The following is a 1,120,148-nucleotide window of genomic DNA, read 5'->3' on the forward strand; positions in this document are numbered from 1 at the left end:
TTGAAAAACCAGTGAAGATCATTATTCTCCCCCTCCCTTTGTTCTATCTGCCACTATCAAAATATACAGTGCAATCTGGTGCATGTTTACTCAGCAGTCCCACCAAGTTCAGTGGAACTTACGCCTAAGTATACAGCCCATGTTTTCTGAGGCATAAAGTTCTAAGGAAACAGCCCATGCAATGCACAGTGAAGCATTTTAAGGAGGCCCCACTGAAGAGGGAGAGATGCACTCTGGCATAGTGACAGCACAGTAGTGGCTCCCAGTCTGGCTGGGGTTCAACTTCACAACACACTAAGCCCAAGTGCAGCCTTAGCTCCGTCCACCCAGCCAGACTATGCAGTGCGATTAATCGTTTTGATCTGCCTTCAACAGATCCACCAGAGGTAGAAGCTGCTGTTGAGAAGGTGGATTGGGGTTCAGTTATGACACGCAAGGAAGAAAATTAAGCACCAGCCCATTCATTGTTTCTCACAGGCTTTGGGCACTAGGCCACCCTTTAATTGATACATCCAGTTGCAGCAAACAAGCACTGCCCAGAGAACACACTGTGCTAACTGTTCTCCACACCAGGGAATGGATGAATGCATTGGGCACAATCTTCCCCTGCATACCCCCAGTGACAGTTCCACCACAACACACCACAAGGAAATGGCAAACGGCAGCTTGCTGTGATTATGTAATGCTAACGCACATCCATGCTCCACTGCCACATACCACCTGTGTGTGTGTGTGGCAAGAACGAAAGCTAGCCTGGCAGGATGCACAGCAGAAGGGGGTCTTTGCCAGGTCCAGAGTAAACTCGGGCTGGAGAGAGGCAATCATTTTCTCCAGAGAACTGGGTAATACGAGAGAGGCAGCACAGACTGGCATGCCTATGTTTTCCCCACCATTGCCTCTAGTAAACAGGTTTTCTAGAGGTTTTTGTAGTGTTGTGTTTTTTTTTTTAAATCTTGGTTTGATCAGAGGCAACAGTGTGGGAAGAACACACACACACAATGCATTAGACCAGGGTTTCTTAACCTTGGGCCCCCAGATGTTGTTGGACTACAACTCCTAGAATCCCCAGACATGGCCTTTGTGGCTGGGGATTCTGGGAGTTGTAGTCCAACAACATCTGGAGGCCCAAGGTTAAGAAACCCTGCATTAGACTACCTTCAGCACTCTGATGAGAACTACCAGCCATCACCATCTTTTCTAATGGAAAGAGTTTTAGACGTTAATCTTTCATCCTCTTCTTCCACTGTCTCCGAACATCTTCCCCCTAAGCCCCATTTCTGTAGCTCCTGCTGTAAGATTAAAAACAAACAAACAACCACAACACCTAGAGACACAGGATGTATTATCTCTTTTTATTCAAACCCTGTATCCCCAGTGAAAGGGAGAAGAGAAATAGGACTATTCTCCACCTCCCGCTTCCAGTCTGTACAAGCTCTTGCTCTAAGCTCCAGAGGCAATTTTTGCTGCATAGAGGGGAAAAAAGTGAATTAAAAATGAAAAAAGAAAGGCCAGATGATGTAGATTCCCAAGACAACAGCCTTTGGGATGCTTCACTTCAAAAGGGCCCCTTTGGTATCCAAGTCACCCTGCAAAGGGGTCAAGAGGCTAAGGCCTTGGTACCCACACCCCTCTGGAGCGGTTGCCCCAAGCCCACCTCCTAAGGCCTTTGGTCTCCATTTCTCTCCCCGAAGGCCAAGTCTGAAGCTTGACATCTTTGGTATCTGCCTCGCTTTACCAAGGGCACTCAGGAGTCAGGAGAGCAGAGTTTCTTGTACGTTAAATGCCCCACAAGCAGCAACAACATCTCTGAAGTGCTACTCAGAGCCATAATGAAAGGAGCCTGTGAGGCAAAGTCGGCCTGGGCCCGCTGGAAGGAGAGCTGCAGCACAGCCAAGGCCAGCAGGCTGTTTTGCACGCCGACCTCGATGCTCACCGTCCGACGCTGCGGTCCAGGCAGTCCCAAGCACCAAGCCAGCAAGTAGCCCAAAAGCAGGCCAAAGATGGGCACAGTAACCCCCGCCAGCACGGTAGGGAGCTGCACATTCGCCAGGATGAAGGCCCCCATCAGGTAAGCCATGAAGAGCCCCCCAACAATGAGGGTGAAGCTGAAGGGTTTGATCAGAAGCAGGAGTAGACGGGAAAGGCGGGGCAGTTTGCACTTAACCAACATGCCAGTCGAGATTGGCACGGCGATGAAGAGGAGGGTGACGAGGATCTTGAGGAAGGGCACGTGAAGCGTCTCATGGGCACCGAGAAGTCGGCCATAGAATGCCGAGGAGAGGGGCATCAGCCCCGTGGCAGCAACTGTGGACAGAAGGGTCATAGAGATGGCTAGCGTGACATCGCCACCCAGCAACAGGCTGTACAGGTAGCCACCACCTCCACCAGGGGAGGAGCAAGAAATGATCAATCCCAGGGCCAGCGGCTTAGGCAAAGAAAAGGCCACGGACATGAGGTAGCCATAGAGGGGCATGACCACGAACTGGCCCAGTATGCCTAGCAGGACAGGATGGGGCTGGTGCACCAGGCCTCGGAGAGCCTCTACCTCTACCTTGCAGCCAAATGCACACTTGTTGAGGAAGATGAGAGGCAGAAGAGCATAGAGGATTGGGTTCTCCGAGAAGTGGCCTAGGCCTGACCGGACTGCTGGCTCTGCGTCATTTGCACAAACATGGATCTGGAAGTCAGTCCGTTCCTCAATGAGGCGGCTGTGCTCCAACAGCCGTAGCTGCAGCGGGGCCACACCAGCCAGGCCAGACTGAATCCTGACCACAAAGCCCCCTCTCCAGGAGGCACTGACGTTCTCAATGGCTAGGACCACGGGTTCCAGAGAGTCCACACTCAGCCATGCATCTGGCCCTGGATAGCGGCTGGACACCAACAAGATGCCATGGCTGTGTTCAGGGAAGTCGAATTCCAAAGCAGCTCCATCCCCTACACTAAGATATGGAACATCAACCATTATTCCCCAAGTCCAGCCAGTTACCAGCAGGAGGAGAAGGAAGAGCAGGGCTGCCCTGGACATGGTGTGGATGGATGGCAAGGTCATGTTGAGAACTCATTCCACGCAGGGCTCTTTCCCCCTCTCTGGCACACATTGATCCACCAAGGAGGGCTCATGCTCCGTTAGGCATCAGATCCATGGGTATCCTCTGCTGATCCAACAGTGATGGTCAAGAAGTGTCCACCTAAACAGGACTGTGAGAGAGAAGAAGTGTTCAGAAAGAAAACAAGACAATCCTGTGCAAGGTTTTAACCCAAAAGTACTCTTGGGGAAAATCTCTCTCTCTCTCTCTCTCTCTCTCTCTCTCTCTCTCTCTCTCTCTCTCTCTCTCTCACACACACACACACACACACACACACACACACACACACACACACACCCAACCAAAGCAGGGCAATTCTATGCCTAAAGCATTCCAAACTCAAGTTGTCACAGCACAACCCGAAAGCCCTGCAGTCACAACATTTCTTGCTCCATTGGTCCCATCCCCTACTTTCCTCTCTTGCCCTCTGGAACAAACAGCTCTCTCATTTTGCTCTAAAGCAGGAAGGGGCAGAGAGCCGCTACAAGACCCAGCAGAGGAGAGGCGCAGGAGACGCTGTGGCTGAACCCTCCTTTGCAGCTGTGGGGCAGAGAGACCAGAGGAGTCCCCTGACTGTGTAGCCAGGCAACCCTAGTGGCGGGGGGGAATCTAAGCACAGAACATGCCTCTTTGGTTTTGAGGTGTTTGACTGAGCATTCAGAACTGCCAGTGAAGGACAAGGGTGTCTTCAGGTTGTGACACAGCAACTTTATCCCCATAGAACATCTATTCAGATCCAGTCCAAGTACCACAGAGGAAAGGTGGCTGGGCACTGGTGGAGGTGCCTGTCTCCGTTCTAGCCATTGCCTTGGAGAGAGCAAGCTGCTGCATGCACATCTGGAGGCGGCACATAGAAGCAGCTTAGTCGCTCGTGGGCAAGGCGATGTCCCTTCCAGAAAGAAAGGGATGGGGCTGTAGTTCAGTGGTCCAGCATCTGCTTTGCAGACAGAAGTTCCCAGGTTCAATCCCCAGCATCTCCATGTAGGGCTGGGAGAGACTTCTGCTTGAAAGAGAGTCTAGAGCAGGGATTCTCAGCGTTGGGTCCCCAGATGTTCTTGGACTTCAACTCCCATAATTCCCAACCAAAGGCCACTGGGACAGGGGATTATGGGAGTTGAAGTCCAATAACATCTGGAGACCCAGCGTTGAGAACCCCTGGTCTAGAGAGCCACCACCTGTCAGCCTAAACAATACTGAGCTAGCCAGACCAATGGTCTGATTAAATATAAGGCAGCTTCCTCTGTAAAGAAATGACAGACCTTAACAATAATGAGAAAAGGCAAATGGGAATCCAACCAGCTCTAGATCATTTAAAACATTACAGTTGCCCTTTTTGTATCCTGAGCAGTGTAACAAGAGACTGCAAGCTGGCCCTGCTTCTGTCTCTCTTAATGAAGACCTGAAGTAGATATCCCTGTAGTTTAAAGATATTGCTGCTTCTCCTATATGAAGAAAGATGCCTTTCTTCTCAATATTGTTTTAGATACTGGGGGTGGGGGAAAATCCTTGCTGCCACACAATTTTACTTTCTCAGGGCAGTTTCATTGGCCTGTCTCCATAGAATTAAGAACTGTTTGTTTGTTTTTAGTTGCTCCCCCAAAGTTGAATACCTTTTCCACTCATATACATTTTTGTGAAAAAAGTACTATCAGTATCATCACTGAAAGCCCGTGCAGGTAAAAGAGGCTGCATATGTACTCCTCTACTATGAATCATTCCCATAGCATGCCTAGGGAGGAAACATGATGTGGGAGCCTGGCCAAATCAGGAGTCATACTGGACAGTGCCTCCCCAAGCAGTCTGGGATGGAATCAATATGGAGGGTAGGGAGAAGTGAGAAAGGGGTGGCAGCTGAGTTGCAGAATTCAGCACTGGACAGTCCCCTGTACCCAGCCCTTCTCAGTTCAGCTGAGTCACTTCCCTCTTAAAGCCACAGACACCTGTTGGGAAAGAAGCTACGAGCCACAAAACTTCCTCTTCCCAGGCCAGCCCCTGACATCCAACAGCAGAACCACCACAGGCTCCTCCTCCTGCCCCATCTCCCAGCAGTCTCCCCTAAATTTGGATTCAGATTCTCCTTCCTCTAGTGGGTGCGTGGCGGCATCTCCCCAACTCCATTCACTGCATTTCCTCCAAAGCAACTCCACCCAGTTCTCGCAAAAGCGAGCACCCTTCTTTTAAGAAAGAGTTCCAACAGCCACTAAATAGTTCAATACCAAGAGTTTCCCCCGGCTACCCTACACATCTGACCCCATGATCCATCTTCCCGTTGATTACCTCCTCTAGAAAGGCAGATACGAGGAGGCCGCGATTCTCAAGCACAGTTTAACCTCACCTGACCCTTCGCTTTCACCCCACTCCCCAGATCTCACCTGCCACCGCCCCAGAGCAGAAACCAACCGATAGCTACGGCTGCGTTCATCGCCTTCCTCCTTTCTCCGTTCGACTCCGCCCACCAGGGTGGCGCATCACAATAATAACCGCGCCCCCCAACAGAATGCGAATTCATGGCATACCCCGCCCATGCGGTGAAGGCATGCTGGGAGTTGTAGTTTTTATTTGCAAGCGGAGTGCGGGTATGTGTTGTTTTAAGCGAAATGGAGAAAGGGGAAAACATGATGAATCTGGTTTTTGACAGAACACTTTTATTTCCGGCGTCGTAATGGGTGGATTTTTGCAAAACAAAAAAAGCAGCAGGCGGCATTAACCTCATACTGTTCCTTGATTAATAGGATTAGGGGTACACTGTGATTTGATTGGAAGGACTAGATAACCACGTCTGCCCTAAATGGGAGATTAGTGGTACATTCTGCTCTGTAAACGGGCATTTGGGGGCAAACTCGTTATCCGATTGGCTAAATCAGAAACACGCTGTACTCTGATTGGAAGAAACAGGTACACCCTTCTGCTATCCCAATGGGATTAGGCTGTGATGGAAAGGATTATGCTCATCCTTTTATTCGATTGGGCAATTTAGGGCATTCTGTCCTTGGATTGATGGGATTGGAAGGCATTTTGCTCTGTTGGGATTACAGATTCACTTTTATCAATTAAATGCATTTAGTTAGAGCTTGTCCTGTACTCAAGCAGAGGGAGAATTTAGATCCTAAAAAAGAGTGGCAGAGACAAATCTTTTCAGCATTTAGCGATGAGGAGTGGTCGGGGGACTCTCTCTCTATCGAGGGACGATCATCCTTGTGCGTATGCAATTTAAGAGAGAGGAAAATTGAATAAACGAAACTGCTTTGCGTGCAGCAGGTGGCTCCAAGTTCAGGCCCTGGCATCTCCAGGTAGGGCTGGGAAAGACTCCTGCCTAAAACCTTGGAGAACCTCTGCCAGTCAGTGTAGACAGTACTGAGCTAAATAGAGTTCTGTTTTAATCTTTTATCAACAACTTTTAAAATTTGTGATTTTAAGTGTGGTTTTAGCCTGGTTTCTTGTTTAAATTTTATTATCTTTTACTTTACGTTGTATCTATTAATGTTATGAGCCACCCCAAGTGGTAGTGTACTGGAAAGGCGGGGTATAAATATTTTGAATAATAATAAATAGCCTACACCTGCCTGCCAAACAACAAATTAATGTTGTCAAAAGGCAAATCGACAGTCTGAAAATAGAAAAGAATCAATACCTCCAGTTTGCAAAAACACGTCTGTCCACTTAGAATCAATTTTTATTTGCCATAGGCAAGTTGCTCATTGCTTACTGGAATATGTCATTGGCAACAAGGGTTTTGAGCGTGGGGCCTCGATTCTCTCCACCACAACTTAACAAAGAAACATTGCATGGGGGGGTATGAATGAGGGGCTCAGATCCCTCTCCCATAACAAATGAAACATCAGCATTACCTTCCAGAGAACAGCAACTTGGCATCTTTCAATTATTCATCGGAATAAGATTGCCCATAAAAATACGTATCTTCCTAGCTTTGATGCTCTTGCCAGTTATCGCTGCCATGAATTGTCACTGTGCTTATCGGAATCACATTTAAACTTTACATCAAACCATCACAGATTATACTTCTTGCATGGCTATTTGGCCTCATTGTGTGTGTGTCTGTCTGTTTGACAGACAGACACACACACACACTCTCAGACCCTGCCAATTGAGGATAGCCATGCGTTTGAAGCTAGATCCAATGATACAAGAAGTCCAATAGTCGTATCTCTGTTTTCGCCATAATGGACACAGCTGCCCCTCTAGAAGTCAGATCCAAGCACAACTGTAAGACAGGTGGAGGTGCTGCCCCCTGCTGGCTGCTATTCCTAATCCCAGAAGAGAATTGCTGTTAAAGCTAATGGGATCATGCCAAACTTCTGCATACAAATTTTATATTATATTGTGCTGGTAGTGGTGGAGGTGGTGAAGGAAGTCTCACCATATGTCAAGAAGGAGGGAGAAACAGGCAAGCAGTGGGGTGATGGGGAGACGGAGAGAGAAAGAGAGAGCCCCAAATCAGAGGGCAGTTGTAGGGCTGATTGACATCTCTGCTTTAAAGGACTCAAAATGAAGCAGCAGCTTCAGCTGGTTGATAGCAGCTGTCCTCCATCTTCTGTCTGATATCCTCCCCCTACCCCCTCCAAGGAAGTGCGATAGCCATTCCTGCCAAAAAAAAAAAATCACGTGATTTCTCTCCCTTTACAGAGTGGTGGTGGAAAACTGCACAGGCCAACCTCTTCACAATGATGCCCAATTGCAAAGCACCCAGCTCACATACCAGATACATGGTGGAGTGGTAAGGCTGTCATCAGTACATTAACTGGGCCACAGACAAATAAAGGGAGGGGAAAAGATGGGCAAGATGCATGGAAGAAGAGAGCCTCCACCCTGGTAGAGAGGGATGGAGAAGCAAGTTCTTCACACTGGAATCTACCACCCTTGCTGGCTACAGGTGTCTACAAAAGATCTTGCAAGGGCACAGTCACACTCGTAGTGACCGACTGTGGCTCCCAAGGGGCGAACAAGATCAGTGGTGTAGGGAGGGCATGGGCAGCCTGTGTTCTCATGGGCAGCCCTCTTGTGGCAGCAAGGGCAGGCTCTGGCGATGCTGCTCGCACCTGCGCTCCACCTGACTCTGTCCCCAAGTGGCTGGGAGGCAGCAGCGGGCTGCAGGCCATGCTGAGGATGGGCAGTGCGCTGCCACCATGGAAAACAGCACGGTGGCAGGCAGCTGGCGAGGTGGAGGGAAAGGGAGCGAGGTGGCCCCTTGGCAGGGTGGCGTGGGTTCGTCGGACCTGTCCACCCAATCGTAGCTCTGCCCCTGAACTATATGGATTAGCGGAGAGGCTATATGCACTCAGAGGATGTGGAAGGAAGCAGGGAAAGACACTAAACTCCAGCTGTTGCACACACTGTTTATTGGGAAAGGCCATTTAGCCACAAGGTTTTAAACATGGGAGTATCCAGCCTTCAGTACCTCCATTGTGGATAAAGAAATAAAGAAGTGTGCCTTAGGGATGGACTCGGATCCTTCTTCTCTTCCCATAGCAAAGAAAGCATCAACATTACCTTGCAGGGAACAGCAATTGAGTGACTTTCAAGGGTTTATCAAAGGATTGTCCTTAAACAATATATGTGTATATACACACACACACAGAGCACACGCACCTTTACTTGAGCCACAGCGACTATCAAAGAAAAAGATTGGTCTTCCTTCTGAGCACAGTTCCTGAGCTAAAACCTCAGCCAAGGGTACCAAATCGCTCCCAGAATTCACAGCCGTAGGAAAAGGGGCAAAGGAAGTACATCCTGGACCCAAGAGAGAAATAAGGCACTAGAGGAGGGTTGGGGGCTGGTCCAGAGGTATCATTTTTGAGCACCCTCACTTTCCCAGGGACTGGTCCAGGCACACTCTTTAGAGCGGGGGGGACGGGGGGACGACGACTGATTGCCTAGTTAAGGCAGTACCAGGAGAGGCTGCCACAGAGGGAGAGAACGGACAGCTGCCATCGTGTGGGAAGGCAACAGGCAGATGGACAGAGACCTTCCTCCCACCACACAGGCAGAGATGCTGCAGGCTTCACGGAGACCGATCCTCACTAGGCATCCGCTGTTCGCTGTGGGATGCAGCCTTCCATCTCAAGTGCTTCAGGCCAGCCCTCATACTTGTTGGAGCTCTTGCTGTTCTTGATGTGCTATGGAAAAACCCAAACGAGAGATTACACTTCTCCCTGCCTCTGAGGAACACAGGAAGCTGCTTTATACCGAGACAGACTATTGGTCAGTCTCGCTCAGTACTGTACACTGACCGACAACAGCTCTCCAAGGTTTCAGATAGGCGTCTCTCCCAGCCCTTCCTGGAGATGCTGCCAGGGATTGAAGCTGGGACCTTCTCCATGCAAAGCAGATGCTCTCCCATTGAGCTACAGCCTCCTCGCAGCAATCCTCCCAGTGAGTGCAGGGCTAATCTCCCAAACACTTCAAAACAGCCTCAGTGCCTGCGAAAGGAAGAGGTCCCAGTACCTGTTCAAAGGGACTCTTATCCTGCACCCCTTTGGCTCCCACAAAGACCCAGCTGTCACGAAAGGCCAGATCCTTAGCAATGCTGCTGCCCAGCTCCGTGAAGATTTTGCGGGTCTCCTCATTCATTCTGGATAAGAACGGAAGACAGGAGCAAATGAGTCACCGCAACTCATGCCCCTCTGCCCTCACCCTCGATTACCTCCCAGCCGATTTAGACCGCATAACACTCCCTCCTAAGCATCAACCTCCAACTTCTGCACCACCACACCCCTCCACGGCACTGGATTAAATCAGGGTGCACTTGTACCAGCTTGCTTCCCAGAATATAGCCTAGGAGCAGCTGGGCTTGCCCCACGAGACAAGCTCATCAGCACTCCTTTCTGGGTTGGCTGTGAGAAAGAGTAGGGGCCTCTTTAGAGAGGAACCAACTTTTCCCCTGATGTTCCACAGGGTGGCTGAACATCAGCTTTGCTGGCTCACCGGAAATGGATCCCTCTTTTGCTGGCAGATCCACTGCTTCCAGCCCTTGCGGATCTGCCAGCTGGGGCAGCCGACAGCCTCACACTAGAAAAGAACCACTCATGCCCTCCCTGCCTTGAGCACATCTGCCAGTTAGGAAGATCTGCATTTTCAGTGGGAGTCTGGAGCCAGCTGACCTCATGAGTAAGCATCCCAACACACCCTCAGAGAGCAGCAGCAAAAGAGTCCAAGATGAAGAGAGGTCAGAAGGGATAGTTTGCCCTTCCTCCTTCTGAAGATCAGTCTGGTGCTCACAAACTCTCTGGCGGGGTTCACACATAACATGCCACGGAATGAACTCGGGACCTTCTGCCTGCAAAGCAGTTACTCCTTCATGGCGCTACAGCCCCTCAAGTAAGCTTGTGGGGGGTACAATGGAGGGAAATTTTTACCAACCACCTCAGATCTCTTTTATACAAATTAGGTCGTTTTCCTGATGCTGAGCACAAGTCACTGCCTCGTGGAGGGTAAGGCATGCCTGCTGGCTCCTGGAACACTCACTTTGTGGCCGGGTCATCGTATGAAGCTACGAACACCAGCGTCCCTTCATGCAATGGCCGGATGAATTTTAACAGCTCATTCACATCTGGAAGAGGTGGAGAATGGGAAAGAGAAAAGTAGTAAGGAAGGATGTCTCAACGTAACTGCTCCTCCAAAGCTTCACGGACTCACAGCCAGGGCTGTGTGCATACCACAATTCTGCAGGAGTGCCAAAATAAAAATTAAGTCACCGAATAAAGCACTAGGGGCCAAATTCAGCTTCTGGAGAATTTTAGTTGTTTTCAGTTACAAAAGCAAATTTCTAGCCCATAGCCAATGTGGGGGCAAAGATAACTTGGAAGTGTGTGGGCAACAGCTGCCAATATCTCAAAAGCTAGAGGGGGGGTGGGTGGCTGAATACCTAATAAATACCCTGGCAGGACTTCAGTGCCCTGCACAGACCTTTGCCCTTCTCCAGGAGCAGTAAAACCAGACCCAGAATCAAGCATGCAAGTAGGGGAAGAAAAATCACACATGAAAATGATGCAAAATAAGAGAATATGCAAAGAGGCTCCGTTTGCATAATATGTACACTCTGCAGTATTCAGCTTAAACACTGCTAGCAAAGAAGCACCTTTTAAAGTGGAGATTCTTTTACATTTAGCAGGGAGAGAGCAATTGTCCCTATCCAGTTCCAGCACAGCATTCCTCCAGTGGTTATTGCTGGTATCTACCTTATGTTTCTTTTAAAGAATGTGAGCCAGGAACCTCTCGTATCTTATTTTTTCCTGTGTCAACTGCTTTGAGAATTTTGTTGAAAAGCAGTACATACATATTCAAAGTAGAAGCAGATTTTCTTGGCACCGAGTGTGAATTGCCTGGGTGCAGAATTCTGCTTTTTGGCACAGAGGGCACACAACCCTGGCCATGACTCCCACCTGAACCCCCCCCCACCGTCCCCAATCTCTTTCTCCACAAGAATGCTTCACCATAATGTCCCCTGTGAGGATCATCATAGGTCTTCTGTAATCCTAAGTACCCTTTAAGAAGTTAGGGTGCATTTGCACTGGGCTTTTGCTGGCCCCAGATCCTGCTGCTCCTCAAGCATCCAAGGCTGTGCAGCATCCATAGGGTGTGTTCAAGGGGCAATCCAGGACCTCCCTAGCTCTAGCGTGAGTCTTTGGGCACCAAAACCACCTTGCCTCACTACGAACTGCTTGCACTGCCTCAAACGCCGCTATTCAGAGACAGCCTGCAGATTATCTCTCCCCATCATACCCCAAACCCTGGACCAGGTGAGCCAGCTCACCCTCCTGATTCTGTTCCTATGGAGTCTCCAGGTTTCCTAGCCTACCACAAGCCGACCAACACACAACGCATTCACTTGCTTCCTCTACCTCCAGAGACCATCCCACAACTGTTCTGGAACACCATTTCCAAGATCTTGCAACTAGCCTCCAGTGGGGAATCCCTCTTCCTCCTCGTCCCTCTTGTCCTACCATGGATACCAAACTCCTGCCAGCTGCACGTGCTCACCTCCTGCCCACATGTCAAAGAACTTGGCATCAATCAGCTCTCCATTCACCCCTGCAAAGCAGAGCACAACAGCATGAGTGACGGGCTTGGTGTGATGTCAAACAGCAACACCCTTCGTGCCCCAGGAGCCCACCTCACCATTCACCAGTGCAATGTTCAGGCCCCGGCCTACGTTGTTCTTCACACTGCTCATGAGCCTGGAAGGAAGAACAGGGAAGGTCAGCAACAACCCCACCAAGAGGGACACACAATAAGGCTACAGCAGGGCCACATCTGCTTTGCCAAGGCTTTCCGCTGGAACAGGCAGCCCACCATCAAGGGTCTAGCTAAGCAGAGGCAGCCCATGAGTGAGATGTACTCCTGCTGCCCCAGATCAGAGGGATGTCCACAAGGCATTTCCCAAGTCCTCCCTCCCCAATGAGACCAACTCACATTTTATCCTCAAGGCAGATCTTGGGCCCAATGACATTAGCTGCACCACTAGTGATCCGGAAGGCCAAGGACTGGTCTGGGCAGGCCTGAGGAAGGCCACACTTGTACTTCTTGGGCCTGGGCTCTGAGAAGATAGCAAAGACCAAGAAAGCCTAAAATCTCATGGCTAGAAGTGCCCCTTTTTCTCCCATTGTGATATCTCCTGCACTACCACTTGGCCAATGACTCTGGGAGGAGGAACAGCACAGCGATTTATCCGCTGAACCAAAGATGCAGCACTGACCTTCATCCCAAGGTGTCCCCAAAGAACACAGTGTCAGCCTTCACCCACTCTAAAGACCCTGCCCACCTTATCCATTGTAACAATGCTGGCCTAGTGCTACTCCCTTAACCCTCAGAGGAACATGGCACTACCCTCACTCTTTCCACCCCAAGGGCCAAAAAGACCCAGTCCCCTATCAGCTGAAGATCTGGCACCAGGCAAGTTAAATGGAGCTGCCTTATACCAAGTCAGACCATGGGTCCATCTGGTTCATCACCATCTCTTCTGACTGGAAGCAGCTCTCCAAAGTGTCAGGGAGAGATCTTCCCCAGCCCTGCTACTCAGCATCCTTCTTAATCAAAAAAAATACCAAGAATGGAACCGGGGGGTGGGGGGTCTTCTACATCCAAGACACAGACTCTGCCATTGAGTCAAAGTCCAGCATTGAAGAAACAGGAAGGAAGTTCTTTCTGCTGCGAGTTGGGGCAGGCCAAAATCTTGCCCTCCGAATGGGGTGGTGTGGAAACCCGGAAGGTTTGGAAGAAGTCTCGCTTCTCTATAAATTCATCTCTCATGGTCTGCTGCACCACCACCCTTCAACCCCAGCCCTTTCAACTCATCTGAACTCACTGTGATGCCTATAGTTGCTGCTTCTATTTGGTGCCAGGACCACTCTGATCTGATCAAATGAATTGTCCCAACCTGAGAAGAACCAGGATGGGGTGAGGGAGAACCTGTAGATTATGGGGATAGCAAAACAGATACAAAGCCAGGGCAGGCACACAGAGGAAATGGGGGCAGGGGGAAGGCATGTGGATTCCTAGTCTCCCAAGCACCCTTCCAACACTCTTTGGCGAGCCCTTGGTGTGTGTCTCTTTCCCACTGGCCACCACAAGCTCACTCTGTTGGGGTGGGCGTGATGGTGATGGGGGAGCCAAACCCGTTGCATATGGGAGGTGAGAGTGTCATGGACCCTTTATCTACAAGAAAGCTAACTAAGCAGTGTTGGACAGAAGCTGGAGATGGTGACCTTGGTCTTCCCAAGGCAGCAGAGGCAATTGCCAACCCCAGATTCTCCCTGCCCCTCCTAAAACCCTTTATTTCTTGTGTGTGTGTGTGTGTTGACTGGAGCTTCTCCCTTGAGGTCAGTGCTATATGACAAACTTTGCAACCCTCCGCCATTGGTGCTGTGTGACTGGGCCACACACAGCCCGAGACAAACCTTCCCCTTCCTTGGTTTCCTGACAGAAGGCTTCCCCTGCAGAGAGTTCCTTAAGGACCCTACTTCACACCCATCCTTGCTCCCTCCTTTTGCCCTTTCTCTGCCTTCCTCTGGATCCAAAGTGAAAAGCACCAGGAGGCAAGCTGCCTGTCTCTGCTGCCTTAGGGGCAGACTACACAACATACCTGTCTTGTGGTTGCCTGCTTCATTTTTCTAATGCCAACAGAACACTGTGGGAGAGCGGGGAGAAGGCTGACCTGGATCAGGACTGCAACAGGAACTTTAACCCTTTGTCCCCACCGTGGTCCTGATCTGGATTGGACCTCTACCATTGCTGTTGTTTGCCCCAGCAAGGGGGGCATCAGTGCGAGCTTTTCTACTAGAGCAGAGGCTCCTAAACACGAATGGCTAGTGCATATCCCTCCGGGGACACCAGATAATTGCAAGTACCTCCAGCAGTACAAAATCCTTGATGCAACAACAATTGGTTTGCTTCTGTTTTCAGTATGAGGAACCAACTACCCCTCAAGGGCCAAAGTTTTCCACATTGATGCAGCAATACATGCTTAGGCAGGGCTGCAGAAGTCCACTCATATACTCATCTGAGATGAAAAATGTTGTCTGACAAGTAGGGAAATGGACATCATCAGCAATTAGTTTTAACAAAAGCTTCTGTCTAAAGCTTCCATTCTATTTCAGCAGCAGACACTTGTTTCCCTCAAAGTCACCACAACACCCATTGGCAGGGCTGCCGAAATCCACTCGTACACTCGTCTGAGACAAGTGAAAAATGTTGCCTGACAAGTGGGGAAATTGCCCTGTCCTTGTGTGTGCCTCCAGAGCCCCCCCCCTTCACTGCCTTTTTCCCGCCAGCAAGACCCCTACTTGGGGGTAGGCGAAAGGTGTGCATGCACCTTGATAATGGTGTCAGGGTGCATAAGAACATAAGAACAGCCCTGTTGGATCGGGCCCCAGGCCCATCTAGTCCAGCATCCTGTTTCGCACAGTGGCCCACCAGATGCCGCTGGAAGCCTACAGGCAGGAATTGAGGGCAGGCCCTCCCTCCTGCTGTTACTCCCCTGCAACTGGGACTCAGAGGCATCCTGCCTTTGAGGCTGGAGGTGGCCTATAGCCCTCTGACTAGTAGCCATTGATAGACCTCTCCTCCATGAAGTGATCCAAGCCCCTCTTAAAGCCATCCAGGTTGTTGGCTGTCACCACATCTTGTGGCAGAGAACTCCACAAGTGGATTATGGGCATACATGCCCATCACCATCTCCAACAGGGTCTTGCTGCAGTCAGAGCAGGAGAGCCGGCTTCCCCACTCTAACACAGTAGTGGCAGCGGGTGGAAAGGCAGCAGACCCAGCGGCTCGCCTGCTCTGTATGAAGCGGCGGGACTTCACTTGGCAGCATCTGCGCGAGTACAACGGCACGTGCACGCTGTGGATCCTCCTGGCCATCGAAGGCAACGTCTTCAATGTGACCCAAGGCAGCAAGTTGTACAGGCCCGGTGAGGAGCAGAGGGAACACCTTGTTGCCCAGGGGGTGCTTCCACTCCCCCACCAGCATCTGGATGGAGGGAGACACTGCAGCGGTGAGGTCTTTTCAGCAGAACTTTACTGCTGAAAGACCTAATATCAGGATCTACTGTAATTCGGTCAAACCCTAGAGTGCTTATTCAGGCAAGACTGCTGCTAAAAGCCACAGGAATTTATTGCAATAGACTCAATTAGATTTGGGAGAATATATGCATTAGGCTACCGTTTGATTAACTATGTCAAGCCAGTGTGAGAACACAGCATAAATATCTATATTTGCATTTCTCACTGCATGGAAAAGCAAATCAGTGGCCAAACACGTTCTTAGCAGTTCTTTCTTTTAAAATCTTTTCAGTTGTTAATGTTTAATTTGTAACCTAGTCAATGCCTCCGTTTGAAAGCAGGCCTTCTTAACAAGGCATTTTCTTTCTGTCGCTCTCTTATTTCCAGCTTAAGCATACTTAGAGCAGCTTCTTACACAATGGTTTGTGTGTGTATTTTATACTTATATAAAATGCCAGGAAAGGGATCTTGGGGTCATGGTGGACAGCTCATTGAAAGTGTCAACTCAATGTGCGGCAGCTGTGAAAAAGGCAAATTCCATGCTGGGGATCATTAGGAAGGGGACTGAAAATAAAACTGCTAATATCTATATCATGCCCTTATACAAAAATATGGTGCAGCCACACTTGGAGTACTGTGTACAATTCTGGCCACCACATGTAAAGAAGGACATTGTAGGAAGGTACAGAAGAGGGCAACCAAGATGATCAGGGGCCTAGAGCACCTTTCTTATGAGACAAGGCTACAACACCTGGGACTTCTTAGTTTAGAAAAAAAAAAAGATGACTGCGGGGAGACATGATAGAGGTCTATAAAATCATGCATAGTATGGAGAAAGTGGATACAGAGAAATTCTTCTTCCTTTCACATAACACTAGAACCAGGAGTCATCCCATGGAATTGATTACCAGGGAATTTAGGACCAACAAACAGGAGTACTTTTTCACACAACACATAAGCGACTTGTGGAGGAGAGGTCTATCAACAGCTACTAGTCAGAGGGCAATAGGCCACCTCCAGCCTCAAAGGCAGGATGCCTCCGAGTACCAGTTGCAGGGAAGTAACAGCAGGAGAGAGGGCATGCCCTCAATTCCTGCCTGTAGGCTCCCAGAGGCATCTGGTGGGCCACTGTGCGAAACAGGATGCTGGAGTAGATGAGCCTGATCTGGCAGGGCTGTTCTTATATGTGGCAGACTGGTGTAGCTTCTTCCTAATAGTAAGTGTACCACCATAACATGAGGAATCATCTGACTAGTAACATTTTTGTCTAGCTGGTGAACTGAGCCAACATCTCTGCATCCCTGTGCTTAGGGAGGGTTAGTGAAACAAACTGCTTTACCAAAACTCGTGGGAGGGATGGCACTGTTTTTGTTTTTATCAGGTGAAACATGAATCATAAAAGCAGTTGATGTTTTGCCTGGACAGTTAAGCACCAGACAGAAGAGAAGCTTGGAACACCCAGAGGCTGCCCTACAGGAAACTACAAAGGGGTAAAGAAACCACAGTTTGGGAATTGCTGTCTTAAAGCAACCAGTAGCCATGAGAGATGGTTGAAAGAACTTGGGACTGTGGCAGGGGCAGACAGTTTAAGCTCCCTCCCCCAGCTGTAATCCTGATCCGGGCCTCCTCACGCATGCAGTTAACAACAGAAAGTACACAGACACAATTTATGCAACAGGCGTATCATCTAGCCTGGCCCTTAGTTATGCTTTGACAAGCTGAAAAAAACCTTTCAGCTTAGTGGGAACTCAAAGCCAGTGTGGTGTAGTGGTTAGAGTGTCAGACTAGGACTGTGGAGACCCAGGTCTGAATTCCCACTTAGCTATGAAGCTCAGTGGGTGATCCTGGGTAGGAATGTGCATGGAACCAGTTCAGTGCTCCTTTTCTGGAGCACCGGACCGGTTCGAAATACCAGTGTTCGACTCGGTTTGGAGGCTGGGGCAGGGGTTTAGTTTAAGGGACAGGGAGGGTGCCTCCTACCTGCCCATCCCTGCTGCTTTCCCCCTGCCAGCACTCTCCCAAAAAGTGTGGGCATGGGGCTGCAGTGTTCCTCCTTGCAGCCTCATTCAGCATCACCACACAAATGGCCAACACACGCCCTCCCTGTCCCTTAAAGTAGCCCACCCTCCCAGGAGGGCACATCCCTAACCCAGGGCCACTCATGCTATCTCTCAGCCTAATCTACCACACTGGGTTGTTGCAAGGATAACATGGGGAGAGGGGGACCTTGTACACCACTCTGAACTCCTTGGAGTAAAGGTGGGATATAAACGTAACCAAAAAAAATTCAACGTTGGCAGGGGTAAGGGGTTAGATTCCATGAGGACCAAGCCAAAGTCACGTACCTGCTGTGGGAGGCCCATCAGGACCTGCAAGGAAGCCAAAGAATGACAGCATTAGTAAGATCCACACCAAAGTTCTTTCAGCCACCACACCGCATCAATCCCTAAACTCCTGAGAGATGTTAATAGCCAGGTATCAAGATCAAGTTACATTAACCTTTGTACACATTAACAAAGCAGGTGCATGGGATTCATTTTCCTTCCAGAGTTTCAACCTGAGGCTCTTCTTGAACTGGCAGGCTTGAAAATATATGGCTTGGTTCAGCCATGAAACTCACTAGGTGACTCTGGGCCAGTCGCATCTCTCTCAGCCTAACCTACCTCACAGCGTTGTTATGAGGACAAACATAACCATGTACACTGCTCTGGGCTCCTTGGAGGAAGGGTGGGATATACATGCAAATAAATAAATAAAATAAGCAGCAAGCTCTTCAGGTTACACGTTAAAGGCAGTACAGTGCAATACTCTGCAGTAACAAGAAAATACAGCTCTCACCCTCTGTCGTAATGACTACAGCGTCCCAGTCAAGCAACAAAGGGTTCCAAAAGCCTCATGAGAGCCCATATATTCCACTGTGTAATACCATATGTGCCCCAATAGAAGACAACCCTAAATTTAAAATGATCCTCTTAAAAAAGAGAGGTTAAATAATGGTTATATTTATCCAAAAGGAAGAGGATTCTGAACTTAAAATGAGCCCCCAATTTCTAACATCAAAAAACTTGGGGGGGAAACCTAGTATTGGATTCAGGTAAATAAAACTGTAATTTCTCCAAAAGGACTGCAAGCACTAGGAGTGAGGGGACTCATATGTAGGATTTAGACACTTAAGGAGCCTCAGATATGAGATTACAGTCTAGAAAATAAAAAGTGTCATTACACCAGGTAAAAATCAGAGCATGGAACAGCTCCACCATAAACCATATATGGTATATTATCAAGAGTGCACAACTCAAACGTCCCAGTGGGCCAGAAACAACCATGATGATGTATGGGGAGGGGGGTAAGTCAATTTTCAGTACATTGATTATTATGGTAAAAATTAATTATAAAGATAATATTAAAGCAATTACTAGTTAGTTGTGGGTCCTTCCCTCCCCGCAGGGGCCCATGATTTTAACAAAGAAAATAAAAGCCAGAAAATAAGCCCTGCCCTTGCTCAGTCAGTGGGCACCCGATTGTTCTAGCCCCACACAAATGCCAAATGTTGGGGCTCCTGCTGCTGCTGAATGCCTGGGCCAATAAAAATGTCCTCATGGGCTGGATCTGGCCCCTGGGCCTTATGCTGTGCAGCACTGGTATATATCACACATGTTTACCACTGGTGGTGCAGTGGTAAAACTGCCACCCTGTAACCAGAAGGTTACAAGTTCGATCCTGACCAGGGGCTCAAGGTTGACTCAGCCTTCCATCCTTCCGAGGTCGGTAAAATGAGTACCCAGAATGTTGGGGGCAATATGCTAAATCATTGTAAACCGCTTAGAGAGCTCCGGCTATAGAGCAGTATATAAATGTAAGTGCTATTGCTATTGCTATGGTATAGTGGAGAGCAGTATTCCTCCAGGGAGCACCCCAGCTGTGATGGCCTTTGGCTGGGAATTATGGGAGTTATAGTCAACAATATCTGGGATTCCCTGTTAGAGGGAACTCTGGTAGCAGGGGTGGAGCCACCATTGGGCAAGCGGGTTCAAAGAACCCAGGCCGTGCCCAATCAGGGGCCGTGCCCCACGGCCTCGACACACCCACACACCCACGTCTGATGCGGGGATGCTGGTTTAGCTCCCGAACGGGGGCCGCGCAGCCCCTTTGGGAGTTGAACTCCAACTCCCAAACAGAGTCTCAAGGATCCGTTTGGGAGCTAGACCACGTCCCTCGCATCTGATGTCAGACGCGGGGTCAGCAGGGCCGCTGCCGCACAAGAGCAACCGGAGGTCAGGCTCCGCACCTGACTGGTGGAGAGTGTTCCCTTTGGACTGCAGGGATCAAATCCCTATTCAGCTAGCAGACTTGCTTGACAACCTTGGGCCAGCTACCTTTTGTCCACCTAACCTAACAAGGCCACTGGAAGAATAAAACAGCTTAGCCATATATGCCAGTTAAGAGTTCCTCAGAGGCAGGGCAGGATACAACAAAAACAGAGCAGCGACAGATCAGGAAAAGGGGAGTAAATCTGCATTTGAGCAGTTAGTGCAGATTCTGTACTCGTGGGCTAATTTACCAGAGTAAGATCTGGTATTGGAAAATTTAAAATACTTTTAAGAGGCAGGTATGAATTAATGCTCATTACACACAGTAAGTGACAAAGGGACGGAGCATCTGAGCAACTTCTGGCCTCTCCTTGCTCCAATCCAAATTGTTCTTCCAATTTCAAAGGGAAGAGGCATATAGATCTTAGGCACATAGATTCAGATCTGGAAGAGGCAGATAGAATGAGCCCTTCAGTGGGCTCAATATGAATATCCAGTCTCTCTCCTTGTCTAGGTGACATAGCCACAGGCAGATCTAGCTCAGAGGACGAAAGCAGTGTGAGGATTTCCTCCACAGCTCACCGTGGGAACATAAGGATGGCCTTGCTGAGTCAGGCCAAGGCGTTTTGAATCTCAGCATTCTGATCCCAACAGCGCTGCCAGCCAGGTGCCTTCAGCAAGCAGCGTATGAAGATTATTATTATTATTACATTTATATCCCGCTCTTCCTCCAGGGAGCCCAGAGCGGTGTACTACATACTTGAGTTTCTCCTCACAACAACCCTGTGAAGTAGGTTAGGCTGAGAGAGAAGTGACTGGCCCAGAGTCACCCAGCTAGTTTCATGGCTGAATGGGGATTTGAACTCGGGTCTCCCCGGTCCTAGTCCAGCACTCTAGCTACTACACCACGGTGGCTCTCCTCTCCTTGTCCTGGCCTCCTCTCCTTGTCTCTCCCCAACACCTGGGAGATTTAGAAGCATGCTGCCTCAGTACGTTTCACTCTCAGCTCCACCTCCATACATTTAGCTATATCGCGATGTTGCTCAATACATCTGGCTGTATTTAGACTTATCCTTCATAAGCCTGTCTAATCTTTTTTTTAAAAGCCCTGTTCAGGCATTACCATATTGTGGAGGGACCAAAGTGTATCCAAGTACAGTGCCCCAGCATTCCACAGCACAGGGAAAATCTCTCCCCAAGCATAATGTCTGTCTCCATCTTTTTTTGAACCAAGCCAAAAATAAAACAATGAAAGCAGGAATATGGAGATTCATGGAGAGGGGAAGGCAACGGAAGCTTCAGGCCCAGCCACTTCCCCAACGTCCTGGTGCTCCTAATCCCTCTCCCTCTCCCATTCTGGTTCTTACTGCTGAGGAGCTGCTGCAGGCGAGAGAAGCCACTCTGGGTTCCCAACAAGATGCTGACGAGGATCCAGGTAAGTCCTGCCGTCAAGATGATCACAACAACACGAAGTGGACCTGAGACAATTGAGGGGGACAGAGTCAGATGGACAACAAGACCCAACCAGTGTTCCCTGGAACAGGGAGGATGTTGACCACAGCTCCCATAATCCCCAGCCAAAGGCCACTACAGCTAGGGATGCTGGGAGTTGTAGTCAACAACATCTGGGAATCTCTGTTACAGGGAACACTGGACCCAGCTGTGACAGTCATGCCAGTCTCACCACCCCATGCTCCCCTTAATTTTTTGCTTAAAGGCTCCAGGGGCCCTCTTGGATAGCAGGCTGACACTCGCATTGCAAGTCTCTGGCCTCAGCCATTCTTAATGCACCTTCTCTCTCCAGCTCCAACTCACCTGCTAGTCTCATGGCCCCTCAAGGGTGTCCAGAACCAGCGAGAATCCAATGTTGTTAGGCTCCTGAAGCGCCAGGGCTGGAGAGGGTTAGTCACATGCACCCTTCAAGCTACAGAGATCAGATACGGCACTCTGAACCAACCCAAGAAACTTAAAAAGAAGAAGAAAAAGAAAAAGAGTATAGCTTGCACTATTCCATTCAGGGAATAGTATTAAAACTTTTTTTAAAAAATCACACACATATTAAAGGTCAACCTTCATAGCACCAAATAAAGCAACTGAAATAAAAGTCCTGCATTGTTTCCACAAGGTGTTCAGATTATGGGCCATTTCTTACCTAATAAGTCTGGGTTTGTCTACTTAGTAGTGAGCCGCAGCCAATCCAGTCTTCCCAAAAAAAAAATTTTAAGCATATTCCACCAAGCCAACCAATACAGGCTTGTGTGGCAGTTCACAATATTAAAATATATACACACTCATCACAATTTTATTTATATTTATATACACACACACATATACATATCACAATACCATCGACATTACCTAACACATGACCACATCACACAGCATCTTAAAACGCTCCAACAATCCATTAAGCCAAAAGCCCTCCTGAAAAGGAAATGTTTTCGTCAGCCTTCTAGATCTGGGGGGAGAGCTAGCCAGGCAGCCCAACCCAAGGAGGGAATTCCACAACTGCAATATCACTACGAAGAAAACCTTCCATCTTACTGTGGCCAACCATGCAGTGACCATAATTATGCTTGCTAGCTACAAGAGCTTGGAGAACAGCAGGAGTAGATTCCCTCACCTCACACTGCCTCGAAAGCAGTGAAACATCTCACTGCTGTCCGACCATCTCCAAGGCTCAACACACAGGCAGGGAGAGATCTGCAGACTTTCCCAGGCCCCACAGAAGGGCAAGGGTTCTCACCAACGGTCATTCTGGGCCTGCAGAGTCTCATTCCTGCTTTCCTTCAAGCTGGGAGGGCTTGCCCTCACAAGTTTGGAGCACTTCCTAATCCAGTGTGACAGGTACAAGCCTCTACTTCTTCACTTGAACCAGCTTGGAATTCATTCCCCTTGCAGCTTAGGAGAGGGACAGGGTTTTCAAAGCCTATCGAAATCTGTGGACCCCTGCAACTGTCCCTCTGAAACGGAAGGTAGGTACACGAGGGCCTCCTCTATCGATCTTAAGGCACATTTTTGTATAAGCCCCAGGCATTTTGGAAGAGCTATAGAGGCCAATACCAGCACTTTGCATTGAGATGCACTAAAGCACCTCCTTCAAGACAAGCATGGTAGAGCTCAACAATTCCTTCGTGGGAAGAGCTTCACCACTACATTTTCAATGAGTTGTATCTTCTGACACATTTCCAAGGCAGACCCATAGAAGGACTCTTTGCAGCAGTAGTGGCTGGTGGGGCAGTGTGAAAGGCAGCTAGCTAATGGTACTATTTGGCTGGTTAAAATTTGGCAACATCCAAATCAGAGCTTTGGTTATCAACTGTGGTTTACCAATCATGTTATCATATTGCTGTGTGTCAGGTGGAGATAAAACGCAACTCAACTGATCTGCCCTTACACAAGGAAATTGACCACCAGTTGTTTTCTTAAGATTAAAAAATTGCAAGTACTAAACACAAGGCCACAGTCAAAGTTCTGCACTCACAAAGGGAGAAAAATGCTGACCTACTTCATAGAAATCCTATGGTAAAAGTGATAAGATGACACTACTTAAACAGGAAGAGATGGGATATGCATAAACACACAAGCTAAGTTTCTAGACCTCATGTATGCAGAGTACAGTTTGGAAAATGATCGCACTGGGAGACTACTCTAATGGTGGTGGTGGGGACAAAAAGTCAAGTTGCAGCCTGACCTTATGCATATTTACTCTAAAGCAAATCCTACTGAGTTCAGTGAGACTTACTCAAAAGTAAATGAATATAAAATTGCAGCCCTTGTATTTACATTAAGTCAAACTTTATGATTGCTGAGAACCCAAGACAGATTTCTTTCTTTTTTTAGGGTCTGGCTAAATCATTTTTTCACTTGAGTAATGGCCACCTACACCAGGGGCGTAGCAAGGTAGGAGTCGGCACAGAGACAAAATTTTAAAATGCCCCCCCACCAGCTCAGCTCATGAAGTAAAGAAATCTTAAATGAGGCTGAATAGTGGTAACAAGAACCATAGTAAAATTTATATATATATCTCCTATGTGCCACAACAGAACATCTAGAACATCATCCTGAATTATTTTTTAAAAAGTTTTGTAAATTGTGGACAATGCAAGTCATTTAATGGTACTAGAGAAAGACATGCTGTTCTGGTAGCTCCAGGTCTTAACACTCGCATCAGTTTTGGAGGATGAATATAACTGAAGGAAGCCCAGGCGGGTGCGCGGCTGGGGGAGTCAGTCATGTGGCTTGCCTCTTGGGGCCCCCCACAAGGCAGTGGGCCCTCAGACAACTGTCTCCCTTGCCCTATTATAGTTATGCCCCTGACCTACACCAATGACCATACATCACTGCAAGGAACGGTAGCAAAGGTTTCCCCTCTTGCTCTTCAGGATAAGGCAAAGAATGTGTGGCCTGGGGCTGGTCGTGACCCAGCGGCCTCTATATTTACGATGCAGAGCACATTACCAAGAGCAAACTGCTTGTAAAGCTGTATTTCCAGGACCCCATCCAAACAGATGAGAGACATGGACTGCCCTTGATCTTCAGCAATCACAAATCATCCTGGTTTAACCTTGTATTCATACTTGCCCCAATATGTGAATGCGCATATGCATTCCAAATACATGAGACAGCAAGAGCGCAGCTCTCTCAGAAAACTTCTGGAGTTGTTTTTTGTTTTTGTTTTAAAGGCAGCCATAGATATCACAATCTGTTTGCAAAACAGATTGGGTTGAAAGGAGGGAAAGCAAGTAAATGCAAAAGTTAAGTAACCTACAATTGGTGTGTGAAACCTGAAGGTACTAATCCAATTGCAGGAAGCAAACAGATGGCATCCAAGGGGCTGACTAGTTGTAGCTTTTGGGGTTGCATGGAAGCAAGTTGTGGGGATGGATCATGGAAAAGCACAGGGGGGGGAGTTGGAAAAGGCTTGTGCTTAACTGCAGAAGGGGGTGGTGAGAGACAAACAGGAGTTTCCTGGCTCTGCCCTCCTCCCAGGGTCCATGGACCAGGGGGCAATTGGGCATCAGTGTTTCGCCTGCATGACCTTCGCCTTGGGAAACAGGCATTCCCCAAGCCAGTTAACTCCTTGTATTTCATAGCTTCCTGCTGCATTTTTAACATCCTGGATCACTTCTCTCGCTCCCTCTGGAAACTCCCCCAGCAGCAAAACAAAGCACTGTTTGCTTGTCCATTTGTTTGGGGCCATTTTGTCTTTCCTTTGGACTCAGATTTAAAAATCAAGGTGAATCTTGCTGCTTCCTTCCCGAAAAGAAAGACAAACATGCGAGCGAACAAACTGTGACTGAAATTAATGGAACTTTAGGGATCACTCAGAGTAAAGGGAGACTCTTTGCAGAGGGAAAGAGGCAATCAAGGGAGGCAAAAACAGGAGCTGGGCAGTCCTCCCGCAAGAGTCTGCAGCACAAAGTGTTAACTGGCTAGGATGCAATAAAAGCCCCCTTGGAGCAACCACAAAGGGAGAAGAGACTCCACATAGTTAAAAATATGCCCACAGACCGCACAGAATTAAATGCGCGTGGCTCAGTTACAATTAGCACTCACTTGATCATTTGCCATCTAATTTTACTTCCTAGAATCTGGATTTTGGAATCTCTTGCTCCTCCCTCCACAGGCAACAGCAGAAAAGTCATTCCTTCTGGCAGTCCACCTCCTTCCCTACCTGTCCCTTTCTGGTTTTTCTGAGCATTGGGAAGCTGACGCTCAAACAGGAAGCTAAACCCATGCTAAACCTACATTCTTGATTGGGCCAGGGAGGCAATGATCATGTCACCTGGACAGCGGCTAATTATTCTACTTTTGGGGGGGGGGGGAGGCTTCCCAAATGTTTCAGAATATATATAATTGGAGGATTAAAACAGAGCTGAGCCTGCAGGAGGAAGTGAGACCCCCTGCAGGCAAGTCATGGAATTGTCCACTTATGAAAAAAGATGCAGGAAGCAGGCAGGCAGATAGACAGGAAAAACAGAGAGAGAGAAAGGGGGGTAATTATAAGTAGGGGTGTGCTCGGAGGGGGAGGAAGGGGTGCCCCACTTTCCCGTAGTAGGCATCCTCCCCTGCTTTGTGGTAATCCAGGCTCAAGGTTACCATAGCATAAATTACAGTAGCTAGCTCAATACATGCACATACATGTTTTTAACACCTGTTTGTCACATTGAGAGGAGGCGGGAAATGCATGAGGCAGCCGCAGACTCCCGCAAGTCTCCAGGGAAAGATCTTCTGCAGTTGAAGAGGAACAGCTGAGAAGCCTGTCTCTGTTCCAGATGCACTGCCAAGATGCAGACCATTCCAAGCCAAGATGGAAAGGTGTCCACATGCAGCAGGATGGAGACTTAGAATCTTGAGTTGGTATAGAGGACTGTACCACTTCAGTTCGCAGATGCCAATTTTTTGTATCCCCCATATATACGTAAACTTCCTGCATTAAAAAACTAGTTCGGCAAGGGGCGGCGGGAAAGTACCTCCTGCCCCACTATGCTAGGTTTTTTTTTTAACTGCAGGGAGCTTCGTGCTCCCCCACTTGCAGTCTAAAGTGGTACAGGCCATTATACCACCACCACCACCTGCTGCTGCTGTGTAGACTTGGAAAAAGCTGGTCTTGTGGTAGCAAGCATGACTGGTCCCCTTTGCTAAGCAGGGTCCACCCTGGTTGCATATGAATGGGAGACTACATGCGTGAGCACTGTAAGATATTCCCCTTAAGGGGTGGAGCTGCTTTGGGGAGAGCATCTGCATACAGAAGGTTCCAAGTTCCCTCCCTGGCATCTCCAAGAGGACTCCTGCCTGCATCCTTGGAGAAGCTGTTGCCAGTTTGTATAGACAATACAGAGCTAGAATCAAAGGTCTGACTTGGTATAGCTTCCTATGTCCCTATGACAACAGAACCAAACCCACTGTGGTATATTAGTAGCCTTAGACCAAGGTTCAAATCCCTACTCCACCATGGACAACCTAGGACACCCAGGGCAAAACTATCTCTCTCCATACTTATAATCAAAGAACTGTTGGCAGCATGAACAAATATAACAACCACAGAGTACTGAACTTTAAACTGACATATTGAAATTACAATCATTTCCTGAAATCCAAAACTGGAATCAGCTTATACCATTATTGACAGCCGGTGAAGGCTTCAGGATTTTCCTCACTGCCCTTATCAGGAAAAGGAGAAACATAAAAAACCACTCATTCTCTCAAGCCGCTTCTGACCTCTCTGGAAATTGGGAATGGCAGTACTCAAGGCAATGGGGTTTTGCCAGTTTTGGGGGACCTTAGCAAATGCCCATCAACCCCTCTAAACTTTGCAGAGTCCCTTGTGGATCTCTCTCTCTCTCTCTCTCTCTCTCTCTACTTATCCTGGTTTATCTGCCTGTCTGAGCAGCTACCTCACTCCTGCCTGCACTCTGAAGATCCCGACATCTATTATCCACCCACCCCACCCTGAAATGGGATCTGACCCTTAACATAAAAAAAAGAGTATCAAGACACCCTGAGGGCCCACTCTGCAATTCGTACATACCGACCTACCAGCCTGACCATTGTGTATTATTAACCCCAATGTGTCGTGTGGCTTATTTGACCTCTGCATTAATCTAGGACTAAAGCTCTTCCCTCCCCACCAGCCCTGGCTCCAGAGCCTGGAACGGCTTCACAACAGCCAGAAATGGAACAAGTGACGGTTTCCCCATCACACCACCTACCTGCTAGGGGAGCTGCACCAGTTACATTTCTACCCGTCACATGCCTAGAGAAGACAGCGGTTGCCAGAAGAGTGGCAGCTTTATGTTCTGTCCCAATTGCTCCTCACTCAGCCAGGATTACTCCCGAGCAACCCGACCACCCACAGCCCCAGGCACACCATACCCGCCGCCGCCGCCTCCTCTATGTGGACGGTGGAGCCCGCCCCCGAGGCCTTTCCGTGAAACCCCCAATGCACCCCACCTCACAGTTCCTGGGGGGCACCTTCAGTCCGTGTCTCCCGTTCCCACGCCCACCGTTCATGCGCATCTTCGATCCGCCCCTCCCTTTCCAGCCTCACCGTCCCTCCTATTGCAATTGCCCCCTATACATTCGTTTCCCACGTACCCCGATCTCTTCATGGCTCTCGGCGACTTCTTCGAGACGGCCCGACGTCTCAGCCTCGAAAAGTATGGCGAGGCCTCCGATCCACGACCTGCACCGTCTCTGAGGTCTCCGGACTCACTCCGGCCTAAAGCTAGATCTTCCTGCTGCTGCTGCGGCTGCTACTGGGGCTGCTAATCCGCGCGGCCGCCGACAGCTCCGCCCAGCCTCCAGGGCAACAGTGGTGGGAGGCTGAGCCAGCCCCCGCTTTCGACATGGTCCCGCCCATCGCGGGCTTCTGATAGGCTGTCGAATCTCTGACGGAGATGACTCTTTAACCCACAGATCACAGCTCCAGTCAGGGTGGTGGTGGACCCACCGTATCCACGCGCTGCGATTTTTCTCCCACGCCAACCCCACGTACGATCCACTTCTCAAGATTCATCTTTCACGGATCCCTACTATGGAGCTTCTCACAGTCTACTGACCTCATTCACGTACTATCACCCACAAATCAGGGCCTGGCCCTGGAATTATGCTCAGCAATTTATTCCTAAAAATTATCCATTGCTATATTCAGGGGTTGGAGTGGGACCAGATATATGGGACCCCTATATTCAGGGGTTGGAGTGGGCAAGGTTGGAGTGGGACCAGAGACAAAATTTTAAAATGCCACCCCCCCTGAAGCTCAGCTTATGAAGTAAAGAAATCTTAAATGAGGCTAAATAGTGGTGACAAAAAGCGTCTTACTATATATAAAACCTATGTGCCACAATAGAACATAATCCTAAATTATCTTTTTAAAGGTTTTGTAAATTGTGGACGATGCAAGTCATTTAATGGTACTAGAGAAAGACATGCTGTTCTGGTCAGGGGCGTAACGAGGCTGGAGTGGGCCCAGAGACAAAATTTTAAAATGGGCCCCTCGCTGATACACACACACTCACTTCACATTTGACTTGCCTTTGGGGGCCCCCCCAAGGCGTGGGTCCCCCAGACAGCCACCTCCCCTTGCCTAATAGTAGTAACGCCCCTGGTTCTGGTAGCTCCACGTCTTAACACCCACATCAGTTTCGGAGGATGGATAAAACTGAAGGAACCCTGGGAGGGTTCGCGGCTGGGGGCGTCAGTCATGTGACTTGCCTCTGGGGGCCCCCCAAGGCAGTGGGTCTCCAGATAACTGTCCCCCCTTGTCCTATTAGAGTTACGCCCTTGGATATATTTATATAGGACAGCAGCAATATAGGAAGATGGTGAAAGGCATCATCTCATCCTGCATGAGAGGAGGCAATGGTAAACCCCTCCTGTATTCTACCAAAGACAACCACAGGGCTCTGCGGCCACCAGACCTTGACAGCACACTTTACTTTATTTTACTTTATTTCAAATGGTAGATAGCCACCTAATGGCACAGTGGGGAAATGATTAGCAAGCCAGAGGTTGCCGGTTTGAATCGCTGCTCGGGCAGCAGCTATATAGGAAGATGCTGAAAGACATCACCATCTCAGACTGCGTGGGAGATGGCAATGGTAAACCCCTCCTGTATTCTACCAAAGACAGCCACAGCGCTCAAATTACCTTTATTTCAAATGGTCACCTTTACTTTATTTCAAATGGTTCAGGAATATGAGAGCCCAGATAATAGAGAAGGCATAACAAGGGAAATAACATAATTAACTGACGCCCTTCTTTTTTAAGAGATCTCAGCAAAGTGCAAAACCAATATAACAATATCATGATATCACAATAGTCAGACATGGTAAATCACTTATACGAGGCCAGTCAAAAGTAATTCTATAGACTATAGGGAGAAAGAAGTAAAAATATTATGAAATAAGACATTGAAACCTGTTGGGGGAAGATCTGATCTAGATCAATGCCATTTAATTAAAATGCCTCAGCAGCACTTCCTATCATAGCTGCTAGATGCAATAATATTGATTATGTGGAGGAAGAAGAAGTATCCCCATCAATAGACACAACATTGGAAAGCTGCTGGAAGGGACGGAATGCATAGTGCTTGGTGGAAACTCTTAGAAGTACATCACTGAGTATATTTCAGTCACATTTCTCAAGATCCAAACACTTTCCAAGTTATCTTATATAATGGTATCATATAAAAACAGCAAGAACTTTAAATGGCTGCTCCAGTGCTCCATAACAATTTGTTCTCTATTAAAATTATTCTTACTACTATTATTAATAACAACATAGAAAAAAAATACTTGCAACATGGAATACTAATATGAAACAGGACAACATGAGATTACATTCAGATCAAGAGAAGCACTCATCAGGAGGCTCTCTGAACCCAATATGGCTGTGTCTAATTCTTGTGCCACTCCTCACTCAGTTGGACAGATGTAGTGCTGGGTATTGACTCCAACAACGCAGAACAAATATGAGAATCATGCACCCATGCAAATACAGGTGACATAATGTTATTAACTGAAGCTCCAACTACACTCGACAGCTTTATAACAACCATAAACATGTGAAGATTTAGAAATATAATTTGACCTTGACAAATGTGCAGTTCACATAATTAAACGTCAAACAGGAACACCAAAACAAATAACTGCACTTTATAGTGATTCCATCCATCTACAATAAATGCAGTTAACACCTGGAGAGTGTCAGCTCTGAATTACTCCATGGGCAATAATACGAATATGACGGATGTTTATATACCGCTTTTCAACAAAAGTTCCCAAAGTGGTTTACATACAAATAAATAGATTAAAAAACAAATAAATAAAAATGGCTCCCTATCCCCCAAAGGGCTCACAATCTTAAAAAGAAACATGATAGACCCCAGCAACAGCCACTGATAAAGCAGCCTAATTCTGATTAGAAAGAGCTTGATGGATTAACCAGCACAGTGCATATGCATTACAAAGTTAAATATGCATCATTTAGATATCTAAATGGAAAGGCTATGTACCTTGGGATCTCAGGAAGGTCAAGATCAAGACCATGTATATGCACTTTGCAAACATTAGGTATCTGCACAGCTGGCTCACTCCCTTTATCTCCTGTGATGCTCACATTGTGACCCTTCAACAAACCATGCAACTTGAGACTCCATGAATGAAAGGTATGTTCTAGGACTAGGTTGTGACGCTGGATGGGACATTGTCAGCTGACCCCTTAGTCCAATGAGGATGCATCAGGCCCTATAAAATACTAGTATTTGATAAATCCTAGGTGCCAGGAGCTGTCGTGCTTAGGCTAAGTGTTATTTAATAAAATAAGTATTTGCCCCAGTCAAGCCTGTTTCTGTTCTAAGTATGTTACTTATAATGAGGATAAAGAGAAACCTATTTACCCTCCCTCTACAAAGTCTGTGACTAAGTCTAGTAATGTTGTCAAGTGTTCATTGTCTGGCTCCTAATTTTTTTTTATTGGTTCCTAGATCCAAATACAATGTGTCAAAGCCGGCCATAAAGTCACTGCCTCAAGCCTGTACAAATACAGTCCTAAACAAGTTATAATGTTTGATTAGGGATAAACCTATTGGGGTAAACCTATTTAAACAGACAGAACAGTATATTACAATAGACCTGGCATAATTTTGAAGAGCATCACATATAAAATGGCTACCATTATAAATATTGCAATGTAACTGGGGTGTGAGTAGTGGGAAAGAAAGAAAGAAAGAAAGAAAGAAAGAAAGAAAGAAAGAAAGAAAGAAAGAAAGAGCCTAGCCTTGGAAATAAAGTGTGTTGAGACAATTAATGTAGTACCCCTCTTACTATCATCTACACATATTTTTCCAAGTTCCAAAGACCCTGAAGCAAAACTATATGTGTGCCATTGTTTCAATTAAATACAAAGCAAAAAGCTGTCACTTTCCAGACTTGCCTTATTACCAGGAAATTCCTAAAGAGTTATTAACACTTCTTACAGAAAGAGGTTTGGGATATCAGATTCCTTCCAGGGGAAGTGCTGTCTGAGACCACCATAAGGAAGAACCATAGCCATTGTTCAGTTCTTAAATATAGCGACAGCCTTTATCAGGGCTAAGTTGAGCAGGATTGCTCTAGAGAATTGTGTGTGTGTGTGTGCACGCGCACATGTGCACACATTGAAAGGTTATGGTTATTACACAGATGTAAAACAGCCAGTGACTGGAATAGCCCATCTCATAACTGTAATATTTAAGTGTGTGTGTACACATAGATACATAAAAACACACGTCAATAGTACAGTTAGGAAGACAGGCTACTCCAGTAATGGGCTCACAGCAACACTAAGTTATTCATAAGCAATCTTACTGAAATGACTAGTTTCAGTTAGAGTACTCAGTACTATTTTTCTGAAGCCTGTCAGTCAGACAGTCCTCAGATGGGAAACATATAGTGCGGTGTTGTACTATATCTAGTTATCTTTTGTGTTTTGATGTTTGTCCCAGTGGGAATCCTGCAGAGTGTGTGTCGGTGGGGTGGGGGTGGGGGGTAGAGACAGAAAGGAAAAGGGAGAGAAAGGAGGAGGAGAAAATGGAGTTGTTGCTGAGTAAACAGTTAAATCTATATATCTTTTCTTGGTGTGTATGAGGGAATGCAGCTGTAGCATAAGGAGGAAGGAAGGCTCTGCGTATCCCCTTGGAGCCCTTCAAGTACCCTTAAGGGTACTAGGACCCCCTGTTGGGACCCCCTGGCCTATATCATTCAGGAAATTACTTACAGCTCTCTTTGACCTCTAGCTAATGATCGAATGTTAATATGGACGGTTACTTCATCCTAAACCCTTAAGATGTTTTGGTGACAAAGCAAGGAGGGGTTTTTGACAGAAATTGCTTATATTTGCTAGATCTAAGGGTTGATCTAAGGCTTAACCTGACCTGCTCAATTGTCTTAAGGCCCCACAAACCTAATCCTCCTTCCCATTATGAGCAGCCTATCTGCTGCGATAGTACATGTGTATGTTTGATGATTTCCTGCACAGCAACCCAGTTCCACACATTGGGCCAGGTGTGATTTCTTTGTCCACCACTCACAGCACGATCCTGTGTGTGTTTACTCAGCAGTAAGACCCACTTGTGTTCAGTGGGGCTGCTCACTCCTAGGTAAGCAAGCATAGGATTGCAGCCTTAGAAGAGTAGAAGTCATATGTCCTTGATTGGCATTCCTGTTGGAAACCCAATCCACCCAGGGGCATATCTAGGGGTAGGGCAGGCAGGGCACGTGCCCCGGGCGCCACTTGAAGGGGGGCTCCATTCTATGAAATTAAATTTTTTTAAATGGCTGCCAAAAACAAAATGGCCACTGTGCATGCTCAAATAGCCTCTGTGAGGCTCTAGGTCATGCCAGGCTTTGCAGAGGCCATTTGAGCATGCGCGGTGGCCATTTTGTTTTCAGTGGCCTTTAAAAAAAAAGAAGATTATTTTTAAAAACGGCCACTGCACATTCTCAAATGGTCCCTGCGAGGCCCTAGAGGCCAGCGGGGTGAGGGGAAATCCTTGCAACCCCCCCAGCCTTTAGGAAGCCCCCCAAAGGGGCTACGGGTAAAAATAATAATAATAAATATATAATATAAGACACTGTACTCATATTCAGATTGGCACTATGTACAGAGAATCAGGGCTTGTGAATATTGAGCTGACGCTTAAGAGCTAGGATTGTATTCATTTGCTCTTACTTTGCTTCTTGTGATAAGTGAGTTAAATGTGATGTCTTGCTAATATGGCTATTAATGGTGAGTTTGTCTTTGAATCAGTGTGAAACCCTTAATATTAAGGCCCACTGGGAGTTTCTTGCTCTCTTTCTCTCATTTTAACTGTCTTTCTGAAAGACTAGAATATATTCCAAGCAGTGACACAGTTTACTCTGCATATCCTTTAATTATTTACGGAGTATCTGGGAAAAGTCAAATTCTCCATTGATTTTTAAAACTTATGTAATGGTGATGCTACAATGCATAGTAGAGAATTAGACAGGCACTTCTGTTTAGTTTTCCAAGTACATCTCCACATAGTATTTGGGTATTTAATGAGCCCCCACATACTGAAATTTGTAGTTTTCCAGCATTTTTTGGTCTGGCTACGTCCACTGCTAAATAGTTTTTGAAATATTAAAAGATTAATGAGCTTGACTTGTATTTTTCAGCTGATATTATGGTAAAGTTATCTGAAAGATGGGTGTCAGATGCTTGGACAGGGGGCGCAATTTCAGTGTTTGCCCTAGGCGCTATTTTCCCTAGATACGCCTCTGAATCCACCTACTGGATTATGACAGGGTGGTGCTCAGTCCTCCCTCCCTGATCATTAGCTGAAGTGTCCACTCCACCAGTCCTAATGAAAGAAGCTCTTGAAAGCAGGAGAGAAACCTGCAAGATTCAAAAGGACACTCTTTGCAAGATCCAAAGAAGGTTATTTGAGTCTTTTCTTCTTGATGCCAAGAAGGTGCATCACATGATTGCCTGGGGCTACCAGAACCAAGGCAACATGCCGATGACCGCCTTGCTGAAATGGCTTAAAAGCAAACCACTCTTTGAATCACATACATTTTTGGGGAGTGCCAGGTATAACACTTTGTGCTAAAAGTATATTCTTTCAGAATCTTGTATAATTCCCCCTTCTCTCTCTCTCCCTCTATCTCTCCCCCTCTCTTGTGTATGTGACACACTGTGACAGGTACATAACCCTGGCTTTCATCTCCTACCTTTTTCTAGTATGCCACAAAGTACCAGAAAGAAAAAGGTTCAGAAATCCCCATTTACCTATGATGTTAACTGAGTAACTTTAAGCCAATTAATTTATCTCGGTCTTACCTACCTCACAGGGCTCTTGTGCAGATTAAAAAACAACAATCCTGTACACTTCCTTGAGCTCCTTGCAGAAAAATGGATTTTAACAAAATTAATAATATACATGAATGAAATAATGGTATTCTGAGGTACCTTCCTGAAGTACCTATTTCTGTTTGCCTTTGCTTATTCATGTAAATACATGTAATTAAAGGGATAACCTAACGAATGTGAAATTACCTTGAACATGTTTGCTGGAGCATTCAAACAAAGCCGGGCTTTCATTTATCTATTATAAAATGTCCACCCTCTCCCTAAGGAAAGTGGGGGGGATGCCTCACACTTTAGGGGAAGGAAGGGGGGGTACCCCAATCAAATTAACAAGCCCCACCCCCTGACTTCTTTCCTCGTTATTAGCCAGGCCTGCCTCATAGTCACTTTCTGAAACTATAGCTGGGGGAGGACTGCAGCTGCCCCCATATAATTTGAGCACTGCCCCCACAAGCTTAATTCTCCTAGGAATCCCACTGCCTGCCCCACTCTTGTCTGTACCTTAACCGGTTTATTCTACTTCTGGGTCCTGCATAGCCAGCTTCAGTTAGAATTGATTCTTCTTAAACCCTGATAAATGTGAGGTAATTCATAGTAAAGAAGAAAACCCCTCAGTTCCCTGGACTGGTCTATTTTTGCTATGTCGTTGCTCGGCTGCAACCAGCCCTCTGCAATGAGGGGACAGACTTCCATGTCAGCGTGCCACCCCCCTCACCACCAGCCCCGGTTTCCTGGAAAACAACACAGACTTTTCAGCGGAATGCTTGAGGTTGTGGCTGTTCTTGTATGTGAACATTTCTCTGTTGTTGTTGGAAATAAAAGGCATATTTTGTTCTGGTTAGGTGGCGGTTTGTTGTGGAATCTACAGTGTTATTTTGGCACGTCTGGCTGAAGTGATGCTGTGCTCAGATTGTCATGGATACCAAGGCCATGGACTGTAATTCTATGGTCCTGCCTTAGAGATTGCTGTGTGTCTATCATTCTACCTTGGCTGCAGGTTCATTGGCCCACAGAGGCTCCAATGCAGCATTGCTTATTTTGCATGGCTCCACCTCCAAGAAGTGATTGGTGTCTGCTGACCACAGTTAACTATAAATACTGCAAGGGCAGCAGCCCCCACCCCCCGCCTCCTTGTATTTAAGCATGCAACAGTTTGCCTGATCTGCTTTCTAGACCCTGCTATTTTGTTTACTCCTATCCCTGTCCACCTTGCTCATACTTGTACACTACACATAAGTAAATCTATCTCTTTGCGCTAACTTGGGGGAGTTTAGGTTAAAACTGAATTTACAGGCATGTGACTTAATAAGTGTGTGACTAACCGCCCAGAGATGTAAGTTTTGGGCGGTATAAAAATATGTTAAATAAACAAACAAACAAACAAACAAACAGCTTGCAGTCTGGACTCAGGTAAATGTGTTGCAGATCAGGCAAACTGTTGCATGCTGAAATACAAGGAGAGGGGTGGGTGGGCTGCCCTTGAAGTATTTATAGTAAACAGTGGTCAGCAGCCACCAATCATTGTCTTGTGGGGTGGAGCCATGCAAAATAAGCAATGCTGCATTGGAGCCTCTGTGGGCCAATGAACCTGCAGCCAAGGTAGAATGATTAGACACACAGTAATCTGTAAGGCAGAACCATAGAATTACAGTGTTAGGTAGCACAGAGCAGCAATGGACTTGGAGACAAGGCTTTTGGAATGAGGTTTATTGATAAAGCAGAGGCACAATGTATTTGGCAAGCTTGTTACAGTCACAGTTGCACAGGGAGTGACTGAGGGAGAGAAGACTTTAATAGCTTAGTAGTTGGCAACTGGAATATGGGCAGAGGAAGGGAGAGAGGAGGGGAACAGAAAAGGAACAGGGCAGAGGGAGAGAGAAAAGCAGTATAATATCTACTTTATCCGCTAATTCAAGAGGTTCTTCGCACAGTCTGTGAGAAGAGCTTCTAGGGGGTTTGCGGGGAGAGCAGGCTGCCCACACAACTGCAGGCTCCGTCATGGAGCTGGCCGGGGCTGGGGAGTTCGGGGGGGCCACGCAGCCCCTGGAAGCTCCAGCATGCCCTGCACAAGTGTGCAGGGCATGCGGGAGAGACCTCTGAACCGGGAGGCGGCTTTTGAGTCTCCTGGTCAGGGGTGTGTGTCTACTTGTGAGTTGTTGTGGCATGGGGCCATGCCACAGCAACACACAAGTAAAAAAACCAGGTTTGCGGAGCGCTCGCTCAGCAAACCTGGTTTAAGGGCAGGGGCACTGTAGCGGGTTACCCGCTTAGGAACCACCGGGCTCGCAGCCGAGCCCGGTGGTTCACAAATCGGGCTAGCAGAGGCTAGCCCGATTTTCTCCCAGCGTGTGAATAGCCTCCATGTGTGATGCCAGGAGAGAAGACTTCCACATGGGGAGATTTAGGGTCCCACTGCAAAGGTGTTGCCAACACAGGGGCAAGAAGAGACAGCAAGGTGTCAGCCAGGCACTGCTTTCCAATGTTTGCAGTTCACCACATGCTCACAGCTGCCAAAGGGGAGCACTGGGTTTCCCAGGCAGTCAGGTGTGTAGGTTAGTCCATGGTAAGCTCAAGTAGGATTGTGCACGAATCAAAGAGGGAGTCTGGGCACCGTTAAGAGTGAGGAGAGCAGGTTCATACCTGCTCCTCACCGCTTGCCGCTGCCTCCTGCAGCAGCAGCAGCAGCAACACACACACACACACACACACACACACACACACACACACACACACACAGCATCCCTCATACAGCAGCAGTATGCACATAGCCTCTGCACATGCACGGCAGCCATTTGCATGCCACTACCACACAAGGGGTGAGTGGGGGCAGCAAGAAGTGGTGGAGTAGCAACAAGTGGTGGAGTAGGACGTATGGACCTACTCTCCTCGCTCTTAAAAGGTATCCAGACTGCCTCTTCGAATCATGCATGAATCTTGATTTGTGCACAACCCTAAGTGCTAGTAGGGAATGGGCCAGCCTTGAAGGCTCTAGGATTTTGTTCATGAGTTTAGAGGCCCTCAGGCAAACAGGTGCAGGAATGGTCCCTTGGAAAGCCCACACAAAGAGTAACTCAAAGATTCTGGGTTCAAATAATGTCTTGGGCAATCCAGTCCAGGTCTCCCCACAACAGGCCCATGCAAGGAATGCTCAAGGCTAGTTATTTTCACTCATGCAGTTCTGGACCTGCAGGGCTGTTCTTATTTTCACTCATGCAGTTCTGGACCTTGCAGTCTGGTGTTTCAAACTGGGGCTTAGTAACCCAGTGATTCCGTGCTGGGGAAAGGGTTTGAGCACAAAAGCAGGTGCTCAGTCCAGGCAATCTCTTTAGGTACTAGCAGGCAGTATGTGCCACCATACTCCCATGACAATGCAAAATAACCAGCAAGGATGCCTTCCAAATAACAAGTAAGGGGAACTTCCAGGTGTGGGACCTGAGGAGGGGTGTGGATGAGAGCACTGCTATTCAGAGGAAGCACAGAATAAAAGGCTCTATTGTGCAAAATCTATATAACTGATTTTCAGCTCTAACCTTTATTGCATCCTGGGATGTATCTACAGTTTAAAGACTCCTTAACCTTAAAGAGTCTTTTGTTGCTTCAGTCACTTATGGCTTCATTAAGAATGCATGGGATTAAAAGAGGGGGTATATGACCTTTTGCTGCTAGCAGTTTTTCCACCGGTTCAGTATTGGCATGACAGTGCGGTTTGATTCATACAGAGCCCATGATTTCCCTCCTGACATCAAATGCCTGTCCATGCTCTGTTTCCCTTGCTTCCACAGGAAGCCCAAGTTTGTCTGTGGTTTCCAGCAGCATCTGGTGGGCCACTGTGTGAAACAGGATGCTGGACTAGATGGGCCGTGGGCCTGATCCAGCAGGGCTGTTCTTATGTTCTTATGTTCCTGAAAGGAGGGGAGGGGAAGCTGTCTGGTAATGGCCTGCACCTCTATCCTATTTCTTGCTCTTTCCTGCCCTTGTTTTCTGATGGGTTTACCGGCAAATTATCCCAGTTTGCTCTTCACATTGTTTGCTACCTGCTCCAAAAGGATCCCAGGAACTGACATTGTCCTAGTTCTCATTCAGGTGGTAATCCTGCATCTGAGCGGAACTGCTTCAGACAGCAGGTAAGGCCTCAGATGATTTAATGCTCTTCCACACAACTTTCCTCTGCATAGAACACTAGGTGTTAGGAAAAGAGTTGTAGCCTAACCTTCTCCCTGATATGCTGTCTTTCTACATGCAGGGATTTGTTGTTTTTGCTATGGAGGAGCATTGCCAAAACCTGTCTCTGAACTATGGTCTGTCTGGAGTCCGATCCCTGCAGGCCATGCCTATCTCTTGTGTGTTGCCTGAACTGAGCCCCTTTGTCTCTGCTCTGCTTCCTTCCCTTGCTTGAAGGCCTTAGTTGGTCTGCTTATTTTTATCCTCTTTATTTTTGATGGATTTCCCCTCTGTGTTGATCTAAAGAGTCTACAAATACCTCTGTGTGTTTTATTTTTGTAGTAATTTCTGGATGCCAGAGTGAGTCAAGCAGACAAATTTTGTGTGTGTTTATGTGTTTTGATGTATTTAATATATTTTGTTAATTAATGCCTAGAGCTTGAATCATAAATATAAAGAGCAACAAGAGAATAAACTCTAGCGAATGCTGCATCTCAAGGCAGGATCCACCACATATCAAACACTTCTTCCACTCTCCCCTATTAAAAAATAACCAGATGTAAAGAAGGACAAGGCTTCTGTACTGATACAGAACAAAGATGGGAAGAGTGCAAAACACTGGAATCCAACTGTTGTTGACAGCAGCATAGCTGCCATAGAATTCCTCAACAAAGATGGCAGTGAGGTGTCCATACAAAGATGGTGCCAATGCTGCATGCTAATCATGCTTGTACAAATATTCTATTTTACTTAAAATGTAGCCTGCCTTTCTACTAAATGTATACAAGGTAGCTAACAAAAAATGCCTTAAACCAATACAAATACGATTGAATGAGCATAATATTAGCTTAAAACAAATAGAATTAAAAAGTAGCAAGAGGTAACTTAAAAGACGTTGGACTCTTTCTTCTCAAATGTTAGACCAAATGCGGGAGTGGTTGTTTTGTTGTTGTTGTTTTTTGCTGTTCCTGCATTATGTTTTGTTTTCACCTTGTTACTGAGTTCAGATTGATTGATTGATTGATTAAGTGCTGTCAAGTCGGTGTTGACTCTTAGCGACCACATAGATATATTATCTCCAGAATGATCTGTCTTCAACTTGGCCTTTAAGGTCTCTCTGTGATGCATTCATTGTTGTTATGATCAAGTCCATCCACCTTGCTGCTGGTCATCCTCTTCTTCTCTTTCCTTCAACTTTCCCCAGCACTATGGACTTCTCAAGGGAGCTGGGATTTAACATAATGTGTCTGAAGCATGATAGTTTGAGCCTGGTCATTTGTACCTCGTGTAAATTCTGGATTGATTTGTTCTATGTTTGTTTTCCTGGCTGTCCAAGGTATCCTCAAAAGTCCTCTTCAGCACCAAAGTTCAAAAGCGTCAATGCTTTTCTGTCTTGCTTCTTCAAAGTCCAGCTTTCGCATCCAGAGTGTGTCATGGGGAAAACCATTGTCCGAACAATTATAATCTTTGTAGGTATGGACATGTCATGGCATCTAAATATCCTTTCCAAGGCCTTCATGGCAACCCTGCCTAGTACTAGTCTGTGGCATATTTCTTGACTGCTGGATCCTTTACTGTTGACAGTCGATCCTAAAAGGCAGAAGCTATCCACCATTTCAATGTCTTAATTATCAATTCTGAGGCTGGTTGCTGTACCCATTGTCATTAGTTTAGTCTTCTTTACATTTAGTCGTAGTCCCATTTTTCACTGTGCTCCTTGACTTTCATTACTAGGGCTTATAGATTATCCACATTATCAGCTATGAGAGTGGTGTCATCAGCGTAGCGCAGGTTATTGATGTTTCTTCTTCCAACTTTAAAACCACGCTCATCTTCTTCCAATCCAGCTTCTCTCAGTATATGTTCAGCATATACATTGAATAAAGAAGGAGAAAGTATACAGCTTTGTCTTACTCCTTTGCCAATCTGGAACCAGTCTGTTTCACCACGTTTCGTATGGACTGTAGCTTCCTGTCCTGAGTATAGAGTTCAGATGGGGCTGCCTTAATTCAAATGGGAAGTGTTGGCCTGTTGTGTAAGTAAAGTGCAATAAGCACCAATAGGGTGGGCTTCAGCAGTTCAGGAAGAAACTTCTGGGCTGCTCCCTGCTGGGTCACTTGGCTTGAAATAATCAAACTGGAATCCAGTTGTCACCCCACACTGTATTTGTTGCTGGATCCTTGGCCATCCTCCAATCTTTGCTAGACCCCAGAAATAATTTCTGCAGCAGTTATTAAGGAATAAGCATGATGGCTTTGCCAGCACATGGTGAGGAAGTGCTGTGCTAAACCTTGAGAACTGGATTACAGTAAGTATGGAGAAAACAGTTGGTGGGCCAAGATATAAAGAACAATAGACTGCAAAGTATCTTTTCTCAAAAGTGGGACTTGGCTGCACTCATGCATGGATAGCATATACACAAAGAAGAATCAGGATACAGTGATTCTTAATTAACAATGCTCTGGCAACACTATCCAACTAACGATGCAGCTGATAAAACTGAACTGAGACGAATCCAACTGACAGCTCTGGACTTGGGCTGGACTGACAACTGAGTGGGCAGGGTCACGACTAACCCCGCCCCCTCCATCATCTCCCCCTCTTCCTGTTTTCTGTCCTCTGGCGCAGGCGCGATGCGGCCCTTTAAACGTGCGCAAGAAGTTCCAGCAACCACATTCCCTTGCTGGTTGAATTCTTCCGCCTTGGCCCTCGGGAACTTTTTCTTATGCTTTCTTTTGCCTCTGGAGCCTGCGACGTAAACTAGCGCACTTAGATGAGACTTTTAGAGGGGGGTTCTTACATTAGAGAGATTTTTCTAGGGGGGTGCGGTGACGCTTCGAGGAGGAGCCTTTTGCACCTGAGGAGACTGGCGGAGGGAGACGCTTTGCTGTTGATGGGATAGACTCAGTGGAGGGTATTGAGAAAGTCCAAGATGGCGGTGGCTGCTAGGCCGAGGGGACCCGGCAGGCCCTGAGCTTAGGGAGGTGGGGAGGACGAAAGCCACATTGGGTCCGGAGAGGCGCCGGGGAGACCCCGAGGAGGCAGCAGTGCGGGAGAAGCCAGAGGAAGTGCGGTCCACGGGGAGGCATTGACGGCTGAGCGGCCTAGTTACCCCCGCCCGGCAGGCCTGCGGCTCGAGTGAGGGGGGAGGGGCCAGGCATGGCCCCCTGAGGGGCCCCCCAGGGAGAGGGGAAGGAAGGGGGTGGGGGGCATGGAGCCCAGGGAGGAGCAGGGGGAGCTGAGCGAAGGGGGAGAGCAAGGCGCCTGGGGGGAAAAGGGGGAGAGAGGAGCCCGGAGCTCAAGGGGTCCCTCGGGGGAAAGGGGGGAGCATGGGGACTGGGGGGACCGTGCTGGCCCCAGGGCAGCAGAGAAGGGAGAGTGGGGTGCTAAGGGTGAGCGGGCTCCTCGCATCGACAAGACCGAGCAGGGAGATGGGGGTCCTCGTGGGGAGCGGCCTCTGAGGGCTCCCAGAGTGGCAGAGCAGGCTGATAAGGGGCTGTGGGGAGCAGAGCAAGGTGAATGGGTGGAGCGGGGCCCACCTTGGGTTGCGGATCCTGACCCCCTGTTGCCCCCTGAGGATTTCTTGCCGCCACCTGAGTGCCCTGTCTTTGAGCCCAGTTGGGCCGAATTCAGTGATCCACTAGGTTACATCGCCAAGATCCGGCCCATCGCAGAAAAGAGTGGCATCTGCAAAATCCGCCCTCCCGCTGTAAGTTCGGGGGACTGTGGACAGGGTGATATGAGTGGGGTACTCTTTTGCGTGTCTTGGGGCAGGCTGTGCCTGTCTGTGGAGATGTGGAATTGGAGTAATGGGTCCTCTCTAAGTGACGTACAATGCTTAGAACAAATGATGTCATTTGGGACTAGTGTTCACCAATGAACATGTGGGGGTGGTTTGGATGGGCCTGTATTGGAGCCCTCACCTGTCTGTGAGTGTGGGGCACAGGATTCAACTGGTGTGTCTTTGAATGGTAAGTGCAGAAATGCTTGTCTGTGGAGACACTGGCCGTACACAGCGGAACAGGTCTTGAGTATGGATGTCTTTGAGGGTGTATAGGACTTTAGTAACACCTGAAGGAAACCTATTGAGGGCAGTTGTGACTCATGGGAAGAGTTGGGTGTGTGATGGAGAAGGAAAACGTGGGTCCCTCCCACTGTATTCCATCAGACTTCAGGGCCACTTGTCTTGGTGTGATGGTTGAATAGATATGTAAAGTCTATGAATTCTGTAGGCTGGGATGCCCAACATTGTGCTGGGAACCTGGTCAACTGATGGTAGTGCAAGAGCATAATTGTGGCGTAATCAGTGATAGGATGTGACATGGTTGAGTGGGATAGTGGAGTAGATAACCAGGATTTCCCACATCAAAGCTATCTTGTCTAAGCATCACAGGGGAATGTTACTGTGTCAGTAGGGTAGGAAGAAGCTTGTACTTCTGGTTTAATTGTCAAGACCAACTGAGTTTCAGATCATATTGTTTGCATGGGCATGTGAGTTGGTTATGCCCATGGTGGCAATGGCAGTTTGTGCTTGGATATAGCTGCTGCAGTCTTGGAGAACTTGCTTTTTGCCCAGCTGGGGAATGTAAATTGGACATCTTCTTTTATTGCCTTGTTATACTTCTGCCTACATCCTGATGTCTCAGGAAACTTGTAGGCCTCAACTATAAAGTACACTATGGCAGCATCTGCAACTGAATGTGTCATAACACAGAGTTGGGGTTAAATTATATCCTTGATTTCTGTTGGTTATATATTTTTCCTGTTGCGGTGTCTTGATGTCTGAGACCTAGTCATTCTCAAGTAATTTCAAAGCTGAAGTGATGTTTTTAGTGTATTCTTGTGCACTTGCAATAACAGTGATATGTCCAGAATGCTGCCACTGATGGAGTCTTTGTTTAGGAAGCAGCAGTGGGAAACGAGAAAGCTAGGAAGTATTAAAGCAGCCCTATTGTCCGCAGCATTGTTTGCCCCTTCCAGGTCATAATGTACAAGATTGTTGCTTCTATAGAATCAGAGTGCAGGATGTGTTGAATTGTTTCTAGAGGAAGGCCCATCATAAAGCCCTGGTTCTGCTTCAGCTTCTTTTGCTTCCTGGTCCCACAGAAGTGCTTGGGACAGAATTCAGCCTGTCCCTCCTCTTCCCAACCCTCACTGAGGAACCATTGTGATTTTTCTAAGAGCAGCAGAGTATCAGTGCCTGTCTGTCCAGTGAATGACTTTGTGGGAAAGAAAGGTTAGGTTTTGTCAAAATGTATCTCCCTTGTTTTGTTTCTGTAAGACTACAAACTTTAGACCAGTCTGTCATCATTCTGGATACTTGCTAAGTTTCAGGTTGATAGCATCTTCTGTAATTCAGCTTGATGGTGGATGATGTGATTCTGGACATTGGTACTGAAGAGTTGTCTTGTTAAACTACTTCATTTGCCCTCCTGTTTTTTTAGGTTGGGGAAGGTTATGACATATTATTTGATGTCTTTTTTTTCTCATTATGTTGTATCAGTTGAATTTATCAACGTGCATTCAGTAGAATGTTTGGCATTGTAAATCCATCCTGCCTTTACTTAGTTTTTGACATAGAAATTCATAATGTGATAAGATGCTGGGCAATTAAGAAGCCAGGAATTTTTGTACTTAATCTGTCTCCTCTCAAACTCATGCATAGTTTTGCCATACTTCTAGAAGCTGATGAAATATTCCCCTTGATATAATTGCTGTTACAAGAAATTGTGAGTTTATGTTGCTCATGGATGAGGGGAACAGATCCTGATGGTGATTTCAACCCTTAGAAATTAAAATGTGTAATCATCAGTTTGACCCAATTCCAAGAAGCTTTTGTTATGAGGCCTTGAATCTCCCGTCTCTCGCATATATACCCCCCTTGCGCTTTCACAGACCTTCTCTTGTTTTCTTGTCTCCAGCAGCTGATGACAATGTGGCTGCCCCACCCTAAAGCATCTGGGTCTCAGCATCAGGAGAATAGTTCCTCCAGACCAGTGCCTTGGGGAAGAATATTTGTAGGTTGGTTAAAGAGGCATTGATGATGTCCTGTGCTTCTCTCAGGCTCTCTGTGTCAAGGAGAAGAGACACATGCACATCACTTTACAGTGCCTAATGTGTTCATGCTTCACTAGTGGGCACCCATGTGTAACGCTAGGTCTGTTTCAAATGACAGCTTTATCCCTGCTTGAGTGCACTTTCTCTGTCTTCTCTGGTAGGGGAGGATCTCTAATTGTGAAATGAAGGGTTTTCCCTCCTACCAGGATTTTCTGTGTTTATCTAAGCCCTCTGGAAGTTGAATTGGGATCCTGTAAGGTTCTACTTTCAGAGCTGTAGTGACATAGATATTTGGGTTAATCCTGTGTGTGTTGAAGAACACAGGTGATATGACCAAGGATGTTGGAATCCCTTGTTCTGTAGGCTTTGTAAGATTTCACATGAGCATGCACTGAACATTGGGATCCTAACCATGCCACCTTTCCACAGGACTGGCAGCCTCCGTTTGCTGTGGAAGTAGATAACTTCCGGTTTACTCCACGAATACAGAGGCTCAATGAACTGGAGGTGAGTTGAACAGGTGGAAAGAGATAAAATTCTGCTGAGGTATCATCCATGTTTCCTGTAGAATTAATTAGTCAGCTAAGCCAAGTGTGGTGATTTTATGCTGTTGTCTCAAAAAAGACAATGTAAAGAACCCCCTTAATAAATTGCAGTACAATCAATATAATGCACACAAAAAAAGTAAGACGTCAGAAAAGGTCTAAAAATATATCTTCACAATTGGTTTGTCCTTGTAGGACTGTGTTGAGTAGCTGTTGTTAATAAGGTGGACTCAAAAAATATTGTTAGGCTGTTATTGGCAGGATCACCTCCAAAAAATGGCAGGCTCTTAACAGTCTGATACTGTCCAGCTTGCTTGATACATTTGAGAGTCCAGCTCATGGAGACAGTCTTATAGTCTTATGAGGGTAAACTCATGAGCCAGTGTGGTGTAGTGGTTAGAGTGTTGGACTAGGAACAGGGAGACCTGAGTTCAAATACCCATTCAGCCATGAAACTCGCTGGATGACTCTGGGCCAGTCACAACATACCTCACAGGATTGTTGTGAGGATAAACATAACCATGTACACAACTTTGGGCTCCTTTGAGGAAGAGCGGGATAGAAATGTTTTTTAAAATGTATAATAATTTTGGAGGATTACCATATATTTTGGGACTCCTTGTTTATAGTTATTGTTACTTATGTATGAAATACAGGAGGCCCTCAATTATCGCAGGGATTATGCTCCATGGTATCACTATGAGTGCTGAAACTGCAATAATTGAAACCTTGTTCCTATAGGAATGATGGGGTTAGGTTCATCTGTACATGCAAAAAGTACTAAAAATTACAAAGGAAGCAAATAAGAGAGAAGTACAGCAGTACCTTGGCCTCTCCAGCTTCCTGCAGTAATGGCCCCCCAAAACAAAAAATCCTCCAAATTGTTCCCCAAAGGTCCCAACCTAGCTCCTCACTGCCTGCAGAAGTGCCTCCCCCCCAGAAAGACCACTGGAAATGTCACCAGAAGTGTGAAACGTATGTAGAGGAACCACACATGGCTGAAACTCACTCCCACAATAATTGAAACCAAGTATATATAACTGAACAGCACATAGCTGAAACCATGAACTCAGAACCTGCGATAATAAAGGGCCTCTTACGAGGTGTGTGTGTATGTATATATGTATGTGTAGATACAGATTAAAAATTTATTGTGATTTGAGAGAATTCCTCTTTGGGGTCCTCAGTGTTTTCTATATACCAGTTATATATTTGTATTGAGGATTTATAGGACTCTGGCTTTAATTTTTGGTGAAATTAATGAACTTGTTTAAGGCTTGCTCTATGTGTTAAAGCTTTTTCTCTTTTTCTTTGAATGAAGTAGTTAAAAGACTGAACTTGGCTATGTGACTAAGGGGTAAAATATGATTGTGTGTAGATGTCACTGCCCAGAGCCTTTGGATGGGGCAGTATATAAATATAATAAATACGTCTGAAACATGTAGTTTTCATGTTTTCCCCCTCTGAATCTGAGGAATGATTGAATAACTCCAATAGTCATCCTGAAATATGTCATTGATAAAATCTTTCACTCATAATTCTGGTTCTCAAAAGAAGCCTCCTGTTGAGACACTGAGTCGGAGAGTGGGGGTAGACAAAGTCAATCCTTGTTAAGATAAGTCATCTTTGCCTTGCCTGCTCAGAAACGGTTGCCAGTACCAGCCCAGAGCAGTATGTATGCTTCCTTTGCCACTGTCAAAACTGACTGCATCTTGGGCATCATGCAGATAAACTGGAGGTCAGCAGTTAGGGAGACTGGACTTGTGGTAGCAAGCATGACTTGTCCCCTTAGCTAAGCAGGGTCCACCCTGGTTGCATATGAATGGGAGCCTACCAGTGTTCCCTCTAACAGGGATTCCCAGATGTTGCTGACTACAACTCTCAGACTCCCCAAGCAAAAGCCATTGCAACTGGGGATTCTGGGAGTTGTAGTCAATAAAAGCTGGAAATCTCTGTTAGAGGGTTCACTGGAGACCACATGTGAATACTGTAAGATAGTCCCCTTAGGGGATGGAGCCACTCTGGGAAGAGCATCTAGGTTCCAAGTTCCCTCCCTGGCATCTCCAAGATAGGGCTGAGAGAGATTCCTGCCTGCAAACTTGGAGAAGCCAGTGCCAGTCTGTGTAGACAATACTGAGCTAGATGGACCAATGGTCTGACTCGGTATATGTCATCTTCCTATGTTGCTAATTGACGGTTGAAAGGTGCCATTCTTACATGGAAAATTATATTGTAAGCCATTGGCTTGAGAGAAGCTGATTGCAGTTTATGTCTCCATGCCAGGCGCAGACAAGGGTGAAGCTGAACTATTTGGATCAGATTGCAAAGTTTTGGGAGATTCAAGGCACTTCACTGAAAATTCCCAACGTAGAGAGGAGGATCCTCGATTTGTACAGCCTAAGCAAAGTAAGTTGGAGTTGAATTCCCCCCAAGTAGACAGAAGCTCATGTGTGGGCACCATTTGTGTGGCTAGCATGGTGTTGCAGACCACACAAATGGTGCTCATGCATGCGCGGGCACTATGTGTGTGCTGGCACCATGGGAGGGTACTTGGGACATGCACCGCCCCAGCAGGAAGCTGCATAGGGAAATGGAGAGCAGGTAAGGATGTGCTCTCTTTCTTAAAGCTCCAGGTCCCCGCTCCCAAATGGTGCTCGAACTGCGATTCATGCACACCCCTAGTTTTAAGGTAATTTACCTCCAGAAATTGGTGTAGTTGGCGTATCAGCTGAAGCTAATAGAAAGCCCTCCTGGTCACTGCCTCAGCCTGAGGGACCAGGTAGAAGTTTGGGTCCAGAAGTACTCCCATACTATGTACCTGCTCTTTCTCGTGGAGTGTAACCCCATCCATGCAGATCTAAGTCACTTCCTAAGTTCTGACCTCCCACAATGAGTACCTCCATCTTGCTTGGATTCAGCCTCAGTTTGTTTTCCTTCATACAGCTCATTACCGCCTCCAGGCAGGCATTTAGAGAAATTAGGCTATTTCCTGATGAAGCTGACATGGAGAAATAGATTTGGGTTTCATCAGCATATTGATAACACCCTGTACAAAATCCCCTAATGATCTCTCCTAGTGGTTTCATGTAGATGTTAAAAAGCATTGGGGATAGAATGGAGCCCTGTGGGACCCCATACAATAGCTCTTGTTTTGAAGAACAACAATCTCCAAGTGATACCACCTGGAACCAAGAGGTAGGAGTGGAACCACTGAAAAGCAGTGCCTTCAACCCAACCCCTTTAGATGCTCCAGAAGGATACCATGGTTGATGGTATCGAAAGCCACCAAGACATCCAAAATTATCAGCAGAGTCACATTCCCCTGTCAATTCCTAATTGGAGATAAACCAACATGCCAACCAAGGCTCTGTTTTAACCCCACAGCCCACCCCAAATCCAGTTTGAAATGGGTCCAGATAATCTGCTTTTTTCCCAAGACTTCCTGGAGCTGAGATGCCACCACTCTCTGTCACCTTGCCCAACCATTGGAGGTTGGAGACAGGCCTATAATTGCCTAATTCTGTGGGATCCAATGCAGGTTTCTTCAACAATAGTCTAATAATTGCCTCCTTTAGACAAGGAGACATCCTGCCCTCCCTCAGAGAAGCATTAATGATCTTAACGAGACCCTCTCCAATAATCTCCCTTTTAGATTGTATATACCATATTGGGCAAGGATCAAGAGAACAAGTAGTAAAGTGAAGTGTCCTAAGCAGTTTGTCCACATCCTTGGGAGTCACAAACTGAAATGGATCCAATTTAACCATACAAGACGAGCTGCTAGACACCTCCACAGTAGGCTCTGCAGTAATTGTATAGTCTAATTCAGCTCAAATACGAGATATTTTATCTGCAAAAAACTCATTTGAAAATCACAACAGGTAACTGATGAATCCAAATTCTCATTCAAGGGAGGAGGAGCATGTACTAGCCCTCTCACAATCCTAGACAACTCCACTGGATGTGAGCTTTCAGAAGCAATGTGGGTAGAATAGAACTGCTTCTTTGCTGCGCGCATTGCCAGAGCATAGATCTTCAAATGCACTCTGTTTTGTAATCTGTTGGATTGAGCCGAGTCTTTCTCCACTTGTGCTCTAGCTGTCTATCTTACTGCTTCAGCTCCTGTAGTTCTGCCCTATACCAAAGGGCTAATTTAGAAGTGGGTTGGAGAGGGCACTTAGGTGTAATCTACCACCCTAGTAAGCATTATTCAAAATCTGAACAGCATCGACAGAATTGCTGGCAGAACCAACCTTAAAGCCTTTCAGGGCTTCTTGGAATCCTGTTGGATCCAATAGCCTTCTCGGGCGGACCATCCTAATAGATCCTTCACCCCTGCGGAGGAGGGTTGTGACTGTGAGTCCAATCTTAACCAGATGGTGGTCTGTCCATAACAATGGGAAAATCACAGGAGTCCTCACACACAGAACACCATCCAGCTCAAAGCAAGAAACCAAATCAAGAGTGTGACCAGCAATTTATGTTGGTCCCGAGACCATTTGGGACAGACCCATAGTTGTCATGGCTGCTATGAACTCCTGAGTTGATCCTGACAAGTTGATTCCAAACTGAACATTGAAGTTCCCCAGAACTATCAGTCCGGGAGACTCCAACACCAACTCCACAACCAAGTCAGTCAGCTCAGTTGGTGACTCTGTTGGGCAGCAGGGTGAACAGTACACACACAGAGGTCCCAGTCTATCCTTCGTCTCTAGATATGGGTACACACATTCAATATAGGCCAATTCCCTGACAGGAACCCTGGTAAGGGAGATGATATTCTTATACACCACAACCACTCCTCCTTCCCACCCACATCCTCTTACCTGCTCCACAACAGAGTATCCTGCCAGGAGAAACTGGGCCCAAACTGGACCACTAGCCTCTCCCACCCAGGTCTTTGTAGTACGTACCAGGTCAGCTCCATCATCCAGAATCAAATCATGGATGATTTCTGTTTTATTTTGATCTGACCTGCATTACAAAGAAGCAAGATGAAGTTCTGTGGGAGGTTGGTACTGCTCCCCAAGATCAGGCAGGGAAGCTGGAAGGGGTAAAGTAAAAGTAAAGTGTGCCATCAAGTCGATTTCAACTCCTGCCGCCCACAGAGCCCTGTAGTTTTCTTTGGTAGAATACAGGAGGGGTTTACCATTGCCTCCTCCCACGCAGTATGAGATGATGCCTTTCAGCATCTTCCTATATCGCTGCTGCCCAATATAGTACCAGCGGGGATTCAAACTGGCAACCTTCTGCTTGTTAGTCAAGCATTTCCTCGCTGCACCACTTAAGGTGGAGCAGCTATTAAATTTCTGATCTCCCGTCCCCAATAACGGCCTTCTATCCTGCCAATGCCACATCATCTCAATATTTTATGTTCTAGATTGTGATGGAAGAAGGTGGATATGAAGCTATCTGCAAGGATCGCCGGTGGGCACGAGTGGCTCAGCGCCTTTCCTATCCATCGGGGAAGAACATTGGTTCCCTCCTTCGCTCCCACTATGAGCGCATAATCTACCCTTATGAAATGTACCAGTCAGGTGCCAACTTGGTGGTAAGCAGCAGGCCTTTCTGTAGAGTGTACTCTTGTAGCCCCTTCTCACTTCCATTTCCTCCTTGTTTGTCCTGTCTGCTCACAAGAATGCTCAGAACCTCCTGAGCACAGTGATTCCTTGGGTTTTGTTTCCTATTCTCGAAAGGGAATGATTTCTAGGGAGGAAAGTGTAGCCCTTTAAGTTGCACAAAGATGCCATGTCTTCCCTTGAATTGATTTTGTTCTTTCAAGGAGATCTAGGTCCAGTCCCTTGCATTCTGATCCTTAGTTAACAGGGTGGGTGCAGTGAAGATGATTACTTGGTATTAATGCTACTCCTTTCCCCAGCAGTGCAATACCCACCCATTTGACGAGGAGAAGGACAAGGAGTACAAGCCACACAGCATCCCATTGCGCCAGTCAGTCCAACCCTCCAAGTTCAACAGCTATGGGCGCCGGGCCAAGCGTCTGCAGCAGGAGGTGAGTATAGGTCTAATTGTAGCTTCTGTGGGTTGGGCAAGCCCAGAACTCCCAGAGCTATTTCACACACCCTCTTCCTGACTCTGCAGAAAGCCTTGTCTTTCCCCAGCCTGCTGGAGAGCATCTCTCCCACACAGAGAAGCCTTACCCTCACAGGTCTTAAAGTTTGGAACCATTTGTCAGCTTCTTCCCCAACCCTGAGACAAAACTCACAATTACTTTGGAAGGACCAGGTTTAGTGAATTTTAATTACTATGGAAGGAACCGGATCCGTAACTAGATCAAGGTGGATGAGAGCCTGTGATCTTGGTTGTGCTCTCCTTTTTTGTAGGATAGGCGTTGCCTTGCTTTTCTTGTCCTTATTTTTTTATGAGCTAGCAACTTCAGTTTTAAAACCTTGTTGATCAGCCATGAGGTGGGTGGGTGGGTGAGTGAGTGAAAGAAAGAAGGATGTACAGATGGTTGTCTTGCATCTGTTTGGGAAGACATTGAATGTGGTGATCACTAGGTTTTTTCCAAGTTCTTTTTTTGTTAGAAATCAAGGGGTCATCTTAAATTCAGAGTCCTCTTCCTTTTGGATAATTGAGGATGTAATCTGTATTTAACCATTATTTTTTAAAGGGGCTCATCTTCAATTCAGAGTTGTCTTGAATTTGGGTAAATACAGTATATAGAGTCATTCTGCATACACACTAATTGACTACTGAAACCACCACTGTGCCCGATTTCTATGCTGACAGTGATAAAGATTGACATTGTAACATTTGAGTTACATTGAAAGGATAGCAAAAAAATTAGTTCACTCTCTTAAGAGTGAGCATGGTTTAAAGGTGCAAAGGGATAACTAATCTGCATTCCGTGGTCTTGAGTAAGTATCTATACAGGAGGAGTGGGTAGTTTTTCATGTTCCCAAAAAGTCTCCTTTTGTTTCTGTATATCCTCTGTAAGATAGAAGCTACCACTATTGCTGCAGTTCTCTTCCCCTGCCCCCCACCCCCAATGAATCCTTGGAAAATTCTAGGGAACATTAAAGCCTACTTCCTCTCAGTGGCACCCACTCCATTTGCTAGCTTTCATTTGTAAGGCACTTTTTTGTTTGTATTTGTTTCAGGGGGGGGGGGGAAGGTAGGCAAAGTATTTATCTCCTTAATTGTAATCCAGTACTCTCCTCCCACCCCAGTGATTCCCTCATTAAATTTCTAGAGCCCTGCTGTTGACCCCCCAATCCACACACATTTTGTCGCCCTCCTACAGGAATCCGAATTGTGCCCTGAGCCTGCCAGCGCCCCTGCTCTGTTACCCGAGCGAGCGCCTCAAGCATGGGTACTGTTCCTGTTGTCCACCTCTCCTGCTTTTCTTTCGCTCTGATTACTTGCCCCGCTTCACATGGCTAAAGATCTGTGGGCCACATGAAACAGGAGACGTGGCCTGAGGAGAATGAATGTCCCAACATATACTGCTTTACTTCAGTTTGCAGTGCATTCTGGGCATGTCTTGTATTGGGGGTGTATCTGTCCAAGAATACTGCTCCATGTCAGATGAGGCTTCTGTCCCAGAAGCTCACTCATAGCTCAGACCTGTACTAGTATTATCCACTTCTTTCTGTGTAACAGTTCCTCCTCTTGCCTTCCCCAGTTTCTCTGCTCCTGTTTCTTTCCTTTATTGCTTTTTGATGGTCTCTGGGACACAGTTTAGAGCTAATGGCCTCATACCATTATTCCCCTTCTAATTGCTCCCTCCTTGCAGCCAGAGCCAACAGAGGAAGACATTGAGAAGAACCCAGAGCTGAAGAAACTGCAGATTTATGGTGCTGGCCCTAAAATGCTGGGTCTGGGCCTTGTGGCCAAGGACAAGAACATGCGCAAGAAAGGTGGGAATGATGGGCTAGTTTGGCAATTGACGAACCAGAGGGGAAGTTCTTACATCCTCTGTGTTCTAAGTTCCCTTCTTCCCAATGCAGACAAAGAGATGCCTGAATGTCCTCCAACAGTGATAGTGAAAGAGGAGACCCCTGTTCCAGAGACGAAGCTGGAGCCCACCTCACCCCGAGGCTATGCAAATATAAAAGAAGAGTTGAGGCACAGTCCAGAACCTTGTACCAAGATGACGATGCGCCTTCGTCGCAACCACAACACTCAGTTTGTAAGTAGGATCATCAGTTAGGTCTTCTTCATGTGCCTGCCTGTGTCTTGCCTCTACCTAGTTTCCTGACCTCGTGCTGGATGGAAGTTGGACTGTCCATAGGATAAAGACTCGCAGTCCCTTCTCTTCCCCCACCCCCACCCACCTCCCCGGAAGCGTTTCAGTTTCTCTGCTAACTGGGCAAAGAGGCACCTTTTAAACTATTTACATTTTTTTAGTATTGTACTGATGGGGTGGGATATAAATATTGTACATAATTTTTTAAAGGTGTGGCTCTTTTCTATTTAGAAGTGTGCAGGAGAGCAGCTGCCCCTATTCAGTCTAGCATCGTGACTCCCCAGGGGCTGTTGCTGATGTCCCCTTTGTGACTGGTGTTGTATGCCTTGTTTTTTGTTTAGTATTGTGAGCTCTTGTGGAACAGGGAATCATATTCTCATTCCTTTGCTATGTAAACTGCTTTGAGAACTTTGTGAGATCTTGAAAAGCAGTATATAATATAAATATAAATAATTTCATTGATAGGTCCAGTTTGGCTAACAACATCTGGCTTCTGGGAGACATGACCTTAAAGCTCCATGACTGAGTACTTGAATATGTGAATGAGGAGGGCAATAGATTAATTGGTTTATAGTAGTTTTCTGATTTCTCCTTCCTTCTGAAGCATTGAGTGTTGTCTGCAGCCACAGAAATAGCACAGAGATCAGATTCCTAGATTGTTTTTGCATGACATTCTTATATTTGGTTTCACCGTTTTCCAGATTGAGTCTTATGTTTGCCGGATCTGTGCACGGGGAGATGAGGATGACAAGTTGTTGCTTTGTGATGGCTGTGATGACAACTACCACATCTTCTGCCTATTGCCACCCTTGCCTGAGATTCCCAAAGGTGTCTGGAGGTGTCCCAAATGTGTAATGGCGGTAAGGGGTCCCTTCCTGCGTCTGGCAAGGAATGGCAATATTCCTTGCTTGGCTATATCTTTGGGTTTGGCGTGCAGTTAAATGTGGAAATGCCTGATTTAGAAAGATTCTTTGATGGATAATTAGACTGCTGTTCAAGAGTATAATACAAACCTAATACTTTTTCGGGGTGGGTGGCAGAGAAATAGGAAGGGAACAGTGCAGTAGCAGTTTATTAAAGAATAGATCCTGATGCATTTCAAGTAGCACTCTTCTTCAGCTGAAGAGTTCTACTCAAAATATGTCGTAATCTACTCTTTAATAAATTGCTACTACAACGTTCCTTTTCCTTCCTTCCTACCTACCTGTTTATGTGGTGCTTTTCCCTCCTGTGTGCTTCTGGGTGGCAGAGAGCAATCCTGGGCCAGTGTTTTCCATCTGCCTATTTTCCCTTTCTTGGTTCCTTGGTAGGAATGCAAGCGCCCCCCAGAGGCTTTTGGCTTTGAGCAGGCCACTCGAGAGTACACGCTACAGAGCTTTGGCGAGATGGCAGATTCTTACAAGGCTGACTACTTCAACATGCCTGTACATGTGAGTCCTTGTACCCTTACTCTGGCACTCACAAATGCTGAGTCATGAGTTAGTAATACTCTGTTTAGGAACAGAGTTGAATTTGGTTGCTGAAAGCAAGTCCTGCATTCTGTTGTTTGGCAGACTTTCTGCCATGCAACTTTTAGCCTCTTAATGTGAGAATATAGGATCAGTACTCCTGCTTCCCCCCACCCCCACAGATGGTGCCAACAGAGCTGGTGGAGAAGGAGTTCTGGCGCTTGGTGAACAGCATTGAAGAAGATGTAACAGTGGAGTATGGGGCGGACATTCATTCCAAGGAGTTTGGAAGTGGCTTCCCCATCAATGATGGCAAAAGGCAGCTCTCTCCAGAGGAAGAGGTGTGTACCTCAAGGACTGCCTCCACCCATGTGTGTTCACACCCAACCCCAAGGTCATCTGGGGAGACCATTTTGCACATTCTGCCACTTTTGGAGGTGCACCTGTCATTGACCTATGAACGGGCCTTTTCTGTAGTCGCACTTGTCTTTATAAAACTCGTTGCCATGTGGGATTGGACAGGTCCCATTCTTCCTGAGTCTCTGTTGCCTGCTGAAAACATTTTCAGCAGGCCTTTAATCTCCCTAGGAGCTAAACCCTCTATTCTTCAAAGTTATGTTATGAATCTTGCTATTTTGTTTATTTTTATGATTTTTGTTTAGAACTTTTATGTGTGGTTAGCTGACTTGAACATCCCATCACTGGGATAGAAAGGTAGTATATACATTTGATAAAAAATAGTAATACTCTGCTGAAGGCAGGTACCCTCCTCTCCAAAGTATTTTGAACTTTTCATCCTACATCTCACAGTGTGAGGCTGCAACTTGGCCCCACCCTCTTAATTCTATGCCTTTTGATTGCAGGAATATGCAGCCAGCGGCTGGAATCTTAATGTGATGCCGGTGCTAAAGCAGTCAGTGCTCTGCCACATTAACGCTGATATTTCAGGCATGAAGGTGCCATGGCTTTATGTAGGCATGGTGTTCTCTGCCTTCTGCTGGCACATTGAGGATCATTGGAGTTACTCTATTAACTACCTCCATTGGTGAGTTACCTGGGGACAGGTGGGATGGAGTTGGGAGGGAGGGTGGATCTGTTCTGTCTACTGCAAGGGCTCTTAAACTTGGATAGTTAGGGCTCCCCATGTGCAAATAAGAAATTCTTATAAAAAGTTAAATTTAAATATTATATTTAGGGTTACAAGATAATCCTAAATCTTTTAAGTCCAAATAGAATCAGAATTGAAAGAGAACAGTAAATAAAAGTGTTTTTGAGCATTTGGCATGGGATCTGAGGAGACTGTAGCTAGAACTCTTAACATAAAGGAGCTCTAGTTGTAATTAAAAAAAAAATCATCAGGATATGAGCTCCGTTGCTTACCCCCCCCTTCCTTTTTTTCTCACTTTGTTCACCACCTTTGTTTTCTGTACTTCCCTGGGGGAGATCTGCCTCCTGCACACTGAGAACCATGCATCTTGGGGTAGAGAAGTGACCCAGAAACTGGTGTGCCCAGATTATTTTCTCTGATATTTTAAGGATAGGTTGAAGACTGCATCTCTTGACTCACATTCCCTCTTTCTAGGGGTGAGCCCAAGACCTGGTATGGGGTTCCATCCTTTGCAGCTGAACATCTGGAAGAGGTCATGAAGAAACTGACCCCAGAACTGTTTGAGAGCCAGCCAGACCTGCTGCACCAGTTGGTGACGCTCATGAACCCCAACACACTTATGGCACACGGGGTTCCAGTGAGTTTGTGTGTTTGGACCTCCTCCCTGCCTTTCCGCCATCTGTAGTATCTGTTCTTATCACTTCTGTCCTTCTGCCTCATGCAGGTTGTCCGGACCAATCAGTGTGCTGGAGAGTTTGTCATTACTTTTCCTAGAGCCTATCACAGTGGTTTCAACCAGGGCTATAACTTTGCTGAAGCAGTCAACTTCTGCACTGCTGACTGGGTGAGCATGGAACCAGCCAAGACATCTATATTGTAGATCTCTGGTTCTAGAAAATAATTTAGTGGGCTGTCAAAGAATAGATTGAGGATTGTGAAATGGGTTGTAGTTTATGGCTCAAGGTGTGTACTCATGTAAGTGCCTGGCACTCTGGGGAGTCAGAATTCCTCAGTTGTCTTGACTACTGGCCTCTTCTTCAGTTGCCAGCTGGTCGCCAGTGCATTGAACACTACCGCCGCCTCCGCCGCTACTGTGTCTTCTCCCATGAGGAGCTTATCTGCAAGATGGCTGCTTGCCCTGAGAAGCTGGATCTGAACTTGGCAGCTGCTGTGCACAAGGAGATGTTTATTTTGGTGCAAGAGGAGCGCAAACTGCGTAAGGCTCTCCTGGACAAGGTAGGGGGATAATGGTGAACACTGTGAGATGGCAGCGGGGAATAACTTTGGGCTAGCTGTGGACAGCTTAGTAGCTCATTACTGTTCCCTTCCATCCCAGGGCATCACGGAGGCAGAGCGAGAAGCCTTTGAGCTGCTCCCAGATGATGAGCGCCAGTGTGATAAATGCAAAACCACCTGCTTCCTATCAGCTCTGGCTTGCTATGATTGCCCAGATTGTCTCGTCTGTCTCTACCACATCAATGACCTTTGCAAGTGCCCCAGCAGCAAGCAGTATCTCAGGTGGGCAGAAGAAAGCACTATCTGCTTCTGTATCTGGAATCTTGCTTGTTACTTCCTTTTGTGATTACAAAACTTTGGCATCTGGCTGCCTTGACTGCTGGATGGAATGCCTTGCATGCTGGCTGTGGAACATTCCAGTAGCATAAATCTGCTTCCAATCCACCATTTTAAATCTACTTTCCAGTAAGCGTATGAGATCAATTGGCATTCCATGTGTGTTTCCTCCCCCCACCACCACTTTGCAATGCCTCGACCAATATGAACCAAATCGGGTACAGTTGTAGGGACACCTCAGCGGCGTAGTTTGTGATGATGTCGTCCTCCTCAATTCAAGATGGCAGTTGTGAAAATGTTTGAGGCACAAGTGGGCTAACCTGTCTACTGCCTAACCGGTTTGAACCAAAGTTGGTACAATTGTAGGGATTAGTGAAAGGAAAGTAGGCAGATTAGTTCTTATTAGAACAACTTGTTTTTATCAGTTAACCATGATCTTAAAAGTACTGTCTTATTGTCACCCTGAAATGGTTAAATCAGTGATTCTCAAACTGCAGGGTGGCTTTCCCTTGGGGAGCACAGAACTCCTGAATTGGTGGAGCACACAACGTTCTAGAGAAGGTTAGGATAAGATCCTGAGGCAGTTGGAACCTTCCTCCCCCACCCCCCCAGCAACCAAGACATAGATGGGTCAAAGGCTCCCTAGCAGAGGAGCCTCATTGACCCATGTTGGATTTGTGACTGTTTGTTCGCTTGTCCCAACCTGCTTTAGGAAGAGCTGCTGCTCTGTTTAAAAGGTTCTTGCCTCTGCAGGGTTTGAGGAGGGATGTTCAATTATATTCCTTTTCCGATGCCATCATTGGTGTCCTGACTACAGATCTGGACACACAACAGCAGGCGGTATGCAAATGACTGTGAACAGGTCTCACTCCATGGGAAAGGACTAAGCCCTTTCCCAGGAAATGGATGCTTTAGAACAGGCCTGAACAACATAAGGCCCGGGGGCCAGATCAGGCCCACGGGGCCTTTTGCTGGCCCACAGTTCGAATATCCTGTTGACCACCAGCAAGAGCTATGAAGAGTCCTTGGTCTATCCTGCTGACCACCAACAGCAGCTGAATCAAGTTGGCTGCTTAAGAGCAGATCTTCCCCAGGGCTGGAGCCCATTGACAACATTCCTCTTTGTCCTCATCTTTCCCCCGACTCCAACCCTCTGCCACCTCACATTCATTAATATTTTTATTTGATTTATTTTAGTGCAATAATTAATGTGCTGAAAATTGATCTCGGCCCTTGCACACCAAGACATGGTTGGTTCCGGCCCAGTGAGGCATTTGAGTTGTGCACTCCTGCTTTAGAACAATCTGTCCTATTCCTGAATAGGACAGATTGTTGGTGCTGGCTGTGTCAGTCTGTCCATTCTTTCTCCAAACAGAGTTAACTTAGAAGGGGACCTGAGCTCAGAGAAGCACCAGATTAGATGCAAGTTAATGATGGATGAATTTCAATCCCAATACTTAGCTTCCCTCTTGGTGAAACTCTCTCATGCCTATCACACTTTGTTCAAATATGATGCAAGATATTCATGTTGAACAGTTTGGAACATAAAATTGTCAAAAGCCACAACTAGTCTAAGTTAGGGATGTGCATGGAACCGGGCGGGGGTGGTTCGAAGGGGTGGGGGGGTAGGACTTTAAGGGCAGGCGAGCGTGCACTTGCCCCTCCCCCCCGCTTGCACTATTTATTTATTCATTCATTCATTCATTCATTCATTCATTCATTCGATTTCTATACCGCCCTTCCAAAAATGGCACTAGATTCTTGTAAAAGCTTTTGAGGCGGCAGCATTGCCTCCCTGCTGCCCCTTCCCCTCTTTGGTCGGAAGTACCAGGTGCATGAGCCCATCTGACATGCACATGCCCCCAATACTTCCGGCCGAAGAGAGGAAAGGGCGGTAGGGAAGTATACTGCCATCCTGAAACGTTTTACTGGAATCTAGTGCCAGTGGGAAAAGCGGGGGGAGGGGTAAGTGCACCCTCCTCTTTGCCCATAAAGTCCTACCCCGCCCCCACCGCTGTACATTCGAACCTGTTCGGAGCCCTGTAAAAGGGTCTCTGAACAGGTTCGTGCACATCCCTAGTCTAAGTGTGATCTGCTGTCACAGCAGTTCGCATAGCTGCATCTTAGTGCCTTGACTCAGACATTTCAATTGGGATACACCCTAGGAAGCTGGGAGTGGAGGATGGAACTAGAGAGTCTTGTACATTCTTTTCAAGATGCTGGCATCTCTTTGTCTGACCCACATACCAGCCTTGCACATGGAGGCAGGGAACTTGCTTGACCACTGCTCAGTAGCTGTGTCCAGAGCACTGGCCAAGGTGCAGACAGGTAAACACATGCCACATGCCTCTTGCTAGCATGAAAATTGCTAGCAACAGTGGCTGTGGCACAGGGAGATTTGTCCTTAAAGTGAATCACAAAGAGGATAGTGGGCTTTTGCATTCAGTTTTTTAAAAAAGATAGAATGCTCCTTTTATGAAAGGGAGACTGTAATTCCAGCATAGATTGGTAGAAGGGCTTAAGGGAGATCACACCAGTAACTGCTTTGCTCCTCCTTCCCTGTTTAGGTATCGTTACACTTTGGATGAACTCCCAGCCATGTTACACAAGTTGAAGGTTCGAGCGGAGTGTTTTGACACCTGGGCCAACAAGGTTCGGATTGCCTTAGAAGTGGAAGACGGACGCAAGAGAAGTAAGCAACATCATTCCTGGGCTCCTAAGTTCTAAAGCATCCATTTCCTGGGAAAGGGCTTAGTCTCTGGTGTAGTTTGACTGGGGAAGTACATGTTCCCTCAAGGCCCTGCATATGCCACATTGGATATATCTGAGTAGTGTGTGAATGGAAAATGTGCTGCCTTTATACCAAGTCAGACCACTACATCTAGCTCAGTATTGTCTACACAGACTGGCAGTGGCTTCTCCAAGGTTGCAGTCAAGAATCTCTCTCTGGCTCAGCCCTATGTTGGAGAGGCCAGGGAGGGAGCTTGGAACTTTCTGCATGCAGGTGCTCTTCCCAGAGTAGCCCCATCCCCTAAGGGGAATATCTTACAGTGCTCACACATGTCTCCCATTCAAAAGCAAACCAGGGCAGACCCTGCTTAGCAAAGGGGACAACTCATGTTTGCTACCACAAGACCAGCCATGTAGACCATGTTGGGGTCTCTTTTTTTGTAAAGCCAGAATGTGACACTTTGGAGAAAACTAGTTTGGGAAGTGAGGAGAGATGATACACACAGGTGCTGTTGGGGCACAGGCAAGGGTATTCGAGTCAGAGGGAATTGGAGCACAAAGTTGGAAACTGGAAAGGTGGAGCAGTTGGAGGATTGGTGACTGCCTTCTCTTCTCTTGATGAGATTCCCAGTATATTTGGAAGCACCTCCTGAGCATTCTCTCCCAGCCTTAATACCTGAACATTGTAGTAGCTGGTATATCTGGGGAGGTGGGATGAGTGTTGAAGCCCACTGGATGTTTGTGTTCTTACAGCCTTGGAGGAATTGCGTGCACTGGAGTCGGAAGCACGTGAGAGGAAGTTCCCAGAGAACGAACTGCTCCATCGACTCAAATCCTGTCTGAGTGAAGCAGAAAAGTGTGTCTCTGAGGCTCTGGGTCTGATAAGTGGCCAAGAAACAGGGTGAGTGGAGACTGTGGACAGCAAACTCTTCTCCAGACCAGCCAGGGTTCAACCAGCTTAATCCACCCAGTGGACAGTCCTTTTTCAAGTTCCTTTTAAACCTCACCCCCCCACCCTCTTATTTTTGTTAAGCAAAAAATCTGCTCCAGACACGTTGTGTGGATAAGCAGCCTGCTTATTTTCCTTTTGACCCATGTGATATTTTTCTGTGGGGTCAAGCTCTCTCAGTTTTTCTACCAGTGAAATCTTATCACCCTTTCTCCTGCTTCCTTTTCCAGGGAACCATCAGTCCATATGACCGTGGAGGAACTGCGTGTCTTCCTGGAGCAAATGAGCAATTTGCCCTGTGTCATGCACCAGATAAAGGAGGTCCAGGTGAGCAGTGGGTTGGGGTACTAAATGGGGCTAAACTCGTGCTGCTTCTGGGTGAAACACTGTTTCAGAAGGGGTCTCTTTGTGACTTGACATGTCATCTTCTAGGGTGTGTTGGAAACAGTGGAAGCCTTCCAAGCAGAGGTTCAGGAGGCTCTGCAGGATCTTCCAGCCAACTCCCCAGAGCTACATAAACTACTGGCCCAGGGGACACGGCTAGGGGTGGAGGTGCCAGAAATGGAACTGCTGGAAAGGCAGGTGCAACAGGCTGTCTGGCTGGAGGAAGTCAAGCAAACGCTGCGTTCGCCCCAGGATAAGGTCACGCTCTCTGTCATGAGGGCTCTCATCACCTCTGGCTGTGGGGTTGCTCCCAGTCCTGCTGTGGACAAGGCCATGGCTGAACTGCAGGAGTTACTCACCATCGCCCAGCGTTGGGAGGAAAAGGCTCAAATGTGCCTGGAGGCCAGGTGAGGTTTGGTCCCCACAGTAGGTGAGGGGCAGAAGTGATTGGGTGTTCACAACTCTTGATGGGAAGTTCACCTCAACGGAGTTGATGGTGCTTTGAGTGAGTGTTGGAACATGTCCATGAAAATCCCTGTCTGATATCTCTCCACCCCCACTGCCCCACTACTTGCAGGCAAAAGCACCCACCAGCTACATTGGAGGCCATCATCAAAGAGGCAGAAAACATCCCAGTACATCTGCCCAATATCCTGGCCCTCAAGGAAGCACTCTCTAAAGCCCAGGCTTGGATTGCTGACGTGGAGGAGATTCAGGTATGCTTGTAGCCCTGAGAACTTGTGTAATTTGCTGTGGGTCTGTTCCAAGGCTCCAGAATACTCCAGCCTGCATCCTTCTTTCTCTGTACAGAATGGTGACCATTATCCCTGTCTCGATGACCTGGAGGGGCTCGTGGCTGTGGGTCGGGACTTGCCAGTGCGCCTGGAGGAACTGCGTCACCTAGAGCTACAGGTGACTACTGCACACTCCTGGCGGGAAAAGGCCTCCAAGACCTTTCTCAAGAAGAACTCCTGCTACACTTTGCTTGAGGTTTGTGCTGGCTTGGGAATATGTGGGATGGGGAGGAGGAATGGTAGTCTAGGCCCTAGCCTCTGAACCAAAGGTGTAATTCCTTGGCCTCTTTCTCTCAGGTGCTGTGCCCGTGTGCCGATGCAGACTCTGACAGTGTCAAACGCACCAAGTGGCAGCGGGAGAAGGAGCCAGGCCTGTACAAATCCGACACGGAGAGTCTGGGCCTGTCGGCACAAGACCTCAGGGACCCTGGCTCTGTTGTGAGTGCCTGTTGCCCATTGTGGCTGGCTGGCTGGCTTGGGAGTGGGGTGTGCAATGGAATGGATCTGGGACCATGCTCCTGTGAGGGGGAACTAACTCTGCAGCTTCTCAAATTGATGGGACTGGATCTCTTGAGATGAAAGCAGTAGTTTGGGTAATGTTTTGCTGTGGACAGTATTCAGCTGGAATCTGGGAAAATCTTGGTTCTGATTTATATTGCTATCTGAAGACTGGTATTGTAGGAATGTCTGCAGCTGCAGAGAGACGGGAGAACTTGGAGGCGTGCGTGTCATTTCTAGCCTTTGCTGCCCACTTGCTTTATTGGTACTGTGTTTTTGTCGGGAGGGTAAAGAGGGATTAGAGTTAGGTTTTGAGTTGGTTAGAAAATCACAGCTGCCTGTGTTGTGCCAGCAGATCCTGGCCTTCAAAGAGGGCGAGCAGAAGGAGAAAGCAGGAATCCTACGCCTACGCCAGTCCAACGCCCAGAAGCCTGTGCCGTCGACACACAGCCCTCCTGGGGGCCAGTACTGTGTGTGTTCCCAGCCCCCAAGCCCTGCTATGCTGCAGTGTGAACTGTGTCAGGACTGGTTCCACACCACCTGTGTGGCTTGGCCCCGCCTGGGCAACCCCCGGCCCGCTCCCGCATGGTGGGAGTGGGAAGCAAAGTTCCTCTGCCCGCTGTGCCAGCGCTCTCGCCGGCCCCGCCTGGAGACTATTCTGGCTCTGCTTGTGGCCCTGCAGAAGCTGCCTGTGCGATTGCCCGAGGGTGAAGCCCTGCAGTGCTTGACCGAGCGAGCCATTACATGGCAGGACCGTGCCCGCCAGCTTCTAGCCTCCTCCGATGTAGCAGCTGCCCTAGAACGTTTGGCAGGGCTGCGGCAGCGGCTGCTTGGGGACTCCACGAAGGAAGCAGGTGCGCTTAAGGAGAGCAGCTGTAATGAACAGACCAAGGTAAGTGTGGCGGTGGGGGTGGCAGGGGAGTTGGGTTCCCTCTCCGTGCTGGAAGGGAGCACAGCGAAAGGGGGTTTTGAATGTGCAAGTTCACACAGAATTGTGTTGATATGTGTAGTGTAGTGTCCGCTTCTTGGTTGCAAAATACTGTGCTCAGAAGACCATGCTCTGCACATCTTGCATAACTTATCATGCTTGATTGGGGCCTCGGAAGAGGAGGAGTTCTTATTTAAAATTAAGAGGTACGAAGGGTTAAGGAGAAATAAGACTCCACTTCCCTGAACAGCAAAAGCTAGAACTGCAGTACGGCTGAGGTACTTGAGAAACCAAATTCTCCCACTGTCCTGATGGAGCAAGTTGTGATGCACAACCTGTTCCAGTAGGACAGGATTATGCAAAATAGTTGTCTTGCCATCACTCCATTACCAGAGACACCTCTTGTTTCTGGAAGTGAGAGGTACTAGAAGCTGCTTAGTTTAGATCAAAATGTGAAATTCAGTCCTTGTGCTACTACTTGACTCTTTGCTCTGGTCACAGTGCTATAATGATGGTAAAAGCCACAAGAAGCAGAGTTTCCCTGTTAGTGTCCTTCCCCTAGGTTTTAAGCTCTTTTTAAACAAATAAAAATTGTACACTTCTTTGTGTATTTATCGGACAAAAATATAATAAATAAAATGTACCTGTGTCTTCCTCCTTGGCATGCCCACTTCCTCCCTGCCAGTAGTACATAGTCCCTAACCTTGTGGTAGCAAGCATAAATTGTCCCCTTTGCTAATCGGTCTGCCCTAGTTTACATTTGAATGTGAGACTACATGTGAGCACTGTAAGATATTCCCCTCAGGGGATGAAGCCGCTCTGGGAAGAGCTTCTAGGCTCCAAGTTCCTTCCCTGGCTTCTCCAAGATAGGGCTGAGAGAGATTCCTGCTTGCAACCTTGGAGAAGCCGCTGCCAGTCTGTGTACTGTAGACAATACTGAGCAAGATGGACCTATGGTCTGACTCAGTATATGGCAGCTTCCTATGTTCCTAAGTTCCTTCCAGATGGGTTGAGAGAGACTCCTGCCTGCAACCTTGGAGAAGCTGCTACCAGTCTGGGTAGACAGTTCTGAGCTTGATGGGCCAGTGGTCTGACTTTGTATAAGGCATCTTCCTGTGATCCTGTGTTGCCTCTAGATCCTCCTCCAACTCCATGCCTCCATCCCTCCTTCCCCTCATTTCATTGCTTTTTAGTCCACTGCCACCTCTGTCCACTTCTTTGGATCAAGCTCTCTCCCACTCTTCTCTTCCTCTCCCACCTAGCATATATGCCCTCCTCCTTAAGTGCTGGAAAATTCCTTCAGAACTCTTTAACTATTACTTGCCTCACTTCCCCCTCTCTTGAGCCAAATCCACCAGCTAAGAACAGCTCTGCTGGATCAGGCCCAGGGCCCATCTAGTCCAGCATCCTGTTTCACACAGTGGCCTACCAGATGCTGCTGGGAGCCTACAGGCAGGAGTTGAGGGCATGCCCTCCCTCCTGCTATTACTCCCCTGCAACTGGTACTCAGAGGCATCCTGCCTTTGAGGCTGGAGGTGGCCTATAGTCCTCCGACTAGTAGCCGTTGATGGACCTCTCCTCCATGAAGTTATCTAAACCCCTCTTAAAGACTTCCAGCTTGTTGGCTGTCCCCACATCTTGTGACAGAGAATTCCACAAGTTGATTATGTGTTGTGTGAAAAAGTACTTCAATTTGGTCCTAGATTTCCCTGCAATCAATTTCATGGGATGACCCCTGTTTCTAGTGTTATGGGAGAGGGAGAAGAATTTCTCTCTCTGCACTTTCTCCACACCATGCATGATTTTATAGACCTCTTATCATGTCTCCATGCAGTCATCTTTTTTCTAAACTAAAAAGCCCCAGGTGTTGTAGCCTAGCCTCATAAGAAAGGTGCTCTAGGCCCCTGATCATCTTGGTTTCCCTCTTCTGCACCTTTTCCAGTTCTACAATGTCCTTTAGATGTGGTGACCAGAATTGTGCGCAGTATTCCGGGTGTGGCCACAGCATAGTTTCGTATAAGGGCTCTGGCTAAAGGTTTCTCAGCACTGAATCCTTCCTTCCTGTTTCTTAGCTTGTCAATGTCCTGGCTTCAGTGTTTCCCTCTGTGAGATTCTAAGCTCCATGAAGCTGACCACTTTCAATCCCTCTCACAGAAATTGGACTAGAAACTGCCAAGAGGCATCATGGGAAAAGTGCCTACTTTGTCTCATTTCCCCCTTTCCTCATTCAGGTTTCCTTGGAAAATGGAGACTCCACAGCTCCGGAGAAGAACAGCTCCTGTGCCTCAGGTATTGCTTTAAGACCAACTGAATTAATTTAGGCTTCCCTATAACATATAGGATTGAAGAGGCTACAATGGTTTTAGAGACATTGGGGTGAGTGTGGTTGAAACCAAGACAGTTTTTATTGTAGACACTCTCTATGCCTGCCTGGCTTAGGAGCTCTTGGAGAAGATTAGTCTCTGCTCCTAGAGTGTGTGTGGGGGGGGGCGGGGCGGGGGGAGGAACTGGATCCTGGCTGTTTCTTCCCTTCAGTCTTCTTTGCACACATTCTACAGACCTGGAGACCCTCTGCTCATACCTGCCACAGCTGCAGGGCCCTGTGTTGGAGTTGCCAGATGCCATCCGTCTGCCCTTGGAAGAGCTGCTAATGGAGGGAGACCTTCTGGAGGTGACGCTAGATGAGAGCCAGAGCATCTGGCGCCTCCTGCAGGCTGCCTGTGACCCCCAGCTTGACAAATTTCGCCAGCTGCTAGATGTGAGTGACCGTGTTCCTGGGGCCGTATCCAGACTGTGTGCAGGCACCCTGTTCTCCCTTTCATTTGCATGGCTCCCCTTCATCCCTCCTGCCCCCTCCATCGCATAAACGTTGGCACAGGACTTTCTGTCATGACATTTGCAACTGTGCAGCTTGGAGCTTTTTGGGGATTATTGTTTGTTGTTGAATGCAAATTAGAGCCAGCTCTTGGCAGGCCCTGTCAGAGCTGGTGTAACCCAGGAACTATCTGCTTTTAATTACTGATGTGGTTTCTGGTGCCCCTGTAATAGGGAGCAGACCCACAATTTGGAAAATCCAAAGGCAGATTGTTGAAAGAAGCGGCGCAGGGTTTTTTCTGATACTGCATGCATGGATATTACTGGAGAGTTGCATTTCCCTGGATAGAGGGCCTGTAGGGAATGCCATGCAGGTCAGAGGAGGTGATGCAGAAGCAACTGTTGAATAAGATGATCTTGGAAGTAGCCTTGACTCCCAGGTTTTTAGCATTCTGCAGGACCTGCAACTCTCATGGAGGTAAAATAGCATCTCCTGGCCATATGCTGAGGGCTCCAGTAATGGTATTCTGCATGCATCAAGAGGCGCCACTGTGATCTGCACCCAAACCTTTGCAATATCTGGGCTCTTGTATAGTTAGGAATATTTTGGTAAAGCCCTGAGTAAGTGTTTGCTAATACTCAAGGAAAATAGGAATGTGTGGGCTTGCATGGGGCTGTAAATGAGACCACAGAAACCGTACTAGATTTGGGTGAATCTTGTTAGAGCCTTGAGGAGATTTTCCACATATTCAAAATCTGTACCCTAGAAACTGTAGTTTTAAAAAGAAAAAGCCAAAATGTTGCAGAAGAGCCCTGCCACACTCTAGTGTATGAAGGCAGGCAGTCCATACAATCTCACATGCTCCCTAACTGTGTGCCAGAAGAAGAGGATTGACCCATTCCTGGTTCCTTTTCAGCTGGAGCAGGCAGAGCGACACGGCACCCGTGGACGAGGCCGGGACTCGGAGCGACGGCGGAAGCGCAAGACGGAGCGTGGCGACTACCCACCCCTGCCCAAGGAGGAATTAGAGCCAAAGAAGATCCGAGGGGCAGACCCAGCGCTGCCCCAGGGTGGGGCTCCCCCTGTGGCAGGCACAGATTGCAGTCACAATGGAGTTGGGGTAAGAGGGGTTCTTTGAAACGCTTCTCGGGTGCCAAGTCCTGGGGTTTTTGTCTCCCCCTCCCCATTGGGGTGAATTGCAAATAATGCCTAGTAACAGCCTGCTTTTTCCCTAGCAATTGTGACAGCTAGAAGATGCCTGGACTTCCCCTTCCTGGACTATACTGCACTGCAAGGGACTCTGGCAGCCCCATGTCACCCTGTCGGTTTGACTAGCACTCTGCATGGTGGTGGGGGGGTGCGGGCAGCCCCAGAAGCTGGGGGCTGCAACTCCTCTCCTCCCCGCTCCACCCAGGACTCAGCACTGGCCCTGCATCAGACTATTTTCAGATGATGTAATATTTCTTTTCCTTTTTCCTCCTTTTGTATTGTTGATACCTCGGCAGGGGGAGGCATTGCAGGGGTCACGATGAGCGCCAACACGCAGGGCCAACCTGTTCCCTTTGGCAGAAGCAGCAGAGAGAGCACCCCACTACGGCTGTAAGGCCTGTAGCCTGAGGCGGACCTGTTGTGGGTGGCAGCAGGGTGTGCTGGGAATCTCCCTCGCTCCTTATTTCAGGCAGCAAAAAGGAGCCAGGTGCCCTCATGAGGGCAGTACCCTGCTCCTTGTACCAGCATTCCCTGTATAGAACAGGGATAGCGCCTCCTGTTGGACAGAGAGGCAGATCTCCTCCAGACACCCCCCTCCTCGGACAGCTGTTGGGTTTTGTAGGAATGGGGGCAACCACTTTGTTCTTTGGGGTGGTGGAAAAGGCAAGGAATCTTCTAGGTCCACTCCAGCCTCTACTCTACCTTTCCCTTCCCACCCCCAAATCATGGACCCTATGCTGCCTCAGGCTCTGACACTAAAGTCTTTTGTCTTTTTCTCTTTTTAGTGTTTTTTCCTTTATTTTCTCCAGCAGGGTTAGGGTGGGCTGTTGGGGGTAAGGGAAGGGTGTGTTATTTTATTGTATTATGATTTTTTTATTATTATTAAACTTTGGAGGTTACTGGAGTTACTTGGATTTGGGGGCGGGGGCAGGGCTTACTGCTCGGCAACTGACATGTAAAAGTTGGGAGTGTACATCTCTCTTCACAACTGCCTGTCTTGTGATTTCCTGCTATGTAGGAGGATGGCTGTGGAGCAGTGAGAAGTCCGCATGAGCCTCCTTTACCTCCAAGTACCTGTAGTACAGTTCCCAAGGCTTTCTCCATAGCTCTGAGTTCTGGCACCCCGGTTTTTAATGGCCGTTAGGAGCCTGAAGAATAACGGACTAACAGTCAGTGCAGGGTGTCCTTGCCCTGTTCCTTCCCCCTGCCCTGGGCAATGAAGTGTGCATCACTAGGGCAAAACTTTGTCTCATTGCTCTGTCTCTAGCAATGTGATAAAGGAGGAATTTAAGAAGAAAATTTAAGGATGCAAAAACAAATGCTAAAAATGCTTTTAAATAATTCAGAAATAAAGACAAGGGGAATACTGAAAGAAGATGTGGAAATGGAGAAGCTAGTAAATCATTTGCATCTGTCTTCATTGTAGAAGATGTTGGAGTTTTTTTGTTTTTTTTTTCAGAGAGTACACCTGCAAAGTAGTGTTACAGATGGCAAAGAATGAGCTTCCAGAACTTATTGTGAAGTTACAAATCATCATTGTGGGTCTAGTTCTATTCCTCTATGGCTTCTACACTCTGCTGATCTGTTGGCTAAAATATGTATCTTCAGTAAAATTAGTTGTCTCTAAATTAGTTGGAAGATACTTAAAAAAAAAAAAAAAGCGGAGGGGAATCCACCCCTATCCCTGTAATTAGCAGAAAGCATTAAGACTAGACTAGGCAAACACAAAGCAAGCCTGACTGAAGATTCAGTATGGCTTCTGCACAGGGAAGCCTTGCCCTCTTTGAATTCTTTGTGCATCAACAAATGTTAATAGTAATGATCTAATAGACATTATATATGCTTGGATTTCAATACTTGACAGACCTGAGATTAAAATGACAGGTATTCCTATGGATCTGTATAAACAGGAAATAGTGAAGGACAGGAACAAATGAGAAGTTTTTATAGTTGGAAGTGGTAAGCAGCAGAGTTTCCTAAGCAACTGTATTGAGACTGGTGCTATTTGACATGTTCAAAAAAATAAATTACAATGAGGATTAATAAGTAACAAATTTTGCAAATGATGCCAAATTGTTTGAAATAGTGAAATCCAGAATAAGACTAGGAAGGGCTCTTCCAGACTCTGTAAATATTACTTTGCACAGTGTGTCAGTCACTCATAGGCTTTATTACTACAAGCTATGGTAAGAAACCTGAGCTGAGGGCATTTTAAAAAAGCATTACATAAACTCTTAGAGGCTAGACCTATCACGCTAAGTAGAACTTCAGTGTAGAAATGTGCTGGGGCACATTTCCACCACAAGAAAATACTTAGGTTCTTGCTCTCCATGTAATGTCTGCCAATGACTAGAGGAGAGCATAAGATCAAGGCTGCCAGGCAAGCAAGTGAGCATTTTGGCCAGTCACCAAAACGGCGGGGAGGCTGCTTAACAGTCCAAGGAGTGTATGAAAGAGCCAGGGAAGAGGTCTCCAATACCTATGAGGCAAGGCAGTTGTTTCAACTCTTGTGTAAGCTGCCTTTAGCTTTCCTTAGAATTGGAAAGGCAAGATAAAGGTTTTTTAAAACAAATTTCACACACAGGTTTGACAAAGGGGCTGAAGAGGATGTCATCCTTGCCACAGACGACAAGGGGCACATTCTAGAGAAGTTACTATAGTAGTCAGTGCTGGAATAACTTAGTAGTTTCTGGTGTCTGAACAACCTGCAGTCCTGAGCCAGTAGCTGAACTGGCATTGGCATGAAGGACAGGTGCTATAGCACCAGAGCTCTGGCTTCTGAAACTTTATGCAAATTACCCATACTTGCTTTAACTTAGCCACAGCCTAAACAAAAACCATGGAGGAAGGGTTTTTTTCCTCTGTTGAATCTGGAGATCAGTTTAATAAGCTTGTTAGCAAAGAGCTAAAATGCCATTTTTTCCTCTCCAACACTTCCCTTGACCCCTTAACAGAATGCAGTCTTGAACCTATTTTTCCTATAACATTGGGATTGCAATGCATGGGAATGTTCCTCCTTTCACAAAGTCACCAGGGCCCTTATGCATTTTATTTAGAAAATAAACTGGCACTTTTATTGTCTGCAATCTGCTTCTGCAGTACAGGGTTAATAAAATAATGGGGTTAATGTTAAAGTAAGTCCCACAATTTCCCTACCATGGTAGGAAAAACAACTCAGCCATGTTAGAGGGGGAAATGAGCAATGTAAAAAATAGACTCTAAACCAAAGCCCCTGGAATCACCACTTGTCATTATATACATCTGCGGAAAGAGCCAGTGGGCCCTGGTCCTGCAAAACCCTGGAATTAGCTTGAACACACAGCACAACACACCCTGTTAGCAACAGTGTTGTCCCTTCAGCATTGTGAGGAGGAGGAGTTGTCCCCATCGCTGTATCCACCCAGCTCTTCCATAGAGTCCATTGGAATGTCATTTCTCTCTTGCCCTATAGAATGTGGGTTAAAGTCTCCCCCTCTCCTTTCCTTCCCACTCTGCTCAGCTTCGAGGAGGGGACCGATGGCCTGTCCATGGCTTGGAGCGGTGGTGATGGCTGCTTTGGGAGTGAGGGGGGCTACTTCTGGTCCAGTTGAGAGAGTACTGATTGGTTTTATACCAGTTGGCTTGCTGTTCAGAGTCCCACAAGCTTGGTCCAGTCTGAGACTGGCGGCCACTCCGTCCACGCCGTGTGTCTCGGGCTCTGTTGAGCTGTCGCCAGTAGCTCTCACAAATGCCAAGAGCAGGTGCCTCCTGCTGGGTGATGGCCCCTTCAAGCAAGGCATGTGGCAGTATGTGCAAACGAAGACGGCGCAGTGTGTGGCGGAACCGATTTTCTGTGCCTATGCACTGGTAGAGCCCACCATCGGCAGGTGTCACTGGACCTAACAGCACACCTTGAGGTGTTCGTAGTAGCACACGGTCCCGGGGCAGCTGGGAAAGGACAAGAGCATGAGATGAAATTAGTTTGGTTCTCTTGTTCCAACCATGATATTCCCTCTAAGTGGTTTCTCGTACCAGTCTGTGTGGTTGCAGCTTCTGTAGGCCCACCAGAGCAGACCCTAAGCCCCATACCCAGCTTACACAAGAGACCCCCTCAAACTGATTTTTTTCCTTCATTAATTCATTTTTAAATTACATTAAAAATAAATAACTTTCTTGCCTAGTCTTTTTTATTTTCTGCTCTCAATAGCTCTTCTGCCTTTACAGCCCAAATGATGTGGTCTAAAGATTATTTTGAGTTATTGCTATGAAGGGGGAGACTTACCACCTTGCGCTTGTCGGAATTATCTGCTTGCATAAGCCATTTGATGGAAGCATGAGGAGAACGTGGCTCACACTCCAAAAATACACTTCCACCTTCCAGTCCATATTGAACATGCTCTGGTAATTGTTGTTCTATTATGATAAGAGAAAAAAGAAAGTTGGAGAATAAGCCCAGACTTCCTTGAGTTCTGTGCACCTGTTGTACTGCCATATTTGGCCCCAAAAATGCAGTAGCCACCCCCAGCTCTGCAAAAGGGAAGCAAGAGCTTGTAAACAAACACTCCTGAAGCATACCATGCTTATGTTTCCCAAACAGTGTAGAACGTGACTGGTGTGGAAAATCCCTCGTCTCAGAGACTGAACACCAAGGCTAAGTTCAGCACTGCACTGAAAGAGGCAATATAATCGAAGGATTGCTCCAGTCCAGACAAGCGTTTGATCAGGAAACAGCCAGAGGCCAGCATCCACAACAGTGAACTGAGGGAGGGAGTTACACTGCTATCAGAGGATGAGAGCAAATGTAAGGGAGGCCAAAGTAGGCCACCCTCTTCCTAGAGGTACTTGGCCTATTTGAACCAGAAGTGCTAGGAAATCCTCTCTTCTAAAACATTTTCTGGAACTAGCTCAGCCTTTCTACCAGACATTCACAAGGACAACACTATTCTTTCCACCCGTCACTCAAAATAAGTTGAAGGTGACATGGTCTGTCATCTAAACCTAAAACCACAGATTATCTTATCTTAAAAACAGGGCAGCCCTTCTCTGTTGCTGGGACTGAGGACACCTCTAGGTTATCCTTCCTGTAAGCTCCAAGACAGGACAGTTGATAGAATAGAAATAGAAAGCTACGCCTACTTGAAGCTGAGGGGGATAACCCTGCCCAGTTCTTTTCTGTCCTCAAAAGCTCCAGGCAGCGATTTTTTCCTTCTCTCACAGGAGGGTGCCCACAAGGGAGCAGGAACTACATTTTCCCTGTCAGGGAGGATGCCTTCTTTCATGCCCAGTGCCAGTCCTCGCGTGCTCATCAGTACTTCTAGTAAATGGGAATGAGCTGTCCAAGGACCCAGTCAAGCCAGCTGTGCCTTCTAATTTAGCTCTATCAGTATCCACCATCCCAGGGTGGCTCAGTTAGTTGCCAAACTCTTGGCAAACGGTAAATATGTCAAAAGATTGCTCTTGTCAACAGAACTGGTGGCAGATTCAATACAAGACAAAACAGCTGAGCAGCCACGATGGTCACTAGGAAAGTATCTGGTGCTGGCTAATGGACCCAAGTAGAATGGGATACTCATGAGAGCAGACTTGGATGCACAACTGCTAGGTGCCTTCAGGGGACCAGGATCCACTAGTGCATGATATTATTAAACCATGTTGCAGAATGGTAAAAACTATCTTTGAAAACAATCCTGGTTGCAATGCCAGTGTGTAGGAAGGTGAGAATACGAACAAGAAAATATTGAATATCAAGGGTCTCTCAGGTTTTTTGTGTGAAAAAGGACGACCCTTATGTACTTTTGCACAAGAATTTGCCTGGTTAGTTTGGATGTTTTTCTCCACAAAACCACATTATCTGTGAGGCAACTGAAATGAAAGGTACTTATTTCCATTAATCTACCCTCCTTGAAGTTGGAACACTTCATTTTGAGAAGCTGGAAGATACAAATCACATCAAATAGGTCCTTGTTTCCCCACCCAGCTTCTCTATTTCCCAAGGTGGGAGACAAGGAGGAAAAACAACCATAACCAATGAAACCACCTCTTACAAGGAAGGAGCACTAGTGCAGCACCACCTCAGCCAAATGGATAAAGAAAGGTCTAGGAATAGCCACATGGAGGTGTTGGTTCCTATCAGAGATAAAGGAATGCCTTCTCAGCAAGGGTGACCTAACATCTTATAGCCATACATAAAAGAAATCTGTTTAGTTCTCAGTACCTCAAAAGATTATGAAAAAGGAGGCTGATGACCTGTCCACACTAGAAGCAAGCTACCCTCAGCAATCCCTGGTCTGTAGATATCTTAAGGAAGTTTTTTTTCCGGATTGCCAGAGAATTGGCAGCATTGGGCCCAAACATTTTCTTGTGTGAACCAAAGGCCATGACAAAATGGAGAGAAGAAAAAGTATATATAAAGTGCCCAACAACCAAGCACACACAAAATTAAAGCTACCTATCTGTATTAAAGCCACCTAATGGTGCAGTGGGGAAGCAATTCTATACCGCCCTTCCAAAAATGGCTCAGGGTGGTTTACACTGAGGAAGGTGCTGAAAGGCATCATCTCATACTGCATAGAAGATGACACTGACTCAACGGCACAACCTTTCCTATCTGTATTAAACTCCCCCTCAAAGTTCCCACAAATTTAGCTCTAGCTTTTCCTGCAATTAGGGTAAACAGACACTTCATACCTCACTACCACATTGTGATCCCATAGCAAAATACAGCTTTGGCATCAGACCTGAAAATATGTATTCCAAGCCCTAACAGTAAACCTTCATCTCCAAACTCCGATGATCATGATCCACATCTGCTATCAAAACTGCTTATGACTGAGATGATATTCCAGTATAGTTGCTAATCTCATAACAGGATGTCAAAGCCCTACCTTCAGTGCTCCAGTCAGGGAGACACACAGCAAAACTGGAAATATTTTTTTTATCAAAATGTTGTGCAGGAGCTGGTCCTATCTTGAATGGTCCTGGCTTGATTTAATTGGGCAAGCAGCTTGCCAATTTTCCACCACTATTGGTATGAGCCCTGCCAAAGGGGAGTCTGCCAACAAGGACAGGATGGTAAGATGTTAATGGGTTCCCAATGAAAGGGCAAAGCTACATAAATGTGACTGAGCTAGGCACCATTTCCTACATCTTCTTAGTCAGCAATTAGCACATCTACATCAACACTGATGTTACCCCCAACGTCTCTGAATAGGCAAAGCGGTACCAAATATCACTCTATAAGGAGGCCCTGAAGGACACTGTGACATGAATGGCACACGGACAGGAAGCTCTGCAAATCAGGGACATCAAAGCAACCGCCAACAGACACGGAGGCTAGTCTTTGGATCCTCGGGGCTTCTATCAGCTCACCAACATGTTCTCTCAGAGATAGACCTCTTTAAAAGCAAATAATTGCAATATTCTTGCCCAGATACTTGGCACTAAGAACAAGAGAGTAAATAACTTGCTACTCAGTTGACAAGTCTGTTAATAAACTTCTCTATTATTGCCTTTATTTATATCCCTGCTCCATCCTGCTGGCTTGAAATGAGGCTGCCCTTCTTCCGCAGGGTCTGCCAGGCATTTCTGCAAGCAAATGAATCCAGAGAGTGACATCACTGAAATATTAATCTCTGTTTAATACTGACAGATGTTTCCAAATGTATTAACACTAGAGTTAAATTCATATAGATAGAATTAACAAGAGGAAAGTAATTTCCAAGTTCCTCTTGTGCAGGTTACAGAAGTATTAGTGATCTCTAATGACACTCTTACCTTCCCTCAACCAGGAATGACCAGCTTTTCAAGAATGCCATTCCTATACCTTTAATAATTGTGTTGGAATTTCAACAGATGCAGCTTTCCAGATCTATGCAGTTCTATGACATGACTGCCACTGGGGAAACTTCCTCTTCTATACTGCTATAAAAGGTACAGGAACTAGCATTAACTAGGCTGGCCCTAGACACTGTTGACAGGCCCAGCTCTGCTGCAGCAAAGTCCGATGATCCACTAGACCATTCAGATGTTTTGACTGAAATAATGGAGGCAGCACAATGAGGATGCAACTAGGTCATTAAGATAGAACTGAATACATCACTTCATCTCAAAAAGTTATTGTAGAGCTTGAAAAGTGCAGAAAAGGGTCACCAAAATGATTAGAGTTGGAGCACCTTTCCTGTAAGGAAAAGCTACAGCAATGAAGATGATTGGAAGCAAACTCATGACAGATGAAATAATTTGCACATAATTCATTGAATTCACCAGGCTGGTTCAGACATCCACACCACCTCAATTAGAGCAAGGCTCCACATAATGTCCCTAAGTCTCGGGAATGCAGATTTCCCCTACTCTTATCTCCGTGCCAGCATCTACTTCCTATCTAGGTCAAAATAAGCCAAGATTGGTGGGTTCAGGTGCCCCAAGCAATCTTACCTCGTTCTAATCTTGCTTCAAATAACCGGAGATCTGTAACTCACTTCAAACCTTGGTTACAGAGCTCGGGTTATTTGAAACAAGTAGGTTAGAATAAGCTGAAATTTGTTGTGTCATCCGAACCAGTCTCAGCTTATTTTAACTTAGCTAGGAGGTAGACACTTGTGTGGGGATAGGAGTGGGCAGCACGTTCCCAAGACCCAGGGATGTCGCACAGATCCTGGTTCTGACCGAGCTTCCATATAATGTCTGAACCAGCCCACTGATTCAGGATATAAGCTGGCTATCCATTTAGATGGCTTTAAAAGGGAGTTAAACAAATCCATGGAGATCAGTGGCTAAATTTTAATAATTTTAAAAACTTGTTTTAATATCTATTTTATTCTATTTTTATTGTCATGTCTTTTAATTTGTAACCTTTAAATATTTTAAATTTTGTACATGGCCTAGAGATGTACATATCAGGTGGTATAGAAATATGATAAATAAAATAAATACATGGAACCTCCACATTCAGTGGCAATATACCACTGAATTTTATTTTCAGAGTGGTGACAGCAGGAAGGCTTTTGCCTTCATGTCCTGCTTGTGGGCTTCCCAGAGGCATCTGTTTGGACATTTCCTTAGTTGCAAAGACTCCCCACATGTGGCAGGCCTTTGCTCAATTCATGCTGCATATTCAAACAGGAGAGCCTTCCAAGGCTCAGACCCTTAGCAATAATGTTAAGCAAGCAAAGAAGACTATGAACAGTTCTCCCAACAAAATGAAGAAACACAATGCAAGTTAGCAGCACCATTTACATGTTGCTGTAGAAAGCAGGACTACGGGTTCGACGCTTTTAGGCCCAGTATATACAACACATCACTGATGGTAATTCTTCTTCTTGATCGTGTAAATATCTAGAAGTGAAGCGTATTTTCTGCTTCCATGGGCAAGAACTACTCTTCAGTAACAGGGCTTAAAATAGCCAGTCGTAAAAATCCAGCGAATGACATGTCTGTAGTAAAACTACTACTACTACTTAGTATTTACATAGCACACTTTTGAGTGTTCAACGTATTCCGCATGTATTAGTGTTGCCATCCTTACAACACACTGTAAGATATTGCAGATGGGGAGCAGAGGCGGAGAGGAAGTGGCAACAGCTAGTGAGGTCATGGCAGACGTTCACATTTGGACTGGGGACTTCCCGATATGTCGCTCAGCCCTTATCACACCCTAACTCTCTTGTACGGCTAACGGTTTCTAATGATACTGCTGGAGTGTAGAAACGTTTACAAGAGAAAGCAACATCACTGGTGGTTTAAACCTGCAGAAAAGCTTTCTGTGGGGTCACATACAAGCCACTAGTCCTTCTGGAACCTCACGGTCCAGACTTGGGCACTATTCTCTCTCTCTCTCTCTCTCTCTCTCTCTCTCTCTCTCTCTCTCTCTCTCTCTCTCACACACACACACACACACACACACACACGGTGGTCCCTGCCCTTTCCTTCCAGGACACAGTCCTGCCTCTCATCACCCCTGCCCTGTTCTCCCAGACACATTCCCTTCCTTGCAGAAGGAGTGATTCTGTTTTTTCCTTCAGGAGTGCTGACCAGGCATGTCCTGATCTGGGGAGCGAGGATAACCCTTCCCCTTGTAGTGATGTGAATCAAGCTTGCCTTGGCCGTGCGATCCCCAGAGGCGGTGTACTTCCCATCCCAGGCTGTTCTCCTGAGGCTGTCAAATTATCCCAGTGTTCATGATCAGGAAATGCAACATTTGCAGGCCAGGAGGCACTGGGGGCTAATCCTGGGAAGGTGCTGGAGAGACTTACCCTTGGCATTAAAACCCCGGCACTGCCTCAGAGGGTCACCATGTTTGATGTCCTGGCGCCGGCTCCTCCTGAATGGGAACAAGTGGGGTGGCGGGGAGAGGATAAATGTATTCCCTTGCCTATCCTAGGTTCCCACCCCAGTCTTACTATGAGCAGTATAAATGTAGTCTTACTTATAAATGTAGTCTTACCAGTCTTACTATGAGAGGATAAATGTATCCCCTTGCCTATCATAGGTTCCCACCCCAGTCTTACTATGAGCAACTGATGGGGTATTTTAACACCCAATATTATTCATAATGGCAGCTATAATGAGAATGGCAATGACAGTAATGGCAACAAGGGCAGAAACGGACAGACGGCCATCCCTTCTTTCCACATGTAGGACTTCAAGGCTGCTGGCAAATCTGTTTCCATCTCAGGGAAGGCAGGCTTCTCCACGTAGGCCTCTCCCTCGGAACAAGCTCACCCACCCCCTCACCAGACACCTGGTGTCCAAGGAGGAAGCCCTCCCGCAGAGCTGCTGCCTCTCCGGTCCATCTGGAAGCGGAGCAGAGAGCAAGGGTGGGGAGGGGCAGGGTCGCCGCTGCTCCGGCTACACACTTCTTCCCACAAGCAGCTGCCTTGAGGGCAGTTAGAATCCTCCCCAGAGGAGGCGGCTGGATGGAGCTGCCCACCCCCCACAGAACTCCCCACGGTGGTTCTGGCCATCCCGAGAGAGTGAAGTGCAAGCCTTCCCTCAAAGCACCTGCCCGCCTGCCCCTTCACTTCTCTTCTACCCAGGAGCCTACCTCTTGCCTGTGTGGCTGTAGCGAGTGCAGCGTTGCCCGTCCCAAGCACAATAGGGGTCTCGGGCCAGGCAGCAGTCGGCACAGGCTTCCCCATATTCGCGGCATCGATGCAGGCTCAGCTGGGAAACGCCCACATCAGAGGAGACATACAGCTGTTGCTACAAAGGAGAGAGGGCAGCATGACTCATGGAGCCTAAAGCAAAGGCCCATCATCCCCAACCACAATTTATTGTGGCTGGGGATGATTTGTAGTTCACTCACAGCTGGAGAGTCAAGGTTGCCCGCCCCTGTGCTAGGAGGAGGTAAACCAAGAAGGTCCTAGGTCTCAGCCGCCCTCCTCAAATACTCTCAATCGTTCTATTCTCCCTTCATATATCTTGGGAGCCAACCAGGTCTACAAAACTTCCAGTTGGAGTCCTTCAGACAGGGGTGTGGCTATACTTGGACAAGGGGGTGGGGGGATACCGACGTCCCTGGGCCTCTGGTGGGCAGAAGGGTGGGGGGTCCTGTCAGCTGGATGACAATTCACCCGTCACATTTCACTGTTGAGGTTGTATGAATATATGAGGCAATTGTATTAGGTATATATGTGGATAATGTTTCTGAGCCAGAGGGGAGAGAGAGAGACAGAGACAGAGAGAAACAGAGAGTGTGTAAGTAAGTAAGTGACTGTGTGCATGGGGAGTATGTTTGAGTATTATTTGTATAGGAGCAAGAGCAAAGGCATGCTGAGAATGTTTTGTGGTTCACCAGAGTTCTTCTGCAGTAAAGACATGATGGGGAGAGAGAGGAGAGGAGGAGGAGGAGAGCAAGCAGCAGGGGGTTCCGGAGCCCATCTTCACTTCTGGTCCAGGTCCACTCCAACCTTGCTATGCCCCTGCCTTCAGACACTTCCCCCCCCCTGCTTGTAGTGTTCATAAAGTGCTGCTTCAGTCCTTAGTGACACATGACTATTACTACTTACCCTTTTGGAGGATATCCACAGTGTCTTCACTGGAGCTGGGGTCTGCAAAGCAAAAGGGGGAAGCAACATTTGAAGCAGAGATTGGGGCAGAGAGTGCAGCAATAGGCAGATGGGTCTGGGCTTCATCTCCACTCACCCTGAACACCTCCACTTCCTCCAGTGTCAGCTCTTCCAGGACACCCTGTTCCTTGGGCAGCACAATCACCTTCTGCACCGTGCCCTGGTCTGGAGGAAGACCACCCAGGCATCATTCATCAGGAAGGCCATTTTCCCTTGAAAACATTTCTCCCCTTCCCTCTATCACCGCACAACACATAAGTGTACTCATTTAGGAAACATCCCGTAGTGCTGACACTTGAAATATGCTTTGTCTACAGTGGTAGGGACTCCACCCACTTTTGTATCTCACTGATTTGGAAGGAGGCAGAGGGATTGGCAACCATGGCTGTGCCAATTCCACGCATCCGCAACTGCACAGAGCAATCTCAAAATATGGCATCCTCCATAGAATGAAGCCAGAGCCAGCCCTACACAGGAAGCAGAACAACTTTCCTCAGGCAGCAGATTTTAGTGGGAGGCAGATTTGATCTCTCAAAAAATGCACATTTAAGGGACACAGTTGCCATGACACCCAGGTCAAGCCCAGCTAGAGTCAGAGGACAGCATGGATGAGCCTCCCAACACTTTGCCTAGTGTTAAAAAGCTGGAAAATGATACTTCAGACATTAACAGTTGTGCATGCCAGCACTAGATCGCTCGGTAGCACCTGAGTTAAGCCCAGGGTATCTGGACATACCCGTGCCAAGAAAGAGCACCTCGTAGCGCCCGTCCACCGCATCCACCAGGTCAACAGCCAATGTAGTGAAGCTGTAGGGCACATTGGTTCTCACCAGCAGGGGGCGGCGTTGCAGCGGGTAAACAGCATTGTACATCAGAGGGTGGGCACGCACAAAGGTCACCAGCTCATCAGATAATTCTCGCGTGGTACGGAGCCCTGGGGTGAAGGTTCCTCCAGGACACTGGGAGCGGGGTGGGGAAGAGAACCAGGGAATAGGTCAGAGTCTGGAAAATACTAAGTGTTCCAACTCTACTGTTCCAACCAGAACACAAAAGAGATGCAAAAAAATAACCTCTATCAGGGAAGCGGTTAACAGAAGAAAGACTCAAGAAGTTTAGGGGAAATGGAATGTGTGGAGGCAGGGAATGAAAATATAGGCAGAAGGGGACTGAAAGTGGGAGACAGTGGTGACTCACCGCTCCAGGGCGTGGGTATGGCACACGGCCTGTGTAGGGGCCCCATTGGTAGTTGTGGCCCTCCTTATGGGCAAAGGGCCCATTGAAGACTGTGCGTATGTCAGCCATGGAGTAAACACAGACAGCAGAGCCCCGGAACACTGACCTTGGGGAAGAGAGATTGAGAGAGGGAGACACACACACACACACAGGCGAGGGGGTTGAGGTCTGTCGCAGGCCGGCTGTCCAGGCTACGCTTTGCCACTGAAATCCCACTGTCCCTGTTAAGCAGGACTCACCCCAGTGTGGAGAACACCCCATAGAGCAGTGGGTGCTTTTCATCCTGAGTGGGCAGCAGGAAAACATCGCCTTGAGGAGGAGAACAAAGAGACTGAGCAGCTTGGCATGGGTGTGCACATGCGTGTGGGTGATCCTGCCAACCAAGCCTATGCCAAAACCTTTGGCCCCGACTTCAGATTAGGGATGGGGTTGTTGTTGTTCCTGACTTCAATGCTCGGTGTTAAGTCACTCCGTTAAATCTTTATCCAGAGCTAGCTTCCCTGGCCCCCAACTCACTCACTCAAGCCCAGCATTCTCTCCAATGGCTGGAGACTGAACTCTAGTATTGGCTCTCAACTGCCCTGCTCTGCTCTTCCCAGCTCAAAGCCCCGCACTGTAAAAACAAAATCCAATCCTTTTCCAAAACAGGAGCTCACGCAGTTCGTCAAAGAAGGTCTCCACGCCATCCTGGCCAATCACGGAGCAGACAAGGCGGGCTTTCAGGAACGTCGTCCACTTGTTTACCAAGGAGCGCTGCCCCCCATCGTCATTCTGGAAAAGGTCAAGATGCTCGGCTAGTGCATGGCTCCTCCATCACTCCACACCAAGAGGAGCTGCAGCCACCTCTGGACTGCGGGTTACTCATCTGGGGGCAGTAGATGGTACTGGGATCTCTCACCTAAGCGCCAGTACATGAGTGGAGAGCAGCAGAGGAACATTTCATGAGAATATAGGAAAGGAATGGCAGGGAAAGTGTCATCTTCGAAACTGCAAGGTGGAGCTAAGGAAGTGGAGTGAAGCTGCAAGGCCTTAGATTTGCTCTACAACCCTAAAGAGCAAGAGGAGGCTTGGCGTTAATAACGAAGGGGAATGGAAGCCTCTACTTGCTCTGCAAAACACACAGAGATGCACCAGAGGCACTGATGCTCACTCCCAGCCAGGAGTCTCCTCTTCCCACTTCTCTCAGGACTAGCGAAAGGACATTGTCAAGAATGTGCCCCCATCTTGGTAGGCTTCCTTCATTCTGGGCAACCGGTCCTCTCCAGGACTGGATAAACCATATGCTGTAGCACAGCAGCAAATAGCATCCCTCACCTAATGCAATTGTCCAAGAGCATTACAGCTCTGTACAATACTCTATATTCCTTGAGAAATCTCCACAGCCCAGAGCACAGCAGCTGCTCCTTGCCACATGACAGGGTTGCAACAGCCATGCTTCCCATTGTTGGGCACTAACTTTAAACTATTCCTTGACAATCCACCAGGAAGGTCTCCTGCATAGGTCATGATGAAATGAGTGGGACTGGGCTCTCATTCAAGTCCCACACGTTTCTAATGGGTTTTTGCAGGAAAGCTTCCCAAAGGGGTTAAGAATATAAGAACAGCCCTGCTGGATCAGGCCCAAGGCCCATCTAGTCCAGCATCCTGTTTCGCACAGTGGCCCACCAGATGCCGCTGGAAGCACCAGGCAGGAGTTGAGGGCAGGCCCTCTCTCCTGCTGTTACTCCCCTGCAACTGGTACTCAGAGGCATCCTGCCTTTGAGGCTGGAGGTGGCCCACCTCCAGCCTCATAGAGATTGTGCTCAAAGCCTGTGCAGAATGAACACACACACACACTCTATGACAAGCCATGGATCTATGCACTCTGTTGCATATGGCTGTACATTGTAGTAGTTGGATGGCTTTCTCGTGTGTCTGTGTGCTTGCAGAAATGCAGGTAGAACAGAGAGGAAGGCATATGGCTCAGAGATTTCTGAACAGCCCTGCTGAATCCGTCCAAACTCACAAGTGAGGCAATAGCCCACTCCACTCTTTATCTCCTGTACCAGCATTTGGTGTACTGCTTCAGAACTTCTGTGGTTTGCTATATCCTTGAGCCCAGGGCATAAGATTCAGCCACTTTGCTGAAGCTAAGCAGGCCTAGGTCTGGTCAGTGCCAGGATGGGTGACCAATGGCATAGCCTGTGAGCTTTATGAATGCTGCCCCGAGTTCCATTGTCCTGGCCTTTAAATCCAGCTCAGACTAGTGCAAGTATTTTTAGGACCTCCACGCACAATGTTAGCTCTTCAGCAGGTGGCAGAAGGAGTAGCACCAGCAAAACACACACTCCTGAGGCAGGATCCTGATGGCCCAGGCCTCAGAAAGTGACCCCATGGTGTGTCCCCACTCCAAGAGGTACTCACCAGGCAAACCCGTCCCACCCGAGCAAGCACAGCAGGCCCCACGGCACCCTCAAGCGCTTTCTCGTGGAAAAAGAAATAGAGCTTGTCATCATTGTGGTCGGAGCTGTCAGGAATGACGTGGGCTTGAAGGAAAACAGGGTCTGGGGAGCGGGGAGAGGAAGGAGAGGCCGTTACTTTGGTTCACCACTAGGCGGCAACAGCAAAAACAAAAACAGTTGAGTTCAGCGGTGGTCAAACGTTTTGGGAAATATGCCACAAACCATGAGACAGCACCACTCTAGCCCGCAGTCTGCCTCTTGTCTTCCAAACTGGAGTCGTGGAGTGTCGGAGAGGCAGGCAGGCCTGGTCCATGTGCCCTAATCAGGCCCACAGGCCCGCCTCTTCCTGTGTGTCACCACAGACACGGCTGCATGGGCCACTTGAGGCGCTGGTGTCACAGACCCGGGTATTCATCTAATCATTACCCTTGGACCGATCAACCCACCCTCCTTTGGCCTCCCTTTGGCTCTGCTCAGCGGCCATTCCGCTTCATACCATAGAGCCAGCGGGAATCGTGTTGCTCCGTGCGGACAGCTGGGCGAGGCCCCATGGTACGGAACAAGGCGGCATCGGTGCCCATGAAATCCACATGCACTCCAGCATACAAGGTGTTGTCTGGGAAAGGAGAAAGAAGAGCCACACAAGTCCTATTCGCCCATTAGGCCCAACACTCACGCAATCCATGTACTTAGGTGCAGATCTGTATGTGGGCATAGTTACTCACATGTCATGTTGAAGGAGGGCAGGGGCGGAGCCACCATTGGGAGAATGGGTTCAAAGAACCCGGGCCGCTGCCAATCGGGGGCCGCAAGCACGGCAACCCAGACACACCACCCACGTTTGACGTCAGACATGGGGGGGTGGGTTGCTGGTTTAACTCCCACACAGGGCCATGCGGCTGGGCTGCTGGCAGACTGGCTCCACCACTGAATGAGGGCTCAGCAGTACACTTCCTATCTGTATCCTGCCTTTCAGGTGGCATGTAGCCAGGTTCACCTTTAAGATGAATGCAGGTACAGTCGTTCACACAAAAAGCCATGTACAAGTGTACAAGCACCTCAAAGCAGATACAACATAATGTCTGAACAGGGCTACACAAGATCTCAGTCACGTGGACATATATGCCCTATACAATCTTGAAAAGTGAGCTGGCGATAGAAGGGGACACCCAGCTTTTTGAGGGGCCACCATGTGAAATATAAGCAGCACAACTTATATGGGCCACCTAGCCCGGCATTTCCTACTTCAGGGTTTCTCAGTCTTTCTTTTCCAAGAAGGGGGAGACTGAGGCACACTGCCCAACACACACACACACACACACACACACACACAACCTTTCCCCCTTACAGCAGCAAACTCCCTGCACAATTTTGATTTATTTGTTGTTATGCACCAGGATGCTTTGCAGGGTGACTCACCTGCAAAAGCAGGGAATTTAAATTCTCCACTTTTGGAGCGCACACCAGCCAGTATGCCATGGCACATCGGTTGGGAAATGCTTTGCCGACTAGCAGCTGTCCCGGATGTCGAGCTGGGGTCTCTCCCAGTCTTGCTGCCTGAGATTCATGCAACTGAAGATGCCAGGGTCGGAACATGAGGCCAGATACCTCAGGGGCAAACTAGACATGACCTTCAGCATGTGTGTGAGGCTAGCAGGCTTGCTACTGAGGACAGGAAAGTCAAGCAGGCCCACCACAGCTGCTATTTGGCAAGGATGAAAAGGTTCCACTGGTGTTCATGGGAGCTTTCTTTCCAGAGCAAACAGCAACCATGTGGAGGCCTGATCCGGATCAGGACCATGGTAGGGGCAGAGGTTCGAAATCCTCTCCCTCCCATGCTATGGTCCTGAACCTGATTCAGCTGCTCTTTATTGAATAAAAGGAAGCCCATGAATCCCAATCGCTTCCTTAAAGTCATATCTGGTCTGACTCTAAATTCGAATGTAACACAGCTGCTTCTACTGCAAGGCCCTCACCAGCTCTTTGTCCCCCACTAATCAGCTTTGGGGCATTAATCAGCTCTTTGCCTACATGTGGCACACCCAGCCAATACGAGAAATAGAAGATCAGACAATAGAGGCCGTAGAAGCATGTTGAAAAGGGCTCCGACACAATGCAATGGCATCTGGCCAGATGCACACCGATAAGCAAGACAGCCACACCCACCTATAGGTCACAAACAGGAATTAAGACACAGAAACACATGAAAGCACACCAGTCAGGTCTATGCAAGACAAGGGCTCTGCATCCAGTAGCAGGCTGGCCCCTGGGTGACACGGGCACACTCACTCAGGGGCACTTACTGACAAGCACAGCCATGCTGTGCTGCCGTGGGTCGTAAGGGCACTTCCCCTTTCCTGGCTCCAGGGAACGAGGCACCATGCGGAAGAGGTACTCCTTGCAAGGGGGAGAGGAGAGAAGAAGAGAGTGGGAACATTAGCACAGAAACCAACTCAAACAACCTAGACCCCCAACTCACTCCCAGTGCTGGGGTCAGAGTCATAGGGACATAGGAAGCTGCCTTACACCGAGTCAGACCATTGGTCCATCTAGTTCAGTATGGTTGACACTGACTGGCAGCAGCTCTCCAAGGTTGCAGGCAGGAGTCTCTCCCAGCGCTGCTTGGAGATGCTAGGGAGGGAACCTGGGACCTTCTGCCCACAAGCATTCAGATGCTCTTCCACTGTGAACTATGAGGATATTTTACAGCAGACAGTGCTCACTCATCCAAATGCAAACCAGGGCAGACTATGCTTAGCAAAGGGGACAATCCATGCTCACTCCTGCAAGACCAGCTCTCCTTCCCACGCATATCTCCTTTTCAGGGTCTCTTTTTCAAACCCACTAACCCCAGCAGGGAGAGTGTCAAGTTTCCTGCTTACTTCTGAGCGCCAGCCACGGTTGATGAGGGCGCAGAGAGGGTGGTAGGCCCCTGTGCCACAGGCGTAGAGGTGGGTGCGGTTCAGGGGCTGCATAAGTCGTATGTAGTTGAAACACTCGCCCTAGAAAGGAGGGAGGAATCGGGTCAGGCGGTGGCACCGATCTGACTGCGGGCCAGCAGTCGGTGCACCCCCACCCCCATTGTCACCCTCATCGACACCCACCCAAGCATATGGAAGGGAGAGTCCAGCTTGGGCGGGTGGACCTCCGGGATGACTCCCTTGGGCACGACGGCCCGGCCAACAACACAGAGCCATGGGCTATGCAGGGTCCAAGGTTAGCAAAGAGGAGGGCATGGAGGCCACACCTTTCCCCTCAGAAACCCCAGATGCCCCAGAGGACAAGCGGCCCCTCCAGAAGCCCTGTGCCATCTCGCAAAGGTTCTTCCACAGAGACTGGGGGAGTGGAGACCCAGAAGGTCAAGGGGTTACGCTACAAGGTTCAAGGGCCAAAGCAAAGGTGATGGTGCAAGGGGCCGCCACTCACCCGCTGGCCCTTCCCTGCCAAGCGGCACTCGTTCTGGTGGCTCGGTAGTGCTGGCCAGTGGATCTGGGGAGAGAAGACAGGACGGGGTGTGGGGGGAGAGAAGCTGGAGCGGCTCCTGCCCAGAGGCAGCCCAAGACACTGCGCTGCCTAAGGCAAGATGCGCCCACCCACCCCATCTGCAGGTGGTGGTGGGGGGCCTCGGCATTATCCGGCCATGCTACGGAGGCAGTGGCGGCATCCAAGCAGTCTCAGAGACCTCCATGAAGCCAGGCGGTGGTGGCAGGGGCCTTCCTAGCTCAGGTTAGTTGTGGGGGGGGGGGGAGAAGAGGTGCACCCCAATGGAGGGGTGGCATGTTCCAGTAGGGCAAAGTAGGACCATGGCAGTGGAGGGCAGGGTGGTACCTGTGGTGGGGTCAGAGTCTAGCACCTGCTGCTCTGCACACACCTCTCCCTGAGCTGCCCCCGAGGCAACCGTCTCTCCCTGTCTCATGGAGGGGCTGCCCCTGCTCCCCCCTTCCACCCCCTTGGGCCTAATGCAGGTCCGCAGTCAATTGTCTAAGTTGGTCCCTATGAAGCTCGGCCTAGAACCCATACAGTTTGCATATCAATTCCCCCTTAGGGTTCCCAGATGTGGACTTTTATCCTGGATTTGCAACTATTTAACACACACACACACACCCCCGCAATTCTTTCTGTGCTGGAGGGGTTTCCCAGAGTTCCAGTGATCCTGCTGCAGGCACTGGAGTGGCTCAAATCAATCAGCAGCTGTTGCCCATGAGTAGACCCATTGAAAACAATGGGCTTACCCATATGTAACATTTGCTGACTGGTGGCAGGAGGAGCTCATTTGTATGTGGCTGCTGCGCTGGCAATTGCCATCCCATTCCCCCATCCATGTGGTTTTTTACAGCAGCCTGCCTCCTTGTTTTCTCAGTAACTCACTGGGCCTGGCCTAGTGGCCCCAAGGAGGGACAACTGTTTGGTCCTCTCTGCTGCTCTATAGCTGCGGTGAGCAACTAGCAAGCATCCTCCAGGTCAGGAAACTTATGCTTCCCCTATATGCATCACTGTGGAAACCAGGCTAGTGTTGGAGAAGGGGTGTGTCCCCCCCACCCAAAGACTCATGAGATTCTGCGATCCAGAAGTTACTGGTGTTTTGAATTGTGTGCAAAGGGTTCTGTGGTGGTCCCCACCACTGAAAATAAAAATAAAATGCACCATTTGTCCCATAGGATTTTGTGATCCAGTCAGAGGAAGGCTGGTATTTCAAACGTGTAGGAAAAGAGATGTGCAAGTTGTATGTATTCTCAAATGATCCTTTTTTTTTCTTAGCAAAGCATGTGTATATTATAGCAATTGGCATATGTAAATTTTATGCAAAATGAAGCCTTTTAATGTGAACCGCACCAACTACTTCCACTTTTTTGATGACAAATTTTTACTGTTTTCAGCACCTGGACCTGGCTACCCTAATTCCCCACCCTGCCACTGCTCAGAGCCATCCCAGCTCTTTTGCCCCCTGGGTTGCCTGCCCACCAACCTCACTCATGGCTTCCCAGAAGCGTCTGGGCTGGCCACAGTTGGGAGTGGAAATGCTGGACTGGATGGACCTTTGGTCCCATCCAGCTGGCCTGACAAGGGGCCAAAGGCTTACGATGAGGGGCTCCTTGTTAATGTTGTGCAGATCCAAGGCCACCAAGAAGTCCCGTGCCCCCAGGTAAAGCCGTTCCTGGTCTTGGTCCATCAACAGGATCCGATAGTCACTCGTGTTGAAGGTGAAGCTGAAAGGACGGGCTGTCCGAGTCTCCAGCAGCTCTGGGGAGAGAAAGCCACAGAGTCAAGGCCCAAATCCATATGCTCCCACTCCCAAGGCCAACCTGTCCCCCCTTTGACCCACGTGCCCTTCCCCGTATGGAGGGTAAGACCCAAGAATCCTGATCTTCCTCCTTGCTTACCTTCTCCCCCAGCCCCCGCCCACACCCACACACACAAAGGGCAGCAGCTGGAGGAGCATGTTAATCCCCGAAATGGTTGGGCTGGGCTGCACTGAGCTGAGCTCAGGGGGTATTTTGGTCCCATGAAGTGGCTAAGGCGGAGCCGACGTGGGCGTAGGGGGGGCACTCAGCGGCTGGTACAGCAAAGAGCCTAAATCCCCAGCAATCCCCCCAGCCACATTCCACAGGCGCAGATCAGAGAGCGGCCTGGTGAGCTTCCCACCTGCGGTGACCTTGGGGACAGGGCCAGAGGACATCCGTCCCTCCGCCCGTTACCCTCTGCAGCCAGGCCGAGGCAAGAATTCAGAGACCAGGGACAGAAATTGGCCTAATCCCTGCGGACAAGTGGGCTAAAGCCTGGAAGAACAGCAGATTTCCGGGGAGCTCAGTTAAGGACAGGTGGGGGAGGGAAGGAAATGAGTCTGAAGTGGCCGAGAATTCAGATCCAATTAAGAAAAGGAAAGTCCTGGAACAGTACCCCAGAATTCCTAGCTCTCAGGCCTCTCCTCTGATTCAGCGGACACCTCCTAAAACTGGGGACAGAACCCAGGAAACCTGGTGGAATCTCCCAAGCATGAGCACTTACGGCAGGTGGGAGACTCTCTTTCCCCCCACCCCTGGCAAAAGATGGCAGGCAGCCCTCATGGCAGAGTGCCCAGTGGTGGGGTGTGTCATGAATACCCAGAACTGATCAACAATGACCATTATATAACACTGGCCGTATATCCGCAGTGCTGTTCATCAAGCAACACTGGATTATCAGGAGCTATAAGCAATTGAGAGGGCATGACAGAGTTTTTTCCACTGCTCACCATAAAGGAAGAGAACTTCTATACAAATTTCACAGTTTTCAAATGCAAGCCTCCAGGTGTTGGATTACAACTCCCATTAGCCATTGTATCAAGGGATGATGGGAGTTGTAGTCCAATACCATCTAGGGACTCAAGTCTGAGAGCTCCTGCCTTAAGGAGAAGCATTGACAAACTGTGTACAAACCGAGTTTCACCTGTGGCATACCATCAGTGGTCAACTTATTATTGGGTGTCGCATAAAGGTATTATTCCTCTGATTTACTCCTCTGGGGAAAAGTAATACCGCCAGTATTTTTTCCACATCATTTAAGAGATTTTTGATCATCTAGATGAATCCCCAGAGACTGGTCAAGGAGGAACAATCTGTCCATGAGGTTTACATTGGATGAGTCCAGAATCTCCCTGGAGAAAACAGGACGATTCTGTTGCTGGATAAACAAGAGCGGAGTTGCTAAGGAATACAAATCTGCCAGCCGAATGGACCGCTCAGGGACCTGCAGACCTCTCACATGCATGCCCACCTGTCTGTGAGGAGGAGGGACAGTGCTTTGGAGGTGTCTACACCAAGGAAGACTGAAAACTGCCCCCAACTCCATGAGCACACGACCACTAACGGCAACAGTGTTCAATATGCCATGTATTCACGTGATGTGCACTTGACCACCAGCCCATGCGCAGGAGGACATTCTGGAGTATGCATCCATCCCTCAAGCAGACCACAGGGAGAAGATATTCAAGCAAGCCAAAAGAGAGGATCAATGTCAGCCGAGATGACCTCAAAAACTATCAAGAGCAGCTGCTGAAGAAAACGTTCTTCCGGCGTGTTTCAATATCTTCTTCAGCGAGGGGATGGGGATTGGAGCCCGGTTCTTTCCGGTCCTAGTCGGGCACTAACCACAACACTACACTGACCCACCTTTCTGAGTTGTTGTACGTATGGAGGGTACAATGCAAGTGCTTGGAGCACTCGACAGTGCTTTGCACAATCACAATCACCCTCACTAGCAGGAGCAGCATTCTTATTTCAGCATTGGCGTGACGCGCCCTGGAGCCTGGCAATCGGATAAGCGTCAATGTCAAAGAAAGAGCCATGCACACCCTCCTCCAAGAGCCCCCTTGGTACAGATGCACTGCCTCTGCATGTGGCAGATGTGTAAAAGCGCCACGCAGAACACGGTGCGCACAGCGCAGGCACAGGCGACAGCCCAGCCCAGCCCAGGAAGCAGTCAAGGCCTGCAGAGTGTAGTCGCCTTCAGGGGCTGGGCGTCTTCTCCCTGCACGGCTCTCAAGCTCTGTGCCCGACCACACTTAAGTTACACCAGGCCCCTTCCTGCCCGCATGAAACCTAAGCTGGCCAGACACCACATCAGACCCAAGGAACACCCCCTGCACCTCTGAGGCTCCACTCCAAGACGTCACAACCTCGCTGGCTACATCTCACATATAGAACAGTGGCTTTTGCTCAGACACAAGCCAACATACGTGTGTGTGTGTGTGTGTGTGTGTGTGTGTGTGTACATGCATGCACACGTACACAGAGGAGTCAGAGCAATGTTCAGAGCTTTGCCTTTTATAGCCAAGCCGCTGCTGCTGCTGCTGCTGCTAAAAGGAATGAATTGTCCTTTGGCCAAGGATCTCTCCCTCTCTCCCTCTCTCACACACACACAAACACACACACACTTCAAGGGCTGAGCCAGCCTCAACTGCCTTAGTTGAAGGAAAGGGGGCGGGAGGCAGTGGTTAGAGTATCCAGAATTTGAGTCCTGGGGTGTCCCCCCCCAGAAATTAAATGAGCCCTGCTTTGCCCCCCCAAGCTCTCTTGCTTCCCCTTCCCCACAATATGCTTTGAAAGGGGGAATCCGTTGAAGTGTGTGTTCCAGCCCTTTCTCTGTATGGCATGCTGGGTATTTTAAGCCCTTCTGGGAAATCCTTTCCCCCTGTGGCTGGCAAGTAACCAGATCCCGGAATCCCCGAGAACAGAGAGCGTAGGGGGAACCCAGCAAGGTCACAGGAGATATATTGGGGCAGGGGAAGCGAGAGAGGGAGAGAGGAGGCAGAGAAACCCACCGTTAGATGAGAGAAAACTGTGCTGAAAGCGGCAAACTATACACAAGAAGCTCGGCATGCAATCACTGAAATGCACACACATGCGCGCGCGCACCTGTACAAAGGCAGTGTTCGGAGCAAGGATATACTCCAGGCAGTCTCAGCATACAGGATACCAAATGTGTGAGTGTCCTTGGCATGTGAATTATGACCAGTTGCTGCCTAGGGCCCAGTTCAGGACACAAACTCACACAAGCTGGCTTGGTAGTGTGCACACTGGTGGTATGTGCAGTCAGAACTGCCCATTCATGCTGCACTGGGCATATGCATCTCCTAGCACCCACAGAAAGGCTACCATGAGGAAATCTTGTACCCATTTGCCCGAGCACTTGTGCCTGCATGAGTGGCCTCAGCTTGCTTGTGTCGTGGAACATCCCTCCTCTGGGCTCTGCTGAGGAGCATGTGTGCTTCCCATGGGCATACACCCAGTGGCGCTCTTCCCCTTGAACTTCGGGGCCAAAGTCCAGGGCCTCTACACCCCCTGGGGCCCCCCAAATCCTCTTTAGTCTGTCCTGGGTGGTGTGGTCACTACTGGCCTGCACTGTGCTGGCCGACCAAGTGTGATTATGACTTGTCTGGGTGCTTTAGAGGCAGAGCGGGGAATGGGGACACACATGTGTCACGGTGTGTGTGTGTGTGTGTGTGTGTGTGTGTGTGTGTGTGTGTGTGTAGAGGGATGATGCTTAATTTGCAGTGGTGGAGTTGGGGGCACCCAGCAGGCAGGGGATCCTCCAAAGGCCTTTAGGTCCAGGCTCCAAAATTACCTAGGTGCACCTCTCCATATACCCATTGACATGTGCTCAGAATCAATTGCTCCAGCTTTTGCTGGCATGCAAAAATGTGATCCTTCTCACGAGACCACACACACACACACACACACACACACACACACACACACACACACATATATCTATGAGCAGTTGCTGAAATAAAGTGGCACATTTTCCTTTTCTGTCCGAATTAGGCTACGGAACCCATTGCCACGGGATATTGTGGGCGCCCGTAGCATGAATGGTTTCAGGAGGAGAAAGCATTAGATGAACGTATGGAAGACAGGCCTGTTGTGGGATACTAGCCAGAAGTGCAATTTCCATATTTGGAGACAGTAGCCCTATTCAGACATTATATTCAAGACTTGTAGAAATAGTGTACAGATCTGCACACCGGTACAATTATTCCCACATTATGCTGAACACCGTTACAGCAGTATGCATCCTATCTATACCATGCATTTGGAGGTCCATACTGTACCCAAGTTCACTTTTAAAGCAAATACAGATGCAGTGATTCACACAAACACATGTACAAGTGTACAGACATCTTAATGCTGAGCAAAACCTGTCCACCCGTCTGATTCCAACACAGTAATTATTATGGTACAGAGATGGGGAGAGAGACATAATTTCTAGAATATTCCTTTCTCCACTTGCAGATAGAGAGTTATGCCATTTATACTCCGCTCTTCCTCCATGGATCTCAGGGTGACACACACAGGGACTATCCCATTTCATCTTTACAACAACCCTGTAAAGTAGGTCAGGCTGAGAAATCATGGCTGACCCAAGCTCACTTCATAAGCTTGAATGGTTGATCTGGGGATTCAATCCTGACCACTTCATTCCAAATCTGACGTTCTAACTACCAGAGCACTTTGGCATGGGATTATGGTACACTTCTGCAAATTATGGGTTGTGCTCCACACACACAGAGTCACTCAAAGCCTTGCCACAAGCACCAATAGGTTTGCCTCTGTTTCTTTGACACTGTTCGACCAGCACGTAATAATCTCCCTGTGTCTTGTTCGGTTTGGAGCGTCGGACTTCTTTCCCAATCTGCAGTTCATTACTGTTTGGGATGAACCATGGCATACACATGCCACAAAGGTCAAGGGTTCCTGAATGCCTAGGACTCTAAGCAATTCTGCTACGCCATCAGGGATTTGGAGGCCAAACCTAATATTTGAGAATTGCAGAGAAACAAATTGGGTTACTCTAGAGATCTTAAGTGCAAATGTGGTGCAGATAACAGCTGTAATCCTAGTCACATTTACCTGGGAGTAAGCCTCACTGAACAGAGTGGGGCTGGCTTCTGAGTAAACATGCATAGGATTAGGTTTGCACACCTTGCTCTCTATCTCAGACCTTCACACACCTCTAAAAGAATTTAGAATAAGGCTGCAAAAAATTGCATGCTTAATGGATCAATTAAGATATTTGAGTCTGTTAAAAAGATGCTCACAGTAACTGGGCAGCAGACCTTCTAAACAAGTCTTTAATTACTTTAAATGCAAGCACTCAATTACTTTAAATGCAAGGAAGAGAACTGGTTTTGTGGTAGCAAGCATGACTTGTTCCCTTAGCTAAGTAAGGTCCATCCTGGTTGCCTATGAATGGGAGACTAGAAGTGTAAGCACTGTAAGATATTCCCCTCAGGTGATGGAGCCGCTCTGGGAAGAGCATCTAGGCTCCAAGTTCCTTCCCTGGCATCTCCAAGACAGGGCTGAGAGAGACTCCTGCCTGCAACTTTGGAGAAGAAGCTGCCAGTCTGTGTAGACAATACTGAGTGAGATGGACCAATGGTCTGACTCAGTATAGGTCAGCTTCCGATTTACTTACTAATCTATGGATGGTAGGCAATGGCATTTTCTCAGAATGGGGGTTTCCCCTTCTCTTCTACACAGAAGGGGAAGCCTCTTCTGACTCCGGACCCAACTACATGCCTCATTGAAGCAAAGAATGCTTCCCCTCCCATTCACATGAATCATGCTATTCCTATGCATTTGTATGCACATTTAAATCGGCAAATTGATCAAAACTCATACAAGTAAAAAACTGAGCTGTCTTTAATTGAGTGACAGCCCTCATTATTAGATTTTATATGTTTTGGGTTTTTTTTAACGGTTAGTGTTGTCAGCTGCCACAAGTGTCAAAGTCGAGGCTGGCTGGGACAGAGGAGACACAAACCGGAACAGAAATAAAACCAGCAGAACATGCACCTCTGTGGTCCCAACGGTGATCCAGACAGAGCACCAGCCCCGTCGGGCACATTGCTTGGGTACCATCTTGCAGCTTTCCCCTCCCTCCCTCTCCAACCGCCCCCCCCGCCACCTGCGGTCCTTCCTTTCCCCGGATTCACTCACCCAAGCCGCCTCCCTTACCTTTGTAGGTTAGGTAGACACGGGGGGCGCCGGTGAGGCTGCTGTGGCCGAGGCAGCCCCGGAACAGCAGCCCCAGCAGGAACGAGGTGGCCCAGGGGGGCATCGTGGCTGAGGGAGTCTTGGAGACACCTGTGGGGAAGAGCAAGCGGTGATGGGCCACTGCTGGAGGGAGGGAGGGAGGGCACACAGCTCCCGGGGGCTCGGCTGCTGCGGTGGAGGGGAAGAGGACTAGAGGGCGCTGCGCGGGAGTTCCCGAGATCAAAGCCGCCTTCCTCGTCCCTCCGTCCCATCGGGCACCCTGCCAAGCAGCTGTAACCCGAGTGGCGGCAGCGGCTGATGGGCACTTCAAAGGCTCGGACTCCCTCTGCCAGCTTCTGCTACACTCCCCCCCTCCCCCAGGCTAGCGGCACTTTGAAGCTTTGGGTACAGAGACTGGGAGTCCCCCGAGGGGTGCTCCGCTCTTCTCCTCCCCTCCCCACCCAGGCGGCACCAGCTTCCTACAGGCGCAGAGCCAGCCCCTCCCTTGGCATAGCGCCCCCTGCTGGGGCCCCGCCCAGACCTAGGGGGCGGGGAGGGCCCTTTCTCTTGGGACAGCCCCCTTCATTCTGAAGAGGGCACCACTGAGGCTTGAGCTGCCATTCTGGACACAGGCTTGGGTCGGCGGTGGCCTCCTGACGCCATCACTCTCAGCACCGGGGGCAGGAGCGGCAGAAATCCCTCCCTGCGCCCCAGCCGGGCTATAATCTTCCCCATGCCACAGAACAGGTGCCAGGGGACAATGCCAGCAGCAGCAGCAGCAGCAGCCCCCCTGCACCACCAGCACAGCTCAGGCCTCGGTGCCAGCAGCAGGGCCTGGGGCTTTGATCTGCCTGCCAGCCAGCCTCCTTCCTGGCGTGCGCGCGCGCTCCGCTCTGTCCCATCTCCTGGTCAACAGGCTGCGACCTGCTGCTGCTGCTGCTGCTGCTTCCATACCTGCACCAGGTGCAGCTCCCAAAGCAGTGCATGCTGGGACATGGAGTCGCCAAGGGCCCCAGGTGCTGCTGCTGCTGCTGCTGCTGCCCACCACAGAGCCTGCTACCTTGAGACACACCCACGCATGCACAGCCTGGGACCCATGACGGGCTGGCACACTTTCAAGTCACATATCTAGCCTTGGGACGAGACACACCAGCAGCAGCAGCAGCAGCAGCAGGGGAAGTCAGTCTGATGGTCACTACAGCGGCTCTCCTTCGCGAGGAGGACGGGACGCAGCCCCGCCGCAGCCTGCCGGAACCCAAGACGGACTCGCTCGCCTTTCCCACCTTGCACACGGTTACCACGAGGCGCAGGGCAGAGAAGGCTCTGCTCCACGCCGCGCGCTAGGTGGGCAAACGACCCTCCGTCTGTGGCTGGGACCCATCGGCGGCGGCGGCGGCTGCATCTCCAGACAAAGGCAGCCAAATCCTGCGCACGCTTCACCTGGGAAGGAGTGGGTGCCACTGAAGTCCACGGGAGAGGGGGGCTGCCTTCCTTCCGAGTCAACGTGCATGGGATTGAGCTGAAAGCCCCAGAAAGAAGTGTCCGGGACGATAGCTAAGGAAGCACACACAGACAGGCCGGGGCTGGAGAGGGGAAAGCAGTTGCAGGCTGAGATTCAAGATCGCGGACCGAACACCGAGCAGGGACCCTTTTGCTGGGCTAGGCGGGGAGACAGGGCCAGGCTCAGAGGAGGGCTTCTGCTCTGGGACCGAGGTGGAGGTGCGGGGGTGGGGGGCTTCAGACAGACACGGGGCGGGGGTGGCTGGGGGAGAGAGAGAGACCAGGAGGAGGGCTCGTAAGGCGCAGCGGTGACTTACCCCACGGGGGGGGGGGCTCCCCGCTTGGAGATCAATCCCGGGGGTTAGAGCCAGCAGGCGGGTCTCCCACTTGGTGGTGCCCAGGAACGTTTCTCCGCGATGTTCTGCCGGAGGGACAAGCAGCCGCCAGGGAAGAGGGACATTTCTGTCCCCCTCCCCGGGGATCTCTTGGGTTTTAACTCCGGCGGGGAGAGGAGCAGGGAACTCGCCGTTTCCCACAGGACAGGCACAAAGTTAATCGGCTTGTGTGAGTTCCTCTGCCTCCTGCAGCAGATAACCAGACCCTGCCTCCCCCGAGACGTGCTGGGACGGCTTAACCCCTTCGCTACTCCCAGGGCCACGAAACCTCTCCAGGGCTTGGCTGTTAGTTGGTGCCCCCTCCCTTCCCTGTCAGGAGCGATCCTGTGGATTACAGGGCAGGACTCCGGGCAAACGCCAGAGTGATGATGGCGGGGAAGCCGCACGCAGCTCACATCTGATTCCCTCCTTTCTTGGGTGGGACGGAGGAAAGAGTCGAAGCCAGGTCAGGCGGTGCTCTGGGGGCCCACGGAGGAGAGATCTGCCTCGCTCAGGCGGTGGCCCATTCAGACCAGACAAAGAGGTCTTTTTTACCTGAGCCAGGGCTGGAGGAGGGAGGCAGAGATCCCAGCCCCTCTCCAGGCCAGGGAGCCATCAGGGCCCATTTCCTCAGCAGCCGTTTGCATCCTGCTGCTCACCGCACCTTTGGACTCTCCCCAGCAAGGAGGAGGAGGAGGAGGAGGAGGGCGGCGGCACCTGTGGGGGCCCGAGAAGGGGAAGGACTTGACAACGGATCTCAGGTGCTGGAGCCCCGGGCAGATCCGGCTGGAGCAGGAGAGGTGAGAAAGACGCCTTGACAGACAGCCGACTTCGTTTTAATTGGCCTCTCTGCTCAGTTCCAATCCAGTTCTTTCCAGAGCTGCTCTCGACTACCCGCCTACCTGGCCGAGCTGTAATTAAAACGCGGCGGGGGAGAGAGTCTGCCCCACTTTGGCACCCGTCAGAAATGCGGGGGTAACTAACTCCGAATGGGGCCATCATGTGTGTGGTGTTCAGGGGTGGAGTCTCCAGGAGCCCCAAAGGTTGCAGAATCTAGAGAAGTCTCTCCTCTCCAGGAGCAGAAGTAGGAGTGGAGACCTGGTCTTGTGGTAGCAAGCATGGCTTGTCCCCTTAGCTAAGCAAGGTCCGCCCTGGTTGCATCTGAATGGGAGACTACATGTGTGAGCACTGTAAGAGATTCCCCTCATCTCCAAGATAGGGCTGAGAGAGATTCCTGCAACCCTGGAGAAGCCACTGCTAGTCTGTGAAGACAATACTGAGCTAGATAGACCAGTGTCTCTCAACGTTTATGGAGTCATGGACCGGTACATTATTTGTGCGCATTTTCTCGGACCAGCCGTTAGTAAGGGGGTTGCTCCACTCACCCCCAACCCCACCCCCTGGCACCCCCCCAAAACAGTTTCGGGCAACTCTCTGGAGCTCATTTCCAGGCAGTCCTTGCTGTTGGATAATGAAGCGAAATGAACCTTATCCAGCAACGAGGGCTGCCTGCAAATGAGTGCCAGAGAGCCCCTGCCGGCCCAAAATTGTTTTTTGAAGGGTTATTTTTTATTAGTGATGCCTCACAGACCCAATGCCTTGTGGACTGGCACCGGTCCATAGTGATGTGCACGGACCACGGAGGCACGGTCCAATGCTGGGGGGGTTGTTTTAAGGGTGTGTGGGGTTGTACTTACCCCTCCCGCCGCTTTCCCCCCTCCGGCGCTCCAGTTTTTGGCAAAATCTTCGGGGCGGCAGCATTCCTCCCTGCTGCCCCTGCCCCCCTTGTTGTTTTCCAAACCCGGAAGTAACACAGGTGCATGCACCTGCTGCTATGCACATCACGCATGTCACCATGATGTGCATGACACGTGCATGCACATCAGTGGTGCGCGCGGTAGCGGCGGGTGCATGCACCCATGTTACTTCCGGGTTTGGAGAACAACAAGGCGACAGGGGCAGCAGGGAGGAACGTTGCTGCCCCGAAGATTTTGCCAAAAACTGGAGCACCAGAGGGGGAAAAGCGGTGGGAGGGATAAGTACAAGCCCCCCTCCCTTAAAGCAACACCCCTCCCCCCACCGGTGGTTTGTCGGACTGCCGGACAAGTGAACATGGCCTGCGAACCGGTTTGTGCACATCCCTACTGGTCCGCGGACTGGTGGTTGAGAAACACTGAGATAGACCAATGGTCTGACTTAGTATATGGCAGCTTCCTATTTTCCTATGAGTATCAAACGGCTCTTTCCTCTTAAAGGCCCGCTGTCCTTGAGGTTGCTTTCTTGAGCTGAGAAGTGGCCCTTTGAGCTTCACTTTGCACCGGTCACAGTGAGCCCAAGATTTGCAGAGAGCAGCTTTCTGCAATAATGCCCACTGCCCCTGATGCAAGGTTTATGCAGAGATTATTCTCTCATCCAGGGCCTCCCCTCCTCTACTGAGAAGATGACCACTTTTCCTTCGGAGTAATAGGGTCCAGGGCAGGGGAACCATGGTCAGCTAAAGGTTTTTCATTAACAGTCCTAGTGCTGCTCTATAGTTATAATATTGGGTTAGACTGTTGACTTGTTTGTTGTTTTTAAAAATTATTTATATTTTAATTGTATTGTTTTCCCCACCTTGTTGTGCTGGTCATAGACCATAATAAACTTTGATTGGTTGATTGACAAAGATGCACACAGATGTATTCAGTCACAGACATTACAAAAAAGGCAATAACAAATAAGTAATATGTTAACAGACCATGGCTTTTGGGTTTATGTTTATTGTTTACTAATGGGTCAACACACAACTTTATACAAAAGAATGAGATAATTGTAAGAAATACCATATCTGCATGCAGTCTTGTGTTATCCAGTCATGTTATATAGTCACACAATGTGTATGGTACATGGAATCTCAAAGGGAAACCAATCAATCCACCTAGGTCATATGCAAATCTATTCATGAGTTGGCATAGTGATCCTTTCAATTTATATCACATCCCTGTGGATAATATGTTCTTAATACATAAAGGGTGCTGATTTCTCTCATAATCTGTGCCCATAAACAAAGGACTTTTAGACTGATTCAATAGATGCCCATGTGCAATAGAATTATTCCACATAGGTAAAGACTTCAACCTGTTTGAATCAATGGAGTCCTGTCAGCTCAGTTTATGTGAGCAGGGTGAGGGTTACCTCTATCTTCGGCTAACACAGGGTCCCCAGATAAGCCTGGGTCCCCAGATGATGATGTTCTACAAATCCCATAACCCCATTGTGACTGGGGATGATGGGAAAGGCCATTGTGACTGAGGATGATGGGAGTTGTAGTACATCTGGGGACTCAAGGTTGGGAACCTCTGGGCTGTTGAAATACTGAGTTAGTGTATCTCACTGAGCTTTCCACAAATTTTACAGGTCTCTCTTTAAAGGGTGCAGAAGACACCAAAAGGCTACATGGATGTTCTCCCCAAAAAGGCTCACTACCACCTGACCTCTAGAAGGCCTCTGTTCCCAAGTACAGGAAGCCAACACCCTTTCTAGATTGGCTAAAGAAAACATCATACAAGAAAATATTGCCTGTGACATAATACTTTGTGTGTGTGTGTGTTTTTTAAATACCGGGGGTGATTTCTTAGTCCTGAGTCTTCTGGGTTCCTGAGCATTCATACCAGATGCAGAATGTTAGGAACTTCTACTGATAATGTTCCAGTTAAAAAGTAAATTCTAAAAAGAAAAAAATAGCAATGCAGAGTGGGGAAATCTTGTTTGCCTACACATGCTGAAGGGTTACCCTCCCCCATCTCATGTCCAAATTTCCCAGCCTAGTGCAAATGCCTCTTTTCATGCTACAGTCTTATTGTTAGGATTTGCTGCCCAAGCACGAGCTATTCCTGTCTCCCTCCCCATCTTGTGTGCTTGCTACACACAGCAGGAATGGTTCCCACGGCTCCAGGTCCCCCAACCTCATGGAAGGGGGCTGTAGGGGGCATCACTAATGGGGGAACAGGATATGTTGATAGAGACAAGAGAGAAATGAGCCTGATTAGGGGAGGGGGCTGTGATTATTCCCATTGCCAGCAGGTGCTTGTGGAAGGCGTTCCATGGGGACAGAGGCTCCTAGCAACACTCTCTGGAGCGCAAACAGGGTGAAGGCAGATGGGACCGGGGGGGGGAACAGCTCAGGAATGGGGGAACCCACATCCCCTAGAGGAGTATAGGTCCCAGATCACATTCCTTGGGCTGGGAAATCTCTCCCAAACGACAGCAGAGTCAAATCTCTGATAAGAAGAATATCAGAGGCCCCGGTCCTTGCTGCCTCCACAGACACAGGACATTCCCCAGTCTTCATTTTGGGCCCTTGCAGGTAGCTCTGTAAGATGGAGGAGCTTGCTGGCAAAACCAGAAGGAGACTTCCAAGCGGTGTGCCCAACCATTTGGGTCCAGGCTAACCATGATGTGCTCCACTGCACATCCACCTTGACTGTCTTCTGCTCAGGACCCCCACCCCCAAAGACCTGAAACCTGCAAGGGCCCTGGTGAGCTTCCCCTTCTCTTTTAGCTGTAATGTGTGGCCAGGTCATTTGGAGAATTATACTGTGGCTGCACCACTTGGAGGGGGCATTCAAGTTAGAGGAGGAACCAGGTTTTACAAAGAGAAGTGCTGGGTTCTATCGCTGATTACTCCAGATATGGGAGCTAATTCTGCTGTGTGCTAACACCATTTTCAGTTTCCTCCTACAATAAAAATTTGGTAATTTTGCCTCTCCCCTAATTAAAATGGAGAGGATTAGGAAATCTGTGAGACTAGAACAGTCTCAGCAGCTTGAAACACAGGACTAAAAGCTGGAAAGAGGCAAGGTGTGGAGGAGGGAACTTAACATTACACGGCAGATCAGAAGGAAGGTAAATCACAGATTCCAGCCCTGGGGGTCCTCACTGTGGAATGCCAGGTATTCCTCCCCCACCTTTCCCTCCATGTCTGTAAGATTTGTCTGCTTGTGTCTCCTCTGCCCCACACCTATATGAGGCAGGAAGATGAATACCTTCTATCCCCTCTTCTCCAACCCCCTGCTGTCAGTGATTCTGCCACACTTTCCATAGTGTCCTCAAAAGAGAGAGAGAGACTTGAATGGTCCCTGTGACTCTAAGGCAGCAGGCAGCAGCTGATAGTTCTTAGGTCAAATCTGGCCCACAGCAGGCCGTCAACTGATCCACACTGTGGAAGTATCCCTTTTGCTCCCATTCCATCTGCTCACCAGTCATTTCATTCAGGAGATGCCTTGCTTATAGCAATGTGTGTTTATGTGTATTATTCATAGCTTTAATGATGAGATTATATTCCACATATGTAAAATCAGGGGTATGGTTCCAATTGTTGCAAATCCCACACGGGAGAATAGTGCTGGGAGACAAGTGCCACTGAAAAAGGCAGTAGGTGCCTGCAAAGTCGTCAGCAAATTGGATGGAAATTCTCCAGAGTTGATGCCATGGTTTTCTTACATTTTTCCTTCGAATCCTAAGGATGATGCCTTATGAACTCCAAAATGTCTCTGTCCTTTTTAGCATAATTGCTATTTGTGCAGCTATAGAAGTAAGAGCTGATAGGGAAGTCCACAGTAGCCTACAAGACTTGGCTGCTCCTAAGACAGGCCTCCATGTGACGCCGTTGCCCCAAGGAGCTCATCCAGACCAGGAAGCCCATCCAGACGGAGCCCAGGCTGACCAGCGGCGGAGGCAGCATCAGCTATGCTTCATCCAGCACTCACGGGCAGAACCCCAAAGTCCTTACCGGCTGGGGGCCACCTGGAACATGGTGAGCGAGGCCACTGAAGCCAAACCTCCACTCAGCGCCCTTGGTACCCACCAGAGCACATTCTGTTTTGGTTTTGTTTTAAGTCTGGGAGAGCATTGTCTGGAGATGGTTCCAGTGTCTAGTTGCCATCGCATCCTCTCCTTCGTTCAACCCAACTCCGCCCCACCAAACAGTGACAGAATCAGGAGGAGGCCCCAGCTGCTGGGCCTACAGGCTGCTCTGCCAGTGGTCGGGGATAACAGCTGCTTGCTTTTTTGGGATGTTTCTTCTACCCAGTCCAAATAGGAGGTGATGCTGGAGGCCAGAACAACCGGATGGGATCCCGGGAAGGGCTCACTCGTCAAGCCAATCTGGCTCCAGGTCTCACTTTTGGCCTTCAAGTGGCACAAAAGGGCTGCACCCTCTGCTACCTGGAAAAGGAAGACGAGAATAAGGCTAGGCTACTGCTTTGGCCTACCCTGGGTATGTAGATGGGAAGATCACTGGGGGCTAGCTGGAGAGGTACTCACAGCAGGAAGAGGAGGTGATTGACTAGCTGTGTTCCTTAAAATGCAGTACATAGCAGGACTGGCCCCTGGAAGTTCCTTGGCACATTCCGAGGGTGATAGAACTTTGATGGGGTATGCCGTGGGATCAATCGGAACTTCACCTGTCAAGAGATGGGTAAACCAGCAAACTGCTCCCCACTGACATCCAAATGATTAGGCTTCAACTCACTGGGGCCATTCTCATGATGACTACTAGGGTTGGAGAAGCCTCCTACTCTAGTCTGGGAGCCTGATTGGCCATCGTAAGACTTCTACAAGCAAAATAGGAGGAAGGGGAAAGGATCACCTGCGACCTGGGTACGGAGGCAGGTGGCCGCGATGAGCCCAGAACTTGTACCCAGCTCCAGTGTGGCGCAGTGGTTAGCGTGTTGGACTAGGACCAGGGAGACCTGAGTTCAAATTCCCATTCAGCCATGAAACTCACTGGGTGACTCTGGGCCAGTCGCATATCTCTCAGCCTAACCTACCTCACAGGGTTGTTGTGAGGACAAACATAACCATGTACACTTCTCTGGGTTCCTTGGAGGAGAAGCAGGATATAAATGTTAAAAATAAAAATAAAAATAACAGGCTCTTGGAGAACACAGTCCAATTCAACAGTACGCTCCCTCTGCCCTCTGTGCCACCCCTTGCCCAGTCCTCTGGCATACCAGGTTCCAGCATTTGTAGCCCCATCACTTTGCAGCTATGCCAGGACTTCATCACGGTGAAGATCATAGGAGTGACATATGGGTCAAAGGTGATGGGTTGCTGGAGGAGCAATAGAGCCATGTTGTTATCACTAGTGAGATTGCTCTCATAAGGGTGAACTGCAGCCACACGGATCCCCTTGGCATAGCCGCTGGGGTGTGTCAGCCCCACAAAGACAGCTGTGTTTTCTTCGTCCCTGCAAAAATTGGAGAAGGGGCTGAAGTCATTGTGATCCTGGTCAGAGGTAAAGGCATAGGCACAGGGAATAGTAATTGGTCTGTTTCACACAATCATTTGAATCTAGGTATAATGTGGGTTGCCAACATTAGTGTGATTGTGTGAACCCATGCCAAGCTGGTTTATGACTTGAGATGAATCTGAGATTTCTGCCTCGACTAAGTTCACCCAATCACACTAATAGAGGTGACCCACATTAAATCTAGATTAGAACAATTGTGTGAACAAAGCCCATTGATTGTTCTGAATAGGGGCCACAATAGGGGGAACAGAGTCCATGACGTTTAGAGAACTTATCCAAGGTATATAGGAACATAGAAAACTGCCATATACTGAGTCAGACCATTGATCTATCTAGCTCAGTATTGTCTTAACAGACGGGCAGCGGCTTCTCCAAGGTTGCAGGCAGGAATCTTTCTCAGCCACCTTGTGGGTTTCCAAATCCTTGTGTGTAAATCTTTGTAGATATATGATGTACAAACAACCACTTTGTATATAATTGTGGTTTGGCAACGTACTGTATGCTTTGGTAGTTTGTTGGTTCAATTAAAAAAAATAAATCTTGTCCTATCTTGGAGAAGCCAGGGAGGGAACTTGAAACCTTCTGCTCTTCCCAGAGCAGCTCCATCCTCCGAGGGGAATATCTTACAGTGCTCACACATCAAGTCTCCCATTCATATGCAGCCAGGGCAGACCCTGCTTAGCTATGGGGACAAGTCATGCTTGCTACCACAAGACCAGCTCTCCTCTCCTTTGTTCAAAGGTAACAACTCCTTTGTTCTTTTTAACTGTGAATTTGTTCACAAAGCTGTGTATTAGATATGTAGCATACCTGAGACAGACAGGCATGCATAAAAAGCGGGGGAAAGGGGCGTGTGTGTGTGTGTGTGTGTGAGAGAGAGAGAGAGAGAGAGAGAGAGAGAGAGAGAGAGAGAGAAGGGACACCAGCTCTGATCTTTTAGCAGGATAAACAGCAGGATTCAGAAAACACTGGATAAGAAAATACAAGCATTACTACTGCAGTGCTGGCCCATACTATCTCTCAACCACTTATCTACAGGGTCTGAGAGATACTAGGTCCTTTTTCTTCCAGACGGCAATGTCTATGAACCAAGCCTGGAGCAGATGCATCACTTACGCCTCTTGAACACAATGTGCTGTGGTCAGCACCCAGTTCTGGTCCAGGATTGAGCCCCCACATTTCCGATTCCTACATGTGGCAACAAGTACTTGCCAAGGCTGGGAGAATTGCGCTGAGATCTGTTTCACCAAGACTAGAAAAAGGAAAGAGGCTAATAAGTATGTGGTGGGTGGGGATAGAATCAACAATCACTCTACATGGGGAGAAACATGAGTGGAATGCCACTCCTGTCAAGGTTGGTCTGGAAGGCATCACACCACATTTTCTGGCCTGAAGGAATTAGAGGTTCTAACAGGCTCATAGTCCTGTGCAAGAATACCAAGCGGTCACTCACTCTCTGGTTCCTGCTGCATTCTAAGGTTCCACTGAAATGCAAAGTTGTCAGGATGCCCTGGAATCTGTGTGACACTTTCCACCCAGGGCAGGTAATTGGACAGACTGCTGAAGACATAGGGGCGCAAACATGCTTCATCAAAACTGCTCAATACCCCTAGCTGAAGCCAGGCCCCACTCTTGAGGTCAGGGCAGATCAGTGGGGAGCCCACATCACCCTGCAGAGGAAAAAGAAAGAAAGGTTAACAAAAACATGGAGATTAGGAGATGGAGAAGCAGGTGTGGGGGAGAAGTCTTAACCATCATGCACTTTCTGGTTGCTTTCTGTAGGACAATGTAGAGCAGGGCTGCACAACTTTGGTTCTCTTGCAGATGTTGGATTACAACTCTCATCACCCCTGACTATTGGCCACTGTGGCTGAGGATGATGGGATTTGTCGTCCAATAATCATATACTGTTAACAGGCTAATGTGTAAAATATGTAATGTGGCACTGGCGGCTTTTAGAGTAAACGCTAGTGATGCACGTGCGCATGTGTGTGTGTGTGTGTGTGTGTGCGCGCACAGGTAATTGAGATCTGGAAGACAGAAACTTGTATACTTGGAATTCTGCAGCTTCACGGGCACAGAACAGACACTGTGTAAAGCTGCGTAAAGAAGCAAACCACTGCACTCCCAGCTATGCTTTTGTTGTCAAACATTTATCTGCACTCTGGTACATGATATATCTACAGGTATGGACCTTCACCACTTATGATATTTATGTTATTAATAAAAATATGACACAGGGTAGAAAACTACCCCAAAATGAATGGGCTTTCTATGGTGGGGTGGTTTATTTCCCATTTCCATTATAAGTCAATTGGGAGAAAAACTGCTGGGAATTCTCTCTGGTAAGAGAATCCCTTTTTCATTATAGCAGAGTGCACAGAGGCACAACACAGCGGAATTGAGTTAGGCATGCGTGTATGCTGAGAGTAAAGTAACCTGGAGCCAATTCATAGTTTCAAATCTATATAAGTAGTATTTATTAGAGAACTCCATTCTAGATAGGAAAGTGAGGTGATAGAATCTCTCATCTATCTATCTAGCTGGATGCAGATGGATTCTGCATCTCTGCACACATGGTGCAGGGGAGAAGAGTTTGCATGTTGCAAGGTAGAAGGAAGGAAGAAGAAAGGGAGAGGAAGTGGCTGGAAGGAAGGAAGGAAGTCCCTGAGATTAGCAATCTACATATCAAAGTGATAGTGTCAGAGCAGTAGAGAAGGGATGACCAATGTCTTGACCCTCTAGCCCTCTGACTCACTAGTCTGTCCTCTACTGTCTTTGAGACAAGAGACAGCACAAAGTCCTTCACTTCCAACAAAAACCATCCCAGAAATGAATGGAATCCCTATGGTGGGGTGGTTTCTGTCTCATGTACATTTTAAGCCATTTGGAATGGGAGAGAACACCCTGTTTTTCAATGGAGACTTCAGTTTTGCTTTCCTTGCAAGCTCAATTGACCTTGAACATAGGAACATAGGAAACTGTCATATACTGAGTTAGACCATTGGTCTATCTAGCTCAGTATTGTCTTCCCAGACTGGCAGCGGCTTCTCCAAGGTTGCAGGCAGGAATCTCTCTCAGCCCTATCTTGGAGATGCCAAGGAGGGAACTTGGAACCTTATGCTCTTCCCAGAGCGGCTTCATCCCCTGAGGGGAATATCTTGCAGTGCTCACACTTCTAGTCTCCCATTCATATGCAACCAGGGCAGACCCTGCTTAGCTATGGGGACAAGTCATGCTTGCTACCACAAGACCCGCTCTCCTCTCCAAAAGTAATAAGGTAAAAGTAATAAGACCACAAGACCAGCTCTCCTCTCTAAAAGTAATAAGACCTTGAAAGATGATAGTGTTTGTAAAATGGTCTGATGGACTGCATTAAGTCAAAAGGATCATCAACAGCAACAACTACAACATGTCAGCTTTGGTAAGCTTGGCATCACTGGATCAACCATCTGCAGCAGCAATACAGTACATCTCTGGTCTTCCCCCATTTATCCTAGTGGGATGCAGCCCTAAAGGGTGCAGGGTGGGTGCAGGGGCGGAGCCACCATTGGGAGAACGGGTTCAAAACGCCCGGGCTGTGCCTACTCAGGGGCCGCGAGTGTGGCCCCAGACACACCCCCTGCATCTGATGTCAGACGCGGGGGCATTATTTCAGTCCCAAACAAGGCCGCGTGGCCCCGTTTGGAGCCAAAATTGGCCTGCACTGCATTGGTAGTGCGGCCAGAGTAACTTTCCCTGCCTTAAAGGCAGGGAGAGCCGCTCCTGGTCCCACTGCCAACACAGTGGGGCCGATCGATCTCCCTCCCAAATGGGGCCGTGGCCCCATTTCGGAGAGAGATCGGCCCGCGCTGTTTTGGCAGCGTGGCCGGAACAGCTCTCCCTGCCTTTAAGGCAGGGAGAGTCGTTCCGGCCCACGCTGCTCAAAGCAGCACGGGCCGATCTCCTTTCCAAACAGGGCCACTCAGCCCCGTTTGGAAGGGAGACCACAGCCCTGCGTCTAACATCAGATGCGGGGGCATGGCTAGCTGGGTGCGTCTGACTTCAGAAGTTGGGGGTGGGGCCAGGGGGCTGCAGCGGCAGCCGCACACGGGCCGCCGCCAGCCTGGCTCTGCTCCTGGGTGTGTGAGTTGGAGCTTGGTGAGAGAGGCTGAGGGAGCAAGAAAATGTAGAGCTGGGATACGTGGCACTGAGCAGACTGCTGAACTTCATTCACCTGCCAGCGAATGTACCGAGACCATGGGTTACATGACAAACAGAAATGGCAAGAGGTGGTCTAACATTAGTCTATCACTGGCCCAGCACATACAGGGGTAGCGTGTGGAACAATCAGAGACATTGTCAGTCGCTCACCAGGGGAAAGCAGCACTGGGGGATGTTGGAGTGGGGTGCAGGTTCCTGACATGCCCAGAGGCCTGTCCAGAGTGAATGATGCTGGACAAGCAATGGAAGGGAGCTGGGCAAAAGCAGAGGTGAGAAAACCTTGGTGCAGCAGCTGGCATGCACAATGGTGATGAGGTGGGGCTTCTGATACCTGAGCCAGCTTGGGAAACAACAAAAGGAGGGTGGGCAAGGAGGTCCATTGGGGAAGGACAGGGATGGAGACAGGAAACAGAGGAGGAATGGGAGACCTTTGAAGGGATGTGTGGGTGAAATAAAGGTATTTAGAGATGCACAGAGCAGTGATGAACTGAAGAGTGCTGAGGTAGGCTCTCAGTCCTCCAGTGAGAGGCCAGGGAGTTTAGTCCAGCAGGAGGAGGCAGTGAGTGAAGCAAGTCCCTCCCTTGCAGTTTGAGACCTTGAGTGTGTAAAAGGGAGAGAGAGAGAGAGAGAGAGAGAGAGAGAGGTGGTGGTCGGGACCATCACGAATTCTGAGGGAGGAATCAAAATGCTGCCTGAACCTTTGGAGAGCCACTGCTAGCCATACTGCTGTAGATGGACCAACTGCCTAAGCAGCAGCTTCCTATGTTCCAATGGAAGCATCTGGACCTAACAGAACTGAAAACATGTCTTGGCCTGCTAGTCCTGGCTGGTGTGTTTAATGCCAATTATGAAGAGCTGCAGGAACTGTGGGCAGTACATTTGGGGCCTTCCTACTTCTGCATCATGATGCAGCTTAGATGGTTTGACTTGGGGACATCACAACTAATTTAAGGTTCGATGACAAAGCCACGTGACAGGAGAGAATTGCCTCGCTGACACCATTAGAGGTACCAGGAGGTTTTTCACATATGGCTCTATGTCTCGGGGTATCTGAAGAGCGAAAATCTTCTTTGCAGCAGATTCAAGGAATTTTAATTCAAGGGATTCGATGGACCATTTGCATAGCCATCAGCACCTCCATCAACACCTTCGGAGAAAGTAAAAGCCCCAGAGTTTTTTTCAAAAGCTGCTGGAAATAAGAGGATTTTTTAACCCTAGACATAACTCGGGCTAAGCCAGAATTCGCAGCCTCCATTTGGGGAGAATCAAAGTCCTGTCTTCCCTGGTCCCTAATAGCCCGCAGGGAGGTTGGATTAAAATCCAGCGAATATGTGGACTGGCACACTCCAATCAGGATTGGATTCAGGGGGAACGCTCTGTCTGTAAAACCTCCTGGACCTTGTTTGTGTAGCAGCTGCAGCAGTGCTGTATTCCTGAGTCTGACCTAATAGTTGATGAGCAGCTGTTAGGTTTCCATCCCTTCTGGCAACACATGCCAAGCAAGTCAAAGTAGTAGAGTTTGAAAATATGGTGGTGCTGTGATGCAGAAACATTCTACCCACTAACGCAATGTTGAACTTGGGAAGCAGGCTGGAGGAGGACAGCAACAAAGACAAGTTGGGCTGCAAGTTGTGCAGCAATGTGTACAACCATGGAACAACACTTAAGGCCACTTCAGGTGAATCACTCCTTCAGGTGAATTGCCCCCTATTTGCACTCCAAAACTCTGCTGGAGCACAGGTAGAGGGGTGATTCAGATTAGCATCCCTCTCACATGATTGAAAGTTGTGCCAAGAGCACATCAGCACATCCACCAGTGACTTCAGGACAGATGCCTTCTTGCTGCAGCTCCAACATTCTCATGTGTGCAAGGCTGTGTTCATCTGAACCTACCCTCAGAGAATTGTGGTTGGAGATAACCTTTCCCCCAGTGAACAGCTAGTGTAGGATCTCTTGAGCAAGGGGGTTTATCTATGTAGCCATTATGAGATACAACAAACCAGATAGAACCCCGGAGATGCAACCACATTCACAAAGGGAAGCATTGTTGTCTGTGTTTGGCTTGGATGGACAGCAGATCATAGTCTTGTGTGTTCGCAAGAAGTATGGGCCCAAGGACAAGAAACCAAGAAGAAGATGTGATGATGGTGGGAGATTGGCCTGCAGAAGACACTTGACCAGCTCCTAGACCTATGATGATTGCCTTTAGGTCAGTCACAGCCTGTCCTTGCAACTGAAATGCTGAGAACTGAGCTGTTGAAGTATGGATCCTTCGTACTTCAGTGTGGGGTTTGAAGTGTTCATTTTTCTTAGTGGAGATCTCATACTGAGTCATGCAGTCACATCGGGCACCATGCTTGGGATGTGAGGGTCACCACTGCACTGCCCTGGAGTGAAATGTTAAATTATTGTGGGCTTTGTGACCTGAAAAAGTTGGGGGGGCACCTAATGTATACAATGGGACTACTCTGGAGTAGAAAGCCCTACTTGTGTGTAAAAATCATGCCTCCGGGTAAAGTTTAAATCTATATCAAGCATGTACCAGCACTGAAAGAAACAGAGGTGGAACTGGCTTAAGATAATGCCCCGCCCCCAGATGCTCTCTCACCTTGCAGACTCCTCCTTGACCCCTATGGGCCTCCATACAGAAGATGGCACTGGAGAGCTGTGGTCCAAGCTCGTTGCAATTGCTGGTGATCAGGGTATCTAGGGGACGTCGCAGCAGGGTGGTGGGGCCTCCTAGGGTAGGGAGAGAACATGTATGGGGAGCACCCGCCTGCTTCCAATATTTTATTCATTTATTTTTATGCTTGTGTACCACCTTTCATTAAAAATAGCCTCAAGGCAGTTTACATCATTAAAAATGACAAAAAAGGGATATAAAATTGATTTTAAAATGTAAATAAATTTGAAAAATACTTTTAAAACTCCCTAAAACACCATAAAAGCAAACACAGACAGCCATACAGCAGGTTTTCCATCCTCCCAATGCATGCCTGAATAAAAGAGTATTTAGTTGACTACTGTGGAGGAACGAGGCCTAGACCTCTTGCGTTGCTGTTATGCTGGGGCCGAAATAAACAAATACATACATACTCTTGGGTTGCTGTAAATAAGCCCCTGTGTTGTTGTTAATATCCCCATACTTCTTTTTGTAAATAGCCCTTGTATTATGAATGAATTATAAATTGTATTATATTTCCAGAACTGTATTATTGTAAACTAGCTGATCTGGAGCAGAGCATTTGCGCCCCTAGTTCTCTCTGTCTCTCCTCCCCATCTTCATTCCCCCACCTTCAGCCCCAGTCCGTTCTTTCCCTCCCAGTCTGCTTTCCCTTGCTGGCTGGCCTGGCCGGCACTTTCCCTCCCCACCCACCAGCGGTGCTTTCCCTCGCTGGGTGGTGCTTTCCTTCCCTGGTGGGTGCTTTCCCTCCCTGGCAGTGCTTTCCCTCACTGGCTGGTGCTTTCCCTCCCAGCCCACTGGCCCACCAGCTGCCGCCGCCACCATTTTCTTGCCCTGTCCCCATCGCTATCCAGGCAGCTGCTCGCAAACTCTTGCAAGAGCTGCCACACATGGGATTAACGATGGGTACACCTTGGAGAAATATATATTCCTCTAACACATACTCGTCACTAATCCCATGCGTGGCAGCTCTTGAGAGAGTTTGCGAGCAGCTGCCTGGATAGCGAAGGGGACAGGGCAAGAAAATAGTGGCGGTGTGGGGGTAGAAAATGGCGGTGGCCAGGGGAAGAAAGTGGTGGTAGATGGGTGAAACTAGAGGCGCAGATGTTCTGCACCTGGCCCAGCTAATATATAAAAGACTCTGAGGTTGCAAATCCCTGTGCACGGCAGGGTCAAAAGTTCAAATTTGTTTCTCTGAAGTTTGACAGTTGATTTTTGTGGGTGTGGGGGGGAAGAGATTTTTTTTAAATGGAGGGAATTTTTGTTTGTTTTGATTGGCTGAGTTAAGGAACTGTTGGGCCAGTTAAACTGTATATATAGGGAAGGAGGACTGAGAAGTCAAGAGAGACTGCTGGAGCAAGAGAGTGTTCTGGAAGTGAGAATCAAGTCTGCTGGAGAGAGTCAGAGCTGGAGGTTGCAGAAGAAGGAAGAGAGTCTGGAAGTCTGCTAGAGTTAGTCCAGGAGTGCAGAAAGTGAGCAGCCAGCAAGAAGAGAAGCCTAGCTGTAATCCCTAGAAGAAAAGGAAGAGCCAGGCTGGATTGAGCCCCAGACCTGTGCTGTAATTAGAACAAGAGACTAACTACTCAGCAAGCCAGAAGCTGAAAAGAAAGCACCAGTATACAGGTAGAGTCAGTTAGAGATTGTGTTTTTCCAATACCCCCCACCCTGACCTGCTCTGTTAATAACTGTTTTCAATTTGTAATTTTTGCTGCAAAAATAATATTTTAATTGAACACATTTTTTTCTAAAAGTAAACTTTCTTGTTATTAAAAAAAATTAGAATGTTGTTGATTTGTTTCCACCCCATGCTGATAAGACTTTCCACACTACTAGGATTTTGGGTTTTGGTAAATTTTGAAGGGCTGTTGCAGTGGACTCAGCCATACAAAAAAGTCTACTTGGTGGCAGCAGAAAAGGGTTAGGTGGGATAAAGAGCTGTTCTTCCACATGTGGTGGCAGGCAGAGGTGGGATCTGTCACCCGTGGTAGAGCAGTGAGTTGATTCCTTCACACCTAACAGAATGCTTTGAGGAAGGTGAGGGAAAAGATCCTAGGGAGATCCCTAGGGAGTGAATTCTGTAAATTGGGAGCAACCACTGAAAAGGCCCAGTCCCACATGCATGATAATTGAGCCTCCAAAGGTGTTGCCACATGGAGCAGATCTCCTCCTCAGCAGTTCTTGTTGGTTGGGTAGGTAGAAACACTTGTGAGTAGGCAGTTAAGATATCTGGTGTCTCAAGCTGTTTAGGGCTTTAAAGGTAATGGCCAGCACCCTGAACTGAACCTGGAAACCAACTGGCAGCCAGTGCAGCTCTTCCAAAACTGCAGTATTACCATATTTACCTGAATAGAAGACAATTCTGAATTTAAGATGACCCCCTTAAAAATAGAGTTTAAATTTAGTTTATACCTGTATTTATCCAAAAGGAAGAGGATTTTGAATTTAAGACAACCTCTGGATTTCTAACATCAAACTTGGAGGGGGAAACAACTAGTCTTGGATTCAGGTAAATACAGTATGATCACTCTGGGCAGTCCTAGAAAGCAGCCTGGCTGCTGCATTCTGCACTAACAGTTTCTGAATACTCTTCAAGGGCAGCCCTATGTAGACTGTGTTGCAGCAGTCCAGTCTTGACATGACCAAGGCATGGGTGAAAGTAGCCACATCTGCCTTCTTAATGAAGGGTTGTACCTAGTGCACAAGCCAAAGCTGTGCACAGGCACTCCTGGCCACTGCTGCTATATGTGGCCATTCAAGAGAATTCTTAGGCTAGGACCCGCTTCTTCAGAGACAGTGCAAGTCCATCTAGAAACCTCCCCAAATGGCTCTCCGGCTGATCACTAACTCTTCTGTCTTATCTTTGCCCACATGCAGCCCATCACTGCCTCCAAGTCCTGGTTCAGTATGTCCACTGGCTCCCTGGGATGAGATGAGAGTAAAACAGAGCTGGGTGTCATCTGCACAATTGTGACACCTCAGCCCAAATTACTGGGTGACCTCTCCTAGTGGTTTAATGTAGGTGTTAAATAGCACGGGGGACAGAACTGAACTCTATGGGACCCCAAAGGCCAAGATGCCGAACAAAAGTCCTCCAGTAACACCTTCTGAACCCTCCCTTTGAGGCAGGACCAGAATTAGTCCAAAACTGAACTGCCCTGTCCCACCCTTTCAAAGGCCCAGAAGGATACCATAATCAGTGGTATAGAAAGCTGCTGAGAGTCCCAGGAGAACCAACAAGAACACACTTCCCCTATCAAGTTCCTGGTATAGGTTGTTCATTGGGGTAACCAAGACAAGACTATTTCAGTCCCAAACCCAGGGTGGAAGCCAGACTGACATAGGTCCAGATAACTTGTATCATCCATGCAAGATTCTCTGCAGTTGAGATGCCACCAAATACTCCACCAGCCTAAAAAGAGAGATTAAAAACTGGCCTAAAGTTGTCAAATTTGGCCAGATTGAGAAAGGGCTTCTTCAACAGGGGCCTCACCACAGGCTCCTTAAGAGCCGGAATCACTCTTTCCTCTTGCAGTGATGCATTTAAATATATTAATTTACTTAGATTGTACCAATGCATCCTCACTCCTCATCAGTGGGGTCCATCAAAAGGAGGTGAGGGCCCAGTAAGGCAGTAGGAAAGCCTAAAGCAAGATGATTGAAAGAAGGAATGGGTGCAGGAGAAATGAGAAGAAATAGTGGGAAAGAGACTGGCCAAAGAGAGGTGATCAAGATAAGGAGCTGTAGAGATGACCAAGTCTGAAGTTTACATGTGGATTTAAAATAACTAGTGAAATCTTTGACTGCAAGTATGATGTGATATGACAGGGCATTATATTATATATATCATAGCATTTAATTTCATGACTGGGTACAGCACAGAGCCAAAAAGAGGTAACTGCCCCTCTCCCAGCAGAGCAAAAGAAGGGGGACCTGAAGCTGCTCCTAGAGAAGGGCTGGGAACAAATCTTATCTTCTCCAAATCCCAGCCCAGAGGCTTTAATAACTGACTCATGCTTTCCTGCTCATAAAACACAATACCTGGAAGAAACAAAAAGGCCTTTTAGTCGAATCCCTGATCTAAAGACAGCCTCTGCCGATGCAGTTCAACTCCGCGTAACCACAAGCAGAGAGCAGCTGATCTACTCATCCTTCTCAGAAAGTTACATCACCTAGATTTCTGGCACACTCACCCTCCAGCACAGTCCAGCCCGGCAGCCAACAATTTCTGAAATCATCCATCGAATCTGCCTTGTCCGAGAGACACATGGGAGCTACAAGAGGCCCAAATTGTAGTGGTTTCTCCAGTTCCAAAAGCCCCAAGTTGTGAATATCCTGGTTGGCCAACGAATAAGGGTGTGTCACAGCCTGGCGGACTGGCACTAGCTGCACTGCCTCTGAGACGTCTACCAGCCCAGCTTGCACCTCTGCCAATTGCTCTGAATTCTTTCTGAAACAGGGATACAGCAACATGAAATGGATAAGCAGGATGCTAGTGTATGGCAGAGCTGCTGAAATCACATCAGATATTGCAGAGACTGGCTTTGTTATTGGACTTTTAACTTTCCCCCCTGCCTTTTTACCCCAAAAGGCCACATGCATAAAACAGAATCAAATAAAATGTGCTTCTGAATCCATACCTGTGAACATTATTGTGCAGACGCTCTATAAATTTTCAGTGTTCTCAAACACTGCACTGAAATCCCCAATGCTTGTGGAAGGGAGAGCGTGTAGCACTCTTTGTAAAGAGCAGAAATACAAGGGAGAATGGTGATGTTCCAAAAACACCCCTGACAGCTGAGACAAAAGTATTTTTCTGGATTGAATTAATATTTGATGGAGGGTATGTCCCCCCCGCCCCCTGGTAGAATAGCAGAATTCAAAATGTTTTTGCATGGGATGAGATGCTACCAGTAAAATGGCATATGGGGTTTGGGGAGCTAATACATTTGATGTAATGAATTGAATGAGGGTGAACAAGCTGAGACTTGAGACTGAGAACAAGCATTTGGGGGCTAATCCACGGCCCCCCCACCATCTGACATCAGACACGGGGGGCGTGTTGGGGTTGCGAGGCACGGCAGCCCGAGTTCCTTGAACCCAGGTGGTTGTACCTCATTTATGGAACAGCTTCCCCAGTGAGGTATGCCTGGCTTCATCACTTTATTCTTTTAAATGCCAGGTAAAGATCTTTTTGTTCACTCAGGCCTTTTAAATTTTGATTTTTAAATGTGATCTTTAACTGATTTAAAAGATGTTTTAAATTCCTTTGTATTGTATTTTGTATTTTCTCCCCCCACCCACTTTTGGTCTGTTATGATTTAATGTGTTATGTGTTTTTATTTAATGTTTTAATGCTGTGTTGTGTGCCACCCAGAGAACAATTTGTTATGGGGTGGCTAACAAACTTTATTATTATACATTTGAAGGGTTAGAGACGATGCTTTAGGAACAGACAAGCCCACTTAGCAAGTTCAAAGTGGTGATTCTCTTTATATGAAACAGAGGAAGAGTAACTGGACCTGTTCAACCCCAGCACAGCATCCTTCCAATGGTTGTTGCTGGTGTATACCTTGTTTTTCAGACTGTGAGCACTCTGGGGATAGGGAACTATCTTCTATGTAAACTGCTTTGAGAACCTTTTGTTGGGAAGCTGTATAAAAGTAGTGGTGGTGGTAGTAGTCGTAGTACTAGCATGTTTTTAAGCTTTGCCCCATAATCATGAGGGCTAGAAACATAATCCGGAACCCAAACACCTCTCTGGACATGTCCAATTGCTTCTGGAATGTTTGCAGTTTCCTTCTTCCTACTGCAGTTCCTCACATTTCATTTGATGTTGCTCTGGGAAGTCCCCCTGGCTTGTGCAAATTGATTTTCAGGAGTAGGGGGTTGCAATAGGAAGGATGGCATCAGAAGGCCCAGTATGCCTACAAAACCTCTCAGACAAACCTTTTAATTCTACCCATACTTCTTTTTAAAAATGAAAGCCAAAGTACACAGAATTCCGAAACCACCAACACCACTTGAAGCTAGAAAGCAGATTCCGAATAGATTCTAGACACCAGTGGACCCAGTGCTCTTGTGAGGCACTGAAGCAAAGCACCCACCCGGGACCTGTTAAAAGCTGAACAACAGAGGCACTCACATAAGGTTGGCACAATTGGCTGTGGTTAAAATCCACCAGGGATTGAGAATGGTGCCAGCACAGAAGTGTTGGATGGACAGCTTGAGAGAGACAATCCAGGGAAACTCACCCATCTCAGCCTCAGAGCAGCTTGGGCATTTGGGCACAAATCCAGGCCGCAGCCCACATTCTGAAAGGAAAAACCAAAACATTAGAAAGGTTTGCCTGCCTTCAGGTCTCAGGTTCTCTGACTGAAGTGAGACTAACCAGTAATCTCTTCCTCTCTAGAGTGGTAGCAAGGGAGAAGGGTGAGAAATCGGTGATGACATGCTAGTAGTCATTCCAGTGACTGTGTCTATCTTATGTTTCGTTTTAGAATGTGAGCCCTTTGGGGACAGGGAGCCATCTTATTTATTTGTTGTTTCTCTTTGTAAACCGCCCTGAGCTTTTTTGGAAGGGCGGAATAGTACAATTCCTCAGATCTCCTTAGACTGTAGGAAAGAAAATACTATACAGGTTATTAGAGACATAACTGCTTCTGTACTCACCAACTCTGTGCTCCGTCACTCTGCTTTCCATCAGAACTGACAGCTTGTTAAGCTGGTAGGTATTGGAGGCACCGTCCCAAGCCAGATCCAACTCACATTGCTTCATTGGCACTTGCGTGGAGGGTTCCAAGCTGGGAAGGAAAGGGATGGCCGTAGCAGGTGGGCTAACTAATGATACAGAAGTATCAGGAAATGTGGACTCATCGCGTTTGCTCTTGGGGAACTGTGGCCCAGCTGCAATGAAACGAAGAGGTCCGCCTTGCTTGATGTCACTTGGAGGTTTGGATGAAGGGGGCTGTGCAGTAGGAGGCACTATTATAGCGTCCGGAGAGGCCAAAGGAGACTCTAGAGATGCCAGCCGTTCTGATAGCTCTGTGGTAGCAGGTATGATGATTACATGAGGCAACGGTACGGCAGTTGGTGCAGCTGAGGATGTGGGTATTACAGATGATGGTTGGTTAGGTGTGGAGGTTGCAACAGATGGTGTTTGATTGACTGATGCAACTAGAAGTATTACATGCGGTTCTGGAGTGGTTTGGGGTGGGGAATCTGTTGTGGTTGTTTCAGGTGCTGGTTGCTTGACTCTTGGGGGTTCTACAACGATGATTTCAGTGACTACTGTGGGAGGTTGTCTTACTGTCGGAGGATTTACAAGTGTGAAGAACACTGCAGGGGTAGCTGTTGCAGCAGGGGTAGCTGTTGCAGCAGGGGTAGCTGTTGTAGCAGGGGTAGCTGTTGTAGCAGGGGTAGCTGTTGTAGTCATTGGTTCTGTAGCTTCTGCTGCTGTGCATTCTGCTATCACGGTTGTTTCCAGCTCTGGTTGTCTGGTTGTTTGAGATACTTCAGGTGGCTGTTTTGCATCGGGGAGCATTACAGGCACTTGTAGGGGTCCTGGGGAAGGCTGGCTAGTAGTTGTGTGTGGTTTTAAAGATGGCTTTTGGTGTGTTTTGGATGACTGTCCTTCAGGATGTTCCTTGCTAAAATGCTGGGAAAGATAGTCTATGACCTGCAGCCATGGTGCCCGTGTATGATCAACAGTCTTGGTACGGTGTGGATGAAGAGAATTCATCGTTGCTCCTTCTTGCAGCAACCACCGCATATGGGGTCCAAGCTGGGAAGCCAGGACAGGAGCTGTGCAGTCATGCAAGCTCTGGCTCACAATGCCCATCATCTCCCAGCCCTTATTTTTTGGCTCACGACAGATCACAGGGCTGCCTACAGGCACCTGCAGCAGGAGGAGAGAGGGCATGCATATCAGATATGGGATGAAGCAACAGAGGCAGGCCCTAAAGTTGTGTGTCTGCTACTTAAACAGTAAAGAAGGCTGCCTCTTGGAAAGGAAATGAGGAGCTCAACAGGGGATGGTGGTAATTTATTTTTATTTTGTTTATTAACATATTTCTAAACCGCCCAAAACTTACGTCTCTAGGCGGTTCACAACAAAATAAAAACAGAAAGTAAAACATTAGTTAAAAGAAAAACAAAAAGTTTAAAACATTACAACAATTTAAATGTTTTAAAAGAATATTTTAAAACAGCATTAAAACCATTAAAACAATATTAATTAAAAGCCAGGGTGAACAGATGCATCTTTAAAAACTTTTAAAAAGCTGTCAGAGATGGGGAGGCTCTTATTTCACTAGGGAGCGCATTCCAAAGCCTCGGGGCAGCAGCAGAGAAGGCCCATCCCTGAGTGACCAACAGACGAGCCGGTGGCAAATGCAGACAGACTTCTCCAGCTGATCTCAGTGGGTGGTGGGGTTTATGACAAAGGCGTTCTCTTAAATATCCAGGGCCCAAGCTGTTTAGGGCTTTATAGGTTATAACCAATACCTTGTATTTTGCCTGGAAACATATTGGCAGCCAGTGTAGCTCCTTCAATACAGGAGTTATAGGGTCTCTCCGAGATGACCCAGACACCAACCTGGCTGCTGCATTCTGGACCAACGGTAGTTTCCAGACAACATACAAGGGCAGCCCCACATAGAGATCATTGTAGTAATCCAGTCTGGAGGTTACCAGCAGATGTACCACTATTTTGAAGTTGTTCACCTCAAGAAACGGACACAGTTGGCGTATCAGCCAAAGCTGATAGAAGGCACTTCTGGCCACCGCTTCAACCTGGGAGACCACGGAGAGGCTTGGATCGAGAAGCACCCCTAGACTGCGTACCTGTTCCTTCTGGGGAAGTGTGACCCCATCCAGAACAGGCAGATCAAAATAGTCTCTTGAGTTCTGACCCTGCACAATGAATACCTCCATCTTATCTGGATCCAGTCTCAGTTTGTTATCCCTTATACAGCCCATCACCGACTCCAGGCAGGTATTTAGGGAGGTTATGCCCTCTCCCGATGATGCTGACATGGAGAAATAGATTTGGGTGTCATCAGCATACTGATAGCAAAATCTCCTGATGTTCTCTCCCAGCAGTTTCACGTAGATGTTAAACAACATCGGAGACAATATGGAGCCCTGAGGCACACTATACAAAAGTTCAGATTTTGAAGAACAGCAGTCTCCAAGGGACACCATCTTGATCCTGCCCGAGAGGTAGGAGCAGAACCACCGCAAAGCAGTGCCTCCAACTCCCAACTCCCTCAGACACTCCAGAAGGATACTATGGTCGATAGTATCGAAAGCCGCTGAGAGGTCCAAAAGGACCAACAGAGTCATACTTCCTCTGTCCATTCACAACTGGAGATCATCCATCAGGCTGACCAAGGCAGTCTCCACCCCATAGCCAGCCCGAAAGCCAGTTTGAAATGGGTCAAGATAATCAGTTTCCTCCAAGACTGTCTGGAGCTGGGAGGCCACCACCCTCTCAATCACCTTGCCCAGCCACGGAAGGTTGGAGACAGGCCTGTAGTTGTTCAAGTCCGAGGGATCCAGGGTAGGCTTCTTCAGAAGCGGTCTAATAATTGCCTCCTTAAGACAAGGAGGCATCCTACCTTCCCTCAGACGCATTTATAATCTCTACCAGGCCTTCAACAACAACCCCCTTCCAGATAATATAAGCCATGTCGGGCAAGGGTCAAGAGAACAGGGGGTAGGCCGCACCATTCCAATCAGCTTGTCCACATCCTCAGGAGTCACAAACTGGAACTGATCCAACCTAATCACACAAGAGAAGTCGCTGGACACCTCCACATCAGACACTGAAGTAATTGTGGAGACGGAGTCTAAGTTGGCCCAAATACGAGAGATTTCCCCCCACAAGGAATTCATTAAACACATCACAGCGGGTAATCGATGGTTCCAGATTCTGATTCAAGGGAGGAGGGGCACATACTAGCCCTCTCACAACCTTGAACAACCCTGCCGGATGTGAACTTGCAATACGGGCAGAAAAGAATCGCTTCTTTGCCGCACATATTGCCTGAGCATAGGTCTTCAAATGAGCTCTTTGTTGCAATCTGTCGGATTCGAGCTGAGTCTTTCTCCACTTGTGCTCCAGTCATCTACCTCGCCGCTTCAACCCCCGTAGTTCCATATACCAGAGGGCCAGCTTTGAAGCAGGTCGGAGAGGACACTTAGAAGCAATCATGTCTACTGCCCCGGTGAGTTTGCTGTTCCAATTCTCCACCAGGGCATCAACAGGATCACCGGCAGAGCCAACACTAAATCCCTCCAAGGCTTCTTGAAATCCTATTGGATCCAATAGCCTTCTCAGGCAGACCATCCTAATAGGTCCCTTGCCACTGCTAAGGTGGGAAGTGATTGTGACTCCAACCTTAACAAGATGGTGGTCCGTCCATGACAGTGGGGAAATCACAGGATTCCCCACCTACGGAACACCACCGTGATCAGAGTGAAAGACCAAATCAAGCATGTGACCAGCAATATGTGTAGGCCCTGAGACCACTTGGGATAGGCCGCCCCAGACAAATTGGTCCCAAAGTGAACATTAAAGTCCCCCAGCACCACAAGCCTGTGGGACTTGAACGCCAAGTCTGAGACCAAGTCCGTCAACTCAGTTAGGGACTCTGTTGAGCAGTGGGGCGATTGGTACACCAACAGAAGTCCCAGTCTATCCTTGGTCCCCAGACTTAAGTACATACATTTGATATGGTCCGACACTCTAACAGGGATCCTGGTAAGGGAAAGGTTATTCTTATAGACTACAGCCACTCCACCTCCCTGCCCACGGACCCTCACCCGCTCCTCAACAGAGTTCCCTGGAGGGGGACGTTGGGACCACACTGGGCCCCCAGCCTCCCCCAGCCAGGTCTCTGTAATACATAACAGGTCAGCCACTTCATCCAGAATCAAATCATAGATGGTTTCTGATTTGTTCTGGACTGACCTGGCATTACAGAGGAGCAAGGTGAAGTTCCAAGGGTGGTCGGCACTGCTCCCCAAGGTCGAAGTGCTGGCAGGGGAAATTAGATTTCTAAGTCCTCTTCCCCTGTAATGGCCCGCTGACCTGCCAACGTTACTCCTTCTGTTCCCCACCACCACCAAAATGGCTGCACCACAGTCAGTGGACACGCCCCCTGTCTCCCCATCTCCAGATAAGCCCAGACACATTCTAAGACTATCTCACCCAGGACTAATTAAAACAGAAGCCCCACTATTAAATGCCCCCCCCCCACATACAAATACCTGGGCCAGGAGACCTGGCCCTTGCCCTCGCTATCCCCCAAAGGGGTGACCCCCTTTGATGTTGCCCCTTCGGTGGCAGGCCCGCCGCCACTGGCAGAACCCTATATAGCCCTGAGCAGGCAGTTCTAGGCAGATGGAATCCAGGAAACTCCCAAGTCACCCTCCTCCCCGGGCCCCAATCCTGCAAGGCCTCACCTCAGCACAGCAGCCAGTCCGGGGTGTGTGTGTGTGCAGATAATAAACAGGGGAGCAGCAGGAGAAGCAAACAGGCAGGCACCCAGTCTCTCACCCTGGGGTCTACCTAGGAGTAGATGTTGTCCCTCCTCTGCTCTCTCCTGCAGGCTTCTCCTGCTCTCTCCTGCAGGTAATGGTATTATGCTATAGGTGGCATGAAGGATCAGACTAATCCATAGGTTCTGTGCTGGTGGATTTGTAACCCAGTGCTTTCTGAATTAAAAGTTTACACTTGTCTTTATTCATATGCTGCTACAGAAGGAGACAGGCCTATTTCTTTGGGAAATGCTATTTCCCCATCTTTTCAAACTGACAAAAGAGTAAAAAAAAAAACACCCCAGCAGAGAGCTGCTGATCTAAAAACCCCATGCTATGATTCCTTAGACTGGTAGATTACTTAATGGAATTTCTCTTGGAAAGAAGGGCCCCCATTGGTGTGTCTTGGATGTTGGCTCACTGGAAGAGCCTAACTATAGGGCTAGACAAATATATAACTTTATGTGTATAAAACCTAGATATCTGTAGGGCTAGGTAGTCCATGTGCCAGATGACATACTAAATTTTGGCATTTAAAATTTTTAATTTTGTGCAAGCCTTTCAGCTTTTCTCTTGCTTAATTCAAACCTAGAATAACTCATCCCATTTCCTCAAGAAATTGTTCTTATTTCTATCCCTCTGTATTGGGCAAAGTGTTTTAACCTAGCTCATTTTGGTGAACAAGTTGATTTCAGCACACAAAGCCTTGTAAGGAGTCAGCAAATCCAAACCATTTCTGCAAAGGTTTCCAGAGAGAAAAATTTAAAATGGCCCAGAGCTCTTCTGTGGCTAGGGAAACAGTGACATAGTTGGTCACACACCAAGAGGACTGCACTTGCTGCTTGAAACAGCAATGGTCAGAGACTTAATGCCATAGCAAGCCTAAGTAGGGTTCTCTTGTGAATTCTGAGGAGTCAATAACTCTGAGTGTCCGATGGAATATTACAGTGGAAATGCTGGAATGAACAGTGGTGTCTTGGAAAACAGAGACAGTTCTTGCACACAGTTCTGATTCTAAATCCATTCATACTGATTACCTTGCAGTCCATGTGGTTAGACGTCCTTCTTGCAAGACACAAGTTCCATCGTTTTGTTGTGTCAGGCCAGTGCACAGCACATTCTGATGTCACCAAAAGGTATACGAAGAGCTCTTTCAGCAATGATCTCCTGGATTCTGTGGAGGAGAGAGAGAGAATCCTCAGCTCCACACACTCTGTTAGCCTAATTCAAGTGATCCACACAGTGCTCTTCATTCGCAAAATTTTAGGGTAAAAAAACCCTGCCAGTTTAAGATCAGAATGAAGGCTATCTCATTTTGGCTCAAGCTCTACAAGGTTGGGAAACTGGAACCTAAGTTTGATGCTTTACAGATGTGCCACACAATCAATAATAATGTTGTGTAATGTCACAAATTGTGACCCACACTTTTCCTTGGGTCTTTGAGGTCTAAATCAAGAGGAGGAGGATGGAGTGCTTGGCACCACCAATAAAGATGGCCCACATTGTTCATGTGGGTGCATGGAGAGCAAGTTGTAAGTGAGTACAATTTGTGATATTGCACAATATGGACAAAGACAAATGCCAACATTAAGATATCCCCAGAGGAGCAATAGGCAAGGCTTTTGAAATAAAGGAAGTTTATTGATGCAAACAATGGTATTTGGCAACACAGAGAGTGAAGGCCATTCCCAGAGACTAGATAAGAAGAGAGGGGGAATAAGAACTCTAATGGAAGGGGAGAGGGAGAGTGAATTCAGAGTGGAAGGAAAAAGCAGTCTGTTACCTGTCCATATTTGTCATTATGTGTGCAATGCCAAAGGGAGACTTCAATCCACGGGGAAAGACTTGGGATCCTTTGCAAAGGTTTTTCTAAGGGAGGGCAAGGAGAGGCAGCTAGGTGCCCACAGCTTAGCAAGGGGAGCACTGGGGTTCTCAGGCAGTCCAGTGCAGGGATTAGCCTGCGACAAGCCCACAGAGAGATAACCCAGCCTCAAAGGCTTCTTTTTAGGAGTTCCACTCAGGGACCTCTCCAGAATTTCCATTTAGGAGTTGAAGAAGACAGGCATAGGAATAATCCTCCTGGGGCAAGCTCATTCAGAAAGTGACTCAAGAACTCTGGTTTCTAAGAGCATCCAAGGCAGTATAAAGCAGATCTTCTTGAAGCTGTACCATGCAAGAAGTATTCAAGGCTATTGACTTCAGCTCAGTATATTCTGGACTCCCCAGTCCAGTGTTCCAGCTGAGGGGCTCAGCAGCCCAGTGTGATCCAGCTTTAGCAGGGTAGAATGTTTGACTACAGAGCAGGCGAGAGCTGGGTGGGTCCTCTGGAGCAGTTGCTTGTGCGTGCAGTGCTCTTTTTTTTAGCGGAGACTGCAGCCTCTCACTGTTTGTGGAGGGAACCTTTCACAGCTGTTTCAGGTAGATGACCACACCAACAACAGCCTGAAGCAGTGACTTCTTGTCCATGAGACTTGTGCTGTTCCATTCCTCTCATTGCTGTTGTATATGGCAGTGTGAGGGGCAATGAGGGAAAGCAAATATGCCATGAGGTGCCCTTCACCTGTCTTTGGCTGGGTGGCTTGGACCCTTGCTTTGGGGGAGCCTGGGTGTTTGCTGCATGGCCTTCCTTTCTTCCAAGGGAGCTATCTTTCTTCTCTTTGTGTTGTGTGGTTATTAGAGGTGTCCATGTGTGGTGGATGGTATAAGAGGATTCAGTACTCCCTCACTCCCCACAGGTTCCCTGGCAACATTCTGTTTCTGGCCTTTTGCAGACTGTGTCATAGTAACTCATGCAGCAGAAGGCACTGTGGCATCCTCTTTCAGGTGGGTTGTGAGTTTTGTGTCTTTCTGTTGCTATACATGGATTGGCTCCTTCCACATCTAGCTCGCATGCAGGGGTGGTCCAAAGTATTGTGGTGCCTGAGACAAGGTGCAAAATGCTGCCTTGCCCCATGCTCCTGAGAAGGCCAGCCCTCTTTCATAACCAAACCTTGTAAGCTTTAAAAATGGCTCAGGGACAAGGAGGAAGGAAATTTGTTAGTAGCTTCTTCTTGTGCTCCTTGCAAGCTCTGCAAGGAATATGAAGAGAGCACTGTTCCATGTAGGAGGGAATCCCAGATGTTGTTGACTACAGTTCCCAGAATCCCTAGCTGCAGTGGGCTTTGGCTGAGGATGCTGGGAGTTGTAGTCAGCAACATCTGGGATTTTATGTGACAGGGAACACTGGAGGAGAGAGCAGCCTTCTCTCCTCTCTCTGCACACCTTGCAAAGCTGGCCAGGGTCAGATTGGTCCTGAAGAGCTGCTCCAACAATGGCAGCAGGAGGCATCTTGCTGGCTTGCTAGCACCCCAGTGATCTGCCATCTGAGGCAGCCGCCTCACCTAGCCTCATGAAATGACCAACCCTGATCATACAGCATGCCACCCCATGATTGGTGAATGTGCATGATACTGCCATGGATGCTGGGGGACTTTCTGGTAGGGTTGCACCGTTGTGGTTTCCCCCCCACCGCAAAAGCTCTTGTTTTCTTCTCCCCTCTTGTGATGAACTAGTATATGATCCTGTCTGTGTTATGACAACATAAGCAAGGCACTGATGTAAAGGGAGTACAGGATTGTCCAGCACATATATTAAACTGCATGCCAAATACTGCATGCCAAATACAGGAGAGGAGAGCTGGTCTTGTGGTAGCAAGCATGACTTGTCCCCTTAGCTAAGCAGGGTCCACCCTGGTTGCATATGAAAGGGAAACTAGAAGTGTGAGCACTGTAAGATATTCCCCTCAGGGGATGGGACCGGCTCAGGGAAGAGCATCTAGGTTTAAAGTTCCCTTCTTGGCTTCTCCAAGATAGGGCTGAGAGAGATTCCTGCCTGCAGCATTGGAGAAGCTGCTGCCAGTCTGTTAAGACAATACTGAGCTAGATAGACCAATGGTCTGACTCAGTATATGGCAGCTTCCTATGTTCTCATTTCTACAGATATGCCAGAAACCCTCAGTCAGCCAAGCCTACATTTGGCCATTTTTTCAATAACTGTCAGATGTATAAAAAATAATGGTCTTGACTCTAGCCTATAGACACTTTTACCAACAGCATAATTTCTGATAGAGCACCCTCCCCCAAGCTCACCAGATCGGTCTCGTTGAACTATTTTACATTTTGCCAGTGTGTCGGAAGGTCTTTGCTTGTGAGGAATACAGATCGGCCAGATGTCTTTCCTTCTTAAATCAACTGGATGGCCAAGCCGAATGAGTCCTACATCATTATTGGGTGATGTATCCCAGGTGAAGCCCCGATGTGTCCGGAACTGGTCGACTGCAATCGTGAAGAAACGCCCATAAGCCCCAGTCAGCTCCACATAGCTTGGCTTCCTGCAAGTGAAAGATGGCAGCTCCTTTTTAACCCAATCAAGACAATCAGCTTTGTCAACCTGAACAAAGAGAGAAGAGAGCTGGTCTTGTGGTAGCAAGCATGACTTGTCCCCTTAAGTTAAGCAGGATCCACCCTGGTTGCCTATGAATGGGAGACTAGAAGTGTGAGCGCTGTAAGATATTCCCCTTAGTGGATGGCACTGCTCTTGGAAGAGCATCTAGGTTCCAAGTTCCCTCCCTGGCAACATCTCCAAGATAGGGCTGAGAGAGATTCCTGCCTGCAACCTTGGTGAAGCCACTTCAGTCTGTGTAGAGACAATACTGAGCTAGATGGACCTATGGTCTGAGTCAGTATATGGCAGCTTCCTCTGTTCCTATGAACTAGGGGCTCAGTTCAGTTCAGTTTATTGCAATCTTTGATCAAATACCAATCAAATAAATCTACCCTGAGGGTAGATATCAATATAAACACAATAATGCATATTCATATAAAGAACTAGGGGCCCTTATCACTGTCGATAAAGAGCAGGAGCACAAATCTCATTGCAGAGCCTGCCTTTTCAGGACCAAAGATGAAACTCTATCAGGAGGAAACAGTTTAAATCTGTTGCATTACTCACATCAGGAGGAAGCAGTTGGCTGCTGTCAGGATCCACCAATTGCTCACCAGTACTCCTTGGCATTTCCTGCCATTGCCGATGATGTTCACTAACCATGGTGCTTTCAGGGCTTCTTTCCATCTTGGGCCCCATGTGTGGGCTTTAGTCCTGTTGAACCGGGGGTGCTGAATGCCACAGGCTGTGGAGGAAGAGTAGAATATTCAATCCCAAGCATCCCATCTGTGGTACAATGCAACATGTGCTCCAGTGATAGAGTCTGGAGGATGAAAACTGACAAGAATTGTGATTGGTGAAAGGCCCCTTAGTGTCAACAGTACTGGATGTACTCAAATACAAGACAACACTGAATTTAAGACAAGCCCCTTTAAAAATAGAGGTTAAATACAGGTTTCACCTGTATTTACCCAAAAGGAAGAGGTATCTGAATTTAAAATGACCTATTTTCTAACATCAAATAACTTGGGGGGGAAACTAGTCTTGGATTCAGGTAAATACAGTATTGCTTCAGGCCTGTTGTTGAGCAGGCAGAAACCTCTGCCCACCCTGCATAATATACAGGTGCATCTTAATATGCTGCTGCTATGCACTAGTCTTTCCTATCACTCTATTTCAAATAACAGGGAGCTGCACAGGCCTTGTCACTAGACCTCCCTTTGCCCCAGAACTGGGGGACAGATAATGTATCCTGCCTCCTGGCCCTTGTTGCTTACAGCTGGAGGAGGAGGAGGAGAAAAACAACTGGCAGAGGGCACAGAGCACAAGAAGAAGCTTCATTTTTCCTGTCTGTGGCAAAAAAAGGCAGAGAAGTCATAAAGGGGTACAGAGATCATTGAGTCATCCACAGGCCCAGCTGGGAAAGGGAGTCAAGAATCAACACCTGAGAAGTCAGCAATGGAACCTTTGAGCTCACAAAAGAGTCATCTGTGACCTCAGCTGCATAGAGCTCTGACAATTACCTTGAATCCCGAGATGCAAAATATTCTACACCACCCTCATCCTGTGCTCCTGCTAACTCTTCAGGGGATCCCCAGTTCCGTGAATGCGATTCTGTTTCAAAGATGTCTCTATTCACAGCACGCCACTCCAACACTATTTCCCAACCCAGTTATTAGATATATTGAAATGTTATGGTATGGAATAAAACAGAATTGTAGTGTAAGTTTGATTAACATTACGATGTTAAAGTTAGGGAGGCTAAAGATCTTTTATGGTGCAAATCAGTATCAAATCAGCATTCCCTAGCTGTACCTGCTCGCAAATTTTTTAGACCAGTGTTAACTGTTTAGGATTATTTGCATGCTGGGTGGGGTATGTTCTCTGTCATAAGACCATACCAATGGCATAAGCTCCCCAGAGATGTCAGCCTAACTACGTTGGAAATTTTAGAAAATCACTAAGAACTATAACCTTGTGCCCAGGCTTTTGAGAGTTATGATGTAAGCTGATTTGGGGGCCCCATAGGGCTCAAAAGTAGGATACAATTTTAAAATGAAATTATATATCTATATCTATATTATTATTTATTTACACAGTCAGACAGGTGTTATTGACTGGTTTGTTTTATCCAGACATCGAGTCCTTCCCAAGGACCTGGGATGGCTGAATTATATTGTCAATGTTGTTGCTGCTGTTATAGATATCGTCGCGGAATATAGGCTATTCCCAGTAAAGTTGCTTTTTGTAATTGGCCGATGGTGATTTCTGTGGCCCCTATGGTGTTGAGGTGCTCTTCAAGGTCTTTTGGAACTGCACCCAGGGCGCCAGTTACCACTGGGATTATTTGGGTCTTTTTCTGCCACAGCCTTTCAATTTCAATTTGTAGATCTTTGTATTTTGTGATTTTTTTTATTTCTTTTTCTTCTATTCTGCTATCCCCTGGTATTGCTATGTCGATTATTTTGACTTGTTTTTCTTTCTTCTCGACTACAGTTATATCTGGTGTATTGTGTGGCAGATGTTTGTCTGTTTGTAGTCGGAAGTCCCATAATATTTTTATATCTTCATTTTCTACCACTTTTTCAATTTTATGGTCCCACCAATTTTTGGCTACAGGTAGCTTGTATTTTTTGCAGATGTTCCAGTGTATCATCCCTGCTACTTTGTCATGCCTTTGTTTGTAGTCAGTCTGTGCAATCTTTTTACAACAGCTGATTAAGTGGTCCACGGTTTCATCTGCTTCTTTACAAAGGTGGCACTTCCTGTTTGTTGTTGACTTTTCTACTTTTGCTCTTATTGCATTTGTTCTTAGTGCCTGTTCTTGCGCAGCCAGTATTAAGCCCTCTGTTTCTTTCTTCAAGTTGCCATTCTTAAGCCATTGCCAGGTCTTGGTGATGTCTGATTTTCTACTTATATTGTGCAAATATTGACCATACAGTGGCTTATTTCTCCATTTTTCTGCTTGGTTCTTGACTTGTTCTTTCTTGTAGGCCTGCTTTCTTTCATTGGTGTTGAATAGTTTCACGTTATTGACCATTTTAAGTGCATCTTCTTCACTGTCCTTGATATATTCTTCAAGGCCTCTTTTCTCCTCCTCTACTGTTTGATGGACTTGCAGCATTCCTCTTCCACCTGAGCTGTGAGGGAGGCATAGCCTATCTACATCAATGTGGGGGTGCAGAACATGATTAATGGTCATTATTTTCCTGGTCTTACGATCTAGCATCTCTAGCTCTGCCTGGGTCCAGTCTATTATTACTGCAGTGTATCTGATAACAGGTATAGCCCAGGTGTTTATGGCTTGTATGGTGTTCCCGCCATTGAGTTTGGACTTGAGGATTTTTCTAACTCTCCTGATGTATTCACTTCCAATTTTTCTTTTAACTTCAGTGTGTGCAATGTTATCAGCCTGGAGAATGCCCAAGTATTTGTAATGTTCTTTCTCTTCCAGGTTCTTGATGTTGCTTCCATTGGGCAGTTCTATTCCTTCTATTTTTGTTGTTTTTCCTCTGTTCATTATTAATGCAGCACACTTGTCTAGTCCAAACTCCATTGCTATATCGCTACTGAATATACAGACAGTGTTTAGCAGTGATTCAGTTTCTGACTGGGACTTTCCATACAAATAATAATAATAATAATTATTATTATTTATTCAATTTCTATACCACCCTTCCAAAAATGGCTCAAGGCAGTTTCTATATACAGGTGAAACTCGGAAAATTAGAATATCGTGCAAAAGTCCATTAATTTCAGTAATGCAAATTAAAAGGTGAAACTGATATATGAGATAGACGCATTACATGCAAAGCAAGATAAGTCAAGCCTTAATTTGTTATAATTGTGATTATCATGGCGTACAGCTCATGAAAACCCCAAATCCACAATCCCAGAAAATTAGAATATTACATGGAACCAATAAGACAAGGATTGTAGAATAGAACAATATCGGACCTCTGAAAAGTATACAGTGTACTGTGCTTGATTGGCCAGCAAACTTGTCTGACCTGACCCCAAAGAGAATCTATGGGGCATTGCCGAGAGAAGGATGGGAGACATGAGACCAAACAATGCAGAATTGCTGAAGGCTGCTAATGAAGCATCCTGGTCTTCCATAATACCTCATCAGTGCCACAGGCTGATAGCATCCATGCCACGCCGCATTGAGGCAGTAATTGCTGCAAAAGGGGCCCAAACCAAGTACTGAATACATATGCATGCTTATACTTTTCAGAGGTCCGATATTGTTCTATTCTACAATCGTTGTCTTATTGGTTCCATGTAATATTCTAATTTTCTGGGATTGTGGATTTGGGGTTTTCATGAGCTGTACGCCATGATCATCACAATTATAACAAATTAAGGCTTGACTTATCTCACTTTGCATGTAATACGTCTGTCTCATATATCAGTTTCACCTTTTAATTTGCATTACTGAAATTAATGGACTTTTACACGATATTCTAATTTTCCGAGTTTCACCTGTAGATATCAGCACATAGATTCCAGCAGCTTAACCTTTTATTATACAGTAATGTTTTGCTTATTTTAATTTACTAACTTTTAAAAATTATAAACATAGGGAACATACCTGTCATCATATTCATATGATTATTTAACGAATATTATACAGGTAATCTTCTATCTTTGAAAACAGATTACAAGAATATACTTATACCCTTCCATTCCAATACTGAATGAATAAGTTCCATTTATGCACAAATGTATCTATAGTGTCAACGTTTGAACTTTTATACATCAAAGTAACCATAAAATCATACTCCAAATACAGTTTAATTAGTCTAATTCAGAAGACTATTCCATGCTGATGCAATAGACATCCTGGCTGCTGTTATGTAACTAATTCCAGATAGTCGTCTCTTATATATCCAAAAAGGAGTATCCTGGGATTGTATGTTAAAGTATATCCTGTAATTTATTCCATAGTGATTTGAACTTCTTTCCAATATGTGACACTCTTGGGACACAACCAAAAAATATGCAGTATATCAACAGTTGTCATCTTTTACATGATATATATGTTTTAGTTGATAAGGTGTCATATACCATCTCTGCTGGAGTTCATATAAACTTTCCCTTAGTGTAACATTTACAATTCATTTTATATTATTCTCCCAAATCAATTTCCATTCATTTTGCTCAATGGAGTGGACAGTTCTGTTCCCCATTTAATCAGGTAACCAGGATTACTTAAATTCATTATTGACAATAAAGAGTACCACTGAACCACTCTTTTCTTCTTCCTTTTCATTAACATACTAGTATTTTTAAGCCCGTTAAAATAACGGGCTCTAGAACCTTTTGTTGTTGTTGTTGTTGTTTCCTTTATTCCTTCTCCCTCTCTCTTTTACTCTCCTCTCCTTTTTTCTTTCTCTCTCTTTTTCACTCCTTCCTTTTCTCTCCCTCTCCCTCTGTTTCCTTTCCTTCCATTCTTCTCTCTCTCTCTCTCCTTTCCTTCCTTTCTTCCACCTCACTCCCATCGTTCTTTTTTATTTCTCTTTTCCTCTTTTCTTTCTTTTACGGGCTCACTCTTTGCGGTTGGCTGCTCTTCCCTTTTTTCTGTCTGTTTTTTGTCCTTTTCCCTTCATTCATTTCTTCTTTTTCTTTCTTTTTCCTTCCTTTCTTACTTCTTTGTTTCCTACTTTCCCTCCCTCCCTCCTTGTTTCTTTTGTCCTTTTCCTTCCTTTCTCTCTCTTTTGTCTCCTTCCTTCTTTCATTTTTTCTATCTTTCTATTGTCCTGTCTCCCTCCCTCACTCCTTTTTCTCTCTCTCTCTGATTAAGGGCCAAATCGGCCCATGTAAATTCCGCCGCAGCCACCCTCCCTCCCTCCCAGCTGCCAAGTTCTCCTCATCCCCGGCCCGCGTCCGTCAGGCGATGAAAGTCCTTAATTTGAGAGGGAGAGAGGAGCTCGCAAGTGGAGCTCCTCTCTCTGCAAAGCCTCTTCCTGAACTGGTGCTTTGGGCGCAAAGGACGCCTATTGCGTCCTTTGCGTCCATAGTGCCAGTTCGGGCAGAGCCTTTGCACAGAGAGGAGCTCTGTTTGCGAGCTCCTCTCTCCCTCTTAAATTAAGGACTTTCTTCGCCCGACTGACGTGGGCCGGGGTAAGGAGGTCTCGGCAGCTGGGAGGGAGGGCGGGCGGTGGTGGCGACCGCAATTCTTTTCATTTTTTAATATGGCCTCCACTCCACCCCCGGTCCCGGTCTCCGTCTCCTCTGGCCGAGGTGGCGGCTCTGCCGCCGCCTCGGCCAATTTCCCCCGCCGCCTCTTCCCCGGCTTTGCGGCGGCCACTTCTGGCCTTTCCGCGGCCGGGCGAAGTGACCAAGATGGAGGCCTGGTGCCTGTCTCCGTTTCTGCCTCGGCCGTTCTGGGCATGCGCTCCGCGCATGCCCAGAACAGCCCAGGGAGGCACGGACACACGCCTTGGTGTCCACGGAGAGACACCAAGGCTTTTATTAGAGAGGATATTCAGCTGCTGTTCATCTCTGATCTCACCATACTTTTGGATTAACATTAATATATCCCTAAATTGTAAAAATTTGTTAGAAATATTTTATTTTCGCTTTATTCTTATTACTTGATAATAAAACATTATATTATTGACCATAACTGTGATGGTCAAGAATAGTGCCCCACTTCAGGACTTTCTTTCAAAAAATTGATGTGGTGGAGAAAGTCCTGGACTTAATTTAACTTTCAGATGATACAATACTTCCAAGACGTCCAAAACTGTATGGTTAAAGTAGTGCCATTTCCCCCATTCCTTATTCTGATACCATAATAAAAAGGTTTATTTTTAAATTCTCACTCTCCAATTGAAATTTTTATCTTGAGAATTCCAAGTTGATAATATTGCCACTTTAGATACTTTATAATAAAGTTCAACATTGGGAAGAGCCAACCCATCATCCCATTTATGTCTTAAACAATACTATTTTAGAAACTGCAGGTAGTTTCTTTGTCTGAATAAAATGCAATATTATCCTCTTTTCTTTTTGTAAATCAGAAGTAATACAACATAATGGTATTTCCATTATAACAATATGTCCCCACCCCTTGTTTACAGTTGCCAGATCTTTGACTGGCCACTGACACATGCCTTTGACCTGCTTAACTCCAGGCTGTGAAAAGCTTCACCTGCTAATTTCTGTACATCAAACTGCTGCGAAAAACATAGGAGCTGACAAGTGACAGGTCTGTTGGGGGTGTTTTTTTGGCCAGTTGGCAATTGTATTTTATTTTATGGTTTGTACATTGTCTTAAGTATAAGTTTTACAGAGAGGCAATAAAGAAATGTTATAAATAGACAAATACATAAATAATCCATCCATTTCCAGTTCCCATGGACCTTCAACATCTGCTGGCTTTATCTTTTGTTCAACTTGGTTCCCTGACACTGCTTCCTTCTGAGGTGCTGCTAAATTATCTAGAACTAAATTATTTCAGACAAAATATTGCCAATGTTTGGCAATATTTTGGTTGCCAACATCAATCTTTTTTCCTGTGTTGCTGAGTTTTTGCCACACTGTAACTGCAATGTTTTCAATATGGAGATTATTTTGTTTGACACAAAATGTTACACTGCATGAAAGTGGAGTGGAAAAGTCAGTGAGTGACGACTTTACCACATCAAAAATTTCAAGCCAGGTGAGGTGTTCTTGTATGGCCAAAGTCATCATCAGAGAGTTACATATCCAGACACATGAACCCCGCTCACACACACGTGGTAAACTGCCCTGAGCCATTTTTGCAAGGGCGGTATATAAATCTAATAATAATAATAATAATAATAATAATAATAATAATAATAATAATATGAACTTCGCAATATTTTATGTTGCCCGTATTTATAATGTAGTTTACGCTTACTTCCGTTACTAACCCACCCGAGGCCTCGTTGTGAGTTAAAACATTTTAAAATAAAAGCCTGAAGGGAGATGGCTATTTAAGAATATACACAAATTAAAAATTTCCCGAAGTTGCAAAGTTTCACTTCTTCATTTTGCGATTCACATGTTTTGGAGATATGTCCAGAAAAACCACTAGGGCCTGTTTTATTTCATCCACGCTGAGGACAGCATGTATGTATATATGTATCTGTGTTTCTGTGCTACAATTAGTTTGCGAGTGTTCGAAACTGGCAAAACTAGCCTCCCTCCCCCGCCTCAACTTGATGCCAGAGACTCTATGCTTTCTACGTATCTAGGGGGCGGCAGCTAGTCTGAAAGCCCACTCAAAATGGCGCTGCCAGTCATGAAGTCCTTCTCAATAGGAAACCAACCACCCCACACGACACGTCCCTGAACTACTCTAACCTGCCGCTCCCAATATGGCGACTGCCGCACGCGGGACCTCTTCCGTGAGCCTGCGATTGGGCGCTAGCTTGCCCCTTCCAAGATGGCGTCAGATCAAGGGAGCGGGTGTTCTATGACGCCACCACCTCCATCCCGCCACATTCAACATGGCGAAGAAGAGACTGCTGCTCGTGCCGCAGGTCCCGCTTCTCACATTTCCCGCTCCCTGCATGAGTCAAGAATCGGCTGGATGTCTTTAAGCAGGACAGTCGGAGGAACTGGAAACAATCCTAGTAGATAGACCTTGCTTGCTCTGATATTTAGTAACAAGGCAGTACTTATTTTAATACACGGAGGGAGAGCCTGCTAAAAGCAACCAGGCAAGCTTCATGCTTTGCAAAATGCTATATCATGAGGAGCAGCAACCAGCAGTTTGGACGATGCATCTGCGAGTTTGTGTTCGAACAACAGAGATTAAGGGAGGGAGGAGGCAAGAGGAAAGGAGGGCTGTCATTCACATTCCAATATACTCAGAATCCCATCAACAAAAGAATTGCATTCCTAAACTGCTTAAGTCTCACGAGTTTCCCCTTTAACTGCACCGCGGCTCTTTGACGGGAAGGGGAATAAGGGAGGAGAGATGGTTAGAAATTATTTGGAGGGCAAAGTTCTTCCAAGACTTTCAGGGGGGATGGGAAGAGAACTCAAGAGAATTTATTTATTTGATTTATATCCCACCCTGTCCCATTGGGTCAGAGCCCTTCACAGCATTTTTTCCTAATGTTAATACTCCTGTCCCAAAGGGGTTCATAATTTATTTATTTTTAAGGTGGGTGGTGGTGGGACTTCTTTTGTTTCAGGAAATGTTGGTTCCAGGACAAAGGAGTCCTTCTGCTGGCCAATGGCTGTAATAAAGATGATGACAAAGGAGTCCAAGTCTGAATTTGCTGGCCTTTGGAGTCCAAGAAGGGAAGGGCCAAACGGAAATTTGGCCAAACAGGTGGAGTAGCGTCGCTTTCTCTCTCTTCTCTACTCTGCAGAACAGCAGAAGCAGCTGCTGTTTCCTGGCTCACATCCCCTGCAGTTCGTGTCCCTTGATTGCTAGAAGAACAACCAGACATCCAAGCATACCTGCAATACAGACTTTGCTGTATATTATGTAGTTTTTTGCCAAGGATTTTGCTAAAGAATACAGATCCTGGGAATTGTAATATAAATCTCATAAAGCAAGGCCACATCTCTTGACAGTATGGCAGAAGTAGTATTTGTGAGGCGGTCTCTCACAGGCAGCAAGTTTCCTTGTGGGACCACCTTGGTATCCACAGGGAGTATCCACAGGGTGAATCGAGTGTAGTTCAGACTGGCAGTACTTCAGACCTACCGATAGTGCTAGTTAGAGTTGCCATATTCTGGCTTTCCAAATCGGAGGTGCCTAATTTGCATATTCTGTAAATTGGCTTGAAAATAATTTTTGAGCAGAATAGTGACTGCACATTTTGATCCATAACTCCACTTCTACAAAGGCTAGAGCTTAACTCCCCCACCCCACCCCGCTGCTTCCTTAAAAAAAGAAAGAAAGCTGAAATTCGAGCGAATCTGGCTGGGGCATAGCAATCTGGGCGAGATGCTTAGTCTGGGTGAAACCCAGAATTTCAGGGGAGCATGGCAAGTCTAGTGCTAGTGCACACAGGTGCTGATGTTCCTGGCTCTCTGCCCCTACCCACATGCCACAGCTGTTTTGATGCTGCAGCCATAATTCCACTATTTCTTCTCCTATAACCCTTGCTTTTGACTTGTTTCCTGTGTTTCTTCTTGTCTCCCCATTGCCTTTTATAGTGTCATATTCAATTGTCCAGTTACAGGCCAGGCCTGTGTCACCTTCTGCCCTTTCCAGGCTGAAATCTGGAGTATAATCACCAGCTGGCATATATCAGAAGATACTGCCCCACATGTTTTTACATAAGGCTTCCTACTGCAGCCAAAACTGCTGGGCTAGGTTAAGGACTGTTGCCATCCTATCCCCCACCCTGGATTCTTGCTACCACTCTGAGCCAGTGGTGTAGTGCTGTGGGGACAGGCAGGGACATTGTCCCGCTACTTTCCCCCTTCCAGGGTCTCAGCAGGGACACAGCCCTTAGCTTTCTACACTGGAAATAGTGTGCTGCTCTTGTTATTCCAACTGTTTATTACCATTCTTCCTGTCTTAGGAACATAGAAAGCTGCCTTCTACCAAATCAGACCTATGGACGATCTAGCTCAGTACACTGACTAGCAGTGGCTTCTCCAAGGTTTCAGGCAACGGTTCTCTCCCAGTCTTACCTGATGATGCTCCCAGAGGTTGAACCTGGGCCTGTCAGCATGCAAACCCTATGGTGGACTAGTGTCAGTACATCCTAGAATGAATGACAGGGAATGTTGTGTCTCATCCTAATGCCCTGTATTCATTCTAGTATATTCCTTAGAGTCTATGATCCTCAACTTCTTGTAACAGAACCTGCCAAATTATTCCATCTAAGTGAGGTGCCTGGCTGTCAGGGTGGATGTTGCTATGGGGGCTGCTACAGAAAGCGGCAGCACTTCTGAATTTGTGACTATATCGCTGCTTTGAGCTGTTCCAGGGAAGAGACAGCAGATGGGCTGCTTTTCTAACTGTGGCCTAACGGAGAAGCGCCTGTCCTTGCTACTGTTATCTGCTGTCAGGTTCTTCCTGGTGGCAGTGTTCTTGGGGATTATTTAGATCAGATTTGCTGCAACTTTAGGTAACATCAGCAGCCAGAAGCCATTAAAAAAACACACACACGACAAAATGATGTAAACAGCAAATGAAGTGTTAGCTGGAACAGCAGTATCAAATATAAAATTAACAACCCCAAATTATTGTTGCACCTTTGTTTTTAAACTGCTTTGAGAGTCTCTTTCAGCTGAAAAGCAGAATACAAATGTAATAAACTACCTGAACATGTGCAGCTTCTGAGGAAGAGTGCACAAGCACCAAAACCATATACACAGCCCACTCAGGCCCACCCTCTATTAAACAAAGTGCTGTGCTAAACCAGCTGCAAATATGGGTTAGATTTTCACTTGTTACCTTAAAAAAGGGATAATGGTCTGAGGTAAGGGAAAGTGGCATCCATAGATCTGCCATAACACTGCAAAGGTTGCGATGTGGATGCTGCTATTCCGATTCACCAAAGTAGCAAACCAAAGGCCATAACATATTGCTTCACATAATTTTTAGCTAGAGAGAGATAATAGCTAGTGCAATCCCCACCTCATCCTGTGTCTAATTACCACTTGTTCCGATTTGGGTTTTAAGTGAATGAACTTCAGTTTCACAAGGTTCCTAATGTCTGCATTAGCAAAGTGAGCAGGATATGCCCCATCTCCAACATTCACATTTGTATCCCACCCTTCCTGGAAGGCACTCAGAGCCATGTATGATAATTTTTCAGCATGGCAGCAGCCCAAGGTGATAGGCTGGACTGAAAGTGGCATATGGGCCAATTCAAACCATATCACCCCCAGCACACGTGAAAGAGTGAATGTGTTGAGTGCACCTGTGACCCCTCCATGGATGTCCCAGTGCCTTCCTGGCACTTCCCTTACAGGTGGTACTGTTCATCCAAATGGCCCCTACACACATGCTTCAAATGTTTAAACAAGTGTTTGAAGCACATGTTTAGGGGCCATTGGATGAACAGCCCCGACACACTATCAAGGGATGCATGAAGAGGACATTTCAATGGGCAGGCTCTTGGCATACCCGCGTCTTCATGTGTGCTGGCCTGCCAGTGAGGATTCGAGCCTGGTTTTATACATCAAGAGTCACCCATGCAATAATCCAAACATCAGGGTTACCCCTGCAACCTTGAGAGGCATGAGATCTTTTCATTCTTAAGGCCCAAATACTTTACTAGCTCACAGGGGGCATCATGATACATAGCATTTATATAGCACTTTGTAGAGTCTTCAGAACACCTCACATGCATTACTACTAACAGCTCAGATGGAGCCAGGGGACTGAAGTGAAGAATGATTTACCCAAGGCCACCTAACGTGTTTGTGGCTGAAGTGGTACTTGGGATTCCCAGCTCCCATATTTAAGTTGTTACATCACTCTGGCTTCTCATGCTCCTCCATCTTCTGGAGTTCCCCCCCACAGGACAGGATACATAACTATACAAACAGCATTAATACGAAGACAACAATTGCAATAGCACAGTGGTTTAGATGTGCCCAGAGGAGCGATGGGATAACGGCATTTTCTTCCAAATGTTACTAATTGGTTAAAATGAAGTGGTCGGTGGGGAGGTAAAGCAGAATCTGGGAACACACACTGAAGCCTGTATAAGCACTTGTAGGGCAATAATGAGTCACAAAATATTGGTATTTTTTGCTCTCATGAGGGCACAATTAAGATATTTATGAATTCATTTAGTGGGGCATAAGAGCAAAAGTGTGGGATCCCAGATTCTGGGTTCTCCAGACCTTTAATTTAGCATACTATGAAACATTATGTTTAGGAAAGTTCTTCCCTGTACTGGAGGACGAGGCAGACTGCCCTATAGAGGCACAGAGGTTCCTGCAGAGGACTGAATTGTTCTTGAGAGAGTAGGTGTAATACAAGAGTTAAGAGTGAGGTAGGAAGGCTCCAGTTCAAAACCCACCTCTGGCACAAGCTCATGAGGTGACCTTAGGCAAGCCACACCACACTGAGTTCCTTATCTGTAGGGAATCAGCTATAAAGCTAGTGTAAAGATGACAGATATACACAAAGCACTTGGAATATGCTAGATAAGTGGTAGACATCTCCCACTGTGATGAGACAAAAAGCTGCAATAGTGTCTTTGCCTCACTGCTCCCAATAACGTTTGGTCCAGACCACAGATCTGGAGCACTCATTCCCCATTGCTCCCTGCCTCTGGATCAATGCTAGGCAGTGTCTTGTGCTCTCAGTCATTGCTGTCTTTAGGAAGGCTCACAGACACAGTCTGAAAACTCTAGTCTATGGCTTGGTACCTGAAGAACCATCTGCTCCCATATGGACGTGTCTCATTCAGAGGCCCTACTCGGAAAGCCACACTGGATTCTACATGTTTGAGGATCAAACCAGTTTCCCCTCTAACAAGGACTCCCAGATGCTGTTTACAGCTCCCAGTACCCCCAACTGCAATAGCCTTTGGTTGGGGATTATAGGAATTGTAGTCAACATCTGGGAATCCCTGTTAAGGGAACACTGGATCAAACCCTTTGACAGGGTCACTCTTACCACACCATTTCAAATTCCACAGATCATAACCCTCTGCCCACAGCAACCAGCAGTAGAGAGCGACAGGAGGTTGATGATATGTGCATTTGAGCCCATATACTTGACACACTGTTCCCATCTAGCAGCCACATTCTTACAAAAGGCAGCAGGAATCAACCTTCAGGTTCAAAGCCCTCTGCTGGATTCCAAGACAGGACTCCACTCTGAGGTGGTATACTGCTATCAAGCCTCCCAAATCACTGGGATTGGCTTTCTATTTTTCTTAGCCTTCTAAGGGGGCCAAGAGTTTGAAATAATGCTTGAAAGATGCCTTCTTTTTCATTTACTGTTCTATTGGGGTGGGTGGAGGACACGAGGGTGCTACAGATTTGTAGACAGGAAGCAAGTTGGCTAATATAATGGCCTAGTTGGGGGAAATCTATTTTACTCCACACACTTTTCTAGAACAGCCACTTTGAAGAAGAGATCTGTGAAGCAAGTTTTTATCCAGGTTTTTAAGAGTTCTGTTTATCAGGTCTGATATTGTGCATCTCAGGGTATGACTTCTGTGCACACAAAAAGCCCTCAAGTTCAAAAACTACAATAACTATTCAGAAGTTATTCCATTTCCGAGATTAAAGTTAGCAAAGAATGTGCCTTTTTGGCAAAGGCTGGTGTGGCAGATGGAATGGAAATAGGACAACAGGAAATTGTATCCAGGGTGGAGCGCGAAGAAGGGCATTGAGGCTCAGGCCCAACAGATGGGAAAATCTTGTCAGCCTCCTGTTTTTTGGCCTTTTGGACACAAACTAAGCTAGTTCTTGCAACCATGTGGACTACGAACTCGGTTAAAAAGTGAAATGGGATTGCTCAGGATGTCAAGTAGCATGCTAGCTCAGTGATCTTGCAAAATACATATAGCACTGGCACTAGATATGTTCATTACCCACCCACTCCAAATATTGAGCTGCAGCTTCCCCTCTCTGCCTTGAATATGTAATCTTCCCTTGCAAATAAGATTCTCAAAGTTAGGAAATACACTCAAACTCTTTTTGTTGATTCTGCCCCCTAAATTGTAATTTCCATTTCCCCCGATATATTCCCCAAACCAAATCACCTCTCTTCATCCCACTCCTCCTACCAAAATGAAGACACAGGCAAAGTACATTCTTATCAAGAGTGCGCTTTTATTTTTATTTTATTTTTTAATTTTTTTTTCCTTTTTTGGAATTTTTTTAAACCTTAGGTTCCCTTCCAGCAGCAAATGGGTGCCAAGGAAAGAGACCAACGAAAGAATCCAAACGCTCCCTCCCGCCGCCTCATCAACACATTCCAAGCACAAATTAAGAAATGCAAACTAAACCAAAAAATATATATATATTTATATATATAATTTGTCTTTTTCTCTCCGGGTTGCACCCCGGCCCCGCCTCTGAAGATGGCTGATTGGCTGGGGGTCTCTGGCTCTCTTCAGTAAGGGGGCAGCAGGGCACGCACACACACACACACAGGTGGTTGGAAAAGGGGGAGGAGCATCGCTCAGTTCCACTCCCTCCCGTTGCTCCCCAAGTCTGACAGTAGAAAAATATGGCAGCTGGAGCCACCCTTACGCCAGGCCAAAGCCCTCCGAGCACTCCTGAATAGCCAGTAGCAGCATGTGACGCAACTTCTCATAGCTCTCATAGGCAGGGAGGTCCAGCTGGTTGAAACTGGAGAAGAAAAGCAGTAAGTATGAGGGGGGTGAAGAGGACAACTGACTGGCCAGCTAGAGTTTAAGGGATTTGCATCCTAAAGACAAGCAGGCTGCAGCCAAAGAGAGACTGCGCTCTGCAACACACTCCTTTCTTCCTCCATATAATATTCCTCTCAAAAATTTCAAAAATCTGGTGCAAACTCTCCAGAAATCTGAAAACCAATTGAGATTTACTGGCAAAGTCCCAGGAATTCTGCTCTACAGCCCCTGTGGTTCTTAGCAAGGCTCACATCGAACCAGGGTCAGACTCAGAACATATTCCAAGTGTCAAGACTCAGGAGTGTGGAAAGTACACTTGGCACATATGCAGACTCCATTAGCTAAGCCAGTCATTCCACCCCACACTCTTCAGGATTGGCAGAAGACAGGGCGCCAATCCTCCCTCTATAGAAATTAAGCACTCCATTTAATTTTTAGAGAAATTAAGCACACCTCCTCCATTTCAGCAATACTCATTCTCCTCCTTTCCTCACATCATAAAAGCCCCAATTGTGTCTCCAGGTAAGGGAGCTGGAAGGTACTGAAAGAGTACAGGGGAAACTCTTGCAAAGCATTAAAGCCCTAGCAGGTATAGCAAGCACATAAATCCTCCAGCAGTTCAGCAATGGAGACAGCCAATGAATTCCAGATCTAAGGACCACAGAAGTTGGGATAGTCACAATCAACCAACTTGTTCTGATTTAATGGCACTGTAGTTCCATTGACATGAAGTACTTACGGCCATAAGACATGCGGCACAGAAACAACTGATCAACACTCTCGTCCCTTACCACGTGTGAGCAGAAGGCAGTCTGTCCGTAGAACGGTCATCTCTGTGGATCTGGAATTTCTGGATGCCATTCATGCCCTCAAGGGCAGCAAAGCCCTGCAAGGGCACCTTTGACGTCCCTGTGACAAACTGCAGGAATTTTGCTCTGTCTGCCTGATCAAAGGAGCGCAGTGCTCGCCAGAACCACTGGATCTGTAGGGGAAAGAATGAATGACAGGAGTGGGGAACAGCTTCAGAACTGCTGACTTACTTCAGTTAGTAGAAATCTGGATGTCACAGGAAGAAGTGCAGAATGCATACCCAGGAAGGAAAGCCTTGTTTGGGAAAGGAACCACCTAGGCATGTATTCTGTGGCAAACAATCAGTTTCAGGTTCAGAATTACATATCAAGTAATTCACATATGTTTACCTCTATGTTTGTTAGTAAATGAACTAAGCAAAGTTACTGCCAGTTCTGCAAGGCAGTTTAAAAGGGGAGGTGCCCACTGGGTTTTGACACTGCTACTTTGGGAAAGAGACTGCTGAAGGAGAACCTGTTCAAACCGAAAAGGCGAACCTGGATAGAGTTTGCCTGGTATTTGTGGTACTCCGTGTTGGATTTCAGATCATCTATGTCAATCGTAGGTAGCCCAGAGATTAGCAGCTCTAGCTCCTGCTCAGTGAAGATGGAGATGAGGCGCTTAGGGATGATCTCGTAGAAGCCCTCCAGGAAGGCAGCCAGCTGCTTACGGATTGCTCCTGTCAGAAAGGAACAGGGCTTGTATCAGGAGAGAGGCAATGAAAGCGCTAAACATCCCAAGAAAAAGGAGACTTCAGTTCCATTGTACACAAAAAATGTGTGCGTGCATGATGGTAATCACCCTCTGCTGAAAACCAACCCCCAACCGAAGAAGAGAATAAAATCTACATCTCATCTTTGTGGAATGTGAACATCTGTGTAAAATTTATACAAGGAACTTCAGGAGCTGACTGATGGATATGTTTTGCCGCAAGCATAGGATCCAACTTACATTTACCTCAGGCCAGATTAATGACTTCTGTACCCTTTTCCCTGTAGCTTGGCTTACTTGCTCAGACCATTTCAGTTCATTCGGGGAAACATATGGGCACCTCTGGCACAGCTAATATTATTCTCTGCTTGCAACACAGTATGGATAATGAGACTATGTAAAATGCATGGAAGTTGACATGACAGGTAAATGCAAGTTAACAAGCAGAAGGATCCTGTCTTCAAGAAGAGATGGCATTAGATCCTTGGGTCTCTTTCACAGGCATCCATGTATATCCACTTGCCACATTCTGCCCGTTCATACCTGTCATTCGCATTTGACACACCAGATGCACGTATTCCTTCTTGTTCTCTTCAGTCACCAAGATGTTGGCCCCATTGGGCTTAAGGTCACGCACCTCACACACACCAAACTCTTGAACCTGTTTGCAAAGAAGAGGAGGATACACAAGAGCACTAAGCAAGTGGAGACCCAACCAAGGCAAATTCAAGGTGGCCCAGTGTTGGCCCTGGATTCAGATCCTGTTAAACTCCACAAATTCTCTCAGCCTCAGCTTATAAAATGGTAGCTGCAAGAAACAAAAAAACCTCTTTTGCCTAGTTAAAAAAAAGACCGAAGCATCTACAGACTGGTAGTTCCATCCTGGATAAGATACAGCACCATTTTGGAATGTCATGCTGCAATGCATGCCTTGCCACAATGCCACTCATGCCTCATACACATCACCAACTTCCACAACTTCACTACTTTCCCCACGCTTGCACTATTTACATCCAGAATCCTAGCAAAAACAATAAAAAGAACTGAATTCAATATGAATATGCAATATTTGAATTATCTCCAACTACATATGGTTATCAAGTTGCCCCTTCTCCCTTTAGCTCAAGAAACCTCTGACTCCCAGAGATCTGCCTTGCAATCCTGCAAGTAGAAGGGAAGAGCGGGGTACCTCAGTGCTGAAGGTGAGGTCATAGCCCAGTGTGGAGACATCATTCTCTAGGAGATATACCAGTCCCTGGTAGAAGTGGTAATCCTCACTTTCCATGTCTGTATACCTAGAGTTGAAGGAAGCTGACTGGGTTAGGAGAACTTCCTGAAGTGAGGAAAGCAAAGAAGATTGCTATGGGGCTCTTGCCAAACTAAGACATTACTCACCTGACTGATTTGCCAAGAATGTGCTTGTAGAAGGAACGAGTGAAGTAGCACTCTAGCAATCGGTTGTCATACACTGCCTTGGCCACAATGCGCCCTACAAACTTGAAGTAGCTCAGGTGATTGGGATTACAGTGAGAGGAAGGATTGATGGTATAAGTGACCCGGTCACCCGGCGACGTGCGGAAGAGTGCATACATTGGATTAAACATTTCCCGTGAGATGATCATGTACCACTCACGCAGCAGACCTCCAGCATCCTGGCCCTCTTCCCCTTCGAACACTATGTACCTGGTAAAAATAAGGAGGGTGGAAACATTAGGTAACTGCAGAGGAGGAATCTGGTTTAGGACTGAAAGGCTGGTAGGGACCCAGTGGCTCGCTACATGCTCCATCTACAAAGTAAGGGAAAACCAAAACATGTGTGTAAGCGCGTGTGTGTACAAACACATGTCAAAAGGATTGAGGATTCCAAAGGGCCCGGAGTAAGGATGACTCATGCACAGACAGAGCAAGATGCTGTAATGGGGTTCTATAGCTGAGGAAACAGTTGCTTACAATCTGTTTTTCATTTCCTCGGGGGACTTGCGGTGCAATTCCCGGTAAGAGTCTTCAAAGACGTGATCCCGACGCACATGCACAGCCATGTCTTCTTTCCGCAGCCCCTCATCCAGTCGTTCCAGCTCTTGCCGGAAATACCTGGAGAAAAAGAGTAAGCGTGACATCAGGACTCTGGAAACGAAGCAGCTCTCTCAGCTACAGATACTGGACACTCTGAAGATGGCCCAAGATGAGCAGCCAAGGTGAGACTGTTCCTAGTTGTGCAGCCATTAGGCACTGCACATGCAAGAGCTGCTTGGCCAGGTGGTGGGCTGTTTCTAGAGAGCTAAAGCTCAGCTGACTTGACCCACCAGCCCCTAACCTGGCTTCAGAGTTGGGATTGAGAGGGAAAGGCCGTCTGTTATTCTTGGGCAAGGAGAGGAGTGGCTGCCTGCCTAAGACAGCAAACTGAACAGACCTATCTGTGCCACTAGGGGAACCGAACAATGTTGAGCGAGACACCAGACATTTCTAGGAAACTAGACTAGCCTACATGCTTCTCCCAGGCAGCAAAGCAGCAAGTGTGTTAGCCTAAGCTATCATTGAGGCAGAGTGCCCAAGTGTTCAAAGGTGGGGATGTACCCTCTTCTGTACAGAACACATATACAGCCTCTAGATGAGACAAGACCACTGGGTGTGTCTAACTCAGTATTGCCGGCAATGACTGGCAGCAGCTCTCCAGGGTTTCAGGCAGAGATTTGGAGATACGAGTTATTCAGCCTGGGACCTCCTAGATGCAAAGCACCTGCTCTACCACTGAGCTACAGCATCTTCCCTCACAACAAGCAAATGTCTTTAAAAAAAAAATGAAGCAAGAGAACTGAACAAATAGGAAACCAAGTGATCAGCATCCCACACAGAAACCTACTTTCGTTTGACATCAAAGTCAAGCACACGTATGTAATCAACAAGGACAGCAAAGGGGCCATCAGCCAGATGAGTGGTGGACTGGCGCAAGATCTGGTTCAGCACAGTGCGGTGTGTCTCTGTGGAACAGGAACACACAAGTTACGGTCATATTATAGGCTCCTTTCTATAATTTCCTAGTGTGCTGCAGAATGCTGACTGGCATTCCTCAGCTAATGGAATTCCTCACTGCTAATGCTAATGCTCCAAGTTAATCCTACACAGTGCTAGCTTTGATCCATACCCTACAGATTTTCTATTTGATGCCTTCCACCCTCTCGCCTCCGCAGCAACTCTCCACCTGCCTTCCCTAGACAGCACTTTGAAACGCTAACCAACTAGCCTCATTATTAAAGAACTCCTCTAAATTTCCTAGACAGTCTGATAATTTCCCAATTAATGAACTCACCTGCAAAACGGAGGAACTTCTGTGTGTCCGGGGGAAGGCTGGAGGAGATGTGCATGGATGAGGGCTCACGGGAGAAAAAGGGGTCAAGGGAGGAGGGTGTGGCAGGTGTCAGTGGGGCAGGTGAGAGAGGTGGAGGTTCATCCTTTATGTGAGCTAGTTGGCTCTCCCGGGTGTCACGCACAGGTGGCTTGCTTTCTCGCTCTGTAGCATGCACCAGGAAAAAGGCCTCCACTGCAGGCTGCAACACTGTAGGGGGAGAACACAAGGTGAAACTCAAAGGGGCAGAAGTGACTGGAGCTTCTGATTTGCCCACTAGCAGCCCAAAACCTTACCAAGTACAGCATGTTGATCATGGGACTCCTCCAGCTCCTTCAGACACTCGCCCAGCATGTCCCATAGTTCATCCAGACTAAGCTGCTCACTGAGCAGAGGCAGATCTGGGGGACGTTCCTCTTTTTCCTTCTCACCCTGCTGGGACCCTTCCGATGCTGTAGGAACAGAGATTTTCAGTCTTTGCTTCAACTTGTTTGAATGCCATTAGTTCAATAGACAGGACGAGGATCGACCCAGACAAAGCCACCTCTCCATCATTCCAAGAGGCAGCTACCCCTCTACCCCAAAAAGCAGAGACTAACCGACTGACTGAGTGTCTTGTGTGGTGGGTGATGGCTGATCCACATCCATTGGAGACTCATCTCTCCGTGCAGAGCCTTCTGCCTGGTTTGACTCCGACTGAACAGAGGAGAGAGTCATTAGTGAGGGCTGCAGACTCCTAAGACCACTAAGGGAGCAAATGCTGGGGAGATCAGCCCAATGGGGCTCCCTCAAGGAAGGGAAGAAAATGACCCATTTGACAGAATTATGCATGGCAGCCCTACCATTTCACCCACCCTCTACAAAGATCAAAAGGAGGTTTAAACATGCTGCTACACATGAGCTAAAAATCTGCAAAGAGAAATGAACCAAAACAGCACAGCTATAAAAGGAACAGGGCAGCAGGAAAAAAAGCTAGCAGGAAGCGTGACATGCGTGGACCTAGAAAGGCAGATAACTTACAGCCAGGAGCAAAACAGTGAGACACATGCACCAGAGTGGGAAGATTTCTTAGAAAGCAAAGAACAGGGGTGGGGAGGGAAGTTGTCATCAGGGACCTTCCTGCAGGGAATAACCTCTCATCCAACAAGGCCCACTCACTAGGAGTGAGGGCAGCCAGCATCTCTTGAGGAGTAGGAGTAGTATTTACTGTGCAGCCAGCCTGAAAGCCCATAGTGAAGCTGGGCAGGATTGGGGCCACTATCCGATGAGGACCTTTTCAAAGTAAAGTATCTGGAGAATGGTGTGCTAAGGAGTTGTACACACATTACCATCTGGTTACATGTATTCTGGGGTGGTTGTCATCCAATTAACAGTGCACCAGTGTTAAGTAGCAACTACTCATTTGTGTGTGCAAACTAACTAGATTCTTGCTTACCCCAAGTGAATTAATACCACCTGCTGCAACTCAGAAGTAAATGCAGCAGTTATCTCTTGGTAAAAAATGTAATGGGTGTACAAGTCAACAGAGTCTCTGTTTGATATGTCAGAGAATTGCAGGCTTCAAGCCATGCAGTGCGGTTGCTCTGTCTAAGGAAATAGATCCGGCTCCAAACTCACTTGGGTAGTGCAAGTAAAGGATCTATGCTGGCTCTAAATTGAGAGCGAGTCAGAGCTACTAGGGATGCCTGCTCACTCATAGACTAATCGGGCCTGCTTGCCCCGATTGTGGCTTTGGGTTGGGTAGAAGGAAAAGAACAAAGGCAAAGGGAGGCAGACTAAAGCCATGGTTACAGATACAGACAATATTCAGCTCATAACTTTCTTGTTGTAGAACTTGGTAGTTTCCCTGTTGATTTTCTAGTTCTCCTACTTTACAAAATTCCACCAGTAGCCACAAAATGTCAAAAGCCTCAAGACTTGGCAGGGTTTCAATCACTTAGAACACAGCAGAGGTGCCTCTCCCCCCCCGCCCACCACCATGTGTTTCCTCCCCATCCTTCCCAGTTGTGGCTTCTTACAATGCCCACCCTTTAATATTTATATATTTAACCCAACAAGTTTTATGACCAAGATGTATGAAAAGCTGATCTGGTTTGTAAACAATGCCAGAGGGTCCCCCTGCTCCACCCCCACATGGTGCATTGGCTCTATGTTGCAGAATTTATGGGGAAACACCCATTTAAGTAGCTGCTAATGCAGTGTTCTGTAGGTCCTGGAAACACACCTTGTACATTTTATTATTTTTTTCCATTTATACCCAGATTTTCAATCAATGGTCCTCAAGCCATTAATGGTGAATGAAAGACATACACATCATACACACAATAATATAACTCAGTGGTGAAGTCACGATGCCAAAATCTCCTTCTCTACAACTGACATTACTACTGGGTATATTTTTGTTAAGTGAGATCTGGAAGCTACAGATAGGAGCATAAAGTTCAGCCCTCAGATACTGGAACAAGCCAAACAGGAGGAACACAGCTGAAGCCACAGAATCAGTTCCTATCTTGCTTTTCAACTTGATTCTTGAGCATCAGAGCTCCCATCTGCCCCTTCTGCCACTGCTCAGACCTTGGCTGCCCACAGCAAAGATAGCAAGATGTGGGGGGCGCATTCAGTTCTGACTTCCCAGCTGGTCTGAAAACGTCCATAACAGAACTGGATTAACTCTAAGGACAAGACAGACAGCTTGAGGCTGCAGAGAATCTTGCTGCCAAAACATCTTTGCCATAGCAATGCTAAGATGCCATCTAGCTTCCCACCTCTGCAAATAGCCCAGAATTATAGGAAGAGGAAGACAGGTAGAAATGTTAGAGCTTTTTGGTGTAGAGATGTCCAGGTCATTCAGGGTTAAACACAGACAAATGGGGGGAAAAAGGAGGTAAGTGTTGGGCTGCTAAGTAAAACCACATCACAAAAAACAAACACAAAATGTGTGTAAGATTAAACAGAAGATCACAATTTGTTAAAAGCAAATTATTATGCAAATATTCAGCTAAGATCTCTCAAATCAGTCAGACCGCAAAAAAGGCAAAGACTATGCAAGTCCAACAGAAAGGGATGGTAGTTGGGAGAGAGAACAGCCACAGAGTACGTAAAAGCTGGGTACAAAAGGGTGGGAATGGGGGCGGGCAGGGAGATCTCTCTAATATGTCTTGCATCCCACAGTTTCAAATCTCTCCAACCATCCAGAACACACAGCATCTGGCTCACAAACGGTCCCCATAAGCTCTCCTTCTGAATAGCAGTTTCATGACTAGGAGCCAACAGCAGCAAGGAGCTAAGGCCAACTCCCTGAACAAAGAGGCTCCTCTGATGACAGACCAGATAGGCATAAAAAGATGGCGGGGCGGGAGAGAAAAGATGGAGAAAGAAATGTAAACAAAGAATGAAAAAAGGGTAATTCAAATAAACAAAATGAGTGGCCTGCAAGCGCCACAGGCACCATGCTAACCGTTGTTGCTTGCTGCTGCCTCCGGGCCCTCTGACCCTCACGTACCATTTGTATAATGGCGTCAGCCTCAGCCTCCAGCTGCCGAACAGCGGCCTGGATGCTGCTAACTGAGCCCAGACCGGAAGTACCTGCAAGAGGAGAAGGGTGGGAGAGACTGAAAGTTAAATTCCAGGGCTAGGCCTGTTAGGCTTAAGTCCCTTGTTTAAGCTCTAGATTCCAGAGGTTTGCGGCCATGATTCTCAAGGGTCTGCCATAGAAGAGGACTGCAGCTACCCAGCCCAACAACAGAGCCTCCCCCCACACCCCAGCCACGATCAAACACCTAAGCAAGGACCTTGCTCTCCTGCCCAAACATACCTAGCCTGCCTGTCTGTTTTGCCTTTTTGTTGGCACGACGCGTGTCATCCCGCAGCTGGATGATGACTTGCAGCACCCGTAGAAAGAATTTCTGCGTGGAGGTCTTGGAGGTCAGCATGGACATGGAGGGTAGCTGGAGCTCCCGACCACCCAGGGGGCGCTTCTGCGAGGCCACAATCACTACATTCTCAGCTATGTCAAACCTGTGATTGAAGGCAGGATGGTCAGTGAAGCCCACTCAAATAGGGAAGGAAAAGTCAGCTTGGAGAACACTCACCTGCTCTGCATCTTGCCTTTCAATTTTGTGGTCTGAGGCTGCTCTTCAGGAAGCCCATCTGGGGACAGGGACTCACACTGGGCTCGGCGCTGCTGCTCCAGGTTGTACTCTCGCAACTCTGCCAAAAGAGTACCTGGAAAGGGAGAGTTTAAGGCTGAGATGGATGGTGCCTTGCCAAGGAGGGAAAATTCCATTCCTTGTATCCTAGGGTGCAACTGTTCCAGAAAGGAAACCATCTCAATTGACTGTGGCTCACTTGGTTGAGGGAACCAAGCAACTGGAACAAAGAGAAGCTTCTGCAACTTCAACAGAGATTCCATTTGATCAATTTGTATTAGTCACTATCTTGTGGTGCCAAACCACCACTGCCTCATTAACAGCTAGCTGCTTCCTAGCAACTGACGTAATTGAAATCATGCAGAGGAGGTAGGAGGAATTCAGTTCATGGATCATGGAATGCAGTTGCAGCAGCAGGACCTTCAAAACTTTGACACAGCTTTCATGTTTAATCGCACACAATCCACGCCGCTTCTGCCTTAACCAGAAACAAGTTGTGAGGAAAAAAGTGAACCAACAGCACTGCACTGGATTCGAGCCACATACCGGTCAGACTAAAATTCCTTTCCTCATTCCATATATAGGATACTTTGATCCATTTATCCAGTCTCTGTAAACAAAAGTGATGCGGTATGTGCGTGTGCATGCCCACACATCCACTCTACCCAATTCCCTGTGGAATTGCTCCTTTGAATTTTACCCACAGCATGGGACCATCAGCAGCCATGCTTACCTAGGGAAGCCCCATGAACTACACTTCAATACCTCCTAAGCGCCCAAACACCCGGGTCCTCATGGATTCTACCCAAGCTTCTACTATGTTCACCCCAGCCAGCACCTCCCACTGGCACATCCCCAGACTCTTCTCTCCTTACCTATCTGTTTGCAGAGAGTGTAGCCCAGCTGCCGGGCCCCATTAAGCAGGAGTTTGAGCACAGTGTCACGTGTGGCTGGGTCGCCTCTTGATAGTTGCAGGAGAACATTGGCAGCATCTTCTAGGCCTTCCTCAGAGCATGAGTGAGACGTCAGCACCTGGCAGGGAAGAGGAGTTAGTCACTGTGTGCCAGGCTGCTGGAATCTTCAGCTACCCCCACATTCCTTAGGGTGGAGCAGTGGGCCACGAAATATAGGACTCACCTCCACGGAGAGCTGTAGCTGATTCTCCGTTAGGCCGGAGGCTGCCATTTTGCTGTCAGCCCCACCTCCGCCTCCCCCTTCGCCCACCTTGGCTGGCGATTTGCTGTTTTTTGCAATGGCTGCGAAGAGTAACAAGACAGAGGTTAGTTCTACCTTGGGGAAACTGCAACAACCCTTTGCCCACCATCCCAAGTCCAAGTCTCTACGAGGGTTAACCCACCGCAATATACGATCTTGATTATCATTCCTCTCTAGTAGCCTTGGTGGCTTCATGCCAGAAACTACTCAGAGATGCCTTCTGCCACCCAGCCACCCCTTGCATCTGGCTCCCACTGTCAAACACATTCCCCTTGGTCAAGATGATATGTGGTAATGCCATTGAAGGGCAGAAAGAATGTGAGGTATGGCACTGAGCACAGAGCTCAGCTTGAGAATCCTGCCCCCGCATTAAAGCCCCACCTTCCTAGCCCCTATGACCATATGTTTGAAAGTGTGTGGAAATGTCTCCCAAAATCTTAGAAGTCGGAAAGGTGACTGAGTAATATTTTTAGTGACTGCGGAAGAGGCTTCAGTGCCCTGCATAGCTCTGTTCCTCCAATTACTAGCAAAGTAAGAAAATATGCAAGTATACAATGAGTCTTAGAAACACCGGAAGCTCCCTTATACCAAATCAGACCTTAGGTTCATCTAGCTCAGTGTTGTCTACACTAACTGGTAGTGCCAAGGTTTCAGGTAGGCATCTTTTTCAGTCCTACCTTCAGATTTTCCACCACTGAGCTACATCCCTGTTTCTGAAGGTGGCTTAGATGGGTCTCCCATCCAGGCACCAACCACACCAAGACCTGCTTAGCTTCAGCAAAGTGGCTGTTTCATGTGCCATTAGACGATGCTCTGGGACCCAAAGTCACAGAATCTGAATTGCCTGCAGCTATGAATATAGACACATGCCCTGCCCCTGATCTCAGAACTCGGAAGGAAGAGAAAATGCAAGGCAACGGAAAAAGCAGCCCCCCACCCCCACTGCTCCCCTACTGATGTAGGACTTACTGGACACAGTAGTGGAGACAGTAGACGCGGCGGGTATCGTGGCAGCACTGGAGGTGGTGATAGAAGCAGCAGTTGCAGCTGCAGTCGCAGCAGCTACAGCAGCAGCAGCAGCCAGGGCAGGGGCGGGTGCAGGTGCTGGGGTGGTGGTTGCAGCAGTAGCAGCAGCAGCAGTGTGGTTGGCTGCCCCCTCAGCTGTGGTCTTGTTCTCAGGCAGAGCAATGGAGATGAGAGACAGCAGGCGCAGCAGCTTCTCAGTCAGCAGGGAGCTCCGTCTGATCACCGGATGGGACAGCATGTTCATCAACTGGCCAAGAGGAGAAGCTTCCAGGCTGTAGGGGGAGGTCTCCCCCTCGGAGCCGGAGCTTACAGGCACAGATTTGATGGAGTTCTTTCCCTTGCGGCTTACGTTCATGTTGTCCAGTTTGACCAGCAAGTCCCAGAAGTCAGTAGAGATGCCGCTAGTGCCTGTCTGACCTGGGCAAGGGCTGCCCGACTGCTTGGTGCCACGTTCCCGTTCACTTTCGCAGTTGGTCTCTTTGGTCCGCTGCTGTGTGAAGTGGCTAGGGAAGACCTGGGAGGAGAGGGAAAGGGAGGGCTTAGTCATTGCTCTGGGATCCCACCATCTGGAGTTCAGTGTTCTCCCCACACACTCCTGCTGCCCCATTTTCCCCACCACAGGACTGCAAGCTTTCTTGTCCAAAGAATTAACGTTCAAAACTAGTGGCCCACTGCCCCACCCCACAAGTACCATGATTAGATAGGGACTGGGATCTACCCAAAGCTGAAAAGAAAATGCCCCTGTTTAGACAGTGTGTTCTGTTCCAAGTAGATCTTGGGATTTGGCTGAGCTGAGACTTAAACCCAGGTCCAGACCAGATGCTCTGCCCTCTATGGTGGCTCCCAGTGGACCTGTAGCAAGCACCTCCTCGGAGAAAAGGAAAGCACAAGAGAGTGTTCAGCTTGTGTGGTGCTCCACAGATAGTGCTCAGGTTCTGCCAATTGCTTAGCTCAGAAGCAGATTGAGCTGCCCGAGGAGCAAGACTCTCACAAGCTGTTCTGCCCCATTCAGCCATGATACTAGCTGGGTGACTCTGGGCCAGTCACTTCTCTCTCAGCCTACCCTACTTCACAGGGTTGTTGTGAGGAGAACCCTAAATATGTAGTACACCGCTCTGGGCTCCTTGGAGGAAGAGCGGGATATAAATGTAATAAATAAATAAATAAATAATAAATAATTTACAGTGAGCAAGCTGCGAGCTTCATTTGGGGCCCTGACACAATTGCTATTGGCATGAGTATTTACAGGGAGTGGGGGAACCACTGAGTTATACTTCTTCTGGGAGATAACAGTATCTTCTTGATACAGATACTGAGCAATTTGGGTTTTTTTCATTGACAATAAGATGTGGTCCCCCCTTGACATTTTCTAGAGGGGATTCTTCCATTTGCAAGATCCAAATAATTGTCTGCTCCGCAGGCTGTTTCAGAGAATTTTAAAAACTGGCTATGAAGGACTAAATAAAAAGAGTAGCAGTATAAACACCTCATTCCCAACTCCCAAAGCTCCTACAAAAAAAGCTCTAGAACAGGCAATAGAAATTCTTGAATCACAATAAATGACGCAAATCCACACTGCTGATCCCAGAGAGGGAAAGCCATAAAAGGCTGTATTTTGTGTAAGCTAATCTTTTAAATTCATGACACTTTCAAGTTCACCAATTTGTTTTGGAAAAAATGCTTATTGCTAAGAGAAGCAAGCCTAGTAAATGTTTGAACATCCTGCAAGTCTAGTCACAGTGACTTTGAAGGAAGCAGATTTTGCAGTTTGGGCCACACAACACATGCTGAATGGCTGCGGACTGCTGATGCAACACAGGGCACAAAGGACAGCACTAGCAGATAACCACTGGGTCAGAGGACAGGAAAGGGGCCAACTAACCTAGCCTCTTTCTCCATGATAGGATATCCTGTCTCGGATGCAGTGCTGCTGACAGTTGGCAATGGCAAATCACCTTCTGTGGGGCAGCCAAGGGAGAGACCAAAGCCAATTCCTCCTTTATTCATGATGACCACAACAGTACTTGGGGTTTACTATTATTTTGTACTGATTTCTTGGAGCTGTTTTGTGCACAAGTGATTTTGTTAGCTGCTTTCAGGACATCAACGGAAAGACAGGGTTCAACTTTTATGAACAGCAAAGCACAATGACGCTCCGTTCTCAAGCAATATGCAATATGTTTCATTGCTCACCTGTTCTCAGTGAAGGAGATCTCCCTAGTATTTCATTTAACTCTACCTCGCTGTGGTTTAAAACCCATACCCCCATTGTCGTTGTCATCCTCAGTGGATGGGGTGAACCACTTCTCTTCCTTCCAACACCCTTTAATTAGCTGCTGAATTGCCTTAAACTAAGGCATTTCCAAGGCTAAGCTGACCTAGTGCTTTCAGGCTTTCCTCAGGAGGAACAGAATAGTCTCTTTCCCAGAATGCAAGCTCAGAAAGCCAGCATGCTCACCTTGGCAAGCTGGATGAGGGTGTCAAGGACATGCCGGCAGACCACAGGAGCAGCCTGCGGATGTATGTGAACGGTGGAACCAGCAGCAGCATGCTTCTCTGTGTGCTTACGTCCTCCTGCTCGCTGGATTTGGAAGATGTTGGTTCGACAACCCAGAGCAGCGTCCATGGAGACCGAGAGCCAAGAGAGCTGCCCTGAGCTCTTAGATTCCATCTTATGCAGGAGATCCAGGGGCCGGTTGTCAGGGGCACAAGCCTTGGCAGCTCTTTTGCCTTTATCGTCTGGTGCAGCAGTCCCCTTAGGAGTCTCTATGCACAGTTCGCTCTCACTGCTGCGCTGTAGGATGGACAGCAGGCTGCGAATCACCCAGCTACGGGTCTGCGCGTGGTAGCACAGGTTCCGCAGCACCCGATGCAGCCGGCTCGTGTTCAGCTTTGGCTCGTCCACAAAGAGCAGCACCAGCAGACAGGACAAGGCCTCGTGGTCCAGCAGAAGGCGCCCACGCAGACGCAGCAAGCTGTCCACATTGCTGCCTGATGGCCTAGGAAGCAACAAGACAAGTATCAGGGCAGAGTCTGGACTGGGCTCCAAAAGCACAAAATCAAAAGGAACACCTCTACTAACACAGTGACTCTTCTAACTGCAGGAACGCCCATTTGACAGTATCAGTACTCGGATGTTGAATGGAACTGGCTGTCACACCCTGTTGGGTCTTGTTTCCTTTCAGAACTGGCAGTTCTGTTGCTTTGTTTTCAGATTGGTCCCTGGACTGACTGAGTAATCAGTCAAGCAATGAAGGGGTCAGCCAGTATGCTTTTCAGCTTAAACGGTGGAGGGGAGTACATATTTAACAGCCAAAGAGTCTAGGATCATCTTGCAAAGGACAGGACTTCCTTTGCAAATAATTAACTGGAGAAAATAATTGGGTGTGTAGGGGGGAGATAATTAACGGGAGACTGCATGACAGTAGCCTTGAGTTCTAGACTTCACAGGGTTAGCCCATGTCAGTGTTTGTGGAGTAGCTAATGTTGGGCCAGTTGTTATGGTTCTGGCCCTAGTTTCCGAGCACCCAGTTTAACCCACAGTATGAAACTTCCCCTCCCTAGAATCCCAGTCCTTGTCTTACCCCTCCCTATAATGTGCAGCACCTTTCACAGCCCTCCCCTGCCAAACATCTGGTACCTGCTGTGGCTGCTGCTACCACCCATCTGGAAGGTGCCACCTCTTTGTACAGCCAACCGTGTATATTGGACCCCTCTGTTACCACTCAGTCGGCTTGTGAAGGCTGTAGAGCAGGAAAGCAAGTAGTTAAATCAGGAATGCAAAGTTACAGAATCAGGAAACTGTACAACAGCCAAGCATGAATGACAGCCTTTACCTGGGCTGCGCAAGATGGCAGATAAGGCAGAGGTGCTAGAGTGACCAAAGAGGCGCTCATGCATGAGTTGGCGCTGGCGAGCTTCCTGCTCACGCCGTAGAGCCTGTGCCTCGGCAGCAATGTCAGGAGGCATCACTGCCAGGACACTGTCCTCCATGTCTTCCAGCACACTGCGCCGCAAGTCTGACGGCAACGTCTGAATGAAAGTCACTGGGTCCATGGGGGTGTCTGAGCTTGTGCCCTGGGCCAGCTCCCGCCGCTGCTGCTCTGCCCGCTGCTGGGCCAGCACCTGGGAGGGGCAAAGGGATAAACACAGCAGTGATTGTTGGGCACAGCTGGGGCTAAAGAGGAATCGGGCCCAGTCTCTCCACAACTAGTAGTTTATGGATCCTCAAATCCCTACCTAGGCTTAGAGTAAGCAGCAAAAGCAGAACAGGCTCTAAACACAGACTAACCATTGCTCAGGAATGGCATCTTTTCCATTTGACCTCAGCAAGATGGGATTGCTTTTTGCCAAAAGGCCTTGTAACAAGCTTCTTATAAACACATGCAAGTCAGACAATGAAAGTGCTTTGGTTAAACATAGGACCTTTCAGAAATCATAGCTTGATAGATTGAGTTCAATTATGAAATCTAAAGCTTAGAATTAACTCTTTGTAAGCACACTGAAACCGACACACACACACACACACACACACACACACACACACACACACACACACACACGTAGAATTGCATCTAAAACTATGAATGAGCTATTTTCCAGCAGGTACAGAATTATTAAGTATTCTTCCCAGAAAGCAACATAATTTATTGTTGGTTACCCTATATCAGTAGTTAAGACGCTAATGGTCACTAAACTTTAGTAGAACTATTAAGTAATTGAGCAACAGGGATTTTGTGTCTGACTCAGTATATGGCAGTTTCCTATGTTCCTATGTTTCCTATGTAGGTAAGAAGCAGTCCCTGGTGAGGCAACAGCAGAAGCAAAAGGGATGGGGAGAAGATTTTAACACACCACTATTCCCCCACATCCTCCTCCACCAAGGGTTCTGAGAGCCAGGAGCAGTTGAGATCACCTGCCCAATGAGGCCTCCAAAACACGCTGGAGCTCTGCCGAAGCCCTGTTCCTTGAAGCAAGGCTACCTGAAACTGGCTACCTCCCATGGCATGAGAGGAAGACTAATTCTGAATGGCCCTCTCTATTGGAGGAGGTGGGAGGTACAACTTGTTTAGGGCTACACTCCTCTTCCGTAGGAGACTATGCTGTTCAAGGAAATGAAAACGTAGCAGAAGCTTTAGAACCAAGATGTTCTAGAACACACTGATTATTGCACAATTTTATTAAGTAAACTGCTTTGAGAATTTTGTTGAAAGGTAGCATATAAAGATTATAAATACAAAGTATGAAACAATGAATTTGAGTGGTATCTCATGAGGTGCTTTGGCTCACTTATGCACAATACTGCTCCAAAGTTTAAGTCTTGTACATTCTGCTTCTGCACAAGAAAAGCAACAAACTAGATGTGGCCAGGATAAAAATCATATCTACTTCCACTCCCAACAAGATGATTGCGGAATCCTTGGAGGATTTTAATTATACTTATGTCCTGTTCTTACATGGGATTCCGAGTGGTCTCCCATCAAAGGGACTGATCAGGTCCATAGCTGCTTACTTCTGCAATGCTGCAGCATCAGGTTTCCCCAGGCCATTCAATGACCTCTTCCTTGGAAGTCGGAGCATTGGTTTCACTTACCGTGAAGGCTTCTTCTGGTTGCTGTTGCCAGGGACATCTCATGGGTTATCCTCCTCCACTAGCTCCGAGGCAGGACAGATCCGATTTGATAGAAAAATAAGGACACGCCCCCTCAGGGCTGAGGGGATAACCCTGCCCCAGTTCTTTCGGGCTGAGTCACAGGAAAACAGCATGAGATGAACAGGGCGAGAAAAACATATGTAACAAACACCAAACACGCTGCACTCTATGTCATCTAGAGTAGCAGATAGAACAGTATAACAGTAGAAGGTATATATAAAACTAACAAAGACAAAAAACAGCCATGTCTCCTGAAGTCTGAATGTGTACTCCAGATGCTGAGAGTCAAGAGCCAGGTGACCCTGATCAGGAAGAGGCAAGAAGTGCCAAACTGGGTGGGCCAAGATGACCCTGGCAACAGCAACCAGAAGGCGGCTTCACGGTAAGTGAAAACAATGCTCCGTTCTCTGTTGCTGCTGCTAGGGACATACCACAGCTTGGCCAATCGGGCGGGAGTGCCCTTGCCTATTCCTGAGGAAGGACCCGCTGAAGAACCCTCCTGCCGAATGCGGCTTGGGGTTCTATCTTGTAGTGCCTGGTGAAAGTTGAGGGAGCAGACCAGGTTGCGGCCCTGCAAATGTCTTGTGCTAGCGCATTAGTGGAGAATGCCGCTGTGGTAGCTGGAGCTCTTGTGGAGTGTGCCATTATGTGGGATGGTGGTCTCATCCGCTGAGCCTCGTATGCCATAACAATACATGTCCTAATCCACTGGGCAATCGTTGAGGAAGCTATGGCTGAACCCATTGATCTGGGATGAAAAGAGACAAACATTTTGTCTGTGGAACGGAAGGATGCAGTTTGCTTTATATATTTCTTTAGACATCTGCAGATGTTCAACTTGTGCCATACCTTTTCCCTCTTGTGTACTGGGTGAGGGCAGAAAGATGGTAGAAAAACATCTTGTGACTGGTGGAAAACTGAGGCAACTTTTGGACGAATAAAAGGATCTGGTATCAGCCTGATGGCCTCCTTTTCAAAAACACAAAATGATTTATCCACAGATAAAGCCCTTAGTTCGGAGACTCACCTGGCTGAAGTGATCGCCACCAAGAAGGCCAATTTGAAGGATAAAACCTTGAGTGGAATGGTGGAGATGGGCTCAAACAGTTGCTGCTGGAGAGTACTCAGAACCACATGAAGGTCCCACGATGGGAATCTGTGGATGGTTGGGGGCGATAAGAGGGTAGCCCCTCTCAAAAAACGTTTGAGGTGTGGGTACGTTTGCCAGGTGTCCTTCGGTCTCCCGGAAATGAGACCTATAAGTGAAGCTGCCTGGCGCTTTAAAGTGTTTGGACTCATACCTTTCTCCAGTCCCTCCTGAAGAAATAGGAGATGTTTCATCTTGGTACCCCCCCCCCCGGGATGCAGTGGCGCACCAACCAATGCAGAAAAGCCCTCCAGGTACATTGATAAATGTGATTAATGGAAGACCTGCGAGATGCAAGCATGGTCTTAAGGATGCTTTCTGAATATGCAAACTGCTTTAGGGCTCGCTGCTCAGTCTCCAGGCGGCAAGCCTTAACCAGCCCAGATCGGGGTGATGCACAGGTCCTTGCGATATTAGGTTGTGGCTAACAGGAAGTTCCCATGGAGCTTTCATTGACAGGTGCAGGAGCTCTGGAAACCAAGGCTGTCGAGGCCAGGCTATGAGGATGACCTGTGCTCGAAGGAGGCGCACTCTCCTCGGTACTCTGGCCAGCAAGAGAGTTGGAGAATAGGCATACAGGAGACCTTTCGGCCACTGGGATGATAGTGTATCCATGACCATTGCTTCTTTGCAGGGAAACCGGGTCATGAAGAGAGTCAGTTGTGTGTTTCGCGGAGTAGTGAACAGATCGACCACTGGAGTGCCCAACCTCCTTGTGATTTTGAGGAATACTCTTGGGTTTAGTGTCCATTCCCCTGGATGGAGATCCTCCCTGCTGAGCCAGTCCACTACTATGTTTAGCTCTCCCTTTACATGATGAGCTGTCACTGAACTGACGTTTGCCTATGCCCAAGAAAGGAGACGACTCGCCTCCTGTTGCAAGGAGTTCCTCCTTGCCGATTTACGTGGGCTTTTGTGGTGTTGTTGTCCATCTTTATTAAGCTGTGACGGTCCTGGACTGTGGATTGAAAGGCTTCCAGTGCCAGGTGAATGGCGCGTAGCTCTCGCCAGTTTATGCTGCGCTGTCTCTCTTGTTCTCAGACCCTGGGCTGCTAGGTGTAGACAGTGAGCCCCCTAGCCCCTGTCACTGGCATCGGTGGTCACAATGAGCTTCGGGGGGGTCCAGAAACTCCTTCCCTTGAAACAGGTTTACTGGGGACAGCCACCAACAAAGCGACCTTTGAAGCAGGGGTGGAATGTGAAACCATACCCTTTTCTTCCGTGTGATGACTTCCTGATGAGGGAGCAAGAACCATTGTAGAGGTCGTAGGTGTAGACGAGCCCATGGAACCACTTCTATTGTCGACACCATCAGTCCTAGTAGTCTTGCCAGGGACGAAACGAGAGCTGTTGACGTCGCCAGGATACACTGTATCTCTTCTCTGATAGTTTTGTACTGGTCTTGCGGCAAGAAGAGATTATCTTCAGCTGTGTTTATAACGATGCCCAGGTGACGAAGTTGGTGGCTTGGTGCAAGCTGGCTCTTTTGATGATTTATCATGAACCCATGACGCTCTAACTCTGAGATGGTTAGTGTCAGATCATGTTGGGCCTCTAGAATGGAGCGCGACTGTACAAGCAAATCATCCAAATAGGCGAATACCTGGACCCCCCGGAGGCAGAAATGTGCCACCAAGGGCGCCAGAACCTTCGTGAATACCTGGAGGACAGCCCAAATGGAAGTGCAGCGTACTGATAATGGAGGCCTGTGTATCTGAAGCAAAGCAAACTTCTGCTGCCCGGGTGGATCAGGACATGCAAATATGCCTCCTTGAGGTCGATAGATGCTAAGAAGTCCAGATGCTGAAGGGCCTCTGCCACAGACCTTAAGGTCTCCATGCGGAAACGCTCCCACTTGACCCATTTGTTTAAAATTTTTTAATCCAGAACCGCTCGTCTGGACCCGTCCCTTTTGGGGACAGTGAACAGAATAGAATATACGCCCCTTCCCTCCTGTGGGGATGGAACTGATTCCACCGCCTCGATTTTCAGCAGATGATGAATGGCTTGTAACATTTCGGAATGCTTTGCCCATGAGCGGGACCTTGGGATGGGAAGAAACCTTGGGGGGGGGGAGGAGTGTCCAATTCTATTCTGTATCAATTCCTGATAATCTTTAGAACCCAATTGTCTTTTACCGAAGATTCCCAGGCGGAAAGGAAACCTGTCAGGCGGCCTCCTAGAAGGGTTGTCTGGGAGTCATTGATGTGGCTTTTGCTTTGATTGAGCAGGCTGCTGTCTGAAAAACCCACAACCCCTGTGGGAGGGACGCTGACAGCCCCAGTAGCCCCTCTGTTGCCTAATGTCTCTGTCCCGACCCCTAAAGGGCCGGAAGCTCCAAAAGGGCTGGGACTGTGGAAAGTTCTTCTTGAAGGGGGGTTGATCAGTTTTCTGCCCTGCTGAGGGCATGGTCCAGTGCTTGTCTGTTGATTCAACAAGGACGTCCTTTAGGGCGACCTCTCCAAAAAGCTTAGTTGAATAATATCACACTGCAGTGAGATTATTTTTAGAGGTATTGTCCACTGACCAGTTTTTCAGCCAAAGGTGACAGCATCCCAGGACTGATGCCACAGCCACCCGAGACATGAACCTAATAGAGTCCAGGGTGGCATCCGCTATAAAGGCTTGTGCCTTCTGTACTTTGACCAATTGCTGCCTCAGTTTCACGGGATCTGAGAGAGTATCATTTAAGAGATCATCTAACCACAACAGAGAGGCCCTCGCTGCCATAGAGGCTGTCGCTGCTGCTCGAGTGGAAAGAGATGAGTTATCGTGTGTTCGTTTAAATGCCAACTCAGCTTTTTTATCAGCTGGGTCTTTTAAGATGACTTTGCAATCCCTTGGGACAAGCAAATTTGAAACCAACTGGGCAATGGGAGCATCTGTTCAGGGGTTTTTCAATAAATCAGTAGCCTCCTGCTGAAAAGAGTAGAATCGGTTAGAAACAGACATCGGCTTCCTATTTGCTGCCGGAAGCAGCCATTCCTGTTTCACTACCTCAGCAAAAAGGTCAGGTAATGGAAGAAGTATGTCCCTAGGTTTAGCCATTGGGAATACTAGATCCCCTTATCTGCAGTAGAAGGATCAGTTCTTGTGTTATGCTGAAGCCCTATGGTCTTTATGACCCGTGACATCAGGGGGTTGAAATCCTCCTCTACAAATAGCCTTTGGGAAACCCAAGTGGTATCACTGTCCTCCCCTCCTGACCACTTCCCTTCCTCTCAATCAGGGAGCTCAGGGTCCTGGGCCAAGCCCCCAGGGTTGGCAGTACTATCCCCTACGACAGAGTCAATAGCATGAGATGGTATTGCACCCGCTTTCAAAATAGGTCTGGAATTAGAGGGAATTGGATCCCCAGAATCGTGTTCAGATGTGTCAGAAGAATGAGGGCACGTATGTGTATCCCTTTTCCCCCAGAGGTAATTTCTTATTCTTAAGGTAATTTTTCTTTGCTTTCACTTTTTTAGGAGAAGGACTAGTAGCGTCACTAGAGGAAGAGCTCTCAGAAGTGGATATAGCCCTTTTTCTCTTTCTACATTTTTTCTTGTCTTTAGCAGGTCTGACTTGGTAAATCGTGTCTATGATAGCGTTTTTGAACCATGCCTGCCATTCGAGTGGCACTGCTTTAGGGATGGTAAGGCAAGCCCCAGAACTAGGAGGGACGCGATCCCTGTCGCCACAGCATACACATTTGTTTTAGAGGGACCCCGAGTCTCCTCAGTTACCTTCCTCAATAGAGTCACTGTGAGCGAGGTCCCTGAAGAGTGTTGGTCCTCCTCCTCCAAAATGGAGACTTCACTCTCTTTTTGCGCCATTTTTTGGTGCTCGGCAGCCATTTCGCGCCTGCTGCGCTCCTGCACCAGAGAAATAGCCCGGATCTCCACTGAAGTCAGGGGTGGGTTGGCGATGGGAAGCCTCAAAAAACTGATCTGGCCGTGCTCTAAAGGGCCAGCGGGAGGCAATGCCGCACACTGGGCTGCCGATGCACGAGTCTTGCGGCCCGAGGGTGGGAGATTTGAGGCGGACCAGGAAGTGAACGGCGCAGGCAGCTCTGCGGCGGCCGTCGCTGAAGAGGGTGCAGGCGTTTCACCGACAGCCGTTGCCACTCAAAGGCAGGGCGATCTGCTGTTCGATTTGCGGGCTGCGACCTTGCCAAAAGGCTTAGAGGTGACCGGGCCAAAAACCTCTTGACGGGGTCCTCTCGGCACTAGCACTATTTTTACCCCGTGCTCACGCTCCATACAATAGAGGGGGAAGGAGCAGAGGGAAACAGGAGGGGAGAGAGTGGGGAGAACATGAGGAGGAATTTTTTTTTTTAGCAAGAATAGAAGAGGCAGGAGGTGCAAAACATCAAGAAAAAAAGGCAAGGACTCATGAAGAAAACACAGTGAAAGAAGGGAAAACGCTAAGAGGAAGAAATCTGTTGCCTGAAGCTGAGCGAGAACAGAAAGAACTGGGGCAGGGTTATCCCCTCAGCCCCGAGGGGGCGTGTCCTTATTTTTCTATCAAATCGGATCTGTGCTGCCTCGGAACTAGTGGAGGAGGAAGATAACCCACGAGATGTCCCTGTAATGTAAGTATCTGTCAGGAATGTTTGAGGTACAGAAGCAGAACTGTCTTAGTGCAGTATGATAGACTACTGGAGTCCTTGGTTTCGTATATCTATGACCCCGAGTTCAGCTGTGTGTGTCCCCTTTATTACTGAAGTGAAAGCCTACCTCCTCTTGGATAGCTGGAGGCAGTGCAGCCAGGAACTCCGGACTGACTTCTGTCACAGTAGGGTTACCCACCACAGGAGGTGCTGGTGTGGCAGCAGTAGTGATAGGGGCAGTCCGGGCAGGAGGCCGGATGCCCAGCTGGTTCTGCAGCACTTCACGTCGAATATCATCAGGCAGTGCTGCCAGAAAGGATGGGTCTACACCTTCTGGGAGATTTATGCCTTTGGGAAAATATATTATGTTAGGCACAGCTAAGCACAGAATTACAACTACTCCTTCTTAGATCCTCTTCCAGCATTTACCTGCCAAGGGGTCTTCCTCCTCACTGCTGGTCGAGGGCAGTGGCTCTTCTAAGATGCCTCTAGAATCAGCACCAGAGATGGCCACAGCCGAGTCCCTGGTGGAGGAGCTTTCAGAGGAGGAGGCAGGTGGGGAACTGGGAAGCAAGAAAAACAGGTTGCTTACCTGTAACAGATGATCTGGTAGTTGTTCCATACATTCAAAACTGATAGCTGATCTGCGCAGGCTCAGAACCCACCCATCAGTTATGAATGTCTGGAACCACTTTCCAGATCAGACAGGGTTAGCTAGTGCTGTACTAATTATGATGGACAGGTCCCCTCCTTGTATCTGCTCCTTACCTATCATCCACTTGCTGGTTGGGGTCAGGCTGGCCCTCCCTAATGGCCTGGGCATTGGATCCCTGCTGAGTGGCATCGGTTGCGCCTGTGATAGGACCTGTGCTTGCCTGCTCCACCGTGCTAGCTCCACCACCCTCTCCAACACCTTCTTCAAGGTTGCAGGAAGCCAGGCTGCTGGTGTCCATGGGCGAGCCTTCCAGCTGGCTGCTGACTGCTGTCAAGGCGTCAGAATCTTCAGCCCTCTCTGGAGAGAGTGAGGCTGGTGGGACAGGAAAGGAAAGACCGAGGAGCATTATTTGGGCAGGAGGGAACTTGAATTATTTTATACAATTAGCCCAGACTATGGCGAAAGTTAGAGAACCCCTCATGTTAACACCCTCTAGTTCAACTACCCCCCTCCAAGAAACAATTGCAGACACAATCTGGGAACTAAACTAAAGGATTGGATTCAAGATCTGCTGCCAGCTTGTGTTGACTTCTTTTGATTAAAAGTACCTTATCAGGCTTCAGAACTTGTCAAAAATTGCCAGTGAACACTGTCAAGACAAAATACTGGACAATTAGCCTGACCCTGAACAGTAATATGCTTATGGACTCAGAAGTTGAACTTAAGCCTCCACAAAGCAGCTGTCATTCCGGGGTTTTAAACTTGAGCTCAGTTTTGAAAGCAAAAGCTAAAGCCCATGGCAAGAGTTAACATGTGGTCCATCTTACGTTTTCTTTTATATGAAAATGTACACCTTGGACCTAGTATTGCCCTCTCCTAAACATTAGGAAAAGGCTATGAAATCAGAGTATGTATGTACATACAAGTGACATACAGCCAGATGTGGGAGAACACCTGCTACAGGGTGAAGCCTGAGGCCACTTACTGATGGTGGGAGCGGGTGAAAGCTCCATCTGTGTGGCCTCAACGTCTGCGCTCGGCCTCCCAGGGACCGAGTCCTCCTGCTCCACCGGCATTAGCAGCTGCCCAGAAGCCTGGGCACTGGATTGCCCCACCAGCTCCGAGGGAAGCTCTCCTGCCCCTGCTGCCTGTTGTTGTTGCTGCTGCTGCTCGGGACTCTCCAGTGTGACCAGAGTCTGCTTGGAGCCAGCTGAGGTGTCTTCGGTGGCAGTCGGGACCGCAGGATAGCCATCAGGGTTGGCAGCACCATCTGGGAGCCAAGAGAGGGAAGGAGGGAGGCTGACTTAAAACCCAGACTGCTGAGCAGCAGAAGGGCTTCAAGCAGGGCCTTGGCTTCACCCTTTCAGCAAAGAGGAGCTATACTTCAGCGGCTAGCTCAGAGCTAGGTTCACAGAAACCCACTACAATCTCGGGTACTTCACCCCACCCAGGGAAAGTAGTAAGTTGTATAGTTATCTCAGATTTGGGGCACAAATCCCTACCCCACAACAATACAACTTACTACCTCACCCCAGTAGGAGCAGCAGCACAAGACCTCAGTGACTGGCCGTTCCATATTCAGAACTGTAACTCGCATTTTACCAGAAGGTTTATAAGTAACTCTTTCCACGTTGCCTAGAGAAGCCACTCTCTTAGGCATTGTCCTTTCACACACACGTCTGAGAACACTCATGTTAGAAATGCTCACCCCAGGAATCTTGCCTGTCAAACTATTGCACAACATCCCACCGCCAGCACCCTCCCCCTGCTCCAGACTCCTTTCCCACATCTAAAGGACAGGCTCCAGCTCTTGCATCATATCCTGACTCAGGAGCTTTGATCGTCAATTCCCTTCTTAAATCCATATTCTTTCCTCTCGGAGCTCATCACAGTTACTCAGTAGCTTCTCTCTTCTTCTTCAAAGGCAGGCAAAGTTGGCAGGATGAGTTGGAATCCTCATAGGAAAGACAGTAGATTGTATAGTTATCTCCAAGACCGGGTATGACCCTAAAACTATACAATCTACTACCTCATCCCAGGGGGCTCAGGAACAGTATCTGCTTCAGCTAGGCTGGAGGAAGAAGACACCAGGCAGACAGACATCCCGCAAGCAATAAGTTACCTGGCAGATTCTGCTCAGTTGAACTGTTTGACTGGGCTACCGGTCCCTAGAGAGACAAGGAACAAAAATCAGTGACCTAGAATTTTCCTGATTAGGGACTGGTGGGGAGGAGAACAGAAGGCTTCTCCTCTGATCCCTTTATATCTCTGCTTGTGAAATGGGGACCTCTGGTGGTGGTGGTGTGGGGGGAGAGGGAGTGATAAAGAGAGGGTGTGTGTATCTTGGGGGAAACAAAATATAACCTGAGCACCCATCTGCTCCTCACCACTTCCTTTCTAAGATGGCCCACTGGCCAATCTGGTCCTTAAGCACTTCCCATCCCTGCTCCAAGGGAAAACTGGCTCAATATACTGTCAAGCTATCATCATCTAAACACTTCTGCTGGCATTTTCATTATGAATTGTGGGTTCTCTGTTTCTCATTTACAATCCAGCTGCATAGATTTAGAACTCCCCAAGGAATCACAATGCAACTTCCTTAAAGAAAAAGAATGCCAGCTCCAGTCAGCCCTGCTGTTCAAGCTTGCCCTTCTAAAAGCCTTTTCAACAACCAAAGGATGCTCAAGTCAGGCTTCCAACCTGGGCATTCTGTTCCTTATCTTCTGCCTCCTTGGATTTGTCTGCCACCTTGGCCTCCTCCTCAGCCAGTTGCTTGCGCCTCTTTTCTCGGCGTTCCTCCAGCTCCTCATCCCTCAGCGCCTCCAGGTGGTTGATAATGGGAACTTTCACCACTGGATGAAGAAGAGGGGCACTGGGTGAAAAGCAGCTACTCACAAAAGCGGCTAGGTTGGCAGCAGGAAGGGAAGTGACTCACTGGCTTACCTGAAACACAGTCATGCATACTTTCTGCATCTAACACTTTGCATTCTTCTGTCCAGCGTGTCAGGGCCGTGGGGATGCTTGACAAGGTCCCTAAGGAGAAGGATGGAGGAGTGATATTATTAGATGAGCCCATGCAAGTTGCTCAAAAGAACTCAACTAAGACATGGCACTATCCCTTGGTCTAGCTGTTTCACATGCAACATCACTTGATTATCCAAATGCATGATCTGACTCCACTGAAACATTTTGTTTGAGATTATGGACAATGTTCTGTCTGTGGTGGTATCTCCGATTAAAAATTGACACATACAAGTCATCAAATGGTAACATGCTTGTGTGAGCTCACATCCTTAATGTGAGTTAACAGGATGGAAACGAGGCACTCCAGTAATTTGCTATGTTCTTCAAAGCAATTAAGCAATCACATGGAACATAACGAAGTCATCTCCAATTGGGCTAGATTTGAATAAAAACGTTTGAAGTTCTCATTTGAAAAGTTGGCAAGGAACCAATACTACATTACCCACCTTGAGATTGTAATACAGACCAGAATTCCCAAGGGTTCCAATACAAAGCACTGCTATATTTAGAAATACAAAGGTTACTCCATGGCTGTAGTCAAATTGTTTACTGCAGGTAGCCGACTACAGTTGTGTAGTCTGCACAAAAGTATGTTCACACCATCTTTTCAAAGAACATGTTTTGTTAAATATTTGAACACTTTTTGATCTACCTAAAGCAGGTCCAAATTCTTATATTGCTCCTTAAAAGAAATAAGCCATAGTAACCTGACAAAGGCAAGACTGGACACGTTTTAGAAAGTGCTTCCAGTGATTAGAAGCAAAAAATTTTTTTTTAAAATTCCTTTTTGCAGTTAGAACTGCCATAGCAAAATTAAATACACAAAGCTGTGCCATTTATTTAGACCCCAGCTTGCCATGTCAGTTAAGGAGCAGGCTGAGGAACTGCTTGGCACGTAGATCCATTTGCTGGCAGCTACTCTACTGGAAAAGGCAGGCTGCAGCACTCCACTGCAAGCAGGCCTACTTGTAAGTTAAGTACCTGCCATATCCAAGGGGGAAATTTGCAAGAGGACAATATTACAATATTTCTTGCAGGGATGCTAATACGTCCTGACTTTTCCAGCTAGCAGTGAGTTTGCAGGATTTCTAGGCAGTGGGATTTTGATCCTGGACCTCAGTCCCTGACTATGCTGATCCTCTCAATTTTATCCAGGACTCTAGTTGAGATCCAGGTACTGGCATCAGTCCCTACTGCCCCACAGGAACTTGCCTGCTTGGCTGGTGGCTGTGCTCTGGTCATGGAAGAAGTCATCTAGCAACTCATCATCAGAGCGGGCAATTATGTGCACATCATCATTACCAACTAGGAGACGAGCTCGACCTCGGCTCTGCAGTGGGAGGCTGCTGCTTAGTTGAAGGATATCCGCAGCTGCTGAAGGACCTAGCAACCTAAGGTGGAGACACAATTGAACAGCAACAGATTATTTCCTCCATACAAACACTCAGCAGCTCCTGGAATTAAGTCAACACTGAGTAATTAGAACAGCAAAGTAACCAACTTCCCAGAATGCAACTAGGCTCTAATTTGGCCAGAATGCTTAAGTTCACTGCCTGGATCAGCAAGCCTGAGGTGAATGGTATGCCCTCCTGCCTCTCCTTAGTCTCACCTCTGCAAGATGAGAGGTGGGTTGGGTTGCCGGGTGCCTGGGTAATGCACATGGATGGTATGGCCCGTGTTAGCAGTCAGCTGCCGTAGCGTCCTCTGGCTGCGGCCAATGCCCTGTGCCAATCGGGTAGTGGAACCACCACTACCCAAGGTCAAGGAACTATGGTCCGCATGTCGTACCATGAGCGGGTGAGTGGCAGGGATGTTGCCAGGCGATGGGGGAATATCCGCTAGAAAAAAAGATAGGCAAAGTTAACAGGCCAAGATAGATCTGTGAAGACACACGATTAAATCACTTTCCTAGGAGACAAGACTAGGAAGTTACCTCAGGGGTTACCCTCAGGGGAGTGACTGCAACAAGGCAAGAATCCTATTCTATTCCAGAGAAAAGAAAGCCTCTGGATCCCAGATTTATAAATACATAGGTTTTGAGAAGAACCTAGCATCCTGGTTCCCAACCCCAGAGAATCAGCCATCAGGATTTCACCCATGTCCTACGGCTCCCAGATTTCAAAGTTCTTACTGGCGCTGGAGAACATGTTGTCAAACTCTATGATGAGGTCATCTTCACGGTCAAAGCGCTCAAAACGCACCAGTGGGGAGGCATTCATGTCAGGGTAGTCTTCATCCAACTCCATCTCAGAGCCATCATCATCGTCTTCCTCCTCTTCACCTTCCTCACCTTCTTCGTCATCCTGGGGGGGGAAAGAATTTGCATTCAAACCAGAGGCTCAGCAAATGTCAACTAGAATTCTGCACCATAAATTCCACTGCCCTAGACCAAGGACTGAACCAAGAGAATTCTGGATCTCAGACCCCAACTCTTACTTTGACCAAATATAAAAACAAGGCACAATGGCTCCCAGTCCCACATTGGTTTCTGGAGCTCAAAGAGACTAAAAAGGGAACTGGATCCCAAGAAAAAACATGAAGCGACGTGAAGTGAACCCTGCCTGGAGCGAGACAGGGCAAGAACTGGAGACTGAGGGGATTACCCCGCCCTCCTGTGGGAGGAGAAGTCTCTGATTGGCCCTGTCTCGGAGCAGGAGGTCGTAAGCAATCCCATGATCCATGGATACAACCCTCTTCTGAGGGAGAATTCTGGATCTCAGACCCCAACTCTTACTTTGACCAAATATAAAACCAAGGCACAATGGCTCCCAGTCCCACATTGGTTTTGCTCTCCACCAGCAACTGTTATTCTAAGTTCTAGCCACTCATTATCTTTATTTTCATTTTTTAAAAGTCGACTCTGTGAACACCTTCAGGTGATAAATTTAAAATTTTAATGTGTTATCTATTTTATATTTTTATGTATTTCAAATGTTTTATATTTTATACTGTGTTTTAATTCTGTAAACCACCTAGAGATTTTGATATTAGGTGGTAGATAAATTCATTCAATCAACCAATCAATCAATCAATCAAAAATCACTGCCAGCCAAGACTTCTCTGTAGTCTTCCCTCTAATGTCTTTACCTGATCATCTTCATCTTCCTCCTCCTCCTCTTCCTCCTCATCCTGACTATCATCTTCATCCTCATTGCTGCCACTGCTGTCTTCCTCCTGCGTGTGCTCCTCCTCATCCTCAGGATCCAGGATATTCATTGAATCTAAAGCACATTTGAGAGTGCAGGTGAGACAACTTGGCTTCTTCCAGTTAAGCCAAGTTATTTCCCAGGCATGCCATCTTCTTGACAAGATTCTTATATTGAATTCTTCTTGCCAGTTGAGAGAAGCCTTGCAGAACCTGGTCTCAGATCTCTCTACTTCCCCTCCTCCATTTTAGGAGAGCTTAAGCCTGTGTCGCCTCTGGCATCCTGCTAGATAACCCTTCTCCTGCACTAGCCCCCTCCCCATTAAGGATTACTACAGGCACTTTCCCTAATGACTCCATGTCACATCTTAGGCAATGCCTCACCTTCCCTGTTGGCCTGTAATGTGGAAGCCTGGCTCAGATTGGAAGGTGCCTCATCCATCAACACATCCTCCTGAGACTCATCCTCTCCACTCGGACCCACTGAAGGACACAAGGGCAGGGTGCAGGACTTAGTAAAGTTATGAGCAAACAACCCTCCCCCTTAGAGGAATGTATCAGCAAACACTTATTACATTCCTGATAGGAGTGCTGATGACAGTGTCCTTAGCAGTTGTGGATCTAGTTTGAGGAGCCACGTGCCCCACATCAGAGGATTCCACCTCCTGCTCCCTTCCCAGGAGTTACAGAAACAGACCCTTCCTAACAGAACCTCCAGGCAGCGTCAACATGGGCCAGCTAAAGCACAGCATCCATGTTCTGTGGGAAAGGGCAGCTGCACAGGTAAGAGCAGAAGGTGATCTTTCCATACAAGAAAGGATTATCTGTGCCATGAAAACAGATTCTTCAGGGGTCACTCACAGGACTAAACCAAATTCAGAAGGCTTGAAGGGCAACCCCTGAGGCCAGAGTTTGGGCCTGGCGCTCACCTATTATGGTACTGTTCCCTGAGCCACCATCCTGCTCCAACAACTCGTCTATTAGATCCTCCAGCTCATTTTCCACCTAGAAGGGTAGAGAGAAGCACACCAATGAGGTCTAGTTCTTCACACCCAAATAAAAGCGTTGTACTCCAAAACTGTGCAATCCTAAGTTCTGGCTACACGTCTCAAATTCCCGCTCCACCACAACTAGATACTATTCTCCAGCCACCCTGGCCTCAAATGTCACATCCTGCCAGAAGCAAATAAAACACTGTGCAAGTCCATACAATATATTAAGGAAAACTGGACGGATTTAAAATGGGACAGGGGGGGCCATAGCTCAATGGTAGAGCATTTGCTTTGCATGCAGAAGGTCCCAAGTTCAATAGCTGGCATCTCCACGTAGGGCTGGGAAAGACCACTGTGAAATCATGAAGAGCTGCTGCCAGTCAGTGTAGACAGTACTGAGCTAGATGGAACAATGGCCTGACTCAGTATATGGCAGCTTCATGTGTTCCTAGAGCAGACTCTTGGTCATCAGTTGCTTTCATCCACTCTCCCTACATGTGGCCTCATATAAACTTCAGCTTGAACACTTTGAGCAGGAAGAGAAGTGATCCTAGCTAGTGACTTACATTCCCTGTCTTGAAATTGCCAGCCACATCTTGCAAAGACAGACCTCTGCAAGCCACCACGTATACCTGCATCTCTTGGGTGCTCAGCACTTCAGGCTGCCCAGCAATCACCACAGCATCGCTCTCTGCTTCACCATCCATGATGTCGCCATCTGCTACCTCTGCTTGGGCAACGTCATGATCCTCCTCAGGAGCCTCCGCTTCCCCACTCTCTCCTGCAAGTCAGAGTGTGTCCGGGCCTTAGGATGACCCTCCCAAGTCATCCTTCAAACTGACTTAAGGACCATCAATGGAAGCACACACCGTGGGAGAAACCAGGAAGGATTCCAAGCAAGGGAAGCATGTGGGGTGGGGGAGGAGGAAGGGAAGCATACATGGAGAGACTAGTTATGGCAACAGGTTGGAAGGCGGTAGTGAAGAGATGCAGGGTGCACAGCTCAGAACTTCTGATGTTGAAATCCACATACCCGCATCTTGTTGGCCACTGTTGGCATCTCGTGCTGCTCCTTGAGCATCCTGCTCTGCCTTGCTCTTGCTTGAGGCACTCTTGCTGCCAAAGAGACTGCTGGGCTGGTTGACAATACGCGACAGAGTCTCCAAAGGTTTCAAGGCGGCATTCACTGTGTTGGCCATGTTGGGACTTTGGGAAACAGAAAAAGCCATACATACATACAGATGAGCTCCCAGACAGTGACCAACAGCCTTAAAGGGCTGAGGCCATTATAGGGCCAACCTCGGAGCTGCCTCTTAGTGGACAGATCAGAGAACTCTGAACCACTGGAAGGTGACAGGAAGAGCAAACTTTCCTCAAGGCCAATTCTCAATGAAGGCCAAGCTAGGGATAGAACTTGTGTCGTCTTTTACTCCAGTGATATCTGAGCAGCCTCTGCTTCTCTTCTGGGAAAAAAAAGGGCGGGGTGGGGAGGAGGAAAGACAGACAAGCACCTGGACAGATCGAGGCTGTGAGGCACTCTGGCCAAGTCATTGACTAGTCCCTTCTTGAGGAAGAGGCGGATGATGTTGTTCATGCCATTGTGCTGAGTCTTGGCTGTTGCACTGCTGTAGAAGCTGGAGGTGGATGGGCATGATTCCATAATGGTGCTGATGATGCACATGACAGCCTGCAGCCTGGAGTCAGATAGGCATTGTCAGCAAGGGCACATAATGTTTCTCCCCTGAGACAGTATCACAGACAGTTGGCTCTTCCCTGACCCAGCATCTCCCTGGCAGCAAATAACTTCACTGGTGGTGTGTGCATTTTCTTATAACCACTGGCTACACACCCAGTTTAGTAATGTCCTCCAATGGGAATTTACTGAAAGATCTGTCTGCATCACAAGGCTAGAAGAACCTACAGAGTCAGTGCACCGTAACCTTTATCCATCCCCAAGAGCAAATGCCACTTCAACCCCTCCCACGGTGGGAGTCCCACCTCACCTGGCATGCTTCTCGGTGCTCTCTGCCATGGCCAGTGCCCGGCCCAGGGCTGCCTTCACCTCATTCACCAAGGCCACCTGGGCATCTGTACCACTACCTGCTGCTGCCAAGCTGGCTAGGAAGAGGCGAGCCAGGGCTGGAGTATCTTTGTCTTCTGCATTCTGGGTGTGGGGGAGCAGATGGTCCAGGACAAAAGCCAACACACTACAGTCCTGAAAAAGACACAGGAAGAGATCAGTAACAAAAGCAAATCTGGAAGGCCCATTCTTCCTTCATTTGCAACACTGCCACCCAGCAATCTCTCTGAACATTCACTGGACTTAAACTAGGAGCTCCAGCTTTAAGAGCTTTTCCTTACATCTACCTCATTCACAGCCCACAGTTCCTTGCCACCACTCAGTCAGTTCCAGGGCTTCTCACCTCCTTTATGAGCTCGGACTGGCCCACAGTGTAGTTGTAGTTTGCAATTAAGGTAGCGATGCCTACATAGGAACGCACAAGCTCCGCCAGCAGCCGTAAGATGGTGGAAGTGGGCATGAGTGGCTTGCTTCCCTTAGCCTTCTGCTTATTTTCTTCTGCTGCCTTATCACCCTCCTTATCCTTTTTATTCTCCCTTGATTCTTCAGGAGTGGAGGCTACAAGAGAGAAGGGAAAAATATTAACCAGTCAAAGAGAGGCATGTGCCTGAACTGGCTCGGGCAGCTATGGGCGGGGATCTGTTCCTTTAAAAATCAGGTGAGCAGGTCATTACCTGCTCCTCCGCTGCCCCACCGCTTTTCCAGGTGCGGCACTCACTTTACAAACGGCTGTACGCAGCTGCAGCACTGCTCCCAGCAGCCACCACACACAGGCTACTGGGAGCAGCACTGCAGCTGCCCACGGCCATTTGTAAAGTGAGCACCACACCCGGAAAAGTGGGGTTCGTGTGTGTGTGTGTGTACGAAGATGAGGTTTTTAAAGGAGCCGCCCCCCGCCCCACCAAACCGGTTTGGAGGTGGGCGCCTGAGCCGGTTCGGCGCTTCCCTGTGGCGGCGCCAAACTGGTTCGGGCACATCCCAAGTCAAAGAGCTGCTGCCCCCAAAAACCAAGTGTCAGAACAGATTGGGATCAGTGTAGCAGATAAGACAGGGGCTGCAAAGGTTTGTTCTCTCTGGGACACTGGGCAAGGACCAAGGAACACCATCTTCACAACTAAAAGCAGACTGGCTACTTCTACAGGAACAGGGCCTACTTCACACGCCTGGGGTCCTTCACACTTCACACGCCCCCGGGGTGCAGGGGTGAGGTTTGAAAGCTGCTTTATCACAGGTTTTAATATTTACAGATGCACGACACCTCAGAGGAAATCCCCTGGAGAGGCATTAGGAACACCAAAGGTTGCCTTATACAAAGTCAAACCATTGCTTCACCTAATGCAGTACAGGCTAAACTGACTGGCAGTGGCTCTCCAAGGTTACAGGCAGATGTCTTTCCTTGTCCTACTTGGAGATGCTAAGGATTGAACCTGGGACCTTCTGCATGCAAAATGGATGTTCTACCACTGAGCTATAGATGCTAAGGATTGAACCTGGGACCTTCTGCATGCAAAATGGATGTTCTACCACTGAGCTATGGCCTCCATTCCCAAATTCTTTGCTTCTCTCTGATATAGTGCCCAATCAAATCAGAGAAGATAGCACTTACCGTCTCCTTGAGGGGTCCCAGACTGGGGAGTCTCAGCTGCTGCGCTATCAGCAGCAAAGACCTGAGCCTAGAGAGGAAGAGCGAGAACTCAATGAACAGGACAGAGTTACTTGACTTAAAATGCACCAATGCAGGGGGAGCAGATTGCTGTGGAGTCCTATACAAAGAAAAGCCACTACAGCTTTTACTGCCATTTACGGCTATGGAGCAAGGAGAAAAAGAATGAACACACAGTTCTAAAGCCATGAGAAAAATCAAAAGAGTCATCAACATCTGAACAGACGCACTCAAAGCTAGCAAACTATTTTAAAGGTGCCCTGCAAATGAGGTGTTATGAGATTTGGGAATCTCATAACACCTGCCAAGTAAATGCAAATTGATTCTTCAGAAAAGTTGTTCAATTAATGTTAAGGATTGAAGATCTTGGGGGCTTTTTGTTCTTAAAGAGTCAGTATATCCCAAGGTGCTCTCTACAGATACAAGGATAACTATTTAGGATATTGGTTGCAGAAGCAGTTCAGAGGACTTACATTGATGCCAAAGCCTGTCTGAGAGTCAAAGTCACTGCCCTGACGGGTCAGAGAGCGGTACTGTTGGTATACGTCGTCTCCCATATCTTGTAAGATCTGGCTCACCTCCTGGTTAGCAGCAGTGCTTGCCTTGGGCTCTGACTTGTCTGCTAGAAAGAGAAAGAGAACATGCTTGTCTGAAACCCTGGGGAGCTGTTGCTAGTCAATGGAGATGGACCAGCAGACTGACTCAATAAAAGGTTACTTCCTATGATAAGGTTTGTGCACATGAACATCTACAACTTTTTTTTGTACAAATCATTGGACAAGTAAATTCAGAAGTAGCTGTAGCAATACTTTCTAGTTAATTTCAAGAGGTTTTATAAAAGAAAGGCCAAGCTAATCAACAATCCATTATAGGGAGTAGAAGTTCTTGCTCAATCCTCCCGGTATTGCAAAGGTGGGAAGCAGGGAAGACCAAATAAAGCTTATAGGCAGAAGTCATGTTAAAAGGCACCCAGAAAATAGTAGTATTAGTTTTCTAAACCATAAGTGAAAACAAAAGATCAAAATTCATGGAACTATTACATAAACGTCTGAGCAGTGTAGATGGAGATAAACTTCGCTAGCCACCCCATAACAAATTGTTCTCTGGATTTCGGAAAAATCCATGAGATTATATTTTTCAGCCTAACTAATAATATGCATGTCCATGTTATCAAGAAAAATGGTGGATGAGACAGCTGGCCACATCAAGAACAGAAAACCCCAGACGAGAGTAAAATACCTGGGTCTAAGGGAGCATCAAACCCTCAGCATTAAGAGGTTTTTGACTCCCACATACATTTCGTTTCAGTCCACTCTACCCCAAGCTATCACATACCTTCATCAGGGGCATGGTAGGCAGCCAGAGCATTCAGCATGTCATAGATCACCTCCTTGATGGTATCAGGTATGACTGGCAGTGGTGAGGGCTTCACTGGAGTAGTTTTCACTAGCTGCACAGCGTTTGGGCCCTTGATCCGTAGGTTCTCGAACTCATCGTCAGAGGCTTGGGGAGCAAAAGGAGAAAGAATAAAAAAAAATAGAGCAGCCAACACTGGTAACCCATGTGGGGTGGAGCACTGGCGAGTGGAGCCAGGATGAGGGGGCAGCCTGACTCAGCACTTCTCCCAGTCCAGGGGCGCTGCTGGGTAACTCCCCGCTTACTGCACCCGCCCATGCCAGCCCACACTCTAACCCTAACCGGTGCGAGATTTAGTCAGGATGCCGCCCGCTGCGATGTGTACCTCCTCCTCCCCTCAGGCAGGCCAGCATTCCTTGCTGGCTGCTATGCCTCCAGGACTCAGATGGCCTCCGTGCATGTGCTGCCTCCACCTGGGGTGGAGCAGCCAGCAAGGAATGTTGGCTTGCCATGGCCCAAGCTGGGCTGAGGCACTGGGCAGGGGCAAGGAGGCACATGCCATGCCGGGCAGCAGTGGCAATCAGTGGGGAAGCCAGCTGTATCTTGACTAAGTCATGTACCAGTTGAGGCAGCACCAAAAATTAGAGTGCAGACCAATGGGAGGTGGCGCACATGTGCAAAGGCCACTTGAGCCTTGTGGGTGGAGCAGCCAGCAAAGACTGCCAGCTTGCTGGGGCTGGGCCGAGGCGCTGGGCCGAGGCGAGGAGGCACGCACCGCGCAGCAGTGGGAAAGCTGGCCGCATCTTGACTAAATTGTGTGCTGCTCCTGTGCCACTGTGGGTCAGCATGGGCAGCAGGCGGCAACCCAGCAGAAGAAGTGCCATGCAAAGACGGCAGGAGAGGAGGAAGCCAGAATGTCTGGCGGGCTTGGTGGCTTCTGCCCTCACAAGCTGCTGCCCTGTGCCCAGCAGAGCAGATGCATGAGCCTGGAGAGCCACCATGGCATCCAGGAGGCAGGCAGCTACCTGTCAGTGCCAGTGGTCAAGCATGCTGGTGCCACCCACAGTGCCAGCCATGCATACCTCCTCTCCTAGGGCTGGGCTGGCTGAACCCCCACTCCCAGATCTGCCCACAAGTGCTTGCTTGCTCTGTTTTCATTTGCTCTGTACAGTTCCTCCCCATGTGTCCATGGCCCTATTTAAAAAAGGACAACTGTGGTGCTGGCAGGTCTTTTTAAATTTGTTTGCCAGCTGCGACGGCAGGGCAGGGCAGACTGCTGCGGAAGTACCTACTTCTCCACTATCACCATTGTTTGGAGGACCGGGGGAAACAGCCATTCGGCCAGCTGCAGCCCCCAAGCTCAACATTACCTGCGCTGCTTGCTACTCTGACCACCAAGATAGGCAATATCATGGGAGGAGACAATGTCCCTTACTAACCTGTGTGGTGCTTAGGTTGCACTAAATTAATGGGGGTGGGGGTGGCAGTGGGGGGGGAGTTATATGGTATGGGATAATAATTTTTATGAAAGGCGGTATATAACCCTAACAATAAATAAAAATACATACAATAAATGTGGAACTATGTGGGCTGGTGGCTGGGGCACTGGGCAGTATAAGGCCTCAAAGCTGGACCAGGACTGTGAGGGTGTCCTCTTTGCTATACACCTTGCAATCAACTCTGGAGTGGCTGACTGGCAAGAAAGCTTAAATTTGCAGACGAGAAGTGGATTCTTTAGTGTAATGTTACAATATTTTTTACAATGAGTAAATAAATCCATTTTATCTTGATAGATGGGGTGGACCAATTGACTTGAAATTAAGTGCTGCCATTATGTGCTATATCATCCATATTTATTTTGATAACTTTCTGATAACCCAGCAACTCTGGATTTTTGTCAGCCAAAAGACACATACCACCCACTACTATTTTTATATGAAGAAAGGGGACAATTTTCTCCAAAGAAGAGCTAGTGTTATGATACTGAGCAGGAATTGTCCATATGCTGAAGCATATTCCACCTTGGCTTGCATTTGAATGGGAGATTACATGCATGAGCACATTCCCCTTAGGAGATGGGGATCATGCCATAGACAAGCTCAGTGGAAGAATATCTGCATGCTAACATCCTTGCAAACAGAGTTATTTAGAAATTAAGAGCATAGGATACACCCAGCAGTCACTACAGGGCTCTGTGTGTGCTATCATATGTTTGAGCCTGCACAGACTTGGCTATTTGGTATCCTGAGAAATTTCAGGTTATATTAATAAAAAGGAGCATTGGTTACTCACCGTGAAGGCTGCTTCTTGCTGCTTGATTTGAGGACATCTCACAAGGGTTATTCTTCCCAGAGGACAGGACTATTTTAATTAGCCAAAAAGCTTTATAAGCCCGAAAAAGGTAACCCCTCCCAGTTCTGATCAAGGTACAGAGAGCGGAAATCAGGAGGAAATGCAAACCAGTAGAAGTGGACACCCAACTGGGTGGGTTGAGATGTCCTCAAATCCAGCAACAAGAAGAAGGCTTCACAGTGAGTAACTAACGCTCCTTTCTCTGCTGCTGGATGAGAACTCTACTGTAAGACGTGTCACAGCTAGTATTCCTGGGAGGGGGCAGAAGAACATGCTGAAAGACCCATCTGCAGAAGGCTGCCTGAGAGGAGCAATGCAGATTGAGCTTGTAGTGCCAAGTGAAGGTGGATGGAGATGTCCATGTGGCTGCCTAGCAGATTTCGGCCAGTGCAAAAAGCAGCCAACGTAGTTGCCACAGATTCTGTGCTTCATAGGCCAGTGCTATGCATGCTTTAATCCATCTAGTGATAGCAAAGGTGACACCTTCTGTCCCACAGATGCTGGAAGGAAAGATACAAACAGAGCATCTGTGGATCTGAAGGATGCCATGCAAGATATGTATTCTTCCAGGCAGCGTCACACATCTAGCTTATGCCATTGCTTTTCCAAATGGGCAGAAGCAAGGAAGTAGGTGGAAAACTGACAAAACTTTAGGAAGAAAGGAAGGGTGAGGTATCAAATGAACGGAATCCGGTGATAAGATGTAGAAATTGGTATCCACTGACAAAGTACATAGTTCAGAAATGTGTCTAGCTGAAGTGATGGCCACAAGGAAGCCAGCTTGAAGGTGAAGAAAGGAATGGAACTGACAGGTTTAAATGGCAGCACATGTAACACACTAACACCTTATACAGGTAACACCTATAGACTGTAGGTGGTGAGCTGAGTGTAGCACCTCTTAGGAATCGCTTAAGATGTGGATGGGAATGCAGGCCACCACTTGCTGTTTCAGCATGTTAGCCCCGAGGCCTTTGTCCAAACTTTCCTGCAGGAAGAGGAACAGCTTAGGTAGTCCACAGTCTACAGCAGAGATGGAGTGATGATGACACCAGTGAACGAATACTCTCCACATGGACTGGTAGATATAGTTTGTGGGGTCTCTCCTGGATGCTAGGATGGTGTCCAGAAACTTTTTGTATATATCCATATTTTTTTAGGACATTGTGCTGTCATCATGAAGCAAGCTTGAACCATGCTGGGTTGTGGTGGTGAATGGGACCCTGATGAAGCAGTTTTGGTAACCATGGAAAAAACCAGGGGCCCGCCACCACCATATGTAGGTTGTCTGTGAACCATGGATGGGGCCAGTGTGGTTCCACGAGAATCACCTGCACCTTCAGGAGCCAAATCCTGCAAAGTATACTGCTGAGAATCAGATTGGGAGAAAGGTGTACAGACGCCCTGAAGGCCAAGGAAATGATACGGTGTCCACGGCTTCAGTGCTTTCACAGGGGAGAGAGAAGAACCAAGAAAGCTTCACATTTGCCCGAGTTGCAAACAGGTCTACCTGAGGATGCCCAGAACTTGTATTAAGAGCTGGAACACACTGTCATGGAGATTCCACTCTACTGGATGTACCTCTTAAAGGCTGAGCCAGTCTGCTTGCGTGTTCAGTGCCCCATTGATGTGGTGGGCAATCAGTAATGAAATGTGGGACTCTGATAAGTAGTTGAGTTGCTTCTTGGTGAAGAGATCTTGACCTGGTGCCCCTGATTGTTCACATGATCCTTGGCCGTGATGTTGTCTGTACGTATAAGGACATGGCAGTTCTGCAAGAGAGGCTTGAACTTGTGTAGGGCCAGTTATATAACTCTGAGCTCCAGCCAAGTGCTGCTGTGTTCGCTTTCTTGGGTTACCATTTGAGTGGAATGGTGTAGACAGTGTGCCCCTGTAGCAGTTTAAAGCCTTTGTCTCAGAGCAAGCTCATGTGAGGGAAAGAAATGCTGAATCATCCCTGCCGAGCTGCCTGGCTAGGCTTCTCCTAAAATTATTCTGTATTAGGTTCAAAATGCTGCCGCCACCACTCCTTTTATTTAAAGAGCTTGAACCTCCCTGGGCTTGGGGTGGAATCCCAGGGAAAACTCTCTTTATTTTGCTATCGGATAAGTACAAAAACCTTCCATGTGCTAGCCTACACATGGTGAGAAAACTGATAGCTGCTGACCATCTGAGGACATGTTTGCAGCAGAGAAACCCACTTTGCCCCCCTCTGCTTTTCCTGAGTTAAAAACCAACTGAGAGGCTTGTAAAAAGACAAGAACTAAAAAAAGACCAGTTTTATTCAAATACTATAGACTGCTTCCGTCTGAGGCTTTCTAGCTTTCTTAGATACAGTTAAGAATACTTAGTATTACAAAAAATAGGTTGCCTTAATGCACACTTATATGTTTATAGAGTCTTTTGCAACGCCCTAGGTAGGACGGGCGTAGGCTAGTGTTTCTTATTTTAATTACATTACAGGTAAACAACAGAACAGCATCAGGAATATGCAAAAGCACACACACCAAAGAAATATAACTTCCCTGGCACAAAGTCTGACTAAAACATTTCCCTAAATTAATCTTCCCAAAACCAAAGCCCAGGCTTCCTTTCCTTGAACTCTCCAAACTCGGGATGAGAATTCAAGCTTCCTGCCCTCCTGTCTTTCTAGGATCTGCAGAGTTATTCTCCTGCAGCCAAACTCCATGGCCACATGTCCTCTTGAGCACCTCCAGACTAGCTTCTCCTCTAATACTCTTCTTCCTGGCAACAGCTCTCTAGGTCCCACCCACCTGTTGTGCTGATTGGCTGAGCCCTGGAGCTCACCAGCCAGTCCATCAAGACAGGGTTCATTTCCAGTTAACTCTTTAGTGTGGAGGAGGTTGGTCACTACAGCCCCCGTCCCATCCATAATCAAATGATTCTTTGGAGCGTCTAAGAAATTCTTGCCTTAAGATGTGACAAGTCCACCACTGCAAGAAATGGAGAACTTGTGTTGGAATCTCAACCTTGGTTGTTTGATGCTTTGCTATCATGGCCTGATGGGGCAGCAGAAACCATTGAAGGATGCAAAGATAGAATCATGCCCAAAGCACCAAGTCCATGGCCACCATCAGACCTAGTAGTTTTGCCAGCCGAAGCAGTGCTACCTTCTCTGCAGTTTTGATTAGTTGGATTAGGGAGAGTATCTTTTGTATATGATGTGGTAGAAGAATAAGGCAGTCCTAACTGGTATCAATTATCGCCCCCAGGTGGTGAATTTGGTTGGATGGCATAAGGTGGCTCTTTTCCATGTTCACCAAGAAACTGTGGTCTGATAAGAGTTTGTAGGGCAATTCTTACATCTAATTCCATGTTCCTGAGGGATGAGGATGATCAGGAGGTTGTCCAAGAAAGCGAACACCCGAATCTTCCTTAGGTGAAGGTGCCAGGACCTCCGTGAATATTGGGGTGGGGGGCAAGGAGAAGCAGAATGGATGGACTTTGTATTAGTAGTGTCAACCTGCATATTGAAAGTGTATATGCGGGTTCCAATATCCACCCAGGGCGGGTCACTGGGTGGACCAGTACGTGCAAGTCCACAGATGCTAGGAAATCAGTGTTGGAGAGCTTCTGCAATGGAACAAAGAGTCTCCATGCAGAACGTCCTGCATTGGACGGATTTTTTTAGGAATTTTAAGTCCAAGACAGCTCTTACGGAGCCATCTTTTTCAAGCATGGTAAACAGAATAGAGCAGATGCCCTTGCCCTTTAGATGAGTGGGTACCGACTTCATGGTGGCAACAGACCAAGAGGTTAATTACAAGAAGGTTGGAGTGTTTGGTAGGAGAGCTTAACCGGATGTAAAATAAATCAAGTTAAGTGTAGCATCTGCTATAAAAGCTTGAACTTTTTGAATTTTCAATAGTGTCTGCCTTTGATGGTTAAGGTCGGACTGAGGAGACTGAAGTAACTACACATTGCTTACCTGTAACTTTGGTTCTTCTAGTGGTCCTGTCCTTTCACACAAATGGGCTATGCGCCTGTGCAGAGACCTCTTCGGAACTTAACAAGCTCAATTATCCTGCTTCGGGTGGGAACTCCGCCCCCAGCCGCTATATGCCGCTGCTCCACTCCTCATCCCCTCAGTCACGGAGTCCAGTTTCAGTAGACCCCGCGGGGAGGACAGGAAGACATGTAAAAGGACAGATGACTACTAGAAGAACCAAAGTTACAAGTAAGCAACCTGCAGTCGTTCTACATGGTCTCTGTCTTTTACACAAATGGGTGCATAAGCAAGCTAGCACCTAAGAAGCAGGGAAGAAACAGAAGCAATATGTAAACTGGCAGAAGTATTTATTTCAGAAACAAGTACATCAACTGAAAATTGATTGCAGGACACTCTGGCCAAATACAGCATCATTTCGTGCCCTGGCACCAATAGCATAATGATGGATAAATGAATGAGGCAAACCCCAGGTAGCTGCCTGGCAGATAGCATCCAATGGGACTGTGCGATCAAAGGCAACAGAGAACGCCACAGACCTGGGTGCACTTTAACAGTAGCAGGCAGCTGCTTATGAGCCAATTGATAGCAAAGTTCAATTGTGGAAACTACCCGTCTAGACAGGGATTGGGCCGAAACTTGAAGACTCTTATGAGGCCCATCATAAGAACGATCAGGGAAGAAGTTTTTCTCCATTCAGCAGACCTCTGGATATAGAAAGATAACACCCTTCTAACGTCCAAACGATGTAACCTTCGCTCTGCTTCCGAGAAAGCGTTTTGGAAAAACACAGGCAATGAGCGGTGATGAACGGTGAAACATAGATACCACCTTAGGAAGAAATTAGACATCTGGCCTGAGCACAACCTTGTCCTTATGGAACTGAAGGTATGGTTGATCAACCCTCAGGGCCCATAACTCACTCACCCACCTAGCGGAGGTAACAGCCACCAGAAAGGTGACCTTCCAGGTAAGGAAATGAGGTTCAATTGAAGCCAGAGGCCCAAAGGGAGGCCGGAGCAGACTGGCTAAAACCACAGACAGATCCCAGGCTGGTGACATGACAGGATTGTCCGGCAAAACATGGGACAAACCCTTTAGTAAACTATTCACCACCAGGTCCTTAAACCATGAGGTTTAAGGGGAATGTGCCACAATAGCAGCCAAATTACCTTAAGGGACAAAAGCGTCAAACCAGACTCCTTAAGGGACAACAGATATGTGCATATGTTTTGTACAGAAGGATTAAATTCATCAAACTCATGCAAAGAAGCAAACCAACAGAAACGAGTCCACTTGTGATCATAGGACTTCCGCGTGGACTGCTTTCTGGCTGCGACCAAAACTTCCTTGAGTCTCAGTGGGAAGTTGGCACGACCTTCCAGGCCATCAGATGAAGGGGCCGAATATCCGGGTGGAGCACCTGAACCCCCCCTCCCATGACAGCAGGTCCAGTAGGGTGGGAAAGCACCACCAGTTGCCTCAGGGCCAGAAACCAAGGCCTCCTAGCCACCACGGGGCTATCAGGACGGCCCTGGCCCGATCCACCCTCAGTTTGTTCAGCACCCTCGGAATGAGAGGAAATGGGGGAAACATGTACAGTAGAGGGCCCGCCCAAGATAGGACGAAGGCATTGCCTAGAGAGCCCTCGCCTTCCTCTCCCTTGAGGCAACAGGGGGCCCATTGAGCATTGTCCCGGGAGGCAAATAGATCCAGAGTTGGCACTCCCCATTTTAGAAGTGTGTCCCTGGGAACACCCCAGTCCAAGGCCCACTCATGGGAGACCACTGTCATCATGCTCAAGGTGCCCACCTGGACTTTCAGGGATCCTTGAATACAGACCACCTGAGGTGACACCACATGTGCCATGCACCAATGCCAAAGGTCCAGAGACAGGAACAGAAGGCTCCTTGAAGATGTGCCACCTTGTTGATTGACGTAGGCCTTTGCCATTGTGTTGTCCATTTGGACCGTCACTGAGCAACCCCCGATCACGGGCAAGAATCCCTTGAGAGCACTGAATATGGCCAGTAACTCCAAATAATTGATGTGCCGGGTCCTCTCCCTGGGGGACCAATGTCCGCTCAGGCAAAAGCCCTCCAGGTGCGCCCCACAACCGAGCTCTGACGTGTCGGTCGTAATCACCCATTGGGATCGGGAAGCCTGGAAGGGGGCACTGACGTTCAGGTGTCGAAACTTGGCTCACTATGCCACAGTCTCCCACACCCAGCAAGGGGGCGTATGTTCCAGATGGCCCGGATCTCGAAGGGGATTGAATGCATCCAAGAACCACCTCTGAATGATGCACATTTGAAGGCACACCTGAGGTAATACGTAAGTGGTAGCCGCCACATGTCCCAACAGGCGCTGTACCGAACGCATAGTCTGTGGCCTCCAACTAAGAAAGCGACCGCCAACCTCCGGAGAGTATCTGGAAGGAAGACCTTTTCCAAAGTTGTATCAAATATCAGCCCTATCAACTGTATCTTGCGGGTGGGTTCCAACTGAGATTTCTTAAAATAGATTTGGAAACCCAGAGCCTGCAGAGCATCCACGACGATCTCGAGGGCATCCAGGACCGCTTGTCTGGTGCTCGTCAGGAAGAGCCAATTGTCTAAATATGGCAGTACCTGCAACCCTCGCTCCTGCAGGAAAGCCATCACAGGGACTAGGCATTTTGTAAAAACCCTCAGCACCATCATGAGACCAAACGGCAAGGCTTTGAATTGATAGGGGATCCCCCTGATCTGGAAGCGCAGGAAGCATCAATGCTGAGGGCGTATCGAGACGTGGTACTATGCGTCTTTCAAATCTAGGGAGACCATCCACATGTCCTTTTCCAGGATGGTCATAATGGTCGGTATTGACAGCATCTGGAATAATTTGTTGTTCAAGTGTCTGTTCAGGGCCTTGAGGTCTAGTATAGGACGCTGACCTCTGTCTGGCTTCAGCACAATAAAGTACCGGGAATAGAAACCAAGACTCTCTGGATTGACAACTTTCTTGATCGCATCCTTTGAGAGGAGAGCAGTGACCTCCTGGTCCAACTCTGGAGTGCACGGAGTAATTACAACCCGGACACCGGCAGTGTCCTGCAGAACTCCAGAGTTTATCCCAAACATATGATCGTAAGGACCCACTGGTCCATGGTCACTCTGTTCCAACTCGCCAAGAATGGGGCCAGGCGAGTCTGGAAGTGCCCCGAGTCACTGCTTCTTTTGGAAGGTGTTCAGGCACTGTTTCTGAAAGGCCGGCTTACTAGGCTGGAAGCCCGACTTGTACCTCAACTGGAACTAGTTGCCACGAAACAAACATTTGGATGGTGACTGCTGTTGAGAAGGGGTCTTCTGTGGATTATAAGGCGACCACCTAGCAGTTTTCTGTGGTTTGGTGGTTGACGAAGAATACAACATGGATCACACTGTGCTCCTCAGCGTCCGAATCTTCTGGAGCGTGTCATCCATCTGCTCTGCAAAGAGGCTAGAGCCCTCAAAAGGGCAGGTTCTTGACCCTAGCACGGGCCTCATAGTTCAGACAAATGCAGCCAAGCATGTTGTCAGAGCGCCATGGATGTGGCCATCACCTTAGCTGCACACTCCACTGAATGCTGAGCCAAATAGAGCTCCTGTTTCATCACCTGACTAACCTCGTGGAGAAACGCTTTCACCGGATCCCACTTGTCCTGAGGAAGGAGATCCAAGAAAGGACCCACTTTTTCCTACAGAAAGTGGTTATAATGAGCGTTATAAGCTTGACAATTTGTCACCCTCAAGTGGGAGGCCGAGTAAATTCTCCTTCTGAAGGAGTCCAGTTTCCTGCCCTCTTTGTCACCAGGGCTATAACCCCTGGTGCTTTGCAGGGACACCTCCACGATGATCAAATTTGGGGTGGGCTGATAATTCAGAAAGGCTGTATCATCCTGCAGTTGCACACTATAAAAGTTCTCCAAGAAACTATTAGGCTGAGAAAGAGTTGTCAGCTTTTTCCAATGACCCCACATGAACCCCAACAGTGTCGAGTTCAGGGGCAAAGTGGCCGATATCTTGGCCTCCAAATCAATAAGGCTGAACAATGGGTCAAGTTCTCCCTTCTGCTATGTAGCTAGGCTCATGCCAAGGGCCAAAGCCATGCGGGCCACGTACATGGAGTACTGTTTAAGGTCCTCCAACTGGGAAACAGGCTTCAAATCCAACTGTATGCCGAGCGGGGAAGACCTTTGCTAAACACCTTCAGAGTCCTGGGAGCTAGTATCGCTCTCATATTCCGGCTCCAGAGGAGCCAAGGAGTCTTAGGCTAAGGGCGTAGAACACGTAGAGGAGCCCGGTTTGCTTCCCGTATTGTCCGGTACTGAAATGAAAGCTCTGCCAGCACAGTACCTGGACAGGCACAGCAGCCTGTTGTAGCACGGGAGCCAAAGAGGGTGGGTCATGTTGCTTATTGCAATCCTGAGAGAAGTGTTGCGGTGAGCAGGAGCACAGCCTCCCTTCTGGTGAGTGGGGCTCACGCCAGCCTTGCATGGTTCAGGGTTTCCCATACGTGGGGCCTTCCGAGTAATGAAGTCCATACCGGGGCCTAACATAGTCTGAATAATCCAACTGATAGTCCATTTGATATCAACCACACGATTGAGTCCCAGCGCCAAAAGAAGGCTCAACCTCACTCAAGGGAAAATGGCAGCCTGCCTGGTACTAATCCGGATATGATGGCTTACGACGGTCCCAGACCTGATCTTGCCTGTAAACCGAGAAGCATTCTTCCAAGTCCCAAAGGGCACTTTGGTCCATAAGAGAGATGCATTCCTGGTGCCTTTGAGGGGGCGAACGATGCCTAGGCAGCCACAATGCCACGATGCATCTTCTGTGGGCTTGTCCAGGGAATAGGCCTCCTCTTCCGATGAAGCGTACCCAGGCTCATCCGTAGCCACCGAGAGTTCTCTACTTGATCGAGTTCGATCAGGAGCCAAGTCCAACGAATCTGCGGCCAAAGGCGAGCTAGGCCATCACGAAACCGATGACTTCGGTATAGGATGATCTGAGTCCACTTTAGGCTTCTTGGCCACTGGGGCCTCTGACGCAGGAACCAACGTGGCCTTTTTCTTCAGTACAAGAGGGAGGTGTTGACCCGCCGGCAAATCACAAGGCAACTTTGATTTCTTCTTCTTCCTCTTTGGTATTGACACCGAGGGATTCGGGGAAGACTTCGGTACTACAGGCATACAATGTTTAGGGAGGTCTTCAGAGTGCACCAGCTCACTCGAAGTCAAGAGATGAGCACTAGGAGGTGCCAAAACCAGTATCGCGGCCGGGTTTTTGGCCTCCACAGGAGCAGATACAGAATGCTCCAACTACAACGATGAAGCCATTTTAACGGATCACTTCAACGATAAGGCTTCCAAGGAATGGAGAGCCAGGTCCTCTGTGCACAGGCAAGAAGCCCTATTTTTGTGAACCTGCTTCGTCAACTTCTAACAATGAAGACAGGTCTCAACAATGTGGAATTCCCCCATGCACAAGAGACACTCGGTATGAGTATCGGGGGAAGGGATCTTAGATCAGCAACAAACACATTTTTCAAAGTTCATTGTGCCCAGCACAACACTCCACCCCGGCCGGGATTGGAGTTCCGAAGAAGGAGAAAAGCCACAAAAAACCAAAACGCAAAGAAAAAACCACTACTACACAAAAGAAATAAAGAAAATTGAAGAAAATTGGAGCAGAGAAAAAAACAACACAAGGGAATAGATAGATCCTACTCATTGTCGAGCTGCAGACTCCATGATGCTTACTGAAGCACGGGCGAAAGACTGAGGGGATGAAGAGTGGAGCAGCCGCATATTGAGAATTGAGCTTGTTAGGTTCCGACGAGATCTCTGCGCAGGCTCATAGCCCATTTGTGTAAAAGACATAGACCACACTGAAGAACTCGTCCACCCAGAGCAGATTTGGCTTTGTCACAATAGAAGCCGCTGGGGCGGCACGTACAGACAATGAGGAGGCCTCTTGGCCCTTCCTTTAGGTTAGACTATTTTCTTCTCATTTGGATCCCTGAGGGAGACATCTCCATCATGAGGTATAATTGTGCCTGACAGCACACCCTCCACTGGGGCAACAGTGGGAGGGGGGGTTAACTTGAAACATGTCAGACACAGTCTGTGTAAGGCTGTAAAATTTATTAACCAGTGAAGCAGGCTTTTTATGTGCCACTGGTGCTTACCATTTCTGTTTGACTGTATCCACAAAAATGTCTGGAAAGGCAAATAATAGCTCTTGTGGTTTTGGCACTGGGAAGACCAGGTTTTCCCTAGATGGGGTAGATTGGTCCTGAGGGGATGCCTGTTGAAGGCCCAGCGTGTTGATAACCTAATGAAAAAGATGAGTAAAATCATTTGGAATGAATAGCCTGCGTAAATTGGAAAATGTCTCAAATGTTTGGTCATCTGACCATTCACCCTCTTCCTTTGAATCTATGTCCGAATCTGGAATTTCAGGGACTTCCACTGGGCTCTCAACATTACCAATGGGCCCCAGGTTAGAGGGACCCTTCTTGCCCCTTAGGGTGAGGGTTGGGCGAGACATATACAGAGATAACAGAAGAATACCTCTATTATTGTAAATAGGATATCTGTGCTTGCAAATCCCTATGCATGAAGATGGTGCAGGGTCAAAAGTTTATTCTTGTTTCACTTTTGGTTTAGCATTCTGACAGTTGATTTTTGGAGGGAAAAGAGACTTCAAGAAATGGAGGAAATTTTTGTTTGTTCTAATTGGATAGCTTAAAAAACTGCTGGGCCAGAAACTGTATATATTGGGAGTGATTTGAGAGGGATGCCAGGGAAGTCAACTCCTGAGAGAACGCAAGTCTGCTGGAGGGAGTCAGGGTTGAAGACAGACAGAGAGTCCTGGAAGTCAGTCTGCTGGAGGGAAAAACCCAACTGAAATTACTAAGAAGAAAAAAGAGCCAGCCTGGATTGAGCCCCAGACGTGTACTGTAATCAGAACCACCCAGTAAGCAAGAAGCTGAGAAGAAAGCACAGAGGACTCTGAGTAGGGACCAGTATAGAGTCCAATAAGTCAATGTGTTGCTCTGTTAATAACTGTTTTGAGTTTGTATTTTTTGCTGGAAAAGTAATGTTTTAATTGAATCAATTTTTCTAAAAGTAAAATTTCTTGTTATTAAAATTAAAAGATTAGAAGCTTGTTGATTGTCCTCACCCCACACCTACCGTATAAGCCTTTCCACACTACTGAGGGTTGTTGTTCTTTTTGAAGGGCTGTTGTAGTGGATCCAGCCATACCAGAAGTCCACTTGGTGGCAATGGAAAAAAAATGTTAGGAGGAATAGTGGGTTATTCTTCCACATGTGGTAGCAGAAGAGGAATCTGTCACCCGTGGTAGCACGGTGGGATATCTGTTCCTCCACACAGTGACTTGTCCAATAGCCCTTGGAACCATGCTTACCATGCTGCAGGCATCTCTATAGGAAGATTAGGTGTTGGGGCTGCAAGAGAAGGCTGGTTAGGGTAGGGGGAGGCCCCAGGCTCGCCAGTTCAGGCACAGTCAAACTGGCTGATGGATGCAGCATCCCCTCTGCTGTATCTGGGGGTGGCCTGGCAGGCTGTGTTGGCTGGGAAGGACTCCATTCCCCTCCTTGTCAGTACTGCTATCAGCCGTGTTGGTTTTTCCAGCCAGCGTTGCTGTGATGGCAGATAGAGATGAGAGGAACCCATGTGGATCATTCCCACCTGATGGGCCGTCCAGCTGATTAAGGAGCCACAGCAGAGGAGTCAAGAGTGCTGAGCCTGGCCAGGGGAGGAGACTTCACACCACGGGGGAGGAGTGGCTGTGTAGGTAGTGTGGCGGGATCCATCAACAAAATGGAAGAATCCGGTGAGCATCTAAAGGGCCTTTTAAAGCAGGTTTTCTTAACCTTGGGCCCCCAGATGTTGTTGGACTACAACTTTGAGAATCCCCAGATATGGCCTTTGTGGCTGGGGATTCCGGAAGTTGTAGTCCAACAATATCTGGGGGCCCTAGGTTAAGAAAACCTGTTCTAAAGGATAGAGGCCTATTCCCTTCCTCCTGTGGCACTGGTGAGGACCCAGTGGCATGAGAGCGGATCAGTGCTGCCCTCCTGGCAGGCAGAAAGAGTGGGTTCCTCTTCTAAGGTGAAGAGTGTCTCTGGAGTTGGATGCCGGACTGCAAGAACTGGGAGGAGGTTACCCTTCCAAGGCTTATAAAGCTTTCTGGCTAATTATCATAGTCCTGCCCTCTAGAGGACATGAGAAGGATGACCCACATGAGATGTCGTTATCCAGCAGCAGAGAAAGGCTTCTGTTCCTAGTCCTCATGGCTTCTGCAAATTGCTTTGGTAACAAAGAGTGACTGTAGCTTATAGCTGAGTACATGAGTTGCACATAGGAAGTCTAAGGTTTAATATGTTTTTATAAGGTTATTTGCAACAACATTTATACCCCATTTTTCAGCCAATAGGCTTCCAGAACAGATTGGTGAGAGTTTGAAGGGGGTCATTGCAAAATACTGGGCCAGCTTGGGCAATGGGCAGCTGACAGTACACTTAAGGCATAAGTAGAGAGAAATATCTTGCAAGTCCTGTTGTTGGTCTTATCTTTGTTGCTCTCTTCCAGGGCAGATGGAAGTGCAGTACCCCATTGCCTTAACTTTATTCTGAAAACCCAAGAACTGGTATTATGGTGGCAAGCATGGCTTGTCCCTTTGCTAAGTAGCAGCTGCCTTCATTTTCATTTGGATTTTTTGGTTTTCATTTGGATGGGGTCCTACATGTGAGCACTGTAAGCAGGAGCATAGCAAGGTGGGAGTGGGCCCAGAGGCTAGATTTTAAAATGGGGCCCCCCCTTCAAAGTCCAGGGCCTCCGCACACCCCAGGCCCCCAAGGATTTAAGTCTGATATTTCAAAATAAGTATGCTGCCTGGAAATACATTTCACTGAACACACACACACACACACACACACACACACACACACACACACACACACACTCTTTTCAGAATTCACATCTGAAGGTCTGATGCAGTTCAGCTGGAATCCTCACTAAGGAAATCCTTACCTTTCGAGGAGTGAGGCAAGGTTGTATACTTGCTCCAGCTCTTTTCAATTATTATATTAACCCCATTGTGGATATTATTACTAATCCATCTTTTCATCCACCTAAATTGGCCAATAGACAGGTTAATATTCTGCTTTATGCAGATGATGCACTGATTTTATCTCAGACTCCTGTTGGTCTTCGTAGAGCGCTTTGCTCTTTGGCTACTTTTTGCCATGAATATGCTCTGGAAATCAATTATAGCAAGACCAAAATTCTGGCCTTTGCTAAACACCCGAAGACCTTGAACTGGTCTTTGGCTGGACATAAATTAGAACAGGTTAAGACCTTTAAATATCTAGGGGTTGTTTTCCAGGCCTCTACGAAACGCCAAGCACATCTGCAATATGTTACCCAAAATGCACGTAAATCGGCATTGGCCATCCAATCATATTTCCCTCAAGATGCAGCTCAATTTGTACCAGCCGCCCTTAAGCTATTTATAGCTAAAGCCTGCTCTCAGTTGCTCTATGGGTCGCAGTTGGGCCCATATACTAACTGCATACCTCTAGAGGCAGTTCAGACAAAGTTTTTGATCCCTAGATGTGCTCCCAATGTAATATTGAGGGTTGAAACTGGTATGCCTAAGATGGAAGCCCGGATGTGGTTTTCCATTTTTAGCTTCTGGTTAAGATTGTCTTTCTTCTCTACAGGCCTTGCTCACCTAATTTTTATTGATAAATTTAACTCTAGTTGGAAGTGGTCAATATCTCGCCAAATAAGTTTATATGGCTTTAGTCCGGATGGTTTATTAGAAATGGGTTTTTCTCGTGCAAGACTGATACTAAAGCAGCGGATCTATGACATGGAAATGCAGACTGATCAATCTTTAATCTCTAAAGAAGTTTTCCTGGGTCTACAAATGTATAATACTAAACCTGCGAATTACTTGGACAAGATTACCATTACTAAGTACCACAGGATGTTCACACTGGCCAGATTTAATGTGCTACCTTCAGCTGAACTAGAAGGTAAATTTAGAGGGATACCAAAAGAGCAGAGATTATGCCCTTGCAGCTCTGGAGAACAGGAGTCTATCTTTCATATTTTACTCCGCTGTCTCTTCTATAGGGACTTTCGAACTCGTTATATTTCCTCATTACTTGCTGATTTCCCAGGACATACAGATGTATTTTACGTCAACTATCTGCTCTCAGATCATGAGGAAGTAACAATTAAAGTTGCTAAGTTCTGTGAGGCAGCTAAGAATGCTAGACAACAGATGGTAAACGAGATTATGCAAACTGGAAACTGCTGATTAGGATGAGTCTATGTCTCTGTTTATATCATGTATATATTATTATTATATCATGTGTATTATTATGCATGCTTTAAATTTTGGTCTATGACCGTAAATAAACATGACTGACTGACTCTTCAGAATATATAGTGATATACATTGAGTACTATATATTTGTGCTACTTTTAATGCCTAGAACACACTAGAAACACTAATTATTAAAATGGCCCCCTCGTTGCAGATTAGCAAAGGAGACTTTCAACCATGCAGTGTGAGCCTATGTATGTTTTCTCAGAATTCTGAACAAATTCAGTAAAGTTTGATTGCAGGAGGTTTTTCACAGGAGACTTTTAAAGCTCTTTAACACACATCTCCTCTGGAATGGAGGTGTTGCATTCACATGTTGGTCAGATTTACCCTGAAGTCCCTGAGAGTTATTGGGGAGCAGTTCACATATAAGAAAAATAAAATAAAAGCACAACACATGCTTTACAGTTCTCACTCAGACCTTCTGGGTTGCAAAACAACTTGAACATAAGTGCATTTATACATGAATGAATGAATGAATAAAATAAATATAATATTGTTTGTTCCAGAAGTTTTTATAATTTTTTGCCATGAAACAAGCCACTTATAGGACTTTGTAGATAGTTTTTTAATTTTCCAAGCTGTTTTAAATTAAATATTCAGAGACTTCTCAGTCTTGTCTCCCCCCACTCCCCGCCGCCCCATATCAAAGCCCTATGGCAAGCAGATCCCTATATACGGGGGGGGCACCACAAAAAGGAGTTCACATTCTACCTGGCAAATGCTGGGCTGGGCAGAGGGTCTGCTGCATAGAGCTGTGGGGGCCACTCTGTCTGCCTGCCTGCTTCCTTCCTTGCTTGCGGCCTCCCTGCAAGCCTACTCCAGTTCAGGCTTCACTGAGGCCTACACAGAGACCTCCCTGGAAGCCCCGCCCACCCGATCAGCTGAGAGGCAGGGAGAAAAGGAGCTTTTTGCAGCTTAGATTGCCGGCCAGGAGGATAAGCAGAAGAGAGGGCAATCAGGGCAAGTGGCTGAGGGGACTTGGGGCTGGGCAGGGGGCAATGGGGAGTCATGTGAGGTGTCTCTGGGGACCCCCCAAGGCAGTGGGGCCCCCAGACAACTGTCTCCCCTTGCCTAATGGTAGTTCCGCCCATGACTAAGATATCCCCCTTAGGACAGGGATATCTGTCCTAAGGACTGTGTTGGCTGGGAAGGTCTCCATTCCCCTCTTCATCAGTACTCCTGCTATCAGGCGCGTGGGCTTTTCCAGCAAACTTGGCTGATCAGCTGTTAAACTCCCATGTTCCCCAGCCACAATAAATTTGTGACTGGAGATTATGCAAGTTGTAGTTTAACAATAGCTGGAAGGCCAGGTTTGCCCATCCTTGCGTTTGGGGATGAGGTCATAGCTCAGTGACAGAGCATTTGCTTTGCATGCAGAAGGTCCTGTATTCAATCCCTGGAAGCATCTCCAGGTAGAATATTTATTGGTGATGCTAATACAGTCCAGTATGCTTTTGTCTGATCTGAACTATTTTTTTAAAAAACTTTTTTTCACAGCTTGCATGTTTGCAATGAAACAATGAAACTGCATTTGAAAATACAGTGGTCCCTCGACTTACAAACTACTCGACATAAGTATTTTTCGAGTTACAAACGGCAGTTTTAGATCTGGTTTTAGATGGGGTTTCCTCGACTTACAAATTTTTAGATGGGGTTTCCTCGACTTACAAATTTTTAGATGGGGTTTCCTCGACTTGCAAATTTTTAGATGGGGTTTCCTTGACTTGCCTGCCTGTTTACTGCCTGTTTATTCTTGAAAAGAAATGTTCCTGTGCAGTTTGCAAGCCTTACTGGGGGTCTGGGTCTTTTTTCTAGGCTCCGGAACGCATTAATCCGTTCCCAATGCATTCCTATGGGAAACCGCTTTTCGACTTACGAATTTTTCGACTTACAAATGTGCATTCGGAACGGATTAATTTCGTAAGTAGAGGGACCACTGTACAAGTAATATAAAGCGGTCATTTGCTTAGTGTTTTTTCATTGGAGGTGTGGCTATGGGGCAGAGCTGTTGGGGTGGGTGTGGCTATGTGGGCTAGCATGGTGAGAGCCTGCATTTCTGAATTTGTGACTACACCACTGGGGTGGAGTGCAAACAGGCTTCCTTTAGCGCCATTTTTATACCTGCTTTTTTGCACAAAACTGCTCCTATACAAGAGCCATTTCTCCCCTTAATGTCTGGTCCAGAGTTCCTTATCCCGACACATGTATCACATTAGCCTGGCCACTGCAGCAGAAGAACCAGCAAGGTTCTGAATTACTTACCAGTACCAGAGCCACGGGGAGCAGGCAAGGCAATGCGGATGCAGCCATTGGCCACTTCAGTGAAGATCTCAGGGTTGCGGCAAGCAGCTGGACCCAGCACACGCAGGATGTAGTTGATCTCCCGAGAGCCCAAGCTGCCTGACACCACACCTGAAGTGGTGCTGCCTGCTCCACTGGTGGCTGCTGAGCGCACAACCTTTAGGAGACAAAAACCAAGAAGCAGGTGTAACTGTACACTGAAGATACAAATGCCAATGGATAAGCCATTCAGCAGGGATCTCTGGTAGGATAATAGTTAGATACAGGAGAAGCAAAAGCTACATCCTCCCCATGATGCAGCTCAGCATAAGGCAAGCCATACCTTCTCCATGGTGTGATGCAGTGTGCAGGGGTCCTCAATGATGTGCCGGAAGAGCAGGGTGACAAGAGGTGTGAAGCCATTGAAGCCTGAGCTCTGTGTTAGACCCAGGATCATGCGTGTGCTCTTGAGCTCGGCGAACATCATGGCATATTTGTGGTGGCGGGTGAGGCGCAGGCAGAGGCGCAGGGTAGCATGCAGCGTGTCTGGATCCACAGGCACACCCAGCATGCTGACGCAGGCCCGAATCAACACTGTCACCATCTCTTCAGTCAGCCCCTGGATAAGGATCTCTGATGGTTTGGCTTCTTCTGAAGGTGCTTCCTTCTCTAGGGCTAGACTATCAGCAGGAACAGGGCTATCTGATTAAGGGAAAGGAGGAAAGATAAACATAGGTCCGAAGACACAAGCCACTTGCTACTCTCTAGGTAGTCCAGCTCTGTTATATGTAATGTACCATTTGCCTTCTCCTCCTTGGATGTGCTTTCCACCTCCTTCCCTTCCTCCAAGGTTCTCTCCAGCTCTTGCCCGTTGCCCTCCTTGGAACTCTTGTTCAGCCGAGGTACCCTGAGCAAGGTCAGCATCACAGGACGCCTGTTCCCAGTTTCTTCATTTACCTGAGCATTCGGGGAGAATGGGAGGAAAAGGGGCATTAAGAGCACCACACGCCAACCAAACCAACCATCCCTTAAGATCCAATGTTATATCTCCAACACAACTCAAAGCCCATATACCTGCACCATTGTGGTGAATTGCACAGTGTAGCGCCGACGGCCAGCAGTGAAGCGAACACTGGTCTCGCCTGCTTTCCAAGCTGTGTCAATAGTGCTGTTGTTGCTTGCACTGTAGCTACACCAACGACCTGAGCGATCATCAAACCAGCGCCAGTTGTTGCCATTGGCCTGGAGATACTGGCCCCAAAAAAAGAACACATCACTCTTTCAGTGTATATTTTGCCAAACAATTTAATTCTTATATTTCTTTAATTTTTAAATAAAGAAAAAAGAGCATTGGTTACTCACCATGAAGACTTCTTCTTGCTGCTGGATCTGAGGACATCTCATGTGGGTTATCCTTCCCTGGTGGCTCCAGTAGGCAGGACTATGTAAATTAGGAAACGCTTTAGAAGCCTGGGAAGGAGAACCACACCCAGTTTGTAATAGCCAAGTCCAAGGTACAGTTGTCCCCTGCCAACCGCTGGTTTCCCAATCGCAGATTTGAGTATCCGTGACTGGGAAACTGTGGCAGGTCTCACCAACGACGACCTGAGAATCTGTGGTTTGTTGAGATTTTTTGGATTTCCAGGGATCAGGGGGTGATTTTGTCTATTTTTAACTGGTTCCCACCCTTTGTCTTTTTGCGACCGATTCCCCTAACCATTGGTTTTAATGTCTTGACAACTGAGAATTTCCCAGAAACAGACCCCTGTGGTTGGCAAGGGATGACAGTACAGAGAATAGTGATAAGAAAAGAGGAAAACATGCCAGTAGACGTAGATACTGACACCCCAATGGGTGGGCCGAGATGTCCTCAAATCCAGCAGCAAGAAGCAGCCTTCATGGTGAGTAACCAATGCTCCTTTCTTCTGCTGCTGGATGAGGGCATCTCATGTGGGACATGCCACAGCTGAAAAGGAACCGGGTGGGGCATCAGCGTTTACTGGGGTGGAAGAACCCGTCTGCCAAAGGCTGCTTGTGAAGAGCAACGGAAGCAGAGTTTGTAGTGCTGTGTGCATGTTGAGAGTGACATCCGGATGGCTGCTTTGCAGATTTCTGAAAGTGGTGCATTAGCAGAAAAAGCAGATGATGTTGGTGCTGATCTCATAGAATGTGCTGTGGTGTTAGGAGGTTCTGTACTTCATAGGCTAGCATAATACATGCCTTAATCCATCTGGCGATGGTTGCAGAAGAAGTTTTCTGACCCATAGAAAAAGGGAGGGGGGAAACCCATCCATGGATAGGAAGGAAGATGTGTGGGAAAAGTACACCTACAGACAGTGGTGCACAGACTTTATGCCAGGTTTTTCCCAAGGAGTGAACGGGTTAGAAAAAAATGAAGGGACGACTATGTCTTGAGAGCAGTGAAATATGGAGGCCACTTTTGGGCAAGAAGGAAGGGTCTGGTATTGGATGAACTGAGTCAGGCAAAAAAATGCAGAAATTGGGATTAGAAGACAATGCTCACAATTCTGAAACACGTCTGGCCAATGCAATGGCCACTAAAAAGGCTAGATTAAAGTAAAGTTGATCTGAGGAGTTCGAATGGCGGTTTGTGCAGCATGCATAGAACTTTATGTAAATCTCAGGATGGAAACCTGTGTATAGTTGGTGGTGAAAGCAGTGAGGCACCTGAGGAAGTGTCTGAGGCAGGCCTGCTCAACTTCGTTTCCCCCCCCAGCTGTTTTTGGGCTACAACTACCATAATTCCTAGCCACAATGGCCAACAGCCAGGGATTATGAGAGTTGTAGGCCAACATCTGGAGGAGAGCCAATGTTGAGCAGGCCTGGTAAGGTGAGGATGAGAATGGATAAGAGATTTGCTAGCAAGGCTGCTTGACATTTGAATGTGTTGGCTTTGAGTCCCTTTATCAAGGCCATCTTGTTTAAAAAATGGTGTAGTTCAAGTAGACCACAGTCTTCTCCAAGAGTTCATTACGTCGGCACCAACAAAAGAAAACTCACCATGTGGACTGGTAAATGTGGTTTGCAGTCTCTCCTGAATGCCAGAACAGTGTCCAGCACTTTGAGAGTGTAGCCATGGTGTTTCAGGATGTTCCATTCAGTTGCCAGGTGGCAAGCTTGAACCATGCCAGGTCGTGGTGAAAGTTAGGCCCTTGGTGAAGAAGGTCCATAGTCACCAGGAGATACCAAGGGCCCTCGACGGCAAGATCAAGTATTTCAGTGAGCCATGGCCAATGTGGTGCCACCAGTAGAACCTGAGCCTTGAGGAAATGAATTCTGTGTAGGAGATGGTTGAAGACTGGTATGAGAGTGAAAGCATATACAAGAACCTGAGGCTGTGGGGATGAGAATGCTTCCACTGTCTCAGTCTTCGCAGGGGAACTGAGAAAACTTGGGTAGCTTCATGTTGGCTGGCATGGCCAAGAGGTCCACTTGAGGGTGGCACAAGAACTGGGTCATGAGAATAAATGTCTGCAGATTGGTGCTCCATTTGGCCAGCTAAATCTCTTTCCTGCTGAGCCCATCGGCCCACATGCTGAGAAATCTGCTGATGTGATGTGCTGTCAGGGAGCCTGGAGAGTAAGAGAGGCACTTCATAATGTAGGGATCTGGAGCCTCCCTGGCAATTCACGTGAGCTTTCGCTGTGACATTGTCTATTCAAATTAAGACATGTTGATTCTGTAGGAAATGTCAGAACGATTGTAGGGTAAATCAGCCAGTTGATACAGTGGGATTGCTCCTGTAGTGTCCATTTTCCCTGAGCCAAATGTTGTAGGCAATGAGCCCCTCAGCCGGAGAAACTAGCATCCATCATCAGTATGACCCTGGAGTGATCCAGGAAGGTCTTGCCATGAAAGACAAGATGCTTGGGTACACTAGAGAAAGGAGTGAACACCTGGGATGGAAGTTTTACTCTGGTAGATCGCTGACAAGCTATGTCATTTTGATATGGCTGGAGAAACACCAGATTGTGCGCAGGCTGCTTCCAGAGACACCATCAGACCCAGAAGTCTGGCCAACCTGAGGATCGGTATTGTAGAGGCTGTGGTTACATGGTGAATCAACTGGAGGACATCTTGAATGCAGTCTTGGGGGAGAATGAGGTCAAGTGGTGTCTATTATTACTACCAAGTGTGAATCTGACTGGAGGAAAGGTGGTGACTCTTGGCCTGGTTGATCAGAAATCCGTGTTCCGGGAGTGTCTGAAGGGTGTTCTCACATCTGTATGTGTAGTTGAGAGGGAGGGTGTCTGGATCAGGAGATTGTCTAAGTAGGGAAATACCCAAATTTCCTTCAGCTGGAGATGAGCTACGAGGGGGGCCAGAATCTTTATGAAGATGCTAGGCACTGAGGAGAGGCTGAATGGCAGAGCCCTGTACTGATAATGAAGACTTGTGTATCTGAAGCAAAGAAGGAAGCGTCTCACTGGGTGAATAAAAACATGTAGGTACACCTCTGTAAGATCTACCAAGGCCACCAAGTCAGAGTGGTGTAGGGATTTCGTGATGGATCATAGGATCTGCATTTGTAACTTTCTGCCTTTGACTTATTTGTTTAAAATTTTTAAGTCCAGTACAGCCCTGACAGAGTCATTCCTTTTGGGCTCGGTGAACAAAACAGAGTAAATTCACGTGTGCTTTTGATAAAGTGCTATGCATTCTACTGCACTAATGGCCACTAGGTGTTGAATTGCTTGCAGTAGACCGGCATGTTTGGTAGAAGAGGGTGTTGAGAGAGAGTGGTCTGGGGGAGGGACGTTAGCTCTGTTTTGTACCTGTGCAAGATGATGTTGAGGACCCATTGATTGGATATGTTGGCTTCCCATACATGGAAGAAGTCAGAGAGGTGACCTCACACACAATGAGGCGGTGAATCAGGATAGTTGTCTAGGCTTGCAATAGGTAGTGAAGGGTTGTTGCATTTAGAGTTGGTTAGGTGATCTGTTGGTTGGTGTTGCATTGTCTATTCCAGAAGGGACATTGGGTTCTAGAGTCCGTATCCTGCGTTCTGAAGGTGGAACGAAAGGGATAAAAAGACTGGAAGGGCCTTCGTAGCTGTCTACTATCCCTGCAAGCGACTGAAGCGAGTGCCTTCCTCTTGTCTTCAGTTTTGACATCCCTCCACCCAGAGCATCATCGCCAAAGAGCATGGCTGCAGAGAGGAGTCCACCTGTCAGTGTATGAGCCATAGGTTTCTCTGTGCCATTACCATAGAGGCTGTGGAGTGTGAGGAGAAATGGATGGAATCCAAAGGTAGCATATGCTATGAAGACTTGTGCCTTTTGTATCTTGAGAAGTGTTTTCTTTTGGCAATTAGGATGTGCGGGAGGAGTCTGGAGCAGCTCCTCCACCCAAAGAAGGGATGCCCATGCTATGATGGAAGCAGCAGTAGAGGCACACATGGATAGGAAGTCATCTCATGTCCTTTCTTTAGGGCCGACTCGATCAGTTTTTTCATTGGGCTCTTTGAGGGAGGTGTCCTCATCTTGAGGGAGAATGGCACCAGACAACAGGGCCACCACGTGAGCGTCGGTGGGGGGAACGGGACCTGAAAACATATCTGTTGCTTCTTGGTTAAGACTATAAAATTTATTAATAAAAAGAGTAGGCTTTCTATTTGCTGCTGGTGCCTTCCATTCCTGTTTAACAGTGTCTAAGAAGTAATCGGGGAAAGGGAAGAGAAGGTCATGTTTGGGCATTGGAAATACTAGGGTTTCCCTGGATGTGAAAGGTAATCCTGTAAGCTTGCTTGTTGGAGACCAAGATGGCCTTGTGAAATAAATGCGTAAAATTTTCTGGTGGGAAAACGCGGAAGGACTTGGGGTTCAGATGTTTGATCATCCAAACATTCTCCTACTTCCCCAAAGTCCACATCAACATCTGGATCCTCTGTTCCTGGATGGGATTGTTTAGGTGCTCTGGGACAATATCTGGACTTTCTACATCAAGGATGGGTCCTAGGTTTGGCGGATTTACAAGACGACCCCTGGAAAGGGGGTCTGGAGAATTATACCCCGAAATGGTGGACAAGTGGGATGGAGAGCCTTGAGTTCCTCCAACCTTCTTTTGATTTGACTCCGTCCCCCATGGGGTTTCCTCTGCTTAGATTTCTTTTTTTTAGGAGAGCAGAATGAGGAAGAAGAGGAAGAATCCCTGTCCTGTCCCTCTTCTTGGAGCTTGTCTGCGCTATGCAAGTGGCTTATCAAGCATGCCCTGAAACCAAGCCTGCTAAGCTGCCAGAACCTTAGCGGGGAGCAAAAGTATAGGGGTGACTGGCAGGGCAGGCTGTTTAGCGAGAGCAGGAAGGGAGATGCAAGAAGGCCCATGTCTCACTGGTTCTGGTGGCGTTTTGTTGTCCAATTCCCGCCTTGGGAGCACTGATAGAAATGGTTGGGATGGGTTCCCATTCCCAGCATCTTCCAGTTGTCCCTGATCTTTTTGTTGGGGTTTCCCCACAGCATTAGGTTCTTGCCACTGAGTAGGCAGCATCAGAGGAGTGCCCTTGCTGGATGGCCTCTGCTGTCTGTCCAGTCTGGGGTTGTGGCTGTCTGGAGGCTGGCCTGCAGGTGGTGAGGCCGGTGGTGGAGGCACTGTCGGAGGAGGCACATTTGCTCAGCGTGGCTGCTTGTGAGTCTGCATGGTGGGCAGGGCGAGGCCTCTACATCCGCTGGAGTGTTTAGCAGCTGCAGTGGAGGCGAAGAAAGGCTCAAAGTCATTCAAGCGACTGTAGGGACTGGCGGAAGAGGCAGGTTGTGCCTGGTACTGGTCCGGTGACCTAATGGGCCTTCCAGTGGATCTGCCTCCTGCGGTGAGCACTGGCGGTGACCTAATCGTCAGTGCGCTAGAAGTTGTAGAGCAGGCTGAGACCACTTGTTGAGAAGGTCTCTGTGCAGTAGGAAAGGAGGATGTCTTCTTCCTTTGGGGAGGCGAACGTTCCTAATTCTGCCTGGCATCTGGGCCACAGAGAGCCAAGGGAGAAAAGATGGGAAGAGTTGTGTTCTAGAGAGGGGAACAAACAATGAAGACAAAGAGCAGGCTGAGAAATAGAGAATTGGTAGAAAAAGCTAAGTGAGAAGAGCAGAAAGGCTGTCTCTGGAGCAGGATGCAGGAGTAGAAGAACTAGGTGGGGTTCTCCTTCCCAGGCTATTAAAGCATTTCCTAATTTACATAGTCCTGCCTACCTGATCACATGGGAAGGATAACTCACGTGAGATGTCCTCATCCGGCAGCAGAGAAAGGTTACACTGAAATTAGTTTCTATCACATAAGAGTCTGAAATGCTCATTGAAGACATTAAGCCTTATCTCTTTTGCTTTTTAAAAAAGTTATTATAGCACAAAATTGCCACTTTACCTTAAAACATGCTGCACAAGATTATCAGCCTTTAACCACCCAGCTTGAGAGCATAAAAGGTTTGTTAAAAGCCAAGGGTATTCAAAGAGCAAGCTTGTCCTGTTTCTGTGATCTTGTGGACATGTCCCTTTAACTCTCTTTCCCATCAAGTGTAACTTAAGACCATAAAAATAACTTTTTGTTTTGACAAAGACAACAAAAAGCTTCTGGTTGTGAAAAGGTGCTCTGCACATGGCCAGAACTGCCCTCATTTTTTAAGGTATTTGAGGACTGTTGCACTTATGGGCTGTATTTATGTACAGGATTGTTTACATCCTCTCTTTTTCATCTGTTCCTCCAGCTCATAGTTAACCACCTTCATATAAATTTCTTCACCAATCTTGATATCTGAGGAACATCTGAGATAACTTCTGTATCAGAAAATCATCTTAAATCAGGGTGGATTTGATTTAAATCAAACTGATTTAAATCACGATTTAAATCACTAGCAGGGTGGATAAAAAGCAATGATTTTTTTTAAATCAAAAAATCTGATTTAAATTTTAAAAAATCCGATTTAAATCAAAAAATCTGATTTAAATAAAAATCCAATTTAAATTTAAAAAATCCATTTTTTTAAAAAAAAATCATTGATTTTTATCCACCCTGCTAGTGATTTAAATCGTGATTTAAATCAGTTTGATTTAAATCAAATCCACCCTGTCTTAAATGCAAGTGTGAATTTTCAGGTAAGAAGTTTACAGGCAAGAAGGTCACCACATAAGCCAGTGTGGTGTAGTGGTTAGTGCGCTGGACTAGGACCGGGGAGACCAGAGTTCAAATCCCCATTCTCTCTCAGCCTAACCTACTTCACAGGGTTGTTGTGAAGGAGAAACTTAAGTATGTAGTACACCGAGCTCTAGGCTCCTTGGAGGAAGAGTGGGATATAAATGTAATAATAATAATAATAATGATAATAATAATAATAATAATATAAAGAAGAAGCAGATGAAACAGTGGACCACCTAATCAGCTGTTGTAAAAAGATCGCACAGACTGACTACAAACAAAGGCATGACAAAGTAGCAGGGATGATACACTGGAACATCTGCAAAAAATACAAGCTACCTGTAGCCAAACATTGGTGGGACCATAAAATTGAAAAAGTTGAAGAAAATGATGATGTAAAAATATTATGGGACTTCCAACTACAGACAGACAAACATCTGCCACACAATACACCAGATATAACTGTAGTTGAGAAGAAAGAAAAACAAGTCAAATTAATTGACATAGCAATACCAGGGGATAGCAGAATAGAAGAAAAAGAAATAGAAAGAAATCACCAAATACAAAGATCTACAAATTGAAATTGAAAGGCTGTGGCAGAAAAAGACCCAAATAATCCTAGTGGTAATTGGCGACCTGGGTGCAGTTCCAAAAGACCTTGAAGAGCACCTCAACACCATAGGGGCCACAGAAATCACCATCAGTCAGTTACAAAAAGCAGCTTTACTGGGAACAGCCTATATTCTGCACTCGGAAAATTAGAATATCGTGCAAAAGTCCATTAATTTCAGTAATGCAAATTAAAAGGTGAAACTGATATATGAGACAGACGCATTACATGCAAAGCAAGATAAGTCATGCCTTAATTTGTTATAATTGTGATGATCATGGCGTACAGCTCATGAAAACCCCAAATCCACAATCCCAGAAAATTAGAATATTACATGGAACCAAGAAGACAAGGATTGTAGAATAGAACAATATCGGACCTCCAAAAAGTATACAGTGTACTGTGCTTGATTGGCCAGCAAACTCGCCTGACCTGACCCCATAGAGAATCTATGGGGCACTGCCAAGAGAAGGATGAGAGACATGAGACCAAACAATGCAGAATTGCTGAAGGCAGCTAATGAAGCATCCTGGTCTTCCATAATACTTCATCAGTGCCACAGGCTGATAGCATCCATGCCACGCCGCATTGAGGCAGTAATTGCTGCAAAAGGGGCCCAAACCAAGTACTGAATACATATGCATGCTTATACTTTTCAGAGGTCCGATATTGTTCTATTCTTCAATCCTTGTCTTCTTGGTTCCATGTAATATTCTAATTTTCTGGGATTGTGGATTTGGGGTTTTCATGAGCTCTACGCCATGATCATCACAATTATAACAAATTAAGGCATGACTTATCTTGCTTTGCATGTAATGCGTCTGTCTCATATATCAGTTTCACCTTTTAATTTGCATTACTGAAATTAATGGACTTTTGCACGATATTCTAATTTTCCGAGTTTCACCTGTATAACAACAGCAACAACATTGACAATAAAATTCTGGCATCCCAGGTCCTTGGGAAGGACTCGATGTCTGGATAAAACAAACTAGTCAATAACACCTGTCTGATGGTGTAAAATAATAATAAATAATAATAAGTTTCTAGGCCAGAGTTTAATCAAATAGAAGGGATGATATTCTTAGTATTGACAGTATAAGCGCCAACTCCCTTGAAGTAAATTTCACAGCTGCATATCCTGGGAGCAGAGCAACACTGTTGTCCCTCTGCAGTGGGCAGAGATCTTTCTTCCAATCCTTTTGGCAAGTCCCTGACTTCCCACACACTGCTGCCACCTGAGCTCATACCTTATTCATCTGGGCCCTCCTCTTGGAGGAGATGGCTATCTTTTCATAGAAGTCAATCAGCAACAGCACTGGAGTAATCCATCTGCAGAAGGCAGGTTAAATTATGTTAGGGAAGATGACATGGCATTGGAAAGGTTTGGTCTAGGTCAGGAGGCTAGAGTTATATTTAGGATTGCAATGCTGCTCAACAGCAAGCAAGACCTTCTGGCCTCACTGCTCTCCAGCCAGGTTAACTTGAAGCATATGGAAGCACACTCAATCCAGCTTCAGGCAGTAGCTGCATCCACTCTTATTCAATCAGGATGAAGTTCATTAGATACAATGGCAGTACTGAGAACGCCACCCACCCCGGTAAACAATACAAAAGAGAGACTAGAAGCCATGCCTAGATGTAGCATAAATGTAGGTTACAATGTGGCTCTAGGCCTTACTCCCCAATCTAGTTTTTGGCTTACTTTGGTGTCTGCACTTCCTTCTGCTCCTTGGCAGCTTGCAGGCAGGGCTGCACCACTTCCAACAGCTTGATCAAGACATTAAGGATACCACTAGACTCCACCACGCGAGCACATGGCAATTTCAGCTCCTGTAAGCGGGCGAAAGCAAGGCGATTGAGTGCAGAAGGGCCAATTATTTCACTGAGCCCTTGACCAAAGTCAAAGTAGTATGATCACTACACAGCAGAGTGACCTGCAGTTCTCCATGCATTTTTAGTTTTCAGATGTTCACCTTGCTTTTGTGCAGGCCCAAAAGGCAGCTCACAATTCTATAAACATAGCTCAGTTTTTTGTATAATGTATTATTTTAAACACACTGCTATATAGGATTTCCTTCCCATCACACGACTCTCTTATCTAATATGATGCAGTCTGTTGCTGTGTTCTCTCACCAGTTATATGGAGTTTTGAATTTAGATTTTTATTTGAGTCTTTACACAGAAGCAGTCTTGCTGGATCAGGCCCAAGTCCTATCTAATCCAGCATCCTGTTTCCTACAGTGGCCTGCCAGATGGGAAGAGCTGACCTTGTGGTAAAGGTAAAGTGTGCCACTGAAGCATGAATTGTTCTCTCTGCTAAGCAGGGTCCACCCTGGTTTGCATTTGAAAGAGACTACATGTGAACACTAAGATATTCCCCTGAGGGGATGGAGCCACTCTGGAAAGAGCAACTACAGGCTTGCATGCAGAAGGTTCCAAGTTCCCTCCCTGGCATCTCCAAGATAGGGCTGAGACTCCTGCCTGCAATTCTGGAGAAACCACTGCTGGTCTGTGCAGACAATACTGAGCTAGATGGACCAATGGTCTAATTCCGTATAATACAGCTTCCCATGTTCCTATGCCTCTGGGAAGTCTACAAGCAGGAGATGAAGGCATGCCCCCTCTCTTGTTGTTGCTCCCTTGTAACTGATATACAGAGGCATCCTGCCTCTGAGCCTGGAGGCACCCTATAGCCATCAAGACTAGTAGCCACTGATAGACCTGTCCTCTACACATCTGTCTATGCTTTTAAAATGGCTAAAGTACAATTCATGCAATGCTTAAAAACTTTGAACTATGGATTACTGTCTGAGAATCGTTACACTTACAAATAGCTACTGCTAACTGACCATACTGTCAAAAGTGGCAAAAAGCGGCGAAGTGCTACATGTGTGCTACAATTACACTACAATTCCAAAGAAGCATAGGAAACTGACATAGCAGTACTGGGTACACTAGTCAGTTTCCTGAGAATCAGGGTCCAATCTTTTAAAAGTGTAATATGTTTCTAGCTCTTCTTGTTCTAAAGATATGGTTAAAAAACATGTGGGCAATGCCTCTTGAAATCTGAAAGGTACGGTAGACTGGCGACTGTATTCGATTTCCAGTGGTTGAAGCCAGTGCTACTCTATGACTCCCAGAAGCAAAATTATGAGGGGGGGGGGGGAATACTGCCTAGTTTGAGTAGTAGTTTATAGCGATTGCAGATTTGAACTTTCATTCGCACAGATTCCCTCCCACTCCTCCTCACAAAGTACATATAGCCCCGAGTGATGTTAACAGCTTTTTAAACCATGCATGTCTTCCAAGTCAGCCAATAATTCCACATGCAGAGCAGTCTGCCCTGAAGAACTTACACTGCATGTCTCTGCAATGTGACCTCTGGTGTTATGCAAGCCACACAGTGCTACTATTCAGAAGCAGCAGTGACAGAATAAGACATGCAATTGACTCAAAAAGTTCTAGGACCCAATTCTGATCTCCCCTTGCACTCGATATACTAATATTTGAGAGTAGTATACAATTAGAACAGTGGAACAGCAGGAGAACTAGAAGACAGCACAACTAATTTCTATGTTTACGCCCACAGCAGTGAGAATTCCACAGGCAAGCACATTACCCTGGAGTCCAAATGCTGCATCTTCAGCACAGCCATTCCCCATTCTCCCTGACCCCAGCTGACACTGCAATACCTAGCTAATGCAGGTGGCTAATGGGTTGGGGAAAGTAAGCCCTCCTCTTTGTCAGTCTCACCTCAAAGAGCAAAGTCAGCAGCAGGATACGTGTGGCCAGGTTGGAAGCCTGTGGCAGAGTAGCCATCTGGCTGATCCACTCCGAGACAGTCTTGGTGTCGCTGGTGGTCAGAGGCAGAGCTGCTTTGATAAGCACATCTGCAGCTTCCCACACCTGCCAAAGAAAGAGCATGTTGTCAGTGAAGCAAAACAGACCCTTTTGATAAACCTGCCTTGATCCAGGGAGCAAAGATATTCACTCCTACAGCTTCTGCTGAGAAGCCTAAAACGTTAAAGCCCCGCAAGTATCAGGTAGGGAAGAAGAAGCCAACTTTTCAGAGGTACTGAGCAAATTCAGTTTCTCTGAAAGCATTTTGAATTACTGCTACACCTTGGCTCTCTCAAGATTCTTCTATCACCAATCAGGGGCATTTCATACAGGAAAGAGTCCATGTCTGCATAACACTTCTCTGTAAACAAAGCACACGTATTGTGTGTACACCATCATGCCTAGCAGACATGTCTATTTCACACCTTTGAGTAGCCCACTGGGACTTCCCACTGTGAGCACACGTGATGTGCAACTACACATCTGCTTTTTCTTTCAAAGATGCGGTATTTATATTTCTATACCACCTAATATATGCATTTCTAGGCAGTGTACAAAGTTAAACACAATAAATGTAAAAACAGTTAAAATTCACAAAACAAATAAACACACATTAAATAGTTTTCAAATTTCACTTAAAAGCCTGAGAAAACAGGTATGTCTTGAGGGTCTTCCTAAAAGCAAACAGAGACGGAGATGCTCTTATTTCAAAAGGGAGCATATTCCAAAGCCCTAGGGCAGCCACAAAGGCGGCCCATATGTACCCATGTGCTCGTCAAATGGCCCTCAGAAGTGTTAGCACCCAGCCCTGCACTGTTTCAATTATCAGACTGCCTCCCAGGATCTCAAATCCAAGGTCTGGCTCATCCCAATATCTATATTTTATCCTCAGCAAGCAGACGACACCAGAACATCAGAAGAAAGAGCAACCCTTTCCCTGCTTCATAACACCTAGCATATCAACCTTTGCAAATGAAGCACTGGGATGTTGCCATACTAAAAAGCACAGGAACCGACGGCATGCTGTCCAGGACTCCTCCACAGTGAAGGAGATCAGGTGGTCTGGGGACCAAATCTCACCTGATTCACCACTTGCTTGAGGATCATATCTCTGTAGTCAGCCCCATTACGCTTGATGGCAGTCATGATGAGGTCACAGACACGGTAAACAGTGTCAGGTAGTTCATCCAGCAGGTGGAAACAACCAGGAAGCATGGTGTCTGTAAAGCTGTGCAGCTCCTCTTGCTCCAAGGGTTCTGCATCCTGGAACTTCTCCAGGCATTTAGCCTCTTCTTCCTCCTGCTTCTCTCGGGCCTTGCGTTCTTCCTCCTCCTTTCGGCAAGCAGCTTCCTAGACAGCAGACACCGCTGGTTATACATAACATGACTTTCATGCTATCGATGACTAATCTGTTCTCCTTGCTCTGTTGCTCTGTTATTGGTGAAATTTGGGCCTGTTATGTAATGACCATGGCTTCTTTCCATAGCTCTGTTACCTTTAGATCCTGTGACTTCTTTACATAAAGCTTCACCAGTATTCCTTCAATCCCATACTCTATGTTAGTCACTGTTTTGATACCTTACCTCTGGGGATTCAGCCCTTTGGTCCATGGGGATATCTTGCCCTAGAGACATTGCAATGGCCCTCATCATCTGGTCTTCTTCAGACATGCTCAGATCCTGCCGCACAACCCAGAAACAACTGAGATTAGTAACTGACCAATGGAATCCAACCCAGCCTCCAGCCCAAGCAAGCCACAGGAAACTGAATGCACCACAATCAAAATGAACTAATTGGCTGACATTTGCAGTGCACTATTCCCTCCAGGGGTGGGGGAGAAGAGCAGGCCCAAGAATATGCATGTGTGCGTAGAATGCAATCATCTGAGAAACAATTTGAAATCTTAGCTATCAAGGGGTCTTACCCTCACAACCCCACCCATAAGTGGTGGAGGATGGGTCAGTAAGTACTCTGTGGCTTGCTCCATGGTACTGGTGTTCAGCAGAGCTTCCATGGCATGCTCCCGAGTAAAGCCCATGTCCATCAGCTGAAAGAGGGATGGGCACAAACAAGATCAGATGCACAAACTGGGAAGCTGTTCCAAGAAATCCCAGCATAGAAGTCTGTCCTGTGTCTGAATGGGAGGTCTTGGCACCAGACTGCTGCTTGTATGGCACTGAAATAAGATCCCTACCTGCTGGAGCTGCTGCTGATTCACTTGGGGCTCCCTTCGGGCACCACCTTCTTCCTGCCCAGCCTCTTCCTCACTGCGCGCTCCCTCTTTCTCCTTGCCAAGACGCTCACGGATGACTGGCTCCCCACGCAGAATATGGCACAGAATGGCCAACATAGACTCAGCCATGCGTCCCCCATATACCTTTAGAGGCTTGCGGTTCCACAAGTTTTTGATGCAAGTGAAGGCTGCCTGCAACACAGAGAAGAGAGCTGGTCTTTCTATTTAGTTCCATTCCTTCGAAGTGCAGTAGGCAGGGTGGGTGGGCAATGCTCTAGAAGTTTGTGTGTTTTTTTAAAAAAGCAAAGATACGCAGAATGCTGAATTCTGCACATAGCAGAAAATTATGTGCTTGCATAGATCTACACAAAATTTTGTGCAAGACCCTGTCTATGGCTACAAACAGTAATTTAGAGTTTGAACATCCAGGACTACTGGATGTATTGCACATCCAAGACTACGGTTAGCAATTACTGAGACAGCACATTATTATTCCCATATAACTGAAATTCTTATTTCAACTAATCAAGAAGATTCTGCTTTTAGCTCTGGGGTCATGGTATCTGCAGACCTATGCATTTTTAGACCCTATAGTGCTTGGTATAGCTAAAGAGGGGGAAAGCCCCAGTTGCTCACCTTCTGTGTTACTACAAGGAAGCGCAGGGCACTGAACTGCAGGTAGTTCTGCCCACCTGGCAGCTTGGCAGGCAAGGAGTGAGGCGACTCCAACACTGTGGTAGGATTCACCATTTTCTCCACCAGCATAAGCCAAGCATCCAAAAACTCTCCTGTACCATCAGGTAGATCTGGATGCTCCAGCCCCTCAGCAACAGGAACCTTGCCACCCATGGAGAGAGCCCAGCTGAAAGTCCTAGAAGAAAGAGGATGAAACACTATACCAATGGAGCATGTGGTTATTAGAGCTGGCCCTCAATATTTTTCCTATAGCAACCCCCTACCCATAGCCCGCATGCATGCACATTTCAGTGATTTGAGAACTACTTTCCCTATCATTCCTTGTGCTGGCTCCATCAACCATTCAGGTAGTCACGAGCTACACTAAAAGGGGGACTGATATCACTAAGTAATACTGTCAAGAACGGAAGCCATAGCTCTCCATCTTCTTTTTAAAGCTATACCACAGTAGACTACTTTCTGTTCCCTGAAGCTTCATGCCCAACTGAAGTCTTTGAAGGTAGACTGTGTGTATATGTGCATGCACAAATGTGCGCACAGCAGATAAATGCTTACTCAAAAAGTGCATTGTGTCCTCCAGAGCACAAGAATTTTTGCAGCATAAGGTGGTAAGGATACTTTCTCTCATCAAACAGCATTGGCGATGTGAAGCCCACAGAGCAGATGAAAAACGTCAGCCTAGGGGGAAAACATGAATTTAGTCACCCAAGCTCTTCAGTCCAGCCCCCAAGATGAACCTACATGATCAAATACTGCACTGCCTACAGCTTGAGAAGAGCAAAACACACCTTTCCTTAAATAGCATGGAGATAATGCCAAGTTACAGGAAACGTGACTCACCGAAAGCGGGGTGTGGGGGTGTAGGGCGGGGGCTGCCAGGAAAGCCCCTTTGTGAGCAGTTTCGTCAGTGCTGAAGCTGTTGACCGAGCAGCAGGTGTGGGAGCAGTAGTGGTGCTGGCAGCATGGTGGCTCCGGCGTTGTCGTACAGGGGAACCCACACACAGTTTGACCAGCAACCCAAACAATTCAGCCAAGGCACGACCTAACCTAGAAGAGGCTGAGATGCAGAGATTGCAGAGTGAGTAACTGTCACTTCCTTACCTGCAGGAACACTTCCTGTTCAATTTGGAGCTCTTCCCACAACCTTACACAAGACACTCCAAGAACTGAAAGCATCATTGCTACACTAAAAGGAAGAGTCATATGCTGTATCTTCTCTCTAAACACCAGACTGAAAATGAAGGCAAGTAGTAAAGTGGTGCATGGAAGGTCAAGCTACCCATGCAACGGCAGAACTAGTGCCATAATTTTTAAAAGTTTACTGTTGAAAATAAAACTATACATATTTCACCCAAGAGTCTTATTTCTTAACAAAATGGAGCACTGGTTACTCACCGTGAAGGCTCCTTCTTGCTGTTGAGTCCAAGGGCGTCTCATGTGTGGGTTATGCGATCCCATGTGACTCTAAACAGCAGGACTATGCTAATTAGGATAAGCTTTTTAAGGCTGGGAGGAGCAAACCCTCTTCAGTTCTTTTAGGCCAAGAGGAGACAAGTACGACAAAGAAGCAAAGTTCTAAAAAACACGCCAAAAAACTGAAAGAACTGACTGTCCAAGGAAGAGGACGCAAAGCAAAAAACTACGGGGAAAGTTTTTCCTGTGGTATACTGCAGAAAAACAACTAAAAATATGCAGGTCATGTTGCCAAATCAGTAACCAGAAAAAAGAGTCTGCAACCCCAAGGTCCCTGGAAAGTAGGTGCTGGTGTCAAAGGGTGGGTCGAGACGCCCTCCGACTTAGCAGCAAGAAGGAGCCTTCACAGTGAGTAACCAATGCTCCATTCTCTGCTGCTGTAGTCCAAGGGGGTCTCACATGTGGGGACATACCACAGCCCTAAGTCTAACAAGGGAGGGTACACTGTGTGTACTCTGCAGGGCATGCCCACTGGAAGACTCACCTTCCAAAAGCTGCCTGAGCAGAGGCGAAGGCGTCTAATCTATAATGTTTAGTAAAATGTGGAAGGTAGCTGCCAGGTAGCTGCCCTACAAATATCCTGGACATGAGTGTTCGTAGAGAAAGCTGCAGACACTACTGGGGTGGGCGAACATCTTAGTGGGTGCCCTGAGATTCTGTGATTCGTAGGGCAATGCTATGCATGCCTTCAACCACTTGGCTATGATGGTAGATGTGACAGGCTGGCCCATAGAACATGACAAGAATGAAATAAAGAGGGACTCTGAAGTTCTAATATGCTTTGTCCGTTTAATGTATACCTTAAGGCATCTATGGACATCAAGCTTGTGCCAGGCCTTTGCTGGGTGAACTGGCTTAGGGGGGAAAGGGGGCAATATAACATCCTGAGAGACATGGAAGGGTGAAGCCACCTTAAGTAAAAAAAAAGGGGTCTGGAATGAGTTTTACAGAGTCTGCATAGAAAATACAAAGGTTTGTGTGTACAGATAAGGCACTGAGTGCAGACACCATGTGCCGAGGTAATGACTATGAGGAACGCCAATTTAAAGGAGTGTATGTGGAGTGGAATCGTGGACAGAGGCTTGAAGGGGTGACCCTGGAGCGCCTTTAGGACAGTATGTAGTTTCCAGGTGGGAAAATGATGGACCAGCAGAGATAACAGAAGAATAGCACCCTTCAGAAAATGTTTCAGTTGAGGATGGAGCTGCATGGATCATTGCAACGTTCCTGAGATGAGGCCCACCAGCAAGGCGGCCTGGTATTTCAAGGTGTTTGCAGATAGTCCCTGGTTCAGCCTGTCTTGTAAGAACTGCAGCAGGTGTTTCATGGTGGCTGTTCTCTTGGGCACTCCATGATGTGCTGACCATCTCAGGAAGGATCTCTTCACGTGTATTGGTAGATCCTATTAGTGGATGGCTACCTGGATGAGAACATCATGTTGAGTGTAGCCAGTAGCCGTGTTGTTTTAGGATGCACTGTTCAGTTTCCAGGTGGCTAGCCTTAACCAGCCTGGATCTGGGTGCCACACTGGTCCTTGCTGAAGAAGATCTGGCGTGGCTAGGAGTACCAGATGTGGTTCCGTGGACAGGTTGGTGTCCACAAACCACGGGCTCTTCAACCAGAACAGAGCCACCAGGATGAGTCATGCTTTCAGGATCTTGACTCTGCGAAGCCCCCGTGCTAGGAGTGGGAGGAAATGTGTAAAGGAGGCCTTCTGGCCATAGCAAGGAGAGCGCGCCCACGGCTTCCACTTGATGGCATGAACTCTCGTGAAGAAACAAGGAACTTGAGCATTGACTAGGGTTGCAAAGAGGTCCACTGCCAGAAGGCCAATGTGTTCCATGATTTGTTGGAACTGTCTCGGATTGAAATTATTATTATTATTATTATTATTATTATTATTATTATTATTATTATTATTATTATTATTATTATTATTATTAATTCAATTTCTATACCGCCCTCCCAAAAATGGCTCAGGGCAGTTTACAAAGAGAAGTTAGTTATAAGTTTATTCGGTCATTGACCAGCAAATACAAAGAGAAGTAAAACAAATAAGATGGCTCCCTGTGCCCAAAGGGCTCACATTCTAAAAAGAAACATAGGACACACACCAGCAACAGTCACTGGAAGTACTGTGCTGGGGGTGGATAGGGCCAGTTACTCTCCCCCTGCTAAATAAAGAGAATCACCATGGTAAAAGGTGCCTCTTTGCCCAGTTAGCAAATGCCATTCCTTTGCAAGCAGGTCTGAGTGACTCAGCCAGTCTGCTACTGTGTTCAGGTCGCCCTGTATGTGATGAGCTGCCAAGGATGCCACGTGGTGTTCTGTCCACTGAAAGAGTAGGACTGTTTCCACTTGCAGAGATCTGGACCTGGTTCTCCCTTGGTGATTTATGTGTGCTTTCACCGTGATGTTGTCCGTGTGGATGAGGACATGACGGTGGTGAATCATGGATTGGAGCTCACATAGGGCTAGTTGAAGGGCCTTGAGTTCCAGCCAGTTTATGCTGTGTTGGTTCTCCTGTGCCAACCACTTGCCTTGAGCAGATTGGTGTAGGCATTGGGCTCATCAGTTTCTCTTGCTGGCATCCGTCGTTACTATGACTCCTGGGGGGGCGGGGAGTTTCCAGGAATTCCTTGTCCGCAGACAAATGTAGTGGAGTGATCCACCAGTGTAGGGAGTGGAGAACCTGTGGCATCAGGACTACCCACCTGTTGGACTTCACCGTGATGTTCTAATGAAATGGCAATAGGAACTACTGCAGGGGTCTCAGGTGGAAGCGTGTCCACAGGAATGACACCAAACTCGCCACTATGAGGCCTAGAAGCCTGGAGAGGGACATAAGGGGAAGAAGTTTTAACCGGAGGACCTGGTAGACCTTAGATTCCAATGTGTGTCTGCGTTCTTGTGGCAGGAATAGTTTGTCGCACTGAGTGTCTATGAGAACTCTGAGATGAAGTATCTGATGAGCTAGGTGTAGTTGGCTTTTAATTCTGTTGATAAAAAAGCATGGCTGTCGAGGACCTGTAGCATGGACTGCAGGTTATCTTGGGCTATCTGAGGTGATGAAGACTCAATCAGAAGATTGTTCAAGAACCCAAAAATTCTCATGCCTCGGAGCCGAAGCTGTGCAAGTACAGGAGCCAGGACCTTTGTAAACATGAGCGCAGCTGACTAGAGGCCAAAGGGAAGTGCTTTCTATTGGTAATAGACCCCTGAGTAGAGGAAGCGAAGCAGGTGGTGACTGTCATGGTGGATCGGTATGTGTAAATAGGTCTCTTTGAGATCTATGGACAAGAGGAGGTCTAAGTGGTGAAGTGCCTCTGCGATGGAGCGAAAGGATTCCATGCGGAATGTGTCCTTGTGCATGAAGTGGTTCAGGTGTTTTAAGTCCAAAACCACTGGGAGGGAGCCATCCTTTCTGGCACAGTGAATATTATGGATAAAACTCCTGTGCCTTGCTGTTGTAGGGGAATGGTTTCCACGGCTCCTATTGCCAGAAGGTGCCGAATAGTGTCCTGCAAGTCTTGATGCTTGTGCTGCCAGCAGGAGGTTGGAGTGGGGAGGATCTGTGGGGAGGACGGCTGGTCAATTTTATGGAGTAACCCTCTTTTACGGTGGAAAGTACCCACAGGTCTGATGTGGTGGCCTCCCAAGCGCACCAGTGTGAAAAGAGGCGACACCTAGGGGCACCTCCCTCCCCTCCTCATGCCCGTTGTTTTGACTGCTTGGCCCGGGTATCGAAGGATGCCCTGTTCCCAAAGGCCAGTCTGGTTGTTCTAGATCTACCCCAATAAGGCCTTGAGATCGAAAGCCTCTGACTCCACATCCAAAGGGAGACCGAAAGGAACAAGAGGGTTGAAAGGATCGTCTCCCTTGAGGGCGGTCCTGTTTTTTGGAGAAGGAAGGCATGGATTTCTTTTTATCCTTAGATTCAACTAAGATGTCTTTTAGTGCAGTGCCCCCAAACAATTTTTTCCCATTGTAAGGGACAGCAGCCAGGTTGGTTTTGGAAGCAGCATCCACATGTCAGTACTTTAGTCACAAATTCTGGCAGCCCATCGAGGCTGTAGCTGCCCTAGATGCAAAATGCAGGGAGTCAAGAGTAGTATCTGAGATACAAGCCTGTGCCTTGTATAACTTGAAGAGTGTTTGGCACAATCTAACTGGATCTGAAGGAGGATCTTGAATTAAATCATCCAGCCAGATCAGGGATGCCCTCACAACCATAGAGGCAGCTGTAGAGGCCCTCACTGACAATGCGGTTGACTCGTGTGAGCGTTTCATGGCCCCTTCCATGTGCTTGTCTGTGGGGTCTTTAAGAGGTGATTCTCCGTCCCTGGTCAGAATGGAACCAGAGATCATTTGTGAGACAGGGGCACCTGTAGGAAGTGTGAAGAGCTCACCCCGCTCTTGTTGAAAGGTATAAAGTTTACTGGCCACCTCATTATCCCTTTTTGTTCTGCCGCTTCCATGAACTATTTTGGAAGTGCAAGATACACGTTATTAGGTTTTGAATCCAGGAATACCAGAGAACTTTAACTGGTTGGTTGGGCCTCCTGGGAGGAAGGAGGGGAAAGACCCAGAGCGTGTACCATTTTGGTCATGAGGGGTGCCAAAACAATGGCTTGGAAAAGAGTCTTAGAGGTTGACTGGAGATCCTTGTGGAGGCCTCCGCAGAAGTTCAGTGGGCAAGAACCTGGTTCCTCCAGGGGTTGGGGTCCTGGGGTTGTAGGAGCCTGGTTCAGAGAGTTCAGAGGCATGTGGACTCCGTCCTCTGTTTAGATCTAGATCTCCTTTTTTAGATTTTTGTTTCCTCTTTTTCTTTGCTTTTTGCGGGGCTGGCACCTCAGAAAGGGAAGAAGCCGGACTGGAAGAGGAGGAGTCTCGTTTGGTTCGCTTTTCCTTTTAAATTTTAGTTTTTCATATCTCTCTAAGGAACTTGCCAACAAGTCCTCAAACCATGAACCCCAGGCAGTTGGCATGTCCCCTGGTAACTGTGCTAACAGCTGGTCTGAGGGAACATTTTAGGTCAAACTAGATTACCTCGAGGGGCCCAGGGCAGGAGGGATAGAAGTTTCAGTAGGACCAACTTGGGCCAAGCTCACCGGGTCAGTAGGTGCTGCTGTAGCCAAGCTCCTAGTCACCACTGTGCGAGGAGGCTCTATTTGTCTTGAGGCTGCTGGACCTGCTCCTGTTCCCTTGGATGGTGCCCCCGTTCTTGCCAGCGTCATCCTCTCTGGGGACTTCTGGCCGGAGGAGAATGCCACTACCAGCGGGATCGTGCCTGCTCGGCCTTTCGCGTGCCCCGCGAGACCTCGAGGCATGCCAGCATGGTTGGAGGTCGGCAGGAGAAGCCGAGGGAGGGGGGGGGAGAGTGGTGAAGAAGTCGTTGCTTGGGCTGCTTCCCCGCCCTCCCTAATGGCAGCTGGAGGCTCTGTTTGCTCTGGAATGCTGACTGGTGGTGGCCGCACGTTCTGGAGAGCTGCGTGCAGAAGCTGGGCACACAGGCAAATAAGGCCACTGGAGTGGGTTCGTGGCTGCTCTGAAGGCCCTCAGCAGGCCATGCTGTGATCTCCCTCTTGGTACTCATATATGAAATACCCTGCCAGCCCTTTCCATGCAGCAAAGGAGGGGAAAGAGGCAAAGAGAGAGAGGAGGGAGAAAACAATCAGAGGGGGAAGTAACAGGGAGGAAAAGCCAGGAGAAAAATCAAAACTGAAACTGCAAACAGAAACGGAAAACTGAGTAAGAGCTGCCTTAGAGCCTTGCAGGACTAAAAGAACTGAGGAGGGTTTGCTCCTCCCAACCTTAAAAAGCTTATTCTAATTAGCATAGTGCTGCCTTTTAGAGTCACATGGGATTGCATAACCCACACATGAGACACCCTTGGACTACAGCAGCAGAGAAAAGCACATCAAATCCAAAGGATAAAAGGTAGCATGTACACAAATTATGAAAGTACATCACACCAGAAAGATCTATGAGCAAGGGGAGGTGGAGAGTGTGAACTATTGTTAACGTAGAATTAAAAAGGGAAAACAATTATTTAAAAAAATTAGCTTCCTTGACCAAGCCTATCGCTCTCCTCCTGGGATGGGTCAATTTCTCTGATAAAGCTATTTGTCAGATTCTAGAGAATTTTTGAGATCTTGGGATGATTTCCAATGTTTGGCTATTTCTAATTGTGCTGCCACTATTAGAAATTAAGTTTTGTGAATTATAGTTTTGTTTGAGTCTCCAAAGATCGATAAAATAGATAACATTGGATCCAACTAAATGTGAGAGCCTATTTGTAAGGAAACTTGAAAGATTTTACTCCAAAAATAGTGAATTGTAGGGCAAGCCCACCACTTATGAAAAAAGAACCAATTTCTCTGCAACCTTTCTAGAACTTAGGAGATAATGACTTATTGATGCGAAGTAAGTGTAGATGCCATTGGTGAAAAGACTTAAGGGAGACCTCCTTGATAGAAGTTGATACTGAATTAAAAGGGCATCTTTGCCATACTAAATTCCACAATGATTTATTCTTTCTTTCTCCGGTTTCCCCAAGTCTATTTCAAACCAGAAAAGGAGCCACTGGAACAATAAATCCAATAGCTGCTGCAGATTTTCTCTCTGGTGCGGAGTTATGTATAGACATGTTTTCAAAGAACGTCAAAGGACAATTAGATTATGGAATACTAGCAATTTTTCTCAGGAAGGAAGGAAACAAACAATTGAAGCCAGGAAAGAGGGCTGTCAGAAAATTTCTAATAATTACTCTTTGGTCAGAGGAGACCCTCTGAGGAAAAGATCTTAATTCTATAAAGATCCTTGGTTTCCCATGATTGGAATTAGGCATATTTATCAGAGTTCAAGAACTAGTGCCATGATTCTCAAGTCCTATATAGCTGCTATGTTATTACTATTGCTACAAATATTTATACACCACTTTTTAACAAGAAAAGATGCCTCTCTGTTCTGTTAGCAGGGTTGAGTATTCCATTTGAGCTCTAATTTCTTAATGCTCCCAATATTTTCCTACTCTCACCTGAAAGGAGAGGTTTGATCTGTTTGATCCTGGCTGCCATAGCTGGGGTGATCTTTGACTTCCCCTTGGGATCAGTGGAACTGGGCTCATCGGTTTCCATTGGTGCCAGAGTGTCACCATCTAGGCCAATTCCTTCTAGTAGGCCTTGAGCAGAGGCCTCCATGCTCCCACTTGCCACTGCTTCTGGTTCACCATCTGCAACAACAAACACATTTATAAAATTAGTACCCTTGAGTTCTGCCAGTTTAGGTCAAGCCTGCTTAGTTCCCACAATCCAGTTTAGGAGGAATCCAGAGTCCATCCATTCAAATAGAAATTCTGGATGAAGCTATCACTTTGAAATACAGAAGTTCACCTCACTACCACAAAATTTTCCAAATGGACTTTAGAGCCAAGAAAAACAGAAATTGAACTGGCAAGTGAAAGGTACATATATACCAGGGATGACTAACTCAAGTGGGCTGGAAGGCCAAACCCACCTACAGGCCATGTTGTTAATTTTTCTAAATACATAAATACCACCTGAATTTACCATAGCATCAATTCCAACTCAGACACTAACATATAAAAACATCAGAAATATGCTGATGCTGAGACTTACAATAGTAGTTTCTGTTCGTTCCCCTTGCCCTGCTAAGGGCATCAGTACCCCAAAGATAGTTCAGTATTTGGAAGAGTGCCATGGGCATAGTGAGGATGGTGAAAGCTTGTTAAGGCCCTTAGGCCTTATATTTGACACTCAGGGCAAGCTGGCTAGACACCAGCAGAGCCCTCGTGCCAACTGTAACCATGCTCATGTTGCACTGCACAGGGATTGCAGTATCTTGGATATGCATCATGATATGGATCCATCTGAAAGAAGCAACATCTGCTTTCAAAAGTCATACCTGCTTTCAAACAAGTCATACCTGCTTTTTTGGCTCCCTGAGTGGTGTTTGGAGCTGCTTTCTCTTCCTTTGGCACCAGTTTCTGCATATCAGCCTGGCCAAATTCACAGCCTGAAGGCAAACTGAAAGCACAGAAAGATGGTAAGATATTGCTAGAATAGCACGCAAAAGAGCAAGCAATCTGGAGCAAGAGAACAAGCTACCCTTCAAGCCTTCTGTAACATGAATTACCAAGGGCAATGGTCCTAGACATTCTTCCGTCAGCTGAAGAACCTATGGGACCGTGGACTAGATCAGGCCCCTCTTGCCATTCCCTCTCCTGTACCCAATTAGTTTGGCCCCATACAGCTTTTGGACCGACAGGAACAGCAGAGCTGGAACTGCTGGATTAACCCATTTGCTAGGTCAGAGCTCACTTCAACTACAATAAATTCTTCCCCAAGCGGTTGGCTCCAAGGAACAATGGATAGGGGAAAGAATGTTCCTCACTTCTTCCTTTGCCTGCCTGGGATGAGAAGTACAAAAGCTCCCATTTTGATACATTGTCTCACCAACTGATACTTACATGCACTCACCTGATTCCCAATCCTTTCTAAGCAAAAGGGATCCAGCAAGAAAATTCTATATATTTGATCAGGTCCACTGAACAGTAGTTTAAGATTGTTAGTCCTCCCTGTCCTAAGAGGTTCTTGTGATCCAAACAACTACTTGGAAAGTTATCAGCCCAGTTGCTGTTCATCTCCATCATGACAAGCAAAATAACCAGACTATCACCTTCAAGCAAGTCATGTGACATACCTGTTTGGTGTGCAGAGTGACAGCAGCACAGTGCTTTCCCATACTAAGGAACAGTAGAGCTGGCTCAGCTTACTCAGCACACTCAAACCCAACTGCGAGCCCCACTGATTTACCGAGATGGCTCTGATTTCACTCTGTAAAGGAAGGGAGATTGCATGCTACTGAGTGGTGTATCCGTCAGGTCAAGAACATCTCACCAACAGAGCAGAAGAGCAGCTCTTACCTGACCCACTCGGCAGGTATGCACAAACATCATGATGTAAGCATGGGCAGCAGTCAGGGCATGGAGTAATGGTGTAGCCTGGGCTGAGAGGGTGGCATCAGCCACGTTGCCAGCACATGCCAACTCCCGCAGCAGAACCGAGCCACCAGGCGCCTCAATGGGCCGGTGCAAAGGCTCCAGGGAGGAAAGGATTGAGTCCAACTGAAGTAGTCCTTCTTGCAGGACCTTAGGTTCGTGAGACAGTGTCTAGGAAAGAGAAGAGAGACAGTGCCATCCATTAAACTGAGCACAGTAGGTGGAGATCTCTGCCTCAAAGCCAGTCACTTCAACACACACTGGTTCAGGATATTCAGCTCACAGTAGCAGCATAACGGCACTGCAAGTGCATGTGAGACTTCTAGAAATGCCTCTAACTTTTCTCAGAGATATGTTAGGGCCACAAGATTAAATCTAGTGACTATGAAGTCTCAAATTAGCAGATACAAAAGCTAAATGTTGCCAACTAACCAGACTGGAACCTCTGCAAAGCTGCTCACCCACTGGCCCATGAGTGTTCTTGGGAACATACACACTCAAACTCAACCTCTAAGCCATAATAATTTCAACATTAGAGAGCTTCATTTGATTACAGTATATTTTAGGTGTACAGTAGTTTGCCCAAGTCAAGAGGTCACAGCATAGTTCCTCTTTCCACTGCCTACTCAACATTACGTTTAACTTCCTCTGCTTTATGACATTGTAGTCTGAGTTATGTGGTCTAGACCAGTGTTTCTCAAACTTTTTGGAGTCAAGGACCGCTAAATTCTTCGTGCAGAGTTTCAAGGACCGCTACATTCTTCATGCACAGTTTCCCGGACCAGCAGTTAGTAAAGGGGTTTCAAGTCTGTCTATCTATCTATCTATCAGACTTCTGTACTGCCCAAAACTTGCATCTCTGGGCAGTTTAGAATGAAAATAATATAAGCATTAAAATAATTAAATTTGGAATCTTTTGCAAACATGGAATATTAGGGGTTCTTAACCTTGGGTCCCTCAGTTAAACTCCCATAACCCCCAACAACAATGGCATTTGGCCATTATGGCTGGGGATTATGGGAGTAGAAGTCCACCAACGTCTGGGTACCCAAGGTTGAGAACCCCTGAATCTAAAAGCCTGGGTGAACAAATTTGTCTCCAGTATGTCTGGAGTGGAGGTGCTTGTGATTACTCAATGGAGAGGGGATGTTGGGCCATTAGAAAAATTCAAAAGCTGCATGGGGCCAATGAAAACAACATACAAGCAAGCCCCACTGATGCAAGAGGGAAACAGCGTTCCCTCTCAAGGTGCCTCAACCACAACAGGCAGCTCGGTTTCAACCAACCAACCTTTGGCTGCAAACAATGAGCATGCAAGAACCAGCAGCCCTTCAAGTGGCGCCCACTGCCATACTTTTTCCTCCATGCCCCCGCACCGCATACAGTTTGAAGCTGTAAAGATAGGGAATAAGATAGCTGTAGGAAGATCTCAGCAGCACGTGGAGGCAAGGCACAAGAAGGGTCCCATGCCTCCGTGATACTCTTCCTCTTCCGTGCCATGTGCAAAATTGAGGAAGTGAGTGCCTTGATTTCAGTTGGGGGAGGGTTGACTCCCAGTCAGGGACCGGCACTCAACCCTTCGGGGACCGGCAGCGGTCCAGGGACCGGTGGTTGAGAAACACTGGTCTAGACTGCCCAGACCTCTGTAATAACAGGAATCCCCGCTACATTACTCATAAGGACACCCTACAAAGGCTGATCTACATCAGAGGCTATATATGATATATGGGTATTTGATACAGTTATGGGTATCAAGCACCAAGTATACTGAACCAGAAAAACACTCCTCAAGTTCAAGCAACTCCTCAACTGCCAAAGTACATCTTCCTGAAGAGAACCAAGTTTTCCTCATGCGCATGTTGATTGGGCCAAGAGGAAGGCTACTGATCCATTGTTCACAAACACACACAGTCCTAGGAGCTTCTCCACTGGTCAGCAAGCCATGGATGCAAGGGGTGCAAAGCAACAACGCTTGCTAGAAATACAGCACTCCAATCATTACCACCTTACTGACAGGGGAGCACCCTCAAAAGGAAGTGTGTAAGGAGAGGGAACGTGAACAGGTAGAATGTCATGAGTAAAGGTGGATGCACAACACATGGACATGTGCAAACACCCCACTCAAAACAGAGTCATAAGAGCCATTTGACCTAAAAGCACATCCAATGCACCTCTTTTCTATCTACAGGCATCCATCCAATGTTCAAGAGCAGAGAAAAACCTTACTACCTGCAAGGTTCTGGGTATAAAAAAATGAATACAGCAGCTAACCAGTAGAAGGCTCCAAGATGCTGCCACAACTTACCCACCATTCAGCATTCAAAGTAATCAGATTCATTGTTGTGTTACTAGCCAAGCATGCAAAGCCCTTTCCTTCAGCACACACTTTTGCTATGTGCAACAGTGGGACACAAGTCGTACCACTGACCAAATGCCCCAGGTGCTGGAGATGACAAGAGTTAGTTGTGAATGCACCAACTGTCTGCCGCTACAGGTGGATGTTTCCAACATTAAACAGAAAGCCAGGTTCTAATGGAAGCAGAGGCCAAGGCAAGGAGGTAATTTCTGAGCAAGGCCTTTGGAGATGACATAAAGTTATTTGTCGGTAACACGTGTTGCATTACTGTGTCTACAAAGTCAAGGCTAAGAATTACAAGATGGTGACTGCAGTTCTCTATGTATTTACCATATTCTGATAAAGTTTACACAGCAAAAGGAATGAGAAAGTGGTTCCTTGTCCAAATAATCCCAAAGTCTAAAAACACACCACAGACACCAACAACAGCCACTGGAGGGATGCTATGCCAGGCCTAATTGTGACAATTGCTATCCCCCCACTAAATATAAGAGAGCCACCACTTCAAAAGCCACCCTCTACTCATTTAGCAAGGGTTCCTATCCCTTCAGCCCTTGTAGGACATACTTGGGAGGAATTTGTTGGTAGGAAACAGATCAAGTCTCATCAGCAGTATACAGTATTACTTATGGTTGATTTAGCACTGCTCTTGTGCAACAAATCAGAGTCCACATAGAAGAGATAGACTAGACCCACCTGGAAAGACACTATAATAGAACAAGCTTAGATCAGCAGCTACATTTGTGCTAATCAGCAACAGTAGAGAACATACCTCAATACTTTTTATTCTTCTGCACTATATGTAAATGCTAGAACAGAAGTTCTAATATTGCTGCCAAAAGTACAGTAGCCTGTTTGTAAGTTTTACTTCCTTGATTATGGTATCTTTTAAGGATGATGCAATGTATACTATTTACACAACTCAGTTGCTAAGGAGCTTGCCCAAGAAGCAATATTCATGACTGGCTATTGAGCTGTGGAGTTGCTACTGCCTAAGCAGTGGTGTCACTGCCCTTAATCTTATTATTTCTTAAAATACTGTCAGCTTCCATGTAAGTGCAGAAGTAGTATAAATACCAATGCTTAAATTTCCAGTAAAGAAAAAGAGAGACAACATGGCTCAAGTCTGTCTACGAACAGTACCCTTTGATTTGGTGAGTAAGGTAAAGGTCAAGTGCAGTTGAGTTGGTGTCAACACCTGGTGACCACAGAGCCCTGTGGTTGTCTTTGGTAGGATACAGGAGGGGTTTACTATTGCCTCCTCCCGCTCAGTGAGATGATGCCTTTCAGCATCTTCCTATATCACTGCTGCCCGATATAGGTGTTTCCCATCTGGGAAACACACCAGTGGGGATTTGAACCAGCAACCTCTGGCTTGATAATAAAGTCATTTCCCCACTGCGCCATTAGGTGATCTGGGGGTACTTGCCCCAAATGTGTATATCTCGACTTAAATGCTGAAGAAAATTAGCAGATCCTTAACAAATTCAGAGTACACCTAGGATTAATCCCAGGGTTAATCCCTGTTATTGACCACTTATGCAGGGGACAAAGCCTAGTGAGCCCTCGCACAAATTATGCCCTGGTGGACACACACTGAGGACACCCATGATGATCACCTTACAAATACTATGCACATACCCCAAAACATGGAGCTGCCCCCACAAGGAAGCATTTCCACTGGCCTCTCTTTGGCCACCTGTTTGATTCAGTCTTGCTAAAAACAACTTCTTCCAAAAACTGCTTTGTCCAACAACTGAAGTACAGTTTCATCACAAAAGCCTGTAATCAGGGTTGAGAGTACTAACCTACACCTAACTAGATGCTAAGATGGAAGAAAGAATTCTGCACCAAGGCAATCCAGGTTCCAGAAACCCAAAAGTGAAAGAAATTGGTACAACTGGTGTAAATCATGCAATTCAAGCAAATTTGTAAGATTTTTCTTATTGCTGCACATAACTTAAGTGGCTTTTGATGATCACATGGAGCAGTAAGAAAAACTAGCAGGGCATTGAAGCCCTGCCCCTTGATCACTGGAAGCCTTATTCTGCAACTCCTGACTGAGATTTCACCAAGCCCAGAGCTGCCTGCATACCTTCAAACAGGTCTCTGAAACCCGTAGAGTTAAGTAGCTGGGTCCTCTGCACAAGTAAAACAAAACAAAGATTTCTGCAAAGCTGAATAGTGCAGCTGGCATTTTGCAAATTGGCTATACTCCAGCAAAACTGCAACATATGCAGCCTACTATGGTGTAATCTTCCCAACATGAACTCTGTGAGCATGGCTGTTTAGATACAGTTTAGTCCCCCTTTTTCCTATTCAAATTTGAATCTCTCAAAAAGACAGATGATTCTATCCTGATGATGGAATCTTGATATACTGATGCTTTTATGGATATACATAGGAAAACACTGTACATGACCACAAGGCATGCTGGGAAGAGATGCAAAGGTCCTCTGTCAAACCACATTTCCCATAGAGTCCTATTGCTATGGAAGGGTTTCTGAGCCTCCTGCTGCGCCCCCCCCCCCTTTATCTTGTTTTTAAAGAAAAACCACTCTGTCTGCTCTAACAGTACAAGTACAGATAGCAGAAACTTCTGGTTGATGCATTTTGGGGAGTGAGAGTTAAGAGTAGGATTTCCAGAAGCTTGCATGTACTTCCAACTTAGTGGCAGCGATAATTACCTTCTGGAAAGGGAAATGTTGTATTCTCCTCCTTACCAATATGGATTTGCAGACTCCAGCCACAGCTTGGCAGGCTGCTGAGGTGGGGAAGTCGATAGGCAGGTTGGGCAGGCCCAAGATGGTGACTAGGGGCAGCAGGCCCTTCTGATTTACAAACTCCTGACAGTGGTCATCTGTTGTGTTGTTGCTGAGGATTGACTCCACAAATTTCATCTAGGAGAAAAAGAAGAATGAAAGGAGGGAATGAAATAGTTTACTCCAATACAAAAAAAACTGATAGGTTGCCCAAAGAGATAATATAAATGAACGTAGCAGAGCAAAGTATTAGAGAGCTCTAAACGTAGTAGTGGGAAGAATCTGTCAGGAGAATCCTGGACCACCCCTACACCACCTTTCAAGAGATACTACATTATGGTTAGGAGGAGAAGGGTTGGTTTCTTTCTTTCAAAGTCTCCAAATAACCTCCTGTGGATAGTTGGTATGTCAAAACCAAACAAGTAACATGTAAGGACAGGTCTGTTTTGACATTCCATGTTTAGTTTAAGGATACTCCTCCCCTTCTCCCCCTGCCCCGTTCCCTGTAGAATCAGCACAGACCATTCCGCAATATTCAATGTTTTTTTAAAAAAAAAAAACCTGACATGTTACGATATTACACTCTCACCCCTCCTGCCCTTCTATAGCTAGAATTTATACAGCATTTAGTTGCTAGTTTATACATCCCAGCCTTCGAAGGTGGCTGCTTGCAGCCAGAAGCACAAATACCAAGATGGCTCCTGGAAGCATCTTAAAGTGACTTTAAGAGTCATCCAACTCATCCCAGCAACATGGCTTGGGAGATGGGAGACAAAGAGGGTGCCAGCTTTGAGGTTTTCTCTAGATGCAGTGGAGCAAATCCTGCCACGTTTTGCCTCCCAAACCTTTTCCTGCCACAACCCATTGTTAGAAAACTCACCACATTGAGGATGTAGTCCATGAGTGGGATGGGTATCCGTTCTTCTGTCCCGACCACCCTATAAAGGAAAATGCCCATTATCTCAAACAATCTGAACATTCAGTTTGGGGCCTCTGGACACTCACAGATGGCAGAGAGACTAGCTAAGAGCCACTTACAGCTAATGGCCACTATTTCATAGCCAACTGAAAGAAATTACGGACATCTTCGCTCATCTTTCTCAAACCAGACCGAGACATGTAACATCCAGCTACTGAATCCTAGTCTTCATGCAAGCTGCCTCTCATTAAGGTTTTCCAAATGGTTAAACTGAAAAACTGGGAATGCCACCATCCATCCTGCCTCTTTCAACAAAAAATCCAGAGGGCAGCCCTGCGCCAGGACTGCGGCAAAACCACGTCTAAAGCAACTCAAAATGCATCGTAGGAACAGAGATGCCAGTATTGAGAAAATATCGGAATGAGGCTGTTCTGCCCATCTTGGCCGCTGGCCCTTGAATTGGATTAAGAATGGGAATGTGGCCGGGGCCATGAATGGTCGGCTGCCAGGCGTCATGGAGTTCTGCAGCAAAATGGAGCTGGGGAGGGGAAGAGTTGGGCAGTGACGTAAAGAGCATGCTCAGTGCAGGGTTTGGTAGGAGAAGAAAGAGAAGAGGGAAAGAAAATCTGACACAGCAAGGAGGGGCCAAGCAAAATGCTGGGGTGGGGAGGAGAATGAGAGATATTGGGAGCTCTCCAGTCCCACCAGGCACCTGCCACATGGCAGCAGGCAAGCCAAAAGGAAATCCGGCCCTGCAAGTTTGGCCAGAAGAAACATGGCCGCTTCCCTGGAGTTAGGAGGAAGTTTAACTATTTCTAATCCCCACATAGCGAGGTCCGACTTCCACTCTAATCAAGGCATTGTGAAGACAGTGAAAGACAACGACAACTTTCAAACAGTCTTCTTTGTAAACTGGGATCCTCGAGACAGCAAACAGCTGGGTCCAGCGCTCCTTAAAACCAGCAAACTACTTGTAAACTAAGATTGTCCATGCAATCTTTCCCACTTACTGAGCTCCCCACCCTTCTCAAAAGTGTCATGCTATCTCCGGGCCAGCTGGCTCCAAAATGCAGCACAGCAGCTTCCCCTTTGCTATTTCTCCCTCAGCTCCACCTAGCACACAGTAAGCACACAAAATACCATGTAGCCAGGAGTTGATGGGGTTAAGAAACCCCATAGACAGGAAACCTCAGAGTTCACAAGTTTACAAAGGAACAGCTGGCAGGCACTCAGAAGCTGCTGCAGAGCTTGCCAAGGGAAGACTGAGCCAAGAGAGCCTCTGAGCAAGGCCTTCAGCATAGCTGGGATCAGGGTGCCAAGGAGCACACAAAGCAATGCCAAAAGTGCTTAAAATGACCCTCCAACCAACACGCAATCTTGCCCTAAACCAGCCCAAGTAAGGGGTCTTCTTGACCTTAGAACCAACACATTCCCTGCTGAATGCATCAATAGAGAAAGCTGATTTTAGCTCACAAGAACCCAGAACTCTTTCCATTACCAGCTTTGCCAACGTCCCAGCATTCCACCCGTAAACTATAGAAAGCCCACATAAACATGCCATGGATCTGCCTCAATCTAGGTCATATCTACAAAAAGGCACATAAATTATGGACAGCAATCTGCAGGAAACACATTTTAGTAACCAAAATATTTTTCCCCCAGCACCCACAAGAGCCGTAAAAGAGCAAGAGAGGCTAGCAGCCTGATCTTAAATACATGTACCACCAAGTTAAATAGTACTTACTCCTGTGTACAGAGGATTGAGGCCAAAGTCTCTTACCCAGGACTCCAATATATAAAACTCAGTTAAAACGAGCAACACTGGGAAGTACCACCCTTTAGGAGGTCCTACCACTTGTATGAGAAGCCCAATTCAATAACTGCATCACAAGGCCACTGAAGAGGACAATGTGAAAGTCCGCTGTTGCAATTTGGCAGATTAACCAAGTTCAGAAACAAGGCTCAGCCAGATAGGAGCCTTTAATAGGTAATGCTTTATGAGTTCTTAGATTGTATCTATCCATCACCTTGAACTAGAATTCTTTACATACTTTACATATTAAGAGAGCCAGCGTGGTGTAGTGGTTAGAGTGCTGGACTAGGACCGGGGAGACCAGAGTTCAAATCCCCATTCAGCCATAAAACTAGCTGGGTGACTCTGGGCCAGTCACTCCTGTCTCAGCCTAACCTACTTCACAGGGTTGTTGTGAAAGAGAAACTTAAGTATGTAGTACACCGCTCTGGGCTCCTTGGAGGAAGAGCGGGATATAAATGTAATCATCATCATCATCATCATCATCTCCAGCTTATTTAATCAATGCACATCCTGTTCTTCAACACAAGTGATTTTAGGATGGCTCAAATTTTAAAGCAGAAACTAAAAATACAGCTTCTATTAGCGACTGTTTCCTTTTTACAAGAAGAGTAACAATAGCTATATTCCACCCCATCCTGCAGGGAAAACTGAGCCCAGACACAGCGAGTAGTGAAATACTGTTTCAACTCCACAAGGATGATGATGGCATGAAGTAGAAATAAATATCTCACACACATTAACTTGCAAGTGGGCTCCATTTAAATCTGCAGTGCTTATTTCTCAGGGCACATAAAAATCAGGATGCAATAGGCAGGAAATATGTGAGTGGAAAACAGGCTAGAGAAGAAACATAGGAAAAGCTAACAGCACCACTTTGATCAAGGACTATGACTTCCGGTGCTGCCTAGTGAATTTTTACAATTCCAGGGGTTGTAGGGGTGAGGGAGGGGAAGCATGTAGCTAGGCTGTCAGCATTTTCCTTATCCATTCTATAGTAAACTACTTCAACACATGCTAGGGAAAGACATCCAGAGAACTGTTCACAAAACTGAGGTAGCAAGTGCCATGAATCCAACTGTATAACCTGCTCTCTACCACAAAAAGCCTTGGGTAAAGGAGTATTAAGTTAGACAGTGTCCCAGTAAAACAATTTGGATGTTTAGCATGCTTTACTGTCTATACCACCATTATTTATTTTTGTCATAGAAAGCCAACCCAAATAGCAGATTTTCTGATTTTGTCATCTTCTGAAAGCTCAAGCATTGATTAATTTCCAGAAGAGGAACACTATAAAAGTAAACGTGAACAGCACTGGAACGAAGAATGGAGCACTGGTTCACTCAGTGAGAAGGCATCTTCTTGCTACTGCCTCCAAGTTATGTCTCAGTATGGGTTATGGCTATCCACGTGGCTCAGAGGCAGGACTATGCAAATTAAGTCGAAGTCTTTAAGAGCCAGGGGAGCATGGCCCCACCCAGTTCTTTTAGGCCAAGAGGTGAAGAGTACCTCAAAGATACACTGGTCAGTAAACAAGCAGAACCACAAACCATGACAAAAAACAAACCCCAAAGCGCAGAGCTCTGACACCCTGTGGGCCAGAGTGACCACTATGAGGAAGGCAAGCTTTAAAGATAGGAGGCGTAGTGGAATGGACCTCACTGGCTCGAAAGGGGAAGCCTGGAGAGCCTGAAGGACAGTATGCCACTGCCAGGTAGGGAGATGATGCCCACTGGGGAAGAGAGCAGAGTTGCCCCTCTGAGGAAACACTTCGTGAGGATACTGTTGCAGAGAGTGTTTGGAAACCCGTGAGATGAGTCCCACCAGGGATTCAGCCTTGCATTTTAACATGCTTGCAGAGGGTCCCCATGGAGGTATTGGAGGAGGTGCCTCATGGTAGCTGATCCGCTGGGGAATGCATGCTTGCTAGATCATCTTAGGAAAGCCCTCCAGGTATGTTGGTAGATACTACTTGTTGGAGGCTAGCATTGTGCCGAGCACTTTGGATGAATAGCTGTGCTGTTTTACGAAGCGCCGTTTGGTCTCCAGGAGGCTCACTTTGACTGGCCTGGATCTGGATGACACACAGCCCTGCTGAAGGAAGATCCTCCATGACCGCTAGCATCACGTGTTCTGCTGTGACCAGGTTGGTGAGTTCTGACAAACAGGGTCTTTCTGGCCAAAATGGAGCCACAAGGATGACTTGTTCCTTGGGTTTTACTCTCTGAAGGACGCGGTCAAGAAGCAGGGTCAAAAGAAAGGCGTACAGGGGACCCTCCAGCCAATGATCTGAGAGTGCACCCACCACCTCTTCCTGAGAGAAGGGAAACCGAGTGAAAAAACACTGTAGCTTCACATTGACTGGAGTCACAAAAAGGTACACAGATGGCTGGCCGAAGTGTGTCATGATAAGGTGGAAGGTATTGAGGCTCATCTCTCATTCCCCTGAGAGAAGTTCCTTTTAACTGAGCCAGTCTCCCACCACGCTCAAGTCTTCCCTGTATATGGTGGGCTGTCATGGATGTCACATGCTGCTAGGCCCCCTGGAACTGAACTGCAGGGATCACAACCTGGCCCCCACTGGCGATTCATGAGCGCCTTTGCCATGGTGTTGTCTATGCGTATCAACACGTATTGATGGACTGGAATGCCCAGAGTGCCATCAGGATCGCTTGGAGCTCCAGCCAGTTGGTATTGTGCTGCTTTTCTTCTTTTGACCACTTTCCTTAAGCCAACTCATGGAGGCAGTGGGTGCCCCACCCTTACTTGCTGGCACCTGTGGCAATGATGATCCAGGAACTCCTTTCCCACCAAGAGGTATGGAATAGTCATTCCCCAATGCAAGGACCAGAGTACCAGAGGTGTCAGGGTGACCCCATTTGCTAGATTTTACTGCAATCTCCAGATGGAATGATAGAAAAAGCCACCTCAGGGGCCTCAGATGAAAGTGTGCCCATGGCACCACCTCTGTTGCTGGCACCCTGTCAGTCCCTGTCTGAAGTGAAGGAGATTTTAGCAACAGTTCATGCAGGTAAGCAAATATCCCTACGCCCAGGAGATAGAGATACACTAGTACTGGTGACCAAATTATTGTACATATGTTAGGTACTAAGCTTCTTTAGGTCTACTGCAGTTAGACAGTTGAGATGTTGTAGGGCCCCCACAATTGACCTTAGGGACTTGAAGCGGAATTTCCACTTTTTGTATGTAGCGGTTGAGAATTTTAAATCCAACACCACCCATAGGGAGCCGTATTTTTCGGCAACTGTGAAAATGGAGTAGATGCCATTGAACTGTTGGGACATGCTCTATGGCCCCTGTTGACAAGAGATGCTGAATTGCCCCTATGAGACTCTTGTGTTTTAAGGGTAGGCGGGAGTTGGAGCTGGCAGGAAGTGTTGAGGGGGATTCGTGTCCAGCTCTTATGGAGTAGCCCATCTCAATGGAAGTGAGTACCCAGCAGACAGAGGTGGTGCAGTCCCAGGAATGCAAGTGTGCGGAGAGGCAACCACCCAAGAACACACAAACTCCGCATCAGAATTGCTGATTAGACTGCTTTGGGGAGGGGGGGTGTTGCAGGCTGCCCAGTTTCCAGAGCCCTGTATGGAAGGCCTGGATCTGTTCCAGGAGGAACACTGTGACCTGAAACCTCAATCCCTACCACCAAAGAGGGACAAGGAAGCAGGAGCAAAAAAAGGGGGTGGGTGGTGAGTGGGGCTGAAAAAACAACAACAAATCTTTATATACTGCTTTTCAACATCCAGTATATTGGGATATACTGCTTTCCAAAGCAGTTTACATAGAGAAAAAGCAGTCTGAAAACCGAAAACAGTCTTCTCCTCTGTGTGCACTCTGGCTTACATGTCGACGAGGTTTACATTTGTTTTTATTTTTTGACTAAGAGGATTTCTTTTAAGGCCTCATCACCAAACAATTTCCCCCCATTCAAGGGTATTGCTGTGAGGCTGCTTTTGGCAGTAGCATCAACCTGCCAATATTTCAACCATAAATTACAGCAGCCCATTACTGAAGTCATTGCTGCCCATGATGCAAGGCTAAGAGAGTCAGCTGAATCATGAGTGCACCTCATGGTCCCTTCCAGGTGTTTATCAGTGGGGGCTTTTAGGGCAGGCTCCCCGTCCCAGGGGAGGACCGATCTCAAATCATCCCCACCACCAGAGCATCTGTTTGGCTCAGAGGGTGTGTGTGTGTAGTAATAGATTTGTTAGCTATTGCTGAATCCTTTCTATTGGATGTGGGAAGTTTTCATTCCACCTTTGCTGCCTCTATGAAAACAAATGACAACTTTGGAATTGGAAGGGCCACATTATTCGCTCTTGGGCTAGGAAGCACCACCCATACTTTTACTTGGTGGCTGGGATTCTAAGGCCATGGTAGGATTGAGCCCCCAAATATGTATAGACTTTATTCATCAGTGGAACAAAGTCCAAATAGCAAAAGGTCTATGCAAAGCCTGTGAACCTTCTGGTTCATCAGACCACTCCCCTTCTTTGTCTTGGTGTTTAGTTCTGGCACACCAGAGGGGTCCCCTGGACCCTCTGGGGAATCCTCCACTGGAATGGGCTCCTCATCCAAGGGGACAATCGGTCCCCGGGTAGATGGAGGCTTAGCCAGAGGGTTCTGAGAGATCCCGCTGGTGGGGGGGACCCCTCTGGTACCCTGGGGGTGGGCCTTCTAGGGTCAGGCAAGTCAGGTCCCAAGAGTTCAGAAGAGCATACATTCTTTTCTCTTTTGCTTAGAGCTAGACTTCCCCTTTTAAGAATTTTCAAACATGTTTTGTGCCTTTTTCCTGTGCCTTTTTAGGGGCATGGCTCCCTGAAATGGAGGTGGGAGAAGATGGTCTCCTCCTAGCCTGCTTTTTAATTGGTCATAATGTTCAAATGAGTGTGCCAGCATATCTATAAACCATGAACACCAACTAGGTGGCATGCCTGTAGAGCCCCCTGGCCTTGCTGGGGTAGGGAGGGAAGCAGCAGCAGCAGAAGGCCCAGCCTGTGCTGAGCTCACTGGTTGGTTGCCTACTCTTAATGTGGCGTTCCTGTGACCACCGTCCTTGCTTCCAGGGAGGCCTTTGCAGCTGGCTCCTGGCTGGTTCCTGCACCCTCCGGTGTGGCAGTAGCCTCTTTCATTGGCAGCTCGGCGCTTGTCCTTTGCCATGCCCAACATGCCACTGGTGGAAGCAATGGTGGCCAGCAAGGAAGCTGGGTCATTCCGAGGAGCTGCATTCTCCACAAGGCTCTGGAGAGCAGTGGAGGTGCTGCTTCAGCTGCTGTGGCTCGAGCTGTCGAATGATGGGGGAGTGGAAGGGAGGTGGCTGCCTGGTCCACTCCCCGCCCCCCCAGCTCAGAATCCCCCTTTTTGCAGGCGTTTGAATTCACGGCTAGATAGCGGGAGATTGGGGCGCTCTAAGGCAGTTGCGGTAATGTGGTCTCCTAGGTGGCTTACTGGCTTCCTGAATGGCCTTTGGAAGGCCTTGCTGGTGCTTTTCCTTTGGGACCCTAATGTGAACTTTGCATTTAGCTTAGTCCATGCAGCAAAGGGAAATAAAGAAGACAAGAAAAAGCAGCAGAGAGAGGGTTTGTGGGGTAGGAGAGCAAAGCTCCAAGTAAAACTAAAGCGAACCTCTCCCTCTTTTCTTTTCTTTTTTATAAGGTAAGAGTTTTAGAAGATATTTGAACAAAGAAACAAAGCAGACTGTCAAGAAGAATAAATGGAAGTAGGTGAGGGCGAAACAAGGATGCAGTAAGAAAAAAACAGAAAACTGCCTGGAGCCGAATGCAGGACTAACAGAACTGGGTAGAGCTATGCTTCACTGACTCTTAAGGGTTTAACTTAATTTCCATAGTCCTGCCTCCGAGTCACGTGAAGAAGCATAACCCACACAGAGAGGTCCTTGGATTGCAGCAGCAGAGCAGATTTTAATTCTCAAAATCACAATGGATCCTAGGAGGATGCACATGTCAAGGCACACCAACTGAGGATGGAGTATATTGCGAACAGCTCTGCTAAGAAGTAGACTACTGGTTGAATGTAAGGCTAAGAAAAGAGTTGTTTGGTAACAGCAGGAAATGAGCATAGTCCCAGTTCTGCATTGTTTGCTGAATTCAGTCACTGTTAAAGAGCTCTACCAGTCTGTTCTGACAACTCCACTACTTAAGGGAAAAAAAGTGGGAATGTATCAATGCAGAAAGAAAGAAAGAAAGAAAGAAAGAAAGAAAGAAAGAAAGAAAGAAAGAAAGAAAGAAAGACAGACAAGAATGGAAGCAAGATTTATTTGAAGCCCAATCCATTTTAAGTCACCTCTTCATGGGCACCGAGAAAACAATTAAGTCTTCTGTACTCTGACAATACAATGGGCTCAAGATCTCTCTCTCTCAAGACATATCTTGATGAAAATCAATACATCTCTTCAGCACACTTAAATTCCCGCTCTCGCAATTCCACTATTGGGCACACACAAGAACAGGAGAAAACAACTGCCTCTGGCTCCACAAGCCAAGCAACAAGAAGTCACTCTACCATGGATCGGAGCACTCGCCTAGATTGATTTCCTATGAATACACCATTGCCTTTGTGAAAAATCAAAGATTTAAATTTCTTCCGTAAACAGAGACTAGCCCTCAGCACCCGCATCCCAATCAGAAATTTACAACACCCACAACCTTTAGCATAAGGGTCAGTACCATCAAAATTCTCAGTAGTGCAGTGGATACAGCTTTATTCTGCCTTCATCAAGGCATGGATAACAGCAAACCAACAGAATCCTTACCCTCATCCACCAATCCTCAGATTGCCTTTATTAAAACACGCCCCCCCTTTCATACCACCTGTAAAGGCCAAAGTGGCCATATAATTCTGTAGTGACTACTAGCCATTTATCATTTGCTATTACACACGTGGACAAATGTGTTGGTACCCCTCCACGAAAAAAGAAGAACCCACCATTGTCTCTGAAATAACGTGAAACTGACAAAAGTAATTGGCACCCATCATTGTTTATTCCGCATTTAACAAAAATCAGACTTTGCTTTAGAGTTTTGATGCAACAGAATATTTCAAACACAAATGAAAATGGCATGGACAAAAATGATGGGACCCTTAACCTAATATTTTCTTGCACAACCTTTAGAGGCAATCACTGCAAACAAGCGATTCCTGTAGCTCTCAATGAGACTTCTGCACCTGTCCACAGGTAGTTTGGCCCACTCTTCCTGAGCAAACTGCTCCAGCGGTGTCAAGTTTGAAGGGTGCCTTCTCCAGACTGCATGTTTCAGTTCTTTCCATAAATGTTCGATTGGATTCAAATCACGGCTCACAGAAGGCCACTTCAGAATAGTCCAATGTTTTGTTCTTAGCCATTGTTGGATGCTCTTAGCTGTATGTTTTGGGTCATTATCCTATTGGAGGATCTATGACCTGCTACTGAGACAGAGCTATCTGACACTGGGCAGTACATTTTGCTGCAGAATGTCTTGAGATCAAGGCACCCTGTGCCAGACGCAGCAAAGCAGCCCCAAAACATAACTGAGCCTCCTCCATGTTTCACAGTAGGTATGGTGTTATTTTCTTTGAAAGCTTCATTTTTTCATCTGTGGACATAAAGCTGATGTGACTTGCCCAAAAGCTCCAGTTTTTTCTCATCTGTCCAAAGGACATTCTCCCAGAAGCACTGTGGCTTGTCAATATGCATTTTTGCAAATTCTAATCTGGCTTTTTTATGTTTTTCTTTCAACAGTGGAGTCCTCCTGGGTCTTCTTCCATTGAGCCCACTGTCACTCAAAAAGCAACGGATGGTGCGATCAGACACTGATGGACCTTGACCTTGGAGTTCAGCTTGTATCTCTTTGGAAGTTGTCCTTGGCTTTTTGTCTACCATTCTCACTATCCTTCTGCCCATTCTGGGGTCGACTTTCCTCTTGTGGCTGCATCCAGGGAGGTTGGCTACAGTCCCATGAACCTTGAACTTCTAAATAATATTTGCAACTATTGTCACAGGAACATCAAACTGCTTGGAGATGGTCTTAAGCATGCTAAAGGCAAAGGCTATGTCTATAATTTTCTTTCTGATCTCCTCAGACAACTCTCTCCTTTGCTTTCTCTGCACCATGTTCATTGTGGGACACACGATTATACCAAACAGCGGAGTGACTACTTTTCTCCATTTCAATAGGCTGAATGACTGATTGCACGATTGGAGACATGTGTGATACTAATTAAAGAAAACAGCTAATTTGAAAAATCACTCTAATCCAATTATTTATGATATTTTCTAGGGGTACCAACTAATGTGTCCAGGCCACTTTAGAATATCTTTGTAGAATAAGCAATACTTTATCTCTTTTCACACTTCCTTTGCTTTACTCGATGACATATCAAAGGCATGCAGGTATACATGGGACAATTGCTTTTCATTTAATCGCTTTTCAAGAGGCATAAAACACTTTTTCAGTGAGCTGTAAGGGTACCAACAAATTTGTCCACGTGTGTATTTCAGGGCTTGATTACCAAAACCAGTCTTCCACAAAAGCATTCATGAACCCAACAGCAACAAGTATGCCTTTCAAGACAGTGAGTAACAACTCCCAAAGGCCATTGTGAAGCTTACAGCCCAAATCCCACTGAAGTGTCAGGGACTAGACAGATTTCAATGGGATTCGGCACATCCAGTTCTACAAGCACAGCAGAAGCAGCAGCAAAAAGTAGATGCTATTTGAAACCGATGCATGTGTGCAATGGCTCTGAAGAGAGGGAGACTGTGTCCTGCTGCTTAGGCCAGCAACAACCGGGTGTAGTGCTGAGGTAGGAAGGGGGACCCTAAACTGGGTGCTCTACAGACTTGGGGTGTCCCTTCTCTTCCAGGAGGAGGGGGGTTGCACTTCCTCAGTAGAAAGAGACACTCTGCAAGTGCTCAGAAGCACTTTTAATATATTCTCACTGGCTAGTATGAATAGTTGACTATCCAGTTGCATTTTGTGATATAACAGGCGATTTGTGGTGTGATAAACAATGACTCACACAATCATTTTGTATTAATAATCCAATGAATACAAAAAAGTAGCACTCAGGACTTCACACTTATTCAGTCTCTCTTCTCTGCTGCATTCACATGTACTGGCCTGCAATAAGCCTAACAGCTGTGCAGTCTAAATCCATTTTCTACCATAAAGTTATCACACACATTGACGAACATTAGAAGAGCTGCTAGGGCTTGTACTAGTCCAAAAGAATTTTTGACTTTCCCCTTGGAACAGCTAACCCCCGGCCCACTCCCACACTACACCATCAACTACTTTAAACTCTGTTCAGTATCCAAAGCAGTCACCATGTGGCATGGGGGGGATGTTTGAGGGAAACCAGTCCCTTGGGCTCAGGCTCTTCATGGCTCTTAGATCCTGGCCATGCTTCTCCTACACAGGAATGTCTGCCCAGTTTCACTATAGAGCAATACCTCCCCATGTGAAAAAAGCCACCAGGCCATTATCTTCCATCAGCTTTTAAACAGTCTCTAAAAATGCAAGAGCGGAATAAGCCTTGCCATTTAGGTAACACATGTGGCCACCCATCATTCTTGCAATTGTTGCATAATGTTACTTTCACCCTTGGTTACTCACTGCTGGCTGGATTCTGCCTCACTCTGCTGAGTTGCATTGAAGCTCTGCATGGCTTGGACCTCCTCCTCTTCCTCATCCTCACTAGAGGCTTCCTCGGCTGCGTGAGTGGAGCGAGGTGGAGGAGCAGTGGCTGTTCCATCAGCCTTCTGAATGGAGGGCTTCTGGCAGATGTACTTGGGATCTCGGCCCAGGTTGCAGATCTCCTCTAGTAGCTGCAGAAAAGTGAATAGGACATTGGCATGGAAAAAGCTTCTAGCCAGACTTGCAGTACACCAAGTTAAGTTTTCCTCCAACAAGAGAGCACTGGGGAATATAGCATAAGATGCTATAACAGCTGGGTGTGCAGCTTAGGAAGCTGGCATGACTGAGTAGCACAAGTCACAGAGCTGCACAGTAAGGGAGCCATTCCATTTCGCTTCCTACCTTAATTATGGCTGTAGTAGCATCTGTCTTGAGTGTGGGCTGGTGCCTCATGAGCTCGTCCACAGCACTTCCAAGATTGGAAGCCGTGTCCCCTAGAATGAACACACCATGGGGAAAACTGGTAAGCACTGCAAACATTCCAACAGAACTGCAAATGAATACATGAAACAATGCTGCATTTGGCATGAAGAAGTTAAATCAAGCTTGCAAACTTTTTTTGTCCTCTCAGTTTGCATAATCCAATATTCAAGTCTACATTAAAGAAAGTTTCAGTGCTGGAGAGGACCAGGAAAACGAAGAGCAAGAGAGGAAGCATGAGTAAATATAGTAAAAGAAGGAAGCAACAGCTGATCTCTAGGCATGAATCTTTTGCTGATATTACCTGTACATTTTTCAAATATTAATCTCCAAATCCATATGCCAGCACCTTGCTTTCGTAAGAAGCTAACCTGAGCTTTTCAAGAACATTAGCTTCTATATGAAACACTGTGCATGCGTGCAACCAGATTAATATCCTTAATTATATATGACAAAATGGAGCATTGGTTCACTCAGTGAGAAGGCTTCTTCTTGCTGCTGTATCCAAGGACATCTCAGTGTGGGTTATGGCTCTCCACGTGGCTCAGAGACAGAACTATGCAAATTAAGTTGAAGCCTTTAAGAGCCAGGGAAGCATGGCTCCACCCAGTTCTTTTAGGCCAAGAGGCGAAGAGTACCTCAAAGATAAATACTGATCAGTAAACATACAACAAGCGGAACTGCAAACCATGATAAAAAAACAAACCCCAGAGTGTCAGGAACAACTGGCAGACAGTCTGAAACAAGAACTCCCAAAGAGGCTCTAGATAAAAGGAGGCGCGGGTGCTGAAGGGAGGACTGAGACATCCATGGATGCAGCAGCAAGCAGCAGCCTTCATGGTGAGTGAACCAATGCTCCATTCTCTGCTGCTACAATCCAAGGACATCTCAGTGTGGGAACACAACACAGCCCTCAGCCCCAACAAGGGAGGAAACACTCACGCCTACTCTGGAGGAAGCACCAGCTGGAGAATCCGCCTCCCGAAAGCCGCTTGGGCAGAGGTGAAGGAGTCCAATTAATATTGTCTGGTGAACGTACGAGGAGTGCTTATGCACCAACAGGGCGCAGAGCTCTGACACCCTGTGGGCCAGAGTGACCACTATGAGGAAGGCAAGCTTTAAAGATAGGAGGCGTAGTGGAATGGACCTCACTGGCTCGAAAGGGGAAGCCTGGAGAGCCTGAAGGACAGTATGCCACTGCCAGGTAGGGAGATGATGCCCACTGGGGAAGACAGCAGAGTTGCCCCTCTGAGGAAACACTTCGTGAGGATACTGTTGCAGAGAGTGTTTGGAAACCCGTGAGATGAGTCCCACCAGGGATTCAGCCTTGCATTTTAACGTGCTTGCAGAGGGTCCCCATGGAGGTATTGGAGGAGGTGCCTCATGGTAGCTGATCCCCTGGGGAATGCATGCTTGGTAGATCATCTTAGGAAGGCCCTCCAGGTATGTTGGTAGATACTACTTGTTGGAGGCTAGCATTGTGCCGAGCACTTTGGATGAATAGCTGTGCTGTTTTACAAGGCGCCGTTTGGTCTCCAGGAGGCTAGCTTTGATTGGCCTGGATCTGGATGACACACAGCCCTGCTGAAGGAAGATCCTCCATGACCGCTAGCATCACGTGTTCTGCTGTGACCAGGTTGGCAGGTTCTGACAAACCAGGGTCTTTTTGGCCACATTCAAGTCTTCCCTGTCCATCGTGGGCTGTCATGGATCTCACATGCTGCTAGGCCCCCTGGAACACAAGGACTGTTTCCACCTGCAGGGATCACGAACTGTTCCTCACTGGCAATTCACGTGCCCCTTTGTAATGGTGCTGTGTGTGCATATAAACACATAATGCTGAACTGGAACGCCCAGAGTGCCATCAGGATCACTTGGAGCTCCAGCCAGGAGTCTCCTTGAGCCTACTTATGGAGGCAGTGGGTGCCTCACCTGTAATTGCTGGCATCTGTGGCGATGATGATCCAGGGTGGATCCACGAACTCCTTTCCCACCAAGAGGTATGGAATAGTCGTACCCCAGTGCAGGAACCCAAGTACCAGAGGCATCAGGGTGACCCATCTGCTGGATTTTACTGCGATCTCCAGGTGGAATGGTAGAAGAAACCACTGCAGGGACCTCAGATGAAAGCATACCCATGGCACCACTTCCATGGCTGCCAGCATCAGCCCCAGGATTCTGGAATGGGAGTGCAGCGGAAGGGATCTCCGTATTAGGGCTTGTCTCACTTTGTTCTCCAGAGTGATCCTGCACTCTGGGGTTAAGACTAGTTTGTCCCACTGCATGTCTACCAGAACGACCAGATGGAGCAGCTGGTGAGATGGGGTGAGCTGGCTTTTCTCTCTGTTGATCAAGAAGCTGTGGTCCTGCAGCACCTGAAGGGTGCTTTGTAAGTACCTGTGGGCTATCTGAAGTGAAGGAGATTTTAGCAACAGTTCAATGCACACACGCAAATATCTCTATGCCCAGGAAGCAGAGATGCGCTGGCACTGGTGACCAAATTACTGTAAATATGCGAGGGGCTGAAGAGAGACAGAAAGGGAGAGCCCTATATTGGGAATGTGCACCTGGGTAAAGGAAGCGCAGTAGGTGGCAACTGTCCTGATGTATTGGAATGACCAGTAAGCCTCTTTAGGTCTACTACAGTTAGAAAGTCAAGATGATGGAGGGCCTCCACGATTAACCTTAGGGACTACAAGCAGAATTTTCACTTTTGTACACACTGATTGATAATTTTAAATCCAACACCGCCCATAGGGAGCCGTCTTTTTCAGCGATTATGAAAGTTATGGAGTAGAGGCCAGTACGCCATTGAACTGCTAGGACATGCTCTATGGCCCCCTATTGACAAGTGATGTTGAACTGTCCCTGTGAGACCCTTGTGTTTTAAGGGTAGGTGGGAGATTGGAGTGGGCAGGAAGCATTTAGAGAGATTTGTGTCCTGCTCTTATGGAGTAGCCCATCTTGATGGGGTGAGTACCCAGTGGACAGATGTGGTGCACTCCCAGGCATGCAAGTGTGTGGAGAGGCAGCCACCCAAGAGCACCCCCACGTCAGAACTGCTGCTTACACTGCTAGGTGGGGGGGTGCATTGAAGGCTACCCGGTTGCCAAAGCCCTGTATGGAAGGCCTGGATCTGTTCCAGGAAGAGCACTGTGACCTGAAACCTCAATCCCTACCACCAAGGAGGGACAAGGGAGAGGGGTGGGCGGGGGAAGTGGGGTGGGGGGGCTGAAACAAATATTTATATACCACTTTTCAACAAACATTTCCAAAGTGGTTTACATAGATAAAAGACAGTGTGAAAAGAGTCTTCTCCCCTGTGTGTGCTCCGATTTACATGTCAAGGAGGTTTATATTTGTTTTTCTCTTTTGACTCTATGAGGATTTATTTTAAGGCCTCATCACCAAATAATTTCCCCCCATTTAAGGGTACTGCTGTGAGGCTGCTTTTGGAGGTAGTGTTAATCTGCCAATGTTTCAACCATAAATCACAGCAGCCCACTACTGAAGCCATTGCTGCTTGTGATGCAAGGCAAATAGAATCAAGAGTGGAAGCCAAGATAGAGGTTGCACCTCATGTAATTTTATGAGTATTTGTCTCATGGGAGTGGAACCAGAATTTGGTTCTTGTATTAAGCCATCTAAGCCAGATGAGGTGTGCCCTGGCTACCATAGAGGCAGCTGTGGAAGCTCTCATCGTTAAGGCAGCCGAATCATGAGAGAGCCTCACGGTCCCTTCCAGATGTTTTTGAGGCACAGCTCTTTTCTGTGCCTTTTGGGGGGCAGAGAACTCTGAGGTAGAGGATGAAGCACTTGAGGGAGAAGATGGTCCCCTTCTAGCCCGCTTTTTCTTTTTTATTTAATTGGTCATAATGTTCAAGTGAGTCCGCCAGCATATCTACAAACGAAGAACATCAATTAGGTGGCATTTCTGTGGACATCAGGTTCAAAGTCTGCTGAACTGGGATAGGTTGGGTAGTTTCAGAGCCCCCATGGCTTGCTAGGGCAGGGAGGGAAGCAGAGAAGGGTGGCAGCAACCCAGCATGGGCCGAGCTCAGCCGTTGGCTGCCTGCTCCTGCTGCGGTGCTTCTGGTGACCACCGTTCTTGCTCCCAACGAGACCTTTGCAGGATGGCCCGGGTTTTAGGCTGCACCCTCTGGTGCGGCTGCAGCCTGTTCATTGGCAGCCCAGCGCTTGTCCTTTGCTGAGCCCAACATGCCACTGGTGGAGGCAATGGTGGCCGGCAAGGAAACTGGGTCATTCCTGGCAGCTGCATGGTCCACAAGGCTCAGGAGAGGGGGTGGAGGTAGTGGTGGCGCTGCTGCAGCTTGGGCTGCCCCAATGGTGGGGAGTAGAAGAAAGGTGGCTGCCTGGTCCACTCCCCCAACTCAGAATCCTCCTTTTTGCAGGTGTTTGTCTGAACTCACGGCGGCATGGCGGGAGATTGGGGCTTCCACACTCTGAAGCTCTGGGGGCTCTCTAAGGCAGTTGCAGTAATGCAGCCTCCTGGGCAGCTTACTGGCTGCCTGAATGGCCTTTGGAAGGCCTTGCTGGTGCTTTTCCTTCGGGACCCTAACATAAACTTTGCATTTAGCTTGATCCATGAGCAAAGAGAAAGAAAAGATAAAAAGTAGTGTGGAGTGAGGTAGCGGAAAAGGGGAGCAAAACCAAAAAATACAACTAAAGCTACTCTTCCCTTTTTCTTTTTCTTTCTTTCGTTTCTTTTTTGATAAGGTAGAGTTTTAGAACATCTTTGAACAAAGAAACAAAGCAGACAGTCAAAAAGAATAAATGGAATTAGGTGAGGGAGAAACAAGGAAACAATCAGAGAAAAACAAAGAGAACTGCCTGGAGCCGAATGCAGGACTAACAGAACTGGGTAGAGCTATGCTCTACTGACTCTTAAGGCTTTAACTTAATTTGCGTAGTCCTGCCTCTGGGCCCCATGAAGAAGCATAACCCACACTGAGACATCTTTTGACGCAGCAGAAGACAATGTTCATCAACAGGATCGAGCAGGCCAATATGTTTTTCTCTTTCTCACCACTCTGAAGGTCACAAGAGGCATTAAAGCTATCTTTTTTTCTTGACATTTATGCTTTTTCAAGTGATACAATCAAGCTGACTGGCTATAGATTTATGCATTTGACAAATGAATAACTTACAAAATCATGGTAGTTTCAGTTCTCTGGCATTTTGGAAAACATTTCAACCACCCTGATAGAAGTCTCTGCCCCATCCCCTCACACATAAACCTAGCAGTTCACAGACCCCTTCAGGCAGAGCAAAGCAGGCCCTCCCCAATAAATGTTAATGCCACCAACGTGGCAGTTTCTTAGGTGCCATGAGATTCTTGTTTTCACCGTGGAAACGAATCCTTTCAGATTCACAGCTGTCTCATTTTGTTTGCTGCCAACAACATTTCTGGCTGTGGTTTTAGGGCTGAAATTACCCACAGGAAATTCTAGCTTGCCAGAAAACAAAAACCTGCACACCATTCACACTCAGCATTACAACAACTTAAGCTGCGCAACATTAGGAGTCGCATTAAGTCATTAGTGACACAGGACCCTAACTTTTTAGCAAGAAGCTTTTTCCAGTAAGTTTCCCATTAGCAATGGTAACTAGAGCACCATCTTCTCCAACAATGTGTGAATCGCATAAGTAGTCAAGGGCCTACATTCTAACCAAGAGTTGTGCATGGGGAATGCTTCCATATGCACACCGAGGAATGAAGGAATGGTTTCATCAGTTTGCCTTCCCTCTGCAGCCACTTGTGCCTCCTGAAAATCCCTTACAGACATTTTTGGAAGGCACAAGCAGTTGCAGAGGTGTGTGGGTGGGTGAGGGAAGGACACCAAAAACTGCCCCTCCCCTCCACGCATGCACAGAAGTGTTCCCTGAGCACAACTTTTAATTCAGATATATAAGCCAAGCACTTCTAAATTCTCACCCCAGACTGTTAATTCCACTTTTGTACAAATTTCACCTCTGGGAACAGAATCTGTACATGAAAACACACCAAGGTGACATTAATACTAAACAGAGATAATAACTGAATCCATATCAAACCCCCCCCTTTTTTTTAAAGGAAAAGAAAAAAGCTATTCTTCAGAAAGGCATCCTATAATCCAAACGCTCCTGACATGTTCTCTCCCCACCCGAGACTCACCAAGTGGATCTGAGCTCCGACGTCTCCTCATTGCAGGGAGGTAGTCTGGCGAGAGTAACACTTTAAAGAGGCGTTCAAAAGGCTGACACTGGACAAAGGATTGGAGACCCCGAGCATTCAGGCATAGGGCGCTGAAGACATTGGGGAGAGAGCCCAGAACTTCTCGTGTGGCAGGGACCTGCCAGGAAACACATATCAGAATGCCAAGCGAGTCACCGACTTAGCTGCTAGACAGCCATGTAACATTAGACAATGTATTCAAGCGCTGTAAATAATATACAAAACTAGACATGCTGGTGCCCAAATGGTTAGACTACAACTAATTCAAATAGTTGGTTGTCGCTGAATCTTACAAAATACAGCAAGAAAACACATTATAGGAGTGATGGGAAAGAGGAAACCATCCTTATTTTGAAACAGGGTGGGTGGAAGAAAAGCTTACTAGGATTGGGAGGAGAGAAAGAAACATGACGCAAAGGTGGACAGTGGAAAATAAGGGTGGTGCGAAGAGACTGAGCAAAACAAGAAGAGGAAGGGATCTACTTCTACTCTACTTCCTCCCCTCTTCTTCTCTTACCCTTTATAACCAAGGAAAGTATATTGAAGACATGACAAAGTAAGCTTGAAAGTGATATGAGTATCACAAGAGTCAATATACTGTGGGAGGCAGCACACCACTCAGAATACACAAGTCTATTAAAATACAAATCAGCTAGTTCTGCAGTGGTAGATATTGGCAATTGCTCAAGGGTAAGATGGCGAATGAGAAATTAATTTCAACTTCCCAATCCCCAATACAGAGAAAATCAGCACTTTACAGGAGCCAGATATAATCGACACTCACATCTTTAATAAGGAGCGCGTGCAACATGACATCCGTGAGGCCATTGTCTTGTAGGGATGACAGCAGCGAAGGCTCTTGGAACACGAAGACGGTTACCACCTCAGTGGCTGTGTGGAAAAAGCACAAGATGAGGCCAGTCAGGCCTACCTAGGCTGGGAGGTTTGGTACCAAGCTGAGATGTATGTCCAGTCTATAACATTATGCTAGGGTGCACAAGGATTGAGTAAACCTATCTAGGCGACCCAAGGGGCTGAGTCAAGAGCGATGTGGCCCACAGAAAATGTGTGTGAAATGCACTCCCTACTACACACAAACACAAACACACACACACCTACCAAGCAAGAAGAGTGATGGCCCATAATATTCTGCATTGCTGATGATGTGTTTCAGAGAGGTAGGCAAAGAGCCATCCATCACTGCGAGGTTGAGAAAGAAAAAAAGCGTTAGCAAAAACTTGTTAGTAAAAATTTAAACAACTTTATTTCTATACTGCCCAAAACTTGCATCTCTGGGTGATTTTCAATTAAAATCCTTTAAAACATTAAATCAATTAACAATTAAAATCATTTAAAAGATTAAACACATTTAAAACCCAGTATTAAAATTATTTAAAACTATAAATCTAATTAAAAGCCTGGGTGAATAAGTGTGTCTCCAGTGCCTTTTAAAAAGTTGCCAGAGATGGGGAGGCTCTTATTTCAACAGGGAGTGTATTCCAAAGTCCAGGGGCTGCAATGGAGAAGGCCCATTCCCGAGTAGCTGCTAGATGAGTTGGCGGACTCATGGCGAAGATGTTTCCTTAAATACTCAGGGCCTAAGCTGTTTAGGGCTTTATAAGTAATGATGACCAGCACCTTGTATTTTGCCCAGAAACATAGCAGCCAGTGCAATTCCTTCAACACAGGAGTGATATGGTCTCTCCTAGATGACTCAGAGACCAACCTGGCTGCCACGTTCTAAACCAACTGCAGTTTCCAGACTACATATAAAGGCAGCCCCAAATAGAGCACATTGCAGTAACCCAGCCTAGAGGTTACCAGCAGATGTACCACTGTTTTGAGGTTGTTCATCTCAAGAAACAGATGCAGCTGGAGTACCAGCCGAAGCTGATAAAAAGCACCTCTGGCCACAACCTCAACCTGGGACACCAGGGAGAGGTTCGGATCCAGAAGCACCCCCAGACTGTGTATCTGTTCCTTCTGGCGGAGCGGGACTGCATCCAGAACCAGCAGATAAAAATCATCTCCCGGGTTTCGACCCTGCACAATAAGTACCTCCATCTTATCTGGATTCAGCCTCAGTTTGTTATCCCTCATCCAGCCCATTACTGCCACCAGGCAGGTATTTAAGAAGGTTATGCCTTCTCCTGATTATGTTGACATGGAGAAATAGATTTGGGTGTCATCAGCATATTGATAACACCCTGTGCCAAATCCCCTGATTATCTCTCTCAGCGGTTTCATGTAGATGTTAAACAACATCGGAGACAATATGGAGCCCTGAGGGACACCATACCAAAGTTCAGATTTTGAAGAACAACAGTCTCCAAGGGACACCATCTGGAACCTGCCCGTGAGGTAGGAGCGGAACCACTGCAAAGTAGTGCTTCCCACCCCCAATCCCCTCAGACGTTCCAGAAGGATACTATGGTCAATAGTATCAAAAGCCGCCAAGAGATCCAAAAGGACCAACAGAGTCACACTCCCTCTGTCAATTCCCAATTGGAGATCATCCATCAGGCCAACCAAGGCAGTCTCCATCCCATAGCCCGCCCAAAAGCTAGTCTGAAATGGGTCTAGATAATCAGTTTCCTCTCAAACCACCTGGAGCTGGGAGACTACCACCTTCTCAATCACCTTGCCCAACCACAGAAGGTTCGAGACAGGCCTGTCTCCAGGGATCCAAGGGAACTCTGAGGGATCCGAGGCAGGCTTATTCAGAAGCAGTCTAATAATTGCCTCCTTAAGGAGGCATCCTGCCCTCCCCTCAGAGAAACATTTATGATCGCTACCAGGCCCTCTACCAGAGCCTCCGTGCCAGATAGTACAAGCCATGCCGGGCAAGGATCAAGAGGGCAGGTGATAGGCCACACCATTCCAAGCAACCTGTCCACATCCTCACGAGTCACGAACTGAAACTGATCCAGGGTCATCACATAAGAGGAACTGCTGGACACCTCGGTGTCAGACACTGTAACAATTGCACTCAAATCATGTACATTATAGAAAAAACTGAAATTCTGTACTAAGAAAAGCTCGATTCCACAACCTGAATATGTTATGCAAGTCTAATTTGTAGGATTAGGCATCTTTGCATAATCTTGCCATTTTGCTCTATTATGTATACATTCTGATTCTGCTGATCGCAGGGAAGTGTAAGCAGCTTTGCAGAGCATCAAAGCCCTAACCACATGAAACATTATAATAATATTTCATGTGGTTAGGGCTTTCATGCTCTGCTCTTATCGTTATAGGGTTATAATATACTAGTATGGAAATTTTATTCCACAAATCCTTTGGCTTCCAAGACTTCAGAAAGCATTACCCAAAGCCTCAAGAATATCTTTCCAACCGTAAGGAGCTAGAAAGCTTCCTGTCTGAAAAATGAAACCAAGGTTCTAAGCAAGCTGAGTTTTATGGTCAATGCCATATTCTGCAGGTTTTCTGTGCTCCTGTACAATCATGGCACACATATAGTCCTTATACTCCACTTTTCTAAAGCACATTTGCCTATACCACACCAACATATACAAGTGAATAAAATAAAGAAACAGAATAGCACACACGGTAACTGACATAAAAGTCTTCAGAACCAAATATTCCTTACAGGCCTCCACAAGCACCTGCAAGACCAAGCTACCAAACAACGTTGAGAAGTTCATCCCCCAGAACAGGGGCAATTCCCATAAACAATGCCTAGTGCAGCATTTTACAGTCTCTTTACATCTTCCAGTGATGTCAACAAATGTGGCCCACCAAAGTTAATGAAAAGCAGAACAGAATAATAAATATTCACATAGAATGATATGTTCTATACAATGTTGCCAAAGCAGAACCATACTATTGTAAAGGAGTATGGGGACATCCAAAAATAAAGAGGCGACTTGTCTTTAATTATACAGCCATCAGCATTGAAAACTACACTACTAAGACAAGCACATTGTACTTTTGTAGATGAAGCAACAAGATCAAAAGGAACACCAGTTAAAGAATCATTTGCTTAACAGACTGTTCTCCAGATGCCCCCAAGGCAGCCTCACCATGGCGTATGCCGTCTGAGAAAGCTGGGTCCTGGATGGCCTTTTTCAGGAAGTTCAACATTGACTTGAGAAGTGCTGCTCGCTGTGGAATACACTGGACTCCTGAAGTGGGCAAGGGATCAGACACCAAGTCAGTCAACAGCAAATCCTTTGGCCAGTATCACAACAAGAGCTCTTTCAAACAAGTCACCACATACCACTTCGCGGCGAGACTACTGTATTTGTGCTGCTGCTGCTACTGCTGGGAGTGATAGCACTTGGTGCTCTTGCTTCAACCACAGCTTCTTGCCGATGCTCTACAGAGGTGGAAGGCCCAGGGCTGCTCTCCATGGCTACATCAGAAACTAAAGGTATGGAAGAGGGATGTTCAGTTTAAGAAAAATAGTGCTCTTCTCAGTCAAGGCTAATTGGTAAGAGAGTACCAAGGAAGTTGTAAGGAGACAACCCAGGTTCCACCCCAGCTCAATCTGTTGAACTTGCATCTAGAAGTTGTGCCTCCCTACATGCAAACACGCAGCAGACATATAATCTCATTATTGCTCAGCAAACCACTCTGTCACTGAGTCGTAATACTACTAATACTACTACTACTACTACTACTACTACTACTACTACTAATACTACTACTACTACTACTTCAGTGGTGGATTGAAAGCCCAACAACCAGCTTCAACCAGCTTTCAACCAGTTGTTGAAAGCCCAACAACCAGCAAAGCAAACCAAACCTGCCAGCTGTTCCATCTGCGGAGCGGGCACAGTTAGTTACTTTTCACTTCACAATGCTACTTACTTTACTTTAAAAAGGAGCATTGGTTCACTTACCATGAAGGCTGCTTCTTGCTACTGGAGCCGAGGACATCTCTGAGTGGTTTATCCTTCCCACATGCTCCCAGGGCAGGACTAATTGAAAAGTGTTACAAGCCTTAAAAGTAGGGATGTGCACAGAACCGGGCGGGGGAAGTTCAAAGGTGGGGTGGTGGGTCTGACTTTAAGGGCAGGGGAGAGTGCACTTACCCCTCCCTCTGCCTGCGCTCTGTTAGCAAAGGCTCCGTTGGGGCGGCAGCATACCTCCCCTTCTGCCCCGTTTCCTCTTTAGCCGGAAGTACCTGGGGGTGGGGCATGCAAACGAGTGCGACGTGCCCAGCACGCATGCCGAGTACTTCCAGCCAAAGAGGAAACGGGGCAGCAGGGAGGCTTGCTGCCAGCCCGACAGAGCCTTTGCAAATGGAGCACCGGCAGGGGGGAAGTGGAGAAAGGGATAAGCGCACCCTCCTCTGACCTTAAAGTCAGGCCCCACCCCCGCCTTCAAATCGGCCAAACAGCCAGTTGTTCTAACTGGTTCGGAAGCCCTTAAAAGGGCCTCCAAACATGTTCATGCACATCCCTACTTAAGAGGCGGGAGTGGATAATTCCATCCAGTTCTTTTAGGCTGAATGTGCAATTAGCACTGAACGTACATAACAACTAGTAGTGAAATATATAATAGTCATAGAATAAGGTATGAAAAAACAGGATAATACAGAAAAACAGCCACCAACAAACACAGGCCTGGTGTAGAGATATGTAATTTCCAGTATGATTAGGTTTCCTACGGAGTAGGCCAGGAAGCCACCTGGGAGGACCGAGATAACCTTGGCTCCAGCAGCAAGACAACAACTTCACGGTAAGTGAACCAATGCTCCTTTCTCTGCTGCCTGGAGCCGAGGACATCTCTGAGTGGGACATATCACAGCTCTGGCCATAACACTCTCTAAGAGGGAGCGTCCTTGCCTACTCGGGGGGGGGGGGGGGGACCTGCTGCAGCACCCTGCAACCGAATGCTGCTTGGGGAAAAGCATACGAATCAATCTTATAATGCCTTGTGAAGGTCGAGGGCACCTTCCATGTGGCAACTCTACAGATCTCCTGTACAAGAAAAGAGCAGCAGATGTGGCTGCTGCCCTCATGGAATGCACCAGTATGTATTCAGGGGAGCGTAGATGCAAAGATTTGCACACTAACAAAGTACAAGCACGTATCCACCTGGCAACAGTTGGAACTGACACTTGGTTTCCCATGGATGCCAGTAGAAAACTAACAAGCAGAGCTTCTGTACGCCTGAACCCCTCCATGTGTTTTAAATACATCTTAAGACATCTCCAAACGTCCAATATGTGCCATGCCCTTTCCTTTGCGTGCACAGGACAAGGACAAAAAGAAGGTAAAATAATATCCTGTGAATGGTTATGTCACCCTGAGCCGAAAAAACAGGTCTGATATCAGTTGCACTGAGTCAGCTGAGACTATGCAGAGATTCTTGTGAGCCGACAAAGCGTGCAGCTCTGATATTTTGAGCACAGAAGTCACCGCTATCAGAAAAGCTGTTTTTAATGAAAGGACTCTCAGAGGGATGGAACGTATGGGCTCAAATGGAGAGGCCTGCAGTGCCCTGAGAACTGTATGTAAGTCCCAAGACAGAAAACGATGGACTACCATGGGTGACAAGACAATAGCTCCCCTAAGGAACCTTTTAAAGTGGGAATGGTTCTGTACCTTCCCTTTAGTGAATCCCGAAATAAGCACAGGAATCGGGTGAAAACCCTTGGGAGTTGAGTGCCGATGCAAATAAGTTGCTTTGTGGCATCCCAAATCCTTCTGTGATTCTCTGGAAGATTGCAGCACATGAGGAGGCACTGACACTATAATGTTGACCTTCCGTGCAATGGGACTCTGAAATGGGAGCAGAAACCATTAAAGAACCCTCAGATGATACCTGGCCCATGGTACCGAGTCCAAAGTTGCCAGCATTAGGCCTAGAAATTGTACTAATGGTAGTCGTCTGGCCTCTTCCGATGATAGCACTGCAAACCCTCCTGAGTTCTTTTAGTACAAGAGGCAAAAGGTACATTGATGAAGCAGGAAACCTGGTAGAGACTAGGCATAGTAACAAGTCAAAAACAAATGAAAAAACAACTAAGCGCTCTCTCGCTCGCTCTCTCTGTATGTATGTATGTATGTGTGTGTACGTACATATGTACGTACATACACAGAACATACCCCGGTCCCTGGACAGTAGGCGCTGGTAAGAGAAAGGGCGGGTAAGAGAAGAAGGAGCCTTCATGGTGAATAACCAATGCCCCGTTCTTTACTGCAGGGGTCCAAGGGCGTCTCACGTGTGGGGAATACCACAACCCAAAGTCCAAACAGGGAGGGTACCAGCGATTACTGTGCAGGGAGGACCTGCTGGAGGACCGTACGCCCAAATGCTGCCTGGACAAATGCAAAGATATTTAGTTTATAGTACTTAGTAAACATAGAAGGCACCCGCCAGGTGGCTGCTCTGCAAATGTCTTGGATGGGGGCATTTGCATGAAAGGCCACTGATGTGGCCGTCGCCCTCGTGGAGTGGGCAAACACTTTAGTGGGCACCCTGAGGTTTTGTGACTCGTAAGCTAGAGTTATACATGCCTTCCACCACCTAGCTATGGTGTATAGTAGATATAGATAGTAGATATATTCAAAAAGGGAGCTAACAAGAAAGCTAGTAATAGAAGTCTGCCTAGGAGCGCAGCAAGACTAAAAGAACCGGGCCAGGTTATCCGGCCTGGGCTCTTAAGACTTCTAACACTTTTCAAGTAGTCCTGCCTGGGAGCACATGGAAGGGATAACCCAATCAGAGATGTCCTCAGCTCCAGGCAGCAGAGAATGCATCTGCCTCCTTTATTCCAAAAACCACTACCTTCTATGTCTGTCTCCATCTCTTCACCCTCTTGGGTTGTGGCAGCAGCAGGTCTCTGGATCTTTGGCTTTATTACAAAGGGACATTCCCTTCGGCACAGGTCTGCCTCATGCTGAAAAGCAAGTTAAAGGGAAGCCAATATGTGAATGCAGAACTTTAAAACAGAGCAGAGATAGTTTACACTCTGTAGTAAAATATACAGTCAAAGCAATCAGGTATCGTCAATTCTGCATAAGCCACTCATAACAGCCAGTTGTCTACATAAGAATGCAATATGCAGAAAACACATTTGCTGGAGATAACTAAGCATTTCATTAGGTGGGTCAGGAAGAAGATTACTAGTTTTCTCCAAAGGAGAAGGTAACCAGCCTTCTCCACAGCTGACACATGATCAAGTACTTGCATCAAAGGGTCGAGAACACCAAACGGTAGGAATTTACCTCCAGTCTGTAGATGAAGATAGAGAGGCCGCTGTGAGACTGGAAAGCTGCCATGTCTAGGTTTGTGATTAAGTCCACTACGCGGACTGCTCTTGTCACAAAAGTGATCTGATCCTGCTCATCCCCCAAGAACTTGATGACCTAGGGGAAAGGTATAAACACATGGAAAATTTGTGAGTACAGAACCACTAAAGTGATCAGCCCATTAGTCAAGATACCCGGAATCCCCAACTGACACTGGTAAGCATCCAGTGTTTCCAAGGAAGACACAGCTCCCCTAAGAATTATCTAGCCCTAAAGAAATCTCATTTAAATAACTTAGTTGTCAGGCTAGTTATGAAACTAAACTAAGTGATTCAATTTGATAGTGTCAATGATTTTAAAGAACATTTCACTAGTCTAACCATACATATTTGCACCCTTCAAGGGCATGTCAGGCCAGTATAAACTCAGACTAAATTCAGGATCATAGTTTGTAGCTAAAAGACAAATTGCAACAGCACAAGTTAGGCGGGTTTTATACAAAGTAGCCTGCTTGATACTCAAATATTTTATTTAATGTCTCAAAGGTCAACTGCTGTCTTATCTGGAATGTTTTTCTAAACTCAAGAAATGAAAAAAGACTGAGTTAGATACTATTCAAGTTGTTCACATTTATTTCAGTCGAGCTTTGTTTGTCAAAACGCACTTTAGTTAAGGCAAGTCAGGTGCACAAATGTAGGCAAGGGTTGGGCTCCAAAACCTGTATGATACAATTTTTTCCCTGCTAACTGGGCAGAGGCACCTTTTTAACATGGTGATTCTCTATATTTAGCAGGGGGGGAGTAACTGGCCCTATCCAACCACAGCACAGTACCTACTGTGACTGTTGCTGGTGTCTATCTTATGTTTCTTTTTAGATTGTGAGCCCTTTGGGGACAGGGATCCATCTTATTTTTAGTATTTCTCTATGTAAACTACTTTGGAACCTTTTGTTGAAAAGTGGTATAAAGATTTGTTTTTGGCTTTAGTTAACTTCTTTGCCCCAGTGATAGAGAGTCGAGATGTCCTTGACTACAGCAACTGAGAATGGAGTTATATACTGCACAAAGTATTTCCTATGGCTAGTAATCCACTTTTATTGCCACTGAACCAAACTGGCAAACTTCTATTATAAAAGGGGTGGGGGGAGAAGACACACAGCACTCTTGTACACACAATGTTCCAGCTCATTACTTTCTGCAAGAGTTGTGAAAGCACTGTGCACCTTTATTTTAGACACCAGCCTGGCAAACAGTTATCCGGTTTTATTAGAACAGCCAATCTTACTCATGCTCCCTGAACACACAGCATTACCTTCAATAAGGCTTCCATCATGCCACAGGAGACTAGAGCTTCTCCTCCTGCATCATAGCTTGCCAGGTGATACAGGAAGGAGAAGAGTGCCGTGGCAAATTGGTGAGGATATGGCTCCATGGAAGGATCTGGAGGGAGAGCAGGAACAGGAAGTAGAATCAGATCTCACTGGCAACAACAAGGAACCAAAGTACAACTCAACCGTGTTAAATCACCCCTTCTGCACTCAAGATCCACAGATACTTACCAATCATGGCCTGTATACAGTTCCTGACCAGGACAGGCAAAAAGCCATGGTAGGAGGCAGTTCCAGTGCAGTCAATAATACTGCTGAGTTTTGGAGTCCGCTCCAAGTGCACAATGGACGTTAGCGTCCTCAGTGAGGCAGCTTTGATATCCTATCCAGAAGAAAGTGGAAGATTAGGCATACAGGCTACAATGAGGATCTTGTGCTGTATTTGACAGCCCTTATAGATGATCCAGCCCAACTTTGAGAGGAAACCAAGGTGAGCAGCATTCAGCTAGTTTTCTTTCCCAAATGTGACCTGGGAAAACAGGCCTTACAAGTGACCTACCATTAACTGTTTGTCCGTTATTTGCAGTACATCCACTAGCTCCTCTATCAACCCGTTGTATAGTATGCTGTTGGCGGATTCCTGCAAAGCATTTGAATACACTGTGGAAAAGGAAAGCTATGTTAAAATTGCAGCAGCTGAGGTGTAGGAGAAAAATACAAGCCTATAAAATTATTTCAAGTGATACTGGACCAGGTCATGCGGTGACTTGGGACAGAAGCACAAGTTTCTACTTTCTGAGCTATTTACCAGGTGCACCTGACCAGAGGAAGCAAGCAGCCTTGATGCTATCATTCAACTCTTTCTGGTACCTATATCTGTTATTGTGGGCTGTATTCTACTCCCCAGATTTTCATTCTCATAGACACACATCCATATCCCTCCAAATCAACATGAAGGAATATAGCAACTAAATCAAATAAGTGTCCTTCAACCCAGTGTCCTGCCCAACTTTCGCTAATAGTCCATATTTTAAACATTAAAAAGGACCATAAAATTTGCTGGCTGGTCTTCCAAAAAAACGCAAGGAGCAGGTGAGGTAGGCACAATCTCTGAAACACTAAAACCATGTTTAAATCCCCTTGTTCTCTCAAGCCGCTTAAAGCTGTATTGACCTAGTTTCCTATGGTTTCATCTAAACGAAACTAATGGGAGAGGTTATCAAGAGTTGTAAGATGTGGTGTTAACACCTTGAGCTAATTTTCCCCCTACAGATGAAACAGTGAGTCCCTGAACAGGTGTCTAGAGATGACAATACACTGAAATTAAGGCTAAACAACCTCAATCCAAGTAAGAAAGGTGATGGTGCATAAGACCTAAATAAGTTTTATTAAGTGGTCTACACATCAAATAGATAGTTCTATTGATTTTGGGACCAAGGGGTAGGACTGATCTAGCAGTCACCATCTCTGTTAAAAAATCAGATTAGCTACTTGCCCGGGGGGTGGGGGTGGTAACCCACTGCTCATTCAGGATAAAGGGCTGCTCTTGAAGATTGCTCAGAAACTTCAGCTAGACCAGATATTGTAGGAACTCAATTACTGTCAAGACTGACCACAGCAACTGCCTCCTCAGCATTATGGGATTTCAACTACTTACCAATTCATTTCTAAGCGCAATTCAAGCTGCTCAACTTGACCTTTCGAGTACTCACAAGACTGGACCATTTAAAGAGAATGGGTTTAGGGCTGCTAGTATGAAAACCCTTCTCAGTAAGGGCATCCATGCTCTGCTATTCCCTTGCTAGGGAAACACTTACTGCTCACTACAGAATTATTGCAAGCCACTTTGATGACCATTAATTAGTCAGAAAGCAGTCAAGAAATAACTGGCTTATTCAAGATGGGTTCTCAAAAATGCATGAATTAAGACAAGGACTGCTTTACTTGTATAAACTGCTTTCCTCCACTTAGTCCAAACCAAGCCAAAGGCAAGAACCCACTCACCACTGCCATCCTCACCTAATATAGAAATGGCATGCAGTCTGGCCTGAACAGCTTGTAATCGCTTTTTATGATTGGAAAAGCCATGGGCCAGGCGAATGTGTGTAAACAGCAGCATCTACAAGAGAAAAATAATTAAAAGCATTACAGTGAAGCTCCAGAGACTCAACTGTGATGAGATATCCCTCCTACTTTTGTCACTTTAACTGGATGTACAGTAAAATGAAGAGGTAGAGAGGCGTTGCATCACTTCAGCAGGGGCACTGAAGTGGCACTTTTCACTTGGGCACTTTTGAATGTTTCCCCAAGTTTAAAAAACCTGCAAACAGAACACACACGCAGCAGCAGGGTGAGCCTAGAATCTATCTGCTGTGCTAGTTTTCCTATTTGCAGGGTCCTTCAACATTTAAGTTGAAAGCCTCTCCCTGCATGCCCAAGTGATACAGTCTAGGTTACCACCTCTACTGCACATATAGATGTAGCTCTGAAGAGCTCAATTTGATGCATCTCAGGATAATATCTGCTGCCAGTTGATGTAATCCCATTGCTTCCAATGGGTACCAATTTCCCTATATTAAGGCCATGTAAGACACTTACCGCATTTGGGGCATGCACACAATATGGAAATCACCTCAAGAGAAGCAGCATGGAAGCATCACTGAATCCAGGAATTCCAATTCACAAAACCTCCCCACAAGCAGAAATATTATTTACATTGCTAAAAAGGAATCAGGATTCTTAGCTCAATCTCCCAAGCAACACAACTTGTTCTTTAAAAAAAGAAGAAGAAGAAGAATCGGCCTCCTATTCAGCAGGGCACCGAGAGTACAGCTTTTTCTTTCAACATACCTGTTTATCCTTTGGGATGCTGTACATTTTGGTGAGGGATTCCATAATTTCAGAGGGGCTTTCTGAAATCTGAATTAGAGGAACAGAAGTTGCTTAGAAACCAATAAGATGGTGAGGCTGTAAGAAAAAACTGTCAGTGAATTGAGAGTGGCCACAGTTTACCTTGTCAAGTTGTTCTATGTGGATATAATGTAGTGTGTTGCTGGTAGTCTGAAAGAAAAGCAAAGGCGTTTCAGAGATCATTTCCAATTTCTTGTTTAGAAATCAAGGCATAGAAGCAATTGTGGCATAGAACTGCTAACAGTCACAACTAGCCTTTGTGGGGTATTATTATAATATATAATCACAGCATGGATTACTATGCTGGCAACCCCTATTTGAGAAGGAACTACTGCCCCATAAAACCGCACCTAGAAGAAACAAACATTTTTAGAGAAGCAAAATGGAGGATGAGTCTCTTCACAGACAGAGAGAAGTTACCTTGGAAATGTTGAGAGAATTTGTACCCTGCACTCAAGTGTTCCTGTCTGATTGGGGATGCTATCAAAGTGTGCCAACTACTCAGCTTTCACCCAAGTCCTGAAAGAACTGGAGATACTAAGGAAGCGTGCTCATAGCACCCTAGTGTGCAGTATGGGAAGGGAGAGCAGAGATCAAAGGGTTCACACCTGAGAAGAGGCCTATCCCAGAGAGGTTCTTAAGACACAGGGTAGCAAACTCTCTCCAAGATAGAGGGCAAACAGTGGGGCTTCAACAGCACTGAATCCCTACCATCACCACCAACTTCAAAAAAGAAACATTCAATTGCAGGGCACAGCAGCTAGAGCAGAGGCAGTACACTGGGGGAACTGTGACAACCTCCAAAGTTCATCAAGTTCCTGAAAGCATCTGGGAATAGGAAGACTGGCTGCCAGCACCTCCTCATACCTAAAGTAACTTCCTCCATCTTAGTATTCACTGACTGGAAACAGCCAGAGAACTGAGGGACAAAACTCCCCACTGATCTTAGAGACGGAATAGAGAGCAACATGCCATCCCATTTTTCAATCCAATGTAGGTTTGGGGTTTTTATTTGGTGCCAAATCTTGCTCCCACCCACTTCCCACAGAACCCTACAAGAACAAGTCTGTAGGAGACTCACCCTTTTGTCCACTTTGACCTCGGCCCCTGGCTCTGCATAGAATTCAAAGTGTAGTGTAGTTGCACTGGGAGGGTATTTCTGTGTACAGATCACAGTACGGAATCAGAACAAACCAGATGGCATAAACACTCCCTCCAAATTCAAACCACTCTTTTCCTGGACAGGGCGGGAGGGTGCACTAGTTTAACAGAGGACAATGGGCCCCGTTACTGATATAACCCACTTGCAGCAGATTACGTACCACCAGCAACCCCATCTCTCCTTACATCTTTTTAAATTTAAATTTTATTTTTTGCGCATGTGGGAGGAGGAAGAGAGTTAAGATGTAAGAAGTTAGGATTAGGTATGAAGACATGGTGATGCAGAGGAATCACTGCCAGTACCCAGAACACAACAGCAGTATCCAAGAAGATGCAAGAAAACTGGAGCAATGGTTCATACCTGCGCCTCCAGCAGTCTCACAGAGTATGACTAGCATTGCATATAAGACCACTCAGCCTTGCATCTCGCATCTCTCAGGTCACATAAGCTTATTGTGAGGGCTGAGGTAGATAAGAGGGAGGATACTTGCTCCCCCAACACCAGGTCAGAGGTAGGATTTCAAAATACAATGCCATCAGACCTTGTGAGCCTCACAACCCACAGAAGTCTAGAGCTGGTGCAAAAACTAGTTGGGCACCTCCCAACAATGCTCTCAGTACTGATTATATAGTGTCAAAGCAGAGCCATCTCAAAAGAGGCACTTCCTGCTCCAAAGGTTTTGAACAACTGTCACCATTTTGGTGCGATGACAACTGCATCATCTGCGCTGAACCTGCCAGGGCAGCAACACTTGAGGGGTGGGGAGGCTACTGGCACTCTGATAAACCACAAAGCACTATCTAGAAGCACCCTATATATGATACTGCCCATTATGATGCATTCCAGAGAGTATGGTCAGTTCAACAGAGCACTGATCTCCCCATCAGCAAAGCAAGCACAGAAAAGTTTCAAAGCTACAGACTGTTCTGATGACAACATGGTACATGGTAACTCTTAGAGAATAACCACAAACTGGAATCCCTAACAGTCCAAGGGTGCACCATGGAAACAGGCAAAAATTATGCAGAACGACTACGAAAGAGGCACCCCAACCCTCCCCATGCACTAACATGAAATGTTTCCTCCCTAAATGTTCCCAAGTAGCTACTTAATAATAACTTATTGCTCACCTTTAAAAAGATAGATATATAAACTAGCAAAGAAGGTGGACAGTTTCAAGATCTGAACCTTGGTGTCACGGTTCCTTGCTCTAAAATGTTATTTAAGGGATAACCTTCACAAAGCTCATTCTAGATAGTATACAGTGGCTTTTGAATTTTAATATATTGTTCAACCCTGTGTTTTGATGAATCCTTGCCCATCAGAAGACAAGATTTTGCTTCCCACAAGAGCAGATCATCAACTGTTTGCCAACTCTACTCTCCAGTACCAACCACATGAGTGGCACTATACAAAACAATCTGAGTGTCCCTGAAAACTAGAAAGCAACCAGGAGCTAGTTCTAGGCAATGAGTCAAGCTACCAACTGCAGAATGGTAGAAAGAGAGAGGGAAAATTCAAAAACAGAACACTTACCAGCATGTGCAGATCTCTACAACATTCTGCCAGTCCAAAGCCATTCTCCTTGCCACCCCAACTCTGTAGAAGAAAGAGGAGAATAAATGAATCCCTCAAAAATGTTTTACTTTCCTGTTCTGGGAGCTTGCAAGGAACTAAACCTTGAAGCAGATTCTAACATTTGAAGCACTATAATGTTCCTAGATTCTGGCTCATGCGGGTCACTCCCCCACCCCGCAAGAGAATACACCAGAAAATGACCCTGCAGTGTGATGCAAGTTAATTTCTTGGCACATTCGAGGGTGGTGGTGGTGGGGATGGCAACCAGTACGAGCTGGCCTCTGGGAATATTATCAGCATTTCAAGCAGTACAGAAGTCACCGTTGTTCTCAGGAGTGCAAAGGAAAAAGTGTTAGAGAAACTCCGCTCCATTGCTATTTGCCCTGATACAGATCCGGTGAGTGGCTGAAGACAAAACATAATTCCAGAAGAGGAAAAACTAAGCTCTGCACCTTGAATAGACTGATCGTGAAGTTCTTGTAGCTTCCCTGTTAGATATGGCCAATCACAATAAAATCTTCTGTAAAGGCTACTGAAAGCAAAAGCTACCAGACTATACAGGAAAACCTGTTTTCACATGTGCTCAGAGAGGCCCGAAATAGAGTGCAGACCACCCCACACGGTCATTTGGGAGGAAGGGAGGGAGAAGGAGTCCCAACTGCTGCCACCTCTGCTGCCAACCCCACAGCTGCAGCCACCTAAGCCACCAACACCGCTGCACAGCATCAGTTTTAAAGATGTACCACTGCCACCACCTCCAACCCATGGATATGCAGGTTCCACAGGGTCCCCTCTCCCACGTATGCTGAGGCCAGAGGCCTATTCCTTGACTGTGGATACACGAAACCATGAGTGTTGAACCTATGGATAATGAGATTTGCCTGTACAGCAAAACTACATAAAGCCCTTCCCTACTCTTCAGAGGCCAATCCAAACACCACTTGGTTCTGGTTTCAGAGGCCAGCAGAACATCACTGATTCAGAGCTGGCCACAAGTTTTTATCCGGTGCTTGGGGTGAAGCAGAAGCCTGAGAGCTTGGTTAACACAGGCACAGACTGATAATTATTCTAGAGCACTAGTGCTCGCCCATCTTCAGGGCTACTTGAACTGGCCAGCTGAATCACTGGTTGCGCCCATGAGGAAAGCACACAGTCACTGTCACAGTCATACTAAGACCTAGACAACACTATATAAGCCATTAAGAACATAAGAACAGCCCTGTTGGATCAGGCCCATCCAGTCCAGCATCCTGTTTCACAGAGTGGCCCATCAGATGACCCTGAGAAGCCCACAGGCAAGAGGTGAGGGCATGCCTACAACTGGTATTTAGAGGCATCGTGCCTCCAAGGCTGGAGGTGGCCTCTAGCCACCAGACTAGTAGCCATTGATAGACCTGTCCTCCATGAATTTGTCTAAACCTCTTTTAAAGTCATCCAAAATAGTGGCTATAATCACATCCCATGGCAGGTATTTCCATAGATTAATTATGTGTTGTGTGAAAGAGTACTTCCTTTTTTGGTCCTAAGTTTCCCGGTGGGAAGGCTAAAGCCTATTAGATATATAATGAATTAAAGAAAATATTTAAAATGACATTTCCTAAGAAGCCAGAATCCTTCCTGCTGGGAATAACACAAGGTGCAATTTCTACAACCAATTTAACATTTTTATGTATGCCTCCACGGCGGCTAGAATTATATATGCACAGAAATGGCAGTCTAGTGAACTGCCTTCAAAAGAAGACTGGCTGATAAAAATTTTGGAATATGCGGAGATGGCAAAACTTACAGCACTATTGAGAGATCAAAACTTGGAATGTTTTAAAGAAGATTGGAAACCATTTTTGTTGTATCTAAAGAATTACTTTCCTACTATGGACTTGACAGCAGGGTTTGAAATTTACTATAAATCGCAGGTTGGTTAGATTAATTATGTTTGTAAGGGTTTGAACTTATGTTTTGATTTATTATCATAGCAAGGGTAAATTTTATAGTTGTTGATTCACGAAGAAATGTGAGTGGGAAGTCCTCCCTTTTTGTGTGGATTTTTATGAATGATAATATTGTTATTGTTAAAATCAATAAAAATTGAATTTGCAAAAAAAAAAAGTTTCCCGGCCTTCAGTTTCATGGGATGACCCCTGGTTCTATTGTTGGGAGAGGGATAAAAGTTTCTCTGTCTACTCTCTCTACTTCCATTACATTATCCTGGAGAATAAATATGATCTGCTAAAAAGAAAGGGCCACCTTACTAATTGCAATTTCTAAGCATATCACAAATTGTTTAAAAGTTCCTGTGGGAATCAAGAGGACAACACAGTACACTGTTCACAGGCAAACCAAGGTCTGACAAATCATGCATGGACCTGGTAAATCAAATCATGAATTCAGTTCTCTTTCCAGTCTCCCATCTTTCAAGCTTATTCTCTGCTACTGGAAGCTGAGGACATCTCTGCGTGGGTTATCCTTCCTACATGCTCACAGGGCCGTGCCTCCTCTTCCACTGGGCCTTCAAACTCAGGCAACAGCTTCCAATGAGGAACAACACAACCATCCAGCACCTCACTCCCTACAGCTCATCCTCCACTTCTATAGCACAAACGGTGAAATCCAAGCATGCCAGCAGTGTTCCCTCTAACAGGGATTCCCAGATGTTGTTGATTATTATTATTACTATTACATTTATATCCCGCTCTTCCTCCACGGAGCCCAGAGCGGTGTACTACATACTTAAGTTTATCTTTCACAACAACCCTGTGAAGTAGGTTAGGCTGAGAGAAAAGTGACTGCCCCAAAGTCACCCAGCTAGTATCATGGCTGAATGGAGAGTTGAACTCAGGTCTCCTCGGTCCAAGTCCAGCACTCTAACCACTACACCACACTGGCTCAACTGCCACAATCCCCAGCCAAAGGCCACTGCAACTGAGGATGCTGGGAGTTGTAGTGAACAACATCTGGGGAACCCAGTTAGAGGGAACAGTGCATGCCAGGCTGTTTAGCGTATCTTCCCCATCAGGGCCACATCCTCGCCAACTCCTGCCCGCAGAATTTCCAACTCAGATGCCCCCTGCATGGCAATCTTTGTTCCAGGATACACTTGCCCTGTTTTTACAGAAAATTGTCTGAACCAAAACCAAAAAGTAAGACACATTTAGGAGGAAACAGTCTTCTTCCTCTAATTCTTCCTTCTCTGAGTCCAGTAGTGCGCCTCCAAAAAAGGCTGAGAAAAAGCACAAGCATTCTAAGAAATCTCATCCTCCTAAGAAAAACAATTCTCCCTCAGAAGAGGGTTGTATCCGTGGATCATGGGATTGCTTATGACCTCCTGCTCTGAGACAGGGCCAATCAGAGACTTCTCCTCCCACAGGAGAGCAGGGCAATCCCCTCAGTCTCCAGTTCTTGCCCTGTCTCGCTCCGGGCAGGGTCCGCTCCACGTTGCTCCACTGTTCTTCCTTTGGAATTAACCCCTTCGATACTCAAGCACCGGGAAGGAAGGAAACCAAGCGGGCAGCCTTGTTACCTACCGCGACTCCCAGCGCGCCTGCACATGGTGGCGGAGTCACCGCGCAGGGAGAGGGAGATTTCTCCCTGCCTCTCCGAGGATTCTGTGGCACACGCTGTGTGCCATGCTGAGTGGGTCGCGGCAACCTCTCCCACACCCATGACTTGGGCTGGCAAGGCAGCAAAGCGTGGCAAAGAAAAGGGCTCCAAGAAAAAGGAGACCGGGTCGCAGGCAGGCTCCAAGACCTCCTCTCAAGGAGGCATGGAGCCAGAGAGTGAGGCCATGGCCGCAGCAGCAACGGCTCTTCAGGAAGGTGAGTCTGCTCAGGGGGGTTTGAACGCGGGCGCTTCTCCCTGCCGCCCCGACAAGCGTTTCTGCTCGTCAGCAATCCCTTCCTCCGCTGCCGCCAATCAGGGCATTGAGGCCACCTCTGCCGATGAGGAGATTCCTTCCGCCTTTGCAGCTCTCCTCTGCCAGGTGGTGGCGGAGGAGTTTAAGAAGCTCCCCTGGACGCCACTTCCCCTGGTTGCTCCTGGCCTTCCCGCCCCCTCTGAGGCAGCAGTCATTTTGGAGGAGGAAACAAGCACGTCCAACACAGCGGCAGTGGCCATTTTGGCTACAGCCTGCACCCCTCGCAGCGCCCCTGCTGCTTCTGCCCCCAACCTGGGCAAATGTCAGCAGCACAACAGGGCTCCTGCGGTTCTCTCCCCTTGCCGCCCCATCGCCTCCACACCGACCGCTGAGCTTCCCCGGCTCTCCCCCTGCCTCCCGCTTCACACAACAATGGGCTCTGAGCTTCTCCCCCGGCCCATCCAGCCTCAGTCCAACGTTTCTGAGGCATCTGACTCAGAGCGTGAAGAAGGGGAGCTTTCCGGGGACGATGAGGAGTCTCCTTTATCCCAGCAGCCCCAATACCGCCTCTTCCCTCAGACAGACTTCCCTGCGTTACTGCACAAGGTGCGGAAGATGCTGAGGCTGGAAGAGCAACCCCTACCTAGTGCTAACAAGCCTGAAGGGGACCCCGCAGTACTTCCCTCACTGCAAACGCAGGAGATGGCCATGCCATGCCCACAGCTCTTTCTGGATATATTTCAAAAGGAGTGGGACAAGCCCACTGAGAGCAAGGGCCCCCCCCTCAGCAGTATGGCACCTGTGCACATCCACTAAGGCCCTCATGGAAAAGCTGCAGGTGCCACTGGTAGATGCAGAAGTGGCTGCACTTGTAATGGGACCGGTACTCCCCAAGGATGGGGACGAGACACTGAAAAACAGACAATAAGAAGTGTGATGCTGCTTTACGCAGGTCACATGAGGCAACCACCTTATCCATTAGGGCTTCCACAGCCAACTCCATGTTCGCGATAGCAGCAGTCCTGTGGGTAAGGGAACTTCTCCCCTTGGTTCCTCCAGAATCGACCGCCCTTAGAAAGGGTCTCAACAAACTGGGCAAAGCGGCAGCGTCCATAGCTGATTCTTCTCTCAAGGTGGCATAACTGTCTACCAGGGCCCTGGTATCTGATATCACGGTCAGACGCCAGTTACAGCTTAAGAACTTTAAAGTGGACCAGAAGTCCCGGTCAAACCTAGCCAACTTGGCCTTCAAAGGGGACAAGTTGTTCGGGGAGGTCCTCAACCCCATTTTGGTCGAATCTAAAGACAAGAAGAAGGCTATGCCTCTGGGGACCCAGCAGCCAGAGCGCCTCACCTTTACCTCTTTCTTTTCTAATTCCAAAGACTACAGGTCATCCTTTCGCTCGCGCCAGAGCAGACAGGACAGGTTCTCTGGGCCCAGGGCCTAGAGCCCAGCTCTCCTTTCAGGACCACCAGCCTCGCCATAACCAGCAGCACACGCAGTCAGCCAAGCCCACCTTCAAGCACAACCCCACCCAATGACTACCATCCACAGCTCCAGGTATCCCAGGTGGGGGGCAGGTTGCAGAGTTTTGCTCAGGCCTGGGCACAAACCTGCTCAGACGCATGGGTCCTACAAACCGTGTCCCTGGGGAACTCCCTGGAGTTCACCAGCCAGCCCCCGGATTGCCACCTCCCTTCCCCCAAGTCCCAGAAAAGGTCAAAGCACCTCTTCATGCTGGAAGCCATAGAGTACCTGTCCAGCATCAGGGCAATCGAGCCAGTCCCGCCAGGGAAGCAAGACCAAGGGGTCTACTCAATCCTCTTCCTGGTCCCCAAAAAGAACGGCGAATGTAGGGCAATTCTAGACCTGAAGTATGTCAACAGTACCTGAGGAAGAGGAGCTTCCACATGGAAACCCTATGCTCCATCCTTATGGCCCTTCAGGAGGGAGACTTCCTGGCCTCAGTGGACCTCAAGGAGGCATACCTCCACGTCCCCATCCACCCTCAGGACAGATGATTCCTGCGGTTCTCCTATTGCCAACACTTCCAGTACCAGGCTCTCCCCTTAGGTCTCTCGACTGCCCCCCGGGTGTTCACCAAAATCATGGTGGCACTTGTGGTGCACTTTAGGACCAAGGGCGTCCATCTTTATCCATATTTAGATTATCTGATGGTCCAATTGTCTCTATCCCAAGGACAGAGGGACGTGTGCTCCACTCTGTAGGCTTTGGAGGCACACAGCTTCGTTGTGAACCTCCAAAAGAGCTCCCTCACTCCCCAGACCAAGATCCTCCCCTTGGGGGCCCTCATCAACACACACAGAGGAATGGTTTGCCTCCCCCCCGAGTGTCGGTCGAAGCTGATCCCCAGATGCCAGTCCTTAATTGCCCAGCCGAGGTCGGACGTGCTCTCCCTGAGCCAGTTGCAGGGTCTCATGATCTCCACCACAGGGATAGTGCCTTGGAGTCGGTTACACTCGCGCCCTCCAGTGGTTCCTGCTACCCTACCAGGACCTAATTGCGCAGAGGTCTCGGCTGAGGGTGACCGTGCCGGCCTCCGTCCGGCGGTCACTGTCCTGGTGGGCCTCCCCAACTACTAGAAGCAACTCCATAAACTGGCTGGAGCTTCGGGCAATCCTGAACTCCCTCAGGAAGTTCTCCCCACTAGTCTAGAACTGCCACGTGCTGGTACGAACAGACAGCGCCACTGCAAAGGCGCACATCAACCGCCAGGGAGGGACCAGGTCCCAAACCCTGAAGCAGGAGACCACCGAACTTATGAGATGGGCAGAGGCAAACATCCTGTCCCTCGAGGCGGACAACATCAGCGGGACCCAGCCGGTCCCAGATAGACCAGGCTGAGTGGTCCCTGGACCCTCACGCCTTCCAGAGAATTGTTCTAAGGTTTGGGACCCCAGAGATAGACCTATTCGCCTCTCCGGAAAATGCCAAGCTGCCCTGTTTCCTATCAAGATACAGGTCCCTGAGGGCAGAGGAGGTGGATGCTCTGACCCATCCTTGGCCCACGGGCCTCCTTTACGCCTTCCCCCCAGTAGCCACAATCTCACAAACAGTGCGAAGGATCCGCCTACTTCAGGCGGAGGTCATCCTGGTGGCCCCGCACTGGCCCCGCCGCCTTTGGTTTTCGGACCTAGTGGCATTATCCAGGGAACCGCCTCTGCCCCTCAGAATCCATCCCCATCTGCTCAGGCAGGGCCACGTTTGCAAACCGCAAACAGGCTGGCTCAGCCTCTCCACCTGGAGATTGAGTGGAGGACCCTAAGCGAATGCAGGTACTCTCAGGAAGTCCAGGACACCATACTCGCTTCTCGCCGCCCTTCCACTGTCAGGGTCTTCCAATTGACCTGGAAGACCTTCTCCAAGTGGTGCACCACACAAGGAGTTGCCCCACTGTCCACATCGGTACCCCAGGTCCTGGGGTTCCTGCAGAAGGGTCTGGAAGAAGGGCTTCGCCCTACATAGGCAGGTGTTTGCCATCTCTTCCGTCCTTCAGGTCCGGGAGGCCCCCTCCCTGTCTGCGTACCCATACGTACAGAGGTCAGGCCTCCCACGGTGCACAGGTTCCCAACATGGGACTTGAGCCTCGTCCTCAGGGCCCTCACAAAACCACCCTTCGAGCCCTTGAGGGCAGCTCCCCTGAGGATTTTGTCCCATAAGGTCTTGTTCCTCGTCACCATCACCTCGGCCAGGCGGGTCTCAGACTTGGGGGCGCTTTCCGCGCTTAAGGAACTGTGCCTTGTCTTCCCTGACTACGTCCTACTACGCACGGACCCATCCTATATGCCCAAGGTGAACTCCGTGTTCCACAGGGCTCAGGAACTAATGCTCCCTTCCTTTTGCCCACACACGTCCTCACCCAGAGAGAAGGAGTGGCACTCCTTGGATGTTCGCAGGGCAGTACGGGTATGCCTTCACCATACCAAGCCTCTCAGAAGATCAGACTCCCTTTTTGTTTCATTCAGGGACTGCTCCCTGGGCAAGAAGGTATCCACAGCCACACTTTCCCGCTGGATCTGCTCCTGCATTCAGATGGCATACGAGGCATCAGGCACACCAACACCAGCAGGAATCACAGCGCATTCCACTAGGAATGCCGCCGCTACCGCTGCCTTCTCCACCCTGGCTCCCCTGGTTGATATTTGCAGGGCTGCCACTTGGGCCTCCATATCCACTTTCGTGAGGCACTATAAGATCCATGACTGGACCTTGGCTGATGCTGCCTTCGGCAGGCAGGTCTTACACCAGGTGGTGCCATTGTGAGCCTAGACCAGAGGTCCCACCCAGTGAGGGAGGAGCTTTGGCAGGTCCCATGATCCACGGATACAACCCTCTTCTGAGGGAGAATGAAGCATTGGCGCTTACTTGAAAGGTCATTCTCCTCAGAAGTATGGGTTGTATCCGTCCCCAGCCTGTCCTCTGGTCTGCCTTCATGCTCACCCATAAGGTACGGGACGGCAATCTGTCGGGCCCAGGATGGGGATCACAGTGCAAGCTGGATGCCTATTGCATGAGTTGTCTGTAACCTGTTCATGTGTCTTTCTTTCGGAGTGAGTAGCAGCTGTCTATGAACTGGAGACTGAGGGGATTGCCCCGCCCTCCTGTGGGAGGAGAGATTTCTGATTGGCCCTGTCTCGGAGCAGGAGATCATAAGCAAACCCATGATCCACAGATACAACCCATACTTCTGAGGAGAAAGAAACATTGGACTTACCGTGAAGGGTTCTTTCTCCTCTGAAGTAGGAGGTCACGGCTTACATAGGGTTAACTTCCACTCCTTTGCTCCCAATAGACAGGAAGTCTCAGGTCTTTCAGGTGTCGTAGGTCCGTCCCCTTTCCCAGCATGCTCAGGTGTGCTCCCCATTTCCAACCGTTGCCTCTCATGATCAGCCTATTGTTGTTCAGGTTTGATAATGGTTTGTGAAGAGCAGATAGCATGCAAGGGGAGTCCGGAATTAGACACGATCTAGATTAGAAGACCTGAGGTATTAGTACGAAGTTATACAAAGTTAGTGCTGACGGAAGAAAGTCAGCAGGACATGTCTAGGAGAAGTAGTCAGAAAGAAGGCATGGTCTGACCCTAGGTAGTTCCTGATCCACGGGAGGGCCACGTGACCTCCTACTTCAGAGGAGAAAGAACCCTTCACGGTAAGTCCAATGTTTCTTTCTCCCTCGAAGTAGGTGGTCACGGCTTACATAGGGAACTTCCAGAGCAGTATTAGATCGGGGGGGGGGCGGAGTGGGTCAGTGCTGTACCACCTGTTGCAGTACCGTGCGCCCAAAGGCTGCCTGCCCGCAACAAGCGAATCAGTTTTGTAATGTTTGAGGAAGGGGGAAATGGAGGACCATGTGGCTGCGCGGCAAATTTCCCCCAATGGAGCCTGTGCTGAGAAGGCTGCTGATGTGGCTGCGCTTCGGGTGGAGTGCGCCATGATGCCTCGGGGCACTTGCAAGGACAGGGCCTGGTAGGCTGACGCAATATATGCCCGAAGCCAGCGTGCAAGAGAGACCTTGGAAGCCTTAGTGCGCAGGGAGGTAGCGTGGAAAGAAACGAAGAGGGCCTCGGACCGTCTCAGGTCTTTTGTCCTCCGAATGTATGTGCGCAGGGCCCTGCGCACATCTAAGGAATGCCAGCTGCATTCCTGTAGGTGTTTGGGCTTCGGGGAAAAGGAGGGTAAAACTATTGCCTGTGACCGGTGAAACATAGAGTTTACCTTTGGGACAAAGGTAGGATCGGTCTTTAAGATTACTGCGTCAGGCTGAAAAACGCAAAGCTCTTTTCTTATTGAAAGAGCGCCCAATTCTGACACTCTGTGGGCCGAGGTGATGGCCATTAGAAATAGGACCTTATAAGAAAGGTACTTCAGTGGGACTGAAGAGAGCGGCTCAAAGGGAGGCCGCATGAGGGCATTTAGGACTTTATTGAGGTTCCATGAAGGAAAGCAATGGACTGGTGGGGAGGGCTATGTTGTTCACTCCTCGCAAGAAACGAGAGAGGTGAGGGTGGAGCATGTTGTTCCCGGCCCTCCTTAACTTAAGGACTGACGCTAGAGCTGAAGCCTGTCACCTCAGTGTATTGGGCCTAAGGCCCTGGTCCAGCCCCGCCTGCAGGAAGGTGAGTACCTGGGGAACCTTGGCAGAACAAGGATCCACCTTCTTACGCCTTGCCCATCTGAGGAAGGCGGCCCAGGTAGTTTGGTAGATCCTGTTTGTGCTATGCCACCTTGCTGCCAGGATTGTGTCCTGCACTGTCCTGGAGTAGCCTCTTTTTGCTAATTGTGCGCGCTCAAACTCCAGGCGTGTAGCTGGAGCCACGCTGGGTCCGGATGGCGCAACGGCCCTTGAGTTAGAAGGTCTGGCTGTAGGGGGAGGGATATCGGGGGCACTATCGAGAGAAGTATCAGGTCGGCGAACCAAGGGCACCTGGGCCAGAACGGTGCCACTAGTATGACCTGTGCTCCTCTTTCCCAGATTCTTGCCAATACCCTTGGAATGAGGGCTGGGGGGGGGGGAGGATGCATACAGGAGACCCCGTAGGGGAGTTGAGGGCGTCCATTCCCTCCGCGAGGCGGTGGTAGAACCGAGTGAAGAAATGGGGAGGTTTGTTGTTTGTCGGGGATGCAAACAGATCCACCTGAGGGGCCCCCAGGTGGCGCTGTATCTGACTGAAGGCCTCGGGGTGGAGAACCCATTCCGACTGGTCCACTGTCTGGCAGCTCAGCCAATCTGCCTGGATGTTGGCTGCCCTGCTCAGGTGCTCTTCCCTGATTGAGGCCAAATGACTCTCTGCCCACTGGAAGAGTACATTGGACTCCTCCATCAGGGACCTCGACTTGGTCCCCCGCCCCCCGCCGATTTACGTGGGCCTTGGCTGTCATGTTGTCTGTTCTCACTAACACATGTTCTCCCTGTAAGTGGGAGGAAAAATGTATCAGGGCTAGTCTGATGGCCCTCAATTCCAGCCAATTGATGCTGTGTGAGGCCTCCTCTGGGGACCAGAGACCTTGTGGCATCTGCTCCCTGCAGTGAGCCCCCCAGCCGGTTAGGCTGGCGTCTGTAGTGACGGCCACCCTGTCGGGTTCCCTCAGGGGGTTTCCTCTTTTTACTGCTGGGGACAGCCACCACAGTAGGGACTGTCTCACCTGTGGTGGTAGGGGAACCTTCTTGTAGGAATGGGTGGTGATCTCGTCCTGATAGGGCAGCAGTGCCCATTGGAGCGGACGCACATGCCACCTTGCCCATGGCAGGCATTCTATGCAAGCAATCATGGACCCCAGAAGTTGGGCCAGTAGTGAGACCTCTACCTGGGACCTTCGCAAGAGTGGCTGAATCTGCTTACGGATCTTTTCCCCTCTCTCCGAGGGAAGGGATATGGTCGCTGCCCCGGTGTCGAACCAGGCCCCCAGGTGTAGTAACGTCCTGGACGGCCGGAACTGGCTCTTTGAGTCGTTCACCAAGAACCCATGTGCCCGGAGTAGTTGGCGAACCTTGGACACGTCCGCTTCTGCCTGCTGGAAGGAATGAGCTCTGATCAAAATATCATCCAAATACGCATGGACCCGCAGCCCTTCCAATCTCATGTGTCCCACCAGGGCAGCCAGCACTTTGGTGAAGACCCTCAGGGCTGAAGAGAGGCCAAATGGTAGGGCCCTGTACTGGAAATGTTCCTGGTTGTAGCAAAACCTGAGGAACCTTCTGTGAGCGGGGAAAATGGGTATGTGGAGATAGGCCTCTGTGAGGTCTATATATGCTAGGAAATCTCCAGAGGTGACCACCTCCCTGATGGAATGGAGGGATTCCATGCGGAAACGCCGCTTCCTAATGAAACGGTTCAACCGCCTGAGATTTAAGACCCGCCATGAGCCATCTCTCTTGGGCACCAAGAACAAAATGGAGTAGACGCCATGACATAAATCGGTCGATGGCACCAGCTCTATAGCCTGGATGTGGAGCAGATGGTGAATAGCCTGCTCCATCCGAAGGTGTTTGTTTTGGTCTTTGGAGAGATGACGACCTGGTCGCGTGGCAGTGTGGTAAACTCCAGGCAGTAGCCTGACCTGAGTTTGTTTAGAACCCATTTGTCCTGTGTTGCACTCGCCCACCTGGGGGCGAAGTGCTGCAGCCTGGCCCCTACCGGCAGACAGTCAATTTTGTTTTCGGTTCTGTCGTCCCCCGGGCTGGGGGGCCGTGTAATGGCGGAAACCTGGTTTGTTCCTCTGGTTCCCGCGGTTGGTGTTTCCCCACTGGGGTCTTCCCTGTAATCTGCTGGAACGTTGGTCTCGGAAACGAAAGGCCTGCTTAGAGGAACGAAAAGGCTGTCGGTTATTGCGGAAGCGGCTGCGGCCATCCCTGCAACCCGCCGGCATGGCCCTTTTCTTATCCTGTGTCTCCACTAACAACTCGTCCAGAGCTTCCCCAAATAGGCTACCGCCCTTGAAGGGGGTGGAAGCCAAATTGGCTTTGGACTTGTCGTCCACTCGCCAGTTCTTCAGCCAAAGCGACCTGCGCAGGACCACATTTGCTGCCATAGCCCTGGAGGACGACTGAATAGAATCTAGGCTCGCATCTGCAATGAAGGCGGCGGCCTTTGCCAGCTTGTTCAGACCTAGCCGAAGCGCCGTCTGACCAGGCTCGATCTTGGTGAGGAGGTCCTTAACCCACAACACTGAGGCCCGGGCCATAATGGATGTCGAGGCAGAGGCCCGAATGGCGGTGGCTGACGCCTCATGAGCCTTGCGCAGGAGAGCATCCGCTTTCCTGTCCTCTGGTCCTTTAAGTTGTTCATCCCCCTCCTTGTTCATAATGGCGCCAGAGCCCAGGGCCACGACCGGTGTATCCACTTTTGGCACCGAGATCTCCACCATCGTCTCCTCTGGCAGCATGTAGAACCTCCTAGGGAAGGAGCCTGAATGTTTAGTGGAGGCAGGGTTTTCCCATTCGGTCATCATAGTGTTGCGGAAAAGGGGCGGGAAGGGTACCACCGGTCGATGCTGACCAGTTGAGGTCGAAAAAGCCTCCTGTGAAAGCTGCCCAGAAGCCTCCTGTGTTTCAGGCGGGGAGGCCGCTGCATTAATGACCCTCATGGCCTTGGAAAGGAGAACCTCATAAGCCTCCAGGGCGAAAAGCCTCAGGATGGGGCTGGGCCTCTGGGGAACCTCCTCCTCGGAGAGCTCCCCTTCCTCCTTATCAGATAAGACATCCCCCGCATGCTCATCAGGGTTGGAACCCTGATCTGGAGTGACCCTTATAGGGCTGCTTCCAATTGGCCTGCCATGAGCCGATGTGGGAATCCCCACTCCTCTCCCACTACTGGTACTGGGGAGGCTGGCCCCTTGGGTGTCCGCACCTGCACCAACTGAAGACTGGCAGTGCCTCCTCCTGGACCAGGCCCTGGTAGGGGCTGCCCTTTCAGGGATGCTATCGGAGGATGAAGAGGAAGAATTGGTGCGTGAACGCCTAGTCGAGGGCTGATGCGACAAGTTAGGGACTGCCCCTGTGAACTTCCTCATTTCCAGGATCACCATCTCCTTGACAGAGCGTGAGAGGCCTCTTGCGCTCGCCCTCAGCTCTCTGGCCATCATGTCCCGCACCCATAGGGACAGATCCTGCTGTAAGTCGGGGTCCCCGCGCATGCCACTCACCTGGTGACGATCCGGGGTGCTATCCTGTACTTGCCCCTCTGAGACCTCTAACAGCTCCGTTTGCAGGCGCAGTCTAGCCGTCCTCTCCTTGGTCGCCGAACACGGCAGTGCGTCCAGGCGAGCATTGAGCAGGCGCCATGCCAACTCTTGCCTTGTTTCCTCGTGGGGTCTGCCTTGTGGCAGGCCTCCCAAGCTGAGGGTGAGCGGCCCACAGGCTTTGCCCAGTCTGCCAGGCGCTTGGACCATAGTGGCATGGGTGAGGGGCACCGCGGCTTCGCCCAGCCTGGTCTGTGCCAGTGAGGGGTTACTATGGGTGAGAGGCATCGTGGCTTCGCCCAGTCTGGGATGCGCCAGTGGGGGGTTACTGCGGGTGAGAGGCTCCAAGGCTTCACCCAGCCCCCTAATGGCACTTGGGCCCACCCCCAATGGTGCCAGTCCCATAGATTGCATCACAGCCAGTGCTAGCTGGATGGATGCCTGCCCCTCGCCCTGAATTGCCTGGGACGGAGGAGGGGGCGGCACAATCACGCTTGTTGGGCGAGGGGGGCAGGCTTGCTGGACCCGCAGCTGCCTGCCATGAGGCGCCAACTCCCCCTTCCTTGACTAGCCCGGCGACCGTTGTCGCAGGAGAAAGGGGCGGCGCGGTGCGCGCGGAGCACACTTCCGGGCCGTAGTCGTCCGCCGCCCAGCTGATCGGTGCTCCGGTCGCCAGAGCGGACGGAGCCGGCTGGGGAGGAGCATACTGCCGCGGCGCCTATTGGTGGACCGGGGCACCGAGCGCTGGTCACTGTTGTTGCCGCTGTCGGGGCTGGGACCATGGTGCCAGGGCTGCTCTCGCCGGCGCTCCCGGGGCAGCAAAGATAACCGCCTCCGCCTCCACGTGGTCTGTTGCGGCGCCGAGGGACGAGATCGGGGGAAGCTGAGTAGATAAGTCCCCGCTTCCCCCCTGCGACCCGCCGGCCACGTATACCCGAGGTTCCGGGGTGGATGGAATTGGGGGGACCAGGAGGAGCGGAGCTCCGCTTCCCGCTTGCCCACCGGCCACATGGGTCCCCATACTCCCAGGCTGCTGCAGCGAGTGGCTGCAGACAGCCTGGATAAGAATGTGTTCGCTTTGCCTAGGAGCAGGGATCGAGTCTTGTTTTCCCTTGTCTCCCTTAGGTTGAGGGTTTTTTTTTTTTCTTTCCCGAGCCATGTGGGTCAGAGGAAAGATGGCGGCGCCGTTTAGTGGCCTTTTTACTAGCCGCCTTACTTCTCTTCCCCCCCCACCCCGTGCTCTCTGATAAGGATCCAGCTAGGGTGTCCCCAGCCTGTGAAGGGTCCATCCCAAGAAGCAGAAAGGAGAAAAATAGCTCACCAAAGGACGGATGAATCTAGATAGAAAAGGGCAGGAGCCCAGGTGTGTCTGATCAGGAGCATAGACAGGAAGGAACTAGGGAGCACACCTGAGCATGCTGAAAAAGGAGACGGACCTACAACACCTGAAAGACCTGAGACTTCCTGTCTATTGAGAGCAAAGGAGTGGAAGTTAACCCTATGTAAGCCGTGACCTCCTACTTCGAGGGAGAATGACCTTTCAGGTAAGCGCCAATGCTTCAATCTAACACCTCTCACAGCACTAACGGAAGTGATCAGAGTGCACACTCATCTAAACTATAGAGGTGGGGAGGAATCCCAAGACCCACATCCAGTTCTACCAAATCTATCTGGTCCTGATAAGAGGCCAAACACTCCTGGGCCCATTATACCTACTGATTCAGATATGGAAATTATACCCAATGATGATACCCCATGTGATGTGGATCTAGATGATCCAGATATGGAAATTATACCCAATGATGATACTTCATGTGATGTGCATTTAGATCCACCAGATTAAGAGAGTGAAGTGTCTGATTGAGAGGATCCCAAAACCACAGTTACTTCTCAGCGCTTGTTTCTGCCTGAGGACTTTGTTTCTCTCACAAACAAAACTATGACTACTCTTGGACTGAAATCTCTGCCTCCCACTGATACTCAACCTGTGTCAAAAGGGGCATTAGTCTTTCCAAAACCTAAGAGTAAAGTTTTAGTGCTGCCTTTTCCAGAACGATTCATTGATACTATAAAGCAAGAATGGCAACTACCCACATCTCATAGAAAATCTGTAGCTGTTACTAATAAATTTTACTCATTTTAGCAAGAAGCTTCTGATTTCCTTGAAACAACCCCCACTGACCCACCAGTTGTGGCTCCGTTATCTGGCTCACTCCTATGAGATGGAGAATCTGTATTAAAGGACCCTACTGACAAGCGCACTGAATCCACTCTCAGGCATTCACACGAAGCTTCTTCCCTGGCAATCAGGTCCTCCGCAGCATCTTCCGTGTTCGCCAGCGCATCTTTAATATAGATAGATGACTTATTACAAGATAGAGGTATGCAAACAGGCTTGAAATCAATTCAAACTTGAACCAGTTCTGTTTGAAGGCTCGACTTCGGACTGAACTGGGGCCAGATTGGTCAGAGGTTTAGCCAAAACGCTTGGGCCGATTCAAGGACAGGCGGCTGAATTACCCACGGGGGGAGGGCTGTGGCGGCTCCCCCTACCCCCACTAGCCTCCCCCCACCCCCAGTGAATCTCCCAGGCTTCCATCTGCCCAGTTCAGGCTTGTCTTGGGCCTCTATTTGTGCATGGTGGTCATGTTTTTAGCTCCAGGCATGCACACAAGCCATTTGCAGCAGGCTCACGCAAATGGCCCACATGTGGAGATTGAACATACGGCCACCATGCATACACAGAAGCCCAAGACAGGCCAGAACCAGGCAGATGCTGATAGGCTTCTGGGCAAAATACAAAGTACTAACTAAACGGCTTAAGTCCTGGGTATTTAAGAGAGCATCTTCTTCGCCACGAACCCCACCGCCCATTGAGGTCATCTGAGGAGGTCCATCTCCAGCTACCGCCAACTCGTTTGGTGGTCACACTGAGACTGGCCTTCTCGGCTGCTGCCCCGAGATTGTGGAATGCGCTCCCTGCTGAGTTACGATCTTCCCCATCTCTGGCTATTTATAAAAAACATTTGAAAACGCTTTTTTTACCCAAGCTTTCTCAGGTTTTTAATAAAATATATTGTTTAATTTTATGGTTTTTAAATTATTGTATTTTATCTTTATATGTTCTATGTTGAATTGTTTGAACTTTTATGTGTGTTTTAATTGTTGGCCGCCCAGAGACGTAAATTTGGGCGGGGTATACAATTTGATAGATAGATAGATAGATAGATAGATAGATAGATAGATAGATAGATAGATAGATAGATGCCAGACTGGGAGACTTGGGGAGGCGCCACAGGGCCCTCCCACCAACAGTGTGAGTAATTCAAGTTAGGTCCAGAAGGTGTAGAGGCCTGAAGTGCCTGTCAACCTCTGAAGGGTTTTCTAAAAGGTGCAAAAGGAATGAAATGGCGTTCTGTCCTACATAGTAGGAGTGTGAACAAAACTGTTTTTCCGGTATTGTTGAAGAATAACACCCCTACGATGTACGACAGAACACATACCACCTAAGAAGCCATTTCATTCCTTTTACGCCTTTAGAAAAAACTTCAGAGGTCAAAACAAGGACTTCAGGCCTCAATACACCTTCTGGACCTGTTAACGTCCAGCCAAGCCATTCAACCAAAGCTGGCCAACCTTCTCAAAACAATCCAGATCTACAAAAATGGCAATCCTGACTCAGAGCCCCTCAGCCTAGGAAGTCGCCTTTCGGAACATTTTCATGACTGGGAACTAACCAACAAATGGGTCCTCGACTCTGTAGAGACAGGTTACAAGATTCAATTAGATACCACCCCTCCGAACTGCTTCCTTCCTACCCCAGTCTCTCACTCACCTTCCAAACATGAAGGCTCTCTCACATCTATACATCACCTCCTGAACATAGGAGCCATAGAGAGTTCCTACACCTCAACAGGGAAAAGTCATCTATTCTATCTTGTTCACAGTTCCCCAGAAAAGACAGCTCCCTAAGAGCAGTCCTGGATTTCAAGTTCCTAAACCGCTGGATCAAAATGAAAATATTCCAGATCGAGTATCTCCAGTTGATAGCAGAGGCCCTACACCACCACGACTTCCTCACTTCAATCAATCTAAAGGAAGCTTTCCTTCATGTACCAATACACCCCAGCAGCCGCCATCTACTGCACCAAGTACCCACCCTGGTGGGCCTATTTGTGATGCCTCAACTCCGAACTCCCACGGTTCTTCTCCAGGTTCCCATGCAACCAAGCAAAAGCAGTAGGTGCACTGTCAGCCCTGTAGCCTCCTGGTCTTCTTTATGCCCCCTCCCCACCCGCCAACACCCCTCCTCAGCCGAGTACTTATGAAGGTACATCTATACAAGGTACAAGTGTTACTCATAACCCCGTTCTGGTCCAGAAGGCCATGGTTCACAGAACTATACACCCTGGCAGTAGCAGAGCTATCAATTCTAATCTCAGAAGACCTGCTGCAACAAGGCCCAGTTCACCATCATGATCCTGCATGATTAAAGCTAGCCGCATGGAAACGAAACAGGGCATGTTGAAAACACACAGCTATTCCAACCAAGTATTTTATCACAAATAAATCGCGACCATGAAAAACCAGCATCAATTCCTTCAGAAGGTCTAGAAAAGGGTCTGAAGGCAAACACCCTGAAACGGCAAGCAGAATCACTCATGGGGATCATTTTGGGCATCTCTCCGAAATCTATGTATACACACCTGCACCTCCATCACTTTCGGGGGGGGAGAATTGTAGCCCATCACCAACGGAGTTCATCATTTTCTGTCACAGAACCCCCACAGTCCTACGTGCCCTCCAGGCACCCCCTGTTCAAACCAATCCACATTCTGTTCCACTCCAAATTCTATTGTTTAAGTTGGCATTTTTGGTGGCGGTTACTTCTGCCCGCAGGGTGTCTGAACTACAAGCATCTAATTTTCCCCCAGTGGATTTTCAGTCTGATCCCGGACCCATTTTTCTGTCTCAAGGTCTCAACATTCCACCATACGCAGGACATTGCCCTGCCTTTAATTTGTCCAAACCTAGTCCACCTAACTGAAAAGGCGTGGCACAAACTGGACATCCACGGTTGCCTCAAAGTATATATGCACCATACAGAGGACCTGCGAAACACATAATCTCCATTTAGTTTCTACCAGTATCCACAGGGAAACCACTATCTTTTGCCACCATCACTCAATAGATCAAAGCATGCATTGCCCTGGTGTAAGAATCTCAAAATCTTCACACATCTTCACTCACTCCACTAGGGTGGTGGCATCAGCGGCATTATCAATCACACTGTGTTGAACAGAAATTTCTGTCCAAAAATCTTTTAGGGCAGCCAGCTGGAAGGCTCCCTCCATCCTTACCAGGCACTAAAAGATTGACTCTTATGCCTCCTCTCAAGCAGCATTTGGCAGAAGGGTGTTTCAGCAGGTTCCTCCCCCAGAGTAGATGTGGGCACTCCCTCCCAGAGTGTGTTTTGCCAGGGCTGCAATATGTTCTGCTCAGAGATGTCCTCAGCTTCCAGCAGCAGAAAATGGAGCATTGGTCACTTACCGTGAAGGCTTCTTCTTGCTGCTGGATCAGAGGACATCTCAGCCCACCGAGTGGGCACCCTGGGATACTCCTTGGAATGACTCTTACTGGTGTCTCTCCCACTGTTTTTTCTGTTTCACTGTACATGTGCTTCCCTTTTTCTGGCTAGCCTCCGGTACATTGTATCTGTCTTCACCATCACTTCTTGGCCTAAAAGAACTGGGTGGGGTTAACCTCCCCAGGCTCTTAAAGGCTCTTCTAGCTAATTAATCTAGTCCTGCCTAAGAGGAACACATGGGAAGGATAAACCACTCAGAGATGTCCTCAGATCCAGTAGCAAGAAGCAGACTTCACAGTAAGTGACCAGTGCTCCATTTTCTTATTGAGAAACGCACACAATCGTCAAGAGAAGCAATATCAGTATTGCTGAAAGTGCAGATTCCTTACTTTTAAATAAGCAGGTCTCCACTGTATAAAAAAAGCTTTGGAATAACTTTATTCTGCTTTGCCTTAGATCATAAAACTCTTTCAAGTGATAGGAAATTTCAGCTGCTTCTCTTTTTACTCCTTTGCTTCATCTGCTCTCAAATCCTTTTCTTCCATCTGTTTCCATCTCCCACTGTGCACTGGCACTGTGCACTACTTGAGTGTCCAGTGCACAAACAGCTCCAAGACTACCACCGTCAGCAAGCCTAGAAGCCAGGCGTGCCAAGAATATAGTAGTCCTGAAACCCGTCAAGACTGGACTCCCTTCAAATGGCACAGTTGTGTGCTGATCTCACTAGATGGCAAAAGGAAAAAGTGATGTGTAGCAGAAGGGAATGGGCACTTGCCAAAGTGATTCTGACCTTGTTGATGCCACACCAAACAAGTTCTGTAAGCTACCTGCCCTTTGACAAAGACCACTAACGCAGGATTTGTGGCGGCTGTGTGAGCTTCTGGATGCTCAACTCTATCCTTGGTTTCTGAACTTGCCTGCTTGACAACTCCCAACATTTCCTGGGCAATGAGCAAACTGACCTGGCCAAGAGGATCCCCAAATCATGTAAAATCATGGCATTCAAGAACTTAACACAGGACTGTTCAAGTTGGCAGCAGGAATAATATACACAATATATGCCTGACTGGAATACTCAGCACACAAATAAAACACCAGCTGCTATGAGTAGACTTCTTGACACCAGAAGGAAAGACATCCAACTTCTGGATGACTATTGGAACATGTTCCAGGTAGGACAATTTGATCTAAATAATTCTAGATTTATTTATTTTTTTTAATGCTCCAGTCACTGATATGGCTTCAGAAGGGACATCGGTTAGAAAACTAAGAACATGAACTCTGTGTTACACCAGCACGCTGTTGCAACTCTTACCTCTGCCAGATGCTGCAGTCGAGACAGAAGAGGCATCCTCTTGTCAGAGCCCAGGCGTGTGATGTAATTTGAGCGCTTGCTAAACACATATAGGAGGTTCAGCACTGCAAGCACGACTTGCATATCCGAGGAGGCCAACAGCGTTGTCAAATGCTAGATGAATGCAAGATAAAGTATGTGAGAGACTCCTGGAGCCAACATGGTGTTCACTCCCACAGTGGAGGCTTCAGGATGCTTTACATGAAGAGATCCCCAAGCCCTCCTTGGTTTGTATTACAGCCATAATTAGATGACTAAGAGATCGCACTCTGGATCAGAAGTCCCCAAATCAAATCTCACTTCTGCTGTGAATGGCCTTAAGCAAGCTACTATCCCCCAACTTCCCATTTCTACCTTCACCTAAAAAACGGTGACAGTAATACTGACATATCTACTTCACCAAGGTGTTTTTAATTTCATGATTACTAATTACCACGTAATGTATTTTAAATACACTACTTTGTAAATGCTACATGGAAAACTCTCAAGCCCATACACTTTCTAACATTTAGTTGTAGCAACATTCTTGTCAAGAGGCCTATTGGCCATTAAGGCCACCATTTGCTTTAGCATATGAATTCTCAGAGGAAAGAGACTCCTGGAACCCCACTCTGCTTCTTTACCTCGATTGAGCTGTAGAGGTGACGAGAAAAACTGTATTCTATAAGCAGGGCTGTGAAGTTCAGCACTGAAAGCAGCAGGGATTTCAGCTGCTCCCTCTCTGGCCGATCGCACACCAGCATCCATGACATGTTCTCCACTGTCTGCCCAGCATCTGCCAGGATGCCATCAAATCTGTCTAGCAGGTCCACCCAATGGTAAAGTTCACACTGAAAGGAGAAAAAGCACATTCAAGAGAGAAGCTATATCAATGGTATGGAGAAGTACCACAGATTTCTTATGAACATCAGATCCAACAGAAAGGCTGTGATCCCTGGCATGCTTGCTTGAAAGCAAGTCTTACCACAATTCCCAGTAAACCTGCTTAGGATGCAGCTGTGACTAGCTCTATGAAGCTAGAGACTAATTAGCATTATGGACCAGGGGCTTTAACCTAAAGGGCCACATTCTCTTATCTGAAGCCTATGCCCTCCTCCATCTTCTGTCACAAAGCCTACAAAGAGAATTTCTATTCTTTTTCCAATGTAACAGAAAGGCTATAGTTGCCATTTCCTAACACAAATCATCATAAACATTATAATCTTCTGCCAGTTCTCTCCTACAGTCTGCTGGCTCCACATACCTTCCCAATATTCCATGTTTTGATCTGTTGAAGTTCCAGCAGCAGCTGTTCATCATTGCAAACCTTAAGTTTGTCAATCAAGGCTCTGCAATCTGCAGGCTGAAAAGCAGGAGGAATTGCGTAAGTAGCACACTCATTGCTACAGGGCGATGAATTATCCTTTATACACAGTAAGCAACTGCACAGCTCGTGCGTGTTCTCTCTTTCACACACGCTATACACCCCAGCATCTCTCCCAAGCCCAATGCACATATTCCATTATCCCAACTCCTTTGTTCCAAATGCAATGTTATAAGACCACTGAAGAATCAGATATATATTTTAGAAGAAGCACTTCTTTCAACATTCCCCATGAAAACCAGGCAACTATCCCTTAATTGTCAAACTCAATTAAGGAACATACTCATGTCATAATACAGCACAAGTCACTGATCAAAGCTTGGCAGCCTGGGCTTAATTTATCTTGAAGTCCTTTTTTGAAGTAGTAATTATCTATATTGGAAGCGAACTTCTGAACTTACAGATTCAGGCAACTTTAGCCTTCCCAGCAAAAGATCATTTGATTTCTAACACATAGTCATCTCTCTTTTCTACCATTCATTTCTTAAACTTTCTGCAAAGCAGATTGCCAGGACATTTAGGACTGACAAAAAGAAGTACTTATTCACACAATGCATAATTAACCTCAGTAATTCTCTGCAACAAGATGTGGTGACAGTCACTAACCTGGATTTTATTTTTTATTTATTTTTATTTTTACATTTATATCCCGCTCTTCCTCCAAGGAGCCCAGAGCGGTGTACTACGTGCTTAGGTTTCTCCTCAACACAACCCTGTGAAGTAGGTTAGGCTGAGAGAGAAGTGACTGGCCCAGAGTCACCCAGCTAGTATCATGGCTGAATGGGGATTTGAACTCAGGTCTCCCCAGTCCTAGTCCAGCACTCTAACCACTATACCACACTGGCTCTGGATGGCTTTAAGAGGGGTTTAGATAACTTCATGGAGGACATGTCCATCATTGGCTATTAGTCTGAGGGCTATAGGCCACCTCCAGCCTCAGAGGCAGGATATCTCTAATACCAGTTGCAGAGGAGGCCCTCAGTTCTTGCCTGTGGGCCTCCCAGGGGCATCTGATGGGCCACTGTGCAAGACAGGATGTTCGACTAGATGGGCCTTGGGCCTGATACAGCAGGGCTGTTCTTATAGGAACCCACAATCAATACATAAATACTGGACCAAGGCTGCAATCCTATGTGCACTTACATGGGAGTAAACGCTAGTGCTCAATGGGAAATGCTTCAGAATAGGATTGCACGTACTACACAATCCAAGAGGCACTGAGAAATGAATGGGAATGGTAAGGGTATACACTATCATATACTAGAACAGGACTGAGGTCAGAGGCATAGCTATAATAGAACTGGGCAGGGTGCAAGCATCCCTGGGCCCCGAGGAACGGGGGGTCCCACCCTCTGAGTGACAGTTGGTTCTTCACTCTCCCCCTCCCATCTCCCTAAAGGCAGGCAGGGCAGGGTCCCACCTTCACTTTTTGTCCCAGAGCCCACTCCAACCTTGCTATGCCCAAAATGAGGTCTTTATAGTTTTGGGTGCATCTTGTGCATATACCTCAAGTTTTACATTGTTTCTACAAAAAGCAACAAAAAGGAAATACTTACAGCCTCAGTGGGCGTTTTCTTCAGCTTAGTTCGATCCACTTTCATTTTTATTGATTTTCCACTTTCCAATCCTGCATGGTGAATCAAAGAGAGAAACTTGACTTTCAGTGAGGATATTTTAGTTAATTAACCAGCAACAGAATTACAGCAAGAGATGTAGTACTTTCACATTGAGGCTATGGATTTTTCTTAATTTCCCCCCCAGAAAAATGAAAACATATAAAATACTTATTTTCTGCATCATTCCAGGTTACTTTATTGTTTAAAGGACACAAAATTATATACAGCTTGGTTAGCACATAAAATTTTCCTTTAGGATATGACATATATATTGTTACATTTCATAAGTACAGCAAAGAATTGTAACTATATATAACTCAGCACTAGAGATCAACTTGGAAACAGCTGCAACCTGCATAGGTTTCTCCTGAGTCTGTGCTATCCCCAACAAGCCTCTTGCAGCATCTTTGACTTTCTTTCAGCTCTTTTAACTTCCTCCACACAAGCAGGCAAGGCAATAGGCTGCTTGTTTTCCTATAGGAGGGAGAACACGGTATCACAGTTCTCTGAGGAGAGAAATATCTCCACAATGAATAGTATATCCACTACCACGCTCCAGATCAAAGGCGGCAGCACATCAGAGGAAAGCAGGCAACCATTCATCCATAAGCATATATGGGCCCTAGGAAGGGCCAAGATCTGTATGCCCCTTTAATAAAGATGGTAGTGCATCCTGTAAGAGGCAAAGGTTGAAATTTTATTTATTTATTTATGCATCTGGGATCAACAACATTTTTAAAGGGCATGAAATAATATTTGAAAACCATGCTTTCTAAAGCAATGTATGCATTATTCTAAACTGTCTCAAGGCTGGGGCGGGATTAACAACTTTTCTTCCCCCCACCCATTTCTTCTGCCCCCGCCAAGACCTTCACAGCTCTAGTTACAGCAGAACAAAGAAACATTTCACTGAGGCTGATCTAACAGCTCATAAAGTAGTTAGACTGGAGCAAATATGGATAAACACAAGAAATAAAACCAAGCACCAAGGCTGCACGAACAGTTCAAGACTACTAGAAGAGCCCTGTGCTAAGTTCCCACTCACTAGCGATTTTTAATTGGCACATGAGGGCACCCAACACACTCAGAGCTGTATTCCCTTGTAGGCCCAGTCTTGACTGCATCCCTTTGGTGCTCACCATAATCGCAGACACATGCCAAGACTTTGCACGAAAACAGGGCTGTGGTCAAATTTTGGCTATTACCTATGAACAGCTTCTTGCTTTCAGAAAGAGAGGAAGACTGAGTGGATAAACAAGGCTTCTTTTCCCTTTATATGTTATGTGTTTAGACCAAGACCCCTCCAGTAGTCAACCAAAAAGCTGCATTTCAACTGAAGATGGGCAACAATAGGAGGTACAAGCAACACTGACAAAAAGCTGAAGAAATATAAGGTAATGTCCCATAGACAAATGTTACTGCCCTCCTCTACGGGACATCAAACATGGCCTGACATGCAGGAATCCTGATATGGCATGATCAAAAATGCACACAGTCAAACTGATTTGCGTCCAAATGTTCAGCATGCAACTTTAATCAAGTCCTTGGCCTTGGCCTGCTTGCTCTTTCTTATGTCAGTAGCAAGTGCTCGGGAGGGGTGTGTGAGGTATTTAGTTATTTAGTTATGCCCTCCCACCACAGTTTCAAGCAGTCACGTGTGTCACTAGCCCTGAGGGAAATGTCCCATTGACGAAACTACCCCCTATTCTTGCCACAGTCCCAACTGGGAACTCCTCCACCCCACTGCATGTGACTTACATAAAAAAGGAAGCATGCCAGGATCAATAAGGTGATGAAAGTCATATCTAGCCTGGCCCCCAAGTGCTAAAAAAAAATGCATGCGGAAAAACCTATAACCGCTAATTGTAGCACATGCTACAGAATACTTGCATCTCAAATCTGGACTTGCCCATTTCATTTGAAAATCAGATCAAAATTAAGCAGGGCCTTCCTGGAGACGTTGGAATTGGACAGAGTTGGACCACTTCAGCTAGCCTGCAGAACAGTTTGTTAAAACAGTCCTGCCAGAATGCAGAATTCGCCTATGCTTGACAGCATGCTTTTCATTCTTACCCCCACTAGACTGTCAACAGCCCAGATGACCCAATAAAATCCCAGCGTGTCAGTCATATCAGGCACAGAGTCCTTTGTTCTAAGAATATCAGCAAGTCAACAGGTGACATCATGAAGGAGCCTGCTACCTCATGTACCACTCAGACTTTTGCCTCCATTTAACATGCTGGGATGTGTCAAAACCCCAAAAGTGACTCTCAGATCACCCTAGGTAAAGGTGGGCCATGTTCCTTTATGCTCCCAAAGATAAGTACCCAGCTGGGCCAAAGCCTACTACTACCAGAGTTTACAGACTCCTCCTAAGCTTTCTTTGGAGCAGTAGGAAGCAAGTAGCGAAGCACTTCCTAGATCCATCCACCCTCTTCCCCACCCTACATTGGAGGACTCCTACACAGAAATCCCCTTTAAGATAGCCACACACACCCTGCAAGACATCAAAGGTATCCGTTCACCCAGTGATGTCAGTCATTCCTGGAGCAGTTTCTTCCCTCTGTCAACATCTCTAGTGACCCAGCCTCTCTTTGGGGGTGGGGCCTCTCATCTAGACTTCTAATACGGGGACCAATTGTCTTGGAGTAGCCAAACTCGCACCTTCTTACCTAACCACATATTGCTTCGAAGCTAGAGTTTCAGGCTGGAACACCTTGGGAATAGGAACTTGTCTCATTTTTGTCATGCCTAGCACATTTGTAAGGCACTATGTAAATAAAAATAACTTTTAAGTGCTGGCATCAAATTGCTTGATACAGACACACCCAAGCTTGTAGGATTTGTCTTGTTCTGATCAAAACTAAAGTATCAGGTCATGTTTGAAATTAGTTGGCTATGTTTGGAAACTTGCCAATCATGAGCCAGCATCTTAGGGGTTAACAAGTTTCTCCATTGCTGCCCCTTCACTTTGGAATTCTCTTTCCCCCACACACACCCCAAGTTGGAGCTAGGGGTGTGCATGGTTTTGGTCCGGCGCCATTGGAATGACCTCCGGACCGGTCCGGCGGTTCGGATGGGTGGAGGACTGTAACTTTAAGCAGGGGGGGGTGGTAGTAGTACTTACCACTCCCCGCCACTCTTCTCCTTCCAGCGCTGGTCCTTTGAAAAATCTTCTTGGGGCGGCAGAGTTCCTCCCTGCCGCCCCTGCCCCCGTCGTTGTTCCTTAAGGTGCAAAAGAGACGAGCGCTAGCGGTACGCATGTACCCTGCACGGCGCACGCTTGTCTCTGACGCTGCCGCGTACGCCGCATATGTCACGTGATGTATGCGGCGCGTGTGGCAGCATCAGAGACGAGCGCACCACGCAGGGCACATGCGCACTGCTAGCGCTCGTCTCTTTTGCACCTTAAGGAACAACGACGGGGGCAAGCCCCAAGAAGATTTTTCAAAGGACCAGCGCCGGAGGGGGAAGAGTGGTGGGGGGTGGTAAGTACTACCACCACCCCCGCTTAAAGTTAGCCGTCCCCCCCCCATGCCGGACCGGGGGGACTCCAGACCATGCACACCCCTAGTCGTAGCAATAGGATACCTCTGTAATTGTGGTTCTTCATTCTCTTGATCTCATCCTGCTAACCTTCTGGCTTGTCTACCTGATCTTCTGACTTGTCCCAGAGCACTGAGAACCTCTCCTCACCTGGGAAGAGCAACCTGCCCTCTCCCACAACTAACACTTGACTCAGCCAGCCAGTCCTTGGATGCATTCTTACAAGAACATTGCCTGGCACTAAAATAGTGAATAGCTAGGAGAACAGATGTCTTTTATCAAGCAGTGGAGTCACCACCCAGTTTCATACTAGTCACCTGCTGAAAGTGCAGCGATCCACTTCCCCTTCTTATGCTTCAGATAAATTAGCCATCTGCCTTGGAGAGAGATGGGCAAGTCCAGATCAGTGACATTCACTATGTGGTCCATGGTCCTCATCAAGCATTTATATGCTCTTTCCATACCCTGCATACCACTAATCTTATGTTCTGGCACCACCAAGTGGTAAAATTATGTACTGCAACTCTAACACTAGGTGGTGTCCTCTAGCTAGCCTATAAATGTGTTTGCCAGTTACTGACCAACACTGTACAGAACACTGATTTCTTTCTTCTGACCAAACTGTTAACACCAAATTGTAACACCAATTTTCAAAAAGGGATCAAGGGGCAATCTGGGAAATTACAGGCCAGTTAGCTTAATGTCCGTTCCAGGAAAAGTGATGGAAAGCATTCTTAAGGATAAAATTGTAAAGCACATAGAAGGAGCAGCATGGCTTCTGCAAAGGTAAATCTTGCCTTACCAACCTTTTGGACTTCTTTGAGAGTGTCAACAAGTGTGTGGATCAAGGTGATCCAGTTGACATAGTATACCTGGACTTCCAAAAAGCTTTTGACAAAGTTCCTCATCAAAGACTCCTGAGGAAACTTAGCAGCCATGGGATAAGGGGACAAGTACATGTGTGGATTGCTAACTGGTTGAAAGACAGGAAACAGAGGGTAGAAATAAATGAAGAGTTTTCACAATGCAGGGAAGTAAGAAGTGGGGTCCCCCAGGGATCTGTACTGGTACTTTTTAATTTATTTATAAATGATCTAGTGGTAGGGGTAAACAGTGAGGTGGCAAAATTTGCAGATGATACAAAATTCTTTTGGGTAGAGAAATCCAAAACGAATTGTGAGCAGCTCTAAAAGGATCTCTCCAAACTGGGTGAGTGGGCGACAAAGTGGCAAATGCAGTTCAGTGTAATGGCAAGTGTAAAGTGATGCACATTGGGACGAAAAACCCCAACTTCAAGTATATGCTCATCTATACAAAACTATGGTGCGGCCACACCTGGAACACTGTGTACAATTCTGGTTACCACATCTAAAGAAGGACATTGTAGAACGGGAAAAGGTGCAGAAGAGGGCAACCAAGATGATCAGGGGCCTAGAGCACCTTTCTTATGAGGCAAGACTACAACACCTGGGGCTTTTTAGTTTAGAAAAAAGACGACTAAGGGGAGACATGATAGAGGTCTATAAAATCATGCTTGGTGTGGATAAAACTGAGAGAGAGAAATTCTTCTCCCTCTCACATAACACTAGAACCAGGAATCATCCCATGAAATTGATTGCGACAAAAAGTACTTTTTCACACGATGCATAATCAACTTGTGGAATTTTCTGCCACAAGATGTGGTGACAGTCAACAATCTACATGGCTTTAAGAGGGGTTTGGATAACTTCATGGAGGAAAGGTCTATCAACAGCTACTAGTTGGAGGACTATAGGCCACCTCCAGCCTCAGAGGCAGGATGCCTCTGAGTACCAGTTGCAGGGGAGCAACAATAGGGCACACCCTCAGCTCTTCCCTGTGGGCTTCCCAGAGGAATTCGGTGGGCCAGTGTGAAACAGGATGCTGTACTAGATAGGCCTTGAGCCTGATCCAGCAGGGCTATTATGTTCTAACTGCAGAAACCCACCACAGGAAAATTCTGACAGAAGGATGGATGTTAGCCCAGGATTAGAGTATTTGGACTCCATTCCCAGTCCTTCTAAAAATGAAGGGTCCAGACCCAACTCATAGGTCCACAGTGTCAGATAAACTGCATAACTCATACACTAGAACTAGCTATTACCCTTCAATACATCCTTATGTCCAATATTTTTTTCCCTTGCCAAAGACTCAGCAAATCCCCACAATGCACTGCACATAGTCAGTTACAGCATTCAGTAAGCCAGATGGATGACAAGCATTTTTATCCACATGCCAAGTCTTGTGGAAAGATCAGCTATGAATTTAGTTGCCATAGCACTTAATCTGACTGTATTAGTGCATAAATCACACATATAATCTACTAACCTAGTAGCGCTTCATTCCAGTTTGTTTGCTGTTTTTAGCTTCACACACTAGGGTCAAAATTTAAGTCCAGTTTTCTCTGGATAAATGCCTGGCTTCAGACAGATGCCAGTACATTCCATCTGCTGTAGGCAGAGAGTTGACTACAAATCCCAGAATGCAATACAGTTAGTGTGACACACACACAGCTCTGCAGCCATCTGATCAGAATATCTGCTGCTGCCCTGCACGATGAATGTGCAAGAAAAAAAAGGGGGGGGGGAATCACACAGAAAGTGGGGAAAGGACAGGACCATTTGAAAGAGACTGAAAATGGTCTTGCTTCCTACAAATACACTGAAGTGTGTTTCTTCACATTAAAATGTTGGAAAACTTAAAACTCCTAGCTCAAAATAGTTGCATATTCTAATGCAATTGGGTGAGAAGCACAAGAGAAGGACAACTGTCCATTTCAACAGTAAGCAATGTTCTCTGAAGTTTGATTTATCCAAATGAATTAAGTGTATTAGTTTGTTATATTTACCAGATCAAAGAAGTTGATTGTGCTTCTGTAAGCCGACGTCCAAAATCCAACTGCCTTGCAAATCTCAATCAAGGGGAAAAGTTATTGTGCCAGCTGAGAATATCTGAATGCCAGAGGATAAGCCAAGATTCCCAGTTCTGCCCCATATCCCTCCTCTTTTGCTTCATTGTGACAGACTAGTAAAATAGGGCTAATCTATAAGGTGGCAGCAAGTCAAGGGGAAGCTTAGGAAAAAATACTTGGGTGGGGAAGGAATTTTTTTTTTAAAGGAATGGGAACGAAGGAGCTCTGCAGGGGTAAACAACTACATACTCCTTTGAAACAGCCAGCTGTCTTTGGCTGCAGGCTTCTAATATGCATAAAATGCTGAATACAACTTTTTCTTTAATTCACTTAAAAGTGACAATATAGCTCTACAAGAACAGCTAGATCCTGGGAGATTTTCATTATGGTAAAGTTAATACATTACACAGATTTTAGAAACACTATGCAAAGAAGCTTTCTGTTCAACACTGGTTAACTTTCACTAATATACAATCTTCAAAATTTGTTGCCACAGTTGATTTCATTCTACATAGATGTATTTATGTATCCAACCTGAGCCTGCTGATTGGTTATCTAGTGGCCATTTTTCAAACTACCCAAGCACAACATAGAGCTACACCCCTACCAATGTACTGGCACAGTACCTCACTTAATATCCATGTGACTTGGCACCAACCTGACATCTTACTTAAGTTTGTGTATTAATTTTCCCACACACAGAAGGTTTCCTAGGATTCTAGACCAAATCCTATAAAAACATTTGCTAACTGTACAAAAGGTCCCTGTACTACCAGTTACAGGACTGCCACTCTTTGCCAATAGCCTTGCACTCCAAGCATTCTTCCCAGGAAAGCTTGCCTGCCAAACTCACCATCTACCTGTAAACAGCACATAACCGGACTGAGCTGTTTTCCTTATGATACTTCCTGTTGCAGAATTTGGTTAGGAGTCGTCATGAGATGAACATGGAGAAGATGACAAGCCCTGCCCACAGGTTTCCTGTTTTGGCAAGTCAGTTGCAGGATCTTCCAGGACATAGATTAAGTATGACCTTCTGCAAACACCAGGAAGACTCTTTGTCTAGGATGCAGCAGGATGCTTTTGAAAGCCAAATTCTAGATTGCTAGCGGACTGCTAGGGGGCCACCAAACACACACATACCCAAAGTTCTTTGAGTAGGTGTGCACCTCAGCAGTATTTATGAGCTGGATACTTAAGAGCAGAGCTGCTGCTCAAAAAAAATGCATTCACACCATTACAACCTCCAGGAAACGGGAGGGGGGGGGGCGGGAAACATTCTGTTCCAATACCAGATACCTGCATTAATTAGTGATCAATCAACAGCTGCAAGACAAAGGCAAAGGTTCTTGTCTCAAGAAACCGTACGCACGTACGTATGCACGTTCCTAGCATCAGTCAGATTTAAATCGGTTTGCTTTTGTTCGTTGTTAGAGTGGGGCTCTACACCAAGGCTGCTCGTCTCCCCAAAGTCTCCCAAGGCACCCACAGAGCTCTTAGTGTTTCCCATCTTAGTAGGATATCTTAACAGAGATGTGCATGGAACCGGTGACTGTTGGTTCGAAGGTGCGGTGAGGGGGTAGCTTTAAGGACCTCCCACCATGGCATTTCCCATGTTGGCGCTGTGCTTTAAAGTGGCCCCACAGGGTGGCAGTGTACTTCCTTGCCACCCCAGTGCATGGTGGAAGTGCCCAGTGTGTGCGCATCACACTCACACGTTGCACACGCATGCACACCGGACACTTCCGGTCCGCCATACACTGAGGCTGCAAGGAGGCACGCTGCTGACCTACGCAGCACCGGCAGGGGAGAAGCGGCGGGCGGGGGGTTAAGAGCACGCTCCCTGGTCCTTAAAGCTATCCCCCCCCCTTCAAACTGGCCGAACCACCGGACTTTCAAACTGATTCAGAGGTCCATAAAAGGGCCTCCAAACCGGTTTGTGCACATCCCTACATCTTACACACATCTTATTGTTTCCCAAAACACATCCAAGGTCACTGGACCTTGAGATCCAGAAAGGTCAGAGAGAGTATTGCTGTTAGCAAAACCATAATTTTCCAGGCCCAACCCATGTTGGAGTTCTGGTTTCTGTCCTTAATTAGCATCTGGTCATGTTGGGAAGATGAACAAGCTGACTGAAATAAAACCCAGACAAGACCAAAGCAGGTTAGTCTGCAGGTCCTGTTGCACAGAGTAATTCCTCTACATGCTTCTCAGGCTTCCCTGGTCACTCGTGTATAGCAAAAGGGTACTCCAGCTGCAACGGTGGTAGCAAAGATTTATTTTCTGTGGCCAGAGAACATCCGCTTCTTTGTCAAAAGCTAATGCCAACCAACTTTCATTCTTGCCTTCACAGTGCAAGACTAGATTGCTGTAATATGCGTAACATTTGCGTTGTTATTCTGGAGCAGTTTACCATAACATTAGAAATTAGGGTTGCCAGATCACACAGAAGTTACAGACTGTATGATATGGCACTGTATGACTAGGGTTAAGGGGTACTTTACATCAGAGGTCCTGTATCTGCATCAATTTTTCCCATGGAGCACAATTTAAGCAGCTAGTTCTGACCTATAATGCTTTAAACAAACTAGGGGTCTACATACACTTGGTCTTCATTTCTATGTCTTGCTGCATGAATTAGCAAAACTCCTCGACCATCCATACCACCTGCACAACACATTTCTATAAAGCAAACGCAGGAATACCATCTCACAATTACAGGATACTCACTGCAAAGAGAATATCTGCTGGAAATAAAGCAGTGTGTGTATGAATTAGTTTTATCAAGTCAAGTTGAACTGACATCAAAATAAAAGGGCTGGAGGGTTTCATCGGCATTTGGAGAGTCTGATGCAGGTTTATATTATACAGTTTTGTGGTCCAAGATGGTGCAACCTATATTGAACCTTAGAAATGTGGGGTAACAAAAATTCTAACTAAATCTTCCCAATACTTTTGAATATACCACCATCCAGAAAACCCATTATGCTTTTTACCACTTTAGTTAACCAACAGTGAAGTTTGTGTCATAGAAACACATTACACAAAACTCAGGGAAGTAAGAAGTTGTGTCACCTAAGGATCTGTACTGGTGCTTTTTAATCCTATATAATAAAAGGCTAAGTGAGTGGCCGTGGCTTTGGAACGTTGGGGATCTGCGTCCCTGCCTCCCTGGGCTGTTCTGGGCCTGCGCGAAGCGCAGGCCCAGAAGAGCCCAAGGGACACAGGACCTCAGACACCAGTGTCCCACAGCCACGGGCGGCCATTAGCCGGTGTGTGGCGGCGGGGGAAAGTGGCCAAGGCGGCGGCGGAGCCTCCGCCTCAGCCATGAGCTGCGGCACGGCGAGAGGAGGCCGAGGCAACCAGAAGCGGCCACCCTGAAAAAGGCGAGGGCAATGGCGGCGGGGGAAGACCGAGACGGGGGACAGGGAAGCTGGGCGAGGTGGCGGCGAAGCCGCCAACGAGGCCCCCGCCCGCTCACAGCCGTCGCCGCCGCCTGCTCACCCGCCCTCCCAGCTGCCCAAAATGAAGCTGGGCGAGGTGGCGGCGAAGCCGCCAACGAGGCCCCCGCCCGCTCACAGCCGCCGCCGCCTGCTCACCCGCCATCCCAGCTGCCCAAAATCACCTTCCCCGCTCCCCCCCAAAAAAGATTAAGGGCCAAAATGGCCCATGAGAAGTTTGCCGCCCCCGCCTATCGCCCTCCCAGCTGTTGAAGACCACCTTACCCGCTCCAGCCCGAGGGAAAAGAGAGGAGCTCACGAGCAGAGCTCCTCTCTGTGCTAAGTCACTGCTCAAACTGCCGCTATGGACGCAAAGGACGCCTATTGCGTCCATTGTGACAGTATAGGCAGCAGCTTAACACAGAGAATAGCTCTGTTTCCGAGTTCCTCTCTTCTCCTTCGGGCTGGAGCGGGTAAGGTGGGCTCCGGCAGCTGGGTGCGCGGGAGGGCGATAGGCGGGGGCGGCCACCTTCTCATGGGCCATTTTGGCCATTATTCATCCACCCCCCCCCAAAAAAAAGTAAAAGCAAAATAAGGAAGAACAAAAACAGAGACAACAACAAAACAAAAAACAAAAAGAGAGAGGGGACAAGGGGGGGGAAGAGACAGAAAGAGAGAGAGAGAGACAGAAAAGACGGGATAGAAAGCTAGCGCCCGTTATCATAACGGGCTTAAAAATACTAGTTTATTCATAAATGATCTAGTAGTAGGGGTAAGCAGAGAGGTGGCAAAATTTGCAGATGATACTAAACTTTCGGGTAGTGAAACGGATTGTGAGGAGCTCCAAAAGGATCTCTCCAAACTGGGTGAGTGGGCAACAAAATGGCAAATGCAGTTCAATGCTGGCAAGTGTAAAGTGATGCACACTGGGACAAAAACCCCCAACTTCAAGCGTACGCTGATGGGATCTGAGCTGTCGGTGACTGACCAGGAGAGGGATCTTGGGGCTGTGGTGGACAGCTCGTTGAAAGTGTCAACTCAATGTGCAGCAGTTGTTAAAAAGGCCAATTCCATGCTAGGGATCATTAGGAAGAGGATTGAAAATAAAGCTGTGAATATTATAATGCCCTTATACAAAACTATGGTGCGGCCACACTTGGAGTATCACATACAATTCTGGTCACCACATCTAAAAAAGGACATTGTAGAACCGGAAAAGGTACAGAAGAGGGCAACCAAGATGATCGGGGCCTAGAGCACCTTTCTTATGAGGCAAGACTACAACACCTGGGGCTATTTACCGGTATTTTAGAAAAAAAAGACGACTGCTGGGAGACGCAATAGAGATCTATAAAATCATGCATGGTGTGGACAAAGTGGAGAGAGAGATATTTTTCTTCCTCTCACATAACACTAGAACCAGGGGTCATCCCATAAAATTGACTGCCAGGAAATCTAGGACCAGCAAACCAAGGTATTTTTTCACACGATGCATAATCAACTTGTGGAATTCTCTGCCACAAGATGTGGTGATAGCCAACAACCTGGATGGCTTTAAGAGGGGTTTGGATAACTTCATGGATCAAAGGTCTGTCAATGCCTACTAGTCGGAGGGCTATAGACCACCTCCAGCCTCAGAGGCAGGCTGCCTCTGAGTCCCAGTTGCAGGGGAGTAACAGCAGGAGAGAGGGCATGCCCTCAACTCCTGCCTGTGGCTTCCAGCAGCATCTGGTGGGCCACTGTGTGAAACAGGATGCTGGACTAGATGGACCTTGGGCTGATCCAGCAGGATTGGTCTTGTGTTCATCTTTAAAAAGTGTTGCACTGGTGTCCTGGTTCAGTTCTTCTACTGCTGCTTTAAAGAGCTAACACTTGTAATATGTTCGGATATATCAGAGTTGGTCAACTTTGGCCCTCCCATTGTTTTTGGACTACTGCTTCCATAATCTTCAACCACAATGACCAATACTAAGGGATTATGGGAACGATAGGCCAACATCTGCAGGAGAGCCGAAGTTGAGCAGCTCTAGGATAGATAAAAGCAAGCAACCCCACAGATAGGGGGGCACATAGGATTGATGTGTCCCAAAGATCTCTGCAATTTCCCCTCAGGCAACAATCGAGTGTGTTCTAATAACTCATTATCTGGAAAGATAACACAGCTTTCTTGTTAAAATAAGAGGGAAAGTGTGCATTGCTTATAGCTGGAGGAAGGAGGTTCCAACAGTTATAAATTTTAGTGGTTTGTTTTAATTGAAAACCGCCCTGAGCCATTTTGGAAGGGCTGTATATAAATCAAAGAAAGAAAGAAAGAAAGAAATGAAATGAAATGGCTAAGGAGGGCAGCCAAAGGATTTTTTTTTTTAAGCTTTCAGTATTAGGCCAGTGCTGACACAATGCTTAATGGTTAGGTGCCCTGGTTAAGATCTCAGGTCTACAGAGAAATCATGTTTTAGTATGCTATGCTAAGGCCTGACCTCTAGAGGGTACGTAGAGAAATACCAGCAAGACAGTGGGGAAACTTCATCAACCATGGTTTGCTAGGTGCAGGGTTAATGTTCAACCATCCTTCATATAAACTCACTTCCTACTTTGGGGCAAATGCCTAACCATTGTCTCTGAATATGTAAATCATGGATAAGTATTATGTTGCATAGGTCCAGTGTGCTAGCAACCCTGAGCATCTGACTAGCAATTTGCTACATAAAGCTGGAAGACCAGAGTTGAGCAAACACTGAGGTCTATAACAGACAAAATGAATGGATCTGATATAGTCATTTTCCTGGTTAAAGACCATGAAAATAATTCTGTTACTAAAAACATTCACCCTGGAATGGGAAGTTTATGCTGGCTCCAGCACAAATTCACAGGCAGACTGCACATCAGCCCTACGCAAGCGTACAGCTAACCCATTCAACTTGCACGGCAAGTCATTCCTGCATCAGCTGAATGCCGATTCATGACCAGAAGCATACTCTTGTTAAAGTTGATTGCAATGCACACCATGTGGAGCAGCCCTGAAAAAGTCTTATTTATTTAACATAAAAATATCTTCATTGATTAATTAAAAATACAATACAATACAATAAAACAAAACTGCAACTAACGAAACGCTGCTGCCAGATTGCTGATGGGGCCAACTTAGAGGGAGCAAGTTACCCCCTAGCTGAATGCTCTGCATTGGCTTCCCATCTATTTCTGGGTACAATTCAAGGTGCTGGTAATTACTTTTAAAGCCCTAAGCAGTTTGGGCTTTAGGTACTTGAAAGACACCACATGATCCCACTCACCAATTAAAGTCTTTGGAGGAGGCTCTGCTTTACATATAACCACCCACTAAGACTCAGCTAGTGAGCATGCAGGAAAGGCTTTTGCCCTGGCTGCATCCCTCCTTCAGGAGATCAGTACCCATCCCATCACTCTCTGATCTAGACCAAATCTCCTAACCCATTTATGAAAGAGTGTTCATGGAGAATGGCAAAGACCAACCACAACAGCAAAGCTATCATACAACTAGCGAGACTGAGAACTGTGCTACTGCATTCGAAGCAAACCAAGGGAGGCAGCATCACAAACCAAAGTTTTAGAATCTAATAAGTACAGGAGACAAATTAATGAAGTATCAGATAACCATCCATAATGCCCTTCAAATTTTTCATATACCATTTTTCAGGAGGTTGTAGTTAATTATTCTGTTAAGAAATAATTGTATATGGTAGAACTCCAGACCCTGATGAAGAAGACAATCCTGAAATGTGTTAGGACTGTTATCTGACTCTGCTTTGCCTCCTACATCTGTTGGATTCTGTGATTTTTATTTTTTATTTTGCTACTTCATTTGAGCAGCATCACTGTGACACAAGCTATTGCCCTTTTCCTCATTCCCCTTTCTATCTCATCTGCATTCCCAGCAAACAAATCTAGGTGAACAGACACATAAATCATGCCTGAAGCTTCCAAGCCAGACACAAAATACAGCCGTAAGCCCACCATATTTTGACACACACAGAACACATCAATAACACTTACTGAAGGCTTCGATTGGCTCCCAATCCCTCTTCATTATACCAATGAAAGTTCTGTCACAGATGAAGCACCTAGTAGCCACAGCACATTTTGTGGGACTTTTGATCTAGTACATTCCCCATGCTTGATAAATCATATGCAACATTTTCCCCCTTCCAAAAAAGGAACAATTTGGAAAAGTCTAACACAAGTTAGATATGATTACTAGCAGAAATGTAATACTGTACTACTACTTGCCAGGTTAAACAAAATGGTCTAAGTTCCTGTCTAATGATTCAGTTTGACAAGCCAATGTCCATTCCACCTAAATAACTGGTTTTTCGACAAGGAAAATCAATGCATAGCATTTGTGAGGGATTTGCCAAGCTGTCTCAAATAGTAAACAAATCCCACCTAGAAATGGGAGATAAACCAAGCCTCCAAGGCCCTATTTTAGACTAAGTCCTGTTTAGTCACCTTGTAGAGGAACACAGACTATGGACTGGGGGAGAAGAAAGAGTTCCAGCTTCACTCAGGAGGATCACATCCATTGAAAGTTACAATGAATTCCAGCCCAACACTCAACAATATCAGCTTAAGTTGGCCAAAGCTAGCTCTTTCCTTTCCAGGACAGCCTAGAAGCAAATACTGATCACAGTCGGAATACTTACCATTTGAAAGGACAACTGATTGCTTGCATACCACAACTTCAGTGTGTCCCCTTTTGCTTACATCCCAGACCACTATGCAGAAGACACTAGTAGATCTGTTTATACCTCATAAAGATAAAGTTATGCGGTAGGTGTCAGCTCCTGGACCACAGAGCCATGTGGTTTTCTTTGGTAGAATACAGGAGGGGTTCACTATTGCCATCTCCCACACAGTACAAGATGATGCCTTTCAGCATCTTCCTATATCACTGATGCCCGATATAGGTGTTTCCCATAGTCTGGGAAACAAACCAGCGGGGAATCAAACTGGCAACCTCTTCTTCCTTGCTAGGCAAGTTATTTCTCCACTGTGTCATACTACTACTTCAAGAAGCTCAGGAATGAACTGATTTTATGTTAGCAGTCAGTTTTGAGATTTTTTAAAAAAAATCTTCCCTCAAATTCTTGGCAAAATACATTGGAAGCCATCTTCTACTTCACCTGTCTACTGGCTCATTTAGACAGTACTCTGGCAGTGGTTCTTCAATATCAGGAAGGGGCTTTCTCAGCCCGACTACACAAGATGCTGGACACTGAACCTGGGACCTTCTGCATACAATGCATATGCTTTCCCACTAAGCTACAGCCCCTCCCACAAGCAGATAGCTTTGGTGTAGTGGTTAGAGTGCTGGACTAGGACCAGGGAGACCTGAGTTCAAATCCCCATTCAGCCATGATACTAGCTGGGTGACTCTGGGCCAGTCACTTCTCTCTCAGCCTAACCTACTTCACAGGGTTGTTGTGAGGAGAAACCCAAGTATGTAGTACACTGCTCTGGGCTCCTTGGAGAAAGAGCGGGATATAAAATGTTTTTTTTAAAAAGGCACTGAAACCAAATATATGGGCTGAATTTCCACACCATACTTGGGAGCCATGCTACTTTCATAGCACCCAAGCAAAAAGTGCAGGGGGAGCTCTGTGGTATCTGCTGGGCAAAATTCACATCCTACCCAAGAACTTGTAACTTCAGTTACATAGAGTGCATCCAAGAGCCAAGTCAAATGTGAAGAAAAAGCAGGCAGTCATTCCTCCCAGGACTGTATAATTTGACAAGGAGGAAAATCACATTTGAATGCTCTCCCGTATTAAAAAAACTCACTCGATGTAGAAAACTAGATTAAGACATTTTCTGCCCCTAATGTACTGGCTTTCCACATACAAGGAGATTGTGAGTAAGAATTCAGATATAGCTACCATCCCCCATTCCCAGCTTCAAGTGATAGCCCCAAGAATAATGTACCACACACCTTTTCTTCATGTCTCAATCTACCTTAGGCGGATCTTCAAGAACACTATCTAAATCAGGGCTGCACAACTTTGGGACTCTAGCTATTGTTGGACTACAGCCCCCATCATCCTTGATCACCGATCACTGTGGCTGATGAGGATTGTAGTTTAACACCATCTGGAGAGCCTAAGTTGTACAGTTCTGATTTAAAGGAAACCCAGAGGGAGATAGATGCCCTTGCCTTTGAAGGGTCAAAGCTATTCTGATCAAGATGATCAGAAACCCCAGAGGCTAACTACAACACACACACTGGAAATCCCAGAAGATCTCAATGTGTCTTGCCAGATTTCCTCTCAGATTCCCATGAGGCCTGTAACACACCTACTTTGTCATTGCAACGATTTACAGTTTAAACTTCATTTCTGGAACAGAACACATCAAATCCCCCTAGACATAACTGCCTGGTAGCCAACAAAGCCCAAACTGCAAAGCAGACTGTGTCCTGAAGTGATGGAATTTCCAAGACCCTCCTTTGCATCTTGTGAGTCATATTGTGCTCTCAGCTATAGAAGCAACATCTTAAAAGAAGCATCTATGGAGATCTGACAGTACTACACCATAAGGAGGAAGCTATGTCGATTCACCCTGTACTAGTTCTCCCTATAAGCAAAGGCCATGAACTCCCTTTAGGGATAATACGTAAAGGCTCAGCACCTTGACAAAGCATCAGCTGCCTGCTGGCTAAAGTAGCAGGTCATGAATAAAAGGTAGTGAGCAGCAACATTTAAAACAAGGTAGAAGAGAAGATGTTGGTTTTATCTCAAAGCAAACAGGAATCAACACAAATCCCTTGACTTGACAGCAATGTGAGAGTGAAAATCCAGGATGGCTTTGACAATAGAGAACTCATCTGAAATTTTCTGTTATGAAGTGTGCTGCTCTAAAACAACCTGGACATTTGTCCAAGTCAATGGACATTTCTGATTGAAGTTAAGAATATTTAAAGTATCACAAGTCTCTGATAGCCTACTTGGTCCTTGATAAAGAGACTACCTAATACAGCTCAATATCATAAAGACCCAGTTTCATAAGTTCAAAATATACCACCTGTTTCCATGCACTATCTACAGCAGAGTTTTTCAAAATGCCCCACCTTCAGGAAACCCACTCCATTTCTGTTCATCTCCCAATGAACCTCTGAATATTTGCCATAGAATCTCAGTGTGTGAGACAGAAAATTCTGGAGCACTTTCTAGGGCACACATCCTATCCATGCAAGGCATTGGTCAGACCAGATAGAAGTCACTGCTGCCCCACACACATGTGCAACTTAACACCCACCAAAAGCTACCCTGTGGTTCAGGCTGAAGAGCAAGATTAGCAACAGTGAGCTAGCCATCTTTTAGGGACATTTGAACTGGGGAATCCTAGACTTCCACGGAAGCTACCCTAAGGTTTAAAGAGAAGATCACAATGGTTAACAGTCTAAGTTAAGAACTGTTCCTTCACAAGCAGAATCATACAGGTGAAACTCGGAAAATTAGAATATCGTGCAAAAGTCCATTAATTTCAGTAATGCAAATTAAAAGGTGAAACTGATATATGAGACAGACGCATTACATGCAAAGCGAGAGAAGTCAAGCCTTAAGTTGTTATAATTGTGATGATCATGGCGTACAGCTCATGAAAACCCCAAATCCACAATCTCAGAAAATTAGAATATTACATGGAACCAATAAGACAAGGATTGAAAAATAGAACAATATCAGACCTCTGAAAAGTATACAGTGTACTGTGCTTGATTGGCCAGCAAACTCGCCTGACCTGACCCCATAGAGAATCTATGGGGCATTGCCAAGAGAAGGATGAGAGACATGAGACCAAACAATGCAGAATTGCTGAAGGCCGCTAATGAAGCATCCTGGTCTTCCATAATACCTCATCAGTGCCATAGGCTGATAGCATCCATGCCACGCTGCATTGAGGCAGTAATTGCTGCAAAAGGGGCCCAAACCAAGTACTGAATACATATGCATGCTTATACTTTTCAGAGGTCCGATATTGTTCTATTCTTCAATCCTTGTCTTATTGGTTCCATGTAATATTCTAATTTTCTGGGATTGTGGATTTGGGGTTTTCATGAGCTGTACGCCATGATCATCACAATTATAACAACTTAAGGCTTGACTTCTCTCGCTTTGCATGTAATGCGTCTGTCTCATATATCAGTTTCACCTTTTAATTTGCATTACTGAAATTAATGGACTTTTGCACGATATTCTAATTTTCCGAGTTTCACCTGTATTTTCTTATTCAGAGTTACTCTAGCATCTGGTATTGGCCTGCAAACCTGCCTCTTAACTTACCTGAAACAAGGTAAGCATTCTTTGAGGAAAGTATAATTCACTTATCTCTTCCAAATGCCCACATTGTGAGTGGATTTCTATGGTCTTTTTGTATAAAGCATTCCTTTCATAATCAAAACATATTATCAGCTTATGAATGCTAGGGCTAGTGAAGGTGCTCAGTATGAAGGAAAGAAGAAATAGGTGCCACATCTATACAACCTTCAGATTACCACCTCTAGCAATTCAGTGTTTTTCTCATGAGTACAGAATCAGATTCTAGATTTCATGTACTTTAGAAGTCAACCCAATGAGCTTCTGCATGAGGCTCTGTCCAGGCCATGCACCACACACTACCCTCTTCCAGTAATGATCTGTCACTTCTGATCAAGTCTTTGTCCATGTGTAAATTCTGCATCCCTAGTATATCCCTAGTATGTTTTAGAGAACAACATAGGAAGCTGTCTTGTACTGAGTCAGACCATGGGTCCATCTAGCTCAGTATTGTTCTCACAGACTGGCAGCAGTTTCTCCAAGGTTACAGGAGAAGTCTCTCTCAGTCCTATCTTGGAGATGCCAGGGAGGGAACTTGGAATCTTCTTCCCAAAGCAGCCCCATCCCCTAAGGCGAACATCTTACAGTGCTCACATGTAGCCACCCAGTCAAATGCAAACCAGGGCAGACTCTGCTTAGCAAAGGGGACAATTAAGGAGGTTAGCAACTCACAAAGACATTGCACAGAGGCATAGCAAAAGTAATTCATGCACTAAAGAACTCTGCAGTATAAACAAAACAGAAGATAGAACAGAGATGAATGGCAGAACCATTACCCAAGGCCAAAACAGCCAGTCAGTGGCACAGCAAAGAAGTTGAAGGGCTATGCTGAAGCATGAACTGAGCATAGCCCTTCATCTCCCATCCCAATACAGCCACAGCTCCCAAAGTTTTTTGTTTGTTTTTTTAAACCACTAGGTTAGTGGGGGGGGGGGGTTGTGTGTATTAACCAGACCATGTTGCTTCCAGACAGCAGTAAAATTACAATCTAGCAAAACAATCTATGGTGAAAATGAATAGATTTCTGCTTATTAGTTTGATACTTAGAACCATTGAACAAAGCATGTGGAAACAACCACATTTGTAACATGCAGTGCATTCAGTTTCACAGCTTTTTCTGTGCACTCCATTTACCAGTTTGTCTGGCTTTTTGGCACCACATTTGGGCCTAGAAAAGAAGAGAAAAACTGCAAAGTTGTAAAACATTTTATATTTAGCAAAAAAGCAAGTTATATTGCAGCTGGAGTTTAAATCTCCCTTGCAGCTTTCCTACTAAGAAAGCACTATACTAACCTATAGCCAATCTAGAATGCCTGATGAAACTGGAGCCTTCCAGTGCTTAAAAGACTTGGGGGAGTCTTAGAAAGGGATTAAAGTAGCATCATTAGCATTCAAAATGTCAGTAGGAATGTGCTTAGGAGCTAGGTATTTTGCATTACCAAATTCCATTTGCTACATAATTTTTCCAGATGGTTACCCACATCTATCTCTGAAGCATATCTGACAAAATCCTATGCTCTAGCAATTATTATGATTTAGGACAATTAGATCACACCCATCCTCCTCTAAGCAGTCCAGGGTAACATACACAAGGTTAACCCATTTAATCTTAGCCACCCTGAGAGAGTGTCTTCCCAAAGTAAGAAGCCCAGCTACATGCTTGAGCAGGGATTTGATTCCAGATCTCTCCATTCGAAGCCCAATATCAACCACAGCAGCTCAGATTATTTTACATTTATATCCCGCTCTTCCTCCAAGGAGCCCAGAGCGGTGTACTACATACTTCAGTTTCTCCTCACAACAACCCTGTGAAGTATGTTAGGCTGAGAGAGAAGTGACTGGCCCAGAGTCACCCAGCTAGTATCATGGCTGAATGGGGATTTGAACTCGGGTCTCCCCAGTCCTAGTCCAGCAATCTAACCACTACACCATGCTGGCTCATTAGTCAGGACCATGCTAGTTATTTAGTTCAGTGTGCCCCTACAGATAATTCTTATCATTTCCCTTATGCCTCTGACTGAAAATGAAGCGGACCATTCACTTAAATTGGAAGCCTTAATACCACTTACAGAGTACATATATCCACCCAAGGGAATTCCCGTGTTCACATGGTCCCCATATCATAGGGATTCACAAATCAGTCAATTATAAGCATTTTAAAACAAAGTTATTTCATACAGCTGTATGAATTTTAGCACACTGACATTACAAGAAGTGGTTAGACAACTGGCATGTGCCAACTGTTCTTTAAACGTGTTCAGTAAATCAGGAGACTATACTTGCTTTCCCTCACCCTCACCACGTGGTCTTTTCCCACACTCCCCAACATATACACAGCTCTTCAGTATTCTGGCAAATGGTCACCCTGAAATCTTGTAGTAAAGATAGAAACTGATGGACTTCTTAGGAGAACCAACTTCACTAAGGCAGACTGAGCTGATCATTTCAGTTTGAACATTTATTTGTTGGTTTGCAAGTCACTCCAACAACCAGATGTGCTAGGCTGGTCAACAAGTATATCAGGTTTTAGCAACTCTACTATTATGACACATCAAATTAAAAGTATCAGAGTCAGAGGGCAGAACTGGCTCTGACACAATGATACTGTATCTACTAGGTCAAGCAGCCATTTGTAAAAATTTAGGTTACAAGTAGCTACTTGATACACCCTTTGCAGAAAACAAAGTTTATTTCCTCAGTTGGGGTGACAAGCAAGGTGGACATTTATAGGCATCCATAGTTTCAGGCACGAAATGCGACATGCCTGCTTTCGTCTGTCTCTATTAGACAATGCGAGAACCCAGCATCAGGGTTGTTGTTTTCAGTCTGAGGTATTTTTCCGTGTCTAGAGATATCATCATATATTTCACACATGCATACACATCAGTGTGCTATGCTGGAATCACAGAATACCTCTACATTTGTGTAAGATACTGGTTATATGCCATCTCACTTGGACAGCCAGCTCCTAATCTAATTCTGCACCATGACTGCAGTGGTAGTTGCAAGGCAAATGACATGTCAGGCTTATAACAACTCATATGGTCACTTTTGGAAAGGATGCATCTCTTCCAGGTGAACAGGAAAGGAAGGTTACAAAAACTGGCTCTTCCCTTCTAGACCAGAAATTACTAAAAAGTTTACGAGGGCAAATGGGTTAGTCCAAGTTGTGGACTTGTTTGTAGGTGTGAGATATTCGTTCAATTGAGCAAGCCAAATGAGTAATTCTACAGTTTACATTGCGACTCTTCAGGGCAGAAATGTTATAGTTGCAACAATTACCACTCCAGAGGCCCACAAACAATACTAGTTACAGATCTAGAGAAATACAGGTTCTATACACATATTGTAGATGCCCCCAAACCATTCGGAATACATCCCACAATGCTTTATTTAAAACTCCCATAGATTAGTTACATACACCTTACCACCTAGCAGACATTGTAACACTTTGAACAAAGCCTGCAGGTCATATATCCTGTCTGTATATGGTGGGTAGAAACAAAACTCTGCAAAGAAACTGGTCTGCCTTCATGCTTATGATGAACAATATGCAAGCTCTGAGCATTCTTCAGAAGTGTTATACGCAACCAGAATTATCCCAGGTCAAACAGGACGAACTCAGCAGCAAGTTAAACAACTCAATGGATACCCATAGATGAATTACACTGGAGCTCAGGAATCCAGGCTTCAAGCCATAGTCACAGGGTTGGGGGGGGGGGGGGAGAGCAAGCACACTTTACCATTAACTCCAGTTCTAACATTCCAAGTTTTGAGTACACTCTGGTTATTATATTCTACCATCTAGATTTATATCTCGCTCTTCCTCCAAGGAACCCAGAGCAGTTTACATGGTTATGTTTATCCTCACAACAACCTGTGAGGTAAGACAATGCAAGTGAGATCAGTTTCTTGCCTACAAAAGCAACAAATATTAAACACTGAAGATACATGTGCAGTACAACAGTGCAATTATGGCTTAAATCCATTTCTGTTGCTCACTCTCAAATATGACAGCTAAGACTTTAGGATCTCCCTGCAAGAGATACATCCTCAATGGCCCTGTCAGGCACCAATTTAACCAAGTTTCCTTACATCCAGTTACGCCATAGAACACTATAAATAGCCTTCCTATGCAACACAAAGATCCTAGTTAGGACAAATAGTCCTTTAACTGCATATAGTCTTTACTGGTGTAACACAGTGACCTAGATCAGTCTAAGTCAAGTCCCTCGTTTAAATCTCACATCTGACAAACACAGCAGGAGGCCTTAGGCAAGCAATGCTGTCATCCTCTGTCACTCATCTGCAAGAGGAAGGTAAAGCAGAAGTACTGGCCTCCACAACAAGGTTGTCAGGTTTACAAGATAGTGTATGTGAAGCACTGAAAACTAAAAAGTGTTATGTAAAGTATTGTGTATTGCTGTAACACATATTGCTACTGTACAGCAACAGACATTTTAAGTTAATCATGCATGATCAAGATAAGATATATTTAATGTCAAGAAAGAACCTTTCACAGCAGATTGCCATAATGGCTAATAGCAGTTGATAGAGCTAAATGTCCATACAGACAGAGAGAGAATACACATCTGAGTACCAACTGCAGGGATAGACAGAGGATGGTCATGACCTTCATACAATGCTTTTGAGTTTCCAGTGGCATTTGGCTGGTGTCTGCTGGAAATAATGATGGACTAGATAGACTTTGATCCAGCAGAGCAAATTTGTTCTTAACCTATTAACAACTTCAGTCTGTTATCCAGATATCCATCCAGATATCATGATGACTTCTCATTGGAATAACATTTAAGATCCATGGGGATGTTAGTGAGTGGATGGGACCTGGAAAAGAAGCTGTCACCATCGCACTATAATGTCCCAAGATTTTCAAGGTACATATACAAGACCAATTGAACAAGCTCACGGGTCAGAACACAAAAACTGTGAGAAGCAGCTAAAAAGCTAATCTAGTGCTCAACCACTCATTTCAAAAGCTCAAAAAAAAAAAAAAACCACCCACAAAAAAAACAGGCAATCTCTTTGAACTCTAGCCTAATGTTATCATACCAGAAAAAATCAGCTACCCAAGGCCTTCACCCAAGAGTCTACAGGGGTCTGTGTTCAAACTGTTGTAATACAGTCATAAGACATAGGTTCCGTATCAAACTTTAATGCTTATCTGTTGGTGGATCCAGGCAATTTGTCTCTTCAGGCCATCCCTTTAGTGGCCAGGTGAAGCAGAACTGTACCTTAAATGTTCTTACTGTGGCTGAGGGTCATTCTCACTGTAGCATTAAGAAGGGCAAACTTGCACAGTAAGAGCTCTCTGATGTAGAATAGTGCAAGAGGCACTATTGCCTGCATTCAGAGATATAGTCAAGGCAAAAAAAAAACCTAACCACTCTTTTACGGAGGCGATTCGCCACCCATGAATTCACTATGCACACCAATGAGGTAGCGAGCATCGTTCGAAGAACATAAGACATCTTCCTAGGTAAGAATATTTCTGGAATCATTGCTGTTTGGAGAAAAATGGGATTTCACAAAAAGTTCAGTACTAACCTGGAATCACAGCCAATCCATACTTGGCCTGGTCTGCTATCCAAGTCACTGTTCTGGCAACTCTGCCTCACACTAGTCAGCCAATGGTAACACCTTCTAGTTTCTCAGTCACTCTAATCCACTTATGCCAGACTATTTTAGGGCCTGCAACAAAAACATACATGTTAGTATAAAGCTTCAAGCATGTAGTGCTCAAAGAACGATCAGGTATTTTCTAAAGAGACCTTTAGGCTAGAGGTTCTGGATTTTGCTAATCTGGCCCCTTCTTGGCTAGAATAGCTTTTTTAGAACCCAGGAGAATTTCAAATGGAATCAAGGAGATGCTCAGTTCACTAACAATTGACAAATTGGCCCATTCTGTCATTCTAGTCACCCAACGGCACAATGATTTTGTTTACACAAATACAGAAGCAAATTGGCCAAGATTCTTCTGGCCCGACATAAGCGGGGCAGAACTAAGAAATGCTGCAAACTCAGCACATTGCTTTGTCATTTCTTGCATCTAGCAAGCTCTTTCTATACAAAGATGACAACACTGCAGAAACAAACTCTCAGGATCTAGGTTTATTTCTAGTAATAGCATACAACATTTTACAGGCATTACTAGCTTTTGTCCAGCACTGTGTACTATTCCAAAAGCCTGATTATTATTATTATTAGAGAAAAGGTCAGCTCACACATCCTAAAGTAGTAAGCTCTCATAGACACGCTGCAATGTCTTGTGTCTAGGAAGATGGCACCTAACTAATTTGTCAAACCAATCATATTGTTCTATCTGGTGTTATTACCTTTCTAGAATCACACCATAAGGTGCCCAAATATACTGTCCCCAAAACAGTTTACTAGTAAAGAAAAAGCAAACTCCACCTATGAAACCATGATGAGGACAGATCTACCTGTCCCTTGAATACAGCAAAGGACACTTAGAACTATGTTAATCTCACATGTAGTCTAGGACCAAGTCCACCCTTCCACTGCTTGTATTGCTTCCTGCACTATTGCTTCCCTTCACTTACTTCAACACCTGACAAGAGCATACAGAACAATACTACCATTTTACTTCATTATTTTACTAGACCTTTGGTAAAGACTATTATGGACTATCAAAGATAAAGTACAAAGTCTGCTTTAACACAGAACAGATTTGCTGAATTATCTTTATTTGTACAAATGGCACCTGGGTCATAATGGAACATCTACCATGAACAGCAGTTTTCTTCCCCCTTTGCAGAATTCTTGCTCTTATCCTAGTAGCTCTTTCATTTCAGGGTAGCAACCAGACATTGAGAAAGCTCATTATACTGAGCTGGAAGAGCCATGCAGACTTAAAAATCCCAGATAATGATGTAAAAGAAGCCTTATCAGGCTTCTTGTGAAAAGCAGCAAGCACACTGTATGTGTCACCTTAGCCAAACGGAAGGTTTACTAGAACCCCCCTGTGGGCAATATAGAAGAAGTTTCTCACAGTACAAAAAAGCAAGTATTTCACAAAAAGGTTACAAGAACAAATGGGATAAGTTCTGGAAGCTCCCTTTATTTGAGTAAGAGGAGCTAAATACCGACATGGGCAAGGTGCAGGTGGGCTATTTGTCACTTTGAAAAGGAGACAAAATGGAAGAACAAATAGAAGCTTTTAAAGAAAAAGGTGAAGTCAAAACCAAGGGAAACTATTAAGTCTGCAATCAAGAGAGACCCTAGGCACCCTTGCTTAAAAATAAGTTCCACAGAACTGAATGTGACTCACTTCCGAGTGAGCGTGGATCGCACGGGGTTACTAGTCCCTCTGCAAGAGAGACGAAGCACCCCACCACCCCTCCGAGGAAGCAACACCACGCGACGGGACTAGGAGCTCGACGCCCGCTGGGAGGCAAAGAAAAGCGAAACCCTGCCTGAGAAGCGGCCCAGGAGCAGCAGAGCGTGTGGGAAGGATCACGCCACTCTCGGGAGCGAACATTCCTGCCGGCGTGGGGGGGTGTTGGGAGTGCGACTCCGGAGCTGCTTCCTAGCAGAGGAGCGAGAGAGGGAGACGCCTGCTGCGGGGACTTGCCCTCCCGAACGGGGAAGCAGGCCCGCTGCGAGCCAAGGGCCAACCGCGACCCCTTCCCCCAAGTACTTTCTCCCCCCCACACACACACACCTTTTGCCCACCGGGGGAAAGCCAGGCCCCATTGTCCCGCCTCAGCACCCACCCCTCTCCCCGTGGCGCCGAAGCCTCCCTCCCCCAACCCCTGCCCCAGCCGGTTTCCTTCTCCACCACTCCCGCTCTCCCCTGGCCCCGCGCAGCACAGATACCTGCTCCGGAAAGAGAATGGAGATGGTGTCAGCGCCGTACCCCGTTGCCTCCCGCCGCCGCCATCTTAACAGCAGCCCCCGAAGCCTCAGCCCTAGCCGAGTCGCGCGAGAACTCACAACCGGGTAGGGAAGAGAGAAGCGACGCGATAACTGGGACGAAACCAGACCCTACGAGAATTGCGGGAGGGCGAAGCAAGTGATGGCGGAAAATTAGATATCGCGAGATCATAGCTGAGACACGACCTCCCGCGAGATGTGGTACCAGTAAAAATAAGAGGAATTCACGCGAGATCGTAGTGACGTTCACCTCTTAAGGATACTTTTTCTCGAGATGATACGGCGGGAAAATAGGACAGGGTTTCTGCAATCTACCAGACGTTCCATGACCTCAATAAATAAGCTAATTCGTTAGAGCATATATCGCGATATTTGCCTCGAGATCTGAGGCTACATGATAACGCGAGAATAGCCAAAGGAAGAAACGCGAGAATTTAAGTCATGCATCCTCCTGATAGATTAAATCTCGTTCTTCTTTGGCAGGCCTTACGAAATTTGGAAGGTTAAACCACGTGACTATTTGCTGACTGTCTATAGCCCTTGATTCTTTAAACAGAAACAAGTGCCTCCGATTACTATTAAGAGCAGCAAGCAGAAAGGAACTTGACGATAGTTTAGGAAACTCTCGCGAGAGCCCGCAGCCATAGCCTCGAAACGGCGAGATTAGCGGCCTTAAGCTGAGGGTTGGTGTCAGACAGGAAGCGAACCTCGTGAGAGCATAGGATGATGTCATGCGGAAGTCTGCGGTGGTAAATCCAGCCTGTAGGGAAAGAAGGGCTGCATGTGTGGTCTGGTCGTGAAATCTCGCGCGAATATGATGTGTTGCGAGGGGGGCCTGAAGTGAGCGGGAAGGATTGTTCAGCAATTCTGTGGAGGTGGGGGCGGGGCAGATATGTCTCGCGCAGCCGCAGGAGCCCGGCTGCCCCTCATTTGCTCTCCATTCAGCTAAGGAGGTTTTCTGTACACCCGCAATCTCGCGGAAAATAGGCTGAAGTCGTGCGTCATCCTACCCAGTCTGTACGCAGTGGGGTTCCTCCCGTATGTTTTAAAACACGTGATTATTCCTCGTGTTGTATACGGACGAAACCACCCCACAATAGTTATTGTAATTAATTTTTATGTAGTGCCATCTGCGTCTGCCATCCGCTTGGAGTACCCGGCGAAAAGCGGGTACTTTTTAGTAGGAGTAGCAACACGGGGCTTCACCATGACTGAGAAGGCACTTTAAAACATCAAAATGCAGTTCGTTGGGGTCGTTGGGCTTGGTGTGGGCCACGGTGTGAAACACGATGCTGGACTAGATGGGCCTTGGGCCTGATCCAACAGGGCTGTTCTTATGTGTATGAGAGGGGGGGATTGTGTGCACAGTGTTTTCATAAATATATTTTAAAATAGGCTCTCTTAATCTTTCTGGGAGTCTACTCTTGCAGGGCCTTTGATAGGGGGGTGCAGGGAGTACATCGTACCCAGGGTCCAAAAGGGGGCCCGGGAGCCAAAGTATTAACTGTAACCTATATTACATGTTATTGCAACAGTTCATAGCTTATCTATAGAGCTTTTGTGGCCTTATGATGATAACTATGATCACCAGCTTGGCTAAGCCTATTCAAAAGATCAGGTATCACATATTGTACGTTCTGATAAGCCAATTATTTTATGCTACAAAGAAACTTAAGTACAGCCCTGTCTCCAACCTCCCATGGTTGGGCAAGGTGATTGAGAGGGTGGTGGCCTCCCAGCTCCAGGCAGTATTGGAGGAAACTGACTATCTAGACCAGGCCTGCTCAACTTCAGCCCTCCTGCAGATGTTGGCCTACAACTCCCATAATCCCTGGCTATTGGCTACAGTGGCTGGGGATTATGGGAGTTGTAATCCAAAAACAGCTGGGGGGGGCCTAAGTTGAGCAGGCCTGATCTAGACCCATTTCAAACTGGTTTTCGAATGGGCTATGGGATGGAGACTACCTTGGTTGGCCTGATGGATGATCTCCAATGGGACTTGACAAAGGAAGTGTGACTCTGTTGGTCCTTTTGGATCTCTCGGTGGTTTTCGATAATATCAACCATAGTATCCTTCTGGAACGTCTGAAGGAGTTGGGGGTGGGAGGCACTGCTTCGCAGTGGTTCTGCTCCTATCTCTTGGATAGATTCCAGATGGTGTCACTTGGAGACTGTTGCTCTTCAAAATCTGAGCTTTTATATGGGGTCCCTCAGGGCTCCAATGCTTTTTAATATCTACATGAAACTGTTGGGAGAGATCATCCGGAGATTTGGTGCTGGGTGTTATCAGTATGCTTGCTGATGACACCCAAATCTATTTCTCCATGTCAACATCATCAGGAGAAGGCATATCCTCCCTGAATGCCTGCTTGGAAGCAGTAATGGGCTGGATGAGAGATAACAAACTGAGACTGAATCCAGACAAGACGGAGGTACTTATTGTGCGGGGTCATCACTTGGGAAGCGATATTGATCTACCTGTTCTAGATGGGGTCACACTTTCTCAGAAGAAACAGGTACGCAGTTTGGGAGTGCTTCTGGATCCATACCTTTCCCTTGTTCCCCAGGTTGAGGCAGTGGCCAGAAGCGCTTTCTATCAGCTTCGGTTGATACGCCAGCTGTGTCCGTTTCTTGAGGTTCATGATCTCAAAACAGTAGTACACTTGTTGATAACCTCCAGACTTGTACTGCAATGCGCTCTATGTGGGGCTTCCTTTGTACGTAGTCCAGAAACTGCAATTAGTACAAAATGTGGCAGCCAGGTTGGTCTCCGGGTCATCTCGAAGATACCATATTACTCCTATATTACAGGAGTTGCATTGGCTGCCAATAAGTTTCCGGGCAAAATACAAAGTGCTAGTTATAACCTATAAAGCCCTAAACAGCTTACGCCCATGGTACTTAAGAGAGTGTCTTCTTCTGCATGATCCCCATCATCCACTGCGTACATCAGGGGAGGCTCGTCTGTGGCTACCTTCATGTCGTCTGGTGGCAACCCAGGGACAGGCCTTCTCTGTTGTCGCCCTGAGACTTTGGAACGCACTTCCTGTGGGAATAAGAGTCTCCCCATCTCTAGCAGCTTTTAAAAAGTGTCTTTGGACTTATCTTTTTACCCAGGCCTTTTAGCTTTTTAACTTTTTAAATTTTGGATTATTTATTGATTTGTTTTAAGCTGTTCTTAATATTTAATTAATTTTAATATTTTGTTTTTATTTGTTGTGAACCGCCCTGAGACCTTGGGTTAGGGCGGTATAAAAATGCACTAAATAAATAAATAAATAGGTATACTATGCTAAGTAGGTATGAAAATACAATGGCGCACAAGCGAAAATACAAGAACAGTGCTCAACAGCAATTTTTTCATTTTGTGGTTGTCACACACTCAACTTATGTGGAAATGATGATGCTGAATGCATATCTGAGGCAATAACCTTTTTCGGAACAATTCAAACTGTGTACCACCTGTTCCGTTCCAAACCTAAGTGGTGGGAATTACTACAAAACCGTAATGGTTGTTCACTTCATGGTATGTCTGAAACAAGATGGTCAGATCGTGTTGAATGTGTAAAGCCTTTTGCAGCTCACTTGCTTGGCATTAAATTGGCACTGGAAGACCTCCTAGAACTAAATTTGTCAGCCAAAACAAGAAATGAAGTCCATGGAGTTTTATTATATGTGATATCTTTTGCCTGTGTGTTAATGTCATTTGTGTGGTACAAAATATTAGCTGGCATTGGCATAGATATTTCCAACAAGGTCATCCAAGCTAGAGATGCCACACTGGATGTTGAAGTAGCAAACATAGAATCTCCCCTCACAAATCTGACAAAACTTCGAAACAACTGGAAATGCATGTGGAATGAAGCCCAATTGGTTGCATCAAACCTAAAAATAGAAATAAAACTCTCCCGTAGATGTGGTGGATTTAGGCACAAGAGGGCAAGGCCACATGATGACAGCACACCTGATGCTAACTTGGAGGAAATGAATGACGCAGATGATACACCAGAAGATGCCTACTTCAGAAAGTGTGTGTTTTACATTTTGGTAGACAGTGTTATAGCAGGATTAACTGTCAGTTTCAATGCTGTTAAGCAGTTGGCAGAAAGATTTGATTTCTTGTGGAAATATCTCACCATGTCTGAAAGTGATGTGGAGAGAAAAGCTGCAATATAAAAAGATGTTTCAATGTGAATTCTTTCTCCTTATCTATATTGCAGTATAAACAAAGATGTTCAGATCAAATGTGCTTTCTTCTCTCTAATCCTATTTTATTCTATTTATATTTATCATGGAGGGAGTATAGGAGCATAAGGCCTCAAATGCAGAAAATCAACAGAGCGCTCCATTCCACCCTTCTCTCATCTTCCATACGCTTTTTGGCCTTACAGGCTACAGCTCATATCATAAAACCGTAGTGGATAAAAACAGGATGGCTAAAGGAGAAGGGAAGAGGATCCGAAAGAAACTTTGTACCCCCTGATAAAATTCCTGTCACAGGCCCTGACCTCTTGTTCCATCCTCCAATCACCTTCAAAATCTTTCTTCTGACTACAGAAACCTGAGGTGGTTCTCTTGGGGGCCGCTGGAGCCATGGAAGAGGAGGGGTAGTATAGGACATTATCTTGCATGGTTCAATTGTATGACCCTGCTAACTGAGCAAAGAGGCACCTTTTTAAAGTGGCGATTCTCTTTATTTAGCAGGGTGAGAGCAACTGGCCACCCTATCCAGCCACAGCACAGCATCCCTCCAATCAATGACTGTGCTGGTGTCTATCTTATGTTTCTTTATAGATTGTGAGCCCTTTGGGGACAGGGAGCCATCTGTTCTTATTTCTCTGTGTAAACCGCTTTGGGAACTTGTGTTGAAAAGTGCTATATAAATATTGCAAGGAGCTCCAAAAGGATATCGCCAAACTGGGGGAGTAAGCAACAAAATGGCAAATGCGGTTCAGTGTTAGCAAATGTAAAGCGATGCGTATTGGGGCAAAAAAACCCACCTTCATATATACACTGATGGGGTCTGAGCTAGGAGAGAGATCTTGGGGTTGTGGTGGACAACTCATTGAAAGTGTTGACTCAGTGTGTTGCATCTGTGAAAAAGGCCAATTCCATGCTTGGAATCATTAGGAAGGGGTTTGAAAATAAAACTGATATTATAATTGATTGATTGATTAAGTGCCGTCAAGTCGGTGTCGACTCTTAGCGACCACATAAATAGATTCTCTCCAGGATGATCAGTCTTCAACTTGGCCTGTAAGGTCTCTCTGTGATGCATTCATTGCTGTCATAATCTAGTCCATCCACCTTGCTGCTGTTTATCCTCTTCTCTTTCCTTCAACTTTCCCCATCATTATAGACTTCTCAAGGGAACTGGGTCTTCTCATAATGTGTCTGAAGTACGGTAGTTTGAGCCTGGTCATTTGTGCCTCGAGTGAAAATTCTGGATTGATTTGTTCTATCATCCATTTGTTTATTTTCCTGGCTGTCCATGGTGTCCTTAAAAGTCTTCTCCAGCACCAAAGCTGAGAAGCGTCAGTACTTTTTCTATCTTGCTTCTTCAAAGTCCAGCTTTTGCATCCATAGTGTGTCATGGGGAAAACCATTGACTGAACAATTATAATCTTTGTAGGTGTAGACACATCATGGCATCTAAATATCCTTTCCAAGGCCTTCATTACAACCCTACCAAGTGCTAGTCTGTGGCATATTTTTGGACTGCTGGATCGTTTACTGTTGATCAGTCCTAAAAGGCAGAAGCTATTCACCACTTCAATGTCTTCATTGTCAATTCTGAGGCTGGTTGCTGTACCCGTTGTCATTAGTTTAGTCTTCTTTACATTTAATTGTAGTCCCATTTATTCACTATGCCCCTTGACTTTTATTACTGAAGCTTGCAGATCATCCTCATTCTCAGCTATCAGCATGGTGTCATCAGCGTATTGCAGATTATTGATGTTTCTTCCTCCAACTTTAAAACCACGCTCATCTTCTTCCAGTCCAGCTTCTCCCAGTATATGTTCAGCATATACATTGAATAAAGAAGGAGAAAGTATACAGCTTTGTCTTACTCCTTTGCCAATCTAGAACCAGTCTGTTTCACCACGTTCCGTCTGGACTGTGGCTTCCTGTCCTGTGTATAGATTTCTCATGAGAGCAATGAGATGTTCTGGGACACCAATTTTCCTAAGGATATTCCGCAACTTGATATGGTCAACGCAATCAAAGGCTTTTCTGTAGTCAATAAAGCACACACTGACTTATTTCTGGTATTCTTTGGCTTTCTCAGTTATCCAGCATCAGCAATGATGTCTCTTGTTCCTCAACCTTTTCTGAAACCAGCTTGAACATCCAGCATTTCCCTTTCCACGTAGGGCTCTAATCTGCCTTGGATGATCCTGAGCATTATTTTGCTAGCATGTGAAATTAAGGATAATGTGTGATGGTTTGCACAATCTGTTAAGTGTCCTTCCTTTGGTATGGGTATGTAGACTGACCTCTTCCAATCTATTGGCCATTGTTGTTCTCCAAATTTGCTGGCATAGTTTGGTTAGAACCTTGACTGATTCTGCTTCTGTTGCCTGCCATATTTCTGTACCTATTCCATCAATTCCTGTAGCCTTCCAACTTGGTAGTGACTGGAGTGCTGATCTAACTTCATCTTCCCACACTAGAAGTTCTTGCGAGTAGGGAATATCTTCTAGAGTATCTTGGATGTTGATGTCCCTGCTTTACAAATTTTCAGTATACTCCTTCCATCTCAGTTTATCTTATCTGAATCAGTTACTATCTGTCCTTTGGCATCCCTTAACATATCAATTCAAGGTTGGAACCTCTCTCTGAGTTCAGACAGCTTTTGGAAAACGTTCCTTGTTCTTCCATGTCTATTCCATGTCTATTTAGCCAGCGTGGTGTAGTGGTTAGAGTGCTGGACTAGGACCGGGGAGACCCGAGTTCAAATCCCCATTCAGCCATGAAACTAGCTGGGTGACTCTGGGCCAGTCACTTCTCTCTCAGCCTAACCTACTTCACAGGGTTGTTGTGAAAGAGAAACTCAAGTATGTAGTACACTGCTCTGGGCTCCTTGGAGGAAGAGCAGGATATAAATGTAATAATAATAATAATAATAATAGTAATTTCCATCCTCAAAGTCTTTACAGATGTCATTGTAGTATTGCTCCTTGTCTCTTCTAACAGCTTTCTGAAATTCCCTATTAAGTTCCTTCCTGCAGTCTTTATCTTTATTGACTTTGACTTCTCTCCTCTTCTTGGCAATTTCCACTGTCTGTTCTGACAATATAATGCCCTTATCCAAAACTATAGTGCGGCCACATTTGGAGTACTATGTACAGTTCTGGTCACCATATTTTAATGAGGACATTGTAGAACTAGACAAGGTGCAGAAGAGGGCAACCAAGATGATTAGGGGCCTGAAGCATCTACCTTATGAGGCAAAGCTACAACACTTGGGGCATTTTCGTTTAGAAAAAAGATCACTGAGGGGCGACATGATAGAGGTCTATAAAATCATGCATGGTGTGCAGAAAATTGATAAGAGATAAATTTTTCTCCCTCTTTCATAACACTAGAACCAGGGGTCATCCCATGAAATTGATTACCAAGAAATTTAGGACCGACAAAAGGAAGTACTTTTTCACACAACACATTATCAACCTATGGAATTCTCTGCCACAAGATGTGACAGCCAACAGCCTGGATGGCTTTAAGAAAGGTTTAGATAAATTTTGTGGAAGACAGGTCTATCAATGGCTACTAGTCTGAGGGCTATAGGCCACCTCCAGCCTCAGAAGCAAGCAGTGTTCCCTCTAAGACGTGTGTGCGCTCACAAGTTTTTGGATGTCTGCTCAGTTAATTTTAGATCCCGCTCAGATTGAATCAGGAAGGCTCTGCTCTGAATGCAGGTGCTCACACACTGCTTTGATATTGCCTTCCAGAACAAAACTCATTCTGCGCACAGATGAAAAAAATTAGAACCCTGGAGGCCAGATGTCTCTTGTAAATGCCAGTTGTAGGGGAGAAACATTAGAAGAGAGGGCATGCCCTCAGCTCCTGCCTGTGGGCTTCCCAGAGGCATCTAGTGTGCCACAGTGTGAAACAGGATGCTGGACTAGATGGGTCTTGGGCCTGATCCCGCAGGGCTTTTCTTATGTTCCAAAGCTAAAATCAACTTTTCACTGCTATTTTATATTTAATCATAGGTAGGAGAGATAACAATCAGATCTTTCCTATTGGGAGCTTTGACTAGGGATGTGCAAAATGTTTTAACATCGAAACAAGTTGTTTCGAGTGTTTTGAGCTCGAAACAAAACACCCTCTAAATAAAGGGCCTGTTTTGAGCTTGGAACAAAACAACCCTGTTTTGATCAAAATGTTTCAAGTGCCGTTTTGAAGGCCTGTTTTTCTCTTGCTGATTGGTTTTCTGGCACTGGCTTCCTGTTGGCTTAGAATCTCCTTGCTTCTTGGATGGGTTGTTAGCATACAAATGATAACAGTTTATTTTGTGGGTTGGGTGGTAGGTAATATTTATCATGCCCTACCAACCCGCCCACTTTAAATGTTTTTACTTTGTTTTGTTGAAACAAGCAGTTTGACCATTGTTTTGACGAACCATTTCGGCCATCTGCATTTTGTTTTGAGCTCAAAACAAAATGCAAAATCCATTTTGTGCACATCCCTAGCTTTGACCCTTTTGTGCTTTCAAGAGATACTCTTGAATGTCTTAAATGTTTGTTAGAGTGTTGTATTGTTGATTATTGCAGGTTTAACGTTTTGTGCCTGTGAAGGTGATGCTGTAAAAATGTACCCCATCTCCTGTTGCCCCATTTATAAGAAAATAATATAACAGCTTCTTGGTAACACTGTTTTGGTCAACCCAACAAAAGATTGAATCTCTTCTGGCCAACAGGAACAGGCTTGTAATTCTAAATGGTGGCTTTATTTGCCCTTGGAGCATAGTGTGTCCACCAAATCTTTTCTATGCATGTGATAAATCCCCTTAATGATTAACAGTGTATTTTGATCATTTTAATCTTGTTTGTGTAATCATGGTTTCTGTCAGTGCCTTGTGGTTTTATAAGTACTATTCTGGATTTCTCTATCTGTACTGTACTGGTATTTTAGCTTTGCTCAAAGTTTGCTTGCTTACTAAGTTCAACAGGGCTTTCTTCCAAGTGAGGGTACATAGGATTGGAGCCTTAAAAATATTTGTCAATTAAAATGTAACATGTTCTAAGCTAGTACATTCCTTACTCACATACTTTTAAAAAAAGTTTCTTATGAAAGTACAGATAAAATTGGGGGTAGTCTATATATGTTTTATTTACTTATTATTCCAGTCAATTATAAAGAGAGTTGTGATGTTTTGAGAAAGGCTTCCCCAACCATGATTCTTTTTATGCTGCTTTTGTCTTGCTATTGCCCCAATCAAACAGGTTTTACAGGTTTTTTTAAATAATGCAAAAGTCTGCCGAGTATGTCTGCTGGAGGCAAAAGTTGGCTGAGTGTACTCTTCAAGGATCACAGAACCTTTTAAGTCTTTTTATTTATTTTTTGTTTCTCTCTCTGACATTAACATAACTACTCTTCTGTAATTTGCAGTTGAATTCCTAATAAAAACCACTGAATACTTGTCACACTGTAATGTCTTCAAAGTATAGTAAGCTGCAGAATGTGATTTCAGAATTTGGAAACATCTCTCTGCATACCTTTGAGATATTCAGATCAATTATCTGTAGTAAAGTGCCTGTTTCATCTCATGCAGCCACTGCTTGCTATCCAGTTTGAAGCTGCAATCCGATGGGGAACTTAACTTGTATGTAAACAAGAATAAGATTAGTCTGTAAGGTTGTCATCCTGTGCAGACTTCCTAGGGAATAAGAACTAGTGAACTAACTAGAAGAGTGGTTTTGTTACTTCTTATTCATATCTCGTCACATTATGCCTGTTCAGGTTGGCCATCAGGGTTAATTCAGAAAAGAATGGATACGTTTAATTGAATTAGACTTTTGAAAAGCCTGTATATCGCTAGGGCAAAAGGGAAATCTGTATAACTGAACAAATTAATTCAGTTAAATAGGAAAACTGGCTTTACCACAAAAGCCCTCAGATTAGATTAAGTTGCATTCTGAATGTTTGCTTTTGTTACCTGCCCCAAACCCCTTTGTGGTGGGCACTATAAATCAAAAGCAACAAGCTTGGGAGCAGCTGCGATGACATCAGCAACTTTAGCCACACATCATCTAATAAAAGAGCCCCCTACATTTTTTTTTCTTAAAGGAACGGGATCTATGTCTGCCATGCATTCCTTGTATATAGGCCCCTGTGCAGCCTGATCCTATGTACATTTATTTAGGGTAGGGGACCTACTGTAGTCAGGGACAGATTAAGCTTTTTGCCACCCATAGGCGGCCAAGGATTTGCCCCCATCCCCCCTTTTTTCTTCTAAAAATTGCCGCTGTGTGGTGGGATGGGGGCAGTGAAGGCCGCACAGTGGTGGCTGTGGGTGAGGGGGCGAGGGGGAAGTTCCTCCTTTTACCTTGAAAGCAACGGCTGCTGTGCAGCGAGGGAGAGCTGCTTCTAGCTCCCTCCCTCCCTCCCTCCCACTGCATGCCGCCATCTGCAGTCCGTTATGGGCTTTTCTCTGTAAGAGGGGAGAAAGGTCTGAAACAGGCTTCAGATGGGGGCATGCAGTCATTTGGGAGGAAGGAAGGGAGCTGGAAGGGCAGCAAGCTCTCCCTTGCTGCCCTGCCCTGCAGCAATGTTGCTATAAAGGTAAAAAGGGGGAACCTTCCCCTCGCCCCACCACCATCCTCCCCATTGCAGCTGCTGCCACCCCATCCTGCCATGCAGTGGCATTTTTAATTAAAAGGGGGAACTTTCCCATGCCCCCCCTCCCCACAGCTGCCACTGTGAGGCCTTCACTGCCCCCATCCCGCCATGCAGCAGTGGTTTTTAGAATAAAAAAGGGGGGACTTTCCCCTCACCCCTAGAGAGGGATGGCAAAATTTGCCACTCCTCAAATTTTGCCACTGAAGGCAAGTGCCTACCTTGCCTCTCCTTAAATCTGCCACTGACTGTAGTCAGTGGAGCTTGCTCCAAACGTGTGCAGAAGGTTGCTGCTTTAACGGATAGTAACTGGCAGTTCCATCTTATTTTTATTATTATTTATTATTACATTTATATCCCGCTCTTCCTCCAAGGAGCCCAGAGCGGTGTATTACATGCTTGAGTTTCTCTTTCACAACAACCCCATGAAGTAGGCTAGGCTGAGAGAGAAGTGACTGGCCCAGAGTCACCCAGCTCGTATCCTGGCTGAATGGGGATTTGAACTCGGGTCTCCCCAGTCCTAGTCCAGCACTCTAACCACTACACCACCCTGGCTCCACCACAGATAGTAACTGGCAGTTCCATATGTAGAAACAACGAACTGGGCAGAGAGAAAGATGCTCTTGAAGAATAATCACATATGGCCTAGAACGCAGGGTGAGAAATCATTCGCTAAATGGCAACTCGGGTGCAGCAGGGAGGTGAGCCAGGGATTATTAATCTTTCTGCAGTGCATTCTGGAAGTGCTGAGGATGAAAGCAGCACACAACGCCCATGTTCTCCCACTTTCCTCAAGCAGTATATGCGTGTATAGGAGCTGGAGAGTTCATGAGTTCGTGTGAGGTCTCGCCACCCACCCGAATTAATACCAGACGGCGCCTGAGTCCTGACCCTACTTGGCTCTCAGGAGTTGCCTTTAGGAAGGGGAAAGCAACGCAGTTCCAGAATCTTGGCCAGTAGGGGGCACCAGATACCATCTGAATCAAGTCACTAATTACAAATTTCATTTAGGCAAGTCCACACCTTTGAGTGGCCCTTTCTTTGCTGTCATTTACCTGTGTATACAAACTGCGGGGGGGTGGGGGGGTGGGGATGGTGTTTTAATATGAAGGGAGGGGAAGTACACAAAAATAATTGCAACCATTTCCATGATGGTGGTGGTTGAAGAAAGTACATGTGCCAGCTCACAGATGTAAATCAGCCTTTTAAAGCTGGACTTCCTTGAGAAGGAATCAGCATGTTAATTGGGTCTCCATTCCTTATGAGCCTCCTGGCTTCTTATTCAATGAAGAGGCCTAGATTTAAAGTAGACCCTTCTAAGTAATTACTTAGAAATTACTAATTTACAAGCAAATATTCATCAATATATTTAGTTGAAATAATATTTGTGATTTTGTATGTAATTCAGCTAAATTGAAATAGAAATTTCAATTTCAGCTAAATAGAAATAGAAATGGTATAGAAATGTAATAAATATAAATAAATTAAATTTGCTAGTTAAGATATGCCTGTATATTGATTAACATTTATTGATTAGTAACAAAACACCACCATTCCACACACTGTTTTGTTACCAACACCCTTTGAGATGGGGTATGCTGTAAATCTAAATGAATCTCCTATGTATGCCAGTCATAGCTTGACGCCTTGGAATCTTCTTTGTTCTCCATCCAATTGTTTTGTCTTTTCTCTTATGTACTGCTGATTGTATAGACAGAGCACACTAGCACTGCTTCAGCACATTTAGGGGGTAGAAATGCCAGTTCCAAAATTGAACTATAAGAGGTCATCTGTACATGACACATATAATTTGTACAGGTTTTATGCCTGTAACTGTAATGGCTTCCTGCAAAGGATTCTGGGAATGTAGGGCACACAAATGCTCTATTGGATATCTCCCGCCTTCCTCACAGAGCTATGGTGCTCCTCTGGGTCTCTTGTGGAGAGTGAAGGACTATGAAACCAGTTTAAATTTGTGGAGTAAATATGCCCAGAGTCTCACCAATGAGGCCCAACCCTCTACTCCACCCAGGATAGATAAAGGAGCTTTCCCTTCTCTCCTACAAATGCTTAAGCAGGATCTCCTTGCTTTAAGGAAGCATTAGCTCTCTGCTGGCATCCCCTCCCACACAAAGTTAATATCTTTTATATTTACATTCTGAATTTGCACTGTATTGTTGGGCAAGACCTACATTTTAGAACAGTGTTAGTGCAATTTAGGATTTCCTCAGCAAGAGGAAGCACCTCAGAGTCCACAAGAATCAAATCCCAGCCGGTGTCCAAAACGTGATTAAAAATAGAACGTCCCAGTGCGTTTTGGCTCTAAGCTCTTCAGGAGAAAAGCCAGTAAGACTAATTGCTGCAAAAAAGGAAAAAAGCCACCATTTTCTAAATGCCTGTTGTGAAGATTTTCTATGTGATTATCCTCAACAGCTTTCCCCCTACCAAGCCAATAGCTTATGCATAAAAGGTAGGGGGAAGATCTGTATATTAAACTGCAAGCTCCCTTTAAGCATGTTTAATAAGGTGGGATAGACATGGAATAAGCAAAGAGTGGTGATCTTTGTCTGTTTGAAATGGCATGGAGTTATTTGAGCCCTTCACAAGAAAAGAGCATAATTCCTGTCCAATAGAAGTCCTATTGGCACGTAATTTTAAATGGAAGCTATTCTCCCCACCCTAATTATGCATGATAGCTATTAGCCTCTGTGAACAGAAGATGCTCAAAGGTCTTCCTTCAGCTAAAGTGATGGCTATCACTTGTTTTTAAAGGGCAACTACTCTTCACCCACTTGGTTAGGAGAAAGACCCCAGAGACAGGGCATCACAAAGTACTGGAGCCACTTGAAATAAAAAATAAGATCAGGGGAAAGAAATTATTCCTAGGCTGCCCCAAATGCCAACTGGGTTGGAATCTGAGTCAAGCCTTCACTCTGGCAGAGGCTTTCAACAGGAGTTCAGATTTGGAATATAATAAGTAATTGTAAAGAACAAGGTCCATTGAGAGGAGAGCTGGTCTTGTGGAAGCAAGCATGACTTGTCCCCTTAGCTAAGCAGGGTCTGCTCTGGTTGCCTATGAATGGGAGACTTGATGTGTGAGCACTGTAAGATATCCCCCTCAGGGGATGGAGCTTCTCTGGGAAGAGCAGAAGGCTTCAAGTTCCCTCACTGGCTTCTCCAAGATAAGACAAGATTTTTTTTTTTATAAATAGGACAAGATTTTTTTATTGAACCAACAAACTACCAAAGCATACAGTACGTTGCCAAAGCACAATTATATACAAAGTGGTTGTTTGTACATCATATATCTACAAAGATTTACACACCAGGATTTGGAAACCCACAAGGTTATGAAGTATATGCAGGTAGTACTGTAACTCGGGGGTGGGGAATTTCAAGGCACATCGGCTGAGATTCCTGCCTGCAACCTTGGAGAAGCTGCTGCCAGTCTGTGAAGACAATGCTGAGCTAGATGGACCAAGGGTCTGACTCAGTATATAGCAGCTGCCTATGTTCCTATGATACACAACATATATATTCCCATCACTGCTGAATTAACCACAGCAAAAACTGCAGTGATGAAGTCAGAACTGATAGCTCAGAGACTGACTTTCAGTGAGGCTTGAACCATGCCACTTTAGAAAGCAAACACTTCCAGCACCCACTTACCCATTCCTACGTTTGCCAACTCCCCACCACCACTTGTCCTGCTAATAACCTTTAACTGGTCACTTTATCTCCATACCATGAAAACCATCACTGGCATAATTTTGCAAGAACAGGGCCAGTAAAAAACCAAAAACAAAACTGGTAAGCTTACCCATGGAACAGAAACTCTATAACTCAGGCCTATAACTGCAGTGCCCTTGGTTTTAAGGTGACTGCAATTTCATTTTGCTGTAATCCTGTCCCTCCTTCAGGGAGTTCATGGCAGCATAATGCATGCCTTCTCTCCCTATTTTATACTCACAACAGCCCTGTGAGGTAGGTTAAGCTGAGAGAAGGTGACTAGCTCAATGTCCCCCAGAGAACTTCACAGCTTAGTGTGGAGATTTTAACACCACACTGGTGTTTGGAGGATCGAACAGCATGAACCAGTGGCAACTAACAATAAAGGTGAAAATAAGTTTTTGGGAAACTTAAAGACTAACAGCTGTACTGTGGTATAAGCTTTTGTGGACCAGTACTGAAGTGACAGAGTGGGCTCCAGTCCACCAAAGCGAAATGTCTGTCAAACTTAGGGTCTGTCAAACTCTAAGGTGCATCCTTATTTAACTTTGTGTTTTGAGACTGATTTAGCTGGCAATTCTACCTCCATCTATTCTTCAGAGGTGATTATCACAAGGGGTACATACCACGGCATGGTCCACTTTCTGTGGGGAAAAATAATGTGATCAGCAGTGCTCTTACCCCTGGACTTTGGGGCCGAAGTCCAGGGCCTCCACAGCCCCTCCCCCCAATCCTCTTTTGTTTGTCCTGGGTGGTGTGGTCACCTAGTGGGGTATGATGCTGCTTAATTGTGGGGGTGGGGGGTTGGTCCAAAGGCCTTTAGGTCCAGGCTACAAAATTACATAGGAGCACCTGTGAATGTGAACCCCGTGGTAAAAATGAGGCACTACTTCAGGGCATGGCCAATCAATGTATTGCAGCAGGGGATAATAGGAGTCGTAGTCCAGCCACAGCTGGAGAGACTCGGGTTGGCCCCCTACTGTATTACTTCACTTTAAACAAATGAAAAAAAAGCTCCTCCCTTTTGCAAAGGTCCTTTCATCCTCCCGATCCCCCACAATAGCTCCGCCCTGGGAAGCTAACCTATCACTCAACACTTTATCAGCTGGGCTCATCTCAGGTGCCTAATGCTACACCCCAACCATTATCCTGCCTAATATGGTTACAGTGTGTTTTCCAGCTGTCCTTTGGATGCTTTTGTTCTACCCCATGTTTTGGTCTCTGGTTTCTCCAGATCCTGGGCTTCTGTCCCAAGGAAGGGCCCGCCTGCAACAGGCCCAAGAGTTGGCTCGACACCCCCACTATGGTACTTGTTGGATGGGGGCCTTGGGGCAGCTGGATGTTGGGTGCAGGGAGCTTGACGAGGAGCAGCAGAGTCGTATTGCGCTTGCATTTGCCCATTGCCATCTACAGCGGTGAGTCGAGACTCCCTGTGTAATGGGAAGTACTACCAGATTGAAGCAGGGGAGAGGTCTGGATCTTGTCGCTGGAGATGGGACGGCCTCTTGGGATAGGAGTAGAGTTGCCCCTTTATTTTCTGACAGGGATCCTATGTCGTTCACAACTCTGTGACAGGTAGATATGCATCAGGTGAAGTGTATTGCTGCATTGCTATGATGCAGAAAGCTGTGCGGGCAGAATGTCTACTTTTCATGTCTCTGTTTAATGACTCTAGGTGCAGCCTCCTTAACTCCGTGTGCTTTCGGACCTTTACCAGCATATTGTCATAGCAAGTGAAGCTTCTCGTCCTCATCTGTTGATAAGTGGTGGAAGAATCATCACCTGCTAAATTTTGGTGTGTTGGGCTGTTATTAAAGGCACAAGAAGAGGCAACACTATGATCCATTTAATACTGGCAGAACTATAGGGGCCAGTTAGGAGCATAGGAAATTGTCTTCTCCAGAGTCGAATAATTAGTCCATCTAGCTCAGAATTGTCTACACTGATTGGCAGGGGCTTCTCCAAAGTTCCAGGCAGGAGTCTCTCTCCACTCTACCTGGAGATGTCAGGGAGCAAACCTGGGACCTTCTGCATGCAAGCAGGCAGATGCTCCTTCACAGAGCTATTGCCCCATCTCCTAAGACAGGGCTACTCAAGTGTGGTCCTCCATCTGTTTTGGGGACTTCAGCTCCCAGCAGCCCCATCCCCAGTGGCCAATAGTCAGAGATTATAGAAGTTGTACTTGTAGGCAATTCCCAAAGTTGAGTAGTCCTGCCTTAAAGGGGAAATCTTACAGCACTCGCATGTCGTCTCCCATCCAAATGCAAAGCAAGGTGGACAATTCATGCTCACTACCACAAGACCTAATGGTGCAGCGGGGAAATGCTTGACTAACAAGCAGGAGGTTGCTGGTTCGAATCCCCGCTGGTACTATATTGGGCAGCAGCGATATAGGAAGATGCTGAAAGGCATCATCTCATACTGCACAGGAGGAGGCAATGGTATTCTACCAAAGACAACCACAGGGCTCTGTGGGCACCAGGAGTCAAAATCAACTTGATGGCACACTTGACCTTTTACCACAAAACCAGCTCTCCTGCTGCAGTTGGGTATTCCTGCCTTCAGTGTTGACTTAACTAAAATGTAGAGCCCAACACTGAAAATCAAGGGTTAGGTGTGGGTACGTGAGCAGCAGCACCCCTTTAAGAATGTGGCTGAGGCTGACTGATTGGTGGGCAAGGGGCAGGTTGGGCATCCCAACAGGAAGCAGCTGATAAACTGAATCACACCAAACTCCTGCATTGCTTCTTAAAAGCAGCTAAGCTTCAAAAACAGGTTAGGGATTCTGATCATGTATCTAAAATACCTCTGTGAAACAGATCTTTATACAAACATTGTTTATATTATGAAGGGCTCTATTTCTATTTCTATTATGAAGGGCTCAAGAAGTTTACATTTTCATCTCTGCATACAAAATTACAACAGCTCTCCTGCTTCTGCTTTGTCTTTTTTTTAACGGTTGGTTTGTGTGTGTGTGATGGTTTTATACTGTTTAACTGAGGTTTTAAATATGATTTTTAATGGCATTTCACATTTGAACTTCCGTAAACTGCCATGGGATGCTTTATGAAAGGTGGTATAAAAATTAAACAACCAATAAATTAATTAAAGTATGTATTGCACATTTATACAGCCACATCAGTGAATGTAAAAATGATCAAAACATTGCAAGGAAAAAAAGAAAAAAGAAAGAAATTTCTGACCTGAGGAATGGATAATCTCGATCAGTGTTTCTCAGTGTTTTTGGAGTCATGGACTGGAACATTATTCATGTGCAGTTTCCTGGACCAGCAGTTAGTAAAGGAGTCACCCCCCGCTTGCCCCCAACTCCAGACACCCCCTAAAAAACCATTTTGGGAGCTGTCCGGAACTCATTTCCAGGCAGCCCTCTTTGCTCGATAATGTTCATTTCGAACAAGTGAAATGAACGTTATCCAGCAGCAAGGGCTGCCTGGAAAGGCGCTCCGGAGAGCCCCCACTGGCCCAAAGTTTTTATTGGAGGAGGGGTATTTTTATTAGTGATGCCTCACGGACCAGTACCTGTGGACCAGTGGTTGAAAAACACTGACTAGATGTTGGCTATGGAGGAAGGAAGAGATGGCCTAGTGATATTTTTTTATTTTACATTTTATATCCCGCTCTTCCTCCAAGGAGCCCAGAGCGGTGTACTACATACTTAAGTTTCTCCTCACAACAACCCTGTGAAGTAGGTTAGGCTGAGAGAGAAGTGACTGGCCCAGAGTCACCCAGCTAGTTTCATGGCTGAATGGGGATTTGAACTCTGGTCTCCCCGGTCCTAGTCCAGCACTCTAACCACGACACCACGCTGGCTCACTGTGGTGATGGTCTTTTTTCATTGTTCTCCCCCCCCCCTTTTTTTAAGGACATGCTAGATTGTTCAAAGTCTGGCCTGCTGCTGTGTCTCTTCCCACAGACTGAATTCTCTCCTGTCTGCTGAGGCTCATCCATGCCTTTCTCTTTTCCTCTACAGGTCTGGCAGGAGCTTTCCCCCCTGTGAGCCTACCAGCTGCATCCGCGACTGCACACAGCACATGGATGCGGTAGCGTTTGGGGTCTACACAGAGTTCTTCACGCACGCTCATAGTATCTGTTATTTTCTGCACAATGAGGCCTGGCAGCAGCGAGCCGAAAATACAATACACAGGTCAGTTCAAGGAAACTGTGGCCTTTCTTCATCTCAGAAGTAGCCAAAGACCATTGGGCACCCGAGATGGAACTCCCTGCCTACCATGGAGAACTTCCATCTCCAGTACATACACAGATAACAGATGACCAAAGTAGCAGTACTAGGTAGCATCCCGCTTAAGTTAGTCATGACTAGGCACCGCTGGTATCGATGACACAAGTCAGCCCCTGACTAACTTGTCCCATTAACTTCAGTGGGACTTAATCATAACTAAATTAGTTTGGATGATCCCCTGTAACTTTAAAAAATGTATTGGAGTTAATCTAGCAGCATTCAAGTGCATTGAACTGCACTGTGTGGTTACTTCTTGACCTGCCAGTGAATAGATTCTATTTGTGTTACTTCAGTAATGAAAGGCATGGCAAGCAAGACAGAGGAAGATGGGGTTGAGGTGCATGGGATGGCTTACATGGCCCTATTCCCATCTGGTTTATTCAAAGAGATGGTGAATTCTCAGTGGTGTTCTTTTCAGTGAGTCAATCATCTTTATTACAGTCCAAGACCAGCATAAGATAGTACAGAAAAGCATGATTAAAGGCAATTACAAGTGTAGTGGTTAGAGTGTTGGACTAGGACCGGGGAGACCAGAGTTCAAATCCCCATTCAGCCAGGATACGAGCTGGGTGACTCTGGGCCAGTCACTTCTCTCTCAGCCTAACCTACTTCACAGGGTTGTTGTGAAAAAGAAACTCAAATATGTAGTACACCGCTCTGGGCTCCTTGGAGGAAGAGCGAGATATAAATGTAATAATAATGATGATGATGATGATGATGATGATGATGTTGCATTAAAATTATTCTAAAAATACTAATTGTTATAAACCATATATACGAAAAAAGCTACTCCTAAAATTATAGATGAAACTACTGCTAAAACATATGATGAAATCAGTATAAATCACTACATATGGAACCATAAAACTATGATACTTTAAAATGATCGAATAATAAAAACCGATTACATTATATGATATTTAAAAACTGCTGCCCTTGAAAGTGGGGGGGGCGCGCTATGAAATTATTAAAATTCTAATGTACATACTGAAAAAAGCAGTGACTAAAACAGAGTCTATAGAATGGGAGTGCTAGAAGATAGTGGTATATAGACTGCAGTTCAAAGCTGTGCAGAGCTGATGCGAGGGGAAGGCCTGGTCGTCCTGGTCTGACGGATCTTACACACACGCAGAACGTGGCGGTGTTAAACGTGAAGGCCGGGACTTCATCTGAAAGCAGCAACCGGGTATAGACATGGTTTGGGCGGCCAGGCTACTTGCGAAGCAGCGGAGAAACAAACTTGGCCCGGACGTCTCTTTGAAAGGGGCAGAGGAGAAGTCCAACGTTCTGTGGCTTCGACCTCCCCAATCTTTCTGCCTTTGGGCTCTTTCAGGATTTACCTTCCAGGACAGCGGAGGGGGGCGGGGTGTTCTTGTCCGAAGACAGCTCTTTGGGTAGCAGGTCGGTTGAATAGGCTAGACTTTTGGTTTCCCATCTGAGCAGTTGAGACCGGCAGCACCCAAAAGTAGGGCACTGTGGGGAGAGGTGCCCAAGGGTGACACTCCAATTCCGATGTTTCCCGGAGTGGGTTAGCTTCAATGTGACAGGGCAGTCTAATTCGGGAAGCGTGGCCCATCAGATCCGCTTAACATCAACACTGGTCTCGCTGACACTTGGTGGGAATCGAGAACGAACCGCTCTCTACAGGGAGGGGAGGGGACGAGCCAAGCCCGCATGCTGCCGTTTGGCTTTTCAGCTGGGGAGTCCTTGGAGCTCACTACCCTGAGAAAGGCATGGGGGGGTTGAGGGTCTGACGGTTTCTGCCTCCTTGCCTTGCCCCAAATGGTAGTCTGCTATGAAGGTGGCATCTGAGTCTCCTGGGTTTGCCTGGAGAGACTCGAGGATGTTGTTTCCAAGCTTCTGTCACCAGGGCAGAGGGAGAGCCTCGAATCTGCAAGGCTCATTCACACTGCAGGATGCATAACGTGAGCTCTGATGTGGAAGCCAGGAGCTGGTGTAGGTTTCTGGGAGCCTTGACTTAGCAAAGTAACCATAATGTCCTTGGCCCTTATTGGTACAGGAAAGGGTTCTCAGATTAGAGTGTGTGACTTCCCAGGAGGGCTTGAATGCTTTCAGGATTCTCCTTTTGGAAATCAGCACCACAACCTTATGTGTGTTTGTTCAGTAAGTCCCACCCATTGTGTTCAGTGGGGCTTACTCCCTAGTAAATGTGCTGAGGATTGCAGCCTTTCAAGGGATGGAACTACTGCACCCCAAAAGCTGAGGTTTCATTGTTGATGTGCTTGGGGATTTTTTAATGGTTGCTCTTGGCAGATTCCTGCTGAAAAGCAGAGTGCCTGAGCCAGCTGTCTGGGGAAGAGGCAAGGATTATAGCTCATGTACCTCAATGAAGGATTGATTCTAGTCTGAGAGTCAGACACCCTAGATTAAAAAGGAACTCGGAAGCAGGTGGTCCTTAACCAGATAGGACATCCTAGTAACTGGCTGTCAAGATATCAGCTGTTCTTTCTGTTTGTAGCTACGGGAGTTCTCCTTTACCTGCATCAGACCACAGACTCGGTTCAAGAGCAGATCAAGTCTGAGGGAGGGGCTGTAGCTCAGTGACAGAACTCGTGCTTTGCATGCAAAAGGTGCCAGGTCAAACCCCTGCATTCTCCAGGCAGAGCTGAGAAAGATGACTGGCATTCTGGAGAGCTTCTGCCAGTCATCGTAGACAGTGCTGAGCTAGAGATAGACCAATGCTCTGACTCTGTATGGGGCAACTTCCTATGTTCAAAAGCACTAGGGAGGGTCCCTAGCAGTGTTCCCTCGAACAGAGATTCCCAGATGATGTTCACTACAACTCCCAGCATCCCCAGCTGTGATGGCCTTTGGCTGGGGATTATGGGAGTTAGAGCTGACAACATTTGGGAATTCCTGTTAGAGGGGACACTGGTCCCTAGCTCAGTGGTAGAGCCGCCGCTTTGCACCTCCAGGGAAGTGCATCATTTGGCATCTTAAGATAGAACTGGGAATGACCCCTGTCTGAAACCCTGGAGAGCGCTGCCAGTACTGAGTTGGATATCCCAAAGGACTGACTCAGTATAAGACAGCATCCTGTTGTTAGAGGCACACACTATGGCAGTAATATGCTTCTGTCCTTCTACTCATTCTTGGGAAGAATAAGTTCTCCTCTCCTTAGCACTGTAGGTCAGATGCCAAGTTCTAATGTGAGTAACGGTTTACGTGTTTTCTTCTCTTTAAGAAGTCTCTGGCAGATTTCAAAAAGAGTAACCTGAAAATGAGAGAAGGAAAATGGCACTGATGAAAGGAAGGTAGCATTAGGATGTTTGAGAGAAATAGGGACAGGGATCATAGGCAGAGCAGAAAGGAAGGAAGCTGGTGCACCATCCCTTTAATGAATGGAAGAGCCTTTAAGACCTTGATCAGATTGAAGATACTTTATTTACAGCCGATGGCCAAAACAAAGACCTTGATCATAAAGTCCTGCTAACTTGGCAAAGAAGCACCTTTTTAACGAGGTGATTCTCTTTATTTAGCAGGGGGAGAGTAACTGGCCCTGTCTACCCACCAGCACAGTACCTCCAGTGACTGTTGCTGGTGTCTATCTGATGTTTCTCTTCAGACTGTGAGCCCTTTGGGGACAGGGAGCCATCTTATTTATGTATTATTTATCTGTGTAAACCACCCTGAGTCATTTTTGGAAGGGCGGTATAGAAATCAATCAATCAAATAAATAAATAATAAAGTGCCTGTTCTCAGCTTATGCTCTGCAACCACGAGGATTACTAACCTGTTTCTCATTTTAAGTGAAAGCGAGAATGTTTGTAAAGTCAGCATCTCCTGATTTCATATTTACAGGATGGTGCCACAGGCACATACAATCAAAGAACCCTGGGTGGGTAATAGTACCACAAATATAGGCCATATATGGGGGGTCCTGATGCCAGCTAGTTCTATGCTCTGTGGTTAATATGGGCCTGGCTGTAATGGATTGGTTCCTGCCTCCTCTACCTGTAACAGGCTGACGTCCACTTCAGAGACGGTGGCCCACCAGCTGGAATTCACGAACCAGCTGGCTGTGGAGACTGCCCGGGCCCAGAATGCCACCTTGCGCTCTCAAGAGCAGATTCTGCGGGACGGAGAGCTGCTACGGCGGACGCTGCATGACTCCTCTCAAGGTAACATGGTATTCTGGGCAAGGATGACTATTTAAGACCAGGCAAAGCTGCAGCAGTTCTTTTAAAGGGTGTAGTTGTGTGCTGAGAGACTGGCCTTGCAGACACGTCCCAGATATAGACACCCCACCCCATGATGTGATTCTCCCATTCAAACTATTGAGCTACTTGAGGATTTCGCATTAGTTTGTTTTTAATACATACCATGTTTCTAAGTTACATTTCCTCAAGGAGCCCAAGACCATGTATGTAGGGTTATATCTCTTTAATATAGGTTAGGCTGAGTGATGTAGCCCAAGACAATCCAGTGAGTTTCATAGCTGAGCAGCAGTTGGAGCCCAGATGTCCGAGGGGTCAAGCCCACCACTCTACCTATCATACCACACCTGTATGAGCTGGGTGGGTGGGTGTGCCTGCCTGTAGAGTGGTGCTTTATTGCATTTATCTTCCAGTCAAGAGCAGCATGACAGCCATGGCAGCAGGTTTCTCCACAGAGACACAACACCTGTGTTGTGCTACCTTGTCTCCCTTCACCCCACACAACCTGTAATTTAAATGACACACACACACACACACACACACACACACACACACACACACACACAGTTCCACATTGTTATGGGAGGGTGTGGCTGGTGTGCTTCGCTTTTTGGAAACCTTCTCCCAAGATGTGTTGTCACCTTCACAAGCTGCTATGTCCTTCCCTATTCAGTGCTCCTTACTTCCAAACACTTCCAAACACCTCTGTACTTCCAAACACCTCTGACTCTCCAAGGAGTTATTCCCACATGCCTTCACGCCTCGGGGTATCTGAAGAGCGAATCTGCTTCATAAAAGATTCGCAAGATGTTTAATTTGGTGGGTTAAATGGACAGTTCACATAGGGTCAGCTCCTCTCCATAATCCCTGGCAGGTCTTTTTCCTACCAGCTTGCTCTGGGTTTTCCCTCCAACCAATCACAAATCACATCACAGAGCAGAGGCAGCAAAAGAGATTTTTTTTGTTGTTAGTTTGAGCTCAGGGGCGGAGCCTGACTGCCAGCGGCCCATGTCCATCGGCAGCGGCCCTGCTTACCCCGCCCCCTGCGTCTGATGTCAGATGCGGGAGGCGTGGTCTGGCTCCTGAACAGAGCCGCACAGTTCTGTTCAGGAGTTGGAATGGCCGGCGTTCACAGCGCCGGCCATTTAACTCCCGAAGGGGCTGTGAGGCCCTTTCAGGAGCTAGACTGTGGCTGGCGCTGTGTTCGCCGCGCGGCCAGGAGCCACGCCTGGCTGTGCTGCAAACGCAGCAGCCATTTAATTCCCAAATGGGGGCTGCGTGGCCCCCTCTCGAGAGCTAAACCAGCACACCCACGTCTGACGTCAGGCAAGTTTAAAGCAGAAATCAGAGCATTCTCTTCGTAATGCTTTGTAATGCTCTTTGTACTGCCCAGAGACAAGAGTTTGGGCGGTATAGAAGTTAAATAAACAAACAAAAAACCCCAAACAAATAAATAATGAAGAAAACTGAAGGCTAATGGAATCAGCTCAGACCAAAAGGCTCAGGTTACATCCATTCTGCATATATAAAGCCTGTGTCAACTCCCCTTCATTGAATTTTGAAAAGCCAAATTACTGGCATGGCCACTCCACACATCAAGGGAGAAGCAGTGGGGCATAACAGAAACCTCGGATTTTATCCCCAAAGCCACTGAAACGAGAGGATTTTTAAAAGCCAGACATACTTCAAGCTAAGCCAGAATGCATAGCCTCGATTCAGGGGAAAACAGAGTCCTGTCTGTACTGGTCCCTGATAGTCCGCAGCTATTTCGGGGTAAATGCAGCTAATATGTGAACGGGCACACTCCATTCCGGAGGAGATTCAAAATAAAAGCCCTGTACGTAAAGTCTCCTGGTGACTGTGCTAGTTCTTCAAGTGGCTGCAACATGGACAACATCACACCAAGAGAGGGGAAATGCTACTGTTGTGGCTGTCCGGATGTTGCTAGTTGGGAAGATCGTAGGTAGGGTTTCCAGCCAGCCCCTATACTGGTCCAACTAGTAAATCCACATTCTGGCAGGTAAACTTAAGAGTAATTGCATAACTTGAACAATTTTATCCATTTAGCTGTTAGGTCAACCTCTCTCTCCTGACTGGCAGCAGCAGTTGAGGCTTCAGGGCAGAGAGCTTTTCCAGCCTCACCACCTGAGGTCTTTTAAATCAAAATGCTCGGGACTGAACCAGCCTGGCAAAAGGTTTGTTAGGCTGGTGTTAAGAGTTACTGGGTTTTCAGACCGCCCCGACCTCGCTACAACAGAGGTTACTCCTTGGTGTGGAGATCATGCTTGTGTAAAGCGTGATCCCCACATCAAGGAGCGAGTAACTCTCCACACTAGTCTGACAAACTGTTTTGCTATAGGTCCTACTTCCCTGGATCAACCTTAGGCATGGTTTCTGACCTGCCCAAGCTCAACCCTCTAGCATTTCCCAGGTCAGACCCACCCTTGAAGCTAATGCTGAAAATTTTTCAGGCTTATTAGAGCAGGAATGGGAGAAAGGGAAGTTGGGATAGGGAACATAGGAAGCTGCCATATACTGAGTCAGACCATTGGTCTATCTAGCATAGTATTGTCTACCCAGACTGGCAGCGGCTTCTCCAAGGTTGCAGGCAGGAATATCTCTCAGCCCTATATTGGAGAAGCCAGGGAGGGAACTTGGAACCTTCTGCTCTTCCCAGAGCGGCTCCATCCCCTGAGGGGAATATCTTGCAGTGCTCACACTTCTAGTCTCCCATTCATATGCAACCAGGGCAGACCCTGCTTAGCTATGGGGACAAGTCATGCTTGCTACCACAAGACCGGCTCTCCTCCCTTAATGGGATGGCTAAGAACTTCCACAATGGACAGCATTACTTATACTACAGGAATCTGCATTATTAAAAAAAGAAAAAGATTGTTGATGATGTTTGTATCCAGTCCTTCATCCAACTAAGCTCAGATGCATTATCCCATTTATCTTCTTAGCAGACATAGAAGGCTGAGAGGTAGTAATTTGTCCACAGTCATCCAGTGACCTTAACAGCTGAGCAGATAACTGAACCCCAGTTATCTGGCGCAATTGCAGCACGCTATCTACTATACCACACCACTTCTTTGAATAGTATTGGCCAGTGTGGAAGTATGTTCTCAGAAGTGTTGGTTTGCATTTGGTGCATTGAGAATGGGGCACAACAAAGTAAGTCTCTTGCAACACTGCAGCAAAGGAGGACTGTTCCAGGTACCAGCAGCAGAGCATCACCTGCCTCCAGAACGACAACCCCACACATCTCTACATGGCTCTAAAGTATACAGACTGTGTGTGTGTGTGTTTATAGTGTGTGTGTGTATGTTGGGTGGAGGAGGTTAGTGGAAATGGAAATGGGATGCCTTGGTTCTGCATCTGGCAGAATTCCTGGGTTTGGCCTGGGAAAAGCAGCTGTTGGCCAGCTGGGATGCCTCTCTCCTCTGCAGGCGTCCGCCAGGCCTTCCAAGAGTTGCAGGATTCCGCAGTTGAGCAGCGAGTGGCCTTTGCCGAAATCTTCAACCGGGTGGCGTTCCTACACCGCTTCGTGGTGGGGGAGTCCAATGCTCTCTACTCTGTCTTCTTCCACCTCTTGGGTGGGGCTGCCAGCCTGGTACTGACTTCTAGCCAACGAACTGCAGGAGCACGGTAAGAATAAAAAGGGAGGAGGATATAGGAGTGATATATGGAGATATCCCTGCTCTAGGGTATGCCCAATCTGACCCAAAGGAACTGGTTGGCTTGGTGGTAGGCAGGCAGGGATACAATTCAGAACCCCTTTTTGAAGAACTTCAGGAGATAGCTTATTTGGGGGGCAAGGATTTGGGACAAGGATCCTCTTTCCTCTAAATTATGCAAATCAACCAAGATTATTTGGGGGCAATGTTGCTTGCAATTGCTTCTTCCTGGAGGAACTGACGGGGTGGTTGTGAAAGAAAGCAAGATCACTGCATGGCTTGCCCACAGTTGCTTGGCAGTCAAGTAATCAGTTGCTCCTCCTGAGATCCCATTATTCTAAATACTGTGCTTGCTAAGTATAGAATAAATTAATGCAAGACAGTGCTGCTGAGGTCAACCTAGTTGTTACTTGCAGTACGTGTTGTGCAGCTGCATACTTATTTTTAGTTTGTTAGCAGTAGGGAGGACAGATCCTGATTGGAACCACAGTGGGGAAGAAGGGGGATTTAACCCTTTGCCCCCACTGCAGACCAGATCAGGGGCAGAACCCCCCCCCCCATCAGCTTTTGACCAGGGAGAAAATCTCTCCTAGACACCAATGGGAGTTTTTCTCCCTGGTCAAATAGCAGTAATAGGGTGATTGCTATGGAGATAAAGAATTAAAGTCCTCTCCCCTGCAGTGTTATCTGGACCCAAGGATGACTCAAAGGAATAGTGGGAACCTCCCCCACCCAATATTCCCCACTCCCTTTTTTGCTCCTCCATCCACCAGACTGGAACTATATAGCAAAGTTTCAGACAATACAGTCATAGGATATTATGCTCTTTAGAGCTTGAATTAATTATTGTAAAAGGCCTCAGTTGTTTAAAGAAGTCTCATTCACTCACTCCTCTATCCCAAGACAAGCTGCAGAAGTCAGTGCAGCCAGGTAGGTAGGAGACCCATTAATTACCTTAACTGCCTTACTTCTACAAGTATTTAATGTATAGAGAAATCCTCACTCTCCTGATAACGTTGTTTGCTCCCCCAGACCAGTTCTAGATTCTCTCCTTTCTGGATCAGGCCTCCCCACACTCCTGTGTGTGCTCTTTCACAAACAAGTATGCAGCTGTATTGTATGTGCTTAAAATAATGTCTCATTCGACCTGCAGATCCTGGTTTTCACATAATTCAGACTTTTGGCAGGGTGGGTGCAAGGAGAGGGTTTATTGGCAGTTAGGAGGAAAGTAGGGGTGAGGATAAGACGTTGTGCAGGGCATTACATTATTATAGAGAGCTATTGATGTACATGTCACTTCTCAAACAACCTGACCCCTGTCCCAAGAAGCTTGCAATCTAAATTTCCAAGTGGGAGGAGAAGGTTATCCTCCCTTCAAAATTATTGTTGGAAGCCTATGGAGCCTCCCTCAAAATCTGGTGAAGGCTCAGAATTCAGATATTGCACTGTTCCATTTTCAAATTCATCAGGGCTGGAAAATGGACCCGTATTCCTTCGCTTTTAAAGCTCTGGTCTCAGAATGCCCACCAGTCCATGGGATGGAAATCAGGTTCCATTCTTCTGTGGTCATGAGCCGTGATGTGTAGAAATACACACTTCCTACTCGTAATGCCCTCTTTTCCACCCCCAGGTTCATTTTGCTGATCTTGGTGGGAGCTAGTGTTTACCTGGAACGTGTCATCTGCAGCCTTCTCATGGATAACTCGGAGGGTGGCTACGACCTAACGGTAGGGCCGCTGCTTGCAGAAACAGGGAGGAAGCAGGGCAAGGTGCATCTTCCAAAATATTGTGCCTGGAGTGAGGCTTTGATGCTGATCTCTACTGAGGCGCTGTCTTGTTGTTGAATCATAGGTGGCTTGATGTGAGCCAATGATGCCCCCTCTTTCCCAACAGTACTGTGATGTCACATTTACCCTTGCCAAGGGAAAGTGTCTATACACTGTGCAGCAGGCTTCTTTTGGAGGTGTGTGTTGGTGGGGGTGGGAGAGGGGAGGGACAGGGATAAGACCATGCCAGGAGGGAAGCAACTCAGCTGAACTGAGTAGTTCTGTGAGTAAAGAAACTCACAAGGTCCCACCAGCAAAGCACCGTTGAATCCTGATCAGCCCTGATTGACCAAGAAAGCTCAAAGTTCTGGAGAAAAACTATCTCTAGTTTGCTGCCAGCAAGCCACCCAACAAACCATGAACTGCAGGTCAGGAATAGAATCCAAGCCCCACCATACATTTGTGTTAACCAAACTGAAGCTTAACGCAAGGACCCTTCTCTCCTAGCCACTCTCTCTCTTAATGTATATGGCGATGTAATGTTGGTCGAGTTAATGCATATAGTGATGTAATGTTGGTCAAGTTATTGCCAGGGCAATCCAAAGTCCCCAAAAGGGACTAATGTCTGCAACTTGTCTAAAGTATGCAAACTGGGCAAGGGTGCCTAGTTTATCTTATTTTGCACAAAGTATTCTACAGTACTTTCTGGTTTGTATCCTTCTGTTTCTGCTATTCAGAGGGAGGGGCAGGAGGCTATGCAGGTCTCTGAAGCCCTGCCCTTCTTCCATTCAATAAACCTCCTTCAGCAACCCCTGTGGCTTCTGAGATTTTGCCAAGGTGCTTCCAAGCATATCTTTGAAGCCATTATGGCTAGAAACGTGTTTTCTTTTTAAAATGGAAGCTGAGATTATCTAGCCTGGAAGTGAAGCAGGGGGTATGGAAACATGAATGCAGTGGCATCATGTGTTACTTCCCCACCACCACCTTGCAACTGCATCTTATTAGAAGGATGCTGGTTGGTGGCACCCACACATCTCCCTGTAATGTATGGTTTGGGCCTCAAGGTGCTGAATTCTGCTGCAGAGCAGTAGAGGCCGAATCCACACATTTCTTGTGTGGAAATCCCCGCATATGCACGCAGCCCTAGTTCTTACCAATGAACTGACTTTTGCTGTTGAGTCATTTAAAAGGAAGGGAGAAAATAAGCACACCAGTTGTGCAGAAGCTCATCAGCAAGGTTGATTAACTGGATAAATATGAAAAGATTCTTTGAATCCAGTCTTGAATTATGGAGGGAAAGCTAAAGGAGCCCTTAACAAAATCCATACTCCATATTCAAATGCTGCCCCCCTCCAAAGCCTCCTAAAAACAATTGCTAAGAGAAGGACCAAGCCCCCTCTGCCCGCCCTGGGTCTTAAAGAGTGAACCGAGGCAATAACTCGCTCAGTTGAGCACCAGAATTATCTGAGGAGGGACTAAAGCTTCTTCCAGGCAGTCATTGTTTTGTGCAGTGACTATGCAGTTGTTCATTGTGGAGGAGGCTGATGTTTTCTCAAAAGCAGCCTATCAATTCCATGAATGTACCAACAGTATCTTGTGCTGGAAAAATGCAATTATTTCCTCCAACTTGTATTTGTCATTTCTGATTGCCATGAGGAAAGGTACCTGTTGGATCTGTTATGTGAACAATGATAAGGGACATCATTTCCCCACCACTCTACACACACACACACACACACACACACACACACACACACACACACACACACACATCCCTACCATTCTGAACTTTGAAAAGCACTGCTTTCTGTAGTATGTTGAAGGTGTGGGGAGGGCTGCGGCAGTGACTTCCCATCTCTTTTTAAGAAAATCTTGCTGGGTGGGTGAATGCTCCCACACTGTGTAAAGTGAGAGAGTGCTGACCCAGCAGATTCTCTTTAGTTGTGGAATTGCAAACCATCCATTCTTCAACTGACCCAATCAATACTGCTGCATTCTGGGTCTTGTAATAACCTGATTGGTTAAATAATAAATCTTTGACTGATGTACTTCACTCTGGAAGTTTACCACTCCTGGGATAGCGTTGATCTCTAGTTTAGAAGACTTTAGGAATTAAATAGACCAATTCATGGAGGAGAGATCTATCAAATGGCTATTAAACATATCAGCTACATGAAGCCTCCATATTCAGAGGCAGTATACCTCTGAATGCCAGGTGCTGCTGAGTATAAGCAGGGAAGGCTGAATGTCTTGCTTGTGAACTTCTCACTGGCATCTGGAGACAGAACACTACACTAGGCAGACCTTTTGGCCTGATTCAGAGTGTCAATTTTCATGGGGTCTAAAAAACAGCTACCTTCAGGAGCAGATTATCCTCCCGCAAATGTTCCCATCTCTGAATCTGCCCTGGCTCTACCCTTTGAAGCCTGTTCAGAGTGCCAGTATTTTTGAAGTTAAACCCTGAATACAGCAGGCGTTCCCAACCCTGGGTCCCCAGAAGTTTTTGGACTACAACTTCCATCATTCCCAGCCACAGTGGCCTTTGACTATCTGGGGACCCAAGGTTGGCAGCCCCTGCCCTAGTAGTTTGCACCCCCCCCCCCTTCTTCTTTTGGTTGCCTTTGTAGAATTTAAAATCCTGGAGTTAATGGAAACCAACTGAGGGGGTGCTGAGAAGAACAGATAGCAGCAAACTGTTCCCTCAATTGCAAGATTACATCCCAACAGCAGGATTCCCCCGACCCCCGGTCCACCTGCAGATTGAGAATTATCCTATTATATCTGGAGGTTAAAATGTATCAGGATCTCTCACTGATCCTGTGGGGGAAAGTCCTATGGTCCCAAACTTGCCGGTTATTCTGTCTACCTCATTCCGTTTATGTTTTTTCTAAATGCATTCCTGAAAGATGCCATGAATCATCACTTCTCTGAACAAAGCCTATATAAAGCTGTGATTCAATCAGCCCAGTTCTTATCTCTTGCCTTTGTTATCAGAGCAATCCAGTAATGTAATCAGCCTGCTTCTGGAAGAGCAGTTTAGTTTTCAGTGTTGCTAGAGAATTCCTTCGAGTGACGTATGTGTTTTGTTAAACAAATCCTTGTATCCATTGTATTTTTGACTTTGCTGGGAAAAGATGGTAACTTGCATGCTTCTGGGACAGCCAGATGTTCTGTGTCCTTCAAATCTCTAGGCCCTTGTTCTCCGTTTGCCACCTCTGTTAACAAATGTGTAATAATAGAGTGACAGAGGTATGGATTCATTTTGCAAATGGAATTAGGAAAAGGTGGAGAGGGTTTGGGGTTCTTGAAGTTGTACACTTGGCTGGGTGACAAAGAGGGAAGGTATGAGGAGGTGACTTGCAGAGCAGTCCCATGCATATCTACTCAAAAGTAAGTCTTATTGAATTCAATTGACACCGCCCCCACCCAGGTAGGCATGTGTATAGGATTGCAGGACTCTGGGTTGTATGCTTTCAGTGTTTAAAAATTGATGTGTACTCGCTCGCTCACTCACTCCTTCAGCTTATGTAAACTATACAAGCTGAGCAGCTGTATATATCACAACTTACTTTGTAAGACTTGCCATGCTGCATCAGATCAAAGTCTATCTACTTCACTTTATGTCTGATGCTTCCAGAGGCGTAACTAGGGAAAACGGCGCCCGGGGCAAGCACTGAAATGGCGCCCCCCACGTGCCCCCCCACCCCCAACATACTACATTATACTAAGGTTTTTCGTCACAAGCGCCCGCCGCCGCCAAGCCAGGCCACTGACTGGCCGCCAGGCACCAGCAAAGCAATGGGGGGGCCGCAGGCAGTGCGGAAGGGACCGCTCGTGGGGAAGGGGACACCAACGCGCTCCCTTGACTGCTGCAGCGCTGCTGCACTGAGCAGAAAACATTTTTATTAACAAAAAATAAAAATAAATAAATAAATTTGGTCATGGCGGCGCCCCCCACGTGACCAGAAAAGATGGCGCCCGGGGCACGTGCCCCCCCTGCCCCCCCTATAGTTACGCCTCTGGATGCTTCTGATGGCTCACAACACAAGCCAGGACATGAAGGTGAGGGTCTTTGTCTGATATTTGTCCTCAGCATCTGATTGTGATTGTGTGCCCCCTGCTAACTGGGCCAAGTGGCATCTTCCTGTAGAGAGCTGTGAGGAGAAACATTAAAGTTCTCACACATAAAGTATGCTTTGGTGGTAAAGAAGTTTAGTCCAAGAGATTATCTGAAGACAGTAGGCTGAGTTAAAAAAAAAATGGTTAAGAAACCAAACATCACATACTAAGAAAGAGCCACCGAACAACATATTCAAACAGCATGCACTAGCTTTCAACAACTGAACAAATCTAATTGTCTCTAACTGACTAAAAGAGACCTATTAATATAACTCATCATGCCTGTAGCAGCCCAAAGAGGTTACTGCAGTGCTGAGAGTCAATGCTGAAGAATTCTCACTCCTATGGGAAACACCTATATCAGGCAGCATCAATATAAGGAGGATGCTGAAAGGCATCATCTCATACTGCAGGAGATGGCAATGCTAAACCCCTCCTGGAGGCTTTACACACAGGGCTTCTACTCCGAATCTACTTCAGAAGAGAGTGCGTGTGTTCACACACCAGCCAAACTTACCCTGAAGTCCCTTCAAGATTCTTGGACCCACTCCACACACAAACCAGGCTTTGTGATGTGAATTCTAGCTTATCTCAACATAATCCTGGATCTTAAAAATGCTGTGTTTTAGCTATTTTTTTTCTGAAAATGCCAGAGCAAATAGAGAGAGGTGCTGACCTAGAATCATTAGCATGATAAGAGGGATGTTCTCTTTAGAAATGCAGATATCGCTCTTTAGGAAGCTCTTTCTATCTCCTCACCCCACCCCATTGGCTAGAAGGAAAACACGAAGCATGCCATGTGAACTTGTTTCAAAACAAAACCTGAGGGGAGGAGCTGCTTCCATCAATGCCGCGAGTGTAGTTCGAAGTGGTTTGGCTCAACACTTACCCCGAAGCATGAAGCCATGTGTGAATAACTCCCTGTATTCTACCAAAGACAAGCACAGGACTCTGTGGTTGCTGGCGTCGACACCGACTCAACGGCACACTTTACCTGTAACACTTTAAAAGTGGCAATTCTCTTATATTTAGGAAGGGGAGAGCAACTGGCCCTATTCAACCCCAGTACAGCATTTCAGTGGCTGTTGCTGATGTCTACCTTGCATTTTTGTAAAAAGTGTGAGCCCTGTGGCGACAGGGAACAATCTTATTGTTTTTAAAATAAAGCATTCAGAACTTTTGCTGAAAAGTGATATAGAAGTAGTAGTAGTAACTGCTGAAGATCTATTTGCTATGAACATACCTAATAATCCTTTTTTTTTTTTAATTAATTCTGGAAACTTGTGGCCATTGCCATATCTTGTGACAGTGAATTCTACATGCCGGTTAAAGTTCAATTGTATCTTAATCTTCAAATTAATTTCTGCAGCCATGAGAGCTAGAAGCATGGCTGTTCAAAAGCATAGGTATCCTTTGCCATTAGTAACTGTTGTGGTGGTGGTCAATTAGAATCTCACCCAGATGTGTAAAATAAGCTGGGGAAGTTTGGGGTCCTAGGTAGAAGCCTGTGGTAGAAGCCTGAGATCCCTGTGCTAGATACTGAGCTGTATCTCTTCAGTGCAATCTTTTTGCCTTAGGAGAGCATCTCCTTCTGGGTGGGCCTGTCACGTCAAAGTTTTGCTGGTCTGGGCTTGGCTACAGTGATATATTTTATCTGGACCTACAAGGACCCAGCCCAACAGAGCCAGAAGGTGCTACAAAGTCTACAGGAGACACAGGTGGAGATTCAGCAACTGTTGCAAAAAACAGGTAAAGGAGAGAGTTGTGTGGGTGAGAGCTTCAGGAAAGAGGGCCAGCCTGCTCTATTCAGTAGGCTACCTTCACTAGACCACCTCAAGGAAAACCTGAGGGAAAGGAATGTGATATTTTCTAAAACTTGTAGATAGGAGCACCCCACCCCCAAAGGCAAGGGGCCCCACTGTGACACATACAGGTTGGAGTTGATACAAGGACCACAAACAGGTCCAGCTTAGAAAGGAACATAAGAAGCTGCCTTATACTGGGTCAGACCATTTGTTCATCTAGCATAGTATTGCCTACTCTATACAGACTGGCAGGGACTTCTCCAAGGTTGCAGGCAGGAGCCTCTTGCAGCCCTATCTTGGAGAAGCCAGGGAAGGAACTGGGAACCTTCTGCTCTTCCCAGAGCAGCCCCATCCCCTGAGGGGAATATCTTACAGTGCTCACACTTCTAGTCTCCCACTCAAACGCAAACCAGGATGGACCCTGCTTAGCAAAGGGGACAATGAATGCTTGCTACCACAAGACCAGCTTTCTTCCCATAGAGTGTGTGATACCTTGTCACCTTCATGAATGTGGTAAGCCATTTATTCTGCTCCAATTCAAAGGATTTGCAGATTGATGTGATGGCTGAAATGTTATCTCCCTGTCTCTGTACCACCCAACCCTCTAGATGGTTTACATCAGTTTGCAAGGCAGCCCGAACTGTAGAAAACGGGAGGTTATACAAGCAGCGCTGCTGCAGTTTCTTCCATTGTTCTGAATGGGAGAAACTGTGTGAGCACTGCTTGCAGAATTGCCCTCGACAGTGTCTGGGTTGCCTTACATGTCCACAACAGACCTGCTGGGGTGCATAGCAGCTCAGTATCACTGCATATAATGTCAGATTATATTTTAAATTGCCTATTAAAATTGGGGAAAATACACGCACAACTGTCCTGGGGGCGGCTGAGGAACTGAGTGCTGTTGTTGCCTAGCAACAGCTATGCATCCTCTCCCCTTTCTTTTTGCCCAGCAAACTCTGGGGCTCCTGAGAATGGCAAGGATGCCTGTGATGAGGGGAAAGAGACTGCAGGAACCCTGTTCCAGAAGATCATGTGAGGAATTCCATACATAGCCCTGGTAGATGGGCTCCCCTTCCTTAAATTTCAAAAACATTCCGGATAATCCTAGCAGCGTCCCATTTTCCTCTCTGACCCAGGAAATACAACTGAGAAGCCTATTGGCTTGCAGATTCCTATATGGTGATCTGCTAAAAGGATGTTTGATCTCTTCCAGAGTATCTGCTGGCTAAACCAGATCTCCTGCTTCAAGACCCTGAGCTCAGCGTAGACAATGAGGTATTTTTTGACTCAGGGTTCCCAGAGTCGCTGTCCTACTTGAGAGAACGGGAAGCAAAGGAACACTGGGCTGGCAAGCAGAAAAGTGAGTGGTGTGTCTGTGCAGGGAACAAGAGGGTTAGTGGCATGTGTGGTGTACGGAACAGAGTGCTGGACTCTATTCAGATCTCTTTAGCTACATTGTTCACAGGGAGACACCCTGGGCAAGTCACAATCTATCTTCACGTAATCCATCTTGCAGGGTTGTCGTGAGCCTAAAACACCACTCTGAGCTTTTCGTAGGAAGGGTGGATCAGTAGTGCAACAAAACTGAGAGCGCCCATTTGTGGTGCTTAGAAGGACTGAGCAACTGGAACTCATCTCCAACTTTTAACCTGCCTTTCATGCTCCTTTTGGGGATCAGTAAGTCTCTTTGGGAAAGTTGGAGCTAGAACAAGTGTTATCTGGGAACAATGAGGGAGTGGGGAACATGGCTACTAATTTATCTTCAGTAACAATGAGAAGTCCTGGTGCTAAACTTTCAAAAGCCCTACAAGGGCTGGGTTCAGGATGGGATTTGAAGGAGTGCCATTAGCCATAGCATCCCATATATGTTAATATCTTAATATGAGGCCCTACTTCAGGTGCTACTGCCAATTGAGGCATGACAGGTAGCATCAAGGAGCAGGGCCTTTTCAGTTGTGGTGCCCACTCCATGGAACTCCCTGCCTAGGGAGGCTGGTTTGGCCAAATTATTGCTGGAGTCCTGGTAAAAATTCCTTATTGGGTAAGGTCTGTCCAGCAACTAAAGAGTGGGTTGATGGGCTGTTTTAATACCAATTAGTTTCTAGTAGGCTTTTCAGGTTGTAATGTTAGTTCCCAAGGCCGCCTTAGTTTAGGTCAACTGGTGATATATATATGTTCCTTTTAAAATGCGTTTTTCTGGAACAAATCTGGTTTCAAGGACTGGCAGGGAGAACAGTGCAGCTTAGGATGGTGTCTAGGCAAAAGCACCAACATCCTCCTCAAGGTCACCTCTCAAGCCACTAACAGTCAAACTATTTCCCCTAGCAGAAGAGGTAAGGACTAGCAGCCCCAAGCAGACAGGACGCGTCCCTTCCCGCGTGAGTTGCTCCCCATCCCGCCGACGCAGTCAAACCAGGCGTGCTGCTGCCCAGCAGTTGACAATCCCTGTACCTCTGGAGGGGGTGAGTCCATTGAATGTGCTACAGTATGTGTACTCTTCAAACCGTTTGCTGGAATCCAAACAGTTCCATGTTGTTGATGGAGAGTGGATGAGAGCAGGAAAAGAGGGGTCGGTGAGAGAGCATGTGATGAAATGACTACTGTTGTGCTTGGAAACAAAGGTTCTGATTCTAGCATTTTGCTGGGCAAGAGCATGAAAGCAGACACATGTGTTCATCTTGAAAGTTAACCTACGAACAGGCCCCTTCAAATGCAGGGAACAGATAGGAAGCATACTGTTATACAAATCAATGAACACAATGTGTGAATAACCATACATGTGTACAGATGTATATAAGTGCATGCATTGTACACAGATTGCACATGTGTTCAACAATGTATAAATAGGGCTTTAGTAAAGTGGACATGCCACATGCAAATGCAGCTTAAAGCCCAAAGTGGGAACTGGGGTGGGTGGGTGGGTGGGTGTGTGTGTGTGTGTGTGAAAAATATTGGGGGCTGAAGCAACCCTGTGCCTCCTCTCCAAAACCAGGAGGGGAAGAGGGCTGCACATGTAGCACACAGGTATGAAGCCTCATCCAATCAGGCCTGGGAGAAGCTGAAAGGAGGAGGAGAGGAACTGAGCTCAGGATGTGTGCCAGGGCAAAATGTAAGGAGTGATATGGCTGGTCTTGGGACACATTCCATGTGGTATATGTTGTACAAGTTTGCTCAGCTTCTCCCACTCAGCATAATGTGTTCATGCACAGCACTAACACCCCCTGCCCCCAAACATACCCTCCCCTTAAACCAACCAACCAACCAAATACCTACATTTCCAGCCACCGGAGCTAAAAACTTGGATGTGAAAACTAAGATGGTACCCTCCCTGTGCTCTTCCGGGATCACGGCATGCATACAGCCGTGGCTGGATTCATCTACTGCATTGTTCTTTGCTGCAAAATGCTGAATTCTGCAAACACTCAGCCTCTTGCTTCAGATGTTTGGGTTTAGAAGGAAGAATGTAAATTAGTAGTTACTGCACATGCAAAAAACATCTTTCTTTTTTTGAACTTCATTGATTTGTATACTAGGAGGAAAACTCTCTTCTGGAGACAAAATGGTATGGGTTTTTCTTTTTTAAACAGGGTATAAATAGCCCTGCCCATGGAATGCTAGCTTACTGCATTGCTGCAGTCCAATTGCAAACTGAAGAATTTGGCTTGTAGCATGAAATCTAGGCAGGACCACTAACCAAAGTTCAGATGCCAGATAGGGCTCAGTAATCCACCAGAACGGCCTTTGCTTTAAGTTTGATCTCCCTTGTCTGTTGCAGCCTCTGCAGTACAACCTTAGGAGTCGGCGGTCTCTGGGATCTCTTTGCCCTCCAATCAATCATTAAAGCTCTACTTGCTCAGCCTCAGATGCAAGTGAAGACGTCAGAGATGTCATCTCAACGTGCACCTGTGCAGCTAAAGGGGAAATCTGTTTTGGCAGCATTTCCAGCTCAGTAACTTGGGCGTCTGGCTCACAGGCAGAGCAGAAATAATTCTTAAGTTCCTATAAGGGAGCAAGTGGGGAATTAGGACTCAAGGGTTCAGAAAAGGATGTTCTTTTGGCTGGTGTGAGTGTTTCTCTGGAATGTTATCTGGAACTGTGACGAATGCATTAAGAGGTGAGGTGCATTTCCCTGGTCTTTATGCAATCCCAAGAGTGCTAATCTCCATAAGATACTAAGCTACCTGAAACAGGCAGTGGCTGACATGAGGAAATTACTCAAAAGTCTTTGCATTGGAATTAAAGGACAAATTAGGCTATGCCTAACTTCTTCCATTTAATCAATGGGACTGCTTTGAGTGATTTTCCGATTTTCCTCATGTCAGCCACAGTGTTCCCTCTAACAGGGATTCCCAGATGTTGCTGACTACAATTCCCAGAATCCCCAGCTGCAATGGCTTTTGCTTGGGGACTATGGGAGTTGTAGCCAACATCATCTGGGAATCCCTGTTAGAGGGAACACTGGTCAGCCTGACTTCTGACTTCAGAACACTGGTCAGTTTGACTTCAGCATTATGCTCTAGAGCAGTGGTGACTGGTAGAGGTAGATGTTGTGGGGGGGCAGTAAACGAGTCTCAGCTGAGGCTCATTCTCAGTCCTCTCACCCCATTTTGATTGCCTCATTCTCCCTGCTGTACCCAGGCGTGGCTGGTGGTTCACCAGGTTGGAAAACAGGGCAAATGACCAGCTGGTAAGCAAGGAGTTAATGCTATGGCTGATGGCTAGCAAGGCAGCTGGGGTGGGTCTGTCTGTACTGGCCACCGCCACTGCTCTGTGGTCTAGATGTATCCCTTTTCTCATATGTTTGTTTCCCCAGCTAAACCGGATTTCTCTCTCCCCCCTTTTTTTAAAATGGCTGGCTGCAAGGTTATTCAAGGGAAAGTAGTAGCAGCAAGTATTCTCCCCTACCATTTCCAATCTAATGTGGAAGCCATTTCCTCCAAATCCTCCACATCATACTTCCTGCTCTAGTGTGGAGCTTTAACTGGTAGCATTGGTGTATCCCCCTGAGCTGCTATTTCAGTTAGGGACCTCCAGACTTTTACCTGCGTTATCTACCCATTGGAGTCAGCACAGCTCTTCTATCTCAATTCAAGGAGACTGTTAAATGGAAAGGCGGCTTGTGTATGATTGCAATGAAGCTTTGTGTATCTTGAGTAAACCAGCTGCAGCATTTAGGATCCACATCCGAGACGAGAGTACCTCAATGACGCTTTTATTAACATGTTCTGTCTAGTTTTAATTTGCTAATAAAGTTTCTTATAGAAACAGCTCTGCATTTTGCATAGACATCTGATTGCCAGTTCCTGCAGTGAGGCACACACCATGGGATGCAGTCTCTCCTACAGATGGTAGTGTGGGAAGTACCCTTTCTGAGGTAGATAAATGAATTCCCAGTGCACAACATTTCTTCTGTGCAGTTCATTCCTCAGTCATCTAACAAGCTGAAATTCATGGCTGCTGTCAGTGATGCAGAGAGTTTGGTGGCGATTTTTTCTGCAGGAGCAAAGAGAAAGTGGGTTAGATGGCCAAGTGGGATTTTTAGAGGCCTCTCTCCCACATCCAAAACATGTTGCAAGGGGTAAAAAATGGAGCCACAGCTTATCTAAGGTGGAAATCTTGAGTAATTTTTAAAAATGTGTATCCTGCTTTTCAATCACAAACAAAGTTGAGCAAGCCTCCTTTGGAAGGGTCTTCCAAATATGGGACTCAACTGAGAAGGCCCATTTTGGTCACAAACTGCCTATCTTCAGAGGGTGGGGGGAATTGGAGGAAAGCCTAAAGTTCAGGCGGTCTTGCAGCTACCCAGGTTCCAAGCCATTCAGGGCTTTAAGAGGTAAGGCTCGGATGCATTCTTACCAAGGTGAGACCAGTGTTCCCTCTAAAAAGAGCCAGCGTGGTGTAGTGGTTAGGTTGCTGGACTAGGACCAGGGAGACCCGAGTTCAAATCCCCATTCAGTCATGATACTTGCTGGGTGACTCTGGGCCAATCACTTATCTCTCAGCCTAACCTACTTCACAGGGCTGTTGCGAGGAGAAACTGAAGTATGTAATACTCTGCTCTGGGCTCCTTGGAGGAAGAGCGGGATATAAATGTAATAAATAAATAACTGGGAGTCCCAGATGTTGCCGTCTACAACTTCCATAATCCCCAAGCAAAAGCCATTGCAGCTGGAGATTCTAGGAGCTGTAGTCAAAACTATCTGGGAATCCCTGGGTAAGACTGTTGTCAGTGGTGGGTAAACACTCAGATTGGGAATGGCCTTGTAGAACTGCACATAGCTCCTTGTCTTCTTATTTTAAATGAACTATGCACAAGTTGTATGATGGAATGAAGCCGCCTCTTCCCCTAACTATATGGGAGGTGGAGGGACGGTGCTCCCTCTAACAGGGATTCCCAGATGTTGACAACTCCCAGCATCCCCAGCTGCAATAGCCTTTGCTTGGGGATTATGGGAGCTGTAGTCAACATCTGGGAATTCCTGTTAGAGGGAATACTGATGGTGGGGACGGGGACTGAAGAATGAGGGTAGCAGCCAGGGATGGTGAAAAACCTACAGCCTGAAGGGTATTCAGGGAAGGGTCCCTGAGGGCTACTAGGGAAGAAAGGAGAAGCAGTGACATCATAGAGAAGGCTGGTACATATGGAAATATAATGTAGTCTCTGCTATATACATTTTTCCTGTTGTGGACCTCTTGAGGCCTGTCCCTGGAATTCTACCCAGACAGCTACGGTGCAGGCTTTGCATTCTGCTCCCTCAGAGGGAACAAAGTGAACTGTTGAGATTTAAGGTTGGAATCAGTATGGGATCTCTGAGGTTAATTGGTTTCCTTCACCCCATGGTGGCAGATGGGGTGTGTGTTGAGGTGAATGTGACTAAGGGCCTCTCCTCATCTCCCTGTAGGGGCAGGGAGATGAGCAGCCTTTAGTTGCCTATAAGATGTTGCCAAGGAAATAACTGAGAAACCAAGTTCAGCAAGCAAACAATCCCCAGTCTGGGCAACTCTTACCTGCTCGCTTCCGCTGTTTCTTGCGCCTCTTGCTTGCTGCCCGCAGGCCCTGCCCCTGGTGCAAAGGGTCTAAGGCAGAGATATCTCGTAGGTCAGGAGCCCTGGGCACAGCCTTCTCTGCTCCTGCTAGGGTCTTGCTCTTGGCTTTCAGCTCTATAGTCATTGTGCCAAACTAAGGATGCCAAGAGAAAGATCTTGCTGATTTAAATCGTTGAGATAAGCAGGGAGGAAAGGTAACCAAGTGGGAGGTTGTACCCTAAACCCAGAAAGCTTCCACCCTACCATTGTTGGTTCAGCCTAGAGCGCAGTGACAGAACTACACTACATAAGTTCTAGTTGGAGCTCAGTCACAGACATGTAGCTTCACTCCAGTTGCTACTGTGGCTGCAACAGCACTCAAATATATATCCCTCCCCTGACCCCTCCCCAAAATGGACACCCTTGGGTCATTAAGAGACCAGTGATATCCTGAATATTATGAACTGGGCTGTATGATGTGATTCCAAAGAAATCCTCAGTTTCATTTAAAAAGAAAGAAAAGGCAAGTTTCTAGCATATATGGCTGCCAAGGCACATTTGAAAATAGGAGGTGGTGCCTATTGGTCAGGACTTCCAGGTCCTGTACCTCACAAGTAATTTAATTGACAAAAATAACTACTAAGTTAAACATATTTACCGGGTCTAGTTTAGATCAGGCAAAGATGCTTAAGATGCATAATTCATAGAAGTTGGAGAACTCAGATGACCACCACAAAACTTTGATGTGTTAATTCAGTGCATTCAAACCTGTCTATGTGTATCAGTCACTGGATCTGCTGCGTATGATCAGATACCCGAGGCAGCAAGTATGAAAGGAAGAAACTCAGTCTAGCCGCTGCAGAGATTGGTAGTTGCAAGTTGTGGCAAAAGAGGAGGATATGTATTTTAAACCACAATTATGTCCTGCCCTTCTTCCAACAAGTTCAAGGCTTAATCATGCCTGTGATCACCAAGTGAGTTTCCTAGATTTTATTTTTCAGATTTGTAGACAGTTCCAAAACTTCTGTCTGAGCGGTTTACAGCAACATAAAACAAATTAAAAAACAAAAACCTGAACACAGTTTAAAACCATAGTCCAGTTAAAAAGCTTGGGTGAAAAAATAAGTCTTTAGAGACTTAAACAATTTTCAGAGAGGGGAAGACTCTAGTTTCAGCAAGAAGCACATTCCAGAGTCTCAAAGCAGCAACAGAGAAGACCCGTCCCTGAGGAGCCAGCAGAAGAGCAGGTGCCAACTGCAACCAAACTTCTCCGGATGATCTCAATTGATGGTGGGGCTCATGGTGAAGATGTTCTCTTAAATACCCACAGCCTAAGTTGTTTAGGGCTTTATAGGTTGTAGATCAAGTCTTTATTGTTATGGTCATTCAACCAGCAAGTTTATAGGTTATAAACCAGCACCATGTATTTTGCCTGGAAACTTATTGCGAGCCAGTGTAGCTCTTTGTATAGGAGTAATATGGTCTCCGCGAGATGACCCCGAGACCAACCTGGCTGCCGCATTCTATACCAACTGCAGTTTCTGGACTACATACAAAAGGCAGCCCCACATAGAGCGCACTGCAGTAGTTAGGTCTGGAGGTGACCAGCATATATACCACTGTTCTGAGGTCTCTCTCAAGAAATGGACACCACTGGTGTCTCAGCCAAAGCTGAGAGAAAGCACCTGGGAGGCCAAGGAGAGGTTTGGATCCAGAAGCCCCCCCAGACTGTGTACTTGTTCCTTCAGGGGGAAGTGTGACCTCATCCAGAACCGGCAGATCAAAATCATCTCCTGAGTTCCAACCCTGCACAATAAGTACATCCATTTGATCTGGATTCAGGCTCAGTTTGTTATCCCTTATCCAAATGAATCCAACTATCCCTGATCTAAGTCCAGCACTACAGACCCTGCCATGATAACTCTCCAGTTCAACCCATGACCTAAAAGGGGCTGTGGCTGCTGACCTTTACTCCTGTGCTTTGCTTGTTGAATATTATGCTAGAGAATCAGGGTTAAGTAAGGGATCCTGTCTTTTTTAGAGAGCAGAGCGTTCTCATCCTCTCTTCGGTGTAAGCTGCCAGGACTGCACCTAATTTGTATGAGGAGGGAATCTCCCTTTCCTTCCAGGCAGCTCAGTCTTCCAATTTGCTAGCCAAAACCAAACAGAGTGCGAGTGTCTCCCAGACTGTAACAGCTCAGTAAGGTAAAACCACAGGCCTGTAGATTTGACTCGCTTACAGTCAAAAGATCAGTTTCAAAACCTGGGGCAAATATCCTTCCGGAAGTTTCTGCAGCTGCTGTCAAGCCCCTCTCTGACTATTCCACACCCTGATAGACTCCACACCCTTGTTATACCTCTCCCTCCACCACAACATCTTTAATTCTTCTGGTACTACCACCACCACCACCACCACCGTACCAGATGTGTGATTCTGAATCTCTGTAGGCACTGCCCTCTCTGTACCCAATAAATGGGCTAATTCCAGGTGTAATTTGGATCACAAGTTTCTTAAAACATCTAGTTCTATTTGGGGCAAAACTTCCAGGAGCCTGGCCACACTGTGATTCTTCACCAAACCACCACTGTGTGAAAAGCCTGACTCTTGCCCACAGTCAGAACCCTGAGGTTGTAGCATGTGTATTACTGTTACTAACAAAACAATATCCATAATGATTGTTAATAGAACACCATCTGTGCGCATGGTACTTAACAAAGAGAACACAGTCCTGCTGAATCAGGCCCAACATCCAACATCCCGTTTCATACAGTGGCCCACCAGATGCCTCTGGGAAGCTCACAGGCAAGAGGTGAGAGCATGCCCCCTCTCTTGCTTTTGCTCCCCTGCAACTGGAGAGAAGAGTGAGAAGGCAGAATCAACAGAGGCGGAGAGGGATGGAAGACATGCAATTGTTTCATATACACATAATTTACGCTCAATATGGCTTAATTCCCATAGGGTATGGAGACTAGGGGGCAATGCCAAAGGCTTCATAGAAAGGTGTAGACATTCCTACCTCCTCATTCCCATCTTCTTCCATCTGAGCCTCTTCTTCTTTCTGACAGCACAGTTCCTCCTCCTCTTCCTCATCCATCTCCACCTCTGCCCCACTGGTGAGGCCAGAACCCTCCAAGATAATGCCAGCAGGGCCAGAGGGCATGTCTGCAATAGATAAGCACCATTCAGAGTCCCTGACATGACTATAAAAACCAGCATGCCTTGAAGTGTTTCACAAATGGGACAGTAAATACTTTTCACATCACAAGTCCAAGTTCAGGGCTAAAAGTAAAAGGGATTCAACAGTGCTAACCAAAATAACCACTGCTCAAGTTTTGCAAAACTGGGATTTATTTATTTTTTGGTAGAGTGGGATGGTAGAAAGATAATGTTTGTACTAGTGGTATGTCTGCGCAAACTTCATCAACATTTTCATACCACTTGAAAACACTGTCCATTTTATGGTGATTTTTTTTAGGGGACAGTCAACATGAACATGTTTGCAGAGTGAGTGAGAACCAGTTTATGGCAAAATCTAGATGCTTATGTACACCAGCACATAGCAACAGACTTTATATGTGCATTAGTGCACAGCACTGGGCTTTAAAAGTCTTAATTCCACAGTTGTTTTTAAAAAACAGGTGTTTAAGTGCATCAGCACACAACAATAGGGCTTAAATATCTTTTAATGCACATTTGAATGCACATAAGCTCACAGCAACAGAGCTGAGAAAAAAAAGGGAGAGTGAGCAATATTCTTTCAGGTATAAAACAGGGCTACCAAGACGGTAGCAACAAGTGGTGGTAGTGATACAGGAAAAGCAATGACTGTAAGCAACCATGAAAAAAATGGCAAAAAAGAGTGAAAGCAGGAGGGTGGCCCCACCCCCAGAACATTTTGTACACTTTGAAATGGGAATTTTCACATCAAAAACTGAAACATCATGAAAATTCGATTAAGCACTAATTGATACACATGAGAATGGGCATAGCTTGCAATAGTCCCCTGACAGTTTGCCCAGCAGGAAGTGAGGTGGTGACAGAGTGCAGTGGCTCTGGCACATTCACAGTCCTCATATGAGAGGGGAGACTCATGAGGAGGATGTGCAGAAAGGAACCTTCTCTCTGGACTGTAGGAGCAACATTGCGTCATACATCTACTGGGCCCCTTCTGAGCTCTTCAGTTCTTTATCTCATGGGGGAAACTGTGTTGCCAGCCAGTTGACTATTCCGAGAACCAAGTCACCCCATTCTTCTCCTTGTAAGGACCCAGATTTGAGAGTGAAATGTATTATAGCAATGGTTTATATTGCTATAGTTATCGTGAACCGTGCAGATAGGTAAGTGGGAAGTCAATATATACTTATGTGTAGAAATGAATGTAATTTGAATGTAAAGCTATTGTAAAAGCCAATAAAAATTTAAAAGGCAAAAAAAAAAAAAAAGGAAAGAAAAGAAAAGAAAAAGATTTGAGAATGAAATGCTGGGTCTGTGTAGGATGAGTAGAAGGCCCACTGCAAAGGAGAGACTTCAGAGTGCCAGGCAGGGAGGGTGACCCTCGTCACACATGCCTCAAAGAAAGGGAAGCGGTGGGAAGAGAGAAAGACGACAACAGGCCCAGGGCTCTTACAAGGGCCTCCCCCTTATGACTGAAGGTCCCAAGGGAGGACTAAATAGGCAGCATGATCTGAGAAGTGGCATTCCTTCTTCAGTACAGGAGATGCGGGAATGCTTCATCTAAAATGATGCATTCTTTGTCTTGGTAAGACAAAGATTGTACACTGAAGCCATGTTTCTACTGCATCACTCAAACAATAGGGGGTGGATACACACTATGGCAGTTCACACGATCAGAAGCTTACCCTAATTTAGCTGTTCGTGCTCCCATTTGCCGACATCGTCTATCCGTTAAAACCAAGCTTGAAGGTGCTATCTGTGCTCATCTGCTAATCAGCAGCCGTACCCAGCTTCTGAATAAGCTAGGTAGAAAAGTCCCCTAACCCAGCTGCTGCTAAGCACACGATCACAGATGGTGGCGCCAATCTTAGTTTTAACTGACAGATGATCGGCAAACGGGAGCATGCACAGCTCCCCAATTAGGGTAGGAAGCTTCTCTCACCCCAATTCTGATCGTGTGAACTGCCCTGATTGATTGATTAAGTGCCATCAAGTCGGTGTCACCTCTTAGCGACCACATAGATAGATTCTCTCCAGGATGATCGGTCTTCAACTTGGCCTTTAAAAGTATCTCAGTGGTGCCTTCATTGCTGTCGGAATCGAGTCATTCACTCGTAATTGTGTGCATTCACTGCTGTCATAATCGAACTGCCCTACTTTAGCAAAAAAGGAGAGATGTATGTGGAACTGCAGAACAGGAACAACCGTAGCTAGCAAGTTCTCTCCTTGCTCTCAGTTAATGCAAGGAGAGCTATCGTTTTCTCTCTCCCCATCAATTTCTTATTGAGCAGAAGGAAAAGCACATGAAACAAAAAGGGCAGCTGTGGGAGGGACAATGACATCCGTTTCTGTGCGTTACTAGAAAGCTAGGGAACACAGATTCTGAAAGCGTGCAGCTTGTAGCATGGAAACATTTCAGCACTACCCAAAGGAGCGACGTGATGTGTCTCTGCTTGCTAGCCAGCCACTTACTTGCCAATGCCTTCTCATTGTCTTGCTCCAGAGCTTCAAAGTCAAAGGCCTTGCCCATCTCTGCGACAATCTCGGCACTGATGTGAGTGGGGAGCGTGTGGGTCTCTGGCGGATGTGTAAAATAGCTGATCTTCCCACTAGAAGAGAGAGAAAGAAAATACTGAAAGAGAAAGCAGTCTTTACTGGAAGAGACACCTCTCCCACTGGGTGTCATATTATCCTAATCCAATCCTGTCCATTTAGGACTTTATTGGAACTGGAGAGCCTCAGAGAAAAAGCTTAGATTTCACTGCCCCCCTGCAAGAGTCAAGAAAGTTCTGGATTAGCCTCTCTTTTTTGAAAAGCCTGTCCTCTACTGACCTCATCCAGTCGCTTAGCACTGCTTTGGCTGCCTTTTCATGGTCAGGCGTCCCTCCTTTCTTCAGCTTGCCTTGCCGTCTGGCCAACTGAGCCAGGAACTCCATGGTGTCCCGGAAATCTGGCACACGATAGTGCTGCATAATCTTTTTTTTTTTTTAATTGGTGGGGAGAGAAGGAAATTGTAATGAGTTTGTCTCTCTCCATCTTTCCTTCAATGGGGGGGAAAAAACTGCTGGAGCCAAATAGCCCCAGATCCCTTCCTTGCATTTTCTGCTTTTATTTTTAAAAAGTCACCTATGAACATCTCCAACCCTTTTACTTATGAAGATTTAAGGGGAAAGAAAAGGCATTATTTTACTAATTGTAGACTTAGTTAATAAGTAAACCTGCACCTGCCTTCCAGTGATCTGACCAATGATCACAAAAGTACTGGGAGGACTGACAGGCACTTTGTTCTTTCTGACTTATGACTGCCACCACTGCAACCCACCAAATGTACCCACAGGCACTCACAACCAGTGTTCCCTGAAACAGGAGTTCCCTGACGTTTCTGACTGCAACTCCCAGCATCCCCAGCAGCAGTGGCCTTTGGTTAGGGATTATGGGAGCTGTAGTCAACAATATCTGGGAATCGCTGTTACAGGGAACACTGTAGTCCCACCCACAGTAACTCTGGCGACTACATTGCTGTGCCTGCTCCTTGGAAGATAAAGAAATGCAACACAGAGTTTGGGGGGAAAGGGTGGGAGAGAAATGTGTCCTAAACTGAGACTTCTGGAGATCTGGTCGCTCTTTCCAGTTCTTGTCTCAAGAGTGACTAACTGAACTTGGTTTTCCTAGAGTGGTTCAATTTCCCTTCCAATTCTATTTGCCTCAATAGCCATAGGCATTTATGAATTATCACTGAAGGCCAAGCAGTTTTCAAAGGAGGATGGCTTTAAATGGTGATCCATAGATGCCTGTAGAGTTGGCAAGCTGGCTTGATTTTTTTTAAGTAGGACAATTACCTTGTTGCTCGAGCTGCAATGTTTAGTCAGTTCGACAGACCAGATGAGAGATATTTTTAAATATAAAAGATGCCTCTAATCAATCCGCTCGCAGTGTTTTCTCTATTTTATTTTTAAATTTAAATTAAATGTATGCAGGTTTAGTTTATCATTAAAACTCATGATTAATCATATGATTAACGAGGTCTTCTTTAACTGGGTGATAACCCTGCTTGTCATATGATGAAGGCAGAGCCGACACTGATTAAAAAAAACTTGGGTTGATCATGCAGCTCATACAACAAAAATAATCAATGAAATCTGCATAAAATTGCACATGAAGAGAACAACAGTAGCCCTGCAAGCTAAGATGAACACCCACCCTTTTTATACAGATTTCATCCAGGAAAAGCCAATGTCTCCTGGGTTACCATCACTAATGTGGATGAGATTCACCACTCCACAATTCCCAGCACAAGCCTTCAGAAGAATCCCTGCTACTTCCAACTACATAAATATCTGAGCCACAATCCTAGCACAAAACCCTCCCACCTCCTCCTAGGACCTCAGCTACCTGTTGCTTGTTGCAGCGTTTCAGGATGGCCTCCACCGGGGTCACAGGGTCAACCAATTGCTCTATCTTGACACAATTTCGTAAGATCATGGCAGCATCTGAGGTGGAAGAAGCCATGACAATCCCCGGACAGTCCAGGAGCTTTATGTGCTTGTCCAGTTGTACCTCCTGCAGGCACCTGATAGACAAGGGTAGAGAATATGGGGCAGAAAGAGAGAAGCTTCTCCCAATATGAGCCCCTCCAGCTGTTAAGGGATCATCTAAAGCAGGGGTTCTCAACTTTGGGTCCACAGATGTTATTGGCCTTCAACTCCCATAATCCCCAGCCCCAGTGGCCTTTGGTTGGGGATTATGGGAATTGAAGTCCAATAACATCTGAGGACCCAACATTGAGAATCCCTGATCTAAAGCACAATGCTGCTACCTTTCATGTCATCCAGTTAGAACATCTGAAGCAAGTAATGGGGATTTCACACCTGTTCATCTTACCACATTTGTATCTTGCCCCTCCTCCAACGAGCTCAGGGTGGTATACATTGAGATCTGCTCCCATCATTTTATCATTATGGCAAGAGAGCACAAGGCCCATATAGTTAACCGATGTTTAGGGAGCAGATTGGTGTGTAGGTCTGACTTTTGAAGGAATTGCTAAACCAGTCCGACTGTCTAGTTTTTAGACTCTGTCTGCCACATTGTTGCTGATCCCAGAGAGCAATAAGTCAGTTCACTTAGGTCTCCTTGGGGCAGGATGATCTATCGCCTCCTGCATCTTGCAATACTCTCTATTCCAGAGCCATGGGGAGATCTGGGCCACTTTTACATGGCCTTCCTCCTCTGCTTCGGAAGAGACAACAATGAAGACAAATAATGACAAACGGAAAATTTCCAGGGTGAGAAGAAAACATTTTGGTCTAAAACATACATGATCTTGTATGTTACATGATGTTAAAGATCCATGACCAGGACACTTGATTTCTTTCTGTCTTTTATTTCATTTCACTTTAAAGCAGCTGCTTGGAACTTCAGTTTTTACTGGAGCCACACTACAGGTTTGGTGGGTTTCCCCCCGGGCTGTTTCATAGATCCCGCTGTCAGTCCTGGAGTTGTTAATTAGCTCTGCAGGGGTACCTGTATCCACCCACCCCTACTCCCCAGTAATGTCTAATAACAACTTCAGGAGAGCAGTTTGGGGAAATTGCATGGTGAGGAAGAGGGAATGTCAAACACCCCCCTCCATCAGCACCACTGCTTTGATCAAAATTCAGAGCTTCCTGGAGCTATTTTAAAGTAAAAATAAATACATAAATTGGGAGCTCCAATCATGGAGCTTTGCACTGTGCCTGTTTTAGTCCTTGGTTGCAGAAACAAACACAGGCCTTACTGTCCCCAAAAGCAACATCAGCCCATCCTGCCCTAGGAAGCAGGGGATGGGGGCCTCCAGCATCCCTAATACCATAAGACTGGCTGCCTGGAGAAAGAGGCAACTTTTCCAGGAGTGGTTCTCTTGTATTGAGCATGGAGGAGAGCAACTGTCCCTATTCAACCCAGTATAGCATCCCTTCCAGCGGTTGTTACCAAGGTCGTGTGTGTGTGTGTGCGTGTGCGTGTGTGTGCGTGTGTGCGTGTTTTAAGATTTTCAATCCTGTCCCAAAGTGGAACTATTTTCTCATTCATTTTGCTATGTAAAACTGCTTTGTGAACTTCTTTTCAATAAAGAGGCATATAAACATTCAGTAACAACAACAACAACAACAACAAGACTCACAGCAGACCTGCAGATCCATCTTCTGCCCAAGCTCTCTTGAGGGAAGAAGCCAGTTACAGCATGGGAGAAGTTGTCATGGGAGCCATGTCCAAGCTGCCTTCTGTCACCACCCAGATAACCCCCACCCCTCCTTTGTTGTCTAGGAAGCCTTTTCTTTCCATGTGGGGCACCCTGAAATCTAGCCCAGTTCAGAGCAGACAAGATCTAAATCCAACCTTGAATACAATCAAGCTGTTCTGCACCTGTGCCTCCGCCTCCCGCCGCCCCCACAACACACTATGGGTTTTACAGATAGCCCAGAAAAGGTTGCAGCGGTTTACACCTGAAGAGGCAGACACTGTAAGCAACGCTTCAGGAAGAAGACCCAGAGGCTCCTCAACAACATGCAGAAAAAGACCGCTACGTACTTGGTGACCCCAGGCGTAGCACCAACACTGCAGGCCCGGCTCCTCTTCAAGCTGTTGATCAAGCTGCTTTTGCCAACATTCGGGAAGCCTGCAATCAGAGGTGCCAAAGAAGGCACTCTGTCAGCCAAAGCACTGCCATCTGGAGAGTGCTCCCACTCAAGATCAGTTCTATTTATTTGCGCATCCCGCATAATGTGGTAGGTTCTCCCCTCCACCCTCTAAATGACAAAGAGTGTAGCACAAACAAATCAGATGGACAAAATCTGCCTTCCCTTAACCTCTATTGATAAACGGCCATGCACAGAATATGGTTGCATGGTCAGTTTGTGCAAGCTGAAGTGGAAGTGTGAAGAGTCCTTCCTTATTGTACTGCCCTGGTGATTAACTCTCTTCTATTCTTCAAATTAGGTGCAGTGGTCCCTAAGGACACCTTTCCTACAATCCTTGCAATTTTTCCTTTGATCTCAGCTAAGAAAGATGCAGCAGCCTATAAGCCTCAGCATCCTTTGGCCTGTGGATGAATAACTGGCAGGAGCCAGAACAAAGGCGTCTATGTTTCATAGTCCAGTAGTGCTGATAGATGGAATCACTGCTTAGCAGCTAGACACTCTGGCACTCACATGACCATGGGTAAGATAGAGATAGAGGTGCCAGATTCTGTACAGGATTGACACCGGTGTCTTCAATAGCTGCATGGGAGGAAGCATCTTAACCTCTTCTCCTATCATCATGGTGGGATGCACTTGCCCAATTTGACACTCCTACCATCTGTCTGATCTCCAGCAGTGGGGGCAGAACTCACATGCTCAGACTGTCCTAACTCTTCTCCCCCTTGCCATTTGATTGGCCCCAGCTGAGATTTCCTCGTTGCTTGCATCCGAGCTCTAGTTGTCTGCCTGGCTTACACACTCTATAAGCAGAGAGAGGGTCAGAGGATTTTGGCAGACAACCATAACTGGCAGAGGGGAAAGAAAGATTTTCCTCCATTGGAGCAGAGGTTGCTACAATTCTACCACACACAAAAACTGAAGAGGAAGAGGATACACACCTGCCTTAAATCCCCTGGACTCTCAATATTTACAACAAGGCTGGAAAAGACATCCACATGCCCTTGACTTCTGCCCCAGCTCCAGGGGTAAATGAAAGAAGGGCCAGGATTGCTTGGTGTGAACAACTTGGCTCCCTACCCTCATTTGCATGTCCCAGGGTTGTTGAACATCCTTCTGGGCAATGGGCGAGGTGGGGGGCGGGCGGCGACAAGAATGTTCACAGCCAATTCCCATCACCCCCAAGCAGGGCCACCCTACTCACCCACAACCCCAACACTGATGGCTGTCCTGACATCTTGGTTCCGGCAGTAGTTAGCCAGCACCTTCATGAGGCAATCAGCTCCAACACAGGCGCCACTGCTGAGCAGGTCACCTGAGGCCTGGGCTACTGGCACACGGCTCTGTTGCTGGAGGTGAAGAGAGAGCGGGAGAGAGAGAGAGAGACTGGTTGTCAAGAAGCCCCAGAAAACCTGCTCCAATCTTCCAGGCCCAGGTCCTTCCTACTGCATAAAACACTACCTGAGGATAGTGTTTTATCCCCAGACATAAAACACTCTCTGCATAAAACACTATCTCTACTTGCCAAAACGCTGCTTCCATTTTCTATCTCTCTGAGCCTACCATTCTCATTCCCAAAAGACTCTGGATTTCATCTCTTAGGATCAGCAATTGGTTCTTCTTCCTCAAGCCAAACCTGGTCACCTGAAAGGTGCCACGTGGTCCTTCCTGCAGTTGCCAATCTCAGGCCAAAAGTAGCATGAAGTGGGATTTGTGGCAACAGAACTTGCTGGCAGACCATGTTAAGGGGAGGGAGCTGAAGTTCTGAATCTCAGCCCCTGATTCTGTTCTCAGAACGGACCTGAAGGAAAACTAGTTGCCAACTAGAGTTGTAGCTTGTTTGTCCCCCTGAAATCCCAGCACCACATACCAGGTTTTTGCTTTGCTGCTGAGTGGAGGCTTTAAAGGCCACTGTGGGGAATTCATTCCTCAGGTACTTCAGCCACTTTGCTATGATCTCTTTAGACACCAGATCTAAGTCAGGAGCAGAATATCAGAGTTAACTGAAACATCCCCAGAAAATCTTGAATACTGAGTGCCCATACAGCCTCGTTAGGGTTGAATGTATACTTTGAGTTTCAACATCCACCAGGCAAGTAATGTTACAATTTATTTATTTTTTGGTGAATTTTTGGATTGTAACCTATATCCAGCCCTGCAGACCAGAAACCTAAACAATAATCTCTCCACCTCCAGAATAATTCCCACTGCAGAATGATTCCCAATCCTCCAGTTCTGTACTCACAATTGTGGCTTAGAGCTCCCACATCACCCACAACTAGGCATTTAAGGATAGAAAAGATCTCAGGTTTATATCTTTTTTTTTCTTTCTTTCAAAAAAGCAAGCTTCTAGACCTCTTGATTAAGGCAAATAGTTTGCAAATATATTGGCCTTTTCTACTGAAGACTGAAAAGCACACTGAGCTTTGTGGAAGACTCCAGGTGGTCAAAGGGTAGAGCTTCATTGCTATCTATACTGTACCTAGAATGGTTCACTGAGCCCCTCCAAAATGTTCAAAATTATTTGACTGCTAGAACTTTGACATCAGAATAAATTATGGGGAAATAACTCAATGTAATGAAATGGTGCAGAATTTGAATGGAAGAGAAGGATGGGAGGGAAGTACAGATCCTGTCTATAGAAGTGCAGTATACTGGTAACAGTTGCTGGTCATTTTATATTAAAGCATTTATCCTTGAGGCAGAAAGGACTAGAATCATGGAAGTACCAGCGCCAGAACCTAATTTCCTTCACAGAGAACCTAGGATTTCTGGCCTTCAGCCTTACCTATTTTGTTTAACACCAAGACCAGTCTCTTGTTAGCTCCAGCTTGAACCACAGCCTGTTCCACCTGGGGACAGCGGCAACCTTGGGGGTCCCGAGCATCAAGCACTTCCAAGATCACATCAGCTGCTTCAATTACCTGTGGAGAGAGAACACTAGGCAGATATTTCACTTTTAGGAAGCTGCCATATACTGAGTCAGACCATTGGTCCATCTAGCTCAGTATTGTCTTCACAGACTGGTAGCGCCATCTCCAAGGTTACAGGCAGGAGTCTCTCTCAGTCCTATCCTGGAGATGCCAGGGAGGGAACTTGGAACCTAGATGCTCTTCCCAGAGCGGCTCCATGCCTTAAAGGGAATATCTTACAGTGCTCACACATCAAGTCTCGCATCCCATCTAGAGCCCTACAGACCTGCTTAGCAGAGTACATATATCTTTCGCCATGCTAAGTGTGAGGTCACCCCATTCCCCACTGACCTTCCGGAACTCCTTATAGTAGGCCTTGCAGGAGCTCTCTTTCTCCAGAGGGGCATGTTTTGCCAGTTGCTTCAGATCCATCTCCTGTGGAGAGAGAGAAACAAACATATGTGTGTACATACTTAGCATTTGTACAGTGCGTTTTGAGTGTGCAAAGTGTTTGACATCCTTACACCAACCCAGTAAGGGAAGTCTTATTATCCCTATATTGCAGCTAGGAAGTTTAGACGGAGAGACAGTGGCTTGCCTAAAGTCCACCCAGAGAGAGTTCATGGCAGAGATGAGGGGCATGCTCATTCTTGAAGGTAGGTAGGGGAGAAAGCCAGCCATCACAATAGAGCAAGAGTTCTTGATCTAATGGTACAGTCATAGATCAACATGGGCTCACTGTGCTAACTCAGTTACTGGGTACTAACCCAGTTATTAGACACCTTCACCTTTTGATATCTAGGCCCCTTGAAGGGACATTTCCTCTGCTTGCTTCTTCAGGAAGAGTGTGTTCCCCCTTAAGGGAAAGATCTCCACTCAGGTAGTATCTAGGGAATTTATTTCATTACACTTTATCCCATGTTTTTTCCACCATAGAACTCAAGGTTATGTGTTCGGGGGTTCATAGGAACGAAGGAAGCTGCCTTATACAGAGTCAGACCATTAGTCTGTCTAGCTCAGTTATTAGACAGACTGGCACAGTCTTTTCTACACAGACTAGCAGCGGCTTCTCCAAGGTTATAGGCAGGAGTCTCTCTCAGCCCTATCTTGGAGATGCCAGGGAGGGAACTTGCATGCAAGCATCCAGATGCTCTTCCCAGAGCGGCTCCTTTCTCTAAAGGGAATATCTTATAGTGCTTGTAGTCTCCCTTTCATATGCAAATAGGGTGGACCCTGCTTAGCAAAGGGAACAATTGGTGCTTGCTGCCACAAAACCAGCTCTCCTCCCTAGGCACTGACTGGAACTAGACTTGCTTAGCTTCAGCATGGTGGCTGCATCATGTGCCCTTAAGAAATACTCTGGGAATTTCCCAGGGGAAGAAGATGGAAGCCAGAAGGCAATCGTTACATTATCTGATTAGAAATGGGGTGATCAGACTGTTGCCCAACCAGTGACTTTTCCTTCTTCATGTGCCTGGTGCATCTCCCCCTGCTGCCCTGCCACTTCCAGCTTCAAACCCCGCCCTGTGCAACCACAGCAATATCAGGACTCTCCCCATCTCCACTGTGAACTCCAGTACATAGTCCTGGAGCATCCCTGGACAACATAATTTGGCGGGGGGTGGGACTCAGACTGTAGCAGAAATGCACAAAAAAGAAGCAGACAATTAAACACTCATGCAACAGAAAGTCATGTAAGTGAGAGTCAGTGGAGGAAGATTTGCATTCAGATCTAAGGTCTCAATTCAGTGATTAAATCCTTTCTTAATTTATCATAGAACTAAGGCGGCACACATGGGATTCCGAACTATTCACCTGTTCATGTATTGACCAGACCCAGACCTGCTTAGCTTCAATAAGGATGCTGTCTACAAATACGATGAATATTTCTATATTGCTTTTCAACAAAGAGTTCCCAAAGCGGTTTACACAGATATAAATAAATAAATAAATAAATAAATTGGCTCCCTGTCCCCAAGGGCTCGGAATCTTAAAAAGAAGCATAAGCTAGACACCAGCAACAGGCATTGAAGGGATGCTGTGATGGGGATGGATAGGGCCAGTTGCTCTCCCCATGCTCCACAAAGATAATCATGTGCCCTCAGACCATGCCCTGGGAATCTTGCTTTCTTGGCTTCAGTTTCCTTTCCAGAAAACTGCTTTAATAATTACCTATGCTGGCTGTTGCAAGAATGAATGAGATATGGCCTGTAAGGCACTTTATTCACTAAGGTGTGTTATACATAATTATAACCAATGCAAATATGGAACCAAACCAGAGGTGTCTGCTGGTCATTTTACATACCTCTGCTCTAAAACTCTTTACAGTTTTTTAAACTAATCTTGCAAGCTGTTCTGAGTGCATGGTGTATGCCTGATTATATAAATCAATCACCTAATAAAGGTCCATCTCCACTCCAAGGTGTGAAGTCTCTGCTCCAAATTATGGGCTCATTCACCTGCCAGGGCATCCCAGAAAATGGGCACAGCAAAGTATGACCACATCAGGGATCTAGCAGTCAACCCTGGGAACCCAAATGAACAAGACCTCCCCCGACAGCTTCGTTACCTTCTGTTCAAAATTCCGCTGCCTGCGCAAGGCATCTCTCTGCAGCCCTTCCAGACTCCGGAACCGCCCCATTTCCTTCTGCCGGGCCATCCGCTGCCGTTCCTGCAGCTCTGCCACCTAGTTGAGATGTACAGAGGCTCAAGCAACAGAAGGCGTCACCAGCCCCATGGGAAACCCCCCTTTCTCAGTCAAACATGCCACCTAGAGTGGAGTTTTGGCGCTCGGTCCCCTTTCTCGGAACTGGGACATGAACCCAGGAGTACCAGAAGTCACATTTTCCTCTGCAGGTTTCCCCACTTCTTAGTCTCACCCTTTTCTCTTTTAGTGCTGCTTCCTTCTTGACACGCTCTTTGAAATGAGACAGCTGAGGCACTCCTGGGTCCTTTTTCCCATGAGGCTTTGCATCCTTTTTCTGAGACAGCCAAAGGAGACACATCAGTAAAGGCATTGCAGTGAACTAGGAACAGATCCCTAACCCTTCCCCTGCTTAGTCAACAGATCCCCTAATGCTCTCATACGTGCAAACTGTAAACTGGATTTTAGCTCCAGTACAGCTCACCCCCCACTGTCTCAACTTTCTTGCTTCCAGCTGTTCTCTGGATCAATATCTGGTCTGTGCCCTCCAATGAAACTGACTTCAGTGAAAATTACCAGCAATCTTCTCCCTGCCAAAACCAAAGATTTGGACTCTGACCTTGTCCTCCCTGCTGCCTCTGACACGGCTGATCATACTTTCCTGCTAGACTCCCTCCATGCCTCCGCCTGACTCAAGGCCAAATTACACATTAAGTTAAGGGTATTGTTAGGGCAGATGTGCTTTGTTTTTAAGTTTTTTCTAAATGGGAGCTGTGGGAGGGAGGTCAGTCCAGATTGGAATTGTGAAGCTGTAACCCAAATTAGGCCCCTCTGCCAATGGGAGCTTTCCTACCAAGGCAAATAGCAGCCATAGATTAGGACTGCGAAGGGAGCAAAGGTCTAAAGCCCTCTGTCCCTCACTTTGCAGGCCTAGTCTAGATCTGTATCAACTCTCCTTCCCTCAGCTCCTATGTGATGCAGTTTGGCCCAACAGTAAATGCCTCATTTAAAAAGAAATTATGAAGAGTGAAACATGGTATGATCAGCCTCTGCTCACCTTGCCATGCTTGGGTCTCTTCCCAGATTTTTTCTGCTCTGCAAAAGAAGGGGAAAAGGAAATCAGAGTGAAGGTGAATACATTTTACATCTGAAGTTCAGGTTCCAATTCCTGCTAGACTGGATCCAGCATTTGATACACAAACCAAGAGAAACTTACTGTGCCGGGTCATAGCGTCAAAAGCAGAAAGAGAGGGACAAGGATGTGCTTTTCTGTTCACGTCTATATTCAGTAGCCCCTGGAACTTCTAAATCACTGCGTTTTTTTCTGATTAGCAAGCCCTGGAAAAGAGAGGGGGGCAGGAAATGTCCTCATTTCAAAACCAGAGATCAGAGAATAAGGCTAGAGAAGAAGAACCCTGTGTTCTGTCTTTCCTGAAGGAATAACGTTGGGTTAACAAAGTAAGACAGATAGTCTATGCCAGAAAGCTTTTGGGGGGGGGGAGTCACCCAGGAAAAGAAAGAGGAGAGGGAGGAAAATGACACTACACCAAAAAAACAAAAGGGGGGATACCCAAAGATATGGAATGAATATTAATCAGTTCTTTATTCAATCATTGCCTGATGTGTTTCTAGCTTAAAAGTGCTCTTCCTGAAGCAACTGTTAAAATAATGCATAAAATATTATACAATATGTATGTCTATCTTAGATAGATAGATGTATGTATATAAAATCGGAAATCAGAAATTCCAAAGTATACAGGTATATTTTAAAACCTCCATGTTAAAACTGAGTTATAAATAATCTTACCACAATATTGTTTTGTTTCTTAAAACAATTAAACAAAATATTGAATAATCAATTCTCTTGTCTACAAAACTCATTCTAGTTATTATACCAACAACTGAAGTGAGTTTTGTAGACAAGAGAACTGATTACCTATTCAATATTTTGTTCAATTTTATACAATAGAAGTGATTAATACTCATTCAACATCAACCTCCCCCATTCCACCCCTGGTTTTATTGGAAAATATTACCCACAAAGATTCTTAACCTCACCGATAGGGTTGCCAGCCTTCCAGGATTGACCTGGAGTCTCCAGGAACTCCATCAGTCTCCAGGTGACTATGGAAAGCAACTCTGGAGATTTTAAGGGCTTGAAATGGGGGGGGGGCAGACGGGGTTGGAGAGAAAAACTCCAGAAATAGCTTCACATGACAACAGCCTTCAAAGGACAACACACCCTATTCACATGAAACAGGTGGGGTGCATGAAGAATTCCTTATCTCCCAGAAAGGAATCTCAGGGCCAAGTTGATAAGAGTTGCAGAATTAAAGAACAACAACATCATCATCATTTTCTGGACTGTACCACTTCAGCCTGCAGAATGGAGCAGCATATTTGAATTATCTCCTACATACAAAACAACCATGTCAAAGAGTGTCTGGATTTCTCCTTGAAATTATCAGCTAGAAGATTCCACCACCACACCACCCCCATGGAAGAGTATTCAGACATGAAACTCCACACCCATAGACTGAAATGGCATAGTCCCAATAGAGCTTTACCACTTAATTCCTGTGGAAGACATCCAGACTAAGTTATTTAATTGTCCCATTAATTTCAACTAATGGGACAAGTTAGATCAGGGGTCCATAACCTGGGGCCCATGGAAAATTAAACATAATTAAAGGTAGCTCCCCAAAAACATCATTTATAATCAAATGCAGTATGATCCTTACTTTTTGAACTGTAATTATATCTCCACTAATAACACTAGTAACAGGCTCTTCTGATCCTCGCCCTTTCCAGCAATGCCCATGAAAAGGGCCCAGAGCTATCTCTCAATAATTTCCATGGTCCCATTTCCATTTTGGGATTCCACTGAAGTCTCACGGGCTTTCTGCAGCTTCTTCTTATTAAAATAAATGATGGGGTGGGTATACACTTGAGGGTCTGCTAGGTGTGAAACAGGTGAAGAACCCCTAAGTTAGACTAACTTGTTCCATCAATCTCAATGGGATTTCTTATTAGTCTGGATGTCAGCCACTGATTACATAAAACTTGCCCCGGTATACCACACCGATCAAGCATATCATTCCCTGATAACATAAGCTGCCCCATGCCTCGTCCTGACAGTTTTATCGCCCCCACTTTCTTACCCTATTCAGACGTTCCACTTCAGCTTAGCAGCCGCTTTTGCTGCAAACCCATGTGGCTTCCTGATCATGACACTTGCTTTTCAGCGCGTCCCCCAAGGGGGCGGAGCTCCGTGCGTACGTGCGTGCGTCCACCCAGGACGTACAGACCGCCCGTCTTGGCACCGCCCCCAGTTGCTGAGTTTACTCGAATGTGGGTTTGGTCTTCTTAGGGCTGCCTAGAACAAAGCTTACAGGAAAAGGGGAGAAGGGAGGGGGGTGGAACAAGACATTTATGCCCGCAAAGGCAGCAAGTGATCATGGGCGACTCACTTTTATGTGTACGTGCGTATAATTGTCCAGGATTAGAAATGTCTAGGTTTCCATATTTGCATGCGAGGAAATGTGTGAGACGCCGAGGTTTTGCCAACTCTGCAGGCTATGGACAAGGGAAACGACTTTGTCTGCAAAACTGCAGGCATGGGGAAATTTTACCCAGAAGACATAGTGGAGCTTGGAATGCCAAACCGAACGTACTAAAATTCCTCAAAGGAGGTAAACAGCCTACATCGCAGATCCGCACTAATGAATGCAAATCTGCAATGCATGCTATGAAATCGCCCAGAGCAAATGATTTGTGACTGCACGCAGGAGTGGATTGCACAGAATTGCATTGGTCTACATTTTTCTAATTGGGGGAATTAGGTACGGGGCAGTCGCTGTACTTAAAGTACGTGATGGGGAAACTGCAGAAAATAGATGTAGAAAAGGATCAGAGAATACAAGGAAAAGACAAGAGGAGAATGGAAGACCCCGCTTTTTACGCCGTATGTAGAGAAAGAGAAGAAGACTGGAGGCAACGCTACGACCCCATACACCCCAATGCTGAATATAACATGGCCAGTGTCGTCTCTGACCTGGATGAAAACAATTCCTGTGTTGTTTAGGCCAATGATGTTCTGCACTCAACTGCATGAACAAAGTCAAGGCAGTGTTAGACGCTTCTGTCATGGGAATGGGAAGAGGAAATTGCTTCTGAACTGTAAACTTCTTTCTTTTCCTGGCAATCCTTCTATGCATTTAAACAGCTGCGGAAGAAGCAGATGTTCACCAGGTGAAGCTTTTTGAGCTATGCAGTCATGAGAAAAAGCTAAATGTTTGCTTGTCTTGCAGCTATTAAAGGCATTACAAAGTTTCCTGATGGAGGGGTGGGGGGAGTTGGCAACCTGCCATGTAACTATGTTCCCCACTTGGGGAAGGGACTGTAGCTCAGTGGGAGAACATTTGCCGAAGGTGGGTCCCAGCCAGGTTCAATCCCTGGTATCTCCAGATAATGCTATGGAAGATCCCTGTTTTAAACCCTGGAGAGTTGTTGCTGGCCAGATTTGAGACTTCTGGGCCAGGGCTTCTTAACCTTGGGGCCCCCAGATGTTGTTGTTGGACTACAACTCCCATCATTCTCAGCCACAGAGGCCATGTCTGGAGATGATGGGAGTTGTAGTCCAACAACATCTGGGGGCCCAAAGTTAAGAAACCCTGTTCTAGGCTAAATCATGGACCACTGGTCTGACTTAATAGAAGGCCGCTTCAGATGTCCCTGTTTGTTTGATAAAGTTTTGGTAGATCCAGTTCAGTAAAGGCATGTAGAGGTATCCCCAAGTTTTCTTCTGTTACGTTTCCCCTCCTCAGTCGCCCCTAGCACACAGATAGGAAGTGCTATCTGTACCTGACTACTAGAAACACTTCTTGAGGTAGAAGACTAGTCATATACAGTCCTACCCTCTTAACTGAAAGCTGCATTAAGAGCTATTGTACCCCCTTCCATATCAATACAGTGATTTGCCTCTTTTGCTTAGCTGGCATTGGTGTTCTCCACATGTGGCTGTGACCAGCCTAGATTACTGGCATCCCATTAACTTTTTGGTTTTTTTAATCTCTTGAAGCAATGTCCACATTCCTCGACAGGAAGTATACTCTTCTCTGTGGTGGCCAGAGCCTCCTAGAAGGAATGGATTGGGCTGGGAATCTCATATAAGCACTTGTGTTTCTGCAGTCCTATGCATGGTTCCTTGGAGGAAGAGTGGGATATCAAATGCAAAACAATATATGTATGTGTGTACGTTTATTCCGAAGTAAATCACACTATATTCAGTGGAGCTTACTCCCAAATAAATGTGCATCAGATTGCAGCCTGTGTGAATATGACCCTGGATATTGGGCAGTTCTGATCTGAGGATTGCAAGTGAAATTGCAGAGACATAAGTTTTGGGCGGTATAAAAATATGTAAAATAAATAAAAATAAATTCCCAGTCTTGAATCCTCAGCAATAATTCCAGCCAGGGCCAGAAGGCAGCCATGTTGGGCAAATGCCATGGCCCAGAAGCCCATGATGAAGCACCTCTATGTGCCTCCATCTTTACTTCACACACCAAGCTCTCTCATGTCCCACAGACATTCTAGGGAGCCTAGGCAGAATTAGAACACACTGCCTCCACTCCACAACAGGGGGTAAGGGTTAGGATCGCCTTATGTTGTGCTCCTGGAAAGGCTTGAAGAACAAGAGAGAGACTCGTGCTGCTTGAGAGATACCAACCCCTCTACCAAGTCATCTGCCCTGAACAAAGGAGTAGGAGAGGGCAGGGGGGTCCTGCATTTCACACTGGGCTCCTGAAACCAGGTTCATATATGAATGCCAGGGGTGGGGGAAGGGGGAGAAAGGGCTCAGTGAAAGCTGAGGCAGATGGGTAGAGAGGATTGGGTTAAAGCACTCCATTTGTCCATCTTCCTCGCTGCTTCCATTCCATCAATTAAGGAAGGCATTAATTGGCCTTACCTGGTGATGTCTAACATTTGGAGCTGGCCCCGAATTGCATGTAGAATGCAGTTCAGCAAACAGCTCTGCTTGTTCCACTAAATCTATAGGACTTATGTGTGTGAGGGATTCCTGAGCTTTCATCCATGTGTAAAAAGTGTTCCGAGAGCAGAACCTAGGCTCTAATAATGTGGTTTTGAAGTCCAGATATAATCGTCTTCGCTGCTTGGGCCTGAGTGTTGTGTGATTTGGAATCCAAACTGTCTATGTAAGGATATGACTCAGAATAATCTGAGGAAAAAATAGCACAAAAAGGAGTAATCAGGCTGCCAACTGAAAGGCTCAGATTAACTGCCAAAAGTGCATTTATGTGTAGGCTTATAGATGGGAATAACTCAGAGGAGAATAAAGGGGTCTTTGCAATACCACAAAATTGCTTCATAACTGAGCTTTCTTTGCTCTGGTTTACAGACAGAACTGCCCAATGTGGCTCGTCGTTTTAATGGGCTGCCGTCCCATGTTATTCCAGCACATCACAGCGCCATAGGTCAAAATGGGAACCCCTTGCACGGGGGTTGCAACATTGCAATTCCACTAATTCTGCAAGATCAGCTCCATAGCTTTGGTTACTTTCATCCCCCTTCATTTTAATCTGCTCTTGCGTATCAGATGAAAATTACAAATACAAACAAATAAAATAAGTGCCCTACACTGAAAACATGCATATGTGTCCACAGGATTACTCCCTGGTCAAACTTGGCACTGTGGAATGCCTGCATGTGGACACCCAAATGTCCTAAATTGGGCAACCAGATAGGACAGTGTAAGAGAAACCCTTGCAGAAGATAGTGGAATGTATCCACTCCTCCCCTGCACCCCCACCCCTGCAAACTGTCTGTGGGTTGCACATCTGAACCTTCCTCATGCCACCAACAAATATCCCTGGCAGCATGCAGGCACTAGCTGTATTTATTATCTACATTTTATATCCTGCTCTTCCTCCAAGGAGCCCAGAGCGGTGCACTACATACTTAAGTTTCTCCTCACAACAGCCCTGTGAAGTAGGCTAGGCTGAGAGAGAAGTGACTGGCCCAGAGTCACCCAGCAAGTTTCATGGCTGAATGGGGATTTGAACTTGGGTCTTCCCGGTCCTAGTCTAGCACTCTAACCACTACTCCACACTTGCTCTCCATTCTCTCTGTAGAATGTGGGAATTGGGTAGCAAAGGACACAAGAGGCTACTGGGCAGGATGTTTTATGTTTTATTACTTTTTATTCCACCTGAAGCTCAGGACTGCGTATGTAACCTTCTCCATTTTATTTTCACAACAATCCTGTGAAGTATTCTAGGCTGAGCAGGAGGTACTGGCCCAAAGTCACCAGTGAGCTTCACCATTCAGGAATTTGAACCTGGATCTTTCAAGTCCAGCCCAACACTGTAACCACATTCTATACCACAATCAGGAGGGGAAAGGAGAATTGTACCCTAAGGAATTATTTGCAAGTTCCCTCTCAAGGCCAGGGAACCCAGGAATTCTAATTCCTCCCCACTCCCACCATTGAGCAAGCTGCCTTTACAGACCATCTTGAATTCAGGCCATCTGCACAGATATCCATCTCAAATGTATACAACCACTGTCCCTGGCTTGGGGAAGAATACTGCTTGCGGAATGTGAGGGGCTAGTTACACAAGTGACTATTGAACTAGGGCAGGCCACAAGCCTAGCAGCTGGAGCCAAAGCTTTTTGCATCATCTCAGTCCCTTCTGCCAAGAACGGTGGGGGAGGGACAGACTGGGAACTAGCTTAACCTTTTGATTGCTGGGTTTGTGGGAGAATCTTCCCTCATTGCACAGGAATTGTCCTGATGTTAAAAAACCATCATCTCTGAGGAGCAGGGTACCCTTCATAACGGGAATCTTTCATCTTGTGCTGAGACGCAGCTGCTTCTGGGTTAAGTCTGCTTCTATAGGAGAGCGTGTGAAGGGAGACATCATTTTGTGTGTGGGGGTATCACAGAAATAAGCATTAACAGCACTAAAAACCACAGCACCTAAGAGCCTCAGGTTTACATATTGTAAGTATACATAAACATAAACTGCAGGTCATGTTCATTCTTGTGGCAGTTGTCATACTATAATTTGTAGGGTATGTTTCACCCGCTTTGCAATATTTGCAATCTAAAGTGGGTCCATCACATTTTCAGATTTATTTTTTAGCATACATTTGAAGATATATTTTGAGACTCTTTGTTTTGTATTGTTTTTAATGGAAGAACATAAGAACAGCCCTGGTGGATCAGGCCCAAGGTCCATCTAATCCAGCATCCTGTTTCACACAGTGGCCCACCAGATGCCTCTGGGGAGCCTACAGGCAAGAGGTATATGCATGGCCTCTCTCCTGCTGTTGCTCACCTGCAACTGGTATTGAGAGGCATTGTGCCTCTGAGGCTGGAGATGGCCCACAGCCTGTCCTCCATGACCTGTCCTCCATGAATCTGTCTAAACCCCTTTTAAAGCTATCCAAGCTGATGGCCATCACCACATCCCATGGCAAGGAATTCCATTTATTTATTTATTTGTTTGTTTGTTTGTTTATTATTATTATTACATTTATATCCCGCACTTTCTCCAGGGACCCCTGAGCAGTGTACTACATACTTAGGTTTCTCCTCACAACAATTCTGTAAAGTAGGTTAGGCTGAGAGAGAAGTGACAGAGTCACCCAGCAAGTATCATGGTTGAATAGGGATTTGAACTCAGGTCTCCCCGGTCCTAGTCCGGCACTCTAACCACTACACCACGCTGGCTCTGTGTAAAAATGTACTTCTGCTTGTCAGTCCTAAATTTCCCAACTTCCAGTTTCATGGGGTGACCCCTGGTTCTAGTGTTGTAAGAGAGGGAGAAAATTTTCTCTCTGTCTACCCTCACCACTCCATGCATAACTTTATACACTTCGATCATGTCTCTCCTTAGTCACCAAGATAAAGAGCCCCAGATGCTGTAGCCTAGCCTCATAAAGAAGATGCTCCAGGCCCCTGATCGTTTTGATTGCCCTCTTCTACACCTTTTCCATTTCTACAATATCCTTCTTAAGATACGGTGACCAAAGCTGTATGCAGTACTCCAGATGTGGCCGCACCATAGATTTGTATACGGGCATTATAGTATTAGCATTTTTATTTTCAATCCTCTTCCTAATGATTCCTAGCATGGAATTAGTTTTTTTCACAGCTGCTGTGCACTGAGATGACACTTTCAATGAGCTGTCCACCATGACCCCAAGATCTCTCTCTTGGTCAGTCACCGACAGCTCAGTTCCCAGCAGCGTATATGTGGTGTTTTTTGCCCCAATGTGCATCACTTTACAGGGTACATCATTTCAGGCCACACAGCTGTGCGCTGGGGCTAGGCTTAACTGGCCATAAGCATGGGGGGGGGCATTACCCAATTTAATGGGGTATTTCTTTATTAAGAGGGTGTAAGATTTGGGGGTCAAGATGTATGTTTAGGAACATAGGGAGCTGCCATATACCAATAGCTCAGTATTGTCTACAGACTATACACAGACTGGCAGCAGCTTCTCCAAGGTTGCAGGCAGGAGTCTCTCTCAGCCCTGTCTTGGAGATGCCAGGGAGGGAACTTGGGAACTTCTGCATGCAAGCAGGCAGGTGCTCTTCCCAGAGCGGCCCCATCCCCTTCAGGGAATATCTTACAGTGCTCAAAGCTTTAGCCTCCCATTCAGGTGTGAACTAGCATGGACCCTGCTTAGCAAAGGGGACAATTGATGCTTGCTACCACAAGACCAGCTGTGTGTCTTGAGTGGAAAGATGTGTGTATTGCAGGACATTTTTCTGCCCTTTGGAGGTCATGTAGAAACTGGCACTGACGGTGACCCTGCAAGGGCAGGAAGGAGAGCAACACTTGACCAAATAAAAATATATTCTGGTTTAGACTTTGTTGAAGCCAGCTCCAGTCCAGGGGCCCAGGGTGAGCATGGGAGTGTCTTTCACATTTAGTAGATACACCACTAATTTCTCCCCTCCTGTTGTTCAATACTTGGAAGCTTTTGTCAGGCCCTCAGGTACCATGTGGCCCTCTCTGGCCTATAAGAGACCATCTGCTGCTTCAGCGGGTTTCCCAGTTGTTTCAGTCAGCTAGGAGTGGAATGTATGTGGTCCCTCCAATCCCAGGCTCAGAATTCCTGCCACAGGCATGAGCCCTAACACCACCTGGAGGCTCTATAGACAGAGCTTCTACCCCAAATCTCCTTCAGAAGAGAGTGTGTGCATTCACAAACTAGCCAAACTTACCCCAAAGTCCTTTTGAGATCCTTGGACCCACTCCACACACAAATCGGGCTTTGTGTTGCGAATTCTAGCTTATCTCGATGTATTTCTGGATTTTGTAAAATGCTTTTTAAGGAGCAAATAGGGAGGGGCACTGATGTAGAATCACTAGCATGATAAGAGGGATACTCTCTTTAGAAATGCAGATATAGCACTTTAGTAATCTCTCCCCCACCCACCATTGGCTAGAAGGAAAACAGGGAGGCATGCCAAGTGAAAGTGCAAAAACAAAAACCCAAGAGCAGAGGGGAGGGGCTGCTTGGAGTGCCATTAAAGGTAGCAAGCTGGGAGAGGCAATGCCGACCCATGGGACACACTGTACTGGGAAGATCTCCTGCTTAACTTGCTTTGAAATGAACAGGAGCTGCACAATACTGTGATAGTCTGATGCGGTTTGTGCAGGAAAGCTTCCCAATGGATTTTGCCCCATGTTAATTAGCAGGTGAGGAAACCATTTTTAACTTCTGCCTCATTCACCAAGAAGTGAGTTGGCCCTGTGCACAGCAATTTGAGCAATTTTTGCCCCGCCATTCCATTCAGAAGGAAGCTGAAGGCAACTTACATAAAACCTATAAACAATTTACAAAAATTAATCCAGTACCAGCAGTACTATATCTCTATATGTGCCTGTATGGGGACTGGTGATGTCTCTGAAGTGAAATACAGGTGGGAGAGAATGGAGAAAGTTATGGATTTGTGTGGGTGCTGCTGGGTGTCATTTCAAAGGACATTCATTTGTATCATTTGTGTATAGTTTGAAGGGGAAATGGCATAGTATATATCTCTGGGATTATGTGTGGTCATGATGTGTGATTGTAGTGAATGAGGGATAAGCAGAGAAAGTGCTGCTGTCAGTATGGGTGGTCTGTTTTGGGTATGTTTATTGGGAGAGCATTTGTGTGTATGCAGCAAGTGGGTATGATAAAGCTGGCCAAACTCTTTTTCGACAACCAGAGTGTTTCTAAAAGATGACTAGAAATAGAATTTAACTTATAAGCTTGCATTGAAAGGGAGGGTTGGAAAATCCATCCTCCAGCTGCTCTTTTACTACTTGTAAGTATGGGTAGAATAGGGTAATTAAAGAGCAATTAAAGGTAACTAGCAGGTAAGGCCTGTCATTGACTGGGCAAAGTAATTTTGTGTAGATTACACTACACATAAGAAAGTTCAAGAAATCAAATATATGGAATAGTATTTTTTATTAATGTTTTTGCAAAAGGGAGGTATAATAAGAATTAAAGGCCAACACTTCAAACATTATTTGTTTTATTGAATAATTACTATCTAAGGTGTTTGAATCATAGTAAATTTTGAACTGAGAAAGGTCTTCTGCTTCTCTTGGGCATGATGTGGTTTTGGAATTATTGATCTGATTATTGAGTGTTAAAAATCTGTTGAGAACAATAACAGTTAAGTTTTGAATGTTAATTATATTAAGAACTTATTTAAAATACAAAATAGGTGTCCCCAACTATATTCTAGTGTAAAAGGTAGTACATTTAGCTAATTTAAGTGAAAGGATTGTGTGTGCAAAATTTTGTATCTGTAGGTAATTGGAAAGTATGATATTCAGAATTTCTTCTTTTAAAAAATCTTTAACCAAGCATAATCCAGTGTAAAAAGTAATGTATGCAACTAATTTCAGTGGCAGGATTGTATATGCAAAATTTGGTGTCTTTAGGTCATCAGGAAGTATGGCTTTATTGCACACAAACAAATTCTTCAAAATATATATTAGACCAGGAAGTGAGGCCTTTTGTTGACAGGGCAAAGTCATGATGTTTAGATTAAATTTCTAGGAAAGTTAAATAAATTAAATGTTTGTAATATAATTTGTTATTAATATGCTTGCAGAAGGGAAGTAAAAACAGTTTGAAATCTATTATATATTTTGAGGAGTTTGTTCATATTTTTGTTTGTGCAAAATAAAGTCATACTTCCTGATGACCTACAGATACCAAATTTTGCATTCACAATCCTGCCACTTAAATTAGCGGAATGCACTACTTTTTACACCAGAATACACTTAGGGACATGGTTATTGTTTTTAAAAAAGCAGAAATTGTGAATTAAGTTAAATCCAAACAAGACGGAGGTACTGTATGTAGGGGGTCAGGATCCGAGAGATGGCTTAGAACTGCCTGTTCTGGATGGCGTTACACTCCTCTTAAAAGACCAGGTTCATAGTCTGGGAGTGCTCCTGGTTCTCAAACTCTCCCTGGTCTATCAGGTTGAGGCTGTGGCCAGGAGTGCTTTTTATCAGCTTCGGCTGATATGCCAGATATGTCCATTCTTGGAGATTAGTGACCTTAAAACAGTAGTACATACGCTGGTAACCTCTAGGCTTGACTACTGTAATGCACTCTACGTGGGGCTGCATTTGTATGTAGTTTGGAAACTACAATTGGTGCAGAATGCGGCGGCCAGACTGGTCTCTGGGTTTACCCGAAGGGACCATATAACACCAATTCTAAAAGAACTGCACTGGCTGCTGATAGGTTTCAGAACGAAATACAAAGTGCTAGTTATTATCTATAAGGCCCTTAACGGCTTAGGTCCAGGGTATTCGAGAGAAGGCCTTCTCTGTCGTGAACCCTGTCGCCTATTAAGATCATCCAGAGAAGTCCGACTACGGGCGCCGCAAACCCGTTTGGTGGCAACTCAGGACCAGGCCTTTTCTGTGGCTGCCCCAGGGCTTTGGAACGTGCTCCCTGCTGAAATAAGAGCATCTCCTTCTCTGTTTGCTTTTAGGAGGACCCTGAAGATGCACCTGTTTTCCCAGGCCTTCGACTGAGATATTTTAAAATTTTAATGTGTTGTTAATGTGTTTTTATCTATAATTTTTATCTTTGTATTCATTTTTAATTTGTTATATTGTGTTTTAATTCTGTAAACCGCCTAGAGATTTTATACTAGGCGGTATATAAATTCAATAAATAAGTAAATAAATAAATAATCATATTTTGTTATTGTTCTCAACAGATTTTTAATCCTCAGTGATCAGATCAATAATTCAAAAATGATATAATGCCCAAGAAAAGCAGATCTTTCTCAAATTCAAATTTACTATGGTTTCAAATTTACCATATATGGTCATTATACAATAAAATTAAAAATGTTTGAAAATGAAATCCTAAGAATTCTCCATAGTTTAAGTTATTATTGGCCAAAAGCCAATAGTGGAGAGAATTTTGGGCCAGGGAAACCAGGTTGAATCTCTGATCAGGTAAGAAATGTCATGTGTGATCTTAAACCAACCACTATATTTCATTCTAACCTGATTGTTTTTAGCCTACTTTCCTTCAGGAAAGTAAGCTTATGAAATCATCTAAGTTTATGTGCATGTGTGTGTGTCCCTATCAACTTCACAATGGCTGGGCCGATTTGAACCCAATTTGGTACTGTTGTAGGGACACCTCAGTGGCATAGTTTGTGATGATGTCATCCACCCCAATTCAAGATGGAGGATGCATGAATGTTTGAGGAGCAAGTGGGCTAACTTGTGAACTGCCTGAATGAATTGAACCAAATTTGCTACAGCTGTAGGGACACAAGGACACCTAAATGGTGTAGTTTGTAATGATGTCATCCACCCTGATTCAAGATGGTGAACACATGAACATTTGAGGCACAAGTGGGCTAACTTGTGGATCACCTAACCAATTTGAATCAAATTTGGTACAGCTGTAGTGAGTGATACATAGGGACACCTCAATGGCATAGTTTGTGATGATGTCATTCACCCCAATTCAAGATGGTGGATGCATTAATGTTTGAGGTGCAAGTTGAAATGAAATGAAAACTTTCTAACTGATTTGAACCAAATTTGCTACATAGGGATACCTCAGTGGCGTAGTTTGTGATGATGTCATTCACTCCAATTCAATATGGAAGATGCGTGAAAGTTTGAGGTGCAAGTGGGAAATGATGTGGATCAAATTTAGTACAGTTGTAGGGACACATAGAGACAGCTCAATGGTATAGTTTGTGATTATATCATGCACCCCAATTCAAGATGGTGGATGCATGAATGTTTGAGGCAGAAGATGGTAATTATTATTTAAGCGTATAGTGAAAAGAAAGTAGTCAGATTCGTTCTTACCATAACTTCTTCCCCCCCCCCCCCCCAGGGTTTCACATTTGTGAGGGAAAGTATGTCACCCTGAATCCCTTGGGGGGTGGGAATGAGATACAAATGTCATAAATACATTTTTAAATTTTTTTGTGACAGTGCAAGGGGTTTCAGCTATTATATTACTGGCTGCTGGGGGAGTGAGAGAGATAGGCTTCGGCCAGGTTCAGAGGAAAGGAACAGACAGATGGAGCTCGGGGGCAAAGCAGAGGCAGGTAGGTAGTATGATTTCCAAAGGTAGCAGGCAGAGTCAGTCAGTGTGACTACTCACAGAAACAAGTTGCTCAAAGTGAGGAACCAACTCCAAAGCAACATTTATATAGGGCCAGTCAGACTTCCCCAGGTGACCTGGTCCAGTGGGGCTGATGAGCTACAGTATACCTCTCCGGCCATTACTGGGTGATGCTGCAGTGCAGCAACGATAACACAAATCACTACCTTTGCATGAGAGCTACCCTAGCGATTTGGGGAACAAGGGGCCTGAGGCTGGCTGTGGGAGGCCTCACTTGAGGCTGCCTCCCTGGCACCTTACAGAAGGAGGAAGGGATGGAGAAGCAACCCTGAAGAAGAGGAAATAGCAATGGTGGATTAAAATACTCTTAACATTTGACCGAAGACTAAGGGAAAACATGGGTGTAGCATCCATTGGACAAAGGGGGACAAAAGTCCCCAGGCCTGGAGGATCAGGGGGCCCACAAGGCTCTCCCTGGCTCAGGGACAGGGTGTGCCCTGCCACTGCCCTTTCAGCTGGGTGCTATGTGAGCCTGGGCCCCTCCTTTTTGATCTGTTCTCCCCAGTGACTCCCTCTCTCCCTCCTTCTCTTTCTCCTTCTCTGGGCACCCACTTCTACTAGCCCTTTCCTTTCGCCTTCAGGAGCTGCAGTTCTCCCTCTCTCTTCTCCCCACTTCTGGGTCCTCCTTCCCATTCTCCTCCAGCCAAGCTAAGGGCAGGGGTGGCGCCGCCAGAGCGGCTGTGGCCTCATGGGCAGGGCACTCCCATCCTTTCCAGGGAGAGAGTGGCTGTCTCGCTTCTTCCCTCCCTCCCTCCCCACAGCAGAAGGCGGCATGCATATGGCAGGCATGCCAGCCAAAGGGGAAGCTTGCGAGCTTGTGCCGGCTGCTCTGACAGGCGGGGGTCGAGGCAACGGCTGAGAGGGGAGGGAGGGAGGGACACACATGCTGCTGGGCTTGGCAGCAGCTGCTGACTGTGCAGGGGCCATCGCACTTTGCTAATTGCCCTGCCTCTTGTGTCTGATGGCAGACACAGGGGGCATGGCTTGTGGCACTGGGCCACATGCACGCCAGTGTTCCCTCTAACAGGGATTTTTAGATGTTGTTGACTACAACTCCCAGAATCCCCAAGCAAAAGCCATTGCAGCTGGGGATTCTGGGAGTTGTAGTCAGCAACATCTGGAAATCCATTAGAGGGAACAGTGGTGCAAGCTCCCTCCCTGCACTTTGTCCCCTGGCCCCTGGGAAGCTCACTACACTCCTGAAGGAAAACATGTTTTTATATTAACAAAAGAATCCTAGAATTAAGTGGGCAAGCCAAATGTGGAATGATCTGCATCTGTGAAATGTGCTTGCATGTCAAGCTACATTTGTGGGTTTAAAAAAAACATATTACATTAAAATACTTATTTCTATGAGCTCTGTTCCTCGCAAATAACATAACTGAGTACATTTCATATGTATTGTCCTGATATCTCTTACTCCCAAAATACAAACATGTTCAGAATTTCCAAAACTCTGCACATAATAGCAAGTGCAGTTTCCAAGTACATTAGTGTGCCAGCTAAAATATGTATTGATGGTTGGTGAGCCTCAGTTTTGGACACAATGCCCTGATCCAGCAAGGAAGAGCTGTCTGTGGAAAAAGGCTTCGGTGTTCATAGGATAAAGCTGTAGAGATCCAGATGTATATCACGATGTACATCCACACTGTGATACTCATCCAGATTGCACTGAATTGGCTGGATGTGTTCTTTGAGGCAGAGGGGATGCCATCAGGTCTCTCACAATCTGACCTGCATGAAGACCAGTCCAGAGGCTTCAGTCCTGCCCACAATTACACACAGATGAATCCTATTAAAATCAATGGCATATATACATATGTATTTGGGCAGGATTGCAACCAAATTTAGTATACACCAGCAGCCTGTATACATAATGCAAAAGCAGCTATTAAATATTTACAGCTGGAAGGTGTGCTGTTTGGGAGGCAGGAAGAAAATAGCAATATAGGCTGCAGGGTGATTCAAGGCCATGTGGAAATTATAGTCTATGGCTCTTAAATGGCTTCTCATGTGTCACACATCTAACTTGGCTCTTAGAACTATGCAGCTGTCATTACCAAACGGGTAGTTGTGTTTACTTGTTTCAAATATAGATATTTCATTTCACAAAGTATCCATAAAAAAGCAAATGTTTTTCTAAAGCTGTATGTATTTAACAACATATGGATGCTCTTGGATCCACTGAGGTATTCGGTTGACTGGAAGATGAGGGAAATTATCTCAAAATTATAAAATATATTGACAAATAAACTGGATATGTGGCAAAATGCATTATCGTTAGAGCTTTATTGCATCCTCATTTCTATGTATTTTAATTGATGCGTACAGTTGATAGTGGATTATAAGGTGAAATGCTTGAGAACAGCCCTGCTGGATCAGGCACAAGGCCTGTCTGGTCTAGACTTTTCACATTGGCCTCCCAGGTGCCTCTGAGAAGCCTACAGGCAAGAGGTGAGGGTGCACCCTTGATCCTGCTGTTGCTCCCCACAACTAGTATTTAGAGGCAGCTTGCCTCTGAGGCTGGAGGTGGCCTATAGCCACCAACTAGTAGCCATGTATAGACTTGTCCACCATTAATTTGTCCAAGCCCCTTTTAAAGCCAACCAAGCTAGTGGCCATAACCACATCCCATTGCAGATAATTCCATAGATTAATTATGCACTCTGTGAAAAAGTACTTTCCTTTTGTCATCCCTAAATTTCTTAGCCATCAGTTTAATGGGATGATCCCTGGTTCTAGTTTTGTGAGAGAGAGAGAAAGATTTATCTCTGTCCACTCTCTCTAAAGTGTGCTGTTGAGTCGGTGTCGACTCCTGGTGACCACAGAGCCCCGTGGTTGTCTTTGGTAGACTACAGGAGGGATTTACCATTGCCTCCTCCTGCTCAGTATGAGATGATGCCTTTCAGCATCTGTAACCTTGACTCATAAGGAAAGTGCTCCAGGCCCCTGATCATCTTGGTTGCCCTCTTCTGCACCTTTTCCAGTTCTACAATGTCCTTCTTAAGATATAGGAACATAGGAAGGTGCCACATACTGAGTCAGACCATGGGTCTATCTAGCTTAGTATTGTCTACACAGACTGGCAGCGGCTTCTCCAAGGTTGCAGGCAGGAGTCTCTCTCAGTCCTATCTGGAGATGCTGCCTTCTGCTCTTCCCAGAGCGGCTCCATCCCCTGAGGGGAATATCTTACAATGCTCACACTTCTAGTCTCCCATTAATATGCAACCAGGGCAGACCCTGCTTAGCTAAGGGGACAAGTCATACTTGCTACCACAAGACCAGCTCAGATATGGTGACCTTAAGGACACTGTAGAACTGGGAAATGTGCAGAAGAGTAAAATAAATTCATAATTTCACAAACATCTGATATATATTTAATTCTCTAAGCCATACCTGTGGCTAATCCCATGTGTGGCAGCTCTCGCGAGAGTTCATGAGCAAAAGAACCTGATTGGGCAGTGGGGATTCCATATGTAGATAGGGAGAAGGAGCCTGTGAGAGCAGAAGCACCATGGTGATTGGGCAGTGGGGATTCCCTATATGCATATAGGGAGGAGGAGCCTGTGATGGTTAAGGTCAGTTGGAATGCAACTGTTACTGGTTGGAAGATGTTCTTGATTGTAGAGGAGAGGATTGTGGGCAGGGTTCTGCAAAGAGAGGGGTTGTGAGGGAGGAATGAGCCCCTTCAGGAGAAGGAGGCTGCTGTTGTGTGAATTAGATGAGGTAACAAGATGAACAAGATCTGTTAACTCAGGAAGGGACAGAGAGAGAGAGGAAGAAGGAAGGAAGGAGGGGAAGAGAGACAGGGGGAAAGAGAATGGAGGAGAGAGAAAGAGAGATAGAGGGAGGGGAGCCGAGAAAGAAGGAAGGGCAAGGGATGGGCCCAAGCCTGTCAGTGTCCTAAGGGGAAGGAGTGGCCATGGCGGCAGCAGCAAGGAAAGACCCGGTCAACCACGGCTGCTGTTTGGGCCATTGGTGGAGGGAGGCAAGCAGGCAAGGGACGAGCCTGGGCCAGTCAGCGGCCTGAGGGCAATGAGCAGCCATGGTAGTGGCGGCAGTGAGGAAGGGCGGGGTCAACTGCTGCTGCTGCTCCTGTGGGGAGGAGCAGGAACAGGGTGAGAGTGACAGTGGAGAGGACTCGGGGGATAGGAGGCTGCAGCTTGGCCAATAGGTGCCAGCAATGCTGCAGCTGTGACCAAGACAGGTGAGGGGGATGGAAGCAACTGGATAGAGGAGGAGGAGGAGTAGGAGTGTGGCTCAGGTGAGGGTGGAGAGATCTCTGAGGTGAGGGGGGCTGTGGCAGGGGTGAGGGGAGCAATCAAGTACTAGCGCGCAGATGCTCTGCGTGGGTTAAGCTAGTATATCTTAATGTTACAGGGTTATTCAGTTTTATTCCCAACTTGGAAGAGTGAAAGCAAGTGATCTTGAAAAGATGGCAGAGGGAAACTAGTAGAAAGAAAATTTCTGGGTTCTTGGGGTCTGCCACCAGCTTTGGTCTTGTACTGTCAAAATACAGAGACTACAGACAGCACAGGACTTCGAAACACTTTAAGTACATATAGAGAACAGGAAATAGCCAGGATTCCACTCACCAGCTGGAATTTCATTCAGAAGCCCAAATCTAGAGAAGAGAAGCAGCAGAGAACAATCCAGTGTCCCGTGTAGAAAGGTTGCCTTTGAAGAGTCACTCAGACCTATATGTCACACGATCCCACTCTTTTTCTGGGAGTGATCTGATGAGATAGTGTAGAATTCGGGAGGGAAACAGTGGAAATCAGATCTCTGGAAAGGGTGTCAAATTGGTTTGGAGAAAGGGGGAGTCCATAGTCTATTTTAGGCTCTGATTCTGAGACAGGAAAAGCATGGCTGGTGACCAGTATTGGAATGATTTGTAACCATTAAGCATAAATAAGCATATGTGTTATTTTATTTATTTATTTATCTATTTATTTATTTATTTATCATCATCATCATCATCATCATCATCATACCATTTTCCAGCAAGAGGTTCTCAAAACTTTACATAGCAAAAACAGTGAGAAAGTCTACCTGAGAATCGCTGTGTACAAAGGGTTTTTTTTTGTAATTTGACCAGAGAGCAAAAACCAAGTTCCTAGCTGTGGAGAAATTTAAATTAATGGTAAGAAATTACATTACATATAAGGTGGCGAAGTTTTGCTCTAATGCTATGTGGTTGCGTCAGTTTTTTACTTCATGCATATGTTCTTCTACTAAATTTGTAGTTTATATTTATATTTATTGTTAGCAATTGCTAGTTAAGTCTTTGATTGGTACTGTATGTGACTGATATTTTATTATTTTCTAGCAACTGTTAACCTTTTGTAGGATTTCTTGAGTCTACCTTTTAAAAATTGTTTTCTAAGCTGACCATGGGTCGTAAATAAAATATCTATCTATCTCTCTATCTATCTTAAAGGTAAGAAAGGACATGGTGTTAAGTAGCAAGGCATACTTCAGATGTGTGATTACTGGATGGTGGGCTGCATTGTGCTTGTTGGATCACCATTTTTGTTGGCCTGGTTTAGCAGAAGAGAGCCCTCATCATTGCAAGTAGAGTTTTCGTAAATTCAGTGCTTGACATCTTTGGCAAGAGAGAGCTGCCAAGACAGACACAGTAGACTTCATATTAGAGAGGATGAACATTGCTAATATAAAGATGACCACGTTTGTTTTACTTCTGCTCTCTGCCTTGTCAGGAACCTGTGTATTCTCATTAATGCTGCAGACTTTGTCACTCCTCCCTTCTCTCTTCTTTTGCTTCACATCCAGCCTGCTGGAGACATCTGAAGCATCTGAAAGCTTGCAGACTATTTTGTGACGGTTTAGTTGGCCCAAATAAAGATATTGCCCTACTTTGGCATTTTGATGTTATTGTAAACATTGAAATGTTCGGGTCCATAGGCAATGCATTCAGAGGAATTAGGAGGAAAGTCAGTCAGCATGTATGGGGTTTGAGAGGTCCCTGTAAGGCCAGAGAAACACAAGCAGCCTCAGGCTAAGGGAATAATTGCAGGGTCAGCTCCAGGTTCCAGGGGTGGCCCAAAGACTTTGGGCATCTGAGGTGCCGGGCTTGGCTACTTCCCTCTCCTGCTGCTGGGGCATGCCTTCATTCGCCCCACATAGCACACCTGCTCTCCCCACCACCATAATGTGCTTTTCCCACTGCCACTGTCAGAGCACATCTTTTTTCTCTCCACCCCTGCCACCTTATCCTTCCAGAAGAGGAAGTGGAGGAGAAGAGAGGAGCGGTGAGGAGACGCAGTAGCCCAAGGATTCTCAATGTTGGGTCCCCAGATGTTATTGGACTTCAACTCCCATAATCCCCAACCAAAGGCCACTGGGGCTGGGGATTATGGGAGTTGAAGTCCAATAACATCTGGGGACCCAACGTTTTTCTCCACCATTTCACCTTCCTGGAGGAGGAGAGTGGGGAAGAAACTGCTATGGTAGTGTGGGCGGTGCCTGTGTGGAGCGCGTCCAAGTGTGGCAAGAGACAGAGAAGAGGTGGCAGCAGCAGCAGGCAAGCAGTTAGGTGGGGTAGTGCCCACAGCAGTGAGGATGCCCATTGCCCCCACCTGAAGCGGCCACCTCCCCTTGCCTCACAGAAGGGCTGGCCCTGCAGGGAAACCTCAGCACACTGTCCTCCATGGGCCTTCTCTTACCTGGGTGGACCCCCAGAGTTGCTCTGCCACCCCCCCACCCCCACCCCCCCAAAGGCGGTGGGTACAGAGGTGGACTCAAAGATCAGTGGGCTGTGAGGGTCATCAGCACTTACCAGCTATGACGACCCTGCCCGAATAGGTGAGCTGGAGGGTACCACCACACTCTAATGCCCAACCGGACAGAGGGGGGCTTTCAAGGCTAACTTCTGACAGGAAAACCAAGTTGCCACAAATAGCAGAAAAAGCAAGCTGGGTATTTCTGCCTTCACCACATAGTCACCAAAGGGAAACTGCTCTCTTGCCCTGCCAGTTCACCTCCTAGCTTGGCAAAAGCAGTGTTCTATGCCTTTAAATAACTTACATTGTCCACAGCTGTTGTGGTTTGCAAGCATGTTATCTCTGAGGGAGAGTTTTCCCCTCCACTGTGTGTAGGGCAGAGGGCTGGTGACTGTTTAGGGTTGTTTTGAAGGCTTCAGAGAAGGGTCTGCTCCCCCGCACCAACCTTCAAATAAAGTTGACCTCTAATCCCGCCCCCCCCCCAAGGAATCAGTTTAGTTTCAAGAGCAGTTAAAAAGAAGCAACTGACTTTAGCTGCCAGGGCACAAAAATCTAAATGACGCTATTTTTATTATTTCTTATTATTAGTTAAAAGTAGGATATAACCGCTTGAAGACAGCAGAATTTACAAGAATGGACTTGGAACTCGATTAAATTGTGAAATTTTCTTGGAAAACTTGAGAACCAGAACTTCCAAGACTCTTAACTCCCGTTGAAGAAGAGAGTAAAATATCTTGGAAAAGAAACAGAGATCGGATTTTTACTGTTTGTTTGAACCTTGCTAGAAAGAATCTCTGTACTATTAAACAAACATGTGACTGCTTTTCTGGAGAGGAAGGGGAGAAAAAGAGACACACACCCCTCCCCATGGTCACATAAAAGACTGCGGGGTATCTTGAGGAATGCAGAAATCAGAAACTACGAACTGAGTTTAAATGAATCCCAAAGTCATTGAGGTGGGCGGGTTTGAGGGATCCAGCGTGGTCGTGAAATAATCGAATACTCAGGATTTGGCAAGAAGGGATGATAAAAATCCAAGCATTTGGCCTGGCCACCCAAATTTGCAATCCCTAGAAGGGATCAAAGTCTGCTTCTAGTCTGAAACTTACCCAAAAGCAAGGAAATCTGTGGAGGGACGGGAAGAAGGAGAAACCTCAAAATAAACTGACTTCAAAACGATCTGATTTTTCAAACAACAGCTGTTAGTGGAACCCTCCCAAGTGCGAGGAAACAAATTGCCAACACCCCCTTTTCCAGCCTTTTTGTCAATATCCTAGGGCTGCAAAACGCTCCCCCCACCCCCAATTCCCTCCTCCCTAGGCAGCAAGGGCCAATCGACATTCATGGGTGTGTGTGGCTAATGAAATCCCATTTCTATCTTTTTTTTTTTTTTTTTTTAAACAAGAGACTGAAGAGGAGGGTTTGAAATATTCTTGCAAGCAATCTGCTCTCAGCGCTTGGCGCTGCAGTACGAAAGAACCAACCCACTCAGCAAGGAGTCTGTGTGGAAAGGGAGGAGAAAGGTGGGGGGTGGATTTAGCAGACACTCCAACGTGGATAAGCTTTCAAGCCTGCTCTCTGATACATTCCTGGCCAAGGCGATGCTTATTGCAAGAGCTGTGCTGACTTGTTGCAAGGATCTGTCTTAAAAGAGGGGGGGAAATCAATCCACAGACTGTTCATCTGTTCCCTCAGCGCCCCCCCCCCCGCTTTGCTCAAGCGTGGATCTATAGTCCATTTAGCTGCATTCAAATCCACTCTGATTTTGGAGGAGATCTGACAATTTGATGGGGACTAAAAGCAGCTTGGTGTTTGGGGGGCGATCTCGGGGGGATTTTGGAGGGGACTGAAGAGGGGTGGATTTGCAGTGCAATCATGCAGAGGGCCAGCGTGATGGGAATGCCTAGCCCGGAACCCAGTGGATCTTATTCCCAGCAGTTCAAAGCCATGAGGTTCTCCTATCACATCGAAGGGGGAGCAGCTACTTCACCCCAGATCCGAGCCGGTAAGAGCGAGGGGATTGTGGGGGGGGGGGACGGACTTCCTTGAGTGGGGGGTGTCATCTTTTGCCATTTTCGTAATATATGGTAAGGGTTTAGTTCCTGCCTTTAAGTCTGAGCGGAGGACTTGGGGGCGGGGGGGGGTGGATGGGGGAAGGATTTCTGGTTTCGGTTTGTACCTCCCCAGGGAAGGTGTCTTAATGGTTACAGCAAGGGAAGGAGCTTGCCTCAGCAGATTCAGCAGCTGTAGGTTCTGTTCTTCGAGCTCGAGGGAGTGAAGTTCAGTAGTTAGAGCAGAGTTCCTTGAAGGGAAACTAGTGTCCGTGGGGTTTGGGGAATGTGTGTGTGTGTATGCAGAGGCTTGAGAGAAAAGAGCTCATCCAAATGTGGGTTTTTCATTGCCATAGTTTGCAGCAGCTTCAGGTGCCTGTAGATGTTAAAACTCCAGGGTGGAGGGTGAATGGATTTTATTTGATTTGCTCCATCTTGCCAAATGCTCTGCCTAAACAAAAAAACCTAACCCCGAGCAGTAGAGACCCTGGATCACAGAGGACCTATGCAGCTGGTCCTCGTCTTCTGCCCCAAAGTGCTTACAGTGGTAATGCAGCTCTCCTTTTGCCAAAACTACCCTCCCTGGCATCGTGGCAGTTAGCCCTGGCCTATCATTATAGTAACCCTACAGTTTTAATGCTTTGTTTTTCAAATCTCCAAACCGGCAACAAGACTAAGGTATAGAAGGAAGCTTTGGAACAAAGAGGTATGCAGTTAAGTTGTAATAGAGGTTCAGAATGGGGTGGGCGTTGCAAGAGCCTTAAATGGAGCTTGGGATCCATTTCCATTCTGGCATCTTGTCTGACTCTTCTGGTGCTTCAGAGGAAAACCCAGAGACTCCTTGCTTTGCAGATGTAAGGCATTCCAATCCCTCTTTCATGATCTCCATATTTTTCTAGCCCTAGTGCAGGCAGTTTTCAATCTGTTTATTGGCCATGGTAGTTCAGCTTGCTGTTGTTGGCCTTCTTGGAGACAACTTGCCCCACTCTGAAATTAGCTGATAAGGTCTTGGCTTCCATAGCTTGTGCCAGTGGAACTCATTGCTACTTGCTCATACTGAAGGCTCAGAGTATTTAACAGAATGAATACATGATACATATCTCATGGCTGGGTCATATCAGCCAAATATGACTGCTTTCATATTTGATTTGGTAAGAAATTTCAAGACAAGATTTGGTGTGTTTTCTTTGGATTTAATCCCAAACTGCATCCTGTCAATATGCAAGTGTGAGATGTGAAGAGTGTCTGTGTCTCCCCCACCTCCTCTGCCCGCTGTGAAGAATCTCACACGAGACACTGACACATCTGAATCACTCTTGCAAGTTTGGTATTCTTAGAAACATTCCATCGGTTTTTTTAAAAACACCCAAAAAACTACGTAGGGGAGGGGAAAAAAAATCAAAACACACTTTCCTTGACAATGGCTGAAAATATGATCAAAGAAAGGGGCCTCTCTCCCCCCAGCCCCTCCCCCAGGATAGTTGGGATGGGCCATCTCAGATTCCGGGCACTGGGCCTGGTGCTTCAAAGTGTCAGTTACCATGCCTCTTTCCTTCATAGCTTCAGGCATCAGTCTTTAATGGGAAGGTGGTGTTTTCTAGAGGCTGGAATAGGATGCTTGGGGCCCCCAGTAATTAATTGGTTTGTGTGTTTAGCAGCATCTAAGTGGACCATTTTCTGTCCTCAGTTTTGTTCCCTGACACAGAGCAAGTCCTTCCCATCTCCACCCCTTTCCTTTGTTGATTCAGACTAGGGCCAGCTTTGTGTCTTTGCTGTGTGCCTGAGCCAGCACCTTGTGAGACTGGAATCTATAAGGTGGATGCAGCCACAAGGTGCAGAAATTGTACAGGCACAAGCATTTCGTTTATAAAATCCATTCAGTTTTGTTGAAGCAGTTCCTTTGTGTGTGTGTGTGTGTGTGTGTGTGTGTGTGTGTGTGTGTGTGTGCGCATATCCAGAGGTAAGAGTACACTCAACTGCATTATTGTTGCTTTGTAATAGCACTTGCATGTCCTCTCCCTTTGCTTTTTTCTTCCCTTGAAAGCATGATTTCTCCACTAGGATATACTCCCTTCCCTGTGCTGGGGACTGGGGAGAGAATCCAGGAATCTCAGTTTGCAGCCCTCCCTTCTTTCATATCATGAACATGAACCCATCCACTTCTCCCTTGAGCAAAAGGTGGGAAGGAAGCAAAAGGCAGAAGGAAAAGAGGGTTGTGTGTTGGCTGCCCCAGTGATCCAGGCCAGGATTGCTGGGTGGCAGTGACATGAGAATTATGTAGGGGTGTGAGTGGTAGGCAGTTACTGCTGGAAAGGAGTGGTGACTTCTGATTTGCTTTGTTTTTTTTCTCTTCATTTTCTTAAGTCTGCCTGTCTGGCTCTGTGTATTTTACACCCATCCAACACAAAAAGAAACCCAGACGGGTCTAAACACTTCAACTGAAAACTGGCTATTCTGAAAGATTGTGCCTGTGTGTGTGTGTGTGCAGTTGTGCTTCCATCTTGCAACCCAGCTTTTCAGCCACAAAGGAAGCCTTGGTTTGTTGCTTTAAAGAGGAGTTGGCTGACTTGCCTTGCTTGAAAACAAAATGCCCTGCTTGAAAGGAAGTCTGTTGGAAATCCTGGCTGCTTCAGGAGGTAGCAGCGCCTAGTAGTTAAATGTGACTGGGAGCCAAACAGGACTCTTGAGCTCTCTCCCTCATTCTCTGGGATCTGATAGGTTAAAGCAGAAGGATGCGGGAGCTGACTTTGTGGTTCAGAGAAGGGATGGAAATTTTGTGGTTTGAGGGGGAGGGTCAGGCAGCTGGACTCCGATTTACTGAGTTGAGCCTGGAAGGGAAGTGGTAGAATTCGGGATTAAGGGTTCACATGTGTCTCAAACTAATGTTCAAATGCTCATGACACTAGTGCCTTGTGATGACTGGAGGAACTTGAGCTGTGTGGGACCAGAGGCCACCCAGCTTTGTCCCTTGCCCACTTCATCCACCCTTAGTGCCGGATCTGACTCTGATCTCCCTCCCCCATCCTCCCTCATTACAAAGCCTTGAGGAACGCTGCTGGGCTGACATAAAAGCAAAGCCACATCCTGGCTCCAGAGAAAGCCGCAGGGGGACTATCTGGGGGCCAGAGCCCAGCTCAGGACAGGAGAGGAAGGCCTGGTTCTTCAAACCCCTGCTGCAGGAGATGCATGCGGTCTAAGTGGAATAGGGAGGCCAGGAACTAGGATTATTTGGCTGGTGGGGAGGAGCAGTGGGAGCAGAGGGGTTCTGAAAAACAATGCCATAGCAAGCTTCCCTTTGAACACTTTCCCGGGAGCAAATCCTGATGAACACAGTGGAACTTCTAAGTGAACATGCATAGGATTGGCCTGGAAGTCAAGGGAAGTATGCACATCTCAGGTGTACTTTAACTCAGCTGTTTGTCAGCACTCCCTTAACTATAGCCTAGGGCAAAGATATCCGAGGAAACGGGTCATGGGGAAAGGACCCAAATGATGGAAGCAAAAAGTAAAGAGCCTAAAAAATAGGACTGTCAACCAATTTAAGAAGTTTTTGTTGTCTTGTCTCCTTTTAAAAATCAATATATTAATTAAATTTAACTACATGTGCCTATTACAAAATCCCAATATAAGTACCTTTTTGGAGGTATTGAAGATAATGTGAAGCAACCTGGTTGTTGGATTGTCGGATCCTGGAGTGGGTAACCTGTTTTGGATAGGGTTGCACTCCCTCTGAATAAGCAGGCTGATAGCTTGGCATGTATTCCTTGATCTGGCACTGCTGGTGGCAGTGACCAAGAGTACATTTTACCAGCTTTGCTGGTATGCCAGCTACACCCTTTACTGGACAAGTTACACCTGGCTTGGATCATTCATGTCCTCCAGACTTACTTTAACATGCTCTACATGGGACTGCCCTCGAAAAGCCTCCAGAAGTTTCAGCGGGTGCAAAATGCCCCCACCAGGTTGCTGGAAGCAAGTCAGAGCACATGTTACTCTGGTAATGTTCAATCTGCACTGGTTGCCTGTTTGCTTCCGCTGGGCTGAAAGCAAGCTGTGGGCTGTTATCTATAAAGCCCTAAACAACTTTGAACCTGGTTATCATAAGGACCACTTTCCTCCATGTGTACCCCCTCATTTCTGTGGAAATGAGCATATTGTCTTTTTGTTCCTGCTGCTGTATACTTATATGTGTGTATACTTTGCCTGTGTGTGCATTTTGATGTTTTGTTGTTTTATTGATCATATGAGCTGCTTTGAGTTATTTGTGAGATAAAGCAGGATATAAATAGTAAAAAGTAGTATATTTGACAATTTAGTAAACCAAAGATGCCACATGTTATTAGAAGCAAAAGGCATCTATAATATTTCCCTTTTCATTCCTTATTACAGTAAGAATTCAAGATAGCATCAATACTGCTGCATCCAATCTTTAAGGAAGAGTACCCTTAGCTCTCAGACCCGGCAATTAATCATCTTAAAGCCTTAGTTGGTTAATCTGCTGATTAAAGCTGGCAGCCCTATGGGGTGGCGGGGTGGGGAAAGGAGGTTGTCTTAAGGATTCTGTCACCCGTCTCCAGCACTGATCATCAGCACAAGGGGTCCTGCATTGCTTTCAGGGCAGGGGATGGGATGGGTGGGCTCTGGTCCTCTGCCTCTTGACCTATTCAAGTCTCAAAACATGGTGGATTTGTGTTTCCTTTGGCAACTGCCTGTGCCTTCCTAGCATAACAGAAATAAAATTAGGGGTGTGAAAAAAGCAGTCGGATTTGAAACTGGGACACATCAGAAAGATGCGAGGTAAGCTTATGGCAGAACAGTTGTGAGTCAACACCGGGAGAGACTGAGGCAAAGCGCAGTGTCCATGATAAGACCACCTCTGAGGTAAAATGAGGAAGACGCCTCAGAGGGGAAGTTTTGAACATCATTAAAAGTGGCAGTGGGGGAGCCAGACAGATTTGACCCACGGAACACAGTCCCACTCAGGAGCTCCCATTCATTTCAGTGGGGCTTGTGCAAGAGAACTTTCTTGTGGATCATGCCCTATAATAACTAAAGTAAAGGTTTTCCCCCCCGCGCGGGCACCAAAGTATCTTGGGCTAGCCCTGCCATCTGGGCTGCAGGAAGCGCTCTGGCCCAAACTTGAGGACACCTCCGGGGAGATTCCCTGCTCTCTTTCTTTCCTTCCTTGCTTGCAGTCTGATCAGGCTGGCCCCACCATTTTTTCCATCCATCTGGGTGAGAAGAGCTATCTTTAGAAAGGGGCCGGGCTGGGGAGCTCTGGGGCTCTAGTTCACTGTGTCAGCAGCAGCTGCCAGGCGCTGAGTGGGGAGGGGAAAGCTAGGCCTGAGCTCTAGGTTGGGAGTGGAAGGCCGTTGAGGGTGTGCACTAGATGCTAACGGCCGGAACCTAAGGCTTGCTATGCCAGCAAGTAAAATAATCTAGGATGGGGCGTACTAGCTGCTGTGCCACTGCTGCGTCATTCTGACGTTGCTCTGGCACTGCAGCATTAAGACCATTGTTCTGTCTCTTAATGTAGTTTCAAGGGATTGGGAGAATGTAGCTTTTTGCCTCTTGGATTTGATTTTAAGAAAAAGGGATGAACTGCATTCACGAAAGAATGTCTATCAAGGGCTATTATTTGTGTAAATGAATTAGAACTCTGTGTTCAAAGGCAGTATACCTCTAAGTACTAGATCCTGAGGGCAACAGGGAAAATACTGTCACTTTTTATTTTTAAATTAGGCTGTCTAATTGAAATTAAATTTTTATTTTAAAATTGGGCCGTCTGTCACACGCTGCCTCAAGGCGGCGTACAGCACAACGTATTAAGCAATAAAAACAGCCTAAAAGCAAATATAACACAGATATTTCATCAGGCAAGCTACACCATTAAAACCAGCCGCATTTAAAAGCTGTAAACAAAACAAAAGGAATATTTAAAAAGGGACACTTCAGTTATAACAAGCCAGTGTAGCCCCCTGCTCTCCAAAGGCCTGAGTAAAAAGCACAGTCTTCAGCTATCAAGAGAAGGCAGGGAGTATAGGGAGTGAATGGACATCCCCAAGGAGAGCATTCCATAATCTGGGAGCAATCTTTGAGAAGGCTTTGTCCCATATGCACAACAAATAAACTTCGGCTGGAATCGAAAGTAGGGCCTCCTCCCCGGAAGATCTGGTAGGGTAGGTAGCTTCAGTTGGAAGCAGACAGTCCTTTGGGTATCTAGGGCCCAAGCCATTTAAGACTTTAAAGGTAATAACCAGCACTTTCAACTGGACCCAAAATGGAAGCTAGTGCACCGGCAAATAGGAAGCCAGTGCAGGTCTTTCAAATTAGAGGTGATATCCCGCCTCCTGCCGGCCCGGTGTTCCTGACCACTGCATTTTGTACAAGCTGCAGCCTGCAAGTACTCCCAGGGCAGGCCCACATTCTGTGCATTGCAGTGATCCAGAAATGATGAAATGAAGGCATGGGTGACAGTGGCTAGAACTAGCTGCTCAAGGAAGGGTTGCAGCTGGCGCACTAGCCAGAGCTGTGCAGAGGCACTGCTTGTGTACTTCCTGGGGCATCTGTCTGACATCTGTTGGAAACAGGATTCTGGACTGGATGGGCCCTTGGTCCGATGATCCACCAAGGCAATTTCTTCTATTCTTATAAAACACAATAACTTAGGAAAAGCCTCCATGTTCAGAGACAGTCCATTTTTGCTTATTTGATAGTAGGAGAAAGCAACACGAGACAAGCTGTCACCTCCGTGATCTGCTTGCCCATTTCTTAGAGGCATTTGGCTGACCAATGTTGTAAACATTAGGTTGGATTAGATCAGGGATTCTCAAACTTGGGTCCTCAGGTGTTATTGGACTTCAGCTCCCATAATCCCCAGCTTCAGTGGCCTTTGGTTGGGGATTATGGGAGTTGAAGTCCAATAACACCTGAGGACCCAAGTTTGAGAATCACTGGATTAGATGGATCCTGATGCAGCAGTTCTTATGAAGCGTTTCAGGATGGAGATCCTTCTTCAGGATGCTGCTTACAGGGGGCTTCTGCTTTTCTGTGGGCTTGGGGAGATGAGAAATAAGAATTGTGCAAAAACCATTACAGTTTAGGATTACCTTAATTGTGAGGTGGAGGCAGTGCCCCTGCAATCCAGACTCTTCTGTCGGTATCAGTAAATTTGTGCTCTCTACCCCTCCCATCCAGATCCTGCAACAGGAAAACTCAAATTGTTTAACCAGAATAAATCATACTAATTAAGAAGATCTTCATGTATAATATAAATTATGTATTAGGGGGCTATAAATAGCTAGGTACTGTACAAGAGTAAAATCCAAGAAAGAGTCTGCTCAATCTGCAAAGACAGGCAAAAGGAAGGAAAAACAGGAAGATGCTAATAGGGGAAAAATATAACTGTTGTTTTTACATAATTGTTTCCATGGTCTAGGTTTTCAAATAGTTTTGGTACTTTGGGAACGCTCTAGAAGAATGGAAGGAGTGGAGGGTATATAGAGCCTGGATGGTGAGAGTGGGGAGGACAAGGAGCTACAAATCAACACTTTAGTTCTCCCCACAAAGTACATGTAATTGTATTTGCTTTTATTCATCCCTTGTTACTCATGCTTCTCCCATTCTTTTGATCCCTCTGTTACTTCCCCCACCCTTGTATCCTTTATAAATTTGGATTGTAAGCTCCTCAAGGCAGGGACTTGTATTTTGCTTACTTATTCTGAAAAATGCACTGATGGGGAAGGGTAGAGGTTGCATGGGAGGGGACATCTGGCAACACTGATAGGACCAGAAATGTGGTCGTCAAAATGCCCAGCCAGCATTCTTATGGGTGAGGAAGCTGGGGTTCCTGCAGTTTCTAACTACTCCTGCCATTCCAGCACCTGGACTGAAATGATCCCCCCCCCGCGACACACACACACACACACACACACACACACACACACACACACACACACACACCCCTATTGCCTCTTCCTGTTCTGTGAGTTGCGAAGGGTTAACATAACCACCCACCCCCAACGCATACAGCAGAACAGGGTGAGGGCAGGATACATCCTGCTGCACCACCCACATTTGGCTTCTCTTCTCTCCCTCCAACCTTTTTCCTTTTTGCAGAACCCTTAATATGTTCCATATGGGCCTGTCATGTGCACAGAAGCTTCCGATAGCCGTGGGGTTGTAGTTGCTGGTGGAATGGACAGGCAAAAGATCCTGAATCAACCTTCCCTCTGGCTCTAATCCCTTACGCTGCTTCTAGAGGGTTCCTTGTTTTTACATTGCGTTGCAGCTGACCATGGGAATGAGGGGTGCAACGTGCAAGCGAATGCATGGATCTCCATTTGCCGCCACCAAGCAGTGCTTATCCTGGATGTATTCCAGGGTTGTTCTTATGTGCTCAGATTTTATTTCGTATATTTAATCTGGAGAAGGCATAATGGAGGTCAGCACAGACTTGGATTTTGTTTTTGGAGTGACGAGGGGGAAGGCTTGCGGAGGCCTCTTGTGTAGTCATTGCTCCTAACATATCATGCAGAGTTAAGGAACCTTAGCAGGTTTGCACTAACTTAAAAGGAACTGCTTTCCTCTTTCCAGATCTGAGCACCGGCATCCAGGGGCCTTGTACATTCTGGGTAGATGTCCTATGGCCAGACTGCCATCATGTCTCTTGTTCCTGCTTGGAATGGGTGCTCTGTAATTTTTACAAGCAGGCCTTTAATTTTCTGCAAGCTGGACACAGTCTGAGAGAGCGAGAAAGAGAGGCTTGTAGGGTGGAGCCTGGAGGTAAACTGCAATCAGCTCAGACTTTTAAGCAAAGGGAATTGCCAAGGCCCTGATGTGGAGTGCTGAAATGTCAGTCCTTTGGATTGGGTGGGGAAAGCCCCAGGATTTATTATTCTAGCCAGCTAGACTCCTTGCCCCGGGGTCTAAGTCCCCCTATTTCTGGCTATGTGGTAGGTCATAATAGCTGTAATATGTGCATTTTCTTTGCCAGATCTGCCTGTTATGCCAGTAGTGCTAGAAGGGCTTGGGAAGTCCGGCAATAACTTTACAGTGTCTTTCACAGTATTGTTTTGCAGAGGTTGCTTGTCTAATATGGATGGATGACCAGATTCTGTGTGTATGGGTTCATATTTTGATTCAGTCACATTGGACATATATATTCTAATTCAGTTATTAATATGGATTATTTATACCATGAAACCTTTTAACTCTCCTGATACTTGACTCCTGTAAAGTTCAAGGGTGGATTTTGCCTCACCCTTTCAACTTGCGTTTTTTAATAACTCAAAAACTAGTTTCTTTATGAGACTCATTAATCTTCTCCCACCCTTTCAGCTCTTGCTTTTTGGTGGTATGGAGTTTGTAATCATTATTGATGATTAAACAACAGGTTTGTTGGTGATCTTCCAGATTAACAGAGAATACAAGGGAGAGAATGCAGAGAATGCAGGTAGTGAATGGGAGAGAGACACTGAAGTATTGTCCAGTGTAAAGATTTCCAGTGGTCTCCAAAGCAGTGAAATGATCAGTGCTTAATTTCTGAAAAAGAGAGGAGTTGAGGCATAAGCCTGCTTCAAAGCCTTGTTCCTTAATCCTAAAGAGTTTTAGAACACGTTCTGCTTACTCTGTGAAGGAAAGGCAGCTCTGCACATGCTCAGAGGCACTTTTCTTTATTGCTCTTTCACATCTTCCTTTTTTTGCTTATATTACTATGTAAAGTGACATGTACACTTTGTGCAATATAACAGAGAACATCTAACCTCTGGTGATGAGGACAGATGGTCAAATGGCAGCTATCTTCTACTCTTCCCTCTCCACCAGAGAAATAAGAAACCTAGCTAGCGCTGTCCTTTTTTAACTTAAGGTTCTAAGGATCTTTCCAGATGGTGACATTCTAAAGGTCTTTCCAGAATCTTAGACAGATTCTAAGGGTCTTTCCATGTGGTGACATTCTAACACGACCTTTGAGTCTCATGGACTGTCAGACAGATAGCTCAACAAAGCTACAGGATGTGCAGAATTTGTAGAACTGGAAAAGGTGCAGAGGAGGGCAACCAAAATGAACAGGAGCCTGGAGCACCTTCCTTATGAATCAAAGTGATAGCATCTGGGGCTTTTTAGTTTGGAGAAGAGGCGACTATGGGGAGACATGAAAGAGGTGTATAAATTATGCATGATGTGGAGAGAGCGGATAGAGATAAATTTTTCTCCCTCTCTCCCTCTAGAGCTAGGGGTCATCCCATGAAACTGATTGCCAGGAAATTTAGGACCAAAAAAGGATGTACTTTTTCATACAGCACACAATTAATCTATGGCATTCTCTGCCACGAGATTTGGTGAGGTCCTCCAGCTTGGATGGCTTTAAAAGGGGCTTAGACAAATGTATGGAGGGCAGGGCTATCAGTTTCTAGTAGTCTTGATGGCTATAGGCTGCCTCCAGGCTCAGGGGCAAGATGCCTCTGAATACCATTTGCAAGGGAGCAACAGCAGGAGAGAGGGCGCGCCCTCAGCTCTTGCCTGTTTGGTTTTTGGAGGCAGCTGGTGGGCCACTGTGTGAAACAGGATGCTGGACTAAATAGGCCCTGGGCATGATCCAGCAGGGCTTTTCTTATGTTCTTAGATTTTGTCATCCTGCAGTTTTGTTGAGCTATCTGTTTGACAATCTGTGGACCCTGTGCCCTGGCACAAATTAAGCCCTGCCCGAATTCTAGACAGCCCCAAATTGGCCCCCAATCTATTCCCGCAACCTTGTTCCTGTGTAGCCTTCATGCCCCTTTCTTCCTCCTACCAACACTACAGGCCCCAAGTCCCACACAACTCACAGCCATAGCTGCCATGACTAGTGCTTTATTTGTCTTTAGTTAGAGCTGGCTAGGCAGCTGGAAGGCACACTTAGTAGTTAGTGGGTTTCGCTTGTGCTCAGTCTGGCTGGCAAGAGGACTGGCGACATGCACAGGGTGCCTATAGATAGAAGCAGTGCATTGAGCAGATTCTTCACCCTGAAGATGCCGGAAGCAAGTCCTGGAAGAAGGGGGTGAGGCAGGCCCTTTTGGAGGTGGATAAGGGAGCAGCTGTCCTGGACCTTCCAGATGCAGGTGCCCATAAGAACACTGACGATGAATTGGTACAGATAAGAGAAGTAAGGGGGTTCTCAGAAGAACATTCAGCCAGGGGCGTAGCTAGGGGAGAAGCGGTCCATGTTCACCCCTCTGTTCGGAGGAAATAAGGAGAGCTGGAGCTGAGGGGCCCTCAGGAGCTGGGGCTCCCGGGTTCTTTGAACCCATTCGCTCAGTTATAGCTACACCCCTGCATTCAGCCCTATCCTCCTCCCAGGGTCTTCACTAAGAGGTAACTGGGGTGTAAGTGCTTGCAAACAAGGTGGGAAAGAGGTCCTGGAGAGGAGATCTGGTCTTGTGGTAGCAAGCATGACTTGTCCCCATAGCTAAGCAGGATTTGCCCTGGTTGCATTTGAATGGGAGACTTGATGTGTGAGCACTGCAAGATATTCCCCTCAGGGGATGAAGCTGCTCTGGGAAGAGCAGAAGGTTTCAAGTTCCCTCCCTGGCTTCTCCAAGATAGGGCTGGGAGAGATACCTGCCTGCAACCTTGGAAAAGTCACTGCCAGTCTGTGAAGACAATACTGAGCTAGATAGACCAATGGTCTGACTCAGTATATGGCAGTTTCCTATGTTCCTATGTTTCCTATGTAGGCCTATCCAAACACACCCACAGTGTAGGGAAAACTGGTGCAGGGTACCCAAGTGAGGCAAGTAAGATGGGGGCTCTTTTGTTCCCCACTCTGAGTGCTGCAGTTTGTGGGAAGGAATTAATTGCGCCAACAGGAAATCTTGCTCTCTCTGGATCGGCTGGCAGTGGCAGAAATTAGCATTCCTGTTCTACCCAGAATCCTTTGTGTGACAGGGTGACTCCCCTCCCCTCCCCCATGTCTACCGGGTGACAGCTCTATGTAGGTGACTCCTGGACAGATTTGACACACATACTGCCGATTGCACAGCTTTGGATTGGCAGGGAGACTCGGAGCCTTATCAGTCTCTGGCAGGTGGGGAGTGGCAGTTGTGTATTCCTCCTCTCCCCCAGCCTCTCCCCCTCACCGCAAGCACAGAGCGAATGTATCCCTTGTTTTAAAGGTGCCATGGCCAGGATTGACATCTACTGCTCCCTACTTCTCCAAGGGGAATATATTAAAGATATTACAAAACAAAAAAACCCTTCCTGTTTTTTAAGCCCTTCCAGCTTTAGTTTTGGTTAATAGAGAATGGGGATCAATATTTTTCCAAGTGTCTTCCTGTGTAAGCCATGTGGGGATTTTCCTTGTGACCCCTGATGACCCATGCTGGCTCTGGGTTCCTTTTGACACCCCCCCCCCCAGTCCTTGCCTTCGCCTTATCCATATCAGTGTCTAATCCCTGCTATGAGACTCATTAATCTGTTTGACTCAGCATGGCTTGTGTTACTAGGGATAGGTGGATTATGAGGGGTTTTTGGGGGGTGGGGCTTAAAAGCCCTGCAAGAGCTGTGAGTAGAGCCCCAGGCTCCGATAGCAATGGGGGGCTCAGGGGGTCAAGACCCTGGAGCATAAGGACTCTGGTACCATCTGTTCCTTTCAGTTCACAATGCAGATGGGATCAGCACTTTAATGGAACAGGTAACCCTTTGGGGATAGCGCTGGCTCTTATTTCTGTGAGGTGTGGGAGGATAGGAAGGGGAGGTTCTATTTGCCACTTGATCAGCTGCCCCTATCACCAGAGGTCAGATGTTCATTATTACATTGCACCATCAGTCACTTTACATAGTAACATAAGCCCAGAAATTTACATCCTAAATTTCGAAAGTGGAGAGGCGAACAAAAGGAGAGGTCTGGGTAACGAGGGATTCAACTGAAGCAATTGCAGTTGTAACGTTTTCTGTTTCTGTTCCTTCTGAGGGCTAAAACAGGAGCCTCCCCCTAGCACCCCGCTAAAACTGTCTGGAAATCCCTCCCCCAACTTCTCCCAGCTGTATGGAACTGGTTATAGTTATTGAGCTATCAAGGGAAAGCCCTCCTTGCATGTTCCAGGGTTCAAGGAGTCCTGGTATTGATCGGGTCCTCCGAGGCTGAGCCTTAGTGAACCCTGGCTCAGAGTCAGATTAATCCCAGCCTCGCCTCCCCAACGTATGTGGAACAGCCTGGAGGCTCACTTCTGACACTGGGTGTGGCAGGCGCAGGAAGTGCAGCAGGCGTGCCAGAGCTGGCAGAGCTGTGCCCCATAGGTGAGGTCACCCGCAGTGCAGCAGGGGGTTAAGGTGGAACCGGGAATCTTGGGGCTTGAGAGGGAAGGTCCTTTCCATTTCTGATCGCTATACATTATATTATCTGTGTCTCTGAGTCCGTCTGACCCTTTCACATAGTACTGCAGATTTTTGTTTGAAGAGTAAGGAACAGAAGACAGTTGCACTTACAGTGAGCTGAGGTGCAGTGACATTGTGGAATTAATTGCAATTGGATGTTGTAAGTCCCATAATTGAGGGTAGGTAGATCATTAGCAATTCGTGGTTGCACACTTTGTTTTGAACTGCAAGACAGGGACTGGGAATCAGGTGGGCAGTGAGATAGGCGGGGTAGGGTAGGGATGGAGGATACTGTGAGGATTTGTACTTGTGAGCACTTGATTCCTTCTGAGTGAATTTGTCACTCTGAAGGAAAGCTGCAAGCAGAAGTTCTAGATTTGTGGATTTGACAGCTGCGGGGGTCCCAAGCAAACACTGTTTTGGTAAATCCCTTTATTCAGGGGTGTTTTTTTAAAAAAAGGAATTGTGATGTATTCATGTATTTGTCACTTTTAACGTGCTTTACAAACTTTTATTATGCCTTCACGCGGTAGTTCATGGTAACTCCGAGGCATGCCCCTATTATCCCTGTGTTATAGATGGTGAAATTAAGGGCTATCTCCGTGGTCAAGTCCTCCGATGTTGTTGGACTACAACTCCCATTATCCCTAGTCAAAACAGCTGCCATTGTGGCTGGGGATGATGGGAGTTATAGTCCAACAACATCTGGGGACTTGACTTAGAGAGCCCCTGGGTTAACTGCCTGTGATGGCAGCAGCACAGGTTGCTGTTGAATCCATGTAAACTTCAGTGGGGGAATTAAAGCAGATAATTTGTAGGAGTGGGAGTTGCTGACCCTTTTCCTCCAGACACTTTCCTCTTACAATGTCCACTGCACTGTTGCTTTTCTCCAGCAATAAGCCCTGCTGCAAGAGAAGCAGTTGGGGGCTTGGGTCGAAAGCAAAACATGGTGGACAAGAGGAGGCTTCTGCACCAACCGCTTCTCTAACTGAAGTTGTACCTACCCCACTTTATACAAATTCAGCGTGACTCATGCCATGTGCGAATATGTGGTTCATGTCACCATCGTTTGGTTAGCCCCTGAGCAAAAGCAAGTTGCACAAGTCCAGTGAAGTCCAACACTGGCTGTATTGGCTCTCACTGCTGTATGTAGTCATAGTCTTCTCTCCTACGTTGGAACGTATATTGTGTATTGTGCCTAGTACCGAGTAATTCATAGCGATGGATATCTCTTTGCCACAGAGCTCCAAATGGATACTAACCATATGTGATGAAAGACACAGAGGTGCTACTGCACCCTGTCTCTTCCTCCCTCTTCCTCATTGTATCTAGTTGAACACAATGTATGATGTGGTGGCCAAGCATTGTGCATTGTCCCACTTCTCCTTCCCATCATTGGCTCATAGGAACATAGGAAGCTGCCTTATACCAAGTCTGACCATTGGTCCATCTAGCTCAGTATTATCTACATAGACTGGCAGCGGCTTCTCCAAGGTTGCAGGCAGGAGTCTCTCTCAGCCCTATCTTGGAGATGCCAGAGAGGGAACTTGAAACCTTCTGCATACAAGCATGCAGGTGCTCTTCCTGGAGGGGCCCCATTCTCTAAGGGGAATATCTTACAGTGCTCATACATTTAGTCTCACGTTCAAATGCAAAGAGAGAGGCAAATGCACAGGCATATCCTCCTACTTAGTAAATGGAACAACTCATGTTTGCTACCACAAGACCAGTTCTCCTCCCATAAAAACGATTGGTCCATCTAGCTCAGTATTGTCTATGCAGACTGGCAGCGGCTTCTCCAGGGTTTCAGGGAGGAGTCTTTCCCCGCCCTATCTGGAGATGCCAAGGAGGACACTTAGGACCTTCTGCATGCAAGCATGCAGTTGCTCTTTCGAGAGTGACCCCATGCCCTAGGGGGAATATCTTACAGTGCTCACATTTAGTCCCCCATTCAAGTGCAAACTAGAGTAGACCCTGCTTAGCAAAGGGGACAATTCATGCTTGCTACTACAAGACCAGCTCTCCTCCCTATGCAGCAGACAAATGTGCAGCATGATTGCATCACATCACATGTTTCGTTGAACTAGACGTTGTGCAGAAGAGGGCGAAAGAGACACAGAGCAGTGGCAACTCCATCACTCAGGTAACATTTTTTTAGACCCTGAGGCACAGGGGAAGGAAGTAATAATTACCTGACTAAAGAGATAAGATCAGAGAGGTGATTTCTTGGAACAGGCCAATTATTTAAAGATGGCATGCAAATGTTTGGGTTTTGCAGAACGCTCTGACCTACACAATGAGGGTTAGACTTATAAAGGTCTAACTTGATGAATAGATCTGTGCAAGTCTTAAACTTGTGTACCATCTTTAACGATGGTTTGTTTCAATAAAAGATATTACCAGATCAGTTCTTATTCCTATGGGACCAATGTGCCTTTCAAAACTTGGGTGAACTGGAGGACTCTCCTGTATTGTTCTAGGTAATTGGAGTTCCCAGGTGCAACTCTGGCCTGTCCACTAGGTGAACTAGGCAGTTGCCTAGGACACCAAATGGGGAGGAGCACCAGTGGCTTGGGTCATGTGCTGCCCTGTAAGCCAAAGGTATTGTCCACTCGAGTGCAGGCACTTGCCTGACATCCTGCTGCTGATGGCTGCAGCAACAGGGAGGACAACGAGAGCATTCAGCAGGGGCAGAGGGTGCTGCCACCCACCCCCTTTGCCTGCACAGATGCCTCTGCTTCACAAGTGAGCGCCTCCCGTCGTCCCAAGAGGGCAAGTGTGTGAGTGAGTGAGTGAGTGGGCGCTCCCCAACCGTGTCGCCTGCCTGCCTGCCCACTTGCCCTTCTTGCTGACTGCCTCTGTGGCTGCGGAGCTGATCTGCTGCAGCTCATTATAATGGGCAGCCAACCTACTGCAGAGCATTATAATGATATAGCTGTGTCGCATGGGCAAAGGGGGCGGGGGGCGGGGCACCAAAACTAGGCTTCGCCTGAGGCACCAGAAATCCTTGGGCCGGTCCTGTCCAGGTGCAAGAAGCTACATTCCCCACCAAAGTAGATTTGATTCCATACTTGGAGCTGGTTCATGGCTGGTGCCAGCAAGATGAAAAAGATCCTTTTATACACCTATGTTCCTCCACCTTAAAAAGGCAGGTAGGTTCCTGTTTGGGCAGTACTGTTTGAAATATCTGGCCTAGCGGTTACTAGGAACAAAGCCAGTAGGAGGGATTTTGACTTCCTCCCCAGGTTCTTGGGAGCTACAACGGGGATTGGGGGTGCTGGAAATCAAGACAGTGTTTGTGCAGAAATCCACAGGGGTGAGTGAAATCTGGGTTTCTGGGGTTCAGCCCTTTGTTCTTGGAAGGAGATGAGATAACACTAGTGGGTGAGAACAGGGATTACAGCTTTAAGCAGCAGATCATTTTGGATGGCAGAGTGGGAGCCAGAAGGCTCTGGCTCTTGGGTACACATTCAACAGGGAGTTCTCCTGAGCAAGTGTTGTTGGAATAAAATTGAGCTGCTGAAGTACTTTGATCTATTTCAAAGGGGTTTGTGCAGGAGAATTTCCTGGTGGATTATGCCTCCTCTTCATGAATGCCACTTGTGATTCCTGTTTTCGGCACCAAGATGTTTTGGGCTGGCCTTTTTTGGAGATGTGGGATCCTAGTTCCCCATTTTCTGTGTGTGCTAGTGGGTAAGGGTCAGAATTCTGGAATGCAGCGGTGAAAGAGAGCTCAAGAAAAATCTTGTGCAATTCAGTCTCTGCTTCACTTCCTGCCCCGAAACTCTTCCCATCGCACTTAGAGGCTACTATTGACTTGATAGCTGAATAACTACAATTCTCAGCTGGTGACCTAGAATAAGTAAGCAACATCAGATAAGATTATATCTTTATTTTAAACTATCGTCTGTTGCCTGGGAATTAAAGTTCATAACCTCATTAAATACAAAGACTATGCATTTGAATAGAGTTCTTGGGATCCTGGAGCTCTGCAACAATGTGCAGACCCCCTGCTGGTCAATGTGTATTACTTTACACACAAAAGTTTAATGTGTTGGAGCCCAATTCAGTGCTAGTTATTCATGTTGTAAGTCCCATTGAAATGAAAGGAACAGGTTAGTAGTGACTGATTTATATCAGTGGGAATTAGACCCAACTAACCCCCGCCCCCTTCCTGGACTGATCTGATCAGATCTCACTAATGTTTATAATGTGTGCATTGATTGGCCATTTGTTTTCAGGTGGTTGCTGCCTTCAGCCTTTTCAGGCATGGGTCCTACCTTTTGCCCCAACATAAGATCACATTAGACATACAAACATTTAAAAACCCACAGCTATCCCCCCTTTCTCTTAACATACCCTAAAGAAAAATAAAATTATGGTAGTATCGGTGTTATGACCCACCTTAGTCGGACTTGTGGGTCGATCTCCATGAGTTGAAGATCAGTATGTTAGAGGAAGAAGGAACAGTCCTGTCCTCCCAGGTGCACCCCACGTTCTCCCAGATAGCCCATTAGCTCCTCCTGACTCTAGCCTGCTGTAAATGTATTTATTATTTATTTATTATATTTGTACACCACCCCAAACTTGCATCTCTGAGCAGTTTAAAGCAACATAAAACAAATTTAAACAGAAGTTAAAACCTTTAAGCAATTTAAAACCACAAGTCTAGTTAAAAAGCTTGGATGAATAAATGTGTATTTAGAGACTTTTTAAAAGTTGTCAGAGAAATGGTTCTGGGTCATACAGGTTTCTTTACCTGGGCAAAATCCAGACTCTTACCTTATCTGTACAAATTCCTAGTCACTACCTAGATATCTCTCCTTGTCTGTCCTCTAGTCTCATTGTTTGCCAAATGCATTCACAGTCTACCAGACTCCTTATTCATCTGTTTGCTCCTTTGCCTGATGTTTCCCCCTATGCCTTTCTCCCAGCCTTTGGTGAGACTCTTCAGCTTAGACCTTTGCCTGCAGTCAGATCTGCCTCTATATCGACTTCCTCTGCTACCTTTGTGAGGTCTTGCTTCCTAGGCTCTGGCTAGGCTGTCTGCTGCAACACTCTGGCCCTAGTCCCAATTCTGATACTTGCACCATCTGCTTCTTGGCTGTCAACAGCACCAATGTTGATTTTGAGTCTCTCCTGAGAGCATCCAGAGGAAGGAGAAGTTTCAGTTTTGCCTGCTATTCCATGGTCTGTAGCTGATCTAACAGTTAAAATTTTCTCAGTACAGTAGTTAACTTCACTCTTTCTTACAAACGGCCCCACTTCCTACCCTCCATATTTGGAGAAAAGGTTATCCTCTATCTTCTGTATGACAGAGGCCTTTAGCATATTTGAAGACTACTATTGCAGCCTATCTCTTGGCCTTCTTCATTCTGGTTTAACCTTTGGTCCCAGTTCCTGTCCTTATATGTCTTGCATCTGAATGATTTTATAATCTTTGTTGCAGTTTGCTTTGGCTTTTCAATATCTTCCTTAAAACTGACTCTGTGCTTCAGCTGAGATTGCACTCATGTGAAGTTTGTGTATGTTAGTTCCAACACCATTTTGCTTGATATAGGAGATGCCTTGTATAAACAGAAACTTTCGTTGGTAACCATACATGGCAATGACTAATCTGTACAGGATAAGAGCTATCTGTAGAATGTGTGTAAAGTATAAGGAGTTGACTCATATTATTTTCTTTGTCTTGGGATAAAGAAATGAAAGCACAAACACTCAACATGCCATCGCCAGACTTATAAATTGTCCTGATTGTATACAACATACTGGAGCCGAGATCTCAAAGCCAAGAGATCAGTTCTACCTCCCCATTATGTCATCGTGCTGTTACCAACACAGAATTAACAAGGAGGCCAATACCTTCCTAAACTGTGTGTGTAGTGGTTGTTTGTTTGTCAGTTATTATGCCCTTCTGGGGCTTAAGGCAGGATCTCTGAGTCCTTAAGGAGGTTTCTGAGTAGGATTTTGTTGCTAGCAGGGGCGTAGCTATAATTGAGCGAAAGGGTTCAAAGAACACAGGCCCCCAGCTCCTGAGGGCCCTCCAGCTCCACCCCTCCCTATTTTCTTCATTAGCCCCCTCACTCTGGGGGGCCACCAGAGAGAGGGATGAACACAGGCCCCCTCTCCCCTAGCTACGCCCCTGGTTGCTGGTTTCTCCAATCAGCAGACTAAAACGTTAAAGCTGTTCCTGGACTGTACAGAGTATAAGTGGGGAAGATAAAATTGTTTGTTTGAATGCTCCCCCATAAGAGAGAGAAAACGTGCTCTGCTCATAGAAAACTAACATATCTCACTGGCACGCTAGTATTCTATAGGGCTATTCTCATGATCACCCAAAATCGGGCTAGGAGAGGCTAGCCTGATTTTGGCTGATCGTGTAAACCACCGGGCTTGCAGGCTTGGAGCGCTCGCTCCACAAACCCGGGCTAAGGGGAGGGACGGGTTTGTGGAGTGAGCGCTCCGCAAACCCGGGCTTTCCGATCATGAGTAGCCATGGCACGGCTCCTCACGAGGAGACCCCTGGAGGGGAGGCGAAAAGCCGCCTCCCGGCTCCAGGGGTCTCCCCAGTATGCCCTGCGCACTCACCTGGAACTTCCGGGGGCCGTGTGGCCCCCGAGCTCCCCAGCCCCTCCCAGCTCTGTCACACAGCCAGCAATTGTGTGGGCGGCCGATCCGGCTGCCCAGGGCTCCCGCTGGGATCGTGTGCGGGGAGAGTGGGCTTCGCCCGCTCTCCCCGCAAAAGTGGCGAAAGCGGGTCTCACTGATTGTGAGACCCGCCTCAGTGTGTGTTTGGAGGTTTCTTTTTTTTTAATGCAGGGAATTCAGTCATGCAGTTCCCCCACTTGCAGAATTAAGTGCTACAGTCCAGGAAAAGTATGACTGCTCTTGCTGCTTGTATACATTGTATATAAAAATTATTTGTCTATGCTGCAGAAAGTCGAATTTCTGTTAAGTAAACTATGTATTTATTTATTTTTAAATTTATATCACCCTCTGGCTGCAAGAAACCCAGAGCAGGTTCTCTAAACATAACCTGGTTATGCTTATCCTCACAACAATCCTGTGAGGTAGGTTAGGCTGAGTGATGAGTGACTGGCCCAGAGTCACCCAATGAGTTCCATGGGGATTTGAAATGGGAATTTGAACTCCAATCTTCCTGGTCCTAGTTCAACACACTAACTGAGGAGGAGAGAAAGAGAAGAGACATGATTTATATACCTATCCAAACGATGCTTGGATTTGAGGGTCATGAGGATGCTGACTTCCTTCTTGGAAAGGAGGTGTAGTCCTTTTAGTTGCAGGACAGGGGACTGAGGCAGAGAGACTACAGGCCATGTGCGGAGGCAATGTGCCTATTGATGACCAGGCTCTGACACTCAGGGAGGTGTGCCAAAGGGATTTCCCAGGGTAGGGGAGAAAGCAGAATGCTATATTAATATGATGTAGGGACATAAAGCTGTAGACCCTTTGGAAGGTGCTTTGAGTTCTCATGGAATTGTGCTCCCATTGGAAGTGCATAGTGATATGCCCATGTTTGTTTGTTTTGGAACCTGATGAATTGTCAGTGAATATTACGTTTGTGAATCTCTGTACTTGCACAGTAACTTTTTGTAGTGTGTAGTGCTACTACTGCCGACTTGGTTCTACCTGTTGGGTTTCTCTCTTTTGGGAGAATGTTTTGTTCTGTCAACTGTCGGAGTAGCAAGTAGGAATCAAAATCAATTGTGAGCCAAAGGCTGGCTACTGTTCCAGGCGGTTGGTGCCCAAAATTTGGAACCGTCTTTGGTGTCAAGTGAAGACAGCAAAACAGAGCCAATGCTTAAGGAGGCAGGAGAGAGTTGGGGTAGGGTTGGGGTGGCGATAGACTGGCCAGAAGGGTCTGGTTGCCAGCTGCTGGTGGTGAATAGATAGCCGGAGAGATCTTTCTAGGAGTGAGTGAGAGAGAAAATGTCTTGCCTGGCTTTCTGTGTCAACTGAATGGTTGAGGTTCATTCCTCCAGACCTGAAAGAATGTGCTTCTTCTGGGCCCATGGAGACTAGCACCTTTTCTTTCTTTTAAATCATATATTCCACTTCTCTGTTTGGAAGGAAACAACCCAAGTGACTACTGTTTTTGTTTGTTGGTTTGTTTTTAATCTCTGCTTTGTGTGTGCATGTGTTTAGCTGACATGGTTTTAAAATAATTTTATTTTTGCAGGACTGCTTTGAATTCCAGTCCTATTTTCCATAGTTGTGTCATCTATGTGATAATAGCATGGATACCATCCATGCTATTAAAAACATGCTGAAAAACGCTGGAGCCAAGAGCTCCATTCATAATTGCTCTTTGGTTGCAGTTTTCCAGCCAATGGTGAACTCACCCTGTGTTAATTTCCCCTAGTTTATATATGAGGATATTACACAGGACCTGTCTTTCTGAATTTTAAGAAAGGAGAAAGAAACAAGAGTAACAAGAAATCTCTCCTTAGCCATCAAATAGAACATTTATCTTGCCTTAACCACTGTCAGTTACCCTACGAAAGGAGGACATTAGATTGTGTTTAGTAATTCAACACCAGTAACTAGCAGTCTTGAAGATTTCTTCTACGTACTTGCAAAATTTAATTTGTTTTAATCGAGTCATAATTTGCCATGACTTCATTTTCCCTGCTTTTAAAAGAAGGTTACATTCATTCCTGCTTTGTGCTGTAACTGACGCTGTGGGTGAGTGAGCGGTGGGGGGTGAGGGTGACTATGGGCCTTGGTCCGCTTAAGGATGTTCAAGACCTCTTCTCCTCATTTTTAGCTTTTGTTTTTTAATAAAGGTAAGACTGTGACCCTTCTATATATATGAGAACATAAGATGATACAAGTGGGCAGTAGCCTACTCAATTTCTTAATAAGGAATAAACCTGTTCTGATCTAGTTTTCTGGCCAGTGAGTGCAAAGGCACTGGGATGGCTGGCATTTGTATTTAAATGTTGTTAAAAGTTATTTAATAAATTATATTGCTTGAATGCAGCTACCGCATTTGTGTTCTGTGTTGACTTGTGCAGTGGCTCTCTGGTGTACACACCTGGTAATGGACCTGTTCTGTTGTGGTCTTCTGTGTGGTTGCCTGTCTGCCAATAATTCCTAGACAAAAAGTTATTGTTAGCATGAGGATGCCTTTCAGAATACCTTGCCAATTCAGAATAGCCATCTCACCCCCTTGCTTCCCCCCTGCTATGACCCCGTCTTCCTTCACCCTCCTGTTTTATCTTAATTTTGGTGACCACAAGATGACTTGTGATCTGTTTCTGCTCGGGTCTTACAGCTTATTTTGATGATGAACAATGTATTTGTAGTTTCTTCATACCTGTTTTGCTGAAGCCACATATTGTAAAACTTTGCCTGCTGTTTTTTGGTCTCTCTCTTACTTATGGTAACATATTTATATCATAAATGTCTTGCGGGACCAGACCAAAGGTCCATCTAGTCTAGCATCCTATTTCCGACAGTGGCTAGCCAGATCCCTCTGAGAAGTTCACAAGCAGGGCATGAAGGCAACAGTCTCTTCCCATTGTTTCCCCTCACATTTGGTATGTAGAGGTGTACTGCTGCTGAACATGGAGATGCCATTTAGTTACCATGACAAATAATACTTGTCCGTGAATTTGTCTAATGCTTTTTAAATCCACTTTTAAAGACATATATAATACATTTTGTCCCTTTCCCTCTGTGATTTGCCTGTACATTGTCTGCAATGGGCTTTTATACCATGAAGGTTTTAGTCTGGAGGCCACACTGCGCATTTAAAATTCAATTGGTATGTGTATGTATGACTATTTTGTTGTAGCCACCAGCATATGATTGTGTGTGTGCTCTCTCCCTCCTTCTCTCTCTCAAACACAAAGTGGATACAGATGATCTTTTACCAAGAGATGCTAACTTAACCATAGTGCAGCCAATGTAATCAGTAAGCATTTGGTAAGCCGGTTGTCTGTATCATCCTGCCAGCTAAGTGGTAACAAAACCTTTCCCACATATCAAGTGCAGATGTGTGGCAAATGGTCACCTGCATCCACCCAAAGACCCTGTCAAAAGGCACATGAAGGCAATTTTTTCCACAGTAGGAACTGTCACAGTTGCACATACTCCTGCATTTTCCTTGTCAGTTGCTTGGCCTTGTCAGTTGCTCCAGCCCTGCTTTATACATATCTGTAGTAACCTATCCCTCTGTTCATTTTCTGAATGTTTCTCTCATGATTATCAAATCTTTTAATGCTTGTTGTAGCCACATAGACTGACTTGGACTATTTCTATTGAGCTGATTCGGAAGATGGTAGGTGGGGCCTTCTTCTGGCTCCTCCTACCATGCGATGAAGTGCATGAGTGCACATGTCCAATTTCTCTTCCTGGTGCACTGTTATGCTTCTTTGCATAATAGCTTGGAGGGCCAGTTGCGATTTAAATACTACTTTATTGTCCAAACCGAACTTCATTTATTTTGTGTGAGGATACAGTACGGACCACATTTGTTTATTCATTCATTCATTCATTCATTCAGTTTTTATACCACCCTTCCAAAATGGCTCAGGGCAGTTTACAATTAAAACAAGACCATTAAAACCAATTAACAGTTAAAACAAAAACTATGAAACAGCATACAACAACAATTAATTAAAATATCGTAAAACAACAGTTAAACAATCAGAAAAATTTTAAAACCCTGAAAGACCAGGTTACAACATTAAAACCATTTACAACATTTTAAAAACCCTGGAAGGCCAGGCCAAACAGATAGGTTTTAAGGGCTCTCCTAAAGGCCAATAAAGAATTCAAATTACAAATTTCTGAAGGTTGTGCATTCCACAGTCCAGGAGCGGCTACAGAGAAGGCCTGCCTCTGAGTCGCCACCAGATGCACCGGTGGTAACTGGAGATGGACCTCTTCAGATGACCTTAATGTGTGGTGAGGATCATGCAAAAGAAGGCACTCTTAACCTGGACCTAAGCCGTTCAGGCCTTTAAAGGTAATAACCAGCACTTTGTATTTTGCCTAGAAACATAGCAGCAGCCAATGTAGCTGTTTCAAAACAGGCATAATATGGTCTCTCTGGGTTGCCTCAGAGACCAATCTGGCTGCCGCATTTTGAACTAACTGAAGTTTCTGAACTATGTACAAAGGCAGCCCCACATAGAGCATGTTGCAGTAGTCAAACCTGGAAGTTACCAGCTGATGCACCACTGTTTTGAGGTTTTCCTCTTCAAGGAATGGATGCAGCTGTCGAATCAGCCGAAGCTGACAGAAAGCACTCCTGGCCATAGCCTCCACCTGAGATACCAGGGTGAGGCCCAGGTCCAGGAGTACTCCCAAGCTGCATACCTGCTCCTTCCGGGGTAGTGTAACCGCATCCAGAACAGGGCTCATCCCTCAGATTCTGAGCCCCTACAATGAGCACTTCCATCTTACTTGGATTCAGTTTCAATTTGTTATCCCTCATCCAGCCCATTACTGCCTGTAAGCAGACCACATTGCAGTCGTTGTGGTCCATACTGCAATTTGTATGTTTAGGTCACTGTGGTGGAACATGTATAGGAGCTGGGGAGTGAGTAGGTGAGTGTGTGTGGGTTACCCTAGTAACCAGGCACAGAAGGTTCAGAGGGAGAGGGAGTTAAGAAAGGCAGTGGAGATAGAGAGTGGGGAGAGAGAGTTGGATTTAGTTGCATGGGAGTAGGAGGTGCATTTGAGCTGGGGGTTGAGAGTTTGGGTGTGTGTGTGTGTGTGTGTGTGTGTGTGTGTGTGTGTGTGTGTGTGTTCTGAACAGGAGAGATTGTTCAGCAGGATTGTGTGGAACCTGAATGGTGAATGTGTGGAGGCTGGAGAACCAGCAGTGTTCTGGGCAGCTCTTAGTAACAGACAAGAAGGTCTGCAGGTCAGGAATTCACTGTTTAAAAACCCAAGTTTAATTTCCTCTGTCCCAATTACCTCACTTCCCTATATGTTACATTTTATCCAGAACAGCTGATGCACCTAGTAACTTGGTAAAGAAGCTTGTGTGCCCTGCTTTGCAGAGACCTTTCTTTCTTTCATCTTTCATTCTTTCTTTCATTCTTTCTTTCTTTATTTATTTTTATATCCCGCTCTTCCTCCAAGGAGCCCAAAGTGGTGTACTACATACTTGAGTTTCTCTTTCACAACAACCCTGTGAAGTAGGTTAGGCTGAGAGAGAAGTGACTGGCCCAGAGTCACCCAGCTAGTATCATGGCTGAATGGGGCTTTGAACTCGATTCTCCCCTGTCCTAGTCCAGCACTCTAACCACTACACCACACTGGCTCTCATTTTAATCAGTAAACAATAAAGTTATTCTTGTTTTCATTTTATACCTCAAATTTTGTTTCATTTTATATCCTGAACGTATATGCCTATCCTGCGCTTGTGAGGCTATGCAGTCAAAGGTGTTGAGTACCGAGAGCAGGGTCACAAGAATTTATATGGTGGCAGTTAGGGAAAGTAAAAGCTGGATGAATTACCAGAACCTGGAGACTGAACTGTCATAGAACAATAAAAACAAATCACCTCCCTAGAATTGAGAGGGGCATCAGGATGGGACCCTGACAGTCACCCATCTGGTTTTGATTTATTTATTTTGCTTGCTTGCTTGCTTGCTTGCTTGTTGTGTGCATGTGTTTCACATGCACAAATGGCACCATATATGCTACCTCTCAGAGTCTATGTGGAGGGATAAGCAACCTTCAGATGTTCTTAAAAAAAATTTTTTTTTTTAGTAGCCCCATTGATTTTCAATGGGGTTACCAAATTTTCTTTGATTGAGAAGCATTCGTAGGCCTAGTGGTTGTGGAGGGAAGAAAAGGGGGAAATGTAACCTCTTTCCCTCCCTCTCTGCCTTCTTAGAGACTTATGTCGCCCAGAACCAATATGGAGACCATCTCCCTTTGTCCTAGGCCCAGCTCCATAATCTCTGGTACTTAGCTACTACTGTGGGCTGCTACCTCTGATTGTCTAAGCCAGGGGATTTCAAATATGGTCATACATATCAGCCTAAATGGATAAAACAGTTGCTTGAGCTTTTTGTGGTAGCTGGTATCTTTGAGTCATGGGGGTGTTGTCTGGAAATCCCTCCCCTAGAGGCAAGAAAAGTCATGAGGCCTTTCCCCCCCTTGTATTCTTCAGCTAGAGAAAGGTTTAGGTTAGATGAAAAAAGGGGCCTCAGAGTTGCAATATCACCCTTTAGAGAACGTCCCTTGCAGTGGCTTGCCTAAGACTCTATCTAAGGTGGACTGTACTGATAAAGGACAGTGCGGCAATCAATTTAATTTCAGATGTAATGCAAAACCATGGTTTGTGCTAAACAGGCAAACTATGAACATAAGAACAACCCTGCTGGATCAGGCCCAAGGACTATCTAGGCGGCCACCATTAGGGCTGTGCGCGTACCATGGTTCGAAGCATGGTGTGAGCACTTTGAGGGAAATTTAAAAGGGAACGAAGAAAATAGAGTGCAGGTGCTTACCTGCTTTCTGTTGCCTCTTCCAGCTTCCTGTTGGGGCAGCGTGTGTCCCCAAAAGCCCTGCACGCTGTCAGCATGCACATGGCGCCTGCACATGGCACAGTTCAGGCACATCCCTAGCCAGCATCCTGTTTCCCACAGCGGCCCACCAGATGCCTCTGAGAAGCCCGCAGGCAAGAGGTGAGGGCATGCCTTCTCTCCTGCTATTGCTCCCCTGCAACTGGTGTTGAGAGACCTCTTGCCTCTGAGGCTAGTCTATAGCCATCAGACTAGTAGCCATTTTATCAGCCATGATTCAGAACCGCTTGTCTGCGTTTGTTTCCCATCTGCTCAGGACTTTTCATCTGTTCACTCCTGCCTACATGGTGCAGTACCCATGCAGTACCCTCTTGAAGTGGAGCAGCTCCCATTTCCTAACCATGGTTTGCCAATGATCTGTGAATTCAGATAAAACAGAAAAAATACAGTCAGCACAAACAGTGGCTTACAAACCAACTTCAAACCATGATTTCAGATGTCGGTTTATTGGCCCCAAACAAACCATGGTTTACAGGGAGACTCTGATGTTAAAACAAACCATGTTTTAGCTAAATAAACCATGATTTCAAGCTACACCTGAACCCAGGCATTATCAGGACTTCTTCTGGGACAATCTCTAAGAAGACCACTAGGATGAATTTTTATCCCTCAGTCTCCAATTCAAGTGAATTTGGATCTGGAAGGACGAGTGACCTCCCAAACAGCTCAGTGGGTTTTTCTGTCGCTCTCAAAGGTAACCCAGAGTGAGCCGGGTCTCACGATCAGTGAGACCCAGTTTCAGGAGCTCAGCAAGGAGAGCAGGCTAAGCCCGCTCTCCTCACACACCAGCAGGGTGGGAACCCTAGGTGGCCGGATTGGCCGCCCACATGATTGCTGGCTCCGTGACGGAGCCGGCAGGGGCTGGGGGGAGCAGGGGCCGATTGGCCCTCAGAAGCTCCAGCATGCCCTGCGTGCATGCTGGTGAGACCCCCGGAGCTGGGAGGTGGCTTTTTGCCTCCCTTCTGGGGGGTTTCCTTGTGAGTAGCCGTGGCTCGGAGCCATGCCTCGGCTACTCATGATTAAAAAAAAACTGGGTTTGCGGAATGCTCGCTCCACAAACCTGGTTTTAGGGGAGGGGTACTTAGGTGGGTTAACCGCCTGGGAGCCACCGGGCTCGCCTGCAAGCCCGGTGGCTCCCACAATCAGGCAAAATCGGGCTAGGCTCCCCTAGCCCGATTTTGCCTGATCGTAGGAATAGCCCCAGTATCTTTTATCTGCTGCTTTTAACATCTATCCCTGACTGAGAGTTTCTCCCTTGTACTCCTGGTGGCCACTGAAATGCAATACCCATTATCAGTGATGTAGTAGTTCTATGTTTTAAGGAATCCTTTCTAGTCAACAGACCTGTATGAGTTTATAAAGGTCCTTCTGCTTTAACTGTACTTACTGTACAGACAGCTCCTGGGTGAATTCCTTCTCCATTATTTCAGTAAACAATGTTTCTGGAAGAGTACCTTCTGGGTACGATTGGGAGATGCATGTCAGTGAACAAGCTTGTTGTTATTCATATTCCTTAGTTGAGAGTTGTATTATTATTGAGTTTTGAAGCTTCTCCAAGTGTTCTTGTTTGCTCTCCTTTTGGGAGGAAACCAGAAGTGCCCCTGCTAACTGGGTGAAGAGGCATCTTTTAAAATGGTGGCTTTCTTATATTTAGTAAGGGAAGAACAAGTGTCCGAATCAGTCACGCCTCCTTCCTTGTGGCTGGTGACTCCCTTGTGGTCCTTCAAAGCCCTTTTGGGATAGGAAACTGTCTTCTCATTCTTTTTGCTGTGTAAACCACATTGAGAACTTTTTGTTGAAAAGCAATGCCAACCACCCACAGAGCCTCGTCTTGCTCCTTTGTAATGCCAGGTCAGTCCAGAATAAACTTGAGATCATCCATGATTTGATTCTGGATGAAGGGGCTGATCTGGTATGTATTACAGAGACTTGGTTGGGCGAGGCTGGTGGCCCAGTGTGGTCCCAGCGTCTCCCTCCAGGGTACTCTGTTGAGGAGCAGGGGAGATGAAGTGGCTGTGGTCTATAAGAACAATATCTCCCTTGCCAGGATCCCTGTCGAAGTGTCTGACCTTATTGAATGTGTGTAGCTAAATTTGGAGACCAAGGATAGACTGGGACTTCTGTTGGTGTACCAATTGCCTCGCTGCCTGACGGAGTCCCTAACTGAGCTGACGGACTTGGTCTTGGTCTTGGCATTGGAGTTGCCCAGGCTTGTGGTGCTGAGGGACTTCAGTGTTCACTTTGGGACCTCCTTGAATCAGTACTTGGAACCAATGATTACTCACTGAGGATGTGGACAAATTGTTTGGAATGATGCTGCGTAACTCTTGATCCTTGCCCGACATGGCTTATATTATCTGGCATGGAGGCTGTTGTAGAGGGCCTAGTAGAGATTATAAATGCTCCTCTGAGGAAGGGCAGGATGCCTCCTTGTCTCCTCATTGTCGTAAACCGCCCAGAGACGTAAGTTTTGGGCGGTATAAAAATATGTAAATAAATAGATAAATTATTAGGCAATCATTAGACCGCTTCTGAAGAAGCCTGCCTTGGATCTGTCAGAGGTAAATAATTACAGGCCTGTCTCCAACCTTCCATGTCTGGGCAAGGTGATTGAGAAAGTGCTGGCCTTCCAGCTCCAGGTGGTCTTGGAGGAAACTGATTATCTAGACCCATTTCAAACTGGCTTCTGGGAGGGCTATGGGGTGGAGACTGCCTTGGTCGGCCTGATGGATTATCTCCAATTGGGAATTGACAGAGGGAGTGTGTTGGTCCTTTTGGATCTCTCGGTGGCTTTCGATACCTTTGACCGTAGTATCCTTCTGGAACGTCTGAGGGGATTGGGGGTGGGAGGCACTGCTTTGCAGTGGTTCCACTCCTATCTCACAGGCAGATTCCAGATGGTGTCTCTTAGAGACTGTTGTACTTCAGAATCTGAACTTTCATATGGTGTCCCTCAGGGCTCCATATTGTGTCTGATATTGTTTAACATCTGGGAGTGCTTCTGGATCCGAACCTCTCCTTGGTGTCCCAGGCTGAGGCAGTGGCCAGAGGTACTTTTTATCAGTTTTGGCTGATAGGCCAGCTGAGTCCGTTTCTTGTAATGAATGACCTCAAAACGGTGGTACATCTGCTGGTAACCTCTAGGCTGGATTACTGTAATGCGGGGCTGCCTTTGTACGTAGTCCAGAAACCACTGTTGGTCCAGAATGCGGCAGCCAGGTTGGTCTCTGGGTCATCTAGGAGAGGCCATATTACTCCTATGTTGAAAGAACTACACTGGCTGCTGATACATTTCTGGGCAAAATACAAGGTGCTGATATCTATAAAACCCTAAACAGTTTAGGCCCTGGGTATTTAAGAGAACATCTTCCTCACTATGAGCTCTGCCAATTAAAATCATCTGGAGAGGTTAGTCTGTGGTTGCTGCCAACTTGTTTGGCAGCTACTCAGGAACGGGCCTTTTCCGTTGCTGCCCCTGGACTTTGGAATGTGCTCCCTGTTGAAATAAGAGCCTCCCCATCTCTGGCAACTTTTAAAAAGGCACTGAATTTATTCACCCAGACTTTTAATTAGATTTTTATGGTTTAAATTTTTAATGTTGGTTTTAAATGATTTTAATGTTTAAATGATTTTAATTGTTTTAATGTTTTAAATGATTTTAATTGTAAACCTCCCAGAGACGGTATAAAAATATGTTAAATAAATAAAATAAAATAAAATAAAATAAAATAAAAGCAGGAACATAAATAATCTTAATAGTGTAATCCAACACAGTAACAAATTAGCAAATATTTAGCTTGGCAATGTTTTGTCTGAGTTAACATTATTTTTTTGGTATGCGTGTGTAAGAGGGAACTCTCACCACAAGGTGATTTATTCTTCCAAGTAATTTTTCCTTACTTGTTCTTAAGCATGTGCTCCTTTGCAATGAAATCAAGAGACAACGACTGAATCCTTCTACTGAAGATTAATAACATATATTTCCATGGTTGTCTCTTTCACCACAGAGGATGTGCTCTTATAAGAAGATTTGAGCACAGGGAAAAGACAAGCATTTCCCACCTTGTGGTGTGAGTTCCCTTGCTATTAGTTTTGTCCTCGACCTGACAGAAAATGATGGGAATGGGTCTCTATAGGCACTTTGCATTGCATTGCCTTGGCTGCCTACAGGAAGAATGGCCTTGGGATTTAAAAGATTCGTGAACCCATTAGCTCCTGGAATCAACACCAGGGATGGAGTATGCAGCCCTCTCATAGGAACATAGGAAACTGCCATATACTGAGTCAGACCATTGGTCTATCTAGCTCAATATTGTCTTCACAGACTGGCAGCGGCTTCTCCAAGGTTGCAGGCAGGTATCTCTCCCAGCCCTATCTTGGAGAAGCCAGGGAGGGAACTTGGAACCTTCTGCTCTTCCCAGAGCAGCTCCATCCCCTGAGGGGAATATCTTGCAGTGCTCACACATCAAGTCTCCCACTGGCTGCACCAGGATATCTGAGGAAGAAAATACAAATAGTCTTTTTCATTCTCTCTCCACTAATTAACATGGGACACGATCTGAATGGCAGTACTTTTGTACCGCTCTCATTCATTTCAGTGCTCAGAAGAACCACTTGCTTGATCATGCCCCATTGGTAGGATCTCTTTCCCACTCCACTGGTAGAATCTGTCTCCTACCCTGCTATACGTAATGACACCCCAAATCTGTCATGTGGGATAGTCTCACCTTGCCTCATGGTAGGGCCAGCTCTGATCCTGGAATGCTCAGTGTACACATTGATGGGAACCCACTTTATCCTTCTAGAGCTTCTGATCGGGGATCCAGAACCTCAGCCTTCCCAGTCACTGTAAAGTCTGCTTGTTGCCATGCTGGGTAGTGTTATCTGAATTAGCTTGTGCTTCTGAATTGCGTGGGGTGGGACTCTTGTATTGAGTCCCACATCAAGCCAGAGCATGATGGCTCATTGCCTACGCTGGTTAGCTGCTCATTGAAATTGCTGATTATTACCTTTTAAAAGCTTAAATTGCCAGGGCCATGTATACCTTAGGGAATGCCTACACTCATACTTTCCTCCCCAGGCTCTGATATCTGGAGATGACACTCTCTACACCATGTTCCATCCAATGCTTTTCAGTAATGTGTGGGAAATGTCATTTTCATTGCTTATACAACTCTTTGTGGAACATCTCCTTAGGCTCACCAGCCCCTGTCACTCTTGGTGCTTTGCCAGAATGTAAAGACGTTATTGTCTGTACAAACCCTTCCCTGTTTCATTTAGTTTTTAACAGGCATCTCTTAACTTGTTTTGAATTTTAAGACTGGATTTTTTTACCAGCTTTATTTATTTCTTTGCTTTTAATATGATTTTTTTTAAAGCAGTGTTGTGTATTTTTGTTGTGTGGTTTTATAATTGCAATTTGGTTACAGGTTGCCTTGAGCTTTTTATAGAGTGGTACTTGATAAATGTGGTCAATAAACAAATGAACTAGTGGTCACCGGTTGGCTTATGTGGTGCAGTTGCACCAGAAAGGTCATCTTCATCTCAGGGGGAAGCATTATGGCGATCTTTATGATGGCTCGGGTAGTCTGTTCTGCATAGTTGCTTTGCTTTCAAATCTAAAGGGTTAAACAAAAACAAAACAAAACTCAACCTCAGAATGTATATGCCCATGATAAGAGAGGCTTGCTCCAGGCCTCATCCTCTTGCTGCTGAAGGCAACCCAGTCCTCTCCTGGGCTAACCCATTTCACGCCGAAGCTTTCTACAGTCTTGAGGCTACTAGGCTGGTGTAGGCTTAGCTTTGTTTAAGTAGCTCCTTTCCCATTTTGGTTTCCTTCCAGGTCCTGCTCAGCCCCATCGGCTCCTGGTCAAAAGCCTTTCGTTAGAGCCCAGTCCAGAACATTGTGCTCCAGAAGCACCTCAGCGACTCATCTCTGATCCAGGACCTGACAGCAGTGAAGCAGAAGCAGCCAAACACCGGCCACAGAAACGACCCCCAGGACCAAAACCACAAGGTATAAGCTAGATTTTGTAACCTGATTGTGCCGAAGATGGCAGAGGCTCTTTCTGGAGCCTCGTGGAAATTGTCTATGAACAGCGGATTGGCTTTGGTGGAGCCGCTGCCTTTTTCATTCTCAACTCTAGGAAATGGGGTGGGACACAGTTGTCATCAGAAGAGAGATAATTTTAATTTGTTTATTACTCTTATTTATGTTATATTCCATATCCTGCCTTTTGGTCTCAGGGGACCCCCAAGGCATCTCAGAATAAATTGTAAAAACAATAATATGCATGCATGCATCTATCTAGAGCTATCTAAAACAGCATCATATGTATTTATTTAAAACATTTCTAAGCCACCTTAAGAAAATCTCCCAGAGTAGCATGCGACTATAAAAAGGAATGTAATATAAAAATATGTATAGTAAAACAACTAGGGAAGCCTAAAACTATGTTAAAACTAGCAGCAACTTAGCAAAAGCCCAGGTAAACAAAAGATATAATAGTTGGTGAAGGTGAGGCAATTGCCTTCCTTGGGAAGGCAATTCCCTCTGGTTAGGGGCCCATGATAGAAAAGGCCCTCTCACCAAATTAGATGTTGCTTTTCAGCCCAGATTGGCTTCTAATACTTGAATATTACACAAAGGTGCAATATATTAGGGACACGAGATGGATCACAGTCTCTTCCGATCCCTAGCAATTGAAGTTGTAGTCCAAGTTACAGGCTCTTTTCTACAGAGGGAGGGAGTAGAAGTCTCTGTGTGAACTGGCTGATAGTAAAGATGCCAACCCAGTGATGACATCAGTCTTTGCTGGGCTGTGCATGTAAAAATAATAAATGGGGTGTGTGTTTGTGTTTTAATGTTTCCTCTTGCTTTTCCAGTCCCTCCCAAGCCAGCCCATCTGCAGGGTATCCAGCCACCACGATTCCCTGAATCCATCCCTCCGCCCCCATCACGGCCCCTTCCAGCTGACCCCCGCTTGAGTCGCAGCCCCCTGCAGAAGGATGGCGCAGGGCTGTTATCTGCCGTCTCGTCCCTCATTGAGAAGTTTGAAAGGTGAGGACTTTAGTTGCTTACAAGATCCTGCTTCCCTCCCCCAGCTGGGAACGTAGCTGCTCTTTCCTTATTTTGCCATGAGCTATGAAGACTTCTGAAGAATCAGAGAGCACAGGACGGAATGGGTGCACTGCACTCTCCACACTGGGAAGCTCCCATATAATCACTGAAGAGCTCCAGCCCTAGTTTAGGTGCACTCTGTGAAAGTTATTGGAGCCTTCCTCTGCATTCTAGACTGGAATCTCCTTCCCCCAGTTACTTGCTGCTGCACTGGAACAATCTATTGCTGACAGGACTCGATATGGCAGTGACCAGAACGTTTTATCCCACGTGATCTGCTTGGCCCATAAGAACTTGCAGAGAAGGTCTCCTGCATTTGCTGCCTCCATCTGAGATCCGTCTGGCAGCCATGCAGGTAGAAGCCTTTTCTTTGGTGGTGCCCTGTTCCTTGTGAAATTCTCTCTTTGGGAGATCTGGCTAGCTTCATCCCTTCTAATGTTTGGACACCTCCGAAAGACCTAGCTATTCCATCAGGCTTTTCCTCAGCATTTCTAGATAGGAACTTCTTAGAATTGCTTGTTAGGTTTTCTCTCTAATGCGCTTCGTGCTGTAATTTATGGTATTTTTTTTAATTGTTGCTGTACTTGCTTTTATGCTTGATGTATGCTTTTGGAAGCCACCTTGGAACTGTGAAGTGAAAAGTGGGGACATACGTTTAAAAAATAAAAGGCTGGAGCACTGATCCAGCCTTGCCATGAAGATGACTATCCATCTTTCTGTTTTTTCCAGGGTGGGTCTCCTTGGGCATTGCTGCATTCTTGCTTTGATGCTTTATTTCTTTATAAAAACATTTTTATTCTGCCTTTCCATTTTGACAAGAAATGCCCGAGGCTGTTCACATCAACATTTAAAAAACAATCAAAATCTTAGGACAGCTAGGCAGATATGTTAAATGGACAGACCAAATGCCATTCAAAATAAGATATTTAGAACTTCTCATAAAGATGAGTGAATCTTCCACAGGCTAGACACAGCAAAAGAGACCATCTTGCACATACCCACAACCCTACACTTCAGCTGAAGGTGGGACACACAAGAGTGCCTCCCCAGATGATGGCAGGCAGGCAGGCAGCCTCATGTGTAAGAAAATAACCCTTTAAGTATCCTGATCCCAACCATTTAGGGCTTTAAAAATAATAATCAGCTCTTTGAATTGAACAAACATAGGAAACATAGGAAACTGCCATATACTGAGTCAAACCATTGGTCTAGCTAGCTCAGTATTGTCTTGACAGACTGGCAGCGGCTTCTCCAAGGTTGCAGGAAGGAATCTCTCTCAGTCCTATCTTGGAGAAGCCAGGGAGGGAACTTGGAACCTTCTGCTCTTCCCAGAACGGCTTCATCCCCTGAGGGGAATATCTTGCAGTGCTCACACATCAAGTCTCCCATTCATATGCAACCAGGGCAGACCCTGCTTAGCTATGGAGACAAGTCATGCTTGCTACCACCAGATCAGCTCTCCTCTCCTCAAGTCTTGAGTCTGGCAATGGTCTGGTAGCCAATGAAGTTGCAACAACAGAGAAGTCACATGCTCCGGAAACACAGCTCTGGTCAGAACTTTCACAGCTAAATCCCAAACCAGCTGAAGTTTCCAAACACTTTAGCATTATACCAGATGTGCTAGTAAGGATGATGTGGCATATTACAACTCTGTAGTGATGTTACATCTCAGGTTAGATGGTATGATTTGCACTGGCTGTAATCCTTGTGTGTGTGGTGATGGGCGGGGGCTGAGTGGCGGTGGCTGGGGAGCATAAGCTGAGCTCTGTATGGGCTGGTGCTCACGATCATCCTGCCACTCAAAGTCGAGTGGCAGAGGGAGGAGGTGGCACATGTGCTTCCCATTCCTGGTGATCTGCACGGTGAAAATGACTGAGAAGTGATTGGCCATCCAACTTCCAACTTCCAACACTGGCCATCCAACTTCAATTCCAACTTTGAGATGTTAGTTACCTGTGTTGACCAATCACGATTGCCCTCTCACACACAATCACTTCTCAGTCATTTTCACTATGCAGACAACTGGGCATCAGGAGCACACATGCCTTCTCCTGCCTCCACTGCCTGACTTTTGGTGAAAGGATGATTGTGAGAACCAGCCCTATGACTTGCAGGAACTCTGAATGAGAGTATCCGGTGCCCTCCCCCAGACCTTATGCAGACCCATCCTTTGACCTTCCCCCACCACCTTCTCCTGAACTGCTTCATCACCCCTGAAAAAATGTATAGCAGAGCTAGAGAACATAAAGAAAAAGGCAGCTAAAATGATGGGGAAGCCCAATTACTTTGCTCTGGAATAGAAATGATAGAGGTTTCTCTATCATATCTACTTCAGAGCAAAGTAATTGGGCTTCCCCATCATTTTAGCCGCCTTTTTAAAATGTTCTCTAGCTCTGCTATACTATAAGGTCATGATGACGAAGTGGAGAAGGGGATTTGGAAAAAATGATGTGCACTCAAGATGAAAACTATCACAGGGTCAGTAACCTGAAATTGATAGGCAGTGGACACGACACAAAGCTGTACTTGTTCACATCAGTAATTCACCTCTGGAATCCATTGCCAGAGGATATTGCAATGATTGCTATCACAAATGACTTCTTAAAAAGGATTAAATAAACACATGATCTATGGGCGGGGGGCGTAACTGGGAATGTAAATATCCACATTTGGAGAGAACATACTCTAGTTGACATTCAGTTTTGACACGTAGGATTCACACAAAGTAGGGTGCAGGACTGGTGTCCCTTATCTACTGTCCATAGATTTGGGCTCATGTATATAAATACCTATGCAGCTAGGCCTTGTTCCTACTCAGTTGAGTTGCTGCATCTTTGAACTGGATCACTGTATTTTTGATTTCCAAATGAACATGCCTTACCTCCAAATGAATCATGCCTTACCTGTCAATTTCCTTGGACCTCTGGTTGGTCTCATGGGTGAAAAGACAGAGTGCCGAACTAGATGGAGCATTGATCTGATGGAGTGTGCCAGTCCTGTTTTTGGCCAAGGGCTGTTAGTTAGGAACATGGGAAGCTGCTGCCTTATATCAAATCGGACTATTGGCCCATCTAACTGAGTATTGTCTACACTGACTGCCCGTGGTGGCTCTCCAAAGGCTTCAGATGGGGGTCTTTCCCAGCCCTACCTGAAATGCCAGGGATTGAATCTGGGACCGTCTGCATGCAAAGCAGATGCTCGTCCACTGAGCTACAAGGGGAATATCTTACAGCAGAAAGTGCTCAAATGTAGTCACTTATCCAAATGCAAACCAGGGCAGACCTCACTTAACAAAGGGGACAGTTCAGGCTTGCTTCTGCAAGACCAGCGCAGCGATCCTCTCTTCTGTTGCTGATAGATTTTCCTTCCTTTAGGAAGTGATTAGGTGAGAGTAAGAACAGCCTTTGGTTCTTTGTTGCCTCCTGATCTGTGATTTACTCCCTACCTCTTTCTCAGAGATCTTGGAAATCTGATTGTGTTTGTGTTTCTTCTTCTTTATTGTAGGGAACCTGTAATCCTGACTGTGGAGCAGGCCCCCTCACCGTGTCCCAGCCCAGAACCCCCAGCCCCAGAGACAGGTTCCATGGAGCCCTTGCCGGATCGCCCAGCTTCATTGGAATCGGCAGATCTGGCTCACAAACTCCTGGACCTCCTGGCACTGGAGGGGGGACAGGAGGCTGTGGGGAGCGCTGCCTGCCTGCCGTCGCACGATGGTGGGAAGCTGGCTAACCGAGACAGTGGCATTGACAGCATCAGCTCACCATCCAACAGTGAGGAGATCTGCTTTGGGGGTGAAGAGGGGGCAGGTGAGGGAGCAGGGGCGGCCGGGCCTCTTGCTGTCCTCAAACGCCGCTCGACCCGTGATTCTGAGGGGGACAGTGACATGGACGATGGCAGTGGGGATGAGGCTGAGCTCCTGCCAGAACTCCCACCACCCCAGGCAGAGAGACAGGACTCCGATGAGGTGAGAAGCTGGGGTTGGGCACCCTGATGCTAATGTGACACCCCTCTCCCTATGGCCTGATTGACCTTGCTAAGCCTTCCTTTCCTTGTCCTTAATGTTATGATGTTTACTGAAGTATCTGCACCTGAAGCAGAACTAGGGAAAATAACAAGGGAGAGTGGGTATAGGGAGTGCGCCACCCATTGGAAAGCATGGACCAATCCCTTGTCTAGTTTTTCAACCGGGGTGCAAGGATGATTAGTGAGTGAGCTGGAGAATTTCTTGGGTAGTGCTACCAACTCGGTGCTGTGAATAGCGTTATTTCTGTTGGACTGCTCTGCTTAATGGGGACCACTTTATTCTTTTAGCATCCTCTAAGTGCCTGGTAATATGGGACATAAAGCCCCTTTAATACATGCTTATGGGCAGAGGCGTAGCTAGGGGAGAAGGGGCCTGTGTTCACTCTTCTCCCCAGTTGCCCCTCTGAGTGAGGAAGATAATGAAGAAAATAGGGAGGGGTGGAGCTGGGGGGACCTCAGGAGCTTGGGGGCCTGGGTCTTTTGAACCCATCCACTCAATTATAGCTACACCCCTGCTTATGGGAGAAGCAGGGGTTTGCATCCACCTTAAGAACTGAACCGCAGGGTGAGTTCAATATGCACACTGCAACCCTTCCTAGGCCTGACTCTACTAGTAGAAGCAGGTGTAGAGGATACAGACCTGCTGGACAGAGGGAGAGCATCCAGTTTGTATGGTGCATCCTACTCTGGCCTATGGGGCTAGCTAGTGAATAAGATCTGGTACATTTGCTTTCTAGGGTTTTTAATCTGTTCTCATTCTTCTCTCATTAGATGACTGTTCCACAGAAGGTTTTTCGAATTGCGAATGAGCTTCTCCAAACAGAAAAGGCCTATGTGTCCCGCTTGTATTTGCTGGACCAGGTAATGTGGATACTGTGGAGCATCCAAAATCTGCTATTATGCATACATAGGATAGCATCTAAGCTTTGGGGGCATACACATTTCTCCAGTGAGCCATGTTCCACTGCATCCATTGGAAACCCTTTGGCTGGGCTACTTGTCCTGGTAGGATTGTGGCTTGTCTGCAGCCCTGTCCCTTTAATTATGTCTTTGTGGCATGCTTTGTTCTCCCATGCCATTGATAATGCCTGTAAAATAAGGATTTAGGTCTAGAAGCAGAGATTGAAGAGAAAACGGAGGGTTGAGTACTGCCAGCCCTTAACTCTGGAAAGTATCTGAGGCAAGATTGCCTCCCTTGTTGCTGAAGTGTGTTCCTGCCTCCTAGGTCTTCTGTGCCCGTCTGCTGGAGGAAGCACGCAATCGAAACTCCTTCCCAGCTGATGTGGTGATGGGCATTTTTGCAAACATCTGCTCAATTTACTGCTTCCACCAGCAATTCCTGCTTCCAGAACTGGAGAAACGTATGGAAGAATGGTGAGCAAATAGATTGGTGTAGCATCTGTACGATGGCACCATTTTCGTTTGGTCTGTGAGGTTTTCTGGATTTTGTTTTAACCATGTACAAGCCATGTTGGCAATTTGTTCACCACGGAAGCCTGCTCTGGAGACATTTTTTTGAGTTTGGGGTGGGAGTGTTATAGTGTGTGGCATCTGCACATGTTTTAAACTTCATTTGCATGATATTTGAATGAATGTGGTGTGGGGAAATCCTGTCTTCCCATCTTAATCTTCCGGGCATTTAGGGTGGCCACCATGTCCTGGTGTTGTTAATCTTGAGTATCGCAAATGCATTTAGCATGGTGTTCTTTATTTGTGTACTTTGTAGCTAGGCTCCCACATATGTGTTTTTTCCTGACCACAGCCACCTGCCTGAGGTCTTAGTTGTGTCTCCATTGTCAGTGATGTTTCTGATCTGAACCCATTTTCTTCGTAATAAATAAAGTGTGTAGAAATTTCTGTCATATCTTACAGAGTTCACAAACCTACTTGTGAGGATTTCCCCACAGTTGTATTTAGTAGTTATTTTTGCCAACCATTGTGGTATCCCCTCAATTTTAACAGTTGTGAAGGGTCTTGGGGTCTTTCACACATTAGATTGTGCCAAATTTGGTTTTGCCATTGTATGTGTACTTCATAGACTCCTAATGAGAGGCAGTCTATGTGATATGTGTCTGCAAATTTGTCTCCTCTTGTAGTTCCTATATTTGCAAGCATACTCTTGAACATCTCTGGTGAATACCTGAAAGAAAGAAAAAACCCAACAACCACCCAAATCCACAGAACATGTGAATTAACAGTTAGATCACCTGTTTCCTATATCAGAACCAACCCAGGGGAAATGCAGAAGTAAAGTAATATGATAACCACTTTGAGAACTTATTTGCTGAAGAGTGGTATATACGTACTCTTGATGATGATTACTGTAGTAACCAGGTTCAGTCCTCCCCATTTCCCTATATACTCCATTTTCACAGAAAGCCATATTTCTTCATACATTCGTAAGTCAATTTAATTTTGTTTTGAAAGTTTGATATCCTTCATTTCCTTGTTTTATGTCTCTGACCGACCTTCATTTGAGAAGGCTATGTTTTCTCATTTTAGAATCAAGGGGGTTGGGAGGTATGAATCATGTTATATTTGAGATCGATTAAGCATTTATTTTGACTTTATTCCCGGTCAGGGTGATCAGCTAGTTTTGCACTCAGAATCTGGCTGCTTTCCTGCATAAATGACAGAGCTCAGTTTCCTCCTTGGATATATTTTCTCAACTCCTGTCTTCCTATCTCTTTTTGTTTCCATTGTCCATCCCAGGGACCAACACCCTCGCATTGGGGATATCCTCCAGAAACTGGCTCCTTTTCTCAAGATGTATGGCGAATATGTCAAAAACTTTGACCGTGCTATGGAGCTTGTCAACATCTGGATGGAGCGTTCAGCACAATTCAAGGGCATTATCCATGAAGTACAGGTGAGCTTGGTCACCTTAGTACTTGTTCAGTGGGGTCTTAAATTAGTTATTGATCTAATCTCCCAAGTGTATGTATGTGTTTATTTTAAAGCAACTAGATCAAACCATTGGCCATCCCCATATGTAAGGACAAAGTGGCTCCACTGGCTTTTCATTCTGGGCTTGAGGCCAGATAGATCAAGGGAAAAGGAAATATGGTAGTAGGTAGGTGAGGGGTGGGAAACAGGGCTCTATGAATATGGCATAGCTGTAGCAAGTATGTGTATATAGCCTTTCCCCTAAAGCGCTCAAAGCACTTAAAAATTATTATTAATTGAGCTTAATGGCAAACTGTATGCACCCTTAAAGAAAATAATCTAGGGGAGCAAAAACCCATTGCAAAACAGTAGTGAATTGCTCATTCCACTCTCCCCTTTTACTCAGCTCAGGTGGGGAGAGGGATCAGTTCTTTGTTTTGTGGCCTACTTAAGATCTAAATACGCTCTGAATGTTTAGAAGGGGGTTGTTGGGAAGGAACTCATGTCTTGGCAACTGCTCGTGCCTCTGTAGGGAGACTCACCCCATACTCTGAGAACTCTGCCTCTGGTTCCCTGGGTCTCAGTTCCCGCCAAGGGCAGGCGCTTTGCCATTGGAGAATAGCCAGGCGGACAGCTCTCTTGAGATCACTCTGTGTTGCAGCGGGAAGAGATATGTGGGAACCTGACCCTACAGCACCACATGCTGGAACCAGTCCAGAGAATCCCTCGCTACGAGCTCCTGCTGAAGGACTATCTCCTCAAACTGCCTCAGGATTCGCCTGATTGCAAGGATTCCCAGAGTGAGTGCAGCTGTAAGGAGAATAGAAAGCAGGGTGTGTGAAGTCCCATAGCAGTCACAGAAGGGCATTTCATAGAGGGTGCTGTGGTCTAAAGGTGCATGTTGAATTGGCAGGCAATGCTATCTTTTCTTCAGTGCTTTCTAAAGCATGTAAATATCTAGTCAGGGATTAGTAAATTCTAGTCATCTTCTCTTTGCAGACAGTCATCTGGATAATTGAGTGAGGGGTGGGAGGTCAGTGCCCCAAACGCCATCTGACCGGTAAAGACCTGCTGATTAGCCTGTGGCCACAGAGACCACTCCTTCATTTGCTTCTGGATTGACTCCTGAGAATCAGCTGGTACCACTCAGTGGGCTTGGCTTGGCTTAGGAGCCTCAGTTGATGATCTCTTATCTTAATGGCAAACTGGAGTCAACCCTCGTGGCCCCCCTCCCACCCCCTGCATGGTGGTTAGCTGATTTAGTGTCTGCATTTTGGGAACCTGCTGGGGTGACATTGTTTTGATGGTGGTTCAAATGCAGTGCAGTGTTCCTGCTTTTTGCTTAGTAGGAAGCACTATGGAGTAAGGCCAGCTTAATAATGTGGAGTCTCCTTTTCTCTTTTGCTTAGAATCGCTGGAACTTATTGCGACAGCAGCAGAACATTCAAATGCAGCCATCCGCAAAATGGTAAGAGTGGGAGGAACCAGAGGTACCAAGGGGTGGGATACTAGGAGGTGACTGCAGCTGAGTGTGTTAGAGCAAGACGCTTTAGGAGAGTTGGGCAATGTCTTTGTTCCACAAGTGATTGCATTTATGGCACAAGCCCACTCAGGTATGCCTGAACCATCAAGACCATATTGCAGCCCCTTATCCATTCTGTACCACTAGCCAAAAAACCTGGCCTCTGCTCTCACTTCCCATCCATGTGCACACATCAGAATCACACCAGGGACTCTAATCCCTGTCTGCCCTGTATCTAAGCCTTTATTATTATCATTTCTTGTTTACACAGTCAGACAGGTGTTATTGACTGGTTTGTTTTATCCAGACATCGAGTCCTTCCCAAGGACCTGGGATGCCAGAATTTTATTGTCAATTGTTATAGATATCGTCGCAGAATATAGTCTGTTCCCAATAAAGCTGCTTTTTGTAATTGGCTGATGGTGATTTTTGTGGCCCCTATGGTGTAGAGGTGCTCTTCAAGGTCTTTTGGAACTGCACCCAGGGCGCCAATTACCACTGGGATTATTTGGGTCTTTTTCTGCCACAGCCTTTCAATTTCAATTTGTAGATCTTTGTATTTGGTGATTTTTTCTATTTCTTTTTCTTCTATTCTGCTATCCCATGGTATTGCTATGTCGATTATTTTGACTTGTTTTTCTTTCTTCTCGACTACAGTTATATCTGGTGTATTGTGTGGCAGATGTTTGTCTGTTTGTAGTCGGAAGTCCCATAATATTTTTACATCTTCATTTTCTTCAACTTTTTCAATTTTATGGTCCCACCAATGTTTGGCTACAGGTAGCTTGTATTTTTTGCAGATTTTCCAGTGTATCATCCCTGCTACTTTGTCATGCCTTTGTTTGTAGTCAGTCTGTGCGATCTTTTTACAACAGCTGATTAGGTGGTCCACGGTTTCATCTGCTTCTTTAAAAAGGCGGCACTTGCTGTTTGTGGTGGATTTTTCGACTTTTGCTCTTATTGCATTTGTTCTTAGTGCCTGTTCTTGTGCAGCCAGTATTAAACCCTCTGTTTCTTTCTTCAAGTTACCATTCTTAAGCCATTGCCAGGTCTTGGTGATGTCTGATTTTCCAGTTATATTGTGCAAATATTGACCATGCAGTGGCTTATTTTTCCATTTTTCTGCTCGGTTCTTGACTTGTTCTTTCTTGTAGGCCTGCTTTCTTTCATTGGTGTTGAATAGTTTCGCATTATTGACCATTTGAAGTGCATTTTCTTCACTGTCCTTGATATATTCTTCAAGGCCTCTTTTCTCCTCCTCTACTGTTTGATGGACTTGCAGCATTCCTCTTCCACCTGAGCCTATCGACATCACTGCGGGGGTGCAGAGCATGATTGATGGTCATGATTTTCCTGGTCTTACGATCTAGCATCTCTAGCTCTGCCTGGGTCCAGTCTATTATTCCTGCAGTGTATCTGATAACAGGTATAGCCCAGGTGTTTATGGCTTGTATGGTGTTCCCGCCATTGAGTTTGGACTTGAGGATTTTTCTAACTCTCCTGATGTATTCACTTCCAATCTTTCTTTTAACTTCAGTGTGTGCGATGTTATCAGCCTGGAGAATGCCCAAGTATTTGTAAGGTTCTTTCTCTTCCAGGTTCTTGATCTTGCTTCCATTGGGCAGTTCTATTCCTTCTGTTTTTGTTATTTTCCCTCTGTTCATTATTAATGCAGCACACTTGTCTAGTCCAAACTCCATTGCTATATTGCTACTGAATATACGGACAGTGTTTAGCAGTGATTCGATTTCTGACTGGGACTTTCCATACAACTTCGGATCGTCCATGTACAGTAGATGGTTGATTTGACTTGATGTTTTAGATGTTTGGTATCCGAGGCCTGTTTTGTTTAGTATTTGTGAAAGTGGGGTCATGGCGATTACAAACAACAGAGGGGATAGTGAGTCCCCTTGGAAAATACCTCTTCTAATGCTAACCTGTCCAAGTGTCTCGCCATTGATTGTTAACTGTGTACTCCACATGCTCATTACTTTTTTAATCCAAAAATGGCCCAGGGCAGTTTACACAGAGAATAAATAAATAAGATGGCTCCCTGTCCCCAAAGGGCTTACATTCTAAAACGAAACATAAGATAGACACCAGCAACAGTCACTGGAAGTACTGTGCTGGGGGGTGGATAGGGCCAGTTAGTTACTCTCCCCCTGCTAAATAAAGAGAATCACCACAGTAAATGGTGCCTCTTTGCCCAGTTAGCAGGGGTTAGGGTTAGTATGTTGTTTATTTATTATGAGTATTTATATCCACATTTCTCTGCTGTGTAAACCACTTTGTGAACTTCCTATTGAAAAGCAGCATATAAATAATCTAAATACATTTCCCACCTTGTGCCAGTGCACTTCTATCCCCTAGCTTCATTCTATACAGTTAATGTGTGGATATTTGTTTCCGTCCCTGTTTTGCACCAAACCTTGTGTTCTGCTGGGTTGAACACAATTGGGATGGAAGGGTCTGCTTGAATTTGAATTCATATCTCCAAGTTTGCGAGATAAGATGTAAGTTGGTGCACCTTCTTTCTCTTAGCTAGAATTGTAGCTCTTCTAGGGGAGTGGGGAGCAAATGTTAATGCCATGACTCAAGCCAATGTTATGGGGGCCTGGTGGCTGGCATTTCACTTAGAGAATTTTGGAAATACTGACATCGGATCACATATATTTCAAGGTCCAATGAGATTCATGTTCTATAACGTAACTTTGTCATCATGTACCCCAACTTGCAACAAATATATGCAACTGCATTTGTTAGCATTCATCCCTTGTTATCTTTGCCTCTCCTATCTCTCACCTCTCTCCACTGACCAATTTTAGATTGTTAGTTTCCTTGGGGCAAGGACCTGTCTTCTTGCTTATGCTGTAAAGAGCCATGTCTATGTGATATGAATAACAACATTACTCACAACTGGACACTTCTTTGGTGTTTTGGGACTTGCTTGAGCTACCAGAATTTAGTTATTTCTTTTGATGGGTATTATGTTAATCAAAAATAGACACACTCCATGCTTCAGTGTGATGTACGGATGTGGCACGCTTTGGCAACAATGGTACATCTTGTAAGAAAATTGAATTGTATCCAGTTTTTCCTGTAACAGTGATTCCCAGATGTTACTGACTACAACTCCCATCATTCCTAGCTGCAATGGCCAGGGGTGTAGTTAGGGGAGCGGTAGCCCCTCGGAGTGAGGGAGATAATGAAGAAAATACGGAGGGAAGGAGCAGGTGGGCCATCAGGAGCTGGGGGGGTCCAGGTTCTTTGAACCCATCAGCTCAATTATAGCTACACCCCTGGCAGTGGCTTTTGGCTAGGAATTTTGGGAAATGTAATCCACAACATCTGGGAATCCGTTACAGGGATCACTGGTTGTATCTTTTTCTTTCTGTCACATTGGGATCCCAGCCTGCCTCCAAGAAGCTCAGTGGCTTACATGGGGCCTTCCTCATTCCATTTTATCTTTACAACAATCCTATGAGGTGGGTTAGAAAGAGAGGAAGACTGACATGTCCAGTTGTCACATTGTAAGCTTCTCAGCTAAGCAAGGACTTGAACCAGGGTTCTTGCTCCAAGTCCATCACTCTGTTCACTGCCCCATGGCGGCTGTGCATTTGAGCAGTAGACTCGGAGTGTCTGTGAGGCCACTTACCAAGGACTGCTACCCTTTCTAGGAGAGGATGCACTCACTGCTGAAGGTGTACGAGCTACTTGGAGGTGAAGAAGACATTGTCAGTCCCACGAATGAGCTCATCAAGGAAGGGCACATTCTGAAGCTTTCTGCCAAGAATGGTACCACACAGGACCGGTATCTGATTCTGGTGAGGAGGCGGTGGGTGCCTAACATTCTCCCTTTTTTCACCTGGCCCAAGTCAGGTGTGCCAGGAAGTCCTCTGCTTCTTCACACCACATCACTGTGAACTCTTTTGTCTTGTCCAGTTCAATGACCGGTTGCTGTACTGTGTGCCAAAGCTACGTCTCATTGGCCAGAAATTTGGAGTCCGTGCTCGGATAGACGTCGAGGGGATGGAGGTAAGTGAGGAGGGGATGGAGGGAAGTAACAGAGTCATGTCAGTTTGGCTTCTGGGAGACTAATAAACTCCATAGCAACCCCTCTGGGTTGAAACTGGGAATGTTTTGATGATGATGATGTTGATTTACACTTTATATCCCACTCTTCCTCCAAGGAGCCCAGAGCGGTGTACTACATAAGTTTCTCCTCACAACAACCCTGTGAAGTAGGTTAGGCTGAGAGAGAAGTGACTGGCCCAGAGTCACCCAGCAAGTCTCATGGCTGAATGGGGATTTGAACACGGGTCTCCCCAGTCCTAGTCCAGCACTCTAACCACTACACCACACTGGCTCCTCGATTGGGCTCCTTACCCACAAGATTAGAACTTGGGGGTAAGAAAAGACCTACCCCTGGTTTCTGATTCCTGCTCTGGGTGATAGCATGAAACCACCATGATGTTTTGGATCAGTCTGGGATTAAGTGTGACATCAGGCAAATGTATAGGCTGGTTCACACATGCATATCTATAATTTGATTACTCAGTGCTTGGTGATTTGGCAGTTGAATATGTGAAAGGACTCTATTTGCAGTGTTAGGGGTGATTCTGACTGCAGTGTTTGAAAGCATGCCTGTGTGAACCAGGCCCGTGTTTCCATCTTTCTTACTCTGCAGTTGAAAGAGACCAGCAGCCTCAACGTACCCCGGACCTTCCTTGTATCAGGGAAGCAGCGATCCCTAGAGCTTCAGGCCAGGTACAGCCAGCAAATGGAGTTTCTTATGCTTCCCTTTCTCAAAACAAAAAAGAATTGTTCCTCCATTGGAGAGCATGGCTCTGTTGTTCCAGTAACTGCCCTCAGCACCTTTTTTACGCCCCCCCCCATTGGGTCAGACCAATAGGAACCTGGTCCTCCTTGCCACTACCCAGATCAGACTAACTGATCCCTCCCTCCCAGAGTAAATGCCCCATTAGCATGTCCTCTAACAACTTCTGCCATTCTTCTTTAGGACTGAAGAGGAGAAACGAGATTGGATCCAGGTAATTGCCAGTCTTTTTCACTTGTAGCATAATGCAGTCCTTTCTCATCATGGAAGGAAGAATGTGCCCACTGTCTCTTGTAGTTATTGTTAGATCCCTCATCCCACAGAATCCTTTTAGTGAAGGATTTGGAGGATGGGGAGCAGAGAGGCTTCTGTTAATTAGCAGTGTACAGGGTGCTAGACCACTGCATAGATGGCTTTTGTAAGATCAGTCAGCAGAGAAGGAAGAGGTCATGGGGCAGTCTGGTCAGGAATGATGTAGTGTGGGATGGCTTCGTGCCAGCTTCTTACAAGTTCAGATATTGACACTGTGACCCATGTCACCTATTGACAGTGCAGATCTTGCAGTGGGTGCACATTTGATGGTGCAACAGACCTGTGGCATAGGGCATAGTGGTGCAACAGATTTGCAGGATTGCACTGAAGCAAGTGCCTCCGAAAGACAGGGAGAATAGGAGGTTGAAAATGAAGGAAAGATGAGTGAGACTTTGGGGTGGGGCGGGGGGAGAGACCCCTTGCTATCCCATAGTATGTGGTAGGAAGAAACTGGGATGGGAGGGAAGTGTGGATGCGGGGATTCCCTAAGCATCCTTGACTCTTCCTCTTTATCCTCTCCCCATCATAAAAGGATGGGATTTTGCTTCCCTTTCCATGTCAGAAATTTGTTTCTCTATTATCACAAATATTATATTGTTAAAACTATCAGGCAATACAGGCAACAATCCAGAAGCATGAACAGACTCTGGAGACATTCAAGCAGCTGGTCAGCGAGGAGGAGACGCCCCCCAATTCGCCTGTGAGTCGTAGCTTTGTGTGTGCATGGGTCTGTCTTTAGTGGGAGGAGTGAGATTTCCATTTGTTTTCCATTTGTGACTGAACTTGGCTCAATTGAGAGGTCTGAGGGCTATTCCTAGGAATTTTGTACTCTGTGCTTTAAAAAAACACACAACAGTCTGCAGCAAGCTAACCCAAATTCTGAGACAATAAAAATTTAATTCTGCAGCTTGCAAACATTAAGCAAATTAACATGACTCCTCTTACTCTGCATAATTTAATCTGCCTCATAAGGAAGGGCAACAAGGTCTTCAGAGCCTCTCCCTCTGAACACTGGAAATCTCATTCAGCCTCTTCTCTAGCTTCTGCGATCTTGCTAGATGTTGCACACATGCTTTCAAATATATATTTGCAACCGTAATGGCTAGAGTTAACTTTATTGTCCCACTGTGCTGTGTGCAGGGATGCGAGCTAGGCCGGCGGGCACCCACGCCGATCCGGGAGAAGGAGGTGACCTTGTGTATGCAGTGCAAAGAGCCCTTCAATGCCCTCACCAAGCGGAGGCACCATTGCCGGGCCTGTGGCCATGTGAGTGTTAGCTGAAGTGGGAAGGGTTCAGTCTGGGGCTCTATATTTGCCACTTCACAGTGCCACTCCTCCTCCTTTCCCCATTCCCTGTGGCAGCCTCCTTGGAGGAACAGAAAGACACACATCTGATGGAAAAATCAATTTGGTCTGTGTGTAATAATGTCTCATCCTGCAAGCCTTGTCCAATATTGTTGCCCTCTCCTCTTATGGCATTGGTTTTGCAAACTATCTGCTTTTAGAGAACCTTTCCTCACTGACTCATCTGCTAAGGAATCTCTGCATGTCTGCCATGAAATCCAAGTGCATTGCAGGGAATTCTGTGGGATGTTCTATGGTCCCAAGGCATGGTCTGAGGGCATATGGTGCAGTACCTTGCTGAAGCTCAGCAACTCTTGGTTTGGTCAGTGCCTAGATGATTGGCAGCCTGGGAATCTCCTTGAGTTTCACCAGGGGAGAAAGGTGGGGTATGAATTGAATAATAAATAAAATGTTATGTGGCCTTCACTGTTCACTAGGTTTCTTGTGCCCTCACTGTTGCTAAATGTGAACTGAGAGAGCCTAAAATATACCTAACATTGAGGTCATTCACACAATCGAAAACTGTATTCTACCCAGGTTTGGGAGCTGTGTGTACTCCCAATTTTTGATTGTGTGGAAGCAAGGTTAGAGGAAAACCTGGGTAGCTTTTTCTCCTACCTTGCTTCCACACAATCACTTCTACCCAGGTTTTCCTCTAACCTTGCTTCCACACAATCAAAAATTGGGAGTACACACAGCTCCCTGGGTAGAACACAGTTTTTGATTGTGTGAATGACCTCATTATCTTGCAACACATTGCAGGGAAAGATCAGTACTAATGGGGAAACTTCTTTGTTATGATTGATCTTCTCAGTGGGGAAATCTTGATCAATCAAAGGAACCCCTAGGATTTCCTGGAGCAGGAAACCACTTCCCTAGGGTACCACTATGATCGTTTTACACACAAAGTACAGGTGAAACTCGGAAAATTAGAATATCGTGCAAAAGTCCATTAATTTCAGTAATGCAAATTAAAAGGTGAAACTGATATATGAGACAGACGCATTACATGCAAAGCGAGATAAGTCAAGCCTTAATTTGTTATAATTGTGATGATCATGGCGTACAGCTCATGAAAACCCCAAATCCACAATCTCAGAAAATTAGAATATTACATGGAACCAAGAAGACAAGGATTGTAGAATAGAACAGTATCGGACCTCTGAAAAGTATAAGCATGCATATGTATTCAGTACTTGGTTTGGGCCCCTTTTGCAGCAATTACTGCCTCAATGCGGCGTGGCATGGATGCTATCAGCCTGTGGCACACTGATGAGGTGTTATGGAAGACAAGGATGCTTCATTAGCGGCCTTCAGCTCTTCTGCATTGTTTGGTCTCATGTCTCTCATCCTTCTCTCGGCAATGCCCCATAGATTCTCTATGGGGTCAGGTCAGGCGAGTTTGCTGGCCAATCAAGCACAGTACACTGTATACTTTTCAGAGGTCCAATATTGTTCTATTCTACAATCCTTGTCTTCTTGGTTCCATGTAATATTCTAATTTTCTGGGGTTGTGGATTTGGGGTTTTCATGAGCTGTACGCCATGATCATCACAATTATAACAAATTAAGGCTTGACTTATCTCGCTTTGCATGTAATGCGTCTGTCTCATATATCAGTTTCACCTTTTAATTTGCATTACTGAAATTAATGGACTTCTGCACGATATTCTAATTTCCGAGTTTCACCTGTAGAATCAAGTGGCAAAAGAGGGTGTGTTTAAAAATTATTGTCCTGCTTTTCACTGCTTCCCTATGAAAAGACTCTACACACAGAAAAGAAGAGAGAAGACTAGGCTGAATCATTCCTCTTGGCATTCTGGTTTTTGGTGGGCAGAGAGTGTTTTTAATTCAAATATACACCTTTCCACCCATCGCAGTCTGAAATGGCAAAGTCCAAGAAACACTTTTAACACTGGATTGCTCTTGCTACAGAGTGACTCTGTCAGTGTTTGTCCTAACACAACAAATGTCCTTTCACCCACTTGCTGCAGGTTGTCTGTGGAAAATGTTCAGAATTCCGAGCCCGCCTGGTATATGACAACAACCGGCCCAACCGTGTCTGTACCGACTGCTATACAACGCTACAGGGCTCCCCTGCCAGCCCCACCCCACACCCCAATACGCCTCAGCGCCGGAGATCCATTCTGGAGGTGAGACTGGCCGTCCCTGCCACAGGAAATCCTATCAGTGGTAGGGCATCTCCTTCTAAAACTAGATGGCTTCCTTCAGTGGGGTACTTAATGGAGAATACCCCTTGCTGTATCCTGCACCTTGTACTGCTGTTTTTCAAGCAAAATCATTGCAACCTCCTTGTGCTTCTTGCAACAGTTGTTTTTCCCCCTAGGGAACGCCTTTCAGCAATTGCACCCCAAAATGAGAGGCCAACATGCTTCCTTGCTAGCTGATTAAAGTGGGGGCCCACATTGCAATAGTTTATTGCTAGGGCCATTTTAAAAAAATAAATAAATCACAGAATGTTATATAGAATGCAGAATTCATCTTCTTGGCCATTTCTGTGGCCAAGAAAATGGATAGATCTCTATCTAGCTATCTAGCTATCTATCTAATATACCGCCCTTCCAAAAATGGCTCAGGGTGGTTTACATCAAAATGTAAAGATTTGTGAAAATCTTGCTATTCTTAGTTCTCCTGGTTATACATAAGAAGCTGCCTTTTATGAAATACAGTACATCTAGCCACATCTTTTCTACTCAGACTATTAGCAGGTCTCCAAAGTCTGAGGCAGAATTCAATCTGAAGATGCCAGAGAATGAATGTGACACCTTGTGCATGCAAAGCTAGAGTCGCAGATATCCGTTTTTAAAAAGGAGTTTCTTTAAAGTGTTTTCAAAAGGTATGGAAACATGGGGGAAATCGTAAGAGGGGCTCCCTATTGCAGGGATTCTCTTCACTGCTCCCTGCCTTTCCCCATGGATTCCTCTTGCCCCGTTTTCTGTCCTGCTAGTCCTTTACCTTATCTCACTTTGCATGACTGTCAGATAGGAGAAAGTTCTTAAGTGAACATGTATGGCATTGTTTTACATAAACTTTTGCTGCTGCTGCTACAACATGGGGTTTGTGGCAAAAGAACTAATGCTAAAGCATATTTAAGTCGCTTTGAATTAAGTCCACCTGGCCTGCATCCAGCTTTTTCTCTCTTCAGTAACAGAAATACTGCTGACCCTTCAATAATAATAATAATAATAATAATAATAATAGACCAAAATAATCCCAGTGGTAATTGGCGCCCTGGGTGCAGTTCCAAAAGACCTTGAAGAGCACCTCAACACCATAGGGGCCACAGAAATCACCATCAGCCAATTACAAAAAGCAGCTTTACTGGGAACAGCCTATATTCTGCGACGATATCTATAACCATTGACAATAAAATTCTGGCATCCCAGGTCCTTGGGAAGGACTCGATGTCTGGATAAAACAAACCAGTCAATAACACCTGTCTGACTGTGTAAACAAGAAATAATAATAATAGTAATTTCAAATTATTATTATTATTACATTGTATATCACACTCTTCCTCCAAGGAGCCCAGAGCTGTGTATTGCATTCTTAGGTTTCTCCTCACAACAACCCTGTGAAGTAGGTTAGGCTGAGAGAGAAGTGACTGGCCCAGAGTCACCCAGCTAGTCTCATGGCTGAATGGGGATTTGAACTCGGGTCTCCCCGGTCCTAGTCCAGCACTCTAACCACTACACCACGCTGGCTCATTATTCAGTGATCTGTAGACTACAGAGCAGTTCTGAGGCTGTGAGCATCCCAAGTGGCCATAGTTGGAGAGACACTGCAGGTCAAGATGGGACTTTTGGATGGATGCAGCAAGGAACAATTATGATCTGATTAGTTCACAGTATTTATCATGCTTAGAGTGTTCAAAGCAAGAGTGTTCTTACAACAAGCCTGTAAGGCAGGCCAGGGTGGTAATATCCATATGGCCAATGAGGGTCTGCGACTGCAGGAATAGTGGTTTGCCTATGGCCTCCTAGTGAGTTAATGGCAGAGGCAAGATTTGAACTAGAAACGTTCAGTTTTTAAGCCTCTTTGCTGCACGAACTCTTGACCTGAACAGAGGTTTATTGATATCTTAGAACCACTCTTGGGCTACCTACATACAGGGCTGCACGTACTCTGTGAATAATATACAGTTAAGCCTGAGAAAACAGGTATGTCTTAAGGGTCTTTTGAAAAGCAATCAGAGATGGAGATGTTCTTATTTTGACAAAGAGCATGTTCCAAAGCCCTGGGGCAGCCAGAAAGGCCCGGTCTCGAGTTGCCACCAGACGGGTTAGTGGCAATCATAACCGGACCTCCCCAGATTATCTTAATAGGTGGCATAAGGAGCGTAGGGAAGCTGGCGGCAGCCCATGTGTGGCTGACCAGCCCCGCCTCCCATGTCTGACATCAGACACAGGGGCCCAGCTAGCCACACCCCCACATCTGACATCAGACATGGGGCATAATCTCCCTCCCAGACGAGCTGTGCAGCCCCGTTTGGAAGGGAGATCGGCCCACGCTGTGTTGGGCAGCGCGGGCCGATCTCCCTTCCAAATGCCGCCAGCCTCCCTATGCTCCTGCTGCCACCTGTTAAGATAATCTGAGGAGGTCCAGTTATGGTTGCCACTAACTTGCCTGGTGGCAGCTTCTTTGAACCTGTTCGTCCAATGGTGGCTCCGCCCCTGGGTGGCAGGATTCATGACAAAGGAGATGCTCTGTTAAGTACCCTGGACCCAAGCCATTGAGAGCTTTAACCAGCACTTTGTATTTCGCTCGAAAACGTATCAGCAGCCCGTGCAATTCTTTTAAAATGAGTGTAATATGATCGCTTTGGGTTGTCCCAGACATTAATCTGGCTGCTACATTCTGTACCAATTGTAGTTTCCATACAAAGGCAACCCCACATAGAGAGTATTACAGTAGTCAAGCTTGGAGGCTACCAGCATATGCACCACTGAAGGTTCACTTACCTCCAGAGATGGGTGTAGCTAACGTATCAGCCGAAGCTGATAAAAAGTGCTTCTTGCCACTGCCTCAACCTGAGAAACCAGAGAGACTTTTGGATCCAGGAGAACTCACAAGCGATGTACCTGATCTTTCAGGAGGAATGTAACCCCATTGAGAACAGGATCTAAACCATCTCTTGGGTCCTGACCCCACCCCAGTTAGTGAAGGTAAAGTTGTGCTGCTGCCAACTCCTGGCGACCACAAAGCCCTGTGGTTGTCTTTGGTAGAATTCAGGAGAGGTTTACCATTGCCATCTTCTGCACAGTGTGAGATGATGCCTTTTCAGCATCTTCCTATATCACTGCATCCCAATATAGGTGGGTCCCATAGTCTGGGAAACATATCAGCAGGGATTTGAACCAGAAACCTTTTGCTCCTTAGGCTAGTTACTTCCACGCTGCGCCATTAGGTGGCTCCAGTCAGTACCTCCGTCTTATTTGGATTCAACTTCAGTTTGTTATTCCTCATCCAGCCCATTACTGCCTCCAGGCAGGCATTTAGAGAAGTTATGCCATTTCCTAATGAGGCCGATATGGAGAAATAGATTTGGGTGTCATCAACATATTGCTAACACCTTACACCTAGGTATGTGCACAAATGTTTCAGCGGGGAGAGGAGCGATACCTTAACTACGGTAAAGCAGGTCCTTACCTGCTCCTCTGCCATTTTGCTGCTTTTCCAGGTGCAGCACTGTGCCACTCAGAAGTCCGCGTGCAGGCACAGGGCCTCATCCAGCAACCTGCACGCGGTGGCAAGACACACATGGCAACCATGTGCATGGTAAACATGGTGTTGCTGACTATGTACATGGTTGCCATGCATGCGTTGTGGCCATGTGCATCCTGCCACTACGCTCAGGCTCCTGGGTGAAGCCCTGGGGCTGTGTGCAGACTAGCGGCACCATGTCTGTAAAAGCAGCGGGGTGGGGGCAGAGCAGGTATGGACTTGCTTTACTCATACTTAAAGGTACTGCTTCCCACCCCACCTAAGCGATTTGGCGGGCAACACCGAATCAATTTGTGCACATCCCTACATCCAGCAGTTTCATGTAGATTTTAAAGAGCATTGGAGACTATATGGAGCCTTGTGGAACTCCACACTTTAGTTCTTGCTTTGCAGAGCAGCAGTCTCCAAGCAACACCATCTAGAATCTACCAGAGAGGTAGGAATGGGACCACTGTAAAATAGTGCCACCCAATCCCACCTCCCTCAAGCCACTCAGAAGGATACCATGGCTGATGATATTGAAACCCTTTGAGAGATCCAGTTTGCCTGATTTGTTATTTAGTTTGCTTCTGCTGTTCATGGAAGGTGACAAGCAGCTATGCAGGGCACAGAAGCCCCATCTTCTGACCCTTGATAATCCACTTGGTAACTCCTCTGGCTTCCGCTTCTGAGATTCAAGAGGCGCTTTGCCCAGTGGTTTTCAAGTGTATAACATTAGGACTAGAAGCTTGCTTTTTCTTTTTTCTAGAGGAAGCTGAATCCTGCAGCTTTTCTATATAGATGCAGACTGCCCCTTCCCGCTCCTCTCTCTGTATAGCAGTCTCCAGAGTCATATGGGGAAGGCACCCCCCCCACACACACAAAAGGCTGAATAGAGTTGCTCATTGTTGAGAGTGCATAGTGGAACAAATATAAAGGATGTGCCTGTGTGGATGGGATGGCTGCTCTTGGTGGAGAGGGCAGTGGGTCTTTACAAGCATCTCTCTGTGCCTCCTGCAGAAACAGGCTTCTGTGGTGGCAGAGAACAGTGTGATCTGCAGCTTCTTGCACTACATGGAAAAAGGAGGGAAGGCCTGGCACAAGGGCTGGTTTGTCATCCCTGAAAACGAACCCCTGGTGTTGTACATCTATGGAGCCCCACAGGTATGATAGTGCCTCTTCAATCTCCTACACACAGCTTTTGTCTTGACTTAGAAGAAAATAACAAAAACATGGGAAATATTTGTTTAAAATTAGTGGAAAGGGAATTATGCCCTTAGTAGAGAAGGATTTGGAGTTGGCTACTGAAGTTTGTGATTTTGAACAAACCAAAGGAGGTGCTTCTATACCGAACTCAGTAACCCATGGAACTAATTGCCAACCGATGTCAATTCACAGGAACAACTTAAGACAGACTAGACGAATGCATTATCTTACTGGTGGTTACTAGCCATTGATAATACCTATTTGCTCTGGATTGAAGGAGCACAGCCAACATAACCCCAAGGAAGGTGAATCAGCCTTGCCTCCAAATTGCTTATTCCCCAGTGTCAAGTGGCTGTCCACTATTCCCAGCCACATGAGACAGGGTGAGACTAGGCTGAGCTTGGAGCAGGGAGTAGAAGCCATGCTCCTATTCAGTTGTAAGGATGTTTGGCTGCTGGGCATTCTTAACCCTCATGGCTCAATCAGAAAAGGAGGGAGGCCAAAAGGATATGGGGGTAGATACTGCTGGTTATCTGTTGCCTGCTTAGAGACGTCTCCAGTACACACAATACCTTGACAAGGCCCAGTTCCAGCAGTGCTACTGTCGGCAGTTGAACAGTACTGTTGCTAGAGGAATTAGCCTTCACAGCCCTCTTACAAGGCCCTCTTTCTGTCCTGAGAAACTGCCTCATAGGGCCTTGAGACCCTCCCTTTCCTCAACTTGCAGTCCCCTGGGCGGGAGTGGGGTTGCTGGCTCACACCTCCACATATGGACAACTATTGAATGTTGACCCACTTGGCTGTGAACCGTCTTAAGGTGTCTGCTTGGCCAGCAGTGGGAAGGTGGATTGCTGAGCTAGATGGGCAGTGGAAAAACTAGCATGGCCATTTTTATGCTGTGTTTTCTTAAAATTCTGTCCCGCCTTTCTTCCACGCTGGAACTCAAGGTGATGTAGGTGGGGTTCCCAGGCAGTCACCCATCCAGGCACTGATTAGACCAAGACCTGCTTAGCTTCAGCAGAGTGGCTGTGTCATGTGCCCTCACACCATGCCCTGGGTCCTGATCTGTTGTTTGTCCAACTTGCTGCAGGATGTGAAGGCCCAGCGCTCAATGCCTCTAATCGGTTTTGAGGTGAACCTCCCTGAGTCTGGTGAGCGGGTGGATCGGCGCCATGCCTTCCGGATCAGCCAGAGTCACCTGTGCTGGTACTTCAGCCCTGAAACGGAAGAGCTAAGACAGCGATGGATGGAAGTGCTGAGCCGGGCAGGCCGCGGAGAAGAAGGCAAGGGACCACCTTCCATCCTGGAAGCAGATGAGGATATGGATGCAGAGAGAACCTAGACACAGAGGCTGGGAAATTAGAAGCAACTGACTCTGCCCACCCTGGGAACTGCTCCCTGTTCTCTGACCAGTATACTTGAACGTCTTCTCTCTCTTCAGCACTTTCTCCCCTTCCTCCTTTCATTCCTTCCTTCGTCAGCATCAGCCACCTGCCATGGGTCATCTCCTGCCTCAGTTACCAAGGCCAGTCCCTAGCTGTGACCTTCCTTCTCATTGCCACCTGCAGAGATGCACTGAGATTGCTCCAGGCCCGTTCCTGTCCCCAGCGGTAGCCTTTGGTAGCCCAGACTGGCCTCTTCTTTCCTCCCATCCTCTACACAGGGAGAAACTGATCCAAGAGGATGGATTCCTTCTCCCACTTTCCAGTGCTTCTTCCTTGATTATAGACCAATATTTGTTCTTCCACTCCCCACTGCTAATTTAGCACTTACTGAACACGTATTAATTGCAGTGGTTTGGGGTGGGGTGGGAACAAGCTGAACAACAAGCATGGAACCAGTTCTTTCAGTGGAATGGATGGGTGTGTGGGTCTATTGAGAATTAGTCTGCTTCCTTTGTTATCCTGCCCCATGTTTGTGTAAGAGGTGGAATTTTCCTAGTGCGATGCCTCCTCATGCTCACAACCGCTTTGAGGCACAAAAGGCTGATCTCACCCTGCCTCAGATTTAACCAATGGGCTGCCTTGTGTTAAGACTTGAAGCCTCTCTTCTTAAGAACAGAACCATCTCTCCTGAAGCACATATAGGCTGGGAGACCAGAGCTAGTCTGAAGAAGGTCAACTACCTAGGCAATTTCCCTTGGTTTGCAACATGCCAGAATCCCCTTTCAGATGAGCCAGCCCTTCTTTCTTAAAGGCAAGCCACCTTACTGAGTTGCCACAACCCATCATTAATTTTTTCTCTCTCTACCATTTCTCTGGGATCCAACAGGGGACAACCTACCCAAGAGTACTCCTGTACAAGCCATGCTAAAGTGACTAGAGCTGCATAACATTGCAGGTAACATTTATGCAATGCCCATTCTGCCAGTTGATGGCTGTGACTCCATATAGAAAAGGGTAGATTGTGCTCCAAGGTGCTTCTGTAACATACAGTAAAAGCACATACAGCTCCAGTTAAATTAGGTGGTAATTTCAAAAGGGAATAAGACAGCCATCACTGTTATATCATCGGGGGGAAACCTGGGAAATGGAGCATTGGTTTCACTTACCTTGAAGGCTTCTTCTGGTTGCTGGGGCCAGGGACATCTCATGGGTTTTCCCTCTCAGGAGCTCCCAGGCAGGATAGAAAGTGATTTGTTAATACAAAAAGACGCCCACTTGAGCCTGAGAGGGAAAAGCACAGTTCTTTTGGGCCGAGACAGTAGAAAAAAAACAGGCAGGTAGAGTAATAAAAATATAACATTAACATCAGAAAGTCTGTAATAAACAGGTCTCTTAGAACTTGTCACCGGGAGCAAACCAGAGCGCCCTGAACAACCAGGTGGGTCGAGATGTCCCTGGCCCCAGTAACCAGAAGAAGCTTTCACAGTAAGTGAAATCAATGCTCCGTTCTCGTTTGCTGAGGCCAGGGGCATCTCATGGGACATACCACAGCTGGCCATTCAGGGCGGGAGCACTCTGGTCTACGACCGAGGGAGAACCTGCTGCAACACACGCCTGCCGAAGGCGGCCCTGGCAGAGGCATATTCGTTGAGCTTATAATGCCTGTTAAAAGTGGACAGAAGGGCTTTGCAAATTTCCTTGACCGGAGCCGCCTGTCGCTTCAGCGTGTTTGGACGAAGGCCCTTCTCCAGTCCTTCTTGTAGGAACCGTAAAAGATGTTGCTAGGTGGCTATTCCCCTCAGGATAGAGTGGCGAGCCGCCCACCACAGGAAGGTCCTCCACGTATACTGGTAAATCCTCTCTGCTGAGGCCTTGCATGAAGCCAGCATAGTGTTTAGGACCCCTTGGAATATCCGTGTTGGCTCAGAAGTTTCTGCTCAGTTTCCAAACGGCAGGTCGTGACCAACACAGATCCAGATGATGAACCGCAGTTCCCAAGGCGGTTCCATCGCTAGGTGGATCAGCTCCAGAAACCAAGGTCTCCTGGGCCAGAACAGCCCCACCAACAGGACCTTGGTGCGTAGAAGGTGCACTCTTCACAATACCCTGGCCAGAAAGAAGGGCGTCTGGCCACAGACTGAATAGGGCATCCACTGCTGTCGCCCCCCTGCAAGGGAACCGGGCCATGAATGCGGAGAGCTTTGCATTTTCTGGAGTTGCGAAAAGGTCCATTTCGGGCCTCTCCATCTGCTCCATTATCTGCGTGAACACTGCCGGATTGAGGGACCACTCTCCCAGCTTAGCCAGTCTGCCACCAGGTTTAGTTCCCCCTTGTCGTGGTGAGCTATCAGGGAAAGCAAGTTCTTCTCTGCCCACACCAGCAGGGTCACGGACTCCAGATGCAGAGACCTGGACCTGGTCCCCCACTGCTTGTTCACGTACGCCTTGGCTGTTGTGTTGTCGGTCTTGACTAACACATGGGTCCCCTTGAGAGTCTCTTGAAAGGCCAACAAAGCTAGCCGAATGGCGTGAAGCTCCTGCCACTTGATACTGTGGGCCTGCTCCTCGGCGTTCCATCGACCTTGCGTGGACAGGTTGAGGCAGTGGGCTCCCCAGCCCCTGTTGCTGACATCCGTCATAACAATGACCCTCCGGGGGTCCAGAAAAGTCTTGCCCTGATTCAAGTTGTTGAGTTCCAGCCACCAGCACTGAGAGCGGTGAAGAGAGTCTGGTAGTGTCAGGAGCATCTTCCTCTTCTTCGCAATCGCCAACTGGTGAGGCAGAAGAAACCATTGAAGGCCCCGCAGGTGCAGCTGGGCCCAAGGCATCGAATCCAGGCTGGCCACCATCAGGCCCAGTAGTCTTGTCAGGGAGGAAAGCGGTGTTCTGGGAGCCACAAGCACAAGCCAAAGTTCTGACTGGAGTGTCTGAAGACAGTCCGAAGGCAGGAAGATCCGATCTGCTTGAGTCTCTAAGATGACTCCCAGGTGGCGTAGTTTGTGACAGGCCGTCAACTTATGATGAATCCGTGACTTGCTACAGTCGTGATGGTGAGTGCCAAGTCCCATTCGGCCTCCGGTAGAGAGCAAGCCTGCAGCAACAGATCGTCTCTAAATAAGCAAACAGGCAAATTCCCTTCAGAAAGAGGTGTACCACTAGCGGAGCTAATAGCTCCGTAAAAACGCATACTGAAAATACTCGATACTGAAAATGTTGCCCCGCATACTTGAAGCGCAGAAATTGCCTGCTATCCGGGTGGATGGGGACATGCAGGTAGGCCTCTTCCAAGTCTATAGATGTGAACAGGTCCAGGTGGAACAGGGCCTCTGAGACCGACCTGAGCGTCTCCATGCAAAAATGGCTCCTCCGAACCCATTTGTTTAAAAACTTTAGGTCCAGAACAGCCCTCCTGGACCTGTCCCTCTTTGGTATGGTAAACAAAATAGAGTAGACTCCCTCTCCCTCCTGTGAGGCCGGCACCCTTTCTACCGCTCCGATGACCTGGAGGTGTTGAATAGCCTGGATCATTTTCGAATGTTTGGTGAATGCCTGTGACCTTGGAGTTGGAAGGAAGTGGCAGGCGGGAGGGGAGGGGAACTCTATTTTGTAGCTATGCTGAAGCAGTTGAAGGGCCCAATTGTCCGTGGCTGAACTTCCCCAGGCATGAGCGAAGTGCAACAAACGCCCTCCAAGCCTGATATGCCCCCGTCATTGTTGGTTTTTTTGCTGCTTAGACTGAGTGTTAGGCTGCCTGTAAGTTCCGGAACCTCTGAAGGAGGCCTTCTGGCAGTTCCAGGACCCTCTCTGGTATCTAGCATCCCTGTTCCGGCGCCGGAAGGGCCAGAAGCCACGAAAGGGCCGATTAAATTGGAAAGACCTTCGGAAGGGTTGCTTATCTGATTTTTTGCTAGCTGATAGCATTGTTTTGTGTTTGTAGGAGGATTCCACAAGGATATCCTGCAAGGCAGTATCCCCAAACAGCTTCTTGGAATCGTAAGGGACAGTGGACAAGTTAAGCTTTGACGTAGAGTTCTCTGTCCAGTTTTTTAACCAAAGGTGGTACCTGCAAACCACCAAGGAGGATGCCACATGTGCTGAGAACCTAATAGTGTCCAGAGTGGCATTAGCTATAAAGGCTTGTGCCTTTTGCACCTTCAGCAATTGCTGCCTCATTTTAATTGGATCTAATGGGGGATTGCTCAGCAGATCATCCACCCACAGCAAAGAGGCGCAAGCTGCCATGGATGCTGCCGCTGCTGCACATATCACCAGAGATGAAGTATCGTGAACGCACCTAGGAGACAATTCTGCTTTCTCGTCAGCCAGGTCCCATAAGAGACCTCGCCATCCCGAGGTACCAAGGACCCAGATACCAACTGTGATATCAGTGCATCCGTATTTGGGTTTTTTAACATGTCCGCCGTTGCCTGCTGAAAAGAATACAGTGTATTGGCAATGAACATGGCCTTGCGGTTGGATGCTGGTGCTAGCCATTCCTACCTAACCACATCCGTAAATAACTCCGGCATGAGTAACAACATGTCCTTGGGGCATGCTCTTGGAAAAACCAGATTCCCGTTCACTGATCCCTCCGATTTCTGCCCAGCATCCAATTTTAAACCAATAGTTTTTACAATTCTGGACATAAGTTGACTAAAGTCCTCTGCCACAAATAACCTTTGTGAAACAGAAGCAGCTTCCGCGTCATCCCACCCAGACCATTTCCCCTCCTCTCTAGAGGGGTTTCTGAAACTGGGTCAAGATCCCCAACCTTAGGAATCACCTCCTCTGAATCAGAGGGTTGAAGAGGCTGCTCAGTAACCTGTACCCCCGTCTTACGGGTAACAATAAGTCCCCTCAGGGCACAGAGTCCTGATCCATGGCATCAGAAGAATGGACCCTTGCAGTGTTGCCAGCCAATTTATGCGGTTTGATACGCTTACGTTTGGATTTGGATTTTTTAGGTGGTGGGCTCACAGAGTCACTAGAGGAGGAACTGTCACTGGGAGAGCTGTGCCTTCTCCTCTTTTTGGACTTTCCCCTCCCCCTGAATGGTCTGACTTGTTGGATTGTGCCAATAACGGCGTTACAAAACCATGCCTGCCACTCAGGGGGCACAGTCTTGGGTAGGTTAGTAGACTTAGAACTGAAGGCCACAGAACCCTCCCCCTGCTGGCTAATCCCCTTTGCCACAGCTTTTCCGCACCCTTTTACAATTTTCAGTACTTTACCCAACCCCTCAGGCAAAATGGCGGGCTTTTCCATTGCGGTCGCCATCTTGGAAGTCTGAGAGTAGGCTGCCGCCATGCCGACCACGCTGCAAGCCAGCTCACCAATCCTTTTAATTTCTTCCAAAGTTGGGGGGCAGTTGGCAAAAGGGAGCTTCCTAAAACACTCCTTGTCTGCCTCTCCCTGGAGCAGCATGGTACGCTGGGGCACAGTGGTGCGAGTCTCACAGCCTGAAGGCGGGAGATCCGACACGGCTCCGGCGGCAGTTGGGACGGGCAGCTGGGAAGCGGCCATCGCCGACATGGGGCAATCCAGCCCCTTCGGAGACTGATCCGTGGCCGACAGGGCTGCAGGTACCCGAGACCGAGCTCCAGTGCCCTCCTGCGAATGGATTGGGCTACGGCTTGGTACTCGGCGTGTGGAAAAACAGGGCGGCGAGTGTTGGCACAAGCTCGCCATGAGCGCCCTGATGTGGCCTCAACCATTCCAGAGGAGAAGTTCTCCTGCTCCCCCTCAGCTATAACGAAAACACTCTCTCGCCTCTTAAGGCTTCGCTCCAAGCAACAAAGGAGGAGGGGGGAGGGGAAGAAACAGAAGATACTAGGTTTTGTTTTGTTTTGTTTATATATTCGGAAGATTAGGAATGCAAGGAAAGAGCTGGGGAAAAAGGAGTAAAAATGGTTAGAAAATGGTCACAAATAGAGAGAATAGTCAGAAAAGACACTGCCTAGGAGCTTGCAGAGGACAGAAAGAACTGGGCAGGGTTTCCCCCCTCAGGCTCAATTGGGCGTGTCTTTTTGTATTAAAACAAATCACTTTCTGTCCTGCCTGGGAGCTCCTGAGAGGGAAAACCCATGAGGTGTCCCTGGCCTCAGCAACCGAGAATGTAGCTTTTAGGTGCTTTTTAGAAAGGGAGCCACAAGGGTAGAATGAGAAGGAGCAAATTTCTACATGAAGCTGGCTATCACAGGATTTAAGTCCTATTCACTTCTGTGTTAATATAAGAGCTGACTTGCTGCACTGGGTAAAGGTCCATCTGTTCCAGTATCCTTTTTCCAACTGCAGGCAGCCAGGAACTCACAAGCAGAGGATGAAGGCAATAGGTGTCTCCTGTTGATTGTCCCCAATGTCTAAAAGCTACTGTCCCTGATTATGGAGGTTTCATTTACGTGCCAGGGCTACTAATTGTTTATAAGGCCTAGCCAATAAAGGATGGAATCCCAGCTGGGTTTGAATAGGCAAGCCTCATGTCCGGGAACACAATAGGCATAATCTGTTAGGAGCATTTTGTGCACAAGACAGGACTGTTGTTTAAAAGGGATGAGAAAAATCAGGCACACACAGACCTTTTTCTTTAGTGCAGTTGCCTCTTCTACTTGATATGATGCACTTAAAACAGCTGACATTCTTCTCCATGACATTCTTGGACTGTCATGGAACTTCCTAAGACCCCTTCAAGTATTCCTGCCCACCCCCCTACCCGATCCCTGTCTTTGCCTGTATTGCTCCAGCTTCAACTTACAATTGAGGCAAGGGATTTTCTTCCTTCTTGAAATCACTTGGCCTGTTCTATGTAGGTTTCCTGGTGGTACTATTGGTACTTGGGGAACCATCCCCATTCTTGTCTCCGCCCCCCCCCCCCGCGGTGTAGAGTTAGTGCATGTAAACTTTTATATTAAAAAAAAAAAGCCTCAGTATTAAGGGATATACAAAATCTTACCAAAATAATATTTTATTGTTGCTCATGTACAGTGGCTGGCCACTACAGAGGTTAGGGAAGGGGTACTTCTTTTGACAGAAGCACCCTGTCCCACAACCCAAGATTTGTGTATTGTCCATTTTACTTTCTAGTTTCATTGTTGTATTTTGTTTTCCATTGTCCATAATTTTTTTAAATACAGGATTTTGTTTTTCTGTTATACTCATCTCTTTCTTTGAATAAGAGCACAATCTTTCCACTCTGGGTATGGGATGGTCTTGTCTTCCAGCACTCTTCCTGGTCGAAGGGGCTGAGAAGCAGCCACAGACATCTTGAAGCCAGGGCCTCCAAAAAAATAAAATAAAGTGTGGTGGGGAAAGAGTTTTTCCTTGAATAAGGAATCGACTTCATTGTTTATGGCCATCACAAGCCACAGGAAAGTGGCTGAGGCTAAAGATGAAACAGCTTCAAGGATCTTAAGGCCTTTACACCACTGAACCCAGCTCCTACTCGATTCAGGTAAGCCTCTGCAATATCAGGGACAAAAGTGTGTGTTTGCGCAGCATCCTTCAGGCTCAGCGCCTAGCACACCAAAACTGAAAACGCCTCCATAATCTTAAATTGCTCCTTTCCTAGCTTTGAAAATAAAGATCCAAGCCTTGGAAGCACAGAGTTCTGTTTCCTCACATAACCACAGCACTGCTGTATTAGCCCAACAAGGAGTCCTGCAGTCATTGTGTCTGTCTTGTGTTGTTCATTTCTTTTTCTTCCTCACCAAGGTCCAACCAGCTTCAGCATCAGGGTCTGAGCAAGAAGGCAAGCTGGACTGTGGGCCATTCATGATGGGAGCAGTACTGCATTCCATGGCCTGTGCCGGGGGGAAAAAACCCAGTAACATAAGCGATTGAACAAACTTCCGTGACTAGCTTCTGCACAGTCGCACAACTTGTGTTCTTAAAAGGTTCTTCAGGATTAAAAAATCAGTTTATAGACTACATCACTTGACAAATATTTTTTAAAAACTGGAACTGTTCACAAAATTTAAAAAGAACTCCAAAAGGACAGGCTTAACAGTCTCCTGACCAAGTTTAAGGAGTCACAATCTTCATGACTATCCCCATAACTGCAGTTTTTGAAAAGTGTTCTGGATTAAAAGCCACTTTCTAACCCTCATAACTTGACAAGTAGAGCTGGATGATGATGATGATGATGATGATGATTAGAGAAAGCTTCAATGCTCAAGGGCTTTGTTCTGTATCACCCAGTTCTTTCATCGCCTCTAGCTGTGTTCCCCTTTGTACCCCACCCCTACCACCCCACTGCATTTCAAATTTTAAAGAAACTGGGATCAGGCTGTGAATAAAGCCTCTAGATTAGGGAAGTTATGCAAAACAAGTCAGTTCACATGCAAACTAACAGTGCCAAATTTGCCTTTCCTTAGTGTGGAATGAAGCTTTCCCTTGTTCCTCATCCTCCCCATAGCAGAACACAAATATCTCTATTACTTGGACTGCTGGAGTTTCCTGTGTGAGACTCTTCCCAAGGAGAACTACCCCAGTGATACCTCTTCCTTGGGTTCCTGCTCCTCCTCACTGCTGCTTTCCTCAGCTGCCTGGGATCTTGCAGCTGCTGTCCTGGCCTCTTGCTTCTTCTGGGCCAGCTGGACAATGGCTTCACACACTGCTGCTCCTTCTCCCTGCTGGCACTGACTGAAGAACAGACAGAGTTGCTGGCTTACCTACAGTGTGGGAAGAGGGACAAATAGCTCTTTCAGAGACTAGCAGGAGACCTTCCTAGACCAATTACTGCAGCAATGCACACTTTAAGAGCTGGTGGTGGAATGAAGATGGACTTCTATTGCATTAGACCACCCACCAATCCTAGAGCAGAGAATCAAATGCCTTGCTCTTACTGCATCTCTGTATTACTGTAGATGCTAGTGGCCATATTAATAAAAGTATAATACAAATGGCAAGATGAAGAAACAAAATGCCATTTACATATGGGCTGGTCAGCTCTGACCCACCAGCCAGTTCCACCTCTGTCTCTGAACAGAGTGTGGGTCAGAAGTGGGGCTTTGTGGGCAGTGCTGCTTCATGAGCAAGCTGGAATGCACCCCTATTAAGGAAGACACCATAGAGGCCTTCCCCCTCTCTTTTTATACATGATTTTGAAAACACAGGAAGAAAAACACAACTACCAATTAAAAGTGAAGAAATTACAGTAACACAGGAAGAAAAACACAACTACCAATTAAAAGTGAAGAAATAACACTTCATTTCAGGTTCTAAATATATCATAGATAGGCACATAGAACATAAAAGACATAAAACAGCGGGAGGAAAGGATTGCTAACTTAAAGTTGCCATCTCCTGTGCACACTTACTTAGGAATAAAGGCCCATTAAACTTAATAGGACTTGGTTCCCAGCAGACATGGATAGGGTTGCATTGCACAAAAACAAAACATCCTTGGAGGTGAAGGTGAGTGTATTGGATCATAAATTACGAGGAATATTTACATCCATATTTTAATGGAGTATGCCAGAAGGGGTGCCTGGAACAGGGAAATTGCAATTGTTACTGGAGGGAGCAACCTTACGAGTACAGGAGGACCTCGCTATTCGCAGGTCCAGCACTCACGATTCCGTGTATCTGCGGTTGGGTAATTAGCACCTGACCTCAGTATACACAGAGAAAAAAGGGTTAAACTCATGTATCCGCAGGTCGGGAGTGGCTAGAAATGACCTCGGAGCTTATTTTTGGCTGCCATTTTGACTGCTGGAGAGATCGTGAGCCATTTAATGGCTCAAACTGGAGACAAAACCCATTATTTTTGGCCCCGTGGGTGAGGGTGCAGCACCGTGAGGGGCCAGTGGGGGATGAGTGCCCAGGCGGGGTGTGTGAACTGGACAAAACCACCATTTTCAGCCTCTGGGAACCTAACCCCCAGATTCCCATTGCCCTAATGCCTCATTATTTGCAGATTTGCTCTCCGCCTCTGCCCCCGTGGATAACGGAACCCCTGCAAATATCGGGGTTCTCCTGTAACTGTATCTCCTATCCAATAACAATTCTGTTTTCAAAGCAGCAAAGCCATAAGGGTGTTTGCTCAAATGGTTACTGTTTGATCTTCACCACCAGCTACTGTCTGACCTTCAGGCAGAAAGCACACTAAGTAGTGAGGAAGGTATTGCAGCATGCCTGCCTAACAAATATAGAATCTGGAATTCTGGGGTCTTCATATAAACATCCCTCCAGTGTCATGAATGGCCTAACAGGGAAGTGTGGTGAAGGCCTTTCTTAGTTTTCCAGAGGACAGATCTGTTAAATAGTTTTCAAGGCAATGATTATTTTTTACCACTGCAAGCAGAGGGAAAATCTGGAATTCAGATCCAACTGTAAACTAACTGTCCCTTTACTGCCTTTATTTATTTATTTAAATTTTCTTATATAGCGCCTCCTCCAAAGACTCTAGGTGGTGAACAACAATACCAATTTAAAATAAAATATAATAATAATAATAATAATTATTATTATTATTATTATTATTATAAATAATAAGGCAAACACATGGTGATACAGGTGGGTCTTAAGAAGGGCCTTAAAAGCAACTAGGGAGGGGCTGAACGAATCTGGGAGGGGGAGTGTTCCACAGAAAAGGCCATTGCAGTTAAGGGCTTATTTGCATACGTTATGTCACTGAATATCCATAATAATGAATACTTTTAAAAAATATTTGTTATGCTGCACTTTCTCCAAAGAGCTCAAAAGTTCCCTCTCCCACTGTATTTGCACACTACCCTGTGAGGAAGGTTAGAATAAGAGATTCAAGCAGACCCAAGCTCACCCAGTTCTGTGGCCAAGAGGGATGGGTCTTCCTCATCTATGGACAATACTTAAGCTATTACACCACACCTGCTTTTGCTTGGATCTGACTGCCATCAAAGACCAAGAGTACTTTGAAACTGTTCTAGCAAACAATTTAGGCAGCCTATTATCCTTTGAGATCTTTAATTTAAACCATTGGTTTCTACAGATGATGTCTTGCTCTGGAGACAGCTAGAAAAAACCCTGCCTCTCTTTGGTATACATCTTCTACATTTTAAAATTTGGGAAGCAGCCTTCAAGGGCATCTGGCTCTGTGGATCTGGAATACAACTTGATCAGGCATTTCCTTCTGCACAGCAGTCTATGTGCAATAGTTCAATGTAGAGAGCAAGAGTGCCCCACAGTGGTAAGCTGCAATCATATCACCCAGGGAGGCAAGATTCAATAAAATCCCCACAGTGTTTGTCACTTAAGTCTGATTGTTTTGTGAAGTGACCATTATCTGGCTCCTAATTTGGGGGGCTGGCTCAGAGATCTAAAGAAAATTTGTCAAGGCCTGGATTAGTCACTTGTGGACTCATTTGCAGGGCTGTCAAAGCCAGCCCCTACACCAGGCCACTCAAGAGTGACAGTGCCATCAAATGTTTCAGCACAGTGAGATGAATATGCGCAAGACTGGCTCTGGATAGGAACAGAATAGGGGGAAAGATCAGAAGGTGACCAAGAGGAAAGAACCTGTGAAAGGAGAGATGGATACTTTGGTAAGCTGCAGGAAGAATCATGCCATATACTTATGCTGTATAAGGGGAAAGAGAGCTGGTCTTGTGGTAGCAAGCATGACTTGTCCCCTTAAGCTAAGCAGGATCCACCCTGGTTGCATACAAAAGGGAGACTAGAAGTGTGAGCCTTGTAAGATATTCCCCTCAGGGGATAGAGCCGCTCTGGGAAGACCAGAAGGTTCCAAGTTCCGTCCCTGGCAGCATCTCCAAGATAGGGCTGAGAGAGATTCCTGCCTGCAACTTTGGAGAAGCTGCTGCCAGTCTGTGTAGTCAATACTGAGCGAGATGTATGGTCTGACTCAGTATATGGCAGCATCCTATGTTCCTATGTACTAAAGCCTGTTTCTCAAAAAGCAAATGAGACCAACCTGACTGAGCAAATGGACTAGAGACTGCAGGTGGCAACTCATATGACTGAGTATTCTTCCATTCAGTCTGTCTCTCCCTCACACACGTGTTTCTGTGTGTCTGTCTATCTCTATCCTTAGATGTGCAGAACTGGATACCAGAGAGAAGGATTCTGGCCTAGCCTTTCCCTGGCATGAGTGTTAGAGATGCAGAGCTATTTTTTCTACCTGGAATAGCATTCTCTTATAAGCTGCCAGCTGAAGCAGTGCAGACCAGAGATAGGTTTTCTTCCTTATCTACTGTTGTGAAACATAGTCCCTAACAGCAGCACTATATGATGCAGAACACAAGGAGAACTGAAAGCCTAAGACAGTACATGACGCCACCCTCAGTGGGAGCAACGGCCATGGGCAAGAGAAAGCTGGAGCCATCTTTTCTCTTCTGTATAGGCAATAACCTATACAGTCCCTATAAACACTATACTCCTCCAGACCAACAATATATTGTTCCTAAATGGAGCAGGAAATCAAGTGGTGGGAAGAGGTAAGGGGAAGGCTAGATTTAGGATTATTACCCGACTAAAGAAATATTTGGCAATTAAATTAATTTTAATCAAGTCTGTATATATTTGCATATGCCTAAAAATAATTTTTAAATAAAAAAGCATATTTTCTTTGTTTTTAAGATGGTGAATAATTATGTTGCAGTTGGTACCATCTTAAGCAACATTCTTTTTGCACTAGAGTGAAGAGTTTATCTCCTAAGAAGATGCCTGCACTCTATAGTTTTTAGAAGCACTTACATCAAAAATAATTAGCTTTCTAAAAATGAATTGCCTAATTAATTGAGGATGCATTTGTATTTGATTGTGAGGGGTTTTAATAGCTTCATCTAACCTATACATTGATTAAAGGCTGCAGGCCTAGCTAGACTGATCCTCTTTTCATAGTCTTGCACATGAGATACCTGGGCCAAGCTACCATCTTCTATCATGGTGTCAAATTCATTGTTCATCAGCTCAGCAAGGAAATCCTCCACTTCCTCTGGCTCCAGATCAGCTGCAGAGAAGGTGGGCAAGACATCAAATATGGTAGTTAAGGACAATTTCAAAGATTCCAACAGTCAGAAATTCCGTTACAGTGTCATAAAGGAGGGATGCACCCCGTGGCCTGCCGAACTGTAGTCTGCCACACTGAAACAGCTCACAATACAAGCCAAGAGTCTTGGCTCCCCGTCTCCCTGCTGTAAGCACGAAGCCTCTCACTCTTGCCAGAGCCGGAGGCATAAAATCTTGATCCCAAAACCTCTGCTTAAAGCTATGGAGGCCAACGCTCAGTGGACAAGCATCTGCTTTGCATGCAGAAGGTCCCAGGTTCAATTCCTGGCATCTCTGGTGAAGCCAGGAAAGCCTCCTGCCTCTAACCTTGGAGAGCCACTGCCAGTCTGTGTAGACAATACTGAACTAGATGGGCCAATGATCTGACTTGGTATAAGGCAGCTTTCTATATACAGGGGGAAAGACTACTATAATGCTAGGTTGTAATATCTCTCTCTGAAAACTATGGATATGAATAGGTATTTTAATAATAAAAATGAAAAGTTCTACATAGAACAGCTTAAAACACAATATCATTATTTTAAAAATAATGTATTAAACATCCTCATACATATACCAATAAAATACCGTAAACATGTCCCAAAGTATATGTAATAATACTGTGCTCACAAATGAGCTAAAATCCTCTTAAAATCTTGTCAGTTTTAGTGCTGCGTTGCCAAGTAAGTTGGAGTCTTCTTAAAGTCTTGTCAAGTAAGTCACATGCGTTTCAACTTTAATGTCTTCCTCAGTGACTGTATCGTATGTTATCATTGGGCATAACTCCTCCACTTGCTTCTCCTTCTCACTTAGCACATTATTTTTCTATATGTAAGGCCCTTGTTATAAAAGTTAGAAAGTCAAAATACATTAGCTTAAAATGCAACCATCTACTGCAAAGTTACCAGGGCCATGAAATGAACCACATTTGTCCTCTTTTAAATATATTTTTTTAATTGTCCTCTCTTAAATTTAAATATTTTTTAAACTATCAAATATTTAATATTTAAAATATTAACAGGATTTTAAGATTATTTTAGTTCATTTGTGAGAACAATATTATTACATATATTTTGGGACACTTTTATAATATTATATTGGTAAATATATGAGGATGTTTAATATTTTAAACTAATGATCTTAATTGTGTTTTAAGCTGTTCTATGTAGAACTTTCAATTGTTATTATTAAAATACCCTTTCATATCCATATTCATAATTCTTAGAGACATAGATTACAACCTAGGATTATATTAGTCTTTTTTCCTGGTCTTTTGTATTGTTCTGGATTGTCTTTTGGATCAGGGATACAACCTTTTTTGTGTTGTGATTACATAGCTTTCTATATGTCCCTCCTGGATTCGAATGCATTCAAAATTAGCTACTAAATACACTTTGAGTTTTCAAAACTGTAAGGAAGAGCAGAATTCCTGTGTCTATTTTATGGTTCAGAATGTTTAGACAGTTTTTCTTTGAGCCATCTAATGGCGCAGCGGGGAAGTAACTTGCCTAAGGAGCAAGAGGTTGCTGGTTCGAATCCCTGCTGATATGTTTCCCAGACTACAGGAGACACCTATATTGGGCAGTAATGATATAGGAAGATGCTGAAAGGCATTATCTCATACTGCGAGGGAGATGGCAATGGTAAACCCTTCCTGTATTCTACCAAAGAAAACCACTTGGCTCTTTGGTTGCCAGCAGTCAACACCAACTTGACGGCACAACTTTACTTTACTTAGTGAGGTTCACTATGGACCCTGAGGACCCTGATTTAGGATGACACAAAATGAAGAAGCCACTCCCCCTTGTTGGATCTAGCTCTTTCACTGCTGCTTATAGGACAGCGAGACCAGTCTGACTTGGGCCTCTGCCATGACATAACAGGAAATCAAAGGTCCTTTAAATTGTTGTGACCTACACAAGGCAGACCCCAGTCTCTGCTGCTGCTGAGTCATGAACAGAGTAGACCCTACTTGGTATTCTCCCCCCACACTATCAGTTGAACCTAGATCAGACCATCAGCATTGTTCTAGGTACAGAATAGCCAAAAAGGTAAGACACATTCCATACCCCACAGACTCTGCAGTCTCACTCAATTGGACATTATCTTGTTTAGGTTCCTCACCATTGTTTTGGAAGTATTGCTCCACAGCTCCCACCATCCATTCAGATTTCTCTTGACTGTATGCCCCTCCAAAGCCATTGTCCACTGCGATCTGTGTCAGAAGAAAACACAGGCCACAGTCATGAAAAGTAGCTAGACAGCTCTGCAGCAAGCAAGCTCTCTGCTAATCATGGGAAAGTTGCTTGAGGTGAAGACTGACACAAATATTTTAAGTGTGGTGGAGGCATAGTGACTGTCCTCTGAAAAACACACAATCTGTTCTTCAAAACTTTAGCATAGTTTCAGAAGTTAGATGGGTTGGGAACTCATTTATTTATGGTCTGATGGGTTGGGAAAAGTTGGCCCCTCCTCTAGCATGGATTGCAACAGCTTAGGAACATAGGCAGCTGCCATATTCCAAGTCAGGTCCATCTAGCCTAGCTTGCCATAACAATCCATGCTAGAGGAGGGGCCAACTTTTCCCAACCCATTATCTAAAATGACTGAAACCATTACTTTAGTAAATAACACTGTTCAGTAAACAACAATGTTCAAAATATATTTAGCTAATTACCTTTCCATTTTCCCTGACAAAGAGCTCCAAGTAACTCAAAGCTCATATGCTCTTTCTCCATCAAATCCATAATTCAAAAGCAAAAATGGATCCTCTACAAGTTGGAAGGAGGAAGATAGCTTTAATAGTTCAAACAGACAGATGCTCTCTTTTTACCTGTTTTTTCATTACATAGGAAGCTGCCTTATACCGAGTCAGACTATTGGTCCATCTAGTTCAGCAGTGTCTACACAGACTGGCAGCAGCTTCTCCACGGTTACAGGCAGGAGTCTTTCCCAGGCCTATCTTGGAGATGCCTAGGAAGGAACTGAGAACCTTCTGCATGCAAGCAGGCAGGCGCTCTTCCCAGAGCAGCCTCCTCCCCTAAGGGGAATATCTTACAGTGGTCCCACATGTAGTCTCCCATTCAAATGCAAAGCAGGGTGAGCCCTGCTTAGCAAAGGGGACAATTCATGCTTGCCAACTCAAGATCAGCTGTTCTCTCTAAAATGAACACAGGTACAGTCATTCACACAAACACATGTACAAGTGCACAGTCATCTATAATCTGGAGACTCTTTATAGAACAGAAGACTGTACAGGAGCCTTGTGAACATACAAAGCTGCCTTAGACTGATATGTTCTGGGCTTATCTAGCTCAGAACTGTCTGCTCTAACTGTTGGAGGCTCTTCAGGATCTCTTCAAGGACAGAGAACTGTTCCGTAACTGTTATCTGAGACTATTTTAACTGGAGAAGGGACTGAACCTGGGGCCTTCTGTTCTCAAAGCAAATGCTCTGCTGCAGTGCTATGATCCCCCACTAAATCTTTAATAACCTCTTTTCATGTCAAGTTGTTTAGAATGTACTGGGTCAGACCAAAGTCTCATCTGAAAACCATTCCTTCTCAGAGCTGCACTATGGTCAGTCTACATATGTACTCATCACACAAGGTTTTCCTCTAGCACTTTTAAGATGAGGGGGACACATGTGATTTGAAAATAAACAGCTATTTTACTGGAGTAGAGCAACAATCACATGCGATTCCATGGGATGAGGATGGAGAAAAATTTCTCTCTATCCACTTTCTCCACACCATGCATGATTTTATAGACTTCTATCATGTCTTCCAGAGTTGTCTTTTTTCTAAACTAAAAAGCCCCAGATGGTATAGCCTTGCCTCATAAGGAAGGTATTCTCGGCTAGGGATTCTCAACGTTGGGTCCTCAGATGTTTTTGGACTTCAGCTCCCATAATCCCCAACCAAAGGCCACTGGGACTGGGGATTATGGGAGCTGAAGTCCAAAAACACCTGGGGACCCAACGTTGAGAATCCTTGTTTTAGGCCCCTAATCATCCTGGTTACCCTCTTCTGCACCTTGTCCAGTTCTACAGTATCCTTCTTTAGGTATGGTGACCAGAATTATACGCAGTACACCAACTGTGGCCACACCACAGCTTTGTATAAGGGCATTATAATATTCACAGCTTTATTTTCAATCCCCTTCCTAATGAGCCCTAGCATGGAATTGGCCTTTTTCACAGGCCAATTGAGTCAACTGCCGCACATTGAGTCAACACTTTCAATGAGCAACTCCAAGATCTCTCTCTTGGTCAGTCACTGACAGCTCAGATCTCATCAGCATAGATGGGAAGTTGGGTTTTTTTGCCCCAGTGTGCATCACTTTACACTCACCAGCGTTGAACCGCATTTGCCATTTTGTTGCCCACTCGCCCAGTTTGGAGAGATCTTTTTGGAGCTCCTCACAATCTGTTTTGGATTTCTCTACCCTAAATAGTTTGGTGTCTTCTGCAAATCTGGCCACCTTGCTGCTTACCCCAACTTCTAGATCATTTATGTTAGTTGTCACACATCTCACTGGCAAGACACAGAGTTTAGAAGTGAAATTCTATGCAGACTTCAATTAAATGGGACTTACTCCCTGGCAAGTGGCAACTGCATATAGGATTACAGCTTCAATTTCAAACAACAGGGTCACAATTCTATGCACACTCATCTAGGAGAAAGTCCCGGTGACCTCACTGAAACTTATTGCCAAGTAAACAGGCATAGGGGCAGGCCATCAGAGTGTCATTTTCCTACTTAAACAAGTTTAGTCAATGTGTGTCTTACGTGAAAAGACACTTACTTCTACTTGCACTGACTGACTAAACTTATTTAGGTACAAACTGATTACATATCAGCGTACTTGGCGAAACAGCAGTGTCTGCATAGGACAGTAATTCTATGAAGCAGGTTAGTGCCTGCTAAAGGTTATGGCTCAATGTAGCGAACAGATGCCACGGCATTCTTTGCCTTTTTACTGTTGTCTCTCCGCACCCCAACCCGGCATTTTCCCTACCTAAAACCTTCACCGTGTCTACGGCGAATAAATCCTACCTGCAAAACAGGCCAGCTTCCCAGCACGGCTTCTATACCCCGGCTGAACAGGCCACGTGCCTCCTCCCTCGGAGTCGCCATGACAGGCAAAAAGGTAGGCAGCCAAAAAGCCGATTGCAGAGTGATCGATTAAGGATAACCTGCCCTGAGCTGATAGGAAAAAGACAGGCAAAGGGAAATGCGCGCAGAGTAAACGATTGCAGCTTTTAAAGAGCATGTAACAGAGGGCGCTCTGCCTCTGCTGTATGTCGGAATAAGAGCCTCTCTTCAGAATAATAGACAGCAAAACCTAAGGTCCGAGTGCCATTCTTTATTCTGCAAGGGAGGCTCTTATTCCGACACACAACAGATAATTTTTAGATTTAAACCAAGGGACTAAACTAATCTCAGCGCCAAGGACTGTTATTTCCTTACATGGCCTGGAATCAAAAGCCAAGCAGTTTGCGCCGGAGGGTTTAAAGGTTTGTTTGTAATCAGGTTTAATTTCTAAAAAGAGACCTGACTGTCAGAAATAAATGCTTTCTGCCCTTGAAACCTGCCTGTGGTTCTTCAATAATAATAATGCGGGAAACTTTAAGGCTCAGTGGCATACTTGTTATTATTTTGCTTTGCCAAAAGTAGATTGTTAGGCTACCATATTATCCATTTTGGAGAAGGTAACTGGTTTTCTGAACAAGAGAAATGCAATTTCTTAATATATGCATTTTAAAATATGCGTCTGATAAAAGCATTGCACAGTAAACAACTACTTAAATATCTATATTACTCAGTCAGATCTAGCCATGGTGACCCACACCCTCCTTACATCTTTATTGGATTAACCCACTCTATATTTTATTTATGTATTTAAAATATTTCCATACAGCCCAAAACTTGCGTCTCTGGGCAGTTTACAATTAAAATCCTTTAAAACATTAAATAAATTAAGAATTAAAGTCATTTAAAAGGTTACAAACATTTAAAACCCAGTATTAAAATTATTTAAAACTATAAATCTAATTAAAAGCCTGGGTGAATAAATGGGTCTTCAGTACTTTTTAAAAAGCTGCCAGAGATGGGGAGGCTCTTATTTCAACAGAGAGCGCATTCCAAAGTCCAGGGGCTGCAACAGAGGCTTGTTCCTGAGTAGCTGCTAGATGAGTTGGCGGCAGCCGCAGGCAAACCATCTCCAGATGATCTTAGCTGGCGGTGGGGCTCATGACAAAGAAGACGTTCTCTTAAATACCCAGGGCCTAAGCTGTTTAGGGCTTTATAGGTAATGACCAGCACCTTGTATTTTGCCCAGAAACATATCAGCAGCCAGTGCAATTCCTTCAACACAGGAGTAATATGGTCTCTCCTAGATGACCCTGAGACCAACCTGGCTGCCACATTCTGAACCAACTGCCCTCCCTCAGAGAAGCATTTATAGTCTCTACCAGGCTCTCTACCACAGCCTCCCTGCCAGACAGTATAAGCCATGTTGGGCAAGGATCAAGAGGGCAGGAGGTAGGCCGCACCATTCCAAGCAACATGTCCACATCCTCAGAAGTCACAAACTAAAACTGATCCGGGCAGGGTCATCACATAAGAGGAGCTGCTGATCACCTCGGCATCAGACATTGTAACAATTGTGGAGTTTGTATCCAAGTTGGCCCTAATACGAGAGATTTTGTCCACAAAGAACTCATTAAAAACATTACAGTGACTAATTATTGGTTCTAAGTACTGATGAACAGGCGCACATTAGCCCCTTCACGACCCTGAACAACTCCGCTGGACGTGAACTTGCGGACACGATACGGGAGGAAAAGAATCACTTCTTTGCCGCACGTATCACTTGAACATAGATCTTCAGATGCTCTCTATGTAATAATCTTCTCAGATTCGAGTCAAGTCTTCCTCCACTTGCACTCTAGTCGTCTACCTCGCCGCTTCAGCCCCCGTAGTTCTTCCGTACACTAAAGGGCCAGTTTCAAAGCAGGTCAGAGAGGATGCTTAGGAACGATCGTGTCCACTGCCCTGGTGAGTTGATTATTCCAATTCTCCACCAGAGTGTCAACAGGATCACCAGCAGAGCCAACAGGCGTCTTGGAATCCTATTGGATCCAGTAACCTTCTCAGGCGGACCATCCTAATGGGCCCTCTGCCCCTGCAGAGGTGGGATGCGGTTGTGAGTCCAACCTTAACCAGATGGTGGTCTGTCTATGACAATGGGGAAATCACAGGAGTCCCCATGCATGGAACACCACCCTGTTCAGAGTGAAAGACCAGATCAAGCGTATGACCAGCAATATGTGTAGGTCCCGAGACCACCTGGGATAGGCCCATAGTCATCATGGCTGCTATGAACTCTTGAGCTGCCCCGGACAAATTGGTCCAAAAGTAAACAATGAAGTCCCCCAGCACTACAAGCCTGGGAGACTCCAATGCCAAGTCTGAGACCAAGTCCGTCAGCTCAGTTAGGGACTCCCATCGGACAGCGGGGCAGTCGGTACACCAACAGACGTCCCAGTCTATCCTTAGCCCCCAAATTTAGGTACACACATTCAATATGGTCAGACACTTCGACAGGGATCTTGGTCTATTGTTCTTATAGACCACAGCCACTCCAGCTCCCCTCCCCTGCTCCTCAACAGAGTACCCTGGGGAAGAAGACTGGACCAGACTGGGCCACCAGCCTCCACCAACCAAGTCTTTGTAATACATACCAGATCAGCCCCTTCATCCAGAATCAGATCATGGATGATCTCAAGTTTATTCTGGACCAACCTGGCACTACAAAGGAGCAAGATGAGGCTCTGTGGGTGGTTAGCATTGCTTTCCAAGGTCAAAGAGCTGGCAGGGCAGCGCAGCCAGAATGGGAGACAGCAATTAGGTTTCTGATTTCCCTTCCCCTGCAACAACCTACTGACCTGTCAACATTGTTTCTTCTATTCCCCACCACTACAGGAATAGCTGCCCCATAATCAGTGGATATACCCCCTGTCTTCCCATCTCCAGACAGACCCAGACACATTAACTCAATTTACCCAGGATTTCAAAAAGAAGCTGAGTTAAAATACCCACCCACCCCGACACACCCACGAAGGATCTTGGGTCAAACAGTCTGGCCCTCGCCCTCATTGTCCCCTGATGTGGCTCCCCCAAAGGGGTGCCCCCTTTGGAGTCACCCCTTCAGTGGCGGGCCCACCACCTCAGGGAGCACTCCTATAGGGCTGCCCTTGAGGACTCCTTAAAGACTTGCACTAGTCCAGAATGCAGTGGCGAGGGTCTTGCTTTGTACAAGATCCTAGAACATGTTCCACTGGTTCTTTTTCAGCTGCACTGGTTACCAGTTTGTTTCCAGGCATTGTTCACAATGTAGGTTTTAACCTTTAAATCCCTTAGCAGCTTGCAACCAAGGTACTTAAGGAGCCACCTAAAGGAACTGGCCCACCCCATAAGAACAGCACTCTCCTGTGTGCCTCAGAGCTGTGTTGGTTGGTAGCATGAGAGGGCTTTTCCAGTGGCTGCTCTATTCTCTGGAATTCCCTGCCTAGAGGCCTGACCAGCCCTCTCTTTGGGGATATTCCAATGGTTGCCCAAGGACTAGTGTAGGGAGGAGAGCTGGTCTCATGGTAGCAAGCATGAATTGTCCCTTATGCTAAGCAGAGTCTGTTCTGGTTTGTGTTCTGGGATGTGTGATGTGAGCAATGTAAGACATTCCCCTTATTTAATTATTTTATTTTATTATATATGTACACCGCCCCAAACTTCTGTCTCTGTGCAGTTGACAGCAACATACAAATTAAAACAGAAATTAGAACCTTAAAACAATTTAAAACCACAAGTCTAGTTTCAAAGCTTGGGTGAATAAATGTGTCTTTAGAGACTTCCTAAACGTTGTCAGAGATGGGGAGGCTCTCATGTCAGCAGGGAGCACATTCCAAAATCTGGGGGCAGCAACAGAGAAGGTCCATCCCTGTGAAGCCATCAGACTACTGGTGGCAACTACAGACAACCCTCTCCAGATGATCTAAATGGGTGATAGGGTTCATAGTGAAGAAGACATTCTCTTAAATACCCTGGGCCTCAGCTGGTTAGGGCTTTATAGGTTATAACCAGCAGCTTGTATTTTGCCTGGAAACGTATTGATAGCCAGGGTATTTATTTTAATATAGGAGTAATATGGTATCTTCAAGATGACTCGGAGACCAACCTGACTGCCTCATTCGGTACCAACTGCAGTTTCCAGACTACTTATAAAGGCAGCCCCACATAAAGTGCATTGCAGTAGTCAAGTCTGGAGGTTACCATCATATAATAATAATAATGTACCACTGTCCTGAGGTTGTTTATCTCAATAAACTGACACAACTGGTGTATCAGCCGAAGCTGATAGAAAGCAACTCTAGCCACTGCCTCAACCTGAGACATCAGGGAGAGGTGTCCAGAAAGCACTCCCAGACTGTGTGCCTTTTCCTTCTGGGGAAGTGTGACCCCCATCCAGAACTAGCAGATCAAAATAGTCTCCTGAGTTCCGACCCTGCACAATAAGTAACTCTGTCTTATTTGGAGTCAGTCTCACTTTATCATCTCTCATCCAGCCTATCACTGCCTCAGGCAGGCATTTAGGGAGGTTATGCCTTCTCCTGATGATGTTGACATGGAGAAGTAGATTTGAGTGTCATCAGCATACTGATAACATCCAGTGTTCCCTCTAACAGGGATTTCCAGATTTTGTTGACTACAACTCCCAGCACCCCCAGCTACCATGGCCTTTGGCTGGGGATTATGGGAGTTGTAGTCAACAACATCTGATAATCCCTGTTAGAGGGAACACTGTTAACACCCTGCACCAAATTTCCAGATGATCTCTCCCAGTGGTTTAATGTAGATGTTAAAGAACATTGGAGACAGTGTGGAGCCCTGGGGGACACCTTATAAAAGTTCATGGGGCCACTCTCAGAAGAGTATTTGCATGCTTGCATGCAGAAGGTTCCAGGTTGCCTCCCTGGCATCTCCCAAGTTATGGCTCAGATAGACTCCTGCCAGCAACCTTTGGGAAGCCACGACCAGTCTGTGTAGACCAGGGATTCTCAATGTTGACTCCCCAGATGTTATTGGACTTCAACTCCCATAATCCCCAGCCCCAATGGTCTTTGGTTGGGGATTATGGGAGTTGAGGTCCAAAAACATCTGGGGACCCAACTTTGAGAATCCCTAGTGTAGACAATACTGAGCTAGATGGACCAATGGTTTGACTCAGGAGAAGGCAGCTTCCTATGTCCCTACCCACTTGTTTTGGTATTTTTTGTTTGGTATCTTCTCTTGTTCTCTCTTTTTAATTTTGTAAGTTGAGTTCCATTGCTATGTTTAAATGGTTTCAACTCTGTTGATCTACAGTGCCTTGGGGTTATTTTGGAAGAAAGTCAGGCTATAAAATTTTACAATAAAGTAATAAATTAGAAAAGGTAGCTATCAATACAAGTACTGCAGAACAGTGCCAAGGAACCAGTGAAGGGAAAAAAGACAAATGGCTGTGTGAAATCGATTAAGCTCAGGGGCATAGCAAAATTGGAGTGGGCCCTGGGATAAAAAGTGAAGATAGGCCCCTGCCCCCTACTTCAGATGGGTATGAGGAAGAGAGCAAAGAGCAAACTGTCACCCAGCTGGTGGGTCTCCTCTTGCTATGGCTATGCCCCTGATAAAGCTGGAGAGAAATAATGGTTGCAACTCCTCAAGGATGGGGCCTAAAGAGAGCTTTTGAAGAAGGAAGTTGAAATGGGTTCAGTAAATTTAGTGATGATAACATCTACCTAACAACGATTGTTAATACAGTTAGGAATCCAGAGGTTGTCAGGAGAAACTGGATGTTCTCATGAAGCAGAAGAATGGAAACTGAACTGCTTTTGCTTCCAGTCTGTGTCTCTAAAATATACCACACAGACATCTTATTGACACAGCCCTTTCAGGTCAGGCCTGAGGACCCAATAAAGCTGGGAGGAAGCAAGAGGAAGAATGTGAAACTCACTTTACTTTTCTAAACACACCGATTAAAAACTGATAAAATCATGACTGATAACAAAGCCATAGGCATTTTGGCATGCATGCACGCACACGCTCTTTCCTTACCTCCAAACCAGCCTCCAGATCCTGGAGTTTCTAGTTTGGCAACATCTTTTGATGCACCCTGCCTAGTTGTCATCTCATTTGTCACTTTCAACTACAGGCCGCTCCCTCTACAAGTCCACCCTGAAAACAAATCTCATGTACTGAATTATAAAAACAATGGATCCAGCAACTGAATTCTGCTACTGAGTTAGCACAAACACAGGGCAAGGATCTGTCATTATTCTGAAAAGGAGATCCTTGGGCAAGTTGTTCTGGTGAGAACTATTCTGCCTACTATTGGCTTACCCACAACACTACTTATCTTTCACTATAATCTTAATTGATAATTACCATCCTTACAAGTTAGCCCACTTCAGCCTTTAATGTTCGTGTCCACCATTTTGAATTGGGGTGGATGACATCATCACAAACTATGCCGCTGAGGTGTCCCTTTGTGTCACTCACTACAACTGCACCAAATTTGGTTTAAATTGGTTAGACAGTCCACAAGTTAGCCCATGCCTCAAATGTTTACACATCCACCATCTCAAATCGGAGTGGATAACATCATCACAAACTACACCACTGACTGAATAATCCCTATATGTCACCACAGCTGTAGCAGATTTGTTATACACACACACAGTTAGGTGATCTTAAGGAAAGTAGGCTAAAAATGGTCCCTAGATACATTTCAATTTTTGCTGGCTTCAAAAGCCACCTTGCATCTAATGGTGCAAAAATCCATATGTAGGGCGCAGAGCTGCATGATCCTCCAGTTATTATTCACCTCTCAGTTTCGTACCAACAGTTTATAAAGGGAAGCTACAGCTGCCAGTAGTGCAGCCTGCCTTAAGACAGCCTACACGTTAACATGACTCGATTCCTTCTCTTTATTTTTGATACTCTCTGTGTTACAAAAATACTACTTTGCTCGAAAAGTGGCTGCACAAGGCAGCAGAAGATACACGTAAAGTACGTGTGTGTATAGATACATTTTTTAACCAAAACTGTATGAGAGTTACATCCAATAAATAATGCATTGCATTATGTATAAACGGCTTTGCATTATATATAAACTTACTGACATTCGTTAAGATATTACGAAGCGTGTCTGAAGGGGGGTCGGGGCGGCAGGCAGAAGAACAATATTGATTCATCAAAGGGGGCTAGAGAAAAAGCTAGAGGGGAAGCCCTAAGTTACAATATATCGAACCAAGGATCCCTTTCAATTAAGCAAGGCAAGCAAAATGGCTGATAATGGAAATACCATCGCTTCCCCCGGCGAACTGTTACCCCGCCAGCCTCTCCCCTCCTTTCTGACAAAAAGAATGGCAGTATTCATAAATATACTACAATTCCCAAGAAAACTTGCGCGGAAACAGTCCAATGAGGCGGGGTTACGGCCGCCAGCAGGCTCCGCGGAATCAAGTGGTGGGAGCATAATCACAGTGACAGGCGCGCATGCTTGCACGCGCGCTGCTTGGCGCCTTCCTTCTTCCCTTCCTCCCCTCTCTCCCTCCCCCGCCCTCCGCGCGTGGTGTCTTGCGCGGTATTTCCGTCCTCCTTCGCCCCCCTCACCCCTTTTAGCGAATGACTGTGAGGAAAACGAAGGTTTTTGTGTAAGTTAGGTAGGTGGGACTGGGGGATAGTATACTTGGTTCTGGAAAATAGATGCCAAACAGTGAGGGGAATGGTTTACCCAGAAGGAAAGGTTCGTAAAATAAAATGGAGGTTCTATGCGGAAAGGTTTTGGAAATGGTAAAGGAAGGGGAATAGTCCAGGGCTACCAGATGTCAGATGCTTGTATAGCAGGGGAAACACCTTTCATACACCTCAATGCAGACATCCTGTTAGCTGTCCATCTACACACCAACCCGTGTCTCTGAGTCATCACTTCATTCACTTGTCACTTTCACATCCCAACCTCAAAACACACTTCATGCTCTCGCTGGGGAAAAGAAATCTGTTAATAAGAGGTATCTGGCATGAAGCAGGAATTGGCTAAAGAAAGGGCATGGCAAGATTATGAAGCATTCGCTGTGGGAGTTTGCAGGTGAATTAACTGCTGAAAAGATTCACATCTCCACTGATTTTCAGAGAGTAACAAAAATGATAACAGCTCTCAACTTTACAGTAACTAATTGCTAGAGGTGCATTCCCCAGTTTATACATTGTGGACATAATGTCCAGATACTTAACTACAGCTACACATTTATTTGTCATCTACAGTTGCTGTCTCCTGATAAAGAGATTTCCTGTACTTTCCTGAGGTGGTGAGAAGGCAGGTAGCTTTTTGGATATGGACCCCCTCTTTCTTTTGGGCTTGCTATTAAACAAATAAAAAGTGTATTTGAATGGAAAATGGCAAATACCTTGCCTTGGTAACAAGTGGCATAGTCTTTGTAGAACTAATTTTAATTATGTATGAATTTGTTTATTTAATATTGCATCATAACTGGCCTTACAAATCTTGCAGCATCTCCCTTTCAGAGTGTCATGGACAAAAATAGGTCCCTGTCCCAAAGGAGCTTACAATAAGAAACAAACAATAGCTGAGGGAGGGGAGGGAGAGACTAGGCTACAAAGAGATGCCTTCCCATGTGGCCAAAATGTAAGATGAATATCAAGCTTAGTTGCTGCTTGGAATGTGGATTAAGGGGGCATAACAAAGCATATGCAAGAAAAGTGGATTTTGTGGTGGGACTTGAAGGAAGGGAAAGAGGTTGCACCATGCAACTATTCATGGTGGTAATTCCATATATAAGTTACTTTATAGAAAGGGATGCTTGATATCCTTCTGCCTTTACAGAAATATGTTTTTGGTGGGCAGAAAAAACAAGGTGTCATACTGCCCAGCTGGTTTAAAAGTGTGCCGTTGAGTCGGTGTTGACTCCTGGTGACCACAGAGCCCTGTGGTTTTATTTGGTAGAATACAGGAGGGGTTTACCAATGCCTCCTCCCACTCAGTATGAGATGATGCCTTTCAGCATCTTCCCTATATCGCTGCTGCCTAATATAGTTCTTTCCCAAAGTCTGGGAAACATGCTAGCAGGGATTCAAACTGGCAACCTTCTGCTTGTTAGTCAAGCATTTCCCTGCTGTGCCACTTAAGGTGGTTCCAGCTGGTTTACCCAATCACTATTTCTAGCCACAGGATGTTGGGCTGTAACTTGTCCACCAGCATTGTTCATAGACCAGCCACTGAAGGCTGACACTGTGGTTGTGTTATCTGTAATGAAGGTTATAAATTAAATGCAGGGCAGGGATAATATGCAGCAATATATAGCTTTCCCCATCATATATCTGCAGGGATGGGAGAAACTTCAGTGAATGAAATTCTCCTTTCTCCAAAATACCTGTTTTGTAATGCAGCAGGTGATCCTGAGAGAGGTGCTCTTTTTTTAAATGCATTTTGACTGGGTTCATAATTTTCTTGGCAAAATAAAGGAAAGGGATGCTGAATCTAATTTCTGTGTGTTTGTTGTTTGTGCTATTACATTTCAAAAAAAAAAGACAGATTAACAGCTTTTGCTGATGATTTCTAAGTAAGCAAATTGTTGTACTAGATCAAAACTCTGTTTTTGGGTAGCCCTTTCCAATTGACATTTCTACTTAGGAATTTTTGAATGTTGCAGTGGATTGTAGAGAGTGTTCTAGCAGTTCCCAAGGGACACTGACTATCCTTTTGCAGCACTCACTATGACCCTTTGCAAACTTAAGCCTGGTCTACATATACTGTACATGCAGCAGAACGAGATGGCAGAATTCTGAGGTGGTAGGATGGACTTCAGAATTCTGCCATCTCATTCTGCTGCATATACAGTATATGTAGACCAGGCTTAAGTTTGCAAAGGGTCATGGGTGAGCTGCAGAAGGACAATAAAATCCCAGTAGGGTCAACCAAGGCATGAAGGTCATTCCAGCTGCCCAGCTAAAGCAAGCAGTCACTTATACTGGGCAGCAGCGATATAGGAAGGTCTCTTTTGTGACAATGACAAAGGCATCATTTCATACTGCGTGGGAGAAGGGAATGATAAACTACTCCTGTATTTTACCAAGAAAACCACATGGATAGACATGGATTTATTGTAAATGTAGTGCCGGATGATGGGCCCCTCAGGTCAGATGGTATTCAACATGCTACTGAGGAAGAGCAGAGGATCTCTCTAAGTACCGATGGTGTTTATGATGCAGTTAGGCTAAAGCCTTTTGGACGTCCAGCAGCTGATGTTGCCATGCGGGAAAAGAAAATCCGAAGCTGCAAAGACAGAATTACAATGGGAACATGAAACGTAAGAAGCATGAATATGGGAAAGTTCGACACAGTGAAAGATGAAATAACTCGACTACAGATTGACATCTTGGGCATCGGCGAATTAAAATGGACTGGAATGGGACACTTTCAGTCAGGAAATCATACCGTTTACTACTCAGGACATGAAAATGAAAGAAGGAACGGTGTTACTTTCATAGGAAGGATATAGCAATGACAATACTTGGGTACAATGTGGTCAGAGACTGACTAATATCAATTAGATTTTGTGGACAACCCTTTAACATGACAGTTCTTCAAGTCTATGCCCCAACAACTGATGCAGAAGGAGAGGAAGTTGATGAGTTTTATGCTCAAGCTCTGTCTGAAATTGACAGAACATGCAAGCAAGATGTGCTGGTAGTGGTTGGAGACTGGAATGCCAAAGTTGGAAATGGTAAGGTAAACCCTGGCCTTCCAGGGTTTTAAATGACTAACTGTTTTAAATTGTTTTAAATCGTTGCCCTGATTTTCAGGGCTTTTAGCTGTTTTATTGGTTTTATTGTGTTTTAATAGTTTTTAATTGCTAATTTGTTTTAATTGTTTTTATCATGCTGTGAGCCATTATCATGCCCTGAGACATTTTATCATGCCCTGAGCCATTTTGGAAGGGCAATATATAACTTTAATAAATAAATACATAAATAAATAAGGAGGAAAACACGGTTGGACTGTATGACCTAGGAAACAGAAATGAAGCAGGAGAACAACTTATTAGTTTCTGCCAAGCCAATGATCTCATCTTCATTGCTAACACATTCTTCAAACAACCAAAGCGGCGCCTATACACATGGACATCAACGGATGGAGTATACAGAAATCAAATTGATTATATAATTGGTGCAAGGAGGTGGAAGAGCTCAGTTATAACAGCAAAAATGTGGCCAGGTGCTGACTGTGGAACAGAGGCGTAACTAGGGAAAACGGCGCCCGGGGCAAGCACTGAAATGGTGCCCCCCCACCGTGCCCCCCGCCGCCCCCCCTCCAACATACTACATTATACTTAGGTTTTTCCTCAAAAGCGCCCGCTGCTGCCACCAAGCCAGGCCAATGACTGGCTGCCAGGCGCCAGCAAAGCAATTGGGGGGGGGGCGCAGGAGGCGTGGAAGGGACAGCTCATGGGGAAGGGGGCACTGACGCGCTCCCTTGACTGCTGCAGCGCTGCTGCACTGAGCAGGAAACATTTGTATTAACAAAAAATTAAAAAAAAAATTAAAAATTTGGTCATGGCGGCGCCCCCCACGTGACCAGAAAAGATGGCGCCCGGAGCACATGCCCCCCCTGCCCCCCTATAGTTACGCCTCTGCTGTGGAACAGATAATAAACTGCTCATGTGCAAGTTCCAAGTCAAATTAAAGTCAAACTAAAGAGGAAAAACAAAGCTATCCAGTTTCCACAATATGGTCTTGTGAATGTACCCACCATTTTCAAGGAGAACATCGGTGGAAATTGCTAAGAAGAGGTGAGAAGCCAAAGTCAAGAAAGATAAAGACCTCAGGAAGGAACTTAATAGGGAATTTCAGAAAGCTTTTAGAAGAGACAAGGAGCAGTACTACAGTGACATCTGTAAAGACCTTGAGGATGGAAATAGACACGGAAAAACAAGGAAAGTTTTCCAAAAGCTATCTGAACTCAGAAGGAGAGTCCAACCTCAAATTGGTATGTTAAGGGATTCCAAAGGACAGATAGTAACTGATTCAGAGAAGATCAAACAGAAATGGAAGGATTATACTGAAAATCTGTTCAGCAGGGACGTCAACATCCCTACTTGCAAGAACCTCTAGTACGGGAGGATGAAGTTAGCTCAGCACTCCAGTCATTACCAAGTCGGAAGGCTACAGGAATGGATGGAATAGCTACAGAAATATGGCAAGCAACAGAAGAAGAATAGTCAAGGCTCTAACCAAACTCTGCCAGCAAATTTGAAGAACGACACAGTAGCCAACAGATTGGAAGAGGTCGGTCTACATACCCATACCAAAGAAAGGAGACTTAACAGATTGCGCAAATCATTGCACAGTATCCTTAATGTCACATGCTAGCAAAATAATGCTCAGGACCATCCAACGTGGATTTAAAGCCCTACGTGGAAAGGGAAATGCTGGATGTTCAAGCTGGTTTCAGAAAAGGCCGAGGAACAAAAGACATTATTGCTGATGCACACTGGATAATTGAGAAAGCCAAAGAATACCAACAAGAAGTCAATATGTTATTGATTACAGAAAAGCCTTCACTTTCATTGACCATGTCACATTGTGGAATATCCTTAGGAAAATGGGCGTCCCAGAACATCTCATCAGAAATCTATACACAGGACAGGAAGCCACAGTCCAGACAGAACATGGTGAAACAGACTGGTTTCCGAGTGGCAAAGGAGTAAGACAAAGCTGTATACTTTCTCCTTCTTTATTCAACTTATATGCTGAACATATACTGGGAGAAGCTGGATTGGAAGAAGATGAGCGTGGTTTTAAAGTTGGAGGAAGGAACATCAATAACCTGTGCTATGCTGATGACACCAGTCTGATAGCTGAGAATGCAGATTATCTGCATTGAAGTGGTGGGTAGCTTCCGCCTTTTAGGATCAACCATCAACAGTAAAGGATCCAGCAGTCAAGAAATACACTGCAGACTAGCACTTGGTAGGGTTGCAATGAAGGCCTTAGAAACGATATTTAGATGCTGTGACGTGTCTATACCTACCAAGTTTATAATCGTTTGGACAATAGTTTCCCCTGTGACACTCTATGGATGTGAAAGCTGGATTTTGAAGAAGCAAGACAGAAAAAGTATTGACGCTTTTGAACTTTGGTGCTGGAGAAGACTTCTGAGGATGCCATGGACAGCAAGCAAAATAAACAACAAATGGATCATAAAACAAATCAATCCAGAATTTTAACTTGAGGCAGAAATGACCAGGCTCAAACTATCATACTTTGGACACATTAAGTGAAGACCCAATTCCCTTAAGAAGTCCATAATGCTGGAGAAATTGAAGGAAAGAGAAGAAGAGGACAAATAGCAGCAAGATGGATGGATTCGATTATGACAGCAATGAATGCACCACTGAGAGACTTTAAAGGCCAAGATGAAGACAGATGATCCTGGAGAGAATCTATCTATGTGGTCACTAAGAACTGAGTTGACACTGACTTAACGGCACTTAATCAAGTCAGGCAATCAGGATGGATTTCACCAGACTGCAGGTTGGGAATGCCATTTCTAAAGCTTTCATATGTGGTTTTTTTTTTTAAATTCTTGCAAATAGAAAGCTAGCATATTAGGGATAAAGGTTTAACTGTATCAGGCATTATGTTTTAATCGAAAGACAGAATATAACTGTCTTTAAAAAAAATCCCAAAACATAGTGCAGCTCCTTTGTCTGCTGTGTGGGTTTTCTATTTGCAGTAAGGTTGCAATGTTTAATCAGTTAATTAGATTAATTAATTCAGAATGTTTAATCAGCTAAAACAGTGCCACTGATTAATGGGGCAAGAGAAAAAATATTCTCTACACTAGTGTGGTGTAGTGGTTAGAATGCTGGACTATGACTGGGGAGACTCGAGTTCAAATCCCCATTCGGCCATGATTCTTGCTGGGTGACTCTGGGCCAGTCATTTCTCTCTCAGCCTAACTTACTTCACAGGGTTGTTGTGAGGAGAAACTTAACTATGTACACCTCTCTGGGCTCCTTGGAGGAAGAGTGGAATATAAATGTAAATAAAAATAAAAATAAAATAAATTTTATATATGAGCACATTAAACATTGCAGATAAGCATCCCTCCCTTCTCTCTCTCAAGTTGTGGCACCAGAAAAAAATGAGGGCACAGAAGAGGTGAAGTGCATTTCTGGGTGGCCGAACTGTGTCCCCCATTCAATTTCTGAAACCTAAATGGGGAGCAGGTACGGCAGGTTTCTGAGGGGGCACTTGCCTAGCCTTGCCCTCTCTCTGGAGTTGCTCTTGTCTCTATGGCAGGGTGAAATGCTTCTTCTAAGTTGATGCCTATTATGTCATATGTGTGACATGTAAAAACAAAGAAAGTATGCTTTTTGCTTCAGAACGTTTGATTTTGCTTTATTTAATATCTTTTTAATAAATGTTTATCCCTCCTTTCATTAAAAACTCATATCACCTTACAAATATAGGAACATAGGAAGCTGTTTTCTATTGAGCCAGACCATGGATCTATCTAGTTCAGTATTGTCTACACTGACTGGCAGTGGCTCTCCAGGATTTCAGGCAGGAGTCTTTCCCAGCCCTCCATGGAGATGCTGGAGGTTGGACCTGGGATCTTCTGCATGCTCCACCACTGAGCTACAGCCTCATCCCAATCAAATTGTTAAAACAATATAACAGAAAACAATTTCAAAAACAAAGCAATGATCATAATGAGGATATATGCAAATATGATCAACATACATTAATCAGTTAAAACTCTTAAAAAACAGTCAGCTCTAATTTGCAGGGAGTTTCTAACTGGGGAGCATTAAAAAGGTGTCTGTCCCCGCTTGCAGTCTGAAGTGGTGCAGTGTGCTCTGCCTTCTCATTCTGCTGCTTCCGTAGTCCAGGCTTGAAGGCATCTAAATCGCGCCCCCAGAATAATAGTTCTGAAGCAAAAAGCATCTTTCCGAAATTCCTTTGGTTTTTAGATGATCCGTGTGTGTGTGTGTGTGTGGTAGCAGTCATCATCTTAGAAGAGGCATTCCCTCCAGTGTATATGTGCGAGAGGAGGGGGAATACCTTGTTTAAGACAGTGCTTGCCTTCTTCATTTTTTTTAAATAAGGACTTGTATTTAAAGAAAAGAAAACCCTATTTGCTGCTTCAATTATTGGGCTCTTTTTTAATTGATCAAGAATTTGAACTGACTAAATCCGCTGGAAAGTTAACGGGTTTTGTGGTATAGTTCTGTGCCGTATTGAGAAAGTGTGTGTGTGGGTGATCTGCTGGAAGATTACCTTCTGATTAGGATTTGTATACAGTATTTGGGACAGGTTGCTGTGCTGCTTGTATTGAGACGCTTAGAATGAGGCGTTGTGTGTGCGTGCGTGTGTGTGCGTGGCGTGCGCGTGCATGCATTTGGTTCAGCTTGTAGGCAGGCTGTGCATGCTAGTAAATTTTTAAGTAGACTGAATTGAATGGCATGTGTCTGCACAAGTGAGATATTACTGTTACCGTGTATTTTTTCCGCCTACTTATGCTCATAATATAGAGTGGAAATCTCCACTAGTGAGGATGGAAAGAGGATGCCTTTGACATCCGGGTGATCTGCCTTTATACCCCATCTATCTGTATGTGTCTCTCCCTGCGCCCCCCCTTTTACATAGGATAGTTGGTTTACCCCAATGTAGTTCGCTTCATTGAGACTTTGTTGGCTGGTCGAGCTATACAAGGGCTGCCGCTTCATCTCCTCCTCCTGCTCTCTCGCTCTCTCTCTGTTTCTCAGTGTTTGTAAGGAGGGGGGTTTCCTCAGAATAGTTCAGCCCAGACAGAAGGTGGAAGGGAGAGGATCGCTCTTCACCTGCTTAGCAGACAAGGTTCACCATTACCCGGAAGTTCTTCCTTGTAAGGAGGTGGGGGGTCTTTTCTCCCTTGATGCAGTGAGCATCCCCCACCTCCTCTTTGCCGCTTCCATGGGGGCTGCTTGAAAGGCGTACGCAGGGATGGAGAGATGCGTCCCCCACGGCACTAACACAAAACCTCTAATCCTGGGTAAGAAGGGTGGTATATGGATGAGTTTTTTTTTTTTTTTTAAAGGATGGGTGACTAGTAATGAGAGAGGGAACAAGAGGAGTTGCGGAGGGGGGGGGCGCGCTTTTGTGCATGTGACTACAGTATGTCTGGATGGATCTCCGTGCTGAATGAACACTGTTAAAGAGTGGTGGCTGTTGGAGCAGAAAATGGATTCAGCCACGGATTTATGTTATGATGCAAACTACCAATACTTGGAAATGTATTTCTTTGAAATCAACAGGACTTCGTGCTTAGAAAATATGTGTAGCTTTGAGATATCAACGAGTTCTTTTATTGTTTTTAGGAAGGAGCAAAGAAAACCCCTAGGATTTCAGTGAGCAGTGTTTGGTGTTAGAAAGACAGGTGTGTGTGAGTCAGGGTGGATGGAATTTCTTTGTAGGGTGAGTCGTGTGCTAAAAAATGATGAGATAGGAGAGAGCTAGTATTTTATACTGATATGTTATTTACCATGTGTGGAGGTAACAGGCTGAGGATACATGGGTAGAGCCATGTATAGAATTCCAATGGACCAGACAGGGCAAAGCTTCCTTCAATTACTTGTGCCTTTGCTCTAAACGTTCCATAATGCCCCATCAGCCACTCCCCACCCCAACCCCGCCGAAATGTGGTTTCTGTTATTGTTTGCTTGCATTTACCCTGCTGTGGTGTGGTATCAACCTCATTCTGCAGGGTTTTTTAAAAAAACCTTTTGTATGTGACTGTGTAGTTCCTCCACCCCTAGGAATTTTGCAGACTGGATTCATCTTTCTTTGTTTTAATTTCAGAGAGAAGAGAGTGTATGTATAGAGAGAATTTATTCTAAAATAACTTTAAATAGCTTTGCTGGTGAAATATTTTAATGTGGGGGGGTATATGAATACCACTTCCATGTGGGGGTATATCTCTCATGCTGATCTCCAAAATGAAATGTTCCTCTGATTTCCTTAGAGGACTTTTTCTTAATTGCAGGTTAGAACCATTCTTTGTTGCAGCGTATCTATTCTGTAATTTATATCATGCAATTTTGTTATATTTTGATATCAGGTGCCTTTGGGCTGCATTTGAAATGAAAGTCACGTAATACTGTGGACAAATACACTGGTGGGTGGTTTCTATATGCTGTATATTCATTTTGCATAAATAACCTTTTAAAAGGCTTCCAGTCAGACAAACCAGGACTTCTTAATTTTGTTATAATATTTGTCTTGTGGTTTGAGACTATAGAGAAGGCATTAAAATCCATTCATCTGCTACTGAAGTTCCCATTTTAGTTCCTGTTGCCATGAGTGAAGTCAGGACTTGGAAGCAGATGTTGGTATTTGGGTCATTCAAGTAGAAGCAAAGTTCCCTGTAGCTTGGAATTTTGGCTGCTTGGTATCCAGTGCCCTCAGAAAGGTGCAACACAAGTCTACAGTCCAGTGAGCTATTGTGGCAGCAGTGTGGCAGATTTTGTCTTCACCAGTAGGGGTGGCATTTGTGTCCATTAAAAAAAGGATAGGATTTTGTTTCCTCATAGCAGAATTCAAATATAACAGGAAAAATGTGGTGTTTTATCATAGTTAATGTTGTTTATGTCTGAATGTGAGGTTCTGGTTTTGTTTGAGGTTTTTTTAACCCCCCCCCCCAATGCTGTGATTAATTTATAACAGTCATGGAAAAGGAGCCCTCTTCCTTCCAGCCTTCAATAACTTCAAGAAAATTATCCAGATTAGTCTAATTTAAATTAAGACAAGATAGGCATTGGGACTACTTTGAGTAATTTTCCTCATGTCAGCCACTGTCTGCAAATATAAGAAAATAATAATCTGAAAGCAGAACCAGTTCAGATTATTTTTAGGCTGCTGTTGAAATTTTCAGTTTAAATAAAAGTCACACATATTATTAATTACCTAAATTTATATCCTGCTTTTTAACAAAAGTTTCCAAAGAGTTCTGTCATCTCTTTTTCAAAATGTTAGCCTGTGTATGTGTAATTGTGTGTGCGTATGTCTGCCAAGAGTGTAGCAGGCAGTCTTGACTTGTAGCTGAACCTAAATGCTGTTGTTGGCCAAAAGCCAAGATTCCTTAGGGTGCTTACTGAGTGGCTTTAAGTGTTGAAAACGATGTATTATTTGGTAGAATTAACAATAATTCTATATTGAATGGAACCTAATATCTTATGCATCTTTTAAATTGGTTTGTGGATGGTTTTCTAAGCACTGATATACCCACAGAAAACTAAAGCAGTTATGTAGTTAAAGCAGGTGAATCAAAGTTCTGTTATCAGCCTTTTTAGTCTGAATTTGGCTTCTGTCCACATTTTTAAGACCGTAGTTCCATTGCTTGAACCCAGTGATAATCTCTAGCAGATTCTATCTCTATCTCAAAGTGAGAGGTGGACATCCCTCTGGAGGGGCGCAGTCAGTTGTGGACCTCTTCTTGAGTGCAAGACAGGAGATGTGCTTTACTCCTTGTGTTGATCTGCAGATAAATGGAATTACCTTTATCATGTTGCTTGCAGATTTTGTACCCCTAGAGGCCTTCCCTTTGAGGCCAACATGGTCAGCAGCAGTGTTCTCTCTAATTTTTTTCATCTGTGTGCAGAATGAGTTTCATTCTGGGCGGCAGTATCAAGGCAGTGTGTGCACACATGCATTCAAAGTGGGACCTTCTTGATTAAACCTGAGCAGGGTCTAAAATTAACTGAATGGACATCAAAAAATGTGTGAGCATGCGTACATGCAAATGCCTTAGAAGGGACACTAGTCAACAGACACATTTTGCTTTTGATATGCATGCCTTCTGGATCTTAGGAAGTGTGAGCAATGCTAGTTGCTTTTGTTTTGCCTTACATGTCTTTTCTAAATTGGATGAGATTTCCAGATCTGTCTATCCGTCTATCTATTTATACATTTATATCCTGCTCTTTCTCCAAGGAGCTCAGAGTTGTGTACATGTTTATTTTTATCCTCACAACAAACCTGTGAGGTAGGTTAGGCTGAGAGATACGTAACTGGCCCAGAGGCACCCAGTGAGTTTCATGCTTGAATGGGGATTCGAACTTGGGTCTTCCCGGTCCTAGGCCAACAATCTAACCACTACTTTATGCTGACTGTATTTTTTCTGTTGTGGAAAAAAACCTACTGATGCCACATCCTTTATCTTACAACATGAATTATTCAAATAAAGAGTTGTTTTTAAATCCTGCTCAGTTTACTTTAGCCATGACAATATTACTACTTGACATTTATATAGCATTTTGGCAGTGTTTGAAGTGCTTAGCATATACTCACAGTAATTCATATCCGACTAAAGGCATTATTAATTATCCCTATTTCGAAGATGGAGGGCTGCTGTGAGAAATTAGCTTTCCAGTAGTTACCCAATTTGTTCATGACTGAGGTGTGATTTGAACCTGGGACTTCTTGGCTCATGAATGATTTTTCTTATTTTCCTTTGCTTCAGCCACTCTCACTCATGGTATATTTATTTTAAAAGCAGGAAGGTAATTTAAGCTCCAGTTAGTCTTTCACTTAACCAAAAATTAGATGCACGGTACCTGTTATCCAAAAACCCATCAAGCATTTGTGTTAATGGCCTGTGATTATTCAGTTGTGGAAAGTATCCAGAGCTTCTGAATCAGCCTTTCAGCCTTCATAGATGGGATCCTAATTGTTAATCAAACGTTGTATTTACTGTGCTAGTAAAGTTATTGCCTCTTCTATAATTAATGCTGAACTTTGTTTTCAGATGGTGTTCATAGATGAAATATTTAATATTTAGAAGCCATCAAGGGCCTGGAGTTTCCTCCTCACAGGTGTAGCAGGAGGTCCTGTCCCACCTGGACTGACTTTTTTCATCCTTGTGGAGATAGTACATTGCTCTAGAAAATGATCAACAGTCCTGAGGCTGACCTATGGTTGTAGCCTTATCTTGTAGTAGCTGGGTTTGTAATCCAGAATGTTTAGGAAACAGGGAGAGGCTGCATGTTGCATAGTGTCCTTTAGTGTCTTCTCTAAAGACACTCAAGTGGACCAGTTTATAGAATCCAGAATTTTTCTGTGTGAATTTTGACATAATCATAGAATTGTAGGCCTGTGCTTTATCAGAGTTAAAAATCAAGTCCCATGCTCTTCCATAAGGCAATGAACTCATACCATGCAATAACAATACAGATAAATCCCCTTGATTTGGATTATAGCATGCTGTGGAGGATGAGCAAGCAAGAAGCTCCACTCCAGATCTGCATGCACACCTTAACAAATAGTTTAGTTAAACAATGATAGGTAAAGTGTGCTGTTGTCGGTGTCAATTCCTGGTGCTCACAGAGCCCTGTGGTTGTCTTTGGTAGAATGCAGGAGGGGTTTACCATTGCCATCTCCCATGGAGTATGAGATGATGCCTTTCAGCTTCTTTCCTATATTGCTGCTGCCTGAAACATACCAGTGGGGATTTGGACCGGCAACCTCTGGCTTGCTAATCAAGTCATTTCCCTGCTGCGCCATTAGGTGGCCTAAACAATGATAGGTCAACCAAAATAATGTTGAGTCAAAGACAATCTCAGTTACTATGGTTGTTAGCTAAACTGACTGGAGATGGGTTGTGGGGATTCCCCTGTGACTCCCAATGTAGTAATCAGTTGTATTACAATTGTTTAGCTAAGCCCATCCTCCAAACCTTCTCAACAGAAAAATGTCTTTGCTGTCTAGCAGAAGCCTATCCCATCCTCAGTCATGGCAGCCTCTGGGGCTCAGATCTGTTCACAATTAACCCTTTGCCTCCACCCCGCCAAGGATAGTCTGATGCTGCGCTCATGTATACTATTTAATTTATTCTGATTTAATTTGTAGATGTACCTAATTTTATCATTGATTCAACTTCATCTGAAGTTTTGAAGAATGTGATGGTAAGACTGATCAGGAAGGAGAGGAGGGATGTTGGAGAGGGAAGGGAACCTGCACTTTGGTCACTGGAATCCCTGTCCAAGGAAAAAGAGTGCTGTTTGAATCCAGAAGTGATTTCCGTAGCAGGCTTTAAAAAGAAGACATTCTGGATTAGACAGCCTTGTGTTGAATCAGCAGGACTTTGAATACATCTGTGTCTCTCAGACATATTCAGTCTCCTGTCACTGTAGAATCAGATACAGTAGAGTTGAAAGGCATCTTGAGAGTCACCTATCTGAACTCTTTGCAACAGCAGGATTCTATAGAATTAAAACAGTCTCCACAGGTGCTTACCTGTTGTTTTTCTCTTTAAATGCTCAGGAAAGATGATTGCACAACTCCTCTGAGTGACTGATCCCACCGCCCAATCGTTCTTACAGTTGGGAAGCGTTTTCTGACATCCATTCTCATTTAGTTTTGCTGCAACCTAAGATCACTGCTGCTTGTTTTGTCTCCATTAGTAGTGATAAACAGTCATACGTCTTTCTTTTTTGTAGCAGCCATATTTGATAATTATCTCCATCACAATTAGCTTTGTTCAAACAAAGCATATCCTTTTCTTTTAGTTTTTCCTCAGATGTCATGCATTCCAGTGACATTTGTTTCTCTAGTATGAATCTTCTCCAGTTTCCCTTCCAGTTGATTGGTATCTTTCATAAAAAAGTGATGTCCTGTACTAGATAATGTTACTCTAGCTAACATTGAAACAGTGCCGGGAAAGGTTAGTGCTACTACTTCCTAGACCCTGCATACAATCTCTTGTAAGTGCAAGGGAAACCCAAATGGCATTGTAGATGCTTTTTGGTTTTGTAACTATTTTATACTGTTAACTTGCATTTCAGTTGTGATCTATTATTATTATTATTATTATTTATTGATTATTATTATTTACATTTTATATCCCACTCTTCCTCCAAGGAGCCCAGAGCGGTGTACTACATACTTAAGTTTCTCCTCACAACAACCCTGTGAAGTAGGTTAGGCTGAGAGAGAAGTGACTGGCCCAGAGTCACCCAGCAAGTACCATGGCTGAATGGGGATTTGAACTCGGGTCTCCCTGGTCCTAGTCCAGCACTCTAACCACTACACCATGCTGGCTTCATATAACCATAATTATAATTATAACCCTGGGTTGCTCTTAGCAGTACCTAGTTGTTTCTCCCATTTTATTTACATATTTCGTTTTTCCTCCCTGAATATAACTGTTGAATTGCATTTTATTTCTTAAAGACCTGATAAAGTCAGTGCTTTTTTAATCTACCAATTTTAAACTGGCTGTTTTGTGTGGGTTCAATGCATTGTAACCCAGCCTCAGCCTCTGGAACTGGGCTTGCTAAAAATGATACCAACAGCCCAGAAATAAGTAAAACATAACTTATCCTCAGTGTCTGCTTGATAACCCTTTGTCTTTGGAAACAACTTTATGAGGCATTGAAGCAGTGGAATTATTTTAAGTTACTAACCATTTATAACTAGGGGTTGTGTGTATGAGCTAGGGATTCTTTTCATTTCAGAGTCGCCATGGGAATGTTACAGGTTCAGCTGGCTTTTGGCCTCAAGGGTGAACTGTTGATCATATGTCATATGTCTGCACCTGTTAGCATATGCTTTTAGTACCATTTTTGCAAATGACCTTGGCAAGAGAGTTGCACCTGTGTGTGCACACCCCCCCCCTTTAAATGGTGCTGGAGCATCTATTAATAACATTTATTTTATAGAGTGGGTGAGTTGTTGAGATGAATTTTCTTCACATTTCAATTGAGACCTTATCTTAGCCTTTTGATTGCATAGTGGGAATCGAGTAGATATTGATAAAATCTTGCAGGTTCCCTTGGTATAATATTCCACTGTCTTATGACTAGAAAACACTTATTGATATTTAGGCTAACACCTTGGGGCCAAACGTTTTTTGGCAAAAGTTGCCACAAATCTTAAGTCTTTGATGAGGGACTTTGTCAAAGGCTTTTTGAAAGGCCAAGTAGATAGGCTATTAGATTAGCTTCATCTACTTGTTTAGCAACTCATTCAAAGAATACTAAAAGTTTGGTGATTCAAAAGTTATTTATCCTATGCAAGGTTTGTTAATCTGCATATTCCTTTAATAATAATAATTTACTTGGGACAGAAGTTAAACAGATGATTCTAGTGTTCCCTCTAAGGCGTGCGCACGTGTGTGTGCTCATAAGTTTTTGGATGTCCGCTCAGTTCATTTTAGATCCCACTCGGGTTGAATCAGGAAGGCCCCATTCTGAATACAGGTGCGCACACACTGCCTTGATATTGCCGCCCAGAACAAAACTCATTCCACACAGAGATGAAAAAAATTAGAGGGACCACTGTATGGTCTGCAATTTCTTAGATTCATTGTTACAATTGGTGTTATACTGGCTGCCTTCAAAATCCAAATATATAATTTAGTGATAAGTTACATATATTTATAAAAAGATCAACAATTTAAAACATTATTGATTGATTGATTTTGATTTGATTTCTAGATCGCCCTTCCAAAAATGGCTCAGGGCGGTTTACACAGAGAAATAAACAAATAAGATGGAACCCTGTCCCCAAAGGGCTCACAATCTAAAAAGAAACATAAGATAGACACCAGCAACAGTCACTGGAGGTACTATGCTAGGGGTGGACAGGGCCAGTTACTCTCCCCCTGCTAAATAAAGAGAATCACCACATTAAAAGGTGCCTCTTTGTCAAGTTAGCAGGGAGTTGCCAAGTTAGCAGGGGTTAAAACATGCAATCTTTATGAACTCTCAGATGAATGCTGTCCACTTTTGGTGAGTTGTTGGTTTTGAATCTGTTAGTTCTCAGGCTTCATCCATTTTCACCTCTGTTTGACATAGTTCTTCCAGTCCCTTCCAGAAACAATGTTCAGGTATCTCTCTAATACCTTTTTGCAGTAAAAACAGAAGACCAGTTTAGATGATCTAACAAATAATTTGTTGGATTGTGATCAAGTGAAAAGGGGAGAATGAGTCCATTTCCTTCCTTCCACTTTCTCTTCATACCCTCTTAAATCGGAAGCTTCCTGGTTTGTTAAACCACATTGTTTTGATATCCAAACTGGGAAACAGTAACTTAAGCTCTGCCTATAAAGCTGGATGTAACACACCAGGGTCAAATCCTGATATCACTTTCATGATGTCACTGGAAACTATGGTTTAACAAACCAGGAAGCTTTCAATTTGTCTAGGCCTGCAAAGAGAGGAGAAAAGGAACAGGGAATAGTTCTATCTATCTGTCTATCTGGCCGTAATAAAACTGATGATTATCTATCTATCTATCTATCTAGCATATTTCTAATAGGGATGTGCACGGAACTGGCAGGGACCAGAAATGGAGCATCAAAAAATGCCCACTCCCCTCTTCTTTCTCTTTTCCCCCTATTAAAATTATAACCCTCCATTCTTTCAGATCTCTCCCTCTTCTTCCTTTTCTTTTGGAAAAGGAAAGCAGCATGGGGGCCAGTTCACCTTCCTTCCTCTTCAGGCACCCGTGGTGGGGGATGCTGAGTGGATCGACATGTTTCACGTTAGGGCCTGCCCTGAAGGAGAAGAGCTTTCATTCTGCTCCTTTCTCGCTAATTCATGATCCAATAAACTATGGCTTGTTGAATTGTCTGAACCAAATTAGAGCCAAAGAATTCATTTAGCTTATCTGTAATTCCGCTGTCTGCCTTCATACTCCTGTGGTTTTGTTGCCTGATGATTCTACAGCATCCATCACGTTTTCTGCTCCCGATGCATAAGGTTTTCTGCTCCCGATTGCAATATGTTTATAATATTTATTTTCCTATCTCTTGTCCTCCTGACATTATTTCTTTACTTGCCTTATTGTCAGCTTATGTTTCTTTTGCCACAGTTCGTGCTCTTAATTTTTTTAATTTACTTTTTATTTATTCAATTTATATACTGCCCTTCCTAAAGTGGATCAGGATGGTTTACATTAAAGTGGATCAGGATGGTTTACATTAAAATCAAAAACACATAATAAAATAGTTAAAATCAGAAAACATTTAAAACCAAATTAAAATTAAAACTAAGGTAAAGGTAAAGTGTGCCTCACATTGCTGTTGACTCCTGGCGACCACAGAGCTAGATATCATTAAAACCCAGGCTAAAAATATGGGTCTTTAAGGCTCTCCTGATAGCCTCCAAGGAATCCATTTAGACAACAGTTCTACCTTAGAGGAAGCTTTCTTTCCCTGTATGTCTTTTTCAGTGTACTTTTAAACCATGTTAGCATCCTTCTGTTGTTGCTGGTGGTCTTTTGAATCTGCCGCATACATTTTATCTGTGCATCTTTTATACCAGTTTTAAATAGCCTCCAAGGTTCCTTCCTGGAGGGATTTGACTCTCTTGACTCTAAGGGAGAGCTTCTTTTTAGATATCTTGCATGTTTGGGGAAAAAATAAAAGATAAAAATGTTAACATTGGCTGACATCCAGACTAGCAATGCACTGGTGCAGCAGTGCCTGAAATCCAGATTAACACTGTGCCATCACATGAGGAGCAACTTTCAACCAGTTTCCCTTCCTTCTGAAATCCACTGCACTTCCTGAAAATATTTATTTAGTTATATTTATAAACCATCTGATATACAGTACATATATCCAGGCGGTTTCCATACAATATGTCAGGGACATATTTTCAGGAGGCATAGTGAGCTTCACAGGGGTGGGGAAATAGTTGAAATTGCCTCTCCCACCTCATGCAAGAGCACAGCATTAGTCTGGAGGTCAGCCAGTGTTTCCAAGCAGTTTTAACAGGATTTTCATCTTACACCAGATCCTAGGCACCATGTTGGATTAAACCAAGGGTAAGGTGAACTCTTTTTTTGGTCCATGATTATATGGTTATTCACACAGGCATGCAAAACCGGGCTAAGGTAGCCCAGCCCAGTTTTGCACGCTTGTGTGAACCACTGGGATCGATCCTGGTGGTCACACGGTGGCAAACCCGCCTATAAAGTCTCCTTGCTAAATGAGGGGCAAGTGCTCCCTTAACCACATTTTTTGATCGTGTGTCTGCTGTGGCAGGCACACTCGGGTGGGGGGAGGTCCCAGTAATGCACCGCGCACTCGCACGGGGCATTATTGGGGCTCTGGGGGCTGGGGTGTGGAGCTGCCGGGCAGGCTGTAGGCAAGCCACAGGTGAGCTGCTGCTTGTTTGGGCGGGTGATCTGCCTGCCCAGCGAAGTGTAAGGGATCATTTGCTGGGAGGGTGAGTGAAACTCGCTCTCCCCGCAAACCTCAAAGGAGCTCTTCTCCATGATTGTGAGAAGAGCTCCTATGTATGCTAAGGCCCAAATCATTTATTGTGTCTAGAAACCTTTTCTATTGGTACCTGAATTTCCATTTACTGAGTCAAATTTGACAATGATTCACCCATTATTTTTGTTTTTGTTCTGCATTTCAATATCACCATTAGAGTTTTCATCAAAATGATGAAAGTATGTCACCATCATAATATTAGTTTTAAGCCTTTTCCCCCCTACCCATAATAATTCTGTGAATACATTTGTTTCTCAAGATTGTTAATGTATTGTATTGGACTCCATGCCTTTTTTGACACAGACTGGAGTTGGGATGATAAGCTAAACCATGGCTTAGACTCTAAAAATTAGAGGATTGTGAATGTTCCTGTCCTCCTTGTGATCTCCCCCTTCCCCTTTCCTCCTCCTCCTTTCTTGTGCCAGAGGAGGAGGTTGAAAGCTTTCACTTTTATTTCTGAACTAACTACAATCTCCCATTACGTCCAAAGGTGAGGAACTGTGGTTTGTTAAAACAAATCAGAATATCAAACCACATAACTATGAGTAGTTCAAAAGTGAAAGCAGAAGCTTCCAATCTTCTTCTCTGGTGTACAAAAGAGAAGGGAATGGGGAGTTTGGAAGTTTGAGAGGAGGGCAAGTTCATTTGCAACTGTCTACAGTAAATCATTGTATAGATCGTTGATAATCTTGACTGGGCCTTAAAGTAACACTACTTCTAGTACAACCGATTCTGTCCTGTGTATAGATTTTATATCCAGGGATAACTATGGTTTATGGATTATTGTTTATCCTGCAGTTTTTTGATAGACACACTATATATATTGCTTCTTTTTAAATACTTGGTACAGTAATTTACTCATCTTGTCTCTCAGACTTCTAGAATTAGCATATTAACACTGATATATTATACCCTTTAATGTCTTTTTTGTATATATTTTTTCAGTCACTCTTTAGTATTTTTGATTGGCTCTTAGTTTCTGTAAATTAATAGTTAACCTCTATAGCCTTTTCTCATCCTGAGGCTGCAGTTAACATAACCATTATGCAGTTGAATATTAGAACCTTCCTTGGACTTTTCTTTCTGGTTCTTTTGAAATAATGTATGTTCTGCCCAGTGATAAAGAATATTTGTTTGACTGAAAAGTGAATAAGAGTTTTTATTCCGAAACTCAGATCCCTATACAAAAGAGGACATAAAAGGCTAGAACAACATCATCCCTAAGAGATGGGTCTTCTTGAGCTGATGTTTCACAGCACCTGTTGGCTTTCTCCAAGAAGCCAGTTTAAAAACTGTTGTCAAAATACCAAATATTGTTGCTCCAAAATAGTTCAAAATAATTTTAGCTCCCCTTTCTGAGATGAACAGAAATGAGACTACTCAATCAAGAAGCTTTAAAAATTTTTGTCAATGTGTGAAATTTATTTGTTGAATGAGGATTATTCATGAATCCTAAACATGCTATGTAAAAATTTGCTGAAAAATTGTGAATTTGCTGAAAAATTGGGAAAGAATTTGATCATCCCAAATTGCCTCGTGAGACTACTCAAATGCTTTTCTTTTCTCTTGTGTTGTGTTTTTCGCTATTTAAAAACTTGCCTGTTCAAAATCTGCCTTTACTCAAAGAAACATTATCTAGCTGGGACCAGGCTTTTAATATTGTCTTGAAAGGTGCTCAGAAATACTGCAGGCTTAGCTTCCCATGGTTATGTGTGGTGACAGTAGCCTTTCTAGGATCTTCTGTATTGTGCATTCTGCTCAGTTGTGGAACAAAATGTTTCCTCATGGTCATCTCAAGTTGCTGGTATGTTGTCTGTTCCAGCTCCTCTCTTCTTTTTTAGACAAATGGCTTCAAGTTTTGCTATAAGTTAAATGCTTGATAAATCAGCATGGAGCAGGCTGGATTTATTTCAGAAACAAATTACATATGCAAAAAACTTTGGTTATATAGCTATGAAGAGAAGTGAAGGGTTTTGGCTTGTGCATCGATGTTTAGAAGATATGCCCTTATTGTAGCACAGTGCCCTCCACATTTGTACATAAACTTGGCATATGACTGAAAGTATCTGGGGGGAATTGAATAGAATCCATTAACTCATCCATTTGCTTGAAGTTTGTTGTTGCAGTGTGCTGACTGATTAAATGCGTTTTCATTGAGCAATGGACTTTTCTTTTTTGTTTGAAAGCTCTTTATTAAAAAAAGAAGAAGCCTCAAAACCGCATGCAAAATCCCAAGCAGTGTTACCTTAATAATGCAACTTGCCAGCAGGAAATACCAGTTTATCCGGACTTAATTATTAAGCATTCACAATGCACATTCAGAATAAAAGTGCTTCTTTCATTGAATGTATAAGGAGCAATTGTGGTCAGGGCAGGACACAAGGGGAATGATGCCTAAGAAAAGCTGTTAACTGGCTTCTGTTTTTCTGAAGCAGTGTATGTAGAAACAATAAGAGTTTTGACCAAGGGGTGCTGTTCCTTGTCCCCTTATTGTTGTGTGACCTTGGGCAAGCAACGTGACCTCTATTAATGTATATCTTCCCTTTATTTCTTGTTAGAAATGTTTTTGAAATTAAATGTTTTTATACCGTGGCAAAGGTGATGAGGTTAGAGTCTTAACTGGGTTTAGAAGGCCTGCTTTTGCTTAAGTGTTAGCAATACTATAAAGAAATAATAAATTGGAAGATGACAAAGAGGAAGGGGTGTGTGAGAACTTTAGCGTTCATCAGCTTTGGCAGTTGAATGAATTAATTTACAATTGTTGTTGAGTTTAAGGGGTTGGAAGGGGAGGAGAGATATCTGGGTCAGCATTGCATTCATTTGTTAAAAGGTCAAGGGTTTTCTATACAGTTCTGCAACATGATGTAATCTCAAGGTATTGAAGCTAATATTTTATACTGTGTATTCTAAGTTGCATGTGACTAATAAAGTTCAATAATTTTTTTAAAGGTGTAAACATACAAATTAGGTCTGTATTGCTGGGAATATGGAAGGCTGGATTAATGAATGGAAGACTGCATTTTGGTGACTGCTTCGTATTTCACCTTCTAAAATGATCTTGTTTCACCTCCCCTCCCTCTTGTTACAGGTTGCTATGGGAATCTTATGATAATCTGAGAGGAAGTAAGTCTTGGTAACATTGCAGCTACTCATGATGTGCCTGAAGTGAAGAGGAAGGGAAACACTTAACATATCCGAGTGCCAAGGCTCTGCTGTGTTATGGCTACGGACTCTGGTGAATCAGCCAGCACAGAGGAATCAGAGAAACCTGATGGAGTTTCTTTGGAATGTGGGGACTCTTCTGTTGATGCTGCTTTGACCATGGAAGCCAGGACCAAAGAGGGTGTCAACACACCTGCCCCTGGGGCAACTACAGAGAGGAAACGGTTTTTCCGAAAAAGCGTGGAGATCATGGAGGATGACAAGGTCTTGGAACCCACTCCAAGGGATGAACAGGAGCAGTTTGTAGTGAGTGGTCAGAGGATGGGCCATCTTTCTACTAGCACTCTGGTGGTAGGGCAGGAGCCCCGAAATGAGCATGGCTCAAAGGTGAATTCGGAAGCTTCAAAGGAAAGGACCAAGAAAGAGATAGAGGAGGAGGCAGAGATGAAGGCTGTGGCTACATCGCCAGGTGGAAGGTTTTTGAAGTTTGACATTGAGCTGGGGAGAGGGGCCTTCAAAACTGTCTTCAAAGGTCTGGACACTGAAACCTGGGTAGAAGTCGCTTGGTGTGAACTGCAGGTTAGTATAAATGGTTTAATCAGTCACTTGAGTACATATCTGTATAGTGCTTAGAAGGAGTGATTTGGTCCATTATTTGGGAGGTTTACTTTTGTGGATGTCCAGTCTCCTACATGATTAGTATGATTATACAATGGAATGTAGACTGTGGTTCCTATGCAGAATTTAGCATCTTGTATAGAAACTTGAGAAACTTTCTAAAAAGTCCTCATGGCTGCCAACATGTAGCAATTCCTCTTAAATGTGGGGTACAGGTCCACATTAGAACTAGTACTAGTACTCTCCGCTAGTTCTTGCCACTGCACCTAGTTGCCATTTCTGAAATTTCAGCAGTTTTGACACTTTTTATCCAGTTTATTACAAAAACTGGGAGGCCATCCAAATAATGTAAACCTAAAGAACAAAAAACAAAATCTCAAATAAATAAATTGTGCAATCAAAATTAAAAGTGCATGTTAACCACCCTCATTGAAATAGTCAACTATTTATTCCAATTGTACAACTGGATTTTTAAAGGTTTTGGGACATATTTTTAAGCACATAATTCCAAACCCCTTGACTACATTCCTTGCTTATGAAAGGTTCTCACATGAAGTATTAGAGTTCTTCCATAGCAACATGTAAGATATAACCCTATATTGAGAAGTGTCTGTCTACCTTAAGTAAGTAATATTTTACCAACTTGCCAACCAGCTGAATTAATCAAGGATATATTTTTTGAAAGAAGTACAGGGAATGATTGTTCAATATATATATAGTGTGCATACAGATCCCACTAATCAGACACTGTACAGGGTCAGCTCATGTGTCTATCTTGTACTGTCAGACCATTTGACTTATGGGATTCCCATCCAATGGTGTGTGAGAGAGAGAGAGTGTGTATGTGTGTGTGTAAGTGTGACTGTAAAGCTGAACTGCAGCTGAGTGCGTGTGTTGGTGACTGTGTATAGCCCCATTTTCCTTTCCTAGCTGTGTTTAGTCCCACTCTTCTTTCCTTTGTTGTGTTGTTTTCTATGTCTCCCTCTCCTTTGGGACTCTTGACTTTGTCCTTTTATCTGTGCACTTACGTTAGACCCCAGCCTCCTCTTTCCTTCAGTCTTTTTCAGTTGTAATCTATTCCTGTGGCGACCCTAGCAAGATGCCCACCAAATGTTGGGAATCATGTGGAAATTGGGTCTAGAGATGAAGGAGACCTTGTGCAATGAATAGAGATTGTTCTTTGAGGATGTTTCCCCAGGTCCTGCACTATCACTTAGTTGTCTTTAGGGATAGTAGATGTGCTTTTTTGTTGCTCACCTCTATGTGCCCACATTTATTCTCAAGCCTTTGCTTCCAGAACTGTTAAGCAGTATTTGCTCCTTAGTTGCTCAGCATGGGATAGCTTAGATCTGCAAGTAGGGATTGGTGTAATGGCTGCTGTGCGTGTTGGAAAGGCACAGACTTTTTCTTAACTGAGGGGGGAACAATCCTATTTCTGTGTGCTATTCATGGGGGGGGGAGTAACACTTGTGATGCTTTTTCTTAGGTGAAAGATTGCCTTCAGTTACCTTTTCCTCCTTTTAAGGTTTCAGATGGAACTATTTTCTTCCACAGGGCAATCACATGCAAAGGAGGAAGATGGAGCTCTTCTGCCTTTCGTAGTTGTGTGTAGAAGAGGGAATTTTGTAAGGGGCAGGGATGACAAAAGTTCACAACAATTAATGGTACAGGAATTCTGTTCCTCTGCATTTTGTCTCCCTACCCAGCCTCTCTAGCAGAAAATGTAGGGGGAGAAGTCACAGAGACTGAATAGACTTTCGAGTTTGGGGTATTAAAAGGGCATTAGAAAAGTGCATGGTAGATAAAGGTCTATCAACAGCTGATAGCTATGATATGTCAAAGAAACCTCTAGGTTCAGAGGTGGCATGTGTGATTACTAGTTGCTGGGGGGCAGGCACCAGGAAGGGAGAGCTGTTTCTTTTTATGCCCTGCTTGTGTGTTTCTTGGAATTATCTGGCTGGCCACTGTGGAAAACAGTGGACTCGATGCTGTGCTTGATGGGTCCTTTGTGTGAGCTAGCAGGACTCTCCTTATGTTCTGACGGAACAAGGCTGCACAACTTTGGCCCTTCTGCAGCTGTTGGGACTACAACTCCCATCGTCCCTGACTATTGGCTGATGTGACTAGGGATGATGGGAACTGTAGTTCAAAAACAGCTAGAGGTCCGAAGTTGTGCAGCCCTGTTTTAGAAATTAGGTTATTGGGATGTCCATTGTCTAAAAGTAGCAACTTACTGGCCCGTTAATACTAAGACATGTACCAGTCCTCTTAACAAGTCATGTTTTATCCCCTCTTTAATGTCTCTCCTCTTTAATGTCTTTCTCTAGGCAGATATGCCTATTGTCCCCTTGGTAATCTTGCTTTGGGAAAAGATAAACTAATAGTGAATAGCAGGTAAATGCATGAGAAAGACCTTTCAGAGGGGAAAGTGCTGTTTTAAAGCAAGCTAGGTCATTACTTGTGTTTTCTTTGTCATGGAAAATTGAGTCGAGCAGCTATGATTCAAAAAACAGTGTGTGGTTGTTTTTTCCTCCACATACCCATCAGTGGGTGGCGGAATAACTACTGTATGCTTAATAATTGGTTTAATCTCCTCCACAGCTCATTCAAGCTAAGCTTGTCAGAAATTTCCATGCCATGCATCTAAACAACATCTCTGCAGTGGTGACTGAGTTTAAAGCAAAGCCTATCCTGTGCTGTACTATTGCCTTATCCGTTACATTGGTCACACAGATCCAGCACCACAATCTTTTCTCCTCTGACATTATACTAAGAACTTTGAAGGAGTTATTTAGCAGGGTTGTTTGTTTGGAGGATCTTAAATATGCTGATGTTGGGTGAGAATTTAAGTTGTTATGCTGGTGACTGAGACCTAATTTTGAATCTATCTATTTGGAAGAAAGCCCTCTTGGAAGTAATGGAATTAAGTTTGTATGAGAAAACTGTAGGAACATATGAAGCTGCCTTCTACCGAGTCAGACCATGGGTTCATCTAGCTCAGTATTGTCTCTACACAGACTGAGTGGCTTCTCCAAGGTTGCTGGCAGGAGTCTCTCTCAGCCCTATCTTGGGAGAAGCCAGGGAGGGAACTGGGAACCTTCTGCTCTTCCCAGAGTGGCCCCATCACCTGATTGCAGTTTGCAATTAACTGCAAGTGCTATCGGTCTGCAACCAGGGTTCCTTGTAACAGGAATGCCCAGACGTTGTTGACTACAGCTCCCATCATCCCCAGCTGGAATGGCCTTTGGCTGGGGATTATTGGACTTGTAGTCAATGACATCTGGGAATCCCTGTTAACAGGGAACTGTCTGCAGTGTCACTAGACTCCTTTCTTAAAACATAAATAAAAGCATTTAAACTCTGGACTCTTTCTGTGGAAGCAGATTCCACAGCTGGTCACCTTTCTATGAAGAATGTTTTGCTGTCCTTGCACCCCTTTCCCAAACTATTTCAGAGGGTAGGGTGTAATCAGGAGACCTGGTTTCTGTTCCTGGTTTTGGCATCGCTTTGCAGTGTGACTTTGGAAGAGATTCTCACTCTGTGTCCCATCAATAAATAGTGGATGGCACAGCAGAGCTAATTCATCTTTGTGAAAGGATATACAGCTCCTTGAAAAGTACAGTGTGAGAACTGCCACATAACCTTCAGTCAAATCTTCAGTCAAATGTGGTCATTCTAGGGGCTTGGAGATTAGTAATGCTATATAGGCTGCGTCTGCTCGGTATCTGTAATGATTGGTTTAACATTATCAGCCTGAACTCATTGCTCACTTTACTGTCAGTCTATTTTAAATCCTTATAAAAGTTTGCCCCAGAAACTCTCCATGCTAGTTCTTCTTTCCTTGTGTGTATTACAAGTAAGAAAGTGATTAAGTCAAATATATAACAGAGCACTGACAGGATTAAAAGGTATCTTGTACACGGTTGCCATACCTTGTACAGATATCTTGTACACGGTTGCCATACCGCCCAGAGACATAAGTTTTGGACAGTATAAAATATGTAAATAAATAAATAAAAAATACCTGTATTACCTGCCTCCTGTCAGTTTGGGAGATGGTGGTGGCAGAGTCCTGGTAGCAAGGCAAGGGTTGATGAGGCAGAGGCAATCGAATATCTTTCAGACACGACATGGTTTGAAGGCACATAATACAGCCAGTTTGCTATACTAAAGCAAATCTGGGGCTGGTTGGTGCCTTGATGGGAGAGTGTTTGTTAATTCTATGGCTGGGTTCAGCTGACCCACCAAAAGTCTGGTTCCTGGGGACTGCATGCTCTTGGCTGGTGTGAGAGCCAGGCAAAACTTCTGGCTTTTGGTTTAACTCCATGCAGCTCAGTCAGGAGGTCATACAGGCCCTTATCAAATATATCATATGAATATATGACAAAGGGATACAAATATAGATCTATAATCCAGGAACATTCCCCCTGTACACTCTCACTTGAGGTGTTGTCATTGACAGGAATTTATTTTGCTAAAATTAGCAAAAATTAACGGTTGCTTTCCTCTTGGGTTTGAATTTGGTAGTTGGATCAAAACCCAACTAATTTTGACAAGTTTATCTTAACTTGCATAGGAGGGTTAACTCTTTTTCTGTTTATTCTTTCATTGTTACTTATTTGTCTATTTCTCTGTTTCCTTTCATTGTTTCCCTTATTTGTCTATTTCATAAGACAACAGAAATTCATAAGATTCTTTTCTGTTATAAATCATGTTTTATGTACTTCATCCTTGCAATTCCAAATTTGTTTGAGAGTACTCTCAGTTCTACCATTTGTGGACATGTAGAGAGAGATTCTCCATGATTGGTTGCAAATCTTTGAGATCCACCAGAGTTTGGATGTAAGCAAGAAATGGTGTAAAATAATTGAGTTTTTAGCTTGCCCATATTATTTTCGTTTGTTGTTTTGTCAGTTTCTTGTAAATCATTTTAGATTGTTTAAAGGGATATAAGAGTATACAGGTGAAACTCGGAAAATTAGAATATCGTGCAAAAGTCCATTAATTTCAGTAATGCAAATTAAAAGGTGAAACTGATATATGAGACAGACGCATTACATGCAAAGCGAGAGAAGTCAAGCCTTAATTTGTTATAATTGTGATGATCATGGCGTACAGCTCATGAAAACCCCAAATCCACAATCCCAGAAAATTAGAATATTACATGGAACCAAGAAGACAAGGATTGAAGAATAGAACAATATCGGACCTCTGAAAAGTATAAGCATGCATATGTATTCAGTACTTGGTTTGGGCCCCTTTTGCAGCAATTACTGCTTCAATGCGGTGTGGCATGGATGCTATCAGCCTGTGGCACTGATGAGGTGTTATGGAAGACCAGGATGCTTCATTAGCGGCCTTCAGCTCTTCTGCATTGTTTGGTTTCATGTCTCTCATCCTTCTCTTGGCAATGCCCCATAGATTCTCTATGGGGTCAGGTCAGGCGAGTTTGCTGGCCAATCAAGCACAGTACACTGTATACTTTTCAGAGGTCCGATATTGTTCTATTCTACAATCCTTGTCTTCTTGGTTCCATGTAATATTCTAATTTTCTGGGATTGTGGATTTGGGGTTTTCATGAGCTGTACGCCATGATCATCACAATTATAACAACTTAAGGCTTGACTTCTCTCGCTTTGCATGTAATGCGTCTGTCTCATATATCAGTTTCACCTTTTAATTTGCATTACTGAAATTAATGGACTTTTGCACGATATTCTAATTTTCCGAGTTTCACCTGTAGGTAAGATGTTCACTTTAATTACTTGTATTCTAACTAATAAATAAATTAGGAATGACAACAATCTCCCCAAGCTCTTATTCCATTTGCTAGTTATTCTATATTTAGTATGTAAAAACTTGGAGGTCTCCTGATACAGTGTTTCTCAGATATCTAATTCCTTTTTCAGCTATTTCAACAGGCACCTGTCATCATTCATACATTTAAAAATTCTCTTTGAAGTACATTATTTGCTTTGGTTTTTTACTAGTGCTCAGAGTACTAGCAGATTAATCATGAGTAGGATAAGGGTGTTCCTGTATGATGCTTTGTACCTCATATGCATACAAGTTGAACTTGCCTCTGAGATAAGTTCCCTAACCTATTTCCTTGACATGTGGAAGGGTTATATGACTGAGATCTTCATGGATGACATTCAAAGAAAATTCATAACAAGGTAGATCTGCTCCAGGTAATACAAGAAAATTCATTGATACAAGGGGCCATCATACTTTTTATGGGTGTTAAGAAAGCCTTAGAATTGATAATCTATCCCTTGCTTTTCAGCACACCTTAATGTTGAAAAGGAAGGGTTATCTTATTAAACCAAAGACTTTCTTAGCTTCTATAAGAAGTATGGTAGCCCGCTGTGTTGACTAGCATATCTGAATTTCCTTGTATTACCTGGAGCAGATCAGTCTTGTTATGAATCTTCTTTGGACGTCATCCTCTAAGAGCTCAGTCATATGACCCTTCCACATGTGACTGCTGCCAAAAACAGGATTATAGCCAGGAGCTGGGGTGGGGTGAGAAGACAGAAATTACTCAGCCAACACAGAGTTTTAGCCCTGGCAGCTTGTGCTGGGAAAGTCTTGTGACCATTGCCAGCATGTTCTGAGCCATGACGGGCTGACTTCTAGCATGCCATCACAACCAGAAGTAATCAGTTGTCTGCAGTGATGTGCTAAAAGCCAATTTGTGCAGCAATCAGTGCACTGGTGGCAGCTACACCACATTTCTCAATGTATGCTTGCAGGCCTGGAACTGTGAAGAAAAATAAAGGGCTAGATGTAGGCTACAGTTGCAATGAAAGCAAATCCTGCCCTCTGCCTCTGACATTGGGAAGTTGAGTTCCCATTGATAGGCACCCCTCCCCCCAGGGAACTGTAATGTGTATCTCACCACCCATCCTAGGGCTGAGCCATAGGCAGCTGTTGAGTGGGAGCCAGTAGTTACTCCAGGGGTCAGAGCTGAAAGGATCAAGCCAGGGAACAAGCCAACAGTCAGAACAAGCCAGAATCAGGAAAGCCTGTCATTGCCTAGGCAAAATCTTAGCCTGAACAGGAAGACTTTATAGGGCAGTTCAAATGATCAAGGGTAGGAGAAGCCTCTTACCTTAGGTCAGCAGCAATGTTCTCTCTAATTTTTTTCCCATCTGTGCGCGGAATGAGTTTTGTTCTGGGTGGCAGTATCAAGGCAGTGTGCGCGCATGTGCATTCAAAGTGGGACCTTCTTGATTCAATCTGAGTGTGATCTAAAATCAATTGAGCCGACATGAAAAAATGTGTGAGCACATCACAGAAAAAAATGTGTGAGCAAAAATGTGCATGCCTTAGAGGTCAGGAGCTGTGCATGATGCTGATATTTGATCACCTGTCAGTTGAAAACAAAGACAGAGGCACTGTCCATGCTCATGTGCTGGGTCGGAGGGCTTTTTCTCCTCTCTCATTCAGCAGCAGGGTACAGCTGCTGCTTAGCACACGAGCAGAGACGGTGCCTCCACCCTTGCTTTTAACTGACAGAGACGATCAAATATCGGGAGTGTGCACAGCTCTTGAACTAGAGTAAGCCTTCTCCTATCCTATTCTTGATTGTGTGGATTGCCCTTATATTTTTCCCCGGTGGTAGGAGAGCCTCAGACAGGGTTATGTAGTGTGCATGCCCGAGACAGAACTGGACCATGTGACTCTTTGTGGGCATGGATGTCCCCAGTTCCAGTTCTGTCTCGCTCGAGACTAGATGGCTTTTGAGAGAGCGCTTCTTTTCTATGATTCTAATTCATCTTATAACAGTCGTTTCTGACCCTTCCGAGCCCGATTTTTGGCTGTTTATACCATCTGTCCTCCTTCCGCTTCTTTTCAAGTGTGCGAGGGGGGGAAGAGAGCTTGCTCTGCATTCGGCTATTTAAAGTGAGTTCATTCAATAATTACTTTTTACGTTTGATTCGGCATCAATTTGACCCTAAATTTAAACGTTTTTTGCTTAATTTGCTCCTTTTGTTAAAGTCCTCATGGACATCTCGCACGCTGAAGAGTTGCTTCAGGGGTCCCTATCGGAGGCTTCGGTATTGCCGCAGTCCATGGGCACTACGCGGCCAGATCACTCCGCTGCTCCGATTCCCGCTCAAGTGACGATTGAACAATCTGTTCCCCCTATTGCTGCACCGGTGGTGCTGGCTGGGGTAGAATCCACCTCGGGACCAGCCCCTTCTAAGGCTTCAAAGAAGTCAAAACATTTGGGGGAAAAGGGCGCGAAAAAGAGAAAAGAGTCCCTAGCAAAGGCAGAGGGACATAAGAGACTTAGCGAGAGATTGTTGATACAAGCGGTTTGCCCCCGCTCTAAGTCAAAAGTGGTGGGAAATGGCGTTAGAAATAAGGAATCTCGCAAAAAGCTTTAAAAAAAGCGATTTGAAATGTCGGAGCCCGGTGGGCGATATACTGACAAATACTTCTGGCAATCTCGCCTTACTAGCAACGGAGAGTGCAAAACGGCTGCAAGAGGAACTAGTAGCTCAGTCTCCTGCCTCTCTAATTCCTATTCATTCCTGCGCGCCTTCACCACAGGCACAAGGAGTTGCTGTTAATAAGGACCCTTTCCCACCTGAAGCCACTCAATGGTTGAAGGAATTTTTCTTAAAGGAAATTGTAGCTATGCGCCCAGATACAGGGGTGGCAGATAATCCTTCGCTTCCTCCAGAACCTATTAATCAGACTGGCCCTGGCATTCCTTCTGGTCCTGTTCCGCCCTTGCCTGGACCTAGGTTAGGTCACAGATGGTGTCCCAACAGGCGTGGGTCTGAGAGGCTGTCCTCTTCCTCTCCAGATTCCAGCCCCAGGCGAAGGGCCATACCCCAATCAGAATTTGGGGTTTTTCTTCCCAGACCCTTACCACAGAGACATAAAAGGAGGCACAGACATCCCTCCACGTCCTCTTCGGATTCCAGTGGGGTGAGGAATGATAAGAGACCCAAACAACCAGACCCTATGGTACCAGCCTTACCGCCTGGACCAACATTGCCTTCTCCTTCGTAGCCCATGATCCCTGCGACTGTTGCTCCAATTATGCCACCTAGGCAACCTACTTCCCCATTGCCCAGGTGACCCACATCACCTTTAGGGTCACACTCATCATCGGGGGAACCCTCACCACAGTTACCCGATTCGGAAAAGGAAGAGGGTGAACTTTCAGAAGAGGAGATAACCCCCCCGATTCCTAACAATGCCAGATTGTTCTGCACAGCAGATTTTGACGTATTGCTATCTAAGGCGAAGCGTGCCATCAATGACGTTACTCCCCCAGAACAGGAGGGCACTACTTCCACATTGGACCAGCAGGTTTTTCCACCATCAGAGGCGGTGAGTCCAGCGGTCCCCTTTCCTCCTCTATTTAAAAGGGTATTATGCGCAGAATGGCAACGCCCTACAGCCGCCAAACCCATAGGTAACATTCCTAAAAAGCACTACTCAGTGTCTACTGATATTGCCAAGTTATTGAACATTCCCAGGGTCGATCCACCGGTGGCACAGCTGGTGTCAGGGGCAATTGTACAGGCTGAAGGGCAAGAACAGTTAAAGACGCAGGAGGACAGGCGTTGTGAGTCCTTACTCAAAAAGGTTTACGAAGCAACTGCCTCTGCTATTAGGATCGCTACCACTAACTCCATTTTTGCCAGGGCCTCCTTGCTCTGGACAAAACACCTTGTTAAAATGGTACCCGCGGATCAGCCCAAACTTCGCCAGGGCATTAATAAGCTAGTCAAAGTGGCGGCCCTTATGGCCGATTCGAGTTTAGATAATATCCAGCAGTCATCCAGGGCAATGGTAGCTGGAGTAGCGCTTCGCAGAACCTTATGGCTTAAATCATGGAATGTGGACTATAAGTCAAAACTGGCATTAATTTCGGCACCATTCATGGGTGAAAATCTGTTTGGCCCAGCCCTGGACCCCGTGCTGGTCGATACTTGGGATAAGAAAAAGGTGATGCCAGCTCTCCGCAAATACTCTAGTGGGGTTTTCGTGGCGCCTCATGCTCCTTTCGCCCCTACAGGCAACAGCAGTTTAACCAACAATTCACTCCATACAACCAGGGTTATTCCTCCAGTCAAGCTCGCTCAAATTCATTCAGAGGCTCTAACCGATACTCCTGGAGACAACGGTTCAGGGGAAACTCGAGATCCTTCGCCCACAGAACCTCCAATCAGAGTACCAATTACAAGAAACAATGACGCCGTTCCCGTAGGAGGAAGGCTGTTGGACTTCGTTACCACATGGATGTCCACAGCCACCGACGAATGGGTGCTCGAAGTGGTTTCCAACGGCTATGACATCGAACTATCTGCAAGTCCACAACGAAGATTTATCCCAACTCCGAGGTCAGCCGACCCGGACAGACATCTATGGATGCTGCAGGCAATACATCATCGGCTTCTGATGAAAGCAATAGAACTGGTCCCTCCTTCTCAATATTTTCAAGGCACTTACTCCATTCTTTTTCTTGTGCCAAAGAAAGACGGCTCATGGCGAGCCGTTTTGGATTTGAAATCGTTCAACCACTTTGTGCGAAAGCGAAGTTTCGAATGGAGTCATTGCATACCATAAAGGAGGCAGTACAACCCGGGGACTACCTTGCAGCAATAGATCTGTCAGAGGCATATCTGCACATCCCTATAAGAATCCACTCCCGCAGATATCTTCGGTTCGCATACAATGGAAACCACTTCCAGTACCGAGCACTTCCCTTCGGCCTGTCATCAGCACCGAGGGTGTTTTCCAAGGTCATGCTTTCTCTGGTGTCCCACCTACGTCTCAGGGGTGTACATATGCACCCTTACTTAGACGATTTGCTTTTGAGAGCAAGGACCAGGGACCAGGCCTCCCGGGACGTGAACATTTCACTGAGAGCACTAGAGGACCACGGATTCATGGTCAATGTCCAGAAGAGTCACCTCGAACCGTGCCAGCAATTAGTTCACTTGGGAGCACTCTTCGATACGGCTGCGGGGACAATCTCATTACCCCAGGAACGGAGGGAACGAATAGAACGACAACTCTTCCCTCTTCTCTACAAGAAGACAGAGGACGTCATGATGCTATCCCAGGTCCTAGGCTCCATGATAGCCTGTCTCGGGTGCACTCCATGGGCCAGGTGGCACTCCAGGCCCTTACAGTGGCTCCTTCTCCCTTGGCAGGACCACATCATGGCGGGCAACAGGACGACCATCTCAGTTCCCCAACCTGTCCGAGAGTCGTTTCTGTGGTGGCTGTCACCAGCTATGAACCAGGGACATCCATTGGAAGAGCTCCCTCGAGTAATACTGACCACAGACGCAAGTCTCTCCAGCTGGGAAGCTCACTGCCGCAACCAAGCCACCCAGGGTTTGTGGTCACGAGAGGAGGCGCGACATCCCATCAATTGGCTGGAGCTGAAGGCGGTTCGCCTAACATTACTCAGTTTTCAGACCATTCTCTTCTGCCAACATGTACTGATAAGAACGGACAATGTGACAGTGAAAGCACACATCAACCGTCAAGGGGGCACTCGGTCTCGGATGCTGATGGAGGAAGCCAACCGGTTGTTCCAGTGGGCGGAGCTCAACCTGCGGTCAATCTCGGTGGAGCATCTAAAGGGAGAGACAAATTGCATAGCGGACTGGCTGAGTCGCAAGACCTTGGACCCAGGGGAATGGTCCATTCACCCAGAGGTTTTCACCCAGATAACCATGCGATTCGGTCGACCACGGGTGGACCTGTTCGCCTCGGATCAGAACCACCAGGTACCGCGCTTCTTCACCAGGTATCTATCTCACTGGGCGGAGGACACAGATGCCCTCCATTCTGCCTGGCCGCCGGGACGTCTGTATGCTTTCCGGCCCATACCTATTATCATGAAGACAATCCGAAAAGCGATTCAGGAGAGGGCAGAGGTTGTCCTCGTGGTGCCGTATTGGCCTCGCAGACCCTGGTTCTCCACCGTAGTAGAACTGGCCATCGACGGGCCGTGGTTTCTTCCACATCGCCAAGATCTCCTCCATCAGGGACCTCTCCTACACCACGATCCTCAGTGGTTCAACCTCTCCGCTTGGAGGTTGAACGCTCGAAACTGGAAGCAATAGGGTACTCGAGGGCAGTTCAACAAACAATTTTGGCCTCCAGGCGGCCTTCCACACATCGTATATATCAGGCTACGTGGTCTGCTTTTCTCAGGTGGGCCAGTCAACACAGCGTGGAGCCCATCAGGTCTGGGGTGAACGAGGTCCTAAGTTTCCTTCAGGAGGGCCTAAAGATGCACCTACGTCCATCCACGCTACGCCGCCAGGTGTCAGCCTTAGCAACAGTTCTGGACCTTTCGCACGGCGAACGGCCCTCTATACATCCACACATTACAAGGTTCCTTCGGGGAGCTAATAATCTAGCTCCTCCGCCTGTCAAACGGTTTCCTTCGTGGAACCTTAATAAGGTTCTGAATGCGTTGACAAGGACTCTGTTCGAACCAATCTCCTCTATCTCATTAAAGATTTATCCTACAAGGTCCTGTTCTTGGTGGCGATCACTTCGGCCTGACGGGTCTCTGAGCTGGCAGCGCTTTCCTCCAGAAAAGAATTCTGCACGTTTCAGGATGATGCGGTCATTCTCAGGCTAGATGAGACTTTTCTTCCAAAAGTGAATTCCCTTTTTCACAGATCTCAAACGCTGGTTCTACCCTCCTTCTGTCCCTCTCCTGTACATAGAAGGGAAAAGCTCTGGCACAAATTGGACGTGCTCAGAGCGATCTGCATGTACATAAAGAGGACCAAAGAGATCAGGAAGATGGATGCCTTGTTTGTGTCCTTTTACCCACGAACTCTGGGAAACAGGGTGTCAGGGAATACTTTAGGTAGCTGGATTCGTGCCTGCATACTGATGGCATATGAGTCCCTACACTTACCTCCTCCGGGAGGGATCACTGCCCACTCGACCAGGAGTGCCGCTGCATCAGCTGCGTTCACAGCGCACGTTCCGTTATCTGAAATCTGTAGAGCGGCCACATGGTCCTTGGCATCACCATTCATTAAACATTACAAAATTTCAGGTTTTAACGAGCATCAGGCGGCCTTCGGCCGGACAGTGTTACAGCAGGTTTTGTAATATTATCATACCTGACCCAGGGACGGTTGTCTGTAGCTTGGGCACGTCCCTGTCTGAGGCTCTCCTACCACCGGGGAAAAAGGAACATTGGTCTTACCGTGAAGGGTTCTTTTCCCTGGTGGTAGGAGAGCCTCAGCCCCACCCGGATGGGGATTGCGGTTCTCCTTTCATGACAAGTTCTGCACTGGGAAGGGAGCCCCTTGGGATATATCAGACGGCTCTCAGGGTGCTTAGATGTTACCTCTTACCTTCCTCTACTGTCACTCCTTCATCAGCCTGTGTTACCTAGTTGTATGCTTTCGCCTTTTCCTATAAAGCTTTTTCACTATTCTGATGTTCGTCACCATGGTTTTTCATGTCACAGTTTACCATTTCCGTAGCTCTCTCTAAGACTCTCAGGTTCCTCGCTCAACAATCCTGGAACTGGGGACATCCACGCCCACAAAGAGTCACATGGTCTAGTTCTGTCTCGGGCATGCGCACTACATAACCCTGTCTGAGGCTCTCCTACCACCAGGAAAAAGAACCCTTCACAGTAAGACCAATGTTCCTTTCCCTTCCTGTTAAAGAAAGCTAGTGCCCAGCCTGGACTGGTGCAGTTACTGCCCAGAGAGGTTCTCCAGTCCGTAGTTCTGCTGGCTGATCACACAGAAGAGCTGTGAACAGAGTTGTAAATTCCCAGTTCTAGCCCTGCAGCTCCTGATGTGTCCTTAAACTTTACCTTTACAAACATGTCAACGGTGTTAATGATAGGCATGTTGCTCATGTTGTGAAGATTTGTTCTTTAACGTGATCATGAGCTTTTATTTAGCATAAATTTTCCTTCAGTTTTGTATTTTATTGTTTTATTATTTTTAATTATTAAAAACAACATAAAACAATTTTAAAACGTCTCCAGACATTACACAATATTTGAGAAACACTTATAAGGAATTCTTGCTAGGCCTGGGCTATCGGATCTATTGGAACCTCCGATAAGTGTGATACACTCTCCCACCACATGGAGGCAGCCTTTTCCGGGGCACTCATTGCCAGGTAGTAGCACTGGTTGCAGACTGGGGTGGGGGGGCCCTTTAATTTCAGATCCGGCATTGGCACAGGGGAGGCCTGGTGGATGGAGAGAATGGAGAGGGGATGGTGTCCGTGAGAAGGGTGGGGAGGCATGCAGGGGAGGCTGGGGAGGAGTGTGGGGAGCAGGGTTGATTTGATTTAAATCACTTCACAAGGAAGACGCAATTTAATGATTTAAATTACAATTTAAATTACTAGTCAGGAAGATTCTATTCAATCATCATTTTCTATATTGTACATTCTTGTTGTCTAATATAACCTTAATACATAATTTAGTGATGTAGGTTTCATTTTTAGAAGGTAGGTACACACTTCTCATAATGCTGTTTCATTTGGGCAATCAGGCCTTGCATTTCATTGTTGCACTGTTTGTATTTTGCATGCATGCCTTTTTAACCCACAGGTACAAGAACTTCATTAAAATATTCCCCAGTGGGGTCTGTCTTATGGTCTGCTGACATGATAGGTGTTTCCCTTCTACAATGGAGGATACGCTCGGAAAATGTTTCCTCAGGACCTCATGAATATGTCCTGTTCACTTTTGGTTTCACTCTCTGTTCCCTTCCCCTCCCCTCCCCACCCTGTGCGTTTATATCCTAACTCCTCCTCTTTGCTCGGATTTACTCCATCTGCCCAAATACTCTATTCATTTGTTGACCTTTGTCTTTGCACTTTTGGGGTGGGTGGGGGTGGGGGAGCAAGGGCTTGACTGTGTGTGTGCTCTGCATGTATACCACCTGCAGAATAGGACTGATCAGGTCTGTTATCTCTCATCCCCATATACTGCTGTTAACATGTTCATGGGATATAATTAGAAGTTATGATTAATATTCATGATGATATCTTTGACCTAGGTTCATTATGAACTGTTTTTAAAAATAAATAAATTTAAAAAACACATTTATTTTTAACAACCCTGTTGTAGAGGCTGAGAAAGAGCTTGTAGTTCCTCTCATGCTGTGAACTCTCAGAAAGAGCTGTAGTTCCTCTCCGAGGTTTCTCCATGGCATCCACACATTCTTTCGCAGCCTCCCCTGCGTGCCTCCCCACAGACCATGACATTCTCTTCACCCACCCAGTACCCATTCAGTGCTGGGCAAGAAATTAAAGCTCCCCCTGCTCTGTAACCAGCACTGCTACCTGGCATTGATTGCTCCGGAAAAGGCTTCCTCTGCATGGTGGGGGAAGGTATTGTGCCTTTCGGAGGTTGATAGGTTTGATAGCCCAAACCTAATTCCAGCACTATCTCCAAAAATTCCCAGTAAAGCCAACACTGGTTCAAAGGATTATAACAATCCTTATAATCTCAGCAAAGATCTCCACCCAGCATTTCTGCAAGTCTACTACCTGTGAAATAAAGTTCCTTCCCTCCCCTATCCCTTCCTGCAGTTAGGAAAGAGGTTGTCATATTTTCTGCAGAATCCCAATGGAGTTAAATGTCAGTGGTGAACAACATTCAGTGTGGCACAAATTTTCATACTGTTTCACAACAGTAATATATTCATTTTGCATGCATTTATCTGCTTATCGTATGTTGTCATCAAGCAGGGCTTCCTGCTTCCTTGAAAAGAAGAAGAAAGAACCTTGCTGAATGTCTTGCAACAACAGCAAATTAAACTGACTGGGTAGGAAACACCAACACTTTTGTCAAGGATAGAAAGCTTCTCTCATTTTAAATTGGGGTTCTCTTCAAACCACTGCCTTTACCAAAGAAAACGGTCAAGCAAAGTCAGCTGCCACTGTGGGTAAAATATTGTCTGGAGAAATCTGGATTGTGTTCCTAGCTCTTTTGATTGTTTTTTGTGTGATCCTCACATTATATAATTTTAAGGCTGCAAGAAATTTTAATAGGTTTCCTGCCTTTGAAGGACTAGTTATATTTCATTTGTTCCTATTTTCAAAATAGCATTGAAGGAATCTCAATTATGAGGCCTCCACAAGCACCCCTGGTAACTTGAACCACTGATAAATTGTTCCTATGGTCAGAAAAATTGGCCTTGTATTTAACCCAAATCTTGTTTCCTTAATCCATGTCTATCAATATTGTCCTTTTTTACTTCCCTGTTAACAATGTACACAGACAACAGTTTCTAAATATATAAAAAGTAACTTGTCACCTCCCCACCCACTACCAAAATTTTCTTCTTTGGCTTTTATGTTTTCAAAGGGAGTACAGCCATGATTTTTCTTTGCTCTTGGTGCAATTTGAAATTTCTTCTGCACCCAGCATGATGTAACTTAATTAAGTCTGCATAACATGTCCTGCATTACGTCTTAAGACTGTTACAAACTGTAAACTTTGGGATTTTTCTGTTCATACCCAGTTTTTTCTCCCCCTCTCCTTTGATGGTTTAACAACCTGAAGAAGAGTTCGGGGAAGATTGGACATTTGCTTGGTGACGTTCTAAGTAGTCCTTCTAATGTTACCCTGTTGTTGCTTTTGGGATTTTCTGTTATTTAAGGGCATGACCGCTTGTCAGCTCAACTTTCTGGTTTTCTTCAGTCATTCAGTTCATATTACAGCGAACTTTTTTCATGAATGGTTTTATAATGCAAATACTTCTATATTTGTATAAGATGGTGATTGTGGTATTTCCTTGCATTGGGAATTGGATACCAGAGATGTAAAATTGTAGTCTACATAGATCAATATTTAATGTACATTCATATATTGTTTTTGCAGTCCATATAACAGCAAACCTGTTTTAAATTTTTGAGAATTTTAGTTGTACTTAATGGCTGATATAAATAGACATGGTTTTTATAAACAAAGACATCTGATACCTATTAACATGTCTGGTAATTCCTGTTCCTGAGTGAAAACTAATTGCAATAGATGTATAATTTTTTGTCTAGAAATTAAATCCCTGAACTATTTCTGCTGCTTTCTCTCTTAGAGTTCTTAGAGAAAATACAAATAGGTGAAATTATTCCTTTAAATTAGATTCACTTCTGCAGTTAGAAAAGCATGCATATGTTCAGGTTACACAGAACTCTTCATCAATAGGAAATCTATTCAATTTATTCAGCTCATCTTTTCTATTATGCAGTTTCTTCCTTTAGTTTTTCCTGTAATCTAAGACATTGATTCAAAGCTTAAATGGCCTCAAGGCATGATTTCATTGAGGACAGATGACTTAGTTGGTAGCAGTACCAACAGAACCATGAAAGGCTGATTATGTCATTTGTAGCACAATCCTAAGCATGTTTACACAGAAGTAAGCCCCTCTCAGTTCAATGGGACTTTGGAAAGGAAAGGTTGTGCTGTCAAGTTGGTGTCGACTCCTGGCGACCACAGAGCCATGTGGTTTTCTTGGGTGGTTTTTTTGGACTTACTCTCTAGGAAATGTGTTAGGATTACAGCTTTAAAATTATATTAGCCATAGGGAATGAGAAAAACACACTCTAACTTCTAGAAAAGGAAGATGTCTATATGGTTTATTCCATTCATAAGCACCTTTTCCTTTTCAGCAGCCGCATTTATTATCCCTTCTGCATTGTTTCTGTTGCTTTATTTCATAAGCTGGGCAAAGAGTTTGCCCTTCTGCCCTCTAGTAATAATGCAGCTATCAGCTCATCTAAGTGCTACTTAGATGATTGTTTATTTTGGCTTATTAAAGGGCAAGAGCCTGTATTGTGAGATCAGTCCTCTTAAAAGGTGATCTGCAGAAAGGAAACAGAGAAACTGAGCAATGACGGAAATTGGCTTCCTAGGTAGGCGATCAGCACTTAAGTAAACAACTATTCTTTGTTGATGTTCCAAAGCTGTTGGGGAAGTTTTGGATTTGCTGATGTAGTTGCAAAGAGTAACTGACTTTGGGATGTCCTGTAAAGTACCAGAAATCTCTGTAGCTGGAAAGGTGACAGAGGTCTGCTCTTCAACCTTACAGCAGCTAGCTGATTAAAGTATGCAAATGCTGTATTTGCTCATCTGCTCTTTCCTCTGGTTAGCTGTACCCTAATGACTGCTTCATGAGTTGTGTATGATGGGCACAGAGGTGCAGTGGCTTATCAGAAGATGGCCAATCAGAGACTGAGTATAGTCAGGTTTTATACGGCTATGTTGACAAAAAGTGTGAAATCACTCAAGTTGCTGTTTTTAGTTTGCAATTTCTTCTAGTGGAAAGGCTAGGCTTGTTGGCATAAGCCAAAGTGGCTGGGCATGTTTGTAGTTACTATTTCCTAGTTTCCTAGGGCCATCTGCTAAGACCAGACCATGTCTGAAAGAGATGGCAAGATTCTGGACTGAGTTCCAGTTTCCATAGACAATCGTCATGCTGACACAGATAGACTTATTTAACTGTTTGCATACTGCAGTTTCTCTCATCTGGTAAAAACTAGATAAAAATATTCTGTAACACTTTTGAAGCTTTCACTGTGTGTGTAGTGGAAATCTAATAGCAAATTATGAAAGATCCTGCTGCTGTTTGTTTTGCAGTGGTGACTGGGGGCAGTCTCCATGTTGGCACCCTATTGTTGCAGATGCTGTGCAAATGCTAACATTAGTCTGTGTTCCAAAGAGCTTGTGCTCAGTGGACTTATATAAGTGAAAGACAGCCTGCTTTTCTTATTTTAAGTAAGACTGTGTTTCTGTTTTAGTCATAGAGAATACAAAGATCATCATGGGCAACTAAATTTTAGAAGGAAGCATAGGGTTAAAGCCTAATGACAGTTGCCTGTGTGAAAGAGGGGGGAAATGAAGTATAACACCAATACATAATTAACAGATTTTGCATGAAACTGGCTCTATATTGTGAAAACAGGGAATTTGTCATTGTAATTGTAACTTGCCACCTGTTTTATTTTTAAGCAACATAACGCACGCATGTTTTAAAATCTATGCTGCTGTTGGGGAGGAAAATAAATTAGCATATTATGTAGTTCGGTGAAGCAGAAGAGTTTCCTGTTTTAGTGCCTGTTTGCTAATGGTTTGGTTTCTTGGCAAATCAGCTAACCAAATTGGTTTTTTGTGGGGTAGGTAGACCTAATTAACTGGTTGCCCTTAATGCATTAGTGGAAATGTTTGGCTAATGGTGTGGTGCGTCATCCACAATAAACTAGGGTAGTTTGTCATATGACATCCGCCAATATATGCCCACTTTCTACAACTGATGTAGGGATTGTAATGTGAACATTATCTGTATAAAGTAGTTGCTCTGAACAGCTCCTCTGTGAAATTATCTCTACTATGAAAGAACTTAAATCTTGGATATACATTGCTTTCTGCATAGTGGATGAATCTTGGAATAATAGAACTGGGAGGCACACAGTAGATAACTGGGTCCAAAAACCCTGTGCATAGAACATAGCAGATTCTTGCTCAACCTTTCCTGAAAAATTACAAAAGAAGGGGGCTATATATCCTCTATAGGCAGCTCATTCAATGGGTAATCTGCTCTTGCAATTTGAAATTTCTTCCTTATGCTTCACCTCAAACTCCAAGGAGTTTGAATTCATAATTCTTCTTTGTAGTCTCTGTGCATCACATGAGGGATTTGCCCCTGCGCAACGCGCAGAGCCACCAACTGGAAACTTCAAAGCTTTACCTTATAAGGAAAAAAGAGTAGGAAACAGCATCCCCCCTTGACAGGCATCGTACCTCATTTCCTCAGTCTTTCTTCGACCACCGCAGCTGTTGCATCTCCGGTTAGCTTCTCTGCTTTTACCTGTGGAAAACATACAAACCTTATTTTGGGCCTGTTTTTGTCCTATTCTTACCTTTATTTTATTCAATTATTTTCTTTCTTACTGTCCTCTCATTATTCACTCTTTCTGGTTTGCGTTTTGATTTTTGTCGGGAAACCCCCACCCTTCCTTCCCTCCTTGGGCCTCTTATGGCCATGAGAATTGTTTTCAAAAACTGTCTTCCTTGCTCCTCCAAGCTTCCTTCTTCGGATGGACACTCAATTTGCCTGGAGGAATCTCATCGGACGGATCGTTGCCTGGTCTGTGCCAGCTTTACAAAGCAAGCCCACCGTAACAGGGCCGCTAGACTCCACGCTTTCCTTTGAGAGGCGGCTCTCCTGATGAGCTCCTCAGCAGCGGGAGATACAAGGCACGACTTGCTGGCACAATCTCTTCCCCTTACGGGACCTGTGCTGCCAGAATGCACCATGCAGGCTGCTCCTGACATGGCCACAGTGTCATTCTTCCTCCTACAGGACCGTTGACTCTGCCGCCGCCTGGCCCTCTGCCGTCGGGCCTGACTGTGCCCTTACCCTCCGACTTGGGTCCCTCCTACCTGGGTCCGAGCGGCACCCAGCCGCCTCTTCCAAAACCGCCCACAAAACTAAAGAAGGCCCCAGGATTGAAAGGGGCAGAGTCCAGCCCGAACCTGACGGGAGCACGATTGAGCTTGACAGAGCAGAAGCCAGCACCTGCTGCTCCTGCTGCCTCGCAGTGGTCCAGCCTCTTGCCGTCGGGAGCCTCGAACCTTCAGAAAAAGGTGAAGAAGAGAGCATTGCCCCTTCCTAGTCCCTCGGGGTCGACCACAGCCACAGACACACCTCAGCTGACAGGGAAAAAGAAGAAGTCTAAGCACCTGTTGCCTTCACAACCCTCTGCCCCCTCCCCCATCGCCTAGACCACCCAGGGGGGAACCGCTTAGTGAGGCTTCTCCTACTCATAGCAGCAGCCCGAGTGTTTTCTCCAGGCAGTCTCGCCGTCCAAGGTGTAGGATCAGGTCTCCTTCTAGGGACGATTCTGACTCCCCGACCAGGCGGCATGCTAATAGAAGATGCAGATACTATTCTTCCCCCGATTACTCTTCGCAAGGGGATGATGACTTGGACTGTTATGACACTGCTCCTGATCGTCATGGTGGCCCTGGTAGGCGCCCTTTGCCATATCACAGCTAATATGCACCTGACTATCGCCCACACCCTCATTATATGTATGTGGATGCCACTCCATATGACGACCCATACTGGTATTTGAGACACTATAGACCACGTAGAAGTCACCATCGTTCACGCTCACGCTCTTCGTCATGTTCTCTGCCTCGATCGAGATCCCGTACTAGATCTCCATGTGGGCTTCCGGATTCAACACCTCATCCTGCTCCACGACTGCAAGTCCAACAACCTATGGTCCCGAAGCAACCTTTGCCATCAGAGGAACCGCTTCCTCCCACCGCTCCAATACACTCCTCTCCTCCACCTCAGTTACTGCTGCCACCACAGGATCCTGCCCTCAGCCTCCCGTCCCAGAGGACATGGAATCTGACACATCTGCTATTGCAGACTCCAAGGACGGGGCTCCTTTACCTGCCAGTGAAGGTGGTGCACAGGACGTAGCTGAAGGCGGCTCTATAAATGACTCCAAACGCTGTGCCGAACATTTTCTCCAAATGGCGACTTCCTTGGGCGTGGACATCCAGCAGCAACCTTCTCAGCTGGAGGATCCAATTTTCCAGGTCATTCAAATGGACTCCAGTGTCCCTGTAGCACTACCATTAGTCCCCACGCTGGTTCAGGTTGTGAAGGCCTCCTGGGAACAACCAGCATCTATCTCCGCGACATCTAAAAGACTAGACAGCATGTATAGAGTTCAAGCAAAAGACACTGCTTTTCTGGCAAACCTATCTGTTTAGCCCGGCCTTCCAGGGTTTTTAAATGACTGGAAAACTGTTTTAAATTGCTGTCCTGGTTCTCCAGGGTTTTTTAAAGCTGTTTGAATGGAATAGAATAAACTTTATTATGATCATATATCAGACAATACAACAAAAAAATCACATGAGACTAGAGCGTGTAATACAAACAATGTAGCAAAACCTAGCGACAACTGACAATACCCTTGAAAGAGTTCAAAAGCTGTGTTCAACTGCACGATCCATGTGTTTCACTCAACCCCATGGGTCTTCTTCTGGGTAACCTAAGCGCAAACACTGGACACACTCAGTCACTTTATTTCAGTCATTGACCAGAAACAGAATCGTAAACAAGAGCGCGGCACTTACACACAATATAACAGTATTTAGCCACTGAACTAGTAAACTTAGAATTAAAATTAGACAATAAGACTGGACACACTATAACCCTGTTAAGCAACCCTCTTATTATTCAGGGGATTCTTTTCATCACCGACAGTGCTTCCACCAGCGGGGAACCCCGACCCCAGCACTAGAATGCAGGTGGATCACAAACCGAAGCCCTCCTACAAGAAGCGCCAGTGATGCCAGGCTGCAGACGGAACTCTGTTCTCACTACCCAGCTTGGAGCTTGATCACTTCCGATGCCTGGGTATTGGCCATCATAAGAAATGGCTACAAGATCGAATTCGATGCATTGCCCCCCTTTTCGGGGATCCGCACGACACCTCTGTCCCCGCATCTCCTGGCGGAAGTAGACTTGCTCCTTCAGAAGGGTGTCATCCAACGTGTTCAGGGGTACAAGCACATGGGCTTCTACTCAAAGTATTTTACTGTTCCCAAATGGGCAGAGGTATGAGGCCGATACTGGACTTGAGGGGCCTCAATTTCTTCGTAACCTACAAGAGGTTCCGTATGGTGACCGTCTTGACCATTTTACGTTTGCTGTTCCCAGGCGCATGGTTCTGTTGACCTGCAGGACGCTTATTTTCATATTTCCATTGTGCCGCACCACCGCAAGTACCTAAGGTTCTGAATAGGGTCTCAGTCTTACCGATACGCTGCCCTCCCCTTTGGGTTGGCTTCCACTTCACGCGTTTTTACAAAATGTAAAAAAATGTCCACGCGTTTGCAAGGAGTCACTGTTTTTCCTTTCATAGACGACTGGCTTTTCGTGTCGTCCACAGAATGGGGTCTCAAAAGGGACGTGCAGTTCGCCCTTCGTCTCTTGCATCGGCTAGGACTCCAAGTAAATCTAAAAAAGTCAAATTTGATGCCAACTCAGAACATTCAGTTTCTCGGTGTAATACTGGACTCAACTTCTTCCCTTGCTACCCTACCCTGAGAGAGAGAATTCAATCTATACGGCTCACCACTCAGTCCTTCTGCAATCGACGGAGTCATAGGGCGAGATATGTGCAGCGACTGTTATGACTGATGGCGTTGACTAATGCAGTTTTATCCCGGGCTCGTCTTCCCCTGCGAAAATTGCAAGCCTGGTTCCTGCAAGAATTCTGCCCCCAGGTACACTCCCAACACAAGATGCTCACGGCCCCACAGAGAGTTCATAGGTCGGTCTCGTGGTGGACTGTCCTGTCCAACCTCCATCAAGGGACCCCTTTTCACCAGGATCCTCCCACCCTCTCTATCACCACAGATGTTCTGACTACAGGTTGGGGAGCACACTTCCAGGACTTGGTGGTTGCGGGGTGTTGGACTTGGGAAGAACGGTCCCGCCACATCAACTACCTCAAACTTCTGGCCATGTTCCGGGCCCTCCAGGTCTTCCATTTGCACATAGCGGGCTCTGCTGTCCTCCTTACAGACAACATGACAGCCAGGTCCTGTGTGAACAGGCAGGGGGGTACTGCATCCAGCTCCCTCAGCTGGGCGATGCACCTCTGGTTTTGGTGCCTGGATTGGAGGGTCTGGCCAGTAGCACTTCATATTCAGGGCAGACACTCTGAGCCTCCAGGCAACTATGTCTCATGAGTGGCATTTGAATTGCAAGATCCTGCTCCGAATCTTCCACATGTGGGGAATACCCCATGTGGACATGTTTGCATCCATCCACAATGCTCCATGCCTGAGGTTCTGCAGCAGGGGGGCGACGGATCCGGAGTCAGAAGGGGATGCCTTCCTCCAGTTTTGGGGCGACAGGCTTTTGTACATGTTTCCCCCTTTTCTGCTCATCCTGAAAGTGCTCCTAAAGATTGCTGTCAACAGGGCCTGGTGCATATAGATAGCCCGTGGTGGCCCCGGCAGCCCTAGTTCACCACGCTTCTCTAGCTCTCCAGGGGTGTATACCAACATCTCCCCCCAGTTCTGCACTTGCGGACGGAGGCTGACGTCTTCACCCAGATGTGGATTCTTTTCACCTTATGGCGTGGTGGATTGACCTATGTCTGCTTTGTCTGAGTCATTACAGGTATTCCTGTCAGCGGCAAGGAAGCCTTCCACTTTGAAATTGTATAAAGCAATGTGGACCCACTTTTCTGAATTGGTGTGGAAGAGGGAATCGGTGCCTTCACAGGCTTCATTACAATTGATCTTTGACTATCTGTTGCATTTGAAGGACAATGGTCTCGCAGTTTCTTCTTTAAAGGTTCATTTGGCTGCCATTGCAGATAAGCATGTAATACCTGGTTTGTTCTCACACAAATTAGTTTAAAAGTTCTTTAAGGGAATCCTACATTTGTTTCCCCCCCTGCACCCAAATGTTCCCCTCCTTGGGATCTATTGCTTGTATTACAGTAGCTAATGAGGCTCCCCTTTGAGCCCCTGGCTACCTGTAACTTAAAGTTATCTACTAAAGTAGTGTTTTTGGTTGCGATCACCTTGGCTTGATGGGTAAGCGAGCTGTGAGCATTACGATCGGACGAACCATACCTTTGTTTTCATAAAGATAGAGTTGTATTGAGGCTGGATGTCTCCTTTTTGCCTAAAATTGTATCTGAGTTCTATGTGTCACAGGAAATATCCCTACTTACCCTTTTTCCTGCTCCTGTTACTAGAGAAGAGTGTGCCTACCACTCCCTGGACGTACGTCAGGCCCTTGCCTTCTATCTGGACCGCACACGATCATTTCACAGATCTACATCCTACTTGTGTCATACTCGGAGCCTTCCAGGGGCCTTCCTATATCATCTCAACACATCGCCGCGTGGGTTAAGGAGGCAATCTCTGTGGCGTACCACCTGGCCTTGGAGTCCTTGCCTACTCCGATTATGGCACATTCCATGCATGCAATGGCCACTTCGGTAGCATTCCATAGGGTTATTTGTATGACTGAAATTTGTGGAGCCACAACCTGGTCTTGGCTGACGATTTTTGTCAGGCACGATGCTCTGGATGTTCACTCTTGTTCCCAGTCATCATTTGGCTCATCTGTATTGTATTCTGTGGTCCGCAATAAATAAAGTTTGGTTTTTTCCTGAGAACCTCTCTTGTATGCCTATTGTTTATCCTGTAGCTGCACCCTCCTTCCGTTTTTAAGATAGCTTGTTATTATCCCTTGTATGATGCACAGAGACCATGAAGAAGAAAGGCAGGTTATTCACCTGTTGTTATAGTTCTTTGAGTGGTCTTCTGTGCATTCACATGACCCACCTGTCCTCCCTGCTGCAGCTAGCATATCACTATGATTCGTTGCACAGCTGCGGTGATCTCTAGCCTGAGGGAATGAGGTACGCTGCCTGTCACTGGGGGCTGCTGTTTCCCGTTGTTTTTTCCTTATAATAGCAATAGCAATAGCAATAGCACTTACATTTATATACCGCTCTATAGCCGGAGCTCTCTAAGCGGTTTACAATGATTTAGCATATTGCCCCCCAACATTCTGGGTACTCAGAATGGTAAAGCATTGAAGTTTCCGGTAAAGGTAAAGCATTGAAGTTTCCGGTTGGTGGCTCTGCGCAGGCGCAAATCCCTCGTGTGAATGCACAGAAGACTACTCAAAGAATTATAGTTACAGGGGAGTAACCTGCCTTTACATAATTACAGCCCTGCTGGGTCAGACCCAAGGTCCATCTAGTCTAGCATCCTGTTCTGCACAGTGGCCCACCAGATGCCTCTGAGGCTGGGGGGTGGCCTCTAGCCACCAGACTAGTAGGCATTGATAGACCTGTTCTCCATAAATTTGTCTGATAGACCTGTCCTCCATGAATTTTGTATTTTAAAGCCATCCAAGCTAGTGGCCATCAGCACATCCTGTGGCAGAGAATTCCATGCTGTATGAAAAAGTACTTCCTTTCCATCCTAAATTTCCTGATCATCAGTTTCATAAGGACCCTTGGTTATAGTGTTATGTGAAAGGGAGAAAATTTTCTCCACACCATGCATGATTTTATAGACCTCTATCATGTCTCCCTTCAGTCATCTTTTTTCTAAACTAAAAAGCCTCAGGTGGTGTAGCTTTGCCTCGTAAGGAAGGTGCTCTAGGGCCCTGATCATCTTGGTTGCCCTCTTCTGCACCAGTTCTACAATGTCCTCCTTAAGATATGCTGACCAGAACTGTACAAAGTACTCTAAATGTGGCCACACCATAGTTTTGAATAAGGGCATTATAATATTAGCAGTTTTATTTTCAGTCTCCTTCTTAATGATTCCAAGCATGGAATTGGCCTTTTTCACAGCTAATTTCCCAGTCCTTGTTTCTTGTCCTTTCGTCTGCATAGGATGAACAATTTTCCCCTTCTGCTTTTTAGATGCATTTGGAAACTGTCAAATTATCCTATTCCTTCCCTCTCCCTCCCCCAACTTTCATTTCTTTAGGCCATATATAACTAGCTGCTTCCGTCCCTCATCATTTGTGCCTCCAAAACCTATTGTTTTCTTAATTCTGTTCAGCTTAACCTTTTCTTGAACAGTGGTGTGCAGAACTGGGCAAAGAGGTGCCTTTTTAAAAGTGGTGATTCTCTTTATTTAGTAGGGGTTGAGTAACTGGCCCTATGCACCCCTCCAATGACTGTTGCTGGTGTTTTGTTTCTTTTTAGATTGTGAGCCCTTTGGGGACAGGGAGCCATCTTTATTTATTTATTTATTATTTCTCTATGTAAACTGCTTTGGAAACTTTTGTTGAAAGTCAGTATATAAATATTTGTTGTAGTACTAGTGTTGTAGTAACTGGTGCTCAAAACGGAACACAGTATTGTACATGAGGTCTTCTTAGTGCTGAGATGAATGACAATATTCCTGAGTCTTTGGAATCTGTGGATTGTTTCATAGCATTAGGTTGTTGACTTATACTCATTTTATTGTCCATTATAGCCTCTAGTTGCTTAGTCAATTATTCCCCATGTCTAGAACTGTGACAATCAGTTAATTGCATATTAACAGTGCTGTAGCTTGCATCAGAAACAAAGCTTGATTATGGTAAACTGACTTGCTTAAATTAGAGATTAGTATAGCTTGAATTTGGAGCACAGAACTAGATGGAGTTCTGCATTTTGAAGTGTGATACCCATTCAGTTTGCATAAGCCAGTTGTTTGTATGAAAAAGGACTGTGTTTCATTCCTGAATACTCTCCAAAACTCATTAACCTCAATAGGAAATAAATGGGCCTCAGAGTTGGCCTTCATTTCATAAGCTAGGGCAAGTACAAATGCCTTTTTTTTGCCTGAGCTAAAGCTCTGTGAAAGCTCCATGAAAGTAACTAGTAGTTCATATTTTTTGGCATTGCATTTTTCTTGGGTTCAAGCTTTTGTGTCAGCTGTATTTAGATGCTTTAAGGCAACATAATCAAAAGCAATTACTCCATCATCAATTGCATCTCAGCCAGTCAGAAACAAACAATAAATTGGATGCAGCTTTGCTAAACCACCCATCATCATTAATTTTGCAAATTGCCCCTTACTGATCTCGTGAATGCAGGCACATAAAAAATTGAGTTGTTTAGAAGTCCTTGATTTGTCTTTCTTGTAAAACTATGTTGAGTGAAGTGGCTGTTTAGAGTGTCCTCAATAGTAACAAGGCAGCAGGGCCCACTTCTCCTTGGGCTATCAGGGATGGAGGGAGAGCAGTCTCCTTTGGCATCTGTCCTTTTAATTATTGCTTCTTCCTTTGCCCCCCTTGATCTGTTTCCTGGCTTTGCTGCATGTCTGTGCTGCCAAATTTGTGCTGCCAAATGTATGCTAACTGAGCATCAATGCAAAGGAATTAAGGGGATTGTTCACTTAAACTTGCTCAACTCTCAGAATACAGAGTAGGGCTATGCAGTAAAGAAAAGTGCATTTTGTGGTGCATTGGTTTTTAAAATGAGCTTGTTCTTGGGAGAAAAAAGGTGTATCTTGCACATACCAATCCTTTTGGTATGAATGTTTGTCTTGGGTTTAAGGCAGGTTGGATGTTTTGATGATAGAAAAAAGGAAATAACTTATCCACATGTAACTGTTATTTCAGCATTTATAACTGTTTTGTTTTGATTCAGTACTTAGAGTAGACCAGAAAGGTAGAACTAGGTCAAGATCTAGCCCTAGGCACATCTTACACTTTTACCGTCCTCCTCTTAAACACAGAATCCTCTGTTGGGTTAGTATTTCAGTTGATAACTGCAGTATTTGTCCTTGAAGAAGGTTATAGATCACTGGAAGAACTGGTTTCAGGGGTGCAGGGAGGGAAGGGGCAAAGAGATGAACTGTCCCATAGCCTCACAAAGCTTAGAGCTCTCAACATTTTGGTTCCTATAGATGGCATTTAGGGAGAAGGAGGGTGCCAAGACTACGTTTTGCTCCAGACGATCTCTCTGTGGCCTTGGCTGGTTTATATTGTTATAAAGACTCTTGAACTCTGTAAGTATTCAAAGTACAGTTTATCTGATCCCCAAACTAAAGTTGCACCCTTGACAAGTTAAACTGCTTGGCAGATACCATCACCCACTGCGCCTATTAAATGCAAAATTATTGTTGGGCCTTAGAGCTGCTACATCTTGGAAGAATTACCATATTTGTTCACAGTTCTTGGTCAGCCCCACATATGAGTCTGTGCCTGTGCAGAGCTAAATTTGAAACATTTTAGAACTTTAATTCTGCAGCTGACAGTCTTACCTTTCCCCTTTGAGAAGAGGTCCCATGTTTTGCACATGATTGGATGGGGAGGGTGCCTTCCCGCTCAATTTTCTTCTGACTGCTTCAGAGTTTGCTTTGACCTTCTTTCCCTTTCCTGCACTATTCTTATTTAGAAAATGTAGAAACATCTAATTGTGTGTTGGTTATTGTAGTGGATGTTATTCATCATTTTTGTCTCCTCCCTTTTGGCCATGTGCCTATGATATAGCAAGTCTCTTCTGAAAGATGCTGTGCTTGCAGGGGAAAGCCCCTGACCACTGCAGCCACTGTGCGGCATCACAGAGAATAAAGAGCTGAAGGTGCTAAAGCAAAATGTACTCGTGTTACTAGTCAAACAGATTATGCAAGTTGTTGAAGCACTGTAAAAATCTGTTTGACCAATCAATGGGTCTACATACTATGAGCATGAATGCCACTCTCAGCCATCTTCAGCTCTCTGAAAAACTGTCTCGACTGTTAAGTGGCTTATGCATGAGCATCCTGTTCACAATGATATTTGAGAAGTTGTTAGGTATGTATTATAATTATGAACATCTATCAGCTGTCCTTCCAATTAAAATTGTTGGGGGGGGTAGCATTAAAAATGTATACAGGTGGCCCTCTTTATTTGCAGGGGATCTATTCTTGCCTATAAGAATGGAAACGTCAAATAAAGAAACCTTACTGCTAAATCTAGGGGTTAAGTTCTTAACAACAACAAAAAAAGAGCCAAAAAAGTGGGCAGGGGGGAGAAATAAGAGTAGAAATGCACATTTGCTCTCCAGGGCTCCAGAAATGCACCTGAAAACCCGCAAATCGGCCAAATCTTTGATGAATATTTACCAAAAAAAGTTTTGTTTTTTAAAAAAAAGAGATTCTCAGAATGGTTCCCTGTTGTAAAATGGCGGGCGGAAGTGACAACAGAAGTCATTTCTGGCCACTCAGCAACCATTAATAGGAAAATTCTAGCGAGTTTTTGTACTGTGGATAAAGAAACCAGGTCTCTAAGACCCGTCCGCAAATATGCAGAACTGTGGATGCCGGGACCATGGATAACGAGGGCCACCTGTCCGATACATGTTGCAGTCTAGAGGAGAATCAAGCAAGGTAGCAGCATTAAAACTAAGGATAGTGGCTTGCATACTGAGCAAGCGAACAGGCGGCTGGAACTCTGCCCGCACCCCTGTGTGTGTATAAGCGCTGCTGATGGAGCTGCGCTGCAGAGCAGCACAGCTTGTTGTAAGCGCTCTGTGAATGTAGTTGTATGACACAACACCCATTATTTCCAATGTGCATTACGTCACGCAACTGTATTAATGGAGCGCTAATGATGAGTGTTGCTGTGCTGCAGTGTAGCCCCACCAGTAGTGTTTACACACACAAACAGTGCTTGCACACCCACCAGCAGATGATCCAGCTGCCTGCATTCCCTTGAGCAGTATGTAAGCCTGTGTGTGTACATACAAAAAGTCATGTACTAAGTAGCTCAAGTAATAACCATGAATGCAATAAACAACTTAAATGTTGCAGGAGACAATGCATGGTATGAATGACCTACTGCAGCACTAAACGCGAGTTAAACTAAATTGGAGACAATGAGGGATTGTCCCATCATCTTCTTTATATATATGTTTCTCTAAGGCATACCTGTCACTAATCCCATGCGTGGCAGCTCCCATGAGAGTTCGCGAGCAGCTGCCCGGATAGTGACAGGGACGGGGGGGAAATGGTGGTGGTAACTGGCTGGCCGGCTGGCAAAGTTAACAAGTGGTGAATGGTGGTGGGTGGCTGGCCGGTCGGCCAAAGAAAACTGTGGGGTTGGGAGGGAGGGAAGAGCAAGTCGGGGGGGGGGGAGGGAAGAAGATGGCTGGTGGGCAGGAGAAGAAGGCGGCTGGAGGGGGGGGGAAAGGTGGCGGTAGCAAACTAGAGGCGCAGATGCTCTGCGCCTGGCACAACGAGTTATTAATAAATCCTTTAAAAACTACTGTGTGATTCAGGGGCAGAGCTACCATTGTATGAATGGGTTCAAAGAACCCGGGCAGCTAGTGGGAAGGACTGCCAAAGCCCGCAGGGGGGCACAGCTCAGGTTTTGTAAGAGCCCCGAGCGTACCACCCACTGCCCACGCTCCAGCGAGCCCCAAGCCAGCTCTGCCCTGTCATTTCAGGCAGCATTTCAGACCAATGGTCTGAACCCCACCAGAAGTCAAGCCAAGAAGATAATTCAAGGAAGTAACAAATGTACCAAAACAAGGAGAGCAAGGCTGCTTCTAAGGTAGGAGGTTCTGATACTATTCCTGCTTGGGAAGAAAATCAATGATTGGTCTTGCTGCAGTGGGTGGTGCCATGCTAGGACTCAGGGGCTGCTGCAGTACAGCAATTTGCCACAAAGAGTAGCAGCATATGGAGTCCCAGCCTAGGCAGAACCAGGCAGTTTGCTTCCATTGTAGGCTCACCACAAAAATTATGCAGGGCTGTACACACTGTAAATAGTATTGAAACTTCCCCCTAATATCTGGAAGTTCATGTTTGTGTCCATTATCTTACACAGGATTAATATTTTTAGGCTTCCTCAGCTGAAATCAGGAAAAAATAAAGATAGTGTAGTTTGCAGTGTTGGATGTTTTTCCTGGTTGGGACAGAGAAGTAGAAGGAAGATGGAATAGACTGAGCTGTAAAAGCTAATGAGGGCTTTTGAAATCCAGGGGTAGGAACAAAAAAGCCTGCAAAACTAGGGTTCCCACGTTAGCCCATAGTCTCACCAATGGTAGGAAGCCTTCAGAGCCACTTGCAGCAAACTTTGCAAGGGGGACAAATCAGTGTTTGATCTCCTATTCCAATCAAGTCATGAATGCAAACTGGACAAAGTTGTTTAAAAAAAGCTTAATGCCTATAGCAAATGTCTGTAGTTCCATAGAGAGATTTAATATTGCAGGAATTTATGGATAGTGATCAATCATGATGAAAACAGCCACTGGCTGACATCCAGACTAAGTTACTATTGAGTAGTCCCATTGAAATTAATGGGGAAAGTTACCCATGGCTAACATGTCCCATTGACTTCAGTAGGACTAGCTGATCTGGCACAGAGCATCTGTGCCCCTAGTTCGCTGCCGCCACTTTCTCCCCACACCCCACCCACCCACGCTTTTTTGCCTGCCTGTCGTCTTGTCCCACATGCCAGCACGCACATGTTGTACACCATGCCAGCACCATTTGCATGGTCAGCATGGTGTTTCTAACTGCTTTTGGAACTAAGAGAATTATCACTTTAATATTAAAATATGATAATTCTCTTAGTTCCAACAGCAGTTAGAAACACCTTGTTGACCACGCCATGTGCATGGGGGTACTTGGGACAAGTGCCGCCACAGCAGGAAGCTGCATGTGATGGTGGAGAGCAGGTAAGGACCTGCTCTCCTTTTTCTTAAAGATCCTGCTCGCATTCCCCCTCCCCATGGAGCCGAACCAATGCAGGAACCTCGGTTCATGCACATTCCTGACAGCAGTCAGTGGTGTTATCTGGTCTGTGATAGGTCTCCTTTGTTGCTGTTGGGCATTTAGCTTTTGCCTTCTGTCCTTTTCTGAATCTTAATCTTCTGTGATGTTTTGGCATTGTAAAGTGTAGTTTCACATGGACATTTGGCAGTTCATTGATCATCTTTTTCTATGCAAATTGCTTTGAGAACGTTTTTGTTGAAAGGCAGCATATAAATATTCTTAATAAAAAGAACATGCTGATCATGAGATATGTCTTACCTCTTTTAATAATAATACTTAGCATTTCTACTGTGCTTTTTGATTGTGCAAAGTGCTTCACATATTATTGTGAGATAATCCTTACAACAACCTTACTTAGTTACCTTCCTTACAGATTGTTTTAGCTGCAGAGCTAAGGCTGTAAAAAGTGGCTTGCCTAAGGCCACCTAATGAGTTTGTTGCAGAGGCGTTTTTCAAACTGGGCAAGTCCTGATTTGCAGCTCAGTCTCTTAGCACTGTGCTGCACCAGCTCTGTGGAAGCAATGGATGATAGGCCTGTCCTCCCAGCAGTGGATGATAGGCCTATCGCAAGGCCAGGCATGCTCCTGAGAAGCGTGACCTGAGAACCTGAGCTGCACTGACAATTGTAGCTCTGCTGCTGCCGTTAACAAAGATTAAACTATGGTCGGCAACTACAGTTTGATCATAGCTGCTGATCATAGTTTAATGTTAGTTAATCATGGCGGTAGAAGTGTCATCGTATGATCCAAAACAGTGCCGGGTTTCGTGTCATGCTCCTTGGGAGCATGCCTGGCTTAATGGTACTAGTTAACCTTTTAACGATGAACACCAAGGTTGTAAGAATAGGCCCTCTTAACAAAATGGACATGGAGATCACCACTAGCCCATTCCTTCTCAAAAATGTATTACCCCAATACAATGACCATCCTTGGTCATTGATGCCGCTGCCAGAGCCTATATGGAAGTAGGGATTCCTAGGAACCTGCTTTTTCAAGGGATTTAATCACATGACTGGAGGAGGCTTTCTTTTCCTCCCTGTGCCATTCAACTTTTAGTAGACAAGGAGGGCCCTGTCTTCTGGGAAATTTGGAGGGTGCCTTTGTGTATGTGTTGAATGGTGGGGTGGAGATTTAAGAGGTCGTGACTGAGAGTTGTCTTCTCAAGGGGTCTGCTTGAGGGATTAGTTTCCTTGCTGCATCTGGCAATATTTATACAACTTGTCATACAAATAAAGCCTGACTGACTTAAATCTGATCTCTCTGACTTCTTACGTATGCGGTTGTAGTCCCTTCTTCCATATAGCACTGGCAGCTGTTCCCTCGGTACCTAACCATTTGAGTCCTTCTTGTCATTGTTATTTTCCTCATCTCTGACAAAATGTTGTTTTATAGAATGGCAGGCACTGGATTGAAAGTCGGGACACCTGCAGTCTATTACTGGCTTCACTGAAAAAAGTCATCCAGTTTTCTGCATTCATCCTGGCAATTAGGTTTTCTAAAAATGTATTTATTAGGTTTTTGTGTAGCCACTAATAGCCACTGCCTTTCTGCTAGTTTTTCATCCAGTCTTTACATTTCAGGTGGTATCTCTAATAACTTTTCTCCCCCCTTTGCCCCTGCTAACTGGGCAAAGAGGCACCTTTTACCATGGTGATTCTCTTTATTTAGCAGGGGGAGAGTAACTGGCCCTATCCACCCCCAGCACAGTACCTCCAGTGACTGTTGCTGGTGTCTATCTTGTGTTTTTTTTAAGAATGTGAGCCCTTTGGGGACAGGGAGCCATCTTATTTATTTATTATTTCTCTGTGTAAACCGCCCTGAGCCGTTTTTGGAAGGGCAGTATAGAAATCGAATTAATAATAATAATAATAATACATTGACAATAAAATTCACAGTTAACAGATACACAGTTAACAATCAATGGCGAAACACTTGGACAGGTTAGCATTAGAAGAGGCATTTTCCAAGGGGACTCACTATCCCCTCTGTTGTTTGCAATCGCCATGACCCCACTTTCACAAATACTAAACAAAACAGGCCTCGGATACCAAACATCTAAAACATCAAGTAAAATCAACCATCTGCTGTACATGGACGATCTGAAGTTGTATGGATAGTCCCAGTCAGAAATCAAATCACTGCTAAACACTGTCCGTATATTCAGTAGCAATATAGCAATGGAGTTTGGACTAGACAAGTGTGCTGCATTAATAACGAACAGAGGGAAAATAACGAAAACAGAAGGAATAGAACTGCCCAATGGAAGCAAGATCAAGAACCTGGAAGAGAAAGAACCTTACAAATACTTGGGCATTCTCCAGGCTGATAACATCACACACACTGAAGTTAAAAGAAAAATTGGAAGTGAATATCAGGAGAGTTCGAAAAATCCTCAAGTCCAAACTCAATGGCGGGAACACCATACAAGCCATAAACACCTGGGCTATACCTGTTATCAGATACACTGCAGGAATAATAGACTGGACCCAGGCAGAGCTAGAGATGCTAGATCGTAAGACCAGGAAAATCATGACCATCAATCATGCTCTGCACCCCTGCAGTGATGTCGATAGGCTATACCTCCCTTGCAGCTCAGGTGGAAGAGGAATGCTGCAAGTCCATCAAACAGTAGAGGAGGAGAAAAGAGGCCTTGAAGAATATATCAAGGACAGTGAAGAAGATGCACTTCAAATGGTCAATAATGTGAAACTATTCAACACCAATGAAACAAAGCAGGCCTACAAGAAAGAACAAGCCAAGAACCGAGCAGAAAAATTGAGAAATAAGCCCCTGCATGGTCAATATTTGCACAATATAAGTGGAAAATCAGACATCATCAAGACCTGGCAATGGCTTAAGAATGGTAACTTGAAGAAAGAAACAGAGGGTTTAATACTGGCTGCACAAGAACAGGCACTAAGAACAAATACAATAAGAGCAAAAGTCAAAAAATCAACCACAAACAGCAAGTGCCGCCTTTGTAAAGAAGCAGATGAAACCGTGGACCACCTAATCAGCTGTTGTAAAAAGATCGCACAGACTGACTACAAACAAAGGCATGACAAAGTAGCAGGGATGATACACTGGAACATCTGCAAAAAATACAAGCTACCTGTAGCCAGACTTTGGTGGGACCATAAAATTGAAAAAGTTGAAGAAAATGAAGATGTAAAAATATTATGGGACTTCGGACTACAAACAGACAAACATCTGCCACACAATACACCAGATATAACTGTAGTCGAGAAGAAAGAAAAACAAGTCAAAATAATCAACATAGCAATACCAGGGGATAGCAGAATAGAAGAAAAAGAAATAGAAGAAATCACAAAATACAAAGATCTGCAAATTGAAAGGCTGTGACAGAAAAAGACCAAAATAATCCCAGTGGTAATTGGCGCCCTGGGTGCAGTTCCAAAAGACCTTGAGGAGCACCTCAACACCATAGGGGTCACAGAGATCACCATCAGCCAATTACAAAAAGCAGCTTTACTGGGAACAGCCTATATTTTGCGACGATATCTATAACAATTGACAATAAAATTCTGGCATCCCAGGTCCTTGGGAAGGACTCGATGTCTGGATAAAACCAGTCAATAACACCTGTCTGACTGTGTAAATAAATAAATAGTAATAATATAGGCAACTACCTCCTCTGGCTGCTGTCCTAAACTTTCTGCATTTTTCTGATAGCTACTTTGCTTCTGCTGTCCCAGTTTTGCTGTAACTGCTATTGCTTCCTCTCCGTACTAGTGCATGAGTGGAATTCCATGGTCTTGGGTGGCCCATAGGACATTGTTGTTTGAACATCTCATGCTCTAAGATCAGATAATGTTGTTTTCACCATGTCCCTTAATCTTGATATATTTGTCTGGCAGACTGTCTTTTGCTCCAGCATTCCCCCATAAAATACCTTGCAAGGGTGTCAAGAACTGGAGGCATCTGTGGAGCCTACTATTGCTCTTTTGGATTCCTGATTCTGCCTTCGACAGAAGCAAAGTTATAGAAGAGTATCATTGGGAGTGTGCAGCAGCACTCTTCACCTTTTTGCTGCCTATATCTGTGTCCATTATTTATAGAGCTGTTGATGCTGTATGTTTACAAATAGAGCAATGTGGCCTTTTCTTGACCTGCCTTCTAGGCACTGCCATAATGGCCACACAGTTACCTTTTGTAGAAAATGTAGTGATTGTATATATTCTTCATTTCAGGACAGGAAGCTGACCAAAGCAGAACAGCAGAGGTTTAAAGAAGAAGCAGAGATGCTCAAGGGGCTTCAGCATCCCAACATTGTTCGATTTTATGATTCTTGGGAATCAACGGTTAAAGGGAAAAAGTGCATTGTATTGGTAACTGAGTTGATGACATCTGGCACTCTGAAGACGTATGTATCTTCTCACTTTCCCTGTGCAGGGTTTGGTTGTGTGTTCAAGTTGCTTTCATAGCTTGGGTATTTCCAGTGTAACTTAACATCTGCTTGTCATGTTTCTACCACGCTCCATGCTGTGGTTGTATTATGGTTTAGCTTTGTGCTCAGGCATATAGACAATTGGTATCGCAATCACAATGTGGCACATTTGGGATATATGCAGCTAATTTCTTACCCCTGTGAGTGGCATGGTGGCTTTCTAATTACCTGGTTGCTAGTGTGAATGAAATTTGTTTAATGGCAATGTGGTACAATAGATAGTGCTAAATTTAGTTAAGAGGTGCTCAAGGTTTACATATTTGCAAAGGTTATGAGAGACATTGGGTGGTCTTAAGTAAATAACTGTTTTGAGATTGTCTTACATTATTTTTGGGCTAATCAGAATTGTATACAAATGAGACATGTAAATTGCTTTAGAAATTATAACCTTTGTAGTGGTGTGTAGTTTTATGGAGGAAAGGAAAGTACACTGTACTGAGAAGCCCCTTGAATCAATGTTCCCTGGCAGTAAAGAAAATCAACTAGGTTACAAAAATTCAGCAGCTTCAAGGATTATTGATTTCAAGAAGAAAAATCCATACATTACATGGATTTGTTACAGCCAAGGAAGGAAGGAAATTTGATGGGATTTTTGTATTGCAGTTGTGAGGACATGGCTAAGTAAGTAGAACTTCTGTATCAAGATGTATTATAGAATATATAGTTGACAGGGAATATGGGGTATACTGTTGGGAGATGGGAAGCCTACCATGTAATGTTTGTTTGGTCTCCATCTCTGCGGTTTTGACCTAATGCTTTTTTGATGTAGAATACCACTTAGCAAGTAGAGGAAATTTTAAAATTCAGTTAATTTTTATTTACTCAAGAAAGGTACTACTGAATTTTCAGAATGTCTTAGATACTTTGTGAGATTCTGTTGAAAAACAATCATTATTAAGTTTCACCATATTGCATGTGATTATAGCAAACTTTGAAAGCTATGTTGGGTTTTCCCTTTTCTCTCTCTCTCACACAGACACAGACACACTCAATCTATAGCTCTTGAATAAGTTCTTGTCTGAAATGGATAAATGGACTGACCTCCTGCTGAGTTCCCCAAAAGCTGGACAAATCATTATCAGGGTTGTTTTCATTTAAATCAAATAGTTTTAAATCATGATTTAAATAGATTCACAGAAGGATTCAATTTTTATGATTTAAATAACAGTTTAAATTACTAGTCGTTACTAGTCATGTTCATTCTTCTTATCTAATATAACCTTAATACATATTTAGAGATAGCTAGTATAGGTAGTAGTAGGTTTCATTTTTAGAAGGCAGGTACACACTTCTCATAATGCTGTTTCATTCAGGCAGTGAGGCCCCGCATTTTGTTGTTGCATTGTTTGCATTTGCACACATGCCTTTCTATTACAGCCTGCTGCCATGATAGGTGTTTTCCTTCTACAATGGAGGATACACTCAGAAAGAGTTTCCTCAGGACTGCATGAATATGTTCTGTTCACGTTTGGTTTCACTTTCAGTTCTGCTCCCCTCCCTATCACATGCATTTATATCCAGGCTCCTCCTCCCTGCTCAGATCTACTCCATCCCCCCAGTCTTCTATTCATTAATTGACCTTCTTCAATGTGGTCTCTGTGCTTTACATGAATGGGCTTTGTGCCTGTGCAGAGACCACATCGGAGCTTCCAAGCTAGAGATCTAACTTTTTGGCGGTAACCCCGCCCCCTCGGTATATAGGTGGCTGCACAGGCTTCCCTCTCCAGTCTTTCTTTGTCCGTGATAGAAGACACATCGTTGAGCTCTCCTTGCTAGACTACGCTGTTGAGTATTTACCCTTGCTGGTTTTTACCCTATCTTTTGTTCAGTACTCCCCCTCGTTAGCGTCTTTATTTCATCCTCGGTACCCCCCCTTTCCCCCTCGAAGTTCTTCAAGTTCACCGTTATGTCGTGGCCTTCGGGCCCGGCGTGTTACGGTCTCTCCGCTTGTTCTTTGGCCTATGGCCAAAACTACTAACTTTAAGCAGTGTGGTCACTGCAGATCTAAAATCCCCTCGACCGACAGCCACAAACTTCGCCTTTTCTGCTTGGGCGAGGCCCATAAAGTTGGCTCTTGCTCTCACTGCGCAGCCTTTACCAAACAGGCACGCAAGAATCGGGCGTCTCGACTTCGCTGTTGGCTCTGGGAACAGGCCTTTAAGTGTTCGGGATCGGACAAACCGCCTACTATGCAGGCCTCTTCAAGCGCTTCTCCTTTGGTCTGGGGCTTACAGCCCGTTTCCTCCCCACCGGGGATCTCAGTTATCACTCCAGAGGCCAGTGTACCAGTCGATCCCGTGGCTTGGGCCTCGAACTCGGTACTGAAGAGTTCCGTAGCAGTGTCGATCTCGACGGCGGCACTTATTGAACTGCGCTTGGTCCAATCTGCCAAAAAGAAAAAGAGAAAAAAGGCCCGTCATGCTCCTACGGAGCCTCCTAAGAAAAAGCATAGATACCGAACACCGATCCCATACTCTCCAAACTGAGACTATCCTGGATGATGAGGTGGTCTATGCATCTAGTCCCCATGATCCTGTATACGAATCTGAGCACGATTCTGAACCTGAAGAGATTCCCCCTGAACAGCCCTGTCGTTGGCCCAATCAGGAACTTGAGGCTGCTCTTGACGAGCGCTATGCCTGTCAAGTTGAGGAAGAGGCGGACTACTTTTACGCCCACCAAGAGGTTCGCCAACACCGCCGAACCGCGGCCGCCACGGAACTGCCCCTTCAGTGTCCTCTCTCACCTCAGCCGTCGACCTCGGTAACAGCTTCGATACCGAACCCATGCTCTGACACTACAGCTCTTCCCCCTCTGCCTCCACCCCAAACCACATCTCTGCTACTGCTACGGGTTCCACCACGAAGCTCTCCCATGCAGTCGGCCACGGCTACGATCACCCCGGATTCCCGACCACCTTCTACTCAGCTTCGAATCTGACCCCTTCCTCCTCCGGTTTCGAGTGACTCCTCGGATTCGTCTTCGGATGAAGGGGGACCAGATTCTTCGATCTCAGACAGGATATTGTTGGGCTCTTCGCCCCCTACCCTTATTATGGAACCTAGGCCCAGCTCTCCATCAGAAGATTTCCAAATATATACTGACTGTCTCCCGTATGGCGACCTCCCTGGGCATGCAACTTTCCCAAGGAGATAAATCTGAGCTGGACCCCCGTTTTCAATTAATTGAGGATGATGCCCACCCATCGGTATCGCTCCCTTTGAATCCATCCATCCTCAAGGTCACCAACCCTCTTGGTCAAAACCCTCTTCCTTGCCCCAGACATAGAAGAAACTTGATTCCTTCTATAAGGTGCACACCTCTGCTGATCAGGATGACTCCTTTCTGAAGCAACACCCTTCCACAGACTCCATTGTAGTAGAGTCCTCACTCTCTAAGTTCCGTGGATACACCTCATCCACACCACCCGACAAAGAAGGAAGGAAACTGGACACATTTGGCAGGTGTTTGTATTCCATTTCGTCTTTATTTACCAGAATTACAAATTATCAGACCTACTATGCCAGACACCAGTCTTTCCTGTGGGGCCACGTGGCCCCCTTCTTAGATCATTTGCCTGAAGAGCAGCAGGGCCCTGCGAAAGTTTTTCTGCATGAATCCACGCAGGTCTCTAAACAGGAACTCCACGCAATCCATCACCTAACTGAAGGCACTGCTAAAGTGATGGCAACCTCCGTCACTCTTAATTGACACGCCTGGCTCCAATCTTCCGGCCTTAAGCCCAATGTTAGGTCCAGGGTGGAGGATCTTCCCTTTGACGGTTCATCCCTGTTTGGAGAAAAGACGGATGATACACTTCAGAAAGTGCAGAAACTTCGTAACACGGCCCGCTCTATGGGATTTCAACAATCCTCATCCAGGCCTCACAAGGCTCAGAAATGGCAGCAACAGCTGTACTCTTCCAAACACCATTACTACCAACTGCAGGACAGATCCTTTCGTTCTGCCAGGTACCAGCCATACAGAAAGTGCTCCAACTTCTCCGGCTCCAAGCAGCAGTTACGCTCTAAGGGGTCTCAGCCCCAAACCAAGAGACAATGACTTGAAGCCCTCTCTTCGTTGAGGCACCAGACTGTACCCCCTCGTCTCCACTTGGGAAAATATCACCACCAATTCTTGGGCCCTTACCATTGTGTGGGTCGGTTATGCTATATAACTTGCATCCACCCCTCCGTACAACCCCCCGCTCCACACGCCAGCTACCCCAGCTCTCCTAGCAGAAGTCGACTCTCTACTCACAAAATCTGCAATAGAACTGGTTCACAACCCACAGTCCCCAGGTTTCCATTCCCGGTACTTCACCGTACCCAAGCCGGACGGCTCCCTCTGTCCTATCCTGGATCTCCAGGAACTGAACTCTTATGTCACATACCGGAGGTTTCGTATGGTCACCTTTCCCACGATCCTCTCCCTCCTGCACAAGAACCAATGGTTCATTTCAATAGACCTCAGGGATGCCTATCATGTCATCATCAGACCCCAGCACCGTCGTTTCCTCCGCTTCCAGATAGCGGATGCCACTTACCAGTTTTGCGCCCTTCCCTTTGTGCTGGCATCGGCTCTGCGGGTGTTCACCAAATGCATGGCTCCAGTGGTGGTGGCCCTGCAACAACAAAACATCCAAATTTTTCCACTGGCTCGTGGTAGCCGACAACCCACAATCCCTTCTAAAGGATCTCCACACAGTTATCGACCTCCTTTCCAACCTGGGGCTCCAGGTGAATTACGAAAAGTCGAAGCTGAACCCTTCCAGAACCATAGAATTTTTGGGGATCATCTTCGACTCCATCCAGTTGAAGATCTTCCTACCTCAGTGCAGGATCCAGGCCATCTTCGACTTGTCATCCCACCTTCTCTACCACTCGTGTCAGCCAGCTCGAACGATCCAGTGCCTCTTGGGCCACATGGCTTCCACCACCTACATCCTACCTCACGCTCATCTGCGTGCCAGGACTCTGCAACATTGGTTCCTCTCCGTGTTCTCCCTACATGAAGACTCCCTCACCCACACCCTTATGCTCCCGCCTCGAATCCTGTGTTCCCTGCTGTGGTGGATGGACCCTGCAAACCTCAGTGTCAGCTCCCCCTTCCACGCCCCGCGTCATGTCCTTCTACTCACTACAGACGCATCCATGGACGGCTGGGATGCCCACGCCAACACCCACAAAACCCACGGTACCTGGTCTTTGTCCGAGGCCGCTCACCATATCAACTACCTCGAACTGCTGGCCATTTTCAAGGCTCTAAGGGCTTTCCTTCCTCTGATATGGGAATCTCACATTCTCGTCGAAACAGACAATACTACCACCAATGCCTACCTGAACAGGCAGGGCGGCACCTCTTCCAGATCCCTCCTATTCCTAGCCATGGAAATGTGGTTCTGGTGCATTCGCCACGGCGTCACCCCCTGGTGGTCCATATTAAAGACAGAACAACACCACAGCAGACAGATTGAGCAGGACCCAATCATTGCCACACGAATGGCAACTACATCCCCCCACTCTCCACTCCCTCTTCCGCCGCTGGTTTCTCCCAGAAATAGACCTCTTTGCATCGGAGACAAATGTGCAGTGCCACCTGTATTGCTCCAGGTCAAGGATCGGACCCAACTCCCTTGGGGACACGTTTGCCTTGAACTGGATGGGACGTCTAGTCTACTCTTTTCCTCCAATTCTTCTACTTTCTCGAGTCCTTCAGAAAATCTTCCAGGACTGGCTGCACTGCATACTCATTGCCCCGTGGTGGCTCAGGAGGCCCTGGTTTCTCCGCCTCTCCAACCATCAGTACCACCATCTACCACACATCCCTCACCTTCTATCCCTACAGGGCGGTCGCCTCCTACATCCATACCTACAGCGTCTCCATCTCACAGGTTGGCACATAGTCCCAACCTGCCTGTAGATCTACAGAGGATAGTCAATGCTTCACATAAACCTGCTACCGTTGCCTCCTACTCCCATAAATGGACACGTTTTCAAAACTTTCTAAAGGACAGAGATGTCCCCTTACATTCCCTCTGTGTGGAACATGTTTGCTCCTATTTACTCTCCCTCAAGGATGCTGGTCTCAATATGCCTTCCTTGCGAGTTCATCTCACTGCCATAGTGGCTGACTCCCTGCCATCTACGTCATCGTGGTTCCAACACCCTATGGTCAAATGTTTCCTCAAAGGACTCACTCACCCCTACCTGGATCCTCTGATCATGGCACCTGCATGGGACCTGACTTTAGCCCTCTCCTCTCTCATGCACCCTCCCTTCGAACCCATGGCTACAATTTCTTTGGACCTACTTTCCTGCAAAGTAGCCTTCCTCATGGCCATCACTTCTGCCAGTGAACTCAGAGCACTTAGAGTTGATCCTCCTTACCTGGTTTTCCACAAGGAAAAAGTCTTCCTTAGACCGGACATTGTCTTCCTACCAAAGGTGGTCACTTCGTTTCATCGCTCCCAGCCAATTTCCTTACCTGGTTCTTCTCTGAGTCGTCGACTGAGGCTGAATGACATCTCCACACTCTCGACGTTCGCAGGTCGCTTGCCTTCTACGTAGACCGGACTGCCACTCTCCACCCTTCTAACACTCTCTTCGTACTTCACTCTGGACCCAATAGAGGCAAGCAGGCTTCTACACAAACTATAACCAGATGGGTGGTTCGCACCATCTCTCTAGCTTACCAACTCTCCAGGAAGACTCTCCCACCCTCCATCAAAGCGCACTCAACGAGGGCGGTCGCAGCTTCCACTGCCTTTGACAGGTCCATTCCTTTGGACGTCATCTGCCAGGCGGCTACGTGGGTGTCAAAACACTCATTCGTACAACACTACACCCTAGATATCCAAGCCAGAAAAGACACAGCATTTGGCAGGGCGGTGTTACAGTCCATCTTCGCCTGATCCCTCCTCCAGGTGAGCATGGCACGGGTGCAGCTTGCTATGCGCCCATTCGTGTAAAGCACAGAGACCATGTCAAAGAACGACAGGTTGCTTACCTGTAACTTGGGTTCTTCTAGTGGTCATCTGTGCTCTTACACGCCCACCCTTCCTCCCCTCTTCTAATGTCTTTTCTGCTAGTCTTTCAGATTTGCAGACTCAAAAGACTGGAGAGGGAAGCCCGCGCAGCCACCTATATACCGAGGGGGCGGGGTTACTGCCAAAAAGTTAGATCTCTAGCTTGGAAGCTCTGATGTGGTCTCTGCGCAGGTGCAAAGCCCATTTGTGTAAGAGCACAGATGACCACTAGAAGAACCCAAGTTACAGGTAAGCAACCTGTCGTTCTTTGTCTTTGAAGGTTGAGGGAGCAAGGGCTTGACTCTATATGTGTGTTTGTGTGCGCGCGCGCACTACATGTATACCACCTGCAGAATAGGACTGATCAGGTCTGTTCTCTCTCATCCTCATATACTGCTATTGTCATGTTCATAGAATATAATTATGATTAATATTCATGATATCTTTGACTAGGTTTTTAATTATTTTAAATTTTTTAAAAAGAAAATGATTTTTTAATTTTAAATATTTTTCAGTGTTTTATCAATCCTGATCAATATGCATTTTGAGACTAATCCTTACACAGACCAACATCATTTGTTTTTCTACAATGTATGGATTCTTGTAGAATGTTTTATACTCCTATGAAAACATGGTTCATTATTCTTATATATTAGTTTACTGTACTACTATAGATATGATTGTTACAAACAATTGATAAGTATTCACTTATGAATCCTTTTGTCTTTTGATACACTAATCTAATATGCCTGAATTAACTTAGTCTTTTAACCATCTGAAAGCATGTTGTTCTCTCTGTAGATACCTAAAGCGTTTCAAAGTCATGAAGCCAAAGGTCTTAAGGAGTTGGTGCCGGCAGATCTTAAAAGGGCTGCAGTTCTTGCATACAAGAACCCCTCCTATCATCCACCGGGATCTGAAATGCGACAACATCTTCATCACAGGACCCACTGGTTCAGTCAAGATCGGAGACCTAGGACTGGCCACATTAATGCGCACGTCGTTCGCTAAGAGTGTCATTGGTGAATATAGCGTGTTCGTGTGTTCTTCTGGAGAGCCCCTTATGGTCTTGTGGTGTGTCTCTCTTTCTGCTCCCTACAGACTGGAATCTGCCATTGCATCCAGGCAGAGCCTCTCTGCTTTAGTGAAAACAGTCCACACAGTTCAGGTTCAGTCCTCAGGACCAGCTCCAATGTAACATTTTTAATTTGCTCAATGACAAAGGTCCAGCACACAGATGTTGGTCCTGATCAAGATGCATCACTGATGCACTCTACTGTAATGTTGGTTTCATGTGTATGCACCCACAGGAATAATTCAAAAAGTTACCTTCTGGAAACAAAATGCTATGTTAAAATTGGCCTTCAATAATGACAATAATAACTTTTTCTTAGTTTTAAGCATATGTATGGAATAATGTGGGCAAATTGACAAAGACATGGCAGTTTACTATTTAATATATACTATTTAATATATACTATTTAATATACAGACCTGCCCCATAGAAAATCTAGAGAAAGTTCCCAAAGCTTGCAAAGTTTCATGCTGACTGCATGGTACTTTAATGTGAGCATATATGAACATGTATAGAGTACTGAGGAATTGTGTATCAGGCATGTAGTCTCCATTCCTGGCTTGGTTGCAAGGATTTCTGTGTTGGGAACTCTGCTGTATAGTCCTGAAGTTTGTATAGTCCTCCAAGTTTGGGATTTTGGCAGAAATATCTCTGAATCTGCCTGTAGATATTAGTGGCCTCCTTCCACGCACAGATTTGCCAATGTGGAACCAACCCTAAGTTTAGTTGATAGATGAATTCTAACAACTGAGCTGTCACGATGTGGCTGCTGATCTGCATGAATTCACTCATGTGAATTCACTCCAGTTGAAACCCTGTGTTCACAGAAATTGCCCCAGACTTAACAGAGGATACGTCCAGTTTGTTTAATCTGATGCAAACCTAGTGTAAAGATACTATAATTTCAAGGGGTTCTTATTCTTCCAACAGTTTAGTTATAGCTAATATTTTTTACATATAAATGATTGATCTTATTTATTTTTTTCTTATTTCACTATGTAAACCGCTTTGGAAACTTTTGTTGAAAAGCGGTATATAAATTGTTGTTGTTTTTAGTACTGGCTCTTTTGCCATCAAAACCAAAACTTTCAAGTACTGTGATAGTAAGCACTAGAAATGTGTTATTTCTCCAATGTCATTTTTCTGTTTCTGTCACCAGGAAGCTTTAAAAATATTGGGCAGCATCCATACTAACACTGCCTTCACATTAGAATGTTGTGCACATGTCAGCCCCCCCACCCCCAGTTCTCTCCTTCCCAGTAGTCCCTGATGCCCCTGAAAATATGTTCTGGTCATGTACCAAAACAAAGTTGTTGTTGTTGTTGTTGCTGCTACTCCTGGAGGCCTGGGGAGCCCTCAGGAGCATACATCAGAAACAGCAACAGGAAGGGTGGATCAGAAAAAACCATTGCAGACACAAAATGTTTTAATGTGAGAGCTGAGCGAGTCTGGATGCTGCCCATCAAGGCTTTCTTGAATGGTTTTTGTTTCAGAGCTTTGAACTGCTTGACTAAGTGGAGCATAGTTAGTACTAAATGCTTTGTTGAAAGGTGTTGTCAGGACCCTGGTCTCTCCACGGCCATTCACTTGTTTTACTTCTCCCTCTCACTTCTCCCGGGCAGCGCCTCAGAGTTTTTGAGGGGAGGGGGGTTGGTTCACCCGAGTCCTCCTCCAGGTTCCTTGGGGTCACTGTGGCAGTCTCTTCCCGGATGCCTCTGCCACTCGCCCTCCAACTTCCCCCACATCACTGGCCGAGCCTGCCTTAAATCCCTCCTGACAACCGATGCATCCCATGCCCCGACTGATTGGACCTCCGCCCTGCCGTATCAGGTTGCTCTCACCTTTATCCTCAGCTGTGCCTCTGTCTGCTGCTGCTGCCTCCTCCCTCACTCGCCCCCGCCCTTCCCTTTGCCCCTCTAGCCCAGCTCCTTGGCCTTGCAGCAGCAAAGCTGGCAGCTTGTCAGGCCTCTCTGGCCTTGTCTGCCGAGGGAACATTGGAGCCGCCGGTAAGGCTGTCAGGAGCCCCCACCAGGCTTTTCTTTCACAAAGTGACTCAATTATGGCAAACAGGAAGTTAAAATAAATGTAAAACTATGAAATAAAATAAATAATAGAACTAAGAACCCCAATAGTAAAGCATATCAATGACAAAGTCCCTAACTAGTAATCAAACTGTAAGTCCTCAAAAACCTTCTGAAAGAGTCATGTCTTCATCTTTATGGCATAAGATAAACAGCGATAGAGCTAGATGGGCCTCCCAAGAGAGGGCGTTCCCAAGTAAGGGAACGCCCAAGTAAGGGAACGCCCTTACTGAAGAGGCTTTTTCTCTCATTTCCCCCCAAACTTCTGTCAGTGGAGGATATGGATCAAGACCTAGGATGTTAAACTGAACATGTGGAAACCGATGATGATTATCTGAATACCTTATGATTTATGGGAGGAGGTGGTCCCTGAGGATGTGTTCTGCTATCTTACTTCAGATATTCATGATCCAATAGGAAGTAAGATTTCTTTTTCTTTGTTTCCTCCTTGAGGGAGTGAGATTTCAGGAAGCCAGAACATGCCAGATTAGAGTGGATGATGCAGCATGGAAAGAAGCAATTATTGGGAAATAGTGGTTAAATAACTGACATGACTGCAGCAATCTAACATGCATGCAAGAAAGCAGTTGCCTTTTTTTGTTTTGTTTTCAGGAACTCCTGAATTCATGGCTCCTGAGATGTATGAAGAACATTATGATGAGTCTGTAGATGTCTATGCTTTTGGAATGTGCATGCTGGAAATGGCAACCTCTGAATATCCTTACTCTGAATGCCAGAATGCGGCTCAAATCTACCGAAAAGTAACCAGTGTAGGTGTAAATTTAACCCCTTCATTAGGGTAAACTTGTACATTGGCAGCTTAAGGCAGCTAAGCCTATTAGTCAGAACTATTGCTGGTCCTGTTGCCCTGCAGAGCAGCTGCTAAACTTAGACGGGGCACAATTCCCCAGACATTGTTGAGTTCTTTCAGAATAGCTGATCTTTTCAAATGTCACATTGACGGGGGGAAAACATTAAATTGCTGTTTGGTGTTCAGATGACCCAATTGGTAGTACTGTACAAGCTAATCTTATGATTTCTGAACTCTAACATAGAACAAAAATGGAAGGGAACAGACTCTTAGAGCAAACCACGTTTTTTGTCCAGCTCTCAGTTTACTACTTGCTTAGATCTCACATCGCAGAAACCTTCCCGTAGTTTACTCTTCCCCCACCAATTGGCATAGATGCTTTCATAATGAGACTGACAGCTCAAATGAAAGTGAACTGTGTTCATTCAGATATTAGAATGAACGGAAACTGTGAATTTGGTTTCTCCTTTAGCAGATGTGTGTTCCATATTCTGGAGCTGTCCTGAGCTGAAGTTACAAATAGTGTCATGAGAAAACAAAGGTGAAGGAGTTTTTTGGGGGGAAGTGAGTATTATATCAGTAAACAGATCAGTAAGCTGATGCTGAAAGCATTCCTTCAAGCTTGCTGCAGTTTTCAGACTTTAATGCATTGTATTAATATATTCTTCCACTTGGCTGTAAATTGCTGCTAGGCCAGCTGAAAACACTTGGGTTCCTGAGGAGGAAAACCCAAACGAACACTTCTTCTACTAATTAATATGGGGCACAATCTATTGGGAAGTTTTTTTCTGTTCAAATAAGCAGGAACTACTGTGCTGATGTGCAGCTCTTACCAGGGGTGTCATTAGCAGGGTGGCCCATGGAGCACAGGCCCCCAGTGAATTGCTCAGAACCCTGAGTCTCATCAGCCACTTCCCTTTTCCATGACCTCTTCCAGAAAGAAAGTTCAGCAGTGGAAGCACCTGCAAAGAGTATTGCTTCTAGCCTCACCTAGCTTTCTGCTGCCTTCACCTTCACACGTGATGTATTATAATATTAGAGACTTTAAAAACCATACATAATTATTTGGGGGGCATGAGGCAGTATGAATGAGTTTAATGATCAAAGGGGGAATTGTGGGCCCCCAGGTCTTGGATCTTTTCAGTACCTAGCTACACCCCTGGCTCTTACAGTGCTTATGAAAAAGAACATTCCAGCGAATGGTGCTCTGTAGGTTAGAAAGCGCTCACATGCCACTCTGCTGCCATTCTTAATGGCACCCAAAATCCATTGGTTGAAGCAGCTGCCTCACTTTGTTTTGTGATGGTGGTGGGGGCACCTCTGAGTATTGGCAAATCAAATTGTATATGCAAATTGTTCAGAATACTAGATTATTCTAGGGTCTCAGTCAGGTCACTCAGGCAATCTTCAGTGATATTCATGCTCATCTGTGATATATATATTGTGTGCATGGGCATGTGATTTATTTATTTATTTATAATTGTTAAATTTATACTCCGCCTTTCATTAAGAAAATCCCAAGGTGGCTCACAATAAAATTTAAAAACAAGAGCATAAAAAAGACACATTAAAACATTGAGCTAAAAAAATATAAAAACAAATCTGATTTTAAAAAAAATTAAAACACAAGCATAAAAACAGTACAAAATACAAGAAGCCACAGCATAGACAATCATATAAAAGCCTGGGTAAAAGGCCATGATTTGACATGCTTGATTATAACTGATGATAACTGCATCCTAGCTATAAGTGTTGATCTTAAAAGAGACAACTGTAAGTTTGAAAAATGCTTGTCTTACATGTTTTTAGAGTGTGTGTGTGTGTGTGTGTGTGTGTGTGTGTGTGTGTGTGTATCTCAGTTGAACATAATATAAAAATATTTAGGACACTGAAGTAAAAGCTCTAAATATATGAGGTATAACATATAGGAGACTGATTTTGAATGGTTAGTTAAAACCAGTGCCTTTTAAAAATTTCACTTTCAGTACAAATATCCTTTTTAGTTTTCTCATATTGAATATTCTCAAAATCTAAGCCATTAAAATTTATTTTTGAAATTATTGAAACAAGGCTGTGTGTATATATCTGTCCATGTTATTGTATCTCTGCATCAGTAGTGAGATTGAGTGAGAGTTTGAATCATTTAAAAAATGTATTTGCTAGCATCCAATAGTGTGGGAAAGCTTTTCCTGAAAAGCTGTTTAAGATATCTTCATAATAAACGATAGAAACAATACTTAGGATGATTTGCCTTAAGTTACTCCACTGAACATTATACTATTCAGGTGTTGAGGATAGATTCTGATATTTTCCTGAAGCTGAAGACTGAGGTTCTCACCTTTTATATGGCAAAAGGTTTTTCTGCATATTATGTATCTCATGTTCATTTATATAAAGAGGACAACATACAGAGAGCTTTATTAGGCTGATTTTCATGCACGATCATGAAATGTTCTTATATCTGGGTGTGAATGGCCAGCTAAAAGAAGAGATTAGTCAAATGGATTAGAATGGATTTTGTCCCTCATCACAATATTGCATAAAGCCTGGACACTCAGCTGATCTTATTTAGAAGCAATAGCTGGGATTTTTGAAATGGAGATTATGACTGCAGTTTGCAAGCTCGTTGGGCTGAGGTAAGACTTGTCTCCAATTAAATGTCTTGAGGATCAGAGCTATGTGGCTGAAATCTAACTTAGGTTGCTTGGAAGAGCCTTGTTTCTGTAAATTGGGGATTTTCTATCATTCTCTCTAGCGGCAGTAGAGAAAGCTCCTGCTGGCTATTTCTGTTAACTTGCACCTCTTCTCTCCTAGGGCATTAAACCTGCCAGTTTTAATAAGGTGACTGACCCAGAGGTGAAAGAGATCATTGAAGGCTGCATTCGGCAAAACAAGTCTGAAAGGTGAGCAAACCGATTTTGTGCTTCTAGTTGCTTTTTCACCATAAAATGAGATGTAGTCTTTGTGAGCATTAATAGGGTTTTGTTGGTACTGGCAACAAAGGACCTGATTAAGCAAAGCGTTCCTGCTTGGTGTAGCACTTTTAAGCACCTGCATAAGTTCCTTTGAAGTCAAAGCAAATTAAGAGCAAACAATGTAACTCACATGGCTAAATTGGGAATTGTCTGGCTTGTATCCAAAATGAGAAATATGAGGAACTGGATATGGAGGAAAGAGGAAGGCCCAATATTTTGCAGGCAGACAAGAGGATTTAAAATTCTGTTGTGCATTTGAACAGGTAGGTTTGGGTCCTAGAACTCCTCTCTTTGGTATATGGAGAAGCATGCAATCTAGTAGTATAAAGCAGAGAGGCAGGACTAACTTTACTAATGTGATAGAAGAAGGGATTCTGTACCTCTTAATTTTAAGTTCTAGCCTATGCAAAGAGAGTGGTGTTGTTACTACAGAGAGCTGGGGCTTTCGGGTTCTTTTCTTAGGTATCTTTCATCTGTACCTTGGTCTTGGGAAAATGATACTGTTTTGCGGGGGCTGATTTGGGGGGGGTGGTGATGCAAGGGCCTGCTTGTCTATGTTGCCTTAGCTGTACAACAGTAACAAAGTGGTGTATGTAGCATATTGTGGAAGGCCCCTAAGGAAGTCTAATATTTATGAGAAAAGCAACCCACCAAATATTGGTATGCTTTTGGTGCAGGGTTCAGAAGGCACACTTACATCTTTCATGTCTTTCTTACTGTCAGGCTCTCAATCAAAGACCTCTTGAACCATGCCTTCTTTGCTGAGGATACTGGACTCCGAGTGGAACTGGCTGAGGATGATGATGGGCTGAATTCTTCTTTGGCTTTGAGACTTTGGGTAGAAGATCCCAAGAAACTGAAAGGCAAGCACAAAGACAATGAAGCCATCGAATTCAGTTTCAACCTTGAAACAGATGTCCCAGAGGAAGTGGCCTGTGAAATGGTGGGTATCGCCATTGTTTTTCTGTACCCAGAATGTTGGGGGCAATATGCTAAATCACTGTAAACCGCTTAGAGAGCTTCGGCTATAAAGCGGTATATAAATGTAAGTGCTATTGCTATTGCTATTGCTATTCTGTGGCGTAGCAGCATTTCCAACTGCTTCTGTTGTTTCATTCCAAACATGGGGCTTTGCTTGTACCATTTTATATCCTCTCTTTTACAATATCCTTTCTTGTCCCTTTTGTCATTCTACTTCCCTGCTGCTGGTCACCATATGATCTAAATTTCTTCCATTGAGTGCAATTTACCTTCTGGGTTGTCTGAGGTTCAACATTTGGTTTAGGAATAGAAATATTTTTGTAGCCCAGTCCTAAACAGGATTACATAGAGGTAAACTCAGCTGAGTTTGTTAGTACTTTCTTTCTGTCATGCTAGTTTTCTATGTGCATGCAGACTTTTGTGTGGGAGAATATTCAGACATTTAACCCCTCTCCAGCAAGCTGAAATTGTACTGTCCCGCAAACAGACACTACATATGAGACTGTTGGTAGTGTTTTCCCTCTTAATCATACTAGATCTAAAAGATGAAGAACTCTATTCAGCCTATTGAATTGCTAAGGTAATGTGATTTTAATTTAGTCATAAGGTAATGAGATTTTAATTAGTTTCTTGATATTCTACAGGATGAAGAGGACCATGAGATCAGAGAGGGACTGGTCAGCTTCTTGCCAGTGGGCAGGCATTTTCCCCAGCATGACCTCTGAAGTTGCATGAAGCTGGGATTTCATAAGAGCTGGCTGTTTTGTACCCAGTAAGTGGCCATCCAGTCTAGCACTGCACTGGTGCAAGAGTGATTGACGTCCAGGCTAATGTTGCACATTGTATGAGGGGGAGGGTTGATTTTTGAGAGTCCCCCCCCCTTCCTCTGAAGCCCACTGTGCCTCCTGAAAATGTGTTCTTGAGGGCTGTGCAGGTAAGCATAGCATTAGTCTGGATGTCACTGTTGCACCAGTGCAGTGCTAGTCTGGATGTCGGCCAACAGGATGATGGTGAACTAGGCAAGAGCTGGTAGAGATATTGTAGGACTAGACAAATCCTTTCCTTTCTTCTTTTTTAGCTGTGTTTCCATCCTTTGCCCAAGTTATCTGTTTAGGCTGTGGATTCTTCATTCTACTTCTCTGTTGCCTTGGTTTTGTTTTCATAAAACATTTGGCTTCACAGCAACCTGACAAATAACAGCTGATGGCTGATGATATTGAAAGGAGTCATAGCAGTGCATCTGTTCTCTTTGGATAGCAAGGGCTTTTATCCTTAGAACATCACCCACTGCCAGCCAGCGATGATATTTCATTTGTTTTATATTTTGTGGAATGTATTCCTAGTGTTGTGCTCGCCTCTGGATTTTTCTGTTTGGCTAGATTTGGAGGGTGACTTCCCTGAGTAGTTGGGCAATTTGGAACCACTTTTTTGACAGCTCCACTTAACACAATTGCTATGCTGGAATGATTTGTCATTTAATCAGATTTTCCACTTTAAGGCATAAGTCTGTGTCCCATAGGGGAATGTTTCATTGGTACTTCAAGCATGCAGCACAACCATTTGATACTTGACAGCTGTTTACTTGACAACAAACCTCTTTTCTGGAGTTTTTAATAATAATAATATGCTTAGCACTTGTGAAGCACTTTTTGTGTGTGCAAAGGGCTTCACATTATCTTGATGTAATTTTTACATCACCCTGTAAGGTAAGTATTATCCATTTATTGCAAGCTGGGAAGCTGAAGTTGAAAGGGAGTGGCTTTCCTCAGGCCACATCATGAATTCATGGCAGAGATGAGATTTGAACTGGGAAAATCCTGATTCTCTGCTGCTGCAGTCCAAGGGCATCTCACATGTGGGTTATGCTTCTCCATGTGACACTAGAAGGCAGGACTATGCAAATTAAGTTAGGCTTTTTAAGGCTGGCAGGAGCTTGACCCCCCCCCCCAGTTCTTTTAGTCCTGCTTGACTCTAAGTCAGCTTCTCCTCAGCTCCTATCAGTTTTCTTGATCTTTTATTAGGCTCTTTGGTTTTTTCCTCCTTTCTCTCTCTCTCTCTCTCTCTCTCTCTCTCTCTATCTATCTATCTATCTAAGTTCCAGTTTGCTCCTTTCACTTTCATTTCCCCCCTCTGTGCTGCTACTTTTTTCTCTCTGCTCCTTTGCTGCATGGAAAGAGCAACCAGGGTACGCCACGTGAGGGTACCAAAAGGCAAACTGCAACAGGGCCTCCCAAAGGCCATTATAGTATCCGGGAACCCACCCTTGAGGTCCTGTTCACTGGCTTGCTTAGCGGCACAGTGCAGCTCCATGGAACACTTGGCCCCTGCCAAACAGCTGATGGGTGGCATTCCGGAGCGAGAAGGAGTAAGAACCACCATTTTGGAGGGCAGGAAAGTGGCCTAGGCATTGACCTTGCTGTCGCTTCCCGCCAGCCCTGTGGGTAGCCCGCCATTCGTGGCTGCAGCCCTGCTACCCCCACACATTCAGAGAAGCCTTGCGGGGCATGTAGAAGAACGTTGAAGCCCAGAAGCTCCAACTATGGCCTCCACCAGCAGCTTAAGGGTACAGAGGAAAATGGGGGCGCAAAAGGCAGTGGAGGCACCTGAAGGCACGGGAGTGGGCCCAGCTGTGTCCAAGGCTGCAACAACGCACACGGTTGTTACCAGTAGTGCAGCAACGGCAGCGACTTCGCATCCGGTGAGCCCAGCCCAAGTTGGGTCTTTTGGTCATTTTACCTCCCCACCCCAGGACCCTCGGGGACATTCACACTCCCTCAGCCTATCCCTGTCCGTGAAGCCCTCTCCCAGATGCTAGGGGACATTCCACCCACCTGGGATTTATTCGTGAAATCATTTGAGCAGACCAAGCACGTTGCCTTTTCATCCTCTACTGCTTCTTCAGTCTTGGAAGAGACAGCCCCTAAAAAAGCAAAAAAGTGAAATGTTGCAAAAGCCTGAAAAGGGAGATTTAATTCAAAACACAGAGATAAGAGTGTGCCCTCATCTGAGCTCTCTGACCCAGGTTCCCTCAATCCCAGGGGCCCGCTACTTAGGGAGACGGGTGACCTACCCACTGAAACCCCTCAAAGGCCTCCAGGAAGACCCCTGGGTGAACCAGTACCTGTTATTCTGCTTGATGAGGAACCTACTTCACCAGAAAACCCAGGACTCCCTACAGACCCCTTGCGGGAAGAGGATCGTGATCAACCAAGAGAGGAGGGGGAATGGTCAGAGGGTGATGAACCTGAGAGCTCAGAGGCACCACAGAGGCTTTTTCAGCCCATAGACTTGGCCCTGTTCATGTCCAAGACTGTGCATGCCCTGGGGTGAAATCCTCCTGCCTCAGGAATCCTAGCCTCTGAGTAAAAGTGCGCTGGTGATCCCAGGTTGAAAGTCACATAATTCGCCCCTGCCAATTCCTAAACAATTTGTGGAAGTGGCAAAAAGTGAATGGACAGTTTCTACCTCCTCAAAAAGGGCTAACACTATAGCAAATAAGCTGTATGCATTCCAGCAAGGTGGGGTGGGGGGAAGATTTTCAACATGCCCCCTTCGGATGCCCCCATTGTAGCTATGATTTCTGGTTTGGTTCTGATACGGGTCGGGGAATCAGCTCTAAAATACCCTGCTGACAAACACATGGAGGCGGCCATGAAACGTGTGCATGACTCCACAGTACTGTCAATGAGAGCCGCTACAGTTGCCTCCATGGTGGCTAGAACATCATTAATCTGGCTAGATGACTTGATTCAGGAACCTCCCTCTGACCCAATCAGGCTGAGGAAACCACTTTTAAAGCTGCATAAGGCACAAGCCTTTATGGCGGATGCTACTCTTGACTCCCTCTGATTTGCATCCCGGGTGGCTACTGCCTCTGTGGTGGGCCGTCGCAATTTGTGGTTAAAATACTGGCAGGTGGACGTGGCCTCCAAAACTAACCTTACTGCTGTTCCCTTCAATGGGGAAAAATTGTTTGGGGATGAGGCCCTAAAAGAGATCCTAGTGGAGTCAAAGGACAAGAAGAAAGCCATGCCATCTTCATTATGGAAGCAGGACTGCCCCCAAGGACGGCGGTGCTTTCAGTTCTTTCATCCCTTTAGATTGCCCTCTGGTGGCAGGAACAGGGGATTCTGTTCACAATGTCCCTACTGGGGCAGATCTAGATCCACCAGACAGGGCTTTGGTAGTATGGCAGCCTTCAACGCCCTAACCAAGCAATCTAAGCAATAGGCATGACTCGTGTGTGTGTGTGTGTGCGCCCCTAGGTGGTCGCCTCTCCTCACATTGGCACGTCTCGGAGGTTACCACTTCAGACCTTTGGGTTCTTACCACCATAAAAGAGGGCTACTCCATAGAGTTGACCAAGCCACCCCCTCACCACTTCCTTCCCACTCTAACCTCCCACCTTCAGCAGAAACACCAAGGCCTGCAGGGGGCGATTCAACACCTGTTAGCAATCGGAGCCATAGAGCCTGTCTCACTAGATCAGCAGGGCACGGGCAGTGTTCCCTCTAACAGGGAATCCCAGATCTTTTTGACTACAACTCACATAATTCCCAGCCAAAGGCCATTGCTGCTGGGGATGCTGGGAGTTGTAGTCAACAACATCTGGAATTTCCTGTTAGAGGGAAGGCTGGGCACAGGCATTTCCTCGATAATCTTTACAGTACCCAAGAAGGACCGCTCCTTGAGGGAGGTGCTGGACTTAAAACACCTAAACTGCTTCATGCACAGAAGGAAGTTCCTCATGGAATCCCTAAGATCAATTGAGGAAGCACTACAACAACTAGACCTGCTTTCCTCCATAGACCTCAAGGAGGCATACCTACACGCACCTATACACCAAAACAGCCACTACTTGCTGTGTTTTCTCTACGCAGGAGTCCATTATCAGTTCAGGGCTCTCCCATTCAGCCTCTCATCTGCCCCATGCATATTTAGAAAGATCCTGTCTCTGGTGACTCTGCATTTCTTCCGCTAAGGCGTGAAGATTTATGCTTTTCTGGATGATCTCATAAAGTCTCAGTCAACACAGGCAACCCAAAGGGACCTACAGTCTACTCTACAGGTGCTCGAAAATCAGGTCTTCCTGATCAACAGGGAAAATAGTCAATTGAACCCAGCACACCACCTTCTTCACCTGGGGGTCCTCATAGACCCACAGCAAGATGAATATCATCCAGCAAGAGAGGTTGGGGAGCCCATTGCCTCCAGCAGTCGGCCCGAGGCAGGTGGTCAGCAGAGGAGCGTCAACACAGCATCAACTGGCTGGAGCTCAGGGCAATCTGCATGGCTTCTCAGGAGTTCTACATCACCACATCCTTATACACACAGACAACACCATGGTCAAGGCACACATAAATCGTCATGGGGGAACCCGGTCAAGGTCTCTGCAGGCAGAAGCAGTCCTTCTGTTTCTGTGGGCAGAACAACATGTAAGTGTCTCTGGCAGCCCATCATGTGCAGGGGGCCTCAACATTGTGGCAGACTGGCTCGGTCGGATCTTCTTCCAAGAGAGTAACAATTAAACCCAGTAATTTTCCAGCTGATAGTAGTTCACTTCAGCCAGCTGGTGGTGGGTCTCTTCGCAGTGCCAGCCAATGCACAAGTTCCCCACTTCTTCACCAGGTTCCCCTGCCGACAAGCGGAAGAGGTGGATGCAATATCATTGCCTTGGCTGGCAGGCCTCTTATATGCCTTTCCACTTACACCGCTCCTGGCCCAGGTGCTCCGACTAATCAAGATCCTCAAAGCACAGGTTATCCTTGTAGCCCCATTCTGGCCAAGAAGACTGTGGTTCACAGAACTTGCCAATTTAGCCACAGAAGTGTGTCACCCAGATCTCGGTGTGGCTAAGACTCGCCGCATGGAAACTGAGCGGTGCATCTTGAAACAGCATGGCTACTTGGCCAAGGTGCTTAACACAATGCTCACTTTCAGGTGCCCCTCCACTAACAGAATTTATCAATATACATGGAGGGCCTTCCTGCTATGGTCTGCACGACATGGAGTACCTCGGGGGTCAGCCACCATGACACATCTCCTACAGTTTCTTCAAGATGGTCTGGACCAAGGCCTATCAGTGAATATGCTCAAGCACCAGGTTGCTTCCTTGGTGGGGCTTACTCAGGGACTTCTAAACGATCCATACAACGTTACTCCGACTTAAGACATTTCCAGAGAGGTGCCTCTCTCCTCCAGTTGTTAATAGTTTTCCTACGTGGCACCTGCATACAGTCCTGAAAGCACTCCAGGGTCCTCTCTTTAAATCTGTATCCACTATACCGTTATGCCTACTCTCTTTTAGACTGGTTTTTCTTATTGCTATTACCTCGGCCTGTAGCGTCTCTGAGCTCAGGGCCTCATCTATCCATAAAAAACTGTGTATTTTTTCTGCAGACTCTGTAAAGCTTATTCCAGACCCCTTTTTCCATCCTAAGGTGGCATCTCTTTTTCATATGTTACAGGACATTATTCTCCCTACCTTTTGCCCTAAGCCAGTTCACCTGGCAGAGAAGGCCTGGCACAAGCTGGACATCCAGAGGTGCCTTAAAACATATGCAAAACGCATTAGGACAACTGAGTCACTTTTTGTTTCCTTTTTACCTCGCACCATGGGCCAGGCTGTCACCCCTGCCACATTGGCTAGTTGGTTAAAGACATGCATAGCTCTAGCCTATGAGTCCCCAAACCTCAGGCCACCCACTAAGGTTTTTGCCCACTCTACTAGGGCTGCAGCTATATCTGCGGCTTTCTCTACGAATGCCCTGGTACAGGATATTTGCTGAGCAGCCACCTGGAGGGCATCATCTACCTTTACTACACACTACGTTGGATGCCTTCACCTCTGCCCAAGCATCTTTTGGGAGGCGAGTTCTCCACCGGGTTCTCCCTTCAGAGTAGGCGCGGGGCTCCCTCCCTGGTTGGACTTATGGCTGTGGTATGTCCCAACACACGAGATGCCCTTGGACTGCAGCAGCAGAGAATGGAGCATTGGTTCCTCATTGTGAAAGCTTCTTCTTGCTCCTTGCATCCAAGGGCGTCTCGACCCGCCCTGCAGCACCAGCGCCTACTTTACAGGGACACTCTGAAGGGGTAATCTCTTTTTGCTTTGACCTGCTCCTGAATATTTTATAACTTCTTTGTCCTACTGGAGTCTAGCCTAGACAGGCGCCACAAGACTTTTCTTGTTTACCATAAGTAGTTCCAGTTTGGATTTGTTGGCTTGAGTTAATGCTAGTTAAAGTGTTTTTTTCTTCATAGAGGTGTTCTTCACCTCTGGTCCTAAAATAACTGGGGGCTCATGCTCCTCCCAGCCTTCAAAAGCCTAACTTAATTTGCATAGTCCTAGCTTCTAGGGTCACATGCAGCAAGAAGAAGCCTTCACAGTGAGTAACCGATACTCAATTTTTAAACTCAGCTAGTGCACTACACCAGCTCTCATTTAAATCCATGCTAGTTATAGAGTCTGTCTGATTGATGGGTATTTTGGTTAAGATACTAATATTGGAGCAGCCATATGACTACTGCCTAGTATTGATCATTCAGTGTATTTGCACTTAACCAGATAAACCACAACCAAAGTCTAGCAGCATTTACATTTGAGGGACGGTCACTTGCTATTTGTCTACCTGGAGCTCTGGATAATGGGTCTGAGATTGATTTAATGTGTGCATAGCACAGAGTTTATTGCAGTGGGACCCTGCTTGAAGTCTTGAGCAAATGCATCCCTAAACACTCAGTGAAAGAGAGTTTTTAGGGTTTTCAACAGACCCCGCCTTTTTCTTTTGATGTCCAGGTGAAGTCGGGATTCTTTCACGAAAGTGATTCTAAAGCTGTGGCTAAATCCATCCGGGATCGTGTTACCCTGATCAAGAAGACACGGGACCGGAGGCAAGTGGGCTACCTGGAGGAAAGGAGGGACTCTCAAAATAAGTTACCAAGTGGGCTTCCACTACTCCAGCCACAAGGTTCATCGCTCACCACTCCTTCCCAGCCGAGTAGGACTGAGTGTGAGGAAACTGAGGTTGATCAGCATGTCCGGCAGCAAATCTTTCAACAAATGCAACACAGCTCCTCACTCACTGGTAAGGAGAAGCAAAAGACCCTGGATTTTTCTGAGTCCTGTACTGCACTAAGATTCATAAAAGATAAATCGGAGTGTCAGCCAAATAAATGACCCTGAGGCGGTCAAGGCTCAGTTACTTGCTGCTTTATTGGAGGCCAGTTAGCCAGTGGTGTTGACCAATGCCATACTTGTTATAAGGTACTAGGGCCCATGTTAATCCACCACCCTAAAATGAATTGTTCTGTAGTAAAATTCTCTGATCTCACATGTGTAAACAGTAGTGCTAGCTTAGCAGATGTCTCAGAGTGATTTTCCAGTTGCTTCTTCAGAAGCCCTTCATTTCATTCGCATGTGGGATGAAAGCAATCTGAACCTGGAAGCACCGTTCATGATGCTGGGCCCCACACTGTGATCTTGGGGAGTTGGGAGCATATTGCTTTTGCTGCTTAAAGGATATCGGCAATCTTGAAGAATATGATGGTGAAACCTATTTTCACAGTCTTAGAGTGGAACTACCTGTTAGGTGTAGTTCCATGTTCCTTTCTCCCCCAGGGCTTTCTTATACCAGGTAAAAATGCTGTACGTGGCTTCAGGTTCAGTGAATGATTGGGGACCTTTATATCTCCCAGGGAGAAAATTCTGTGGGAGAAGGTGTTATGTAATGAGTTTGAGCAGAGAATGATTGGGAAAGAAAAGGTTAAGCAGCCCTTCCAGCCTTTTGCTCAAACTGAGATCACAGGAGGTATATGCAGCTACTTTAGGTGGTAAAAGAGAGAGGGCTAGGTTCTCACAACCTGTTCACTGTCAAAAAACCTGGGAGGAGGAGGAGGCATGCATGCTCCCAAGCAGTGTTCCCTCTAACAGCGATTCCCAGATGTTGTTGACTACAACTCCCAGAATCCTCAAGCAAAAGCCATTGCAGCTGGGAATTCTGGGAGTTCTAGTCATCAACATTTGGGAATCCCTGTTAGAGGGAACACTGCTCCCAAGACTGGATTGCATTTGTGGCTGAAATGCCAGTTGGAGGACCAGGAAGTGATTGTGTGTGAGGCGCAATTGTAGTTTGTTGGTGTGGGCACCATTGCACATGATCACTTCCTGGTCCTCTGACTGGCTTTGCAGCCCTGCACACAATTGAGTCTCAGGAGCATGTGGATCTCCTCCTTACGACTTTTGGTGGCAAACAGATCCTTTCACTCCCAGTGAGAAGAGATGGCACATCTGGAGTAGTGGAGCTGGAAGTATTTTTGTTGTACCCCTATAGTACCACTGGCCAGATAAAGCCACATGGGGCTTCTTTGAATCTAGGTGTAGCACTCCAGCTTTCAAAAGGTCGAAACCAGAGAATCCAGGTTTAGGTACCAATACAATGATTATAGTACAGATTAATAGTAGTAAATTTATTATGGTCCTTAGACCAGCTTAACATTTAAAATAATACATTTATAACTTACAAAACATTTAAATTGCTAATACAAGCTCTATGAAGTTTGGATGCAACAAAACAAAACTTGGCCACATTAATAGATGTAACAAATTTAAAATTTGACAGATAGTACAGATTAATGTGCTATAGCAAATGAGACCTTATTTGGCATTTATTCTCCTGACAATTTGGTTGGCATAAAGATATGTAAGAGTGGAAGCTTCCGATAGGTTTGGGTGCTTAAAGGTCAGGATTTAGCCCAAAGAACACATCCTTCTCAAAACAAGATATGGATATGGTAATATGTTGGTACCAGGGAATTGACAGAGGGAGTGTGACTCTGCTGGTTCTTTTGTATTTCCTGGCAGCGTTCGATACCATCAATCATGATATCCTTCTGGATCGCTTAAGGGAGTTGAGGATAGGAGGCATTACTTTGCAGTGGTTCCACTTCTATCTCTCAGGCAGATTCCAGATGGTGGAGCTTGCTGACAGTTGCTCTTCGAAACGGGAGCTATTATATAGAGTCTTTCAGGGCTCCATTCTGTCACCAATGCTTTTTAACATTTACATGAAACCGCCGGGTGAGGTCATCAGGAGTTTTGGTGCAGGGTGTTATCACTATGCTGATGACACCTAGATCTATTTCTCCTTATCATCTTCATCATAAAATGGCATTCACTCCCTAAATACCTGCCTACGGGCAGTAATGGGCTGGATGAGGGACAACAAATTGAAGCTGAATTCAAGCAAGATGGAGGTGCACATTGTGGGGGATCGGAATTTGAGGGATGAGTTAGATCTTTCTATGCTTGAAGGCGTAACTCTCCCCCAGAAGGTTTGCAACTTGGGAGTGCTCTTGGATCCAGGCCTCACCCTGGTATCTCAGGTGGAGGCTATGGCCAGGAGCACTTTTCTCCAGCTTCGGCTGATTTGACAGCTGCGTCCATTCCTTGGAGAACAATCTCAAAACAGTGGTGCATAAGCTGGTAACTTCCCAGGCTTGACTATTGCAATGCGCTCTATGTGGGGCTGCCTTCGTATTTAGTTCGGAAACTTCAGTTAGTTCAAAATGCGACAGCCAGATTGGTCTCTGGGGTAACCTGGAGAGACCATATTATGCCTGTCTTAAAACAGTTGCACTGGCTGCCAGTATGTTTCTGGGCAAAATACAAAGTGCTGATTCTCACCTTTAAAGCCCTGAATGGCTTAAGTCCAGGTTACCTTAGAGGGTACCTTCTTCTGTATGATCCCTCGCACTCTGAGGTCATCTGGAGAGGTCTGTCTCCTGTTACCACTGTTATGTCTGGTGGCGACTCGGAACCGCTCCTTCTCTGTAGCTGCTCCTGGCCTGTGGAATGCACTCTCGGCAGATATCTGTAGTCTGGGTTTGTTGTTTGGCTTGGCCTTCCAAGGTTTTGAAATCGATGAAATAAATAAATGACAGAGCAGAACTGAATTCAGTGAAAAATTCCTTGTTGCTTGATCAAAAGCCCTTGTCATACCCAGGCCCTCATAGGATGTTTCTCTTATGTGGGGTTATTCTATTAATCTTCCCAACAGTTCTGTGAGATAGGTTAGACTAGGAAAGCCTAACCTTGTGAACTTCATGCTATGCAGGTATCTGAACCCTGGTCCACATGGGCTCCTAATTGAAGCTGGGGATAAAATTCCAAAAAGTGAATTGTGAAGGTTTGAAGCTCCTGGGTCTGTGGCATATAAAATTCTCAGTGACTTCAGCTAGAAGAAAAATAATGCTTATTAAAAAGACTGGACTGTTCCTCTTTGTCTTCTCCAAAAAGCAAGCTTGCATTTTATGTCCTTTCTGTAGTAATTGTTTGGTTGTACTGTGGATGTAGAAGGTGAATTTGCTTGATGGCCTGTGTGACATTCCATGCATCCAGATGTTTGTATACATGAAACAATGATAGGGAGAAGGAGGGGAAATGCTTCTTATGATAGAGCTAACACTCTCTCTCCTTTCCCTACACGGACAGCTGATAGTTTGTCTGAGAGAGGAACAGGATCAGTTATATTGTCAGATGCCTCCAGCCAGCATAGCCTGGCTTTCTCGGAACAGATGATGGGCACCCAGCAAGTCTCCAACCTCTCACAAGCTGAAAACAGTGTTCAAGGGCAAATCTACACTTCAAAGCAGCTGGTGGGGCATTACCAGTCAGTAGCAGGGGTAAGAGATCCATTCTTTTTCTTAAATGTGAATCCTGGCAAAACAGCCACACCATACTAGTGTATTTATGCCTCAGGTTGGAGCATTAGTAGCTACTTGAGTCAGACCCTTGGTCCATCTAGCTCACCTAGCTTTTGTCTGCACTGGCAGTGACACTCCAAGTCTTTCCCAGCCCTACCTGGGTATGTTAAGAATGGAGTTTGTGGCCACCTGCATTCAGAGCAGATGCTTTACCACTGAGCTATGGCTCCATACTTTGATATTTCATTATAAATGATTGTGACTGTGCTGGTCTCAGAGAAGGAATGAAATAAGATAGGTGAGGCATTATTTGTTGTTCAGCTAGCCTCTGTTGATGTGTGAGCATGTACACAGAATTCTTCAATGGTTGTAAGATATTTTGATCTTAAAGACAGGATATACATAAAAATATAAGGAGAATGGACATTTTATGTTCTGTATTAAAAAGTGTGTGTTCCCACATATGCAAAAATTGATCCTTGAAAAGATATTGCATTACCTCTTTTGTATTTTTATGGTGTATTATAATACCAATTAAGACTGAGACATGTTGAGTCATCAATATGTCTAGCTGAACAATAGCATGAACATGTTTGCTTTGGCCAGTATATACACATTCACACTAGTTGGATTGGGGGGAAAGTACATTTAGAATAGCTTTTTATATTTATTTTATTTAATTTAATTTTAATTATTTATTCAGTTTATATACCACACTTCTTAAAGTGGCTCAGGGTGGTTTACATTAAAATAAAAAACATGTAATAAAACAATTAAAAGGGGGGGGGACCACATTTAAACCAGATTAAAATTAAGACTAGATATCAATAAAAGCCAGGCTAAAATGATGGGTCTTTAAGGCTCTCCTGCAGGTTTAAAATTATTATACGAAAATAAGACATCTGTTTCATAATGACTGTAAAATTCGGAACAAGTTCTACTTTATACTAACATACTGGAAGACCCAATTCAAAGGTTTTAATGGAGAGTTAAGGCTTTATGTTTCAACTAGATGCTGGTGAAAATACAGCCTGGAACTGAAGGGAAGCAGATGAATTGTAGGTTAGAGATGTAATTTTTCCAGTGTAGAGGTTAAGCCACCTAACGGCAAAGTGGGGAAATGACTTGATTGCAAGCCAGAGGTTGCTGATTCGAATCTTCACTGGTATGTTTTGCAGACTATGGGAAACACCTATATCAGGCAGCAGCGATATAGGAAGATGCTAAAAGGCATCATCTCATACTGCGCAGGAGATGGCAATGGTAAACCTCTCCTGTATTCTACTAAAGACAACCACAGGGCTCTGTGGTCACCAGGAGTTGACACCGACTCAACAGCACACTTTACTTTAGTGTAGTGGTTAGAGTGCTGGACTAGGACTGGGAGACCTGAGTTCAAATCCCTGTTCAGCAGTGGAACTCGCTGGGTGGCTCTAGGCCAGTCACTTAACTCTCAGCCTAACCTACTTCTCAGGGTTGTTGTGAGGATAAAAATAACCATGTACTCTGGGCTCCTTGGAGAAAGAGCAGAATATAAATGTAAAAATAAATAAAATCTAAAAAATAAATTTGACCTTTCAGGGTATTTTAAGTAAGTAGCAATATTGCCAGCTTTTTCCAGGGTCAGAGAGCAAACATGTGGGAGTCTCAGTTCAATGATTAGAGGGATGGGGTCAGAACCAGCCTGTGGTTTGCAAGATCTTTATGGATGGGCAGATATTATTTGTAGGTTCTCCTGCTAACAAATTTGGGAAGGGCTGATTATTACTCTTTCTCAGGTTTATTTTTGTGTATACTGGCATATTATTAATGAGGAATGGGAAATGGAAGAGAGCTGTTTTTAATCATAATGCACTTTCTAGCCAGTACAAGTATTACTGTACCTTTGAATTACAGATGCAAGACGTTAAAAAAAAATAAAAAAAAATCACTTGTGGAAACAGGTTAACTTCAAACCATGTAGAACTAAGAATAAGATTTGTGCCCAAGAGCATCTGAAGAGCTTGTGAATGAAAAAGGGGACTGAGTCCAGATCTCACCAGTTGTGATCCAGTGTTATTTGCTGGGCCATCTGTTAATTTGGATAGATGCTTAATAACATAAATGGAAGTCTAAAAGACTTCTTAATAACTATTTGTTTGACTTTTTTTATAGATAAGTTCATGCAAAGTGCTATAGATGGACTGAAACTCCTTCATAGATTCTGTTAAAAACAGTTGGATTTTACCATAAATAATGCTAAAACACTGTTTTGTTTATGGACATATCTTTTGGTTAGCTGATCTGTGCTGTGGAGAATGTATCTCAGGAAGATGCTTCATTCTCCCCAGGGAATGTGTCACAGGAGGGTACAAATAGGGCAGATGAGACCAGGAGAACTGGAGCACAGACAATTGTCTTGTTTTTTCTAATATAAGTCAATTAATTTTTCTTTATGCAGGTGCAACAGCAGCCAACTAATGTATCCCACCCCAATGTCTTACCATTGGCCCAGAGTCAGCCTTCAGCTCTGCCTACCCACAATTTGGCACCCCCTCCAGCTCCCCAAACCCAGGTTTCCCCTGTTGCAGTTCAGCAGTTCACGCCAAGGATGGTAAGAACCTTCACTGAAAAACTGCCTTGTTTATGGGTCTTTTTCTCAGCGTCACTGAAAGCACCATCCATGTTAGCCCTTAAGCAATACTCCCATGTAGGCAGCCATGTCCATTGTTAATAGATGGGGTGGGGGCAACCTTCCTATGGGACAACTCGACTGATATTCTTATTCTTAAAAAAACAAACATCTGCCTAGATGTGTGCTGCCAAACAGGAGTTGTAGATGAACTGCAACTCATCCAAATGATTTTTTAAAAGGGAGAAAATTTTACAAATTTTGCTTCTTACTAAAAAAAGTACACATTACAATGGACACATGTGTAGCATTACCTAATGGCTGCTTCTGCACTGCAAAAGATCCTCAGGAAGGAAGGATTTACATTGGCAAAAAGGAGGAGTGCTTAACCTTTCCGCACATGCACCTTCATTGGAGGTGCTTTTCCCCACATGGGGTTCCAGACCTGTGTTTGCAAGGTAAAGATGGGTCTGAAACACTGGCAGGGGTAAAACTTCCAGGAGAGGGGGAGTTTCAGGAGAAAAGTAGTGAGCAGGGTAAGATTTTCTCTGTTGCAAAACTCCCTGTCCTGAGGATACTTTGTAGTGGAGAAGTAGACATTGGACCAGTGTTATATATGGCTGTACTGTAACATGACATTTATTTAAATGACGCTTGCAGGGATTACAGTTGATAGTGGAGAAGCTGTAGTGGGGTGGAGGGAATTTTAACCCTTTCCTCACTTGCCACTTCCCTGCTTCCCCCTCCTATCAGCTTTTCCTCTTGTGGAGTTAAGTCCCAAGAGCTGTGAAATGGACTGGGCTTCTAAAATGTAGCAGAGGCTCCCTGAAAATTGTACTCCCAGAAAAAACTGACCTTCACAAAAATAGTTCTGCCTCAGGCACACATATAGGTAAAACTCGGAAAATTAGAATATCGTGCAAAAGTCCATTAATTTCAGTCATGCAAATTAAAAGGTGAAACTGATATATGAGACAGATGCATTACATGCAAAGCGAGATAAGTCAAGCCTTAATTTGTTATAATTGTGATGATCATGGCGTAGAGCTCATGAAAACCCCAAATCCACAATCTCAGAAAATTAGAATATTACATGGAACCAAGAAGACAAGGATTGTAGAATAGAACAATATCGGACCTCTGAAAAGTATAAGCATGCATATGTATTCAGTACTTGGTTTGGGCCCCTTCTGCAGCAATTACTGCCTCAGTGCGGCGTGGCATGGATGCTATCAGCCTGTGGCACACTGATGAGGTGTTATGGAAGACCAGGATGCTTCATTAGCGGCCTTCAGCTCTTCTGCATTGTTTGGTCTCATGTCTCTCATCCTTCTCTTGGCAATGCCCCATAGATTCTCTATGGGGTCAGGTCAGACGAGTTTGCTGGCCAATCAAGCACAGTACACTGTATACTTTTCAGAGGTCCGATATTGTTCTACAGTGGTCCCTCGACTTACGAAGATAATCCGATCCGAACGCACGTTCGTAGGTCGGAATTTTCGTAAGTCGAAAAGCGCATCCACGAAGGTCCGGAACACTCGTAAGTCGAGGAAACCGCATCTAAAAATTCGTAGGTCGAGGAAGCCGCATCTAAACCGGCAACGACTTCCGGTATTTTTTGTTGTTCGTATGTCGAAACATTCGGATGTTGAGTGCTTCGTAAGTCGAGGGACCACTGTATTTTACAATCCTTGTCTTCTTGGTTCCATGTAATATTCTAATTTTCTGGGATTGTGGATTTGGGGTTTTCATGAGCTGTACGCCATGATCATCGCAGTTATAACAAATTAAGGCTTGACTTCTCTCGCTTTGCATGTAATGCGTCTGTCTCATATATCAGTTTCACCTTTTAATTTGCATTAATGAAATTAATGGACTTTTGCATGATATTCTAATTTTCCGAGTTTCACCTGTAAATTCAACCATCAACCCAGCCTTTCCTTTGTTCTGCTTAGAGCATAGCTGGGACACATACCAATTGTCCTGTTACTGAAGGCCTGCTGAAATTGCATTGAGATACTACTCACTCTTTGCTACCCTACATATAACTCATAGACATGGTCATTATTTTGGAGCATTGGATGCATGTTGCCAAGGTGATGGAATTTCATAACTTGCTGTATATACACTTATGTAACATTCCCTGAATGTTTTGCTGATTTCTCTATATATCATTTAAAAATCTGTAAAATTCGTAGGGCAGTTGTGTTGGTGGGGGGCAGGGAGAGATTTCTTAAAATAAGATCTTGGTGCAAAGATCTTTAATGGCTTCAAAAATATTTTTCCCACCAGCTTCCAGATCCACAGTTATCCTATGTTGCAGAAGGGCAGGCTTTGGATGGATCCATCATGGGAGTCCCTCAGCAGATCTTGACAGCCACTTCCCCTCAGACTATTCCTACTCCACAGATGGTGAACCAGAATTTACAAGCTAGCATACTGTTGGACTCTGCTGCTAGAGTTGGTAATCAAACCTCAACTGCTGCAGGATCAATGGAAATGGAGCACACTTCTGCAAGTTTTGTGCCTGTTAGTCACTCACCAGTGCAGGGGCAGCCTTCAGTTCAGTTTGTCAACAACATAGCACAGGGCCTTCCTAGCTCATCAGCTTTGCAGTCAGTTGCACAAGGAGTTGCGTCCATGCAACAGCCCCAGCAAGTTCCCCAGCAGGTTCCATCTACACAGCAGCCCCAGCAAATGCCGCAGCAGCTGGTGCCCATGCAGCAGCCCCAGCAAATGCCCCAGCAAATGTCCCAGCAGGCGGTGCCCATGCAGCAGCCCCAGCAAATTCCATCTACACAGCACCCCCAGCAAGTGTCACCCATGCCGCAGCTGCAGCAAGTTCCCCAGCAGGCAGTGCCCACACAGCAAGCCCAGCAAACTTCCCAACAGGCAGCATCCACACAGCAGTCTCAGCAGGTTCTGCAGCAGGTGACATCCACGCCGCAGCAGCAGCAGCAGCAAATGGCATCCACACAGCAGCCCCAGCAAATTTTACATCAGGTGGCATCTATGCAGCAGCCTCAGCAGGTGGCATCCTTGCAGCAGCCCCAGCGAGTTCCCCAGCAGATGGTTTCCCTGCAGCAACCCCAGCAAGTGGCGTCCCCTCAGCCGTTGACAACTACACAGCAGCCCCAGCAAATTGCTCAACAGGCTCCCCAGCAATTTCCCCAGCAGGTGGCATCTACACAGCAATTCCCCCAGCAAGTGGTGTCTACGCATCAGATGGGCTCCCCACAGCAGGTTCCCCAGCAACTGGTGTCTGTGAAGCAGCCCCAGCAGATTCCGCTGCAGGTGACAGGCATGCAACAACTCCAGCATATTCCCCAGCAAGTGGCATCCGTTCCACAGCTTCAGCAGGTACCAGTCATGCAGCAGTCTCAGCAAGCTCCCCAGCAAGTGGACTCCATCCAGCAGTCTCCACAAGTTGCCCAGCAAGTTAGTTCCTTTCAACAGCCTCAGCAGGTGGGTTCGGTCCAGCAGCCTCAGCAGGTTGTGTCTGTGCATCAGATCTCTGCCATGCCGCAACAGATTGCAGCCATGCAGCAAAGCCAGCAGTATCCAGGAATGCCCCTAGATACTTTGGTGCAGCCTTCCCTGTCCCACCAAGAGCAGCAGGCTGTTCAGATGCACCAGTCCTCAGATCCTTGTCTAATGCAACAGATGTTATACCATCTGCCTCTGCAGCAACAGAAGCAGGAGCAATTTGTTCTGCATGCCAGCTCCACAGAGCAGGTGCCTGCTGCCACTCAGCAGGATGTGGAAAAGCAGCAGCAGGCTGAGCTCTCAGGTTCAACACCAGAACAAGTGACTTATCCCATGCAGACCCAGTACCAAGTGCAGGCCCAAGAACAATTCGTGTATCCAACACAGCTCCCACACCAGCTACAAGCTTCAGAGCAGACAGCAAACCAAGCACAGCCAACAAACCAGCTGCAGGCCTCAGAGCAAGCAGCACATCCGCTGCATGTTCCTTACAAAGTGCAGGGCCCAGATCAGTTTCCCTGTCCAGAGCTGGTTTATGCGGTTCCTGGGGTCTACCCAGGACAGCCCTTAGACCAATCAACATATCCAGTGCAGCCTTTTTACCAAGGGCAGGCAACATACCTAACCCAACCGCCACCATATCTTGCTCAGCCTCCAGAGGTCCAGCAGGCTCATTTAGCGGTACAGGTCACAGATCAACCAAGTTTTACCATGCACTCTCCTGAGCAATCACCATATACGATGCAGGATGTTGGCACTGGTTGCATGGAACAGCAGATCTGTGTAGCCCAACCCATGGAAGTCCATGCTTATTCCTCTGAGCAGCACCAGCCTGAGCCACCAACATATCTGATCCAGCAAGATTCTGCCATAGGGCACCAGCAGCTGCAGCCGCCTCATGTGGTGCACAGGATTGCAGAAGGACAACAGCCAGGATTGCAGGTCCCTTTTCTCCCATCACAGCCATCTCTCATACCCCAGATGCAGCCACAGCCTCCCTACCAGGAGTTCAGCCAGCATCCTGTTCCTCCATTGCAGGCTTCTGGCTCAGCTCAGCCCCTCAAAGCAACAATTCCTCAGTCTGTCCCAACCACGTTACAGACTGTGTCTCCTGTGCCAGAACAACTAGAACAAACATATACCACACAACCACCATCTGAAATGTCAGGGCTCCTGCACGGTGCAAGTCTCCTCCAGCAGTCTCAAGCATTTCAGCCAGCTGACAATAACCAACCATTTATGCCTCCACCAGTGCAGCCAGCATATGTTCAACAGCAGCCGATGTGTCCCGCATCAGTGATAGTAGCAGAGTCACTTGCCCAGGAGACACCTGTGGCAACAGCCCTGAACCAGCAAGCATCACTTAATGCAGTGACACAGCCACACCAACACCATGTTCAAGGACAAGACACCCCACAGGTATGCCTGTTCCTATCTTTTTTTTTTAAAGTATGTTTTTGAGCACATTTTCTCCCTAGCCCTGAAAATGAGAGAGTGAGAGTGAGAGCGAGCGATTTACAACATAATGTCTAGATATGTGAAATTTAGTTAATGTTAAGAACAGAGCCTGATTCAGACATTATGCTGCAAGAGTGTACAGATGTGTGTACACTTATACATGTATTTGTGTGAATGACTGTACCTATGTTCATCTGAAAAGTAAACCTGGATACAGGCCCTTCAAATGCATGGTACAGATAGGAAGTGTACTTCTGTACTTGCATTCAACATAACATGTGAATGACTGTTTCTCGGTTCTTGTTGTTAGGGACATCTCATGGGTTATCCCTCCCCACTAGCTCCGACACAGGACAGAAATCTGATTGGAAAAACAGATAACAACACGCCCACTTGGTGCTGAGGGGGATAACCCCGCCCCAGTTATTTCTGTCCTCACCTTAGCTCCAGCAGCAGATTCTTACTTCTCCGTGTATTTTCTCAATTCTTGCCTTTTCTGTCGTGTCCACTCTCCATTTTTCTTCAGTCTTTTATCTATATACAAGTGATTTCAAGCCCGTTTAAATAACGGGCGCTAGTAGGGGAGAGTTCCGCCGCTCGCCTTCCTTTCCCGCCCACCCGGCGGGCTCCCTCCTCCATCTTTCCCTCCCTCCCTGCCCTTTCTCCAGAGACCCAGTCGCCGGGCGGTCTCCGGACGGGCCACTGCCGGCCTCCGCGGCCGGGCCGGGCCCTTCATGGTCGCCTCTGTGCCGGCCTCCGCTCCGGCCTCCGCTCTGTCCCCGGTCTCCGTCTCTCCCTTCTGGCCTCTCTCCTCTGGCTGAGGCGGCGGCTCTGCCGCCGCCTCTTCCCCGGCTTCGCGGCGGCCGCTTCTGGCCTTTCCGCAGCCGGGCAAAGCAACCAAGATGGCTGCCTGGTCCCTGTGTCCATTTCTGCCTCGGCCGTACTGGGCATGCGCTCTGCGCATGCCCAGAACGGCCGAGGGAGGCACGGACACATGCCTTGGTGTCCACGGACGGACACCAAGGCTTTTATTAGAGAGGATTAAAAAAATAAAATAAATCCGCAGCTTTTATCTGTCTTCTTCCTCCCCCGCCCCCGTATCTCCACCTTCTCCATGTTGCATGGAGTAGGGGCATAGAGGGAGAACAGTTTTAGTGCCCAGGGGAACAAAGCAAGCCCACTTCGGACCGGGGTGCTCCAAAGCCCTCGGAGCTTCAACCCCTCCACGAGCCGCTTCTCCAGAAGCAGGCCCGGACGCCAGCGCGATGATCTCCGATGCCCCGTTCCCAATAGCGGCCCCCAAACAGCCGCCCGTTGCCGCGACGGTGACGGCTGCCTTTGAGCTGCTCGCTCCCGGGTCCGCGCCGAGCCTCCTGCCTTCAGGCCGCAAGACTCATTCGTCAGCAGCCCGGCATGCAGCTGATAGGAGTGCGGGTGCGCCCCACTCCCAGGACATCGTTTTTTTCGCGGCTGCCCTTTTCCAATCCTCCTCCCTGCTCGGCTGAGATTTGGGCGATAGCGGAGACCCAAGACCGCATCAGACGCAAAATGGTGGCAGAGGCGGGTAAAACGACGCGAAAAGAGGCAGAAGCGGCCATTTTGGTGAAGCAAGAACAGCTTCTAACGGCTTCTCCCTCTAGAGGGACTTCTTCCAGGGAGGTAACGGGGGAGCCTTTAAGTGTTTGTGGGGACCGGGGTCCTTCCGTACCCAGAGTTCTGTGACTATTCCAAAAACGGTACCGCCTGACTGGCAGGCATGGTTTAAAAATGCCATCATCGATACCATCTATCAAGTCAGGCCGATTAAGAGGGACAAAAAGCCTCATAAAAGGAGGAAGAGGGAGCCATCCCCCTCTGATAGTGTGTCCTCTAGTGATTCCACTTCTCCCCCCCTAAAAAGGCCAAGGCCAAAACAAAGCATCTCAAAGTCAAAAAGGCTGACCACCATAGGGGTGGGCCACATTCCTCTGATATATCCGATCACGATTCTGGGGACCCTAAGCCACTCAATCCCAGACCTATAGGGAAACCTGGCAGGAACCCTTTGCAACCCCTGATATCTGATGGGGAGGATGCTGGGGCTGGAGCAGGTTCTTTACCACAAGACCCAGAGCTCCCGGACAGGGAAGATGGAGACTGGTCGGGGGGGAGGATAATGACAATGCTTCTGTATCCCAAATACTTTTTGTGGCTGAGGATTTCAATCCTCTCATGTCCAGAATTATAAAGACCATAGGGCTACAACAAAACACAAACCCTGAACCCACAACCGAAAAAGGGGACTGGGTTTTTCCAAGAGCAAAGCCAAAAGACATTCTTTTGCCGTTACCAGAATTATTCGCAGAGGTAGTGAAACAGGAGTGGCAGCTTCCCGCGGCAAATAGGAAGCCCCTGGCAATATCTAACCGTTTTTATTCCTTTCAGGAAGAAGCCGCGGAATTATTTAAGACACCCTGTACAGATAAATTCCCTTGTGCCACGGGATGGCGAGGTAACCCTTAAAGACCCGGCTGACAAAAAAGTGGAGTCGGTGTTTAAGCACACGCACGATAATTCTGTTCAGGTGACCTGAGCGGCGGCAGCAGTCTCTATGGCCGCAAGGGCCTCCTTACTCTGGCTAGACGGTCTATTAAATGAACCACCGTCTGACAGTATTAGGTTGAGGCAGCAGCTGGTCAAGCTGCAAAAAGCACAGGCTTTTATAGCCGATGCCACTCTGGACTCCATCAGGTACTCTGCACGGGTGGCTGCAGCTTCCGTCTTAGGGAGGCGTCATTTGTGGCTGAAAAATTGGGCGTTGGACAACACCTCCGAGGGTAACCTTACAGCTGTTCCTTATGACGCCACTAAGCTCTTCGGTGAAGAAGCTCTAAAAGACGTACTGGGTGAGTCGAGTGATAAGCGAAAGACCATGCCCTCAGCAGTGCGCAAGCAGGAAAGGCCCCCTTTTAAGAAAAATTTTCAGCAATTCCAGCCCTTTCGGGGTTTCCGGCCCTTTAGGGGCCGGTACAGAGATGCTAGACAACAAAGAGGATCTTGGGGTTGCCAGCACTTCCCTTACAGGGGTGCAGGAAATTTCAGGCAGCAATTTGCCCAAGCTAAGCAAAAGCCCCAGCAATGACTGCCAAGCAGTACAGCTGGGAGGACGTCTAACAAGTTTTCTTCCCGCCTGGGAATCTTCTATAACAGATTCTTGGGTTCTGACAGTGTTACAAGCCGGCTACAGAATAGAATTGGATGCCCCTTCCCCCCGCAGGTTTGTCCCCACCCCGCAATCTCGCTCATGGCAGAAACATGCCGAGATGCTGCAAGCCATCCATCACCTTATGGAGATCGGGGCGGTGGAGCCAGTTCCCTCCCCTCAGGAGGGAGGGGGCGTCTATTCTATTCTATTCACCATTCCCAAAAAGGATGGATCAAAAAGGGCTGCCCTGGACTTAAAATTCCTGAACAAGTCGGTCAAAAGAGAACGTTTCCGTATGGAGACCTTAAGGTCAATTTCAGAAGCCCTACACCACCTGGACTTTCTATCATCCATCAACCTGAAGGAGGCATACTTGCATGTGCCCTTACACCCCGAAAGCAGGAAGCTACTACGCTTCAAGTACGCAGGGCGCCATTTTCAGTACGCAGCGCTGCCCTTAGGTTTGTCCACTGCGCCCAGGGTGTTCACCAAGGTCTTGGCACCTCTGGTGGCACATCTTCGACTACGCGGAGTTCGTCTTCGCGTATTTGGACAATTTGCTTGTGCAATCATGCACTCTACCGGAAGCGCAACAAGACCTAGCGTTAACAGTGGCAGTTTCATCATCGTTGCGGTTTCATCATAAACCACCAAAAAAGTCAACTGAAACCGAGCCACCATATTCGTCATCTGGGTGTTGTGATAAATATAGTCGAGGATCGTCTCTTCCTTCCATGGGATCGCTTCACAACTATCACGCAGGAAATAAGGACCGTCTTGACACTACCATCAGCCCTCCTCACGTCCCTAGCAAGGCTGTTGGGCCTTATGGTGGCAGCGATAGAAGTTAGGGGTGTGCAATTCGGGATTTCGGGTGATTCGGCTCGCACCCGAACCGAATCACCCCTGTTCTGTTTTGTGCCCGAATCTGGGTCACCCAAATCACCCTTGATTCGGTTCGGATTTGGATTTAATCCGAATCCGAATCAATTCGGGGGGGTAAAAAGGGGCCCAGGGGCAAAATTTTGGGGTGGGGTGGTAGTGCCCAATGGGTAGAGTCTACCACCCCAATTTCAGGGGGTTTGGGCAAAATCCTGATTTTTGGTGAATTTTTAAAGTTTTAGTGACTTTGGGGCAGTTTGGGGGCATAGCATGGGATCTGGGCAAAAGGAGTGGGGTGGGGTGGTAGTGCCTAATGGGTGGAGGCTACCACCCCAATTTCAGGGGGTTTGGACAAAGGGCTGATTTTTTGAGAATTTTTGAATTTTTAGTGACTTTGGGGCAGTTTGGGGGCAGAAAGTGGATCTGCCCCAAAATAGTGGGGTGGGGTGGTAGTGCCTAATGGGTGGAGGCTACCACCCCAATTTCAGGGGGATTGGGCAGAGGGCTGATTTTTTTAGAATTTTTGAAGTTTGGGTGTCTTTGGGGCAGATTGGGGGCAGAAAGTGGATCTGCCCCAAAGGACTGGGGTGGGCTGGTAGATAGTGCCTAATGGGTGGAGGCTACCACCCATCCCCAATTTAAGAGTGATTGGGCAGAGGGGTGAATTATGGTGAATTTATTTGTATGAGGTTTGTCTTCATAAGGTGAAGTGTGCTAAATTGATTACTTCCTCATATTATTCATAGTAAAGGAAAGTGTGAAAAAGTGAAAGTGGGGTCATGAGAGTTGTTTAATTGAAAAAAATTAGCAAATGAGATTTTTTTCAATTAAACAACTCTCATGACCCCACTTTCACTTTTTCACACTTTCCTTTACTATGAATAATATGAGGAAGTAATCAATTTAGCACACTTCACCTTATGAAGACAAACCTCATACAAATAAATTCACCATAATTCACCCCTCTGCCCAATCACTCTTAAATTGGGGATGGGTGGTAGCCTCCACCCATTAGGCACTATCTACCAGCCCACCCCAGTCCTTTGGGGCAGATCCACTTTCTTCCCCCAATCTGCCCCAAAGACACCCAAACTTCAAAAATTCTAAAAAAATCAGCCCTCTGCCCAATCCCCCTGAAATTGGGGTGGTAGCCTCCACCCATTAGGCACTACCATCCCACCCCACTATTCTGCCCCAGGCCCCACTTTCTGCCCCAATCTGCCCCAAAGACATGAAATTTTCAGAAATTCACCAAAAATCAGCCCTTTGCCCAATCCCCCTGAAATTGGGGTGGTAGCCTGCACCCATTAGGCACTACCACCCCACCCCACTCCTTTTGCCCAGATCCCATGCTATGCCCCCGAACTGCCCCAAAGTCACTAAAACTTTAAAAAATCGCCAAAAATCAACCGTGAACCCAATCACCCGAATTTTTCGTGCCCGAAATTTGGGTGATTCGGCTCGTGCCCGAAAAATATCGGGGGACATCGGGGGTGATTCGGTTCGGCCCCGAATCACCCAAAATTGTTCGTTTCAGGCACAGATCGTTCTGTGCCCGAAATTTTTTGCACATCCCTAATAGAAGTAGTCCCTTGGGCGCGATTACACCTGCGCCCACTTTAGTGGTTCCTGCTTCCACATCAGCAGGCCATAGCGAAGAAGAAAAAATTGTGGCTGTGCCTTCCTCCTCAGCTTCGGAAATCACTTTGTTGGTGGTTGAACCCGGTCAACCAATTTCAAGGGAGGGAGTTCCTGGACCCACCAAGGCTGTTAGTAACCACGGATGCGAGCGACAGGGGCTGGGGGGCGCACTGCTTTCAGCTCTCCGCTCAAGGTCGCTGGGACAAAAACGAAAGGCCCCACAGTATAAATTGGAGAGAGCTCAGGGCCATTCGCTTGGCACTGGAGGCTTTTCATCCCACAGTGCAGAACCATCATGTCCTCGTAAGAACGGACAACATCACGGCAAAGGCCCATGTGAACCGTCAAGGGGGGACTCGATCCCAGTCCCTACATAAGGAGGCGATTCTACTTCTCTCTTGGGCAGAGACGAACATCAAGTCTCTATCAGCGCATCATCTCAAAGGGGAACTAAATCAGGTGGCAGACTGGCTCAGCAGAGAAGACCTCCATCCGGGAGAATGGGGTCTCAATCCGATGATATTCCAACAAATCACAAGACATATGGGCGTCCCGATAATGGACTTATTGGCGACACCGAAGAACGCACAACTAAATCATTTCATGACCAGATCCCCTGCAAGGGGGCAGCGGCAGTAGACGCCCTCTCAAGTCCTTGGCCAAAAGGACCAAGGACTATTTGTGTACCCACCAACGCCCCTGCTAGCCAGGGTAATGAGGAGAATACGCCTGTTGCGGGCCCGAGTGATTCTTATAGCGCCGTTCTGGCCCAGGCGACCATGGTTTGCGGAACTGTTACACCTGGCTGCAGAACCTCCGTGGGAACTTCCAGTCAGCAACGATCTCCTGTCTCAAGGGCCTGTTTTTCTCCGCAACCCGAGTTGGTTAAGGCTGACCGCATGGAGACTGAGAGGGGACTGCTGAGCCAGTTCGGGTACTCCTCAGGAGTTCTACGGACGATGTTAGCATCACGTAGATCATCAACCAACCGGATCTATCAGAGTACCTGGCGGGCGTTCCTGCGTTGGTCTTCTCGTCACTCAGTTCCTAGGGGTACTGCTACCCTAAAACACTTGCTACAGTTTCTGCAGGAAGGATTGGAGAAGGGCCTGAAACCGAATACTTTGAAGCGCCAAGCGGCCTCTCTGATAGGTCTTGTATCCGGTGTCTCACGCTCTTCCCTCCAGTCTGACCCTCACCTAAAAAGATTTCTCAGAGGGGCCACCTTGATGTCTCCTCCAGTCGTACATAGGTTTCCGCCATGGAATTTGCATGTGGTTTTGAGAGCCCTCCAACACCCTCCCTTTGAGCCAATTTTGACTATTCCACTTAAAAGTTTGTCTTATAAACTGGCTTTCTTGGTCGCAATAACCTCGGCTAGACGAATTTCAAAGATGAGAGCTTTATCAATTGGCAAGTCCTTCTGCATTTTTCAGAAAGAGGCGGTGCGGCTTATTCCTGACCCCTTCGTACGACCGAAGGTATTGTCGGTCTTCCATCAGTCTCAAGAAGTCGATTTACCCTCTTCTTGCCCGCATCCAATGCATGAGCGGGAAAAGCTCTGGCACAAACTGGACGTGCGTAGGTGCTTAAAGACATACATTATCAGAACTGCACCTTTAAGGAGTACGGACGCGATGTTTGTGTCGTTCAATCTACAGTCTGTGGGATGCACCGTGACTTCTTCTATGATCGCTCGATGGATACGGTCATGCATTATGATGGCTTACGAGGCTCAACACATGACACCTCCGTCTCATGTCACGGCACATTCCACCAGGGCAACAGCTGCTACAGCGGCCTTTTCATCTAATGCCCCAGTACAGGACATTTGCAGGGCTGCCACCTGGTCAGCGCCATCGACATTCACCAGGCACTATAAGATTGATCCACATGCCATCATCCAGGCGGCCTTTGGCAGGAGGGTCCTTCAATGGGTCCTTCCGCAGGAATAGGCAGGGGCGCCCCCGCCCAAGTTGGCATAGCTGTGGTATGTCCCATGAGATGTCCCTGGCAACAAGAACCGAGAAAGGAGCATTGGTTTCACTTACCGTGAAGGCTTCTTCTGGTTCTTGTTGCCAGGGACATCTCGACCCACCCAGTTGGCGCCTCCTGCCTGTTCCTGTCAAGAATTGGTCCTGTGTTTTTGGCTAGGGCGGGTGGTGTTCACAAGTACTATTAGGAGGAGATGTTCGCATTCACTGTTAGGAACATTTCAACCTCCCCTGAGTTACCGTTTTTATGGTTCCTTCTTTTTTTTCTGTTTTCCCAAGTTTACATAGAGGATTACTGTTATTATATATGTGTATTTGTCTCACTCACGAGTCGATTCGGCCGAAAGAATTGGGGCGGGGTTATCCCCCTCAGCACCGAGTGGGCGTGTTGTTATCTGTTTTTCCAATCAGATTTCTGTCCTGTGTCGGAGCTAGTGGGGAGGGATAACCCATGAGATGTCCCTGGCAACAAGAACCAGAAGAAGCCTTCACGGTAAGTGAAACCAATGCTCCTATCTGTGTACACTGTACGCTCATTGTATTAGTGTTGAACATAATGTGTGAATGGATCTTGGGTCTCTCCTAGTTCTAGGGAATTCACCCCAGTATCTGCTAGTAAGTGCACATATCTGATTTGTACTCTCTAATCTGCCAGCAATAGAATTATAATCTGCCAGGTGGAATTCTTGCGCGTAAAATACTATGTGCATGTTGTTTAGCTTGTTACTATCGCATCTCTTCTCTACATTCCAAGTAGTGGTAATCAATTCTTAATGGTTGGAATCGTAGGGCTTTCAAGATAGGAACTACCAAACAGAGCATGACTTCTGACACAAAGCAAACTGAAAGGGAGGCTAAACTGCAAATTTAAATTGGGATTGGGGGAAAATGTGGTGGTGATGACAAGGAGTCAGGGCCAGCCCACTTGCTCCCGAGTCACCCCAACTGGGATCACCTACAGTGCAGGCACAGTCTAGCATACCACTTATGTACCTTGCCCATGCCAGTGCTAGTCTTCCAGCCTGTTGGCTTGCCAGTCCTGTGTTTAATTGCTGTGTTTTCACCATCCAAAGAGAAAGAAACTAGATAGTGAAAGCTTTGTCATATAAGAAAAACTAAGAACAGACAGATGACTTTGGAGTACAAAGGAGGCAAGCAGTTTGGGTGTGTAATACCCCAGAGTGTTCATTGTTGCAGAAGCTAGAGACAATACACATCTGCATTTATTTTTGTTTATCCAAATGTACTGTATTCTATTTTTTAAATTGTCCCCTGGTACTTCACAAATCCCATTCCAAGGTTAAAACTGCATTGCCTAATTACAGTAGTATTCTGTGTCCAACTCCAGTATACTGTTTTTACCTGAATACAAGATGACCCTAATTTTGACAACTCCCATAAAAATAGAGGTTAAATAGAGGTTAAAAACCTGAAAGGAAGAGGACTCTGAAATTAAGATGACCCCCCCCCCCCCGATTTCTAACAGCAAAGAACTTCGGGAAAAATCTAGTCTTGAATTCAGGTAAATACAGTAATATTATTTGGGGGGCTAGCTGTAATTTTAGTTTTAATAAGCTGTGAGTGATACCTTCTGCTTCCTCCAGCTAATTTTTCCTTTCAGTTGAGCAGGACTTCTCTGTTATAGGTTGTCTCCCTGCAACCCTAACCTTAACTTGGTCTGAAAATATTTTGAGATTATATTTTCTTTAATACATATAAATCTAAAGCAGAAACTATAGTTCTTTTAAGGAGAGTGAAGAATTTTGTGTGTGTTAAACCTTCCTGGTTCCCATTTTGTGATTAATTCTTGCTAATCAGATTTGAGTGTCTCTAATCTGTTTCACAAGTGGAATTTGTGACAAAGATTTAGATAAATGGACAGGCATAGCCTTCCAGAAGAGCTAAATGCAAGACTGAATTCGAACAATTGAGAAATTGTTGTAATCCAACAGCCTGCCAGAAAAATCTTGGTGCTCCTAGCCCCTCCTTTCTTCAACACCATGCCTCTGCAAACCCGTTTCTCCTTTTACTGCTTCCTAGTTGGCTCTGCTTCACTCAGCCACCTTGGCTCTCAACCAGTATCCTTCATTGCCCAGATTTCTTGTTTTCCCACAACCAGCTCAGCTCTTTCTTATCCACAGTGTCAGCTTTGGACCTAAGGGCAGGTGTGTTCAAGGCCTCATTTCTTCGTCTCTCCTTTTCCTAGTTCCCTTCTCTTTTCTTCAGGCCAGTGTCTCCTCCACCTACTCTTCCTCAGACTTCTACAGCAACTACCAATCAAGCCTGCTCCAAGTAAATAGCAAACCACTCCTATGAGCCCCCTAGATCCAGGTTCAGGCTCTGACAGTGCCACTGTCTCCTCCTCTAACAGGAACCCTGATGCACCTCCAGGGTCCCCATTACCTGATGATGTCCTGGGTGGGGATAAGACCCACTTTCTGGAAGAGTATAAATCTTATTCGGAGCAGCTGCTATGTATGGCCTCCACCTTGGGGCTTGTGACCCAGCAATTGAAACATGAGACTGCTGACCTAGTTTTTGGGTCAGCCTTCTGCCCTTGCTCTTGTTTCCTTACCTCTTCTCCCAACCATTACTGAAGTGATCAAGGCTACCTGGTCCAAACCAGCATCTATTCAGCCTACATCAGACCACAACACAGGAAATACCTCTGTTTCTGCATTGGCAAGAGGGTCTACCAGTACAAGGTACTCTCCTTTGGTCTGTCCGCAGTGCCAAGAATTTTCACCAAGTGCACGTCTGCAGTTGTGGCACATCTCTGCTAACAGGCCATTCGTTTATTCCTAAACTTTGATGACTGGCTGTTGGTGGCGCAAACCAAAGGGGCCATTGTCACATTCAGACTACACTGGATCTCTTGGACTGCCTGGGCCTATGTGTGAACTGGGAAAAGTCAAAGTTAATTCCCACAAGATCAATAGAATTTCTCGGAACTCTATTCCCAGGACATGCTCTCTGCCCTTCCCTTTCGGAGAGAGGCAGACTTCAGAGCCATGGCACACTAGATCCTTGCTTCCAAATACCACCCAGCAAAATCCATACAGAAGACACTGGAATTCATGGCCTCTACCATCAGCATCTTGCGGCTGGCCTGATTCCATATGTGCTGCTGCAACAGTGGTTCCTGTCAGTCTTGAGCACCCAAGAGGAGTGCCTCAACATTGCTGATTCTGGATACTGTACAGAACTCTCTACGATGGTGGTCCAGGGTCCGGTATCTATTAGAGGTCAGGCTCTGTGTGTTCCCACCCACTACAATGGACACCTCCAATTTGGCATGGGGCGCAGATCGTAGTGTATCAGGTCGTTGGGACAAATACGAAAGCGACCTACATATCAACCACCTAGAATTGCTGGCCATCTGGAAGACGATGAGGGCATTCCTTCCAATGTTAGGAGGCACCTCAGTGCTAATTACGACAGACAATTCTACAGCTATGTCATTCTTGAACTGTCAAGGGGGGAACACATTCACCTGTGTTGTGACACCTGGCTATGGATATTTGGCATTGGACTCAGGCACCACATTTGGCCCTCTGCCATGCACATTGCTGGGAAGGAGAATGTCCTAGCAGACTCTCTGAGTCGAGCCAATCATGTGCGATCTCACGAATGGTCCCTGTACAGGACAGTGGCCCTATCTCTGTTCGAGCATTGGGTCCAGCCCTGTATAGACCTGTTCGCCATGGCAGAGAACAGACAATGCAAACACTTCAAGAGCAGAGCAGGTCATGACCGTGACCCTCTAGGAGACGCTTTCCTACTTCTGTGGAATGCAGGCCTTCCCTACCTGTTTCCCCTTCTTCTGCTTATACCAGCAGTGTTACAGAAGATCAGGGAACACTCAGCCAATTGCATCCTAATAGTTCCTGGTGGCCCCATCAAGCCTGGTTCACCACGTTGCTGAACCTCTCCGGAAGTCAGTACACGAAGCTAACAAACTGTCAGGATCTTGTTACCTTGGAACATGGGTTGGTGTTTCACCTGGACATCCGGTCCCTTCACCTCATGGTGTGGAGGATCACATGCCAGTAATTTAGGATCCAGCAGTGTTAGAAGTCATATCAGCTGCCAGGAAGCCCTCAACACTACATTCTTACACTGCAAAATGGAAACGTTTCACTGTTTTTGCAACTGCCAAGCTTGTTGACCCCAAGGAAGCCCCCTTGGAGTTCATTCTCTCTTATCTGTTACATTTAAAGAGTTCAAACCTTTCTGTTCCCTCATTAAAAGTCCATCTTGCGGCTATTGCAGCTAACACATCTTGCGTCCACATTTTTTTGATGGACCCAGTTAAGAAGTTTTTTAGGGGTTTACTCCACCTTTATTCATCAACCCCTAGGCCAGCCCCCCGGGACCTGAAGTTGGTTCTGTCAGCCCTTATGTTCAAGCCCTTCGAACCTTTGACCACGTGCTCCTTCAAGCTCTTGACTATCAAGACAGCCTTCCTCTTGGCAGTCACATCCGCCAGACGTGTTTCAGAACTGTGAGCTCTACAGTCTGATCTGCTGTTCCTTCCTTCCAACAGGACAAGGTTTTGCTGAGGCTTGACACCCAGTACTTACCCAAGGTTGTATCACAATACCACATATCCCAGGACATCTGTCTCCTAGTGATCTTCCCTTCACCCTCCTCGGACGAGGAGCACTCTTAGCACGTTAGATATTAAACATGCTCTTTCCTTCTACCTGCATCGCATGGATCTATTCCAGTAACTGTACTCCCTATTTGTGTGTTATGCTGGTCCTAACAAAGGGAAACAAGTTTCTTAGCAAAGGCTATCTGCGTGGATTACTGCGGCAGTTAAGCAAGCATACATCTTGGTGAAGAAATCGCTGCCGCCACCCTCCATTAAAGCACATTCTACAAGGGCTGTGGCTACCTCTACAGCATACCTTCATGGGATTCCCTTAGATGCCATTTGCAGAGCTGCGATTTGGAAAGGTTCGTTGTCCTTCATCCGCCATTATGCCTTGAATACTAGATCAAGGGCACATTCGTAGTTTGGGACAGCAACCCTAGAGTATGTTCTTCCATAGATGCCTGCTTCTCACACTATCTTAGTGAGTAGCTTGCTAATCTCCTTAGTGTGCTGGACAATAGGACCACTACCAAGAAAGCCAGGTTGCTTACCTGTAACATTAGTTTTTGTAGTGGTCTATTGTCCTTTGCACAACCCTCCCTCCTCCCCGCTGTAGCAGTCAATTACCTGTTCTTTTGGTTGTTGCTCGTGGTGGTGAGGGACTGAGGGATGTATGTGTAAGGGGAAGGATATATCATAGGGGGCAGGGCTATGACCAAAAGGCTCTAATAGCTCTAGAAGGTTCCCTGGGGTCTTGTCTATGCAGGCTCAGACATCCTTAGTGTGAAGAACAATGGATCACTACAAGAACTGCTGTTACAGGTAAGCAACCTGCCTTCCATTCTCCTACATATCTGATGTCACAAATGAGATTAGTAACCATTCCGGGAACTCCAAGCTAGCCACTAAATTGTGGGTTGTAATTTGATGTTTTAGTCACAAAGCTGCTGTTTTTCCTAAAAGATCACTATATGGATAGTGATCTTTCCTAAAAGATTACTATCCTAAACACAGGATAAGTTTAAAACAAATGTTGTGGGTGAACTGGGTTTGGCCACTGTGTTGTCCTTTGAGCTGTGCATAAGAGGTGGCAATACAAATGATCTTCCAATATTCTTACTTTGCCCTATATTTTGCCCCAGCTTTTCTCTGTACTGTAATCACTTTTAATTTCATATTCTTCCTAAAATTACAAATATGCTTTTGATAACTTACTCTTGCGTCTTATTAACTCACAGATAGGAAATAGTTTCAGAAGCAAATGCAAAACATTGTTTTAGTCTTCAGAATAAGTCTCTGTGCAAGTTCAGTTCTAGAACACAAGTTGAATGGTATGAGAAAGCTCTGATCCATGTCCTCCTGACGTCCCAGCCTGACCTGACAAAGCATGATTGCATTCCATTTCAAGCACACAAATCATTTTGTGGGGTTACTTATTTTGCTCAGTATCACTGCATCCAGGTGAGAACAGCAAATGCTAACTCAACATATGTCCTCTTCTCCACCTCCTTCTAGGTTTCCCTCTCTGCACCAGAGCAACAGCCAGCAGTTCAGAAGCAAGATTCAGTTCAAGGGTGAGTCTGCTCCCTGATTCATTCATTTGGTTGGCAGAAGGAAGAACTGCTTAGGGCATGACATTCAAAGCAGATGAACATTTCTACTCTCTGTGCAGAGAAGACTGGCTCAAGGCCTGCAAGGAAAAAGAAGCTGTGTGTGTTCAGTAAGGAAGGATAGTGGAAGTAACTGTTGTATAAAGGTGGATGGAAACCCATATTATTCTCTTAACTTCTAAGAGCATCCATGGGGAAGGAAGGAAGGTTAAATGTTTGGAATTTTCTGTTCAAAGTAGTAGCACATTAAAAAGAGAGTATATGGGTTCTCTTCATTGGAAGGCTTTAGAATAGGATTTCCCAATCATTGTCAGTGTGCCTTGCTACCTTAAAGGCAGGTTTTCATCTCCCCTCCCCGGGCTCCAGGGGTGGCCCTTCCATGAGACAGGGTGAAATGGTGCCACCCCACCACTGCCACAGCTCTTCCTCATACAACTAGTCTGTGCTATTTATGTTCCCCTCCTTGCACTGCAAGGAGGTGCACCTCTTCTTTCCCCTCTTCTGCCCTGATGCACACTAGGAATGCCCCTGCTGCCACTGCCTGGCTGGATGGCATAGTCTGAGGGTGCTTGACTGGCAGCACCACTGCCTGAGCAGTATGGCCTGAGAATGCCGACCATCCACCCACCAGCAGATGGGTGGGCATAATGCTGTTCTTCAACTTGGGCAGCAAAATGTCTTGGACTGCCCATCTCCAGCTCTGCACATCAACCCACTGGAGTTTCACGATGCCCCTGGTTTAGCCATCTGCTATTGCAAAGCTTGGAGGGTGTGGGAAACTACTTTTGTGGTTGCTGGCAGAACTGCAAGTTGTATTCTGCAGTCATCTGCTATTAATGGGCCAGGCTGTGACTAACAAGCTTTATGAGGTGGCAACAGAAGTAAGGACACTCAGCTGTTGCCTCTTGAGTTTCTCCTCTAGGATTGGCACTTGAGGAGCACTTGGGATCCAACCAGTGGATGGCTCTGCATGTCTCTCTAAGCATCACTGAGACAAAAGAAAAACCAACAATAATATTTATCATTTATGAAGGGTTTCTCTTGAGTGCTCTAAGCATTTCACATATATTATCACAAGGCCTCTTCAAGTTATTGTGATAACTCTCTTCAAATTATCGCTGAAGTCTCCTGAATCCTTTCCATTCTGTTGTGGTAATATTTGGAAGCTGGGGCCACTTGAGCAGGGAGGATTGCATGCATCTTTCCTGCCTGATCATTACTGGAATGACAATTGGAAAGGAAGGGTTGCAAAATTGACCCCATCTGGGTAGTTCTAGGCTTCCAAACATTACCACATTGGCATAGGAAGAAGGAAGAAGCCTGGGGAATCAGCTGATGATGTAATATGTGAAGGGGCCCTCAGTAACCCTTACAACAACCCTATGATAGGCCAATTTTCTCAACATTACAGAGGTGAGAGTGGGATTGAGGCTGGCAGAGTAGTGGCTTGCCTAAGACCACTTTTGTGAATTCGTGGCTGCAGTGACATCTGAAGCAGGGACTTCCTGGCTCATTCTTAGCCTTTATGCTATACAAACTTGCACTGCATGCTCTTGTCTCAGGGCTGGAGGTGAGTGACAGTTTGAAGGCGATCTTCTGTATTCTCTTAAGTCCACAAGAGAGAGAGAACAGGAAAGCAAAAAGCCCAGAAAACTCTGTGTGTGTGTGTGTGTGTGTGTGTGTGTGTGTGTGTGTGTGTGTGTGTGTGTGAGAGAGAGAGAGAGAGAGAGAGAGAGAGAGACAGACAGACAGAGAAAAATAAGGCCAAATAAATGTTAACAGGAAAGCAGAGTTCTCAGTGAAGATCCTGTTTGAAGACCTTACTTTCAGATTAGTTTGACAAGCTTTGGGTCAGGCCCATAAGCTACCTTGCTTGAAATGTTTACAATTTTTCAAGCTAGTGGTTTTAATAATGTGTTTCCTTGGAGCTGTGAGCTTCTCATCTTTATGAAGTAGCAAAAATTGTCAACTGACTTGAGATGAGTATCTGGGCTAGTTCAATTATACATCTAATCAGGCTTGACTATCCCTTGTTAGAATCTGTTATATCATTCAGCTTGTCTAAACAGTGGAAGGAAAAGAGGAGCCTGATTTAAACAGTTTAAGCCACCATTAGTGCAATGGGGGAATGATTTAGGTTTTGGGGTGATGCAACTTGCATCCTCTCTAATAAAACGCTTGGTGTCCGTCCGTGGACGGACACCAAGCGTGCGTTCGTGCCTGGCCTGTTCTGGGCATGCCCAGAACAGGGCAAGGGAGGCACGAACGGCAGGACCCGGCGGCCATGTTGGGGCCGGGAGAAGGAGAAGTGGCCGCCGCCTACGCCAGGAGGAGAGTGCAGGAGAGGCGGCGACGCAGCCGTGGCCACGGCCAGAGGTGGCGGTGGCCGCGACGGGGCAACTGGCGGCGGGAGTGCGGGTGAGGCGGCGGCGGGGCCAGAAGCGGCCGCCACAAATAAAGGAGAGAGGCGCCGGGGGAAGAGGCGGCGGGGAAGCTGGCCGAGGTGGCGGCGGAGCCGCCGCCGAGGCCTGGCGCCGCCAGTAAAGCCGGGCGGGGGGGGAAACCTTGGGGCCCGATCCCACCATTCCTGTCCCCCCACCAATTACTAAGGGCCAAATTGGCCCTGAAAAATGCCGCCGCCGAACCGCCCTCCCAGCTGCCCGATCCCACCATTTGTACAGGAAAGAGGAGCTCGCTAGCAGAGCTCCTCTTTCTGCAAAGGCTCTTCTCAAACTGGCGCTTTGAGCGGAAAGGGCGTCCTTTCCGCTCAAAGCGTCAGTTTGAGAAGAGCCTTTGCAGAAAGAGGAGCTCTGCTAGCGAGCTCCTCTTTCCTGTACAAATGGTGGGATCGGGCAGCTGGGAGGGCAGTTCGGCGGCGGGGCCGAAAGCATTACTAGCGCCCGTTTTTCAACGGGCTAAAATTCACTTGTTACTGAATAAGTTGCCATGGATACTTTTTTCCTAGACTGGAAACGGATGGCAACTCTTTTAGCATAGTGAAGGTAGTGTTGAGAGAGGCATCATACATTGCATGTGGTGTGTTCAGGGGCGTAACTACTATTAGGCAAGGGGAGGCGGCTGCCTGGAGGCCCCCACGCCTCGAGGGGCCCCCCAGAGGCAAGTCACATGACTATGTATTGTGGTGTGTGTGTGTGTATCAGCGAGGGGCCCATTTAAAAATTTTGTCTCTTGGCCCACTCCAGCCTTGTTACACCCCTGTGAACGTTCATACTTGCAGATCATTGTGGTGGTCCGGTATCATTCCCAACATGGGCTCTGCACCTGTGCAGTTGCTCCTGCAGAAGGATTCACCAGCTCCTTGAAGCGCTCTGAGGCCATGGCCTTCAGGTGTGGAGTGTGCTCAATATCTTTGGTGTCAGAGCGCTGTTTCCCTCAGATCTGGATTGTGATCCGTTACATTCATAAGAGTGGGTTCTGCGCCTGCACAGGACCATTTGAGCAGAATTGACTGGCTCCTCAAAGCGCTTAGCCCTGCCCCCTGCATGTGATGCACTTCCTCAGTTCAGTTGGGCTAGCGTTTTCTCCTCAATTCCTTTTTGACCGCCATTGTGTCAGCACCTCAGACAGTAAGCTCCTCAGATTGGAACAGTTTCTGTGGAAACAAGATAAAAATTATCTCCATTATTGCTTTATCCTCAGACCGGACTAGACTACTCTTTCTCCCGCCGTTTACATTTTATTTAAATCGAACGGACTGCTGAACAGCTTTACTCAGCTTAGACTCGGAACGGACTCGCTACTATTGAGTATTATTTTCTTTTTAAAAAAAATAATTTTTGCTTTTATTAGTAATAGAAATAGAACAGGTTACATCTCTGGGATCAACATAAGAACAATGACTTATCCACAGCAAAGAAAACAAGAAAAAAACCCCACAGTAATAGTATTTAAGTATATTTAAATGAGTAAAGATAATCTATATGAAAAAGAGAGTACATCTAAAAAACTAAATCTAATCATCAGAGAAAAATGAACCCTAAACCTCCCACAGAACACTTCCCCTGGACTCAATCGAACAATTCAGAACAAGAATGTTCAATGGAGAAGAAAATGAAAATGAAAAACCTGTAGTTCTGCCATAAAGAAAAGGAGTATGTATTGTAAACACAAAACCACATATCCACCACTATTCTATAATCAAAATTCCCCTCTCATCTCATACAGCTATTCGTCATAATAAAGTAAATGACAGAAATTAGTCAGACCTTCAGTAGTCGTCCTCTTCATTTAACAAAAACAAAAACCGGAGAGATAAATGGAGAGATATTCTTTCATGAAGAGGTAGACTAACTTCAGCCAGAACTGGTATCTGTAGCCCACCACTGGGAGAATAGGCTATCAAGCTATGACACGAAGATCTCTCCCCATACATACATGTAATCCTTCTCAATTTCCTTCTAATTGTTTGCTCACAACAAGTAGTTCATTCAACAGTTATTATTATAAAGTTTTCATAACAACCAATAAAAGCTCACAGGGGGAACTGAAAATAAAAATACTGAAAAAAGAAATGGGAATGATAAAAATGTATATTTCTGAAAAATTGAGACTAGATTTAAATTAGAAGCTAAAGCTAACTTCAATTAATTGTCCAAAAATGCTCAAACCAAAACTTAAGAATACAAAAAAATCAAACACTGAACTTTCGAAGTAGAATATCTCAATATGTAATCTTTTTAAAACTATGATGTCATATAGTAGAATATAGCCAATAATCCTATTCCTTAAATTTAAAAATATTATCAATATTGCAGCCACTTATTTCTAAAGTTTATTTCTAGAGATCCACTCTTCCCTAATTCCCCCATTCTTAATATATCTCATTTCTTCCATAAGAAGGAAAGAAAGAAACAAAAAGAAACAAAAGGCAAAAAATATGTGGCAATTCCTTAAGTCATTAAAACTATCGGGTTTATCATACAACATCCCAATTCCTGATTAGGTGATTGTCAATATTAAACCTTATATAGAACTCCCTAATTAAAAGGCCAATTAATGAGGTATAATATTTAATTATGCTCAAAGTTTAAAACCTATAAATGAAACCCTAAATTAATCACATAAATTATCGTTTCTTCCATGAAGATATGTGACAATTCCTTAAGTCATTAGAACATTCGGGTATATCATAAAAAAATCTTAGTTTCTAAATAGGTTATTTTCAGTGCTAAACCCTATATAGAGTTCCCTAAATCTCAGTGGTTAAGATAGATAGAGAGAGAGAGAGAAGAGGAACAGTTAACACAGGGAATACATTGAAAGGCCAATTAATAAGGTTTATTATTTAATTATACTCAAAGTTAAAACCTGTATATGAGACCGTAAGTAAATCACATATCTTAAAAACACACACAAGAAAAGGAAGGAAACCTCAAAAGGAGAGGAAAGGAGAAAAACAAATAAGCTCAGAGGGAAAGAGAAGTAGGAGAGAAAAGATAATTCCATTATATTAAATATATATCAGCAAAGAGAAATAAAATGCTGATAGATACACTACTAAAAATAGCTGGCTTTTCATTCATCCCAGCACAAAAACAAAAGAAGTGGTAGCTGCAACTCACATAACTGTCATAAATCTGTTGGCATGGCTGACCCAACAGGATTTACAATTCTTCCAGCTCCACTTCTGTGATTCAAGATCGAAATTCTGTAGAGAAGAGTAGCAGCTTAGCTGCATGGACAAAAGCGAAGAATGACTGTCAAAGATAAAGTAGTATAAGCAAAATAAAGTCCCTTGAAACTAAACTAGGACCCCTCTCTACGATATCTGAGCAATAACTGAAACAAAGGAGCAAGGATGGAACAGAACAAGGACAGGCTGAAACAAGAAAGGGTGAACAACTCTAAGTACGAGGAACACTGTCTGTGGAAGGCAATGTTGCTGACAGTACCGTCTCAGGAACAGTGTCCGCTTGATATAGGGCTCGAGATAACTGGCAGCCAGTCAGGCTTTCCTGACTCAGCATTTCCTTTTCCTCTCTTATGAGATCTTGCGCCTGCATGTCTCCCACTGAGCCTTTCTCTTGAGACTCTTCTTAACACAGGTGAAATTCCAGCTTCCTCCTGATCAGTCTCCTCAGCCCTCATCTCTGCCAGCTGTTCAGATTCCCCTGTCTGCTGCCGCTTCACCTCAGCTCTAGATTCTGTTCTCACAGCCAAGTCCTTCTGCTGTGCTTCTGAGCCTGCTCTCCCAACCAAGTCCTCCTGTTCCTCCTCTGACTCTTCTGACTCAGAGGTCTGGGCCATGACAATAACATAGGGTTAATATGAAATCTTGAAAGCAGTGTCCAAGGACATTCTCTTGTTAAGGGGGAGACTAAACAATGCTGGAACTTTAACTTCTATGCCTGGGGAAAACATTTATCAAGTTTCTATAAAGTAAAAGTCCTTCAGTTAGAATGCTTCCGCGTAAATCTTGCCTTAGGTATCTATCCAAAAGCCGAATAGTTCTAATAAAACACACCCAAAAGACATACAATTAAGGCAAGTAAAGTTTTAAATAAGAAAAAAATACTTAAAATACTCAGACCCATTTTAGTGAAATCTTCTTAAATTATATTGAAGTGAACCACCATTTGAGAGTCCCCCATACCAATTTCCCCTCCCTGTATTTAACAAAAAGTACCACGATTGCAACATCAACACAAGAATAATAAATCATCATCACTCCAACTCAGCTGAGTAACAAGTTTAGAAATTCTTCAAAGTAAAGTCAAAGTCTTGATACAAAATGCTAATTGACATTAACTGTTATTAAATGGAAATTCCGTCAGTGGCATTAAACTACAAAAGACAGGAAAGTCCTGATTCCAATAAAGAAAGAAAGAACATGGAAAGACAATCTTCCTCTGCCGAAACAGCAAGTTTTCTCCAGTCACTTTTATTTCCCCAATCAGAGCTTCGAATAGTTGGTAGTGGGAAGATAATTGTCCAGCCATAGAACACTTTATCAACCATGCAAACAGAAGGAACTATAAATTCAAGGAAGATCTTTCAGAATCCCAGCAAGCGGATCCTCCCAAGACGTAGATAAACTAGATCTTTCCAATTATGACTTTATAAGTAAAACATAAGCTGGTTAAATGTGTAAATATGTGGCACTGCGGAACAATAAAAAGCAGATCCATAAAAAAGCTGTTTTTCCCTCCAAGCCAATCTTCTTCTCCATTCCTCTTCTTCATTGCAGATGCCGTACATTTTTGCTGAAAAGTTCAAGGGGGGTTCTCAGAAAATACAGAATCCATAATCCTCTCTGACAAATTACGAGTAGGTTAAAGATCAAAATAAAATAAGTAATTGCTGTAGCCTCAAACATTTTTAAAAAATTCTTTAAAGCAAAACTAAAAGCTAATAGCCTTGGAATGCTGAGCTCTCTAGCGAAATCCATAGAAAGATTCAAAAATAGAAGATAGCAGAAAATAAGCGAGAGTTAACAATGAAAAAGTCATAGATCTGACAAACTCACGGCTGTAGCCATCTCAGAGATTTATTAGAAAAGATAAAAGAGTAGATTTATTGCAGGTCATCCGTGACTGGGCAGTGTAAATGCCTCTCTCCATTCAGTCCGATGATTGCAGATAGGTCTCTCCAGATGTTCATCCAGGGTTTTTCAGACTTTTTAGGGTCTGAGGACCCCCTGGACCCACACCTCTAGGAGGAGGATTGAGCCCTGCACACATTCCGATCTCCATCTGGCCGATGGAAGATGATAGGACCAAACAGTAGCTGAAAGCCCTGACAGCTGTTTGATCAGGTGCTTTCATTCCAGACGCCATCTTGCTTCTCTCACTATTGAGTATTCTTGTTATTTCCTTTAACTGTGGATAAGAAAAAGACTTTTAAACATTGTCTCCTCTGCAATGCCAAGTTCCCCTTAACGGACGACCCCAAACTTTGCCTACGTTGTTTGGGAGAAGTCAAGTGGAGGTGTTATGTTCTTCATGCTGCCATCAACATTGGCTTTCCAACCAACCCCAACAACGACACTGACATTATTTGCTCCTCCGACCTCATCATTGGTTTCTGTGGTTCATTCATCTCTGCATTCAACTCTGCTGCCGCCATTGTCCGTTGTCAACGGGTCTCTTCAACTTTTTTCATCTTGACGTTGCTGGCCTTCGGTACTGGCTTTCTATCAATGGTACCAAAGGACTTTCCTCCAGTGCCGGACTTCGACTCCTTCCTGGATTCTCCTTTGACTGCATCTGGATCCATCTTCAAAGGTTTTTCACTATACAGACTCGATATTGAGGACAAGGATGACACTGGAATACCTAGAGTACCTAAGATCTGCTTCTCCTGCCAAGACTACCCCTGCTTGCTTTCTCCTTCTCATCTTTCATCTTAATTGTAGGAATCTCACAGTTTTTCGTTGCTGGCCGTATGTATGTATGTATGTATGTATTTTTAATACCACCTTTCTGCCTTGACAAAGGCACCCAAAGCGGTTTACAATATTAAGGTAAGGTAAAGTGTGCCATTGAGTCGGTGCTGACTCCTGGTGACCACAGAGCCCTGTGGTTGTCTTTGGTAGAATACAGGAGGGGTTTACCGTTGCCTCCTCCCACGCAGTATGAGATGATGCCTTTCAGCATCTTCCTATATCACTGCTGCCTGATATAGGTACTAGTGGGAATTTGAACTGGCAACCTCATGCTTGCTAGGCAAGCCATTTCCCACTGTGCCATTAAGTGGCTTTTACAATATTGCAACAAGCAAATTACATAAGATTAATAAAATGTTTCAGGCTGCTGGTCTTTTCAGGAGCTGAGGACAAGAGTTCACTTGCCTGGGCACCTCCTTTCTTGCCTTCCTCTCAGTGCACACAGGTCTTTCAGTACTCCTGGGAAGGTGGGGGAAGGACTGCCCCCAGCAGTCTTCACAGGCCAGAGCTGGTCTCTATGCGAGCTGATGTTATACTCTCCCCTGCCCTGGGCACCTCCTTTCTTCCCTTCCTCTCAGGCCACACAGGTCTTCCCAGGACTCCTGGGAAGGTGGGGGAGAGGCTCTCCCAACAGTCCTCACAGGCCAGAGCTTATTCTCCTTACCGTAGAAAATTGCATTACTGGAGCTCTTCTGGTGCCCTCGACCCAGGCTGTTTTCAGGATGATTTTGGGATCTGATGTATGCTCCCTCACCCTCTCTTCTCTATGACTGCAAGGGGTTTCGGCTCTGGAAGTTGAAAAAATCAAAGTCCTCTACTGCATCTCAGGATCAACCCACCTCTGGCTCATCTCCTTTCAAATGCCCCATGGACTGATGAGTCTTGTTCCTCAACTTCCCTTGTTTCAACCTGCAGCTCCGCTTCCTCCACCTGCACTTCCAGACTCCCCTTCCACCTGAGCACCCTGCTGTACCATCATCACCTCAGGATACCCTCTCTATCCCTGACAGGTACCTCTCAGATGAGGATTATGTTTCAGCCTCAGAGTCTGATGACAACTCTACAGTCGCGGAAACTTCTTCAGGCACTTCACCTGATGATAATGTTCTGAACAACCCTTCAGACTCTCCTGCTTAAGAGACCAAATCCTAAAGGGTGCAGGTCTTTAAGATGGCTAAAATTCTTGGGCTGGAGCTGAAGTAGCCTACTAAGACTGTCAGTGATTCAGTGTACAACTTAATGTCTTCTACCTCTTCCACGCCTGCAGCTTTACCTATGCCACCAGTCCTGGTCAATTCAGCGAAGTCTGCTTGGGAGGCTCCTTCTTCTGCATCTAGTTCTCGTAGATTGGGAAAATTGTATAGGGTGCAAGAAGAGGATTGTAAATTTTTATTCAAACACCCCTCACCTAACTCTTTGGTGGATTATGCACTCTCCTTTAAATCTGGAAAGAAACATTTGGCTTCTGTTAATAAGGAGGGTAGGAAGTTGGATTCTATGGGACTCAAGATCTATTCTTATTCCTCCCTCTGCATGAAGATCTCCATGTAGATCTCTATTTATATGGCCTGTATGGCCAAATTCCATTATTCCATCTGGGAGAGCTTCAAAACTGATATGCAGAATGCTCCTGCACCCTAGCAATCTCAGTTTAAGGAGCTTCTCTCCAAGTCTACTGATATAACCCACCAGTCAGTATGGCTAAACATCTCACCGAGACTGAGTCCCATATGCTGGCCAGTGCTGTTTCACTATGCAGACACACCTGGCTCTTTTCATCCTCCTTCCAGCAGGATACATGGGACAAAGTGGAGGACTTGCCCTTTGATGGCGAAGGTCTTTTCAGCGCAGAAACCGACAACATCATGGAACCCATGAAAACATCCAGGTTTAGTGCCAGGACTTTCACTTCTGCTAATACACCTCGCACCTACTCATAATGCTTCCATAGACCTGAGAGGCCTAGAGTTCCCTACTATAGGTCAAAATGCAGAAACTATTGCCATTCTTTCCCTCAAAACCAGGAACGCCCAGTCTCTCAACATGCACAACAAAATCCCAAGCCCAGAGGCCTTGATGCCTCAAAACAGGATCTTTGACTCCACTATAGCCTTGCCCATTGCTCTTGCTCCTTCCTCTATCCGTCTCGCCCCCTACTTAGCATCTTGATGTCTTATCACCTCCGACGCCTGGGTGCTAAGTGTTGTCTCCATAGAGGTTCTCATACTACCTTCCTTTCCTGGGAATAAAATATACCCCTGTGACTCCTATGCTTTTAGCAGAGGTACAAGAACTCTTATCCGAAGAAGCGACAGAACTGGTCTCACCAGAATCTCAATGGGCAGGGTTCTACACCCAATACTCTCAAGTTCCAAAAAGAGAAAGCAGCCTACATCCTATTCTGGACCTATGCTTCCTGAACAAATTCATACACACCAGGAAGTTTCAGATGCTGATAATGCAGCAACTCCTTCCCCTACTATCTGGGGAGGAGTGGTCCACCACTCTAGATCTGAAGGACACCTATTTTCACATGGCCATCCAACCACGTCACAGGAAATATCTATGGTTTACTTTAGGGGACCAGATATTTCAGTACACTGTTCTTCCTTTCAGCTTGTCCACAGCTCCTTGTGTGTTCACAAAACGTGCAAGTGTGATCATTGCACATCTGTGAACTTGGAATAGCCATCTTCTCTTACTTAGACAATTGGTTATTCACCTCATATGACAAGGATGTCCTTTTGGACCATATTGCTAAGGTTCTCTTCCTACTGGAAACATTGGACATCCAGGTCAACTGGAAAAAGTCTCCTCAACCCACGCTTCCTTACATAGGAGCCATGCTTGATACAAATCTCAAATGTGTGTTCATCCCTCAGGACCATCAGCTAGCTATTCGAAACGTTAGTTACTCTTTCCTCTCCAACCCAAACCAGACCGCACAATCTGTGCAGCACCTCTTGGGCCTAATGACTTCTTGCACATTGATGATGATCTACGCCAGACTGTGTATGCGTCACCTACAGCTATGGCTGCTATCTGTGTTCAAACCAAAGTTTGACTACCAGGGTCTACAACTTCTGATCCCCAGACCTGTCTTGGATTCTCTTCACTAGTGGACTCTGCCAGAGGACTTCAACATGGGTCTACCCTTCTAACTGTCTGAGTCCTAAATTTCTGTCACAACAGATGTGTCTTTGGCAGGCTGGGGCATTCACTGTGCAGACCTTCACGCTCAGGGCCTTTGGAACCTCCAATGGGCATCTCTGCATATGAACTTCATAGAACTTCTGACAGTCTTCCTGGCTCTAAAGTAGTTCGTTCCTCTTGTCTGGCAAAATAGTCCAGGTGATGCTGGACAGTACCATGGCCATAGCATACATAAACCATCAAGGGGGTACAAGAACCTATGCAATCTTGCCATGCAAATTTGGGATTGGTACATTCACCACCATATCTACCTCCTGGCTCTCCATATAAAGGGTATCAACAACATCTTAGCAGACAGCCTCAGCAGAGAAACCAGCACTGCTTGCCAGCACGAATGGGAATGTCACAAAGACATCCTCACTTTTCTCTTCTGGCAGTGGGTGACTCGCCAAGTGGACCTCTTTGCTGCCCAAGAGAGCAAGAAATGCTGCTTTATTGTTCAAGAGCTGCAGTGGGGGTGAGATCTCTGGGAGTTACTTTCTAGATTCCGTGGACAGGCAGACTTTCTACCTCTTCCCACTCCCTATCTAGGGTTGTAGGCAAAATAACTCTCCAGAGGACAAAATGCATTTTGCTCACCCCATGATGGTTGAGGCAGCCCTGGTTTCCTCTCCTCTTCTGTCTGTCTCAAGGCTCCCATCGTCGTCTTCAGCACCATCCGGCCTCCTCCATCAGAATGAAGGTTCACCACAGAAGGTTCCTCCAGACCTTGAATATAGCCTCCAGACCTTGAATATTGACTACATGGAGGCTGAACATTTAAATAACATTCTTCCTTCATGATAGGAAGGCCTCCACCAGGCGCAATTACAGCTGCAAATGGAAGGTATTTTCTATTTATGCAAGGTCCAAAGGTTTCAGCCCCTCTGCAGCCTCTGTCCACCAAGTACTGCTGTACCTCATCTCTATCAAACAAGCAGGTCTAATTCTTACATTAAAGTTCATATGTCCAACCTGTCTGCTATGCACCCTGCCTGGGATTCTGCGTCTCTTTTCTCTTACCCAGACTGCAAGCGTTTCCTGAAGGGCCTGAATAACCTTTTCCCTCCAGTTAGGCAACCTGTTGAACCCTGGTATCTCTTTTTGGTTCTCTCTTCACTCACAGAAGACCCTTTTGAACTCTTGTCTTCAGCTTCACTCAAGTTGTTCACCCTGAAAATGGCATTTCTCATTGCCATCACTATTGCAAGGAGGATTGGCAAACTCTCCGCTTTGAGGGTTGATGTCCTCTTTACCACCACCTATCTTAATGGTGATGTGCACTGACCCTGCCTTCTTACCTAATATAGTGTCGGACTTTCATATTAATAAAGACATTGTCTTGCCTACCTTTTTCTCTAACCTGGTGTCACCCCTTGAACGTTCCTTGCATTCCTTAGACATCGAGAGCTCTTCGGTTTTGATGGCCTGCACTAAAGACTTTAGGCATTCTAACAGACTGTGACTTTTGAAAGTCCCACTAAAGGCCAACCTGTCTCCAGACCAAGATTGCCCAAATGGTTGGTTCAAACTATTCTGCTCTGAGAAACAAAGTATCACTCCGCCCTCTGCTATCGAGGCTCATTTCACAAGGGCAATGGCCTCTTTTGGGAGCTAGCTAATCGCCCATGTTGGGAATGTTACTGGACCACCACAAAGATACAGGTTGCTCACCTGTAATTTTTTTGATCTTTTTGAGTCCAGTATCATTCACAACCCAGCCTCCCCACTCATCGGATGCTCTTACCTTCTTTCCTTACTTGTCTCTTCTGATGATGCTTCCACTCAACGATATACAACCAGGAACTGAGGGAAACAGCACTCCGCATGTGAAGGGCATGGCCTCAGAGTGCTCCAAGGAGCTGGTGAATCCTTCTGCAGGAGCAACTGCACAGGCACAGAGCCCATGTTGTGAATGATACCAGACCACCAGAAGATCAAAAGTTACAGGTGAGCAACCTGGTTTTTTCGACCTGGTAAACAAATAGTGTGGGTTTTTGTAGTGTTCTTTAACCAGATATTATAGTGTGGCAGAAGAAAAGGGTTTGTACACTGTTGAACAGTGTTGCCACCTTCAATTCACTTAGTGTCTTGTGTCCAGCCCAATTAAGTTAGTCCCTTCTTTGTCCTTTCAAGTACTGAATGCTTTGGCTGACATAACCTAGCACAGGCCTTGATTACATTAAGTGATTTAATGTAGAATAAAGTAAATTTTAAGAGAATAATGCTTTCTTTAAATAAATATTCAGAGGCTGCGGGGGGCAAGACTGGTCTCTCCGTTCCCAGAGGAAAGCCTCTTGAGAATGCTCATGTTCTTTTCCTGTCCTTTTAGCCTAATTCCAGACCTAGCCACTCTGAAGGAAGGCACCAATGGGGGTGACTTTCCAAGTGGAAATGGCAAACAGGACAAGAGCAAGCAGAGGAGGGCTTCCTGTGCCCGATCAGAGAAGGGAACCAAATTTCAGCTCACTGTATTGCAGGTTTGTATGTTTCAAACTCTAGTTCAGGGGAGGAGTATGTGTGGCTCCAAAATGGAATTCAGAGGCAGAACTTCTGTCTGCAAAAATACTTTATCTGGCATGTCTTGGACCTTAACAGAATCCATCTTTGGGGCTGCTTGCCTGGGCTTTGGTACTGTTGTTCTTGCTGCCCTGTTTGCTATTTGTCTGTGAATATTTGCACCGAGAAATACTGAATGTTAACATTAATTCTATATCTTGGGCTTTGGACATTAATTTGCTTGGCTAGTTAGTGTGTGCTTAGAAGCGACTCTTTTGGTACAAACATTTCTTATGTTAACAGGCAATATTTCAGATTGTGTTTGTAATACAGTATATGCCTTCCAGAATGGAAGTCATTAGATTTTGGGAGCATCGCTCCAGGGGGGACATGTGTGAAAAGCTGTACTTGATTCTTTGTGATTCTTATGACACATGGAAGCAGTATTTATGGACAGTACATTGTGAGATCGATTTGGAGGCTTGCAAAATGTACTAGTTAAAATACTAAATGATTTGCAACATGAAATAAGTTAAGTTCCCATACTTTGCCCTGGCTTGAGTGTCACCATCATGGATGGCAATTTTTTGCATGTCTGTTTAGTTCTTGCCGTTTTCCATGATAAAAAATGCATGGGTTAAGGTAGATTGCTCTTAAAATAATGCAAGGTGTAAATGGTACATATAATCCAATACAGATCTTATTGAAACCTCACATTGGAATTAGGTCACCATTAAAGGGAAATACTTGAATATAGTGTTGGAGGAAGGGACAAAAGTTATATTTACAAATCTCCAGCCAATTCTTACAAGGCCTTCTACTGGAGTATCTCAACACTTGGCAATTGTATCCCAAGAACCATTAATGTTGGCTTTTTCTACTGATGTCAGATGCCACAGAAATGAATTTTATTTATAACCGTGATCATTATAACCATGACCCAACATAGAATGTGTGTATATAGTTAAGCTTTTAAAAATGTTCCTTGGCAGTGAATTAAATTAATTTTAAGTTAATTACTGGTGTTTTGCTCCCTTAGTTGTTAGACTAGTGGTGCCATCTTAAGGGGTTGGTTGCGCACTGATTAAGAAGAGATTATCCTTCTCTGCTAGGTGTTTTGGAAGAAGAGGCATGCTGTAGCTCCATTTAATGGCATAGTGACAGTTTTTTCTCTTCAACCAGGTGTCCACATCAGGGGACAACACTGTGGAGTGTCAGCTTGAGACTCACAACAACAAGATGGTCACATTTAAATTTGATGTTGATGGAGATGCTCCAGAAGACATTGCTGACTACATGGCAAGTTTCCTAGGCCCTGCTTACTACTAGATACTGTACTATCTAGTGACATTCCAGCTGGTTCCTCTTTTTTCTTGTTCAAGTGTTTGGATTGTTTGTTTGTTTGTTTATTACAGTTGTACACCACCCCAAACTTTCGTCTCTGGGCAGTTTACAATAGTATAAAACAAGTTAAAATATATACAAAAACTTAAAACAATTTAACAATTTAAAAATCAGCCACAAATTAAAACTTTAACATTTTAAAGAACAGAAAAAGCTTGGGTGAAGAGGTAGACTTTCAAATGCTTTCTAAAAATTGTCAGAGATGAGGAGGATCGTATCTCAGTAGGAGCGCATTCCACAGTCTTGGGGCAGTAACCAAGAAAGCCTGTCCCCGTGTGGCCACCAGCCGAGCTGGCGGCAACTGGAGACGGACCTCTCTGGACGACCTCAATCGGCAGTGGGGATCATAATGAAGAAGACGTTCTCTTAGATACCCAGGGCCTAAGCCATTTAGGGCTTTATAAGTTATGACAAGCACTTTGTATTTTGCCTAGAAACCTGTTGGCAGCCAGTGTAACTCTATCAACAAAGGAGTGATGTGGTCTCTCCGAGATGACCCAGAGTCCAACCTGGCCGCCGGGTTCTGTACTAACTGAAGCTTCCGGACTACGTACAAAGGCAGCCCCACATAGAGAGCATTGCAGAAGTCAAGTCTGGAGGTTACCAACATATGTACCACTGTTTTGAGGTCGTTCATCTCAAGAAACGGACACAGCTGGTGTATCAGCTGAAGCTGATAGAAAGCACCCCTGGCCACCGCCTCAACCTGAGAAACCAGGGAGAGGTGTGGATCCAGAAGTACTCCCAGACTGCGAACCTGTTCCTTTTGGGGAAGTGTGACCCTATTTAGAACAGGCAGATCAAAATAGTCTCTAGAGTTCTGACCCCACACAATAAGTACCTCCGTCTTATCTGGATTCAGTTTCAGTTTATTCTCCCTCATCCAGCCCATTACTGCTTCCAGGCAAGCATTTAGGGAAGTTATGCCATCTCCTGAAGAAGTTGACATGGAGAAGTAGATTTGAGTGTCATCAGCATACTGATAACACTCTGCTCCAAATCCCCTGATGATCTCTCCCAGCGGTTTCAAGTAGATGTTAAAGAGCATTGGATAAAGTATGGAGCCTTGAGGGACACCATACTTAAGCTCAGATTTCGAAGAGCAACAGTCTCCAATTGACACCATCTGGAATCTGTCCGAGAGGTAGGAGCGGAACCACTGTAAAACAGTGCCCCCCACCCCCAACACTCTCAGACTTTCCAGAAGGATACTATGGTCAATAGTATTGAAAGGATTGTTAAATCAAATCAAATCTTTATTGTTACAGTCATTCAGGATTGTTAAGGACAACATGCAGTTCTGTGTGGCTTGTTCTAGCATTTTTCCAGAAGCATAAACGGGAAATCCTGACTCTTTTTCTTGTACTTGACATGCCCTAGTCTTGCATAAGTTATTTAGAAGAACTAGTTCTGAGAGGTTTTGGGGCGGTATCCTAAAGACTGAGAGGAACTGGGGACTACTAATATAATATCTGAAAGCTAGATATAGGGATTGTTGTCCTAGATGGTGTCCTATTTGGAAATGTAAAACACCCAAGATATTTTTAAAAAATAAAGCAGTTGAGTTAGTCTGCTAACCAGGTAATTCAAAACTCCAGTTAGGCCAACATCTTGGCTGTGCCAGCTTAATGTTGGTCTAACATAGGATCCTGTGCCAGTCCAGTTAGCACAAGGCTTAAGAACAGCCTTTCTGGATCAGGCCCAAGGCCTATCTAGGGAGGGAAAGAGAGAGGTGCAACCCCTCTCAGGTGTGGGGCACCTTTGTGACAGCTTTACTGAGGCTAAGCAGGTATGGATTTGATCAACTCTTAGGATGTTAGAGTGGAATTTTAGTGTAATAATATATTTTATAAAGGGATGTAAAACTATAGTAACATAATTTTAGAATCATTATGTTCTTTCTCATTTAGTCATGTAAACTTGGAGTTTTATCTTGTTTTTCACTACATGGGGACTAACAGAATTTCAGCAATTTTGACTATATATTTCTTGCAGCCAAACAATTACTTTTTGGAATGCTAGGACTCCTAAATGAATAAAGATTTCCTAAAAGAACGATGTTTACTGGCATCTAACAAACAAATTAGCATTATTTGAAAACAAATGTGGTCCCTTATGTTTTTCATAGGAAATTCCAAGTTTTCTTCTTTTTTAGGCTAATTTTCTCTCCATTACATGTTATAAAAATGGCAAATTGTTTAAGCAATATGTTATGAGGTATATTGTAGAGAGAGATAGAAGTCTTGCTCAGGTGCAGTGGGAAATCATTATTTTCCACTACAAGAATGAGCCTTGGAGAGCTGTGGGCTCTCATGCTCCCCACCTCCTTCTCCGCCTTGTTCACATTTATGAGGAAAATGAACACATCTGCTTTTGGTTTTACATAAACCATAGCCCTGGGCTACATACAAACTCAAGGAATCCTGGCTTACTCAAATCAAACAACAACAACTATTTATATAATCCTTTTTAATAAAGTGTCCAAAGCGGTTTACATAGAGAAATAAATAAGATGGATCCCTGCCCCCAAAGGGCTCACAATAGAAAAAGAAACATAAGATAGACACCAGCAACAGCCACGGGAGGGGAACTGTGCTGGGGGTGGATAGGGCCAGTTGCTCTTCCCCTGCTAAATAAAAAAGAATCACCATATTAAAAAGGTTCCTCTTTGCCTAGTTAGCCATAGTTAGGTAAAGCAAAAAAGGGTCAAACCATGGTTTCAGATTTTTATTTGTTACTAACACAGGTGACAAACCAGGATCTGAAACCATAGTTTTATTCTGGTTTGCTTTACCTAACTTGGTCTGAAGTAGTATATTTGAATTGTTCCCCTGGTTTATGGTTTATGTCAAACCACAAGCTTTCGCTTGCCTTTATGTGAAAAGAGAGGAGAGGGGGTAGAGAGTGTGCAAATGTATCATTATGCCAGGATTATTCTCATAGTGGGAAAGCACAGTTTTATCGTATGTCTAAACTGCATATGCGACAGTGAGGTCTGCCCTTACATCTTCTACCTTGTTTTCCTCCCACTTGCTAGGTTGAAGATAACTTTGTATTGGAAAGTGAGAAGGAAAAATTTGTTGATGAACTGAAAGCTATTGTTTGCCAGGCCCAGGACATTATCCGCAGCCTTCCTGTTGAAGAGCGAATCTCTGGCACAGACTGTACATCTGACCCAGCCAACATCCAAGTAAGTTCTGTTTATTTAGTGATGACAGTCTTCTGGGAAGGTGTATTCTTGTATTGGGAAATTCCCTTTTTATATTTATCTATTCATTTTTAATTCAGACAGGATCTTCTGAACAAGTTCAGATAAACCCAGCATCTACTCAAACTGGCAGTAAGTAACGATTTTAAAACATTTAACATTTGAAGGACCAAAAACAAACAACAAAAGACACACAAAACCCCACCCCTTAAAGGTGAAAGTGACAGAAATTGTGGACATTTTGGCAAGGACTAAAGCAAGTTTCTTTTGATTGTATGGGCTCTTGTCTTTTAAATCCCTTCATGGTAGTTGACTCTTTGAATTGTATTCTTTGTATGAGCTTCTGCTACATATTTTTAACTGTATGTTACGGTCCTGATAAAGCGTATTCTAGCCTACACCTGGCCATAATAGCAGATTGTGAGGTCTTAAAGGGTATGAGTAGTGGAAGAATTCTGAATTTTACTAGACCAAACTAGAATCCAAAGTTCTCCATTATGATTGGTAGTGATTCCAGATTTATCCTGAAGGTGGTGAAATCACAAGCACCGATATGGTCATATTGACTGTGGTTTTAAATTGTTTTAAGATTTTCAGTTTCTGTGTGTTAACTATTTTATATTGTTGTAAACTGCCCAGAGATGAAAGTTTGGAGTGGTATACAAATTTGATTGATAAATAAATAAAATATTCAGTGGTATGGTTTCAAATAATTGGGAATCTAGCCAGTTCACACTTTTTACTTTTTGAAGATGGCTACAGAAAGTGTTACGAAATTAAATAGCAGAATTAATGTGTGGTGCATGCATGTTTAAGTGGCTGTGTTTTAATGCATGTACCACTCATTCATTTGCTGTTTAACAAGAAACTCAGATGCAATGGGTTAAAAAGGCTGGGTGCTCCTCTTGAGTGTGGATTTTCCCTTAATGGAAAATGAAATAGGAATGTGAACTATCAATTGTGTTCCTTTTTGTGTGGTACAAAGCCAGCCAGTTGCCATGATGGACTCATTTTCAAAGGATTTAGTTTGAGTTCATCATTCTACTTTCAGTCATTGATTTGTTAGCAGTCTTTATTTCTGATATGAGCTTGCATCAACAAAATGCCAGTTGAATGATTTTTCTCAAGTTGGGTGTTGGTCTGCTTTTGATTGTCATTTCTTCTGGCTCCAGTATACACCTCTTTGTATCCCCAAAGGACTGAAGTGCTTGAAGAATTAGGCCAGGATCCAAAGAACCACATGCCTAATTCTGTATACTTAAGGGATTTATTGATGTGTTTCTAAAACAGCAGCCTCCCTTACCACATGAACAAACCGATTGGGAAACTGAGGGAGCTTTCCAAGTCAGATTGCCATATGGCATGGCAGTGTGGTGGGGTGTCTGCCATTTAAATAAAAGAAGCCCAAGCTGCCACTGGGCATGCTCAAGCCTTGGGTAGGCCTGAAGGAGCTCTTTCGATTCCAGCCCTACACTCCACTGATGGCTATTCCATGGCCAAGTATACTGCATTCCTGTTATGTTTGGTACACTGATAAATGTTCATTTTGTCTACTCTTTAGAGATGGACATTACAAGCAATACATGTAGTTGATGGCCCATATGTTCTGCCATTTGACACAGGCGGTTCCCAGCCACCCAGGCTACTGCAGGCTCCGAATGAAGCGTCAGTCTTGGGCAAGAGTGCAAACACTTCAACTAATGCATTCACACCTCAGGAGCAGTACTTGCATTGGAAATAATGTAAATACCACACCCAGTGTGTGAGCATGCTAGTTCAAGTATCTCAAGACTGGGACACTTAATTAGAAGCCTGCAATAGTGCCAGTGGCTGGGAACTGTCTGCGTTCAACTGTGGAACATGTGGGCCACCGTCTGCCTGTGGCAGAGTTACCAGTTTTTTTGCCTAGTATAAGCAACTGAATATGGTGTAAGTAATGTAAACTGCATGCAGTGTATTAAATAGGAGAGCCTTCCCTTCTTGAGCTAAAAGGAAATATGTGGAAAACTGATCAAGTCCTTGTTATTTTGTGGATGATTTTCAAATCCTCCTTGCTTTCTGGATGGTCTGAGTTTCTTCTATTTCAGGCTAGAGTCACGACCACTCTTTGCGACTTTGGCAGTGTTATGTCTCTGCTTTAGTTGAAATGAGAGAACTAGTGTGTAACAAAATGTTCCTGTTGAAGCAGGAACAATATAGCATTGCATCATCTGCATTTGGTGTGCCAACACATGTCTGACGCTGAAAAAACAGTATGGGGCAGGCATCTAGCACAGTAGAGACTCCACAGGAGGGGTGCACATCCAACCTGTGGTAAACAGATGGTGGAAATGCAGATTGGGAAGCCTTGAATTTCAGTTGGTGCTACTAGTGAGTTTCTCTAAACCACAGCAGAATTAAGGCAAAGCAAAGACAAGATGGCTTCACTGCATTCATTCTAAGAAAACTGTTTTCTGCACAAGTACACAGAGCCAATCAAAATTGAGAAAGATGGCCAGCATAGGCCCATGGCTCATTTGAGAGAGAGATGCACACACAGATGGTAGTGGAGTATCCTTTGGAAACAAAAGGCCTAAAAAATAAAATACATCTTCCTTGTGCAGCTCTGTCAATCAACAAAATGTGTATTTGTAGGGGACCACACATAACTACCCATGTTGCACAGTTTAGGGAGGCAGAAGAGGGAGCCAGTTAATACTGAGCAACCAAGATAGGGCCACCTCACCATTTTAAAACTGCATCTAAAGCAAGGGGGGGAAAGGCATGTAGAGGGAGAATCTCTGAATGGGTGTCCCAAGGTAGGATCCTGGCTACCAGATGCTTCTAAGATGCTGCTTATAGCAACTGCTGTTTCTGTAGTCATGTTCATGTAGATCTTGAATTTTTCCTGTGTGCTTCAAAGATAGTAGAGGAATTGTTGTCCCTTATGACTTCTCTCTCTTTTTCTCTTTTCCTCCAGGTGAATCCGCTCCACAGTCATCCCCTGTTGGCCGCTGGAGATTTTGCATCAATCAAACAATAAGGAACCGAGACTCCCAAGCACCTTACACTCTTCTACAGTCAACTACAGCTGTCCAAGAGTGTCAGTTAACAGCAGGTGAACATGTGACGGGTTAGAAAGCATGGCTCATTTCTTATTTGTCTCTGGTGCAGTTTATTAACTGGACAGTTTTAGTACTGTAGTCAGCACTCTGGTTTTTTTCTCAAGTGAGAGTAGCTCATGATTTTGGTTTGGAAGGTTCCACTTTCAATTATTTTATTGTTTGTGAAGACCAGAACCTTATTTTGAGGAAAGAACTCCCTCTTAGTCAAGTGCTACTTCTCTCATGAAGGCAGAAAGCCATGCTCTGTTCTTCAGGATAGCTATACCCACCCAATTCAGGAGGCAAGATTTGCTGACTCCTGTTTTATAACCCATTGGATTACTCTGTGCCAAAATGCTGTGTACCAGCTTTGCTCGAGTTTTCTTCGTTCTTCATTGTACTGGTAGTAGTTTTGCTTCTTTATCAGCCTCCTAAAACAGCAATTCAAGAATGAGTGTGTGTGTTTTCCAGTTGGAAATGTACATTTCTACCATATCAAAAGCAGCCTAATTGCATACACTTTCTAGATATGTGCTGTTGTGTTATGAGCTAGCAAAAACCAAAAGAAAATGGGCTGTCCTGTTATGCTAGCAGCCGGGGGAAGGCAACCATGGCAGAACAGCTTAGCTTGTGCAGTGATTGTGGTGACAGATTTTGTATGGGCTTTCTATTTAGATGTGTTTTTTCTTGGTTTATATTTTAGTGTGAATAGTGGGGGGTTTTCAGAGCAATTCAACATGAACCATGCAAACACAATGTTAGCACCTGCAGCAAATCCAGATGGTTTTAGTTTAGCCTCATGCTCAGTCACATTCAGCTTTGCACTAATCAGGATAAAAATGAGTGTTAGCCAGTCTCTTCAAGCATGTCTAAGAGTTTAGAATTGCTGAAAATGTTCTGTTCTGATCTTCTGATGTTGCCTTTTCTATTATTTTTCAACCTGAAAAATTCACCCTGATCAGTTTTATTAAGAGATAAGAAATAATATGTGGAATGAAGTGCTGATCAGACTTGTGAAGAGTGTCATGGCCCAGACTGCAAGTACCTGCCAGGAAGGAGAAGAGCCAGGCAAGGGGAAATGGAAGAGCCAGGAAAACTGGAAGGAGATCTGGAAGGGGAAGAGCCAAGCAAACCCCCCAGCACCAGCTCCAGCTGCTGAGGTTCATCCTTGTTGCCTGGCCTTGGCAACAGGGATGACTTGAGCAATAAGGAGCCTTGGATATCCAAACCCAGGTTCCCATAGATTGTGTCCCTTGAGCTGGACTCACCCAGGGGGTTGAATTTGACGTATTGGGAACCTCTCAACCTTCAGTGCCTGCTTGCTGATGCAAGAAATGAGAGATAGCAGTGCTCCACTTCAGGCCCAGGGGCTGGTCCATTAAAGATCCACACTCTGCAGCAGAGGATGGAACCTGAGCAAAGGGCCAAAAGACATAAAAGGACTCATTCAGCTTGCTGCCTTGGTGCTCTCCAAGGTCCTGCAGCCTTGCCTGACTTCGTGGGCAACCAGGATAGGGCAGGACAAAGACAGTTGACAGGGATGCAATGGTCTAAAAATCATAATAATTTCAAAGTCATATGTGGGGGCAGAGAGTGAGCATTACAACCCTTCCCGGTTTAGAAGACTAGAACATGTCTCTGGTCTCTTTTCTCTGTGACATTTAGTGTATTTTGTTTCACATATGTTGAGTTTTTTGTTTTCTGAGCTTATTCTAAATCCAATAACATGAGTGGAGTTAGGTTATTTTTAAGTCTGTCTCCTCCCCAGCCATGTGATCATTTTGAGAACGGACTGGTCTCCGGAACTGCATGCTTAAAAATGGGCGATGATAGCAATTAATACTTGCTTGAATCTTTGTTTTGGTTATCGACCAGAACAGAAATGCAACATACAAATTTCCAAACACATGTGCATACCATATAAATCTAATATATAATACATGATATCTGAACATAGCTACTCAACCTATAACCATAAACAAAATACATAACCCTACCATACAATTTACTGTCTTCTTATGCCCTTCACATGCCATCAAACAAAACTTGGCAGCACAGTGATTAATAAAGATTCTGACGTTTGAAATGCTATGTTGCAAATATGGGTTTCTCTTGAGTCTTACTTGCCAGCCTCACCAATTCATCTTGTGTTTACAGATTCATTAAAGGAGAACACCAAAGATGACAGCCCCCAGGACTGTCCACAAGCTGTGGAAAATCTTAGCAGCCAGCACAAGCCTATCCCTTCTTCCAGCTCAAATGAACTGATAAATGACAGTGTGGTCTCTGAACCCCAGACACTGGAAACTGAGCAGTCAGCTCTTCCTCACCAAGTGGAAGTCAGTTTGGAGAAAGTGCTACCTGTCTCTGATGGTGACAATACTGATGTCACTGCCTGTGATTCTGCCACGTGTCAGGAGTCCTTGGGGGCAGAGGAGACCCAGGCTGATGGGACTCGTCTGTCTTCATGTACACCATGTCCAACAATAGGCGTTGCTGAGCTGAATGTGGCTACTGAGACCTTCAGATCAACCCCCTGTCACATACTGGCCACTGAAGAAGCCGATAACTCCATGAATGCTGAGCAGGCCAGTATTTTGGCTCAGACCCCAGGCCAGGAAGGCATGCCCCTCCTATCCACTTTGGAATCAGACAGTGAGGGCCCCCCAAAAATGGACTTTGTTGACAGCAATATCAAAACTCTGGATGAGAAGCTGCGGACTCTTCTGTACCAGGAACACAGCTTGTCAGGCACCTCCCCTGAGAGCCAGAAAGACCTACAAAGTGCAGTGGAGTCTCCATTCTCCTCCTCTGCTGAAGACACTCTCCCGGGCCCAATACCTGAGGCACCAGACACTAACTCCCCCAGGGAGGCCCAGGAAAGCCCCACCAGCCCCACTGAGCCTTCAGATCCCCAGACGATGCTTATGCCACCTGCAAGTCATCCTGAGACTTTGCCAATACTGAGGAGAGAACCCAGTCTTATCACCTCTGCCCCCAGTGATCTCTGCATGCATGTGAGTACTAATGGGGAGATTAGCTGGGACCTGAGTGAGGGGCAAACCAGTGTTTTGAATAATAGGTTGTCAGAATTGAGAAAACCCCCAATTTGACTAAGGTCTACTTGTGCTAGGATTTGGAAATGTCCCATATGAGAGCAAAGTTTCTTTCTGTTGCATGGAGATAACCCCCAAGGAACAGTTTCAGCTCTAAACTAGGATAGAAATCCTGATATGGCAGCCTCAGTGTAAAAGCTGCGGCCCTAAAGTAAGTTTTACTTACATTCTCTGTTCCCAGTTTGCCCTTTGCAACGTAGATATTCATTTGGAGAACTCAAATTTGTTTTCAGTTAAGAAAATGACTTTTACACTATGAGCCCCATTGCCCGTTGAGGTCATCTGGAGAGGTCCGTCTGCAGTTGCCACCAGCTCCTTTGGTGGCTACTCGGGAACAGGCTTTCTCTGTTGTTGTCCCAAGACTCTAGAATGTGCTGCCTGCTGAAATACCATCTCTGATAACTTTTAAAGGGTAGAAACTTTAAACACATTTATTCACCCAAGCTTTTAAACCAAATTTGTGGTTTTAAATTGTTTTTAAGGTTTTAATTTCTGTTTTAATTTGTTTCATGTTTTTGTAAATTGCCCAGAGACAGAAGTTTGGGGCAGTGTACAAATGTAATAAATAAATTAAATTATTAGCTGCTAATGTAGTGTCCGTCCTCTGCTGCTAGCCATTCCTGAGAGCCAGGGAACAATCTGGCTCAGCTTCTTCAATCCCTTGTTCAGCTAGTGAGATATTTATTTATTTATTTATTTATTTAATAAAACATTTTTATACAGCCCAAAACTTACGTCTCTGGGTGGTTTACAACAGAAAAGTGAGGTGTTACGGATAAGAGCTGGTGTTAAATACTTGTGTATTGCTTAATGTGGCCCAAACCGTAAATAGTTCAAAAGATGAGACTAAAAAGAGAGGTCTAATTGTGATATGGTGGCCAGTTTTTAGTAGGTCTTTCATTAATGCTGTATTTTCAAAACTAAGAAATAATATGCTTTGCTTGTTGCATTATCTTAAGAAGGTGTAGGCGAATGGCTTTCCATTTCCAGAACTTTGGGGGAAAGACATTTGGGTCTGTCTATAAATCAATTAAATGTTTTGTAGCCTAATCTGAATGCTGCCATTCTTGAAAAGCACAGAATGTAATTTTAGACATAGAATTCAGCTTCTTCAGAATCTCAGCCTTCATTTAAAAATAATAAGAATAAGAATATTCAATAACAACCTTCACTTAAAAAAAAAATAAAGAAGCAAGCTTCTCTCTCTTACTGTTATGAAGATATGTCTGAAAGTGTGCAGGCTTTAAAACCCCAGAAGCCAGAGGAGTTGCTGAATAAGATTTATAGTGATTAGGGAGTGGGACTTCACTGGCCTATGTAGGTTCTTGCCTTATGCAAAAAAGAAAAGAAAAACAAAGAAATAGAGGATTGTACAAGATCTCCAAAGTCACTTCCTGCTGTAAAATTCTATGAGAAAATATGCAGATTTGCTTGATTTGTATAATGTATGAGAGTCATGGAATTTATAGTAGAAAGAGTTAACTCCAGACCAAGTATATAGAGAGAATGATATCAACAATAGGATACAGACGGGCTTTTTGTGTGAGAAAGAGTTAAAATAAAGCATTGAGAAAATATAGACTTGCTCCGCAGAATCCAACCTTCCTTGCTAGAGAACTTATGCCTCCTTCTCCCAGAATGTACTTACTTATTTATTTTAATGTAAGGTAGACACAGGCCCTCCAGCAGGGGAAAATTGCCATGTGTTATTCTAGCATTGCACTGTATCTTGCCAAATACTGGCAAAAATTAAGAAGATACAATGCTACTTCCTTTTCACCTTGTTTCCCACCCTCTGTTTACAGTTTCAAGGTCTCAAGGAAACAGCTGAAGTATAAAATCCAACCAAATAACTGATTCCTGCTTAACCTAAAATACCAAATAAAGAAACAAAGAAGGCCTTTGCATGGTTTGATTCTTAGCTTTATTAGATATAAAACCCAACTGGAATAACCGGTTCCTGCTTAAGCTCATATACCAGATGTCATCCTAAACAAAGAAGGCTTTTGCATGGCTTGTAGGAGATTGCTTCTTTGATTTACTAGATATCTCAGAGGGGCATTCCATAATTATAGAGCAATTAGTAATAATCTCACTATGTGTTATTGATTATTTTGACTTTACAAATGGATGATATTGTTAAAGGAGCTTAGAGATTAGTATGTGCAACATTAAAGGAGGCAGTCTCAAGGCTATCTTTAGGACCAAGTTGCCTCTATAGCACTCCCCCTAAACTTATCCACGCATCACTTCTGTTCTTTTCTCCCTTTCCCACCTTTTTGTTTTATTCAGGAGATGTCCCCAGAGACTTCATTTCCTGAGAACCCTGTGGCCTGTCCCGCTTCAGCATCAACTGGTGGAGCTGTGCACCTGCATGCAGGAGGTGGATATTTTGGCCTAAGCTTTACTTGCCCTAGTCTCAAAAACCCTATTAGCAAGAAATCCTGGACTCGCAAATTAAAAAGCTGGGCATACAGGCTACGGCAGACCAGCTTTTTCAAGAGATCAAAAGTCCGGCAAGGTAGTGTGCTTACAGTCAGGGATCTAGACTAGGTAACATCTGTTTTGATTTCCTTATGTACTTCCTCCCCCCCCCTTTTGGCATTTCCTGCACTACCCTATATACACTTCCCCCCACCTTGCTCATCTGTGTAACATTTCATCCACTGCCACTTTGTTTTCCAGTTCAATTAACCAGTTTTTCCATTCCACATAGAAGTGTAGGTCTTGGGATACAAAAAAAAAAAAGCCTACATGTGTACTAGAATCTTTTTTTAAATGCAGTGTTGCTTGTAAGTATGCATGTACTCTTAGCTTTACCTGACCATCTTCTATTTATCTGTGTTCATTTATTTTATTTCTAAAAAAAATCATAACAGAAGAGATGATGGGTGAAGTGGCTCCTGATTGGATTTCTCTCTCTGAGCAAGCAACAGTGGAGAATAAAGTACCAGGTCAATCTAAACCTGTGGCCGGATCATTCCAGCGAGGCCGATTTCAGGTGGGTATAATTTTATTTACTTATTTTTATCTTGCTTTGTGTAAAAAGGTTTATTCTTGTCCCCCATTCAACATGGTCCCCTAATCAAGTTGCCATGGAATTGTAATATAAAGTATCTAATACTAGCAACTCAAGCCAACACTGATACTTGCCCAAGCCTGAAATGTTTGCATTGTTTCAGGAAGATGCTTGAATTTTGACTTCTCGGGAGAGCGAATTGCATAGCCATGAAGTATCTACTGAGATTCAGTCTCTACTAGAGATTTGTAGCCAAACATTTGATTACTTCAGTATGTGATGTTTTTAGCCTGTCTTACCTCTTTAGCTCCTGCCCATGTTCATATTTCTTCTTTCTCCCTTCCCCTCTGCCTCCTCCAACTGGCTTTATTCTCTTCCCCTATTCCAGGGAAGAGCTTTATGCCTCCTGCAGCTCCCATGCCCATTCCTTTATCATGTCCAAAGATTGTCTCCAGACATCAGAAACATCAGCTCTTTTGAAGTATTGAATAGCAAAGAAGCCTCTGAGTTCTTTGATAACTTGTTTGTGTATGTGTAGTTGTGGAGATTCTCTTCAGGTTTGACTTCAACTAGTGTATCTAAGATACACCAAATATGATGACTCATTTATCTAAAATAAATCATCCTCTTTTGGGCAGATCAGGGGTAAGATAATGTTTACAATTTTAACTACAGCTTTGTTGCAGACTTGTACGCAGTCAGTGGCTTGCTTGTGCATAAAGCTGTCTCTGGTAGGGTTTTGATCATTAGTGTGTAACACTGATGTGTCAGTTATGAGACACAGATGTGAGTAATGTAATGTCTGTTCAATCACTAGTTCTGTGTTACTTTAGCATTTTGAGCTGCTGCTTTGAAAATCATGATTTCAGTTCTTGATAGATTTGCATGTAGTGCTCAAGAACAAAGCAAATCTTTGCCGCAGCTTCTCATCATGGCTCATGCACATGTGAATTTAAACTTTCAGGAAATGGGAAATCCCTGAATTGCAGCCATCTAGTGGTAGGAAAGGAGAAGGAATTATTTCACCATTCTATGCAGGGCTATGGTTGGTTGCTGCTTAGAGCTAAGCCTTTCTGTAATCTGTGGATGTCAGAACTGATAAAGGACAGTGGGCTTACTCTTATGAAGTGAAAAAGAAACTTCTACTGCCGTCTTTGGTCACTTGCCTCGGCTGAGCTGACTCATGGAGACAGACAGTCAAGAAACTGCCGCCGCCATCTTAATTGTATAGCTGGGCTACTCATCTGAAATTGCTACTTTGGTGCAGGGCTGCAGCATCCTTGTTGAGATTGCTTACTAGAGGGGCAAGGGGAGAACAGTTGGTACCCAGATAAATCAGGAAGAAATGCTAGGGAGAAAGCCCCATGTACCAGACGAACTGCTTACTTTGAATATGGAGGTCAACCCAGAAGGAGGATACATAGAATTTTGGAAACAACTATGTCCAAGAAGAACTGTGAATAGAAAATATATAGGTCAGGGCTGTACAACTTCATCCCTCCTGCAGATGTTGACCTACAAATCCCATAATCACTGACTATTGGCTATTGCGGCTGGAGATTGTGGGAGTTGTGGTCCAAAAACAGCTGGAAGGTAAAAGTTGTAATATTTATCTATACTGCTTTGCTACAAAAGGTTTCCAAAGTGAATTACACAGAAAGATCAATAATAAATGATTCCCTGTCCCCAAAAGGCTCACAATCTTAAAAGAAACATAAGGTTACCACAACAGCCACTAGAGTGGACCAGTTGCTCTCCCCCTGCTAAATATAAGAGAATTGCCATTTTGAAAGGTGCCTCCTTGCTCAGTTCACCTGGGCACCTAGATGTTAGATGTTTACCTAAGCACCCAGACTTTGGGCCATGGGTTCCTTAGGCATGTGGAATGCCATTGCTTTACAAAGCAACCAGCTCTTCATGTTCTTGTTCCTTTGTATTTGAAGAAATTTATTTATTTTTGTTTCATCTCTGGTGTGCAAAGGTGGGGTAGCATGTCTCTAGATATAGAGATTGGGGCCCCAGGTTTCCTGAGTTGGGGGCTTGAACCAGGCTTAGTAGCAGCAGCAGCAGCAGAAAACTCTGAAGTCTAGACCTTTGAACCCAGTCTTTGGTTGTAATAAAAGAGTTACGGGGGGTGGGTGGGTGGAAGAGGAGGAGCTTACCTGGCAGTATTGAGGCGGGTCTGACTTGCACTTCTCTCATGGTCTGAACTGACTGTGGGTTGTGAGAACAGATTGAGGGGATTCTCACGACTGCCAAAAAGCGGGCTAAGGGAGCCTAGCCTGCTTTTTGGCGGTCATGTGCTGCAACGGGAGCTGTGCAGCTCCTGGCAGCTAGCCCTCTTAATTACCCCTCCCCTTAGCCCAGGTTAGTAGAGCAAGCACACCGCTAACCCAGCTTTCCGGATTGTGTTTCGCCATGGTGTGGCTCCACGCTGCGGTGACACACGTGTAGACCCGGGCTCGGAGGTCTCTCCAGAATGCCCAGCACACTTGCGCGGGACATCCTGGAACTTCTGGGGGCCACGTGGCCCCTGATCCCTGCAGCCCCTGCCAGCTCCGTGCCAGAGTCAGCAGTTGTGTGGGTGGCCGATCCAGCCGCCCAGGGCTCCGCGGGCGATCGTCTGCGGGGAGAACGGGCTAAGCTAAGCCCGCTCTCCCCGCAGACCTCATTTCGGCGAATCTCACTGATCGTGAGACTCACCTCATTGTGTGATATATTGTGTAAATTATATCCTGTAATATAGCATTACTTGTGTTGGACGATGGTATAAGGGCACGAATGTTGTCCCCCAAAAATGTTGGTCATCCAAAAATCAGAGTTATGCAGTGCTGATGTAGGGGGCGTGGAAAACACACCATTAGAGTTTTACGACATTGCAAGGTGCATGGGTTGTTCTTTAGGTGGGAAAATGATGTATACACAGTCCTAATGAACTGCAAAGCTCTGTAGGGCAGTTGCAGAGAACCTATAACATTTCAGCTGAGTATGAACACACAAGTCATAGACTGTGGTGCAGGATGCGCATTACAGTCCCTTCGATAGTTTCTCCCTATCGAAAGTGGAAGCCTTTATTCTGGAAATGTTTTCCCACAGTGGGGACAAAGATCAAGCATGTTAAAGCACTGATGCAGAATGGACAAGTGCCAGGGATTGAAAGGAGGTATTTAACTGAGAGTCTGAGGTGGCCTGCAATAGATATTAAACTCAAGTATACTGACAGACAACTGCCCATGTTAGCGTACAGGAATTTTTAGAACCTGTGGAACATTGTATTTGGAAGTATGGAAATTGTAGAGACTTTGTCAGGGCTGGACCATGGTCAAAAACGGTAGGACAGTCAAAACTAGGAGGCAACCCAGGAGCCAGGACTGAAGCCAGAGGTCACAAATAGGCAGGGGAGAAGAAATGTTGGCTCAGTTTATCAGGCAGACAAAATATTTTACTCACTATGCTGGTACATTGCTCATCAGGACTTTTTTTATTCATCACAGACTAGTAGACTAGTGGATTTCTGCAGCCCTGCAAATAGGAACACATTGGAGCCATGGAGACCTTGTTGCTCAGACAAAGCCCTAGTCCAAACAGGAAGCCTTTATAGTCCTTCCTGTTCGGAAGGATCCAGTTGCCAGCCTGGATGGGCGGGGCCACTCCAGAGCCCAAGAGCCTTTTGCACCTGTGAGGTGCTAGGCTGCACTTCTGGCAGCTTGCCACAGGGGGCAACCACTTGCAGACCAGGTAGATCTGGTTCGAGATCCGTCGATGCCCATAAGAATGGGTTCTGCGCCTGCGCAGGAGCCACACGGTAGCCATGCCTGAGCTTGTCGAAGCGTCTAAGCCACACCCCACGCTGCTGCGTGCTATTTAAGGCGCGGCTAAGGCGCGTAGTCCCTCAGTTCTTTTCCGACCACCTTGTGTCTTGGACCTGCAGTCTGTGCCTCTTCGTCGTACATAGTACCTCTTTCGTTCATCCTATCTATCCTCTTGACCACGGACTGGAATTTCGGACTTTGTTGACTCTGACTACGGAACGGCATACGGTGATTCTCTGGCTTTGACTCGGACTGTTTCTTGGTGACTTCTGGTGAGTGAACGCGGAACGGCTTTGACCCTGACTATGGCTGACGGAAAGAAATCGTTTAAATGGTGTGAGGGTTGCAGGGCTAAGTTGCCTTCCAAAGACCTCCACAACCTCTGCCTTTTGTGCCTTGGTGAGGAGCATAACGTCTCCTCCTGTAGAATCTGTCTGTCCTTTTCAAAACAGACACGAAAGAATAGGGCTCTTCGCCTTCGTGCGGCAATTTATGATGATGTTCTGAGCCCTTCTACGCCTGGCACATCTCGACCTTCGACGTCTACCGTGCGCGCCACTCCAGCACCGAAAACGCCGAAACTCTCTTCGACGTCGACTGCGCGTAAACCTTCTGATGCGGTTCCCGCCAAAACCGTGTCGATGTCAAAAAGCCCCTCGACATCAGAGAAAGGTTCAGTGTCGGAAAAGTCTTCATCGAAGAATTCCTCTTCCACCTCGAAGTCCTCCCGTCACTCTAAAGAATGTGACAAGGCTTCCAAACATCGACATGAAGACGTCTCCACTCCGAGTGACACTAAACGTCGGAGAACCCGGGAGAGCCCACGGGGCCATACGCCGTCTCCTTCCTCGGCTCAACCATTGATTAGCACGCCGAAACCTTCGACATCGACCGACTCCACGATGCATACGTTGGTCCCACAAGTATTGCCGACTCCCTCGACATCGATGATCATCGATATTGATGCCCCGACTCTCCAGCTTCCCGTTTCGGACACGTCGACATCGATAGTAATCGACGCCGAGCGATCCGCCGGGACTGTCTTTGCACATGCATCAACTTCGTGCGACACCGAGCAAGATTTGATTCTTCCTCACTCTTCACAGCCTTCGATGCCGACAGCAAGGAGTCTTTCTCCAGCTCCTACGCCCTTAGCATCTTCTGCTTCACCTGCGACACCACAAGCTTCGATACTTGTACCCTCAGCATTACACACTCCAGTCCTCTCGACTTCAACTCAAGTCACTCCTCGGTATCGAGTGCCAATACCACCGTTCCAGGTGGTCGATGCTCAAGCTGAGGAAACTCTACCAGCTGCAACTCGATCGCTTCTATCGCTTTTGGACTCGACATCGAACGGCCGCTCGACATTCACTGGCTTCCCGTCAATTGGCTTAGATGCTCAAGAAGTGACAGCTCCTTCATCACGACCTCCTGCTCCTTCATCCCCCAGCCGCTTACCTCAAACACCTTGGCATTCTTGTGGGTACCGCCACCCTTCATTAGGAGTCTCTTCTCCAGCTGGTCCTTATGGAGATGAGGGCAACCTGCCCTGGAGACTGGTTACAGCTCACCCCTTTACCACCTTTGGGACAGTGTCCACTCAAACGCACCATTCCACAGTGATCCACCGTGCCACACAGACGTCGTTAATCTGGTTTGCGTCTGCATCCACACAAGCGAATCTACTGCCACTTCTGACTACTGCTGCTACTCAAACCACCCGTCATCGTGTTGAGGGTGACCAACCGCCACCTGCCTCTCCCTCAGAACATCATGGATCTTCTGATTTCGAATCTGATCCAGAAGACGCTAGTTCTATTGTGGAGCCTCTGACTGACGTGGCTCCGGTGACCTACGTTTCACCAAACGATGAAATGAAAGCATACCACAAGCAAATTTGGGCCATGGCCGATGCGCTGGGCTTGGATATCCGTTCGCAGCTGGCCACTATTGATGACCCTGTGTATAATTTTATGTTGAAAATACAATTGACTGCTCCAGTAGCCCTACCAATGTTACCGGTGATTACAAGGGCGGCTAAATGTGCTTGGGATGTACTGCATACCTCTACCCCAACCTCAAAAAAACTAGAAAACCTCTACAGAATTCAGGACAAAGATAACGGCTATCTCCTTAAACACCCGGCACCTAATTCTTTGGTGATCGATTGTGCAGCGGCATCTAAATCTGGCAAGAGATTCACAGTGCCTCCAGACAGGGAGGGCAGGAAGCTTGACTTGTTAGGAAGAAAGATATATTCGACTTCATGCCTTTCCATCAAGGTGGCAAATTATGCGGCATGCACTGCTAAATATTCACACGGCCTGTGGGAAGATTTAGAAAATGATATAGACTGCCTCTCCTTTGAAGACTTTAAGAAGAAGTTCCGCCAAACCCTGGAGAACTCCGGAGACTTAACACGCAGACAGCTCACTATTGCCAAACATTTGGCTGAGAGTGAATCGCGGGCAATGACTGCAGCAATAACATTAAGAAGACATGCTTGGCTGAGATCTACCAGCCTCCAGATGGACATGAGAGAAAAGATAGAAGGCTTGCCCTTCGACGGCACTGGTCTCTTCAGTGAAACAACTGATTCTACGATGGAGCAGCTTAAAAAATCTAAATTCACTGCAAAAACTTTTGCCTCTCATCCTTCTACCTCTACCTCTACGTCGTCCTCTTCATACCGAAACAACTACGGCAGATTCCGATCTTCTTACAAGCCTCAAGATAGACGTGACTTTAGGAAGCCCTACTCCTCTTACCAACGTCGCCAGTTCTATCAGAGAAAGAAGGCTCCTCAATCCCAGCGACCAAAGGCGCAAGATGCCCAAAAGCGTCTTTGACATTTTGGTTCGCCCATTGACACCTGCCCGCCTCCTATCTCCGCACATCCCCCCTTTCCCGCCAGCGGGGGCTCCTCCATCTGCCTTGACAGATCTCTCCATCCTTCCGTTCCAGCCCTTAATCAGGCTGACAAGCCATGCCCCCGCGTGGCACCATATAACATCGGACCGATGGGTCCTGAAAATCGTATCCTCTGGCTATGCGATCGAATTCAGGACTCTTCCACGTTTTACGGGGATGAGACTCACTCCGGCCTCGGAGCCACTGCTTCAGGAAGTGAGGGAGCTTCTGGAGAAAGGGGGTATCGCCCCGGTGTCATGGGCAGACAAGCAAGCGGGGTTCTATTCAACATACTTTCAGATCCCGAAACGGGATGGGGGTCTCCGCCCCATCATGGACCTCTGACGCCTGAACAAATTTATCCACATCAAAAAGTTCCGTATGATGGCATTGCAACAGAGGGGAAACGTGGCTTGCGACGTTGGATCTCAAGGACGCCTATTTTCATATCAATATACGTCCATGTCATCGCAAATACCTGCGATTCGCTGTCGGCGACAGAGTGTTTCAATACAATGTATTGCCCTTCGGGTTGTCCACCGCCCCAAGGGTCTTTACGAAATGTATGGCGGTGGTGATTGCACATCTAAGGACCAGGTGTGTGTCAATCTATCCATACCTGGACGATTGGCTCCTGACTGCAAGAGACAAAAACGAGTTAGTTTCGCACGTCCATTATGTAGTGAACCTGCTCCACGACTTAGGTATCCAAATAAATGGGAAGAAATCGCACCTGATCCCGACACCCGTACTCTCCTATATAGGAGCACTCCTAGACACGGTGCAACAAAGGGTGTTCCTCCCGACAGACAGATTCACCTGCATCCAGAATCTTATCTCCCAAATTCAAGAACGACCTCTACAACCGGCCAGGGTGATTCAACGCCTATTGGGTCTAATGGCATCTTGCAATACGGTGATCTTCTTCACCAGACTCAAAATGAGGAAACTTCAGCTCTGGTTTCTTTCAGTTTTTCACCCCATCAGAGACAATCAATCGAAACGCCTTCTGCTTCCGTCAGAAGTCTTTCGATCACTCACCTGGTGGACAAACCGCAGGAACTTACTCGAGGGGGTGCCCTTCCAGTCTCCCACCCCTTCAGTGTGGATGGCCACAGATGCCTCACTCCGAGGGTGGGGAGCCCATTGCGGCAACCACAAGATTCAAGGGAAATGGTCCCTCCAACGGACCAAGCTACACATCAATTTCCTCGAGCTTCTGGCTGTTTTCCAGGCCTTGCAGTCCTTCCTGCCAATACTTCAAGGGAAAGTTGTCCAAATCCACCTGGACAACACAACTGCTCAAGCCTATATAAATCGACAAGGAGGGACTGTCTCCCGCAGCCTGTGTGCTCTCAGTGTACAAATGTGGCACTGGTGTATTCTACACCGCATTTATCCCTTAGCTGTACACATCAAGGGTCTGGACAACACTCTGGCAGACGACCTCAGCAGGGTCTTCTTGCAGGACCGCCAGCACGAATGGGAAATCAGGACAGACGTGATAACTCCTTTCTTCAGCCAGTGGATGAGGCCCTCTGTGGACCTGTTTGCTTGTTTGGAAAATGCGAAATGCGACCGCTTCTGTTCGAGAGCGGGCCACGACAATCTTTCACTGGGGGATGCTTTTCAGTTGGATTGGTCCCTGGAAACACTGTACATATTTCCCCCCCTTGCCGTTAATACCCAGGGTAGTAGCCTGCCTTCTTTCCAACCCGACCAACTGCATCCTAGTAACTCCTTGGTGGCCAAGACAATCTTGGTTTCCTCAAGTACGCAGACTGGCAAGGAACTGCTACAAGCACCTGCCTTGTTATCAGGATCTCCTCACTCAGGACGGAGGTCTCGTTCTGCATCCAGACATTCAAACCCTTCATCTGACTGTCTGGAGGATAATCTGTTAACTCATATTCTGCTCAATCAGCGTAAGAAATCTACGCGCCAAAACTACAAACACAAATGGGACCGTTTTAGGTCTTATGCACGCACCAAAGGATTCCTCCCTCGGCGAGCTTCAATCCGTGAAGTTCTGCGATACCTTACATCTTTGAAAACAAAGGGTCTTGCTAATGTGTCCCTGAAGGTCCACTTGGCTGCCTTGTCCGCATACCATCCTGGACACGATGGAAGTACATTGTACTCACATCCACTAAGTAAAGCCTTCCTGAAAGGCCTGTCTCGAGTATATCCTGCAGTCAAGACGCCAGTAGAACCATGGAGTCTATCATTGGTCCTGTCTTCACTGACTCAGGCTCCTTTTGAACCCATGGCCACGTCCTCCCTCAAACTACTTTCCTGGAAGACAGCCTTCCTGATTGCAATCACGTCAGCAAGACGCGTTAGTGAACTGACAGCTCTTAGGGTTGACTCGCCTTACACAATTTTTCACCCAGACAAAGTCCGCATGCGCCTCGATCCTGCGTTTTTGCCAAAAGTTGTATCTAACTTCCACTTAAACCAGGATATCATCTTACCTACCTTCTTCAGGAACCCTACCTCTGCCTTGGAGAAATCATTACATGCTATGGATGTGCATCGTGCCCTCCTATACTACATGGATCGCACAAAACCCTTTAGACTGTCCACTCGTCTATTCATATCCTATACGGGACCGAACAAAGGTTCTCCTATCTCCAGACAAAGATTGTCCAGATGGTTGGTGGAATTCATTCTGCTAACTTACCGTCTACAGGATAAATCACCTCCTGAGGCCATTAAAGCCCACTCCATCAGGGCTCAGGCTTCCTCTGCTGCACACCTTTCTGGGGTCTCATTTGGGGACATCTGCAAAGCTGCTACCTGGTCTTCAAAATCCCCGTTTATAAAACACTACGCCATAGACGTACGCTCTGCTGCGGAGGCTACCTTCTGGAGAAGTGTATTAAAACAGGTGTTACATTAGCCACTACTGCTCCCTCCTCCTATTGGAGCTTGCTAAACACCCATTCTTATGGGCATCGACGGATCTCGAACCAGATAAACAGGTTGCTTACCTGTAACTGATGATCTGGTAGAGATCCGTCGATATCCATAAGACCCTCCCGACCTTCCCCTCTGCAGTAGTGCTGTGTCTCTGTGCGTACTGGTGTGTGGCTTCTCCTCTTCGGATCTTCTTTCCTTTGTCATGGATGAACTCACCTGATAGATGATCATCCTCCGCGGCGGTCGTCCAAGAACTGAGGGACTACGCGCCTTAGCCGTGCCTTAAATAGCACGCAGCAGCGTGGGGCGTGGCTTAGACACTTCAACGAGCTCAGGCATGGCTACCGTGTGGCTCCTGCGCAGGCGCAGAACCCATTCTTATGGATATCGACGGATCTCTACCAGATCATCAGTTACAGGTAAGCAACCTGTTTTTCCTAACAGTCTTTGTCTGTAGATCTCTTAGGATAGGTTCACAATCAATGCGAGAAGTAAGGTTGCCGCAAACCACCCCGGCACCCCATGAGTGAGCACCTTCCTTGCCATGTTATGTGTGAACCCACCCGTATAGCATGAGGTTTCTCTCATGATCTTTCAGATGGATTTTTATTAAGAGAAATCTGTTTAGTACTTGAGCACCCATCTCTCTCGATCCATCTAGTCAGGCAGCATGCCACCTTTTCAAACCACTTGCTGCAGGGTTTTCTCTGCTTGTTGCAGATGGGCAGTTTCTCAGATTTTGAAAGAAAGCTCGGGGGTGGAGGAGGTGGCAGCTGAGAACACTTGATGGAAACAGACTGAAGAGCCCAGCGAAGCAGTCTCATTGCATCCAACTACTTAACTTGTAATAAATGCCAGTGAACTATACAATGAAGTGTGTCCCAAGGTGGAATAGCCAGTAGAGTAAAGGTTCAGAAGAAAGTGTGGGTGAAATCTTCAGCATCAGTTTATGCTGTATTTAGAGATCATAGTAGATATGACACTAATCATTCTGTTTGCCCTTCTTTCCTCCCCCTCAGAACAGCAGCTGAGGCAGTCATCCAAAGAGCAAGTCAAGGGTTTTCATACCGTGTACTGTGATGGTGTTGCAGCACAATATGCTACTGTTGCTATCAACAGATATAGCTTCGTTTTGACAACACAGGGTAGTTAGTCCATATGAACTAATGGAAAACGGCTTGGAGAGTTTAAACTCATATTTTACATAAATACTTCTAGGATAACCTCAGTTCTGATATTTCATATGCTAAAATATCTAGTTTTCCTGGGTTTTTAATCCTGTAAAGATTTCTGAACTGTGGTTGCTAAAGGAGTTTGAATGTTTTTGGTCACCAGTGCATCAGTATGAAGTATGTTCTATGGAAATCGGGCATTTCCCAGTAAATCTATTTATCATGTAAAAATGGTAAGAATAGTATTTTAGTAGTTGACAGTTTCTCTTAATAATACCTTGCTTTTGGATTGGAATATTAGACTGGATCTTCTTATAAGAACTGTTTGAAGAGTTCAAATCTGGGTTTTTTACTTTTCCAATTGCTGGTTTGCAATAGTGGTGGTTTACATTTATTCCAGGTTTCCCAGAAATAATGGCAGGTCTATTGCTCCTTCTTTCTGCAATAATTCTCCATACACTCTGCTTTCACTTTGTTGCAGCAGTATTTTACATTCACACAGTGCATTTTTCATGGTGAGCGGTATTCAGGTCTGTATCATGTAGCTGCCAGGGCTTTAAATTACTGAAAGTGTCTCTCCCTCTCTCTCCATCTCTCCTTCTCCCTTCATTGTGTCTCAGTCTTTATGAAACCACTTTGTGCCCCCCACCCACCCCGTCTGCTTACTGCACAGCTGTAGACAGTTTGCTGCCACTGAGAGGATTTCCTGGCAGGCCTTTATTGAGGCATACTGAGCCTGTTAATTCAAAGGAGTTTTTAAAGGAACCCATAAACCTGATTACTGAATGGAGATTCTCTTTCTCACTTCGGAGTCCTCATAAATATTTTCTAGAATCTTTCTTATAGACCTTGTTGGGCTTTTTCCTTGTTTTGTGTGGTGTTTTTAACCATAGGCCAGTTGGCTGTAAACTGAAAGTCAGTTCTGTGATTTGACTAGAAGTAGTGTGTTTATATTACTACAGTCCAGGTTAGTGGTGGCATGGCCTCTTACATTGTTTTCCTTTTTTTTTAATGGAAGGTAAGCATTTGCTTTCTTGTTTAGGCTGTATAAACTAAAGCTTCTGCATGCATTTAATAGCTTTTCAAGTTGACATACAGAAAACCTTCTTACTTGTGCAAGCTGTATGGTTGAAAAGTATGTTTTAGTGGACATGTTTTAATCTTTTCCATATTTCTAATGATATCGACTTAAATGTATCCTGTGGGAATAGAGATTTAACTAAATGAAACCCCAGGAATCCTGGCTCTTTGCAGTCCTTCCTTGTCTTATGCGCAATTGCAGAGGTTTGCAATGTTGAAGACACTGGCTGACACCCACACTGTCATGGCAGTAGTGTTTGTGCAGTGTTTAGTAATCCAGAGTCCTGCTAGGTGTGGAGGGAATGGGGACAATTTTTGGTGATCTGTCCTACACGATTGGTGAAAATAAGCTTCCCCCACATACCTAGTGGAGCTCTGGATTACTCAATGCTAGAGAGGCACTTTTCACACTCTACACCATTAGCAGGCTGTTTAACACTGAGACTAAAGCAGACCTGACAGAATGCAGGGTGGCAGGCTGGATTTGCAGTGGCACTTGAATCTTTTGTAGATTGATTCCTTCCTGCTTGTCTCCACCACTCCACCACTTTCCTGGAAAACGGAATCTAGGGATGTGCACAGAACCAGTTTGGAGGCCCTTTATGGGCCTCTGAACCAGTTCAGTCGACTGGCGGTTCCACTGGTTTGAAGGTGGGGAGGAGCATACCTTTAAAGGTGAGTGAGGGTGTGTTACCCCTTCCGCTGCATTTCCCCTGCTGGTGCTCCATTGAATAAGTCCCTGTTGGGGCAGCAGCATACGTCCCTGCTGCCCCAGTGTCCTTGACCAGAAGTTAAAGGAAGTACCCAGCGCATGCACTGGGCAAGCAAGACATGTGCGCACATGCACGCTGGGTACTTCCTTTAACTTACAGCCGCAGAGGACACCAGGGCGGCAAGGAGGTACACTGCCACCTCGATGGGGACATATTCAATGGAGCACCAGCGGGGGAAATGCGGCAGGAGAGGTAAGGGCACCCTCCCCCACCCTTAAAGGTATGCTCCTCCCACCTTCGAACCACCCTCCACCGGTTCCGTGCACATCCCTAATGGTATCTACCAAGCTAATGCTCTCTGTCTCTTTCTTTCTCTGTCCATGCCTCAGGTCATCACGGTGCCACAGCAACTGACTTTGTGTGGCTCAGAAAGTGAACTCTGTGAGAAGCCTCCTTCCTCTGAGCTGGGGCCAGAAGAAGTGGCTCCCACACCAGGAGAAATTGTTGTGTTGGCCAGTGCCATGGGTGAAACAGATGCATCCTCCACCCCCCCTGAGCAGCGGGAGCTAGAGGAAACCTCTGCTACTGCTAGTAGCATGCAGTCTGGCTCAGAGCCCTGGGCCAAAAGCAGTGTGGTGCGGAAGCAACCTAGTTCTGACAGCGAACTTTCTGCCCCTATGGGTGGTAGCCTGGAGGGCTGGGAACGAAGCCAGCAGCCACAGGAAGAGCAGGGTGGCACCCACACAAAGAGGCGCAGCTCGCTCTTTTACTCTCCGTCTTCTCCGATGAGCAGCGATGATGAATCAGAGATTGAAGATGAGGACCTGAAGGTGGAGCTGCAGCGTTTGCGGGAGAAGTAAGGGATTCCTCCCCCCATTTCCCCAGTCACTAAAACTTGAGCCTTTTGACACTTTCTCATAGTTCTAACTCCAAACCTAATGAGTGACCAAAATATGGAAAGAGTGGAGTACAGCAGGATCTTCTCTAGGCTCCATTGTACTGGTGATCAAAGTTTCTGATTTTGAGTGGGATTATATCTGATAAAGCCTGGCTTGGTTAGCCTGCTACTTTCATATGGTTCCTTGTCTGCTCATGTCATATATGATTACTATTAGTCCTATATTATCCGTTAAGTATAGGACTGTCACTGATCAAAGAATTCTCAGTCAATGAATCATACAAGCTTTAATTGATTAACTAAGCAATTCAGTCTGTATAAATTTGGATATGAATACAATAATTCTGAAGGAAAATTCATCCTTTCTTTGCTTTTAGATTATTTGCAACAGGGATCTTCTCAGATGAGGCATTTTCTCTTCTATAAGAGAACAGGAGCAGTGCTTTTTCTAGGAAGGTGCCTGATGGTGACTAACCTAAAGCCACCCAGTGAGTCCTAGACTGAACTGGCACTTGAATTAAGGACTTCTGGATCCTGTTCTAACCACTGAACAAACACTGACTCTTACATGCGATGAGCCCTTTGCTTAGCCTGGGCTGAGTTTGTTAGCTTTATCTTTTGGTTGAGCTGACATGCACTGAAGATCAGCTTTCCATTGAATGACTGTCAATGTCAATAAAGCCCTGAACGGCTTAGGTTCGAGTTATCTTAGAGAGCGCCTTCTTCTGCACGATCCCCACTGCACGTTAAGGTCATCTGAGGAGGTCCATCTTCAGTTACCACCAGCATGTCTGGTGGTGATTCAGAGGCGGGCCTTCTCTATAGCCACTCCTGGGCTGTGGAATGCACTCCCAGCAGAATTCTGTAATCTGAGTTCATTATTGGCCTTCAGGAGAGCCATTAAAACTTATCCGTTTGGCCTGCCCTTCCAGGGTTTTTAAACTGTTTTTAAACTATAAAGGTTTGGCCTGGTTTCCAAAGGTTTTTTAAAAACTGCAGAAATTATAAAGTCACTAGCTTCTTCCTGCTAAGGCTGTGTTTCCTCCTTCATTTAGGCACATTCAGGAAGTAGTGAGCCTTCAGGCTCAACAGAACAGAGAGTTGCAGGAATTGTATGAACGGCTCCGCTCAATCAAAGACAGCAGGTCGGAATCCTCTGAAGTATCTCTGCAACTGTCCTCTCCACGCCGCCCCAAGTCTTTCAAAAGCAAGCTGCGCAGCAGGCCACAGTCTCTCTCGCATGCTGACAATGGCATTGTTGCTGCTGGTAAGGAAAATGAAGTGGGAGGCAAATCACCAATTTAGTGCCAGTAAGTAGATTCATCAGGGTTAGGGTTTCTTCATCTGATTGTGAGCCCTTTGGAGGACAGGCAACCATTTTATTTTATTTTATTTTTTCTGTGTCAACCACTTTGGGAGCTTTTGTTGAAAAGCGGTATATAAATATTCATCATATTCATCTGGAACAAAAGAACAAAGTTCACCAGTGTGCTGTTGAGTCAGTTAATAGGCAGAAGTTTCCCCCCAAAAAATGTTTCTCATTCCTCTTTGCTTTCTTTGCTATGGTCATTATGTCAAGGGTAGAAGTGTTGCTCCTTTTCTTCACCACACCAGACGTAGCAAAGTGGTGACCAGCTCACCACACCAGACGTAGCAAAAGTTTAGAGTGTGTGTTTTCCCCAGCAAGCCAAGCTTTTCAAAACTCTTAAAAATGGCTGCCACTTGGGTACCCAGATGTCTGAGAAAACCTTGCAGATATTAGCCTTGGATAAAACTCATTTCTTTGACCACCTCAGTAAACTAGTTTTATTGCTTCTAATCATATGCCTCCCCGCATCCTGCCCCCTCTTATTTACTCCACAGAATGCTGTTGCGCTACAACTGCTGCCTCTGTAATAGATTATCAGCTGAGCATTCAGGCCCATTTACTGCACCAAAGCTGTTCACAAGCAGAGTCTAACCAAGGTATTTGCAAACTCCATACTGTGCTGAAGTAACAATGTATATGTCTCCATCAACACATTATGTGTGGATACTAGGGATGTGCACAAATCGATTTGTGTTGCATCAAATAATCCCTGATTTGTGTCCCAATCTGTCCCTCTGAATTACCCCAGAATCAATTTGGATTTGATTTGATTCAGTTCAGACCACTTATAAAGGTTCTAGGGGCACCAAATTTGGGTGGTCAGTAGGTTCCCATGGGTGCCACCTACCACCCATATTTCAAGGCAGTGGGGCACTTGGTTGATTTTTAATGATTTTATTTAATTTTTACTGATTTTGTGTATTTCCACCATAGGAAATAACAGGGATTCGAAGTTGCCCTATCCTAACCCTAACATGGATCCTCAGCTAAAAGCTAAGCTCTAGCCCTTGTAGAAGACGGAGCAAAATGTGCGTTCACTATTTTTCAAGTGTTTGAATTCTTTGGTGGTCTTAATAACTTTTCCTCATAATGACTCCCTATGAGGATTCATTATACACCTTCATTTCTTCTCTTCATTTTGACTGTCATTGGACAGTGCCAACTGTTGACTACACCCCCCACACTGAGGTACTCAGTTTATTTTTTAGGTATTTTTGAAGTGTTTAGATTCTTTGGTGTCTTCATTACACACCTTCAATTCTTCTGTTCATTTTGACCCAACTGCTTTGTGGGTAGGAACGGGGAATTAGTGGCATACCATGTGCCAACTACCCCCTCAACCCGCAAGCCACTGGGTAAAGGTAAAGTTGTGCCGTCAAGTCTGTGTCAACTCTCGGTGACCACAAAGCCATGTGGTTTTCTTTGGTAGAATACAGGAGGGGTTTACCATTGCCATAACCTGCAAAGTATGAGATGATGCCTTTCAGCATCTTCTTATATCGCTGCTGTCCGATATAGGTGTTTCCCATAGTCTGGGAAACATACCAGTGGGGATTTGAACCAGAAACCTCTTGCTCCCTAGGCAGGTTATTTCCCCACTGCACCATTAGGTGGCCACTCGGTGCTAAGTTTATATTTTAGGAATTTTTGAGGTGTTTAGACTCTTTGTTATGTAATGAATCTTCATAGGGATTCATTATGAGAAAAGGTTATTAGATACCAAAGAGTCTAAACACTTGAAAAATTCTTAGAACATGAACTGAGTATTACCCCACTGCCTTGCGGTTGGGAGGAAGCTGTTGTTGGCACATGGTCGTTGACACTGTTCAGACAGTCAAAATGAATAGAAGAAATGAAGGTGTGTAATGAATCCTCATAGGGATTCATTGAGGAAAAGTTATTATACACCAAAGAATCTAAACACTTGAAAATAGTGACCACACATTTTGCTCCATAACTCCACTCTAGGGAAATTAATAAGAGAAATCCAAATCTCAAATTGATTTGAATAGAATCTGAGAATTTGGGCTTGATTCTAGCCAATGGACACGGGGTGATTTGTTCTGTCTCCAAGTCACCCAAATCAGCTTGATTTGGGTACAAATCGATTTGTACCCAAATAGATTTGCATATCCCTAGTGGATACATCCCCTTGCCCTGGAAATTTACTGTTTCATGGTCTCATATCTTACAAACCTGGCATTGTCTCAGTTGATACAGGAGATCATCTAGGATGAATTAGCTCCTCCCACTTGCTCCAGGGGCAGGACTATGATAATTAGAAAGCTTTTAGATATAGTTGGAGGAGAGAGACCCCTTCAGTTTTTTCTGTCCTGCTGCTATAGAGCCACACACTTAAGGTTGCGAGTCAGTGGGATGTAGATATACTTACTATAGGGCTATAAAAGCTCCCACACCTGCAACTTCACTGTGCAAGCACAGAATCTGATATCTGGCATTCTGGGCCTTTTCAAGGTCTGTTTTTTCTTTAAAAAACAACACATATTCTAGCAGTCGTGACTGAGAATGCCTTTTTGGAGCACTCTGCCGGCACTGGTGTTTGCTGCAGTAAAACATTCAAAGTGTGGAAAGGGAAATGCAATGATTGACTGACTGACTGATTGCATTTTGGGGCTGCTTTTCATGTTCTGATCGTGTCAGACAACATGATATTCTTATGTATGTTTATTTTTTCAGGGAGCCATAGCCAATTGTGGCTCTCTAGAAATATCAAGTACTTAGGGATGCACATCTCCCCTTTACAGCTTCTGTTCATCCTGACAGACACCCATGCACCTTTAAGGCTGTGCAGAGTGTGAAGCTGCTGTGTGAGAAAATGGAGCCAGTGACTTTCAAAGGTTCTGAACCTGGAAGGCTGTGGGCAAACTTTTCCATGGTTGGAGTGGGGCTGGCCTGCTTAGCTCTTTATCTTCCTCACACAGCTAAGATTCCCTGGTCACCTGCTTAACCTGTTTGGCCATCTCTTCCGCGTCTCCTTGCTTTTTCCTTCCTCTATTTCTCTCTCTACCCCATCATTTATTTAAAAGCAAATTCAGATTCTACCACAACCTATATTTGGAGATGGCATAAATTAGGCTTACGTATGCAAATCTGCTGATACTGCAAGGCTTATTCAAAATACAAATTTGACTTTCCTGAGTACAGAAACTTAGACTTCTTGATACGCAGCATCACAGTCCTGTTTCTTGTTGCTGTTATAATCCGCCCCAAGCGAAAAGAAACCTAAGCAACATCCATCGTGTCACTGTTTTAACACCGCTTTCTGTAATATCCCTTTTAAAATATCCCTCCACCCTAGACCAGCTCTGCATTGTCAGCACTACATCTTGCCAGCAGTCTCCAGCCAGTAAGAAAGGGATGTTCACAGATGACTTGCACAAACTGGTGGATGACTGGACAAAAGAAAAGGTGGGGAACTCTCTTATCAAGCCGAGCCTCAACCAGATCAAACAGAACAAGCACCGGCTGGACACTGACAGCTGGAGCAAAGTATATGAGGTGAGGGTTAGTGGTGGATGTATACAGAGGGTTGGATTGTGTGGTGTAGTCAGTGAAGCGATCTGTAAGCTGAAGGGACCTTGTTGCTGGCTTGCTGGGTGGTGACCTTGGACAAAACCTTTCCTCTATCTGCAACTTTAATCTCATGAAATCCCGTGGGTTGAAACAGAACCCTACCCAAGGCATGATGAGTAGCTGCCTGTTTTTAACCAGAGATTACACTGAGGTGGTTCAACTGTATTTGAGAAGTACAAACCCCTAATTCACTCAGGATTTTTATTCTGACACAGAGAATTTGGTGCCTCTAGGGCCTTCTAATCTCCAAGACATTAGTCAGGTGGTTGCCAACCCCAAAATTGCATTGTCTGAAGGTTTAAATCCTGGTCACCAGGAGTGGACCCCGACTTGACGGCACAACTTTACTTACCTACTTCAATCCTGCTGCATTAAGGGAGCTGAGCAGCAGCAGCAGGGAGTGCACGTCTTTTTTTCTGGAGAGTGGTGGCTGAATGGTAGAGCACCTGCTTTGCAGGCAGAAGATCCTAGGTTCAGTCCCTGGCATTTGGGAAAAGGATGGGCTAGAAAAGTCCTGCTGGAAGTGTTAGAGACACTGCCAATTCATGTAGACAATACTGAGGGTGATAGGTGAATGGTCTGACTCGGCAAAAGACTCGGGGATGGGGCTGTAGCTCAGTACTAGAGGTAGGTTGTATGCAGAAGGTCTCAGGTTCAATCTCTCGCACCTCCTGCCTGTAACCTTAGAGAGCTGCTGCTAGTCAGTGTAGACAGCATTGAGCTAGAATAGATGGACCAATGGACTTCCTAGGTATAAACCAGATACCTGTGCTCCTGTGCAAGATTTCTAGGAGCATGAAGCTACAGAGCAGGTGCCTAAAAGCAGCTTTTCCCCTTGGGAATTTTAGGGTCAGAGAATGGGATAAAGATGAACTTACCCAGCCTAAATTACACAAACAAGTGAGTGTTTGTGCTCAAGGGTGTCTTGCCCAGCTCCTACGGTGCCTGTTAGCTGAAGTGTTTGAAATTGCCATTGTTCTGCAAACTATTCTTAAGTTTAGTTGACCTGGACAGAAAAACCTCTGGGTCTTTAGTTTTCACAGCAGCTGTGAGGATGGCAGGGAGATTGTTTTGCTTCCTACAATTTAATCTTCTTTTGTATGCTTATTGTTAGCACAATGTAGCAAATGGTTAAAAAAAAGTATCTGTTGAAATGTGCGAAGGACAACTGCTGTGTGGATTTCTCATTTTAAACACCACCTTGTTTCTCTTGTTGTTTGAAAGACAACGACGACATCTACAGTGGGTTACACATCTACGTGGATTTCCTCGCTTTCCCAGATCCATGGGACTGTACCAGCTGCTTTGCCCCAAGGACTTCCCCTCTCGCCCTTTTCTGGAACACTGACGCCCTACGGAGTGCCCCATGTCTGCCAGTACAACACCATGGCGGGGACAGCTTACCCAGTGCAATGGGTGGGCGTTTCTGGGACAGCCCAGCAGTCTGTTGTTGTCCCTACTCAGCCTGTGGGACCTTTTCAGCCAGGGATAAGCATGCCAGCCTTTCCAGCATCACCTGTGCAAAACCCATCTCCCATCCCCCCTGGTCCCAAATGAAGGCGGATGGCTAAAGGAGGATAGATATGGGGACTGTGCCTATAACTCATGATTCCATTCCTCTGCCTTGCATTCTGCGGCCTGGATTTTGGGGTGAATTCCCCAGTGCAGTGACGTGATGGGAGTAGTGGGAGACTGCCTTTGCACTCTCCTCTTTGAATACTTGATTTAATTTTCTTTGGGGGGGATTTTTTTAAGTACTTGAGAGAGCCTTGGCCTGTGCATCTCATCGTTCTGGAGATGGAAAACATGCCCATGTGCTGCTTAGTAATGAGCCTTTCCTGTCATTCTTGCCCTGGCCCCTTCCTTCCCTCTGTTTCTATGGTTTTTGAGGTTGAATCAAAATCTTAAATCATACACATACTGGTGTCTGAGTTGATGTATTGAAGAGGAGGGAGCAGCAGTGAAGTGTAATGCCTCAGATTCTCCTTAAATGTATGTTTCTGTCTGGTTTTGTTGGCAGCTCAGGATAGCTGGGGTAAAAACTGGCTTGATTTTTAAGTTGAGCAGTTGTCACGGAACCCTGACTTGAACCCTGACTTAAACCCTGCCCAAGTGATAGACCTCTTAGAGAGTGGGGAACTAATATAAGGGTGAGACATATGATTGCCACCAGTTTGTTCATTTTGTAAGGCCTGTAGTTGTTCCTGAGCAATTCAGTACAGCTGTTTATATAATGGCAGCTAAATCCTTATACGCACACTGCATTCTATAGATGCATTTGTGTTGTTGGCCTGATTTTTGTATTTGAGTTTTGGGGTTGTGGCTTTTTAAAAACTTTATTTTGCAGCTGACACAAACCTTTTATTGTGAAGAGGGTGGGGACAGAGTGGGAAATGTCTAGGGAGCTTTTTAAAAACCGGTCCTTTCTCCCATTCGCACCTCATTTGTAATCCATACTTGACATTTTTTTTAATGGGCTGAAAATTATGCATGGAAACAGGGTCATGTGCACGTAGCTTTGCATTTAGTGGACTGCCTTACTATGACAGGGGCTCCTAGTTTAATTAACAGTGTTATCTCTTGCAGCATAAAATGTGTACGTGGTTGCTGAGCTTGATCACTTACTACCAAGATTAAGCAGTCAATCTTTTCAGTGAGCTTTTGCCAATTTAAATAAGCTCTGCAAGCATGTATGGTGGCAAAAAAAGTAGTGCTGGGTTCCTTGTGGCAGACATTCTGGTTGTTGTTTTTAGCCATATCTAACCTAAAGAGGAAAACATATTAGTTCAAAAACCCTAGAGATTGGCATCTGCTGTGTACAACTTACATGCAAGGCCACTGCTTCCTGGAGTGTTAGACCCTATGCAGCTCTTTAATTTTATAAACTGCATATTGACTGTCCCACAAGGACTATGCTTGTGAGTTCCTTTTGACAGATTAGTTTAATTTGATGGTACCACATTGGCTTAGTTGGGGCATAGACTAGGAAGGTGGTGTTAATTTGCTGGAGGTGGTCTATGGAGACTGTGGCGGTGGTCTTAATTAATATTCTGCTGTTCTTCGCTTCCTTATGTAGAGTTTAGCTCCCCCCACCTCCCGGTGGAGCCTTTTGTGTATCCAGAGGTTTGCTTCCCTTGGACCCTAGAGTCTTTGAAACATATGCTGACACATACCTGGACTTGCTTCTTCTCTTCACATAACTGGATAGAGAATTGCAAAGCTCAGTAGTATTTTACAAACTGACAGAGTTATATCTTTTTGTCTCTGGTATGGTGTGAGAGATTTGCAATGTTGCTGAACACTGAAGCTGACTTGCTTTGCTGAGGAATTTTGAAGTAGAGGAAGGTTGCATCTCTCCGGTGCAGCTGAGACAAAGTATATGGATTTCAACTGACCATGTCTCATTTAAAACAATGGGATTTAATAATTTTAAATCAAAGTACTTTGATTTAATGCTAGAGTGGACAATCTGTAATATTTTTCATTTTTGATGTAGTTGGGGGAGACAAGCCACTTGAGAACCTAGCCTCTTAAAGTTGCATTTGGAATTTAAGTGAATCCAAGAGTACCTATGTGTTTTGCAATTATCTTTCGTCTCCTTCCCACCTCTGGACAAAAGACCCTGTTTCCTGTGCATAATACAGCCTCCTTGTTCTGCCTGCAAAGATTTGCAGTGCCTTGTGATAGATAATCTTTAGCATCTTTTCAGATTTTTACTGAAAAGGTGGGAAAAGTAGTTGTAGTCTTCTGAAGTTTGATGATGTTTGAACAGTGCATTGCTGCACTTCCTATAAGCAGCAGTGAAGTTATATATACCTGGGGTGGGGGAATTTCAGTTTAAAGAAATGAGGGGAGAGCACTGTTCTCTCTTCTCTCTCTCCCTCTCCAAAACAGTAACACTTCTTTAATTTTTTTATTTGGTCTTGTTTCCATCTCTTTTAAAACAGGCACTTTCACTGCAAATAAATGTTTTCTGCTTGAGAAAGGACTAGCAGAACTCACAGAAAAGCATGGGATTTTGTGCTGTATTTGAAATATGTTGCCAAGTTAGAAGATTTGAAATTCCTGAACACAAACCATTAGAAAATGTCACTGAGGGCCATTTCACATTTTCTGTGGCAAGCCTGTGTGCCATGATGTGGCACATCGGTGTTTCGGTAGCAGGTACATAAAGTGTGAATGACAGGCACCTCTCCTTCAGCCACAGTGTGCTGTAAACATGTTGAAGAGCTATGGCCCAATCGAGGCTCCCAGGAACATGGACATAGTTCAGGATCTGTGTCTGTCATTCACACTTCATATATTTGCTGTGGGAAATGCTGGTGTATCTATGGCAAATAGATGCACCAGATTTGCTCCACAAAGTGTCAAGTGTCCCTTAATGTCAAAGGCAAACTAGATGTGACAGGACAGACTCGTGTGAGAACTGGGTTGCTGCTAATTTCCTTTGAGGGGATCATTTAAAGTCCAGCACAGGCAGGCCAGGAGGGGGGATACTGAACCTATACTTCATCCTCCCCACAAAAGCTTCTTTTCAGCTTTTTTTCTCCTGATTAAATTTTTGATGGAAGTAATCCCACTGAGGAGAAATAGGTGGAGTGGGATGAGGGAAGGAGGAATACAGATGAGTGGGGGAGGCTTCAGATTCAACCCCTCTCCTCTCACCTTATTGGATATTGGCATGACCCATATTCTAACATTCTAGTTTTGCCCCTCAGTTGAGAATAGCAGAGCAGAACAGAGCAGATCTCTGTGTTAACTTTTTTTCCTTTTGGATATTATCAGAATTGCAGAAAGATGAGACTTGATTTTGAGGGGAGGGGGAGGAGACACAGGGATTCTGTTGTTGGCAGCAACAATTGTGCATCCTCATAACTTCTAGCTCCTGCCTTATATGGCCAAAGACCATAGGGTAGTTTGTAAGAGAGTTGAAGATAGTGTGGTAGAGCCATCATAGCCTTTGCTGTGCATGCTCATTTTAATGCAGGACAGAACAAATGAGCAATGGGTTGTTGGCTTCACAGGTTTCTGGAAGGTTACCAAAGTCTATTTGGCCATGGATGATATGAAGGAACAGGAAAAAATCATGCACATTATGGGCTATGAGGCTTTTATCATACCACCTTCAAATTTCTGGGGTAATAATAATTTAAAAAACCCTATGATCTTTCTTCAGCCTGTGTCACAATATACTCCCAACTCTGAAGCTGTAAAGGCCTGAGTTGACACAGTCTAGAAAATTAAGAGAGGCACTGACTTGTACATTTGACAAAGGAGGAAAAATATTTGGTATGACTGTATTGGTTTTGAATCTCTGTATTTAATGTCAAACATCTCGATCTTTCCCTTCCTTCTCCTTGAAGTTTTGTTTTTCTTTTAGACATGAATCCTGACAAGGAATCAAATGTGAATTTAGTTTGGGGGTGTTTTTAAAGGCACTTTTCTGCTGTGATGCTTGAGAATAAGCCTGTATGAAATGAATGGAATGTATCATTTTAATAATGGGGGTGTATTTTTCCATTGTATTCCAGTTGAGTTTTTCCATGTTACCTTTAAAGTTTTATTTTCTTATCTACCTCATTTGTTAGTGCTGTTTAAATCTAGGCTGTGACCTAAAGAACCTGTTCTACTGTTTTTATTTCCTGTATTATTCTTACAGTCTATTTTAAAATCTGAGCTGGTATCTTAATACATACATACCTTTCCCCCACTTGCAGTTTGACATGAGCAGTTCAGATTCTATTTATTGTTTTAAAGAGGATGTTTAACTTTCACAAGGAAGACTTGTCACCTTGCATTTAACCTATAGCAACAGATGAATGAAAAGAACAAATGCACATTTGTTTCTAGTGTATGTTGCAACTGGTTGAGGAAGCTTAGTGAAGTGACCCATTGCCTCATTAGTCTTCCATTTGGCAATGAACCTGACATACATGGGAAAAACAAGTCTGAAAACCTTGCTTTGTTTAGGAAGGAATTCTTCTTGTGTATTTGCATTGAGTTATTGCTGACAATTAATCTACTGAGAGTGGTGCCAACATAACACTCCCAGCCTCTTGTGGCGGAGGGCTCAGCGGCAGGACACAGGGTTGCACTCTTCCTACCTCCAGCCCACGACATCACTTGCACACATTGCCCCCCTTCTGCCCTCTCCCTTGGCTGACCTTATCCACTGTTACAACTTATTTCAGCGCCAATCTCAACCAGGCTTAATGCTAAAATGACATTTGCTTTTTCCTGTGCCAACCTTAGCTTTAACCATGGTTAAAATTGATGTGGGGAATGCATGTAAGACAGGGAAGGGAGCACACAGTCCCATAGTCTGACACCATCACCAGATTTTAAAAATCAAGAGCATTACACTGACACAGGCATGAGGCCTTCTGTTGCATTTACCTCAACACAATGATACATTCCTGGTTGTGCTCAATTCAGAACTCCAGCAACACATTTGTAAGAGTTCTGTCACTTCTCTTTCTTTTTAAAAGACTCTGTTCTTCATAAATCTTTCTGGCATTTATATTCCAGCCCACACCCAAATAGAAAAGCACTAATTATGAGCTTTATAGTAATATAGGTTCCCAGAACTAAATCAAACTTCAAATGTAAAGAGCTTTTTACAAGGGCCTGATGCAATTCATACACTGTGATTTTGCAGCCAGCTCCCTATGAGCCTTAGAATCAAACTGCAGCTAAGCCCCTAGCACATCATGCTTTTTTGGCTCTCATCTTGTGTAAAGATGATCTTGACATGGCCTTTTTGAAGTTAGTGCAGCTGAGCCAGCTTAAACCAGTAATGTTAGGGGAAATGCAGTTCTATCATCCATTTATTCATCCTGTGCTCTTTTTTTGAGGTGGAGGCGAAGAGTTCGATACAGCAAAACCTGTAAAAGGCCTAAGTCTGTGTTTTAACTAGCCACTGAACTGACACCATACTACTTGTATCTTTCCACATAAAATGGCTGCTTCATACAATATGTTTCTGGTGCAGAAACTGGCTCCCTGTAGAAAAACCCTGCATGTCACTTTGTGAAATACAGCACAAACATTTGCTTTTCAATAAAGTCCAAAAAAGAATGACTTGGGAAGCTGATATCATCTGTGAAGGAGCCCTCACACGGAAGTGCAGAAAATGCAGTGGAAAGCCCTATACGTTCTTCCCTTTTTTACTCCAACTGATCTCCTGCAGAGTTTGAGGCCACCTAGCTGATATTTTAGAGACGCTGTTATCCAAAGTTGTCTTTTCTCATTTTCATGACATGACAAAGAACATATGAGATGCCGAAGAGGGGTGGTATTACTTAGCATTTTGGTTGAAATGTGTTCTCACAGGTTATATGTTCCCGCAGAAATTGGTGCTACACGAAGAGCTGGATGGTAGATTGAAAGAATGAGGTTTTTATATTCCCCTCAAGGACCACATATTTAATCTGCAGGACTAGAAGCCAATTTCTGACCTCTGCTTTAAAGCACCCAAGAAAAGCATCACGTGTGGCTTGATGAGAATCTCTAACAACATGTTCTGGTAGCCATTTGAAAGTGCAATTGTCTTTAAAGTTCATAATGCTTCAAACAATCAAGCAAACAAAAGACCTCTCTCAGTTAAAACTATTTTATTCTATTCAGAGAGAGTTATTTCTCTCTCTCCCTCTGCTAGAAATTACTGAAGAGCATGCAGGCCTAATACAACAGCATGGTAAGTTCAGGTATATGCTGTGAATAAATGTCTCCTTGGAGTTACACATGTGGGCAACTTCTCGGTTTCAGTAACAGCTTTTATGTGTGTTAATTCTACTTTAACATAGCATCTTAGGACTTATTTTTAACCCCCCACCCTTTTGGACATTGAGGCTAAGATTTTTACAGCTGCATAGAGGATGCAGGTAATCAGTTCATTGCAACAGGAATGAGGCATCTCATTCAGTTTTGAAGAAATCATAGCCCTGAATTTTATGGTAGAAAACGAATGTCTGTTATCAGCAGTTGTTTCATGTGTGTTTTTTTTAATTATTTTTGCAAGCTGTGAGTTGACTTCATTTGTACACAACCATTAACAAATATTTTTTTAAACTGTTACAAAAGAAAATAAAGGCTGTGTTGAAAGAAAAAAAATCTTGCCTGGTTTTTCCTGAAGGAAACCTTGTGGGAAATTATTTTAATAGCTTGTGTTGCTGCAAATCTATAAAACCGTGTTGCTGGCAGCCATAGTACCCATTCCTAACACATGTACTAATCCACTTCTCGTTTTAAGACACATTGCCTAGGAGATAAGTGAAGAGGCTCAAGTCTATTCATTTAACGGAAAAAGCCTTGGAAATGAAACCACCAGCAGTAATTAGCGGGGTGGGTGGGTTGCTGTCTGACAGCCCAGATGCCTGCATTTTTATGGAGATGATTTTGTGCTCAATCTTGTATTTTAAACATCAGTGCTTAAAATTGTCCAAAGCAGTTAAAACTTTGAAATGCAACACGTAAAGACCACTATTTTGGTCATTAACTGACAAACTTAAAGATCAAAATAGCAGTCTTTAGGTGTTGTATTTAAACATCAGTGATCTCTTTTATGACTTTTCCTGCATATAGATTTGGTAGTCCCAAAAGATGAAAATTTTAAAATTAGTACAGTACTACAGCAACCAGTAGAAGAGCGTGCACACAGATTTTATGTATAAACAAAACCCAATTTGCTTAAAGCCAAAATGGCTTTATCAGAGGAACTGTGTATCGGTGAGGGGCCACAGAGAAAAATACACAGGAATAAATTTCACAATGTATTTGAAAAATTAGGATACACATTTTTACAAGGCAACCCCCCCCCCAAGGTACTGTTAAATATTTATGCCAGCTATCAGAGAACATTTTGTATTATTTTTTAGTTCAAAGTCTGCATGGATTGGTGAGATCACGAATCTGTCAGTATTGTATTAGTACAACCAGAATGTTATCCTGGCTCACTGCCACCTAAGGGGGTAGTGGGGAAATGACTTGATTAGCAAGCTGGAGGTTGCCAGTTTGAATCCCCACCGGTATGTGTATCGAGCAGCAGCGATATAAGAAAAATGCTGAAAGGCATCTCACACTGTACGGGAGATGACAATGGTAAACCCCTCCTGTATTATACCAAAGAAAACGACATGGCTCTGTGGTCGTCAGGAGTTGACAATTACTTAATGGTACACTTTAACTGCCAGACAAGAATGTAAAAGCAAAAAACAAAAACTTTTTAAAAACTACACAAGATAGATCTCAGGGTGGGAGTAATGGTGTAAGGGATACTTAGCATATGTTCTAAAATGATCTGACTTTACTTTTTTTAAAAAAGTGATTTCTTAAATGCGAAGGCGAAAGCAATTAACTCGTCAGTAAAGGCACTTTTTTCCTTCACAGAACATTGTTTTAGGCTGAGAACAATACATATTTAACTTTATAGCAACTCTCAACCTCCAAGATTTTGCAAAAAGCAAAAGGTCGCAATCTGAATTATCCTATGGCACTGTTTGAAGGTATATGATGCAGTAACATTGTTGAAGCTAAGCAGGTCTACATCTGGCCAGTGTTCAGATGGCAGAACTCCTGGGAACTCGTGTACTGTACACCGCCAATATGGAAGAAAGGCGGAATCTAATTAATAAACCAGAGGCTCTGTTTCGCTGCGTTTTGATTCCTACGGAGGAGGATACAGCCCCAGCTGGCTGACAAGACCTGTGGGGGATTGCACACACTACCTAGATGGTTGCACTTTAAGGTGACGAATGTGCCTTGGGAGAAAAGGTGCCTCATTTTTGAAGGACACTAGGTGTTCTTGGTAGCACAAGCTGCAGCGACGCCCCTGGCACAATGCTGCTGATCTCGTTAACTTGGCTCATTGAATTTCCTCCGACGTAGAATTTACCAGCTTTGTCTCGTATATCTGTTGGAATGGGCTAATGATGCCACAACGATTAAAGCTGGGACTGAACTCTACCGATTTGCTTCCGAGTAATAGACATGATCAGGCTATAGGGCTGGAAGTCCTGGGCACAATTATCTGGGAATAAATCCCATTGAATTCCACTCCAACTTTCCGCGATCTGTCTCGTGCGTGCGACAGTCAATTAATCTAGACACAGAGAAGAGGATTCTGGGTATTCTTCTGTCGGTCTCTCTCTCTCTCTCGATGGCGTCCTAATCGCAGCTCTCCATAGAAGCGAGCGGTAGTTCCGTCATGAAGGCTGGTGGGAAGGTGTCAGACTACATCTCCCAGCATGCTGGGCGGGCCACAGAAGAGAGACAAGATGGCGTCGTGCGTCTTTTCACTCTACCTCCCTTTAATGGTTTACCAGCCTTAGCGCTTCTTCCCCCGAGAGAGTTTGTCTCGCGTTTTTGTAGCTCTAGGCTTGGACCATAGTATCTTCCTTGGGAAAAGATTACATTCTAGTGAGCCTGTACACCAGAGAGGCCTATGGGTTAAATAAAAAAAAAATGTCGTTTGCTTACGACAAGGCGCGAGTGCTGCTGGAAGTTGTAGTGTCGTGTTACATTTCCAAACCACAAGCTTCCTTGTTCCGTTCCTTACACGTCCCCGACTTCCGCACTTCCCGGGAGGTCAAACAACATCGCGCGCGTGAGAAGTCCGTGCAAAAAAAAAAAGAAAAATGGCTGGGCTCGCGGGTGGTCGGGAATTATAGTCCTAATGTTCTCTCCTTTTAGTTATGATTTAGGGGGAACTGTTCTAACAGGACTACAATTCCCATTTGGCTATGCGGCGCCAGGGACGAGCGAAGAAATCATGACAACATGGCGGCCCGCTCTGGCCTGGTGGGAATCGTAGTTTTACTATCGTGAACGACCTTCAGAATAAACAGACATCCGGCAGAATTAAAACTACATTTCCCGATAGGGTGCAGTTTTAACGGAGGAAAAGGAGGAGGAGAGGAGGAGGGAAGAGAAGAAGAGAGTTACAACATGGCGGCTGCATCCATCCCCCAAAACTGGGAGCTGTGAGAGACGGAGCCCCAGGAGCTGGAGCAGCCTTGACTGTGCCAGGTCCTGTTTGGGGGCGCCAACCCCTTCCCCGTTTGCCCTTGCGGAAGTGAGGCCTGCACCCCTCAACTGTGTGTCGCCATGGGGGTGCAAGGCTTCCAAGAGTTTGTGGAGAAGCGCTGCCCAGGGGCCGTGGTGCCTGTGGACCTGTTGAAGCTAGCACGGGCCGTAGGGGGACGTGGAGGTGGGGGTCCTGCCTACAGTGCCACCTTCCACCCTTCAGCCAGTTATCCCCACCCAGCTGGGGCTGCACCAGGACTGGCACCTATGGTTGGTGCTAGTCCATACCCACACTCTCCGCACGCACCAGGGTTGGCACCCACAGCACCATGCCCAGCTCGGCTCCTGGTGGATGCAGATTCTGCCTTGCAGCGCCTGTACGGTGGCTACCAGACAGACTGGGTGTGTGGGGGGCAGTGGAATGCTATGGTGGGTTACCTGGCTGCCCTTTCACAGGCCTGCCTCTACCAAGGTGGACTGGAGCTAGCTGTCATTTTCAATGGAGGACTTGGAAAGGAGAGGCTGCCCGAGTGGGGCAGGAAGGCCCAGGCTGAGAGACAGACAGCTCAGCTAATTGCTGGACATGTGGGCAACAAAGGCACTCCACCACCCCGGGCATGGTTCCTTCCTCCTGCCTGCTTGGGGCACTGTGTTCGCCTGGCCATGATTCGGTTCCGTGTCAAGGTAAGAGCTGTATGACTGTCCTGATTAAATCCCATTGTGCCTTTTGACTGTTGGCTCCTGCAGTTCTGCTGCCTTTTTGTCTGTGGTCCTGATTACATTGTAGCAGGCCTTCTAATCCTATTTCTGGAGACCTTTAATTTGTTTCCTTCCAACCATGGTCTTTCAAAACTTGTCTGTCTTCCAGAATTCCTTGTCACTTGGCACCCATTGCACTCTGTGATTAGCAGCCCTTGCATCCTGCTTTACGGTTTAGACCATTGCTACTAATTTCTCAATTGCTACCAATTTCTTCCTTGTCTTAGAATGATAGGCAACCCTTGATATTGGTATCTGCTGTTTCACCTTTTATGATTTAATGCTGTCTTCAGACCTCTCATGTTATTAATTAATTGCTGATAAAGCCAATGTGTGAATTGAGAGGTGTGTGTGTGTGTGAGAGAGAGAGAGAGAGAGATGGATTAACATTGGTTCTCTTTCAGTATGACATGGAGCCCCCTTCCTGTTGTCATAGTCCAGCCTTGCAAAGAAGTACACTGAATTTATTAGCCTGCCAGCATCCACCCAAATGTACCTTTTTAAATCCTTTATGGCACACTGACAGCCTGAAACAAAAATAATCACATCTCTACCAGGTGATAAAACCTTTCCCACTTTAGTTAACTGAAAGCATTCTTCCTTACTATAGGCTTTCAGGTGAGTAGTTATTTGAGCCAACATCTTTTTTTTCTTGTCATGTAAAATTTACCTCTTTCCAACATATGGGTTTGTTCATGCTACTGAAATGTGTCTGTTTCTGGCAACAACAGCATCTAACAGCAGGGAATGGAATTTATCCTGTGTTAGACTGGGGGCCACCTCAAATATATGTGTGTTAATTCTGAGCTGCCCCAGGTGTAAGCCTCTCTGCAATTAAAAAAAAACTTCTGGGCCCAAATCACAGGCAAAGCCCTGGACAATTAGGTGGCAAAAAGTCCCCTTATGAGTTAGGCTATATTATGTATTTTTATGCTAATGTTTATTGATTCTCATATAGCGCCTAAACAGAGACAAGCTACTCTCTTATTTTTGAAGAATTCACATTGCTGAAATCACAATAAATCTTGTGCTTGAAAATTAAAAACAAAACCTTGTCTGTTTGGCATTCAGAATGTACTCAGATATGTAGCTGCTTCAGTAATATTTTGGCATAAGGAAGGAGGTGCTACAAAAGTGATTTAAAATGCTTACAATTGAAATAGCAATGGTCAAAATTGGAACCTATAACCCCTGGCCTGCAAGCAGTACTTTAAACTAATATGCTGTGAATCCAGTTCAAAATATATCAGACTCTGCCCTCCCCGTAATGAGTGACTGTTGGCCATCTGTATTTGACTATTGGCAGATGGCAACAATGCAACAAGCAGAAGTACATTGAGTAAAGTAATGTGAATGTAATTCCTCCCATTAAATGTGATGTTTAATAGAGAACAGTAAGGAAAAACAAAAACTAATGAATCATTGTGGGGGCCGTTAGGGAGAAGTATTTAGAGTGCTGCTTTAGGATTTGGGGGTTGAAATTAAAATCTCTACTCAACCAAGAAAAGTCACACGTGCCTTGGACATGCCACAGCATTTTGAATGATCCTCATGGGGTTAGGAGGCTGGTTAAAATAAGAATTGTAAGGCTCTCTATAGGCTGAAATTTGCTGTAGAAGCAAAGTCATGGGAATAGAAGGGGATGATGACAGCAGTATGTGTAAGCTTGGCCTATGTGAGCTGGTGTACTGCAGTGGCTGTTAATGTGTGTGCCAGGCAATCTCTGGTCCAGATTCTACCTCTGCCACAAACTCTCTAGGTGGCCTTAGTTAAGGAGTGATACTATTTACCTACCTTACAGGATGGTTGTTAGGGTTATTGAGAATATACATGAAGTGCATTGAACTCTTGACCTTTGCAATTAGAAACGCTAAATCTTATGTTATCTCTGAAACTCTTCTCCTTCTTGCCCAGTAGTCCCTCTACTGTGTGCCAGCAGCCCTGGCTCCTTGTGGAATCCCACTGCAGTCTTGTGATAAAAGGTGGCCAAAAAATAGTCACTCTATTTGTGTGCTGCCTTTCCACAAGCTTTGCACTCAAGGTGGTTCACAACAACTAAAAAACACAAAACACACTCACAGCTGGTATAGAGTTGTACGTGTGTGTATATCCATTGATCCAGAGTTGGCACAAAAAGTAGAACACAGATTTTTGTTAGGAAACTGAGAATTCCAGCTTGACACATACACAAAAGTAAGGAAGCTAGTGAAGGCATGCCTTAAAGTCAATGTATGTTCAGCCTCCAAGATTTCTAAATTCCTCTTACCAAGCTTTTTCAAGAATAGAGCAACAAGTTTTTCAGTTTTGAAGGTAACAATTTTAGAATAACAGTGCCTCAGATTAAATGCAGCATGTTTGTGGTAAATTGGAGTTTGCAATGCAAAGAGATGCAAATAAACCATTGGCCTTGGTGCCAAGCAAGTTACCCATTTCTGTGTAGATCGTGTTGTGGGCTGCTGGCTCTTGTATTTATTGCAGCTTGCCCTTACGTGCTTGGTTGCAGACAGAGAACACAAGACTTCAGTTAATTCCCCCCCAGATAGCTGCTTGGAACCTCTTGAGGCCAAAGGTAAATTGGCAAGCAAAGGCTTGGAGATCAGCTGAGGCTGAGTAAGTGGTGAAGGCAGCTGATCTGAAACAGAAGAGCCTCATTACTTAGCAAATGAACAGCCCATTTCTCTTTCTTTCCCCCACCCCAGTGTGTTCACAGCACCACTTTGGGTATATGGCATTTGGTAAAGCAGTTAAACATACTGGCCATGATCTAGCCAAGTGAAGCGCTTTTTAAGTCCTGGTTTTTTCAGTGGGCTGATTTAGCTTGTGCTTGGGAATCTCTCGATTTGAAATCAGTGGGATATAAAAGCATCTACTTTGGCTTGAGCCCATTGGAGAAGAGGGAAAGCACTTGAACTCAACCAAGCTCTGGTTCTGACAGTAGCCTGTTGGGCCCCTATCCATGTATGGGCTTGCTTGCTTGTCCAGGATCCAAAGAGCTGCTGAATATGCCTGGGTTTGGGGTGGGCTTAAAGTAGCTCTCTGGTTCCTTGCCTTTTATAAAAACTTTTTTTTTTAAAAAAAGGAGGTTAATAACTGTGGGCTTAATTAAAAGGCCACATTCTTCAGGATTTCATATTATTCCCCCATGGCCTATAACATCTGCACAAAACAGCTGGGAGAAGTCATCCAGAGGTTTGGGCTGTGTCAGTCTGTCAGTGATATTCGACTGCTTCTCTTATTTTTATCCTCTGATCACGCAGAGGCAATGGAGGCCTGGGTTTGGAGTCAGGCAGTGAGGTTCCGATAAGGGCAAATAACCAAAAAGTAATCCAGACAAAAGCAAGATGCTGTTGGTTTTTGCTTATCTGGGTAGAGATCAGTGATCCCTCTAACACGGATTCCCAGATGTTGTTGACTACAACTGCCATAATCCCCAGCCAAAGGCCATTGCAGCTGGAGATAATGGGAGTTGTAGTGAACTCCTTCTGAGAATCCCTGTTAGAGGATACACTGGTAGAGATGTGCAGCCTGTTTTATTTGGGGCTTCAGATCCAGGTGGGTATCAGAGACAGGGTCTTTTCAGTGGTGGCACCACAGCTTTGGAATTCCCTCCCCAAGAAGTCTTGTCAAGCTGCTGCCCTTTCTGCGTTTATTTTGCAGGCTTTAAACATGTTTTTATGTGTTTACACAAAACTCTTAACTTCACAATGGATTATTCTGCTCTCCTATCCTATCATTTTAATGTTTTGCTATATCTTGTGTACTATATTTTTTATTTTAACTAATTATCTGCCTTGTGAGAATAATATCCATAAGGGGGTACATTTATGGAATAGCTTCCCCAGTGAGGTTCGCCTGGCTTCATCACTTTATTCTTTTAGATGCAGGGTAAAGACTTTCCCCACCTGTACTGGAGCTCAGCAGTGTGGGATCAGTCACTGAGCATGCTCGAGACAGGCTGGGAATAATTAAATGGCAGTTCCTCTCACTAGAGGGCGCCATCCCCAGTTCTGGTCCTGTCTGCTTGAGGCTCGTACGCTGAGAGTTTTTGCTATGCTGGAATTTGGATTTTGTCTTCAAAACTCTTTCCTGACCTGCTCTTTCTACTTTAAAGCGTGCAAAGGCGGGAAGGAACTTGCCTTAGGCCATTGCTTTTATTTTTTTAAACGACCAAAACAGTTTTTTCTTTATACAATTCGGCTGATTGGAGTTTTTACTTTCATTTTTATTGTTTTCTTTCTTTTCGGTCCAAGCACTTCTAGGCATGTTGCCTCTGTTATGGAGCTTGACCATGCCAAAGAGCTGCTAGGAGGCTCTCTTTCTGAGGGAGTCTGTTGCCCCCAATCTAGCTCAAGAGGCTGTGCAGCCTCCCGTCCACGTCAGCAACTCTCGATTCAGCTGCAGCCTTTCCCGCCCTGGCAGAGGCACCCGTCCTGATCCTCCTCCCTTCGCCCCGCAAGGCAGCCGCAAGAAGTAGACATAGTAAGGAGGGGAACAGAAATAAACTTTTAAAAGCTAAAAAGCTGTCGGGGTCTGTCCGCCTCAGTGAGCGTTTGCTCATTCAAGCTGTGTGCAAGCAGTCCAAGCTGCACACCAAGGAGCAGAGAGCTAAGAAGGGGAAGGATGACCAGCGCCTGGTGGGTGACTCTATGGTGTCCATCCACACTTCCCCTGTGGATGTGTTCAAGCGGGGACCAGTTGGCCCGTGCAGTCCCCCCGCACACCACTGCAGCCGACAAACAAAGTGGAGCGCCTAAGGAGCCTGCGGGCTTGGAGGAACAAAGAGAAGCCACTCGGGATGGCACTGCACAGACCACACAGGCTGGGGGGCCTTCAGGTAATGTGTCTCCCCCTTCAATGGGGCTGACTCCCCCGCCCACCCAATGTGGCTAAAAGATTTCTTTGCCAGGGAGTGCCTGCCTCTCATTGCTCAACTGCAATTGCAGGCTCCTCCAGATCCATTGCAGCCTTCCCGCCCTCTCCCTGAGGCTTCTGGCTGCCCCAATAGGCCTTTACGGCCTAATAGGCACCTCTCCTCATGCTCCCCAGATTCTAGTCCAAGGAGGGAGGCGATTCCCCTATTGGAGCGTGGGCAGTTTGCCCCCAAGCCACCTAGGCTTAGGCACAAGAGGCAGCTTCCAATGTCCTGATCTGGCTCAGATTCTGGGCAGAGGCCCCCCAAATACCCTCAGGAACCTAGGGGACCACCCCTGTCAGCTGCCCCAGCAGGCCCAGTGTTGCCACCTAGTCGGCCTGCTCCTAGCCTTCCTTCCTAACCCTTACCTAATCCCTTGCTCCCTTCCCTTTCCATTCCCCTCACTCAGCCTGCTTCTGAATCAGACCCTGAGTCACACATGCCATTGCATAAAGGACTCAGATAGAGAAAAGGGATCGCTCTCAGAGGAGGAAACCACTCCCGTGGCACCCATTTCTGAGCATCTTTTTACATCTTCTGATTTTGATGTCCTCTTATCCAAAGCTAAGTGGGCTATCAATGATGTATCTCCAGCGGATGTGGCACTACCCTCAGAATTAGATTAGAATGTTTTTCCTTCCTCTTCGGGCCCCTTGACATCTGTACATTTTCCATCTTTGTTTAAACAGGTGTTGCTGGCAGAATGGCAAAACCCAGCATCCTGTAGACCCATTGGCTCCTACCCTAGGAAACGATACCTTATCGCCTGAGGTAACCTCTTTGCTGGCCACGCCCAGGGTGGACCCACCCATTGTTCAGATGGTATCTGGGACTCTCCTGAATATTGAGAGTCAGGAGCAGCTAAGGTCTACAGAAGACAAAAAGTGCAATCTGTTGCTAAAAAAGGCCCATGACGCCTCTTCCACAGTTATTGGGGCATCCACAGCTAACTCAGTTTTTGCCAGGGCTTCCATTTTAAAAGCTAAGCAGTTGGCACCTTTAGTGCCCCCAGGAAATTCCAAATTAAGACAGGAAATTCCAAATTAATTTATTAAAATGGCTAAGGCTGCTGCCTTCATGGCAGACTCCAGTCTTGACTATCCAAGAGGCTTCGAGAGCCCTGGCCTCTGGGGTAGTTTTGCGCAGATCGCTGTGGCTCAAGGGAGGGCAGGTTGATTCCAAATCTAAGATATCCTTAACGACCTCTCCCTACTCGGGTACCACTCTTTTTGGCCGTTCCCTAGATCCGGTTCTGATGGAGACTAAGGATAAAAAGAAGGCTATGCCCACCACCAGAAGGGATTGCCACAGAGGTTTTTGCAACCCAGGTAGCTCCTTTCGTAACCAAAGACAATTTCACAACCCTCCTTCCTTTCGTGCAGGAGACATCAGGCAAACCAACTTTAGAGGTGTGGGAAGGTACCAGTGGAGGCCATGAGGCAGAGGCTCTTCCAGTCCACAAGGCAATAGAGCCCCTAACACAGTTGCCCACTGTAATAAATGACAATGACTACCTGCCCATAGGGGGCAGGCTTCATCAGTTCGCACTCACGTGGCTGTCCACAACCCAGGATCAATGGGTATTGGACACAGTATTCAAAGGTTATTCACTGGATCTGACTCTCATACCTTATGATTTCTTCTATACTACTCTGCTCTCTCGGATAGGAAAACATCTTCTGATGACCGAGGCGATCCAACATCTTCTACAGACTCGGGCGATCGAACACGTTCCTTGGATGCTAAGATGCTCCGATGTTTACTCGCTACTTTTCCTGGTGCCCAAGAAGGACAGATCCCGGAAGGCGGTTCTAAACCTCAAGCATCTCAACAGGTTCATCAAGAAGAGGAAATTCAGGATGGAGTCCCTTTGGTCCATCAAGCAGGCAGTTCTTCCATACAACTTCCTTGCATCAGTGGACCTTTCAGAGGCGTACCTGCATATCCCTATCCTCCCGAAGCACAGGAAATTCCTCTGCTTCTTCTACAACCACCACCTTTTTCAATATCGGGCTCTCCCGTTTGGCCTAGCTTCGGCCCCACAGGTGTTCACGAAGGTTATGGCGACCCTCACAGCTCACCTCCGCCTATAGGGGGTGTGCATCTATCCGTAACTGGGCAACCTACTTATCAGGGCTTCGTCCTTCCCAGTAGTCCAGGAGCATGTGCAGCTCATGCTTCAGTGTCTCAGGGATCATGGCTTCATTGTGAATCTGGACAAGAGTTGCCTACTCCCTCGCAATCACTTCAGCACTTACGAGCAGTCTTTCATACCATTCCAGCGATGATGACACTTCCTACAGAGAGGAAAACCAAGATAACATCTGCCATCGCCCCCCTGCTTCATGCCACATCAGTGGACCTGATACTGTTAGCCCAGATTCTGGGGCTGATTATTGCCGCCATGGAATGTACCCCCTGGGCCAGGTGGCATTCACGGCTTCTTCAATGGCTTCTTCTCCAATACTAGGAAGCCATTATGGCTGTGTCTCACATTCCAGTACCCCTCTTGAGCCGGGTCAAGAATTCCTTCCTTTGGTGGTTCTCACCAGCGCTGAAGGAGGGTCTGCCGTTTTTGGAACCACAGAAGATCCTGACCACAATGGATGCCAGCCTCATGGCCTGGGGGGCAGTCTGCGAGGACCACCCAGCACAGGGTCTCTGGTCTGCATCAGAAAAGAAATGGAACACCAACTGCCTGGAGCTCAGGGCAGCCAGATTAGCCCTTCTACATTTTTAGGCTTTGATTCAGGACAAGCTAGTCCTCGTCCGGACAGACAATACTACCACCAAAGCCCACAACAGTCGCCAGGGGGGTACTCGTTCCAAGGGCCTGATGAAGGAGTCTGACCTCCTCTTCGCCTTGGCTGAAAGGCACCTCCTATCCATAACTGCAGAACACCTAAGTGGAGTGGACAACCTGCAGGTGAATTGTCTAAGCCGTCAGTTGGTCAATCTCTCGGAATGGAAATTACATCCTCAAATTTTTCGTCAGATCTCCAAGCATCTGGGCACTCCTCTAGTAGACCTCTTCACGTCTCCCCTCAATGCCCAAGTGCCAAGGTTCATCTCAAGGTTTCTATCCCAGCAAGCGGAAGCCATGGACGCTCTCACATCGCCATGGCCTCAAATGTTGCTTTATGCATTCCCCCCCACGACACCGATTCTTTCAAAGGTAGTCAGGAAACTGCGTCTAGAGAGAGCGGAGATCATACTCATTGCCCCCCACTGACCGAGGTGGGCATGGTTTGCGGACCTGGTCAACATGTCAGTCTCTCCACCATGGCGACTCCCGCTTCACCCAGATCTTCTGTCGCAAGGGCCCATATTTCATCCGGACCCCAGCTGGCTCAACTTTGCACCTGGAAATTAAGCGCCGCAAGCAAGGCAACGAAGGATATTCACAACAGGTTCTAGATACCATCCTAGCCTCTTGCCGCCCAGCTACTCAACACATCTACCAAGCCACCTGGGCGGCATTCTCCAGATGGGCCCGTAGGAAGAGCATCAACCCCATTTCTGCAGGGAGTCCCAAAGTCCTCATTTTCTTCCAATCCGGTCTGGAGTTACATTAAAAACCATCCACTTTGAAAGGACCGGTCTCTGCCTTGGCTTCGGTTCTGGATATTTTGGATCCTGGGACACAGTCCTTGCACCCGCATATCTCTCATTTCCTCAGGGGAGCTTCCAGGTTGGCTCCACTGCCAGTGCCTCGCTTCCCCTCATGGAACCTCAACAAGGTGCTGAACGCCCTCACCTTGCCACCCTTTGAGCCCCTGAGTTCCATCCCTCTGAGGATTCTGTCTAATAAGACTCTTTTCCTGGTGTCCATCACGTCAGCCCGCAGGGTTTCGGAACTAAGAGCTCTCTTGGTCCCTAAGGAACTGTGCATCTTCCAGCCTGATAAGGCCATTCTGTGATTGGACCCGACCTTTTAACCAAAGGTTAATATGATTTTCCATCGCTCCCAGGATGTCATCTTACCCTCCTTCTGCCACAACCCCTCTCATCACAAAGAAAAGCTCTGGCACAAACTAGATGTCCGTTGCGCCTTGCGTTTCTATATCTGACGCACCGAGGATACTAGGCGGTCAGATGCCTTTTTTGTCTCTTTTCAGTCTCATAATCTAGGCCAGAAGGCTTTGAAATCCTCTTTGGCAGTCTGGATTAGGGCATGCATTAGGATCACATATGAGTCTCAGAACATGCTCCCCCCGGCGGGTATTCCACTCCACCCGTATCTCTGCAGCGTCTGCAGCCTTCTCTACCCAAGCACCGCTGGCGGATATTTGCAGGGCAGCAACGTGGAGCTCTGTCACTCCCTTTATCCATCACTATAAGATTCCTTCTTTTGCTTCTTCTCAGGTGGCCTTTGGCCATAGGGTTCTACAACAGGTGGACTAAAGCAGTTTCTCACCTGCCGGTCCATGGACCTGTGCTGGTCTGCAAGGCATTGGGTACTGGTCCGTGAGGCATCACTAATAAAAATAACGCCCCCTCCCAAAAAAAACCCAAATTCTGGGCTGGTGGGGGCCACCACCGGGAGCTCTCCAGAGTTCATTTCGAGGCAGTCCTTGCTGCTGGATAACGTTCATTTTAATGAAGTGAAATGAACAGTATCCAGCAGCGAGGGCTGTCTGCCTAAAAATGAGCTCTGGAGAGCTCACCCGGGCTCCGTGGATCCCGGGCCCCACCCCCTGCATGTGATGTGATATGTGCAGTGGGGCGGGGCCCAGGATCCACTGAGCCTGTGCAAGTTATTTGGAGCTCATTTCTAGGCAAGCAGCCCTCATTCCTGGATAATGTTCCTTTTGAGGAAGCAAAATGAACATTATCTAGCAGTGAGGGCTGCCTGGAAATGAGCTCCGCAAGAGCTCCAGCCAGCTCGAAATTGTTTTTTGAGGGGTGCATGGGGATGAGGGTGGGGGTGAGGGGGCGACCGCTTTACTAACTGCTGGTCCAGGAAAGTGCACACGAAGAATGTACTGGTCCATGAATCAAAAAACATTGAGAAACATTGGTTTAAAACATCCTCTCCCTTCACCCCCAGGTCTTCGGGGATACTGCTTGGGCATGTCCCACACTGATGAGCTCCTGTACACGGGGACAAAGGAACATTGGTCTTACCTGTGAAGGGTTCTTTTCCCCTGTAACTGGAGCTCATCAGGTCCTCCCAGATGTTTTTTCTCAGGGTACCTGGGCTTTTTGCCCCTTTGTATATAGTTGGAAGGGCTAGGTCATTTTTGGGAGGAGGCAGCTTCCAGGGTTATAATGCTATTCCTTACTGCCCTTTCTGTCTCTTTCTCTACCTTTTTCTGTTTTTTCCTCATTTCGTTGGGGAGTTGTTCTTGATATTTTCGTTTTTTGAGTTTGGTATTTTTTTAGCAAAGCCTCAGCCTTCTTCACCACTCTTCGCTTCAGTCCCGGAACTGGAGATGGCGCCCTCTAGCAAGAGGAACTGCTGTTTAATTATTTCCGGCCTGTCTCAAGAATGGTGACTGATTCCACTCTGATGAGCTCCAGCACAGGGAAAAAGAACCCTCCACAGGTTCCTTTCTTCACCATAATCAGAGCCCATCCTAGTATTATGGGCCCATCTTGGTATTCTTCCCAGCATGCCTCGGGACAGACAGGATGTTCACACAGCAGACTTGCCAGCTAAGAGTAGGAGGAGCCCCAAACACCAGTTCCTTCCTGTCTCATCCAGGCCTTTTAATTTTTTAATTCTGATTTTCAGATTTGATCTGGTTTTTAAACTAATTTTAAAATGAGATTTTAAGCTGCTTTGAATTGTGTTTGTATTTTTATTTTACCTTTTTTTTCTTTTTTATTGGATGTTTTAATGTTGTGCTGTGAGTCTCTCAGAGAACAATTTGTGATGGACTGGCTAACAAATAAAGAGGTTTTTATTATTTCTGTATTTGCTTGTTTATTTCTAGAATAATCAAATATTTGAGCCAGTTTCACCATATATGATCACCAAGGAACTGATAATGCAGCTCATTTATAACAAGACAACACTTTTCTTTTCTCAGCTTAAAGATGTCATGATTTTCTTTCAAGGCAAAAAGCCCTCAAGATTACAGTGACAGGACCCAGTCCCTTTAAATCATGCAGACTTAAAAGAACAAGGTTGTGTTGAAACCTATAGCTTGTCAGATAAACCAAATGGGTCCTTTTTATAGTGTTCAAATTATCTTGTGAAAGATCATCATACTCTTATACATTATTTATTTATATCTTGGGAAATTTTGTTGAAAAGAGGGGTGTGTCTGTCATATTCATATTCCTGGTTTACAGTTGATCACACTTGCTTTAGTCATTTCTGTCTTGCTTTGGGGGGGGTGACTTTTAAAGACTTTTTGTCACTAAAAGAGCTTTCTGGTCCCCTGCCTCCCCCACCCCAAAAGCCATGTACTGTATAATTTACTGTATGCAGTCTCCTCTGAAGAATGACTGGCTGTTTTTGTCCTACTTGGTCTTGACTGTTCAAATACATTAGTAAATTAAAATTCATGTTGGATGTTTTAATTCTTAAACACCTAGGCCTAGTGCATATATAATGTTTCCCAATCTCTTAAACATGGTTAAGAGATCAAAAATCAGGCACTTCCCCTCTCTTTCCCTTTGACTTGGACACTCCTTCCTTTCACTCTAATTCCCCCTTTCCCTTTTGAATACTAAACATGGTTGGCATTGTATCTAACACAGCACAACCATGGTTAACAGCAACCATGTTCTGCAAAGCAGCATGTTCTAAAAGTAGGCATGCTTTCTAGATACTTTGTTTAAAGGTAATTTAGATACTCCTGCATAATGCCTTTCTTCTTCCGAGGGGCAACAAGCAGCCTTCTGCATATAGAAGTAGCAGGAGGGTAATGTTTGTGAAGATATTGCCCTGAAGGAAGTTCTTTGTTGGGACTTCTTAGCAGAAGGCATGTGTTAAGGAAAAGAGTCTTGCTGTTGTGTGTCTCTACTCAGCCTTGTACCATATTTTCTTCTTTCTTCTTTTTGTAGGTTTTCCAGAGCCTGGAGGATCATCATCAGGAAGTGGTATCCTTCTTCCGGGAAAATGGCTTCCATGGCCTGATAGCCCATGATTCGGAGTATGCCCTGTGCAATATACCTTCCTATTACAGCTCTCATGCCCTCAAGCTGAGCTGGAATGGCAAAAACCTCACCACCAACCAGTTCCTCATGCAGGAAGTAGCCAAGCAGCTGGGCCTCAAGCTGAGCAGCTTTCCCATCTTTGCTGCCCTACTAGGTAAGTGGGAACTCTGTATGAGTGTGTGTGCATATGTATACAAGCATCTGTATACATGAGAAAGTGGGTAAAGTGGTTGGAGGCCTAGGGCCTAATAGAAATAAAACTCACTGGGAAGGATGTTCCAGAGGTAGCGTGCCACAGTGAAGGAGGCCCTCTCCCCAGGACTTTGCGGTGGAGAGGGCTAGATCCAGAGTGTGATCTATGATATGCTGTGATAGCCTTCCAGTTGGCACAGTGACCAAGACTTCAGCTGCCCCTGACAAGATAGGCCTGGCATAGATATTCCCTAGTCAGATTAGAATCCCTAATCTGGCCCTAAGCCATAACACCAAAATCTAGCAGGTTCATTTCAGTGAGAGAGTGAAGCTCTTCTCACGTTCCATGAGAAGAACTTCTGTCAGGTCTGTGGGGAGAGCAAGCTTAGCCTGCTCTCCCCACAGACGATCAAAGTGCAGCCCTGGGTGGTCGAATCGGTTGCCCACACAACTGCTGGCTGCGTCACGGAGCCGGTGGGGGCTGTGGGGATTGGGGGCTGTGCGGCCCCTGGAAGTCCCAGGATGCCCCACGCGAGTGCTTGGGGCATCCTGGAGAGACCCCCAAACCTGAGAGGCTGCCTGTAGTCAAGGGTCTGCTCGTTTGTTGCCACGCACTGCTGCGACACACAAGCAAAAAAAAAATGAGGTTAACAGAGCGCTCACTCCATTAACCTCATTTGAGGGGAGAGGAGATTAGGCGGGCTAGCTGCCTTGGGAGCACTGAGCTTGCCTGCGAGCCTGGTTGTTCCCACGAACACTTGAAAGCAGGCTAAGCTCCCTTAGCCCACTTTCCAATGATCGTGGGAATAGCCTCAATGTATTTGTATCTATCCCTTGCCCATTGGAATAGTAGAGAAAGGAATCAGGGGTGTGGAGAAAGATGGCTTGAATCTCATTGCTGTTCATTGGCAAGCGTTATATTACTCTGCCGTTCTCACCTAGGTGGCCAGATTTGGCTTTTAAAAAGCCAATTTCTAGCTTACGGCCCATTTGACCCACGAGTATACCCCTTAGGTTCTGGCAACTCTGCTTCTCACTCTCAGGGAACCACATCCTTCCAGATGAGGATCTAGCTGCCTTCCATTGGAGCCTGCTTGGACCAGATCACCCACTGGCTTCACTCAAGGTAAAGTCCACATCCTTTTGTCCTGTCCATTGAGTAGCAAGGCAGGAAATGCTGGCTTGAAAGGGCTGTCAAGGCTTCATTTTGGGGGAGAAGAACTGGTGAAGTGCTCTTTTGAGGAGAAGACACCACAGATTGGATGAGAACCAGTACTCAAAAACAACTCATTGGAAGGGGTTTCTAGAAAGTGAGGAAGGACTGCATTTCTGAATTGTGTGACCAGCTCTGGGAAAGGCATGGGTTCTTATGGTTGAAGAGGTGGTTGTGGGGGCACCAGTCCTGAGACTTGAGGCTTCAGTCTGGGTTCTGAAAAGAAGTGTGGGGAGGAGGAATGCAGTTTGGTCAGGGTCTAGAAACTTGGAACTTCTGGGTTCTTCCTTCATTTTGGAAAGGGTTTTGAGATATGATATTGATGATAGAAACTAGACAATGCTATGTCAGAGACTAGAAACTGGAACTATGGTGGCCTTCTGGTGGAAGGACACAGTGTATAATCACAAGCTCAAAAGAAGAGCCATTGTGGCTGCCTTCTCTGGCTCGAGTTACTGGATTCACTCCTGCCTTCTGCTTGTGATACTCTATGCTGGCTGCTCAATTCACACTTTCAGCCACAGTCAGGGGTTGTGTTGGCCACAGGTACAGGTGAAACTCGGAAAATTAGAATATCGTGCAAAAGTCCATTAATTTCAGTAATGCAAATTAAAAGGTGAAACTGATATATGAGACAGATGCATTACATGCAAAGCGAGATAAGTCAAGCCTTAATTTGTTATAATTGTGATGATCATGGCGTACAGCTCATGAGAACCCCAAATCCACAATCTCAGAAAATTAGAATATTACATGGAACCAAGAAGACAAGGATTGAAGAATAGAACAGTATCGGACCTCTGAAAAGTATAAGCATGCATATGTATTCAGTACTTGGTTTGGTCCCCTTTTGCAGCAATTACTGCCTCAGTGCGGCGTGGCATGGATGCTATCAGCCTGTGGCACTGATGAGGTATTATGGAAGACCAGGATGCTTCATTAGCGGCCTTCAGCAATTCTGCATTGTTTGGTCTCATGTCTCTCCTCCTTCTCTTGGCAATGCCCCATAGATTCTCTATGGGTTCAGGTCAGGCGAGTTTGCTGGCCAATCAAGCACAGTACACTGTATACTTTTCAGAGGTCCGATATTGTTCTATTCTTCAATCCTTGTCTTCTTGGTTCCATGTAATATTCTAATTTTCTGAGATTGTGGATTTGGGGTTTTCATGAGCTGTACGCCATGATCATCACAATTATAACAAATTAAGGCTTGACTTATCTCGCTTTGCATGTAATGTGTCTGTCTCATATATCAGTTTCACCTTTTAATTTGCATTACTGAAATTAATGGACTTTTGCACGATATTCTAATTTTCTGAGTTTCACCTGTACACTGGTATATGATCAGTGTTAACTGCAATATAAAAAGTGTCTATCCCATCTATTAGTTCTACAAGGGCTCTTGAGGTGGCTTACAATAGAAGGACCTTGGAGTACCATGCTTTTAGAGTAGAGCTCATCAGCTGGATCAACAGTAGAGCAATACCCCAGAGCTAAATCCTGCTCCTGAGAAGTACAAGCTGTGTGTTCCTTCCCTCACACATACAAAAATGCTAATCCAGAGGGAAAAGATGTATAGAAGTAGTAGGTATCTTTGGCAACAGGGTTTCTAGTTAATGCCCTGGGTACATGGGGTGACTGTCCCCTTTCCTTCTCAGAGTGGCACTCTGGTAAAACTTGTTTTGCTGGCCAGGGCCACAGAGGATGGAGATGTTGCCTCGCTGCACTTTGCTTCTTCCTAGGACTTTGCTTGAGTGCTTTGTGTGCTGGTTCCAGGTGCGCGCCCACCAGCTGGTCCTGCCACCCTGCGATGTAGTCATCAAAGCTGTGTCTGAATACGTCGGGTCCATCAAAAACCCTTCCAACCTGGATGTGATAGGGAGAGATGTCTTCAAACACTCCCAGGTGAGATGGAAGCTGTGGCATGGGGTTAGATCCTTCTCTGTCCTGAGAGCTTAGCCTGGAATGGTAGCAGGCCCTATATATCAGAGCTAACATAAGTCACAGATGGTGTTGTGGGGTGGAGTAGTGGGGTGGATGGCAGTGTGCTCTTAAGGTGTGCATGCTCACAAGTTTTTTTTATGTCCTCTCAGTTAATTTTAGATCCTTAAGTTGAATCGGGAAGGCCCCATTCTGAATGCACGTGTACCCACATGGCCTTGATACTGCCTCCCAGAACAAAACTCATTCCACACAAAGATGGGGAAAATTAGAGAGAACACTGGTGGGAGGGGATTAAAGGATCCACAGAGGAGAAGAGGTTTAGTCATGGTGGCTGACAAAGTGAGGAATAGAGCCCAGGCTGTCTCATTTTACAACATCTGCTGTCTACAAAAGCTAACTCGCTCCTGGTTTCTTGCAAACCCTTCCTCCTACCCTATAATAACTGCAAATCCTATACGTACACTAGTAGGGCAGTTCACATGATCAACATAAGGATAGGAGAAACCCCCTATCCTAATTCAGGCACTGGGTGCACAATTTTTGATAGATATAAACAAGGCAGAGGTGGGGAGCTTGATCGTTGGTCAGGCCCCAGCTGGGTAGAATGACTTTTCCACCTGCCTCATTTGGAAGCTGGGGACAGAATCTGGGTAGGTTGCGCCAGTCCTGCCCAACTGGGGCTTGACTGACGATCGAACTCCCTGCCTCCGACGTTGTTTTTATCCAACACACAGTTGAAAATAGGGAGATCGTCCAGATCCTGAATTAGGGTAGGGAACCTGCCCTCTGTACTTGTGGCTCACTATGCCTGCCTATGAGGTGGCTGGCTCAGGAGTAGAGTTGGCAATTCACCCAGCCACCAGTAGTGGTAGCAGTTGGCTGAACTCCTTTCTCTGCCCCTATCACTGCCTTCCTTTTCCTCTGGTTCCACCCCCCAGTCCAGGACCGAAGATAAAATTGAACGTTTCAAGAAGGCCGTAGAATATTATTCAGTGGCCACGAAGGCACCCCCTACGCCAGTGGGCCAATCCCCGTATGTTCGTGAGTATCCAGGCGACGCTGGTGAACTTCACCTCTCTCTCAACCGTGTCTTTTCCCACTGTCCACAAAAGTGAGGCCCTGCCTGATACCCGTTGGTGTCCTCTGCTGGGAGAGGTCAAATCTGGACTTACCTCTAGAGTTGCCACCTCCTGGCCTAAAGAGGGCTTTGGTGCCTTTAAACTACACAGTTGGATGAAGTTTGGAGTGGTTTCTCCTGTCATAATAGTTGAGGGAATCAAACGCTACCTGTGGACTTCTCCCCATCGTGGCCTTTTAAAGGCACAGGAACACCTTTCCAGGCCAGGTGCTGGTAATCTTATTGACCCATTACCTATCCATCATTCTTCCCTGCTCATGAAAGTATTCTTAAATACATCAGGGTCAGTGTTCCCTCTAAAGTGTGCGCGCACTCATGTTTTTGGATGTCCACTCCGTTGATTTTAGATCCCGCTCAAGTTGAATCAAGCAGGCCCCATTCTGAATGCATGTGCACACACATTGCCTTGATACTGCAGCCCAGAACAAAACACATTGCTCACACAGATGAACAAAATGAGAGAGAACACTGATCAGGTTCCCTGCATGTGAAAGATCTCTTAACAATTAAGATTTTATTAAGTGGTTCTGAGTGTGCAGTCTTGCTTGATAGGATTGGTGCCTGGTCGGATCAGATCAATGTCCCCAGTCCAGCAGTTGTTGTGGGGTTTTGGGGCAAGAATTCCAGCAACCAGATGTGCCACATAGCCCACTAGAAATTGTCCAGTGTCTGTCAGTCGGCTGCCGTCTACCTTTTGCCCACCCCTGGCCAAGGCAACTTCTTTTTCTGCAGTCAGCATATTGGTCAACACCCCTTCGCTGTTTCCTAGAGCGTATCATACTGGGACTGGAGTGGCTACCTTTTTCATCCAATAGTGTAGAACCAATTCATCCAGCATTCCCGAAGTAAAGTATACATAAATGATCTTACCCTGTGGTGTTCCACGGATGCTTTTCAGGAGTTACTCAATGAGATAAAAGGAGCAGTGGATTAGCCACTCTCTATTATCTGTCTCCACTTCATGTGGATCACCCAGCAGGGTTTTTGGGCCTAACGTTTGCCTCTCTGTGAATATAAGAGTGCACCCCAGGACCACCTCCAAAATCTTCTGCAAGGCATTAGGGTTCCATGGCAGAGGGCTTGCTATATCCAGAGTTGCCTAAGAGTAAGACATCTGAAAGTCATAGGCCAGCATGAAAAGGTAGCTTTTACTTGTTTTTGTCAAACACTTCCCAGCTTAACCAACTTGTGCATTGACAGGTAGCCCCTCTCAGCCCTTTAATGGTCCCAGCAGAGCCATTCTGGAATGGGGGAGTTTCCATGTATAACAAGAGGCCAATTCTGTGTTTCCAGTCCCAGGTTTTGGACCCAACCACTTTGCAGGGATGGCACCTATGAATCGCAATCCAATGGTACCAGTCCCTTCTGGAAAGGCCATGGTAAGTGCCAAAGTGTAGTGGCTCAAAACCTTTAAAAACCAACCAGCCAATAATTCTCCAAGGGGAGGGACCAGATGGTAGTTGGTCTTGCTCAGGCTGATGGAGGGGCCTCGCTGCTGGGCCTCACCCTCTGCTGCAGCCTTATGGAAATGGTGGTGGTGGACACAGATATTGCTGATGCCATTGCTGTGCTTGTGATGGATATGCTAATGGCAGTGCCTTATTGCTCGTTGGCTTAGAGCTGGAGAACTGTTGCTTAATGCAAACCCAACCTAAAAAGATGATGTATTACACATTGGGTATTTATTTATTTTATTTATTTAACGTATTTTTATACCGCCCAAAACTTACGTCTCTGTGGGTAGAATGAAGTGGTAGAATACTGGACTATGCCACATCAGATTGCAGGGGTGGATGTATTTTTTGAATGCGCCATCAAGTAAAATGTTTCCTGCATGCAACAAACTACAGCATATCAGGAAGATGGTCACACTATACATCTTGCTCTGATGTGCTGGATTGCAGTGTGCATGTTGGAAGGCATTAATATATACCTCATGCACAGCCTGAAATGGTATAGTCCCATCATGGTCTCCCTCATCCTGCATAATGTGTCACTTAGCCAAAAGAAAGCTAGATTCTATGTGGGCAGGATAAATTGTGCAAATGATGCCAAGGATGGCTCATCTGCAGAACTCCCAGTGCTTAGTCCTGTTTGGGAGGTGGGGGAACAGTGGTATCGGAATGGTCTCTCCCTTCCCCCTTTCCAAACCTGTTGCCTTGCATGACTCCAGCCAAACCAGCACTGTGTCTATTCTGTGGATTTGTGATGGCCTCATGAATGAATAACGTTATTACGATCTTTGATCAGACATACAAACAAGCCAATAATACTGCATTCAGATAAGAGTTCTATCCTACAATACACACCAACAAAATAGCCATTTTGTAGCAGCATCTAAGAGAGAGAACCAGAAGTTAACTGTTGGCAGATGTTAACAGCAGCCGCACAAAATTTGGCAACATTATGAGTGATAGGTTTCTTATCTACAAGAAGAAGTGTGGCATAAAATTCATCAGTTTGGCCAGGGCAATGTAATAACAGGGGATTAATAAGATTGCACCAACTATCATTATAAAAGGAACAGTACATTCAACCTTGCCTGAACCACAAGGGCAGATCCAACTGGCCAAGGGGATTTAAAAGATTTTCCCAAATAAAACTGCTGCTGGTAAAGCATCATGTCTTGCTCTGAGAAACACTCTGTGATGATGATGTCCTCATGGAATTTGGCTATTTGGGGTTTTTTTTCCCCTTTTAAAAAAATTTCTTTAAGCTACTTTCTAGTTCTTATAGCTGTTTGAGGTGAATTTGGAAAGTTCTGGTCAGTGCTTGATCTTGGGAGCTAAAGAGGAATTAGCAGAGGTTTTAATGCTCTGCATTATTCCTTGTCCCCTCTCATGCGGGCAAACAAAAATATATAAATATGTATACTCATAACGTTCACCCTTGGGGTACATTCTTTTTTTAAAAAAACTATCTCCATTTCCTTATAGTGGCTTACGTGTGGTCTCCAAGCACTATTTGGTTGCACACCCACTTTGCTTCCACAGTGTTACAGTGCCAGCCAGTTCACTGAGGGTGCTTCCAGCTGGTTCACTCAGCCTAATAAGGACCTCCCAGTAAGGACCTTTCTGCAGAATTGGTATACCGTATGAACATATGAAACTGCCTTATACTGAGTCTAGCCCCAGAACTGTTGACTGTGACTGCCTTTGGTAAAGGTCTTTCCCAGTCTCTCTCCTGGAGATGTCAGGAAGTGAACCTGGGACCTTCTGCATGCAAAGTGTATGCTTCAGTCACTGAGCTATGGTTTCCCTTCAGGCTTGGAACTAGTATCCCTGACTATTGCCCGTCAACTCCTTCCCACTTCTCTTTGCTTCCGTCTCCAGTTCACACCCCAGATGGGGCCAAAGATGCAGTACCAGCCACCTGCTCCACATGGTGGCGTTGCCGCCTCCTCGTCGTTTCTTCCTGGCCCTGCTTCCAGTTTTCTCTTCTCTCCACACGGCCTGACGGATACAGCCCCCTTCCATGAGGACCCTGGCTTGAAGAGTGGACACTTCAACAACTGGCCAGTGTCTTATGACAGCTGTCCCCCCAAGTTCCCCAACCACCACCTGAGCACCAAACCTTCCCCTTCATCTGGGCCTGGTTCTTCACCTTCCTCCTCCTCTGATGGAGAAGAACACAATGGAGCCAGCTCCAAGTGAGTGGGGAGCCCAGTATGGTTCTGAGATTGGCAAGACCAACTCTGGGCTGGCTCTGTGTGTGTGTGGGGGGGGAAGGTAGAAAACAGGTCCCAGAGCTGCTATCCCCAGCTCTGGGAAAGGGGGTAGACTTAGTAGGTAGTAGCATCGATGGGATGGAAGAGCCAGGATTCCTAGGCTCTCATCCCACTGTTTGGCCAGGGTCGGGGGAAAGAAGGGGAAGAGTCTTGGCTTTACCACTTGCCCTGGGATGTGGAGCTACTAGTATATCCTTTTCCTCTTGTTCCTTCAGCCACGTGTCCGAAACGGTGTCTCGCAAGTCTGGCTGGGAGGATCCTGGGGGTGAAAAGATGATGAGCCAGGGCTGGGGGCAGCCTCATGGGGGTGCTGGCAACTCAGAGAGGAACCTCGGTGGTGGACCTGAGGCCCATATCCCCTCGCTGCTCTCCATGGCGACCCGCAACCACATGGACATCACCACCCCACCCCTGCCCCCTATTGCCCCTGAGGTTCTTCGTGTGGCTGAACACCGGCACCGCCGAGGGCTGATGTACCCCTTCATTTACCATGTTCTTACCAAGGTGAGAGGGGCCAATGGGCCTTTTGGGTTCTGCCAGCTGGTGCTCTGCAGGGAATCTACGGGGGCTTTGAGAGCATCAGAGGATGCTGAGGACTAGCCCTTCTGGATTCCCATTTTCCAATGCTCCACTCCAGGGTGAAATCAAGATCCCAGTGTGCATTGAAGATGAGTGCAACGCTGAGCTGCCACCAGCAGCTGTCCTCTTCCGGGCTGCCCGGCAGTATGTCTATGGCGTTCTCTTCAGCGTGGCTGAGACCCAGCGGCGGATGGAACGCCTGGCTGTGCGCAAGCGCATCCCTGTGGAAAGTAGGTGGCTTCTACAACCATGAGCATGCTTGCTTAATGCTCCCGAGCTGCTGCCCTCCTCTAAAACGGGGGGCAAGTCTTTCATGAGCAGTGGCTGGGATATGCTGTGCTCACTGGCAGACAAGGGTCTTGTTCTTGTTTGTCTCGGTTAGGTGAGGTGTTGACTGCCTGCCTCTACAGTGCATTTAGTGTGAGTGGTCTGTGCTTGGTGTAATGTTCTCCCCCCACTTGCCCACCCATGTTTGTTTACATTGGCCTAATGGGGAAATGCTTGTAGGCCTTTTACTGCTTTTGCTGTCGTCTTAGGTCTTAAAAGTGTGCCTGAGCTTGTACTACTAGCATCCAAAGCTTTTTCCTAGACAGAAGCTAGAGTCTAGCAGCTAGCTCCTTTTTGGTCCTGTGAGGTTGGTTTGTCCTTGACTTGCCCACAACATTGTTAGAGGGCTCTGGGGTGTACTGCAAGTCTCTGGCCATACCAGTGTGGAATTTGGTATCCTACAAGTCTCATGATTGTTTTTGTTTTTAAAAGCACTAATTGCATTTGCAAATAAATGCTTGCAAAGGAGTGGCTGTTCCTGGAGAGACTTTACAATCCTCAGAGGGGGACTTGAGTGGTCTGGAGGCAGGGGGCCCTTGAGTTGTACAGCTTTGTTCCCATGATAAGTAGAAGCAGAATTTCTTTAATGCAAAATAAACAAATTTGCTTGCTTTACATACTTTTGGACACCACATTTGGGTTGTGTTAAATATAAGAATTGCTTTGCTGTATCAGACCAAAGATCCACCTAGTGCAGCATTCTGCTCCCCACAGTGGCCAGCCAAATGCCTTTGGGAAGCCCACAAGCAGGACATGAGGGCCATCGCCCTCTCCCACTGCTGCTCCCCAGCGCCTGGTGTTCAGGGGCATACTGCTTCTCAACATGGGAATTCCATATAGTCGTCCTGACTGTGGCCAGTGATAGACCTCTCCTCCATGGATCTGGCCAATCTCGATTTAAAACTATCTATTAACCAGTGTCCATCGCCACATTTGTGACAGCAAAGTCCATATTTTAATTGTGCCAATTTTTTGTCTGTCTTTCTTGAATCTCCTGCCAGTCAGTTTCATTGCATGGATGGCTCCAAGTTCTAATATTATGGAAGAGGGGAAAGAAATTCTTTCCGTCCTTTCTCTTCATTCCATGCATCATCTCTCATGTCCTATTTCCCCCACCCCCGCATTGTCTTTTTTCTAAACTAAAAGTCTGCAAAGGCTTTACCCTTTCTTTCAGGCACGCGCTTCAACCCCTTGATCATTTTGGTTGCCCTTTTCTCCTCCTCTTTGAAATGGAGAAACTAGAATTGTATATAATATTCCAGATGTGGCTGCACTGTAGATTAATATAAAGGCATTAGAATACTGGCTGACTTTATTTTCAGCCCAGTCTCTGATAAGACTATGTTTGCAATTTTCCTTTCCACTTACTTGACATTTTCATTTATCTATTCACCAAAATCCCAAGATAGTTTTCTTAGTTGGTTACAGCCAAATCAGATCCTATCAGCGTACATGTGAATTTGGGGTCAGTACATACATCATGGGTGGCTAGCCTGTGTCCTGGATATTACATGTGGCACTGTCACCAGTTAGTGGCACACCCAGGCAGGGCTCTTACAACAAGGACAGGCCTGCATGCTTGCACACAGTGCTCCAGCTTACTCTCTGGCTCATTGGACCAGAGACAAAATCATTCCAAAGCACCAGGAAGAGTTGGGAGACTCTTAAGTTTGGACTGGACTGGCACTGTCTGAGACTTGTGTTTTGGTACACACTTGCTGAAGAGATTTTCAATCTCATTGTTCTGTACGGGACAATGACAATAAAGACTTATCGTATTATTGGCCACCACTGATATGCACCACCCTGCTTTTGCAGACCCTTACTTCAAATGGGTTTGGACCATAACACTGTGCAAGTGATTTGGTCTTCTGATCAGGTGGACACTGCCCTTTCCTCCACAGCTCCTCCTGTCATCATCAAGGAATGGTCAGCATACAAGGGGAAATCCCCCCAGACTCCAGAACTGGTCTCAGCTCTTGCTTTTTGGGAGTGGACTTGCCCCAACCTCAAGAAGCTGTGGCTGGGCAAAGCGGTGGAGGATAAGAACCGACGCATGAGAGCATTCCTGGCCTGTATGAAATCGGACACACCTGGTATGCTCAACCCTGCCAACGTCCCCACACATCTGCTGCTCATGTGCTGTGTGCTACGGTGAGTGGGTTGGGAGTAGGGGACATCAATAGATACACAATGACAGAAAGGTGGGGAAGTCCAATATGGTGCAAACCAGTGGTCTGGATTGGACATTACATTGAGCCAGAATGGAATCCTGGTTTTGAACAGCATCCTGTCCCCCACCTCATCATGCATGAGGGGAGAGAGGCTTTTAATCTTGATCCTGGATTAGAATAAGCCTAGATCTGTTGTGATATCCATTGGTTGATTCTGGCTTATAAACCAGGCTCTGTAGTTGGGATACAATCTTGGCTCCATGTGACACCTGAACTAGGCTGGCATTTATGATAGAATCCAAATTTTGAGCTTCAGCTCTTCCTTGGGGAAATAATTGTATGAAGACAGACCCACTCATGGGTACGTAAACTCCAGCTCTCTTTGTTTACATATGCCAGGAAAGGGTCTATTTTTGTACAAAAATAAATTCCATGAGACTCAAAGTTTCTGGATCCTTTTATAAACATTGGTTTGTGTCATTTTGGATTTTTCTCTTTCTGATATGTTTATCTATTGTTGTAGAATAAACAACGGAGTAACACTTGAAAGCAAATTATCCAGGCTTGCTGGCCAGTCTGACTTTGGGATGGACCTAAACATGGTGGTATATGATATCTTGACTGAGATGTGAGCATATGGAAGCTGTTGTTTAAATAATTGGCTATTGTTGGGGTGGTGCCACCTGTATAGAGGTGTGTGCATGTGTATGCTGTAGTATCCCTTGATTTAAGGCTCAAAAATTTCCTGTTAATTGAATGTCTGCCTGTTTTGAGTTTATTGAAAAGCAGAAGCATTTTCAATTAAAAAAAGCAAAACTTCATCAAAACGTTTGAAACTCTCTTCCTATTCCAAGGTGCATTAAAGTTAAAAAAAAATTAAGTGTCCCTTGACTTTCTTTTCCTCTTAATGTGTGGTGGAGCAACTCGGTTGTCTTACATATTCTGTCTATTTTTGTTGATTCTGGGTTTTGTTTGTTTTGTTAAGGTACATGATACAGTGGCCTGGGGGACGGATCCTGCACAGACATGAGTTGGATGCCTTTCTGGCCCAGGCTGTGTCTGCTCAGCTGTATGAACCAGATCAGCTTCAAGAACTGAAAGTAGGGGTCAGATCCAACAATATTTGTACCTAAAGGAATAAGGAGGGGGAGTAAAGTTTACTAGGCTAGAGTTAGTGGGCTGAGGAAGGGAAGTTTCTAATACTGTTGACATTTTAATCTGTGAGAGAGGAATTCCTCCTGCACGTTCACATGCATGAAATCAGGTTTTTGGTGTGGATGTGCTTCTCTGTCCACACATCGATGCTGCCATTCACTCATCCACCTTGTCTCCTCTTGCTATCACACTGCTCTTGTCTGTCTGTCTACACACACACACACACACACACACACACACACACACACACACACACACTCTCCCTCCCTCCCTCAGATTTGGGTCTCTGTTCTCAAAAACAACAAATGAGGAGATTAACCTGTGTCTGGGCCACTCCAGATTATAGGTGGGGGCTCTTATGATTGAATGCTCCTGCTTCCCCATCTAATACATTTCTTTGCACATAGAGAAATATGTTGGAGAGAAGAGTTCTAGCTTAATATTCTGGCTTTCTCTTTGGTATCCTAATTCTCTGCTGCTGCAGTCCAAGGGTGTCTCACATGTGGGTTATGCTCCTCCATGTGACTCCAGAGGCAGGACTATGTAAATTAAGGCTGGGAGAAGCATGATTCCTCCAGTTATTTTAGTCTTGTGTGGTTCTAAGGCAGCTTCTTCTCAGCTTATCCCAGCTTCTAGGTTTTTTTCCTTTTCTTTTAGGCTCTCTTGCTTTTTCTCCCTTCTTTTTCTGTTTCCCCATTTTCCTCTAATTTTTCCCTATACGTGTAACAAAACAAAACTCCTGCTTGCCTTTATACTTCCATTTCTCCCTCTGTGCCTCCGCTTGTTTCCTGTTTATCCGCTGCATGGAAAGAACCGCCAGGGTGCTCCACGCGAGGGTACCGAAGGGCAAACAACAAGGCCTTCCAGAGGCCATTAGAGCAGCCAGGAACCTGCCCCTGAGGTCCCATTCCCTGGCCTGCTCAGCGCAGCTCCTTGGAATGCTCAGCCCCTGCCAAACAGCTGGCGCATGGCATTTGGGAGCAAGAGAGGGCGCTAGCTGCCATTTTTGAGGGCAGGGAATGGCCCAGACATCGACCTTGCTGCTGCTTCCTGCCAGCCCTCTGGACAACCTGCCTTCCATAGCTGCAGCCCCGCTACCCCCACACGCTCCAAGAAATCTGGCGGAGCAGGGCACGCAGAGGAACGCTGACACCCAGAAGTCCCAGCTGTGGTCTCCACCAGCAGCCAGAAGCCCCAGAGGAAAACGGGGGCTCAAAAGACAGTGGTGGTGCCCAAAGGCACAGGAGCGGGCCCAGTGCCGTCCAGAGCTGCAACAACACGCACAGTACTGACTAGGAGTGTAGCGACAGCAGCAACTTCCCATCTGGTGAGCCTGGCCCAAGTTGGGCTTTCTGTTTCTTCTACTTCCCCCGCCCCAGGTCCCTTGAGGGCATCCATACTCGCCCAACCTACCCTACTGAGTGAAGCCTTCTCCCAGATGCCAGGAGATATGCCATCTGCCTGGGGCATGTGGTTTGGGGACTTGCTGGCAAGCTCATTTGAAAGATATGACCAACTAAGGTCGAAAAAGAGAAAGTGGTCCAAGCGGGCTTCCTCCTCCTCTACTGCTTCTTCAGTCTCAGAGGCACCAGCCCCTAAAAAAGCAAAGAAAAAGCGAAAACATGTTAAGAAAGCCAAAAAGGAGAGGTCTAAGTCATAACAGAGGGATAAGAGTGTGTATTTCTCTGAACACTCTGACCCAGGCTCCCACAACCCCAGAGGCCCACTTCCTAGGGAGATGGGAGAATTCCCAGCCTCACCCCCTCAAAGACCTCCAGAAAAAAACCCAGGCAACCCAGTCCCCGTTATTCCACTTGATGAAGAACCCACCTCACCAGAAAATCCAGATCTCCCGACAGACCGTTTGTGGGGAGGTGATCCTGATCAACCAAGAGAGGAGGGAGAATGGTCGGTTGGTGAAGAACCTGAGAGCTCAGAAGCACCACACAAACCTTTTCAGTCCATAGACTTGGCTTCGCTCATGGCAAAGATGGTGCACCCCCTGGGGCTAAATTCCCCTGCATCTCAGGAATCCCAGCCACTGAGTAAAGGTGCACTGGTATTCCTAGGTTCAAAGCCAAGTAATATGCCCCTGCCAATTCCTAAAAAATTTGTGGAAGCGGCAAAAAGTGCATGGACAGTTTCCACCTCCTCAGAAAGGGCTAATACTATAGCAAACAAGCTGTATGCATTCCAACAAGGTGGCGGGCGGGGAGGGTGGGTATGATTTTCCAACACATACCCCACAGATGCCCCCGTTGTGGCTATGATCTCTGGTTCAGTCCTGACTCGGGATAGGGAGTCTGCCCTAAAAGATCCTGCAGACAAACGTGTGGAGGGGGCCATGAAACGGGCACAGCATTATCAGTGAGAGCCACTACAGCTGCCTCTATCATAGCTAGAGTGTCGTCAGTCTGGCTAGATGACTTGATTCAGGAACCTCCCTCTGACCCAATTAGGTTGAGGGAAACACTTTTAAAGTTGCAAAAGGCACAAGCCTTTATGGTGGATGCTACACTTGACTCCGATTTGCATCCCGGGTGGGCACTGCCTCTGGTGGGCTGATGCAATTTATGGCTGAAATACTGGCAGGTGGATGCGGCCTCCAAAACTAACCTTACTGCTGTTCCCTTTGATTGGGAAAAATTGTTTGGGGATGAAGCCCTAAAAGACATCTTAGTGCATAATGGCTTATACCAACCAATAATTAGGGATTCATATACAGGTGAAACTCGAAAAATTAGAATATCGTGCAAAAGTTCATTCATTTCAGTAATGCAAATTAAAAGGTGAAACTGATATATATGAGATAGACGCATTACATGCAAAGCGAGAGAAGTCAAGCCTTAATTTGTTATAATTGTGATGATCATGGCATACAGCTCATGAGAACCCCAAATCCACAATCCCAGAAAATTAGAATATTACATGAAACCAATAAAACAAGCATTGTAAATAGAACAATATCGGACCTCTGGAAAGTATAAGCATGCATATGTATTCAGTATTGGTTTGGACCCCTTTTGCAGCAATTACTGCCTCAATGCGGCGTGGCATGGATGCTGTCAGCCTGTGGCACTGCTGAGGTGTTATGGAAGACCAGGATGCTTCAATAGCGGCCTTCAGCTCTTCTGCATTGTTTGGTCTCATGTCTCTCATCCTTCTCTTGGCAATGCCCCATAGATTCTCTATGGGGTTCAGGTCAGGTGAGTTTGCTGGCCAATCAAGCACAGTAATCCCATGGTCATTGAACCAGGTTTTGGTACTTTTGGCAGTGTGGGCAGGTGCCAAGTCCTGCTGGAAAATGAAGTCAGCATCCCCATACAGCTCGTCTGCGGAAGGAAGCATGAAGTGCTCCAAAATCTCCTGATAGACGGCTGCGTTGACCCTGGACTTAATGAAGCACATTGGACCAACACCAGCAGATGACATGGCTCCCCAAATCAACACAGACTGTGGAAACGTCACACTGGACTTCAAGCATCTTGCATTGTGTGCCTCTCCATTCTTCCTCCAGACTCTGGGTCCTTGGTTTCCAAATGAGATGCAAAAGTTGCTCTCATCAGAAAAGAGGACTTTGGACCACTGAGCAACAGACCAGTCCTTTTTTTCTTGAGCCCAGGTAAGACGCTTCTGATGTCGTTTGTTGTTCAGGAGCGGCTTGACAAGAGGAATACGACATTTGAAGCCCATGTCCAGGATCCGTCTGTGTGTGGTGGCTCTTGATGCACTAACTCCAGCCTCAGTCCACTCCTTGTGAAAGTCCCCAACATTTTGAATGGCCTTTTCCTGACAATCCTCTCCAGACTGCGGTCATCCCTGCTGCTTGTGCACCTTTTTCTTCCACACTTTTCCCTTCTACATAACTTTCTATTAATGTGCTTTGATACAGCACTTTGGGAACATCCAACTTCTTTTGCAATTACCTTTTGAGGCTTTCCCTCCTTATGGAGGGTGTCAATGATGGTTTTCTGCACAACTGTCAAGTCAGCAGTCTTTCCCATGATTGTGATTCCTAATGAACCAGACTGAGAGACCATTTAAAGGCTCAGGAACCCTTTGCAGGTGTTATGGATTGATTAGCTGATTGGAGTGGGACACCTGGAGCCTAGACTGTTGAACCTTTTCACAATATTCTAATTTTCTGGGATTGTGGATTTGGGGTTCTCATGAGCTGTACGCCATGATCATCACAATTATAACAAATTAAGGCTTGACTTCTCTCGCTTTGCATGTAATGCGTCTATCTCATATATCAGTTTCACCTTTTAATTTGCATTACTGAAATTAATGAACTTTTGCACGATATTCTAATTTTTTGAGTTTCACCTGTACCAGCTCAAGGTACATTCAAGGTGTATAGAGTCTAGGATTGGCTTTAATTCCTGAGAGTTTACTATACATGTGCATAGTTTACTATACATGTGCATGGGATTTATTTAGGTCTTTTGTGTGTTCATCTTTTCTTACCTCACAATTCAAACTGGTAGGTAGCAACCAATGTGATGGAAGGGCACTCTTAGGTTGAAATTTCATCTTTTTCTGGTCTTCAACAACTAATTGTTACAGAGTTACACAATTTTGCTTCCAGATTTGAGAAACAAATGAACCATTTATGCTCTCTTTTTTTCTGAACATTGATCAGTCACAACAAGAACCTGGGTATGACCTACATGATCTGTCTGAAGAAGACTTTCGATCTAATCTGTCTGGAGAAAAATCAGCCAATTTGGAAAAGTCTCTGCCCTTGTTTACTACTGGATCAGAAGAAATGCTTTCTTTACATAACAAGGAGTTGAAGTCTTTCCTTTTTCAGGCCATGGCTTTTCTTACTCACAGGTTTCTTAGCTCTAGCTCCAGACAAGACGGCGAAAGGATTATTTTTCTGGATACCAAGATAATACTAAGAGATCTGAATTCCCTACTCTAAGTGATTTTTTGCAAAATGATATGATTCTTCTCTTAAGACCAAGATTTAAGTTCACATGGTCAGTGGCGTTTTGGCTTGAGGTTATTCTGGAAGTTTTAGATGCTAACTTTTTCTGAGGGAAAATGGTTGGCATTATTCCTGGTTGGGAAAAGAATAAATTCAGTTGGCTTTCTGCATATATGTTTTAGGCCCAAAAGATACCTAAATTTATCTTAATTCTGAGATAGCCAAGTATCTAGATAATTGACTTTTAATTTGAAACTTTACTTTTAGAGTTTAATGGTCTTTTCACTTATTTTACTTACCAATATTATAGCATGTTTTTACTTATTTTTAGTAATGAGTTTGACTATCGGATAATGTAATCAATATCTCTGTTTCCTTTCCATTTTGCTTTCTTGAATACTTTACTGTTTATTCCTCATTGTATAATTATTTTGGATGTTTTTGTCTGTTTTCTCTATACTTCCCTATTTTACTGATTCTTGTATGAGGGTTTTTCTTTAGTAGGAGGGTTTTTCTCTTATACTTAATAGACGTATTTTCATTACTTTATTATTTGGGAGTTTGGCGACATGATGGCTTTGTAATTCTTGATGTCATTCTGTAATACCATATGCAATCAAGGTAACTTGGGAATTCTGGATTTAATCATGTTTTTATTTTAACTTCTTATTAAAATAAATAAATTCTTCAAAAAAGAAAGAGACATCTTGGTCAAAAAAGGGTCAAAAAAGGTCATGCCATCCTCATCATGGAAGCAGGACCTGCCACCACAGGTGGTGGCATTTTCAGTCCTTTCATCCCTTTAGAATCACCCCTTGGAGCAGGGGATTCTGGTCACAGCGCTCCTACTGGGGCAGATCTAGATCGGCCAGACAGAATTTTGCTAGTGGGGCATTGAATCCGCATGGAATCCTGAGGTCGATTGCAGAAGCACTGCAACACTTAGACCTGCTCTCCTCTCTAGACCTCAAGGAGGCGTACCTGCACATACCTATACACCAAAGCAACCGCCACTTGCTCCATTTCCTCTATGCAGGAGTCTGTTACCAGTACAGAGCTTTCCCATTCGGCCTCTCTTCAGCCTCACGCATATTTACAAAGATCCTATCTCCGGTGATTGTGCATCTCCGCCTCCAAGTTGTGATGATTTATGCTTTTTTGGATGATCTTCTCAAAAATGTCTCCGTCAACACAGACGGCCCAATGGGACCTACAGTCTACTCTACAAGTGCTCGAGAATCACGGCTTCCTGATCAATAGGGAAAAGAGTCCGTTGAACCCAGCACAACAACTTCTAAACCTGGGGGTCCTCAGACACACAACAAGACAAATTGTTCCTGCCAGCAGAACGCCGGCGCACATTGGAGGCCAAGGTATGCCAAGCTCTGGTAAAGAGGTCGCTTCCCCTTCTCTCCGTCTCCAGGCTGCTGGGTCTGATGGTGGCAAGTTTGGAGTCAGTTCCATGGGCACGCTTCCACCTGAGGCCCCTTCAATGGTTCCTGCTGCCCTCCACCCAGAGATAGCAGTAAAGTCCAGCAGACAGGTGACCCTGACTCAGCCAGTTCTACAGTCCCGGCATTGGTGGGTCACTGTCGCACATCTCCCATTGGAAAAGAATCCCTAGACCCACCAAGGGTCATTGTGACTGTGGATGCCAGCAAGAGAGGCTGGGGAGCCCATTGTCTCCAGCAGTCGGCCCAAGGCAGGTGGTCAGAGGAGCATCAGCACAGCATCAACTGACTGGAGCTCAGGGCAATCTGCATGACTTCGGGAGTTCCAGTCCGTCTGTCTCCACCGCCACGTTCTCATACACACAGACAACCTCACAGCCAAGGCACACACAAATTGTCATGGTGGAACCCAGTCAAGATCTCTGCAGGCAGAGGCAGTCCTGCTGTTTCTGTGGGCAGAACAACATGTAGTATCTCTGGCAGCCCATCACGTGCAGGGGGGCCTAAACATGGTGGCAGACTGGCTCAGAGATAGATATAGATATAAAAAAAACATACTAAGCGCATTAGGTCTACTGAATTCCTTTTTGTTTTTATGATAAAAATGCACCATGAGCCAGGCTGTCACTCCTGCCACCTTGGCTAGATGGCTAAAGGCATGCATAGCTTTAGCTTATGAGTCCCAGAACCTCAGGGCACCCACTAAAGTGTTTGCCCACTCTCCTAGGGCTGCAGCTACATGGAGGGCATTTTCTACGAATGCCCCTGTACAGGACATTTGCAGGGCAGTAATCTGGCGAGTATCGTCTACCTTTACTAAATACTATAAGTTGGATACCTTTGCCTCTGCCTAAGCAGCTTTTCAGAGGTGAGTCCTCCACCGGGTTCTCCCTTCAGAGTAGGCACAGGGCTCCCTCCCTGGTTGGACTAGGGCTGTGGTATGTCCCCACACGTGAGACACCCTTGGACTGCAGCAGCAGAGAATGGAGCATTGGTTACTCACCATGAATGCTTCTTCTTGCTGCTGCATCCAAGGGCGTCCCGACACACCCTGCAGCGCCGGTACTACTTTATAGGGATCCACTGAAGGTACTACTTTTTTCTTTGATCTGCTCCTGCACATTAAAAAGACTTTCCCTCTTTTCCATAGATAGTTCCAGTTAGCTTGAACTCGTTTGTCCTTGAAGTAAAGTTGTGCCACTGAATAAGTGTCAACTCCTGGCGACAACAGAGCCTTGTGGATTTCTTTGGTAGATTACAGGAGGGGTTTACCATTGCAATCTCCTGTGCAGTATGAGATGATGCCTTTCAGCATCTTCCTATATCGCTACTGCCCAATATAGGTGTTTCCCATAGTCTGGGAAACATACCAGCAGGGATTTGAACCAGCAACCTCTTGCTCCCTAGGCAAGTTACTTCCCCTCTGCACCATTAGGTGGCTTATCATTTGTTACCAGTAGTTTAAGTAATCTTTCTTCGTAGAAGTATTCCTCACCTCTAGGCCTAAAAGAACTGGAGGGGTCATGCTCCTCCCAGCCTTAAAAAAGCCTAACCTAATTTACATAGTCCTGGCTATAGAGTCACATGGAGGAGCATAACCCACACGTGAGACGCTCTTGGATGCAGTAGCAAAAAGCCTTCATGGTGAGTAACCAATGCTCCATTCTTTTTTGTTCAAGGCATTTTTTTTTTTTAAATCAAGGGACATTCGATCATATGAAACATCTGTCATTTTGAAGTGGTACAGTCCAGGCACAGGTTTACCTCCTCATCTACCATGTTATGAGCACAGGATCCAAATTTGGTAACTATGTGCATACAAGGTTCATCTACATTCATTATATTGGTTTGCTTTAGCTTTTGAGCACAAGAGTTTGATTTAGAGTGAGTGGTAGTGAATGTGAACAGATAAAGTTGGGCAGAGAATATTGGCACAGTTCAGGAGCCATAACTAAGGCCTGAATTGCAAAGCTGTGGTTAGTTACTAATATATGAATTTCTTGAAGGCCAAAGTATGTTGCCTATGTTGCAGATTGAGAAACTGGATCCCCGGGGAGTTCAGCTGGCTGCTCTGTTTATGAGCGGGGTGGACACAGCCCTCTTTGCCAACGATGCTTGTGGGCAACCTGTGCCCTGGGAACACTGTTGCCCGTGGATCTACTTTGATGGGAAGCTCTTCCAGAGCAAGCTAATCAAAGCCACTCGGGAGAAGGCACCTCTCATAGACCTCTGTGATGGACAGGTGAGCACTGGCATCCCTGGAAGAGAACTGATACATAGTCGTTGATCCTTTCTCAGTTGCAGCTTTGGCAGCAGTCTTCGACTCAATGCCATGCTTAGTTGTTCTTATGCCTGGAGCAACTTCCCAGTTCTATATGCACCTGCTCCCGTCCTACAGCCAACCACAGGGTTAGTTTGAGGGGTTGTGGACCTCGTGAGGCTATTGCTGCTGAAATTCCAAAATCTTTGGTGGCGGTGGCTGCTGCTGCTGCTCAGAAGCTTTTGTGCAATCAGCAGACCTGATGGTTTGACACAGGTACAAGGATATGTGGGCAAGTGATGAGCTCATGGACTGACACTTCCATAACCACTTTGGTTCTCTCTCCCTCCCCACTTCCTCTCCCCTCCACCCGCTCTGCAGACTGAGCAGGTGTCCAAAGTAGAGAAGATGAGGCAGAGTATCCTGGAAGGCATCAACCTCAACCGTCAGGCTCCACCTCCTCTGCTCCCACCTCCACCCTTTATGTCATCTATGGCCCCACCCTTTTACCCAATGCCTTTCTACCATCGCACAATTGGCTCTGTTCAGCCACCAGCTCCTGGGAGGACCAGAGGCTTCACAGGTGAGTGACTATGTTCTTAGTTGCTTTTACTATAACTTGTTGCCAGTGAGCTCCTGCAAATGTAGATTGAGAGTTATACCCTAACCCTAGTCACCTTCATGTTTTTCTTTTTTTTAATGCTTAGAGAATACTCTTTTTCACGTTCAGCTGAGCAGTTTCCTACTGACAACTGCCAGTGGTATGGTCCAAGAACAATTTTGCTGCCTTATCTGCTTTTTGTATGCATTACTACTTAGGTAGTGATTTCTGTGTAGTTCAAGCTAGGACTATTCTTCTCATCCATTATGCAGATTCTTCATGCTTGTTTTTCCATAGTGTGTGTGCGTGCATGTGTACACGCAATGTCTCTTTCCCCCCCAACCTGTGACTTTTGGATCTAAAACTCTGGGATAGATGACCAGATCAGTTACCAATCTTTCTCCAGCCCATTCTGCATTGTGTTTTACTGAATTTTCCCTTTTTCTAGGACTCCATCCTATCCCACCACAAGGAGGCAAACTGGAGATTGCTGGCATGGTGGTGGGCCAGTGGGCTGGGAGCAAACCTTCCCGTGGACAGGGCTCCTTTGGTATGCAAGTGGTGTCAGTTGGAGGCCCAGGGAAAGGGTAAGTACCACTGGAAGTGTAGCTGTTATCATAAGGGTTCCCACCCCATCCCATCTCCTGTTGCCTCATGTTCAGGAGGGTTTCCTCATTTGAGAAAGTTGGCAAGCCCTCTGGTTGCAGCAAGGAATGGCATGACCAGTAAGGTGGGTACAACTGAAGGCAAGTGCTTAAGTTCCCTTTTAAAAATGATTTCAGCAAGGTTATTACAAATTTAAAAATTAAGTATGTCATTTGCTTCCTCTGCTGCTGGATGAGGACATCTCACGTGGGTTATCCTTCCCATATGCTCCAGCGAGGACAAATCAATTAAGGAAAGCCTTTAAGAGGCTGGGAAGGATAGCCTCTCCCAGTTCAGTTTGTCTTGCATCAGCTCAAGAGGAGGTTTCCTTTGCCTATAGCTAAGTTTCCCCCTCTAATTGTTTGTTAGTTTTTCCCCCTCTTACCAGCCTGTCCTTGCTCATACCTTCTTGAACTTCCCTTCTTGCTCTCCACTCCCTCTCCAGTGTATTCCTCCTTTGCTGACCTTTAAATTTTTTTTTAAAGCCTTTCTCCCCTCTTCTCCTCCCTACCTCCAATAGAGCATTTGGGGGAGCAATGTGCAGCACGTATTTATGCCGAAGGGGAAGAAGACCGGCTGGTGTGCAGCTGGCTGGTGGGCCTCAGCACCAGTAGGTGCTGGTGCATACTACTAGTTCTGGCCCACTGCAGACCTCTGGGTCCTCACTGGAGCTGAGGAATGTATGGTGGAGTACTGACGCCAGGGAAGGGCCCTTAGGTCACCTCCTGGGAGATGACAGGCGAGGTAAGCGCAAGAAGCCCCAGACACCAACGCTGAGGAAGGCTAGCCCTGGCTCTGAGAGTGTCCCTGTGTCCCTCGGACTGACGCCAGAGGCTCTCGCAAGGACCAAAAGTGCTTCATACGACACCTCCCAAAAGCTGGATGGAGCGCTTTCACCAACACTACGAGGGCCAGGAAACAGGCAGGAAACAAGGAGCGTACAGGAGCGATCTTCCATTGCAGCTCCCAGCTCCTTCAGTTCCACCGGCACTGCCCTCCCCTTCTGAGATTCCAGGCCAACTGCCCGGCAGTAATACTGGGAATCCGCCAGCGCCAGAATGTTCCAGACAACCCTGATCTGGAAGCAGATTCAAGGGGAAAAGGGGAATGGTCTGATGACCAAGCAACTGAACCTCCTTCACAATCATGCAGACTATTCCTATCTGATGACTTGTCCCATCTGTTTCATAAGGCCATACTTACACTGGGGCTACAGCAAGTGCAATCACAAGAACAACCAGTTCCCTCAAGGGAGGCCCTAGTGTTTCCTACTAGTGCAGCGCATGAGCTATTATTTTCCCCTGAGGCCTTTTCTGAGACAGTGAAACACGAATGGCAGTCCCCATCTGCTTCTAAAAAGACTGCCCCACTGGTGAATACATTTTACAGATTTATTCCTCACAGCCTCAGCCATGTTTCAGATTCCTCCGGTCAATGCTCCCATAGCGGCTTTGACCTCAGGCAATATTTTACCTCATGATGAGGACTCCACACTGAAGGACCCTACAGAGAAAAACCTGGAATCCCAGCTGAAAAGGCATGATTCTGTCTTTCTCTCCATGCCTCCACAGCAGCATCCATTATCGCATGTGCATCACTCCTCTGGGCAGATCAGCTTCTGCAAACACCACCAACAGACGCACTCAGCCAGAGACAGACCCTACTTAAAATCCAGAAGGCCCAAGCCTTCATAGCATATGCCACACTGGACGCGGTAAGATTTGCTTCACAATCCACTGCATCCATGGTGGCAAAATGTGCGTTATAGTTGAAGCACTGGCACCTTGATGTAGCATCCAGAAGCTCTTTGGAAATGAGGTGCTACAAGAAGTCCTTGTAGAAACCAAGGACAACAAAAAGACATTCCCATCAGCTCCACACAGGGAGGACAGGTGCCCACAACGGAAATTGTATCAACCCTTTCATCCCTTTTATTCCAATTTTTAGCACAGCGAAAGAGATACAAGACAGCAATGCCTTAACTAGAACAGAAAATGCACCTTTACCAGAACCAGCAACCAACCCAGGCAGCAGTTTGTTCAACAGCCCAAACCCAGACAAGTCTCTGACTCGTCACCTCAGGGCGTGGGAGGTTGATGGTCCTGCTTATTCCATGCCTCGGAGGCCTCCATCTCAAACAAGTGGGATCTGGACATCATTCTCCACCAGTGTGTTCTAATTTTTTTCATCTGTGTGTGGAATGAGTTTCGTTCTGGGTGGCAGTATCAAAGCAGTGTGTGCGCACATGCATTCAGAGTGGGGCCTTCCTGATTCAACCTAAGCAGGATCCAAAATTAACTGATTGGACATTTAAAAAAGTGTGAGTGCATGCACACACGCACAGCTTAGAGGGAACACTGTTATCCACAGATGCAAAATAGAGTTGACTGCCCACCCTAACGACTTCTTCCTCCCCATGCCTCATTTCCAGTCCCACAAGAAACACAAAGACCTTCTCCTTGCCATATACCACCTAGAGCCAGTACCAGTTGACCAGCAGGGCAAGAGCATTTACTCTATTTTGTTTACTGTGCCCTAAGGGCCGTCTTCAACCTAAAATTCCTCAACAAATGGGTGAAATGGCAGAAATTGAGCATAGAGCATAGATTCCTCTTCATTGTGGAAGCACTATATTTGGACCACTTGGCCTTGGTGGACTTAGCAGAAGCATACTTGCACATACTTAACCACCCAACCAGCTGGCACCTACTCCAATTCAAATATGCCAGACAACACTATCAATACAACACCTTACCATTCAGGCTCTCCGTGGCCCTGAGGATATTCACCAAAGTCCTGGCACCCTTGATGATGCACCCCCGGCTTCAAAAGATAAGAATATTTGCATTCTTGGACGACCTCTTGATCCAGTCCCTATCCAAAGCAACAGCAAAATCAGACCTACAAGTCACTTTTCACACACTCACAGAACATGGTTTCCTTGTCAAGATGAAGAGTCACTTGCAATCCTCAACTCAGATACCTAGGGGTGCTGATAGACACTCAGCACCTAGACAACTCAGCACCTAGGGTTGCTGATAGACACTATTCAGGATTCCCTGTTCCTGTCATAGGACCACATCATAAAGTTACAGGACCAAATACAACAGATCTCAACAAAGCACAAGGTTCCACTCCTCATGTTGGCACAACATGGTGGTGTCGTTGGAAGCACTACCATGGGTGTTTTCATCTCTGACCACTGCAGTGGCTCTTCTTGTCACACCAGAAGGTGATTGCACAGTGCAAACAAAAGTTCAACTATCAACAACAGTCCCAGAGTCTCTGCAATGGCGGGTCCACCCACTTCACCTTTCATAAGGCAAGCCGTTGCTGGATCCTCCCAGGATAATAGTTACACCAGTCTGTCAGGTTGGGGAGCACACTGCCTGCAACACTCTATGCAAGGAAAATGGTCACCACAGGAGCTCCGCCACAACATAAATTGGCTAGAATTGAGAGCCATCCATCTAGCACTCCAGGCATTCCACTCACTTCTCCTATGCTACCATGTGCTGATCAGGACCAACAACACCATTTCACTGTGGGTTAAATCCTGTATTACCTTGCCATATGAAAGCCAGCACCTGCCTACACCTTTCAGGTTGACTTCATTCCATGAAAGCTACTTCCACTGCATTCTCTGCGAACGCACCTTTTGGAGGAGATCTGCAGAGTGGCCACATGGTCATCTCAGTTCACGTTACTAGACACTACAAACTGGACGTCCATAGGTCCTTTCAAGCCACTTTCAGCAGACATGTCCTACAACATGTCCTTCTGCCCCAGTAGCCGATGGTGCCCCCACCTGGGTCTTTTTCAATTCTGGCATGTTCCACATGAGATGTCTTTACATGGGACAGCAGCATTGGTTACTTACCATGAAGGATTATTCTTGTTGCTGAATTTGAGGACATCTCGACCCACCCATCCAGGTGTCCATGGCTCCTGGTGTCATGTATTCCTATTGTGTCTTATCTGTCCGTGTACCTTCTTTGCTGACCTTGACTTGGCTAAATTGAACTTGGAGAGGCTATCCTTCCCAGCCTCTTAAAGGCTTTCCTTAATTGATTTGTTCTGCCCTCTGGAGCATGGGAAGGATAACCCGCGTGAGATGTCCTCAAATCCAGCAGCAAGAAGAAGCCTTCATGGTAAATGACCTATGCTCCTTTTTAACAGATTGATTAATAAACCTTTAGCTTTTGAGAGGGGAAAGAGAGTCTGGGATAGCTTAATCATTTAATATTTTAAAAAGTTACAAATCATAGTTGGAAGAAAGGGCCATATTGGATGTTATTCATTCCTTGTTATAGTAAGATACCAGCACCATAATAATTTCAATCTCACTGATTAAAATTGCCCTCCCCTGATTAACAGGCCAAGGCTTTAGTTGGCTGAGCTACTGATAAAACTGCTTAAAGTCATAGAAGTGCATCACATTGTTTCCAGTGTGCTTGTTCCCTGGCTGTTTCAGGAGGGGAATTGGATTCAGGGTTTTAGAAGTGAACTTCTTTGAATATTTCAGCATAATCTTAAGAATAACCAACATTTGTCTTGATGTATTGATGATCTGTGCAGTCTGGCTGTGGAGGAACAGCTCTCTGTCCCTCCTAATTTTTCCCCACTGCCACCAAGTAGGCTTTTTTGTATGGCTGAGTCCACTGCAACAGCCCTTCAAAAATTACCAAAACTCTAGTACTGTGGGAAGGCTTTATAGGTGTGGGGTGGAGACAAGCCTCCCATTTTTATATAACCAGAAACTTTACTGGTGGGGTGGGGGGAGATTGGTTCAATTAAAACATTTCTTTTACAGCAACAAAACTCAAAACACTTACTTACAGAGCAGCTCAGGGGAAAATAAAAAGCTGGACAAATGCAATCACTACCTGGCTCTATACTAGTGCCTACTCCTCTGTCCTCTGTACTTGCTTCCTTCAGCTTTTGTCTTGCTGGGCAGTCTCTTGATCTGGTTACAGCACAGGTCTGGGGCTCAATTCAGCCTGGCTCTTCCTTTTTTTCCAGTGATTTCAGCTAGGCTGCTTCTCTTCTTGCTGACTGCTCACACTTGACTCCTCTAGACTCTGACTTTCTTCTGTAACCTCTAGCCAGTGTTCTCTCTATTTTTTTTTTCATCTGTGTGCAGAATGAGTTTTGTTCTGGGCGGCAGTATCAAGACAGTGTGTGCACACATGCATTCAGAGTGGGATCTAAAATTAACTGAGCACACATCAAGAAATGTGTGAGCATGCGCACTCATTGGAGGGAACACTGCCTTCAGCTCTGCCTCTCTCCAGCAGACTCTCCTCACTCTCTGACTCTCCCTATATATGCCCCAACAGTTTCTCAACCAAGCCAATCGGAACAACAAAAATTCCCTCTCTTTTTAGCCTACTTTCCAGTAGACTTATGAGATATCCCGGCTCTGTGTGTGTGCATCCGTGTGTCCCCCTCCCCGCCCCCACCCATCAACTTCACAACGCCGAGACCAATATGAACCAAATCGGGTACAGTTGTAGGAACACGTCAACGGCATAGTTTGTGATGATGTCATCCATCCCAATAAAAGATGGCGGGCACCTGAATTTTTGAGGCGCAAGTGGGCTAACTTGTGAACTGCCTAACCAATCTGAACCAAATCTGCTACAGCTGTAGGGACACATAGGGATGCCCTAATGGCATGGTATGTGATTATGTCATCCACTCCAATTCAAAATGGTGGCTGCGCGAACATCTGAGGCGTGGGTGGGCTAATTTGTGAACTGCCTAACCCATTTGAAATAAATTGGGTACAGTTGCAGTGAGTGACACACAGGAACACCTCAATGGCATAGTTTGATGTTGTCATCCACACCGATTCAAGATTGCAAACACATAAACTTTTGAGGTAACTTGTAAACCGCTTATTTGATTTGAGCCAAACTTGCTACAGCTGTATGGACACATAGGAATGCCCTAATGGTGTGTTTTGTGATGTCATCCACCCCGATCCAAGATGGCGGACACATGAACATTTGAGGAACCAAATTTAGTCCAGTTGTAGAGACAGTGAAAGGAAAGTAGGCTGATTAGTTCTTACTAGAATAACTTGCTTAAAATCTCTTTTCCTTTCAAAAATCAACTGTCAAGCTACAGGAAAACCCAGAATCAACTTTTGATCCTGCACCTTCTTCATGCATAGGGATTTGCAAGCACAGAAATCCTATTTACAATAATGCAGAGGTTTTAGGAATATAATATAATACAAGCTGACCTGGCGCAGACCATCTGCGCCCCTAGTTCTCCCTGTCTCCTTCCCCACTCTCAGCCCCAGTTTGTTGTCCCCCCACTCCCCCGCTTCAACCCCAGCCACCACTTCCTCTTGGCGGCTGGCGCTTTCTCTAGCCGTCGCTTACTCGGCGGCCGGCACCACCTCTTCCTCTCGCTGGCCACTCGCCTTCCTCTCCCCCCCCACTCATGAAATCTTGCGAGAGCTGCCACGCATGAGATTAGCCATGGGTATGTCTTAGAAAATTATATATCTATTTATTTTATATATCTATTTATATTTACAAAAAGAAGAGATTTGGGGATATTAAAACACTTTACAATACAGGGGATATTTACAGACGCCCTAGAGGTCTAGGCCTCACTTCTCCACACTGGCCAATACATCCACAGAAGTTCCAAATGTTCAGTATTTTTACTAGCCTGCTTGTCCCTGTTTACTTGTACCAGTTTGTAAAGCTTCTCTGCTACTCATGTGGACATGATTCTGACCTGTCCCCCGGTGACAGAAGCTATTTACAAAGTCTAGATCAATATGTTAGTTGATCTTCACTATTTTTCAAGCAGGGGCCACTTTGGTAAGAAACTTTAAATGCAAGAGCCATAGTGTGGGATACCTTTGCACGGTGTTGCGCTTTGCCTAGGTTGGTCTGTCCCTAAGAGAAATGGAGCCACCTTTAGCCCCAGTGCCATTTTGGAAAGTGTGCACGGAGCACTGGGAAATGTGGTCCTTCCCAGGGTTTCTTTCTAGAGCTCTATAGAGAAAGTGCTGGGAAGGACCTCACTTTCCATTGCAGCATACTTCCCTTCCTAAATGGTGCTGGGACTCGAGAGGGCTCCATTTCTCTTAAAGGCCCGCACCAGGGCTGGCCAAAGCTCAGCACTACACCATGGCAGCAGTAGCCTTTGAGTAGTGCTGGGGCTGTGCTGTGCTGTGCAGAATATTCCACAGATTGAAGATTCACACAGGCCTAATAAACAATTCAGTGCTAGGATCAATTGAAGCTGCCACTGGCTCTCAGGCCTTGCAAGAACACTGTTCGTCTTAGCTGTTGTAATAATAATTACTCTTGTTATGATGACTCTCTCCCCTTACACTAGTAAACTTGCACTTTTGTTCTTTCTTTTTGCAGTCGTGGCCGTGATGGCTCTGGGAAAATCCCCAAAGGAAACAAGAAAGTGAACAAGCAAGTATGTGTGCCTGTCCTTTCTTTTCTCCTGTAGTTGCCTGTGTATTGTCCAAGTCTGTCTTCCTACACTGGGTGGCCCCCTTCTTATTTCTGCAGCCCTGTGTTTTCTCCTTACTTGTTGTCTGGCAGTGACCCAGGCTCTGAGTGCTCTCTGTTTTGGCTTCTATGGAACAGACTCAAAGGAACCATTGAAATGTCCAATGAATAGAATATTGCACTGCAAAATGGGGCTCCTGGAGATCTATCATTTCTGGGAAGGGAGTTTAGAGTTCACTTCTGGAGTTCTCTTCTTGGCCTGCTCATAAGTTACATTTTCCCAATCCAGGGCTGAGTTTTCTGTTAATAAAATTGGAGTGATATTTCAGGCCATATCAGTGGTAAAGCCTTTGGATATAGAGAACAGAAGGTTGCAGATAAGGGCATCTGTTTGTTTAGATATGGATCCCTGGCAATTAGTTTCTATTTGGGTCTGATTTTACACTGTGGATGGTAACAATAGGATTGGGCATTTGACCAGTCAATTTTACTAATGACAAAAACCAAAGTACATGTCTGCTTTCTAAAACTTTGATGAGGGATTTTTTAGAAACTTATTTAAAGTTAGTTTTGTGATTCCACATTAACAGTTAACCATTACATTAACTTTTTAAACATTTCTAGACCTGAATCTAATCCCTCACAGGTGCTTTACAGAGTAGACTGATACGCTGTTGACTCTTACCTGAAAGGTCATTTTCCTCAGTGATGGGGAATAAATCCTGAATACTGGGTAGATCCTCCCACCTGCTCAGACAAGGCCAATAGAAAACTTTACTTGCATCATATCCTGGGAGGAGCTATCAAGTGGATAGCTTCCAGTCTGATGCTCACAGCAGGACAAGCTCCAGTACATAAAAAGAGAATGAATGGATAAAAGAACAGAGAACAGTACAACAGTGAACAAGACCAACAATCCGAGATAAGGAAAAACGCTCAAGGAATGTGACTTGGAACTAGCACAACACCTAGAGGAGAACAGTCTCTCCCCCCACGCCCCGCGCCAGGGTGGATACACTCCCAACCACTGAGGAGAATGACCTTTCAGTAAATGTCAACTATCATTCTCCCTCAGTGGGGGAATATATCCTGGATACCGGGACCTGCCCACCCCCATCCCTATAGGGTGAGACACAAGGCTGATTTTTAGGTAGAGACATGAGCATTTGAAGGAGGTGTCCACCGAAGTCAATTGTATTTTGTAATGCCTAATGAATGCAGACAGCAAGGACCACATAGCCCTACAAATATCCACCAGGGGCACTAATATAGAAAGAGCGGCGGAGGTTGCAGCACGTCTAGTGGAATGAGCCATAATCCCCTTAGGAGGAGAAAGACCCTGGTTATAGCAGGCAAGAATGATACATTGACACATTCAGCATATTAAGGTGAAGTTGGAAATCTTTTGACCTAAGGAACAGTCTCTAAACAAAATGACAAAGGATTCAGAACACCTGAAGTATTTAGTGCATATCAAATAGACCCGAATTGCCCTATGTACATCCAGAGAGTGCCAAGTCTTCTCCATAGGAGAAGAGGGTCTGGGACAAAACGAAAGAAGCGTGTGCTCTTGCACTCTGTGAAATGGGAAACTCACCTTGGGAGTGAAAGTAGGATCCAGTCTAAGAAGAATATAGTCAGGATAGACCAGGCACAGCTCCTTGTGCATAGACAGTGCCCCCAGCTCTGACACCTTTCGTGCCAATGTGATAGAAATTAAGAAGGCAACCTTGTAAGTTAGTAATATAAGGGAAATTGAATGAATGGGTTCAAAGTGGCCCTTGGCAAGGGCCTGTAGAACCAGATTGAGGTCCCATGTGGAGAAGCTATGCACTGTGAGATTAGAAGCTTCCCTCAGGAAACTTTTGACAAGGTGAGAAGCAAGGCTGGAGGGTGCCATGGCAGGTCAGTACTGAGGAAATGGTGGCCACCTGGCATTTTAAAGTATTTGGGCGAAGACCCTTACTCAAGCCCTTTTGCAGAAAACATAACACATTGGAAATAGATGCCTCCATGGGAGAGATTGCCCAAGCCCTACAGTTAGTAAAGGCCTTCCAGGTGGTCGGATAGCCAGAACGTCTGAGGCACAACCACACATCTTCAGAAAATCCCGTTCAACCTCCAGCCAGAGAGTCTCATCCGTTCTGGTTCCAGATGGAAAACCGGCCCCTGGCTGAGCTAATGGGAATCCAAACCTAGGGCCAGCGGAGCCTCCCATGATAGCGCCATCAAATCCGTGAGATCCATGACTGGCTGCCCAAGCCATATGGCTAAGAGATTGCATGCCGGAGGGCTGAGCAACCACTCGGCCTGGCTGACCTGAGTCCTGCTCAGCCAGTCTGCTATGGTGTTTAATTCTCAATTTATGTGGTCTGTTGAACGGGAGATGACGTTTGTCTCTGCCCACATCAGAAGAGCTGCCTTGTACATGAGCGCCTTAGACCTTGTGCCGTCCTTGCAGTTGACATGTGCTTTGGCTGTTGTATTGTCTGTCTTGATTAGGATGTGACTGTGCTTTACTATGAGAATGAACTCCTGGAGTACCAGGTGGATTGTCCGCAACTCCAGCCAATTGATGCTTTATCGCTTTTCTTTCTCTGACCATTTCCCCTTGGCAATGAGATGTAGACAGTAGGATCCCCATCCCATGAGGCTGGCATCTGTGGTTGCTTGGATCTAAGATGTTGGAAGGAAATAGAGCCTTTGAGTTGTCTATTTCCTTCTGACATCTCAGGTCCAAGTAACCACAGATGCCAGCCAGCCTGACAGGGTAGGGAGCCTACTTGAGTTGTGGCAGGGGACGTCTTGAGCTATGGCAGGGGACATCCACCACGCAAGTGAGGCAATCACCACGGTGCAGTTTGCAACTGGATCTCTCCATTCCCTTGTCCTGCCATGGAAGGAGTGCCCATTGCAATTGGTGGGAGTAAAATCGAGCCCAGGGAACTAATCTGAAGGTGGATATTATGGAGCCTTGCAACTGTCTCAACTTCAGGAAGCTTGCCCTCAGGCAGTGCTGGAAAGCCCAGCAAGCCTGGACTATTTTCTGCCTTGGAGGGGAGGGTAGCAATGCCATCCCTGGTAGAGTGTTTATTGTGGCCCCAAGGTGTAAGATGCTGGTCTGGGGCACCAATGAGCTCTTCTGTGTATTGACTATGAAGCCATGATTCCGGAGGCCGAGAAGGGTGTCCCGAGAAGGGTGTCCTGAGGCTCTTTGATATAAAGGATGACCTGATCAAGATCTTGTCTAGATACGGATGGAGGTGAATCCCCCTGGTCCTTAAGTGTGCTACTAGTGCCACCAGAAGCTTGGTGAACACTCACAGGGCAGTCAAGAGACCAAAGGGAAGTGCCTGGTATTGAAAGTGAACCCTGTCATACACGAAGCACAAGTACTTTCTCTCCTGCAGATGAATCAGGACATCTAAATAGGCCTCCTTGAGATCTATTGATCTGAGAAGGTTCCCCTCCTGAATAGGCATTAGAATGGACTGGAGAGTCTCCATCCGGAAGCTGTTTCTCTTCGGAAAGTGGTTCACATAATTGAAGTCCAGAATGGCCTTCTGTTCTGCATTCTTTTTGGGAACGATGAACAGGATGGAGTACACTCCCTGTCCCTGTGATGGGACTGGTTTGACTGCCTGTATCTGTAAGAGATGCTGTATGGCCATGGACATCAATTTGTCTTTTGCTTTCAGTGAGGACTTGGGTCCAAGGAATGAACCTGCTTTGGGGGAGGGGACCTGAGATCCAGAAAGTACCCCTGTGCAATGGTCTGGATGACCCAAGCATCCGCGGAGGTCTGGCACCACTCGTGAGCAAATTCCTGCAGCGCCCCTGCCCCCAATAGGAACTGAGAGTCCTTGAGATTTGTTGTGCCTGAACCCTTGTTTGTTAGGGATAGTGTTTTGGGAGCTCTTGTTACTGTTGTTGTCCCAAAAGGAAAGTTGGGGGAGGGTGTGTGCACTTGAAGGGTGGAGGGAAAGGCCTGTCCTTTGGTCCTCCTTTGAAAAGGCCGAAGGCATCGCCTTTTTCTTGTCCTTTGTTTCCACAAGGACTGGTTCAAGAACTCCACCAAAGAGCTTTAAAGGCTGAATTGGCTAGATTGAGGTGTGACTTTTGTTCAGTTCTCTAGTTTTTTTACCAGAGGATTCGGTGCACGGAGACATCAGATGTCAGAGCCCTGGCTGAGAGCTGTGTGGCATTAAGGGAGGAGTTTGCCATAAAGGCTGCTGCCTTCCCCAGTTTGTTTAAACCCTTCTTGAGTTTGAGGGAGTTGTGTGGAACCAGGGGCAGAAGCTCCTTAATCCATAAGAAAGAAGACCTGGCAAAAATAGAACTTGCTATGGAGGCGCGCATGGGGATAGCTGTGGCCTCGTGGGACCTGCAGAGAGCCGCATCACATTTTTTATCTTCCAGGTTTTAAAAATGGTTCTCTCCATCTCTAGGTAAAATGGCCCCAGAGACCAGAGCAGTCAATAGGTGGCACCTTTAGTTCATAATAGCCCTAGAGGCCACATACTTCTTGAACAGTGGAGGAGGGCCTCCTGCTTCTGCCAGTTTGTCTTACTCAGCCTGGATTGCATTGGCGAAAAGTTGAGGGCAAGGAACCACTACTTCCTGAGCGTGAGCCATTGAGAGTACCTCCAGGTTCTGTGGAACTAGTATTGGTTGGAACTAGAGTAGTTCTCCAAATCTAAAATGTTACATGCCTTGTGTAGGAGAAGAGGAAAGTCACAAAAGGAGAAAAGGCGCTGAGAGGAAGATTGAGACGTATCCGCCTCATCTTCAGAGAGTTCCCCTTCCTCCCTGTCTGAAACTGAGTCCTCAGACTCCTGGTCTGGATCAGAATCCAGATGTGGATTAAGGGGAAGTGGGGACCTGGGATTAGGAGACTCATGGGGAGACAACACTGGAGGGAGCTGATTGCCTTGTGTGAGGCTTGAGCTCCCATCTTGGGGAGGAGCAACGGAATGAGAACCACGGGCCTTCCTGTCACATTTTTCAGAAGAGCTCCCCCTATCTATCAGGGGATTGGCAGGCACCGGCAGTGTTTCTCGCCCAGATGAATTGGCGGGAAGGGCTGGGGTTCACACCTTGCTGATCTCCTGTGCCACTAGTCTTCTGAGGAGGACCTGGATATGGTTAGGGATATGTTCTTCCACTTCCTCCTCCCCTTCTCCTTCTCCCCAATCAAGTTCACCCTCACTGGGTCCAGAAAGCAGACTCACTGCACTTTCACTCCCATGATGCATCTCCTGCAGTTTTGTTTGGGTCCTTGGATTGCATGTTGGGGGCGGCCCCTTTGGTAGGAGGGCCACGCAATCCTTGTTTGCTCAGCAGTGCCACCACGGAAAAGCTCTGGCTGGATGGGGAATGCGGCCTCTTCTGCTGAGGTGAGCTTTTTTCCTGAGCCTTATGGAGGGATCGGGTCCCTGCAGACTCGGAGGGAGTTGTGGTGGCAGTGGCTATGGCCTCTCTTCGTAAGCAGAGGCAGCCTATGAGTCCTCGGAGGGAGAAACCTCCCTCTTGCAGCTGCCCATGTGGGCAGCCATGCTCTTGTGGCCCTGTGTTGGAATGATCTGCTGCTCTGTGCAGCAGACAGAAAGTCAACCATGCCCGTCTCCTCTGATGCACAGCTAATCAACACTGGGGATGGCCGGGAAAACAAAAGCAAAAGCGAGCAAAAACCAAGCATCAAGCTTCTGCTGTGAGTGAGCAGGGTGAAGACTGGAAGCCAAGGGAGTAGCCCCTCGCAGGATATGATGCAAATAAAGTTTTCTGTTGGCCCTGTTTTTGAGTAAGTGGGAGGATCTACCCAGTATCCAGGATACACTCCCCCATTGAGGGAGAAAGCTAGATCACATGGAGGAGGGACACCGTTGTTCCTGCACCAAGCAAGGTGGACTCTTGGACAATCTTAGGCAGTGAACTGCCTAAGTGAACTGACAACTGTTCCTGTTTGGAGATGCCTTCAGTTTTAGGAGGTAGCCAGTAGAAGGAGCTTTTGCTCTGCTGTTAGTTTTGCCCTTTACAGTTGGGGACAAGAAGGCCTTGCTCTGGCTTTGCTAACAAATATCATCAGATTTAATTAAAGTCTAAAAAGTAAGCTGCCGCCTACACAATGGTATTCTTGACTCCAGGGAATATTTGGCAATTTTTTTGCTGTTGACCCATACAGGTGAAACTCAGAAAATTAGAATATCGTGCAAAAGTCCATTAATTTCAGTAATGCAAATTAAAAGGTGAAACTGATATATGAGACAGATGCATTACATGCAAAGCGAGATAAGTCAAGCCTTAATTTGTTATAATTGTGATGATCATGGCGTACAGCTCATGAGAACCCCAAATCCACAATCTCAGAAAATTAGAATATTACATGGAACCAAGAAGACAAGGATTGAAGAATAGAACAATATCGGACCTCTGAAAAGTATACAGTGTACTGTGCTTGATTGGCCAGCAAACTCGCCTGACCTGACCCCATAGAGAATCTATGGGGCATTGCCAAGAGAAGGATGAGAGACATGAGACCAAACAATGCAGAATTGCTGAAGGCCGCTAATGAAGCATCCTGGTCTTCCATAATACTTCATCAGTGCCACAGGCTGAGAGCATCCATGCCACGCCGCAATGAGGCAGTAATTGCTGCAAAAGGGGCCCAAACCAAGTACTGAATACATATGCATGCTTATACTTTTCAGAGGTCCGATATTGTTCTATTCTTCAATCCTTGTCTTATTGGTTCCATGTAATATTCTAATTTTCTGAGATTGTGGATTTGGGGTTTTCATGAGCTGTACGCCATGATCATCACAATTATAACAAATTAAGGCTTGACTTATCTCGCTTTGCATGTAATGCATCTGTCTCATGTATCAGTTTCACCTTTTAATTTGCATTACTGAAATTAATGGACTTTTGCACGATATTCTAATTTTCCGAGTTTCACCTGTATGTGACTGGTGAGTGTGCTAGCCCTATACTCAACTGCAGGGACAAGCTAAGCCAGCTGGCAGAAAATCCCTTAGGTGATTTCCTGGAGCACCACATTGGTGGCATTTTGGTGGCTAAAAATATGAGCTGGGAAACCCCCAGTTGAAATATCATCTTTGCAGTGAATTTTCCAGGTGGGCTTTAGGCAAACTGCTGTACCTGAGCTTGAGCCCTGCTGATTGCCTTATGGGGATAATAATATTGGCCTATCTTGTAAAGTGGTTAAAGGGATTTCTGAGATAATACACACAAATGCACTATGTCACACATGCAGAAAGTCAATGAAGAGAACAATAACAGTATTAGAATAAAGAGCAACAGATCAGGAGTCTATTCTGATCCATTGCTCAGAATGGGGGCAGGGGGAGAGAACACAATTCTGAAAAATTCCAGAAATTTGGAGAAGTTATGAAAAACATTAACTATTTGAGGCCAGGATGCAAGTCCCTCTGAGGTACAAAGAGTACAGGAGGTGTAGGGAGCAGAATACGAGAGGCAGCCTAGGCCCTTCCACAATAATCTTACCTCACATCTCACTGCCTTCTGCACCTGATTTTTGCATGTGCTAAAAATCTCCATACACTCAACAAGATGATGCAGATGACCCATTTTCTCTGGAGAGCTCACCCCACAGTATAGTTTGGCAGTCTGAATGGGCTCTGTGTTAATGCTACGTAAAGCATGCTTATTGAAGCAGCTCCGTACCCCAGAAGAATCTGCATCTCTGTGATGGCCCCCCTTTTATAGTTAATGTCTTGGGACCCAAGTGCTTCGCTTACCATTTTTCTTTCTTTCTCAAGTTTGTAGACTGCCCCAAACTTCCGTCCTAGGGTGATTTGCAACAACATAAAACAAATTAAGACACAAATGAAAACCTTAAAATAATTTAAAACCACAAACAAGTTTTAAAAGCTTGTGTGAAAAAATAAGTCTTTAAGGACTTTTTAAAAGTTGTCAGAGATGGGGAGACTCTTATTTCGACAGGGAGTGCATTCCAGAGTCTGTCTTGAGCTATTGTATTGTACTTGACAGGGCTCTACTGATGGAGCTGCAAAGATGCCAGAGTGCAGCAGCAGCAGCAGCAGCAGCCGTCCTCAATCCCAGGTGAATGGGAATGGGTGCACCCCCATCACTGCCGCCGCCCCCGCTGCCACCACCACTGTGGGCGAGGACCCAGGGATTGGAGCGTGCCCTTCAACCACATCACCGTGTGCCTTAGCCAGAGATGCTGACTCATGCAATAACAATAGCTCATTCTTCGGGACACTGAGTGGGGACCCTGAACGGTGCCCGGAGAACAAGCTTCCCTTCCCAGCTCTGCAGAAAGAGGAGTGAATAGAAGCTGCCACAGGTCCGATTGGTTGGCAATGAAAAGGGGGTGGGGGTGGGGAGGGATGAGGGCGTCACACTGCCACCTAGGGAGAAGATGCAACAGTTCAGCAAATCCCTAGAATGCAGATATTTATCAGATACTGGGGGGAATTCATTAATGGGGGTGGGTGGGAGGGAGTGCTTCCTTAATATCGCACTCTGCAACATTTGAGGGTTTGTATGATGATGACTAATCTCTTGCAAACAGGAAATGTTATCATGGTATTGGGCAAGGTGGAATAGCTTAAGATTCTTGTCCCAGTCTGGGTGACGTCAGCTTTTTCACCTCTTGCTCCCTGAATTTGCCATTGTGCCAATCGGATCCAAAAGAGTGGCATTTTTCTTTTTCTTTTTTAATTTAATTTGATTTTTTTTAATTTTATAGGGGGGGAGTCTTTTTAGGGAGCAAGAATTATGAATTCTGGATTTGGGGAAGGGGATATTTTTTAAAGGAAAAAAAGCCGGCAAGGTTTTATTTTAAAATGGGGCAGATTTTTCCTGCCTGCCTTGTTAATTTATTGCCAACTTCCCCACCATCAGGCCAAAAATTAGCATTGCTTTGGGGGATGGTGGTGATGGCATGGAGTAAAGGGGATGGGTGGGGTGGGAAAAGATGCATTTTTAAAAGAGAGAGAGAGAGAGAGCAGCAAAGCTATTGCAAATTATACACAAGGTGTGTATAATGGTCAGCTTGTGCTTTTTATTATATATAAAGAGAGAGAAAGAGAGAGAGATTATATTTATATATAACATGAATAGAGCTATATATAAACAAGAACGCAGCAAACCCGGAAGGGGTGAAAATGTTCCCGGGAGACAACTTGCGTTCCGAAACGCTATGCGTTTTGTGAGTTAAAGGCCTGCTATACCAGTTGCCAATGACCGGCCTTGTTAGAGGGCTGCTGGGGTGGACAAAGCAGGCCTCCTGATATCAGACAGAAAACTTTTTATCCTTAAAACAGACAAGCACTTACTGTTACAATTCCAGGGCTGTGAACAAATGAATGTGGTTGGGGTCTGTAAAAGGGGTGTGGGTGGATTGTCATCCTGTTGGGGAAACCAAGGGATCGATCCTACCCAGAACTTGGGGGTGGTGATTGGGATTCTAGCTGTTGCCCTTGAAGTGGGTGACCCAAGGGATCCTGAAACCATGCAAGTGGCTGCTGTGTGTACTCTGCAGAACCGGCATACAATCTGGGGCAGAATTTAGCATTCTAGGTGTTGTAACTTTCTGTTAAACAAAAATCCCCATTGCCCATTTCTAGCACTCATGATTACAGAAAAATGTTTTAAAGGGGCCACTAACATTTGGAAGGAACTGACTGAGGCATGTTGTGAGCAGTATTCCCTGTAGTCAACAGCATCTGGGAATCCCCGATACAATTCCCATCATCCCCAGCTGCAGTGGCCTTTGGCTGGGGGTGGGTGGGAGTTGTAGTCAGCAGCCTCTGGGAATCCCTGATACAGGGAACACAAGTTATGAGATGGCAGGTGGAGGTGCAGGGGGGTACTTCAGTGCTCTGCACAACTATCTCTCCTCTCTTGTGGCTGCTGTTCTTGGTCCCCCTGCCCTTTTAGAAAGCCAGATCTCAATTTCTCAGTTTCTACCCTTTGCTTCCATGCTTGTCCTCCACCACCTTGCACTCCTTGGTTTAAAATAAATAAACTGGCAACCTTAAATTTTGGAAGCTGCGTAAACTATGCAAAATAAGCCAGTACGATATATAAAAATGCACAATATATTCTGAGTACTGAAACTGGGTTTAAAAAAATAAATGCCGAGTATGCACAGCATTGTTTGTACAGAGTGGGTAAAATGGGTGGTTTCCAGATGGAGAATCAAGGTCTAGAGGGGTGAGCCGGATTAAAATCCTGTGAAAACAGAACTTTAAAGCAATTTGTCAACTGTGAAAATGCATACAGACCTGCAATGCACACATTAATCTGATTCCTTACAACTTCCAGTGCAACTGCCTCAGACTGCTAGTTTTTTGAAAATGTTGGAATAATCACTCCAATTTAGAATGCACTTTAACCTTAATTTCTGCCTTCTGCTACTGTCACTTCTCTAGCAGGATGATTCCCCACTCCTCTGGCTTCCACCACAAGAGCAACAGCGCAAACTGTTGCCTGGAAAGGTGACTACCTTGATCTGGTCAGACCAAAGAAAGTACTTCTTCACATCATGTAAAATTAACGTTTTTAATTTGCTGCCACAGTTAGTGGTGATGGCTACTAATTTTGGATATCTTTAAAAGGGGAGTAGCCAAATTCATGAAGGATGGGTCTATCAATTCCTTTTAGCCATGACAGCTAAGTGAAACCTCCATGTTCAGAATCAGTTTGCCTCTGCTTGCCTCTCCAGCAATTGGTATCCTGTGGGGGAAGGATGTGACCTTCGTGAACTGCTTGTGGGCTTCTCAAAGACTTCTGGTTGACTGCTGGGAGAAACCAGATGCTAGAATAGGTGGGACTTTCATCACAACTAGCAAGACCCTTCTCCGAAGCTCTATATACAAGAACATACCCTTTTTGTTTGAACTCAAACAAGTACCCACTCCCTGTGAGTTCAGTACTCAGTCACTGATGCAAATTAGAGTCACTACAACAAATGTAAATATGTATTAAAATGACTGAGGAAGAGAAACCACTCTTTAATTACTTTGAGAATATAAAAGGACAGTTAAAATGTGCTTTAATGCAAGTGTTCAAACTGGGGGTTAGGATTCTCTCAAGAGCTGAAACATACTTTTAAGTGCTGGGCCTCTAGGAGCAATCTACTGCTGCTAGAAAATTAGTAGTGGCTGGAAGTCTTCTCTTGAAGACCTTGAATGAGAACAGCTGGAGGAAGGAGCTACTTGCCTTCAAGGCTTAGGCCAAGTGTGCTGAGGAAAATAGATACCATTCCTGTTTAAAATCTTTGTAATATCTACTTGCCCTGGGTAACATCCAGTCTAAATTATTCATTATTAAATCCCAGTTAAATTAATGGGACTGAAGTTAGTAATGACTAACTAGTCCCATTGATTTCAGGGATACTTGGTCACAACTAACTAGTCTGGATGCTGCCCCATGATTCATATGGATGTGATGGGGAGGATCTTAGAAATCAGAGTATGCTGAGGAGGGATAAGAAGTTTGAGACACTGCCCATAATATGGAATGTGAGCACTAATGTAAATTTAGTGTATAAACTGCCCAGAGATGTACATATTGGGCAGTATAAAAATATGCATGGCTGTTATTAATCTCTTTCCAACAGGACCTTTTGTATCTTTTAAAATATATATATATATTTACTCAAAGGAGCTGAAAACAAAACTTGATCTTAGGAAGCCCCAGAAATTCCTACTTGTTCATAGTCCAAAGTTGATTAAAAAGCGAAACTTTATTTTATTTGGATGAGGATCGATGGGAAATAGCAAGCTTGTAAAATGTTCTGAAAGAGGAGGGAGAGAGAAATCTAGAAAGACAAACAAGGTATCACATTTATAGCTGGCCAGTAAGAGTAAATTGTGAATTATCAACATAATCCTCTCTGTCCAAAAAGAACTGCGTTGTTGGTGCCATATTGCCAAGTAACTCCAAAGCTGGTAAAACCAAGAAATGGTGCTTTACAAGTCTTAATAGCTGGAGTCACTTGCAAATTCCTGGGTAGCTCAATTTTAAGTTTCTAGCCCTTATGGTTGAAGTACAGCATGACATGTTGCCTTTCTAGGGCAAACTGAAGGCCAGCTGGTTTGGCACAGTGTCTTCAGTGCTGATTAACCAGATATCTCTGGGACGCTCACAACCATATCCCAGTGGAAACAGCGATTCCTTCTTTGTTCACAGCAACTGATAATCATATGGTCTATCTTCCATGGGTTTTGTGGAACAATTAAAAAACAGAGTGGCGGGGTCTCTTAATTGTTTGAAATGGGAGATGGTGGGATTTCGTTCATCCTTCTTCGCATAACTGTTTCCCCCCTCCTCTCCTTCGTTCTAGTCATTCCTTTTCCATTCCTCTTGCAGCTCCTCAGCAAGTCTGAACATACAATTTCAGATTCCTGCAAGGAAGCCCCAAATATACCTAACTGCCAAGTAAGCTCAAGTATCCAGATTATATGTATGAATGCAAATTTGTCAGTTCAAAATTCACTCATATGCAGCAGAATGAGGTGGAAGAGTTCTGAGGTGGTATAATGGACAGTGCCACTTCAGATTGTTTTTATAAATGTTTCCCTTTTTTAAAAAACCAAAAATTATCATAAGTTGAAAATAACCACAGCAGGGAGAAAGCTGCTGACCTAGCACCCTTCTTTCTAATGTACTAGTTTTGTGTAGAAGAGGTGGGGTGTGGGTCCTACCTGCCATCTAACATGGTGAATCAGTTTCTTCCACCTCATTCTGCTGTATGTATAGACCAGGCCTCAATGTGACTCTTCAAGCACTGGACTCTAGGCAGACTCCTGGATTCAGAATTCTAGTATAGAAAGACCAACCAGTGTTTGATTTGAGCATTGTAGATTCCAGTTCCAGTCTGAAGTGGTTGTAAGAGGAGCCAGCTTACACAAATAAAAGCACTTACAACCTTGGATTTCAGGGAAAGATCTTTCCCAGCTCGTGGCAGTCCTTAACAGGGAAAGTACCTTGGAGTACTGAAACCTGAAACCCTGAAGGAGCAAAGCATGCACTTTGTCTGAACTATTGATTCCTTCATAAAAACTACTAAGTTACTGTGGAGGCAAGGTAAGAAATCCAGTCCAGATCTTGAGACACCAAGGCTGTGGGATGCGGTGGAATCCAGACCTGTGTTTCTTTCGAGGTGCTCTCACCTGCTGTGATGGTAGAACAAGGCAGAATTTAAAATCTCACATCAAGGATGTTTCATGTAGGCATTTCAAGGAACATCCTAGCTTCAGCTTCAAATGGATTAAACCAGTTGTTTAACTGGAGGTAGTGGGGAAGAGTGAACAATGTTAAGTTTTCATTGTTGTGCCCTTCATCATTGAATGTGCTCTGGTCTAGGTCTGACTTGATGCAGAGGAGTACCCATTGTTTTCCCAGGGTTAGGGGTGGGAGGGGTAAGTATGATGTTCTGACATGATGCTTCCTGTTACAGAAGCAGAAAATCATTTAACATCCTCCCTCATCCCCCTTGGAGTGGAATTCCCAAGTGGGGTTTGGGGAGTGTGTTGGAATCTTGAAAAGGTGTACCGGGGAGTAGGGATTGAACGCCCATTTTTGTTGGGATGTTTCAGCCACTTTAACTTGACAGTATTTACTGGGGAAGAAAGAATATTTCCTCTCCTGACCAACAGCATAGATTTCCAAGCAACTTAACCATTGCCAGTTCTGAGGTCTAACCCCAGAACTAGAAAGACGCCTACCTGCTTGGTCAGATAATCACACAGGTCTCTCAGCAGACAGGTATATCAATAATAATATCAAGCAGCCCAGGGGGCAGTTGGAGCTGTGTATGTATTCTATTTTATTTGTCGTCTTGTACCATATTTCCTATGTTTGAAAAGTGGATTCCTTTGCAGTTGGATCAGATTTCTTTTCTTTTCAGCAATATAACCAGGCAAACTATTGATTGTAAAAGGTAGAGGGATTAATTGGGCTTTATTGTCTGTGGAAGTAAAAGGTACTAGCTGTTCTCAGTGCCATTCTCAGGTGCAAATTAATCCCTCCTAGACTCTTATCAAGAAAATACTATTGTGAAGCCCTTGTCAGTCTGCTGTGATTCTGCAGGTGTGCAAAAAATGCAGAATGCGATATTTGGAGCAGAATTCAGCTTCTTGAAAACCTTGGCTTTTTTGAAAGTGTGTGGGCAATGCCTGGTAAAGTCTTAGCTGCCAGAGGGTGGCTAAATAAGATTTACAGTGGTTGGGGTACAACCTTTAACTCCTCTCCCCTTCAATAACTTTTAGAGCCAGGCTTAATTAGGCAAAATAGTTAACACTGAAAAATCAGTGATGCAAAATAAGACTGCAGATTTGCATAACTTATACAGGCAGCAGAATTCAGTGTTTGAAGAATTTCTTAATCTGTTTTGTCTCGGGAGTACACACAACCCTAATCTTTTACCTTCCCAGCTTGGGGTGGGGGTAGGGGGAAATTATTTGAAGTATTTTTCATCCCAAAGCTCTTTGACAAACATCCTAGATAGCTTTTCTCTCAATTTGTAGTATCAGTTTTTAAACATAGAGGAAATTTTGTTCAGAATTGCTCATTATGCAGCCAAAAAGGCAGCAGGTACCATGCATCTTTAAAATACCTTTTGGGAATGTAAGGAGCTTCCAGGATTGAAGGGAGGGGAATAATTTAACCTGAGCTATTCTTAGGAGTCGAAATTGACTTGACGGCACACTTTAACTTTTTTTATCCTTAATTCAGTCTTGCATTAAAGCCAAAGAGGTAGATGAAAATTGCTAGCTTACTTTCTCTTGCTTGGTTCCAGACAAGATGCCCTCCCTCAAAACGTTTCTTTGGGCTTGGGGTGTATTTTGTCTTAGTTCATCTCAATAGTAAAAGGCTCCGCCTTCTTGAAAAGACTTAAGAAATACAATAATGTTAATGCTTCCACTGACTCAACTGTATGTAAAAGGACGTCTCTGCACATCTCTCCATTGTGCAAGAGTCAAGCTGACATTTTGTCCATAACGAGAAATAATTGGATTAACGTCCTCAAAAGTCCTGTTGGCTGTCACCTAGATTGCATTACAGTTTAGAGTCTTGCTTCTTTAGAAGGTGAAGCCTGCTTCCCTCTGGGTTGAGTCTTGGGACCCATTGATCAGAACTGCAGCCACTGTATGTCTGTTGGACTGGAGTACTGTGCTTAAACTAGGATGACTTAGAGAAGAGAAACATGTTCCTCTATTGAAATATGGCCTTTTCTAATGTTAAAACAGCTTTTTAGCAGCATCTTGGGGGAAACTATGCTAACTCCCAAGCCAAATGGTTCCATTAATGCTATCTGATGCTAATAGCTGAGATATTAGCTTCTGAGACCAGAAATTGGAAGCATGTGTAGATATACCATGTAATAAATTGCTGGCATGATAGCCACGAGTTACAACTCATTTTGAATGACAAAAGGTTACTTTTTCAAATTGAAACTCTGAAATACCAAACTGCATTTAAATGCAAATTCCAAAATCCACAGCTACCAAATGCAGGATTTTGGCTGTAAAAGTTCACATTTTAGACAACTCAGAAAAACGGTCCCAGGTCTGTACTCCGACACAAGCTTTCTTTCAACATTTCAGATTCTAGAAATTGGTTGCACTTCAGATGTGTTGGTGAAAGTGATTTTAGCTGTTTCTCCCACAATCGTTGAAGGAGATATGACAGCAGTACATAGTGTTTGTGATCCAGAGAAGCATGAAGGGAGGCCTCTTTCGCAAACTTTCCAGAAAGCTGTCCCCTCAGCATTGCAATCTGCCTGTGGAATTCAGGCACTGTAAAGCAATTTGTGGTGCAGCACAAGCAGCCTGCTTTATGGGGGGAAAGATGAAAACAAGGCCCCCCCCCCCGTAAAAATGCAGCTATTTGCACAATGTGAAGGGGCATGGATGGATTTCAGTTATCATGAAATGATGGCAGCACTGTGCCAGCATCAGCTTCACTTAGTGAGGGTGGGGTCTGAAGGCCCCAAAGGTTCTATTTAACTAAGTCCTTGCGTCTTTCTGAGAATGGAGTCCTGAAGTGGAGTATTCTTGCTTTTTATTACGTACATACGTGCAACACTAAATTTTCCCTGGGGCTCACTCCTCAGGTGATAAGATCTGGCAGAGTTCTTTTAAAATCACTGGCTCTGCACCCCACATTCTGAGCCATAGATCCTAATGGAGAAAGGTCTGATTCACACCCAACTAAGGGGATACAGTTTGTTGAGAATAATTGCTATATTCTCGATGCTAGGAATTCATTGAAGGTAGTCTCTGAACCTTTTCCCCCCACCATGCACTGGACCTCAAATGCCAACAAGAAAGGCCTCCTCCTTTCAAGACAAAATGTTTCTCAGTCCAGATCTGCTTCCTTGAAGACAAAGGAACTTTTTGACATGAGTTCAAGTAGGCGCAAACCTCATCCTCTTGACTTCCTGTACTAGGCTCCAATTCCAGACACACTTAAGCATGTTTCTTGGTCTGGCAAGCTTCATTAGGATTGAATGCATACAATCCTGGGCATGGATTTTTTGCATGCTTCCTTCATCGTTTTTCAGACTGGGGTGGGGGGCTTTAAAACCAACCAACCAATATTAGCTGCATTTCTCTTAGAAGTCTCTTCATCCCATCCTGAGGCAGTAAATGTGGAGTGGGACTGTGCCTAGCTGTTCACTAGCTATGGCTGTGTGTTAATTTAGCCAGTCAATCAAATGTTTTCAGAAACACAAAGTCCAAATATTCTTGCAATATATATATATATATAAAACATGTGAAAAGACTGTGGAATCTTTCCGGCGGAAGGTTTTAATCTCTTTTCTTGTGTGGTTTAAGATTCCACCTTTTTCTTGGATTCAAAAGCAAATAGTGAACCCCTTAGATCCCTGGAGGGGGGTGGGGTAAGTCAAAGACAAACAATATGACAGGGACTTGAATTCTTGTGGAGGGGGATGGAGGTGTCCCTGTCCACAGACTATATATGTATACACTAGATCCTGTGAAGAGGACACAGTGCCACCAAGTAGCCAATTGGGGCAAAGAACCACCATTTCCCCCTTTCCATTATTCAACTTGAAAAGGTAACCTAGGCTGCAGATCCTAACCATGCATATATGGATGTAAGCCCCACTGAAATTAGTGGTGCTTACTGCCAAGTAAACATGGTAAGGCTCAGGCTGCAGAATCCTAAGTAAACTACAATGTTCTTTTTTTTTTTTTTTTAACATAGTTAGCAGAATCTTACTACCAATGTTGAACCATTATAGTAGCTAACTTACCTGACATGTATTTTTGCTAAATATGCATGTTCTATTTTTAATTTTCATTCTTCCCATCTCCCCACCCCATCACCCAGCAATCTTGGTTTTATTTGTGCTGATTTTTTAAAAGTCAATTTTAAATGTTTTTTAAAAACCTAATGAAAACATACCTGTTAGAAACCCTTCCATCTTTAATTGCTATTTACTGTTCATTGCTTAAAGTCAGACATTGCTCATTTTCTAGTTATTTTTTTCAGATTAGATTTTTTCTCTCTCTACAATTTTGAAAGACCAACTCCCTATCCCACATGCACCTTACCTGTCTATAATAATACCCTTGCAGATGGGATGTACACTCTTTCTGACTATAACCATTGCTCTTGTATTTTGGTAGATGCTTTGTTGATAGTAACTAAATGCCTAGTAAGATTTTAAAAGTAAAAACTCCAATCTGAGTTGTTATTTTAAGCCAATCTTTCCCCTCACACACCCTCCTTGAGTAACCTTGAAGTTGCATTTTTATCATATATAAATAAATATATATATATATATATCCCCACCACCATCCTTAAAATGTTTAGCCTAAGATTTTTAGCTTTAAAGAAAAAACCAAGAAACCAATCTTGTTGCCGAACAGAGTAAATCTGACTTTTTTTCTTGTTAGTGATCCCCTGTCAATTGCAAGTTCATGCTTTTATTTATGAGGGAAGTTGATGATACATTCATTATTTCCTCCTTCCTTTATTTTTAATTTAAAAAGTTTACTTCTTATGCTATTAACACCTGTTCTTAGTGGATGGATAAATGTTATCTTTACTACCCCTCACCCCAACCTTGATATCGGATCCCCAACTCCCCTACCCCTGCACCCCACAAGCTCCATAGGTTGTTGGGTTTTTTAATCAGTGTAAGTTTTGGACAGGTTGCTCTGAATCAGGGGAAACTCGCAGTAGGTTTGCAAACAGAAAGCTTGGGTGTCTTTTGGGAATGTTTTTGCTGGTGGAATCTTGGTGCGTTGTTCATCTATTGATGATGGAGAGAGACTTACAATGCTTAATAAAGTCTATTCTTTTAGTAAAAAAAAGTGGTGTTCCTCATTCTTAGGTCGAGTTCTCAAGTGGTTCAGAAATCTTAGATAGCCCTGACATTCAGGATTCTGTTTGCTACATCTACACAGAAAAAGCACAGAATGTGGTATTGGATGAATGATGAAATCAGCTTCATTAAACTTTCAAGTTTTGAAAACAAGTATCTTATGTTTCATTTTATTTAGTAAAACACATGCCTAACAGTAATTAAAATAACAAAAACCAAAATGTGGACATAATTTATTTAAAAATAAACCAGAGATTAAAACCTAAAAAAATTAGGAAGCTGAGAAAGCTTGGGTGAAAAGATGGGTTTTCAGGTGTTTTTTTAAAATTGCCAGAGATGGGGAAGATCGTATCTCAGCAGGGAGCACATTCCACAGTCTTGGGGGAGCCACCGTCTCTGTGTAGCCACCAAATAAGTTGGCAGTAACTGGACCTCCTCAGATGACCTCAATGGGTGGTGGGGCTCGTAGTGAAGAAGATGCTGTCTTAAGTAAACAGGGCCTAAGCCGTTTAGGGCTTTGTAAGTTATAACTAGCACTTTGTATTTTGCCCAGAAACCTATTGGCAGCCAGTGTAACTCCATCAGTAAAGGAGTAACGTGGTCTCTCCGAGATGACCCAGAGACCAACCTGGCTGCCGCATTCTGAACCAACTGAAGTTTCCGGACTATGTATAAAGGCAGCCCCACGTAGAGCACATTACAGAAGTCCAGTCTGGAGGTTACCAACATATGTACCACTGTTTTGAGGTCATTGATCTCAAGAAACAGGCGCAGCTGATGTATCAGCTGGAGCTGATCAAAAGCACCCCTGGCCACTGCCTCAACCTGAGAAACCAGGGAGAGGTGCGAATCCAGAAATACTCCCAGACTGTGAACCTGTTCCTTTTGGGAAAGTGTGACCCTATCTAGAACAGGTTGATCAAAATCGTCTCTAGAGTTCTGACCCTGCACAATAAGGTATAGAAATTGAATGAACGAATAAATTTTTAAAAACCGATGGGGATACTCCTTGCTCCTTCTTACAAGCAAATAAACTGGGCAAAGCAAATTGCAAATCAAGTGAATTTGCATATAATGTCTATACAGCACAGTTCTCATGTGGGTCAGAAGCTTCTGCCATTTCTCTAGGCAAAGTGGAGGGACCAATAGGCAAAATAAATTAAATCTCTAATAGCTCACTGTCAGGGATGCCCCCCCACCTGTAACTGTTTCTCTAATGGTAAAGGCAATGTGTAGATTAGAGCTAGAATAATCAAGAATAGTTCTCAGCTGAAATACTGGTCTGCATGGGGGAAGTGGGTACATATCCCCTTAACTAGTAATTATCAGAGACACACACTGACCACCTTAAATATCCTTTTGGTATCAGCCCTCTTATTAGGGGTAGTGATGTCTAGTATTAACAATGAAGTGCTCAGAGATCTTGAGTGACAAGAATGTACGATTTAGAACTCAGAAGTGCTAAATGATCATACACTCCTGGTTATGCTTAATGGAGCTGGGGAGCCCTGGAACAGGCAACACCATTCCAGATCAGAGTGGGTTAGGAACAGGCTTCCAACCTCTTAACTTGAACAACCGAGGACACTGAAGTGAATATTCCTGTCCTAATTTCAGCCTGGTTAATCTGCCTGCACAAGACACCTAATGGCACAGCAGGGAAATGACTTGCCTAGCAAGCATGAGGTTGTCAGTTTGAATCCCCACTGGTATGTTTCCCAGACTATGGGAAACCCCTATATCAGGCAGCAACGATACAGGAAGGTGCTGAAAGGCATCATCTCGTACTGCGTGGGAGATGGCAATGGTAACCCCCTTCTGTATTCTACCAAAGTCAACCACAGAACTCTGTGGTTGCCAGGAGTCGACATTGATGGCACACGTTACCTTTTTACCTTAATCTGCCTGTAAGCCTCTCCTACCTTCCCACTACTCTAGAATTTGAACTTCCAGCTTGCTTTTTGCTTTTGATTAGCTTCATTGAAAGCACTAGAATTTGTTTTATTTCTTCATTGGTATTCTACCAGCAATTAGAATAAAGAAGCAACTTGGTAAGAGCTGAAGCCTCAGAAAATGGCACAGGATATGGTTCAGCTGCTTCAAGTGAAGGTGATCTGGCCCTGAGCAGGGTCTGAACTGAAAACTGCCCGGGAACCATATGGATGTTGCTCTGAGGTCTTTGGAGGAAGACTGAGCTACAGATATAACTTTTCAAAATTGTAAAAAGTAGAATCAGCAAAGATACACTTCAACAAAGTTCAAGAGAATTTATTTATTTGTATTAGTTGTACAATAAAAATTACATTTATAAACCGCCCCATGCAGAGGCTCTGGGTGGTGTACAACTAGTTTAAAAAAACAACAACCCACATAAAACAAACATCATTTAAAACACACTACTTAAAACAATATAAAAACAGTTTTAACCATTTAAAACACTTGAAATCAATTTAAAAACCTTGGAAGGCCAGGCCAAACAACTAAGTCTTTAGAGCTCTCTTAAACGCCAACAGCAAGCTTAAACTGGATATCTGTTGGGAGTGCATTCCATAGGCCAGGAGCAGCTACAGAGAAGGCCCGGTTCCCAATTGCCACCAGACATACTGGTAATAACTGTAGATGGACCTCTCCAGATGACCTCAACGTGTGATAGGGATCATACAGAAAAAGGCACTCTCTAAGGTAGCCAAGCCGCTTAAACAAGTAGCATAGCATAGAAATCATAGCATTTGATTATCATGTACACTGCCTAGAGATTTCTACATTAGGTGGTATAGGAATTCAATAAATCAAATAAAAGTATTTGGTCATTATTCTAAGGGTTTAAAATGAAATTCATTCAATAGTTTTTGATTACTTGGAAATCAGACTTTTTTCCACTATTCCTTTAATACAACTTTAATGTGCATGATGACCACCTTCAAAATGGCAGGCTGTAATGGAAACAGCCCCCCTCAAGAAACCTTAAAGTCCCCTTCCTATGTTCTGTGTGAACTTTGGTTTGTATTCCACTGTCAACACATGATTTCTACATGGATGTTCATAATATTTTGATGGGCTGCCACCTAGAAACTAGATGATGGATAGTGACAAAATACCTGCTGTTATACAGCTCTACCCGCTGCTGCGCGCAATGAATTTGGGTTGTATCAAACTTTTAAGCACATTATGATATGAAGAAGTTTAAAGGATTCTCTGGACATATCCTATGTGAGATGGTGACATTTTTGGTTTCCAGAAACTTGCATAGCCAGAACAAATGCACATTGACTCTGTTCAGACGTAATGGTGCATTGCTGGCCAGGCATGTGAAGTTCTGCCAACCTTAACCCTCCTGGGGGAAAGCATTCCTTGTAGCCAAAGCCATTTAGGCTTATCAAACTGGCATTACCAGCTTATGGTAAAGAAGTGGTGGGCAAGTCTGCAATAAGTCCCAAAGTATTTTACTTTATTTAGTTATTCGATTTCTATAGCCAATGTGGTATAGTGGTTAGAGTGCTGGACTAGGACCAGGGAGACCTGAGTTCAAATCCCCATTCAGCCATGATGCTTGCTGGGTGACTCTGGGCCAGTCACTTCTCTCTCAGCCTAACCTATTTAACAGGGTTGTTGTGAGGAGAAACTCAAGTATGTAGTACACCGCTCTGGGCTCCCTGGAGGAACAGCGGGACATAAATGTAATAAAATAAAATAATAATAATAATAAAATACTGCCCTTCCAAAAATGGCTCAGGGCAGTTTACACAGAAAAATAATGAATAAATAAGATGGATCCCTGTCGTCAAAGGGCTCACAATCTAAAAAGAAACATAAGATAGACACTAGCAACAGTCACTGGAGGTACTGTGCTGGGGGTGGATAGGGCCAGTTACTCTCCCCCTGCTAAATAGAGAATCACCACATTAAAAGGTGCCTCTTTGCCAAGTTAGCAGGGGTTAGATAGTGCCACTCTTGTACCACTAGTGCCACTATTAGATAGTGCCACTCTTGTTTTACCTTGAATGTGCTTGGCCAGGGTATTTTTCACACAGCAGGCTTTTGTATGACTTTACTGCAAGTTAGACGTTGCCCCCCAAAAGCTGACACACAAGATGTTTTTACTCTGGCTATAAATTGGGCTACACTCTTAATGCACAATGAAAAACCCAAATTGTGTGTCAAGTGCTCCCTAATAGCTTGCAGGGAACGCACACCCTCCATTCCGGAGATGTGTTAAAAACCCTGTGTGAAGAATGTCCAGGCAACAGATAATAACGCAGCACAGGAGAGGCAGGCAAAGGTGCAGGCCTGACAAGGAGAGTAATGCACATGGATGAAAAGTTGTAGTTGGACCTGGGACGGAGGGATGTGCATAATAAAATCCCAACTTGGCTACAACTTAAGCAGGATCCAGGAAAGTCACACTTCGTTCCTCATCTCAAGGAAAAACCCACTTCTCCTCACAGTGAAACTCATGCACAGTGAAGGAACATCAGGTACAGATAAGAATGCAGCAATTAGAAAACCTCCAGTGACCAGGTATTAGCAGAATCTAAGCCAGGGTGTGTTACTTTCAGGCAGTGGCACATTCAACTGGCCAGAATATCATTTTCCTAGCAACAGAAGGATGGAAAGTCAACCCAAAGTAGTGTGTTTGGTTTTTAATTTTGTTTTTCTATACTGCTTCCTATAGCACTATAACGATGTGTGTGTGTCTTCTGTGGCGATATGAAAAGGCAATCTGCCCTTACCTATGTAACCCGCTTTGAGAACTTTTGTTGAAAAGCAATAGATAAATATTTGTCACATTCGTCGATAAGTGTCTTTTAAAAGATGTTTTGTGAGCGCGCACGGACACTCTGCATGTGCTCAGAGGCAATCTACGTTTAGGCCTCGTTTAAAACAGAAGTCGAGTTCCTTCCCAAAGTTGTTGCTCCGAGCATTTTCTCAAACGAAACCCACCTGCCTAGAACTCTGCATACGCTCAGAGGCACTTCACCCGAAGGTTTGAAAGCAAGAGATGGTAGGTGGTGGTAGTAGCAGCCCCTAGGCCTAGGCAACCCCTACCCGGCACCGCTCCTTTGAGAAAAGACCGTGTTGCACAGGCTTCCCTGCCTCCTCCCGGAACGTAGCCCTGCCCCTGCTCCAGCACCTGCACCCCATAACAGACCCTCGTAACAGACCCCATAACAAACTCTCTCCTCCCCAAACTCAGCTCTCAAAATGGCCACAAATTTGGAACCCTTCCCGCAGCAGGAAGAATCCCAGGATATAGACTATTTCCTGGTCAAAATGGAAGCGCGCCTCTTCTTCCACCCCTGGCCTCAGTCAGGGCGGAAGTGGCAGCTGCTCGAAGAGCTCGGCGGGGAGAGATCCAGGGTTCTTCTGACGCAGCCGGGACTGGGTTGCACCGCAGCGCCCCCTCCCTCGTCCGAGCAAAAAGGGACCGGGAAAGAGAGAGTTTTCTTGCTCGATCGAACAAAGGTCTTCTATTTCGCGATGATGGTGTGGCGTATTTAAAAAGCTGAGTTCTAAAATGTGTGCAACTAGCCTTGCTAATGGGTGAAGGCTGAGAAAGTGGCTTACGCGACAGGCCTGCAGTGTACTACTAGCCCACTCTGGGCGCCGATTGGAGGTTGAGCTGATGATGCCCAGAGAATAATCTCGGCCCCGCCCCGGGTCACATCTCCGTTTTAAGTTCGGCAGCTTTCACTTCCGCCTCGGGAGACCAAAGGGGGGAAAAACTAAAAGATGTTCAACCGTGACCCGCAAGTGCCCCTCTGTAGAGTAGCTGCGTCACTCTATCACATAGTCCAGACTCCAGCGGCGTCGCTTGGCTTTCGCTACTCTCGCCACTCTCAAGATGGCTTCTTGACGCGCCATGACTGTGCCTCCCCTAAGATGGCCGCTAGCCCCGCCTCTATTCCCTTCCTCTCCCTTCCCTTGTTTTGAATAAACTTTATGGAGAAGCAGGAGTAGAAGTGGGAGCCTGGGCCTTGCTGAGGCCTTTTCAGCCGCTGTAGAGCCTCGTGGAGCCGCTTTACCCCGCGAAGGCCTCGATCCCCGCCCTGGAGTAGGCGCTTCCGCCGGGGAGAAGGTGGCGAGGCCCGCAGTGCGTCCCGTCAGCCTCCGGGGCCTGGCCAGGAGAGAAGGGGAAGTCCCACGACCAGACGCCTGGGAGTTTGGAGAGAGCCTGGCTGGGAGTTGGGGGAGGAAAGAGAGACCTCCCCCCACCCGTTCTTCTGGGAGAAGCGAAGTCGGAGGTTGTCCTTGGAGCGTGTGGCCGCCTCGGTTATTGCCAGGGGAAAGCGGGACCTGCTGCAGATCTTGGCCCGGCGGAGAAGCAGCCTGGGCGAGAAGAGTGGGACGTTTGGGAGCCCACCAACTGCGAGGGTGACTCCCCCGCATCTGGGGGGGAGCTTAAAGGGTCGCCTCTCCTCAATTCTGGCTAGAAAGGGGACGGAGAACTCCTGAGGCATGTGCATGTGGGGCACAGAGGGTCCAGGGAAAGGCTTTGAGGGTTTCAGGCTCTCGAGGGGAGCCCATAAAACTCTGGGTTGAAATTGGGAGGCCTGAGAGACGATTCGGAGGCGACACCTGGTGTTTCTGAGACAAAACGGACGGAACAGGGATCCGAATTTTGCAGGAAAGTTGGTGAGAAGTAGGAGGTGGAGGAAGTTCTTGGCCCCCTCCGCTGGGCAAGACTGACTTGCCCTCAGACCTCAGCATGATCAATTTCTTCAACTTGCCATAGTGGACAACTTGATGTTGTTTGAGTCCTAATTGGGCTTGTGAAGGGTCTTCCTCTGCTTGAACTTGGAGCAGCCACATCCTCTAGCATGGCCTCTGTCCCTGTGTATTGCCTCTGTCGCCTGCCCTACGATGTCACCCGCTTCATGATCGAGTGTGATGTTTGCCAGGACTGGTTCCATGGCAGGTGAGAAACCAGTAGCAGAGTGGGGGGGGGGGCAGTGACAGAGCAGGGCTTTGTGTGCAGAAGGTCTTGGTTTCAATCCCTGACATCTCCGGGTCAGACTGGGAAAGATCCCTGCCTGAAACTTTGGAGAGCTGGTGGCAGTCAGTGTAGACGATGCTGAGCTAGATGGATCAAGGGTCTGATTCCATATAAGGAAGCTTCATATGTTGTATATCTGTATACCATGCTGGATCAGACCAGTACTGTTTCCACCAGTTGCTAGCTAGATGCCTTTGGAAGCTCACAAGCAGGCATGGAAATAATGGTCTTTTCCAATGTATTGTCTTCTGGGTTTCAGAGTTAGACTGCCGCTTCGTATCTATGCTTGTGTGTTTTCCAAACCCACCTCTTATAGTGCTCCCTAAAAGGGGTGCTGAACGTAAAAACGCTTCACACTATGTCAGACCTATGCGAGTTCATCTAGCTTAGTTCATCTGCTCCAGCTGACAGTGATTGCATTCAAGGCATGTGCTCTACCACTGGGTGATCGACCTTCCCCAGTAGGACATTGATCTTATAGTGAAGCTTTCACATCACCTATTTTAGAGGATGAAGTTTACAGATGATTCCTGAAAAAAGGCATCATGATCTTGGTGAATCTGTGTGGGGGTGGGGGGAGTTTGACAATTAGGGCCTTTATCTTTTAGGTGTTGATTCAGTCAAGGCATTGGGACATGTTGGTTTAGAATATAAGAGAGTTTGTTTTATTTAAATCCCACTCTTCCTCCAAGGAGTTCACTCAGAGCAGTGTACACTGTTATCCCCTCTCCCCATTTTATCTTCCCAACAACTCTGTAAGGTAGGTTAAGCTGAGAGAGAGTGACTGGATCAAGGTCTCCCAGTGAGCTTTGTAGCTGAGCAGGGATTTGAACCCAGTTCTCCACAGTCCTAGTCCAACGCTCTGCCACACTGGCTCCTTTATAATGAACCAGAGAGCAGGCCTAATCCTCACAGTGATGTGTGGTGGTGACATCTTTCCTAGCCCTTGTGATTATGCTTGAACTGGAGATGCAAGTGACTGAACAGAAGACATTGTGCATGTAAAGTATGTGCTCCAACTTTGGTTCCAATCAGAGATCCAAGGAGTGGTGTTCTGGGGCTTGGTTGCTCTGGAAAGATGTCTGGGTCTTGCTCTTTTAAAAGATTGTTGTCTCTGTTTTGGAGAGATGCGTGACTATCTTTCTCTCTTCAAGCTGTGTTGGAGTAGAAGAGGATGCAGCAGCTGACATTGACTTGTATCACTGCCCTAACTGCCAGCTTCTTCATGGACCATCTGTCAGTAAGTGATGGCCCTGCTGTAATTCTTCCCCCCACCCCCCGCCCCGTGGGATGCAGTCATAATTGGATATAAGCAAGTACGCTAGTTACAGCATGGTTACTATGTCATCACAAATTGCGAAATCCAATATATCTTCAGACTCTGCCAAACAAGAACTTTGTCTAAAAAAAAATAAAAAAAATTCTAGCCCTCATGGTTGGAGAGAGAGAAGCTATGCAATGATAAAGCACAATCTACTTGCTAAAGGATATATGATTGGAGAGGTTTGACAGAGGCCTTGCTGCTTTGCACAGTTTCCAGTGGATTCTTGTTCCAACCTCCCTGCCCTGTGTATTACCCTCTTTTACCCATACACTTTTGCATTATTTTTCACTTACTCAATACTTAACTAACTCAGTGTTTCATGCCAAATAGTCACGGCTGAATGTTTAAAAAAGAAAAGAAAAATGCTATGTCAAGGCGAGCCAGTTCTCCAATTTATATGAATCATCATGCAAGTTGAGAGGTGTATCTCAATTGGCATAAATTATTCTGCCTTTGTATTATTTTGCATAATTTTATTCTGATTTTGCTCATCATGAGGAGGACCACGGAGCTATGCAAGGCAACAAAACCTCCGCCCCAGTCACTGGAAGTCCTATTCAGCCATCCCTCTGGCTCCAAAGGTAAAGGCTGCACATTGGGCACTCTGATCCCAATCAATGTGCAGCACTCCCCCAGTTCCATACTCAGGTGGCTGCTCCCTGTGCCACCTTGTCTGGCACTGAGTGGGGACCTCTGCTACTAGAACTGGAGTCCATGAGGCCAGCTGGGAAGGTATGGGGGACATCGTGGAAGGGTAGTTTCTCCAGGGAGGCACTCCCCTTCCCAGGTGTCTCCATGCACCTCTGCAGCTGGCTTTGTGTTCCCAGTAGAAGACGTTCCTCTGGCACCAAAATGCAAGGAACTGCACAGAGGTGACCGTGCTGGAAGCAGCAGACTCTGCATGATACTGTGTGTGTGTGTGTTGCAGATTCATTGGGATTGGAGCATCCAGTGTGTGACCCCATTGCCTGCATACTTTGAAGCATGTCTTTGCAGGCATGAGATCTAGAAACATGTCTTTTTTTAAAATGACAACTGAAATACTCAGGAAGCTGAATTCTGCGTCCAGTACTACGTTCTGCACTTTCCCTGCATTCTCCTTCGATGGTGGCATATACATCGTCTTGGAGGTTGTCCTAATGGCCTGCAAATGGCCATGCATTCAGGATCCTTACACTGTTTTCTTTAATAGCTGTTAGGATGTCAATAACACATTGCTCCTGCTGAAGTTCTCTCGACACTGCTAGTAAATAAGAGTTGACGGCTGGCTATTCCTGATGATTGCCTAATATTCTGGATGCGGCTGTCCAAGGCCCGGAAAAATTTCTTTCCCTGAGGTCCTTTAGTTGGATATGGGACAGGGGAATTGCTTACACATTAGAAAGCACGCCACTTTGATGTGGTATGCTTTCTAATGTGTAAGCGTGGCCCATGTCCTTGGCAGGAGTCTACTCATGCATTTGCGCCCCCACCCTCGCCCAAAGGGGTGTGTGTGTGTGACCCTTTCACCAACCTATCCTCTCTCGTCTTGTCATTTGGGCCTCCTGTTCTTGCTCTGCTTGTGCAACTTCTGATCATTTTACTTTCTTGCTCAGTGAAGCGACGCCGAGGAATCCAGAAGCAGCCCGATTCATCTGCGAGCAAAGAGGTTGGCAAGATGGTGAAGACAGGTAGTGCTCAGTTCATCAAGGAGCTTCGTGGCAGAACGTTTACTAGGTGAGACCAGGTTTGATGTTTCCTGGGTCAGTCAAGGGCAAAAAAGAAAGGCTTTGCGAAATCCGTGTTGCAAGGTGGCCGTTTTCCATGTATAGCAAAGCCTTTCCTGGAGGAGTCCAGAAAGGCACCCCTGGACAAGACTCTTCTAACCACAGCTTCCTGCTTGGGCATAAGTACTCTCTCCAAGACCTTCTTTCACTCAGAAGAGTGGAATCGAAGAGATGTTGCATCATAACATTGAGACTCTGTTGATCGTGGTGGAAAAGGTCCCTGTGCTGCGCAAGTGAAGAAAGCACCCAAATCTCTGACAGGCAAAGACCCGACTCTGCTTGGGTGCTTTTTCCCCTTGAGTAGCATAGACATCTTGCAAGTGGGATGTTTTCCCAGGGCTCTCACTTATAACAATTTTAGATCAGCTATAAATCTCGCTGCCCTTATCCCTTACCCCCTACTTGGAATAAATTCTCCTTCCCGCCATAACTGCTTTTGAAAGTCCACCAGCCTGGATGGCAGCTTGGCTCCTGGAGAAGCCAAGGACAGGGTTTAAGCAGCCACAGGAGCAGCCGGCCGCTTGTACTTCTGAGTTGGGTCTTGGCTGCTTTGGGACCGGCATGTCTGTTGATGCCATCCCTTGGTTGTCCAGTGGCCTTGATGCAGCAGGGCACTTCAGCATACTTCTCTGCATGGGGTGAGGCCGGCTGCCTCTAGGGATGTGCACGAACCGGTTCGGAGGCCCTTTTACAGATCTCCGAACCAGTTCGAAAGTCTGGTGGTTTGAAGGGGGGTAGCTTTAAGGAGCGGGGAGGGTGTATTAAAAAATGATCCCGCGGGGTGGCAGCGTACCTCCTTGCTGCTCTGGTGCATGTTGGACCAGAAGTACCTCCGGAAGTAACCAGTGCACGTGCACCCTCCCCCAGGAGAGCGCCCTCCCTGATCCTTAAAGCTATCCCCCTCCCACCCACCTTTGCAGTCACTAGTTCTGTGCGCATCCCTAGATGCTTCAAGGTTTAATGCTGTTGCCCCTGGGATCCATCATCCTGTAGTGTGGTGCTGAGGAGCAGGGGAAAGAGTGCTGCAAAAAGTGAGATGGCTTGGGCATAAGGAGGCTGCCTACTCTTCAGAGTGATCAGAAGAGGGCCTTTTTAAGGATAAGGCAGAAAACCACTGTGCTAGGACATCTTCATTTTGAATATTAGTCTTGGGAGCTTGCATTCTGCTTCCTTGTATCTTTATGGCCCTACAGTACTGTGTTCTTGGTACCTGTTGCTTGCCTTTAGAAGAAAATATGGAGAGGAAAAACCATTTTAGGCTGCCCTAAGATATGCCAGAAGCGGGGAAATGGTGGACCAGTCCAAATAACAAAGGAATTTGTTAATTATGTTCAAATAGTTTGGTGTCGGATGCGATCCAAAAGAAAAACTGTATGGTATTTATCCATAGTGATCATCTTTGCAAAAGCATATCTGCTTGTCCTCTGGATGGATGCTTGATTGGCATGATTTTCCACTGTGTTTGGGATATTGGTTTTACTTGGTAGGTGGTTGAGTCTCCAAGACAGAGCGGAGTGTTCCAAGAAGACTGACTTAGCATAATAGTGGATAGTGTGTGAATGATTTGTTCCTCAAAATCAGTCATCAAATGATACTTTGGGCTTTTTGGGCTCATTGCTTGGGCTCATTGCATTTGCGAAATGCTTCATAAATGAGGCATATGTCAAAATGGGTAAAAGACTGGCATCCTGTTGGAACTGTGAAGAAACTCAATTGTACTCAGCAGATCCAGCGTCTCACTCAGTTGCAGTCTGACATGGTCCGGACAACTGGCTGTCTCTGTGTACTCTTTTTTCCTTTGAGATATGAATGGGTCTGCCGTTCGTTGTCTTCTGCCTTTCTTCTAGCACCAGACTATCTGTCTCTTTGGGGAATCTCTGTGCAGCTGCTCACCCATCTGCCACACCCCACAGGCAGCTGCACAGAGATTCTCCGAAGAGATGGCCATGCTGCTGATAAAGGAAGGTCAGAAAACTACCAACAGCAGACCCATTCATTCACAAAGGAGTATGTATTCTGCATAGCCAATAGCAAAGCAGTCAGCTGAGGCCCTGGCGAGAACTCCCTGGGCTGTGACAGATGTGGCCGAGAGGGGTTTGGACCTTCCTGCCACCTTGATAGGCTTGTGACCTTGGCCTGCCTCTCCCCTGCTTCCCCAGTGCGGACGAGGTTATCCTAAAGCCCAGTGGGGCCCAGCTAACAGTGGAGTTCCTGGAGGAGAACAGCTTCAGCGTGCCCATCATGGTCCTGAAGAAGGATGGGCTGGGCATGACTCTTCCGTCACCCTCTTTCACCGTCCGGGATGTGGAGCATTATGTGGGTGAGTGAGTGCCTGCAAGCTAGCCTGACAGACTGGTGGGAGTGACCAAAGGGGATCTCTGCTTTGGTTGGTTTAGCTGAAGATCTGTGGTCCGTCTTGGCTGCAAGTCGCATGGGGGTACATCATGCTGCTTCTGGGCTGCAGCAGTGGCATTGTTACTTGGAAGTGTTTTGCACCATTTTTTGGAGAGAAAACTAAGCACTGGGATGAACGTTTTTCTTTCCGTGTTCACATTTATGGAGATGCGGGACTCTCTGTGCATACCACTGGGTTGCAATTGTATAGAGTTAGCAAAGTGAAAACCATCTTTCCTTCATCTTGGACCAGTCAATCCCCCAGAGATTTATGGAGAAATTTATTGAGTTTCAGAACTCTGGTGTTCCCTCTAACAGGGCTTCCTAGAGGTTGTTGACTACAACTCCCATAATCCTCAAGCAAAAGCTATTGCAGTTGGGGATGCTAAGAGTTATAGTCGGCAACCTCTGAGAATCCCTCTTAGAAGGAACACTGCTGGTGAGGGATGCACTCGTTGGCCATGGCAGCTTCTTCTAATAACCTGTTTGACTTGCGGAATGGCAGGTTCATCTGGCGACGGAGGCGGCTGCTCCCAATCATCCTCTCCCACGGCTTGGTCTGATTTATGGTGGACAGGAGCCACGTGAAGTGGGAAGGGAGGCAGCCAGAGTGGAAGTGGCTCTCATTTGTGCCAAAGTCAATTGGCTGCTTCACAGATATTTCGTAAAGAGAGTGCTGTGATGTTGCCATTGCGTCAGCAAGGGTGTTATCCATTGGAGGCATCCCAGAGCTATATCCGCAGGACATGTGGGATACTCTGAGCTCCTCCCTCATGGCTAGCTTTGGGCGGGGGCATGGGGGACCATGCTTCTCTTTTATTTACACATATACAAGGAAAAGCATGGATTCTACCCTATTTCTCATTGAGAAGTAATCCTGCTCCCACCTACCAGGCCAATGAGGAGGAAAATGTGTATGAATAAGCTGTAAGTTCACAAACTGTATTAGAGTTGGAGGAAAACAATACTGAAGTAAGCTTATCCAAATTTGAAAACCTTTTACTGAGTGCTGGCAAAGTAGAAAACATTCTTCTCCAGAAGTACTCGTATATTGGACTTGTTTGGGTTGGGGTTTTTTTTTTTAAAGTCAATTGCATATATAATTGAAATCAATTTATCTGTATCTTTGCATAATCTTTTAAAACATTCTAATAAACTATTTATAAAAAACAAAAAAAGACATACAAATATCCCCACTAGCTGCTTGAAGTAGTACAGTCCAGGAAAAGTTTCATGTGATTCTGCTGTATTTGTAGTTTGGCTCTTACTAGGAATGGCCACTAGGAGGAGAAAGTCACTATGCAATCTGACTGCAGGACATTTGTAACTCTTCCTAGGCCAAATCCAGGTCCTTGAAGGGTACTGTTCTGTCTCTTTCTTTGTTCCACAGCAGTTGCTAACCCAGAGCCGAAAGGAGTGTGTAGTGGAAGCAGCAGGTGCAGCTAGAAATGGTAGTCACTTATCCGGCCCTGTTCCATGAATAACATTAGTTGCCGGCCAAAGTGCTGGAGGGAACGGCCACTAGAGGGAGACTGTCACACTTCTTGGCTTGTGGGAGTAGTAGTCTTTTTTGAGTGTGGCACGATGGTGGGGATATGCAGGAGAGCACTTATTAGTGATGTGCCTCCCAAGGGCTAGAAAATAGGAGCTGTGCTGCAGTCTAAAGCCAACTGTGGGTGCATCCCGTCATCTGCCTTATCCAGCACGTGCTGTCTCTGTTCTCTTTCAACAGGTGCTGACAAGGAGATTGATGTAATTGATGTGACACGCCAGGCCGACCTCAAGATGCGCCTGGGTGACTTCGTCAGCTATTACTGCAGCAGCCGCAGGGAGAAAGTGCTTAATGTGATCAGCCTGGAATTCTCTGAGACCAGGCAAGCAAAGGGATAGGAAAGCAGCGGGTTGCCCTCGCTCTCTCCACTAGGAAGAATCCCGTGGTGGGAGAATCCCCATTCTGCACACACACAGCTGTAGCATCCTTCTGATTGCTAGGTTTCATTGCCTCCAGGGGGTTTGCATGTCGATGTCTTTCCCAGAGGATGCTGTTTCCAGGTGGATGTTTTTCTTCCTACCATACTCTCCTAAACAAGGGCTCTATGTTTGCCTGCGTGCATGACTCTATTGGCCAGTTGAGCTTTTCAGCAAGTAATTGGGAGTAATCCTGATTATGAGCAAGGTGTGGTATCTTTGTCATTACTGATTCTTGGCCATGATTCTTGGCATGAGACCCATTAACTTGCTGCACTTGTGGATCAACATTGTTTTGCAAAGTCAAGGTTTTCCCTGCAAAATAGAACTGAATCAGTTCCAGGGGTGCACTGAACTGTCATTGGCTTGAACTGAAGCTAGATTGGGACAACGTGAGTCACAGCTGGAGCTGAACCAAAGTATTCAATGTGGGGGTCCTCAACCTGGGGTCCCCAGATGTTGTTGGACTACAATTCCCATCACCACCTGCCACAATGGCCATTGTGGCAGGGGGTGGTGGGAGTTGTAGTCCCTTGTGAGATGTCTTTGAAAGGTGAACCAGATGACTGATCTTCCTTCCCAAATTTTCCAGGCTCTCCAATTTGGTTGAGACTCCAAAGATCGTGCGCAAGTTGTCCTGGGTGGAGAACCTGTGGCCTGGCGAGTCGGTCTTTGAGCGGCCCAATGTGCAAAAATATTGCCTGATGGGGGTGCGGGACAGCTACACAGACTTCCACATTGACTTTGGCGGTACCTCTGTTTGGTACCATGTGCTGAGGGTAAGAATGTGATGGGAGAGAGGCCATAGAGGAAAGGGAATGGGGTGGCCATAGGGCTGTGGAGCTGAAAGACAGTCTGCGGTTTGGAGTAAGCCGCCATCCCAGTGTTCAGCCGTAACACAGAACCGTGACATAATTCATAGCGGAAATTCTTCTCCTTTGTGTATGAAAGGAGGAGGAGTGGGGAGTGTGCGCAGCTGCAGCTCTCCGGAGGTCATGCACATGGGGGGAAACCATGACTTCCCATACATCTGGGCTGAGCCATTCTCTGCGGCCAGCCTTGGCTAACCATTTGGCTGCTACATGGTGAGGCATCTCTTGGAGGTTCTTTAAGTACAAGGCAATCTCTGGAGCAAGGAGTTGGACAGTGTCCCTCTGGATGATTTGGCAATCCACCCATCACTTGAGTTTGAAGCAGGCAGTGCTTCTTCTGGCTTGATGGCGGCCATGCTGTCTGTCTGCTGGCATTAAGTGGCCCTGTATGAAGTCAAGGGCTTCCCCCCCCCAGCCCCTGTGCACTTCATGACCTCCTCTCTACTCTGCTCCAGTCACTTTGGAAGCCACAGGCTAAAAGAGTGGATCAGAAATGAGCAGTGGGTGGGGTGCGTCTAGGGCATTCTTTCACTCTCTTCTCACTGCCATCCTTTCCCCACAGGGAGAAAAAATCTTCTATCTGGTGCGCCCCACTGCTGCCAACTTAACACTCTTTGAGGCATGGAGCAGCTCCTCCAATCAGAACGAAATGTTCTTCGGGGACCAGGTGGACAGGTGCTATCGCTGCCCTGTCCGTCAGGGCCAAACGCTCTTCATCCCCACAGGTATTGGCCCCTGGGGTTTGAACGCCACCTCGGAAACTGGCCATTCCGTCACCACCATTGTGTCCGTTCTCCCCCTGCCCAGATGCAGCAGCTCCTCCCCTTCTTGCAGCTTTGATTTTGAATGTCTTGCCCTGCAGTGTTGTAGTCGAGTGCTGGAAATGTGGAAGGTCCATTTACGTCTAGTCCTTGGTGGCAGCAAATGTCTGAATACAGGAGAACCGCAGTATTTGCCGGGTTCTCTTCTCTGCAGTTACCGCGGATATGGAAACTGCGGATACTGGGTTATTGGGGCAATGGGATTGTGGGGGTTAGGTTCCTGGAGGCCCAAAAAGCTTTTTTTGGGGGGGGGGTTGTTAAAATAAAGTGCCCTAGTAAAATAAAAGGGTAAAACAAAATGCCCTACCATGCTCTACAGGCCTCCAGTGATCCAACAATGCCCCCAAGAAGTGAGTACTATTTTGTAGCCTTTACCCACGGAGTTTTTATCGAAAACAAGCCACTAAATGGCTTCGTTTCATAAAATGGCTGGAAGTGACCTCCGCGGTCATTTCAGGCTGTCTCCAGCTCGTGGATATGCAGAGTTAACCCCTGTTCTGCCAGTTTTAATTTGTGTATGCTGAGGTCAGGTGTTAATTATGCGAATCCACAGATGTAGAGTTGGCAGATGTTGAGGTTCTCCTGTGTGTCCCTTTCCTGCAGCTGTCAGGCCAGGGACAGTCACTTCCCCCTCATTGTAAATGATTATGGAAGACAAGCCCCAAATCCCTGCAACATCCTCCTTCCTTTTTCTCTCTCAGGTTGGATCCATGCTGTGCTCACCCCGGTCGACTGCTTGGCCTTTGGGGGCAACTTCCTGCACAGCCTCAACATTGAGATGCAGCTCAAGTGAGTTGGGCCAGGAGTCTAGTACAGGCCACTGCAGGCAGAGAAAGAAGCATGCACCACCAAGCAGAGCAGGGGACTTGGGTAGTGTTGCAAGCTGTCATTGGCAGGAAAGCTTCAGTATCAATGATACATTCTCAGGCAGAATCTGTCTGTTGGCTCTAATGAAGCCAGATCCAGGGCTCTCTGTGTGTGTGCTGATTTTGCAAGAGTACAGAATGCACTATCGGTTGCAGAATTAAGCTTCCTAACAACGTCAGTTGTTTTCAAAAGTGCAACTCGCTAGCCTTTGTGGCTGCAAAGATGTGTGGCCAATGCCTGTTGGCATCTCAGAAGCCAGAGAGGTGACTGAATAGGTTCTCTAGGTGTAAGGGACAGGGCTTTGGGGACCTGCAGAGATCCCTTGCTCTTTCCCATATTTATTAAAAGCAAAGCAAATGATCTGAAATAAATCATGCAAAGTTACTTAGTTTGCAAATTTGAAGGTGGGGGCAGGGTGGCATCATAAAATTGGGGTTACCTTGGCACAGCCCAAAGAAGTAGGGGCGGGGGGGGGGTTTTCCCAAAGGTGCTGATGATTTCCCATTCAATAATTTATTCAATATTGCCTGACACTTTTTTACTGTGAGATGCTCTTCTTCAGAGCAACTTAAGTAATGCTTAATTACTTAAGTAACACTTTAATTAATGTTGCCTCTGAAGAAGAGCATCTCATGTTTGAAATGCGTCGGGCAATATTGAATAAACTGTGTAATGGAAAATCAGCATATCTGGAAATTCTGCTCTGCCCGCCCCCTCTTCAGCCTTGACCTGGTGCTGTGTCACCCCCCACCCTTCCTTTCCTCTTTCTTGTTACCTTGGCACGGCATTCTGTTTAGCACACACCCAGCCCTGCTTGGGTCTCTCCAGCCTTTCCTTTTGTTCCAGGGCCTATGAGATCGAAAAGCGCCTCAGCACAGCAGATCTCTTCAAATTCCCCAACTTTGAAACCATCTGCTGGTATGTCGGAAAGCACCTTCTGGACATTTTCCGAGGTGAGTTTCAGGCCTGCCCGATCCTGGTGCCCCCGTTGCTGAACGCAAGAGCTGCCATTCTTGGTGCTTGTTGTCTCTCTCCACAGGCCTTCGAGAGAACCGCAGGCACCCAGCCGCTTACTTAGTTCATGGGGCGAAAGCCCTGAACACAGCCTTCCGCTCCTGGACAAAGAAGGAGGTAAATGATTGGGAGAAGAACTTATTTGAACTGAGCTCTTGTGGGCCACTGGCCAGATTCAGGGCTGTAATGGATCCCTGGACACCACTTGTACATTCTCCTGCCAGTGGTCAAAAGAGACGGAAATCCTAGACATGAAAAACGAGCATTTCAGGGAGAAGGCAGGGTTAGATATTTTCTTGCTGACATCTAGTGTTCTGGATGGAGAGAACTGCTTCTCTCTGGAGGGCCACTCCATCCTGTGAGCCCCCAGCTGCAGTCTGAAATGGTACGGCCCAGATGGAGATTTACCACCTCAGAACTAGCCCCGAACCCCAGCGATTTGCGGGAGAAGGGGTGCTGTAGAGAGAGCTCCTGTGTGCCCTGGCCCTTTGGATAGTGGCATTTCAGTCCAGCCCAGAAAGCAGGACCTTGCAGCAATGCAATCTTGTTCCTCCTAGGCCCTCTCTGAGCATGAGGAAGAAATTCCTGGCACTATGCGTCCAGCGCAGCTCATCAAAGATCTGGCCAAGGAGATCAGACTTGTGGAAGTGAGTGCAAGGGGGTGGGGGCAGTCTTCATACTGTTGGGAGTGGGTGGGGGCAGTATGCTCTGGGGTGGCAGAAGTTGGGTGCAATGTGGAGGCCGCACCAGCCCTTTCCACCATAGAGAGTGCGTCTGCCTCTATCGCAACATGATTCCAAGGGGCATTGCGTGAAAGAGACAACTCTTTGGGATTGGAGTAGATTAGTAAACCAGGAGCACCCGAAAGGTTACCACAGTGGGCCTTCCCAAGTTGAGAAAGTAACAGTCCAACCCTTCTCAACTGCAAATGAGGCATGTGGGATATACGGGGAACATCTGGTACCATCTGCAGCTCGTCCCAAGTGGATCCACGGATGTGGTGTTTCTTGCTATATCTTAGTGCCCCTTTAATCAGGCACTAATTTCCTTGTGATGCCTAGATGAACATTGGAGGAATATTGCCCCCTGCAAGCTTGCCTCTTAAAACCGGAGTGTCTTATTGCTGCTGCTTGCAGGGGCCTCCCACGGGCAGGTGGAGTGTCCCAGCCTGCCTCTTGAAACTATCAGCTGGCATGCCGACCCATGAGTGGAGGTAGCCCCAAGTCACTCATATCCTATAGCAGGCTGGAGCATTTCCTTGCAAGGAATGATTGAGCTGCATTTGGACTATGTGGGGGCCATAAGTGCGGCCCAGTAGCCAAGAGTGTGAACTGTGCAGTTCCCACTTCAAATGTTACCTGAGCCCTATGGGGGCGGCAGCGGGGGGTGGGGGTGGGGAGTAATGGTGGCACATTGCATTGGTTCCAGGGGTTGCTGGTTCAAGTCCCCGGTGTGCTCAGAGCAGCCATGGTAGAGACCGTAGCCTGGTTGTTTATACCACACCGCAGAATAAACATCCTGGGGGCCCCCAGATTGCATGGAGAGGGCTTGCAGGTCCACCTCTCTGCCCTGGGGGACACCAGACAGTTTTGGGCTAAAGTATATCGTCTGGGGCACACTTCTCCTCGTGTTCAAGTTGGATCTCTCAAAGGAAGAGGAGATGCTTTGGGCCACCTGGTCATAGATTCAGTCCCTAGCACCTCCTTTTCCAAGCTAGGAGGACTGGGAAAGCCCTTTGCCTTTGACCCTGGAGAGCCTCTGGCAGTGCTAGCCTTGCTCGGTCCATAGCTGGGCTTTCTATCAAGTAGCATCACACACTTACAAGGCACGTTCCGGGGAGGGGCTGGGCCGAAGCTGCCGCCTCCCCTAGAAGCAGTCTAGCGGGGGGGGGGGGCGTCTGCCTGCCTTCCACTTGGGGAAGCCCAGCAGGAGGGGCAGGGCCATGTGCCCTGCAGGGGTGGAGCTGCCCTCCCACCATGCCCAGCAGCGGCAGGCCCAAGCTAGGAGCAGTGTGGCCCCCTGGCGGGTGCTGGGGCTCACACTCTTCCAGGATATATTCCAGCAGAACATTGGGAAGACGGGCAGCCCGTTTGGCCGGCAGAGGGGCAGCCAGCCAGGTGCAGCAGCGGCCGCCAAAAGGGGAGACCAGAGTCCCAAGGAGCTGGGCAGGAAAGGCAGCCGGAAGGACGTGGCCTCGGTCAAAGCCTTGGAGCTGGAGCTTCTGGACAAGTACAAGCGGCAGGCGCTGAAAGGCATGGAGAGTCCCTGCCTGGAGGAGGTGAGTCGCCCTGGTGGCGATGCAGGGGGAAGGGGAGGGGGGTGGGGTTCGGGGCTGCAGAGCTGGGTTCTTGGCAAAGCTTCCGGGGAGGTGGGGGGGGGATCGTCTCTGGCCGCTTAGCCCTTGCGTGCTGTCTTGGGTCTGTTCCTGGCCCTTCCTGGCCTCCTGTGAGAATGTGCACGCACACACACACACAAACCTCCCTTTCCTCTCCAGTTTGATTTGCCAAGTTCCAGCCTGGAAGATACAGACGGAGAACCGGACCTGACAGAGGAGGAGCTGTCCTTGGTGGTGGCCAATGGCCGGGGCACCAGGTACATTTCTGTGCAGCGGGGAGGAAAAGGGGGAGTCGGGGGGGGGGCTGAGCTGTGACGCTCCAGGTCTGGCGGAGCTGATTAGCCCACTTCTCCAGGGATGGACACCTGGAAGCCAGGGGGGCCGGATCCAGAGCCCGGCTAAGGCCAAGGGCTCCCTCGCCCTGTCTTCCCCCAGCGTGACCAGCAGCTGCAGTTCTCTCCTGGGGCACTGCAGGTGTTCCGGCCCATGTTTAAGCCAAGACCCTGGCAGGCGATGGCAAACAGGTGGAGTGTGTAAAGGAGGAGGCTCTTCCCTGTGCCTCGGCTCATGTGGGGATGAGGCAGTGGCTGGAGGCCGCGGGGCCACTCGGCCGAGGAGGATGTGGCCCCTTCTTGAAACTGGCTGTTGAGCGGAGCAGTCAAGAGTGGCCAAGCCAGGGGGCTCCAGTCATGCATGGCCACTCCTCTGGAGTCGGGATCTGGACCACGCAGATGAGGTCTGCATCGCAGAGTGATAGGGATCGGGTGAATGCTCGGGTGGCTTCCCATGCCGGCTTGGCCCAGTGCCACTGGGAAAGAACAAAGCCCTTGGTTGTGCCTGTATGGCTCCTCCACTGGGGGCGGGGGGGGGGACCTTTTGTGATCACTTGTGGCACTGTTGGGACACGTGAACCTTGGACCGGGGTCACAACAGAGGTGGGCCTTTGGACAGTTGTCGTGTCTTCCCCCGGCAGGAAAATAAAAGCCTCTGACCGTGCCCGGAGTCGTAAAGGAGCTCAAGCACATGCCCCAGCTAGCCCCTCGGATGCGGAGGCCCTCGACATTGACTCCGAAGAAGATCTGCAGATCGACGAGATGCCGCGCAGGGAAAGGAGGAACCTGGTGCTATGCAAGAGGCTGCCCAGTAGGTGGCACCACTTCTCCTTGGACCAGACCTGTCCAGACCCAGCCAGCCTGCCCACCTGCCCCGCCACCTCTCTCTGGGGCTAAGCAAACATGCTGTGTCTCCACTCCCCTCTCTGTTCCTGGGGCCGGGAATAGTCTCCCTCCCTAAATCTGTCAAATTAACCCCTTCCCTTCTCCAAATTCTTTTTTTGACAAAGCCTTTCCCAGAGCATGATAACCTGGCCTGTGTGTACACCATGGTTAGAAAGGAATAGGTAAAAAAGCACAATGTAAGCTAAACTGAGCAACTCACGTGAATTGTGCAAATCTAAATCTATTAGCATGATTTTCCTTTGCACAATTTTCTGCTCATCATAAGGTACTGAAACCCTGTCCTCTGACCACCACTGCCCATCTGGCTTCTGAGATCTAACCAACCATGTCCACATGTTTCCAAAGCATATCATTGTAGTCATGAGGGCTAGAAACTTGATTTTAAAAAAACTGGAAGTGTGTATATATTTAGGATAGCACGTTCTCCACCATTCTGTGCTTTTTCCAGTGCTTCTGCGGCATCGTAGCATACCCACAGCTCAGAATGTGAGCTTGCCTTTTTTGGTGCTACCTGCTGTCAGTAAACCTTGTTTGCTGCCATCATGTGTAGTTGTTGACTGGCCTCTGTTCTCTTCCACTTGGATCATGTTCCGTTCCCTGAGAGTGGATAGCAGGGCTCCCCCTGGCCCTCACTTCACCCTGCCTCGGTCCCATTTTGGATGGGATTGCAGCCTGACCCTCTGCGTGTGTGTTTGGAAACAAGACCTACTGAGTTCAGTGGGACTTGCTTCTCAGTAACTGTGCACAGGAATGCGGTCGGAGTCTCTCTGGTGCACTGTGATAACAGCCCCTTTCCACCAGGGTAGTGCTTTTTGGGGATGGGCCCCAGCTCAGCGGCAGAGCATCTGCTTTGCGTGCAAAAAGTCCCAGATTCAATCCCTGGCATTTCTAGGTAGGGCTGGGAGAGACCCCCTGCCTGACAATTTGGAGAGCCCTTGCCAGTCAGTGTAGACAATACTAAGCTAGATGGACCAATGTTCTGCCTCGATGTAAGTTGACTTCTTGTCTTTCTATATTGATCATGGCCCAGGTAAGTAATATTTTGTTTGTTTTTGATGTTAACGAGATAAGGAAGGTCCAGCAGCCACTCCCCACAATGAGAGGACTAAAGACCCCTTGGAGCTGAATTCCTAACCAGAATAGGGAGGCTTTATTGAATTATTCACTTGCTTCACCCACAAGCCCTGCTACCTCCCAGCCATTCCTGTCTGGCCAGTTCCTAACCCTTCTTCTCTTCTGATTCCAGAGTTTCCTCGGAAGCTGCCACGGGCGAAACCCTGCTCTGACCCAAATCGAGTGCGAGAGCCAGGGGAAGTGGAGTTTGACATTGAGGTGAGTCAAGCACAGGACTCGAGAGATGGCGAGTTGTATTCAGGGAGCTTGATTGAGCTGCTAGAGAGAAGGAGCAGAACTTAACTGGAGTGAGGGTCCAGGAGGGCTGAGCCCGAGACCTGTTTGTAATGCCGAAGCTGGGGCTGGAGAGCATATGAAGAAAGGATAAAGATGGCCTCTGAGCACGTTCAGATTTTAATCTTCTTCCACTTGGCCCACTGACATACAGAGGTCAGGTCAGTTTTAAGGAGCTAATAATTGCTTTGCAGGAGCGGACATGGATTCTGTCTTGTCCAGTATTTTCTTTCCAACAACAATCAGCCAAAGGTGCCTTTGGGCGTGCTCTTTGGAGGGCATGGGCAACGATGGCCCTTCTTGGTATATTCAGAAGAGCACTCCAGTTCTCATCCTATCCAGAGATGGGCCTCTTTCTTCAAGCTCCTAAGCCAGTAACCATCACCAGACCGTGTGGCTGTGAATTCTGTTGGTTCATTGTGTTGTGTAGAGAAGGTTTGTTGGCTTTTTCTCTCCTGAATCCGCTGCCAGTTGTCTGTTGTGTCCCTGCCGCCACACTTGGTTGTCTGTCTTTCACACTTTAGCCTTTCCTTTATAGGGAAAGTGTCTTCACCCTCTCTGTCATTTCAGTGGCCCCTTTCTGCATGATCTTATGCTCTCCATTCTCGGTTGCTGCTATCAAGGCATCTCATTGGGTTATCCTCGTCACGTGCTCCTGGGCAGGACTATGTAAATTCTAACAGAAAACAGCCTATAGAGCCTGACGGGGATAACCCCACCCCAGTTCTTATAGTCCTGCGTTGCTCCTGGCAGGTTGTTGTCTTGTCTCTTCTTAGTAAGATTGTTAAATTTCTCGTGTTTTTTCTGTGTTCTACTGTCTCTTTTCTCTTGTCCTGAACGTTCTTGTGTTAAATTTTTTTAAAAAATTAATTTAGTTTTTCTACATCTGTTAACCACTGTTAGTCGTCCCCCCCACACCCCCTCTTCCTACCTTAGCCCTTCAGTGTATGGAGCAAGCAGGGAGAGTTGTACATATTCTGGTGCCAGCGGGATGCGCTAAATCGCGGTTCCCGAAAAGCACAAGAGCGCCCGGCGCTCCTCGCCCGCTTTCTTGTCAAAAGGCAATAAACAGCTCCGCGACCCTCCCTGTTCCTTTCTCGGCGGCTCATAGTCCGTCCGAGCGGGCAGAGCGAGAGGGCCCCAGTTCGTTCTCGCCTGTGAGCGGCGAGAACGCGGCCATTACGGAGGGGAAGCATACCGCTAGCCTGCCGAAGCGCCTTACGTGCAGTTCAGCGGCAGCATTTTTAAAGGCTGAGCAAAGGGAGAAAGAAGCCTTCAACCTGCTATCGGCAGGCATCAAGGCGGGAGTGATTCGCCCGATTCCACTCCCACCCCCCGCAAGCCGAGATACGAGCAATCGCGGAGGGCCACATAATGGCGGAACAAACGGGCGCAGACGATCTCCCACAAAATGGCGGCTGCATAGAGAAGACGGGGGGAAGCCCGCCAAGAGCCAGAATGCTCCACCGCAGCTACAGCTAGCCTTGGTGAGCTCTGACCAGGGGGAGGGGGGCGCAGGGCCATCTAAGAGGGCTGTAACGCAGTCTATGCCCAGAACAGTTCCACCTGAGTGGCAGGCTTGGCTAAAGAATGCTATTGTGGACACTGTTTTTCAGCTAAAACCTTCTAAGAAATCTAAGAAACGTAGATGTCCTCCTCCTCTGAGGTTTCTTCAGACTCCAGTGCTCCTGAACGTGTATTTAAAAAGGCAAAATCTAAGAAAAAACACGTTAAAAAGGTTTAAAAAGCAGATAAGAAAGCTATATCAATTCACTCTTCAGAACTCTCAGGGGAAGAGTCAGGGGATCCTACTCTTAAGGAGTTGAGACCCAAAAAGAGGAGTAAAGTCTTCCACCCAGTACCTCTCGGGGAGGAGGACATCACTGAGAACCCAGTGGGTCTAGAGGGGGGAGGACAGGATCCAGACCAGGTTCCGTGTCCAGACAAGGAGGAGGGAGAGTGGTGTGGGGCGGAGGAGTTTGAATGGTGTCTCAATGTCTGTTTTCCCCAGAGGATTTTAACCCACTCATGTCAAAGGTCCTCACTACTATTGGACTTCAATCCAAGGTACCTACAGAGCCTAGTTAGAACCCTAGGCGTGACTTAGTGTTTCCTAAGGCTAAACCACGGGATATATTGCTACCCATGCCAGATTGTTTTACAAAAGCTATAAAAGCGGAATGGGCAACACCAGCCGTTAACAAGAAACCTGTGCCTTCAACTACTCGTTTCTACGCTTTTCAACAAGAGACTTCTGATTTGCTGAAGACCCCCAGCACCGATGCTCCAATTACGCAACTGGTCAGCGGATCCTTGATCCCACGAGAAGGAGAAGCGACTTTAAGAGACCTGTTGGAAAAGAAAGCAGAGTTTGCCTTTAGGCGCGTACATGACAACTCTTCATTGGCCACACGGTCCTCTGCTGCAGCTTCTATGACCGCAAGAGCCAGCTTACTGTGGCTTAATGACTTGATTGACGAAACACCAACTGACCCTGCTCGACTCAGACAACAGTTAGTAAAATTACAGAGGGCACAAGCTTTCGTAGCCGACACTACATTGGACTCCATTTGCTTTTCGTCCAGAGCTTCAGCGGCGGTAGTAGTGGGCAGACGTCACTTGTGGCTGAAAGGGTGGCAAGCAGACGTCACTTCCAAGTCAAATTTATCAGCTGTTCCATATGGCAGTTCAAAATTGTTTGGGGACTCCGCACTTAAGGATGTTCTGGTGGAGTCAAAGGATAAGAAAAAGGCAATGCCAATGGCCCCTAAAAAGGGGGACAAACCTACTTTTAAAAGACCTTTTCAGCCCTTTCGTTCCTTCCACCCCTCCTTTAGGGGGCGGGATAGAGATTTCAGAGGCCAAAGAGGCGCATGGTCCCGCCAACGTTTTGCCTCCAGAAACCCCAACAACCGGCAAGCCTTCAATCAGGGCAAGCAGCAGGGAAAACAACAATACTGACATGGGGGACCCCAACCTGGGAGGATGCCTGTCTCGATTCTTCCACATTTGGAAACGGACAGTAACAGACACTTGGGTTCTGAGGCTGATCAAATCAGGCTACAGAATAGAAATAAACTCCCTGCCTTGCTCCCGGTTCCTTACTACATCCCGGTCTCACTATTCTTTCAAACATGCAGACGTAAAATCATCCATCCAGCATCTTCTGGACATAGGGGCAATAGAGAGGGTGCCGGCGGGTCAAGAGGGGAAGGGAGTTTATTCTATTCTGTTTACCGTCCCCAAGAAAGACGGGTCAAAGAGAGCAGTGCTAGATTTAAAACACCTAAACAAGCACGTGAAGACTCAGAAGTTCCAGATGGAATCTCTCCGTTCAATCACGGAGTCTCTTCAGCGAGGAGACCTGCTCTCTTCTATCGACTTAAAAGAGGCGTACCTCCACATTCCTATCCACCTAGAAAGCAGGCATTTCCTACGCTTCAAGTATGCGGGGGTCGATTTTCAATACAAAGCCCTACCATTCGGCCTGTCCTCAGCTCCCAGGGTATTCACCAAGGCTCTGGCACCTATATTGGCTCATCTAAGACTACGAGGGGTCCACGTTTTTGCTTACTTGGATGATTTTCTCGTGAAATTGAGCTCTCCAGAAGCAGCCTCAGTCGACCTAGCGATGACCCTGTCCACCCTAGAACAGCACAGGTTTCTAATAAACAAAAACAAAAGCCATCTGATGCCCACCCACAGAATTCAACATCTAGGGGTGATTATAGATACCTTGCGGGGTCGAATTTATCTCCCAATGGACAGGATTCGAACTCTGATCTCAGAAGCACAATGGGCCTTCCATTCATGGAAGTTCCCAGTACTATCCCTAGCAAGACTCTTGGGGCTAATGGTCTCCACTCTGGAGGCAGTACCATGGGCAAGGTTCCACCTCAGAGAACTGCAGTGGATCCTCCTATCATTCCAGCCATTCATATCGAGGAAACGGAACATAATGGTCCATATCCCATCCAAGGTCAGGATCTCGCTTCGGTGGTGGAGTTCTGTCCAGAACCTGTCCCGAGGGAAAAGATTTCTCGAATTTCCAAGAACAATCGTGACGACGGACGCCAGCAACAGAGGTTGGGGTGCTCACTGTCTACAATACTCGGTTCAAGGAAAATGGAGCCAGGAAGAGCAGGCGTATTCAATAAACTGGCTGGAACTGAGAGCCATCAGGCTAGCCTTGTTACATCTTCGCACCCTAGTGACAGGCCGGGATGTCTTAATAAAAACAGACAATACAACGGCAAAGGCACACGTCAACAGGCAAGGGGGGACGAGATCCAGGTCTCTGTATCAAGAGTCGGTGCTTCTGATGTCTTGGGCAGAGGACCAGCTACAATCTATCGCGGTGCACCATGTGAAAGGGGACCTAAACTCAGTTGCAGACTGGCTCAGCAGAGAGGATCTGCTCCCGGAAGAATGGGCATTGAACATCCAGGTGTTCGATCAATTGGCACACAGGTGGGAACGCCCTGTTGTGGACCTGTTTGCAACACCTCTCAATGCAAAGCTAGACAAGTACATCACCAGGTTCCACGGCCGGACGGCGGTGGGGACAGGTGCACTGTCCTGCCAGTGGCCAAAAGGCGTTCTGTATGCGTTCCCTCCAATACCTCTACTAACGCGCGTATTAAGACAAATAAAAGAGCAAAGGGCAGAGGTCATTCTAGTGGCCCCTTACTGGCCGAGAAGACCATGGTTTGCCTACCTGATCTCCCTGAACATGGACAGGCCGTGGCATCTACCAGTTACCCCAGACCTTTTACTCCAAGGTCCAGTGCAACACCCGAACCCAGCCTGGTTTCAACTAGCCGCATGGAGACTGAGCGGCGGTTACTGAACATACAGGGGGTGACGCAGAAAGTAGCCGCTACCATTCTGGCCTCCCGGCACTCATCTACAAATAGGGTGTACCAGTATACATGGAGGGTTTTTCTATGATGGTCGTGCTGACATCATGTTCCCAAGGGTCAGGCAACACTAAATCATCTCCTACAATTTCTACAAGACGGACTTGACAAAGGCCTAAGACCAAATACACTAAGGCGACAGGCGGCCTCCCTGGTACCGCTCTTGACAGGAGAAAGATCAAAGATCTATATATCTCACCCCTTGCTAAAAAGATTCTTACGGGGAGCGACTTTACTGTTCCCTCCAGTTGTCCACCAATTCCCTACCTGGAATTTGAACCTTGTACTAAAAGCACTGCAGCGCACACCGTTTGAACCTATCAGATCAATCCCTCTGAGGTTACTGTCCATGAAGTTGGCTTTCCTGGTGGCAGTGACATCGGCAAGGCGGGTTTCCGAATTAAGGGCGCTGTCAGTTCATAAATCCTACTGTATAATTTCACAGGATGCTGCGTGTCTGATTCCGGACCTGTTCAGCCGCCCAATGGTGTTCTCCGATTTTCATATGGCACAGGATGTATACCTACCATCATTCTGCCCACACCCAACACACCCTCAAGAAAAGTTTTGGCATAAACTGGATGTACAGCGTTGTTTAAAACAATATATTGCTCGATCTGCTGAATTTCGTAAGACGGACTCCCTCTTCGAATCATATTTACCGGCATCTATGGGAGAGGCAGTATCTTCCAGGACAATTGCAAGATGGATCAGAGCTTGCATATCTCTGGCATATGAGACTCAAAAAGTACGACCACCTGAGCACATATGGGCTCATTCCACCCAGTCAACGGCTATGTCAGCAGCCTTCGCAACCAATGCCCCTGTTCAAGAAATATGTAAGGCGGCAGTGTGGAAGAACCCCTCCACCTTTATCAAACACTATAAGCTTGACTTATATGCCTCCGCTCAGGCAGCCTTTGGGAGGTGGGTTCTACAAGGAGTTCTTCCCCAGGAGTAGAGCAACTGGTGGGAACCCTCCCGGAGACATACTGCTTGGGTATGTCCCAATGAGATGCCTTGATAGCAGCAACCGAGAACGGAGCATTGGTCACTTACCGTGAAGGCTTCTTCTGGTTGCTGCTGTCAAGGCATCTCAGCTCACCCAATTCTTTTTACCGATATATAGTTTGTTGCTTGCTCTACTCCAAGGGTTATTATTGGGCAAAGTAGCTAAAGGAAGACTTCTTATACCTGCACTGTTTTAAGGCAAGGGGAACCTGTCTGTTTCCTGTATCGTATTCGGTTATTCTGTTATGTATGGTTATATGTACCTTCTCTTATTAACTTGGCCTATAAGAACTGGGGTGGGGTTATCCCCGTCAGGCTCTATAGGCTGTTTTCTGTTAGAATTTACATAGTCCTGCCCAGGAGCATGTGATGAGGATAACCCAATGAGATGCCTTGACAGCAGCAACCAGAAGAAGCCTTCACGGTAAGTGACCAATGCTCCGATCTCCTCTCCGGGATGGGGCAACCATAAACAGTGTCCTGAATGTGGCTGCACCATAGATCTGTAGACTGGCTCTATGATCCCTGCTGTTTCATGTTCAGTCCCTTCCAAACCAAAGGGTGCAGTTTAGGAGAGAAAGGCGTGTCTTCCTCAGTTTCTTTGGACCGCCAGTACAATTGTTCACACTGACGATCCCTTTCAATTCCTCAACTTTCTATCTTGATGACGTGGGGAGGCTGGGTGGGTATTATGAATACAACGGATCACCTCCAGATCATCTGTTACAGGTGAGCAACCTGTTTATCTGGATAGTGATCCGTTGCATTCATAAAGAATGGGTGACTAGCCAGCTTCCCACTTATGGCGGTGGGTCATCAAGGTAGCACTCTTTTCAGGACACTCCGACCAAACTCCGCGTCCTTTGTCTGCCTAATGTCCAATGCGTAATGCTTGACAAACGGGTGTCCTGACAACCATGTGGCTGCCTTACAAATCTCCTGCATTGGCACTCCTGCCAAATTTGCAGCCGACACTGCATAAGCTCTTGTTGAATGCGCCCTAATAGAACCAGGCGGCGTGATCCCTTGAGAACTATATGCCAGCCTTATTGCCTTTACAATCCATTGCAAAAGACGTTGGCGTGTGACCGACGAGCCCTTCGCTTTCCCACGAAACAGCACAAACAACTTATTAGTCTTCCGAATTGGTCCCGTAGCTTTCATATAATGTAACAGGGCCCTTCTGACATCTAGTGCATGCATTCTCTTTTCTAACTGCGTTTGTGGGTCTCTGAAGAATGCTGGTAACACAATATCTTCGTTTATATGAAAATCTGTGACTACCTTGGGTCTGAATTTCGGATCCAGGCGTAGTACCACCTTTTGTGGATAAAATTGGGTAAACGGCCGATCAGCCCGCATCGCAGCCAGCTCACTTACTCTACGTGCAGACGTCACAGCCACCAGAAACACTGTCTTCAACGTCAGTGTTTTCAGCGCAGCAGTCCCCAAGGGCTCAAATGGCGCTTCAGTCAATGCATTCAGAACTAGTGTCAAGTCCCACTGTCGTACAGGACGTCGAACCGGAGGGTACAGGTTATTCACTCCTTTCAGAAATTTCTTACTATCTGGATGCGAAAACACCGTGGTACTCCCCCAACCTTTATGTTCCGCTGATATTGCTGCTAGGTGTACACGGAGAGACGAGTTCGCCAAGCCCGTCATTTTCAAGGTGGTCATATACAGTAGTACTTGTTTGACCGATGCACTCCTAGGGAAGAATCCCTTCTCTTTCGCATAGATCCGGAACCTCATCCATTTACTCTTGTAATTTCGTCTGGTGGAAAGTTTCCTACAATTAAGTAGGATTTTATTCATCAGTCTATGTGCCACGCCGTCAGCCGCAGCGTGTGGCGTTGTGGGTGCAATATCATCCCCTCTTCCCGACTTAGCAAGTCCGGGTAATCTGGAAACCGATGATACTGTCCTCGCGAAAGTTTCAGTAGTAGTGCGAACCACGGCTGTCTGGGCCACCAAGGTGCTATCAGAATCCCCCTTGCCCTGTCTCGGATGATCTGTGCTAAAACCCTCGAAATAAGTGGTTGTGGGGGAAATAGATAATACGGACCCCTTGTCCAGAGAAGCTGGAACGCGTCGCCCAGCGAGTTCTCTCCATGCCCTGCACGAGAGCAATAGCTCTGACATTTTTTGTTCACAGCAGTGGCAAACAAATCTATTCTCGGCAGGCCCCATTTCTTGAATAACGGCTGAATGTAACACTCCCCCAGCTCCCACTCGTGCTGCTGGTTCAGCTGAGGTGACCTGCTCAGTTTGTCCGCCTGGACATTGTCCACCCCCTTGATATGCAATGCCACGGGGAATATGGAATGTGCAATACACCACGTCCATAGACGCTGGCTCAGATGACACAGGGACCGGGACACCGTCCCCCTCTGCTTGTTCAGATAAGCTACGGCGGTTGTATTGTCCAGGTTCACTTGCACAGTTTTTCCCTGCAAGCGTGGTCTGAAAGCCTTCAATGCCAAAAACACCGCCAGAAGCTCCAGATAATTTATATGCTTCTCTCTTTGTCCCGGAGTCCACCGGCCCTGAACCTGACAATGGCAACAGTGTGCCCCCCAACCCCATAGGGAAGCATCTGTTGTCACCCAACAGGATGGCATCCGGGGCTGGAACAGCACCCCTGACATTAGATTGCTGCGTTGGACCCACCATTGCAGAGATTTCCGTACATGGACCGGGATGAGCAACGTCTTTCTCTGGTCGTCCACATTCGGTCGAAAATTGTGCAGGTACCACAACTGAAGCACGCGCATGTTCAGGCGGGTACAAGCTACAGTAGAGTTGCAGGATGCCATCAGCCCTAGAAGCCTCTGAATGGTTTCTGCTGGCTGCTGCGTCGACTTCTCGAACAGATGAACCAGACCCTTGATCTGTTGGTATCTTGACTCCGGCAGATAAGCTCTCTTGTCCACAAAATTCAGTATGGAGCCTATGAAGTCTACTTGTTTCTGTGGTTCCAATTTGGATTTTTTCCAATTTACATTGATCCCCAGCGTGTGAAGTAGGCGTAAGACGAAGCGAGTCTGAGAAAGTAACTCTTCTTTGTCTCTGTTCACCATAAGCCAGTCGTCTAGGTAAGGATACAGCCTCACCCCTCTTGTTCTTAAGAATGCCACCACCGCAGCCATCACCTTTGTAAACACACGCGGGGCAGTAGAGAGTCCGAAAGGCAAAACTGTGTATTGGTACGCTATATCGCCTACTGTGAATCGACTGGAATCTCCGGTGTCTCTCGCGGATCCCCACGTGAAAATAGGCGTCTTTCAGATCCAGGGTGATCGCCCACTCTTCCTCCATCAAGAGAGGCAGAATACCCTGTAAAGTGATCATTCTGAATTTTCTCGTATCGACATAGCAGTTTAGATCCCTCAAATCCATTATCGCTCTTACTCCCCCATCTTTTTTGGGGATTTGAAAATATCTGGAATAGAACCCCCTCAGTCTGTCCATCCACGGCACTTGCACTATCGCCTGTTTTTCCAGCAACACCTTCACTTCGTCCCGAAGCGCTTGCGATGACTTGGTGTACTTCACACCCTGAAAAGGTGGCAAAGTTTTGAACTCTATCGCGTAGCCATAAGATATAATCTTTAGTACCCACTGATCTGATGTTATGTTGTGCCACGCGTTGGCATGGCGTGCCAATTTGATGGATACATTGGCTAACACGAGACCGGTGTTGGGAGTCCCGGGTACAGTTCTTGGTGTTGCCATGTGCAGTTGCGGTGGATGGACCCGCACTTCAAAGAGACTGCTTTGTCTGGTCCTTCGCAGTCCTCTGACCCTTGGGCTTTTGATAATAGGGTCTACTCTTCTGATAAGGCCTGTTTTGCCTCCTGAAATCCCTTCTATCTTGTCTTCCTGAGTACCGATTTTGCTGCCTCCCGTAGGAACGACTTCGAGACTGTTGACTAGCAGAGGACGTGGATGCCATGAATGTTTTAGCTGTGAACTTCATCTTCTTCCACGATTCCATCGTGTCATCTGTCGAGTCTGCAAACAGCCCTTTCCCGTCAAAGGGTAAATATTCTCTCTTATCCTTCATTTCCGGCTGCAAGTTCGTAGACTGAAGCCAAGCATGGCGCCGCAATGTAATAGCAGTAGCCATTGCCCTCGACTCCGTCTCCGCCAGATGCTTGTATGTGCTCAACAGCTGCCTGGTGACCACAGTAGACTTCTCATAGGTCTGCGCTAATGCCCTCTGCAGGTCCCCAGTGGACATAGAGGACGAGTCCTGGAAAAAAGTGTCCCATAAATGGTGGGCATAGCGCGTCATACACGCAGCATAATTTGCAATCTTCACTGCTAAACTTGAAGTGGAGTACACCCTACGCCCAAGGACATCAAGTTTTCTCCCCTCCTTATCAGCAGGAGTAGTGTGGCGCTGAGCGCCCCTTGATGACGCACACTCTACTACTAAGGAATTAGGGTCTGGATGCTTCACCAGGTATGTGTTATCGTCCTCTTGGACTCTATATAAACTTTCCAGTTTTCTCGAAGTGGCCGTCGAAGTCCTCAAAACTCCCCACGCTGATTGTGCGGCCTTTGAAATCGCCGGAATCATAGGCAAAGATACAGGGTGAGTAATTTTAGCCTTTGCCATCATATTATATACAGGATCTTTTAGATCCAATATCGGCAACTTAACTTCTAGGCCCAAAGCCTCTGCCATCTCGCGTAGCTGCGCATGGTAAGCCTTGAGTTCTTCCGAGGGAGAGATCGAAGTCCCCGGAGCCACCTCCTCAGGTGGGTCTGGCTCCCTGGGCTCATGCAAACTACCCCCATCAGTGTCAGATAAGTACGAAGTGTCTGTGTCACTGTTTCTGCTGCTTACAGCCTCATGGGCCGAAACACAACTAGCATTAGGAACAACGCCAGAATGCGCTGCTGACATCGCCTCCTGAGGATGTATAGTCTCTGGACGATTTGTCAATGCCGGTTCCCTTGGGGGTAACCTGGAAACCAATGTACGTTGCTGTGCAAGGGACTGTTGAGCCTTCCAAATCTTATACTCAGCATAATCTGGTGGGTAAATCACTTCAGGGTTGTGCCGGAAACCACAAGTATGGGTAATGCGGTTTACATCCAATGACGTTGCTGTAGATGCATCAGTTGAACGTGCCAGAACCGGCACCGGTCGAGGTAAATTCTGCTGCTCCATCACAGGAGTCATCAGTTGCCTAATTGGGCTTGTGGCCGCTGATATAAGTTGTGCAGTCTCTTGAGGGCGAACAGGCGCTCTTAACGGAGAAGCGGACGGAGTCCTAGGAACCTCAGTTGCCGTCAGCTGATCCACAGCAAAACCATGAAAAGTGGAGGCCGACGGTGTGCCCTCACTAGAGTCCAATAAAGCCAGCAATGAAGTCCTCGCCCTTGGTAGTGCAGGCTGCTCTTCCATCCCGGTTTCACCAAAGTCCAAATAGTCCTCCGGTCGATAACCGCCTCTTGGCGTTGCCGGGGAATGAATCGGGGTCGGTGCCGGTGCTAAGTCAGTCGCAACTCGACGTCGAACCGCAGTCTGGAATGCACTCGGTGTCGAAGTACACTGTCCAGTTGCCGCAATCATCGCTTCTTGTGCCGCTGAGGTCGGCAAGTCCGGTACAGCTGGCATCGAGTCGAACACCGTTGTCGATACCGACGGTCCCGTCGACATCGACTGGGTCATTCTCGACACCATCAATGTCTTCTCCTTCTGCGGTACCGAAGCATGTGTCCTCCTCGACGCCGATCTCGACGTCGAAGGAGAGCCCTCTGATGATGAGGAACTCTGCAGCACCCAGGGCGACGGAGTGACCTTCAGAGTAGTATCCCACTCCTCCAAATCGCCTTGCAAATTTGTAGGCGAAGGAGTCTTACTATGGATCCGTGTTTTCTTGGATCTCTTTCTCGGCGGCGAGGATGTGCAATCCTCGTCAGTGGAGGAATAACGTGCTTTCTTATGTTTGCGACGCTTCTTCTTCTCCACACTACCAGGTGTCTTAAACTCCTGATCCACTGTGGCTTTAGACTGCGAAGAGGCAGAGTCCACAACAGGAGGAACTGCATCCGATGCCACAGCGCTCGACACCGACTTCGACGTCGAAGGCCCCGACACCGGCCTCGGTGTCGGGGGTCGAAGAGCGTCTTCATAAAGTGCCGCTCTCAATCGCAGCGCTCGATTTTTCAAAGTTTGTTTCGAAAAAGAGCAACAGATTTTGCAATTTCCCGGGTTGTGCTGCTCACCCAGACAAAGTAGACAGGCATCATGCGTATCAGTAGTCGGCAACTTCGCTTTACAGTTAGTACAGCGTTTGAAAGTTGTTTTAACTGCCGCTTTAGACGCCATAGCGCCTAAGCGCTACACGGCCAAGAGTAATGTCCAAATCAATTAACTTGCGGGAAAATCCAAACTCGTAGTCGAAAAACAGTCCAAATCCAAAACCAAGCAATGATCCAATTCCGTTCCAGTCGTACCGTGAAAATCAATCAAGTATCCGAGGAGCAATCGTTCCGAGGTTTAGACGCAATGGCGGTCTAAAAGAAACTGAGGAAGACACGCCCCAACTGCCTGTTTTGACGAAGGCACGATCACGTGCAGGGCGGTTGGTGGCGTCGCGAGGAGCTAGTCAATCGGTCCGCGAGGTCCCTGCGCAGGCGCAGAACCCATTCTTTATGAATGCAACGGATCACTATCCAGATCCAGCACTTCTGTCTCTAGAAACCTACCTTGAGATGGAAGGGAGAAATGGTGTCAGATGGAGAATGGGGTGGAGTGTCTCCTTGGCAGGGGATAAATTTAGGTAGGGGTTCCATTTCAGGTTGGGGAAGGATGATTCACAGCAAGATTGAAAAGCCTGCTCTTGGATAGATTCGAGATTCAATTATAGGGAGAGCTGTCAGCCTATCGTTTTAAGAGCCTTTGCTGTTACTTTATAGCCTACTTTCCAGTAGGCTTATGAGATCACCCGGCATTGTGATGTGTGTGTGTGTGTGTGTGTCCCCTGCTGCCATCAACTTCACAACGCCTGTACCAATATGAACCAAATTGGGTACAGTTGTAGGGACACATAGAGACACCTCAACAGCATAGTTTGTGACAATGTCATCCTCCCAGTTCAAGATGGCGGACGCATAAACTTTTGAGGCACAAGTGGGCTAACTTGTGAACCGCTTAACCGATTTGAACCATATTTGCTACAGCTGTAGGGACACATAGGGATGCTGAAATGGCGTGGTGTGTGATGTAATTCACCCAATTCAAGATGGTGGGCATGTGAATGTTTGAGGTGCTAGTGGGCTAACTTGTGTATTGTCTAACCGATTTGAACCAAATTAGGTACAGTTGTAGTGAGTGACACTCAGGGACACCTCAATGTTGTAGTTTGTGATGATGTTATCCACTCCGATTCAAGATGGCAGACGTAAAAATCTGAGGTTCAAGTGGGTTAACATGTGAACCACCTAACTGATTTGAACTAAATTTGCTACAGCTGTAGGGGCACATGGGAAAACCTCAGTGGCGTAGTTTGTGGTGATGTCATCTACCCCAATCCAAGATGGCGGATGCATAAACCTTTGAGGCACAAGTGAGCTAAGTTGTGGACTGTCTAACCCAGTGATTCTCAAACTTGGGTCCTCAGGTGTTATTGGACTTCAACTCCCATAATCCCCAACCAAAGGCCACTGAGGCTGGGGATTATGGGAGTTGAAGTCCAATAACACCTGAGGACCCAAGTTTGAGAATCCCTGGTCTAACCTATTTGAACCAAACTAGGTACAATTGTGCTGAGTGACACAGAGGAACACCACAATGGCATAGTTTGTGATGATGTCCTCCACTCCAGTTCAAAATGGCAGACATGTAAACCTTTGAGGTGCAAGTGGGCTAACTTGTGAACCACTTAACCGATCTGAACCAAGTTTACTACAGCTGGAGGGACACATAGGGATGACCCAATGGTAGTGTTTGCAATGATGTCACCCACCTGATCCAAGATGGCAGACGCAAGAGCCTTTGAAGCACATGTGCACTGTCTTGAGGACTGTCTAACTGATATGAACCAAATTTGGTACAGTTGTAGTGAGTGATACACAGGGACACCTCAGTGGCGTAGTTTGTGATGATGTCATCCACCCCGATTCAAGTTGATTCAACTTTTGAGGCACAAGAGATATAACTTGTGTACCTCGATTTGAACCAAATTTAGTCCAGTTGTAGAGATAGTGAAAGGAAAGTAGGCAGATTAGTTCTTACTAGAACAACTTGTTATATGTCAAAATAACCAGTGCTGTGGATGCATCTGAGGAATAATCATGTGTGGTCTGCATCGTGGCTGCTCCCTCCCTTAATGGTAGCCCTCGTGGCACTGACCTAGCGGAGATGCTCTTCAGCCCCCGTGTCGTGGGTCGTTTGGCCTCTGCAGTTGAGATAGGCACCTAGCAGCCTAGGGAAAGACTCTGGACCTCCAGAGGCTGCCTTTCACCCCCCACCAAACATAGTGCTCAATCCTCAGGAATCCTCCCCTCCCCAGTTAGACACTTCAGTGGCTTACTTCTGTACAGACGGAGAGACGGCGACTCGTTTCACATGCCTGTGTCAAAAGCAAAGTTCTCCACTCTGACCCCGAGGTGCTGACCTCCAAGCTCCACTCTGACTTCCATTCGCCTGCGTCTTGGTGGAGCTGCCCAAGCAAAGGTTGGGGAGTTTTGCAAATGCACCTGTGGCTGATGACACTGAGGGGGAGGCAGGGGGAGGCAGCTAAGTGCCACCTCTTGACTCCTGCAAGAGTGAGTCAGCAGGCAGAGCCAGGGTTGCAGGCCCTTCAGTCCTTCTTCCACTCAAGGTACAGCTCCTGTTAAAAATCAGTTGCCCATCAGGAGCCTCTGAACTAGTTTTCTTCTCAGGAGGACTACACCACAGAGGAGGAGGAAGAGGAGGATGCCTCTGGGGACGACCAGTTGGAGGGCAGCAGCAGCGCCGGGGGCATCCTTGACCTGCTTAAGGCCAGTCGGCAGGTGGGCGGCGCAGACTATGATGAACTCAGGTGAGGACCAGCTGCCTCCGTGAACTCCTGGCGATCCTTTCAGGACCTCTGCTTGCAAGCGCTGTGCAGTTTTCATATATGGGACTGGTGGTGCACGGACCAGACGGGAAACCTCTTGGAGCTTTATGAACTACACAAAGCACTGCTCTCCCCACTCACCACCACCACCACTAATGGTTTCTCCCACCTTGACTGAGGGGCAGAGGAGAGCATTTGAGCCCAGGCTCTCCAGGGTCACAAACTGTAAAGCCATAGTTTCCCATTATCACCTGAACCAGGCCTTGACCGTATGCATGTACACAAGCAGCCACTTAGAGTTTGTTTCTTCACCTTTCCACCAAATGTTTCCCAAAAAAGGGAAAAATTCAGAAGGGAAGTAAAAATGTGTCTTCTCTTACATGCTAATTCAGGGTGAAACCTAAATGGGTGGGAAAGAGCAAAACCAATTGACAAATGCAGAAAAGGAAAAAACAGAAGTGAATTATTTCTCCATACTATGGGATTACGTTTTAGTTGCCACTAGAACCCTCTCAGGATGAAAGGGAAACCTCTGAAGCCAGAGGAATGCCTGAATATGACTTCTAGTGGTGGTGATTGGTGATTGGGTGGGGGTGTAGTAGTATTCTGCATAGCTTCTTGCTTATCCCCATAACTAAGGAACCCAGAATAAATTATGAAAATTAGTCACTGTTCTCTAAAATGCGAAATCTTCACAAGATTCAGATTTTCTTAATTTAGGCAAATTGCAGAGTGTCTTGGTGCACCACTTCTACCCTTTTTGGTTATCCGTGGTTAGCAGCTTTGTCTGGGGTTAGCAGCTGTAACTCCACCCCAGGCTGCCTGTTTGAGTGACTCCCTCTCTTGTGCTGTGTCCCCAGTGATGCACCTGCCTCCCCCAGTACTCAGGAAGCCATCCAGGGCATGCTGTGCATGGCCAACCTCCAGTCATCGTCCTCACCAGGTGCCTCCAGCTTGCAGGCCTGGTTGGCAGCTGGGCACGATCGCAGCTCTGCGGGAGCCTCCGGCACTCAGCGCTTAGGGAAGCGGCCCGTCAAACGTCCAGCCCATCACAGCACTGACAGTGAGGAAGAGGCCAGCATGGATGAGCAGGAAAGCCTGGGGGCCTGCTTCAAGGACGCCGAGTACAGTAAGGATGATGGAGCCCCACCCTTCCCCTCTGGCAGGAATGGATTGTCATCTGTAGGAAGAACATAGCCTCCTTGTTCTCCTTGCTCCCCCCCCCGCCCCGGGTGGGATGAAGCATGTGTGCCCTTCCTGGATGCAGGCGCTTTAAAGCAAACCGCAAATGTATACCCATACACTTGTCATTTGCTTTAAAGCACCTACAGCCAGGAAGGGCACCCATAACCTATGGAATCTGGACCCCGAACCCTTTATTGATAAAAGACAGTTCTTCTCCAGAACATCTTCTGTTTCATTTCCCAGGCTGCCTCCCACTTGGGCAGCTTCTGAGGTCAGACCTGCTTCGCTTCAGCAGTAGGACTGCATCCTGCATCTGTGAACCACTCCTAATATAGCATTGGGATTTGCCGTTGCCTCCAGGCAAGCAGGCAGCAGAGTGGCAAATCCCCCTGCCTGGCTTTGCTCCCCCCACCCTTTGCCTGGCCATTTGTGCCACCCCCTCCCCCAAGATCGACAGCTGCCATTGTGCTCTGCTGTGTTGGCCCAGCTGAGGGATCGCAGTGTCTCTCCGTGGTGACTGTGTGCAGGCACTGGATACCCTCCCCCTTGCCACCCCATCCGGAGTAGTAGCATACAAATGAGAGATGGGATGCATAGCCTCTCGCAGCAGTGGTGTTTACAGGTGGGGGGTGAGAGACAGTGTAGGGAAAGGGAGAGGTAGGCAGGGACCCCGGGCGGGAAGTGATCGACTGTCCCTCAAACACCATTTTTGCAAAGCTAAGTTGGTATGAAGTCCAGGGTCTCCTGTGGAATAATTTTGAAAATCCCTGCTTTTGTTTTCGTAGCTTTTGTGCTTGCAGAGAGAGAGATTTTTATAGATCTGTGCAAGAGGGAGCTGCTGTGCTGAGCAAAGCCCCAATTTCATTGCCCTCAACCAAATGAATTTCTTTGCAAGCTTCTCTGGAGTTCTTAAAAAAAAAAAACACACAAACCTGAGCAATTGTGCAGCATGTCAATGTACTATATGCAAATTTGCCCAATTTGTATAATTTCTTCCAGCTATAGAATTGAGGGGCGGGGGTAACTGAAGCAGTGAAACATTGCCTGATAGATTTTAGTCTGTTGGATTCAGTGTTCCCTCTAAGGCGTGCCCATGTGCACACGCTCACACAGTTTTTAATGTCCGCTCAGCTAATTTTAGATCCCACTCAGGTTGAATCCAGAAGGCCCCACTCTGAATGCATGTGCGCACACACTGCCTTGATAGTGCCACCCAGAACAAAACTCATTCCGCACACAGATGAGAAAAGAGAGAGGACACTGGTTGGGTTCTGTCGCCCTTCACCAGGGATCTGGATGCTCCCTTCCCCCTCCTCCTCTTCTGAAGCATAAGAGACTGCTGCAGTTAGAGACAGGATGTGGGTGGTATGGAAATGAAGACTTCCTGTGAGATTAACTTGGTGGGTGCATTTGGCTGGCAGGCTAGGCAGCTGACTGCTCGCCATGTTTAAAGTCGAGTAGAATTTGGTTAGTGACCCAAGGTGTGTGTTGCTTTTCTCTGTGCTCCATGGCCTGGCTCATTTGCTTGAATCATCAGAAGCTCTTCACTCTTGCATCTCTTTTGTGGCTTGGAATGAAGAGTGGCTTGCACTTTGGCAGCATGGGGGCTGGTGGACAGTTGAATGGTTCTGTCTACCTTCTTGCCACAGGGGGATTGTAGAAGAGGATCCCTTGCTGTTGTGTGTTTCTTTCTGTCCCAGACAGTTGCTGTAGAAGATATGGGTGCTGACACTGCCACATGACAACCCACTAACAATTCCTGGGGTGGGTGGGTTGTATTTGGGGTGGGGGGTTGGTGAGGTCCAGCTTTGCAAGTGTAGGGCAGACTCTGCTCTCGGTATCTGAAATGGAAGTGTCTGCCTAGAATTCGGTTTCAGCTCTGTTCTCTTCTCTCCCACCCCCCCACTCTAGTTTACCCTTCCTTGGAATCTGATGAGGATGACCCAGCCTTGAAGTCGCTACCAAAGAAGAAGAAATGCACAGATGATGCTCCCTGGAGTCCTAAGGGTAACAATCCACTTGTCTCCTCTAATCAAGACTCTGCACATTAAGTGATTCTGCAGGAAAAGCTTGGAGAGAGAGAGAGAGAGAGAGTGTGTGTGTGTGTGTGTGTGTGTGTGTGTGTGTGTGTGTGTGAGAGAGAGAGAGAGAGAGAGAGAGAGAGAGAGAGAGAGAGAGCAGATTTGTAGCCCTTGTGGCTGTGAAGATTTGTTTGGAAATGTGTGCATGAAGTGCCCACTGAAATCTCAGAAGTCAGATGTGCTCCTGAATAAAATTTCTAATTGTTATGGGAAGGGCTTCAGCGCCCCCACATAGGTCTTTGACCTTCTCTGTGATAAGCAGTAGCAGAACAAATTGAGCAAAACAGGAAAGAACATGCAAATCGTGGAGTTGTCTCATTTCTTCCCCTTCTTGCAGCCCGGGTGACCCCGACACTGCCCAAGCAAGCCCGCCCTGTGCGTGAGGGGACCAGGGTGGCATCTGTCGAGACTGGCCTGGCAGCTGCAGCAGCCAAACTGGCTCAGCAGGTAATGGCAGGATGGGCTTTGGAGGAGAAGTTGCTGGGCACAGACCCGGGATCCGCTTGAGGGCAGTCTTCTCCCTCAGAGGGGCTTTTGTTCCACAGGCAGGGAAGCTTCAAGGTGCAGCAGTGACCTGTATTGTTGAGGTCAGAGCGAGCTTCCCCTGACCCACACCCCCAATGTATTTATGAATTGCTTTTTTTTGTCGGAGGCACTCAAATAGAGAACCAACTTAATCCATTTCATAGAACCAACTTAATCAATTTTAAAATAATGTATAGTAATGTTGTTATGACTTCCAGCCAAACAAATAAATGCAGCCAACACTTTAAAATAACAATGAGAATACATAAAAGTTGTTGAACAAATATCAAACTGCAGCTAGTTGATTACTTCAGTGAACCAAAGTAGGCATGGGCTGTGACAGATCTGGGTACTGAGCTCCTGCCCATTCAGTATTGCCTACAGTCTTCTTTCAGCGCCGGTTCATAGCAAACATGGAGATGCATGCAAATCCAGTTGTGTGAATTAAGTACTGTTTCAGGATTCAGTTCATTTCCTGGTTGCTGCACTGCAGGCACATTTCAATGTTTGGCAAAAGGTGGTCTGTAGGAGTATATGCCTCTGCTTCCTGGGCAGAGGTACCTTTTTGTAAGGTGGTGACTGTCTTTTACTTCGTAGTAGCAGAACAACAGCTGTTCCTGTTCATCTCAGCAGAGTGTCCCAACCAGTGGCTATTAAAGAAGTTTAGAGTTGGAAGAGGCTTTGGAGGTCTTGTGCTCCAACCCCTGCTTGGTGCAGAACTGTGCTAGAGCATCCCTGACAGACGGCCATCCACCCTCTGTTTGGAAACCTCTAGTGAAGAGGAGTACCACTAGGCAAAGCAGACAAATTGCATTTAGACCTTTCCTTCTCACTCTGGCCCACTGGCTCTAGTCCTCCTCTTGGGATCAACAGTGTCTCCTCACAGCCCTTCAGAAATGGGAAGGCGCTGCTTGTATCTCCCTTGAGTCGCCTCTTCTCCAGCCTAAACATGCCCAGCTCCTTCCACCATTTCTCATACGACCTCAGCATCCTTGTTGCCTTCCTGTGAACCTCTTGCAGTTTATCAGTGCCCCTCTTGAAATGAGATGGCGTAGAACTGGTTCCAGTTCAGGTCTGACCAGTGCAGAATTTATTTTTATTTATTATTTATTTATTTATTTATTTATTTATTTATTTTTGCATTTATATACCGCCTTTCGTTAAAAAGATAACCCCAAGGCGGTTTACAAAAGTTAAAAACATACAATAAAAAGACAATAAAAACATGTTAAAAATATAAAAACATAAAACAGGCATAAAAACAATACAACAAATACAACAAATAAAAACACAAAGAAGCTGCAGTAGAAAACGATTATGTAAAAGCCTGGGTAAAAAGCCAAGTCTTTAAAAGCTTTCTAAAAGCCGTGATGGAGTCCGAGGAACGAATGGCCACTGGGAGAGCATTCCAGAGTCTGGGGGCAGCAACAGAGAAGGCCCTGTCCCGAGTGCACGACAGCCGGGCCTCCCTCATTGTCGGCACCCGGAGCAGGGCCCCCTCAGATGTCCTTGTCAAGCGGGCAGCAACCCGTGGGAGCAGGCGGTCCCTCAGATACCCCGGGCCCAAACCGTTTAGGGCTTTAAAGGTCAAAACCAGCACCTTGAATTGGACCCGGAAACGAACCGGCAGCCAGTGCAGCTCTTTCAAAATGGGGGTGATATGTTCCCAACGGGCAGCTCCGGATAAAACCCTCGCTGCCGCGTTTTGCACTAGCTGCAGTTTCCGGATATTCTTCAAGGGCAGCCCCACGTAGAGCGCGTTACAGTAATCCAGCCGCGACGTGACTAAGGTGTGGGTAACCGTGGCCAGATCTGCCTTCTCGAGAAAGGGACGCAGCTGGCACACCAGCCGAAGCCGTGCAAAGGCACCCCTGGCCACCGCCTCCACCTGAGCTTCCAAAAGCAGAGCCGGGTCCAGTAGTACCCCCAAGCTGCGTACTTGCTCCTTCAAGGGGAGTGCAACCCCATCCAGAACCGGTAAAATCTCCTCATCCCGATTGGCTCTCCTACTGACCAACAGTACCTCCGTCTTATCCGGATTCAATTTCAGTTTGTTAGCCCACATCCAACCCATCACGGCCTCCAGCCCCCGATTCAGGACATCCACCGCCTCCCTAGGATCAGATGACAAGGAGAGATAGAGCTGAGTGTCATCCGCATATTGCTGACAACTCAGTCCAAATCTCAGGATGACCTCTCCCAGCGGCTTCATGTAGATGTTAAACAGCATGGGGGACAAGACCGATCCCTGCGGGACCCCACAGGCCAACGGCCACGGGGCCGAGCAGTAGTCCCCCAGCACCACCTTCTGAACCCTCCCCTCAAGAAAGGACCGAAACCACTGCAACGCAGTGCCTCCAATTCCCATACTCGAGAGGCAGCCCAGAAGGATACCATGGTCGATGGTATCGAACGCCGCCGAGAGGTCCAGCAGAACCAACAGGGACGCGACGCGCTCCCCCTATCTAGTTCCCGGCGTAGGTCATCCACTAGGGCGACCAAGGCAGTCTCAGTCCCATACCCGGGGCAGAAGCCAGATTGAAAAGGGTCCAGATAATCCGTATCATCCAAGACCCTCTGCAGCTGGGACGCCACCACACGCTCCATCACCTTGCCCAAAAAGGGGAGGTTAGACACAGGTCTATAGTTGTCCAGGTTGGAGGGATCAAGGGAGGGCTTTTTTAATAGAGGTCTTACCACCGCCTCCTTAAGGCACGATGGCATCCTGCCCTCCCTTAATGAAGCATTAACGATCACCTCCAGCCATCTACCTGTCCCCTCCCCGGCAGCTTTTATTAGCCATGAAGGGCAAGGGTCAAGAGCGCACGAAGTTGCCCGCACACTGCCCAGGATCTTGTCCACATCCTCAGGCCGCAGCAACTGAAAAGAATCCAACACAACGGGACCAGATGGTACCAAAGGCACGTCTGCCGGAACTGCCAAAACTCTGGAGTCCAGGTCAGCACGGATGCAAGCGACTTTATCTGCAAAGCGACAGGCAAACCGATCACAAAGAGCTGTAGATGGCTCCTCCCCCATTGTCTGGGGGGATGTGTGGAGCAAGGTTTTCACCACACGAAACAGCTCTGTTTGTCTGCACTGAGCAGACGCAATGGAGGCGGAGAAAAAGCATTTCTTCGCCGCCCCCACCGCCACGGCATAGTCCCTAAAATGGGCTCTAGCCCGTGTTCGGTCGGATTCGTGACGACTCTTCCTCCAGCGTCGCTCCAGCCGTCGCCCAAGTTGCTTCGTCGCCCTAAGCTCCGAGGAAAACCAAGGAGCCGAACGGGCTCCACCAAGCCGGAGAGGGCGCTTGGGGGCAACCGTGTCAACAGCCCGGGCCATCTCTCCATTCCAGAGATCAACCAAGGCCTCGACAGGGTCACCAGCTCTGGACACTGGAAACTCCCCGAGGGCCATCTGAAATCCAGGCGGATCCATAAGCCTCCGGGGGCGGACCATCTTAATCGGCCCACCACCCCTGCAGAGGGTAGACGGAGCAGTCAAACTAAACCCCACCAGGTGATGATCTGTCCATGACAAGGGAGTGGTCTCAAATTCCCCCACCTCCAGATCATTTATTTCCCGGTCGGCAAAAACCAGATCCAGAGTGTGTCCCGCCACATGGGTAGGGCCCGATACCAATTGAGACAGGCCCATGGTTGCCATGGAGGCCATGAAATCCTGAGCCGCACCCACTAGGGGGGCCTCAGCGTGGACATTGAAATCCCCCAAAACAATAAGCCTGGGGGAACCCAAGGCCACCTCCGAGACCACCCCCGCCAGCTCAGGTAGGGAGACTGAAGTGCAGCGGGGTGGTCGGTACACCAGCAGAATCCCCAGCCTATCTCGGAGGCCCACCCTCAAGGACAAACACTCAAAATTCTGAGATTGCCTGACCGGGCACCTGGAAACGGGAAGAGTCTCATGAAAGATGACTGCAACGCCTCCTCCCCGACCCTCGAGGCGGGGCTGCTGCACGATCTGGAAACCTGGAGGACAAAGCTGAGAGAGACCAACCCCGCCCAGCGCATCCAACCAGGTCTCCGTCACGCATACCAGGTCAGCACGCTCATCCACAATCAGATAGTAGATGAGAGATGTTTTTGTGTTAACTGACCTGGCATTCAGCAGCAGCACCCTAATCCTCGAAGGAGTGTTCCCAGAGCTCCCTAGGGTCAGAGGGTTGGGAGAAGGGCCGGAAAAAGGAACAGGCCTCAATTGCCTGGACCGATTTCCCCTGTAACGGCCTGCCGAACTCCCACCGCCATACCTCCCTCTGCCCGCTACCCGTGATATTGCCGCCCCCACTCCAGACCCACTTTTTCGCTCCCCCAGGCACATCTCCCCAGAATAAACCACCACGGCTTCTTGGCTTAATAAAAAACCAAGACCAGACTTGCGTGATCTCCTGCTAGCTTCTTGATTGTGGGAAGACAGATCTTCAGGGCAGAAGAAAAAGATCTTCAGGGCCCCAGGCAGCTCACCCCAAGGCTGAGAGCCACAAGGACAAGAGCCCTTGTGCTCTCGCCCTTCAGCTCACGCCAAGAGGCTCACACCCCTGGCCCAGCCTGAGCTTTAAAGCAGCAGAGTCAGCCCCACAGATTGAACACACCTGAAGAAAGGTAGGGCAGAAGCAGAAACACAGTCACTGCCAGCCCAAGATCTTCCCTCTTCCCTAAATAAAGTGGAACGACGGATGGTGAGTGAGTGTGAAGTCGATGGATCCCTGTCCCAAAAGGGCTCGCAGTCTCTCTTCTTTTGCGGCATAAGTCATTCTGAGAAGGTCCTTGTTGGGAAGCAAAGTGCTCTTTATGTAGTGCCTCTCCCCAGCCCTGCAGAAGGGCAGTGGTGGTCATATCTCACATGTAGACAAGGGACTCCATCTCTGCTCGCTCTCTCCCTTTTTCAGGAGCACCAGAAGTTGCAGCGGCGGAAGCTCGTTGTAAAAAGGAAGCTGCCGTCTCCAAAGGCACCCAGCCCGGAGCCGGAGCCAGAGCCAGTGGAAGCAGAGCCAGAGCCAGAGCCAGAACCAGACCTGCCTCCTCAACAGGACCCAGATCCTGTGGCGGCCCCAGTGCCCACCCCTCCCACGCCTGAACCCAAACAGGAGCAGTTTGCCGGCAGCCTGGTGGATCACGAGTACACTGCCCGGCCCAACGTCTTTGGCATGGCCCAGGTGAACCGCGGCTCCACCCCCATGGCTCCCGGTGTCTTCCTGTCCCAGCGGCGCCCTTCGGCTGGCTCACCAGGTCCCCAAGCAGCACAGGGTAAGTCAGCTAGCATGCGTGGCCTTCTGGAGGGCCGTGCTTCCAAAGCAGCTGGAAGACAGACCTCAGAGTGTTCTCAGAATGTGCTTACCAGGGACAGTGGGGTTCTGTCCAAAGGAGGTGACAGGTTGGGTGATATGAGCAAGGGTATCTTTGGACCTGTCCATGTCATGCAAATGTTTCACTGACCTCTGTGAACTTGAATAGAGTAGCATAGGGGCCAGGAGACTGATCCGTACGCCAAGAAGTCACAGGTTCAAAGCATGTCTTTGCCAAAGCTTGCTAGGGTGGCCTCAAAACAAGCTCCTTCTCTCTTTCAATGCACAATACTGTCATATCTTACAGGAGTTGTTCTAAAAATTACTAAGAGAACATATGCGAACCATTCTGAACACTCTGAAGTGCCCTATAAATGTTAAACACTATTATTTGGTAGATTGGAGGTTGAAGCCTGTTGAGTCACTAGTCCCTGGCCAGATCGAGCACCATTGACTCACTGCTTTTTCATCCAGGAATACATGATCACATAAACACTCACCTGGCTGCTCCCTCAGTTGGATGGAGTTCATGGCTCCAACAGACGGAATAGTGTTCCTTGAATAGTCAGTCAAGCGGCCTTCCCATGAGGGATGGCCGAGGCCCCAGCCCTTGAGTAGAGGGCTTTGGGACTGCAAAGAGGGAGCTGGATGGATCTCCTGCACATGCCCCATTGAAATGATTTGTGGACTGTCCCAGGAGTGCTGCTGTTCATTTTAGTGATGCTTACATGGGGAATCTCTTCCTGGGGATTGTGCCCCCCATTAATAATATGTGAGCAGGAGGCGGCATTTAGATTTTTCAGCTCAGACATGAAAATCGGGTTGGCCTTGTGGCTGGCCTTGTGGCTGTACCATCCTGGTTCATGTAGAGAGAAGCTGTTACTTCAGGAGGACAAGTTTGTTTGTTTATATTAAATCTTTCAATAAAATAAATTAACGCCCAGTCCACAGACTTGGGGCAGTGTACAAAGCAAGAACAGCATCTGAGGTTGGTTCTTAAAAAAGATTTTAAAGGGCAAATGCCTGGCAGAAAAGAAATGTCTTCAATAAGGTCTTATAGGCTGAAAGGGAGGAGGCAGACCGAATCGGGGCGGGGGGATACCAAAGTTGCCAGTGACTCACAGTTCCTCCTCCTGCCCTTCTGCTTTCCCCAGGGAAACGTCCCAAGAAGGGGTTAGCGACTGCCAAGCAGCGCCTCGGCCGCATCCTGAAGATCCATCGCAATGGCAAGCTGCTGCTCTGAGTGCTGCCCTGAAGTCCGCTCCAGGCCTGACGCCCCTCGGGCAATGGAGGCCAGGCAGTTCACAGAGACATGTCTGGAGGCATGCTGCTTTGGTCTCCTTGGAGCCGCCAGGACCATGGGGGGTGTGGGTGGGGCGTGTGCTACCTCTCCCTTCCTCCTGTGGGTCGGAGACAGGACTGAGCTGCCCCTGCCGCAGGAAGCGTCCAACTGGACTGGCAGTTGCTCTGATGTTGAGCGGACCCACACCGGCTTCCCCTGGAGGGGCAGACCATGCAGGAGGCGGAGGGCTTCATGGTGCCCACTGACTCTCCATCCCTACCTCGACCTGCTGCACTTCTTTTGGTTCTGGGGCTGATACCTCTGAAGAATTCTCCTTTCCCTCTGCCAAATCACATGTGGGGTGGTGGTCAGGGGTTCCCCCCTTCCTCTTCTCTAGCACTTCAACCACCCTTCTTATTTTGGCTGCTGCACACAGGTTCTGGCACGCCAAGGATTTTGATTTTGATTTTTTTTGGCATTGACAGGTTTTCCCAGCAGGAAGCAACTGCTTGTGGCCTTCATTGAAGCAGATGCCCCACTTGTAATTCGAGAGGGATCCCTTGCCCTCCGAGGCTCTGCAGCTCCTTTCCAATAAGCCTTGGGGGAGGTGTGGGCGTGAAACCATTGCCCAGTGCCCTATAGCCTAGAGTCACCAACTGCTCCGCAGACTCCAAGAAGGCAGGACAGAGACACACACCCCACAACTGTGTTCTTTCTCAAGAACTTGCAGTAGTGGGGGAAGAATCCCAGACCAGGGATGCCCCTACACTCAGTGGCTTCAGCCAAGTGGGTGGGGGAGGTTTATGCGCAAACAGCATGGCTTATAAACAAAGCACACCCTCCTGGTAGCTTCCCATGATTCATGTGCTGCTGGACTGTACCACCTCAGACTGCAGGTGGGAGAATCAAAAGTCTGGTAGGCTCTCCTAGATGATAAACTGCACCTTCGAGGGAGGTCTGCCTGACTGGCCGCTTGTGGCTGTGTACAAGTATTTAGGCGGCATCCTAACAGTTCCCTTTGCCCCACTTGCAGTCAGAAGGGGTACAGGCCAACACCAGATCCCTCATCTGGGGCTGCTGCCGCCTGCAGCATTGCTCAGAAGGGACAGGAGTATCCCACCTGCAGGCTTCCTGTTATGCCAGGAGGGTTTTCAGTGCAGCTTCGGCAGCTGTTCCTCTTGCAGCTCTCTCTGGTGGTTTCGTTTCCCTCGCTGAGCCTGCTTTGAGACTTTTGACATAAAGCAGTCTCCCTCCACCTCCCCTCCCCACTTCTTACCTACAGCGGCTGGGAAATTCATGCGGCAGGGAGGGCACCAGGCCCCCTAAGCAAGGACTTAAAACGCGTTTCTACCCAGCCGCACGGCTCAGTTTCTATGGCTGTGTACCATATTTTTACGCCAGGCTCCAGCAGGCTTTGTGTAAATGTTTGAATTCTATTTTTTAGGCATCTCTCTAGAAATGTGTGTTTAAAAAAAAAATCAAACGAGGATGATACTTTTTTTTTTATATATATTCTGGGTTAGAATAAAAGCCTTTGTCAGTTTAGTGTGGCTTGTGCATGGGGTCTACTTCTCGGATATTGTTTCCCTGAGAATGAAAGCCTTCGTTGGCGCTGGGAGAACTCGGTGACAAAGGCCCAGTTCAGTCATCAGATTAAACTGTGATTTAGCACTATGTGAATGAGCCCTCACCTCCCTTCCTCTCTGGCAGGAGAGGGAATGCTTTTGCTTTCCCTTTAGAAAAACTGCCATTTTGCATTATGTATAAACCCTCTGTCTGACTTTATCCTTCCCTTATTCCAAGGAGTTCAGGGCAGCATACACTGCTCTCCCCTCCTTCTTTTCACAGTAACCCTGTGAGGTTGGTTAGGCTGAAAGAGAGCCGCTTACCCAAGGCAATTGAGTAAGCCACTTCATAAGTTTTATGGCTGAGTGAGCACTTTGGAACCCAGGTCTCCTTGGTCTAAGTCCAAATTCTCATCATTAAACATCCTTTGATTCTCAAAGTCAGGAACTATGGTTCAGCTAACTGCAGTTAGAGGAGTTCAAGCCAACTGGTTTGATAGGGCAGTTGTTTCCCGCTATAGCTGGTGGCTCCTGTTTAAACAAACCACAGTTCTCTGTGGCTGCATGGAACAATTCCCCAGAGCACAGACTTTGGCCAACTTAAGGGAGGCACAGAGTCACACACTCCCCTGCTCTATCCTCTTGTGCAGGAGAGATGAGTAAGAGAACTTCTACTTTTACTTTTAAGAACAAAGTGAAAGTAGAAGTTCTCTTACTCATCTCTCGTGCACAAGAGGATAGAGCAGGGGAGTGTGTGACTCTGTGCCTCCCTTAAGTTGGCCAAAGTCTGTGCTCTGGGGAATTTGGTGTTTTGGTGCAACCATAGGGAGGCTTCTCACATGATGATTGGTACTCAGGTCAAAATACCAGTACATAGATTTCACATCCATTCTTTGTAGCTTGATGATTTTGAAATTGTGGCTGAGAGAATTCAACCCTTTTTGTGAATCCTCCCCTTTTTAGCAACACTCTTTGATGAAAAACATTCATTTAAATTTTAGGAAGGAGGAAGATCAGGGGAAACAATGGCATGAGATAGTGTTGTTGTTTCTTCCCTAAGTGAATACTCTCCATCAAAATGCCTAATATCAATCAAAACTGCTGAATTCTCAGTGTAGCTGTGTTTTGGATACTTAAGTTTATTTTATAAGGGGTGGGTGCTAACACCCTTATTAAATATGATAGGCACCTCCCTGCGTTATCCATTGTTTCTCCTTGAACAAAGCAGCAGCAGCAGCCGCCTGATCTTTTCCCATTCTGTGTAAAGTATATTTTAAAGGGACAAGCAATGAACAACACACATACCCCTCACAACGGACACATCTCTTGTGTGTGCTTTGTGCTTGTTGCTGGCTCGTAGTCCTGGTTCTGGGTGCTCTTCATTCCTGGCCACCAGGAGGCAGACTAGGCTGAGCCTGGGGCTGGGCTACTGGGTACTGCCCTCTTTCTCTTTGGGACCAGTTCTCTTCTGCCGCCTTCCTCAAGTGGGCTTTGTGTGGGGTCTGCGGTCATGCAAATGCAGGACCTTTTATGCAGGTCTCAGTCATGTGATTTAGAACACAGCCTTTTTCACTCAGAACCACAGGGTTTCTTTAAATGATGGGAAGAGTCCTTTAAAGTCTTCACCTGCAATGTGTGGTGTATTCTCGGCTAGGTGTTCACTCAGGGCAGCTGTAAGGCCCAACGTGACTGGTCATGTTGTAAAATGTGTGCATGCCCTGGAATCCCTCTGAGTAGCACAAGGGTGTCACAAACACGGGTACTTCAACAAGCAGTACTTCAGTACACGTGTACTTCAACAGTCAAGTGTATGAGAAAAGGAGCCCCTCAAGGTAGACCACTTTTGAAAACCACTGGAGTGGCCAACGTCACACTCTCTACCCAAGCGCATGTGGTTCTATGAGAAGCCATTGCTGCTGTCAAGAAGTGGGAGGCTGTGCATCCCCTTTACTTAATGTAGTCCTCTGAACTCTGGCATCTCTTCCTCCCCCATGGGGCTGATTGTGTCCCCATTCACCAACTTGGCCAGGTCCAAACCTCTAGACCACAGCTCTTTTGCTATCTCCGAATTATCCCACCTTGATTCTCCTCATGTTATGGGCTCAGTTCTTGCCACAAGTTCCTTTTGCACACTCACCTCTTGGGGTAGTCCAAGTTGGCCCTCAAAGGGCAAGCAGATGTTATGGGTTCAAACTCAGCCACCACCTCTGCTGATTTTAGATGCAGAGAATTAACCGTGAGAAAGCTAATTGCACAAGGAACCATAGAAAAGGCTGGCCACATCCTGTAGCAAACACAGTTACCTGCTTGGTTTCAGCTGCAGCTCTTGAGCTATGCTTTTCACAGCAATTTACATTTTATTGTATGCATTGCAAAATACAAACAAAGAGAAAAAGAACCTTGCCTTGTCACTGCTGTAGGACAACAGATCTTGAGCACAACTGGGACTCAGGTTTTTCCTGTGGAAGAAGCCCTCTGTTGCAGTATTTGGAGATAGCCTTACCGCAGAGCACCACAATATATTGAAAGGGGATGCATGACACAATTGCATTGTTGGGAGACAGCAGGCCTTCCACTGTAGGCAAGAGGCCCATGTGACACCAGCACGACTAGATAGGGTAGACTTGCCTGTCTCCTCTCAGCTGGGCTTTTAGAGCTTTGTGGTGAACTATCATGCTGATTAGATTTCTGGTGGTCCACTCAAAAATACATCCCTTTGTAGGGACCAGAGTTAATTCTACTTAAATCATGGCATAATTTTCCAAGTTCTGCTGCCATACAAGCAATGGCCACCTTGAAACATCTGCTTCTGTATGGGTCTGTTCGTGCAAAATATAGATGAAGTGGTGCGTTTTTCCTTTTTAAGGAAGTCTCCTCCCTATTAGGTAAGGCGTTGCACTACCTATGGCTCTCTGGCCAGGGCAGCCTCTGACAATGAGCCCTCCATGTATCTGATATGCCATACAGACTGTTGGGGGCTCAGCAGTGAGGCGTGCCATTATTAAGGCACTCCTTAATTATTATTTAGATGCACTAAATCAAGGCATACAAGTGTGCTTTTTACCCCATGCTTTTTAGTCTCCAAGGTGTGGATCATGATTTTACTACACTAGCAGAGCCTGACAACATTCCAAAAAAAATCAATGGGCAACCGGATTGTACGGATAGAAGGGCTCCATCCTGCACTGAGTGTGTCTGCATAGGGCATGATTAAGTCATCTCTTCACACCTGATGAGGAAGACTGCAGAATTACCTGCTCTCAGAAGAGACTGCCTGTTGTGTAGCTGTAGGAGTTGTTGCTCTGGCCAGGTTTGTGTCCTTCTGCTTAGAACAGTGACTCAAATTAAGACACATGGGGTAGGATCTTTGGCAGAGGAGTAACTCTGAGGCACCGTGACATCCAACCTTCCCCGAGAGTGAGATGTTTTAATTCAGGGGGGGGGGGGAGGCATGACTCGGCTACCAGAAGTTTGGGAAACACTGGTTTTGAATCTTAGGGCAATGTTCTGCAGTTGCAAGCGTCTTCATTCATTAAGTCACAGATGTCGTTATGGAGGAAGGCCCCGCCTTAAATCAACCCCCATTTCCACTCTGCATTTAAAAGCAATATAAGACATCTCTGCCTATCTTCAGCCTAGTTGGGTTTTTGTTTTGTTGCTGAAGCTCACATGGAAAGGGCAGAAACCGCATAGCCTTAATGCTGCCAGGGAGGGCAAAGTCTGAACAAACAAGGACAAGGCCTACTTCATCTTAGAGCAGCCACCCCGCCCCATTCTCCCCTGTGAAATTTAACAGCTTGGCACCCATTATGTGTTAAATCAACAAAAATGGTAGGGGATAATTCATGTTAAATGTGATGGAAGAGGTTAAAAATGTCTGTCCACCCCTCGAGTACATGGCAAAGGTCTTGGAGATCATGGACTCCTTCCTGTTGTTCCTCATCCCCAGAACATAAGGCAGAGCTGGGGGCAATGGGCCAGTGCTGGAGCTCAGGTGCCTCCTGGGCCAACAGTTTGGGGTCATCATCCTGAGCAAGGGAAGGGGCAGCCAGCTCACATTTCCAGCAGGTGGGAAGCCAGATAGGCACTGTAGGGAGCCCCCAGCAGTGCCTCCACATCCTTGTGCTTCACCAGCCAACATGCTGCCTTGTGTGCCCTCTGGGGTGAAGCCTTCAGTACCTTGGTGACCTCCGTGACCAGCACCTTCTGCATGCCCCTCCACAGCCAGGTGATTTGCTGCCCCTCAGCCAGCTCTGTGGAAAGCCTGATGTCACCACCCGGGAACTGACCTGTGGAAGAACACATTGGCTTTAAGGTGGGGGCTGGTATATGTGTGAACTGGAAAAGGGGAACTGGGCGGATGAAACACCAAGGCAAACACACTTTTGATCCTGCACATGGACAGCTACCATTGTGTCCATGTTCTGCAGTGAGAAGTATCTCACACCTTCTTCCCCTTTCTCAGATGAATCTAGGGTTTCCTTGCTAAGGGAGTGCAAGGTGGAGCCCTGTCTGGAAGCAGCAGACATCTGGATGGCAAAGCCAAAAGAAAGAACAGCTGTCTCCCAGGCTTATCAAGCCACCCACCCCCCACCCCCGGCCAAAGTGGGGCAAGAAGCCAGCCTGCAAACTCGGGATGGGTGGGGCAGTTGAGAGGGAGATGAAGAGAGCCAGATCTAGAGCACCAGAGGCTGGCTGGTGCAGCCTAAAGCAGCTAGAAGAGCACAGGCTGAGGAGCCTTCCTAAGAGAAGTGGAAGCCCTTAGAGGAGGATGCCCTGGGGAGGAACTGATGGTGTGGTCATGGAACAGGGACCCTGCAAGATGCCTGAATCAAGAAGAAGGGGCTAAGCACTGTTGGAGTTCCAGTGCATCCACTATCCTGATGACTACTAAGGGTACTGGGAGTAGAGATAGTGAGTAAGGGTCCCCCGAGCTGTTCTACCTGTCTCTACTCTATGACCCCTAATATGACTCTACAGGTATTTCCTGTGCAGAGTCAGAATCCCTTCCTTTCCTCTTAGAGAGCAAATCTCTCTAACATCTCTCTCTCTCCCTACCTATTCATTATGTAGTTTAGGATTAGGTCTTTCCTATCCAAAGTGTACTTTACCAATAAGTCTACTTAGTATTTTACAAGACTCTCCATGTGTCTTCTCTAAATAGCTGCAACTAAACTCTGCTTTCTACCCTGTAACTGGAGTGGGTAGATTCTTTAGTGCTCTGCTAATTAACTGGGGGACAAGAATTACAGCTCCCAACAAGCACTGCATTCCTGGTGAAGAAACTACAGGGTGCAGAACCCCTCCAAAGGACTGCATCAGAAAAGGGACAAGGGAGAGGAAAGAACTAGTCGTTCCCCAATACATGAGTCGTCATTGGTGAAGCACTTCTGTTATCTGAATCTCGCTCTTGCTGGGTCCCCATGGAAGCTCAACCACCTGTCAGTCCTTATGATTTGGAACGTCCCCCTTGTGAGGGCTGGTATTACACTTAGCAAAGAGGCACCTTTTAAAGTGGTGGTTCACTTATTTAGCAGGGTGAGAGCAACTGTCCCTATCCAACCTGAGCACTGCATCCCTCTAGTGGCTGTTGCTGATGTCTCTCTTGTGTTTCTTTTCAGATTGTGAGCCTTTTGGAGACAGGGAACCATCTTATTTTTCTATGTATATTGCTGTGATAACATTTCTTGAAAAGAGGTATAGAGGGACTGATACTGAAATAAAAGTTTCTGCTGGTCTAAGCAGAGGGGGAGGAGGCAAACATAACATTAGGTCGGATTGGGTGCTGCTGCTGCTGTGATTCTGTGTGGATTAATTTTGGAGAACAGTGGAGAGAGATTTCAAAAGGACAAGGTAAGATTCTCAGCAAGATTTAAGGGCTTGCTTTCGGGTATGTTCAAGATCAAATTGCTAAAAAAACAAAGAGTGGCATTTTTTAAAACAAACTGTGGGTATTTCTTTACACCTCCTTACACCATGCGCACACACCCACCCACCCACTTCCTTTGTTTTAATTATTTATAAAAACAGTAGTCTAATGTGAGGCCCCAGAGAGAGATCCTCCAACAAGAGACAGAAGATGGCCATTGGAATGTATTGGTTCCTTCCGACTGGCCATTGGAATGCACTGAACTTCTGGACGCATTTGGCCGGTGGTGGTTGACTGCTTACTCCGTGGTTCTTGGGGACCCTCTCTTGCATTTTAATGTCCACTCAGAAAGGCCATTCCTCTGGCCCTTCTGTTATTTGTTTTATTATGTTCCAGAGAAGGAGTAATTGCATGTGGTCTGAAATATAGCAATGCTGCCCCCGCACTCATGGCTCCCGCCTTAGAACAAGAATGGGATCTGCTGCGGTGGCAGGCATGGCGCTAGGGAGACTTGGGGAGCTCTGTTTGTAGGCAGAGTGGCTCACCTAACAAGCCATGTGCTGAAGCAGACAGCCCCTTGCTGTTCACCACGTAAAAGCCGAGATGATTCCGCTGCAGGGCGGTGGGGTGGCTGTAGCGATGCAACAGAACCAGGAACTCCACTTCGGGACCAATCCACACGGTTACATTGGCCTCGGGCCACAGAGAAATGGCCAGCTGGGGCTTGTGGATCACAGCCCGCTGGGTGAAAGGGAGCACCAGCACATCCTCCCCACGCAACGCCACCCTCTCGCGCGTCACGTCGACCACGTAGCGGGCCTGTGGACGTTCCACTACCAGGGTGATGGCATCAAAGTAGGTGCGGGGACGCTCCTCGTGGCCTGGCCTTGAAGGGGCACCCATGAGGTGCCCATTGACTGACAACCCTGGAGGAAAAGAGAAGCTCAGCCATTAGTGGAAGCCCAGGCTCTCCTCTACTTTCCATCCAGAGAAGGAGGCAGAACCCAGGGGTCCTAGTTCCAAGTAGTGAGGTGAAGGCCTGAGGCGGGAACCTGGGGGGAGAAAAAGGACTTTTTCCCTGGGAGATGTAGGTGTTTTTCTGGGGGGGGAGCCTCTTTTTTCCAGGCCTTTACAATTCTAGTTCCAAGTGATTCTACTGTAACCCATTAGATCAAACTCCCCCCCGTCCCCACACACGCACACCCCTACCCCTTTCCTTACTCTCAGCATTGCCAACTGGCCAAAATGTTCCTGGCCTGGTCAGGATTTCCTCTTCCAATCTATCCAATTCCTAGAACAGGAGGGTCTAAAACAGGCCTGCTCAACTTCGGCCCTCCTGCAGATGTTGGCCTACAACTCCCATAATCCTTGGCTATTGGCTACTGTGGCTGGGGATTATGGGAGTTGTAGTCCAAAAACAGCTGGGGGGGGCCTAAATTGAGCAGGCCTGGTCTAAAACCAGGATGGGGGGAGGGGAGGGAGAAGTTCAATAGTTTTGTGGTATTTCCTTGCTTTTTAAAAATGCAGCTTTTAAAAAACAAAGGACTCCCTTCAGCGGGGTGTCACTCTGTCCATAAGTCTGATTATTTTTAAAGCTGCTTCTGTCAGAGAGGAAAGGCATTCTACATTGCTCAAAGACACTGTGGCCTTAGATCATTTCAAACAGAAGCTGATACCCTTCACAAAATAAAGGCACTCAACACATGCTTGGGAGCATCTGTGTCAACCTTTTAAAAAGTTGTCTCACTTGGGGGACAAGGCATTTTGCACATGCTCACAGGCATCTGGCCAGTAATGTCAGTATTCTTGGAAACAAAATTTGGCAATCCTGGCTACTCTGCTGTCTTTGGATTCTCTGGGATGGCTCAGAAGAGGCCCAGACAAGTCAGTACTAGGGCACTACAGCTCTTACCTGTGGTTGGGTCGCTCACCAAGCGCAGGATATCTCCTGAGCGTCCATCCAGGGTGAAGCAGAGGTTCCCCAGTGATTGTGGCAAACTTACTACAAAGTGAGGGTCTCCATCCACTGCAAGGGGAAAACAGCAGCAAAGATGCATGCAAAATAAAATCTCAAAAGAGTGGTCATTCTTCCTAGTTGAGAATGCGTTGTTCTTACCCCAGGAGGAAAACGTGAAGAGGCCTGTGTTGGAGGAACCTACCAGTTGGTCTGGAAAGAGGTAAAGAAAAGGTAATGTTAGATCCACTGGGACCACCTTGTCAATCCTTGGCTTAACTGTGCACCAAGTATCACCAGCACCCTAATTCATATCCCAGGTGTGCCTAATATTGTCACCAGAGTAGACCCTGCTACTTTGCCCAGGTATCTTGATCAGCTCTCTTGATACACACGCAGGATACAGTGTGGAAACTGAACAGTCAGCCAATCTAAAGAAACAAACAGTGGGCAGGGGCGGGGGTTGACTTGAGGAACTGGGGCAGGTGAACATTCCTATCTCTCTCCTTTAGCAACGAAGGGTGGAGAGCTGGTCTTGTGGTAACAAGCATGAATTGTGCCCTTTGCTAAGCAAAGTTCACTTTGGGTTGCATTTGGATGGGTGACTAATATGAACAATGTGCTGTCAGATATTCCCCTTGAGGGATGGAGTTGTAGCTCAGTGGAAGAGCATCTGCTTGCATGCAGAAGGTTCCAGCTTCACTCCTTGGGAGTCTCCAGTCGGGCTGGGAAAGACTCCTGCCTGAAAACGTGGAGAGCTGCTGCCAGTCAGTGTAGACAACATGGCGCTAGATGGACCAATGGTTTGACTGGATACAAGGCAGCTTCTTGTTGTGAAGCTTTTGAAGACACTGGCACACCCATGGACACGCCTGGGTGAGTTCAGGCAGCTGGAGCCATGGGTAGAGCAAGCTAGAATGAAATCTGGTAGCTCAGGGCAAAGCCTGGCTCCACCTAGAGTTTACTGCCTTGTCAGACCCCAATTCTGCCTGACCATACATGGTTTTATTGGCTGGACCAGTAAAATACTGGCTGGCTGTCAACCATATCCCCTTCACACACCCAAGATGAAAGAACGTACCTGAGTCACTGCCCAGTTCTTCTAGGAAGTCTGGGAAGAAAAGCACCTTTTCAGAGGAGAGGGCTGACAGATTCAGAATAAAAGAAAGCCCCATCGGCATTCAAATCGCCTTCCCAGGGGGTCCAGAGGCTCTTCAGCTTTAATTGCTAAAGGAGCTATCTTTTCCTTCAAAACACCATCCCCAATGCTTTAAGATGAGGAACAGTGAAAGGGAGATCTGGCAGCCCTTATATTAAAAAACCAACCAACCAGGAAAATGAGGACTTCCCAAGGCACAAAAGGTTCAGTGTGAGTAGCAGCCAGTGGTGGCTGGTCGGTAAGGGCAGGAGGGGCTGTGTCCCCCGCCCCAAACAACAGTTCAAACATGCTAGTAAAAGTTATCAGCAGCCAGGGAACGCCCCAGAGCAGGGAGCTTCCTCCAGCCCATCCTCCCCTGCTTGTAACTCTTGTTTTGGTCTTACTAGCTGGAATAGCTGCTACTCAAGCTACTCTAGCCAATCTGATTCTAAGGGGGCTCCTCCTGGCACTGCCCCCAGGAAGAACTAAAATACTGGATAAAAATTGTACTTCTGGGAGTATATTTTAATATGTATTTTCCCTTCTTCCTGGGGGTAGTGCCAGGAGGAGCCCCCTAGGAATTCTGCTTCTGCCTCCCCGCTCCCCTCGCTCCACAAAGCTTTCCTGTTTTCTACTTTTGCCCCTGTTTTTCTGCTCCCCCCCCCTTTCTGTTTTCCTCCAAGCTGGCAGGCTTGGGCAAATACCCAAGCCTGCTGGCATGGAGGAAAGGGGGGGTAGGTTTCTGCTGTGGTGATCAGGTACTCCCCACCCCCACCCCACCACTCCAGTGCCCACCAGCCGCTACTGGTAGCAGCAATGGCAGGATTACCTGGATGGTCTTCATAATCCAGACTATCTGAGGAAGAGACGACAAAAAAAAAAAAAAAAAGGAGAGACTAGCTTGAACAATTCGATTCGGGAGTGGAATGAAAAGAGGATGGCACGGAGAATGAAATGGAGGAGGAGAGAATTGGGGGAATGCAGGTGGGGGGCAGGCAGGAAGCACAGGCTGGGGGAAGGAAGGAGGACATAGATCTTGGGATTGAGGAAGTGAGGCTGGAGCATGGGTAGGGACAGGAGAGGACTGAGGAGCAGGAAAGGGAAAGAGCAGCAGGGACGTCCAGGGCTGTCCTTAGAGAGCCCTGGTGGGGTGTGGGGCCTGGGGCAGATCCCAGGCCCCACACCTGGCAGATCCCAGGCCCCTTCCAGTTAATTCTAATGGGGGTTAAAAGAGCAGGGCCCAGGGCGGTCGCCCTGCTTGCCCTGCCCTAAGGACAGCCCTGGGTATGTCCCTTGCATGGCTCGTGTGCCAGCAGCTGACAGGGCTGGGCAGTTGCCGGGGCCTGTGGCTAACTGTGGCCAAGTGGAGTTAGTCATCTAATAAGACCCCACCCTCCCTGCTGCCCTCTCAGTGCTTAGAAGAGCAGCCACAGGGAGGTTGGTAATTTAAGGGTCAGGGGAGTGCCACTCCTCTCGCCTGTGGGCAGACAGGCACATGGCCTGAAATGAGCTGCAGATCTTTGGGGGCCCAAAACAACAACACCACACAGCCAGCCTTGGCTCCTTCCACCTACCTTGGTGCCTCCCGGCTGTAACAAAACTATACACTGCAGGTGGATTCAATGACTCGACATATTCCATGTCCAGGTCAGCAGCAGAGCGTAATTCGGATTCTCCAGGCAAAAGGAGGAGGCTGATGTCCGAGGCAGCTTTGGTGCTTGGCATGCTGCTGCTGGTGCCCCCTAGCTCTGCCCCCAGAGGTGTAGTGCCAGGTGCTGTGCCCCAAGGGACCGTGCTATTCTGCAAGGGGGGCTTGGCACTGGGCACCTCCAGGAGTGCCCCACCCTTGGGAGCCATCTTACTCCAGGGGATGTGCCCCGTCTCCAGCCTGGTGGGACCTGCAAGCCAGTTGGTGTGTGGTGAGTGCTCGGTAGCTGGCTGTGGGGTTGTCCCAAGTTGCTCCCAGGTGCTGGAGTTACCTCCAAGGACTTTGGCAGTGCCAGATGGGTGCCCTGTTGTAAGTGCAGGGAGCACCGTGCTGATGATCCCTCCAAGGACCTTGGTCATGGCCGTTCCCCTCGTCTCCAGAGCAGAGGGAGGCTGGACAGTGACCTTGAGATTCCCAGCTCTGATGGGGCTGGGTTTGGAAGGTTTGATGGGTGGCCTGGTTACCCGGGGGGGTGTTGTGGCTTTGGGTGTCTTAGTAGAACCGCGGGTTACAACAGGAGTCAGAGACATGCCGATAGATCCTGGGATTGGTGTTACTTTGACTGCTTTGGTGCGGTTGGGGCCAGGAAGGACTGGGGAAGTGTGGATAGTGCTCATGACAGTTGTCATGGTAACAGCCAGAGGAGATGTGATTCTGACTGCTTTGGTGCTTCCAGATGCTGTTCTGGGGAGCAGGGAAGTGGTCACAGCTCCTGGCCTCACCATGCCCTTGGACATTTTTGTGACCACGGAGGCACTGGTAGCTCCCATCGGGGGAGTCGTTTTAGCCACTTTAGAGAGCCATGGCAAAGCAGATGTTGCCGCTGGTGGTGTGGTCTTAAGAGCTCTGGTTACCCCAGGAGGGATGGTAGCCCTCACAGGCTTCCTCTCCTTTTCTTGGTCCTCTTCAGGTCTCACCACTATCAGGGAAGTGACAGGGGTGACAAAGTTGTACTTGAGTGAAAGGTTGGTGGCCTTTTCAGTCAGCAGGCGCCGAGCTGCTGTGTCATTGGCTCGGAAACGAGCCTGCAGCAGGTCCTGAATAGTGAAGTAGGCCCAGAGCCTCTGCACAAAACGGCTGATCTGGGCAACATCCCCAGAGCAGCCAAAGGGAGTTGCTTCAGTGGTGTTGGCTGAGATGTCATTTTCCAGGCTAAGTGGTCCCTCTTGGCCATGGCCTGTGGGGTGTACCCGCAGCTCTGATACCCCTGGCTTCACACGCCCAGCCACAACAAGCTCAGATCCCTGGAAGTAGTTGGGGAAGAAGTTCTGGGTAAGGTCTTGAGCAACCCCATCCAGGTAGGCCAACTCCACATCATACAGCAGAGGGCTGGCAATCTCATCATAGAAACCCTTGAGCTGCAAAGTGGCGTCGGCATCCTCATAAATACGCCGGGCCACACCTCGATTCTCTAGAGAGAGACGCCTCAACAGCCCATAGTCTGCATCATCACCAAAGGCCAGGCCAAAGAGAGAGATGGTACCCTTCAGAGCCTGTTGAGCATTGGTCAGGATGCGGCTGCCAGCTGTCACACCTGAGGTGGGCTCCCCGTCCGTCAGGAAGATGATAAGTGGGATTCTCTGTTCCATAATGGCTTTTCCTGCCATGGGGGAGCTCTGGTTGAAGACCGAAGCGGCTGCGAGCAGAGCTGCATTGATGTCAGTCCCTGGGGAGCAGAAGGTCAGGGGGAATAAGAAGCGAGGACTCCTGGGCTGCATGGAAAGAGTGGGGTCTAAAGAGTGGGGTCAATGAATAGACCCAGGTGGCTATGAAACAGGATTCCTAGGTCTCATCTGGAAAGCGAGAGCTGGGAGTGGGCATTGGCAGCTTCCCAGCTACTCCAGTATCAGCTCCTCTGAGCAAGAATGGGGACCCCAAAGAGCAAATCTGGAGCATTCTTTCATATGGATCAGGGGCTGTTCATGTTATTGGCTTTGGGACCCACCATCCACCTACCCCCCGGGCACAGCAGCCCTCCCAGCACTCACATCCATCGACTTCCATCTTGCTGACGTACTCCTTCGCCTTCCGGATATTCTGAGGGGTGGCTTGGATGGATTGGCTGGGTTTCCAGATGTTCACTGTGTCAGAGAAAGTGACAATGTTGAAGTAGTCATCTTGGTGGAGGTCGCTTAGTATGACGTGCATGGCTTTCTTGGTCTGGAGGACAGAAGACAAGAGGGCCTTATAAAACCTCTCAACGAGGTCTTCAACCCAAATCTGCCTAAAGCAGCAAGTGGCATCTATCCTTTTAACCGTTCCAGATGCCGTTCCACTCAACCTATCCCAGCGCTGTAATACTCCATGGCCACTACAGACTAGAAACTGCCTCTTGCTACTTGCTTTTTCAAATTTTCAGAACATGCTCTATGCAGGAAACTCCAGGAAAGCATAACCTCATTAACTAGCTTTGCTAAATCATCCCAAATGGTGCAAAGTACACTTGACCCAAGAACCATGGCATATGGATTGTACCATGGAAGGGTCTGAAATGGCACAGCCCAGTTCCCCCCTTGGTGTACTGTGTGGACATAGTGTAGTCAGTATGATGTGCAGTGAGTTATGGTGGGAGGGTGGCAGCTGTAGTTTCTCTGTCCACAGCTATGTAAGGCCTTAATGAACCCTGCCCCAATAGAGCAAAGCTGTTTCATGAACGACCTTAGCCCTGTTCATATGCTGTGTTCAACACCTATACAATCTGCGTGCAGTGAATGCACACACATCTGTATTCACATAAAATTATTCACACATTAGGCTCGGCTCATGTTCAGTAGCACACTTCCTATCTGTTCCCTGCATTGGAGGGGGCCTGTGCCCAGGCTCAGTTCTAAAATGAAGGCATGCCCAGTCACTCAGGCAAAACCATGTAGATGTGAATAAACCTGTTATGTCTAGGGATGTGCATGGAACCGGCAGTGGCCAGTTCAATGGCTGGAAGGGATTACCTTTAAGGAGTAGAGAGGCTGCTCTTACACACACACCTCGCCACGATTCCCCCACCGGCACTGTTTTAAAAAACAGCCCTGCAGGTTGGCAGCGTACCTCCTTGCCACCCCAGTGCATGTCGGTCCAGAAGTGCCCGGTGTGCGTGTGTATGAAGTGCATGCACACATAGCGTGCACACACTCACCGGGCACTTCCGGCCCAACGTGCACCAGGGCGGCAAGGAGGTACGCTGCTGCTCCGTGGAACTGTTTTTTTTAAGACCGCCTGCAGGGGAAATGCAGCGGGGTGGTGGTGGTAAGAGCACCCTCCCTGCTCCTTAAAGGTAACCCCTCCTCACCATCGAACCAGCCGAACCCCTGGCCCTTCAAACCAGTTCGGAGGTCCGTAACAGGGCCTCCGCACCGGCTCGTGCACATCCCTATTTATGTCCGAATAGGGCTGCTATTTCTGTTGAATGCTGACTGGAGAGCAGAATCTTTGGGGACATGGAGACCTGAGTGAATATTCCATCCCTGAAACCCACATAGAAAGAAGGAATATTACAGGAATAACCCATGTGCTAGCCTTGGCATTTAGCCTCAAGAATTGCAGACCACCCCCCTAATGTGGGCTAACACAGGGTTCTTCAGCTTCCCATTAGCAATCTCCACACCTTCTCCATGTTCATGAGCCACGCTCACCTGTTTCATCTTGATGCCATACATGGAGCCACTGACATCAATAACAAAAACCACATCCTTCTGAATAGGGGGCAGTCCCCTTGGGGCAAAGTAGTGGACAAAATAGCCATTGTAGATCTGAAAAGGGAAAAAGTGCCCAACTGTGAGGAGGAAAGTCACAGGGGGTGGGGTGTGAGGAAAGAGGCTGTTAGAGCTTACCTGGTCACTGCAAACTGGCTAGTTCATGGGTGGAATGAATCGTATCACAGGGTTCCACCCATCCATCCCTTGACTGCAGTTTTATCCATCTCATAATAATAATAATAATAATAATAATAATTATTATTATTATTATTATTATTATTCTATTCTATTCTATTCTAGTTAATCACTCCTATTTGTCCATTTACAGGTGAAACTCGAAAAATTAGACTATTGTGCAAAAGTTCATTAATTTCAGTAATGCAAATTAAAAGGTGAAACTGATATATGAGATAGATGCATTACATGCAAAGCGAGATGTCAAGCCTTAATTTGTTATAATTGTGATGATCATGGCGTACAGCTCATGAGAACCCCAAATCCACAATCCCAGAAAATTAGAATATTACATGAAACCAATAAAACAAGGATTGTAAATAGAACAATATCGGACCTCTGAAAAATATAAGCATGCATATGTATTCAGTACTTGGTTTGGGCCCCTTTTGCAGCAATTACTTTAAGGGCTAAAACCATCATTGACACCCTCCATAAGGAGGGAAAGCCTCAAAAGGTAATTGCAAAAGAAGTTGGATGTTCCCAAAGTGCTGTATCAAAGCACATTAATAGAAAGTTATGTGGAAGGGGAAAGTGTGGAAGAAAAAGGTGCACAAGCAGCAGGGATGACTGCAGCCTGGAGAGGATTGTCAGGAAAAGGCCATTCAAAAGTGTTGGGGACTTTCACAAGGAGTGGACTGAGGCTGGAGTTAGTGCATCAAGAGCCACCACACACAGATAGATCCTGGACATGGGCTTCAAATGTCGTATTCCTCTTGTCAAGCCACTCCTGAACAACAAACAACGTCAGAAGCGTCTTACCTGGGCTCAAGAAAAAAAGAACTGGTCTGTTGCTCAGTGGTCCAAAGTCCTCTTTTCTGATGAGAGCAACTTTTGCATCTCATTTGGAAACCAAGGACCCAGAGTCTGGAGGAAGAATGGAGAGGCACACAATGCAAGATGCTTGAGGTCTAGTGTGAAGTTTCCACAGTCTGTGTTGATTTGGGGAGCCATGTCATCTGCTGGTGTTGGTCCAATGTGCTTCATTAAGTCCAGGGTCAACGCAGCCGTCTATCAGGAGATTTTGGAGCACTTCATGCTTCCTTCCGCAGACGAGCTGTATGGGGATGCTGACTTCATTTTCCAGCAGGACTTGGCACCTGCCCACACTGCCAAAAGTACCAAAACCTGGTTCAATGACCATGGGATTACTGTGCTTGATTGGCCAGCAAACTCACCTGACCTGAACCCCATAGAAAATCTATGGGGCATTGCCAAGAGAAGGATGAGAGACATGAGACCAAACAATGCAGAAGAGCTGAAGGCCGCTATTGAAGCATCCTGATCTTTCATAACACCTCAGCAGTGCCACAGGCTGATAGTATCCATGCCACGCCGCATTGAGGCAGTAATTGCTGCAAAAGGGGCCCAAACCAAGTACTGAATACATATGCATGCTTATACTTTTCAGAGGTCCGATATTGTTCTATTTACAATCCTTGTTTTATTGGTTTCATGTAATATTCTAATTTTCTGGGATCGTGGATTTGGGGTTCTCATAAGCTGTACGCCATGATCATCACAATTATAACAAATTAAGGCTTGACTTATCTCGCTTTGCATGTAATGCGTCTATCTCATATATCAGTTTCACCTTTTAATTTGCATTGCTGAAATTAATGAACTTTTGCACGATATTCTAATTTTTCGAGTTTCACTTGTACTCCCTACATCTGTCTTTCTCTCTGGAGTATTTTTTATAGAAAGGTGGAATATAGAAAGAGCGGGATATAAAATGTAGACAACAACAACAACATTTTAAATGAATAATCTACAGATCAATTAATTGCCTCTTCTACAGAATTTTACACATAGCTACCTCATTCAGTCTACCTTTCCAGCCATCTGTACCCTTGACCTCTTTCTAGGCACTCATAGGAATGGTTTACCTTCTCTGCTTCTCCTTCTCCTTGCCCTCTGCAGTTTGACTGGTTTTCCTCGGTTTTCATTCTTTATTTGGAATGTGCTTTGTGCAACTACGGAGCTATTCTCACAATTAACAAAAATCAGGCTAGGAGAGCCTAGCCCGATTTTTGTTAATCATCAGAACCACCCACCGGCTTGGCTGTGAGCCCGGTGGTTCTAGAGCGGGTAACCCACTCTGGAACCCCTGGTAAAAAGCAGGTTTGTGGAGCGAGCGCTCTGCAAACCTGCTTTTTACAATCATGAGTAGCTGTGGCGTGCCTTTGCGCCATGCTTACTCACAAGTAGACCCCCAGCTGGGAGGCGAAAAGCCGCCTCCCAGCTCGGGGGTCTCCCCAGTATGCCCTACGCGCTCACGCAGGGCATACTGGGGCTTGCAGGGCTGCGCGGCCCCCAAGCTCCCCAGCCCCTGCCAGCTCCATCTCAGAGCCGGCAATCGTGTGGGTGGCCGATCTGGCCGCCCAGGGCTCCCTCTCCGCTCGTGAGCAGGGAGAGCGGGCTTAGCCCGCTCTCCCCGTTCACCCGAAGAAACCGGGTCTCACGATCGTGAGACCCAGCTCTACATCTTTTTAAAATTTAATTATGCCATTAATTTCATTATTAAACACTTCACTTTTTTATTAACTGATTAAAATCACATTAGTTGGGGCATTATTGTGGTGGTTTCATGTCTCTCATTCGTTTTCAAAGAGCTGGGAGCTCACTTGAAGCATTGCAGAGCTCCTTTTGGCAGCTGCCATTTTCTTAACCCAGAATTCAGTCACATTTGGGCATTCTGGGGGCATTCTGGGGATGGCAATTATCAAGAGGAAGCCGCCAAAAGAAACTCTGCCACTCTTTTTAGAGCGTTAATGGTCAAAAGAAGGTGGTGGTTGGGGGGGACCCAAACCACTGCTCTGCCACACTGTGTATATACACTATTTGTTTCATATGAGACCTCTCTGCATTGGCTTCACAACAAATAAAAAATGAACTGAATTGATCCTGCTCTTCATTACACAATGACTGCACACTCCTGTCCTCTACAAAGTACTAGGAGAAAACAGGAGATGGATATAACTTTCATGCAGGGGTGTACTGTACACAGCAATTGCGCAAGAGTGCAGAAAAAGTACAAGATGTGGTATCTGAAGCAGAATTCAGCAGCCTGACAATCTCCGCTTTCTTTCTTAAAAAGCAAGTTCCCGTCCCTCATGATTATGAAGATACACTTGAAAATGTATGGGCAATGTCTACTAATATCTCAGAAGCTAGAGGGTTGTCTGTATAAGATTACCCTGCTCAGCACTTCAGCCTCCCTTATTAAAGTATGTAAAATAATGCAAATTTGCATACTATCCAAAATAGAGCTAGATTGTGCAAATCTGCATTATTTATACAGACTGCAGAATGCAGCTTCTCCAGCAGTGGAGGAATATATTTGTAAATATGTTGTTCCTCTCACTTGCTCCAAAGACAGGGCCAATCAGTTTTCAATGTCCTTATAAAGAGGGTGTAGCTCACCCATGCCCCGTTCTGGTCCTGTCTCACTCTGAAAAGCAGGCTTGTAACTGAGCTCTTCTGGGCAGTTTCCAGACTAGCTGCTCAACAGCAGCAAAATGCCTCCGTTCAGGCAAGTCGCATTCAAAACATAAACAGCAGGGGGAGCAGTCTCAGGGAAACGAACAACCCCTCCTAAAAAAGCAGCTTTCTTACGCCGGATACATGACATCCTAGCTCTATATCACAGCGAAAAATTCAAAACAAGACATTGGAAATGTGAACGGCACCCTGCTGTCTACGTAGTGACTGTGGTGTCACAACGCAGGAAGTGTGGAAGCACACTTCCGAGATGCAACATGACCCTGTTGCAGGGTCTAATCTAGAAAACGCCCTGGAGCTTTACTTTCACTTTCTTTTCCTGTGTCTGAATCTCCCTCCACTAGTCTGGGCAGGAAGGGAAATGGAGTAAAATCATCCTGCCTTTCTTGGCACCTGCAACCTCAGCAACAATGTTGGCAGCCAGGGAGGAGAGCCCAGAAATGAGTAGAGTCAAAGCATACCTGCCAACATGTCCCAATTTCCCCTTTCAAGGTGAATGGGAAAATAGGGACATGTTGGCAGGTATAGTTAAAGTCTCTTTTTCCAGTGAGCCAGGCTCATTCGCCAGGAAGGTAAACTGCTAGGTGGGAAATGGCCAGAGCCAGCGCCAAAGAAAGAGCACACTCACTCTTTCTCAGGCAGTCTGCAAGCTTAAAATGTTCCCTCTATTCTTGGTTCTGGTTGAATAGCCTCTTCCCTAACCTGTACGTCGCCTGCAACATCTGGCATGGCCACATCATACTGCACCACGAAATCACCCATGATTCCTGAGCTGGAGAACTCTGCCTGTTCTTTGAGTGTTGGGGTGAAGATAATCCATGCACAGTGGGTCCCTTTCTCCACCCGAGTGGATGGTGGAACATCAGCATCACCTGAGATGAAAAGGCATATTTAGAAACGGGTTCTGGGGCTGGGTCACATGTATATATTCATTACTTGATAACTGCAACATCATGTGATGACTCTCGTGTGTCCAGAATATCTTATAAACATTTGTGGGATTTTCTGGAAACAATCCGAACCAGAACAGAACAAGTGACACTCCAAACATGGAACAACCCTCCCAGACAATGTTCCCTCTAACAGGGATTCCCAGATGTTGTTGACTACAACTCCCAGAATCCCCAGCTGCAATGACTTTTGCTTGGGGATTATGAGAGTTGTAGTCAACACAACATCTGGGAATCCCTGTTAAAGGGAACACTGCTCTCAGACCCTCCTCTAAGGCAGAGAGAGAGGTTGCTTGTACAGGAAATTCTAGGACTTGTCATTTGAGAGCCAAAGAGAGATACATGCCTTCCATTGGGCCATGCCCTCTCAAGAAGTACATGTCCCAACGTATCCAAGTTCCTGCTGGTATTTCCTATGCACAGAGGCAAGAGAAGCCAACAGAGTATGGTCTTAGATATAGAAATACACTAGGGAGAAGGAGTGTGTGTGTGTGTGTGTTGTGTGTCCCTCCGCAGATAAAAGTAGCAGCAAAGAGAGGAATTCCTGCTCAAATTCAGCTCTTATTCCATGTGAATTTTAAAATGTTTAATTATATTCATGGCACCAGTAGACAGTCATGGCCAGTGGTGGCTTTCCATTTTTATCAGAAGTTCCAACTAAGCATTATTCTGGTCCAGTTCAAGGCAGCCATTGGGCCACAGGCAACAGAGACAAGCACCAAATATACGGGGCCATTGAGATCCCAGGGACAGCAAGAGGGAGCTTGTGCTGCTGATCAGATTTACATGCCCCCAAAGATATGTGAGTAAATGAGTTTGACTCCTGGCCTCCAGAGTGCATAGAGGAACTGACACTAGACCTCTGTATGGGAAACAGAAACAGTGCCTAAAGGGCCTTTAAAAAAAAAAAACACTTATGTGTAATCAATACAATTCTTATATACATACATGCAGGCCAACCTTCCACGTCTGGCTATAAATGCCAATCAGGTAGCCAGAACGGTCAAGAGCTAAAGCAAAGGGAGCTAAAAGAAGCTGAAGGATTCCAGTATTTCAAAACAGACACAGTTTTCAGGGAAAGAAGCTGGGCACAGAATCTGGGTTACACATTGATACAGGACCCAGAGAAGTTACACTCAGGAAGTAAAAGTGTAAGCAAGATAACTGATTCCCAAATCTGCAGTGAAACACTTGTATCAATGTAACTCTGAAGGGGGAGGATGTCAAAACCCTATATGCAGCCAAATATTCTGCTACCTGCCTGAACCTGGGCACCCATCTGTGAGAGAAGAAGCTTCACTGAGTCAAAACCAAAGTCTCGCTGGCCCTCAAAGCAGCAACATAAAATATATTGTTCTGCAAAATGGTCTCGTGATGCTAAATAGCAGCTCTGCTTATGTGGAGGTCCTACCGATTCGCCCCACTCCAACCGGAAGACCCCAACACTCAGTAGGTGGAGGAGTCCGTACCTCGGAGGGCGTTGGTCAGCAGCCGGCTCGTGCGGAGAGGCAACACGTGGATGTAGTCAATGCCTGTGCGCTCGGAGATGCTCACCTCCACGCTGAGGTTCCTGACCACCTGCTGGGGCCGGATGCTGATGGCATGCTGGTATTTGCCCAAGTGCCGCTGCAGCAGCTCTTCATAGGTCAACTCAAATGCCACCTTGCCTCCTGCCTCCACGCTGGTGGACACCCTGAACTTCTCCGTTTCTCGGTCCCTGGGAAATGCCACTCAATAGCAGGTTACTAGGTAGGACGTTTGAAAGAAGTCATCCCTTTCCCTCCCCCAGATGGGAAAACGTGGGGGGAAATGGTTTGCAAAACTATGCATTCATACGTTTCCTCTCTGACAACCCATTCACATGACCCCTAGATTCATGGCAAGGCTGTTCATTTTCAATCTGGGCTCACAATATGCTATGGTTTCTTTTTAGATTGTGAGCCCTTTGGGGACAGGGAGCCATCTTATTTATTTGTTATTTCTCTGTGTAAACCGCCCTGAGCCATTTTTGGAAAGGCAGCATAGAAATCGAATAAAAAAGAAATAATAATAATATGGTGGAGAACTGGTTGTGTGAACCATTCAGCATGAGCATGGCTGCCTGCAATTTGGCAGGCTATTGAAAATCTTCCTAGAGTGAGCAGTAGACATGGCAACCTCTTCTCCTGGCTGCTTCAAAGAAGAGGTTGAGCCTGGACTGAAAAGAAGCAGATCTCCAGAGAAGGTTGTGTGACTCAGACCGGCTTTCAGAACTGAAGGAAGAATGTTTTACCACATACCAGAATAAAAGGTTTTTCAGGTGTAGTAGCTCAAACTGTAGCAAACGCAAGCATCTTTTGTTTTCTAAATGCATAAGCCTGCTAATTCCTGAGCTCAATTGTGGTCATATTCTAGCATAAGCAACAGTAGGACGATACAGGCAGAGGTGGGCCCAGTGCTTATGGCACCTACTGAGTTCCATGGGACACACTAAGCAGTTTTAGTTACAGTTCAGAGGGGAAGACCCAGTTACCCCCTGCCCCTTAACACAAGGTCAGCAGGAACTCAGGACAGGGTGTTCCTGAGTGCATTCCTTTCATAGAGGTGAAAGGCTTGCCATTCACGCCTGCAAATGAAAGTAAAGTGCTGCATTCAGATTTTGTGGCAGCAGGGGCGTAACTACCATTAGGCAAGGGGAGGCAGTCGTCTTGGGGCCCCACTGCCTCGAGGGCCCCCCCAGAGACACATCACATGACTCCCCGCCCACCGTGTTGCACCCCCTATGAATTATGTTGAGTCTCTTGGAGATCGGCAGGATCAGAGAGTTAAAAAAACTAGATTATGAAGTGTGTTTGTGTGTGTATATCAGCAAGGGGCCCATTTTAAAATCTTGTCTCTGGGCCCCCTCCAACCTTGCTACGCCCCTGTGTGGCAGATACACTCCACTGATATTGTACTCCCATTAGGGAGTACAATATGTATCTGTGCATAGAGCACATACAGATACACTGTGGTGAACCTCCTGGGCGCACTGTAATACACAGAAATTTACCACCCAGAATATGATTAGAAGGTACATGATGCTATTACCATGCTGAAGCTAAGCAAGTCTCAGTCTGGGCAGGGTCATGTGACTGCCTGGAAACCCCATATATGCCACCCTGAGCCCACGGTGGAAGAAAGGCAAGATGCAAGTTAAATAAACACACACACACACAGAGTCATAATGACAGACATTTTGTCAGTAATAATAATCACCACCTCTAGAATCTTCTGTCATATGCTAGCCAAAGGGTGCATAACCCTACTGTTTTTCCTGTTTTGTACTGTCACCAGACTGAGAAGCAAACAGGGAAGTTCACTTATTGAGCTGTTGGCAATACTGGCAAGAGAGAGTTCTGATTTGTGCCCCATTTTTTCTGTGGGTCTCCTCTTTTTTCCTAGAATGGGTTTGTTAAGCCTCTTGAGGAATCTGAAAATGTGTGTCCATGAAAGCTCCTTAGGCTAAGCTAGCTCCCTCTGGAGAAGAGCAACTGTGGTCCCAGGGTGGCTCTTACTTGGTGCCAACGTGAGCGGCTGTCTTGCCTTGCCTGCGGGCTTCATCATACATCTTCTTGGCCTGGTGCTTCTCCTTTACTTCAGCCACGTAGACCTTCTCATTCACAGTTCTGGGATGCAGGAAGAGAACAGGAAATACAGCTCATCACCAAAGCTGCCTGGAGACTCTGCTAAAGTCGTGAGTAGAGATGAGATGACTAGGAAACTATAAAAAGTTGCTGCTGATTTAAAACTACGCTTGCAAAAAGGTAAAAAGAACTGAAAATAGGAAGTGACAGTATTAGCCTGTACTGCACTTTCCTCACAAAACAGCACTCATTGCTTTCAACCTTCTTTGTTTTAGTCTGCTAAAAAATTTCCTGAACTGGGGAGTGAGAGAGAGAGCGCGCTTAATTTGTGGCGGGGGGTACGAGGGCACTGCCTTGGCATCCATTTTAAATGCTAAAAATCAACCCTGGAATGTAAGAGGAGAAGACGGTGGTGCAATTCTAGACTTCAGTGTGGAGGAAATGGTAAAGAGGTTACATTGGTAGGTGAGATTCACAGGAAAAGACCCACTCTTGGAGAGGTTCAAACTACAATTGCAAACATTTAGTCATTTGTTGTAGTTACATGTTTATGCCTCACAATAACTGTGTTTCTGAGAAATAATCACATGCGGATGGAAACACTAGAGTAGTGGCGATGTGACTGCCCCGTTTGCTATCCCCAAATGGCACCCCATCTGGGGGATAATAAGAAAATATAATTAAGAAATTATTATAAGAATTAATTACTATAAGAAATTATTATGAAGAATTAAATAGTAAGAAAATATTATTGTGCTCCTAAAAAGTACAGAGCATATGTCCTTCAACCGAGTAATTACAGAGAGTCCTCACAGGGATGAGGGACAAAAGCTTCCAGGCCAAGACGGGGAAGCTTTCCAGACTGACTGAAGTCCCAGCATCTAGAAATGAGGGTCTGGACACACACCAGAACTCTCTGATCTCACATTCAAATGCCCGAGTCCTTCAGTCTAATGTCCAGACCCTCACTCCACCCCACAGACTGGAAAAGAAGTCCAGGCCGCCTCTTCTTGGATGGCTAGGATTCACTCCTTTCTCAGAGCTGGAGCACTTCAGCCAGTTCTTACCATTCAGGGAGTAGCATGGTTGCTGCTCCCCTCTGGTTCCCTCCCTGGGGAAATGGGTGCTGTTATTATGGAAAGAAATCACATTGTCAGCCCCTCCTCCTCCTCCTCTTCCTCCTGCGTGATCATCAGAGTTTAAACATTTCTGGGATAATATGGGAAATGACCACTGTGTGGGAAGCATATGGACATAGGACACTGCCTGCCTTCTACCAAGTCAGACCGTTGGTAATCTTGCTCAGTATTGTTTACACTGACTGGCAGTGGCTTCTCCAAGGTTTCAGGCAGGAGTCTTTTCCAGCCCTACCTGGACATGCTAGGGATTGAACCTGGGACCTGCTGCATGCAAAGCAAATGCTCTACCACTGAGAAAGCTGGCCCTTGGCTTACCAGTAGATACAGTGCAAATGTAGGCCCCACAGATAAGCATTCAGCACACGATTGGTTCAGCAGGTTCTGAACTCAGAATGCAACGACCCAGATTCACTGTGCACTGCAAAAATGGCTAAAAGTCTACCAAGTCAACATGATTATGGTGTCCTCCCAGGAATCTTCTGATAGCAACTCCTCTGACAACCACCAGGAACCACAATCATCTTCAACAGAATTTGTTCGACGCAGAAACCCCAAGCGGGACAGCAGCGACTGACCCCTGCACCTGGACACAGCGTGTACCCATCAAGTCTAGTAGCCATTGATAGACTTGCCCCGATGAATTTGTCTAAGCTCTGCTTAAAGCCATCTAAAGTTAATGGCCATCACCACAAGTTGTGGCAACAAATTCCATAAATTAATTATGCGCTTTTGAAAAAGTGCTTCTTTATAGCTGTCCGAAATCTCCTGCCATTCAGTTTCATGGAATGACCCTTGACCTTGCTTCATGCCCCATGGGCTTGCAACCTGGCTGCAACAGGCTGTCCCTCCCAGCAAAGGAAAGGGGCATCTCTGCCTTGCAGAGGGTCACTGAAATATCCCCAGAGCAAACCCATTAACAATCTGCTCCATTGGCCAGGGCAGTGAAGGAAAATCAACTTCCCACAGCAGCTTAAACAAGCCTCGCCTGTGTTCCCGGCCCACTGAGAGGTGAGGCCAGAGAAGCCAAGCCAGAGTCAAGCAGCCTCTGCCGCCAAGTTTTCCTTGGCTGCAGGGACAATCCCTGGCCTTGTCCCTCAGGGATCCAGCCCACTCAGGGGAACCTCCTCCTCTATACTTTACAGTAAGCGATTAAGTTGCATGGGGAGGCGGAGGCCCATCTCTGAGGCGGGTGTGCGTGTGCGCGCGCGCATGGGTGGGACTAATGGGGATTAGCCATAATAAACCTTGCCAAGAGGATGCTGGAACGCACGCCAGCCTTCCCTGGCGTTTCTCACAGTTCTGCAAACAGCTCCCTTGTCTCAGGCCAACTCATGCAGCCACTAAATATGTGGCCAGTAGAAGCCACCTAATGGTGCTGCGGGGAAATGACTTGATTAGCAAGCCAGAGGTTGCCAGTTCGAATCCCTACTAGTATGTTCCCAGACTATAGGAAGATGCTGAAAGGCATCATCTCATACTGCGTGGGAGGAGGCAATGGTAAACCCCTCCTGTATTCTACCAAAGACCACCACAGGGCTCTGTGGTCACCAGGAATCGACACTGACTCGACAACACACTTTAGAGTTGCCACATTTGGTTTGGGACCAACTATTGCTCCATTTGCTGTTAACATTTGAAGTGCAGACATTAGCAAGTGAAAATGCTGACTCTATGCTGTGAAAAGCTTCGTTTGCCGATTCCTGCAGATCAGCTGTTAATCAGACTATACTTTCATTTGGGCTATCTAAATTGTTCTTTCTTAATCTCCTTCTCTGTTTTCTCCTCAGTCTTTCATCTTCCCAGCCTTTATCTTTTTCTACTCACTCCCATTCTGTACATTACTTTCTGCATCGCTCAATATAATCGCTATTACATCTCAACAGGCGATTCTCCAGTAGGGTCTTGCTGTGATGGTAATAAATGTTATTTTATACATAGACCCTCTCTACATTTCAATCCAATGTTGGTTTTATTATACCAGTTCTATGGCTTCTCCCAAAGAACTCTGAGAAACGTAGTTTTGTGCCATGTTGAGGATTGCTTGTCTGACATCCCAAATTATTGTTCACTGAACAACAATTCACAGGATCCCCCGGGAAGAAGGAATGGTCATTAAGCCAGTTTATGTCTGCATTGTGGGTAGCTAGATGCACAGAGGAGTAGCATTCTATCTACAGATTGTGATCAGAGAATGGGAAGATCAATACCCAGTGCAGCCATGTTAAGCTGTGTTGTGGTGTCTCGGTTCAAAGAGTGCGTAGACTCTCTTTCCCTAGTCCAGACTCACATGGTAAAGTTTGAGACAAAAGCTGAACTGGGCAGGTCCAGATCAAAGACAGCTTCCTTTGCCTCCGTGTGTGGGTTGCTCAGGAACATCCATACCCGGGTGGAGGCATAGCGGGACACAATCATTGAGTGCACCAAGAAGCTAGAAATAGTGAGCTAGAGAGAGAAAACACAAGATCTATCAAAACAGGGTGTAGCCGTCCACCCTAAACAATCAGCAACAAACAATACAACACAAAAGCTGTACCTGACTCATTTAGAAGGTAGGTGCATAGGAGAGTTTTGCGAAAGTATCTGAATAGAGCATTTTGAGCATGCAAAGTGTTTCACACCTATTATCATGATGTAATCCTTACAGCAACTCTGCAAAGTAAGTAGTAGTATTCTCAAGTTGCAGCTGAGAGGGAGTGGCATTCCGAGTTTGTGGCAGAGGCGAGAATCAAACAAACAGGGCAGTCCTGATTCGCAGTGGAGTCTTTTAGCCACTATGCCATAACAGCTATCAAGAACTTCTCTCCCACTCTGGTTTGTGTGGGATCCCAGGATAAAGAACAGGGCAGCTGGCTGGCATTCCTATGGTGTATGGGTGGTATAGGGACAAAGGCAGTCCTTATTATGGCCTATCAAGCCATGACTATAGTGAATCTGATTTAATTCATGCAGCTATTAATTTATGTATTGCTTGTTAATAACCCTTTTGCTTGTACTCCTCAGTTAAGCTCATATTTAAAGATCCATTTTCACAGGGAGAAGAGAGAAGCCCTCCATTCCCCATAAGTTCTAATGGGCCATTGTTTGGGGGCTGACTCCAGACAGAACTCAGTGGGAAAGCTGGGAGGCAGTCCCCCTCTTTCTTTTCCCCTCTTTAATCCCAGTTACTTGGTTGGAACTTAGGCATAGGAAATTATTTTGATTGTCTACATCTGTCCCATATCTCCTCTTTCGGAGGAGAGTGCCCAAGACTGACTATAAAGTACAGGGTTATGTGATGTCAAGGAACACACCCAAAATGTGTGTTGCTCTTCTTTAAAAGCAGCCTTTTTAGGCTGGATCCTGCTAATTAGCCAATCTGCAACCACACAAGCACTGCTAGCCTGTGGTGGGTGAAAAGACAAGTATGCATTTGGCTAGCACAGATGGACTAAGCTTCTAAAATAACTACTGCAGGTAGCTGCAACCAAGAACTGATACTCTGCCTCCTACACTGGGTAACAGCTTAGGGCAACATGTGGCCATATTTGAAATCTCTGTTCTGTATTTTCTTTCATTTGCATATCCTTATTTTGCCATGAATTTACTATGCACTGTTGTTCCTGCAGAATGTATGTGGGAGAGAGGGGCTGAGATAAGTCTAAATGGCCTGGCTTTGTGACATACCTACTAATTGCATTTTGCCCAAAACCTAGATCCTAACTTCCAGGAAGCTTTTCACACAGGGCTTTTATTGCGAATCCACTCCTGATTGGAGTGTAACAGTCCACGTATTTGTTGGCTTTACCAAGATCTCCCTGCAGGCTTTCAGGGACCAGGACAGACAGGACTTTGATTTTCCCTGAATGGAGGCTGTGAATTCTGGCTTAGCCCAAAATATGTCTGGTTTTTTAAAATCCTCTTGTTTCAAAGGCTTTTGAAAAATAACCCGGGGCTTTTGTTATGCCCTGCAGTTTTCTCTGTTATGTTTGAGGTGGTCAAACCAGTAAATCAGGGTTTTTACAAAACTCAATGAAGGGGAGTCTGACAGCTGTTTTGGGTATGGTCTGCTCTAAGTGATTTGCAGTTCCGGGGGTGGGGTGGGGGTTGTTGTAGATTGTTGATACTATGTTGAGGGAGGGGGAGGGAGAAATTCTTGCGTTAAACTCAAGCACAGACTGCAAAATGTGTGTCTTGCTATGTTTTACATAGTCTTTAGCTATGCAGAATGGATGTGACCTGAACCCTTCATTGTCTAGGCTGATTCCATTAGGGGTGTGTGTGGGGGTGTGTGTGCAAACATTATGTGATGAAAGCAGTCACAAAGGCAACGGTTAAGCATCCTGCTGTTGGATCCAGATGTTTGACTACTCGTTCTTGCTCTTAACTATTTAAAAAAGAAGCTCTCTCTCGCCTCTTCCTCTGTGTTGAAGGGAAAACCTGGACCAGGTAGATGCGAATGCACAGGAAAAAGATCTGCCAGGGAGTGTGTGGAGGGGCTGGCAGCTATGTGAACTATCAAACTAGTCCCCTGAAGTAAACATCTTGTGAATCTGCTGTGAAGCGGATTAGCCCTTCAGATACCCCGAGGCATAAAGCCATGTATGAAAAACTTCCAGAGGAAACTTCACAGTCTGCTGGCCATCATAGGTAATTACAGCCCATTCTGTAATTGACAGGAACACCAACAGCTGTTTCACATATTATACAGCAGGAAATCCAGATTTGCCATAAAGTGTTCACTTAACAGGATGCAGCATCTAATCCCAATTCTTTAACAGGTTCACCTGTATGACATTCATGTTTGCAAACACTTGTGGATTTTTTAAAAATTTGCACTGTATACGTTTAAGTCCAACCTAAAAGTCCTTGGGCATGACACTAAAAACATAATGTGTGAAGAGGCACATAGACAGTTAATCAAGGCCTGGTCTACTCATGCAGCAAAATGAGATATCTGAGACGTTATAATGGACTATATGTTATAATGGACCACATCAGACTACAGTGGGGAGTAGGGTGCAATTTTTGAATACCCCCTTGTGTAAAAAAAACCAACCACCTCCCAGACAATGGAAAATGAGTACAGCAAAGAGGCAGGCTAGGACAGAACCCTTGCTCTTTTTTGACTTTCGGGCAGGTAGTGTTGTTGTTTTGGGGGGAGTGTTGTTTTCTTTTGTGGAAGGCCATTCAAAATGGCACCTCTCAGCCTACAGCTTAAAATATACAGTCTATTCTTTCATGTCACAACTCTTCTACCATTTCATGACCAGGCCTTGCACTGATGTGGTTATGTAGGAAAGGATGATTGATAAACCAATCAACTGATAATTAACATATCACCTACCTCTGTCTTTGGGGCTTTTCCCTGGCGTTTATACCTCTGTAGAAGAAAACAAGAGAGTTATATCCTTCAACATGAAAGGGGGAAGTGCTAAGACAAGCTTAATGGCAATAAACTATAGTGACTCTGGCCAGGAGTTGAGTGGGCATGGTTTGTGTATTTTACTGTCTTCAAAAAGCCTTCACTTCAAAGGCAGCTCCACCTAGGAGCAAGTGAATATCTTCCAAAGGCATGAATAAACAAGTGTGGAAGAAAATATCCCAGCATTCAACCTTGCCACCAAATGGATGTGGTTAAAAGTGCCTTTGGCCACAACCAGTGTTCCCTGTAAGATGGATTCCCAGATGTTGTTGACTACAATTCCCATAACCCCTAGCCAAGGCCATTGCAGCTAGGGATTGTGGGAACTGTAGTCAACAACATCTGGGAATTCCTCTTACAGGGAACACCAGCCACAACCTGATGCTGCAAACTGATGTTGAAAGCGCAGAGAACATTCAATGACTGTGAGCCTCAGTGGTGGGAGAAGGACAGGTCCAGACAGTGAAAAAGTATTCTTACTTCTCTCAGTTTACAGGCTGCCAAACAGGGCCTGGTTTACAGGAATGGGTAATTTCTTGTGGGGGCGGGGCTTGGCTGTACTCACCTCATTTATAAGAGTTACAATGCAATTGTTTTTGATCTGCTTTGGGTCATTCTGAACCAATTCAACTGCCTGGGGATACAAAGACCTCTTTTGGATTGGGCTCTGTTCTATGACTTTGGTCAAGGGCTAGACAAAGGCAAGTATTATAGCGTTTTAGGGTCTAGGCAGCAATTTGAACAAGAAATAATTATCTACCCAGGCTTAAGAGGCCTAGGATGAGGGGTGGTCCAAGTATTTGGGTGCCTAAGATGAGATGCCAAATGCTGCCAACCCTGTCACCTGAACCTTTTAAAGAGGTTGAAAGGAGCCTCCCAGTACAACTCCTGCAAGCCCCTGGAGTGCAAAGAAAGCCGCCTTTACCCTATTTCATGGCCACTGCTGCTGCTCCTCCTCCCTGCATCCAACACTCTGCCTGTTGGCGGAGAGTGGGGACATTGGAGCAACAGGAAGTAAAGAAAGAGACTTCCTGATAGTGATACTCCAACTCCCCCACTCTCTAACCGGTAGAGGGCTAGACACAGAGGAAGGGAGGAGGACAATGGTGGTAGCTAGTAAGTCACAATGAAAAATGTTTTAGGGGTCGTGGCAGCCAGAAGCAGGCCCACGAGGGGAGATAATCCATCTAAATCTGCTGCCTGAGGTAACCACCTCACTGTGCCTCATTAGTGGGCCCACGGTGCACATGGGTCCATTGCCTACCTTGGCCTTTAGGAGAATTGAGTAGCAAACTAAGACTGAATGCTCCTTGACAGAAAAAGGATCCTGCACACAGAATGTTTGGAAGAACGTTTCCAGCCTACTTGCCATGCCAGTTTATTTGGAATTTTCTTGGGCTTCATTTTTGGTATGAAGGTGCTCTCAGTCATGTGAACCCTCACCTGCAGTCTGAAGTGGTACAGCTCAACCATGGGTGATAACAAGGCTTTAGTGCAATCTCTCTAGATTTGGGAATGGAGCAAGGATGCTCAGGTCATGGACAGGCATAAGATAAGAGTCAGGGAAGAGGATTGGCAAGGTCAGGCTCAGGGCAGAATCCAATCTAGGCAGGAGACAAACAGGATTAAGTCTAGCAACACAAAGGCAGAAAGGCCGGAGACTCGTCAACAAGACTGGAAACAGGAATTCTGGGCTGGAAGAACACTCTTGAGAAAGTTCAGACACAGAACAATGACAGACAGAGGACCAAGACCAAGTAGGCCTATACAGAGAAAAAAATATCATCCTTGTAAGGCACATTTAGGTGCTGCTGTTAGCCAATCTACCAGCTGTCTCTTTCTATTTATTTCCCAGGGCCTGCTTGGAGGCTGGGACCAACCTCAAATCCCAATGTGCCTCATTCTGCATAAAGGAGGTAGTTCTGGGAGTCCTGACAACACTCCTGTTTCTAGTTTCAGGAAAAGCATAGAGACAAGAATAAGAGTTAAGAATGCCCAAGTCAGAAGAATTTTGTGTATGCACATGTCTGTAGCATGCTATATTGAAATGGGAGACATTTGTTTCTCTTTTAACAAAGTACAATTTCCAACAAGCAAGGAAGTATATATTGGGCCTATATGTTTTCTAACATGTCATCATACAGGTCAGATGTAAATTATGGATACATGATTTAAATGCCACCTTTTGCACAAGATATTAAAGATATAGGAACCATTCTCCCTCCATGGCATCTACAAAACTTTTATGTTCTTTTCTGCAAATGATGTGCCATCTGGCCAATGTCTGTGTGTTTTGACTCATCAACTAATTGGGAATTTCCTTCATCTTGCCTTCAGTATATTCCCAACTTGCCAGGTGTGTTTTCAAAGAATCCATAAAAGTTATTTTCCTAAGCTTCTGAAAGTCAAGCAAGTTTTACCTCAGGGAAACCAGTGGACTGCCTGCTTCCTTTCAGTTCATGCCATCCCCACCACAGGTGACATTTCAAATTCTACCAACTTCATTTTTAATCACTCACTCAGCCACTTCTTTCTAAATATGCAGACCCTTTCCCCTTTGAAGCCTGCAAGCACAGGAAGGAGGGTTATGTTCAGTGCCTGCTTTAAACAAATTGCCATATTCATTGGGTGGAGATATGGCCAGCCTAGGTCTAGGAACAAGGTACTTGGGATTCAGCAAAGCTATTGTTTTTCTGCCCAGTTGCACTACTAACTTCTTCTCTAGCTTTTGGATTCCATATTTCAGTATCGTGAACATTTCCTCATGTAAAGAAAACATTTTTGTAACTCCAATATATAAATATTGATTTATTATACTTAATGTGGCTCTCAGTGGTCTCCCATTCCACTGAGGTGGCTTCCACACTAATTAATCCTTTTATAGTATTGGCATCCTTTGTTCACTCACTTTTTATGTTGCAGTCAGTGTTTCCTGTGTTGTTCTCCCAATGATTTGTGGGCCATACAACAGCAGCACCAGCCTGTCCACTGTGGACAGGCAATGTGCTATGAAGGGTCCTTAGGACTCTCTTGTGTCTCAAAATTTAAGATGACCTTTTTGCAGAGTCAACAAATATTATTTATTTTTGATGATCCTGCTTAGAGCATTCATGAGTAGTTGAACCTTGAGTAGCTTCTTTTAATTGTTCCAGTGTCAGTTTCTGTTCCCATAATGGATGAAATTTTAGTTATTTCTTCTCAATTTGTTAAATTTCCTTTTATATAGCAAAATAGTGCTGCTATTCTGTTAAGACAAAATAATGGCCTACATCCAGTCTAGGAGTTGCACATGGGAAATGCTTCTGTACACACATGGAAGGAAAGGGTGGTTTTTAGTAGTCACCCCTTTCCTCTGCAGCTGTGCCTTGCAAACCCCTGAGGGTCCTGCAGCTCTCAGGGACATGTTTTTGAGAAGCATCTGCATCTGCAGAGGGAAGCAGGAATTAACAAAAAACCACCCTTCCCTTCTGGGTATTCATAGAAACACTCGCCTAGCACATCTCTTAGTTTGCATGTAGACATGGATGTCCGCCCCCGCCCCCCAGATTGTGCCAGTTCTCACTGAATTAAATGGGGAATACTCCCAAGGTTTGTTGGGAGTTTGTAAGAGGATTGGATTGCTGGCTTTGCCCCCACTCCCCAAAAAAGTCCTACAGATGCCCCTGCATGTAAGCTCCATGGGAGAACACAAGACAAGGGTAAAAACAAAAACGCCGGACAGAGGGTGGAGGTGGGGAAGCGGCTGACCATTTTGTTGGCAGGGCCTGTGATTATACAGGGCATCTCCCATTAAGGAAGAAATCTAATAGTGGGCCTGGTAAACTTGTGCCTGATAATTGGAAAACAGCTGCCAGTTGGAGTAGACAGAACTGGGCTGGATGGACTAATAGTCTGGCTCAGTATGACAGCTTCATCTCCCACCCTCCCTCTCTCCCTCCCTTTCACACACCCATAGCAAGGAAAACATTTTATGAATTGCTAATACACAGAGACAGCCCCTAACTATGAGGTAGGGGAGGCAGTCACCACAGGCAGTGCCTTTTGAGTGCAATAAGGAGTGACAGAATGGGAGACCTGACACAATCCTCTGGGGTATTCTCCTGCACAAGACCCAATGAAATTCGCAAAAGCTGCACAAGAGCACAGTAGGCCTCAGATTTACATTGATCAGCCTTAAGAGCAGTTTCCCTTCCTGGAAGTTTTTCACACGGGGCTTTTGAATTGAAAGGATGCATTCACATATTGGCTAGATTTCCCCCAAAGTCCCTGCAAGTTATCAGAGAGCAGGTCATACACAATTCAGGTTTCTCAATGTGCGTTAGAGTGTGATTGATTAAGTGCCGTCAAGTCAGTGTCGACTCTTAGCAACCACATAGATAGATTCTCTCCAGGATGATCTGTCTTCAACTTGGCCTTTAAGGTCTCAGTGGTGTATTCATTGCAGTCGTAATCGAGTCCATCCACCTTGCTGCTGGTTGTCCTTCTCCTTCCTTCAAATTTCCTCAGCATTATGGACTTCTCAAGGGAGCTCGCAAGGGCATATCTAGGGTGGGGCTGGCAGGGCACGTGCCCCGGGTGCCACTTGAAGGAAGGCACCATTTTTAAAAATTAATTTTTTTAAATGGCCACCGAAAACAAAATGGCCACTGCACATGCTCAAATGGCCTCTATGAGGCCCTAGGCCATGCCAGGCCTCGCAGAGGCCATTTGAGCATGTGCGGTGGCCATTTTGTTTTCAGTGGCCATATATATATTTAAAAATGGCCACCACACATGCTCAAATGGTCCCTGCGAGGCCCTAGAGGCCAGCAGGGGGGAGGGGGAACCTTTGCAGACCCCCCCATGGCATTTAGGAAGCCTCCCGAAGGGGCTACAGGTTAAAAAATTTTTTAATTTAATATAATATGTCACTGTACACATATTCAGATTGGCACTATGTACAGAGAATCAGGGCTTGTGGATACTGAGCTGAAGCGTATGAGCTAGGATTGTATTCATTTGCTCTTACTTTGCTTCTTGTGATAAGTGAGTTAAATGTGATGTCTTAAAAAGATTAATGGTGAGTTTGTCTTTGAATCAGTGTGAAATCCTTAGTATTAAGGCCAACTGGGAGTTTCTTTTTCTCTCTCTCTCTCATTTTAACTGTCTTTCTGAAATATTAGAATATATTCCAAGCAGTGACACTGCATATCCTAGTTATCTGAAAGATGGGTGTCAGATGTTTGGACAGGGGGTGCAATTTCAGTGCTTGCCCTAGGCACTATTTTCCCTAGATACGCCTCTGGGAGCTGGATCTTTGCATAATGTGTCCAAAGTATGATAGTTGCATTAGAGTGTAGCCTGATTTATATCTGGCATAAGAAAACCCATTATTTGCAGTGGTTTTTGGGGACAACTTCAAGTTTGCAGTAAAGCCTCCCAGTAAACTCATGGTAAAGCGTGCTGTGTGTAAAAGTCCCCGGGACTTTCATGCACATCAGGTTTTACCTCAAGTTTATGGGGAGACTTTACTGCAAACTCAAAGTTGTCCCAAAAAACTACCGCAGATAGTGGATTTTTTTTTTACCCTGGATATAAATTGGGCTACACTCTAACACACAGTGAGAAACCCGAATTGTGTGTGAACTGCTCCCTGATAACATGCAGGGACTTTGGGGTAAATCTAGCCGATATGTGAACACACACCCTCCATTCCGGAGGAGATGCGAGTTAAAGGGCTTCAAAAGCCCCCTGTGAAAAAGCTTATGGGGAGTTATCCAATCCAGCATCCATAGCTGAAGCCTAAACTAGAGCTTCCCCAGAGAGTCCCTTGACCCACATACCTGCCTGTTCCACAAGCCAACAGTCCTTTGCTGCTTTTCAACCTCTGTGAGTTGTCATCAGTCTTCCCTTTGCACTTCTTTGTTATTTTACCACTTCTGAGAACCTCTCTCGCTGTCCTGCTCCAACACTTCCAAATATTCGTTATGATCAGTTTAATTCCAGCCCCAGTTTTTGCCTCATCTCCAGTATAGTGTTCGCTTTTAAACTTTGGCTCCACCTTTCTATCCATCCTGATCCTTGTTTATTCATTCCTATCCCTTCCCTTCCAAGAGGCTCAGGGAGATAACAAAAACAAAATGAAATACATGCAATAAGCATGAAATGCCCAATTAAAATAATTAAATAACTCACATTGCTTAATCTAGGTCATTTAATAGTAGCCCAAAGAGAAATGTTTCCCAATTCTTTTGGAAGCTACACAGATGTAGACATTTGGCCTAGTTCTCATTGAAGTTGGAATTCTGTGTCTGGGCTGAACCACTTCAGACTGCAGGTAGGAGCTCACATGATGGAATGCATTTTCATACAAAATCCTGTACATATAAAACTTGAATGTAAGGAAGAAGGCTAGCCCCCTGGTTGCCCCATGGCAACCTTTTCCCCTGGCATGATAATTCTCTATGTCCAGAGCTCCCACCGACTGCTTGAAAAAGTACTCAGTCATGTGAATTTTCCTTTCCCATCAGAAGTGGTACAGCTGACACAGGTTAACCACCTCTGTGGGAACTTGGCTTTTGGCAGACCTCTAGGGGAAAGGAATCCCACAGTTGTGGGGCAGCCACTAAGAAAGCCTCTCTATGCACCTTCACTGTTTAGGCTTGATGTATGGATAGTACAATCAAGAAGGCTCTCTCTGTCTCCACTGATTTTCAGTTGTGCTGATACAATGGAAAGAAGGCTGTCTCTGAAGCATTTTGAGCCCAAGTCTCTGAGGGCTTTATAGTTGTAACTGTAGGTCAAAATAAATACTTTGATTCATACTGGCAATAGAGAGAGCAAGTGATGAAACTGAAACACTGTTGCAATGTGCTCTCTGTGATCCACCCCAACCAGGAGACAAGTTGAATTCTGACTAACCGAAATTATTGGACAGTATCAAGGGCAGTACTTTGGCCTCGAGATTACAAAGGCATTCATAAGAGTAGTCAAGCCCAGGTGCTCTCATTTTGACCCTCTTGCATGGCTTACACAGCCACGCATAGTTTAATGGATCTAGACTTATCACTTCCGTCTGTTCACATTTCAGGCTACACTGACCTATTGAATATCACTCATGTATCTTATATGCCCTCTGAGCATCTGTTTTGCCTTGTGCAATGTTGCTCCCCTGGCACAATAGTATGCACAATCCAGATTGAAACCCCTTGCATATATGCTGTTTGTCATTGTATTATTCAACCTAATAGGTAGATGGTGAACAGGTAGAAAGAAGGAGAGGGCTCTTGGTCCCTTGCATAGTTGGGTAGGGAGGTGGGATTTTAGCTGATGCTCCCTTCCACATCTCTGCATTGCAAGCCCTGTTCTGGATTCTCTTGTTTAGAGAAGCCAGACTGGTGTCCACTAGGAGCAGGGCTTTTTCAGTGGTGGCATGCAGCTCCTATGGGTATGCTAAATCAAAGTCCTTCTCTGAGAAGCCACATGACCCCACCTGACAAATTAAATGGGGTCTCTGTTTGGAAGATGGTGAGTTGTTTCTGCTCTCCCAGCACAACCACTTTCCCTTGCCTCACACATGTAACTGACCACTAGCCAAATTACCGCATTTTAGAATGTGCTGGGTTGAAAGAGTCTGACATCCTAGAGGCCAAGTCAGTAAGTGATGTGTCCTAATGAAGGTTGCCACCTTCTGACACAGAGGGGGGTCCTGCTTCTTGAAGAGCCAGCCGTGTAGAGCCACTCACTGCACTTCCCCCTGACAAATGCTGAGCAGTGAGCAAGGTGCATATGTGAGAGAGGCAGGGAGGGTGGGGTGCTTACCAAGGAGAACAGGGCAGGTACTTTGCTCTGTTCAAGGGCTGCACCTGTGGAGAGGTCTCCAGAAGCCTGTGTAGGGGCAGATGCCTCCTCAGACATCCTTCCTTCTATTGCAAATTAGAGGATGAAAAGGGAGAGGGGTGTGGTGTGGTGAGGTGTCCCACTACAGTGGCTGAGGATTTAAGGGCTAAATGAGACATGACTGTAATGATGTCATTGGCCTGGGAGTGCTTGCTTTCCCTCACTACAAATAGCATATGCAGGAGGCGTCCCGTCTCAATCTGGATTGCGCATACTATTGTGCCAGGGGAGCAAGCATGGCAGGGCCAGTGATGTGATTTCAGCCATGCCTAGTCACTCAGAGTCAAAAGGTGGTAACCCATGTCCTTATTCTCACATTAGATTCAAGACTGTATTTCTGTGTTGTGTTTGTCATGACAGACACAAATATTTTAGATTTGTCCATTTTCTTAAAACATATCCCACTTGTTTTCAATTTTTTTAAGCTATAAAAGTCATAACCTTTGAAACATTTTATCCTGATTAATTTTCATTCAAATATACAAATTATATTTTAAAAATATGGGGTTCCCCCCCCAAATTAAAACTTCTGTGTCCATTAAAAATTGTATCAATCAAATTTGTTTGATGTTTTCAACAACTGTTATCTGTGTAGACATCCTGCTACCACTGTTATCTATGTTGACATTTTTAAATTATTATTCAGCCTTGAAGAGGATTTGCTGTACCAGAAATACCTTCCACTGATGTGTTTAGTGTATAAAAGTCTCCCCATATTTCTTTTACAGGGTGCTCTGCCTTCTAAGACAGCACCAACAAACCCACAAAGATCCAAAAATAGACATGAGAAGCGGGGTTGGGGTGGGGACTAGTAATGGATTCCATTTTCAAGCGTTTCCTTACAGCCAGGAAGATCAGAGGCTGAAAATTGAAAATTAACATTGGGATGTTTGTTTCATAGATTGCTTCGTGTGGTAAAAGTTGTTCTAAGGACACTGACTTTTCCCCCTTTCTCTTGCCTGGTCTCAAATCTTGCCTTTCATGGACTGCACCTGCTCTGGGTTTTGGTTAGCTGAAGTTTGGATGGGAATGAGTTGCAGCTGCTGTGGCCTGGATGTGAACCAAGATATCACAGCGGTGACTGCCTGGAAGAGTGCAAAGAATGAGGACTCTGATTCCTCTTAGCAACAACAAAGGCCCAGTACCCTAGAGTAAGACAGATGATCCAGACAGCATAGACAGCATCCAGACAGCCACATGGCTACACCAGGTGTCATTCTGCCAGAGGTAACGGGCCAGATCCTTAGCCATTAATTGTTACTCCACTTCAGGAAGTGGGCCAGATTCCTAGCTAGTGCCAACTGAAAACAGAAAGAAGTCCTGAGTGAGCTAGGATAACAGAAGATATAGTCAAATTATGGGAAATCAAGGCAACTCTGATATTGATTCACTGCTTGGCATAAAGATTTTGCTGTTTTGAACCCATTACATAATAGATGAAAATTAGGTAAGGGGATATCAACTTCTGTGGGGAAAGAGGTATGCAATTTTTTTGTCACTCAGAACTTTTCATCCAGCAAAATGGAAATGCTGCTCCTCCTCATATATATGAATTATATAATAGACTTATTAGTTGTGAATAAAGTATATCTTACAAGAGAGCTGCCTCTTCATTTTGCCTGATGAAGAGTTCTATGTAACTTCAAAGCTTGCACTTTACTTTACTCACTAATTCTACTGTGATATTTACTTATCTATAATGTGTCGTTGCTTCACTGTATAATCTTAGGCAACCTGACTTCACTGTATAATCTTAGGCAGACAACTGATTTCTATTTTCTCCAACTACTTGATTCCATTTTCTTTTCAAATTCAGGAGTAGAACTCGGAGGTCTTGGGATTCCAGCTTTCCCCTGCTCTTGAACAATTTTGTCACTGCTTCCTCTAACTGACCTATCCCCTAATATACCAATTTATCTCAAAAGAATGCTACAAAAGACCAAGCAAACGGTAGAGCAAAACCTAAGTTTAATATTTGACTGGTCCCTAGGTTGGACTTACCTCATGGGAAGGTGTGTGGATTTGAACAGACTGCCCCATGGTGCTTAAAGGCATCAGGATCAGTAGGAGACAGAATGAATATCCCAGGAGCTGGTCCATGGCTGGCATGAAAGGTTTGCCTCGTCCTTGCAGAAGGCTCCGTGGATGAGAACGCCTCCCTGGCATCTCTTGCGTTCTTACTTTTAAACCGTAGGTTTCTTTCTTTCTTTTTTTTAAAAGGACCTATAAATGTAGCATTCATCCTGATACAAGACTTGATTGTCCATGCGTCCAAGACTGGAGAGTGGCCAGTTTTACTCACTACTCCATAAGATGAAATGAAAACAAAATATTCTGAAGAGCCCTATTCCTGTTTTCAGCACTTGATGAGGGCTCTAGAAAAAAAATAAACAGTCCCACAAATATGCTGCATAAATAGACGATGGGTCCAAATAGCCAAGGGGACAGAAGGAGGTCATTGCAAAATTACCAGCATTGCTTCCTTCTTGTGCCTGCAATGTCCTTTGGCAGAAGAAACCAAAAATATTGCAAAGACTACTTCCTGATCAGAGGAACAGATGTGTGGAAGAAATGAAGAGATGTGCAGGAATCTTAATGAATCTACAAAACAGCTTTTAGTTCTGATTTGATCTTCCCATTTTGTAAGAAACAAACTTCCTTATTAGTGGTGAAACTAAATTTTATATTTCTACTGCCACTCGTCATGGGATAAACAAGTACCTTGACCTACTATGTTCAGTTTATAGAGAGTGTGAAACCCATCTCTCTCTCACTCTTTTTCTTCAAAAGCAGTTTTTAAGCTTACTTTCCAGTAGGCTTGTGAGATCACTTAACATTCCATGTGTGTGTCCGTCCGTGTGTGTCCCTATGTGTGTTCCCCCAACAACTTCGCAATGCCTGGACCAATATGAACAAAATCTGGTATAGTTGTAGGGACACCTCAAGGGTGTAGTTTGTGATGATGTCATCCATCCCAGTTTAAGATAGTGGATGCATAAATGTTTGAGGCGCAAGTGGGCTAACTTGTCTAACTTATTTGAACCAAATTTGCTACAGGTGTAGGGACAGATGGGACAGCTCAAGGGCATAGTTTGTAATGATGTCATCCACCCTGATTCAAGATGGTGAACATGTGAACATTTGAGGTGCAAGTGGGCTAACCTGTGAACTGCCTAACCAATTTGGACCAAATTTAGTCTATTTGTAGGGATAGTGAAAAGAAAGTAGGCAAATTAGTTCTTACTAGAACTTGTTATTTCATACAAATTGCTCCTTCACTTTTATTCTGATGCCTCACCATCTCTCATCTGCTAACACTTGCAAATTTCACGTAATGCACACACAAATGGAGGCAGAGTTATGCAAAAACACATACAAATGGCTTTGCTAGATCAGAAGATGGCCTTCCCCTCTTTTTTCTACCTTCAGTATCTTGTATTCATATTTTACCCATACTCTATAATGGAGGTTCTATTTATTTGCTATGAATAACTGCATCCAGAAGTATTTGAAATTAATTTTTAAAAAGACATTTAAACTAGAAGCTGGTAGCAAGTATACCACAATGGAAACCTTCCTAAGTATATAAAACATGGCTGTTCTTGGGGGGTTCTAGAAATGTCTCTTTATAAGAGAACATGATCCCTGCTCCTCTGTTGTTGGATGAGGAAACCATCCTCAGAAGTACCCTACCATGAAGCAAGTTGTGACCATCTCAGGTGATGGATTTGGGGCACCATCAGGAAAGGTAGAGTGAGAAGTAGACCCATGGAGAAAATCAGAAAGCTCTTCTGTGCAAGCCCCACCTGAAATGAATGGCAGCTGTGCAAAAACATGATAGTACTCTTGTGTGTACAACTCTTGTTCATTTCAACAAGGCTTGTACCAAAGAACATTATGATGGATTGTGCTCTGTATAAATTTGTGTATGTAATTGAGGGGGCGCTATTTGGATTTTTCACCTCAGAAACCAAAATTGGCACAGCCTGGCTACATTCTGTACAGAAGTATTAAAAGGAGTTTGGCACAAGCATCACCAGTGATGAGCATATTAAAGTTTATTCAGTGTGATGATTAATCAAACACAAGTGGCACTACAAAGTCTGCTATGCTTTCTCTCTCAGCTGGCTGCATGCAGTACACACTAGAAACCTCCTCTTTGGAAGTTCCATTGGAATGAATGGGGAATATGTAGATGTAGGAGGTGGTCTAGGTCAGGGATTCTCAACGTTGGGTCCCCAGATGTTATTGAACCAACTCCCATAATTCCCAACCAAAGGCCACTGGGGCTGGGGATTATGGGATTTGAAGTCCAATAACATCTGGGGACCCAGTGTTGAGAATCCCTGGTCTAGGTAGACAAAAACAGATTGTGTTTGTATGTCTGTGTGGAGAGAGAGAGAAAGAGAGAAACAACCACCTCTTTGATCTAGAAAGCTAGGGGGAAATTTATTATTAACATCATCATCACCAGAGTAATTTTTGAATTTCATTTCCAAAAACAGCAGCCTGGATGAACTACTGGAAAGAAAAGTCCAAGTGATGTTTTTTGTTTTAATTAGAATATGCTGGCGAAGTGTTGGTGTTTGCTACTTGGACCAAGGGGAAGAAACCTATACTGTGTCCACCAGGAACTCTGGCTAGATTCCATGGAGCCAGCCTATTTCCATTCAGATCCTAGAAGTGCTAACTACTGCACTAGAACAGCACAACAAACATATTACGTTTTATAGATCTAGTATAGCACAGTGACTAAGAATGGAGTTTGACATTAGAAGAAACATGGAGTTGTTGCCACTGGTGCCCTATTTTTATACAATTAAATGGAAGAAGAATTTTAAAAATATTTCTGCACCAGTGTTCCCTCTAAGGTGTGCGCGTGTGCACACATTCACACGTTTTGATGTCCACTCAATTAATTTTAGATCTCATTCAGGTTTAATCAGGAAGGCCCCACTCTGAATGCATGGGTGCACACATTGCCTTGATTCTGCTGCACAGAACAAAACTCATTCTGCACACAGAAGAAAAAAAAATTAGAGAGAACATTGTTCTACACGGCACTTAAAATAGAACTATATGATCAGTAATGTCTTTCCCCACCTGTACTCAGGTAAGACCTGTACTCAGAAGTAAGTTTCGTTCTGCAAAGACCCTCTGCAACTTTAATTAAAAACTTCCTCCTCTCAGTGTTTGCCCCTTCTGCTTCCCATTAAAGGAATGGTCCCTTAACTGGCTCTTAATTATTCAGTGTCTGCTCCTCACTTTTCCACAATTAAAAACATTAATGGAAAGAAGCCAATTGAAAGCCCTCAGGGAACATGAACTGATTTATAAAGTGCCAATTAAAAGCCAGTTCCCATTGTACAAGCAAGTACAAAGGCAAAAGCTTGTAGTTAAAGGGACAGTAGCCCTAAAATGCCTCACTCAACATTATCCAGTCCAGAACATGATTGTCAATTAGCCTGCCTCCCAACTGGGATGGGGTCTTACCCACAAGTAAATTGGCAGATGGGGAGGGCCAAAGAAGTGGGGCTGAGAGAAGGATATAGTGCCTTGGACTTAGCAGATAAACCAGTTTGCCACATTAATGGACTGAAGCCCAGGACAAGCCCTTGCAATTGCCTCAGGCTAAAAAGGAGGAGAGCAATCACACCCCCATTGTCCTTCAGCCTCAAAATCCATTACAGTAATGATCTTCACTATTTTTCAAGCAGGTGCCACATCGGCAAAAAAATCCACCCTTGAACATGATTGCCATTTCCCACAGTGCTTCTTTCCACACAAAACCACACTTTTCTCAGTGCTGGGAGAGCACTTTAAGAGAGCAGGAGCCTCTCTTAAGAGCTCTGTGGGGAAAGCACTGGGAAGGGCTGTAACTTCCCAGCATTCCGTCATAGCTTTCAAGATGGGACAGGAGTTCAAGGGGGCTCTATTTCCCTTAAAGGAGCCTCACCAGCACAGCACTGCATGGTGGGAAAGGTTGCCTCTGCATGATGCCAAGGGACTGTGTAGAGTATTCAGCTTTGGTCAAAGCTTCACACAGGCCCAATAAATAATTAGTCAGAGGGACACTCTTAGGGTTGATGGCAGTCGCCACTGGTTCCTGGGGCTTACAGTGAAGAAAACTGCGTTACAGGGACTGGGCAAGGAAACTCTGAGGAGTCCCAGTGCCATGTCCAGAGAGTTCTTGGGACACTATGCCAGTCTCATTGGAGTCTCCTTACCTGTTGAATTATAATTCTTCAGGCCTTTAATTATCTGTTAACAAGTTGTCAGTTGACATTTATTTACTGGCTTTATATTTATTTATTTATTTACAGTTACTGATCCACACATGAACCTGTTCCCTTGTTCCATGACTGCTAAGTTTACTCAACAGCCTTTGTGGGGAAATTTATCAAAAGCTTGTTGGAATTCCAATTATACTATGTCAACTGGATCACCTTTATCATCATGCCTGTTGATACTCTCAAAGAACTCCAAAAAGTTAGTGAGGCAAGACTTTCCCTTGCAGAAGCCATGCTGGTTCTCCTTCAGCAAGGCCTTTGCTTCTATATGCTTAACAATTTTATCCTTAAGTATGCTTTCCATCAATTTACCCAGCACCAAAGTTAAGCTGACTGGCCTGTAATTTCCCAGATCCCCACTGGATTCCTTTTTTGAAAACTGGAGTTACATTGGCTACTTTCCAGTCTTCTGATACAGAGCCTGATTGTAGGGACAAGTTATATATTTTTGCTAGGCAATCGGCAATTTAACATTTGAGTTCCTTCAGAACTCTTGGGTGGATGCCATCTGGCCCAGGCAATTTATTAATTTTTAGTTTTTCAAGACAGTTTAGAACATCTTCCTTTGTCACCTCATATTGGCCCAGTTCCTCAGCTGCTAAACCCAAAAAGCTGGATTCTGGAAAGGGTATATGGTCAGTATCCTCCACTGTAAAGACAGATGCAAAGGACTCATTTAGCTTCTCTGCAATATCCTTATCCGCCTTAATAATCCCTTTTACACCCTCATCATCTAAGGGTCCAACTGTCTCTCTGGCAGGTTTTCTACTTCTGATATATCTAAATAAGTTTTTGTTATTCCCCTTGATACTTCTAGCTATATACTCCTCAAACTCTCTCTGCATCCCTTATTGTCTCCTTGCATTTCTTTTGCAGAATTTATGTTCCTTCTGGTTCTCTTCATTTGGGCACGACTTCCATTTTCTGAAGGAAGTCTTCTTCCCTTTTATAGCTTCCCTGACTACTTGTTAGGTACACCAGCATCCTCCTGAACTTGTGGTACCTATCCTCCTTCTTGGTTTACATTCCAACTGTGCTTCTAGTACTGTGGTTTTAAATAAGTTCCATGCTTTCTGGAGTGATTTGACCCGCCTGACTTTTCCTTTCAACTTCCTTCTTACCAGTCCCCTCATTTTTGAGAAGTTTCCTCTTCTGAAGTCCAATGCTTCTGTGCTGGACATCCTTGACAATTCTCCACTCGCATATATGCTGAATTTGATCACACTATGGTCACTGCTACCCAATGGTTCTGCAACTCTGACTTCTCACACTAGGTAAGTGCGAGATGTCAGAGTTTAATCCACCACTCAGGATTAAATCCAAAGTTGCCATTTCTCTGGTTGGTTCTGCGTCTAACTGTTCTAAGGCAAAGTCATTTAGCATGTCTAGAAATTTCTCTGTCATTACCTGAATGTGAATTTACCCAGTCTATGTGTGGGTAGTTGCAGGGGCGTAACTACCATTAGGCAAGGGGAGGCAGTCGTCTTGGGGCCCCACTGCCTCGAGGGGCCCCTCAGAGGCACATCACATGACTCCCCACCCGCCCATGTTGCACCCCCTATTAATTATGTTGAGTCTCTTGGAGATCAGCAGGAGCAGAGAGTAAAAAAACTAGATTCAATGTGAACTAGATATTCACCGTATTCATAATGGGGATGCAAGTGTGAGTGCATGATATATTGTGAAATGTGTTTGTGTGTATATATCAGTGAGGGGCCCATTTTAAAATCTTGTCTCTGGGCCCCCTCCAACCTTGCTACGCTCCTGGGTAGTTGAAGTCACCCATTATTACTGCCCTGTCTCTCTTTGACGCCTCTCTTATTTGTTTCTCCAACTCCAGGTCACTCTCAGCTCAACATTTACCTTGAAGCATGAAGCCATGTGTGAATAAATCCCTGGCGTTGGCGTGTGCTATACCCCTTACCATCATTTGACCTATTTGGCAAGCTGTCCTGTGTTTCCTTCTCCTCAGCTCCTGGCTCTACTCTGTCCCCTTCTGGTTTATCCAAAACATGTTCACCCTCACACCTTAAAGGATTTTGCTGGCCAATGCAGATACCACCCAGTTCCTGCTGGCAATCCCCCACACGTCATTTTAAAAGCTGCTATGTGACTTTCTTGATTTTAAGCGCCAGCAGTCTGATTCCATCTTGGTTCAAGTGGAGCCCATTCCTTTTGTACAGGCTTTGCTTCCCCCAAAATGTATCCCAGTGTCTAACGAATCTAAACCCCTCCTCACGGCACCACCATCTCATCTGCGCATTGAGACCCCTCAGCTCCGCCTGTCTCACTGTCCCTGCACGTGGAACAGGTAGCACTTCAGAGAATGCTGCCCTGGGGGTCCTGGACTTCAGTATGCTACCTAGCAGCCTTAATTTGGCTTCCAGGACCTCCCAACTGTGTTTCCCCATACCACTGGTGCAGGCATGCACCACGACAGCTGTCTCCTTCCCAGCACTGCCTAACAGCCTAACTAGACGCAGCACGACATCTGTAACCTTCGCACCAGGCAGGCAAGTAACCACGTGGTCTACACGTGGGTCACAGATCCATCCCTCTATGCCCCTAATAATCGAATCACTCACTATTAAGAGGCCCCCCACCCCCTGGAGGATTATCCTCTGTGTGAGAGGATATCGGTGAATCACCCAAGGAAGGGGACCCTGCTGTTTCCCTCTTCCTCTGACTGATGTCCTCCTTCCCTGAGACCTTCATTCTTCATGATAGTAGAAGCACCATCAGCCTGGGAGTGGGATGCCTCTACCACATCCCTGAGGGTCTCATCCACACACGTCTCTGCTTCCCTGAGCTTCTCCAGGTCAGCCACCTTGGCTTCAAGGGAACCAACTTGTTCCCTGAGAGCCAAGAGCTCTTTGCACCAAGCACATACCCAAGACTTCTCTCCCTCAGGCAGATAGTCACACATGAGACACTCTGGGCAATACACTGGGAAGCAGCCCCTCCCCTGCTGGCATTCTACCTTCATAATCCATTTTATTAGCGATTTAGAGTATATCTTTGTTTGATTAAGTTATTATGTAAGTCACCATCACATTCCTTTTAGACTACAAAGGCAAGACAAACATTCCTTTAATAAACAAATACATTGAACTGCTAATGGTAAATTGATAATCTGGATTTTATATAAGGAATTAGGGACTTTCAAATGCCCAGGAGGCAGAAGAGAAAAGGTTAGTTGTTCAGGATGCAATTCTATGTTTTTGTTTTTAAAGGTTAGCAGCATGGAATTTAGCAGAAGCCCCTTTATGCCAACGTAAGTGGAAAATATGGTTCTGCTGTCACTGCTGTGCAGGTACAACTGTGTGGAAACACTGGCTGAACAAGTACACCAATGTAGCTGTGCTGGACCGTAGATGTGTGCACAAACTGAGGTAATTTGCATGGTCAGCATGTGCAGAGGCCAGGTGTGTGCCAGAGCCGCACTGCTGCCATGCACAGGCTGCTGAGGAAAGAGCCGCCGCCGCAGTTAGCTGCCTGGAGTGGTGGTCATGTGGGTCAGGGCCGGCTTGCTTCCTTTTAAAGGTGCCATTTGCCACCCCCTCCCTGGCCCTCGAACCACCGAACTGGTTTGTGGTTGGGCCAAACCAGAATCAACATGTTTGGGGATCCGCGAACCAGTCCAAATTTGGACTGCCACACGAACCTTGGTTCATGCACACATCTACTGCACTGCTGTAGAGCCCAAAACTGCAATGCGATGTACCTGCATCATAGCACTGCCTGACTTACTGGGTGGTAGCTGATGATGATAATCTTTTGGTGAGTTCTTGAATCTTAATAATTAACCATCTGCAGGTACAAGATTTGGGCTGGTTCCAGTGGTGAGCTAGGTAATTTTGAAGCCTGGACCTAGTGGGTTTATGCCACCCCCCTGCAAAATAAGCATCCTCTACACATACACACCATGGTTTCACACAACTTTCTTGAGCTACTGGAATATATTTGTGCATCTGTGTGCTTGGGAGAGAGAGAGCTTCCATTGGCATCGGCAGGCAGGAACAAGAAGGCAGGCATAGTCTTAAGCAGCAGTGCACAGAGCGCTCTGCTTCAGCCAGTCCTTCCCACCTGCTGAACAGCTGAAGGATCCACACACCTTCTTGATCATTCACCACAAACCCACAGGTCTGGGCCAGAGTGCATTTGGGCTTTAAGAATAAAATTAGAAAGACTACGCAACCCCAAAGAATTCACACACCTTAGTGATCATTCACTAAAAACCCACAGGCCTGGGCCAGAGTGCATTTGGGCTTTAAGAATAAAATTAGAAAGACTATGCAACCCCAAAGAATTCACACACCTTAGTGATCATTCACTAAAAACCCACAGGTCTGGGACAGAGTGCATTTTCCAAAAAAGACAACACAACTTCCAACAGATTCATACACCTTTTTCACCATTCACAAACCAACTGGGACTCAACATGTGTCCCTTGCTCCACAATTAAAACACACACTTGGATCACAAAACAGCTTGGACATATAGTGCATTTGTAAGGAAATTATTATAATAATTATTTTTGTTACTGCATTACAGTTATTCTAGTGATTCTGGCTTACATGCTGTGCAGTGTAATGCAGGTAGTTCAGAACCACTTGTACTACTGCAGGTGTCAAACATGCCTCTGGTGCAGGACAACAAGGCTCTTTCATTACTACTTACTCCTGCACAATCACATGTCACAACACTACTTGCATTATTCCCAGTGCACATAGCATCACAACATGAGACTGCACAAATGTAAGTAGTAGTTTGAAAAAAATGTTATTAAACAAAAAAATCAATGCATTGACCAATCTACTTCAAATTAAATACACAGAATTCCCCCACCCTGCCCGATATTAAAGCCCTATGCCAAGCCACTGCTGAAGATCTAAAGGGTGGGATAAAAGGGGAGGTACTTTACCCTTCTTTATGAAGGCAAAGGGCAGGTTCCTCCACAAGGGAGTGGAATGAGGGTCCTGGGGTGGAGGGTGGGGGCTTCAGTTCCAGAAGTTTTTGTAATTTTATGCCATGAAACAAGCCACTTATAGGACATTTTTTATTTTAAAAATTTCAAAAATGTATTGAAAATCTACAAATTGGCCATTCCACTTCAAATTAAATATGCAAAGCCCTCCCACCCTACCCCATATGCGTGCCTGATATCAAAGCCATAGGCCAAGCCATGCTGGGAATATACAAAGTAGAGGGGATAACTCTGCATATCAAGCCCCATAGTTTCTCACACACGTCTTCTGGATGGCTCTGAGGATGAGGCAGGTACAGGACACAAGGAGGCAGTGGCAGGGCAGAGGGCTTGAACAAGTCTGGGGCAGCTAATTCTGACCCCTCTGCCTCCTTTATAAGGCCAGCCTCTGCTGCTGGACAGGCTGCCAGCCCTCCCTGCTGGAAAGCCAGGGAAGCAGGCAGAGGCCTCAGCGGAAGCCCCATCCAACAGCTGATTGATGGGTAGAGGGAGGAGCGGTGTGTCTGCCAGCAAGCGGGGGGGGGGAAGCCTCCTGATAGCCACTCAGGCTGCTGGGAGGAGGCACTGAGGAGCTTATACTGGCTGCCACACAGCACTGGCCACTGGCAGGCACACAGCTGGGGCCCTCCAGGAGGGCAGAGCCTCAGGCCTAACAGTGCCCCCTGACTGGTTATAATAAAAAAGAATTAAACAACAACAACTTTGTCAACAACAACAATGATAACAAATTGTTCTCTTGGCGGCTCACAACACAGCATTAAAACATCAAGTAAAAACACATAACATAAAATCACAACACCCCCCACCAAAACCCCCAAAGAATACAGAACAATTTTTAAAAGTCAGTTTTAAAAATCAAATTTACAAATCAAACATTTAAAAGACCTGAGTGAACAAAAAGTTCTTTACTATGTGTCTAAAAGAACAAAGTGATGAAGTCAGGTGAGCCTCACTGTGGAGGCTATTTCATAAACAGGAAAAAGACCAAGACTTTTTGCAACCAGCAAAAAGACCCTCTCCCTCAGGAGACTCAAACTCAAACTCAACAAAAAGACTCAACTCACCTCATTTGGCAGGGGCACTTGGACAAGGCCTCCAAAGAAGATCTGAAGGTCTGAGTCAGAACATATGGGGGGCGGGGGGCGGGGGGCAGGGCGCTCTCTCAGGTCACCCAGTCCCAAGCCATTTAGGGCTTAAAGATTAAAACCAGCACTTTGAATTGGGCCCAGAAATGGACTGGAAGCCAGTGCAGCTGACAAAATACTCGCATTATATGATCAAAATGTCCAGTCCCAGTTAATCTATTTCCGCCCCCCCAGCTGCAGTTTCTGGACCATTTTCAAAGGCAGCCCCACACAGAATGCATCTAAGCGAAAGAGGTTACCAGAGCATGAATAACTGTGTCCAAGCTCTCTCTATCCAGGTAAGGTTGCAGTTAGCTTACCAGCCAAAGCTGATAAAAGGCACTCCAAGCCACAGAGGCCACTTGAGCCCCTAGCAACATTGCTGGATTGATGAGACCCCCAAACTGTGAACCTGGTCCTTCAGAGGGATTGCAACCCTATCTAGAACAGGCTGAACATCATTCACCTGGGCAGAAGAACCACCGACCAGCAGCACTTCTGTCTTGTCTGGACTGAGTCTCAGCTTGTTCACCTTCATCCAGTCCATTACTGCATCCAGGCACTGATTCAGGACAGTCACCACCTCACCTGCATTGGATGAAAAAGAGAGATACAACTGAGTGTCATCCACTGATACTGATGACATCTCAGGCCAAATTTCCGGATGACCTCTCGCAGCAGTTTCATGAAGATGTTAAACAGCATAGGGAAAATAATGGAACCCCAAAGCATAACTGCCAAAGGGCTGAGCAGTAATCCCCCAGCATCACCTTTTGGAAACAGTCCTTGTTGAGACAGGAGCAGAACCACTTCCAAGCAGTGCCTCGCATACTTAACTCAGCCAGCCTATCCAAAAGGGTACCACAGTCAGTGGTATTGAAAGCCTCTGAGAGATCCAAGAGAATTGCACTCTCTCTCTCTCTCTCTCTCTCTCTCTCTCTCTCTCTCTCTCTCTCTCTGCACAGGTCATCCCACAGGGTGACCAAAGCAGTTTCTGTTCCAAAGCCAGGCCTGAAGCCTGACTGAAATGGATCTAGGTAATCTGTTTCCTCCAAGAGTGTCTGGAGCTGGTCTGCCACTATACACTCAAGCACCTTGACCAGGAAGGGAATATTGACCACAAGCCTATAGCTGTTTACATCCTTTGGGTCCAGATTGGATTTCTTTAGGAGTGGTCAAATAATAGCTTCCTTCAATGGAGCTGGGACCACACTCCCGCTCTCAATGAAGCATTTAGAACCTGCTGGACCCAGCTAAAAATTCCCTCCCTGCTAGATTTAATAAGCCATGAGGGGCAAGGGGCAAGCAAGCACAAGGTCAGCTGAACTTGACTAAACACATTGTCCACATCCTCATGCACCAATAATTGAAACTCCTCCAACAACATTGGACCAGGTGTTATTCTGGACACTTTCCCCAATGAACCTGCATCAACTGTAGAGTCCAACTCATGGAGAATGCGAGCAACCTTACCTGCAAAGTGCTGTGCAAATGTGTCACAGACAGTGTGCTACTGAAGGTTCTAATGCATCTTGCCTGGGGCCAGATTTCAAGAGCTTTCCACCCGGAAAAGCCCTGCTGGATGACACTGAGGGGATGTCAAAAAAGTTTCTTCTGTTCCATCACTGCCTCAGAATAGGATAGGAAGTTCTAACCTGTGCTCACTCAGACATACCCTGAGTTTTCCTCCATTTACATTCAAGCTATCACCCAGCTTGCTTCATTGCCCTCAGCTCAGACGTATACCAAGGCGCTGCACGGGAGAGGGCACTTGGGAGCTATTGTGTCAATTGTCCAAGCCATCTCTCCATTCCAGAGAGCAACTAGTGCTTTCACAGGAGTGCCTGCCATACCAGCTGGAAAATCCCCCAGAGCCCTCAGGAATCCATTGGAGTCCATCAGTCTTCGGGAGTTGACCATTTTAATAGGTGTCCCCATCCTTGCGCAGTGGTGTAGCTGCTGAGACTCTAAACCTCAGAAGGAAGTGATCTGACCATGACAAGGGCATAGATGATATATCCCCCACTTTCAAATCACCATCCTCCTGTTCAGTTGGGGGGGGGGAGAACCCAGATCCAGAGTGTGCCCCAATTCATGTGATGGGCCAACAACATATTCAGACAGCCCCATGGTTGTCACGGCGGCCATTAAGTCCCGAGCCACTCCAGACAAGGCAGCCTCAGCATGGATATTGACGTCACCCAGAACAATCATTCTGAGAGTCCTCAACGCCAAATCCAAGACAACTTCCATGAGCTCAGGCAGGTAGGAGAGCTGGTCTTGTGCTAGCAAGCATGACTTGTCCCCATAGCTAAGCAGGGTCTGCCCTGGTTGCATCTGAATGGGAGACTTGATGTGTGAGCACTGTCAGATATTCCCCTCAGGGGATGAAGCCGCTCTGGGAAGAGCAGAAGGTTTCAAGTTCCCTCCCTGGCAGCATCTCCAAAATAGGGCTGAGAGAGATTCCTGCCTGCAACCATGGAGAAGCCGCTGCCAGTCTGTGAAGACAATACTGAGCTAGATAGACCAAGGGTCTGACTCAGTATATGGCAGCTTCCTATGTTCCTATGAGACAGCTGGGCAGCAGGGTGGGCGGTACACCAACAGAATCCCCACTCTGTTCTAAGAGCCCAACACCACGTACAAACACTCTAAACTGGCACTCACTTGGACAGGGGGCCTAGAGAGGAAAATGGAACTTTTATAAATTACAGCAACCCCCACTCTCTGGCCCTCCAGCCTATGCTGATATTGCATTAAATACCCAGGTGGACACAGCTGGAAAAGACTAATATCTCCAAGCTCCCCCACCCAGGTTTCTGTAATACAAACCAGGTCAGCCCCTTCCTCCACAATTAAATTGTGGATGATAGAGATTTTATTCTGGACTGACTTGGCATTAAAAAGCAGACCAGCAGGCCAAAGGACAAGCTGGGAAAGCAGCCAGGAACCCTCCTATTATGGGAACAGCCAGAAGAAGGGATAGGAATAAGGTGTTGAACCACTCTTCTGTTGTAAACAGGATCCCACATTATACATCCCCTGACCCATAACCACTCTAACTGAAGCACCCCCAGCTCTCCACAAGTTCATATCCTCACTCAGGCACATAATTGAAACAGCTAAAACTACTCCCAGCAAGCTGAGGCGCTCTTCCCCTTGGACTTCAGGGTTGAAGTCCAGGGCCTCCATAGCCCCTGGGAGCCCCCAAATCCTCTTTAGTCTGTACTGGGTGGTGTGGTCACCCAGCAGATCATGATAATGCTTAATTTGCATGGGAGGAGGGCCTCCAAAGGCCTTTAGGTCCAGGCTCCAAAATCACCTAGGTGCACTTCTGCCAGCAAGCAGAGTAGAGCCCTCGCCCCCCATGGTTTTGAGTCACCCCTTGGGTTGCGACACTGCCACCCAGGGCAGTGTGCTCTTATACTGCCAGCCCAGTATGATGCCGAACCCAGCAGAGACTGGGTCCTCTCTTCCCTTTTGACCCTTTGGGGAAGCAAAACAACTCAATATCTTGCCATGTCCCATGAAACTGTAGCAACACAAGTTTCCTTGACAGCACTGAGTTCTGAAACTGCTGGGGTAGAACTAAGTTTTTTTTTTTAATTTGCCAAAGGACAAAAGGTCAATATGTGGTGAGAAAAGTCTTTATGCTTTGAAGAGAAGCTCCCAAATTAAGTAATAAGCCACAGGAAAGAACAGTTTGAATGAAACTTATTAAAGCAGAAAGAGAGGTTTACAAAATGAATTAGTCAGAAGGAGGGAAAACATTACAGCAGTGTGGTATCCTGCCCTGGCTATTTATACAGGCATCCATTTCGGGTACACAACTGAACATCGCCCGGGGCTGAAAATAACTATTTCTTAGCCCCATAGATCTCTTGCCTAATGACGATTTGAAGTTGTACAATACATTCATCATTTCAAGGGCTTGAATACAGCACGGCAAATATCATGTTAAAATAAAAACAGTGGTTGCTACAAACCAAGTACTAATTCAAATATATATAATGAGGTTATACAGCCCTCATTTCGGAGATTGTATTATTTCAAGTTTAAAGTGAATAAAAAAGCCTCCACATCAACAATTTTATGTCAGAGAGAACTGTTTTTAAAATATGCAGAAAATGTCCACTTTTCTTAATTATGAGAAGAAAGTGCTAATTTGTGTAAAAGTAAAGAGATTTGGTGTGGAAGAAGATAATCAAGCAGTTGATTTTGCCCTCTATATATTGGGACTGAGATGCATCTTTCAAGGTTGATATATTAAACTACATTCTGCTGCCCCTAAACTATTTTGGTTTCCACACCTCAAACAGTGACTTATTTCAGAGTCATTAGCGTCTGATCTTTCTGCCAGAGACCAAGTTCTTCTCTGCTCTGAACCTATCCAGACACTCAGACTGGAAAGAGTGGGTTAGTGCTAAAGTTCTAAAACAGCCTGAGCAATGTCACTGAAAATCTGAGTACAACCATATAGATAGATAGATCCTGCCATAGAGACGGGGAGACAAATCACCCACTGGAAAATGTTTTCATGTAGGAGTGGAGGGGGGGGGGAGTTGCATGGCAGTCCTTATTAGTAACCTTTTTGGTGCCAGAGAGGTTTTTCTTCCCATTAACATACAGAGCACTGAACTTGACTTTTTTCAAGTGGGGACCACTTTGGCAAAAATGTGTGAGTCTAAGAGTCATTTCCCACCACACTCACCTCCACATAGTGCTCCACTTTTCTCTGTTCCAAGCAGACCCGTTAAGAGAACATGTATGAGATACATACCCAGCCTAGCAAAGGGAGACCTGGCTGAAACAGGGGTGTCGTTATAATTGAGTAGATGGGTTCAAAAAACCTGGGCCCCTCAGCTTCACCCCTCCCTATTTTCTTCATTATCTCCCTCACTCCAAGTACCTGATTATTTAAGGAAGAAATTAAAAACTTAACAGACCAAGGTGGGAAAATCTTACATGGAGTTTGGTTCACAATTCTGTCAGTTGTTAAGAAAATTGGTTGAGGGAGTCAAGGTGAACTAATTGGATAAGATGATTGAATTGGTGAGAATGGGCCAATTCTATACACAGTTAGTTAACCAACCGAGAGTAAAAGTTAAAGACAAGTAATCAAAGACTGTCTTACAAGGTGCTGAGATTGCAGACCAGCTAGTACTAAACAGGGAGGAATCTCCCTACAGAATCAGAAAACCTGAGGTAAATAAATCAGGAAACCACCTAAGTTATTAACAGGTTGTTCTAGTAACAACTAATCAGCCTACTTTCCTTTCACTGTCTCTACATCTGGACTAAATTTGGTGCAAATCGAGGTCCACAACTTAGATCTCTTGCACATCAAATGTTCATGTGTCCACCATCTTGGATCGGGGTGGATGTCATCATTACAAACTGCACAATTGAGATGTCCCTGTGTGTCACTCACTACAGCTGTTCCAAATTTGGTTCAGATCGGTTAGACAGTTCTCAAGTTTGTGCACTTGCACCTCAAAAGTTTATGCATCCACCATCTTGGATTGGGATGGGTGACATCACCGCAAACTATACCATTGGGGCATCCCTATGTGTCCATTCAGCTGTAGCAAATTTGGTTCAAATCAGTTAAGACTGTCCACAAGTTAGTGTATTTGCACCTCAAAAGTTTATGTGTCCACCATCTTGAATGGAGGTGGATGACATCATCACAATCTTTGCTGTTGAGGTGTCCCTACAAATTTGGTTCAAATTGGTTAAGTGATTCACAAATTAGCTCACTTGTGCCTGAAAGGCTTATGCTTCCACCATCTTGAATCAGGGTGGATCACATTATTACAAACTACACTATTGAGGTGTCCCTGCGTGTCACTCACTACAACTGTACGTAATTTGGTTCAAGTCAGTTAGACAGTCTACAAGTTAGCCCACTTGCTCCTCAAATATTCACACGTCCACCATCTTGGATTGGGGTAGATGACATCATCACAAACAATGCCATTGAAGTGTGCCTATGTGTCCCTACAGCTGTAGCAAATTTGGTTCAAATTGGTTAGACAGTTCACAAGTTAGCCCACTTGTGCCTCAAAAGTTTACACCTCCACCATCTTGGTTTGGGGTGGATGACATAATCACAACTACACGAGGTGTCCCTATGTGTCACTCACTGCAACTGTACCTAATTTGGATTAAATTGGTTAGACAGTCCACAAATTAGCTTGCCTGAGCCTCAGATGTTCACGCAGCCGCCATCTTGAATTAGAGAGAATGACATCAGCACACATCACACCATTTGGGCATCTCTATGTGTCCCTACAGCTGTAGCAAATTTGGTTCAAATCAGTTAGGCTGTTTACAAGTTAGTCCATTTGCGCCTCAAAAGTTTACGTGTCCGCCATCTTGGGTCAGGGTGGATGATATCATAACAAACTGCGCCATTGAGGTGTCCCTATGTGTTCCTACAACTGTACCCGATTTGGTTCATATTTGTCTAGGCGTTGCGAAGTTGATGTGAGGGGACACCCGGACACCCACACGGACACACACCGACAGAATGCCGGGTGATCTCATAAACCTTCTGGGAAGTAGGCTAAAAAAAACCTGTTTAACAAGGACATAGAGATTCAGAGAAGGAAACAGGGGAAGGGGAAAAGGTAAATTGCACAAGACTCCTTTCAAACAACTTGAGGAGGAAATCACTTGCTTCCTGTGTGGTAAAAAAGGACATGTGAAATCAAAATGTGCATTCAGAAAGTCTGGTGCTGAAAAGAGAGTTAGCAATAGATATACTGCTGGATCAGGCCTAAGGCCTATCTAGTCCAGCATACAGTTTCACACAGTGGCCCACCAGATGCCTCTGGGAAACCCACAAGCAAGAAGTGAGTGCATGCCCTCTTTCCTGCTGTTACTTCCCTGAAACTGGTATTTAGAGGCATCTTGATTGATTGATGTGCAAACAGGTTCGATGTTGAACATGTTCAGCGTCAAACAGGTTTGGTTCAACTGTTCCGGGTTGAACCGAACCACCCCCTGTTCTGTCTGACCTTGCACCAAATCCTACTGGGAGTTTGTGATTTTTTTAAAAAACATTAATTTGTTTAAAAAAAAAAACCCTTACCCTCTCTGGTGGAGTTGTCTGAGGTGGAAGGAGGGGGGTCCGTGGAGGTTCCCCCTGCCCCCCTTATTCCATTAATCAGCCATTCAGCCACTCTTCAGCCAGTTTTCAACCTTCCCCCCTCGGTGTGTCAGTCATTTTGGAGGCCACCGCACCTGCGCAATAGGCCTCTGTGTGGCCTGGCATGACCCAGCATAGTTACATCTTCACGCATGGAGGTTGAGGTCAAGGTGCTAGCGGGCAAGTGTTACTCGAGACAAGTACAAGACACGATTCTTGCTCAAAGATGGTCATCTGCTTCGCACATTTATCAACTTACCTGGTCGGCTTTTTGTCCCTGGGGATGTAAATACTGTGTACAACAATCTTCAGCCGGAGTTTCTGAAGAGCTGTGATTTCTTCAGTCAGGATTTGAGATGGGCTTGCATCCAGCATGAGAGCCAGCGTGGTGTAGTGGTTAGAGTGCTAGACTAGGACCGGGGAGACCCGAGTTCAAATCCCCATTCAGCCAAATACTTGCTGGGTGACTCTGGGCCAGTCACGTCTCTCTCAGCCTAACCTACTTCACAGGGTTGTTGTGAGGAGAAACCTAAGTATGCAATACACCGCTCTGGGCTCCTTGGAGGAAGAGCGGGATATAAAATGTTAAATAAAATAAAATAAAATAAAATAAATAAATAAATAAATAAATCCAAACACACTGAGGCGACAGACTCAGCTTTGTCTTCAGTTCTAAACAAAAACACTAGAGTTTGCTAGCCCTGGCAAATATCTCTCTCTCTCTCTCTCTCTCTCTCTCTCTCTCTCTCTCTCTCTCTCACACACACACACACACACACACACACACAGACAGACAGACAGACAGACAGACTTATTCCAAATCTCCCTCCTCCTGTTAGTTAGTTTGAAGGGGGGGAAAGGCTAGATGCTGTTCTGTTTAGAAAAGCTTGCTTACCTCCTGAAGCTACTTCTGCTCTTCAAATTGACTATCCAGCATCCTGTTTCATACAGTGGCCCACCAGATGCCACTGGGAGTCTACAGGCAGGAGTTGAGGGCATGGTCTCACTCCTGCTGTTACTCCGCTGCAACTGGTATTCAGAGGCATCCTGCCTGAGGCTGGAAGTGGCCTACAGCCCTCCGAATAGTAGCCCTTGATGGACCTCTCCTCCATGAAGTTATCCAAACCCCTCTTACAGCCATCCAGGTTGTTGGCTGTCACCACATCTTGTGGCAGAGAACTCCACAAGTTGATTATGCATCGTGTGAAAAAGTACTTCCGTTTGTTGGTCCTAAATTTCATGGCAATCAATTTCATGGGATGACCCCTGGTTGTAGTGTTGTGTGAGAGGGAGAAAAAAATTATCTCTATCCACTTTCTCCACACCATGCATGATTTTATAGACCTCTATCATATCTCCCCGCAGTCGCCTTTTTTCTAAACTAAAAATCCCCAGGTGCTGTAGCCAGGGGTGTAACTATAATAGAGCAAGGAGATACAGTTGTCTGGGGGCACACTGCCTTGGGCCTCCCCCAGAGGCAAGTCACATGACTGACTCCCCCAGACTTCCTTCAGTTGTATTCATCCTCCAAAATTGATGTGAGTGTTAAGACCTGGAGCTACCAGAACAGCATGTCTTTCTCTAGTACCATTAAATGACTTACATCATCAAAAATTTACAAAACCTTAAAAAAAATAATTTAGGATGATGTTCTGTTGTGGTTCTTAGGATATATATAGATTTCTTTACTTCATGAGCTGAGCTTCAGTGAGGGGGGCACATTTTAAAATCTTGTCTCTGAACCCACTCCAACCTTGCTACACCCCTGGTTGTAGCCTTGCCTAATAAGAAGGTGCTCTAGGCCCCTGATCATCTTGGTTGCCCTCTTCTGCACCTTTTCCAGTTCTACAATGTCCTTGTGACCAGAATTGTACGCAGTACTCAGGGTGTGGCCGCACCATCATTTTGTATAAGGGCATTATAATATTAGCAGTTTTATTTTCAATCCCCTTCCTAATGCTCCCTAGCATGGAATTGGCCTTTTTCACAGATGCCACACATCGAGTTGACACTTTCAACGAGCTGTCCACCACGACCCCAAGATTCCTCTCCTGGTCAGTCACTGACAGCTCAGATCCCATCAAGGTGTACTTTAAGTTGGGGTTTTTCATCCCAATGTGCATCACTTTACACTTGCCAACACTGAACCACATTTGCCATTTTGTCACCCACTCACCCAGTTTGGAGAGAGCCTTTTGGAACTTCTCACAATCTGTTTTGGATTTCACTAACCGAAAGAGTTTGGTATCATCTGCAAATGTTGCCACCTCACTGCTTACTACTTCTAGATCATTTATGAATAAATTAAAAAGCACCAGTCTGAATACAGATCCCTGGGGGACCCCACTTCTTACTTCCCTCCATTGTGAAAACTCTGCATTTATACCTACCCTCTGTTTCCTGTTCTTCAACCAGTTAGCAATCCACACATGTATTTGTCCCATGACTGATAAGTTTCCTCAAGAGTCTTTGATGAGGAAGTTTATCAAAAGCTTTTTGGAAGTCCAGGTATGTCAATTGGATCACCTTTATCCACACACTTGCTGACACTCTCAAAGAACTCCAAAAGGTTTGTGAGGCAAGATTTACCTTTGCAGAAGCCATGCTGGTTCTTTCCGAGCAGGGCCTATTCTTCTCTGTGCTTTACAATTTTATCCTTGAGGATGCTTTCCATCAATTTGCCTGGAACGGACATAAAGCTAACCTGCCTGTAATTTCCCAGATCACCTCTGGATCCCTTTTTGAAAATTGATGTTACATTTGCTACTTTCCAGTCCTCCGGTACAGAACCTGATCGTAGGGATAAGTTATATATTTTTGCAAGGTGGAAGGCAATTTCACATTTGAGCTCTTTAAGGACTCTTGGATGGATGCCATCTGGCCCTGGCGATTTGTTAGTCTTCAATTTTTCCAGACAGTTTAGAACACCAACCCATCACTTTTATCTGACTTAGTTCTTTAGCCTCAGTTCTTTACTGCCCTGCCTCTCCTTGATGCCACCCTGATTTCCTTCTGCAACTCCCAGTCACTGTCAGCATTTTGAGCTGGAGGGCGATAGCACGTCCCCAGCAGCACATTTCCTTTCAGGCCTTGGATTGTCACTCACAGGGTTTCTGTGGAGGACTCCTGTCCTCCTAGGTTTTCTAGCTTGTTGGATTCGATCCCTTCTTTAACATACAGTGCTACTCCAACTTCAAGGAACCTCTCTCTGTTCTTTCTATAGAGTTTATATCCAGGGATCAGGGGCGTAGCCAGCCTGCCGGCAGCCTGTTTGCAGCTGTGGTGGGCGCCCTGATAGCCCCGCCCCCGCGTCTGACGTCAGATGCAGGGGGCGTGGTCTGGCTCCTGAATGGAGCTTTGAGGCTCTGTCCGAGAGTTGAATCTTAACTGCTGAAGGGGCCGCGTGGCCCCTTCGGCAGTTAGACAAAGGCTTGGTCGCAGCGCAGCCCAGGAGCGGCTCTTCCCTGCAGGGAAGAGTCTTAGGACTGCAGCGCCAGTCTTAGCTTCTGAAGAGGCCGCGCGGCCCCTTCAGGAGCTAGTTAGGCTGGCGCTGCATTTGCAGTGCACAGCCAGGAGCGACTCTTCCCTGCCTTTGCAGGGAAGAGCTGCACCTGGCTAGTGCTGCAAACGCAGCGCCAGCCTTAGTTTACCGGTAGCTCCCGAAGGGGCCAGGCATCATTTTTAAAGCTGCTCTGCTACCTTTTTACTTTAAGTGCCAGCAGTCTGGTTCCCTCATGGTTCAAATGCAGCCTGTCCCTTTTGTACAATCTTTGCTTGCCCCAAATTTAGGCTGATAGGTAGCATATTGAAATTCAGGACCCCCAAGGTAGCATTCTCAGAAATGCTACCTGTTCCATGTACAGGTTCAGTGAGACAGGCAGAGCTGAGGGGTCTCAATGCATGGATGAGACAGTGTCGGGAGGAGGGGTTTAGATTTGTTAGACACCGTCTAACACATTTTCCCCTTCCTCAGACTGATGTCCTCTTTCTCCGAGACCTTCATTCTCCCTGACAGCAGAGGAGATATCAGCCTTGGAGTGGGATGCCTCTACCACATCCCTTAAGGTCTTGTCCGCATTCCTCTCTGTCTGTCTGAGCTTTTCCAAATCCATCACATTGGTCTCGAGGGAATGAACTTGTTCCCTGAGAGCCAGGAGCTCCTTGCACCAAGCACACACCTATGACTTCTGCCCATAGAACATATACATGCGACACTCTGTGCAATACACTGGGAAGTGCCCCCTCTCTTGCTGGCTTTCTATCTTCATAACTGGTTTTGTTGGATGTTCACAGTATTTGGAGATAGATAGTTTATTAGCAAGTTAGCTCTTAGCTGTATTGGTGCTATTTAGATGTACCAACTTCCTTTCTCAAGAATATGAAGGAGAGAGTAGTACTTACCTTCTCTTCCCACTGGGCTCCTTGTGATCAAGTGGCCTTGTTCCAGGCTCCCCTGCATATTTCCCACTAAACTCCCAAAAAACTCCAATGCCCTGCTTGATGTGCTCTCGGGCCTTCACCCTTGTATTCAAGAACAGCAGACAAACTGACTGTGCTCAGGAATGTGACCCCCCCCCCCCCCACAAGCTGAGGCAGGCACTCACCTGGAGTGAATCCCCCGCTCAGGCTACTCTTCAGTCAAAGACACAAACACTTCTACCCAGACAGAAAACAAACCCTAGAAAGCCTCCAGCCCTAACAGTCTTAGTTTCTCCTTCCCCTCTTGTTTTCCTGGTGATTTGTTTATTTGTTTATTTATTATTTCTTTGCTGTGTTCCCTTGCTTGATTTCTTCCTTAGGAGAGAAATATAAGCTTGTTGCTTCCTCTTGCTCCCAGACCAGCAGGCAACTCATGAATGTTGGGATGGTACCTCTTTCATGATCAGATCTTTACCTCTCCAAAGGCAGGGAAGCAAGTCAACTGGAATGGCTTGATGCTAGATCAGGTGGATACTCTGGCAGGGGTCTTTCTCAGCCCTGATATGCTTGGCATAATCATCATCTCTGGTAGGGGTCATCCCCAGTCCTGCTGTGCTTGGATGGGGCTCGTTCCTGGGTCCGCTTAGCCAATCAGTCAGACACAAGGATTGGGAATTATTAATTGAGGTTTATTGCTCTGCAGTCAGCAATAGGTAATCAATAGGCTCACGCTCTCAAACTGATTACAGTTTGGTTACAGGTCCATCTTACATTTATACAGACAATCTAAATGGTGCTGACACCCTAGACATAGTATACATGGCCCAAGTATCTAATACGCATGCAAATGATTAATTGTTCATTGGGTGATTACTCCTTATTTGGTTAGATCCTGTTTTATTGACTGTCAGCAAAAAACAGTGAGAACCTTGACTATGTTAAAAAGGTTCATAGATACAATTTTGCTACAGAGAGATAATGGCGTTAATCATGAGAGGCAGTGATGTCCCAGAGCTGGGCTGGGGTTAGAAATGGGGTTTCTAAGTGTTACCCGTGAATCTAAGCATTTCGTATTGATCTATATGTATTGATCCTAGGGTATATAGTTAATGGAGAACTGAGCTCTTGCTACACCATTTGGATGGTAGCTAAAGAGAGCAAGAGTCCCCTCCATCTTGTATTCCTGAACGTATGTCAGTGGGAAAGAATCTGCTTAGTATGCTTTGGTTCTCATACTAAGCAGACCTTGTAACCTGCAACATAATATATATTCTCTATGCCTTGCTTTGTTCTGGCCTGCTGGTCAGGAGAGGTGATGATGCTGGTATCTGAACTGCCTCCTCGAAAGCTGCATAAGCACTCCTTTAACAATGGTAGTATTGTACGCCTGTTGGCCTAATATGGAGTTGTACGGCCAGACTACCTGGCTGGCTTGTTGTGAATGATGATGTATTCAGATGTATCAATTGTTGTATAAAAGCTTTGGACTAACACCATCTTAGGTCCGTCTTGTCTTTGGGAGCTATCCTCTAGATGGCCACTTTGTTAACTCTGCAGAATTCAATAAAGCTTCTTTGAACTATAAAGTTTTCTCCTCCTTGGTATGTACAAAATTGGCTATCGTCTACCAAGTAGATCGTAACCCTTTGGTTAACGTAAGTAAAATGAAGTTGCTTTGGTTTTCTGAACACATCACTTGATGTAAGTATTTTGGGGGGAAATTCAGACCAAACAGTAACAAATTCAATTTAAAAAGTCAGAGAATTAACACACAATAAAAACAGAATTAAAACTAACTTACACTGTACAGGATCCTGTTGTTGCTGCTGTCAAAAGGTTATTTATTGTACAGATCCCAGGAGCAACATGACTAGAAAAAAATGGTTTCCAAATTAGTCCTCGTGGTAGTGCAGCTGGAATCTATGAAGCCCATTTACAAAATCTGCACACACACATGACGCAGCCCAATCCTATTCATGTTTACTCAAATGTTAAGTCCCCTCCCACTTACCTTCGCTTATCCCCATGTAAGTGTGAATAGGATTCTAGCCTTAGTTTGCACACACGGAAAGTGCAGGAACCAGTGGCGGCACCAGAAAAAAACATTTGCAGGGGGCACAGAAGGGGCAAAGAGCATTATTTGTGGATGGGCAAGGTGTCCCACACATTAGATCTCTGATAAAATGGCGGGGGGGGGAGTGGCGGCGGGAGTCGCTTTTCGGGGAGGGGGTGCTTGCCCCCTGTGCTTTCTCTCTGGAGCTGTTGTCCTTGGCCGGAGGAGCGCTGCCTTCTTCCTAGAGTCACCCTAACCCGGGTGTGGCGATGTTACTTGATGATGGGTGTGTGAAAAGAAGTGTCAGTGATCTATGAACAGCCAGGGTAAGCCAGGCTCAAAGGAGATAACGTATCTGGGGCAGATACTCCCCCCTCACACAACCCTTTCTCCTTGGGCCAGGATATCTTCTTTTACACCACCACAGCCCCGGCGGGAGCAGAGGCCATTAGGCACGCTCGAGAAGCAGCAGCTCGAGTCGGGCGTTGCCAAGCAACGACGCACAGCGTTTCCCACCCGCCCGAGAAGATGGCGCGTCGATGAAGAGGCGCATGCGCGTTCTGGGATCCGGGCGGAAGCACGAACGAGTGCGCAAAGGTGCTGGAGGCAATTGGACCCGAGAGGGCGGTTTGCCCTTGACCGTAGGTGAGGGGGGCTTGCTGAGGGCGGTGGGAAACGCAGCAGAGATACAGAGAGTTGGTTTTCGCATCCACCACCAGCATTACTGTGGGAGGAGTTTTCTCATGGGAGAGGGCTCGTGGGCAGGACTCCAACAGGTGCAGATTTTCTCATCCGTTCTGCTGGTATCAGTTGTAACTCTTGATTTTCTTCTGCCTGTTGTGTAGCTGTTAAAGGCCCAGGCCCCTTGCCGGGCGTGGGCATGAGGACTCAACTGCCTGTGCCTGGTCACAACCTGAGATATGGGGTGCAGAAGAAATTGCAGAAGCAAGTTGGGTTGCTGTCTTGTTTTCATGCAGACCTCCAGACAAATTTGACAAGTGAATGTTTTTCCCATCACTCTGCTAGAGTAATAATGCCTGCTCAATTCCTGCCTGTCACCTGGCTGTTAAAGGCTTGAAGAACCCTAACTGGGGGTGGATGGTAGTGAGCATGGTCTTTTGAGTGGCAACTTGAGGTGGGATGCAAGTTGGGAACCTGGTGGATGTAGCCTTTTGGGCCAGATTCTCCACTGAAGAAGACAAATCTGTTTGGATCCAAAAGAAGCTGCATGCTGTCTGGAAGGATATGTAAGGGGGAAAGGATGCAAATCCTTACACCAGTAGCAGGATCCCTGCTATAACTTTCTCTTCCTGCTTCTTTTAGGACTCTTCTCAGAGAGATGACCCAGAACAGGCGTAGCAAAGGACCTGGCACTTCCCAGGTATGTAAATTTCTTGTTTATTATATGTTGATATAGCCTATCCTGTCCCAAGGGATTAGGGTGGATTGCATAAAATGCATACAGCTTTACATTGTGGGGAAAGGGGAAAGGAGAAAAAATGTATTAATTCACAGCCCAACTGCTGCTTCAGCTTAGACTTTTAAACATACTTCAGTATGATACATTAGTTAGTGATACATGTATCATGTGGCATGATGAACCTTAGTGCCTTGTTTTGTACACACTTTTAAAAACATACTAGTTTGTTATACATACACATATTACAGTTATCCTATATAATAAAACCCTAGCGTGTGCGCCCGTGTCTTCCCTGGCGTGTCCGCCCGTGTCTCCCTCGGCTGTTCTGGGTGTGCGTGGTGCGCGTGCGCAGAAGAGCTGAGGGAGACACGAGCGCCGGCTGCCATGTTGGCCGGTTGATCGGCCCGGCCTCAGGAAGGCCGGAGGGACCGGGCGGGCCGCGGGGAGGGCAGAGGCGGCGGCGGCGGGACCGGCCCTGCCGCAGGGAAAGCTGAGGCAGTGGCGGCGGGTCCGGCCCGGCTGCGGGAAGGGAAGCGGCGGCCTCGGCCAGAGGTCGAGGCCAGAGGAGGCAGAGGGCCCAGGCCATGAGGGAGGGGGGAAAGAGCGGCAGACACGCTGCGGCCGAGCCAGCGGCAGAGCCGCGGCCTCGGCCAGAGGAGGCGGAGGGCCCCCGCCAGGAGGCGGCAGCGGGGGAGGCCAGGGAAGATGGCAGACCTGGGGGAAGCCGGAGCCCTGGGTAAGCGGGCCCTGCTGAGGGCCCCGGCTGGAGGAGGCGGAGGGCCCGGGCGGGAGGAGGCGGCTGGGGAGGGTGGAAAAGGCTACTAGTGCCCGTTAATTTAATGGGCTGAAAGACACTAGTCTTGATATATTTGCGTTGGCTTCCAGTGTGTGTTTGGTCTCAATTCAAGATGGTCTTATAACCCCCTAAACAATTTGGGGCCTGATTATCTCAGAGAATGTCTCACTCCATACGCACCCTCCTGTGATTTAAAACCTACCGATGAGGCCTTATTAAACATCCCATCATTATGAGACATTGGGTCTCTTGGGTGGTAGTCCTGGTACTTTGGAATGGTCTACTGAAGCTTCCTCTCTGCTAATCTTCCAGAGAGGGGTAGATATTTCTTTTCTGTCATTCTTTCAGAAATCAAGTTTCCTACGCAGTTATATTTTGTTGTTTGGTTATTTTATTTATATGTGTGTGTTTCTTGTGTATATCCGTGGTCTTCTGATTCTTATTATATTATTTGTTCTTCTTCTGTATTGTATTACACTGCCTGGGAAATACACAATCAAAGACAGTATAGATAGAAATCCCATGAATAAATAAATAGTGGAGGCCTAATTGTGTGCCAGTGAGCATTTGCTTGCATTTTAAAGAGATAAATATTTTTGTCAGGGTGGTTATTGTAGGTCTCATAGAGTTCTGCTTCTGTTTGAAGCAGAACTTAAATATTCAGCTATATAAGAGCAGTTCTTCTGGATCAAGTCCAAGGCCCATCTAGTCCAGCATCCTATTTCACACAGTGGCCCACCAGATGCCACTGCAGCCTACAGGCAGGAGTTGAGGGCATGCCCTCTCTCCTGCTGTTACTTCCCTGCAACTGGTACTCAGAGGCATCCTGCCTTTGAGGCTGGAGGTGGCCTATAGTCCTCCGACTAGTAGCCCTTGATGGACCTCTCCTCCATGAAGTTATCAAAACCCCTCTTCAAGCTATCCAGGCTGTTGGCTGTCGGCTGTCACCACATCTTGTGGCAGAGAATTCCACATCTTGTGGCAGAGATTATGTGTTATGTGAGAAAGTACCTCCGTTTGCTGGTCCTAAATTTCCTGGCAATCAATTTCATGGGATGACCCCTGGTTCTAGTGTTATGTGAGAAGGAGAAGAATTTCTCTCTATCCACTTTCTCCACACCATGCATGATTTTATAGACCTCTATCATGTCACCCTCTAGTCGTCTTTTTTCTAAACTAAACATCCGCAGGTGTTGTAGCCTTGCCTCATAAGAAAGGTGCTCTAGGCCCCTGATCATATTGGTTGCTCTCTTCTGCACCTTTTCCAGTTCTACAATGTCCTTTTTTAGATGTGACCAGAATTGTACGCAGTACTCCAGGTGTGGCCGCACCATAGTTTTGTATAAGGGCATTATAATATTAGCAGTTTCATTTTCAGTCCCCTTCCTAATGCTCCCTAGCATGGAATTAGCCTTTTTCACAGGTGCCACACATTGAGTTGACACTTTCAATGAGCTGTCCACCACAACCCCAAGATCCCTCTCCTGGTCAGTCACCGACAGCTCGGATCCCATCAGTGTACTTGAAGTTGGGGTTTTTGTCCCAATGTGCATCACTTTACACTTGCCAACACTTGCCAACATTGAACCATATTTGCCTTTTTGTTGCCCACTCACCCAGTGCTCCTTGTGGAGCTCCTCACAATCTGTTTTGGATTTCACTACTCGACAGAGTTTGGTGACATCTGCAAATTTGGCCACTTCGCTGCTTACACCAATTTCTAGATCATTTATGAATAAATTAAAAAGCACTGGTCCCAGTACAGATCCCTGGGGGACCCCACTTCTTACTTCCCTGCATTGTGAAAACTCTTCATTTATCTCTACCCTCTGTTTCCTGTCTTTCAACCAGTTAGCAATCCACACATGTACTTGTCCCCTTATCCCATAACTGCTAAGATTTCTCAGGAGTCTTTGATGAGGAACTTTGTCGAAAGCTTTTTGGAAGTCCAGATATACTTTGTCAACTGGATCACCTTGATCCACATACTTGTTTACACTCTCAAAGAATTCCAAAAGGTTTGTGAAGCAAAATATATGAAGGAAGGTGTTTTGAATAGTAAAAACTTTAACATTTTTTAAGTTTTTCACTATGAAACTTTTCTTCTAAATATCTTTTAAATTATGTCGTGGCTCCTCTGAAAAACCTCATCTTCCAGAATAATAGAAATACCTAGAATTTGTATAGGTGTTTTTGAGTGCTCAAAGTGTTTCACATACATTGATCTCTGCAATGCTTACAACATTAATAATGTAGGTCAGTTTTGTCCCCATATTACAAATGGGATGGACTTGCCTAAGGCCCAGCTTAGTCTTAGCCATTACTGTACAGAAGTGTAATTTATTTTATTGCGAATTCTTGGTTCTCAGCTCTGCCCCCACTGAATTAACTGCCATATGCTCATATTCTAGTTGTTTGCATAGGGTTAAAATAAAAGGACGCAACCCCTGAAACATTTATGGGAGAGAACCTATAAATCATAAAATGAGAGAACCTATAAATCATAAAACATTCTTGAGAGGTTCCTAGCCAACGCTTTCTTGAGCTGATCACTTTAATTGATTGTCTTTTACTTTATAGCCTGGCTTCAATATAAGGAGCTCCTAAAGCAGCTAACAATATATAAAATCATGATTTTTATGTTAAAAACATTAACATACATTCAAATTCCCACGATTCTAAAAGTAGCAGTAAGACTAACCAAACATTTTCCCTTCCTCCCTCGGTTCTCTAATGCTAGGTGGAATAAGAAGACCTTAGTTTCCTTTGCCTAGGAAACAAGAATTATAGTTATTTATATCAAAGTAATATTGCTATTTTGTTGATATTGCTTTTAAAATTGGGGAGCTTCCTTAACTGAAGAACTCAAATCTTCCTTTTTGTTGTTTAGTAATTTTACTACTTGTTCGGTTCTGAGATGATATGGTGAATAATTTTGCCTACCTGTTCAAGCCTGCGAAGATCTCTTGTATGTTCCTGCCCTGATAGCCCCCACCTAAGGACTATAACTAAATGCCAGTCCCGGAATAAGAGGTAGATTCCAAATTATGATGCAAAATTTGGGAAACTCCATCCTTATCTGGTCACTTTGACAAACAAAAGCTTGCTTGTTTTGGTTTTTTTGCAGTGGACGGCACTCTGATCTAGCCTGTCTTTTTTCTAATCTTAAGGCTAGGCCTGTCTTTTTTTCTAATCTTAAGGCTAGGCCTGTCTTTTTTCTAATCTTAAGGCTAGGCCTGTCTTCTTGTAATGCAGTTGAAAAAACCATTGTCTTTATCTCAGACAACTTGTACACAGCCCTACACGTAACTAGTGTGGGGTCAGAAGTGGCCCCCTCTTAAGAGGAAAGTATGTGCGAACCCCATTTCAGATTCCCAAAGCCAATGCTCTAGTAGCAGAATCCTCCTTTCTGCTTTTCTCCAGGCACAGTACATGGATGTAGATGAAGACTACCCATTGACACAAACTCAGACACCTAGCCAGGTGCAACGCAACTTGGAACGCCACCCACAGAGTCAAGTGCAACATAAAGTAAGAGGAGACCCTGCTGCTATTGTGTGCCTCCTTGAGTTCTTCTCATGATTGACTCTGACTAGGCTGCACATATACCACTTTAAAATTCTCCATATAACGGATTTGCATGGTTGAACAGATTTGCATGGTTTCTTCTGCATTTATGTTTGTTTTAAGCACACTATTCTAGTTTTAATGCTTGTGGGAAGAGTCAGTACACTGAAGCCTACCCCCTACCACTGAAAATCTTATTCAGCCATCCCTCTGGCTTCTGAAATTCCAGTAGGCATTGCCCTATGCTTTCAAGTATATCTTTGCACCCATAATGATAGAAATATGACTCTGTTTAGAAGAAGAAGAAAAATGAAAACTGAGATTCTGTTTAGAAGAAGAAGAAAAATGAAAACTGAGATTCTCAGATATTGACTTGTCTGCCCAGTATCACATTTTGCACTTCCACCAAAACTCAGCATGTATACTGCTCTGACTACAGCCTATGCTGCATTCTCTCTACAGGTGAATGAGCTGGTGCAGTTTTTGCTGGTCAAAGACCAGAAGAAGATCCCTATTAAACGGGCTGGTAAGAACTGATTTGTTGAAGGCACCAAAGAGACCCAGATTATTTTGTTAATTAGATTAAACAAACTGTTAGATTAAGTAAATTTGTGTACTTTTTCATAATTACACTTCAAAGATTTATTTCCCCCAAAGATCTTTTGACAAAGGCTTGCACTATCATTGAGGAATAGAGGGAGAAAAAGATATAGAGCTTTGGTAGCTAGAGCAGAGAAGTGTGCACAGATAGGATATAGTAGTGGCTGGAAAGGGGTGAGGAGTGTGCAAGGTATCCCCACTGTCCCTCACACCCACAACTGCTGGAGGCCTTGCACAGCTCTCCCTTTTTTTGCTGAACCCTTACCAGACACTCCTCCCATACTTCCAAATGCTACAACCAGGAGGGGCTGGAAATTTGTCTTTGGGCAAATTTTTGTAGATTTCATTGCTCTACATATCTGTTTTCAGTACAGAACTTTTTTCACAAAACTTTGCTCTGTAAGCAGCCCTGTTCTGCAGACCTCTCTCTCATTGCAGATATTCTGAAACATGTGGTCAAGGACTACAAAGATGTCTATCCTGAGATCCTCAGACGTGCCAACCAGACCCTTCAGCAGGTAAGGAAGGAGTCCCCTAATGGTTTAGATAAATCCATGGGGTTTCATCCATTTTGATTTGCTTATGGATTCTGATGAGGCCTGTAGCAGAGCGAAGATGCCTAGCCTAGCCCGGCTAGCCACGCCCCCTGCGTCTGCCGTCAGAGTACGTCTGATATCAAATGCAGGGTGTGTGGCCACCTAGTAGATGAGGCTGTGTGCCCCACTTGTGAGTAAACTTTGGCCAGCACCGCCTCTCCTCCCTGCTTGCAAGGGCAGAGAGATGTGAGAACCCAGGCTGAGAACCCAGCGCTGGCTGAAGCTTTTCAAAAACAGAGTTATGAATGCGACACTGGCCAAAGTTTACTCACAAATGGGGTGTGTGGCCCTGTCTGCTAATGTGGCCATGCCCTCTGCATCTGATGTCATGTGCAGGGGGCGTGGTGTGGCCCCTCAACACAGCTGCCTGGGTAATTTGGACCACCCCCAACCCTGTGCAGTGGTGGCTGCACCTGTGGATGAAGCCCCCTGCTCAAAGCATGACCATGCAGGGAAGGATGCTGCTTCAGAGTTGGAATTGGTTGACTGTAAAGGTAAAGTAAAGTGTGCTGTCGAGCTGATGTTGACTCCTGGAGACCACAGAGCCCTGTGGTTTTTCTTTGGTAGAATACAGGAGGGGTTTACCGTTGCCATCTCCCATGCAGTATGAGATGATGCCTTTCAGCATCTTCCTGTATTGCTGCTGCCCAATATGGGTGTTTTCCATAGTCTGGGGAACATACCAGCGGGGATTTGAACCAGCAACCTCTGGCTTGGTAATCAAGCCATTTCCACACTGGGCCATTAGGCAGGCTGGGTAAAAGTTAGGAGAATGGCAGAGAGTGTTTTATTCTTGCAGTCAGATCAGCTGTTATACTCTGACCTGACATGAAGGTGGGGACGGGAGGGGTAGCTGCTTTACATAAATCGCTACAAAGATCTCTTGAATCTGCTTCTTGGCCCTTTCTGTATAATTGTGAATAGTCAAGACCCATGATCAGGTATGCTGGTTCACTGTAAGTCAAAATGCCAAATTCAGGAATCTAAATTCTGTACATTCTCTATGAACAAAATGACTTGTGCTAATAACAGAAATTGTGATGTCCGTTCCTCTGACTGATTTGTTAATCTTCCAGCATTTTTCTTGGAGGAAGATACAAAACTGTATACGAATCTGTCTTTCCTATTGAATATTAAAACCAACTTGGGTCAAATTGATCAATGCTTTAAATGGAAACAAATTGTACAAATTAAGACAGTTCACATTATTTTGCTTAATTGCTGTATTTTGATTGTGATTTATCTCTCCTCTCAATAGCTGAAGGAATTAGAATAGTAAAGGAGAGAAAGTGCCTTTGAGACTTTTGCCTGATCCGTTTTTCTGCTTTGCAGGTATTTGGGATGGAGTTGGTGGAAATTGATCCAAAACTTCACACCTACATCATAATCAGCAATTTGCCACCACTGGAAGGGGACTGCATCAAAGAGTAAGAAGAGTGACAGCATACATTGCTGATCTGCATTGCCAGACCTAACTGAAAGCAGAACAAAATCTTGCATAGTTGAAGGATTTCCAATAGCTTTCCCCACCCTTCTCTGAAAAATAGGCTTTAGTGCTGGAACATACATTTTCTCATCCTAGTAGCTGCATGAGTCATCTTAAGTGGGGCATGGTAAAATGCTTGACTAACAAGCAGAAGGTTGCCGGTTCGAATCCCTGCTGGTACTATATTGGGCAGCAGCAATATAGGAAGATGCTGAAAGGCATCATTTCATACTGCTCAGGAGGAGGCAATGGTAAAACCCTCCTATATTCTACCAAAGAAAACCACAGGACTCTGTGGGTGCCAGGAGTCAAAATCGGCCTGATGGCACACTTTACCTTTAGTTGCTGTGGGAGGTAGTTTCTGTTATACTGCACCTCTGTGAGAGCATCTCAGCATTGCACAAAAGGTGGGGGAATCCCCTTTCCACCAAGCTGGGAAGGAAGGCTGGAGGTTTTCCATGTTGCTTTGAAGGCACTCTTAGGGCCTTGACAGTGCACTGTAAAAGAGGCAAGCTCTATCCCTGAAAACTCTTTGTGCTTTGGACATATAGCATGACTGATAACATTTGTGGCAACCAAGATCCTACATTGGATTGTTGTCACCTCCCCTTCATTGAATGCATAAATCATTGCTGGTTACCAAAGCTGTGTATCAGCAGAGAGGAGCACCAGGCCAACCCTCACCATATGATCCCTGGTGTACAATGATAGTTGCCTCCTGGGGAGTGAGGGGACGGGGGTGCTTCCACTAGTGCAAAAACCAAGTGTTTATACAACTTCTTGAGTCCTGTCCTTGCATGGTGCATTTTAACCAAAATATCTATGCTGTAAGTTCTTGGGAGTTGTTTGATTTAAAATGTGCTTGTTCCTTGAGAATCCAAGCGTGGGCTATGTCATTGAGTCCATGGTGTTCGCTTCCAAATGAGGAAAGTGAACCCCCTTTTTCCTTTTGCAGGGATGAGAACCACAAGATGGGTCTCCTCATCATAATTCTCAGTCTGATTTTCATGAAGGGCAATGTGGTCAAAGATTGTAAGTGTCAGTCTCACCCAGCTCACTTCATTTCTTTATTGGCTTCACCTGCCAGCCTTCATCTCTTGCTTTCTCTCCATCCAGCTGCTGTTTGGGAGATGCTGAGGAGGCTGCGAATCGATTGCTCTGGGTATGATTGGCTGCTCTGAGGTAGCTGGGGGTAATAATCTGAGCTGTACATCTCACCCCTTCGGTGGACAGGTGGGTTAGGGAAGCAGATAACATCTAGCTCATTTGATGCTGTGTACCCTGACAAGACCATGTTCTCTTCTCTTTCCAGGGAAAAGCACAAGATTTTTGGTGATGTGAAGAAGCTAGTAACAGAGGAATTTGTCAGGCAAAAGTGAGTATGTGGTTGCCAGGCCCCATTCAGTTTTGGGTCTAAAAAAATAGTGGTGGTTCTGGCTTAAGAATAGTTAGAGATTGGAATCCAGAACCAGTGGAACTCTTCTGCTTGCACAATGGGAGGGAATGATTTTTCACCCATTCCCCTCCCACCCACTGCAACCCCCCTGTGCCTTCCAAAAATACGTACTTGAGAACTGAGGAACTATCGGACAGATTTTTGGGAGGGGCACAGGAAGCTGCAGAGGGAACAATCTGTAAAAGTCACCCCTTCCTCTTCATTCAAAAGCGAGTTGAAACTCTCTGCCCATTGCTTGTTTTGTCTAATGGCCAGAATGGAATGGGGAACCAAGAGTTGAAATGTCCCCTAGAGAATGCATTGTAATAAGCATATGGGTTATGGAGATCTGTTCCCTCCCTTTCTTTTCACCCATCCCCAGTAACCACAAGCATCTAAGTTCTACCAGTTCCTTTTCAGAGGCAGAAATTAAATATGGGCTCTCTACTCCAAGTAGCAATATACAGCTAAACGCTTTGGAGCTGTGTCAGTTTATAACAATGGTTCATTGCATGTTCCTTGTACTTTGATGTTTGGGTTTGCTGGTTGAAATCCCTGGTCTGCACAGAGCAGCTATGGCAGAAACCATGCATTCTGAGTGCTTGTAGGATTCTTCTCTCTTACCCAGGGGTCACCAGACTGGATTACAGATGCTCTACATTTATTCTTTCTGCTTCTGACAAGAGAGCACAAGAGCAATCACACGGTTTCAATTTTCTAGGTATCTGGAATATACTCGTCTTCCACACACAGACCCACCAGAGTTTGAGTTCAGATGGGGACCACGAGCTGCTAAAGAGACTTCAAAGAAGCAGATCCTACAGTTTATTGCCAAGGTACTGACCAGTGGCTACAAGACATTGGCAGTCCAGGGAAATGGAAGAAAGGATTTACCCTTGGGGTTAGAAACCTCACATATGAATGTTTTGGCAGAGTGGAGAAATAAGAATCTTATTTTCATGAAAGTTGAGAATATGTGGATAGTAAAGGGCAAAGGCCATCACTAACTCTGTAGGGCCCTGGCCAGTAGTAGTACTGCCAAGTTCCTGTTTGAGATTCTGTTCTTCTCCTAGATAATCGAATGAATACATACATACATACATACATACATACATACATACATACCTTCCCAGTGTATTTAGGGTTTTCTCTGCAGCCCTGTGGGTTAGTAACTTGCTTTGAAAATGTGAGATGTTTAGAGTGTTAAAGTGTGTAACACACATACACACTCACAATCTTGTGTATACATTCTCCCCCAGTGGAGGGAGGTTGTTCCTCCCATCATTGAATACACTCCTATCCATTGGGGAGAATGACCTATCAGGTAAGTCCCAACTTCTCCCCTCTGTTAAGTTGGTGGCTTCAGAGCATATGGGGTTGTTTTTTGTTTTTTATTTTAAATAGCTTTTCCATGTTGTGTGTTTGCTAATGAAATCATCTGTTTTTTGGTTTATCAGATACAGAACAAGAACCCCAAGACTTGGATAAGCCAGTACAATGAAGCTGAAGCTGAGACTAATGCTGCAGCACGACAGTAGCCTGCAGGGAGCCATCAAACCCCTTGCATGGGATTGTGTCTACAGTTACCCACTGTCTGATGCTGGGAGAGGTGCCTTCAGTTTCACTCTATAGGAGCTGGGTTTCCTATAAAGTGATCTATGCACCTTAACAGGCTTCCCCATAATAGACTGGCAATGAAAGGGTAAAAGAGATTTTTTGTTAAGCCTGTGTGACTAAGCAGTGCTCAAGTTATGGTGCTTTCTGGATGGCTTGTTATTGGTGAGAATATGGAACAAAGGAAAAATATACTATTCAGATATAGAACTGCTTTGTATTAAAATATTGCAATAATATGGAGGGCACACATTATAGAGGATGTGTACCTCTATTAAAATCAAATAAAAATAAGGGGCATGGTCCAGCCCGAGTTAATCATATTGTCATCTTGATTGATCTTAATGAGAGAGATAACCACATGCTTTAAATCTCTCTTATAGAAATCAATGGGCCTTAAAAGTGCTTAACTTTTTCAGGATCTCTTCCCCCCCCCCCCTTTTGATTTACTAGTCTTTTCTTTGACAGTCTGAGAAATGGACCAAAGCTGGGGAAGTGTAGATAGTGGGGAGAAAAATACATTCTATGAACCTGTCCAGGCATTGAGGCTAACTTCAGATGTCCTGCTTTGTCTCTGACATCAGAAATGCAGCAGATGGGCATGAGGGACAAGGCATTCTCTATGCCAAGGTTATAGTATGCCTTCTCAAAAGAGGTCCACCTCTGCTTACCTTTCACCAAGCTTTTTTGGGTGCTGCATTTTGGCAGTATCCTGCTGTCTGTTTTTAAAGGTTTTTTGTATCACTGGCATTCTAATGTTGCTTGTGGTATAAATAAATAAATATAGTCTAAATGTACTGTTGTGATGTTTTATACTTAGCTGGCTGTTATGGTTATTTCTCTGAACTTTGCAGAATGAAAATACCTTTGAAATAAATAAAATAAATCCAGAGCGCCACACACCAAACTGAAGCAGGCAAGCCTATCCTATGCTACAGTTTGTGTCTAGAATGGTCCACTCAAATGTATAAAGGCAGGCATCATTGGATGATGTAAGCAAGGTGGTTTAGAGCCCCCACACCCACCCTTATTTCTCTAGGTGGCACTGTGTGCTCGCATGAAGAGGAGTAACACCACAGAAGAATGGAAGATAGGATTCTTTTAATAAGTAGTGTGGTTAATAATGGTCTGGCACTGTGTCTAAGGCTTCTTCTGGATCTCGTGACACATCAACATTCTGCAGTGAGAGAAAGGAAACAAGGTCCAAGATGACTTGGAGAAACTTGGTTGCCATGAGACCCCAGCTCAATCTCTGCCCATTTAAACCAGTGTAGAATGAGAGCTAAACTATCTGAGCTCAGCTTTGTCACAGGGCAAAGAATGCCTAGGTTTTAATATGGACCCACTGTAAGATTACTGGCAGGGTCATTGCCCTCTGTCTCCCCCTGCATCCTCCCCCGCCATTAATACGATTGGTGGTTACGTATTGGGATTGCCTGGCACAACAGGGTCCTCTTACTGCCATAATTGCCTACTCTCATTCCCAATTGGAAGGAAAATTACTGGCCAGTGAGGACTTGAAAATTTCCCAAGGCTATTAACCAGGTTAGCAGTGGGGCTTAGAGACACAGCAAGCCAAGATGATTAAGGCACATGGGAAAGTGTTAGATTAATGAGCCAGGTGAGGGTATGGAAGTCTTTACCTGAGGGCCAAACAGGCAGTGGGGAGGGGACTGGCCCAGATCTTCCCAGCAAGGTTGTTTGGTTGGCACAGGGCTGGCCATTGGCACGCTGCGGTAGTGCCGGTACAAAGGGACCTGGCTAGCTTTGTAGGTAAGATGCTGAGGGGTGCGGGGGGGGATGGGGGGAGATAAGAGGACAATATTACAGAGGGAGAGATTAAGGTGAGTCTGAACAGGGTGAACTTTTCTGTTGGAGGATCTTCCACAGAGTGAGGCCAGCAAGCAGGATTAGGCAGTGGAGCTGATGGGTTTTGCTGAATTGGCTGAGGAGGCTGCTTTCTTCATAGCAAAGAGGTGCTACTCAGAACTCCTCCGATCATAGCTCGAATGTTCTTCAACAGTCCTTTTCCAGAGGAGCCCATTGGATCCACTCTAAGGGGTATTCATTGTGGGAAGAGCCTGGCTTACCTGTGGGCGTTCCCGATGCGTATTCACAGCCTCAATGTTGAGGAAAATAGATTCCACTTCACAGCCTGCCCCCAAAAGAATAAGCCCAGTATTATTGAACCTAGTTGGAAGATGTCCCAAACACTTGCAAATCCACACATGGCTTTATCAGTTTATGTATGTCCCAGAGTTAAATGCTGGGATCAAACAAGTGACTTCGCTGAAAATAATTAGTATTTGCTCTGGTTAGGAAGTGAGTGGCTGACTGTAAGGCTTGGCTAAAGGGGAATAATAGCTAGCTCAAAAGCTCATTCTGAGCTGAGCGGCAGCATGGCCAGAACCTAAGGGGTATACTTGTGAGTCAAATGGGCCGTAACCCAAAATTTGGCTTTAAAAAAGCCAATCTCTGCATTGCAGAGAGAGATTGAGAACTTGAACTCTGCATGGCAATTGTTGCTGGTGGAGTTCATGGTTGACATCCAGTGTAACACAGTGCTGGTGCAATGACATTTCCTGTACACTTCAGGAAAGGGGTGACTTTTGTGGATCTCTCCCTACCCCGAAGTAAACTGTGACTTGACAATATGTTCCTGAGTACTGTGTAACCTTTGGGGACATATTCCCAAAGCCAGCATGGTGTAGTGGTTAGAGTGCCGGACTAGGACTGGGGAGACCCGAGTTCAAATCCCCATTCAGCCATGATACTAGCTGGGTGACTCTGGGCCAGTCACTTCTCTCTCAGCCTAACCTACTTCATTCACAGGGTTGTTGTGAGGAGAAACTCAAGTATGTAGTACACCGCTCTGGGCTCCTTGGAGGAAGAGCGGGATATAAATGTAATAGTAATAATTATTATTATTATTTCAGGAGTTACAATCCTTCAGGGGGAAGAGGAGATCAACAAATATCACTCATTCCTTGTAGTACCAGTGCTTTCTTAATCTGGATGTCAGCCTATATTGCTTCTTTGCTCCTGCCCATTTACCTTGCCTATGCTTCTATCTTTAAAGTGTAGTCAGATGAGTCTCATTATTTTATTTGTACTGAATTTTATTATTAATATTGCCTGAAAAGCTAGGAAGACAAGCTTTTCCCAAAGCTTATAATTTCATGCAACCAGAGCCGGCTTGGAAAAGAAGAACAAGAGGGTGAAATTCAGAAAGGGGTCTTTAAGAGCTTTATAGACAGGCTTCTACTAAATCCTTCTGTTGCATGAGGGTCTGCAAGCAGGAGGCATTATTGAGAGATGACATCAGGGCTTGGTATTCTACAGCCACAATGCAGGAATGGGGGAGAATATGGGAAGTGGTGGAGAGCAAATCCCTAGCTGCTTTGTGGCATTGAGGGAAGCAAGTAAAGGAGAGCCACACATTGTTAACCACATACCAGGCAGCCACAACTAATTACAACTTCCCACTGCATGTCCTTGACTGTTGGGGGCTGAGGTAGTTTTCCCTTTAACAATTTATGCATTTAGCATGTCAAACACCAGTGTACCTTTTGGTGTTGCATAAAGTATGAATTGGTTTCTCATTTGGACATGAGTGGAGGAAAGCAGATGACTGGCTTTTCTAGAACTCACAAGTGGTTTTGGAAGGAGGGGGCAGTTGCCCTCTTCCCCCCACTTGTGGGCTTCCCAGATGCACCTGGTACTGTGTGAGGCAGGATGCTGGAGTGGCTGGGCCTTTGGTCTGATCCAGCAGGGCTTTTCTTATGTTCACAAGCAAGCTTCTCCTTTGCTGAAGGGGATGCAGTTATTTGCCCAGATAGAGATACTCACCATAGGCCACAGGCGTGAGCTTGAGAACGGTGTGCAATGGGCACTTCAAGTAAGGCAACTCTTCTGGATGGGGAGAGAACAACAAATGAGACAAAGCAAGGGCCAAGCCCCCAGGCCCTTATCAGAAGCCTCCTTGTACTGGGAGCCTGCAGATGGTAGGGAGGGGCAGGGAGAACTGTCACTCCCACTGGTGGCTGTGCTAAGGAGCAGACTGGAAGAGAAAATGCCATCCTCTTCCAATGGTGGATGCTATGGGGAGGAAACGCCATGGGAGAATACTTCACCCTCTGGCAGTGGAGCAGTAATGTTCCTCCTCTCAGACTGACATGCATATCTTTGGATGAGAAGGTTATGCTGAAGCGTGTGCAAGTCTGAAAACATAGAGCTGGTACCTCCACTCTTGTCCAGGAAATAGGCAAGGAGGCAACGCATGACTGCTTGGTGGCAGATCACCAGCACGTTCTCCTGTCGCTCCAGCTCCATTATGACAGGTTCCAAGCGCTGCACCAAATCCTCATATGACTGCAGGGATGAAGAGATTCAGAGAGGTGCTTACTGCTGCCTTCAGTCCTAGCCTTGTCTCTTGGAGAGCTGCTTATATTCTCCCACTAATATATTGCATACTAACTCTTCCTAACCAACGCAGTGGTTATATTTCCCACTGGGAGCACCCAATGCCACTTTGAAGAAGCAAGATAGAAAAAGTATTGACGCTTCTCAACTTTGGTGCTGGAGAAGACTTTTGAGGATACCATGGACAGCCAGGAAAACAAACAAATGGATCATAGAACAAATCCATCCAGAATTTTCACTTGAGGCACAAATGACCAGGGTCAAACTATCATGCTTCGGACACATTATACGAAAACCCAGCTCCCTTGAGAAGTTTATAATGATGGAAAAAGTTGAAAGAACAAGAAGAAAAGGATGACCAGCAGCAAAGTGGATGGATTCAATTACGACAGCAATGAATGCACCACTGAGAGATCTTGGAGGCCAAGTTGAAGACAGATCATCCTGGAGAGAATCTATCTATGTGGTCGCTAAGAGTCAACATGGACTTGACGGCACTTAATCAGTCAGTCAGTCAGTCAATCAATCAATGGCATAAGATTCCACAATTCAATACCATTGCATGTGATGTGCCAACTACATCTGCCCCCAGATCACATAGCACAGCATTTCTTACCTCCCCCTTAGGATAGCGGTACCGATACTTGTCCTGATCTCGCAGAGCAAACTCTTGTGGGAAATGGTCCTGAATTTCTTCATATGTCATCTCCTCGCAAACACCCTAAAGAAATTAGATGTTGAGTTCAGCCTTATTTCTGGACATGAAACAGAAAATAGAGCCCTGTGTGTCTGAAAAGAGGAGTCAGGATGCCTGGATTCTATCTCCACCTCATGGGGGCAAAAGGTGTGCCTCCTAACACACTTCATCCAAAGGTTAGGCTGTTGGAACTCGAAACCACACCTCTTAGAGAAGAAGAGTTGGGCTAGGAATGGAAAAGGATAAGCTCTGTCTTGCATTGGGAGCAAGGGTGGATTTTTTGGGATAGGCTAGTTGTTGATTCTCACCGCATCAATCTCATTCAGTGCTTTCCACTGCTCATAGGGCACATGCAGTGCTTCTGCAGTCTGGATAGTGCGCTTCATGTGGCTTGTCCATACTTTGAGGTCATTGATGTACTGGGAACGGATGAAGCTGGCCAAGGCACAAGCATACTGGTAGGCAGAGAGACAGAGGAGAAAGCAGAGAAGAACAGAGGTCTGCCATGAATTGGAGATTCTCAGACCTTGCCATAGTAAACCCAAGTGACTGTGGGAATTAGCCTGAAGGAAAAACTACTCAGCCTTCAGAAGGATAAATGCACTCCCCTCCCCCTTGCTGTAGTGGCTATAAAGTAGCTTGTATTCTTGAATTTATGCTTTGGGTTCTAAGCGGTGAAAACCACTTCAGTCCCTTACTCAAAAGGCCATTCTGACAAACTCTGAGCAAAAGGACATGCTTTTTACAGTAGTCATTTGGTGTGGAAAATGTGTGGATATTGGTCATCAGATCGTAACTTTTCAAGGCTGCATCTGTGAACAGAATCTGACAAATCTAGGATCCCCTTCATGGATTCATCTGGAGAATGTTGCAGTTACGTAGTCCCACAGTCACACTCACAATGGCTTTTAAAAAGCTGCCCATAATTTCCAAAAGTTACAGAGGACGCAATCCAAATATATAGGCGGGTTTATAGCTCAGTGGCAGAGTACTTTTGAGATCAAAGGTCACAGGGAACTCCATTTAAACAATCTCTAGTAGCTGGAATGGAAGTCCTCTGCCTGAGGCCCTGGAGAACTACAGCTGGTCAGAGGAAACAACACTTGACTAGATGGACCAATGGTCTGACTCAGGATAAGGCAGCTACTTTAATATTCTTTCAGATCAGATTGGTTACTTGCTCTGGGCGTGTTGCTCGCCTTCTCTTCTAATTAGTATATAGATCATACTAATTTGATTCACCTCACTTGCTTAAGTCTCCAAGCATTATTTGCTCCATAGTGGCACGTTTCTTGAGGTGCACCTGCACTCTGCTTATGGTACCCTGTGGCCTAGATGACTGAGGTTGATTTGTGGGAAGCAGACTGATGAGATGGGTGATTCTGCCTTTGAACAGAATTCAAATGAGTAGAATTACATGGCTGTTTAGTATGTGGTGGTCTCTGCCCTTTTGGTCTTTCCTCTCTGCCCTACCTGTTTGCCACGCTCAGACAGTCCGGAGTCTCCCCCAATGCGCCCCTGTAGATTGAGCTCGCTTTCCCCATGCCGACTGAGGTAGATGGAACGAGGTGTCACGTGGATGTTCATCAGGTAGTAGACTGTACGACTCTGCACGTGGTCCTGAACCCGGTTCACCAGATACCGACTGCCGACATTGAAGATCTTGATGTAGGAGAGGGAGCTGTAAAGGAAAGACGGAAGGGCATGCCTGAGGGTTCCTGGTAAGTCTGTGCTTCGGGGTGTTCTAGAATTCTGCATCACAACCCAAACTGTGTCTTGGGGATAATATATGGAATAGGGTCCATCTGCATTATGATCATATCACTGAGATAATGTACATGGAACATTTTGAAACTAAGCAATTCTTATATTTTAATGCTTTCACTTAACTGGAGGCAGAATATTCATTCAGGCTTTTTTACACAACCATGAGCAATGCAAACCATTTTTAAAAAAAGTTAAAATCCTCCTTATGCCAGATCTTCAATGAGTTGCACATAGCCCTACCAATCTGTTTTGTAAGACACCTGTTGACAGCAGTGGGTGTGTGAACTGGCCCCTCACCTGTCCAGCTCATCATCCAGTGGCTGGTAGGTTTTCTGGTAGCACTCAATCCGTTTGAGAAAATCCCCCACCACTTCATCCCGGTTGCAGTCCTTATAGTCAGGGCTGGTCAGCTTCACTTGCTATGAATGGTACACAAGCAAGATAGATAACTAGCTCAGTAGTAGACACTTGCTTTGCATGCAGAAGGTCCCAGTTTCAATCCCTGACACCGCCACGTAACACTGGAAGGCAACTGCCAGTCAAGGTTGGCAGTTTTGAGCTAGATGGACCAATGGTCTGCTGTAGTATAAGGCAGTGTAATATTGTGGGCGGGGCTAAGGCTGCCATCCTGGGGATAGTGGTGTAGCTCAGTGGTATCTGCTTTGCATGCAGAAGGCCCCAAGTTCAACCCCTGGCACCTCCAGGAAAAGCTGGGAGAGACTCCTGCCTGGAACTTTGGAGATCCACTGACAATCAGAGTAAGCAATACTGAACTAGACGGACCAAGGATCTCACGCATTAGAAGTCAGCTTCCTATGTGAGCGGGAGTGGATAAAACGACACAACCAGTCTGGCTGGATCTTTTGGTATCCTTTGGTATGCGGTGGGCAAAGATCATGCTGGAGTCACTGGAGAGGATGTCTGGTCGGCCATGCTTAATCTGAAACAGGGCTCACAAGCTTAGCATGGTTTCTGTTCCAGAGCTCAATGCGGACACTTCCTAGAGTGAGAGAATGCCACTGAGCCTATACAGGGTGGATTCCCCTCACCACTGAGTAAACTACCAGCAGCCCGTTTCCACTCACCCTGATCTAAGATTAGAGGGAAGGATTTTCAAGTGAAGAGCTGTGGCTACTATACAAGCCTGTTTTTTGGGGCCTTCTTTAGAGATCAGGCACTGCTAAGGAGGCTGATGTGGGGGAAAGGAGGTCATGTCTTACTGTGATATTCTCCTGGATGATGTCGGGGTCATCGCAGATCGATTCAATGAAGAAGACCTGTCACAACAAAGCAGTGTGATGGCAGGAGAAAGTGGGTCAGGCAATTCCCATGCAAGCAGTTTGTTTCTGAGGCTGGAGACAAGCTATCGTTTTTCCAGGATAGTTGAAGGTAGTAAGAATCATATTAGCATGGCTGCTTGTAATAAACAGTATTGCCTCTGGTGAGCATGTTTTGCACACACACACACACCCTTTTTTTTTTTGCAATGTTTAACAACACCTTCAAACTATGTTATCACAGACAACCATAAAGCAAATGAATGAGCCCTAGGAAATAATGTTTCTATCATCTTCAGCTCTCTAAGAAATGATTGTTTCCCATCTGTGATATAGCATGATGGGATTCCCAGTGCAGAAGCTGGTTCTTGGTGCAGAGCTGGATCTCTTAGGAGTTCAATTTTTGTCTTTTCAGGCTTCCAAATTGTGGTTGGTAGCAATATATTCCACGAGTAGTGTCTGTGAAAACTCCAGTATTGGAGGTGGGGGAGGAAGGTAACATGTTGCCCCTTTCTTTCCCCATGTTTCTACCTAACTAAAAGCTTTTGAAGTGTGTATGAACTATAGTATAAAAGCATGAACATAGCCTGCAGCAAAGGTATGCAAAACAAGCACCCATCAGTTGCCTTACTTTGCATAACTTATTCTGAGTTTAGAATCTGAGTTTCCTTCACACAGACCTTTGAGGATGCAGAACCAACAGCCCTGGCTTTGGGCTGGATGCTTCATTGCTTACTTTGTAGCCGTTCCTCTTGGCGAACTGCAGAATGAGGTCCCGCCGTTCCCGTGTGGTGTTCGTGGCATCGAAAACCTAGGTAAGGAGAAGAGGGCTGAAAATGAGGTGGCTAAACAAAGCTGTCACCCAAGACAGGGCAATAGTATACTAGATCCGTATGGGCTTTTGTCCTCTTACCCCGACTTGCCCCTCTTCCAAGCTCAGATATGTCTGGACATCCCGAAGAGCTGCAAGCGCACATTGTCTGTTGAAGGATATGGGGAGACATTATAATCCATCACTAGTTTTATACAGTAATACTCATACTTATCTTTAATAACACTTTGGAGAGTTCAAGGCCCTTCATGTACTTTGTCTCAGCAATCCTCATTGCAGCCCTGTAAGGTATGTAGGCTCATGGTGGCTTGCCTAAGGTCATCTAGTGAATTCACAACAGAACCCCTGCTAACTGAGCAAAAAGACACCTTTTAAAATGGTGATTCTCTTCTCTTTAATAGGGGGAGAGTAACTGGCCCTATCCAACCCCAGCACAGCATCCCTCCAGTGGCTGTTGCTGTTACCTTATGGGTTGTTGTTTTTTTTAGAATGTGAGCCTTTTGGAGACAGGAGACCATATTATTTATTTTTCTATGTAAACTGCTTTGAGAATTTTGTTGAAGAGCGGTATATAAATGTTTGTAGTAGTAGTAGAAGCAGGGTTGAAACTGCAGATTCTTCAACGTGGTCTCTTTCTTTTACACAAATGGGCTATGTGCCTGCACAGAGATCTCATTGGAACCTAACAAGCTCAATTCTCCTGCTTTGGGCAGGGACCCCGCCCCCAGCCGCTATATGCGGCTGTACCACTCCTCATCCCCTCAGTCTCTCATCGTCCGCGCTTCAGTGAACATTGTGGAGTCTGCAGCTCGACAACGAGTAGGATCTTTCTGTCCCCTTGTTGTTTTTCTCCCTACTTTCGTTTCCTTTCTTGTTCTTTATTATTTCCTTGCATAGTAGTGTTTTTTTCTTGGAGTTTTGGTTTTTCTTTGGGTCTTTCCCTTTTTTGGAGTTCCAATCTCATCTGGGACGGAGTGTGGTGGCCGGCCTTCGGCGTTTATGCCGGGCATGACAAACTTCAAGAAATGTGTTTGTTGTGGATCTAAGATCCCTTCCCCCGATATTCATACCGAGTGTCTCTTGTGCTTGCGGGAATCCTACGTTGTCGAGACCTGTTTTCACTGTCAGAAGTTTATGAAGCAGGCTTGCAAGAATAGGGCTTCCCGCCTGCGCGCAGCCCTGTGGGATCTGGCTCTCCGTTTGTCTGAAGCCTTATCATTGAAGCAATCTGCTAAAATGGTCTCATTGGTGACATCGGAGCGTTTGGTGTCTGCTCCTGTGGAGGCCGAAAATCCGGACTTGATACCGGTATTGACATTTCCTACCGCTTTGATGGCTTCAAGTGAGCCTGTGTGCTTGGAGGATCTTCGTAAGCATTCTGTGCGTATGATACTGAAGTCTCCATTGATTGCTGCGGTGCCAGTACCGAAGAGGAAGAAGAAATTGAAGTCGCCTCGTGATTTGCCAGTGGGTCAACATCTTCCTCCTATACCAAAAAAGGAGAAGGCCGTGTCAGTTCCTACGTCGGCAACCCCTGTGGCCAAGAAACCTAAAGGGAGTTCGGATCTTCCTACTTCAAAGTCCTCTGTTTTAGTTTTGCCTGGTTCCTCTGGAGGAGGATTCTTTGAACTTGGTTCCTGCTCAGGTTCGTTCGAGCAGAGAATGCTCAGTAGCGTCCGATAAACTGAGCTATGCTTTGTAGGAAAGGGAGGCATATTCCCCTGGATGGTGGTTGCCTCCTCAAAGATACCAGGAGCGCATTCCTCTCAGGGACTGCAGCAAACTTTGGGAGAGTGCTCATCTGATTGCAGACAAGACCGGGCCTGGGACCGCCGTGATCCCTCGTATTCAGATCGGTACTGGATGACGGAACACTGTTCTCCCTTGATTGCGGTCGAGTCTTCTAATGGTGTTTGCTGCCAGGACTCTGATTCAGGTGGTCAATATCATATGGACTACCAATCAGACTATTTAGACTATGGTAGGCCTCAGTATGGCCCTCGTTACATGGAAGATTCTGTGTATGAGGCATCCGGAACTATGAGGGATCTTCATAGAGAGCCACCATCACATTCGGAAGGGAGGCCACATTCCTGCTCACCTCAACGCTCCCCTCGGGATTGGATTGAGCATCGTGAACCTCCCCCTTCGGCCCCTTTGCTACTACAGACTGCTATGCCTATCCAGGTGCAGCAGCAGGCAGAGGCCCTGCTTCAGTACTGGACGATCCAGTTGGCAAACTGGGCTCCCCGATGGATTCGACGCCATTGACCCAGGACTCTCTGGCTCCTCCTGAGTTGGAATATGAGAGTGATACCAGCTCTCAGGAATCCGACGGTGTGTCCCGCAGCTCGTCCCTGCTCAATATACAATCAGATTCGAAGCCGGTTTCTCCGTTGGAAGACCTCAAACAGTAGTCAGCGTATGTGGCCCATATGGCTTCTGCCCTGGTGTGAGCCTCGGTACTCAGCAGAAAGAGGAACTGGACCCATTGTTCAGCCTGATCAATTTGGAGGCCAAGGTACCGGCCACATTACCCCTTAACTCGGCCCTGCTGGGGGTCATGTGGGGTCACTGGAAGAAGCCGGCAACTCTCTCCCAGCCTAATAGGCTCTTAGAGAACCTTTATAGAGTGCAGCTACAGGATGATACAGCCTTTTAAAAGAATAATCCTACCCCTAATTCGATCATTGTTGAGGTGTCTCTACAAAGGACCAGGGGTCACGGCCAGTCGGCGCTGAGTGACAAGGAGGGTAGAAAATTGGACTCCTTTGGTAAAAGGCTTTACTTGGCCTCGGCCCTCCATTTAAGGGTGGCCAACTATCAAGCCTGTAACTCACAATATAACCACTTTTTGTGGGGAAATTGCTTCACACTTAGATCTCCTGCCACAGGACAAGAGGGATCCAGCAAAAGTGTTCCTCCGTGAGGCTATTCAAGTGGCCAAACAAAAGTCTGTTCAGTAGGCACTTGGTTGAGTGCGTGGCCAAGGTGATGGCCATGTCCGCGGTGTTTAGATGACATGCTTGGTTGCAGTTGTCTGGGCTGAACTATGAGGCCCATGCTAGGGTTGAGGACCTGCCCTTTGAGGGCTCTAGTCTATTTGAGGAGCAGACAGATGATACGCTCCAGAAGGTCCAAAAGCTGCGGAGCACTGCGTATTCAATGTCTTATTCATCCTTGACCTCCAAACCTCGGAGGACTGTCAGGTGTTCTCCCTATCAACCACAGAAGACCCCTTCTCAACAACAGTCTCTCTTGGAATGCTCCTTTTGTGGTAACAAGTTCCAGTCGAGATACAAGTCAGGCCTGCAGCCTAGTAAGCTTGACCTTTCAGAAACAGCGCCCAAAAGAAACAATGACTTGGGGCGCTTCTGGACTCGCCTGGCCCTGTTTTTGGTGAGCTGGGACAGAGTGACTACGGACCAGAGGGTCCTTACGAGTTCTGCGGTTTGCCGCCCATGTCCAGGATTGTGACTACGCCGTGCACTCCGGAGTTGGACCAGGAGGTAGCCACGCTCCTGTTAAAGGATGTGATCGAGAAAGAGTCATGGGTTTTATTCCCGGTACTTTATAGTGCTGAAACTGGATGGGGGTCGGTGCCCCATTTTGGACCTCAGGGTCTAACATTATTTCAAACTATTTCAGATGCTATCAGTACCAACCATTATGACCATATTAGAAAAAGACATGTGGATGGTCTCTCTGGACCTAACCCCCCCCCCGCATATTACCATGTCTTGATGCACCCTCAACATCGATGCTTCCTGAGTTTTCAGATCAGGGGGAATCCCCTATCAATTCAAAGCCTTGCCATTTGGTCTCACGACAGCACCGCAGGCTTTTACAAAATGTCTGGCACCGGTGGTGGCTTTCCTACAGGAGAAAGGGTTGCAGGTGCTGCCATATTTGGACGATTGGCTAATCCTAGCAAGCGCCAGGCGAGCGATCTTGGATGCCCTTGAGATGGTGGTGGATAGTCTGCAGGGTTTGGGTTTCCAAGTCAACTTCAAGAAATCTCAGTTGGAACTGACCCGCAGTATACAGTTTATAGGACTGATATTCGATACAACTTTGGAAAAGGGCTTTCTCCCAGATGCTTGCATCTGTGCTCTCAGGACGCTGGCTGTTGCCTTCTTGGCAGGAGGCCCATAGATGATGCACTCTGTGCAGCATCTCTTGGGGCATATGGTGGCCACCACTTATGTGCTGCCTCAAGCGCGCCTTCAGATGCGCATTATTCAGAGGTGGTTCCTGGACGTGTTTAATCCTCTTCGGGATCTGGGCCACTTAGAGTGCACACCCCCTCTCTGGGTTCGAGGGACTGTGGCGTGGTGGACCGAGTTTTGGCATCTAGAAGTTGGCGCCCTGTTCCAGGCTCCCCAATCTCAGTGGGTGATTATGACCGATGCATCGGAGCTCGGTTGGGGAGCACACCTGGAAGGGTTTCATCTGAGTGGACATTGGTCCCCCAGGGAGAGGACCCACCACATCAATTATTTGGAGCTATTGGCCATATTCAATGCCCTCAAGGGGTTCTTGCCTGAAATTGGGGGTTACTCAGTGACGACTCAAACGGACAATCCAACGGCAAAGGCCTACATCAATCAACAGGGCACCACGTCATTGAGGAGCTTTCTGTTCCTGCCTCTGGACCTTTGGAATTGGTGCGTGACACATGCTGTGTTGCCTCAGGCAGTCTATATACAAGGTTCCCTGAATGTCCAGGTGGACACCTCGAGCAGCTTGACGGTGGTCTCCCACGAGTGGGCATTGGACCGTTGTGTTCTCGCTGACATATTTGTGAATTAGGGAGTCCCAACTCTAGACCTGTTTACTTCCAGGGACAATGTGCAATATGCCCTCTATTGTTCCAGGGGAGGGGAAGGCAAGGGCTCTCTAGGCGATGCCTTTGTCCTGTCTTGGACAGGCCCTCTACTATACTTGTTTCCCCCGTTTCCTCTCATTCTGAGGGTGCTGCACCGAGGGTCGATAGGGCCAGGGCCATCCTGATAGCCCCGTGGTGTCCCAGGAGGCCTTGGTTTCCAGCCCTGAAGCAGTTGGCAGTGGATTAGGTATGCCTGCCCACCCTACCGGACCTGCTGTTGCAGGAGTGGGGACAGGTGCTACACCCAAGGTCCTGCCGACTTCCCACTGAGACTCAAGGAAGTTTTGGTTGCAGCCAGGAAGCGGAAGGCCTATGATAATAAGTGGACTCGTGTCTGTTCATTTGCTTCTTTACATGAGTTTGATACATTTAATCCTTCTTTACAAAATATATGTACGTATTTGTTGGCTCTCAAGGAGTCTGGTTTGAAGCTTTTGTCCCTTAAAGTACATTTGGCAGCCATTGTGGCACATTCTCGGATGTCCCGGCCCTCTTGGTTTAAGGACCCGGTAGTCAAGAGTTTCCTGAAGGGTTTGTCCCATGTTCTTCCAGTACTTCCAGCTGGTCATGACACCAGCTTGGGATCTGTCAGTGGTTTTGGCAGGACTGCTTAGACCTCCCTTTGAGCCTTTGGCGTCAATTGAACCTCATCTCCTGACCTGGAAGGTCGCCTTTCTGGTGGCCGTTACTTCTGCTAGGAGGGTGAGTGAGTTGAGGGCCCTGAGGGTTGATCAACCATACCTCCAGTTCCACAAGGACAAGTTTGTACTCAGGCCAAATGTCCAATTCCTGCCCAAAGTGGTTTCTGTGTTTCACTGGTCATCTCCACTCACTTTACCTGTGTTTTTCCAGAACCCATCTTCAGATGTGGAACGCAGGCTGCATCGTTTGGATGTTAGGAGGACTTTATCCTTCTATGTCCAGAGGTCTGCTGAATGGAGGAAAACTCCTTCTCTGTTCGTTCTTTATGATGGGCCACGTAAAGGTCTCCAAGTTTCTGCCAGATGGGTGGTTTCAACTATTGAACTTTGTTATCAATTGGCTCATAAGCAGTTGCCTGCTTCTGTTAAGGCCCACTCGGTCAGGTCTGTAGTGGCCTCTGTTGCCTTTGATCGTGCAGTTCCTTTGGACACTACCTGTCAGGTGGTTACTTGGGCATTGCCCCATTCGTTTATCTGCTGTTATGCTATTGATGCCAGGGCACGGATTACGCTGTATTTGGCCGGAGTGTCCTGCAGTCCATTTTCAGTTGATGTATTTGTTTCTGAAATAAATAATTCTGGCAGATTACATGTTGCTTTCGTTTCTTCTCTCCTCCTTGGGTGCTAGCTTGTTATGCGCCCATTTGTGTAAAAAACAGACACCACATTGAAGAACTACAGGTTACTCACCTGTAAACATTGGTTCTTCTAGTGGTCATCTGTACTTTTACACACCCTCCCATCCTCCCCGTGGGGTTCACTGAAGCTAGACTCCGTGACTGAGGGGATGAGGATTGGTGCAGCCGCATATTGCGGCTAGGGGTGGGGTTCCTGTCCAAAGCAGGAGAATTGAGCTTGTTAGGTTCTGACAAGGTCTCTGCGCAGGCGCATAGCCCATTGGTGTAAAAGCACAGTACAGATGATCACTAGAAGAACCAACTTTACAGGTAAGTAACCTGTAGTTTCCTGTTTAATGGATCAGTCTGCTGGCCATGACATATATGCTAGCTCTCTCACGTATTTCCTTTCCTTATGAGTATAGGGACAATTTGCTTAAAATCCCCCAAATAGAAATAAGCTAATAAATATGCATCACTTTATTGCAGTAATTTGCATTGGTTACACTCTCCCCGCCCTCATAGCTGCAGGAAGGCTGTGACTTATTTAAAATATTGGGGAAAGGCGTGTATATTCCACCTTTTGGTCCCAAAAGAAACCCCAATTATTAGTTTACAGGCCTACATATTATCTGTGGGGTAGGTGGGTGGGTGGCGGACCCAAAAAATCAAACTTATTGTGTGCTTTGAAAAACCCTAAAATCCATAACCTGTATAAAGTATCTAAATTAAGCAAACAATCATGTTTGCTTAATTCTAAGATTCGATTAAATAATGAGAGAGTCACAGAGCCAGCCTAGGCAGGGCATCAAAACTCTGCACCAGGGTCACTAGAAAACCTGATAAGCATCCCTTCTGGTTTCTGTGATCCCAGGCATGGCCCATATACTTTCAAACTTGTCACAATTGCAAGCTAAGGACAAGAAATTAAAAGTGTGAGACACGTTGGTTGACATTAAAGGTGGTTCTGAAAAAATGGAAGAGTATGGGGACAAGGATGTGGCAAGGCATGGTCAACGTCTGCCCCAAAACTGTGAAATTATATCACAGTCTGAGAATGAGCAATTAACAAAATAACCATTCAAAAAAAAAAAAAAGAAAACTTTAAATGCTTTTTTTGACTTTTTTAAAAATGAGAGTTTGACTGCTGTGCAGTCGTTATAAACTGACATGGGTTTTCTATTTGGTGGATGTTTTGATTTTGTTTTGTTTTTGTAAGCATCAAGGGTTTGTCCTGTGCTTTTGAAATAGATGGTGTTTTGAAAATAACTTGTGTGTAACAGACCAGACTGCATAGGTTGTGGTTTGTGGCTATGCAGATTCTTAAATCACCCTGTTCCAAGAGCTCCTTCATGTGGCAAGACATGAAATTTGCATGCAAATTGAAACGTGTGATGACCTACCCTGGTGTGTGTTCTGCTTGTATATGTAGCAAAATGCACATGTGAGCAATTGTCACCGACAATCATTTACAGGCAAATTTTCCACTTTGTCCTGTTTGGAAGTGTTTGTTGTGTACCCTGAGCCTCATGGTACCAAGCTTCCCCAACCTGAATGCTTTGAAACGGAAGACTACAGAATTGTGAAATCCAAACATTTGCCACTGGATGCAATGCAGTGTTGGAGCTACAGGCTCCCCACATTTTAGAACTTGGAAATTGAGAGCAAAATGTTTTTCATCTATCTGTTACATTTGTATCCTGCCCTTTCTCTAGGACAGTGTTTCTCAACCACCGGTCCGTGAGGCATCACTAATAAAAAATACCCCCCACCCCAAAAAATCCAATTTTGGGCCGGAGGGGGCCACTGGGGGCTCTCCAGAGCTCATTTCCAGGCAGCCCTTGCTGCTGGATAACATTCATTTCACTTCCTCAAAATGAACATTATCCAGCAGCAACATTATCCTGCCTGGAAATGAGCTCCGGAGAGTTGCCCACAATTGTTTTTTGGGGGGTGCCTGGGGGTGGAGGCGAGGGGGGCAACCCCCTTACTAATGGCTGGTCCAGGAAACTGTGCATGAATAATATACCGGTCCATGACTCCAAAAACGTTGAGAAGCACTGCTCTAGGGAGTTCAAGGTAGCATACATGGTGTTTCCCCCAATAATCCTCACCAGGGGGCATAGCTGTCATTGAACAAGGAGGGGAGAAATGTCCCTGAGTGAAAGCCAGCTGACTACAGCTTGGTCTTTGCTCTCCCCTCCTGCCTCTCCAAAAAAGAAGACTGGGGGTGGGGCGGGGCAGGGGTCCATTTTCACGTTTGGTCCCAGGGGGCCCACTCCAACCTTGCTATGCCCCAATCCTCATAACAGCTCTGTGAGATAGGTCGGCGGGGTGGGGGAGTAAGCATCCCAGAGTCACCCAGTGAGTGCCATAGTAGAGCAGGGATTTCAACCCAGGTTTCCTTAGTTCAAATCCAGCTACACCAGGGGTTGCCAGATGTTGTTGATCTACTGCAACAATGACACCTGCAGATGATGGGAGTTGTAATCCAACAACATCTGGGGACTCAATGTTGAGAACCCATACACTTCATGATTCCGGCTTCTTTAGCCCTGGCAGTTTCCCCCGTATGGCCTTGGAGGCAGTATCTCCCATCACAGGGCTGTGGTCTCAGATTCCCCATGTACCAGCATCTGCTTAGTTTCCTTACCTTCGGATCTGCATGGCTTCCTCGTTGTCTGGTCTGAAAAACTCGTAACTCTTGTAGGTCTGGACGGCTTCGCGGCGATACTGCCCAACATTGAACACTAGGGAGATGAAGACAAGTATGGCCTGGGATCTCCAGGGAGTCTGTCAAGTGGTTGCTCCATATGCTCTACCCTCCAATCTAGGCTCCCCACTGACTCCAATTAAACTCTCCCCCCTTACCTTTAGTGGGGATCCCAATCCAGTTGAGGTAGCGGGTGAGCTTCTTAGAGATGTAGGTTTTCCCACGAGCTGGCAACCCAACCATGATCACCATGGTTGGTGAATTGGTAAACTGAGGCACAGAAGCTGTAGAGAAGTAGACAGATGCTGTTACTAATGCTGGAGTGTGTGGCTGGAGCCAACAGAGTGCCTTGAAAGCCTTAAGAGCTGGCCTGCTTCAGGCACATCCATCTCTCTCCAGTTCTGTGGCAGAATCCAGGAGTCCTGGAACTGAGGAGTCCTTTGGGCAGAGCACAAGGAGTCATACCACAGGCAGCTGTTATCCATCTGGCATGCACCTTGAATGAACTGGGATGACTGATTGGGAAAGAGACCCTTCCCCACTGGAAGCTGGACTGAGGCCCAGCATGCTCTTTGCACAGGAAGACAATTGTGTAAAAATTTTCCTTGGTGTAAAAGATTATTCCGTGAAAAAGCCAGTCCCTCTAGCTTTATGCTGAATAGAATAAAGCTCAGGCTTCCTAGGGGGAAAGAACCCCACATCTTAGCAGAAGAGATCCCAACTCACATCCCCTTCGTTGCTGCAAACGCTTGCTGGTGCGGGGAATCCATACTTTCTGCAGGGGAGTCTGAGTGAGCTCCCCAAACTCTCCAGACATCCTGCTACCTTGATCTGCAGAACTGGACTGTATGGCTTTTCCTGGAGGCTCAGATCAGTGTGTGTGTGTATATGCACACAAATAACATAGGTTCAGTGTGGGACAGTGTGGCCATTGAACTTCCACCTCTGTGTACACAGACTACAGATAACACGCAGATAACTTCTGGCCAAACTTACTTTGCTGTTAGGGAGAAAGTTCCCTGCTCCCCCTTATGCTTGTTAGTCTAGGGAGCTGGTGTCCCTTAGGAATAGAAAGGCCCCATCTTTTCCCCAGCTCCTTGACCCATCCAGTCCTTACTTAGCATAGCTTATTCTGAGTTTAGAATCTGAGTTTCCTTCACACAGACTTTTGAGGACACAGAACCAACAGCCCTGCCTGTTGGGAACTAAGGACATTTCTGATTCCATTTCCAGTTCTGCAAAGTGATCAGCTACAGAATTCTGCACTAATGCTTCCAAATTCTGCAACTAGAGTACATTATGAAAATATGCCAATTTGTATAATCTAGTATTTGCAGATTTTTGATTGCAATTTTTTTTTAAATTCAGAATTAGGAAAAAAGGACAGAGAGATGGACCATGGATGAGGATCAATAAGTGCAATAAGTGAATAAATCCCCTCTTCTCTACGGTGAAATCCCTTCCTCCACTATATTTTAAGCAACATTTGCCAACCTGCTTTCCTTTGAAACCATGTGGGCCTCAAACCTACTCTCCTGCAAACAAAAGTAAAGCACCAGAGGGTTCTACAATAAACTGATTGCAATTTGCATCCATATTAACTGCCTTATTCTGTCTCCCATGTGGTGTGATCACAACCAAGAAACTGACTAGAGCCAGATCTTCCTAGAGGAGAAATTTGACCACCTTTGACTATAAATCACGTCATGGTTTAGAATGCCAGCTTCCCTTCCTGGCTGTGTAAGAATGGGAGGAGGGCCTTGCCAAGTCTCAACTGTGGCGAAAGTGGAAATGACCTTGAGGACCACCGTCAGAGATACTACCCTGCTCACCCTGCCCAGGACCTTGTGTGCCATGGATACCTGCCAGAGTGCCAGGTCATGCGGCAAAGGGAAATGTTTTCAGTTCCTAGAGAGGTCTACTGGGAACACTTGACCACCTTACTGAACTGAAAGATGATGGGAGAGGATGAGTTCAACTAGGGGTGCACAACTCAGTTGTTCCAGTGGGCTGGAATCAACCATGACTTGGTGTGCGGGGGCTGAGATCAATTTGTAGCATGTTAATTATTACATTAAGAGTATTAATGAAAGTGAGGGGACAGAGGGTTGGAGTCGGGGAAAGAAGGGTGGCATCAGTAGGCCCCCGCCCGGGGGCAAGGGACATCTGGTCTCAAGTGACCAACTGCATTGAGCTACTGCTTGTCATGGCTCCTGCTGTTGCTGCAGGATATTCTCACCTGCAGGCCAGCAAAAAAATCCCTGCAGACCAGCTCTGACCCCAGGCCTTATGTCATGAAGGCCTGAGCTAAAGTGAGGCTGGTCCTGGGGCTGACACCAGGAGTCAGTGCAGAGAATTTTGAACCTTCTTCATTGATAACCATACATTTTCAGGTTACCTTCAATGGAGCTTGAGCACCTGGACACATCTGCCAACGAAGACTGGCATTAAGGTATCGGCATAGTTGGGTCGCTGCTAGAGGTGCAGGGATCTTTAGAAGGGCGCACTGCTAATCCCTGAGACCACCTCTGTGCCCATAATGTTTGGGGGTAAGGGTGGTGGAGGAGTGAGTCAGCCAAGATATGTGCTTGTTGTTGCCTCTTCTGTCCTATCTGCCAAGTTAAGTACCACTGTAGGGTTTAAGTGGGGCTAAGTAAAAGGAGGCCCAGAGAGGGCAGTTTGCTAAAGCACCCCCTTACCTCTGGAGCCAGCCTTGCTGCCAACTAAACGACCACAGCAAAAGTTGATCTTATCAACCAGCATTTATTGTTTGCTCCACTGCCTTCTTCAAGTGTTTGTTGCTAAATGCTGACATTTCTTGAACTTTTCCCTGATCTGAGCAGAGGTCCAAGTGATCGGTTTTTTAAAATCAGATTTTAGCCCAGTCCCTTTAATCAAGCTTTACTGAAGACAATTTTCTCACGTGAGTTTGAAATAAATTAAAGGATTTGTTAACTACTGAATAGAGTTTAGAGATGAGACCGTTAGAGAATACTGAAGCCTCTGAAATTAAAAAGCTGACATTTCCAAAGCAGTGATGGATAAACAAGATAAGCTTGACAAGAAGTTAAATCAGAGTAAAGCATCTTGCAAAGGCTAAGCTTTTCTCCATGTTAATTCATGAACCCAACTTAATAGACAGACATTTTACAAAGGCAGAGTGAAGGTAAAGTGTGCCGTTGAGTCAGTGCCAACTCCTGGTGCCTACGGAGCCCTGTGATTGTCTTTGGTAGAATACAGGAGGGGTTGACCATTGCCATCTCCCGCGCAGTATGAGATGATCCCTTTCAGCATCTTCCTATATCGCTGCTGCCTATACCAGTGGGGACTTGAACTGGCAACCTCTGGCTTGCTAATCAAGTCATTTCCCTGCTGTGCCATTAGGTGGCTTAAGGTCCCCTTCAAAAAAATTCCACATAGAAAACTTTAAAAAACTTCAATCAATATTTTAAGCTTAACCAAAGCGTTATGTCACCATCTTTTGCTTTTGAAGTGCTTAAGAATGTGTGCTGAAAGTATCCAGATATTAAAATATCTAGATTTAAAACTATCCACCACACACCCTTCTCATGAGCAGAGAAGGGCAAAACTTGGACAAAAAGCTGCAGAAAGATGCATCAGGAATGAAGAGCATGATTTACCAAGCAGTTATTCCATGCAAGCCTGACAGATGAATGGGCTTTGTTCAGGAGAATTTTCAGTTGGTTGTGCCTCAGAGCAACAATACACAGCCTACTCAGAAGCAAAAATAGCAGTAAGGTCTGCTGCTGCAAATCCTTGTGCAGAATTGTTTCACTAGACAATTACTCAACAGCAACCAGATGGGCAAAGTTCAGGCAGACTCTCACCAAAATAACTACAACAGAACAAGCTGGAGGATGAGATTGGAAGTGAAACAATGAATGGGCTTTTATGACGTAGAATCAACCGGTAGAGAGCTAAATTGTATTTTTAAAAATTGTGTTTTTAGCTGTTTGGGTTTGCATTACATGCAGTGTTTATTTTATATGAATACTAAAATTGATCATTACCCACTCCTGTTACTTGGGATAGGGTGGGCTATACATTCATATAAATACCCTGGAAACATTTTTATGCCTTCTCATACCAGCAAACTAGTTCTGGAGCATGCTATGTAGAGCAATGTTTTTGCCTTCAGCAGTCAGGACCGTGACAGTCATTTCAAGCTAGGGCATTTCGATACAGGTGCATCACATAGCACAGCTTAGCGGATCCTCTGAACATCTCATAGGCTGTGTTTACACCATTCTAGCAAGTTCAGCTCTCTCCAGCCTGCTATATCCTGCAAGTGTGCTAGGCCATGAAATACAATACACCTTACGTAGCTCAAGGGCAAACACTGGAGGCTCTGATCTGGGTTAACAGCAAGGACAGAAGACAAGGGAAGGAAGCCAGGCTGTATAGCAGGGGGCACATGAGATTTCCCACCAGGGGTGAAAGCTCCACTCCTCCTCTTCCCACAGCAGAGATACAGAAGGCAGGACCTCCATCATCACTCAAGATTTTCCACACTCTATCTGTTAAGGAACAAACGTTACGAGAATATCCTGTCTGTTCTCTAACCAATTAGACCCCTGCATGTCTCGGAGCTCTTCCTAGAGATCTGTCAGCACTGTTGCCCAGTAGGACATGCCCTACCTGGAATTCTGGCAGGTTTGTCCTCCATTGCTGATCAGTCTTCCCTATCTTCTAGGAGCCATGAGATTGGGGGATCTGCCGTGTCACTGTGGAAGGGAGGATTTCCCTTGGGGTCAAGTTTCATGCTGGGGTGTCATTCACAGCAGCTGCTGAGCCAGAGGCAAAACAATCCGGGGAGTTTTTCCAAAAAGAGCCATGTGGCCTTGACAGAAAGGTCAGCACTAATATTATCGCTGCAGCTGGAGGAGGAAGCCGGAAGAGACGCTACTGGGGCTGGAGAGTGCAAGAAGGACCCTTGCCAGGCTCAGAGGTGCAGTGGGGTGTGATTGTGTGTGCGCTGACAGTCTGTACTTCTAGGACACAGATTCTATAAGAATGATTGCAGCTATTTTAGGAGGCTTAAGCAATCGGGGGTCCTTCACTCTGGACAATTGTGCAACCATCTCTGGGGGAATGTCTGCTTTCTGTTCAGTCAGTGCTGCAGTTATGGTTATTACCAGATGTGGCTGTGTTAGGGCCGAATTAAATATGACGTGGGAGATCTGTAATTGGATCTTCAACTTAAAAAAAGAAAGAAAGTGGAAAAGCAACTGCATGTCTGGATTGGCGCAGCAGCACTATGGGGGTTAATCCATAATCCCCATGCACTATTGTCTCAGTTTAAATTGCCACCTGAAGCTATTAGTCCCACTAATAGTATTAAACTTATCTTTTATTTCCTCAGTAGGGTTAACAGCAGCTTGGAGAGGCATCCCTCCCAGCGCTGCTTTCGTGATCTAATTAGCAGAGGGTCCCCATAGCTGCTTTCATAAAAATGCCAGGAAACCCTCTCATGCATCTTCTGTGTCACCTTGACCTTTAGGATGATAGAGTTGCCAGTTCTTTTGAGGCTCAGAGATCCTTGGGTGCATATGCTGGAGCCAGTGGGGCAGAGGATATGGCACCTGGTGGACCAGGGGAAGAGCCTGTGCCTGGAGCTTGAGGGACACACAGGGCTGGAACAAATAGCAGAAATGCTCAAGTCAAGCACAAACTAGTCCCCTTTATTTTGTTCCCTCACCCTGAGGACTCCCTCCCTCCCTCCCAGATCTTGAGAAGTAGAACAATACTGAAACCACAGGTTAAATCCTGACAAGCTGCAACTCTATTGTAAACCAATAAAGCGGAGTCTTTACAAGCATGTACAGAGTGCATTCCCTTCATCATGTAAGCAGGTGCTGCCCTGATGCAGAAATTTGAAATCAGAACATACCCCCAATACTAATTTCCCCTCAGCATATTATATATGTTGTTAGGAGCTCAAGCAGGTCAATTTCCTCCCATCACCCCTGTTACATCTACTTTTTTCAACAGACACCCTCAACAAAGCGTTCTTTGGCTCTACTGCCCTCTGTAGAAGCCATCAAGCATAGTTCCCTGGGTCATGTTTAAAACAAATATTTTAATGTGAATATACTAATATACTTTTGCGTACATGGGGAATCCCCTGAGTATGCAGAAACCACTATTTTATGTAGCTCTACAGGACCAGAGTTTGAGAGAGAGAACAAGTGGGAACTTGCAACAAAAAGTTGTGTTCTGAGTCTAAATGAAAGCTTCCCTTCTAACAGGGCGCGAGTCTCAGCCCAAAGAGGGAGCCGGCTCTTGCAGTAAGCAAAAGCTGAGCTGGAGGGAGGATTAGTGAAAGTGCGTGATTATTTCTAAGTTCGGAACATAGGAAGCTGCCACATACTGAGTCAGACCCTTGGTCCATCTAGCTCAGTATTGTCTACTACACAGACTGGCAGCGGCTTCTCCAAGACTGCAGGCAGGAATCTCTCTCAGCCCTATCTTGAAGATGCCAGGGAGAGGAACTTGGAACCTTCTGCATGCAAGCAGGCAGGGGCTCTTCCCAGAGCGGTCCCATTTTAAAGTGCTCACAAATGTAGTCTCCCATTCAAATGCAAACCAGGGTGGATCATCCTGATTAGCAGGGGACAGTTCGTGTTTGTAACCACAAGATTAACGGATGGGAGCTCCTTATGTTATCCGGCCCGCTGTTATTTAATGTTTTATTTTGTCCCCTACATACCGCTCCACCCACCCAACTCTAGACCCGCAGCTGGAGGATTCAAATCAGAACCGGAAGTGCTGGCTGAAAGGAAGGAACTTCGAAGGGTTTATTTTCAATAACGCTTCGTTGTTGCTCATTGGGCGGCCGGAAGTGACGTCTGACTTTGAAGTTCGCTCCCGCCCCTCTCCTGGAGTCCGGCGGCTGGCGCGGGGTGGGGGATGAGGCTGGTGAGCTGGAACGTGAACGGGCTCCGAGCTGGGGCGGGTCCTGCAGGGCTGCGGCGCCTCCTGGACTCGCTAGGCGCCGATGTCGTCTGCCTCCAAGAGACCAAGATCACCCGTGAGTCAGAGGCATCCTCCGGTGCAGCAGCCGGAGCTGAAAGCGAGGCGGGAGCGGGACGCAGCGAGTCTCAAGGGTGCCAAACTGGTTTAGCAGCTGTGATGCTTCCCCTCGCCACGGAACTCTGGGAGTTGTACTCTTCCTGGAGAGGGGCAGCTGTGATTGCTCTCTTCTTGGCTAAAAAATAGGCAGCAGAACAAAAACCATAGTATCCGTGGTTTAGCACCAGTCGTATTTCAAAATGCGGTATGTAAGAAGCGAAGAAAGAATTGCCTTGCTGGGCGAAGATCTAGGGTCCTTCAGAGCCCCAAAGTCCTTCAAGTGCAGTATCCTGTTTCCTACAGTGGCCAACCAGCAGATCCTCCGCTGGGAAACCGACAGCAAGCAGGACATGAAGGCAAATAACCCTCTCCCACTGCTTTTCCCCAGCAACTGCTATTCAAAGGCATATTGAATCTAACATGCTATTTCCAGAAGCTGTTCACTAGTTGCTTCTAGGAAGCCCACAAGCAGAGCAAAATGGACATAGACACACACACACACACACACACACACACACACACACACACACACCGTTTTTGTCACCAATGTATGCTGCCTTGGAACATGGAGGTTTCATTAGTTATTTGGCTAAACATATGAGAACATCTGAGGCTGCCTCAGAGGCCATTGGTCCATCTTGCTAGGTATTGAACACTCTGAATGATAGCGGTTCTGCAGGGCCTTGGTTAGAGAGGGGTCTGTCTTTAAGGATTTACTGGGAGCTATCAAATTATGGAGAAAAAATAACTTGTGTATTCTTAAAAAGCTAGGTCTGGGAAGGGAAATGAAATATATTCAACTTAAGCAGTTGATGTGGAAATACTCTTGGTTTCAATATCTACAAATTAAGCATATGATACAGCAACATATTCAGCTATATAGTGTTCCTTGGCAGCTTACAGATTTGTATCTATAGTTTTAAGCTTACAGAAAAAAAGTTGTTTCAAGTTGCATACATAGCACAACACTAGTTTCAAATCATATGGGACACTGATATAGGTTATATTATACCAGAAGCGACATGGGCTTGGTTATAGAAAGTCCCAAATGTTCTAAGTGTAATTTTAAAAGATTATTATAAGTGACGATAAAATGGTACTTGGCTCCCAGAAGATTAGGTCATATTTATCCAGCATGTGTTGATCAGTTCTTTGGAGCTGCTCAGTGTCTGGATTTTGGTGACAGTTTGTTAGCAGTTTTAGTGATGTGATATGGGTTATCCGTTATCTTTTGACCTGTTTACTATTTTATGTTGTAATGCAAATTCATCAATATATTCTGAAGGTATGGAAATGGTCATATAAATTTTAACTGCAGCTAGACTGATAGTAAAAACTGGAAACCTCGACTTCACCTAATTGACAAGATTGGGTTATTAAAGTGTGGGACACTTGTTTGAAGCTAGGTGGACCAATGATCCAACTTGGTATAAGACAGCTTCCTATGTTCTTTTTCAGATCTTAAAGGTTAGATTAGGGAAGCTTAATTGAATATCGGATTGTGGTTCTCCTTGCCTTTCTTCCATCTCTTATTGTAATATTTTATTATTTATTTTAAATATGTATACCCGCCCCTCAAGTTATTTAAAAAACAAAAAATTAAGAATTCTAAGAACTAATGAACCTACCAGATATAATCAAAGATGAAACATTAAAAAGCCTCTTTAAAAAGATGTGTTTTTAGTTGTTTTTTAAAAATACTGAGGGAGGGAGCATGGCGAAGCTCTTCTAGGAGGACGTGCCAAAGCTGAGGGGCCACATCCGAAAAGGCCATTTTTACTTTTCATATTATTGTTCCTAACATTTTTTTGGTTAATTATTGTTGTTAATATATCCTTGACTAATTTTGTTGCTTCAAATTTTGTGAAATTCAACAAAGCTTATTTAAAAAAGGGGCCGGGGGAGAGAATTATCTCTTACAGCGCTGCTACCCAGTATTCTTTTTTCTAAAGAAACTGGAGAGACCAGTGTTTGAACCTAGGATGTTTTGCATGTTAGATGGGGAATGTAAAAAAGAAGTGGGTTTTATGTAGTCATACCTCCCTTCTTCCCAAATTGTGCTTTGTTCTCAGGGGACCTTCTGGAGGAGCCATTGGCTATAGTAGAGGGGTATAACTCCTACTTCAGCTTCAGTCGCACCCGCAGTGGCTACTCAGGTAACTGTGCAGAGCAAAGGGTCTGGCCGGCCTCATCCCTGCTCCATATCCTGGGTTGCCAGCTTCTCAACTGCCCTGTAGCTGTTTCAAAAGTGACTTCATCTGTAGCAATGAGCAGGTGGTGATGTGATATCTCCACACCTGCAAAACTCCTCCTGCTCCTGGCTGTATATCTCTGTAACTTTCTGTTACAGGCAACCGTGGCCATTTGAAAAGCTGGCGGCTCTGTGCTCTGGCCTCCTGTTTGTCTTGACTGCAAACCTAAACTTTCCCCTTTCAGAGCCAAGAACCAATTCTTAACCTCTTGTCTCCTAGGTGTTGCCACATTCTGTAAGGTCTGTGCCACACCGGAGGCCGCGGAGGAGGGCCTGTCTGGGCTGCTCACCAAGCAAGAAGGAGCAGTTGGTTGCTATGGAGACACACAGGACTTCACACCTGAGGAGCTGCAGGCACTGGACAGTGAGGGCCGGACTGTGCTCACCCGCCATCGTATTCGGTAAGGACGAGAATGGCGGGGGCTCTGTAGAAAGAGCCCATTGCTGGTACTAGCTGGTTTGTGTGCTGAAGATCCTGCTTCTGGTGTAAAGATTAAGAGGGTGAGCGAGGAAGTCCTTGGTTTAAATCTAAACTCAGCTATGGAAGTATTAGGTGGCCTTAGGCAAGCTGCTCTCTCTCAGTCCTCCATTTGCCACCTTCTTTATAGGTCTGTTGTAAGGATAGGCAAGAGAAAGTTGTTCTTCACAAAGCATATAACTAACTTACGGTATTTGCTATGACAGGTTGTTTGGATGGCCACTGGCTTTGAGAGGAGAGCTGGTCTTGTGGTAGCAAGCCCGACTTGTCCCTTTAGCTAAGCAGGGTCCACCCTGGTTGCCTATGAATGGGAAACTAGAAGTGTGAGCACTGTAAGCTATTCCCCTCGGGGTAGAACCGCTCCGGGAAGAGCAGAAGGTTCCCAGTTTCCTCCCTGGCAGCATCTCCAAGATAGGGCTGAGAGAAATTCCTTCCTGCAATCTTGGAGAAGCCGCTGCCAGTCTGTGAAGACAATACTGAGCTAGATAGACCAATGGTCTGACTCAGTATACAGCAGTTTCCTATGTTCCTATGGCTTTAAAAGGGACACATAGGCACTTGGGAGACTCCCCTTCTAGTGAATGGATCAGACCCTTGGTCCATTTAGCTGTTGTCTCTACCATGGCCATTGTGACTGGGGATGATGGGAGTTGCCCACCAACATCTGGGGATGCAAGGTTTGAAACCCATGGTCTCTCTCACTGGCAGCAGCTCTTGTTGCTTATTATTGTTATTAATTATTTTTACATTTATATCCCGCTCTTCCTCCAAGGAGCCCAGAGCAGTGTACTACATACTTGAGTTTCTCTTTCACAACAACCCTGTGAAGTAGGTTAGGCTGAGAGAGAAATGACTGGCCCAGAGTCACCCAGCTAGTTTCATGGCTGAATGGGGATTTGAACTTGGGTCTCCCTGGTCCTAGTCCAGCACTCTAAGCACTACACCACACATGCTTGTCCTTTCCCTGCAGCACCTCGGAACAGCAGGAGACCATGCTGACAATCATCAATGTATACTGCCCCCGTGCTGACCCGGAAAAGCCAGAGCGTGGAGATTTCAAGCAGCGCTTCTATCGCCTCCTACAGGCCCGGGCAGAGGCTCTTCTCAGAGCTGGAGGGTAAGCGTCACTCCTCCACTAACATAGGCACTAAGAGACTGATCTGTGAAGTCCCTAGTTCAAATCTTGTCTCTGATACCAACTCAATAGGTGAACGTAGTTAAACTGCTGTTCTTTCAGCCTCTGCCTTCTGCCTGCCCTGATTTCCAGTATGGGGAGAAGAATACTAACCTATCTTAGAAGGCTGTAAGAACTGAGAATCTACGTGAAGAACTTTGGATACTCCAAGAGGGCTATGCTAAATGTATCTCTTCCCCATCCAAACCACCATCTTTCGCTCAGGTTGTATTTACTGAGCAAATAATTTGCATGTTAAGTACAGAACGAAGCCTTGTTAGCCTAGGTCTGTGCTGGGACAGGTGCCACCCGCTCGGTGCCAGGGGAAGGGGTTATGGGGTACACCTTGCATTGCAGATTGCTTGAAAACTCCTGACTCTTCATTGCTCTCTGTCTCGAGAGAACAGGATTTTTGTGGGACATCTTGGTGGTGTGAGCAAATTCTCTATCTTGCCTTTTAGGGGAACACAAGAATAGGAATTAGCTGTTCCGAAAAGCTTGGGCAAAGTTTCTGCTCTGGGTGGTAGAGCTTTCCATGGCAAGGTAGACTGCTATGAAGATCAGGGCTTTCCCTCTGTACAATTTCTTCCCAGCCAAGGCCATTTGGACAGGGATAGGTGAGAACTGGCGCTGCTATTTGTTTGGACCTTGGGCTCATACACAATTCCTCTTGCATTCTAGGCATGTGGTCATCATGGGAGACATCAACACTGCACACAAGCCCATCGACCACTGTGACCCAGGAGATCTGGTGAGCAACATGCCCTCTTCTGTGCAGCCATCTAGATTGTGTACAGGACATGGAAGTGCTGCCAATTTGGTCTGTGGTGGATGTGTGTCTGTCTTGAGAAAGGATTGCAAATATTAGTTTTGGGGGTTCATGACTGTGTAGACGTGTTTTGGGGAGCACACAGTTAACAAGGTGGTAGGTGATCATGTGCAATTTCAAATTCTGCTCTTCCTCCCACTGACACACAAGGGGACAAAATAATAGGAACTGTACTAGAACCAAAAGGAGCAGCATGAGACTTTCCTAGGGTGGCCCACCTCATGCTTTGAGAGTCATAGGCTGTGCTGAAAACCTGCAACGTGTGCAAAAATAAACCAGATCCTCTAACCGGGATAAAACATAAGCTTTTGCATATACTTATTTGGTCTAATTTATTTTGATGAGTACTGAAGCTCTACTCTCCTGATCACTGCAAGGTTCTGCTCAGCTTGTCTTTAGCTTCTGAGACTATTGTGCTCTGCTCCAGGCACTTCTGCTTTATCTTTGCAGTAATAAAGGTTAGCGTCTTGATCTTGAAAAAGTTTGGTTCTTAGAATGCTGAATTCTGTGTCGGATACCAAGTCCTATAATAGTAGATAACCAGTTACACATTGTAGGTGCCTAATTGTGTAACTGTAGAAATGTGGAACATACAGAACTCTGATCTGGAATTGGGGACGGGGATGACTCCTTCTTCCATGCTTTCCTTTCTCCTGCAGGAGTCCTTCTGGGACCACCCTGGGCGCCGCTGGCTGGATAGCTTCCTGTGGGAACCAGGCAAGGATTCCCAGGATGGGAAATGCTTTGTGGACACATTCCGCTTTCTCCACCCTACTCAGGATGATGCCTACACCTGCTGGTGCAACGTGACAGGGTCTCGGCACCTCAACTATGGCACCCGCATTGACTACATCCTGGCTGATCATGTCCTGGTCACATCAGAGCTGAAAGACGCCCAGCTCATGCCTCAAGTGTTGGGCTCTGACCACTGCCCTGTACAGGCCGTGCTGAAAGGTGTCTTCCTGGCTGCTCCCCGCTGCCCACCCCTCTGCACCCGCTTCCTGCCTGAGTTTGCTGGCACCCAGCAGAAGCTCAGCCGCTTCCTGGTGAAAGTGGAGCGGACTGGCTTGCCAGAGAAGGGGCAAAAACGGGGTGGGGCCGAGCCAAGCATAGTGGGGGATTCCAAGAAGAGACGGGCAGGCCGAATGCAGAAGGGGCAAGGGGATTTACGTAGTTTCTTCAAAGCGCCTAACAGCCAAGCTGGGGTCACTGGTGGTGCTAGTTGCCCAACGACAGAGAACATGATACAGAGGACAACAGAGGATTCTGGGAACGGATCTGTTGCCATGGCTGATGGAGATGGGGTAGAGGAAGTTGTTGGTTCCTCTAACACAGCTATTGAGAGTTTGAGAAAGAAGCCAAAGGTGGGTGGAGATGGAGAAGCTAAGAATTGTGGGAATGCTGCTGCTGCTTTATGGAAGTCGTTGCTGTCAGGCCCTGCTCCCCCACCCCAGTGCAAAAGCCACGGGGAGCCCTGTGTTTTGAGGACTGTGAAGAAGCAAGGGCCAAACTGTGGACGGCGCTTCTATGTCTGTGCCCGGCCTCAAGGGAAGCCTTCTGATCCCCGTGCACGCTGCGACTTCTTCATGTGGGCCGATCGAGGAAATCCTTGAATTAGAAGGTGAATTTAAATGAGAAGATGCTTTTGGCTGCTAATGGGAAAAGAATAGCATGACTTCTGCTTGGGGATCAAGATTGGTCCACCTCCCAGGAAGGAGCCACTTTCTGGGGCCCAGGCTACATGCCAAGTAGTCCAAGTGTTTTGTCCAGAAATTTCTGTGGGATCCATCTGAAAATTTGCACTGATGCTGGAACACGCTTGGGGGCAGGGGCGGCTCTACATTGAATTCCTTGCAAGTTCTGAAGGCCTTGCTGGCAGACCATGGGGAAAGATTACTATTTGAACAAATCCACAGTATTGTGAAGATTTTGGTGCTACGGCTACCAAAGAGCTGGAATTGTATGTGCAGACCAGCTTGGCCTATTCTGAACATGCAATTCTGAATTGTACAAATTCAGGGATGTAGATTTTCCTGTACTGTTGAAACTGTGACCAGTGCAAGTCGATTGGGCCTCATCAGCATTAAATGCTGCACTCAGTACGACTGTAGACAGTTTGTCTTCTCCCCCACCCCATTGTTTCCACTCCCAGATCTTTCCATCCCTTTTTAAACCAAGTGTCATAGCTGTGAGAGGCCTGTCAGTGCATAGAATTTGTGGATAACCTCCTTTACCTTTACCTTGTTGGGGGGTGGGGGTGAGAATTCCCACTTTTGATAGAATAAAAACATTGGAGAAAAAATGGTCCTGTGGCATGTTTGCTCGGTAGGAAGGGGAGAGTAGGATCCTCTGAAAAGGGAATGGGGTGGGCTGGAGTGGGAGCCATGTCCACATAGCACTGGTCCTGGTACTGGCAAGAGACCCCCTGTAGAAACTGGGCCGGGTGCTTCAGCAAGTGTGGCTGATGGGGAGCCGCTCAGGTCACAAGCGATGTCGACACAAAAATATTAGGCAAGGGCACAAAAGGAGCAGAATGCTTCTCTGGAGGCTGTGAATTTTGGGTGTTGCATTTCTGAAAGAGAAATAACAGCCCACCCTATCAATGGATGTGAGCCCATGGGGAGCTGCTCTTTATATGGCCATGGCTGGCCGTGCCTTAGTTCAATTGAGATTGGATTGTTGCAACACTCGCTACTTGGGGCTGGCCTTAAAAAGTGTTTGGAAGTGTCAGCCAGTTGAACATTCTGCTTCTAGGTTATTATTCAGGGCCTGTCTTCGGGAACCTGTTATTTCACTTTTATACCAATGTCACTAGCTGGCTATTTCTGGGTGCAATTTAAGATGCTGTTACCTTTTAAAGGCCATTAAGGTTTGGGGGCCAGGAGGACTGCCTCCTCCCCTATAGCTTTGCTTGCCTTCTACAGTCAGCTGAAAAGGCCCCTCTGGGAGTCTCACCACTGCCTTAGTTGCAGTTGGCAGTGAGGGAAAGGGCCTTCTCAGTGCCCAGGATGTGGAACTCCCTGGCCTTACAAGTTCCTGTTGCCTTCTGGTGCAGTTTTGCAAATAGCTCAGGCTTTGCAATTTAGCACAAGCTAGGAAACAGGAAGCTGCCATATACTAAGTCAGACCATTGGTCTATCTAGCTCAGTATTGTCTTCACAGACTGGCAGCGGCTTCTCCAAGGTTGCAGGCAGGAATCTCTCTCAGCCCTATCTTGGAGATGCTGCCAGGGAGGGAACTTGGAACTTTCTGTTAGCTAGTTGCCCAAGAGTGTCCTAAGGCAAGAAGGTGCGCCTCTCATTTCTGTAAGGGGAGTAATACTCGGAGTCTGCTGATCCCTGCTGGTTATTGCTTGGATTGTAAGGAAGGGGATCTACCCCTTCAGAGGTATTCCCTGGGAGGGCTGTGAAGAATGAAGCCTCTACAGCCTCTTTCAGGAACTATGGGCTTTGTGTGTGTTTGATACCTTAGGCACAACTTTAGCCCTCCTGTGGTGGCCACTAGTCAGGGATGAGGCAGTCTCCTCATCCCTGCCTACTGGCCACTTGGCTGGAGATGAAGGGAGCTGTAGTCCAAAAACAGCTGGGGAGGGGGTGGCAAAGTTGCCATTTCCTGACACCTGATCCTGGTGCTTGGGTCTCACCTGGCCCAGTGGGGGCCCTCTGCGTGCCCTCTCCCTATTCTGGTTGTGTGCTAGCGTTTAACATGGGTATGCAAAAAGGTCCTATCAGGAGGAGGCCTGCCCATCTGTGGAGATTCAATGAAGACAGAGGCACTGGGAGACACAGATATCGTTGCAGAGCTTTATTGTGTTCAGTCTTCCACAGTGTTCATATTTTGCATGCTTCTCTCTTCTGCTCCGGTTGCGGATGTCTTATCCTGGGCACGAAGCCCTCCTCAGGCAGAAAGCGTGATGTAGCGGGGGCCCATGTTGCCAAAGTAATCTCGCTCCCACTCACTCATGAGGGCAAAATGCAGCGGGCGGTGACAGAAGTTGCACTCGGGGGATGCTGCCGTCTGCAGAGGCAGGCCCACCTCGTGCCAGGCTGCCAGGAGCTTCTCTGCAGAGAGGAATGAAAAAGAGGAAGGTGTTAAGGGGGGATTTTCAGGGCCTGGCTATGCCTTTAGCTTGCCTTGGGCCTCTCCTGAGTTGAATCATTGGAACCAATACTTATCACCGGGAAATTGATGGAGATGCCCTTAAAGCCAGCACATTGTATCATTTGGAAGAGGAGTGAGTGATCATGTTTCAGTCTAAAACACAGCGGCTGACATCCTGCCTAAATTGACTCAAGGAAGTCTTATTGCAATTATAAGGAAACATTAGGCATGCTTAAGTGGTCCAAACACTGGAGTCTGGCTTTCATCTCTCACCCAATCGGCTGCTTTATCCTGTTCATGGCATCATAATCACTACCCCAGTCCAAAAGTGGCTATTTGCTGGGCAAACGAAGATAACTTCCCATAGGTAAATTACCCCGTCATATTAAGATTGCCTTGTTGTCCACAGGCTGATTTTAAAAGTAGTAATTAAATCTGGTGGTTTTCTCTGACTACCCTTTCAATGCAGGGCTGGCCTGGTTGCCTTGGGTAGTGGGTTATCAGAGAGCGAGAACTAATACTTGCTGCCAGCCCCCACTCCCTCCTCCCACTGGATTTGAAAAGGAAGGAAATGGAGAAGAAGAGATCAGTGGGTTAGAGTGTCTCTCCTCCACTTCCTCTTCCAATCTAGAGTAGGAGGAAGAGCAGCTTATTGTGCCCATTGGCTTGCTGCCAGCTAAGGGAGTGGTGGAGAGGCATTGGGCACCCTACCTTGGGCACGCAAAGATCCTGGGCTGCCCCTGTTTCAGTGCCTGCTTACGGTGAACAGGGGGCTTCTAATCCTGCCCTCATTAGCTTGTGTGAGTATTAACCAGGTGTGTTCGTGTGTGAGGTGGCTTTTAATTTCAGGACATTTAACCTGGGCTAAAGTGTGTCATCTTGTATTTACGGTGCTGCTGACTAACCCACAAAGTAGTCCATCATGTCTGGGGTGTGGTGGGGCGAGGGGGCCAATCGCAGCAGCTCCTCTCCCCGAGGCACGGTGGGGTAATTGATGGCTTGGACATAGATATTGTATTCAGACAGAAGCAGGTCACAGAGGCGGGTGTTCAGGGCTGCATCTCCAACCTGAGGAAGAAAGAACCATACAGTGCTGAGAGAATGAACCTGGAGGCTTCATCTCTCTAACCTCCCATCCCCTCTTTCATTGCTGAAAAGCAATGGGCACAATCCAGCCAAACAGAAGTACCAATGATTTAAATGGAAGAGAAGCAAGGTGGTCAACTTCCTGGGTGAAATGAATGGGGTTGAAGTGCTTCGCTTTGGTTAGATTGGACCCCTTGCGTGCCAGGATCTCACTCTGGGGACCTCCTGGGGGCTTCATACCCGTATGGGAATGATGTGGCTTGGACAGCTGATCACTGGCAGCCCTGCATCCATGAGGAGCTGGCGCATGTGCTTGACATTACGCTGGTGTGCACGGCGCAGCACCTGCCCCTCAGGGCTCTTTAGGATCCGGACGGATTCGAGGGCTCCAGCCAGCATCATGGGGGGCAGGGAGGTGGTGAAGATGAATCCAGCTGCGTAGGAGCGCACTGTGTCAATAAGGGAGGCGGTGCTGGCCACATAGCCACCCACACAGCCAAATGCCTTCCCTGCAGGGGGAGGGGGGAAAGAAAAAGAAAGGCAACATTATTCAGTGATCTCTAGAGACGTGCCCTTGCCACTCTGCTCCTGAGAGCCAGAACTCTGTGTGCTCTGCAGTAAAACATCACAACTTAAAATTCTGCATCCAGGCCATCCAAATCTTGTGCCAAGAAAAATTGGACCATATATAAATTATACAAATAGAGAATGTTTAGAAGATGAGTTTGTTTGTTTGTTTAAAATTGAAAATGTTATCCTCTTCGTGATGTAGTGAGGCAAGCTGGTTTGCAGGGTTCTGAAGTGGTGTTCCTCCTAGCCACAGGAAATCTTATTCAGCCACCCCTCTGGTTTTTTGGATTTGTTATTTTTAACATGAAAGCTGGAATTCTGCACATCAAGGCCACATGTTGGTGGGGCTGGTTCTTTGCTCTCATACAGTTGTGCTATAGACACAGCCCTGCTTATAGTAGCAATCCATACACTTTGGTACCATGAGCTTTCCCATGGTAGACGTGGGACTGTCTTGAATCTTGGAAGGCTGAGCTGTGCCCCGCTCATGTCCTCTGGCTGAGGGGCAAGAAGATCAAAGGGAAATTGAGGGACTGGGTTTTGCTTTGAAATCCCCATGACAATCAGCCCCATGTGTCTTGCCTGAGAGATACCCTGGACAGCGATGACAATCAATACAAGGCCAATCTACTCTGAAGAGGGCCAGTTTATGTATTCTCAAGTACTACTTCATTCTCCAAACATCAGGCCACAGACTGGAACAATCCAGCTCCCTGGAAAGGGCTGTAACTCAGTGAAAGGGCAGCTGTTCTGCATGAAGAAGGTTTCAAGTTCGTTCCATGGCATCTCCAGGTAGGCCTGGGAAAGATCTCTGCCTGAAACCTTGGAGAGCTGCTGCCAGTCAGTGTAGACAATATTGGACTAGATGGACCAGTGGTTTGACTCCGTCTAAGGCAGTTTCATTTATCCCCCTCACCGCTTCCCTGTCCTTAGAAGAGACCTTTCCCAAACTTACCCAGGGTGCCAGAGACAATGTCTATCTTGCCCATCACTCCGTCACGTTCCCCAACACCAGCACCGTGGGCCCCATAGAGTCCCACAGCATGGACCTCATCCACAAAGGTGATGGCTCCGTAGCGGTGTGCAACATCACACATTTCCTCCAGTGGGCAGATGGCACCTGTGAACAGATAAGGCTTGATGCATAAACAGTGTTGACTCCTGCTGGGTATTATTAGCTGTGTTTAGCGAGGGGTCTACTAGGTTATGCCTGAAGGAAGGGCACCCTCTGCTGGTGATCAAGGGTAAATTGGGCCACACACATTTTGATGCTCAAAGTGGGAATATAGAAATGGTGCTCTCGTTGCCCGTTACCTTCCCATCAGAGGTGCCCGTGGCATTCCAAGTCCTAGTGAGACATCCTTGGCCCCTCATTCTCACCTAGGCTGTTGACTCTCTCTAACCTCCAGGATCCTAGCTCATGCTCTTTGCTGTGGGCCTTTTGGTGAGCCTCCCTTCACATACGAAACACAATAGCTCGCTACTGTTGTTCACCTAATCCACCCTTCACTCCCATCCTGAGACTTCCTCGGGAGGGTCAATAACTCAACTGCCAGAGCACCAGCATTGCGTGTAGCAGGTCCCAGGTCCAATTCCCAACTTCTCCACCCAAGGAAATCTCAGATAGTAGGGTTGTAAACACTGTCAGGACAATGCTGATCAATGGTCTGACTTCCTATAGGGCAGTGTCATGTGATTCACTGCACTTGCCACCCACCTGCTCCTGTTCCTCCCTCGCAATTTAATTGGCTTTCTTGCCTGGTATAGCAACAAGCTCTCTAGCATTCCTTTTCCTGCTGCTGCCCCCGAGAGACAGTAGAACAACCATCTTAAGTATTTTTCAAGTGTGTGGGGGCGGCAATTTTCTTTGGCAAAGGAACTCTGATGTGAGAGGCGTTCTGCACAAAACCGATCTCCTTGCAGTGCTGTGCTTTCCCCAGTGAGCTCTTTGCGTGTCTTCCAAGGTGGTGCTGCGACTCAAGGGCTCAGTTGCCCTGAAAAGAGCCCGACTCTTACCGGGCAGGGCACAGCACTGCATGGTGGGAACAGTAGTCTCTGTGCAGTGCCAGGCGGGATCTGCAGAGTATTTAGCTTTGGCCAAAGCTTCTCATGGGCCCTGTGTCGGGTTGATGGGAGCCCCTACTGGCTCCCAGGCCTTGCAGTGGAGGGGCTAACACTGCCTTGGGGCTGCTGCTCTGGCCAAAGTGCTCACAGGATGGCTGGGCCATCACCAGCTCTGACACATGGGACTGTAGAAGAGATCAGGACAGCGCTGCAAGCAGTGGAGTGGGGGTGTGGTCTGCAGTTGGGGAGGAAGCCAGGACAGTATTGCATGCAGCTACTCAGACAAGGGTACAAGCAGAACTTGTATATTATGAAGTGTTGGGATATAAAGTAACCCCTGCTAACTGGGCAAAGAGGCACCTTTTCCCGTGGTGATTCTCTTTATTTAGCAGGGGGAGAGTAACTGGCCCTATCCACCCCCAGCACAGTACTGTGACTGTTGCTGGTCTCTCTCTTATGTTTCTTTTTAGAATGTGAGCCCTTTGGGGACAGGGAGCCATCTTATTTGTTTTATTTCTCTTTGTAAACCGCCCTGAGCCATTTTTGGAAGGGCGGTATAGAAATCGAATTAATAATAATAATAATTAATAAAGTCTGGGTGTTGAATGTTCAGGTCAATGGTCAGGTAAAAGAGATCCTCCCCAACTATTGTTGGTAGATATCCAGAGCAAATTCAAGTCAACTGAACAGTGCCAGTTTTGCAAATGTGTGCCATACTTTGCATCTCTCTCTCTCTCTCTCTCTCTCTCTCTCTTCTTTGCAGTCTCTGACCTTTATTTGGCAGGATAGGAAGGGGCTGCTTGAGTGACCAGACACTCTCCAAAGGGGCCCCCAGCCACTCAGGCAGCTTCCTTCCATATGGACCTGCCGTGCCTTCCGCCCCACCAGCCCGAATGGGCACCAGCCGCCACTCCCAACAACAAGTGGCAATTACCATCCATGGAATGCACAGTCTCAAAGGCGACAATCTTTGGGGTGCTGAGTTCAGCCTTGCTCAGCAGCTCCTCCAGGTGTTGGGGGTCATTGTGCCGGAAGACATGCTTAGGAACTCCACTGTTTCGGATACCCTGTATCATGGAGGCATGATTCCCAGCATCTGAAAAGATCTCACAGCCTGTAGAAGAGAAAGAAGTCAAGCTTAGCCCCAGCTCTTACCCTAGCTAGGATGGAAATCTTGGCTCCCAGCCTGGTCCTGTGGTCTAAGCCACTTGGCCTTTTCCTGGGTTGGTTACCTGGCAGCATACGGGCCAGAGTGAAGAGGGTGGAATCATTGGCCACATAACAAGAGGAGAAAAGCAGAGCAGCATCTTTGTTGTGCAGGCTGGCCAGTTCCTGCTCCAGATCCACGTGGAACTTGCTAGTGCCAGAAATGTTCCTGGTGCCTCCAGCTCCTGCTCCATAAGCCTCCAGAGTATTCCTAGAGTGGAAAAGGAGAACATGGTTTTGTCCCATAAGAGATTTTTGTTTAATTTTGAAAATATTATTGTGCTTTTTATGTTTTTTTTTTTAATGATCAGAGTATTTTTTTTAATGTATGAAAACATAATGCACAAAAAGCAAGGGGGACAGGACAAATGGATTGGGATTGGGAACTGCACATCTCTTCCAGGAGAATTAAGAGGGGAAGGATGAGCAAATTAGGTGGGTGACTGGATCTGTCTTCGAGGTTTTGTGGAAAGCAGGTATGTGTATGTGTTTGGACTGGGACCATAATGCTGGGAATGAGGTCGGTTGAACCCTTTTTGTTCTGCATCATTTTCCTGATGAACCACCCCACCTCCGCCATTAGGGTAAGTGCTCAAAAGGCTTTACATACATGACTGTGATATTCCTGTTCAGCTGGCCCTATTGTCCCCATATTGCAGATGGGGAGAGGACTGGAGAGAATTGTGGCTTGCCTAAGGCCACCCAGGGATTTGTGACGGACTTACACTTGAACTAGGGACTTCTAATTTCATTCTGCTAACTGCTAAGCTAACACCTTCAAGGGCCAAGAGACAGACTATCGTTTTTCAGAGAGTTAAAATGACTCGGAAGGGCTTAACTTCTCATGGTGTAGATGCACACATTTCTTTTGGTATGGATTCTGGGCGGGGGAAAATAACAATCCATGCCGGATTATACACTAGAGCCAAAAGTATGCTCCATGAATAGTGACCCCTTTTCCAAAATAACAACCCTATTCTCAGTCTCCAGTCTAGGACAGATTTATGAGGCCTGAAGGTTTTTCCCTATTTGTCTGATGGTCTCTCCTGGACATGAGACTGAGCTTCAAGCAAATGTAAAAAGGAAATGAGGGACTTGACAAGAGGTGAGGTGAGGAATGACGAGGCATGTCTGAGAGAAGGGTTGCTTTGGGAATTACAGGGCACTGCCACTCACTGGATGGCCTCCAGCACTCGCGGGTGGCGGCTCATCCCCAAGTAGTCGTTGCTGCACCAGACAGACACCTTCCGCGATTCAGACTGAGAGCAAGAATAGTCCTCGGCAAAGGGGTACGCATCAGCCCGACGGTTCACTGTCTTGAAGACCCGGTAAGTGTGATCCTGCTTCTTCTCCTGGATCTTTGCTGCAAAGAACTCGTCGTAACCAAATGCAGAGCTCCCTGTCAGGTAGTAAGAGAAAAGCTGCTTGACACAGGGGATGTACATTGCTTGGTTTCCCTACAATTGGTGCCTGAGAGCTGAAAGAGAGAGGACCACGTCCCTGCTGGGGAACTGTGTCAGCATTCTATCCGAGTACAGGGCTGTCCTTAGAGAGCCCTGGCGGGGTGTGGGGCCTGGGGCCAACCAGCCAGTGGGGGGGGGGAGGGGGGCGGCTTCCAGTTAATTCTAATGGGGGGGTTAAAAGAGCGGGGCCTGGGGTGGTCGCCCTGCTTGCCCTGCCCTAAGGACAGCCCTGTCTGAGCATCAGAGGGCAGAGTCGGGGATGAGCTTTGATGGGTCAAGGTGTGGAGCCTGTGAATTTGCATTTGCAGGTCAGGAGCAGAAAATGATGGTTTGGGGACAGGGCTGGCAGGATTTGGCAGGTCTGAGGCACAGCCTGGTGAGTCAGGAGGATCAGGATTGGGAGTCAGTGGGATTTTTTTTTTAGATGCCTCCTTAGGCAAGCTGCACATTTACACAGAAAGCCTGTTCGTGTGAGCAGTCTAACCCAGCCAAGGGCAGCCCAGCCTGGGCAGCACTGCTCTCCCACCCAACCTGACATTTTACCCCAGCTTTTAGCCAGGGTTAAGGACGCGGACACACCCTTTACCCTGGCGCTGGGGTTGTGTGTACGCAGTATGTGTACACAGCCCGAGCCTATTCAGAGCTGGGCAGCAAGAGCACCCGGTTGAAGGAGGATCCCTCAGTGCAGTGCACTGAGGGATGCCGCCGGAGCACTTCCTCCTCTGCCACTCACTGTGGTGCCGCTTGAGTGGCAGAGTGAACTGGGGAGGGTGATTGTGTGTGGGGAGGCAGGCAGGAAGCCTGCCTTCTGGGCCCGCCTTCCCCACCCACCAGAGACCTTAGAGATTGAAGCAGAAGAGATTCAGGTCAGGTCTCTAGTTGCCGCATTGCAGCTAGAGGGACAGAGTAACTTGGCGGAGAGGGACTGCAGCTTGGTGGTGGTGGGGGAGAGAAACCTATGGGGGAGGGGAAACGAAACCCCCAGACACAGGCCCAGGAAACCCCCAAACTGAATGGGCTAATAAAATACAATATTTATTTTACAGGTTGGCAAACCTGTATTAGATCTGTGATGGCCCATCTGTACATTCAACCCCCTGCAGTCATCAAGCAAATTACCACGAATGTGTGAACCAGCTCTTTGGTTAGATCAGGGGTCCCCAACCTGTGGCACTCCAGATGTTGCTGAACATCCAGTTTATTGTGGCGGGATGATGGGAGTTGTAGTTCAGCAACATCTGGAGTGCCACAGGTTGGGGACCCTTGGGTTAGATTACCCATAAGATCCAGCTAGCTCCTTTCCTCCTGCTAATGTCAGCCTCTGAAATGAGGGGCGAATTTCCCTCTAAAAGAAAGCGAGTGAGACAAAACTCCTTGAAACAAGGGGTGAGAGGGGTTACTTTATGAAGACCTTTGGGTCTTTGTGGAAGGTCGGTGAGTAAGCGGTGAGGGGGCTTTGGTAGGACTGGTGGTTTCTGGGACCTATCAGCTGCAAAGAACTCTTCACATGATGTGGGTTGCTGTGTTCCACAATTACTTCTAATGGCAGCCATTAGGCCACTAGTTCCCAACTCACGTGCTAAGTGGGCAAAGAGATGCCTTTTAATGTGGTGACTTCTGTTTAGCAGCGGGAGACCAGTTCTTCTTCAGCCCAACATCACATCCCTTCACTGGCTATTCCAGTGGATGTTTCCCTTGTGTGTCTTCATCATTTGTAAACCCTTTGGGGGACAGGGAACCATCTTCTCATTATTTTGCTAATGTTCTCATTCCTTTCTTCCCATTCTGGCTAGACCTTTTTTCAGAAATCAATAACACATGTGTCATATCTTACGGTATATTTGGAAGCAAAATATTATATGCCCAATTTTCAAAAAAGGTAATAGACAGGAACCTTCTAATTATTGTCCAATCAGTCTCCTAGACATTTCCTCCAAGCTGTATGCTCAACATCTTTTGAACAAGATGGAGGACTGGGAGGAATCGATAATAGGTTTTTATCCATTGCAGGCAGGATTTTTTAAAGGTTGTAGTACTACAGACCATTGTTTTACCCTGAAGGTCTTAATTCAGAAACGTATGTCATCAGAAAGTACAACTTTATGTCGCATTTACTGACCTTACATCAGCCTTTGATTCTATTGATAGGACCCGAATTTGGGATAAACTTGTTGGATATTGATAGGCGACTCCTTAGGTTACTAATTGAACTACACTCTGATATCAAGACTAGGGTGAGAGTAGGATGGCAACAGTCTCTATCTGACCTTATTTTACTAAAAATAAGGTATAAAACAAGGCTCCCTTTTTAGTTTGTTTTATATTAAATAAAATTATGTTTTATTTAAAAAGGGTGCTCCCTTTTAATTTTTATATTAATGATATCGTACTAGCTTCTTTCCCTCTTCTTTCCCCCTTTACCTACTGGGCGCAAAGTCTCAATGTTAATGTATGCCGACGATGGGGCGCTTATCTCCTGTGCTGAGACTGGCCTCAGAAGAATGTTGGCTAGACTGGCCAATTATTGTGAAAAGGAGAAACTGAGGATAAATCGTGGCAAAACAAATGTAGTAGTCTATAGTAGTAGGTGATCAATTAACGCCCAACAAATAAAGCCATGCTCCTATTTCCTTCCGTAAGTCTCTTGCATGGAAATCTCTTGCATCTTACCACTGTTTTAGTAACTGCTCATTGTTCAGTGGGGGCCATTTTGGAGTTCTTCTACTCTAAAGGAGAGCAGTTAATAGCCCCCCCCCATAATTGAGAGTAAAGGTGATATCTCAGATGTTGTATGGGGTTGAGATCTATGGGTAGGATGTGAAGGTTATTGCCCAGCTGGAAATAGTCCAGAAGAACTTCCTAAGGAAGACGTTGGGCCTTCCCCAGGGTATTCCTGCTGCCTCTCTATGAATGGAGGCAGGATTACTTTCAATCTCTGTTAGTGTCCATCTAGCATTGCTAAGATATTTCAAGAAGCTAGACTGCCTCCTGGAATATCACCTTGTCAAATTCTGTTAACATTTTGTGGGTGGAAATCAATGCACCAAACTTCTTTCTTTTATGCTACAGTTGTACTCCCTGCCTTTGGTGGGAACTTAGATCTTGGAGCAGATAACATATTAGAGATCAGCTCCTTGAATGGGATGCCAGTAGAGACGCATGCTGCCATGGTGCAGTTCTCACTTTGATACCGCTATTATAAGAGATATAGACGCTTCTCACAGTATCTGGCTAATGTTGCCCGTGCTCCACTGAGAAAAGCTTTCACAATGTTATGCTTCCAAACTTTCCCCACAACATACCTTGAAGGGAGATTCTGCAAACTTCCACTGGAGCATCACTTTTGCCCCTGTGGCTCTGGCCAAGTGGAGGACATTATCCACTATGCTTTACACTGTCCCATAGATAAATTCAAGGGTTAGGAATGTCATCATTCCAGAATGTCCTCGTTCCATATGTCAGTTGTCAAGTTGCCACTTTTGCTTTACTTTCTTTTAAAATCAGAAAGGAATTTAGAGCTGCCATGCTCTGTCCTAAAGGCAAATGTATTGGTTTTAGCTTAAGTAGACTGTTGAGGTACTTCTATGGTATGCTCCGTTCTTTCTTGTTTCTCTTTTATGTTATGATAAGTGGTCACAACAATAAACTTATTATTTACTCGCATTCCTTTTGCTGTGTAAGCAGCTTTGAGAACTTTTGCTGTGGTTGAAAAGCAATGAACACACACCACTCACTCACTTGCTCACTCACTGCCTTAGCTCTTTAGGGGAAGGGTGGGAAATAGATGATGTGAGTAACAAACACTGTGGGCCAGAGCAAATTAGTGTTTGCCTCTTCTGGGGCAGATCATAGGGACATAGGAAGCTGCCATATCCTGAGTCAGACCATTGGTCCATCTAGCTCAGTATTGCCTACACAGACTGGCAGCAGCTTCTCCAAGGTGGCAGGCAGGAATCTCTCTCAGTCCTACCTTGGAGATGCTGCCAGGGAGGGAACTTAGAACTTAGATTCTCTTCCCTGAGCCAGTCCCATCCCTTAAGGGGAATATCTTACACAGTGCTCACACTTCTAGTTTCCCATTCATATGCAACCAGGGCAGACCCTGCTTAGCTAATAGGACAAGTCATGCTTGCTACCACAAGACCAGCGCTGCACTGGGTGTGACTGGGCCACACAACAGAACTACCTGCTTGCAGAGGGGGCTGCTTGCTGTGTCTCTCCCTTCCATGAGCTTGCTTCCTTTCAGTCAAAAGGTAGGCCTAGAACAGTGGAAGCTCAGGCAGAAACACAGTGGAGGGCTCCCCTGAGGGATGACAGGTAATTCTTACTCTTACAGCTGCTAAGAGTCAACCTTTTGGGATGTAAACATGAAATGTCACTCCAAATTCAGGAAAAGCGTGCCTCGACTCCAAAAGCTTGGGACATTCTGTATCAAGCACGGGTTGAGAGAAATCCAGAAGGGGACACACTCACACGTTGAGGAGGAGAGGTTTTGTGAGGAGAGGTTTTATGAGGAGAGGACTTGAAAATGTATGAATGAGACCTGACATGAATGCTCAGGAGGTGTTGGCCAATGCCATTAAGTTTATGAGCCTCTGAGAAGAATCAGGTGATTCCCATCCCCCTGATCATTATCTCTCCGCCAGTCACAGAACAGTGTTATCATGTCTAAGGAATATAACAGCTGGGGGTTTTAATCTGTGCTCATTTGTTTATTTAATTGAGGGTGGTGTGTTACACCGAAGCTTCTTATGTATTTATATTTACCAGCTTCTTTTTTTGTGCAATAAAAGGTCTTCTTGTTGAAAGTTGGAGTTAATATGTGCATTGCATCGCCAACATATCGACTTATATGTATGGATTCATGTCTTCTACATGTATATCCTGCCCTCTCTCCAAGGGTTATGTACATGGTTCCCCTCCTCCCTTTTTGTCCTCATAATGATCCTATGAGATAGGTTAGGCTGAGGGATAGTGAGGGGATTTGAACCCAGATCTCCTTTGTCCAACACTCTAACCAGGGTCAATGGAGAGGTGTCTGTGCGTTGTGCAGCTTCTTCACCAGCTTGCAGGATCCTACTCACTTGGCATGTTGTTCAGGATTAGGTGTGTCATGTGAGGGCCACGCAGCTTCCTCTTGAGACTGGATTCCACCTCTCTGAAAAAGGAGCTCAGCACGCCTGGAATGGGGAGAGGCAAGTCGTTCAGTGATGTGGGAGGGCTGGGGAGCGCCTTCCTTCCCCTTGAAGCCCCAGTGATGACAAGTGTCTACCTGACTTGAAAGGTGGGACATCCTCCTGGACCTCCGGTTTTGCCTTTTGCACAAAAGAACCCTGGCCACTCTGAAGCTCCGACTTTATAAAGGGACACTGGGTTGTGGGGAGAGATGCTGGTGCAATCCCAGCTTGGGGCCCTGTGGGGAGATAGAAGCAATAGGGGTTTCGTCATGCAGGCTCCGCCCCAGGCCAGTGTACCTCATTAGGCCTCACACTTTCCCCCAGCTGGACATAAAATCTAGACACATTGAGGCTATTCACATGAGCGAGCAAAACCAGGCTAAGGGAGCCCAGTCTGGTTTTGCTCGCTCGTGTGAACCACCAGGATTGTGCCTGATCCTGGTGGCTACATGGCAGCAAACCCACCAATGTAGCCTCCTGCTTAAATTAGGTTAAGGGAGTGAGCAAAAGGTTAATGATCGTCTGTGGGGTGGGTCAGGCAAACCCACTGTCCTCACAGACCTCGGAGGAGCTCTTCTCGCTCATCGTGAGGAGAGCTCCTTTGTCTTCCAGACCCTCTAGTGGGGATGTGCACGGAACTGTGTATGTGTGGTTCAGTGCCGGTGGGGGTCCCCCACCAGCGCTCGTTGCTGGTAAAAACCTTTGAGGCAGCAGCATACCTCCCTGCTGCCCCTTCTCTGTCCTCGGCTGGAAGTACTGGGTGTTCGTGCAAAGATTTTTACCAGTAACGAGCACCGGTGGTGGGAAAGTGGTGGGAGGGGTGAGTGTACCCTCCCGCACACTTAAAATGGCATCCCCGCTGGCATTGAACTTCGAACCAGCCCCGGAGGCCTGTAAAAGGGCCTCTGAACAGGTTCGTGCACATCCCTACCCTCTAGACCAGGCCTGCTCAGTTTTGGCCCCCCAGCTGTTTTTGGACTACAACTCCCATAATCCCAGCCACAGTGGCCAATAGCCAAGGATTATGGGAGTTGTAGGCCAACATCTGCAGGAGGGCTGAAGTTGCTCAGCCCTGCTCTAGACCCACCACTTCCAACATGACTAGTCAGGATTTATTTGTTTGTTTTTACCTGTATATCCTGCTCTTCCTTCAAAGTGTCCAGAGCTGTGTATGTGGTTATGTTTCTCCTCACAACAACCCTGTGAGGTGGGTTAGGCTGAGAGAGAAGTGACTGGCCCAGAGTCATTCAGTAAGTTTCATGGCTGAATGGGGATTTTAGCTCAGGTCTCCCTGGTCTAGTCCAACACTCCAACCACAACGGCACACTGGCTTTGGCATGAATCCAGGACTCAGCCCTGATGCTTAGTTTTAAATACCAGGACCCGCCACTGAACTCAGGCCCAGTTCTCACCAAAGGGGTAAACCTCTGTCTGGGCCGTATTACTTCAGGCAGGGGTCCACATGCAATTCATATCCTATTCATATTTGTTCATAAATATACCCCAATCCGAATTATTTCTTTATTTAAACACTTTTATCCCACCTTTTAGCTCCATACATCAAAAATATACCTCCACTCAGAAAACTAGATATCAGGGAGAAGGGTTCTAGTTTTGTCTTCTCCCCGAAAGGCTACTTTTCTATGAAAAGGGAATTCTATTTTGTATGGCGGAAAATTCAGTCATATAAGGCCTCCCCGGCAGTTTAAAGTGGTACAGTCTAGCCAGGTTTTCTACCTCAGAGACACATGGGTGGTATACACTGAGATAAAATCCATGGTATGGAGTTATTTGGGTTGTAGATTTCAGACTCTGACAGGGGAATCATATGTCTGAAAGTTACCCTATATAAAAATATTTCTGCTCTTAGAAAATGAACACAATAGCAGGTTGTAAGCCTAGTTTTCTCCCTAACATGCTAGTTTTCTGTACACAGAGAGGGTTTTGTTTACATGAAGGAGGCATTCAACCATGCAATTCCCTTACCACCACTTACAATATGAAATAAGTCTCAAGAACACATTCTTTTACTGAATATGTAAATAAATTATCAGTCACAGAACATGAGAGATAATAGTATGGTGTGCTTCTGAGCATGTGCAGACTGCCTTTCCATCACTAGTGAGTAACTGCAGCCAGCTTACATGTAGACATCTGGCAGAAGGACCTCTAGGTCCAATGGTATGTCTTGAACACCATTGCTCTCTTTCTAGAAAGAAGTGTCTGTGCAAATACGTTGAAGTGCTTCAACTCCCACTCTTTCCTTCTCAAACATAATATTAAAGAGTAAGTACACCGTTTAATATAGTGCTGTATTTCTCTTGATTGTAATTATTGTAACGATTGTACAAGAGCGCCCCCCGTGGGCTGAATGGCTGGTTTCCAGCCATAGAGAGGAATGGCTGGTTTCCAGCCATAGGAAACTATTCAGCGTCTGCAATCAGTGATTTCACCTCTAGTGGGTGGTATGAGTTGAACATCAGCACACCTTTCCTCTCCCCTCCTGAGCTGGGCATGATGAGGAAAGTCACTTAGAGTAGTCCCATTGAAATTAAAAGGATAAGTTAGGCAGTGCCCAACTTATTCTTTTAATTTCAATGGGATTACTTTCAGTAATTTTCCTCATGCCAGTCAATATCCCGAGCATTTGTCTCTCAGCTTCATCCACCATCTCACCAGTATCTCCACAGGTCTCCTTTCCACGCTGCAGGACAGGAACAGAGCGTGAGAGGGTGCGGGCCACCATCACAGGGCAACGCTGGGCACTGCTGAGCAGCAGGGGACGGAGTTTGTGCAGGAAGGTGGTTGGGTCCCGGGTCAGGAAAGGGCAGCACTGGAGGATGGAGGCCATTATGCCACGACTTGGTGCTGTTCAGAGAAAGAGAGCACAGGATCAGGGAAAGCCCCTCTGAGAGGAAAGAGCATCTTTGGCCTATGGTTCCTTAGCAGCAAGAGGGATCCAGTATTTTAAGGGCAGAACTGGTCTTGTGGTAGCAAGCATGACTTGTCCCCTTTGCTAAGCAGGGTCCACCCTGGTTGCATCTGAATGGGAGACTAGAAATGTGAGCTCTGTAAGATATTATTCCCCACAGGGGATGGAGCCGCTCTGAGAAGAGCAGAAAGTTTCAAGTTCCCTCCCTGACTTCTCCAAGGTAGCGCTAAGAGAGATTCCTGCCTGCCACCTTGGAGAAGCTGCTGCCAGTCTGTGTAATACTGAGCTAGATAGACCAAGGGTCTGACTCAGTATATGGCAGCTTCCTATGTTCCTATGCCAGGGCCGCAATGGCGGATTACTGCATCTTGGAGGGAAACTTAATTCTCTCCCCTCCCACAGCTTTCAAAATGCTGCTGTGTGGCAGCAGAGGCTCCGCCCACCTCCTAAACCATCACAGGAGGTGAGGTCAGGCACCGGAGGATGGCAGTGAAAGTTGTCCTCACTCAAGCCCAACTTAGTCGCAAATGACACAGAGCGAGTGATTTTGGGCCTCTGTGCCCAAAAAGGACCCCTTTCACTGCCATCCTCCAGTGCCTGACCTCACTTCCTGTGATGGTTTAGGAGATAGGCGGAGCCTCCGCCGCTACACAGTGACATTTTAAAAGGTAAAAAACAGAATTATTTCCTTCCCTGCCAAGCCCCCTTACTCTTGTCCCTGGGCCGGCAAATATTTGGCTGCCTATGGGCAGCAAAAAGATTAATCTGCCCCTACAGGGTCTTAACCATCTTGCTAGTCAAGGCTGACCTAATGTATCACTCAGTATTTTCTACTCTGACTGGCAGCGGTTCTCTCCAAAGTCTGGAAAAGGCCTTTCCCAGTTCTGTTCCTGGAGATGCCAGAGGTACACTCCGGTACTCCACAAAGCATCTGGTGCTTGGGCCAGTGACCTTCTGGTGGGGCTTTGCCTCCCCTACGCCAAGTTCACAGACCCATTGGTTAGACTGGGATCTTGAAGTTGATGTTGGGGAAGCTATTGCAGCCCTTTTAAACAGACAATTGATGTACCAGGCACCCACCTAAGGGGATATGATTAACTGAAGTTGCCTTTGCAGGTATATGTGGAATTTGGAATTACAAAGAGAACATCAAGCACATTGAAAAGATCATTGTTGCGAACCTGAAGAGAACACATCTGCTGCTTGCTAGCTTGCCTTTCCCTCCCCTCCTCTCTGTTGCTGATATTCAGGTTGGAAGTTCCTTGGGTGGAGGGACCTGAATTTTTTTTTTTTTAACTTTCCATGTTGCTCTGTAAAGTGCCATGAATACTGATGGCAATGTAATATTAATTCTTCTACTGCTAAACGGGGAATCAACCCTGAATTTAAAGCTCCAAAATGATTGAGAAGTTTGTCCAAGACGCTGGAGTTGAACCCACATTACCTTAAACCCAGGGGTGTAGCTATAATTGAGCAAAAGGGTTCAAAGAACACGGGCCCCCAGCTCCTGAGGGCCCTCCAGCTCCACCCCTCCCTATTATCTTCATTATGTCCCTCACTCTGGGGGGGCCGCCAGAGAGAGGGATGAACACGGGCCCCCTTTCCCCTAGCTACGCCCCTGCTTAAACTTGAATTGAACCCCTAGACATAAATGTGGTAACCGGTTGAAAATAACTGGTTCAGTCATTAGGCACTCAACTTGCAACTGAAAATTGTTTCCGACTCCTGTTTTTCATCCTGTTGTAATTTTTTTTTTTGGCAAATATTTTAAATCAAATAATAAAAATACATCTTTCCTCAGGTTAATTATTTATAATATTATTCATGATGTAGAAGTGCATTGCAAGTGAAAGTGTTTGAGATTGTTCGGCATTAAATTTATCTAAATGGGTTCCAAGTATCCACAATGGTTACTGAACCATTTTTCTAAGTTAGTGTCTCAACCTGGAACTGTACCAGCAAGTTAAAACAAACAAACAAACAAACTGATGAACCTGAATCGGAACGGAAACCAAAATTTTAATGGTTCAGCTCCCTGCTACTAAATCATCTGTTGTATCACAACAAGGCTTTCTCATTTGCTCAAGAAAATTGCATTTGTTTATTGTATGCATTTAAAAACCAGCCTGTTGCTTCTTTTAAAAACACTTGGGACCCAGAGGGAAGTGCAGAGCGGTCTTTAATTAACCCCGAGCTAGCTCCCTCCCTCCCTAGTACCCCCAAGGCTGGCAAGCTGAACATTAACACATGCCATTTTAAGAACAGTCTTTCCAAGCCAGCAAAAAACAAACAAACAAACAAACAAAAACATCAGCTGCTTGGCTGGTATTTGTGGGTACACACCCAGGAGAGGCTACAAGTTAAGGTCACTTTTGCAAATGCTGCTTAGAAACTTTTCTTTCTTTCTTTCTTTCTTTCTTTCTTTCTTTCTTTCTTTCTTTCTTTCTTTCTTTCTTTCTTTCTTTCTAATGCATTTAAAAAACAACTTTGGATGGATGCTTAACGTAACACATATTCTATTCAGAAAAAACATTCGCTTTTTAAATGTGAATGATGAGACCCTAGAAATGCAGTAGGGATGTTCTCATGACCATGATTAGGGTTGTCAGAAGCTTCCCATCCGAGTTTGGGAGTTCTGCACCCTCGCAATACATGATTGTGTGTTAGATAAAAGCAAGATCAGAGGCAGGGATCTTTCTTGTCAAATAAAAAATTTATAACTGACAAAAGGAGGTACTTTTTCACACAATACATAATCGACCTATGGAATTCTCTGCCACAAACAGGGGCGGAGCCACCATTGGGGAAATGGTTTCAAAGAACCCAGGCCACCGCCAATCAGAGGCCGTGCCTTGTGGCCCCAACACCCCCCTCCATATCTGACGTCAGATGCGGGGGCATTATTTCGCTTCCAAATGGGGCCGCACGGCCCTATTTGGAAATGAAATCAGCCTGTGCTGCATTGGCAACACAGGCTGGAGCGACTCTCCCTGCCTTTTAAAGGCAGGGAGAGCCGCTCCTGGCCTTGCTGCCCATGCAGCGGGGCCGATCTCTCTCTCAAACGGAGCCGTGTGGCCCCGTTTGGGAGGGAGATCGGCCTGCACTGCATTGGCAGCGTGGTCGGAACGGCTCTTCCTGCCCTTAAAGGCAGAGAGAGTCGCTCTGGCCCGCGCTGCCCAATGCAAAGTGGGCCGACCTCCCTTCAAAATGGGGCCGCATGGCTCCCTTTGGGAGGGAGACCACGCCCTGCCTCTGACGTTAGATGGGGGCGGGGCCAGGGGGCTGCAGCAGCGGTGGCTGGACATGGGCTGCTGCCCGCCTCACTCCGTGCCTGGCCACAAGCTGTGGTGACAGCCAATAGCCTGGATGGCTTGAAGAGGGGTTTAGATAAATTCATGGAGGGCAGGTCTTCCAATGGCTTCTAGTGAGCCTAAGGGCTATACTAGGCCACCTCCAGCCTCAGAGGCAAGATGCCTTTAAATCCCAGTTGCCGGGGAGTAACAGCAGGAAGGAGAGAGCATGCCCTCGGCTCTTGCCTGTGGGCTTCTCAGAGGCATACGAATGTGACAAATGTTTATCTACCACTTTTCAACAACAGTTCCCAAAGCGGTTTACATAGATATAAATAAATAAGATGTCTCCCTGTCCCCAAAGGGCTAACAGTCTAAAAAAGAAACATAAGAAAGACACCAGCAACAGCCACTGGAGGGATGCTCTGCTGGGGACGGATCGGGCCAGTTGCTCTCCCCCTGCTAAATAAAGAGAACCACCACTTTAAAAAGGTGCCTCTTTGCTCAGTTAGCAGGGGACCTGGTGGCATCTAGTGGGCCACTGTGGCATCTGGTGGGCCACAGTGGGAAACAGGATGCTGGACTAGATGGGCCTTGGGCCTGATCCAGCAGGTCTGTTCTTATGCTCTAAAATAAGAGGCAGGATCTTGCTTGTCTGTCGAGCCTTATTTGGATAGGAGGGCTTTTCTTCCTACCTCGTTCCAAAGCTGGAGACTGAATCTGAGTAAGGCATGCTTGTCCTATCCAGCAGGGGCTTGACAGACAAGCAAACTCCCTGCCTTGCCTTTATCTATCACTCGATCAAATATTGGGAGTGTGCAGCACAGCTCTGAATTAGGGGAGGGAAATCCTCCTATCCTAATAATGATCATGAGGACACAGCCCTGGTGACAGGGGTGTAGCTAGGGGAGAGGGGGCCCATGTTCATCCCTCTCTCTGGCGGCCCCCCCAGAGTGAGGGAGATAATGAAGAAAATAGGGAGGGGTGGAGATGGAGGGCCTTCAGGAGCTGGGGACCCAGATTCTTTGAACCCTTTCACTCAATTTTAGCTACGCCCCTGCCTGGTGAGCTAGCATTAATCATCTTCTGTTTGATCTTTTTGTCTGTTCTTGTGATCAGGTGGAGTCTTCAGCTCTGCCTTATGGATCAAACACAACTGCTGCTGTGTGCGTACACTAGTGACTCCATGTGAAGCGTGGATGCCACACATCCATGTGACACATAACATTAGGCTGAAACAAGTTGCAGGAGGGGGGTCACCATGATGGGGGAGCCAGTGTTAAAACTTGCCGCTTCCCACACTGCAATCCCAGGCCTGATCTCTCAAGGAGTTGCTGTTTCAGTTAGCAAGGCATGCAGGATCAAACTAGGCATTTAATACAACATGTAGGTCAGTAAACTCTGACTCTGCCAAGGCTCCCAGATATTATCATTAAGAATATTATTTATTTTTAAGGATATAACTTTCAACATTAAAAAAAATATGTTAGGTGGCTTACACAGCAAAAAGAATGAGAAGACGGTTCCCTGCCCTAGAGGGCTCGCAAACTAAAATGGAAGCAGAAAGGAGACACCAGCAACAACCACTGGGAGAGATGCTGTAATGGATATAGCATCAGGATAGCTGCTACCCAACCCCATCCGAAAGGGAAGAAACCCACCACCTCCAAAAGCAGCCTTTTTGCCCTACAGCATGTTTATGTGGGTACATGTCGCCTTCACTTTACAGCATAACCACAGGAGACATGTTAGCTGCTAAAGCCTCTAAATAAATAATAAAATAAATAAAGTGCAGTGCAGAGCTGCCCTTGAAGGGGGTGAGGGCAGGGGGATGATTGGTTACAGTTTTTACCCCATGGTCTCTCGACTGGAATTCTCTCCTTCCCTAGAATGTTTACACAGCTACAGTTTTTTAGGTTTGTAAAATCTGTATTAGTATTTTTACCATAGAGAAATGCCAGGTGCTCTCTTTCTCTCTTTTGCTGCTGCTGCTGTGTATATCCTCCTACATTAGAAAGAGCAGTATTACTGTTCGTTAATGTTTTTGAATACGAGTTATGCCGGCCACTGTGCTGTGTCACTGAATAGATGCATAATATAAAGGTGGCGGGGGGGGATCAGGCCTGATTACTGTGGCGGTGGTGGGGATCAGGCCTGTAGCCAGCTGGTGGCATGGTGTGTATCTGCCACACCAAAAAATTCTCTTTCCTCCCCAGCCTCACTGACTGTTTTCAATGAACATTTTATAACCTGCCTCCCCTGACTTCTGATAGAAGAATACAACAGAGCTGTGCATGCACTTAGTAGGTGGCAAGTCCTATTGAAATCAGGAGAGGTTACTTTAAAAACATCCAAGCCCTGCTGGATTAGACCAAAGGTCCATCAAGGACAGTGTCCTGTTGCCCATCAGACAGCTCTGGGAAGTTCACGGGCAAAACCATGTAATGATGCACAGAGGAACTGACTGAGAAACTCTGTACTCGCAGTTTCAATCCGCTGCCACATACCGTTGCACTTTAACCGACACTTTAACCGACGCAAATCTCGCTGAAAATGCTCAGGAGAGAATATCGATCAATCAACCAACCTTTATTATGGTCATAGGCCAGCATAAAATTACAAGTTAAAAGAAAGTGATACTAAGAGGGCTAATAAAAGGTACAAATTATAAGTTACGTGTTAAAAAATAAAGGTGATTGCAAGTACAATGCAAAATATTGTGAATAGGCTAAAATTAAAAATAATTGCAATTTAAAAGAGACAAGCTAAAATAGATAAAAATAACATATATTAACACTAAAAACATCAAAACCTGCTAAAAATAAAAGAATACTATATCTATTATAGAAAATGCACAGAGAAGATAGAATATGAAAAGCAGAGAATAAAGGCAACAGTTCTCGCCTGCCGTTGCTCCCTGGAAACGGCATTCAGAGGTACACTGCCTTTCAACATGGAGATTCCATATCACCATCATGGCTAATACTACTTTTTCTTTTTCAGTACAAACCTCCTTGATAATTTGTTGTTGTTGTTGAAAAGTGCTACATAAATAAATTAAAAATAAGGAGAAAATGGATCCCTGTCAAGCAGCCACAGCCACTGGAGGGATGCTGTGCTGGGGCTGAGTAAGGCCGGTTGCTCCTCCCTGTGAAATACAAAGAGAATCCCCACTTTGTAAGGTAGACCGTGCATTTTTAAAATCTTCTTTTAAAGCCATCTAAGCCAGTAGCCAATGGCCACATTGTGTTGCGCTTCTGAGAAGGCATGTTTAAGATTAGGGCTAGGAAGGCCTGCGGCTAAAATTGCTTGGAATGTTGCTGACAACAGCACCATCAAGATAAACAAAAGCATGATTATACCATAAGCTTTCATGGGCTATAGTCCACTTATCAGAGGCATGGCAGACAAGTCTATCAATGGTTCCTAAGCACGGCTATATGCCACCTTCAAGTTCAGAAGCAGCGCGTCTCCCCAGCAGCAGGAGAGAGCTAGTTGCCTTCAGGTTCTACTTGTGGCTTCTCAGAGGCATCTGCTTGGCCACTGTGAGACACTAGTCCATCTGGACTAGATGGACCCTTGGTTTAACCCAGCAAGGCTCCTCTTATCAGGGTATTTAGCCAGATTAACTCATCCTCCTCAAAGAGTCCGGACCGGTGAATTGCAGACTTAAGAAGCAGGGAGACCAGCTGCAATACAGGACAGGTTTGATAACTTTGCCAAAGAGGCAGTTTTCAGCAGGTGCAATGTTTTTACCCTTGCAGCACTGTGACATGGGAAGCAGAACAGAGAGGTGGGGTACCCTGAAGGGCAGGTGTGGTCGTGTCAGAGGCATTTTTCTGCTTCAAAGAGGACCGTCTCCCACATTCCCAGGGGGTTAAAAGAAGCGGGGAAAGCCCTCCAGGGAAACAGAAATGAGATGGCATCACAGAACTAGGGCTGAGGAAATTAGTGATGAGCCCTGAAGAAACGGTGTGGCTACATCTTGGGCAGGACAGGGCTGAGAGAAACTCCTGCCTGTAACCTTGGAGAAGCCGCTGCCAGTCTGTGTAGACCAGGGCTGCTCAACTTTGGCAGATGTTGGCCTACAATTCCCATAATCCCTGGCTATTTGCCACTGTGACTGGGGATCATGGGAGTTGTAGCCCAAAAACAGCTGGGGGACCTAAGCTTAGCAGACCTGGACAATACTGAGCTAGATTGACCAATGGTCTGACTTGGTATAAGGCAGCTTCCTATATTTGTATGATTTTTGCAACACCCCCTGCCAGCCAGCTCTTGCTTTCTGAGAAGATCCAATTACTAATTTTCTGACAAATGGCAAAAAGGGCTCTTTCTTCTCTGAAAGCAAGTACTGGCCAGCAGGTGGCACTGCAACAATCTCAATTGTGGGAGGAGAGCTGGTCTTGTGGTAGCAAGCATGACTTGTCCCCTTAGCTAAGCAGGGTCTGCCCTGGATGCATATGAATGGGAGGCTTGCTGTGTGAGCACTGCGAGATATTTCCCTCAGGGGATGAAGCCGCTCTGGGAAGAGCAGAAGGTTCCAAATTCCCTCCCTGTCTTCTCCAAGATAGGGCTGAGAGAGATTCCTGCCTGCAACCTTGGAGAAGCTGCTGCCAGTCTGTGAAGACAATACTGAGCTAGATAGACCAATGGTCTGACTCAGTATATGGCAGCTTCCTATGTTCCTATGTTCACACAAAGACCCTGCTCTGCATCTGATCTGAACAGAGCGGGAATCGAAAGACAGAAGCCAGGGGGGTCGTGTGCAGGTGGAGTAAACTCGGATTTGAAATTTGTGCAAAAGCTTCTCACACAGCACAACTTAATGACATCTCGAAGGGCCTTTAGTCGTGTCTGTGGAACTAAAACTGTTGGAGAAACTGTTGGAGACTGTATTTTAATGGCTAGCATCTTTCAACCTAACCTGTATATGTCAAAAAGATCACCTTGTTTTTCTTCTCTGGCTTGATTTTTTTCCTGAGATGCACATAACACATAACATGATACAGTTTCGTTAAAGAGCCTTTAAAGTGTGTAAGCATCCCCCCCCAAAAAAAAACACCCAACCAAGGTGCTGTGAGTTTGCAGTGAATGGGTCTATCAATGGTTTTGCTGGGATTTTACATAAAATAAGATTTTTAATGGTTGTGAGTAGAACTCTGAATGGGCTGTAGCTCAGTGGCAGAGCATTTGCTTTGTATTCAGCAGCTCCCAGCTTCAATCCCTGGCATGGAGAGGAGAGCTGGTCTTGTGGTAGCAAGCATGACTTGTCCCCTTAGCTAAGCAGGGTCCACCCTGGTTGCATCTGAATGGGAGACTAGAAGTGTGAGCTCTGTAAGATATTCCCCTCAAGGGATGGAGCCACTCTGGGAAGAGCATCTAAGTTCCAAGTTCCCTCCCTGGCTTCTTCAAGATTGGGCTGAGAGAGACTCCTGCCTGCAATCTTGGAGAAGCTGCTGCCAGTCTGTGTAGTACTGAGCTGGATGGACCCATGGTCTGACTCAGTATATGGCAGCTTCCTATGTTCCTATCTCTAGGTAGTTCTGGAAAAGACTCCTTGGAAAAGAATCTTGGAGAAGCCACTGCCAGTCAGTGTAGACAATCCCGAGCCAGATGGATCAGTGGTCTGGCTTGGTATAAGGCAGCTACGTATGTTTCTGTGCAATTCACCTGTAGGAGCACCTTCTGAGAGAAGTGCTTGATAGATATTGTTACACATATTTATATACCACGTTTAAACACACACAAAAAGGTCCCACCCAAAGTGGTTTACGTAGACAAAGATGACACCCCTGTCCCGTGATGTGTGCTGTGACACCACTTTGCCATTGGAATGGGCAGAGAGAGCTGAGAGTTTCTATCTTGCTGGGGTGACTTGAAATCAGGGGCTCCTCAAGCTGCTTCCTGGGGATTTCCTGCTTGCAGTAGAAATGCCTGTTTGCTTATATTTGTAAATAAAACAGATACTACAGAGGCCCCACAACTCTCCGGTGCTCTCCTATCCAAAGTGAAAGAAATGAATACAGTACTGCAGCACTGCCTCCTAAACTTCTCACTGGAGAATTGAGGAGCGTGCAGCAATACTTGGGATGGTACTGATCAGCTGTGTAAAGCGGCTGTAAGTACAAAAGCCAGAGGGGTGGCAGTTATTCTGGATGAGTTCATTTGGCATAGAAAGGGGTGATCCTTCATGTGCGTCACAGAGAAATGAAGCACTGGAATGATGCACAAGTATGTTGGGAGCAGATAACTGCCTGGAAGTGTATCTGATTTGCAAATGGCACACCCTCGTCTAGCTGGGATGATTAAAAGCAACGAGCTCGATATGAAGGCCTGGATCTTGGCCCTTAAGGGGTGCACACAAAAGATTAGGCGGATTTCCTGGAAAACAGAGATGGCAGCCCATTATCTGCTCCAGTCTTCCATGAAGTGCAGCCAGATTGCACTCTAGGGGGAAGATTACCCCAGTTCTGGTGCCACCTCATATAAAAAGACTCAGATATTCATTCACCTACACAAACACCCATTTTAGCTGGAACACAATATTGTCTTTTATATTCTATAGTATTTGTCTGGGTTACAACAACTCAGCTCAGAATCCTCCAGCCTTTCTGTCCTCAGCAGAATACACATTGCTAGGGAGAACAAGAAAAAAATATGACGGGACATCATTAGAGATCTTCACTCAGACTGAACACCCGATCAAGCAAGTCATATGGTGCAGTTTTTGCTGGGCTGTATTATTACAGGTTGTAATGGATGGGAATTATGTTTTTAGGTGTGTCCCCAGAGGTCTCTGCATGCAGGAAAAAAATAGCATGTCGGCGTGTGTTTAATATATGTTGGAGAACTAGGGTCGCCAGTTTATCAGCTCTCATGGCAACTTGCATTACAGATGTTAGCCACTGATAATGCTTATCTCCATCCTGTGAAGAAACTTCACCTACACAGTTCTGCACAAACGTCTGCTTGAACAAAACGCATGCCCCAAAAGGATACCATTATGCCTTTTCTGTTCAGTTGGCAACTTTAGAGAGAATTCAAGCATGAGAATCCCAAACTTGCATTCAGAATGGGTACAGTGCAGCCAGTTGTAGTGTGTAATTATCTTGATCTTGACTTGCACCAGCAGACTACTACTCCATCAATATAAACTGTACAAAACTAAGGCAGGTTCCCACCAAGAGTCAAATCCTTGGCCTCAAACTGGAAGTGGAACCTGGCTGACACAATGTAGTCCCTAGAAGATATCTAAATATCTATATTTAAATATAATATAGATTAAATCTATATGACAGTTTTAGTTCTACAAAACTCATAAGAACCATGTAGAATAGTCTGCAATTGAACAAAGTACCTTAAAAACAAATATAAAGACAGAAGGAAAACAATATATATATTTACCCAAACATCATTTGAGCCAAAGGTAAAAAGTTACTGGGAGTAAAAGCAAGAAATAGCTCAAGGACGGACCAGCTTAGGGAAGGGGGTGGAAAAGGAATAACAATATAAGAATCCAACAAATCAAAACTAACTTAAAACCCGTGTTTATAATACAGTCCACCATCACCAGCTCTTTCCTTGCCATCTTTTTTGGGCCACAACCAAGAAGGCCCTGTCCTACATGCCCACCCAATCAACCTCATCTGTTGGGGGGACACAGGGCAGATACTCAGATGCTGATATGAGTGTTTGGATAGGTACATATGGGAAGAGGCAGTCCTTAGAAGAACATCGGGGACACAGCCTGTTTAGGGTTTTGAATATCAAAACCAGTGTCTGAGTCTGTGAAGCTGAAACAGGATTGGGATGTTATGAAATATGCTAAAAGTGCACATAGAATCATACGTGGGAAAGCAGTAACAGAAAAAGATGGGTATGCTTCATAATAGGAACAGGTTGGTGAAGAATGCATTTCTATATCACACCTCAAAAAACAGAGAGAGAGAGAAGGTAGCCATATAAGGTAAACCAGCAAAACAACAAAGTGTCTTTATACTCATAAGCTGCTTTGAGACTTAGTGCTAAACTAAGCATTACACAACAGATGTGTAAGAGTCTCCTGACATTTTTGTTGAAATGAAAAGCAACCACAGGAGGCTGGGACCCAGAGCAGAAAAATTAGGGTGAGAGGCTGGCTGCATAATCCCCCCCACCCAATTCCTTTGCTTTGGATTGCAGCCTCTTGTGGCTGCTTTTCATTAAAAATCAGGAGACTGCTTAAAGGGAGAAGATGAACTGTACTTGTTTAAATAAACAGAATAGAACAGATCAATTATACTCCATTGGCAGCTAGTTTTTCAGAAGAGCCCTTTTCAGAGGGGTCTGGCTGGCTGACTCAGTAGAGTTGCCAGTTTTTGAAAACTACCCCTAGTCCCTTTATCAGCATTTTGGTCTGCAACAGTTAGCAGAGAAAGTGTTTAGTTCCATGCATTGCAAAAGCTTAACTTGTTGATTCTTATGTATGGATGAATGTATTTCTCATATTTATAGACCGCCTGAAATTTGCATCCCTCAGCAGTGTACAAAAGTTAAAACGCAACACGCATAAAACAGAATAAAAATATTAAAACAATTTTATGACATAAAGCAGACCATTTAAAATCAATCAATCAATTAGTTCAAAGCCTGAGCAAACAGGTGTGTCTTAAGGGTCTTGGAAATCAGGTGCCTGTTAAAGGGACAGGTTGGTCTTTTACCAGCCAGTTGGTGGCCTTAAGGTAAGCAGCATATGCTATTGTACAGGGCTCCCCAACTGTAGATCCCCAGATGTTGTTGGACTACAACTCCCATCATCCCAGTCACAAGGGCCAAAGCCACTGTGGCTGGGAATGATCAGAGTTGTAGTCCAACAACATCTAGGGACACAAGTTTGGTGGGGATCCTTCTGCCATAGACACCCCTCTTTCATCTCCAGAATGTCAACCGGGGATGAGGAGAGAGGAGTCTTCTGAGGGTTTGATTTGGGCCAAGGAAGCTCCATCTGCTGACCCTTAATTTAGGTGACTAGCTGGAGAACACAGTATATGAGGGAAGAAAAATAAATTAACTCTGCCATGGTGCAAAAGACAGAGGATGAAGGACACAGCGAATTACAAACAGATGGTTAGCACCCAACCCAACAATTTATCTGTTTGGATATGAATCAAGAGGCAGAAAGAAGAGAAAATACAAACCCAACAGCAGCCCAAAGCCTCCCCTTCCCGGCTCAGCCTTCCTTCTTACCTGTTGACCTGCACTGAAGTCGAACAACTTCTGAGCAACAGAGTCTGCTTGGACTTCTGAGCTTCAACTGGAGTCCACTTAGACCTGACTTTCTCCACCCACCCGCTGAACACAGAGATAAGACAAGCTGGTGGCAGGGAGTGAGCAGAGAGGCACAAGTCAGAGCTCTGTCACAGGTTCATCAGAACTGAAGTTGGTACTAAGGAAACCTCTCAGAGGTAGCCAGCAGGTGCCAGAACAAAACAAAAAAGTGGCATGGCATGGCCTGCTCCTGCCCCTTATCAGGAGTTGATTGGCAGTGGAGTATTCCATGGCACATGGAATGAAACGTTATCATGCACTAGGAGAATAAAAGTGCTGGGGTGGATACAGAGGAAGGATCCAGCTCCTCCTCTCTCCTGCCTTCTGGCTAGAATTCCCCTCACCCTGCTGCTTTGCTGCTGTCTGGCACTGACCCACATGCAAAGACCTGGGTCTGCTGCCACCACACGACATTCAACCTGAAGAGGCCACCTCATGAACTCATCATGGCCGATGACAGATGGGAACTGGAGACTTTCTAGCTCAGACCTTTCACAGCTACTGGATCTCATTCAAATTCCTCATTTCCGATACTGTATTTACCTGAATCCAAAACTAATTTTTTTCCAAGTTCTTTGCTGTTAGAAAAGGGGGGGGGGGGCTTTTAAATTGAGAAGCCTCTTTCTTTTGGGTAGACACTGTCACCTATTTTTAACCTATATTTTGTAAGGGGTCATCTTAAATTCAGGGTCAGCTTCAATTAGCATGAATACGGTATATTGTGACAACCATGGAATAGCAGTGAATTGAACTGAAAATGAAAAGAGGCTGTTCCAAACATTTCTGTGACACACCCAGTCAAATGTGTTGGCTGAGATAGCTGATGATGGCAATGGCGCCATCTTGCAGACTAGCTGGAAATGAAACCCAACAGGCTGACCTTTTCCACACAAACCCTATCAATATTTCCCCAACAGTGGTGCCAGATGTTGCTTGTTTCCATTTCCCTGTGGCTCAGACTTTTTTCTTTCTCCTGCCGGAGTAATAGAACGGACTTACCACTTCAGACTACAAGTGAGGGATACTAATTCTGAATGCTCCACAATGCTTAAAAAAGAAAAGAAAAGTGGGGGCCTCCCTGCAAATAGAAAACTAGCTCATCAGGGGAAAAGGTTCTAGCTTAGCCCTTTGCTTGCTATGGCTATGCTAGTTTTCTACATGCAGGGGAACAACCAGAAGTGTTATTTCCTGACCTATAGTCTGAAATGGCATAGCCATATTATACAACCTGGCACAAATGTGTGGACATCAGAAAATAGAAACGTTCTGCCTGTGGTGATTAATCTGTGGTGGTTGGTTTACACATGCAAGTCATCAATGGGCTGGTACAAATGATATTTTCCACTGGCCCTACTCCCACATGATTCAGGCATGAGTGCACCATGAGCATGCATGTCTCCGCCCCCTTCCCCAGCCAAGCACTGTTTCTGAATGCAAATACTACTTTAAAGTAAAATTTGCAGGGTGTGTAGAGTGGTGGTTCAGTTGAACAGCATACTGAGGGGGAAGATATGTGCACTCGTGCCTTAATCCTGTGAGAATCTTATGCATGTGGGGTCATTCAGAAAGTGCTGCCCAGAGCAGTCCCATGAGTAAGGAACATCCATATTTATATAAAACAGCCCCGAAAACCATTACAACATAGCTGTCATACTACTGTGCCTGCAGTTCCACTGTCCAACACATGGTGGAGACAGGTAACAAGAGAAGCTCCACCCCCCACCCAAAGGCTTTTTGCAAACTATTCTTTTGCTGTGCAGTAAATGCCTAGTTTAACTTGTCACTTATTTGTTTCCCCCGGAAATGGATTTGGGGGGAAATCACCAAACTTTTAGCAGAGAGATTTACAATCAATAAGGTAGCACAGTGCAGAAATGGAAGTCCTGCTCTTAACGGGTAATTTGAGACTTTTCATATTCTCCTGCTGGCAACAATGGCGTAGCTACCAGACATGGAGAGTGTATTTGAGTTCACACCAAATAAGACCAAGTCCCATCTGTGGTGATTAATCGGTGATGACTCATTTGCACATGCAAGTTGCCACTTGATGCTGCCATTTCCAAATTTGCTTTATTGAAGTCTTACCTGCTCAGCAGCTGGGAAGCCCCACTGGGCCCCCTCTCCTCTCCAGCATGATATCAGTTGAATTGGAGATGCTTCTCCACAAGCCTGCACTGGTTCCCAGGTATTTGGGAACTCTTAGGATGTGGGGGCATTCCACCCGTGATGCTGAGAGGCTCAGGCCTTGCCTACACCCAGCAGAAAGAGGTGGTCTTTTCAGGACTACACAATGCTGGTTCTCTGGCTGTTGTCAGACTACAATTCCATCACCCCCAGCCACAATGGCCAATAGTCAGGGATGATGGGAGTTGTAGTCTGACAATAGCTGGAGGGCCAGTGTTGTGCCACCCTGTGGTAAAGTGAATGTTCTACTTCAGACTGGGTGGGGAAATCTTATTTTTAATGCTTTCTCCCACCATTAAAAAAATCTCTGCAAGTACAAAACTAGCACAGAGGGACTAGGAGAGACTAGAACCACTAGTATCAGGCAGCTGAAAGAAGCACAGGAGAAATTACTGCAGGCCAGTGATGTATGTGGGAAACTGTCTCTTTTGCAGGTTCTGATGGTCTGGGTCTTGTAGCTCCACATCTCCCTGCCTAATTGCACTTATTCAAATCAAATCTTTATTGTTACAGTCATTTGACCAGCAAAACACAAAGTACAAAAACTTTACATAAAAGCAAACATAGTCAAATAAGTAATAAACTGTTAAAATGTAAAACAGAGCCATAACGCCTGAGTTCATCCATTACATAAAACAGAGGGCTCCATACATCATCATAATCTACAATTTAATTCAATCCAACCCCATATCTCGCTTCTCAAGATTTCTGATCCTAGTCTTGTCAGCCATAAAACAAAACTTCACCACATTATAAGATACTACATCCCAATGATCTGTTAAAAGTAATTCCAAATAGAACTGCTCAGAACAACTAGGGGGTATGCTGTTAAAAAAGGACTTCTATCTCTCTCCCGCAAAGTTCGATAAAACTGACAATTCAAGGTAACATAGGCCGTTGACTCAACTTCCCCCAAACCACAAGGTCAGACACGCTTCTTGTAGGGAATCTTACAGTATCTCTCCTCCTGGACGTTTCTAAGGCATTACACCGGAAATGCACTTATTTAGCACCAGTCCTCCCAACTTTGGCTATGTGCCCCCATCTTTACATAAAGAAATAGCTGCTGAGTAATATGATACAGTGAATAGTCTGAGCATGTAGAGTGCTTTTCACTTTCAATGCAGCCTGTCTTTATACATGTAGAATGATGGATCAGGGCTTCCTTTTGGGTCTGAGCCCGGGTGCCTGTCTCTCCCCGCTACGTCCCTTGGCTATATTCTGAGGACACAGTCTAGGATCTTTAAAAAACCCAGCAATGACTCCCATACCACCACGAAATGTCATGCCAATACTCTGTATACTCTGTATATACCTTCTGCTGCCATGTTTGCGCCAGCAGTTCATTTCAAGAAAACGTTAACCCCTGAACTGTTACTGCTCTCTCTCCCTGAGAGATGCTTCACATAGCACAACAGCTGAAAAGTGTGAGTGACTCACTCTTGGGTAAGAAACTTGGACAGTTAAACCGGTTTCAGCTTCTCGTGTCAGCATGTCTTTATGTGTATACCTGAACCTGATCCCCCTTTTCTTCGTTGTCTGCCTGGTTCCTCTGGGCCAGGCCTGCTCAACTTTGGCCCCCCAACTCTTTTTGGACTACAGTTCTCATAATCCCCAGCCACAGTGGCCAATAGCCAAGGATTATGGGAGTTGTAGGCCAACATCTGCCGGAGGGCTGAAGTTGAGCAGCCCTGCTCAAGGCCTTCAGTGCTTCACCTCTGATTATATACTCTTCAGTGAATTTCACTGAATTTATGTTATGGATTTCACTGAAATTCAGTGAATTTCACTGAAGAGCTGATAATCAGAGGGCAGTCCCAGAGTGACCAGCTGTTTTTCATGCCTTTGCACTATTGCAGGGCTGGGCAGCCTGAGCCTCTCTCCAGTGGTTGTGGGACTACAACTCTCATCATCCCCAGCTGGGGATGATGGGAGTTGTAGTCCAACAACAGCTGGAGAGTCTCAGATTGGCTAGCCTCTCTGCACTATTGCCCTCTCCCTTCCTTTAGGATGATCTGCCCACCATAGCCTGACTACCTGCCAGGCACCTGATGATCGCAGAGTCCCTCAAGAACCCTGCCACACAGGTCACATAGGCTGTTAGTTTCTCAGTGCTGGTCAGTGCAAGACCCCAAGCAGACCTGCAAGTCAATCTTTCTTGTATGATGTAAAGATGAATACTCCTCCTGAGCATGGACAGAGTGCCTTTCCTTCACCATTTGAGTGACTATAGTTCTGCCCTACTCCATATATTTAGGACCAGTATTTCCAGGCTTGTGCGTGTCCCATATGGATGTGTCCCATATGGATGGGAATCCAGTAAAGTTGCCTCGTAACATTAATGCAGAGATCTAGCAGGCCAGAGAGGAGTGCTTAAGCCATCTCCCATTCACCAGCTTGAAAATGGTCCCTCTCTCTGTCTCTGTGGTCATTTCTTAAACAGCTCCCACCCCATGCCCCCCATCAGGTTTTTGCCCAACCCAGTTGTGGAGAAGATTCTGGTGGAAGAACTTTTGCCAGAGACCGGCAGGCCTCAGCATGGTGCTCAATGCCTCCTCCACCTGCCAATTATTCCCTAAATAAAACGCCATTGTTTTATTTAAAACAAAATAAATAAAATGCCATTGTTTAATAAAACACCATTGGTGGCTGTTGTTATTGTTGTTATTATTTCTTGTTTACACAGTCAGACAGGTGTTATTGACTGGTTTGTTTGATACAGACATTGAGTCCTTCCCAAGGACCTGGGATGCCAGGATTTTATTATCAATGTTGTTGCTGTTATTATAGATAGCGTCGCAGAATATAGTCTGTTCCCAATAAAGTTGCTTTTTGTAATTGGCTGATGGTGATTTCTGTGGCCCCTATGGTGTTGAGGTGCTCTTCAAGGTCTTTTGGAACTGCACCCAGGGTGCCAATTACCACTGGAATTATTTGGGTCTTTTTCTGCCACAGCCTTTCAATTTCAATTTGTAGATCTTTGTATTTTGTGATTTTTTTCTATTTATTTTTCTTCTATTCTGCTATCCCCTGGTATTGCTATGTCAATTATTTTAACTTGTTTTTCTTTCTTCTCGACTACAGTTATATCTGGTGTATTGTGTGGCAGATGTTTGTCTGTTTGTAGTTGGAAGTCCCATAATATTTTTGCATCTTCATTTTCTACAACTTTTTCAATGTTATGGTTCCACCAATGTTTGGCTACAGGTAGCTTGTATTTTTTGCAGATGTTCCAGTGTATCATCCCTGCTACCTTGTCATGCCTTTGTTTGTAGTCAGTCTGTGCAATCTTTTTACAACAGCTGATTAGGTGGTCCACTGTTTCATCTGCTTCTTTACAAAGGCGGCACTTGCTGTTTGTTGTGGATTTTTCGACTTTTGCTCTTATTGCACTTGTTCTTAGTGCCTGTTCTTGTGCAGCCAGTATTAAACCCTCTGTTTCTTTCTTCAAGTTGCCATTCTTAAGCCATTGCCAGGTCTTGGTGATGTCTGATTTTCCACTTATATTGTGCAAATATTGACCATGCAGGGGCTTATTTTTCCATTTTTCTGCTCGGTTCTTGACTTGTTCTTTCTTGTAGGCCTGCTTTGTTTCATTGGTGTTGAATATTTTCTTGTTATTGACCATTTGAAGTGCATCTTCTTCACTGTCCTTGATATATTCTTCAAGGCCTCTTTTCTCCTCCTCTACTGTTTGATGGACTTGCAGCATTCCTCTTCTACCTGAGCTGTGAGGGAGGTATAGCCTATCTACATCACTGCAGGGGTGCAGAGCATGATTGATGGTCATTATTTTCCTGGTCTTACGATCTAGTGTCTCTAGCTCTGCCTGGGTCCAGTCTATTATTCCTGCAATCTATCTGATAACAGGTATAGGCCAGGTGTTTATAGCTTGTATGGTGTCCGTGCCATTGAGTTTGGACTTTAGGATTTTTCTAACTCTCCTGATGTATTCACTTCCAATTTTTCTTTTAACTTCATTGTGTGCGATATCATCAGCCTGGAGAATGCCCAAGTATTTGTAATGTTCTTTCTCTTCCAGTTCTTGATGTTGCTTCCATTAGGCAGTTCTATTCCTTGTTTTTGTTATTTTTCCTCTGTTCATTATTAATGCAGCACACCTGTCTAGTCCAAACTCCATTGCTATATCGCTACTGAATATATGGACAGTGTTTAGCAGTTATTTTATTTCTGACTGGGACTTTCCATACAACTTCAGATCATCCATGTAGAGCAGATGGTTTATTTTACCTGATGTTTTAGATGTTTGGTATCCGAGGCCTGTTCTGTTTAGAATCTCTGAAAGTGGAGTAAAGGCGATTACAAACAGTTATTGTTGTTGTTTTTGTTATTATTATTTTATTTTAAGGGGTGCTGTTCCAGGCTCCCAAACTGGAAGAAGCCTGACTCTCTTTAAAAAAACTACCTGGGGGAGTGGGACTTTCAGGGAATAATTGGCAGGAGGGTAGGGTGAAATCCCTCCTTTCCCACCCGCTGATTGTCCTTATCAAATATTCCCATTTCTACACTCACATTAACTAGCAGAACAGCGTTTTAATCCCTGTTAACTGGGCAAAGAGGCATCTTTTAAAGTGGTGACACACTTATATTTAAACTATGTCCCCATTCAACTCAGCAGAGCATCACTTCAGTGGCTGCTGCTGGGGTGTCTCATGTTCCTTTTTAGACTGTGATCCTCTTTTGGACAATTAACTATTTTCTCTTTATTATCCTTTTGCTATATATACCACTTAATAAATGTTTTTGTTGCTAAAGTGGTATATTAACTAACTAACTAACTAACTAACTAACTAACTAACTAATGTTTGCCAATATAATGTGTGGTTTCATCCTAAGAGATTGAGATACAGAGCTGGGTAAATCTATGGTCCAAATCTTATGTTTATTTATTTATTTATAATATTTATACCCTGCCCCTCCACTACACTACTGCTCAGGGCAGCTTACAACATAAATAAAATAAATATTTCATAGAACAATAAACAATAAAAAATTTTAAAAGTTAAAAGATCAAGCTAAAACCACATTTAAAAGTTTCAAATTAAGTTATAAATAAAAAGCTGAAAATTAATAAACCCATCAGATATAAGCAGTGGATAAAATATTAAAAAGCCTCTCTAAAAAGATGTGTCTTCAATTGTTTCTTAAGAACACTGAGGAGGGCATTCCAAAGTTGAGAGGCAACTGGGCAACAACTGAAAAGCCTGCCTCTAGTCCCCAGCCGGGATCTCCATTAGATCCATGAGTAGTAGTCCAATCTGCATGTCCTTAAGTCTTGCCATGAATTTCCTAGATGGCCTTAGGCAAGTCAACATCTTTTAATAAGAAGATTCCAATTCTGATCTGTTGCAGGATTGTTGTCAGGATTACTGAGATAATGCACGTGAAGCCCTTCCAAAGCTCTAAAATGCTATATAAATGTGCAGTATTCTTAGCAATCACAGTAGCCATCACTTACTCTCCTGTCCAGTCTGCATCCCAAACTTTCCAGCTTCCTAATGAGTTAGAAAATAAGCGGCAGGGAGCCAAAACATTTCTATAGTCAGCTCTGAAAAGGGATAATTTTCTCTTAAGTTAAAGGGATAGTCAGGAGTCAAATCAATTCATTAAACCTTTATTGATCTGACAAGCCACATGCTTCAATTTAAGCCGCAATTCTGATTGATTGATTAATTGATTGATTAAGTGCTGTCAAGTCCGTGTCGACTCTTAGTGACCACATAGATACTCTCCAGGATGATCTGTCTTCAACTTGGCCATTGGTGTTCATTGCTGTTGTGATCTGCTGGTCCTCTTCTTCTCTTTCCTTCAACTTTCCCCAGCATTATGGACTTCTCAAGGGAGCTGGGTCTTCGCATAATGTGTCCGAAGTATGATAGTTTGAGCCTGGTCATTTGTGCCTCGAGTGAAAATTCTGGATTGATTTGTTCTATGATCCATTTGTTTGTTTTCCTGGCTGTGGGTATCCTCAAAAGTCTTCTCCTCTTATTTTGGAGCAAAGTCCAAATAATCAGGTTGACAACATTAAGTGGGTTCTGTGCCCATGGATTGTGCCCATGGCTGCTTATCCAATTCATTTATTATTAAAAACATTTCCCTACACTTCCTCCAGCCACCTAAAGGTGCAGCGGGGAAGTGGCTTGCCTGGGGAGCAAGAGGTTGCTGGTTTGAATCCCTGTTGGTATGTTTCCTAGACTGTATCGAGCAGCAACGATATAGGAAGACACTGAAAGGCATCATCTCATACTTCGTGGGAGGAGGCAATGGTAAACCCCTCCTGTATTCTACCAAAGAAAACCACAGGGCTCTGTGGTCACCAGGAGTCTACAAATCAGGGGCGTAACTACCATTAGGCAAGGGGAGGCAGTCATCTTGGGGACCCACTGCCTTGAGGGGCCCCCCAGAGGCACATCACATGACTCCCCACCCACCCGTGTTGCACCCCCTATGAATTATGTTGCGTCTCTTGGAGATCGGCAGGAGCAGAGAGTAAAAGAAACTCAATTCAATGTGAACTAAGTATTCACCATATTCATAATGGGGATGTGAGTGTGAGTGCACTATATATTGTGAAGTGTGTTTGTGTGTGTATATCAGCGGGGGGGGGCATTTTAAAATCTTGTCTCTGGGCCCCCTCCAACCTTGCTACGCCCCTGCTACAAATTTACCTTTACTTTACACTTCCTCCAAGAGCTCAGTGTGAGACAGCAAGTTCCCTCCTGTTATCTTCACAACAACCCTGAGGCAGGACTGTCCTTAGAGAGCCCTGGCAGGGTGTGGGGCCCGGGGCAAATCAGCCAGTGCAGGGTCCCCTTTCATTTAATTCTAATGAGGGTTAAAAGAACGGGGCCCGGGGTGGTCGCCCTGCTTGCCCTGCCCCAAGGACAGCCCTGTCCTGAGGCAGCTTAGGCTTTGAAATCGTGACTGGCCCCCAATCTCATGCTGTGAGGATTTGAAACCAGGTCTCCTCAATCCAAGGCTGAGATTTCACCTATTACACTGCACTGATTTATCAGGATAATGCTAGTGATGGCAGGAGCAGGAATACATAACAGAATTTGATTTATTTGCAGCAGAGACTTGCCTTTTCTTAGCTGTTTCTTTCAATGTAACCAGGAGACTATGGAAGAATTAAACTCCAAGGTTTTTTTATATGGCATCCCTTAGCAAATCTAGAATTGTTTCCTGCTTTAATATAAATGCAAATATGGGACAGAAGAATTTCTACTTAGGGAAGCAATCCTGTCTAAACGTACCTTACAGTAAGCCCCCACTGACCTAAAATTAAGAGACTTAAATCTGAGTAAAGGTGAACAATGCTCCTTCTAAGGCATACATGTATGTGCACGCTCATCCATTTTTTGATGTCCGCTCAGTTAATTTTAGATCCTGCTTAGGTTGAATCAGGAACACCCCACTCTGAATGCATGTGCCTTGATACTGCTGACCAGAACAAAATTCATTCCACACACAGATGAAAAAAGATCAGAGAGAAGGTGGATAGGATTGGACCTGCTAGTTGAGTTATTTTCAAGGTCAGAGTTTACACTAGCCTGGTTCCAAATGATGCCATCTTCAGAAATAGAAGATAAATTTAGTAGAGTGCCATTAAAAATGAGCTTAACAATCAAGATTTTTTTTAAAAAATATCATTATTCTTACTATTAGTTTAGTTACCTGCTGTCACAGAGTGTGATGGAAAAATATCTCCCATATACCCTGCAAACCTTAGTCTACCTTTCAAAAATAGCTTAAAAAAAAAAGCCACAGTGACTCTTAAAGGGATTTTATTCCAGCAGTAGCAAAATTTTGTGCTGAATTTGTTTACAGTGTTCTAAATTGTATTGTAGATATTTAACATGATTGGCTGGTGTGTAGCCCACACTTTGTGTTGGTATTGAATGTTGTTGTGGTCAATGCCTAAAACTATTTTGCTTATTTTTAAATTCACCTATACCCCATTTTTAGGTTTAGAATATTAAAAAAGCTTATAACACATATTTAAGAATAGGAAAACAACACATTTTTATACTGCAAAAGGCAGAGGCTTTTTGCAGGGGAGGTTTAAAAGAAAAATGGATGAATGGACAAGAGCGTGTCGTCCTAGGGAGGCAAAGGGGCAGGCGGATAGGAAGCATGTAACCGAGATGCGAGAGAAAAGAGAAAACGGGGCTGGTTACAGATCGCGTTGATAGGAAGTGACAGCGGGGTGTAGAATAGGATGTGGGAAAGGGGCTTAATCGAGTGATGGATGGGAGGTGACAGCGGGAAGGATGGGGAGAAGAAGTTTGGCGGGGGGCCGGAGGGAGTGGAGGAAAGCAGCCAGCGCGGGTGGCGAGAGAGAGGCCAGCTTCGTGGTGCAATGCAAAGCCACCTGCTCCCGTCGTTACCAGCGAGCGGGTGGTCCAATACTGCACTCTGGAGGTCAGACCCCTTTGCGGGTGGCTTGCAACCACCACCGCGCCGCATTACAGGAGGATCTGTCTTCGTGGGCCGCAGCTACCGCGCCCGGATCCAGCAAAGAACTGGGGGAAGCCGGTGGGAGGAGTGATGGGCGCAAAGGGAGGGAGCGAATAGGATCGTGGCGGGGAGGAGGAGGAGGAGGGAAAGGACGGCTGGATGCAGGGAAGGCGAAAGGGGCGGGACTGGGGGTGGTGGTGGAGGCTGGCTGCGGCGCCGAGGGATACGGAGGCAGCTCCTCCCCTCTTGGGAAAGCGAGCAAAGCGCAGCAACAGCCTCCGCCGCCGCAGCGCCCGGGCGCAAGGGGGGACCTGGAGGTGGGTGAGCCGCCCGGGCGCTGAAGACGGCGGGTGCGGGGCCATGTTCAGCCGCGGGTCGCGGCGCCGTCGATCGACCCGAACCGTGAGTTACCGGGAGGAGGGAAAGGAGAGACCGGGCGGGAGCCGGGTCTGAGGCAAACCTGCCAGTCTGCTTGGAGACAGACGGGGCCCTCTCCCTGGCGCGACTAGGCGTCCAGGGGGAAAGGAGAGGAGTTCAGCATTGCACTGCTGGAAGCGGGCGCTAGGGGGTGCTGTGGCGCCGAGAGGGGCGGGGGGAGGAGACCCTGTTACCCCCTCCCTGTTCCCAAGGGCAAAGTGATTTTGTGGGAGAGTTTCCAGGTGAGACTTTACAGGAGACACTAGGGGGTGCAAAGGACTCCCTTTCCCCATACTCAGATATATGGTTGGAAGGCTATAGGCCACCTCCAGCCTCAAAGGCAGGATGCCTCCGAGTCCCAGTTGCAGGGGAGAACAGCAGGAGGCAGGGCCTGCCCTCAACTCCTGCCTGTGGCTTCCAGCGGCATCTGGTGGGCCACTGTGCGGAACAGGATGCTGGACTAGATGGGCTTCCTTGGGCCTGATCCAGCAGGGCTCTTCTTATGGGCATATAGATTTATTAAGGCAAACTGGTTTACAGGGGATGTGTCCCTGGCAGTGCTAAGATTAAAAAAAAAGTTATGATTTATTCAGTGATGGGGAGATTGTGTGGCAAAAGCTCATGAAAGAACGGCTGCAGAGGGTGTTGATGGTCTTTGTGTTCCTCGCCCTGTAGGGCTAGAGGGTACTGTGGGTGTTAAGAGGTCACTAGCCCGTGACCCCTAATATTTTTATGTCTCTGTGCTTCAATATTGAGGCACCCCAAGTTTTTTCAGGGGCTCATTGGGTGCCAGGACACCCCCTTATGGGGAAAAGAGAAGGGGAAGTTGGGGTCTAAAAACGTTGTGAGGCTGCTACAAACTGCTAGGAAGTTGGAACCCTCATGGGGTGTTGTGCTGTAATACTCACAAAAGAATTGCTGCTTCAGAAGATGCTGTGGAGTGGGGAACATAGGAAGCTGCCATATACTGAGTCAGACCATAGGTCCTTCTAGCTCAGTATTGTCTACACAGTCTGGCAGCGGTTTCTCCAAGGCTGCAGGTAGGAATCTCTCTCAGCCCTATATCGGAAAGGCCAGGGAGGGAATTTGGAACGTATATGATTTTCCCAGAGTGGCTTCATCCCCTAAGGGGAATAACTTACAGTGCTCCCATGTAGTCTCCCATTCAAATGCAACTGGGGAGGACCCTGCTTAGCTAAGGGGTCAAGTCATGCTTGCTACCACAAGACCAGCTCGCCTCTTGTGGTAGCAAGCAGCTATTCAAGATATAATCTATATGTCCATGAGGTTGGTCTGAAGTACCAGGACAAAATATTATGGGAGACTTCCTTTCAGACAAAGTCAGAAATGGACAGATTATGGACCACTGACTGGTTTCTGGTGGACCACCTAGTGTCTGCTGGTTGCTGGGATGCTTGCAAAGAATACTGGACCAGGAAGACCTGGGTCTGATCCATCATCCTGGCTCTTATTACATTGTCAAGCAAATGGGCAAACTCAGGACTACTTAACACATGTTATGCCTTAACTGTTAAGAGATCCTCAGGATGCAGTCTTGCTTCATAAATATAAAAGAAATCAATGGACAGTGAGGATTTTACTAAAGAAAACTACATTAGACTGAAGAGTGCTATTATTTCATATAGTGTAATATTCAAAATGGCTTGACTCCTGCAAACCTAAAGGAGCACCTTCACACCTGTGCTCATGACCAACAATCAAGAATGTCCACTTGAGCATCCCATGTATGTGTTAAGTTTAAACAGGGATGTAGACAGACTCTTCCATAGGATTGCTTTCTTCTTGAAGCTACAAGCTACAAACCAGAGTATCTTCTGGAGATGGCATCGGATTTTTAGTGGCAGAGGTGGAAGCAATTTGTGGCTGAGGGTTTAAAAAAACCCAACCATTTAAATATGCTACATATTTCTATGACACCTTTACGTGCTATCTTGATAATTTTATACTCAGTGTTCCTATATATCCATATTCTTGATTTATCAATGTTATAGACTCAGAACTTGTAGGGAGGGCAGAATATGAACCTAAACAGAGACATTTAATTTCGTGTGTTTGTGTATGTATGCATGTTGTGGGGCATGATGTAGCAGCATCAGCTTACCATGGGATCCAGATTTTTCAGCTATAGATGCTGTGGGTCTGTTTCAGGACTTGTGAAGCACTCTATGGGTCCCTGACCTACAGGAGGTTCAAAGAAAATTTGTTGAGTGGAGAATAGGGTTTCGTCCTTACAATTCCTCTTTTGCTGGTGATCTCCAGCTGTTCCTTATATCTCAATTTTACAGTAATTGAAGATTGCTGGGAGCAAGTTTGGGTTGTATTGTGCCACAGCATTCAATATTTACTGAAGTGCCAACTCTGTACATGATGATTTTTCTGAGCAACATAAACAAAAACATGCAGGTCCCTGCCCAAAGGAGCTTACAGTGTAGATTTCAGCAGCAGGGGGCTAACGTGTAGATTTCAACAATGGGGGGGGCTACAAAGGGAGGGTGGGAAGAGGCAAACTATGGGGTATAAATATGCACAAATGCAATTATGTGGGCACGCCCTTAGCAGGAGTAATAGTCCTGCATCTGAGGTGTGCTCTCGTATGGGGGTGTCCACAGGGTGGAGGCTTATTGGGTTTGCTTGCTTTGTCTCTGCTCTGAGGTGGATGGGGACAAAGTTGTTCACTCTCTGACTGTCCTGGTTGACCTGGTTTCGCTGCTTCAGGGCCGTTCCACTTAGGTCTACACCTCTTATTTTGCTCTGGGTACTTGGAACAGAGTGTCTGCCAGATGCAGGTGGTGGACTGTAGCAGTGCACGTCTCTGTGAGTTCATCAAACTTATCTAGTTTTCTTGCCACTAAACCAGGCTATCTGTCTGCTAGCTTATCTTACCTATTTCTCTCTCCTTTTCTTGGAACATAGATTGGGTTTTGGAGCTAGATCGTGCTAGTTGATGAAGATCCAAATCTCAAGGTTAAATAGATCCGGGGCTTCAAAAATTGTGTGTGTGCATGAAGGACTGAGCAGGAGGGTCCTGTCTCTCTCATGCCAGATTCACTGAGCTACTGTAATTGGGAAATCCATATACGCAAATCCTATAGTAATGGATCAGCAGTTGAGTTTTCCTTTCAGTTGTGGGATTATTTAAGGCATTTCTGGGTCATCCTGGGCCATAGGCGGGGAGAAGTGTTTCTTGAACGGGGAGGAACTGTTGTGTGTGAGAAAGTGTAAGGGTTGCATATGGTGGATCTCAAATCCGGGGTTGGGGGGAAGGTTGTTTATTACGTCAGTTTGGCAGATTTGATTTCTCAAAGCTGCATCTGGTGAAACATATCTCCCCACCACCACTTAAAATCCCTTCTAAGCTGCCGGGGGAGGGTGTATGGGTAGGTATTGGATCTAGCTACAGCAGCAGTTGGCAGATGTGAGCGGACAAGGAATTGTTTAGCTTGGAGAAATCACACTCTCTCTCTAATAGCACTTCATAATTTTTGTACTCAGGTTTTTGCTTCTTCAAACTGGGATGAGTTTGATAGGAGGTGGTAGTTGTGGTGGTTGCTCCCTGTTCTTAAAAAAATAATTCTAGCACCTCTGAGGTTATGCAGAGTGCCTTTCCTTGAGGGGAATTTTTAAAAGGCTCTAAAGACAAAGTATTTCTGAGCCTGACTGAATGCTTTTCCCTTCTGTTAACAAGCAGTTTTTGTTTTTTGAAGTTAATGTGAGGATGTGCAGAGTGTTTCCCACTGTGAAGGGCGCAATCTTCTCTAGAGGGATGGAAAATAAAAACGCGAGCATTTAACATACAAATGTTTTCTCACTTTACATCTTTCTGTTCTGGCAGTTGGTCTGGAGGACGAAAAATTCTGATCAGATGGAAATTCTGACCTGCTAGTTGTTTGTTTCTTTAGAAATTAAAAAAGCTGCCTTTCCACAACTCAGTGACTTGCATGAAAAGCATAAATACAATTATATAAAAACAATGCTGGGTAAAGTTGATATTTCAGGTTTTGCTTAGGAAACTTACGTGTGAATTCATGTTCCAGCGCTAGCCTTTTCTGCCTTTCTATCTTGGCTCTTTCATCTTTTCCACTGTCGCTCTGTTCACCCATTTCATTTCATTTTCACTTTTTCCTGTGGTTCCAGGCATTGCTTCAGTGATTCTTGCCTGGAGGAAGGTAGGTGCGGCTCTTGGCACCTTCTCTCCCCACACCCCCCCACCCCGCCATTCTCTTAGCTGTTCTCTGAGCATGATGAAATGCACACAAAAGAGGCAAGATGGACGGAAAGCCACAGAGGTTTTCCTGTTCCACATGATGTCACGGCTGACAAGGCTCTTCAACTCCATGCACACTTCTTTTGCCCACTTTCCTCAGACACCTGTGGTGGCAGGAAGCCAACATCCGGCCTGCTGATGCCTTGCTGAACTAAGCTGAGGCAGGTCCTGGCCTGTGGGTGGCTTCCGGCACCCAAACGAAGTTGCGTTTCTCCCACAATTCCCTGCTGGACCCAGACTGGAATCTGTTTCTTTACAATTCCATCTTTAGGTCTCATTGGGAGCGAGATTTCATCCACAAAGCCCTGGCACTAGAGGTTAGCAAGTTTGGCTCCTGGCAACAATTCAGGTGCCTGTTGTTGTGGTGGAATCTTTTGCTACCCACAAACACGCACACAAATCTCAACTGCGAAGACACCTGCCCGTGTTGGTACAGGCCTGTGTCGCTATGGCAACAGCCAAGGAGCCTCGTTAAAATGTCTCCAAGCTTAAGAACATGTTGCCTAAGGTTTGGGGAATTTAGAAGCAGTTCCTCCTCATCAAGCTAACAGCTGAACTTTAAAGCCCTGCTTCCTCAAACGAGCCCCTTGTTTGTTTTATTTTATTTAATTTATCATACTTTTATACTGCCTGATATGTATATCTCTAGGTGGTTGTGCTTGCAGACTTTTTATTCTGTTGTAAGAGTGATAAAGGAAATGGCAGTTGTGTCAGATGGAAACTTGCTAGTGGTACCGATGGGTGGTTGCAGGCTGATGAGTGATGCTGGTGATATGGGATTTCTGGCAGATGGCTTGCAAGTGATGCCATTGCTACAGCTTTCCTGGATACGGATGGTGATGGTTTATTATTTATTTATCATATTTTTATACGGCCTGATATAGGCAGCTATGATGGTTGTATGTTGATGGTAATCAGTCAGTGGTCACAAACAGGCTGGGAAAGTACTGAGGATGGTGTACAGACAATACTGGCAGAATTGATAATACATTCTGGTGAATGGATGCTGGCCACACTGGTGGGTGGATGCTGGCTTTCCTAGGAAATATGGGCTGTAGATTGAGGGCACCCTGGTGAAATTGCTGAGTTTGAATGCTGGTGCTACTGATGTCTTGGTGGCTGATTTCTTGCTTCTCTATCCCACACCAGCTGCCTGAGGTGGAGGACCCTGACCGGGGCCAACCGTGTCAGGTGTGCGGGGAGCAGTGCCCGGGCTTCCTAGTGCATGGATGGAGGTAGGAGAATGTACTGCCCCTCCCTCATTCCACCAGACACCCCCCCCCGCCCGCCATTGTGTGACTTTCTGCTTCTTGCCGCCTTCCCCTTGCCCCTGCCAGCAAGTTTATTGGACTTATAAGTGTTCCTTGCAACTTGGTAACTTGCTTCCCCTCTTCTCTTTCTCATGTCTTCATCTTTTTTCTCTCTTGTCTTTCATGGTGTAATCTTATGCATCTCTGCTTAGAAGTAAGTCCCATTGAGTTCAGTGAGTCTTACTCCTAGATAATAGTGTTTAGGATTACAGCCTCACTTTCTTTTGCCTCTTTCCATTCATCATTTTACTGACTCCTGGTCGATTTGGATTCATTCAGTCTTTCACTTCTACAATTGTTTCTGTTGGTTTTGGAGTCAGACATTTTGTGCTTAATACCCTGCTCGCTGCTTTTCAAATATTCTGGGTAGAGACTAGGTAAGTTAACATGCTGCCCTATTCCAACTCCTTGCATCTTTTCTTCGTGTTTCCCTTTCTCTTAACATTGTCTTTTACGGTTTTTCACTTTTCTCTCCCTTCTTCCCTTTTCAAACACATCCCTTCCAGTCTCTCTCTCTCTCATTTGCACTGTGGCAGAAAAGCAGTGGAGCGGAAGAATCTTTCGTTTCTGTCTCTTTCCATCACTCACTCCATTTCCCCTCTGGAATAGCCCCCATCCTGTGTGCTTAGCTATACCCCCTGCATTCCCACACTTGCCACTTTTCCATGCTGTGCTATTGCTCTACCAGCATCGCCTTTCTCTATGTGCTACTTGCTGAGGTTGTAAAATGCACCATAGGGAGGGGACCTTGGGAGTGGGAATGTCTCCCTCCTTTCTCTCTCTAATGAGCTTCTGACCCCATTGTGCAGGAGCAGAAGCTGCTGGGCCCCTCACCCTGCACCTACCAGCTGGCACTCCCTGTAGCTAGTTTTGTGGTGTGGATCATTGGGAATGATCCTTGCAATGAGCTCAGGAAATGTGGGGGGTAGGGAGTAAGCATGGCCTGTCTCAAAACGCCTCTTTCCTTGCAGAGTTCAAAGTGTGCTTGCAAGCTCACACCAAGTTCTCTTGTGGGAACCTGGTACTCATTTTGAATGGGACAGCATCTGTTGTTTTGAACTGTCTTCCAGATACCATGTTTGAACCCATGCCCACCAGCTTGCTATTGGGTTATTCATGACATCCTGTGTTCCAGGGCCAGCCTGTCCACTAGGCACACTTAGGTGGGCACCAATTCTTGGGGGGAGCTATATGCCATCCTTTCCCTCTCCAAGCAACCACTGACTGGCATGTCTGACTTGCTCGGAGTGCCCATTTGCTCTCCTCTCTGGAGGGCAATGGGGAGGAAGAGCGAGTGAGCAAGGCCAATCTTGCCTTGCTTTGTTCCCTCTGCCATCCTGAACTCTCTCTTGTCCTGTCGAATGAGTAGCCTGAACTGCTCAAGCAAAAGCTGGGACTCCACACTTCTGGGGGTGGAGGGTACCAAAGTCACCTAAGGCACCAAAAACTCTAGGGACCTGTTATGTTCTACTTGGAAGCTGTTTTGGAAAGATGTCTTGGGGTTTCTTATTTATTGCATTTGAACAGTCTTTGAGGATCTCTGCCTAGGGGTGAATATATATATATATATATATATATATATATATATATATATATATATATATATAGCCAAGGTTGATGTGGTGGTGAGCATCTAGGATTTCTCAGGGCCTGGAAAAATCATTGTGGTGTTTGAGTCTCTTAGGATTTGATAGGTGAATGTGTTATAAAATCTTAAAGAACTGTGCTTGCTGATTTGCTGTGGTATAGGATGTCTTGGCAATCCTGGAGCTGTGCTGGGTGGCCCTTTTATTGCAGGGGCTCTTGTGGGTTCCAAGGCTGTATTAACAGTAGGGAAATTGATCTTCCTCTGCAGAAAGATCTGCCAACACTGCAAGTGCCCACGGGAGGAGCATGCGGTGCGCATGGTGCCTGTCGACTTGGAGAGGATGATGTGCCGCCTCATTTCTGACTTCCAGCGCCACTCCATCTCTGACGATGATTCAGGCTGTGCCTCGGAGGAATATGCTTGGGTGCCCCCAGGACTCAAGCCTGAGCAGGTGATGCTAAAAGCCAGACTGGAAGGAATGTTAGAGGTCCATGATTGGCTCTCTTATCCCTTTTCATTTTTTTTTAAAGTAGTGGCAGCACTCCTTCCCAAATTGAATCGGGACCATGATGCTGATGGGTTAACTCTTTCACCTCCATGTTGTTTTCGTGATGGATCATCATATTCCTCCAGCACCAGTTGCTACTGCCCCAGTATGGAAAATATACACATCTTTCCATCATTTTGTTGACTTTGACCCTGCAAAATCAAAGCTATACAAATGCTTTGGATCTCTGTAGGGTTAAACGTTTTATAATTACAATACAGATCCTATAATTAAGTGCTGTGTTTTCACAAGAGATGTAAGAAGATATAAACATGTCGAATGCATGGATTCATCCTCTTATAGGGATTCTGGGAGTTGTAGTCAACATCATCTGGAAATCCCTCTTAGAGGGAACACTGCTAGGGAGCAGGAAGTGCCTGTCCTAGGGTGGGAGAGGTGGGGAGAGAGCAAGGTAGTGGGGAATTTCAGGAAATGGTAGTTTGAGGATGCAAACACAAGCTGTGTATTGTTGGGGCCTGTTGCCCCAAGAGAAGACTATCCTGATAAATAAACCCTTCTGGCCCTTACTGACCTAGAAGCCTTGGTACACCATGCTCACATCACAATGATCTAATAGTAAGGCTCTAATAATAGTTTTTAAGCTCCAGTGTCACAAGGTGTTCCCTCTTTTGAGGTAAACATAAAGGACGGGGAAAGAAAAGCACAGGCCTTTGAAAAGCAAGGGAAGACATGCGATTATAAGAAATAACCTAACCCAGTCTTGAACCCCAGCTCTTCAGAGAGCTCTGGGTTTTCCTCAATAACTACAATAACTACATTAAATCCACCACCAAAGAAGGAGCTACATAGCAGTGCTAGCCTAACCCAATAGGTAGTACAAGTGGCTGCCTTGACTGAGTGACAAAATTCAAAATGTTTTGGGCTAATTGAGGACATTTAAGAGGAGCAAAGTCTCCCCTGCCCCAGACCCTTGGGACAGCATGGTATAGGGAAAATGATGCCCCCTAGTTGTTATTTTCCCCCTTCATTCCATTGAACAGAATTGAGTGAAGGTCCCTCCCCTTTGTGGCAGGTAAAAATGGCAGCAGTCAAGAAAATATTTGAAGAGGAAGACACAGTTCCCTCCTCCACAGTTGCATACAATTAGGGATGTGCAAACTGGCTTGAGGTCAAGCTGGTTCGAGTCGGTTCAAGGGCTTGCCCTTGAGCTGGACTGGGCCCGGTTTGGCTTGAGGTCGAACCGAACCCCCCCCCCCCGGCCAATTCGGGGCTAATCTGGGGGTGCCAGACACAGGGTTTTTTAAATGCTGGTTTTAAGCTACTTTTTCTGAAAACGCCAGCGCAAATAGGGAGAGGCACTGATGTAGAATCATTAGCACGATAAGAGGGATACTCTCTTTAGAAATGCAGATATAGCTCTTTGGAAAGTCCCCTCCCCACACACACCATTGGCTAGAAGGAAAACATGGAGGCATGCCATGTGAACTTGCATCAAAACAAAACCTGAGAGCAGAGGGGAGGGGCTGCTTCCCTCAATGCTGCGAGTGTGATTCGAAGTGGCTTCGCTCAACATTTACCCCGCAGCATGAAGCCATGTGCAAATAACTCCCTGGAGAGGCTTTTAGATTTGCTGGTCAATTGACCGAATAAAGATGACTGACTGACTGACTGACTGAGAGGCTTTTAGCTTTGTGACTAAGTAGGTACAGTTTGGATTACACCTTATGGTTTGCAGGCACCAAGGCTTCCTGTTTGCTTCTAAAAAGGGAAACACCCTGGGCATACAGGAATTCCCCTGCTCCTAGAACAAGGTGAAGAAGTCCCTTCCCTGAATGGAGTGCCACATGTGCCTTTGTGTCGCTGAGTCATTTGGCTGGGTGCCAAAGATTCTCCAGGGCTCTTACAAGATAGCAAGATTGCTCTCTAATAATAATTGGTAAAATGTCCTTGGTCATGATGCTGTGTGTGGAGGGAGGGACTGCATCTTGCAAAAGGTGCAAAAGTGTCTCTCACTGCAAAAGGGTCTTTAAGTCAAGCTTTTTACAGTGAGGGAAATAAGTATTTGATCCCCTGCTGATTTTGTCCGTTTGCCCTCTGACACAGAAATGACCAGGCTATAATTGGAATGGTAGGTTTATTGTAGCTGTGAGAGACAGAATAACAACAAACAAACCCTCAAAAGCCCAGTGCCCAAAAGTCAGCGATGGATTTGCATTGTAGTGAGGGAAATAAGTATTCGATCCCCTATCAACCAGCAAGATTTCAGGCTCCCAGGTGTCTTTTCACTATATGCAGGTAACGAGCTGAGATGAGGAACACCCTCTGTAAGGGAGTGCTCCTAATCCCAGCTTGTTACAGTACCTGTATAAAAGACACCTGTCCATAGAAGCAAGCAATCACTCAGCTTCCAAACTCACCACCATGCCCAAGACCAAAGAGCTGTCGAAGGATGTCAGGGACAAGGTTGTAGACCTGCACAAGGCTGGACTGGGCTACAAGACTATCGCCAAGCAGCTTGGTGAGAAGGTGACTACAGTTGGCACGATAACTCGCAAATGGAAGAAACACAAAATAACTGTCAATCTCCCTCGGTCTGGGGCTCCATGCAAGATCTCACCTTGTGGAGTTGCAATGATCATGAGAACGGTGACAAAGCAGCCCAGAACTACACGGGGGGAACTTGTCAATGATCTCAGGGCAGCTGGAACCATAGTCACCAAGAAAACAATTGGTAACACACTACGCCGTGAAGGACTGAAATCTTGCAGTGCCCGCAAGGTCCCCCTGCTCAAGGCAGCACATGTACAGGCCCATCTGCAGTTTGCCAATGCACATCTGAATGATCCAGAGGAGAACTGGGCGAAAGTGTTGTAGTCAGATGAGACCAAAATCGAGCTCTTTAGCATCAACTCAACTCGCCGTGTGTGGAGGAGGAGGAATGCTGCCTAAGAGCCCAAGAACACCATCCCCACTGTCAAACATGGAGGTGGACACATTATGCTTTGGGGGTGTTTTTCTGCTAAGGGGACAGGACACCTTCACCGCATCGAAGGGACGATGTACGGGACCATGTACCATCAGATCTTGGGTGAGCACCTCCTTCCCTCAGCCAGGGCATTGAGAATGGGTCGTGGATGGGTATTCCTGCATGACAATGACCCAAAACACACAGCCAAGGCAACAAAGGAGTGGCTCAAGAAGAAGCACATGAAGGTCCTGGAGTGGCCCAGCCAGTCTCCAGACCTTAATCCCATAGAAAATCTGTGGAGGGAGCTGAAGGTTCGGGTTGCCAAACATCAGCCTCGAAACCTTTCTGACTTGGAGAGGATCTGCAAAGAGGAGTGGGACAACATCCCTCCTGGGTTGTGTGCAAACCTGGTGGCCAACTACAAGAAACGTCTGACCTCTGTGATTGCCAACAAGGGTTTTGCCACCAAGTACTAAGACATCTTTTGTGAAGGGATTGAATACTTATTTCCCTCACTACAATGCAAATCCATCGCTGACTTTTGGGCACTGGGCTTTTGAGGGTTTGTTTGTTGTTATTCTGTCTCTCACAGCTACAATAAACCTACCATTCCAATTATAGCCTGGTCATTTCTGTGTCAGAGGGCAAACGGACAAAATCAGCAGGGGATCAAATACTTATTTCCCTCACTGTACTTCCTCTGCCCGCCAGGGATGAATGACAACTTGCATATATTGGTTTTGATGGGATTAAGGAAAACACAGGGACACATTTATGGTAAGAGGAAAAAGTGACTCTTACAAGAGATAATTCATTTGCCTCTGTGTGTGTGCACCTGTGCATGTGTGCACACCCACATGTGCGTGCACACAAACAGCATAAATCAGATGATACTTTTACTGGATCCTCTGCTTTTCTAAATTCTGGAGGCAGATTTTCAAGTTACACAGAACTCTTCTTCAGGCAGAGGTAGAGTATTTCTTTTTTTTTTTTTAAACGTTGTTTGTTAAGGCAGATGTTAACTTGCTGAGTATTCTTCTGAACAAGGGGGTAGGAATGTATAAACAGAGGACCTTGTTAATTTAATTATAAACCAGTGGTTGCCTTGTTGTGCATGTTGTGTAACCTGATCACTTCAGCAAGGCCAGACTGCTTGCAATCTGATTAGCACAGCCCTTGTTTTAAGCTGATTACTGTGAATCATTTCTTTAGTACTTTTCACTGCTTTATATTGGACGTTTCATTGTAGAAAGTGCTTGGCCAGTCCTTATCTTGTGGATTATCTGGAGAGTGCCGGGAGGCATGGTGTGGAGAGTGCCTTTTCTGAGGCCACTCAGTGAGCAGAGAGGTCTCTGTCTCGTTGTGCAGGGATGGCCATCTTGAGATTCTACAGCCATGGGTGCCCGCAGGATATTTTCTGGGGGAGGGGGCCCCCCAGCTTCCTTGGGCAGGGAATAGGCGATTGAAACAAGTAGCTTGGCAGTATTGGCTCTGTGGAGGGGAGTCAACTGTCCGCCTTGCCCCTGCTTTCCAGATGGCCATGTCTCCAGCTGTTGTTGGACTACAACTCCCATTATCCCCAGCTGCAGTAAATTGCAGCTGGGAATGATGGGAATTTTAGTCCCACAACGGCCAGAGAGTCTTAGGTTGACTACCCCAATCTAGTGCACCTGAATAGCTCTCACTGTCTGTTATGGAATGGGAGAAAAATGTTTGTCCAGCAAGACTGAGAATGGACTCTAAACTCTACTTCTACCCAGAGAACATATGCCATGTGTAGAAAGTTATACCTGAGTTGAGAGGTGCCTGGTCTAGCTCTGCTAATCGTGCCTGTTGGAGCTGATGAAGAATCATAACAGTGGAGGTACTGCATTCAGAGAGGCATGACATCTCTAGATCTGAGTATTCTGCATGCAGCAAGGCAAATGGGGAGAAGGCACATGATACCAAGGCCCACTCTAGATCTCACAGGAAGCAGCCTTATGCTTCCTTATGTTGGGGTCAGGCCATTGGTGGATGTAGTCCAGTGTTCTTCAGAGTGTGGGTTTCAGCCGGATCTTTTGCCCATACTGGGGCAGGGATTGAACCTGTCAACTACTGCATGCAGAAAAAGTGCTTTGCCCCTGAGTGAAACCTAGAGGTTGTGATGCAGGGGCAGTAGCATCTTAGTAGCAGCCCTTAGTTTTGAAGGATGTTCAGTTTTACTCGGTTGTTGTCGTCTGCTTGGGCACTGAATGCCATTTTTAAAAGTTACTTGCTGTTAAACATCTCTGCCTGAAGAGAAGTGCTGTGTAGCTCTGAAGTTCACTCCCAGGATTTTGAACGCTAACTGCTCCAGTAAATTCCTTGCCTCATTTGCTCAATTGTCTTTGTACAGTGTGAGACTCCTGGAGAACTTTCAAGGGAGAGGGAGTGGGAGGAGAAGCCTTTTGCTTCTCAGTGTGCCCTGAGAGGCAGGTATGAATGGAGGCGCCCAGGCCAGGGGAGATCATAACATCGGCCCCCATAGAGACCAGCTCTGGCCTGTGAGGACTGTTGGGGCAGGCCCCGCTCCCACCTTCCCAGGAGTACGGAAAGACCAGTGTGCCCTGAGAGGGAGGCAAGAAAGGAGGCACCCAGGCCAGGGAGCTCTTGTCCTCAGCTCCTGAAAAGACCTACAGCTTGAGACAATGTTTTATTAATCTTCTGTAATTTGCTTCTTTTAATATTTTAAACCGCTCGGGGTGCCTTTGTCAAGGCAGAAAGGCAGTATAAAAATGTAGTAAATAAAATAAATAATAGATAAATTTGCTGTGCATTGGGATTTGGGCCCAGCCATTCTCAGCTCGGCTCTCCTCCAGTGACCCACTAACAACTCTCTTTTCCCCTCAGGTGTATCAGTTCTTCAGCTGCCTTCCAGAGGACAAAGTTCCCTATGTCAACAGCCCTGGGGAACGGTACCGCATCCGCCAGCTACTACACCAGCTTCCCCCCCATGACAGTGAGGTGAGAGGGGTGTTTTGTTCTGATATACGGAGTAGGAATGTGGAGTGGGGGACTCCTTAAAGGGTTCTTTTCTGCTGTCAGTTGTCTTTTTTTAATAAGCTGGATACTTGATGTGGAAGGGTATGTATTTGTGAGTGGTGAGGGATGGGAGTGTGGAAATTTTGTTTCACAGAGAAATGCAAGGACTATAATCTGAGGTCGGGGGCAGGCAGGAGATAGATTGGGATTTCTTGGTAGATCTCTAGGTGGTTCGCAGTAAACTGGCAAGTCTTTTGTGACACTCAATAGTTTCACAATAGCAGATAAAATTGAAAGTTTTTTTTTAAAAAATTATCTGCCATGAATGGTCTTGTGCTAATTTCTTATTTCTCAGCCTCCGTATCACTTACCTGTCAAATAGGAACATTATTGGTTGTCTTTGACCAAGTCTTTGTGTAAATCTGCTTTCCAGTTTTAAAGTTTTGTGTTAGAATCCCCAATGTCTAGTAATTCTGATTGGTATGTGCTTATGCAGGTCTTATGGTGTGTAGTAAGTATTGCAGATGGCCCAGCCTCACATCTGCTATTTTGTGCTTGGCTCTGGTTGGTAGATGTTGTGGTTCTAAGTAAAAAATAAAGGAGATTCTGTAAGCCTGGAATCTGCCCATCTCCACTGTAATCTATGCAGTTCCTCTGCAGGGCCAATGAAAATTCCATGCCAAAACCTTGCAACTGAAATAAATGAAGCAAAGCAACAAAACATCCATTTTTTTCTTGCGATAAACTGGCTCCATTTGTATGGTTTGTTCAGAGCCTGGGGAACCTGTAACTTCTTGGGTAGTGTAGTGTGGGGGAAATGGAGGTGAGGAAAACAATTGTAGGAATGTATAAAAGAAGTGGGGGCATAATTAGAGGCTAGGAAGGAATGCCAGGTAGTCATTTGATCAGTGGCCAGATCATGTGCCCTTCTTGCTCAAGCTCCCATCTTGTGCCAGGTCTGCAATCCTTTCTGCCCAATCAGGACCTGGGTGCTTTCCAGACTAGACCCTACAGTGGGCTCAGGATGTATCAGGGGAGTGTGCTTCCACACTTCCTGTGTCGTGACACCGCAGTCCCTATGCGGACAGCAGGGTGCCATTCACATTTCCAGTGCTTTGTTGCAAATTTACTCGCTGCGATATAGAGCAAGGACGTGGTATATCCGGCGTGAAAAAGTTGCTGTCTTTTCGGACTGTTAGTTGCTGCGAGACTGCTCCCCCTGCTGTTTACGTTCTGAATGCGACTTGCCCAAATGGAGGCATTTTGCTGCTGCTGAGCAGCTAGTCTGGAAAGCGCCCGGGTGGCGGTCATTCATGCCTTGTCATTGCAAAGCTGTAATGACCTCTTATGTGGAGCTGCTGCCCTTGATGAACTGTCTGGAAGCTTCAGTCCCAGTGCCCTGCCTTTTGGCAGAGGTGGGTTGCTGAGAACTCATTAACTAGTACTCTGTGTCTGCATTGGCTTCCCGTTTTTTGGGACACACTTTTCATGCTGCCTTTGCTTTATAAAGCTCTTGATGGCTTGGGCTCTGTGTACCATAGAAGCCATCTTCTCTCCTCTGTTTCATTGCAAGCTTCCAAATCTACCAAGAGTACCTTGACTGTCCTCTTCCAGGGACCATATTCAAACCCACAAGGATAGAAACTCCCCTGGGGTTGGTCCAAACCCATGCTTGAATACCTCCTAGAAGAACTTTTTGAGGCTGGCTTTGAATAGCGTTGACTAGGAAAAATAGATACTAAACTGGTACCATATAGAATTTGCTGTATTCATGGTTGCCAACTTCTTGAATCATCCCCCATTTCCTTCTAAATTTGATTTTCCAGGATGCCCCCACTGCCTCAGCCACCACTGTGGCAGGTGCACATATGGAGATTATTTCATGTAGCAAAAGGATGCACACTGCTATATGCAGGCATCTATGGTTTAGAGCAAATTTGAATTAATCTGGAAGGTGGGAATTGGGCAGCTCCTTTCTCTAGCTGTTGATTAGAGATCCTGCTCGGGTTCTTGTGGGGTGGGGGTGGACAGAGAGAGGATGTCCAGCTGCTGCTTATCTTTTAGCTGGCCAGCATCTCAGCTCTCTCCCTCCAAGCATCTTGCAACCTACCAGGGAATTCTGACACCCTCTGAAAAACCAGCGTTAGTTACAGTTGCCGCTATCGCAACCGGAAAGGAATGTTCCCAAGCTTGGCGGCGTTTGTTTTGTTTGATAGGGCTTTTTGCCTTCTCACCTGCTGCGTGAGTTGGCCTCTTGTCTTAAGTCATCAGTGGCTAATCTGCTCCGCAGGCACACTATTCACTCTTGTTCTCTGTTTTCTGGTCTAGATCATTAGGGTTAATCTGTGTACGTGTGTGGCAGAGCTGATAATCACTGAAAGGACATGTGTAATTCCTAATATGTTATTCACATTATGCTAATTATGCACACTCTTGTGTGTGCTCTGCACTTTAAAAAATACTGCACCAAAATCACGCTGATTTTTTTTACCACAGAAGCTGAGATCTGCAGTTCATAAACATTATAGAAGTTTTTGTATTTGTTTTGCATAATTTGTTCTGTTTTAACTAGACATGAGTAGAGGCAAAGAGGTCTGCAGGGCACTAAAGGTGCCCAGGTGTGGTAGCTTTTGTTAGGCATTGCCCCCATACTTTCAAACCTATTGCTGCCGTAAGGACTAGAAACTTGCTGGGTTTGTTTTTTTTTTTAAAAAAAAGACATTTAAGATCTTAATTCTCCTTTAGATGTCAGTTTCTGCTGCTTGCAAAGGATTGCAGAGTACATGCTGCCCCTTCCTCAAGAAAGGCAAATTCATGGTCATCAGGAGATGTGGCCAGCAAGTGCTTGGGGGGTGGGGAGGGGCATGGCTAACAGATGCAGTCATGCTCCACCCCCACCCCACATTTATTGAATGCAAGTAGGATTTTATTGGAAGAGGGCTTTCTCGTAGGCTGCTTGGTGGTGGTCATGCTTGGTCTAGTGAGTGGATGGTTGGTTCTCAGTTTCAGCAGGGGGTTCTTCTACATGGCTTCCTGTAAGGCTCATAGAAATAGAAAAATGTTAGAGTCTCTCACAGCCTGGATTTCTGGTAAAAACAGAAAACTGCCACTAGCCATTACATTTTTTCCTCTATGAGTATAGGGTGGCTTCTCTCTAGGCCTTGGCATCTCTATGGTGAAAGCCCTCTGTGTTTTGCATTGGAAATTGGAGTGGAAAAGCAATTTAATTTCTGACTGAAAGTGACCATTAGGACTGTGTTGGAATTACAATCTTTAGGCAAGACCTAAATTCTCTTAAATGTGAGGTAAGCCCTGCTGTGCAAGGGGCACAAGATGACAGTCAGGGGGCCCTGAGAGGAAACTCTGAAGCAAAGACCGGATGGAGGAGGAGCAACCTGGTGTCTACAACTTGGGTCCCAGAGGCTTTTTTGAGGGATGTGAGGCCCCAGAGCAGTACTCAACCAGGCTTGCTCCCTTAATGTAAATATGTGATGGGTCTTATCTTGGAGAGGAAATGTAATGGAACCAGAACATGCACAGAGGTGAGGGGTCTGAAAGGGCTTCTGTATGAGGAGAGATTGAAAAAGATTAGGGCTCTTGACCTCCCAAAGGAGACTGTGGGGGAAGGATAGGATAAAGATCCTGATTAGTGTCGAAAAGCCAGCTGTAGGACTGTAATTTATCCTTCATGTAATAAAAGGACTAGAAGGCGCCGGGCAGTGTTCTCTCTAATTTTTTCCATCTGTGTGTGGAATGAGTTTTGCTCTGGGTGGCAGTATCAAGGCAGTGCGCGCGCACATGCATTCAGAGTGGGGCCTTCCTGATTCAACCTGAGCGGGATCTAATATTAACTGAGCGGACAGCAAAAAACTTGTGAGCGTGCACACGCCTTAGAGGGAACACTGGTGCCAGGTGAAATTTACAGGCGGTGGGCATTGAGTACAGTTCATTTCTTGTACAAGGCACAATAAAACTGTGGTGCCTGTTGCCAGGGGATGTTCCAAAAAGCTGTGTCAGATTCTCTGCTCCAGGAGAGCAAGATTTGCAGTCTTGATCAGGCAGGTGCAGAGGAAATAAAGCCAGGTTGCCATTCCAAGGGTGCTCCTCCTTCTGAGGCAGTTATTACTTGTAGTTGGCTGGAGCCCAAGGTGGAGAATCTGGTGGGTTCCTCCAAGCAGAGATGAGGTGTGGCAAGGACGAGAGAGGTTGGATGAGGTTGCAAGGCAGGAATGGGACGTGAGCAAGAAGTTTTTATGGAGTTGAACGACTGTCACATGACCTTCCTAGCCAATCCAGAATGGAGGAAGGAAGTCTAAAGTACTCTAGCTCTCTGTATTCCTTCCTTCCAGGACCCAGCCTGGAGGAAATTTTGCTACAGGTCCATTGTTAATCAGTTAGTGGAACTGGGCTTCCAAAAAAGGGAGCTTCCCATCAGTTTCTGTTAGTGAATGCAAGCCTGAGCTCGAAATCCTTAAAAAATGTTTCTTTGCCAAAAGCTGGAAATTGATGCCTTCATTGTTCACTCCATAGTTGCACCTATCTTCTTGTATTACCTGTGCTTGGAGATGTGATCTGGACCAGAGTTTCTCAACCACCGGTCCCTGGACCGCTGCCGGTCCCCGAAGGGTTGAGTGCCGGTCCCTGACTGGGAGTCAACCCCCCCGCCCCCCCCCCCAACTGCAATCAAGGCACTCACTTCCTCAATTTTGCACATGGCACGGAAGAGGAAGAGTATCACCTTCTTGTGCCTTGCCTCCATGGGCTGCTGAGATCTTCCTACAGCTATCTTATTCCCTATCTTTACAGCTTCAAACTGTATGCGGTGCAGGGGCATGGAGGAAAAGGTATGGCAGTGGGTGCCACTTGAAGGGCTGCTGGTTCTTGCATGCTCATTGTTTGCAGCCAAAGGTTGATTGATTGAAACCCAGCTGCCTGTTGTGGTCGAGGCGCCTTGAGAGGGACGCAAGAGGCGCCTTGTTTCCCTCTTGCATCGGTGGGGTGTTGTGGTCCCTCTGCCCCCTGTAACCCCCTGGTCTGCACCGCTGGTGGAAGTCGGCGGTTCCCTTTGTGACCTCGCCGGGGGTGGAACCTCTGGCCGGGATCATGCCGTGTTGAGGGCTAAGTGGTGGAGGGAGGGAGGAGGGCCGCCTTGGCTCGGGCTTTGCAGAAAGGGAGTCCAGGTGGACCTTCCTCAGGGGAGGGGAAGCAAGCATGCATACCAAGGAGGGCTAAGCGGCGGAGGGAGGTGGCATGGTGTGGGGAACAGGCAAATTAACCATTTTGTGAGTTCATGCAAAAGGGTCATTGGTTGAATGGCACTGGAATGAAGTGATCCTGGATATTTGATGCCCAGCACGATTCGTGTCTGATCCAAACCGATTTAAAACCAGCTGCCTGTTGCGGCCAAGGCACCTTGAGAGGAAACGCTGTTTCCCTCTTGCATTGGTGGGGTGTTGTGGTCCCTCGGCCCCCTATAACCCCCTGGTCTGCACCGCCGGTGGAAGACGGCGGTCCCCTTTATGACCTCGCCGGGTGCAGGGGACAACCTCTGGCCGGGATCATGCCGTGGTGAGGGCTAAGCAGAGGAGGGAGGGAGGAGGGCTGCCTTGGCTCACCTCGCAGGTATGCGCAGGCAGCATGTGGTACCACATGAGCTGCGTGGCCCCAAAGGCAGGCTGGTGTGATTGGCACACGAAGGGGAGTTGGGAGGGGGACACAGAAGCGCGCGTTGTGAGAGAGGATGGGGGAACACCTGCTACACTCTGGTGCGCAAGCACAGTGGTGGCAGCTCTTGGACCCAGGCGACCTTCCGAGTGCAGTCTGGTGCACCATTGCCTCACCCACCCTGAACAGTGCCTCGTCTCCCCAGCAAGGAAAATGAGGCATCCACCACTACAACGCCCCACGCCCTCCGCCATCTCGGAATCACCCCCTTCCCTTTAATGCCAGGTCCCCACCGCTCTTCTTCACATTTTCTTTCACCGTTAAAAAAAACCCAATTCCCAGCACCTGTCATGTAACCATTTTTAAGGAGTTTTGGAGGAGCTGCGCAGGTTTCATTAGGTCCGCCTCACAAAGTGCACATCTAAGAGCAGGATCCAGATCAAGTAAGGTGATCATGACCAAGCAGCATTGACACAAATGAGAGATGACTAAATTAATTTCAGTGGGTGGTCGTGACTAACGTCGTCTGGATCCGGCCCTGCGAGTACACAACTCCTGCTAAAACTCCACCTCCATCATGAGAGGGTTAAACTGTAGATTTCCGGCTCTACTGAACCTGCCCAGCTCTCCTCTCCTCACCTCCTTTTTGCTTTGCTTGACATCCAGCCTGATGAAGCATTTGGAGGAATTCAAAAGCTTGCTTGTGTGTTGTTTTCATTGGCCACATGTAGCTTTTGAATTTTTCTAATGGCCCAACATCCCCTCTCCATTGAGTAATCACAAGCACCTCCACCCCCACCCCGTACATACTGAAGACATACTGCAGACAAATTTGTTCACCCAGGCTTTTAGATTCAGGGGTTCTCAACCTTGGGTACCCAGACGTTGGTAGACTTCTACTCCCATAATCCCCAACCATAATGGCCAAATGCCATTGTGGTTGGGGGTTATGGGAGTTTAACTGAGGGACCCAAGGTTGAGAATCCCTAATATTCCATGTTTGCAAAAGATTCCAAATTTAATTATTTTAATGCTTATATTATTTTAATTGTAAACTGTCCAGAGATGCAAGTTTTGGGCAGTATAGAAGTCTGATAGATAGATAGATAGATAGATTTGAAACCCCTTTACTAACGGCTGGTCCAGGAAACTGCACATGAAGAATGTAGCGGTCCTTGAAACTCTGCACGAAGAATTTAGCGGTCCTTGACTCCAAAAAGGTTGAGAAACACTGATCTGGACTGTATGTAGTTGGTAATTTGTGCTGCAATGTTTATTATTTTGCATAATATATTCTGCTCCCACTATACATGGGAGGGGCAAAGAATTATACAGGATGCTGAATCTCTGCCCTCTGGCCACTGGAAATCGCATTCAGGCACCCCTCTGGCTTCTGAGATTTGATCAATCATTGCTTACACATCTTGAAATTACGGCCTGTAGGCAGGCATTGAAGGGGCTAATGCCATTTCCTGATACTGATGACAAGGAGAAATAGACACCCACCACCAAATCCCCTGATGACCTCATCCAGTGGTTTCATGTAGATGTTAAAAAGCATTGGTGACAGAATGGAGCCCTGAGGCTTATCGCATATAAGCATAGCAACACCTGTTTTGAAGAGCAGCTATCACCAAGCACCACCATCTGATATCTACCCGAGACATAGGAGCAGAATCACTGGAAAACAGTGCCTCCTATCATCAAATCCCTCAGGCGATCCAGGAGGATACCATGGTTGATGGTATTGAAAACCCACTAAGAGATCCAAAAGAACCAGCAGAATTGCACTCTCTCTGTTAATTCCCTAGCGAAGGTCATCCATCAGCCAGCCAAGGCCATCTCCGCTCCATAGCCTGCTCTAAAGGCAGTTTGAAATGGGTCTAGAATAGATAATTGGTTTCCTCCATGACCGCTTGGAGCTGGGCAGCCACCACTCAAACGTCTTGCCCAACCATGGGAGGTTGGAGACTGGCCTATAATTATCCCTCACCAGGGGATCCAGAGTGGGCTTCTTAAGAAGGGGTCTAACCACTGCCTCCTTCAGACAAGGTGACATCCTGCCCTCCCTCAGTGGGGTATTAATGCTATCAACTAGGCCAGTTCCAAACACCTCCTTGTGAGATGAAATTGGCCATGTTTCAATTCAGTCCAAAGAACAGGTGCTAGGCTGTACTGCTCCAAGCAGCTTGTCCACATCCTCAGGATTCACAAGTTGAAACTGATCCAATCTAATTTCGCAAGAGGAACTGCTGGACACCTCCCTAACTGGCCTGCAGAAATACTGGAGTCCAGATCAGCCCAAATGTGAGAAATTTTATCTGCAAAGAACTAATTGAATGCATCACAGTGAGACATTGTTTCCAGAAATAGATTTGAAACAGAAGGGGCTTGAGTTAAACCCCGAACAATCTGGAACAATTGCTAGACAAGAACTTGCAGAGGCAATATGTGCAGAATAAAATCATTTCCTTGCTGCATGTTTTGCCACAGCACAGGCCTTCAAATGGGCTCTATGCTGTGTCTTATCAAATTCAAGATTCCTCCTCTTCCATTTGTGCTCCAGTCGTCTACTTTGTTGCTTCAGCTCCCATAGCTCTTCTGTATACCATAGAATGAATTCTGAAGCAGGTTGGAGAGGATGCTTAGGAGCGATCGTCATGTCTACTGCCCTGGTACGTTCCCTGTTCCAGGTATCTACCAGGGCATCGACAAAATTACTGGCAGAACCAACTCCCAAATCCTCTAATCCTCTAATAGGTCCACCACACCCCTGCAAGGATCAGACGTGACTATGAGACCAACCTTAATGTCATGCTGGCCTGCCAGCGCCCAATCCTCTATTCCCCACCACTACTGAAATAGCCGCCCCAACCTCATCAAATGTGCCCTCTGCGCCATCCGTAACAAGAGAGCCCAGATACATCCCTATGAACAGCCTGGCACAAACCATTAACACAAAAGAAAAACAACAAAACGAAACTATTTTAAAAATCGATACAATTCATCCCTTGCTACCAGGAAATTGAATTGCACCAAACCTGAAATCCTGTTCAGAGAGTTTTGTTCCAGTGAACCAGAACCGAACCGAATGTGTTTAGATTTCCTTGAGCCAGACTGCTTCGACCCCAAAAGTAGCAGCTGAATGGCAGCCCAGTGTCCCAACACAGGCTTTCATTGCGCATTAGCCTACAGTCCTTGTTAAGCTGAGCCACTGATACCCAGAGATGCTATAGCAAATTCCTGTACTGGACAGAGGGTTAGAGTGGAAGATCTCAGTCAGGCATCCAGCTTGCAGTTATATGATTAATGGTTTGACCCCTCATATTAAATATTCTGCTATGTATGGTCTGCTTGCAGTTAAGTAATATTTTCTCAAGGCTTGAAGGTCTATCAAAACACAAATGGCAGAAGGGTGGCAGAAAGGGAGCATCACAGGCCTCTCTGAGAAGGCTCCTCTTACATCCCAGCCAAAGACACCTGAGATATTGGTGGGATGCAGAGAAGGGCCTCTTCAGCCAGGTGGTGCTTCAGACATCTTGATCCCCCCAAGTCATTGAGGGCTGTAAAGGTCAAGGCCACCAGCACTGTGGATTGGATGAGGAAATAGACCAGCAACCAACGTAAGGTTGCTGATGCTTGGTAAATAACAATAGTTGCACATTGCAAAGAGGAAAATGGCATTTTTTCATCGATTTTTCATCTGTTCATTCCTGCAACATTGCATGACTTCAGTGCAGAAGGAATGTAATCTGGATCCCCTGCAACAAGTATGCTCCAGTTGTTAAACTGCACATTTCTTTATGTTAGAATGTTTGGAGAGGCCTTTCGATTTGCCCTGGATTGAGGAATCTCTTGCCTTCAAAATGCTGTGTGTGTGCTACCTGAGCAAGGCAAGCCTTTTATTTCTTATAAGGTTTCAGCTTCCCTGGGGTTATTGGCTGGCTGTTGGGCCATGTGGCTCCACTCCTTTTCCTTTAACCTGTCTGCCCCAGGCCTGGAACCAGAACGAGAGGTAACCAGCTGCTAAGTCCTCTCTCTGGGTTTGCCTTAATTACATTGCAGGAGCCTTTGGACCACTCTTTTCCTCCTCCTCCTCCAAAGGCCTCTGGCGACATGCACAAAATGCCCCTGTTACAGGAACAGCTGCCCTGCCCTAGAGGCATTTGTAAGAGCAGCTTTGATGTACTCTTCTTGACTTAACACTTCTCTCTTCTCCACCCTCTCCCCCTGCCCCATACCTTTGTCCAGGCCCAGTACTGTAGCTCTCTGGAAGAGGAAGAAGCGAAAGAGCTGAAACTGTTTTCTCAGCAGCGGAAGCGCGAGAACCTGGGCCGCGGGACTGTCCGACTCTTCCCTGTCACCATAACTGGAGCCATTTGTGAGCAGGTAGTGGCCGATGCTCTTGGAATACTAGTCTCAAAACTGTTTGAGAAAGGTGGTTTTTAGAATTGTTGGTGGGGAGGGGGCTAGGGAGCAAAAAGGCGTTGGGGCAAAACTATTTGCTCAGAGAGTCGAGGAACCAATTCTCCACAAAGCCTCTAAAAAGCAGTGGTGGGGAGGGTACAGTCTGGAGGGGATCAGCTGCAGACGGGAGAAGGGTGGTTAATCCTCCCCCTCCCTTTTACTTTCCCCCTGAACCCTGCTCCCTGGAGGGCCGAAATGGTGCATTCCTGGGATAGGAGAATGTAGAGGTGGAGAGGTGGGCACGCCTCTTCTGTCTTGAAATCTTAGCTTTCCCCTTCTCCTTTTTAAAAATATTTTTGCAAAGACTCAGATTCCCAAATGCAGGTCTTCTTCCAAAAACCTAGTGTGGTCTTCACACAAGAGAGGATTTTGGGGGTTTAGGCGTGTAGAAATCACTACAGATTGATGGCAGCCTCTTAGATCCACAGTCCAGGACCTGCACTGCTCTAGATGTTAGACTGGATCCAGACATTCAGGCCCAATTCATAGAACCACTGTTGGGTGGCTGCTGCTGAAAAGCATCTCCTACATGATTGGGAGCCATTTTGCAGCAGTGGTCAACCCCTCCTGTATTCTACCAAAGAAAACCACATGGCTCCGTAGTCGCCAGGAGTCGAAACCGACTCGACGGCACAACAACAACAACATAGGCAGGTGCTATTCAGGCAGGATTCACTCTTCATGTCATTACTTCTCATGCCAGCAGAGAGGCAGCCATAGGGTGACCTATTTATTTTTACATTTCTAGCCCGCTCTTCCTCCCAGGAGCCCAGAGCAGTGTGCATGGTTATGTTTGTCCTCACAATAACCTCGTGAGGTGGGTTAGGCTGAGAGTTAAGTGACTGGCTCAGAGTCACCCGGTCAGTTTCATGGCTGAATGTGGATGTGAACTCAGGTCTCCCTAGTCCTAGTCCAACACTTTAATCACCACACCATGCTGACCTGTGTGAATGGGGTATACATTGTTCCTTGCGTCCTCCATGCAGCCCCTCCTGGGACTCTCTGTGCATGCCCTGCAGAATAACCTCTATAGAATTACCACCTATGATCGTAGGTTTACAGCCTTATGCAATATCGATAAGTATATTGCATGTGTTGTTAAAGTCGGTGGCTGACATCCTGACTGATGCTGTGCTTGCACAAGGATGTTGCGCTAGCTACCTGTGCTAAGCCTGGAGCTTCTGTTCCAGACTAGTGTTGTACTAGAGCAAACAGGCCTGTACTTGTGCAACCTGTCTCATGCCTCATGTGTTGGGGACTTTTGTGCAATAGTGCAATTCCGAAAGCCTTGGATCTTTTTAGCGCAGTTGCATGATCTTCTTGTGCTAGCGCTAGGGGTATTCACAAAACCAGTTTGCCCCGTTCGGTTTGAGTCTGAACTGGGTTCAAACTGAACCGGGCATGTTCAGTTTTGTGCCCCGCCCCCCCGACCAGACCCCTGACTCAGCTTGCATTTGAGCCGGTTCAGGGGTTCTAAAGACAAAATAAAATTTTTTTGAACACTCACTGTCAGGTCTGGTGGTCTTGTGGGGTGCTGCTGCAAGTATGTGTGTGTCTCTGCTGTATCCCCTCCCCATGCTGGCCTCCCCCTGCTTTTCCAAGGGAGCAGCCCTTTCTCTGGTGGTGGTGTCCATTTTGGAGGCCACCACGCATGAGCCCTGGCTGTTGCGTGTCCCGGTCATGACCCGGGCCATGCAAATGGCCAGGGTGCATGCACGGCGGCCTCCAAAATGGCTGCTGTCACCAGAGAAAGGGCTGGAATGGCCCTTAGAAGAGCAGGGGGAGGCCGGTAGGGGGAGGAGATGCGGAGGGAGATTGCAGAGAGAGACAGACAGACAGACAGACAGACACACACACGGCTGTGGCAGCATCCTCCAAGACTGCCAGACCTGGCGGTCTAAATTATTTTAACTTTAGAACCCCCAAACCAGCTCTGAGCTGGCCCAAGTGGTTCGGCTCAATGTTGAGACGAACTGGGCCTGGTCCAACTTCAATCAATCAATCAACTTGAGGGTGAGCCCAGTTTGTGCATCCCTAGCTAGTGGCAGCATTGTTTGTTGCGCAGCATTTATCAGGCCACTGGGATTTGTTTCTGAGTAAATGTGTTTACAGCCAGGCTCCCAGAATTATTTATTACATTTTTGTCCTGCTCTGATGCTTGCATGTGGAAGCTCCCAAGTTCTCTCCCTGGCATCTCCAAGAGAGAACTGAGTCTCCTGCCTGTAACCTTGGAGAAGCTGCTGCCAGTTTGTGTAGACAATACTGTGCTGGATGGACCAATGGTCTGGCTTGGTATAAGGCAGCTTCCTGTGTTCCTCTCCACATCTTCATAACAACCCACCCAGTGAGCTTTTGGGGTGTTTTTTTTTTTTTTAGCCAAGTGGGGATTTAAACCCTGGTTTCTCCAGCCCTAGTCCAACACACTTAACCATTGCACCAAGCTGGCTCAAAAGAATAACAAGTTCTGGTAAGAACTAATCTGCCTACTTTCCTTTCACTATCCCGACAACTGGGCTAAATTTGGTCCAGATCGGTTAGGCAGTTCAAAAGTTAGCCCACTTGTGCCTCAAAAGTTTACGCGTCTGCCATCTTGGATTGGGGTGGATAGCAATAGCAATAGCACTTACATTTATATACCGCTCTATAGCTGGAGCTCTCTAAGCTGTTTACAATGATTTTTTAGCATATTGCCCCCAACATTCTGGGTACTCATTTTACCAACCTCGGAAGGATGGAAGGCTGAGTCAACCTTGAGCCCCTGATCAGGATCGAACTTGTAACCTTCTGGTTACAGGGCAGCAGTTTTACCACTGCGCCACCAGGGGCTCACCCTGGTGGCACAGGATGACATCATCACAAACGATGCCGCTGAGGTGTCTCTGTGTATCCCTACAGCTGTACCCAATTTGGTTCATATTGGTCCAAGCATTGCAAAGTTGATAGAGGTCGGGGGGACACACACGGACACACACAGAGAATGTCGGGTGATTGCATAAGCTTACTTCCCTTAAGGAAAGTAGGCTAAAAATATTGATCAGCACCTTTTGCTTTTGGTTAACATTTTGTGCTTAGGAGCTCTCCGATGTCCTCAAGCATCAGATTGGGAATTGCTGGTCTCAAAGCTGTGGCTGGACTGGTTTTCCCAAGTTCAAGTGACTTCACTGGTTGTTGAGTCAGGGTTTTGATCTGTTGGCTATGGCTAGGACTTTCAGGGTGATTCCAAGACACACCCTTCCTTACTGTTTCCGGTCATTCACATGTCATTGTTGGTTCGTAAGGAACGCCGTTCCCTACACTCCTCTGCAAATTGGCGATAACATCTTTGCTCTTGTTGACATGGCCCTGATGCACACCAGAGCCTAGGAACAAAGCTTCACATAGAGAGGATCTTCCAGGTGACTGTAGCATCCATCGTGTCTGAGAGCTACTACAGTCAGGGGCATAGCAAGCTGCGCGGTAACCTGAGGACCAGCAGCCACCATGTTTGCATCTTCCTGCCCCCAGCTGCCTTGCTTTGCTTCTGCCACTGTGCCTCCTTCATCCCACCGTGGAGGCTGGGTGTGCTAGCCCCGCTCCTCTCCCCTGCGTCTTCGGGACTTCGGGGAAAAGCATGAGGTGGATCCCTTGCCTTCTCCAGCCCGCGAAGTGCTTGCTTCACGCTGGCTGGAGGCTTCCTTTTTCTCTGAGCATCCAGCCAGCGCAAAGCCAGCGCTTTGTGGGCTGGAGCGGGTGAGGGGGCTGCTGCGTGTTTTTTCTCAGTTGGCCCAGAGGACGCGGGGAGAGGAGCATGGCCAGGGCGACCAGCCTCCACGGTGGGGTGGGGGAAGTGCAGCAGGGGAGGAATGCAGCAGAGGGGAGGCAACGTGCGGGAGAAAGAAACGCCACTGGAGCACAATGGAGCAGGGTGGCGACGGGCGCCCTGGACTCCCCTGGCCCCTACGACCCAGGTACGCTTGTCCCCCCACGCTTGCTCCATTGTCCCTACACATCTGACTACAGTCTCCTACTTCCAGCTCTCTTGTTGCCACTGGCCTGCTTACTCACCCTCCTTCAGGCAGCAGTTGGCTGCTTCTTGGTCTCGGAGCTGCAGAGGGAGTCATAGCGGCATCCTTGTTCCTCTCTATTACTCCAAGTTTGGTTTTTTTTTTAAAGCCAGGCCGTGCCAGGGAGGGTGCATCGTTTGGTAGGTGGCAGCATAAAGGGGCTGGGAGGAGGAGGGTTCTCTGCAGGGGTGTGTAACAGAACCACCAGCTGCTACAGTCAGCTAGAACCTCTTTGCTTTGTAGAGCTTTATTCACTGGCTCCTGTGCGAACTGGGGCTATATCGCTTACCCCAAGTTACGAGGGAGGGAGGAAACAGCTTTGGACTTGTTCCTTGGATATCACAGACACCCTAAGCCTGTCTGGAAACCTTATTGTTTGACCCAGAAGCAGGGGAGGCTCCAGAAATAGGGAGCCATGGGTGGACATTCAATGCCCCCCCAGACAAATAATCTCCCCTCCCGCAACTCCACACACAACTTGCCCCTCCATTTATGAACCCAACAGGATTTATTTCAGTGAAAATTTGTTCAGGATGAGGGTGTTAATGTGAAACATACTATTATTTCTGTTTCAAAACTCCAGTGTGTGGGACACAGCTTGTCCCCCCAGAAATGCACTTTGCCCCTTCTGTGCCCTCATTCAATATTTTTTCTGGTGCCACCATGGCCCAGAAGTCTTGTTCTGTAAATCCGGCTTTATCTAGCTATTTCAGGTTACTTGTTGGTGAGGGGAAGGCATCCTATACATGATTAGAGCCACTCTTAGTTTCCAAGATAATTTGGAAAATAATGGAAATAATTTTCCATTATTTTCACATTTTCCAAGATTGACCCTTGGTGTTGAAAATGCCTTCTGAAGCTAAAGCTTAGGTTATCTCTATGTTCATCCCTGAAATGAAGTGTGTTGATAACTGATCATACACACCAGCCCTTTAAAGATCAGATTCAGTGCAGGTCCTTATTCATCACATGCTAAAAATAAGTGTTTTGGATTCGCTCTAGGTACGTATCTGGGTTAATACTTGGCATTAGGTGTGGTTTATACATTCAGCAGAATCAAGTGGTGAAGCTTTTTCTGGACTTAAGATTACAGATGCGGAAGAGGTGATCATAACTCATTGTTAGAGCATATACTTTGCATTCAGAAGGTCCCAAGTTCAGTCTCTGTATCTATAGTTAAAAGGTTCTTTGGTAGCGAGGCTGGGAAAGATCCTGACGAGATCTGGGAGAGCCGCGGCCAGTCAGAGTAGACAAGACTGAGCTAGATGGGCCAAGAATCTGACGTGGTTTAAGTTAACTTCCTTGAAAACTCCCTCGCAAAAACCCCTCCCTGCACAGAGAAAATAGATAGTATGTCAGGGAAAAGGCTATAGTGAACTCTATTCTCCTACAGGTAAGGAGAGTAGTTTTTTAAAATTCTGTTGGGTAGTATTATAATCCAAGAAGAGAACTTGCTGTTACATAGCACATTTCAGCAGGGCTGTCCGCCCTGGGCCCTGCTCTTTTAACCCCTATTAAAATTAACTGGAAGGGGGCCCCACACTGGCTGATTTGCCCTGGGACCTGCACTATGCCAGAGCTCTCTAAGGACGGCCCTGCATTTTATCTAGCTAAAGTGGTTCATGTGCATTTGCTCAGCAGGCTTTACAACAGCCTTATAAGGTAGGCCATTATTGTATTGCAGTTGGGGACTGAAGCAGAGAGAATAGCGGCTTGCCAAACACACATGGGCTCTTGTCTTTGAGATACAAAATATAGGGCTGTGACCTACACGCCGTGTAGAATTTTGGATTCCAGATGGAGAGCAGAGCTTGGGAAACGTTAAAAGCGTGGAATTGAAGCCAAGACTCCTGGGCGCTCTCTCAGCTCTGCCAGGCCTCAGTCTGTGTGTCCTACTCAGGGCATCCTAGTCCTCAGCAATGTTGGACAGTTCTGGGCAAGGTAGCGCCAACCCATCTGGCAGAGTCAGGGTTGCTGCAAAAACTGTGTTTGGTCTAGAGCCAGTGCTTCTGCATGGACTTTTGAAAGCCAGAGCAGGCTACCTTTAGAGAAATATTGCTGGAACAACAGTGACATCTAGAGGCCAAACAAGGCCTCTCCAACAATTTCCATTCCTCATGCTTTCCCAGTCAATTAAAAACAAAACCCTAACTCTGTGCTCTCTCTCCTCTTATTCATTTAATTTAAATAAAAGATATCACATGACTTTCAGTGAAAATTCTCAAATGAAACATATTAACAAATAAAAATCAAGAACATAATCTGAGTACCAAAGGTTCACAGGAGCAAGAAGGTGGATTCAGAGTGCCCTTACAGTTCCTGTGAGCAGCCTAATTCTGAGTAGTGAGGTGCCTGCCTATCAGGGCTGTTTCCGGGTGGGCATTCCACAGGACGTGGCACCATTTTGAGAAGACACTGCCCCAAGAGCTACATAGTCTAATTTCCCCCAAAGAAGGGACCTGAAGCAAGGGGTCCTCTATAGATCTTGGGTTCTAGTGAGTATCGTATGGGGAGAAGATGCTGCTGCAGATGAGTCCCAGATCAGTTTAAGGCTTGTTAGGTACCAGCACCTTGAACTGAGCCTGGGAACAGACGTGTGTCCCGTGCAGATGAGGAAATTGGTTGGCCATGCTTTCTGTAGCTTGTCCTAGAAGAGAAGCAGGCAGCAGAATCAGACTTCTTAAGCACCATGTTGGTTCCAGTCACCAGCATCTGGAAGCCAAGTCGTATGAGGAATGGTTGGAAGACTAAGGGGAGAGAACGATAGCTGTGTTCAAATATCTGAAGAGCTATCGCATAGAAAGATTGGGCTTGTTCTCCATTGCTCCTCAGGGCAATACTAGAACCAATGATTGAAATTTCAAGGAAAGATACTCCAACAAATTTCTCTGACATTTGGAGAAATCTCCTAAGTGCAAGAACTGTTCAACAGTGGCACAGTCTGCCTCCCACAGTGGTGGGCTCTCTGTCCCTGGAGCAGGGCTGCACAACTTGGACCCTCCAGCAGAAGCTGGGCTCCAGCTTCTCCCATCACCCTTGGCTATTGGCCGCTGTGGCTGGGGATGATGGGAGTTGTAGTCCCACAGCCCTTGGATATTGGCCACTGTGGCTGGGATTGGGAATGATGGGAGTTGTAGTCCCACAGCAGCTGGAGGGCCAAAGTTGCACAGCCCTGCGCTAGAGATTTTCAAATGCAGCTTGGGATGTAGCAGATTCCTCCACTGAGCAGGGGACTGGACTAAAAGATCTCGGAAGGTACCTTCCAGTTTTAAAATTCTATGATTCTCATATCCTGTTCCCATTTAGAAGGGACAGGTATAGCCTGTATAGCCTGCTTGGGTGCCTGTCTGCTGCTTTAAAAAAAACCTGAGAAAGAGTAACGGGAGCTGTGTTCAGAAACAATATGTGCAGAAGCCGTTTTTAAGAATGAAACGTTCCTGAGCTGTGATTTCGTTGGCAGTGCGGGAAGCAGATATGCGGTGGGGACATTGCAGTCTTTGCCAGCCGGGCGGGTCACGGCGCCTGCTGGCACCCACAGTGCTTCGTTTGCACCACGTGCCGGGAGCTCCTCGTTGATCTCATCTACTTCTACCAGGATGGCAAGATCTACTGTGGGCGGCATCATGCAGAGCGCCTCAAGCCCCGCTGTGAGGCCTGCGATGAGGTGAGGGTTTGTGCAGGACACTGCGTGCAGCAGGGAGGGAGGGAAATGGCCCTTTCAAAAGGGCGAGAGGGGGTGGGATATTTATTTTGCATACTCCAAGGTCTCTCTAACATGGACACGGACACACTGCCCAGAGCCTTTTGGATGGGGTGGTATAACAATGTAATAAATAAATTGGGATCAGCCATGCAGAGTGAACAGGAAGGAGGTTGCACAAAAGTTTGTTGTAATGAGCCTTACTGAACTGAGAAGCCCCCGCTCCCCATAAACACACACTTGGCACCAGATGACATGCGTCAGGGCAGCCACATTTAGGTTATTCACATGTCTGCCCTCACAGGGCCCGATTTTCATGCCTAAAAGGACATGCAAGTGAGGGAAGCCGAACCTTCCCCTGCCTTGCCTCTCTGTTGCCAGCTGGGCACTTTTCTCTCAGGATTGAGCCAGGCTGGGAGGAAAGTGCTGGAGCATGAGGCGGGGTGTGTGTATGTGTGGTGAAGTGGGGAGGGGATTCAGTTCCCCTCATCCATGTGATGCACCCTTTTGATGGTAAAATACGAACTTGCATGCTCTATGTGAATGGGGCAGATATCTGAATAAACCTCCCTCACATGTAGTTTTGCCCTTTAAGCTGCTAGTATAAAGCCTAGGTTCTCCAATGGCAGGAGGACCTGCAGTTCTCAGACTGCATGAAACTGAGTCTCAACCACACATAGGAACTTCCTCGGATTAAACCCATCCAGCATCTAGTGCTGTGCCACTTCCCACCCCCTTCTGCCCAGCTCCTACTCGTCCTCTTCGCATGCCTTTTTCATCTCCACTTTGAGATAACTGGGCCTATAGAAGCCACAGTCCCAGTCCTCCTCAGCTGCCACCTCCTCCTCCTCCTCCTCAGCAGATCCCACTGGAGTCTCAAACAGTGCTTTTGAGAATTCTCAAACCTTCACAGTTTTTAAAAAACCGAGTTGCTTAATGAAACATGCAAAATGGTTTGTACCTCTCGGCTGGTGCCTTCTCTCTCCCTCTCCCTCAAGAAACAGTTATCTAAGGATTAGGAGAGCCTGCTTAAAAGAGGGGCAGGTAGTTGTTGAGGGAGGTATGAGGGGGAAGTGGGCAACCCTCTACTCCCCGGTCTGTGTATGGGATCAGAAGAGAAGAGTAGCAGCCCTCCTACTCCTCCCTCCATTCAAAGGCTGTGTGGCCCACCTGCGTGTTGAGTTGTCTGTGCTGATGGCCAATGAGATGACCCTACATTTTTCATGGGTGTCTAGTTTGCCAATATTCTTGATTTTGGGAATTCCTATAACATTAGCCTACACTATCCTGAATAGCCTTTTTATTCCACTTTCTACCCACCCCTCTCTCTCTCTCTCTCTCTCTCTCTCTCTCACACACACACACACACACACACACACACACACACACACACACACCCCGCAGCACATAGGATGGGAGTTAATGATTGCATTGGAACTTTTAAAAAAAATTATTTGTAGGAGTTATTCATGGAGAGTTCCAAGTGTGTTCCCCCACCATAAGAGCAGTTCAAACAATCAGAATTTGGGCAGAAGCCTTCTGTCCTAATTGCAGAGCTGTGAGTACTCCCGCTTGCCAATCATCTGTCGCTAAAGCCAAGGTTGGAAGTTGTAGAAGATTAAAGCCTTTGTCTCAGAGCAAGCTTAAGTGAGGGAAAGAAAGGCTGAATCATCCCTGCTGAGCTGCCTGGCTAGGCTTCTCCTAAAACTATTCTGTATTATTGGTAGGTTCAAAATGCTGCCACCACCACCCCTCTTATCGACAGAGCTTGATCCTCCCTGGGCTTGGGGTGGAATCCCAGGGAAAACACTCTTTATTTTGCTATTGGTGAAGTACAAAAATCTTCCACGTGCAAGCCTACACATGATGAGAAAACTGATCGCTGCTGAATGTTTGAGGATGTATTTGCACCAGAGAAATCCCCCTTTGCCCCACTGCTCCTGAGTTAAAAACCAACTCTGAGAAGCTTGTAAAAAGAAAAGACTTTTTTAAAAAACCATTTTATTCCATTACTGCAGACTGCTTCCATCTGAGGCTTTCTAGCTTTCTTACAGTTAAGAATACTTAGCAGATTACAAAAATAGGTTGTCTTAGGCACATTTAAATGTTTATAGTCTTTTGCAATGCCCTAGGTAGGATGGGCATAGGCTTGTGTTTCTTATTTTGATTATGTTACAGGTAAACAATAATAGAACAGTATCAGGAATATGCAAAAGCACACACACCAAAGAAACAGAAATTCTAATACAAAGTCTGACTAAACAAACTTTCCCCTAAATTAGTTTTCCCAAAGCCAAAGCCCAGGCTTCCTTTCCTTGAACTCACCAAACTGGTGAGTAATTCTCCTGCAGCCAGCTTCCATGGCCACATGTCCTGCTGAGCACCTCCAGCCTAGCTTCTTCTCCTACAAAGAACTCCTTTCCTCCTGGCAACAGCTCTCTAGGTCCCACCCACCTGGTGTGCTGATTGGCTGAGCCCTGGAGTTCACCAGCCTGTCAGTTGAGACAGGGTTCACTTCCATTTAACTCTTTAGTGGGAGGAGAGGCTGATCACTACAGAGATGCCATCAGATCATGTGCTAAGCAGCAGCTGGGTCAAAGGACTTTTCCTCCTACCTCATTCAGCAGTTGTGTAGCAGGGAGCCCTCAACCCAGCTGCTGATTAGCACACAATCACAGGTGGCACCTCCAACTTTGGCTTTAACAGACAGATGAGTGGCAAGCAGGAGCGCTCACAGCTCCCCAATTAGGGTAGGAGGCTTCTACTCTAATTATGATTGTGTGGATTGCCCCATTGTTTTCTTCACAGCATCATTCTCTCTTCAAGTAGTTTTATCATTAGGACCAAAGGCAAGGAACGTGAGCTTAAGGGACTACCTAGTTAGCAAAAACATCCATATCTGTTGCAGAATCTACACATTATACACACACGAACACACAACAGCCCTTTTGGGACAGTATTAAGTGAGATTATGTGAGCCGCTTGTAACTATTCTCTACATTTTAAGGTTGGGAGGGAATTTCCAAGTCAGGCTTTCTTGGCTTCCACCCTTCGTTTTTGTCTCTCCCCCACCCCCTGCCCCTCTGCGGTTTGAGATGACTCGCTTGCTTGAGTGGCTCGGAACTCCTTGGTGAGTGGCTCCTGTCTCCTAGCCGGTTGAGGTGGACTGAGCTGTGGTTAGGGGACCCTCTGGGGGGGGGGAGACAAGGGCTTGCCGCTCTTTCCTCCCTGTTGCCTTCCACCCCCGCCTTGACCCTTTGTCCCCTCCTTTCCCTTGCCAGATCATCTTTGCGGACGAGTGTACGGAGGCTGAGGGCCGCCACTGGCACATGCGCCACTTCTGCTGCTTCGAGTGTGAGGAGGCCCTGGGTGGGCAGCGGTACATCATGCGCCAGAGCCGCCCTTACTGCTGCCGCTGCTACGAGAGCCTTTATGCCGAGTACTGTGACGCCTGTGGGGAGCATATCGGTAGGGAGAGCTGCTGTCTGCGTGAGGCAGTTGGGGATGGGATGGCTGGCGCTTCCCTGAGCTTTGCCGGGCCTACAGCAGGGAAAGGCCTTTAGAGTCTTCCAAGGACCCCAAGTGTCTTCCAAGACCATTTCAACAGAAGAACATAACTTAACAAGAGCCCTGCTGGATCAAGGCCTATCTATTCCAACATCCTGTTTCCTACAGTGGCCCACCAGATGCCTCTGGGAATTTATTTTTACATTTATATCCCACTCTTCCTCCAAAGAGTCCAGAGCAGTGTGTATGTGCACACAACAACCCTGTGAGGTAGGTTAGGCTGAGAGATAAGTAACTGGCTCGGAGTCACACAGTGAGTTTCATGGATGAACGGGGATTCAAACTCGGGTCTCTTCAGTCTAGGGATGTGTGAGCCGGTTCCCTTCGAACTGGGCTTGACATCGAGCCGGCCTGGTTTGGGCAGTCTTGAGTTTGAACTGGATCAACCCCCAAAGTGGGGTGCTGGTCTGAGTTCAAACTGGACGGATCACTGGCTCGCGGGCCAGCTCGGCGGGTATACTTGTAAAGGGGAATCTGGCAAGGATTCCCCTTTACAAGGAAAGGGCATTCCCTACAGTAAATGGCACTGGGGGGAAGAAAAGGTCGTCTGCTTTTAAAAGTAAGGTGGCAGGGACAGCGGTGGCAGCAGAGACATCCGAGGCGGCAGCCGGGCCTCCTCTAACCCCCACGCCAGCCTCTCAAATGTCAGCCCGGCCCGGCTGTGGCCCGATTCGAGCCTCTGCATGTGAGCGGAGACCATTAGAATGACCTCTGTTCATGCTCAGAGGCCATTTGCACTACCACGTGATTTCCCTACTTCAGTCCTAATTCAGTGCTCTAGCCACTATGCCATGCTGGCTCTTGCCTGCTGTTGCTCTCCTGCCACTGGTATTCCGAGACCTATTGCCTCTGGGCCTGGAGATAGGATATAGCCATCCAGACTAACAAGCCTCTGAATTTGTTTAGATGGCTTTAAAAGTAGATATAAGTGAGTGGCCATCTCCACATCTTTTGGCAGCAAATCCCCTAGAGAAATTGTGCACTCAGGGATAAGGGGCTGTAGTTTGGAAGCGGAGCACCTGCTTTGCAAGCAGAAAGTCTCAAGTTCCATCCCTAGCAGCATCTCCAAGGAGGGCTGGAAAAGACTCCTACCTGAAACCACGGAGAGCAGCCAGCCTGCACACCTCTGGGAATAAGAAAGAACAACTTTCAGGCCCATGCAGTCATGATTCCCCAGGACCTTTCAGCCCCAGAACCTTTTTATTTGGGACTGATTACAGTGCTGAATTTCCAATGCCTTGCCTTGTCCCTTCCCTGCAGGCATCGACCAGGGCCAGATGACCTATGAGGGCCAACACTGGCATGCCAACGATGCCTGCTTCAGCTGCTCCCGCTGCCACAAGCCCCTGCTGGGGAAGCCTTTCCTGCCCAAGCAGGGGCAGATCTTCTGTTCTCGGGCCTGCAGCCTGGGTGAAGACCCCAATGGCTCAGACTCCTGTGACTCAGCCTTCCAGAGTGCCCGTTCCCAGGACTCTCGGCGGGCCAGCTGGCAACAACGGCGAGTCCAAGCTCAGCGGCCATCGTCTTCCCACGTCGCCCGCTCTGTTTCCTTTGGAGGGCAGCCAGCGCCGCCCGACTCCGCCCCGAGAATTCGAAGGAGCTGGAGTGGACTGCCGGGCACTGGAGAGGATGTGCCCACAGAGACCGAGGAGCTCTCTGACCCAGATAGCAATGGCTCAGGCTGTAGCCAGAGTTGTGAGGAACCCGTGAAATGCACCTCCCGGGGAACTTCCACCTGCCCGCCACCAGTCACTGAACAAGCGCCAGGATCAGGTAAGGTGGAGCCAAGTCCGGTGATGAAGTGGAGAGAAAAACACCTCTGCAAACGACGCTCACTAATTTGTAGGGCAACTGAGTAAGGTGCCTGGGTTTGGGGTTTGGGTCTCTCTCTCTAACGGTCTTGTTTCTCTCCTAGGGGCTGAGGTCCGGCCACGTTTCCAGCGCACCTCTCCTTTGCGCCATTCCATGCCAGAACTGGGTATGCCCCCCTCCAAAAACTGCGACTGGAGCAGTAGTTCAGCTTCCAAACTCCAAGCATCTGGCCGGCCACGACTCAGTGAAGGAACTGAGCTGGGGATGGGGAGTTTCGCCCGAGGAGGGGCACCCCGAGTTAGCTTCCGGGAACCTCTTGTCTCGGGAGAGCCAAGCCCTCCCTGTCCTGAGCAAGCCTCCATGAACACGCAGCTGCTTCAGAATGGTGGGCCCAGCCGGGGGCACCCTCGCTCCACATCCGACAACTCGCTCAACCTGGGGAGTCAAGGATGGAGGCCAAGAAAAGGTTTAGGAGAGGGGAGAGGGGCAAACCTCTCTTATTCAGCTTCCGAGGGAACTTTTCCTGCCTGGCACCGACGCTACCCACCTCGGGGATGGGACTTCAGCTCCTCCGACTCCTCCGATTCCTCCTCTGAGGAAGAAGGTTACTTTTTGGGGGAGCCTATTCCCCTTCCTCCCCACCTAAGAGGTGGGGCTAGCTCCACAGAGACCACACCATCCACAGAAAAGGCACGTAAACAGCAGCGCCGAAGACTGAGGGTTGTCCGGGACAAGAATTGTGTTGTGGCATGAACCTGACCTTTGCCTTTTGACCATAATGATCCCATACAAACTCAGGATTTGGGGCCTCTGATAACCATTAAGTGTTGACCGTTCATTCTGTGGGGCTCTCTGAAATCTGGCCCCGAAACCGTGATGGCTGCTTCTTCCAGCGTGACCACTTTGACTTGTGACCCTTTGTCAGGGGCCTTCAGAAAGTTACCTCTTCTTCATGACCATTGCAATTTTCTAACCATCTCCTCAGGGACACTTGAGCACTGTCTTTTCCATGGTGACCTTTCATCTCTTAGGTGTGATCTTCCCGTGAAGAATCTTGAACTCCTGTCTGTGGTGATCTTTGAACTTTGGTTGTGCTTGTCTTCCATTGTGGCCTTTTGACCTCTCTACTGTGACCTTCTGGCCACTGATTAACCCTTTCATCTCAAATCTCAGAGTGATGATCCTTTAACCTCTACACTGTGCCCTATGAGCTTCCAGCTGCAGCTTCTTACCTGGGAACCCTTGAACTTTGGTTGTGACCTTTCCACTGTGATCTCTGAACTTTTGCCACCTCCCTTAGGTGACCCTTTCTCTTTCAAGTTGCCATTATTGATGTTAGCCTGTCACAAGGTTGCACGGTTTTGAGCTTTGGGGTGTGTTTTTCTATATAGGCAAGGTGTTTGGTTGTGTGTAGTAGATATGTATGTTGAGGGGGGAGGGTTTGAAATCCTTTCCCTAGCTGGTACAGCTTCCTACTCAACTGAATATGGGCACAAGGTGCCCTTTATAGGGCAAAGCCCACAACAGATTATCCTCCTAATCCAACTGGAATTACTCTCTTCCCTCTGTCTTTCTTGAGACAGACTTCTCAAGTTCACAATTTTATTTTATTTTCTAATTAAGGGTTTAATTTAAGTTAAATTTAAATAAAACTTTATGAAAACACTTTGCGATTCAGTGGATCATTAAGGGTGCTGGGTCTTACGGGTTGCTGGGTCTTGTGTTTGGAGTGGCAATGAGGGAAGCCAGCAACTTTGGTATTGGGAATTTAGAACAGGCAATTCACAAGGGTGCATTGCCACAGGAATTCGGGGTAGGGGAAAACTCAGTAGGGAATGACTCCTGCCTTTTATTAATGGCCCTAGCATTCCAGCAAGGCTATTCTTGTTTTAGTTCAAGTCGGAAATGGTAAAATATTTCAGTGACCTTTAAAACAACTTGTTGCTGGCTTCATTACCAAGCCACTGAAAACCAGCCCAACTGATATTTTTACACAGGTCTGTTTGTATCCAACCCTTCTATCAAAGAGCAAGGCTGATCCACTTACCAGCATATACTCTTCTGGGGAAACATGTCACCTGCTGAAGCAACTGATTTTACAGGATTCTGAGATTTTACCTGGCATTGCCCCTACATTTTTTAGCCTATCTCTGCTAGCTATCAGAGCAGGTACTTTTTTGTTTGTAAAGAAAAGCTGTAACGCTCAGAATGTTGCCCATTTGGCACAATTACAGAAATACAAAATGTACTCCCCAATCAATTGCCCTGCAGGAGAGCACACTGAAACTTCTGGATGGCTAGATTCTACTGTATATGACTGAATGAAGGCTTGTACCTAGTTTAAAAACACACACACACACACACACACACACACACACCCCTTAGAGGAGACTTTATGTAGTGCTTACAAAATACCACTGGTTTGTGTGAGTGGGCAGTCAAACAACCCCATTCATATGAGAGAAAAATACAGAGCAACTGATTTATACTGGCTTCATTCATGTGGCAGGATTATGCCTGATAGAGCCCAGGTCTGCTAAAAGTAGGGCAGAACTCCAGAGAGAACTGGCCTCCGTATGTCACCTCCCACTTCAGGAGCCAGCCTTGTTTTTTTAATTATTATTATTATCCATGCCCTTCAGACTGGCTTCAGGCCTGGCTTTGATGTGGAAACACTGTTGGTCATCCTGATTAATGACTCTGTTGGGAACTGCAGAGAGAGAGCATCCCTATGGTTCCTGCTGGAACTCTCTACAGCATCCAGTGCTATCTATCATGGTATCTTTCTGAGGCCTTTGCCAGGATGGGGATCAGAGGCACCATTCAGTGGTAGTTCAGGTCCTCCTTGGAGGGCAGGCCCCAGTATGTGTTGCAGGGGGGTTTCTGTTCAACACTGTGGCCTTTTGCTTATGGTATCCCACCAGGTTTGATCTATTGAATGTTATTCAACAGCTATAGGAAGTAACTGAGATAGATGTGCTGGAGTTTTGAAGCTTGATGCTAGCAGGGCACTTTCCAGATTAGCCGCTCAACAGCAGCAAAATGCTTCCATTCAGGCAAATCACATTCAAAACGTAAATAGCAAAGCACCCAGCAGGGGGAGCAGTCTCGCAGAAACTAACAACCCGAAAAAACTGCAACTTTTTTACACTGGACATACAACGCTTTATCAATAAATCGCAGCGATTAAATCCGAAACAAGGAGCTGGAAATGTGAATGGCACCCCGCTTCCACAGGAAGTGTGGAAGCACACTTCAGAGATTCGCCATGTCCATGTTGCAGGTTCTAATCTGGAAAGCGCCCAGTATGCAGATGGTGCTCGGCTCTGTCTCTTCTTTCCACCTGGTTCCAGAAATACTATAGAAGTGCTGGGCCAGTGTCTGGAGGGTGTGATAGTCTGGATTATGGGGGCCAATAAACAGAAACTTCATCCTGGCAAGACAAAGGTGTTCCTGGTCAAAAGGGGCTAATCGGGGAATGGGGTTTCAATCAGTATTGGATGGGTGACACATCCTCTGAGAACTCAGGTTCACAGTCGGGGGTTGTTCCTTGATCCGGGTCTGTCCCTGGAGATGTAGAGGGCAGCTGGGGCAAGGGCGGCCCTTACTCAGCTTCAGTTGATGCACCCCCAGTGCTTGTTCCTTGACACGGGGGATCTGGCCATGGTGATACATACTTTGGTCACTTCAAGACAAGACTACTGCAACATACTCTATGTGAGGTTCCACTTGAATGGAACTTCAGCTGTTCCAGAAGACAGCGGCTAAGCTGCTGAGTGTAGCCAATCCACTGAACCATGTAATGCAGATCCTGGGTAAATTGCACTGACTTCTGGTTTGTTTCTGGGCTTAATTCACAATGTTGGCTAGCTTTCAAACCCTAAATGACTGTGCAAAGTACCCGAAGGGCCACCTCTTCCCCTATGCGCCTGCTTGCTTCTTGAGGTCATCTGGGCTTTGCCTTTGTCTGAAGGATATTGGGCAGACACAGAAGAGATGGCCTTTCTTTGGCAGTGTAGAACCCCCTGTCCTCATCTCACCCTCCTGTTTCCTGCTTTTGCTTCTGGCTGAAAACTCTGCTCTTTGGCGTATGCCTGAACTAATTGTAGTTCATTTGAGATGTGTTTATAAATTCTATGGCACTCTCATTTTTCATTTTGTTTTGTTGTATTTTAAGAATTTTTGTTAGCTGTTGTGGGCCACTTTATATATTAGAAAGGCAGGGTATGAATGATTTAAATAATTAACTCTAGCTCATCCAATGAACTTCATGGCGGAGCAGAGATTAGACCCCCATTTAGGCTCTCCCCATGAAGACTGTTGTGCCCCAGTGATGGTTGTCTTGCTTTATTGTTCTCTACAAGCACAGTCTTACTGAGAAACATGGCAGTGGACAGGTGATAGGCCAACCAGTGCAACAGGCTGATTCGGCCAGCTCCACCCTACAGCGTGTGGGTCTTATTGCAGGTATATCCTAAGCTTCTTCTGGGGAGTTAAAGGTAGCAAACATTGCGTTCTTAAGTAATTTCCCATCCAGGCATTGACCCGACCTCCACACCTTAAGTGCATTAGAGGTGGCTATTAATGTAGAGGAGGCATGGCTGGACCAGTCTAGCTCCTCCTGCATGATCAGTTCTTAGAAAGTGGACATCGTATACTAGTAAGGGCATAGGAGGTATAGAGCTTATGTAGTATGAGCTAGACAGTGGGAATGGGCAAATAACTTAAATGTGCTTCCTGAAAGAGCCCTTTGAGAGGCAAACTGGCTTTTGCCGGTGGTGCCCGAGACAGGAATGTGTGTCCTGCAGGAGGGTTGGGCAGGTCATGTTGCTTCCAAGGGTGGATTAACACATAGGCAAGATAGTCACTAGGCATGTGCATGAACTGGTAGATGGCCGGTTTGGCAACGGAGGGGGGATTACCTTTAAGGAGCAGGGAGGGTGCTCTTACCACAGGTGTGGGGCAGCACATCGTGCATGCGGTCACAAGCCACTTCTGGACTGATGCTGACCGGGGCGGCAAGAGGGTATACTGCTGCCTTGCACCAGCAATTTTGGGCACAGTGCCGGCAGAAGAAATGTAGAATGGGGGGGGGGAGAGCACCCTCCCTGCTCCTTAAAGGTAACCCGCCCCCCGTCACCAAACCAGCCAAACCACCAGACCTCCGAACCGATCCAGTGGTGTGGAAAAGGACCGCTGAACTGGTTTGTGCACATCCCAAATAGTCACTTGCCTATGGTGGCAAATTCGGGTGCCGGGGGCCAGTTAAATCATTTTTTTAAAAAACAAACTTTATTCAACCGCTGCTATGTGGCAGGGATGGTACCAAGGACGAGGGGGCGGCTGGTAGGGGGCCGGCACTCAAGGGGAAGGGAGTCCAAGGGAGAGGAGGCAGTGCGCATACACACAGAGGCCCGAAACGGGCTGAAAATGGCCCAACCTGTCATTTGGGCAGCAGGTGGACTCAGGGAAGGAGCTCTTGCCACCGCTTCTGTCTCCCCCACCTTGGTCTCCCCTCGAGTGCCTGCTCCCTGCCGGCTGCCCCCTGTCGGCTGCCCCCCGTCTCCAGTACCATCCCCACTGCACAGTGGCAGTTGGAAAAAAGGTTAAAAAACCATTTAACTTGCCCCCAACCACCACCCCCCTCAGCCCTCAAGCCAGGGGCGGCAAATAATTTTTGCCAATGGGCAGCAAAATGATTAATCCATCCCTGGTTGCTCCAGGGCTCACATGAAGCAAAGGGGCTACCACGTGGATACCCTGGTTGTAGATCAGGGCTGCACAACTTTGGCTTGCCAGCTGTTGGACTACAGTTCCCATCATTCCCAGCCACAGTGGCCAATAGAGATGATGGGAGTTGTTGTCCAATAGCTGGAGGGCATTCTGTCTCCTGCTGCCAATTGACTGGTTCCTAAAACCCCTAGAAGTCATCTCATGGAACATTGCTGAGTGGCTGAACAAAGTTGTGAATACCCGTTTCAAACAGTATTTGAAAAGGTTTTTTGGGTTTTTTTGCAGGAGACATGGTGCCAGGCTATTTCTTCCCTCTGTTTGTCAGAGTTTTGCTCATATGCCCTTCCAGCTGTTAAACTGGGCTCGTATGGAAGAGCAAGTGGTGGGCTTGGCAAAGATATTAACAGTTCCGTCAGGAAGATGCAGGCTAGCCTAGGGGACGAGTGGTATTTGCCCTGGTTCTCTGTGGACAAAAGTCTTAAACAAACAAGGGGTCTCTCTTCTGAATTTGGCCATTTAGATTTGGGTTGTATAGTCTTCATGGCACCAACTTTGATGGCTCAAGTGGGCATTATATTTTTTTAAGCTCAAATGGGGCTAATGTTATTGAATGCTTTCTGGTTTGACCCACATTTCTTTCCTGGGTTGGTTCCTTTGATATCCAGAATAGATATCAAAGACCACCTGCCCTTGGTTTTGACCTTTCTGGCACCCAAGGAACTCCCCGCCACCGGTGATGTGTTATTATTTAGAAGGCATTATTCAGGTCAAACACTGCTTTAGATGGAGCCTCAATCTCTGTGAGGAAATTACGGCCTTATTAAATTCCTAGCAGATGTTGAATCAAAGGTATCTTGCAATGCAACCCAGTTCGGACATTTTTGTTAAAATTACTTGTGTACTAAACTACTGTAGGCCAAACTAGGAGGAGCAATATAAAGAAGGGGTGGTTTGATCAGGACTGTGGAATTAAGAGACAAGCTTTGAGAAAGCTTCAGAGAAGAGTTAAGTCTGATTCCTCGATTCAGCTACTGATGATCCATTTTCACTCCTAATATAAGCAAATGTTAAAATCTAAGAAGCTTACTTACGATAATGATCAATGCAGAGAGCTTGGTCACAGTATAATATTTAAAAACAAACCAAAAAAAAAAAAATGAGAGGAAATTCTGGGAACTGGTGGCTAATGACACTCACAAGTATAATATCATACCGGATGCACATACTTTGGCAGAGGGCTGGTCTCAACATTTTTCTTCTATATATAGCTGCCTTCATAGTGAGTCAACAGTAGTTCATACAGAAAATACATTACCAGTGAGGCCAGTTGTCACAGCATCAGAGTGTAAGCAGCTGATTTCTGCCTTGACCCTTGGAGAAGTTCCTGGAGAGGATATGGAATCCCCTGAGGTATGTAAACTGAATGTTTATTGGTGGGCCCCTATTCTGGCTAGACTTTTCTCAGAAATTGACAATACATGTGTTATACCCTACAACTGGAAACAAAGTATGATATACCCAAACTTCAAACAAGGCAATAGACAGGAACCTTCCAACTACCACGCAATTAATCTGGTAGACATCTCCTCCAAACTTTATGCTCACCGTCTTTTGAATAAATTGGAGGATTGAGAGGAATCAATAAAACTTTCCCATCCAGAACAGGCAGGATTCTGTAAAGGATGCAGTAAAATAGATCACTACATCACCCTGAAGGCCCTAATTCAAAAATTTGCCAATGGCCATAAAAATTTATTGATCTTACCTCTGCCTTTGATTCAATTGACAGGTCCTGATTATGGGAGAAACTTGAGAGGACGGAGATCAATAGGCATCTTATTAGGCTAATAATTGAATTACACTCTGATATCAAGGCTAGAGTGAGAGTGGGCTGACCAGGGTCTTAATCAGATCCTATTTCATTGAAGAGAGGGGTTAAACAGGGCTATTTACTCGCTCCCTTTTTATTTAAATTTTATATTAATTATATTGTATTGGCCATGGAATCACGAAGTCTTTTCTCCCCAGCACTCAGTGGATGTAAAATATCTGTTTTAATGTATGCTGATGACATGGCATTCATCTCCGGCGCCAAGAGTGGTCTTAGAAGAATGCTGGCCAGACTGGCAGATTATTATGAAAGGGAAAAACCGAGGATAAATCACGACGACACAAAAGTAGTAGTCTTTGGCAGTAGCAACACCAGACACAGGTGGTCAATTAATGCCCAGCAAATAGAGCAATGCTTCTCCTTCAAATATCTGGGCATTTCCTTCCATAAGTCCCTTGAATGGAAGACACACCTAACCACCCTTTTAGCAACTGCCTGATGTACAGTGGGGGCTATTCTGAAGTTTTTCTACTCCAAAGGAGGACAGTTAATAGCCCCTGCACTTAAAATATTTCAGGGCAAGATAATAGTTCAGATGTTGCATGGGGTTAAGATCTGGGTGGGGGGAAGATATGAAGGCAATGCCCAGTTGGAAGGAGTCCAGAACAATTTCCTAAGGAAGATTTGGGGCCTTCCCCAGGGCACCCTGCTGTCTATTTAAAAATAGAGGTAGGTCTACCCTCAGTCTCCATTAGAATCCATCTGGCATGGTTAAGGTAATTTAAGAAATTAGTAAATCTCTAATAACACCATCTAGTTATAGGCGGTATAGAAATATTGTAAATAAAATAAATAGTTAAATCTTGTTTACACTATATGGTTGGGACTAAACATGTGTCTCACATCCTACAGTTGTACTCCCTGCCTCTGGTGGGACAATTTAGTTCTTGGAGCAGATAAAATATTAAAGATTGGCTCCTTAAACAGGATGCCAGTAGAGACACCATTATGGTACAGTCATCAAAGTTCTCATTCTGGTACCACCATTACAAGAAATATAGAAATCTCTCTCAGTATCTGGTTAATATTACCAGTGCTCCACTGAGAAAGACTTTTACACCTTTTCGTTTTCAGACTATGCGTATCTTGAAGGGAGATTTTGCAAACTCCCAGTGAACAGTGCCTTTGTCCTTGTGGTGCTGGTCAAGTGTAGGACATCATCCACTATATCCTCTATTGCCCGAATTATGATGAGATCAGGGGAAAACACTGAAGATAGATAAACTTAAGAGGTCGGATGTAGAACGTCTGACTTATCTTCTTGCAGACGCGATTCCACATGTCAGCTGTCAAGTTGGTATTTTTCACTAGGTTTTCTTTTAAACTCAGAAAGAAATTTATGTGTTCTAAGATGTAGCATTGATTTTAGCTCAACTTAACTGATGTACCTTCTTGGTATGTTGTGTTTCTTCTTTTATGTTATGACCTGTGGTCACAATAATCAGCTTATTACTTACACTGGAGTTGTGCACATATGATTTCCAGCAGCTCTCTACAACAAATGACAACCAGATGCATGTTTCCGCATCAAATTCCTTTAAAGAAATAAGCGAAGTGTCACAGGTAGCCAAGTTGTGTGGAAGATGAAGAGACGCTCTTAACTTGGTCTGGGGCCTCCAAATGTCCAGGGGGGCCTCCTGAAGCCACCCCACGCCCACCCTTCTGCTCTAAACCATTTTACTGATTCAAAATTTCAGCCGCCATGTGCAGTGCGCAGCTAAAGGGTGGTGGTGGGGGGGTGAGCTGAGCAGACCTCCCCGCCCCATGGCCATAGTAAATGCTGGGCCTGTCCATTTGGCCCAGCAGCTCTTGATAACTGCAAGGTGCTCCAGAGTGCCTGCACAGTTGAAACAAATTGCCACAAGCTGATGATGCCGCTGGGCCGAGCGGACAGGCCTAGTAGCCACTCCAGCTGCTGTTGTCGGGGTGTGTGTGTGTGCTGCTTGGCTCATGCTCAGCCACGAGCCGCACGACAGCTGAATTTTTAAAAAATATATATATATATGGAGGTTCGGCATGGGGAGCGTGAGGTGGCTGCAGATGCTCCCCTCCAAGTAGGTTTCGTGGGGGCCTCGTGGCAGGAGTGGTCCGGGCGTGAAAATTACCTGGGTGTGCCCCTGGGAAGACGGTACACAAAGCTCTGTATGCACCAAGCTGCAGAAAATTATTGCTGGAGGTCTTCAGTTATTGCTGGATGTAGAAGTGAATTTAGGCGCGGATTAAGCTTTTTGCTGCCCATAGGCGGCCAAAGATTTGCCACCCCAGCAGCAAGGGAGGAAGTGGGGGGAGTTTAATTCTATTTGTAAATGTTTAGACTGCCACCATGCAGTAGCGTGGTGGCATGAGCTCCTCCTGTACCCGCCTGCCTCCCAAATTATGACAGCAGCGGTGGGGTTCGTGCAGGATGCAAAGGGACTGGTGGCAGAGAGAGCTCATATCCCAAGCCTGCCTACCTCCCAAATGCAAGCGATAGGGCAATTGCTTGCATTTGGGAGGTAGGCCGGTTTGGGATAGGAGCTCTCACCGTTCTCTCCGCCACCAATCCCTTTGCATCTCGCACGAACCCCACCACCGCCGTCATAATTTGGGAGGCGGGTGGGTGCATGAGGGCTTGGGTTGGGACTCGGGAGCGATGCTATCGCTGCCTGCTTGCTTGCTCTCTCCGCCACTGCAATGTGTCTCCATTGCCTGGGCCCTTTGCGTCTCACACACACCTGACCTGCTGCCGCCATCGTAAGTGAGAGACTCGATATAATAAAAACACAAATGTAAATATATATTTGCCGTTGTAGGCAGCTGCCTCCACTGCCTCTCCCGTAATCCGCCTAGGAGTGAATGTGGTAGTATTGTTACCAATTCAACTGTGTTTTGTTTTACAGTTGAAACCATTTATTTCCTTTACTCCAACACACACAACATAGATTCATCTGCCCGAGGGATCAACAGGAGCAGGTGAAAGAGCAAAAGAAACTTGGGTGGCTTGGCATTTTGGGACACAAAATGTAGCTCTACTTCCAACCCTGTCCCTTAGAGCCACTCCATCAAGGTGGGAGAAACATTTTAGGCCCAATGTGTTGCAACCACCCTGTACCTCTAGACTCTCATTCCTCTTTAAGTCTCCTTATGCTGGCGGCTGCTTCCACATATATCACAGAGCCCATAATCAAAGATGCATGCACTACACTAAGATACAAATAAGAAATCTGCATCAAAAGGTAACCCAAACTCTCCACCCAGGAAAGCTGAATTCCATTAGTAGTATAAGTTATATGCATCTTTGTTTCCCCCTGTATCACCCCAAAATGTTTGTTTTTGTTCTGCATTGAGGGAGGGGCAACGAACTATTTCAGGTCATGAGCATCTCCTCCTCCGATTCCAGGAAATCTAATTCAGACCTTCCCTGCACACCCTATGAGATTTTGCCAGGCCCTGCCCACCCAAATGCAGATATCCTTTTGCCACTCTGTTTCTGCCTGCACAGAAATCACAGCATACCCAACCCTGCCCATAATGAAGACTGTATGGACACTAGATCTACATGAAAAGGTTTCATAATCAACGTGTGGAAAGGAGCTATGAAGTCCCACTAGGGCAGGGCCTAAACTCCCTCCTGCTTTGTTTTTTAAGTGGCATGCCACCTTTCTGTCAGAGTTGGTGATGAAGAATGCTTAAAAAAAAACTCACACTTGGCAACATTTAGAAGCAAACAGACCTGGTTCCAAATCTTTTTTTTTTTAAACTTCACTCATATATATATATATATATATGCGCATATAAAAAATTATTACATTTGTTAAAACAGTTATTTCTTATCTGTAGACTGCAGTGTGAGCTAGGAGTACATACAAACTGAATGGAAGCACCCAGCATCTAGCATCTCCCCACCCACCAATCCTAAATAAGACAACTCTCCCTCTTTCAAATGAAGGGAAAATCAGGGGCATAAGAGGGAAGGTGCTTAATCGGCCAGGAGGCGAAAACGGAATCCAGGTGTCCTCTTTGCTCTACTCACTAACCCAACTTTCTGGATTTGATTGCCCACTCCTGGAGGTCCTATCCCCTACCCCCATCTCAAAGTTTAAACTGGTTTATTCTCTAAACTGGGCTTTGGCAAAACAAAAAACCCCATAACCAACAAGAATTGCCATAATAAACCAGACAATTTATTACGGCAGCCATTCATTCCCTAGGGTTCTAAAGAACTGCCTTCCTTCTTCCCTGTTAGGCCAGAGGCCAAAATGGAGAGGGTGTCCCGTGAGATAGGAGTAAGGCAGAGGGATTAAGCTTTCTGTTTGCAGGCATTCAGGGGAGAGAGATGGTGATGCTGCTGAATATCGACTGGCGAAGCCTCTCGCTGGGAGACCCAGCAGGAGGTTCTAAGAGACGGATCCAGTGTGGTGCTTCATCATGACGGGGAAGAGAAACATCCTCAGATCCCTTCAGTAGGCACTGTAAGGAGCAGACATAACAAGCAGATGTGAGTGAGGTTATTCTTGCAGCCTATTCCTCCCAGAGGATGGAGAACACATTAAGGAACTACTGGAATTACTGCAGGACCTGCAAGTCAAAAGATTGGACAGGTTAGCTTCCATTAGTGTGTTGAATCTATCCTTTCCCTCTGTCCATCAGTGCTTCTGAGTTTGCTCCTCTCTAGCTTGTTGTCAACTCCCTTCCTGTCAATAACATTCAGCTTCTTCTGCTCACGGCTGTTGCAGGTTTTCCACTACACATCCCCTCTCTAGTAGCTCCCTCTTTTCCTCATCTCGACTCTTCCACCACCTATTTTTTCAGCTCTTACTTTGCGTCCCCACTCCTCACAGCCCCATTTCTGTGCCTGCACAAAACCCAGGCCTTTGTCGCATTTGTCTTCCAGCAGCAGATGGCTTTTCCTGACTCTAGGTCCTGAATGAGTTGACCTTAAGTTCTACTCACAGGAGCTATACCGTTGCCAACTTTCCATTGGCGATCAATACTCTGAACTGTTAGAACATTATTGGTGTCACAGCAGTTTAACCTAAAGCTTGAGAAAGGAGGGACGGGACTTGCAGGTGAAAAGGAACAGCTAGTTTTTATATATCCAGAGAACAGGTTAAAAATAAAACCAGTCCCTCAACAAAGAAACAAAAATCCAGTGTCTGGACAAAGATTCGGTGTCCATGAAGGTTGGCACAGCAAGGAAAAGCCACCAAAGAGAAACGCAAAAAAGATTATGTGCCCTATCTCCTTCAGCAGGAGGGACTTACCAGTGTGAGGAGATGGATTTGCTTTCTTGAGAAGTGGTATGCTGGTGTAGGCATCGTAACCAAAGAAGACTCCGGTCAGCAACCCAAACACCTGTTAAATGTGAATGCAAGTTTAGTTTGCACTTCCTTACCTCCACATGGAAACCCCAAGTTGTGGCTTTTGTCTTGCATCCATCCAAGGAGTGTGAAATGGCATCTCAACTCTATCTGTAGAGTGCTCTGTTGTAGGTCACCTGGTTCCTTTCTAAACAAGGCCTCTCACATTGGAACCAGAGCAGACTCCTATAGAGTCCTTCAGCCAGCATAATCCAAATGCGAAGCATACCTTGCCCTGCTGACTGGGGATTTCCCCAGAAACTCAAGCTCACTGCCAAATCAGCATTCCAACTTCCCTTTCCCCCTCCAGGACTGTTGGCATTTACCCCAGCAGCGATCCCAGCTCCATCGTGGTGGCCTATGAGGACGATAATGGAGGTGATGAGGAAAGCCAGGAATGCAATCGCAGCCCTTAAGAAATCCTAAAGGAAGTCAGAGGAAGGAAGAGTGTTACTGCTGTGCAAAACTACTACTACTACAACTGTCAACTAGTTGAAACTTTTTCACAGTTAATCTGCTTTTGCACTGATTTAATTTGAATTAGGCAAGATGTGATTGGCTGCATCAATCTAGTTTTGAATTCCAATTTTAAATATTGAGACAGAACAATCCTTCTTGGTCCTATCATGTCTGGAACCTCTCCTGGGGTAGCAGATCATGGCTCTCCTGTGCACTACTTGTCACCAAGCACTTTTGAACTTACCATCGTATGCTGAAAGAGGACACTCATATCAGGATTTAGGAGGACTATTTAGAGGGGTGGGTTTTTTTTTGCATAATTTCTTCTGTGTTTTCAAATCAAAAACTGTGTTAACCCCTTCATCCCTTCTGTTTGTTTTTTCTCATGTCCCCAACTTTGTTGTAATTACTTTAATACTGAATAAAATTAGATTTTTAAAATTAAAATTAATTATAAAAAAGACTATATTGAATAGTTTTCTTTTTCATTCCCTATGAAACACACAACACACCCCTAACTCTTAGCCTCACTGATTATTAATTTGTAAGCAATAGATTAATCACTTTAATGCTTTGACTAACTTTAGTCACAGCCTTAGCCCACGTCTACATTGCAATTCCCTGAGGTCTGTGTACTTTATCAAAGCAGACATTAGGGCTTAAGAGTTGCCTGAAGTTTCCTCTGCTCTCACCGAGATTTTTACTGTGCCCCACAGAAGCACAAACAGAGGAGGCAAGGGGCCTTCCATGAGAAGTACCCGCATCCAAAGTAATGTAGGGACCAGTTGTGAATATGGCACTACCTAAATGCAACATCACTAGAAATGCCCCTCCTTGTAACAATGTTCCACATGGCTGGAGCAACATTTGAAGTTCTTATCCTGTGCCAGCTTGCAAGGTACATGCTAGTAACCTATGACCCATGCGGAAGCTGTTTTGGCATGCAGACACTACGCATATATGGGCCAGCGAAAAAGGTCAGAATCTTCTAAATATGACAATAGCCACATGGTGCATGCTTACCGCCAGGCAAGACCAGGCATTAGTATTGCAATAAAGGTAAAGTTGCGCTGTCGACTCAGTGTCGACTCCTGGCAACCACAGAGCCCTGTGGTTTTCTTTGGTAGGATGCAGGAGGGGTTTACCATTGCCATCTCCCACGTGCAGTATGAGATGATGATGCCTTTCAGCATCTACCTATATCGCTGCTACGCAATATAGGTGTTTCCCATAGTCTGGGAAACATACCAGCGGGGATTCAAACCGGCAGCCTCTTGCTCGCTAGGCAAGTCATTTCCCCACTGCATACGCTTTCTAGTGGTGAAGGAGGTGGGCTTCTAAGAAGTCAAGGGTGGGCCCTAAAGCCACTCAGGAGCTACTGGGAGCTCTAGGATTTATCTGAAGAAGCTCTCTAGGCATTTGGCCTGGTTTGTCCTTTTTGCCAGTTCCTTCCAATACTGCAGACCTGACTGGCTGAATAGGGGCATGGCCGACCATTTTAGTATAGCAATTTATTTTCGGTCACTGACCAGCAACCTATCATTTTTAATCTTGCACTATAGATACTCTGGGTTGCTTCTACTTTCCCTCCATTTCCTTTCCTCATAAATACGACTCACTTGCTCCTCTCCTCTCCTATCCAGCAGCAAAATTCTCCCAGTATTTGGGGGTTTGATGTTAAAAACCCTTATTTTGGTAGATGTCAGTTTTTGTACAAGCTGCCATTAGCTCCCAGCTGCCCAAGCTACTATTTTGTGCGGAGAGCTCCCAAGGCTCTAAGCACGCACTCACCCCTGTGATGAAACTAGGCAAAATAGGGTGTGCGTGTGGGAGAAGAGATCAGAATGGTACAAAAGTGATGAATTTGGACAAGAATGCAGAATTTGAGCTACCTCAATGCAGTGGGGTTTTTTGGGGGGGGGCACACACTACAGAAAACCCTCCTCCCTCTTTGCCCGCACCACCCATGCTTGGTACAGAACGTAAGCCTTACACTCCATCCCCAGTGGATAAAATTCAGCTGGGTGTGGAAGTCACACATGTAGATGATGAAGAAGACGATGCACAAAACCAACTCAGTGACGGCCAAAGTTACGTAGCCGGGCGTCCATGAGGCCCCATAGCAGATCAAGATGATGATGCACAGAACCTGGGAGGAAGGAAGAAAATCAGCATCAAAATGTGAGACTGAGAAAGAGAGACCCATAAACCCAGAAAGAGCAGACATACACCACAAACATTAAAACAAATAACCCCACCCATCCCCCTGAACATGCTGAAGGCTGGAGTTAGAAAATGGTTTTCTCTCCATCTGAGGAGATGGTCCCTTCCTGCTCCCTGAGCCCAGCTGACTTATGATGTACAACTGTGTATAGGAGAGGTCTTCCGTTTTATTTTTGTACAATACCTAGTATATTTGATGAAATATTGCTTTTATTTCCAAGAAATTCCATAGTCTGCTCTGGAATACAGTACAGCACACTTACTGCTGCTCTGGAAGGAATATTTATGCATGCAGTTTGCCCCCTACCCCTACTCTTAGTGCATTGCTTGTAGATCACAGTGCCCACTACTTATTTATTACATTTCTATACTGCCCCATCCAACTGCTCAGGGTGGTTTACAAAACCAAAACAAAATTTAATCATTTAAAAATCAAACTTAAAGCCACAAAATCTAAACAATTCAAACACAGTTTTTAAAAACAGTTAAAACAAAACAATTTTAAAACTCTGGAAGGCCAGATCCCACAAAAAATAAGTTTTAAGGGCTCTCTTAAATCTTTGATCTGCACCCTAAAGAATAAAGACAGTTGGGAGTGGGGACTGTGGTTGTGTTGGGAGATATCTTAGAAGCAACAAAGACTGCACCTACATGTTTAGGAAATGCACAAACGACAGTAGCTTTCCTTGGGGCTGTATCACTCCACAATGCAAGGGGAAGATGGAAGCATGTGTTTCACAAGTCTGAATGCTCCCTCATACTTTAAAAAAAAACAAAAACGCACGCCCTGCATATGTCAAGATGACAGCTAAGACAGAATGCAGATAAGAATCATGGCTGTATCTTCCCTTCTTTCAGAAGTGTCAAGCCTGTGAAAAGCTAGCATGCCAAAGAGAACTTACTTGTAAGTTCTCTTTGGCATGCTAGCTTTTCACAGGCTAGACACTTCTGAAAGAAGGGAAGATACAGCCATGATTCTTATCTGCATTCTGGCGTGGCAAAATCAATCCTAGGGGGGCTGAGAATTAGAATGGTGTACAAATGATAGACTAGAACTAGGGAGATCTGTGTTCAAATCCCGGCCCTGCCATGCAACTCACTGGGTCACCTTGGATCAGTATCTCTCAGCCTAACCTACCTCACAGGGTTGTTGTGAGGTTAAAAAGTGTGGGGAATTGTATGTATTGTTCAAACAATCAGAATTTGGGCAGAAGCCTCCTGTCCTAATTGTGGAGCTGTGAGTACTCCCGCTTGCCAATCGTCTATCACTAAAGCCAAGGTCGGAAGTTGTAGAAGATTAAAGCCTTTGTCTCAGAGCAAGCTTAAGTGAGGGAAAGAAAGGCTGAATCATCCCTGCTGAGCTGCCTGGCTAGGCTTCTCCTAAAACTATTCTGTATTATTGGTAGGTTCAAAATGCTGCCACCACCACCACCACTACCACTACTTATCGACAGAGCTTGAACCTCCCTGGACTTGGGGTGGAATCCCAGGGAAAACTATTTTGCTATCAGATGAGTACAAAAATCTTCCACGAGCAATCCTGCATATGGTGAGAAAACAGATAGCTGCTGAACGTTTGAGGACATGTTTGCATCAGAGAAATCCCCCTTTAGCCCCCACTTTTCCTGAGGTAAAAACCAACTCGGAGAGGCTTGTAAAAAGAAAAGACTAAAAAACAACAGTTTTATTCAATTTCTACCGACTGCTTCCATCTGAGGCTCTCTCAGCTTTTAGGTACAGTTAAGAATACTTTGTAGGGTTACAAAAATAGGTTGCCTTAATATATGCTTAAATGTTTATAGAGTCTTTTGCAATGCCCTAGGTAGGATGGGTGTAGGCTAGTGATTCTTATTTTAATTATGTTACAGGTAAACAATAATAGAACAGTATCAGGAATATGAAAAAGCACACACACACACACACACACACACACACACACACACACCAAAAATATATAATGTCCCTAACACAAAGTCTAGTTTAGTCAAACTTTCCCCTAGACTAAACTTCCCACCCTGGCTCCTTGCCTTGAACTCACCAAATGCCTAATGAGAATTCAAGCTTCCTACATTCCTGTCTTTCAAGGATCTGCAGAGTTATTCTCCTGCAGCCAACTTCCATGGCCGCATGTCTCTCTGAGCACTTCCATTCTATCTTCTTCTAACAAAGAACTCCCTTCTTCCATCCTGGCAACCGCTCTCTAGGTCCCACCCACCTGGTGTGCTGATTGGCTGAGCCCTGGAATTCACCAGCCTGTCAGTCAAGACAGGGTTCACTTCCCGTTAACTCTTTAGAGGGAGGAGAGGCTGGTCGCTACAGGGGCATCCAATAAATAAAGTTGGGACAGATGCCCTCTCAAAGTATCCATTAGATTGTTCACAGTGGGTTTGCCCCACATTGGGCCATGCCCAGTCTTGCTTCTCTGACCCAAATTCAGCATGAGGATAGGGGTCTGGAATAAATTAATGCAAGGAATAAGATGTGTGGAGTAGGATAAACTAACCATTCTGGTGATTCTGAGCTCTAAAGTAGAGTGCTTCTCAGTGCATATACACATAATACAGTTTGCTTGTACTTTAAACAATTTACAGCGCAGTTCTATGCATACTTATTTGTAACTATATATGGTGAGGAAGAGGGGGTACATCATATACACCCCACAAAATGCCACTAGATATTACCAGCCTGGTAATCTAGCAGTCACAGTCACCTTATGTACCAATATGTAAACAGGGACACTGCAAGGGCAGTCTGAGGTGGGGCAACCCTGTTTTATAGTGTGTCTTGACAGCATGAATCTAACCCTTTGGAGTGCTCTTGTGCTCACTGTGAACACAGTGGTGTGCCCGGATCGATTTTTAAAATTTGATTTGACCTTGAATCGAATCACAAAAATTCAAATTGATTCATCAGATGAGCCAGCCATTGAATACATTTTAAAATTCCCTCCTTTTTTGTTCCCCCCTTTTTCAATCTGAGATCCAGCAAAACAATTATAGCAGCAATAATATACTCAGCACTGAGAAAAGAAAAACACAAAATCAAACCTCCCTCCCTCCTGTCCTCTTCTTGCATAAGGGCTCTCTCTCTGCCTCCCGGTCAGTGTATTTGAATAGATTTTGAAATTCTCCCCAAAAGTGTCCCCCCACTCTTTCCTTCCTCCCCCGTTCCAATGGGGGCACAGTTGCTCATGCCAACACTTGATTTTAATAACAAGCCAAACAAGAAGCAAGGAAATTTCAAGCCAGTTGGAAGCCAGTGCCAGAAAATCAATCAGCAAGGGGGGAAAGCCTGCCAAAATGGCTGCACAAATCACATGAATCAATTTGCATCAAACTGGGGCTGATTCAATTTAACCTTAAATCAATCCCTTCATTTAAGGGGCAATTCGATTCGTGGTCAAATCCGCTAATCAGCCCCATTCGGTGTGAACCAACTTGCACATCTCTAGAACACATTTTAAATTTATTATTATTATTAACATTTTATATCCCACTCTTCCTCCAAGGAGCCCAGAGCAGTGTACAACATACTTAAGTTTCTCCTCACAACAACCCTGTGAAGTAGGTCACGCTGAGAGAGAAGTGACTGGCCCAGAGTCACCCAGCAAGTATCGTGGCTGAGTAGGGATTTGAACTCGGGTCTCCCCGGTCCTAATCCAGCACTCTAGCCACTACACCACACTGGCTCTTAATGTCAAGTAAGCGACAGTTACTATTCTAAGGCCATTGTGGTGGGGATGATGGGAGTTGCAGTTCAACATCTGGGGGCTCAAGTTTGAGAACCCCTGCTCTAAAGACTAAGATTCTATTTACATGCAGATTTTGGAGAGAAAATTAAGCATGTATTAAAATCAAGTCAGGCACTGACCCATCTAGTTCTGTATGCATGGTTTGCTCTGCAGAGTCCCAAGTTGGGATCTTTCCCAGTCCTTATATCCTTTTAACTGGAGATGCCAGGGGTCAAACCTGGGATTTTCTGCTTGCAAAGCACAATCACTTATAATTGCTTCCCAGTCCCCATCCCGGTAAAGTAACTGGGACAAAGTGGAGGCAAGCCCTGAACTGGGCCTCGCCCAAACGATCTCCCAGCAAGTGAATGGGCAGCTGTGGGAATATTCCAGCTGAAGCAGCTAGTAGCTGCATCTGGCAGCTTAACATACCAGGTGTGGGTCATGGAGACAAAGGCCCAATCTGTTCCCCAGCACACTGGACAGAGAAGATGCAGAAGCGCCTGGGGGTGGGGCTATCACCAAGACAACCACTAAATAAACTAGAAGCCTACTGCCAAATGCACTAGGGCTCAGCCAGGACTGAGAAGATTTAAAGGAACAGGCCTCCTTTAGCAGGCCAAAGGAAAGGTACAGTGTGCATGGTACAGAGAGCAGGGCATACAGCTAGCAACAGGAAGGCTGAAAGGAGTAAAAAGCGCCAGCACAGAAAGATCTCAAAGCAGGTGGCAGAATCCAATAAGATGCAGGGGCTGTTATGGGGCTAAAGGCAGGTTCATGCATACATGTTTGCCACTTGATAACAGCAACATGTAGTTACAGAGTTACATGTAGGACCAGGCTGTTGTGGATACACCACCACAGACAAAACTTGCATTTCACCCGAAACACAATGACTGCTTAGATCAGGCCTGCTCAACTTAGGGCCCCCAGCTGTTTTTGGACTACAACTCCCATAATTCTTAGCCACAGCAGCCAATAGCCAGAGATTATGGGAATTGTAGGCCAACATCTGCAGGACGGCCGAAGTTGAGCAGGCCTGGCTTAGATGAAGGACTGCCAAGAATGAGAGTCAGGAAGTCACCAGTTAAAAGATTACCTGGACTATTAGGGACTAGCATGGTGGCCATGTAGACAAGTCACTTAAGGAAGAGGGCCATAGCTCAGGGGCAGAGAGCACAAACATTGCCTGCAGAAGGACCCAGGTTCAGTCCCTGGAATCTCAGGGTAGGCTTGGCTGAGAAACCCCTCTCTGAAACCCTAGAGAGCCACTGTCAGTCAGGGTTAGACAATACTCCACAGGATGAACCAATGGCCCGACTCAGTATAAGGCAACTTCCTATATTCACTCTCCGAGTTTCAGCCTTCCTCAGCAATGTCAGAGTAATAATGCAGTCCTGCCTGACATTGACAGGGCTACATGCAAGGGACTTTAAATGTTACACCACCAAGGGAAGGAGATTCTGAAGCAAACCTTTGTTTCACCACTCAGCAGATACTTTTGCAACCCTGTTGCTCTCTGTCTAAGCCATCTTAGACAGAGACATTTCTTAGACATTTCTCTGTGCAAACCGCCCTGAGCCATTTTTGGAAGGGTGGCATAGAAATAGAATAAATAAATAAATAAAAATAATAAATAAATAACCCAGCAATTCCCAGCTTTTTCATTTAGGCAGACCTCTACATAAGTCATCAAAAGCTTTTTTTTTTTAATGCTTTCAGTGACAATGTTTTGACCACATAAGCAAGCCATTTAAAACGTGTTTAACATAGGCTATATATTAAGGGGTATTAAAAACGCAGCTATTTCTCATTTATTATGCTCACTCTCCAACACAGCAAATTCCATTGTGAATAATAATGTAACACTGGATACAGAAGAGGTACACGAGATTGCATTTGCATTTCCCTCCACCCTGTGGACCACCTGCAGTACCCCCACAGACGACAGGCTGGGAACTGCTGGTCTAGGCCAACTCTAGGAGCCAGTGTGTTGTACTGATTAGAGTGTTGGACTAGGACTGGGGAGATCCGAGTTCAAATCCCCAAACAGCCGTGAAACTCACTGGGTGATTCTGGGCCAGTAACAAATCTCTCAGACTAACCTGCCTAACCAACCTCACAGGGTTGTTGTACATGGTTATGTTTATCCTCACACTACTCTGGGCTCCTTGGAAGAAGAGTGGGATATAAATGTAAACTAATAACTACTAACTGGGCTGGGCGCAGAGTATCTGCACCTCTAGTTCTCCCCGCCCACGCCATCGTTCCCCGCCAAACCGCCTAGCCCCTGCCATTTTCTTTGCCTGTCTGCTACCACCATTTTCTCCCTCCCCCGCCACTTTCACCTGCCCACTCCCTCCATCTTCTCTGCCTGCCCGGCACTGCCACTGTCCTCTTTCCCTGCGGGCAGCTTGCTTGCAAACTCTCGCGAGAGCTGCCACACATGGGATTAGTGACGGGTACACCTAAGAGAAATAAATAAATACACACACAGAGAGATAATAATAAGAGGACAGTTCTGGGGGGGGGGGTTTCCCTCCCTTTCCCCAGAGTTCCAGTAGGCTTTCCTTTTTAAAGTGACAGTTCTGTATTAACAACCAATACCAACAAAGTCTTAACCAAAGTGGATTGCATTTCAGTTCCTCTCACATGAACACTAAAGATGAGTTACATAGATGCTAAGTATCACAACTACTGCAAAAAGGGGGGGGGGAGGAAGAGATAATGCAGCACTTATCTATAACAGCTACAAGAGATGTGCGTATTCCTCCATAAATGGAATACAGAACTGCTAGGCAGTATCTTTCGTTTAAAGACAGAACACAGTAACTCTAAAATGAGTAGATACTGCAAGGTATTACTAACGTTATTATAGTTTGTTAGTTATTTTGGCCTGACTTGAAGGGTAGGGCTCCCAACTGACTAGAAAAAAGTTAGACCATAAATCAGTAAGTGGGAGTTTTTCATAGTTAACAAATAAGCATTGCCAGCTGTGAATATTTGCACTGCAAACTGCTCTTAAAAGGGACACTGGAAGCTGGTCCATCCAGCTCAGTATTGTCTACCCAGACTGGCAGCGGCTTCTCCAAGGTTGCAGACAGGAGTCTCTCTCAGTCCTATCCTGGAGATGTCAGGGAGGGAACTTGGAACCTTCTGTGGGCAAGCATGAAGATACTCTTCCCAGAGCACCTCATCCCCTAAGGGGAACATCTTACTGTGCTCACACATGTAGTTTCCCATTCAAATGCAAATCAGGGTAGACCTTGCTTAGCAAAGGGGGCAATTCATGCTTGCTACCACAAGACCAGATCTCCACAGGAGCATGGATGAGTAAGAAAGCTGGCAACTCTGACGACCAAGAGCAAGTTATACCACTTTAAAATCAATACCAATGTGACCATTAAAAATGCTAACACAACACGTGTTCTGAACACCACTTCCTTGCTGTTACTAACATGGAATCATATTTTAGGGATTATTAATGTGGTATATGGTAGGGATGTGCAAACTGATTCGGGTACAAATTGATTTGTACCTGAATCTAGCTGATTCGGGTGATTTGGAGACAAAACAAATCACCCTCGTGGTCCATTGGCTAGATTTGGGTCCAAATCGAATTGTGCCTGATTCGAATCAATTCGAGATTCGGATACCTCTTATTAATTCCCCCAGATTCACAGCTTTCATTTTTAAAAGAAGCAAAAGAGCTAAGCTCTAGCCCTTGTAGAAGTGGAGTTTTGGAGCAAAATGTGTGGTCACTATTTTTCAAGTGTTTGGATTCTTTGGTGTATAATAACTTTCCCTCAATAAATCCCTGTGAGGATTCATTACACACCTTCATTTCTTCTATTCATTTTGACTGTCTTTTTGACAGTGCCCACTGTCAACTGCCATGTGTCAGCTACACCCCACTCCCACCCACAAGGCAGTGGTGTACTACTCAGTTTATGTTCTAGGATTTCCCCCCCCCAAGTGTTTAGGCTCTTTGGTGTCTAATAACCTTTCCTCATAATGAATCCCTATGAGGATTCATTACATACCAAAGAGTCTAAACACTCAAACATTCCTAAAATATAAACTGAGTACTCAGTGGTTTGTGGGTTGCGGGGTAGTTGGAACATGAGATGCCACTAATTCCCCACCCCCACCTGCAAAGCAGTGGGGTCAAAATGAACAGAAGAAATGAAGGTGTGTAATGAATCCTCATAGGGATTCATTATGAGGAAAAGTTATTAGACACCAAAGAATCTAAACATTTCAATATTCCTAAAAATTAAAATGAGTACCCCCACTGCCTTGCAGGTGGCAGGGGTATAGTTGGCACATGGCAGCTGACAGTTGTCACTGTCCAGTGACAGCCAAAACTGCTATGAGCCTTTCTGGAAGGGCGGTATAAAAATTGAATAAATAATAATAATAAAATGAACAGAAGAAATGAAGGTGTGCAATGAATCCTCATAGGGATTCATTATGAGGAAAAGTTATTATACACCAAAGAATCCAAACATGTGAAAAATAATGATTGCACATTTTGCTTCATAACTCCACTTCTACAAGGGCTACAGCTTAGCTTTCTTTTTTTTAAAAAAATGAAAGCTAGGGATCTGTTTTAGGGTTAGGATATGGCAACTTCAAATCCCCATTGTTTCCTATGGGGGAAATGTTCAAAATAAGTAAGAACTAAAAAAGTTCATTAAAATCAACCAAGTGTCTCACTGCCTTGAAATTTGGGTGGTAGGTGGCACCCATGAGGAGCTACACACCACCCATATTTGGTGCTCCTAGGACATTGCTAAGTGGTCTGAATTGAATCAAAGCAAATACAAGTCGAATCTGGGGTGATTTGGAGAGGGTAGATTTGGATACAAAACAAATCAGAGGTGATTTGTTTTGGGCATAAATCAAATTAAAAAATCAATTTGTGCACATCCCTAGTATTTGGGGCTGTATCCAGCTTGTCAGGTTGCATCCCTGAGGTCCGTCTCTGCCTGATCATTAAAAGTTGCTGCCAGATCAGGACACAGAGAAGCTATAACATCTATCACCCATTTCCTTTGCCCTCCGTCTATCTATCTGAATACTGCAAACTACAGCAGGTGAGGGGAATTGCCATTGACTCCTACCTAGATTTCTGAGTAACTGGTGAAATCTCTAGGTGGCAACTCGAGGATTCTCTCTCTCTCCTGCACACTCATGAGTTGCTGAGAACTGACATATCACACAGAATACATCACGTAGCAGTTCCCATGGATATCAACCTCACAATCCAAGCCTCAGTGCACTTAAAGCAGGGCACATACACCAGAAGTGTCTGCAATGCAGCAAGTAAGCCAAACCACAATTATTCCCATGCAAACAGATGTATTGACAAGCGTACTGCCAAACAGACAGATCAATGGGGGAAGACTCCCTAGGTTAGGCAAAGAAAGAGAGAGAAAGAAAGAAAGGTCTTAAAGGAATGGAGTTTGAAGCAAGCAGTTTGATGGGATATAATACATACACACACACACACACTCATCAGGAAAAGGCCAGTATTAACAGGAAATGTAGAATCTTTTAACTGTAAAAGAGCACAGTGGCTAACGGGTCAACAAATAAACTGGTAACTGTCCCTATCTGACCCATCTCAATGTCTGGCTGTTGCTTTCCTTGTGTCTTTTTTAGATTATGAGCTCTTTCTGGACAGAAAGCCATCTTATTCCTTTTTCTACATATGCCACTGTGAGAACATTTTAAAAAATTGGGGGGAGAAATGGTCTACAACCAACATTTTACAGTATTCGTCCTGTTTGAAGTTTTTACTAATGAACCATCACAGCTGCCTGAACATTTGTCTAATTCAGTTGACTTTGACTTTAAGCTGGATGATATGTAAATGCACACTTTCCCCTCTGTGGTTAATCAAAGTAAAATCATCATCTGGGAACGCTTCAGGAGAAGAATCTGAACTTTATTTAGGTGGGGAATGCCCTCCAGCTACTAGGAAATACTACCCAATTTGGACTCTTCTTTGCATGTCATTTAATATTAATCTCCAGCTTTGCTAATATGAAGACCATCCAGATTTTCTTTATTTCTGCTCACTGATTTTTAAGAAATTCATTAGTCCCAATTACTGCTAAATGACTGAATAACTGCTAGCATCTATCTTTTCATAGAGCAAGTGTCCTTTTCCATTTTGTCCTATCATGCTTTGCTGCAATCCAACATCTTTTGCACAAGATGTTGTGAGGCACAAACCACAGTCCAATCAGTTTACAAAGCAGCTTCCTGAATCTAAAGGTGTAAATGCATTGCAGGCGGAGCTTCTGGCACTTCCTCCTTCAGTCATGTCCTTTTCTTTTCAGTGTCTAGAGTCGACAGAGGAATACCTTGAGACTTGAAACCTCACCCACTGTAGTGATCAATGCAATTTTGAGCTGGTCCTTACCAGACTAGTCCTGTTTGAATTTCTCCATCCAACTGTGACTCTCAGTTTTCTTAGAGGGCTAACGGAATGGGGTGAGGGGCATCATGGCAGCAGGTTCTTTTCTCAACCTACACACACTTCTTAGGACATGTGCTAGGAATCCCCCATGCTACAATACTACTTCTCCCACATGTCTAGATTCATTTACCTCATGTTGCAAGTTACTGTTTGCAGACACATTCTCTGTTGGAAGGATGCATACTTGTCAAATGAAAGGTATATTCAATCATGCATGGGGAGTTTGAGCCTGAAGGACTGCAGTATATTGTGATGCTGCCGATAAAGACCAGAAATTTATTCTTCAGACGTTTATAGCAGGAAGTATTTTGTCTCTGTTCCAAATAAAGGCCTAATGCACGACACACCACTTCATGGGCATCCTTGAATGCATGCCACCCACCTAATACGACAAGGGGTACACCCAGACGAGACCCTCTACAAATGGGTGTATAACTTTAAGTGTGAATTTCCTCTGCCAGTCTCTCATTATATCATCATATGGATGAAATCAGATTCTTTCTAACCTGAAATAGCAACTCTATGGAACAATGCTAGTTATTCCAGATCAGTTTAGAGAGGGAAAAAGTTCATTTCTGTATTTTGTGCATAAGAAATATCCTAGAAGGGACATTTCGGTCTAGACTAGAGGATTGTTGCTTTGGTCATCCTATAAGATAGGAAGCTGCCTTGGATCAATATCTGCTTCAGTATGGTCTACACTAACTGGCAGTCGCTCTCCAGGGTATCTTTCCCAGACCTACCTGGAGATGTCAGGGATTGGACCTGGCATTTTCTCCAAAGATGATATTTGACTACTGAGCTATGGCCCCATTCCCAAAGATGGTGTCTTCCATTAGAGCAGCAGAAGTTGGCTGGATAAATCTTGTGGATTTTGTGCAATCTTTTAAAGGAGACAATGATGCATCCTCAACTGTACAGCACTAGAGTCCTCAGTGATAGGGTGTGGCATTGCATAGGCAAGCCAGTTCTTCCCCTTGCTCCTTTCTGTTTCCTGCACCTTCCTCATGAGTCTTGTTAGGGCCTGCAGTTCTCAGCCTTATAAAATCCACCTAGCATTCCCATGCTGCTATCCCAACCCAACCCTCTGGCCTTAAAGGAACAGGCTCGCCTCTTAAGATTAAAGTTCAGGTTATGGTCTGGTGGCATTTAAGCAACTATTGGCTATTTCGGTCCTATTGCAGAAACTTGAACCTGCTCTGAACCCTCATAAGGAGGAAGCTTTAAAAAGCTGCAGCAACACCCACTTTCTCCATCGGTTATGAATCCCTAAACTGGTGAAGAGGAGATATTGGATTGGGAGTCCGAGGTTCTCTTTTCAAAGCTGAAGAACTGGATTAGAAGAGGTTCCTGTTAATTATTAATTAAGGCAGGAGGGACTTATGGAAGAGAGAGTGACAACCCTATCCAACTGCTCTGGCAAAGAGAATGAAGCAGGAGCTGCACCCATTTCTGAAGCAGGGATGCACTGCCCCACCCGACTCTTGCAAGGCCAAGGGAGAATTCTGCCCCACCCCTCAGTGCCTCTCTCTAGGGGTGGGGACGAGAACAGACAAAACACGTACATGCATGTCCACAAGGATGTACATAGTTAAGTTCAGACACATAAAAACTCTGCTCACACATTATGCCCAACACTTGTATCACGAAGGTACGCGGGCACAGATCTCTGTACAGTTATTCACACATTATGCTGAACACAGGTTCAGCAGTAAGTTTCCCATCTGTACCAAGCATTTGAGGGGCCTGTATTCAAGTTCACTTTTTAAATGAATGCAAGTGCAGTAATTCACACAAACACATGTACATGTGTACAGAATATGTACACTTCTACAACACAATTTCTGAATAGGGCTAAAACTTGAGCCCTATTCAGATATCATGTTGTATGAGTGTACAGATGTCTATACATGTGTACATGTTTTTGGGTGAATGATTGCACCTGCATTCATAGGAACATAGGAAGCTGCCATATACTGAGTCAGACCATTCGTCTATCTAGCTCAGTACTGTCTTCACAAACTGGCAGCGGCATCTCCAAGGCTGCAGGAAAGAATCTCTCTCAGCCCTATCTTGGAGAAGCCAGGGAGGGAACTTGAAACCTTTTGCTCTTCCCAGAGAGGGTCCATCCCATGAGGGGAATAATATCTTACAGTGCTCAAACTTCTAGTCTCCCATTCATATGCAACCAAGGCAGACCCTGCTTAGTTAAGGGGACAAGTCATGCTTGCTACCACAAGACCAGCTCATTTAAGAGTGAACCTGGGTACACACCCCTCAAACATATGGCACAGATGGCAAAGCCTTATTTAGACACTTCTCTCCCCCCACCCCACAAACTGCTCACATTTACAGCACTGAAAGGGGATAGGAAGTCCCGCCCCAGCACTGTCACACACTTCCTCTCTCCAGCCACTCATGGTTACAACAATGGTTTGTCTGCAGAGGGACCTGCTGTAATGGTGAGGGAAGGCACTTCCATGATCAGCAGCCCAAGCAGCTGGAGAGGTGGGGAAAGTAACAGCACCAGGGCAGGACTGTAACTCTGAGCAGTTGAGGGGGGACATCTGGATAACTATGCGGCAGCCAACATAACATGTTAATAACTGTACCTGTGTACACTTTACGCTCAGACAAATACTGAACATAATGTACGAATAGGCCTTTGGTCATACTGTGAAACAAACTCAGTGTAAAGTGCTCACCACTTGTTTCATATATCATCCATGACTTTATCTTGGATGAAGATGCTGACCTGGTGTGCATTACAGAGACCTGGTCGGGAGAGGCTAGTGGCCCAGTTTGGTCCCAGCTCCTCCCAGTGGGTTACTCTGTGGTGGAGCAAGTGAAAGGATGTGGGCGAGGAGGTGGGGTGACTATGGTCTATAAGAATACTATTTCCCTTACCAGGATCCCTGTCAGGGAGTTGGCCTATATTGAATGTGTGTTCCTAAGTCTAGGGACCAAGGATAGACTGGGACTTCTGTTGGTATACCGATCACCCTGTAGTCCAACAGAGTCCCTAACTGAGCTGATGGTTCCGGAGTTGGCACTGGAGTGGACCAGGCTGTTGGTGGTGGGGGACTTCAATGTCCATTTCAGGACTGGATTGTCAGGGGCAGCTCAGGAGTTCATAGTGGCCATGACAACTATGGGCCTATCCCAAGTGGTCTCTGGACTGACACATGGTGCAGGTCACACGCTCAACTTGGTCTTCTGCTCTGATCAAGGTGGTGTTCCGTGGGTGGGGACCCCTGTTATCTCCCCACTGTCGTGGACGGATCACCATCTGGTTAAGGTAGGACTTGCAGCTACAACCCACCTCTGCAGGGGTGAAGGACCCATTAGGTTGGTCCGCCTGAGAATGTTATTGGATCCAAGAGGATTCCAAGAGGAAGTGTTTCAAGCTGGCTCTGCCAGTGATTCTGTCGATGCTCTGGTGCAAATATGGAATAATTAACTTACTAGAGCGGTAGACACAATAGCTCCTAAGGATCCTCTCCGACCTGCTTTAAAGTCAGCCCTGTGGTATTTGAATGAACTGTGGGAGTTGAAGCGGCGAGGTAGACAACTAGAGCGCAAGTGGAGGAAGACTCAGCACAAATCTGACAGATTGCAACACAGAGCTTATTTGAGGATCTATGCTCTGGCAGTGCGGATGGCAAAGACACGGTTGCTTCTCAGTTGCAGGCAATTTTGGATGACAGTTTATTTAGATCCTTTCCAAACTGGCTTTCAGGTGGGCTATGGGGTTGAGACTGCCTTGGTCAGCCCCATGGATGATCTTGAACTGGCAACTGACAGAGGGAGTGTGATTCTGCTGATCCTTTTGGATCTCTCAGAGGCTTTTGATACCATTGACCATGGTATCTTGCTGGGTTGGTTGAAGGAGGCGGGATTGGGTGTCACTGTCTTTCAGTGGTTCCGCTCCTACCTCTCTGGCAGATTCCAGATGGTGTCACTTGGAGACTGTTGTTCTGAAAAGCAAGAGCTGAAGTGTGGGGGTTCCACAAGGCTCCATACTGTCTCCAATGCTCTTTAACTTCTAAATGAAACCGCTGGGAGAGATAGTCAGGAAATTTGGTCTGGGATGCTATCAATATGCTGATGACACCCAAATCTATTTCTCCATATCAACTTCATCAGGAAATGGCACGACCCCACTAAATGCCTGCCTGGAGGCGATACTGGGCCAGATGAGGGATAACAGGCTGAAGTTTAATCCAAACAAGATGGAGGTACTGTTCGTAGGGGGTCGGGATCTGAGAGATGGTTTCTATCTGCCTGTTCTGGATGGGGTTACACTTCCCCTAAGAGATCAGGTTCATAGTCTGGGAGTGCTACTGGATCCCAAACTCTCCCTGGTTTCTCAGGATGAGGCTGTGGCCAGGAGTGCTTTCTATCAGCTTCGGCTGATACACCACATACATCCATTTCTGGAGACAAATGACCTTAAAACAGTGGTACGTATGCTGGAAACCTCTAGGCTTGACTACTGTAATGCACTCTATGTGGGGCTGCCTTTGTACATAGTTCAAAAACTACAATTGGTACAGAATGCGGCAGCCAGACTGGTCTCTGGGTTACCCGAAGGGACCATAACACTTATTCTAAAAGAACTGCACTGGCTGCTGATATGTTTCTGGGTGAAACACAAAGTGCTGGTTCTTACCTATAAAGCCCTTACTGAGCCCCTGGTGACGCAGTGGTAAAACTGTCGCCCTGTAACCAGAAGGTTACAAGTTCGATCCTGACCAAGGGGCTCAAGGTTGACTCAGCCTTCCATCCTTCCGAGGTCGGTAACATGAGTACCCAGAATGTTGGGGGCAATATGCTAAATCATTGTAAACTGCTTAGAGAGCTTCCAGCTATAGAGCGGTATATAAATGTAAGTGATATTGCTACTGCTATTAATGGCTTAGGTCCATGGTACTTAAGAGAGCGCCTTCTCTGTTGTGAAACCTGTCGCTTGTTAAGATCATCTAGAGAGGTTCAGTTACGGCTTGTTTGGTGGCAACTCGGGACCAGGCCTTCTCTGTGGCTGCCCCAAGGGTTTGGAACGTACTCCCTGCTGAAATAAGAACATCTCCTTCTCCTTTGCTTTTAGGAGGACCCTGAAGATGTACCTGTTTCCCCAGGCTTTTAACTGAAGTTTAAATTTTAATGTGTTTTTATCTATTGTGATTTATCTGTTTTTATGAATTTTAAATGTTTTATATTTCATATATTTTTAATCTGTATACCACCTAGATATTTCTATATTAGGTGGTATAGAAATTCAATAATTCAATAAATAATTTATTTAAAAAATGTATATTTGCCTTTCACTATGCAGTTACAAGAAGAATTACAAAAAATATAAAGCAAATGTAACCACAAATAGCAGCACCCAACATACTACTATTTGTACAACCAAAAATACAGCATAAAAGCACCAGACTGGCAGAACAGCTTAGAACAATCTGAGAGAGAAAGGTTGATGGAGAAAAGCCTGCCCCAAACAAGAAGGTTTCAAAAAGGCAGGGCACCAACTGGATTTTTCTTTTTTTAGGGAGAAAGTTCTACAAGGAGGAGGCGGCAGCCACCACAGAGAAGGCCCTTTCCTACCTGCCTGCCAGATGGAGGGCAGCACACACAGGAGTCACTTCCTTCATATGGGTCAGGCAGATTGATGGGGGAGAAGATGGGCCTTCAGTACTGTTTGTGAAATACAGTTACAAATAGCTATCTTAGTATTTATCTATATTACTACATTTCTATCCCACCCTTCCTCAAAGGGCAGTGTACAAGTTTCCCTCCATTTATTCCTGACTTTATACCTTTACTATACTGGCTCTCTAGATATTTTTTTAGAATATTCAATATATTGCTTTTCAATCCACCCACTCCCCAATGTTATCCAAAATGTTTTACATAATGAAAGAATGAGAAAATGATTCCCTGACCTAACATGAAATGCACTGGAGAAACAGCGGATGAAGAGTCTCTGTGCTGGATTGAACAGAGCTCTGCTAATTACAAGGGAGGCACTACTTTAAAAGATGCCTCTTTACCCAGTTAGCAGGGCCATAAACTTTTATACTATACTAATATACCACATATTGTATTCCATAAGCCAAAACAAACAAATTGCTTTTGTAATATTTCAAAACAGAGGGACTAACTAACAAGCCTGCCTGAAATCGGCCAGGCCGCCCTTCCCCTGGAACCCAGATGTTAGGTTGAACTCTGCATATGCTTAGACACACCCTTATTTCACATGTCTCAGGGCTCAACCCTGGTTTTGAAAATGGGTTTTGTCGTCCCGGTGTAAATGAGTGACAAAGCAAGAGGATCGTTTTCTTCTTCCCTCCCCTGCAACCCCCCTACACCTTTAACAGCAATAATAGAAACAGCGATGTGGGAAAGTGTCACCTGGCAGATTTGGGCTTGTCACTCAGACAGTAGTTTCAAAATTAAAAACCAGAAAACAAAAGGTTTGCAACTCTACAACCGTGCGTGCCAGTCAGAGAGCAGACTCAGGACTACGCAAAAAAAGCGACCCATTCGCGACACCACGTCACAGGTATAGGACAGCACAACGCAGAGTTGCAACATCTGTCTCCATCTTGCGTCTCCTTCAGTGAACCGTTTGACACAGCACCGCGCCAAAAAAACCCGAGCGACGCCTTCCAACTAGCTTGCGACGAGACACACACAGAGACTGGTCCGCCCGCGCCAGCCTGAGTGACTCACTCCGTTACGCTCGCCTCGCACACACGGCGGCACACAAGCAACAGTAGCCAAACAGCGTGGCCGCGGTAGCCGCACCCAAAAGCATGCCCCTGGGCGAGGACGAGGCAGACGGAGCTTGCTCGTGCGAAGACAGCCAGCCGCGGCGGGGAGGAAATGGCACAGGAACTGCACGCGCCTCTCCTTCGCTCTCCCGCTCCTTCAACTCTTAGGCACTGCTGCTTTTCCTGAAACCGGCATGATCGGAATCCCCCAGTGCGGGCCGTTAGCCCTGTCCCGTCCTGCTTCTTCTTCTTAATATAGCGCCTTTGGCGCGCGCGGTAGAGAGAGAGAGAGAGCAACAGGGGTGTAGCTGTAATTGAGTGGATGGGTTCCAAGAGCCTGGAGGGCCCCGCCGGCTCCTCCACCCTTTCCCCCTTTGCTTCGTTATCCGGGGCAGGGGCCACCGGGAGAGCGGCGAACCCGGCTCCTCTGTCCTGGCGAGCAAGAAGCTCCAAGTCCTGCCCCAAAGGCCTCCCAGCCCGGCCACCAGAACCCTGCTCCGAGGGCCCTTGGAATAGAACAGAACTTCATGCCGAGGAGACACGCATAGGAGGACTGGGCTGCAAACAGGGGGAGGAGGGAGAGAAGCGAAAGAGACAACCGAGAGAAGGAAAGACGAGGGCGAGCAAAAAGCGGGCAAAGGTGCGGTTCGCTAGCAGCGTCGGGTGGCTTCTTTCCAGCTAGGCGCGTGGGAGGGAGCGCTCAGGAGTCTTCCCCGCAATCCAGTCCCTCCTTTTTTCCTCAAAGCTGGGACACCCCCCCGCACCACCCCTCCAGTGACTGCAACGCGAGCGAGACTTCTCGCCCCTTCCTCCGGCCCTCTTTCCCTTAATGTCTTCTTCACACAAATAGGGCGTTTCCCCGGCCAGCAGTTCCCAGAGGCACCGCAAAATCCGCGGTCGCCCAGGACGCCTGGGTCCCATCCCCGCTTGGGAAGGGAGCAGTAGATCCTGGGGCTATTGGGGAAGGGAGCGATGCGTGGTGGAGGGAAAGAAGGAGCCACTTGCCCCCTCTCGCCGCCACATGCTCACTTGCAGCGGATGCCGCCGACAGGCTCTCCAGGAATCACGTTGTTTTCCGAGAGCACCTACTTCGGGGTGGAAGAGGAGCGAAGGAATATAGGGACCAGATTTTCCCCGTCCCAAACTCTGTAAGATTAAGCCATTTTCTGCCTGTAGACAGGTTTGCTTACTTTGGTCTAACTCAGTATCCCTGCACTTTTCCAGCAATGATTTTCTCAAGATGGGGGTTGGGATTTGTGTGTGGGTGCCAAGAAAAAGTGCCTTGGGAGAGAGCGGAAAAGTGATTCCGTTCTTACATATTTGGTAAGTTTATTCCCCACACACACACCCAGCTCCTGGGCACACTATCTCTTCCCCCGCCCAGCCCTCCTATAACTTTAACACCACCACTACCCGTCCGTCCCCTTTGCTCTTACTATCTCCACGGTGAGGATCTTTCCCTTGAGGGTGCACACGTAGGTGAGAAACTGATCCATGCACCCTTTGGAGTTGCCGGACGAGTCCATGGCACCAGGAAACCCCTTGGCGGGGGAGACGTCCAATTGTTTCCCCCGATTCTTCTCCTCGCTCCTTGTCAAGCACGGGCTCTGCAAGTCAAGGCGGGCAAGGGCGTGGGAGCTTGCTGATGAGGTGTGGTTGGCAGCCTGCTGGGCAGGGCTTATTCGGTAGCTGTCCCTTTAAGGGTAGTCTGAAGCGGAAGGGGTGGCCTGGCACTTTGGAATAAGGAATCCAGGCAGGAAGGAGTCTGGCGACCGCTTAAGGTGGCACAGGAATATTATTAGGGAGAACCAATGCAGCATTGCTATTATTCTTTGAGGCTATGCTGTCCAAGGCACACTTACTTAAGTTGAGATCCTCTGAGAGGTCACCCTGCTTCAGGGTATCTTTGCTGCCACCACTCAGATCTGTTTTGGCAGGATCTGAGATCAATCAATCAATCCTCTTCTCGTCCCTCTAGTTGGTTGTGTGATAGGGTGGGGCTTCTCTGGTGATGTGGGAGAGGAATACGGGTTCTAGGTCCACTCCCATGATGAGTAAGGATCTAGAACCTTAAGGAGGCTTGAAGGTTTTCCAAATCCCTGCTGACTTGCCATATCTATCTTATTTGTTTGTTATTTCTCTGTGTAAACTGCCCTGAGCCATTTTTGGAAGGGCGGTATAGAAAGCAAATAAATAAATAATAAATAAATAGTTAGATATATGCAGACAACCAGTTTATTATTGGTTTTGCTTATGATCTTAGTATTGTGGAAACTTCTATGAGGCATGTGAAATTTATTTGAACCTTTTAGTGCAGGGATTCCCACCCTGGGTGTACTCCAGATGTTGCTGAACTACAGCTCCCATCATCCCCTGCCACAATAGTAGTTGGGGATGATGGGAGTTGTAGTTCAGCAACATCTGGAGTACCCCAGGTTGGGAATCCCTTTTTTATTGGATTAAGAGATTTTTCATGAAGGCGGATTCAATATTTATGGTCTATGATGTTCTTACAACATTAAGAAGATCATTACATCATTCCTCTTCATCTGCTGAGTTTTGCAAATCAAGCCTGCTAACTGAGCAAAGAGGTGCCTTATTAAAGTGGTGATTCTTTTAAATTTAACAAGGGGAGAACAACTGGCCCTATCCAACCCCAGCACAGCATCCTCCCAGTGGCTGTTGCTGTTGTCTATTTTGTGTTTCTTTGTAGATTGTGAGTCCTTTGGGAACAGGGAGCCATCTTACTTATTTGCTTTTTTGTGCAAACCAGTTTGATAACTGTTGATGAGCGGTATATAAATGTTTGTAGTAGTATTAATGGCACAGTAGCAGGCCAAATTCTTTTTCCTGGTCAGTTGGCAACTTGAAAGGAGGGTGAGCAGTAGCCCTGTTAGCAGGATGAGGAAGAGGTGGGCAGGCCTGTAGCCAGCCTCAAAATCTTTTTGGGAGGAATTGCAGAAGTCAGGGGAGGCAGGTTATAAAATGTTTAGTGAAAACAGTCAGTGAGGCTGGGGAGGAAAAATATTTTTTTGATGTGGCAAACAAACTATGCATTTTAGGTGTCCTTACATCATCACAAACTATGCATTTTAGGTGTCCCCAAATCAGTTCCCACCTGCACCTCAAATGTTCTCGTGTCTGCCATTTTGAATTGGAGTGGATGACATCATTACAAACTACGCCCTTGAGCCGTCCCTATGTGTCCCTACAGCTGTAGCAAATTTGGTTCAAATCTGTTAGGTGGTTCATAAGTTAGCCCAGTTATGCCTCAAACGTTCATGCATCCTTCATCTTGAATGGGGTGGGTGAAATCATCACAAAATACGCTACTGAGGTATCCCTATGTGTCACTCACTACAACTGTACCAAATTTGGTTCAAATCGGTTAGACAGTCCACAAGTTAGCCCACTTGTGCCCCAAAGGTTTACACATCCACTGTCTTTATTGGGGTGGATGACATAATCACAAACTATGCCATTGAGGCATCCCTATGTGTCCCTACTATGCTGTACCCGATTTGGTTCATATTGGTCCAGGCATTGCGAAGTTGATGGGGGAGGGGGAAATGAACACATGGGTGGACACACACACACACAGAATAATGCCAGTGATCTCATAAGCCTACTGGAAAGTAGGTTAAGGAAGACAACCCTGCTACAGTCCTTACTCGAGAATGGTAAGCATTTTCCATTTGTGTCCTCTGGAGCAGGGATTCTCAACATTGGGTCCCCAGATGTTAGTGGACTTCAGCTCCCATAATTCCCAGCCCCAGTGGCCTTTAGTTAGGGATTATGGGAGTTGAAGTCCAATAACATCTGGAGGCCCAACGTTGAAAATCCCTGCTCTGGAGCACCATGCCAATTATGTCAGGTAGGCTGGGCTGAGAGGTGTTGATTTCCCTCATAGGGTGATTTCCCACATAGGGAAGCTTCATAGGGAAGGAAAGAGTTGAACCCATGGGTCTTCACAGCCCAAACTGATATTTGTATCCACTTCTGCACCAGGCTGGCTCTTGTTTGCCCTGGCTGAGGAAAACAAAGACTTCAGGGTGAGTTGCTGGTGGATGTGGTCACTGTCAGCTTTGCTGTGAGCATGGGGTAAGCCAGGCATCCCCAAACTGCGGCCCTCCAGATGTTGCTGAACTACAACTCCCAGCATCCCTAGACACAATTTTTTGTGGCTGGGTATGCTGGAAGTTGTAGTTCAGCAACATCTGGAGGGCCGCAGTTTGGGGATGCCTGGGGTAAGCCCTCAAACTGGAAGCAGCAGTTGCCTGCACTGGCCAAAAGAGGTACCTCAGCAAAAGCTTAATTTGTGGAGTGAGGTGTTTGCATGGCAAGTGAAAGCCACACATTTTCGTGGACAATCTGAGATGGAGTTTGAGGATCCAGACGAACACTCTGGTAGAACAACAGGTGTTTAAATTCTGATATTTTACAGTTAGCAACTTTCCTCTCTGCCCCAGTTTATAATGATGATGATGATGATGATGATTTTTACATTTATATCTCGCTCTTCCTCCAAGGAGTCCAGAGCGGTGTACTACATCCTTGAGTTTCTCTTTCACAACAACCCTGTGAAGTAGGTTAGACTGAGAGAGAAGTGACACACCCAGCAAGTCTCATGGGTGAATGGGGATTTGAACTCAGGTCTCCCCGGTCCTATTCCAGCACTCTAACCACTACACCACGCTGGCCCCTTTGTCCCTTGTCAGTCCTCAGTCTCTACACTTGTGTTTGTCTGTGTGTTGATGGCATCCCACATGGCATTGGATGACTGTCTGATGCTTTCTGCAGCTTCTAGACTCTTCTGCATGGCAGCCTGTCTGCTCCTAGCAGCTGCTCTGCCCAACTCCCTGTCTGGCCTATCAGTTGCATGATGATTGAACAGTTTGACCCTGGGAGAGAGGACCTCCTTTATGTACTGAAGTCTCTACAAAACTTTAATTTATCCTTCCTGAAATCGGTTCTTTTTCTTTCCTTTTTTCTAACTCCTTCCCCCTTCCTCCAAACTGTCTTCAGCTGCTCCCTCTCTATCTTCCACCAGCCTTAGCAACAATCACCTAACACCCGTTGCCTTCACTTTTTCTCCACCAACATCCAATTTTCCCAAGCAACTGTTGCCTAGCACCCATTATCCATATTGTCCCTACTGGCATCAGCCACATTTGATTATTCTATATTTTTAGACCCCTGCTTGGTTCTTCTGGATTGTCTTGGTGGATATGTTGGGAGAGTACATAAGCCATTTGTTTGTAATTTGTTTACTATGGCTAGAATTTTAATTGCTAAAGTGTGGAAACATCCTGGAATGCTATCGAGGCTTGCCTAGTTGCATCAGGTTTGGAATATCATTTTGGGGGGTAATATTTTAATTTATACTAGCTGTTTATACTAGAGCATCTGCGCCTCTAGTTCTCCCCCCACCACTGCCGTCTTCTCCCTGCCAGCTGCCACCGTTTTCTTTGCCAGCCTGCCGCTGCCATTTTCTCCCCCCACCCCCGCCCCGCCTTTTTCTCCCTGACCGCCTATCCAGCACTGCTGCTTTCCTCTTCCCCTGCCGGCAGCTCGCTCATGAACTCCTGCGAGAGCTGCCACACACGGGATTAGTGACAGTTACTCCTAAAAGAAAAATATAGAGAGATAGATACTGCTTTTCAGTTGCAAAGTTATCAAAATAGTTTACATAGAACAAGGAATGAGAAGATGGTTCCCTATCCCAAAGGGCCTGATAGTCTTATAAAACATATATACACACATTAAGTTAGGCTGAATAGAGGCAATTACTCTCCCCTTGCTAAATACGAGAGCCACCACGTTAAAAAAGTGCCTCTTCCAGTTTGCAGGGAATAACTTCATATAATCATTAAACATATAAGCAGAAGATGGAGTCTGTGGATTCCTTCTTAAATTGGAATCCTTTTCTAAGAGCTGGTGTTGGAATATAGTAATACTTGCTCTTAATGTTAATCAAGATAAATCTTATCTTTTTGCATATGGTGTATTCATTGTGGCAGGTTCTTGTATTGTAGTTTCTTTCTTTTTAAATTATTATTATTACTATTATTGATACACTATCATTGATAGTGCTTTTGTAGGTTTTCTTTTCTATATTTGTTTAATAAAATACGTTTTAAAGACTCATGTGAACCAGCCATTAAGACTGCATTGAGAAGGTTCTGACCATTTTCACGATTCACTTCTATACCTCATTCTCATTTAATATTTACTGTATCAGTTTATCTTACACAAGGTCTTGTAATGAAGATATTTCATTTCGTAATTATTACATCGAGTTTTCCAGCGCCCTCTTTCTAGGATTGCCAGCTTTTCAAATGGTTTCTGTAGCAGTGCCTTTTACAGCAGCTTGAACCTATGGTAAAGTTGTGCCCTCAAGTCGGTTAGCAAGTGATAATGTTCTTTATCTCTGAAGCTCTTCACAGGTAAAGAACAGCTTCTGCACATCAAGTTTTTCTTTAAAAGCTGGTTGAGGCTTTTTTCCTGGTCAGTTGACAATGTTGCTCCAGCTCCTCTTTTTTACCGGAAAACTATGGCAAACTATAAAAATGCATGTTGGAGTTGGACGGTCAACATCATTCTTCCTCCAAATTGCGGACATCTTTTAAAAATCAACTAAGCTTTAAATCATTATGTACAAACTCAAGCCAATTTAGCTAATGTATGTAGGAGCACTTTATCAAGGTTTCCCACAAGACAGAATGGCTCCCAACAGAAATCGGTATCTAATCAACCAGGGTGGAAATGTTTGCATTTGACAAGCACCTGACTCAACGTCCTCTCCACAGACAGGAAGCAGAGAGCATGTGTTTGCAAAGCTGATGTCTGCTCTCAGAGGAAAGTGTCTAAGTCCCCAATCTGGAAGGGACCAATGCCTTCTAATCCAGCACACAGAAGAGGACCATCCATTCATTGCTAAGCAGTGTTCTCTCTCTCCACTGCTAGCAGTGTTCTCTCCACTGCACAAGTTACAGCCAGTAAAAATGACCACCCCATAAAAAGTTCAGTATGTGTAAAACCCTTGATTGCAATGTCAGGTTGTAACCAACATGTCCCACAGCATTTGAACAGGCTGTCCTTCCCAGAAATGAGAGCACAACCCTTTGTAAGAGATAATGTTAAACATTTAAATTTCCTTTTGCAAGGAAATGCAAACATGGATTCAGAATCTAGTGGCTAGACTGCTTTTGGAGCCTATGGAATGGGTGATCGTGCAGCTCCATTATTACTCCATCTGCACTGGCTCCTGCTTAATTCCCCAGCCCCTTTCAAAGTGCTGGTCATCATCTTTAAAGCCTTTATAGTTTGGGACCAAGGTATTTACAGAAGTGGGAGCTGCCTCATACTGAGTCAGCCCATTGGGTCCATCTAGCTCAGCACTGTCTACTCTACACAGACTGGCAGTGGCTTCTCCAAGGTTACAGGCAGGAGTCTCTCTCAGCCTTATCTTGGAGATGTCAGGGAGGGAACTTGGAACCTTCTGCATGCAAGCCTGCCTGCAGATGCCCTTCTCAGAGCAGCCCCATCCCTTGAGGGGAATATCTTGCGGTGCTCACACATGTAGTCTCCCATTCAAATGCAAACCAGAGTGGACCCTGCGTAGTAAAGGGGACTGTGTCCTCCTGTCACTCTCAGAGGTGTGGCTGGTGAGGACTTAAAACAGGGCCTTTCCAGCAGTAGTGTCCAGACTGTGGCATTCTCTTCTCCATGCCATCCATCTGCCCAACTTTGGTTTAGAATCATTGTCTCCTGCTTGGCTTCTTGTTCCGCTGCTGTTTGGTTCTTGCTGCTCTGCTCTTGTTGCCTGTGCTTTGCTTTAATTTGTATAGATTGTTTGATACTGCATCCATTGTCATGTTTTTGTTTTTTGCTTTATGTGCTGCTTTGGAGGAGGTCTCTGTGGTGGAAATGGGGCCCACAAGCCTCCAGACGGAGCCACTTTGTGCACAGAGAAGTAAAATGCAAATGTTAGAAATAAGGATCTCTCTGGCACTGGGGTATCTTTTTTTGTGAAGATGTAGTCCTTGTCTATGGAGCCGGTTGTGTCTCTTTCTGTTTTTGTGGAGTTGGATGTTTGTGTGCTGCCAGGACAGGGGCCACATAGGTTATCACTTTCTCCCCTTTTTACTGGCCCTGCTCCTGCACTTTAACAATAACCTGACCCAATTATATTCAGCAGCAGGGAAAGCTTGGCCTGTCTAATTTCTCTGTACTAGGCTGCTCTTAAAGGCCCAGGTGCAAGGCCAGAAAAATGGGTGGCAACTCTATCCAGCAGTAAAGTGCATTTCTTGAAATACATTGTGGAACTTCTTGAGGAAGGTTGGTCTGTCTGTCTGTCTTTATTTATTTAACACATTTGTATACCACCCAAAATGCAAGTCTCTGGGTGGTTCACAACAAAACAATAAAAACAAATAAAAAGGTTAAAATAGTACAACTATTTAATATTTAAGACATTAAAACTATTAAAAACACAATTAAAACAATATCTAATTAAAATCCTGGGTGAAAGATGGTGTTTCCGGACCTGGGAAAATACTTTCCCAGCCAGTTCCTCTCCTACAGGTATCTGCTAGCTCTCCCCCCATTAATGGGGAGAGAGAATAGGCCAGCAGTAATCTGTGTCTTCTGCAGTGAATCCCAGGCAGCATGTGACTGTCCTCAATGCAGGACTATAGAACTAGAATAGGCTTGGCTAAATCTAATGCCATCAGCTCTCTTAGATAAAAACCAGTCTTTTCTAGAGCGTATCTGTGGTGTGGTGATTTATCATGCGCAGTGGCCGGTACCAGGCCACACTGCTACCAGGCCACACTGCTGGGAGTTCTGGACCCAGTCTGGAATTTAGAGCTGCTACCACCAGTGGTAAGGTGCCCTCTTGCTCCCAACGCCTGCCACTATTAGAAGTATTTTAAAGGCAGAGTTGCCCCATTTGCTTGTAAAGGAGAATTCTCACTGGATTCCCCTTTACAACTGTACCCCTCAAACTGAATTGAACTGGTCCCAAACTGGCCTGACCCGGCTTGACTGTCGAACTAAGCCATTTCTCCTTGCTCCTTTGTAATGCCAGGTTAATTAAAAACAAACTGGAAATTATCCATGATTTTAACTGTGGAAGAGCAAGCTGACCTGGTATGTTCAACAAGAGAACTTACTGGAGGAGGCTCATGTGGCCCAGTAGTTTGATTCCAGTTTCTCCCAGCTGAGCACTCTGTTATTGAGCAGGTGAGGGGACATGGGTGGGGAGATGGTGTGGCTGTGATTTATAGGAATAGTATCTCCCTTACCAGTACACCAGTCAAGCTGCCCATATTGAGCGTGTGTACTTAAGTCTAGGAAACAGGGATAGATTGGGATTTCTCTTGGTGTACAACTCACCCTGCTGCCCAACAGACTCCTTAACTGGACTGACTGACCTGGTAATGGAGTTGATGTTGGAGTCTCCCAGATTTATGATGGTGGGTGACTTCAATGTTCACTTCAGGACCAGTTTATCAGGTGTAGCCAGGGGTGCACCTAGGCAGTTTTGGTGCCTAGACCTGAAGGGCTTCAGGGTAAAAATTAAAAAGTTAAGAGAGGCCTCCTGCCAACACCCCTTCTGCCACAATTCAGTGCCTTGGGGCAGCAGTGGAGTAGGGTGGCGGCAGGAGGTCCCCCTGGGCCTTTGGAGGCCCTCCTGGTCCCCAAGATCTGACTGTAAGATTGCCTCTGGATGCAGCTCAGGAGTTCATAGTAGCCATGACAACTATAGGCCTATCGCAAATGGTATTGGGACCTACATACACTGCCAATCACACATTTGATTTGGTCTTTTGCTCTGATCAGTGTCCAGTGTCCAGTAAATGGGGATTCCCCCATTGTCATGGATAGACCACCATCTAGTTAGGGTTCAGCTTGCTGCCGCAACCCACCTCTGTAGGGGAGAAGTTGGTTGGTATTAAGATGGTCCACCCAGGAGGGTTATTAGATCCAATAGGATTCCAAGAAGACTTGGTAAAAATTTATAGCTGACTCATCCAGATATTGTGCTGATGCTCTGGAGTAGAGACACATTCGCACCTAATCGCACAACTAAACACAATCGCACCTAAGCATCCTTTCCAACCCACTTCAAAACTAGCTCCATGGTATACAGAAAAATGTTAGGTGCTGAAGAGTCAGGGTATAAGACAAGAATACAAGTGGAGAAAGACTCAACTTGAATGCAACAGGTTACAACAATGTTCTGGCAATATGGACTGCAAAGAAACAGTTATTTGCTGCTTGTATTGCATCTGCAAGTTCGTGTCTGGTGGAATTGTCTAAGGTTGTGAAGGAACTAATTCAAGTCCCTTCTTCCATGAATTTCAGCTTGGATCCTTCAGTGAACTGCTTTGACGCTTTTAATGATTTTTTTGCAGATAAAATCTCTCACATTCAGGTCAACCTGGATACCTGTATGATGGTAAAGTCTGGTGGGGGAAAACTCCACTTGCATGGTTAGATTGGATCAGTTTCCATTTATTGCCCCAGAGCATGTGGACATGTTGCTTGGAGCGGTGTAGCCTACTATCTGTTCTTTCTACTCTTGCCTGACATGCAGAGGCGTATCTAGGGAAAATAGCGCCTAGGGCAAACACTGAAATTGCGCCCCCTGTCCAAACATCTGACACCCATCTTTCAGATAACTTTACCATAATATCAGCTCAAAAATACAAGTCAAGCGCGTTAATCTTTTAAAATTTCAAAAACTATTTAGCAGAGGACGTAGCCAGACCAAAAAATGCTGGAAAACTACAAATTTCAGTATGCTCGGGCTCATGAAATACCCAAATACTATGTGGAGGTGTACTTGGAAAATTAAACAGAAGTGCCTGTCTAATTCTCTGCTATGCATTGTAGCATCACTATTACATAAGTTTTAAAAATCAATGGAGAATTTGACTTTTCCCAGATACTCTGAAAATAATTAAAGGATATGCAGAGTAAACTGTGTCACTGCTTAGAATATATTCTAGTATTTCAGAAAGACAGTTAAAATGAGAGCAAGAGAGCAAGAAACCCCCAGTTGGCCTTAATACTAAGGATTTCACACTGATTCAAAGACAAACTCACCATTAATAGCCATATTATTAAGACATCACATTTAACTCACTTATCACAAGTTGTTGTTGTTTCCCTTCTTTTTCTTGTATTTATGCTGGCCTTGGGCCGAAATAAACCAATACATACATAAACACTTATCACAAGAAGCAAAGTAAGAACAAATGAATACAATCCTAGATCATAAGCTTCAGCTCAGTATTCACAAGCCCTGATTCTCTGTACATAGTGCCAAACTGAATATGTGTACAGTGACTTATATTAAATTTTAAAAATATTTTTTACCTGTTGCCCCTTTGGGGAGCTTCCTATAGGCCATGGGTGGGGGGGGAGTCTGCAAAGGTTACCCCTTCCTCCGCAGGCCTCTAGGGCCTCACAGGGACCATTTGAGCATGTGCAGTGGCCATTTTAAAAAATAATTGTGTGTTTTTTAAATGGCCACTGAAAACAAAATGGCCACCGCACATGCTCAAATGGCCTCTGCAAGGCCTGAAATCGCCTAGAGCTTCACAGAGGCCATTTGAGCATGCACGGTGGCCATTTTGTTTTTGGCAGCCATTTATTATTTTTAAAAAATTTTAAGAAATTGCACCCCCCCTTCAAGTGGCGCCTGGGGCACGTGCCCTTCCTGCCCTACCCTAGATATGCCCCTGCCGACATGGCTTATATCATCTGGTGGGGAGGCTATTAGAGATGGCTTTGTTAACATCATAAATGCATCTCTGAGAGAGGGCAGGATGCCCTCTTGTCTTGTCTTATAAGGCAATTATAAGACCACTTTTGAAACCTCCATTAGACCCCCTCAGAGTTGCATCCAGAGATTCTGTTGATGCTCTGGAATAGAGAACTCACTAGACACTATCGCACCTAAGCATCCTTTCCAACCCGCTCCAAAACTAGCTCCAGGATATACAGAAAAACGGTGGGAGCCGTTAAATTGTATAACCATGGAAGGTTATACAATCTAACCTTCCATGGTTGGGCAAGGTGATTGAGAGGGTGGTTGCCTCCCAGCGCCAGGCAATCTAGAAGGAAATGGATTATCTGGACCCCTTTCAAACTAGCTTTTGGGCAGGCTTTGGGGTTAAGACTGCCTTGCTCAGCCTGATGGATGATCCATAATTGGGAATCGACAGGAGGATTATAATTCTTCTGATCCTCTTGGATCTCTCAGAGGCTTTCAGTTCCACCGACCATGGTATCCTTCTGAATCATCTGTGGGGGTTGGGAATGGGAGGCACTGCTTTGCAGTGATTCTGTTCCTATATCTCGGGGAGATTCCAGATGGAGTTGCTTGGAAACTATTCCTCCTCTAAACAGGAGGTTTTGTATGATGTACCACAGGGCTCTATACCGTCTCCTGTGCTTTTTAGCTTTTACAGGAAACCACTGGGGGAGATCATCAGGAGATTTGGTGCTGGGTTTTACCAGTATGTTGATGACACCCAAATCTATTTCTCCATGTCATCTTCATCAGGGAATGGCATATCTTCCCTAAATGCCTGCCTGAATGTGGTAATGGTAATGAGTGAGAAAAAACTGAAGCTGAATCCAAGCAAGAGGGAAGCACTTATTGTGAGGGGAGATGGGTTAGAGCTGCTTGTTCTGGAAAGGGTCACACTCCCTCAGAAGGAACAGGTACATTGTCTGGGAGCAGTTCTTGACCCAGGCCTCTCTCTAGTTTCTCAGGTTGAGGGAGTAGCCAGGGTGCTTTTTATCAGCTTAGGCTGATATGCCAGCTACAGCCATTTCTGGTGGCGAATGACCTAAAAACAGTGATACACTTGCTGATAACCTCCAGACTTGACTACTGCAATGTGCTCTATCTGAGGCTGCCTTTATACATAGTCCAGAAACAGAATTGGTACAAAATGCAGCAGCCAAGTTGGTCTCTGGGACAACCCGAAGAGACCACATTACTCCAATTTTAAAGGTATTACAATGGCTGCCCATTTGTTTCTGGGCAGAATCAAAAATGCTGGTGATTACCTATAAAGCCCTCAATGGCTTGGGCCCAGGGTATTTAAGAGAGCGTCTTCTCCTCCTTCAGGACCCCTGCCACTTATTCAGACCTTGGGGAGAGATCCACCTGCAGCTGCCCCCAGCTCCTCTGGAGCTTTCCCAGAGAGCAGGCTTTACCGCGGGTTTACTGAGAGGCTTTACTGCGAGTTCAAAGTTGCCCCCCCAAAAACGATGCGCAAAATGGATTATTTTATCCCAGATATAAATCAGACTACAATCCAATGCGAAATTAAAAAAACCCCCAAATGTTGTGTGAAGTGCTCCCCAATAGATCGCAGAGACTTCAGGGTACATTTGGCTTATATGTGAACACCCTGGGGATTCCAGAGGAGATGCAAAAATGAAAAGCCGGGTGTGAAAAACTTCCTGGTGGCAACTCAGGGTGCAGCCTTTTCTATAGCCACCCTGAGGCTCTGGAACGAGTAACTCCCTCTTGTTGTAAGTGCTTCTCCATCTCTAGCAGGCCTTAAAAGAGCTCTCAAGACACATTTATTTCACCAAGCCTTTGATCAGCTGTAAGTTAGTTTTTATTGTTGTTCTGCTGCTGTTTTAAATGGTGTTAATTTTTTAATAACTGTTTTGATTTGGTTTTAATTCTGGTTTTATCATCTGTGTTGTAAAGCACCATGAGACATTGGTATGAGGCAGTATAGAAATGTAATAAATATGGAAATGGACATAATCAAGTGCTTGCAGCTGCACACTAAGCGGCTGAAGTCAGGTATCATCAGGGCGGGGCCAAGGATAAATAGCACTCTGAGTGAGGAGTGGTTTTGGCACGCACACCCCTCCCCACCCCCACCCTGATTAATTTCTCAGTGTTGCCAAGTGGTGTGGCTTGTGAAAGGGTGGCCAGCATTCCACTGCCTGAATCAGGGACGTGAGGCGGAGGGAGTATGCAGGAGTAATGATTGAGAGGGTGACTGAGAGGGTGGTGGCTGACCAGCTCCAGGCAGTCTTGGAGGAAACTGATTATCTAGACCCATTTCAAACTGGCTTTAGAACGGGCTATGGAGTTGAGACAGCCTTGGTCAGCCTGATGGATGACCTTTACCGGGGAATCGACAGAGGGAATGTGACTCTGCTGGTTCTTCTGGATCTCTCGGCGGCGTTCGATACCATCGACCATGGTATCCTTCTGGATCGCCTGGGGGAGTTGGGGATAGGGGGCACTGATTTGCAGTGGTTCCATTCCTATCTCTTGGGCAGATTCCAGATGGTGGAGCTTGGTGACAGTTGCTCCTCAAAACGGGAGCTGTTATATGGAGTCCCTCAGGGCTCCATTCTGTCACCAATGCTTTTTAACATCTACGTGAGACCGCTGGGTGAGGTCATCAGGAGGTTTGGTGCTGGGTGTTATCAGTATGCTGATGACACCCAAATCTACTTCTCCTTTTCATCCCCAGGAAATGGCACTCATTCTCTAAATGCCTGCCTACAGGCAGTAATGGGCTGGATGAGGGAGAACAAATTGAAGCTGAATCCAAGCAAGATGGAAGTGCTCATTGTGGGGGCTCAGAATCTGAGGGGTGAGTTAGATCTTCCTGTGCTGGATGGGGTTACACTCCCCCAGAAGGAGCAGGTGCGTAGCTTGGGAGTACTCCTGGACTCAGGCCTCACCCTGGTATCTCAGGTGGAGGCCATGGCCAGGAGTGCTTTCTATCAGCTCTGGCTGATTCGACAGCTGCGCCCATTCCTTGAAGAGGATGACCTCAAAACAGTGGTGCATAAGCTGGTAATCTCCCGGCTTGACTATTGCAATGCGCTCTATGTGGGGCTGCCTTTGTACGTAGTCTGGAAACTCCAGTTAGTTCAGAATGCGGCAGCCAGATTGGTCTCTGGGGCAACCCGGAGAGACTATATGATGCCTGTTTTAAAACAGTTACACTGGCGGCCAATATGTTTCCGGGCAAAATACAAAGTGCTGGTTATTACCTTTAAAGCCCTGAACGGCTTGGGTCCAAGATATCTTAGAGAGCGCCTTCTTTTACATGATCCCCACCGCACGTTAAGGTCATCTGGGGAGGTCCGTCTCCAGTTGTCACCGGTTCGTTTGGTGACGGCTCAGAGGCGGGCCTTCTCTGTAGCTGCTCCTGGACTGTGGAATGCACTCCCAGTGGAAATTTGTAATCTTGATTCTTTGCTGTCCTTCAAGAGAGCCCTTAAAAACTATCTGTTTGGCCTAGCCTTTCAGGGTTTTTTAAATCTGTTTTAATTGTTTTAATACCTGGTTTTCAGGGTTTTAATTGTTTTGATAGTTTAATTCTTTTTAAAGTTGTTTTAAATTGGTATTTATATTTGTATCGCTGTTTTAATTGTTTTTAATGTTTTCTGTTTTAATTGTAAACCGCCCTGAGCCATTTCGGAAGGGCGGTATATAAATCAAATAAATAAATAATAAATAATGGGGAGCCTGAGTGCTGTATGTGTTGTTATCACTCTCAACTGTCAACTATGTTATAAGTTACTGCTTAGATTGCTTCCCACTCCTCTGCTTATTGGTGTAACCATGGTCAGCCCAACGGAGTGTGCTGCAATTTTGTTTTCTAGAAAGAGAAGCATTCTTAGCCAGTAAAAATAGGTTTCACTCATGAGCACTGTGTAGTAGTCATCGCTTGCATGATTTTCATGCTCCTGACTCCTGGATAGTGCTGCGTTAGCCAATCACTGATGGCTGTTAATGTTAATGTTTTTGTTAATGTCCCCAATACAGGACTGTTGGCAACCCAGAACCACAGAGTACTCTGGCAGGGAGGGAGACGGTAAAGGAGTTGGAGCTCATTAATTATTCCATTATTAGTGAAAATAACTGGTTTGATTTGAGCCATACATTCTTCCCGTCAGCTGAAAATAAGGGACAAATGGCATCCTGTAAAAGACAAACAATTTTGGTCTGATTGAAATAAGGGACACCCCTGCTAATAAGGGACTGTTGGTGACTCTAACTAGGAGTCTCCTCTGTTTCCTTTGGTTTTTCAGAGGCTCTTCAGTATCAGACCCAACAAGGAGTATTAGCATAATGGAGAGGAAAAAAGAAAAGTATCCATCCCTCTACACACAACAGCTCTTCTTAAGAGATTTCATCCTCTTGTTCATTCAGCAACTAGATACCATGAAGTAGCCGGTATTCAGAAATGCATTTCCTCTGTCCATAGTTCTGTATGTAGCTGTTCTAACAACTGGCAATAGATGAGACCTTCCTTCCATGGATTTTTCTAATCCTTTAAAAAAATCCAGCCAAGTGAGTGGCCATCACTCCATCTTGAGTCACCAGATTCCATATGTTAACTTAGGCATGGTGTGAAGAAGTACTTCATTTTGTTGGCCCTGAACCTACTGCCAAGGTTGGCCCAACCGCCACAACTACAAATATTTATATATTGCTTCCCAGGAAAGTTCTCCAAGTAATTTAAATAAATAATGGCTCCCTGTCCCCAAAGGGCTCATATCACAGTCTAAAAGGGAATGTAAGGCACATCCCTAGCAGGAACTACTAGAGCAGGCCTGCTCAACTTCGGCCCTCCTGCAGATGTTGGCCCACAACTCCCATAATCCCTGGCTATTGGCCAGTGTGGCTGGGGATTCTGGGAATTGTAGTCCAAAAACAGCTGGAGGGCCTAAGTTGAGCAGGCCTGTACTAGAGGGATGCTGTGCTGGGGTTGGACAGGGCCAGTTGCTCCCCACCCCCGCTAAATATAAGAGAATCACAAGTTTGAAAGGTGCCTATTTGCTCAGGTAGCCGGGGATGAAGGTATTGGGGCACCTGAGGCAAGGCAGCAATATGCCCACCAGGACTAGTCCCACCCCCTGCAGGGTTTAAAGGGGTACAGATTGAGGAGAGGAGGCTGCTTGCTGGCAGCTTCTTCTCATTGCCCCAGCTGCCTCTTAAAGGCTTGCAGGGTTGCATTGCTTCTGAACTGTCCCTTCTAAGCCTTTACAAGGAATGCAGGGCCAGGATGGGAAGCTGCTGTTCAGGCTACTATCCCCCCCCACACACACATACACCTTGCAAAGCCCCACCTGTTTCCCGCTACCTGCTCCTGGTGTGCTCCTGCTCTCTCCCCCGACCCTTCTATGGTGTTCACCCCTCCTCCAAGAATCCATTTCAATCTCCAGGTAACTCTTGAAAGCGATCCTGGTGACTTTGAATGGCTTGATACTGTGAAATAAATATCCAGGAAGAGCTTCCGTCAGAGTTGGCAGTGCTACCCGCTTTGTCATGATATCCCACCCAGCATTTGTTTTGAAGAGGCAGAGAGCAGGAAAGCTGGAACCGCCGGAAGCAAGTCGAAACACCTTCTGCTGCTCCAGCTTCATCCTACACCACCTTTTCAAAAGGCAGGGCGAGATGGATGAAACAATGAGGAGGGAAGAGCAGCAGCAAGAGAAGGGCAGTAGCCGCGGCAGAAGAGTTTTTGTGGGGACAGCAGCCCAGGGCTTGCTGAGGTGGCCAACTGGCGGAGGTGGCCATTGCCTCCCCTATCTGCCACTTGAGGCTGTGGCTTCACCCTGCCTCATTAGCAGGCTGCCTGTGCCAACCACCAATCAGCTTCACTGGGTGACCCCAAGTTCTAGGGTTACAAAGGAGGATTACACCATTCACAGTTTCATAAATTTCTGCAACATTCCTCCTAATTCTCCCCTCCCCTGTAAACACGCCGTCCTTTTTTCCCTACACAAATAACCTGATCCTGTGCAGAGTTAGGTACTCCTAAGCCTACTGACTTCACAAAGGCGGCTTGAGGGGGCAAAGGGGGCAGGCAGGCAATAGGTTTGCTCCCTGCCCCCCATTCCTGGTTCAGAATTCTAATTCTGAACAGCTCATTCTGAACAGCTCATCAATTCTGGACACAGCTCACCCATCTATAAATACATACTGTGCCCCCCTCAGTTTTTAAAAAAGATGTTAATTAAGGACTTTCACCAGAGGCCTTATAAAACAGCAGTTTCCAGTCACTGCCTGATGGCAGACAGAGAGGGGGCCTGCACAGATATCCTTATGGAGGGAGCTCCCCAACTAGGAAGAAGTAACAGCAGGAGGGAGGGCCTGCCCTCAGCTCCTGCCTGTAGGGTTCTAGCAGCATCTGGTGGGCCACTGTGCGGAACAGGATGCTGGACTAGATGGGCTTCCTTGGGCCTGATCCAGCAGGGCTGTTCTTATGTTCTAACCATGGTGCCACCACTGTGGAGACCCTGCTTATACGTGGCTCTAGTAAGTCAGCAGCAGCATCTAGAGGCAAAAACTCAAGGAGAAAGCTGATGAACCAGCAAAGGTTGGCTGTAGGGGCGTAGCAAGGTTGGAGTGGACCCAGAGACAAGATTTTAAAATGCCAACCCCTCAATGAAGCTCAGCTCATGAAGTAAATAAATCTTAAATGAGGCTGAATAGTGGTAACAAAAGGCATAGTAAAATTTAGCACCCGGGCGGCTGCTCAGCTGGGGGAGTCAGTCATGTGACTTGCCTCTGGGGGGGCCCCCAAGGCAGTGGGCCCCCAGACAACTGTCTCCCCTTGCCCTATTATAGTTACGCCCATGGTTGGCTGTAAATGGTGGGGCTATGTAGGAGCCAGAAACCCCATTCCTACTTGGAGTTCAGGTTGGCCCTTATACAAAGCAGGTGCCTGTGCTGACCTCTCCCTCCTCCCAACTATGCTCATTTGGAGGGAGGCTTCGAGCAGCCTGGCAAGCACTTTGCTCCCAGTGTTGGAGCCTGGCCCTGATAGGGTATCACCTCTGTTCCTGGGGCCTGGGGCAATTGGAGTTTTTTTCTTTCTTCAAGGACAGGGTAGGAGCTGGTGTTCACTGTGGAACACCAGCTCCCCAGAGCTCTAGGGTTCCTCCGAGGGGGCAACTGAGGGGCAACAAGCTCTGGCTGCTCATGTCTGTCAGATCTAGGGGACTTTTTTCAGGACTGTAGGTCTCAGGTGGTGGTGGGGACATGCCACAGGGTTGGAGCTGGGTGGAGATACCTATCTGAGCTAACAGTAGGCCAGAGAAAAGGGCCTGTTAGAACAGTGCCTGTGAGGCTGATCTTAAGTCCTTTCTGAGTTGGGTGGTCAGTTTCAAACCAGCGCCTTTTAACTCTGCCTGAAAGTAAACTGGCCCTCAGTACCAAGACTAGCGTAGCATAGTGTTCTTCGCATGGTGCATCCCAGTCCTGTAAAGCAATAGGTCGGCATGTTTCCAGAGAGCCACTGAAGGCCCAGTTACTTGGTCATGTATACTTACTTAAGTAATTTCCAGTTGGCCTGAAAGTTAGACCCTTCCCTGTTTTCTTCTTAAACTGTGCTTCCCTTTGATGACTCAGCCCTGCTATGCCCATCTCTCTGACACTCCCTCCAGTTCTCACCCTCCCAGGGCTAAAAGGATTCCCTGTTCTGTGGCCCCAAGTTGGCAGAACATACCCAGTTTCTTGGAGATGAGTTCCAACGTGCCTACTGGGGTTTTGATGGAAGCCTGGAAGATGGCAAGGCCTTAGAAGGCATCATGCCAGTCCCAGCATGTTCCAGCTTGTTCATTGTAAAGGAAAATGGAAGTGAAGAAGTAGAGATCAGGGGTTCCTAACCTTGAGTCCCCAGATGATGATAGACTACAAACTTCCATCATCCCTAGCCACAATGGCTGAAGGATTATGGGAATTGTAGTCCAACAACATCTAGGGAGTAAGGACCTAAGGTTGGGAACCCCTGTATAAATGAAAGACACGTGGCGGTGGGGGTGGCTGGGTTAGACCATCCCGTGGTTACTTATATGCCCTTTTAACATGGTTTCAAAATGGCTATGTATAATAATTAAAAACACATGTCACAAAAATCATAAATAGCAACATCTTAAACAGCAGACATTATCCATACCATACCACAAGCAGCAGACAAACACATCCATGCCATTACAAAAAGGCCTTCGGAAGTAAAAGGGGTTTCAGAGGGAGCCACTGTAAGAGATTCCTCTCAGGAGATAATGGGGCCTCTCTGGGAAGAGCAGAAGGTTCCAAGTTCCCTCCCTGGTTTCTCCAAGATAGGGCTGAGAGAGACTCCTGCCTGCAACCTTGGAGAAGCTGCTGCCAGTGAAGACAATACTGAGCTAGATGGACCAATGGTCTGACTCAGTATATGGCAGCTTCCATTCAGAGATCTCTGGGAACGGAGTCCCATACCTGTGGTTAGCCTAGATGTGTGTGTTGGAAGACCTGTGTTCTCAACCCAGCTCAGTAATGGCTAATTCACAGAACCAAATTTGCCTAGTGATGTTGAATTCTACTGTATAAAAAGGCTGGTTGGTGTCTTATTCTGACTTGCATCCAAATGCCAAACTCTGCATTGTGCTAACATAGTCATCATCCACGTGGTCCCAGAAGCATTCTTGCTATTCTTAGCTGCTGTCAGTACAGCTGTGGCATTTGCACTGGGAATGGTTCTAATTATGCCAAAGTGTATTTTGCAAGTATAGCTGTCAACTGTTGAACAAGTTTGAGTTGATGAACCCCCTGCCTTTTAATCAATGCACTGATTAGTACATTCATCAAACTGAAATATATTTGCATATTCCAAAGGTGGAGGGAGGGGGACCCATGGCTGGGTGACAGCCTGCTCTTCCATCTCCCCTTTGCACCTCTCTGAAGAAGAAGTTGGGGGCAGGGGCCAACCTTGCTATGCCCCTGGCCCTACCTGTGACTATAGGGAAAATCTTTTTCACAAGTCCTCTTGTGACATACCAGATGTTCTACGTATCTCTGTCTCTGCAGGGACCTGGGGAAACCATTTATACACCAATTATTGTTCCCTCTAAGGTGTGCACATGTCCATGCACTCACAAGTTTTTTGATGTGCACTCAGTTAATTTTAGATCCCACTCAGGTTGAATCAGGAAGGCCCCATTCCGAATGCATGTGTGCACACACTGCCTTGATGCGGCTGCTCAGAACAAAACTCATCCCATACTCAGATGAAAAAAACACTGACACCAACCAAATATCAAGTAATCTGTAAACAAACGTACCCTGGTGGAACAAACGTCTGGTTGAATGTTTTTTTTACCTACCCTACAAGAGTATCCATAATTTGCCCAATTATGAAATTGGGGAATGCTGAAATGAATGGGTCAGGAGGCTAGCCAGAAAAAAACGGTCTGCCTATGCCTGAGCTGCAGAACTCAGCAGGTGAGGCTTTCTCAGCATAGTGGTCAAATGTTATCACCTGGGGCTTTCTCACACAGGGGCTTAACCCCAAATCTCCTCCAGAAGGGAGAATGTATGTTCTCACTGCAGCCAGATTCCCACCGAGGTCTGTCCGATGTCTTTGGAAGCACCCCACACACATATTGGGCTTTTCCTTCTGGATTTCACTTCATCCTGATTTATCCCGACTTATGTCCGAGTTTTTAAAATCCTGTTTTACCCCAGAGTTTTTGGAGATAAACTGCAGCAGGTCTTCAAATTAACAGGATAAGAGCAAGTCACGGCTATGAAATGCAAATACTACAGAAAACTGCCCACAGGCAAAGAGTGGATTTCTCTCCTTTCTGCTCTTCAAAAATTTTTGGAAGGGGGCGAAATCAAAATCGGGGGAGGGCAGAGAATTTGCAGTCTGCAGAGGGCTTTCCTTGCCGAAAATGAGCATTTCCTTGCTATCCAAGGATCATGCAATGAAATCCAAGCAAGAAGGAGACTGCAAAAGCAGAGGTGATGCTGCAGGAAGGCTGACACATGCTGGGGACGTGGGGGGGGGTCGTGGAGGGGAGAGAATAGAAAGCTAAGGCTGATGGCTAATTAAGCAGAAGTGTGTGTGTTGACTTCAACAGAGCCAGATCACAGAGCGTGTTTTAATTACAGTACTAAACTCTTGGGGGAAAGGGAGGTGTGGCGTGGCGTCCCCTGGCTGGATAGTACTGCGGGATGAAGAGGGGTGAATTATTATGAGTTACGGATATGCCGGGTTTGCCTAAAAACAGGCACAAAAAGTGGGTTGGTTTTTTTGACACTGAACATAAATTGGCCTGAGATCTAATGAGCCATGAAAAATCCGAATTGTGTATAGAGTGCTCCCCGATAGGTTGCAGGGACTTCAACTTAAAGCTGGATGATATGTGAACGCACACTTGCCCTTTGGTAGATAAAGTAAAATTGCTGTCTAGGAATACTGCTGCAGATTTCTTCATGTCAAGTTGCTGTTAAAGGCATAGCTACAAAAACCTATCTTACTGAAAATGTGACCAGTGACAATTCCTTCTCTCACATAATGTGTGGGAAGGAATTGTCACTGCACTGGTGAAAGTAAGAGTGTGTGTGTGTGTGTGTGTGTGTGTGTGTGTGTGTGTGTGTGTGTGTGTGTGTGTATGTGTGGTTTGCAGCTTCAGAGTGAGACAGTCTGAAGCTGAGAGTAGAATCGCCACCTTGGGACACAGTACAGAGCCCATCTCTGGGGACCTGATGTGATCTATAGAGCCTTATAGCAACAGGCATGCTGGTGGCCTCCATCTGATGCTCAGCTTGTATATTTCTAAATAAAATAAGTATTACAAAGCAGGTCAGGTGCCAGGTTGCTTTGAACCCTGGGGCAAGGCTGGGTGCGGGATTCCCAGACCCCAGTGTGTGTGTGCTGGGTGCCCCTCTTGACTCATTGGACAGATGGTGGCACCAGTGCCGCCTCCCCCCACCCCACGCTTTTATCCCTGGCCAATGGGTTTCTTCCAAAGGCCCCCCCACCCTGTTATTGGAGGGGCCTGAGAGAAAGGCCATTGGCTGGAGGGGAGAGTGGGACAAGGCGGAACTGCTGCATGAGTCACATACACAAATAAGAAAATACAGGATCTTTGCATGACTCTGTGTTTTCTTATCCCTGTATGCAAGCTGCATATAAGAGTGGGGGGAAATGCAGTGTTGTTGCTGCATGGTCCAATGGTGGTGGTTGTTTTTAACTTTCTGTGACTCACACAGCAGCTCCTTCATCGTGAAGGCATCCGTCAGGGCATGAGCCTCACATGAATTTGGGCTCTCAACTTGTGCCCAGGACAGCCCACCTTAGTGTTGACCCGCTTATAAAGACCCTCCGAGTCACCAGTGGTCTGTCCTTGAAGCCAAGCCTGGGTAGTGTTCTCCCTGGAACCTTCTCACTGCTTGGTAAAGTGGAAAGTACACAGGCAGGTATTGTTACAGGCTCTGCACTTTCTCAAGCAGTGGGGAGTTTCAGGGTGATGGTGCAGAATTTCATTTTTTTGGGATGTGAGAGTGCTGGAGACTTGCTTGTGTCTTTTGTTATGCTTGTGCTATGTACAAATATACAAGCAGAGACTAAGGAGAGGCAAGCAGGCACTCCTACAGAGCGACAGATTTGTTCAGCCTGCACCAGATTCCCAGAGGGAGCTCCTTGCAGGTGCTTAACTTTCAGCCAACTCACACGTCCCAGCTCTCCCTCTGCCTCTCTGATCCTCTCTCCATTCAAACTGCAGAACTAGCTCCAACCAACTTTCTCCACTGATCCCTGTTAGTTGCCACCTTCGGAAAGCAGGAAAGAGACTTTCCGGCCTATTCACAGATTATCTTCAATGTTTATACAATCTGTATACTGAATACGTACATACAAATCTGAATGCATATACAGTGTTCACACATGATGTTGAGCGCATGTACAGCAATGCACTTCCTAACTGAATCCTGCATTTTACTACTTACTTTTAGATTATACTGTACTTATGCACCACTTTTCAACAACAATAACAAAAAGGCTCTCAATGCAGTTTGCATTTAAAAAATAATATGATGATGGTTCCCTGTCCCTAAAGACTCGCAGTCTAAAAAGAAGCACAAGGTAGACACTAGCAACAGTCATTTCAGGGGGCTGGTACCCAGTTTCACTTTTATAGCAATAGCACTAGCACTTACATTTATATACCGCTCTATAGCCGGAGCTCTCTAAGCGGTTTACAATGATTTAGCATATTGCCCCCAACATTCTGGGTACTCATTTTACCGACCTCGGAAGGATGGAAGGCTGAGTCAACCTTGAGCCCCTTGGTCAGGATCGAACTTGTAACCTTCTGGTTACAGGGCGGCAGTTTTACCACTGCGCCACCAGGGGCTCTGACACTCTGACACAGGGGCTCATTATAATGCATTCATTATAATGAATGCATATTCAGTCATTCACACAAAAAACATGTACAGTATGTATACCGGCATCTGAATGCATGCACCACATCTTGTCTGAACTTTCCTAAATAAACTGGAGGGATTCTCGGCTACTAATTTCTGACCATTACCAAGTCATCAGTTTAAGAAGGGCAGTCTCCCAGCCTCCTTCTCCATTTTGGCAATGGAGAATGCCAAAAGAGCTGAAGTGATTCAGAGCCCTGCAAGTTTCCTGAGAAGAAGGAAGGCGTTTAGATAGACAGGTGAGCAAGGATGGCCCAGTCAATGCTGGCACAAGCCAAGTAAGCGACAGCGGACGGCCCACATTATGAGGAGGGCCTCTGAATACTCCAATGTGAGCAATTTTCAAGTTCCACACAACTGGTTGAAAAATAAAGGAGAAAGGGAAAAAAGACTCTGAAACAAATTATTGTTCCAATAAGACAAAAATATACTTATATGGCCACACTAAGCCGCCTAATGGCGCAGCAGGGAAATGACTTGACTCGCAAGCCAGAGGTTACTGGTTTGAATCTCCGCTGGTATATCGGGCAGGAGCGAGAGAGGAAGATGCTGAAAGGCATCATCTCATACTGCACAGGAGGAGGCAATGGTCAACCCGTCCTGTATTCTACCAAAAACAACCACAGGGCTCTTTGGGCACTAGGAGTCGACACCGATGGCACACTTTACCTTTCTGGCCGCACCATTATTTATTATATTGAGTTTATACATCTGTGCAGAAATAACTGTAAATTATATCAAAATTTTATTAGACCAGAGCCTGGTTTAGACCAATAGCTGTCACCACGATTACTGGCAGCACGCACCTCTTCAGACGAAGGCTGCTGTAACTGAGCAGTGGTGCGGGGTGGGTGGGGGGGAATGAGTGTCAGGACTTTCGACTTGTTTTGTAACATTATGGAGCCTTTACAACTTGACATCGTTTAAGGCCTCAGCATGTCATAATCTGGCCCTGGGCCCATGAGCTTATGCAGAAGTGAAGTAAATGTGAGGAGCCACTGAGAGCACCCCACAGAAGAGCAGGATGCAAGTGTGATCTCTCTCTCTCTCTCTCTCTCTCTCTCTCTCTCTCTCTCAAGGCAGGATAACAAGAATTATGAGCAAACAAAATGATTTACTAAAGGCCTTTCTCCTCTTCCTCCAGCAACGCAACTCCAGCCACCACACAATAATTTCTCATTGACCAGAACAAAACAAAATGATGTGTATCCTTTACACAAAACTATTGTCTCTGTTTCAGGTACATACTAGTATGAAGTCAGAGATACCTTTTGGCAGCCAGCTTCTTTTTCATTGCTCACAAATTAAGTTGACGTTTCCTTAACTATGGCCTCGCCCTACTCTTCCCTTTAGTTAGGCGGTTTTTTAAAACAAGGAATGGAGTTTCACAGATAAGAGGATAAGAGAAATTCATATTCCTGGTTCTCACCTTTAAAGATGTTAACAGTTTGGAGCCTGGATATTTGAAGGCTTGTTGCTCCTGAATGTTTCTGCTTAGCTGACAAGGTTTGGGGAGAGCTCTCTTCTCCAAATGCCAACACTGAGAGAGGCGGGATTGTCGTGCAGACAGAAACACCAGGAACATAGGAACATAAGAAGCTGCCATATACGGAGTCAGACCATTGGTCTATCTAGCTCAGTATTGTCTACACAGACTGGCAGCAACTTCTCCAAGGCATCCTGCAGAAGAGGTTGCTTCTCAGCACGCTGAGTGAGGTTGCTTCTCAGTTATTGCCCCCAGAATGGGCATAGGAAGGCTGGTGGCAGCTGTGGGGCAGGAGGAGAGGGTGCCACGCCTGCCCCTCTCTGTCGCTGGGCACACTACCCTGGGCCAGCCATTCCCTCTCTGCTTGCAACAGCATACCAGGGCAGGAGGCACCGCCAGCACTGGGCATTGGTGCACAGCCCATCCAGCCGGCAAGTGCTTTCTTTGCTGGCCTAGATGGGTGCTTCTTTCTGCTCCCGTGGTTACAAGGGAGCGGAAAAAAGCACCCAGCCAGGCCAGCAAAGAATATGCTCATCAGCTGGACAGGCTGAGTGCAGCAATGAAGGGGGCAGGCATAGAGCCCGGCGGTAGCTGGGAGGAGGCAGGCATGGTGTAGTGGCTAGAGTGCTGGACTAGGACCGGAGAGACCCGAGTTCAAATCCCCATTCAGCCATGAAACTAGCTGGGTGACTCTGGGCCAGTCACTTCTCTCTCAGCCTAACCTACTTCACAGGGTTGTTGTGAAAGACAAACTCAAGTATGTAGTACACTGCTCTGGGCTCCTTGGAGGAAGAGCGGGATATAAATGTAGTAGTAATAATAATGGTACCTACTAGCAACAACAGGGGGTCGGATTCAGGTTGCCATAGATGGCGGCTGCTGCAGCAGTAGCAGCACTGCGGGGGGGGGGCGGTTTGAAGGGTGCACTGGCGGCCTGCGCACACCACTTCACCCAACCCTGTGACCCAGGGACATTTGTCTCCTTTTGCTCAGTGGTGGGTGTGCATTGGCCCGCAGGCTTTGGAATGGTCTCTGTGTTATTGTCCCTTCCTTGGCTTCTCTTGCTGCCTTTTAAGAAGCATATCAAGACCTGGCTGTTTGCTCCGGCCTTTGCCCCTTAGGGTGCTGGCTCCTACTGCTGCTCTGCCTTTGTATTTTAGGGTTTTAATTGTATTGTTGGCAGTTTTACATAAGAACAGCCCAGTTGGATCAGGCCCAAGGCCTATCTAGTCCAGCATCCTGTTTCACACAGTGGCCCACCAGGCAAGAGGTAAGAGCATGCTTTCTCTCTTGCTGTTGCTCTCCTGCAACTGGTACTGAGAGGCATCATGCCTCTGAGGCTGGAGGTGGCCCATAGACACCAGACATGTAGCCATTAATAGATTTGTTCTCCATGAATTTGTCTAAGCCCCTTTTAAAGCCATCCAGGCTGGTGGCTGTCATCACATCTTGTGGCAGATAATTCCATAGATTAACTATGCACTGTGTGAAAAAGTACTTCCTCTTGTTGGCCCTCAATTTCCCAGCCTTAGGTTTCATGGGATGACCTCTGGTTCTAATGTTCTGAGAGTTGGAGGAAAATTTTTCTCTGTCCACTCTCTCCAGTCCATGCATAATTTTATACACCTCAATCATGTCTTGCCTTAGTCGCCTCTTTTCCAAAATAAAGAGCCCAAGATGCTGTAGCCTTGCCTCATAAGGAAAGTGCTCCAGGCCCCTGCTCATCTGGGTTGCCCTCTTCTGCACCTTTTCCAGTTCTACAATGTCCTTTTAAGATAGGTGACCAGAACTGCGCACAGTACTCCAAATGTGGCCTCATCACAGATTTGTATAAGGGTGTAATAATGTTAGCATTCTTATTTTCAATCCCCTTCCTAATGATCCCTAGCATGAAATTTACCTTTTTCACAGCTGCTGTGCACTGAGTCAACACTTTCAATGAGCTAGATTTAGCTGGATTTAGCTCACAAATGGGCGATCTCGTTTGCTAGCAAGATCGGTCAGTGCCGTGTTGGTAGCGTGGCCAGGAGCGGCTCTCCCTGTCTTTTAAAGCAGCCCCCGCATCTGGCATCAAAGAGGCCATGTGGCCCCTTAGGGGTGGCGGCCCGGGTTCTTTGAACCTGTTCGTGCGGTGGTCGCTCTGCCCCTGGATCCCAGTACAGATCCCTGGGGAACCTCACTTCTTACTTCCCTCCATTGTGAAAACTGTCCATTTATTCCTACCTCTGTTTCCTTTCCGTCAACCAGTTACCTATCCACAATTGAACCTGTCCCCTTATTCCTCAAGAGCCTTTGGTGGGAACTTTGTCAAAAGCTTTTTGAAAGTCCAAATATACTATATCAACTGGATCTCCTTTATCCACCTGCCTTTTGAAACTCTCGAAGAACTTCAAAAGGTTAGTGAGGCAAGACATGCCCTGTTGTAATGTGATTTTAGGGATTTAGGGATTTTACTTTTGTATTTTAACCTTGTAAACTGGCTTGGGATAAAATTATGAAAGGCAGTATAAAAATCTATCTATAAATATGAATGAATGAATGAATGAATGAATGAATGAATGAATGAATGAATATGTCATCGGTTTTCCATTCCAAGGGCTGAACTGGATAAGATGTCAGGGAGATACCAGCTGAGTATTAGTAAGCCATCCTCTCAACAAAGAATGGCTTCCCAGCATCCCTCAATCACATCTATATATCTAAGTATCCACTTCTTCAAATAGTATAGTACATCTAAAATATTTTATGCATTTGTAGGCTGCTTGGAGTTAGTGCTATGATTTACTTGCACAATAGAGGAATACCAGACTATAAAAAGCATCCTCTTTTATCACTTCCCCTATGCCAGGCAAGGCTTTCAAGCAATGCAATATGCCATCCCCATGTCACCCACAGGTCTTCTGTGGAGCATCTCACTGAAGGCAGGGGTATAGGGGGCTTGGCGGGGGCCAGGGGACAAAGTTTGACAGGTGGTCCCCCACCCCGGGGTGTTCCTTTGCATGCACAAAGCAAGCACTCACCCCAAGCCACGCCCCCTGAGTCTGATGGCAGACACAAGGGGGTGGGGTCAGGGGAAAGAGCTCCCTTTCAGCAATTCCACCAGATGCGGACAGGGGAAATGAAACTCCATCGGGGCTCTCACAGCCCCTTTTTCAGCACTGACCCCACCCTCCTTGTGTCTGATGTCAGGCGCAGGGGAGGGCCCGATGCCCCAGGGAGGGAGCAGGGAGTGCATCCCTCCCCAGCCAGCGTGAAATGCTGGTTGGAGAGGAGAGGGACGTGCCTTGCACTCCCAGCCAGTGAGCACTTTGCTTGCAGGCTGGTTGTGGGAGGGGGTGGGGGGGTACCGAGGGTGAGCCTTGGGGGGCCCCCCAGACCCTTGGATCCTGGGGACAATTGCCCCCCTTGCTCAGTGGTTGCTGTGCCCCTGGTTGAAGGCTTCACGGACAGCAGCTTCCACTGTAGCTGCCACTGATGTGGAAGTGACTAGTTCTTGATGCAGGAGTCCTTTGGTCTCTTCTTCCAAGATGCTCAAGAGAGAGTATTCTGGATTAATTACCACATTCTCTCCAGTTACCCTTGTCATTTTAACCCTTGCTAACTTGGCAAAGAGGCACTTTTTAACGTGGTGATTCTCTTCATTTAGCGGGGGTAGAGTAACTGGCCCTATCCACCCCCAGCACAGGACCTCCAGTGACTGTTGCTGGTGTCTGTCTTATGTTTCTTTTGGATTGTGAGCCCTTTGGGGACAGGGATCCATCTTATTTATTTATTTCTCTGTGTAAACCACCCGGAGCCATTTTTGGAAGGGTGCTATAGAAATCAAATTGAATCAAATCAAATAAATGAATAAATAATTAATTTTGTCAGCAACCTGGCTTCAATAGTCTTGTACAAATCCACACCACAAAGGCAAACCAGGCATTCCACACCTTGTCCAACACAATGGTGAGGTTGTTGTGCATAGGCAAATAAGCCTGGCCTCCACCATCAGCAAGAGACGGAGCAGCTTTATTTCCTCCCTCCCTCCCTCCCTCTGATTCTGAGGCGGCCCATTTGGCAGATCTGAAGAGAAGGGTCCTCTGGCTCTGCTACCAGCTACAGGACTAAGGGCTGATGCTGGGTTAGGTCGTGCTTTTGTATGTGTGTGTCAGATTATTATTGTATTAATATTATAGTCTGTTGTAAGTAGGGATGTGCCCAAACCAGTTTGGCGCCTCCTTAGGGAAGCACCCCATTGCTTTTCTGGGCATGGCGCTCACTGTTCAAAAGGTTGCACATGTACAATGCACTACAAGCATGCCACAAATGGGAAGCAGGTAATAAATGCATATAGAGTGCACTATTCAAGATTGCTGAGGCAGATGAGCTAAGCCCATACCCAGCAATGTTTTGCAGAAGAAAATCAAGAAACCCTTGTGATAAGCAATGATCATATCCATGATTACTGTCCAAGTACTCCACCCACTATGACACATTGCTGAAGATGAGATTCCACCCTCTGTATGTGTGCACTGCAGAGTGCCTTAGTGCTGTGTACATATTTACATGATGCATCCGTCCACCCACTTAGAGATGTATTAAGGCTGTTCACATGAGCAGCCCTACCAAGCTTGTGCATCCCCACCTGGGTAGGGTTGCTTGTGTGAGGTACTGGGATCAAGGCCGATTCCGGTGGTGTCCTGCTGGGTGGCCTGGAGTTTCCCCCCAGGCTTTTACCCAGGTAAAATGGGGTGAGCGTACTTGTCTCCCTTCGTGTCCGGCCGTGTGTCTGCTTGGGCTGCAGGCAGCCTGAGGAGACACAGAGCCTGGCACCTACAGCACCCGGCTTGTGGGGGAAGCCCCCAATGCACTGAGCTACTCGTGCAGTGCATTGAGGGATAACTGGAGGCTGGATTGCATTCCCTGGGCCTCCAGAACATTGCACTGCCGGGAGTTGGTTAGGTCTGCTAGTCTTTGGTTAAGTTTGCTAAGTTTGTTAGGGCTAGTCTTTTCTAGGGTTTGATTTCTGGCGGGTTATGGGTTTGATTTTTGACAGGGCAGTTTCCGTTTCAGTTGTGCCTAGAGAGACCGTGGGTGGGGATTAGCTGCAGGTGAGTCACACAGCGTGTGAGTGGGGGTCACACTCCTGTAGTGGCTCAGTTTGAAGCAGCTCTTGAAAAGACAAGCCACCACTGGCAAGTCCCCCCCCCCCGGCCACCACTGCCAAGCTTGATGGCATAGTCTGAGAGAGTTCGTGTGCCACCAGTACAACCTTGCCACCCTGGCCTGCTGAGCACCCACCTGAGGTGCGGGGAAGGGCATCATATTGTCCTTCACCTCTGGCAGCGAAATGTTTCGAGCTGCCCCAGAACCTGTCTTTGCAGGAAGGAAGGGCTCCAGCCTGGTTCTTGACATGGCAGGCTTGGATACATGGTAGCTCGGCGGTTCAATTGGGTGTGCTCAGTTGCTGTTTCAAATGGGTGTTTACTCACGAGGAGATCTGCCAGCGTGGGCAAGTGTGCCTTGTCAACCTGCTGCTTCACAAGGCAGACCTTGGCACGGACTTTTGAATGAGTCTACTCGCAAATAAGTGCCCAACTTGCTGCTTCAAGTGACATGTTTGAAATATTCAAGCATGGAGAGCCAGCGTGGTGTAGTGTAGTCATGTGCACGGACCGGTTTGGAGGCCATTCTAAAGGCCTCCAGACCGGTCCAGACATGGGGTGGTTTTGGTTCGGGAAGATGGGGTGGGGTGTTCCAATAAAGATGGGGGGGGGGCTTTACTTACCCCTCCCAACAAAGGCACCATATTTTTTTGAGCAATCAGGTGGCAGGATATCTCTCTGCCGCCCGCTTCAATCCCCGCTCGGCGCGGCGCGGCTCCTCCTTCTGTATACAGAATCGGGTGGCAGGATAGCTCCCAGTCCCTGCCGTCCCCTACAAAGCGTGCGTGCGCAAAAGGCTTCCTAGAAGCCATTTGCAGCCCAGCCGGCAAAGGGGACGGCAGGGAGTTCTCCTGCCGACCTCTTGCAATGGGAAGATATTTAGCAAGAAGGGGGTGGCAGGGGTCTTCTTGGGAGCCGCAGGGGGCTTGAAGGGGGCAGCCGCCAGCCGAGCGGGGCTTTGTAGGGGGCGGCAGGGACTGGGAGCTATCCTGCCGCCCGATTCTGTATACAAAAGGAGGAGCCACGCCGCACCGAGCGGGGATTGAAGCGGGCGGCAGGGAGATATCCTGCAGCCCGATTGCTCAAAAAAATACGGTGCCTTTGTTGGGAGGGGTGAGTAAAGCCCCCCCGTCCTTACTGGAACCCCCCACCCCAGTGCCGGACCACAGCTCCGCGGTTCCGTGCACACCCCTAGTGTAGTGGTTAGAGTGCTGGACTAGGACCGGGGAGACCCGAGTTCAAATCCCCATTCAGCCATGAAACTAGCTGGGTGACTTTGAGCCAGTCATTTCTCTCTCAGCCTAACCTACTTCATAGGGTTGTTGTGAGGAGAAACCTAAGTATGTAGTACACCGCTCTGGGCTCCTTGGAGGAAGAGCGGGATATGAAATGTAAAATTTAAAAAATAAAATAATATAATATTCCTCATGATGGCAGTTTAGACATTGCAGAGAAGATAGGGCCTTTGATGAGGAGGTCCTGAATTCTCACCAACAGAACGGGATCAAAGATATCACACAGGATAAGGCAAGGCTCTATATCATGGATTGTTTCTTGGGAAGGAACAGCCACTGTGGAAATATTTTAACGTTTAAGGTGATGCGACAACGGTTCTGGGTATTCTTTTAGCAATCACATGGATCTTGGTAGCATGGCATCAAGTTATAACATTAAGTTACCTTTAAATCAGGCAATATTACCTGGGCGCTTTCCAGGTTACCCACTCAACAGCAGCAAAATGCTTCGGTTTGGGCAAATCACATTCAAAACGTAAATAGCAAAGCACCCAGCAGGGGGAGCAGTTTTGTGAAAACTAACAACCGGAAAATACAGTGACCTTTTTACACTGGACATACAATGTTATAGCAATAAATTGCAGCGATTAAATCCAAAACAAGCCATTGGAAATCTGAAAGGCACCCTGCTGTCAGCATAGGGACTGTGGTGTCACAACACAGGAAGTGCGAAAGCACACTTCGGAGATACGTGGTGACCTCATTGCAGGGTCTAATCTGGAAAGCGCCCTGGCAAAGTTTGGAGCAAGCTTCTTGACTTCTGTAAAACTGGAAATAAGCTGAGATAATACAGCCTTTGGTTGCTCTTTATTCATCCTTAACAAGAGAGTGCTGTGTCATTCAATCCCTTTAAGTTCAGAGCGCCTCTATAGAGACAGAAATCAAGGCACCAAGTACATCAGAATCAAAACCACTTCCTTCCTCTTGCTGATGATTTGCACCACTGCTGGACGAGAAGGTGGAAGATACTCATGTTCTGCAGAAGAAGCTATAACCAGTCTTTCCACTCTCCAGTCGTGCAGTAGGGTGATGGCCCATGCATAGCTGTTGTACATTGGTTGCACTTCTTCCCCCACAACATCTCTTGGATAAGTGATAGGCCACATGTGGCTCCACAAAGACTGGAAAGACCTTTCCCATCACTTGACTAGGTTTGTTGTGTTTTAGGGTAGTTAGAATTCCATTCCTTGAGAGCCAGGACTATTCTGTAGCGAGGATGTGTGTTCACTGATGACTTTGTTATGACTGCATCCACAGTTAATGTTGGGGGCAGGCAATAAGTGGATCTTTGCATGTCTGACAGCACACGTTGACAGCCTGCAGTGATGGACTGACATAAATAGGGCTGGTTGTACCGGTGTAGTGGTTAGAGTGCTGGACTAGGACCGGGGAGACCCGAGTTCAAATCCCCATTCAGCCATGATACTAGCTGGGTGACTCTGGGCCAGTCACTTCTCTCTCAGCCTAGCTTACTTCACAGGGTTGTTGTGAAATAGAAACCGAAGTATGTAGTACACCACTCTGGGCTCCTTGGAGGAAAAGTGGGATATAAATGTAATAATAATAATAATAATAATAATAATAATAATAATAAACTAGACAACTGCCTAGGATGCTGATGTTTCATGGGTATCTGCCTTGGCTATGCAAACATCTGGGAGAGTTACTGCCTGCATTTTGGAGGAGCACACAGGAGCAGCAGCTTAGTAGTTCATCCTCTGGCTGTATTCCAGGGAACAAGTTCAAGCACCTACAGATCTCCATTGGCTGCCTAGGGCATAGACTCCATTGTAAAGGGGAGGAAGTCAAGTGACAGGCATCTACGAAAATAATCTTCTGGTCAATTTTTCAGTGGCAGTGGTGGGGCACAGAAGGGGCAAGCTGTGCCCCACATACTAGATTTCTGAAAAAGAGTTGGGGACAAGCTATTTGTCGGGTGGGGGGGCAGCTTGTGCCCTTTCTGGAACTACCCTTGCAGTTCTTGACCTTTTGAGGTGGTTTACTGTTATGCTGCTCATCATATAGAACACAAAGGAGAAGCAATGTTTTTGATTCTACTAGGAGAGCAAAAAAGTTTTTGAAACAGTCGCTGCATATAACACGCACGCTGCAATTTGTTGCTTTGGGTTCTTACAAGCAGGGTTTAATCTGAGCCAGGTCTCAGTTCCAGGAAAATGTCTACCCCAGAAGTTGTGAAGGCATAAACGGGACGTCTCTTGCTAAGAGGCACAGTCTTGCTGCTTTAGCTAGCACCTTGTCCATCCGTGTCTGAGCCTATTCTACAGGGGTGGGTGTGCACATAATTATATATGTGCGGGGTTGAGTATGCCTTTGAACAAATAGTAATAATCCCGCAGTCTAAATTCTGTATCAAGCAAAGTTGGACTTGTGTCCCATACAAATTATGTGAAATGGGCATAATTTCCATTATAGATTACTCATCTGTTCATGTGAATAGGAAAGTATTTTGGGGAGGTGAAACCACAGGCTGATTACTGGAAATCTTTCTCCTTTGACTTTTGAAATGTCATTAGCTATTTGCCACCACACTCATAAGCCTATTTTTGTAGTCTTAAGGGCTAGAAGCTTTGTTTTAAGTTAAAGTTGAGAGTCTGGGGCTGTTACCTCCCCACCCACCCCCGCCCTCATATTTGTGCCAAATCTTGGAAAATACACAGCTCAATATGAAGACTAGTGTCAAGCTTTCACCAAGAGGAACACACCCAGCTAGGCTTGAATGGCCTGGTAGGATGGCTACATGCAATGAAATACTGGGTTCCTGCAGTAAAAAAGCTCATCACCCTAATCCAGCGAGGTTGATCTGTGCATGGATGGAAACAGCCCTTTGTGTGCATAGCAATACAGACGCAAATCTGGAAGTGCACCCCCCAAGTGTTAATCTGGGGATCCCACTGAGCTAGCTGGACGTATTTGCTGATGATAATGAGGATGGACTTCTCACCAGTTGCTGCACATGCCTAGAGCATGATGTGCACAGCCCATCTATCCCATGAGTTTTACAGCGGTTTACAACACATTTTCCAGAAATAATAGCTGATGTGCTAATCCTAAAAAAGGGCAAGCAGCCTAATTAATGATAGAGGGTCTGAGGGAAACAAAGGTAAGCAAACCAAAAACATCATTAAAAAAATCAGAATCCTTTAATGTATAGATTGTACGGTTTTTTTAAAAAAAAATCATTTCTATTGCATAACGTCACTGCTGGGCATGCCTGAAACAGCTTCTCATGTTGCAGTCATTTCCATCTCCCAATGAAAAGGCTCCCAAAATGCACTTGCACAATTCTTCAAAGTACAGGAGCCCTGCCTGTTGTATCTGGTCACCCTACAGGCAGGTTGCTTTCAGAGCTAGAACAGGAGAAGAAACAACTTCAGGACTTCATTTTGGGTAGGGCTCACCATATTGGACCATGGAGCCCCAGATACCCACATTATGCATGGCTTGGAACTGTGGGAAGGCTATAACGTGCCTCTGAGCATGTGAAGTGTGTCTTTCTCCTCACCTGTGGGACAGCCGATCTCCTAATTACACCTGAGAATAGGTAACAGGCCATCTAGGTACAAGGATGTGGCTTCCAGGCAGATTTAGACCCAGCACCTCTTTACAAGAGCTGATGGGAGTACTGCACGATAGACAACTTCTGGGACTCGTCTGCTAGATAAGTGCCAGGCCTTCTGACAGCAACCAGGCTGGGCTTCCCAGATGTGTCACAGACATGCTTGGGTTTGGCTTACATGTGTCCATGTAGGTGACACTGCCCCTCCCGCAAACTGTGTAAAACGTAAGTGTGGCCAAATGTTTCTCCAAATGCCCACTGTGGACACATGCACATCAGACACCAGTTCATGTTTCCACACAGCATGCAATGCACATGAATCCTGAAGGCAGAGGCACATGGCACACTTTTTGCCTCTGTGCCCTAGTTTTGCCCTTCCCCTGCATACACTGTGTAGCATCTGTGCAGAGGTAAGCAGGAGATCTGAGAGGAAGCAACAAGTTTTGTTAGTTTTGGTTTTTTTTATAAAGGGTGGTAGCAAGAAATTTAAGTTGTAATTCCCCCCCTCCCCTTCATCACATACCACCACCTGCTGAGGAGAAGCAAGAGGTGTGCCATCTCACTTCTTTATCCCACAATCCTTTGCCAACAGTAATTCCACATTGCTCTGCCTTTTCAGCACAGCAGGAAGCAAGGTAGGTCAAGACTATGATCATTCACAGGAACATGCTGTGAATGATTGGGAGAAGCTGTAATTGTTTGCTGGGAACAGAATGTTCTCTCTTGCAAATAAACAAAAATAATCTCTGTACAATTCCCAGTGTCATGGCATGGGTTGGCATGTCTGTGTGCACATGGCACAGAAGTACACAGCTCCGCTGATCATCCATATGTATCCCCATCTGGCATAAGTCTGTGGGTCTGTTTGTTTTTAGCACATGACAGCTCTCATGCAGGCTGTGGTTGGCACTAGCAGAGTGAAGGACACCACTGCATTCTGGGGGACTGGGCAGGAAAAGGGGCAGCAGCTTGTGGGTAGTCTGGGGTGGCTTGAGGCACCAATGGAGTGGAAAGGCTCAAGACATGGTGGACCATACACAACTCCAGGGAAAAGAGGAGAGAGAAGAATGGACATTGCCACTGGGCCGTGTAAGATGTGCATATACTTCGTATAAGATGTGCTGCAGCAGTGTGGAATGTGTTGCTGCATAGTCTTGGAAGGTGAGGCCAGAAGGGACATCAGCATGGTGGTTTTCAAACTATGCCCCAGGGCATCCTCAGGTTCCTCCCAAACTCCTCCAAGGGTTCTTCAAGAAGTTCAGCTACGGCAGACAAGCTTCCCTGAAGGGCAGCTTACTCACCCACTACTGGTCTTCATTTACCAGACAGGTTTCATTTCAGGAAAGCTGGTCTTGTGGTAGCAAGCATGCATTGTCCCCTTTGCTAAGCAGGGTCCATCCTGGTTTGCATTTGAATGGGAGCCTACTTGTGTGAGCACTGTAAGATATTATTCCAGTTCCCTCCCTGGCAGCATGATCCAGATAGGGCTGGGAGAGACTCCCGCCTGCGGCCTTGGAGAAGCCACTGCCAGCCTACTGAGCTAGATGGACCAATGGTCTGATTTGGCATAAGGCAGCTTCCTATGTTCCTATGAAGTGCAATTGCAAGGAAGTTTGGGGTATGTTCCAGGGATGCATTTCCAGTTCCTCTGAGGTGACAGCAAGGCTCAGTTTCATGCATTTTCATATCTTAAAATATGCCCCAGAATCCTCTGCAACATGCAAGGAATCTGGAGCAGATGCTCTGAGGTTCCTCAGTAGGTGACTCATTGTGGCAAGGGCTCCTTGAATCAAGAAAGTTCAAAACTCTGTGCTGGACAAGTGGCTTTCCAGCTCTCTAGCCTCAGGGAATCCTTTCCACACTGAATAGGTGAAGAACCTCTGCGTGTCTGTCATGGAATTCCTGTGTGTTGCAGAGGATTCTGGGCAAGTTGTAAAATTCATCTTCAGTTTGTGTCAAGAGTCATTCTGGTCTGTTTGGTCTAGTACAAAGTGAAAGCCGTCTGTAGAGTCCACGCTCACTCCTCTTCTGCAACTCTGCATACCAGGAGAAGATGGGTAATTGTGGACAAGCTGTGGCAGCCCAAGACTCCAGTATGAGAGGCAGGGCACCAAATGCCACCTCTTGGCATGCACACCTGCCCATCCCTCTTTCTCTCCCTCCACCAAATACTCCCCTGCTTGCGTGCACACAACTTTGCCTCCTCCTCTTCCTTTGTGTCGGTAATTGCCATGGCACGTAGGCCCTCCCCTGCATCCTCCTTGCTGTGCTACTGCACTAGTTATAAGGAGGAGGAGAGAGTGGAAGAGGACATGAGAAAAGGGCTACAGCATCTACAGTACTCCACTGCCCTTTCCTCCTCTCCTTTCCCACTTCCTGCCCCTTTTCATAACCAGCCCAGCAGCAGATAAGGAGGCTGCCACTTGATGAGACCACCTCACCCTGCCTCTTGGAAGGGCCACCCCGAGGCAACTTGTCCACCATGACTGATCTTCTCATGGAAGAATCCCCCAATAAACTTCTGATGCTCCAAGGAATGTGGTTTGAAAAGCACCGCACTAGAAGGCTGCAGCCCATTAAGGATGGAAGGCTATGAAAACGACGTTAGCAGAGTGGTCCTTGGAGTAGGATGGGGGCTAGCAGCAGCCAAATAGAAAATGCCATTGTGCAATCCGAAAGAGGGTGACAGTGAGCAGACAGAGTGCGGTGGGCGGGGGGGAGCTGTGAAGATTGCCATTGCATAGTATGGATGGGAGGTGAGAGTGGGGAGAACAAAATGAAAATCATTGTTGCATAGTATGAATGAGGGAGAGGGCAAAAAGCAAAAAAAGAAGAAAAAGGAAAGGAAAAGGAAAATCATATTGCATAGTCCAGATGGGGGTGGACAGTGCCATTGCCCCAGGCACTGAGTAGTTCTCAACATGGCGGCACCGCACTTGGTGCAGCTAGGTCTAACTCCGCCTCTTCACCTCCATGCCCTTCCCTCTCCCCGCATCACCCTTCTGCTCCTCCTCCTCCCCCTGCCCCATGCAGACACCCCACAGGGCTCGGGACAGGCGTTCCTTACTGGGGACAAGCCAGGGCCCCGGGACCAGGTCTGAGCGCAATTTTCTGCTTGGCCTGGGGGAGAGGAGCTTGCAACTCTCGCCTGCACCCTCCACATTCTTCCCTTGCTGCTGACATCTCCAGCCCCCTTCCCCGTCGTCCTCTTCTTTCCCCTGAGCCTTGGTGGAGCTCTGGTGCACCCGGCTAGACTGAGCCTTGGCAGAGCTCTGGTGCACCCGGGTTTTGGGGAGCTGCTGCTTGCTACTGGGCGATGCCTCCCGGCCGCCCCCATCACAGAGGGTCTGTCCCTGATACAGAGGGTCCTCAGGCAGGTTTGGTCTCCGGTGCCGGTGTCTGGCTTTGTCCTCAGCCTCTGGAACCTGCTGCAACTTGGCAGGACTCTGGCTGTACTCGCGGTCTAGGAAAAAGAGGGGTGGATAGAACAAGAGACATTAGGCCTTGAAGCAATCCTGTAGACAGGGCAGGGGCGGGTGGAGGCACAGATTCGACAGGAAAACAAAAACAAACCTCACCCCAAACCACACACACTGCCTGCAAGGAGTCTTACCAGCGTTTGGTTTTTAAAATGCTAGCATTCTAGGCAGGGGCAGGGCAAGCCGTGTCTGCTGGGGTGGAGTCAGGAAGGAAGCGGCCAGGTCAGGCATGGGGCCTGGAAGTATCTGGAGTCTACAGGCTTTCTCAAAACACACTGCTGGATGCCTGGCTGAACACGGTTTGACTAGTCGGACCAGTAAAATATTAATTGGCTGGTATACACCCCAGGATGTTTCTGTATGATTCTTGCCTCTGAAGCCTTAAGGGATGGGTAGGCAACCTGGGCTCTCCAGCTGCTGCTGAATCGATTTATTGTGGCTGGGGACAGCTTGAGAGCCGAGGCTGCCTACCCCCTGCCTTAGGGGGATCTGCTCCTTCCTGAGATATCCCAAGAGGACCTTTCTGCAATCTTTCTTTAATCTCCAGAGTAGATCTAGTCTCTGGGAAACCACCCCAGATTAGTTCTATCACACTCAGGGATCTATCCTCTGGAAGGTCCCCCAACCCCACCCAAGAAAGCCTCTCTCCAATGGAAATGGATTCAGTCGTGCAGGAGGAGAGAGTTCTGAGCATCCTCATGACTACAATTCTAGGCTTCCTTCCCAACTCTGGGGACTCCAGTAAGGATCCCACCAAACTTCCCTCCCAAATTGGGGATCTACAAGGCCAGTGTTAAATCAGGCTAGTGGTTGGACCTTGCTGGGTTGTTGGGAGGTTGCGAGAGGTTGGAGGTTCTAGATGGGTATGGCAAGTGTCAGTGGGTGTAGGTTGGGGCAATCTAGCATGACAGACATGAGACCATAATGTGCTAATATGTGAAGGAGGAGTACTAAATGAACCAATGAGGAATGTGAAGTGAGGGAGGTAACTGGAGGAAGGGACAGTAGGCTATGGTGGCTATGGGCACAAAAAAGGGGGCCCCCCACAATTCTGCACCAAAAAAAGCTGAACTTTGAGACTTGTATAATTCTGCAAATTTGCATATTTAGAGTGCATCATTTAGTTGGCTTCTGAGGAACCAATTAGCTATTCAGGGCGCCAAAGTCCTGTTCCCTGAGCACTGGAGAGCCTACTGAAACTTGGGTGGCTTTGAAGATTTGACTAAGCCTTGCCAACACTCTTTAAAGCAGACCTTCCAGACAGTACTAAGGGTTTGAATCTTACATAAAAAAAAGAAAAAGAAAGCCAGGGGTGAAGACAGATGTAATATTAAAAGAGGATTCTTAGTGGATCCTTTAGCCATGATGTGAGTCTGGATTTGCAACTGAACTTCTTAGATATACAGATTACCAGCAAATTGTACATTGTTTCAGCTGGCAGTCTTTCTCCTCCCCATGCTTCAAGAAAGTTGTTTGCCTCAGAAACATTTTGGTAAAACAGCATATATGTTGATTCACTCCTTATTACACACTCTCTCTCTCTTTAAAGAGTGCAAAATAACTATGGGGATGGGAGCGGGGGCGGGAATGGCTTTAGGACAACTCAGGTGTCAGCCAATCGGCCCTATCCATAGTTGGCTTCTGCTACAAATATGCAGAGCTGACATTTGCAGAGTTCAGCCTTGGAGAGGAAAGATACACTTGGACTGTCCACAGTGAGAGAACGTCCAAATAATGCACCATTGCTGTAAAAACATCACATCAGTCTCCACCCTGAGCTTCTCACATGGCTGAGATGTGCAGCCAGTATCAAATTCTACTCCTTTCCTGTCAGTGGCAGCCCATCCAGGTGGGATGGGTGGTGGTGGAAAAGGAGCCACAGGTGCAGCTTGTTCCCGCTCTTCTCCCGCCACGTTAACCCCAGGTGCACCGGCCAATCATTTGCCAGGTTAGGGGACCCAGCAACCAGCCTGCGCGCCAGGGGTTAATGCAGCGGTGGGGCGAGGCGAGGCATAGCAAGGCAGCCAGGGCAGAAGGGGAAGTCTGAGACCAAACCACACCTGCGGCTTATTTTCCACCCCACTCTGCCCCTGATGCCACCATACTTTCCTGTGCTTGTGCAGAATTGCAGAATACACCCAGCTTTGGCTAGAGGAGAAGATTCATCAGGATGCTGTTGGGGGGAGACAAAAGAGAGCAAGGGGACTGGGAAAGGGTCTTAACATGGAGAGGAGTCAGGGGACTGTGAACGTAAAGCGGGGAGGGGTGGCTCCAGCAGGATCTCCTCCTCACAGAGAATGAGATTCGGAAGCTCCCCCTACCACCTGCAGGAAATGTTAAGACAGGTTCCCTGGGAGACTAAAGGAGAAATGAAGACTGGTCTGGGTGATTCAGTGGGTCCAACTGGGGGCTGGGCAGCACCCACCATTTATGCTCGACCCGTCCCACGAGGCAGAAGCAGGGCTCCCCCCGGGGGGAGTTGGTCACGCAGAGAGCCAGACTGGCCAGCGGCTGCCCTGTGGGGCGGAGACAGATGGAGACTTGGGAGGGGGAGGCAGGAAGTGACAGGGAAGTTACGAGGCCAGCAGAGACCAGGTCGGGTGGGGAATGAATCCATCACAGACCAGAAAGGTTAAGGCAAGGGTGGCACATATTAGGCAGAGGGGGGATCAGACAGCACCACGGGTGGGTGGGGGGTGGTGTACGGAGGGTCAGACGGACGAAGGACGACGGGGCGGGAAAGAAAAGAGAAGAGGAGAGAGGGGTGAATATTGAAGGCCCAGAATCTGCCTCTCTGCAAAACCCTCCAAAAAGGAGGGGACTGGGGAGGATACATTTGTGGGGAATTTTATTACAAGATCTATCCGTATGGGTGTTAAACCACTTCTCTTGAGACAGTGGGATTAACTATGGGCTGCCTCCTCTCCTTTGCTTAGGAGTTAGGGAAGAGCTGTCAGAGCGGCGCCGGAAATAGCCATCCTATTTCCCTCTGAGATCCAACAAAATATCACACAAGGCCCTCCCATTTTGGCCAGGATTATTCTGCTGTGCTGAGTGAGCAGTGGATCAGTTTGAGCCTGACTACCTCTACTGTAACAGAAGTGAGAACAGCAAGGAGGAGGAGGAGAGAAGGGGCAGGGACCTACCATAGTCGGGAACGAAGCCGTTGCCCCTCTTCAGCACCAGGTGGATCCGGCTCCCCCCACTGCGGATGTGCTCCACGGCCTGCGCATGCGTCATCCCCAAAGTAGGCTCTCCATTGATCTCCATCAGCTGGTCGCTCACCTATCACCACCACAGCATTTTAGTATAAAACCCGCTTCCATATAAAGGGGCTGTGATGAGGGGCTTGGACGTGCACAAGGCTCTGGTAAGGAAACGCTGATCTAGAGAGGGGGACGCAGCTCAGGGGAAGAGCATCTGCTTGGCATGCAGAACGTCCCAGGTTCGAGTCCCGGCATCTCCAGCTAGAGCTGGGAGAGACTCCGGCTAGAAGCCACTGCCCGTGAGTGTAGAGCCAGAGGCGCGATCACCCCTGGACTTAAGGGCCAAAGTCCAGGGCCTCCACACCCCCTGGGGGGGGCCTAGATCCTTTTTAGTCTGTCCCAGGTGGTGTGGTCACATTAAAAATGTGTTAAAAGTACTGTGTGAAGGTGGGCTTGGGGGGTGTCTCCAAAAGCCTTAAGGTCTAGGCTCTATGATTACCTAGATGCATCTCTGTGTAGAAGCAGGGCTGCTCAACTTCGGCCCTCCTGCAGACATTGGCCTACAACTCCCATAATCCCTGGCTATTGGCCACTGTGGCTGGGGGTTATGGGAGTTGTAGTCTAAAAACAGCTGGGGGAGCCTAAGTTGAGCAGGCCTGAGCTATCAGTGGCCTAATAGGCAGCTTCCTATGTACAGGCCTGTCTAGATCATAGATGTGATATGCCATATGCTAGACAAACAAGTCAGACCGGGAATGAGGAGTAGGACTGACAGTGAGCAGCAGGGACAAGGTTGACTCATGGAAATTGCCAAATTGTCAACCAGTCCCTGCTGCTATGCCCTTGACTGTGGTCTGCTTACAAGATTTAGCAAGTGAAGCTTCTACACATCAAGGTGTTGTTACAGGCACAGCCAGAGGGGCTGGTCGAAAAGCTGGTAGTCCTAGAATCAGGGGTATCAGAGGAGAGCTCGGTTGCATTTGCTGTGTCTCAGAACCCTGCTCTTCGCTGCCTCTTGTTTGTTTGTTTGTTTTGGACACTGCCCCTTTTCACACACATGCTCTCCTTCTCTCTTTGTGTGTTCCTGGGAGAATCACATACCCGGATCTTGCCACATTGCTGGGCTGGTCCACCATCCATGAGGGCCAAGACATAGATGTCCATGTTATATTCACTTCCACCTCTCAAGCTGAAGCCAAAGCCATTGGGTCCTCGCAGCAATTCCACGGAGTATTTACCAGTCTCCTTTGGAGTAGAGAGAGACCACAAACCAGGGAGTAAGACTTTAAAAAAGAAAAGCACCCATAAGAATTACCTTGCTAGGTAAGACCAAGAGCCACCCAGCTAGATGCCTCTAGGAGCTCACAAGCAGGCATAATGGTGTCAGCCATCAACTCTCAGTTCCTGCTGACCAGAGATATACTGCCTTGGATTGTGGAGGCTCACACAACTCCTTGTTTGAGCAATGCCCCTCCCTTTCCCTCAGCTCCCCTGTAACTACCTTATGGATCTTTCTTTCCCTTATACATCATTAGTGGGCATGGTCATGTAGGCAAATATCCTGATCTCCAAACTGAATCCTGAAGTATCTCTGCATTTCCACCACCAACACTGGCTCTCAGGGGGCCAACAGACAGATTAGGTGTTTGTCCTGATCATTCCCCCTTTATTGCTTAAGGCAACCATAGTGGGTTTAAAAAATGGAGGAGATGGTCATCATAGACCAGAGAGGGCAAGAGGCACAGTGCTGTGACCCGGTCTTGGGGTGGGAAGGGGAATAGGGGTTAAGCTTGAGGGATGGAGCAGGAAAAGGGCTACAGTGCTAGCCTTTGTCTGGAGAACAGGCCGGTCAGCTAGGCCCAGCCTGACTCAAGGCCCTGGTGGCGCTTCCTGGCTCTCTGATCTCTTGCTACCTGAATCTGCCCACCCTCCCTTCTAACTCTTGTGCCCAAATTCTTCCTCCCTCTTCAAGGATCCCCGACTGTCCGTTCCCTGACTGTAATACCTGGGGCTGAGGAGGGCGGTAGGTGGGGCTCCGGTGACCTTCACCCACTTCAATATCAGCCGTGTTCAAATCGCTGGAAACTCCTGGAAGCAAATGGGGAGAATCAGCATGAGGAGCAGGTACTCTCAGCTGCTCCTGTTCTCCTTCCCTCTGTGCTCCATTCCCCCCAGTGCCTGCTCTTTTTGCTCTCTCGTGCCCCTGGCTTCCCTTCCCAGTGAGCAGGAAACCCCATTTTCTGCCCCCCTCTCATCATCCAGGCTTCTTTACTCCTTTTTCTGTCCCTCCAAATGCTCCTTGCAGCCATTTACCTGCATCCTTGCGATTACGGACCCTCATTCGCACTCGGCTCCCTGCCTGCCGAAAGATGCCCCCAACGTCACCATGCGACAACCGGGCTAAGAGTCCGCCATCTTCCTGATGGGAGGGGCCCTCTTCCTGATGGGGCAACAGGGAGCTGGCTGGGAGCAGAAAGCAGACGGATCAGGAGGTGTGGATGGGGAAAAGCATGGCCTTTTACTCTTTAGAAAAACAGCCTCCTTCACCCAGTAACACAGTTGTGGAGCGGCCCCCTTCCTCCGATGACGACATTAGGATTTTATGCCATGAGGACGCATGACCCATGAGTCTGCCAGGCGTGCAGTCTGAACGCCCTTCTGGATGATGGTTTGTTCCTTCATAAACACTCATGGTTGAAGGTGATTTTGCAGGCAATCCAGACGATGTGTTCTACATCCCACAAAAGAGAAGCCCTACCCCCTTGACATGCCATTTCTTTTAAGACTTCACTTATCTCGACTTGAAAATGCTAGAATGCCAGCAAAACAACTTGCACAATGAGGAACAGTGTAGATGGACCATGGCTAAATTTGTCTGGATCTGAGGCAGCGTGGTTTTCTGCACAGGTGGTGACACCTTACAAGGTTGGTTCCAAAGGGCACTTATCCCTCTTCCACACCTGAGAGCACCTTCGGCTTTCTCCCCACTTTATTTCTAGTCACAGCCCTTTGCTGTTCCTTCTTTTTTTAAACAAAACTATCCAAAACCAAAACCCTCCCTTTAAAAAAAACAACGGAGGCCAGTTTTAACTGTTATGATCTTTTGCCCCCTTGTCTTTAATTTTAAGAATAGAATCCTGCACCCAGTCATGTTTACTCTGAAATAAGTCTCGTTGTTAATGAGACTTCCTCCCAAGAAGGCAAGGGATGAGACAGGGCCAGATTATGACATGCTAGTGAGGCCCTAACCTATATCAAGCTTAAAAGACCCTATAGCATTAACCCCACCCCACCCCCCACACCTCAATTGTAATGCTATGAACAAAAAGAGCAATGAAAACAGAAATAATAGAGCTTTGTTTTTACTTGGCAAAGATGCAACAGAAAACTAATAATCTAACAAAAGCAGTTAGCTTGCAAGAAGCCTATTTGCATTAGAAACACCTCTAAATGAAAATACATTATGTAAAACCTGAACATTTAGTCATTCTTTTTCTATCCACATTTTTGTATAATGTTAGGCCCTAAGTTGTAGCTTACTTAGCTTGTGCCTAAATATGGCACTGGTGGGGGACAGGAACCATGAGTTTTGGGGAAAGAAATAGGGCTCCACAACCATTCAGACAGAGGTTTTGTTTCTTTTAATGTTCCTGTCCTGACTGCTTCAAGATTTAAATGGCAACGTCAACCCACAAAACGTGAAGTGTGCCACAGATGGCCATCACACACTCCATGCTCTCCCGGGCAGGCCACAAGAGCCTGATTTACCAACCTCCTCCTCCTCTGCTCCTTTATTGTGCCGCCACCCCCAACCACATTGTAATTTTTAGAAAAGTATTCAAAAGAGTGCAAGAGCGGCAATTTAACATGAAACTTTTCTCAAAAGGAGGAAATGGCAGTCTCAAGAGTACAACCTCTGCATGTTTATTGAGAAGTCAGTCCCCACTATATTCAGTGGGACTTGTTCCCAGGAAAGTGTGTATAGAACTGCAGCCAAGTCATCAAAGGGGAATGATCAGGTGGGAGGAAACTACTTCAGGAAGTGCCTAATTAAGGATCAGCAGCAATGTCCAGAGAACCAGGAGACCCTTAAAACCACATCAAAACATTGTTTTGTTTCTTTTGTTCTAAGTTCCACGGGAGTCTTGGCAGAAGGGCAGGGGGTGGGGGAAGATGTGGGGAAAGTTCAATAAAGCAGAAGTGTGCTAAACTGAATGTACACACCAACAGAATTAAAAATTTTAATACAGACAGGCTTGGTGGGGAGTTGGGGATAATAGGAAGGACAGTGGGGTCATGGGGAGGTAGAGACAACCAAATGGTAACATTTTGCCCCCTAGTGCAATTGGGAAAATACCATATTCAACCAAGTTACAAGACGTACTCAAATATTAGACATTTGTAAATACTATACAAGTATTTACCCAAATACAATACATTTACCCAACTTTAAGATGACCCCCATTAAAAACAGAGGTTAAATACAGATTCTTCCTGTATGAACCCAAAAGGAAGAGAACTCTGAATTTAAGACAACCTCACAATTTCTAACAGCAAAGAACTTGGGGGAAAAACTAGTCTGGGATTCAGGTAAATACAGTAGTAGCATGAGTTCCAAAAAACTCCCCCAAGAGAACTGCTGCATGTGGAGACTCCATTTCTCTTCTGCATGCAGTTCAATCTAGAAGCCTATGGATGTAAGCGCAATAAAGCCCTCCATTTGGAAGGTTCCTGAGAGGAACTCCCTAAAGAAATTTCTAAGGAGCAGGATGATTACAAAACTAATGACAAACCAGCCTCAGAATTGATAATGAAGACACTGAAGTGGTGGGTAGCTTCTGCCTTTTAGGATCAACCGTCATCTGTAAAGGATCCAGCAGTCAAGAAATACACTTCAGACTAGCACTTGGTAGGGTTGCCATGAAGGCCTTGGAAAGGATATTTAGATGCCATGACGTCTCTATACCTACAAAGATTAAAATACGCAATGGTTTTTCCCATTACACTCTATGGATGCGAAAGCTGGACTTTGAAGAAGCAAGATAGAAAAAAGCATTGACACTTTTGAACTTTGGTGCTGGAGAAGACATTTGAGGATACCATGGACAGCCAGGAAAACAAACAAATGGATCACAGAACAAATCAATCCAGAATTTTCACTCAAGGCACACATGACCAGGCTCAAACTATCGTACTTTGGACACATTATGCAACACATTCTCAAGCTCCCTTGAGAAGTCCATAATGCTTGGAAAAGTTGAAGGAAAGAGAAGAAGAGGACAACCAGAAGCAAGGTGGATGGACTTGATTACAACAGCAATGAATGCATTACTGAGAGACCTTAGAGGCCACACTGAAGACAGATCATGCTGGAGAGAATCTATCTATGTGGTCACTAAGAGTTGACACCGACTTGACAGCACTTAATCAATCAATCAATCAGGATGAATGATCAAATTCAGAACCTGGAAGGAACCACTCAGGCTTGAGGAGCTGAGATGAGTGAGTCCACCCCAGGGCTGTTCACTCTCCCAAAGGTTCCTATTGGAGAAGAGAAATGATAATTTGAGGCCATTCACAGCAGTAGCACAGTAGACCAATCCAAGTCAAAGTGGTCTACTATAGTGTTAACCATCCTTTAAATTCCCCTTTCTGCAGTTCTGGCAGTTCTCAAGCTTGCTTTGGGGATATAAGAGTGCTTAGCTGTGCTATGGCTGCTGTCAGGTCTCCACCTTCCTTCCTTTAGAAGCCCCACAAGTCCTACAGAGCCTCGGCCTGTCCCCACTATCTGCTTCTGGTGTTGGGTGACCCCTCCTGAAACTTGGTCCCCTCTGTCTCTCTCTGCCCCCATGTGCTACAGCTTCTGCTTCTCAGGGCCAATCCAGGGCATTTGGGTGCCTGAAGTGGAAAATTCAAAGGGTTGCAACTCCCACTAATTAACATGTGGTGAAATTCACTAGGAAGGTCTCCTGCACAAACCCCATTGGAAAGAAGGAGGCCAAAATCAGACATATATTCTAAAACACTTTAATTATTACTTGGGAGTCTCCTCCTGTTTCTGTTAATGCACATTACTGCCAGTCACATTTTTACCACTTGAGGTGTCACACAACCCCTCCAGTTAATGCAGAGACCACCATCTGTGAATTAGGTTTGTTAACTATCTGTTAACTATTAACACAAGAGTTACAAAGGGGTGGTGTTCTAATTTGGGTGGTCACCAGGGGCTTTTATGCACAGCAGGATTAACAGCGAGTGTACAGGGAGGCTTGACTAAACAAAGTTTTCCCAAAAAACCCGACACAAATAGTGGATTCTTTTACCCCAGATATAAATCGAGTTATACGCTAATGCATAGTGGCAAACCCAAATTGTGTGTGAACTGTTCCCCAATAACTCGCAGGAACTTCAGGGTAAATCTAGCCAATAGTCAAGTCAAGTTTATTTACGGTCAGAGAGCAGAATTCAAAACATATGTACAAATAAGAATCAACAGTGCTTACAGTAGTTTGGTATAATGCCCCAAATAAAACCCAAGTTACATGAGCTGGTCTATTATCTGATGCCTAACTTTCCTAGCCACCACACAGAACTTTGCACATTAGTCATTATCACCTCCTTCTGATAAGAAAGCAAGTAATTAACATAAAATATGTCTGTATGCCCTGGATAATCAACCAGTAGCAGAGCAATAAAAGTCCCTGTAAAAGGAACAGTAAAGTAAAATGTGAAAAATCAATTCCCGCTCTCCAGAATCACACAGGCACAGTCTCTGTTCTTTAGGAATCCTTCTGAACCTACCCTCCAAATCAGCCAAAGGTAATACATTAAATTGGACCAACGTGAACATCCTGCAGTATTTAGCAATTGTATGTTTATCTAAATAACTTGCAAGTTCATTGTTACAGGGCTGTAGCCCTCCCCCAACTTCCTTGGGGATTAAAGACCGATCAATTTGAGTCTCCATATCATAGATCCGTTGTTATAGTGCCAAACTTGCACGGATGAATCCCATCTTCAGCAGGACATCTAAGCTAAAGCCATAAAGGCTTCATTTACAAGAAACTGATGATTTCTAACATGAGTTAAAACTATCCATAAGGGCAAGGTGAGCAAGGCCTGTAGGAAAGAAATGTAACTTCAGCCAGTAACTTAAAATGGAAAGCCACACCCGGGCCGCTACTCTAGGAATACCAGCTTCCAGCCTCAGGATCACATTTGGGACGCATCTAGGGGTCTGCAAAATAGATCTTAAAAAACTTTGTCTGAACAACCTCCAAAGCTGCAAAATTAGCATACAGACCCAACTGCGATCCTTACAACATCTAAGGACAGGATTTAGCTAAAAATAATTTAAGTGCTGCTGGGACAAATTGAGCACCTCCCTGATGAAAAAATCTAGCTGATATGTGAAGACCCTCCCTCTCTATTCTGGAGGAGATGCAAGTTAAAGGGCTTCAAAAGCCCCCTGTGAAAAGCTTCCAGGGCTTTTTTCACACAGGGCTTTTAGCTCACATCTCCTCTGGAATGGAGGGTGTGCATTCACATATCGGCCAGATTTACCCCGAAGTACCTATGAGCTATGGGGAGCACTTCACACACAATTTGGGTTTTTCATTGTTAATAGTGTAGCCTGATTTATATCTCCAGAGTTTTGGCAGTTCTGGCAGACGTGCTTCTGGTCCCATCTGGTCCCATTGTGTTGGATTCTTTTCAGTTAGTGCGGCCTGAGGATGTGGACAAGATCCTGGGCAGTGTGCGGGCGACATCGTGCGCTCTTGACCCTTGCCCTTCATGGCTAATAAAAGCTGCCAGGGAGGGTACAGGTAGATGGTTGGAGGTGACTATTAATGCTTCATTAAGGGAGGGCAGGATGCCATCGTGCCTCAAGGAGGCAGTGGTAAGACCATTATTTAAAAAGTCCTCCCTTGATCCCTCCAACCTGGACAATTACAGTCCAGTCTCTAACTTGCCCTTTTGGGGCAAGGTGATAGAGCGTGTGGTGGCGTCCCAGCTGCAGAGGGTCTTGGATGATACGGATTATCTGGACCCTTTTCAATCTGGCTTCTGCCCCGGGTATGGGACTGAGATTGCCTTGGTCGCTCTAGTGGATGACCTACTCCAGGAACTAAATGGGGAGTGCATCCCTGTTGGTTCTGCTGGACCTCTTGGCGGCGTTCGATACCATCGACCATGGTATCCTTCTGGGCCGCCTCTCGAGTATGGGAATCGGAGGTACTGTGTTGCAGTGGTTCCGGTCCTTTCTTGAGGGAAGGGTCCAGAAGGTGGTGCTGGGGGACTACTGCTCGGCTCCGTGGCCATGGGCCTGTGGGGTCCCACAGGGTTCGGTCTTGTCCCCCATGCTGTTTAACATCTACATGAAGCCGCTGGGAGAGGTCATCCGGGGACTTGGCCTGAGTTGTCAGCAATATGCGGATGACACTCAGTTCTATCTCTCCTTGTCACCTGATCCTAGGGAGGCGGTGGATGTTCTGAATCAGGGGCTGGAGGCTGTGATGGGTTGGATATGGGCTAATAAACTGAAATTGAATCCAGACAAGATGGAGGTACTGTTGGTCAGTAGGAGAGCCAATCGGGATGAGGAGATTTTACCGGTTCTGGATGGGGTTGCACTTCCCTTGAAGGAGCAAGTACGTAGCTTGGGGGTACTACTGGACCTGGCTCTGCTTTTGGAAGCTTAGGTGGAGGCGGTGGCCAGGGGTGCCTTTGCACATCTTCGGCTAGTGCGCCAGCTGCATCCCTTTCTCGAGAAGGCAGATCTGGCCACAGTTACCCATGCCTTAGTCACACCACGGCTGGATTACTGTAACGCGCTCTACGTGTGGCTGCCCTTGAAGAATGTTCGGAAACTGCAGCTAGTGCAAAAAGCGGCAGCTAGGGTTTTATCCGGAGCTGCCCGATGCGAGCGCATCACACCCATTCTGAAAGAGTTGCACTGGCTGCCAGTTTGTATCTGGGGCCAATTCAAGGTGCTGGTTTTGACCTTTAAAGCCCTTAACGGTTTGGGCCCGGGATAACTGAGGGACCGCCTGCTCCCAAGGGTTGCTGGCCGCTCAGCGAGGTCATCTGAGGGGGCTCTGCTCCAAGTGCCGACAATGAGGGAGGCTCAGCTGTCGTGCACTTGGGACAGGGCCTTCTCTGTTGCTGCCCCCAGACTCTGCAATGTAAATATCCAAGGTAAAAAAATCCACGTTTTGCATTGAGGTGTTTTTTTTGGCAACTTTGAACTTGCCGTAAAGCCTCGCAGTAAATGTGTGGTAAAGCCTGCTGTGTGAAAAATGCCTAGGTTGCAAAAAACAAAACTAGTCAGGGTTCCCTAGAGCCCTGCTCCCATGAGCTGTGAATCTCGTTTGTATCAGACTGCAAATGCAAAAGTTATTAGGTGGGGAACACATCACATATCGGCACACAGACATGGTGATTTCATAAGCTTTCTTCCTTTCAGAAAGTAGGCTAAAAGTGCAGAAAGGTTGGAATGTAACATCACCTTCCTGCACAGCCATTAACTGAATAAAAAAATCTAATACAAGCACATTTAAAAACAGCATTTCTGTCTTCCACAGATGTGCACACCATCTACAGGAGAGAGACTCAAGGATGCTTGATGAGGTATACGTATGTTTCAGCTTTGAGCTGTGCAAGAGCAGAATTTCAGATTTCAGCACAATGACAACATTCAATTTCAAAGCAACACAAACAGCATCACATCACCCAGATAAGACATAGCTATTAGGTAACTCTAGCATCAGGTATAAATTAATCGAATGTGCACCAGCAACCTGGACACATATATCTTGATACAGCAAGAGTGACCTACACATGGAAGTAGGATTCTGCAAGTTAATCCCCTTCCTAGATAAAGTCCATGGATGTGAAAGGGTGTTGTGCAGGATACACAACTTTGCATCCAGCAACACTATGCATGACTCTTATTGGAGCAGGTCCTCTACAGATAGTTGCTAGTTTTGATTGTGCTGTTCACCTTTGGTGCGGGGGAGCTGAATCCAAAACCAGGAAGTTTTTCACACAGGGCTTTTAAAGTCCTTTAGCTCACATCTCCTCTGGAATGGAGGGTGTATGCTCACATATTGGGCAGATTTACCCCAAAGTCCCTGCGAGCTATTAGAGAGCACTTCACACACAATTCAGGTGTGGGGTTTTTTTAGTGCATGTTAGAGTGCAGCCCAATTTATATTAAGGGTTTTTAAAAAAAACTTTTTGCGTCGGGTTTTTAGAATAATTCTGAGTTTGCAGTAAAGCCTTGCAAAAAAACTCACAGTAAAGCCTGCTTGGAGAACTCTCATCTCAGTGCATTCAAATCTGACAGCAGTAACAGTCTGATTGCACATCTTTGTGTGAAACAGTTTATATGGAGCCTACTGCTACAAGTGAGAGCTTGAGGAGCAGCTCCCCACTTACATTGTTTGTGTGGGAGAGGAAAGACAATTTGGGGTGGTGGGAAGTGAAGATATGGGTGGCTAGATATGGTAGGAGAAGTGCAGTAAAACAAGGGGGAAACTCCTCAAATATTTAGAGGAGAACTGCACCCCTGGAGAGCATACTAAAAATAATAAGACATAAATATGGTACTCCAGATGAGAAAAGGAAACCATCTGACCTCAAGTCAACCCTTCAGAAGTACCTGACTGTGGTGACATCTGTTCTTGTGAATATGATCAGCAGTCTCTGATTTATAAAATCTGCCTTATAAAATGATAAAATCTGATCTATAAAAATTATAGAATAAACTCTCCACCTGCACATCCTCAGAGGATTCTAGTTCTTCTTCCCACTTACAAACAATGAGAACCAGAACATCACCTGACAGGGAAGCATGCACACCAAAAATTCTCTTTCCGCTCCCACATGATGTAGGTGCCCCAACAATTTACATGTTTATTGTAGTCAATGTTTACCTGCCAGAGCCTGAATACTTAACTCAGCTGGGGCACTGGAGAGGGTGTACACAGACACACACACACCTGAGCTTCTCCAACTCTGAGCCTCTTTCTCAAGCACACACAGATCCTTCGTATATCCCAAGACACATTCACATATCCCTCCTACCACTTCACATTAATGAGGTTCTCTAGAGCTGCCAACAAGACTGGGCACTTTTCTCATCTACACAGCTCCGTCACAGGTAATGTGAACAATGCCTTTTCAGTCCAATCTTTTTAGATTGCTTGTGAAAGTTGTTAAAAAAACAGAAGTGACCCATATTTCAAACAAACGTGTATTCTAACTGATGTGGGGCTTACATTCAAGCAGCTGAAATAAGAAATACAAACACCACCACCCCCAAACACACACACACACTTTTTTAAAAATTTAAAAACTCAGTTGTGCAACAATAGCCCTAACCTCTAGGACAAACAATTAAAAAAAAAATTGGGTCCACATAACACCCTCACCCTTCACCCTAGTGTACAACATATACCATTTCAGCCAGCACCCTCAGACCCACAGTGTCTGCTGCTGCATGGCCTCACAACATCTTCATCCCACCCAACGCCCACCTCCAGAGAAACAAAGTTTCTTCTGGCGAAAACCAAACCGCGCACAGCTGAAGGCAATTGGCTTTGAGTCACGGCTGATAGAGATCACACACATACCAATCTCCAGCTTGACCAGCATACAGTCATACAGACTACCCGCGCCCCAACATTATTTCCTTGCCTTCTCTTACCTATATCTCCCCCAACAAACCAAAAGCCCTCCCTCAACATTCCAGTTCCACCCATTATCCCTTTTGAAGGGAAGCATATGCCTTTCCCCACTTTCTGTGGGGCAGAAACTCCTCCCCGCATCAACTACAAAGCAGAAGCGGCGGCAAGAGGTAGATATTTACGTTTGAAGTCCTGGATGTGACGCAGGAAGGTTTGAACTTGTTCAAACATTTTCGGTGTCGATAGCGGCGGGGTGGGCGGGCAGCAAGCAGGGGGGTGAGAGTGGGGTGATTCCCCACCCCACCCACCTCCACGGATCGCTTTCCCCCCCAGCAGCGACCCTCTCCTGCGCCGGCTCCCTCTCAGGAATTCCTCCGCACAAGAAGGCTTGGGCTGATAAGCCAAGGGCTTTTAGGGGAGGGGATGGAGTGACTGAGGCTTAACCTGTTCAGAGCCAGGAGGAACAAGTTGTTCTGGGTCTATGGAGAGTTCCTGGTTACTCCACTCTCAGCCGCGGAGCTCGCTCTCTCTCTCTCTCTCTCTTTGAGGCACTTCCTTTTCCAGTGTCCCAGATACAAGGCAGCGTGGGAGACAGAACAAGGGCTTCTTCAAATGATCAGACACGAACTATAATTTTTTCCTTCCAGACAGAAGTCAGAGGAGCAGAAGTCAGAGGAACACTACAATTTGTATCGATGTTAATTAACTCTCATGGATTTCCTAAAGGGATCCTGGTTATTTACTTATCTTACCTATCATATTTGTTGTATACCGCCCCATACAGAATCTCTGGCCGGTTTACGATTAAAAACCAACAAAAAGAACCTTAAATAATATAAAACAAATTAAAATAATCATCAATAAGACTTTAAAACTTTATAAACTAAAGAGCCTGATAAAATAGGTGCATTTTTTAAAGTTGCGAAAAACAGCCAGAGATGGGAAGGTTCTGATTTCTCATGTGCTCCCGCCATGCTTACAATGCAGTGCGTGATTCCCCCCCTGCTCTTCAGCCTTTCCTTTGCCAAATTTTAGAATGTACGCTGCTCAGGGCAGAGAGGTCTCCTCTTATTCGCTTTAAAGTGTCATGCATATTGATGGCAGTATTTATTATTTTTACTACTATTATTATGATGCCATTGGTAGGCATTATTATTTTTATCCCTTCCCCTCAAAAAAGGGAAAGCAGAAAGATTGAATGAATCATCTGCTTATTCAGCTGCATCATGGGTTTCGTTATAGATTATTAGCTTCCTGAAACAGAATAACAAGTTTCTGTACTCAAGGTCATGCCCCAAAATTCTGAGAGGTGCAGGCTTGCAAATCAAATGGCATCTTCAGCATTACCACTGAATAGTATTTATGTTGTCTGCATCTCTCCCCACAGTTCCTAGTCCTATACTTGTACTGCCTCCTACCTCCCTCTTTTCTTCTGCCTTTACCACCACACAATAAGCATAGATCTTTGGATGTGGCCCTGCTCTGACCCCTGCTTCATCAACACACAGATTGATGGGGATAAGGTAGGCAAGGACAACCTGAGGATCTCCAGTTGTTGGTAGCTTTTAAGTCCCATCATCCCCAGTTGCAATACATTACAACTGGGATGATGGGAGTTGTAGTCCAAGAAAAGATGGAAAGCCTCAGGTTAGCAACCCCGGGTCAAGAAATAAGGCATTCTCAGCAGTGACACCCTCATTATTGAACCCTCTGCCCAGAGAAGCTCAGCAGGCTAGCTCTTTAAAAAACAACAACAAACTTTTAAGCTGATTTTCTTAAATAAATAAAGATAAAAACCCTTTTGATTCCAGCAATCTTTTGGTTGCTGGGGAAGGAAAGAAGGCTGAGTTAGTTTTCTATGGTAGCTGCTTTTTAGGTTTTTGGTTTTTTTTTTAATGTTTGTTTTGCATTGTTTTATGACATCTTTGTGAGTCACCATGAGGGTTCTATAGAATCACATCATTGAATAAAAATGTCAAAAATAGCAAATAAATGCTTTATAACTGTATTAAAAACCTGTCGTAAAACAATTATTTTCTCTTCAACATTCAACACCAAATATCTTGTCTTTGGAGAGCAAAGATAAACATGAAGAAGAAGGCGTGCTCATCTTGGCATGAGGTGCAGTGAATAAAACCGTAAGGGGAGAGGAAAGTGCTCACACTTATTTGAACGCTAGAAGTTTCCACAGTTGGCCTGAGCATGCAGAGTTCTCAATGTGAGACCGCAGAGCATCCACAAAGATTAAAACATGCTGCACAAATATATAGAATCTGTTTAAAGCTTATAATTGACTAGAAATTTTGAAGACAAGGGACACAGAGTTTTTCCCTCCCCGAGACCATGCTTCTCTCTACCACAGTCTCACCTGCTCTCCCAGCTCCACCGCCATCTGTTGCTATGGTGATACCACTGCTGCATCCATATTCTTCTTTGGGACCATCAACACTTCCTGTGGGCTCCCCAACCCCACCTGCTGGCCGGGGCCGCCTCAGCCTCTGGGAACAGCGAGCAGGGCACACAAGTACATCCCGGGGCTCAGGGCCCACAAAACTGGTCACAGCCAAAGTGTCACCTGCAGGACCTCCCCAAGGGTTAGGAATGGCTTGAGGAACTCCTTTATTGTGGGTGGGGTCGTGCAAGAGGTGTTCCCGTCTGAAAGTGCAGTTCTCCTGGGGGTGTCTCCGGGAGTGATGACCTGTGGGAGAAAGAGGGTATGAGGACTGAATATTACTGACTTGACCTCCCATCCACAAAACTTTCAAACTCTGTTATGTACCACAATGGCCTCTGGGAGAACTGGAGTACTTGGCAGCTCCCTCCTCTCCCAAGCCCGTACACCCACTTCTAGCTATTAGGGCAGTACAGAGTTTTATACTTTGGTTTATTTACACTTGTGTCATTATAATTGTGTGTGTGTGTGTCTTTTCGCTCTGCCAATTTGGCAGGTCTTTAGGAAAAGCAAACTACAGCTTAAAAAACAACAACAGTAATCCTCATAGCCACTTTGAAAGAGGACCTTTCCGTTAGAGCTGGAATGAACGGCACCTCCAAAATTCTCCTCTGCAAATTTCAGCAATAGTGTGTGCTAAGCAGCAGCTGGGTTGGAGGGCTCCCTCGTCTTTAACAAGGTTGAAGGAAAAGCCCTCTGCCACAGCTGCTGCTTAGCACATGACGGCACCTCCAACCTTGTTTTTTACTCACACTCAACCACAAAACAAACACAGCTCCTGAATTAGGGGAGGAGGCTTCTCCTACCCTAATTATGATCATATGAACTGTCTTACTATATAAGAGGGTTACCAGAAAATCTTTCATCCAGGCAGTGAGCGTACCCAGACCTGCTTAGCTTCAGCAAGGTTACTGCATCATGTGCCTTCAGATCATTATCCTCTGGATGTGTTCAAATATTCAGTGAATATTTGATGTTCCACATCAGCATTTATCATCCAATGATCTTTTCAGGAGCTGGCAGACAGACAGTACCAGTCAGTGATTTGATAGTAACTGGCAGCTGGTATGCAGCAGCAGTTTGCAGTATTTTAAAATATCTAACAACCGATATACAGCAGGATTGGGTAAATGTTGTATGAACATCAATTTGTTTAACCCATCAGGAAACACCCCATTGAATAGGTTAAAACCCACACCCTCAAAAAAACATTCAGACTGCAAATACTGATGGCAAAATCTGATTGTGAAACTCAAATGAGAAATTTTGGGGTCAAATGTTGACATCAAAAGCTGGACTGCAAAATATGAAAATCTACTGAACTGCATTTTTTTAAGTCACTTCAGCTCTACTTTCTGTATAATCAGAAAGTAACACACATGTTACACGGGTGTTCCCTGCTGCAAACTGCAAAGTGTGGATGATGGGTGCACATCCTTAAACACTTGTGAACACATGCTGGAGACATTCCCACATTCCTGATGGGGAACCACAGCTCCCCAGAGCATGTCCATAGCTTCTTAAAGGGTGTGTCTTCCCACACTTTATGTATCTGCTGTGGGTGGTGTGGGGGCTGTTGTGTTTCTTTATTATTTATTTAGTAAAAATACTGATGTCTTTTCATAAGACTTTTTATTTCCATGATAAAATACTCAACATTTGCTTTGTGAACCACTACGAGATGTCGATATGTGGCGGTACAGAAATGAAACAAACAAACAAATAAAATGGCTGATGATAATCTTGATTTTAAAAAACGAATACAACAAGAGACACCTGAAATACGGCTCACAATAAAAACTGATAAAGCTGCTTCAGAATTAAAATAAGCAGCAGGATAATAAAAACTAGCCATTTAGGAGGTTCAAAGCCTACCTTCAGTGGCAGGGTTGCCACCAAAGGGGTGACACCAAAGGGGGTCGCCCCTTCGAGGGAGCCACTTCGGGGGAGAATGAGGGTGAGGGGGCTTCTGGTTAATTAGTTTTAAGCTGTTTTAGACTTGGGTTGAAGTTGCTATAATGTGCTTGGGTTCGTCTGGAGATGATGGGACAGGGGGCACCTTTGTTGACTATGGGGCAGCTATCTCGGTGGTGGTGGGGAATAGAAGAAGTAATGTTGGCAGGTCAGTGGGCCGTTCCAGGGGAAGGGTAGTCAGAAATTTAATAGGTGTCTCCCCTTCTGGCTGTCCTGCCAGCTCTTTGACCTCGGGGAGCACCGCCAACAACCTACATAGCTTTTCCCTGCTCCTCTGTAATGCCAAGTCAGTCCAAAATAAATCTGAAATCATCCATGATTTGATCATGGATGAAGGGGCCGACCTAGTATGTATTATTGAGACTTGGTTGGGGGAGGCTAGTGGTCCAGTTTGGTCCCAGCTTCTCCCTCCAGGATATTCTGTAGAGGAGCCGGTGAGGGGACATGGGCGGGGAGGTGGGGTGGCTGTGGTCTATAAGGATAACATCTCCCTTACTAGGATCCCTGTCCGGGTATCAGGCCATACTGAATGTGTGTACTTGAGTTTGGGGACAAGGGATAGATTGTGACTTCTGTTGGTGTATTGATCGCCCCGCTGCCCAGCGGAATCCCTTACTGAGCTCACGGACTTGGTTGCAGAACTTGCATTGGAGTCTCCCAGACTCTTGGTGCTGGGTGACTTCAATGTTCATTTTGGGACTAATCTGTCCAGGGTAGCTCAGGAGTTCATAGCAACCATGACAACTATGGGCCTATCCCAAGTGGTCTCTGGACCAACACACTGCAGGTCACGCGCTTGATTTGGTATTTTACTCTGATCAGGGTGGTGCTCCATGGGTGAGGACTCCTGTGATTTCCCCATTGTCATGGACGGACCACCATCTGGTTAAGGTTGGACTTACAACCACTTCCCACCTTCGCAGGGGCGAGGGGCCTATTAGAATGGTCCGCCCAAAGAGGTTACTGGATCCACTAAGATTCCAAGAAGCCTTGGAGGGAATTAATGTTGGCTTTGCTGATGATCCTGTTGATGCCCTGGTTGAGAACTGGAACAACTTGCTCACCAGGGCAGTAGACATGATTGCTTCCAAGCGTCCCCTCTGACCTGCTTCAAATTTGGCCCCTTGGTATACGGAAGATCTATGGGGGCTGAAGCGGCAAGGTAGGTGACTGGAGCGCAAGTGGAGGAAGACTCGACTCGAATCTGACAGATTGCGACAGAGCACATCTAAAGATCTATGCTCAGACAATACGTACGGCAAAGAGGCAGTTCTTTTCTGCCTGTATTGCCTCTGCGAGTTCACGTCCAGCGGAGTTGTTCAGGGTTGTGAGGAGATTAGTATCTGCCCCTGCCCCTTGAACCAGAATTTGGAGTCATCAGTTACCCACTGTGATGTGTTTTTCGCAGATAAAATTTCTCTGATTCGGGCTGACCTAGATGGAGACTCCACAATTAATTTGATGTCTGAGCTGGAGGTGCTCAACAATTCCTCTTATGTGATTCGACTGGATTGGTTCCAGTTTGCGACTCCTGAGGATGTGGACAAGCTGCTTGGAGTGGTGAGGCCTACTGCTTGTTCTCTTGACCCTTGTCCAACATGGCTTGTTCAATCTAGCAAGGAGGTTGTTGTAAACAGCCTGGAGGAAATCATAAATGCTTCTCTTGAGGGAGGGCAGGATGCCTCCTTGTCTTAAAGAGGCAATAATTAGACCTCTTCTAAAGAAGGCTGCATTAGATCCCTCAGAGTTGAGCAATTATAGGCCTGTTTCCAACATCCCATGGCTGGACAAGGTAATTGAGAGGGTGGTGGCCTCTCAGCTCCAGGTGGTCTTGGAGGAAACTGATTCTAGACCCATTTCAAACTGGTTTTCGGGCGGGCTATGGGGTGGAGACTGCTTTGGTCGGCCTGATGATCTCCAATTGGGAATTGACAGAGGAAGTGTGACTCTGTTGGTCCTTTTGGATCTCTCGAAGGCTTTCGATACTATCGACCATAGTATCCTTCTGAAACGTCTGAGGGGGTTGGGGGTGGGAGGCACTGTTTTACAGTGGTTCCACTCCTACCTCTCGGATAGATTCCAGATGGTGTCGATTGGAGACTGTTGCTCTTCAAAATCTGAGCTTAAGTATAGTGTCCCTCAAGGCTCAGTACTTTCTCCAGTGCTTTTTAACATCTACATGAAACCGCTGGGAGAGATCATCAGGGGGTTTGGAGCTGGGTGTTACCAGTACGCTGATGACACCCAGATCTACTTCTCCAGGAGCTGGCATATCCTCCCTAAATGCCTGCCTGGAAGCAGTAATGGGCTGTATGAGGGAGAACAAACTGAAGCTGAATCCAGATAAGACAGAGGTACTTATTATGCGGGGTCAGAACTCTAGAGACGATTTTGATCTGCCTGTTCTAGATGGGGTCACACTTCCCCAAAAGGAACAGGTTCGCAGTCTGGTCGTACTTCTGGAGTCACACCTCTCCCTGGTTTCTCAGGTTAAGGCAGTGGCCTGGGGTGCTTTCGATCAGCTCCGACTGATACGCCAGCTGTGCTCGTTTCTCGAGATCAGTTACCTCAAAACTGTCGTACATCTGTTGGTAACCTCCAGACTTGACTTTTGTAATGCGCTCTACGTGAGGCTGCCTTTGTACGGAGTCCGGAAATTTCAGTTGGTTCAGAACGCAGCAGCCAGGTTGGTCTCTGGATCATCTCGGAGAGACCATGTTACTCCGTTACTGATGGAGTTACACTGGCTGCCAATAGGTTCCCGGACAAAATACAAAGTGCTAGTTATAACTTACAAAGCCCTAAACAGCTTAGGCCCTGGGTATCTAAGAGAGCGTCTTCTTCATTATGAGCCCCACTGCCCATTGAGGTTATGTGAGGAGGTCCGTCTCCGGTTACTGCCAACCTGTTTGGTGGCTATACAGAGACGGGCCTTCTTGGTTGCTGCCCCAAGATTGTGGAATGTGCTCCCTACTGAGATACGATCCTCCCCAATCTCTGGCAGTTTTCAAAAAACACCTGATAACCCATCTTTTCACCCAAGCTTTCTCAATTTCCTAAATTTGGGGGCTTTTAATATCTGCTTTATTTTAAAATTCAAAACCTGATTTTGGGGTTTTTAATCACTGTAATTGTTTAATTGTTGTTTTAAAATGTTTTTTAATTGTTAATTGTTATATTGTTGTTTTAATTTGTTTTAGTTCTTTACTGTTTTAGTGGTTTGTTTTAACTGTAAACCGCCCTGAGCCATTTTGGAAGGGTGGTATATAAATCAAATAAAAATAAATAAATAAATAAATAAATAAATAGCTAAAGAGAAATGGTGGAAGGCCACCTGAGTGGGAGGGAGGGAAGGATTCCCCAAGAGGTGAAGTGGCCCTTCCCAGGAAGAAAGTTCCAGAGCCTGGAGGCAGCCAGGAGAAGGCCCTCTTCCCTGTCCCCTGTCCCAACCAATGGTCATGTAGCATCTTCCCTGAATGTTTCTATATGGGGCGAGCAATAGCAATGCTGTTTAAGGTGAGTCATGTAAACTAATTAATAATAAATGTGTATAAGCCACCAGGGAAATTAAGAAGTAAAATTGGACCCATTGGGATGAATGGTAAGATTATGTTTTAGAAATGGAAGGTTTATACCCCTCTGCTCATATGTTTTGCAACAGGAGATTTTAATGTAAGAATTGGAGAGATTCATGATGCATTTCTTACCTCCAAATATGGGTCTCTGGAGAAAGACATTGATGAGGAAGTGTGTATTATTAGTAGTAATAAAAATCTTAAGGTCAAAATTATTAATGTTGCATAAACTAATGTAGTTAAATTTAAACAGAAGGGAGGGTTGCTGATTTCAAATGGGATAAATCTGGGGAGTATACCTTCAATGAACCAGTGCAATAGATTGTATATTGATCTTTGGCTCCTAAAGAATACCATTAACATTTTCCAGATTGGATCCCATTATTTTAGTGACCATCAGCTTTTGATTACTGAGTTGGACCTATTTCCCTATCCACTCTATGGGCAGCTTCGCACAATACGGAGAACCAGGAACTACCATTTCCAGGAGCACACTTGCTAGTGCAACTTCTGGTGTCACGATGGTTATGTCAGCACTGGGCATACTGTAGGAACTCACCAGTGTTGGCATATTCCACCCTACTTGAGTTTCTGAATCCAACAGCTGTAACCAAGGTTCGAAATTGGTTACAGATGGGTTCAGAAACATACATACGGCAGACTATGCTGACACTGGTGGGTTCAGACGATACATCCAATGATGGCATAGCCATTCCAACACCAGAAGTCAGGCTTGCAGGTATACTCCAGGACTGGGCGCTTTCCAGATTGCATGCTATCACAGTGTCACAACGGGCCCCTTAAGTGTGCTTCCATATGGCCTATGCTTTGACATCACAGCCTCTGCGTTGTAAGGAAGGTGCCGTTCATATTTCTGATGCCTTCTTTCGGATTTTATTGCTGCATCACAGCACTATAACGTTGCATCTGCATTGCAAAAAAAGAAGAAAAAAGCTGTATTTGCACGTTGTAGGAGGCTTGCCCCCTTACAATGGATCTATAATGCAGTTTGGACTCAGCACCACAAAACGTTGCAGTTTACACCACTTTTTGTGGTGCAAGGCTCACAATCTGGAAAGCGCGCAGGTCACCAGTTCTCTGTGCCTTTTGATGCCGCCTTGTACAATAATGGAGGCACCTCCTTTGAAGCCAGTTGAATGCCCATTAGGAAGCACCTCAAATGGACGATGGGATTTATTTATTTATTTATAAAATGTGGTCGCTAAGAGTCAACACTGATTTGGCAGCACTTCAATCAATCAATCAATCAATCAATTTAAAATATTTCGACCCGTCTCCATCCCTCCAGTACACTACTGCTTCTGGGCATCTGACAACATTAATAAAAGAGATACAATGTAAAATAAGACTCATAAAGCTAAACAAGCTAAAAGACCAGGCTAAAACCACATTTAAAATTACATCTTTTTTAAAAAGTTTCAAATTAAAGGCTATTAATAAAAAGCTAAAAACTGAGAAATAGAAAAACTAAAGAACCTACCGGATATAAGAAGAATTCAGTGAAAACATACACGAGGTGCTGTCTGTCCCAGGTTATAGTGAGTTAAAGGCAAGTATAAAAAATAATCCCCTGAATGAATCACTTACTGCTCATGATAAAATAGTTTTGGCATTACAGGACGTTTTAGCCATGGAAGTAGGGAAAAAAGAGTACTAGTGTCAGTCAGAATTATGGGTAGAATGAGGAATGTGCCCTTAAAAAGGAGGAGTTGAAGAGATGCTTTATCCAATATAAGGAAAAGAGTGAAAGGGAGCTGCCAGCTTTATGCTTGCGGTTTAAAAAAATCCAAATCCTTGATATATGGAAAAAGGAGGAGATGAAATCTGGTCCCAGTTAATAAAGGCCTCACATAGCAAGGATGGTAGGACTTTCTGAGGAGTTTAAGTGGATCGAATGAGTGTTGTGTTTCAGCAACCATTAGGAGTGCTATCTCTTTTCTACTTTTTGATGCTATAACCAAGAAACAGACTCTACCTGAGACTCTACCTCTTTGGGAACCTGTAACTGAGTTAGAAGTGGTTAGCCTTATTAAGGAACTGAAACGAGGAAGTCCCCAGGGGCCAACTGTATGCCAGGTAATGCTGAAGATTAACAGTGATTGGCATCTTTATTTTCCCTCAGAGATAGCTGAGGTCATATTCCAAGAAGCTGGATAGAAGCCATAATTGTACCCATCTGTAAGAAAGGGATTATGACAGGAATGGCAAATTATCATCCTATAAGCCTTTTATGTGTAACAGGAAAGCTGTAGGCTATGCATCTGAAAATCAAATTAATGGACTGGATTGAGGGAAGGGACCTTATGCGTGCTGAGCAAATAGGGTCTGAAAGGGGATGCTCCACTTTAGACCATGGGATAGTTTTGTATCACCTGGAAGAAAAGTACTCCAAGCACCTAAAAGGGAAATTATATTTTAGTGGCTCTCAAATCAGCATCAGAATCTATGCCTCTGGGAAAAACTGCACCCTCAATTATAAGAGATTGTAGGTTTGAAAATAATAATCATAACGTGTCTATGTGCCAGTACTGTTCATCCTTAAGACTGTGTTATCATCTAGAAAAAGATTTATCTAATGTGGTCTCAACTACATGACAGGGATTTATTTTAGCACCCTGTTTAGCACTCTATAAATTAAATTTGTTTATATATACATGATATGGCCTCTGATTTATATTCCTCTGTATACTACTTTCCAAAACTGACTGGAAAAGAAATTCCTATATTATTATATGCTGATGACGCAAGTATTGCTGTCATGAACAAAGACTGATTGATGTAAATTGATGGTGCAGTTTTTAAAGTACGGTGTATGTGAAAATCTGGTGATAAATTATGAGAAGATGAACGTTCTAGGTTCACTGGGGAATGTAAAAATATATATGGAATATAGATTACTGTGATACAGAACAAGCAAATTGCTTTAATTATTTAGGCATCCCTTTCTAAGCATCCCTCAATTGGATAGACACAGAGATCTAGCAATACAAACAGTGGTCCCTCTAATCTTTTTCATCGGTGTGCAGGAATGAGTTTTGTTCTGGGCGGCAGTATCAAGGCAGTGTGTGCACACCTGCATTCAGAATGGGGCCTTCCTGATTCAACCTGAGCAGGATCTAAAATGAACTGAGCGAACATCCAAAAACTTGTGAGCACACACACGCCTTAGAGCAGAGATTCTCAACATTGGGTCTCCAGATGCTATTGGACTTCAGATCCCATAATCCCCAACCAAAGACCACTGGGGCTGAGGATTATGGGAGTTGAAGTCCAATATCATCTGGGGACCCAACGTTGAGAATCCCTGCCTTAGAAGTAACAGTGAATACAAAGTGCATCCATTCTATCAGCAGCCATGGTTTGGTTTTTCCATACAAAAGGAGGAAGTGATTACCCTTGGTGCTGTCAATTATACATGGCCAAGATAAATGTAAAACGACTGAGCTTGTTCTCACGACCAACAGCTGGAGCGTCCAGCCAGACTCCAAACTTTGGGCACACTCCCAATGGACAGTCATGTGTTGGCAAAAATCGAGGAAGGAGGAAAAGAAAGTGATTGTGTGTAGCCGTGACCTGGATAGGATGGCATGGGATGTACATTTCCTCCACCCTTGATACAGTGTTGGGTACACAGTGTGGGTTGGCTGCCACTGCCCTACCAGGGTCAGGGCTAGCACAAATCAATTCCCCCATCTCTTACCTCGATTTTTGCCGATACACAACCATTTCTTGGGAGTGTGCAGAGGGCTTGGAGCCTGGCTGAACACTCCTCCTACCCACACTGTGAGTATTCTTGATTGTGAGAACCAGCCTACTATCTGGCATTCAATGCTGGTTCCTGGGGACAAATCAAGATATGGACCTTGTTCACACATTCTGTTCAAAACTCATACAATTTGTGTACAGTGTATACAGGTACAGATCCGTACACAAGTAGAGATATGCACGTGTTATGTTGAATGCAGGTACAGCAATACACTTCCTATCTGTATGCTGCATTTCAAGGGGCCTGTACCCAGGTTCATATTTAAAATGAATGCAGGTACACAAAAACATTCACAATTCACACAAAATCATGCAGCTGTGTACAGACTGCGTACACTCGTACACTCTGTACAGACTGTATACATTCGTACAATATGATGTCAGAATAGGACTATGGAAGAGGTGAGTCAAATTATTTGAGAATAGTTTTGAGTTTACCCAGTGCATTAAGACTGGAAGTTAGGATCCCTTCCATTTACACTTTAGCTTGGATATGCACTGCATTATTGGATTTGTTTACATCTGTCTCCAGTTTCACCAAGTTATCTAGTGCTGATATTTAGAGATATTACAAACTTCGCCGAAGAAGTTAAACTCTAAATCCAACTTGACTGGATTATCCATCTGAGGAAATATGAACATACAGAGGCTAACAGACCAATGAAGAACAGATTAATGAACATTGACTTTCAAGAAACATTGACAGAGGCAAACCACATCTGCTCACTATTAAAGGGGGTATGAGGTCAAGTTATTATTTACTGGCAAACTATCTCCATTAGGGATGTGCATGACCGGCTCAGGCAGCCACTGGTGGGGCGGGGAGCAGTTCCCTACCAAAGAAAACCACAGGGCTCTGCGGGTGCCAAGAGTTGAAATTGACTTGATGGCACACTTTACTTTTACTTTCAGGAGCTCCTTACCAGCTTGTCTGGTGCCCAGCCGCTTTTCCGGTGGTGGCCCCTATTCTCCAAAAAACTGCGCACAGCTGTGGCACTGTTGCGTGCAGCCTCTGCGTGGTGTTGGCACACAATATGGCCAGCGCGCATGGCACCGGCGCCGGAAAAATGGCAGGGCAGTGGACGAGCAGGTAAGGAACTCCTTACCTGCTTTTTAAGGGAACCACTCCCCGTCCCGGCGAGCCGGTTCGAACACTGGCACCCCAGCCAGTTCAGCACTTCCCAGATGAGACGCCAAACTGGCTTGTGCACATCCCTAATCTCCATATTAAAAACAACAACAACAAAACAACAAATATTTAGATATCGCTTTTCAATAAAAGGTTCTTGAGCAGTTTCCATAGAGAAATAATAAATAAATAAATAAATAAATAAATAAGTAAGTAAGTAAGTAAGTAAGTAAGTAAGTAAGTAAGAAAGAAAGATTTAACCATAGTTAGATATAAGCAGGCACGGAGCCTGATCACCAGTGGCTGGTGTGTGGCCGTGCCGCTTGCCCTGCCCCCTGCGTCTGACATCAGATGTGAGGGCGTGGTCTGGCTCCCGAACAGAGCCCCGCGGCTCTGTTTGGGAGTTGGGAGTCAGGCTGGCACTGCTTTTGCAGTGCCAGGCATTTAATTCCTGAAGGGGCCGCTCGGCCCCTTTGGGAGTTAGGCTTGGGCTGGGGCTGTGTTCGCAGCGCAGCCAGGAGCGGCTCCTTGCCTTAAAGGCAGGGAAGAGCTGCTCTTGGCCGCTCTGCAAACGCAGCGGCCATTTAACGCCCAAACGGGGGACGCGCTGCCCCCACTCGGGACCTAACCAGCCCCCCGCGTTTGATGTCAGACACTGGGGACATGTCAAGGCTGCGCGGCATGGCCCCTGATTGGGTGCGGCTCGGGTTCACCCAATGGTGGCTCCACCCCAGATATAAGAAAGCCTATATTGCAGCCCTTCAGCAGTTAACAGAAGGGTGTTTTTAAAAGATTCTCCTTAATCTAAGATCATGCCTTTGTGAGTCAGAACTTGCTGAAACAAAGGAGTATGTTTTACAATTTTTATAATACTGTAAGAAAATATTTTATAACTCCAGTATTGATCTCACTCTCTGGCAAGACCTTTGTGTCTCATTCCTTTTTTTTTTAATCTATCTATCTATCTATTTATTTGATTTATATACTGCTCTTCCAAAATGGCTCAGGGCGGTTCACAACATGATAAAAACAATTAAAAGAAATTAACAATTAAAATCCAACTATTAAAACACAATAAAACACAATAAAACAGCTAAAAGCCCTGAAAATCAGGGCAACAGTTTAAAACAGTTTAATTGGCTGATCTGGAGAAAGCTGATCTATGGGCTATTGGCTGATCTGGAGCTATTGGCTGATCTGGAGAAAGCAGTAACTGAAAATACAGCTAAATATTGTTTTTGTTGCTTTTAAAACAAGATCCCAACTCACTGGCAGCTAATTGTTTTATAAATTATTTTAAAAACAAGGATTTTTTAATTCTTATAGATGCCTTTTACAATTTATCCTGGAGTTTTATTGCATATTTAATTGTATATTCTTGTGTATTTCTTCTGACTTATTTGTATTCTATTGTTTTATCTATATTTGCTGTAGAAAGGTCTATGGGCCACACCCAAATTAATTATTTAGCCCAGATTAACTGGAGAGAGCGATTTGCCTACATCAGGAGTTCCCAAGCCTAGGTCCCCTGATGTTGTTGGACTGCAACATCTGTGGCCATTGTGGCTGGGGATCATGGGAGTTGTAGTTCAACAACATCTGAGGAACCAAGCTTAGGATGCTTGTTCTGCTTCTAGGCTTCCCATAGCCATCTGGATAGCCAGCCACTGTGTGAGACAGGATACTTGCATCTTCTCCGGAATGGTTTTTAGCTTGAATCCACTCCGGAATGGCCTGATTTATTCTGAAGTCCCTGCAAGCTATCAGGGAGCACTTCACACACGATTTGGGTTTTTCATTGCACGCTAGAGTGTTGCCCGATTTATACCTGGAGTAAAAAAATCCAGTTTTTGCATCAGGTTTTGGGGGCAACTTCGAATCCACAGTAAAGCTTGCTGTCTGGGAAAGCTCCAGGTGTACTATTGACTGAATCCATCAGGGCCTTTCTAAGGTAACTAATGTAGTAGAGGACAGTAGTGTGACCGTGGTTACTGAAACTGCGACTGAAAATAAGAAAATGATATCCTGATCAAATCCTGATCATGACTGTGTTATTGTTTCGTTGCAAGTTGATCGGTCCATGATAAAAGATAAGCCACATTTCTCCAGGGCGGCAAAAAACCTTTTGCCAGTCCTGCTCACTGCTGCCCCTTACCTTTCCTCTCCACCAGTAGGATCACATCTCCTGCTCGTGTATGCTCTTGCAAGACACTCTCTACTTCTCCTGGGCTCAGATCTCGGACATCAGCCCCATTCACCTTGGCGATTACATCCCCTTCCTCCAGCAAAGGGCATCGCTGCCGGTCCCATATCCTCACAACCCGAGCGCCTGGCCGGCCTCCGCTGAGAGAGCCCACTCCAAACCATGGCCCAGAGGGGCTGCGGGGCAAGGGCACTGGGGTGAGGCGGCTACAAGGTGCCCCCCGATGGAGGTGCCGCTCCGTGTGTTCCTCTTCATCACCTAAGCAGGCTTTGGTGCAACAGCGGACACTGAGTCCACGGGTCCTGCGAGACGGAGGCGGACCAGCTTCTTGGCCACAGGCTGGGCCCCGGGGGATAGTGGGGCTGGGAGGCACAGCACCATAAGTTGGTGGAGGGCGACGGGGCAGGAGAGGCTCCCCATCAGAGAGGCAGGAGCAAGGTGACTGCCGATGCGTATATTGGAGAATACAGTTCCCGTCAACCACTACGACCACATTCACTGCAAGGTGGGAAACAGAAAGAAGAGAGGGAGAACCATCTTTGCCGCAACACAGTACCCTTTAGAGCAAGGCTGCACAACTTCAGCCCGCCTGCAGATGTTGGGCTACAACTCTCATCATCCCTGACGACTGGCCACTGTGGGTGGAGACTGTGGATGCCGTTGTCCCCAAACAGCTGGAAGGACAAAGTTGTGTAGCCCTGTTTTCGAACCAGAACAAACCGAAACAAATTTGCTTCATAAAATCTCCTCCGGATTCTACTCTGCCAAATTTGGTGAAATATTCTCTAGCTATTCTCTGATCATTTGGGAAACAGTTGGCCAATTCTTGTTATCTGCATTTGATGTCCTATAATATTTGACAGTTTTAAAATGTGACACATAATGGTGTTTAGTGCTTAATGATATTTAACCATTGTCATGCAGGATATTTCGTATCCAACAGTATTTGATTGCTGCCAAGAAACAGTGACTGACATCCTGACTAAATTTTGCAATGAAAGTCCCCTATAAATTTCTATGGGACTTCCATTGAGTAAATTAGTCAGGATGTCAGCCAATATTTAGCATTTGACTGTATTTTATGAATGGCATGTAATTATATTTGGTATTTGGCTGTATTTGACAGCTGTATTTGACAAATTTTATGTTTGTTAATATTACATTACCGATTTATGTCGTGAGCAGTTTTAATAACTTAATAAAATAAGAAATGTTGATATGTATTTGTAATGTGGTGTATTCTGCATTGGTTTTAGCTGTATTTTGCTATTTACTGTAAGCCACTTTGCTGAAATTATAGGAGAGGCAAGATAAAAATTCATGAAATAGTTCTGTGAGGCTCGCTTAAGTGAGTTAAACATCTGTCTACATACATATAAAGCAACCATGAAATGCAAGCAAATCTAAACCATTTGCATTTCGAGGCAAAGTTTCACATTTAAAGTGCAAACTGGTCTTTTAAATTTGAAATGCTGACATTTAACATTCTATGTGTGACATTGGAAATTTTGACACATTTAAAACACCAAGATGAGACACTGCAATGGAATACAAGACCATGAACAAGTCATTAATACGTTCAGAAGAATAGGATCCTGGTACTGGCTACTCAGCCACCTTAAGTAGCACAGCGGGGAAATGCTTGACTAACAAGCAGAAGGTTGCCAGTTTGAATCCCCGCTGGTACTATATCAGGCAGCAGTGATAGAGGAAGATGCTGAAAGGCATCATCTGAGATTATCAAAATGGGATATGATCGAGCCAGGATTGAGATCAAACAATGTATCATGGACATGGAACTGCGGGAAGAAGTTGCTTCTTTGCCCAAGAATATCTTTCTGGGGGATCAAATATTTAACATTAAACCAGCTAGTTATCTGAGTCTAATTACCATTCCTAAATTTAGACGTGCTTTGACGCTCGCCCGTCTTAATGCACTTCCATCTGTTGTTATGGAGGGAAGATTTAAAGGTATACCTTTCTCTGCTCGACTTTGCCCTTGCGGGTCTGGTCAAGTGGAGACAAGTGTGCATGCCATTTTATACTGTAATTTCTATACGGATGCCCACTTAAGACTAGTGTCCCCTTTGCTGCAATGTTTTCCTGGGCATTCGGATGACTTCTATTTGAAGTATTTACTGTCCAGTCTTGATGACAACCTAATTAGCAAAATGACAAGGTACTGTTATATCATTTGCAACATCTGCTTAGGTTTTCAATAATGTTCTGCTTTCTTCTTTCCGTGATTCTTATTTTATGACTGTAATGGGTGCTCTGCTCTCTTTGGCTTTCAGTAAGTTCACCACAACTGTCCTAATTTTAACCTGTCAGTATTGCATTGATTGTTTGTTTTATTATGCTGAGTTTTGTGTAAGTATGTTTTACTAAATATTGGTCTATAACCGCAATAAAGGATGACTGACTGACTGACTGGCTCATACTGCATGGGAGATGGCAATGGTAAACCCCTCCTGTATTCTACCAAAGAAAACCACAGGGCTCTGTGGGAGCCAGGAGTCGAAATCATAGGAACATAGGAAGCTGCCATCTACTGAGTCAGACCATTGGTCTATCTAGCTCAGTATTGTCTTCACAGACTGGCAGTGGCTTCTCCAAGTTTGCAGGCAGGAGTCTCTCTCAGTCCTATCTTGGAGAAGCCAGGGAGGGAACTTGAAACCTTCTGCTCTTCCCAGAGTGGCTTCATCCGCTGAGGGGAATATCTTGCAGTGCTCACACGTTGTCTCCCATTCATATGCAACCAGGGCAGACCCTGCTTAGCTATGGGGACAAGTAATGCTTGCTATCACAAGACCAGCTCTCCTCTCCTCTCCTCAATCAACTTGATGGCACACTTTATTGGCTGCTCAGGGCAGTTGCGCACAAGCAGGATACCAACACACTGACTGTAAAACAGAACTGAATATATTTAATAATGGTATATTATAATTTTTAAATCTGATGTCTCAGTCAAGATCCTTCTGATCCTCTACTTTTGATCCTAAACTTCTTCTGCACTCACCTCCTGCAGCTGGAGTGGTCTCTGTTGCAGGAATACGAGCTTCACAAGTCACCTGGGGGCTTTGTCGGGCATTGCAGCTTTGGGAAGGAAGGACAACCAAGAGACAACAAAAAATATTTAGGATGAAAGCTGACTCCTCCCCTCTTCCCCCCACTTCTGGGTGTCTGCCCCCTGAGGAGCAATCCGTCAGACTGACCTGATGCCACAAGGCTCTATCCGTTCCGATCCCCAATCATGGACATGGGGGCCAGCTCCCCCCATGACTGCCCCACAGTCAGCACAGCCAGGGATCTCACTTCGGGGGCCCAAGCTTAGCCCCCCACACCCAACAGGGGGGCTTCGCAGGGCCCCCAGCGGTTGCCTCACTTTGGCCTGCTGGGAGAAACAAATGTTTAAAAGATTCAAATTCAAATATACATTGCAGTCAGATAGTTAATACCAGTGAGATAATTTTTTTTAAACAAAATTATTATATTTAATAAAACCCTGGTCGGTTTACAACAACATAAAACAAATTAAGGCAAAAATTAAAACAGCGAAACAATTAAAAACCAAAATTCTAGTTAAATGCAACACATTTGAACAAATTTCAAATGCAACACATCTGAACAAATTTCAAATGCAACACATCTGAACAAATTTCAAATGCAACACATCTGAACAAATTTCAAATGCAACACATTTGAACAAATTTCAAATGCAAATTTGAACACATGCATCTTTAAAGATGTTTTAAAAGGTGTTAGAGATGGGGATGCTCTTATTTCAGCAGGGAGCGCATTTCAGAATCTTGGGGTGGCAACAGAGAAGGCCCGTCCCTGAGTAGCCTCCAGACAAGACGGTGGCAACTGCAGATGGACTTCTCTGGATGATCCGAATTGAAGCAGGGATTCTCAACATTGGTTCCCCAGATGTCATTAGCTTTTGGCCATTGTGGCTGTAGTCCAGCACAGTGGCAGCACCAGGAAAACTTGAGTGGGGGGGGGCACAGAAGGGGCAGAGTGCATTTATGAGTGCATTTATGGGTGAGCTGTGTCCCACATGTTAGATTTCTGAAACAGAAATGGGGGGACTGTGTGGGAGCAAGCCACCCCTGATCCCCCTGGAGCTGCCCTTGGTCCAGCAACATCTTGGGATCCACATTTGAGGATCTCTTCATTAAAGGCTTCCAAGCCCAGTTTGAGGTACTCATCATGCTGGACATTACCTTTGAAGCTCAATACAGCCTGAACCAAGGGAACTTGGGAGGTACGGTTTACTAAAAAAATAAAAATAAATTTAAAAATTGAACCTTTTAAAAATAAGATTTTATTATCACACTAAAAAAACCAGTGATCATTCATTAACCAATGATTGGTTTAAATAGAAAAAAAAGTGTGTGTGGGGGGGGAGAAATATAAAAGTGAATCATCCCACATCCCTATGATAAATGATCTCAGATTGACAATTGTCTCAAATAAATAAAAATACTTCCTCTTATACAGAATCTATGTTTTTATATAGAAGCCTTTTAATATATGTCTCTTTATACATAAGCCCAACTCTCCCAACATTCCATCATGCTGTAATGTGACTGAGAAACAGGATCCACAGCATCGCTACGCATGTTAGAGCGGGCATGGTTCTGACCAGCTCCCACTGACTTCTATGGGGGAAAGTAAGTAGACTGCAATCTAGGTAGGATATGCTTGAGAGGGGACAGAACCGACGTCTCACTCCAGATGCAGAGATCACTAGGGAAAATTTAATTCTCCCCCCAAAGGCACCCTCTGTGCTTGCCTACTTTCTCCTATATGTGTGAATGACTGTGAGGCTGTTCTCAAGAGCAGCCATTGGGCTTGGCTGCCGTAAGAATCTCTGGGATCGGTGCGGATACTGGCAGTGCTGTAGTGCTAAAGCCAGCGCCACAGCCTGGCTGTTAGCTGAGGTTAAGGGCGCAAACGTGCCCATAACCCGACTTCTGGGATTGTGTGTCAGCGCTTGCACTGACATAGAGATGGGTGCCTAGAGTGCCCATCCTCTGGGAGAATCCCCCAGTGCACTGCGCTCAATGCATTGTGGGATTCTTGGAGGCTGGGATGAGTCCCAGCCTCAGAGCAATCCACGCTGCTCCGCAATGTATGGAGCAGCAGGGACAGTGTGGGATTTGCTTGAGAGGGGACCAAGTAAACATTGATTGTCTGAGGGGAAGGTAAGTTTTGGGAAGCCTTCCCCGCCCGGTAGGTTGTGTGAATAATGGCCCCTGTCATTCATTCTATGGAGGGAAGGTGTTGCACTTGAGGGGCAGAAATGTGATAGGGGCAAAACCCTCCCCACCTTGGGTGGCCTGGCTGCTTTCGACCGCTCTTCGTGTGTGTATGTGTGTGTGTGTAGTTCTCCAGCTTCTTGAAGATAGTTGTGAGAGAGGGTTAAAATATTTCTGATGTTCTCATCCAGCCAGGAGCCAGATTTGGGAGATGGAAGGCATGATGTATGGAAGAGTGAGTGAGAGTAGGCACAGGCGCATCTAGGTAATTTTGGAGCCTGGTCCTAAAGAGCTTTGGAGCCCCCGCCCGTGCAAATTAAGCATCATCATGCTCCACCAGATGACCACACCACCCAGGAGGACAGACTAAAGAGGATTTGGGGGGGGGCAAGGCGCTGTAGAGGCCCTGGACTTCGATCCTGAAGTCCAGGGGTAAGAGCGCCTCTGAGGGTAGGGGGAAAGGAGTGGGGTTGGAGAGATGTGACAGGGCTGGAATTCTGCACCACTCCTTCCTCCCCTGCCTGTCAAAGTGGACTGTTAATGAAGGAGCACATTGCCTCTGTGGTGAGTTTGTGGCCATTTCTGTTTTGTACTCTTTTGTTAGGTAGATTATCAGCTGATAGTTTAAAGGCCAGCTTGCTGTTTCTTAAAGGCTGAGAGATCACTCTGGAGGAATAAGTCATAAACAAAGTCTTGAAAGTAATGTATCTTTCATCAGATGGGACTTGATGTGAAATTTCTCTTCTGCCTCCACCACTCAGGTAGTTGTCTTAGTAGTCAGTGAAAAGAGATACAGCTAGATAATAAGCTAAGTGTGTGTGTGTGTGTGTGTGTGTGTGTGTGTGTGAGAGAGAGAGAGAGAGAGAGAGAGAGAGAGAGAGAGAGAGAGAGAGAGAGAGAGAGAGACGCACACAAAGGATTTTTGGAGGCTAGCAGTCTTGAGTAACATCATTTTGAGACTACAGCTCCCATAATCCCTGCACATGATGGCCAAATGCTGGGGTTGGTAGGAGCTGTAGACCAAAAACAAGTTACCCAAGAGTCAGATTAGAGGCAAGAATGCATCAGCTTGCAGGAAAGCTGGGTTTGGCTCTCTAGAAATTCATAAAATGTGTTGATCTGTAGAGGAGTGGTTTGCCATTTCAACTCCATGTAATGCTCAACTTGTAGATTTGTAAATAAACCAAATAGTACTACAAAGGCACCCAAAGTTTCCAGTGATCTCTCCTCCAAGAGAAACAAGAACCTGGATAGCACTGAACCCCTGGAACTTCTCTCCACTCGGAGAATTAGGGTTGGGTGTATGTAATACATCAAGTCATCATTTCCAGTTCCATCAAAAAGTCCACTTCTCCATCTCTGCCACAAAAACTACTTTACGTTTGATAGAGAATCAGGGAATTTCCCAATCTCCCCCAAATATAGAGCATTTCTAAGTATGAAAAAAGAACATCCTACTGTAAAGAATGACTGAAAGACAGAGGAAGAGAACATTTACTTAAAGGTCTGTGCCCTCATTTTGTTAGCAAACTTCTTTTCATATCATGTGGGCCACTAGAAGAACTCTCACTGTCAGGGCCACTGGGCTGGGGGTGTTGGACAGACATACACAAATCCAGTCCCTGATACCTTGAGCTACATAGCATGAACTGGAAAAGCTAGAAACACAGCAAGCAGATTGCACTGCTATTGACCAAGTGAAGACAGAACACTAGGTTCCTAGCCTTTATACCAGGCTCAGCCAATCCAGATGCTCCATACTGCCAGTCAATGGCTAGAGAATGATGTAAGCTCCTATTTCATTCTACACTTGAAGAGGGCTTAGAAGCCTAAGCATGCACAGTCCATGGATGCTCACTAAGCTCAGTCCCAGCTCTGGTTTAACCCCTAAAATTCCCTGATGCACTCCAGCTAATATAAGCAAGTTGTCTTACATACTAAATCATCATCTAAATGTGGTTGATATTTGCAAAAAAATCTTTTCTCACTACAGTCACCCCTCACCAACTGTGAGGGTTCCATTCCAGGAAAATCTTGAGGTTGGCAAATTCGCAGTTGGAGAGCCACTTAAATCAATGGCAAACAGGGGCTTAGAGGAGTCGTGGTCACGAAAATACAGTTAAAAGGAGAAAAAATATCCTTCCAAATCCCCCCAAATCACCATGAGTTAGTTAGAGGAGTGAAGGGGAACCCTAAAAACCACTCCTGACTCCCCAAAATCACCCCAGAACCCCTGAAAATCACCCCTGAGCCCCCCAAATTGCAAAAACCCCACACCAAAATTGAAAAATAATCTCACCAAACTACAGATACTCGGGTCACGGTTGGAAAGATCTGCCACAATTTCCCAGTTGCGGATACTTAAAACCGTGATTGGTTGGCAAGGGATGACTGTATATGAAACAATGTAGATTGCATTTACCTTTTGTTGTTGTGATGGTATCTGGATAAAAAGCTTTTAAAATCTACTTCTTGAAGATACAACAAACATGAGATTTCCATTGTATTATGCATTATTTTGGAGCCAATCTCATTATAATACCATCATACACTCGGGATATGATGCACTGTCAATCAAACTCCCATCAAGACAGCACTAACAAGGAAATACTTGTATGACAGAAAACTTCTCCTAATAAAGTTCAACTTACTTTCTAAGCCCATGTACAGAATGCAGAGATCACTTCTGCTCCACCTGCAATCAGGAAATTCTTTGGAGTCTGTTATCAGCTCACAGAGAACCATTTAGGTCCACTTTAAGATCTCCTTTCAGACATGATATGAATGTATAAGAGAGTGGGGCTGGGTTCACCCAACATTCACATGCTGTTTTTAAAAATATGTCTGTACCACTTTTGAGCAAAATAAGTTCTCAAAGCTGTTTGTGAGAAAGGAATGAGAAAATGGACCTCTGTCTCAAATGAGCTCACAGCCTAAAATGCTGTGCTGGGGTTAGATAGGATCACTGCTAAATAAAAGAGAGCGAACCCTTTAAAAGATATCACCATGCCCAGTCACTATAAGGTCTGGAGAGAACCTGCACATGAGAATAACTCCACATGACTGGGACGCCTGAAGAAAACAGAGATCCCAGTTGGGTAAAGAAGTCCTATGCGCCCATGCAGTCCTGTGCGTGGGAATTTTTTCCAGTCCTTGTTATGAATGTGTGATGATAGGGCATGCTTGATCCCCTGTCCCCCACCCCCCTGCTCATGCATTTAGGGAACATCTTAAAGGTATACAAGTAGTAAAACTTTATCTGAGCAGGTCTGCTTCAGCAGGTGGGCGGGGGAGGTGTTACATCCTCTATAATAAAAGGCTTGGGTGTGCACCCGTGTCTCTGCGCCCGTGTCTTTCTCGGCTGTTCTGGGCATGCGCAGAGCGCATGCCCAGAACGTCCGAGAAAAATACGGCCGCAGAGACATGGCGGCCATGTTGAGGAGAGCGGCGGGCCGAGGACTGCTGGGGGGGCAGAGGCGGCAGTGGCGGCGGGTCCGGCCCGACCGCAGGGAAGGGAAAGCCCGGGGAGAGCAGAGGCGGCGGCCGCAGATGTGAGGTGGGGGCGAGGCGGGGGCGAGGCGGCGGCGTGCTAGGCCATGAGGCGGCGGCGGCCGGCCCCGGCCAACCAAGGCGGCCCGGCCCGGCAGCTTGCCCATGGCGGCGGAGGTGAGGGGAAGGCTGGGCCTGGGCCCACTAGCGGGCAGGAGGACTGGCCCCGCTGGCGGCAGCGGACGCGGCGGGAAAACTAAGGCCGCTGGCGGGGGCGGCGCGGCCGGCAGCGTGGCGAAGGTGGCAGAGGCGGGGGATGGTTGGCCCCGGGCCCACTAGCGGCCCACACAACTAACTCTCCCAGCACCGGTCTGGAGAAGGCGGTTGAGGAGGAGGCGTCGTCGGGAAAAGCCAAAGAGGAGTGGGGCAGGGAGAGGGGCAAGAGAGAGTGGGGCAACCCTACTAGCGCCCGTTATTTAAACGGGCTTAAAAATACTAGTGTTAGAATATTCCATAGTGGATTTTAGTCCCCACTTAGAAATCTAGGATGTCAGAGAGAAGCCATCCTTTTTGATGTGCTAGTTTTCTTTCCCCCTTTTAGCGGCAAAGGCAGCATTCTAGTTTGTACAAGTACATTCACAAGTATGGGAGGAAAATATGGTGGCTGATGTCCCAACTTAATCTCCATGTATGATCCCAACAAAGGTATGCACTCACTTCACACTGGGGGGTTCACATGATGGAGGGAATTTCCAAGGATCTCACCTTTTCCTCGATGCAGCGTGAAATTATGTCCCTGAGGGCTGCACAACCCTTAGGAACATAATTTTCCTCTTCTAGTGGAAGGGGGGATCAGTGAAAATTGCCCCCACGCTTGAGCCCGTGCTTCAGAAGTAAGGATGTTAGCACAATACATGTGCCTTTGTAGGCTGCATGTGCAGAGGTTCTGTTGGGATGACAGCCACTGGCTGACATCCAGACTAGTGAAGCGCTTGCAGAAACGTGTATCAGCAGCACAATGCTGGTGTGCTAGCTAGATGTCCTAAATCCGGAGCTTGCATTTCAGACTAGTGTTGTACTAACACAGACATGCTTGCACTTGCATATCAAGGTGTACAACCTGTGGTGCACCTCATCTATTTTGCAGGGACCTTTCGTACCCTATAGCACCATTTCAGTCTTCCTTCTGACTCCACACTGCTACAATCTTCTTGCAGTTCTGAAACTTTGTTCATCACACGTGCTTCATTAGCATGGATGTCAGCCACAATATTTATATACAGTATGAGGATTACAATATTCACTGTATAAGTTGCTATCCATTTCTGAATGATCCCCACAAGACACTCAGGGGCTGCTACTTTTGTTCAGATCAGCGTTTCCCAGCCAATGCACTCCGGCACTGTAGTGTACTGCAGGACACTGACCAGTGTGCCACGCTGACTTGCTCGGAGTCAATTTTGAAAGCTCAAACTCCCCACTTTCCCAGCAGACCCGCCCCATAATGCACCAGGAAGGACGGACGGGGTGCCTTCCTAGTGCATAAGGAGTAAATCAGCTCTGAAAGTGGGAAATTTAAACTCCCTTAGGGCTATTTGTCCTCAGCACCAATGCATGCTGGCTGGAGGAGGAAGCATGAACACAAACAAACAAATAGTGTCGGAGGGGCAGTATCTGTGCCCAATTTTTTAAAAATGTATGATGAAAAAGGTTGGGGCTGCCTGGCACACTGCTTTAGAGCCACTTTTAAGAGTGACTAAGATACTAACTATGAACCTACAAATCCTTTCTTCAAATGTTACTTGAGCTATGAATTTAAAGGCAGCCTTAGAATCCCCATCCATCTGCTGTACCTTGGAGGCTGTTCCAAGGATTACAGAGATAGTATAAATAAAGTGCTTTGAACACTCTAAAGTTTTCATATGTGAAGCATTAAGTTGAAGGGTTATGCACATTTTCAGATTACATAGATCTCTTCCTCCCAATTGCAAACCGACAGACCAGTAAAGGTTCATCCATTTATATCATTCTGCCCATTAACTAGACTGAAAGATTATCCCACCAGATGCCTGAAGAAATGCTGTGTGACTAGAAATCCTACGTATAGACTGGATATATGTGGAACAAAACAAGCAAAACAAACCCAAATGGTTTATCCAATTAAACACACACACCCACACACCTTGTTTTCTAATCTTATGCTCTGGAACTGATGCACCTACAACTTTCTGTGCTGAAGTAATAGTTCCTAAGCTTATTTCAGTATTTGACAACTAGATCTGCAGCATCTTGGATGCTATTAATTCTACAGTGATTCTGAGAACTCTTTCCTTAGCAGCTGCCACAATCCTAGGATCCAAAATTGGGCATGCCATAAGATTATTTTGTTTCAATGAGCATTGCTTCTCATCAAACATGCATTTCATCTGACCTTTTAGTGCCCAGTCACCTAGTCCAGAGAAAAACTGTCTCCTGCAGGCCTTCATAGTCTGCTTTGGATTTCATGATCTTGAGTCATATATATGATCATGTGAAAAACCACACTGTCCTCTTTTCAGAAACGATGCAAGGATTTCAGGGAAGGGGAGAAGGGAAGAGCTTTGCAACTGAGTCCTGGGACCCCTGCAAAAGGAATCAGTCCCTATCAGGATCTATTAGGGGAACACTCTAGAAAACAGACCACTCTCAAGAGGCCAGAGTAAGGAAATACTCAGAGGTATCCAAGAAGGAAATACTGTATGGGTTTCCCAGAAAAGAGGCTGACTTCAGCTGCACCTCTCTAACCAGGCGGATGGAGCAGAAAGGGAGCAGCCTCGGCCACTGCTTATAGAAGCGATCAGCAAAATCATATTATTTATGGATCACCAGTCCTAGAATCCTAGGATCTGGGGTGGGAAATCCTGCCACAGCTCCATGCCTGGACCTCTTCTTTGGCAACCATGACTGAGCTAAGGCCATGCCCCTGGAGTAAGGTCCAGGCTAATCCCCTCCCTCTCTCCCTCCCTCCCTCCACTGAGCTGTCTGCCCAGTAACCCCCTGGCTGGTTCCATGGGGCTGCTGCTGTGCCATGGGGCTGGGCTGCAGGTAGCTTAGTGGCTGGGAGTTGGGTGCATGAAGCCTCTGCTGGAGACACTGTCACAGGGGATGTGCTCCGCATCCACCCCCTCTCCTGCTGGCCTTGTCACATCCTGTCCATCTCTGTCCGTCCCCCACACTTCTTCCCTGCTAAGCTGTCAGGTCCTATCCATCTCTCACCATTATCCATTCACCTTTTTCTTTCTCTCCTTCCTTCCATCAGTCACCCCCCACGAGAGGCACCCAGCACCATCCATCGCCCTCACAGCCCCTTGATTTCCTCCCCCCCCCCCGGCTCGCCCGCCCACTGCACTCCACCCTGGACACTTAGCTCCTTCTCCTCCATCACCACCTTCCTCCCACCTGCAGCCCCCCTGCAGAGTAGACTGGGCAATCCAATTAGGGCAGCTCATCCGCCAAGCACCACTATGCTGGAAAAAGAGAGGCTTGGAGGCGCCCGGAGGACGGGGGGGGGGCGGTATGCCCTTACCTCTGTGGATGTCCCCGCCGCCAGCGCGGTTCTGACTTGCACCTGTCCCCGCTCTCGGATATCCTGCCTCCCGAGGACCCCCCCCCCTCCCGCCAGCAACAGCAGCCGCACTCGCCGCTGCAAGAGCACTTAGGTTGGGAACAACCTTGATGCTGATGCTGCCCGAAATAGCAGCAGTTAGCAGGGGAGGGACCATCGGCCGTAGCCAGGGCAACGGGAATTGCTATCCTTCTTCGCCTCCTGCCCGGCAGAAAGTGATGGCGCGGCGGGGGGGGGGTGCGAAAGGGAGAGGGACGGGCGGGTTGGCCAATGGCAGAGCACAGCAGCAGATAATCCGCAAGGCTCTGTGGAACCCCCCACCCCGTCCCTGCAAGCTTTCCCGGCTGCTGCCACGCCGCTTTTCGCCTCTGGGGGCCGCTGGCGTGCGTCAGGGACGGCGGCCTTCCGTTGCAACATTTTATTAGTTAATTATTATTAGCATGAATTAATTTTCTATTTTTAAAATCGTGTTGCATTGGAGTTTTTTTTTTTAAAAAAAAACCATCGCTCTTCAACAGAAACGGGCTTTTACTTGGGTAAACAGTACAATATATATTCCAATCCCTGCCGCAGTCATCTATAATGTAGCCCACCTTCCTTTTATTTATCTTTTTACTTTAAACACGTGCAGCTCCTATTTATGCATGTTTACGGGGAAGAAATTGCCAAGGAGTTCAAGACTTTCAGGTAAATGTAAATGTACATTAGGTGCATTTGTTTCAAGTGATGTTAGTAAGAGAGATGGTTCCATTCTGGAGGAAATGAGGCCCTGGTTTCTTCTAACGTGCAGCTAGACACATTTTGATCTGCAGTATAAAGTTTTTGAGCAATTGAGCAGATGGGGTTTAATAGCTAGGTAGTTTCTTAAAAAGAAATCAATGAGGAAAAAGGAAAAAAATACTAAAATAAACTGAAAATGATTAATACTGTTTTCTTTCAAACATCATAACCTTACATTAGCAGTGTATTCTTGTGGAATTTATTTAACTAGTTAAAGGCTTTTTATTGATTCGTACTTAAAACAATAAATGTAGGTGTACAACAGTTACATAGCACTGCAGAACACCGAAAACAATCATTTCTCATTTTCCCTCCCTCTTTCCTGTTCTGTTTCTTTAAGTTACAAAAAGTGTGGGGAAAGTGGGTTGGTGATGTTCCGGTGGCTGTTTGTGTGGTCATATAACCAACATTTAGCATCCAGACATTCATAGCAATAAAAAAATAGAAAATAGTAGTAAGGAGGAGAAAGTGTGTGTGTGGGGGGGGCAGTTTGATCCATTTGCAGGAGACTGCTTCTATTTATTATATAACAATTATATCTATAAATATATAGTATCTAAATATTATATTAGAATTATGAGAGAGAGGGGGAGAGATTGCTTTCTGCTGCGACTACAGCAGAGCTTAATTGATTTGAAGTTCAGCCCTGGAACAACAGGTAATGTAAACACACACACACACACACACACACACACATCTGCCCAATTCAGACAGTATGCTGTATGAGTGTCTGCAGAGGTGCACCTAGGTAATTTTGGACCCTGGACCTAAAGGCCTTTGGAGCCCACCCCGCCCCCCAAGTTAAGCATCATCCCCCTACACAAACACACTGTGACACATGCAGTATTTTTAACACATGGGTTCTTGAGGGCACAAACAGCAACTGAACTCACAAGAATGTAAGAATATAAAACAGGTATATTTATGCAAATATGCAGTCGCAGAAACATTTCAACACTCAACATATTCCCATCCCACATATTTCTTTCCCCACTCCCCTCTCTGCACTGGGCGCAGGTCACAATCACATCCAGCCGCCCAGCGCAGTGTGGGTTGGTGGAGGGCCGCAGCAACCACACCAACCAGGACAGACTAAATAGGATTTGGGGGCTCCAGTGGGTGTGGAGGAGGCCCTGGACTTTGGCCCCGAAGTCCAGAGGTAAGAGCGCTTCTTAGTTATAATGAACACAGGTACAGTCATTCATACAAACATGTACATGTTTGTATGAATGACTGTACCTGTGTTCATTTTAAAAGTGATCCTGGATATAGGCCCTTCAAATGCACTTCTGTACCTGTGTTCATTATAACATAGGAATGACTGTATCTGCTTACAATTCTGTACCTGTGGACACTGTACACTCGTTGCACAAATGTTGAACATAACATATGAATGAGCCAGTCACCCTGCAGTCAGGATAAGGTTTTCAGATTAGATGAGAGTGTTACTTCCTAATACCTGAGCCTTTCTCTTTTATTAAGTACATGTGCAGCACAGCCTATGCATGTTTATTCAGAAGTAAAGCTCATTATGTTCAAAGGGGTTTCCTCCTAGGAAAGTGTGTATAGATTTGTAGCTTTGTTTGCATAATTTATTCTAGAGATCAAGCCAGTATAGATCAAGCCAGTTATAATTGTGGCTATTGGAAAGGATTTGCCCTTCCCACACATACTTAAACAAGGCATACCTTGTCATACATTTGCCTGGATTGAAATGATATAGCTTGCAGTGCAAGCCAAACAGCTGAATAATAATTGCAGTAAGAATGGTTGAATCAAGTCACAAAACTGTGAGCCAGCTTTCAAGTTTCATGGAATGCTTCCTCAGCCTGGATGTTAAGCAAATACCATGTGGGCGACAAAGAGAAAGGCCAGTATGCAATATGCACAATTTATGATGCGCTTCACAGACTAATTAGTTTAACTTGTGCAAAGTGCAAAGAATACTAGGTTGTACCAAAGCACCCTGGAACAAAAAATTAATGGACACCCCCCCCCTTTGAAAATATAAATACCAGCAGCCTCCATTCTTGTGATTTGGTTGGCTGGTTGGTTGGTCGAGAAATAAATAAACCAGGGAGGCTCATGGTGAAAACTTCACAGCCATGACAGCAACACATGTGCAGCAGAGACCAGAGGCCAAAGAAAAGGAGCTCCCAAGTAAAATTGTTATTTAAAGATAATCTCATGATTATAAAGCCATTCTGATGATTGAAGGCACTGCAGAATGGGGAACCGCATGGATTGTAAACATATGAAACTGGTAACTTTCAGCTGTCATTGACGTATCTGCAGCACAAAGATGAGATTAAAATGTTTCCTGCTGGCCCAAGAACTGGAAGTAGACAACGATGACAAAGAGAGCCACAGGAAAAGGGACGACCAGGGTTGCGAATGCGGATTTCGCAATTCAACAAGTTCAACAAATTGCACAGTTTGGTTTCATTAGCAAAGTGACAACACACAAATGGGCAAAATAACATTCTCAGGAACTAGTATTTTCAGTGTTGCAATACATGCCATATTAGTCGCTTTGAAAGAAATATGTGTTGTTATTATATGCTAGTACCTTACTCTTTAAAAAGTAAATAAAATTGCATGAACCAGGTTGGAAATGTGGATTGATAGCACCAGTCTTTTTAAATGTGGTGGATCTGCCCCATCATATGAACATTTTGGACTCAACAGAGATTTAAAAATAATCACTAATGATATAGTTTACCCTTAATGGATGCTTTCTGAATTGACCCATTTGAGTGTACCTAAAGCATCAATATCAAAGCTATTAGTAGCAGCCAAAGTAGTCATTGGAAACAATTGGAAGAGTCTGAAACCACATTCTTGTAAGGAGTGAACACAAGAGGCAAAACAAATAGCCCACTTGGCCAAATTAAGTGAGATAGTCAAATTAAGAGATGGGAGACATGAGCCACATGCTCATGGGGATCTCACACGGCTGTGAAATCAATATTTGCACAGGTGACAAAGCTGTTCTGTGGCATACACAGATTGATTCAGGAATTCTGAGATTATCTCAACTAATTGCAACAGTTGACTTTAAATAGTCATTTGAGGAATTCAAGTCCGAATTGAGTTTGCCTACATCTGACTTCTGGGAGTATCTGCAAGCATTGCCTGAGGTCCAAATTTGTCCCAGATGCTTTAGTGGCATCTAAAGTCCTGGGTCCACTATCATTCTTGCACAAAATAGATGCTATGATGCAAGCCCACAAATTCTGTATTCTCATATCTATTCTGAAGTGGTTCCTCCTCAGGATGAATCATGCAACAGAGGGTCAACTGAGCTAAACTTCGACGTATGTACTTTGTTGGAGCTCCTTAAAGAAGTCAAACATTGTTCCTCAGAGCTTAGGCTACAATTTATTCAACAAATCATAATTCTGAGAATGCACTGGACCCCAGACAAATTAATTATGGGGTAAAGTGGTCCATCAGATATCAAAATGTTCAGGCTTTAAAGATGAAAACCAGGCAAATTAGGAGTCAATGCAGATAAGATAACATTGGAGTAATATGCTTCAGATGCTGGACTCCTGTTAGCAGTGTGGCAGCACCACTGTAGACCAGCTGCAGTTTCTGAGCACCCTGCATAGAACATGTTGCCATAACCAAGGCAAGATGTGACCAATGCGTGCATATCTGTGGCCACATCAGTTTTCTTCATATGATCCCAAGAAGGGCCACAGCTGTGCACCAACCAACAGTAGGCAAAGGCACTCATAGCCACAGTCACAACCTGGCCTACCAGGAGCAAAGCTAGGTCCAGGAGTATCCCCAAACTGCTCACTTGTTCCTTCATAAGGAGTTCTGCTACTCTTTTCAGAACAGGCTGAACATCCATTCCCAGATCAGCTCTCCTGCAGACCAGCAGTTATCACAGTCTTGTCTGGTTTCATTAGTCACCCAACCCATGACAGCCTCCAGATATAGACAGAGGTTTCCGTTGTCTACTGTATTTGGGATCATCAGATGAAAAAGAAAGGCAGAACTAGATGAGAGGAATGAACGGAATCAACACTGTGGCAGGAGCAGAGAGAGAGCGCGGTCCCAGTTTTGTTGAAGGAAACTGTTATTCAACCACTCCTAAAGAAACCTTGTCTGGACCCAGATGATGTTTTATTATTTATTTATTTATTCATTCATTCTCTCACATTTATATCGCCCTCTTCCTCCGAGGAGCTCAGAGCGGTGTACATGCTTATTTTTATCCTCACAACAACCCCGTGAGGCAGATTAGGCTGAGAGATATATGACTGGCCCAGAGTATCTCTCTAATAACTACAGGCCCATGGACAGGGATGTAGAGACAAGGGAGCAGGAGTGGGGAGCATCCCTCAGCCGCCAGGGTCTGAGGGAGTATGGGAGCTGCACCCCCATGCTGGGGGTTCGCCAGCTTGGAGCACGAGGCACGGCCCTCTCCTTCCCAGCAAGCATTTCATTGAAACACTGGCTGGCTCAGGTCTTTTTACCCTGCCTCGCTCTTAGCGAGACAGAGAGGGAGAAAACCAAGCCAGTCAGCATTTCAACACACGGCCCCATTTGGGAGCTAAACCACACCCCTGCATCTGACATGGCTAAAAGCTCCCTGCGTCTGATGTCAGATGCAGGGGGCGTGGCTGGGGGGCTGTAGTGGTGGCAGAACCTGGATCGCTGCTGGCTTCCCTCTGCTCCTGGGAGGATCCCTAGTGGTCACTCCCCCTGCATCCACATCAGATGCAGGGGGGGGGCGTGGTTAGTGCTTGGATGGGGCTATTCAGCCCCAATGCAAAGTTTATCTACCCCAGTCAGCGGTTCAGTGGAAGGAAAGGAGAGAGGAGCTCCCAGTCAACAATTCAACAGACCATTGACTGAGGAGGGGAAACTTTGCAATGGGGCTGAATAATAGCCCTATCCTGGCACAGACCACACACCCTGCATCTGATGTGGATGCAGGGGGCATGGCTTGGGTTCACACAATAAATCCATGCAGAAGGGATCCTCCGATGGGACCTTGTCCTGCAGCCACTGGCGAACTCCCTATGCTCCTGCCTGCGGCCAATATTCCCTTCCTGGGTAAGGTGCTTGAGCGTGTGTAGTGGCTGACCAGCTCCAGACACTCTGGGAGGAAACTGATTGTCTAGATCCATTTCAGTAATCCTTCAGTCCTGGCTTTGGAACAGAAACTGCTTTGTTCACCCTGTAGGATGATGACCTGTGCTGAGAGGGCGGGGGTGGGTGGGCATGCTACCCTGTTAGTTTTCTTGGACTTCTCAGCAGCGACTTTTGATACCAATGACCATGGTATCCTCTTGGATAGGCTGGCCGAGTTGGGTGTGGGAGGCAATGCTTGGAGATGGTTCCACTCCTACCTCAAAGATCATTTCCAAAAGGTGGTGCTGGGGGGGATTACTGCTCAACCCCTGGGCAGTTATGCTTTGGGATTCCGCAGGGTTCCGTTCTTTCCCCTATGCTGTTTAACATCTACATGAAACCGCTGGGAGAGGTCATCCGAAGATTTGGCCTGAGGTGTCATCAGTATGCGGATGACACTCGGTTGTATCTCTCTTTTTCATCTGATGCAAGTGCGCCAATGACTATCCTGAATCAGTGCTTGGATGCATTAATAGACTAGATAAAGGTGAACAAGTTGGACGACTGAGTCCAGACAAGATATACAAGTACAGTTGATTTCTCTGCCTGGGTGAAAGATATTCAGCTGCCCTTTTCTAGATGGGGTTGCAGTCCCACTGAAGGACCAGGTTTGCAGTCTGCGGGTGCTCATCAATCCAGCACTGTAGCTCAAGTGGCCTCTGTGGCTTGGAGTGCCTTTTATCCACTTCGGCTGATACGCCAAATGCGACCTTACCTAGACAGAGAGAGAGAGCTTGGCCACAGTTACTCCAGTAACCTCTCACTTCGATTACTGCAATGCATTGTATGTTTGGCTGCCTTTGAAAACAGTCTGGAAACTGCAGCTGGTACAAAACAGGGCTGCAAGATTATTAACTGGGACTGGGTGTTTTGATCATATCATGCCAGTGCTTCGCCTGCTGCACTGGCTTCCAGTCTATTTCCGAGCCCAATTCAAAGTGCTGGTTTTATCCTTTAGAGCCCTAAATGGCTTGGGACCAGGTTACGTGAGAGAGTGTCCTCCTGCCCCATATGTCCCTTCCTGAACCTTAAGACCTTCTTTGGAGGCCTTGCTCCAAGTGCCTCTGCCCAGTGAAGTGAGGTGGGTGTGCCACTTCCCATTAAAAATGGAATGAGGGTACATTCCGAGTACAATGTCCTGCTATCAACTCACAAATGGATAACAATAAACCATACTCAAAGGACTCAGTCCCCAAATCCTCAGCTCTCTGCTGGAGGAATTAAAGGGGATATAATCTTCCCATGCATTTTAGTAACTGTTCTTATCGTCACATAAAAAGTATCTTCCAACTGAACTGTGCCATGTTGAAGTGTAGACAGAGTGGGAGAAAAGCTACAAATTGTGTGCCATCCATTAAAACTGATACCCCATGTGTGCTGTCGGATCATATCGCACATATACACACACCCACACAAAAAGGAGTGGGAGCTGGAATGAACTTCCATGCTTTTTCTATGGAATTGGCTGGTTCTGAAATAAGAGACACCAGCTATTATGTTATGTTCTAGGATGAGTGATGATCTCTTAAGTTAAAGGGGCATCTGACAACTCTGGTCTAGATTAGAGACTGATGTGGAAAAATTCACGGCTGTGACGTTTCTTCCCCCCACCCGAAACCTTGGCCTAATTTCTTTAGGGCAGCAAACTTTACTTGGTTTAAATGGGACCATCCATGAAGCAATTTCATGCATCAAAGGAAAACGAAAGGCAGTGCGGTCCTTAGAAAGCCCTGGCAGGGAGCAGGGCCTGGGACAAATCAGCCAATGATGGGGCAGGGCATGGGGGCTTCCAGTTAATTTTCATGGGAATTACAAGAGACCCTGCTTGGCCTGCCCTAAGGACACCTGCCGAAAGGGGGGCAAAGTGACCATCGGTTAAAATGGGGCAAAATGTGACAAGGAGTAGAAAGACCTTTAAAAGTGCTTTAAAGAGTGATATACTTGATGGATGGTCCATAATCATTAGATCAGTCAACTAAAGCTGTAGTTAGAGGGCCACAGGATTTTAATCTGTGAGTGCACAGTTTAATCCATGAGGTTGCCAATTAAGTGTACGCTGGTTTATTCTTGTATATCATATTTTGATTGACCTGCAAAACTGAAAGGTGAAGGTGACCTCTAGGAGCGTGAGAGCTTTTGCTTACCAAAATTTTAAGACAACTGACATTGCTTTTGGAATCTTGAAAAGGCATCCATCCTTCCTGAGGCATCAATCATTTGCAAATTTACCAATAGAGTCGGTTAGTGGATTAAAATGCAGGTGAACAAGTAAGAATTTCTACATTCCTAGTAATGATTAAAACTATACATTTGGCCAGTAGTGATTGGATGATTGGTTTACTATTTCCCCTCTGTTTCCACAACATGAAATAATGCATTGGAGACAAACCATTTCTCCAAGTATGGGGGGGTGGTCTGTGGTGAGGGGAAATGGGGGGGCCTGGCGTGGGTTGCCACCAACTCTGATTTAAGCTATCTGGGGAGATTCCCTCCACCCAACCCTCCCTAATGTTTTTCATAATGTCAAACCATTAAAATCTCCAAATTGTCATAAGGAGATTGATGCCAATTTGTGGAGACTCCAGGCCAACCCAAAGGGCACCTCCCACTGAATTCTAAATTTATTGAACGTTTGTTTTAATGCATGGGCAATAGGAAATGGCGCTTGAGTGCCTTCCATTAGTCAGCAGGAAAGGTCTCCAACATTATTCCTAGTAAGAGAAGTAGACGGTTCCAGGTAGCTGCCAAGCTTGGATTCTCTACTGCTTGGAAGGAGGGCCTAGGCCAGCAGCAGCTTGCAGTTCTCTTGAATGTTGCTTGTTCATATGATGCTGCTTCTGCTTCGTTCTGATTGGCTCCTGCAAATCTTATGACTCCATAAGTAAAGGTAAAGGGTGCCGTCAAGTCGATTTCGACTCCTGGCTCCCACAGAGCCCTGTGGTTTTCAGGGGCATAATTGTAACTACTCATGTTCAAAGAACACAAGCCACTCAGGACACCACTGAGAAGAGGGGCAGCTGAGGACCCCCCACCTGCTCCCCCCACCATTTGCCTGCCTCATCAGCTGTCTCCATTTCCTCCTGGGTAGCTCACTCTTTTAAGGAGAGAGCCCATCTGTGACAAACACAGACCACCATCATCTTGAAGCGAGAGTTCACCAATTTCCTAATCTTATCTGACACAGGAGATAGGGCCACTTTGCATCTCACCACCCAGAGGGGAGGGAACTAGCATACTCTTTGAACTACAGACAGGTGTGAGACCCACAGTCACCTGGACCCAGATCACCCCCTCCCTCATGGCTTTAAAGCTAGAGGACAATGGCCTGGCCAGTATTCACCCTTTTCCATCTGCAAAAATGGGTATTCCACGGAGAAGCTGTAGAGGTTAACACACTCTCAGCCAAGGACCTGCCTACTGATAGACTAAGGAAAAACTCAGTGCTAGTCAGCTAGTAAATGCTTTTTGTATTTTCTTTTGAATTCCTGTATTCCTTTCTTTACTCCCAGTTTCACCCTGTTTCCCGCCAATTCCTTATACTGTGTGCAACCCCTGTTTCTTAATAAAGTTCGTATACTTAGAAGTGGCTTCAGTCTGATTTAACAGGCTCTGGAGGGTTACTCGCAAAGCTCTTCCCCATGTGCCTCGTATGGTCATTCGCTACTGTTGAGTATGTTTCAGAATACTATCTTGTTGGCTAGAGCTGGGTTGTGTGGACTCTGGCTGTATAGTGCCTGTAAGTCCCAAGCCGGACAGCTCTAGGTTGTCGAAGCCGCGTCTAAGCCTGGTCAGTGGCTTGAATCAGTCTTCAACTGGTGACAGCCTACCTTGAAGGAGTGGTGTGCTCGTAGACTTGGGATCAGAGCAATCTCTCTACTGAGAATAGATTCGAGGAAAGCATAGAGTCACCCCCGTTTCGTCACCACATCCATCCACTCCTTGCCATGTGAAATGGCAGCGATCGTGTACGTATGCACCTGCTGCCATTTCTCAACCAGCTTGTGCAGTGGTAAGAGGGTGCATGGTAGGGATGTGCCACAACCATGCTGCCCACACAAATGGCCGCCAGGCATGCACATAGGCCATGTGTGTGCGTGCGCCACACAGGGGCAGCTGGGAGATGCCTCGCTGGCGTGTGGGCATAGCTGGGGGAAGCACCGGGGTGGTGGCAATGGAGGCCAGCAGAGGAGGAGCAGGTACGGACCTGCTCTTCTCCGCTTTCAAGGGGCTGTGTAAGCCCTCCATTTTAAAGGGAGAAAAGCCCTTTCCTGTCTTGCTCGCACAGGTGAGCAGTATTTGCACAGGTTTCCCCGTTGTCATGAATGGAGAAACCTGCAGAAATGCCAGTCCTGCGTCTGCTGCTTCAGAAAAGCATTGGGGTTTGCTTTAAGGTCTGCAGCGGACCTGGAGTGCAGCGTTACAGAGTCGTAAAACCACACATCATGTAAGCCGATGCCTTGCCCTCCTCTAAGAATTATCGTGGAGGATGTCCTTGTATTCTGCAAATGCCCTTGTGGTTGCACAAGAACCCCTTTATAATCATACTTTGAATGTTTATAGCAGCGGACATCCTCACTGCAGAAGTGCTTGCAGAATGAACAAAGTTGCCCAAGCACCATTAAATCACATAGTTGTGCTAAAAGTGGGCTTTTGCAGAATTGCACTCTTGGGCTGATGTGCTATAGCACTCTTGTGCAAAAGATGAGGAATGCTGCAGTTTGTACAGGTGTTCTACATTACTTGCAGACAGTAGCGCAAATAGCTAATGCGACGGCTTTGTGATTGCACAGTGTCCTTCCCCAAGTGCTTCTCAAGTCAGGAGGCTGGCCAGTGCTTTCAAATATTTCAAGAGCTTCTCAGACACTACCCATTTAAAAACCCTTCCCATAGTCCTGTAAATATGGGTCATTTTTGTTATTCCTCCCATATTACTAATTGTCTGGAAGACTTTGGCCAAGGGACCTGCTTGACTAAGGTCCCTCAGTGAGTTCATGGCAGAGCCCAGATTCCAGCTGAGCCGCCTCCTTGATTTGTAGCTCATACTCTTAGCCGTTGTGCCACACCAGGTCTTTGCAGAACTGAATTAAAACAAAACCATAGTCCTCCATTCTGGAATTCAGTAGGCCTATGTGTTTTCAGCGCCTTGTAGTCACATAATTCATTTGCAGGACTGGAACAAAGGAAGAGGTGGGTGCCTGTTTGAACCTAGTGGGATAGCATCGTTATTCTTTTCCCGATAGCAAGGGCGGCTCCAGGGGAGATAGGAGGCAAGCGCCCCCCCCAAAAGTGGCTTCCTCCCACCTGCTCCCCATTTCTGTTTCAGAAATCTGTTATGTGGGATGCAGCTCACCCACCCATAAATGCACTTTCCCCTTTCTGTCCCCAACCCCCACTTTTTTCTGGAACCACCACTGCCCAACAGAGGTGCACCTAGGTAAGTTTGGAGCCTGGACCTAAAGGCCTTTGGAGGCACCCCCCTCCCCTGCAAATTAAGCATCATCATGCTTGGCTGGGTGACCACACCACCTGGGACAGACTAAAGGGGAATTGGGGGGGGGGGGCCTGGGGCTGTGGAGGCCCTGGACTTCGCCCCAAAGTCCAGGGGTTAGAGCGCCTCTGCTACCCAAGATGGGTTGTAATGTATATGCCTCCACGTACCTGGGTGCTTTCCAGACTAGACTACAACGGGGTCAGGACGAATCTTGGAAGTGTGCTTCCACACTTCCTGCATCGTGACACCGCAGTCCCTACGGGGACAGCCGGGTGCCGTTCACATTTCCAATGCCTTGTTGCAAATTTAATAGCTGTGATGTAGAGCAAGGACAGGATGTCGTACATCCAGCGTGAAAAAGTTGCTGTTTTTTTGGGTTGTTTGCTGAGAGACTGCTCCCCCTGCTGTTTATGTCCCGAACGCGACTTGCCCAAACGGAGGCATTTTGCTGCTGTTCCAGCAGCTTCTCTGGAAAGCGCCGGCTCCATGAATGGCAAGTGAATTCTGCATTGGTCTTTGCCTCACCGGCATGTCATTCCCCAGACCGCCAGCAGGATGCAGCAAACTCTACATCTTTGACGGGGAACTGAAGCTTGGATACTCACAACTACTGACGAGATAGGGAGGCGGAGTAATCATCCCAAATGGGTCGTATCAGCAGTGACTCTTGCAGTGACTCTTTTGAGAAGGGTATAAGAGAGTCAGATACACCTTAGCAACCATCTTACCCTTAGCCAATGCGATTTGTTTTAATTAGGTTGTTGTTGGGTAGAGACTATTCGCTTTGACAATATTGTGTGTTTCTGTCTGCTCACTATACAATCAGTGCAATGCCTCAAAGAGTTAAATCACAATGATGAATATCCTTCCAAATCCTCAGTCAACAAGCAAAATCATGCTACACTGTTGCTCCACAGCAGAAAAAGGAGGAAAATCAATCAAAAATCAAACCCTAAGGGAATATGCATAGTTTTACCGCTGGATACAGCACTATTTGGGATTTCATGTATTTATATTCACTCAACAGGAGTATATGGATTTAAGTATTTCATTAACTGCAGAAACCATTAATGGCAGAATATAAAACTCCATGTGCTTCCTAGATTCCACCCTCTGTGTTATACTACAGTGCTATGTTGATTCTAGGCGACTTTAACAGCTGCTAAAGATCAAAGACTGCAGTGTTGCATACGGGGCTTCTTGGGTGGGTGGGTGGGCAGGCATCTTTGACATCTGCCAGCCCTAGAGTCCATCTGCAGTTAGATTCCCATAAACACCCTATCTTATATACTGTACCATTTATTTCAATTGTAAGCCACTTTGGAAGTCTGTTCTGAATGAAAAGCAGGGTATAAAGATAATAAATAAATGTAATCCACTTTCTCATAGTCAAGGCACTTCCCCCTGATTGAAGGCACAGTCCACACTTACACCCACACACCGCGGCCAGGAGGTTTCCTTTGTACCTTGAGTACAGAAGAGTGAGAATTACCTGCCCACGGAGGAGACCACTTCCCTAGGTGTCCAGGTATATCATTCGTTCCGAACGAGCCTTTTGACTGGAAGGAGGCAAGCCCAAAGATGCAATGGGAAACCCCCTGTGAAGATGGGCAATTCCGATGCATCTCTGTGTTAAGTGTAGTGGAATGTAGAGACAGGAGTATCTGACCATAGCAGAGGCTGGCTAGAAGGAGGCAGGTGCAGAGCATGGAATTACAGACAGGTGAGGGGGGGGGGAAGCCTCATCTGCAGGTAGGTACTCTGAGATCCCACAGGCCTTGATTGCATTAGTTTCACAGAGCACACTAGCCGTGACTCTCTTATCACAGAGTGTTGTGGCACTCTCTGTAATAAATGTATGCATTTTTTGAAGACCTCGATGCAGTCCAGAGGACTCGGGGGTTCAGTTTAAGGTAGCTTCTCCCCCCTCCCACACACAGACCTAGCTTCTCACTCCCTCAGATAGGCATGGCCTTGATTCTCAGTGCCCTCATTTGTTTTGCTGCCTTATCAAAACACTCTAAACACTCTTAAAATGTGCTGCTGCTGATTCAAATGGTTGCTTTTTTAAATGATGCTTTTTAATGGCTGCTGTGCTTTGTGTTCTTTTAAAAAAGAACACAAAGTGGTACTTAAAAAAAAATACCAATTGTATGTTACTTTGGACATCTTTTTAGTAGATGTCACAACCTAGCTGTGTATTAGCGCTCCTGATGCCTATAATATAGGGGGAAAGGAGAGCTATGGAGTAAGAAGACCTTTTTAAAGAAATGACCTTTTAAAAGACCTTTTTAAAAAAAATGAATGGGCGGGGATTAATTAGGATCCTCAAAATCCTGAAACAAATGGAGAAAGTTTTGAAATGGATGTATACCAGAGTTCAGGGGCGTAGCAAGGTTGGAGTGGGCCCAGAGACAAGATTTTAAAATGCCACTCGCCCTCACTGAAGCTCAGCTCATGAAGCAAATAAATCTTAAATGAGGCTGAATAGTGGTAACAAAAAGCATAGTAAAATTTATATATATCTATCTCTATCTATCTATGTGTGTATAACCTATGTGCCACAATAGAACATCATCCTAAGTACTAGAGAAAGACATGCTGTTCTGGTACCTCCAGCTCTTAACACTCACATCAGTTTCGGAGGATGAATACAACTGAAGGAAGCCCAGGCGAGTGTGTGGTTGGGGGAGTCAGTCATGTGACTTGCCTCTGGGAGTCCCCTCAAGGCAGTGGGCCCCCAGACAACTGTCTCCCCTTGCCCTATGATAGTTACGCCCCTGCCAGAGTTCTGAAAATGTGAACAGGACTCTGAAATGTAAGTGGAGTGTAAAACAACCTCTAAAGTTGAATAGATCAAGGGCTTTCAGATTTGGGTCCCCAGTTGTTGGAATACAATTTCCCTCCTTTCCTTGATGACGGAGGTTGTAGTGCAACATCATCTAGAGACTCACATTTGAGAACCCCTAGTTTAGAGAAATGCTGGTTTTAGAGCAGGGCAGGCTGCACCACCTCCGCCCTCCAGCTGTTGCTCCAGCTCCCGTCATCCCTGACTATTGGCCACTGTGGCTGGAGGTGATGGGAGTTATAGTCCAACAATTGCTGTAGCCCTGTTTTAGAGGGAGAAGCAAGAAATGCTGGAGTGGATGTCAAGAGCCATCAAGGCCGAAAGACATTCCCCCCGCCAAGCAAAAAAACAGGCCTGAGATACTGGATTAATGGCCAGCCACATACAATCAGGGTTTTTTTTTAAAAGTAAGATCAAACAATGTATTTAGAAAATTAAACCAGGAGAACACAAAGAACAGCAGCCATTAAAAAGCATCATTTAAAAAGCAACCATTTGAATCAGCAGCAGCACATTTTAAAAGAGTGTTTAGAGTGTTTTGATTAGGCAGGAAAACGCATGAGGTGAATGTGGATCAAGGCCATGCCTGTCCATCTGAGGGAGTGAAAAGCTATATGTGTGTGTGGAAGGGGAGAGAAGCTCCCTTAAACTGCACCCCCGAGTCCTCTGGACTGCACTGTGGTCTTTTAAAAATGCATACATTACAGAGAGTGCCACGACACTCTGTGATAAGAAAGTCATGGCTAGTGTGCTGTGCGAAACAAATGCAATAAGGCCCTGTGGGATCTCAGACTCTGAGTACCTACTGTACCTGTAGATGAGGTGGCTGCTGCTTCTTCTTTTCACCTGTCTCTAATTCAGTGCTCTGCACCTACCTCCTTCTAGCCAGCCTCTACTATAGTCAGATACCTCCTGTCAGCTAACTGGGCAAAGAGGCACCTTTTTAACATGGTGATCCTCTTTATTTAGCAGGGGGAAAGTAACTGGCCCTATCCACCCCCAGCACAGGACCTCCAGTGACTGTTGCTGGTGTCTGATGTTTCTCTTCAGATTGTGAGCCCTTTGGGGACAGGGAGCCATCCCCAGTGATGGCATTGCCAGTTCAGAAGTGCAGGTGGGCGCTCTCCATGACACCCCCCCTGGCCATGCCCACCCCAACAACCAGAGAAGCCGAGAGGTACTGGCACTCTGTCCCTGCGCGTGCCCCCTCCACTACAGCCCCTGGGAATACGCAAATGACATGATAACATATGGGCAGAGGAATATGAGAGCTCAGCTGAGCGACATGGTGGGACAGACACAATAATCAAAACAGCAGAAGGCGGTCTCTCAATTTCATTCCTTTAATTTATTTTACCATCAGTCATTCTGAGCAACACAAAATATTTCCAGGCACAAAGAAATAACCACACAAGAAACTCCAAGCAGGAGCCTATGAGATCAACCACTGGGGTGCACCCAGAGTCTCTCCCTCATTTCAGAAGAAGAGGAGTTTCTTTGGCTCTGAGGCATTGAAGCAGATTCTTCTGCTTTGGTCCATCCAGAGACATCACAGCAGCAGCGTAAAAGTTCTTTCATCACAGTTTTAAGAAAAATGAACCTGCCTATAGCCTTGCGCTTTGGTGACATCTTTTGATAGCTGCATGGCATGGACAGTTTTGTGACATCACACTAGCAGGGGTGGGGGAAGGGCTTGATCTAAGTACATTTCAGAACAGGAGTGGAATTTAACTTATCTGCAGCGTAAATTCAGCTAAATCTGTCACACTGTGTGGGTGAGACGTCGCACCATTGAAACACTGTAAGCAGACCTCATCTCATAGATAGAAAACCACCACCCAACAGCTCTGTGTGCATGCAGGAATACATTCTGCCTATTTTGATGACATCAGAAAGGAGGGAGGAGCTTGTCTGATGATGTCACAGTAGATAGAGTCATAGTGAAGGTGGATGAAATAGTCCACTACTTTGCCGATAGTCCGCTTGGCCATTTGGAGAAAGGATTTTTTTAAAGGGACACACAGACCCAGTACAGTCTGAGGAGGTTACATGGGCGCTGTGTCCAAGTCCCTGAATTCAGGCTGGGAAGCAGAGAGAGCAGCACTCCAGGCAGATCTCAAGGCAGTCAGAGGAACTGCAGCAATCCTGCAGCATCCCACAGCCTAACCCGCAGCAGGGGCAATTCCCCGGGCCTGCTTCCCCACAGCAGCTCTCCGCCAGGGACTCCCCTCCATCCCCACGGCAGCAAACCTCCAGGCAGCCTCCACAGCCCCCACAGTCCAGGGCAAGTGAGCAGAGGGACATGAACTCACAGAAGAGGCAGGCGAGGGCACAGTGTGCACAGCGGTCTGGGGAAGGTGAGAGAAAGAAGATGAAGGAGGAGGCGATCCAGGGTCCAGAACACCCCCAAATTACTAGGCATCCACACCCTACCCTCTGCTATAGTGAGGTTTGTAGATTCAGATTCTAACTCAGAGAGGCCCTGCAAACAAATACCTCATAGGGTTGCCAGCCTTCCTCCAAATGGCCTGGAGTCTTGAGGAATTGGCCTCAATCTCCAGCAGGTGACTCTTGAAAGCCATCTTGGAGATCGTAATGCTTTGATACTGTGCAAATGTTGGCGGTGGGGCAGGGGGAATCTCATCTCCAGGAATAGCGTCAATGAGAGCTGGCAGCCCTAACAGTGCATCACGAGTTCTGACTGCTCCTGGACTATACCACTGCAGATCTGCAGATGGGGGAATACCACATGATTGGATGAGAGCCACCATGTTGGTCCTCTCTCTCTCTCTCTCTCTCTCTCTCTCTCTCTCTCTCTCTCTCTCTGCCTGGGTTATGTCACAAGGCCGTTTTGAGAATAAAAGGTTGGGCAGAGAAGAACCATAGACATTACTCTGAACTTCCTGGAGGAAGAAGGGAAAGCAAATTAGTTCAAGTAAATAAAATGCTGTCACACAAAGCCGTCCTTACACAGAGAAAGCTAGCATATCAGGGAGAAAGGCTCAAGTCTAGGCTTCCCCCTGACAGGCTTGTTTTCTGTGTGTGAGAAGGGTGGTTGTGTTTTTAAACATATAGGGAAGCATTCAGTCATGCCATTCTGTACTCTGAAGCCCAGGAATAGTTTTATCAACTGATGAGCAGTTTGTGTAACCTACACCCCACTTACAAACAGCTGCCTTGCAAGGCCTTGCTTATGCATCTTAATCTGCAGAGAGAAGCTGAGTTCTTGCAGAGGACACCCAATCTGATCCAGCAGCTCAGCTCCTGCAAAGCTTTCTTCCTGTAAGAACCCTGTGATGCACTTTAGGAACTGAAGAAATAAATGCTTCGTTTTGGGATGAAATGGACTGGAAGAAAAGCCAACACAACCAAGAAGCAGATCAGCTTTAACCATGGGATTCCACTTCACAAAATGAGGAGGGTTGCAGATGTCAAGTACAAGGGCTGCTAGCTTCAGGATTTGCGGGGCTCTCATGAAGGTTATTCTTGGTGGGCCAGCAGTCTAGCCACCAGAGAATCACCAGGCTTGCCCTTGTGCCCACTGGTTCTCACGATGGGGAAAAACAGGGCTGGGCTTCTTTAGCCCAGTTTTCCTCCATCGTGAGAATAGCCTCAGTGAGTTTCATGGCTGAGGTGGCATTTATTTATTATTCATTTATGTACTACATTTACTCATTCTTCCTTCAAGGTCCAGAGCAGTGGACATGGCTAGGCTTATTCTCCAGGGGCATATCTAGGGTGGGGCAGGCAGGGCATGTGCCCTGCGCGCCACTTGAAGGGGGGCGCCATTCTTAAAAACTAAAAAATATATATTAAAAAATGGCTGCTGAAAACAAAATGGCCACCACACATGCTCAAATGGCCTCTGTGAGGCCCTAGGCCATGCCAGGCCTTGCAGAGGCCATTTAAGCATGCGCAGTGGCCATTTTGTTTTCAGTGGCCATTTAATTTTTTTAAAAAAAAACAGCCACCGCACATAATCAAATGGTCCCTGCGAGGCCCTAGAGGCCAGCAGGGGGAGGGGGAACCTTTGCAGACCCCCTACACATGGCCTTTAAGAAGACCCCCTGAAGGGGCTGCAGGTAATTTCTTTAAAAATATATATAATATGTCACTGTACACATATTTAGTTTGGCACTAAGTACAGAGAATCAGGGCTTGTGAATACTGAGCTGAAGCTTATGAGCTAGGATTGTATTCATTTGCTCTTACTTTGCTTCTTGTGATAAGTGAGTTAAATGTGATGTCTTAATAATATGGCTATTAATGGTGAGTTTGTCTTTGAATCAGTGTGAAATCCTTAGTATTAAGGCCCACTGGGAGTTTATTGCTCTCTTTCTCTCATTTTAACTGTCCTTCTGAAATACTAGAATATATTCCAAGCAGTGACACAGTTTACTTTAATTATTTTCAGAGTATCTGGGAAAAATCAAATTCTCCATTTATTTTTAAAACTTATGTAATAGTGATGCTACAATGCATAGAAGAGAATTAGACAGGCACTTCTGTTTAGTTTTCCAAGTACACCTCCACAGAGTTTTTGGGTATTTCATGAGCCCTAGCATACTGAAATTTATAGTTTCCCAGCATTTTTTGGTCTGGCTACGTCCACTGCTAAATATTTTTTGAAATATTAAAAGATTAACGGGCTTGACTTGTATTTTTCAGCTGATATTATGGTAAAGTTATCTGAAAGATGGGTGTCAGATGTTTGGACAGGGGGCGCAATTTCAGTGCTTGCCCTAGGCGCTATTTCCCCTAGATACGCCTCTGTTATTCTCACAACAACCCTTTGAGCTAGGTTAGGCTGAGAGATAAGTGACTGGCCCAGAGTCACCCAGAGAGTTTCATGGCTGAATGGGGATATGAATTCAAGTCTCCCTGATTCTAGTCCAGCACTCTAACCACTATCCCACACTGGCTCTCTGAGGGCTGAGAGGGCTCTTCTGTGAGTATGGGTCCTTTGGTGATCTTGGGGTCCTGGTTACTTCACCACCCTCTGGGGCTGACCCTGAAGTAGCATCAATCTGGATGCTAAATATAAAAACCCAGCTCAGCCATTCAAAGAATTGCAAATAAACAGAGCCTGCATGGACAACAATGCATAAACTCTGGCCCAAGTCAACCCCAACATTGCTCACCTGCCACAAGTTCTCAGAAGGAAGTTAGGGTTAGTAGGATGTCTCCTTGGGAGCCAGGTGTTAGTTAGTGATAGCACAGCTCAGACACTTCTAACGCAAGTTCTAGACAATCGCCAGTCTGGTAGCATAAATCCATGGCTGCCCCCTCAGGCCCACAGCAGCAGCAGCAGTAACAACAATGGGAGTCAGAGCAAATGCCTAGAAGCTTGGAGCCACAGGCTGGCACTGAGGGGCAGGAACAGAATGACCCCGACAGAAGAGGCAGGAAGTCAGAAACACGGCAGAAGAGACAGGCCAAGAGGAGAGTGGCACACAGCTCTGTGGAAAGGAATGAGAAGATGAAAACACAGACATGTTTACAGTGTGGTGGTGGTGGTAGAGTGAGTGTGTGTGTGCAGGTAGGATTTGGAAGCACCACCCACAGCATTTAATCCAAACAAACTTTTCAGGGTGCCTCTTCAGGGTGCTTTCCAGATTAGACCCTGCAAGGGGTCACGTTGGATCTCGGAAGTGTGCTTCCATACTTCCTGCGTCATGACAGTCCCTACGCGGACAGCAGGGTGCCATTCACATTGCAATGCCTTGTCCCGGATTTAATCACTGCAATATAGGGCTAGGACGTTGGATATCCGGCATAAGGAAGTTGCTGGTTTTTCGAGTTGTTAGTTTCCGTGAGGCTGCTCCCCCTGCTGTTTATGTTTTCAATGCGACTTGCCCGACCGAAGGCATTTTGCTGTTGTTGAGCAGCTAACTGGAAAGCACCTTGGTGAAGCTCTGAAAATACCAGCTATGCAAATTTGCACCACAAGTCAGCTATGGACAGGGCTGATTGGCTGGCACTTGTGATGTCATGAAACCACCTCTTCCTGACATCTACTCTTAGCTATTTTTAAGTAGCTTGGTAGGGTTTTTAAAAGGGAAAAGAAAAAGAAAATAAAAGGGCAATAAAATGATTTAAATGCAGAAATGTAAAAACTGGGGGGAAATGTAAAAAGTTCGGACAACATGCTTGAATCATGGAGAAGACAGACTGATTCTTGAAGAGTATTTGAGCTTAATTTGTACTGAATTCTGTGCGGGAAGTCCACTTTTGTTTATTTGTTAATGATAATATTACTATTGTTAAAATCAATAAAAATTGAATTTGAAAAAAGAAAAAAGAATTCAGTATTTGTACTGAATCAGTATTCAGGAGTCAGTATTATTCCAGTTGTAAAGCTGGGAGGAAGTCAGGCTCATATTGTGCCTGAAGGATGCACTTAAAGTCCTCTTTTTATATTACATCTGTCTTTGCCCAGAGATAAGAAAATGGATACAGATGGGAATGTCTGGTGCACACCAAACAACAGCTAGCTAAGAGCTGGTCTAAACATTCAGTACAGTCATGTGGCACAGTCCTTGGGGAGTGCACCACTTCAGATCACAAAGAGGGGGGCTGCATTTTTTTTTAATGTTCCCCATGTAAGTAGTACCTGCTTTTTAACCCCTCCCTTCCCAATATGAATTGGCTACGCTTTAAAGAGTCTTTTTCTCAGAATGCATAATGAGGCGAAGTCTCTGCCCAAGCTTCTGTTGCTCTTTGCCCACATCTCAGCTAGTGCTGCAGTGAGACAGTGAGTGGCTTTTGCCAAGCTCAAAAACTGGCCACTGTTCCAAAAAAAAAAATCAGTTGCTGGCCTGAATCTTGGGGCCTCATAAGATGCACCTTGTGTGTCCTTCACTCCCTGCCCTTAGGTAGAGAATCTGAGAACTACAACAGAGCCCCTGTTGCAGTCCATATCCCCAGGCAGGGAGACAGGAGCCATCTTTGTTTGTGCTTCGGAATGAGCAACTGATCGGAGGGGAGAGCTCTGCCCAAGCCTTTATTGCTGTTCACATGCAGGAGGACAGATGTGCCCGCGTCTTGGCATGCACGGAAGAAAGCAGCGGAGGAAAGAGGGAGGTGTCCTTGTGATCAGATAAATAAGAAGCCCCCTGGACACCAACAGATGCCTAAGCCTACCCCAGGCCTTCTTGTCTGCGTCTCCTTTCAGAGCCCTCCTGCAGGTCTGATTCTCTAATCATGCTTCCAGGTCAGGACCCAGGAGATTGCAAGACCCCGGGTCTTCAAATCGGGAAGACCCGACTTGACAGATTCTGAGCCTTTCTCCCCATTCCCAAGGTTAATCCTTCAACCCCTCACCCACTCACCTCCTGCCCTAAGCTATCTCAGTCCCAGGACATCTTCTCCCCACACGCACTCACCGTCTCCGGCCACTTCCTGGATCTGAGAAGCCGTTGACTTGCAACTCTTCTTACTGCGGTTGGTGCAGACGGAGGTGGTGGAGCCAATGCGCCGCTTCCCTGAAACGTGCGGCTGCTGCCTCACAGAAGCTTGGGGAGCCCCACAGCCATTGGTGTAAGCATGAGGGAGGGGGGCCTTCCCCTGACTGAAATGGGAGCTGGCGATGCCCGTCTTGGTTGAATGAGGGACCTCTGCAAAGGAATGAGACAGCATCTGAAAGCCCAGTTCGGCATCCAAAGTGGGTTCTAATCCACAAAAGCTGATGCCACAATCAATGTGCTCGTCTTTAAGGTGCCACAAGATGCCTTAACCCCATGCAACACTTCTAAAAGTACAATCAAGGCATGGGGTGAAAAAAAGCAGATTTGCTGTGCACCAGTACCAAGCCAAAGTCTAGATCCTACACACGACATCAGCTATTGAGGCCTAAGGGCCAAACTGGGCACGAAGGTTGCAGGCCTCTTTGCTCAGTCCCAGATCTGAATATTCTCATATAATCTCCCTTTCCCCATTACTTTGTCAGAAAAGTACAGTGTATTGAAAAGTGATGGGTTAGTCACTAAAAGCAGGAGCTGGCCAGCTGGTGGCGCTGCAGAAATCACACAAGGTCCCTGCTAGCCATGAGACCTGCCCGTGAGATCTGATGGGAATCTGTGAGACTGTTTGCTGAGTAAGCTCTCACTTTCCATTTACTTGCAAGCTCTTTTCAAAGTGCTGCTTATCACCATCTAAAGTTGTGCCGTCGAATCGGTATCGACTGCTGGCGACCACAGAGCCCTGTGTTTTTTCTTTGGTAGAATACAGGAGGGGTTTACCATTGCCATCTCCCACGCAGTATGAGATGATGCCTTTCAGCATCTTCCTATATCACTGCTGCCCGATATAGGTGTTTCCCATTGTCTGGGAAGCATACCAGTGAGCATTCAAACCAGCAACCTCTTGATCCCTAGGCAAGTTACTTCTCCATTGTGCCATTAGGTGGCTTCATTACCATCTAGAAGAGCCCTCTGCACCTTGGAAAAAAGGCTTGAGGAGGGGTGAATTTCATTGACTTTAGATCGTCTTGAAAAGAAGTCCACAACATTTACAAACCTACACAAATTTTTGTTAGCTCACCACTAGCATACAATGCAGGTTTCATACCAATGGTCTGAAAGAAGGAAAATAAAAATCTCTTTACCTATTTACAAAAAGGTTCCTGCCTCGTTGCCTGGAGGAGGTGCTTGTCACTAGCAACCAGGCACAAGCAAGTGGTTGTTTCCAAGTCTAAGAATCCATCACATCTTTGGCTGCAAGTCTCTAGTAAATAAATAATGGGCCAGTAGGGCACTGCAGATCACTGCCATAAAATAACCCAACAACCAAGACTTCCTAAATAGAAATCTTGGCTTCATTTGCTCACATTACCTATGGACTACACACACACACACACACACACACACACACACACACACACACACACACACACCACTACCACCACCATTTTATTGATCTTACCATTTACAACTTTCTCCGCTAGCTGGGTGGAAGGGAAGAGGGACAAATCTTCACTGGAATTAAGCTGCTCAGGCAGATACCTCTGGCTTTCAGTGAAATGGTTGTTTCCAAAGGATTCCTCGTGCTCTGGAAGTAGCAAGAAGGAATAACATTCAAATTGACACTTGGCTTTCTTTTCTTATGGGCATTTGGCTTCGTCTAAGCCAGGGATGCACAACTCAAACGTTCAGGTGGGTCAGAACCAACCATAGTGTGCAAGGGCTTCGGCCAATTTTCTAGCGCATTATCACATTCAGTTTAATTAACATGAAAGCAATTATTAGCTATTTGTGGATATTTTCCCTCTGTCAAGGGACCGCAGTTTTTGTTGCAGATGGAGTTCCAGTGACATTGACCTTTTGCACTATCTCAATGACCATTAGGGACATTGGGAGTAAAGGTAAATGATGTAGTGGTGTGCACTGAACTGGCACCTGCCGATTTGAGGGGGATGTGCGTGTCGGGTACTTCTGGTCATTTCTGGTCCAAGGAGGCAACGGGGCGGCAGGGAGATATGCTATCACCCCGCCAGACCATTTTTAAAGAGAGTGCCGGCGGGGGGAAATGTGGTGGTGGTGGGGAAGTGCACTCTCCCCAGTCCTTAAAGTTATCCCCCCAGCCTTCAAACTAGCAGGTGCCGGTTCCATGCACACACTACCCCGGGCCTTGTGTTGTGCAGGCCTTATGTTGTGCATATGGTCTGCACCATGTAAGTGCTCTCATCTGGATTCCAAAGTCCTGGAATGAATAGGCACCACTATTTAGGTTCGAGTAAACCCCACTCCCTATATTTTAAACCATGTGATTATCCATTTCTAGTTATTATGATGAAGCATACACAAATAGTCAAAGCAAATGCTCTTAAAACACACAGCTTGTTTGTGATTTACATCTTTGGTCAATTCAAGAGCAGGCCTTGGACTCTTGCTGGGGATTGTGTCAGCTCCATGGAAATCTCCTTGCCTACCCAGAAGCCTGACACTTGGGGCACACACAAATTGAAGAAGAGAGTGGCTCTGTTTCCTTTGATGGCCTAAGGCTTAGAGAGATGATGTAGCAGATGTGCCCATGCCAGGTGCCACACCTCTGCCATACCCATCCGGGATTCTGTCCAGCACAGCTCTTACTCTCGCTCCCACCACTTGGAAGAGAACCATGTTCTAGCTGAAAATGAAATATACATTTCTGTGGTGCTACATTCAATCAGCAAAACATTCATGTTGAAATCTGCAGTTGAAGATACCGTTGTAAAAAGACACTTGCAAACACACCAAAACCCTGGTGGGTTGAATGGGGCAAATCTGTCCATCTCCTACAATGCTTCTAAAAAATTAAGAGCACTAACGTTTTGCCACCGGTGACAGCCACCTCACCTTGCCACATGATAGAGTTGCCTCTGAAGTCATGGAACAAGGTCAGCCCTACAAGGGGTTGAGGCAAGGTGAAGGATTGCTCACTCGAACAAAGAGAAGTTCTCATGGGGACCTCGTTACAGCAGCTGTTTCCCTGCACAAGGGCAGTGGAGCTGATGGCACTGGCGTAACAGCGTTTTCTTTGCAAACCTTAAGGCAGAGCATCTTAAGCAAGCCAACTCATATAGCAAGCAGCACAGCTGCTAATCCCTCATCCGATCTCCTGAAGAGCAACAGCACGGACTCCCTTGTAGACCCAACGCTGCTTCTAGTTTAGCTAGCTCCAGTTAGATGCCCTCTCCTGCTCCCCTGCTTTGGGGGTGGGGGGGAAAGGGCAAGAGGGGGAGGAGGAGGGTGCACTCACAAGGAGGCGGGATTGGCCGCCCTGCCTCAGGTGCACAGAGGTCTTGAGCTGCTACTGACTTAATGCCAGCACATGGGAGCTGGTTGGGAGAGAGACAAACAGATCTGAATCAGGAAGTACAATGGATTAGGCAGTCCTCCTATGCATGCTCTATTGAAATAAACAGGAATAGGGCAAGATTGCTTTCTGGTGGATTATTCCCTACACGAATAAGTGGGATAAAGGTGCCATTTAGAGGTACCAGCCCCAGCACCAAAATATCATGGCCAGCCTTGTTTCTGGTCCAAACAATACCTCTCTTTTAGAAATGCACAACTCACCCTTTCAAGGGCTAATTCAACTCCCTACCTAGTCCTTCTGCAGCTTCTCTTCCACATTCCAACTCTTTTTGGAAAACTGTGGCTTACTGATAGCATGCAAAATTTAAAAGAATAGCTTTCATCATTTTATATGAATAATGCAAAGAGATTATTAGCCCCAACTCCTCATGTACGGAATAATACAAGCAATAACAACAAATCAAATTAAAAGGCACTTCATGGGAGTCTAATTGCTTACTTTGAATTAATGTTCATTAATTAGGATTTCAGGCTTCTTTATAGAGAGTTGCTGCTGCATGAGTCTCAACAAATGACAAATCCTGGATTTAAATCTTCAAACCACTTACTACAGATTAGTTCCACTGGCTTCAAGAGCATTACCCCTAAGCAGTTTGAGGAATTTGCAGTCACTGTACAGTATGGATACTGTGTTTTTCCGTAAAGAGAGGGGCAGCCATCCCTTCGTGCCTCCAGCAAAATCACTGTTTCCCAGCACTTAGAACATGAAACATAATTGCCGGGAATAGTGGTTCATGCCTCTGCATACACAACCCTTCCACTCAGCACACTAGCCTGGCCTGAAAAACAGATTGTTGCCAAAGGCAGAAAATCCAAATAGTGCCACCCAGGGGCGTAGCTATAATAGGGCAAGGGGAGACAGTTGTCTGGGGCTCACTGCCTTGGGCCCCCCCCCAGAGGCAAGTCATATGACTGACTCCCCCAGCCACGCACCCGCCTGGGCTTCCTTCAGTTGGATCCATCCTCCAAAACTGATGTGAGCTATCAGACCTGGAGCTACCAGAACAGCATGTCCTTCTCTAGTACCATTAAATGACTTGCGTCATCCACAATTTACAAAACCTTTAAAAAAATAATTTAGGATGATGTTCTATTGTGGCACATAGGTTTTATAGATGTAGATGTAGATGTATATGCTTTTTGTTACCACTGTTCAGCCCCATTTAAGATTTTTAGATTTCTTTACTTCATGCGCTGAGCTTCAGTGGGGGGGGGGATATTTTAAAATCTTGTCTCTGGGCCCACTCCAACCTTGCTACGCCCTTGGTGCCAACCTCACCCACCCACTCCCCTAATGAACACCAGACACAATCTTCTGGGAAAGGTAGAGATTAGGAGTGACTCAGGATATGGTAGCACTGGGGCGGGGAGGGGGGGGCAAGGCACCCCATGCTGCCTTGCCCCATGACCCTGGCAGGGGCTAGCCCCCTTTCAAAACTAGCCCTTGCAGTCTTTGAAAGTGGTGTGGGGAGGGAGGGGGAGGAAAGGTTGCCAGCAGCCTCCTCTCTGTGTGCTTCTTGAAAACTTGGCAAGGGGTGTGGGTAGAGGCATGCCTTGCAAGAGTCAGAGCATCTCTGAAGAGCTTCTCCAATGGCAACAACAGGGGTCATCTTGCCATCCGGCTGCTGCCCCAATAGTCTGTTCCTGAGGCAACCATCTCACCATGCCTCATGAAAAGGCTGCCCCGGTTGGATACCATGCTCTAGGGCCACTCCTATTCATTTCAATGTGGTCCATGCAGAAGGACTTTCTTGGTGGCTTGTATGGGGCAAATTTGTCCATCTCCTACTCTGCTCCTAAAAATGTAATAGCATGAAAAATTTGCCCCCTGAGACAGCCATCCCACCTTGCCACACGATAGGGCAGCCTCTCTACGAATACAATGAATATTTATATCCTGCTTTTCAACAAAAGGTTCCCAAAGTGGTTTACATAGATATCAATATATAAATAAATAAAATGTCTCTGAGGTAATGGAACAAGGTCAGCCCTACAAGACCATTGTGTGTGTGTTGGGGGGGGGGTGTTTGGGGGTGTGTCCCTGCTCCATGTGCCAGCACTAGCAGTAGCTTAGTTGTCATGCGTGTGGGACAGGGCCTGCTCAGAGATTGTCCCCACACTTGATGTCTTTTGTAGGGATATTCAAACCCTCCCAGTCTTTTGCACCACCTAAAGACCTTGCTCCTCATTCAGACGGATTTGCTAACTGAGATCCGTCTCTTAGTCAGAAGTATTGCCTTTTTGATCATTTGCTTTAATCTCGACTGACATTTTTCTTTTATTCTTGTATGGTTTTATTTTTATTAACTTTCAACCCATCTTTGGTTTTGTGCTGTACATCATCTTGAGGTTCCAGGAAAGGCAGTATACAAATTTTAAAAATAAAATAAATGAAATCTTCTGTGTGACATCACTGCGAAATCCATTACCTTTGGAGCTGTGACCCCAACATCTGATTTAAAAAACACATTTTTTCTTGAGGTTCTCCCTCCCCGCCCCCTTTTCAGAGGCTGTTTACTCCTCCTGCCCAGTACTGGAGCAGAGCAATTAACACTTTGCACATTACACCACAGGGCCAGCTCCAGGTTTCAGGCAGCCCTCAGCAAACTGGCGTCCATGGGTCCCTCCCACCTGAGTAGGTCCCCAAAGAGTGGCTTTCCCACCCCGCCACCCCCCCCACCCCAAGGCTATGACAAGCATATCCCTGATCCCTCAGGGATCAGCAGTGAGCCTGGGCCCTCGGCAGCTGCCCAACAATGCTGACCCTGATACCGAAACCTGCTAGCACCCCTGTGCTCACTGCCTCAGCCACTCAAGCACTTTTGGGAAGCAGCCGTGTTTTAAGGGCATCGGTGAAGCAAGATGTGTGAGCCAAGAACTGCACCCAGCAATCAGTGCTCCCTCTAAGGTGTGCACAAGCACATGTCCTCACAAGTTTTTAAATCTCTGCTCAGTTCATTTTAGATCCCACTCAGGTTGAATCAGGAAGGTCCCTCTCTGAAGGCACATGCACGCCCACTGCCTTGATACTGCCACCCAGATCAAAACTCATTCCACACACCGAAGAAAAAAATGAGAGAGAACACTGCCTGCAATCCTGTGCAAGAGATCCTGGAGGTCGTCTCTTGGATTGTGCAGAGGGTTGCCAACTCTGGAAATAAACAATTCTGGCATCTGGGTGGCATCGGAGGATGGAAATTCATGGTAGGCCCAGGAGTGGAGGCTAGTGTTTATTTACTGGGTCAGCTGGTTAGACCCAGCAGTTTTTGCCAGGATCAGGGGCAGATCCCAGGGTTGGAAGAGTTGTCCATTCACCTACCGTGTACAGGTATTTAAATGACAACGACAACAACCATGGCCTCACTCCTTGCTTTGTTAGAGACTAGTCCAAAAGCAAATAAAAACCCCTCAGCCAAACTCCTCTTTATTCTGGTCCACTGGCAGCGCTTATAGTGTGGGGCAGCCACTTGGCAGGGTAGAGTGTCTTCAGCCAGCCCTGCTCCTTCTGAAGTAAGGCCTGCTGAACCATTCCCCATAGTTCATAACGGGGATATATCGCTTGCTGTGGTCGGTGAGAACTACACACCCCAGGAGAGCATGACACAGATGGACATGAAGGAACAGAGTCTGAACAATCCATTAAGTCCAGAAGAATTTACACTGAACAAGGTCGTTAAATTTCTTACCTGAATCTGGAGCAATGCTAGTAGCATCCACAGTGTTTCTTCTGGATCCTGTATTTGTTCCATCAGTCTGATCAGGTATGTCCAAATTGACAGCTGACATCTGGGAACTAGAAATATGGAGAGGAGAGGGGGAAAGGTGGAGTGAGAGTCTTTCCTCAGACTGGTTTTTGCTCTCAGGGCTGCTCAACTTCAGTTCTCCTGCATATGCTTGGACTACAACTCCCATAATCCCTGACTATTGGCTTACTGTGGCTGGGGGTGATGGGAGTTGTAGTCCAAAAAGATGGAGGGCTGAAGTTGTGCAGCTTTGGCTCAGTGTCAGCCATTGTCTGTTCATTCGCTCATTCATTCATTCATTCATTCTCTCTCCCCTCCCCCCTCCCCTCCCCCTCCTGCTCCATTTCCTCCCCCTTCCATTGTAAATTCTCACCAGTTGTGAAACTCTTACCAGTTGTGACTGTGTATTAGAATGCAGCTGGAACAGGATGACCTGAGCACCACTTTCAGCCTCTGTATGCAAGGACGAGTGCTTTCCTCCCTGATAAGACAGAAACAGAAAGAGCAAATAAGGATAATTATGCTGACCTATCTTAAGTACTTCAAACAGGGTTCGTCCAGATTGTAATTTATTCCAACTTCAGTGCAAATTCTAATGGGAAATTTAACAGGGTGTTCAAATGACATTAAAGGATGCCATGTACGTTCTTAGTGCCATCCACCGTTCCAACCAGAGATTTAACATGACATCCAGGTGACATAAAAGGATGTCCAGCAAGTTCTTAGTGCTATCTTGAAAAAATGCTAGAGACCAGGAGTGAGCAGATTTGAGATTTGTGGGATCTACTTTTCCTTTCTCTCTCTAGAACCCAGAAGTCTTTTGAAGTGATCAGCCTCTTCTCCCCCTAAAGAGTTAACAGGGAGTGAACCTTTGTCTTGACTGACAGGCTGGTGAACTCTAGGGCAGCCAATCAGTACACCAGGTGGGTGGGACCTAGGGAGCGGTTGCTGGGAATTCTGAGAACAAGAAGGGTGGTCTTTGTTGGAGAGAAGGGTGTGCAGAAAGGCTTAGTGAGGGGCAATGGAGTTTTGCTCCCTCGTGGTCAAAACCAGGATGGCGTTTTCTCTCATGGAATAACTCTGTAAATCCTTAAAAGGAAGGATTTCAGGAAGTTTGATTCTCTTCAGGAATTGGGTGAGTTCAAGGAAAAGGGAATTCAGCATAGGGAACATTTTGTTTAGTCAGACTGTGCATTAGAAACTTATATTTCTTTGTATGTGTGTGCTTTTGCATATTCCTGATTCTATTCTATTATTGTTTACCTGCAACATAATTAAAATAAGATACACTACCCTACCTAGGGTGTTGCAAAAGACTCTATAAACATTTAAGCGTGCCTAAGACAACCTATTTTTGTAACCTACTAAGTATTTTTGAGTGTATCTAAGAAAGTTAGAAGACTCAGATGGAAACAGTCTGTAATAATTGTATAAAACTATTTCTTTTCTTTTCTTTTTACAAGCCTCTCAGAGTTGGTTTTTAACTCAAGAAAAAGGGAGGGCTGAAAGGGGATTTCTCTGGTACAAAAGCATCCTCAAGCATTCAGCAGCTATCAGTTTTCCCATCACATGTAAGCCTATATGTGGAAGGTTTTTGTATTTATCCAATAGCAAAATAAAGAGAGTTTCCCCTGGGATTCCACCCTGAGCACAGGGAGGTTCAAGCTCTGTTGATAAGAGGAGTGGCGGCGGCAGCATTTTAATTCTACTGGAAATATAGATTAATTTAGGAGAAGCCTAGCCAGGCAGCTCACCAGGGATGATTCTGCATTTCCCCCCACTCACATGAGCTGCTCTGAGACAACGGCTTTAATCCGCTACATCTATCAACTGGAGCCAAGTGCAGAGAGCAGCTCAGGGAACAGATTTAGATCATATACTTGCCAACATGTCCCTATTTTCCCATTCACCTGGATGAGAAAACAGGGACATGTCGGCAGGTATGAGAGCAGCTTCAAATGATTGCTGTCAGTGTGACTTCTGAATGTGCCCAAGTCTGGTTCCCACACCGGATTCCAGAGATTCACCCGACATATTCCTGGCATTTGAAATTGGGAGTGATTGTGTGGAGCTACCCTTAGAATAAAGGAAGAGGGTACCTCAGAACACATGATCAACCCAGGAATTTGTTTCCAGTCTCAGAACAAAGTACCCAGTCCGTTCACACAAACATCCACTCTTGGTTTTCTCCCAACTGTCCTTTGTTTCAGCAGCCTACAAAAAGCCCTCTTGTTATACAATTGGGAGTCAGAAACTCTTGCTGATATACTGCAGATGAGATAGATCAGTAGACCCTGTTCTTCCTTCTGCCTACCCCAATCACAGAAACTTAGAATTTTTGTTATTTTATAGGACAAATATAAGTACAGGTAAATAAATATTTATAGATATTTATTTATAATATCACCTTTTAAATAAATACAGTATGTATTTATAGAATACAAGTTATGTTGTATAGCAGTGTTATTATTCTCTACACTACGGCCTTCCATCACCGCCTTTCTCATAAATGTATTACCATCGTTGTATCAGGCTTGTAAAGAGCCACTCACCTCCAGGAAGTAAGAATGATGTCAAGGCAGCCTAAGAGAGAAATGTTTGTAATTGGGAAGACATAGAACTGCCCCATCCCCGCTTCCTTCAGGCCATCAATGTACCACAATTGGCTACCATAGGTATGTGTTGGGAGACAGGCTAGTCAAAATAAAATTGGTTAGTAATTTTTGTGGGCTTTTTTGCTAGGCTAACTTTTGTCTTCATCATCTCATGCATAGGAACATAGCAAGCTGCCACATACGGAGTCAGGCCATTGGTCTATCCAGTTTTGTCTTCACAGATTGGCAGCAGCTTCTCCAAGGTTGCAGGTAGGAATCTTTCTCAGCCCTATCTTGGAGATGCCAGGGAGGGAACTTGAAACCTTCTGCGGCTCCATCCCCTAAGGGGAATATCTTACAGTGCTCACACTTCTAGTCTCCCATTCATATGCAACTAGGGTGGACCTTGCTTAGCTAAGGGGACAAGTCATGCTTGCTACCACAAGACCAGCTCTCCTCTCCCATGCATCCGAGCATGGAAGGAATAGAACAATGGTGACAGGTTCACCAAGACTGAAGCTCTTTTCAAGGCCTTGAAAGACTCATGTACATGTGAAATGTCAAAGAGGAGGGTGACCCTGAGTATGTGCAGAGAACCTTTTGCATATCCTAGTCCCCACAAATCTCATCTGAGTAAACAAAGCTTCCAGATCAGTGAGTGTAGCTTCCTAGCAGGTTTGAGTCCCAATATTTCCTTTTTAAACTCCTGGGCAAAACAAGATCTTCTGCATTGTATATCATTGTAATGGACATTGTAATGGACATGTCATTGTAAAGGCCGTCCAGGAAGGGCCTGATGTGACACATAGGAAGCTGCCTTAGGCCAACCCAGACTATTGGTCCATCTAGTTCAGTGTTGTCTACATGGACTGGCAGTGGCTCTCCAAGGTTTCAGGCAGGAGTCTTTCCCAGGTCCACCTGGAGATGTTAGGGCGCTTTCCAGACTGCACGGGAGGAAGTGATATAGAAATGTTTAATCCAGGCTCACAAATAAGTGTACAAAAGTTTGGTTCAGGCTAGATTGTTTAAGAATATGAGGCCCCTCAGCCAAGAGGTAGCAAATACCAGAGCCTGACAAGAGATACTGCGTGTAGCCAAGGACATGGGACAAATTCCCCTCTCAGCAGAAAAAGAAACATAGCTGGCACCAGAAGCTAAGGAGTAGGGAGGGCAGAAAGGCTGAACAGTAACTCATGTCCAAGGCTAATTGGCACCACATGAGAACATCTGTTTAATTACAAAGACATGTATTGAAGAATTTACTGATTTGCTTGCTTTCTATATAAACTAGCAACTGCATACCTTCGGGGCGCAGTCCTTGTCAGACTTTTTGACCTGTACTGTGCCTTCATGATCATGAATACAAAAGCTTATTTGAGCACAAACCCCTCATTGAATTTGACTCAATTCTGTCAGGCAACGAGTTCTATTGCGGGAACCTGGTCTAATCCTCTTTGGTTCAGTAAGACACCCCATTCTCTGTCAGATCTTGATGGAAGGATGAAAGCAAGGGACTGAATTAAACAGGAGGGCAAGGTTCCAGAGGATTTTCCCACAACATAAGTGATATAAAATCTGATAGCAAACCCTAATGTTTCAAAGGCGGTTAGCGTTGGCTGTCGGATTTTACACCACTTCCTCCCGAGCTGAGGGGACAGCAGGAGGTGGGTGACATGACAGCTTTTCCTCTCTTCTTCCCCCATCCAGTGAATTTGTGCAAAGGTAATTTTTTAAAAGTGATTTTTCCCCCTGGTACAGCTGCTACTACTGGTACCATTGTGCCAGAGAATGGAGCATCAAAGCAAAATAGACGCACAAGCTGTCTCCCTAAACCAAGAAAGAGATGGGTCTTCAGTTACCCACAACAATAATCATAAAACACACAGATACTAAAAACCACAGAGGGGAAAAATACAGCTGAAATCCTATGCACTCTTACTTGGGAGGAAGCCCATTGAACAAAATCATTTACTTCTGAGTAAATCCAGCAAGCTTGCAAACTGTCCTCGAAACTAAAAAAACCAGCTCCTGTTTTATCACACACATACAATGCTTTAAACCTGAAACATCAAGATAAGATCTGAGATAGGCTGTGGCTGTGCGAATGGCACCTTTCTGTTCCCATACGCAAGAGGGTGTCAAAACCCAGATCGTACAAAGGCACACCAACCCTATACGTAGCAAAGCAATTTTAAGTTGCCGTCTGGAAAGCACCCAGGGGTTGAATCTGGGGATTGAATGCAAGTAGAAGTTCTACCACTGAGCTTCAGCCCCATCCTCTAAGGAGGATATCTTACAGCTGACAAGGCTCACATGTAGACATCCATCCAAATGCAAACAAAGTCCCCCCCCCCTTTTTGTATTGTGAGGACCCTGCTTAGCAAATGGGACAATTCATGCTCGCTCCGCAAGACCAGCTCTCCACCCTATGTGGCTCATGGATCACCTATGGAACAATAAACAGGGTCTCCAATAAGGAGTCTCAAACTTGGTCAGAATGATGGGTATGCAAGTGCAACAGCCTATCCTCATAATACAAAAAGAAAAAGGGGAATCCACCCCAAACAATTCTCCTAAAACGTAACTATCCAAACATCTCTGCATCATGATAAAGAACTCTGCTTGACCTTGGAAGGCAGGAGACAAGACGAGAAGAGGGCCACAGGCATCCCTTGTGGCTGCATCAGAGGCAGACTGCGAGATAAACTGGACACCCCAAACAGTGGTGTCCCTTGAAGGGAAAGGTCAGCGGCCCCTGAAAGTCTGGAGGGGAGGAATCTGGCTGGGATGGATCAGCCTGGCTCAATACCACCACTGATCTGAAGCCAGAAAAGAAGGTGGTGGTGAATATTAACAGCCAAGTTGCAATCAAGGCAAAGTGTTTGGATTCACGCCTACGGTTGGAGTTATGCTAGATGTATCCTATGTATCAGTTTAACTGGGTTATAGATCAGGTTGTACGTGCATAGCAGGGAGCCGGGCTGGTGCAGAGATGAAAGGCGCGAGGGGCTTCGAGGTGAGGCTGCTGCTGGGTTGTGGCTTCCTGAGCTCCCCCCATCTTCCCAACCAACCCAGTTAGTTCAAAGCCCTGGGAGGGGGAAATAGGAAACAACAGGCCCATTAACCTCCCACCCCGTGGGCGGGGGGGCCTAGAATAACAGGGGAAGGCAAAACAGCAGGAACAAAAGCCTAGGGAGGCCTGGGAGGGAGCCCAGATGCCTGGCTTCTTGGGCAGGGACAGTAGTATGGTTTTAGTGAGCAGCAATGGAGGCGACTAGGAATGTGGGCATGAGGCTGCCAACTCTTTTTCTGGCAGGGGTGCCGTGCCTTTAAAAAACTGCACAGCTGGCAATAATTCAATAGTGGGGAAGCCTCGGCTCACCTGCTAGCTTTTTTGCCTGTTGGGCAGGACTTAAAAACATCTTTAGTCAGAAAAATGCTGGCTACTTGTTTCATTTCAGAGCTTGTCTTCACATCCAGGGCAATAGGCATAACTGTTAAAGCCAACCAGTCCAACCCTCAGATGCTCTTCTGAAAAGACTAGCAAGCTTGTCTTTCTTTCAGAACAAGGTGTGTCTACCCTGTTAGTAACCTCTGCTCCTGAAGTTCTACCGCCATTAACCAATGAAGGTCTCCTGATCCCTTTAGTAATTGTCATCATAGTGCCTCAAAGAAAACAAGGAGCTGAATAGCATGAGGACTCTGCACTTTCTGCCCTCTGTGCCTTGAACTCCCTCCGAGAACATGTGTGTGGGGTGCCACCTCTCTCCCTTCCTTTAAACCCCTCCTCGAATCCTACCTTTTCCACATGGACTTTGGCTTCTCCCCATAATCCTCATTCCTGCCTGTAATCAGGTGTTCGGTATGTGCAACTCAGGGGCAGCAGAGCCACCATTGTGTGAACGGGTTCAAATAACCCAGGCTGCACACCTCAAGGGCTGCGCCTCACACCTCTGCCCCGCCCCCTAGATCTGACGTGCATCCCTCGCAACTCTTGCTTTTCTCAGCATGGTTTTCTTCCCAAGGGGGCTGTCCACACAACTGCACACGTGTGCAGTTGGGGAGGTGGGTGGGGGAAAGGCAGGGTTCAGCCAACTTCCCCCCAGACATCCCTTGGCAGCCTGGGTGGCATGCAAGCCACATGCCCACGTGACTAGCACTGCCGGGAGCAGCACAGATGATTCTCTGCACTGCTCCCGGCTAGGACTCTCTTTGTCCCAGCCTCCATGAATCCCGCAGGGCACCACACGCTGAGCATAGTGCACTGGGGGATTCTCCCAAGGGACAAGCGCTCTAGGTGCCTGTCCGTGTCAGCATGAGCTGCTGACACACGATCCTGGAGATGGGTGGGTTTGGCACTGCCAGAATCCATGCGGGTCCTGGTGGTTCTCACGGGCACCAAGCCCAGGCTTGGTTGCTTAAGCCTGAGCGTGGCTGCTCCTGAGAATAGCCTCATGGTCTGGTTTAGATTGTAAGCTCCTTGGGGCAGGCACCACCAAGTACTCAAAACTTATTTTTTAAGTCTAGCCATCACTGGTTTCTACATTGGTTTTAAGCTGTTTTAGATTGTTTTAATTTCTAATTGTTTTAATCGTCATTTGGCTAATGTTATTTTTAAAATTATTATTGTTGTTGTTTGTAAACCACCCAGGGCTACTAGATGGGGTTTACAGAAATACATACATACATACATACATACTCACTCCAGTGGCATGATACTGTAGCAGAAATCTGGTATCTTGTCTAGAATCATGGCTGATCCTTCTGAGGGGGTGGATGCTCAGTTTACAAGAGCCTATGTATAACTAGATATTAACATAAAGATAAGCATGAGTATATAGTAGGTCACCACTATTTTGTGGGGTGCTTCACCCATCTCCTGCATGTGTTAGGTGAAGGCCCGACCATGGATCTCATTACATAATAAAGTGCTTTGAATCGGACGGAAAGGGTGTTGGCCTCTACCTAGAAAGAACCTAGAGTGTAGAATTTCTGCTACAATTCTAACAACTACAACGCCTCAAACCCTGATCATTCTCTCTTGCTGTCACTGACCCTTCAGCCCAGAATGCCTATATTTGTTCTTTTACCACTTTAGATTGTAAGTTGCTTAGGGCAGAGACTTGTCCGTTTTCTGATTTTTTGCTGATGCTATAGAGTGCAATGGACAGCGTGGTGGTGTAATAGTTAGGGTGTCAGATGACTAGAAAGACCAAGGTTAAAGTCCCCGTACAGCCAAGATGCTCAGCTTTGGCCAGCTGCTCTTTCTTGGCATCATCTACCTAACAGGGTTGTTGTGAGGAAAAAAGTGAGGGAACCACTTGCACCCCCCTGAGCTCATTAGAGAAATGGCAGGATAAACATATCACAAAACAAACAGATAATCAGAACGAAGCCCAGCAAATATGTTAGGTATGAAGCAGTGTGAAATTCCTGAGCAGTAGGTGTGTAGAAGGCTAAAAGTTCTTTGGTCTAACACGGCAAACCTATTCATATTTACTTGGGATTAAACTTCCCATTGGATTTAGCTTCAAATCAGTGTACATGGCACTGGGCTGTAAAAGACTAACTGGCTTTCACTTCTGTGTTTAGCGGTCCCACTTAAGACTCATCAACTTTGAAGTAGATTGTTCTACCTGGAATGACTGAGTTTGGATTGTGGTTAATGCTCCTGTATTTCCATCTCAAAAAATATTGTAGACAGTGGCTTTATTTTCACTGAGGATCAGCGCTGGAATGCCTCATTTTGTGGACGCGAGGTAACTGCCATCCTTTTGGGCGGGGATATGGAATAACCCAGTTTATGATTGTGATGCAGTAGGCTATTGTCTGTGCCACAATCAACCAATTGATCTTTATCTCACTTGTCACTTTGTGCATTCTAGCCAGTCCATCCAGCCACTAGCCAGATGGTTGGCACAACAACAACAACAACAACACACACACACACACACACACACACACAGCTTGTGCTCACATTAAATCTGTGCAACATGTATGCTATAGTAGTAGCCATCTGTTATCTTGGCAGATTCTCATTCATGTGCTCCTAGTAAACCACTGCTTTCAGATACCATCAAGATATTTTGGAGGTAAACAGTGTCCAATACTCTTGCTTTAATTGCTTATTGTAGGATCTTTTTTTTTTTTTAAGTGGGACCTCCAATTTATCCAAAACAGCAGTACATTTGGGATGTGGGCATAAAGGCCTCTTTTCTGGCCTGCAGTTGTGTATTATGCTTCCTGTAATGTTTGTTTTTCCAGTCCCAGGGGTACAATGTGCCAGGATTTGCTGCAGCAAGATAACTGTGTTTAAACATAATGGCCACTGACAGTGTCTTTGAGGCCACTTTGCAATGAACCCCATCCAGGATACTCTTTCAAAGACCAGCTCCTGGGAAAGATGATGGCTTGCTCCTGGATCAGCAACAAAAGTAAAAGCAGAGGTGGCCCAACCGTGTGGCGAGATAAATGACTCTCTTAAATCGATATAAACCTCAGGGGGCAGATTTCGAGTGCTATGAAAGGGGATAGCATGAGAGACAGATCTGGGGCAATCTATTAGGAAATTCTCCTGCGTGAAGCAACAAGCCTTACTGGAAGTACAGGAGCTGCACGAGACCCTTCATTCCAACAAAGCTGTCACAAAATAATGTTCTGTTGGATTGGGCCCAAGGGAATGCTCTTTCGGATTGTCTTCCTCAGGCACCAGAATATCCTGACCCAGCCCTGGATACACTATACAAAGACCCTATGTGTATTGCACAAGATAGACTCTGCCACCAATCAATCAATCAATCGGTCTTTAAAAGAAGGTGCACAAAAACGCATACATGCTTCGGTTAGCCACCTTTTCAGCAAACACATCCAACCGCAGTAAAGCATAAATGCATGGGAAAGTATGTTCCGCCACAACACACAAACTTCCAGACTTACATCCCCAAAGCTAAACATGCACGGAGCCTTGTGGAATTAACTGCCGGTTTCAAGGCAGAGGGTGTGTTCCAGGCATGTGTCAGTAAGAAATGACACAGAATTGGACACGACGGCGGCAGCAACAAAAATAATAACCAAAGTCTTCAAGACTATCTTATGATATGCAGTCCCAATTTACCTGGAAACGGCTCGGGTCACAGAATGGCCCCTGGCTTCCCTTTTCACGCCTCCACCACCACCACGGCCACTTGCCACGCTCTCTTGTCACGAGCCATGCACACTTTCAGCTGGGCACAGGCTCCCCGGTGCCTGCCTTTCACACTCACTCCATTCCGGACTGGCTGATGCTCCGGCTCGTCTGTCGTCATAACATCCTGATTGTAGCTCAGCCTGAGAGCTGGAGAGGGAAACAATATCAGATCACACAGAGCAGCCACTCCCATCCCCCTGCCTTGGTGCTGGGCTGGGCCGGGGTCCAGGGAGCAGGCGGGAGTGGTTCTGTTGAAAAGAGCCGTTTATCTCTGTGGAATGCCAACTGTAAGCTGCTCCACCCAAGATGCTGCTGAATCAAAGCGCCGGCGATAAAACAGTTGTCCCCACTCCAAAAGCAGCTGCACCTAAATCTGGAGAAGAACCGAGTGCAGAACAGATTTGCCATAAGCTATTGGCTACCCCAGAGAAACCCATTTGGCCACCCCACTCCTGCATCTTGCTGTATGCGAGGGAAGGATTTGTGCTGCCTCCTCAAGACTAGTATCTCCAACTGCAGTCCTGGTTCCAGGTTCGATTATGGGCTGGGTTAACGCATAATGCAGAACCTGAGGTTCCCCCAGCCCAAGCTATGGAGGGAGCCTGAAGTAAGCCTTGCAAACGATCACATATCTCGGTTTGTTGAAGGCAGCCAAGTTGAGCCAGAGCTACGCCTCTTGGCTTGGCCTCCCAGTGAGGCGCTAGATGCTTTCCCAGCCTGCCTTGCACCACCTCTCAGCCATTGGGCCTGATGGCAAAAGGAGCCTTACCTGGAATGAACCACAAGTCCATGAAGAGCATGGCTTCAGACATCACACACATCTCTGGGGGAGCAACAGCACTTGGTTTGGCCAGCCAGCTTCAAATCGTGGTTGCATGTCTTGGTTTGAAGTCCTGAATGAACCTCAGGTTCCTGCCCTGCCATGGGATCAGACAGTCACAGACAAGTTGTTCATCAGCTTTGCAAGTAGATTCAGTGCTCTGTGTGAACCTGTCCTGCTTATCATTCTGTCCTATCATTCGTACAAGCAATTCAGGGCAGTAGACAGAGTAGACCCTACTGGGGATGTTGTGTTCCCCCACCAAACCATTTCCCCTAGAACCACTGAATGCTAGATTGGGCCAGCATTTTACTGCCTGTTGGGTTAGGACTGCATTAGTAGAACAATGGTCACCTTAAGTGGCGTAGCGGGGAAATGCTTGACTAACAAGCAGAAGGTTGCTGGTTCGAATCCCCACTGGTACTATATCGGGCAGCAGCGATCTAAGAAGATGCTGAAAGGCATCATTTCATACTGCACAGAAGGAGGCAATGGTAAACCCCTCCTGTATTCTACCAAAGAAAACCACAGGGCTCTGTGGGTGCCAGGAGTCAAAATTGACTTGATGGCACACTTTACTTTTACTTAGTAGAACAATAGAGGTTATAGGGACTATTGAGAGCTGGGAATTTAATCATATCCAGAAATCACTGTAGCCCAAGGCAAGCTACTATTATGGATGTGTGAGCTGCCCATGGCCAGTTTGGTTTGAATCCAGACTGGCCTGGATTCAGCCTGGTCCGACTTCAGGTTTGGTCGAATTGGGTCCGGTCCAGTTTGGCCATTGAACTGGGCTGAACTGGTTCACAGGTTGGTTTGGAGGTATACTATATTTCATTTATTTATTTTATTTTATTTTTGCATTTTGTATCCCGCTCTTCCTCCAAGGAGCCCAGAGTGGTGTACTACATACTTGAGTTTCTCTTTCACAACAACCCCGTGAAGTAGGTTTGGCTGAGAGAGAAGTGACTGGCCCAGAGTCACCCAGCTAGTTTCATGGCTGAATGGGGATTTGAACTCGGGTCTCCCCGGTCCTAGTCCAGCACTCTAGCCACTATACCACGCTGGCAAGGATTCCCCTTTACAAGTAAAGGGGGGGCATTCCCTCTCCTGATGGCTGGGGGGACAAGAGAAGGGTCCTCCATGCCTTAGTGGAGGCCCCTGCTAAATGAGCAAAGAGACATGTGGTGGTTCTCTCATATTGAGCTGGGAGAGAGCAACTGGCTCTATCCAAACCCAGCACAGCATCCCTCCAGTGGCTGTTGCTGGTATCTGCCTTATGTTTCTTTTTAGATTGTGAAACCTTTGGGGATAGGTGACCATCTTATTTATGTATTATTTAATATTTATGTATCATTTATGGGTGTAATGTGATCTCTTCAGGCAACCCGGGAGGGCAACCTGGTTGCTGCCTTCTGCCTAACAGCAGTTTCTGAACTACATGCAAAGGCAGCCCAATGTAGAGTGCATTGCAGTAGTCAAGTCTGGATGTTACCAGTATATGCACCACTGTTTTTAAGGTCGTTTGTCTCCAGAAATGGATGTAGCTGGCATATCAGCCAAAGCTGATAGAAAGCACTCCTGGCCACTGCCTCAACCTGAAAAATCAGGGAGAGTTTTGGGTCCAGAAGTACTCCCAGACTACCTACCTGCTCTTTCTGGGGGAGTGCAACCTCATCCAGAACAGGCAGATCTAAACCACTTCCTAAGTCGTCTCAACCTCGCACAATGAGTACCTCTGTCTTGTTTGGATTCAGCCTCAGCCTGTTACCTCTCATCCAGCCCATCACTGCCTCCAGGCAGGCATTTAGGGAGGTTATGCCTTCTCCTGATGATGCTGACATGGAGAAATAGATTTGGGTGTTGTCAGCATATTGATAACACCCTGCACCAAATCTCCTGATGATCTCTCCCAGCAGTTTCATGTAGTTGTTAAAAAGCATTGGAGACAGTATGGAGCCTTATGGGATTCTATACCTGAGCTCTTGTTTTGAAGAGCAACAGTCTCCAAGTGACACCATCTGGAACCTACCTGAGAGGTAGGAGCGGAACCACTGCAAAGCCATGCCTCCCAACCCCTTCAGGTGCCCCAGAAGGATACCATGGTCAATGGTATCGAAAGCTGCTGAGAAATCCAAAAGGATCCACAGAGTCACACTCCCCCTGACGATTCCTAATTGGAGATCATCCAACAGGCTGACCATGCCCCTCTCAACCCCATAGCCTGCCTGAAAGCCAGTTTGAAATGGGTCCAGTTAATCTGCTTCCTCCAAGATTGCCTGGAGCTATGCCACCACGCTCTCAATCACCTTGCCCAACCATGGAAGATTGAAGACAGGCCTATAATTGCCTAATTCCGAGGGAGCCAGTGCAGATTTCTCCAAAAATGGTCTAATAATTGCCTCCTTGGGACAAGGAGGCATCCTGCCCTCCCTCAGAAAAGGATTAAGGATTTTAACAAGATCTTAACAATAACCTCCCTGTTAGATCATATAAGCCACGTTGGGCAAGGGTCAAGAGGACATGTGGCAAGGCGAAGTGTCCCAAGTAGCTTGTCCACATCCTCAGGAGTCACAAATTGAAATTGATCCAATTTAACCACACAAGAGGAGCTGCTGGACACCTCCACAGTAGGCTCTGCAGTAACTATAGAGTCTAGTTCAGCTCAAATGTGAGAGATTTTAGCTGCAAAGAACTCATTGAAAATGTCACAACGGGTAACTGATGCATCCAAATACTAATTCAGGGGAGGAGGGGCATGTACAAGCCCTCTCTCACAGCTGAGACTATTGTGTGCTTACTTTTAAAAAGACAAGCCCTGAAGGCTTCAGAATGAGAAAGTCATGTGAGAGAACCAGGGAATAGTTTCTCTTGCAGCAGAATCCTGTGTGAGTGGTTGGGCCTGGATGATCTCTACAGGGACCCGAACAGCTCTAAGCACAGATGGACATTGCACAGATGTTGTGAGTGCCCCCCCCCAATAAAGTTGACATACTAGACTTCTCTAGTGAGTTGTTAACAATATATTGTTGAGTTATTATTACAAGAGGTCTGTTGTTTGCTGCTGTTTTCAGCAGGGCAAATTCCGAGGCCAATCAATTCCCTAGGGGTAGGTTCTGTTGCTAAATAAATTTGGCATAAATAACTTGGTGGGCCATTCGCAATGGTGAACTGGTGCAGTGCAGTGAACAAGAGTGTGAGTGCAGAAGTTTCTACTTCAAATGTTACCTCAGCTAGGAGTCCACTGGTTGCCCTAGGCAATTTGCTCTCTCACCTACACCCTTTCTGCAGAGTCTGCAATTCGGAGGAAATATTTCCTTACCTTACAGGGTGGTTATTGTAAGGATTACTGTGGTCTAAACGAAACATTAGGGACAATTGCCTGGTTGTTAAACACATTCTTCCCCTGTTAGCCTATAAAGTGGTGGAGGAATATAGTTAGCTACAATTGAAAAGCTCTGGGTCCCTGAGGGAGCCACCCATGGGGAATAGAGACACTGGGAGTAGAGACAGTGGGTAAGGGTCTCCCTATCTGTCCCTAATGTATATCACCCCTGATCTGACTCTTGAGCACTCCCTGTGCTGAGTGACTCACAACCCCGCCTTCCTCTTAGAGAGCAGATGGAATCAGCTCTCTCACCCTCCTTACCTATTCATTATGTAGTCCTTTAGATTAGGATTAGGTTTTTCCTTTCCAAGTGTACTTAACCAATAAATACTTAATATTTAGTCCTACAAGAATCTCCATGTGTTTTCTCTGAAGAGCTGCAACAACTCAAACACCCTCTGCTACCTGCTCTGTAACTAGAGTGAGTGCTCTCTTCCTTAGTGCTCTGTTGTTTACCTACTGGGGGTAAAATTAACAACCCCCAACAGTGTGTGTGTCTACTTTTTATACAAAAGAGTTATCAGGGAAGGGAACAAACTCCCTCCTTTGCCTTTTCCCAATCCAGCTCAAATACTAGATGTGAACTGGACAGGGATAAAACTGCTCAAAATTGCCAAGCACAGGGCAGAAGGGAGAGGAAGGATTTCACTCCCCTCCCTCTACTCTATTAGACCTTCCACCCTTACTTCATAGGTCAATGGGAGAAGCAGATATTTAACAAACAAAGAGGCTGTTCACATGAGCAGCCCTGCCCAGCCTTGGGCAGCCCTATCTGGGTAGGGCTGCTTGTATGAAGCACCAGGATTGAGGCAGATCCCAGCACTGCCCTCCTAGGTAGCCCGGGTATTTGCCTGTTTACCTGGGTTAAAGGGCGTGAGTGCACCCATTTACCCGGGTACAAGGTTGTGTGAATGTCTGGGTTCCACACAGTCTGAGCAGACACAGAGCTGGGGGCACAGAGCTCCTGACTCACAGAATTCCTCAATGTGCGGTGCATTGTGGGATATCTGGAGGCTGGGATACATTTTCCCGGCCTCCAGAATGCCATGCAGCTTGCAAAAGCACCAGTTGTGTGGGCGCACAAGCTGCGCAGCCTAGGACCACGCCAGTTGTCTAGGGGGGAACATAGGTGCTCTCCTGACTTCCCCCCCTCTCCCCGGTGCTCTCTAAGGTCATGTGAATGACCTCATAAAGTTACCTCAGAACATCTGGTTTGGCCCTGAGAATGTCTGTGGAATACTTTAACCCCGCTAAAGCGCTACATTTATTATTTAAAACATTTCTGTACCGCTGTCTAAAAATAAGTTTATACAAAGCAGTTCACAATAATACATAAAATGAGAAATCCAGTCATGAAAGGAAAAAAAAGACAACAAAAGAACTACCAGAACGATAAAATAGGTGAAGCAGCCTAAAAATTTTTCTCAGTTAAAAATCTCAATGAACAGCCAACCAGAAGAGATGGGACTTCAAGGGCTGTGTAAAACTAATTCGTGTAGGGTTCTGATGAACCCTGGACTAAGGAATTCTATCCACCACTGAAGAGGCTCTGTCAGCCATATTTCAGTGCTAGGTAAAGAGCTCAAGCAGTGTGGCCATCTGACCAGAAAGAGAGTGGCCTGGTCTCTCCAGGGCCTAGAACAGTCGCTTGACGGGAAGTGTTTCATGGCAATGGCATAGAGCCAGAGGCGTATCTAGAGGAAATAGCACCTAGGGCTAGCACTGAAATTGCGCCCCCTGGCCAGGCATCTGACACCCATCCTTCAGATAACTTTACCATAATATCAGCTGAAAAATACAAATCAAGCGCGTTAATCTTTTAATATTTCAAAAACTATTTAGCAGTGGACGTAGCCAGACCAAAAAATGCTGGAAAACTACAAATTTCAGTATGTGGGGGCTCATGAAATACCCAAATACTATGTGGAGATGTACTTGGAAAACTAAACAGAAGTGCCTGTCTAATTCTCTACTATGCATTGTAGCATCATTATTACATAAGTTGTAAAAATAAATGGAGAATTTGACTTTTCTCAGATACTCCGTAAATAATTAAAGGCTATGCAGAGTAAACTGTGTCACTGCTTGGAATATATTCTAGTCTTTCAGAAAGACAGTTAAAATGAGAGAAAGAGAGCAAGAAACTCCCAGTGGGCCTTAATACTAAGGATTTCACACGGATTCAAAGACAAACTCACCATTAATAGCCATATTATTAAGACATCACATTTAACTCACTTATCACAAGAAGCAAAGTAAGAGCAAATGAATACAATCCTAGCTCATAAGCATCATACATAGTGCAAAGCTAAATATGTGTACAGTGACTTAGACCCTTCGGGGGGCTTCCTAAAGGCTGTGGGGGGGGGTCTGCAAAGGTTTAACCTCCCCCGGCTGGCCTCTAGGGCCTCACAGGGACCATTTGAGCATGTGCGGTGGCCATTTTTTAAAATAAAATTTGTTTTTAAAAATGGCTGCTAAAAACAAAATGGCTCTCGTGCATGCTCAAATGGCCTCTGCAAGGCCTGGCATGGCCTAGGGCCTCACAGAGGCCATTTGAGCATGCACGGTGGCCATTTTGTTTTTGGTGGCCATTTTTTAAAAAAAATAATTTTAAAAAATGGCACCCCCCTTCAAGTAGCACCTGGGGCATGTGCCCTGCCTGCCCCACTCTAGATACCCCCCTGCATAGAGCAGGCCTTGCCAAGTTGTCTTTGGATCTAGGAGCCAGCCCAGACATTTAGGGACCAAACAACACGGAACACTTGACAAAATTACCAGACATAATGAGGGACATATTCCCTTTACAAGTAACATACTTAGAACAGCAATAGGGCTGCCTGGGACAAGTAAAGGTTTTATTAAATAACTGAATATAAAGTCTGAGCACCACAGTTAGGTTTCTAGGTGCCATGGCTCCCTGGGGCCTGGGATTTATCAAGCCCTTACATAGAGCAAGGGAGATCTAAGGGATGGGCGGCGGCGGGGGGGGGCAGTCCCACCCACCCAAGTCTTCATATCTCTAGGTCCAAGATATTTTGCTGCTTGAGGCAAGGGACAATATGACACCCTAGTCTTTAGACAAGTGCTGCCATGGTAGTGAGGTGTGGGTAACACTTGTCACCCCTGCGCCTCTCGTCACCACCCATTCCGAAGGCAACAGCCTCACCCTGCTTCATGGAAGGGCTGCCCCTGGCATGGAGATCAACAGAAGCCTGATTCAGACAGTATGCTGAATGAATGTACAGTTATTTGTACACTTGTACATGTGTTTGTGCGAATGGCTGTACCCGTGTTCGTTTTAAAAGTGAACTTGGATGCAGGCTGTCCAAATGCATGGTACAGATAGGAAGTGCACTTCTGTATAACATGTGAATGACTGTACCTGTGTACAAATCTGTACATGTGTACACTGTACACTCATACGTTGATCATAACACATGAATGGGCCTATTATCACTTTCTGTTGTCTGCCAATCGAGTGACTGTTACAAGCACAGGAGCAGGGGCCAGGCGGAAATGTCTGCAGTCCTATTCTGGAGAGAGAGCAGCAGTCCCAGCAAGGGCAGCCGCTGAATCCCAGCATCCTCTCCGCAGAATGGCTTCTACCCCCAAGGCAGCTGTTTCACCCAATGGACTGATAAAGAACTCACTGCACACCAGAGGCAGCTGACTCCCTCTGAGCCCTAGGTTGGTGGGAAGTATAGAGGGAGGAAGCCATGGGGGAGACCAAAAGACAGAAGAGCAGCCTAAGAGGTAATGGATTCAACCATAAGTAATTCATCCCACTTAGGAGTGTGTGAGAGCTGGTCTCGGGGGGGGGGGTGGGGTTGGGGGGTGGACTTTATCCCCCAGAGCCCCAGGCTGGGCTAGGATTACTTACAGATTTCAAAAGAGCCATTAACTTGCGATGGAATGGGCAATGGGCCAGAAAAGCTCAGCATCCATTTACTCACTGGACGGCTGCAGGCTGGCATGGAGGGGCATCGAGACAGCTGGAGGAGGAAGCTCATCGCTCGGCAAAGAGGGCTGGGGACGGGGGGCCCCCTGTGTTTGGGGGTAGCTGCAGCAGAGGTGCTTTAGCTTGAGAGAGCAGGGCTGAGAGAGCAGGAGTGCTGCAGGTGGGCAACGGAGGCATCCGGAAGTGCCTCCTTTTGGATCCCCGGGGCATCATTAGCAGTGGAAAACATCTGTTTTATTGCAGGATGCTTCAGGCCAATCCCATCATGCATCACACTTGTCTCCCGCCACCGTCCTCTCTAATTCCTAAATGAGTAATTATGTCTCCATGGTGATGGATGCTGCAGAAAGCAAAATTTGTAATAACTGCGTGGGGGAAGGGGTGTGTGTGTGTGTGTGTGTGTGTGTGTGTGTGTGTGTGTGTGTATGGGTGAGACAACGAAGCAGGATACTGCAAAATTTGTTTTGGTAGATAGATTGTTACAAACTACAAAGGGTCCAGCAGCATCTCCCTGAGTACCGTTTGTTTGTTTGTTTGTTTGTTTGTTTATCATATTTTTATACCGCCCAAAATTTCCATCGTTTAGAAAGAAACATTATATTGTTGGTACTTTACGCCTTCTGATAAGCAGGCTTTCTAAAACATGTGCTGAGCTAAATATTGGAGGGAAGGATTTCCTAAAGTGGATTTTTGTTTGCATATATTGGGTGGGAGTGCAAATATATATTGTTACATTCTGGAAGGACATTCTGGATCCAGTTAGGCAAACAGCATATGGTTGTGAATTCGCTGTCTGATTATACAGAAGGAGTCCATGGTTCTGCCTAAACTGAGTCAGGGATTTTACACAAAAGAATCCTCATTTCCTTTAATGGTTGTGGATGGTCCCCTGAGTGAGCAATTATCCTGCAGGGATGGGGTCTGAGAGGAATGCTTGGCAGACCATGAGTGGGAAACAGCAGTTCTTATTGCTGGAATGAGCAGAGGTGGGACTGAGAGCTGTGCATTAGCTGAAATTGCAGCCTCTTGGGGTGCAAAGTCTCTCCTGGGGACCTGATGCAGGATTAGCAGATCTTCCTGCCTTTACCCTGCTTATATATTTGTAAATAAAGCATATACCACGAACACACCCACTAGTCTCCAGGGCTGTCTTGTCTAAAGGAAATTAAACCTGGTAGTCCCTAGAACATTTCAGTGCTTGAAGACGAAGGTAGCTGGCCACTGGTCAAGGCAAAGAATTGCCTTGCTGGTCAAATCCAGCAAGGCAGTTTGTATATAACTCCATTACACAGATCACTATTCCCATTTTACAGAGGGGAGAACTGAGACTGATTGTGATTTGCTAAAGGTTATGCAATGGTAAATTGGCTGTGGGCAAACTTGAAATGGCATCTCTGAAGTCAAACTCCCTACCTACAGGGTCACATAAACTTTGCCCCACAGCATCCCTATAATCCCAGTTCAGGACTCACCAAACCTCTGCTGATGTACTGATTAGGAAATCCTAAAGGTATTAATAATAATAAGGGTAGTCTTGCACACAAGCGGGCATTGATCCAAAATATATATTTGAATGGATCCTGTATGCAACAGCCTGCTTTCATATTTCACAGAAATTGGATAAATCAAGCAGAATGGAAATATAGCCAATTTGCATCTGTTATTTCTTTGTGATCCACATCACCACATCATGGCAATAACCACATCATGGCAATAACCATTATTCTCTGTGACCACTTCATTGCATTAAACATTATTAGACCAGAAGGAGAAACAGGTGACTAAAAAAAGCTGATGGGACATAAACAAGAGTAGTCTCCTAGGAAGGTGCAAAAGATCTTTTGCACAGACCCAAGATTCAAGGGTCTCAGGATGGTTCACACATTAGTGTCCATCCCTTGATGACTCACAGTGCTCAGTGACTCACTGCTGAATATGTGAATCTCAGTTCTGTCAGAAAGCATTGCATTTGAGAGGATGTGAGAAGAGATGGAAGTTCTGTCTTGGGTGTTTGGTGGTGGTGACTCATTCGCGTATGCAAATCTTCATTTGATGCAAGAAAAATCCCTTGCAGGAGTCTCTAGGCTGTAGGGCTGCCAGTCATCAGGTATTTTTGCAGTCATTCAGTACATAGGGACATAGAAAGCTACCACATACTGAGTCAGACTATTGGTCTATCTAGCTCAGTATTGTTTACACAGACTGGCAGCGGCTTCTCCAAGGTTGCAGGCAGGAGTCTCTCCCAGCCCTATCTTGGAGAAGTCAGAGAGGGAACTTGGGACCTTATGCTCTTCCCAGATATTCCCCTCCATCCCCTGAGGGAATATCTGAGGAGAATATTTTTGCCTTAGATCTGGTACTGGGTATTCTGCTGGATAAAATAGGTACTTTTGAGTGGAATTACATTTTTGGAACCCATTAGCTTTCCACAACCTGACCAGACCCTGCCCTTAGTTGCCAACATTTCCACCCTAATGCAAGTGTGGCCAGTCTGAGGCTGAACTACAAATCCCATCATCACCAGCCACAATAGACTGCAGCTGGGGGTGATGGGAGTCATATTCCAACAACAGCTTCAGAGTTATCTCCCTCACTCTGAGGGGCTGCTGGGGAGAGAGGTGAACACAGGCCCCCTCTCCCCTAGCTGCACCCCGGTACTACCAACACAAAACCGGAGGTAAATGCCCTTCTATGAAACATTGGCCATGTTTCTCTGGCTCAGTAGGACGGAAATGCAGCATTGGCTAGAAGGACTGAGTTGAGCGTGCATTCAGGAAGAGGAGCAGACTGCATCTATTTTTGATTCGTTCTCTTCCACCCTCACCAAGAGGCACAGATCTCGTGCAACATTTGGCTTCTAACAGATTAAATCCCCCCCCTCCAAAGTTTATTTTCTCTGTCTGTGTGTGTGTGTGTGCGTGTGTGTGTGTACATGTGTGCATTGGGGACTACCCTGCTTTCCTCTGCTCTGCAGACAGCACAATTTATTCAGCTCTGGCTGAGGCCAGCCTAGCTGTTTCTATAATAATCTGACACTCTGTGCACATTTATCAGGGAATAAGCCCCAATGAACTCAGTGCCATTTACCTCTGATAGGGTCAGGGCATGCAGTCTCCTGTGCAAGATCATACCCTCCCATGTCCCTCTACTGAAATCAGGGACATACTTATAATACAGGGGGTGCCAAACTTGGGTCCCCACCCAGCTCTTGATCGACTACACAGCTCCCATCAATGCCATCCCAAGGATGGCAATCCTTGATTTACTACGTGATGCCCCTATTTTTTTTGTGAGACCCTATTTCAAAGTAGTGAACAAAACAACCAGTTCATTGAACCAGTTCAGTTCAGTGCAAAATGGTGGTAACAGGAAAGCTGAGAGAGGAACTGGAGAGTCATGCAGTTCAAGCCTCTCCCGGCTGTCTGGTGTTCCTGCTGTGGAAATAGCTTATTCTGCAATAGCCAGTCCTGCACAAAGCAAAGAAGAAGGTGTTTGGTCTTTCGACCAGTGAGTGGTTGGTTCCCAAGCTTCAGTCCCCAGATGTGGTTGGACTACAACCCCCATCATCCCCAGCCACATTGGCCTTCAGCATGTGTGTGCATTTCCTGCATGTGCATTAGAGACAGAACTCATCCGTGTGCAGTGCCTGCCCACCCGCACCACCCATTTTCAAATTCTTGAGGTCCTGCTGCCTGGCTGGGAGACCAGATCTGAAGAATGACAACTCTGATCGCTCACTAACTATGTAGCAAAGGCCAAAAGGGATAAAATAGGAACAACAACTGACCAGCGTCAGTTACAAAAAGCTACGACTGTCTGTTTAAGAGGGGCCGCTCTATAGAGGATGCCCGGGCGATCAATCAAAGCGGTAGATCCCCCTACTTCCAGGGCTTCCTTCGTACTGAAACGGGGGGGAGGGGGGGCTTAGCCCTGCTTAGAAACCACACCCTTCCTCCTAACCTCATCTGTTTCGTAAATGGCTCGGGGGTGAAGGAAATGCACTTTGTACATGCTCTGAAGCACCGCTTCCACATTATGCCACTTGGCCGAGGATGCTGACAACGGGCCAGGATTTCCCTCCTCCCCTTCGTTCGCCTGTCCTTGACTCAAGGATGCTGAAATGAGGAGCGATGGGCAGGGGGGCGGAGCCAAGGCGGGCGAGCTGGGCTGGGCGGAGCTGCCGGTGTTGTCTGGCGCTGTTCTGCTCTGCTCTGGTGCAGTCCAGGCTCGGATCCGTCGCTCGCTTGCTGTCGCCGCCGCCGCCTGGGCAGCCTCTGCCTCCCGTCTGCCACTGAGGGAGCGATGGGCCCGGCGCTGCTGCTCGCGCTGCTCTCGGGCCTCGGAGCCGCCAAGGTAGGGAATTCGAACCCAGAACCGGTGCTCCAGCCCAGCTTTCAGGCTAACTGTGTGAACGCAGCTGACTCGTCGTCAGGCATTCAGTTCCGGGACGGTGATGGATTGGATGTGTGATCTATACAGAGTGTGTGTGTTGCACACACAGTATACAGATGGTGGCTTGCTTTTCTACATTTTGCCTTCTTAACGAAATGTCAAGAATTGCTCCTCCCTTTACACTTGGGGTGTGTGTGTGTGTGTGTGTGTGTGTGTGTGTGTGTATAGACAGACAGATAGATAGAAAGCCTCCATCTGGATGGCGTAAATTTGCTGTCTGTGCCTGGAGCCCGGTGGCAGAATAAGCAGCATTGGATGATAACAGGGGAGATGTGGTAGGTTAGATGTCCCCCTTTCACCCCTTCTGATTCTATGATTTATGATGATCATTGGAAACGAAAACAACTTTAGGACGCTCTGGAGTGTAAAGGGAGGAGCATTTCTTGATAGGAAGGCAAAATGCAGAAAAGCAAGAGACCATCCATGACATTGTATACTGTGTGTGCAACTGTGGTGATGTGGAAGAATGAAGCTCCTTGAATAGTAAAGGGCAGCTACCCATCCCTCTGTGTGTATGTTGTGGAAAAACAGAAGGCAGTGAGTCATCCACCGTTGGTTTGTTTTCACCCACCTATCCAGAGAAGTGGATGTCTTCTGTGTGTGTGGAGTTGATGGAAGAAAAGTACAGGGAGGGGTGTGGGGGGGATTTGTGGTATTAGGAGGGGTGTGTGTTGGTATTGAGAGTTGCATGGTGTGTGTGTGTGTGTGTGTGTGTGTGTGTAAAAGTATTGTGTCAAGCAGGCTGAGCAGGCAACTAGTCAGGAGTGTGCAAAACCTGGTCACGTGTGTGTGTGTGTGTGTGTGTGTGTGTGTGTGTGTAAGGTGATGAGATGGGGTCTTCTTTTGGGGATGAACTATGAAAAGTGGAGGTGTAGGAGGCATGGTGTGTGATGAGGCCAAAGGGGTGCATGTGTGCTTCTAACAGACGTGTGCTGTCTGGGTGGGTGTGTCCATAAAAGAAGTGCAGTGTGACGTCTGCTGTTATGAAAGGAGTGTGCAAGATGGTGTGCGTGTGTACATGGGAGGTGCAAGGTGGCGTGTGTCAAAATGCATACCATTATGGATTTTTATGTAAGCCGTGTGACTCTCTTCTCTCACGTCTCTCACCTCATTCATCTGAGCTCCAATGGAGCCTGGGGGTGGGGGGAACAGGGTGTCGTCTGGCTTGGAGCACAAAGCCAGAGGCAGGTTGGATGTTGAGAGAGAGGCCTTTCCAGAGGGGTGGGACAGACATCCATGGGGGGCTGTGTGGGTGGAGGCTGAAGAGAGCCTCACTCCTGGGATCAGCAGCTCCCCAGTGTGCCCAACTAAGGCCTCCCCTGCCCTCCTCCTCTGTGACTACCCCTGCAGAAAGACTGGCAGAGCCTCTTGGACACCTCTCTGCAAGGCTGCCCGTTGTCTTTCCTCCCGGAAGAGCCTACTCCTCCAGTTCCAGGGGAGCTCTTTCTACCTCTGAGTCTTGCTGCAATTTAAGTAGACCTCTCCCTTCAGATCAGTGTTAGAGAGAGCAGCTTTGGCTGCTGGTTCCAGGGGCATAGCAAGGTTGGAGTGGGCCCAGAGACAAGATTTTAAAACGCCCCCCCACACACACACACACTGAAGCTCAGCTCATGGAATAAGGAAATCTTAAATGAGGCTGAATAGTGGTAACAAAAAGCATAGTAAAATTTTTATATATATAAACACCTATGTGCCACAATAGATCATCCTAATTTTTTTTTAAGGTTTTGTATATTGTGGAGGATGCAAGTCATTTAATGGTACTGGAGAAAGACCTGCTGTTCTGGTAGCTCCAGGTCTTAACACTCACATCAGTTTCGGAGGATGAACACAACCGAAGGAAGCCCAGGCGGGTGCGCAGCTGGGGGAGTCAGTCATGTGACTTGCCTCGGGGGGACCCCCAAGGCAGTGGGCCCCCAGACAACTGTCTCCCCTTGCCCTATTATAGTCACCCCTGGCTGGTTCCCAGACTCGGGTTCAAACATTGTGCAGTTTCATTTCTCTTGGAGGACATGCTCATATTTTTGGAAATAACTTTAATGTGTGTACATTTATATGTATGTGCGTGTAATAGTGATGATGATGATGATGATGATGATGATGATGATGATGATGATGATATCCTGAAATCATGTTCATTATATGATAACTAGTGTTTTTAAGCCCGTTAGAATAACGGGTGCTAGACTATTCTCCCTCTTTTCATGCATTGTGTGTGTGTATGTGTGTGTGTGGGTGGGGGTTTTTATGCTGTGCTGTTGGGGGGGGGGGTGTGTGTGCTGGTCTCGCTTGTGGCCACTGCCTCAGTTTTTTATTTTTTAAATTAATGTAGTGTGTTGTGCTTTGTGTTACTTTTTGTGGCTGTTGTAGTGCTTAGTGTTACTTTTATGTTGTTGTGGTTCTGATCGGGGGGGGGGCGAGGCGGTGGGGGAAAGAGAGCAGGAGCGACAGAGACGGCACCGGGGAGACAGGGACCATACTCCGGGGGCCGAGCGGAGGCTGTTCCGTTAAAGCCTGAAAGGGTTAAAGCTGCCCCCGCCATTGCAGCGAAACTCCCACCCTTCCTCCCAGCTTCAGTGACCACCTCACCCTGGCCCTTTTCAGCTGGCTGAAGGAAAACTGGCATAGAAGAGGGAGAGAGAAGATTGCAAGCAGTGCTTCTCTCTCTGCAATGCCTCTTTCTGAACTGGCGCTTTGGACGGAAAGGACGCCTCTTGCGTCCTTTCCGCCCAAAGCGGCAGTTCGGGCAGAGTCTGTGCAGAGAGAGGAGCTCTGCCTGTGTGCTCCTCACTTCCTCTTCAATGCCGGTATTTCATCATCCAGCTTACATGGGACAGGGTAAGGTGGTTTTGGAAGTTGGGAGGGAGGCTGGGAGTTTGGCGGCGGCGGCGGGGGCAGCATTCTCCCTGTCAGGCTTTTTCGGAACAGCCTCCACTCGGCCCCCGGAGTTTGCTTCGGGGTTTGTCTCGTTCAGGTCCTGCTGGTTGGTCCTCGTTTTCCCGGTGGCCTCGTTGGTGTTCGTTTTCCCGGTGCTCGTGTTTCTGGCTCGTTTTCCTCGTTGGTGTTTTCCTGCTTTTTCCCTGGTACCAGCAAGCGTGTCTCCCTTGCCCTGTTCTGCGCCTGCGCTTCGCGCAGGCGCAGAACAGGGCAGGGAGGCACGAACACACGCTTGGTGCCCGTCCACGGACGGACACCAAGCGTTTTATTAGAGAGGATTAATAACATCCAGATATTGAGCTGCTGATTACAAAGACATGGCCTTTCTGAAGGACATGCAGTGATTTACCACAATCAAAAGTTGATGTGGAAGATGGTGTTGCATCTACTATGTAGATCCTCTTGAGGTATCTGGTAGGTCAGATGTTCCTGACCTAGGATTCTATAGCCGTATAGGGTAATAACTGGGAATAACATTGTAAAAATATGAAACATTCATAAATCTACCAAGACCATTTTTTAAAAAAAGGCTTTGGCACTTTTGCTGTGATGTGAATTTTTGTTTCCTACAAATCCCACCAAATGTCAGCAGGTCTTCAAGGTCTCACTGCATTTTTTGGCTTCTTGTTGCTACAGACAAGCTACTCTTCTAAGGAAATTCATTCCAGATTTCCCCCTTCAGTTTCATTTGAGAAGAACCTTATTTCTGTGGTTCATGGGAAGAGCCTTGCCCACTGGGCTCGTGGATGGGGGTGGGCTCAGGGATATTCTAGCCCTTTTGTTTAAATGTTTAGCTTTGATTCCTTTTTTAAAGTCTCCAGCACTTAAAATGAGTGAAAAGATACAGGGATGCCCTGCAAACATTTGGCTCTTAGAGTCCAGCCAATGTGAAGCACATTTAAGTCCAATTCATTTGAGAGTTTAGCATACTCCCCCAGTTAAATCAGTGGGACTTAGAAGTGCTTACTTTTGGCTGGATTGTGTTCTTTAGAATTTTAAAAAACCTTGATTTTAAAGCATTAAACTGCTTTTATTTATCTGTTTTGCTTTCACAAATAATATGGCCCCCTCTACAAAACTTCTAGCTGCAGACCAGCACTGGAAGGTGTGGTCCCCTTCTCTCTCACCCCTTTACCACCCTGATTGTTTTGTCTTTGTATTCACTCCTTTCCATTCATCGTCTTTGTTTCTTACAGCCTCTCTCCACTGCAGGCCGTGGAGGGCTGAACCACAACCTGTCTGGGGGGTCCCGGCGGGTTCGGCGTGAGGTTCAGGGAGCGCCCTATGAGGCTGTTGAGGCTATGTTGGCCAATGAAGTGTATTACCCTGAACTGCTCCGGCTGGCGGCACTGGAGAGAGCAATGTCATCCCCTAGTGGTCAGCTGCAGGAAGAACACCTCGCCCAAGCATTAGAGAGAGCCATGGCCTCCTCTGGTAACCAACTGCAAGATGAGCGCTTGGCCCAGACACTAGAGAGGGCTGTGGCACCACCCAGTAGCCAATTCCAGCCAGATGAGCGTCTGGCTCTTGCTCTGCAGCGCCTCCTCCAGGATGGACATCGCCGGGACCAGGAATCCATCTACCTGGCTAATCTGCTAAAGCTTTGGGATGAAGCCAAAGGTGCTACGTTGTATCCCGAGTATGATGAGACCAGCCTAGCGGGAGGCTCCGCTTTGCCTAGATCGTTGGTGAATCGTTATTGGGTCTCCGAAGGGGGTTTTGAACCCCAAGACGAGCTGGGAGGGGAAGAAGAACCTGCAGGAGAGCTGGACCCTGAAATGCTGAGGTAGCTGGAATGGGATTCTTAGGGGGGAAAACATCAGGGCCTACTTTGAACAAGGGCTCAAACTCAGATCCTATTTTTGAATGCATTTCTTAACCCTTGAGGTAGTAATTAAAAAGGAGGACTGCCCATGAGCATGTGCAGAGTGCCCATTCCTCCCTCATTGCTCAGTATGCCCCCATAGGTTCATTTTATTTGATTAATTGTTTAAATAAGAGCAAAATAGGCATAGTTCAAGGAACAACTTGTGAAACAGGAAACAATTCATCAGAAAACTAGAGAGAGTTTCTACCCCAGATAACACATTATGTCAAATACTCATACGAGTATGCAGTGTACACAGGTATGGTACAGATCTGTACACAAATACAGTTAACACTTTATGTTGAACACTTCCTATCTGTACAATGCATTTGAGTGGCATGTACCCAGGTTGACTTTTAAAATGAATGCAGATAGAGTGTATAGAACACAAACACGTATGAGTGTACAGAAGTTTGTACACTTGTACAACATAATGTCTAAATACAGCTTATATGTTCATCATAATCAAGGGTAGGCTGTACCACTTCAGGCTGCAGATGGGGCCTTTGCGGAGTAATTGAATATCCCACCCCCCACCAAAAAAATTTCCCTATGCACTCCTCTTCAAATTGTATCATGATAAAATAAAGAAAATAAAAATTATTTTAATGATTGCCCTTCATCCTGCTGTGCTGAATGTATGAATTGGCCCTTCAGAGAATAAACTTTAAAAAAACAAACCATAATTGATGACACAAGATGCAACATACCGATGATATAAAGGTAAAGTTGTGCCGTCGAGTCAGTGTCGACTTCTGGCAACCACAGAGCCCTGTGGTTGTCTTTGGTAGAATATAGGAGGGGTTCACCATTGCCATCTTCACAGTATGAGATGATGCCTTTCAGCATCTTCCTGTATCACTGCTGCTCTATACAGGTGTTTCCCTTAGTCTGGGAAACATAGTGGGGATGCGAACCGGCAACCTCTTGCTTCCTAGGCCAGTTACTTCCCCACTGCGCCATTCAATGACATACTTGTGAGGAAATACAGCCTGTCCCACATGTCTGGGAATGAAGGGTAGAAAGTTGGGTTTCCAAGTTAGAGACTGTCACCTGCAAGCAAGCCCTTTTTTGGTTTTGTCACTTTTGTCTTGTTAACAAAGCAAGACTCAAGGGAGGAGAGCTGGTCTTGTCCCCTTAGCTAAGCAGGGTCCGCCCTGGTTGCATTTGAATGGGAGACTCCATGTGAGTACTATGAGAGCTTCCCCCTTGGGGATGGAGCCGCTCTGGGAAGAGCAGAAGGTTCCAAATTCCATCCCTGGCTTCTCCAAGATAGGGCTGAGAGAGTTTCCTGCCTGCAACCTTGGAGAAGCTGCTGCCAATCTGTGAAGACAATACTGAGCTAGATAGACCAATGGTCTGACTCAGTATATGGCAGCTTCCTATGTTCCTATGTACCCGATACCAGCAACCATTAATCCTAATGCTTTACTTCTCTACCCCTTAAATTCCAGTTGTGGCCTAGTTTGGAGACATTTACCCTCTCCTAGTTTGCTACTACTCAGGTGCCATGAAAGAAATTTGAGCCCCAGACATTGTGGTCACCAAGGGAGTGCATAAGAGGAAGCTTCCTTTGGGAAGACTCTAGGTCCTTTCTTTGGATTTTAATCTGCTGTTTAAAAAGAAACATCCCTAGCCCTTTAAACTAGGCCAGTTTGCAGTTATTGTTCTGCCAAATGTTTAGTACAGAGTAAACCTTACTAAGATTTGGCAGATAAGTGGCACAACTCCTCTGTGAGCTAGTTGGGGCGGAGAGAAAGCAGTTTGCCAAAGGGCACCCAGTCAGGCTCCATGGCTGAGGGGGGTGGGATTTGAACCTGAGTCTCCCCAGTCCTAGTGTGTCACTGCGGCTCTTTCCAACTTCTGTGGCTCTTTCTAGCTTTCTGCCTTCAGGGCATCCTTTTCACATAGCATTGTCTGCGCCTCTACATTAGTCATAGAGCCACACCATGCTGCAGAGGATTCTGAGGCATGTTTGTAGGCACACTGGGATTCACATCTTAATGGGGGAGTCGAGCCTCAGGAATATTCCAAGTGCCTTCCCTGAATTATCATCTGTTATTTAAAAAGAAATGTCTCTAGCCCAGGGGTGACTAGCCCGAGGCTCTCTAGCTATTGTGGGACTACAACACCCATCATCCCCGGCCACAGTTTAGTGTGTTGGGATGTTGGGAATTGTAGTCCAGCAACAGCAGGAGAGCCTATTCTAGACCTTTTAGTTAGGGCAGCTTGCAGTTCTGTCTAGTGTTTAGTAAGATGTAAACCTGCTTTGAATTGTCAGGCACTTGACATTTTGTAATGTTAATTTTATTAAATAGGCCCGGCCTGTTTGTCTCATTATTCCCTTACATGGAGAGTTCTCCTTCGAACACATCCAACACGTCTTTCTGGCTGCACATTGCAAAAGAAGCTCAGTAGCTGTGGGCAAGCTGTCTTTCAGGGAAGCTCATCCTCTATTATTGATGCTTTTGCCGAGAACCACAGGAAAGCTTCTTCCTGCAACACAGTTTGAAAATCACTACCCTGGGATGTGGAGAATGGAGGATCAAGCCAGGGCATGGGCATAGGCATAGACTTTATTTCGGTCTTTGACCAGCATCAAGCCAGGGAATAGAAGTAAGAGAGGACTCTGGCCTATCTCTAGGCTTTCTGGAGAAGCAGGCCTCAGAATACTCCCCCATCTCCACATCTCTGCCTGGGTCCCTTGGTGGCAGGGAGAGGAACCGGCTGTTCTGGGTTCTGTCTCTGGAAGCAGTGTTTAGTGATTAAGGGAGAGATTCATGTGTAGACCTGCATGCCAGAAATCATAATTCCTGTCTCCAGCTCTTGGAGGGGAGGGCGTGGGAGGCATATTTAGGAGGCTGGGACTATTCCTGGCTTCAGCAAAGGATTCTGGTGAGCAGGGCCCGTGACTTCGATCTCCCTCCTTCTCCTACTGTCTTGCAGGTACCTGGTCGGCCGGATCCTCTCAGGAGCAAGCGGCCTGCCCTCCCAGCGTCTCCCTGTGCCCCCCAGGCGCTTGCGGCGTGCCATCTTTGATGGAGGGGAACTGCCTGAGCCCCCCAATCTTCTGCGGGTCAAGCGACTAGGCGGGGAGGCCGGCGGGGAGGCCCAGCTGCAGCGAGTCAAGCGGACAGAGGGGGAAGCGGTTGGAGGGAGGAGAGCTGTTCCTGGGGGAACCCAGAGGCTTCGGTACCTTCCTGAGTAGCAGGAAGATGCCTCTGCATTAAAAAAAACAACCACCCAGGGGGAGCCACCTCTCCACTGCCCTCCTCCCCAGTCTTTGAGTGTCAATGGACCCTGAGCAACACCTAATGTTTTTTTCCTGCCTCTGTTCTGCCTCTTGACCCCAAAATACTGGTGGGGGGGAAGGGGGATAGCCTTGGGCTGGGGTCTCCCAATCCCAGTTCTTGTTCTTGTCTGTTACAGTGGGAGGGGGCCCTTCTCCACAGTAACCTTCAGCACACCCTCTTGGAAAGCTCCACTTCAGCTATGCTGCTGCATTTTAATACTGGTCAACCCATCCTCCCTGCCACTCCTCACCCAAACCCAGAGCTGGACACCACCTTTCTCTGCCTCAGTTTCTGTAACATCCTGGCTTTTTCTTTTCTTTGACTCAAACACCAAGCCCCCATATCTCCTTCTGCCTTAATAGTCCCATTCAATTTACCCCCCCCCCCCCCAGTTTCCACCAGCTTGTTTCTGTCTGGTCAGTAACCGCCACCACACACACACACACACACACACACACACACACACACACACACACACACGTACATATGCACTCTCTGCTGATTTGTTGCCATGTTTGACAGTGCTTGTGGCCAGAGTTTTGGTGTTGATGAATTAATTAATAAAAAGTTCATTGGGTATTTTAACTTAGCTGTAGCCTCATTGGTATCCTCTTTTCATACTTTACTGAAATAGCATATTGGTGGTCCTAGTCATAGGCACACTGGTTCTTAGTGACGTGGCCCATATTAAAAAGAAAAGGGGCTAGAGCAGGCCTGCTTAACTTAGCCCCCTCCCCAGCTGTTGTTGAACTACAACTCCCATAATCCCCAGCCACAGTGGCCAATAGTCAGGGATTATGGGAACTGTAGGCCAACATTTGCAGGAGGGCCAAAGTTTAGAAGCCCTGGACTAGAGGCTCTGGGATGGGAGGTTACAGAAGGCAGGGGTGGCCCAAGCTATTGTGGTGCCTGATCTAAGACACTGAATGCTGCCTTACCTCATGACCTTGGAGGGTGGGGTGGGGGGGCAATCAGAACCAACCCTGGCAAGCTTTTAAAGTGGGAGGGGGCATGGGGAGGCAGTGACAAGAGAAGGCTGTCAGTAGCCTCCTTGTATCTCCTCAGGTTTCTCGCAGGCTTTACAAGGAGTGTGAAGAGAGGCAGTCCTAGCAAAGCTAGGTCAGATCAATCCCCAGAAGCTGCTCCAGTGGCAGTGATAGGGAGCCTTTTGCCGCACGGCTGGGTCCCCCATAATCTGCCTGAGGTGACTTCCTCAGCTTGCCTTGTGAAAGAGGGAAGCCAATGAGCCACCCGTCTATCTGCACTTCTGTCTAGAGCTATGGTGGCAAAACCATTTCATTCTTCTGGGCAGAATCTTGAACTCTGGAGCTGGGAGGTGTGGGTTCAAGTTCCATCGCAGACATGAACTTAGTGGCCTTGGGCAAAGCAAACTCCTTCCACCCTTGGTTTCTCTTCTGTAAATGGGGGGATCATAATTATCTACCTTGGAGTGTTCTGGTGATGATGAACAAGAGAAGAGGTTTTTTAAAACACACTGAAAGTGCTATAGAACTTAGCACACCACCACACCACATCCCAGTCTCTTAAAACAAAACACCTTTATTGCTAGAACCAAGTGCTGCTCCGTGTCATGCGTGAGTGCCCAACTATGAAGGCTGCCACCAGGAGAGGAGTTTACCAGGACAAAGGAATCAGTCTGGAGTCAATGCTGAGGCCACACCTGTGTACATACATAAGAGGAAAAGAATAAAGACTTTCTGAGATACTGGTCTTCAACTGGTATATGTTGTGGCCGCAAGAGAGGCATCACAATCATTTTCTTTCTCTGAAGAGAAGGTGGGGGGAAATTAAGTGGGGGGAGGAAGGAAGAGAAAGGAGGAATGAGGAGGGGTAGCCAAAGGATTCACAACCAAGGAGGAAACACTAGCGACAGCAGCCCCTGGAACAGGAGTGTAGTTATAATTGAGTGGATGGATTCAAAGAGCCCGGGCTCTTGAGGGCCCCCCTCCCTATTTTTTTCATTATCTCCCTCACTCCGAGGGGCCACGAGGAGAGGGAGGAACATGGGCCCCCTCTCCCCTAGCTACGCCCCTGGCCCGGAGGGAAAGCTGTACTGGGCTGGGAAATAAGGGCAGTTGCTTCTCCACTGCTACATAAAAGAGAACCACTACTTGGAAAGGTGCCTCTTTTCCCAGTTAGCAGGGGCAGTGCCTGCACATCAATATCTGCATATTAAGGCACAGTGGCAGAGGCCAGTTGAAAAACCCTCCAGGCAAAGGGCAGAGAGATGGAGAAGGCAACGTTCTCATCAGATTTCAAAGATACGCTCTTTTATATTGTTCCAAATTGCTGAACACAGTATATTGCTTCGACCTGTTTAACTTTTAACACGGTTGCTGCGTTGTGTGCCTCCAGACCATAGCAGTGACCCATAGATAGGTGATGCGAATCTGAAGTATGAGGAGTGGGGGGTGGATGGGCGGGCGTCTCCACAACACCTTCTATTGTGTTGTAATGAGAGTTTACTCCAAGTCTTCTGCACACTATAATTTCTTGGGACTATAGGGATTTAGTGGTGAGAAGCGTTGCTGAATTAATAACCCTGCAATAAGGTGGGAGGTTGAAAACTGTGCCCTTCGGACCCTCCCAACTCTATGATTCTGCTTTCTGGTTCCCAGCTCACCTCTCATGCCCAACTCTAGTATGCTAGATCCCGTTTCTTTCCCCACCAAAGTATGTTCTAGGTACCAGTCCCTTCCTGCTAGATCCTACTTCACTGCAAGAGTATTGAAAGAGCACGCCATGGGAGTTTTAGTACAGAGCACACGCAGCCCCCTCCGAAATGTGAGGGGAGGTAGGGAGCATGCTGCTTTCTCTGCCACCCCCACCCTCACAAGGCCAGTATTCAGAGCAGAGATCCAGAGTCCTGAATCCCAGCCAGTGACAGAGGAAGAGATGGCAGTATGTCTGTTTGAGCAGAAGCACGACCCCCTTCCATTTATTTGTATTGGAGGGGGGGTGTTCTAGAGAGGGCAGAAAGGGGCTGCTTGTTTACCTCTTTCCCTCTGCCAGCCTCCTCCAGCTTCCCTAGTCCAGATGCATCTTTGTTTCTCATTGGCCATTGCTAGGCAACAGCTAACATTGCTGTCAGCCCTGCTTCTTCTAATGCAGCTGGTACTTGCGGCAGCATCTGCTGACTCTTGTCATTGCCAAGGAAGAGGGGGAGGGGAGCATGCCTTGGCTTACCTCTTCCTTCTGGAGGTGGTGCATAGCCTGCAGGCAGCAGAGCATCCTGCCGGTTCCCCAGCACGAAAGCAAGAGTAGCCAGTACCAAAGCATCAGCTATGCCCAGCAAGGCAAGGGCAAAAGCCCAGTGTATGGTACAGGTGCCCAGTGTGTAGCTTCTAGCCCGAGGCCCACACAGAGCTCGCACTTCCGGTGCTCCCCAGCCGTCTGGGAAAACGAGGCAACCAAGGGCCTGACAGGTTGCTGTGAGACAGAGAGAAGAGGCAGGGACACGAGCCAGCACAGGAGTTAATAAAGCTGTGGTGCTGATACCGACACCCCTTCCTAGGAAGACGCTAGCCCACTATTATTATTATTATTATAATACATTTATATCCCGCTCTTCCTCCAAGGAGCCCAGAGTGGTGTACTACATACTTGAGTTTCTCCTCACAACCACCCTGTGAAGTAGGTTAGGCTGAGAGAGAAGTGACTGGCCCAGAGTCACCCAGCTACAGTGAGGGAAATAAGTATTTGATCCCCTGCTGATTTTGTCCGTTTGCCCTCTGACACAGAAATGACCAGGCTATAATTGGAATGGTAGGTTTATTGTAGCTGTGAAAGACAGAATAACAACAAACAAACCCTCAAAAGCCCAGTGCCCAAAAGTCAGCGATGGATTTGCATTGTAGTGAGGGAAATAAGTATTCGATCCCTTCACAAAAGATGTCTTAGTACTTGGTGGCAAAACCCTTGTTGGCAATCACAGAGGTCAGACGTTTCTTGTAGTTGGCCACCAGGTTTGCACACAACCCAGGAGGGATGTTGTCCCACTCCTCTTTGCAGATCCTCTCCAAGTCAGAAAGGTTTCGAGGCTGATGTTTGGCAACCCGAACCTTCAGCTCCCTCCACAGATTTTCTATGGGATTAAGGTCTGGAGACTGGCTGGGCCACTCCAGGACCTTCATGTGCTTCTTCTTGAGCCACTCCTTTGTTGCCTTGGCTGTGTGTTTTGGGTCATTGTCATGCTGGAATACCCATCCACGACCCATTCTCAATGCCCTGGCTGAGGGAAGGAGGTGCTCACCCAAGATCTGACGGTACATGGTCCTGTCCATCGTCCCTTCGATGCGGTGAAGGTGTCCTGTCCATTTAGCAGAAAAACACCCCCAAAGCATAATGTGTCCACCTCCATGTTTGACGGTGGGGATGGTGTTCTTGGGCTCATAGGCAGCATTCCTCCTCCTCCACACACGGCGAGTTGAGTTGATGCCAAAGAGCTCGGTTTTGGTCTCATCTGACCACAACACTTTCGCCCAGTTCTCCTCTGGATCACTCAGATGTGCATTGGCAAACTGCAGATGGGCCTGTACATGTGCTGCCTTGAGCAGGGGGACCTTGCGGGTACTGCAAGATTTCAGTCCTTCACAGCGTAGTGTGTTACCAATTGTTTTCTTGGTGACTATGTTTCCAGCTGCCCTGAGATCATTGACAAGTTCCCCCCATGTAGTTCTGGGCTGCTTTGTCACCGTTCTCATGATCATTGCAACTCCACGAGGTGAGATCTTGCATGGAGCCCCAGACCGAGGGAGATTGACAGTTGTTTTGTGTTTCTTCCATTTGCGAGTTATCGTGCCAACTGTAGTCACCTTCTCACCAAGCTGCTTGGCGATAGTCTTGTAGCCCAGTCCAGCCTTGTGCAGGTCTACAACCTTGTCCCTGACATCCTTCGACAGCTCTTTGGTCTTGGGCATGGTGGTGAGTTTGGAAGCTGAGTGATTGCTTGCTTCTATGGACAGGTGTCTTTTATACAGGTACTCTAACAAGCTGGGATTAGGAGCACTCCCTTACAGAGGGTGTTCCTCATCTCAGCTTGTTACCTGCATATAGTGAAAAGACACCTGGGAGCCTGAAATCTTGCTGGTTGATAGGGGATCGAATACTTATTTCCCTCACTACAATGCAAATCCATCGCTGACTTTTGGGCACTGGGCTTTTGAGGGTTTGTTTGTTGTTATTCTGTCTCTCACAGCTACAATAAACCTACCATTCCAATTATAGCCTGGTCATTTCTGTGTCAGAGGGCAAACGGACAAAATCAGCAGGGGATCAAATACTTATTTCCCTCACTGTAGATTTATGGCTGAATGGGGATTTGAACTCGGGTCTCCCCGGTCCTAGTCCAGCACTCTAACCACTACACCACACTGGCTCCTGACCACTACTGACCTCTCAAGGTTAATGCCACATATACCCCAAAGTATATCATGGGGGCCTAGTATTCTCTCTTCCTCTGCTCCAGTCCCGGTGGGGAAGAGAGAGAATAAGCCATGTGCAGCAAAGCTCATTGGGTCTAGAACATTTTAGTACTGGAGGTGGGAAGCCAAGTAGCACCACCTTCTACATACGAGCACAGGACACACAATTCACAACCAGGAAGTGCTCCTGCACAAGTCTCATGGGAGTGTACAGGACCTGCACAAGAGCACTCTAGGTGAATTGTAACCCATGCAGAGTGTATAGATTTAAATCATGGCAATTTTTTAAAAAAAATATTTCATGATTTAAATCACCACGGGGGGAAAGGTTGATTTAAACCACTTATTTACAATTTTAAAAATCAATTTATTTCAGAAACATCTAAATAAAAGCCCATATTAATTGGTTGCTGTAGCCATAAGCATGTAGGTCTGTAGTTCTTAAGTCTTTCTGTGAATGGAAGGCACCATCTCCTGGTTTCCTATCCACCACCAATTGGTTTGTGGATGGAACCCTCCTGATCAGGGTGCATGCAGCAGAAGGGGGTGCAGAGGGAGAAGGGAAACGGGTGAAAGTCACCTTCTTTTTGTGCAAATGACACTGCCTTCAGACAATTCACAGAAGACACCAGGGAGACACCAGCAGCACAGCAGCCATTTTAGCAAGGGTTCATTCATACCAGTTGAGGAATTCAGTTTTTCTTAAGAGCACAGAATTTGGACTGCCTGGACACATTTTTAATTTTTAGTCCTACTCATGAGTCACATATGACCATCTTCCCCCCCTTTTTGTCATCCTTAATTACTTTATTACTTTATGCGGCAGATCCCTTAGTAGGGTCACCTCTGAGATCACGTGCCAGTCTGCTGGGAACCCCAGCAAGGTCACTCTACATGTTTTGAAGAGCCATTGCCAAGAGTTAGTTTGAAACAGGGCCCAGCATCATTTTTGTTCCTGCCAGGCCTGTCTTGGAATCTGAGAAGTGATTCTAAAAGAGAACACCTTTGGCCAGACTCAGAGCATCTTTCCCTTCTCCAGTGGGAGTTTTGTTTGCTCCCAGGACTAATAGCAGGCTCCGTGGGGGAGGGGGCAGTTGTAATCCAACAGAGCCTTAACTAGCCCCAAAGATGTACATCAAGGCCCAACAAGCCATCAAAATCCAAGCAACAAAGAGCTGAGCAGATGACTGCAGTGTAAGTGGAAAGAACCAAACAACTCACACCACATAGTCACAATCTTGATCCCACATCCGCCCCCTCCCCCAAAGCTTTTATGATGCTTCTGTCTCTCCATCCATCCATCCTAACTAAACTAGTTAGGCTAGTTTTATACTGCCCCACATGCAAGTCCCTGGGCAATTCACAATCATTTCATGTAGGTTGGCCAACAATAACTATAACTAGCACCCACACGATTTTGAATTAGAAGTGTGGTTTCCAGGCTTTAAAAAACAAAACAAAACCATGAGCTCTAGGCAGGCATGAGCAGAGTCAGTCCAAGACATTTTGGCCACCTCAAGTGGCAGTACCCACATGATCTGAGTGCGGTATTCCAGCATCCTTTGCAACCATGTAATGGAGATTGCCTATTGGGGGTACACCACTTGGATTGCACACCACTCCCTAAAAAGGGCTGGTGTGTAGTGGCCGCTGTTCAGTTCTCTACCTGAGCCATGAACTCACTAGGCAAACCATACTTCACTTGGCCTCAGCCTTTCATCTGCTACAATAAATAGTGTCTACTTTACAGCATTTGCAGAAAGATTGTTCAAATCCGGGATTCCCAACCTTGGTTCCCCAGTTGTTGTTAGACTACAACTCCCATCATTCCCAGCAACCATGGCCATTTTATGGGAGTTAGAGTCCACCATTTGGGGACCTTGGCTTATCATGTACATGAAGTGATTTAAACAGTCAAAAGCACTACATAAATAGTAATCTATTTATTATTTCTCTGTGTAAACCACCCTGAGGCCATTTTTGGAAGGGCGGTATAGAAATTGAATGAATGAATGAATGAACGAACAAACAAACCAAAATAAAATAAAATAAAATAAAATAAAATAAAATAAAATAAAATAAAATAATAATAATAATAATCATTATTAAATAGTAGCAGAAGGAAGAAGGAGATTTTACACACACACACACGGAGTATTTAACAGGGAGCTCCGATGGGGGAGGTGCCCAACTGCTGCAGGAGCCCTGTTGATGCTCTCCGTGCAACACTGATCCTGGATACGGTGTTATATTTTTGTCCATAGGAGTGAATGATACCCAAAGGCGCTCAGAGACACACCAATGGTATAGGAGCTATGCTTGCCTCTTGAAAGCAAAAATCCAAGCTATCAATCTAGTCTGCTGCTGTCTGCAGACCGTCACCTTGGAAAGTAGCTTTTAAATATATTATACTCAGCAGCTATATGAGTTACTTGTGCAGTTGCTCCAATCCTGGGTTTGAGCCGTAATTTTTGTAATTTACAATCGGTGCCCCTCCCCACCTCCCAGTTTTCTCTTTCACATTTTTTTTAAAAGAAGGTAGCCCAAACCTTCCCTGTACCCACCTGCTATTTGCTCCCACTAAGGGGCACTTTCTCACCTGCTGAAAGCTGCTGCCAGGCACACACCTTATAGACAGTCCCAGGGCTGCAGACCCAGAAGAGACCCAAGGAAGCCACGCTGCCCATCACTAGCACCAAGGCCATCAGGACAAAGACAGCGGCTGCCTTGAAGGACGGGATGGGGGTAAGGGTGACCAAGGAACCCTCACACTGGAGGACACCATCTCGCTCCACACAGACTTGGTAGAGGCCAAAGGATCCTACGGCGCTCACACTGGGGTCAGAAAGGACCCCCGATGGGGGTAGCTGGTAGGTAAGTGGTGCTGTCTGGACCCAGGCTGGCTGGATCAGCACCACGACTTCCAAGATGCCAAAGCAGAGGGTACAGCCAGCCCAGAGAGCGCCCACTGCCCTGGCGTTCCGTACAAAATCCGTCTGGTAGAGTGCCGCTGCTTCCCGGGCAGCTAGCATGGCCTGCTTCTCTGTCAAAAGGCCTGCTCCACACCTTCACCCCAAACACCCTTCACTAGAGAGCACAGCTGTGCACCCCTTTCCAGAGATTGCCTATAGCTGCATCTTCCTCTGAAGGAGTTGCGATGTTCCTTCACTCCAGGATTCCGCTGCACTCCTCTGGCTGTACACTTCTTCTGAGAAATTTCTGCATTCCTCTGCTCCAGCTGCACTGATTTTCTTCCATTGGGGACCGACCGGCGCAGTTGCTTGTTCCGGGCACCCTCTTGGGGTGAGGGTTGCTAGGCTCTCTTCCTCTGCAGTCTCTGCACTTCTCGGCTGGGGACTGTTAGATAGATTCCTTCCTTCCCAGAGATTGGCTACATTCCTTTGCAGCATGCTGAGGGAGGGAGCTGCTTTCCCCCATCCTCATTCCATACTCCCGGCTTCACTCCTCCCGTGGAGGAGACAGAAGAAGCTGCCGCTTGGCCAAACGCCCAGCTGTTATTCACTCTCGCCTTGCTCTGGCGCTTATCAAGAGCCGAGGTGAAGATGGAGGGGGGTGATAACTTGCCAGGCTTAATGCACCTGCCTATTGCTATCTCCCACACAGGATGCAGATGCTCACCTCTGGGGCTAAATTATTCCCTGGCTTAGGAATACAAGAAGAGAGGGTTGGGGGGAAGAGAAAGGTACATTGACAGGGCTCCTTCCTCTGCCTTTAATTCAGTATCCTCCCAAACCTCAGGAACACAAATCCCACCGCAGAGAAAGAAGTAGACCTTCCAGTAGGGGCAGTGCAGGGGTGGGAGGAGAGACTTCTTTGTTTTTAATGCAAGTCTACTTCCATCCTAATGTTGATTATATCATCTGTGTACTGGATAAGGGTGAGTTCAGGGAGGTGGTGAACCTGTGTCTGGGTTGTACCGTTCCAGGCTCTCACAGCTTAATGCTCCTCCTCTCAAAAAGTGTCTGGGAGGAGACTTCTGTCTAGTCTAGCTCTCTTCCTGACCTGCTAGTTTTTTATATGCAGAGATCATGTTTGATGTGAAAGAGCATCCACTAATGTTTGTCAACCCCTGCCATCGAAAGTGGTAATGCCCAGAAACAGAATGACCTCCTTCTCAGTGAGAAAAGTCAAGGACTGCGTTATGAAGATGGAAGACCTATCCTCCATCCATTTTACACACACTTATCTAAAATATTGGCTGACATCCTGACTTGCCCTTTTAATGTCAGTGGGTCTTCCTTGAGTACATTTAGTCAGTGTCATGTCAGCCACTACCTGTCGAAAATTTAGTAGGTGACCTTAAGCAAGCTAGTCTCTCCTATACAACATGAGGATGATAGTACTGACTTACCTTACAGGATTGTTGTAAGGATTATTGAGAAGCTATTTGAAGATTCTAAAGCACTATATACTTCAAAGAAGTAATCCCATCTTAAAACCCACCTTTTCCATGGGCACAACACCTTAGTATGTGTTCTCTACTGTCCTAAGCCTTGTAAATGCAACCAGAATAATCACATTTTCCCCCAGTTTAATCCTGCCTCCCATTTTCCTCCCCTTTCTCTGTTGTCTTCTTTGTGCTCATTCTTTGGAAAGCACCATGTAGATGAATGACATTATATAAACAATGTGAGGATGCAGAGGACTGTGGGGTGGGAAAACAGAAATGGGCAGGGGGCAAATGACCAAGATTAAGTGGGGTAGGAAGAGAGCTGTGTGGGATGGAAAGACCGAAAAGGGGGTGGGGGTTAACAGAGAAAGTAGTTCTGAGACCTGCAAGGAGACGTGTGTGTGTGTGTGTGTGTGTGTGTGTGTGTGTGTGTCTGCGCGCGCGCGCCAAGTAAACTAGCCTATGAATGCCTTCTTGAGTTCCTCAGTGTGATCCAAATTCTGAACCCTGGAATAATCCTGTTTCAGCCCAATTAGAACCTGAAATATTAGGGACAAATCATAAATACAAATCACATGGTGAGAGTGAATGAGACATATGAGAAAGTCCAGGTAAAGGACAATCTCCAAGTAAAGGATCTCTGGGAGCAGGATTGGCAAAGACCTTGACAAGCTGCTGCCAGCCAAGTAGGCAGTACCAGACTGGATGGAGAGCCAATAGTTGGAAGCAACAAAAGGCAGCTTCATGCAGTTTGCTGTACTGGGCAGGTACTACCTGCTGACAAATGCAAGCAGTAGTTGTACTGGGAGAAGCAGTCCTTGAAGGTTTCAAGGTAGGTCAGAGTGCAGGAGCCCAACCCATGTCACCCGAAACATGATAGTTCAGACTTCAGAGTATTTGCTGGCTTCCTGTAGGCAGGTTCATGTGCATTCTACAAGCAACCTCCTGGTCTTCATGACAGCAAACAGCACAGCTTAGCAAGATCAATCAAAGAGGCTCCGTCTGTTGAGAGATTGGACATCATTTGTTCTGGCTTCAGTAGAGACCCAATTTGTAATTACCAACAGAAAGAGCTATCTTCTTGTATGCAGAGTGTTGACCAACCTGGTCAAGCTAGAGATACACTTGGAGCTTCTTACACTTGTTGACGTGTGGCATTCTAGTGCCTTTGTCTTGTTAACTTCAGTTGTTTTCCATCTGAAAACAGATGGACAATCTGCTTTCTTTGGAAGTATTCATTTTTAATATGTACTTCCCCCCATGCACATATTTAATTAATTCAGCTCCATGCATCTGATGCAAAACCATGGCTGCATCATGCATTTGATGCAAAAAGCCCACAAAATACTTGGTCACAGTACATGCTGTTAGAAAAAGGACTGTTGTTGGGAGCCAGATTCCGAACAGGATTCCCTGGGATCAAGGTTTTGTGCAAAAGCCCCACTGAGCATCTTGCTCATCCTTGTAAGCATGGGGAATATATGCAAAACTGCCAAAATAAATGCGAGTTTGCTCACTGTATTTCATTTATTCAGCTTTAACTGGTACTTTGTCTTTTAACACAAGTGTATGCACAACTCTGCCTATAGCTTCCCAATACAATGCAAGTCAATGATTTGGATCCTAAAACAGAAG

The 1,120,148-nt window shown here is 46.3% G+C and overlaps 24 protein-coding genes and 3 long non-coding RNA genes across 111 annotated transcripts; 11 read left to right on the forward strand and 16 right to left on the reverse strand.

Moving 5' to 3' along the window:
- Positions 1 to 1,333: 1,333 nt before the first annotated feature.
- Positions 1,334 to 5,599, reverse strand: SLC10A3 (solute carrier family 10 member 3). Of its 2 annotated transcripts, none has more exons than XM_053288492.1 (2): positions 5,459 to 5,599; positions 1,334 to 3,198 (listed from the first exon to the last, which is right to left on the reverse strand). In XM_053288492.1, exon 2 carries the CDS (start codon positions 3,047 to 3,049, stop codon positions 1,745 to 1,747), a length of 1,305 nt encoding a protein of 434 aa, XP_053144467.1. In that variant the 5' UTR covers positions 3,050 to 3,198; positions 5,459 to 5,599; the 3' UTR covers positions 1,334 to 1,744. The 2 variants fall into 2 exon arrangements, with proteins under 2 accessions (XP_053144467.1, XP_053144468.1); XM_053288493.1 differs by having other exon boundaries at positions 5,364 to 5,469.
- Positions 5,600 to 8,426: 2,827 nt separating this feature from the next.
- FAM3A (FAM3 metabolism regulating signaling molecule A) lies at positions 8,427 to 28,240 on the reverse strand. Of its 6 annotated transcripts, none has more exons than XM_053300744.1 (11): positions 28,013 to 28,236; positions 21,728 to 21,877; positions 21,280 to 21,390; positions 17,948 to 17,971; positions 13,408 to 13,479; positions 12,516 to 12,639; positions 12,222 to 12,280; positions 12,084 to 12,134; positions 10,569 to 10,653; positions 9,549 to 9,675; positions 8,427 to 9,220 (listed from the first exon to the last, which is right to left on the reverse strand). In XM_053300744.1, the coding sequence occupies exons 2-11, from the start codon at positions 21,738 to 21,740 to the stop codon at positions 9,125 to 9,127; spliced, it is 762 nt and encodes a 253-aa protein (XP_053156719.1). In that variant the 5' UTR covers positions 21,741 to 21,877; positions 28,013 to 28,236; the 3' UTR covers positions 8,427 to 9,124. The 6 variants fall into 6 exon arrangements, with proteins under 6 accessions (XP_053156719.1, XP_053156720.1, XP_053156721.1 ...); XM_053300745.1 differs by lacking the exon at positions 28,013 to 28,236 and adding an exon at positions 27,628 to 27,776; XM_053300746.1 differs by lacking the exon at positions 28,013 to 28,236 and adding an exon at positions 25,472 to 25,599.
- A 13,392-nt stretch (positions 28,241 to 41,632) lies between these two features.
- On the forward strand, positions 41,633 to 69,092 carry KDM5C (lysine demethylase 5C). Of its 2 annotated transcripts, none has more exons than XM_053292250.1 (27): positions 41,633 to 42,656; positions 45,434 to 45,511; positions 47,833 to 47,955; positions 50,930 to 51,100; positions 51,428 to 51,559; positions 53,306 to 53,429; positions 53,520 to 53,701; positions 54,460 to 54,618; positions 55,069 to 55,188; positions 55,389 to 55,547; positions 56,070 to 56,251; positions 56,789 to 56,951; positions 57,039 to 57,158; positions 57,356 to 57,550; positions 57,651 to 57,832; positions 60,454 to 60,578; positions 61,370 to 61,517; positions 61,796 to 61,892; positions 61,998 to 62,356; positions 62,527 to 62,665; positions 62,760 to 62,939; positions 63,041 to 63,181; positions 63,597 to 64,133; positions 66,401 to 66,458; positions 66,728 to 66,927; positions 67,901 to 68,104; positions 68,220 to 69,092. In XM_053292250.1, exons 1-27 carry the CDS (start codon positions 42,159 to 42,161, stop codon positions 68,226 to 68,228), a joined length of 4,785 nt encoding a protein of 1,594 aa, XP_053148225.1. In that variant the 5' UTR covers positions 41,633 to 42,158; the 3' UTR covers positions 68,229 to 69,092. The 2 variants fall into 2 exon arrangements, with proteins under 2 accessions (XP_053148225.1, XP_053148226.1); XM_053292251.1 differs by having other exon boundaries at positions 51,431 to 51,559.
- A 1,192-nt stretch (positions 69,093 to 70,284) lies between these two features.
- On the reverse strand, positions 70,285 to 97,663 carry LOC128343346 (semaphorin-3F-like). 3 transcript variants are annotated; one of them, XM_053292255.1, is made up of 18 exons: positions 97,242 to 97,583; positions 95,407 to 95,535; positions 88,992 to 89,152; positions 87,338 to 87,400; positions 86,794 to 86,913; positions 86,215 to 86,308; positions 84,408 to 84,527; positions 83,874 to 84,013; positions 82,127 to 82,241; positions 81,710 to 81,779; positions 81,432 to 81,576; positions 80,974 to 81,196; positions 80,314 to 80,402; positions 80,178 to 80,219; positions 79,214 to 79,371; positions 78,423 to 78,490; positions 72,455 to 72,585; positions 70,285 to 72,120 (listed from the first exon to the last, which is right to left on the reverse strand). In XM_053292255.1, the coding sequence occupies exons 2-18, from the start codon at positions 95,507 to 95,509 to the stop codon at positions 71,689 to 71,691; spliced, it is 2,274 nt and encodes a 757-aa protein (XP_053148230.1). In that variant the 5' UTR covers positions 95,510 to 95,535; positions 97,242 to 97,583; the 3' UTR covers positions 70,285 to 71,688. The 3 variants fall into 3 exon arrangements, with proteins under 3 accessions (XP_053148230.1, XP_053148231.1, XP_053148232.1); XM_053292256.1 differs by lacking the exon at positions 81,710 to 81,779 and having other exon boundaries at positions 81,432 to 81,571; positions 97,242 to 97,581; XM_053292257.1 differs by lacking the exons at positions 70,285 to 72,120; positions 79,214 to 79,371 and having other exon boundaries at positions 97,242 to 97,663.
- Positions 97,664 to 100,072: 2,409 nt separating this feature from the next.
- On the reverse strand, positions 100,073 to 135,892 carry LOC128343345 (uncharacterized). Of its 3 annotated transcripts, none has more exons than XM_053292253.1 (13): positions 135,776 to 135,892; positions 128,006 to 128,183; positions 127,144 to 127,385; positions 124,054 to 124,190; positions 118,145 to 119,369; positions 117,618 to 117,786; positions 115,666 to 115,922; positions 111,401 to 111,531; positions 106,043 to 106,259; positions 105,706 to 105,841; positions 104,291 to 104,526; positions 103,602 to 103,741; positions 100,073 to 103,502 (listed from the first exon to the last, which is right to left on the reverse strand). In XM_053292253.1, coding segments are annotated over exons 2-13 (3,156 nt in total). In that variant the 5' UTR covers positions 128,008 to 128,183; positions 135,776 to 135,892; the 3' UTR covers positions 100,073 to 103,238. The 3 variants fall into 3 exon arrangements, with proteins under 3 accessions (XP_053148228.1, XP_053148229.1, XP_053148227.1); XM_053292254.1 differs by lacking the exon at positions 135,776 to 135,892 and adding an exon at positions 128,962 to 129,084; XM_053292252.1 differs by lacking the exon at positions 135,776 to 135,892 and adding an exon at positions 128,716 to 128,849.
- A 6,277-nt stretch (positions 135,893 to 142,169) lies between these two features.
- Positions 142,170 to 312,591, reverse strand: HUWE1 (HECT, UBA and WWE domain containing E3 ubiquitin protein ligase 1). 9 transcript variants are annotated; one of them, XM_053295030.1, is made up of 84 exons: positions 312,408 to 312,590; positions 310,116 to 310,259; positions 286,231 to 286,301; positions 284,555 to 284,653; positions 283,935 to 284,141; positions 283,273 to 283,425; positions 262,780 to 262,842; positions 261,163 to 261,240; positions 260,184 to 260,231; positions 260,022 to 260,090; positions 259,191 to 259,290; positions 257,731 to 257,831; positions 257,403 to 257,553; positions 257,156 to 257,283; positions 255,821 to 255,961; positions 255,381 to 255,492; positions 251,860 to 252,006; positions 251,663 to 251,764; positions 248,739 to 248,819; positions 248,404 to 248,510; positions 247,560 to 247,737; positions 241,307 to 241,398; positions 240,884 to 241,095; positions 229,400 to 229,457; positions 228,445 to 228,657; positions 223,327 to 223,572; positions 223,104 to 223,237; positions 222,327 to 222,427; positions 221,419 to 221,613; positions 213,747 to 213,963; positions 213,462 to 213,584; positions 212,847 to 213,081; positions 212,172 to 212,402; positions 211,902 to 212,024; positions 211,561 to 211,656; positions 211,058 to 211,327; positions 209,891 to 210,043; positions 207,840 to 207,967; positions 207,385 to 207,466; positions 198,457 to 198,633; positions 198,180 to 198,339; positions 197,726 to 198,084; positions 197,365 to 197,560; positions 178,312 to 178,479; positions 177,450 to 177,598; positions 176,920 to 176,986; positions 175,657 to 175,871; positions 175,237 to 175,448; positions 174,745 to 174,927; positions 174,267 to 174,439; positions 173,866 to 174,014; positions 173,171 to 173,246; positions 172,626 to 172,724; positions 172,184 to 172,317; positions 171,228 to 171,399; positions 170,706 to 170,934; positions 170,309 to 170,487; positions 169,016 to 169,105; positions 168,773 to 168,924; positions 168,195 to 168,240; positions 167,058 to 167,342; positions 166,186 to 166,444; positions 165,847 to 165,980; positions 165,545 to 165,765; positions 157,863 to 158,151; positions 157,667 to 157,769; positions 156,485 to 157,025; positions 153,970 to 154,540; positions 152,923 to 153,041; positions 152,661 to 152,817; positions 151,729 to 151,861; positions 151,452 to 151,654; positions 151,095 to 151,222; positions 148,237 to 148,333; positions 147,934 to 148,089; positions 147,602 to 147,847; positions 147,155 to 147,272; positions 146,245 to 146,385; positions 145,690 to 145,977; positions 145,484 to 145,589; positions 144,838 to 144,955; positions 144,081 to 144,262; positions 143,526 to 143,716; positions 142,170 to 142,711 (listed from the first exon to the last, which is right to left on the reverse strand). In XM_053295030.1, the coding sequence occupies exons 3-84, from the start codon at positions 286,273 to 286,275 to the stop codon at positions 142,609 to 142,611; spliced, it is 13,293 nt and encodes a 4,430-aa protein (XP_053151005.1). In that variant the 5' UTR covers positions 286,276 to 286,301; positions 310,116 to 310,259; positions 312,408 to 312,590; the 3' UTR covers positions 142,170 to 142,608. The 9 variants fall into 9 exon arrangements, with proteins under 9 accessions (XP_053151005.1, XP_053151004.1, XP_053151008.1 ...); XM_053295029.1 differs by having other exon boundaries at positions 177,450 to 177,595; positions 178,312 to 178,488; XM_053295033.1 differs by having other exon boundaries at positions 151,140 to 151,222; positions 178,312 to 178,488.
- Positions 312,592 to 313,072: 481 nt separating this feature from the next.
- LOC128346056 (uncharacterized) lies at positions 313,073 to 352,111 on the forward strand. Of its 6 annotated transcripts, none has more exons than XM_053298931.1 (9): positions 313,073 to 313,213; positions 331,030 to 331,203; positions 335,284 to 335,441; positions 338,927 to 339,125; positions 340,785 to 340,881; positions 346,617 to 346,788; positions 348,058 to 348,204; positions 349,170 to 349,306; positions 350,620 to 352,111. In XM_053298931.1, the coding sequence occupies exons 1-9, from the start codon at positions 313,188 to 313,190 to the stop codon at positions 350,683 to 350,685; spliced, it is 1,176 nt and encodes a 391-aa protein (XP_053154906.1). In that variant the 5' UTR covers positions 313,073 to 313,187; the 3' UTR covers positions 350,686 to 352,111. The 6 variants fall into 6 exon arrangements, with proteins under 6 accessions (XP_053154906.1, XP_053154905.1, XP_053154908.1 ...); XM_053298930.1 differs by lacking the exon at positions 313,073 to 313,213 and adding an exon at positions 313,230 to 313,304; XM_053298933.1 differs by lacking the exon at positions 313,073 to 313,213 and adding an exon at positions 313,354 to 313,502.
- On the reverse strand, positions 352,041 to 372,578 carry GNL3L (G protein nucleolar 3 like). 3 transcript variants are annotated; one of them, XM_053298926.1, is made up of 16 exons: positions 372,434 to 372,577; positions 370,489 to 370,610; positions 370,330 to 370,367; positions 369,508 to 369,609; positions 369,198 to 369,314; positions 366,980 to 367,063; positions 366,505 to 366,640; positions 365,587 to 365,690; positions 364,921 to 365,065; positions 363,610 to 363,697; positions 361,438 to 361,615; positions 359,878 to 360,020; positions 359,518 to 359,654; positions 356,888 to 357,033; positions 353,853 to 354,024; positions 352,041 to 352,337 (listed from the first exon to the last, which is right to left on the reverse strand). In XM_053298926.1, the coding sequence occupies exons 2-16, from the start codon at positions 370,499 to 370,501 to the stop codon at positions 352,270 to 352,272; spliced, it is 1,671 nt and encodes a 556-aa protein (XP_053154901.1). In that variant the 5' UTR covers positions 370,502 to 370,610; positions 372,434 to 372,577; the 3' UTR covers positions 352,041 to 352,269. The 3 variants fall into 3 exon arrangements, 2 of the variants coding, with proteins under 2 accessions (XP_053154901.1, XP_053154902.1); XM_053298927.1 differs by lacking the exon at positions 352,041 to 352,337 and having other exon boundaries at positions 353,853 to 356,720; positions 372,434 to 372,578; XR_008316757.1 differs by lacking the exons at positions 352,041 to 352,337; positions 353,853 to 354,024 and adding an exon at positions 359,050 to 359,201 and having other exon boundaries at positions 356,895 to 357,033; positions 372,434 to 372,578.
- A 12,700-nt stretch (positions 372,579 to 385,278) lies between these two features.
- On the reverse strand, positions 385,279 to 399,987 carry LOC128344787 (uncharacterized). Of its 4 annotated transcripts, none has more exons than XR_008316045.1 (3): positions 399,897 to 399,987; positions 388,589 to 388,729; positions 385,279 to 385,785 (listed from the first exon to the last, which is right to left on the reverse strand). It is a non-coding gene; the product is annotated as an uncharacterized LOC128344787 (long non-coding RNA). The 4 variants fall into 4 exon arrangements; XR_008316043.1 differs by lacking the exon at positions 399,897 to 399,987 and adding an exon at positions 391,846 to 391,988; XR_008316044.1 differs by lacking the exon at positions 399,897 to 399,987 and adding an exon at positions 391,041 to 391,173.
- Positions 389,004 to 457,221, forward strand: FGD1 (FYVE, RhoGEF and PH domain containing 1). The gene is made up of 19 exons (XM_053295662.1): positions 389,004 to 389,136; positions 391,325 to 392,741; positions 425,557 to 425,730; positions 426,600 to 426,774; positions 430,339 to 430,798; positions 431,629 to 431,718; positions 432,083 to 432,231; positions 433,570 to 433,726; positions 434,405 to 434,543; positions 435,153 to 435,211; positions 438,943 to 439,089; positions 439,208 to 439,300; positions 439,953 to 440,032; positions 440,286 to 440,316; positions 441,025 to 441,114; positions 441,555 to 441,680; positions 443,753 to 443,911; positions 448,503 to 448,646; positions 449,779 to 457,221. Exons 2-19 carry the CDS (start codon positions 392,612 to 392,614, stop codon positions 450,028 to 450,030), a joined length of 2,655 nt encoding a protein of 884 aa, XP_053151637.1. The 5' UTR covers positions 389,004 to 389,136; positions 391,325 to 392,611; the 3' UTR covers positions 450,031 to 457,221.
- On the reverse strand, positions 457,019 to 474,294 carry TSR2 (TSR2 ribosome maturation factor). Of its 2 annotated transcripts, none has more exons than XM_053295663.1 (5): positions 474,207 to 474,294; positions 468,111 to 468,260; positions 462,925 to 463,016; positions 458,566 to 458,739; positions 457,019 to 457,869 (listed from the first exon to the last, which is right to left on the reverse strand). In XM_053295663.1, exons 1-5 carry the CDS (start codon positions 474,277 to 474,279, stop codon positions 457,756 to 457,758), a joined length of 603 nt encoding a protein of 200 aa, XP_053151638.1. In that variant the 5' UTR covers positions 474,280 to 474,294; the 3' UTR covers positions 457,019 to 457,755. The 2 variants fall into 2 exon arrangements, with proteins under 2 accessions (XP_053151638.1, XP_053151639.1); XM_053295664.1 differs by lacking the exon at positions 474,207 to 474,294 and adding an exon at positions 465,179 to 465,269.
- Positions 474,295 to 475,681: 1,387 nt separating this feature from the next.
- WNK3 (WNK lysine deficient protein kinase 3) lies at positions 475,682 to 636,501 on the forward strand. 9 transcript variants are annotated; one of them, XM_053295654.1, is made up of 26 exons: positions 475,682 to 475,807; positions 476,418 to 476,473; positions 497,528 to 498,180; positions 534,753 to 534,925; positions 542,838 to 543,058; positions 545,805 to 545,962; positions 548,818 to 548,906; positions 549,702 to 549,921; positions 557,758 to 558,046; positions 561,451 to 561,641; positions 564,103 to 564,255; positions 566,566 to 569,178; positions 583,034 to 583,092; positions 597,057 to 597,204; positions 598,406 to 598,522; positions 601,665 to 601,817; positions 601,916 to 601,967; positions 604,795 to 604,947; positions 607,076 to 607,935; positions 610,327 to 610,555; positions 610,914 to 611,035; positions 624,055 to 624,521; positions 625,619 to 625,830; positions 626,427 to 626,528; positions 629,252 to 629,451; positions 630,751 to 636,501. In XM_053295654.1, the coding sequence occupies exons 3-26, from the start codon at positions 497,659 to 497,661 to the stop codon at positions 631,081 to 631,083; spliced, it is 7,836 nt and encodes a 2,611-aa protein (XP_053151629.1). In that variant the 5' UTR covers positions 475,682 to 475,807; positions 476,418 to 476,473; positions 497,528 to 497,658; the 3' UTR covers positions 631,084 to 636,501. The 9 variants fall into 9 exon arrangements, with proteins under 9 accessions (XP_053151629.1, XP_053151628.1, XP_053151627.1 ...); XM_053295653.1 differs by lacking the exon at positions 476,418 to 476,473; XM_053295652.1 differs by lacking the exon at positions 476,418 to 476,473 and having other exon boundaries at positions 475,689 to 475,816.
- Positions 636,502 to 639,892: 3,391 nt separating this feature from the next.
- FAM120C (family with sequence similarity 120C) lies at positions 639,893 to 701,690 on the forward strand. 2 transcript variants are annotated; one of them, XM_053295661.1, is made up of 17 exons: positions 639,893 to 641,232; positions 653,237 to 653,483; positions 654,565 to 654,647; positions 656,511 to 656,639; positions 657,617 to 657,719; positions 659,110 to 659,195; positions 661,149 to 661,465; positions 661,759 to 662,047; positions 662,181 to 662,352; positions 664,354 to 664,603; positions 665,609 to 665,723; positions 674,198 to 674,407; positions 674,807 to 675,008; positions 675,475 to 675,613; positions 683,069 to 683,126; positions 691,193 to 691,264; positions 693,604 to 701,690. In XM_053295661.1, exons 1-17 carry the CDS (start codon positions 640,630 to 640,632, stop codon positions 693,784 to 693,786), a joined length of 3,258 nt encoding a protein of 1,085 aa, XP_053151636.1. In that variant the 5' UTR covers positions 639,893 to 640,629; the 3' UTR covers positions 693,787 to 701,690. The 2 variants fall into 2 exon arrangements, with proteins under 2 accessions (XP_053151636.1, XP_053151635.1); XM_053295660.1 differs by lacking the exon at positions 693,604 to 701,690 and having other exon boundaries at positions 639,896 to 641,232; positions 691,193 to 691,528.
- Positions 701,691 to 706,915: 5,225 nt separating this feature from the next.
- PHF8 (PHD finger protein 8) lies at positions 706,916 to 751,458 on the forward strand. Of its 2 annotated transcripts, none has more exons than XM_053294156.1 (21): positions 706,916 to 708,453; positions 709,686 to 709,771; positions 711,451 to 711,571; positions 713,781 to 713,941; positions 715,748 to 715,889; positions 716,576 to 716,762; positions 717,418 to 717,580; positions 718,378 to 718,465; positions 719,390 to 719,496; positions 719,583 to 719,674; positions 720,115 to 720,204; positions 721,620 to 721,835; positions 722,052 to 722,149; positions 722,866 to 723,035; positions 724,377 to 724,462; positions 739,375 to 739,514; positions 740,393 to 740,661; positions 742,629 to 742,724; positions 743,136 to 743,245; positions 748,236 to 748,593; positions 749,786 to 751,458. In XM_053294156.1, the coding sequence occupies exons 1-21, from the start codon at positions 708,356 to 708,358 to the stop codon at positions 749,872 to 749,874; spliced, it is 2,967 nt and encodes a 988-aa protein (XP_053150131.1). In that variant the 5' UTR covers positions 706,916 to 708,355; the 3' UTR covers positions 749,875 to 751,458. The 2 variants fall into 2 exon arrangements, with proteins under 2 accessions (XP_053150131.1, XP_053150130.1); XM_053294155.1 differs by having other exon boundaries at positions 706,917 to 708,453; positions 721,608 to 721,835.
- Positions 751,459 to 752,597: 1,139 nt separating this feature from the next.
- ITIH6 (inter-alpha-trypsin inhibitor heavy chain family member 6) lies at positions 752,598 to 815,072 on the reverse strand. 10 transcript variants are annotated; one of them, XM_053292695.1, is made up of 17 exons: positions 814,532 to 815,072; positions 814,322 to 814,390; positions 801,415 to 801,536; positions 780,592 to 780,627; positions 777,556 to 777,710; positions 774,061 to 774,171; positions 771,994 to 772,241; positions 770,277 to 770,446; positions 765,774 to 765,890; positions 764,136 to 764,307; positions 762,014 to 763,813; positions 761,269 to 761,295; positions 760,383 to 760,412; positions 759,464 to 759,514; positions 759,260 to 759,373; positions 757,893 to 758,273; positions 752,598 to 755,767 (listed from the first exon to the last, which is right to left on the reverse strand). In XM_053292695.1, exons 3-17 carry the CDS (start codon positions 801,493 to 801,495, stop codon positions 755,532 to 755,534), a joined length of 3,729 nt encoding a protein of 1,242 aa, XP_053148670.1. In that variant the 5' UTR covers positions 801,496 to 801,536; positions 814,322 to 814,390; positions 814,532 to 815,072; the 3' UTR covers positions 752,598 to 755,531. The 10 variants fall into 10 exon arrangements, with proteins under 10 accessions (XP_053148670.1, XP_053148667.1, XP_053148673.1 ...); XM_053292692.1 differs by lacking the exons at positions 814,322 to 814,390; positions 814,532 to 815,072 and adding an exon at positions 790,549 to 790,922 and having other exon boundaries at positions 801,415 to 801,451; XM_053292698.1 differs by lacking the exons at positions 777,556 to 777,710; positions 814,322 to 814,390; positions 814,532 to 815,072 and adding an exon at positions 786,492 to 786,754 and having other exon boundaries at positions 801,415 to 801,495.
- On the forward strand, positions 789,565 to 791,273 carry LOC128343518 (uncharacterized). 2 transcript variants are annotated; one of them, XR_008315575.1, is made up of 2 exons: positions 789,565 to 789,994; positions 790,364 to 791,273. It is a non-coding gene; the product is annotated as an uncharacterized LOC128343518 (long non-coding RNA). The 2 variants fall into 2 exon arrangements; XR_008315576.1 differs by having other exon boundaries at positions 789,565 to 789,774.
- Positions 814,867 to 826,884, forward strand: LOC128343517 (non-structural maintenance of chromosomes element 3 homolog). 6 transcript variants are annotated; one of them, XM_053292706.1, is made up of 11 exons: positions 814,872 to 815,218; positions 815,897 to 815,954; positions 820,213 to 820,320; positions 820,819 to 820,882; positions 821,395 to 821,474; positions 822,885 to 822,979; positions 823,994 to 824,070; positions 824,155 to 824,200; positions 824,351 to 824,413; positions 825,195 to 825,309; positions 825,931 to 826,884. In XM_053292706.1, exons 1-11 carry the CDS (start codon positions 814,887 to 814,889, stop codon positions 826,009 to 826,011), a joined length of 1,119 nt encoding a protein of 372 aa, XP_053148681.1. In that variant the 5' UTR covers positions 814,872 to 814,886; the 3' UTR covers positions 826,012 to 826,884. The 6 variants fall into 6 exon arrangements, with proteins under 6 accessions (XP_053148684.1, XP_053148685.1, XP_053148681.1 ...); XM_053292708.1 differs by having other exon boundaries at positions 814,872 to 815,170; XM_053292712.1 differs by having other exon boundaries at positions 815,134 to 815,214.
- A 287-nt stretch (positions 826,885 to 827,171) lies between these two features.
- PFKFB1 (6-phosphofructo-2-kinase/fructose-2,6-biphosphatase 1) lies at positions 827,172 to 848,873 on the reverse strand. Of its 4 annotated transcripts, none has more exons than XM_053292703.1 (15): positions 848,661 to 848,873; positions 844,160 to 844,285; positions 843,942 to 844,038; positions 835,164 to 835,230; positions 834,987 to 835,061; positions 834,194 to 834,250; positions 833,271 to 833,392; positions 832,680 to 832,887; positions 831,515 to 831,661; positions 831,126 to 831,230; positions 830,329 to 830,458; positions 829,937 to 829,999; positions 828,178 to 828,242; positions 827,731 to 827,868; positions 827,172 to 827,264 (listed from the first exon to the last, which is right to left on the reverse strand). In XM_053292703.1, the coding sequence occupies exons 1-15, from the start codon at positions 848,686 to 848,688 to the stop codon at positions 827,205 to 827,207; spliced, it is 1,488 nt and encodes a 495-aa protein (XP_053148678.1). In that variant the 5' UTR covers positions 848,689 to 848,873; the 3' UTR covers positions 827,172 to 827,204. The 4 variants fall into 4 exon arrangements, with proteins under 4 accessions (XP_053148678.1, XP_053148677.1, XP_053148680.1 ...); XM_053292702.1 differs by lacking the exon at positions 848,661 to 848,873 and adding an exon at positions 844,728 to 844,848; XM_053292705.1 differs by lacking the exon at positions 827,731 to 827,868 and having other exon boundaries at positions 848,661 to 848,869.
- A 549-nt stretch (positions 848,874 to 849,422) lies between these two features.
- LOC128343520 (uncharacterized) lies at positions 849,423 to 853,626 on the reverse strand. Its single transcript, XR_008315577.1, has 3 exons — positions 853,133 to 853,626; positions 850,609 to 851,229; positions 849,423 to 849,655 (listed from the first exon to the last, which is right to left on the reverse strand). It is a non-coding gene; the product is annotated as an uncharacterized LOC128343520 (long non-coding RNA).
- On the forward strand, positions 850,921 to 858,113 carry APEX2 (apurinic/apyrimidinic endodeoxyribonuclease 2). Its single transcript, XM_053292713.1, has 6 exons — positions 850,921 to 851,052; positions 853,166 to 853,249; positions 853,565 to 853,745; positions 854,793 to 854,939; positions 855,678 to 855,747; positions 856,485 to 858,113. Exons 1-6 carry the CDS (start codon positions 850,932 to 850,934, stop codon positions 857,436 to 857,438), a joined length of 1,557 nt encoding a protein of 518 aa, XP_053148688.1. The 5' UTR covers positions 850,921 to 850,931; the 3' UTR covers positions 857,439 to 858,113.
- A 1,501-nt stretch (positions 858,114 to 859,614) lies between these two features.
- ALAS2 (5'-aminolevulinate synthase 2) lies at positions 859,615 to 902,800 on the reverse strand. 11 transcript variants are annotated; one of them, XM_053296731.1, is made up of 14 exons: positions 902,142 to 902,797; positions 900,228 to 900,304; positions 879,660 to 879,719; positions 876,768 to 876,889; positions 874,169 to 874,360; positions 871,588 to 871,728; positions 871,400 to 871,495; positions 866,029 to 866,251; positions 864,879 to 865,063; positions 864,581 to 864,760; positions 862,538 to 862,702; positions 861,253 to 861,521; positions 860,832 to 860,994; positions 859,615 to 859,886 (listed from the first exon to the last, which is right to left on the reverse strand). In XM_053296731.1, exons 5-14 carry the CDS (start codon positions 874,341 to 874,343, stop codon positions 859,723 to 859,725), a joined length of 1,761 nt encoding a protein of 586 aa, XP_053152706.1. In that variant the 5' UTR covers positions 874,344 to 874,360; positions 876,768 to 876,889; positions 879,660 to 879,719; positions 900,228 to 900,304; positions 902,142 to 902,797; the 3' UTR covers positions 859,615 to 859,722. The 11 variants fall into 11 exon arrangements, with proteins under 11 accessions (XP_053152706.1, XP_053152709.1, XP_053152707.1 ...); XM_053296734.1 differs by lacking the exon at positions 876,768 to 876,889; XM_053296732.1 differs by lacking the exons at positions 876,768 to 876,889; positions 879,660 to 879,719.
- On the forward strand, positions 897,836 to 936,685 carry PRICKLE3 (prickle planar cell polarity protein 3). 6 transcript variants are annotated; one of them, XM_053296722.1, is made up of 9 exons: positions 897,836 to 898,090; positions 903,540 to 903,625; positions 905,556 to 905,739; positions 911,636 to 911,749; positions 921,683 to 921,820; positions 929,402 to 929,605; positions 932,923 to 933,109; positions 934,469 to 934,981; positions 935,124 to 936,685. In XM_053296722.1, the coding sequence occupies exons 1-9, from the start codon at positions 897,848 to 897,850 to the stop codon at positions 935,771 to 935,773; spliced, it is 2,319 nt and encodes a 772-aa protein (XP_053152697.1). In that variant the 5' UTR covers positions 897,836 to 897,847; the 3' UTR covers positions 935,774 to 936,685. The 6 variants fall into 6 exon arrangements, with proteins under 6 accessions (XP_053152697.1, XP_053152701.1, XP_053152703.1 ...); XM_053296728.1 differs by lacking the exon at positions 897,836 to 898,090 and adding an exon at positions 898,329 to 898,347; XM_053296725.1 differs by lacking the exon at positions 897,836 to 898,090 and adding an exon at positions 901,859 to 902,103.
- Positions 936,686 to 946,339: 9,654 nt separating this feature from the next.
- Positions 946,340 to 969,359, reverse strand: PLP2 (proteolipid protein 2). 2 transcript variants are annotated; one of them, XM_053302898.1, is made up of 5 exons: positions 969,098 to 969,353; positions 950,436 to 950,591; positions 948,310 to 948,405; positions 947,888 to 947,978; positions 946,340 to 947,093 (listed from the first exon to the last, which is right to left on the reverse strand). In XM_053302898.1, exons 1-5 carry the CDS (start codon positions 969,185 to 969,187, stop codon positions 947,074 to 947,076), a joined length of 453 nt encoding a protein of 150 aa, XP_053158873.1. In that variant the 5' UTR covers positions 969,188 to 969,353; the 3' UTR covers positions 946,340 to 947,073. The 2 variants fall into 2 exon arrangements, with proteins under 2 accessions (XP_053158873.1, XP_053158872.1); XM_053302897.1 differs by having other exon boundaries at positions 947,071 to 947,201; positions 969,098 to 969,359.
- A 33,643-nt stretch (positions 969,360 to 1,003,002) lies between these two features.
- On the reverse strand, positions 1,003,003 to 1,062,305 carry MAGIX (MAGI family member, X-linked). Of its 9 annotated transcripts, none has more exons than XM_053300289.1 (12): positions 1,049,253 to 1,049,483; positions 1,040,150 to 1,040,328; positions 1,039,954 to 1,040,030; positions 1,036,887 to 1,037,432; positions 1,033,538 to 1,033,675; positions 1,024,184 to 1,024,513; positions 1,012,439 to 1,012,588; positions 1,012,131 to 1,012,213; positions 1,011,227 to 1,011,370; positions 1,010,066 to 1,010,204; positions 1,006,508 to 1,006,903; positions 1,003,003 to 1,003,231 (listed from the first exon to the last, which is right to left on the reverse strand). In XM_053300289.1, the coding sequence occupies exons 2-12, from the start codon at positions 1,040,212 to 1,040,214 to the stop codon at positions 1,003,209 to 1,003,211; spliced, it is 2,091 nt and encodes a 696-aa protein (XP_053156264.1). In that variant the 5' UTR covers positions 1,040,215 to 1,040,328; positions 1,049,253 to 1,049,483; the 3' UTR covers positions 1,003,003 to 1,003,208. The 9 variants fall into 9 exon arrangements, with proteins under 9 accessions (XP_053156264.1, XP_053156262.1, XP_053156263.1 ...); XM_053300287.1 differs by adding an exon at positions 1,041,161 to 1,041,211 and having other exon boundaries at positions 1,003,003 to 1,006,903; XM_053300292.1 differs by lacking the exon at positions 1,003,003 to 1,003,231 and adding an exon at positions 1,009,345 to 1,009,459 and having other exon boundaries at positions 1,006,774 to 1,006,903.
- Positions 1,062,306 to 1,064,890: 2,585 nt separating this feature from the next.
- LOC128342368 (myoD family inhibitor domain-containing protein-like) lies at positions 1,064,891 to 1,096,307 on the reverse strand. Of its 3 annotated transcripts, XR_008314940.1 has the most exons (9): positions 1,096,105 to 1,096,307; positions 1,088,710 to 1,088,857; positions 1,087,869 to 1,088,087; positions 1,078,552 to 1,078,641; positions 1,078,104 to 1,078,210; positions 1,072,484 to 1,072,609; positions 1,070,947 to 1,071,177; positions 1,068,703 to 1,069,020; positions 1,065,777 to 1,065,909 (listed from the first exon to the last, which is right to left on the reverse strand). XR_008314940.1 is itself a non-coding variant. In XM_053289590.1 (8 exons), exons 5-8 carry the CDS (start codon positions 1,078,201 to 1,078,203, stop codon positions 1,065,638 to 1,065,640), a joined length of 729 nt encoding a protein of 242 aa, XP_053145565.1. In that variant the 5' UTR covers positions 1,078,204 to 1,078,210; positions 1,078,552 to 1,078,641; positions 1,087,869 to 1,088,087; positions 1,088,710 to 1,088,857; positions 1,096,105 to 1,096,307; the 3' UTR covers positions 1,064,891 to 1,065,637. The 3 variants fall into 3 exon arrangements, 2 of the variants coding, with proteins under 2 accessions (XP_053145565.1, XP_053145566.1); XM_053289590.1 differs by lacking the exon at positions 1,068,703 to 1,069,020 and having other exon boundaries at positions 1,064,891 to 1,065,909; XM_053289591.1 differs by lacking the exons at positions 1,068,703 to 1,069,020; positions 1,096,105 to 1,096,307 and adding an exon at positions 1,096,032 to 1,096,101 and having other exon boundaries at positions 1,064,891 to 1,065,909.
- Positions 1,096,308 to 1,100,293: 3,986 nt separating this feature from the next.
- PCSK1N (proprotein convertase subtilisin/kexin type 1 inhibitor) lies at positions 1,100,294 to 1,109,247 on the forward strand. The gene is made up of 3 exons (XM_053301218.1): positions 1,100,294 to 1,100,462; positions 1,104,695 to 1,105,284; positions 1,108,312 to 1,109,247. Exons 1-3 carry the CDS (start codon positions 1,100,412 to 1,100,414, stop codon positions 1,108,571 to 1,108,573), a joined length of 903 nt encoding a protein of 300 aa, XP_053157193.1. The 5' UTR covers positions 1,100,294 to 1,100,411; the 3' UTR covers positions 1,108,574 to 1,109,247.
- Positions 1,109,248 to 1,110,198: 951 nt separating this feature from the next.
- Positions 1,110,199 to 1,117,857, reverse strand: LOC128344159 (LHFPL tetraspan subfamily member 5 protein-like). Its single transcript, XM_053293754.1, has 3 exons — positions 1,116,702 to 1,117,857; positions 1,111,866 to 1,112,108; positions 1,110,199 to 1,110,339 (listed from the first exon to the last, which is right to left on the reverse strand). Exons 1-3 carry the CDS (start codon positions 1,117,132 to 1,117,134, stop codon positions 1,110,311 to 1,110,313), a joined length of 705 nt encoding a protein of 234 aa, XP_053149729.1. The 5' UTR covers positions 1,117,135 to 1,117,857; the 3' UTR covers positions 1,110,199 to 1,110,310.
- Positions 1,117,858 to 1,120,148: the final 2,291 nt, after the last annotated feature.

The sequence above is a fragment of the Hemicordylus capensis genome, chromosome 2 (genome assembly GCF_027244095.1).
Source record: "Hemicordylus capensis ecotype Gifberg chromosome 2, rHemCap1.1.pri, whole genome shotgun sequence".
NCBI classification, from domain to species: Eukaryota; Metazoa; Chordata; class Lepidosauria; order Squamata; family Cordylidae; genus Hemicordylus; species Hemicordylus capensis.

Coding starts and splice junctions, on each gene's coding strand:
- SLC10A3 (XM_053288492.1), bottom strand. CDS start 3,049: ATGACCTTGCCATCCATCCACACCATGTCCAGGGCAGCCCTGCTCTTC.
- FAM3A (XM_053300744.1), bottom strand. Junction 13,480..17,947: donor TGATGGGCCTCCCACAGCAG/GTACGTGACTTT, acceptor GGTTCTTCTCAG/GTTGGGACAATTCATTTGAT. Junction 9,221..9,548: donor ATAAGAGTCCCTTTGAACAG/GTACTGGGACCT, acceptor GTTTTTCCATAG/CACATCAAGAACAGCAAGAG.
- KDM5C (XM_053292250.1), top strand. CDS start 42,159: ATGGAGCCCAGGGAGGAGCAGGGGGAGCTGAGCGAAGGGGGAGAGCAA. Junction 53,430..53,519: donor CAAGAACATGCGCAAGAAAG/GTGGGAATGATG, acceptor TTCCCAATGCAG/ACAAAGAGATGCCTGAATGT. Junction 56,952..57,038: donor TTATGGCACACGGGGTTCCA/GTGAGTTTGTGT, acceptor TGCCTCATGCAG/GTTGTCCGGACCAATCAGTG.
- LOC128343346 (XM_053292255.1), bottom strand. CDS start 95,509: ATGCCCCCCTGGGCCACCTCGTTCCTGCTGGGGCTGCTGTTCCGGGGC. Junction 87,401..88,991: donor TTAACAAGGAGCCCCTCATC/GTAAGCCTTTGG, acceptor TTCTCTCCCCAG/ATCCACTGGCCAGCACTACC. Junction 86,309..86,793: donor ACCGTGGCTGGCGCTCAGAA/GTAAGCAGGAAA, acceptor CCCCCTTGCAAG/GAGTACCTCTTCCGCATGGT.
- LOC128343345 (XM_053292252.1), bottom strand. CDS start 128,779: ATGAAGCTTCTTCTTGTGCTCTGTGCCCTCTGCCAGTTGTTTTTCTCC. Junction 106,260..111,400: donor GTCAAGGAGGAGTCTGCAAG/GTGAGAGAGCAT, acceptor TTTCCTCTGCAG/GGTGATGTGGGCTCCCCACT. Junction 105,842..106,042: donor AATGCAGCAGGAACCAGAGA/GTGAGTGACCGC, acceptor TCCTTTTTCTAG/TCTTGGTGAAACAGATCTCA.
- HUWE1 (XM_053295027.1), bottom strand. CDS start 286,275: ATGAAAGTGGATCGAACTAAGCTGAAGAAAACGCCCACTGAGGCT. Junction 172,318..172,625: donor ATTACAGGCCAACAGGGAAG/GTGAGGCATTGC, acceptor AATGTGCTTTAG/ATTCAATGAATATCCTGGAT. Junction 165,766..165,846: donor GGAGGAAGACCCCTTGGCAG/GTAAATGCTGGA, acceptor ATTTTCCCAAAG/GCATAAATCTCCCAGAAGGT.
- LOC128346056 (XM_053298928.1), top strand. CDS start 328,197: ATGGTTACAGTGTGTTTTCCAGCTGTCCTTTGGATGCTTTTGTTCTAC. Junction 340,882..346,616: donor AGGGTGGCTACGACCTAACG/GTAGGGCCGCTG, acceptor TTTTTGCCTTAG/GAGAGCATCTCCTTCTGGGT. Junction 349,307..350,619: donor TCCCTGTACCTCTGGAGGGG/GTGAGTCCATTG, acceptor TGTCTGTTGCAG/CCTCTGCAGTACAACCTTAG.
- GNL3L (XM_053298926.1), bottom strand. Junction 369,610..370,329: donor AGAGACCCAAGCATGGCAAG/GTGAGCAGAGGC, acceptor TGGCTGTCTCAG/AAAAAGGATGCAAAGCCTCA. Junction 352,338..353,852: donor GAAACAGCGGAAGCGAGCAG/GTAAGAGTTGCC, acceptor TTGCTCCTGCAG/AAAAAATCGCCACCAAACTC.
- FGD1 (XM_053295662.1), top strand. CDS start 392,612: ATGCAGAGGGCCAGCGTGATGGGAATGCCTAGCCCGGAACCCAGTGGA. Junction 431,719..432,082: donor GCTTGTATTTGCTGGACCAG/GTAATGTGGATA, acceptor CCTGCCTCCTAG/GTCTTCTGTGCCCGTCTGCT. Junction 443,912..448,502: donor GCCGGAGATCCATTCTGGAG/GTGAGACTGGCC, acceptor TGCCTCCTGCAG/AAACAGGCTTCTGTGGTGGC.
- TSR2 (XM_053295663.1), bottom strand. CDS start 474,279: ATGACAACTAGGCAGGGTGCATCAAAAGATGTTGCCAAACTAGAAACT. Junction 468,261..474,206: donor ATCTGGAGGCTGGTTTGGAG/GTAAGGAAAGAG, acceptor TTTTCCTATCAG/CTCAGGGCAGGTTATCCTTA. Junction 457,870..458,565: donor AGCAGGAACCCAAGGAAGAG/GTATCACTGGGG, acceptor CCCCCGGCACAG/GCCATGGAATGCAGTACTGC.
- WNK3 (XM_053295654.1), top strand. CDS start 497,659: ATGGCTACGGACTCTGGTGAATCAGCCAGCACAGAGGAATCAGAGAAA. Junction 598,523..601,664: donor AAGACATTGCTGACTACATG/GCAAGTTTCCTA, acceptor CCCACTTGCTAG/GTTGAAGATAACTTTGTATT. Junction 624,522..625,618: donor CTGCAGCGTTTGCGGGAGAA/GTAAGGGATTCC, acceptor TCCTTCATTTAG/GCACATTCAGGAAGTAGTGA.
- FAM120C (XM_053295660.1), top strand. CDS start 640,630: ATGGGGGTGCAAGGCTTCCAAGAGTTTGTGGAGAAGCGCTGCCCAGGG. Junction 654,648..656,510: donor ACCCACTGGCTTCACTCAAG/GTAAAGTCCACA, acceptor TGCTGGTTCCAG/GTGCGCGCCCACCAGCTGGT. Junction 657,720..659,109: donor GGGCCAATCCCCGTATGTTC/GTGAGTATCCAG, acceptor CTGTGTTTCCAG/TCCCAGGTTTTGGACCCAAC.
- PHF8 (XM_053294155.1), top strand. CDS start 708,356: ATGGCCTCTGTCCCTGTGTATTGCCTCTGTCGCCTGCCCTACGATGTC. Junction 720,205..721,607: donor AGGAGATCAGACTTGTGGAA/GTGAGTGCAAGG, acceptor ACACTCTTCCAG/GATATATTCCAGCAGAACAT. Junction 748,594..749,785: donor AGGTCCCCAAGCAGCACAGG/GTAAGTCAGCTA, acceptor TGCTTTCCCCAG/GGAAACGTCCCAAGAAGGGG.
- ITIH6 (XM_053292692.1), bottom strand. CDS start 790,713: ATGCCAGGGAGGCGTTCTCATCCACGGAGCCTTCTGCAAGGACGAGGC. Junction 764,308..765,773: donor ATGGCATCAAGATGAAACAG/GTGAGCGTGGCT, acceptor TCTGTCCTCCAG/ACCAAGAAAGCCATGCACGT. Junction 760,413..761,268: donor GGATTATGAAGACCATCCAG/GTAATCCTGCCA, acceptor TTTTCTTCCCAG/ACTTCCTAGAAGAACTGGGC.
- LOC128343517 (XM_053292706.1), top strand. CDS start 814,887: ATGAACAGCCAGGGTAAGCCAGGCTCAAAGGAGATAACGTATCTGGGG. Junction 820,883..821,394: donor GATCCCTATTAAACGGGCTG/GTAAGAACTGAT, acceptor CTCTCATTGCAG/ATATTCTGAAACATGTGGTC. Junction 824,414..825,194: donor GAGGAATTTGTCAGGCAAAA/GTGAGTATGTGG, acceptor TCAATTTTCTAG/GTATCTGGAATATACTCGTC.
- PFKFB1 (XM_053292702.1), bottom strand. CDS start 844,818: ATGTCTGGAGAGTTTGGGGAGCTCACTCAGACTCCCCTGCAGAAAGTA. Junction 844,039..844,159: donor GATTGGGATCCCCACTAAAG/GTAAGGGGGGAG, acceptor TCATCTCCCTAG/TGTTCAATGTTGGGCAGTAT. Junction 831,231..831,514: donor CACTGAATGAGATTGATGCG/GTGAGAATCAAC, acceptor TAATTTCTTTAG/GGTGTTTGCGAGGAGATGAC.
- APEX2 (XM_053292713.1), top strand. CDS start 850,932: ATGAGGCTGGTGAGCTGGAACGTGAACGGGCTCCGAGCTGGGGCGGGT. Junction 853,746..854,792: donor CTCACCCGCCATCGTATTCG/GTAAGGACGAGA, acceptor CTTTCCCTGCAG/CACCTCGGAACAGCAGGAGA. Junction 854,940..855,677: donor GCTCTTCTCAGAGCTGGAGG/GTAAGCGTCACT, acceptor CTTGCATTCTAG/GCATGTGGTCATCATGGGAG.
- PRICKLE3 (XM_053296722.1), top strand. CDS start 897,848: ATGCAGGGAAGGCGAAAGGGGCGGGACTGGGGGTGGTGGTGGAGGCTG. Junction 898,091..903,539: donor GCCGTCGATCGACCCGAACC/GTGAGTTACCGG, acceptor ATCCCACACCAG/CTGCCTGAGGTGGAGGACCC. Junction 903,626..905,555: donor TTCCTAGTGCATGGATGGAG/GTAGGAGAATGT, acceptor CTTCCTCTGCAG/AAAGATCTGCCAACACTGCA.
- ALAS2 (XM_053296729.1), bottom strand. CDS start 902,226: ATGGGTGAACAGAGCGACAGTGGAAAAGATGAAAGAGCCAAGATAGAA. Junction 871,496..871,587: donor TGTCCCACCTTTCAAGTCAG/GTAGACACTTGT, acceptor TCCCCATTCCAG/GCGTGCTGAGCTCCTTTTTC. Junction 859,887..860,831: donor CATGATGGACTACTTTGTGG/GTTAGTCAGCAG, acceptor TCCTCTCTGCAG/AGAAGCTCCTGGCAGCCTGG.
- PLP2 (XM_053302897.1), bottom strand. CDS start 969,187: ATGGACTCGTCCGGCAACTCCAAAGGGTGCATGGATCAGTTTCTCACC. Junction 950,592..969,097: donor AGATCCTCACCGTGGAGATA/GTAAGAGCAAAG, acceptor CCTTCCTCCCAG/GTTCTGTGCATCATCATCTT. Junction 947,202..947,887: donor AAATCCATCTCCTCACACTG/GTAAGTCCCTCC, acceptor TTTGACTTGCAG/GTCCTGCAGTAATTCCAGTA.
- MAGIX (XM_053300288.1), bottom strand. CDS start 1,040,214: ATGGGGGGAGCTGGCCCCCATGTCCATGATTGGGGATCGGAACGGATA. Junction 1,011,371..1,012,130: donor ACCGCCCTCCTCAGCCCCAG/GTATTACAGTCA, acceptor TCTACTCCAAAG/GAGACTGGTAAATACTCCGT. Junction 1,010,205..1,011,226: donor AGCAATGTGGCAAGATCCGG/GTATGTGATTCT, acceptor TGGTGGTGATAG/GTGAGCGACCAGCTGATGGA.
- LOC128342368 (XM_053289590.1), bottom strand. CDS start 1,078,203: ATGTCAGCTGTCAATTTGGACATACCTGATCAGACTGATGGAACAAAT. Junction 1,072,610..1,078,103: donor TAGCATTGCTCCAGATTCAG/GTAAGAAATTTA, acceptor TGCTACTTCCAG/AGCACGAGGAATCCTTTGGA. Junction 1,071,178..1,072,483: donor AGCGGAGAAAGTTGTAAATG/GTAAGATCAATA, acceptor ATTCCTTTGCAG/AGGTCCCTCATTCAACCAAG.
- PCSK1N (XM_053301218.1), top strand. CDS start 1,100,412: ATGGGCCCGGCGCTGCTGCTCGCGCTGCTCTCGGGCCTCGGAGCCGCC. Junction 1,100,463..1,104,694: donor CGGGCCTCGGAGCCGCCAAG/GTAGGGAATTCG, acceptor TGTTTCTTACAG/CCTCTCTCCACTGCAGGCCG. Junction 1,105,285..1,108,311: donor CTGGACCCTGAAATGCTGAG/GTAGCTGGAATG, acceptor ACTGTCTTGCAG/GTACCTGGTCGGCCGGATCC.
- LOC128344159 (XM_053293754.1), bottom strand. CDS start 1,117,134: ATGCTAGCTGCCCGGGAAGCAGCGGCACTCTACCAGACGGATTTTGTA. Junction 1,112,109..1,116,701: donor CTGGCAGCAGCTTTCAGCAG/GTGAGAAAGTGC, acceptor TCTGTCTCACAG/CAACCTGTCAGGCCCTTGGT. Junction 1,110,340..1,111,865: donor ACCACCTCCAGAAGGAAGAG/GTAAGCCAAGGC, acceptor GTATGTACACAG/GTGTGGCCTCAGCATTGACT.